General features: G+C 44.3%; 1 protein-coding gene across 2 annotated transcripts; it reads right to left on the minus strand.

Moving 5' to 3' along the window:
- Positions 1 to 171448: 171448 nt before the first annotated feature.
- LOC138249825 (putative E3 ubiquitin-protein ligase UNKL) lies at positions 171449 to 839714 on the minus strand. Of its 2 annotated transcripts, none has more exons than XM_069203952.1 (4): positions 839486 to 839714; positions 696664 to 696809; positions 628464 to 628562; positions 171449 to 171649 (listed from the first exon to the last, which is right to left on the minus strand). In XM_069203952.1, exons 1-4 carry the CDS (start codon positions 839511 to 839513, stop codon positions 171623 to 171625), a joined length of 300 nt encoding a protein of 99 aa, XP_069060053.1. In that variant the 5' UTR covers positions 839514 to 839714; the 3' UTR covers positions 171449 to 171622. The 2 variants fall into 2 exon arrangements, with proteins under 2 accessions (XP_069060053.1, XP_069060054.1); XM_069203953.1 differs by lacking the exons at positions 171449 to 171649; positions 628464 to 628562; positions 696664 to 696809 and adding exons at positions 713937 to 714426; positions 716344 to 716418; positions 717277 to 717381.
- Positions 839715 to 1153433: the final 313719 nt, after the last annotated feature.

Below are 1153433 nucleotides of genomic sequence, written 5' to 3' on the forward strand. Positions count from 1 at the left end.
TCCGAATCGCAAATGGACTTGACGGTACATCTGGCCCCAACTGTTTAATCTACCACGTTACAACGGTGTAATAGTCATGGGTATAAAATATTGCGGTGGCGGCAAATGTATTTTAATTTCATTGGTACAATAATGGATGAGTGTGCACAGGGAGTGGTGAGCTTATGTTTGTTTCTATTTGCTATGCAGCTGGATTGCTCTTTGCACCACAGTAGCTATTTTCATTGGTCTTACATGTAAAGAACTATAAAAATGGTTATTGAAGAGACAGGCTTGCTTTTTTGTGCTGTAATTTTAAAGGATGTAGCTTTTTTCTGTATCTTTTATGTCGTTCACCTTTTTAACTTTTATTTGACCTATCTAAGAATTACTTCAATCAGTCTTGAGAAGATTTGTTACCAGCCCAAACCATAAAATCATACTAAGATACACTATTATCCTGCATTTAAAAACAAAAAAGTAGGAAGAATATTTTAAGATCAGCAGTGAGATTTACAAATACTGGTCCCTCACAATTCATATTTAAGTAGATAAGGTATCCTTACTATAATAGCAATAATCAACTATAAGAAATGAACTGTAATGATACTTTAATCAATTACGTAGAACGTTGTTATAAGCATAATGCAAAATCCCAAAATGACGCAAATTACACCGCATAATTTAAATTTCATCCAGGCCTAGTTACAGTGAGATCTGGACTATTTCAACAGTGTTTGCTATTCAAACACAGGATATGAAAATGGCTGACCATTAAATATAATAATATAACCTTAAAGAACCAACCATTCTCTTAACAATTGTGTAATGCCGTTTCGAGTTGTCCACCTTCATGGTACACTGAATGAGAAACTATTCTTTTGCATTAAAAGTGTATCTTTCACTTGTATAATGGTCTGCTAATGACTACAGGTCAATCAGGATTGTACTTCTTGACAGAGTAATACGTGCTCAATAAACATCAAACCTCAAACCTGAGCCAGAAAATATATTTATATGATATGATATAACTACAAATGGTGCTTACTCTCACATTTTAGTGCTTACTATGATGGTGTGGACTTAATACCTCGGAGATAAGACACAGAGAGGCAGCATCTGGACGTGGTAATGAGTTGCCATGACACCAGTTGTGGATCTATGTGTGGTAAGTAGATGGCTGATGCAGTCACATGGTCATGTGTCATAGGTATGCCACCGACATGCATGTTCCTAAATACAAAAAGACTCTCACATGTCTCAATTCAAGCCAAGACTGGACGGACGTATGTGGATGTAAGTATAGAACACCAATAATCAGATTTTTAAAAAAAGGGTATACTCTTTGGGGCACTGTGCCTCACTGACATCTTAAGATTCATGCGGATCCTTGACTCTAACAATGATGAGCCTAACACTGGGTTGTTATTTGTACTTTAATAATTAGACAGTTCCTCAACTATATGTTAGGCTATATAAAAAATGTTTTCCTGCCAATAAAGACAGACACTGTGATCATGTTTACCCCCAACTCTCTACTCTCACAGGGCACCAAAATAACAATACTTTTGTCCCGACTCCAATGGTGAAGGTCCATATTTAAGCGTTGTTGATAGGGTGTAGTAGTAAATAGGCCACATGATCTTTTACCATCAGGCAGTACCACAGTTTATGAACCAATTTCTTACAGAGACTAACAACACATAATTTTACATAACAACTCGTTGAAATAATAGAGTCAGTAAATGCTTAATTAAAATATCTGTTTTGATAATGTTGCATAGATTCTATGCTGTATTATATTGGGCAGGCATATCTCTCTATCCACCAATCACCTTTAAAGAGAGGTTATCAATATTTAGGTAAACACTAGAGTGTACAGTGTTTGCCACACTGCACCTGCAGTGTCTTTTTAACACGTGGTGGTGTGATTTCGTGAATGGTATCTGTAGTGATATAACGTAGTAGTACATACTAATTTTAAATAGAACACAAAATGTTGTTAATTACAACTCACTTGATGTACTGCTCTTTTGCTTTCCTACAAGTCAGTCTCCATATATTCGAACATTAACATTTTGGGAGCTCCATTAGAGACAATGGAGTGCACTGGGCTTTTACTGGCTGGTAAAAGCCCCCAGCGTCAACATTCCAATGTTCTCTGTTCACAGCCACAGCTGTGAACAAAGGCCTCATGGAGCCTGAGGGGATTCCAATCCCCTTAGGCTCTGTGAGGAATTTGTTTTATATATTGGAATAGTCTGCCCTCTAGTGGCAGAATGTTCTAACAGACTTATGGCCCTTCCTAGCTGGGCTAAACCAGCCATTAAAGTCCTGCTCTCTTGTTAAAGGCCCGGGCCAAAGCGGGCCTTTAATGGTCAGTATAGCCTGCTATGGCAGGCTCTAAGGCAATAATAAGACTGAATTGTCCAACAGGTTACTTCTTTATTGCTCCTCACAGGATGATTAAAAGGGTAAGGCACAAGTAAGGGATAGACACGTGAGTCCTGATGAACCCCCGTGATGTAATCACATAGTAATGCAAAAATATGTTGGCCTTTTATTACTAGGTGAGGAAATGACTATACAAAGTCACAGAAACACAACTTTCTCTTAGATGTTTAATGTTGTATAAAATAGAAATTACTTTTAAAAAATCTGTATGTCTCTTTCCAAATACTGTTTTAATCCTTTTCTCCACAACCTTCAATACATCCGAAAATTAATTGTTCCTAATCAGCTATGGAGGAGCCCACCTAGGAGGAGTTGGTGCTGGTGATAGAGCGCTCCATGATAAAGCATGCCCCCTAGTGTGGGTGACGGATTGCAACCTATTTAATAAATGCCTTCCAAAGAGCAATACATTTACATGTACTATTAAAAGGAGCATAAGCAACTTCAGAAAGTTAAATAACTTATTTCACAAATTAGACACTGTCCATTTCATATTACGTTAATAAATAATTGGTTAAATACTTTACAAAGCAGACTGAGGAAGTAAAATAGAAACCCAGATGTCATTTGAAAATGAATTTCAATGGTACTTTAGAGCTCAAACACATGGGAAAGCAGACTACAAAAAATATTCAACTCTGAGTTGCCGTTATTTACAGAAAACCAGAGGTCAAACTAAATTTGCATCTTCTGCATTCAAAACATGTTTTCAATTGGCTGGGTTGCAACTTACAGGTTCAAATAATGTGGAACTAGTGTATTAATTCTTGAAGGTATAGATGAAATAATTAACTAGCAGATGTAGTCGCCGAACACAACAAGCATGTCAAAGCCAATAGGTCTAGCTTTTTCAAATAAACATTGCTCTTTACGTTTGAATGTCCTTGAAAATGTACAATCACCATTTTCCTTCTGCAAGCTGCAATATCTTCAGCTCTTATTAGAGTCAGGCAGGAGCCCACTTAAAAGAAGACACTGCAAAGGGTTAGACTGTGTACAAAGCATGATAGCTGAGTGAGTTAATGGGCCTGCTTCAGAGATCTACAAATCTGAGTGTATGTGTGTTTGAGCGTAAGTGTAAGTGTTCAACACAAAAACATTTGTAACAGAAGCAATGCTGCACTATAAAGTGAACATTTAGAAACCACTGCAATTAGGTCAGACATTGGAGGTACGGTCTTCATATAATGGTTGTCTTGCTATACAGACAGCACTAAAAAATAAGCATCAATCATGTAAAAATGTCTGAATTTAATATGGCGCACAGCGCACTCACTCAGTCACCCTACCTTTACATAGGCACAGTCATTTCCCTTTAGTGTATTATGGCCACTGGTTTGATCAAAACTGAGCATTATGAGAGAGAACAGTCTAAGGTAATTGATCCTCAGGGTAATGATGACAAGTAGTCCAGGACTTACTCAGGGTGTGGGTTGAAAACTCAGAAAGAATACATTACCAGTTTACCATTTAACAAGCTCAACAGTGAGCATTCTGACCAAGTGCTCCACCGAGATGGATTACAAAACAAGAGAGACTGACAAATCTTGTGAAAAAACAGATGTTTTGATATATTTTTCAGCTCCTTAGGTAATTGGATCCAGTGAGTTGAATCAAGAATTAAGTAACCCCTTCCCCAGCAGGCTGAAGATAGTTTTGATTCTAACACCTATATTTTTGATCATAGTTGCAGCAAAATGAGTAGAAAAGTTAAAATTGAAGCCAAAGGTTGATTTTGTAGCACCAACACCTCAGTTTTATCTGAATTCAGCTTCAAAAGGTTATTGGTCATCCGAGTTGTGACAGAAGCTAGACATCCCAGATGATCAACACAAAAATGACTACCATATATTTGTATCAGGAATGAGTTACAACATCAAAGTTCAAAAAAGGAAAGCCAAAAGAACCAATTGAAGCAAGTAAAGGGGTTAGGTTAACATGAAAAAAAGGTTCCAACAAATGTTTATCCGACCACCACTTTTACTTTTCAATAGGAAAATTGCTTTATATCACGCACAGATGAATCACAAACACATCTACATAAAAACTTAATAAACACAATTAAGTGTACAATGTAATAGTAAACATTAAATTATAAATGTACACACGGAAAACCAGACCACTCTAGGGTCCGGTAAAATAATATTGTCAAACACATATTGGCTGAGAAAAATGTTGTGTCCTAAATATTCTTTGCAATATTATCATCCCATGTGTGTTAAAAATACAGAATCTACACTCAGCAGGGCAATAGCTTTTAAACCATATTTAAGAGAAGATATTTAACTCACACAACATCCTCCTCAATGCTATTCTGGCATATATCCCCTCTCTAGCACCTCTTGCACTAAAGGTTTTTTAATGAAAGTGTTAAGTAATGTAAAACCTATTGCTATGTTGTTTGTGAAAGAGTAACAAAATATAAAGTCACTTCCTATAGTAGTTTCCACTGTAGTAATGTTGCAAAATGCCATTCATACGGCATTTGTCGGAGTGTTCACAATGTAAAGTCCCTTCATATTGTATTTGCCAGATTGTTAATAAGGTAAAAGTCCTGATGTAGTTGTCAGAGAGTCCTCAATGTAGATCCCTTCCTATGGTTGTGCAATGTAGTTTGCAATTGAAAATCTATTTCCATTGTATTTCCCAGAGTTTGCAATGTGAAACTAATCCTCATAATATGTGTCACAGAGTTAGCAGTGTAAAACCCCTTCCTATTGGGTTTGCCAGAGACGCCATAAAATAGGGTTGCCTCCTATTGAGTTTGTAATGGAGTTTATAGCATAAAAATCCCTTATTTTATTGATACAAGTGTTAGCAATGTAAATTGTCTTCTAAATATTTTGTCAACAAGTTGAAAATGCAATATCGCTTCCTATTGTACTTGTCAGATAGTTCACAATGTAAAGTCCTTCCTTTCATCATAGCCTTCACAGTACGAAAACCCTGTCCTATTGCATTTCATCATAGCCTTCACAGTACGAAAACCCTGTCCTATTGCCTTTCATCATAGCCTTCACAGTACGAAAACCCTGTCCTATTGCATTTGCCAGCATGTTCACAATGTAGTTCCACTTCCTCTGGTAACTGCTAACAATGTTCATAATGTAGATCCCTTCCTATTATATTTTTAAGGGAGTTCACAATATTAAAGCTTTACCTATTGCATTTGTCAGAGAGATCACAACATGAAACCTTTACCAATTACATTTCTCATTGTTCATAACACAGACTCCTTCAGTTTGTCAGATAAAGCCCCTTTCTAAGGTGTATGTTATGGAGCTCACAATGTAAACCCCCTTCCTATTTTAGTTGCCAACAAGAGTTCACAGTGTCAAACCCTTTCCTATTATGCTTGTTAAAGTTTCCTCAGTGTAGCCACACATCGTAATGTATTTGTCAGGGACTTAACAATATAAATTTCCTTCCTAATGCTTTTGCCAGATATTTCCCAAATATAGTAAATTCATTTGTTATTTTCATGCCATTCATAGTGTAAAACCACTTCTTACTGTATTTGTGAGTTTTCACAATGTAAAGACCCTTCCTATTGTAATCTATAGGAGTTCACTCTGTGAAATAGCTTTCTATTGTGCTTGTCACAGAGTTTAAAATGAAAAAAAACATTCCCTGTTGCATTTGCTACAGAGTTCACAGTGTAAAGCACCTCACCACTGTATTTGTAAGAGAGTCACTTACTACCTAATCCAGGTTTGAAAGACCAGGAGGCATGACTGAACCACGTGCTGCGTTTCCCCTGGTGGATGGTTGTCTGAAGATGGGCTGCAGGTCAAGGAAAGGATCTGATGGTATTCGTCAGAGGTCACATGTATATATTAAACAGGATTGGTGGCAAGGAGGATCCTTGATGGAATACAAACATTACCGTCAAATGCTTAGACCTACATTTGGTAAGAGCCAATGAGTGACTACACCCTGATAACAATGAGGAAAATGTGGTGAGGTTGTGGTGAGGGTGGCACTCATTATTTCAACAGCTATCAGGTGGTCAATTAGAATGGATAGAGTCTATTTCAATGATCATCTAAGACTAGCACAGGAGTTTTTCTGTACCAGTACCAGGGCAAACAGCAGTCTCTACTGTGGTTAGTAGGTTGCACCATTTGAGATGGTTGAAGAGCTATTGCCACACATTTCCCCTTTTTGTAAATAACTCTCTCTATAGGGCCACCCCCAAACACTTTTCCCTTTTACCCTCCAATTTTTGCTGAATTCGTTTTTATTGGTCGTAGGACTCTGAGCACTTTACCACTGCTGACTAGGGCTAAAGTGCATGTGCTTCTTCCCTAAAACATGGTCTGATGATGTATCCACAATTGGCACATTTAATTTACTTATAAGTCTCTAGTAAAATGTACTATATGTGCCCAGGGCCTGTAAATTAAATGCCAATAGTGGGCCTGCAGCACTGCTTGTGCCACCCACTCAAGTAGTCCTTAAACATGTCTCAGGCCTGCCATTGCAGAGTCTCGGTGTGCAGTTTACTCTGCCTTATCTACCTGGCGTTTAAAATCCCTTGCCACACCTTAAGCTCACCTTTTACTACATATGTCACCCCTAAGATAGGCCCTAGGTAGTCTATAGGACAGGGTGCCAGGTAACTAAAAAGTAGGACAGGTACTCTTAATTTATACATGTCCTGGGAGTGAAAACCTCCCAACTTGTTTTTCAATACTGTGAGACCTACCCCTCTCAGAGGCAAACATTGGGGATTCCTTATTACATTTATTAATCTGTAATTCCTAATTGAGAAGGAGTATCAATGTCATGTTTAGTACCTATGGAACTGTAATGACAAATCCTCTTTAATGATAAAGTCTGATTTATTATTACAATTTTGAAAATGCCACTTTTCGAAAGTTTGCATTTTCCTACCTTTATTTCTGTGTGCCTGCAGCCTGACTCCAATATATGTCTGGGGTGGGGTGGCAGCTGGGTTCCTCCATTCCCTCTAGACAGTCTCACACAAAGGGTAGGTGTGACTGAGTGTCCATCTACATGTTGATGGGTCATCCTGGGCGGGATGGGAGGGAGGAGCTGATATACCTGAATAGGCAGAGTCTTTCTCCCATACAGAGGGATGCGTAACCCCCTGTATTGAGTCTGGAGCCAGAGGAAGAAAAGACATCTGTGCACTTCAAAGACCCTTATTTGAAGTCACCCCCACTTCAAAGGCACAACTGTGTATAATTACTGGACCTCTGACCCTACCAAACCAGTTTGCTTCTGGACCTCTGAATACTCTGCCAGGAGGGTGGACTGCTGTGCTGCTACAAGGACTGCTACTCTGCTGAACTGCTGCTCTGGAAGAACTGCTTTTCTTCTGTGCTGACCTGCTGGCTGCCCTCTCTGCCTGGGTGGGAAGAACTGCACCTACACGACTTGAATCCAGAATGACTCCAAGGGCTTGTCTTCTTGCCTCTTGTTCTGAAGTCTCAGGGACATCAAAGACTTCCAGAAACGTTACACCAGCACCTGGGCTCTTGCTAACTGTGAACCCCCCTGCCAAGTGGTGCCAATCCAGACCTGGGCCCTTGGAAGTGGGGTTTTCTGTGCTGAACCAGCAGAATCCACGCATGCTGTTGTTGTGCCATTCTGAACTGATGCATCTCAGTGGCCCACTCTCTCCACTTCCAGCAAATTAAAAAAGTACAGCAGAGTTGAACAGCATGGAAACGGAAACACTGGAAGCCTATAAACTGAACTGAGGCTTGACACAGGCTGCCAGTTATGGACTGGAGGTTCACGTTAACTCAAAGTAATCTCTGGGAATAGACATTGTACCAAGTAAAACTGGATTACTAACCCACCTTTTTAAAAAAAAAATTATTAGAACAATAACACAATGGCAGATGTCTCCTTGAAAAAAGCTAGCTATCAGTACAGATTCTCCAAATGTACTATTGTGAAGAAACTTCCATTCTAAACATCACTGGATCAAATTTCAGCAAATGTAGTCCCCTCCTTTGTAGTGATACCTCTCAGGCCTCATGTAAGAAGATGGAAAACCTTGTGAGCATTCAATGAAATTGACGCCCTCCTCAGGCACCACCTCAGAAAACCATGAGCCGACTCACCCTTCTTTGGGGAAGGGAAACCCAATATGGGCAGGATGACAGAGTTATCATTGCTCTCTAGGTGCTCCACTTTCCCCTCCAGTTGAAAGACAAAGTTAAATGTACAATCCTGGAATTTTGCCATCTCCCTTCTTTAATTATGCAGCCTGAAAAGTTGTCACAAAATCACTCATTTGTTTGAGCTGCTGCTCTAGCATCATCAGTCTGCCATACAGTTTCTCAATTTTCTCTTTTATGCATGTCATCTTTCCTTCAGGGAAGTCATTAATAGATTATCTTCTGGACAAATTACTTCACTCCCCAGACCAGTCTTTAGTGTTATCTGAAGGGCTATGATCTCCTGTGAGACGAGTTGATCTGGGGCAAATAAAAATGGAATTCTTGTTTGTGCCACTTGGGGCTGGATGACTTACTCTACTGTACCATTTATAGAAAATAGTGTGTATCTTGGGGTGCACTCTTAAGACCAAAATGCACTGTGCAACCTGTTGTGGGCAGATTATCTAAACCTTCAATTTCAAGTTCTTATCCCAAGTAGGAGCCCCATGCTGCATCTTACCAGCTTGCCGAGGTAAATCCCCTGCCAGTATGGCTGTGAAGCTGCAGGTACTGCTGCATTACAATGCACACTGAAAAGTAATGATGCCAACCTGTTATACCCAGCTGCCTCCTTAGCCAACACTTACTGGACGATTTGACTACTGGGTCTGCCAAAGAACCGGTGAGTGCTATCTTTAACTCCAGCAGTGAACAGAGAGTGCTGACTGATTGGTAACTTCAGGGCTCCAGAGAAAACTGCATATCAGGCTCTTAGTATGGAAGCACTGCCCCTTCACCAGGAAACAATCCTTCTGTTGTGTGTTGAACATTCCACTCCTACAAGTTGAACCCACCTCAACATGTATCTATATATTTATTACTTTAGTCCTACTGTACAAGGGAAAAGAATCACTCTCTCCATTGCACTACTCTGTCTCACCCTATACCTCTGTCAATCTATCCTCTGTCTCCACTCTCTGACTCATCCCAAACCTCATTCTACTACTATGATCTCCAAAATAACCCTTCCTAGACTCTTCCCTCCTGGCTCACCCCAAACCTCAGTTTACTACTATGATCTCCCAAACAACCCTAGTAAATTCTATCTTGTGTAGCTCTCCTTTGACTCATCCAAAAACTCCTTTTACTACTATGATCACTCTAAACCCTTTCTACAGACTCTTTCCACCTCCATCTCTCCTTTACTCATCCCAAACCTCATCTTACTACTATGATCTCATAATGAACACTTTCTAGATAGATTATTCCCTCTTCTATCCCTCCATTATTCTATTCAATCCAACTAACAGACTTGCATGTCCACGCTCAAATGAACTCATATTTCTTTATACTAATACTATAGTCATATTTCAGTTTACTAATCTACCACTAATCCTTTTGGGTTCGGGAGTAACACGCTACTCACTGAAAAGCGATTTGATGCCTCGTCAGGGGTAGTAAGCACTATATAAATACAATTACCATCTCCCTTTGACCCCATCGCCATGACTGCTCCTCGAGGACATCACATCGCCGGCTGTGCAACTCGGAATGATGCAGGGCCTCATCGCAAAGGGTTCGACACCTCACCGCTGCCCAAGGACATCGCTTCAACAACTGCGTGGCTCAACAACTACGCATCCCCAACTGTGCAGACTGGAACTGACGCATCACCTTTGCATCCGCCCCTCTGCTCCTCGCATCGGATCTTTAACGTAACCCTCCATACAAGGTACTTTTTCAGCAAAACAAGGTTGGTCCTTGTAGCCCGTGCTCCATGGCCATCATCCTGAGCTTTTGGATTTACCCTGGTGTGCAAGACCAGATAGCCCTGAGTGGCGCTTTAAACTTCAAAGCACTATAATTGCAGATATTCTTTAAAAGTTCATATCTCAACTTATGCTTATTGGATTTTTGTCATTTTGGTCTTGTTTGAATCATAAAAACATAATCTATTGTTCTAACTTGGTGTGGAGTCTTTTTGTGGTGTTTTCACTGTAATACTGTTTTAAGTGATGGAAATCCTTTACACATTGCATCCTAAGTGAAGCCTGCCTGCTCGGTGCCAAGCTACCAGAGGGTGAGCACAGGTTATTTTATGGTGTTTAACTGCCTGTGGTCCCTCCTTGGACAGGGTGCATACCTCTCCCAACTAGAGAACCAATTTCGAACACCACTCTACTTTAGAAACAGTAGAAAGCAGAGCTATCAGACTATAATTGGATTCCAGCATGACACCGAGTCTTGATTGCCTAATTAGAGGCTTCACCACACTTTTTTCCAGTAAAGTGTTATTTGTTTTTTTTGCCACAAAGTATACAAATTGAGACCCCTTCCCATTGCATGCCATTTTGTTCACATAGAAAAGCAAAACGGTTAATGCAACATCACTTCTTTACGCTACTGCCCTAAAACAAACTGAAAACACATATCAATCAGTACTAAAAATATAAGCAGGGCCAATTAAGAAGCCTCTACATACACAAACACAAAATTAGCGTTGCCATGTCAGCAGGACTTTTAACAGACTTTCAATCATCACGTTGAATTTGCAGGTGAACAAAATAACAACTTACTGTATTCCCCCCCCGCCCCCCCACAGGAGCAAATGACAACACTATTGACAGAGAATGTAACAGACTGAAGATGCTTTGCTCTTTGATGCAGATACTTCACTCCATAAATTACATACTGGCTCTACCACCAAGAACTGTTCAATGGAGAACCAGTTTTTTTGGGGGGGAGACGGATACAAAGAGAAGTGAAGAAAGAAAAGGGGCGGACCGGCCTTACTGATGGTCAGGTACATTTTCTCCATTAAACATTAGTCAAAAGACTTTATTCCACAGAATACAAAATCTCTCCGCACTCAATAGGTGTAGGCCATATGAAAAGAAACAAGAGAAACTTATCGAGAAAATCGTAAAAAGAAAACTCGTATTTTATATGTTATAGCCGTTAAATAGTGCAAGTGCAAGCAAAATGCACATATCTGATTTGAAATGCTGGAAAATATTGTAATATTTGAACTCTTTTCTGCATTTGTTCATTTTATCCTGGCTTCATTTGAGAGGATCTTTTGGATTGGGAATGTACAGCGAGGGCATCTGCATGCAACTGAGACAGTTTAGTAGGTAAAAATGGCTTTTCTAATTAAACACAATTCGCGATATAATCACTGTCGTAAGGACTCACAGCTTCCTCTCATGAACCGTTTAAATCGATACTGGTAAATATCGGGGAAGGGGAATTTGTAAAGAAAAATCAATATAAACTAAATCAAGAAAATTAAGTTTACCCTAGGGCAATTCCCATCCATGATTATTACAGATGCAGCTAGCATGGTTAGGACCGCCTCGCTGGTGGGCGGTGTGCTGTTCTTCTCCATACAAACTGTTGTCCATCATCAACCACTTGCACCCCTGTCTAAAGCCTCTGTGTGATTGGCTGAGAGCGTGCATACTGCTACAGCTGAACTTTTAAAAGGGTCTGCTATGGTCATTGCCCAGGATGGGGTCACGTGCGCAATAGGAACAAGCATTTTGCAGCCACTTATCTATCGGCAACAACACTCAATGGAAGACGATTTTAAAAAAAGTGACACCATTCATAGAAATGGAAAGTACTATATTGTGATGCTGTCTCAGAATATGATTTCTCTTTGGGGCCAAGCAGATTCCTCGACTGCAATTACCTAAAATGGCTAGCCCCATTTAACGCAGTTGCTGTTCATGTTTGCTTTTCAAAGACGAATAATATAGTTGTATGGATCTGAGGGCAGTGCTTTGTTGTCAAAATAAAGAAATGCAGTGGCACACGATTTTACTTAGGTGCCCGCAGCTAATGCTGCCGAAACAAACCGATAGTTCATATCTTTAAACTTTTCTCTTGTAACTTCTTTCATCTCTGCTTTCTTCCTTTGTCACTGTTTCCGTATTTTTATCTTTCTCCTTTATTTTTACCTTTCTTACTTTCTCTCACTTCCTGTTGGTAGAGGCCTGATGCTGGAAAATAAGAAAAATAGGGCCGATGCCCTCTACCTGCAACCGCTTGCACAAATTAAGCACTAAAATGACCTTAGGAAGTACAGACATTTCCCAAATGAGCACACCTCTCTTCTTCTGGGGACAACCTCTTATCTCCAACTTTAGTTCCACATGAATCCGTTAACAAAATGTATCAGACAAGGGGGTTCAAATTCACCTTTCAGATGCAAACAGAAATTAGTACACCCTGACAAGACTAGGGGTGGGCGATGAACTCTGCTCCACACAAGGAGTTTGCAGAGTTTGTCCCACTCTGTGCTCCGCCTAGAGCGTGGAGTTCCTAAAAACTCCACATAGTGGAGCGGACTTTTTTCCTCACTTGTGCTCGTCAATGGTGAGTAGGCAGGCACGAACAAGGAAAACCTTACTCAAGACCACCACCTGGCGAGATTTCTCAACGCGAGCGGCCACAGATGGTTGCCATCGCTCGCATTGAGAAACTTCCGTTTGCATCGAGGTAGCTGCTGCTCAAGTAGAAGATCAACTCAAGTGGCAGAAAAGAAGCAGCACCCTCTTGCACTGCGCAGGGAGCCATTTGGCCTGATTTTTCAGTGTGAGACAAACACTTGGTGCTAACAATCAGCCCGAACAATTCAATCTAATGCACTCCACAGCTTGCGGAACACACTGTAGCGTGGCAGAGTTTTTTGGGCACTTCGTGGAGCTCCCCGTAGCGCAACTCCAAGAACTCCGCCTAGGCCCAGACAAGACACTTAACTGTTGCCGCAAGACTACTTTGCGAGTTTAGGGGCCCGATTAGGTGAATGCCATGGGTCTAGGAGACACAGGACGTAAGGTAGATCCTTCTACGAAACAAATCTCATAGAATAGAAAGCCTTTACAATGACCTCATTTAGGGACTAGATGAAAGATAACCCACCAGACTGGTGTCAAAATAGCTTAAGTGGCTACACATCCGAATTCTCCTGAGTTACTTACTAAACTTCACTCAAGTATGCATTCTAGAAAATGTAAGCTCCTGCACGACTGTATTCCCTTTGACTTTTACATCACCCTAGACACGAGAATTAACTGGCAGGCGAACAACCCTCCCATCAGAGGTGTCCGAGTTGTAGTATTTCATCAGAAAGAAGGAATACCTATGATTGCAACTTGTCCCAAATGGGTCTTTTTTACAGTATATTCGGTAACAATTCATGTAGTGTGTTGTGTAATCGACTTCAACCCCTTGGTAATTAGATTAGGCCACACAAAGGAAATTAAGGAGGGTGAAAGCGGGAAAAAAGAAGTTCATACAATGTCAATAACACTGTACAATCAGAGAAATCCAGGCATTTTCAGGTGTAGGGAGCAGCGGCGTAACAAAACTGGAGGGGGCCTCCCTGCAATGTACATGGAGGGGCCCCTTCTGGGCTTATTCAGGAGCTCTCAGGCCCTGGTACTATGCTGAGGGGGCTCACTGGAGCTCACCCTCCCTGCACCGCTGGGGCTGCAGGGGCCTTTGTTATGCCAGTGGGAGGGAGGTCTGGTGTCTTTATGAGAGACTCTCCATTGGGGCTGATAGCACAGCATAAGTTTCATCATAATGGAATTTGATTATATTCCTTCTTTCTTTCAAACATAATTAGAAACAAAATCTGTGCAAGGTCTCACTAATATTTAATGCAAATAAAGTATAGAAATAATACTTTTGCCCCAAACCTGTTCTAATTTCTTTGCGCACTTGATGTGGAGGAAAAACATACAAGACCTAATTTGCTCTAGCTCCAAGATTCAACAAATCCTCAATCCAGAATTTTATATAGTTTGGGAAAAGACTCTCCCTTCAGGAACTTTAGCCCAGTAGTTAATTTGCGAATAAGAAATTGTTGGTGCCCAAAGCTTTCCTCTTAAACATGCGGCTGGTGCAATTAAATGTGCGAACACGGAATACTGAGGCAGCGTAATCCTGAAACAATCTCAGGCCTCTTTAATCCATTTGCAGCCACTCCCTGCCCCTTCAGCTCACTCTTGCAGCTTTCTGCTTCTCTCTTTGAGATGCTTTTTGTTTTTCTCTTCCTCCGTCTTTCCCACATGTGTCTTTTGCTAGCAGTAAATGCTTGAGGCAGAAAAAGGAGTGCCGGCCCTCAGAAATAAGTGCTGGTGCCCAATATCGAAAACATCAAGCACAAATTAAGCACTGCTTTAGCCATATTCACATAATAAATGCACCACAGGTTCTAGAAGTGCAGGAATCGCAAAGGAGAAGGGTGTGCTACAGCAGTTTTGTATCATCATCACCATAGAGGGAAGAGAGGTAATGAAGCTCACTATTCCTTCCTCCCTAACACAATATATAACACACAAATGGCATAGTGAGCACTAAGTAGTGATATGTTCAGTACTAGTGTAATCGTGTGGAGGAGATCCTTCTATAAAACAAAAAACAGCCCTCACCCAAAACTTGTTGCATGCTTTATCTTTGAGTTTTCCAACATCAGTGATATATTCTTGCGTTGAGATGGGCTCAACCACATAGTGGGAGCTCAGGAGACTATAATCAGGAATTGGAATTAACAAGGCCTAGGGTATAAATCCACATTGTCAGTTTATTCAGGGCTACAGTGACAGGGTTACAAGAAGAAGAAAGCAAGTGGGATGATAATAGATTATTATTACTCGAGCATCCTTGATCAATACTTAATCAATATGTTTCAGTCGGTCAAGAGTGCCCAGCTGGGTCAGCAGCCTTCATTAGGGCTTCAAAGATTTCTATATTTAGGTGGTGAAAGCACCAAAAATACACAAGAACAACAAAAGTACTTACTTATTACTTTACCACTGGAGATTTCCTGCATATTCTTGACACAGACATCGAAAAGGAGTATCTCTGTGAGGCGACACATTTGTCAAGGGACGGATGCTGCCAAATGTACCCTTCAATCATTTTCCACAGTCTGACATTAATATTGTGTCCTAAATAATTTTCATAAATATCGTCATTGGAGTCATAAAAGACAATCAATGTATTTGTAAACAAAATTTAGGACACAATATTTATGTCAGATGATATTTCTGTGGATGAAATCTAACCAGTACAATTCAGTATAGTCAGGAGATAAAGAACATACCAGGTATGAGTAGATTTTAAAATATGCAAGGTGTTTTAACATATTGTATTATTTTTTATTGCATTGACAATTATTTGTAGAGTGTAATCAGTGCAGACCTTAACATACTTAAACAATGATACAATACATGAAACATTTGTAGCTCACAATTTACAGTAACAACCAAAAATAAACCAGGTGAAACAGCAGAGGTAATGACAAAAGTTTGGAGAATGAGAATTGATAAATCTAAGTGATTTGGTGAATATTAAAACTGTTGCATGTACCATGGGCAAAGCCTTAATAATGTATGTTCCTGATACTATGCATAATGGTGAAATGTAAGTTTAGTTTCAGAGAAAGTATAACAGTTCTACCCTAATGTAGGAACATAATTCTGGATTTTGTAAAAAATGATTACAGGTCAATAACAGTAAACATAAAGCGAGACCATCAATAAAGATACTAACTGGGGATATTGGCCAAAATCTTATATCTTCAGCAGACCCTTCATGGCCATTCCTTGAGTAACCAGAAACATATTCTTACATAAATTTGTGTGAGTGGGAAAACTGTGTATTTTGATAACAGTTGTAAATCAACCAAGTCATGAATATGCTATAGTTTGAGTCTCTGACCTGGTCTGTGTATTATGACATTTCCTAGGCAGACATCTATCTGATATGGCACCCAGGGTAGTACTGAACTACCCATGACAGTTTCTAGAACTTTGGAAGGCTACTACTTCAATTGTCACCATGGTCGAGACACTCTGATACTCAGCTTTTGGACCATAGACACATAATAAGCAAACGTCTATCCCCATAAATTTGCATTCAGTTTTTTTTTAGTAGTCTGCTTTGTCTACTGAGTACCTACAAGAAAATATACCATAATTAAAGAATACGTGCTATCACTATGAAGGCTGATCCACTAATAATTTGGCTGCAATTGTTTTAAAAATGATGGAGCCGAGGTTTCTGTATCTCAATGTTTAGGTGTAATCATTAAATAACCCCTGCCACTGGTCGTATGGACCTTTGTTGGTCGACAGAGAAAAATGAGGAGCAATCATCTATATAAACAATCCATCATTAAAGGTTTTAAATTCAGTCAATAAAGAGAGTTAATGTGAGTTAAAGGGTTTTATTTTCAAATAGTTTAATTGTTCATCTTTTTATTCATTAGGCAAATTTCAGCATTAAAAGATAATATAATCCTCCAATTGATATTTGATTATAAAATAGAACAAAATATTGATTAATATCACAGTCAATCTAATAAATATTGCAACAAGCATGTTCCGTAAAGGAAAACTCCCCACTCTAAATAAATTGGAAGTTAATGAGAGGAAAGGTGTCAGTTCAGATACCCACGCAGAATATCAATGAGAGAATCAGTGCATAAGCATACACCATTTGCATTATAAGCTGAAAAGTATTCTCAGCTAAAAGAAAACAGCAAATAGTTCTGGGAAAAATCTAAGAAAGCCACCTCTCATTAAGAAAGACATTAGAAACTCAAAAGGCGAGTCTCCAGTCAGAGAGCTGGGGAAGGAAATCCACTAGATCTGTGCTGTCTACTTTAGGAAAATGCACTAATATGAACACACAAATTCTATGTTGAAACATTATTTTCTTTAGTCATTTTCTTTCACCAACAGAATATCAGCAGACAACTGGGAGCAGGCTGCCTCTCTGTGCTCTCACAGAGCATAATAGACGTTAAGACATTAGACCTTCAAAGGTTGCAACGTTGTTTTCTTGTGGTCCAAAACTCATTCCCATGAATCAGTCTTCCTCTCGTTTTCATCTCTTCCTGGTGAAAACCTCACTATTAGTTGTCGAACACAAAACAAGTGTCTATTCACTAGCAAACACTAGACTTCTGGAGTTGCAATATCTGCTCTAAAAATAAGAAAAACATCTTGCACAAACACCTATTCAATGTGAAAAGCAAGCTTGTCTGTGTTAATGCATTGTTTTCCAGTTACAATGGCATCAGCCCTTTAGGGTAACTTAATTCAGCACTTTGTTCATGTGCAGGCCTACAACATTTAGGTATGGTTATCTACTACAAATTTTTCATTTTAGCATGTTTTAGTTTAAACATAAACTTGTGCACAATATGAATATGTGTTTTCAATAGCAGATAAAATATGCTGCATTAAAAATGGATCTGCCTCCCTAGACTATATAGCGATCCTTAAGACAAACTATGTCAGAAGTATAGTTTTTAAGATGCACAATCAATATCAGATGCTTGTTTCTGATGTGATAAAAAGCATGCTTAAAAGTATTGTATGTTCAATGAGAAATCTTTAATAATTGAAAAAAGATTATTCACCTCTGCCACCTTTCCTTATTCAGTATTTACCCCCACTTATCCCATCACCTCTGCTGAATCCCAACCCTGCAATCCCAAGACTCCTCCCTACTATTATGCATATGTGAAAGAACAGGGCTGATTGCAGAGGCCCCCTAACTTTTTGCCCCAATTTTCCACTTTTTGCTGGTGTTTTCCTGACTCTAATTGTGCCCTGGGTACTGCTAACCAGTCCCAGGGCCTGTGCTCTGTGTAACATCAATATGCAAATTAGGCTAATTATAATTGGCTAAGTCAACCTACCTATAAGTCCCTAGTATATGGTAGGGCATGTAGGTTTAGGGACCACAGCATAGGTAGTGCACCCAAAGGTGCACTGCTGAGGTGCCCAGTGTCATTTTAAAGGCAGGCCTGCCTTGCTGGCTGCTTTTAAATTAAAGTTATATGCAAATTCGACTTTGGAATTAAAAGTAGTTCCAAAGTCTTAAACTACCTTATTGTTACATATACGTCACCCCTAAGGTGTGCCCTATGTACCCCTAGGGCTGGGTGCCATGTAACTATAAGCAGGGACCTTATAAAAATAGTTTTATAAGCCCTAGTGAGGTAAAAACAGCCAAATTCGTTTTTCCCTCATTGTAGTGAATGGCCTTCATAGGCTAGAATGGAGAGACTTTTTTTTAATTTTAAAAGTCCCCTTAAGTGACAGATATGAAGAGTTTGGTATCAAATTAATGGTTATAATAAATCCCACAACTTCCAGTTGGTGGATTTAATATAACTTGTTCAGGTAAAGAGTTTTAAACTTTACTTGAAAAGTTGCCAACTTCAGCCCTGCATTGTTTTTGCTGCTGTGCTCTGATTGGCCAGCCTCTGGCAGCCTGGCCAGGCTGCCTTGATGAGGTGTGAAGTGGCCTGGCTTCACACAAAGAGATGTGCCTGTGGGAGGGGATCTCCCCTCAGCAGATGGTGAGGCAGGAAGGGGGAGGGCTGCCAAACTGGTCTTCAAAGGCAGAGAAGGACATTTGGAGCAACCCAGCAACACCCCCACATCCTGCAACCCCAGACAACTAGGTGCCCCCTTGATTAGATTAGGAGAGGGCAGAAGAGGGGTGTGTTTATGATTTTTAGCCACACCAGTGGGTGGGCTCAGCCAGATTTAACCTCCAAAAATCACTTTCAGCCATGCTGGATTTTTGAGGAATGTTGCCTCCTGGGGTTGATTTTTGCTACACTTCCCAGGAAGTGGTCATCACAGGGGGAAGGACCTTGCCTCTGATTGGAGAACCAGGAGCCCCCTGTTTTTCACCTAGGAGCGGGGATAAAACGGGCAGACCTGCACCCACACCTCAGTTCCCTACCAGATCCCCATCAGATTCCAACAAGGAAGAACCACAGGAAAAGAAGGACTGCCCTGCTGGACCCCAGGCATGCACCTGGACCCTGCACTCTGAAGGACTGCACCAGCAGCACACTTGGGCTTCACCACAAGAATGACTTTGCCTGGCTTTAACTGGTTCAAGGAGGGATCTCCCTGTTTGTACAGGTGAAAAATTGCTAACCAGAGTCCCCTGCACCAACTCCTGAAGAAATCAACCAGCTGACCACTGTCCAGTGGCCAAAAAGGAGTTTGTGCCAGGTGCATTCTGGGAGTTGTAGTCCACACCCCAAGGATCATCACAGAGCTTCTGGAGCCTTGGGGTGAGCTGTGGACCCCAAAAGAACCTTAAAAGAACATCTGGGAGAAGATCCAGAAGTTTGGAGAACTTTTGAAAAAAAGCTCCATAGAGGGACCGACCCGCTGGGGCAACTCTAGCCGGCTTGCCTCAACCGCTACCCGGCCTGATTTGCAGGTTCGTCCTGGTGAAGAAAATCTCCAAAAAAGACACTAAGTCCAAACGTAGAAGGTTGACCGGGACCTCCCAGGCAGCGTATCCGAGGAGTGCTCCAAGGAAGTCGGATCAAGATCCAGGTTTGCCCCGGTCGAAGGATTTTCACCTCGAAAAAACGTCTAAGCCTGAAGGTAAAAATATCAATCGAGGGCTCCCGCGACGCGTATCCGGAGAAGAGTTCCAGGAGGTCAGATTGGACTGGCAGGTTTGTCCCACTGAAGAAAATCTTCAGAAAAACAACTAAGTGCAAAGTGACTGAGGCCTCCCGCAGGCTGATGCTCCATCGCAGTCGGCCTTAAACTTTGATTTTGCCCCGGGCGAGGTGCGACCAGATGACCAGATTGGCGCTTTTTGTTTCTAGGCGCTAGAAAACAATAATTCTTTAAAAATTCATATCTCCGGTTCCCCTTATCCGATTTTATTCGTTCTTGTGTCATTTTAAAGATAGAAATATAATCTATTCTTATAAATTGGTTCTGGATTTTTAAACTGTTTCCTGTGTTTTATTTAATTACTGTTTTTTGATATTTGAATGCTTTACACGCTGTCTCCTAGGTTAAGCCTTGCCGCTCGTTGCCAAGCTACCAAGGGTTGAGCTGGGTTTAATTTACTGAGACCTAACTGGACCTAAGTGGAGGTTAGTGGCCTGTTGCTAAGTGTAGGTACCTACTTGCCCTTACCAATAACCCATTTTCCAACAGCATCTAGTTGGTATGGAATCTGATAGGTAGCCCTGCATAATTACAGCACTCCATCCCACCTCAGACCATTTGTCATGAAGAAAGTGTGTATAGCAGTGTGTTAAATGTACATGTTTGTGTGTCTTTGACTTCTCTTATAGGGTTATTCAGGACCTTTTTTTGGAATAGAGATAAGACCTTTCAATTGAATTATTATGAGTACCTAATAATTTGTCTAGTAGATGCTTCAGTTTGAAAGGTGAGGAACAAAAATAGTTGTGACCTTCAACTATCACTACAAGGTTAGCTAAGTCCAATAGAAATACATTGGTATTCAAAGCTTAAAATATTGAAGTAAAACTGTTTTAAAGGTCCCATACGGTGTCTCTGGATTTGTGACTGATGCAAGACCTGAAGAACAGCATATGAATTAAAGTGTTCATGGCTTATTGTAATTCGAGAAAGAGAGAATGAATTTTCATAGAAAAAGGCTACTCAAATAGATATTGGTAGAATTTGTAAGAAACAAATGCATTAAATGAGGGGTGGAAGCCCCACTCAAATAATAAACATATCTGTTGTCAGGGTGTTGCTGAATTAACCTGTGCTTAAACTTCTGAGTCCTTAGCACAAAAGCAGTCAAGTTTAACTTAGAGGCACAAAAACAGTAATAAAGTGAAAACACAACATGAGAAAAATATGGCACCAATTTTTTATAAGTAAAGTGACACCAAAGCAAATCAACTACAATCAGTAGAATCAGAATTATGTTTTTTAAAGTTTTTAGTGGAATCTAATGCCCAAAAGATCAAAGTGCCATACACAGGTATCTATTCACACAAGACTGGGTCAAAGTCAAAGGTTAAGACAGACTGTGATAGAGCACTGGTCTTATACAAGGGGGGAAAGGGATCGGTCTTGGTCTATCTTTAGACTCAGAAAACATTCTTGAGAAACCTCTTTAGAAGGTAGAGCCTCAGCGAGGCAAAGCAGCAAGATATATCCTAGGAAGAGTGGTTGATGATGGGTAGATGCTGGACAATGTCTTCGTGAAGCCATTGACGAAGACGAGAAAAGCTCTGAACAGAAGCAGCTGGATTTCCAGGCCAAGGAGGTCATCTTTGTCAATGGGGTGCTGGTCGTCACTGAGCCTGGTGAAGATTTTTACCTTCAGACTTAGATGTTTTTCTAGAGCTCGGATTCACTCAGTGGGACAAGGCTGTGGCAGTAGCCAAAGAGGGCTCCATGAGGCCGGATACCACTCCTAAGAGGTCCTGCTGAAGGCGATTTGTTGCTGCAGAGAAGAACATAATGGAAGCTGATGCAAAGTCAATCCCACTGGAAATGCACCTTTTTCAGATTGGCTTGCAGATAGGTCTCAATCTCCTGTTGGTTCTCAAAGACATGTTTGCTGAAAAATATTCTGTCACAGGTTTTAGACTTTTGGTAGGAGAAGGCAACTTTAGCATCACACCAAAGGTCCAGGACCTTGGGGTGCACAACTTGGCGGCTAGGATGCACTCCAGCAGGGGCCAGCAGCAGCAGCAAGCATGTATGTTACAAGGTCTCCGGAGCATGTTGTGTCCCTGTAGCTCACACAAGAGACCAGTCCACTAGCATTTGGAGTTACTCTGGGGGTCCTGGGTTCAAGGAACAGGTCCAGTCTTCCTTCCTCAGGCTGTGAGGCAGTCCTTCCAGCAGCAGGGTAGCAGAGCCATCCTTCTTCTGAGTCTTCCACAAGTCCAGCAGTGATCTGAAGTGGTTGTGGGGTCCAATATTAATACCTGTGCCAGTCTTGTTGTGCAGGGGACACCATGGCCTACCTCCACAACTGGTTTTGAAACATTCTTCCTTCCCCTGTCAATTTACCAAACTGTCTGGGGTAACAAAAGACTTGTGTGAGGTTCTTTTGTGTGTGCTAGAGGAAAAGCCCCTTGAAGTGCAAGTGAGACAGGGTACAGCTTAATTCCCAGTCATCCTAGCAGGATGGCCCGTCCTGCCCACACCTAGTCCCCTTTGTATCATTGAATCATTAGGTTGTTGGTTGAGTGGGGTGTTAACCTTGCTTAGGCAACAGCCACAATTCCTGTCAGGATGAACTACTAAAGTCACTAACTTAGCCTGTGGTCAGTCCTCTCGTAGCTTTGCAGAAGGCAGTCAGGCTTAACTTAGAGGCAATGTGTAAAGTATTTAAGCAGCACACAAACAGTAACACATCCCACATCAATTTAGAAAAATAGAGTACATTTTAATAAATTATTTGACACCCAAAAGACAAAAATTCAACTTGTTTAACTAGAGTTATGGATTTTTGAAGTTTAAGGTAAAAACTAGCACCTAAAAGATCAAAGTGCCAACTGCAGGCAACTAGTTGTTTGAGACCAGGCCAAAGCTGAAAAATATGGCCGACTGAGATGGAGCATGGTTCAGGTATAAAAATTGGATTGGGCCCTGTTGGTGCTTATCTTCGGATTTAGGAGAGATTTCATGGAAAAATGTCTGAGAATGTAAAGTTCAGTGGGGCAAGGCTGCAGGCAGTGTCCAAGGAGAAAGCATTACCGTTGGGGAGTCACTGAGTGAAGTTGGGGTGGAGATTTCCACATTTGAGCTTAGTCTCTTTTTTGGAAGTTGAAAACCTTCAGTGAGATGAAGCTGTAGCGGATGTGGGCTCCACAAGGCCAGATACCTCTTCTGTGAAGGACTGCTGAAAATGATTTGCTGCTGCAGACAAGAATGTAGCAGGTGCTGCAGTAAAGTCAGGCTGACATGCACCAGGGGCAGATCGATGACCAGATAGGTCCTGGACTTCTCTCGGTTCTCAGAGCACTTTTTAGCCAGGTTTTGGCTGTTTGGGCACCTATAGCACCACCTCCAATGGTCCAGGACTGGCGAGGCAGCACTTGGAGGGTCAGGACTCACTCCATCAGGGTCCGGGATGAGTTCAAGATGGTTGGAGCCTTTTCTGTCTCTCAGACTCTTATCAAGTAGCCAGCCAACCAGCCCTTCAAATCACTGGTAGTTCTTGGTTCAACCTGTTGAACTGGGCTCGAGCAGCAAGGCAGGCCTCTGCAGGTTCAAGGTAGGCTTCAGGAAGCAGAACAGCCCTTCCAGGTGTAGCAAAGCATCTTTCTGAATGCACAGCTGGCCGTAGGAGCAGGCAGTCCTCTGAGAATCCTCCACAGGTCCAGAAAGTGAACTGAAGAGTGGGTTTGAGGGTCTTTGTTTTACACCTGGTGCCTTCTTTTAAGTGGGGAGAAGTTTCTAGAGAATTCCCTTTAAAATGCTTGCAGTTTGCTGCTTTCCCTCCCCTGGCTCTAGCTTGACTGTGTAAACAATGCGATAGTATGAAGTCCTTTGTGTGAAGGCAGGACACTTCCTATTGACTTGTAAATGGGGCTTTGCCCAGCTCAGTCCCCTCATCCTGCCAGTGATGGCCCTTACAGGCACACCTAATCCCTTTATTGTGTGCCGTCTGGGGGGAATAAACAAAGTCCAACTGTTATATACAACCAGTCATGTGACCCAGGAACAGGCTGCAGGTGCCAAATAGCTAGGGAAGGAAAATGGTATCTTTCTAAAAGTGGCAGTTTCAAAATTGTAACTTAAAAACCAACTATACCATTAAAAAGGATTTTACATTGCAGTTTCTTAGACAGCAAACATGAAATCTCTACCTGTTCCCAATCAAAAGTTAGCACTTAGGTGTAAGCCAATTTTACCATGTTTTCGGGAGTCAGCACAAGCACTTCAGCACCTGTTGGTGGTAAAGTGTACAAAGTCACAAGGCCAATAAAAACAAATTCAGCAAAATAGGAGAGTGAAGGCAAAATGTGACCCTGTAGAGGACTAAATCCAAAACAGTGTCTGTGAGGAATACCCAAACCCCAACAGCAGATATTTGCAGAAGGCATACATGATTAGGACAAGAATAACATGTTCAGAATTGTGATTTTCCCATTAAAGAGGGTTTTAAATTACAATTAATTTGAGTCTAAACAGCATATCTCGATCTGCTTTCAATTCAAATTGAGTACTTATTAAATGCAATTAGATAACCTGGTGTTAGTCAATGAGAGAGAGAGGCTTTAGGTGTTTTTCACTGCCAGGACATGTTAAACTTAAGCACACATGTTCTACTTTTTAAATACCATATGTAGTTTCCTAGGAGCATTAGCCCTACCTAAGGGATGGCTTATAACTATTAAAAAGGAAAGTTTATGCCTGGGAAAAGGTTTATTTTGCTAGGTCGAAATGGTAATTTACAATTGCACTACAGACTGCAGTGGCAGGCCCCAGACATGTTTAAAAGTGCTACTTTTGTTGGTGGCAAAATGAGTGCTCCAAGCCCACTAGTAGCATTTAATGTACAGGCCCTACGTAATGCAATGCCAGAGACTTACAAGTAAATTAAATGTGGCAATTAGGTGTAAGTCAATTTTACTATGTTTTAAGGAGAGAGCACATGTACTTTAGCACTGGTTGGGAGGGGTAAAGTGCACAGTGTACTAAAGTCAACAAAACAAATTCAACAAGATGAGAGCTGTGAATTCAAAAGCCTTGGAGAGTTATCAATCAAAGATGTCAGGTCTAACAGGGGTGGTTAAGTTTTGTTGATTAAATTGTATTTAAAGATGGTGGGTCTGATGACTTTCTCCATTACATTCCAATGCTATTTGTTCTGGGAAGGCATTTGCTAAGAGCTTTGTCATACATTGTTGCTATTGTCATCTTACTTAGTCTCTGGATTTCTGCAGCACTTATAATTTGACAGTGTTTACGATCTTCTAAATCCTGAGGGCACGATTCACAATAATAAAACATAAATTTACACTCAAACAAGTGCTCATGTGCAGCGATGTAGATTTATGATTATTGGTCACTCATAACATTTCCTAGCAGTAGATCTTGAAAGTGGTGCAATTTGTAGTCTACTGGGAATTCTCATCTGAAAGTCATGTGACAATTTTAAAAATTGATATTCCCCTAATGATGGATTGTATGCATAGTAAACTTACATCTTGGGAGATGCCAATATCTCCAAATAATTGCCCGTTTTGTAATTTTATTTTCCAGAGGCACACATTTTGGCCACAGGGAAATCCCTTCCTTGCCTTTCTTCCTCATGAAGTTTGAAGGTGCTTTAGTATACCTCCACCTCAGGAAAGGGATTTATTCTGGCAATTAAATGTTATGAAATTTTGACCTCTTCCAGAGAGGCAAAAAAGTAAGTGAGGAGTTTGAAAATGTGATTTTGGTTGTTCACAAAATGTCAAAGAAAAACCACTCACTCTAATGCATGGGATTTACTTGTGTAATATGATGAAAGTATAGTGTTCTATAACACAGGTGTCAATAGGTTTGTGACCTCAAAGTCACCTCTTGTGAATGTCTATTAGGCATGATTCCTGCCATGTCCCTGTGGATAGTGCCCTGAGTCTTTTTTTTACAGAAAATAAATAACCACTGTGTGAGATCGAACTGTTGATGTCTAGCCATTTACCCCTTCTGTAATCCTTGTCAGCTGGAGCCCTATAGAAGTACTTTGCTCAGTTACAGTGTTTTCATGATATTGCTGCCAACTAACAAACCAACTTTGAATGTTTTGTTTCCAGCTGACAACTGGGAGGATAATTCATTGATCATCATAAGCAGCAGTGCAGTGCCTCACTCCCCAGATCCTTGAACGCTATTTCCTGCTGCAGGTAGGTATACTAGTGTTGCATAAACTATGACTACAAGGTTTATTTCCCATCCACGGGTAACACAGGTGAACTCAGATCAATGCACCAGCACTGAATGTGAAAGACAAGTTATTGTAGTCCCACAGAACCCCACTCAATACATTGTTGAACTGAGGTTATTGCTTTTGGGTTACCAATAATCCTTGCAATGGGATCAGGGGCACTGTGGTAACAGAAACAACCCTATTTATTTATTCACAATCTCACACACACCCTCCACTAAGAAGAATAGACACTTTTAATTAAAAAATGTTAAATGTGAACCTGTTTCTCAGCACATCATAAGTAACTACAGCAAGAAGGTAGATTGTGAACAACGAGAATAAAATGAACATTTCTAACATGATTAAAAGGTAATCTAAAATCTAAAGCCCTACAACCTACTTTTGCTACTTGCTACACTAAGAGAGCATGGAAAATGGAGCAACTTGCAGTATAGAGTTTCTCGGAGAGAGGAGATGCACTGCGTATCTTGTTGACAACAAGAGCTGTTGTTATCAGTGGAGGCATGAAGACAGTGTTCCTTGTAAAGGGCAAACATGCACTGCAGTAACGACCTTCCAATGGGGGTCAGCTTTATCAACTTTATGCAAGATGTATTATTTTTGCACTAGCAATAGATGAGACTGCCTCTGGCAGACTCTCGTACAATAATCTGGGTGAAGGACCTCACCTGACAAGTGGTCAAGTGGCAGTTTGTATATACTAAATCTTGTCAGAGATTGTAATTTCTGACAGAAGTTTATGAATGTCTGACATAGAGTATGTGCATCAAGGGGAAAACAGACGTTTCCTTATGAACATATAAGGTGAAAGGACATCAACTCAGACTACTCTATTTTGGCTATACATCCGTATTCACTCTTATAGACACTTGTCCCAGACTGATGTTGCATCAGGTGTTATATCTATGTCATTAGCCAAATAACTTGACACTTTCACGGGCCTTATAAGGAAAAGGTCACATGGTTTCTGCATAAATGGCAAACACGACAATGATTCTGCATAAATTGGGAAGGATGGTGACTTACAGTACCTAAAAGTGAAGTTGGGCAGTTGACTGTGAAGTTCATTGTTCATCCACCCCAACCCTTAACTGATGGTGTAACACAGTTAAGAATATTAGATACTGTAGTCAGAGTAATCCATAGAATTGATAGGAGGTTGATCCTGTTATTCTGAATTTGTATGACTTACTCATTAGTCTGCTAGGCTCGCTTTGCCCCTTACAAGTGGTTAATCTTTCATTACTTGATCTTTTCTTGAGAGTGCTCAGCATAGTATCCAATTATAGATCAGAGAATTTGATTTTTTCACAATGAACATGAAAGGGGTTAAAATGGTGATACACAAGGAGAGAGGCCTGGTCTGAAAAAACTGGATTTGAGATATTTGTGATATTTTTACTAGAATTTGCGTAGTCAATCACATAGGTTAGTAACAAGGTATTTAGCAGTTATGGTGGCTCCGTCAGAACAACTTCCAGATTGCTAAGCAGAAGACAGTCACAGTGTTTATGGAGACACAGGAAGCCTGAACTCCCAGGATTTATCCTTTCAGAAATCTAGTATGAACCTTCCTAGCTTGTGAACTGAGTACACACAGGAGGTGAAGGTCTCTCAGCCCTCCTGATGTTGGCTGAATTCTTCTAGGACAGGGTCTTCACAGCATCCGAGCTACAGACCTGAATCTGCTCAAGCTCTTTGGATGACCACTTTAATAGGAGAACTGTAGTTGTGCTGATGCTACCAAACCCCCCTTAGAACTGAGTGTGGAACTGAGTGCCCAGCACCAAACTGACGGAGGCATTACACAAAATAAGTTTTGAATGAAACCTGAGGAAGAGGCAAGTGAGTACTTCAGTGCTGCTTACCTGAAGTTTGTTCTCCAATACATGCTGCACGGAAAATTAAAGTGGACTCCTAGCCCAGGATGTCACAGCTGCAACTCTGTTGAAGGGCCTCTGGCCTCCAAAGTAAGCTCTACCAACAGTTCACGTGGTCGTCAATGTGCTTTAGGCATTGATGCATGAGTCCAAACCCCTCTTGAGATCTTTCACTCTACTACGGCCCATTCCTTGTGTTCCTCGTCATCCAGCTCCCAGTTCCTTACAAAAGTCAGGATATCCAGGGGTCAGGGAAACAGACCAGCAAACTCCCCCAGCACCTGCTTGCAATCTCTGTGCTGTTGGTCGGACAATTTGGGAGAGAGTACAACTCCCTCCACTGACCCATCTTGCACATTTGTGGAGAGGAGGTCTGGCAGTGGCTCAGTTTCCTCTTCTCCTCCTTCATCTGTGACCATCAACATAGTCATGTCTGCCCTGTCTTGGTGGGGTTTCAACCTGTTGACATGCAGGAGCCTCTGGGAGTTCCTCAAGGTGATAAAGTCCACCAGATAGGTAACTTCACACTTTTGTTCTAGGATTATATAGGGCCCAGCTCACTTGCCCTGGAGGGCCCTAGATGCCACAGGCTTCAATACTCACACCAAATGACCTGGTTTGTATTCAGGCATTGCAGTTCTTTGGTCATACCAGAGCTTCATGAGCTCTTGGCTGGCCTATAAATTCTTGCTTGCCATATACATGTCTCTGCCATGCAAGATCTCAGGTCTAACACATTGTCATTGGCTTCTTTGAGAGGCTTCTCCCAAGACTCTCTCACCAGACACAATGGCCCTCTTACAGAGTGTCCAAACAACAGTTCATAGGGACTGAAGCCAACCCCTTTTTTTGGAACCTCCCTGTATGCAAAGAGCAAACATGGTAGGAGAACATCCCATCCCCTTCTGAGTTAGTCAGACAAACCATTGATCATACCCCTCAGGGTCTTGATGAACCTTTCCACCAGACCATTAATCTGGGGGTGATATGGGATGGTGAACTTGTAGGTAACACCACACTCATCCCACATCACTTTCTGAAAGCTGGACATGAAATTTGTGCCTCTATCTGCTATCCTTCTTTGGGAACCCCACTCTGGTGAACTTACCAAGTAGGGCCCTAGCCACTGACGGTGCATGGACTGTTCTGAGGGGTATTGCCTCAAGGTATCTTGTGGCATGGTCCACTACCACCAAGATATACCTGTTCCCTGATGCTGCTGGTGGTTCTAGGGGACTAACAATGTCCATCCCCACCCTTTCAAAAGGACTCCCAACCACTGGCACTTGTGTGAAGGGAGCCTTTGGTTTGCCATCTGCCCTGTTTTACCACTGGCCCGACAGGTGTCACTTTGGGTGTCACATTAGGCCAATAGAAATGGTTCACCAACAGGTTCCAAGTCTTGTTCTGATCCAGATGACCTGCCAAGGGGATGTCATGGCTCAGAATGAGGAGGAATTCTCTGTACGTTTGAGGTACCACCAACCTCCTGGTTGCACCCTCACTGAGGTCTCTAACCTCAGTATTTAGAACTCAGTCATCCCAGTAAACTTTATGGGTTCCACTTACATCACCCTCCATTTGCTTAGGGGCAGACTGCCTCAACCTCTCAAGAGTGGGACACTATCCCTGTCCCTGGCAAAACTCCTCTCTGGTCAGTCCACATGTTCCTGTCAATTCTGCAAAGTTGGGCAGATCTTGTAGGGGTGAAACACCATCCTCAAAGGTCAGATACTCCTGTACTTCTGGCTTTCTCTGGGCTGGCTCAGCAGACCAAGTGCCCTTTCTCTCGTCATTGGATACTTGGCCCAATATTTCAGAGTCCAAGTGTCAAGCATTTCCCTGCTGACTAGTCTATGACTTGGTCACAGCACATACCCAGTCAAGGTCTCAAAACATTAGCTCCTGGCTCAACCACGAGCAGGCAGGTAAGACACAACACACAATAAAAATCCCACAACAATGCATAGCATAGGAATTATTTTTATCTTTAAAATGGCAACAAAATGACAAAAGTTCAATATAGGGAACCAGAGAGATTAATTTTTAAAAATTAAAAGTAAAACTAGCACTTAAAAGCAGATAGCTCTCTAAGGGAAGGTTGCACTGGACCAGGACACAGTCCAGAGTTCCACCCTTCCGCAGTGTAACACTTTTACACTTCCAGAACTGTTTCTTGATGGAGGAAAGTGATCCACAACCCTGATCCAAGTTTTCAGAATCTCTGAGCTGCTCCCTGGGACATTGGGACTACAATTCCCGTAGTGCACCTGGCCAAATCTTTGCAAGACCACTGGACACACTCCAGGCTGGGGACATTTGAGGAAGCTGGTCGAGGGATGCTCTTCTAACCTGGTGCTTCGGGGGTCCATTCCTGAGTCTGTTCTGAAGCAAGGCAAAGTCCTATGGGCTGTGGTTCCAGTGTGCAACAGGCGCAGTCCTTAAATGTGCAGGACTCTGAGTTGCAAACCAGGGTTTCAGCAGGGCAGTCCTTCTTCTTCTGGTGGTTTAGGCGGCAGATCCTAATCCCAATGTTGATCAGCCAATTTTATTCAATCATATTGGGGGGCAGTCAGTGGGCATCCTTGTCCCATGAGCTGCAGGGTGCCACCCAGAGGTATGACAACTTCCTCCAAAGTGTGGCATCTTCTTGTCTCATAAGGTACTGCACTTTAACATTCTAGATGGATGAATTTACTCCAGAGGTATAAGAGCTGGCTAGGCGAAACCCCTGCTGTAGCTCATTTCTATTAACCCCCCTCTGGACATCTGCAAATTCCTTCCTTAAGCCTACCATCCACCTGAGGGGTGAGAGGGCAGGTCTGGCTGCATTCCTTTCTGGCTGGTTTCTTTTTGGAGCATCAACTTGCTTTACCCAGCCCCCTTCCTGGCCTAACTTCACCATTTGCCTATCTCTCCCATCAGATGGCCTCTGGTCAGGGGAGGCCACTAATCACCTCATCAAAGCAGCCTGGCTAATCCTGTTAGGGCTGAGCAATCAGGAGAGACCACTAGCAGGCTGGAATATGGCTTACAATAAAGGACGTCCTATGACTTATTTTCTGTATGAGTTATGATCAATTCAACAATTACAAATTGTTGCATTTATCATTACCTTTCATTTGAGTCCTTGTATGGCATTTTCATCTTCTTCCTAGCAATATTTAGACTTAAGAAAAATATTTCCATTTTAGCCTATGGAGCTAACTTTCTACAATGGGAGGAAATGAAATGTGCAGTTTTCCCTCGACAAGGCATATAAAACAACATGTATAATGTATAAGCATTTATCATGCGATCAGAGCAGCAAGCCAAATAGACCAACCGCACTTCCCCCTTGTCCCAAAGTATTTTAAAGAGTTGTGCCCCAACCAAAGCACCTGGCGGTCCAGCACTGAGGAAATTCACAGATGGTGAATTAAACCTGTTGGCTATCTTCTTGTTTGTGGAAGAAATTAAAGGTGTTATTGGAAATATATATTGAATTATTGGAAATTGATTGAAAAAATATTTTTGGGTCGGTGCCTGGCCAATTACAGCATAAACTTTTATAATGTTCCTGCTTGTAGTTACATGGCATCCCATCCCTGGAACATCTAGGGGAGACCTTGAGGGTGAATTATATGCAAAAATAAGGTAGATTCATACTTTAGAAGTGCATTTAATTCCAAAGTCGACTTTGCACACATTTTACATTTTAAAGACAGTCTGCAAAGCAGGGCTGCCTTTAAAAATGACAGCAGACACACAGCAGTGTACCCTCCAATGCAGGAAATCCACTGGGCCTCTAAACTTTCCTGCCCTATTACATACTAGGAACTTATAGTTAGTTTGAATCCCCCCTGCCCTATTTTCTACTAGGGACAGGGTCTGTCATTGCCAATAGGAATTAGAAACCATTTGACCATATACCTTTTATTCAGAGCACTGGCTCTGAGCCTGTTAAGCAGAGCCCAGGACAGAGTCAGGGCCAGTTAACATCAGTATCAGTCATAAAGATTGGGGTGAACATGCTAAAAGGGTAACTTTCTCACAGGCAGGTATTGTCATACCCTACTGGGAGGATGGCACAGAGGCAGGTGTTATCTCACCATGTAGCGAGGACACCCAGAAGCAGGTATTGTGACACCCTGTTGTGTGTAGCAAACATAGAAGTACTTTAGCTATGGAGGCCAGGAAATGGTGAGTGAGTTACAACACACCATTCATTTTGGAAAGTTAGATCACAGACCTGGTCGCCACGGAGGGAGTGGTTGTGCAAGCTCAGCGTCTTCGGGAATGATCAATACATTTTCACTTGATCTCGCACTATGGACCTGATTTCACCAAGCCACATCAGTGGTGGACCCAAGAAGACAGTCAAGTTGATGATGTTCTGCCCGCTGTATTTAGATGTTACAGACCTGCAAGCGGAGGACTGGTGACGGATTTCTGACGGAGGGAGACAGCAGCAGGACCCAATGGACTTCGTACAATGGAAGGGGCTATGGAGTAGAGGTAAGTCTCACGCACACACACTGTCCCCTAGCCATATGTTTCCCCTTGCACTACACAACACATACACACCATCATCCATTACAAATCCAGCACAACACAACCGGTACGTAACGAAAACACGCATTCACATACATCCATGCCACAATGTACAGACACCATTGACGCTGCACTCACACTTATGACATAACCACAACAGTCATCACAACTACCCACTCAGCTCCACAAACACACTCAGAAGGACAACTAAATACATCACGACAACGTCTGCTACACAACAACAACACTTACCTTAATATGTCACATGGCAAAACAACATACACAACAACAATCTTCTCACATGCAAGTGACACACATACAGACACAACCACGTCACCCACTTCAGCTCCCTCCACCATAACCATCCAATCCACACACACAAAAATACATGTACTGACTCACATGCACAACAGATAGCACAAACCTACCAGTACAGTTTCCCTTGCAATGAGTATACATGGACACCACCATCATTGTAGTGCCAGCATTAATTTGGCAATGAATGAAGACACCACAATGACATGTATGTATGCATGCAATATGTGTGTTGTGCCAGTCTGTCCCCAGCCATGTGTCACACATTTTTTTCCCTAACATATGCATATCACAACAATGCAGCTTCCCTATCTTCAACTCTAATGATGGGAGGGGGTCTATTTTCTCTGTGGGTCAGTGGCAGCAGTGAGGGCGGGTGTTGCCCAGTCACGTCCAGTCGAAGCCGGAGGTGGAATGGGGAAAAAGGTGGGTTTCCCTCCTCTATTTGCCAACCCAGAATTGGAGGTCGGACCACCACTTTTTTCTTAGCGGTAAAGCACATCCAAATCTGCACTGCATAAAGGGTGTCTGGGCTCCCGCCAGCATCCACTTTTCCCTCTCCCACCATGAACACGGGCGGTGTCTCTTTGGAGAGTCGGTAGTTCGAATGCGGGCTTTCGTCTATGGGAGCTCCAACATTTAAATACGGCAGGTGGACTGTCACAGCGGCGGGCGAATTTTCATTTGAAAAGGCCATTGCAGGACTGTTACGGCCAGCATCTAAATCAAGCCCTATGTTTTGTCATCTCATCCATGCCCCACCTCCTGGCTGCGATAAAGATAATGCAGATCTAGAAATATGTATTGTGTTTGCCTATTTAAAATTACCTTATTTAAAAATTACACCTATGGTTTTCCCAGACTTCTTTATGAATGTCAAAATTAATAAGGAAAGGCTAGATTTTTTAATATAATGCCTGTTATCTTGTACCCACGTAGAAGATCAAATGTATGTGGACTTGTCTTCGGTAATTTAATGGAAAGCTTTTTTCTCTGGGTCTGCTCTCCAACCATCTAATTTAAAGTGACACGTTTTTAAAGCTATGGTATTACATGCACTTGTTACTGTAATTTATTTATCTACGACTACGACCACTCCTCCGCTCTCTGGAAAATGTTCATTCCCCTTAATAGAGTAAGCCACTTCATTTGCTATCAATCGAATAAAGTATATGTCTACATGGTGGATATAAGTAATTTCCTATGTCACAGGATGCACTGGCTTCCTCCAACAAAAATTATGTTTCCTAGCTGAGGACACATAAAATAATAAATAATTACCCGTTTTTATTTGGGGCTTCATACTGAACTTCAGCCATTTGTACCTGCTGTTAGTAATACAATGTGTGCAGTACTTAATATACTGACTCCAGAAGGATGGCTGCATCTTTCCTGCAGGGATTCGAACTGATGACCACCAGGCGGCTGCAAGTGGCCGCAGAGGGCAGATTAACTCAGTGAGCAATCTAATAACACTTGTATCTTATAATTTTAAAGTTTATATTATATACAGGTGTTGATGTCAAATGCATTACATGGAATACAAAGTGCATCGCTTAAAACAGATTCAACACCACACTACCAAGCTCCAGGAAGACAGGACCAATTGTTGGATAATTGAGAGCAAGTGATGTCAGAGCCTCACCGAGTGGGAGTCGCCCCTCCCACTGAATGTATACAACCGCTCTCTGACGGACACTGTAGAACCCTTGAATTATCCTGCCAGCATCTTTATTTGTACCACACGCTGCATGGTGACAGCGTGATGCGAGGTTGCTATGGAAAATGTTCTTCCTACGTCGCATCCACAAATAAAGCATGCCTTCCTCCAGGCAGGTTTAACTTATGGAACACCAATTTCAGAGAGTGCTGGGGTTTTTTGTTATTCTGCAACACAACACATATTTGTTAAGGTGTTGGCCTGCTCTGCAGCAGCTCTTCTTCTTGGTTTCAACATTTTTCTAGGATCTGCTCCTCTCGGCGATGAGGGATTAGGGGGTTTTATGTGCATGGCATAGCCTAACTTCAGTAGGAATACATTTATTTCACAGGATAAATGATTCATCATTCACAATCACCAGGGCTTTGTATTGAAAGATGGCGCATGCTGTGTGTTAGGATGCTAGAAGCAGGCCTGCATCGTCTGAAGGGTGGCGGCCACTTAACAATTACCCTAACTGCAGCCACGGCTTTGCTTAGTGGGTGGGTAATTTCTAAGGAGCATACTTGGAATATTGTCAGGAAAGTATCCCCCGGGTGCCAATAAGTGTTATTTTATTTGGTATCAAGCAAACTCATGCACTTAGCACATCTTTGTGGTGCTACAGAAAATTGGTTCACAACAGCAGTTCTTGGGTAGAAAGAATGCTTATTAAACTTAGTATTTCCTCCGGATGACATATACTTTGCTCTGAATGGTTTCGTTCCACTAAACGACGTTTTGTACTGTATCGATCAATTTAAGTTTTTCACTGTACTATAATATTTATCTCTCAGTTTGTGTCTCATTTGATCTTTGATTCGAATTCAATTCGATGTTCACTTGAACGTCAAATCTGAAACGTCTTGCAAAAGTTAAGGACCCCAGACAAATTACCCAAGGAGTAGTAAATCCTGCTTTTGCAGGTACATCTGGTAAGATTACTCTGGTGGGAAGCACTGCCTCGAATTCTTTGCTATATGCCCGATCTTGAAAGCCTTGCAGAAGTTGCAGGTGGTTTAATCAACAACAAAAAAATCCCATAAATGAGTAGTCTGCCCAGAGAAATCTTCCTTTTTTTGGTGCTCTGAAGCAACGGTGGAATCAATTAAATCTAGAGGTTGTTTCTTTGAGCCTTACATCGGGTTTCGACTGCTACAGCTGTCGCGACCGGGGAATGGCGGGATGGATCATGTATTACGTCTCACAATCGATTGGATCTTAGCTTCATTCTTTTCCTTCAATATTTCCTCTCTTGCCCACCCCTGCTCTATAAATTAGGCACATGTGGGAGATAGTGAAATACAATGCCCCTTAATAAATCCATACATGTGAAAATACGGAAGTTGTCTGAGAGGTTCTAAGGTTTACTCTATCTGCTTTGAAAAAAGCATCTTTTCCATGACCTGATTTATTGAGCATTGAAGGGAGCTTTACATTTTCTAGTTATGGGCATTACACAGAGGACCAAGAAGGATGGAAAATGTTGTCTTTATTGCTGTTATTTTTTATTGCTGTTTATTGTTGTTTATTGTGAACTTGAGTGAACTCTGCCTAACCAGCAGTATTGAAATGAGGAACAGTGTGAACTAGGGCCTAAATTGAAATAGATTTTATTTGGATTTATGTTATTTTAGGTATCTCTATTGCAAGGACCATGCTTCAAGAAGCAGCAGAGAGATTAGCAAAAAACACTTTATTTAAATGTGAGTGAACAGGACTGAACGTTAACAACGAAGAAGCATTTCAGCTGAAAGAGCACACAAGACATGCTGATAAATGTGAGAAGTAGTAGAAGGGGTAATGTATGCAATGCACTATAATTTAAGACAATTGAGTGTAAAGGCTTGTAGGAAGTTTACCTTTTTTGCAAGGTCACCACAGATGTCTTGCCTTTGCTGGGCCCTATTTCTGCTGGTTTTAGAACTCTGTGCATAAGGGGCCTGTGCTCCTTTTGGAAACATGGTTTATTGGCTTATCCCAGATTGGCACATTTAACTTGTCTGTGAGCCCCTAGTATATGGTGTAAAAAAGGCATCTGGGGCCTGGAAGTTGAATGCAAGTTGTAGACTTGTGCCACCCACTACAGTGGCAGTGCAAACAAGGCTACAGGCCTACACTATGAAGCTTGACTGCTGTAGTGTAAAACCTGCAGTGCACGCTGTCAAATTAACCCTTTTTGATTGTAAGATTTTCCTTTTGAACATTAGCATGTTACCCATATGAATGTCATGCAACCCACAAGGCAAGGTGCATGGTATATAAAAATGGGACATGCTGAAAATTAATATTACAATGTTCCTACAGGGGCAAGGCCTCAAAAAGCAATTTTCACTGTGACAGGAGTAGCTAAAGCATTTATAAAATCAGAGTACAGATTAAAAACTAACACTGTATCACCAGAATGGAGTCAGATAGAAAACGAATTCTTAGTTATTAAAAATACAATTCAATGATGAAGTTGGATTTTCAATATATATTGAGAAAAAGTAAGTTTTACAAAATCACTTCTCTCCTGTCTGATGGACCTGGAGGCTAATTCGCATTAGATTTCCAGCTGCTCCCGAAAAACTGAAAAAGGTTTGAATTTCTTCTCAGGACCACACAGTAGGCTGATCTGAATGAGCACAGATGATACCTCTGAGATTAACAGAATATGCAAGGTGGGGAGTATGGGGATCATTTTAACACCACGGTGTCTAATCCTGTTTATCAGGTATGTTGAGTAACATGCCTCTCTTTAGTGCACTTGAAAGCGAGACAATATGATGTAAATACAATTCTTGTGTATCCCCAATCTGGTTGCTGAAGGGCCCTGTTTTTGTCTTACCATACTTCTGACTCGGATTCTGTTGTGGGTACAGTGCCTGACAGAAACTGGGTTTTAGAGTTACAGTTGGATGAACATAGTACAATCTCTGCTCACACCTCCAGCCTCAGAGCACCAGATGTGTGTGGCCGAAAACCTTCGCCATTTTGTATTTGCCCTGACATATTGCGTATTGGGACAGTTTGAAAAAAGCAAAAATTAACTACGGAAAAAGTCAGTAGGTCAGGTCCTGGGAACCTTTATTCAATTAGTCCCAAAAGGACTAGGGGTGTCTTAGCATGTTCCCCTCCCACAGGCTGGTGAACCCTACAAAACTGGACCCTAATCCATCCTTCTTCAGAACACTTTCTGGACCTGGGAAATTTTAGAAGAGGCCTGGACCTGCAATCTGTGACCTGAGAAAAGCCCTGAAGGACTGGACCTACTTCCTTTAATACCGAGGACCAAGGATTGAACTCCAAGGGTCTATTTGCTGACCTACTGTGTGGCTACAGTTAAACAACAACTGCAACAGGCCTTTCCTGAAAGCATTCAGCTCACCAGTGGTAACTGGTCCTGGATTGAACCATCTTGCTGGTCTCTGCCTGACACCCTGTGAGTCTCTAAGGCTCAGATTTATGAAAAAATGGCGCATCTAGTCTAATGCCGCCTCTTTTTCTGATCCCCACGCTGGCACCTAATATCACCATGGTTGCGCCGTATTTAACATACAGCAGACCATGGCAGTAGTTAGAACAATAGCATCAAAAATGTTGACGTTGTTGTGGCACACTGCTACACTAGCGTCAAACATTTTGACACTAGTGTAGCAAAGTGCAAGGAGGCCCATTGATTTAAATGGGTGTGTCATTGTAATGCCTGCTTTGAGCAGGCGTTAAAAATGGCAGAAAAAGTGGCTGAGTGAAATCTGTTAAATTTCACTGTGCCATTTTTTGGGCCTCCTAGCGCCGGAACGCCCCACTTGCATACATTATACCTGGCGCAGGCATAATGTGGTGCAAGGGGTTACAAAGTGGCACAATGCATACATTGCGCCACTTTGTAAATATGGCGTGGGGGAAATGCCACCTTAATGCAAAATTTGCGTAAAAAGAAAATACGCAAATGTGGTGCAAGGTGGTGCTAGGGGCTTCATAAATCTGTCCCTAAGTGCCTCCGTGAGGTCCTGAAGGGCTTTATAAGTATACTCCAGAAGAATGTTTGGGAAATTTCAGAAACCTTTCCTCCGGACCAGTGGGACTTAGAAACTTTTTCAAATGTTCTGACTTCCAGACCTTTACTGGGACCAATCCACTCAGGGACTTATCTCCAGGATGAAAGTAGTGAAGACATGTGGCATAGTTTAGATAGTCAGAGTACAGAGGCCAAGGTCAAATGAAGAGTTCGTAGAGTAGGTGTGGAGTGTGGGGTTCAGGGGAACAAATAGTTGTCTATGTATACAGATAGTTTCTGTGCAGATTAGAAAGAGAATTGAGAGCTCACCAACAATTATAAGGTGAGTGGTAGATAAAGCTGGAAAAGACGAGTGACCGAAGCATTCAAAATGTGGAGGGGAAAATAGTTGAAATCTTGTTTGTAGAAGTTTTTTTTTTTTTTGGGCTCTCCAGTCTTGCTTGCAATTGCATTCTCATAACATGGCTGCTATGTTCTCTGAGAGCTTCTCTGGGAGTTTGGTAGCTGATGTGCAGTGCATTAAAATGGGTCATTGCAGGTGCATGGTGGTGCAGGGTAGTTCCTTTAGTGTGATAGAGGAGTGTTTACATTTTCAAGTATCTTTTTCAAGTGAGATAGTGGTATGAAAGACAACTGTTTGTAGGGCTGTGGTAAAAAGGGAGTCTTTTAGGGAGGGTTTTACCTCTCTCAGTATGCTTAAGTGCCACAGCATGTACTGGTTATGGGGTGGGCGTAGCTAGTATAATTCCATGAAACTAAATCACACAGAATTACCTAACAATACTGTGAGATAACGAAGAACAATGCAAGAAGATTAATTCTTCCTTTAGATCTATTTCCCAGTACATAAATGCCCCCTCCTGTCCAAAATGTATGAGAGTATGCATTTTCTGTTTAGAAACAGAGCTAGATGTAGCAGAACATGAATAGCGAGTGCGAGCAACTGTTGAGCTCGCTAAATGTGCTCTCACTGTAGAATTTGTTTCCCCAAAATTACTCTTAACTACGCGAGCAGGATCAATTGCATAGTTATTGGTAATTCCATTGTTGGATAGTGAATTATTGGTAAGGGCAGGTAAGTACCTATACCTAGCAACAGGCCATTAATCACCACTAGGTCCAGGTAGGTCTCAATAAATTAATCCCAGCTCAACCCTTGGTAGCTTGGCAAGGAGCAGTTAGGCTTAATTTAGGAGACCATGGCCCTCATTACGAATGTGGAGGTCTCAAGACCACCACACTCGGGATGGCGGTCGGACCGTCACAGACAGGGTGGCCCGACTACCCTATTATGACCATGGTGGAGCCATCATGGTCAAAGTGCAGACACCGCCAGGCTGCCGCCAGCCTGGTGGTCCCAGAGGTTGTAATCTGCCAGGGCAGTGCTGCAAGCAGGGCTGCCTTACAAGTCCTCCATCCGCCAGCCTTTGCTGGTGGTTCACACAGCAATGGAAAGGCTGGTGGATTGGGGGCATTGGGAGGCCCCTGGAGACCCCTGCACCGCCCATGCACTTGGCATGGGCAGTCCTGGTGCCCCCATGCACATCCCCATCGCGCATTCCACTGCCTGATTTACGGGCAGTGGAATGCACGAAGGGTGCCGTTGCACCCACCACACTGTCACATTGCAGCCAGCTTGATTACGAGCCGGCAGCAATGTTAGGGCTGTGTTCCCCGCTGGGACGTCAGGGAACTCAAAATAGGGCCAGCGGGGTTTAGCCTCGCAATGGCAGAATGGTGGCATTATGAGTCTGGCCAGGGGCATCCACTGCCTGCCAAACTCATAATGAGGCCCAAAGTGTGTAATGCATTCAAATATCACAAAACAATAATTAAATACAACACAGGAAACAGTTTAAAAATCCAAAATCAATTTATAAAATTTGAAAATATTATTATATTTAATTGACACCAAAACTATTAAAATTGAAGAAGGGGAAACGGAGATATGAAGTCTTAAAGATTAAGGGCAACATGTACGAAGCAGTTTGCACATCGGAAACAGCAAATCGGGCCATTTGTGATGTGCAAAATGCATTTTGACATATTCCAGTCCCATGTATGATTGTTTTGTGACCGCGAATGCGGTCGCAGAACAATCGCATGTTAGCAGCAGTGTCACACTGGTGCTAACCCACTCGTAAATGGGAAGCGGTCCCAATGGGACCCCTTCCCCTTTGTGAATGTCAGTAAAAACTGTTTTTCAGAGCAGGCAGTGGTCCTAAGGACCACTGCCTGCTCTGATAAAATTTAACAAAAACATTTTGTTTTTTTAAATGTATCTCGTTTTCTTTTAAGGAAAGCGGGCTGCATTTAAAAAAAAAAACGGCTTTATTTAAAAGCAGTCACAGCTGTCTCCAGCAGGCCACCATCCCTGTGAGGGCCGCCATTCCCAAGGGGGTCGCAAATTGAGACCTCCCTCATGAATATTCATGAGGTGGGCATTTGCCACCCCCTTGCGAATCACAAATAATGTCATTGACACTATGCAACATAAGGTTTTGCGACTCGCAACTTGCGAGTCACAAAACCAAACTTTGGTACCTGTAGCCCTATATGTTTTTTAGTGTATAGAAACTAAAAGCACCAATCTGGACATCTGGTCACATTCGACCAGTGCAAAGTCACAATTTGAGGTCGACAGCGATGGAGCCCTGTTTGGCTACAGTGAGCGGTAGGCCTCAGTCAAAGTTTTACCTTCTGACTTAGTTTTTTTCCAGGACGAGCTTCTGACCGGAACGAAGTAGCAGATTGGATCCGACCTCCCGTGAGCCCTCTTCAGATATGTGTCGCATGAGACCTCAGTGAAGAATTCTACCTTTGGACTTAGTTGATTTTTCAGGACAGAAATCTTCATCCGGGAAAAAACTTGAAATTGGATCTGATGTCTCCGGAGCCTTCCTCAGATACGATGTGTGGGAAACCTCGGTCAACTTTTTACATCCGGACCTGGTCACTTTTTTGGAGCTTTTTCTCTCTGACATCAGACGGCCCTCCACAACAAGCCAATTTCGAGTCGACATCGCCAGATAGCCTTTCCAGGAGCCCCTGGTGAAATACTGGAAGTCTGGGGCTTCGGAGCTTTTCAGCGGGACAAACCTGCAAGTCAGGCCGGGTCGTGGTTGATGTAAGCCGGCTTGACTCACAACGTTGGGTCCCTCCATTTATGGAGCTTTTTACCAAAAGTTCTCCAATCTTCTCCAAACTTCTTGATCTTCTTCCAGAAGGTCTTTGAAGGTCCTTTAGGAGTTCACAACTCACCCCAAAGTTCCATAAGCTCTCCATTGCTCCTTGAGGGTTAGGACACCTAACTCCCAGAATGGACCTGGCTCAAACTCAAAAATGACCACTGGACAATGGCCAGCTAGTCAGTTTCTTCAGGCTTTGCTGCAGGGGACTCTGGTCAGCTATTTTCTACCTGTAGCAAACAGGTAGTCCCCTTTTAAAGCAGTTGAAGACAGGCAAAGGCCTTTTAGTGGTGAAGCCCAAGTGTGCAGCTAGTGCTCTCCTTTAGAGTGCAAAGTCGAGGTGCAGGGCAGTCATTCTTCTTGTCTTTGTTACCTGTAGGGATCTGAGGTGTGGGTCCATCTCTGCCATATTTATCCTTGCTCCTGGTGTGGAAAGCAAGGAGGGCCTCTTGACCAATCACAGGCAGGCCACCACTGTTTTGGATGACCACATTCTGGGAAGTGTGGCAGAAATCAATCCCAGGGAGCAACATTTCTCAAAAATCCAAAACGGCAGAAATTCAATCTTGGAGGTTAGGTCTGGCTGAGCCCACCCAATGATGTGCCTAAGTTCCATTAACACACCCCTCTCCAGCCCCCTTCTAATGTAATTAGGAGGCCATCTGGGCTTGCAGGAAATGGAGGGGAGCCCAGAGGAGCTACCCTAAGTGCCCTTCCCTCCTTTTAAGTCCAGTTTGGCTGTTTTTCCCCATCCTGTTTTACCATCTGCTGAGGCAGATCTCCTCCCCAGGCACTTCCTTTGTCATCAGCCCAGGCCAGGCCACTTCACATCTCATCAAGGCAGCCTGGCCAGACTGCAGGAGACTAGTCAATCAGAGAAGGGCAATACAAGGCTAAAGCTGGCAACATTCAGATAGAGTTCTAAAACTCTTTCCCTGAGTTAGTTATGTTAAATTCAACAATGGCAAGTTGTTGGATTTATTATATTTATCAGTTTTATACCAAAAGTGAAATATTTAGCTCCAAAATTAAAAATTAAGTCTCCCCATGTTAGCCTATGGAGCCCATTCACTACAATGAGGGGAAACAAATTTGGCCTTTTTTTTTTTTCCATCACCAGGGCTTATAAAACATATATTATAAAGTATTTTTACTTTTTGTCTTTATGTCTTTTAGCTCAGCACATGTTAAATTGCAACTTGTTAATCTGTAAGGTTTTCCCTTGCCCTAGGTAGCTAACTTAGATGACTTTTAATTTGTCTTAATGCTTAAAGGAAATGGACAACACTTGTTTACCGAGAACCAATTAATTCTGCTGTTGTTTTGCATTGCTGTAATTGAGTGTTTATTCCTTTTGATTTTAGTTCGACGTCTTGCTCAACCCATGAGGCTTCTGTATCCTTATGGCTTTGTTTTGAGCACTGTCTACATAACTTTGAGCTTGTAATAAAACACTTTAACTTTATTTTACATTGAAGTTTTTCTTGTATGGTCAAATGGGTCATACTGATCAAAAACTGGTGCCCACACAATGCATCAGAGCCAAGGCGCACTATTAATGCACATAACCAAAAGTAGTCAATTTTTAATCAGTTGAATCCACACTCATCCAAGTTTAGGGTCATACTGGCATTATAAATTGTGTTGTTTGAAGATTTTGATGCCTAATTTCTCCACCCCTTGTTACAAGTTCCATTATATCCTATGGAACTTGTAAAACGGCACACAGGATATCCGTCACGTTAGTGACGGAGGATCCCATCCGACAAGGTTGCAATCAGGCCCTCAGTTCCCACAAAGCAGAATAGCAACCCCATGTGTCTAACATATTCTCACTTACATATAATCCTTTCCATGTAATTCAAATTTTTCAGATAGCTAGCTGAAACAGTGGAGTAGCAAGGGTGTTAAAGGGCCCTAATGCAAGCAAGAGAAAGGGGGCATTCCATCCACTGGATTTGTAATAGAAACCAGCTGTTAGAAATGGGATCTTTGGTTGACAGTCAGGTTACCCCCTGTTCAAGCAACGACCCTCACTCTAGTCAGGGTAAAAGAGAATCACCCTCAGCTAACCCCTGCTTACCCCCTTGGTAGCTTGGCAGAGCAGTAGGCTTAACTTCAGACTGCTAGGTGTAAAGTATTTGTACCAACACACACAGTAACTTAATGAAAACACTACAAAATAACACAACACCAGTTTAGTAAAATAGGAAATATTTATCTAAACAAAACAAGACCAAAACCACAAAAATCCAACATACACAAGTCAAGTTATGAATTTTTAAAGATTAAACTCAAAGACAGCGCTTAGAAACACAAAATACTTCGATGAGGTGTTAACACGGCGTCGTGATGGAGTTATTCCCAACAAGTCGACACCAGCGGCGCCGGACACGGAGTGGCATAGACCCCCAAGTACAGTACCTTTGGTGAAGAGTAAAAACAAGTCAATGCGTGAAGTCGGGGATCGCGGCGTCAGTGCAAAACGTTGAATCCACGCACTTCGGGTGGCGTCGGTCACGATGTGGTGCGGCGACTTCCACGGAGTCGCGGACTTCAGCGGGGTTGCAGCGGCGTCGGGCCTGCGAAGATCGTCGCGTTCCAGCGAAGGTCACGGCGTCGGGTGCAGGCGGCGTCACAGGATTCAACAGCGGCGTCGGTCCGAAGTCGTCCGAAGTCGATTTCCTTGGATTTCCACCAGCTTTCCTTTCAAGGGTCCAGGGACTGGATAGGGCACCACTTGTCAAAGCATGAGTCTCTCCAGAGACTCCAGGTGCTGGCAGAGAGAAGTCTTTGCTGTCCCTGAGACTTCAAACAACAGGAGGCAAGCTCTAAATCAAGCCCTTGGAGATTTCTTCACAAGATGGAAGGCACACAAAGTCCAGTCTTTGCCCTCTTACTCTGGCAGAAGCAGCAACTGCAGGATAGCTCCACAAAGCACAGTCACAGGCAGAGCAGCACTTCTCCTCAGCTCTTCTCCAGGCAGAGGTTCCTCTTGTTTCCAGAAGTGTTCTAAAGTCTGTGGTTTTGGGTGCCCTTCTTATACCCAGTTTCTCCTTTGAAGCAGGCCTACTTCAAAGTAAAGTCTCTTTGGAATGTGAAATCCTGCCTTGCCCAGGCCAGGCCCCAGACACTCACCAGGGGGTTGGAGACTGCATTGTGTGAGAGCAGGCACAGCCCTTTCACGTGCGAGTGACGACTTCTCCTCTCCCTCCTAGCACAGATGGCTCATCAGGATCTGCAGGCTACACCCCAGCTCCCTTTGTGTCACTCTCTAGTGTGAGGTGCAACCAGCCCAACTGTCAACTGACCCAGACAGGGAATCCACAAACAGGCAGAGTCACAGAAATGATATAAGCAAGAAAATACAAATTTTCTAAAAGTGGCATTTTCAAACTCACAATCTTAAAATCAACTTTACTAAAAGATGTATTTTTTCAAATTGTGAGCTCAGAGACCCCTAACTCCACATGTCCATCCGCTCCCAAAGGGAATCTACACTTTAATCAGATTTAAAGGTAGCCCCCATGTTAACCTATGAGAGGGACAGGCCTTGCAACAGTGAAAAACGAATTTAGCAATATTTCACTTTCGGGACATATAAAACACATTACTATGGGGGTCATTCTGACCCTGGCGGTCAGTCAACGACCGCGGGAGCACCGCCAACAGGCTGGCGGTGCTCCCAAGGGCATTCTGACTGCGGCGGTACCGCCGCGGTCAGAAACGGAAAACCGGCGGTCTCCTGCCGGTTTTCCGCTGCCCTGAGGAATCCTCCATGCTGCGCCGCCATGGGGATTCCGACCCCCTCACCGCCATCCTGTTCCTGGCGGTTTTGACCGCCAGGAACAGGATGGCGGTGAGGGGTGTCGTGGGGCCCCCGTAAGAGGGCCCTAAAAGATTTTCAGTGTCTGCCATGCAGACACTGAAAATCGCGACGGGTGCTACTGCACCCGTCGCACCCTTCCCACTCCGCCGGCTCCATTCGGAGCCGGCTTCCTCGTGGGAAGGGGTTTCCCGCTGGGCTAGCGGGCGGCCTTCTGGCGGTCGCCCGCCAGCCCAGCGGGAAACACAGAATAACCGCGGCGGTCTTCTGACCGCGTAGCGGTATTCTGTTGGGGGAACTTTGGCGGGCGGCCTCCGCCGCCCGCCAAAGTTAGAATCACCCCCTATATGTCCTACCTTAACCATACACTGCACCCTGCCCTTGGGGCTACCTAGGGCCTACCTTAGGGGTGTCTGACATGTAAGAAAAGAGAAGGTTTATGCCTAGCAAGTGGGTACACTTGTCAAGTCGAATTTACAGGTAGAACTGCACACACACAGACACTGCAATGGCAGGTCTGAGTCATGATTACAGAGCTACTTATGTGGGTGGCACAACCAGTGCTGCAGGCCCACTAGTAGCATTTGATTTACAGGCCCTGGAACCTCTAGTGCACTTTACCAGGGACTTACTAGTAAATCAAATATGCCAATCATGGATAAACCAATCACATACACATTTTGTAAAGGAGCACTTGCACTTTAGTACTGGTTAGCAGTGGTAAAGTGCCCAGACTAACAAAAAAAGCAAAATCAGAGCCCAGCACACATCAACAACCTGGGGAACAGAGGCAAACAGTTAAGGGAGACCACGCCAAAGATGAAAAGTCTAACACCAGTTATAGTTTAAGGTGCTGAGGGACCCATGTACTCCTGGATAAAGTACCAATGTGCCTGCTATACTATTGATATTGGAGCATCTGCCCCCCCCACCCCTGAGTATACCACAGGACAGTCATTTATGCTGGGGTGTGGTTCCTACTATCGAATACACATCACAATTAGACATTTCATGAGAAGGCTATGTAAGCAAACGGCCAGGGCACACCAAAAGTAAATCTCCGTATTGTTGATCCAAGTGGTCATTCAAGCAAAGTCGAAGTCCAAAGAACAGGTGACACTGGACATTTATTGACAGATGGAAATGTGTGGTCAATATTCCAGTCAAAGACCACATAAAGAACAAAAAATCCAAACAGCCAACAGCCGACACGTGTTTCGTCTCCTAGACTTTGTCAAGGCTTCAGATATGCAAGAATGTGTAAGTAGAAGTATATGATAGGAGTTCCAAAAGAGGCATGTTTCAAATTCAATTTCCATCTGTCAATAAATGTCCAGTGTCACCTGTTCTTTGGACTTCGACTTTGCTTGAATGACCACTTGGATCAACAATACGGAGATTTACTTTTGGTGTGCCCTGGCCTTTTGTTTACATAGTTTATGCAACCACTGACTGGTCTCCAGTCAGTGGTTTTAGACACCTGAGGTGGCAGGTGCCTGGCTAGCTTGGCCCCCACACTCTTTCAACTATTGGCTGTGTTAAAAGACTGCTGTTTATGGACATTTGTAAAAACCTGTGTTGATGTGAGAGCACTGTGGCATTCTCCACCTTTTCCTTTTGTATTCTATTTCATGAGAAGACATTTCTCACACTAAAACTGTACAGAAATGTAAACTATGCTACCAATGCCGATAGAGTTGTTCTTTGTTGGACCTGGCCTTCTCTGCAGGGTCACCTCCAAACTTTTTGCCTTCACTTTCCTGTTTTATGAACCCATTTTTGCTGGCTTTTAGTACTCTGTGCATTTTGCCACTGCTAACCAGTGTTAAAGTGTTCTCTTCCTAAAACAAGGTACGCTTGATTTACACTCAACTGGCCCCATTAATTTACTTATATGTCCCTACTAAAGTTGTACCACATGTACCAAGGGCCTGCAGCGCTCATTATTCCACCCACTTAAGTAATGCTTTCAAACATGTCTCAGGTCTGCCATTGCAGCCTGTGTCCAGTTTTAAACTGCCATTTTTCCACCTGTCAAAAGAAAAGTTTTGTCAAACCAAACCTTCCTTTTTTAATGTCACCACTTAGGGCAGGGCACAATGTATATAAAAAGCTGGACATGCACTTTTAAGCGTTACATGTCCTACTATTGAAAAACTCCTAAACTTATTTTTCACAACTGTTAGGCGTATCTCTCCCATTGGATAAATTGGGTTACCTGACTGCATTCAATACACAAAAATGTTTGATTGGGAGCATGTAGGAATGTCATGTTAAATAATTCCACTTTTCGAAAGTTGCCATTTTCTTGTCATAATCATCTGGTACTTCCAGCCTGTATCCTAGGTCACTTGAGTGGGTATAGTTGCCATTTGGCCCTTTGAGTATCCCTCCCAGGCAGTGAAACAAAGGGGGACTAGATGTTGGCAGAGATGTCAAGATGGGCAGAGTGAAGCTGATCCGTGCCCCAATTGCTTTTTACAGGGGCCAACTGCAACACACTCGCAAAGAACTTGACACCAGCCTGTTGTCTCCCCACACTCCAAGGAGCCTGGGCTGGGAAGGGAAGAAAATTCCAGACCCAGATGTGGGGAGAAGTCTTCTTCGACTTCAAAACTGGCACCTGGTATGAATATAGAACCCTCAGACCAACTCTTCAGAATACTCCTGGACCTGTAGACACCACAGAAGGAGTGCACTGTTGCAGGAGAACTGCCCTGCTGCTTGAGGTCTGCCCTGCTCATTGAAAAGGAAGAATGGACATTCTTCCTTAATCCCAGGTAACCCCCAAGGGTTAGCTGGCTGACCTCCTGTTTTGAGCTATAGGGACATAACAAGCTGTAGAGTCCTCCCTGAAACCGCCCAGTTGACCTGCTGTACTGGATCTGCCTAGATCTGCAACTGAACTTGCCTGTACAGTGATGGCCTCTGCTGGAATGAATTCCTGATCCCCAAGAGGTGCCTTCCCGGGTCCTGAATTCATGGCTGGTGTTAGAGAGAACTTCTCCTGGCCTAAATGTAGGTTCCATCAAATCTAGCGCGAAGCGACACATGGCCTCCAAAAGCCTCGCCTCACAGCTGCAAGCTCCATTTCAAGTGACAGAGAGTGACGTAAGGCACAGGGAAGCTTTGCTGCTCAGTCACAGGCTTAATGTGAACCATTGCTGATCAATGGAAGGCATCACAAAGCCTCGCTGCACAGCTACCAGTTTCATCAGAATCAAGGCTGAGCGACACAATGGACACAAAACGTCACCGCACAGCTACATTCTTCATCGGAACAGACACAGCATGACACAAAGCACCTCAAAGCCCCAAACTACGCAATGCCTTGTGCAAAGAATACACACCAAGAACATTAGATACAATTGTAAGTGGCCCAAATTTGGCCCTGTGCCCAGCCTGTGCTCCATTGTGATCTGTCTGAACTTGTGACTTTGTTCCAGTATAGCACAACCAGATACTCTCAGTTAGCACTTTGGCCCTCATTACAAACCTGGCGGTCGGTGATAAAGTAGCGTTAATACTGCCAACAGGCTGGCAGTAATTAGAGCCAAATTATGACCACGGCTGAAACAGCTCGGACAGATGGCCACTTTAACACACCGACCGCCAGGGCTGAAACAACAGGCACCACGGTGGTAACCGCCTATAGCCAGGCGGAAGACAATGTTTCACCCACTGTATTAAGACATGCCAATCCACCACCTTTTCCGGGGCGGTACCGACGACTCAAAAGCCTGGCGGAAACACTGCACAGAAGGGAAACGACTCACCTGTGGAGACTCAGGGAAGAACCACGCCACCATGGAGCCTGAGTTGCGTGTCTTCCCCATGCCCTTCTACGTGCTGCTCCACTATGAACACCAACGACGGCAAAGACGACCACGGTGAGTAAAGCCTCCTAGTACACATGGGAAGTGGGGAAGAAAAAGTGAGTAACATGCAACACGCAACTCCCCCACCCCCAACACTATACATGCAGCAGATGCAGTAACATAACATATTGACCCCGTACCCCTCATGAATAATGCAAGGACAACTCCAATAGATTAAAGTGAGTGTAATAAGATAAATATTGTAGGAATATGTGCATCCAAATGGAGGGTGGAAACGGGCAATGGCTGGCATCAGAGAGGAGGCCAGAGCCTGGATTGATCTTTGTTGGGCCACCAAGCCAGTGTGAATGCCCTCCAGAAATGCATTGGTCTGTTGCATTTGGGCTGCCAGCCCCTGGATGGCATTCACAATGGTTGACTGCCCAACAGAGATGGATCGCAGGAGGTCAATAGCCTCCTCGCTTAGGGCAGCAGGGCTGACAGGGGCAAGGCCTGAGGTGCCTGGGGCGAAGGAGATGCCCACCCTCCTCAGTGAGCAGGCACGGGCAACTCACTGAGGGGCTGCTGGGAGGGCAGTGCTTGTATGGGGTGGCGGGTGTACCTGTAGCTGGGGTCGGCACAGAGGTGTCCACCACCATCAGGGAGCTTCCATCGGAGGGGGTATCTGTGTCTGAACTGTCCCCTCCAGTCTCCACTGTGGTGCTCCCCTCACCCTGCGTCCCATTGGTGCCCTCACCGTCGGTGGATTTAGTCTCCTGGGTCCTGTGGGGTGCAGCTTCCTCCGTCGCCGGTGTCTCTGCTCCTCCGCCAGATGATGCTAATGCACATAAGGACAGGGTGACAAAACAAAAAGTGGGGGGGAAAGACAAAGGATACACTTGGTCAATGGCGGCATCAACACCACTGTTGGCGTACACAACACACAGGGAACAGCCCTACGCACTGGGCACTACCAGTCACAATGCTAGTCCTCAGCCCTTGGATAGGGACACCTAACGCCAATTGCAGCATACCTGAGACCCACAGACCCCTGCCCGGTAGTGGATGCCTACTAGCTTGGTTGGAGGACCTTCAAATCAGAACCCTGCCCAACATGGGACTGACTCTGCAATGTCAGGCCTGGCCTAGGGACACGCACAAGGCCCAACTCCCCCACCCGGATACCACCCCACCAGGCATAATTTGTAATGAAGGGCACTGTACTCACCCCATTGTTGCTGCTGTGATGCCCCCAAGCACCCATCTAACTCCCGATAGGCCATTGCCAGTATGCAGGCCATCAGGGGGTGGTCAGGGTTCGATGGGCACCCCTTCCTCGTTGGGAGGCCACCCCAGCCTGGCCTTCGCCGTCTTCTGTGCCCAGCGTCTCAGGTCCTCCCACCAATTCCTACAGTGGGTGCTCTGCCTGCCGTAGACCCCCAGGGCACCCAGGTCCTTGGCGATGGCATGCCATATACCCTTCTTTTGATGGGCGCTGACCTGCACGGAAATACACACAGGGAAAGGTATTAGTTTGACCGTCCTGCCTGTTACACTTATGGCCCGCAATGCCCCTTCCCATCCTAATTAGCACAGACATAGCCCAGCATACATGCTGCACGCTGCCCATAGCCCATCCACCAACCCCCACCACACGAGGCCTTCCCACACAGTACTCCATGCATTCATGGCCCATGCATCGTACTCACGGTGTACTCACCTGTTGGTCTGGAGGTCCATACAGCAATTGGTACTGAGGTAGGACCCCATCCACCAGTCTCTCCAACTCCAGTCACATGAGCCATGGTCGGTTCCAGACACAGGTCACGGCAGCACATGCAGTGTAGGTCCTCTCCTGCTGAAGGTCTGGTAGTAAGTGAGTGAACAGATAGAAAATGACAGTCACGTCCGCAGTGGTGCGTACCGCCACCGCCGGCATACATCACCATTGGCCACTTTATCCCATAGGGACCAATAACAACCAATGAGGATTTGCACGGCTGTTCTCGACCGCCTCCCGCAACGGTGCACAACATCAGCGGAATTACCTCACTTTCACCTGTCCCTCCATACTGGACAGGCGGACGTCATTTCGGGGAGGGGGGTGCAGGCCATGGATCCTAACTGCGTCACATTACACAAATTCACATTTTGGACCTATCACACCTAAATAATGTAACAATCACAATATGCATAGAACTGTAGTGGTTGCTATGTACAGATAAGGACCAGCTGTTCACTCTTTTGCCACATAGATTGCAACCGCTGCGGATGAATAGGAGATGGAGACATCCCCCCGTGTAGAGGCCCCTGGTGGACTTGGTAACAATGGAGGACAGGCACAATATCCTCACCTATAGGCTTGACAGGGCCACAATCGCGGAGCTGTGTGCCCAATTGGAGCCTGACCTAATATCTGCTATCCGTCACCCCACCGGGATCCCCCCTTGTGCACGTGCTATCTGTGCTCCATTTCCTGGAAACTGGTTCTTTCCAAGGGGCAGTGGGCTTGGTAGCAGGAATGTCACAGCCAAAGTTCTCAATAGTGCTGACCAGAGTGTTGACTGCCCTGATTAAACACATGTGCAGCTACGTCGTTTTCCCCCAAGTGGAGGATTTGGCCACAGTGAAAGCTGACTTCTATGCAATGGGACATGTCCCCAACATCATTGGGGCAATTGATGGAACACATATTGTATTTGTCCCCCCCCCACCGGCAGAATGAACAGGTCTTCAGAAATCAAAAGAGTTTTCACTCCATGAATGTCCAGATGGTGTGCCTGGCGGACCAGTACATCTCCCATGTCAATGCTCAGTATACTGGGTCTGTGCATGATGCCTTCATCCTGAGGAATAGCAGCATCCCAAATGTGATGGCCCAACTCCAGAGGCACAGGGTGTGGCTAATAGGTGAGCCATGGATCCCACCCAGTAGAGGTTGGTGTATGGGTATGTTGTGGGCCCTAAGGGTGAGTGTGTGGCTAACAGTTGTCCCTCGATATTTGCAGGTGGCTCTGGTTACCCCAACCTCTCATGGCTACTGACCCCTGTGAGGAATCCCAGGACAAGGGAAAAGGAACTTTACAATGAGGCACATGGGTGAACAAGAAGGATAATAGAAAGGACATTTGCCTCCTGAAGGCCAGGTTTCGTTGCCTCCATCTAACTGGTGGATCCCTGTGCTACTCACCCAAGAAGGTCTGCCAGATCATCGTGGCATGCTGTATGTTGCACAACCTTGCCTTGCGCCACCATGTGCCTTTTCTGCAGGAGGAGGAGGCTGGAGATGGTTGTGTGGAAGCAGTGGACCCTGTGAACAGTGAAGATGAGGAGGCAGAGGATGAGGAGGAGGAGGACAACAGAAGTGCACTCATTCGTCAATACTTCCAATGACACACAGGTAAGACAGTGTTATTTCACATTTCATTTACAGTTTGATGTGTAACACTGTCACTGGCAGGCTGTGAATTCGTACTTCTACGCCCACTCACTGTACCATTTGGCATCTCTGTTTGCAGATGTTCGGGCCCCAATATTCCTCCTGGTGTGTTCAGTGCAGCCAACTACAGGTCTTTCCTATGTAAACATTACTTTACAGTTGAATTGCAATGTTCGAATCTTGTTAAATGAATACATTTTGAAATAATTTTACGTACACCATACTTGTATTTTTTCAAAGTGTGTTTATTGCAGTGCTCTGAAGAAGAGGGGGTAGTGCAATGGGCTGGGTTGATGATGGAGGAAAGTCCAGGGTAGAGTCCAGTCTATTTGTATCACAGGTGCAGTGTCCAAGGGGGCATAGGAAGGGGAGCAATGGCAGTTCAAGGTGGACAGGGTGACAGAGTGGGACACAAGGGTGACATTCAGGAGAGTCTTATGTCCTGGCGGGGGTCTTGGCAATAGTCTCTGGCTTCACCCTGGATCACAGGGAACATTTGTGGGGTGGTTCACCTTCTGCAGGGGGAAGGGTGCTGGTGGCCTGTTGGTCCTGTGGCGGGCCTCCTGTCCACTAGCGGCAGCAGAGGTGGAGGGCTGTTCAGTAGTCAGGCTAGTGTCAGGGGCCCGGTGGTGTGCCACTGCCTCCCTCATACTGTTGGCCATGTCTGCCAGCACCCCTGCAATGGAGAGCAGGGTGGTGTTAATGGACTTCAAGTCTTCCCTGATCCCCAGGTACTGTCCCTCCTGCAGCCGCATGTTCTCCTGCATCTTGTCCAGAATCTGGCCCAGCGTATCCTGGGAATGTTGGTAGGCTCCCAGGATCGCGGTGGGTGCCTTTTGGAGGGACGATTCCCTGGGCCTGTCCTCTCCCTGTTGCACAGCAGTCCTCCCAGCTTCCCTGTTGTCCTGTGCCTCTGTCCCCTGAACTATGTGCCCATTGCCACTGACCCGAGGTCCCTGATTGTCCTGGGTTTGTGGGGTGCCCTGGGGTCCCTGTAGTGGTGGACACACTGGTGATTGATGTGTCCTGGGGACAGAGGTATGGGTCCGCTGGGTGGGTGCTATGGTGGTGTTTCCTGAGGGGGGAGGCTTTGTGGTGGTGTGAGACTGTGGCTGTGTAACCAACTGTCCGGAGGTCCCTGATGGGCCAGGTTGGTCATCCAGATCCAGTGGAGCAGAGCTGCTGTCATCACTGTGGGCCTCTTCTGTGGGGGGACTGGATGTTGCTGGCACTTCTTCTCCGGTGACATTGGCTGGAATACCTGTGGGGATGTAAATGCAGTGTTATTGTTTCTGTGTGTGACATATTGTGCATGGGTGGGTTGCCCTCTATGGTTGTTATTGCCCTGGCAGCTTTGCCTTGTGTGAGTTGTTATTTGGTGGGCTTGCTGATTGTCTCTAGTGTGCATGCTTTAGTGATGAGTGTCCATGAAGGGCTGTGAGGGGTGTCCATGCATTGGTAGAGCCTGGGGGGCTTGGCATTGGGATGAGTGAGATATGATGCTGGGGTGTGTGGGAAGTGGTGGAGTGATGGGAGTGAGGGTGAGGGTGGGGTATGTGATGGCATGCAGGTAGGGGGGTAGTAGTAGTATAGAGTTGACTTACCAGAGTCCAGTCCTCCTGCTGCTCCTGCCAGGCCCTCAGGATGCATGATTGCCAAGACTTGCTCCTCCCATGTTGTTAGTTGTGGGGGAGGAGGTAGGGGTCCACCGCCAGTCCTCTGCACAGCAAGTTGGTGTCTTGCATCAATGGAACGTACCTTCCCCCGTAGGTCGTTCCACCTCTTCCTGATATCATCCCTTGTTCTGGGGTGCTGTCCCACGGCATTGACCCTGTCCACGATTCTCCGCCATAGCTTTATCTTCCTAGCAATGGATATCTGATGCACCTGTGACCCAAATAGCTGTGGTTCTACCCGGATGATTTCCCCCACCATGACCCTCAGCTCCTCCTCAAAGAATATGGGGTATCGTTGTGGTGCCATGAGTGTAGTGTGAGTGGTGTGTGTTAGGGTGTGTAGGGTGATGTGTTGGGGTGTGTGTTGTAAGGTGCGTGGATCGTGTATAGGTGATGGTGGTGTGTGGGTCTGGTCTTGTCAGTAGTCGTGATGTCAGTCTGTTGGCAATGGTTTGTAGTCGTAAAAGTTTGTGGGTACTGTGGGTGTGTGTTTTATGGTAGTGTGTGGGTGTGGTGTGTGAATGGGTGTCAGGTGTGCGTAGTTTGAATTGTCCAATGTGGTGCTGGTTTGTTAGTGTGTGTGTATTTTGAGCACGGCGGCCTGTACCGCCAATGGTTTACTGCCATTGAATGTCTACAGTGGTGATTTGTGGATCATAATGTGATGGGCATTATTCTGTTGGCGTAACGGTGTGGGTTTTGCTATCACCACTTTATCACTGACCTTTGGGCTGGCGGATTTGTGTGTGTGTCATAATATGGTTAGCGGATATCCGCGGCGGTATGTTGGCGGCAGTCCGCATAGCGGTAAGTGGAATTTACCACCAATGTCATAATGAGGGCCTTTGTGCCTTTTAGCGCTACTTTCACCTAAATCTTTATAGTTGTGTATCTTTGGTTATACTGATTGTATTTTTGTTGTTTTGGCTTCAAACTATTGATTAAATCACAATTTGTTTTTCTTTAAATTGGTTTGCCGATTTTTCTTCTTGACTGCTGTTTTGCCAAGCTACCAAGGTGTTAAGCACAGGTTAATTTAATGACTTTTGTAGTTCACCCTGATAAGGATTGTAGTTATTGCTTATAACAATCCTAAACATCAGTTTGCCTGGCAAGCTCTAAAAATGCTTTATTGGCTACCAGTAGATCATGGATCAAATTTAAATCTCTCTGCATTGCACACAGGTCACTCATCCAGACGGAACCCAAGATTTGACATTCATGGGTTACTCCCTATACCCCTGCGAGGTCTCTGCGCTCCTCTAATGCCCATTTAGTACTGGTTCCTGTTATTCACAGAACCGGGAGAGGTGGTTGTTTCTTTCAGTACAATGTTCCCAAGTTTTGGAATTCTATGCCTACTCCTTTGAAGGTATCCGAATCAGTAATGTCATTTCGTATACAGCTTAAGACCTGGCCATTTGCGCAATCCTTTTGACTTCCTTGCTAAGGATGGTTGTCCTTTTGCTTTCCTGCTGTTTGTTCAAAGTGTGTTACACTATAGCACTGGGATGCCTCAGGGTAGCCATGCGCTTTCCAAGTGCTTAATAATAATAATATTGCTTTAAAAGGGTTTCACCACCCTCAACCAGCAACCCAATTTCTCACATTCTCACACTGCATAGCAATGCAATTGGCTCACGAGTGGTACTGGTACAGGGCAGGCAGCAAATACTTCTCTCAAAATCAATTTAACAGACATATCTCTTGAGTGCAAATTGACTCTCTGTGCTTTGGTAAATACATAAAGCTAATTTAAAAATTCATTGTTACTACATTATTTTATCAAAGGCACATATCCGTAAATTGGTTTAAAATGTTCCCCTTTTGTGTAGTAATCAGATAGAACATTTTGATTTTTCCTTAAATGGTTTTGTGGCACGCGATTAGATTGGCTATTATCTCAAAACTAAGAATAATATAGCATGCTTTAATAACGTGTTTTACAAAACCAAGCAGAAAAACAATTACCATTTTCTCATTATATTTTTCAGAAGTAATTCCGTGTGCGATGTTTGTTAAAGATTTTGAACGGCACGGGTTCTGGAAAAGAAAGTCATCACAATTTCGAAACATGTTGTGGGAGTCAACTGACTGATAAGTGGAACATTGGAAGCTCCAATAAACAGATTTATTATCCTTTACAGTATTTCAGAGATGTTTAGATTGTCATGACAGAATTTGCATCAGTAGAAACTGCATTTTGAACAGTCCTAAGGATGAATGCAAAGCAGAATAATTTAACTAGCATTTTCAATGCAACGGGTCTCGCATTTGTTCGAGTTAGAGCCATTAGCGTTGTAGAGCAAAATAAAAGCAGCACGATCGCGCTATGTAAAGGAAAATAAACAGATAAAGTAGTCCGGACCCCAGGCTGAAAACACAGAGCCTCGTATGTTTTTAGTACTTTACAGGTGCTGTGTAGGTGGGCTAAACACCGGAAGTATGCATGCCTTTCACAAATGAAAGCAAGCGGATTTTAAAAGGCAAGCCCACAAACCAATGCAAGTGACTGAGGTGGCATGGGCGTGGTTTGAAGCCCAAAGAGAGATTACAGAATAGACAGAGCGCTTTGCGCTCGCCCATGAGAAACGACTTATCTGAACCCTTCTGGCAGTCAGAACTGGCTCAGGAAATGGGAAGGAGCTGTCATTTTAATTATAGAGCTTGGACTTGAGTTGCCAAAATGCGAGGGCCAATGGAAATGACATCATACCTGTCTGTTTTGGCTCAGGTGGTCAGAGAATGGAGCCCAGGAGGGCTAACCCCCCCCCCCCCCCCCCCCCCCCCGGCCAGCCAAAGTTCTGACCTATGTCCAGGTCAGAGCTTTTCCACCCAGCCAAGCAGGGGAGAAAGTAAACAAAGGTCTTGAAAAATGTTTGTTATTTTCTTGCCAGTGCACTCTTGACCCCTCAGAGCAGGGGTTGCAAGGCCAGGGCTACCAGTGATTGACCTTTGTGTTTGGGGGAGGGGGTCCATACGCACAAGAGGCTGCATTCCGAGTCTGGCCTCCAATGGTGCACAGCTTCATGGACGTTTTATGTCCCATCAAAAATTAAATGAAACAAAAGCTCCTGGTAATGAATGGAAAGGAAGGTTCTTGACAGCTTGACAGGGTTCTTGACAATACACAAGGAAATAATGCACTCGACCTTGCCTAAAAGGTATGTTTATTCACTACAACACACTGTAATTGGAAATTGAATAGAAAATGAGGAATTTGCAACTAAGATAAAAACATAAAATACAGCAGGACGTTATCAACCTTCTCCAGCAATTTCTGGCATTAATATTTAAAACTGAGGGCCAAAAATTACTTTAAATTAAAAAAAATCCACACATTTTCTGTAAAATGTAAAAACTAGAGTGCTGGCTCCCTTCGCTTTAAAAACAAAACACACCCAGGGGTGTGCCAGGGCCTTAGGATAGCCAATTTGATATTTTTTTGCATGGGGGCATGCAGCCCACACCCAAAGCCTTCATGAGGCCACCACAACCACATTTAATTAAAAGGGCAGGTGGCACGCAGCCACACTCCCTTAGGCCTTCACCATGCCCACGGGGACCCCAACCCCCTAGCTGTGTTACTAGTAATGGGGAGGGCGGAATGCGCCTCAATCTTTGAACCATTTTATGGCCCAAGGGACCCCATCCCCAGGGCCCAACTCAATGATGGTGCCACGCGGACTCCAACCCCTGGAAAATTGCAAGAGTGCGAGCAGGAAACTATCTGTTATTTGCTCCCATTCAGAGCTCCCACCACTGTGTGAGAGCACATATGTTTTTCCCTGCCCAAGCTCTTGTGGGCAGGGAAACACAGAATTGCTCCTGCCCAGTGGGAGCAGGAAGAAATGCTGCTCTAACAGGGTGGGAGCAATGCAGACTCCTGCAGCACCCTGCATGGGTGCACTGCTGGCAGAGGAGCCAGCGAGGCTGCGCAGGGGCAGCCTCCAAGGTGGCCAGCTCCTGTGCTTACAGGCAGCTAGTGGGGCCACTAGTGCCCTTGGGCTCCTCTCACTGCTCACAATAGTAAAAAATGCTGTGTAGTGCCCTGGATAGGCACTGGAGCACCTTGTACTAAAACAAAATAGTGTTTTCGGCTTCTGCACAACCCAATTGAATGAAAGATGTGGGTGTCAGGTTGGGCGCGGGACACCCAACATTTTTTTTTAAAAAAAAAAGAATAATAAATGACCATCAGGAGCCTCTAGTTTATCATTTACTGCCCCAGCGTGAAATGTCGCATAATTACCTGCGAGGGCTTTCTAGTTACGTTTTTTGAATCCCTGGTTGTGCTCCTAGAAGGGGCAGAGGCACCGTCAAACCTTTCTTTTAACCTTGTGGAGGGCTGCAGGGAGTGCAGATGCCCCCTTCCAACATAAAAAAAACAAAAAAATAGCAAATTGTGTAGTTTAATAAATCCATGACCCCAGGAGAGTTTGCAATAATCTTTTAAAACACTCCGAGCTGGAGCTCTATGAACTTCAGCTGGAGCACAGGACCCTTTTGCAGTTGTTTTTATGGCTGCATTTTGTGGGTTGAAAAATGTTAAAAGAAAGACTCAAAGACATCTTGATGTTTTTGTAATAAAACTTTACTACAATTGTTTATGACAATAACTTTTTAAAAACATTGCAATGGGTGAAGTAATGAAATATGAATTTGAATGTAATTATTGGTGTTTTTCGTCAAAGACAATAGGCCTGCTTTATATATGTTGATACGCTGACCACTTCATAATATTTCTAGGCCCACATTTTATATTTTGCGGCTCTGATTCTTTCACAAAGCTAGTAAGTGTATCTTACTTAAAATAACACACTTTATGGTGTAACATCACATAATCAGCCTGGACCAAATCCAACGCCATGCAAAACCGTACAGAGCAGGGGGTTGGGTACTAGTGGGTTGGGCATAGGGCCACGCCACTGGCCAGGCTATGTGTCAAACCCCACACTGCTCAGGGTGATCAACATCTTACTTTACATTCAGAAAAATAGAAACTCACTGGAAAAAAAATAAAGGTTAAAGTGGCGTTATAGTTAGGAATTGTAATAATATGTTATGTTACATTTAAACAATCCTTAGAAATTAATTGGAAAAGACAAAGGTTAATGGTACATTATAGTTAGCTCAAAATGTCAGTTAACACATGCTATTTCAAATTAACAAAACCACTGAAATTTACTGTTACGACTTTGTCGTCCCATTTCTAGGGGGGCGCTGTAAGGGGACTCTCGGTAGCCTGGGAATCACCTTGAACACTTATCTAGAGTCCCTTGCTGACTCCTATTTGTTTCTCTTTTCGCCATGGTATAGTTGTGTAGTACTACATTTGCTTCCTGGGTCTGCAAACCCCATAATACACAGCCTGGTAGTCAAGAACACCTGGATTCTGTTTCCCATTGTTTTCTATGGGAGAAGTCCAGTTGCTCCTTTTCACCGGATCCTCTCCTCCAGGACTTGCAAGTTTCTGAAACTACACTCACCTGAGACCTCTCCTGTGCAGCCCAGCTTGGAACTGCTTATAAGCAGCCATTTCCTCAAGATCCCCGTCGTGCATTAGAGTTGGATTCCTTTGTGTTACAGACCCCTTATCGGCTGGTGTTCCAGTTTTGTTTCTGTTCTGTTCCAGCTTTATCCTGTTTTCGGTTTCTCTGCCCTGCTCCTGATTGTTCCAGCCAGATTCTGCTACCTATCTCTTAGCCTTGTACCTGTTTGTTTCTTCCAGAGCCTGCTCCCTGTTTCTCTGTCCTGCTCCTCCCTTGTTTCAGCCTGAACCTGCTCTCTGTTTCCCAGTCCTGTTTTCTGCTTATTCCTACACCCTGTATTCCAGCCCTGTCCTTGCCTGTTCCAGCCAGAGCCTGCTTTCAGTTTCCCAGTCCTATCAATGTTTGTTCCAGCCAGAAGTGTGCACCCTGTTTTCAAGTCCTAGTCCTGCCTTTGCTTCAGCCTGAGCCTGTTCCCAGTTCTTGCCACTGCCTTAGTTTGTTCCCTTCTGTTTCCATTTCTTCTTGGTTATTTGTGTCTGGTAAGTGTTCCATCAGTCTTCACCAGTGTATAAATGTCCTCCTTAGTACTGGGGTTGCTCCTGGGTCCCAGGAGGCAATTACAGCCCCCATCCATGTCTAGTGTTATACGTTGCCTTTCATGCCTAACAGTGACAGTGTGCTATTGCTGTTTTCTCAGGAATCGCCACTGTGTTTCCAGCTGGACCCATAAGAACCTGTCTTGTGTATGTAAGTACTATCCCTGTTTGTGTTCTAGGGTCCAGAGACAGAATCACTTCTGCTGCCTCCTTTCTATGGGGCTGGCAGGGTGACTATCTGTAAGAGCAAACTGCACAGAGGCATTGACATTCCCTGTCACTGTGGGAGGTTCTGCACCTTACTCTGTGTACAACCCCAGCGTGTTTGTCCATTAGTAATCCGTTTCCTGTTTGCTCACACAAGGGTTGCTCTGCTTTTACTTTCCTGTGCCAGTCCATAGCTGTCCTTTCCCTGTATGCCTTTAGCTGCTCTTCTGCCCAAGTATACTACCTCTATAGGATATTCGGTGACCTCAAGGGGTGTCCCAACCAAAGTCCTGATCAGACCCACCCGAAACCTTTTATAGTTATCACAAGTAACTGGAACTCATGCCCTCGCAATGCACTTCTAATTACCTTATATATCACATCATTATGACATGTTCTATGACACCATTCACAACATCACTGCAACATCTGAAAAATACATCATTGATCATAATGCTGTGCACAATGGGGACAAGAGTTATAGTTATTTGAGATAACAAAGCTGGTCAATTTCAGAGGTTTTATTAATTTAAAATGACATGTTTTACCTGACATTATCACCTAACTATAACACCTTTTCAACCTTTGTTTTCTTAATGAATTTTTAAGGCATTCTTCTTTTTCACAGGGTGCACATGTGCAGATAAAGTAGTTCCTTCAGTGGCAAGGACTGCTATTATATATGCTCTCCTAGAGCAAACATTTATTTTTGTGTGCAGACATTTTTTTATATTGGCAAGATCCCTGCAGCTACAGACCAATAAAGTTTCCCCAAAACACCATAAAGAACAATCATTGATAAAGCCAAAAGTCTGATAGCCGAGGTCTGATGCATTGGCTTTTCCAATGTTAAATGTTTATGCATCCTGCTCTGATGGCAAATGTGCTTACAGTCACTGAGGCTGTGATTGTAGTGTAGTATGTAGCATATAAGAATACGTAAATATAAACCTAAATCCTATCACATTCAGATCAAGTTTTTTCATAAAGTTGGAGCATGGATAATTATAATTCATTGTCTAAAGGTCTCCATAGTAGAAGTGTCAAAGCTGTTTTTGCTGGAAGTAAAATGTAACACATACAGTACTCCATTTCCCAATGCCTATTAAAAGTCTCTCTTGTACACTTAGCACCGCATCTCCTTTCCTCACAGTATACAATCTCTGATGTTCCTTGACCTGAACTTTGTCACATTCACCATACTCTTAGCTTTGCTTAGAAAAATGTGTTTACCACTATTATTTTTTTTCCGATGAGGCGTCCCTCTCTCTAACTCACTTTCTATTTCTTTCTTTCTCTCGTTCTCTCTCTTTCTCTCATCCTCTCTTCTGCAGTGGTGGCTGTTAAATGCTGAATGTGGTGTGGTATATACAGCAACTTCAAGAGCACTAAGGAAGAGGGTGAAGTGAGCAGGCTCGACTTTCTTCACTATTATAACAGATTATTCCCCCTAATAAAAAGAATAACAGGGATAACTATTGAAATTCTTCTTTTCAAATAATATGATAAAAACGTGAAGGTTTTAAACACAGTTCTGAGGGGCTTTTGTAAAATACTCATTAAAGGAACCCTAAACATTCTCCGGGGTACAAGTGGGAACAAACACAAAAAATACCAAAAAAAATACCGTGGCATTATGGGACCATTTTTAGTAGATTACAGTTCAAAGCAGGTACAAAAACCAAATGTTTTTTGAGCAGTTAATAGTTTTTTATTGGCGGCCAGCGCATGGGTTTGAATTGAAGTGCTGAATATGGGAAGTGAAAATTCTTCAAGATGTGGCATGCGCATTACTCCACAATTAGTCCCAGACCACAGGAGACTATGCTTTACAATAATACACAATCAATTCCAGACCACAAGAGACCTGAGCTCACATGACCTCTAGACTAGAAACTATTGCAGAGATCAGGCTCCCTCACCTCATTACGAACAGCTAGAACAAATCAACCACTTTTTCTAATAAAAAGGAGCTAATCGGCAACAGACTCACCTACCGGGCACCTTTCCTTTGGCCTCATAGACTGTATAGCACATTGTTTAAAGGCTTAGAAAAGGCCCCAGGCCTGAGTATCACAATGGGGTGAACACATGTTTGCTGGTTGATCTCTGATGCAAAGCAACAGGAAATCAAACCCTTTCGTTACCAGATCTCCAGAATATACTTTTGATTTATTCGATGAATATGCCTTATCTTTTGGGATTCATTATGTACTAAAAAAACTCGAAAGAGATGACATCTATGTGGTTCCCTTAACTTCTCATTAAGAAACCCCTAATCTAAACAAAAGCTGTTACCTACGGCATCTGTCAATCTGGCAACCATGCGATCATTTTGAGAGGTGCTGTTTTAAAAAACACAGAGAAATTGGTCATAAGCTGTAATTGTCTCTGTCACTGCCTGTTGGGGCTTCTTGTTTATATTATGACAGCTTGTTTATGACACATTTAGAGAAATATTATGGATCAAGGTTATTTTTATGAAAAAAGAGTGTTTTGGTTGGATATTTATGGAATTATGATTGTTTGTACAAATCAGTATTAAAAAAGGAGTAATATCCAGTATCGTAAGGTACTCTTGGGGTCCTTAGATGAGCTATATACGTTTGGTAATATGCTGGCTAGAAGTAATGGGGAAACAAAACAGAACTGGCACCACCTGTCTCCATCTCCACCTCAGCATGTGCTACATGGAGGGTAAAAGAAAAGATGCAGACACATCAGGCGTAATGTCCTACAGATGCAGAGAGAGAGATTGGTCAACTCTATTTCTGAGTCTTTTAACAGGCCGCTGGAAAGTCAATGCAGGGTTTATGACCCCCCAACATGACTTGACTCCAACTAGGTTTCCTGTTTATCACCTACATTAGTTTGTTCCTTATTGTCTTCTCCAAATTAAAATGATGAGGATGGTCCAGGTCTAGAGGCAAATATATTTAAAATGAGGTGCTTCGATTGCTATTATCTTATTTACCATCAAATTTACATTTTCCCCAGGTTAAAGATCAACCATCTTGCAGTGGTTCAGGCAGTTAAAATGGGGAGGGTGTTTCCCAATTGCTCTCACTAAGGAAGACTCAGGCAAGATATTTCTCAGGTGAAGCCTTTGATAACTTAAATGCGTCTTCCATGATGGGTTAGCTGCAGCTGAAAGGCAGATGCATTTAAGGGCATGGAAGGCAGACAATAGCTGGGAGCCTTGATCACCCCGCGGTACCTGGAGTGCACTGAATTTGGCCAGGAGGTATAGGGACCCCCGGGGGCATTTTTGGCATTGGCGAGGGCAACGTCCTGGCATCGGAGGGTCAGCAGTTTGTCTCTGCAGGTTTGAGACTTATCCAGGGGAGGCGGCATGAAGCTGACCAAGACTACGGTCACTGGAGAATTGAGACAGCCCTTTGGGGAGAGGACGCTCTAGCTGTGGGAACATCTAGCACCAATTACCCCAGGTGCTGCATGACGGTGGCGATAGGCAGATTGGCCCTTGCCTGACTCCAAATGGTGGTGCTGCTGCTCGCCATGGGATGGTGTGAGCCTGGGGGTTTCCCATGCATTAAAATGGGCAATTCCTAATGGAGACGTAGGCACCTTGACTCTGGCCTCCTCACGCTGACCCTTGAAATGTTGCTGCAACTTAATGAAGAGCCCCCAAAGCCCAGCTGACTGGCTTGAACATAGTGGAGCAGCCATGAGGCAAGTCATAGCAACTCTTATGGCTTCTACTCAACCCCAGGTGCATGATGCAACACTGACTGACAGCAAGTAAAGCGTTTTCTCTCTGCCTAACACCCTTCCATTGAAGCTCCTGACTCTTGGAGGGGTTAATGATACAAGAATAATAATATTAGGTCGAAGGGACCACCGTGACCCAAGCAGTTTAATTGATTTTCAGAACACTGAAAGAACGCCCCATACCTGCAGCCCAAAATGCACAGGGGGGGCAAGAGACTAAGCAAGGCATACTAACACTTGAGAGTTGACCTCTGCCCAGCACAAACATTAGCAGCCTTGTGACTTCCCCACTCTATGGGGTGTGAGGCTTTGAGCAGACTTCCAGACAAACAATTGATTGCCCACAATAACATGGGAGATCTGGTTGCCCCCCCCAGTTGCGCCTTTGTTTAACTGTTTGTGGGGCACCATCTTGCTCTCAGCACTACAGCCCCACACCATATTGTGAATATACAGGGTCACTCGCTGGCTGCTTGATCCACTACTTCTAGAAAAGAAACCACTGTAAACTGCATCCTACATACTCCTCTGTTGCGTAGGCGATACATGCCATCTCTTTCAAGCTGCCCCTTCTGATTGTATATGCTGTCTTTATCCTTCTGAAAAAGCCCCAGACCGGCAGAGTGTCCAGCTACTTCATGCCAGCAGAGGCATGCAATGCCCCACCAGTGACTACCTCAAGTGCTGCCATGGCCCTCACAAAAAAAAATAACTCCTTAACTCCCTAAAGGAATTTAAAAGGGAATACCAAGAAGAGCTGAAAATTAACTTAGCCACCTCATTGGAAGCCTTCAAGGCTGACATTAACGGTAAACTTGCATCCCAGCAACAAGATGTTGACTCTGTGGGTACCCAAACGTTAGACCTAAATACTAAAGTGCAAGAGCTGGAACGACAAACTGGTCAGATGAAAAACTCAACTCAGCCCCTTGATGAGCAAATTCAAGCCTTAATTTGAAAGGTGAAGATCTCGAAAACAGATCACGACGTGACAACATTCGCATCTGTGACATGGAAGAACATGTCTGTTCTTGGAATTGCTTGCTAATGGGCAGTAGACGGTCAAGATTGACAGAGGCCATTAAGTGGGCCCACAGCCAATTGGAAGGGGAAGGTGCCCCCACGATATCCTGGAGAAAATGCATTCCTTTAAAGTAAAACTCGCAATCTTGTAAGCTGCATGGAAGAAGGAAGAAATCTCATTCCAGGGCGCTACGTGCTCCCCTTTTCAAAATATTGCCCCTGCAACTTTGGCATCAACTGCAGTTCCGCTCAGTTACTGGTAAACTGAGAAAACAAAACATCAAATGTTGTTGGACCTTACGATTTGGACTGGCATTTAACTATCAAAACAAAACCCATCACTTCAAAGAACTTTTGAAGGCAACTGCCCTACTGGACATCGCAACTCTGGAAGCCCATCAGTGTGGGGAAGGTTAGGACGGCCCAAATGGAAAATCCACTGGGACTCAGGATAAGGGGCAATGGTTCTCTCAAAGACGTCCATGACAGCAGAGAAATCGTTGAACTGTAAACACTATCTTTCTTCGTTAGTAGGTGGGTTATCACGTCTGGAGTATAGCACCACTCAACTGGCTACAAGCCAGCCTTGGGGAGCAGTAGCATATCAGGCCTACCCTGTGGTCTTCTTCTCCACTTGGGGAATATGATTGGTATGTCGCCATGAACATATGGATTGCATGATGGCAGACTCGCATCTTTGAGGTTTCGTTTTTTATATTCCAAAAGCGCCTAGACAATAATATTCTTCTATTGAACTGCATTAGCGTTTATTGACCAACATGCCTGACAAGATGTATTTCTATACAATTGCTGAATTTTGCTGGGGACTAGAGGTCCCATTTGTTAATGTTTTGGGGTTTATGTTGAGTTGTTTACCAGTACATAGCTGACAATATTCATTGGCAGCACGGTGAGGGGGGCAGGATAGGGAGATAATGCAGCAAAATATTCTGCCCTGGAAGTTGGGGAGAGAGGGGAAGGTCCGAAGGAGATTATACCAAGGCATCAGCCTGGGCATTCAATATAACTATTAAGGGACTTCATTCACCTGCCAAGCATCACAAACTATGGAAATATTTGCTTGCATTACAAGAAACCCATCTTAAATGAGATGAAGAACATAGATTACGGCATAAGGTTTACCCAGTGATGTATCAGTATTCTGCTCCCATCAAGCATAATGGTGTGACCCTCTTCTTCCACTCAATTTTAACGTTCCAGCTAGAAGGGTGCAAAACTGATAAAGTGAGTAGAATTGTCAAGGTGAAGGGGTGCATAGTGGGTAGGATGTGAACCTGTGTCTCTGTCCACGCTCCTAACACCAATCAAGTCCCATTTATACATTCCCTTCTATCTTTGCTGGGGGGATTTTTAAACGGTGAGATCTTCCTGATGGGTGATTTTCATTTCACCTGGGATTCGGGAGTGGACAGCAGGCACCCTCACAGGTCCCCCATAGGGAGCTTTCCTAGAGTCCTGAAACAGGCTTTTCACTCAAAAGGATTATGAAGCACCTGGAGAACCCTCCATCCAACCACCCATGACTACACACTTATACCATACGTATTTATGATTAGATTATGTATTCATTAGCCAATCCCTCTCTCAGGCCCTAGTGGTGGCATTGTTCCATCCTATCACCCTCTCTGAACATGCATCTGTGGTGTTGACACTAGTCTGGGACACTCTACCACCCAACTACCAAAGATGTTTTTCCCTGAGTCCATTACTATAGATCACTTTCCTGGAGATTTCCAGTGTAAAGAGAATATTTCCAATTGAATAACCTGCAAGATACGACCCCTTTCAACAACTGGGACACATTTAAAGAAGTAATACATGGGAAATGTATTGCACTGATCTCCACACTCAACAAACAAAGGTCACTCAATAGACAGGGCACTCGAAGCAGAACTTCACAGAGCAGAGAAGGCTCATACAGACAACCAGGATTTAGCCCTACAATGGAAAGTCACTGCCTAAGGGAAAGCTCAACTCCATACATACTAAATGAGTTGAAGTCACTCTCCTACATCCTAAACGCAAAACCTATGAACAGGGCAATAAAGTGGGATCCCATTTAGTGTGGCAACTTAGGGTCAAGCGTGAGAAAGAACACATAGGAGACATTCAACAGGAGTTTGGTGGGTCAATTTCTCAGATACCGAGAAGGCTCAAGCTTTTGGTAGTTTTTATGACCATCTCTATAACACGGATCTCATAAACAAGACAATCCAATTAGATCACCTAGATTGAGTGGATCTCCCTCAAGTGACAGCAGCTCAAAATGAGATCCTAGGGCGACCTATAAGCAAAGAAGAAGTTCAGACAGCGATCACACCCCTGAAACTCCATATGTCACCTGGGCCAAATGGACTTACAGCACAATTTTATAAGACATTCAGTTCTGACCTGGTACCTCACCTAATGGCCCTTTTCAATCACATGATGGAATCTAGTGCAGTGCGGTCACCCCATCCTTGAGTGAAGCACTGGTATCAATCATCCCGAAACCAGGTAAAGACCCACAATCCTGCAGCTCATACAGGCCCATAGCATTTCTCAATCTGGACGCCAGGTTGTACTAGAAGATATTAGCCTCCAGACATGTCAATTTGATGACTGACCTGATCCACCCGGATCAGTCAGCTTTATCAAAGACAGACAAATGCATAATAATTTGCGAAGGGTGATCCAGCTGGCTCAAAAAGCTACTTCAAAGGTTATACCAGCAGTCTTATTAGCTCTAGACGCAGAGGCATCTTTTGGCTGAGTGAATTGGTCCTTTCTATTCCATACCATTCAACACTTTGGCTTATGTGACAAATTCATAGCTATAATACAGGCCAACAATACTACACCACGATCCTGAGTTTTGCTTAATAGAGTGGGCTCTGATCTCTTCCAATTGGGGAGGGGGATGAGACAAGGGTATCTCCTTTCCCCACTCTTATTTGCGCTTCATATTGAACCCCTAGTGAGCAAAATACGTGCAACACCGTCTATTCAAGGGCTTACCTTCAGGTCAATAGAACATAAACACAAATTCACAGATGATGTACTACTAGCATTCACCTCTCCTCAGCCCTCATTGAAAGCCCTACCATTTGAATTAGGATTATTTGAAGAGGTAGCAGGCTTCCTTGTTAACCTACACAAATGTTTTCTGCTCAACCTGATCCTATCTGCCCATGACATGGAAGCCTTAGTAGACACCACCCCAATTCAATGGGCTAAAAAGACATCACCTATTTGGGTACTAAAATCACATCCAAAATATCAGATCTTTACCGCACTAACTACCCGCCACAGCAACTGAAGGCAGATCTCATGCGATGGGAACCCAAGAACATCTCATGGCTCTGATGTATCCATGCCATTAAAATGACTGTTTTACCCAAACCTTTATACCCCTTTCAGGGGCTCTTCATAGTGCTAGATCATGGGTTTCTGCCCACCCTTCAATCTTTAGTAACACGCTTCATTTGGAAAAACCGTAGAGCCCACCTACCACATAAAATGTTAAGGCTACCAAAAGACTCAGGTGGCTTAGCCCTTCTAGATTTCCATTTATATTACAAAGCAGCATAGTTGAGGGTGGTCTCTGAGTGGTCACTACACAAATCAGAGATCCACTAACTACACATTGACAGGGTGGTGGTGGGGAGATATATATGGGATGTGCTGTGGGAACTGAGGGCTGATTATACTCCTAATGCATACTTGAGTACAGCCGCAAGAACGATTACCAAAGTTTGGGATGAGTTGAACAGATTGGTAAAATGGACCACATTCCCTTCCTTATTCACACCAATTCATTACAACTCAGCATTTTTGCTCCCCTTCAACCCAGACCCTTCGATGCCTGGAGGAAAGGAGGATGTTGTACCATTTCAGACTTCTTTCACAAACGGGACTTCCACCTCACCACCAATTACTCTCATAGGGACTTCCACCTTCCAGACTTGGAACACTACAGCTACACGCTATGAAACACTGGGTACTCCACCCAGACATTAGAGCAGCTGCCACTAGAGAGCTTACCCCCTATCAAACAATTTGTTAGATGGGTGGGAAGTTCTAGAGGTTGCATCTCGTTTCTATGCTCATTATTGCTTACTACACTTATCACCCCGCAGCCACGTCGCCTTTTGGGAGCACTTTTTTGAGGAAACAATCCCTCAAACAAAGTGGTGCAAACTATGAAGGTAAATTTCCAAGTTTAATCATTCTATAGGTATGAGGGAGGCACACTATAAAGTACTGTTTGATTAGTACCTCTACCCTGCCATGCTGAAGAAAACCTTTCCAAATACATTAGACCTATGCTGGAGGGGGTGTGGACTGCTAGGAGACTTTTGTCACATATGGTGGGATTGTCCAACCATTTGCCCAATCTGGACTGAGATATTAGCTCAAATCAAAGACATCCTGGGTACCCAATTACAGACACCCATGGATTTGGGCTTTTGGGACTGCAGGATGGCTCTATTTTTGGATAGCTACAACAATTTTGAATACATCAGGGACCCTTTGGTGACATATCTCTCTTGAGGCTTTCCATTATGTGCATGCCCTAAATTTATGAGGGAACCTCACCTCTTTCAATTAAAAAATGGAAGACCTCAGCCATAACCGCTGGGGGACAGTACCACCCCCTTTGAGCAGCGATCTCCCATTGGCATCCTCTCACCATATCCCATTCTCTATATGCCAGATTGTGTTATTGTTGGGGGTGGGGGAGATTATTAGGGAAATGTGTGTTCAATGATGCAATTTGCCTGACAATAAAATAAGAAGAATTTATACTGTTCATTAGCAGATTATCTTCCATGACAGAAACTGATAAATAAAATGCCTATTCTGTTGTATGCTGATGGGATTTGAGACGTATTATCTGCTGATATCTGATATTTGCCTAAACCAGTAAAAAAAGTTTTTTTTAAAAAAAGGAAGGCATTTGTATTAAAGGTTTTACATGTCTTCTTAGTGAAAACCTCAAAAGTAATTTTTCACTATATCAAAACTGGCTTTCCCATATGGTTATGTTACAACAACTTATAACGCATAACTTTGGTAGAAAAATGATTCACACACTAATTTTTTTGTAATTTAAAATAACAATTAATGGTAAAGTCAGATTTTGTATTCATATTTTGAAAATGACAATTTTGGAAAGTAGTTGTTTTCTGTCTTAGTAAATGTGCCTATTTTGCTAGTGTCCAGTGTCACGTGACTGGCAAATGGCTCCCCTGTGGTGATATGTGGATTGTCCCAGACAGTGGACAAAAGGCTTGGGTGTGGAGAGATTCCTAAGCTTCAAAGGTGCCTATCCTGTCACTAGCAAATGTAGCTTACACATAGCCCTGCGTCCCTTTGTCTTCCAAGTCATCTAGGCTCCAATCTCAGTAGGGGTTTGGGAGATGAGCTGGTTTGGACTGGCAAAAAGAGAGGGTTTGTCCATCATCATAGCCACATCGCTGGGTGAGCCAGGAAGCTCTGACCAGGGGAAGGAGGGCTCTGCCATGTAGAATGTTGTCAGAGAAGGGCACTGTGTGATAGCTTACAGTAAAGCACACAAAATGTCCTGCAAGGTGGGTAGGGTCACCCCTGGGAGCTTTTACCCCAATGGTTAGGGAGTGGCCCAGAGCTTCCCTGGGCATAAAAGTGGCATCCCCAATACCCCTCTCAGAACACTCCTTGTTCTGTGAAGAATCAGAAGCAGGACTGATCTGCTGTCTGAAAAACCTGAAGGAAGACTGGACCTGCTTGCCTTGAGCCCATGGCCCCAGAAGTGACTCCAAGGGTCAGCTGACTGACCTCCTGTTTGAGCTGCAGGAACACAAGTTTCCAGAAGCCTTTCCTGCAACTGTCCGGCAGACCAGTTCTTACTGAATCTGCCCTGGAGCATACTTCTGGCCTCTGTTGGAGAGAGTCCAGAGCACAAAGGGCTGTCCATCAGGAACCAAACCCTTTGCTGGTGTCAAAGTGTACTCCTCCTTTTGTTCCCTCAACCCTGGGACTTAAAAACTTTTTGCCAGCATTTTACTCTGAGAATGGATGGGGGATCAGGACCAATCTGCCAAGCCAATCCCACAAATGGGAATTGCTGCTGGGCCAAAGACTCTGGTTACTTCTGCTATGTTCTTCTCCACAGCAGCAAATCCAGTCAACAAGACTTCACGGAAAAGGTGTCGGCCTCATGGAGCTCTCTTTGGCAACAGCCCACGGCCCAACTGGAAGAATCTTTGCTCCAAAAACCTGACTGAGGGCCTGATTTAGTGTTTGGCAGAGGGGTTACTTTGTAACAATGGTGATGGATATCCTGTCCGCCGAAATATAAATCCCATAGGATATAAGGCTATTTGTTTTGGCGGATGGGATATCCATCACTGGTGTGACGGAGTGACCTCTCTGCCAAACTCTAAACTAGGCCCTAATTACAAAGGTAGAGATCTTCCCTGGGCGAAAGTGCAAAAAGTAATCAGTCAACAAGAGACCTTCTCAGGGCATGACATTCAAATTTTACCCAATCAGTGAAAAGTTTCCTGTGAAAAGCCAATGGCTTAACCAAGACCTCATCCACTGGCTGTTTGATGATGTTGCATGGTGTCTTGCTCTGCTGAAGATTTTTAACTTCCATTCCAGAGACTAAGTCAAAAGATAAAACTTTTTAACCTGGAAGAACCTGGTTCCTATATCTGACCTGTGCTCCATCGTGTTCAGCCTTAACTTTTGACTCTGCAACCAGATGGCTGCAGTTTGTACTTAAAACTTTTGGTGCTATTTTGACTTTGACTTTATATTAACTTTAGAATTTCATAACTCCAGTTCTACTAATTCGAATTCTGTTGTTTTGGTGTAATTTTATTTATTACAATTTGCTCTATTGTTCTTAATTTATTTACGTTTTTTCTTGTGTTTATTTTCAATTTTAATGTTTGAGTAATACATACATACTGTACACATTGCCTTTAAGCTACACCTCACTGCTTTTTGCCTAGCTTCTAGAGGGTTAATCACAGGTTTACTTAGTGACTTTTGTGATTCACCCTGACAAAGGTTGTGATTATTCATTGAAGTTCAACAAATAGTCCAATTTCTTAAACTGTGATTTCCTGATAAACTTTCATTAATTTCAACCATTCCCAAGCCTGGAGTATATTGGACTATGGTTTCATACAAATGAAAATATAGTGTCAGTTCCAAGAGCCAGAGTTTTTAAACTGCAACAGAACTTTGTGAAGTTCCTGCAGAGAGAGCATGCATCAGCAACTTGGCTCCACATTAAAAGGGCATGGTGACTAGTCTTACCAGTTGTCTATAAGTTTATTCAAAGTAAACTACATGGGGTCTAATTCACTTCTAAGATGTTTTCTTTTTCTGTTTTAGATAGCCTGTCCCTTTGTGGTACCATGGGCCGGCCTTCACATGGGTCCAACAATACATCACATTTTGATAGCAGGTGACAGCAAAAAGGGGAGGGCAGCTGTGCTAGATTCCCAAACAGTCCAAGGTCTCTGTACTCTCGAGGTAAGGAGTTACTTTTCAAACAGGAGAGACCTAATGGCAGTACTGAAAGCTATTCAGGAATTCAAAAGAGACATAGTCAACATAAGGGTGTTGATCAGAACAGACAACATTGTTACTTTGGTGCAACTAAATTGTTAATTTGGAACAAAATTTAATTCTCTGAACGTCTTGGGGAGAGGCACATTTTATTGTGAGCAGAGGCACATATATTATCAGTGAAGCAATTCACAATCACAGTGAGCACAACAAAATGGCGGATTCTCTCAGCAGAATTTTCCCATCCTCATAAAATCTATTCACAGATATTTTGGGAAATTTGCAACAGGTTTGGATATCCAACAGTTGAACTGTTTTCCGAATTGAGGCAATGCTCTCCTCCTAACCTATTTCACCAGGTTTTATGACCTATTGAAAATGGGGTGGATGCTCTAATAAGTCATTGCTCCAAGGCACTGTATCAAGGCACTGGTAATGCTCTTCTGCTCAATCTGGACAAAGGATCCCTCAATAAATTGCAGTTGATGCAGAATACTGCTGCTAGAATGCTATTGAACCTTCCGCGATTGGCTTCCGCTAAGGATAGCCTCAAACGCTCACATTGGCTTCCGGTAGCCCAACGGATTATTTTTAAAACTCTTTGTATCACTCACAAAGCTACCCATGGGATCGGATCTAAGTATCTGACGTCCAAATTACAATGGTATAGACCCAAAAGACTGCTGCGTTCTGCTAGCACCTATCAACTTCAAGTCCCCCCCACCAAGAAGGTGAAGTGTTCACTATCATGGCTGCAAAGAATTGGTATCTACTCCCTTTGGAACTTAGGAAAGAGCACAATTATCTTACTTTCAGGAAACGGGTCAAGACCTGGCTTTTCCCACGTTAGGTCCTGACCCTGATCCTTTTCTTTTCTTCCGAGCTTCCACACTCTCACCTTTGTCAGCGATTCGATGCCCACGGGCCGGAACGCGCATTAGAAATACATCATACATACATACATAATGTTAAATGCCTTTCCTCCTATTCCTCTACTTTCTCATTCTTTCAGTAAACCTGTGTCCTGATGTTAGAAATTGGGTCTCTAGATGGCAGAGATATGCACCCTGTCCAAGTAGGGACCACAATCCTAGTCAGGGTAAGTCAAATACACAACCTAGAAGGCAATATGTAAAGTGTTTGTACAACCCACACACAGTAATCACAATGGGTACAACGAGTATAGCACAACAACTCCACACAGGTGTAGAAAAATAAAGCATGTTTATCTGTATAAATCGAGACCAACACAATTAAAATCCAATCAGTAAATTATGAGATATACACTTTTTAATGTTATTAAAGCAGTTCTGTTAGCAAAATATGTGGCTCAATACGATGTGAAGCACCCTGTGATGTAAATGAGTTTCTCTTCCAGAAAGTATGGTAATCATTCCGGTTGCGCTCCTCTCTGTAGAGTGGCTGGGACCGCAGTTCAGAAAACTCCCAGCACAGCTAGGTAGATGTCACTGGGGCCGAAGACGTAACAGTGGGTGTCAGTAAAGCATTACAGAGTCTCAGTGCAAGGTGAGAGGGGCCGTGCAGGGTGCAGGGCTGCAGTCGCGGGCAACTGTAATGCTCTGTAATGAAGTAGCTCAACCCAGAGCCTGCTGCACCTGTTGAGATGTTGTTTGTGGTTGAGCAAATTGGGGTGCTTTAGCGCGAGTTCTGGGTGCCCTCTCTCTGGTGGTAGACTGAGTCCGGGTGCACTGAGCAGCACTAGTCAAGCACAAGTCCTGTGAGCGTTCTCAGGATCCCAAACTGCCAGAGCTTCGAGTGCCATGCAGGCCGCCTCTCGCCACGGAGCAGTCTGCTTACCAGATGTGCGAGAAAAGGTGGTCAGTCCCACGACAATCGGTTGACACTGTGGTCCACAAACACTAGACAAAGAGCTTTCTTTATGATGTCTGATGGAGGGAGGTCTTTGTTGTCCTAGAGACCCGTAGAAGAACCGGAGTCAAGTCAGTAAGCCCCTGGAGTCACTCTGGGGATGGTTGGTGGTTCTTGGGTTGCAAGGCAGAAATCAGCAGGCAGCAGGGCAGTAGATCAAGGCACAGCAGCATTTCCTAGCAACAGTCAAGCCGGGCAGAGTGGCAATCCTGGCACACAACAGTCTTTACTCCAGCAAGGTTTCATTGAGTACAGATGTATACTGATTTTAGGGGGTCAGAGACCCAGTACTCATACTAGAAAGTGCCTTTAATGTGGGGTATGACTGCAAAAGGTTTTTCTGAAGTGCAAAGTTCCCCCTTTCAGCCTCAGCTTCTGCTCCAGACTAACAGGGGGAGGTAGTCAGTCCCTTTGTGTGGGCTCTGGTCACTACCCTTTGAAGTGTAGTGTGAGCCTTTCCAAACCTCCTCCCCAGGAAGATCCATCAGTATGCAGATGGGTGCAGATGGGTGTAGATACAGTTGAGTATCCTGTGTTGTGGGTGTCTGGAGGGGTTGCACAAGTGAGCCTGTCCCCTATCCTAGGTCAGATGTGTATTGGAGACAAGCTGTAGACACACAGGGCAGTGAGAGCAAAGAAATGCCCACTTTTTAAAAGTGGCATATCTAAAATAGTAATAATATATCTGACTTGACCAGTAAAGAGGATTTATCATTAACATTCCAATGATACTAAGAATGATACAGCTACTCCTCTCTGATCAGGAATTACAGCTTAAAAAGTATTTTAAGGAACTCACAATGCTGGCCTATGAGAGGGGCAGGCCTCATAGTATGAAAAAAGACTTTGGGAGTTTTTTATTACCAGGGCATGTAAAGCCTTCATTGACATGTCCTGCCTCTGACCTACATGGCACCGTGCCCTGTGGGCTACCTAGGGCCTGTTTTGGGGTGACTTTTATGCAAGAAAAGCAGAGTTTAAGGCTTGGCAAGAGGTTTTGAATGCCAATTCTAAGTGGCAGTGAAACTGCACACACAGGCTCTGCAGGGGCAAGCCTGAGATATGTTTACAGGGATACTTAAGTGAGTGGCACAATCAGTGCTGCAGGCCCACCAGTAGCATTTACTCTCCAGGCTCTGGGTATCTGGTATGCCACTTGATGAGGGACTTACGGATAAATCTTCCCATTGGGGATACACCAATGTTGCTATGATTAGGGGAGAAGCACATCCACTTTAGCACTGGTTAGCAGTGGTAAAGTGCTCAAGGTCCTAAGGCCTACGAAAAGACACAACAGCAAAACAGGAGGTAAAGCGCAAAGAGTCTGGGGGAAGACCACCCTAAGGATACCAGGTCTAACGCCTGATCTTCCAGTTCTTCCACATCTCTCCCTTCAACACTTTTGGTTTAAAATTTTGAAGGGATGGGCTTATGACGTTTGGATTGTCATTTCCTGTTTCTGCCTATTCAGAGGGCATTTACCAGGAAGGCTTACTATCATCACTGGTTATCTTTTAATCCACTGTTTCAATAGAGTAATTATTCCCCTATAGAATGTCCTCCAAATAACATTTAGAAGTTTGTTCAAGAAGGGTGTAAGTTTGTCAGTAGCAATGCTCAAACTGCAGTAGGCTTCTCCTAATGTTTTGTACACTTTGGGGAGGATGAACTGTGACTGAAAGACTGTGCCTCAAAATTACTTACGGGGCCTGAAACATAAATAATGTATTTCTCTCATGGAATTTGCATTTGGTGTTAGCAGCCCTTAGAGTGCCCCCTTTTAAATTTTGTAGGATGTTTCTGAAAAGGTTTTAGCAAAAAAAGTGTCATTCTTTGTAGCCCTGGTAGACTTTTTAGAGTGTTAAAAGCCTTAATGTGGGTGTCACCATATTTGAAGATCTTTGATTACACAATTGAATTAAAACTGGATCTGCATTTCATTCCCAAGGTGAACATTGCATGTCCTAGAAACTAGGAGATTATATTGCCAGTATTAAATTATGGTTCTGATCAAATGATGATGAATTGTATACACTGGATGTTGTTGGAGTTTTCAAAATCTACAATGAGAAATCGAATTTTAGAAAATGTAATTTTCTCTTGCCGAACTTGGTGAGTCCTGTTAATAAACATAAAAGAAAGATGGCTTGGGAAAGGGTGCCTGATGTCTGATCGCTTCAATTGCTAAAGTAAGTAATTGACATTGAGTGCAGGATCGGAGTAATGAACATTGCTATTACGTAATCTAGACATTATCATAAAGTATACATCCCTACGCTCCTCAATTATGGTACAGATAAACATGACCCGTATTAACTGATCTAACTCGTTTTCTAGACCATAATAGGAAAATTCCCAAAAGTGAAAAACTATTTTTAATTTTCCATGTCAAGAGAAAAATAATAAAAACAATGTATTAGGCTCTGGAGCCTTTTAAGAGGCATTATTGAGAAAGAAACTACTCTCTGTTGCAGTTGATATCTGAAGTGCATTTGTAACAAAATGACTTCATAAAAGGAATCTTAAACTGCAGAACCGCGTTGTTGCCAAGGCAGACAAATAACTATTTGCTAATTTCAATTCCGCGGATTCTGCAGATAACTGGTTATTCCAAAACTATCATGCTTGTTTGACAGTGTATTGTTTTTAAAGGGAAAGCACTGTATGCAATGCGATTTAAAATCAACTCTATACATGCTTTGATCGCACTTTTTTTGGAGTAGAGCACTGTCAACTTCTGAAATGTCTTTTTTGGTTTTCTGCTGGAATTGGCATGCTTTTTAAATATTCATAGCACACAGGAGAACCAAGACAGCCCTTCCTTTCAATAATTCAGAGCCTGACTTGTGAATGAGATTAGGATGTGGATAGGATACTTGAAGAAGGCAGCTCTACATGAGCTATACTCCCCAGTAGACTGTTCCTCATGCGGGTCATGCAAGAGCTGAGTCAAGAAAAGCACCAGCACATATCATATGTTGGTCACTGCATGAATATGCAAAACAGTATGACCTAGGCATGTTTCATCAAAGTGAAAACCATAATAGAATAAGTAATGTGAGGAGGCCAGGGTCTTGTTTGTGCTTACTTCGTGCCATGCTTTTAAGGAAAAATATTTTAAATGGTTTTTGATATAGAGTGACGTACATACCAAACATGGGCAGTTAGATAAAAAAACGATCCAGAAATAAGTAAGTGACAACATAACTTGCCAGACATTCTTTCAAATGAATTCAAGATTGACTTGTGTGGGGGATGTGGACATGTGACCCCAGGGCATCACCTCCAGGTACATCACATTACATTACTGATGGAAGTGTCTTTTTCAAGGTTATCCCCAAACATTTTGCATCTAACCTCCTGCTTTTGATCCAGTGCTGAATTTCCTGTTTGCTGTCTTTAGGCCTCTGGGCACTTTACCACTGCAGACCAGTGCTAAAGTGCAAACACTCCCTGTGTAAATTATATTGGTGATTAGTTTTTCCATGATTGGCATATTTGATTTACTAGTAAGTCCCTAGTACAGTGCACCAAGTGTGACCATCCCTGTAAACCAAATGCTAGTGGACCTGCAGCACTGATTGTGCCACCCACATGAGTAGCCCTGCAAACAAGTCTCAGGTCTGCCATTGGAGAGTCGGTGTGTGCAGTTTTAAAATGCCATTTGGACCTGGCTAGTGCACCCACTTGGGTTTAAGTACTGGAACTCTGACACCACAAATTTAGAATCCTTCTGGACTGAGGAAATTATGCAGGAAGAAGAGCTGGATGCTGTAGGAGGGACTGTCACTCTGACTATTGATTTGTTGTGCTGTCCTGCTGCTTGCTGCTTCTGGCCTGGGAGTGAAAAGAATGAACTTGGGTTTCTACATCCTGCTTCCAAAGGTTCTCCAAGGGCTTGGGTTGAAATTGCCTCCTGTTAAGAAGTCTCAGGGACATCAAAGACTTCAACTGTCAGTGCTTGGTCTCTCTTGCTGAGAGCCCTGACTTGCCAAGTGATGCCAAATCTAGTTCCTGGGCCCTTGGGAATGAGTTCTGGTGGAACAAGGAAGAAACAAGTGCATTGACTTTCAGAACGACTTCAGAACCGGCGCCACTCTGTGACCCCACGCCGCTGCCTGCACTGGAGCCTTGGCCCCCCCCTGAGTGCAATGACCGTGACCTACAACATGGGCCAGCTACCGACTGCAGTGCCTCCGAAGTCCCACCACAGCATGAGTCCAGAGTGCCATGTCACCAACGTCAGTGGCACTTGACTCCAACTCCGCCGCAGCACCTGTGGCCCCTTAGTGTGATCGTGACAACTCAGAGTTGACACCTCGTATCTTGACCTGCTGGATCCGTCAATCCCACCTTGTTGTAAGGAACCACCACCTTGCCACCAATTCTGCATCACCTCTTCTACAACCGTAGGGAACCAACACCTCACCTCCCCTGCCTAGCAGTAAGGAACCTACACCTCACCTCCCCAGTGGCAGTAAGGAATGAATGTCGCACCGGCTCCAGGGATGCCTTACCTCCCTGACTCCGACTCCATGCAACGTCTTTGTTTCTTCATTGTTTTCCAAGGTACTACTCCATGGCTGGTGGTACTCCATCGCGGGTGGTGCCAGTCTGTTGGTAGCGACTTCATCATGCCGTTTTGATGGCTCCAGTTGGAGCTATTGTGTTTCTAAGTGTAAAACTAAATTTAATCTTTGAAAATTTATATCTTGGCAATGTAGGAGTTTTGTTGGCTCTGTCTTGTTTTACTCAGATAAATATTGGTTATTTTTCTAAACTACTGTGGAGTTATTTTGCAATGTTTTCACTGTGCTACAGTGTGTGTGTGTGTGTGTGTATGTGTGTACAAATGCTTTACACATTGCCTCTGAGATAAGCCAGACTGCTCGTGCCAAGCTACCAAGGGGGTGAGCAGGGGTGATCTTAGCTGTGTGACTCCCTTACCCTCACTAGAGTGAGGGCACCTAATTGGATAGGGTGGAAAACACTGCTAACTAGAGACCCCATTTATAACCATTGCCTTGTTGACTACTATTCAAATAGTGACTTTGAGCTTTCAGACAATCTAGGGATGTGCCTGTGTAATGACAAACAATGTTCCACATCTATAGCAGAACAAATCTAGAATGTACTCAGGGCCGATCTGGGTATCTAAAAGCGTTTCAGGCAAAAATGAACAAAATAGCCCTACTCCTTTCCTCTTCTCACTCTCTCAATCATTCCATCCTTTCGCTCTCTCCTTCTTTCTTCTCTCTCTTCTGCCTATCTGATCTCTCCAGCCCTCTTTCTCACTATGCCCCTCTTTCTCTCTTCCTCATGAATCCCCCTGTGCTTACTGAAATTAATCTCAGGGATCTATGGAAAGTGGCAAAGGCACTAGAAGTGGCTCTCCAAACCAGCCCCCAGTGACTACAGCTCTCTGGGGAAATGCCCAGTGGAATAAAAGGCAGTTTGGGCCTGTCAGTACTGGACGTCACACAGGTAAACCTGTCTGTCCACAAAGTCTTGTGCTAGTTTTCATCTGTAGGGGTCCTTTGAAATGCATTTCCTTTCTCATCACCCATTCTTGCATATCCATAGTCCTGTACTTCAATTTGGAGGCTCATCTAATGAATCTCTATAATCTGAGACAGTAGGAGTGTTTTAAAGGGCTATACCTAAAAGGCATGCATGTGATGTTAGTAGAACAGGAATATTTGTGTATTATGAATACATAGCATTCAATTTATGAAGAGTTCCTGATCATGGGGCAGTGCCATGAAGGATAGTAGAATGTTACTGCAGCGTTGTTACACTTGGGCAGGCAACTGAGACAATAGGTCAATTTTATGTATTGTTTTTGAGATGATGTATGCATGCTATAATATATTTAATGTTGTTAGTCAGAATCTGATATTATTTGAAATCAGTGTTCTTCATCCCATTCCTAAAGAGTTTCACCACAAGTAAAGGATTAGAAAACATTTCATTGCTCCCACTTGGTATTCTAAATCATACCCAATCCCCCACTTGCACTTTGGGGACTTTAACTCCTTTCCTTGAATCAAACAATTTTTTCCTATCACTCATTTTTTTCTTCTCCTCTCTGTTATTTGTCCCCACACACCATCTCTTCTCTTCACACTTCTCATTAACCCACAAGGGCATCATGTTGTTGTTCAGTTTCCTCTTCCTAAAAAATTCAAAGGGCGGTTTTCCTGTAACCGTGTGTGGCATTAAACAATATACCTCTAATTTCCTTCCCATTTCTTCCCTCCATTCCTGCCCATTGCCTTTGGCCATTCTGATGGTTTCTTTCAGCAATCTACTAAAGCATTCCACTATGCCATTGGTTTCTGGCTGATAGAGTGCACAGTTCTTGTGTTTAATCTCTCTAACTGCTAGAAACGTTTCCATTTCTCTAGAAACAAGTTAGACTCCATTATCTGCGACCCCTTCCCTTTTTATTAGATCCTTAAGATAGGGAACCCCATGTCTGGTTTCTACTCCATGAGTAAGTTTCACTTCCGGCCATCTTGACAATAAGTCCACAAGTATGTATGTTGACCCTACTTTTTAATGAATTGGCATAACAATATCTAATGAAACTTCTTTCCACGAACCATCAGGTACATTTCCTATTACCAGGGTTGCACTCTGGACTTTAAAACATTGTCACCAGTCATACACTGCACAAGTCTCTTATAAATCTTTCAGTTTCAATATCCAAACCAGGCCACCAAGACACAGCTCTTAACCTTTTCTTACGTTTAGAAATTCCTTGGTGGCCCTCATGTGTCAAGTTTATTAATGACTGCCTTAACTTCACCAGTGGAGCCACGCTTGTTCCTCTAAACAAGAAACCCTGGCTCGCTGATAGTTCCTGCCTCACATTCCGAAATTTCTGTGTCTCTTTGCCATGCCATTCTTTTTTTTCAGACCTGTTTTCAACAACTTAAGTACCATTTGAATAGTCTCAATCTCAAGTGTCATTTTTTTCCATTCCTTTTTTGAAATGCCATTTCCTTCAATTACAAATACACTCTCTACCTCTTCAAACTCCTCGTCTTTAATTTCCTTATATTCAGTATTCACCACCAGGTGAGATAAAGTATCTGCTACTAACTTTGTGGCTCTCGATATATATTCTTCTGAAAAGTTATATTCCTGTAGTGCTGCTATCCATTTAGTAATTCTTCCTGAAACTGCATCTGTACCCTTTCTGTGAAAAATGTCTTTTAACGGTTTATGATCTGTTTTATCATCAAACTCACAACCACACAATTTTTTTTTCATTTTCTTCACTGCTCAGAATATCACCAGAGTTTCATTCTCAATTACTGAGTACCTAGCTTCAGGCCCCTTGAAGCCCCTTGGTGCAAACATTATGGTCCTAGTTCCATTCCCTTGACTTCTAGCAACACTGTTCCCAACCCTTTAACACTCACACCAATCACTAGGCTGGACTTCATAGTGAGATCAAAACTTTGGAAATTAGGAGCAGTAGCTAATTCCTGTTTTATCATATTAAATTCTTCTTCACACTCTTCGTTCCATATAAACTCTGTCCTATTTTTAAACAAACTTCTCATTCTTTCACTCTTTTTCGCAAAGTTAGGAATGAATTTGAAATAATATTCGGCCATCCCTAAAAATCTAAGCAACTTTTACTTATTCTGGACAGCTGACAATCCATTCATTAATCCCACTAAACTTGCTTTTGGTTTTATACCTGTCAGAAATTTCATGTCCTAGGTACTCTTTGTGTCTGCCTGAATTAAAAATGTTCCCCTTTTATTGTCAAGTTTGCTGCTTGTAACCTTTTTAACACTGCCCTCACTCTTTCATCATGCTCCTCTTCACTAGAACCATGTATGAGCACATCATCTTGGTATACTTTAATAGCATCTAATCCCTTCAAAACCTTTTCCATCACCCTCTGAAAAACATAGGCGACTGACACTAACCGCAAGGGAATTCTCTTGTACCTAAACATTCCAAATGATGTCACAAATGCCATTACGTTCTTGGACCTTTCATCAAGTTCAAACTGATGATAATTTGATTTTAAGTCTATTGAGGAAAAATCTTTAGCTTCTTTCAATGATGTTAACATATCTGCAATTTTAGGTATGGGATATTTGTCCACAACTATACTTTTATTGAGCTCCCTCAGATCCACGCATAATCTTACATCACCGTTGCTATTCCTTGCCACCACTATTGGAGCTAACCAATCCGTCCCATCTACTTCCTCAATCAGACCATATTTTCCTAAATTATCCAGTTCCACTCTCACTCTCAGCTCTTACAGCAAATGGTATATTGCTTACTTTACTGCAAACTGCTGGAGCACCTTCCTTCAATTTAACCTGATGCCTATACCCTTTCAAACATCCCAACTCAACTTTAAATACAGATGGGAATTCTTCAAATAGACTTTTGACAAAAATTTCCACTCTTAGAGTATTTTCACCAAGTTTAACAACCTGAACAGATTCTTTAACTATGATCTGTGGATTACTATTGGGATCTAACATGACCTCCAGGTCCCTCTGATAAAACCAGCTCATTATTTTGTCTCCTTTAGTTGAGACATACACTTTGCTGGTCATATACTTTCCTTTATATTCAATCATACCCTCAAAGTAACCTTTCAACTTGATAGGTTCCCTTCCACAAGCATGCAGTTTAATATCTGGCTTCAAGAGCTTTACTTTTCTTGGCAGGCATTCCTGGAAAAATGTGCATGACACTATTGTAATCTTAGCACCAGAGTCAAACAATACACTTCTTTTCTCACTATCAACTATCACTTCACTGACAGTAGACTTCTTATTACCCTTACTTATCTGATAGACTATTTGCCCACATTCAAATTTGGAATCATTGTAGTCAACATCTATTTCTTTGATTTTAGCTTTGCTCTATTCTCTTTTGTTCCTACATTCACTCTGTAAATGGCCTTTCTTACCACATCCTCTGCACACCACTTTTATTGCAGAACACTCTTTAAAATACACCAGGTGACTCCTACTTCCACACCTGCTACTTTTTCTTTTTTCTTTATCTATCTGTTTTGGCGTTTTAGTATTCACAGATTCCTGTTTTTCCTTCACCATGCTAACATCCTGAGTTGACTCTTTTTAAATAAAATCAACAAATGTTATTGAGAGTTCGATCTTTTTTGATATCATCAAAACCTCTTCCAAGGTAGGGTCATGTTTTTGCCACAGCTCATTTCTGACATTTTCAATGCTACACCCCAACATAAACTGGTCACGTATTTGTTCTTCAACATCCCCCATGAACTTACACGACAAAGCATGTTTTCTCAAATCAGTGACATAGTTCTCAACGGGTCCCCGCATTTTTCGGTGTCCTTCTCCCAAAATGATATCCTTCAAGAATAGTGCTAATTTTTTAGCTGATAGTGATTATCTACTTTTTTTTATACATATGTCCTAATCATTCAAGTCTTCTGCTTCACTTCCGTAATGGGAGGAAGGTGATCAAAAACCTCTTGCCCTTTGGAACCTAAACAATGAAAAAGTAACACAGTTTTTTCGTTCAGGGCTCAGAGTTGCTCCACAAACTTTGGCATATCTCTCAACAACTTTCTACCATTTCTTCTATTTTATGTTTGATTCACAAGGAGTCAAGAAAAATGGAGGTGCTCTCACATTCTGTATGCTTACTACTTTCTAAAATGAGAAATAGTAATAACAAACACACACCCAAAATAAATTAGATTAAAACCAGTGAATGACAAACACTTAAAGTTGGACCAAATACTTAGAGAATGGATAATATGGGTGTTATTGAATCTGTTATTATTAATAAGTCACAGTGGAAATTTCAGAATATGTTCTAGTTTGACTCCATCTTTTTTTCCAAATATCCCTTAGCGTGCCTGTCACTGATAGCACAAAAACGTACCTCCGATTTTGAAGTAAAAAGTGTGCATATCGCTATTTATACATAGGCAATCATCTAATAGCTCAATAAGCATGGATATCACTTTTTCTAAAGAGGCAATGATGATCTCAAGTGTGTCTGTCACTGTTAATGCATAGGCAACAGTCTTTTAAAAAGCCTGCCTGTTGCTGTTTCCACACAGGAAAAGATAGCCTTAAGCACCCAATAATATGCTACCCTAAGAAAATACTGACACTTCTTGACTTTCAAGTTTGCTTGTCACTGTTTTTAATGTGAGCACAAATGCAATGTATCCACAATCAAGCCTGTCTGTCACTGTTTTGACATGTGTACTCAGGCGACTGCACGTTTCCCAGCGTGCCTGTTCCCGGGCTAATGAAAGAGCGTGCCCATCGCCGTGAGAAACATCGAGAACACCCCAATCTCCATTAACTGTAATGAACGATCTCCCAGTGCTGTAAAATGCCCACCACAACGTCAGCCCTGGCATTGAGATGTTCTCTTGCTTTGGGAGACCGGGAACACTTTGGCTCACTGTTCGTTTTGGAATTAACAGTGAGCCAAAGTGTTCCCGGTCTCCCAAAGCAAGAGAACATCTCAATGCCAGGGCCGTCTACTTACTTCTTATCCTCGTTGGTAGCCAGCAAGATAACAGTGAGTCCCATTCCCACCATCTCCGGGGCTAGAATGAAAAGCCAGAGGGCTAGAGATAACCAATTTTAAAACTCCGTTGTCAATTACCTATCATACATATGTGGGAGCATCACACCCGTTTATTTAACATAACATTATCATGGCCATCTTAAACTGATGTGTTCGACATAGATATCTTCAGTACTTTTTCAGAAGTCATATCGTCTCACAATAAGGGAATCCACTTACAACTTATCTTCATCGGCAACCCATAAAGAGAGAGCCATGCTCCCGCCGTCATCAAAACATAAATAAAAAAGGGACGGATTTAAAAAAAAAAAATTATCGATTACCCATAATACACCTATAAAGGCATCACACCCGTTTAACAAGCTCCACGCTGTCGCGGCCATCTTATAATGGAGTGGTTCACATGAATGTCTTTAGTACTAGTTAAAAAAATGATAGCATCTAAAAAATAAGGCAATCCACTTGCGTCTTGTTTTCATTATTAATCGGCATGGAGGTCAACAAATTTCACTCCCGCCGTCAATAGGGCATAATGAAAAGCCTAAAGGCTAAAGAGGAACAATTTTTTAAAGAGCTCCATTACCAGTTCCCCATAATTCGCCTACGAAAGCGTCACATCCGTTTAGCTAGCTTGAAAATTATCGTGAAATTTTCACAATATCGGCAGCCATCTTGAAATGGAGTATTATGTACAAAAGTCGTAAAGACTTATTCATAACCCAATTTTAACAGCGCTCAGCAAAACCAGAGCGGAATCCAATAATCAATTAAGGGTAACCAAAAACAGATACACTGAACAGTGATAGTCATCTAAAAATCTACATAGGACAATTGCCAAGCTATAAGGTCCCACAAATGACGCCCATCCAGCAACACGGGCAATTCAAGTACTTGCCCAATATTCATATACATCGTGGTGGCCATCTTCAATTGAGTCCAAATATATTCGGCTCAATTACCTGTTTATGCACCATATCTCTTCAACAGCACCTTGAACCACATATTTGTCAGTATTACATATTTATCAACCTGCAATGTTTGATCACTGGCTGACAACCAAAGACAACGGGAATCATAAGAAATAATGCAACTCTTCATCCGAGTTGTGCCCCATCTCAACAGAGCATAAGCGGCAAATCCACAACGCCTCTTTGCGCCGTAACGTTAATTCCCTATTGCCTCCCCTTTGGTCAGGTATTACATGATCAATGCCATGAAACCAGATTGCATTATTATCTGGATGTTGTTCCATAACATGTAATATTAATGGATATTTAGTATCTTTGTTTCTTATGGCACAAACATGTTCCTGTATTCAATATTTTAGCGATCTGATTGTACTCCCTACATAAATCTTATTGCATGAGCAGCCAATAACATAAACCACAAATTTGGTCTTGCAATTGATAAAAAATCTGATATTATATCCTCTGCGGGTGTTATAGCAAAAGTTTTTTGTCTTATCCAATCCTAGACTGCAAATATTACATTCTTTACAAGTGAAGAATCCCTTCATCATTGTAGACAGCCACATACGTTTATTCGTCGTAGTAACATAACTGGGACATAGCATATCCCTAAGAGTCCTACCCCTAAGGTAGGTGACTTTAGGTTTGTCAGAAATATATCTCTTAATCCCAGGCACCTCTGTAAGCAAGTGCCAGTCTCATTTCAGGATTTTGTAAACATCGTCACTCAAAGCCCAATACTGTGTCACGAAAGAAAGTTGCGCCAGTTTACATCTTTTTCTCCCAGTCTTGACTTGGAGAGTTTCCCCTCTGGTCATGAGAGCAATATGCTTTTCTGAGTTCATTAAGACTTTTTCATTGTAACCCTGATTTCTAAACCTTTGTTTGGCACTAACTATATGTGCAGTGAATGTATCCTTAGTGCTCCAATTGCGTCTTGCCCGTACCATCTCACCAAAGGGAATATTCTTGATGACCGACTTCGGATGGGCACTAGTTGCATGTAGAATATTATTACATGCTGTTACCTTTCTAAACATAGTGCTCTGTACTTTGTTATCCTCAGTGTAAAAATGGATATCTAGGAAGTCTATTCGCTGTGAACTCACTGGCTACCAACGAGGATAAGAAGTAAGTGGGCTGCCCTGGTATTGAGATGTTCTCTTGCTTTGGGAGACCGGGAACACGTTGGCATACTGTTCGTTTTGGAATTAATTTCTCTTTAGGAGAATATGGTCACCACTATTGGTAGTTTCCCTATGTGGTGACTGTTGCTGATGCTATTATTTTCGATACAATTTAATGCAGCCTGTTATTGTTTTTTCGTTTTACCATAGGTGTTGGTATTGGAGATGCTTGATACAGGTACTGGGTGGATAATAGTGTTTGGACATGAGGAACTGAATTCTTAGGTATGTGAAGGAATTCACACTCAGGAGGAGTTTGGATTTATTGCCATAGGAGATACCATATAAAATGAAGGTTGTTACTTGAAAATATGGTAGGGAATGAGTTGCTAGTCCATTTAAGAAATGCTATAGGTTAGCTAATTTGGCCACTGATATTGGTAACTGGTGTAAATATTTGAGATATTTGATATTGTATTTATTGGTTACTGCAGATAGTTGTCAACTTAGTATTATGGGGGTTATTACAACTTTGGAGGAGGTGTTAATCCGTCCCAAATGTAACGGATATACCACCAGCCGTATTACGAGTTGCATAGGATATAATGGACTCGTAATACGGCTGGTGGTATATCCGTCACTTTACTGTCACTTTTGGGACGGATTAACACTTCCTCCAAAGTTGTAATAACCCCCTATGTATTACATATTATGATTAATGATGAATGGAACTGTTTTCATAAAGAATAATATTGCTGAGAAGTTTGCAAATTGATTGTATACAAAATATAAAAATATAAAAAATAATGTGCAAATAATGTCAAAATGAATTTGATGTGTAGTTATATTGGTGGTTTTATGATGTTTTGTATAGATGAATGTTGGTGTAATGTTTTTTGTATATTGATGGTTATTCTTATTTTTCTCATTTCTCCTTTTTTCTAAGTGATTTCCTCTTTCTTTTTTACTGTTTGTAATATGCTGGTTGGTTCTTTCCCTTGCTCTTTCTTCTTTCCTTTTCTTTCCTTTTAAATTTTTCAGATTTTTGGTTTTCTTTGGCATTTGGTTGTAAAAATATATGTATAAAGTTAATGTGTGCGTTTATATTTTAAGATATGGATGTTTGTTGTATTGCAGCCCTGAAGAAGTCCTTTTTTATAGGACGAAACGCGTTGGCTGTGCTGTGAATATGGACTTTGCTCAAAAAGAATAAAAAGAAAATAATAATAAGATCTCTATGGACTTATTTTAAAAAATTTGACTTTTGAATGTAGCTTTTTGTGGTGCATCATCTTCTGAATGTGTTCAATGTTTTCCTTTTGGGAATGCACCTTGGCAGCAGGTGTGATATGAGTGCACGCAATTTTCACTTCGATAACCGATAAAAAGGAGAAATAGGGGTTAGGTACATTTGAACAGCCCACTGCCATTTGGTGGGGTATTACTGAAATATGCACAAAATGGATGATGCCATGCACTTGCTCGAGGTGAAAGTTTGCACTTAACCCTGATGTAAGTAAGCATGTGATCGCAGTTGAATGATTCTGGATACCTCATGCTTGCTTGGTAGAGAACTTGCAATAGCGCATTGTGATGGTTACAGTTAAAATAATGCTGAAGAAACAGGCTGCATAGGAACTAAGTAAACTTTAGCAGAATACACAGAGGGATGCAAATAATTTGTCCTTACCCTCTTGCAGTCAGTACAATGTCCTAAAAAGTCCTCACCAATTAGGATGTTGGGATGACTCCTCATAAAATTCTTTCATCAACTTGAAATGGCTCTGCCCCTTATTTTATTTTCACCTTGTCACCAGTGTCACAAAGATAGATCCATCTCTCTTCAAGTATGAATCACAGACGCAGATTGTTACAGGAGACTATTTATTGATATAAGCTTAATATTTTCTTAGGAATTACCATCACCCTAAGACTCCAGTGGAATGTAACGCGGTCACATTCCACTGTCCTTCATGTAGCTCTACTTACCACATATGTCTTATAGGATGCATCATTTTTGCCATCTTTTCCAACTTTTCTTGGGGGAGAGAACCCCCCCAAGCTCAATTGCAGTTGTGGTCAGGTTCACTTGCTATGTACCCTATGGGGGATTGTCTGACATAATTTGTCAGGGCTGCTTTGGGTTCCCAGTCTGGCCCTGGATCCCACATCTTCAATGCCTAGGAATATGAGGAGTTTGAAAGCCACAGCTACCTATACTGGTCTGCACAGCCCCACAGCAATCAACCATAATCATCACTGATTCACTACCTTGACAAATATGCATCTGGTCGAGCCAGAGCTGAACTCTATCTCACCTGTTTCGCTTCAGCAGGTCAGCCCTGTCCCTCGGTCAGAGTATCCATGAACACATCCCCTTTCTCCTGTTGATGATCTCAGCACCAGTGTGCAAATGGGGTCTGACACATTGTGGCGTGTCTCCTGATTATCATTCTCTGCTGGGTCTAGTCTTGGCAAGTACTTGTTGATGCACTGTCTTGAGATTCATGCATCACCTGCTCTAGAGGAGTCAGCTTCAAAGCCAGGGAGCAAAGCTCTTGAGACAGATTTCAGCCAGAAGACTCAAACAAACCCCCCATGGACTAGGGTTTGAACAAATGGAGCTGAGATAAACAACAACCCCACACTATCAAAGACAGCCATGCCTTCCGTCCAGCCATATTTTTTATACACCTTTTTTGGGTTTTTTTTCTTTTTAGGGTCAGTGTCTGTATAGTATGTGGATACAAAAAGCAGTGGGCCTTGACAGCCTGGGCTCGGACTGCTAAACAGTTCCAGCCTTCCTCCCTGGCTTTTTTCTACCATGTGCCATTTTTGTATTTGTTGCACATTCCTTTTAGAGTATTAGGGAGTGACATCTTTGATTCTATGCCATTCTAGAAGAGGCAGAGCTTTTTTTTTAACACTCACCTTTGTGTCCGGAAAGGGGTAAAACAGGAAACTGAATCCTTGTCATAATTCATAAACGTTTATGCCTGTATCTGAACTGGTACTATTATTTTAACCCAAAGAAATGTCCAGGAAAATCGACTCTAGTCATGATTGGTTCTTCTAAATTAATAATTTGAATATGGTACTTCTTGGAAATGGCCTTTTTTGCAGGGTTATTCCCAAAACCTTTGCCTCTGACTTCCTGTTTGTGACTGTGTACTGCATTTTGTTTTTGCTGGCTGTAGAACTCTTGGCACTTTACCGTTGCTGTTAAAGTACAAGTCCTCACTGTCTAAACTGTATTGGTGATTGGCTTATCCATGATTGGCAAATTTAATTTACTAGTAAGTTCCTAGTAAAGTGCACTATGTGTGCTCAGGGCCTGTAAATCAAATGCTACTACTGGGTCTGCAGCACTGATTGTGCCATGAAACTGCCTATTGTTTCAGTGAGGCCTGAATTTAAAGGTGTTCGGATCTGCATGCAATAACTGCAATCACTAAGAGCAGGTCTATGTTTGCAAGAAACTGGATTACTAGTTGAGAGTGGTTAAATCCCCACTCACATAATAAACACACTTTTTTGTGGTTCACCCTGACAAGTATTATGGCACCCTCACAAGGATTATGGTTGTTGCTTGAGAAGGGTCTTCTCCCACCTCCAACAAAAAAACAATTTTTTACAGTTACCTTCTAAGTCAGGCAAGATGAGTTCCATTTGGGTTATAGGAGGAGGCTGAGCGTCAAGGACGGTCATTGCTGTAGTGCAAAGAGCAGGTTGGACGTCACAGACAAGTGTCGCTGTAGCGTGAAAAGCTGGTTGAGCGCCATGGACAGTCATTTCTCTAGCTTGGGTATTAGTGTATCCACACTTGAGAATTGGATGCTCACATTTGTCACATGGTCCTGGCACTAGCCTCTCTGCTCACTTTCCTTCTATTTAGGGTGTTCATTACCTTGATTGTGAGTGAGTGCGGGCTGCTATAACCAGATGTAGTTGGAAAGATATATGTTTTCCCTCATGAATGTGATTCATTTGCATGACCTATGAGCAAAGCCAGAGTGCCCTGAAACTTGTCGCTATAACGTAGTACCTTGTATCTAGCAAAACATTTATTGTGGGCCCTCTATTTGTCAGTGAGATTTGAACTGCTAACATAAATACCTAGAAATAACACAGAGCCATCACAATGAGAGGAATTATTTTACATTTAAGTAAGTAGTAAGGGTTGTTTTTGACCCCCCACAAACATTTAAATTCTGTAATGCAAACAAAACAAATGTGTGCACTGTCCTATACTGTTAGGTGCCAGTCCCTAACTTAGTCTCGTGCCTTGGGTGGGAATCAGTGGTCATGACGGATCTATGGACTATCATAGTGTATACAGTGCTTTGTTGAAAATAGAACCAACGCCTCTAGAGGTCATGGCCAGCAATTTCTCCTATAGGCCACTGCTTCTCCTGAAAAGTAAACTATTTACAGTTGATGAGTTCTCTAATGAGTGATAAATGTAGGTATGCCAGAAGGCATTCTGAAAACAATGTTTCTGTAGAGTACTTGGTCCCCAGGTTTGCTAGGTGGAAAAGCTACTGAAGGATATTTTGAGAAGGAGCAGTGATCTTGCAAATTTACAACTGTTATAGAGTTTAAACATTATTTGGGATTTTTTTATGAATCTTCAAAAAGTCAGAAATCTACAGGACTAGTTAGGGCACGATGTACAAAGCTGTTTGATGTTGTCAGCCTTGCGATTCACAAAATAGAAGGGTTTATGGTGCCAAAAATGGCTTTTTTTGCTGGGTAATTAATCCCATTTTATGAGTTGAAAAGCATATGCAGCTCGCAAAACTGATTTACAGATCCATTCTGAATCACAATTATGAAGAGTGATGAATAGAGTGCCCATTCCTAATTGCAATTCAGAATGGCAGGTTCCAGTAGTTTCAAGAGCAATTAGGGTTGAATACCATTGAAAAGTTACTGACTCCTCAAAGGAGGTGATTAAACATTTGCAAAGGGGAAACTAAACCCGTTGGACAGCTTCTTCTTTGGGAAGTTTTTTAAAGCAGTACCAGTTATTTTAAAGAGCACTGGCTGCTATTAAAAAAAATAGTGTTTGGGAATGCAAACACAGGAAGGTTGGTCTGCAGTTCGGTGCAGGCCACCATCCCTCGGCCATATCATGATGGGCTTTTGCTGGCCCAGTTTAATGTGCCTGCAACTTGCAAAGTGAATTACTTTTAGCCAATATGTCTCAGAGTTAGTGCTTTATTTTCAGAGGGAACAAACAGCTCAGAAACGGTGAGCAGGGTTTGCCTCTTTCTGTTTCTTAACTGAGCTGTCTGAAAATAAATTAGTAACTCCGAGAAATATTGGTTTAAGTGAATTCACTTTACCCACTGCAAAGGGCACAAAACAGGTGCTAGGCCCTGCTTGCCACAGCCCTTCATGATACAGCACCCTGTGTTTGTAGCCATGTTCGGGGGGTGGGGGGAGGAGCACAGATAACTGAATATTATGTAAGCATGTCATTCTGAAAGCTCCCGCAACTTAATGTTCTCTAAAGTGACCAATTTTTACGTTAGATTGCATCACAAAATTAAAGAGTGAGTGCAAAAGAATTGATACACTCTTCAACCACATTTTGTGGCTTGTCCTGTCCCAAGTGAGGCTCCAGGTTTCCTATGTTTCCACCTAGCCTCTGTGAATAGACCTGTGATTTCTGTTTTATGTCTATAAACTGAAACAATGTGAAATCATGTCATTGGGGTGTAAATAGTGCCAATTTGTAAGTAGCAGGGTATTTTCACCCAGTTATTTCAACATAATCTGCTGCACATTGTTTAGTTCCAGCAGAAATAAGAATTCAGATTTAGCAACATACTTGTGGCAGAGATCAGAAGGACACCCAGCAGGGTCACTGCCAATTGCTTCTTGAAGCATAAAAATAATACCTTTACTCGTCGTTTTACCTCCTCATTGATTTAAAAAAAAATGTTCCATCCCAATATTAGGAGACATAGGACCGAACAGACAACTGGTTTAAGTTAACAGAGCTTTTATATATTTTGTGAACATTTACTGATTTCTAACTGCTGTTTTCCCTTTAATAAAAGAAATGCAACTAGCACAAAGGGCATGACTCCTGCTGAGCGGTATTTGTCCGCATTAGTTGTTTAGAGACTTCTGCAGGTGAAACTTTACAAAATGGACTTCAAAGAGCAAGGTAAGAACAGTTAACAATGATAGAGCTTATTGCAGGCGGGAAAACAACTGGCAGTAGACGGTTCACTAATGCGACAAAGAGGTTGCAGTTAACGAGGCATCTCACGCGGCTCACTGTATGTGTGTAATGACCTGATTACCTATCAGTCTGTAAACACTGAGCTCTGAATTAAAGCTAATTTATTTACTCATTTAATTATGTACTGTGTCTCATTTAGCATCAAGCAGTTTGGGGTATAACTAGTTTGAGCACATTTCTATACAAGAGTAAGTACACTGTGTGAACATGTACAAACGAATGAGGTGGATAAGGATAATAAGGGCCCGGTGTATCATTCCTATTCACGAACCAGGGATGTGCAATTTGAACACCAGCTGGTTTGTGAATAGGAATGCAATTTGTGATGCGACCTAAGTACTAATTGGCTGCATTGTAAATTGTTTATTCGCATGGGGTTGTAAAACGAACTGCCTAATGGATAGTAATCAGGCAGGTAGAATGTGTGACCCCCTTTGAATGTCTGCCAAGGGAGGGCGAGAGGACGAAAGGAACAGCAGCCCTCCATCTCCGCACTGGCCCTCCTCCGCAACGGGGATCTTTTTTTTTTTTAAACACCTATGTCCATTAAAGGTAAGGTGCTTTAAAAAAATGCTTCCCATTTTGGAAAACATTACTCGAGCAGGCAGTTGCCCTTTGGACCACTGCCTGCTCCACAAAAGTCTGCTGGCACGATTCACAAAATGCATGGATTTTCTTCTCACATACATTCCCTGATTCGCTCAGAAAAGAGGGATGGTTTGCATGATCTTGGTACTTCCCAGTCGAAATTGGCATCACTTTTCTATTCCGGTGTCGAATTCATTAAAAATGGCCGCTTTCCATTTATGGGTAACTTTAGGAAAATGTTCTGTAAAAAGAAGTCTTTATGTCAATTTCACAGTGTCATTAAAAATCTGGTCCCTGCTCTGTTGGTTGCCACTGTGTATAGTGTCCTGGCTTCTGTTGTACTATCTTCTATGTTTCACTATATCCAGGAACTTCATCGCCTTCATCTCTTAGATATGTGATCGGGCGCTCCTCCATTAGGGCGGAGGAGCTTTGCCCCCCTGCCAGAAGCAGCAGGAGCTCTTTATTATCATTTTATTTTTAAACGGGTGGGGCCATGGCGATGATGAGCAGTGAAGGGAATACAGAGAGCACTCCCCTCAGTACCTATGTATATTTGGCTGGCTGTCTTGGGCCGGCCAAACACACATGCGCAAAAGGGCTCTCTCCAATCCAGCACTGTGTTGCCGAGTTAGAGAGAGCTGGCCCAGGCTCCCAGTCTGCATTGGAGCACCCGGCCAGGGCGCTCTAGCCAATCATAACGCTGCTCCTAGTAGTGTTATGATTGGCGCAGGGAAGGCTGGGAGTGTGGAGGAGGTGGCGACTAGGTTAGATTTTTGTTTTTATATTATTATTTTTTTTGTTTCCCTCCGCCCGCCACCACCCCACAACTTTGCTAATGAAAAATACTGCATGTGATACAGTATATTTTACCTGATTACCTAGCTGTTTTCCTCCTTGAGAACCATTTTAGGTTTCTGCTTTTATACTCCTTTTCTCTAGTCCTGTGATTCTTCAGGGCCTCAAACTTGTAAAAGAAGCAGTCATCATTATATTTATCGTACAAAGCAGAAAGACATCTTGCAAGCTCATGCCCTTGATAACACAATATATAAAAGAATGTTGAGATGATTTAAGCTTGACATAGTATATTCTTAATTCAGTGACTCCACGAGAAATTGCAGACCAATTTATTTTTGTCAGGCACTGTTGGAACTGGTCCTTTTTTCCAGGGTCACCCTAGATTTTTGCCTTCATTTGCTGAACCCACTTGTTGTGACTTTTTGGGCTCTGCCCACTTTACTTTTGCTGCCAGCAGTAAAAATGCTGGTGCTCCCACTTGTAAACATGGTAAATGGGCACACATCTGATTTGTCCATTTATTTTACTTATATATCCCTGGTATATGGTATTTCATGAACCCAGGACCTGTAAATTAAATGCTACATGTGTGCTGCAGCACCCTTTGTGCCACCCCCTAAATTAACTATGTAAAACATGTCGCAGGACTTCCACCACAGCCTGTAGAGCAGTTTTAAACTGTCATTTCAACCTGGCAAAATAAATCTTTTACCAGGCCCAACTCCTTCCTTTTTAATACGTAGGAGTCACACCTCAAGTAGGCCTTATAGTCTTATTAAGCAGCGTGCATGGTATTTAAAAAGACATGTGTGCGTACGTTTTACATGGCCTGGCAGTGAAAAACTCCCAAAGATGTTTTTCTACTGTAGCCTGGCAAGTTCTACCATAGACTAACACTGAGTTACCTTATTACACTTAGTAAGCAATAACTTCAATTACGAAGCAGATAGAGAAATACGTCTTCCACTCATTTCAGTTGCAATTTAAAATCCATTTCAAGGTAAAATTTGTTACTAAAGTTGACATTTTTCTGACTAAACCAAATTTTCCTTTCTGCCAGTGTCCAGGGTCACATGATTGGTATTGACTGTCATGTGTTGTGGTGTGATGTGAATTTGTTTGCGACTGTGGTCAAAAGGGCTTTTGATGTGGGGAAGCTTGTTTCTCTACTGTGCAAGATGGCATGGGGATTGTACTTAACCCTTTCTATACTTCAAAGGGTAGTAACCTGTGGGCTGTACCCACCCCCTCCTGGATTCTGAAGATATCTGCCCTGTAACTGACAGCTCCCACCTTGGCATGCCTGCCTTTGTCCCCCTAGACAGATTGAAGCCAAACCCAAGGAAACAGGAAGAACAGACCAGAACTATTTTAGTGGTGGACAAAGGGTGTGTCCCCCACACACAGGCGGGCACTGGGTATAACAGAGGTACCTCAGAACCCCTCAAGTGAACACTACTGTGGAGACACAGAAGAAGAACTGCCCTGTTGATTGATGTCTGAAGGAAGACTGGACCTGCTTGCCTTGAACCAGGACCCCAGAAGTGATGCCAAGAGTCAGAGGGCTGACCTCCTGTTGAGCTACAGGGACACAATTAGCTTTCAGAGATGTTTGCATGCAATTGCCCAGCTGACTATTACCAGTTGGACCTTTTGAACCCTGCTCTTGGCCTCTGCTAGCGTGGGTCCTAATGCCCAAGAGGTGCCCTTCCAGGTCCTGAACCCGTGGCTAGTGTTAGAGTGTACTCCTCCAACCCTAAAACTGAAATAACTGGATGCAGGTGACAAATCAGTGGTCCTGGGATGTTTGTGATAAAAAGAACCCTCCTCAGTCTCCTTGCAAATGTGAGCAGAGATCACAGGGGCCAACGTGGGGCCTGCATCTGACTTTTAACACAACCTTACTGGACATAGGCCCCAGACATTACCGCCAGGCGCTCTTCGCATCGACAACAACTGCTCCTCGTTTCCAATGAACACGAAGTACCAATAATCAACCATCTCTTTGCGTTCCACCATTATGAAGTTCTGACCCAGGCCTGAAACTTCAGCAACCCACCTTTAACAAGCAGCTCTCCGGATCCAGCCGGCAGCTCAACTGCCCATCACAGTGCTTCTCATGCGAAACTGAACTAAAAGTTTGAAGGTAACATTTTGAACTGGGATGGACCTCATCTCTGTATCCAATCTACGCTCCATCCCAGTCTGCCTGAACTTTTGATTTTGACCTGGTCTAATGCAACCAGATAACCATGATTGGCACTTTGTGCTTCTCGGCGCTATTGTTATTCATACCTCTTGCTCTACTTATTGGATTTTGGTTGTTTTGGTGTTGTTTTATTTAATACATTTTCCTCGGTTTTTATGAACTGGTTTGGGATTTTTCTTGTGTTGTGTTTTACTTAATTACTGTTTCAGTGCTGCATAAATACTTCACACTTTGTATCTAATTTAAGTCTGACTGTTTTTGTACCAAACTACCAGAGGGTTAAGCCTAGTTTGATTTAGTGAGTCCTGAGGTTCACCCTAACAAAGATTGTTTTACTATTTGAGTAGGGCTCTCACCCCTCTCAACTAATAACCCAATTTCATACAGGCCCAATAGTATTTTTCCGACTACAGTTAGATTTATGTAGCTTTTTCTAGTTGACATAGCACAAACCTACCTCTAAGGGCAACAGAGCATGTTGAGACCATTTGCATAGCAGCAAAAGCATCTAGAATTTGAGGTGCTGAATGTAGAAAGGTATGCCATTCGGGTCTGGTTGAGATCAAATCACATGGATGGAAAGGGAGGGTAATTGGGACCATACTAGACAGAATCCTATAGGGTGAGTAAAACGTGCATTATGTTTAGTTAATCAAAATCATTATGAGTCTAAAATAGAAAATTGTCTCATTCTACTACATTCAAAGTAAACATACATTTTTTTAAAGCTAAACATATTTAACTTAGATTCTTTAATATTCATCATTCCTAAAAGCTAGCGTAATCATCTACATTACTTTCAAGTCTCTGTTGGTAAAATGATTAAAGCGAATCATATATTTAAGAAAATTGTGAGAGTTTTTTTTTTTAAAATAGAGCCTGAAGAAATTTAGCTCCATAGCAAAGTCCCAATAAATCCCTTGTGTTGAGGCAATGTTTTAATTCATTTTTACATCGTGTGGTTCTGTTCACAAGAAAGCTGTTTGATAAATATTTGCTTCTCAAGCCTGAACCCTAGACAGCAAATTAAGATGAAGTGAGGATTATACCACCTGCATTTTGGATTAGTGAAAATGTGATTAGACCATGCTGATCTGAATGGTATTATGTAAAACAGCATGCATTGCATAGAAATAATGTTTAGTCAGGCTAGTTTATGCACTGACTCCACTAAGTAATACTGAGCGCACATGGTGTTCTAAGACTCCATGATAACATTCATGTCTCATTTTTGCCAGGTCGATGGTGTCTGTCATGTGAATAATTGTTTGAGATTTACTGTTTTACAGGCCAGCCTTGTGACATTATTTCTCCAGATGGGTCATTGCATCTCAAAGGTACAAGGACCAAGGGTTGTTCATATGACTGCTGTTCTCAAATAATGGTGTAATAACTTGTTCCAAGTTCCTTGTCTTGCTTTGCTGATGAAATGACAATATTTTAGGAGGTTTGCTTCGTGAATAAGGTCAAATTACAGTTGTTTTAGAAATGGGGTCTCTGCTTAGCAGTCAGTTTGCCCTCAGTCCAAGAGGGGACCCTCACTCTAGCCAGGGTAAGGGAGATACACAGCTCAGATAATCCATGCTCACCCTCTTGGTAGCTTGGCACAAGCAGGTTTATTTCAGAGGTAATATGTAAAGTATTTGTAAAAACACACAGTAACACAGTGAAAACACCACAAAAGGACTCAACACCTGTTTAGAAACAATAGCCAATATTTATCTAAATTAAACAAGACAAAAACAACAAAAATGCAACATATACAAGGAAAGTTATGAATTTTTAAAGATTAAACTTGAATATAGCGCTTAGAAACACAAATGCATCAGTTTAGAGTTATTGCGGCATCGTGAGAGAGTCATTCCCAACAATCCGACGCCAATGGCACCGGTCACTGAGTCACACAGACCCCAAGGTACAGTACCTTTGTTAACGAAGAAACAAGCCAGTGCATGGAGTCCAGGAGGCGAGGCTTTGCTGGATCCGGTGCAGCGTTGGTTCCTTATTGCGGAGCAAGAAAGGTGATGCAGCGTAGGTGCGAAGCATCGGTTCCTTACACTCAGGCAGGGTTGACGTCTGACGGGTCAAGGCGTGGTGGGGTGACCTCATGGGATCGCGGTCCCGCCATGGGACTGTGGGCACGGGGTATGCTATTCATCATTATATAGTAACCTGAGGTAATGACCCCAAAATTACTAATTTCCATGGTATCAGGAATTCTGGGAGTGAGATTACTGCAAACATCAATACTTGGGGAATGACATGCAGGAATGGGTATTTCTGAACTGATTCCTGTATGTTTTTATGCATCAGCAAAGTATCTTTACGGAAAAACTGCAGACTTGAGGGGGCCTGGTCACAAAGATAAATATCCATGTGCAAATTTACTACTACACCTAAGTGTAACTCTACATTTTTTGTTATTCAACATTTCTGAGTTTAGATTTATACCCAAGTGTAGATTTACATGTCTCTACTGCGTGGTTGGGACTTCTACAACAGGATTTGTGTAAAGTTACAACTAGTACCTTTTCACACATAGTTGTAGTAATGCCCCTATGTGTGAAAAGTTAGGGAGATCTACCTAAGGAAAAGTATCTGGAAAATTAGTAAAGTTTATCAACCTTTAAAAAAAAAAGTTAAACAAATTAAGATAAAAAATAACAATAATTACAAATATACATAACCATAGAGTTAATAAGATAAAATGTTACAGCACACCAACAATTTAAATGGAATGCTTTTTATATAATTAAGCAATTGCAATATATGTATTTAATATATAAACAATATTTATGAAAAAATGATTAAAATCCTACACACAGAAATATTTGTATTTAATACATATTACATTTTGTTGAAAGCTATGAGTTGAATTATGAGTTGAATTAATTTAAATTATTTTGTAAGACAAGTTTAAACATTTAATTTTTTGACATATTTATTATGAAGTGTTAAATTAAAAAAAAGAATTATCGGAAATTATATATTTCTAACACAATATACTACATACCCATATATAACTTAAATGTCAAAATAATTCAAAGGAATTTGACATTAGTTCTTAAGGGGTGTTATTTTATCTCTCTGTCTTCATCTTTTTCTGTGGACGTCTGTGTTGGAAAATGGGTTATTGGTAAGGGCAGGTAGGTACCTACACCTAGCAACAAGCCACTAACCTCCACTTAGGTCCAGTTAGGTCTCAGTAAATTAACCCCAGCTCAACCCTTGGTAGCTTGGCAACGAGCGTCAAGGCTTAACTTAGGAGACAGTGTGTAAAGCATTCAAATATCACAAAACAGTAATTAAATAAAACACAGGAAACAGTTTAAAACTCCCAAACCAATTTATAAAAATAGTTTATATTTTTATCTTTAAAATGACACCAAAACGAATAAAATCGGATAAAGGGAACCGGAGATATGAATTTTTAAAGAATTATTATTTTTCTAGCGCTTAGAAACAAAAAGCGCCAATCGGGTCATCTGGTTGCACCTCGACTGGGGCAAAGTCAAAGTTTCAGGCCGACCGCGATGGAGCCCTGCTCGGCTACAGGTCGCGGGAGGCCTCGGTTAAAAAGTTACCTTCTGACTTAGTCTTTATTTTGAAGATTTTCTTCAGCGGGACGAACCTGCCAGTCCTATCCAACCTCCTGGAGCCCTTCTCCGGATACGCGATGCTGGATTCCTCGGTGGAGATTTTTACCTTCGGACTTAGTCGTTTTTTCGAGGTGAAAATCCTTCGACCGGGGTAAACCTGGATCTTGATCCGACTTCCATGGAGCCCTTCTCGGATACGATGGCTGGGAGGTCCCGGTCAACTTTTTACCTTCGGACTTAGTCTCTTTTTCGGAGATTTTTCTTTACCGGGACGAACCACCAAATCAGGCCGGGTCGCGGTTGAGGCAAGCCGGCTAGAATTTCCGCGGCGGGTCGGTCCCTCAATGGAGCTTTTTTAGAAAAAATCTCAAATCTTCTCCAAACTTCTGGGGCTTCACCCAGATGTTCTTTTAAGGTTCTTTTGGGGTCCACAGCTCACCCCAAGGGTCCAGAAGTTCTGAGATGGTCCTTGGGGGGTGCGGACTACCACTCCCAGAATGCACCTGGCGCAAACTCCTTTTTGGCCACTGGACAGTGGTCAGCTGATCTCTTTCTTCAGGAGTTGGTGCAGGGGACTCTGGGTAGCAATTTTTCAGCTGTAGCAAACAGGGAGTCCCTCCTTGAACCAGTTGAAGCCAGGCAAAGTCCTTCTTGTGGTGAAGCCCAAGTGTGCAGCTGGTGCAGTCCTTCTGAGTGCAGGTTCCAGGTGCAGGCCAGGGGTCCAGCAGGGCAGTCCTTCTTCTCCTTTAGTTCTTCCTTGTTGAATTCTGGTGGGGATCTGAGGTGTGGGTGCAGGTCTGCCAGTCTTATCCTTGCTCCTGGGTGAAAAGCAGGGGGGTCCTGGTTCTCCAATCAGGTACAGGGTCGTCCCCCTGTGATGACCACTTCCTGGGAAGTGTGGCAAAAATCCATCCCAGAAGGCAACATTCTCTAAAAATCCAACATGGCTGAATCTGATTTTTGGAGGTTACATCTGGCTGAGCCCACCCACTGGTGTGGCTAAAAATCATAAACACACCCCTCTCCTGCCCTCTCCTAATCTAATCAAGGGGGCACCTAGTAGTCTGGGGTTGCAGGATGTGGGGGTGTTGCTGGTTGCTCCAAATGTCTTTCTCTGCCTTTGAAGACCAGTTTGGCAGCCCTCCCCCTTCCTGCCTCACCATCTGCTGAGGGGAGATTCTCTCCCACAAGCACATTCCTTTGTGTGAAGCCAGGCCACTTCACACCTCATCAAGGCAGCTTGGCTAAGCTGCTGCAGACTGGCCAATCAGAGCACAGCAGCAAAAACAATGCAGGGCTGAAATTGGCAACTTTTTAGGTAAAGTCTAAAACTTTTTACCTGAACAAGTTATATTAAATCCAACAACTGGAAGTTGAGGGATTTATTACAACAATTAATTTGATACCGAATTCTTGGTATGCAACATTTAAGGAGACTTTAAAATTTAAAATAAAGTCTCCCCATTCTAGCCTAGTCCCGAGTAAAGTGCACTACATGTGCCCAGGGCCTGTAAATTGAATGTTACCAGTGGGTCTGCAGCACTGGTTGTGCCACCCACATAAGTAGCTCCTTAACCATGTCGCAGGCCTGCCATTGCAAAGCCTGTGTGTGCAGTTTCACTGCCACTTCCACTTGGAATTTAAAAGTACTTGCCCAGCCCTAAACTCCCCTTTTACTACATATAATTCAACCCTAAGGTAAGCCCTAGGATAGCATTAGGGCTACCCTCATATCCTTTTAGAGTAGTAGATTCTGATCAGAAAGGGGTAACCAGGTCATGTTTATAGGTCATATTTATACATCATATTTAAAGGTCATATTTAGTATGGCCAGAATGGTAATAGAAAATCCTGCTTATTGGTGAGCTTGCATTTTATATCACTATTTTAGAAATGCCCCTTTTAGAAAGTGAGTATTTCTCTGCACCTAAAATCGATCTTTGCCTCACAGCCTGTCTCCAATTCACATCTCGGCTGGGCTGGTTGACAGCTCCCTTGGGCATTTCACCCAGACAACCACAAACACAGGATACTCAGTCACACATGCACTCATCTGCATACTGAATGGGTCTTCCTGGGCTGGAAGGGTGGAGGGCCTGACACTTACATTTCAAAGGTTAGTGGCCTGCACTCACACAATTCACTGCCAAACCCCCTACTGGAACCCTGGCAGACAGACCTGTACTGAAAGGGGACCTTTTGCACTTCAAACCACTCTTTGAAGTCTCCCCCACTTCAAAGGCATTTTTGGGTATATTAACTGGGTCCCTGACCCCTCCAAATCAGACGCTTCTGGACCTGAACCTGCAACCTGTCTAGAGGAACTGCCTGGCTGCCCAAAGGACTCATCTGGATTGCTTTGCCATGAAGGACTGCTGCCGTGCTGGTGCCCTGCTGCCCTGCTGCCCTCTGACTTTGCTGAGAAGTGCTCTCCAAGGGCTTGGATTGAGCTTGCCTCCTGTTTTCTGAAGTCTCAGGGTCAAAAAGACTTCATCTCTTCAAGGAAACTCCTTGTGTGCCAAAAATGGACGCTCAGCCTGCCAGAAACGATGCACAGCATGCCCTGCAACGAGAAAATCACCGCACAGCTGAACCGGAATGATGCAGCCCGACTTCCCGAGCGAAGATCGATGCAACACCTGTGTGGCGACTTGAAATTCAACATACAGCCCTACCGTGTGACGCATAGCTGAGCCGGATTGACGCAGCCCGCCTTCCTGAGTGAAGAATCGACACAGCACCTGCCGTGCGACGGAAAATTTGACGCATCACCTATCGGATTGACGCAATGCCTGTGACTTCTTCTCACATGCCCAGGATTTTCCCTGCATCATCCCCGGGCGTCCAAAGATCCCGGCATCACAGTAAGGAACCAAGACTGTGCGCGGAAATCAACGCAAAGCCCCTTGCAGCGTGGAAAGAAACAACGTATCGGCTGTGCTGCGTCAAAAAATCCAACGCACACCCTATTTTTCCATGCATCTCCTCCTCAGCGGTCTCCGTGCGTGGTAATTTTGACGCAAACCAGGTACTTTGTGCAAATGAGACAACTGTTGATTTCTAAGATTTAAGACTATTTTTAAACTTGCAAAAGTGATATCCCAACTTGTGCTTATTGAATCTTTATCGTTTGACCTTAATTTAACCAGATAAATATCTTATATTTTTCTTAACCTGTGAGGTGTATTTTTTGGGGTGTTTTCACTGTGTTACTGTATGGTTTATTGCACAAATACTTCACACATTGCCTTCTAAGTTAAGCCTGACTTCTCAGTGCCAAGCTACCAGAGGGTAGGCCCAGGATAGTTTGGATTGTGTGTGACTTACCCTGACTAGGATTGTGGTCCCTATTTGGACAAGGGTGTATACCTCTTCCAACTAGAGACCCCATTTCTAACACTTCGGTAGTTGTACAATTGGTTTGTGGTGTAGGTTGAACATTATTAAGCAGGGTACTAATCATAGGGATCAAAATATATAGCTAGGGAGAAAGGGATGGTGTATACAATACTTGGAATGCATGTTTTCTTATGAGTTGCATGAAAAATATTCATAGGCCTGGTTTAGTGCTCTGACTCTTTGTTGGAATCTTGTGGCAAAAGGTAGCAAATGTTCCAACTAGACAACAGCAATAGGTTGTGTATTATTGTGTCTTGTGCAGTGTTGTGCTATCAGCTTTCTTCTATTTTATTGATCCACAATCAGATAATGAGACCTTAATTATCAGTTTGGTGGACGAAAAAGATTTGCCCGCCAAACACCTGTGGTCGGGTTACCGCCTATGCGGCAGCTCTCCCGCAGCCCCTATTAAGAGTTTTCTGCTGGGCCAGCGGCCAGAAACACAATTTCCACCCGCTGGCCCAGCAGGAAACGCACAACAACATTGATGCCAGCTCATAATTGAGCCAGTGGCAATGTTGCGGTGCGTAGGGTGCACCAGCACCCATTGCGCTTTTCACTGTCTACAAGCGCTCGCCATGGTTATAATGTGGAGGCCAGACTGCCACAATGGTAGCGGTCCGACTGCCACCATGACCCTGGCAGCTTCATGACCGCCAGGGTCATAATCAGGGCCTGAGTTTCCCTTCAGCCGATCAAAGACATTCCAAAGCTTACATTTTCTTGAAGCCACAATGCCTATTATTAGTTATTCTAGTGCTCATCTGACATTCCTGAAACTCAATACCAGAGACGGTTCAAGAGTGTTTTTTCCAGGGAGGAGATGCTGGTAATAGCATGATTGTAAATCGAGGTTAAAATTGTTTTTACAGAATGGATCAGTCACAACTTTGATACTTTCTGGAATTTTCTCACTGCTGAAACATTACCTTGCAAAGCAGGTGGGAAATAGTTTTTTCATCTAGACAGCCATTCGAATTCACAGATGGGTTTAATGGGATGCAATTAGTTTTAGTAGGACAAATGTGGCCTGTGTTGCCTTCATTAAAGCAATAAACTAAAAGGTAATAGCTGCTTTTGATGATATTTCCTAGATATTTTGATCGAGGTCACTGCAGCTGCAAAATGTTCCTGCATGGGTATTTCCCACCACGAAGAAATTGCAGGCTATAGCAAATGTCATAGAAGTATGCAATTTCTTCAGATGTGTTGCAATTGTTCTAGATTTGTAACACCAATTAGATTAGAGTGCGCATCGTGGCCTTGAAGAGGGCTTAATTAAAGTAATTCGCTGAAATTCATTAATTCGGTGATTGACTTCCATCTTCTCAAAAGTGAATGGGTTTCCAGTGAGATTCTGTTCCTGGTGTTTTGGCTGATGAGGGTGGCGGTAACCTGAGTTGAAGGGGCTTGCTAAAGTTAATAAGTCAATTTCTCTGAGGTCTTTGGGGTGAAAGATCTCGTTTTGGATAAAGACCTGGTGATAGTGTATGGAAGTGTTAAGATTTTCTTCAAAGAGAGCAATTTCTGAAGAATCGTCTTTGAATTGGTCAGGAGTGTCAGACTGTGTAGCCTAGATGTGAGTGAATTACTGGGCCAGGCAGTTAAGCAGGTTAACCAGGGGTTGATGGTATGTACGCCCCATCTTAGAAAACACCTGCAGGATTTTGGAACCTCAGCCATTAGTCTAAAACTTGTCCAGTTACTTCCCCCCACCCCACCCTGTTCTATAGTTCGGAGTGTTTCCTCAGGTGCATCTACCTGAACTGAACTATGAATCTCGCCTGTGTAATCATGCTTATTCCAACTTTATTTTTCTCATTTACAGTTCACTTCTCATGCGTCTTTCATTCCTCAGGACATGAGGCAGATGTTCTAAAGCAGAAAAACATCAGGTTAATCAGGTCAATTAAAGTAACTACTGGGAGGTGCTGCCAAGTTTAAGTTCTGTTGTGAGTTTTGAAGGGAGCAAATGATCATGCTGTGCACCTCAGAGGCTTGTGTCACCTGCAGAAAATCTCAAACACTTAAACCACTAGCGGATTTTAAGTAGGTTTTTAGTGCACATCTTCGTGGCCAATCATACCTTCAAAAGAGGGGTGCTGCGCGTGCTGAAATCATGCATTGGCCTATGGATGAAATTGTCCTTGATTAAATGGCAGTGACATATAGTACTGGCTGAAAAAAAAGTGCTAGCACATTAACATAGAAAAACAACCAATAACATATTGAATACTGTAATATGACAAAGCACAACTAGTATAAAAGATCCAGGTAATAGACCTCTCTTATTGCAGCAGACGTCTGCAAGCAGAGATAAAACTGGCAGCTGGAAGAATGCCTGGAATAAAAACCTCATCTGAATGACCTTCACCCAACTGAACAATACAGTGATACTTTTACTTGAAGTACTGTAAACGGCTGGTAAAATACATTGAAATGTTTGGAATTGACATTATAAGATCCTGCCTGCTCTGTAAACAGAATATATATTTTATAGAATAAGAAGCTTGCTATACTGTAGCCTAAAACCCTGTGGTCGTGAGAGGCCTCTGTTTTCCCAGAGATGCAGGTTGTTGTTTTACGCTGAAGAGCCCTGCAACCCAGAGTTATGTCCATGTGGTTTTGTCTTTGGAGGACCTCGTGGATCAGGTGGGAAAGAGCTGACCCTAAGCTTCTTGCTGCAAAATAGTGAGGGGATGGTTTCAGAAGTCACAAGAGCCCATTCTCCTAGAAGGCTTTGTGCATGATGTAGAGAATACGGGGTTTTAGTCTATCATAATCATAATCTTGCATTTTACCTCATTTTTTCCTAAAGTCGGTTATGCTATTTCACTTAAATTTCAGCCAGGCAAGGCTGCTTTCAGTAGAATTTTCTTTTGGGAACTGTGTACTATAGCCGGTCTCCTGCTGGTATCTCGAGCGACTTCTGCATTGGAGGTACACCCTTGCAGCAGAAAAGTCACTTAAGATACCAGTAAAATGTATTTCACAAAACAAAAGTAATCTTAGGGTTGGTACACATATAATGCGAAATACAAAATTGGCAATTTTGCCCATCCATAGAGCATATAAAGTGTGATCGTTTCCTCTGCCAGAGGTGAGTTAATGACTCATGGTTAGTCTCAAGTGTTTATGTCTGTGAACATTCACTCATATTCTCCTCAACTTTTCGATTTGTTTTTAGAACTTTTCGATTTGTTGATGAGTTTTTGAGAGGTAAGTGCAAAACCATTAGAGCAGTCTTGTAAGTCAGCAGAATGACATATTCCAGCTTTTATATCAATTTTATAACGTTTAACACAGTGGTCTGCTTGGAGGAGTAGGGAGCTGTTTTGGAATATTGACAACTGGACGTTGACACACTCGACCAAAACATTAGTTGTGGGTTCAAACATGCTTCAAATATGAGTCCTCGGTTCTTGGCTTTCTGCTTGACCCACGACCTGTGAACTATGTGATTTGCTTTTTTGGCTCTGTTAATGCATATACAACTATTCTTCATCCAGTAATGGTATGATTAGGACACTAAGCAGTACTATTGAGCCAATCCAGATACTTGAGCTGTACTTGAGAAGGAACATCTAAGTCCATTCTAAAGTCAATTCAGTCCACATGCAACCTTCAGGCGTCTTCAGCACTGTGGCACACTTCACCTCTCTTTATAATTAGCTGCAGTGAGAGCTCGAGCACTATCATGATAGCTTGTTGACCTAATTGAGTTTACCAGCATATATTCCATATGTTTGCCCAGGTACATTTGTTTCCCTTGTGGGAGTGAATCTCAACTTAAGTTCATTGTAGATGAGGTTTTATTCCACGCACTCTTGCAGCAGCCGAGTTACCTCAACTTGCAGAATCTTGCTGCTATTAGAGAGCTCTATAACTTGGAACTTTTTTACTTATTTTTGCATTATTATATTACGCTATGTTAGTGTTTGTTCATATAACTTATATATTTTATGCTACCCCTTCTTTTATATTCAGTAATATACCTCACTGCCCTTTAATCAGATCCAATTTCACACCTATGCCAACACACTAATTCAGCACGCAGCACAGTCCCCTTTCAAATGTGTGATCACACATGAAGATGTGCCCTGAAAAATATTCTACTTTAAATGCTTCAGTGTTCCCTTTGTAGACAGTAATGTGTTGCTCTGAAATGCTCGTTTAGCTTTTTCTTTTTAAATGATAGGTGTGTCACTAATTCTTCTTGTATTAAAAATGAGTTCACTAAGAGCACTCACCACAAACTAGGAGGAGCTTGAAAATTAAAAGCTGCTTACTAGACAAACATCTCAAAGTCTTAAAGCTACCCCTTGTATTGTCCTAATATTAAGTGCTTGATACTGAAGTCATATTAAGGGATGCGTCATGAACTGGCACTGAGCAAAGTTCTGCAGCTGTTTCTAACACTGCAATAGCAGAAGTGCAAATACAACCCCAAGTTGTATTGAATTCACTGAGTTAGCACATGAATTGCAGTTAAAACCTTTCGGAAATGAGGAGCAGGGAGCAGAGGTTAGCCTCTTCCTGATACCATCAGGGCACAACATGAGGTGGATCTTCTTCCCACCGAGACTTCAAATGTTACTTGTGAGATTTTGCAACAAGTGTAGAAAGTAACCTCTCCCATTTGTGCAAGGACTCAAGCCCAACCAGTGACCAACATGTTTGCCCAGCAAGTTCCTCATGTTCCCCATCCTTTTGTCCACAACATCACCAGTGAACCATTGCTGGGATTATTACACACATTAAAGAGTCAATACATGGTACATCAACATCACATCTAGGGGTCATCAAAAGGCCCATGCAACACCTTTGCCATCAAGAACCTCTCCTACCACTCTGTCTGTCCATTGATCTGATATTGGTAGTGTCCAAGCACTGCCTCCTTTCCTGGTGGCCTTCGTGATCTGTTACACAGCGGTTGGCGGCTACTTGGCTCCCTGCCTTGCTACCGTGGGTGGTATCTCAGACCTCCTGGGCTGCAAGTGCTGTGGCCGCCCGCTGCTGACCCATTGTGGCCCCTTTGCCTACTTTCTCCTGTTCCTGCAGTGAGGCATCCTAAGGACCTTGACTGCACCCCCTTGACCCTGCTGTAAGACATCACAAGGACCATATTGGGGTGGCATCATTTAGGCTTTTGTGCTTCAGACCAAACTGAGATTTATCTCCACCAGTTTCACCCCATAGTCCAACAGCTGCAACGCCCTGCTTTCTAGGGGTGGGTGGTCATAAGGTCCAGGTACTTCCGCGGTTTTTGTGGTATGTGGGTGGGGTGCTTCCAAGCTGCCTTTTTCCCATACCTGGTGTGCCAGGATTGGCTGGTTCAAAGGTCGCCCACCAATCCGGGCACACGATTTTCGCATGCTTTCTCACCCTTCTACGGCTCCCATCTGCCCAAGGGAGACGTTGCGAGCGGGTCCCAACTGGTCTGCCACAAAATTTGCTTGCAGCTTGAAAAGCAAGAGTGGTTACAAGCCACCTTGTTACAACCTTGTGTTAATGTTCAATTTCATTGTGGGCTTATCTTCTGCCCACTATCATACCTTTTATTCAGAGTTGCTCAGAAGCACCACAAGAAGTCTTTTTAGCTGGGCATCTATGCCTTCTTTTTGCATGTTGCCCTACTGTTAATCTCTCTTCACTAGGTCGAAGTTAGATGTGAAGTCAAGAAAGACAATTAGGGCCTGATTCTAACTTTGGAGGACGGTGTTAACCCGTCCCAAAAGTGGCGGATATACCACCTACCGTATTACGAGTCCATTATATCCTATGGAACTCGTAATACGGTAGGTGGTATATCCGCCACTTTTGGGACGGTTTAACACCGTCCTCCAAAGTTAGAATCAGGCCCTTAGTGTCTACTAGAACTTAGTGCAAATTGTCCCTTGCATCAAACAGGATGATTGGCCTACAACCTTTGGGATCTTCTGAGTGCTCATTTAAATAGTGGAACATTAGTACACTGTTCATTCAGGACACGAGAATCTGAAGTGTGCATATATTGTTATGAAAGAGTGCTTTGAGAATTGGGCTTCAACACTGTTGATGCTTCTTGTAGACGTTGTTTGGCAGGAGAGACATAGCATTTTTGTAATTAATGTCTTATTGCATGTGTAATATGATTGCAGTAAAAAAAAAGACTTGGATAGAGTCCTACAGCAGCCCCTTCTGGTTATTTACCTTCATGGTGATGGCTTTTTTAAAGAAGTTATGGTGAAAATGGAGATTCCCATACAAGATTGGTAATTGTGCCTTGCTAATAATCTGGTAGTCATCAGTATGTTTTGCCAGAATGTCTTGGTGTTTTCCACTGCTTTCAAGCCCAGCCATTAAGTATTTGCTGCACTCTCCTTTCCTCTTTCAGCTGAGCTCTTTCTAGCTTTTACATCGTTTCCAGATCTTTGCCAGCTATGTCATTTTGTAGCAACAACTGTTGTACACATTTTTACAAGTATAAATTCCTCACCAAACCAAGATGCATTGCATGTCATGTTCTTTTTATGGTCTGGTCTCACAGCGCAGCTTTCGCCAGATGATTCAGATGATTAGGTGATCATCACCAGAGACAGGCATTTGCTACACCCACATTTTGGGTGCCTGGAGCACATGTTTTGGGTAGAAGTTTTGTGCTTCCACAAAAAAAATCTTGGTTCATTCCCTAGGAGAAAGGAGATGCTACATGTTAGGGTTGTGACATGCGACCTAGGGAAGACTATGATGAATACAAATTGTATTGCGCACAGTTACTACAAGGAGTATCCAGGCGCCCAACACCCATTACTGCAAGATTTTTTTTTTAATGCTGCAACATTGCTCGTTGCAAGGAGCTCCAGAGGGAGCTTATTCAATGTTGCTGGTCCTAGATAGGCTTCCACCAGCTCAAGCCCGGCGAATTCAGGGAGTCACAGCTAGCAATTTATTGGCAGACCTCAGGGTTCTTAGTGAAGTATAGAAACTGAACCTTGTTCTGACATAAACCACACCGGTCTGGTAAAGTGCCCCTTGAACTAACACTGATGCCTTGAGCAAGATTCTTTTCCAAGTGGGAGCCAGTGGATAGTGTGCAGGTGTGAGGAAATACACACTCTAGTTGGCAAGTTCAGGAGGAGACGTGCAGCCGCATTTTGAACCACCTGCAGCCTGTTCAAAAGGTGTTCAGGCAGCCCGAGATAGGGGGTATTACCATAATCTATCCTCGAGAATTTCAAGGCTTGGATTACCATTTTTTGTTTGCTGCAAATTACAGTTAATTTAAAAGTGTTTAAACGAATGCAGAATGCCAAAGCAAGGACCTACCATTGGCTTAATCTGTGGCTTAAAGGACAAACTATCGTCAAATTTGTCCATTAGGTTTTTAACTATGCTCCCCTGTGGAATTTGGTGGGAGTAGGGGAGCATCTTTGGTCCAAACATTCTGCCATGTTTCTAGGGGGGTATTGCCAAACAAAAGAATTTCTGTTTTGTTAGCAGTGCACTTGACTACCCATGGACTCAAGCTAAGGAAGCAACTATGGACACATGTATGCGGTAAGCTGAGAAGACAAAAAATGCTGAGAGGATGGAGGTGGAGTAGGAGTAGACAGAAGAGGCAATTAGCCATGAATTAGCAATGTTTATATCAATTGTGCTGACCTCAGGTGTTGCTGACCGGACACACCACATAAAATAGATAGAGAGGGTTTCTGAACTAAGAGCAAATGGGTATCTTATTATAATTATTAGTAGGACTAGTAGTAGTAGTATTAGTAGCAGCAGTTATGAAACATCAGCTATTGTTTTCACTTACAAAATATTCAGAATAAACCTATTTAATTTGTCAATATAGTAAGTACTGTTTTTCTATCTGAAATAAAAGGTTTTTAAATTCTTGCCTTTTGTCTTTTTAATAAATTATTGTTGTTATTATGTGTTAATATTAGTTTCATAACGTTATTCCATAGGGATGTACACCTGAGCCATGTGTATTAATCAATAATATTAAAAAACTGTTGTGAGCACTATCTTGTGTCTTTGCTTATATAATGGATGTTTTTTTATATTAAGGGATTCTCACTCTCCCTGATATAGGTCCTGAACCAACTAGCAATGTTGCTGCCTACTTATATACAATGTGAGTAGATCTATCTCTGATGATGTTGCACAATATTGAGAGGGTGATTGTGGTTTGCATGCTTTGTGTACATAGGTATGCTGTACAATACATTAGCAGAGCAAATTCACACACTAAACCTTTTCTGACCTCATGCTTTACTGATACAGACCTCTACGTCCCTTGCCCCTCTGCTATTTTCTACCTCATTGATATAGTAATTTACCTCCTGTTAGACAAGCCCTATTTCTGCAAGCCCCCTACTTGCAGACACCAGGCCTGCTAGCTCCAGTGTTAAATGGAGGCATCTACATGTTCCTTACTCCGATCTGCAAGTCTGTGCTTGGAGATCCCACATTGCATGTCATGTCTGAAGCTAACATCATCACCATGAAGACTTCATTGCAACTAAGCATCAACTGCACCTAGTCATGAAGCATGTGGGCTTGTAGCCCAAACCAATGACCAATCAAGCAAGACTTATCATTGACAATCATCTTTGAAATAAGCTCATACTGATTCCCACTATGCATCCCCCTACCTCCTCACACAACTCATTATCTTTTTCACTATATTTTGCTAGGTTCTGCATTATTTAAGGTAGGTACAGGATTTGTGTCAGAGATTAATTTGTCAATAAGTTATACAAACACAATAAACACTGGAGAGAATGCAGAGTTACACTGTTCATGACAACATTTGTGTATTGCACATAGTGATATTAATTATCTTATGCCAGCATAGTCATATGCGTTTACAGACATAATTTTACATGGAGTTTTTGAAATATGTGGTTTATCACTAACACATTGCAAGTACATATAACAATGTTAATTAGTGCTAACCGGTAGCTATCAAGGGGTTGACAAATATCTTTTAAAAATAAACATATATTGAAAATCCTTTACACCACATGCACTCCAACGAGAATCCCCAGTGTTGGAAGAGGTCTGGAGCAGAGGGGGCCCTATGTATATCTGGTGGGGCTGTACAAAGCTAAAATATTTCCAGGCTGAGGTGCTTATGACTTTACAAAAAGTGTTGGGGTACTCTAAATTGCTGAAACCTGAAATAATGGTCTTGGAGCTTAGACTCAAGAGATATGATGGCCTCAGCAGACAGGAGTGGACCCTTGGGATGGAATGCCCAGGAGCTGTGAAAGCAACAATTGAGTTCAGTTGAAAACAAACAGATGTCCCTCCAGTTTCCCAGAGGTATCTTAGATTGAGGAATCTACTAGCTATGGAAAGACTTTTGAGTAGCATGGAGGGTAGCAGAAGATTTGAAGGGCTGTGGAAAACGCTATTGGAGGCGTTATGCCAAGGACATTCAAATTAGCTTTTTCCCCCAAAGATTGAGGGCATTAGACATGTTCCATTAGTAACAACATTTCTGAGGGTGATGAGGCTATTTTAGTATTTCGAGACAATGAGACATATAATTCCATATCTAAGTGATGGTTACAGACTAATTGACCATGACGGGGTTGGTGGAGTGGGATGGTCTTTTTTATACCTAAGTTTATATGTTTTCTTCGGTTCATTGTTTCTTTTGCTCCCCATAGACTATTAAGGGGAAAAATTTTGTATATTTATTGTTAATAATACTGTTCAAGGTACAACAACTGATTTTTCTTGTACTGATCCATAAGTTGAAAATCTAATAAACATGTTTGACCAACAAAATCCAAAATGGTGATTGTTTGAAAATAAACTGACAAAAGCAAAGACAAAACAAAGGTCGTGGAGTTTGGAACCGGCCTCAGGCTTGAATATGTGAGCAGTATTCTACCTTAGTATCTTAGGCACTCTCTGTTAGATGATGATAAATTAAAACCTTGCAACAAAGACAGTCAAATATTTTCATTGGCTCCTTAAACAAACATAAAAACAATCACTGGCTGCCAATCAAGACTAGTATTTTAACTCAATGTGCATTATACCGTGCACAATTTATGGAACTGCACGGTTATTTCTAAAAGTCTGTTGTGGTTTGCACTAGATCACTTGGCTGGAATGCGGTGACAAGCACCGCATTCCAGCCAGTGTCAAGCTTCTGGGGAATATTTGAGTGTGGTCAGTTATGATCAGTTCGCTGCTTGAAGAGGTTGGATAAACATGCTATGAACCTAATAAAAGTTTATGTAGAACCTTTCAAGCAATTCTTAACACTGGCGACGACGGAGAAGCTGTCACCAACTTCGTAGATGAATCGGAACCCACTCGACCCATATTAGGCGTCTTTTGAAGTTATATTGTGGACACCAAGGTGATGTATATTTTTGCTGACCCGAGGTGTGGGTGGAACTTTGGCCCATTTTGCGACCGGTTGAAGGCAGTGAATCAAGCCAAGGTGTGAGCAGAACCTTGGAGCGTGTGCGCCAGTTGAAGGCACGGAGTCTAGAGTGAGGTGTGCTCTTGTTGCTGTCTGCGAGCAAAATGATGACGTTTGTGAGCATGTGACATTCAGTCTAATGTGTTTAGAGCGTCATGAGCATGTGATGTTCCATTCAGCATGATTGGAGAAGGCTGGGAAATATGTGTACTGGTGAGCAAGCAGTTTTGTTGCAACAACGTTTCTTCTTACGTACAAGGGAAAACTTGATTGTAAATGCCTTAACCCATTTTTGATTAATCCTTCTGATGTAAGTCACTTGGCAACAAGTGGTGATCCACACACCATTAATATTTAATTATTTATTGACACTTGTATCACTTGGCAACTAGAAGTGATTTGCACATCATTGATATTAATTGGTGATTCGCAAAACATTGATATTTAATTATTTGTTGACACCTGGATCACTCGACAACAAGCGGTGATCTGCACACCTTTGAGATTAATCGGTGATCCCCACACCATTAACATTAATTATTTGCTGACAATAAATGAGGCAGAATTTTATTCTAGATATATATAAGTTATTTGCTGGACTTCGTTTCAGTGATCAACACAATGTAGTCCTTTCAACAACTGAGAAGTAGGTTGTTAGCCCAAAGTTACTATGTAAATATTCAGACTCTATGGCAGGAGCTAATATGTCTGAACCTCCTCATTTCCTTTCAGATAAGGGCAATCCTATTTTGCATGGAAAAGATGGAAGCAGCTATTTGATTCATACTTACTTGCGATTGGGGAAGAAAAATTGACAGCAGTTCGCAAATAAGCTTTTATTATTCCATAATTTAGGAATAAAAGGGAGAAATGTGTATGAGAGTTTGGAGGAAATCATCATTGGTCTTGGGGACAGTGAACCAGACAATGTTTTTGATATGTCTGTAATGATATTGGAGAACCATTTTGGTGCAAAGATTAATGTGGTATTGGAAAGTCACAATTTTTTAATGAGAGTGCAGGGAAAACAGGAGAAAATTGGCACATATGTTTCAGTCTTGAAAATGTTAGCTCGTACGTGCAAATTTGAACAACTGACGGATTCTCTTGTCAGAGACCAGATTGTCAGGTGCACGCACAATGTAAAAGTACGAGAAAAATGATTAGCAAAAAATCCCACTTTGAAAAAGACAATAGCTATAGTTGAAGGTATGGAGAATACTAATATGTATTTTGGTGAAATGTGTGATGAAAAAGAAAAAGGCAACATGCTTGTGGATGAGCCTGGGAATGAAGTATGAGGAGGTGGTAGAAATGCAGAGAAGGAAATAGACAAACATGAGAGAACGACGAACAAGGAGGGAGATAGAAAGTTTCTCAAAATTATACTCTACTATCAACAAAAAGTGGAGGTGTGAGATGTTTTAGTTGTGGGAGAAAAGGACATCTTTCCAATAGTCCTGGATGTTTCGCAAGTTTAGCAGTCTGCAAGAGATGTGGTAAGAAAGGGCAATATGCCAGGGTGGTTGGAATAAATAACAGGTGGCGAGCTGTATTGAAGGAGAAGAATAATTTGAAGAAAAATGTATTTCCTGTATAAAGGATGATGGATGTGTGGATGCAAATCCAATAGAAATGCTGGAATGTGAAATTGTGGTGGGAGGAAAAATGTTGTTCTTGCTGAGTCGGGATCACCTTTCACGATGACTGGTGAGAAGAATTTGAACTCAATATTTGGGAATTGAATTACTACCACCAGATATAAATCCTGTTGGGTATGGAGGCAAGAAAATATATATGTTTTGGGTTATTTGGTGGTTAAAATTCAATTTGATAAACGTGAAACAAGTGGGAAAGTGTATGTAGTGAAAGGGGGTGATAACCTATTAGGTTGGAGACATCAAAGGGACATGGGGATAATATTAAATCCAAATTCCAAACAGAAATTGTTCATAATGGTGAATGATGGATTCTCAGGTGAGATAGTTTCTAGGTTTCCTAAAGTATTTGGAGATGATCTAGGGGTACTAAAGAATTTTGAACATAGAATTGTTCCCAAGAATGGTGCAATACCATGTGTGTCTAAAGTAAGGAAAGTTCCTCATGTGATGTTAGGGCTACTTGAACAAGAATTCAAAAAATTAAAGAAAAGAGGAGTAATTGACGAAATTGAGTGCTCAGAGTGGTTGGCCCCCATAGTTATAGCACCAAAGGATGGGGGTAAAGAGATTTGTATGTGTGTTGACCTTAAAGGATTCAATAAACACATCTGGGTTGATCGTAAACCATCACTGAATATTTCTGAAACTCTGGCTTTAATCAAAGATGCTAAGTTTTAGCCCAAATGGTGGTGAATTGTGAAATGAAGGTGATTACTTTTGCCTCTCACTCGTTAAAAGGTGCTGAAGAGCATTATTTAGTTATTAAACGAGAGGCCTTAGCTGTATATTGGGCAATAATCCACCTTCTTTTTTTTATGAGGTATCCATTTGTGGTCAGATTGGCTCATTTACCACTTACTTGTATGTTTTTGTGTAAGGAGATGGAGAATGTATCCCCCTAGGATCAGGAGGTGGTCAGATGGATTGACCAGTTATAATTTTAAAGATGAGTATATACTTGGAGCGAGGAATGCAATGGCAGATTGTCTCTCTTGACTGCTGATCAATCACAGTGTAGATGTGTACGAAGAACTAGCAGTACACTGGGTATGTGAATCAGGCCTGGAGGAAAGTGAGTGGAATAAATCTATTTCAAACAACTTGGAATTATCTACATTAAAGGACCTCATTGTGAATGGTTTGCCAAAGAAGATAGATATACCAACTAATGTGGAAGGATTTCTTTCTGTAAAAGACAAACTTAGCATTAGTGACAGGAAAGTATTAAAGGGGAAACAGGGGGTACCTCCTGATGTTTTGAAACAGTAGTTACTTAATTTGGCTCATGAAGGACATTTAGGGAGAAATTTGACCAAGGCTCATTTGCGCGAATGGTACTGGTGGCCAAGAATGGATCAAGAGGTTGAAGTGGTGGTAAAGGATTGTTGGCATTGTGCGAATGATAAAACAAAGAAAACTCACACAGTTCCTCTGTCACCTGTTGAGGTTCCAGTGGAGCCGTGGACTAAGCTAGATTTAGAAATAGCAGGGCCATCTGATCTTCTAGTCAATGATGAATGATATGTTATGCTGCTGGTAAACTATACGTCTAAGTGGGTGGTCACAAAAGGTGTGGCTACTGTAAACACTAAAATAATCAAATTTTTAAAAGAAGAATTTTCTAGGGAGGGTACTCCGAAAACTCTTATAAATGATAATGGGATACAGTTTGCATCCCAAGAAATGAAAAATTTTCTTTAAAAATTGTCAATGACTCATTTCAAGACAGCCCTCTATTCACCTCAAGCCAATGGTTTAGCAGAGAGTATGAATAAGATAATGGAAAATTGTGCACGGCATGTGCTCTTGAAAAGACATCCCTGAAAGAAATGTTGAGAGAAACCTGGTGGGCACACCATATCATTCCTAATAGTGCAATATCTGTATCTCCATTTGTTTCACTTTGAAGGCAGGAAACCACATTGTAAACTCAATCATATGTGGTTAAAAATAAGCAGGAAACAAAATGTGGACTTTCCAAATGAATAGCTTGTTCTGCGTAGGAGGGAACATCAAAATAAATATAAAACTCACTATGATGCTAAGAACTGTGCACATGAATCAGAGTTTGAGGTCGGTGACAGAGTGTTAGTGAAAAGGTCTAATATAATAAGAAAGGGGTGTTCAAAATTCATGGGTCCTTTTGTGATAACTTCTTTTGAAAGGAATGTTGCAATTTTAGACTCAGGAGATGTCTGGAGTATATCTAGATTAACAAAACTAAATGAGGTTGGTTCAGAAACTGCTAAAAGAGAGCTATGGGGTGAAGGATTTGAATGATGATAAAGAGTTTTTGTTTAGAAGAGAGAGATATAAACGTACTTGGTGCAAGGACTATGTAATTGGGAAAGTTACAAACTACAGATTTAAGTTATGAAATGTAAGGACTTTAGTAAATAAGGGAACCATCGACTGTTATACATAAAGTGAGGGTATGTATATGTATATAATATGTTTCATTTTCTTTTTATGAACACATATGATTTCCATGATGTAATTTGTTTTGTTAGAAGTTTATTATTTTAATAATGATTTTAACTGTTGTATTCTGACATGATATTATAAGGGGGGGGAGATGTGTTGTGGTTTGCACTAGATCACTTGGTTGGAATACAGTGACAATCACTTTGAGGTCACAGCCTTCCAAGCAGTGTCAAGCTTCTGGGGCGGATTTGAATGTGGTCAGTTATGGTTGGTTCGCTGCCTGAGGAGGTTGGATATACATGCTATGAACCTAAAAAAGGTTTATGAAGAACCTTTGAAGTAATAAGCGTATTCTTAACAAAGACACACTGATTAGGTATTTTGCATCAAGAGCATTGAAGTTTGTCAATTTAATCCACCTCAAAGTGGTGGATGTATCTCTTCTTTATTAGCCCCAATGAAATGGAGTGCCTCATCAGTCTATTTGAGAACCACTACAAATCGCACACTTATCAGAAAAAAATACTTGGCAACTCCAGAAATATCTGTTAATGGTCTTTTGTTGTAATCTTCTTCATAATGCTATTAATCTGACACTTGATTGCACTGCCAAGATGTAGATGGTGCTACCAACGAGGCTCTATGGTGAAGGTATCTATCTGTGCTGGTGAGGGGACCAACTGACACCTGCTCTGTCACTGTTATGGTGTGTCATGAGGGTGGTCCACTACCTGGCCCCATGCTGTGTCTATGTTGCTAGGTCTCCTCCTTTTTAGCTTCATACTTGAAGTCATCCATTGATTCGGTACTGCACAGTTCTATGGGTATTGATGTCTATCTCTTTAATTAACTATGGCTTTGATGTTAGTCAACATTCGTTCTATATCTCTCTGATATACCATTCGTGGATTTGATCCATGCACGATCTTCGTGGGCCTGAAACATTCAAACATTTAGGGCAATAAACCTAGGATCACAGCTGAAACGTGCTCCATTTACACCTGACACCTATCCACCAAAGGATACATGTGAAGGATAAATTGTTTCCCCATAATTGAGTGTGTAGAACTCAACGGCGGTAAAACCCAGTCAAGATGTGTGAAATAGGGGGGTCAAAGCCTGGTATGACTTCCAGTTTTTTGAATGCTCACAAACTGTTTGTGGCCATTCGTAAGTTCCCTTACGAACCTTTCCCAATATTGAAGTCTTAAGAGTATTTTTTCCAGCAATGGGTTGGAGTCCCTGATGGGGGAAGGGAATGAATGAATGAAGCCTAACCTTGCAGTTCGGGAAAAGAGATATGTGTTTTTTGCATTTGGTAGATTTGCAAGTCTACATGCAGCCATGGTACGGGAACATTAATGCTCTTCAAAATGAATTACATCTATGGAAAGGTCAGCTCCTGCTAATGAGTTCTTCATTTTCCCACAGAGGGGCAGTACTCAGTCCAAAATATTTCTTTTCCCTCTCATGGGTGTCTTTGCTATGTCTTTGGGGCTCCCGGAGTGTCCTTTTTCACAGTGTGCTTTTGCAGTCCTCACACCTGTCAGTTTGAATGTGTTCTGTTTTATAGCAAGTTTTTGGCTTCTGAGCATGCGTGTTTGCACTAATTTTAATGGAGGAAAATTAACCCCTGCAACTTGTACATCGTTCACTTCTTTGAAATGTGTATTTTTGAAGGAGGATTCTTTTTGTAGCAGTCTTACATTTGTTATGAAGTTAGCAATTCTACTATATTTATTCTACTGCCGTGATATTCAAAACATAGCCTAAAATCTGCAGACTGCCCCTAAATAAGGCTGTATTCCAATTTCTCTGGACTTTTCTGTCACTGAAAAGAGGACTGTTTGGTGGAGCAGTAATTTACCCTGGCAGCATTTCTCAGAAAATATAAGCTGATTCATTATTTTGGCTCAGTTTAATTTAAAAGCAATGATAGTATGAGTAGATATTACATTGGCATGTTCACGTGTCATTCACATTTCGCTTCTGCCCACCACAGCATATGACAATACATCAATCAGCCCAGCTTAGCCAGTGGCCCTCTTCCCTGTGAGGCCATGGCATTTATCTTCTCCACATAGCCCACTTGACTGTCAAGGCTGGTGGGCCAATCTCTCATTTAATTTCACATTTGTTTGTTAAAGGTTATTTCCTAGTTTTAGCTTTCAAACACAGGCCACTGAAGGACGATGTTATTCCTCTGAATAACTTTAAGATTTATCATGGCTGTGCAGTGCTTAATTTGTGCTTGTTGATTCCAGTGCTGAGCACCGCACTTATTTTTGAGGGCCGGCGCTTATTTTTCTGTCTCAAGCATTTACTGCGAGCAAAAGACACACATGGGAAAGACGGATGGAGAGAAAACGTAAAAGCGTCACAATGGGAGAAAGCAGAAAGCTACAAGAGAGCGCTGAAGTGGCAGGGAGTGGCTGTGAATGGATAAAAGAGGCATGTGATGGCTTCAGGATTACTCTTCCTCAGTATTCCGTGTTCCCACATTTAATTGCTGCTGCCGCATGTTTAAGAGGAGGGCTTTGGGCACCGGCACGTTTTTATTTAGAAATTAAGCACTGTGGCTGTGCATGTAATGTTGACTCATATAGTGCGGGTTAACATCCGGTAGTGTATCTAGGCTCTGAGGTAGGTTTATAGGCATTGGCCTGGGGGTGTAGTGAGTCAGCCTAAGAGAGTTATTTGAAGAGCCATAACTTCAGCTTCTTGAGGAATTAAAAAAACAAGGTGGAGGTCCTGACGTCTACGATGAGGTAGTTCCAGGTTTTGGGTGCAACGTGGGAGAATGCCAGACCTTCCGTTCTTCTTTTATGGATACGGGGTGTGGTGCGAGTGACAGTGAGACTAAGCACAGGCGTCTGGTGAGGTGGTGGAGGAGAAGGTGGTTAAGGCAAGTTGTTCCTGTGCTGTGCTGTGCCCTGAATGCGTGGGTGAGGAGTTTGTATTTGCATTGTTTGTGCATGGGGAGCAAGTGGCGCTGTGAGAGATGTGATGTAATGTGGATTCAGCATGGGAGGTCGAAGATAAGTCCTGCTGTGACGTTCTAGATGGTTTGGAGCCAGCAGAGGAGGTGGATGTGGATTTCGACCTACAGTGCATTTGCAAGACATACACTCTTGCCTGTGCTTATATTTTCACTGGATGGTGCCTTTAAATACTTCAAATCTTTCTCTCAACTCCTTCCTTCAATTAAATGCATCCTTAGTTTTTCCGAACATACGTTTTAACACCACCACTGCCGGCGCAACTGCATCAAAAACGGGACCTTCAACAAGAACAAAAAAAATGCCTTACGCTGGATTTCATGAAGGAAACCCACTGCAAGTTGTTTGTCGTTCGGTTAATGAAATGTTCTGGGGATCCTCTGCATATTGGTTTTTCTCTGCTCTTTATGTGCTGGTTGTGAATGAGCACGGAGCAGCACACGGAGGCGGCAGCACGCTTTGAATTTATAATTAGTGAACCTCCAAGATTCGACGTCATCTGAGTCTGAGAGACTAATGCACAAACCAATTCTACCTAATTATGCCAGGGGGGCCTAACAGCAATTTAGCAGTCACACTGCTTGCTTGGAAAATCACGCTAAACTGGCTGTGTGTGTGCCCTGTGTTTAGTGTCAATTTTATAAATGGATCGTTAATATGCTGACAGTTTCGCAAAGTATTTGCGTATGTCACAGTGACTTTGAAAGGATTCAATGTGTCTTCTACTCGTCCTTTGGCACTGATCTTAAAACTGACTATTATAATCCAGTTCATCACAATAGGGAATCAGCAAATAATTATCCTATTATCAGTCCATTAAAGTATACGTGACTGATCTTTTATCTGCACTTTGGTTTGTGGGACCAGGTAATTACGGCCCAATTGACAAAGCAATGTCCGTCTGCAAACCTAGGTGCATATTTAAGAGCCCATCCCTGTTTTTTAACGTTAATGTGGCCCAACAAGGCCAAAATCGCAGCGCCAGATTTATAAGTGGCACTACACATGCATTGCGCCACTTTGTACCCCCTTGCGCCACATTATGCATGCACCAGGCATAAGGTATGTAAGGGGGGCATTCCCCAGTTGGGGGGGACAAAAAATGGCACAATGAAATCTAAAAGATTTCTTTGTGTAATTTTTTGGGGCATTTTTAACGCCTGCTCCGGGCAGGCGTTAAAAGAGGGCATGCCATTGTTTTCATTGGGCCACTATGTACCGTTCAAAATGTTGGCGCTAACCATGAACAGTGCATCAGTAGCGTCAGAAAATAAATACGGCACTCACGTGGTGGTGGTGGGAGGACGCAAGGGGCCACAAGAAAATTGGAGCTACGTGTAATGTAGCGCTATTTTTCTTAAATCTGCCCTAAATTAATGGCGAAAGATGCCTTTCTACATGCCTCCCAACGATCTACACAAGGATATTTTTCAGGCAAAAATGGTGTTAGTACTACGCAAATGAGCATCATAACTGTGTCCAATTACTCGGTAGTCGAGCATGGGAGTATGTCGATCTTGAGAGTTTGCAAACGCTATAAGCCTGTGAGTTTGCTGACAGTCATAAATTCCTCTTTGACCCCTAAGTACCTTTAAAGGGGAGTTACCCTAGTTGAAGGGGAATTACCTCACAAGTAAAGCGATGGGGTAACCCCCCCTACCAGGGAGGTAGCGGCAATGGGACACCACCAAACCTAGGAGATGGTGGTGAAAGTGGTTTCAACACAAGAACAAATGTTTTTCGAATTGGAGAAAAAAAAGTAAACATTTGTATTTACAGGCCAGCCTGCATGCCTCCAATACAGCGTTATGCACTGCTGAAACAGCAAAGTGTTATGACATTCCTAGTAATAAGTCTAGCAATCTGCAACTGGCACTCATTCCAGATGCACTACTGAGAATATTCGTTGATTCCCCCAAGTCATACATTTACACTCAGGCTTAGGACTACATCTTTAGCTGTAGTTGTACAACTTTTTACTATGAATTGCTCCCTGCGATCTGTAGAGCCTGACTCAGACGCACTTCACTATTCTACATTAGAGGGACCACAGTGTAGGTTTTGTGAAATGGTTAGCACATGCACCAACCTACTGTGGCATCTTCTCTATCATGCATCACTCTCTGTGTCTGTCTATGTAGCTCCTGTCTCAGTGGAATGGGATGCTATGTGAGTGTTGCATGTAGAAGTAGTGTTGGCGGTGGTAGTTGAGTGGAGAAGCTGTGCTGTGAACATCTAGTGCTCCTGCAAGCTAATTACCTTTGCAATAGCTTCAATAAAGAGTAGTGGAAGGCTAAACGTATTTTTTTCTGAGCATAATATGCACAATTCACTTTAAAATGATGGATATTAAGCAAATTACAGTTTGCCGGACATCTGCATTGTAATTCTATGCCAAGCATGCCCCTGAGTGCACAAGGCACATGCGGTTTATGCTCAATGGTTTGTTCGTACAGACTCTGAAGTCATGCTGTGAACACAGCTAACGTGGCTCAAGCAAATGCAGCATACATCCAGTTTTAGAATTCCTGCAAGACATTTTCTAGTAAACCCAAGTCTCCAGTAAGTGGAAATTCTGCAAACAGCATACATTAAACAAAAAACAGAAATTATAAAAAATATGTGAAATCAAATAAACAGGCTATTGGTGAGATTATGCTTGCAAAATTAGAATGCCTGTGCCATTTTGCTATCTGATGCCAGCCAAGAAAAAATATCGTTATTTGATGAGAACCTCATCTACTATCAGTAGCTCATCCTGAAGACCCATCCGATTCTCTTCCTGACCCAGTTTCCACTATGCCTTTCTGCCTTTCCCTAAAACGGGAACAGCCTGTTAGTTAAGCCATAATCATACTGCTACGGAAACCTCCTCTTTCTTTCTGACCTCACTCAGAATTTGGACTTAGATCAGTTTGTCCCAAAGTCAGACCATGATTGTTGACCCACTCCTTTAATCTCTAGAATACACTTTCCCAGTCTAATAAAATCACAGCCTACAATATTCAGATGGAGAGCCTCGTCTGTTAAATGATGCTAATGTATATCTAATCAGTCCACCATAAATCTTTGACATGCAGTCCAGTGGCACCAGATGGAGATCACATGATCCAAAGGAACTCCGGCAGATAGGTACACTAATATTGTGCTTTACCAGCCATTCTGTCTTGCTTGGTAGTTCATGATTTTACTTTACCATGCTCTTAGTTAGCCATTTAACCTGTTTTGTTACAGAAACTAGTTTCATGGTTGTGATTTGCTGTCATCTAGAATGGCCATCAATGATGTTCATCCTTGCCTCTAATGGCAAAATGACTCCATTAACTTTGTCTAGCATTGCATCCATTTCAGTAGGGTTTTTCAACCCTTGCAAAATTACTAAAATTACGTGCATGAAGAATGATGAGGGCATGCAGGATTAATTTTAAGACAAATATTCCTTTTGTTGCTCTCTTCTCCATGTGAAGAAGTGTGACTCTGCCTCCTGAATAACCCTGGTCTGAAATTTACTTACACAATTTACTATAAACAGGTTAATTTTCAGGATGTTGCTATTAAATTGATAATGATAAAATTGAGACCACACTCTGCAGGAAATATAGATATCTATAAACCACATCTTATATGGCTCCAGTTTCCATCCAAAAACCCTTCTGAAAAGGATACCATATGGAGAGTTCAATAGGATGAACAGAAATTGCTAAAATATAAAACACTGTCAAGACAAATGTCAAGGTGTTAAATGCTGATTCCAACGAAGAGGATATTAAATAAGAATAATCAAAAACGGCCTAGCAGGAACAAAAACAAGGATGGAAACACTTGTCACAAAGGGGGAACTAGGCCTGATGGTATCAAATTAAAATTAAATCAGACTAATCATAACCCACTATTAAAAAAAAAAAAAAGCTCAAAAGATTCTTCAAAAACTTTGCCACTCAGTTAATCAACATCAGTATAGGTAATAGATTGGCTAAAACTCCGTCAATAAGGTTTCGCAAAGGCAGCATCTTAAAAAGACAAAGTAGTCAGAAGTTATTCTGAATATAAGAAACAAATTGGTTGAAGGAATCCCACAAAGGTTTTCTAAAATGCAGACCATGCAAAGAGTATAAATTGGATAGAATACTAAGGAAATTGAGGAAAATAACAACCAGAAAATGTTAATGAACAAGAGCATCCCCTGTGAGTCCCAATATATTTTCTATATACTAGAATGCAAAATTGGCTTAAAATTTGTGGATAGCATCATATGCCCATTATGAAAGAGAATTTAGGAACATATCCATACAGTACAGAACAAAAACCCATCTTATTCCATTGCCATAGATTGTATGGCGGATTGTAAATAAGATTGGAACAGGATAACATATTACAGTAGAAATTAAGTTACCAAAAAAGAAAGCGGAGGTGACAAAACACAAAGTTTTTGTCAATTAGAATCAAAATACTTCAACAGTCTTAAAACAAGAAGTCCATTTGGCCTTAATAATGATGAGGAACTGCTTGTTCACCTATAATGAGATATTTATGAAAAATTAAACTGTCAAATATGAATAATACTGTACTAAATTTTGAAACTATCAAATGAGAAGAAGTAAATAAGAAACTGAACATGTAAACCACTCAAACCACATTACAGTTGGCATAAATTACATGGTCATGCAAAACCTGGAAGAGGTTTGGCAAAATGAAGAAAAATAGCTGTCTCTCACAATGATAAAATCAAGAGAGCTAACATACTTACATGATGAGAGGGTAAACAATCTCCCTAAGAGATCAATGTGAACTAAAACAAGCCTATGTGACATATTATCAATTGATAAAAAGAATGGAATTGGCATCTGAGACCACATGGACCACCAATGCACTGTAAAACATAAATTATATTGTATTAAAAAAATGCCTTGCAAAACCATTTTGAACAATTTTCCACTGATAATTTTAAGGTAATTGCAACATAGCGCAAACTTGCAATTGAATGAATGAGCATTTCTAAAGAGCACCCAGCTCCTAACCATGAATTACAATAATTTAAGCATAATTAATTATCATTGATCTTAAGATTGCTAAATAAATGACATGACCACTTAAGTGACAATAAACATAGCTAAGCAAGTCTGAAAAACCAAACCATCAAAATATCAATGAAGACTTACGAATTGCACTAGCGAGGACTTTTTAAATGCAAAAATAAAGAAAACGTTAAACCAGGTGTAACACACATTGTGATTTTAAGGACACCACATATCTCATACCGCTTCCTTGTTGTGGGAGTAGAAGAGATGATTTAAATTGACACAGTAAACAGACTCGTCAGCCGTGACCAAGACCTTCAGTGGATGAAATACATTGGTGTTTAATTCCTGTCACTGCTTTTTTGAGAGAAATCTACTTAATTGGGCTTCTGAAGTGCTGCTTATCCTAGGATATTAATTCTGAAGAAGAGCTGTGTGTACATTTATCTGAATATTAGTATATATCATGGACTTGCCATGATGACTGTTCAATGTTGTTGGTGGCTGTTTTAATATTTGTAACACAATTTCTATACACAATGTTTACTATGTTTGTATCTTAGGAGGAAAGGAAGGGACTTGCGAGAATGCATGAGGAAATCTGCAGTATGGTCCCCTACCCTTTTCATCTTCACTGCTGGCAGACATTGCGCACAGATAAGAATGACTTGTTTTGCACTATATATGATTTGAGTTATTGGTCATACCTAGCACATATATATGCAGTTTACCATATATATATATATATATATATATATATATATATATATATATATATGTGTATATATATATATATATATATATATATATATATATATATATATAGACATATATTCACGTGAAAGACCAAATGTTACAGGGATGTAATAGTTATATTATGAATTTACTCGCACAAAACCATAGAAATTCAAATGTTACACTTAGAGTTATTTCAAGTAACATAAACTTGCAGCCTATGGTAACTTAACTTGCGCCTCCGCCATGCACAGTTTTTTCTTCAATAATTTGACTTCTAATGATTCATTAATATTTTTACTGACGGTACAAAAGTTGTCATGAATGCTGTAATATCTAGGCTAATCAGTAGTGAACGGCAAGGGCACGAGTTATAGTTACCTTAGGCCGCGAGATATAGTTACTTGAAATAACTATAACTATAACTGCTGAATTTCTATGGTTTTGTGCAAGTAAATTCAGAACCTAACTATAACGTTCCAGTAACCTTTGTTTTTTTAAGTGAATTTCGAAGGTTTTTTAAAATTCAAATTCCTAACTATAACATCCCTGTAATCTTTGTTTTTTTTATCAGTGAATTTCCATGGATTTTTAGTGTAAAGTAACTTTCATTACAATACGTTAATTCAACCAGCTCTGTGCATGGCCTTTGGCCGTGCGTGGTGGAGGTTGGCCACAGAGCCTTCTTTCTCTGGGTGTGAGAATAGATGTGAGAGGGTGTTTCTGGGTGTGAGAGTGGCTGTTAGAGAGTCTGTCTGGGTGTGAGGGTGGATGTGAGAGGGTCTATGTGGGTGTGAGAGTGTCTGACTGTGCTCAAGTAAATGAAAGATGTATTCACCTTCACAAAGGATTTCAGATGGAAACGCAGAGTAAGCACACTTGCTTTGCCTTCACCAAGGACAGGAGTTAGGATCATATTTTCTTTCAAGAAGTGGAGCTTCAACTGGGACACTTGCTACATTTATATTTGTAAGTGCTTTCTGTTGAGGTTCATTATCTGTAAAATGAGCATCATGGCCAGAACGGAAGCTCACCTGCTCGTTTATCTAACAAGAGTCCACAGTTTCTTTACAAAATGTCTACCCAACTGGAGCACTTTCTACTGGTTAGGTAGTAAGTGCTACCTTGCTGGGTTCGACTGATTCCAGCCCCGGGAACCCCATCCCTGGGGGCCCACTATAATCACATGTTGGGGCGCACAGCCTCCCTCTCCTGGCCGATTTTTGCCACAGGGACCCCATCCCCCACGGCCCAGCCATGTCACCTGGGTGCCCAGCAGGGCACCCAATCACCACCGCTGGGGACGAGGGGAGGAGCATGAAGGCCCCTATGGTCCCAGCATTGCTGTCACAGAGAGGAAGCTGCTAAAGATGGAGCTCCCTCTATATGAGAGCAATTGCTTCCTTTCTTTTCCTGGCTGCATCTCTGTAGGCAGGGAAACAGAGGAAACTACTGCTTGCTGCAAGTGACAGCTGTTCGACAGCTCTCACTTGCTACGAGCAGAGTGTTTGCTCTGACTTGGCAGGAGCTGTAAAAGTCAAGTGGGCACCCCGGAATATAGCAGGAGCCGGCCCTGGCAAATGGTGGTTCCCAGAGCCATCTATGGCTCCTTGAGGGGGACCATGTGGCCCCTCTCCAACATTACAATGTGTCACAGGAGGTGGTGGTCCCTCAGGCCAGGGGTGCGCAACGGACCCCCTGTCTTCTTTAAATTTGGCCCTGGGCAGGTGGCAGTACCCGGGGTTGTGGGGTGGTTGCTCGCCCCCCCCCTTAATTTCCATCAATAGCCCTGGGGAGGTGGCGGTTCTGGGGCTGAGGGGGGCCACTTTGCCCCCCCTTAATTGCTAGAAATTGTCCCAGGGAAATGTGGTCCTCAGGGCTGCGCGGCCCCCACATACAATAAAAATTATGCCCCAGGGAGTTGGAGCATAAATATGTCCTAGGAAGGGGCCCTGTGCGCCATGCTTTATTTTAACATGCTCCAGGGACCTGGCCCATGAAGGGGCTGCATCAAAACAAGCATGGAGTCCCACTTTTATGAAAAACAAATTTGCCGCAGACTTGTGACCCTGCACATTTTTAGCAAATGTTACAAAGCAAATGCTTTTTTTTACCCTGAGGTAAGGGGTCAAGGAGTCCCTACCCTGGCCCCTTTTCTTATTTTTTACCTTTTTTTCTGGGACTTGTCTGTAGTCGAGTCCCAATATGGCTGCTAAAACTTCCTCGTTGAACTGTTGGCAGCCAATCCGAGCTCAGCATTAGATCGGAGGGTCTGCGGAGCCTTCGCGGCCCTATATATACAAAATTGTTTTTTCTTTAATGTCTCAACACCTACTGAACGCATTGAGACCAAATAACAAAAAGGTTGCTTTCTTGGCCAAGAGGTACCTTTCTGCCAAATTTGGAGAAATTTGTCTAGAGGTTCTGCTGCTATTACTTGGGGCCCCTTTTTCTCAGTCCCCGCTTGATGGATCACCCCGAAAATTTCCAGACAGCAGCTAAAGTGAGTGCCAAATGTTTTAGAAATTTTTGTGAAGATTCATCAAACAGCTCTTAGCAAAACAAAAACTAGGTCCAAACTATAACTACCTACTGGCAACCACCACCAGGTAAAATACACACACACACACACACATATGTATATATGCAAAATTTGGCACCACATTAATGTGCACGAACTCCATAGGATCGTATCTCCACCACTCGGGTTCAAGTAAAATGCTTTATATATATATAATACTCCATCCTACTGGTAGTCGCCAGTAGGTACTTATAGTTACAACCTAGTCTCCATTGGTAGAGTGTTTTTTTGTCTTGCCAATAACTTTGGCGCCGCTTGACAAATCTCAACAACATTTTCAAAAGGTATACTTTAATCGGTTCAGTTGCGCCTTGGAAGTTTTGGGGTGATCCGCCAAGCGGGGGCTGAGAAAAAGGGGGTGTCCCAAAACACATTTTCCTCAATCATTTTTCCATATGAATTTTGAACACAACTACAGAACGAACCACTGGATGAAATTAAACCGAATTTGGCAGAAAGATAGCTATTGGTCCAGAACGAGGGCTTTTTGTAATTTGGTGTAAATCCACTCAGTAGTTTTTGAGACATTAGAGTTAAAAAAATATACATATTTAGGTAAATGGATAATGCGCGGATACAACTGTCCCTGTGCTGATATCTGATTGGCTGCCAACACTTCAACAAGGAAGTGTTGGCAGTCATCTGGGGACTAGGCTTCAGTCAAGCCCCACAAAAAAAGATTTAAAAAAAGAAAACGGGCTAGCGTATGGTCAACCTGAGCCCTTAGCCTTGGTCTAGGAGTCACCCATGGACACAACCAGGGCTAAAAAGCAATTAAAAAATAAATCTCTGAAAAATCCGCAGATGACTCTGGATTTTTCTGAGATTAAAAGAAAAAAGGGCAGACTCTTACCATTTTCTTTTCTTTTGCCTCTGGGTGGGCTACATCCCGGGGGCATTGGGGGCATTAAAAAGGAAGGGGGTGCACAGGCCCCCCCTCCTAGGACCTGAATTAGCCCCAGGGACCACCACCTCCCCAGGGTAAATGAAAAAAGAATGTGGGGGGGCTGTGTGGCCCTCCCACATCCCCAGGGACCACCCCCTCACCGGGTCTGATATAGCATGATGAAGGGGGTCTATTGCAGGTCCTGGTCCTGGGGACCACTACCTCCCTGGCGCTAAGTTAAAATGTTTAAGGGGGCCGCACAGCCTCCCTCGTGGAGCCAATAATGGCTATGGGGACCACCAAGCCCCAAGGGCTGGCTCCTGCTGTGTCCCGAGGTTTCCACCCGAGGGACATAGCTGTTTGCTCTGACTTGGCAGAAGCTTTGACAGCTCATACCAAGTCAGAGCAAACACAACTCTGCTCCCAGCAAGTGAGAGCTGTCAAACAGCTCTCGCTTGCTAGGAGCGGAGGTCTCCTCTGTTTCCCTGTTCGCAAACATGCGGGCAGGGAAACAAAGGAAACAGCTGCTCTCACACACATGGAGCTGCATTTTTAGCAGCCCTCTGTCTGTGACAGCAATTCTGGCTCCTGCAGGAGGAGGGAAGCAGGTTGGGACCACAGGGGCCTTGAGGCTCCCCTCTTGCCCCTAACAAGATTTAAAAAGGCCCAAACAGGGCAAGAAACAAGGAGAAAGATATGAAGAGAGGGCAAGAAACAAGTAGGAAATTAGCAGAAAGGCAGAAACAGAAGTAAAAAAATGAGCAGAAAGGTACAAACAAAAGTCAAGAAATGAGCAGAAAGGTACAAACAGAGGTCAAGAAATAGGAACAAGGGCAAAAAATAAAATAATATGAGCATAAAGGTAGAAACAGAGGGAAAAAAACAAGCATAAAGGCAGAAACAGAGGGCAAGAAATTAGCAGAAAAACAGAAACAGAGGTGCAAAATCAAACAGAAAAGTTGAAACAGAGAACAAGAAATGAGCACAAAATTAGCAGAGAGACAGAAACAGATGGGCAAATAGGCACAAACAGAGGGTGAGAAACAAGCAGAAAATGGGCAGAGTCACAAACAGAGGGCAAGAAACAGGCACAGAGGCACAGAGTGCAAGAAACAAGCAGAAAACTGGCAGAGAGGCACAAACAGAGGACAATAAATGAGAAGAAAGGCACAAACAGAGGGCAAGAAACGAGTAGAAAGGCACAAGCAAAGGGCAAGAAACGAGCATAAAATTGACAGGAAGGCGCAAACAGAGGGTAAGAAATGGGTAGAGAGACACAAACGGAGGGCAAGAAACGAGCAGAAAACAGGCAGAGGCATAAACAGATGGCAAGAAATAAGCAGAAAGGCACAGAGGGCAAGAAAATGGCAGAGAATCGCAAACAGAGGGCAAGAAACGGGCAGAGAGGCACAAACAAAGGGCAAGAAATGAGCAGAAAGAAAGAAACAAAGGGAAAGAAATGATGCAGGGTTTGGTGGTTATAGGGGCTTGGCCACATGGTCTGGCTTCTATAAGAGTGTTTTTTTGTTTTGCCAATAACTTTGGGGCTGCTTGACAAATCTTCACTAAATTTTCAAAACATACTTTAGTCGGTTCAGCTGCTGTCTTGAAAATTTCAGGGTGATACGTCAAGTGGGGGCCTAGAAAAAGAGGGGTTCCAAAATGTGTTTTCCCTATTCATTTTCCCATAGGGATTTTGAACACAACTACATCCTGAACCGCTGGACAGAATTACACCAAATTTGGCAGAAAGCTAGCACTTGGCCCAGAAATAGTGGTTTTTGTGATTTGGTGTAAATCCATTCATTAGTTTTTGCGATAATTGAATTTAAAAAATATAGATGTCTAGGTACGTGAATAATCTGCAAATTCAACTGTCCCCGTGCTGACATCTCAATGGCTACCAACACTTCAACAAGGAAGAGTTGGCAGCCATCTTGGGATTTGGCTTCAGTCAAGTCTTACAAAAAAATCAAAAAAATAAAAGGGCCAGGGTAGGGTTACCCTGAGCCCCTAGCCTTGGTCTAGGGGTCCCACACGGACCCTGCCAGGGCTAAAAAGCATTAAAAAAATTGTAGAACAATCCATGGTCGGATCCACTGATTTTTCCGAGGTTTTTGTTTTAAAAAGGTGGTCTTCAGTCCTTTTATTTTATTTTGTCCTCTGGTGTGCCAGGTCCTCTGGGCACTGGGAGCATTAAAAAGGAGGGGGTACATAGGGCCCACCTCTTAGTGGTTGTATAAGCCCCAGGGACTACCACTTCCCGGGGCAAAACATTAATTTGAAATGAGGAGGGCTCATACAGCTACTGTTTCATTTTTCATATATATATATATATATATATATATATATATAAAAACATACTGTGCATTTATGTGTAAGTCAGAATTCCCATAGGAAGAATGTTTTTTATTTTGCTAATAACTGTGGCTTTGCTTGACCAATCTTTACAAAACTTTCTGAAATTGAAGTTCTTCCACCCCAGCTTCTTCCTAGAATGTTTCATTGTGATCCATCAAGCTGGGGGGGGCAATAAATCATCTGGTCCCAAAACACTTTTTTCACATGAAATTTCCATAGGGAAAATTGAACAGCGATACAGAGAAAATGTCAGAACAGAATTACACCAAATTTGGCATAAAACTAGATATTTATGGAGGTACTTTGCTTGTCTGAGTTGGGGTAAATCTGTTCAGTCTTTTCAGAGGAATTATGCCATGTGCAAAAAAACAAAAAGAATATTCTGATTGGCTGGTCCCAGTGACAACCATGGAACTGTGAAATGTGATTGGTTAACTCAATATGAAGAAAAATGGTGCACTCACCATTACAGGACTTTGGGACTGGATCCTTGAGTCCTGGACACAAACTGAAAAAAAACATATAAGTGACCAAGGTATGGAAACCCTGACCACCTAGTCCTTGTGGCAGGGACCCAAAAGTCACTGGCTCACATGGGAGTCTTGTGAACCCCCCAAACAAACCAGAATAAAGGAGAACGTGGGGTAGTGTGGTCTGTGGTCGGTTGGCTGCTCATGGGGTTCTTGGCTGCCTGCAAGTGGTTGGGTGCAGGGCCAGGCTGCAGGCCACTCACTGCAGCCAACATCAGACTGTACTCGGCCAAACACCATGCAAGGCAGGGGGGTTGGCCGTACACTGTATTGCGTGGCAGGGCTTTAGCTGCAAGTGTATCGTAATACAATTTTACTTTAGGTTAAAAGAAATTTAGAAATTCACTGAAAAAAGTTAGTGTGGAGTTATACCTGTTAGGTAGTAGATTTTAATTTACGTTAAAAAACCTTTGGAATTCACAGGCAAAAGCAAAGGTTAAAGTGGAGTTATACGTAGATCTTCTAACAGACCAGGTTTTGTGCCTTTTCTCAGTTGTTCATGACTAAAGGCCCATGCAAGGCAGAGTTGGGCATTGCAGAGTATGAGGTGCAGAACCAGACTGCACGCCAGACTCTGCACTCACCACCAATCTGCTTCACCCAGCCAATGACCATGCACATTGGGGTGACTTGCTCGTCATGGTAGAGGTGCAAGCCTGGCCTCACTGTGTGCAACAGAGTCGTTAGCTTATGGAGGGTGGGATTCAGGATCTGATCTGTGGAGTCCTGACAAGAGTAAAGGAAGCTTCCACAGGACTCCTGCAACAGGATCAGAAAGCCTGCTTACTGGGGCAGTAAATTCAAACTGGGATCCATAGGAAGAGGTGTGTGTTCCACTCCCATTGCAGGGGTGTGTGTTCCACACCTGGAGACCATCTACTAATGGGCTTGGATACTTGCGAAGGGTGGGGCACAGGGCCTCATCGGATGTTAGCCATAATCAAAGGTGAGGTCCAGAAAAAACAATTTGAAATATGAGGAAAAAAAATGGAAATCACAAAGCCTAGAAAACACTGAAATATTCCATTTATATTTCAGTGAACTAAATAACTTGAGCCCCCATCATGCACAGATTTTAACATAATATATTAAATTAGTCATCAGTGATGTCATCAATATTGTCAAATAATGCCATGAGTGATGTGAAATGCAGTGCATAATGCAGGTGCACAGCATAGTTTCATTTTTTGTTTGTTTTTGCAACCATAACTGCACTTTAACTATGGTGTGTTCAGTGGATTTGTGTCTTTTTAACATATATTTAAAATTGTAGTACTATATATAGATACATACTACACACAACACACACATACATAAAACCTTAGAAACTCACTGAAAAAAACAAAAGTTAAGTGAATATGTCAGTGATGACATTAACATTTTGAACTCAAACCACCATAGAAATTCACCAGTCATAATTAGCAGAACTAACTATACCTTGTACCCCTCCCACCATGCTCTATTTATGACCTCACATATTGCATTACTAAGCACTCCAGGTATGCCCAGACATGGGTCTGGGCTCACTGTGCCACTGGAACCAAGCTATACCCAGTTGAAAAGCACATAACAAGGGCAAAACATGTCCTGTGTTGCTTGTTTTCTAGTTCAAGGAGGACCTAGCAGTTCAGGCCGGACTGTTTCTATGAGAAGCAGAATCAAGACTGATTTGCCTATGGCTGGTTCCAAACTGAGGTGGCACGGTAGGTGAAAAACAATGGACAGGAATGTGGCCCGAGTGATTGCCAGTGGCTAAGATTAATTCAAACATTCCATCCTTCACCTTATTGTTTTTGCACTTTTTGAAAGTTGACATTTTTCTGCCTAAACCAAATGTGCTTTTCTACCAGTGTCCTGGGTCACAAGACTGTGAATGGCCAAGGTGGTGGGGATTTTGTGTTGCTTCAAGATAGTGAGAAAATGGAAACCTGTGTAAGAGGGAAGAAGGTCTTCCCAGGAGGATGGCTGAGAAGAAGCTGTTCCCTGCACCTATTGCATTTCAAAATACCCTGCCTGCAGCATAAACAAAGGAACCTGGCATCAGGTCTGCCATTGCCTTTGTCCTCCTAGACAGTTTGCTGCAATCAACAGAGGAAGAGAATAACTGACCATCAACAGTTTGAGGTGTAGGTCAGGGAGTTCCCCTGCACAAAGGATGGGACCAGATATAAACATAGGACTTTCAGAACCACTCTTCAGAACACCCATAGATCTTTGGAAGATTCAGAAGAACGACTGCCTTGCTGCTGGAAGGACTGTATTGCTGTCAGAAAATAGAAGATTGGACCTCCTTGCCTTCATCGCATTCTCCACAGAGTGACTCCAAGTGTCAGTGGGTTGACCTCCTTCGTGAGGTTACAGTGACACAACAAGCTTCCAGCGGCCACCGTGCAACTGCCAAGAACCATCTTCACCTGCATGGACCAGCCTGAGCCTTCCTGCTGGCCTGTGCTGGAGTGAGTCTTGATCCCTAAGAGATGCCCCAGAGGTCCTGGACCCCTGGCTGACATTAGTGACAGCTCCTTCCAAAGAAAAGTTGAAAATCCTGAAGTTTCAGTTCTTTGTGGCTGCAAAGTGATGTCTTTTAGCTGAGAATCGACTGCCTGCAAAGACCATAAATTTATAGCTCCAGCGTGGCATGCATTTTGTGCTGACAGTGACAGAGTGCAACGACCGCCGACATGAGACCTACTCTTTCACTGACAGTGACTGTCCATGACGATCAACCCACACAGAGCTCCAGTGACTACCAGCTCAACTAACAGCAACAACCGTTTGGGATGCTCGACCTGCTCTTCGCACTGGAAGTTTCCTCCTTGGAGCCTTCTCCAACGCGAATGGAACTCTGCGTCAGACTTGAGCAGGTAACTCTTTAGCGGGACTAACAGGGCCTGACCAGCACTCCATTCTGGTCGACCTGAACTTAAGTCTTTCTCGCTGCCTAGCGTGACCAGATAACTTTCCACAACACTTTCTGCTTTGTGGTGCTCTTTTCACTAAACACCTTCAAAATCAATATCTCTGTTTTTTCTGGTTGGATTTTATTTGTTTTAGAAGTCATTTAATTTATTGAAATTTCCTCTATTTTGCTAAATTGGTTTGGGATTTTTCTTGTGTTGGTTTATTATCTTTTAGGGCTTCTACTGCAAAACATACAGTGCTAAAGTATGGGAAATATTTCATGGTTGAAAGATGTGAGCAATATGGGAAATATTTCATGGTTGCCTGTGAAATATAGATTTCATACTCAACCACAGCCTTGAAACCACTACGTGGAAATTTAACAATATCATTAATACTTGGATTATGCAGCATGGATAATCAAATTATGTGGTAAGGTTATCTTAATTATGTCGCAAAAATTGCAAATTATGCAGAACAATCCCTTTTCAGTAATACTTTTATCCATTTGAAATAGAGACAACATTTTTGGGAGAAATCTGCAAGCTTAGCAAATTATGTTGCAAGCTCTCCAAACTTCCTCACAGGACACGTGGAACCTGGTGTAACCTCAGAAAAAAAGCTCTGTTGGAATAGATGCAGAACCAGGCACACTCTGAGGTTGCAGTGCCCTCTACGCCTCAACTAGGAACATCAAAAACTTCAACTCATCCAGAACGCCACCGCCAGACTCATTCTGGACCTCCATCGCTGAAAACACATCTCCCAACACCTAAGGACCCTCCACTGGCTACCGGTCGAGAAGCGAATCACCTTCAAGCTTCTCACCCACACGTACAAGGCCATACACAATGCAGGACCAGCCTACCTCAACCACAACGTCTCCTTCCACACCCCTGCCAGATCCCTCCACTCTGCCCAGATGGCCTCAGCCACCATCCCTTGCATCGGCAAAACCACCACCGGAGGACGATCTTTCACCTACACTGTAGCGAAGAGCTGGAACAACCTCCCCCTGCACCTCAGAGAAAGCCAGTCGCTCACCATCTTCAGGAAGAACCTCAAGACATGGCTCTTCTGATGAGGCCATCCCCCCCCCTCCGGCCCTTGAGACCCACACGGGTGGGTACCCGCGCTTTATAAATACTGATTGATTGAAAATTCGTTTAATTACACTAAAAACCCTACGTGTTTCGGCCACATGGCCTCAAACGGGTAGTGGCCATTGGAATACAACTTGATCAAATATAGCTACAGGGCCATACTGCCCCCTGGTATTTCTGCATGGTTTGGTGGCTGCTTGAAGAGTTATAGATATGTATATAAATAACTCATACACAAATGACTGCCAGCCAAGTAGGACATAAGCATTCTTGAAGAGGAAAGAAAAAGAACATGAATAACATTTGTGCATAGGATAGTATATCGGCCTCAGTAGACACGTGTGCCCACTTGGGCTTTATTTTGAGTCTATTCCCATTGGTGAACCATATTATATATTTTGTTATGTTTAATTTGAATAGCATGCCATTGTGTAATTCATTGTGTCACACATTACATGCAGTACATCGCACAGGATCTTATCTATTTGTCAATCAGAGCATTCGGGGTGAAAAAGATGCTATTCATTTTCTCATGACTGTTTGCTGATGAATTTATTATGAGATTTTGATTAAATGCAATACTGACTGGGAACTATGGCGTCTAAATCTGTGTTTGAGAATTCCAGACAGAAGCATCATTTTTGTAGACTTTTCACAGGCTTATTACATTGCACTTTAAAAAACAATTATTTAAGTAATAGGAGCATTGATCTCGAGAAAGACTCCATGCATGTTATTATACTACTGGTGTTCCCTGATGAACGTATTATCAGACTCCAACAATTACCATGTTATTTGTCAGTTATAGTTGGGAAACTCATTTTTTATACAAATGTAATAATTATGATTAATTCGAGTGGAGTATACTCAGGAACTGAATATTTTAGTAGTTGAGGATCAAGCAGGTCAACATAACAGACTCAGGAATTCTGTGTGAGACCCTCTGCTCCAATGTACAGTTTCCACTGTTTTCCGCTGTAAGTGTAATTGATCAAGTTGAAGTCCAGTGGCCACTAACTGTGAGGAAGGCCATGTGTGTGTGTGAGTGCATGTGTGTAGGTGTGCATGTGTGTGTGCAATTTTTGTCATTTGAATATGTTGCACAGTAATGCTAATTTATTCAACAGAAAAATAGAAAGAAGTGCATTTTTAGGTCAAACGTGCAAGCACTCTGACATCTCTGTGGTCTTTTACCACGCCCACTGCACGTTTATCACTATCACCCGTTAATGGACTTGCCTTTCATAAATCCTTTGTTATCATTGGTAAATGTTGCACATTTGTCCCTCCTTGGGGCAGTTTTGTTACAGCCTTGGCCATCGACCCTGTTACATGGATAATTGAACGATTACTGATATGTTTGGCTGCAAGCGAACTTCTTTTTTCTTTGGTGTCCCTCCTTCACGCTCATGGTCACGGCGGCCGTGGCACTCTGAATAGGCTTGCTTATGTCAATGGTTTTACTTTTTATTTTCAATTTATGTGGCAAGTAAAGTCCAGTCAGGAATTTACAACGTTATTAGGTGTAACTCAAGCAAACTCGAGACCCACTGCATTGCAAATGCTTGTTATAACTTTACAGCAATCAAGGTCCTTCCTTAAAATTATGCCTATTCGCTGATGTCTTAATCACATTCGTGCTCCTTTAGTTAGGGTAACAGAACACTTTAAAGGAAGATGCAACTTTTCTTTTCAAATAACGTTGATCCTCTTGATCATAATGCTCAAAATTGTGGGAAACAAAATTACAGGACCCTCACTTTGATTATGAAAAAGTTAGCAAGGAGTGTTTAAGTTAGAAGGGGAAAAAAAAAAATTGGTTGGAATGTGCAAAAAGTTTAAATGTAAGTCGACCAAATGTAGAAACAGCCTAATTTGCTGCCTTATCCAAGTTTGTGAATTTATGTTGTGCCATTTTTGAGAAAATCTAAAAATATACATGTCCAAAGTGCATTTATGATTTATGAATATGTAGTTTGCTTGAGAACATTGGGAAAAATAAAAGAAATGCAAAGAACCCTTCTAGCATCTGAAGTTTTCTAATGTTATCAAACTGATGGATTATTTTTGAAAAATGTTCAAAGGGCATGCATCTTGTTTCCCTCAAAACAGATCAAAGAAGTAAATGTCGTTCATCCCCCAAGAGCACGCTACAAAACAATGGTGTACATGTAGTGTTTATGAGGGTAAAAGGCCCATTTGTATTAAACAACTGTCTTGATGTTCGTCAACATCTGGAGTAATAAAGAAAAGAAGCAGAACAGAAGGAGAACTGCTTCTGCATAACGATCCATGGTCTCTCCCTGGCCTAGCATAACAGAGATGGTGCATAGAGAAAGATCAAGGGGCATATTTTCAACAAAATGGCACATCAGCTACGATGCGCCACTTTTCTTGCGGTCCCCCTAACGTCACCATACAGCGCACTATGGCACACGTCAGCACAATAGCATCAAAATCTTTGATGCTATTATGGCGCATTGGTCGACTAGCATCAAAAAAATGGCGCTAGTCCAGAAATAGTGGGTAGTCCTATTGGAAACAATGGACGCGTCATCTACCGCCTTTAAAAATGACAAGAAAAATGGCGCAGTGAAATCTCGTAAATTTCACTGCGCCAATTTTCTGGGTCTCCTAACGGGGAAATGCCCTAATTGCATACATTATACCTGGCGCAGGCATAATGTGGTGCAAAGGGTTACAAAGTGGCGCAATGCTTGCATTGCACCACTTTGTAAATCTGGCACTGGGAAAAGGCCTCCTTGACGCCTCCTTAACAGAAGAAAAATGTATGCTAGGGCAGCGCAAGGAGGCGCTAGGGGCTTGTAAATGTGCCCCCAAAACTGGAAAAGGGCTTCAGCCTTAACCCCTTCTGTGCCTGGGACGTAATGGTTACGTCCACCAGCACAGTGCTCCTGTGCCGAGGACGTAACCATTACGTCCTTGGCATGGAGCTCAGAGGGAGCACTAGCGCTCCCTCTGTGGGCTTCCCTCCCACCTCTCAAAGGCAGGGATGAAAGGGGAAGCCCTTTCCCTTTCACCCCAAACCCCCCCTGACCCCCTCAGTGACGTCTGATGATGTCGGCGCACATTCGCGCTGACCTCAACAGAGGCCACTTCCCCATCGCGCTGAAAGCTCAAGCTGAGCTTCCAGCGCGATCAGAAGAGAAATGCTTTGCATTTCTCTTCCGATCCTATGATGGGGGCTTGAGAGGCTTCAAAGGGGAGGAAAGGAATTTCCTTACCTTTGAAGTCTCTAAGAGCATTTCAGAAGCCGGATCATAAAGCGATCCGGCTTCTGAAATGCCCACTAGATTCCAGGGATTTATTTTCATAAAGGAAACTGGCAGAAGAGGAGCAACCCTTGGAATTGTTTTCATGGCCTTTTCTGCCCCCCTGGGGGCAGATCGGCCTATTGTTATTAGGCTGATTTACCCCGGGGGGGGGGGGGGCAGAAACCACCAGGCAACAGGGATAATTTTTTTTTTTTTTTTTCTTGTTTTTTTGTTTTTTAGAGTGGGGGAGCGACCCCTTAGGCAAGGGTCGCTCCCATAGGGGGCAAATTATATTTAGGCCATTTCTGCCCCCCTTGGGGGCAGATCGGCCTACTTTTATGAGGCCAGTCTGCCCCCAAGGGTGGCAGAAACCACTAGACACCAGGGAGTTTTTTTTTAATGGCGATTTCACAGAAGGGGAGCGACCCCTTAGGCAAGGGTCGCCCCCGGGGGGGGATTCATTTTAGGCCATTTCTGCCCCCCCGGGGGCAGATCTGCCTATTGTTATTAGGCCGATCTGCCCCCAGGGGGGCAGAAACCTCTAGGCGCCAGGGATCATTTTTTGTTTTTTTTGTTGTTGTTTGTTTTGTTTTTCAGAGGTGGGGAGCGACCCCTTAGGCAAGGGTTGCTCCCCTGGGGGGCAAATTGTATTTAGACCATTTCTGCCCCCCTTGGGGGCAGATAGGCTGATTTTATTTTAGGCCAATCTGCCACCAAGGGGGGCAGAAACCACTAGGCACCAGAGATTTTTTTGTTTTGCGCCAATTTAACGCAAGGGGAGTGACCCCTTAGGCAAGGGTCGCTCCCAGGGGGTGTCAAATTTATTTTAGGCCATTTCGGGGCCCCCTGGGGGCAGATTGGTCTATTGTTATCAGGCAGATCTGACCCCAAGGGGGGCAGAAACCTCTAGGCGGCAGGGATCTTTTTTTTTTTTTTTTTTTTTTTAAGAGGTGGGGAGCGACCCCTTAGGCAAGGGTCGCTCCACTGGGGGGGCAAGTTTATTTTTGGCCATTTCTGCTCCCCTTGGGGGCAGATCGGCGTATTTCTATTAGGCCGATCTGCCCCCGGGGGGTGGGGGCAGAAACCACTTAGGCACCAGGCATTGGTGTGTGTGTGTGTATGTGTGTGTTTTCTTTAGGGGGCAGCCCCTTGGGTAAGGGTCGCTCCCCAAAGGGGCACATTAATGTTGCCCATATCTGCCCCCTTGGGGGCAGATTGGCCTATTTTTGGAAGGCCCATCTGCCCCCAATGGGGGGCAGAAAGCCCACCAGAGACCAGGGAGGTTTTTTTCCAAAATAAGAGGGTGGGGGTTTGGCCATACCCCCACCCCAAATAAATGGGGCCAAAGTAGTTCTGCCCGCCAGTGGGCAGATGGGGCAGTTACCCCTGATCCACACCCCGGGGGAACGTCTACTAGATGCCAGGGAATAAAAAAAAAAAATATGGTGGGGTTGTGGCTACCAACCAGCGTGGGCCTAATTATGCCCCCACCCCAACTGAAGGGGGTAACAGTCTTTCAGCTCTCCCCGCACTCTAAAACATCTTATCCCACAGCAAGCAAGAAGACATTTGATTATTTGGGGTTTTGGTTTTACATTTAGGTCATGAGAGCTTGGCTAACTCAAAATTGTCCCACTTGGAATAGTGAGGGCTGTACTTTATGGACTTTGGGACGCTGCCATGTAGAAATATTCACAAGACCTAGACACATCTGAAAACTAAACATCTGGGTGATTCCAGGGTGGTGTGTTTCACATGCACCTCACACCTTTTTCTTACCCACAATGCTCTGCAAACCTCCAACTTTGCTGGAAATCACACATTTTTCCCACGTTTTTGTGATGGAACCTTCCGGAATCTGCAGGAATCCACAAAATTCCTACCACCTAGCATTGTCTCATCTATACCGATAAAAATTCTGCTGCACTTGTCAGCCTAAAAATGATTTTTTTTCAAACTGCCCTTTTGGACTCGCTTTGGTTCCCCCTCAATTTCGACATGTTTTTGGCTCTTCCCTGTCACAAGCACTTGGCCTACCTACACAAATGAGGTATAATTTTTCCGGGAAACTGAGGGGAACGTTGGGTGGTATGAAATTTGTCCCAGTGGGGTGATCCCACACAGAAATGTGGGAAAAATTAGATTTTTTAGTTAAATTTGAGGTTTGCTGAGGATTCTGGGTAAGTAAACATTGGGGGATCCACGCAAGTCACACCTCCCTGGACTCCCTCGGGTGTCTAGTTATAAGAAATGTCTGGGTTTGGTAGGTTTCCCTAGATGGCTGCTGAGCCCACGACCAAAAACGCAGGTGCCCTCCCACCGCAAAAACAGGTAGTTTTGTATTTGATCATTTTGATGTGTCCAGATTGTGTTTTGGGGCATTTCCTTTCGCGGGCAGTAGGCCTACACATAAAAGTGAGGTACCATTATTATTGGGAGACTTGGGGAAACGCAGGCTGGAAGGAAATTTGTGGCTCCTTTCTGATTCCAGAACTTTCTGTCACCGAAAGGAGAGGAAAAAGTGTTTTTTGGGCCAAATTATGAGGTTTGCAAAGGATTCTGGGTAACAGAACCTGGTCAGAGCCCCACAAGTCACCCAATCTTGGATTCCCCTAGGTGTCTAGTTTTCAAAAATGCACAGGTTTGCTAGGTTTCCTTAGGTGCCTGCTGAGCTAGAGGCCAAAATCCACAGCTAGGCACTTTGCAAAAAACACCTCTGTTTTCTATGTGAAAATGTGTTGTGTCCACATTGTGTTTTGGGGCATTTCCTGTCGCGAGCGCTAGGCCTACCCCCACAAGTGAGGTACCATTTTTATCGGGAGACTTGGGGGAACGCTGGGTGGAAGGAAATTCGTGGCTCCTATCTGATTCCAGAACTTTCTGTCACCGAAATGAGAGGTAAAAGTGTTTTTTTGGCCAAATTTTGAGGTTTGCAAAGGACTCTGGGTAACAGAACCTGGTTGGAGCCCCACAAGTCACCCCATCTTGGATTCCCCTGGGTGTATAGTTTTAAAAAATGCACAGGTTTGCTGGGTTTCCCTAGGTGCCGGCTGAGCTAGAGGCCAAAATCCACAGCTAGGCACTTTGCAAAAAACAGCTCTGTTTTCTTTGTGAAAATGTGATGTGTCCACGTTGTGTTTTGGGGCATTTCCTGTCACGGACGCTCGGCCTATCCCAACAAGTGAGGTACCATTTTGATCGGGAGACTTGGGGAAACGCTGGGTGGAAGGAAATTTGTGGCTCCTCTCTGATTCCAGAACTTTCTGTCACCGAAATGAGAGGAAAAAGTGTTTTTTGGCCAAATTTTGAGGTTTGCAAAGGATTCTGGGTAACAGAACCTGGTCAGAGCCCCACAAGTCACCCTATCTTGGATTCCCCTAGGTGTCTAGTTTTCAAAACTGCCCAGGTTTGCTAGGTTTACCTAGGTGCCAGCTGAGCTAGAGGCCAAAATCCACAGCTAGGCACTTTGCAAAAAACAGCTCTGTTTTCTTTGTGAAAATGTGATGTGTCCAGATTGTGTTTTGGGGCATTTCCTGTCGCGGGCGCTAGGCCTACCCACGCAAGTGAGGTACCATTTTTATCGGGAGACTTGTGGAAACACAGAATAGCAAAACAAGTGTTATTGCCCCTTGTCTTTCTCTACATTTTCTCCTTACAAATGTAAGACAGTGTGTAAAAAAGATATCTATTTGAGAAATGCCCTGTAATTCACATGCTTGTATGGGCACCCCGGAATTCAGATTGTGGCCATTTTGGAAATACAAAGGTTTTCTTGATACCTATTTTTCACTTTTTATATTTCAGAAAATGAATTGCTGTACACCCGGTATAGAATAAAAACCCATTGCAAGGTGCAGCTCATTTATTGGCTCTGGGTACCCAGGCTTCTTGATGAACCTACAAGCCCTATATATCCCCCCAACCAGAAGAGTCCAGCTGACATAACAGTATATTGTTTTCAAAAATCTGACATTGCAGGAAAAAGTTACTGAGTAAAACGTAGAGAAAAATTGCTATTTTTTTTCACCTCAATTTCAATATTATTTTATTTTGGCTGTTATTTTCTGTACGAAACACTTGTAGGATCTACACAAATGACCCCTTGCTGAATTCATAATTTTGTCTACTTTTTTTCAGAAATGTTTAGCTTTCTGGGATCTAGCATTAGTTTCTCATCCATTTCTGTCACTCACTGAAAGGAGGCTGAAAGCACAAAAAATAGTAAAAATGGGGAATGTCCCAGTAGAATGTCAAAATTGTGTTGAAAAATTGGGTTTTCAAATTCAAGTCTGCATGTTCCTGAAAGCTGGGAAGATGGTGATTTTACCACTGCAAACCCTTTGTTGATGCCATTTTCAGGGAAAAAACCACGAGCCTTCTTCTGCAGCCCTTTTTCCCCATTTGTTTGAAAAAAACGAAATTTTCACTGTATTTTGGCTAATTTCTTGGTCTCCTTCAGGGGAACCCACAACGTCTGGGTATTTCTAGACACCCAAAGATGTTGGGAAAAAAGGACGCAAATTTGGCATAGGTAGCTTATGTGGAGAAAAAGTTATGAGGGCCTAAGCTCGAACTGCACCAAATAGCCAAAAAAAGGCTCGGCACAGGAGGGGAAAAGCCCTGGCAGTGAAGGGGTTAATGTCCCCTGGCCTTGTCCAAGATCAGGGGAGTTTCACTCTTACCAACTGGTCAGGATTTGTCGTGCAACCCGACTCGCCTTATTCCTTGAAACAACATATTTGTGTGGAATGTACTTTTATCCACCATAGATCCTTTAAAATGGCTCAGTCATGATGGTCGACATTTCCTGCAGTTCACCAATAAAGCCAATGCCATATAGCTCCCACAAGCTTCCCTGTTTCCAACTTCACCATGAATATGTGCACAGAAAGGTCTTTGTCCTTTCTGCGCTGTTACTAATGAGGGATTTGGGCGTTTTATGTTTTCAAGGCATGCAAGAGTTTTAGAAAGAGTACTCCTGCAGAACACCTATGCCCACAGATCCTTTCCCCAATTAAGTTGAATTTTAATCGTAGATACTTTGGACAACACAGCACGGTTCATTCTTTTGATTAATGCTTTGTGGCACATTAAAATATTTTCACCAAAGTTTGGGTAAACTTTAATACTTTTCTTGAATTGTACTTTTATCCCTTTCACAGCTAAGTGTGGGTTCACTGGCTATAATAATGGTCAGAATAGAACATGACGTCACTGTATCGACAGGATAGACAGCGATGTACACTGCTCCTCAGACTGAGCTGTAAAACAGAGCTCCTTCCTGGGGAGGTTGACGTCATATTCCACTGACTCCTCCATTGATCGTAAGTGTACCACTGAATAAGAGCAAAAAACATGAAGCTAAAACAGTCTGTGCCTGTTTCCATGGAGCCCGCGTTACTATTTTAAACCAACCAAAACCCGAACAGTTGGTAAATCCTCCTCGGCTCGGGGTCGTTTTTAATGGCTCCAGCTGAAGCAAGAGTGTGAGTGCTTGGCTGACTTCACACAAGGGAAGGACGGCATGAGAGGAGGGACAAACAGCGTTAGTGCACGCACTTTGCACTCTACAGTGTGAGAATGTTCTTGAAATAAATTATATTAATCAAATATCACACCAATCATACTTCATTTTTGTAAGCGGAAATTATTAAAGTGGCATTTCTGACATTTTACCTCACGAGTGATGGTCAGCCCCAGTGCACTCATTGTAGCAGGGCCAGCTCCTAGTGCCACAAAACGCTGCCCTCAGTGCACTAAAAACACAAGAGATGCAATTATACACTAGGAGAGCATTAGCTAAACACGCTCATCAAAACACAAGTACAGCACAAACGAAATTAAAAAGATAAGTCAAGTATAAAAAAATTATAAGATTATGCTAAACGGTGTTGGCAATGTTTACACGTTGTAGTGGTAATGATTTTCTGCCAGATGTGGAAGTGTCCCGTTTATACAGTTGTGCCAAGCTTCAGAAGCAACTGTGATGCGACTAGGAAAATTATTTCACTCCAATAGTTTCATTTTCTGCAAAACGCTGGAGGTGGACAATTATGTGCAAACCGTTTGCTTCTCGACTACTTTGTTAGATAGCTTTGGTGTCTGTGCATCAAAGTGTACTGCAGCGTTGGCAGGGGCAGAAGATATCTCTTCTTTCATGTTGTTTGACACATCTCTCTTAAAAAGACGGAAGATACAGGCCACGAAATGTGGCAGTTTTCTTAGCCTCCAGTGAGGCTCAGGCATCTTTTATCAGTGAGCTGCCGTCTGCTTTCCGAGTGCTGGCATTGACTGACAGCCTAAGGTTCACCAAGGACAGCTCTGAGTAGGTAAACAGCCCCTGCCTGCCCGTGTTTTCAATCTGATCACTTCTCTTCTCAAGAACCTCCTCTGACTCCTCGGCAATGCCAGGATCCACTTCAAAATGGGATACATCACTCACAAAACCACATAGGCTAAGCTAACTATTTGAAAGACAAAGGGGCATGCATATACAAGCCCCTAGCGCCACCAGGGCGTCACCATTAGCAACGCTCAGGTGGCGCTGTGCACTGCGCCATATTTACAAGGCAGCGCTATGCCACTTTTTGTGGCTTAACGCCACCTTGGAAATATGGGCGCCTCTGATACCGTTTTCTGTGGCAGAGGGTGTTGCTGTGGCATTACACCATAACACCTATTGCTTTTGACACTGCCCCAGATTTACAAGGAATCATAAATCTGAGGCGGAACACACAGAAGTGTCAAATTGCCATTGTAGATTGTTTGTAGAAAGGGACACCATCCGTCACATAAACAATCATTCGTTTCAACGCAGGCACCCTTGCACTATGGTGCAAGGATGCCTCAGTTGGCAGCTACATTTAGCCCCAGCGCTGGGGGAAACACAGGGTTGCATCTCTGCATTTCAGACGTGAAGCAGCACTGCAACAGTTCCATGTAAATATGCCCCAAATTAGCATATTTACATAAGAGTGGCGCATCGGTCCTGATGCGCCACTTTTCTTGTATCATCCCTGCCCCACCTAACGACACCATGGTTTACAATACGGTGCACCATGGCGGTCTTTAGGACAATAGCGTCAAAATTGTGGTGCTAGAGCACCAAAGCACAGGGAGACTGATTGATTAAAATGGGTGCATCATTTTAACACCTGCTTAGAACAGGCATTAAAAATGATGGAAAAATGGCATAGTAAAATGTTGCCAATTTTACTGCACCATTTTTTCGGACCTCCCTGCATCAGAACGCTTGACGCGGCATAATGTGGCGCAAGGGGTTGCAAATTGCAATTTGTAAATCTAGCACGGGGGAAAGGCCACCTTGCCCCACCTTAGTGTAAAAAAAATGTTGCTATGGCAGCGCTAAGGCGGCACAAGGGGTTTGTAAATATGGCCCAAAGCCTTCACAGCCAAGCACCTGGACTCTAAAACCATCTGCTTGACTCAATACAACTTGTTCTTCAAAAAGATCCTGAAATCTTTTCAGATCTGAAAAACGTTAGCATTTTCTACTTGCTAACATTGCCTGTCTCTTTTCTATTGCTATAATTACTGTTAATGTTTACATGGTACTTACAATGCGTACAATATATTCGTAAGTATGAAGCACTCCGCTGCCCTTTTGACTAAGCTTGCATCATGCAGATATGGCTGATAACAACATACCAATAATATTCTTCTTAGTGATTCATACCTTACAAAGAATTGCTATAATCGTTTTACCACACGCTTTGGCAAGATGTGCTCTGTAGTTTGAATTCACAATTTTCCATCCTCCCTTCCTAGTTTATAAACTCAGCAGTTAAGGTTGCAGGTGTTATTGAGTGGCATTTGAATGTCTTTGTCACAGAATGATTATCCTGATGGCAGGAACAATACACTTCGCGGGAAATGCTTCCCTCCAAATCAAAGAAAGAATGTCAGTTTCAGCATGGGTGTTACTGGAAAGAGAATTGAGGTCCTGACTTACATAGTCGTGCTTTCAAACAGGTAATCTACATCCATAGGCTTCAACTAGGCTTTGAATACATTTCGATATTATTGAGGATTCACAGACGTCCCCAGGACCTACTTAGGACATCTACAAATATCATAGATTTCCTGGAGTACTCCTAGTGGGAAATATTTGAGGAAGCAGATTTTCTATTGGACAGTCTGCATGAGTAACTCAGGTAGAGCTGTATATCTGAACAATCAAATTGTTCTCATTTTTTTGGCTGTGCATATATCCTTTTTTTTAACTCCACTCCCATAAATATGGTGGTGCTCTCCACCCACTGCTACAAGGGAAACTCAAACCTTTTTAGTGGGAACTTACAACGATTTTCAGGGCAATGACTGCATGGCTTTGCATTTTGCATGGCCTGGGCCCCTCAACTTTCTTCCTTACATGACCTAACCCTAAGCTGAAGACCTTGGAAAATCATTCACACTGTCAGATTTCTCACCACTATCAGCCATTCTATGACTCTTAAATCCCACCTATCCTGATTTAAGTTCTGCAAAAGCAAGTATGCTGCCTGAAGGTACAGGTTATATTGTGAGGACTAAAACCCATTGTAAGATGCCTACATGAAAGTAAAAGCCTCGGAAGCTTGCATAAGTAATGACATTAAGAAACAACTGGCAACTACACAAACTTGACCCCAAAATGCCAGCACAGAGGTCGATTTCCATTGTTTGGCTAAAATAAATTGTATATCTTCCCATTTAAATGATTGCACAGTGATTGTTTCATCATGGCAATATTGTAATTGCCTGTGACCAAAGATCTGGCAATAATAGAGTTTTCTCTCCTCTATAACACTGTTAAAACTTTGAAGAATTGTTCGTATACAGCACCCAACAAACCCAATATTTAACAATTGCACACACATTCCTTTAAGAAGAAGCCACACACTAGATTACACTTAACATTTTCCTGTCCTGGCCAAGGGCTGGCAAAAGCTACTTTGGCCTACAAACCCCCTCCACCAGATACAATGCCCCCAAGCTTTGACCGATTCCCTGTGGCGTTTTCTTTGTTGCTTAACATCGGTGCTTCGAGACCATCAATAGTTCCAGTCAATATTGGTCATCAATGGCTCCCTGCAGAAATAATCTCGAACAGCCGCATGCAGTAGCAAGCCTCAGTTGGCCCAGACATGAATGTGAATAACTGACTCCATCTAGGAAAACGCTGCAAAGGTCCCATGAAGTAATGATCTTCAATGACCACGTGCAATAATGCCCTCAAATGGTAGGAGCATAAATGAACATCAGTGGGCCCACCTAGTAAAGAGTCTCAAATGCTCCAGAAAGTAGTGATGCTCAATATTTCCATGGAGTACAGACCTCCATATGTGCCCAGGGTTTGATGAGCATCTGTGTATCCTGGTAGAAGTTAACCTCGATGACTAAAACAGCCTCATCTGTCAAAGTTTTTCTAAAGCTAACATTATTTATGCAAAGCATGTGGTGACTGTATTCATGTGGCAAATCGCTTTGTTTCCTTTATTTTGTGACATATGCTTCCAATAAAAAAAGTTACAAAATAAAACGTAACCATTGCAACCAGCAAGCGAATACCAGACCAGTTGGCTTTGCCCATGTCTGTTAGGTAATTGTTGTAATGGCCAAATGTTATGCAAATTATTTCTCTACAATAACTCAGTGCAGAACAAAATAGTTGATACTGGGGTTGTCACGGAAAACAAAGTACCAATGCTATAGGGCAGGTAATTATCATCTGCTGGAAACGACGTAGAGAAGCAGGCCCAGTGCTTGCACCGGAGGGGCGCTTTTACTCTGCTTCCGTCAAGCCTGACGCACGAGGGGAACTCTCTCTCACATGCATGTACTTTCGGTGGCACCGATGAAAGGCACACATATCTGAATGAGCACAATATCTTTTGTCCCCTTTGTGTTGTCAACAACTAGGTAATGAACGCCTCTCATATAAAATGGGTAAGTGCGTCACAGCCACGCGCTGTATAGAAATAACACCAAGAGATCGAGTATCTCTCACAGAGACGGCAACAAGGAGTCTGAACCATCTAAAAAAGATGATCACTAAAGGGGTCGCTCACTCCTCACAGATATCACAAAGACATCAAGGCGTTTATGCACTCCTAATGAACATAGCCACTTGCCACAAGGCTGCACATGTACGTTCCTCACAAATGTGCCTGCAGGCAGACGTATTAAACATCACTAACAAGGCTAACAATTGGGCATGGGTACTGGGTGCCCCCCACACACATGGCTGACTGTAGACTGTTGATTAGCTCAGAGATATGGGTGCCCTCAAAGTGTCGCACAATTTGACAGACATAGTGCTGCGTGGAGAATGGCTGATAAGGTGATGTCAGTAGGCACCCATGAAGAGCTAAACACCTTTATGTATGAACGCAACAGGGTGTTTAGCACAAACCTAGCCGAAAGGCTGCTGGCTCTGTGATGGCATAAAGGGACGGTGAAGAGTGAGCCACAGACAGGTGTGAGAAGAGAGAGGGGAAATATACTTCAGCAGTACTTGGAAGGTGCCCCATTATGGTTCTGGGCAGTGAGGAGATACGCGAGAACAAGTGGAAAGTGTTGCTCCTGCACTCTGTAAATAGTGTAGCACAACATTCTCTAGAACTTGCAGGGCTGATAGTGCTCCAGCGATGCTCTAGCAACTAGGGGAGATGTACTTCAGCACTGGGGAGAGGATGCGAGGTAAAACGCTACAGCTCTGGGAAGGGATGGGGCAAAGTACTCCGACATGGATAATGGTGAGGTGCTTCATTACAAGAGTTGAGTAGGGTGTATATTCTTGTACTGAGGGTGACGGGGAGGATAAAGACAAGTACTCAAACAGGCTCTGGGAAGTTCCTTCAGCACAGAAGGTGGATAAGTGGGGCAGTCATGCAGGCACTGGGGAAGAGGCCAGAAACAATCTCCAGCATGGGGAACAAAGAGGTAGTTGATGGGTAATGTACTGTTGTGAGCACTCTAAGGAAAGTAGTTCTTCGGCGATCATTGAAAATAATGTAGGAGGATGTTGTCCAAGGTTAAAGGCAGAGTGGGGTAAGGTCCATAACCATGACCTATCGAAGGGAAAGACCCACATATGTCACTGAAATCGTGTGCTCAGTCACACAGCCTATAGGTCAATTGTTCTTGGGCAGCTGTCATAGCCACAGTCTCAAGCCAGTCCTCCAGAGCAGGTACCATGGTTGTGGCCCATCTGGGGAGGATGCACAGTTTGGCTGCTATTAAAACTAAGGGACATATTTATACTCGGTTTGCACCGAATTAGCATCATTTGTTTTTATACTTTAATTCAGTGCAAAATTAACTCCATATTTATACTTTGGCGCTAGACCCGTCTAGCGTCAAATTAATGGAGTTAAAGTCATTTTTTAGACGTGGAAACCTACCTTGCCTTAATGAGATGCAAGGCAGGCGTTCCTGTGCAAAAAATTACTATATGGCCTTAACGCCATATTTATATGTTCAGTGCAAAAATGGTGTACGGGAGGGAGGAGGGTTAAAAAAATGGTGCAAAGCTTGCCTTGCCCCATTTTTTAATGCCTGGGTCAGGGCTGGCGTTAGGGGACCTGTGAGCCCATTTCCATGGTGGAACACCATGGAATAAGCCCACAGGTGCCTTACCCAGGTCCTAGGGACACCCCCACCCACACCAGAGGGACTGCGGAGGATGGGGGACTCGATCCCAGGCGAGTACAGGTAAGTACAAGTAAGTATTTCATTTTATTTTTTATAGTGCCATAGGGGGCGCTGAAATGGGCCCCCATACATGTCACAGGGCGCAATGACCATGCCCAGGGGACCCTTGTCCCCTGTGCTGGCCATTGGGGTGGTGGGTATGACTCCTGCCTTTTCTAAGGCAGGAGTCATCTGGCATGGTAGGTTTAGCACCATAAAATGACGCTAATCTGGTTAGAGTAATTTTTTTTACTCTAACCTGCCTAACGTCATTTTTTGGTGCAAAATCCCCTTCTTCCATACCACCAGCTCCACCAGACTAACGTCATTTTTATTGACGCTAACCTACCCTTTGCACCGGCTTGCACCATTCCATAAATATGGTGCCCGGCTGGTGCACAGAAATAGTGCAAGCAGGTGCTAAACTTTTTGGTGCAAAACTGCGTTAGTGCAGTTTTGTACCAAAAAGTATAAATCAGGGCCTGAGTCTATCCATCTCATTTCGTGGTTAGTGTTGTGTTTTGCATCTTGGCACATGGTAGAACCTAGGAGGACCAGGATGTGGGTGGAATTGTGAGAGTGGAATGTCACTAAGGAAGGCTGCGGAGCATTCATATACTGGCGGGTAGATGAAGCCAGGAGCTCAGTTGCTGAGCTTTTGTGTCTGCTCCTGTAAATACAACACTTGCACGCAAAAAAGGAGACAAGCCAAGGCCATGTTTTGTTGGGATAAATGGAGACAGCGAACTGTACAAAAGTAGTTGTTTGGATATATGCCCACCATTTAAGAGCATATCTTCGGTGATAAGGTCACCATTCAAGTATTTGCAGACATACCGGTACATTAATATAAAAGGAAACAATTTTTCTGGTGATACGCTCATCATTGTGGAATTGTACAGAAGAGGGTGTCCATGGTCATATGCTCCCCATTCACTTACTTACATTTTACTCCATTGTAAGATGGAGAATAATTCTACGTGTGGTGGAATTAATATATTTCAGTGGCGGCCCTTCTGCTATGGAGGAGAAGCATCGCCCCCCTGCCAGCAGCAGCCGCTGCAAGCGTTTCACAACAAAAGCATGGTTAATATTGTTTTGTTGTTAAAGGGGCGGGGCATTGGAGATGACAGGGACGAGGGGTAATGCACTGTGCACTCCCCTCAGTGCGTATGTATGTTTGGCTAGCCGTCTTGGGCTGGCCAAACACACATGCACACTGTGCTCTTTTCAGCCCGGCATTGTGTTGTCGGGCTGGAGAGAGCAGGCATAGGCTCCCAGTCTGCGTGGGAGCACCCTGGCTGGGCGCTCCAGCCAATCCTTATGCTGCTTTGAGCAGTGTCAGGATTGCCCGCAGGGCAGACAAGGAGCCTGTGCCTACTGTGGAGAAGGAGTGGTGGCGCGGCAACGAAGCGAGGAAGGTAAAAAATTTTTTCTTGATTCAATGTTTATTCCCCCCTCCCCGCGTGCCACCCCTTCACCGCACAATGAGCTGCAACTGATATATTTTGCTTCATTAGCATTAAACCATGCATTCTGAGTGAAGAGAGGATTATCATTTGAGGATAATAGTATTTCACATCTCTGTTAGTGGTATTTATTTAATTATTTATTTTGTGTTGTGGATGTTAGATGCACATTCAGAAAAAAAAATGTCGAGCATTGCTCATCCTCCCTCGTTTTTTGCCATCTAAGGGTGATCCTCCAATGAAGTTGGAACTATGGTTTCCAACGTTTTTGGTGTATGTCAATGTTTTGGAAGGGGAAGTATGTACTCCACAAATAAATTAGCTGTATTAAGTCATACTTTAGGTGGAATGGGTCTAAAAGAATTTAAAATATGACCTCCAGTGGAAAACTCAAGTGATTTAAATGTATTTGGCTATGCGGTAAAACAGTTGGCCAATAGATAAGGAACAAATTAAAACAGTAATGGAAAGATTCAAGTTTTATTCAAGAGTGAAAAAAGAAGAGGAAAGCTCAGAAGAATCTGTGTCTGCTCTTAAAAACTTTAGCCTCATTATGTGAGTTGGAGACCATAACATATGACCAGGTTTTAAGGGATCAGGTCATGATGAAAACAAAGAGTAAGAAAGTGCAAGAAAGGTTCCGAGTGGGAACTGACATGACGTTGAATGCTACTGTTAGTATTGTTAAGAGCATTGAGCAGTCTGAGAAGTATGTGCAAGAAATCAGAGGATGTAATGGCAATGACGGTAGAGATTGGAAGAAACCTGAGTCAAGTACAAGTGTCAATGCTATAAACAAATGCTAAGGAAAAAAGTATTGCCACTAAAAAGAAAATGCCTATGAGTTGTTATAGATGTGGCAGTAGTTTTCACCTTGGGAATTTGAAAGGATTTACTGCAGTTGGCAAGACTTTTAACCCGTGCAGGGAAAAAGGGCATTTTGGGAGATTATCTAAAAGCAAACTAGAAGCAAGTGCCAACTGTGTAGAAAATGAGGATGATGAGGAAGGGTTACATCCCAATGCTATATTACGTGTTCAAAATGGAGGAGTTAATAGCTTTCCAAAGTGTGTTGAAATAAATTAGAAAAGTGTAGACGTCATGGTGGATACATGTGTGTGGTTTAGCATCATCAGTAAGGCTTTGTGCAAACTGAATTGGCACAACAAGAAGTTATTGGAACCGGATGTGCGTTCTGGTGGGTATATTGGTCACAGGATTGATCTACTCAGTTATTTCTGGACTAATATTTGTTTAAAGGATAGGAATACCAGTGGGAAGATTTATGTGGCTGCCAAAAGCGATTCCATTTTAGGATGGCCTCATCAGCAAGAAGTTAATATGAAATTAGCCCCTAGTGCTGTACCACCGGTTTATGTGGTAGGAAATGTAAAACCTGAAATTTGTGTGAATGAGATAAAGTCAACATTTCCTGAAGTTTTCTCTGATAGATTGAGAAAATATGTGGGGTTTGAACGCAAAATTATTTTACAGGAAAATGCAGTGCCAGTCAGAAATAAAGTTTTTAATGTTCACCTTACACACAGAATGAATTTGAAGGAAATGCTTCAGGATGTATGCAACAAGAAAGTGATTCAGCCAATAGAATCATCACCATGGGTTTCACCAGTGGTTATTGCATGGAAGCATTCAGGAGAGCTCCGAATGCGTGTGGACCTCAGAGGTTTGAACAACAAGATATGGACTGACAGATTCCCGTTACCTAATTTACATGAGCTGGTTTCTACACTAGCTGGGGTGACAGTCTTCTCAACATTAGACCTTGCCAGTGCTTCTCATCAGATTGAATTACAAGAAGAGTCACACAGTCTGACTGCATTTATCATGCTGGAAGGAATGCTTCAGTTCTGCAGAAAGCCTTTCGGTTTGGTTAGTGCAGCACCTGTATTCCAGTGATTAATGAATAAAATGTTAGAAGGTATCCCGGGGCTATAGCATTCCAAGATGATATTTTGGTCTACGCTAAGGGTAAGAAAGAACACTTATCCAATTTAAGGGGGAGGTACTTCAACAACTACATCAGAAGGGTCTACCCTTGAAGGAATCCAAGGTTAAGTTGAATTGTAAGGATGTGGAATATCTTAGTCACTGTATCTCTAAAAAAGGTATTAAACCTAACAGAATCATGTTAAGGCTGTAGAAGATGCCCTTGTTCCAAAAACAAAGGAACAGCTGCCATCGTTTTTGGGACTTACAGTTTTACTCTAGGTTTATTGACAACTATGCTGCTAAGTTGAGTGTTTACATAAATTGTCAAGAGAAAAACAACAAATTATTGTGGGGGGTTGAACAAGAAAATGGTTTTGTTGATCTAAAAAAAGAATTGGCCAACACACCTTTTCTTGAGTCGTTTGATCTTGGTAAAGAATGTATAGTTGCGGTGGATGCCAGCAATTAAGGTTTGGGGCCACTCTATTACAGAAAGAAAATTCTGAAGAGTGTGTAATGTCCTATGCTTCCCAAGCATTGAGAGAATCTGAAAAAAAAGTATTCTTTGATAGAAAAAGAGTTATTGGCATGCACATGGGCAGCAGACCATTTCCGACAGTTCCCTTGGGGAACGCGGTTTCTGATGAAAACTGATCACAAACCACTGGTGTATGTTGTGTCACCAGGTGGGGGCAGGTGTTTGACAGCTAGGCTGGCACGATTGGCTGCAAAGTTGCAATCTTATTAATTTAGAATTGAATATGTGCCAGGAAGGTTGAACGTTCATGCTGATTTTTTGTCATGGTTACCATTAAATGTGTAATCAGCTGATAATGAGGTAGGGGATGATTATGAAGTGGCATTTACTATGGAGGACATAAATTGTTGGGATCACTCAGGTGATGAAGTTGGAGTGTTTTCTAAGGAAGTCTAGGAGAGTCCTATATGACAAGATGTTGAAATGACTCTGGTTATGTGACTACATAAAGAGAGGTTGGCCAGATGAGCAGAAGTTGAGTAGTGAAACCGTAGGATTTTTAAGGTAAGGAATTAATTGATTTATGATGATTTTTGCGTTTTTCGTGGTGAGAAATTTGTGCCATCATTAGGGCTAAGAACGAAGATTTTTCAGATGGGGCATAAAAGACATATTGGTATGTCTGACCCCAATAGACACTTTTGGAAATTTTGTCAGTGGCCTGGTATGGATGGCATGGTGGTAGATTTGGTGAGATGGTGTAGTTTGTGTGCCAATAGTGACAAAACTGTGAAACCGTGTGTTACTGAAGGTAGAATTGCTTCGGGACCTTGGAGGAAATTGGGTTTGGGCCAGCATACAGAACCAAAAATCCCTACTTACAATTATGCAACTGCCATTCAAATTTGACCCAGAAAGGCATTTCTCTAAATGAGTTTAGATGGTAAGTCATTTGTGACAAGTGCTGAGCCCTGTAATAAGTTCTGTAGCTGGGCAATCAGAGTCCAGCCTAGGTTGTCCCTGCATAGAGTTTGCTAGAAGCCAGTCTCAGAGGGTCTTAACTCCTCAAATATTTTTAGATGGCTAAGTCCATCTCAGACAGTATTCTTGCTGGGATATTGAAAGGGAGCATACTAAAAAGGTAATTAAATCTAGAGTTCCTGATCATTTTGACAGCCTGGATCCTACTCCAGAGTGACAGTTGAAGGGCAGATGATTTGGCAAAGTCAGTTTTTGTGCTCTGTAGTACAGCAAAGACTTTGGGCCTGATTTAGAACTCGGCGGATGGGTTACTGTGTCACAACGGTGACGAACGTCCCATCCAACAAATTGTAAATCCCATTACCATTGTGACAGAGTAACCCATCCACCGAATTTTAAAATCAGGCCCTTTATATTTGTTCATAGTACCAAATTCACTGCTCTCAAGAATGCCTAGGTATTTCAGTCCACTCTGTATCCATTTCACTGGTAGATCATTTAGAGAGCAGATGAAAGTGTGAGGCATCAAAGGCATGACTTCCATTTTCCAGTTTATTTTATATCCCGAACAGCAGATAAATGTATCAACAAGTTGCATGAATGCTGGGACTGAGGTTACAGGGTTACTCAGCTTCTGGACCGCATCATCTGCATAGAGCAGTAGTTTCAGTTTACCGGACAGGGTGTTCACACCCACAACTAGTGCTGATGTTTTATTGGCTAATGCCATTGGTTACGGAGCATGATGGAAGAGAAGTGTTGATAATGGACAGCCTTGTCTTGTGCCCCAGGTAATGTGGACTGAGTATGAAAGGGGGCACCTGCAGTTGATCCGCGCCATTGGGGCAAGATAGAGCCGGCGGATCAGACAGATGAAGTTCTGACCAATACCAAATCTTTTCATAGTATGGAAAATGTAAGGCCATTCAACATGGTTGAACGCTTTCTCCATGTCATGAGAGAAAAGAAGTGTGTAGTCTTTATCGAGTCTGGTGGGATGGGCCAACTTCCACAGGTGGTTGCTGGAGGGCCTACAGGGCACATAGCTGACCTTGTTGTCATGTGTCATGTGTTACTAGGTGAATGACGTTGGTGAGTCTAGTGGCCAAGATTTAGGTCAGTACTTTCATGTCGCAGTTAAAGAGCAAGATGGGACAGTAAATGGCTCAAGATAGAGGGTCCTTACCCAGCTTCGAAATGAACTAGATGTGCACTCTATTAAATTCAAGTTGCAAAGAGCTAGTGATTGTGGCTTGATTTGCTGCTGTGCAGTTTTATAAAAGTAAAGAAAAGCCATCTTCTCCAGGTGTTTTCCACACATTTAAGGCTTTAATGGCCTGCATGACTTCCTCTTTGCTTAGTTCTTGCTCCGGCACCTTCTGCAAGCTATTGGAGAGGGTAGGCAAGCAGATTCATTACATAAATTAATTTTCATGCGTAATGTCCTCTGGATACTCCATCAAGTAGCACCAAATAGAAAGATGAAAACTCTTGCATAATATCCAGGTGGTGGGTGAAGATCTTTCTGTAGGCCGCACGATACAGCTGTTATGGTGGACTGGGCTTCCCTCTGTTTCAGTTACATCATCAGTTGCCTTTCCACATTCCCATCTTGTTAGTATGCAATCTGCTTGATGCAGTAGAGTGTTTTCTCTGCCGCCAGAGTGTAGACACAGTTACGTTTGAACTTCTTGTTCACTAGGGCTCTCAGGAGTTCCGAAGTAGTGCGAATGTGGTAATCATCCTGAGGATGTTTTATTCAGGAAGGGGTCCAGGATCAAGTTCCAATCACCCCAACTACAATTTTATGTGATCCAAATTCCACCAGTCATTGGTTAAGCACTGAGCGCCGAACCTGTTTCACTCCTGTGGGGCGTAGACCAACCCAGTGATCAGGGTGTGGACAAAGCTGTTTATGCAGGCAGTGTCAGACCATATTTTTTGTGCGTGGACTGGCAATCAAATGTGAACCAGGATAGCAACTCAATTTTTCTCAGAAGAAGTCACAGGAGTCAGTATGAGGTTAGAGCTTGCATTGGAGCCTGAGGAGAATAGGGCCTTGCTGACCCACTCTGGCTTGAGTATAGCAGATTCTGCTGCACTGAGATGCATCTCGTGCATTAGAACGATATCAGGCTTCTGGGAACCCAAAAAAAGTTAACTTCTTCTTACATCTGATGTAGTGAGTCACACCATTAATATAAACAGATCAAATTGCCATATTCAAAGTGCAATGGTGTTCATTGCCGAACCTCAAAACAAAGCTGGGGAAGAAAAAGGAGAATCTTATCCAGGGAAAAGGAACATAAAAAAGGATAAGGGTTGATGGGCCAATGGTACATAGGAGTCAGGTCAACCTGGGTAAGTTAGAGCTGGCCCAAAAAACTATGGAAGGACGATACCAAGTTACTTTCATAAGGGAAATAGCAGTCATCCATAAGAGTCTGCCACTTAACAGGGAGATGATGAACAGGGCCATAATGATCCATAGTTAGTAAGGAGAAGAGTGATTAGTGGTGCTGGCTTCTTATGTAACAAGTACACACATCTCAATTGTCAGTTAAGGCTTATGAGGGGACTATGAATTGTACTAATCCAAGGGCCTATTCTCCTGCCTGTGGTCTCTGTCAGAGTCTTGTCTCCTATTAAAAGTCTCAAGGGGTTGTGGGGACTTTTGGGATAGACCGGTCTGGGATGAGGTAGTACCTATATGCTGTTCAACATTCCCCAACCAATGCTCCAGTTCCACCGGGTCATGGAACTCCTTGGTCTTATCATTGATGGTGACCTGCATAATTGCTGGTTACAGTAATCTGTGGTGTTGGTCCAATTTCTTAAGCGCCTGGTGAAGGGACAGGAATTTCCTCTGAAATATGTGCGTCTTGTAATAGAAAAATAAATTGCAGCTGTTAAACTGGTAGGGGTTGTGTTTCCTAGCTTCAGAGCAGATTGACCTCACCTGCTTGTGTTGAAGGAGGCAAGTAATTAAAGGGTGAGGCACATGTTGGGTGTTTGCCAACCACATCGTGGTCTGATGGGCCCTCTCATATTTCAGAGGGAGTAGGAAGGACAGACCCAACAGCTCAGGGATAAAAGTTTTGCGGAACAGTGTAACATCTCGAGTGTTGTCCTCTTATGGGACTAGAACAATACTAATATCACTCCTGCCAATGTGGTCAACTAAGTTTGTACATTTATTCAGGGTGTTAAACAGCTCAGTACCCAATGTCATGGTTTCCATCACTGTTAGATTCAGTCTATTTAATCTGCAATCTGTGGAATCCACCTGTCCTCGCAGTTGGGACAGATACCCTTTCAGTAGTTAAGGTTCATTATTCATGTCCGCCATGGAATGTACAACCGTGGCTATCAAGGCTTGAATGTCTTTCGATTCAATCATGATGAAGTTCAAGATGACTCCTGATGTTGCCATTGTCGACTCTGCAGGTGTTACAGTTTTGTTTTTTGTAGCCACAGCAAAAGTCAGTTGTCGGACTGCCTTACCAGAAGGCATGAGGGCCATAGGCAGGTGGAGAGGGAAAGGATTTTGTCAGTGTCCAGCCTCCAAGAAAGTCAATACAATTCTCAGGAGCCTGCAGGTAGCATCCCCCAGAGGGTAACAGTAAAGATGATCGACCCAAACCAAGTGAGCTGAGCAGCCCAATCCAAAATGGTGACTTTAGAGGGTTTCTCCCCTGGTGTCCACTATGCAGATGAAATAGCTGTGTAGAAGGTCTACCCTGGGTCTAGACAGGCACTCCAATGGCCTCCATGATGGTGGGCCTCCCGAAATAGCAGGGAAGTAGTGGTGGGCCAGCAAGGAGAACAGCCACAGCTGAGAGGCTGTTTACTGTTTTGAGCCCAGACGGCAGCACCAGCATCTCTCGGGGGTATCACATGGGCATCTTGCATGAGGTAGGAGTGAGACAATGATCTAGTGACCAAATAGCACTGCGGTGCCCAGTTATAAAGTGGAGGGCCATGGGGCAGCAGGCTCTGAGGGTGCACAGCCTAAGTTACAACAGACATGCTGCAGGCACTCACAGCCAGTCCTGGCACCCAAGGGTGTCGCAATGCACACCACTCCCAGGCACCCTCTCTGTTCAAGTGCCACACTGGAGCCTAGGTGCCTGGCAGCTGTATTAAAAGACAAGCCCAGAAGCTGCACTAGAGAGCTGCCATAGCAATTGCGTGTAGCTCTACCTCCCAAAAGGGACCAGTGTGAGTGAACATACACAACATGTGTGAGCTAATATGCATGTTTAGCCAGTCCCCTTCAAAAAAACCCTGATGGATATGTGTTTTTGATGGACAAGTTTTTGAGAAAGTCTAGCCTACACATGTTTTGTATGCTCATTTGCTTTGACCCATCACCAATATTGAATTACCAGCAACTGAAACACTGTGCTACCTTACTTACTATCACTGCACAACTACTCCCATGATAGTGACAAACTACATAAGGTCAGACTCCGGTTAATGTCTCCTATACCTACACACATCCTGTGAATACTGCACACTTTGATGCACTTGTTCACACTTTTTGCACCATTCACTCCCAGACCATCCATAGTCCTTTCGAGTTAGTTGTTCATATGAATGTTGGACATGTTTATTCCTGGTCAACAAGGGGTCATGTCTTTGTGGGTGCTCACATGATTTATTTTGGATTTCCCAAAGTCTGGCACTCCATGGGAAACACACACTTTTCTATGTTCAGCAGTGTTTGTGTGTGTGCATGGTGGACGTGGCCCTTTCTGCAGAGCAATCCCCAAGCATTTTGCCTTAGCCCTCTTATTTTCTGAACCCATTTTCTTTGGCTTTTAGGTCTTTGCACACTTTACCACTGCTAACTATAGCTAAAGTGCTTAAACTTTCTCCTGTAAACATGGAAGAACTGACACCCAACTGGCACATTTAATTTACTTGTATGTACCTACTAAATTGGTTCTCCATATACCCAGGGCACATAAAGTAAATACTACTAGTGGGCCTGCAGCACTGATTGTGCCACCCACTTAAGTAGCCTTTGAAATATTTCTCAGGCCTGTCATTGTAACCTGTGTGTGCATTTTTCCACTACTATTTCAACTTGGTAAAATAAACCTTTTGCCAGTCCTGAACCTTCCTTTTTAATACATACAAGTCACCCCCACGGTAGGCCCTAAACAGCCCACAGGGCATGGTGCAGTGTATTTAAAAAGTTGGTCATTTAGTTTTCATTTGTATATGTCTTGGTAGTGACTGACCCTTACATTAGTTTTTCACTAGTGCAGGGTCTGCATCTCCCATACAATTACATTGGCTTAACTTATTACATTTAATAAGTGGTAACTTTTATTTGAGAGCAGATGGAAATGTCGAGTTTGGTGTCTAGAGAATTGCAATTTAAAACCCTCTTTAATTGTAATTGGAATTTTAAGTCATAATTCTGAAAATGCCACTTTTAAAAAGTTGACATTTTCTTGTCAGAACCATTTGGTGCCTGCAGCCGGTATCCTGCGAAACATGACCAGGTGTAGCTGTTAGTTGGTCTTTTTGTATTGCTGTCAGACAGTGAGGCAAAGGAGAATATGTGTTGGCATGATGGGCCAACTCTGACTTGATGAGGGAGAGGAGCTGCCACCTACTACACTGGCACTTCACAAAGCTCTGCCTGGGCATGCTTACAAAGGGTTCGACACTAGTCTTTTGTGACCCCAGGCAAGCTGGGACCATGGAATGGAGGCAGAAAATCCCAAACACCTTTGGGGGTGAAAACCTACAGAAACTTCTCCTAATTCAAAACTGGCACCAGGTATAAATATTGGACCCTCAGACCCAACTCTTCAGTACCCATCTAGACCAGTGGAAGACTCAGAAGGACTGCGGTGCTGCTCTACAAGAACAACACCTACTCTGCTGCCCTGCTGCCCTTCTCCCTGAGTGAAAGGACTAGACCTGCATCCTGAACCCAGGACCACAAGAGTGACTCAAATGGCTAGTTGGTTGGCTTCCTCATCAGAGCCTCAAAGACAAAAAGGCTCCAACCATCTTAAACCTAGCTCCTGGACTCTACTGGCTGTGAGTCTTTGTCGAAGTGGTGCCACCCCCAGTCCTAGATCCTTGGAAGTGGGCCTGATTGTGCTCTGCAAACCCAGATATGGTCCTGTAGGCAGAACCGACGCAGTATGGCACACCTACTAGCAGCCGCTTAGGAAACACCGCAGCATGACCTATTCATGATCCCAGACTTCGCATCACAGCCGGCAGTCCCATCGGAAACCGCCACTGTGTGACACATCATTGATGCAAGCCTTCTCATCAGAGGCCCCTAGCCAACGGCATCCTCAAAGATGATGCAGGAATTTGCATCGTAGCCCCACAGCTTCTTCTGAACTGCCAGTGAGCAATGCATCTTGGATGCAGGGCTTTGCCTCACAAGCCCCTCGTTGATGGCATCCTCAACAATGTTGCTTCCACATCACCACCTAGCAGCTCCTTGCCACAAAATCTCACAATGCTCCTCAAACCAGGATTTAAAGTGCTTCTATTCAGCAAGCCTAACTTGGTCCCTGTATCTGACCTGTGCTCCATATTGGTCAGCCTCAACATGTGACTTTGACCCAGTCCGGTATGATCATATACCCACAACTGGTGCTTTTGTGCTTCTAGGCACTACTGTTTGAAGTGCTGCATAAATAATTTACACGTTGCCTAGAAGTTAAGCCTAATCGTTTGTGCCAAGCTACCAGGAGGATCAGCATAGGTTAAGATGGGGTTTGCTTGTGACTTCACCCTGACAAGCATTAGGGTTTCTCTTGAGTAGGTTTTAATCTCACACAACCAGGGACCGGTTTCCAACAGTGCACACATATTTGGATATTGTGCCTTCAGACTGGGGATTTGTGGTGCATGAATCTGAAGTTGGCATTATTACAGTGCGATTTGTGCTTGTTTTGACCTGCAAAGCATCTTGTGGGATAGAAGATCTCCGGCACAATCTGCTCTTCTCCCAATTAATAATACGTGAATAAGGAGGAGAGGGCATCCGAATCAGGAATAGCCAGATGGTTGAAATCATAACCTACGTTATGAGGTCAAATCTGCCGACTATGCATGGGGTGACTTTCTTTATTGATTAAGTGAGGCTCAACAATACTAGGTATTTGGGTCTTAAGTCGAGACTGGTAGAACTATTTGTCTCTTTTGTTTCTAGAAAACCTCATTTTCATCCTTTAGATTTTTAAATAAACAGAGCCACTTTCAAATGCTTTTAAAAGACGAATAGCCTAAGGAACCAGCTGTGCGGCACCATGCATCTCTCCTCATATTCCTTCCCTCTCCTTTAGAATGAAATGCATGTTCATTCATCACAGATTTATCAGAGCACCGAGGTGCCCCCTGAAGCACTGCACAAAATGAAATGCTCTGCTCCTAATTGGGGTTCTGGAGCACTAACAAATCTCGGATTGAAACATTTTAATCTGAGTGATAAACAAGATGATACAATCAAACAAGGGTCACATTTTGAGAAATAAAGAAACACACTAAGTAAAACTATCAGAATTAAATTGTCAGGAAGATGAAGATGTTCTTTTTTAAATAACAAAATATGGCTTAGCCTTTGGGGGTTGTGCTATTCTGGTGAGTATCAGCCTTGCAGTATTAATGAATAGCATAGACCATGGACTCCCTGGATAGCCTTGGAACGTATGACAGGAAGGTGCATCTAATACATAAAACTAACGTATAAAACTACTGATGGGTAACTGAATAATTGAGATGTTTTTCGCCAAGGAGTTCTAAGAGGCATCAAATAGACAATGTGAGCGATGCCCTCCCAGTAGAAGCTATACATAACAAAATGTTAAATGCTGATTTCTGCTGTGAAGTGCAAGCCATGAGCTTGAACTCTGGCATGGCAAAAGTATTTTCCCACTCTTGCTGCATCATAAGGGAATTCCAGGCCAGGCTGACAGGGCTGTCAGGGCAGTGCTGCCTCTCTGATCAGATGGTGAGCGGGGTGCACAGCTATGTGTGGGAAGTGGGAGGGGAGGCACAGATTATGATCAGTGGGTGATAGGAGGCAGGTATTACTTGTATATATTTGGGTGGGGGAGTAGGTGGATTGAAGAGACAGTGGTATGGATGGGTGGTTTGACACCAGGTCTTTTCCAATGTAGGTGGAGGGGCTCTGCAAGAGTGGAAGAAGATCAGGAATATTTTTACATTTGGGTGAGGGAGAGGACAGAATCGGAGGGAGGGTGGTGTGGGGGTCAGGGTATCTGAGGCCATATTTTGGATATGGCACATGGTTCCGCTCTGCACCCTAATGCAGAATGGGAAAGTGTGTACTATCACAGCAAATACTCTGTTCACAGTGCAGACCTGAGCCCGGATCTGCATTGACAACAGCACATTTGTGAGAGGCAGACCGGCTGTAGGAAGCCACTGGTCTGCCTTTAATTGCAGCAGCACCCCAAACTCGATTTCAAAGGGGAGCAGAGACCTCTCTGTAGGAGTCCTTGGGACTCCTGTACTCCTGTTTCTGTGGGGCACCCTTGCAGGTTTCACTTACTGTGCGTAGTTTCCATACAGCACACAGTCAGTGTGCCCACTGATGGCCTCTTTGTATCTGTGTCCGCACCTGTAATAAGGTGCAGGTGCAAGGCACATGATTTCCTCATTTGGTTGGGGCCGTGCCCCTATGTAAATGAGCAAACACCGCCTTGGGATCGCGTTTGCACACTTTTCGCACAACATGATCTATATTACACAAGGGACCACACAAGCAACTACTGCCCCTTCTTTAATACCAAGGGCACCAAGGGTGCAAAGCACAAACACACCTGCTGTGAATTCTGGCAATTTCTATAATACGGCCCTGGATTTTTTTTTATTTGTTTGGGGGAGGCAAGGGTACATGCAGAGGGTGATGGGGTAGGTGTGCTGGAAGGGTACGGGAAGATAATGGTGGAGGGGAAGGATGGCAGGACAATAAGAACGCTTTTTATGGGCGAGCACAAAGTGCTCCGTCCATTCTGTAATCTCTCTTTGGGCTTCAAACCACACCCATGCCACGTCAGTCACTTACATTGGTTTGTGGGCTTGCCTTTTAAAATCCGCTTGCTTTCATTTGTGAAAGGCATGCATACGTCATGCCTTTTCCGGTGTTTAGCCCACCTACACAGCACCGGTAAAGTACCAAAAACATACGAGGCTCGATGTTTTCAGCCTGGAGTCCGGACTACTTTATCTGTTTATTTTCCACATAGCGCGATTGCGCTGCTTTTTTTTTTGCTTTACAACGCTAATAGCTCTAACTCGAACAAATGCGAGACCCGTTGCATTGAAAATGCTTGTTAAATTTTGGTGGAGGGAAGGGACAGCCTTTGGGTGGTGGGGTAGGTGGTAGGTGACAGGTTCGATACAGTGCCGAGCGGGCAAATGTGAGGATATGTTATGCATGGCACCACCGTGACTCATGTACTCCTGTACAGATGATGACAGAAATAAGAAATGAAATGGAGGGGCCAAACAAAACATAAAATAAAGAGTGATAACTTTGAAAAAAAGAGGCTGTATTTCACCTTCAGATTCGTTCTAAGTCTTATTTCAATTTGATGTCACTCAGCATCCCTTTCTGAAAAACATCCTGCTAATCACAGTTGCTATCTATTATTCAATGTACTCATTGAGTCATTTCCAGCCTAGGATCTATACTTCTAACTACAAACACCAGAAACCCTGCACTGTCATTGCTTGAGCACTGTTTCCAGCTTATCTCGGTTAGGGACCTTGTAAAGGTAATTCTGGCTGGTGCCTACTGCTTATTGGATTCACTTAATGGTTTGTGACCCTGTTCAGTAGATTTGCATTGTTCTTTCTGTTCTACTTAATTCACGGTGAACATTTATATGCCTTTTCGTACTTAATTTTCTTTTTGCTTTGTAGTTTCAGGCAGTTCTGTGGTTGGGTTTCTGCAAAGCCTACCACAGGTTATGCGTTATATCTTGCTTTCGGAATCCTTTTGAATCCCTTCTTAGGGGCTAGAGTGAGGTTGCGTGTGCTGGTTTGCATTGTTGGTTGTTGTAATTTTAGGTCAAGTGTGCAAGCGCCTCCGACCTGTATTCTTTCTGTTGGGCTTTTCACCACACCCATCACTTTCATTTGTTCACGGGCTTGCCTTTTAAAATTCACTTGGTTTTATTAGTGAAAGGCACGCATAAGTCATGCCTTTTCCGGTGTTTAGCCCTCCTCAAGAGCACCAGCCAACTACTGAAAACAAATTCATGTGTTCCGAATGGTTCCTGTACTACTTTTTCTTTTTATGTCCTACACAGCATGATCCGCTTGGCAGTAATCCAGCGCTTTGCATGCCTACCAGTTTACTTCCATTGTTTATCCAAGCGCTCCATGGTTGGGTCCCTGTTTACGCTTAGCTTTATACTTTATTTTGTTGCATGGGAAGAGCATTGTAAATCCCCGTTTATAGTGCGGGCTGCGGAATCCAGCAGGCCTGGCACAGCCCTTCCTTCGGTGCCCAGTGTTTCCAGGGGCGCCTCCCGTCCATAATGCCCTCCATGGACTTCCAGCCGCTGGCCGCCCTCCATTCTGGCTTCCTCTGCTTGCCCGGGGATCCCCAGGATGTTGGCTCCCTACCCCAGACGTGTGGGGCCACTGTTTTTAAAAGACGTGCCTGAAACAAAGGCTAAGTGCTTCTGGTCCAGGGGCCCATCCTTGTCACAACTGTCATAGATGTAATTTAAAGACACCACCCTCTGTCTATACAGATAATCTTTGTTTTCATATAAAAAGTTCAGCGCCTCGTTTGGGGAGAGTGAGCACTATGTAAATGAAACGGCAGTAGTATAATATCCATAAAACCACAAAGTATGGTTAGAGCGCTGTTCAAGGCGCTATGGATTGGCAGTGAAAATATTTCACAGCTCGATGGCACTTCTTTATGACATTACCTTGCAGGAAACCTCTGAACTGTATTACTCACTTTTTTACCATCAGGCGTTATAATGTTGGCCATTAACGACCACGGGGTACCGATAACGCAGGTTGGATTTTCTTTGTGCTTCTCACCAGAGAAGCGTTCACATTTAAGTTTCAAGGATCCCCTGGCTTCGGACTGGAAATCATAAACTGAAAGCCCTCATCCCCTCCCTGCTCAGCCCCCGTTCCCAGCACCCGGACACAGGCCTTGGTGTGGCGCCCATCAGGACTTTCACGATATGCACCGCGGTTATCTCAGATCTGAGTTCAGGGGTGTCCAGGTCGGTGTAAAGGGGAGATATATATGTATATGTGTGTGTGTGTGTATATATATATATATATATACATATATATATAGTATTATGTATGACAAGTGGCTGTGTACTATCGGTTTATTTTGCCATCAACATTTGTAAAAGTCAACACCGGAAGAAGACTTTGTAGAAACTTCACAAACAGTACCAGCTTGTTTTTATAGTCCATGTTTTTTCAGGTACTATGCTTGAATATATATCTATTGAAAACCGGGAAATGTTTAACACACAGTAAGTGAATACTGTCCAGGATGCTGCTTGTTTAGTATTGATTTTCTCTTTTGCCAGTTCGAACTGTCATTCTTTAAGATTGATCTTCCATCTTGGCTGGCACAGATCACATTGATGCACTTTATTATTGAGTTGGAAGTTGCACCTCATCACCCCAGTTTACCCTTCTTAAGCTTTGTAATTTCTCTGTGGTTTGTGTGGATTTGGAGGCTTTCCAGCATATTTGCTTCCCGCTGCATGTCTCCTTAAGGGGCTAGTTCTGACTGAAAATGTCAGTTAGCTCAAATAATGTTTTTTGTTTCAGTTATGATAATTTCAATAAACCGTATCATTAACGTTTATGTGTGCAGCTCGTTTTAGTACTGTACTAACAGTCTAATGCCCCAAATTAATTTCTGATAAAGGTTTTTATTGGGTTTACATGATGATCGTATATGTTTTATTAATCTCTCTTTATTGCAATTATGACCATGATTCAGGCCAACGTAACATCCTTATTACACTATAACTGTTTGAACACTCTTGATATGTTTGGGTGACCCTTCTAGTTTATTTCTCTTGTTACTCCTCTGTGGCTGTCTTGTGTCTTTTTTGGGGAATTGTCTTAGCCAGCCAGCAACTCTGATGGTGGGGTGGTGAAAGTGGTATCCTATTGGAATTAGCATGGCAGATTTAAATTAGAATGGCAACATTTATTTGCTGCAGGTAGAGGAAGAAGGCAAATGGAAGTGCTTTATTTAGTTATATCCAGGGACACTGGAATTATGTGGCAGGAAAGGACCAAATTATGAGGCAGGGTTTGTCCAATTTATGTGTCAAGAAAAGTCCAATTATGCACTTACAACGCCAATAGCTCTAACTCTCGCAAATGCGGGAACTATTGCATTGCGAATGCTTGTTAATTGTATCCTTTTGCCTTCTTTTTCAGCTTTTCTTTTTAGTGAAATGAACACATCTGTCTGTTATGACCTTTACATCTTCAATTTATTATGCTCTTCTTGTTTCCTCATCCTTAAGTGATCCCCTGTAAAAGTTCTTCTAAAGCACTGCCTTGATTGTCAGTTTTGAAACGTTTTAGCTCAGTGGTTCCCAACCTGTGGTCCAGGGACCCCTGGGGGTCTACGACTGCTTAGAAAATTAAATAATATTAACAGATTTGGTCCCCACCTTTCAGTAATGACTCAGTAGTCCGGGTCCCCAGATTACAATAATGAATCATTGGTCCCGGGTTCCAGTTATGATAAAGTGGGGATTCACAGAAGTCAAAAGGTTGGAACTTGATTGATAACTGCCTTTTAGGGGACATTCCTTCTACACCAAGGCAGTGGAGAGATATCTTAGACCTTAACTGAATGCTCATCTCTAACAAATACTTTCCTTTTCATAAAGGCACCATTGTCCGATCTTTGCAAACCACAATTATCCACAAGACAAATGTTTCTGTGTTGGTAATCTCTTACCACCTTCCTGCCTTTTTAAGTCTTTTCTCATAAACTGTGTCTAAAGTAATATTAACCTGATAGTTTCATCTAAAAAGCACATGTTTGATAAATTCATTTCCTTCTTTGCTATAACATGCTATTAGTCACTGTCTGAACTCAGAAGCCCCCTCCCTGTCCTAGCTCTGGAAGGCTCCCAGCAGGAAGACCTGGAAAGGTATGAAAGGCTCTTAAAAGGAGCTCAATGATGTATTTTCCAACCGCTCCACTTTATTTTTTGATCCTTCAAAACTTTCATGTATTTTGTTAACGAGAGTTCATGCCATCGGAGGTCATTCTGTTTCCTTTAGATGCTTGCATCTCTCTGAAAGCAGGCCTGGTTCTTTGTCTAATCGGGTTTCCTTCTCAGCTGCTCTACATTCCATCTGCCCATCATCACCGTCCTTCAGATGTGCGACTCTGGCTCTCCTGTCTGCAATACGAGTGGCACAGGTTCAGTACTTAGATTACACTTTGTATGCAAATTGAGGCAAAAGGCAAAAACATTTCTGAAAAATGATGGCAGACATGATCCCATTCATGGTGTCTGGTAACCGTAATATGCAAATAGAAATTATCATAGTACAGAACCTGGCAAAATCTTTGTTGTGGGTGCTTGCAAACCTAAGGTAAATATTAATGTGGGAGATACTTCGGATTGTATGTGCTCCAGGTTTTTTGCTAGCCTGTACACTCTTCGATCTGTTCTTTTTCCTCAATCCTTATTTGTTTTTGTTTTTTGCAATGAGCAAATGTTCACTGCTATATAACAAAAATGCAATATTGCAGTATTGATTCATGCAACTGGTTCAAGAAGAATTTCTACAGGAAGTATTTTCCATTTGATCCACTTAGCCTTTGATCAAAGACTGCGTTGTATATTATGATGAAAGGGGATGAGCCAGTGATACCACAACCAGCAGTCATTTTAGAAGTATTTAGAACCAGTTCCATTGTTTCGGGTAATAACCAGTGAAAACATTGTTTACAACATTAGCCAATACTCATCCTGGCAGGAAAAAGCTGACAGAACATCTCTTTTTCCTCTATCACTTTTTCTTTTTTCCTTCTTCTTTCTTCGCCCTCTTTCGCCTATTCCTTTCTCTATACACCCAGATAATTGTTTTAATTTTGCCTTTTAATGCATATATTCGTTATGCATAAGTCAGATTGCTGAACGCAATAAAAAACAATATTTTAAATATGGGTGGGTGATGCACTTTATTAGCAGTTCACCTCCCAGTATGACCATTGCATCTCCTGTATGGTGTAGAGGGGACAACTATCCAATAACTGCATCAATTAAACAATTTTGCACAGTGCACCATTACAATCCTATTTTAAATGAGGGTGTCATTCGGTTATATTACATAGATAACACACGAGGGGCCAGATGTAGGAAAGGTTTTTACCCATTCTGTGTCTATGGGAAAAAGTGTTCATACATATGGCCCGAGGTCACTTCTATCAAAATTCAAAGGCAGAAATATAGAATGATTATGTAGAAGATACGCTAATTATAATTGTATTTGTTAATCTTACTTGTATAAACCAATACAAATAGAAAGGTAACGTTTATACTATCCAATACATATGTATATGACAAAAACAGAATATTCTACCCTGTGCATTGATTGCAGTAAATTTTTATTTAAAAAAAATATTTATATATGCACTTTCCAACTCCAGACCAGTATAAGCCGGAAACACGCATACTATTGCTAGTGAGTTTTTGATTACCTTAAAAACAGTATGATTGTGATCTTGTAATCTAGTTAAGTGTTGCTGCCCGCACTTGCAGGCAGTAATGGCTGCTAATTATCCTACCTGTAGTTAAAGGCCGCAGCTACAGGCTACTCCACTTCCCATTGACAGTTCTCACACACATTGCTCCATTAGGCTGGTATCAATTGAAAGCCATGAACTGTGGACACAATACCATCTCCTACATTACAACGAGTTCTCCCCTTCACCCAGTACCATTTACTCCCTCAAAATCTTTTAAGTTTAGGACTCCAATCCTCTTACATCTTCTGACATTCCATTTCAATCCTGGAAGGACATAGAATCCATTGATTTACGTTACAACCACAGTGCCACTTCACCTCATCCATCATCTGAAGAAGCCATGAAGAAGTTCTGCTTGGAACCAAACACTTGTCAGCTGGTTTCTAAACATTTTGGAGTATCTTCACAAACTCAATTTACAGTTAACTTTACAAATACGCGCATATCCTATATGATTTATGTACATGGACTATTTATGCCAACCATTGTGAAGTTTTGACTCAACATTGAACTGAAAACATTTGAAAGAATATAGCCTTAGAACCTGCCGTAGCGGGCTCTACCGGCTATTAAAGGCCCGCTCCTGCGTAAAGGCCCGAGCCGAAGGCGGGTTCTAAGGCTATTAGAACATTCTGCCACTCAGGGCAGAATGTTCTATTAAATAAAACAAATTCCTCACGGAGCCCAAGGGGTTTAAAATCCCCTCGGGCTCCGTGAGGCTTTGTTCACAGCTGCTGCTGTGAACAAAGCGAACATTGGAATGTTGGCACCACTGCAGACTTTTACCGGCCAGTAAAAGCCTGCAGCACTCCATTGTTTTCAATGGAGTTGCCAACGTTCCAATGTTCTAATATTGTTTTAATATTACGGATCTATGCACGTTGATTTTGTTATGGACAATTTCACATATATTATTACCATGTTTTGCAAAGATTTTTGAATTCACTAAATTTAATATACAAAATGCATCTACACATTTAAAATGCTAACCTTGTACTGCGTTTGCATCAATTTTGATTGGTGTGCTACCATGGAGTTTTACGTTAACCATGTTTAGTAAATTAACTGCAATATGATCCTTAGTTTTACAAGAAATCGATGTATTGTAATGAGGGCCCACAAATCCACACATCAATAGAATTAGCAATAGGGTATTTTTCTGCTACTAATTTCAGGTATCGGAACTTATTATGACAGAGCCATGTGGCTGAAATAAATCTCCACCCTTTCTCAATACAATCTCAAAATAAACATTACCTGCCAGACATCTCACTGAAGGTTGGATAGTGCACTGCAGCACTTTATTGCAAATACATAGCCTTGTAATGCTATATATAACACAAGGGATCCAAGGATAGACCTATTAATACTTAATGTACTGTCTGGTCCATATACATTTCTAGGGATATGTACATAAGAAACATCTGCACATTAGAAAATGTTTTTGAGGGCAGTTTGGGGGACAATGGTTGCAATTGTGCTTCTTCTAAGAGATGTGAGGCACAATATCTGCCAGCGTAGGAGAAAGATGGGGCATAACTAGTGCTGGCTGAAGGCAAATGGTTCTCTTTTGCAAGAAAATCCTTTCATTAACAATATGGAAGCATGCTATGTTAGCAAGATGGCTCAATGAGTAAAATACTCACTGCTGATATATGTATGTGACCACTAGGTTACAGGAACACCTACAAGGGGAGCTACATTTGTAATCGTTCGTAAGTCAATAAACTGAGTACAAATAAATTCAGCAACAGTAGTAACCAGTGCTTAATTTGTAAATAGAAACGTGCCGGTGCCCAAAGCTCTCCTTTGAAACACACGGCTGCTGCATTTAAATGTGCGAGCAATGAATGCTGAGGCAGCGTAACCCTAAAGCATCTCCGGCCTCGTCAATCAAATTACAGCAACCCCCGCCCCTTCAGCTCACTCTTGCAGCTTTCTGCTTTCTACCTTTGTGACTCTTTTTCGTTTTTCTCTTCCTATGTCATTCCCATATGTGTCTTTTGCTCGCAGTAATGCCTGACACTGAAAAATAAGTGCCAGCCATCAAATATAAGTGCCGGAGCCCCACACCGGAAACCACCAGCTCAAATTAACCACTTGTAATCACTTGCTTTTTACTTCATATGGCTAAACTATGAGAGTACGCACTACATAAGAAAGTTACTTTTATTGTTATTGTTACGTTGTTGTGAGCAATTATCACTAATCTTGAGTTGACAGTTAACCGCTTCTGTGCCAAACACGGCCTTGCACATGGTGCTCCTGTTCCAAGGTCGGCTCCTGGCAATCCTTGGCACATGAGCAAGCAATACTTCTGGTGCAGAATCTCCCCTTTCCAATGGTACCCCACAACAGTGGATCCCTGCTTGGGGACCGCAACAGGAGGGCGATCCCCATCAGGAATCCACCCACTAGACACCAGGGAGGGGAGGAGCAGCCCCTTGAGCAAGGGCTTTTGCTCCCCCTGTCTTTTTCAGTCTTTGTGCCCCACCTGATCGGCCCTTCCGTGGGGCGGAAAGCCCACTGGGCACCAGGGATTACTTTTTTTTTCTTCAAACTTTGGGGTGGTGGACTTCACAAAATGCGCTTTCCAATGCCCCCCACCCACTCCAAATATGTAAACAGACTTTCTGCCATCCTGGGGGGCAGATAAGTGCTATAGTCCCCGATCTGCCCCACCCTGGGGGGCAGAAAGCCCACTAGGCACCAGGGATTGTTTTTTTCCAAACTTTGGGGTGGGGACTGCCCAAAATGGGCTTTGCCCCACCCCAAATAAATAGGTACAAAGCCTTTTTGCCCCCCTGAGAGGCAGATGGACCAATTACCCCACACACGTGAGGTATCATTTCTATTGGGAGATGGAGATAAACGCTGGGTGATAGTAAATTTGCTCCGGCACGGCCTAGGTTGCCACAGAGCCTGAGACTAAAAACACAGGTGGACCCCTATCGATAACAAAATGACCTGTTTTTTTAAGGGGATACCTGTGTTTTTGGTCCCGGGCTCAGAAGCCATCTAGAGAAACCTACCAAACCCAGACTTTTCTGAAAACTAGACACCTAGAGGAGTCCAGGGAGGTGTGGTTTACGTGGATTCTTCAATGATTTCTTACCCAGGATCCCCTACAAACCTCTAATTTAGCTAAAAAAAAAATCACATTTTCCTCACATTTCTGAGTGGGATCACAGCGCTGGCACAAAGTTCCTACCACCCAGCCTTCCCCTGGGCCTCTTGATAAAAATGATACATCACTTGTGTGGCTTATCAACACACTGTGATATCCCCTCAATCTCTAAATGTTGTTGGCCATTCCCTATCGCAGGCACTTCAGCCACCGGCCGGCATTGGGAGGCTCGGAGTGAGCATTAGCTCACGTCCTAGAATGGCATAATCGCCCTTCGGCTATTCTTGTGGCCCTTTGCCTGCCTTTCTGCCGACCTTCACCCGGAATGGACCCCACCATGTGAAGGTCGGCAGAAAGGCAGGTCCTGATCGGCCCAAAGGCTGATGTCGGCAGGCCCACCCCCATTGATTGCCTCCACTGCCACCATCACCACCGCAGCAGCAGCAATGTCCACGGTGGTGGTGGCCTGGAGGCAGCGTCACCACCATTGTCATGATTGGGTGATCAGACTGCCAAGGAGACGGTGGTCTGATCAACTAAAACGCAACAGCAGGATTCGTCCTGTAAGTTACCAGTCACGTTAAGGCTGAATGAGCCTGCACTGATCTTGAGGTAATTGTTCAGAGGGTGAAAGAAGAGAAAGGTCCCCAGTTGGGAGAAGGTGCAGTTAAGCAGAGATTCTTGGAGAAGGGTACAGTAGATTTCCAGGTTATCAGATATACTGTTTCTTAAGGCCTGAATGACTAATGGGTTAGAAAATCCTACACAGGAGGCGTGGCAAAAGGAGAAAAAATAAAATCTGCCTGCATATCTGGCCTCACAAGAATTTTTTTAATCTGTAGGACATGATCTACTGGCATATGTTGACTCTAAGCACTAGAAGACTCATAAACACCTCCCACCATAGTCCATGTGCAGTACACCAAAAATTCCATTTTGCCTATACGAATCTTAATTATGCCACTGAAACATATGCTATCATCACAACCAAGTGTGACAGCTATTGGTAGGAAACCTACTCCAGTTCTTTTGACTATTAATAAACAGGAGTAAATACCACTAAGGTAATAAGGACACCCTGCCCGGGTGTCCCTATTAAATGAAGATCATCTCTTATGGAAGAGAAGCCTCACAAACCTAAAAGTGTCATGCTTCTCCATCAGCTACCTCTCCCCATCTTGGTAGGATAATACCACCCTGATAGATTCAAAGCAGGAGGGAGTTATTACATGGAAATCACTGGATAAGACCAGAATCCAGATTAGTGAATTAAAAATAATTAGCAGTTGCCTAGTGTATCACCTTTATTATGTGGAAACTATAGGTAAGACTAAAAAACAATAAAAGTGGATTGGTTATTGAGGAGTATGGCTCATACCATCCACAAAGAGGCCAACAGGTTTCTTCCCCCAATGTCTAGCCCTAATGGGTCTGTAGCATTCTTCAGGGCCAAGGATCCCTATATATACCCCGTCTGCCATTTAGCCCTATATTGTGCTGTTAGTGAGCACAATATAGGGCTAAGTAGATGACAGGGGGCATATATATATATATATATATATATATATATATATATATATATATATATATATATATATATATATATATATATATATATATATATATATATGGATCCTAGCCATCCTGTTGAGGCCAGAAACATGTTGGCTTCTTTGCGGTGGTAGGACCCATACTTCTCAATGACCATCCCACTTGGTTTTAGTCATACCTACAGTCCCCTCAGACTAAAGGTGATACACCAGGGAATGCAAAGTATTTTTAATTCACTAATCTGGAACACGGTCCTATCCCTCCTTCCTGCTCTGAAGCCATCAGGAGGTTGAGTCCGCCCTGGTGGTAACATTCTACGAGAGTGGGGAGAGGTAGCCGATGATGAAGCATGACACTATTAGATGTGTGAGGCTTCCTCTTCCATAAGAAATGATCTTCATTGGATAAGGACAACTGGGCAGGGACACCACTCTTTCACCATAGTGGAGTTTACTCCTGTTTATTAGGAGGCAACAAAAATGGAGTGTTTTTTCTGCCAGTAGCAGCGACACTTAGTTGTGATGATAGGTTGTTTTAGGAGAGGGTGTGGCCATCTTTACCTTCTCCTCTCCCTTTTTGTGATAAGTGACTGAAATATATGTTACCTTTGTTGCTTATGTTACCTAGTATGCTACCTTTACTATACAGACACTACATTGGCAGTCATTTATTGGGAATTTCTAACACCGCTGGTTTTACTTTGCAAATAAGTTAGTTTTAAGTGTCTGTGTATGTGTGTGTACTAAGATATACACACACACACACACACACACATTGAGAGATTATGTCTTTTAAAATTGTATTTTTTATTTAAGTTAACGGTAAATTTAATTAAGTAATTAGTAAGCAGTGAGAAATAATTCAGTTTTAAGTAATTTAATGTATTAACTATGAATAAGTAAATAATTTTAAAAACTTACAGCGGAATATAGGTTTATGGGAGTGTGGGCAGAAGACAGACCAAGAAGGCAGCACACCGCTGAAGTTCTGGAGGAGTGCCCACCTTTTACCTCCCCAAATGCCAAAAAGGTGATCTAAATGGACTGACAGTACAGTCCACACTACTCCCGAACAACCAACCTTTTGTTCACAGCGTTTGCAGCCTCAGCAGCTCACTGGGGGCATAGATTGTAGCAGTTTGGCACGCAGAAGGTGCTGCAAAGAAAATGGTGCCCTGAGCGGCAGGGTTGGGAGAGCTCACAGCCACATTAGACCTGGTAGAGGTGGAAACATGACAAAGAGGAGTGGTTCCTTCACCCCACCACACTGAAATAAGGAGCAACGCTGCAAGGTGAAATGGTAGCTTCACAGGAGGCACTGCTACAGCACAGCAGGGCGTGCACAGTGACAGAGGATGAACCCACATCCCACCATGAGGTGAAAAGTGGGCCAAATACAGCCTTAAGCTTCAGCACCTTCCGAAGTTTGTGTACTTAAGGAGATTCTGTTGATACTGGTAGATGAAATACTCCATATTCATCAGCTACACATAGAACTGAAGTGCCCCAAGAGGCCACATCATGCCATATAAAGGATGGCCTTCCCAACAAGGAAGGCACGGAAGGAGTAGCCCCCGAAGTTCCGAAATGAGGCGAGATGATCCATGGTCCCACACTGCAGCTATTTAGGCAGGAGAGGTCAAAAACACAATTTACTAGTTAATACCTGATCTTTTTCATCTTAAGGGAAGACACCCTTGACAGTTGATTATTAAGAATGCTTGTGTCAGAGTACACATGCAATGGGTGCCTTACCAAGCGAGGCAGGAGGCACAAGACCTTGGAGCCCAGAAGATCTTGCCTTAAATCGATGCCTGGTGCCTTAGAAGAGCACCTCATTTAACCTCTTAGCTGCTGGGCCTTCCCTCCCCCCCCAGTGCTGAGCCCTTTTTTGGCTATTTGGGGTTGTTCGCGCTTAGGCCTTCATAACTTTTTGTCCACATAAGCTATCCACGCCAAATTTGCGTCCTTTTTTTCCAACATCCTAGGAATTCTAATGGTACCCAGAGTTTGTGGTTTACCCTGGAGGAAACCAAGAAATTAGCCAAAATACAGTGAATATTTCGTTTTTTTCAAAAAAATGGGAAAAAAGGGCTGCCGAAGAAGGCTTGTGGTTTTTTCCCTGAAAACGGCATCAACAAAGGGTTTCTGGTGCTAAAATCACCATCTTCCCACCTTTCAGGAACGGGCAGACTTGAATCAGAAAAACACATTTTTCAACACAATTTTGGCATTTTACTGGGACATACCCCATTTTTACTATTTTTGGTGCTTTCAGCCTCCTTCCAGTTAGTGACAGGAATGGGTGGGAAACCAATGCTGGATCCTGGACAGCTAAACATTTCTGAAAAGTAGACAAAATTCTGAATTCAGCAAGGGGTCATTTGTGTAGATCCTACAAGGTTTTCCTACAGAAAATAACAGCTGAAATAAAAAAATATTGAAAGGGAGCTGAAAATAACAGCCATTTTTCTCCACATTTTACTCTGTAACTTTTTCCTGCAATGTCAAATTTTTTAAAGCAATATACCGTTACGTGTGCTGGACTCTTCCGGTTGCGAGGATATATAGGGCTTGTATGTTCTTCAAGATCCCTAAGTACCCAGAGCCAATAAATGAGGTGCACCTTGCAATGGGTTTTCATTCTATACTGGGTATACAGCAATTCATTTGCTAAAATATAAAGAGTGAAAAATAGATATCAAGAAAACCTTTGTATTTCCAAAATGGGCATAAGATAAGGTGTTGAGAAGCAGTGGTTATTTGCACATCTCTGAATTCCGGGGTACCCATACTAGCATGTGAATTATAGGCCATTTCTCAAATAGATGTCTTTTTTACACACTGTCTTACATTTGGAAGGACAAAATGTAGAGAAAGACAAGGGGCAATAACACTTGTTTTGCTATTCTGTGTTCCCCCAAGTCTCCCGATAAAAATGGTACCTCACTTGCGTGGGTAGGCCTAATGCTCGCGACAGGAAACACAACATGGACACATCACATTTTTACATTGAACTCTGACGTGTTTTTTGCAAAGTGCCTAGCTGTAGATTTTGGCCTCTTTGGCCCCTTTTTGTGGCAGAAAACAGAGGTGTTTTTTGCAAAGTGCCTACCTGTAGATTTTGGCCTCTAGCTCAGCTGGCACCTAGGGAAACCTACCAAACCTGTGCATTTTTAAAAACTAGAGACCTAGAGGAATCCAAGATGGGATGACTTGTGGGGATCTGACCAGGTTCCGTTACCCAGAATCCTTTGCAAACCTCAAAATTTGGCTAAAAAAACACATTTTCCTCACATTTTGGTGACAGAAAGTTCTGGAATCTGAGAGGAACCACAAATGTCCTTCCACCCAGCGTTCCCCCAAGTCTCCCGATAAAATTGATACCTCACTTGTGTGGGTAGGCCTACCGCCTGCGACAGGAAATGCCCCAAAACACAACGTGGACACATCCCATTTTTTGACAGAAAACAGAGGTGTTTTTTGCAAAGTGCCTACCTGTAGATTTTGACCTCTAGCTCAGCCGGCACCTAGGGAAAAAACCTACCAAACCTGTGCATTTTTTAAAACTAGAGACCTAGGGGAATCCAAGATGGGGTGACTTGTGGGGCTCTGACCAGGTTCTGTTACCTAGAATCCTTTGCAAACCTCAAAATTTGGCTAAAAAAACACATTTTCCTCACATTTCGGTGACAGAAAGTTCTGGAATCTGAGAGGAGCCACACATTTTCTTCCACCCAGCGTTCCCCCAAGTCTCCCGATAAAATTGATACCTCATTTGTGTGGGTAGGCCTAGCGCCCGCGACAGGAAATGCCCCAAAACACAACGTGGACACATCCCATTTTTTGACAGAAAACAGAGGTGTTTTTTGCAAAGTGCCTAGCTGTAGATTTTGACCTCTAGCTCAGCCGGCACCTAGGGAAACCTACCAAACCTGTGCATTTTTAAAAACTAGAGACCTAGGGGAATCCAAGATGGGGTGACTTGTGGGGCTCTGACCAGATTCTGTTACCCAGAATCCTTTACAAACCTCAAAATGTGGCTAAAAAAACATTTTTTCCTCACATTTCGGTGACAAGAAGTTCTGGAATCTGAGAGGAGCCACAAATTTCCTTCCACCCAGCGTTCCCCCAAGTCTCCCGATAAAAATGGTACCTCACTTGTATGGGTAGGCCTGGTGCCCGCGACAGGAATAGATCACACAACGGTCAATGTTGGTCCTTACATGAGGCAGCTGTTGACCCTGTGGGGATCCATTCCTGACGCAGGCACTGGGTATAGGCACTCAAGTGGGGTAGTGTTTTTATCAACACAGGTGAGGAATCACTGGGTGGTAGGAATTTTGTGGATCCCAGCATATTCCTGTAGTTTGTGTGACAGAAATGCGAGAAAAATGCGAGTTTTTATTCAACATTTCAGCTTTGCAGGGTATTCTGGGTAAGAAAACTTTGGGGAATCCACACAAGTCACACCTCTGTGGACTCCCCCGAATGTCTAGTTTCCAGAAATGTTTGGGTTTAGTATGTTTCTCTATATGGCTGCCGAACCCAGGACCAAAAACACAGGTGCCTGCCTTACAAAACCACTTTGTTTTGTGATAGATAGTTTTGGTGTCTCCACAATACGATTTGGGTGGTGGAATTTGGGGCTGAACTAAACTGGGGAGCTCCCAAGAGAGCACTCTCTCTCTCTGCTTGCCGCCGCATTTACCTGCTCTCTGGGTTGGGCTAACCCACTATTACCCCGTTGCACAGACTGTGCTTGCGAAGGGACAGCAGGACTGTCCATATCACCTCCCTCATAATTTACTGGAAGAGGAGTTATCGAATGGGACTCCTCCGACTGAAAAATCACTCCCAGAGTCTGCACCATTGTCCTATCCCTCAGGTGCTGTCTCAGTATCTGATGTCTCAGTCTCTGATCCTATGTCAGAGCTGTCCTCTATATCCAGAGAGACTGCAGCAGTCATCCATCAAGATGCCATCTCTGCTATTGGCTAAACTGTTGCTCTAAAACACTAGCCTACGTAGACAGTCACAAAATCCATGGTGTATGTGAGATACGTGCAACGGTAGAGGCCACCTTACCTGCGCTTCTTCCCTCAATCAGCACGTTCTTTCAAGACACTAAAAAAACACCTTGTCACATACCATTCGTCACAGTCTTTAGCACCTCCTGCGCCCAGTCCAACAATCATTATTGGTGCTCCCACTCCCTCCTCCTCGGATTCCCTCATTACCACCCAGCAAAAGTGCCCTTCATCTCTCCATAGCCGCCCCCCAACCCGCACATACATTTCATTTGTATTACAGCGCAGGTAATGGCTGACTTTACTAATGTACTCAGCTATTTACATAAAATACAGATTTGCTTTTTGCAGTAGGCATATAAACCTTCTGCGCTTCTTTATGGCACTAAAACTGCCACTAGACAAAAGTCTGATCCTTTTGTAGCAGAAACATAATCACAATATTTTTTATATGTGGGTCTGGTTTTCCTGGGGGCCGATCGCAGCCCCCAGCGAAACCACACATGTATTGACAAAAGTGATCTATATAAAAGAAGTGCAGAGCCTACGATTGGACTTAAATGAACACATTTTGGACCTTCACCAAGCTATCGACTCAGCCTGGATGTGAGTGGTAGAGGCAGAGAACAAATTCAAACCTTAGAGCAATCTATCATTGATTTGCAGGGCCGACTTCACAATTTACAAGCACAAGCATAAAAAGTTGCACTGAAAATGTAGGTCCTGGAGAACCAGGCTATATATGCATCTGAGGCCTACAGGAAAAAGCAGAAAGCACAGATTTGTAACAGTTTCAAAATACCTTTTAAAGTCTCTGATACTTGGGGACCATGAGCATGAGGAGTTTAGATTAGACCGGGTCCACAGAGTTGGTCAGCAGACTACAGGAGATTCTCATGAACCGAGAGACATTTTGATGAACTTCCAATTGAATGAGGCAATACAGTTGGCAGCCCATTGCAAAGACATGGTCCAATATAATGTTCACTTTTCCAAGACACTGCACCAACAAACCTCGTCACGGCCAGCAGTTCCATTCCATTATAGAAAAAAAGACAAGATAAGATATGGTTGGTTGTATCCTTTTGGGATAGCCTTTGAATTTCGAAACTAACCACACCAGACATCTAAAGTAGCTAAAGCAGCAAAGATCCTGGGGGCTCCAACATGGGAACTCCTCTGCAGATTGTCAAACAGCAAGCCTTGGGGATGGAAACAATCTGAAGTCCCAGAGAATGAGATAAACAAGATCTCACACAATGGATTAATGCTGACCCAGTGATAAGCTCCTTTTTTGGGGTCTCTGGCATTGACTTAATAGACTTGTGATCCCACAGAGGCCAAAAGGCAATGAGTAGGATAGTTTCTGCCACTAATGATACAGTGGAAATGGCCGGGATCTTTTGACTGAACAGTTCAGTGGCACTCCGCCAGAAATATAGCCATCTTTTAGATTATGCTAGTTTTTGGAGCTGAGATACAAACCCATTCTTGTTATGTTTATGCTGTAGGGTGGGATCCTCAGACCTCCTACTGAGAAATCCTGTCTTTAAGACCTTCTCAACTTGATGTGCTATGGGAGACCCCTTATCCTTGGGGAAGTATTCCTTGGGGGAGGAACCTACCCATACACCGTGCACTGTGCACCCAGTGAGTTTGTAACTGGTTGTCACTGTTTTCTTATATGTATTTTTTTATGGTTCCACCCCACTTGGGGCTGTTAAGGGATTCAGTCCCTTCTGACTCTACAGATATGCACAAATGGCCACATATAATCCATGCTTCCCTATCTTGGCCACTGCCAGTCAAAAAGGGATATTAGAAATTCAGATCATGGAGTTCAAAATTAGAGTCAAGTATATCATCTTTTCCCATGGTTAAACTTTTTACGCTAAATTTTAGGGGGTCTAAACTTCTTCAACAAAGGGGAGAGAGTATGGAACTATATATTAGATCGGAAGGTGGATATTCTGAGAGTCCAGGAAACTCACCTCAATAAGACAGTTAAAATAAAGTTTTGCAACAAGAGATATACCCGCACCTTTTATACCTCAGGGAGGACAAAACACAATGAAGTTGCACTTTTTCTACATAAATCATGACTATTCTCCCTTAAGGAGAATAAAAGAGATAAAGGGGGTAGGATGCTGATGGTCAAAGAAATTTTGGAGGGTAAATGCTAACTTTCATTATAGTTTATGCCTGCAACACTGTCCAAGATAGATTCCTGAAAAGCCTACATAACAAAGTTTCTGGCTGTGCTGAGGGGACCCTCATAGTGGGGCTTCAGTGTAGTTTGGGATCCCTCCCTAGATATGACGGGCCCAGGCTGGCACAAACATGTCTAAATGGCTGAAAATTTAAATTAAGGAACTGTAACTCTATGATATTTGACAAGAACGCCATCCAAATGATCAAGGATACACATTCTTCTCACCTGTTCATAGAACCTACTCCAGGATTTACCACATCGTTATTAATAACACACTGGTACAGTGGTACCAATGACGATTAGCTCTGATATTGGCCAAATAAGTGTGTTGAACTATGCTCCAGTCTCCATTCATATTGATTGGCAATAGCAAGCCACATGGAACCGGACGATGGATTCTTCACCCTCTCTTTTTCCATGACCAAGTTCTAAGAGATGAACTCTGAACACCCATTAAATAATACTTCAAAGACAATAATAATAAAGGGGTCTCAAAACCGACCTTACTGGATGCTTTTAAAGCAGTTTTGCAAGGTGTTAGTAACATTCCTTAGTGGGAAAATACAGACCCTAGAGCTGCGATAGGCCTCCTTAGGCTACACATGTGTAATATACATAGGGCAATACAGTAGGCTCCCTATTTGCAAAACAAATTTGACAAAATAAGGAGAGGGACTGTGTCAAAGAAGTCATTAATAATTTGGGAATGCTGTGTACAGAAGAGGCGGATAAGCTAGATGCGTTCTACAAATTGCTATACATACTCACCTCGTTAACCCAATTAATGCAAAAAGAATATATAGGTAAGGGCCATATGCCCCAAATATCCCAAGAACAGAAAGCATTCCTTCAATCACCGATTACTGAAGAGGAGATTAAATTAGTGATCAAATCCTTGAAAATTAATAAAGCTCCAGAGCCAGACAGTTTCACTACAAGCATTTTACCCCTTGATGGCAGAAGCCACAATTACCTTAATACCCAAACAAGGAAATGACCTTTAGTTGTGCACTCCACTTTGACCTGTTGCACTATTAAATATTGATGTCAGGATCTACTCAAACTACTAGCTAGGTGACTAGAAACCATTCCACCAAATCCAATATACCTAGACCTGATTTTATTCTGAGTTTATTCAGAATAGGTTAACACATGATAATATGCTTAGATTGATCTGTCTTACTGAAAAAGCAAGGAAGAAAGCTGCGCCTTTGATCTGAGACATTCCTGGTGCCAAGAAGGAATTTGACTGAGTAGGCTGGGGATTCTTGTATCAGGTCTTCTTAAAGTCAGGATTCGGCCTCAAATCTGTAACAATGGCATTAGCCAATCATCAATGCCCCATCTCAAAAATACTTCTAGATGGTGGACTTTCTGTCACTTTCATGCTGAGGCAAGGTACTTGGCAGGGATGCCTGCTGTCCCCTCTTATATTTTCCTTTCTTATAGAACCCTTGGCAGGAGAATAGGGGAGGGCTAAGGGCATGTAGGATGCTGTTACCTGCCTTCGGCTTTCTAAAGAGGGTGGTGTTAAGTCTGTTCCCTGTGGCAGAGATTAACACATCTAGTAATTAAAATTTACTGTTACTGATCTTATGAGGCAGTGGTTCCCAACCTGTGGTCCGGGGACCCCTGGGGGTCCGCGAAGCCTTCTCAGGGGGTCCGCGAGAGCCTAGAAAATTAAAAAATATTAACAAATATTGACAAATTAGGTCCCTAGCTTCAAGTAATGACTCAGGCGGGGGTCCCCGGATACCCATGATGATTCAGTGGGGGTCCCTGGGTTCCAATAATGTTAAAGTGGGGGTCCACAGAAATCAAAAGGTTGGGAACCACTGTTATGAGGGAAAGCTAGGTTCCAACTGTTTCTTTTGCGTTTACCCACTAAATCTGTACCTCTCCACTTGATGAATGGGTTGTCAATGCAGAAAAGCCATATGGCAGCATTTTCCATATCTTCTATAGTTTTAGTTGCCTAAGTCTTGATCTTGAAGGCATTGAGGACTGAGGCATTTTCTGAGGGCAAGACCAATGTACCTGTTTGCAAAATAACATCTTTATCTTCAATGATGATCTCCACAAACAACTTTCCAGGACAGCTTTGTGATCTTTTTCATGGGCTGGTGGGAGAAGCAGGTGTCCACCACACTTCAAACTATGGAAGATATGGAAAAGGCTGTCATGTGGCTTCACTGACCTCAAGGCCCAAGGTCTTAGGGTAATAAGATGGTGGAGTCCAAGGCTTACTCAGCAACATATCAAACAAAATAAGTCATCCAAACTATTTATTTTAAAAAGAAAAAGTGCATTATTATGCACACTAATACTATGTAAGAAAAACCAAATACAGAATGGCAGGTGGAAATGCTCTCTAAATGGCCTTACAACAAATGGGTCCACACTCATGAATGGACCTAGAGGTCAGATAACCCCTAAATGCACCCTAAAACCCTTGAACCCCTTGCATTGGAGGCATCCTTAGCGGTTTGCAGATCAGCAAGCCCTAACCCCTAAAATCATGCACTGAATTTGACCTTTGGAGTGCATTATTGAAAAGTTAGCTAAGTACTTGTCAATAAAGCTTTCAATATTTAAAAGGATATTGTCTCAGAGTCTTTATTCTAGTGTTTGCAAGATTGCAAAGCAGTCACAACACCTCACAATCAGGACCCAGGCCCTCTAGAATCTTTTAGACAACGTAGCAGCTCCAAGAGTAGCTTGACCTTTAACAAAAAATGTTGCTAGTTTTCTCTTCCAGTGACTTGAGTAGTGATACATTAGAATGACAGGCAAGGCTGCTTCCGCTTATGAGGGGCCCAGTGCTGCTGAGTGTTCTTCCCACACTCCCCAGCACATGCGTAACTTTTCTTGCAGTGCTCCTGCACTTCTAGGGAACCATGACAACTATGCAATTTTTATAGAGCTCATTAGCAGTCTCCGTCATCTAGATGGCCATGATTTCTGTGCGCAGGTAGCCAGACACAGATAGGACCTTCAATAAATTGGTTATGGTTTGTACAGTTCTTATGATTTAAGTGGGCATCTAATTTGAAATTTACCCATTTATTTTTAGAATAGAGCGTTGGTCTTTAGTGCTCTGCTTGGAGTATATTGTGCATTACTGTATGTATGTATTCACGCTCCAGGTGAAAGCTCTGCTAGAATATTAACTTTGCATTGGGTCAATACAGAGAAAATATTAAAATATATTTCTATATGTTTAAAAAGGTACTGAGTGCGAATATCGTACTCATTTAGCCATATCTGCACTTCTTCACATACCTTGTTTTTTTTACAGTACTTTCCTAAACGAGCCCTTGACTGGGAGACATCTTGGCAGAAGAGCTATTTGGGCTACTTTCCAGCTTTAAAGCAGTTTACACTGGTTAGCAAATAGTTTGTGGAGAACTTGTCCTGGGCTGCTTCATTTTGCGTGAATTTGCACCCACGTAAATTTTGTTAAATCGACCAGTGCTTTCTGTATGTACAACAGTCGCGGTATAATCTGATGGAATTTGCACAGCGAAACACGTCGGAAACGGAGAAAACGTGCTTTTAACTGGTCAGTGATAGCCAAGTTGCATATTATTGCCAAACTGACATGCAGAATGCAGAATCTCCTGGTAAAATCGCACATCGGGTAAATATATCTTCCCCCGGAGATTTTACCAAAATCTGGCAACTAGATTGAGGGGCTTTGAGTCCAGAATTATTGCAAACAGTGGTTTTGTAGAATACTATTTTGTCTGTTTCTAAAGGCAGCTCTGGTGTGGAGGCGGGTCCTTCGTTCAGCGCCAATATCCATTCCACAACAGAGCAGTATACACAAAGGCAGTGAATTCGGTTCCTGTTGATTTTTACATCCACTGCCTAGACTTGGATTTTTTGCTGCTTTTCATGCTGGGTACAGACGCATTGGACGTTTGCAGCCCACAGCGTGCATGAATGTAATATTCCAATCCCAGGGCGCATGCACGTAACATTTCAGTCCCTCTGTGTGCATGCATATACTATTTCAATCAGGCGCGCCCTTGAGGACATCATTGAGCGGTCTGAGGTAAATCTGGTTTTATGTCTAGAGCTCACCTGATTACATGCAAGAACACGTACATAGCAATGATTTAGGTACTGAATTATAACTTGGATGCACAGGGAAACATTACAAAGAACAGTCCCCACCGTCACAACAAGAATCAACATTAGCTCTAGAATGTTTTAAACACACTTTCACTCAGTTTTCACTGTAATTTCTTTGCCCATATTTTTGCAACCACAACGCTCCTTATTCTTTTGAGTGGACACACATTATATATAGGATAAAGTACCCCCTCCTATAAATTGTAAGGATATTGCAAATCACCGAGGAGTTCCATACCTATGTAGAGGAATGAGGCTGAGAGCTGAATTCCTTCATAAGCTTGTGGAACTCCGAAGTGACTTGCAATATCTTTCTCATGTACATCAGGGGGTATTATATCCCGTATATTACATGGTTACACGTTCTTCTTTCCCTCAAACCACTTAAAACCTTAGTGCATAGCTCTTTCATATGAAAGGGCGAGCATGTTTTTAAAAATGAAGAATAAAAGTAAACCTTTAGTGCAAAATTGAACACATAAAACATCTGTTAGATATCTGTTGCAAACAGATATTAGAAACAGTTTAAAACAAGTCAGTATTTAAAAAAATAAAATAAAAGCTGCAGTAGCTCGGAATGTGTAGAAACATGCAGAAAGATTCTAGTTTTTCCTTAAGTATCTAATGTGTGCAAAACATAAACGTGTTCTATCTACTTATCCTCATAAGCTGAAAAATAGGTTCTGTTTTCGTTGCTTTAAACAGCTGTTCCAATTATGTTACATGATCCGGCCTGTCTTTCACCTCGGCTGCTGGCTCTGGCAGCAGACACTGTGGGAACTACACTTGTAATAGTTGAGTTCTGATGTCTTCTTTATAATTAGTCCCTGACAAAGCCACTAGCTGCCAAATATAAAGAAATTAGAGACATTTATACACGGTTTACAATATTCTATGTATTAAATGTTATAGAACAAACATTTAACCCATGATTATTTCTTTCAGCCATTTAGGTGAAATGTGTTGGGATCAATGAACTTTAGTATGGACATGTACTGAACCACTTCAACAAGATATTTATGAAAAAACTGCATTTCCCAATGTTTGTTTGGGAATGGTTAGAGGACTGAACTAATTGAGGTGACTGGCCCTCCTGGTCCAATAGAAACATAGGACCGCAACTTAACTCTATCAATACACTGAATACATTACAACAGCGGTGCAACACAATGAAGGCCTTCTAAACCTCCTTATACTCCTCCACTTACTAAGTGGATGCAGGGACATACACAGACTCTTTTGAGATGCTCCAGGTTATATGGCTAGAGGACAGACATAGACAATTTTTAGACTCCCCCTTTACAGAGGAAGATCATTTTCAAGTCATTCGTAGCCTCCCGGGCGATGAGGCGCTGGGTCTAGGCGGACTGATAGCCGCTTTTCACAAGCAATACCCGAACCTTCTGGCATCGCATCTCCTTGAAATGTACGCAGCATCCATTGAGAGCGGCCTGCTGCACCCATCATGACGGGAAGCATTCATTGTCACTGTGCTCAAATCTCGTAAAGACCCCAGCAAATGTGACTCATATCATCGCTGTCCTTGATTAATCTTGATAATAAAATCTTAGCAAAATTGATTGCCTCTAGATTGCTCCCCTTGATGCCAACTATCATCCTTCCGGATCAATCTGGATTTGTCCTAGCGGATCCACTTCATATAACCTGAGGACATATTTCACAGTGGCGTAATTGATTGATCCCGATGGTCGTGCAGCAGAGATTTTCCAAGATGCTACTAAAGTGTTTAACTCCCTAGAGTGGTCCTTCCTCTTCTCGCTCCTGGCCCGTCTTGGTGTAGGTTCCAGATTTATTCACCTATTCAATCTCCTATACACCAAGCCCTCAGTCATCACCGAACCCTTTCCAATATCCAGAGGCACCCAACAGTGCTGCCCTCTTTTGCCGCTACTGTTTGCTGTGGCGATAGAGCCCCTTGTGGCTCGACTTAGACAACATCATCATCACCAGGGCCTTGCTTTTAGACCACGTGTGATCCTGGTATCTATGTATGCGGACGACATGACACTTTATCTTCGCAACCCACAAATTAATTTGGAAACCATCATATGTGAATTCCTCCACTTCGGAGAACTCCCTGGCATCAAAATTAACTGGGCCAAGTCTGTGGTATTTCCACTCACTGACATAACTACACCTCATGCTTCTGAATGTCCTGTACACTGGGCAATGGAACAGGTCACTATTTGGGGTTGTAGATTAGCAGAGATCTGGATGAGCTATGGGCAGCCAACTATGGACGTGAACTCTCCTGGCTAGAATACAAGGTGGAGTCCTGGCGTTCTCTACCGTTGTCGCTCACGGGCAGGATCGCCATAGCCAAGATTGTGGTCCGTCCCAGGTTCCGCTATCTATTCATTAACCTACCAATGCCGCTCACCTGTCATTTTAGGAAAAGGCTGTACTCATTGCTGATTTCCTTGGTCTGGGTGGGCAAGCAGCCGAAGGTATTGTGGGCACTACCTTTGAGCTGGGAGGTCTGGTAGTGCCGGATATGGAATTGCACTACAACTATGCCCAGGCACATGTGTCTCATTTCTGGATCCACCCACTACAATATTTACCCCACACCACCATGAAACACGATACGATATGGCCTGCAAAGCTGTCAAGAGCTCTATATCTTCCCCCATCGATGACCGCGTGAAACTATAGACACAGTTGCGTGTACGGTGCTCCTGCACAGAACAGGCACATGCCTTATGTATGCGCCATCAATGTCCCTATTTAACCAACTCACCCCGTGACGCGTGAAGTAGGCATGCACACTAGGCTTTAAAAGATGCAGCTCATCACCATGGGCTCACTGTACCCTGAAGGCCAATTCATTACTCCCGACCTCGCACTTCAAGCGCCCTATAATGACCCATTATACAGATTCACCTATTTCCAGCTGTGCGCTGACATGGTGCTGCGTTCCCAGCTTCCCAACGGTATTTCAGGCCCTGGAGGTGCTCTATACTTCTGAGACACCCTGCAGATTGATCACCCAACTGTATGCCACTATGCAGACCACTGCGCCTGCCATGTCCCCTGGCACCACTGGAAATATTGCTGCACACATATCCGAGCACTTTCCCAAATTATCGACTGTGCTTGATCCATTTTAATTTCTTGCATCGGATACATTGTACCGTGTGGCATCTTTACTGCATGCGTCTCCACCGTGACTCGTGTTGCCAGCAGTGCTCATCTCCAGACGCAGATTTTTTATATGCAGCTTGGGACTGCCCTGATATACAGAATTACTGGAGGGAGGTGTTCGACGTAGTTGAGGCTGTGACTGAGATTGTGATCCCCCACACTCCTATTGTTGCCTTCTTGGGATATGTAAAGGATGTCTCAAGTGACGTTAGGAAACTGGTGAGTATGCTACTGTTGCTGGCCAAGCGTAGGCTGGTGATGAGATGGGGCCGGAGGCGAATCCCGAGTAAATCTGATTGGCTGAAGGATGCTGCATTTTGCCAGGAACAGCTTCAATTATATTGGGAAATGATGCGACCCCCAGATATTTGAGCTCCCCTTATGAGATTCCTGCAAGCACAAACAACAGAGACACCTTCGTAAAAGACACAAAGTCACCACTATCTGTTTCATGATTTGAATGCTATGCTTAATACAGTAGGAGTGTGACTCAGCTAATAGTTCTGCTGATTTGATCCTAATGAGAACATGAATGCTTCCTTCCCCCCTTTCCCTGCTGGTGCCGTCCTCTTTTATAATGCTATTGTTGTATACTGCCCTGCAAGTTCACTCTAGACAATATGCTTCTATCTATGATCTCATCATGGGCAATTCATATGATGTGTATGATATTGACTTAGCATTGATACTATCAGAAGAGTGACATCTGATGTTCAGTTTTGTATTTGTGTTACCATATGGAAAACTCAATAAATAGACTTAACATAACCTATCTGTGAGTACCTAGCATATGGGTGTCCAGGGCACCTCAGTTAAATGTGACTAGTGGACTGCAGCACCCATTGTGCCAGTTACCACAGTGACAGTGCAGATATGACTGCAGGCCTACCATTTGTAGCCTGGCATTGGCTGTTTTAAACTGCAACTTCCACCTGTCAAAATAAGCCTTGTTGACTGGTTAAAACCTTCCTTTTAAATATTTCTGTTGCCCTGTAAGAACCCCATTCAGAGGGCCACAGGGCACGCAGAAGCTACTGGATCTAACCATAGGGTTTGAGGCATTTGGCTCCGGATGTCCCAGGGCTCAACCTACTATGGGTCATGAACAAATGGACAAAGTACTCCTTTAGCACTTGACTTTCAGTGGTAGCACAGCTCGAGTAATCCTAGGTTTCTCAGGGGAAAGTAGATGCATGGGATACTCACATGTTCAAAGCTGTAAATACATTCAATAGCAGCAATACATGATTGTCCAGTCAAATACATGTTTTTATGAAACAAGGGTTCCCCTACTGAAGTCCAAGAAGCATTCCATGCTCAGATGTTACAGAAGTTTGAAGCAGCTGCAGGCAGTGAGCAGCACGCTCTGCTTTGTAGGAATAGCAGCTGGTCATCCACAGTGCTTCCTCCGATGGCGCGGTGGGTTCCTCTGATCCCACTTCAAGGCGCCCCCCTCTAGCATAAAGGGTTGCTGACTTTACCCTACACACTGGCAATTTCTTAGTCAGTGCAGCGATGGCTAACTTCACAGAAGCCCCCTCTGGCATACAGGGTCACTGACTTGAGTCTGCACACAGGAGACAGCCCGATCAGTACAGCAGCTGCTTCCTCACACCTCACTATAGGGATCCACTCACCAGGTTCCCCAACTCGACTTTGCTCCCTCCAAGCGCTCTCCTCTTCCTCACAGGGCACATTGGTCTTAGGAACTAGGCAGGCACTGGTGCTTGAGGCTCCAGGGCAGTTAGTCTTGGATTTCCCTTGGTGATGTCCCCTCACCCAGCTGGGAGATTGGCAGACCTTGACTCCCAGTTTTGGTTACAAGCACAAGTCTTGCACAGCTCTTCCTCCTCAATCTAGATGTCAGCCACAGCAATATGTGCATTGCATATGCATTGCATGCATCCACTCTGGAACTCCCATGGACCCCTGACCCACCACATATTCAACCTTGGGAGCAAGATAATCACCAAGGAGCTCACTACCATCTTCAATCCATCTATCATCTCCGCCACCTTCCTGAAGAATGGAAACACGCAGAAGTCAAACCTCTTCTCAAAAAACCCTTTGCCGACCCCAGCAAACTCAAGAACTACTGTCCCATCTCTCTGCTCTCCTTCCTGGCAAAGTCATCAAGAAGGCCATCAACCGCCAACTCACAGAGCACCTGGAGAACAACAACCATCCCAATCTGGATTCCACACTAACCACAGCACCGAAACCTCCTTGCTTGCGACCACTGACCCTCCTAGACCTGGAAGAAACAGAAGCCCTGATCCTCCTTGACCTCTCAGCAACGTTCAACACCATTTCGCACCACACCCTTATCCAGAGGTTTCACCACAGTGTAATCCAAGGAGACCCCCTTATATGGGTCACTTTCTTCCTCATCGGAAGAACCCAGAGAGTTCACATGCCACCATTTTCCTTGGAACCCAAGAACATCACTTGTGGCGTTTCACAAGGCTTGTTACTCAGCCCCACATTGTTCAGAACCTACATGACCCTCTTGGCCAACATTGTCAAGAATTCATATCCTACACAGACGATACCCAGCTCACCCTCTCTCTATCAGAAGACCCCTATTCCTCAAGGACCAATTTCCACAGATGCATGGCAAGCATCTCTGACTGGATGAACTACAACTGCCTGAAACTCAATGCTGACAAAACAGAAGAATTGATCTTCGGGAACAACATCTCCCCATGGAATGACTCATGGTGGCCTCCTGAACTAGTACCCTCTCCCAGGCCAACAGACGACACCTGCAACCTTGGCATTGTCTTGGACAACAAGCTCACCATGAAGAATCAGATCAACACAGTATCCACCACCTGCTTCCTCATGCTTCGCATGCTCCATGTTATCTTCAAATGGCTCCCCAGATGAACTGTCACTCAAGCCGTAATCAACACCCTACTGGACTACAGAAACACACTATACATAGGGATCACCAGGCACCTCCTGAAGAGACTCCAAACCATGAAGAACTCAGGAGCCAGAGTCATCTCGACCTCCCCAGATGGAATCACATCACCCTCCACTTCAAGAACCTCCACCAGCTCCCTATTCAGAAGAGATGACAATTCAAGATGCTGATCCCCACCCATAAAGCCCTTCAAAACCAAGGTCCGGCTTACATCATCCACCTCATTAACTTCCACCGCCCATATGTGCCATAGCAACAGAGAAATGCGCTCCTTCTCCCGCCATGCCACAAAGTCCTGGAATGACCTCCCCCTGCACCTCAGAACCTCAACCTCTCTTCAGGAATTCAGTAAAGGACTCAACACCTGGCTGTTCAGCTGAGCCCCCTGCATGCAGCAAGCTCTCAGCATCTGGATACCATCGCTGGTGATTAGTCGCACTCTACAAATCCTGATTGATTGACTGATTGGTTGATTAAAAGGTTACCCAAGCGCCTCTAGCCCTGCACTGTATAATTCTCTCATCAGCCTAATCTTCCTAAGATGTGTCCTGACCCCTTCCTAATGACCTCACTCAAAATCAAAGAGAACCCTTGGAAGTGTGCTGAAGAGCCTGACTCTTCCTTTCTCCAGTGTGTGTCCCTCCCACCTCTGAGGAAGCAGCAATCCACAAATCTGTCTGGGGGAAACCTCTACCCTCCCATGCTCCTCCAGTCAGCCCTGGGTCTCAGAAAAAGGAATCCAGATTCTTCCACCACATAAACACCATCATTCATTACAATTCCAACACAACACAACCCATACAGGCCGAAAACACACTTTGACATACATCCATGACACAACATACACACAGCAAAAAAACTGCACCTACACACAACACAACCACAACAACCAACACAACTACACACTCAGCTACACAAACACACTCACACGCACACAACTACGCACATTCTAACAACATCTGCCATACAACAACAATCACCTGAATGTGTCACATGGCAACACAACATATACAACACAATCAATCTCACATGCACATGACACATATACAGACACAGCCACATCAGCCATTCCTGCTACCTCCACCTAATCCAGCCAATCCACACACACAAACATACATGTACTGACTCACATACACAGTAGATAGCACAATGCGCATACATGGACACCTTCGGCCAGTGCGAGTGTAACATCATTGTGGTGCCAGCATTCATCTGACAGTTGTGTATGTGTGCAATATGCCTATTGTGCCAGTGTGTCCCCAGCCATGTGTGACACCATTGTGTACTCCATATATGCATGCCACAGTGATTTCAAAAAACGACTGTGTGGTCCCGACTACCCATGCAGTGACCACCCAACATACCCTAGCAATGCGGCATCCCTACCTTCAAGGTCGGCAACAGGGTGCTTGTGTTTTCTTCATGGGCAGGTGGCATCAGTGACAGCAGGCGTTGTCCAATCCTCTCCAGTCAAACATATGGGTGAAGGGAGAGGGGGGGAAGGTGAGTTTTCACTCCTTTCCCCAATCCGCAAACTCAGACATGGGGGTCAGACCCCCACTTTTTTCTTGCCAGTAAGGCACAATCATATCTGCACGGTGGGAAACTTGGCTGGGTCCCGTCGGCATCCACTTTTCCCTCCCCTGCATCCACACAAGCAGTGTTTCTTGGCGGAGGTGGCAGTTCCAATGCCGCCTTTTTTCTATAGGATGCCAACATCTAAATGTGGTGGGCAGACCATCACAGCAGCAGATGGGTTTTCAGTCGAAAAGTCAATGGCAGGACTGTTATGGCCAACATCTAAATCACGCCCTTGGTCACTTTATTGGAAGTTAAAATCCTCAAATGAGGCAAGACGGAAGCTGAGGCTGGGCAGGACCACTTGAAACCAGATAGTTTGGCTGAAACGTTTTGCTGAAACATTTTTAAGCATGACAAAGAGCTCCAAGCAAGACAAACCTAATTTTCTTGCCTGCCTTAGGTGCAATCTCCCTGGTCAAAGCCTTATGCTCTTTGTATCAATAAAACAAGCAAGGAGAAGGCCTACCACTTGGCTTTTACCAAGCAGTTTGGTGCATAGTTGCAAGGATAAGCGAAGGGCCTTAAAGATGCTGTGTCTTTAAATGAGTCCTCCTATTGTAGTAGGGGTCAGGAATAGGTTAGTTTTTACAAAAGGTTTTTTTTCTTCAGGTTTTGTCTTCTCACAGCCTCTCACCTCCCTTTATACCACTTTTAATATGGTAGAACTCTTCGGGCACCAGGCAGGCCTATCTTCTGCTCCTTGGAAACTCCCCAATTTAGAGGAGCTCACTTCTCACCTGATATGATCGAAATCAGTTCTTTTCCCCAGGGTGACTGCAGTCTGGCTGTCTGTGAGGGTCCTAGGAATAAATCGGTGGAATCATGTTGGGAATGATAAGTCCTCTTCGTGGTGATAAACGTGTACCCCTGCCCTGAGTGTCCAACTGTATTGTTGCCTGGATCCCTAATACTTATTTTCTGTCATATGCGAACACAGATCATGCGTGTGCAACATGACATTCTCCTGTCTCACAGATTGTGGTCTTGTTGGACCAAGAAGGGCATCCAAAACACAACCCTCATAGTGATGGAAGGCTACCGCCTTTAACAGAAATTAAGCAGCAGAAGTACAGTGGTGGCAGCATTCTGCATAGTGATCAGAAGAAATTAAAAGACCTTTTTACCCTGTGCCACAGGAGTGAGACCTACAGGCTTTTAAAAAAGTTCTCCTGCTGTTTGTTCAACACCCCTGGCAATATCAGGTTAATGTGTAAGTGTGTGAGTGTTGAAAACATGTGCTGTGTGCATGTGTGCTCACAAGGAATACACCACACCTAGGGTGAAGTGTGGAACAGTGCGCAAAGAGTGAAGTGTGGCACAGTGCGCACATGGTAAATGTGTGTGTGCTGGTAGGTTGTGTTTTTAAATTACACACTCTGGAGCAATACAGAGAGGCTGAAGTGCTGAACAGTGTTCACAAACTGAGTGAGCATGCTGCATGTGGAAATTCTCGTGGTAGCATAGCACATGAGGACAACAATACTGGGCAGTAGAGTGTGATGTGGATGTACACTGATTGTAGGAGTGCTTGCAATGGTACATAACAAAGTGGACCTTGGTTTCCATTTTGGGAAGCTCAGGCCTGTCTGATGAAAACATTAGGAGTCGAGGAATTCCCCCCAGAATGAATTGTATATTGCTGCATTCCTGTAAGTTGGGTGGGACAAGCACTGGATGATGGAGAGCCAGGCTCTACCTGTGCATTTCAAAGGGCTCTTTGACTCAGTGACAGATCACAAGGAAGGGGCCTGGACACATCTCATCTAGAAGGAAATGGGGCTAACAAGGGAATCATAAAGGGTAGAGCTGAGGGTCCAGGATTAACCTCTAATGCACATGCTACTGTGGCAGACATCCAGGTGTGAGATCTGGTCACTCCCATGAATCTTGTTGTGGGTTAATCAGCTTCGGAGTCCTTCCTGCTGTGACAGAAATCCTTCAGGAGGAAGAAGAAAGGGGAGAGATGTCCATTTAAAAAAAGCAGAACCACAACATAAAACTTCAAAGGTCCAGACCCTAAATCACATTCGGTGTCTGGAAAATAACTATAAGTAGGGGAGTTTGAGACCCCCAACTTTGTCCTCTACTGAGCAGCAAGCTGGCCTGTGTGAGGAGGGGAAGCACTGAAAGAATTCTGACTGCGACCAGGACAAGGGACCGAGCCTGCTAGTCTCCCAAGGAAGCCAAGATCACCTGCCTGGAACCTGGAGCACCAGAGCCTATCTGCTCGCCAAGACTGGTGTGCTCGTGAGGAAAAGGAGAGCGTTGAAGGGAGCAAGGCCCAGAAGGGAGACCTGGTGTTAGGACTCTCTATGCAAGGTGTTGCCTACACTGATCGGGCCATGGCCCGTGTGCTGAGCTTCATCAGTGACCCTGTATGCTAGGAGGGGCCTCTGTGAACCGATTTGCAGAAGCGCAGTCGGAGAAACCCACTCCGCGGACCAACTGGGCCTTTGCCCACAAGGGCAAAGGACCAAAGGCCTACTGAACTGGGCAACCCTCAGCTCAGAGCTGAATGTCTGTGGTGGAAGAAACCCATCTCCACACCAATTGAGTTGTCCGTGTGCCTACTTTGACTTGTTAGAAAGGGTCGCTGTTGCATGGATTCAAAGACTGTCGAGGGAGAAACCCATCCCTGAATCGACTGGGGTGTGGCCCGTGTGCTAAAGTGGCGTAGTGATGCAGTATGCCAGGAGGGTTCGCTGTGACCATCTGAGTAAGGCTAGCATGACTTGAGTGTGAAGCCGGAGTGGCATTAGGGGTAGGGGGAACTCACGGAGTTTCACCCCCCAGAATTCCACTGAGTTACATAAAAATGCCACAAGTTTCTGCAGAGTTCCGCGAGCAGGCAGAATTCGGGCACATTGAGCTGCTCGTTCTGATTTTTAGCTCCACACTGTAAAATCAGTCAGAACAGCACCATGCAGCACACCAGAGGGTGCTGCTTCTTTCTGCTGCTCGCATAGATTTTCTTGAGCTGCAGCTTTCTCAATGTGAAATGTTGTGAACTTTCACAACTTGTCACGACCATCCATGTTGAGAAATCTTGCCAGGCTTTATAGCACCCGAAAATTGTGCGAGGGGATGCAAATTCTCACTTCTGCTTGTAAACTTTACATTGGCATGTCACGTGTGAGAAAAAACTCTGTCACACTGCAGTTAGTGGAGTTTTGCTGGAACTCAGCGCACAAAGCAGAAAGTGGAGTAGGAAAAACTCTATGAACTCTCGAAGCGGAGTTGAATATTTTGCCCACCGCTACCCCGTATGCCAGAAGGGGCCACCGGAGATGCTGACGGTGAGAGGCTTGGGTCATCAACCAGGACTGGGAAACTGTTGTGACTAAGGTGGACTCTAACTCAACTTGTGGATTGCCCCCACGGATGATGTTGGAGCAAGGAAACTACACCCCACCCTCCACCAAAGGAAAGAAAGACTTACCGTATGACCACTGAAGCCGCAGCACCTCGCCCATCTGATTACTGCAGTCAGTTCAGCTCAGCTCAGGGAAGTGATCCGGTACCTGGCAGGTGTTGCCATATGTGACTACAAGTGGCCAAATTCAGCTGATCCAGAACTGGACCAGATTGCGGGTAAGCTGAGAACTGATCCTTCGGAGCCCCGGGGGGGGCATACTGCCATTGGTGCTGCTAACTACTTGACTCTAAAACTGAACTTACTTGCAGAGTGCAAGGGAGGAACTCTTGATTACAGTCTTTTAGTTTGCATTCCCCAGAAGCAGCCATGAGTGAATGAGGAGTAACAGTGAACCTGTTGCACTAGAGGTGGGGGGACATGGAGTGGCTTGACAACTACTGGAGCCCCGATCTCAAGGGAACAGTGGCATTGTTATTTGAATGCTATTTACCTTTGCATGTGTCGAGTTAGAAATAAAATACTTCTTTCTATACAAAAACAAGAATTTGGCTGGACATTGATTTATTGTCACGTTGCCTGCACGTTGAGTTATGAGTCGTGTTCACTGATCTAAATCTGAGCTTCCCCTGAAGTAGCCTTGACTGCTTGAGCTATGCTACCTAACTGACAGGTGCAGAAGGGGGTACTTTGCCCAGTTGAGGGGGGTCAATATTAGGGTGGGCCCCAGTACATTTGGGGTAAAAGTCCTCAACCTCCTCGGCTGGACCCAGTAGCTTCTGAATGCCCCACGGCCTTCTGAATGGGTGGCTGGTTCTGATATCCTCTGTGACATGTCCGAGTCAAAAGAGGCAATGCTAAGGCTGTCCTTTGCTCTGCAAACTGTTGCTGTCAACTCCCCGACAGCTAACTCCTGCTAAGTGGTTAGCAATAGACACCCATTTTTATGGGTTCATAGGCAGGCTATTGACCTCTGAGCCAGACTCGTTAACTCTCCCACCCAAGGATGTATGTTCTACTTCTGAAAGGGAAGACTTGCAAAACTGCTTTAGGTCCAGCTTTTGCTGAGGCAGCACAAAGTAAATTTTTATAAAGTTAATTTTCCCTTTTAGTCATCAAAATCAGATTTTATCATTAAAAATGAAGGGGGTCATTATGACCCCGGAGGTCGGTTGTAACATGGCGGTAAGTACCACCAATAGGCTGCCGGTACCTACCGTCATATTATGACATTGGCGGGTTGGCTGAACCCAACCCGCCAATGTACCACTCCGACCGCCATGGCGGTGACAGCCGCCGGGCTGGAGATATCTATCTCCAGCCCGGCGGCCGTCACTGTTCCATCCGCGGGATTATGACCCTGCCTACCGCCATGGTTTTCGTGGCTTCCTTACCGCCACGAAAACAATGGCGGTAGGCATTATCAGTGACAGGGAATTCCTTCCCTGTCACTGATAGGGGTCTCCCCCCTCCCTCTCCAGTTACCCCCCAGACCCCCTGCCTCTCCAATGCCCCCTCACCCCCCTACATTCATGCCCCCTTCACACACACACTCATACACACACACATTCCCACAAACATCCATGCATGCATATTTCCACTCACACACACCCGCACACACTTTCAAACATGCACGCACACACGCATTCACAAACCATAACATACACGCACTCACACCTTCATACATGCACACTCGCATCCAACACGCAACACACACCCGCATACACGCACATACAAACATACACACACACAACACCCCCCTCCCTGTCGGAGCACCCACTTACCGGTGTGCAGGGGGTCCTCCGGAAGGAGACAGGTCGGGGCGCTGCTGCCAGCAGCAGCGTCCACCAGCAGAACACTGCCAGGCCGTATTATTGGTCATAATACCTCTGGCGGCGGTCTACTGGTGTGGCGCTGCTGCTGGCATGGCGCCGCCATCCACCGGCATGACCACAGCTGTATTTCCGCCATCCTTCTGGCAAAAATCCACCTGTGGTCATAATATGGCGGACAGCTGGTAGCCGCGGCGACGTTTTTTGGGCGGCCGTCGCCGCGCCGGTAGGATGTTTTTACCGCCAATGTTGTAATGAGGGCCAAAGTGCGTTATTTAGAGAGTGGTGGACAGGATACTCTGTCAAAATGTGATGAGTATCTCGTCTGTTTATCACAAGTGCCACAGGCAATAATGCACTTGTAATATAGCAGACTGGTCTGTCACATTTGTGACGTAGTATTCCATCCACCATACTTTGAAGAAGGCCTTAAGTAAAAAATTATTGTGCATCATTTTCTAGCATGAAAACAGTCATTAGTAGGTAATAAAGATTTTAATCTCCTCTAGGCCTGTTCAGGAAAAAATCCAGCAAAGTCTATATGTTGAAATAGCTTTTGGGTTTTATTTCACTGTGAGAGCACATTAATCCCAATATGTAGTGTGCTCTGTTTTTATATATTATCACACTGCTATAGGGCTCACTTTATGTGTGACATATGAATATAAAGCAAGCGTTTCTACCATGAAAAAGGCACTTTTCCCTTCCATGGTTCATTGCAATGTATTTAACCTGGAGACCAGCCAGAGGACAGTGGTGATCCTGGTATACGTAATATATTTTTGTCATATAAGCAGGTGGTGTAAATGTAACTACCCTTACTTCAATACCATGGATGCATTTTCGGCGGCACATCTACAATGGGCTTACAGGACAATTGAATTATTTTCCAATTGGGTGAAAACTATTTTACAAATACCAATTTTAGGGCCAGAGGGCACACACTGCGGCACTGACTATCAGAGCATCATAATACCAGCAAAAAAATCAGGTCCAGAAAAAGGCAAAAAATCTGGTATTACCATGCAGTAAAGGTAAATTTGCTACAGGTAGCGTTAATGACCAAATGCAATTCATTTTTATGGGGGTCAATTTGTGGAAGAGAGAAATCCAGATATGATATATTTAGCCAATAACATTAAGGAAAAGGCTTGAGAAACTAATCTCAGTTCTGGTATTTTTTAGAATATCAAAATAAGTATTACAGATGGCAAACTGTTAGTCAATAAATGAAGGGATTTAGCATATTCATCATAAGCAATATGACTAGCAAAGCCTTTCTAAGAGTCAAGCTCACTGATATAAGGTCTGTCTTATTCAAAGTCTAAAGAAAGGAACTCTGCATCTAAATTCTAACCCTCACTTCCCTGAAGCTAAAAGTAAAATGCATAAAATCTCTACTGTGTAGTAGGACAGTAAGAGAAATCTTGAGTCTCTAAAGTCTAGCTGGTTCCTAAAATGCACATCTTTTATAATGTTTTGCCATAGAAAGCGCACAATTATGCATGACATTATTACATAAATGATCAATTCTGAAATTATATTTGCACTGCACCAATCACAATATTATTGTAAGAAAGAATACACCTGCATGCGATTCTTATTGACTAAAGGTACAGATAATTTGTTGCAGAAGAACTATAAATACAAAACATGAGAGAAAAACATGAACTGCTTTTGTACATAAATAACATCAACATGGTTAATGGAGGCTCACTCAGTTAAGTGGCCATGCAATATTGCGAAATCAGAACATTTTTTCCTGAGGAAGTCAGTGAAGCAATGTTATGTTATATGCACGTAGGGACCATGGTTTGCAGCTGAATTTAAAATTATTTTATGAAATAGAATGAAAACATGAATGTGCACAGCTCTATCACAGAACTAAACAGGGATTCTTTTAAATGCCAAAGCCTAACATAGCCTGGTCATGCCAACCACAACCAACCTAAATCAGACAACATTTTTTATATGAAAATCTGCTCCCACCCTATAGTGGGGTGAATGGATGGTCAAGAATAGAATGAACACCATCCTTCAAGGAGGCACTTAATACCAGAATTTCACTGCATAAACACATTTGAGCAAAAACTGTGGGCATGCCAATATGTATACCTGCATTTTGGTATACTCCTCTCATTTTGACTACCATATCTCCAAGGCACATGTAATCATTACTTCACATAACAACCACATTTGCACAAGAGGAAAAACTTGCTATATTTCATTGCGAGTCTTCAGCCACTGTTTAGTTTATAGTGTTTTGTTATAGATTCCTAAAAGATTCACCTTTTCATTGTCTTTTTTACTACAAAACCGTTACCAACAAATTAAAATATGCAATCAGACCTCTGATACAACAGCAATAACCCGGGTTGTACCCTAAGGCTCTGTCCTCTCACCCACACTATTCATGTCTACATGGAACCCCTCACCATCATCCTCAACCAAACAAAAAATCCCTTCCATTTATAAGCAGATGACACCAAGCTCTATATGAAAATCTCCTCACTAGAAAACACACACCGGTTAAATGCCACCCTCAAAGAAGTCCAACAATGGCTATCTCACAACCACATTAAACTCAATCAAGATAAGAGAGAAATTCTGCTCATATCAAAGACAGAGCAGTCCTCGTATACGCAAGAATGAATTAACCGGATAGATGCTTTTAAAAGCATTCTAACACTAGCTGACTTTGTCAAATCTCTAGGAATCACACTGGACCCCAAACTGATCATGAAAGATCACATAAAGAAAAGTGCAAAGAGTGCCTTCTGCAGCCTGAAACTTCTGACCAAAATCAAACTCTTCCTCAAATGATCTTAAATCTGCCACACAAGTGCTGGTGCTGTCTAGATTGGACTATGGGAACACCACCCTCACAGGAAGTGCTAAATCCCACCTTGCACCCCTTAGAACCACTCTCAATGCAGCAGTTAGAATGGTCATAGGAATCAAAAACGATAACCACATCTCCACGACCCTGAAAGAACTGAAATGGGTCCCGATTGAAGCTCGCTGCAGCTTCAGAACTGTTTGTCTTACCCACAAAGCCCTCCACACTGGAAAACCAACTTACCTCGCCTCTAAACTCAAAAAGGCTAGTCAGACGAGAAACTTCAGAAGCACAAACACCATACTCTTCATTGCTACTAAAGCCCACAAACACGGACTCACTCCTTCTCGCGCAACACCCCCAAAATCTAGAACTCCATACCAATACACATCAGGATGAACCCCTCTTTCTTGAGCTTCTGTAGACAGCTAAAGGATCTCCTCCTCATCCGGCACCTCAACTAGCGGATCATTCATTGCCCAACAAGATAGTGCCTCTATTCTGGTTCTCCCTGTACCCCTTCCTTATTTTTCCTCCATTGTGCTCAACCATTGACTTGATTTGATTCGACCTAATTGTTCTGATTATACTCATCATTTTGATGCAAACACATACTGATGTAAAGCGCTCTAATACCCTCAGGTCTGGCCAGTGCTATTTAAAACTCCTAAATAAATAAAGAGTGATCTGGCACCTATATCAATGTCTCTGTCCTTATCTGCTTCTGTTAAATGGTTACCCTTCGCTAATGTGCACACCACACTGACAACATGAATGAAACCTAAAAGTGGTGAATCCCTTCAGTATTTGCCTAAGGGTTCTGTTCAAAAAAGTAAAACTATCAGATGTAACTAGTGCATGTGATATGCAAGCTCTGGCGCAATTGAACAAATTGAACTTGAGAGAGAGTGTTCATCTTTTCGTAGCTCCCATGTTTTCTGCCTTTATACTAGCTTTTGGAATACACAAAGATGCCCTTGGCACCTACAAGACAATGTATCAGTATTAAATCAAATCAATAATTCTCTGAACTAGTGATGCAGTGATTATAATTTTGAAAATTAGGAGGTAAGTGTAATCTATGGTGAAATGCTATTTTGAAAGTGGTTGTAAGATGTTATTCAAAGGTCAAGCCAGCCCCTAGCTGATATACGTATTGTAGTCTGAGGGTGTTGTCAACTTCCCTTGGTGGGTCGTATAAAGTGGGGGAGAACATGTTGATGAGCATGATGGGAATTACCTCATGTACTACTCACTTCTGAATTCCCCAAAGAGGGTTATTTTGCACTAAATGAATAGGTGGGAAATCTTTTTTTAAGTTATTGAAAGCAGAGCAGTTGCTCTGGTTCTAAGGCAAGTATGGCAGTGTGTTCAGTGGGGTGTGTAAACTATGCACTGATTGACCTAGAGTTGTGATACTGAGCCTTCCTTCTTAAATAAAGGACACACCTGCATTGTGAAATTATCAAACAAAAACAAATAATAAGTTCAATGGTAGTACCTGATAGTATTTAGGCATTTCTCTAGGAAATCCCTGTCCTCAAATACTTCAAAAAAACTAAACCTGACTAGAAACTATATAACAACATGGTATGACATCTAAAATAAATAGGTAATACCATATTGTGGCAAGACATAACTCCTGTGATGTTCTGCAGCGACACTTGGGTTTCATAAAGACACCTAGAATGAAGCATCATAAACTGGAGAGATTCTAAATACTGAAGATCTCCTCAAGGAAAAAGAGCTGTTTTCATGGGAAAAAATGAGCTACTGAGTCACCAGTAAGATCTCAGAATAAAAATACAACTCAAATCACATTTTAAGTGAGGGATTTAAAGCAGGATTGAGGTATTTGTTGATTTTCAGGACCATATTTGGAGTCATCTGATCTATGAGAGATTTACACAAGTGATACAATACTCCTCAGATCATGGAAAACTGAATATATCACATGTGTGGCAAGGAGATAAGGAAAGAGATGTTTGCCAGCGTTTTCATTTTTCTGTCTTATGGCAAGAACCACATATTTTCATACGTGTTAAACAGGATCATTAAAGTACAGTCACATCTTACTGGCCTACAGTTTGTAGGGAGTCCAAATAAACTGAATAAGAATGTCTCGGTTGAAGAAGCCAGAAACCAAAAGATGATCACCACTTCCTTGGATAGTGTGAAACAATTTTGGAAAGATGGAAGTTGTGTAGTTGTGGAAATTGCAGTAAAAATCTTCAAGACAAGCCCAGAAACTCTTCTGTCTGGTATTCCAAAGAATCTTAAGGTTCATTTCCGAAATTATGTTAGAATTATTTTGCTTATAATAATGTTAAGAAGGTCATAGATATGTCAATTGTGAACTAAAATGGTGAATCGTAAGAGAGAGGTATGCTGTGAGTTGACAACTCACACTATTCAGTTACAAAAAAGAGATGTGCGAATTAAGACATTCCTGCATTTTTGTCAAAGTGTTATGAATGGTTGGAGGCATAATAAGAAGATAGAGAGGTAGGGCATGTGGAGAACCTGCTACATACTCACCTGATCTGAGGTCTGCCAGTAAGCCTAGTGATTCTTTCTCTATCCAAATGGCCAAATCAATCTTGATGGGTTTTATGCTCTTGAGGCATACAGAGAGAGTGCCTTTATTTGTATCTCCCAGTTTATATAATGGTGACAGAAATGTTAGAATATAAAATATGGAACAGTTAAACTTATTTCCATCCAGTTTTCACCCATTGATTCTCCTCAGATATTTACTTTTCTATCTAATACATTTTCCTTGAACTTGTTTAAATACTAGATTGATTTTTAACTACAATGCTTTTTGACGAGTTACAATAATATGCCCCCTAGCACTTCCTGAATACAATTCTAAACTTTGCAGCTAAATGGTGAGGGAAGAATATTTTAATAGGATCTTTGATTTGTCTCTAAAGGATTCCCTTTACCTGGTTGTTGTGGGGGTTTAGTCTTAGCACATAATTCATCCTTCGCTACTTCCCCCTTCTCAGCACACATGGTAAGTTTCCTACATATTCTACTATTAACAGTTAATATGGATTTGTGAATCAGTGCTTTGGTTTTGTACTTTTAGGCCCAGATTTTTAATATCCACTGGCTACAGGATACAAATGCTGACAAACTAGATAGAAGCAGCAATAAGTACAAAATAACACTGAAGTACAAAGGTCTTAATATATCCATGTGCTGAACTGTTTAATTTACCTCTACTTCAACAATAAAGCATTTGTTTCTAACTCTAAAATGTTTTAGAACCCACAATATGAAAATATTGTCATGTCTGTCAACTCATCAGCTGTCAATCGCATGTGGAGGACAAATTGGGCTCTTGCTCTGCCTCTTTCTCTTAACAACACATACAAAGGGGCCTACTCAGAAAAGAACATTTACACATGCAGATTTACTAATGTGTAAGCTTATAACTGCACCTAGTAGTAACACTTCTTTGCTATTCACCATAGAATTCACAAGTGCATAGTTACTACTAACAACTTTTCACATGTAAGCTGAGGTCTCCGCCACCAGAGTGGCGATCTCCCTATGATAAAATATTTTTTAAATACTAATTAGTGAGAACAATTTAACAATATTATAATGTAAAATAAAAATGTAAATTACCATAAAATAATTTTTATTAACCTAGAAGTAAAAAAAATAAAACGTAACAGCACATTGACCCCTCAAATTAAATGGTGAATAAATATATAAAATAAATTAATTAATTTTCTAACTATTAAAAATTTGTAAAATCAATTCCACCCTATCGTTTTTATTTTAATTATTATTTACTAATGTTTGATAAAACATATTTGATTACATTTTTTTAAATAGTTTTATTTTTTATTATCAATTCAAATAGTTTTTTAATTAAACAAAAAGTAAAATACTAATCTATTTAATAGAAAAAAAATTAATATAACTTCTAACACTCAAAATTCTAAATAATTTAACTTGTTTCACATTATTTCCCAGCCTTTTTTATTTTCAATAAGAGTGTGTTGCAGCACGTTTGAGTGACTGTGTATGGTGCTGGACTTTCTTCAAGGCTGTCCTGGACTATATTTATTACTGTTTTAGGTCCTTTTGCCTGTAATAACCGTAGAAGTGCAGTTTGTGAATAGCAATGGGTTTATTGTTTTGTCAGTGGGTGTTTGCATTTGCATGTCTCTTCCTGAACCCCTCCTTACGCCTTCCTGTGCCCCTCTTTATCCCTCTATAATCACTTCCCATTTCAGTAGTAAGCATTCTATTGCATTCTTCGTATAGATGAGTCAATGCCTCTGGGTGTTTTACAAATAACTTTATTCTAAGAAGGACATCAACCAGTTCACATCTCCTCTGCCCAGCTCATCCATCCCAACTGTCCCCTCTCGAACACTCCAATCTCCACCTTCCATTAGGACATAGTGGTCAGAACAGGCAGACCACTGCATTCCAAGAATTACTAACACATCACAACACATATCCCTCCCCAACTCTAAAGTTACATTTGTATATAAGTACTCACAGCTTTGAAGTTACACTTTTATGTAAGTACTCACAGTCAGGGTCACAAAACATTTAGAAAGTGTAAACATTTTCGTGCTGATAGTAATTAAATTCAAAGAAAAATTACTTAAACAAGATACTTGAGGAACAAAGGGGGACTCTATAATACTTAAATTACATATGTCTAGTACAAAATTTCAATACAAAACAATTTCATTTTATCAGTGGAACTACATAGCTGTCCCACCACTTAGGTTCTACATGAGGTCTTGTTGTACGTCACATCCCTGGAAGGGCAATTTCGTTGTCCGCAAAATTACCACTCTCAAAATTGCCTCCTTTGACTACAGGTCTCTTCAAATGCTTCAAATTGTTGAGACTCACTAGACGGGAAGCATTCCATTTATCCCCATTAGAAAGTTTAACCACGTTTTTCATCACTTTCTCAATTGTAAAGGGTTCCATATACCCTGATTCCCCTTTCTTTTCAAAACCTGGATTCTTGATCATGACCTTTTCTCAAACCTCCCACTCTTTAGCCTTTACACAATTTATTTTATCACGTTGTTTGAAATTCTGCTGATATTTTATACTGGGCCATTTTCTCTCCTTCCTGAGCTTCCCTATTTCCTCTGTCCGGATTCCCTATAACACTCCAGTTTTCCCATTCAACCATGCTGGATTTAGTTTAGTATTGCCAACTCTGCCTCTCATCCAGAAAAAAGGTGACTTGTAAGTTACAGCACTTGGAGTATTGTGATGCACCCACCACACTGCTTTTAAAACCTCACTCAATGACTTTTTTAATTCAACAGCTTTCCTCGAACACTCCTTAACAATCCTATTCATTCGTTCAGCAAGACCATTAGACTGAGGAGTGTATAAAGCAGTCCAAAGATGTCTACTGGATAAACTTTCTAAGAAATCTTGCATCTCTTGAGAGATTATCTGGACACCATTGTCAGTTATTAGTTCCTGGGGTACTTCTTATTGGAAAAATTCCTCTTTTAGAAATGTGATCACTGCTTTGGTATCAATCGAGCTTACACACTTTGTGACCACCCACTTCGACATGCAGTCTACTAAAAGAATTACATATCGTTTATTGTATGGCAAAAGTTGAAATGGCTCAGCAAAATCAAGACCCAATTTCTTCCAAGGTTCATCGTGAACTTCAACAGGAGATAATGGTTCTTGGTGCGTAACCTTGCTCTTATCACTCCTGGAACACCAGTCACAATCCTTGACAACACTTTCTACTTGCTTGTCTAATCCAGGACACCAATAAAATTCTCTTACTCTTGCCTTAGTTAGATTTTGACCTAGATGACCTACATGTGCCAGGTTGACTATCTTTCCTCTTACTTCCTTTGGCAGAATTAACCTGATACCCCTATACAGTTCTTCCGTCAAACTCAATTCATGTCTCACATTCTGATATCCTCTCAACTCATCTGAAAGATTTCTGTAATCTGGCCAACCTTTGACAGTATAATTTTTAAGTTCGGTCATCCTTTCATCTCCATCTCCCACAGACATTTGCTGATCCTGTAATGTACTCCACCTGAAAGTTAAAATCAATCAGTTCTACAATCCATCTTTTAATACAAGGTGTTTGTTCATCTTCTCTCCTTGAGGAAAATACATGAATTAATGGCCTGTGATCTGATTGAACAACAAATGGTAAACCCCAGAGATAAAATTTGAAGTGTTTAATGGCCCAGGTACAAGCTAAAACTTCCCTTTTTATTACTGAATATTTTTCTTCTGGTCCTCTGAGTGCATGTGATGCAAAGGCTACCACTCTTTCTTTTTGATCAACTTTCTGTGATAGTACTGCCCCCAGTCCCTTGAGGCTCGCATCAGTGGTAAGAATTGTTTTTCTGGTTATGTAGAAGTGTCCTTGAGTAGGTAACTCACTAATGTGTTTTTTGATGACTTGGAAAGCATCACTACACTCATTAAACCATTCATACTTTACCTCTTTTTTCAGCAACAAACATATTGGCTGAGTCAATACTGAAAGATTGGGTATGAATTTAGAATAAAACTCAGCTAAACCAAGAAAAGATCTCACATGATCTTTGTTCATAGGTGCCGTTGTCTTCACAATAGAATCCACCAATTCCATTTATGGTTTGATTCCCTCTGCAGATATTGTGCGGCCCAAACAGAAAACTGCAGATACCGTAAATTTGTATTTTTCCTTCTTCAATGTCTAACCCGCATCAGCCAATCTTCCCAACACTTCCATCATCGTATCATCATGCGCTTCTAAACCTTCATCATAAATCAAAATATCATCCTGAAAAAACTAAATAATCCAACTCCTTCCAATACCTTCTTCATGACCCTCAGGAAGCATGCCGCAGCCGATGCCAGACCAAATGGAATTCTCCTGAAAGGGTAGGCTCCCAGAGGTGCCATAAATGATGTGAAGTGCTTTGATTCATCATGCAATTTCATTTGGTGATAAGCTGATGAGAGATCCACAACACTGAAAACCTTGGCCTTTCCCAACGTAGATAGGGTCTCCGAGATATTGAGAAGAGGCTGCCGATCAACCCATATGTGTTTATTAAGATCCCTAAGGTCAACATACATGCATATCTTTTTTCCCCCATCCTTAGGTGCTATTACAATCAGGGCGTGCCATTCTCAGGACTCTATTTCTTCTATTATACCCTCATCAATTAGTCTGTTAATCTGACACTTCAGTGGTTCTAACACCAAATTTGGCACCTTCCTTACTTTGTGCACAATATGAATATCATTATTCTTTAAAATTATGTTGTGTTCCTAACTTATCAGTGAAAGCATTTGGAAACTTTAAGAAAATATCCTCTTGAGTAAATTCTGATGATACAGTCATGACTGGCTGTACAGCAGTGGGGTTGAGCACAATTCCAATTTCTCTCTGATGTCTCCACCCCAGTAAATAGTCACCACATTTAGCAATGTATACCTTCCCCACAGTTTCTTTCTCCTTAAATGTTATTCTCATTACAGCTTATCCTAACACATCAATCTTAGATCCCCCATAACTCACTGGATTTATATCAGGAGGAAGTAAGGGTATCTGATCGCCTCCAATTTTTTCCCCCCCATTCCTATCACCCACCATTGTGTATGGCGAACCAGAATCTACCAGTACAGTTATTTCCTTGCCATCCAATTTTATATGACACTCTGGCATACTTAAAGGCCCTAATGATATAATGCACTGTTCCTAAAGAGCAATAAGAAGAAGACAGGGTGAGTACTAGGGAGTCCTATTCAATAGGAGCAAGAGTCCTCACACACCCAGATGGGTGTCATGCTTCATCATCGGACCAGCTCCTCGTCAGACTGGCGCTGCAATGTCTGACGGGCACCACCCTTTCGGGGGGCTCTTTGCCGGAGTTCTTTTTTTCGATGCCGCACTATCCCGCAGGTGAGTAGGGAAAACAAAGAAAGAAAAGGAGAGCAAGCAGATAAACAAAGAGTAAAATTGGCTCAAAAACCCTCTATAAGAACCATCTTTATTGATGCGGGGTGCAGGCCAAGATTAAAAACAATTACCAGGAGAGTAAGGTCGACGTGATGCTCGACCACTCTCAAACTGTATCACACAAAATCGGGTAGTCAAGAACTACAAGACCCACCTCAAAATCGGGTCGACATGTTTCGCGTCTATCCGGTCCATAAAGGATCCAATGACGCTTCCTCAGGACCTAATGAAATAATGCTTCTCCAAATATAAGCTCAAACTACTCTTGCCTATGACAGCTGACAATCAAAAACAGGGAGATTAGTATTGTCAGTCACTTACATAAGTCCATTTTGACCCAGTATGTCATTCCTATTCGTCGCCCTGAAAATGTATGAAAATCATAACATTGATTAATGCTCTGGTCAGTGTAGAAAGAATCTAATATAGTAAAGAGAGTATTGAGTAAAGTGGCACAGGGTGATCGTGAAAAGGTAGCACGTCATGCCAGTGTAGTAAACAGATTATGCTTACCCTCCCAATTTGAGACAGGACTTCATGGGATCACGCAGACCTTAGGCCTGGTCCACCTAACACGCTGCATGTCATATAAAGAAACATATGGTAACAGGACAGATGTGAGAGTCAAGGAAACACATACTTCAACTATCTAGAGCGGGTAACCATAAGTCAGATACCCAACACTTAAAAGTACGTAATCAAAAAGGAGAGAAATAGTCAATGGGGAGAGAGTGGTCCCACTTGGTTGCGTATTCACTCATAAATTGTAGTTGTCTCAATTGTAACAGAAAATTACGGTTTGGTAGGTATTTATCGTAACTAAGAACAGTATAATTGTAGCAGTATCCCTCACAGATACATTCAAAATCCGCCAAGTCAGGGAAGACCGAACTATCCGGTCAGTGAAAGGCTCATCTTATGAACTGTCTGTTTATTGTTAACAGAATCAAGGTTACCATGAGGCAGTCCAAGTAATGCTAATTCAGTCGAATAGCATACGACTGAAAAATAAAGCACGGCCCAGGTCGCGGCGGTGAGGCCCACACAGCACAAGAAAGCACTTTTCCAGCGCAATTAGATGAAAGTAAGCAGCGCTTTCCCTGGAAGAGCGCCAAATTCGTTATAGTTACAGCGCTTTCCAAAGCGCTAAATCGGCCCCCTCTTGAAGCACTCCTCGAGCTTCTTACTGTTGCAGGGGTCAGGGGTCAGGGGCCACAGCACCCTGCCCCTGGGGAGCAGCAACTAAGAAACAGGCCCACAGGAGAAGGGGCCCAGCACAGGCCAGCACATAGAGGATGCAAGCAGGGGGCAAGTCCTTTCAGTGACCAAGCAGGTCACAGGTCAGCACAGCAGCAGCAGTCCATGGCGGTTCCTGGTGAGTCCTTTCAGCCTTTGGGGTCCAGTTCCAAGATGATTCCAAGAGTCTCCAAATTGTGGGGAAAATTCCCCTGTACTTATAGTCAGTTCTTACAGTGTTTTACAATGGTAGGGAGAGGAGGTTCCAGCCAGTTACAACTGGTTCTGGGAGTGCCCCCTCTCTCCTTTCAGCACAGGCTCCAAACATCAGGGGGGGGTTAACAACCCTATTGTGTGAGGCCAGGGCACAGCCTTTACAAATGTAGGTGTGCCCCGCCTTTCCCTTCTCTCAGCCCAGAAAGACTATTCAGTATGCAGATGCACCTCGGTGACACCTCCACCCTCCCTGTGTACAGGCTGTTTGAAAAGTATGCACAAAGCCCCAACTGTAACTCTGCCCAGACGTGGATTGGAGTCAAGCTGCAAAATACCAGAGTCATAAGCACAGATAAATGCGCACTTCCTAGAAGTGGCATTTCTGTGATAGTAATACAAAATACACCCACACCAGTAAGCAGTATTTATTATCACCATCACAACCATACCAAACACGCCTACGCTACCCCTCATATATCAGACAATACCCTTTACACATAAGGCATGGCATTTCTAATGCAATCCTATGAGAAGGCAGCACTCAGAGCAGTGAGACACCAAGTTAGGCTGTTTGACACTACCAGGACAGGCCATGCAATATGGCACATGTCCTGCCTTTCTAAATACATGGCACCCTGCCCATAGGGCTAGCTAGGGCGTACCTTAGGGGTGACTTACATATAGTAAAAGGGGAGTTCTGGGCCTGGCAAGTAAGTTTAGATGCCAGGTCCCTGTGGCAGAAAACTGCGCACACAGGCCCTGCGCTAGCAGGCCTGAGACAGGTTTGAAAGTCTACTTCAGTGGGTGGCGCAAGCAGCGCTGCAGGCCCACTAGTAGTATTTAATTTACAGGCCCTGGGTATAGAGATACCACTGTACAACGGACTTATAGGTAAATTAAATATGCCAATTAGGTATAAGCCAATCATACCAACTTTAGATGGGAGAGCACCTGCACTTTAGCACTGGTCAGCAGTGATAAAGTGCTCAGAGTCCTAGAGTCAACAGCGAGAGGTCAGAAAAAACAGGAGGAAGGAGGCAAAAAGACTGGGGATGACCCTGCGTAAGGCAAAAAGTCCAACACAACCCCCTACCAGCGAAAAGCCAGGGGAGAACAATCAATACCTTGATGTACTTCCCTGATTGGGGCGATAGAACAAGGACCCAGGCCCACAACAGCAGGGGCATGTTCCAGTTCTACGCCTTCCTTACTCCACTTGGATCTCTCTGTCAATGCTTCCCAGGCAGCCTAGACCAACCCACGGGGGTTCTCTAGCTGCCAATGGCCAGAACCAGGCCCCAGGCCATCTAGGAGCCTCTGGTCTCTGAAACCATAATGAGTGGGGGCCGGTAGCCCCATGTGCAAAGCAACCTGTCTCCACTCCATTTCCAATCAGTTCAGGGGCTCTACCCTGCCACTGATCCGCCAACCTAGGGTCCGCACCCATAGGTTCTACAGGGGCTAGAGTCTAGGCTCTCCTCCACCTACCCCTCCATCTAGGATCCCGCCCTCCTCTCCTAGGAGGGGTATCACCAGAATCCACACTTGCCAGGGTGCTGGGTACAGCAGCCCTGCACAACTCTCTCGCCAGCCCAGGATCACTACCTGGCGACTGACCACCCAACCTAGGGACGACACCCTTGGGTTGCACCGGGGTCCGGGGCGGGCTTCCCCCTCCCTCTACCCCACTTCCAGAGTCCTGCGTCTCCCCACCTCGGGAGAAGCCACCAGAAGTTTCACACGGGGGTGAGCACACTAACCACCCCCCCAACCAGGTCAGAGTTTACCCCCTGAACCTGTCTATCTAGTCCAGGGATGATACCCTTAGACTGGACCATTGCCCAGCGTACCAGGACTTCCTTGGGAGCACACCTACCCCCTACCAGATCAGAGCTTACCCCCTGAATCTGGCAATCCAACCCAGAGTCACTACCCTGCGGTTCAACCACTGCCTGGCGCACCAGGACTTCCTTGGGAGCACACCTACTCCTCATCAGGTCAGAGTTTACCCCCTGAACCTGATCATCCAACCCAGAGTCACCACCCTGCGGTTGAATCATTGCCTGGCGCACCAGGACTTCCTGGGGGGCACACCTACCCTCCACCAAGGAAACACCTTCCCCACGGGTCACACAAGAGTCTGGCTGGCGCAGGTCTCCTGACCTCTGCCCATCTGACAGAGTCTGGATTCCCCCCAGCCCAGAAATGGTCTCACCAAGAACATTCCTGGGGGGCTCTGCTCTCAGAGTTGACCCCTGACCCTCCAGGTTCTCCAATGGGGCCCGCAGCCCCCTCTCAACCCTACACCTGGATTTCCGCCTCCTCCACTCTGGAGTGAGACTACCAGACAACAGAACCGGCGGAACGCTATCACCAGCCACCCGCCTAAGTCCTACTGACAAAATGGGATCCTTCTGAACAGCTGGCCCTACGGCACAGGCTGGGGTCCTCTCCTGGCGTTCCCTCATGGAACCTTCTAGGACCTGGGACGGGATCTCGGGCACCCTGGGCCTCAGCCCAGCCCCATTCCCTCTCCTCTGAGATTGGACATGGGGTCCCTCACCCACCCCAGTCCACTAGGACCTACCTGGGACACTCCATTCCTTTCCCACCCCACCTGGTTGGGAAACACCTAGACCACTCTCATTAGGAACACCCCCTAATGCCACACCAGACCCTCTGGTATGCAACCAGAAGTCTGTCACCTTTGCAAGCTCCCTGGGGTCAGAGAGCTCACACACTGACAAGTGTTGGCGTAACTCTGAAAAACAACAACGAAGCAGGTGCTCTCTGACAATCAGATTAAACAGCCCTTCAAAATTGTTTACTGTGCTACCCTTCACCCATCCGTCTAGTGCAATGCAGCAATCCTCCACAAACTCCTCCCAAGACTGGTGGGACAGTTTCTTACCACCCCTAAACCTTTTTCTGTATTCCTCAGGGGAAAAACCATACTTCACAATCAGTGCATTCTTTACAGCGGAGTACACCTACCTGTTACTCTCTTCTAGAGTCAGTAGAGCATCCCTCCCCTCCTCAGGAATAAAGTTCCCTAGGCCAGTTCCCCAATCCTTCTCAGGAATCCTGCGCTCTACCAGAGCCCTCTCATATTCCTTTAACCACTGACGTATGTCACCCCCCTCTTGGAACCTAGGTACCAGATCTATGGGTATGTGAGGAATATCTTTGCTACAGCACTCTACATTGCTGCCACCACTGGACTCCACCTGCAGCACTGGTGAGTCCAGAACCTTCAGACTGCGCTCTAGAGCGAGACTTTCTCTGGCAAAGGCCCTCTCTGCCTCTGCCATCCTCTCCTGTACTAAGGCCTTCTTTACCTCAGCCCTTCTCTCCTCAACAGCTAGGCGTGCTAACTGCAACTTCAGGTCCCTCTCTTCCCTCCTATCTCTTAGCTCATCAGGTGTCAAGGAATGAGAGGTAGCCCTGCTTCTTACACTGGACCCAGCAAGGGACTCCCTATCACTGGGGCCTTCCCTGTCAACTGGCGTCCCCACCCGGTCATTCTCACCCTCCTGATCAGTCTCTCTACCACTCTCTAGGGATGAGGTCTGGGCGCCCTCCCATTGGGAACCCTCGCTACACTCCGGATCCTCTGGGTAACCCCTAAGCACACTCCCTCCCTGGGTATATGTCACGAACCTTTCAAAGAAATTCAGAGATCTCCTGAGGTCCCCTTCTACAGGCAGCAATCTCTCTCCACAGAACCCCTCTAATTCCTCCTGCGTGTAAAACAGCAGGTCCTCTAAATCAAAGGTAAGCCCCATCTTGAAAAATAACTCAAATGTGACAACCACAATACCCAAGCGTGAGAACTGAAAACAGGAAAAATGACCAAAGAGAGAAAGTTAAGAGAAGCCAAACATGTGATGGTCTAAACGCAATCCTTGTAGTGAAATAATGAGTCACAATGGTATTGTGCAAGCGCAAGTCCTATCCTCACCGCTGCCAACCAATGTTAGAAATGGGGTTTCTGGTTGGCTAGGGTATGCACCTCAGCCAGGCAGAACTTACCCACTCTAGTCAGGGCAAGGGAGTTACACGTCCAAGATAACCCCTGCTCACCGCCTTGGTAGCTTGGCACGAGCAGTCAGGCTTAACCCAGAGGCAATGTGTAAAGCGTTTGCACAACACACAACACACGTGACGCAATATCCACACCACAAAGGAAACACAACACCAGATTATATGAAAATATTCTGTATTGTACACAACGTAATTATCAGACCAAACATCACATATCAGTACTATCCTGCTACCTTAGCAGTTGTCAGAACGTTACACATTAGTTACTCTGCAGACTAGCAGTAGTCACACATAACACACAGGTTACTCAGTATTCTGCAACATAAGCAGTAGTCAGGAAACACGTTATCACATTAGAACACTTGTCATAAGAATATCATAAAACGCCCATAGTAGGAACATTAGAAAACATATGGCAAGTTATGGAAACATATTAGCATGTCATGCCCATAAAAGGAACATTTGCCCATAAATGTAAAAACATCGTCACACATCACAAACAGGTAGGCAATATATCAATCCACTAGAGTCTGTAGGAAGAACTTCTGAGGTATATTGTCCCTGCAAACAGTACCTGAGTTGATGAAGGCACCTCCAGTGCCTAAGAGACGAACAATGGGGCCCCCGGCGCTCCTCTGCGCAAAACGGGGGCCTCTGGCATCCCTTGAGGAGAGGAGGGCAGCACGCACCTCCCCTGTACAATGGACGGGCCCCTCCGGGGACCGTGATAACTGGGGGCCCCCCATAGGCCTCCACCAGCGCTCTCGAGGGGGGCCCAGGTCAGGGAAATCTTTATGGGAGGAGGGGGGCGCTACGCACCCCCTCCGAATTGAAAACGGGCCCCTCCAGGGACCCGCGAACTCCTGGGGTTTCCCCGGGCCTCCACCGACCCTTACCAGGGGGGAGACCCCCAAACAGTGCCAGTGGCCCACGAGGGGGGCCCAAAAGAGATCCCGCGGCGGGGGCGAGGCTCCGATGAGGCTGCCGCCCCGTCCGCATGCTCCAGGAGAGCCCTCCGGGGCTTGAGCAGGCGAGGGAGAGGCGTCCTCCTCTCCCTCCCGCTCTGATGACACTCTGGGCCAAGACAGGGCCTGCCAGTGCCACGGGGCGCTCCTCGGAGCGATCCATACCCCGGGGGCACCGCTAGGAGCACACTTGCTCCGGATTCTTCAGCAGACAGTTTTCTGGTGCCCCGGGGGCACAAAGGGCAGCATGACTCCAGCGCTGCCTGAAGCACGGCCCGGGTCCCAGCGGTAAGGCCCCCACAGCACAAGAAAGCGCTTTTCCAGCGCAATTAGATGAAAGGAAGCAGCGCTTTCCCTGGCAGAGCGCCAAATTCGTTATAGTTACAGCGCTTTCCAAAGTGCTAAATCGGCCCCCTCTTGAAGCACTCCTCGAGCTTCTTACTGTTGCAGGGGCCAGGGGCCACAGCACCCTGCCCCTGGGGAGCAGCAACTAAGAAACAGGCCCACAGGAAAAGGGGCCCAGCACAGGCCAGCACATAGAGGATGCAAGCAGGGGGCAAGTCCTTTCAGTAACGAAGCAGGTCACAGGTCAGCACAGCAGCAGCAGTCCATGGCGGTTCCTGGTGAGTCCTTTCAGCCTTTGGGGTCCAGTTCCAAGATGATTCCAAGAGTCTCCAAATTGTGGGGAAAATTCCCCTGTACTTATAGTCAGTTCTTACAGTGTTTTACAATGGTAGGGAGAGGAGGTTCCAGCCAGTTACAACTGGTTCTGGGAGTGCCCCCTCTCTCCTTTCAGCACAGGCTCCAAACATCAGTGGGGGGTTAACAAACCTATTGTGTGAGGCCAGGGCACAGCCTATACAAATGTAGGTGTGCCCCGCCTCTCCCTTCTCTCAGCCCAGGAAGACTATTCAGTATGCAGATGCACCTCTGTGACACCTCCACCCTCCCTGTGTACAGGCTGTCTGAAAAGTATGCACAAAACCCCCAACTGTCACTCTGCCCAGACGTGGATTGGAGTCAAGCTGCAAAACACCAGAGTCATAAGCACAGATAAAAGCGCACTTTCTTGAAGTGGCATCTCTGTGATAGTAATAAAAAATACACCCACACCAGTAAGCAGTATTTATTATCACCATCACAACCATACCAAACATGCCTACGCTACCCCTCATAAATCAGACAATACCCTTTACACATAAGGCAGGGCATTTCTAATGCAATCCTATGAGAAGGCAGCACTCACAGCAGTGAGACACCAAGTTAGGCTGTTTGTCACTACCAGGACAGGCCATGCAATATGGCACATGTCCTGCCTTTCTACATACATGGCACCCTGCCCATAGGGCTATCTAGGGCGTACCTTAGGGGTGACTTACATGTAGTAAAAGGGGAGTTCTGGGCCTGGCAAGTAAGTTTAGATGCCAGGTCCCTGTGGAAGAAAACTGCGCACACAGGCCCTGCGCTAGCAGGCCTGAGACAGGTTTGAAAGTTTACTTCAGTGGGTGGCGCAAGCAGCGCTGCAGGCCCACTAGTAGTATTTAATTTACAGGCCCTGGGTATAGAGATACCACTGTACAAGGGACTTATAGGTAAATTAAATATGCCAATTAGGTATAAGCCAATCATACCAACTTTAGATGGGAGAGCACCTGCACTTTAGCACTGGTCAGCAGTGATAAAGTGCTCAGAGTCCTAGAGCCAACAGCGAGAGGTCAGAAAAACCAGGAGGAAGGAGGCAAAAAGACTGGGGATGACCCTGCGTAAGGCAAAAAGTCCAACAATTACTGAAAGCATGGGGCAATGAATGGCATATTTGTACTCACAAATAAATGAGGACAAAGTGAGAGCAATCACTAAAAATAGTAATGCCAAGCTGATATTTTGGCATTATGAGTGGATTTTCATAACTTGGCGAGCAGATATTGAAAAAGTGTGATAGCAAAAAGTTAAAAAGCTAGCCTCTGTGGGCTGTATTAGAATATTTTCTGAAAACTGTATATCTGAGTTTATCCACTAAAGAGTATGGGCCTGATTTAGAGTTTGGCAAGGAGGTTACTCCATCACAAACATGACGGATATCCCATCCAATGTATTACAATCACATCATAGCCCATGGAGATCATAATAAAGCAGACGGATATCCGTCATGTTTGTGATGGAGTACTCCATCCACCAAGTTCTAAATCAGACCCTAAATCTGGTATTTGGAGGCCATGAGCATCTTTTCCAAAAGCAAAAAGCACGTATGCGTCGACCTGGTACAAATCAGTTAATCGAAAAAGACAATGGGATATTTTGGGAACATATTATTTTCTTTCCAGCAAATATTTAAATGATAATAGGTTATCTTTAGGAATTGTTGGTGGTGGCATAATTTGCTGGGTTGCAGACATCTACTTTTTGCTATGGAAGTCATTTCATGTGTCTTCTGCAGAAACTTCATGACCTAATTTAATAGCTCGCTATTATCACTATCTGTGACTATTGTCAGAGGCCCCAATAGGCAAAGTGGCTGTAGTCCATCCTTTCTGGCTCAGATTATGCCAACCTAAGGGATAGCTCTGTTGTCTAAAGCTTAAAGTTGTGAGTTCTATGTATTTTGTTCATGCATACTACCAGAAAATTGAGTTTTAAAGTTCATGCTACAAAAATATGATAGTCTAAAAATCGACCACCAAAATATTGTGAAGCTATGTATGGATAAATATTTTTGTGCTTCATATGCTGATGTGCAACTACAATTTCTTTTCTTCTGCAAGTCAGTTACAAGTCCTATTATAAGGTAAGTGATCCACTGAGAAAGAGTGATTTGGAAAAAAGCAAGGAAAAGAAAGCTGGAAATGGAGATGGTGCTTCACGCTTTCTGAAATCCTATAGGAGGTCGTTTCAAATTTCATGTGAGGCAAATTAAAGTGCTTATAAAGTTCATATTTTAACCAATTTATTTGAGAACTGAGAGCAAAATGCATAAATTGGCACCGTTTTTAAACAATTCTCTTAGTGGTCAGGAGGAAGTAACTTCTGTTTTGGGACAGGAGTGTTTGAATCCCTTGCTTTGCGTGCACTGTGCAATGCACAGCCAGTATTTACACCTCACCTATTTGCAACTTTACCGGCCACAAATGTGATGTGTGATATAAGCATTTGGTGGAATGATTTTTTTGACATTTGTAATATATATTTTTGTTTTTAGAAGGGGTGTGCTATGCCCTGCTGACATATGATGATATGGGTGTCTAAGAAGGATAACGTAAGCAACTGCAGCATCTTCATCTATTGTAACCTGTAACCATCTGTTTCCTGTCTGCACTGCTTGCCTGACTCCGTGATGCGAGTCAGAGGGATAGCAATAGAGTGAATCGACTTGTGTAGAGATAAAAAGCAATGAAAATTGACTTATCATTTTGACTTATGTGAGACAGTGAGTCTGCCAGAACTGTGGGGGAATCTTGACTTCACACTTCTTAGATGAGCTAATTCTTGCCCAGTGCAATTAGAAAATAAATAAAGCCCCTGGACCATGTTTTCTGCCTGTGACTCTTGATAAGGGAGACTGGATCTTGGATTCATTGTATAATAATATTGTATATGTGAGGGGGAGGCATATGTTATTCTTATTTACAAAAAAGGATGATTGTTCACCTTACAACCCAACTTTTCTATATCATTCTATCACACAACTGATTGGGAAATTACTACTTAGGGTTCCATTATAAGTTCTGTGTGTTAGACCTGACATCCTTACAGTGGTTTCCCCCTGATGTTTTGCCTTCAGACCTCCTGTTTCTGCTGAGTTCTTTTTTATTGGCCTTAGGATTCTGCACACTTTACCCCTGCTGGCCAGTGCTGAAGTGCTTGTGCTCTTTCCCTAAAATGGGATTACATAAGCTCATCCCCAATTGGCATTTTAAACTGCACTCCGTGTGCCCAGGGCCTGTAAATTAAATGCTACTAGCGGGCATGTAGCACTGACTGTGCCACCCACTTGAGTAACTCCCTAAACATGTCTCAGGCCTCACACTGCAGAGTGTGTGTATGCAGTTTTGAACTGACATTTCAACCTGGCAAAGTAAAGATTTTACCAGGTCCAACCCTATTTTAAAACACATAAGTCAGACCAATGATAGGCCATAAGCAGCCCAAAGGGCAGGGTGCAATACATTTAGAAAGATGGGCATGTACCTTTCCATTTTACATGACCTGGTGGTGGAAAAAAACATACGTTAACATTGGGATTACCTTATTACATCTTATAAGTGTAATTCACAAACTGGAAGAGATTTACTTTTTGAGTTTGGTGTCTCTGAAATCACAATTTTAAATCATAACTTATAGTGAAGTCTGTTTTTAAATTGCCATTTTGGAAATGCCACTGCTAGAAAGTTGGCATTTTCTTGCCTTAGCCATTTGGTGCCTGGTGCCTAACCGTGATCACATTTCTGTGGTGTTGGCAGCTGGGCTTTTTTGTATTCTCTCCAGACAGCCAAACACAAAAGGAGCTTAGGTGTGACTTGATGGGCCACCTGTGTCCTGATGGGCCATCTTGGGCAGGATGGGAGGGAGTACCCGGACACTACCTCAATTGCGCCTGAATAGGCTCTGTCCTGCCAATACACAAAGGGCTGAAAACTCCCCTGTAGTGAGCCTGGAGCCAGAGCAGGAACAACAGGACATCTCTGCACTTCAGAGGCCTGTCTTTGAAGTCTCCCCACATCAAAGGCACCACTGGGTATGAGAACTAGAATACTGACACCACCAGCTCAGTATAGTTCTGATCCTGAGGATACTCTGCCAGGAAGAAGGACTGCTGTGCTGCAGAAGGCCTGCCATTCTACTGGACTGTTGTTTGCTTGACTACTGGTTTGCTGTGCTGACCTGTGCCTACTGCTTTCTTACCTGGGAGTGAGAAAGACTGGACCTGAATCTCTCCAATCCACAACACAGAGTAACTCAAAGTGCTAGTTGGCTGGCCTCCTGATTGGAAGTCTCAGAAGAACATAATAGACTTACAACGACCCTGCTCCTGCATCTGGACTCTGCCCTTTGTGAGTCTGTCCTGCCAAGTGGTGCCACCCCAGTCCTGGACCCATGGATTGGGCCTAAGGTGCTTGATCCAACAGAACTGGTGCATGCTCTGCTGCGGGAGCAGAATTGATGCATCGCTGCTGGTGCATAGAGAAAACTGACACATCACCTCTACTCTACTGCATGGGTTTGAACCAGCATACCCAGAATCAGACTGCCACTGTACCTCGCATTTCGACACAAGCGCATTGCCTTCGGAACTGGTACTGCAGCATGTTTCTCTGTGCAAGGTTCTCGCATCCCCATCAATGGCAGCCTCAACAATGATGGCAAAACTCTTCATCACAGCCCATGCACTCATCAGAACCAATGCATCGCCTCGACTTCCCAATGCATCCTCAATGTTGATGTATTGGGAACTTGCACTGCTTCCTCACCGTATCTCAGAACCAATGCATCATTGAGGTTGCATGAAGAAAAGTGATGCATCCCCTCTACTGCATGGTTCAGAACTGACACATTGCTCCGCAACCCAGATTTAAGGTACTTTGGTTCAGTGGGCCCAACTGGGTTCCTGTAGCCAGCCTGTGCTCCATTGCAGTCGGCCTGAACTCTCACTTTGTCTTGGTTCAGTGTGACCAGATATCTACAGTTGGTGCTTTTGGCTTATAAGGAGCTACTTTACAGTTTATTCTTTAAAAATTCATAATTTAAGTTCTACTAGTTATTGAATTAAGTTCTTTCTTTCTAACCTGGTGTGGGATCCTTTATGCGTGGTGTTTCACTGTTTTACTGTTGAAGTGTTGCACAAATACTTTACACATTCCCTTCAAGTTAAGTATGACTGCTTTGTGCCAGAGGGTGAGCACAGGTTAATTTGTGGTTTACATGTGCCTTACCCTAAGGAGAATTGTGGATGCTGCTTATCCAGGGCTCACACCCTAGTCAACCAACAACCCAATTTCTCACACTGCAGATTTTGTCATTGGCTTTCCAGCAACTGAATCTACCAATACCATGAGCATTGGTAATTCCAGGATGTAAGAATACAGCAGTATTCTGAACTTTGACCCCTAGCGTTCCCTGAAATTATAGCACGAATCAGGAGTACTGCACTCTATTCCTGCTGTAATTCCCCTTTTTGCAAGAAATACACTCCTGGTAATTTCACCTCCTTTCAACTGGTAAAATGTCTTGGGGTTATTATCAGGCAGGAGAATTCCCACATTCTTTATAATTGCCAATGTGACCAGAAACACTGGAATTGCAAAGAATCCATGATGGTGCCTTTAAACGTTTGTTAACCTGGATATAAAAAGCATGTGTTGCTATCCACATTAATACATCCTTCTGGAATATTAATTCTCAATATCACCTAAGGGAAAATAAGGCCACCTTTAAAATTAGATATTTTAACATAGGCAGCTCAAACCCTTTTAGGGCCAGATGTAGAAGAATTTTACTGATGGGACATTTGTGACCGGTAAAATGCATTTTGCCACATATAAAAGGTAAGATGTGACTCGTAACTTGTTACAGAATTGCATTTTGCTTTTGCTATTTGGTATTAGGAAAGAGTGTGCTTAGAGCGTCCCTTTCTAATACCAAACAGCACTGCCATGTATGAATGTTTTTTGACTGGAATGCGGTCGCACAAAATTCATGTTTTACTGACTCCGTAGAGGAGGCAGTAACTCATTTACAAACAGGAAGTGATCACCAAGGGACCCCTTCCCCTTTCTGAATGTGGGTGAAAACATATTTTTAGGAGTAGGCATTTTTTTAAGCACAGGCAGTGGTCCCACAGAGCACTGCCTACTCTTAAAATGCAAGCATTTGCAATGCAATGGGTCTCGCGTATGCTTGAGTTAGAGCTATTAGTGTTGTAAACTCCTAACCAGAATTTTCTTGCCACATAAATTGAAAATGAAAAGTAATACAGTTTCACGTAAGCGGCTGATTCAATGTGCCATGCTATGAGCATGAAGGAGACACAAAAGGAAAAAGAAGCTCGCTCGCAGTCAAACATATCGGCAAAAGTGCAACTAGCCATGTAACAAGCTCGATGGCCAAGGCGGTAACCAAACCGCCCCAAGGAGGGTCAAACGTAAAGCATTTACCAATGATAACAAAGGATTTTTGAAGGGCAAGTCCATGAACGAGCAATAGTGATGGGCATGAGTTGGGCTTGGTTAAAAGCCCAAATAGATGACAACACGTCGGAAGAGCAGTGGTGGCGCGCTGCTATGCTCAACCTAATGAAAATAAAACTTTTTAGTTTTCTTTTTGCAATGCATCCCGTTATTTAAAAAGCAGTCGCAGACACGGTGGTCTGCTGACCCCAGCAGGCCACCATCCCTTTGAGTGCTGGCCATTCCCAATGGGCCGCACATTGCAACGTGCCTGATGAATATTGATGAGGCAGGTCCCTTGCGACCCATTTGAGAATTGCAAACAGTGTTAAACACGCTGTAGTACATCGCAGTTTGCTATCTCCTAATTGTGAATCACAACAAGTTGCAAACCGTAAACTGGACGTGTCATACATCTGGCCCTTGGAGGTAAGTTACAAAGAGTCAAACAAGCAGAATAAATGTAAGCAGGGACAGGGCTAGTAAACATTGTCGTGCTGAAATATATCCTGCTTTGTTTCGTGAGTAAATATGTGGATTGAGGATGAGGAGAAGAAGATAACTTCTCTATGCGCTCCTATGCCTTAACGCCAATACTTAATTTGAGCTTGGGTTTGCCAGTACGCACCACGGGCACTTATTAATGGGGACAAGAACTCGTCAAACATAGCCCCACATCTGGCAGTCCCAATCCGTATGCCCCTGGCTACTTACCTGCCACTGAGTGCAGGACATCCCAGGCCAAGGGTTTGAATCAGTCACTGAGTACCGTTGGACATCATGTCACACACACACAGTTACTTGCATAGTCAGTCAGTACACAGGAGAATGGCAGGTGTGGTTCATTCTTTCACTTTACTCCACGGCTTCATGCTGATTCTGGGGCTTCACTTGGGTGCACAAGCACCGCAATAAGGAAACAACCGTCAGCACAAACTTTATTATAAAATGGACATTGTATTTCTTTGTGCATTTGGTTGTTTCATATTCGAATAATGCGTCTGTTTCTAATCATCGGATCTTTATTGCATGAAAAAGACAGTCGTCCCACTTTTGCAGTGTGTGGCTCACGTTCTGCTAATCTTTGACAATTTCAAACAAAGCATGGAGTACATTAAAGCATCAAACTGATACGTGTAGTATTATAGGTTAATGCATCTGCTGCTGAGACGAAGCCCTGGTGCACGTAAGTGCGCAATCAGTTAAGTATCTGCCTGAAGAGTGTATTTTAAATTGTCAAGCCTAGAGCTTAGAGACAATATTTATTTAACAAGTTTGCCCTTTGCTTTTCTGCTCAGACAGGTTCGCCCTTGTAATGTCCTGCTGGACACGTACCGAGACAGGCCTCCTTACAACCACTCCACACTTATCGATCACAGGTGACCCGTTTAACAAAAAGGTCCGGGCGCAAGTGCCCGGGGCACAGTTGCCGCAATTTTTGGTGTCCTTGTTGTTCGTTTACTCAGCATGTGGTAGGGTGACCAGAATTTTAAGGTGAAAAACCGGGACAGTTCACAAAAAATAGAAGAAGGACCACCATTTTACTTCAACCGAGCGCACAGATTGACAGCGCTCATCCGCACAGAATTACAGAAGTGGCACTAAGAACGTAAATAAAATGCAATTTTTAAAGCCAGTACAATGCCTGTTAATAAAATTGCTTTCTGACAACACCTGCTAATTATCTCTTCTTTGGAAATCAAAAAAATCACCTCCCACAGTTTTTAGGCGACCCTCTCTAAAAACGGGACAGGAGGTAAGTTTCCCACAATCTGCCAGGACAACTGGTGAAAAACCGGGACCGTCCAGGCAAATCTGGGATGCCTGGTCACCCTAGCATATGGGTCTGGGGCCCATGACACAACATCTCCTTCCACCACAGTAAAGTGCATCTACCCAGGCCAGGTTTCAGCGCTGGTGGCGCCCTGTGTGTCAGTCTTTTTTGGTGCCTCCGATCCCATGACCACCTCCTCAGATTCACTCACTACCACTCGGCAAATGTGCCCCTCATCTCGCCATAGCCCCCCTTTCACATACATTCATTTGTTTTAAAGCACTTGTAAAGGCTGGCTTTATTAATCCACTCAGGTATCCACATAAACTATAGTTCTATTCTTTTCAGCAGGCATATTAACCCTCCACGCTACTTTATTTGGAGTCAAAGCTGCCCTAGACTAAACTCCCAACTCTCTCTCTAGCAGGAACATTACTCACAAGAGGTATCCTGACATTTTAATTGTTTCCTTAAGGCTGGGCGCACAAGCAACTTTTCAGCTGCTGCTTTTAAATCGCAAATTCCGTAAGTCATTACTAAACACAGCGCCCCCTGAGCTCAGCACCCCCCCCTCCCCCCAACACAAGTCAGCACCCTAAAGCCGGCCTTGCATTTACCTTTCTTTCAACTCCTATTGCATCGTCAATAAGGCATCACCTAGAGTCTCAGCACAGTGCGTGCTGTCTTCTTGTCCCTGCAGTCACGTTTGACACCTGCCACTGACTCAGTCTTCACTCCCTAGCAGCCTCCATCCTCATTTTTCACCAACAGCCCCTTTACCTCCTTCTTTTTCACATTTCCCCTTGTCTCTGCCCGTACATCCCTCCTCTTTTTAAATCTTCCCACCACAAAGTTAGACCTCCTCACACCAAAGCGTCATAAAAGCAATGACTCTCAAGAGTCAGGGAGACTGGAGACAGATGCCACACACTTAGAGTAGGAGGCTAAGACACTCATCTGAACGTCAGGTGGAAAAAAGGCTCAGGGCAAAATAAGAAGCCTACTGACACCTAACAGGGAGAAGGCTAGTGGGTTATGAAAGTGGTAACTCTGGAGAACAGGTCAGCTGACCCTTTAAGAAACCCCTATCACAGAGGTTCTGGGTTCTGCTAGGAGGTAATAGTTGGGCAGACTCTGATGGAAGGGCTGGGCTCACGTCGAAGATGTCTGCTGTCTCAGACCTCATCACTGGTGTTAACAGACTTTCAGTAACAAAGTGAAGAAGATGTGGAAGAGGGTGGGATTTCAGAGGAAAGTAGGAAGACAAGGTCAAAAGGGATGGGAGGTGTAACTGTGGTGTGTGAAGCATTATTGGTGTCTGTCGCATTGCAGAGCAAAGTAATAATTAAAGGACAAGAACTGCCTGGGATGGAGAAGCAGGTGTCACCTGTTCTGTTAACCGAGAGGACACAAATGCAGTCAAAAAAACTAAAGTTGATTAAGCCTCTAGATATAGAACTGAGCACTTGTGTCGACATAAATAAGTTCGTGCAAAGACAGCAATGCGTTATTGCCTACATAGAGAGGGTGGGACAGCTTTGAAAACAAATTATTTCCTGTAAAGTTTTTCACTGCTAAGGCTGGGATCCTACACAGATTGAATTGAGAAGCTTCACAGATGTAGTTGTGCCCCTGAATTGAGAGAGACGATCCTCTGCAGAGACAGAGTCCAACCCCTGAACAGATAGAGTCCGGCTCTTGTACAGACAGAGCCTGGCCCAACATAGGCAGAGCCTGACCCCTGCACATACAAAGTGAAGTCAATAGTATACCCAGTTGAGCGCCTCTACGAATTGCTGAGCTCCTGTGCATTGAGAGCTGTGCCTCTGCATCAACAACAGAAATGAATTCCTCCCCACACTTTTACAGCCCGACCACATCTTGTAGATTTGAGCCCATTGCCAGAAAGAGCAGAGCTCCTGAACAGATGATGCTGGACTGCCGCATAGTGGGGGTGGACTCCCTGAAAGCAGAACTGAATCCCTGGACAGATCGACCTGAGTTCCTGTCGATATGCAGAGCTCAGGTCCATTACTGAATGAGTTTGGCACTGCCTGATGGACCTGCTTGAAAGGGCCTCTGCGTGGCTCATTTCTGCCTCGCCAGGATGCCAAACAGCCCAAAAGACTAGTCCAGTCCTGAGGCTTGCACAAAGCCCTGCTCCTTCAAAGATCAAAGTTCACTACTTCAAAGGCAGAGTTTAGCTCCTTGCACCCTCGTTCATACAATGACAAAGATGAGAATCTTTAGGGACGAAGATAGCTTGAGGGCGCACTTTTGGGGAGTACACAGCTCAGTCTTGAATACGGCATATCCCTAACAGGCAGTGAGAGTGAGAAGGTGGGAGGGATGAAAAAGAGAGAGAAACAACTTTGAAAAGAGGAGCGATAACGAGGAAGAGAGCGATTAGAGCAAAAAGGAAAGAAGGGATTTAGTAAATGAACTAAGGAGCGGGAGACAGAAAAGAAAAGCTGAATAAGAGTACTAGTATAGAGAGATGTGAGTGACATAGAAGAGAGGCAGTGAGTGTTTCTGATTTAGCATTTGGAGAGAAAAGTGTAGCAGAGACAGTGAGTATCCAAATAACAGACTGAGTATGTGGTGGGAGAAAAAGAGTTGCACTACGGAGCGGAGAGCTCTGTTGTGTATCAAGAAGTACATCCCTGATTTTAAGTCAAACACAATAGCACATTTCACCCCTAGCTTTTGATCCCTTCCCTCACATGACGTCTTCCTATCACCTTGCCAGTTCTTCAGATACCACTGGCTGCAGTAGGACATCATGTGAGTTTAGTAAAGGCTGCCTCAAACACATTCTGAAAAATTCTGAAATATGTTTTTACTACTGGCTGGTCATAGGGAGGAGTGGAAAATGAACCAGCTTGTGTTTTATTGAATGCTGAATTTAACATTTCCTTTGGTGTGCCAAGTCACAAAACATTTTTGACTGGCGCTGTTTCATGTTAAAGCGGGAATTGGTGCATCAGGTATGGGCAGAGTATTAGTCAAGCACTTTTCTAGAGGTGGTAACGTGTGACAAGAATACGTGAGGATATTTGTTGTGTGGTATTGTGTTGTGGTGGTGATGCGTTCCGTGACTTTTAGTGCAGTTATGAATTTGTGTTGCGTCATAGCATTGTGCAGTTATGAGTTGTTTTGGTGTTGTATTGCGGTCCGTCCGTTTAGACTGTTTTTGTGCCATGTTAGATATAATTTTTTTAAAATGTTTTAGATATGTTATTGTATTCTGTTGTTTAGAGTTCTGTACAAGTTAAAAACAGCTCATGTTTATAAATTTCCCATAGCAAGCAGCGATTTAACACTGACTAAGATGGTGAAATAGCCCTGTTGTGTCTATTCAATTACGTAAGACATCAGTCAGTCCAAAACTGTCAGACCCTGTGTCATACCTTACCACTTTCTGTGCTCACTCTTTATGATACTCTGGTGTCTTAAATCAGCAATTATTACCCTTGGTCCACCCCCTGGCCTGGAATTCACCACACCTACTTGGGTACTGGGACTGTTTCGGAAATTAACAAATATTAGCAGATTGATAAAGTATCGTACATGCAAAATGTAAAAGTGAGCATTTTAAAGTGAACTGTAAATAAGAAGAATTTGAAACTGGAGTTAAAACTATGTTGGTATCCCTAGCTTGGTTTGTGGGAGCAGAGCAAAGTATAAGAAGCAGAATCTGTCATGGACACTTGGCGGCTTCACAGGAAGCTCTCGTATGTGCCTCCAAAAAACAGAGCAGGCGTCAGGAGTAGAAAAGACAAAGATACATCCTAGAGTCTAATATATTGCTTTGTCTTTTAGAAATAAAATACAATGGTAAGCCTCTAACCTTCTAATGAAAATGAAAACTTCAACTTAGGGACACTTTTTTGTGAACTAAATAAAATGTTTCATAATTTGCACATTTTTGTGTAGCGTTATGTGGTTCAAGTTATAGAAATTGTTTAGGTCGGAGTGCTCAACTTCCAGTAGTAAGTCAGTGGGAGGTGCAAAGAAGGCAAAAGCTTAAAAACCGCAGTATTGAACAAAAGCACTTCACTAACAATTGTAATGCTTACTTTATGTCATAAGCACCTCTTGTGTCCTTGTGGGAACTTTAAAGTGGCAACTGCTTTATGTGCAGAGTAACAAGGAACTGTTTGTTCACAAATTCTGTCCTTGCTCGTTGGGCCCTTCTGTATGCATAAAGCTAATGGTAAGTGGCAGGATGCTGGGAGTGCAATGCCCATTTTCATTATATAAAGCAGAGAGCCAGACATGTATTTTGCCTTAACTTCGTTTGTTACTGGAGCAAGCTAGTGGAGTTAAATAGCTTTATGTGGCAATTGACTTTCCCCTGTTCTGTAATGGACAATTATCTAAAAATAAAGGCAGGCAGAAGTGCTAATGGGGGAAACATTACATACGAAAGAATCTCTAATGTTTAAGGCTTTGTTTAGAAATGTCCTAGTTTAAAATGTGCAAGAGCTTAAAGGGTGGTAAGGCATTTAGCATACTTACAAATTAATCATTTTACTCTATCTTTATTCAGTGTTTAATGAGCAGATGTACAATATTATTGTGCAAAACGAACAACAGGACAGAAAAAGCATTAGCAAAGGCAATAAGTCTTGTTTGTGCACTGGTCTTTTATCATTTCTCGTTTAGTTTTGTCAGAGTTTTTGCAAAACTTTATTGTTTGGGGAGCTTCCTGATGTTCGTCAATCTAAAAAAATTTTTTTTAGTGAAAAGAAGCACACATTAGCATACTTGTTAGACTTGGTATCATTGGCATGGTCTCCCCTAACATTTTGCCTCTACTTCCCAGCTTGTTTCTGTGTGCTGGACTCTTGTTTTTGCTGTTTCGTTTGCTCTGGCCACTTTACCACTGCTGACCAGTGCTAAAGTGTAAGTGTTCCCTGTATACATTTTTGGCTTGTCCATGATTGGCATATTTGATTTACTAGTAAGTCCCTAGCAAAGTGCACTAGACGTGCCCTGGGGCTGTAAATCAAACACTACTAATGGGCCTGTAGCACTGGTTGTGCCACCCACCTTAGTTGCCCCGTAAACATGGCCCAGACCTGCCACTGCAGTGTCTTTGTGTGCAGTTTTAAACTGCCAATTTGACTTGGCAAGCGTACCCACTTGCCAGACCTAAACCTTCCCTTTATATACATGTAAGGCACCCCCAAGGTAGGCCCTAGGTAGCCCCATGGGCAGGGTGCAGTGTATGTTAAAGGTGGGACATGTACTTATGTATTTTACATGTCCTGACAGTGAAAAAATGCCAAATTCGGTTTTCACTGTTGCAAGGCCTATGTCTCTCAAAGGTTAACATGGGGGTTGCCTTTAAATATTATTACAGCACAGATTCCCCTTGGGAGCAGATAGACATCTGGAGTTTGGGGTCTCTGAACTCACAATCTAAAAATACACCTTTTAGTGAAGTTGGTTTTTAGATTGTGTGTTTGAAAATGCCACTTTGAGAAAGTAGGTATTTTCTTGCTTAAACCATTCGGTGACTCTGCTTGTTTGTGGATTCCCTGTTTGGGTTAGTTTGACCGATGGGCTGTTTGCACCTCTCTCTTGACAGTGACACAAAGGGAGCTCGGGTGTAGCCTGCATATCCTGATGAGCCATCTGTGCTGGGAGGGAGGGCAGGAGTGGTCCCTTACACCTGAAAGAGCTGTGCCTGCCCTCATACAATGCAGTCTCCGACCCCCTAGTGTGTGTCTGGGGCCTAGCCTGGGCAAGGCAGGATCTTACAAACAAGAGAGACTTTTCTTTGAAATAGGCCTACTTCAAAGGCAGAAAGGGGTATAAGAAGAGCACCCAAACCCCCTAAAAATCACATTACTTCTGAAACCAAGCGGAACCTCTGCCAAGGAGAAGAGCTGGAGAAGCTGGAGGAGGAGTACTGCCCCTTAGCCTGTGACTGTGCTTTGCTGGGTTGGCCTGCAGTAGCTGCTTCTACCTGAGAGAGGACAAAGACTGAGGCCCTCATTACAACATTGGCGGTAAAAGCCGCTTCCCGCCGTGCAGAAGACCGCCAACACACCGCCGCGGAATTCCGCCACAGCTATTATGACCCACAGTTCGGAATCCGCCAAAATCTAGACACCCACACAAGTCCGCCACACCAAAGGTCAGTGATAAACTGGCGAAAACAAAACCTCCACCGTAACGCCAACAGAAATACGCCCACACTATCACGACCCACGAAACCACGCGGCGGTATTTCAACCTCGGTATTCCATTGGCGGTACACACCGCCACGCTCAAAATACACACACATTTACAAAACACAGCCACACTGGACAATTCAAAATACACACACCTGATACACATACACACACTACTCCCACACACCCAATACAATATAAAACACACACCCACATCACCCACAAACCCCTACTACCAACAATTCCAAAAGAAAGCAAGAGATAGACAGCACCAGCAAGAACAACAGCATCCACAGGCACACAACACCATCACCCACAGAACTTCCACGCACCTCACACAACACCCCACTACATATCAGCACACTTATCACCACACACTCCACCCCACACATCTCCTACACCACCCCATGGCACGGCAAAGACACCCCAGGTTCTCGGAGAAGGAGCTCAGGGTCATGGTGGAGGAAATTGTCCGGGTAGACCCACAGCTATTCGGATCACAGGTGCAGCACACCTCAATTGCAAGGAAGATGGAGCTCTGGCGAAGAATCGTGGACAGGGTAAACGCAGTGGGACAGCACCCAAGAAATCGGGAGGACATCAGGAAGAGGTGGAACGACCTACGGGGGAAGGTGCGTTCTGTGGTCTCAAGACACCACCTGGCAGTTCAGTGGACTGGCGGCAGACCCCCACCTCCTCCCCCACAACTAACAACATGGGAGGAGCAGGTCTTGGCGATTCTCAATCCTGGGGGCCTCGCAGGAGTAGGTGGAGGAATGGACTCCGGTAAGTCAAAGCTTTATTATTACATCCCCCACCCTACCTGCATGCCAGCACATACCCCCACCCTCACCCTCACCCCCAGCACTCCAACTCCTCACATATCCCAACATCACAAACCACCCATCCCAACACCAAGCCCTGCATGCAACAACAAAGCATGGACACCCATCACCAAAGTATGCCCACTGCACATACCCATACAACCCCCTAAACCATCATCACACAAGGTCCCACAGAGGAATGCAAGCACTGGGGTACACGGTCACCCACCCATTGCACACCATGGCACACACAGATGTAATAACCATCCTTTTATACCCCTGCAAGACCCCTACCAACGTCACCGGACAGGAGGGTCCACACATGTACACACCACCAACAGAAGAGGCCCACAGTGATGACAGCAGCTCTGTCCAACTGGATCTAGATGACCAGCCCGGCCCATTGGGGACCTCTGGACAGTCGGTTCCCCTGACACAGTCACAGGCCACTACAGACCTTCCCCCCCAGGAAACACCAGAACAACACAGCACCCACCCAGCGGGCCCATACCTCCGTCCCCAGGACACGTCAATCAGCTGTGTGTCCACCACTACAGGGAACCCAGGCTAACCCACCACCCCAACAACAACAGGGACCTAGGGGCAGTGGCAGTGGGCACACGGTCCAGGGGATGAAGGCCCAGGAACACAGGGCAACTGGGAGGGCTGCTGTGCGATAGGGGGCGGACAGGCCAAGGGAACCCACTCTCCACGAGGCCCTCTCCTCCATCATGGGAGCCTACCACCACTCCCAGGAGACGATGGCAACGGTACTAGCCAAGTTTCAGGAGACCCAGCGCCTGCAGGAGGAACAGTATATGGGCTTCAGGGAGGAACTCAGAACCATCAGCTCCACCCTGGGCACCATCGTAGGGGTGCTGAAGGAACTCGTGAACACCAGGAGGGACACTGTGGCACTACAAGGGGCCCCTGACACTAGCATGGATGATGAACTGCCCACCACCTCCGCCGGCGCTAGTGGACAGGACGCCCCACCACAGGACCACCACACCAGCACCCCACCCCCTGCAGAGGGAGAACCACCCCACAAATGGTCCCTGAGATCCAGGACAAGGACAGAGCACGATGCCAGGACCCCCGCCAAGAAATGAGACCACCCTGATTGTCATCCTACTGTTCCACTTTGTCACCCTGTCCATACTTAAACTGCCCCAGCTCCACTTCCTATGCCCATATGGGCAATGCACCTGTGAGACTAATAGACTGGACTTTGCCATGGACATTCCTCCGCCATCACCCCTCACCATTTTACTACCCCCTCCAATATTGAGCACTTAAATAAACACACTTAAAGCACACAAAAAATCTGGAGTCTGTCTGTGATTTCGAAATAGTGTATTAGCAATTACAGTGACAAAATGCTCTTACAATTGTAATGTCAACATACCTATGTCACACAGCTCTAGTCCATGAGGAATCTAAGCAGATGTCACACAGTGGGACCCACATCTGTGAAATGGTAAGGGAAAGTGACAACTCAGTGCCAACACACTGGGTGAAAACGACAGACAGTAAAGAGGTAGTAGTGTTAAAGTACATGTAGGAGGCAGGTCTGTACTCTTACCTGTGTCTCACTGGAAATATTGCTGGATCACTGAGTCCCTTTTGTTCATGTCTTCTTCCTCTGCTTCCTCGTCTTCACTGTCCAAAGGCTCCATAGCTGCCACAACACCGCCATCTGGACCATCCTCCTGCAGAAAAGGCACCTGTCGTCGCAAAGCCAAGTTGTGAAGCATACAGCAGGCTACGATGATCTGGCACACCTTCTTTGGTGAGCAGAATAGGGATCCACCTGTCATATGGAGGCACCGGAACCTGGCCTTCAGGAGGCCAAAGGTCCACTCGATCACCATCCTAGTTCGCCCATGGGCCTCATTGTAGTGTTCCTTTGCCCTTGTCCTGGGATTCCTCACTGGGGTCAGTAGCCATGACAGGTTGGGGTAACCAGAGTCACCTCCAAATGGTGAGGGACAACTGTTAGACAGGCACTAACCTGTAGGGATATCCCCAGACCCAGACAACCATTCCCACTGTCTTGCTCCCAGGTGCTCACCTAATAGCCACACACGGTGCCTCTGGAGTTGACCCATCACATAAGGGATGCTGCTATTCTGCAGGATGTAGGCGTCATGCACTGAGCCAGGGAACATGGCATTCACATGGGAGATGTAGTGGTCGGCCAAACATACCATCTGTACATTCATTGAATGATAACTTTTCCTGTTTCTGTACACCTGTTCACTCCTGTGGGGGGGACCAAAGCCACAAGGGTTCCATCAATGGCACCTATGATGTTGGGGATATGTCCCAGGGCATAGAAATCACCTTTCACTGTAGGCAAATCCTCCACCTGAGGGAAAACGATGTAGCTCTGCATGTGTTTCAGAAGGGCAGACAACACTATGGACAACACGTTGGAAAACATAGACTGGGACATCCCTGATGCTATGGCCACTGTTGTTTGAAATGACCCACTTGCAAGGAAATGGAGCACTGACTGCACCTGCACTTGAGGGGGGATTCTTGTGGGATGGCGGATTGCTGACATCAGGTCTGGCTCCAACTGGGTACACAGTTCCTGGATTGTGGCACGGTCAAGCCTGTATGTGATAATCACATGTCGCTCCTCCATTGTCGACAGGTCCACCAATGGTCGGTACACCAGAGGATGCCACCATCTCCTCACATGTTCCAGCGGACGGTGCCTATGAAGGACAACAGCGAGCACAGAGTCAAACAACTCAGAGGTACGTACCCACAGTTTACACAGAACACCATTCATACACAAAAGGTGGCCTGTATGTGTGTTGAGTCTAGGCCTAGGTATGTGTGACGCAGTTGAAAATTAAGCCATGTGGGCCCCTGAAATGGCGGCTGCCTGACCTCTGGAGTGGGACAATGGGATGTGAGGTAACTGCGGTGGCGTTGTACACCGTCGCGGTAGGCGGTCGAAGACCGCGGCCCAATGCTGCATTGGTTAGCATTGGACCCTATGGGTCCCAGGAGCCAATGACGATGTACGCAGGCGGTGACGGTACGCACCTCCGCGGACGTGACTGCCATTTTCTATCTGTTCAATCACTCGATACCTGATCTTCGACAGGAGAGGACCTACACTGCAAGTGCTGCTGTGACCTCGGTCTGGAAGAGACAATGGCTCAAGTGTCTGGTGAAAGGGCCCCTGCCTTCACATCGGAGGAGTTGGAGAAACTTGTGGATGGGGTCCTCCCCCAGTAAACGCTACTCTACGGTCCTCCAGACAAACAGGTAAGTACACTGGGAGCATGCTGTATGGGCTATGCCTGTGTGGAGAGGGGTGGATGTAAGAAGGAAGGGGGGAGAGTGCGGCGTGCATGAAACGACGGTGAATGCATGTGCCACATGGCAAGGGTAGTGATGGGGGCCAATCACTTTGACGGTGCAGTTGGTAATAACTTACCCTTCCCCCTGTACATTTCATGTAGGTCAGCACCCACCAGAAAAAACATATTTGGCGTGCCATCGCCAAGGACGTGCGGACCCTGGGGGTCTACCACAGACGGAACACCCACTGCCGGAAAAGATGGGAGGACATTCGCCGCTGGAGCAAGAAGACGGTGGAGGCTCAGCTGGGGATGGCCTCCCAACGTGGGAGGGGTGCCCGTCGCACCATGACCCCCCTGATGTTCAGGATCCTGGCGGTGGCCAACCCGGAGTTGGATGGGCGCTTGAGGGCATCATAGCAGCCACAAGGGGGTGAGTACACTCTCATTCTGCTGACTTTGTGCGCAGTGGAGTGGTCTGGGAGGGGGAGGTGGGCTGTGGGTTTCCCTAGGCCAGGGCGAGTTCTGTAGGCAAGGTCCCTCCGTAAGGCAGGCCATGTGGCACCCCACCCCACCTCTGTAGAGTGCCAAGTACACCTAGTCATGCCCCTGTGTCATCTATGTGTGCAGATGTCGTCCATAGCCTTGTAGGGCATTTCCCAGGAATTGAACAGTGGAGCCCAAGAGCGCGACGTAGTGCAGGGGGCTTCTGTGTCTGTCGTGTCCGCCAACGGTAGTGGTAATGCATGCACTCAACATGTCTTTCTTCTGTTATCCCCCCCCCTTTTTGTGGTCTCCCTGTTCTTGTGTGCATTAGCATCATCAGGCGGAGGAGCAGTGGCACCGGAGCACCAGGGGGCTGCATCCCACATGGCCATGGAGGGCCACACTACGGACTTGGACTTCACCAGTGGGACGGAGGGCGAGGGGAGCTCCACGGCGGGGACAGGAGCTGAGACCAGTGACACAGACTCGTCCTCTGATGGGAGCTCCCTAGTGGTGGTGGCAACATCTGTGCCACCCCCATCTACAGGTACAGCTGCCACCCCCCCTTCCAGCACCGCCCTCCCAGCAGCCCCTCAGCCTTCGCCCCGTGCCCGCTCACCCGGGAGGGTGGGCATCTCCTTCGCCCCAGGCACCACAGGCCCTGCCACAGTCACCCCTGCTGCCCTCAGTGAGGAGGCCATTGACCTCCTCAGATCCCTCACTGTTGGGCAGTCTACCATTTTGAATGCCATCCAGGGTGTAGAAAGGCAGTTGCAACAAACAAATGCATTCCTGGAGGGCATTCATTCTGGTCAGGTGGCCCTTCAGCGAGCTTTTCAGACTCTGGCCTCAGCACTGATGGCAGCCATTGTCCCTGTGTCTAGCCTCCCACCTCCAACTTCTTCCACCCCGACCCAATCCCCTGTACCTCAGCCTATCCCAAGCACACCTACAGACAAGCATGTACACACCTCAACACACAAGGGAAGCTCAGGCAAACATAAGCACCACACATCCCACAGGCACTCACGCAAGCATCACACACATGCAGACACACCAACATCCACTGCCTCCACTGTGTCCCCCTCCTCCTCGTCTCCCTCCTCCCTCCCAGTCTCGTCTACACTCACACCTGCATGCACTACCTCTACAGCCACCACGTCCCTCTCCAGCACACCCACCACCACACCCCGCTTACGTGCAGTCACCACCCCCACTACCATTCACACGTCCCCTGTGTCCTCTCCCAGTGTGTCTGTGACGCCCCCTCCAAAGATTCACAAACGCAGACACACACCCACCCACCAGCCATCCACCTCACGACAGCCTCCAGCGCATGCACCTTCACCCAAAGTCAGCAAACGAACACCTCCTACAACCACCCCCTCTTCCTCCACTCCCAAACCCCCTCCAGCTACCCGTCCCAGTGTGTCAAAAAACTTTTCCTGTCCAACCTTGACCTCTTTCCCACACCTCCCCCACCCCGTTCGTCTCCTAGGTCCCGAACTAGCACCTCAGCCACAACATCTCTGGGACCAGTGGTGCCTGTAGTCACCGGAATCTGGAGTGCACCGGCCACCAGGGCAGCCAGTGTGGTACGAAGCCACAGCAAAGACAGTCCCCCACCTGTAAAGCATCAGAAGTTGGCCAGTGCCCGGCGGGAGAGGGGGAAGACTCCAGCCACCAAAGCCGCTCCCAGGGGTCCCGGTGGGAGTGTGGAGTCAGCTGTGACACCTTCCAAGGTGGGGAGGGGCCACAAGAAACCAGGAAAGTCTGGGAAGAGCAGCACGGCGGAGAAGACCGCCATCATCCCCGCTGCCCAGGAGGGCACCTCCAGCACCAGCCCAGCTGCCCAGGACAGGACCGCCAGCACAAGCCCACCTGCCCAGGACAGGACCGCCAGCACAAGCCCACCTGCCCAGGACAGGACCGCCAGCACCAGCCCAGCTGCCCTGGACAGGACCGCCAGCACCAGCCCAGCTACCCAGGACAGGACCGCCAGCACAAGCCCAGCTGCCCAGAACAGGACCGCCAGCACAAGCCCAGCTGCCCAGGACAGGACCGCCAGCACAAGCCCACCTGCCCAGGAGGCCACCACCAGCAAAAGCCCCGCTGGGCCATGAAGGACCGCAAGCAGCTGAGTCCCTGCAATGGAGACCGCCGCCTCAAGCACCGCTGCACAGGGCACCGACATCTCAAGGACCGCTGAACAGGGCACCGCCATCTCAAGCACCGCAGAACAGGGCACCGCCGTCTCAATCACCGCTGAACAGGGCACTGCCGTCTCAAGCACCGCTGCACAGGGCACCGCCGTCTCAAGCACCGCTGAACAGGGCACCGCTGTCTCAAGCACTGCTGAACAGGGCACCGCCGTCTCAAGCACTGCTGCACAGGGCACAGCCATCTCAAGCACCGCTGAACAGGGCACCGCCATCTCAAGCACCGCTGAACAGGGCACCGCCATCTCAAGCACCGCTAAACAGGGCACCGCCGTCTCAAGCACTGCTGAACAGGGCACCGCCATCTCAAGCACCGCTGACCCATGAGCGGCAAGGGCACTGACGCAACTGAGTCTGTCACGGGGTGAATTATGCACTCTGGGCACCATGCCCCCTCCAGAACCAGTGGAGACTGTAATCCACTACCTCTGTCCTTAGCACGATGAAGCACTCTGGGCACAAAGCCCCCTCCAGAACCAGTGGAGACTGTCATCCACTACCTCTGTCCTTGGCAGGATGAAGCACTCTGGGCACAAAGCCCCCTGCAGAACCAGTGGAGACTGTCATCCACTTGAGAGACTGTGGCTTTGCACTCCTCAGGATTGAACAGTGGGCAAACCACCCACTGTAGAGACTTGTGTGACTGTGGCTTTGCACTCCCCAGGATTGAACAGTGGGCAAACCACCCACTGTAGAGACTTGTGAGACTGTGGCTTTGCACTCCCCAGGATTGAACAGTGGGCAAACCACCCACTGTAGAGACTTGTGAGACTGTGGCTGTTAGAAATGGGGTTTCTGGTTGGCTAGGGTATACACCTCAGCCAGGCAGAACTTACCCACTCTAGTCAGGGCAAGGGAGTTACACGTCCAAGATAACCCCTGCTCACCCCCTTGGTAGCTTGGCACGAGCAGTAAGGCTTAACCCGGAGGCAATGTGTAAAGCGTTTGCACAACACACACAACACATGTGACGCAATATCCCCACCACAAAGGAAACACAACACCAGATTATATGAAAATATACTGTATTGTACACAACGTAATTATTAGACCAAACATCACATATCAGTACTATCCTGCTACCTCAGTAGTTGTCAGAACATTACACATTAGTTACTCTGCAAATTAGCAGTAGTCACACATAACACACAGGTTACTCAGTATTCTGCAACATAAGCAGTAGTCAGGAAACACGTTATCACATTACAACACTTGTCATAAGAATATCATAAAACACCCATAGTAGGAACATTAGAAAACATATGACAAGTTAGGCAAACATATTAGCAAGTCATGCCCATAAAAGGAACATTTGCATATGCCCATAAAACACCATCAAAAACAGGTAGGCAACATATAAATCAGAAGAAGTCTCTAGTAAGAACTTTAGATTATATATGTGGACCCCTTTTTAGGGAGTACCTGTTTGGGTGGTAAAGGCACCTCCAGTGCCTGAGGAACGGAACAGGTGCAAAATGGGGCCCCCGGTGCTCCTGTGCGCGAAACGGGGGCCTCCTCTATTTTTTAGACCTGAGGAGGGCTGCACGCCTCTCCTCTCCTTTGTGCGCGGGCCCCTCTTGGGACCCGTGATTATTAGGGCCCCCCCCCAGGCCTCAACCGGCCCTCACGAGGGGGGGGGGCAACGTCCTCTCAATAAGGGGGAGAAGGGGGGCATCACGCACCCCCTCCAACTTTGTTGCAGGCCCCTCCAGGGGACCGTGATCCTTGCGGGTCTCCCCCGGGCCTGTCCTGGCCCTCCGCTATGGGGGGAAGACCTCGACTGTAGGGGCCGGATTCTCTCTCTGTGCCCCGGGGGCACTAGTCAGTGCGTTTCCCTCGCACTGTGAAAAACAGCTTCCCCGTGTTGCGGCGGTGATCCTCCTCAGAAAGAGCGCTTTCAAGCGCAAAAACGGGCAACAGGTGAAGCGCTCCTTTTGTGCCCAGCGCCAATATTAGCAAAGCACCTTCCAGGCGTTTTACAGCCACAGAAGGAGCAATCCTCGCCCTGTAGGTGGATGCAGGGGTTAGGGGCCACAGCACCCTGCCCCTGGGGAGCAGAATATTTAAGGAAAAGTCCTCAGGTGGAGGGCTCAGCAACAGGCCAGCACAAGGGAAAGGCAGCAAGTGGCAAGTCCTTCACAGTGACCAGGCAGGTCACAGGTCAGCACAGCAGCAGCAGTCCATGGCGGTTCCTGGTGAGTCCCTTCAGCCTTTGGGGCGCAGTTCTGAGATGATTTCAAGAGTCTCCAAATTGTGGGGAAAATTCCCCTGTACTTATAGTCAGTTCTTACAGTGTTTTACAATGGTAGGGAGAGGAGGTTCCAGCCAGTTACAACTGGTTCTGGGAGTGCCCCCTCTCTCCTTTCAGCACAGGCTCCAAACATCAGTGGGGGTTAACGACCCTATTGTGTGAGGCCAGGGCACAGTCTTTACAAATGTAGATGTGCCCCGCCTCTCCCTTCTCTCATCCCAGGAAGACTTTTCAGTATGCAGATGCACCTCTGTGACACCTCCATCCTCCCTGTGTACAGGCTGTCTGAAAAGTATGCACAAAGCCCCAACTGTCACTCTGCCCAGACGTGGATTGGAGTCAAGCTGCAACACACCAGAGTCATAAGCACAGATCAATGCGCACTTTCTAGAAGTGGCATTTCTGTGATAGTAATAAAAAATACACCCACACCAGTAAGCAGTATTTATTATCACCATCACAACCATACCAAACACGCCTACGCTACCCCTCATAAATCAGACAATACCCTTTACACATAAGGCAGGGCATTTCTAATGCAATCCTATCAGAAGGCAGCACTCACAGCAGTGAGACACCAAGTTAGGCTGTTTGTCACTACTAGGACAGGCCATGCAATATGGCACATGTCCTGCCTTCTACATACATGGCACCCTGCCCATAGGGCTAGCTAGGGCGTACCTTAGGGGTGACTTACATGTAGTAAAAGGGGAGTTCTGGGCCTGGCAAGTAAGTTTAGATGCCAGGTCCCTGTGGCAGAAAACTGCGCAAAAGGCCCTGCGCTAGCAGGCCTGAGACAGGTTTGAAAGTCTACCTCAGTGGGTGGCGCAAGCAGCGCTGCAGGCCCACTAGTAGTATTTAATTTACAGGCCCTGGGTATAGAGATACCACTGTACAAGGGACTTATAGGTAAATTAAATATGCCAATTAGGTATAAGCCAATCATACCAACTTTAGATGGGAGAGCACCTGCACTTTAGCACTGGTCAGCAGCGAGAGGTCAGAAAAACCAGGAGGAAGGAGGCAAAAAGACTGGGGATGACCCTGCGTAAGGCAAAAAGTCCAACAGTGGCTTTGCACTCCCCAGGATTGAACAGTGGGCATGTGGCCCCCTCGTGGATTTGGCATCGTGCATTCAAGCGGCTGAGGTGCCCCCCCTTTCCTTCCCCCTGAGGTGCCTGTTTAGTTGCTCTCTGATGCCCCTGCAGTGTTCTCTCCGTCATGGTCGGGATCTTGTGTGGGCCTCGCCCATACCGTGTGCTCCCAGGGTTCCATGGACTTTATTAGAGCACTACCTGGACTACTATGCTTGGTATATATTTTGTACATGGTGTATATATATGTTTCTGCCTACTTGCTTTTAATATATTACAATGGTTACACTCATTTTCTATTGTCTTTGTATTCTTCCGGGGGGTTGGGGGGTGTAACTGTGATGTATTGATATGCATTAGTGTGTGTGTTGTGGTGGGTGAGGGTGAGGGTGTTGCGTGTCCCTGTTTTTTCCCTCCCCCCTCCCCTGTGTCGTAGGTGCAGTACTCACCGTGGTCTTCGCCGCCAGCGTTCGTGCTCCTGGTAGAGAGCAGGAAGACTATTGCAGGTAGAATTTGGAGTTCCAGATCCATAGCGTCCTCATTCCTCGTGGGGTGTGTAGAGGTGAGTGTTTTCCCTTCGGGATTCCTGTTTCTGCCATGTTTCTATCCGTGGTGAATCCGCCCCGGAAAAGGTGGCAGATTGGTAGGTTGTGATACTGTGGGCGTTACTTTGTCCTCCGCCTGTTTGTTGGCGGTGACCGCCGCGCTGGTTGTTTGTACCGCCGTGGCGGTCGGAGTGTTAAAGTGGCTGTCTTTGTTGCCGGTTTCCGCCACAGTCGTAATTGCAAAGTTTTTACCGCCGGCCTGTTGGCGGTCTTACCGCCACTTTAACACCGACCGCCAGGGTTGTAATGACCACCTGACTTTTGTGTGACTTCCCACTAGTGAAGAATCTCCAAGGGCTTAAAACTGAGCTTGCCTCCTGCTGTTGAAGTCTCAAGGACAGCAAAGACTTCTCTCTCCCAGGACTTGGGTTTTCTGCTGAGGGTCCAGCCTGCCAAGTGGTGCCCTAACCTGTCTCTCGGCCCTTGAAATGTGCAGCTGGTGGGAAAAGACAGAAATCCATGCAAAGACTGCTGTGCAGGGAAACTTTAGACACACCACCCGCTTTGTGGCTGAAAAACGACGTGCCGCCGGCCTAGTGGCTAAAATCGACGCTCCACCTGCATCGTTGCTGGGAGATCAACGAAACGTGGCTGGAGAAACGAAGCGCAACACCCGCAGCGGCTGCTGTTAACGAGCCAAGCCCCCACGCGTGCAACCGGATTTCGACACGCTGGGCGAGGAAAATCAACGTAAGGCCTGCCTGGACTTGAGGTGCCCATCTGGATCGATGCATCACACTCTTATGGGAGAGAAGAAACTACGCACGCCGACCCGACCGGAGGAGGAACGACGCAAGTTCTTGCTTGCAAATGAGAAATGAACGCACCGCTGGCCTTTTTTGATGCACGCTTGCCTGTGTGACTTTATTTTGTTGCTACCCAGGTACTTTTGTACGCTAATAATGTTCTCACTGTTTTCTAAAGGATTTAAGACTCTTTTGCTTGTTAAATTCATAACTTGACTTGTGTATGTTGGATTTTTGTAATTTTGGTCTTGTTTTGTTTAGATAAATAGTACCTATTTTTCTAAACCTGTGCTGTGTCATTTTATAGTGTGATCACTGAGTTACTGTGTGTGTCAGTACAAATACTTTACACCTTGCTTCCGAGGTTAAACCTGCCTGCTCGTGCCAAGCTACCAAGGGGGTGAGCGGGGGTTAGCTGAGGGTGATTCTCCTTTACCATAACTAGAGTGAGGGTCCCTGCTTGGACAGGGGGTAACCTGACTGCCAACCAAAGATCCCATTTCTAACAATACTACTCCCTGGCACTGAAGGAAAATACTTTGTGCATGAATGTGCTCCTTGTGAAAGGGCATCAAGTCACAACTCACATTGAAGTCAGGCAATGGCTGAAGTGAGCTGATGTACTGCTCCTTGAAGCGTGCTCAAGCGGGTTGGAGAAAAATATGAATGACACAACCATAGACAAATGGATGAAGTGTGTTTGAAGTAAGTAAATATGTCATGCACATAATTTTTGTGAAATGAAAAGGTCTTGGTTAACAGACCTAAAAAAAGGCAATCGTTTTCCATTGGCAGCCACACTCTTGCCTTTGAGAAAATGAGAAAGAAAGCGAGAAAGACAGAAATAAGAAAGAAAGAAAGAAAGAAAGAAAGAAAGAAAGAAAGAAAGAAAGAAAGAAAGAGAAAAAAAGAAAATATAAATGAAGGAAAGAAAGAAAACGGAACCAACACCAGTACGCTCAAAGTTTTGGCATCTACTGCGTGTTTTAATTGTGGAGTGGATATTCTCCAAAACCATGGAGTTGATAAGGTGAGAGATGAGTTCAAACCTGAGATTGTCTATGGAGAAGTCTGTGAAGGATCTGAAGGTTTGGATGTTTGAGCTGTCCTTGGTTTGTTGGTAGGACACTGAGCAGGGAGATAGTGATGGCAAAGTCATTGGCTCAGTCCAAAGATATGGATTAGGGGTGAGTGTAACTCATGTAATTCAGTGTAGCGTGATCATGAGGAATTACCTAAAAATTCCATGAGACTACACTTGAAATATGTGAGAAGAGTAATTCTGCATTTAGGGCTACTTCTTAACGCACAAATGTTGCCTTGCATCCAAAATGGAAGCAAGGATGAATATTGCGGTAATAAATAGCGTCAAATGCAAAAGAATACACATAGTGAATGCTAGCTGCCACTCACGTTTACTAAATGTGCTCAAGGGGTAGGGTTACCTCTCAACTTAAAACCGACATTGATCACTATTTTAGTAGTGCAAAATGCACTCTTGTGTCCAAAATGAATGCAGGACACATTTTGCACTAAGAAACTGCTAAATGCAGCAGAACACAAATAGCAAATGAGAACAGTCTCTTGTGCTCACTGAATGTGCTCTCGTGTTAGGATTCTTCCCCTCAGATTACTCAAATTACGGGAGAGGAATAATTGCTTAGTTATCGGTAATTCCACGTCAAAGAGTATTGCAGTATTACCAAAAAAACGTTAATTACTCTGGTGTAGTTGAATTCCTGCCGAGAACTAGTGGCTTGCATTGGATTGTTGGTGATATTCAAAAGACAATGTCTAGTTAGAAGACAAGGTTAAGGATAAGACCTTTGAAATATGCTGGTTATGTGACATGTTGTACCCTATGAGTGTAGATGAGATTGAACAAGGTATCTCTTTTTTGTGCTTCTGTTGTCCAGGAAGATGAAGTCACCCAAAAGGCTGGTGTAGGGATGTCAGAGGGACAAAGTGGTAAGGATATATGTGAAGTCCTTCTTCTGCCCAGGAGGCCAGTATATGAGCGGGAGGATGGAGGTCTTAGTTGGAGAGAGTGGAAAATGCCATGTCAGCAGCTCTGGCAATTGAGTGTTACTTGCTTTCCAAAGGTACAGGATCAGGAGGACTTATGGATAACAATGAGGCAATCTCCCTTCCTACATACACGGTCAACACAATGGATGTTAAGCTTGTGAGAAGAAGAAGAGCATCTAGGATGTGTGAGGATGTGGGGATGGGGCATGCTTCTATGATGAAGAAGGCATCAAGCTTGTAATAAGTGACAGGGTCTGCAATGTGTAGTGTGTGGAGCACTGTTGAGTGAGCATTAATGAGCATGAGTTGAAATATGCGTTCTGTAGTTTGAGGGTGTATGGTGATGAGTGGGATGTGCACAAGATTGGCTAAATGTGTTGTGCAGTTGCTTAGGTCAGGGTGTGATTAAGGGGATTGGCAGCATGGTGTGGCACATTATGTTATCTTACCTTGTACCTTTTAATGAAAAAGGGGTTCTGGCCCAAGGTCTTTCCTGTTCCTAATAGGCCTAAACATGTGGTACCCTTGTCTGTGCCCACTCTTTGCTGGAGATGCCAAGGGGATGAGACACCCTGAAAAAGTGAATGAAGTAGGGAGATGGCAGTAAGTGATGGTACTTCCTATGCAGATGAATGATGGGAAATGAAGCGATGTCACTTCATGAGCATATGGATAATGGAAAACGAAGTCCTCTTGCCTGGCTTCTGTGACTTACAAATATGTTATTTGTAGAATTTATTGGACGTTCAGCTACCGGGATAGAGTCCTGGCGTCGAAGAGACTAAAACCCATAATAGCCTAGAACAGTTTTGAGACCAACCGTCAGGCATCAAGGTCAGTAGGCCAGGAAAAACAGAAAACGTGAAAAATACCAGGAAAGTATCCTCGAGTGTAATATAAGGTCTTTAAAGCATTATTAAAATTGAAACGATACAGGCATTTTACACAGGTTTCAGGCATGGAATTCCACAATTTATTCAACGGCATAGTTGTATTAGTACCATGCCCACAATAATACACTGACTTTTTAAATATTTTTTCCTGTTTTTAATTACTGATGACTGCATCTGGTAATGAACATAAATGTTATAACTAAAGTTTTGGGGTAAGTTACTTGTGCTCGTCGGTGAAACCGGATTAGTGTTTACAATTCCACTCATTAAGATTAAGAGTATTCCTGAAGAGGGAGCAAAAACCTGCCGACTTCTGCTCCTACCAATTAAAATTTAGAGGCTTCCCCAACTACTTCCCTACAAGCCCACACACTTACTCTATGATGACAGAAGACAGACAATACACTTTAATGAAAAATAACCCTAAAAACACAGGCAGGTAAAAAGTGAAAAGAGCAATACAATATAACCATCAACACAATTGAAAAAGCTAATAATAATAAAACCTTCCCACCAAAGATTTAGTGGTCGTCACAGTGAAAGACTTGCCTCCAGATTGTACCTTCTTACATCTGGGAATAGTAAGCAGGAGGGCACCCTGAGAACGTAGTGATCTACCATGGATGTAAAAATGACCTTTTTATCTCAAGTATAAAGGTGCAGAATGATGCAGATCCTATGAGCTAAACAGGGGATTTAAATAAAATACTTTATGTGTCTGGAAGTTAATGCAACGAGTCAAGGGCAGAGGATACAGATGTATATATCTAGGCGGTCCAAGGGCTAGTTTACCCCCATGTTTTGGATACACTGCAGCTTCTTCAACACACCGGATGGAGCACCTAAAAACATGGCGTTACAAGAGCTGAGACGGCGAAGGATGGTGACCTGGAACACAATCTAACGAGGCTTTGAGGGAAGCAGTGGAACAATTCTTATCCCCAACCTCAACAGATAAAAATAAGTGGAGGCCAGATGCTTGGCCTGCTTATCCAAAGACATGTTGTCCTCTAATTAAAAGCCTAGGCCCGTATTTATACTTCGTTTGCGCCGAATTTGCGTCGTTTTTTTCGACGCAAATTCGGCGCAAAACCAACGCCATATTTATACTTTGGCGTTAGACGCGTCTAGCGCCAAAGTATGGGCAAATAGCGTCATTTTTTGGCGTGAACGCCTTCCTTGCGTTAATGAGATGCAAGGAAGGCGTTCCCGTCTAAAAACAGACGCACATAGAGGTGCGTGGTATTTATGCTCCAGGGCAAAAATCACTCCCGCGCGGCAGGCGGCGCAAAAAAATGGCGCAAAGCATGAATAGCGTGAAATTTTAACGCCTGGGTCAGGGCAGGCGTTAAAATGGGGCAAACACACCTGTACTTAATCAGAACACACAGAACAAACAACAGAGCAGCAGAGCAGCAACAGGGAGACATGGAGGTGCTTTTTCTTCAACGTGCACGTAGACGCAGAGCCCTGCAGCAACAACAGCAGCCACAACAACAACAGCAGGGACCCCAAAGACAGCGCAGAAGGCAGGAGAGGATATTCCGCCCAAGAACAACCCTGCATGGCCTCAGGGAACGAGACATCATCCAGAGGTACTGGTTGAACTGGCAGGCCATTCAGCAGCTGCTGACAAATATTGAACAGCAATTGGCCCCCACTTTAGTGACTCCACGCACTATCCCAACAGAAACAAAGCTGCTTGCCGTACTTCACCTGCTGGCAAGTGGCTCCTTTCAGACAACTGGTGCCCTGGTTGGTGGAATCTCACAACCATCTTTCTCCGCATTCCTGCCAAAAGTACTGGATGCCATCATTGGACTGACACCCCGCCACATCTGCTTCCCTAACACACTGCAGAAGCAGCAGGAAACAAAACAGGGGTTCTACGCCATCAGTGGCTTTCCGCACGTCCTTGGTGCAATTGACTGCACACACGTACGCCTTGTGCCACCTGCTGCGAGTGAACACCTCTACCGCAACAGGAAGCACACACATTCCATCAACGTGCAGGCCATAGTCGATCACCAAGGACTGATCAGCAACATCGTGGCTAAATATCCTGGGAGTGTACATGATGCATTCATCTTCCGTCACTGCACCATCAACCAACACTTCCAGGATGGACGGTATGGCAATGGACTACTTGTTGGTAAGGACAAAAATCTACTTATATACTCACTGCACAGAAACCCTCTAGGATAAACAACACATACACCACAATAGCAACACCTAGACAGGAACACACTGAGGTACTCACATCACTAGCCATGTGTCACAAGTCACCATTGAACCTCTCACACATTTGAATTTACTCCACAGCTTAGTGTGAAGACATTCATGACTGTGGTTGCCTAAATGTCACCTTGCAAATTGGAAGTCTCACAATAACCTGTACACTAATACAATGCATAACTTTTAAGGGATGGGATGGCCTGGCTATGTTCATATGGACGTTTCTAATACCCTTTCATGTTTCAACTCTGCATGGAACTATCATCACACCCCCAGTGAGGACACACGGACACCTGTGTCACAAGTCACAATGCAAGGGAGGGCACACTGTACTTGAGAAACCAATACATCCTGCTGACAAACAGTTAGACCACAAACACTTGCTCAGCCAAGGAAAAAAAACAATGCCAAAGTTTCCACCAACAACCATAGGTTGTCACATTAGTACACAAAATAGTCACAGACAACACAACTACTGCCATCAAAGATACGTACAACAGTGCCTCCTACATCTAATTGATACCATTCTGTGTTTCTCTTTCAGCTGATCAGGGGTATGGCATCCAGCCTTGGATAATGACACCATATGGGAACCCAAATACTGCTGCTGAGCGGGCATACAATGACGCCCACAAGAGGACACGCAGCATTGTGGAGAGGACCTTTGGGATCCTAAAGTCAAGGTTCCGCTGCCTTGACATCACTGGCGGAAGCCTACTATACTCCCCAGAGATGGTATGCAAAATTATACTCACTTGTGCCATATTACACAATATTTGTGTACAAAGGAACATTCCCCTCCTTGAACCGGACCCAGACATGCCTGAGGATGATGATGAGGAGGATGCTGGCCTGCAACAGGAGGGGGAACAACCTAACACCGCAGCAGGAGTGCGTAGGCGCCAACAGCTTGTGAACAATTTTTTTACTTAAGTCATTATAATCACTTGTATTCCACACTTGTAAATAAACACAGATCACAAACACCACATCATGCTTTGGCCTATTCATTTCTGACCACCTTTAGTTTGAAATAGCTGAAGATGAATGTCGTCTCATTGATCAAGAATGCCATTAAAAATCATCACACCAAAAATAAACATCACAACTGTATGCACAGAGGGTAGGATGTGACATGTTACATTACCATACACAGAGCCCAACAAGAGTACAAATGTGACAATTAGACATGCCGGATCCAAACAACTGAAACAGTCTCTCATCCAGCCCAAAATTGGAGATCATTTGAAAGTCACATCACACGGGTTCAGAGACAGGGTGGGACCATCCATGTGTACGTGAACATGTCATCAATGGCTTCTCTCAAGTGTATGATGTGAGCAATACACAATTGCAACAACATCAGCTGCCACTAACTCAGGAGGAGACCTTGAAGTTACAGTGACAACATACACACAGACAGGTCATACTGGATCCACATTCCCACACACATGTACACATATGTCATACAACCAACCTAATATTTGAAAGTAGACCATCACAGTTGTGTCCCAGTTTGAACCTAGCAGGAAGATTGTAACATGACACTAAACCAGTTTATGCAGAAAGGGACACAGACAAGCAAAACAATCTTCGCATTATCACATCGTGAACGCTGAGAGTCTTGCAAACTTAGGGGGTCATTCTGACCCTGGCGGTAATTACCGCCCTGGCGGAGGTCGGCGGTAGCACCGCCAACAGGCTGGCGGTGCACCGATGGGCATTCTGACCGCGGCGGTTCAGCCGCAGCCAGAAACGGACTTCCCGCTGCCCTTGAGAATCCGCCATGGCGGCGGAGCGCGCTCCGCCGCCATGGGGATTCTGACACCCCCTACCGCCATCCTGTTCCTGGCGGGTCTTCCGCCAGGAACAGGATGGCGGTAGGGGGTGCCGCGGGGCCCCTGCAGTGCCCATGCCAATGGCATGGGCACTGCAGGGGCCCCCGTAAGAGGGACCCACAAAGAATTTCAGTGTCTGCTTTGCAGACACAGAAATCCGCGACGGGTGCAACTGCACCCGTCGCACCTTCCCACTCCGCCGGCTCCATTCTGAGCCGGCGTCCTCGTGGGAAGGTTGTTTCCCGCTGGGCTGGCGGGCGGACTTTTGGCGGTTGCCCGCCAGCCCAGTGGGAAAGCCAGAATGACCGCCGCGGTCTTTCGGCGGGAGCCGCTTGGCGGGCGGCGACCGCCGCCCGCCGCGGTCAGAATGACCCCCTTAGTCATATGAAAATGGTATGCAACTTAGCTCCAAATCATCAATACTGCAAACGTCAAATGGGCTAATGAGATGAATGAATAGTCAACAGTCATTCATACCATATGGCCTTACATTCGCCCGCTGCTGCAGGTTTGCCAGGATATGATAAAAATACTCCATGGATACAGTAGCTATTCTGGATGGTCAAATCCTAGGGTGCTGGGGGACTAACTCCACCTCTACCACCCCCAAAACATACAGGAATCATGTACTTGTAAACTAAACACATGCATAAGGCACATATGTGGCCTCCATGTCACAAGTCCTACACAAATATGAAACACAAAATCATAATGGGACATGGTCAGCCCCCTAAAAACTGAAAGTGACTCTCCCACTCCCTGTTAGGACTACAGATAAAAGCATCCCCATCATAAAGGTGGGGACATTTTGGAGACGGAATACATAATGGTATCAAAAACCTCATTTCAAAATAGCCATCAGCAATTACACCAAATATGTTGTCAAATATGGTCAATACATTAGTTAACGTATCCCAAACATCACAGTGTGAAGGCCGTCTATACATAAAAGTACGGACATTTGTCAGATACAAACACAAATGTGTCTCACATCGCACCGTTTTACCATGACAAATCACCTTTCCAAAGCTAAACACATGAAGACATTTGGATCAATTTGCTCAATATTCTACGCATACAGCATGGCGGTCATAATTTGTTCATGTACATGAGTGCACACAATGCAGAGTCAGATACAAATGTATCCAAAAGTGTCTTGATATTTCACCTTCAAATTATTATTTACATCCACAATATTTTTGACTCTGAATCATGTGCACTACTGTACGTGTAATAAAAACCACGCACATGATGTATGCGTGGTCAAAATGACGCTATATGCACAATATATTGCTCATTTTATGTACAGTATTAATTATTAATATTCATACCATTTTTTTTGACTCCGCATCATGTGCACCACTGTACGTGTAATAAAAACCACGCACATGATGTATGCGTGGTCAAAATGACGCTATATGCACAATATATTGCTCATTTCATGTACAGTATTAATTATTAATATTCATAGCATTTTTTTTGACTCCGCATCATGTGCACCACTGTACGTGTAATAAAAACCACGCACATGATGTATGCGTGGTCAAAATGACGCTATATGCACAATATATTGCTCATTTTATGTACAGTATTAATTATTAATATTCATACAATTTTTTTTGACTCCGCATCATGTGCACCACTGTACGTGTAATAAAAACCACGCACATGATGTATGCGTGGTCAAAATGACGCTATATGCACAATATATTGCTCATTTCATGTACAGTATTAATTATTAATATTCATCGCATTTTTTTTGACTCCGCATCATGTGCACCACTGTACGTGTAATAAAAACCACACACATGATGTATGCGTGGTCAAAATGACGCTATATGCACAATATATTGCTCATTTCATGTACAGTATTAATTATTAATATTCATATCATATTTTTTGACTCCGCATCATGTGCACCACTGTACGTGTAAAAAAAACGACGCCCATGATGTATGCGTGGTGAAATTGACGCTACATGCACAATATGTTGGTCATCTCATGTACAATTTGAAATATTAATATTCATAGCATATTTTTACACTCCGCATCATGTGCACTGTAATGCGTCAAAAAAATATGACGCACATCTGTGTATGCGTGAAAATATGACGCATTACGCGAAAATAAAAACGGCGGCCATTTTATGCAGGAAGTGATGTAATAGGATATCCTGTTTACCAAATCTGTACTGGGAGTTGACTTTCACTTTCACTTTGCAGTCTCAGAGTTATCTAGACTGTGTGGTTGTGTGAAAGGTGTTGTCCTGTGTTTTACTGCTTTAGTGTCCTGTGTGCCTTGTATTTTGTCTTTGTGTCAATCTTTTATTGTTGTCAAACATTGTCTCAGTCTGTTTAGTGTTGTTTTGTCTATACCTGTGATAGTTTGTATTGTCTGTGGGAGTCTGTTGTGGGGAGCATAGTTTGGGGTGTTAGTTGGGCTATTTTTCTCCTTCTTCTTTTTCTTTCACACCTCTACCTTTCCCCATTTCCCACTTTTTCTTTCATTTTTCTTTGGTACTTTTTTACACCTCGCATCATGTCAGGTAGGCCTCGCCTGTCCAGGATGGGTGAGGACGTATTGGGGGGCTTCATATGGCTCGTAAGCCATTTCCTCCCACTGATGCTGGAGGCTGGGGGCCGTGTGATACAGGGGTATCACACGGAGGCGAGGAAAATCCGTTGGGAGAAGGTGCGCCATCACCTGGTCCGGGTCTACGGGAGTCTGAGGAATGTCCATCAACTCAAGCACCGCTGGGCAGATCTGATCAGCAGGGAACAGGACCTGCTGGACCACCTGGGACTCCGGATTGGTGGCTATGTTGGTGAGTAATAATCAATTACATGGGAATAATAGGAATGTGTGCGTGAACATGTGATGATTGGTAGCCAATCTGCAAAATAAGTAGCTGACTGCGTGTTATACTAGGGAAACCTAGGCCCATGGGCATACACATAAATCCCCATTTTTGCTACACATGTACACCCAATAACAGCAGTAAAATGCAACATCTATTTGTATTTTGCTAAGTAGCCCCCTCTCTGCGTCACAAAATGATGCAAATGCTGCGCTACAAAGGTATACATATGTGTCCAAATGTGTATTTGTTGCCGGGTGTGTATGAAGACCTATGCTACCAGGCCGATGCCTTATCTTTGCAACACATACCAGATGGCTGTAGCTGCATGGAATGTAGTGTTGCATTTGTGTCTGAAAAGCAACATGTGAACTGCTCTATTTGTACTCTACTGGTCATAATGGCCAGTGAGTACGTCATGTAGAAACAACATACCTACATATGTAGACGCCATAGCTAGACCGAAAATTGCAAACACATGATGATGCAACACCTGTGTGTTGCCTTCACGTCACATGAAGTTAGTCATGTTGTCCACACATATGTCACATGTGTGTCTGGTTGCTGTGTGTTGAACCTGTCCACATAGCCTGTTTGATTGTGAGTGGTCATGCAGTCCTCATGGAACCAGTTGTGAAATGTTTCTCTCTGGGATGCACATGCTGAGATGTATGGATCACATGATTGTTCGGGCCTACTAATGGAGGAGTAACTTGGATGACACATGACTGTCCTGGCCACTGCATGAGTGTAGTAGGGTGTGTCACTGGAGCAGGAGACTCATCCAATGATAATCTAGAATACAAAGTCAGCCAGGCAGGATGAGCATGTGTGAAAGTGTATCATTACCATGTAATATTCACACACTGTCATTGTAACAGAAATTATTTGTCTGTTCACCCAGTCTGAGTATAATCTTCCTTTCATGCTTTACAGGTGGACCAGCCCCGTACACCGTTGGTGAGGTAGCCCATTTTGACGACCCCGATACCTACAGTGAGTGTTGCCTAAGTGCTATTTACATTGTTTGGAAATGAAGCATGATGGATTACTGTGTGTTCAGGACAATTCATGATATGATGTGCTGGCCGTTCATTGGCTTTGTTGTTTTGGTGTGATATCAAATTGGAATAATGTTTTGGTAAAGCAATCCCTAGTCATCTCTCAGATTGAGGGGCAGTAGGTCATTCAATTAGTGCGACTATTGGGAATAGCATGACTCACTTTGAACACACTGGTCAATGTTAGACTTGGTCAGGAACTTGCCATTAACTGAGTCAGCATATCAGACTGACAGTCTCCCAGATAGCTTAGGCACATGGCTTCGATGACAAGTGCTTCTTCCTAGTTGAGGATGGACTGTGTACACTGTAGGTCGGATCTTCCGGGGGCATGTACTTCCACAAGGTGACCTCGAAGTGTGTGTGACTTGAGTGCAATGGCCTAGGTGTTCTGTTGAATCATGTGAATGGGTGTTCTACCTCCTCTGTGTGTGTTGTAAAACATGCCTCACTAATAGTATGTTATGTTTGGCTAAGTCATATCATTTTGACATGTGTGGACCTGGGATGTGACAAGGTTGGGCTGACTCCAACGTGTTGCTAGCCCTTCATAGGTGTTGTGTGTGAAGGCACATGCTTGTTGAACTTTCTGTACACTCCTGGTTGTGCATTGATCATGGGATTGTTGTTTGTTCTTCCCACACCACCCACAAAGACTGGGATGTTACTGTGAAACAGGGTACCTAGGACTGTAGCAAACAGTATGTTACACGTACTTAACACCTTTTGTGACTTGAGTTTGTACCTAGGTCCAGATGTAGCAAAATGTCTCCACATTGCAAATAGCATAATTTGATGTTAGTGAGTTGCAAACGTCTGTTTCCTAATCCGAAATGTTTTTGGTGGTCATGTACATATTCGCAAAATGCTTTTCTAAAGTAAAAAAATAAAGGAGTTTACCAGCCCTACTTGCAAATCACAGTGTTAGGCAATCCCATTTGCTAACGAGTACGTGGTTGCAAAGTGAGTAGCTGTTATCATCCACTTGAAGTGGCTGCTAACCAACTTGCTGACTGGAAGGGGTCCTCATTGTGAACCTTCACCTTTGTGAGTGGACCAAAATACTCCTGCACAAAACAGCCAGTGGTCTAGGGGAGCAATAATTATTGTGTAAATTACGAACAATCAATTGTTGTGAATTTAAACAAATCGCAGCTCATTTTCCTTTCAGATAAAGGGCCTACACTTGGTGAAAAATAACTTGCTTCATTTAAAAGCAGTCACGTCTATGGAGTTCTGCTGTTCCCAGCAGGCCTCCATCCCCGTGAGTGCCCATAGTTGCTAAGGTGGTGCAAGTTGGAACCCACATCATTGATGTTCATGAGGTGGGATTTAGGGACCCCATAGTGACTCGCAGACGGTGTCAGAGACACCGTTCAGCTTTGCAATTTGCTAGTTGATTTCCCATCAATTCCTACATCTGGCCCATAGTGTCGACATATGATTCATGGCCAGGGGTTCAATCTTAGCACACAACTATTTCGAAATGCCATTGAGTGAGGAGTGTGATTCTTATCACATAGAATGACATATGTAGTGAAGTCAGTATGCGGACGAGCTGGTGCCATAATGTATAATGGCTTAGGTATGAATTGTAGGAGTAGTTTAGGGTGATGTCATCCATCATGTAGAGACATGGATATGCTATATGTGATATGCCCTTCAGTATGCATGATTCACATGTACTTCCTCTGAGCCTTCCCGTGAAATATGTTGTAACAATTGCTGCAACCAATACATTGCTAGTAATGGACAAATTACCCATTGTGGTATTCAACCCACTGTAAATTCTATGCTCAATATTTGCCTTTTCCCTTCACAGCTGCAAACCTGAGTGCCGCAGCTCGCAACCAGTTTGAGCGCCGTGCAATGAGGTACAGGCACATCCTGCAGGTGCAGTGTGGGTATCGGAGGATGGCCCGCAGATACAATTCGGAACGGGCCTCCGGGGCGTGGTATGCCACACCACAGGCTCCACCAACGGTGCCACCTACAACCACCAGGTCTGCCCAAGGGGACCCAGCGACGGACCAGCCATCTTCCTCAAGACCTGGACCCAGCCGTGTGTTGGGAGCAGGGCTGTCCCGTGGCCACTCCACTCCAGCGACAATCTCCACCTCCACCGGCACGCAGACCAGCAGTGACCCTCCAATTGACCCTGCAGCCTTCCAGGCATTGTCTAGGAAACTGGACAGGTTAATTCAAAAGGTTGACAACCTGACGGAGGACATGGCGGAGGTTAAAAAGAAGGTGCGCTCCATCCGGCGCACACTTCAGAGGGCAAATCTTTAGTTATTTTGCCCTCCTGAACTTTTACCCCTCCCCTCTCCCCTCTTTCCTCTTTTCATACTGTTAGTTGGGTTTGGGGGGTTAGTTGTAGGATAAGTATAGGTAATTAGCTTAGTTAGTGTTAGGTAAGAGGGTGGGGGGTCCTTATACTTTCTATCTAATATTTTTGTGTGGGTGGGTGGGTGGGGGGCAATGTTGGGATTCCTGTTTGATAAAAAAAAAAAAAAAAAAATACAAAAAAATATATGTTTGTTTAGGATAGTATAGTATGTGTGTAGGTTAGTAAGTGTTGTCCTGCATGTGTCTTGTCTCATAATGGTGGGTGGGGGGTTGATGTTTAGATCGTTTCGTTACATGTGTAGAGTAAGTTTAGCTTAGGTTAGTTAGGGACAGTTGTGGGTTAGTAGTAGTCAGGTTAGATTAGTGTAGGTTTATCTTTCCCTTAGTTGCCTCTTTTCTTACTTATTGGAAATAAAAAAATTGTTAACCCTTTACCAGATGCGTTAGGTGCTACCTTTTCATGGCCTTGACATCAGTGTAGCAGAAAGTTTTAGTATGACATTTGTGTCCTATGCTCGCTATCCCCAGGCTATTGAGGTTTAACATGCCAGCTACCCGTGTGCTAACTTGGTAAGTATCCACCGTGTGGGAGAGCCACCATTGGTAGTGTGCATAGATCATCAAGATTTGGGGTTGGTATGTATCCTACTTCACAAAGAGTGCTTCCAGAGTTGATTTTGTAGGTAAATAGATAGGTCGGACAGCATTGTGAAGTTCAGGGAGAGCTTTGTAGATGAGTATTTGTTCACACTCTTGGCTTGTTGCTGTCATTGCTGACCTACATCATGTGTGTACTGCTTGAGCATGACTTTCCTTCATGGTAGTATACGCTGTAAGGGTGATTGATGCAGTGTAATTTGGTTATCATTCCTTTCATTTTATAGCATAATGTATTGTGTTAGTATCGCAAGGTGCCTACATTTCTCATCCACCATTAGTTGTCTAGAATAGCTATGGATGGGGCCTCATTCTGTCCAACACAGCATGATTGTGTGTGCTTAGTCCCTACATCAGTTATTTTCCTCAGTCTAGTAAAGCTATGATGCAATCCTGGCCACTGCACAGATGTTTCAGTATACATGAAATCAGGACAGTAGTCTAGAGAATCAACATGGTTGCCACACAGCCACTTTGGAGTTATGTACTGCACAGTTGAAGTGTGAAATGACACAGAGACACAATAGGTGTGCAAGTGATATTTATTTTTAGGTGGAGTAGTGCAAAAAGTCCATTAACAATGTTAGGTGAGTCCGTTCTGGTGCATTCTTAAATGGTGATCCTATTTACAGGGTGTGGATGATGCTCCTGACATGCTGGGGTGATGTCACAGACGGTGCAGAGGAACAGGAATTGCCAAATGGTAGGAGAGAAACATTTACAGCCAATGTGGACAAGTTAAACAGTAGATTGCCGAACAGTCATTGAGGGTAGTTGGAGTGAGGCTGGCATGTGTCAAAACGTAGGACCTTGGTCAGAGTGGGGCATGGTGCAGGGACTAGGGCTTCCGGGTACTCTTGCGTGTGAATGTTATCTGTTCCATGTCTTCTTCTTCTGATGTGTGTGTTGCCTGGTGTGTCCTTGTTGTTGTTGGTTTTGAAGGGGCAACACACACCTCAGTGTCAGAAGACATGGAGGCAGACATCCCGGGGGCTGATCCCTGTCCAGTTATGAAGGGCAGTACTGCAGCAAGGAGAGCGTGCTGTTTTTTCAGAATGGCAGCCACATCCCGATGGTAGGCAGCCAGGTCTGCCCTGAGGGGTTCGATGTTGCATTCGTGCACACGCTGACTGGCTTGCTGTTGGAGTTGTTTGGTCAACTGGATGACAGCTGTGCAGATTGCCTTCTGTGTTACTAAAAGTTCCTCCAACAGCGATGTTCTGGCTTGCATTGCAGCTGCCTGATCAGCAGTTGACAGCATGTACGAACGCACCCCCTCAAGGCTGGCTGCCATAGTTTGCATCCCCACCCGCACCTCCTTGGCCAGCTCCCGCTGGACCCCAACGACTGTTCTTTCGAAGCTGGTGCCAGTGTCGTCAGAGTCCTCAGCTGTGTTGGAGCTGGCAGGTCTTACAATTGGGGTGGCGGGTGGTTCTACTGTGGTGGCTGCTTCATCTTGGCTCCTCCTTGTTACTGAAGGGGGGGTTTGGAGGCTTTCGAGGACCATGTCAATGGTCTCTTGTGTGAGGTTGATGTTCTCGTCATCCATGTCATCAGGGAACTCATGGACAGGCATATCGGCAGGAGATCCGTGTTCCTCTGCAAAGAAACAGGGTACAATTAGTGTGTCTGTGTTGAGATCATTTAGCACTAAGATACAAGCCTTTGGATGCCTTTACTTTGTACTCTGATTTTGTCTTGGTATCTGCTGTCTGTCATAGGGCATTGTTGTAGGCCTATGGCCCACCTGTGTGTCACATATATGATATGGAGCTATCAGACATGCCTGCCAGGTCATCTCTAGGTGTTGATTTGTAATTATTTTGGAATATGCATTTTTTTGTCCTACTCCTCCCTCGGTGTTTCACTATTGTTATGGAGGGACATTTGTTTGGGTGGGCTCTCATTATCCTACATGTGATTCTTGGCTTTCTAGGCAGCAGGATAGCTAATGGTGTGGGGGACTAAGTTTGACCCACTTGTAAATAACTCTGTCACCCAGATATTGTATTTAGCTCAGACAGACTAGCAGTGCCTCTGGTCTCCCACAACAGAGGAATGTTTAGAAGTCCAAGCCCATGACATCTTTGGGACTTCTCAGGGAAGTGGTGGTCACTCAGGTCCTACACATTTCTATCTTTTCCGGTATGTTCCCATACACAAATGACACAGACAGTATTTGTTTGATATGAAGTTTCATTGTACAACTGACTTGTAGGAATTTAGGTGTGAGCCCCAATAACCAAAACAATACACACAGTTAGAACTGAAATAGTCCGCAGGAGAGTAATACATTGGTACACAGCTATCATGGTGCCTAACAGTTTCTACTCTCCCTCTGCTTGTTCTATATATAGCACTGCATGTTAAGTTTGGAGCTTGGCTGTCTGAATCACAGGGGAGACATCATCCCTCATATCAGAGGAATGGGCTGGGATCTGGTTGTGCATCAGCAGCAAGGCAGGCAGCATCTAGATGTGATTTTCTGTTTGTAAACTCCCCCATGCGTGTCTTGGGACGAGGAAGTGAATTTAAAAGACATATGTCATTGTGATGACAAAGTTTCCCTACGCAGGAATGGCAAACCTTAACCCCTACCACATCTATCATCAACGAACCAGACGGTATCCTTGACTGGGCCACAGAGTGAATATGTTCTGGCAAACTCCAGTGCAGAAGTAGGCAAAACAGGGTGATTTGACTAATTGCCAACACCTTAGGACTGACTATTTGCTACATTAACTGATAGGAAGGTCAATGAGATTCATTTAGTGCAAAGTGCTCTGAGGCACTTAGATGTGAGCAAATAAGTATAAGTACATTCAGGGTAAGATGCACAAAGGCCTCCAGCCTGAGGCTATTGCGCAAAGTATACGTTTCACTTGCCACGCTACACTTTGACTGACTGTGGGTGTTGTCACTGCCCTGCCAGCACACTTGCCTCACAGGCCCTGCACCATACACTTTTTATTCACATTGCATGATCTGTACATGTTAGGTGGCATGACCTATGTATGTCAATGTTAGGATGTGGTATGGATGTAAACATTGTTGATGTTTGTATCTAATGGGGTCTCATGTGTGTCTTACTGGATTGGCCTGTTTATCGTATGAATGTCCTATTTTTTGGTTAGACTGTGCAGATGTGTTTCATTGACCAGTTGCCTGTGTCCCCTCGTCAATGTTGTTGTCTGAGCAGTATGACATTTGTGATGTAGCATTGTTAGGCAGGCACGTGAGGGACCCTGACGTATGCAGCATGTGTGTGTCGTTAGTGCTGTGTGGCTCCTATTGCTGTTTACTTAGGCTTATGTATGTGTCAGTTATGGACATTCGGCATTTAAGTGTACTGGTAGCTTTGTCTTATTTCTAGGAGTAGTTGCAGATGTCATCCTCACCCCCTAATTTAGGAATGTATGTTCCAGGGTGGGGTTCCTGCCATTTGGTACTATAGCTGCCCAGAGATGAGAGGTGTTATTGTCAACTGTGGTGGCAGTTAAGTTGCAGTTGTTGTATTTGCTACTGCATTACAGGTAGGGACCTAGTTGATGGGGAATAGTTTGTGCAAAACAAGTGCCTGGATGTGGATTCAGGGTAGTGTCCTTCCCACCTGTCACTGGTTTCCCTTGGCTCTCTTGTTGTAATTACAGGATGTCCCCATGGGACTGTAGTGGTGGCAGTATTTTGTCGTGCCCCGGCTATGGTCAGTACTGGGCATTCCCCCCTGCCGTGCCCCTTTCCCCATGCCACTTCATATATGTGCTAAGTTACATGCATTGTGTAGTAGGTATCCCCCCCCTGCTTACAGTCCCCATTATTGCATTGTAATTCCCCATGCGACTTACCCTGCATGTGCGTAGTGTCGTGGTAGTCTGCGCTGTCCAGTCCTTGTATCCCTGTGACGATCTCCTCTGGGATGACGGCTGCGACCATCTCCTCCATGTGGTCCAGAGCCTCCTGTTGTGCTGGACTCCCCCCTCCAGTCTGCATTGCTGCCTTCCTGTTCCTGGCCATTTTCTCTTTGGTCCTACGTTTACAGTCATGCCAGCGTTTCTTACACTCGGTGACTGTCCGGCGTTCTTCAGCCACACTGTTTATCTTGTCCACAATTTCTTTCCAGATGGCCTCTCTCCTACTGAGTGGCAATTTTGAGGATATGAAAAGTTGGTGCTGGTGTTCCGTCACCTCTTTCACCAGGATTTCCTGCTCCTCTGCACTGAAGCGACACTTTCTTTTTTTCTTTAACATGTCCTGGTTCCTGTGTGCTTCCTCCTGGCTGGGTCCTGGTCTGCTCTCATCCTCCTGGGGTCTGTTGGGGCATCTGGGATCCATTTTGGGTCTCCTCTCCTGTAAGTGCAGTTTTCGCGCAAAAATGTCACGCAATAGCGTGAAAAAAACGGCGTATTCACGATTGCGCTGTCGTAAATCGACCCACAGTGATTTGCGTCACTTTTACGTGGGTTTGCCTTACGACAGACCGACGCTGTTTGCGTCACGAAATATTGACTCCCACCTGTTGGTTGCGCCGCCGTACATCAAAGTATAAATTTGACGCCCGAATGGCGCATCCAAATGGCGTTAGACGGCGCAAATTTTTTTGACGCAAAACTGCGATAGCGCAGTTTTGCGTCAAAAAGTATAAATATGGGCCCTAGATTCCTGCCAGACTTTGCGACCAAGATGGTGGAAAAAAGAGAGGGGGGAGGATTTAACAAGTGTGGAGTTAGAAAACCAGAGTACATCTGCAGTGTCTAAATTTAAATTGTAATTTCAGGGCTTTGAGATGCAGTCGGGAACTAAAAGACGTTATACCTTGACAAAACTACCTTTCCCTATGTAGAAAACTGCGTGTGGTGCATGAAAACCCACTCACTGAACTTTCAGCGTGATTTTTCACACTTCTGACAATTCCCAAATGGGAAGATTAGAAGGGAATTGTGACTATTGCTACGATCCTAGAAAACAAATACGAGTGAAGTAGCACATTATTTACTGCCCAATGGCCTAGTTGAATTAGTACCATGCCCACAATAATACACTGACTTCTTTTTATATTTTACTATTTTTAATTACCGATGACTGCAGTGGAAATGAACATAAACGTTATAACTAAAGTTTTGGGGTAAGTTACTTGTGCTCGTAGGTGAAACCGGAGAAGTGTTCAAAATTCCACTCATTAAGAGTATTCATGCAGAGGGAGCAAAAACCTGCTGACTTCTGCTCCTACCAATTACAATACAGAGGCTCACCCAACTACATTCCTACAACTCCACATACTTACTCTGGAAGACAAATAATGTACTTTGATGAAAAATAACCTTAAAAACACAGCCAGAAATAAGTCAAAAGATCAATACAATATAACCATCAACACAATTGTAAAAGCTAATAATAATAAAAACCTTCCCACCAAAGGTGACCTGCCAAAACAGCAAATCCAAAAGCACAAGGAAAGGTTGTAAAACTGTAAGCATGCTGCAAAGAAAAACACACAACTAAATTAATGAAAAAAAACTGGCCTTCCACAAAAATACAAATGTGCAACTCCAAAAAGGAATGCTACCAGCGTTCTTATCCCTATATTTGTTGTGGGTGTCTTGCTCTTTTGGATCTGAAAATCCGCGAAAGTCATGAAAGGATTAGCAGTAACCCGGATTACTGCCTTACCACTGAAGTTCACTGATAGGACATCAATCACATCCTCCCATTCACCAGACTGACCATTGCTTTTCCTTAGGGTTTCAATATAGCACTTCTGTAGCATGACATATATAGAGTTTTTCATTTACTGTGATTTTGACAAACTGTATTGCAGGTGTTTTTCTTATTTTGTTTGTTTTCCTTTGCTTTTATTTGACACAAAGTATTGTTATTAGTGGCATCACACTGCATTTTTAATATTCTCATATGCATCTACTTTTCTCTTTTTGGGTTTATTCATAAGACATTTCGAGCATTATAGCAAAGTGAAGGAGATCAACCTTTTTTTACATGAGGAGTACCATTGTTAGCCATGTTCTGGCCCTATTTCTGGCTGATAATAGGGGTCTGAGCACTGTCACATGGTTATTGTTAGACCTGGCATTCTTGGTGTGGTTCCCCCTAACTTTTTGCCTTCAGACCTCACGTTTCTGCTGACTTCCTTATTGCTGACTTTAGGATTCTGCACACTTTACCACTGCTAACCAGTGCTAAAGTGCTTGTGATCTTCCCATAAAAAACATGGTAATATTGGTATATACCCAAATGGGATATTTAATTTACTTACAAGTCCCAGGAAAATGCACTACATGTGCCCAGGGCCTGTAAGTTAAATGCTATCAGTAAATCTGAAGCACTGATTGTGCCACCCACTTATGTAGCCCTTTACACATCTCAGGCCTGCCATTGCAGACGGTTTGTGTGCGATTTTGAACTGCCATTTCGACCTAGCAAAATAAACCCGGCCCAAACCTTCTTTTTTAATACATTAACGTCACCCCTATGGACATCCCAGAGGGCAGGGTGCAATGGATTTAAAAGTTAGGACATGTATCTTTTAGTTTTACATGTCCTAGAAGGGAAAAACTCTTACATTCAGTTATCATCACTGCAAGGCCTATCTCTCTCAAAGGTTAACATTCAAATTGACTTATTACACTTTATAAGAGTAATTTCCGAATGGGAAGAGATAAACCCTTCAAGTTTGGTGTCTCTGGAATCACACTCTAACATCCTAAATGATTGTGAAGTCAGATTTTAAATTGCAATTACGAAAAATGTAACATTTTGAAAGTTGGCATTTTCTTACCTTAGCTATTTAGTGCCTGCAGTCTCTCTCTGGTCACATGACTGGGTGTTGTTGACAGTTGGGCGTTGTGTATTCCTACTAGACAGCCACACACAATAGGAGCTTAGGTGTAACTTAATGGACCATCCTGGGCAGGATGGGAGGGAGGAGTTGGACACAGCCTCACTTACACCTGAATAGACTGTGTCCGGTCCCCACACAAAGGGCCGCATACCCCCTGTAGCTAGTCCCGAGCCAGGGCAGGGAGGGCAGGACATCTGTGCACTTCAAAGACATGTCTTTGAAGTCTCCCACACATCAAAGGCACCACTCGGTGTACAAAGTAGACCTCAGACACCACCACTTCAGTACATTTCTGGACCTGGGGATATTCTGCCAGGAAGAAGGACTGCTGTGCTGCTGAAGGACTGCCACTCTTCTGGACTGCACTCTGCTTGACTCCTGCCTTGCTTTGCTGACCTTTTTCCTGCTGCTCTCTTTCCTGGGAGTGAGAAGGAATGGACATACATAATTCCAACCCAGAACCCAGAGTAACTCCAAGGGCTAGTTGGCTGGCCACCTGATCTGAAGTCTCAGGGACACAAAAAACTTTCAACCATCCTTCTTCTGCACCTGAGCTCTGTCATCTGTGTCTTCCCTGCCAAGTGGTGCCATCCCAGTCCTAGACCTATGGAAGTGGGCCAAAGGTGCTTCCCAGCGGAACTGACACATCTTCTCTGCTGAGAGGCGCATACCCGAGCAGAACCGATGCACCTCTTTGGCTGAGGATCACATACTCATGGAGAACTGACACATCGCTGCTGCTGCGTGGACTGGACCCAGCGCAGCAGATCTGTATCGCAGCCGCATCCCACATCTTAGGTTTCAGAACTGTCACTGCACGACGCTTCCCCAGAGCTGGTCCTCGTATCCCTTATTGACGGCAGCCTAGACGGCAACGCCAAAGCTCCGCATAGCAGCTTCACCACTCATTATAACCAACGCATTGCCTCAGCTGCACAACGCATCCCTGACACAGTCCTTCAAATCGCGAGCCTCGTTGACAGGCCTCAACATCGGTACAACAGGACCTAACACTGCAGCCTCACCGCATCTCAGAACCAACGCATTACATTGGATGTGGAACGCAACACTCCCCAACCAGAACTTAAGGTACTTTGTTCAGTGGGCCTAACTGGGTCCCTGTAGCTGGTCCACACTCCATCCCTGTCGGCCTGAACTTTTGATTTTGTCCCAGTCCAGAGCGATCAGAATTCCCTGGTTGGCATTTTTTGCTGTTAGGTGCTATACTCTAGTTTATTCTTTAAAAATTCATAACTTAAGTTCTACTGATTGAATTTTTGTCACTTTAAGTTCTAATTTTGTAACCTGGTGTGGGAACCTTTTTGTATGGTCTTTTCACTGTTTACTCTTTGAAGTGTTGCACAAATACTTTACACTTTGCCTTTGTGTTAAGCCTGACTGCTCTGTGCCAAGCTACCAGAGGGTGAACACAGGGTAATTTGAGGTTGCTTGTGCCTTACCCTGACAAGAACAGTCAACCAACAAGGCACATTTTCACAGCTATTCAGTGCCGTAGTGCACATGCTCTGGCCTAAAATTACATTCACCCAATTGGTCTATTTAACATTCCTGTAAGGCCATGGTAGATGGTGTAGAAATTACACCAGTGGCATTTACCAGTGTATTTACACAACCAACATATATGACAAAAATATATGGCTCCCAGGGGCACCGCTATGCTATCACTGGGGCAATTCAAAAGCACTGCGGTAATATATAGCAAGGAAAGGTGTTACTGCTTTGTTAGAAAAAATATTTTAATAAACTATTGTCACCCTCAAAGTGTGGCTAGTATGCTAAGAAGCCAGGGGCCTAATGTATAAAAAGTGGCACACTAATATTTTAAATATGTGCCCCTATAGTGACTGAAAGCCTACAAGCAGTTTTCACTGTTTAGATTAGGTTGGAGTTTTTCATAGAAAGGCCTATCTGTAATCAAATTATTTATTTCAGATCTGCTTGGGAAAATGCTAGAAAAACAATTCAGTTATTTTTCACTTAGTTTTCAAAATCGTATTTAATCTTAATGGTAAAATCAGAAATTTGATAATTTTGTTGACCCGGACAGAGGGGAGGTAACCTCATGTAAGTAGTAGAGTGGCAAGGGGACTCGCTGGAGCTCTTCCAGACAGAAGAAGAATTTAGCAACCTTGAATCTAGAACTTCTGCGCATGTGTACAGTACAACGGAAAGGAAGTGCCTCAAAACAAGGATGGTGTACTGTATGAAAATAGATAGGTTTGGGTAGGAAAAATTCTCCAATCAGTGACTAGTGCATCAGATTAGAAAGCCAATTCATCACCCCTCCTCAATTCATTTCTGAACGTGGGAAGGCTAAATTTGAAAAAAGGCCTGCACAAAGAAAGAAGACTGCTGACTTCTAACGTCTGCCTCACACTCAGGGCGTGGAACTGATAACCAAGGGTCAAGTAGATGGAGGGGGGCCTCCTGTTTGCTTACTTCAGGGACATAAATAATCAGAAGGACTCCTGACTCCAGAATCCTGCTGGAGCCCTGGCTGAATTTAAATCTAGTGCTTAGACATCTGCCCTGAGCACCTAGTGACTCCAGCTGTGACTAAAAGAAGCAGTCCTAGCAGTTAGAGAAAAGTGAGACCTCTGGAGGTCCAGGAAAAGGTGTTGAGTTGTGTTCAGCAGGGTTGCACCAAAGAAGGGCACGAAAAGCAGGTCTATCCCACTGTAGCATTTTTATTGCACAGAAAAAAGGTTCAGCATATTTTTGCATTTTCTTGCATTTTCTTGAAGGTACTTGGTTTTGCTGAGCCATGCCTAGCTATATTTTCCAGCCTTCCACCACTAAATTATAATTAGAACTGAAAAAGTGATTAAATGCAGAAGTTAATCCTGGCCATTCAGTCCATCCAAGCGGTGAAGTGAGCTCAATAGTTATGCAACCCAGCTCTGGTTTCCTCTGAACTATTGGCCTCCAAGCTAACCTCCTCAGTGGGATCATGACAATGGCACATCTGACTTTGAAGGGCCTTCGCCAGCCTCAGCCTGGGGCCTTGTAACACAGCAGATTTTTGACTTCCATTTCAGAGACTAAACCATAATTAAAAAACTCTGATCAGGATAAACCTTGTGGTGCATCCAGCCTCTGCTCACTCTGATAGCATACCTAATTCCCGGTCTGTGATTTACTTTTTCCAGGTGCTGTTTGCTTTAAAACTTCATCTAACGTACTGTTCTCGTTATCTGAATTTAATGATATTGGTGTATTTGTGCTCATTAATATTTTCTCTATTTTACTAAATGAATTTGGAAATGTTATTGTGTTTTTTCTTGACTTTAAAATTGTTGGGTCCACCTAAACTTAACCTGCATTTCTCCATGAAATTGCCTGCTGTTTCTACCACAGCTACCAGGGGTTCAGCAGTTTTCTGAGACATGTACCAAGGTGTGTTTATTAAGTTTATTAATTTGTTCTCAAATTAATAACCCACTTTCCGATCCTCATGGTTGGCACTTCTGCCTGGTTTTGGAATTACTTAAGGAAAGTGGAAATACGTAAGGGAAGCAATTTACTATAATTGACTTTAGAGAAAACAGCAATAATGAGTGTGGGGGGGTATGAAAGGAAATCCAATGCATCTACCTACGAAGAGTCCAATGCTTGCCCTACTGCTGTAAATTCAGAAGTAATCTTGGCTTTCAGTCTGATTCCACAATGTCATTATCATACCAGATTTAGCCAGTGGTGAGTTACTTCTTCCTTCAGCTGAAGACGCTAAGACCAAACTAATCTCCCCTTACTTCTGCTGGCTGTACTTTGGTCATCAACGCATGCTTAGTATCCAGGATAAATTGTCAACTCTCTTAAATTCGCATTGCCACACTTTCTTCACTGTTAGAAATGGGGTCCTTGGTTGACAGTCAGGTTACCCCGTGTTCAAGCAAGGACCCTCACTCTAGTCAGGGTAAAAGAGAATCACCCTCAGCTAACCCCCGGCTTACCCCCTTGGTAGCTTGGCAGAGCAGTAGGCTTAACTTCAGAGTGCTAGGTGTAAAGTATTTGTACCAACACACACAGTAACTTAATGAAAACACTACAAAATGACACAACACCAGTTTAGAAAAATAGGACATATTTATCTAAACAAAACAAGACCAAAACGACAAAAATCCAACATACACAAGTCAAGTTATGAATTTTTAAAGATTAAACTCAAAAGTAGCGCTTAGAAACAAAAATGCTTCGATGAGGTGTTAACACGGCGTCGTGACGGAGTCGTTCCCAACAAGCCGACACCAGCGGTGCCGGACACGGAGTCGAGTAGACCCCCAAGTACAGTACCTTTGGTAAAGAATGAAAACAAGCCGATGCGCGAAGTCGGGGATCGCGGCGTCTGTGCGAAACGTTGAATCCGCGCACTTCGAGCGGCGTCGATCACGACGTGATGCAGCGACTTCCACGGAGTCGCGGACTTCAGCGGGGCTGCAGCGGCGTCGGGCCTGCGAAGAGCGTCGCACTCCAGCAAAGGTCACGGCGTCGGGTGCAGGCGGCGTCACCGGATTCAGCAGCGGCGTCGGTCCGAAGTCGATTTCCTTGGATTTCCACCAGCTTTCCTTTCAAGGGCCCAGGGACTGGATAGGGCACCACTTATCAGAGCAGGAGTCTCTCCAGAGACTCCAGGTGCTGGCAGAGAGAAGTCTTTGCTGTCCCTGAGACTTCAAACAACAGGAGGCAAGCTCTGAATCAAGCCCTTGGAGATTTCTTCACAAGATGGAAGGCACACAAAGTCCAGTCTTTGCCCTCTTACTCTGGCAGAAGCAGCAACTGCAGGATAGCTCCACAAAGCACAGTCACAGGCAGGGCAGCTCTTCTTCCTCAGCTATTCAGCTCTTCTCCCGGCAGAGGTTCCTCTTGGTTCCAGAAGTGTTTCTAAAGTCTGTGGTTTTGGGTGCCCTTCTTATACCCAGTTTCTCCTTTGAAGTAGGCCTACTTCAAAGTAAAGTCTCTTTGGAATGTGAAATCCTGCCTTGCCCAGGCCAGGCCCCAGACACTCACCAGGGGTTGGAGACTGCATTGTGTGAGGGCAGGCACAGCACTTTCAGGTGCGAGTGACCACTCCTCCCCTCCCTCCTAGCACAGATGGCTCATCAGGATATGCGGGCTACACCCCAGCTCCCTTTGTGTCACTGTCTAGTGTGAGGTGCAACCAACCCAACTGTCAAACTGACCCAGACAGGGAATCCACAAACAGGCAGAGTCACAGAAATTGTATAAGCAAGAAAATGCTCACTTTCTAAAAGTGGCATTTTCAGACGCACAATCTTAAAATCAACTTTACTAAAAGATGTATTTTTGTGAGCTCAGAGACCCCAAACTCCACATGTCCATCCGCTCCCAAAGGGAATCTACACTTTAATCAGATTTAGAGGTAGCCCCCATGTTAACCTATGAGAGGGACAGGCCTTGCAACAGTGAAAAACGAATTTAGCAATATTTCACTGTCAGGACATATAAAACACATTACTGTATGTCCTACCTTAACCATACACTGCACTCTGCCCTTGGGGCTACCTAGGGCCTACCTTAGGGGTGTCTGACATGTAAGAAAAGGGAAGGTTTAGGCCTGGCAAGTGGGTACACTTGCCAAGTCGAATTTACAGGTAAAACTGCACACACAGACACTGCAATTGCAGGTCTGAGTCATGATTACAGAGCTACTTATGTGGGTGGCACAACCAGTGCTGCAGGCCCACTAGTAGCATTTGATTTACAGGCCCTGGCACCTCTAGTGCACTTTACTAGGGACTTACTAGTAAATCAAATATGCCAATCATGGATAAACCAATCACCTACACACTTTGTAAAGGAGCACTTGCACTTTAGCACTGGTTAGCAGTGGTAAAGTGCCCAGAGTAACAAAAACAGCAAAATCAGAGTACAGCACACATCAACAACCTGGGGAACAGAGGCAAAAAGTTAAGGGAGACCACGCCAAGGATGAAAAGTCTAACACGTGTCCCCCCCAGCTGAAAGTGGGGAGGAACTACCCAACCTCATGGGAGTTCCCATCACTAAGGCGGAAGAACCTGGACAGACCATCAGCATTGGCGTGTTCTGTACCAGTATGGTGTTCCACCATAAAGTCCATCCCCTGTAGGGAAATGGACCACCTCAACAGTTTTGGATTCTCACCCCTCATCTGCATTAACCATCTGAGGGGCCTGTGGTCGGTCTGAACTTGGAAGTGAGTCCCAAACAAGTAGGGTCTTAGCTTCTTCAGTGCCCAGACCACAGCAAACGCTTCACGTTCTATGGCACTCCACCTACGTTCCCTGGGTAGTAACCTCCTGCTAATGAAGGCTATGGGTTGATCTAGGCCCTCTTCATTAAGCTGTGAGAGTACTGCTCCAATACCATGCTCTGAGGCGTCCGTTTGCACAACAAACTCCTTGGAGTAGTCAGGTGCCTTCAGCACAGGTGCTGTGCACATGGCAGCCTTCAGGGCATCAAAACTGTTCTGGCAAGCCTCTGTCCAGATCACTTTCCTGGGTTGCTTCTTAGAAGTCAGCTCAGTTAAGGGGGTAACAATGGTACCATACCCCTTAACGAACCTCCTGTAATATCCTGTGAGACCTAAAAAGGCTCTCACTTCAGTCTGGGTCTTGGGAGGCTCCCAAGCCAGAATCATGTCAATCTTAGGCTGTAGGGGTGCCACCTGGCCAGTCCCCACCTGGTGTCCTAAGTACACCACAGAACCCTGCCCTATTTGGCACTTGCTCGCCTTAATAGTGAGGCCTGCCTTCTGCAGGGCCTCTAACACTCTCCAGCGGTGTTGCAGATATTCCTCCCATGTAGAACTAAACACAGCAATGTCATCCAGGTAGGCGGCACTGAACTCATCCAGTCCTGCCAACACCTGGTTGACCAAACTCTGAAAGGTGGCAGGGGCATTCTTCATCCCAAATGGCATCACTTTAAATTGAAAGTGTCCATCTGGTGTAGAGAATGCTGACCTCTCCTTGGCCCCCTCAGTTAAGGCAATCTGCCAGTACCCAGATGTTAAATCAAACGTACTGAGGTACTTGGCAGCTCCCAACCGGTCAATGAGCTCATCAGCTCGGGGGATGGGGTGTGCGTCAGTCTTGCTGACCGCATTCAGTCCCCGGTAGTCCACACAGAACCTGAGTTCTGGGGTGGCACCAGGTGCAGCAGCCTTTGGGACCAATACCACTGGGCTGGCCCAAGGACTGCTGGAGTGCTCAATAACCCCTAGGGTAAGCATTTTGGATACCTCATCCTTAATGCATGCCCTGACCCTGTCAGTCACCCTGTAAACCTTCTGTTTAATACTGTAGGTGTACTGTCCAGTGTCCACATCATGTGTGCACAAGTGTGTGACTCCTGGGATCAGGGAAAACAGTGAGGAAAACTGTCCCAACACATGGTGACAGTCACCTTGCTGCTCCTCAGTCAGGGAGGGGGAGAGGATCACTCCCTCCACTGACCCATCTTTTTCTCCTGCAGACAGGAGGTCAGGAAGAGGCTCACTCTCCTCCTCTACCCCATCATCTGTCGCAAGGAGCATGGACAGTTCAGTACGCTCAAAGTGAGGTTTGAGGCGGTTGACATGCAGGACCCTTAAAGGGTTCCTTGGAGACCGCAAGTCCATCAGGTAGGTGACTTCACTCTTGCGCTCCACCACCTCAAATGGCCTAGTCCACTTATCCTGGAGCGCCCTAGGCTCCACTGGTGCCATCACCCACACTTTTTGACCAGGTTGAAACTCGACCAGAGTGGCATTCTGGTCATACCACCGTTTCATATCCTCCTGGCTTGCTTCTAGGTTCTCCTGAGCGAGACTCCTGAAGCGGGCAGTCTGGTTTCTCAAAGCCAGCATGTAACTGAATACATCCTGGGGGGGTTTACTAGGAGCTTTCTCCAAAGCTTCCTTAACCAGACTCAAGGGTCCCCTCACAGGGTGGCCATAAATCAGCTCAAAGGGACTAAACCCAAGTCCCTTTTGAGGCACCTCCCTGTAGGCGAACAGAAGGCATGGCAAGAGGACGTCCCACTTTTGCCTCAAGGGCTCTGACAGGCCCATGATCATGCATTTTAAGGTGCGGTTGAATCTCTCAACCAGACCATTACTTTGGGGGTAGTAAGGGGTGAACTTGTAGGTTACCCCACACTCCTTCCACAGAGACTTCATATACGTGGATATGAAGTTGGTACCCCTATCAGATACCACTTCCTTGGGGAACCCCATGCGGGTAAAAACCCCCATCAATGCACGACCCACCACAGGGGAAGTGATTTATCTCAAAGGAATGGCTTCTGGGTACCGGGTGGTGTGGTCCACCAAGACCAGGATAAACCTGTTGCCCATGGCTGTCTTGGGATCCAGAGGCCCCACAATGTCAATGCTTAGCCTCTCAAAGGGAGTACTGACAACAGGCAAAGGCTGGAGGGGAGCTTTACATTTCCTCCCACTCTTGCCACTTGCCTGACAAGTCTGACAAGACCTGCAATGTGCATCTGAGTGCATGCGCATTAGGGGCCAGTAAAAGTGGGTGACAAGCCTCTCAAAGGTCTTGTCCTGCCCCAAATGTCCAGCTAAAGGCACATCATGAGCCAACCCCAGTAGGAAGGCCCTGAAGCACTGGGGTACCACCAGCACACGGGCTGACCCAGGCTCAGGAACCTTAGGCTCGCTATACAGGAGGTCATCCTCCCAATAAATCAGGTGTGATCCTGGCTCCTTGCCTGCCGCCTGGTCTGCAGCCTGCTGCCGCAAACCGTCCAAAGTAGGGCATGTCTTCTGTGCTGCACAGAATGCTTCCCTGGTGGGCCCCCATTCCTGCTGCCACTGCGACAGCTCAGGGACCTCCCCCAGTTCAGCCACCTGTTCCCCTGTAGGCTCTGGGGTGTCACCCTCAGGCTCCGCCTCCTCCCGGTTCGTGGGAACTTCTGGGGCCGGTTTCCTGTGCCCCTGCCCTTCCTCTTCTTGGCGGTCCCCTGGGCTACTGTTTCAGGCTCCAGGGGCTCTTGATTACCCTGACGGGCTGACCGGGTGGATACGCATACCCACCCAGGCAGACCCATCATCTCCAAGTGAGACCTGTGTTCCACTTCCTTCCAAGGGGAATCCTCCAGGTCATTGCCTAGCAAACAATCAACAGGCATGGTTGGACTCACAGCTACCTTCAAGGAACCTGAGACCCCCCCCCATTCAAAGGGAACCTGCGCCACTCTGCACAGGAGCTCTGAGTTGTCCACTGCAACTACTTGGTGAAGTACCCGGGGATCAATCTGCTCTTCAGACACCAGCTGACTCCTCACTGTAGTCACACTGGCTCCTGTGTCTCTCAGAGCCTCCACCCTTTGTCCATTAATGGTCACCCACTGCCTGTACTTCTTAGTGTTTTCAGGCACTAGGGTTCTCTGGACCATCTCACTGTCCCCTAGTGAGACAAGGGTCATCTCAGCTGGTTCCCACCCACCTGAAACCAGCTCCTCCCCAAGCGCTACACTGGCCAAACCCTGGGACGTCGCACCAGTGGTTGCCGGTGTACTTTTGAGGCATTTGGGGTCCCCCCTCACATGACCTACCTGGTCACAAGCATAGCACTTACATGGGGGACCACCTGCCACTGGCTTCCCTTTGGAGAACCATGGTTTCTTTTCACTGGGGGGTTGGGAATCCTTACCCTGGGAATCAGTTTGGGGCCCTTTAGAGAACTCCCCCTGTTTGCCCTTACCCCCCCCCCTTTCTTCTGAGAGGGACCCTGCCCACCCTTGGCGTGGTCTCCTCCATACCTCTTTTGGACCCTGGTGCTCTCCCAGCGGTCCGCTTCCTGCGCAAGCTTCCTGGGGTCAGTCAGCTTGCTGTCAATCAGGTGTTGGCGCAGCTCTGGAAAACATAAACTGTACAAGTGCTCCCAAGCAATCAGATTGTAAAGCCCCTCATACGTAGTTACCTTACTGCCCTTCACCCAACCATCCAGTGACCTGCAATAAGAATCAACACATTCCAAACATGTTTGGGATTCTCTCTTCTTGTAGGACCTAAACTTATCCTTGTACTGCTCAGGGGTAAGACCATACCTTGTAAGCAAGGCATCCTTCATGTTAGAGTAGGTGAGATTCTGAGCATCCCCTAAGGCTGTCAGTGTATCCCTCCCCTCTACCTCAAAGTGCTTCCACAGACCCGCCCCTCCAATGAGCTTCAGGGACCAGATTCATGTGGAGAGCAGACTCATACCCTTTGAACCACCAGTATATGTCATCCTCCCTCTTGTAATCTTTCACAAGGTCTTTAGGAATGTCCACCTTCCTCTCAGGCTGCACTGTAGGGTTGCTGCCGCCATCTCTACTGGACTGGCTTCTATGATCCATCTCTTTCAAGCTAAGCTCATGAGCCATCGCTAACTTCCTCTCCTCGAGGGTTAGCCTCCTTTGCTCCAATTGGTACTCCCTTTCTGCCTGTCTGTCCTGTAACTCCTCAGGTGTCAGACCCTTGGATGAGATACTGCTACCTGCCCTGGAGACCTTCTCCCTGGACATAACAGGCCCACCCACAATACCATTGTGTACTGAACACTCTTCCTCATCCTCCTCATCTCCCTCATCCTCTGTGTGCCCTTCAGTGCTCTTGGCTGTCACCCAGGCCCTCAGCGCCTTTTGCAGCTCTTCCTTCCTGGATGAGCTCTTAATGGGACAGTCAAAACTTTTACAGAACTGCTTCAACTGAGCTTTGGTATAACTCTCCAATTTCTCAAGGTAAAAGTCAGCTCCAACTGATGCATCTCCAGCATGGGACATGATGAAGATTCAAAAACAAGTGCAAAGTTCCAAAGGCAGAAAAACAAGTTCCCAAATGAAGTTCCAAAGAAAGTCAATCAAGGAATCAGCGGAAAAGAAAATGGAAGTAGAACAAAAACTTTCCCAAAGAGAAAAAATCACCAAACAAGTAGTATGTGGTCACATAGAGGTCTGAACTCAAACAGTAGTGTACACTTAATCACTGTATGTCAAGTACAAATACAAGTCCAAATCCCAACCGCTGATCACCAATGTTAGAAATGGGGTCTTTGGTTGACAGTCAGGTTACCCCCTGTTCAAGCAAGGACCCTCACTCTAGTCAGGGTAAAAGAGAATCACCCTCGGCTAACCCCTGCTACCCCCTTGGTAGCGTGGCAGAGCAGTAGGCTTAACTTCAAAGTGCTAGGTGTAAAGTATTTGTACCAACACACACAGTAACTTAATGAAAACACTACAAAATGACACAACACCAGTTTAGAAAAATAGGAAATATTTATCTAAACAAAACAAGACCAAAACGACAAAAATAAAACATACACAAGTCAAGTTATGAATTTTTAAAGATTAAACTCAAAAATAGCACTTAGAAACAAAAATGCTTCGATGAGGTTTTAACACTGCGTAGTGACGGAGTCATTCCCAACAAGCCGACACCAGCGGCGCCGGACACAGAGTCGCATAGACCCCCAAGTACAGTACCTTTGGTGAAGAGTGAAAACAAGCCGATGCGCGAAGTTGGTGATCGCGGCGTCTGTGCGAAACGTTGAATCCGCGCACTTCGAGCGGCGTTGATCACGACGTGGTGCAGCGACTTCCACGGAGTCGCGGACTTCAGCGGGGCTGCAGCGGTGTCGGGCCTGTGAAGAGCGTCGCGCTCCAGCGAAGGTCACGGCGTCGGGTGCAGGCGGCGTCACCGGATTCAGCAGCGGCATCGGTCCGAAGTCGTCCGAAGTCGATTTCCTTGGATTTCCACCAGCTTTCCTTTCAAGGGCCCAGGGACTGGATAGGGCACCACTTGTCAGAGCAGGAGTCTCTCCAGAGACTCCAGGTGCTGGCAGAGAGAAGTCTTTGCTGTCCCTGAGACTTCAAACAACAGGAGGCAAGCTCTGAATCAAGCGCTTGGAGATTTCTTCACAAGATGGAAGGCACACAAAGTCCAGTCTTTGCCCTCTTACTCTGGCAGAAGCAGCAACTGCAGGATAGCTCCACAAAGCACAGTCACAGGCAGGGCAGCTCTTCTTCCTCAGCTATTCAGCTCTTCTCCAGGCAGAGGTTCCTCTTGGTTCCAGAAGTGTTTCTAAAGTCTGTGGTTTTGGGTGCCCTTCTTATACCCAGTTTCTCCTTTGAAGTAGGCCTACTTCAAAGTAAAGTCTCTTTGGAATGTGAAATCCTGCCTTGCCCAGGCCAGGCCCCAGACACTCACCAGGGGGTTGGAGACTGCACTGTGTGAGGGCAGGCGCAGCCCTTTCAGGTGCGAGTGACCACTCCTCCCCTCCCTCCTAGCACAGATGGCTCATCAGGATATGCTGGCTACACCCCAGCTCCCTTTGTGTCACTGTCTAGTGTGAGGTGCAACCAGCCCAACTGTCAAACTGACCCAGACAGGGAATCCACAAACAGGCAGAATCACAGAAATGGTATAAGCAAGAAAATGTTAACTTTCTAAAAGTGGCATTTTCAAACGCACAATCTTAAACTCAACTTTACTAAAAGATGTATTTTTAAATTGTGAGCTCAGAGAACCCAAACTCCACATGTCCATCCGCTCCCAAAGGGAATCTACACTTTAATCAGATTTAGAGGTAGCCCCCATGTTAACCTATGAGAGGGACAGGCCTTGCAACAGTGAAAAACGAATTTAGCAATATTTCACTGTCAGGACATATAAAACACATTACTATATATCCTATCTTAACCATACACTGCACCCTGCCCTTGGGGCCACCTAGGGCCTACCTTAGGGGTGTCTGACATGTAAGAAAATGGAAGGTTTAGGCCTGGCAAGTGGGTACACTTGCCAAGTCGAATTTACAAGTAAAACTGCACACACAGACACTGCAATGGCAGGTCTGAGTCATGATTACAGAGCTACTTATGTGGGTGGCACAACCAGTGCTGCAGGCCCACTAGTAGCATTTGATTTACAGGACCTGGCACCTCTAGTGCACTTTACTAGGGACTTACCAGTAAATCAAATATGCCAATCATGGATAAACCAATCACCTACACATTTTGTAAAGGAGCACTTGCACTTTAGCACTGGTTAGCAGTGGTAAAGTGCCCAGAGTAACAAAAACAGCAAAATCAGAGTACAGCACACATCAACAACCTGGGGAACAGAGGCAAAAAGTTAAGGGAGACCACGCCAAGGATGAAAAGTCTAACATTCACCATAACCACCTCAGTTCAAAATTATGAAGTTAAGGTTTAAGTGTACCTTACACAAGCCGGGGTTCTGTAATGCATTACAAAAGAAATTTCCTTAGCCTATTGCATTGTTTCTATGTAGTGCATGCCCTACAACAGTGCAGAAATGGAACAGTTTAAAAATGGTTTCACCTACCACTTCATGTTTCTGCAGATGTGATCTGCATGCCATATTCAGGGTGCCCTGCACACAAACCATGCCACACCGTTAGTGCCTGAGTAATGGCATCCCAGAATCAGTTTTGGATGTGGCCAAATCTCCTGAAGTGGCCCTTATAGGCTCTGGCTAGCCCATGATGCAAGGTAAGGCAGCTACCCATGTGGCACCACCAGCAGGGGCTAGTAAGCACCATATTGCATCTAGGTTATTCAAATACAGCTTTTTACTGGAAACAGCAACACAAACAAAAGCACATTTTCCCCTACAGTTCTGATAATGCTTTCATCATACCGGAGGGACCCTGTGGCTCCTGCTCCTACCTATAGATACTACTGTGGTATGGCGTGTCCACCCCCTTCTGAGTGCTTATGAAGTACAAATAAGAGTCAGGCTCAATTTTTAGGTCTGGCATTAGCCAAGACCTTTTGATTTTACTAAAAATAAACATATAATATACTAACATAAAGGGGCATTCAGCAATATCTCTTAATCCATTGCCCTGTTTTGGTGTCCTTCATATTTTGCTTCTGCCCACTACAGTATACAGCTTTTGGGAATATGTCAACCTACGTAAACCACAGGTTGACTTCACTTTGAGTGAATGAATTTTTTTTTTTTTTACAAGGTGTGCATCCACGTACAAAGTAGTTCACTTTAGTGGCAGTATTTTCGATTTTACTTTATCATTTCTTTAGTGTTGCATGATGTGACAGCGGGATGCCTTTGAAGTCAGCAAAGGGCACATTTCAGCTTTATCAGTTGCGTCTCCTGCCAAGTTTGTTGTAAATTCCTTTTGGGGTTGCCTTTATTTATCTAACTGCAGTTACTTCCTGAACTAGGTTTAATAAACTTTGCCAAAAAAGTAAACAAAACGTTACCCTGTTTAACATGCAGCACACATGTAACACTATTATTTAAACATAGGTAGGGTGTAATTTGGGTTTCAGTATCCAATATTTTATACTGTTAAACCTCTTTCCATCTCTTTTCTTTATTTTCTTTTCTTCTTTCTTTATATTGCTTTTTTTGCCTTCTTTCTGTCTTTTTTCCTTCTTTTTTATGCAGCTTCTTTTTTTGGCGTCTTTCTTTCCTTTCTTTCTTCTTTCTGTCTTTCCTTTCTTAATTCTGCCCTTCTTTCTTTCCTTTTTTCTTTCTTTTTGGCTTTCTTTCCCTCTTTCTCCTTTTTCATTTCTTTCCACATCTTTTTGTCTTTTTTCTTCCTTTCTTTCCTTCATGTTTGCCTTCTTTCCCCATCTGTACTTTCTTTCTACCTTGCCTTCCATGCTTCTTCTTTTTTGCTTTCTGTTCTTTTTTTAATTTTATCTTCTTTCTTTTCTTTCTTTCCTTCTTCTCTTTTTTCTTCCCCTTTTCTTGCCTTTTTCTTTCTTGTCTTACTTCTCAAAGGCAAGAGACTGGCAGCTAATAGCAGACAGTTTGTATTTTTTAAGTCTGTGATAGAGAAGATGTTTTGATTTTACTAAAAATATGTAATACATCGTTACTTATAGGGGTTTTCAGCCAAACACTGACCATTAGTCTGTGACTGTGTCATTCAAATTTTTCTTCACCATCGCCAGAATGGATCAAGGGGCAATCTGTCAGCCCACTTCAACAATTCACTGATTTCACTACGAGTTACGACATGCTGCCCTTTCACAAGGAGCACATCCACACACAGAGTGGTTGTCTTCAGTGCCAGGGAGTTCAATGATAATGCATACTTTATTGAGACACAAAAAATGTTTGCCTTTAGCCAATGTTTTATTTTTTGACCCAGCAGCTTCCTAAGCAATAAAGGCCCATATTTATAATTCTTTAGCGTCGCACTTGCTTAATTTTTGACGCAAAAGCGGCGCAAACTTACAAAATACCATTATATTCTGTTTGTTTGTGCCACTTTTGCATAAAAAAATTACGCAAATGCGATGCTAAAAAATATAAATATGGGCCAAGTTTGCAAAAAACATTATAAAACAAAGCGAGACTGTCCAAAAGGTTAGTGGCCAACCCCAGACCTACTGACTTTGCCAATGTTTGTTTTCAGCTGCAGCCACCACTGTAGCCTCCCACTGACACTACTGGCACAGAACTCTTCCATGGAATTTGGGTCCAGAGACACGGATCATCTTGCCACACATGAGATCATGCAGGCAACGCCGACGAGGAGAAATCTTAATTTCAAGGCGAGAAATAATATTACACTTCAAATCCAGAATTTGCCAATATAGTGTGTGGCTGTTTGCACGTTTGTAGTACCTGGCCAGAGTTATGCTTCAGTTTTTTTTAAGTATCTGTCGTATTTAAAATTATTTTACTGCGTGTAAACTATGGTATGTTTCTTTTTAAGAGAAAAGGGTGGAGAATAAAAGAGATGCATTAGAACTACTTTGGCCAAGTAACCCTCTCTCACACCCTCTGCCCCCTCACTGCCGCACTCCCCTCTCTGCCCACTGCAGCCTCTCTGTTGCCTATTTTTATTAGAGGCAGGTCAGCAAGCGCTGTATACTGATAGAGCGGTCCGTACTAATAATTTACCTGTATTTTGGACGCTCTTTAGGCCGATGAATCTTTTGACTAAGTGGGACTCTCCGTACCCTATATCGGTCAATTTAATCAAATCAATAATCAATAACGAACATAAGCAATACCATGATCAACATAACACTTAACAATTAATCCAGAATACATTTCGGCGAACCCTGACCTTTCAGTCGGGAATAACTACACCAGTTTATTAAAAGTTAGTGAATTTATTTCCCTATATTAACAAAGCTAGCACAATATAGATGTGTCTCAACACCAAATGATAAACATAAATGAACATTAATAGCTGTCCATAACGGCGAAACAAGTGCAATCTATGTAGCATTTGAATAACAAGGCATTCGATGATAGCAATGCAAATCACTAATACGATAATCTGTAATGAACTAATTGCATACATTTAGTCAGCATAACAAGATCTCAAATTGCATCGTGCGACAAAAGGAATCCTCATCTAACCTCAAATTAGCATCGGCATGTGGGACTTCATGCAAAAACAATTTAGCAACATTAATTTAGGAGAAAAAAACTCCTAACTAGGGATCTTATCAAAATCAGCAGTTGGTTACCTAAAAGGAACACAATGCAATTTTACAATTTCCTTTCATATTTACCAATTACGATCAGCATGCAAGGAAGTCTTCGTCTCACAGGTACCGTTTCTCGATCAGCATGGGTACCGTTTCGATCAGCATAAGACGGGGCAAAGGGGCAAGGTGGACGGGGCAATTGCCTCACGGCAGCAAGGTAAAACTACTACTTCATGTAAAGGGACAAATTAAAGTTAAAGTCTCTAGGGTAAGAATCATTTAAGTCTCTTTCTCTCGATTAGAGAAAGCATCAAAGTCTCTTTCAAAATGGCGTCGCAGCAAAGTGGGCCATAATAGCTGCAATGTCCTGCAAAATGGCGGGAATGGGCGATGTCCAATAATGGCTGCTTTCCTCTCATGCACCTGGTTTAAATAGACAACAGTTCAAATCCAGTAGGGTCTTCAATTGGAGGGTTCATAGGTTAGCTTCAAATTGTCCAATCAAAAACAACAGTTCTCAAGCTTTTACTTAAGCATACATTATCCTTGGAGATGGGTACGCAAGTTGCAACATTTTATACCAATTAACTCACTTTCAGAGCTTCCATTGTCCGCACCTGCAGATCGACCTTGGAGTAAAGAGAAATATGCCAGGCTGGCACGAAACCTTAAGATAAGCATGTGAACGATCTCAGTGGAAAAGTACAGCTTCAAGCAAAAATACACGTTTAATAGCACATTGGAAAAATACGAGCATCTAAACCGTGAGACCAGGCAACTAGGCCGAAGCCTGCACTAAAGTAATGCTAAGCTAAAACATTTCAAACAAGCAAATCATAGCACACGTTTACGATTATGTCGGATTAGTGCAATTCTAATACATCACGTTATATAAAGCACGCTTATAAATGTTGGCAAACTACTCTGAGGGCACATTTTGTCCCCGTACAATCTTTATTAGTTCGTTTAATGTCACACATGATTATTGCAGCACTACGTTTAAGCGCTAATAAATGTAAAACCTTCATTTCAGCTTCATCAATCCCTCCTCTGATGACTACTTGTCATCACACCAAATCATGCCCACAAATTTTATTCCATTAAAATTCTGTCAGTTCTCTTTTCCTTTTAATTCCCCTAGTTTTCGCTTTGTATTCTTCTGCCATTCTCTTCATTATTTTCTATTCCTTCCTTCTTCTAATTCTTTCCATAATCATTATTATTCCCCTTTTTATTCCCCAAATTCCTAATATGCAAATCAGTACTATTAAAATTCCCTGTATTATTTTTAGCAATATTCCATTCCAAATGCCACCAAGCCAATTTCCCACTGAAGCAAGTCCTTTTCCAACCTTCTCCCACACTCCTGGTTCTTTCAGTTCCTTCAAATCTGCACTCTCTTTTGTTAGATTAGCAAGCATAGTTTTAATCTTCACACTATTGTCTGGAATATACGTACAACAGTGTCGTGCACCAAGCATTTTGCAAACGCCGCCATCCTTTGCTAAAAGAATGTCTAAGGCAAGCCTATTTTGAAGAGTCATAGCTCTTTCCGCTGCAAGTTCAGCATCTATCAGGATTATAGCACCTGAAAACTTTGTCAACATGTTATCCACTATAGTAGACAATTTTCTTATTTTGATGGAATTCAACACAACTCCCAATGAAGGAATCATGGCTCCAAATATATCTCCTACCACAGCAGCTGCGGTCTCTCTTTTCTGGATACGATGGGATCCAGATGTCTTTTGAATCATCGATAGGTCATCCAGTTGATAAACCTTTGGGAACACTATACCCAAATAACATCTTCCCCACCATCCCTTTGGAAGACGATAATAGGCATTATACCCACAAATGTAATATACACCTGGAATGACAGGGTCAAGTCCGTTCATCATGAATGTCCATTTGGCCTTAAAAATAAACGTATGTTTTACACTCACTCGCTCCTACAAAAATATTGTCATAATAAGATTCACCTCGATATATACAAAATTTCCCTACATGCCAAGCGTCTAAAGCTATTCTCCCTTGTGTCTTTATTGCGGCAAAATCATAGTTATCTACTGAAGTCCTCTTATGTAGCTCTTTTTCTAATTTCGCCTTCATTTGTGCTCTTCTATCATCTGTGCGATCTAAAAAGCTTATTTCTACTGCAGAGAGCGAGCAAGTAAGGTTTTCCCTATGAGCGTGAGCCGTTTCAAAAGGTTGCATTGGCTCGAAAAATTCCCTCATTATTTTAGCATCCCAGTCTTTAGCAATCTGGCTTAGCTGCGCTATTATAGGAACATACGCAAAGGTAACATCATAATTCGAATAAAAATACTGTATGTTAGTTTGACCATAAAATCTAGACATTACTATACTACATGTAATCCCGTATGTAAGAGGCATGTGGTGATAAGTCACCCCTTCCTTTACTGATGTCGGTATCTGTGTACACACATAACAATCTTTCGCGTCCATAGTCTCAACATATTCTGTTAGCAAGCGATAGAAAACGTTATACGAAAGCTCTTTCTTATCATGCAAGTGTCTCTCATCTAATTCTAGTCTTTTCAGTGCAGTTAGTTCAGTGACAGTAACAGGAGCAAAAGTAGAAGCATCAATTCTCTCATTCTCACCCTTTCCATGCATTCCAAGCACAATTGCCATTATTATTAGTACACATGCAATTACCAAGCCTATACACACATATTTACAATACTTCTTTCTACTATTTTGTGTCATGATCTGTATAGAATCAGAGAGCTAGAAGCACCTACAAAAACTATTTAGCAATTCGGTTACAAAGCTGAACGAGCGCAATGTTCACACCGTCTTCTTCAGGAGGCCAGTCACTTATCGGTTAGCAGCATTTGTCTCAATTCGGCAATAACTCAGTCTTTTATCAGTTCAGCAAAAAGTCTCATCCGGTTTAGCAATGTCTCAACTGGTTGTTTGTATCACGTTGGATTGTAGCAAGCAATATCATTTATTACCCTTTCAGTCGACAGAGTCCATAAAACTTTTCTTTTCTATTGGTATCTCTTCTTCTTCGTTCTCGAGGCTAAGAGATACAAACTCGTCAGTCCAATCGTCATTGGCTACATATGCCCATTCTGGACCGGAATATCTTCTGTTTGGTATCCTTTTCCTCTTCAATTTTGCTTCTCTTTTCGATTCTGCTTCGCTAGTACTTTCCACTTTTGTCAAGTCTTTTTCTTCACTCGGGGATGGTACCACGACAGTCACTTCCTTTCTTTTCTCTTTCACTTTTGGCCTTTCTCAGTCGTTCAAACTTTCTTCAGTTCTCTGTTTTATTGGTGATATACTTAATCTCCTCTTTGCACTGTGTCCATTTAATGGACCTGCGACCCTTTCTGTGGGAGCTTGAACTGTTTCGTTCTGTTCTACCTTGTCCCCTCCTTCTGGGGAATCAATCACGTTCTCTTTTTCTTTTTCTGTATCGTCTGCTTCTGGGAAAGCCCTCCTCTGATCAGGCTCTCCTGCTTTTTCACCCTTTTCAAGCCCTTCGTCACCGTTACTCTCTTCAGGCTCTTTATCACTTTCAGCTGCTTCAGGTTCCTTGTCACCTTCAGCTGCTTCAGGCTCTTTGCTACCCTCAGCTGCTTCAGGCTCTTTGTCACCCTCAGCTGCTTCGTCACTGTCTGAACTTTCTCCTTGGTCTTCCCCAAGTGAGTTGGTCTCTTTGTCCTCAGAGAATACTTCTCTCTCTTCCGTTCCTGCCTGTTCGCTCTCAGTTCGGTTTTGCTCCGTCTCAGCACTCAGCACTGTTTTATCAGGCACTGGCAGTTTTAGCGCCTCAACTTCCTCATCTGTGGGACACAACACTTTCTTTGTGTGACTGGCGTGAATCCAGTTGGGAACCCCCGCACACTTCACAGCGGTAGTTGTCGTCAGGATCACTTGGAAAGGGCCTTTCCAACGGGGTTCCAGACACGACTTCCTCACGTGCTTCTTTACCACGACCCAGTCACCTGCTTTCAGTGCGTGTCCTGGACCTTGGATCGGTGGCAAGGTGGTTGCTTCCACCTGGTGAGAGAAAGAGCGTACCACGTCAGCTAGACCCTTGCAGTAGTCTAACACCATATCATCTGTAATATTCAAAAGCGCGTTTGCGGGAACTACAGGATGTCTCATAGCCCTGCCCATGAGAATTTCGTGCGGAGACAATTCAGTCTTTCTATCAGGGGCGTTTCTCATTGACATTAGCACTAAGGGCAATGCGTCAGGCCATTTCAAATTTGTCGATGCACATATTTTCGCCATTCTTGATTTCAGCGTACCATTCATCTGCTCCACCAGTCCTGATGCTTCAGGGCGATAGCTACAATGCAGTTTTTGCTCAATGTTCAGCGCTTCGCAAAGTAACTTTATCACCTCGTTATTGAAGTGACTTCCCCTATCTGATTCTAAAGAGATCGGGAATCCGAAACGTGGTATTAACTCCCTCAACAATAGCTTTGCAACTGTAAGGCTGTCATTTCTACGTGTGGGGTACGCCTCAATCCAGTGACTAAAAATGCACACAATTACCAACACATACTTCAGACCTCCATGCACAGGCATCTCAATGAAGTCCATCTGCATTCGACTAAACGGGCCACTGGCTCTGCCAATGTGGCTCGCGTTCACAACTGTTCCCTTTCCTGGGTTCATCTGCTGGCAAATGACACATCGATGGCAAACTGCTTCTGCAGCTTGACGAAATCTGGGGTTAAACCAATCAGTTTTGAACAATCGTATCATGGCATCTCTCCCTAAGTGAGCTTGCCCATGATAGAACCGCGCAAGCTGTGATAAGAGACTATTTGGCAAAACAAATTTTCCCTCATTTGAAACCCATAATTCATCTGGTCTCTTTATACATTGTGATTTAATCCAGGAATCTCTTTCGTCCTCCCTGACGTTATTCTGTAATGCTTTTAATTCATCTATTGTATCTACGACCTTCAAGGCAAATGCTTCAGCTGGTTCGAGTTCTGGTTCACTTATCGAATTCCAGTCATCTCTGAGTAATATACAGTTCAAGGCACAAAATCTTGCGACTTGATCCGCATATGCATTTCCCAGGGAAACATAGTCCTGTCCTTTTGTATGAGCACTACACTTTACCACTGCAACTTCGGCTGGCATTTGAATGGCGTGTAACAATTCCCTTATCCTTTCCCCATTTTTCACTGGGGATCCTGAAGAAGTCAGGAAACCTCTCTGCGACCATAGTTGTCCAAAGTCATGCACAATCCCAAACCCGTACTGACTATCAGTGTAAATGGTGACTTTCATCAATGCAGACAGTTGACATGCTCTTGTAAGGGCTACAAGTTCTGCTACTTGTGCAGAATAGACTCCTTGAAGCCACCCCGCTTCCAAGACACCTGTTACAGTACATACAGCATATCCTGCTTTCAAAATCCCCATCCCATCTCTTAGACATGAACCATCAACGAAAACAATTTGGTCATTTTCATCAAGCTTAGTATCCTTAATGTCAGGTCGAGGTTTTGTGCAAAATTCAGTCACCTGAAGGCAGTCATGCTCGACGTCCTCAGCGTTCTCAATTTCAGCATTTTCTCCTGGGAGCAAGGTTGCTGGATTCAGCGTAGTGCACCTTTTCAGCTGCACATTCGGTGAGCCCAGAATTATCGTTTCATACCTTGTGAGTCTTGCTCCAGTCATGTGTTGCGTTCGGGAGCGGGTCAAAAGTATCTCAACTGAGTGAGGGACCATGACTGTTACTGGGTGTCCCATCACTATTCCTTCACTCTGAGTGAGGCTGATACCAACTGCTGCTACGGCGCGCAAACACCCTGGAAGTGCTGCTGCGACCGGATCCAAAGTAGCTGAAAAATACGCTACTGGTCTGTTGATGCCACCATGGGCTTGAGTCAAGACAGACAAAGAACATGCATCACGTTCATGACAAAACAATGTGAAAGGCTTTGTGTAATCAGGCATACCTAAAGCTGGAGCCCTGCACATGCATTCTTTCAATTCAACAAAAGCATCCATCTCATCTCCTTTCAGCTCAATTTGATCCAAGGCATCCTTCTGGGTCAGTTTCAGTAAAGGCTTTGCTAGAGTCGAGAAGTTGGGAATCCACTGGCGACAATAGCCCACCATTCCCAAAAACTTCCTCACCTCCCTCCTTGTCTTTGGTGGACTCATTTGAAGCACACTTGTTATTCTTTCCTTCATTATTTTCCGTGACCCTTTCTCTATCTGGTGACCCAAGTATTTCACTTTCTTCTGACAGAACTGCAATTTGGAAGGAGACACCTTATGTCCATTCCTTCCCAAATGGTTCAACAGAGCAATGGTATCGGCTGTGCAGCCACTTTCTGTCTTTGATGCAATCAGTAAGTCATCGATGTACTGTACTAGGGTTGACTCGAATGGCAATTCTAATGCTTCCAAGCCTTTCTTTAGAATCTGATTGAATATTGACGGTGACTCAGAAAACCCTTGAGGAATTCGACACCAACTGTACACTCTGTCTAAGAATTTGAAACAAAAGAGAAATTGGCTGTCCTCATGAAGAGGCACCGAGAAGAACGCCTGTGACAAATTGATGACTGAGAACCACTCGGCATCGCAAGGAACTTGAAACATTATCACAGCTGGATTCGGTACTACAGGGCAACACTTGACTATGATGTCATTTATTTTCCTCAAGTCCTGTACGAGTCGGACCTTTCCACTTGGCTTTATTAGTCCCATGATTGGTGAATTACATGGACTGCTTAACACTTCTTTCAGTACTCCCTGTTTTACAAATTCGTCTATGAGTTGGGCAACTTTCATAAGGGTGTCTTGTGCCATGTGGTATTGTGGGGTCTGGGGAAAGGTTGCATTGGGTTTTACAGTCACTTTCACTGGTTCCACTCCTTTCATCAATCCCACCTCTTTCCCTGTCATATCCCACACTTCCTTTCCGACTGTTTCCCGTAATTCAGCTGGAATATCTTCTTCAGTTATCATCGGAAAAAGACAAATCAGAGGATACTCTTCATCGACAGTTTCCATCTCATCCCCCTCTACACTGTCCTCTTCTTCCCCATCACTGCTCGTCTGAATTTTTATTCCATCGTTCGAACACATAATCGAACAACCCAATTTGCACAATAGGTCTCTCCCTAACAGTGCTATCGGGCTTGAGTCACATACCACAAACTTATGTAACCCTTGATAGTTACCAATGCTGACGGGTACCGGATCTGTTATTGGGTTTGTCAGGTGCCTGTTTGCTACTCCTACCACTTGAACTGTCCTTCCTGAGAGTGGCAAATTTGGTACTTCAATGCTCTTAACAGTTGAACGTGTGGCTCCTGTGTCAACCAAGAATGAGACACGATGACCCATTACTCTTCCTTCCACGTAAGGACCCTTTTGATCAACTTCCAAGGATGCTGCAAGCACACAATCTCCTTCCTCTCCTGAACTTTCACTCTCCCATACATTGTTTATTCCACTCTCACTGTGTAATGGGAACTGTTGTACGGTGCCATTTGTATTCATTACCTGACCCGAGACCTGTGGAGGAACCATCACTTGCTGCTGACTCATTGGTGCCAAAGGTATTTGCATTTGCTGATTAGGTACCATGGGTAACTGCTGTTGCATTGGCTGCATTTGCGTCATTTGCATACGGGGCATCTGCATCTGCTGCGGCTGCATAGGCTGTAATCCCTGTAGCTGATTTATGGTCTGAAAATTTGGGTTTGGACCTCTCATTTTCGGTCCCCTCATTGTCTGAAATGCATTGACATCATTGTTTTGCTGACCAACACCTGCACCTGCACCTTCCTGCACCACCATCGGGCACTCGCGTTTCCAATGTCCGACAATTCCGCACACGTGACACGGCATCACCTTCTTCATTGCCTGCACGCCATTCACAACAGTATTCAAATCCGGACCATTATTCACAAAACCTCCCCTGCCTCTGCCTCTCGCCTGTGGCTGAAACGCCATGTTTCCCTGTAACTGTGGCTGCGGTTGCGGTACCTGCTGTTGGAACCCTTGCAACCCTTGCAGACCTTGCAAACCTGTCTGAGCTGCTTTAAGCTGCATCATCATCACTTTCTCCTTCAGCCTTTTCTGTTTCACTTCAATTTCGTCGCTACAGTATTTCGCATAATTCAACACCTCATCAATAGGTTTCGACTGCCAACAAATCAAATGCGACTTTATCATCTGGCTTATCTCTGGTCTCAGCCCTTCCACAAATCTGAACACAAAATGAAGCATGTCCTTCGCCTCTATTGCTTCTGTGCCACTGTAATTCTTAAACGCCTTCAACAACCTCTCATAGTAACTATGAATCGACTCTTTAGCTTCTTTGGCAGTTCGATCAATCTTCTGCCAATCCACATTTTTCGCGGCAACCTTCGTCTTCAAATGCTCAATCACCTTATAATACAAGCTCATCACCATAGGTGATGGTGCACCCGTCTCCCTGTCTCTCTCTGGTTCACTTGTCGGCCAACCTACAGCTCTTTTGCAATCCTCCCACAAATCTGCCGGAACCACAATCTGAAAGAGAGTGTTCAGGTCTTCCCAGAGACATTTTGCAAGCTTCACAAACCTGTCAGTCTGTTGATACCATTCAATCGGTTTCTCTCTCAGTTTGGGAAAACCATCCGTAAAAGACTGAATGTCGCTTCTGTGCCATGGTACATGTATTAATTTTCCCCCTGCTGTCTCCCTCATTGGTAACATGGTTACTGCCTCGCTACTCTGTGGTCTTTTCTCATTGTGCTCTGTAGCACTGTCCCTCCTCTTTTCCTTTCTCTTTACCCACCTGCTTTCCCACTTGTCTAAACACCTCCACACTTGTGCACTCTGCAGCAATTCTCTAAGGTGCGCCTTCATGCCTGCTGACCTCATGTGTTCAAAATCTGCGGTCCCAAAATCCAACCTGTAGCTCCTGCTCAAGTGTTTCATATTGTCTATATCAACCCCGTTTTTGTCAGCTATGTCTTGCAAGCTTTTATGTACCTTGTTCACTTCTCTCGTAATCCTGGGACATAGATACCTCAGCTCTTCTTCCGAGTAGGACTCTAACCTATTCACACCCATAGTCCCTTCCACCAATTCTTGTGCTTCCATGTTCAACCTCATCCTATTCATATAATCTTCTCCCTTCCCACTGGCTGAGCTTTGTGTGGAATTCAGACTGTTGAACCACTGTGTCAGTTGTTGCGCATTCAACCCCATCAGTGTGGCATTCACATCGACTGCCATTGAGGGTTGCGGCAACTTTTCAGTGTTTCGATGTTAGAGGTATTATCATTGGGGGGCTCGACCTCACCAGTGTTGACTGAGCACATATGGGACTAAACTCCATCAAGGACCCAGATCCAGTTGGCTGAGCCGCTATCGGAGTTATCCCTGGAGTGTTTTCTATGCACCTCCTTTCTGTCCCACTCTGCAGCATTGATCCCTGACCGCTTATTCCTAAGTTATGCTGACTGTACAAAGGTACCGGTGGACCTACAGTAATGGGCAGTGATATCGCGTCTGGGTTCTGTCCATTTCCCATGTTCTGGGACATGTTCATTCCCACACTATGGGTCATCATTGCTGGCATGCCCATCTGACTCCCCGTCATTTGAACATGTGCTGTTCCCCCCTGCATCTGCTTTTGAGGCATCAAAAACTGGGTTGATTCAGCTTGTGCCAGTGTTGGGTTGTGACCATTCTGTCCTCCCATTGCGGCTGGATCTAGAATCATTCCCGTACTGTTGTCACTGCTGTAGTACCTTGGGATCTGCGGCTGATAATTTTCTGCTGGTTTCAACATGGGCACATCTGGATATATTCTCCTAACCTGCGGTATCTGCGCGGTGAACAGTAAACTCGGGTCCTTAGATCCCGATGATGCTCCTGAACTCTGAGTCTCACTGTTCTGTACCGGTGCCGGAGGGGCAGAACTGGTACTTGGACCTTGTCCACTCTCCGCATAAGACGGTGGACGGTCGTTCAGCAATTGCATTATTAACTCCTCATCCTCTAACTCCTCTTCTCTTCTCAACTTTTCCTCGTCCTCTCTATCCTTGGAACACCTCTTGTTTGTCTTACAGGTAGCCTTCTTACCTGTCTCCTCTTCTTCCTTAGTAATCGCGGGAAACAATTTTATCCCCTGCAATACATCTGACCTCCACACCTTCTGTGCATTATCCCACCTAGCGTCCGCTAGTGTCTTTTCTACCTTCCTTATCCTAGTCTCGAACTTATTTTGCTGCTGCTGTCTAGCCATTAGTTCCCAAATTGCTAGAGCCTCAAACTGTGCTGGCCTTGGAGGTACCTTCATGTCGTACATCGCGAATCTCAAATTCTCCAGGATCCTTATATTGAATGTCCCATGTATCGGGAACGCTACGCTCCCATGTTTCTCTGTCAGCTTGTGCCATTGCTTTAGCCAAAGACACGGAGCTACCCCCTTTTCCTCCATTACAATGTAAGCTGGTGTGCCCTCGGGCGGCGTCTCCTCTCCTACGCTCGCTTTAATGTAAGACTCCCCCTTCATCGCACTCTTGAATGCTTTAAAAAATTTCATTTTCTCGTCTTTTATTTCACAAAGTTTGTAATCAATAGGTGACTTTAATTCCCGGAATACTCTTCGCTTGCCTTTCCCCTTCCAATCGAGCCCCACGGACTGCGTCCAATCCGTGCACGACCCTTCTCTGCAACCAACCTATCCCAGCGCGGCTCCTAGTGACGTCACACTCACACGCACTGCGGCTGACAAAGCCTCGCGGCTAGTCCTCCTTCACTCAGCTCTTTTCGTAACAACTTCTTGCATGTATCGCGAGCTACCAAAAATATAAAACAGATCTGTCGGTTTACTACAGGAAGGGTAACACAACCGCTTCAGGACCTTAGGGATTTTTCACTAGCCTCGGCAGTTATTCCATCTTTCTCGGTCCCCACGTTCGCAAGCAAATCTGACCCGCAGACCTACTCTCAACTTGTCAATGATCTATTCTAGTGCACTTAGAATTTTGTCAAAGCCCGAAGTCGAAGTTTCTTTCACTCCCTTGACACGCGTACCGACTCGTTGACCACGCCCGATCAACCTACTAAACCGCCCAGACCACAACATAAAACAACATACTCCGGAGTCTCTTGACCTCGCAGGGCCCGTCTCAACAACAACAACCACGTGGACCTTTTTATGCACAAAGCGCCACACGCACATGAAGTTCGACAACTTCCCTACTCTCACACTCGGAGTCGCACCTCCGCTATTTCTATGAAGTTCGACGACTTCCCTACTTCTACACTCGGAGTCGCACCTCCGCTATCCTCTAAAAGAAAAAATTCCTCGCAACCTTCTCACACAATCTGCGGCAATAAGCTGTGCAAGCGCAAAACCCTAACTTCGCTCATACCATCACTAGTTCCGCCAACGCCGATTCCACACCTCCGTTCTCTCCATTCGCAAGCTCCGAGATCCCGGGAAAGTCGCGGTGGACCTAGCCCATCATCATTCTGTCAATCTGTTTTACCCAGGAAAAATCTAATTCAACTTCTCGAGTGGGGTCTCAAAGGGCGTAACCGTTAATTCAACACCATGTACTCTAAGTGTACGGGGTCCCAAAAGGCGAAACCGTCCTCTGCTACCATCTACTGATAGAGCGGTCCGTACTAATAATTTACCTGTATTTTGGACGCTCTTTAGGCCGATGAATCTTTTGACTAAGTGGGACTCTCCGTACCCTATATCGGTCAATTTAATCAAATCAATAATCAATAACGAACATAAGCAATACCATGATCAACTTAACACTTAACAATTAATCCAGAATACATTTCGGCGAACCCTGACCTTTCAGTCGGGAATAACTACACCAGTTTATTAAAAGTTAGTGAATTTATTTCCCTATATTAACAAAGCTAGCACAATATAGATGTGTCTCAACACCAAATGATAAACATAAATGAACATTAATAGCTGTCCATAACGGCGAAACAAGTGCAATCTATGTAGCATTTGAATAACAAGGCATTCGATGATAGCAATGCAAATCACTAATACGATAATCTGTAATGAACTAATTGCATACATTTAGTCAGCATAACAAGATCTCAAATTGCATCGTGCGACAAAAGGAATCCTCATCTAACCTCAAATTAGCATCGGCATGTGGGACTTCATGCAAAAACAATTTAGCAACATTAATTTAGGAGAAAAAAACTCCTAACTAGGGATCTTATCAAAATCAGCAGTTGGTTACCTAAAAGGAACACAATGCAATTTTACAATTTCCTTTCATATTTACCAATTACGATCAGCATGCAAGGAAGTCTTCGTCTCACAGGTACCGTTTCTCGATCAGCATGGGTACCGTTTCGATCAGCATAGGACGGGGCAAAGGGGCAAGGTGGACGGGGCAATTGCCTCACGGCGGCAAGGTAAAACTACTACTTCATGTAAAGGGACAAATTAAAGTTAAAGTCTCTAGGGTAAGAATCATTTAAGTCTCTTTCTCTCGATTAGAGAAAGCATCAAAGTCTCTTTCAAAATGGCGTCGCAGCAAAGTGGGCCATAATAGCTGCAATGTCCTGCAAAATGGCGGGTATGGGCGATGTCCAATAATGGCTGCTTTCCTCTCATGCACCTGGTTTAAATAGACAACAGTTCAAATCCAGTAGGGTCTTCCATTGGAGGGTTCATAGGTTAGCTTCAAATTGTCCAATCAAAAACAACAGTTCTCAAGCTTTTACTTAAGCATACATTATCCTCGGAGATGGGTACGCAAGTTGCAACATTTTATACCAATTAACTCACTTTCAGAGCTTCCATTGTCCGCACCTGCAGATCGACCTTGGAGTAAAGAGAAATATGCCAGGCTGGCACGAAACCTTAAGATAAGCATGTGAACGATCTCAGTGGAAAAGTACAGCTTCAAGCAAAAATACACGTTTAATAGCACATTGGAAAAATACGAGCATCTAAACCGTGAGACCAGGCAACTAGGCCGAAGCCTGCACTAAAGTAATGCTAAGCTAAAACATTTCAAACAAGCAAATCATAGCACACGTTTACGATTATGTCGGATTAGTGCAATTCTAATACATCACGTTATATAAAGCACGCTTATAAATGTTGGCAAACTACTCTGAGGGCACATTTTGTCCCCGTACAATCTTTATTAGTTCGTTTAATGTCACACATGATTATTGCAGCACTACGTTTAAGCGCTAATAAATGTAAAACCTTCATTTCAGCTTCATCAATACCATAGTCTCTGTGAATAACAGAGCATGTGTCTTTCTAGTGCCTCTCCCACCATGGCCTGGAATCAAACCTCACGACCATTTATGTCCGAGTGCTTCCATATACACCCATGGCTCAGCACCAGCAAACACATCAGCAAATTAATCATCACATAGCCCTTCTAGATCCTTTATTTTCTATATTGTACAGTTACATGGGCAAAGCTATTTCATAATTTGCATAGAATCACATTCCCACCTAAATTAGGAAATTTCAATTTTTCACTTGACTTTTGCTAACTATGTGCTTGGACAATATATTTTACAGAAGGGGCTACTCCAACTTCTGCAGCCTCTTCTCCAAGAGTTACTAGTCCTGGGGGTCCAAGAAGGTGCAAACAAACACTCCACATGCATGGGAATGCCTGTACTACGACTCGAGGTGGTTGCGTGCATTTTCAGTTCCACAGGCAATACTTTGTGATGGACTTAGGCCCTGTTGCGTGGCCTCTTTCACTCACCATTCCTACTAAACAGCCACACACATCTGTTTCAGGGCCTCGTGCCGGCGCAATGCCTAATAACACGTTCTTTGGATTGCCTCCGCCAAAAGTACATTAGCAACAAGGGGACACTTTCTCAAGATGATTACCTACAGCTAAAACAACTTTATTCCACAGGCATCAGTAATTCAGAGCTGTTAATGAAAAAAATCTCTTTTGAAGGGGAGAAGCCGAATTAAACCCTTGCATGCTGTTCGAGCATTTCATCACTGCCACAACACTGCTTTGACCACAACTTTGCCTGTCTCCCCCGTCCCTGACACTTCTCTTTGTAATAATTATGTGCTGCATCGGGTGTGTTGCATGCCTTTAAACTGCGTTAAAATATATCGAGGATCCCTATTGGAGACATATCTACGCCGCTCCAAGACATCTGACAAAAATGACAAATCCCTCAAGGCCCTTCCAGTTTGTTTTCATCAGCTCTTCTCCCTGCTGTGACGAGATGAGCAATCGGATATCCATGTCACGTGGACTCCTCTTCCCACAGCCTAAAATATAATGACAGGAAGGTAAACAAAGAGCAATCAAAGAGTTCTTCAACCGCAAGACTGTCTGGCATGTGTAATACTGGACAGATGCATGATGGGATACACTTGCTGACTGTCGGCGGCATTATAAATAGGGCTTGTGGGCAATACAGCCACAAATCATTCAGGAAATGAGAAATTAGCAATCAAAATGTACTTCAGGCAAACCAATAAGGGTACGATGCCCTCTAAAAAACATACTGAAATAAAAGGAAGGAGGGGGAGCAAGCAGCTCTTTCAAACAATGAATGGATGTGGTTTTAAGTCTGGTTTGAGACAGAGTTAGCTGTTGGGCAACCTCATATGAAAGCAAAAAAGAAGAATACAGGGAATGGTTTGCAGCGGTGTAATATTATTTAAAGCACAAATGGTAGTTCTTATGTGTGTTCACACAACGCTAGGCCTGAGCAATTCCCTACTACACACACAGCACCTACCTGTTAGAAATTGGGTTTCTGGTTGGCAACCTGACCAAGCAGAAACCACAATCCCTGCCAGGATTAGTCAGATACACCTAAAGGTTAACCTGTGCTCACCCTCTGGTAGCTTAGCACAGACCAGACAGGTTTTACTTAAGAGGCACTGTGTAAAATATTTGTGCAACATTTCAACTAGAACAAAAGTGAAAACACCACACAAAAATGCACCACAACTGGTCAGCAAAATAGAGCTTAATTTTATGAGTAAAACAAGACCAAAACAACAAACATCCAATATGTAGAAGCCAAGACATGAATTTTTAAAGATTAAAATTCAATATAGTGCTTAGAAGCATAAAACACCAACTGGGGCATCTGGCTGCGCTAGACCAGGGTAAATTCAAAAGTACAGGCTGACCGTGATGTAGCGAGGCTCGAATACAGACCCAGATAAGTCTGCTAAAGTTTTACTTTCTCAATGGAATCAATAGGCCCGTTCGTGGGGGAAAAAATTCAGCGGAAGCAAGGCGAGTGTCCCTAGCAGTGGTCCACGGGTGCGAAGAGGCAGCCGGGTGTCGCAGACAGGTGGACTGGAGCCTTGCAGTCTGAAGCCGCAATGCTTGCTGTGCGAAGATACGAACTTGCAGCGGCTCACGCTGATTCATTGTGTGAGCGGCGCAGTTCCAGTGCGAGAGGCCCCTTTGCAGTCAGAAAGCACCCAAAAGCTGGATTTCAGGAGTCACAAAACCACTTTGAAGGGCCCAGGACTGGAGGGGCACCTGTTGGGGGTCAGAAGCCAATTGAACATGGGTCCAGAAGCCATAGCAGGAGTGTTGGAAGTTTTTTGTGTCCCTGAGACTTCAGAAAACAGGAGGCAAGCCAGTAAGCCCTTGGAGACACTGGTTCCAGTCCTTCTCATTTCCATGTAGGATGGCAGGTGGCAGCAGCCTAGCTCAGTAAAGTAGGAGTCCAGCAGGTAGCAGCTCAGCAGAGTGGCAGTCCTTCTGCGTGGCAGAGTATCCCTAGGCCCAGAACTGTACTGAGTTGGTGGTGTCATTGGTCCAATACCTACTTTGAAGTGCACAGATGTCCTCCCTTCCCGTCCTGGCTCCAGACTCACAACAGGGGGGTATGCATGTCTTTGTGTGTGGCAGGACCCTGTACTTTCAGGTATGTCAGCCCCTCCCAACCATCCTGCCCAGGATGGCTCATCAGGATGTTGATGGCGTATCAGTCACTCCTTATCTCCCTTTGTGTGTGACTATCTAGAGGGAATCCACAAGCCTAGCTGTCAGCCTCCCGACATGTACTGAAGACAGGCAATGGGCAGCAAATGGCTAAAGTAAGAAAATACCAACTTTCTAAAAGGGGCATTTTCGAGAACTGCAATTTAAAATGTGTCTTCACCATAAGTTGTGATTTTAAATTGTGAGTTCAGAGCCACCAAACTTGACAAATGTATCTCTTCAAGATTGGGAATTACACTCATAAGATGTAATAAGGTCCCAATGTTATCCTATGGTAGAGATAGGCCTTGCAGTATTGAAAAACGAATTTGTGAGTTTTTCATTACCAAGGCATGTAAACCTAAAAAGTATATGTCCTGCCATTTAAATAGAAGGCACCCTGCCCTGTGGGTGACATTGGGTCTACCTTAGGCGTGATTTATATGAATAAAATGGGAAGGTTTAGGGCTGGCAAGAGGTTTAACTTGCCAGGTCAACATGACAGTTTAAAATGTACAGACAGGCTCTGAAGTGGCATAATCAGTGCTGCAGGACCACTAGTGGTATTTAATTTACAGGCCCTGGGCACATGTAGTGCACTTTACTAGGGACGTGTAAGCAAATTAAATATGCCAATTTGATATGAGCCAATGTTACCATGTTTTAGGGAAGAGAGCACAAGCACTTTAGCAGTGGTTTGCAGTCCTGAAGCCAGCCAAAACAAAGTCAAAAAATGGAGGGAGGTAGGCAAAAGGTTGGAGGGAAGACCACCCTAAGGCTGTCAGGTCTAACACTACACAATCGCGCTATGAATTTAATCTTTTACTAAACAAAAAACTGGACAAAAGCGATTGATCAATGAATGAGTCCCTAGGCGAGGTGCTAGGTGGCCATTTCCTCAAAGACTACATGCAGCAGTGTCACAACTGATTTCAGAGGACCACAGGAAACCCAGGGGCTACTGGGCCCAACCATGGTGGTTGAGGCCCTTTACTCCTGATGTACCAGGGCCCAAACTACTGTGGATCCTGAGCAATTGGGCCAAGTGCCCCTTCTGCACTTGACTCCTAGTGGTAGCTGTGAACGAGCCGTCAAAGGCTCCCTCGGTGGGTGGGGAGGAGTGTAGATACTGGTAAGTGAACATGACTCAGAGCTCAAAGTGCACAAGTTGGAGCAATACATCAATGTTCAGTCCAATACTTACATTCAGAAGAAAAAGAAGCATTTTATTTCTAACTTTACAAATGCAAAGCAACAACACACTCCCCTTGACGTCAGGGCTCTAGTGGTTGCCAGGCAAATCCATGTCACACCCTCCTCCTTGTGATGTGTTTAGGGTTATTCTCCATTCACTAGTAGTTGCATTTAGGGAATGCGTACTAGTAAGCCGTACTCAAGAGGTCCCCTTTGACTCCATGATTATTAGTAAAAGTGGCTATGGTGCACCAGCACCATTAGCAGTGAGTCCCCCTGGGCCCCACACACAGGTCCAATTCCAGTTGTACCCGCTCTGACTGTATGGACACGTTCAATGATGCAGTGTTTGCCCTTTCCATGGGCGCTTCTGAGTCTAGATCATGATCGGTGAAGACGGGCTGTGCACGGTTCACATAGCAGAACACAAGAGGCACAAGCTTTCTCCTCCGAACAGCACTGCTGGTTTGTTCCAGCGATCGGAGCTGCTCCCACTCGGCATATGCTAGAACTGGGGTTTCTCGATGTGAGAATATGAAACCTGTATAAGCAGGAACCACCACTTCTAGTCAGGGTAATGTAAATACACACTTAGAGATAACCTCTGCTGATAATCTGGTAGCTTGGCACAGAGCAGGCAGGCTTATCTAAAAAGGTAGTGTTTAAAGTATTTGTGCAACACATACACAGAGTAATACAATCAAAACACCACAATAAAACACTCCACACAGGTTTAGAAAAATAGAGAATATTTATTTGAGTGAAACAAGACCAAAACGACAAAACTCCAGTCAGAAGAAGTCGAGATAAGAATTTTTAAAGAATGAACTAAAATCAGTGCATAGAAGTCACTAGCGAGAAACCGGTCCAATTTCAAAGTTCAGGCCGACCGCAACGGTTACAGAACCCATGCAGTGTCTGCTGAAAAAGTACCTTAGATGGAGCAAGCGTTGGCATTGAGGAGCAAATGCGAAGTCGAACCGTCATCGTCGAGCCTCGCTGTCGGGTCCTGCGTCGGCACCAAAATTCATTGAGATGAATGCAATGCATTTTCATCGAGCCACGCAGAGCGTCATCATCAGGCTGCACAGGCTGGTGATCTGCTGTCGTAGAACAGTCTCTACGTTGGAGTCGAAGGGCGATGCTTTGGTTCCAACTGCTGCAGTGGAGACGATGCATTGGTTTTTGTGGAAAGTAGCTGCAGAACCCACTTATGAGGCCCAGGACCGTAGGGGGGCACCTCAGGCAAGGGTGTGACTGACAGGTGGCAGAGTCCAACAGCACCAGGAGAGTTGCAAGAAGTCTTTTGTGTCCCTGAGACTTAAGAAAACAAGAGGCCAGCCAGCAAGCCCTTGGAGTCACTCTGAGCTCAGGTAAGAGGGTCCAGTCCTTGTTCTCAGCAGGGTAGAGATCAGCAGACAGTAGGTCAGCTCAACAAAGCAGAGAAGCCGTTCCTCAGAACAGTCAGTCCAGGCAAAGTGGCAATCCTTGCAGCACAGCAGTCTTTACCCCATCAGATTTCTTACCAGGTCCAGTAGTAGTGTACTGATTTGGTAGGGTCTGAGCCCCAGTTCTTATAGCCAAATGTGCCTTTGAAGTGATGGTGACTTCAAAGAAGGGTCCTTGAAGTGCACAGAGATTCTTTCTTTCTAGCCCTGGCTCCAGGCAACCAGTAGGGGGTAATCGGACCTTTGTGTGGGGACAGACACTTCCCTATTCAAGTGTAAGTGTCTGCTCCCCCATCCTTCCTGCCCAATCAGAATGCATATGAATGCAGATGAGTGCTCAGACACTCCAAACCTTCCTGTGTTTGTGGCTGTCTAGAGGTAATGCACAAAGTGTAGCTGTCACCTGCCCCAGACATCTATTGGAGACAGGCTGCAAGGCACACAGAGCAGTAAGAGCAAAGAAATGCCCACTTCTAAAAGTGGCATTTCTAAAATAGTAATGTTAAATCCGACTTTACCATTAAAGAGAATTTATCATTACCATTCCAATTAAATGAAACATGATCTAGCTACTCCTTTCTGATCAGGAATTACAGTTTAAAAGTATAATAAGTAATTCCCAAAGCTGGCCTATGAGAGGATTAGGCCTCACAGTAGTGAAAAATGACTTTGGGTGTTTTTCACTACCAGGACATGTAAAACTTAGAAGTACGTGTCGTCCGTTTTATTAGCATAGTACCTTGCCCTATGGCCTACCTTAGGAGTGACTTATATGTAATAAAAGGGAAGTTTAGGGCTTGGCAAGAGATTTTAAATGCTAAGTCAAATTGGCAGTGAAACTGCACACACATGCACTGCAATGGCAGGCCTGAGACAGATTTAAAGGCAACTTGTGCGGGTGGCACAATCAGTACTTTAGGCTCATTAGTAGCATTTAAGTTACAGAAGTGACTTACAAGTAAATTAAATATGTCACTTGTAGTTACACCAATGTTACCATGTTTAGGGGAGAAGTACATGCACTTTAGCGTTGGTCAGCAGTGGTAAAGTGCACAGAGTCCTAAGGCCAACAAAAAGATACAACAATATGTGAGGGAAATAGGCAAAACGTTTGGGTGGAGACCACCCTAAGGCTGACAGGTCTAACAGCATCCATGAGGTAAGTCACGTTTCCCCCAATTGGGGGGAGGGGTTGCTCTGGCTTCTGACTGGAGCGTCAGTGAGGATACAATGTATTTAATGCGGCCATGCAATCCTCCGGGATTCAGTAAGGTGCAGGTTACAGTGTGTGGGCTTGACCTGCCGGTCCTGGCAGTAATCCTCTCATCTGGGCCACAACCTGCACACTTGACCACAGTGGTACTGGCAGCATCTCCTGGCATACAAGGTTGCTGCATTCATCGCGATCTGGGTGCAGATTCCTGTGATCCCCCTCACTACAGCAGCCCCACCTGCCATACAGAGTCACCCATCTCAGTGACCCAAGACCTACGCTCCTGCCCCAAATAAGGTAATCAGTGGCCTCCTCAAGCATGCAGGGTGATGGCAGCAAGGCGATGCGGGCCTGGCACTTCCTACACAGTGCTCCTTATGCGGCTTAAATCAAGGTGGCCCTCCTTTGGCATACAGGATTCACCAGACCATTACTGCACATGGACAACAACCCAATTGGTGAGCAACCATTCTACTTACACCTCGCTAAGGGAGTCCTCTCGGTAGGGCTCCCCACTGGACCTCACTCCATCCAACGATCGTCTCTTCCTCACAGGGCACACTGGTATTGATAAGCAGGCAGGCACTGGTGCTCCAGGGCAGGTGATCTTGATATTCCCTGGGTGATGTCCCTCACACACAATGTGCGTGCTGCACAACAGTTCACCCTACCTGTATCGTTCTTCACACAAGTACACATTGTTTGTTTCCTCCTTTTCAGATTTTCGTTTTGCTTTTGTGTGTAGGGTTGATTGAATGTTTAGACTTTTTGATGTTAGTTTGTTTGAACTTCTTTAGGAAGTTTGGACAGCCTGTCATGAGTTTGTATCTTTACAGTCTTGTTTTGAGAATCATTCATTACTTTGAGCCTTAATCTGTAATAAACACCTTAGGACTTTTCCCCGACTGGAGTTTTCCCTGTGTGGCCACATTGGTCATGGTGTCAATCTAATTTGATTTATTGTAAAAATTGATGCCTTTATCTCCACACCCTTATGCTGGCCAAAAGATTTATGGACTCTGTAAGGGCATAATCCTGAGAAGGAATCCACTACAGCAAGAGCTTTGAATCAAGCTTCTGCCCAATCTTCATGGAGTCCATGCCTGACACACTGCTGCAGACTGAATGACCTGAAGTTACTTCAAATTCTCTCTTGTGCCATTTAAGATAGAAATATTAACATGAGATTCTGAGCTGGTATATCGACTTTTGAGGAGCCCTTGCAGAATTTAATTAGTGTTTAGATTTGACCTCACTGCCATCTCTCAATGCCCCCTCTGATTTATGCTCTGGTGACTCATTATAGAAACTTTACAATTTGCTCTGTCACCTGCAGTACGTAAACGCTCGGGGGTAGGTTGGATAGGCAATGTTTAAAGTTTTTTTCTGCTAAATGATTTCCACATTACTTTTTATATTGTGAGTCTGAAGGCAACAGACACAGTCTCCCAGTGAGTGACTCATCTATGTAAGACACAAGAGGGGCGGCTATGTTGATGTTATTGGGATTCCATACATATAGAAGAAGTCAGTTGTATCTTCGGTGTTGTGTGTGTGTATCTGTTTAGTTTAATTGCCATTCACAATTTGTTAATCATTATTCTAATCATTGTGTTATTCTTACTTGGCGGTACTGTCCCACAAGTCTTTACCTTTGATCTCGTGGTATACATAGTATCATGTAGGTTTCAAATTCGAACTGATGCCATTAGGTGCCAAAGGCAGGTGGTTGAGTCCAAATAAACGTGTGTGCAATTGAATAACCTTTATTCTGGTGTTGTTTCTCCAACCAACGCACTCCGCAGGACACAACAATGTCTCCTGCAAAGTTCATGAAGCATGATTGCTAGAAAGCAATGGTGTCTTGGTGTGGATCTTGATTAAACAAAATGCCAAGGGTAGTGGGCATATTATCATGCACCTGTTGACCCACACATGACATCGCATTCCTCTTTTCTGCTAATTAGGGGTCAGAGGAAGGACAATGATATAAAACTACTGAAAGTAAATAGGCGCTTCAATCCATGATCACGTATCAGTGCCTTCATAGTTCCCAACACCAATGGAAGGAAACCCATAGGTAACAAAGGGCAATCCTTGGGTAACAGCTGGTGTCCCTGCTTCCTCCTAATTGAGATCCAGGTGTTTTGGTCCCTCTTATTTGTAAGAGATTTGTCTATTGCAGGCTGTGATGTAATATGCTAAATAGTATTTACCATAGGACAATTCTCCGTTAAAAAATAAATAGAAGAACTTTGTTCCTGTAGTAAAAACATCATATTTTAATTAATTTCTTTTAATATTATGCTGTTTGAAGTGAGCAGCTCTTACACAATGCTAGCAATAGTGATTAAATGACCAAGTGAAAATAAAGTAGATTAGTCCAGTAGATGAGGCAAGAATCAGAAGTATGCATTTTCATAGGCAGATTAAGGTTCACCTGTACTTCGGTTCAAGCTGGTCTGGCAAGATTCCAGCGAGGCCACTTTCTAAAATTACATGAGTAGCAGACGTGCCATTACATGCACTTTGGCATCCAATGGGATTGCAGAAAGATATGTGTTAACACATGCAAGCACTGACAAATATGTTGGCGTAAATTATATTTTCAATGTCTTTGCGCAACCTGGCTCTTTCTAGGCATCCTATAGCCGAGTGCCCATTTTCTTGCAATGTCGTTTTTATTGGAGGCCAATCACTTGACCCTTGATGGGTGATTCCAGTCCTAATTGAAAGCAAGCTTAAGTAGGCATTGAGTCCTTGAGTCAGTTCAATTCTTCCAGCGGACGTTAGTGGTGTTCTTTATCCAGCCCAGTCTTCTTCTTTAGTTCCAATCCAGGAATGTTCTGAGGAGGAGATGGTTGTGATGTGAAAATTATTCTGTGCACTAGCCTGTGAATAGAGAAAAACTACCACCCAATCCTAACTATTCCCCCCCCCCACCTATGTTTGCAGCACTTTCTCTTTGCCTTGCTCCTGATTTCAAGATGGCAGAACCCAGCTGCTGCCATGTACACCTGTCTTCACCTCCTTGGCCAATCCCTTAATTATATAAGCTGTCCTCCCTATGGTCACCTGTACCAGAGTCGTTAACTCTCCCAGCCAAGGATATATGTTCCATCTCTGAAGGTGTGATGAGTGGCAGAACTGATTTTAAGCCATTTTGGGCTTAGGTAGCCAATAATACATTTTACAACGTTACCTTTCCACTGAAGTTCTATCAGCAAATCAGATTTTGAAATTGAGTAGAAGATAACTTTGAAGCATTTCCTAACATTTCCAGAAGCAAAGATAGGAAATAAAAAGTTCAATCCCATATAGGTCTGTTGAGGGAAAATTCCAGGCCTTCACTGTGAGAGTACACTAACCCCAAAATATAGTGAGCTTTACTTTTACATGTTAGTGCCCTACCCTTTAGAACTTCAAGGCACACTTAGAGGTGCTTTATGAATACGTAAAAATAGGCTTTTGTTACATGACAAAGGCTCTTTTCCCCGACATGTGTCACTGCAGTACACTGAAAATGCAGCCCAGCCTGAGCACAGTGGTGGTCCTGTAAAATTTATATTTTGTCATATATGTGGGTACTGTAATTATACACTGCAGCCCACAAATGACATTTAAATTCCAAACCACAGGTGCATTTCCAGGCCCATCAAACATGGCCGTACAGGACAGTTACCTCCATTAAGCAAATAGCAAACTTGCACACATAACAAAACAGTGCATTATTGACTTCTATAGATGGAGGGTGATAAACAGGAATGTTAAGAGCAGGACTCTGTGTAAGGAAAAACTGCAGGTAAGCCATTTCAGTATTACAATTTCATCTTAGCTTTTTGTCCTGGTGCTTAAAATTGAGGACATAGCATCAGTAAGCATGGTAATGATTCAACTCAGAATATGCAGTATTAATGTTGCATATCAGAATCAATTTTATTATGTCAAAAAACAGAGATAATACATGACAGCACCAAATCTGACCACTAAAAGAAAGAAAAGAAAGAAATACTAAACCCTTGTACCACTAGGTTTACATGCATTGCTATGTACAAACCAGCAATATTTAGCTGCGAGCAACGTATTGATGTATATTATCAGTAGTGTTGGGAGACAATATAAGATTGTGCACTTCAAGTTGGGTTTACATGTTTGAATTAAACCATTATATTTCACATATTTTCATTTTAAGCACAACAAGGTGAAGTGATTTGACAGAATAATCTCATTTTTCGTCACGTTCTGCCTGGGATTCAAAGGTCCCAGTTTCCAAATGCAGCACAGCGTAGACACTTCACCACATCCTCACACTCACTGGAGCCTGCAATGACCAAAGAGCATTCCAGGGGAAGTCTCGGTGGTGTGCACAGTTAGTGTACAAAGGCAACATATGCACTATTTCTAGTGCTAAGGGCCACAATCAGTATATCTGCATGAGGAATGCAGGGATATTTCAGTGAGTCACAATAGGTGTGAGTCACAAGGTGACAGGAGAGTGCCTCAAAAATACCAGGATGCCACAGGTTCATTAATGCTTAGTGATGCCGTCATGGGGTGGTCTCACAAGCACTGTATGAAAATAAATTGCACTCAGATCCTCAGAGATGTTGCAACAGTCAATGATTTGCAGAATGTAGTTTGGACATGTAGCGTGTGTGTGTGTGTGTGTGTGTGTGCCCACATGTGCACACATTTGTGGGTGGGTGATGGAGAGTCTTTTCAGCACCTACTATCATTCATTTATGTTTAGGTGCTTAATAAGCCCAGTGGGGATTTCAACGACGAAGAAGTAATTTGAAGCAGAATCACCAATAATAATGCAATTATGCCCGCTCAAGTAATTAAGTGTAATTTGAATTTGGGTAAAAAATCCTACAGCAAGAGCACATTTAACATGCGTAAGCGGCTGCTTGTGCTGTTGTTAATGTTCTGTTGCATTTAACGTTATTTCTAACAACCAAATGCATCCTCACGTCCACTTTGAGGGTGAGGGGCATTTTTGGGCTAATAAAATGCTACTAAATGGTGACTTACTTTTCTTAAGTAATTCTACATAATCTCATGGAATATTGGGGTAATTCAGTCTGATTACGTTATACGGAATTATGTTAGTTACACTCACCCATAGTGATTAGGTGAAATCAATTGTGAACTAGTACGGTTAAATTCATCTGATGCCAAAAGACACTTCCAGTTGTATTTTTATTTTGTCCCTGATTCATGTATTGGGTAGCAGCAAAAAAAATTCATGTTGCTGCCAGCCAATCAGAGTGGCGCTTCCACAGGATCAAACTGGCCCATGGAAAAAAACAAAAGACTCTCTGGGCCAATTACAAGGCTATTTTTTAAATTGTGGGACTCTCAAACCCCCAGTGACGGTTACTACTGGGTACCTATAGTTAGGACCAAGTTTCCATAGAAAATTACGTTTTTGGTTTGCTATGAACTTAGGAGCAGTTTGACAAATCCTCACGAAACTTTCCAAAAAAAGTTAATCCACATCAGCTGCTTCCTGGAAAGTTCCAAGGTGGGGAGTCTGTGTAAAAGGGGGGCCCTAAATGAATTTTCTCAACATACATTTCTATTGGAAAATTATACAGAGACAGCACAAAAATGGCTGAACAGAATTACACCAAATTTGGCAGAAAGCTAGGAATTTGTGTGGAAGGTGTGCTATTTTTTTGTGATTTGGTGTAAATCCATTCAGCTGTTTTGGAGAAATTAAGGTTCAAAGTTTATGTATGTAGACATGGCGGCTGCGTTGATCAAACAGATATAAAGATCTGATTGGCTGACACCACATCAACAAAGATGCAGTAGCAGCATTTTTAGGAATTAGGGACTCTGTTCCTTGTCCTGATAAAAGATAAATCTCGGTCCCCCAGCCAAGAACTTAGTTTTTTAATGGTATTCAAAAGACACTGAAATTCACCAGTTACAGTTACTGAAGGAACTATAACTCGCATCCCGCACTGCAAAGTGTTGTCATCAATGATTTCAGATGTCATCACTGATTCTATTAGTTATAATAACATACATGAGTAATGTAACAGGTGAGGTCATAAGCAGTGCAGGGGAAGGGCGCAAGTTAACATTTATTCAGTTATCTATAACTGGTACATTTCAGTGGTTGTTCGAGCTTTAAACACTCATGGGCAGATTTTCGAGCACCTAGTGCCTCCTTGCGCAATATTAGCATCAAATATTTTATGCTAATGTGGCCCAATGAGGCCAAAATCTCCACGCCAAATTTACAAAGTGGAGCAATGCATGCATTGTGCCACTTTGTAACCCTTTGTACTATATTATGCCTGCACTAGGCATAATATATGTAAAGGGGGCGTTTCCCTGTTAGGCGGGCCGAAAAAATGGCACAATGAAATCTAAGAGATTTCTTTGCGTCATTTGTTCGGCACTTTTAATGCCTGCTCAGCGCAGCTGTTAAGAGGAGGCTCCTATTGGTATCAATGGGCCTCTGGGTGTTTTTAGGATTAGCGTCAGAATATTACACGCTAATCCTGCAAAGCGCCAAACTGGTGTGAAAAATTCGGACACTAGTTTCCTAACTACTGCCACGGTGTGCCCTATATTAAATACAGCACACACATGGAGGGGTTAGGGGGCGCTAGGGGGCTCAAGGAAAGTGTTACTGTATTAGGTGCAGCACCACTTTTCATAAATCTGCCCCTAAGTTTTAACTGATATTTTCACATAACTATAGCATCACTTTGACCTGTCACTTTCACCTTTGATTTTATCACTGGATTGCTACATTTTTTATCATGAAGTAAGATTTTAAGATCATACTTAACTATGCCAACCCCCCTCGTTGTTGGTGATAGGGCCTGGCATGTGGCCAGGTCCTGCACTGAACCCCCTCCGGGTGGCCAGCTACCCGCTGTGCACGCTTTTAGCCATACCTGTACCCAAGCATTTATTGGCAGCCAAACCCCTATCTCACAGACTTTTTTAAATTGCTGCCTCAATCCTGTAAGACCCTTGTGAGAGTCTCTTGTCCTACCACGTCCATCTGTGCTCCTGCAAGATGCTCTTGGGGCTTCTGGGGGCCACACTGGCTCCCAAAAGATTCAGCAGGATCGCTGTGCTGTAAAAAAACATTTTTTTCAAATTTCACCCCAGACAGTACCTTATGAACCAGGAGAGAACACAAAAGAAAAACCATCAGAAACCAGTTTTGATTCTGTAGACCGGGAATCTACATCCCCTGCCTGCTCTAACTATGAAAAAGTGGGAGTTACTGAAAAATTGTTATTCCATTTCCATGCTCTCGTTGATCATGGAAGGGAGTATTCCACAGAGTTATTTGAGGAGTGCTGTGCAATCAGAGTAAGTGATTATTATAAAAAAAATTGGAATGCCCTGGAGAAGTTCACTGTTGTGGGCAAAACACGTTGGCTGAGGCTGCAACAATTCAAACATGAATTATAAAAATACAAAAGCAAATCGGAATATAAAACAAAGAAGAAACATGGAAAAATTGTTCAATTAAATTAGACTTTTTTCCCTTTATTATTGTTTCATTTTTTTGTACACCACTATATTTATGTGATTCTGTTGTCTGCATGGCAGAAATATCTAGGAGCGGTGCACACCACATACACACTCTTTGGGACCAATGAAAAAAAGGAAGGGAGGTGAAATTCAATTTACCTACAGCTTGTTTTAGTTGTTGCAATATTCTACAGAATGTGTACATACAGACATCATGTTTTGCAATTTATAAACATTTTAAGGAAATGCTCAAGTTTTTGGAACATTTATTAAGAACTATCTACCTACATAACAGAGATAGAGATGTAACTCAAAGGAGTTATCAGCAAGATGGCTCCATTAGTTGAGTAACTAATATAAACTTTACAAGCTGAGAGCAGCTGGAAAAATCAATGGAGCACAATTTAAGTTTAGTAGACATAATTCAGCCAAACTATGCGCATTTTTTCAATTTTTTGAGAGACATGAACACATTGAATACATTGTCTTCAGTTTGAACTGGAAATGATGCGAGGTTCATGCAAGAACTACACATCTAGAGTAAACTGCAGCAAATTCAAACAAGAAAAAGTGAAACCAAAACTTTCTGCTTCTATCAGCTGAGAGACACTTGCTTTAATCTTGCCAGCATTGATTTCTCTTTAGTGCTTGAACAAGCAAATTCCTAGCGGGATTTTACATGCGATTTTAGACCAAATGACGGAAAAATGCAGGTAGTGTCAGATTTTAAAGTGAATAAAATAATAATAATCTGATTACTAAAATGAAGCACTTTGTAAAAACTACACTCCCGCTTAGATTTACATAATGATCTGGTTTCAAACATCAGAGTCGATCTTCGCCTGTATGTTATAACATTATGGACACAGTTTAGATGAAGTAGTGGTGTATTGGTTGGGAGGAATTTAACTATGTCAAATATCAGAAACATCTTTTAAAAAGGTAATCGGAGATGAGAGACACAGGGGCACATTTACAAGCCCCTTTGCACCACTTTTAGTGGCAGTCCGGGCGGTGCACACTGCAGGCCACCTATAGCCACCCTGTGTGGCTTTTCATGGCCTTGTAAATATTGACTGAACCAACACAGTGCAAGTTGCTGCGTTGACTCACCCTGCAACAGGAAGGCGTGCTATGGTCATTATGGTGGGTATCTTATAGATAAGGCGCATTCCTGCCCTTTTCTTGTGATGCAGGACTGCACAGCAAGAAGGCTTGCCGTACTGCCCTGCGTCAAAAGATTATGAATATGCCCCACAGTGTTCTTGAAGGTAACGTTACAAATGAAAACACATTGAGGGCCATATTTACAAGGCCCCTTGCGCTGCTGGATCGTCACTGTTAGTGATGGTCTGGCGATACACACTGCAGGGCCATATTTACAAGGCCACATATAGCCACCCAGCGTGGCTTTTCATGGCTTTGTAAATATGGACTGAGGCAACGCAGTGCAAGTCGCTTCGTTGACTCACCCTGTGGCAGGGAGGTGGGCGATGGGCTTTACGGTGGGTGTTCCTAAGAAACACCCATGGCATTTGACACATTCCAAGATTCACAAGATTTCGTAAACTTGGGAATGCATCAAAAGCCTACACCTCCCCAGGGGAGGCCTAAGGGATGGGCAACGAGGAGAAATACCTTTATTTCTCCTCTTTTTTCCTTTTTTTATGTGTGCTTCACTCTACAGCATATATAGAGAGTGGAAAATGCCTCTTGTGATTGTAAACAATCACCCCTGCAATGCAGATACCTTTGCACCATGGTGCAAGGTTGCCTGTGTTAGCGCATGGCAGCCCATTGTACGCCAGGGTGGGGAAAAAGGACAAGAATGCACCATATCTTATAGATATGGCGCATTCCTGACCTTTTCTTTTGACGTAGGGTTGTGCAGCAAGAAGGCTTGCAGCGCTGCCCTGCATCAAAAGATTGTAAAAAAAAGCCCCTTAATATCGATCTATTGCAAGGCACAGGGGTTTAATTTGCATTTAGAAAGAAATACGTGAGGTCCTCTGCTGATATCATGCATTGCTGATGATCAGATGAATGATTAGATCATGCACTGCATCATCTCGGGATTATTCTTCATTAATCTTCATTTTGTAGGTAAGATTTTCTGCGAATATAACAAGGTGTTTAAACCTGTGGCTGAAACAGAGGAATTGGGACTCTGGAGAAAAACCCAGGAAAAGCTAAATTGAATCATTTATCATTTAGAGATGTCATCACCTTTTTAAAAAATGATTCAGCTCATTTGAATGTTGAGATTTCAGCAACCTTTTTTGACATTTCTAGACTGCACATATACTTTAGATAGATTTGAATCATAGGCAAATAGACAAACCACTGTTCACTGTAAATTATATTGCTACGCCATAAGTTCCTAAGGTTAGGCAATATAGCACAGATAGCTACTGAATAACAACTAATTCTACCAATAACTACACCATAAAGGGTATAACACCTGTAACAGGTTAATGAATAAACACAGTTTATTCCCCTTTCTCTTGTGTGATTACTTTTAGCATTTCGTGTTGCATTACTTTCACAATTAAAATCGGATTCTTACAATTTACAAGGTTAGTCATTGATTTCAAATTTGACATTAGGTGTTTGTAGTAATTGATTTGCTGTTGTTGAGTAATTACTGTAACGTTAATTGAGTCCATAGTGAGTTCCCTTATTTTCTTTATGAAATCTTACTGGGCACACAGGAGGTGGGGTGACATACATGCAAATCTTTAGGTCTCTGGCACAGATTGCTTTAGCTGTCTGTAAACAAACCTGTTGTTTGCAATACATAACATACAGTTAACACAGTCTTTGTGTCAGTCCCTTGCCTGGGATTGAATGGTCATGTTACATAGTTAAGTTGCCTGCTCTTGATTGAATGGCTTTCCTCTCGATTCTAAAGTTTACACCACACAGTAGCTGTTCAATCTCACTCACAATTGACTTGTATCATTCCAGTGCATACCCGGGGCAACTCTTTTTTATTTCGTCCTTAACAGTCCATGGGAATGCTCATGCTTTCTTGTCTCTCTACCTGTTTCCTCTTTCTCCTGCACTCTTTTGCTCTGCTTTCATCCTCCATGCTTCCTAATGCTCTCTGCCCACTGGTTATGTAACTTTTTTTAAATATGTGTTTTCTTTTGATGTTCATATGAGGGTCTAGCAGCAGTAAGATACTTCCAGGCTGCTTACTTCCTTTTTTGTGCACATTTATGATTGACTCTTTTTTATACATTTTAATTTATGGTTGTACCATGACTGGTCACACGTGTGGTAAATTAAAAAGGGACTCCAAGCATCAAAACTAAGAGGGCTATTAAAGTAATATAATCTGATCAGTGGCACCCCCTACTGAAGCTGGAATAGTGGGTGCTTCCCTATGTCCATGTTATCTTGGATACATGGTAAAATTGTCATACACCTGATTGTTACATTTAATTTACTTGTAAGTCCCTGGTACCCAGGGCCAGAAAATTAAATGCTACTAGTGTGTTGCACCACCCATTGTGCCACCCAGTAAAGAAGCACTGTAGAACATGTCCCAGACCCGCCACTGCAACCTGTAAAACAGTTCTAAAATGCCATTTCCACCTGGCAAAATAAACCTTTTGCCAGGCGTAAACCTCTCTTTCTTATTCTTAGATGCCACCCAAAGGTAGGCCCTACAGCTCATAAGGCAGGGTGCGTGGTATTTGAAAGGTAGGGCATGTGTACGTACCTGTTACATGTCCTGACAGTGAAACCACCCACAGTCATTTTTCACTATAGCAAGACTAACATTCCCATGGACTAACACTATGTTACCTTATTACACTTAATAAGTGGTAATTTCAGCTTGGGAGCAGATAGATAAGTACTTGTTCCAGTCATTGGAATAGTAATTTAAAACCCTCTTTAAAGCTAAAGCTGAATTTTAAGTTACTATTCTGAAAATGTTCCTTTTAGAAAGTTGACATTTTCCTGTATAATCTGGATGTGCGTTTTACCAGTGTCCAGAGTCACATGACTTTTAATGGCTCTCCTGTGATGTGATGTGTATTCCTTCCGGACAGAAAGAGTGTTAAGTGTGAGAAAGGGTGTTCCTTTCTTGAACAGGATGGCGTGGGGGGCTGTAGTCAGCACTTTATGAGTTTCAAAAGTCTGAGGGGTGTGCCCACACTCTGCCACCTGCAAATGCAACTTACACCTGCCACTGCCTGCCTTTTGTTAACTCAAGACAGATTGCTGCCAAACTCAAGAGAGAGAGAACTGACCAGAACCAGTTTATGGTTAGACAATTAGGGTGACCCCCACTCACAGGATGGCACTATAAACGTGGCACCTTCAAAACCTCTCGTCAGAACACTTCTTGAACTGTGAAGATTCAGAAGAAGGACTGCCATGCTATGCTGTCTGAAGAAGTAAGACTGGACCTGCTTGCCTTGAACACAGGATCCCAGAAGTGACTTCACTCAATTGACTGATCTCCTGTTTGAGCTATCAACACACAACAAGCTTCCTGGGGCCTCTGTGCAACAGCCCAGCTGACCAGCAACCACTGGACATGCCTGGTCCCTGCTTCTGTCCTCTACTGGAGGGAGGCCAGACACCCAAGAGGTGCCTCCACAGGTCTTGGATCCTTGGCTTGTTCCAAACTGAACTCCTCCAACCACCTCCGCAAGAACTCAACTCCAGGAAAAAATCCAGCGGTTCTGGGTTCTTCTTGTTACCAAGGACCACCCTTGTCATGCCCTAATGTAAAGCTTTGATGGCAACCTTTGTTCGCGTTAACAACGACCACCGGCATCTCCAACCAATGCAAATCTGTGACGGCGACCTGCTCTTCACACCAACATTGATCTCCTTGCTGCCCCTACCAAAGCGAAGTGATGGCTGAAGCTCCTCGCATGAAACTGAACTGAGTGAGAAGGTAAACTTTCCAAAGGGACAAACTCGGTCTCTCAAGCCGACCTATGCTCCATTGTAGTCGGCATGAACTTTTGACTTTGATTCGGTCCGGTACGACCAGATAACAACAATTGGCAGTTTGTTGTTCTCTGCCCCTTTTTCACTGGAAATTTTATACAAATTAATAACTCTGTTTCTACTTCTTGATTGTTTGTTATTTTTGTGCCATTTTATTTATTAGAATACACTCTATTTGTCTAAATTGCTTTGGGATTTTTCTTGCAATGTATTTTCTCTTCATTACTGTTTGAATGCTACATAATTACTTTACACATAGCCTCAAAAAATAAGCTTGACTGCTTTTGTGCCAAACAATCAGAGGGTCATGCACAGCTTTATTTAGTGGCTTTTGTGGTTCACCCTGAAAAAGAACTGTGTTTATTATTTTAGTGGGCCCACCTCTCTCTCAACTAATAACCCAGTTTATTACTTGCTCAATTGCATAACCAGGCTTACTTTCCATGTTTTTCTCAGATCACTCATTTAAGCACTTTATGACTGTGAGGCTAAACAATCGGAATCCTAAAATGTGTCATAGAACTATGTAGTCAAACTTCTAATGTCAAAACTGTACCCCAATCATTTTATATCTTATTACACTAATTAAACAGGATATTTGAATTATCCCAATGATAATCTAAATCAGACATGGTCCAATATTGAATACTTTCTCTCAGGCAGCACCGAAAATGTTCATTTGTTTACTATGCTCGCTCTCAACTGCTTTCCAGGTGGCCTGTTTGGTCCCACAGAGATCATCTCTATTGGCCTTTGTTATGTAACTGTGAACCTTCTGGTCCATGTGATATAGGGTTGTGATCTTCAGTGTCACCTCATGCTGATTGCACCCAGATTCTGCTAGATCTTCATCTGAGTTTCTAAGACCCTACTGAGGATCCAGACTTCATGAAGATGAGTCAACATTGGATTAAAAAAACTGTATTTTTTCTAATGGCAGTAAAAACATAGGGCCAGATGTATGAAAAAAGCCTTTTGCGATTCGGAAATAGCGATTTTTAGAAATTATTCTGATTCGCAAAATGCAATGTATCATATTTGCAATTCGGTAATAGCGATTTCTTAAAAATCGCAAATGCTATTACCGAATCGCAAATTGCGATACCGGCCCCCATTCGTGTCTATTGGCCTGTCGGCCCAAATTTGCAAATATTTTGCATGTCCCAAATTGCGAATTCCTAACTGGAATTCGCAATTTTGGGAAATGCAAAGTCCAGGGCACTGGGGGCCTAAGGCCCCCTCTGCTGCATCCCAAAACATTTTTTAACAACATGTAAGGTGCACACATGCCAGAAGGGCATGTGTGCTTTACATGTAAATTTTAAAAATGCATTTTAAATGCATTTTTAAAATTTGCACATGGTTACCACCAAGTTCAACTTGGTGGTAATAGCGATTCCTTAATGCCCAATTCGCATTAAGGAATTGCTTCATACATGTGCTTTAGAAATCGCAAATGAGGATTCCTTATTTGCGATTTCTTATTTACTCTAAACAGGGTCGCAATTTTAAGGAATCACTATTTTAGTGTTTCCTTAAAATTGCATTCAGAATGCCTTTGATACATTCTGAAAGGGCATTCGCACCGTTTGCGAAAGCAAAAAGCTTTGATACATCTGGCCCAAAGTCCTTCTGCTTGGCTGTTCAAGTCCATCAGCACTGCCCTTCGCGTGGCCTGATTGAATGGTTTCACCTTCTCCATTTTAGTCTGTCAGGGACCCTGGAGAGCTAATTTTCAGCTCCATTCTCTCCCCAGTGTCTGTCCCTTGGTTAAATGGAAGCGATGAAGGTTATGATATAATCCACTGTGACTTCCCGGATTCAGTAATTCGCCATCTACCTAAATATCTCAGGTTAATTATTAACCAATTTACAAGCAGTTTAGAACAAATCCTTTAGGGTCATTTTTGGCTTAGAATACATGACAATCTTACAAAAAGCTGCCTGAAACTGGATTGGCTCATAATATATGCTTAGATCCTCTTTTGTGACTGATGTGGAAACTCAACAAGGCTCATGCATCTATGCTTCTTGTAGGCCTAGTCACTTACCAGATTCCAATGCTATTTCTCTAATCTAGCAGTAATCCTAAAATGTTGGTGGCACAATACCCATGTGAAAAGCAGAGATAAAGGTACATTAAAAGTGTTGGTACCAAGATAATCTTTGCTTCAAAATCTCAGAAGCATCTCTACTCCCTGTCTTCTTAAAATTATTAGTTAGTTGACTAAAGCAACAATGAAGTTTACAAAATAAATGACTTAGCGGTAGGTAAGTGCAAAGTTTAATCTGTTCCTAACGATAGAAAACGTAATTCATATTAGCAGGCATGATTTCTCAACTTTGTTCAAGAAAAAGCATAGCTTCATCGAGGTATCGTTCCCTGCTGCTGGGTGTTTCCCACAAAAAAGGGTGGGATGCACAGATGCAAGGAATTGGCCTCCCATCTGGAGGATTTTCATCCAGTATCATTAATGACTAAAATGAGATCTGAATGGCAATGGATAGGTAACTCATCATCTGAAGGAATATTTGCTCAATTTACAGGTTTGAGTGTACTGGGAATGGATGGTACATATCTGCTGATGAGAGGCATCATGCTTTAAGCCCCCACGTTGTTCCACTGACATGCAGTGCCTGATTCTTTCTATATTTTATGTGATTGAAATTTACCAGTTTCACACTTCACAAAGTTGGCAACAATAAAAAATAAATGACATGGCGAGAAGTGTCTGACTCCACAACTTGGCCTACCCCTACTCAAAGGTCTGAGATTCCTTTAAGGAAACAGTAAATAACTCAATAAGAAAAATGAAAAAAAAAAACTAATTAAAAAGTTACACAAGGGGTTCAAATGTTAAAGAAAGAGGTTTATTTTCCCATTGAAAACCAGGGAAAGTCTTTCCATTAAGTCTAAATTAAGAAGTTAAGAAAAAATCAAGTGTCCAAGTATCCATGTTAGGGGGGCGAAGGCCAGTAGGGACATAGGCAGTTCAACAGACTGTTGGAAAATGGCTCTCTCTGAATGGTGACCCCAGATGTTTTGCCTTCGTCCTCCTTTTTCTTCTGACCTCGTTTTTGTTGGTTTTGGGACTCTGGGCGATTTACCACTGCTTACCAGTGCTAAAGTGCATGTGCTCTGTCCCTTTAACAGGGTAACATTGGCTCATACCCATCTGACATATTTAATTTACTTGTAAGTCCCTAGTAAAGTGCACAACATGTGCCCAGGGACTGTACATTAAATGCTACTAGTGGACCTGCAGCACTGGTTGTGCCACCCGCACCTTAACCATGTCTCCATGTGTGCAGTTTACTGCCACTTCGACTTGGCATTTAAAACTACATGCCAAGCCCTAAACTCCTCTTTCATTACATATAAGTCAACCCTAAGGTATGCCCATAGGGCAGGGTGCTATGAAAGTAAAAGGCAGGGCATGCATCTTTATGTTTTACATGACCTGGCAGTGACAACCAGCCTTTTGTTTTTCACTACAATGAGGGCTGCTCCTCTCATAGATTAGCATTGGAAATTCCCTTATATACTTTTAAGTAGTAACTTCTGATCTCAAAAAAGTGTCATTGTCATGTTTGGTATGGTTGGAATGGTAGTGACAAATGCTGCTTTCTTGTGAAGTTGGATTTAACATGACTATTTTAGCAGTGCCACTTTTAGAAAGTATGCATTTCTCTGCCCTTACTGCTCTCTGTGCCTTACAGCCTGTCTCTAATCCACGTCTTATCTGAGCTGGTTGACAGCTCCCCTTCTGCATTCCACCCAGACAGCCATAAGCACAGGCCATTCAGCTGCATTCATCTGCATACTAATGGGTCTTCCTGGGCAGAAAGAGTGGAGGGGCTCTCACTTACACTTCAAAAGCTAGTGCCTGACCCCACACAAAGGACTGATAACCCCCACAGATCTCCTGGCAGACAGGACTAGACTGAAAAGGGAAGTAGCGCACTTGAAAACCACTCTTTGAAGTTTCCTCCACTTGAAAGGCACACTTGACCCCCTATATCACACACTTCTGGGCCTACAGCTGGACTCTGTCAGAAGGACAGTGGTGCTGCCTAAAGGACTCAACTGGACTGCTTTTCTGGAAGGACTATTTTTCTGCTTGTTGCTCTGCTGCCTTCTGCTCTCTGACTCTGCTAGAAGGACTCTGCCTTCGTTCCACAAGTGAGCTTGTTAGCTTGCCTCCTGTTCCTAAGTCTCAGGGACCTCAAAGACTTGAACTATCAGTACCTGGACTGTGCAAGTTGCGAGTCTGCCCTGACTTGAAAGTGGGCCTACCTTCTGTGTTGTTCATCAGAACTGCCTTGAAGCAAAGTGAAGTCTCACAAAGTCTTGCTGCGCAGCTGCCAGCCTAATCGAACTTCACGCCAGGCAGCATGAAGCCCCTCAAAGCTTTGCTGTGCAGCTGTCTGACTATCGGAACCGACACACAGTGACACCAGGCCCTGCAAAGCTCAGCTGCACAGCTCCCCAGGATCGATGCAAGGCAATGCCAAGCCCCGCAAAGCCTCGCCGCACAGCTCCCCGGGATCAATGCAAAGCGACGCAAAGCCTCGCCGCACAACTTCTCAGAACCGACGACGGATGATGCAAAGCCTCACGAAGCAACACCGCACAGATCACGCACCAGGATTTAAGGTACTGTTTTCAGCGGGCCCAAGTGGGTCCCTGTAGCCAGTCTTGGCTGCATCGCAGTCGACCTGAACTTGTGACTTTGTCCCGGTCTAGCTTGACAAAATTACCACAGTTGGTGCTTTGCACTTCTATGCACTATTTTAACCTAAATCTTTAAAATTGCATACCTCAAGATCTACGTATTGGATCTTTGACATCTTAGTCTTGTTTTATGTATAAAATCATAGTTTCTAACCTGGTGTGGAGTCGTTTTGTCCTGTTTTTACTGTGTTACTGTATGAGGTATTGCAAAAATACTTTACACATTGCCTTCTAAGTTAAGCCTGCCTGCTCTGTGCCAAGTTACCGGAGGGAGAGCACAGGATAGTTTAGGTTGTGTTGTGACTTACCCTGACTAGGATTATGACCCCTACTTGGACAGGGTGTATACCTCTGCCAACTAGAGACCCAGTTTCTAACAGAGACCATGCCATGAATGGAAGCTGCTCAGCTACATTATCTCCTTTTCAGCTCCTTGAAGTCCAGTCCTGGGATTGCTGGCATTAGGAAGAGGTGAGAGAGCCTGGTACCACAAAAATAGAGGTAAGGCGTGTCGCTCCTGAAGCTTCATGGCAGTGGAAGTATTCAAGAAGACAGTGTGCTAGGAAAGAGGGTGCCAGCCGAGCATGTGCCACCACCTCTCGAGCTCATTGGTCCCAGCACAGAATGGATTCATGGTCTGGCAAATAGATCGTGCCAAAGGTCTAGCAGGAGGCTTTTTACCACATTAACAAATTTAAACTGTGTGTAAGTGGGTTCTAACCCAAAACCCCCAAATCTAGTATTTTTGATTTTGCACCTCCTGGATTTTAGATCTGTTGTGAGCAATAGTGCCTAATCAATGCTCACCCTATGTAAGCTTCTGTCAAGGTGGTCCTAAGATGTAACTACCATTTTTTAAGCTAAGACTGGCTGCTCTGAAGTTTGGGTAAGAGTCCTTGTACTGTTTGCATTTAATTATGTGTGCAGGCAGAGAGCAAAAGACTGCTGCATGACTATGCCTGGTATATATAACAAAAAAGGGGCAAACCCTGTAACTCATGGACTCGTGTGAATAAATGTATGAACAACAAAATGGTCCGTGTGGGGGGAGTGTCAGCCTTGACTTCCACGGCAAAATTAATCCTCCCAGAAGGTAAGGTTAATATAGATTGATTCTATTTTAAAATGCTTCTTTATATTATGTTATGAAAATCAAATTCCTTGGTGAATTGTTTGCAAATTATAACAATGCACATCAAGAACAGACTCAACACATAATATCCAAAGTAATCATAAAATTCTTCAAATATAAGAATGAGAATAAGGTGCTCCTACAAGGTGACGACGCAGTGCAAAAGTGAGTAGGTGAATGTAAAGTGCACCAGTGTTTTTTACAAGTTTATACAAGCAAAAATGTGGCTGTCAAAAGATTCCTTGTTCACATAATGTAGCATCCATTATTTCAGTGTCATTAATCAACAACTATGTATTTGTCAACAGTCCACATTAGATTAGTGTCGACATTTCGACCCCGACAGTAGATACATTTCCAACTGGTCATCATCAGGACCAACAAATACAGTAGAAAGCACCAAAGAGGCACTACATGAATAAATCACATCAGAATCATAGTGGATAGCAACCATCAATTATTTATGTGGCTCCTGTGTGTACCTCCTGGAGCTTGAAATATACTTGAGACAAGATCTTAACGTATTCAAAAGCGCTATCGGGCCAAAACTATGGGCCTAATCCTCTTGCAACCTGGACCCATACTTAAGTAGGGTCTGTCAAAGAAAGGCCTAAAAATGAAATGATTACAGCCTGTAAAGACCTTATAATTTAATAGCAAATAAAATGAATGCTCCACTTATATTTTACTAAAGTCTAAGGACCTAATTGCCAGTGTGACGGTCCACGGACTGCCACACTCACGGTGGCTGTTGGACCACCGCGGTTGTGGTGGTCCGACCGCAACTTTATGAGGTTGGTGGGGAGCCCCGCCAACCAACTGCCATCTCTGCCGGGACCACAGGATGACGGCAGTGCAGGTTGGGATCAGCCAGGGCAGCTGCTGATTACAATCTGGTTCTCTGCCAGCCTTTTCATGGTGGTTTCACCTGAGGGAGAACAGGTGCAGGGGGACACAGGGGGACACCTGCACTGTCCATGCCCATGGCCCCCTGCACAGCACCCTCGTAATGCAGGTGTACCTATCTGCCAAACTCATATTCGGGCCGTAGGTTTCTAGTGCTCACCTGTATTTACCCTTTGTGTGAAAGCTGTTAAAAATTGTTGGATAAACTCAAAATTCACATTACCTTTTATGTATCCCTGGGTCACAAACTCATATAATATTAATTTTGACCTATGTGCTTTCCATCATGCATTTGTACTTTTGAGATATTTTTCAGAGCTAGCTTCTAAAGGGGTTTCCTTACATTACAGGGGACCCAAACAACAAATCCCCATCTTTGGATACCCACCACTTACCTTGGGGGTCATCAGACCCTAGGTAAAGAGGCACAAGAGAAGAAGGCAGAGAGGAGTATGCTTCTGCCCGAACCCACTGATGTGAAAAGGTCAAATCCTGGATTTTTTCTAGAGGACTCAGTTTCATCTAGGCAGTGTAGGGGAACTATGCCACCAACAACCGCCATACAACCATACTAGAATGAAGAAGGGAGTTAGGACCCGCTTAAAAAGGGGGCAGAGTTGAAAAGTTGAGACCCCACATGAACTCATATCAGAAGGAGAAGGGGAGGAGTTGGCTCAAGCCCAACGGCAAAATGGAAAAATAGGGGTGGAGGGGTCCAGGAATAGACACACAGAAGGAGGGGCCTACACATAAACCTGGTGAAGAGGAAGGCAGAGGATAGCCCTTCCAGCCAGGGATTAGGTTATTACCTGCCTTCCCTCTTTTCATAAAGTGAGAGAGGACCAAACTGGGCAATGTTTTTCCTTGACAGGGTGAAGGGGAGAAGAGATTCTTTCCCAGCAAGGCATAAGAATAAACCTCCCTTATCTCTTTTCACCAGGAGGGAACGTCGCGTGTGAAGCGGTATTAAATCACCAGAGTAGGTATGGGTTCCCCATCCCTTGTAATTGTGCAAACATTGAGAGAATCTCTTCTAAATATGCATATGTAATCTAGAAACACTGAACTACTGATGAGACTGGAAGATATGCGACACCATTTCCTAGAAGACTGTGGAAGCAAATATCCTGATATCCTGGGGTGATAAGTGGACCAGAACTACTTGAGGAAGAATTAATTTGAGAATCATGGAAGAAACAGTATGGAAACTTGGGGAACTGTGCATTCTTTCTTTATTAATTTGTGTTGTATAATTACTGGAATAAAAACAAGTTTAATAATGTCAGAAAAAAGCCTGTGTCATGTATACTGGGTTCCTTCTTCAATGTTGCATCATCGCACAGCTCTAATGAGATTTAGGTTTTGAACTACCCTCCTGTGTCAAATGATTCAATGGGCTAGCAAACTGGCAGTTAAAAGCTTGTTCCTGGATGAAAGCTCATTCGGGAGGCACCAGTCCCACAAGAAATTCCCTTTGGAGTCTTGGAAGAAACAAAGCAATTTTGCAGTGCCCATAAGGGATAAACACAGTCTTTAAGGGAAGAGCTCTTTCAGATCCTCACTTGAAAGGTTCTATAATGTAGTACAATGGTGAGGGCCAGCATAAGGGCTGCTCCCAGTAAATGTGAATTAGAAGTAGATGGGTGATGTGGCGTCTCTGTATTGGGTAGTGATACCCACCTTCTAGAGGTCTCCACCTCCACATGTTACCCTGCATAGGACTAGAGAAATTAAGAAGACTTTAAGCAGCACAGAAGAAGGATGATGGAATCACAGTATAGATGAAGACCTCTCTGGAGTTTAGGTAACCCAATCTGAACCTATATCACTGGACCCTACTGACCTCTGTCTCCATAGACAGAGGCACTGACTACCCCGCTCCCTCTAAGTGAGTTTACTGGGGAATCTGAAGAATTGGGGTCTCTTAGGTTTTAGTGGGTTAGTCCTGGTTGGAGGTGCCCAGGCAATGGGTACCTCAGCCTCCTGAATGACAATAGGCTATGAGGCTTAGGCCCTGGGAGGTACAGATGGGGAGTGTAGTCTGACATGAAGGCTATGGTCTTCTGCTACTGGAGGACCTCATGCCAGGATATTAGCAGGCACTAGTAGGCTATAGGCAGGTCCCTATAGCTACTAGCTGTTAGGAGGAAGCAGTAGCATCCGGGGTCTGTTGAAACCTTAAAGGAAATACTCCCACACATTTAGAAGCTAGGAGGCCATGAAAGAACAATGCCAGGGGCTGACGTAGACAAGCAGGAGCAAAACACTAAAAACCTAATTGAACAAGGCCCCAGGAAGGAGCTATAGTTAACTGCAGAGGTTGCTTGTGTGTGTCTTTGTTGATGTAATCAATGGATCCCCTGTGGCTGGCTGTGCCTGGCTGAAATTATCTTAAATGCAACCTCTGGTTTTTTATTGATATTTTTCCATTGAGACCATGAGGTGTGGTTCATCTGGGGGGCCAACCAGCTGATCAGCCCGTCACACTTTATTAAATGTGCTCCCAGCTGGGCCAGGCTGCTAGCTGTCACTGGGCCCGGGGAGCCTGGGGGCTGGTGAGGAGTTGGGTTCCACTTTCTCAATGCCACATCAGAACAACTGTGTGGGAGCTATTGGATTGTGAGGAGGCAGGGTAAGGAAAGCTACTACCACTAAGGTACATGAAGAAAAGTGCAGTGCAGACAAAAACCCAACGGATCCTCTAGGACTGTAGGTTCTCTCAAGATCCCCAGCATTGAGGTCACAGGACCACCAGAGGGCATTAGTTGCAGGTTTTCAACTCTAAGTGAGTAAACTAAAAAGAAAAAGAGTCATTGTGTCAGCTGGTGCATTTTGAAATAAAACAAAAAGGAAAATGTAACCGCCCTGTGGTGGCATATTCAAAGAACTCGCCATAGGTGATACACATTGCCATTATGGACTGGAGTAAGAGTTTGCATATTTACTGATTGGTGCCCCAGGAGGAGCTGAGGTACCATCATCTGACATTGTTGCTTTGGCAGCTCCGCACAGAACCTGGCGGTAGCAATAAGACTTTTGAATGGAATATTTACTGTACTTAGAGTTTGTTGTTGAGGAAGTTTCATAGAGAATGATAATAACATTTTAAATAATTTCTTATTTTTTGTACCAATTAGAATATTTTTCCATGACTAAAAAACGTTATTGCAGAGGAGTTTATGTTCTGCTCTTCAGCTGCGTGGCAAAATCCTCAACAAGCTGACCTGACTTTCTGTTAATGCACTGCTCATGTTTGTTTAGGGTATTTTGTTTTTAGGGGTGAGTGCTTGTTGGAGTGCAAACTGTTAAAGGTGCCTACAGCATGGGTGGGTCCAATCTACATTTATGAGGTTACTTGACCTGGGTGACTTTACTTTGTTCTGTGTTCCTGCCATTTAAAAGGCCCTTTTGAATGTCCATATAATCACTTCATCTTTGTTGGTAATTTATGAAAGGTATTGCCTTTTGTGTGTAATAAAGTACTCTTTCTTTGAGAAATCAGTGAAAGCACAGTTCAGTAAGTATTAGTTGTTGCTTTGATTAGTTCTGAGTCTCTAGCCCACAGCACCTCCATTGAGTAAGCCTTGAACTGCTCTGTCTCACTTCTCTGAGGGTCAAAGGCAAAAGATGTACTTGCTTTTTTGTGTTGGCGAATCACAGACATCCAACAAACCCAAGGATCACACATCACAGCCCCTGAGGTCAGTGTGTGGAAACCTCAGGCTTTGCTGAACTACACTTACATGTCTCCTAACTTCTCCTTAAGATCTCAACCCAACAATGAGTGTTTCTGTAAACGGCTGAAAATTGAACTATTTAGACTCATGTTCTGACCCTTGCTATCTCCTCCCATGAAGCACTGGCTGTGCATCAAGTCTATGCATTGCACGGTCAGTTAACATCCTGATAGCTTCTTGGTCATTGTAGTCATGTCTGTAATATGATGAGGATGCAATGACAATTGTCCTTTTTCCGTGGAGCTCTGCCTTCATGGCAATTGGTGCAACTCCCTCTTGATCTCCCCAGAGCAATATGTGCTGACTACACAAGGGAAAGGATGAGTCCTCCTTTCACCTTGCAAATCTAGTCACAGAACGAGACCGTAACAAAAGGTAGTGTTAAGCTGTCATATTCACCTTCCTTATAAAAAAAATTCACACTGATAGATCAAGGCAATTATATTTATCGTACTACTCCTCCCAAAGTGATACCATGTGCTACTCCCAGAGCAATCCACCAATTCAATGGCTCAGGGACATATTTGGAATATGAAGAACACTCATACTTTTTTGCACAATGTGGTTTATCCAAAATGCGGCCGTCTAATATACCAGCAGGACAGCTGGATCAATGCCAGAGTTTCAAAGTTTTAACTGCTGATTTGTGACTGATTTACATTTTGATTCATTCCATATACATTTCTCTTGAGAAGTTTATCCTTAAAGTCGAGTAAGTATCCGGCACTCTTGGACCTGCCTTGGACCCAAATCATCTAAAACACGTTTTAGTAAGGCAACACATGACAAATCAGCAAAAGAACAATGCAAAAAGGTGTGAGGAATAGGGGTATAGGAAATTTGTGAGAATTGCTTCCAGATAATTACACGAAATGTAAGCAAAATTATACATAATTACGTGAAATGCACCCTAGTGCCAATTTTTGGCACGGGGAGCCATTTAACAAAAAATACTGCAAATAACAGCCGCTCGCGTCCTATTGGACCTGTGCTTTCATTGTATATTTTAACCAGGAATGTTGCAGAATTATGGCAAAGTGGCATAATGGCATTATTTCGTGAATTTCATGTAACAATCATAATGCAAAATTCTAAAACAATTTGTGGCGTGATTAAAATTCAACACTTTTCATTTAAATGTCTGACTTTATCCAGGTAAATTACCTAATAGACAAGGAGCACACTTTATGAACCATATTCCTGACTGAGGTGCTAAGGTGCACCCCAGGAAATCCCAATGTGATGCGGTTAGGGGATGAACCAGGTGCAGACTTGCATTGCAGACAACTGATAGGCAATGATCAATGAGAGCAATATTTCTAGCAAGATATCATTATTTCTATATTACAAGGACATCAAGGGGCTTCAATGGAAAGTGGATACATGATTTATGGATCTCACTGGCTTCTGAAAAAAAAAAACATACATTGGTTCCAAGAAACCCACACCTCCATGTTTTTATCTTTAGAACCTCTTGTTAAAAAAAATGAATAGCTTCCTTGTGCTTGTCACTAGAAATGCGTTTTTCTTTTGCTTTTCTTCCGCTTGCACTCGGCTTCTTTCATGCGTTTACTACACGCCATATCAAGTCTAATTCATTATTTAATTTGTATTAAACTGGGGAATATGCATACCCAAAACGGATGGGCCCGATTTGCAAAATAAAAATGTAAAGCGACATGTGGAGGCGTTAGCTACAGAAAAGAGTTCCATGGTTTTCAGGAATTCACAGACGTTTCAAAGTTACACCTAGAAAGCTATGGCAAACACGTTTCCAGAGCAATTCTGGGAAACGTTTGTGATGTCTCTTTGTTAATTGGTACACGCAAGTGGGGGATATCAAATGTAACCTGTGTGCAGGAAGGTCGTGGGCAGCAAGAGAGAGAGAGACAGCGAGACAGAGAGAGAGAGACAGATTTTAGCAAGTATCTGGTTGGAAGACACAGGCTAGAACAGGCTTCTCCATCGAGTAGAGTAGCTCGTGAGCTACTTTCTGTAAGTAGCTCTCTTATGTGCATCTTGTCAACAAAATTGGGAGCGTGTGCTTCGTTCAATTAAAATAAATATACCAAAATTTAAAAGCATGTATTTGAGACAAAAATGTGTGTATTTTCAGAACTCATTTGCTCATGTGCGGTGAAAAATGGTTGAATTTCCCAAACATATTTAAAGCAGATTTTTGAGTGAGATATCAAAAGGTGTTGGGTAGATTTTAATAATATTAACTTTTCACCAGGGGCATTGTACCTATGGCTGTTATGTATTACACATATAGAAGCATTCTTCATTGACAAGGCATTTTTACATGACTGCTGGCAACGGTGCCTGATGCGCAGAAGTGATCTCTGCTGGTAATTTTTGCATTTGGTGGCCACTATTGTAACCTTGTCTGATGTGGTAACTACTACATCTCTAATAATATCAGTAGCTCAGTAGGTTTTTCATTGAACATAAGTAGCTCTTGTTACAGAAACATTTGGAGACTCCTGGGCTACAACAGGACTACCTGTGGTGTCACAGCACCATGAACAGTAGTTTAGGGACTGCAACTTCCCTGCCGAAAAGTAAAGATCAATGTAACCAGGGAAAGTACAGCAATCTTTCAGTTTGGATTGGTCAAAATAATTGTGTATTTTACTTACCTAGTGCAGAGTGCATGTGAATGGCAACTAACCACCAGGTAAGCTATGAATGTTGCAGAAGGACCGAATTTGAATAAGAGGACACTTCAGCACAAGTGCAGAGATGCCTTGAAGAAGGGGAATGGAGTAGCAACAGCACAAACAAGGATCCAGCTTAAAGAGGATTAGAGAGTGAGGGTAACAAGGAAGGAAATAACAAAGGTGACAAGGCGGAAGGCTGTTGTGACTGGAAGCATAAGTGACGGACTAGAAACAACTGCTATTGCCAGCAGTCTGCTTATGCACGTTGTAGATATTTATACAACTCCACTTGCTTTGCCCTCCAAGGGGCTCTTATATAGGCTGGCCTAGGGATGCTAGAGTAGGGTAACAATCTGATGTGTCCTGGAAGATCTGCAATGCATGTTTGTAGTTTCTGCTGCCCAAACATAATGTGGTTCATAAATATAGTGGCTAGAACATCATGACGTAAAAAACAAATTGTGAGACCTAATATCAAATGTAATAATATTATTTTCTTAAGGATTTAATATCATATTTTTAAATATAGCTGAACATGATATCATTTTCTTTATTTAGTTGTAGAAAAAATTATTTCCTAATTAGTTGGATAACTATTAGTTATGCTAAAATTATGATATTAGTGCTATAATAATATTTTTCTTTAGTATAGTGTGAAGTTTTTACATGAAATTTATTAGAGTGTGAAGTCTTTTTAAACTGTATATTTTTATTGATGTTTATTTAATTGGTTGAGGAGTTCACTGAAATGCTAAATTGTGTTAATTTTATACTTATTCAATTGTATTTCGTTTAATCATTAATTTATTTAATATTGATAATTTTTCCCTAAGATAATATTGCTATTTTTTTTAAATGATTCTTGATTTTTTAAATGATTACAATTGTTTGCTCCTATTATTTTTTTAGGATAGTAGGGAGGAAAGTGTTTTAATCTGCAGAAAAGTAAATATTTTTTCATTTGAAGTTTTATTTGTAACATAATATATGCACTGTTTTAATTTAATTTTGTTTGTTTTCTATTTAATTAATAATATTATATTTTAAATATGTTTGATTTTCTTGGTCTATATTTAAATGTTTTATTTAAAAATAGATGAGTGGTAATAGTAAACCTGACACCTCTAAAGTCCAACACCTTCTTTACTGTTGCTTAGATTGGAGTAGTGGGAATAATAAACCTGAACCCTCCAAAGTCCAACACTTTTCCTATTGTTGTTTATATTGGAATGGGAATAGTAAAACTAACCCATACAAAGTCCCCCTGCTTTCCGTACTGTTGTTTACATTGGAGTGGGAATAGTAAATTTGATACCTCCAAGTCTGGCTCTTTCCCTGCTTAGATTGGATTGGAAACAGTAAATCATACTTCTCTGTAGCCAAATAGTTTCCCTAATTTTGCTTAAAGAATGGGAATAGTAAATCTGACCATACCAAAGTCTGATTCTTTCTCCTTTGTTGCTTACTTTGGAATTGGAATAGTAAATCTGACCCCTCCCTGGTCCTACACTTTCCCTACCTATGCTTATGTTGCAGTGGAAATAGTCATTCTAACCCATCCAAATCCAACGCTTTCCTTACTTTTGCTTATGTTGGTGTGGGAATAATAAATGTGAACACTCTAATGTCCAACACTTTTCATACTTTTGATTACATTTCAAAGGAACTATGAAATTTGATCTCTCCAATGTCCAACGCTTTGGGCCTAATTTTGAGTCTGGCGGTGACTAGACTGCCAGACTCGCGGTGGATATCTGGACCGCTGCTGCTGTGGCGGTCTGACTGCCACATTACGACCGTGGCGGTCTGACCGCCAGGGTACCGCCGCCGGGATCAATGATCCCGACGAGCTGACGCTGGGTGCAGGTTGCACTCAGCCAGGGTGGCGCTGCACACAACACTGCCCTGCTGATTACAATCTAGTTCTTCTCCAGCGTTTTCATGGCAGTTTTACTGCCATGAAAAGGCTGAGGGAGAACAGGTGCAGGGGCCATAGAGGGGCCCCTGCACTGCCCATGCCTGTGGCATGGGTAGAGCAGGCGTAACCCTGCCAGCATCCTTAAAATGTGCACTGTCTGCTGTGCAGACAATGCGCATTACGAGGATGCTGGTGCTACCTGCCGGTGGCAGCATTGCCACCAGCTAGATCACATGCCGGCAACAATGCTGCTGCCACTTTCCCACTGGGCTGACGGGTGGAAACCTTGGTTTCCACCCGTCAGCCCAGTGGGAAAGTCATAATAGGTCCGACAGAGAGGTTGCCACTATAGTGGAGGCCACCCTGTTGGGAGTTTTGGCGGATGAGTGTTCCCATCTGCCAAACTTGGAATCTGGGCCTTTCTCTTCTGCTACTCTGATTAGAGTGAGGAAAGCTAATTTTGCCCCTCCAAAGTTCAAGACTTTCAGTACTGTTGATTACGTTAGAATCAGAATAGTAAATCTGACTCCTTCAAAGTCCAAAGTTTCCCTACAATTGCTTGGTTAATACTGGTAATTAACATGCCTTTTTTTTATTATTGTTTTTAATATTTTTTAAATTATTTTCACAAATATATAATTTGGGATTTTTTATATTTTCCTTTTTTAGAGTAAAATTCTATTGTTGATAAATGTTTGTTTATTATTTTTCCTTTTTTTATTGTTAATACTTTTAATGTAAGCTTAATATACATTATTTTTATCAAATGATTGGATAATTTGAAAAGATTTTAAAGTATATTTTTTATTTTTATAATATTTTTAAATATTACATTCATATTTGTTCAATATATTTTTAGTTTTTTCACTTTAATATCAAAACTAAATGAAATACAGTAATTTGTACAGTAAATATGTTATAGATACATGTTTTGTGATGATGAACTGATCCATGATATTTGTTGTTTTGATCTTTTTGAAGTTTGCATACAAAATTTAAATGCTATATGATGGATTCCAATATGTTTTCATGGCATTTATGTATTGTGATATTTTTGTTCCTGATATTTTCTCATACAAATGTTCTAGGACAGCAATGTTGATAAGGCTTTGCTCGCTCCCAAACTGCAATTGTATACAATGTACAATTTTTGATGCAGAAATGCCTACACATGGTTGTATGTCAAATATATTTATTTATCACCACTAGTGATTAAATACAACTGTAATTCCTACAAAATATAGAATAGTCACTTTACATAGCCCATACTCACTTTTAATGTGCTCGCTAATTCCTGGTCTCCAACCTCATAAACTGCTATATGAGGTCCTTGAAAAGGAAGCAAGAACAAAAGCGGTCTCAAAGATCCTTCTTAGGGATCATGGGAAAACCAGACCTCTATCATCATTTTTTTTTCTCTCAGGCACACTCAAGTTCTTATGCAGACTACCTGCTATACTATGGTACAAGAATGTAGTTGTTTCTTTATCTAACTCTTCAGTGCTTTTTGGTGACATTTAAATAATGTTGACTAGTCAATGTCATGCACCGCTAACACTCTTGTTGTCATCTCACTACTATAAGTTCCTCTTTAAAAATGCTTTAAAGTGCCCTCTCCATAACCTGTGAGTGTTTAAAAATGTGTATATGTGGGTGTTGAAAATCTGCCCTTCCTCCAGAGCCACCCCAGATTTTTGCTTCTGTTGCTGAGCACGCGTGGCTGGCCTAATGACTCTGCACACATTACTCCTGCTAACCAGTGGTATCGATAATATGTTCTCCTCTTTAAAAATGGTAAATTTAGAATACCTGTAATTGGCTTTTACTGTGGAAAGGCTGACTCTCCCATAGGATAACACTGTTTTATGCTGCTACCTTTAATGAGTGCTAACTTCAGTTTAGGAGTAGCTAGAAAAATAGTTCAAGGCCTCATTTTTATAGTAATTTAAAATCTAAGTTAATGGACATGTCAGATTTTAAATTACTAGTTTGGAAATGACACATTTGGAAAGATGACATGCTCCTGCCTAAAATCAAAAGGCTTTTCTTCCTGTGTCCTTCTGTCATGTGACCGCTGATATTCCTCCCCGTGGTCAGATGTGTTTTGGTCCCAGAGAGTAGGTAAAGTCCCCTTGCAGTAGGGAGGGGGACGCCTCCTCTCACGTGATGGATTGGTAGACTGTGACAAGCCTCTTCCTCATCTTCATAAGATGCCAACCTTGTCACAGCCATATGAAGCTCACCCATAGGCCTACCTCCCCTTTGTCTCTCTAGTCAGGCTGGCACCAAATGTCATGTTGGTAGAGGAACTGACCAGAGCTGGTTTTGGGGTGGACAAAGGCTTGTCATCTGCCCACAGGCTGGCATGAGGCATAAAAGTGGACCCCACAGATGTCTCCTCAGAACACTCCAACACCTGTGAAGAATCAGAAGAAGGACCGCCCTGCTGTGTGAAGAACCTGATAGAAGGCTGGTCCTAATTGCCTTGTACCCAGAAACCCAGATGTGACTCCAGGGGTCAGTTGGCTGACCTGCTGTTTGTGCTACAGAGACACAATCAGCTTTCAGAGGCATCTCTCCCTGCTACTGTCCAGTTCACCTGTTCCAACAGGACCCACCCAGAACCCTGCTGCTGGGCTCACTCTCAGGTGATACCACCCAGAGTCACTTTCTGCCAGGAGAACCAATGGAGACCAAGATGACCATTGAATCTGCAGCCCTCAATGCTGAGTCACCAGTCAGTTTTAGCTTGCTGGTTTGCTCCACTGAAGGAGATCTGCCTACAGAAAGGTTTTAAAGTCCAAACATAGAAGTCTTCTTCGGGACAGAGCCAAGCACCAACTTGTTGACATAGAGGCCTTCTTAGGCACAGATTACAGACTTTGTCCATTTGGACCTTCATTGACGACATTACAGGGACCATATAATTTGGAAACCATCCGGTCTCAAGCCCCTCCCTATAGACCCAGCTTGCCTCGCTAATGACTCATCCACAACCACTTTTTCTCCATAAAAATTTCTAAGTCCAAAGGTAAACTTACCACCAGGACAAACCTGGGCCCTGTATCCAACTGACAATACACCACAGTCAGCCTTAACTTTTGATGTTAAACCAGTCTGGCGTGACCACATGACCACGGTTAGTGCTTTGTGCTTTTTTGGCGCTGTTTTCATTTCATACTTAAAACATTCAAGTGTCCTGTTCTACTTATTGGATTTGATGTTAATATCAAATTCTTTTAATTTAAATGTATTCTATTTTTCTTAATTAGTTGGAAAGTTTCTTGTGTTAAATTTGTACTTTATTCATGTTTTAGTACTAAGTAAATACTTTACACGTTGCCTCCAAGTTAAGCTTGACTGCTTGATGCCAATTTAGCAAGGGTTAGGTACAGGTTTATTTTAGAGACTTCAGAGGTTCACCCTGACCAGGACTGTGAATATTATTTGTGGTGGGTTCTCTCTCCCACTCAACTAATACTCCAATTTCTTACAGTTGGACTCTCTATTTTATTTTGTGCCCTCTTCAAACACCATTAAAAAGTACTATTCTCATTTTATTTTGTTCACAAGAGCCATTCGTTGCCTAACTTGTTTTACTCAATCATTGTGTTAACTAACTTCAGTGCCTGTTGTCCAAATCTGAGGCTTGTATCAAGACTAAAGCACAATTAAAATGTGAGGTGAAAATCTCAAAACATATATCCTTATATACTAAAACCGATATGATCCCCAAATAGAGGCCTATCCTAAAAAGAAAGCTAGAAACATACAGTGATTTTACATGTATATATTTTTAAAGAATGTACTTCTCTGACTCATCCTTACATTTGAGGGAGTGTTTGGACAAAATCTTATTTTAAAAATATCGGGAGGCAGAAATATTGGAAAATAAACATTGTGATATACAAATATCGTGATGCACAAATATCGTTGACAAGAATATCATTTTTAGGTAAGTAATATTGTTTTAAATAAAGTCAATTTTTTATATTGTTTGAATATTATACTGGTTAAAAATATTTTTTTACTTTTTTGAATGTGTTTTAGTTGACATTAATTTTAGGCACTACTATTGTTATGTATAAGTTATATATTTTTTTTAAATATAGCTTGCGATTTTAAGTAATTTAGAATTTTGTATTTGATTCGTTGTAGTAATTTACCGTCATAGTGGGTGGATGGGAATGTAGAGGGAGAGGATGGGAAGTTAATTAGTTAAGTATAATAATTATGAATTATTTAATACATTTTATTTAATGACATGATTTATATTTATTATGCAAATTGTATAACATTGATTTATTTTAGTTATATGATATTTGAAGGCTGTTAGGTTTGAAAGGGTACAGGTTGGGAATTATGTACATTATGGAATACTTATTGTTTAAATTATATTTTAATTGCGGGCTGATAGATTTGTAAAGGTCTAGGCTTGGAAGTTAATTAAGTAATAATTTTTAATTATTATTTGTTAATTATTTAATAGATTTTAAACATGTAAATTATGGAATAATTGTGTTTAATTTATATTTTAGGTGTATGCTAGGTTTGTCGGGGTATTGGGTGGAATGTTAATTAATTAATTCGTAAGTGGATAACAGCTATGTTAATTATTTTATTGAAGAGTAATTATTCAAATTTAATTTTATTTATATGTTTATGTTAATTAATCATTTTTATATTAAGAGTTTAATATTTTTCTAAATTCAATGTTACTTACATGTGTAATGTGTTTGAACTGAAGTATAATGTATGCAAGGGGGCTTTCAGGGATTAGGAGTCCTGCAAAAATGGCGCAGTGAAATCTCAAAGATTTCACTGCGCCATTTTTGGTGTCATTTTTAACGCCTGCTCAGAGCACCCATGTTAACCTAGCAAAGTGCAGCAATAGCGTAAAATATTCTGACGCTATTGGCCTAACGACCGCCTTGATGCGCCGAATTATAAATATGGTGCACACATGGGTGGTCATTCTGACCCTGGCGGTCTTTGACCGCCAGGGCGGAGTACCGCGGGAGCACCGCCGACAGGCCGGCGGTGCTCCAATGGGGATTCCGACCGCGGCGGTAAAGCCGCGGTCGGACCGGCACCACTGGCGGGCTCCCGCCAGTGTACCGCCGCCCCATTGAATCCTCCACGGCGGCGCAGCTTGCTGCACCGCCGCGGGGATTCCGACCCCCCCTACCGCCATCCAGATCCCGGCGGTCCGACCGCCGGGATCCGGATGGCGGTAGGGGGGGTCGCGGGGCCCCTGGGGGCCCCTGCAGTGCCCATGCCACTGGCATGGGCATTGCAGGGGCCCCCGTAAGAGGGCCCCTACATGTATTTCACTGTCTGCTGCGCAGACAGTGAAATACGCGACGGGTGCAACTGCACCCGTCGCACAGCTTCCACTCCGCCGGCTCGATTCCGAGCCGGCTTCATCGTGGAAGCCTCTTTCCCGCTGGGCTGGCGGGCGGTCTGAAGGCGACCGCCCGCCAGCCCAGCGGGAAAGTCAGAATTACCGCCGCGGTCTTTCGACCGCGGAACGGTAATCTGACGGCGGGACTTTGGCGGGCGGCCTCCGCCGCCCGCCAAGGTCAGAATGAGGGCCATGGTGTTTTTAGGTGGGGCATTGGCGACTAAAGGAAACTGGCACATCAGTACTGATACACCAGTTTCTCGCAAATCTGGCACTTAGTACATTGCACTGTGGACATAAAACCTGAAGTGATATGGTGAATCTCTCCTTCTTACCTGATTCAGTTTAATATCAAACCTAAAAACAACTGATCACACATCTAGGGTCTGATTACAAGTTTTGTGGTTAGATTGCCAGACCGCCAAGGTGGGAGTCGCAAAAGGCTGCTGCGCTGGCAGTCTCCACACTGCCATATTATGATGTATACAGGGTGAATTGCCGTCCACCAAACCACATGGCTGCACGCCAGCTGCAATCTTGGCGGTGTGGACTCCATGGCCATCATGGCCACGTGGAACCGCCGAGCCCATTACAATAACACAGTCTACGTGGTGGTATCCTTGTGGCGATCATCTGACGGCAGTCGGTCCTTGCAGTACACATTCAGCAACGCAAAAGACAAGTGCCCATTGGATGGATTTGAAAACCACAAAGCTGACATACATTGGCTCAGTGGACACTCCTGCCAATCACACTATAAAACACACCCCTTCCTAGACCATGATCCTATGCCTCTCCACTTCAAGAACGAGACCCACTGTTTTACTCATCCGTGACAGATAAGGCACCCCTTTTTCACCATCCCATTCAACACCTTTCACCCATTTTTGTCCATTTATTCTCTATAACATTTTTTTGTTAAGTAATTCCATATCACCCACTTTCATTTACAGCTATGTCACATCCCAAAAATCCCTATTTTTCTGAAGATCAGTTGAGAGTCATGGTGGATGAAATCATAAAAGTAGAGCCACAATTGTTTGGAGCACAAGTCCAACATACTCCCCTCAGTAGGAAAATGGAAATGTGGCAAAGGATAATCGACAGAGTGAATGCTGTAGGCACCACCCTGTGCACAAAGGAGGACATAAGGAAGAGGTGAAACAACCTGAGGGGGAAGGTGTGTTCTCTGCCTCAAGGCAATACATGGAGTCCCTGAAGACTGGTGGTGGTCCTCCCAGTGCCCCATTACAACTCTTTCTAAGGGAGGAGAAGGTTTTGTCATCGTGCATCCTGAGGGCTTGACAGGAACAGCTGGGGGAGTAGAGTCTGGTACGTTACAACACAAAAACTGTCACAAATCTTTAATGTCCTGTATGCTCACGTCTCACCCTTTGCCACTGTGTTGTTCGTCTACGTACCCAACATGCAATACCCAGAGTTGCAGAGATGTAAGCTTGTCAATGTGCAGTGTTGTACAGAACATCACATGTATCAATCCCATCACACGCCATATGTTGGAATGGGGTCTGTAGGTATTTCAATCTCAAAAGACTATCCCAGGACCCATGGTATTTGTCTGCAGGTAAATGTGTGGGCCAATCTAACTGCAGTGTGGCAACAGATATGTAAGACTAAACATTTGTCAAGTGTTGCAGAGTACATAGAGTGACATGACTACAGCTACCAGGAGGCCCTCTTGCAGTAACACAAACCAACAGGCCTTCCTGCATTTGTCCAAATACACCTTTGTGTCAATTTCCAAATGATAAACACTCCCCTGGGAGTTTAGTATTTGTGTAGTGTGGGGGGGGGAGTGGGGGGGTCTCAGCAAATTACATGACAACAACTATCAGGAGGCCCTCCTTTGGTAACATAAACCAACAGGCCTCCCTGCACTTGTCCAGATACACCTGTGTGTCATCTCTCAAATGATGTACCCTCCCCTGGGAGTTTAGCATTTCTGTTGTGTGGGGAGTCAGCAGGTGACATGGCTACAACTACCAGGAGGCCTTCTTTCGGTAACACATACCAACAGGCCTCCCTGCAGTTGTCCAAAGGCAGTGTGTGTCATCGCTCAAATGATGTACCCTCCACTGGAAGTGAACTATCTACAATGCATGCTCAATTCAGAGACACGTCTGTCTACCTGGATGACTTTTGTCCTGGCATCACAAAATGAAATTGTGGAGGACAGGAATGACACCTTAACAAGTTTGTACATCAAGTGTTCCTAAGTGTTAGAAATGGGGTCCTTGGTTGACAGTCAGGTTACCCCCTGTTCAAGCAAAGACCCTCACTCTAGTCAGGGTAAAAGAGAATCACCCTCAGCTAACCCCTGCTTACCCCCTTGGTAGCTTGGCAGAGCAGTAGGCTTAACCTCAGAGTGCTAGGCGTAAAGTATTTGTACCAACACACACAGTAACTTAATGAAAACACTACAAAATGACACAACACAGGTTTAGAAAAATAGGAAATATTTATCTAAACAAAACAAGACCAAAACGACAAAAATCCGACATACACAAGTCAAGTTATGAATTTTTAAAGATTAAACTCAAAAATAGCGCTTAGAAACAAAAATGCTTCAATGAGATGTTAACACGGCGTCGTGACTGAGTCGTTCCCAACAAGCCGACACCAGCGGCGCTGGACACGGAGTCGTGTAGACCCCCAAGTACAGTACCTTTGGTGAAGAGTGAAAACAAGCCGAGGCGCGAAGTCAGGAATCGCGGCGTCTGTGCGAAACGTTGAATCCGTGCACTTCAAGCGGCGTCAGTCACGACGTGGTGCGGCGACTTCCACGGAGTCGCGGACTTCAGCGGGGCGGCTGCGGCGACGGGCCTGCGAAGAGTGTCACGTTCCAGCAAAGGTCACGGTGTCAGGTGCAGGCGGCGTTACCGGATTCTGCAGCGGCGTCGGTCCGGAGTCGTCCGAAGTCGATTTCCTTGGATTCCACCAGCTTTCCTTTCAAGGGCCCAGGGACTGGATAGGGCACCACTTGTCAGAACACGAGTCTCTCCAGAGACTCCAGGTGCTGGCAGAGAGAAGTCTTTGCTGTCCCTGAGACGTCAAACAACAGGAGGCAAGCTCTAACTCAAGCCCTTGGAGATTTCTTCACAAGATGGAAGGCACACAAAGTCCAGTCTTTGCCCTCTTACTCTGGCAGAAGCAGTACTGCAGGAAAGCTCCACAAAGCACAGTCACAGGCAGGGCAGCACGTCTTCCTCAGCTATCAGCTCTTCTCCAGGCAGAGGTTCCTCTTGGTTCCAGAAGTGTTTCTAAAGTCTGTAGATTTGGGTGCCCTTCTTATACCCATTTTAGTCTTTGAAGTCACCTTTCTTCAAAGGGGACTCACCCCTACTTGTGAAATCCTGCCTTGCCCAGGCAAGGCCTCAGACACACACCAGGGGGTTGGAGCCGGCATTGTTAGAGGCAGGCACAGTCCTTTAAGATGAGAGTGACCACTCCACCCCTCCCTCCTAGCAGAGATGGCTAATCAGGAAATGCAGGTTACACCCCAGCTCCCTTTGTGTCACTGTCTGGTGTGAGGTGAAAAATAACCCAACTGTCAAACTGACCCAGACAGGGAATCCACAAACAAGGCAGAGTCACAGAATGGTTTAAGCAAGAAAATGCTCACTTTCTAAAAGTGGCATTTTCAAACGCACAATCTTAAAATCAACTTTACTAAAAGATGTATTTTTAAATTGTGAGTTCAGGGACCCCAAACTCCACATGTCCATCTACTCTCTAGGGGAATCTACGCTTTAATCATATTTAAAGGTAGCCCCCATATTATCCTATGAGAGAGACAGTCCTTGCAACAGTGAAAAACGAATTTAGCAGTATTTCACTGTCAGGACATATAAACCACATTACTATATGTCCTACCTTATCCATACACTGCACCCTGCCCTTGGGGTTACCTAGGGCCTACCTTAGGGGTGCCTTACATGTAAGAAAAGGGAAGGTTTAGGCCTGGCAAGTGGGTACACTTGCCAAGTCGAATTTACAGTGTAAAAATACACACACAGACACTGCAGTGGCAGGTCTGAGACATGATTACAGAGCTACTTATGTGGGTGGCACAACCAGTGCTGCAGACCCACTAGTAGCATTTGATTTACAGGCCTTGGCACCTCTAGTGCACCTTACTAGGGACTTACTAGTAAATCAAATATGCCAATCATGGATAAACCAATCACATACAATTTCACACAGAGAGCATATGCACTTTAGCACTGGTTAGCAGTGGGAAAGTGCTCAGAGTTCAAAAGCCAACAGCGACAGGTCAGAAAAAAATAGGAGGCAGGAGGCAAAAAGACTGGGGATGACACTGCATAAGCAAAAGTCCAACACGACCCCCTACCAGCCTAAAGCCAGGGGAGAACAATCAATACCTTGATGTACTTCCCTGATTGGGGCGATAGAACAAGGACCCAGGCCCACAACAGCAGGGGCATGTTCCAGTTCTACGCCTTCCTGACTCCAGTTGGATCCCTCTGTCCATACTCTCAGGGCCCACTAAGCTAACCCAGGGGGAACCCTTCTCCACATCTACAGACACCATCTGTGCAGCACCTAACTTTACTTTGCTCACAGATGAATTGCAATGGGCAGATAGTACCACCAGGGCCAACACAGTGGTGTTGCCCACTCCACCCCCGGGGTGTGACTCTCGTCCCCCCCCCAGGGGCAACTCTGTCCACCAGGACAGCAAGCCACGGTGGCCCCGGACAACTGTCAGGGATGAGAGCCCGACCTCAGGCCTCTCCAACCACTGTGAATGCGGAGAGTGAGGGGCGGTAGCCCCAGGTGCCTGGCACCCTTTGACCACTCTCTCTTCCACCAGGTCAGGGATGACAACCTGACCCTGGTCCTCCCCTCTGGGGCTCTGTACCCTCCCTGCCGAAGCGGCACCCCCAGAGTCAAAAACTGTCAGGGTGCTTGTAGAAGCAGTCCTGCACAATTCTTCCACCAGTGCAGGGCTGTTAACCTGCAACTGGTCCGCCAACCTGGGGTCTGTACCTTCAGGTTGGACCAGGGCCAGGGGTGACGCTCTTTCTCCCCTGTCCCTACTCTCAGGGTTCTGCACGCCCCCCTCAGGGAGAGTACCCCTTGAAATCACACCAGGGGGGGGGGTGATTGGGCAAACCACCCACCCCTTCAGGTCAGGGTTTACCCCCTGCACCTGATCCTCCAGTCCAGGGTCTGTACCCACAGACTGGACCACTGTCTGGCAACCCAGGACCTCCTGGGGGCATACCTACCCCCCACCAGGTCAGAGTTTACCCTCTGAACCTGGTCATCCAACCCAGGGTCACCACCCTGCGGTTGAACCACTGCCTGGCACACCAGGACTTCCAGGGGGGCACACTTACCCCCCTCAAGGGACACACTGTCCCCAAGGGCCACACAAGAGTCTGGCTGGCGCAGGTCTCCTGACCTCTGCCCATCTGACAGAGTCTGGATTCCCCCCAACCCAGAAATGGTCTTACCAAGGTCATTCCTGGGGGGCTCTGCTCTCAGAGCTGACCCCTGACCCTCCAAGTTCTCCACTGGGGTCCGCAACCCCCTCTCAACCCTCTGTCTGGACCTCTGCACCCCCTCACTAGGAGTGGTACTGCCAGACACCAGAACTGGTGGGACGCTGGCTACAGCCGCCCCCCCAAGTTCTCCTGACACTGTGGGGTCTCCCTCAACAGATGGCCCTATGGTACAGGCTAGGCTCCCCTCCTGGTGTTCCCTCATGGAACCCTCCAGGACCTGGGACCGGATCTCGGGCACCTTGGACCTCAGCCCATCCCCATTCCCTCTCCTCAGAGGGACTGGACATGGGGTCCCTCACCCATCCCACTACACTGGGACCTACCTGGGACACTACAATCCTTCCCTACCTCACCTGGTTGGGAAATACCTAGACCACTCCTCTCAGGAGCACCCCCAAATGCCTCTTCAGACTCTCTGGTACTCACCAAGAGGTCTGCCTCCATTGTAAGCTCCCTGGGGTCAGAGAACTCACACTCCACCTGGTGTTGGCATAGCTCTGGAAAATAAGGACTAGACATATGCTCTCCAGCAATTACATCACTCAGCCCCTCACATGAATTAACCAAAGTACCCTTCACCCAACCATCCAGTGACTCTGCTTTGAAAAAGCACCCCACATCACCCTCCTGAGACTGGTGAGACAGTACCTGACTGTCCCTGACACTCAACCCACACTCTTCTGGGATGTCTTCACACTCCATAACCAGGACTTCTACCTGGGGGGAACCCCTCTCCCTGTCACTCTCACCTAGAGTCAGTAGAGTGTCCTTCCCACCAGTAGGAATATGACTCCCCATGCCAGTTCCCCAATCCACCTCAGGGACCCTGTGCATCACTGGAGCTACCTCATACCCCTGAACCTCCTGGTGTGTGTTAACTCCCTCCTTCAAGTAGGGCACCACATCTCTGGGCATGTGCATTTCTTCAGCAGCACTAGATATAAAATTGTTGCTGCCACCATTCCAGCTGGATTCAGCCCTCATGACTTCCAGCGGTTTCAATTTAAGCTTGTAAGCATAAATCATCCTTTGTATCTCGAAGTCCCTTTCCCACTTGTCATACTCCCTTTGCATCCTCAACTTTTCTGCCTCCAACCGGCGAACCCTTTCTGCCTGTCTGTCCTGCACATCTTTAGGAGTCAGACCCTTAGACGACACCCTGCTACCCCTCCTGGAGACCCTCCCCCCAGGCGTAACAGGTACCTCCACTACACCACTGTGTATCTTCTGCACTTCCCCACCCACATTCTCCTCCTCTGTGTGCCCTCCAGCCTTCTTGATTGTCACCCCGGCCCTCTGTGCCTTTTGCAGCTCCCCCTCCCTGGTGGAGCTCTTAGTGGGACAGTCAAGATCTTTAAGGAACTGTTTCAATTGAGCAACTGAGTACTCCTTCTGTTTCTCCATTTCAAACACAGCTCCAGCTGTTGCATCTCCAGATTGAGACATGATGGTCACAAGTGCAAAGTTCCAAAGACAGAAAATAAGTTCCCAATGAAGTAAAAAGAATCAGTCAAGGGATCAGCAAAATCATGGAAGTAGAACAAAAAGGAGTCCTTAAGAGAAAAAGCAAAAGATCACCAAACAAGTAGTATGTGGTCACGTAGTGGTCTGAGATCAAAACAGTAGTGTACACTTAATCACTGTATGTCAAGTACAAATACAAGTCCAAATCCCGACCGCTGATCACCAATGTTAGAAATGGGGTCCTTGGTTGACAGTCAGGTTGCCCCCTGTTCAAGCAAAGACCCTCACTCTAGTCAGGGTAAAAGAGAATCACCCTCAGCTAACCCCTGCTTACCCCCTTGGTAGCTTGGCAGAGCAGTAGGCTTAACCTCAGAGTGCTAGGCGTAAAGTATTTGTACCAACACACACAGTAACTTAATGAAAACACTACAAAATGACAACACAGGTTTAGAAAAATAGGAAATATTTATCTAAACAAAACAAGACCAAAACGACAAAAATCCGACATACACAAGTCAAGTTATGAATTTTTAAAGATTAAACTCAAAAATAGCGCTTAGAAACAAAAATGCTTCAATGAGATGTTAACACGGCGTTGTGACTGAGTCGTTCCCAACAAGCCGACACCAGCGGCGCCGGACACGGAGTCGTGTAGACCCCCAAGTACAGTACCTTTGGTGAAGAGTGAAAACAAGCCGAGGCGCGAAGTCAGGAATCGCGGCGTCTGTGCGAAACATTGAATCCGCGCACTTCAAGCGGCGTCGGTCACGACGTGGTGCGGCGACTTCCACGGAGTCGCGGACTTCAGCGGGGCGGCTGCGGCGACGGGCCTGCGAAGAGTGTCGCGTTCCAGCGAAGGTCACGGCGTCAGGTGCAGGCGGCGTTACCGGATTCAGCAGCGGCGTCGGTCCGGAGTCGTCCGAAGTCGATTTCCTTGGATTCCACCAGCTTTCCTTTCAAGGGCCCAGGGACTGGATAGGGCACCACTTGTCAGAACACGAGTCTCTCCAGAGACTCCAGGTGCTGGCAGAGAGAAGTCTTTGCTGTCCCTGAGACGTCAAACAACAGGAGGCAAGCTCTAACTCAAGCCCTTGGAGATTTCTTCACAAGATGGAAGGCACACAAAGTCCAGTCTTTGCCCTCTTACTTTGGCAGAAGCAGCACTGCAGGAAAGCTCCACAAAGCACAGTCACAGGCAGGGCAGCACGTCTTCCTCAGCTATCAGCTCTTCTCCAGGCAGAGGTTCCTCTTGGTTCCAGAAGTGTTTCTAAAGTCTGTAGATTTGGGTGCCCTTCTTATACCCATTTTAGTCTTTGAAGTCACCTTTCTTCAAAGGGGACTCACACCTACTTGTGAAATCCTGCCTTGCCCAGGCAAGGCCTCAGACACACACCAGGGGGTTGGAGCCGGCATTGTTAGAGGCAGGCACAGTCCTTTCAGATGAGAGTGACCACTCCACCCTTCCCTCCTAGCAGAGATGGCTAATCAGGAAATGCAGGTTACACCCCAGCTCCCTTTGTGTCACTGTCTGGTGTGAGGTGAAAAACAACCCAACTGTCAAACTGACCCAGACAGGGAATCCACAAACAAGGCAGAGTCACAGAATGGTTTAAGCAAGAAAATGCTCACTTTCTAAAAGTGGCATTTTCAAACGCACAATCTTAAAATCAACTTTACTAAAAGATGTATTTTTAAATTGTGAGTTCAGGGACCCCAAACTCCACATGTCCATCTACTCTCTAGGGGAATCTACGCTTTAATCATATTTAAAGGTAGCCCCCATATTATCCTATGAGAGAGACAGTCCTTGCAACAGTGAAAAACGAATTTAGCAGTATTTCACTGTCAGGACATATAAACCACATTACTATATGTCCTACCTTATCCATACACTGCACCCTGCCCTTGGGGCTACCTAAGGCCTACCTTAGGGGTGCCTTACATGTAAGAAAAGGGAAGGTTTAGGCCTGGCAAGTGGGTACACTTGCCAAGTCGAATTTACAGTGTAAAAATACACACACAGACACTGCAGTGGCAGGTCTGAGACATGATTACAGAGCTACTTATGTGGGTGGCACAACCAGTGCTGCAGGCCCACTAGTAGCATTTGATTTACAGGCCCTGGCACCTCTAGTGCACCTTACTAGGGACTTACTAGTAAATCAAATATGCCAATCATGGATAAACCAATCACACACAATTTCACACAGAGAGCATATGCACTTTAGCACTGGTTAGCAGTGGGAAAGTGCTCAGAGTTCAAAAGCCAACAGCGACAGGTCAGAAAAAAATAGGAGGCAGGAGGCAAAAAGACTGGGGATGACCCTGCATAAGCAAAAGTCCAACACTAAGGCATTAAGCTGCTACATCAGATTTGTGGGGGCAGTTAACACATTGACTCAGCACTGCTCATATGATGGCTACAGCTACATATACAACAAAGTTGTGAGTTTGTCTATATCTCACACAACTAGGCCTTGGAATGGTCAAATACATATCTCCTCTCCACTGTGTTGGCTTAATTGTTACTAAGATGTCATGTTCATTCCCTCCTCTAAAGTGCAACTGATCACCACATTTAATAAGCTGCTTGACTCCAGTAGTTACTGCAAGCTTCACACGTCATGCAAACAACTTAATTACAGTCACACAAAACCTTTGGATGTAGATTCCACACTTCAAACAATAACAATGTACTCTATTTATCAACAGGTCAAGCTGGCACAACTCCTGGCCATACGTTGTCCACTGACCAGACCCCCAACCCACCTCTGGATAAATCCCTCAGTGATGATGACACTCATGAACATGTGGACATGGATGATAGACCTGACCCATCTGAGCAGCATGGTCAGATGGCAACAGCGAGTCTCACTGTGCTCACAACAAAACCTCCCACCCCAGTTGCTTCAACATCACAGACAACAACTGCCCCCCAACCTGTGCACCTAGCACAGTGGCTACCATCTTGTGCCCCCCCAGTCCTGGATCCTGAGGTGCAAACCAGCAATTCCGACACTGAGGGTCTAGGACCCAGTTGGAGAGGGCACCCTGTGCCAAAGGTACAGGCTTGTGGGGGTAGGGTCTGTGGGAGGGATGCTGTCGGCCAGCAAAGTGAGGCCACTGGGGCCACTCACTCATCAGCCCTTGGGGGTCTATTATGAGTCCTAAGGCGTGATGGGCCAGGTGCTAACTGAACTCCAGGAAATCAAGCAGGTGCAGAGGGACATGAACCAACATATGGAGGCCCATAACACCACCATGGGCACACTAAAAGGGGTGCTGAAGGACATCCATACAACCCTGAGCAGGGCTTTTCCCCCAACATCTGTGGGCCAACTACATCAAGCCCAAGTACATGTGCAGCCGATACAGGAATGGAGGCCCTGCCAGAGGACCAGCCACCCTCAGACACTCCTCCCTTTGCAGCAGCTGAACCCCTCCCGCCTCGCAGGCGGGGACATCCATGTAAGAATCCAGGAGGTGCGGATTGCAAGACACCCACCATTGCCCGCAAGAAACCTCATCCTTAATATTCTCCTTTGTGTATCACACCTACATTCTGTAGACTGATCCTGAAGCCCATTCCATTTCTGATGGGAGGAGTACGCTGTACTTTTGACTTCCAATGGTGTGGCTTCTATTCCTATGATTTCATTCACCATGACTGACCCCTTCACTTTTCATTTGTTACTTTTTTTTTGCCACAAGTTTGTTTTCACTGATAGCACTGTAATAAATTTACCAGTCACAAACTCATTGTCTGCTGTCTTAAATTTCACGTTTAGCAATGTAGATATGTAAAAACATTTGAACCATGCAATAAAAAAAATAACAACTTATAGAAGCAGGGATATGTTGTATGTACAGTGTTTAGCTAAGGATTGCAACCATTCCACAAAAACACAAATACAACTGTCTTGTCAAAGAAGTAATTTTATTACATTGTTCAGCTCATAGGCCATCAATATGTCTGAAACAAAGCAAATCATACATGATGAAATCATACTCGCTAAATGATCACATTTACAGGTACAGACCTCCAGACCATGGAAGGAATGGATAATTCAGACATTGTCCTGTAGAATAGGCAAACATTAAATTGGTTGATGTCATCAGCTGGAGCCATTTTGCCTACCTCACAAAAGGAATCCAACATCATATAAAGCAGGACTCATACAGATGGCAGTACAACAGTTTCTGATAACAGGGTAATTATAATCCAGTGCTTCTGCATCTAGTGGTATGACACATGCAAATGTCAGTGATGTGCCACAGGCACTTTGGCCTAGAATTATGAAATACGTCAACAGTTACATATAGTTCATTTAGCCAATGTGAACGGAAACAAACATGAATTCAACCTAGGACCACATCTTTTCTGACCACATGATGTCACACATAATGCATGAGGGCCACCCCACCACATGACAAGGAACAAGACCAATGGAGTTTTCTACATTTCCATCATATCACTGTGTAAGCTGTCTTAGCCAAAGTCTGTGACCTGCATTCCCAGGAACCACCCATGTCCACTTCGTATGTCCGAACAGCATCATATACCTGCTGATGTCACAACTCAGGAAATTCCCAATAAAGATGTCATGTTGAAGGTACCTGAACAAATGCAAAAACAAGGAGTAGCTATGAAACCATACACAATTCACAAAGTCTGGAGATCACAGTCCATGTAATATATCTCACACTAACAAAGCAACATCTCCAAAATGTGATTGTGTCAAACACTTCTTCATCAGACACACTTTGCCAATATTTGCCAGAGCTACAACTTCCAAAGTTTTCCAACAAATATACTCCTTACACCCTCACAAGAGTTCATTGTACAGTCAAAGTCATGACATCTCATGACATACTTACACTTATGAGAGATAAGTGCCGCAATGAGTCACGCACTTCCTGATTGTAGCACCTGACATTGCACACAAGATCACAACAGATGTAACTTACCAACAACCAGGCCCTCCCTGGTTGCAGTTGTGACATCAGCTGGGGTATGGTGCTGTTCCGCATAACAAAGGAATCATGGGCTGAACCTGGGAACTGAGCACAGACATTTGAAGTATACAGATCTGACAAGCAGACAACTTGCACATTGATTGAATGGAATGGAAGTGCTTCCTGTTGCAAGACTTGTTCACTGGCATGCTGTGGCACAAATGTAATATGAGTGCCATCAACAGCTCCCACCACATGTTGGAGGTAACAAAATCCATAGAAGTCAACCTTCACATTGGCTATTTCCTCACATATGGTGACCCTGATATAGCAGTCAATGTTTCATTATTACTGATAGCACATCTTTTAAAACACCACTAAACATAGGTTGTGACATACCACCAGATATAGCCACTTTATAATGAAATGACCCTGTGGCCAGGAAGTGTAATACTGCCATGAGTCTCACAATGGGTGGTATACATGTCGGATTAGTGTTTTGAGGCATGAAATCTGGCTCCAACTGAAGACATAGATCTTGGATTGTTTGCCTATTCAGGCAGAACTGATTTATTATGTCACGTTCTTCCATGGTCTGAAGGACTGGAAATTAATGGTAGACTGGAGGTTGTCACATCCTCCCTCTCCCAAGGTACCATAATTGTGGAATCAAATGACTTGAAGCATTAGTTACTGTGTCCAGACCAACAACGTCATGTGACAAAACAATATTGACAGAAAAACATTACACCCATAACACATCAAAACAGTCTGCTACTCAAGGTCTAGCTTTGATCGCTGTGATTGTCTAGACATGTGTCTACAACATATATGTTCACATAACTATCCTATCTGCTCATCTTGTGCCCCTTGATGTTGTAAAGTATGTTCCAGCCGCCAGAAATACTGTCACTGGAAGGTTACAGTGCACAGCAGTAATACGGCATCCGTGACCAGCAACGCACTACACTGATGATTGTTTAGGAGAATATACATATCAAGGGATGTTGACATATTTTGAGATGTTAGTGCACACGTATACATGTTGTGATGCATTTTACAGTCCGTAAAACTATAGTTTCAACTGCCAAAACGGAGGATGTCTGACCTCGTTCATTGGACATTGGGAACCTCCCTCTGTCGGCGGAAGTCGAGCGTGCAGTGTGTGGTTTAATCCGTGACGGTTAAAGTCATAGGCTAATGTTGACTGCGATGGTTGCGGCCCAATGTCTGTGGCTGCCGACGGTGATGATCACGCATGTGGTGTACATGTACACTGCATTTTGTAAAATTACTCACTTGCCTCCCGATACTGCTGCCATCAACACCTCCACCATGTCAGCTGCTGTGTGCTGCCTCTGGAAGCAATCATGCTGGGCCAAGCAGGTGAAAGGGCTCCTGCCTTCTCTCCAGAGGAGGTGTAGAGGCTAGTGGAAGAGGTTCTTCCCGTGTATAACCAACTCTATGGCTCACCAGAGGAGCAGGTAACTACCTCATTGGCATATTTTCACTCTATTCAACACCACCCTTTCCTTCCTCACATGCTACAATGTACTTCTGAGTCCCAGTGAGTTATTTGGGTGCCTGTTGTCACAATCTATGGTCCATAAATAAGATGTACAGGTTGTCGAGTGTGGAGCCCTGTACTCTGTGTATTTCAAATGACCATTGTGTCGTATGATGTGTGATAAGTCCCACACCCTCTAGGTTTGCCTTTATATGTCTATGCAGGTGAACTTTACAGACAAACAATGATATCTGTGATGATCTTATTATGGTAAATGGCACGGTAAATGTATTTATTACAGCATGAGCTGTGTATGTATACTGTTTGAGTCAGTTGAGGATGTTGAGGATGTTGGTAGCAATGTGTAAAGTCCCACTGATCTCTCAGCCCAGATCTAGCCTTGGCAAACTATGGTATGGCAACAAAGTAAATCTCTTGGAGCCCTTCAGAGTGCCAAACAACCCTCAACACACATATATGATAGCCACAGGATGTACTGTCATGCATGGAAGTGATGGAAATGTGATGGTCATGTAAGTTCCATTAGGTAGACAACATGTCGACACATCCACAGAGAAGAAGCTTTCAGTGACATCCATGCCAGCCCTTTCATTGTCACCTACATGTTAGGGTGTAGTCGGTTGCATGGCAGATGCCTAAATGAACCACATGCAGCGAGTTATCGTACCTGGATGTTGAGGTGTCTGTACAATCATGCACAAGTAGTTTACCCTTCAGAAGGCTACAATGGTGTGTTGTGTGTCATTGTGGCTCACATCACAGTACAAGTTGCTTGAGTCTGGGCTACATGATGTCAGTGGACTTGCTTAGTCAGTCAAGACCGTGACCAAGTGACTCCAAAAGTGTATATTTGTGTCCCTGTACATATCACCATGTGTGTTTTACACATGTAGTGTGTTGCAAAATGCTTGTGCTAGGTGTTTCAAGAAGTGTATCAGACAACCAGTCAACCATTAAAACTATTATAAAGTGACCCCTTCATTTGTCTATTGCATCCATTCAGGTCGACGTCCATCAGAAACAAGGGATTTGGAGAGCCATCGTCTGGAAGTGCGGACTCCGGAGGTCCATTGTCAGCGGAGCATGTACTGTTGGAAAAGATGGGAGGACCTGAGATGCTAGGCCCGGAAAGGTCGCGGAGGCCCAGCTGGGGCTGTCCTCCCAACGTAAGCGTGGTGCACGCCAAAACCTGACCCCCTTTGATGACCCGCATACTGTTGGTGGACTACCCTGAGCTTGATGTTTGAGGGGAGTACAGCAGCTACAAGAGGGTGAGTCCTGGGCAGATTCCTGCCTGCTACATTGTCAGGCTGATGTGTTAGAGGCAGCCATCGCCCCATGAATATTGGAGAAGGCCTATGTGTGGTACACATCATGAGTTGTTGTTTGTGTAGGTTTGGTGGTTGGTGCATGCTAGTGTGCCTTGTCTATTGTTCGAGTGACCAGGTACACAACAGAGTACAGTCTACTACCAATATACTATCTTGGGCATACACATTGCTGAGTACACTGGTCAATCATCTCATGTTGTTTCATGTTGTGGGTGTCATTTGTGCACAACAGTCCCCTAGTCTTCAGTGTGTTATCCCCAGCATAAAACAACATGAAACAACATGAAGGAACAGATCATTTTACTCAGTCATGTGTCTTCTCAAATAGAATATTGGCATCTGTATCCAACAAGCCACCTATTCAGTGTGTCAAGAGTGCTGGTGCCTCACTACTGTCTTTCATGTGATGGTGGCCATCATACATGTGACATGGTATACATTGTCCTTTGTGTGCAGACAGTGAGCAATACTTTCCTTTGTTAAGAAGTGAATGTACAGTTACATGATTTGGGTGACATCACTGTTGGCAAGAGTATTTCTAATGACATGTTAGCATGTGTACCGTGAACTTTTGTAGTATAATTTCCACTACCATTTCACACATTTTCTGCCTGTCTTCATGGGATGAGGTCTGATTACATCACATATGTGTGCATGCCAAAATCTATTTAAAAATATTTGTGTATGATGGGTATACAGTTCATATGGTACCAAAGACAGGAGTGTGTCAACATTGTTGGGTCACATATACCCTAGCTTGTTACTCCATGTCATTTCTATGAAGAATTGCAGGTGCAATGATGGACATGACAGGCAGACCTCCAGTATTTACTCACAATCTGCATTTCCATGCCACCAATGAGGAATCATTTGGCTCCATGCTTGGCACATGTCAGTTGTTGTAGGTTATTACCTGACTGGTGGCATGCATTAGGGAGTGACATGCAGAAATGCTGAAATCATTTGTGAGTGTGTACACTCAGTAATCCAATGGGATCTGTTTTTGCATGTCGAAAAGGTACAGTGATGTGCCTCCCCGTTGAGAATCATGTTAAAGGCCCTTTTCAGATGATGGAGTTGCCTTGAGCGACAATATCATTCAATGGACTATAGGCTTTTAGCTATGCAATTTTAAGAAGGTGTTCTCAGGAGTACCAAGTGAGACAGGTAATTTTTCTATGCCTAGCTGATTCATTGTGCTGTGGATATTTCTGGCCAAACATCCCAGACATTTTGACCAGATTGTCTCCATTGTACATGTCAGTGCAAATGTGTCATCTAGCAAAGCAACATTAGTACAACTTCCATGCGATTGTTCAGACAATTGACATACTGTGAAGTAACCATTTTGACCAGATTGCCTCAATTGTACATGTCAGTGCAAATGTGTCATCTAGCAAGGCAACATTAGTGCAACTTCCATGAGACTATTCAGACAGTGCACATAATGTGAACTAACCATTAGTGAGTTTTTACAGTGTGACATGGGTGTGTCAACGTCACCTTCTTCCTGCTAGTGTACTTCCTACTGCAACATGGCTGGATTATTTGCCGAACAATTCCTCATGATGTGGTATTGTGTAGAGGCATATGCTGATTGCTGAACCTTGTGCTTAATCTGTGACAATCAAGTTGGCAATGCCATAATAATTGATGCCAACAGGTGAGTTAGGAGTGCTACAAGACCAAAAACAATTCAAGGTGACAAGGTCTCCTGCTTGATCCATGGGTATTGTTATTAGACAACTTCACTCATGCAATTGAAGTTGTTTGTGAATCTGAATTTTGGGTTTGCATATGTTTACAGTTCATCTAGCAAGCATGCATGTGGTGGAGCAAATTTTGGAGGCACTTTGGAGGAACTTGTGGCTGGGAGCTACAGTACATTTTTGGTAATGTTTTGTGATTATAGATGTTGTTGAAGTGTGTTGAGGCACATCGAATGACCCTATTTGTATTTGTGATTTCAGCATCATCCGAGGCAAGCGGAGGAGACATGACCAACATCAGTGGGGAAGCAGTTGGGCATGGTACCTCCGGTCACGAGACAACAGCCACAGAGGGACCCAGTGGCCCAGAGGGCAAGGGGAGTGCCACAGAGGAGACCAGCTCCACATCATCATCTTCAGAGTCGAACTCCAGTGGACACTCCTTAGTGGTGGCAGAACACGCAGGACCTGCTCCTGTTCTGCCACCCCAGTTCCATCTCCACCCTCCCTGTTGCTCCAAACCCAGTTGGCCGGGCCCGCTCCCCTAAGAGGGTAGCTGTATCCTTCACACCAGGCACCTCACCCCCTGCCCTTGTTACCTCTGCTGCCCTGAGTGAGGGGGCTATTGACCTCCTGGGGAGCATCTCTGTGGGTCAGGCTGCCATTTTGAATGCCAGCCAGGTGCAGGGCACCCAGCTCCAACAGATAGTAGCGTACCTGGAAGGCATTCATCATGCTATGTCTCCCTTCAGAGATCTTTTCAGGCTCTGGCTTCCTCCCTTATGGCAGCCTTTCACCCACCACAACCCACCCACCTTCCTCTTCCCCATCCGATTTCCCTATTCTCATACCTGTCCAAAGCGCACATATGCATGCACACCTCAACAGCCACAAGCATCACACAAAAACACAAACACCTCAAAACACACAAGCACACAAGCACTCAACAGTCACTCACCCTACTCACAACCACCATCATATCCACCATACCCCCAGACACTGATCCCAACACACACTAACACAGCCACCACTCCCACCATTCTCCCGGACACCACCTCAACACCCAAAGACCCAGCCACCACTCACCCCATGCCCCCAGACACCACCCCAAAACACACTGACACAGCCACTACTCCCACCATGCCCCAGAAACTACCCCAACACCCACAGACACACCCCACCACATCCACCATACATCCAGACACCATCCCAACAACACACATACACACCCACCATACTCCCACCTTACCCATCACTTCCCAGACCACCAAGAAACGCAAATGCCCACACCCATGCATGCAACAGACTCCAACAAAACACAGACATACTTCAGATACACATGCACCAGCACCAACAACACACAAAGCCACAGCACACAGGCACTTCCTCAACCTCCCAACCCAAAATCCCTCCTGTACACCCTCCCCTTTTTCCAAAGGAAAGTTTCCTGTTTGGCCTTGTCCTTACCCATGTGAAATACCACACCTCCCAAACACAAAAGGATCCTGCCCACAACCCATCCCTTCCATGTCCAAGTCCTCCCCGGTGACACCTGACCTCTCCCCCCCAGACCCAGCCATACCCAACCCACACCCAAGAACAAACACACCCCTCCCAAACCTAAGCCCTCCCCTCCTGAAACCAATCCCACCCATCCTAAACCCAACCCCATCCCACCCAAGGGTGATCATTAAGGTGCCTGAACTGCCCATTAGATGCCCCTTCCTGTGGAGGTTCCTGTGGCAGTGATTAGCGAGGTACGTTTTGGGGAACAGCAGTGTGCTATGCACATGTTTTCATGGAATGGCAATTGGCCTTTACTCTATTTTTGTCAATAAAGTTCAGGTGGTTGCTGTGCTAAACATTGGTCCTGCCATTACCTTTCTGCCTTTTTGATGTTCATGTATAATTTGTGATGTATGACTACAGTTGTTTTTGTCTAACCCTGACAGATGATCCGTTTGATGTAGTGGTGAAGATCTGGCTTTGGAAAAAGAGCTGAAGTCTTCCAGGACATGGGGAGATGTTGGATGAATGTGTGTGTGGGAGGTAATCCAATTGGGGTAGCATTGCAATGGGCGTTGTTTCATATGGTAGGTATTTCAACTTGGCTTGGCTACTGTCAACATCTATTGTGTTTCTTTTCTCCCCTAATGTAGATTGGACATTTGTATCATGTGTGCAGGATAGAGATTTGTTTGGCCACAGGTGGAGGGTATTCAATTGTGCTACCTTCCTATACAACATGTGTCCATTTGGTGTATGTACGTTATACATTCTTTATCTGTATGACCCGTGCTGTTACATATGGGTATGACACTTGGTAATGCTAGTGGTTGTCCCTGATATTCATCAGGCCCCAGTTCCTATGCAAATAGTGGTTTAGAAGCATGTGCAGAGTTGAATGTGTCCAAGGGCAGCAGCCTTCCTGGGGTCCCCCTATGCCACCATACCTATTGTGCAGGGATTGTTTACATTGTGTGCTTTGGATGTTTGCAACACAAGGTTTCCCTTCCTGCACATAACGCGGGTACCCTTGCACTAAAAACCTGGCTTGCTTGAAGAACTACTGAATATCATTTTTTTCACCTACATTTTTCGAGGAAATGCCCTGAAGCATCATTACAATTAATTACTTTGCTTAAAATGGCTGACATTTTTCAATAATAATGGGAAGAAAATAAATGTTTTATCATTTTTGAGACAATACCGCAAAATTACTGGATGGGGGACTCGACGTCAAAGAGTTCTAAGACTCTAGACCCTATTTTGTGTGGAAGTTGGTGTCTGCTGGAAAAGTATGACAGTGCAAAATACAAACCAAAAACCTTTGACGCACAAATTCTAATAATGTGCTAAGGAAGCACACGGTATAGACATTCTGTTCTATTTTAAGCAGTAATTCACAGTACTGTGAAAGTTATGTGTTACTTGCCGCCGCGCTGGAACTTGCAGATTAGACATTTAGTTACCAATTACACGGCACCATATTGAAACTGCACAGGGTTTTCTAAGGTCACAGAAAATAGCTGTTATAAAAATATTACAACTTATCTGACCTCAATAGCTCCTTTGCAAGACTGATATTCATCAACATTGTCATCTTTTACAGGAATTTGGCAATTCTACGCTTTACTTGAAGCAATGGTTTCAATCAGTGTGTAGAAATGAAGGTATGGACGTGTTTGTTTCTTTGTTTCAGGTTAGTGTAAATGTATGAACCTGTTTGGTTATTCTGCACTATAATATTCACAATGCTGTGTCCTGCTTTTCTGTCTCTGGTGAGCCACTTTGTGGATGGCACTTGCTTTCGGATATCTGTTGATTTTCCTCCTCTAATAAAAGTACTTGTGGATATTCATAACTTTCCACCCCCCGATAAGATGTCCACCTGATGCGCTGGATATCACGACAAATGGTCTGTTAGAGAAATTGGGAAGGTCATGTGCATTGCCTCAACATTTGTTCTTTCAACCCCATCAGCAAAATAATTTTCTAGTTGAAGGAATCCATTTCCCTACATGCCCTAAAATATGGGATGTTTGGATGTTTCTAATACTTAATGTGAGAAGTCATTTAAGTACCAAGGGAGTCATTTAACATATGGAGGCGGCCTGTCAGCCGACCAGGCCAGCAGATGCTATGATCTCTGCTAGGCTAGGCGAGAAGCACATGCTTGAGGCAAATTGCTAACAACATTTTAATAACTGATAGTGTGTTGTTTGCACCTACTTAATATCGCTTTTAATCTTCTAGAAACGTTCTTACTGGATAAAAAAAATGAATGGCCCTGAGGCACAGGAAATTGTTTCATAGGCTTCAGGTCTGTTAAGTGATATCCATACATGGAGCCACCATACATTGCATGGAGATCCTGGACAGGGACATGTAGTGACAGTTGCCCTTGTCCATGCTGTAAAGTGGGACGATGGTCACTGTGACCTGTCAGCCCAGTGGCAGACAGGCAGATCAAAGGTGTGCACTAATGGAGCCAGCCGTGGCTCCACTAGTGTAAACTTAACATTTTTCCCACCTCCAAATTCTGTTGAGACAAGAATAGGTTTGAAGGGCAGGAGAAACGCTGATGTAAAGTTGTGTCACAAATGCAATGGAGAAATTGAGGAGAAAGATTAAAAACAGTGACCCCTGGCTTCCTCCCTACCCTCCTCAGTGTATTTAGTCAGACACGTACCAACTATCCTATGGTTTGTTGCTTTTCTCAGATGTCATCTCAATCCAAGACAGTTATTATAATGATGATCCTTGAAGCCCCGGCATGAAGGGATGTTATGTTTTCGTCCAGGGCTTCCTAGACGGGACCACAGTGGTACTAGGTAGTGTGTATGCCCCAAATACAGAACAAGATATATTCCTGGAATGGCTTTCTGGGGTTCTAGCTGAGTGCTCACACATAGCCGGGGTCATAGGCAGAGACTTTAAAGCGGTCTTAGATGTCTCACCAGAAAGGTCCCACCCTCCGCTGCCCAACACTAGCTCGGTACTACAGGCCAAAGCCCTCACAAATTGGCTGGTGCCCTGGTCCCTAGTGGATATCAGCAGAGCACACAATGCAGGTATGCAAGAATATTCTTTTTTCTCCCCATCTCATAGCTTACAAGCCGAATTGGACCGTATAACATGCCCAATGCCCTTGACGAGGCTCTTAACTGATATGACCTACCTGGGGAAGACATTCTCAGATCACAACCCTTTAGAGATGGTTTTAGAATGGACCCAGTGCCCCCACATTCATCCCGACATGGCAAGTGCAGCCAGCCTTACTAGAAGACACTAAATTCCAAGAACACTAGGCGAGGCGATAGATTGTCACTTCATGACTAATGAGAGTACAGCCTCATCACCATTAATTGAATGGGAGGCATTCAAGGTCGTAGTGAGAGGGCTGGCCCCTGGAGGCAGCCTCAGGGACCCAGCGCAAAGTACTGACAAACTTAGTCCTCATTGAAGACCAAATGGGGGTCCTAGAACAGGAAGCAGCTACAGATCCCACATGTTCAACAGAACTACAGGAGGCTAGAATTCAACACCGAGAAACACTAGAGCAACTCTGAGTCCTTGACTATACAACCTACACTAATAGAATGAATGCAGAAGTTGACAGCGCCGTACTTTAATGGCCCGCGTGATCGATTCCCCAAGATCACCCACCCCGATACCAAGTGTCACCTCACCTATGGCAACACACTACATCACACAATTAGAAATCAACACTGCTTTTCAAACATATCATGCCACTCATACCAAGCAGGCATAGCACCCACCCATACACTTCACCATAAGCTTGTAGATAGCCTAAGACTTCCGCAGATCTCCAGAGATGAGCGCACAATGCTAGCAGCACCAATTTCAACAGAAGAAATATGCATAGCAATTAAGGAGATGGCACACAAGACACCAGGAGTAGATGGGCTGCCTATAGAATTCTACTCAACGCTTGCCACACGCTTAGTCACTCGACTGGAGAAGCTGTATAGAACCACAGATTACCCCCAACGACTGGCCAGGCCCTTTTCACCTCCCTTTTGAAACCAAATAGGGACCCTGAGGAGCTGTCCTCTTATAAGCCGCTGTTCCTTTTAACCACAAATAATATCATTCTTAGCACAGTATTAGCCCACAGACCAGACTCCTCCCCTTGCTTATGAAGCTTATCATTATTGACCAGTGTTAGACTTTTCATCCTTGGTGTGGTCTCCCTTACCTTTTGCCTCTGTTTCCCAGGTTGCTGATGTGTGCTGCACTCTGATTTTGCTGTTTTTGTCACTGCTAACCAGTGCTAAAGTGCAAGTGCTCCTTTACAAAATGTGTATGTAATTGGCTTATCTATGATTGGCATATTTGATTTATTAGTAAGTCCCTAGTATGGTGCACTAGAGGTGCCAGGGCTTGTACATCAAATGCTACTAGTGGGCCTGCAGCACTGGTTGTGCCACCCACATATGTAGCTCTGTAATCATGTCTCAGACCTGCCACTGCAGTGTCTGTGTGTGCAGTTTTAACTATAAATTCGGCTAGGCAAGTGTACCTACTTGCCAGGGCTAAACCAGGCCCTAGGTAGCCCCAAGGGCAGGATGCAGTGTATGGTTAAGGTAGGACATATAGTATTGTGTTTTATATGTCCTAACAGTGAAATATTGTTAAATTTGTTTTTCACTGTTGCAAGGCCTGTCCCTCTCATAGGTTAACATGGGGGCTACCTTTAAATATGGTTAAAGTGTCCTGCAGTTGCTGCTTCTGCCAGAGTAAGAGGGCAAAGACTGGGCTTTGTGTGCCTTCCATCCTGTGAAGATCTCCAAGGGCTTGATTTAGAGTTTGCCTCCTGTTGTTTGAAGTCTCAGGGACAGCAAAGACTTCTCTCTGCCGGCACCTGGAGTCTCTGGAGAGACCCCTACTCTGCCAAGTGGTACTCATCCAATTCCTGGGACCCTGAAAGGCGAAGCTGGCAGCCTAAGAGGAAGAAATCCACACACAGCACGCCGTGCGAGGAAAAGATCGACGCAATGCCAATCTGCGGCTGAAAAATCGACGCACCACCGGCTTCATGGCTGAAAATCGACACTCACCTGCAATGCGACCGAAGAATCGACGTACGGAGCTGGAGAAATGACGCGCAGCTTCGCCGACGGAGGCTGGGAGATCGCTACCTGCGCTGCGTGGTTTTCGGATCATCGTGCGGCTGGATTTCCAACGCAAACACTGCTGGGCATGTAAACACAACGCAAGGCCTGCCCGGACCCAAGAGTGCTGACCGGATCGACGCATCGCTCTCCTGCGGAGAGAAGAAACGACACGCCCGACCCAACAAAAGGAGAAACGAGGCAAGGTCTGGCTCGTGAGTGAAATAGACGCATCGTAAGCCCTTTTTGATGCACACTCACCCGTGCAGGGTTATTTTTGACGTACCCAAGGTACATTTTCATGCTAGCAGTGTTAGTGTGTGTTTAAAACTACATGAAGGCTCTATTTGCTTTGTAATTGATAACTTGACTTGTGTATTGTGGACTTTTGTCATTTTGGTCTTGTTTTGTTTAGATAAATATTTTCTATTTTTCTAAACCTGTGTTGTGTCATTTTGTAGTGATTTCATTAAGGTTACTGTGTGTGTTGGTACAAATACTTTACACCTAGCACTCTGAAGTTAAGCCTACTGCTCGTGCCAAGCTACCAAGGGGGTAAGCAGGGGTTAGCTGAGGGTGATTCTCTTTTACCCTGACTAGTGTGAGGGTCCTTGCTTGGACAAGGGGTAACCTGACTGCCAACCAAAGAACTCATTTCTAACAACCAGTGTAGCATTGTCCACCACAGGAGCACTTAACTAAAGATTAGGCACCTTTACCAAATAATGGAAGTCATCATCAACCCCTTCCCTACCACCAGCTGTATATCACCAGACTTACAACAGGCGTTTGACTCCCTAGAGTGGGGTTACTTCTTTCTGGTGTTACAAAAATGTAATTTCCCACCAGCCTTTATAAACTGGGTCAAGATTCTTTATGCACACCTAACAGCCAGAGCTTGAATGGGTAAATACATTTCTTCTGAATATCCGATATCCTGTGGCACGCAACCGGGTTGCCCACTGTCCACACTACTATTTGTCCTGGCAATGGAACTATTTGTGCAAAGATTACGCCAAGATGGGGTGTGATGGAACATACCAGGTGAACATCAAGTACATACAGTCTCCTTATCTGCAGATGATGGTCTTCTGCATACCTGTGATATGACAATGGACCTGACTCCTTTGGCCGAAACCGTCCAACTGTTTGAAGACTTATCAGGCTTGCGGGTCAATCATGCCAAATCAAAAGCATTCTCCTTTTGGGGCATTTTACCACCTGGTTCAATCCCAGTAGGAACAAACCAAATCCCGGTGGCCCAACACACCTTTCGATACCTAGGCATTCAGATTTACTGGGCCAACACTGACTTACTTGATGGAAACCTCTTAAGGGCGATATTCTCTCTTCGAGCCAAGGTGAAATTCTGAGTTACCCTACTGCTGTCAGTGGCAGGCCGTCTGGCCCTGGCAAAGATGGCAATGCTCCTGAAGTTATAGTATTTTGTTAATCTCCTCATCATTGTACCTTCCACGTTTTTCGGACATTGAACTCTCTTTTAAGTGACCTAATATGGGCCTGGGGCCAAAGCCGTATTAGCCTTCTGAAATTATAGTTGCCAGTTGATGAAGGGGGGATGGGTGCACTGGATTTTGAATCTTACCGTTTGGTAGCGCAATTACAACGCCTCTCTTATAGGTTAGGGGGCATAAATTTGCAGGAAATAGGATATATGCCGGCTCAGATATGTAATGGCTATTTACACTCAATGCTACTACCCGGGAAGATATACCATCCCCAAATGTTGCCATTGTTACTACATAATGCCCTTGCATATAGGCATTTGGCACTTCGTCTCACACGAAACACGACCCCATATGCCCCTAATATCCCACTATGCAACCTTCCTATACCTACAGGGGTACTGTCAACAGCCAGACTCCGACACTGGGAAGAGCAGGACATACCCACGGTCAGGAATTTATTTGATGAAGGACTACTATTCACACTTATGGAATTTATACAAATCCATGATCTTCCAGGAACCCCCTTCTTTACATATGCTGCTATATTGCATTACATCAAGACACACTGGACACGAAGAGAAGAGCCCTAAACACATGCATTTGTATGACGATACATGAGATGGGTGTGGGCAGACATTTAGTTAGGTGGCTCTATAGAGGCATACGCCCCCACGTCCAGATATCACTGTCCCCATTACGAGACACATTGGAGGCAGAAATTGCCCGCCGGCTTCATGACCAAGAATGGCGATTCCTCCTCGAATATGCCATCCACATACCCTGTAATTCACGGTTTAAGTTTATTCAATTCATGATTTTTCATAGAGCCTATTTGACACCCTCCAAGATCCATGCGGTCTTCCCCGCAGTGCCATCCACCTGTCCCCAATGTTACACTGAAGATGCAAATCTAATACACATGATATGGGCATGTTGTCAGTTGTTGACCTATTAGAAAGGGGTTAGAGACTCACTTAGATCCCTAACAGAACACTCATATTGGGATAAAATGGAATATTGCAAGATCAAAAGTTGTCCGCACAGAAGCTCGCTTTGTGGACTTGGCACTAATACTGTTTAAAGGTAGATAACAGTAGTTGGAAATCACCAGCCCCTCCTTTGGTGCTGCAGTAGAGGGAGGAAATGTGCAGACGGAGGTCGGTGGAAAGTGCTGTGCTACGCAGGGAGCAATACAGGGGGTTACGCGAGCGACCTATTGCTCTGGTGTCAGACACAATGTTAGAACAGTTCCGACTGCAAACGACGTGAGCTAAATAAGGAGGTATGGACAGTCCTCAACACCCATAACTGCAATTAGTGGGCATTCCCTACACTTACCCACTTACTACTCCATACGAGACATTGAACTCCCAGTACGCACTGCCCTGGAAATGAGTTATGTCTGATCTACTGGGCAACCCAGGTATATAGAGCCAACCTATCTTGGTGATTAGCTGGGAGGTGGGTTGGGGAGTTTGTATTGTTCAAGACAATAGTAGGTGAAATATGTATAACAGTAAATGTGAATACAGACAATAATGGTTTAATGTCCCGCTGGTTTTGTGCATATGAATAATGGTTGTATTATATATATATATATATATATATATATATATATATATATATATATATATATATCAAAGCCATGAGTTTTATCCAATGTTAACTGCGAGAATGTATACCACTGATGATCGTCTTTATCGTGTTTTCCTTTGAAACAATAAATGCGTTAAAAAAAAAATCCTTGAAGCCCATTAAACTTAAGGCCATAGAAACATTTTGGTAACCTCATGACAGGACCATACCCTCTTCCAGATATTACAGTTCTTTAAAAGCACCAGATTTACGTATTCGCAGACTATTAACAACAATGTCTAATAATTATGGTTTAAAGTGTCTTATGGAACCTGCTGTAAAGTTTTATTGATGTAGTGATTATATTGCTCAAAGGTATTGTTATTATATATACAATCTACGAGCTGTCTAGGCACACATAGATATGGTTTATGTGCGACTGCACCATGGTACCAACACTGTTTGTTTTGTTTTTATTGATGATAAAACTTGACTTATCCTGAAATATAGGTATCAGATAATATTTTGAGAAGACATACTTTCGGAAGTTAAGTCTGGTTATTTCATGTAATATTTTTTGTGGCCTGAGACACACGTCTTCTGATACAACGTTATGTCATTATCAGAGTAGAATAAATCTCTATGATTTGCACCATGATTAGAAATACACACATTTGTTTTTTGGGCCAAATGGAAAGTGCTAGGAACCAAAGCCTTTGTCGGACTCCCACAATGTTGCATTTTTCAGGACTTTTACAAACCATCTCTTAGGTCTCTGTGCCCTGCCTTGGGAGCAGCAATGTGGCAGAACCTCCCCCTAAACTTAATATTTAAAATCAACTGTACTGGCAGATTTTCCAAGGTAGTTATTACCAGTAAAAAGGAGAATCAGCCTTTGCTATTTGCAAGTGGGTTTTTTTTTGCACACCTAAATGTTAGCACGGGTGTGCAAGAAATATTGTGACTCAAGGTCTATATGAGTACATGGAAATGAAATTTCACAACCTACCAGACACCTCCTCTCTGCTGGACTCCTACTCGTATGCACTCCTGCATACATAGAAGCAGACCCAAACACAAAAAGAGTGGCTGACTTCACAACCACGCCGCAAAAAAAGATCAAAACAAAGGACCAAATCGGGTCCAACGAAATCACAAGTAATGGTGAAGCAAGCTCAAGTCTTAAAGGTAGTGAACAGGTTCTCATACATACAGCCACAATCCAACCAAGACACAAACAACTCGGACTCCGATTCAGCGAGCAGCCAACGCGGCCGCTCACCACAGGACCAACGTTTACTCCACGCTCAGCAGATGAACTCTAAAGCAATGCATCAGGACTTTACTTGTGCGAATTCATGAGCCCAAGTAACTATAGTAGAGCAGCAAACACACCATGGGGCCTACCCTCTCAAAAACTAAAGCAAACCCGGGAAAAAAAAGAAAAAGCAAACAAGGATCATGCAAAAAGAAAACCTGGCACGACGCGTGAGCAGCGATCACAGAAGGCACAACACAGAACACAAGAAGGGATGCAAACACATCCATACGGGCTGGAAAACCGGAGCCACTCTGGACAATATATCAACGCCCCCCCTAACCCAATGGGTTACCGAATGGACCTTGAAGTAACTAATGTAAACAGTTGCACCAGTTGTGCCTCGCAGTCCCCAGTTAGATTAATCAATGTAAGTTTCATTATCTCTTTTACTTAATTTTTTCTCTACAAGATGCTCTATATTCCAGCACATGGGAGATTCTGGGGGGGCTGGGCGGGACGACGTGGGATCTGGGGCAAAGCGTGCTTACCCCCTAAATGGGCAACACACCACACCATGCAACCTACACAAAATGACGTCATATAACATAGTAACCTGGAATATCAGGGGACTAGCCAACTCAACTAAAAGACGTAGGATACACTTGTACCTTAAATGACACAAAGTACATATTGCTATCTTACAAGAGACATGTTACAACACATGAACTGAGCAAAATAGATAGAAATTGGTCAGGTATAGTACATGGCACCAAAACCTCGACATACGCGAAGGGTGTATTAATATGGATAGCTCCCGGCGTACCATATGCAATCAAAGGTGTACACGTAGATAATAATGGAAGATACACTTGCCTGGAAGGAGAGCTAGACGGGAAACAACTAACAATAATTGGGCTATACGCACCCAACACAGGACAAGGAGAGTTCCTTCGGACCATCACCACACAAATTCCATATGACCCGACCACACCCACTATATGGGTGGAGATTTTAATAGCGTAATAGAGATGTCAATGGACAGATCACATCCCCCAACAAGAGTGTGCTCAATAAATGGTTACAAGAAAGAGAATTACAAGATATATGGAGACGATTACATCCCACAGATAGAGAACACTCTTTTTACTCACCAGTACATCAACTCCATACGAGAATAGACCTATTACTATGCACTGTCATGTTAACACACTTGATACATAGCGCATCATACCTGGCCAAAACCCTATCAGATCACTGCCCGTTACTGGTAACATTAAAATGGGGCAGACAGCCAACATGTATTCCAACATGGCGCCTGCAACCCACACTACTGCGCGACCCCCCTTTCCGAGTCAAAATAGCAGAAGAAATAGAAACCTACTTTGCAATCAATACAAAGACAACAACATCACGAGCTATAGAATGGGACGGACACAAAGTTGTAATGAGGGGCATTTGCATGGCAACGGCAGGGGGGGTCCGTCGAGAACTAAGTGCAGAGCTGCATGACATTGAAAGGAAAATACGCAACATGGAATGCGAATTAGCCCTGGGCAGAGGCAGTAGCAATGAATTAACCAACCTCAAAAACCAATGGAACATAACCGAGACTCGCTTGCGCAAATTCGACTACCGACACTACACAGCACGCCTACATGCCGAAAGCGACCGCTCTAGCGTGGCTAGCAAAAGGGACACAGAAAGTCACACCCATAAATGCTATAAGACAAGACGCAGGCACGCTGGTAAACTCACAGCAAGAGATTAATGAGACATTCAAACAATACTATAGCACACAATACGCAACCGAACCCGCCCCACACCCGTTACAATTGGCAGAGTTCTTTCAGCACCCCCATTGAAGAGATTACACACAGAACAAATAATAAACCTCGATAGACCAATCGAAAGAGAAGAGATATTACAGGCATTAAAACAGCTGACACATAATAAAACCCCAGGGACAGATGGACTCCCCATCGAATACTACCAGACTGTCACACCACAGATAATCGCACCATTCCGAACAATGCTACAAGAAGCATTCGATAAAGGACAACTCACAGAAACACAAAGAGAGGTGACAATCGTAGTCTTACATAAAAAAGGACGTGATCCTTTAAACGTCCGCTCATACAGACCCCTATCCCTATTAAATTCAGAGTATCAAATATTAGGGAAAATCCTAGCAAATCGCCTCCTACCACTAATGACTACCCTGATACACCCAGACCAATCTGGCTTTATACCAGGACGTAATACCTTTATTAATATTAGAAACTTATTATGCATCATGTCCAAGACTCCGGGACTAGTTCACTCCTGCGTGACGGTTTCACTAGATGTAGAAAAAGCCTTTGACACTCTGGGCTGCCCTTTCTTGATGACAACACTACAAAAATGGGATTTGGTGCAGGCTTTACACGCTGGATATCCATAATATACACTAACCCCAAAGCATGGGTTAAAACCAGCGCTATCATATCAGAAAAATTCGACATAGGTAGAGGTACGCGACAAGGCTGTCCATTATCACCACTATTGTTTGCACTTGCAATAGAGCCACTCGCTGCAAGACTGCGCAATGAAGCAGCAGAATGGGGCATCGCGGACGGCGAAGAATTCCGCATAGTCTCATCATATGCAGACGATGCTTTAATATACCTACGCAACTACACCGAATCCCTTCCACACATACTACAATTACTTAACACTTTTGGGGACTTATCTGGCCTGCGCGTCAACTGGGCCAAATCATGCATATTCCCCATGAGACCATCCCCAGAACCACATGTCGGAGCGACAATCGACAATGACTTAAAGTGGGAACACATAACTTTTAAATATCTAGGAGTCCATATTTACCATGATGCCACAGACTTAAAAGAAGGCAACCTAGATAGAGCAATTAGATCAATTAAAAGTTCTATACCCTTTTGGTGCTACCTGCCCCTCTCGCCCATGGGGAGAGTGGCTCTGGCCAAAATGATAGTGCTTCCTCAATTACTTTATTACTTTGCAGCACTACCACTAATACTACCAAAAACACTCTTCGTACAATTAACCAAATTGCTGACTGAATTGATATGGGTGAGCGGACACAGAACGGTGGCTGTAGCTAAGCTCTACCTCCCAGTGGAAAGGGGGGTATGGGTGTACCGCACCTCGAACTCTATTACGCAGCAGCACAATTACATTGGATTACGACTTGGCTACAAGATCCCCCAAATCCAGATGGACACAAAGAACACAACTAGGGCGCACAAAGATACTAGATTGGCTTATAGGGGGCATACCCACTCCGCATCATAAAAACGTACTAATGACAGTTGCCGAACGCACCTGGAACTGCTACGTATCAAAGGGAACCCGTGTACCACTATACTCACCAAAGATTCCCCTACTAGCTATACCAGGGATAAATAAATTACATGGCACACTGGGCCTAGCATCATGGACTGCAAAAGGTTTACAGCAGATCGGCGACCTATTTGAGGATGAGCAATATATTACATATACGAAACTGGCAGAGACATACACTCTAGGACCAGGCAAATTCATCACACACGGGGCACTCAAAGGATTGATACGTAAAACATGGGGCCAAGGTAATTCAGAACCACCAATATCACCCACACTACATGAACTGCTCGCAGATATTGGCACGCCAACAAGCATCTCCCGGATATACCGCATACTACAGGCCTATCCGGAAAAAACACAAACACAAGCAAAGTCACACTGGGACAAGGCCCTGCACACACCCCTCACAGAGCAACAATGGTCCATGGCCCTCACAACCACACGGGAAATTTCCTGCAATGGCCGTTTCAGATACACTCAACTCAATTATCTACACCAGACACATTTAACCCCACTTCGCATAAAACGTATATTTCCATAAGCAACTTCCAAATGTCCACGATGCGGAACCACGGAAGCAGATTTTTTCCACATGACCTGGAATTGCCCACCACTACTCCGCACATGGCACAGATAACCAAGTGGTCGGGTCTCTCGCTGAATCCCACACATGAATCCTGCATTTTAGGCATACGCTGTAGACGCAACAAGGACAAACAAAAACATAGATGTGCAGACCTAGCGTTCATCACCTTTAAACGACTCATTGCAACACAATGGAAGTCCCCTAGCACCCCAGATATACACAGATGGACTAAAGATTTAACCCACTGGACCAACGCAGAAATACAAGTATTAAACACCTTCAGGGATATAGGGATTTTGGTTAAAAACACAGAGATATGGGACACCTTCCTAGAACAGCTACTCGGAAAAGACGACACACGTCCACCCTAGATCACTGACATAACACAGACATCAAATAAAAGAAACAAGATACTCCTGCTGCGAACCCCCCCCATTTCCCGTTGCATCTCCCTAAAGAAAACTATATGTGACTTTTATACTGTACCCCGAGCACCCCAGCGGGCCCCACCGCTCCACCAAACACCCAAAAAGATGTCATCAAGTCCTCAAAAAGAGCATCTCCCCGTTAGCATCAGCCCTCCCCCCTCCAATCTACTATATATCTTCTCCCCTTCTCCTTTTCATTATTTTCTTCTTATCGTTCTTACTGTGCTCATCTAACCAAATGTAACAATGATACAAGCTGTAAATCATTAAATAATCAACAACATAAGAAGATAAGAAGCAAGAAGGTGGTAAAGGAACTCCACAACGATACTACATTTAACACTGTCTATTAAATCACTGTAAGAATTGTTCATTAAAATATTCAATAACAAGATTTTTTTTTTAAAACAATAATCTGATAACAATACTTCCCATAAAAAAGTTTAAAAACAGTTTGTTTTACAGAGATTCAGACAATAACACACAATACCCCCCACCAATGGGGCACAAAACCAAACTCCAAAAGGTAAAAGAAAAGAATATACTATGGAAACAAAGGAAATTAGATAACTAAATCAAGTAGAGAACTGCAAAAATACCTCATGTTAATTTAGAATGCATATACAACCAAGTTCATATTAAATTTGCAAAGAATGGAACTTTTTTCGTGAGCACAGCTTGAGCATTTTAAGCATTTATTGGTCTTGCAGAATTGAATAATGTGCTCCAGAGTATTTTGTATGTCTTTGTAGATATGTATTTGGATGATATACTGATGTCTTGAGATACTGTGTGAATAACAACTGTATGGAGACAAGAAATGTGTTTTAGTTCCACATATATTGCGTGTTGGAAGGGAACTGGGAAATAGTTCAGCAATTATGCAATTGCGTTTACCAAGCTAACATATCACATGCAAAATACTTTTGAATTTGCTAATTTGTAAACAAAATTCATACCCGGTCGTTTCATAAATAATTTTCCAATTCGAAGGTGTGATAACATAGGAAAGGAAAGGATGCTTTTTATGGTCTGTAAAACCTGATATTGTTTAAAAACCTATTCATCTCTTATCACTCCGTGTGTTTTTAGAGAAGTTACCTCATTGGAAATTTATCTTTTCTGAATGTTCAACCTCAATTGGTTGGTTTTATGGACTCAGACTGCTTGTGTTTTTGACACTTACTCAGTGCAGTCAGAGGCAGTTAAACAGCTGTCCCTCGAAGTGCCTTTACAATTAAAGCTTTGTAACCATTTTGGATAACTTGATTGATATATTTGCCTTTTTTGTAAGACCTCTGCAACTGCGCACAAACTCAACAGGTGGTTTAAAAGGAAAATACACCATGTGGGCCATAGAAACATTTTGCCCCCGCTTTGGGGGACATAAACCACAGATGATGGGCTGAAAGTAGCTATGGCACACTGTAGGCCAGGTCCTAATGTTTAAATGTCAAGTGGACCTATATTTAAAGTAGCTGTAACTGTGCCTTACAGCCACATTATATGCGTAATATCCAGATTTAAAACATATAAACAGTGCCTACTTGCTTTTTAAAAAAACAGCTGAAGAGTAACTTGGAAGAAACTATAAACACCATTCTGACTTCGCGTTTTCTAACTAAACCAAATAAAATAATTGTTGAATATATATTTTTATTATTAAGGTCAGAAGAGTGACTTCTGGTAATGTTGATAATTGACTATATCCCAGAACCAATTTTAAAACCTGTTAGCCTTTTTGTCATCTGCTCCTGCTTGATCCATGGAACCATTTTTTCCTCTTTGTTAAACCTGCCACAGCTCAGGGTAAGAATAGTGTAATTGGTCCACAGATATGAAGACCCCCACTAAAGACCTTCCTGATCCTCCCACACCATTTCTATGTGACAACGCTCAGTTAAGATAAAAAGGACTAGGCACAGAAAGAAATGACAGGTGATCACTGTCTCTTGTCTTTTGAAACAGGAAACACTGGACAAAGGAAGGGGACACTTATTGAGAGCCAGCCTACACAATCAGGTATGCCACCTTTCTTATTGGAACCCTCAGCCACAGAGGTAGCCTGCAGTGGGTCATTTCTAAGTAGAAGTTAACATAAAGAGATATATACACTTAGGAGTAATAGCAGGGGGTGCCTAGAAGAGGTGGACGACATTTTAATAATGAACAGTCTGGAAGAGCTTGGCCGGGCCTAAATTGGAATATCAAAGAAAGAGTCTCAGCTGAGATTGCCTATCCAGCTTTTGCAGAGCTGGGTAATGTAACCTCAAAAGACTGGTTTTGACTTAAGCCCTTGGAAGTACTCAAACTAAGGGTTGAGAACAAGAGAGATTTCACTGTCAGAACCTACGGAAAGTATTACAATCACAACTAGGAAGCAATTGTAAATTACTGGCCCGACCACCTTGAAGTCAGTGCTTCTGGAATCTAGGAAGACAAGAAGATCAAGACTGCTATTTAAGAACACCAGCCTGCCTAAAGGAGGACTGAGGATGTATCTGATTTCCTTCTATGCCAAATACTCCTCATATAACAAAATATGCTGTTCTATCAGTGATCCCACAACTAAAACAGAACTCAGCACTGGCTACTGCTATGGACTAACTTCTTCCATGCATTAGAAGAGTAGAGAGTCCAATGGTGAAAATCAGAAACATCAATTGAAACTGGACTTCAGGGTGCAGTCCTGAAGGAAGTGGGAAACAATCCAAAGTCCATGTTATCCAAGGATCAGTTCCTTAAAGATTGGAGTACAAATTGGTGCATCAGAGAAGACAATATACAACTTTTTCCAAAGTGAGACTTTTACAATTCTGGAGGACAGGAGCATAAGATCAGGCTTACCTGAAATAGATGTAGTCTTTGCAGCTTTATATTTCAAGTTAGCTCTGCTTAGAGATTTTGATTAAGGTGTTTGTGGCTGCCATAGGGCCATGAAAAGAAGGTATCCTTACAGGGAGAGCCTCATTAGGTAACAGCAAAGCTTTGCACTGGTAAATGATTTTAACCTGTGGGAAAGGTGCCATGTCTAAAGGTAAAACTCTTCACCCAGACAGTCTGCTAACTCTTACCCAACTGTTGCTCCATTCTTAGTTGGAACTAAGCCTGAATAAAGGATTATCCTCCATAGACCCGGACTGTGTCAGGGCCCTCTATTGAACCTTGATCCCAAAAGATAACATTGAGCTTTGGGTTACCCATTGTCATCTAGATTGTATAATTTTCTGAATCCATATATACAACTATTAATCCCCTTTAGCAATTCTTGTCATTTTGGTATCTTTTAATCATTAACATCTATTCTGCTTTTACTATTTTTGTATGGGAATTTTGAATTAATAATTTATTGATTCAATGTTATTTTTCTACTGTTGTACCCACATGACATGCCTATTTTACTTCTAGGTGATATACTGTTTTAACTTTGTTGGCGGTTACCAACAGCACACATCAAGGCAGAGGCTATATTGGCCCTTAATGTTACAATTCAGTTTCTTACGTTGGAGGCAAGGGTAGGATAAGGACTTATTTTTCCAGCAGCTTCTCATCCGCAAAACTGTTGGAAGGTTTAAAAGAATAAGCATTTTATCAGATTTACAGCTAAATCATTTTAGCTCTTTAATTAAAATATTTCAGTTTGTGATGGGATCATGTCTGTTCAGGTTGAATTCACTTTTAAATTATGAACCATGGATATGCATCTCAATGTCGTTTCATCAGTTTGCAGCAGCCTTGAATGCTCTATGAATTGACGCTGTAAGTGGACATTTGTTTTTCAAGAGGCTCATTAAAACTAAGCTAGACAAACCTGTCAGCACCTTAATAGAAAAAGTTAGTTCAGACACCTCAAAGAAGAAAGAGGAGGAGCAAGGGCATAAATCAACCCCACCTCTCTTTCCCTGAGCCATTCAAAGTATGGAGCAGGATTTAAAACCACATCCTGTTCCTTTCTCTTGCCATGAGGTATAGGAAAGTGAAAGTGAATTGGAGCTACAAGTAGCTGCTATTGCTCTGACAGAAAGAAGGTGGTCAAGTGCTGAGGTGCTTGGGCCGACTGCGCTGATGATATACCCGGAACTGCTACTGGTCCTCCACCATGGTGCACGTCCAAGTCCTGGCTAGAAATTCCCCTTGCTGGTCCTTGTTGCCCCTGCCTACTGGACGTCCAGGTCCCAGATGTCTTACCTTTCTCATATACCGGTCCCATGCACTTGTAGGACTTGGCAACCTGACTGATGTCATGGTCCAGTTGGATAATGTGTGCCTTTTCCTGTTCCACAGTCATACTGTCTGGTAGAAAGGAAGGAAATATGCATCAGACAAAGCTGAACTTGTACATGTTTTGAAACATCACATATGGTATGTCTTGCAAAAACAACATTAAGTGAACAAAAATGACCATCCTTCATTTGAAACATATACTTTACCTAATTTAACAATGCAAATGTACTCAGGTGCTGGCATTGTATGTTTATTAAATGGCAGTCTCTACACAAATAAACTTATAGCCATTTTGCTACTGATACTGATTTGGAATTTTGATGTGGTGTACACATGGAATGAAACACGGTCCACCTAGGGACTCCATTGTGCTTGTTTTGCAGCATGCAGCAGGGTATATTCTATGGTCTATAACCTATGTGAAATGAGTAATGTCAAGCAAGTACAGGTATTGTACTTCACATTGGTTAACTTATATGGCAAATACACAAGGCCACACACATTGCTGCTCTGACGGCCTCTGTGCCAGGTAGTTAACACATAGATGGAGGCTGGTTAGCTACCTCCCATTAAACAGACCTGTCGGACACTTCTCCAATACTGACTCATTGAAACACCAGGGATCCTAAAACATAGCTCATGTAATAATTTTCCAACAATTCCATGGGGAACTTTACATATCCTAATGTCTGTCCACATCTGTCAGCAAGGATTCTTTCCTCGATGTATATTACCTAAAACCATATCCATGTAATGAGTGCATGCATGCGTGCTGCATATCTCATATTTATAAAGCTCTTGTGCGGTATCTTGTACGTAATCTTCCACTATGATTCAAGGGCAACAGGTTTGTTGGGAGGCAGTAGAGGTAATGTTACCAGTAGGCAAACTGTGTAATGGTCTGTATGCTACCAAAAATGTAGACATATCTGTGGATCTTTCCACATTGCATTTTTTCAAACAAAATCACAACAAAGGTATGACCATGTGTCTAAAGTAGGACATTGTATACATGAGGCCATGAGTCAGGCACTTAACTGCATTTCCATGTGTAGACTGATGACGTGCTGCATGTACCCATACCTATTGTGTCTGCACTGAGGTAGGATTCCTCACATCCTGTCAGAAACTGTCAGGCCAAATGTTCATACCTTACCACGTGGCCATCTACACTCGCAATGTGCATCAGACAGGCATACTGAAGATGAACCGTCCAAACCCAGGAACAAATTAAGTTTCTATCCTACATCCTTATAACCACCATGGCCTTTTGGAAAATGCTTATCTGTCACCCCATCCCACATGTCAATGATATGCAGTACTCTAAAAGGATGGTCAGGTACCCATGTGGCTGGATTACAATTGCCAAACATCATGACGTCAGACGGAGTCGCGTGGAGTCGGGCAATTATGACGTCCTCGTCGATGTGCAGAGCTGGGAAGAAAATATCTGTTGAATGCTGGCGCATTGGGAGAATTCACAAGGTGAGGAATCCACAGGTAGTAGTATCCATCAGAAACTGGGAGATGTCATTTGTCCACTGTGATTAGTCTAATAAATAATTACGTTTAATGTTTAACGTTGTCCCCTCACAACTACATATGCAGCATCCATCCTAGGAAGGAAAGTAGTTTTGTGATGCCTGGCCTGCTCACATGGCCACACAACTTTATCTGATTCATAAATGTTGCTACACGCCTAGCTACTGGTACATGTATAAATCCCAAAACATTTTGCTTTTTGAATAGCTTGAATATCTGATCTTGTTTTTAATCTTTCACACTGTACCAAATGTGGTAGCGATGAGAAATGTCTTCTGCACCTATAGGCATAGTATGAGATGAACCCACAATAGTAGAACTATTATAATAGAAAAGATGTTCACTGTGTATAGTATCTCATAAACAAATAATGTTGACTTTTGATAATGTTGTCTGGGATATGTGTTAAACCACAACCCAACATGTTTCATGCTCTAATTTGGACTTCGGGAAACATACTGTGTCTTGAAAATCTCACTCAATCTTATGCAACTTTTCTGTCACATTTTATTGGGATATATTTGGTAGTTTCTGTCCATAGTATGAGTGATCGACAATTTAACTTATGACCATCTGTAGGTATTGGGGCTGGAGATAGTACATGTGCCATAGGGATCCAAACCACAGCTGGCCAACCATTATCACAGCGGATAATGAGCCATCAATCATGTGGGCCTGCATACATTGCCAGAACATGCACATTGACATTTGTTACTATCCATTGCACTTGTCACTTTGGGATAGCTCATTGGTGATTGACATGTAAGGAAAATTGTTTATATGTGAATGATGGCCCCCCCTTACACATCTCAATGTTCCCAATATCATAAATCACACACATTCCTTACAGAGCTGAGAAAACATTCAGTTGACACTCACTGGTAGCATCGGGATCACAAAGGACTCCACTGCAGTACGTGTGTGCAGTGCAGGTCCCCCTACAAGACAAAAAAGGAACATTGCTCGGTGAATATTGAACATGTACACTGTGAACATATGAAGCACAGTATGTTGACTTCACAAATGTCTGGTATTGTCTGCATGTTGGACATGCAGCATATGACAAAGTTGACATGCCTTAATTAAGAACAGATGTATGCTCTGCGGCAGTGCATAAGGATCATATCAAACAAATCATGTTTCTAGTGCACAGAGTGCAGACTATGTGCAAAACCACACTTCATTGCTACATGGTTTTGATGGCTAAATGAACAATCAAAATTGACAGACCACACTCTGTAAGGTATTAATTTTCCTGGGGTATGCTCAACTCTATATGTGTTCTGAGCGATGCAATACACATCAGACAGTCGACATGCTTTTTTTCTTCTTTACTTAGCTCCTTACAAGTTACAAGTGCAGATTATGTAAACAAAAACTATTCATACCCCTATAGGCTAATTGGTGACTCATGTGCATGTATCCAAATACATCTATGTGAATTTATGTTGTATGAAACAAACACCCTGTCCAGCCTGTGGTGTGATGAAATGTGAGTGTGTCCCACTGCAACATACATGGCATGTGGCCCCCACGTTCTGGAGCCAGTAATGAGCTTGCAGATCAGGTGCCAACACTCCATGCACAGTGCTTGAGTGGGTGTTCAGGACCTCTGGGCTTACCCTGCACTGCGTGGTCTGTAGGGGCTATTGTTAGGCCACTGGGAACAGGCCCTTGGGGCTTGGTTTTTGTATTTTAGAGTTAGCCTGTATTATGGTTTACTACCTCTCAAAATATCAGACACTTCAAGTTGACAAATCAGTACCAGATTTTTGGTACAGACACACAGCTACAAGCTTATGGAAAATATGTACTTACCAACGGGGGTCACCAACTTCCATTCCGAGATGATGAAGCAGATCAGCCTCCTGGCTCACCACATCAGCCCATCTGTGTTTCAACTGGTGGACAGTGCACTCTACTCCGAAAAGCTGGCTTATATGCCTGTGGACTTTCTCCCACCACTTCTTGCACTCTTTGGTAGGGTACCCTTGACTGACCCTTCCCCGCAGCAATCATATTGGGTAGGTAATGGGCCAGCAGCCAAAGCACGGTCCCAAACTCCCCCTTGGATGGATTCTTGGCTCTCCTCTTCCCCGACATGTCCCTACCTCAGATACGTGGCTTCCGTCCGATGCTCCGGGTGCAATGCGCCAGACAAATGGCCAATGCAGGTGTTTTCATTGACACAACAAGCCTATTGTGTGTGGTACAGTATAATATATTGTGCAATGCATAGTAACACTCCCAGGGCTCACTTTTCTTGCTCATCTTTTGTTACCTGACATGCTTGAAGACTTGGGATATGTTGCATGTTTATGTTAAAATTGAGCATATGTGTGACTCATTGTGTTCATGGTGCGGACATTATGACTGACAATATATTTATGTGAAAAACACATGCATATTGTGAATTGTAGAGACCATTACATAATTTATATGTTTTACAGTATGTAGTATTCTTGGGTGAACATAGGTAGCTGCGTAGTAGGCATTTTTTCTTTCACATATATTGCAGTCATATACAAATTAAAAACACATTGTTAAAGATGATTATGCACAAGGTAAAAAAACATACTATCTATTTGCATTCCTGTCATAGGATGTGTTTCAAAGCATTACACACTCAGGGAACTACATACACTGGCTGCTTCAGCCAGTCCACAGTGTACGTGACATCCAGATCACAGACTGACTAGATAGATATGAAAGGTGTGGTTTTAGGACAATATGACACAGGTTATTGTGGGGCGACATCATTTACCAGATTAAAATACCCAATGACCACCATATAATGTTGTGGTACTGACACATCTGCTGTATAGGTTCGTATCTGGCATAAAATGTGTGGCGCATGCACAATACACCTGTGGAACAGTGTTTGCTAAAACTGCTTGCCTATAGTTATGTATCACAAGGTGAGCATGAGTAGGTCAGGCAAGTGTGATGAAATCCAAGTGGCTGTATACCTGAGTGTTTGTCTGTACATGGACTGTCATTATGGCTAATAGATATCTGTTTTTGTACTGTTGATGCCACTTTGTGAACCAGCATAGATATTTACCCATGTCTGGGGCCTAAACTGACATTAGATAGCAGATATGGCCTCTCTAAATTTTGAATCCTGTGTTGTTCCTCATACTTTAATCCACAGAGCAGTATCCTAGCATGTATGACACACTTACTAATTTACGAAATATATTTTTCTCACTATCCTGAAAATGATGAGCCGTGACTGATATGGAGAGTAGGTACACCATTGAGGAGACACCTATCTCACATGTCTCTATTGTGTTGGCTTGGTACTCATATGAGCTTTTCTGGCCTACAACATGTTCTATTTTTATTTTGTTACCTGGTGCAAATGATGTGGTCCCGTTCATTCACACAGATTGAAACATGACAGTAGTAGTCACAGATATTCTGTAGCTACTGCCATTGATAGATTAGTGAGTGCATGTCTATGTGGTAAATCATTGTCTACACATTATAGTGCATTTTAGGCCAAACATCACAGTCCTGAGTTTTCAAACTGCACAGACAAACAATAGGCTATGTAGCACAGAAACAGGCACAATTGCAACATGGTGCTTGTGTGACTGCATTTCATGTGGGATTTACTTTGTGCATGAGAGACCACCTTCCTGCACAGCATGTACTCTTGGAGGCATTTTGCCTAACATTGCATTGCTCTGGACCTTTCCACCACTGAAAGGCACATACAGTGGCTTTGTGTGTCTTAAGATGTGCGACTTGCAGGTTTGCGTTGCACATGTGCAATGATGCATAGTGTAAGTATGAGGCACACCACTTAGGTTCTCATTATCATAATGAGACTACTGGATTCTGGCAGCAGAATCACCTGTACTGCGGGGGACTGAGTCTGATCCCGCACCATGCAACACCTGTCGGCCTAATCCGGGTTTATTCCGGCTAACTAGCAGTGCCTCATCTCCACCCAAGAGGAGGGATGATTGGGGCAACCGGGTGCATGACATATATGACTCCTCAGGGAAATTGTGGTCACTCAGATCTCATCTGTTTCTCTCAGTTATATTATTCTCACGTATGCCAGGACAATCAGAGGCAGAGTAAAGTTCAATAGGGTTTTATTGAAGTAACTGCATCTTAGATAGTAAAGCATGTATTGCAATAACTAGGACGATGAAGCACAATAAGATTAAAATTGTTACAAGGAGAGTAAAACACAAGAATATCGCTACCATGATGTCACTAAGGTTTGTAGGGATAGTTCCTACCTATGCTATGTTAGAGCACAGCATGTTAAGCTCTAATTCTGCCCTTCAGGTTCCCCCTGTGAAGACATCATCCTTCATACCTGAGCAAGAGGCCTGTAGTCTCCATCAGCAGCTGTAGTGACTCAATCAGCATACAGTTGTGGTCATCTGGATGGAATCTCCCTCTAACGTACATGGGTCAAAGTAGTGTTTTTATAATAAAACAGCTGATGTTCCAAGAAAGGATCCCCACATAAGAGTGTGTATGTTTCAGTGAACATTGGAGACAATGCGTACCACTTTTGCCAGCAACCTATCTTACTGCAGCCTTGAGAAAAGCACAGAATGAAATGTCTTGTTTAAGAAAGCAGCGCTGACCTAGGCGAAGAACAGCTAGATAGGGATAATATAACAAGACCCCAAATGTGACTAATATTAAAATAATAAAACAAAGCTGAATAAAATATATCTAGGCTAAAATGCACAGCGATAGGTCTAGTTTGCTAAAATACCATGTGTACAATAACAGCTAAAATGGCTACACAACATCTGAAGATGTAGGAATCATGAGCATCCACAGTGTACTTGGCCACCACATTTATAAACATCCCCAGATAGTCCACAATTGTCTGTATGTTGATTGAGTATGTGTGCTTTCTGTTGCGGTACAGATGTGATGTTGCAGCAGAAGGCACCAGGTGCACATGTGTACAATCCATAGTCCCCAAGACGTGGAAATGCAGCTATGGCATAAAAGCCTTGCTTTTTGTCCAGTTGTTGTTGCTGTTTCTTGGGGAACATGAGGTACTGGGGTGTCAGGCTGATGATGGCATCCAGGATGGAGGGTAGGAAAGCAGAAAAAGATGGCTTGATGATTCCTGCCACTCTGGCTGTTGTGGTCTGGAATGCCCCAGATGCCAGCACAGGACTGCCATCAGCTTGACCTGTGGAGGGATGTTGGTAGACTTCTAAGTTGTTGCCTGCAGCCTTGGTGCAATCTGGTTCAGCAGGCTTATGATAGACTCCCTCCTGTGTCTATAGTAGGTGATGACCTCCCCCTCCCTGAGGTCAATGAGGGTAGTCCTCTGGCGGTATACTCTCCCCCTACTCCTGCACTGCCTAAATGGTGGTGGTGTTGAGGGGGGTGGTTGTGGTCTCCTCACTACTCTGAATTCAAGTATTAGAACCTTCATGGCATAGTTGAGCTTGCCAAAGAGATTTGTGTATGTCCTGTTTATGTACCAGTGCCAATGAGTCATTCTTATGCATGGGGTTGCCGATGCACAGAAATTTTGATGCATTTCATGATCCGCGTGCCACTTGCCAATGATGCTTCACTTTTTCTGAAACTAGTAAATATCAATGTGTTGGTTTTACATTGGAATTTACAAAGGAATACCCACTTTGCATATTTCAGGATGTGCGCAACGCGTCCGATTCTGGTGCAGGTGTTTTCTTATGCAGGCCGACAAAAAGTGATGCATTGCCCTAAATGTGTCCCCTGTAAATATGGAGTACTGACAGTGCCGCTGGAGCGTCAAAAATAATGATGCATCAGTGGTGCACGCTGCTTGTAAATATGCCCTATAGTATTCTGTGCTATTCATAACTAAGCGACATGTTATTGGCATATTACTCCAACTGTCAAACCCTAAAAAAGGCCATAAATCTTCCAAATGAGCAAGAGTTAAAGCCCTAAATGATGCTGCTAGCACTCCCAAAACAGGTACTACATCTTAATCACCTGAGTTTCAAATTAGATGCAAACTACACTTTGAAGCTCGCACTAAAGCTATTGTATGGAAATAAAACCTGGTGCAATGTTATAATAACAATTAGTTCCACATATCTGAAGGAAGATCATCTACAAAAGAGACAAATAACATTTTGGTTGTTTCTGAAAGGTCTGGAAAGAGTGAGAAAGGACTTGGCAAAAACTGTATTTGTCTTGTGCAAGAAATCCATTTTGGAAGAGGGAGCAGGTGCTGAAGGAGATGTATTCTATTGTTTTTAGGCAAATCACTTAATAAGTGAGTGAAGCAGCGTGATGGTTGGTACCAATGACTGATATTAGTATTCCCGAGTCGGCATCTAGACGAAGGCATTCAAGTGAGTTTCACCAGAGTGGTAGAAAATTGGTGTCAATCTTTGGTTCAAGTGACATTCAGCTCACATACTTCTTGTTTACATATACTGAGCTGAAACCTGGCAGTTGTATTTGAACTTTTTGCAACTTCATCTGATTAGAGACTGATAATGTTACAGTGTTTTTAAGAGTTCAAGAAAGTTCAGGGGCCAGGTGTACTAATATTCTGGTCTCAAGAACTAGCTACATTTTGCAAACAATTGTTTTGCCACTACTGTGGAATTTCGCAAACTGACCAAGGTACTAATAGTTCGATTCCTAAAGATCGGAATCAGACTAAGGTGCAATACGACCTGCCTTAGTATTACTGATGAGGTATATTGCAAATTGCAACTCAAACTGTTTGGCTACAATCACATGGATATTGATCTGCAAGAAGAACCTTTATTTTTAAAAAGCTCATTTACTTCAAGAAAACAGAGATACTATTAAAAAAAGTGTTTATTTTTTAAACATTTTTTGAAAGTTCTCACTTTTCCCTTGGATCACTGTATACTCTCTCTGAACCTTTTTTAAATTCAGAATACATAATTAGTCCATATAGGACCCCTTTTATTTTGCAAATGAGGTACCCCCTCATCTTGGGAGTCATAAACTTTAATTCAGGTCGCAAACCACTGACACATTGGATGGCGATTTGCAATTTTGGAAGAGAAACCTACACCACACCATTTCCAAATTGTGATTCAATCAATAATCGTTTACATTCCGTTTTAGGAATGTACTACTGAATATTAGCCCCAGAATATAATGTACAATAATAGCGAGGACAGAATATCGAGTGACAAAATATTGAAAGGTCAGTGCATTAGGTAAGATTTACTTACATGGCAATTTTTGTTCAATATTTTGTCCCCAATATTGTGCACCCAGTTTAGCAATCAGTAAAACTTTACTAATTTCCTAACATGGGATTCGTAAGAAGTAAAACCTATTTTCTGGTCACAACCACTCCTATTTTGGGAAATCTGAGCCTTTGAAACCACAAAATAGGTTAACACATCTGACTTTATTTTGTTTCTATGTATTAGACTCACAAAGTGTTTACTTTGACTGTTATGAACTATGTGCAAAAAATTATGTGAGGACTATGTTGAATAGTTAAACTTACACTTTTGTAAAGTGAACAAGGGGAGGCATTGGCCTTTCCTCAGTGTGCAAGAGTTTCGGACCTGATTGTTTCAATTTTGTTAAGCAAATCTGGTTCCCTTTGTTACTGATAAACGTATAGACTATGATGCTACAGTTCCAGTAAATTCTAAGATTTATCATAGGTAAAGTTCTATCATAAGGTAAAAGATTATTCAGACATTTCAACAAATAGTTGAGAAATAATTTTAAACGATACAGGTCAGCCCTCAAGTAATAGCAGGAATTACAGGTCTCTAAGTTTCAGAGGATTTATTAGTTTCCTTTCTCAGCCTTATATTCCCCATGGAGAGGAAAAGCTCCTTCTACCAATGTTTCAACTCCTCGCTTTTCCCTTTTCGTCTTGTACTCATCAGTTGAAAAAAATGTCTAAAGGGCAAAATATTTTTAATCGCCAAAAAGCACACATTTCCATAGCAGTCCTTGGCATTGAAGGTAACTTCTTTGTGTGTGGTTGTGCTCCTTGTGAAAAGAAAACATACTGTAACTCACATTGAAGTCACCCAATGGCTGAAGTGGGCCGACCTATTGTCCTGTAATGCTGGAGTGGGTGAAAGAAAATGTAACCGACACAACAACAGAGGAGCTGAAGATATGCCTATATTTTAAGCAAAATCATAAGGTCTTGTTTAACACTACACCTGAAAGGCCAAAATGTCTGGTTTTGGCTGCCACCGTTTTGCCTTTGCTAATCCTTTTTTATGATATCTTATGACAAATAGTTAAACAGTGCTGAAGAGAGATAACTAGAGATCTTTGAAAATACATATAATGAGGATTGTGTAAAGAAATAGTGTTAGATAGATAGAACAGTAATAGTAATATCAAAGTTAACTATCTATATAAGCAAGACATACAATAGAACCAACAGCAAACTAGAAAGCCAAACAACCAGAAAATACAGATTACATTGTTATCACTGTGGTCCTCAATTAAGATACATGCCAGCATAAAATACATGCATACTGATAAAAGTGCACTTCACTGCATGCATATAAAAAAGTATTACTTTATAAATAAAGTTTTCAAATAGACTCAATCAAGAATGCTGTGAAATAGCAGCATTCACACAAACAAATGCCTCTCCAAAAGGAACTTGCAGTAGCATTAGCAGGAGAGAGGAACTGAAGTGTGCCCTCTGTACTGCTCACTTCAATAGCATCCTGCTATCACATCCATCTCTAATCACAAAGTCAACAATAAAGTAATAATAGAAACAAAAATGCTGGCACTGAAGAGAACTAGCTTGAGGGCAGATGTGCTCCTTGTTAAAGATCAAAATGCAGTCCCTGAAGTCAATGCAGTTACCCAGTGGCTGACGTAGGCGAACCCATTGCCCCATACTGTATGGTATTGTGCGTGAAAGTAATATGTGAATGATACCGTAACAGACCAATGGATGAAGATAGCTGACTAAAAGACCCTCAAGGTAAATATATTATAACATTTGTAAAATCAAAAGGTATTGGTTAACACCAGATGAAACAGCAGAGCACATCACCCCTTTCTGTCCTCAGATTACTCCCAAATGAAATCTACTGCTCACTCAATACAGCTTCCCTGTGTTTTTGCTGTAAATTGATGTTTCTTGCGGAAGTGTCATTTTATGTTGTGCAGTGTTCTGAAATATGCATTCGGTAAGTCTGCACTTCGTGTAACAATTAGAAATAAACTATTTTTTTTAAATGTGGACTTTCAAATTGTGCAGTACTCTCATTGCTTTACAAGATGCATTTTTCATTTGAGCAACTATCCCCCTGCAGTTAAAAAGCCTAAATATGAATTTTATATATAAAACATCTTTAGTGCAATCTGAACATATTTTATTGCTCAATATTTGCCATTATTGTACAGGACTCCCAACCAAAGAAACAGAAAAGAAAACAATCTTTACAACTACCACATATTACATTGAAGGAAGTAAGAACCCATGCAGTTTTAATCACAATATTTTTTTCCAGATGAACAGAATACAATTATACTGAAATTACAATATAATCTTAAACGCGCTCACTGTGAAAAAGCCTCTGATTAAATGTAAACCATACCACTGTTCTCCAATACAATCTGTAACCACTTATTTCTGAGTTTAAGGACAGAGCAGACAGGATGATGTGATATAGCTTTATAGGCACTTGCAAATAAAAGTCAGAGGGGAGTATTTAGATATTTTTTGCTTATTTAATTAATATTTTCATCTGACTTCGGGCCATATGTATGAAACTTTTTAGAGGTCACAAACAGGCTGAATCACAGAATCAGCCTGTATGCGACTGCATAAAGTCGTTTTTAATGTACAAATGCAAATTTGCAATTAGGTGACTTGTTACAGAATCGCAATTTAGTTTAGCAATTCAGTTTTTGAAAGTGGTGTGTTTAGGGCATAATTTCTAAATAGGAATCACAGTGGTAAGCATTAATGTTTTGAGATCAATTTTGGTTGTAAAACATTAATTGTTTACTGCCTACTAAATGGTAGTGGTAAACATTTGCAAATGGGAAGGTGTCCCCAAGGAATACCTTCCCCTTTGAGAATTTAAACAAACATGTCGTTTAAAGCACACAGTAGTCTCACGGACCACTGCCTACTCTTAAAAAAACTGAAACTTAAATGGTTTGTTTTCTGCTTTTTTTAAACATCCTATTTTCTTACAAGGAAAACAGGCATCATTAATAAAAACATCACATTATTAAAAAGCAATCACAGGCATAGTAGTCTGCTGACCCAAGGACGCCACCATCACTGTGAAGGCTACTGTGATTTCCTAATTGCGATTCAGTGGTAATTGCAACTAGGAAATCGCAATTCCTACTTTTGTAAACATGGTCCTATGTCCATTTATCCTGCGGTCCTTCAAAATAGTAAATTGTGTTGCTGTTTGATAATCAATTCATAATGTGTAACTAATTAAGAAATCAAAGCAATTGTGATCTGAGCATATCTATATTAATTGTTTATTATTTGAAAGATATGATTTCCTTGAACGAATTTAAGTGATATTTGTTTTTCACTAGGAAAATGTATGAGCACACTGCAACATCCTGGCCACATCAAGCTTATGAACGAAGTGCACAAGTGTGTGATTTATAGCCCAGTCATGAGGGTGTGCAAGTACGCAGGCTGTGGGTGCAGACGACCATATTACATTTTCCATCAGTTACTGCGCGCGTTATGAAGTTAGTCTAGTCAGAATATGAAAAAAACACCATTTGCTCTATTGAAAGTAGTAATTTTCAATCATATATAATGGTTTAAATTTCCATTTAGGATAATGTTTAACATGCATACCATAGGATGTTACTGTTCTAGTAAAGGGTTCCTGAGAGATGTAAAATTCAAAATGGTATCTTGCTTAAACATACTCCATTAAACTAGTGCAAAATACGTTGGGGTCATTTTCCCAGTCAGCATCAACGTCATAAAATGTGCACCATCTGGTGAAAAATGTAACACGTACATTTGAGCTATTCACATTAGAGATCAGCAAATGCTAGTGCACGCCAGTTATGTAACGAAACTGAAGGGGGCAGTCCTGCAAAGAACATGTAGGGGGCCGCCGTCCGCACTCACTCAGGCCAGGTGCTGTGCGGAGGGGGGACCTATGAGCTTGGGCCCCTGCCCACTGCGTGTGCTACGGGGGCCTTTGTTACGTCGCTGGTGCAAGCACCTCCCATTCACACATCTGATGCATTTCCAGACCTGCAAACTCACAAGGTGCTATTGTGTGTCAAACAGCTCTCTTCACACAGGCACCCGGTGAGGAGAAAATATTACTAGATGACAGTGAAGACAAGCTGGAAACCACTACAAAGAGTGGATACCAAGCTTGTATTTCAAAGGCAATGTGTGAAAACACCTGTCTCAGCAAGCTGTTGTTCTGGAGAAATGATTTTGTTAAATGGAGAGGGAAAAGGCGCCTCTTAGGGACTTCTCAGCATGAAGCCTCACCCCGTCCTCGCCCCATCCTCACACTGTGAAATGTCCTTTTTAATTGGTAGGTCTGCATTTCTGTAATTTCCACCGCTAGTTATTAGACTGTGCACATGACCTTGTTTTTGATTAACCTAGTTGATGCATATTTTGTAATGTTGCTCCTAGCTTAAAAAATCCCAAATTGTTTTAGAATTATTTTCAGTGAGGCAAAACATTATACATCAAACACTGGCAATGCTAACAGGTTTGGCTTACAATTGAAACTGCCTCTTCAGGAGCTAGAGAGTTTAGGCACTTGGTAAGCCATCATCATACATGCAGTCTGTCAAACATTTTGTCCCTCATGCACCCACTGAATCTTGTATTCACTTAGTTACCCATCCACAATAAAACACACATACGTAAGTGTAAGCAAAATCAATTAAAAGATAAAAATTAGAATAAAGAAAACATGGCATTGCCTACGTTTGACAGGAATATGCTTGCAATAAACATAAAATTTAACATACCAATAGGCGGCTGACTTGGAACGGTATTGTACATAGTTAATCATTTTATTAAACTTCCAACATGGCTGCCAAGCACAAAAACAGTGTATTGGCCACTTTGGGGAAGTAAAACAATAAAACACTATGCACAATACCAATTCAAGATGACTGCTCACTAAATATCACACAACGCAATTTTGGAATACTATTGTGCATGGTGTGTCATTGTTTCACTGATCTAACGTTGATGAAATAATGCTTTTAAACTTGGAAGTCATTTTGTATTGGTAAAACTATTATACACCGCAGACAATACATTCCAAGATGGCAGTCCAGTTTAGAAGCAGTGGCCAGAGAGATGCAACGCATGGCCACTGACGTGGCAGGCAAGCAGCGTGGTAACACTTTTAGGGGAGTTGTGGGATAACTGAAATAGCTTTTACCAATTAACTAACCAGGCCCATAGCATTTATAATTGGCTTGACACAATAAGCAACACATGCCAGGCCTACTGAATGTAAGCAGTCCACGGGCAACCATGAAACTGTAAATAGTTACAAAATTACAGCTGTGAAAACAATGTAAAACCCCTCTTTAGAAGATGTAAAATGATTTTAGCAGTGCAGATTGTCCACTTCCAGGGTTTGTCGGAGGGGCTAATTAACACCAAAACATTTGATTATTGAGATAATTTGTGAGATAACATGTAATGAAATCTGTGTCCATAGGTTTTAACACAGTGTGATAACAATCCACCCCTAAAGGTCCATTGGCCTTAACAAACGTTTTTTACACAAATATGTTAGGCGTATCACCGTTGTCATAACTCTTCATAATAAACATATCAGCCCTATGACACCTGATGCAACTTTTCCCAATGGACCAATCATGTCTATAGCCCTTATCATTGACTTGTCACGAAAACCATATTGCATGTTGGTTTTCCCACAAGCCACACTTCAGGCCTACAGGCAACAAATTGCAAACATATACAAAATTGGAGCTGGTAAAACTATATAAAACCTCGACTGAGTAGAGTGAACAAGGATTGGGCCTGATGTCTACCTCAAAGGTTTGTCTAAATTAAAATTCAGGAGCAAAACCCATACCCAATACAGTAATCCATGAGATTCCATCTAACACAATACCTATCTAGAGGTTTAGCAGTGCAATAACAATGCACCCTGCAATGCCTACTGGCTTTAATATATGCTTTTCACATTAGGTTTGCTATTCCTATTGGTTTTGTCATAACGTTTTACAACCAACAGATCCAGCAAATGGCCTTGAACTTTTTCTTGTGAACATAACAAGCTTATTCCTCCTGTATTCCGTATAACTCTCCCACAAGAGAAAACGTACAGTACAAGTTCCAGTGGAAGCAAACAACTTCTGCCCAACCAAATGCTTTACTCAAGGAGTTCAACCTGTTGGTAGAGCCAAAGGCCTTCTCTCTGTAATGCTTCTTGTTATCTGGTGGTCAGATGAGGTCTTGCAACAGCTGAGCTGTTAAGGCAGACCTCATGGCCATTAACAGATAAAAAATGTGATAGGCACATCTCTGTTCATCAAAAACATAGGCAGGTGCTCAAAATAGAGTGACTGCAGCTCTGTAGATGGAACTGCACACATTGTTCATGGTATGATCTAATGTGTCTAAACTGTATAGGCATAAATGTTACAGAACCACAGCTCCGCATTGAAAACATATTTGAAAAATCTCTTTTTATTAAGTAATTGAACCACTAAAAGTGTGTGCAAACACAGCACTGGTATAATTGCAAAGTTAATACATAACTCTCCCCCACCCAGTCACCCCAAGGAACTTGTTCCAAAGCCACATAGCATTATTTTAAGTCTTGCACATTTCTCAAACATCCACTGGAATAGATATTATCTCTATGAGCATTCCAGCTCACCCATACCTTTCCCAGGACCGCCTCTACTTTCATACTTTCTACCTTTTCTGCTAACATGCATCAGTCTAGATCCTGTTTCTGGGCTCCAATGTCCAGTGGTTGAGGGGAGCCCCAGGATTTGGCAACATTCCTTTTGGCCACCACCAGGCCCGTCATCATTCAAAGTTTAGTGGCTCTTGTGGCATCCGTCGCTCCCCACACATTCAGCACACGTAGTTTAGCTGATAAGCCAATATCTATTCCCCCCAATCAACCTTAAACAATCGACTACTGCATGTGTACATACGGGCATTCCCATAGGATATGGAAGACTGTGCACCTCTCACCATAGCCTCTCAAACATTGATCACCCTCTGCTCGCAATATTCGAACCATAGTGGTTCTTGCGTAGTATGAACGGTGTAGGGTCCGCAGCTGAATCATGCTAAAGTCTGCTCGGATAATAAAACAGAATTTTAAGAATGAGTGAAAAACAATTTATGCAAAGGTGCACCCTGTTTGTGGTACAATCTCCTGGGGGTACAAACTACCATAGCCAATGCCGGCTTTAGGATTGGTGGCGCCCTGTGCAACAGTTTATTGTGGCACCCCCACCCCATGACCTCCTCCTCGGTTTTACCCGCAAATGTGCGCCTCATCTCTCCATCACTTCCCTTTCACATACATTCATGAGTTTTAAAGCACTTGTAAAGGCTGGCTTTACTAAACCACTCAGCTAGCCACATAAAATATAGGGGCATATTTAAGAGCTCCTAGCGGCATGCTAACACCCCATTAGCATCATTCTTTTATGCTAATGTGGCGTTAGATGGCCAAAAACGCTGCGCCATTTTTACAAAGAGGCGCAATGCATGCATTGTGCCACTTTGCGCTACATTATGCCTGCACCAGGCATAATGTATGCAAAGGGGGCATCCACCCGTTGGGGGGGTGGGCAAAAAAATGGCGCAAAGAAATCTGTTAGATTTCTTTGCGTCATTTTTTTCTGCCAATCTTAACGCCTGCTCAGTGCAGGCATTAAAAGGAGGGTTCCATTGGTTACAATGGGCCTCTGGGTGCTTTGCAACGCGCCGGGCTGGCGTAAAAAATTCTGACGCTAGTCCCCTGACTACTGCCATGGTGCACCATATTTTGAATATGATACACACATGGTGGCATTAGGGAAGCGCTAAGGGGTGCAAGAAAAGTGGGGCTGCACAGTGTGCAGCCCCACTTTTCTTAAATATGCCCCGTAGTTCTGTTTTTTGCAGCAGGCATATTAAACCTCTATGCTACTTTATATTGAGTCAAAGCTGCCACTAGGCTAAAAACTCCCATCACCCTCTCTCTAGCAGGAACATTAATAAAAAGCGGTATCTTGAGATTTTAATTGTTTCTTGAAAGCTAAACGCACAAGGAACTTTTCAGCAGGTGCTTTTAAATGGCAAGTTTCGGAAGTTATTGCTAAACACAGCAACCCCCTGAGGTCAGCGCCTGGTGCGGTCGCACCACTCGCACCGTCCAAAAGCCGGCCCTGCCCATAGCCCACTAAGTAATGCATTTTTCGCACTGGGATGTTTGTGGGAAAGAAACGAGCTAATTGGCTAATCCATGTGCTGCTTAGTATTGAAACAGAGGTTTCTGTCTCAGGAGTGGGTGGTGTGAGATTGCATTGTTTAAATGTTCATGAACCGAGCACTAACACTGACAGTAACAGCATGGAACTTGACTGACAGCTCAGTAGGTACTTTAACTAATGATGTATGTAATTATGTTCCTAAAGTGAATAGCTGCAATCATATGTGGGCTCAATATTTTAAAAATAACTTTACTTCAGAATGCAGATATTTTGAACTCTGGGGAGTTCTTGTGGTTTTATCTGTGTTGTTAATTATTTAATTTGGAATCACATGAAATGACAATTTTTGGGGGCCTAACACATTAAAATGTCACAGGTCTCTTTACCTGGTTCACACACTCCCAAGCATAGGCCATTGACCTTTGGGGCCAATTCACCAACTTCATTTTGTGGTATGTTTAATACTACTACAATATTACTACTAGTACTATAAAATGCTACTCACTAAACTGTAAATGAAGGTCTCTGCTTCTACATTTTCTGTTAGGAGATCTCTGCCTCGACTGTGAACAGCTCTGCACATGTACACCTAAATTTCAATATTAAATGTGGGCGGGACCGGGGGAGTGGAAAATGGGGAATATTTTCTGCTAAATAGCAGGAGTTTTGGGAGGAGTAAGGACGAGTTAATGAAGGGCTACAAAGGATTTTAAGGGAGGAAATGCACATGCTGCAAAAGAGTTAGACCACTGCTATTTACAAACTGCTCTTTGGGTACTACAGCCAAAAAGGACTTAATAACAGTTCAAAATGTACTCCAGCTCAGAGCTGGAGTACGTCAAACACCACACATGGTCAACCACTGGTACTGCAACATCCCCCCCATCAAAAATAATGGAGGTATGGACTTAAAATAAAAAGCCTTAGAAACTAATATTACATTGTATTAACTTATTTTAACTTTTTTTAAACTACAAATACAATAAACCTAGGGCCAGATTTAACCAAAGTATCGCTACAGTACATGTATCAGCACATTTCTTGCGCTTCCTTGTGCCCCCATACCGCCACAATGCGCACACCGTATTTAAAATACGGAGCACCATGGTGCAGGGTAGGGGCAATTGCGTCAGAATTTCTGACACTATTGATGTACTATTCAGGGTTAGTGCCAAAATGTTGGCGATAACCCTGAACACTACATAGAGGCCCATTAAAAACAATTGCATGCCCCATTTTAACACCTGCTCCGAGCAGGCATTAAAAATAGCAACAACATTGATGCAAATAAATCTTTTATATTTCTTTGTGCCATTTTTTCGCCCCCTCTTATGGGGGAACGCCCCCTTGCATACAGTATGCCTGGCACAGGCATAATGTAGCGCAAGGGGTTACAAACTGGTGCAATGTATGCATTGCACCACTTTGTAAATTTGGTGCAGCGATTTTGTCCTCGTTGGGCCACATTAGTGTAAACAAAATTACGCTAATGTGGCGCAAGGAGGAGCTAGGGGCTCTTAAATATGCTCCTTAATGTTACAAAATATGTATAAAGAAACATAATTATTAGTTTATTATCAAATATGTTAATGTTCTTTTTCAAATTTTGATGTAGCTTTATGTTTCTTAATAATTACGTTTTTAAAATAGTTAAGGAAAATAAAGTTAATATTAATTTATTATATTGAAAATAATTATATTTAATTCAAACTTAAGTTAACAATGCTCTAGATTATTTTGTTCTATATTTCAACGTATGTTTAATGTATTTACAACAATATTTCAATCAAACATCTTAAGTGTACTCAACTTTAAAACTTTTCCCTATGGTTTACCATAGGGAGAACACTGCAGAGGCTTGTCCTACACATTATACACTTGTAACTTTGGCTTCACACACCAAATTCAGAAGTTAGGTACATGCAAGTCTATACTTTTGAGTGACTTTATACTCTAAATTGTGGCTAGTCAAAAGTAGTAAAGATACTCAAAGTATAAGAGTAAATTTACTTGTAGTAAATCTACACAAGTAAATTTACATTTGTGAATGAGGGCCAAACCTACATGTGAAAATCCATGTTTGTGAATAGTGCCTTATGATTCCAGAGCCTTTTTTCAGTCTATATATATTGCCCATTCCGCTATAACTTCTTTGGTAGTGTACGCGAAGTGTCATCAGGAAGAGCTAGGGGTTCAGTTCTCAATCCAGCAAATAGTGAGATCAAGAGTGATAAGTTATGTGCAGGATCCACTCCGCCATAAAAAAAAAAACTCACTGTGCATGCTCCTCAAACTTGGTATTTTCCAATCCTTGTAGTGTGAGTAGCCAACATGTCTGATTAGAAATGTGTTTTGCGAATGGCAATTTGTGATTTTTTTGTGGATTGCAAATTGCAAGTTGCAAAACAAAATAAACAATAGTGTAAACCCCAAAGGTTTTGCGATTCGCAAAGTGGTCACAAGGGATCTGACTCATTAATATTCATGAAGGAGGTCGCAATTTGCAACCCATTTGGGGATGGTCGTACTTTCAGGGATGGTGGTCTGCTGAGTTCGGTAGACACCCAAGTCTGTGACTGTTTTTAAATAAAACATTTTTTTTCTTGCATGCCATTTTCCTTGAAGGAAAACGGGATGGATTTCAAAAATAAAAAATGAAGTGTTTCAGTTTCGTTTTTTAAGAGTAGGCAATGATCCTTGGGACCACTGCCTGCTCCGAAAAAATATTGGAGCCCCCATTCACAAAGGAGAAGGGGTCCCTTTGAGACCTCTTCCCGTTTGCAAATGCATTACCACCAATTTGCAACTGGTGGTAACTGCAATTGTTTTGCAACCACATTCCCTGTCACAGAACAATTATAATAAGGCCTGCTAGTTACAATTAGGAAGGTACATCCATGAACCACTCTTGGAACTTCCCTTCCAAATTGCGAGTTGCAATCCCTATTCTACGAGTCTGTAACAGGTTATTGACTCGCAAAACAGGGATGGTACATACTACAGAGCCATTTTGCTGTTGCAAAAGCAAATTTTGCCGCTTGCAACCACCAAATAGCTTTGTACATCTGGCCCATAATTCTTAGGCATCTCAAATACTTATTTGTCGTCAAGTTTATTATAATGTAATTGTTAGCCATTTCAAATCCTTGTTCTTCACCATCTTAATTGAAAAATAAAACTGAAAAGATCAGTCTCATTTCGTAGACTGTATTTCATTCATAAATGTCGATTTTTAATGGTAAAGCGGTTTGTATTGAGTGCTTACAAATAATGCCTTGCTGTAAATGGAAAATGGATTTGGTAAATTAAATTAAAACATTATGGGAATAGTTCATGCAGTTCTTCTTAGAAGAAAATTGCTCTCCTTCTTGATTAATATTTGGATTATAATATTCTCTGTTTCATATTTCTCTATGATAATGCATAATACATTTCAGTTCGATTACATCGTTTTCAGGACTTTATGGCTCATATTTCAGAGAGACTCTTCCTGAAAACTTGAAGGTGCTTTCTTGCTGGCTTTTTGTCCACTGTCTTCGCTGTGTGTAGCGTAGGCAAGGTGTGCCTGAAATTATAACCTGTAGGAGCTTGTTGCTCTGTGGATAGTATAAGTCCATTTACTCAGTCACTGTTAGAAATTCAGGCTTTTATTAAGCTTGCAATCTATGGTAAAACACAACCTAGCTGGGTTTACTTACACTTGATTATTATTAGCAGCACAGTCAGTACCACGTATCCGAGCAGGTCTTGTAGTCATGTCTCTTGGTGGAACTCATTACTGCCAGCCAGAATTGACTGAAAACCTAAAACAGCACAGCCTTCAAAAGAAAAACATGTCTGACCATGGTAATTACATGGAGTGGTGGGAATGCCTGGGCTTGGGAATTACACAGAGCAGTGAGAATTACAAAGTGGTGGTAATACTACCGGCCAGATATCTAATTTCAGATGGAACTCAAAATCTCTCTCCATTATCATTTTCTGTGTGACATTATTTCTGATGGGTTTTAAAGAAAACTGCTTGGTGGTATCTGCTTAACAGGGCGAAAACAGGATACACATCTTCATCATTTCCTGTGTGACAGCTTTACTACTGGCTGGTGATGTGCCACCATTAAGTGGTAAATAGCTCTATGGAACCCCACATGACATCATCAACATTCACCCAAAGTAGCTGGTGCGTTAGGCTGCAAACAAAGTACAATCTATGTTTACATGAACTTCAAACGAGGCCTACCACGAGGTTGAGCGCTCACACAACCTTGCCACTTTTTACTTATGTAGAAAGGCATGTAGACATAGCCTTAGAAGTCCGGAGATGTTTTCCAAATCTCTAGGTCCTGGTGCCACTGCATCTTCTGCACTAATAATACCTACCCCTTGGTCACAGCTGACACAAAGTACAACAGCCAACAGCAGGACAAAGCATTACAGAGCCGATGATATGGAGGAAAGGGCTAGAGATCAACCAGTCTCTGCTGATGAGAAGAAGTGATTGGCTGGGCAGTCGTAATGAAATATCAAACAAAAAAACAAGGGGCACAGTGGATAAAGTGGATAAAGTAAATGTGGTGAACCGTGTGAATAAAACTTAGGACAATTTTGCTATGACCTAATCTTGCAGTACTACTGATTACTAGGAAAAAGACCGGGCTAAGTGCAGAGTACTCCTGTCTTCATCATGATTTCCATGGGTAAACCAGGACTACTACTAGAGTAAGCCACACTCACTCATACACCTTTCTGAACTGATAGATACCAAAATAAATAATCATAAAGCAACGAAAATGGTCCCACAGGAACCAGCGCAGCATCATTAACAAACATTACTGAGCCTGAGCAACTTACACTGAAAACATTAGGTTGCCATATTACTATTTGAGACTGAGGAATCCTGTAAGAAATGTTACAAGGTTCGAATCACAGAGAATGTTGCTAACGTCTAAATCTCCATATTATAGGAATCTTCCTGTCATTTTCATAGATTTGTGAATTTTAGGTAATTAAAAAAACACAGGCACATGCATCAAAATTCATATTTATAGATTCTCCCACTGCCTTACGTGTGTTTACTACCCGTCTGTACGAAGTTACAAGGCAGGCATTTACCACGCATGTCTTTACCACGTATTATTTATAACACATGAATTTACCATGCAGCTTCTTTTACCAAGCATGCCTTTAACATGCAGTTAATATAAATAGGGTAAGTGGAGTATATTGCTGTGTTCATTGGATGAACTTTCACCTGTTTCTTTGTCGTGTGTCAGCTGTTCTTTCAGAGCCACAGTTCCGGATCGGCATTTCAAGCTACATGGTGGCAAAACAAACTTTCCATCCGAAACGGCTTTATATTTGAGCACCGACAATTATTGTTTTCAACCGAGTGAATTTCTAGCTGCTTCTTCGCTGTGTGTAAGCTGATATTTCAGAAGTACAACTTTGGACAAGACATTTGAACGTGTACGGGGCGGTAAGCTGAATGTAACTTCATCGTTCAGATATATTTCTTCCGTTTCTTATCGCGCCCCATATAAACTGCTGCTGCTGTCTGTCGTAACATCGAGTCAAATGCAAATCTGACTGGCTCGTAGGCTTTTAAAACGGGCGATTTATACTCTGTGTTTGCTGCCAGTCTATTTACTGGCGAACTGGTTATTACCTGGTGTTTAAAACAACGAGAGCGGGACTCGCATTTTGAAAAATTTGGGCTGATACATATATATATATATTTTTTCTTATTTTTTCTTCCTCCTTTTGGATTGATCAAAGAAAATACAACAAGAGGAGAATTATATTTGCACAGTATTTCTTTACTAGTTATACTCCAATGAACCCAATATAGCTGGGGCAGCATTCATTGTATTATATATTTGGCAAGGGGAACTAGGAACTTTTCCTGGGGGTTTCAGGTTACATGTGAACTATTTCGTTCGTTTTTTGTATAATATATATTTTTTTTTTGCATAGTATATATATTTTTTTTTTTGGGAGAATGAATGATGAGATTGAAAACGAGAGACGATTGGCGGCACAGGCACTGTTTTCTACAGATGTCATCAAGAAGACTCTTTATTGTCCTGGCCAGTACAGCACTAACGATCTAAAATCTTTACTCTATAAATTAGAGAAAATGTGCAAAGCTGAATTAGCCAAATGGTGGGAAGCCACATCATTACAGAACTATGTGGATCAACAAATGGTTCCCAGGGGCCTACGAATTTTCATCACCCCCTCTTATGAGACTCCCAATCCGGAGATGCTGAAGGAATGGGCAGCTAACTCTGCCCTCAGCTCCAGACACATGCTTGAAATTCTAATTAAATATGCCTGGCCTGATCGGAGAGTTTTACTAGAGGATATCAGAAGAATGAGGGATGAACTTGAGTTGAGACCTGAAAAGGATTTTATATCTAAGTTTATGGAAGCTATGAATCTGAGACTAAAGAAATATGAGGATGATATCAAGTCTAAGAAACAACAAAAGCTACATAGAGATATAGGTGACTATGAGAGTGGAAGAATCCTAACTTTCAGTAGGAAATTTGATCACTTATATAAGTCATCTCCAATGAATTATCCATTACAGGAGAGACAGTCTGTTTCTGAGAGTGATGTGGAAAATACAAGGGAATCTGATACTCCTAGTTCCACGGAAAGTGAGAAATCTATTGAGGAAATTACAAACAAACCAGCTACTTTTTTAGACGAGTACCGCCTGCTGCGTCATGGCAGGCAAATTTCCAAGAACCAACAAGGACAGAACCTGAACCACAAAGGAAGGACACCGGGCCGAAGAGGAAGACGGGGCGGACCAAGAAGAGGCGAGAGAGACTCAGAAACCATAACAAGAACAGACTATTCAATGGGACAAGTGGGAAAACTAACAAGAAGTTCCAATGTACAGATATAATGGATAGCAATATGGTGAATAAGACAATTGTTAATTTGTCTAATTTTGCCTTGTCCGAAAGTGATAAATTGACATTATGTTTAGGTCTTTCATTTTGCCCTACTGAACGTTTTAACTATGCTGAGACAAGGATTGATTTTTATAAATTCATCAGAAAATTGAAATTGAAAAAATGGTTTAAATCTAAGAATCCATTTGAGGGAGGGGATATCAATTCCCAGACTTCTGAACATCAGGATGTGTTGAGTATCAGTGATGTAGATTCCTTAATAACACTGTATGTATGAATTAGAAAGAAATGATGTAGATCCTGATGTAATCAGCAATGTTTATCAAATTCATGACGAACTGAATATTACCTATGATTTATCGGTTCCAACCGGCTTTAAACCTAAGTCTACATTCTGTCCGACCATGAATCACGACAACATTGATACATTCTATGATATGGTGGTGAAGGATCTAATTAAATTTCATCACAAAACTTGGTTTAAACCTAGATGTAACCAGAATTTCACATCAACACAGAGATTGTTTATTACGAAATTGGTTGATGATAAGGACACAGTCGTTTGTCCCTCTGATAAAGGTGGTTATATAGTACTCATGGATAAATATAAGTATATTGAGGAGGCTATGCGTCAACTCAACAATACACAGTTCTATAAGGTTACTACCAAAGAGGCATATGTCAACAGTGTTACCGGAATTTGGCAGTTATTGATGGAATGGAAAGACAAAGGTCTATTGGTATGGGAGGAGTATTGCTTTCTGAAGAGAGATTTTCCCAAATTGCCTGTTCTGTATATCCTACCCAAAATCCACAAAAATGAAACCAATCCCCCGGGACGCCCTATTGTATCTTCTTGTGGCAGTGTACTTGAAAATGTTTCCAAATATGTGGATCATTTTCTGAGAGAATTTGTTGTGAACTTACCCTCATATGTCCGTGATACAAAGGATTTTCTCGGTAAATTGGAGGGTATTATATGGGAAGATGATTTCTTGTTGTTGACTATGGATGTTAACTCCCTCTACACCATTATAGATCACGATAAGGGTATTACTGCATGTAAACATTTTTTATGCACAAGGTCATTGAAGTATTTGGCCCATACTGAGATGGTAATTGATATGATAAGGTATTGCTTAACCAATAACTTTTTCTTGTTCAACGGGGTACTCTACCAACAGACCCTCGGGACTGCTATGGGCACATGTTTTGCTCCAAGTTTTGCTTGTCTTTTTCTTGGTTGGTGGGAGGAGACTGTTTTTAAAGATGAAGAACTATATCCAGAAGCGAATCAGGCAATTCTTTGGCTAAGATATATCGATGACCTTTTCATTATTTGGAAAGGAACCAAAGAAGAGGCTATACAGTTGAACAGAAATGATCTGAATATTGGTTTGACTTGTAATGTGAGCAGCTCTTCCATTGAATTTTTAGATACTAGGATAAAGATTAGGGAACAGAATATTACTACTGAACTGTTCCGGAAACACACGGCGGGCAATAGCTTATTACATGCCTCAAGTGGCCATCCAGATAGTTTAAAATGGAGTATCCCCTTTGGTGAACTACTAAGAGCTAAAAGAATAAGTAGCACTGACGAAGCTTTTGAGATTGAGCAAAGGGAGATGACTATCAGATTTAAACAGCGAGGATATCCAGAATGGGTAATTAAGAGAGCAATCGATAAGACTAAGGGGATAAAAAGATCGGATACCCTTTTTGATAATATAACCAAACAACAGGCAGATGACAATGATGGGACTAGACTCATCATGACATATAATGAGGATACAAGACAGATCAATAACATCATTTCAAAAAATTGGAATATTCTGAAAAGTGATCCCGTTATTGGAAGTAATATACAAAAGAGACCTCAGATTACCTATAGAAGAGGACGGAGTTTACATGACATTTTGAGGTCCAATGATATTACTTCTATTCCACAACTGAGATAACACAACCTGCAAGGCTTTTTTCCATGTGGCCATTGTAAAGCATGTCGCAATAGCACTATGCGGAAGCAATATGCCACATGCAAACCTGGAAAAATCAGACAGATTAACCAATTTATAACATGCAGTACCCCCTTTGTAATCTATGTATTGGAATGTCCTTGCCCACAATGGTATATTGGTAGCACCAAACATGGTGTTAAGAAACAGATTTTAGAACACATGCGTGCAATCACATCAAATGACGAACATTATCCGGTAGCAAGGCATTTCAAAGAAAAACACAATTCTGATTGTACCAAATTATCCTATTTTGGTATTGAACATGTTCCTCCACATCATAGGGGAGGGAACAGAGAATTAGTGTTGAGGAAAAAAGAGTCAGTATATATCTTAGAATTAGAGACTAAGACTCCGATTGGTTTGAATATGGGGGAGGAACTAAATACTCACCTATATGATAACTATTAATTTATCTTGATGAGACTTTTTTTACACTTTTTTTACCGATTGAGAAAATTCTTTTTACCAATATATACAATGAGTTGACTGTACAAAGATTTAATTTTATTATGTATAGAATCAATTTATGGGATTTAGATCAAGTACTTTGGTCAACTATGTGCTATGTACTATGAGTGTCAATTTTATATTCAAACATTAATTTGATGTTTAAATTTTCAGTTTTTGATGTAATTTTGACTCTAATTTTTGGATATCTCTTCTAGATAATCTGGTCGGACGAAGAAGTATCTAACTTTACCCGCTTGCTTGTATTTATTCTCCAGTGTTTTTCACGTTATTATTGGGTGGTTAACTTTGCAGATTTTCAGATTTGATTATTAAAATTAGTATTATGGATGACTTTTAGCCCTTAATAAGCTTATGATGATATATTTGCAGTGTATATGTTTTACCATCTCTCTATTTTTTTAAAATGATAAATATTTTTTAACAGACATTATGGTCTAGAACAAAGAAATATGAATTTTAATTGATAGAACACTGTTATTTAATTTGGTTATTTCCCTTTTTAATTCAACAATGAATTTTCATCAAAAACTGATAATACCTAATTATTAATGTTATTAATAATATTGGGGGAAATGATTTGTAATTTAATAATTATATCTAAATTATATCTGGTATCGTATAGGGGCATGAACTGATCTAAGTACTAAGATTATTATTATGATAATATTTGCAAAGTATTGTGTGTTGTTATTGGTTGCACATTTTAAATGTCCTATTTCTATGTTTATGTTAACAGGGTATTTAAATGGTAATTTATTGGTGATGTTTATCACGTGACCAAGGCTGCTGTGTTAGTCGAAACGCGTTGTGTGTAGATTAAACTGATCTTTTTTTGTTCCTGAAACCCGAGCGTGCGAGTATTATATTTATTTTCTTTTTGCATATATATATATATATATATATTTATATATATATATATATATGTGTTTATATTTATATATTTGTGTGTATATTAATTTTTTTTTATTCCTTTGCAAGGAGACCTCAATTTTTTTTAAAGTAATTTGATTTTTATTAGAGGAGAATACCCCCAAAGCCCTCAGACTCAAATTATTAATCACCCTTGCCACCCTAGGCATGGATAGTGCAGGCTCCCCCCGTCACCCCTGACACCGAATTTCTGCCAGCCTTTCCATGACAGGGTCCCCACCATGGAAAAGCTGGAGGAAAGCTGGGTTGTAATTAGCCAGACATCGCTGAGTACAACGCAAGCTGCAGTCACCATATCAGGAACCATGTTCCTGGTCCTGGTGAGGACAGTGGTCTGTAAGTGGTTCCACCCGCCAGGGTTGTAATGTGGCAGTTGACCTCCTGGAGTTCGGCTGTCCGACCGCAACCGCAAGTGTTGCCTTCCTCGGACCGCCACACTCATAATGAGGGCCTTTATCTTGCACAAAACATTTCACATTCTTAGCACATGTAAAAGCAGTCTGAACATCTTCCTTGAGCATACAGTCAATCCTTTCAAGAGCACCATTAGCTTCAGGAGAATACAAAGATATATTATAGTGTTTAATACCTTTGTTCCTTAAAAATTATTCCATCTTTTCTGAAATTAGTTGAAACACAGCATCAGTAACAAGATTTTCTGGATAACCTTCCAAAGCAAAGTTTTTTCCTAAAAAATCTATCACCACTTGAGTGGTTGTTCCAGCTATAAAATTATAATAAATTCACTTAGAATAATAGTCTGTAAGAACAATTAAATATTTAGACATTTCAGGTAAAGACGAAATAGGTCCAGCAAAATCCAATGCTAATTTTGACCACAGAGCATCAGGCTTGGGAGTAGGATTTAGAGACATATCTTTTAATTTCCAATGTTTGATAAAATACACTCCTGACATGAATTATTAAACTCATCCACCTGCCTGTCCATATATTGTCACCAAAAATTATTCCTTAAGGTTTTCTTCATTGCAATAGCATCTAAATGACCTTTGTGGGCTAAACCAAATACTTTTACCCTCAGACTTTTAGTTACTATAATTTTCCCCCGCTTGTAATAATATACCGGTTTCAGTAGTAAATTGGTTAGCTATCTGATTAAAACACAACGGATATCCTTTCGAATGTTTAACATGTGGCCATCCTTGTTGTAAAAAGTGCTTAACTTCAACTTCATCATCATTATCACATGCATTGTTCTATTCTTACGCAGAAACAGTGCCTTGACAACTGTTTAACACACCCACACATGCCACAACACACTCATTACCTAACAATTCTTGATTAATTGTCTCTTCCTGAGCAGAAAGCCTAGACAAGCAATCTGCTCTAGCGTTATTAGCTCCAGGTATATATCTTATCTGAAAAATCTACTCCTGCAGTCTTGACATGATCCACATTAATCTTGATGACCCTGAAGTGCATATATCTCCAAGCAAATGATTTAAGGGTTTGTGATCTGTACATAATATGAACTGTGTACCCCAGACATATGTTCTGAATTTTTCTACAGCCCATGCACAGGGGGGTACGTCTCTCTCAATAGAACTATATTTTCTTTCAACTTCAGATAACACTCTAGTTGCAAATGCAATGGTAACTTCTGAATTATCTATGCACTGGCACAAAACAAACTGCACTGGCATCTACAGTTATTAAAGATTGATACCCTTTATTGTAGGACTTCAGTGTCAGAACTTTGGTCAATATCTCTTCAACCGCCAAAAAAGTATTCTGTTCTTCAGAACCCCAATTGAATGTCTCTCTCTCTTGCTGAGCATTTTTTTAAGTGGTTCCATGAGGGTGGCATACCGCTTACTAACCAAGAGTAATAATTGGCACTCCTCCTGGTCAGCGTCTGCTGCCCTCCCCAGCTCGTCTGGCTGCTGCTGCCTCTGCCTTTTGACTGGGATAAACTGAGAGCCTCCTCACTCTCAGTTCGAGGCCCTCCTCCACTTGCAGGCTCGTCCCTGCACCTCCTTTCTGGTGGTCTAGTGGCCATCACAAGTAAGTATTTCTCTCTGTCGCTCTTTCACTTTTGCTTTTTCTTCCTTTTTTAACCTGTTTTTCCTCCTCTTTTTCACTCCTTATTCCTTTTTTTTTCCTTTCTCCCCTCTTTTCCCCTGCCCCCTCCCCCTGTGAAGCTCCTTTTCCAGCCTCCCAGCTGACTGCTCCACCTGTCCCCCTCCCCTTCTTAATGGTGGCCGCGTGCAGCGGGCGCGCCACTGACGTGCCAAAGGCATGCCAAAGACAACCCCGTCTGCGCCCGTCTGTGCCCGTCCACGCCCAGACCGCATCCAGCAGCAGGAACCCTGGATCTCCGTTAAACCACCCCCTGACCTGCATCCATTACAATGCCAAGACCCTTCTCCGCCTCAACACTGGACGTCTCAGCAAGTGCTGCATCATCTCTCCCAAAGACACCCACGGTCCTTTCCCCTGCAGGAACTGCAAGTTCAGGGCCAGCCTCAACAAGCTGAAGGTACTAACTGCACACAGAGATACCAACAACCTCCACAACCCCATCAACTGCTTTCTTCTGAACATCTGCTCCCTCCACAAGCATGCAACCAAACTTTGGGATGTGATAGATACCGCCTGACTGGACATCGCCTTCCTTACCGAGTCCTGGACCAACCCCACCTCAGGTCCAGACATCACCATCGCCATATCCATATGCATACAGCATCCTATGCAGGGACCCGCCCTCCTGGATGGACGGAGTACTCGCCATCGTACACAAGTCCTCACAACGTGTCAAGGCAGTCCCAGAAGAACAATGCACCACCATGGAACACCTACACTTCCTGGTCCGCTCCAACCACAACTCGTCCATCCGGATGCCACCCAGCCCCCACCCAGCTTTCATTGTTGACGTTGTAGACATCGCTACCCCCGTGGCCCTGATGACTACCTCCTCCTTGGCGATCTAAATTTCCACCTTGAGGACCACACTGATCCAAACACCACTGCTCTACTCAACAACCTCACCACCCTCGGACTCAGACAGCTGGTCTCCGCATCTACATACATCGCAGGACACACACTGGACCCCATATTCACCTCAAGCAACCGGATCACCATTGAGACAATCTCCATCCCAGACTGGACTGACCACTGCTGCATACCCTTCACAATCACCGCACCCAGCAGCTGCACCCCCAAGGCTCCCCACAGGAAATGGAACAAGATCACCAACGAGCAGCTAACCTCATCGCTCGCCAAATCCCCCCCTCTAGTGACACCAACACAGCAGCGCACAATCAAAACGCATGGATCACTGAATGCGCAACACTCTAGCCCCCCTCTGTCTGACTTCGGCTAATCACGTACCTAAGAAAGCCAGCTAGTTCACCACCAAACTCCAAGAATCAAAGCATACCCGCAGACGTTTAGAGAAAGAATGGAGGAACAGCCAAACCAGCAAAGACTTCTCCTCATTCAGACCCGCTACAGCCGCCCATCACCAAAAAATTAAGAACGCTAAGAAGGACGCACTCCGGGAGCGCATTAACTCCTCCATACACAACTCTAAGGAACTCTTCTCAGTCATCAACAAGTTCAAAGACCCCCCCTCGAAGCCACCAGCATCCCCCCGTCACAGGACCTCTCCAACAAATTTGCCACCTTTTTCCACCGCAAGATCCAGGACATTTACGACAGCTTCCTCCTGGAAAAACCTGGCACCGGAACCTGTGACCAAGCCTCCCCCAAGAACCCACCCAGACCATCCACAGGTGGTACACGCTCTCCGCAGAGAAAAACCTGAACAGCACCCACTCCGGAGCCCCCACGAACCCCTGCCCACACCACATATACATAAAAGCATGCATCCATCGCACCCGAGCTCTGGAACACAATCAAATGCTCCATCAACACTGGCACCTTTCCAGAGGACCGGAAACATGCCAAAATATACCCTCTCCAGAAGAAACCATCGGCCGGCCCATCAGAACTAAAGAATTTCCATCCCATCTTGCTGCTATCCTACCCCGCCAAAGTACTGGAGAAAGCAATCAACGTACAATTGCGGAATTTCATCGAGGCCAAAAACTCCCTGGACAGCTCCCAATCTGGCGTCCACAGCAACCACAGCACAGAGACAGCCCTCCTGGCAGCCACCGTCGAGATCTGATTAATCCTAGACTGCAGCCACACCGCAGCGCTCATACTTCTTGACCTCTCAGCAGCTTTTGACACGGTCTACCACATCACCCTGTGCACCAGACTCCATGACACAGGAATCCACGGAAGAGCCCTGGAATGGAACCACTCCTTCCTCTCCGGGAGGACATAGAGGGTCAGACTCCTGCCCTACACATCCAGACCCACAGGAGTCAACTGCAGAGTCCCCCAAGGATCCTCACTGAGCCCCACACTGTTCAACATATACTTGTCCCCTCTTGCAGCCATCATCAGAAGCCACGGTATGAACATCATGTCATATGCCGTCGCCACCTGGATGAGAGAAAGCTGCCTCAAGCTCTGACAAGACTGAGCTCATCATCTTCAGAAACGCCACCTCAGCTTGGGATGACTACTGGTGGTACACATCACTCAGCGCCCCCCTGCACCGACGGAGCACGCCCGCAACCTAGGCATCATCCTCGACTCCTCCCTATTCACGACCCGCCAGGTAAACTCAGTCGCCTCCTCCTGGTGGCCACACTCCGCAAACTTCAGAAGATCTTCAGATGGATGCCAGTAGACTGTCGCAGGACAGTCACCCATGCCTATCACAGCATCCTTGACTACAGTAAAGCCCTCTACGCCAGCACCTCAACTAGAAACATCAAAAAACTCAAACTTATCCAGAACGCTGCTGCCAGACTCATTCTGGACCTCCGATGCCGAGAACACATCTCCCAACACCTGAGGACCCTCCACTGGCTACCGGTCGAAAAGCAAATCACCTTCAAGCTACTTACCCACACGTACAAGGCCATACACAACGCAGGACCAGCCTTCCTGAACCACCGCGTCTCCTTCCACATCCCACCAGATCCCTCTGCTCCACCCTGATGGCCCTGGCCACCATCACTCGTATCCACAAAACCACCACCAGAGGACGATCCCTTACCTACATTTCAGCAAAGAGGTGGAACAACCTCCCCCAGCACCTCAGACAAAGCCTGTCGCTCACCATCTTCAGGAAGAACCTCAAGACATGGCTCTGCGGTTGAGGCCACTTCCCTCCCCCCCAGCACCTTGAGACCATCACAGGTGAGTAGCCGCGCTTTACAAAAACTGGTTGATTGATTGAATAATCCCACAATCCTAAAAAGGATTTGAATTAATCTTTGTTGCTATGAGGAGGCACTTCTCCTAATGCTTTATTAAGATCCTCTTTGGGTTTAACCGCTTCAGCTGTTATGCAATGACCAAGATACTCTACACTGTTAATCAAAAACTTGCACTTTTCTCTAGAAACAGTCATACCATGTTTGTTTAGAATTTTGAGCACTTTATCCAAATTACAATTGTGTTCTTGAATATCCTTTGCAAAATTAAGAATATTGTTCTGAAATGCCAACACGCCAGGTACATCTTTAAATCAATAAAACATATATGGCCACCAATGCTAAACCAAACGCAGACGTACATATTTTTACGCTCCGAATGGAGTGATAAATGAGGTTAACATTTGTAGCTCAGCTTTTAGTGGCACTTGGTGATAGGCCGCTTTAAAATCAATGTTGCTGAAAAATTTAGCACCATCCAAGGTAGACAAAAGTTTATTAATTTTAGGTAAAGGGTAGTACTCTACTACAATGTTTTTGTTGAGTGCTCTTAAATCCTCACATAAGCATAACTGCCCATTTATTTTTAGCCAAAACTATAGCACTGAGTCATTCTACTGCATTAACCGTTCAATTATGTTATCTTTGCATAAGTGATCAAGATGTTGCTTCAACTCTCCTTTCACAGACAAAGGAACTTCCCTCACAAATCCTTGAACAGTACCAATATTGTCAGAAAATACTGTAGGGTAGTTTGCTGAAACTTAATCAATACCATCACCATTAGGCTCAATCAACATGACTGGAATAGCAGTGCCTGGCAACAATACAATGCCAAATCTTCCTTGATCTATCCAACCCATTATATCCCTATGGTTGCTGGCCAGGTACCTTTTAGTAAACATTTTCCTGCCTGAAAATTGTAATACATTTTCAAAGAATCTGAGTGTTTCAATCTCTGATTCACCATAAGCAATATCCTTAATATATGTTTTTTAAGTAAACTTTTACACCAGTGCAAGTTCAAAGAATGTTCATATAACAAAGTACCGGGTGAACCTGAGTCCACCATTATCCTAAGATCCTGACTTCCAATTTTGACATTACAAAATGGCCATTCTCACTGGCAATCAAACCAGTATCAGTATCACTTTTTGTCAAACATGTATTCAGTTTCCCATTCTCATCGAATGCGTATATATTTTGTTGCGTAGCCCCAACAGTAAAGTTTGTCATAGTACTCATCTCTTCATTCACTCGAGCATTTTGTTGTTCAACATACAGAACACAATTTACTTTACCAGGATCTCCAAACTTACACACTCTCATAAAATTACCCATTTTCTTGCACTTATTACACTTTTCCCCCTAAACTGGGCAATTAAAGCTATTACCTACATGATTATGAGATCTGCATCCACAACAAACACTTGACTTGATAGCTGTTAGGTTTATAGGTATCTTGTACTTTCTTCACTGTGCTGACACACATATTTTCCAACCCTCCCATTGCCCCAGACAAACCTTGTGCTGATTCAACTGAACGTTCAATACCCTTAGCAGTTTTTACACGTTTGTCAAGATTAGGGTTAATGCAACACAGTAAGTGCTCTTGGACATTTTTGGAATAACAATTCAATACAATTTGGTCCCTTAAATATTGGTCTTTAGTGTTCTCAAATTTGCAACTACTGGTCAACATTCTTAGAGTGGCAATATATAGATCTACAGTTTTGCCTGCAACCTGTTTTCTAGAATAGAAATTAAATCTTTCTAAGACTTTACTAGGTTCATCAGCAAAATGTAACACCAAACATGTCTCAGCTTCGACAAATACATTCTAATTCGGGGCATCACCTGATTCATCTTCAGGAGCTGGAATTTCTGGTAAAGATTTCTATCCTCTCAGTACCACGACAATAGTAAAGAATAGCCGATTTTCCTGGATGGACTGTTTTTTGTTCCACCTTTAACCACCAAATAGTTTTAAAACACTCTAACCCAAAGTTTTCACTCCAACTTGGGCTTTCCAGGCTCCACCACAAAATGAGGAGGTTTTTGTCCATTCCCACCTCCTGACATGACGAACAAAATGATAAATAAACAGAAGAATTAAAAAAGTTACAAAAATAACTGCCAACCAGGAATTTAAATTATCCAACACTTCGAAGAATACAGACTGTAGAATTGTGTTATTCTGCTGTTAGATGCATTCAAACAGCATGCACGCTAACGTTTTAGCACTTAAAACGAGACATGCCCAGAATGTGCATGCTAAATCCATGCTGACACCCTATCTGTCTAGTTGCTGAGCAACTAGAGTGTGTGTGTGTGAGTATCACCCAGTGCTTAATTTGTGCATGTTGTTTCCGGTGCGGAGCACCGGCACTTATTTTTGAGGGCCCGGGCTTATTCTTAAGCCTCAAGCATTTGCTGCGAGCAAAAGACACATATGGGACAGACGGAGGGAGGGAAAAACGAAAAAGCGTCACAAAGGGAGAAAGTAGAAAGCTGATAGTGAGCTGAAGCGGCAGGGAGTGGCGTTATATGGGTTGAAGAGGACCGAGATGGCTTCAGGATTGACGCCGCCTCAGTATTCCGTGTTCACACATTTAATTGCAGCCGCTGCGTGTTTAAAAGGAGGGCTTTGGGCACCGGCACCTTTTTATTTACAAATTAAGCACTGTTATCACCATTATTGCTAGCTGACAAAATGCCAGAATGCCCAATGCGCGTATGCTGCTCAAGCTCGGACGTCTTCCATGCTTGCTAAAAGACAACACATCAGAATGCCCAATGCGCTCTTGTGACTCAAGCGCGAGATGCCTTTCTGCACTTCCTGCATGTGCATATGCATGTAATGACCAAGCCGTGCGCTTCCTGGCATGCGCACAGCTCTTGAGGCAATAACACCAAATACGTGCACCACTTGCAGCTCATAAAATTTTGTTACATCTCCAAAAGACGCTGAAGGCAATACCGGCACTCTTGACGACACCGTAGTCGATGGTCTGCCTTCCATTCACACTCTTCTGAAGGGCACTGAAAGCAAGTACGGCAATTCTGATGACACCTTAGTCAGTGATCCGTCGTCCACACCATAACGGTCATCCGCAAAGCTCTGCATTTACCTCATGCCACACAGCTGCCAATGGGCTCGCCAGAGAAAGGTTTGCAATGTGTGGGCTCTCAATGTTTCCCTCACTCTTTGACACAATATTGTAGTGGGTAAGTAAAAGTCTGAATCCAGAGCATGGTCTAAATCTTTTTAACTGAAGCTTGTAATAACATCACATGAGCCCATAAACCAATATGTTTCCAGTTCCAGAGTCAGCTTCAAACTGACAAGAATAGCAACTGCCTTACAAAGCTCGAAGATGGAACTAAGAACACGTCTTGTAAGATGCTCCAACAATACATAGTACATCTAGAATATAGAACAAAGAACTGAGTATATGTAACAAAAAGACAGAATGAAATGGCAGGATGACAGAATGTCACACATAATTTGGCCCGCACCAGCCACATAATTCCAGTGGCCCTGGGTATATTATCTCTTCAGGACGCTATGTTCACCACCGCACTTGTCTCCAAGTTTCGTCTGCATGACCATCAGACTGCCAGTCAACTCCTCTGTAAGCACTGGCCTGTGTGGCAGTGAGCCTACTCCCTTCAGTCACAGCCACCCGGGCTGCCCTTCAAAAAGTGCCCAACAACTGAAACTTCCTGCAGGGCAGCTCTAACTTTGTTGGGCTCACTGGTTACCTGTAGGTGATCCAACAGTGTGCTCACACTGAGCGGACATCAGCCCACCCCTAAAAGTGTCGCCTGCATTCTTCCAAATCCAGACACATGAAAAGATATCCAACAATTCATAACAATTTCTGCCTGTCCATTCTGTGAGTCCCACCACAAGATCTCACCTATTCCATAATCCCACCTATCTCTGTCTCAAATAACTGATGAGCTAATGCCATTACCACGGCACACTTCCAACATTCTTTGGCTTGTATTGTACTCAGTTAATGTAGTGAATGGCTAGTTTACAGTAACAATTCTCAGGAACATTGTAAAATGCATTATCTACCCTTTTACTTACCCATCAATCAGTTTCTCTTGCCCTGCGTCCCCTCCCTTGCACAGACCACTCCGCAGCCACTGGGACCAGGATCCTGCTCATCAGGGGGCTGAACAGCCCTACACACAAAGTGCCATTTTGTGAAAATTAGTGATGTTATGGTGCTAAATTTAGTCTGACGCAAGAAATAAGGAACAAAGAGATCTTCCGATACATTAAAAAAAAAATGTGCTAAATAAAATATTTGATGGGACTGAATTTACACTCTGCACATTGAATAATTTGAACCGTTTGTAAAAAACATGCACATCTTAAGTTCATACTTCCTAATTGTTTTCCTTCATGAAACATTATTTGTTACTGTATAAAATAAACGAGTATTTCCATTCAATGCATATGTTATGTTGCACGTCATTTATGATAATGCCAACAAAGCTAGTTAGCAATTTACTGTGTTAATTCAAAGCGATGTAAGTGTTATATTTGTTCGCGTAATGTTTCTAGCATAGATACATTTATATCAGGTGTTACTAGTGCGCTTTCACAAAACAAATCTAATTATCACACACGTGTTTATTATGTTCATAACAGTATCGGTAACTGCAAATACAAATGGAATTTTCTTTAAAAGTGTGTGTGGTGCTGATTAATATTTTGTCAGTGACTTGACAGTGAAAAACCTCTTTCAAAGTGAGCCATTTATATGTATTTATGCAAATTATTAAGGAAAGCGACCAGCACGTCGTTAGAACACCCTATTTTCAAACTGCGTTTAATTGCCGGCTTCAAACAGTAGCCCAACAGTTAAAATAATTAGACAGCTTCTATGAAGGGACTGCAAAGTGCATGCGTGCTTGCATATGTATACATCTTAACCCCCCTGCTCTTGCCAGCCAGTTCCCAACGAGTCATTAGGCATGCAAAGCAGGGCGCTCGTGTACGGCTTGGGGTTATCTGTGCTTCACAGATGCCTCTCTGCAGCATCCTCCCAGAAGCCTCTGGGTGTTGGAAGGACACCAGCGCGAGGCACATCAGAAGGCTTCACAGTGATTGACGACACGCCCAGAGAACCAACCACTGCAAGCAAATGAACAGCAAGCCTGCGAATTATTTACTGCGCCCTCCTTGGTACTTGCCCCCCCCCCCCCCCACACCCCTGCCTCAGCGCCTTGAGACCCTCACGGGTGAGTGGTGCGCTTTACAAATTTCCTGATTGATTGATTGTCCATACATATTTGTTGACTTGCTATATACTTGCAATCAAATTTCCATACTTTATGTAATTAAGGCTTCTAGTTCATATGAGTAATCCTGGAGCGCCCCTAGCACGTTCTGTAACCACGTTTTTTTAAAGTCACATGAGGGGATGAATGAAAGCATGGAGACCGGTGGTGCTTGCAAGAAAACTACTTGCCAGGCTATAACTTTGGTCTAGCTTGAGAGTGAAACTACTCAATGTGACCTACTGTTATCAATTATTTAAAATATACATGAGGAGGACATGGCTCCTTCTAGAGGAGTATTTCCTTTTCACTTCAAGCAACTGGCTTTTGCTTCATCATTCGAACTCCTATGGTGAGCTTCCACTGCAATGCATGAGAGACTATTTTTATGTATCACAAGTTCATTGTTAACACACATTAAAATATTTATCTTCTGCACCCATTGTACAAAAAGGCAGTGTTATTTTGTTTTATTTTTATCACACATTAAAATATTTATCTACTGCACGCATTGTACAAAAAGGCAGTGTTATTTTGTTTTATTTTTACACTACATCAAGGTTTTTTAATGTTTTCGGGCCGGATTCAGATCAGATTAAAAGAAGGCACCCATTGGAATCAATGGGCCTCCTTGCACTTTGCTCCCCTAGAGTCAGAATGTTTGACGCTAGAGGAGCAAAGAGCCACAAAAGCGTCAAAAATGTTGACACTATTGTTACTAATACCGCCATGATGTGACATATCTTAAATACGGCACACACATGGTGGTATTAGAGTGTGCAGAAGGGCACAAGAAAAGTGGCACGTCACAATGTGAAGCGCCACTTTTCTTAAATGTGGGCCATAGATTTCAGCGGATGGGATACCCGTCACTGTTGCGACGGAGTAACCCCTCCTCAGAGATCTAAATCAGACCCTTAGTCAGGACTTCTGTGCTTTTTTTCTTGGCGTGTCTTCCACATAGTTATTTACCCTCTTTTTCTTTCAGTTTGTTTATTTCCAATTATTTGTCCAATCTTTCTCTTATTATTTTCCCTCCTCTGTTTTCATGGGAAAGATGTGGCTTTAAAAAGCTAACACATGCATATATAAGCATGCACAAATGCTGTTTTCATGTGTTTATATGAATGCCAGAGCTATTGGCTTTGTCAGTGCTGGTTTCTATTTATTCTGTGATTTTTTTACCCAAGAGGTACCCTGTTCTTTTAACAAAAATTGCATGCAGCCTCAGTATTTGTGCATGCATTACGCCATAGCATTTATGTGCGGTTGAGGGGGTGGCAGCCAAATTTTAAGCATGCATGGTTATTATTAATATTTTTGGCAGTCTTGAATGGTATTTTATCAAATCCTATCAATGTGGAGGTGATTTCACTCATCGCACTAGCTATGACTCTAATTGTATCACAAGAGATGTTGTCACATGACTAACAGGTAGCTCTACTGGGAAATCACAACCATTTTACTAAATTTGCTGAAGTAGGTAAATACATATTTTAGTTGTTACTGATAAGAATGGTTAGACTCGCTTATAGAGCAATTTGGCAGTGCCCAAAGGGCAGGTCTGACCGGTCAGTGAATAGACTGTTTTGTGGCTGTTTGTGGACCTGTTTTATGGTCTGTTGGGACGAGTTTTACCCTTACTTTCCCTGATATTAGCATTTGCATTATCTACAGCAAGCACAAATGCATGCAGTCTCCCATGCCTTGTAAAACCCTTATATAGCATGTCTTTACAAGTTCAAAACTGTCTTTCTTTGCAAAGGTGGGTCACTCTATTCGCAATCTAATTCGCCAATCAAAGCCACTTTGAATTTGGTGTTTAGGCTTATGCTTTTCGTCGCAGTGCGACCCTGCTTATGAAATAACTGGGTAGCCAGCAGCAGATGTCAGAGGCACACTCATGAAATAATAGGGAAAAAACTATCACAGACTGGTCACACAGGTACAGCATTGAAGTGCCTGATATATTTGCTGTATATATGTGTATATATGTGTGTATATATATATATATATATATATATATATATGTAGGTATATATGTATCATCTCAGCCCCAAACCAGGCTTAAAACCCCATATAAAGCTGTTACATGCCCAGATCTCAAATAGCCTGGAGCACAACAAATATCCTGGCACATCCTCAAATGCACTGGCACAACCAACACAAGCCAAGGAGCTAGCATCATGGACAGATGCACAACCATGAAACGGCTAAATATAGCTTTTAATTGCCAGGAACTGCTTCAACCATTCATAGCCTCAGATCACAGCAATCAAATGCCCAGGAATAATTTCAAATGCCCGATAGCGACCTCACTTGTCTAAGCACAGTCCACATATGTCCAGAAAAGCCTTGAATGACTAAGCACAGCCTTAAATGCTGAGTTAAAACCCATCATATGCCCAAGTATAATTTCAAATGCCCGGAACTGCCTCAAAATTCCAGGCACAAGTGCCACGTGCGCTGTTAAGCCACAATTGACCAAGCAAATCTTGAAATGACCAGGAAAAAACATTATTTTCAGACAAAGTAATTTGCCACAAGTATGACTTTTAAAGCTCAGCCATTGTTGTCCAATTACGATTTCAAATACACATGCAAAGACATACATGCATAAAAAAACCTTGTTATGCCCAACCCCTCTGATCATATTCCAAAGTATTATCTTATATAGAGAGCAATTGCCACGAATGCTAAATGCTGCCTAATTCTTAAAATCAAAGGTCACATCAAATGGTCATTTGTCCTTATGTTTGAGTGTGATACCTCGTTTAAAGGTTACAGTCAGATTTGGAATAACTGATCCATCCACACCCACAAAGCAAACTATTTGTAGATATTCACAAACGGCTGTATGGCCCATTTCTACGAAGGAAGTGGATTGACTCCTGTTATAGGCGGGAGTAAATCAGTCTCCACGTCAGGAATAGGAATGGAGCACCAAAAAATTGGCGGAAAGGTAGGGGAAGCATGTTTCCCAACAAGAAAACGTGTCTTGAGGACAGAAAAAAAAGTTTTAAAGTGTAATTCCACCAATGCAATACAAGTATGCATGCATAAATGCACACAACTTAATAGAAATGTTTTTGCATGGTTGTAAATAGGAATTCACAATCGGATTCCAGGTGTACTCATGAAACATGTGATTTTTTCAAATTCCGGGAAATACTCCTAGGATTTTTAGTGAATGTCACATACATCCTAAATTTACTCCAAACACAGGGTGAAACCTGTGGGTGTTCATTTTTGACAATCGGCCCCATAGCACAATTTAAAGAAACTGATCCTTTGGCATTGTGCATTTTGAAAAAAGTATGCATTGTAATGTATTGCATTGGTATCACATAAACCCCATATTGGTAATGCACCCATATGCACACATATGGTGTACTATGGTGTTGTATGCACATTGCAACCTTAACCACTGATGTAGCCATTGCATGTTCAGCTGGAGACCACATACTCAGTGGAACCTCATATGCACGTTGTACCCCTAAATGTTCAGTGCAACCTTATAGGTACAAGTATATTCTAAAATGTTCTTGTGCCCAATGCAGCCCCAAAAGCTCAGTGAAGAACATTGTTCAGGTATTAAAGTACATGTTCCAATAGAGGGCCCTCATATTCAGAACCTTTTATGTTAGTGAAAAATGCAATCATTCACCTCCTCCACTAGAAACCTCTCTCTCTTTACCCACAAAATTATACTGAGGCAGACCTGATGTACTAAAATCATCTCCAATACCCTGCACCCATGGTGTCGCACATCACCATAAGGTCACAGCTTTGTAGTAAGATATCATGAGCAAAGGAGATTGTACCGCAAGCATTGTTGATCAATGTTTTCTTGTGCACCTGGAGCATGGGAGTTCAAGTTCCTTCCCTTGATAACTGAAGAGAAAGACAGAAGTAGATTTAGGTTCAGTTAGTACCAATGTAGCATAGGAAATCCAACCAAGCTCTGTCATGTGCGTGAATGCCGGTTGCACTGAAGGAGTTAGGCGGAGACCGGGGATCTTGGCTATGGATATGCGACTCAAAGGCCAGGAAGGGAATAGGTTCAAACTCAGTGAGGAAGCAGGGATTTATTCAGGAATTAGTCAACATAGGGTATGATTGTAAGGAGACACCCTTACAATATTCATGGGAGGATGAAAGAGCATATATCAGTGTGATTGTGAAGTGAACGTGTTAAGAGGAATCCTGAATGAAATAAAGGGTATTGTGTGATGGTACATAGAAGAATAATAACCTCTCTATAGTTGAGAAAACACAATAAAATCTTCTACCTCTGTGCAAGACATGGATTTAGAAATAGGTTAACTTGACAATTCTAACATGACCCCAATTGGGATGGGTGTCTAGGAGATAGACGTTTTGTGTCAAATAGAAAGGTACTATTTTGAGGCTTTTGGTATTACCATCCATGATGCTTTCAGTAATGTTTTACTTAAATATACTAGTCTAAATCTGAAAACAGACTTTCATTTAGGGTACAGAAATCCACCTAAGTAATAACCAGTGTCCAAATTGAATGAAGCATTCATCTATTCACTTTATGTTGTTCTCAGCAGAGTAAAAGAGCAAAAATCTCAACCAAACGTCTTGGGATATAACTATATAGAACAATGGCCAAAAGACCATCGTCGTGGCTACCAGCCGTCCGCTGGATTATGACCACAGCTGGATTTCCGCCAGAAGGATGGCGGAAATCCGGCTGTGGCCATGGCGGCGGATGGCGGTAAGGTGGCGCTGCTGCCAGCAGCAGCACCACGCCAGTAGACCGCTGCTGACTGTATCATGACCCATGATACGGCCTGGTGGTGTTCTTCCATCGGACGCTGCTGCTGGCAGCAGCGCCCCATCTCCTGCCGGAGGACCCCCTGACAACAGGTAACTCAAGTGCTCCAACAGGGGAGGGGGATGGGGGTGTTGTGTGTGTGTGTGGGGGGGGTGTGTGTATGTGGGTGTGTGTTGCGTGTTGTATGTGTGTGCGCATGTATGGATGTGTGAATTCATGTATGGTGTATTGTTTGAATGCATGTGTTCTTGTATGTATTTAAGTCTGTGTGTATGTGTGTGAATGGATGTATGCATGCGTGGTTAAATGTGGGAATGGGTGTGTGTATGTGTGTGTGCGTGTATGAATGAAGGTGCGTGTATTAAGAAGGGGTCTCAAGAGGAAGGGGGCAACCTGTGGAGGAGGAGGGGGGCGGGAAGACCCCTATCGGTGACAGGGAAGGGATTCCCTGTCACTGATAGTGCCTACCGCCATGGTTTTCGTGGCAGTAAGGTTGCCACGAAAACCGGGGCAGTAGGTGGGGTCATAATCCCGCAGGCGAGCAAGTGACGGCCGTCAGGCTGGAGAGTGAAGTCTCCAGCCCGGCGGTTATTACCGCCATGGCGGTCGGTGTGGCAGTACATTCCTCCATATTAACGCCGTCCGCAGGGTCATAATGAGGGCCAAAATGTCTTTGGTTCACCAATAAATTAAGATCTTTCAAATTGAAAGTACACAGAGTACGAAGCCAAAGGTGTAAACACTGTAATTTCAATTAAAAAAAAAAATGTCATAATTGAGTCCACCCAGGTCAGAGCATTAGCTGGCCGGTGGTGGAAGTCTCTGCACTCCATTCTTCAGACTGCCTTGTCCCAAAGTGTAAGGAAGGGGGCCCAGCAGGAGCCAAGACAGCTCCCCTGCTCAGCCAGGTTAAGATGCTTTGATCGGACCCTGAGTCTAAGCTCCAGCTAGGCTATGTTCTCCTGCCCACCCTGACACTTAGAGTTTGTGATGGGGTCCCACAGGCGTGGGGAGGTCTCCTCTGTTTGTCCAATTCCAGTAGCTCTGACCCGGCCCCAAGTAAGAGGTCCAGCTAGTCCAGAGGAGGAGGCCCCTGGCCCTGAGCTCAGTTTTCCAGCCCTGTGCCTGAGGCCTTGTAGTGCTACTACATATCTATAAGGCCTACAGAAGGGACACACACTACCCTGGGCTTTGCAACAAGAGGCTACTTGCATAACAATGGTTCCTGTGGCCCTGGTGCAAAGAAAAAGTGTCCTTTCAACCTCATCCACTGACTGTACAGTAAAATACAGCCATGATGTGGGAACATTTGGCACATAATACCACTGTGGACCGGTGCTACTTCACCTAATCAACAACTGATGGCTATACTTCTGGCATGGACCCATATAAAGTCATGGTACAGCACTGTGAAGCAAATGCTCCCCTTTTCTAGGCCTCATAGCCATGGTATTGCATGGTAACTTACAGGGGAGGGGGCTCACCTATCATGTTCCTTGCAACGCTGGGCTACGGCTGTGTGGTCCAGTGGAGGGGTCCCCTTTTCCTAAGCCTTGCACCACTACTCCAACCTACAAGGCTCAAGGCAGGAGCTGGCAATCCCATAGGCTTTGCAACCATGGTATAGTGCTACAGAGCCCAGGGGAGGTGTGCTTTCACTAGGTCTGGCATTCAAGGTCTAGCACTGTGGTGTAGAAGAGAGGAGGGCACTCTCTCCTGCATCTCCAGCCATAGTCTATTGCTGTGAGGCCCAGGGGCAGCTGGGCCTATCCCCTGGGACTCACAGACATGGTCTAGCACTGTAAAGCCCATGGGAGGAGAATTCCCTTTTTGGGCCTCACAGATATTACCCAGCAGGGTGAAACCAGGGAACGGAGCCCCTTTCATCCGTGGTCTAGCAGTGCAAGGCCTTGGTAAGGTGGCTAACCTTTTATTATAACCTCACATGACACTTTGTATGTTTAGCAACACATTGCACGTTTGGAAACCCAATGTGCATTAAGAGACAACTCAATATGTTTGCTGGGGTCAAGCAGGGAGACAATGAGTTGCATAGAGCAATTTGGGGAGGTTAATTCAAAATCTCAATCCTCTAAATTAGGCCTTTTAAAAGCTAGCTCAGCTGGAGTTTGAGTTTATCAATGTGATTACTATTGATAGTATATTTGAGATCTAATCCATTCACTACCTCCTGGAGTAAGTATTTACTGCTCAATATTGCAAACTGTGAGAGACAAGTTAACAAAAATGAACAACTTTGGTGTTGGAATGGAATGGAACTGTCAATGTTTTAAACCCTCAGTGGTAAATATCAGTATCTACAATGCATACAGCCACGTAACTACCTACAGCCATAGGACCTGGCCCAGTAAGCATGAATTAGCCATGGAAGTAGGATATTTGACATCTAATCTCTGCTTTCCCACTTCAACTAAATATTTTTTAAATGTTTATTTATTGATTTTTCCAAAACAAAATGGAAACAAGCAGCCAATCGATTAGATACTACAGACAGACAATTCCATCAGGTTCAAAAGATGCTGAAGTGTTCCTAAGCCTACATTCCCTGCTCTACATCCTGCCTAGTTGTAGGTGTAGGTGTTTGAGGACAGCCTTCATCCCGCTGGTCCATGATGCTATCAAACATCGCCCCCATCTTTCAGTCAGATCCTCCCCCGCCTTATCATTCCTTCTCATGAGCATCATATGGTGAGTGTCCGCTACAGCCCACTCCAGTAGGTCTTTGAACTACACAATAATGGGAGGGCGCTGTGGTGACATTCAATGTATTGCTATCCTTTTCTTTACTAACACTAGACCAAGTGCCATCATATGCATTTGCATCTTACCTGCTTACGTTTCTTCAAGACACCCAGCAGACACGTTTTTGTTGTCCACTCAGCTGCATCGCCATAATATGTGTCAACTCTACCACAGGTTCCAAGAAGCTAGCTACCTCAGGGTAGTTTCAGGTCATGTGGGTGAAGTCAGCTGCCAGCATCTCATACATTCCGCATCTTGGTCAATCTGTATCACTCTGCAGTGTGTTAAATACGTCTGATGTAAGTATTTGAAGTGAATCAGTTTAAATATGACATTTAGCAATAGCGACTTCATCCCTGCACATACCTTCATCTAGTCCTGTGTTGTGAATTCATCCAGACAAATGTCATATGGGCCTTGTGTATACGTGTAACCAGTTTAGCACATCCCACTAGGTCCTGCAGCTCTTGCATCACGTTATGTTCCACATCTTGTCAGGAAATTCTAAATTATTCCTGCTCAAAGGTAATGAATGATTTCATTAAAATAAAGATCTTCCACCGACTCGCAGCCACCATCATGCCACTGGGCATACACCAAGTCTGTTAACTGGGCAGCAAAGTCCTCAGGCCCCACATAGGCAGTTGCTCTGCGAAGGGTTCTCGCCTCAAGATTTTACAAACTCCCTGTTATATGTCACCATCACCTGTCACATTTACTATGGGATGTTCTGTTGGATAGAGCTGGAGGTGGTTGCCTCTTAAAGGCCGGGACAGCACTGGGAGTTAAAAAGTTTGAGTATTTCGGAATGTGGATAAAGAGACCCCCAGCAACACATTATGATCTTAATGTGGGGAGGCTGGTGATGGGACTGGAACACAGCATTCGGAGTTAAATTTCCCTTATGGGTTGGGTTGCAGTAGTTAAAATTGTGTTGCTTCCTAGAAGCCTCTATGTCCTGCAGAATGCAATGTGCTCGGTGCTGATGGCGGCCTTTTGACAGACAAGAGTTCCGGCCCCTGTTTTCAGGATCAGCACAATTAATGTTTCACGCATGCTCAGTGGCAACACCCCCTTCTCCCTTGGCTCATGATAGACTTCCAGTAGGCACTCAAAAAATTAGGCCGGCATCGGTTGTTACAGTTCTGCTGTGAAGCTGTCGGCTCCTGGAGTTATCCCCGGGGAAGGGACTTGACAACTCAAGCAGCATTTCAAACTGTAGCCGCTGGTCCTTTGTCAGCTTTGCTAGCCAGCTCTCTGCAATATTCAAGCAGGTCATCAGCCCATGATGCTCACCCTGCAGCAAATCCTAATTTGAAATGTTCTGTGCAGGTCATACTAGTACAGTGCCCTTTCCTCCCTCCACATGTGGACACAGGATAGGGGGTCTGTGACTGCACACTCTTAAGTAACCATGCCAGCATTCTGCTGGACTTAATCTCCTTCCTGGAACAGTAATTTCCTGTGCATTGTGTGTCTGTGTACTTTTCCAGCCTGTTTCAGACCTTCCCCACGTGTGGTCTGACACCCGAGAGATGATGGCATTCATCAGATGTCAAGTCAATGAGGTCATCCAACCGAGCTTGTATATGCTCAAGCTCAAGTAGTTCTTGCTCTTTCCACACTCCATAGACCCTGACCATGTTTTCTCCTCTCAAGTTCACTGTGTATGACTCCCATTCCATTAACCTCATTGGTTGCCTTGCTTCGGTTGTCTTGAAAAAAATGTGCGATAAATACTTTAATGTATTCTATGAATCTCCCATCTGTCAGCACCTCAAATTGCAGGCTCCAGAGCGGGATCCTGGGTCTAGTGCCCCCAGGAGCATAGTGGCCAACAGTGGTGGATGAAGTGAGAGGCTAGGATTTAGGTATGTTGAGGTTTGCTAAATTACTACGTCTTCCTTGTGTCAATTACATAATCCAACATACTGTGAGCTTCATGCACTTGTGAATAGCAGAAGTATTTCTGATCTGTCGGGTGATGGTGTTATCAGACATCCAACAAGTAGAGGTACTCCATCTCCAGCATCAGAGTTGCCACCAGATGTGCTTTCTGGTTTGACCAGGGTGGGTACCTATCTAACTTCCAGTCTATTACAGAATTGAAGGCCCCTGCCCATATAAGTTGTGTATACTTATATGAGGCAAGAGGCTGTATCAGGTTTGGGAAGAAATTCTTATCATTTGTGTTTGGTGAATATGTGTTTCCCAAGCATGTGTCAAAACCTTCCAATACCCCAGTGACTATCATGTAGCACCCGGCCGGTCAGCGATCAACCATTTGTAACATGAGGGGAACCCCAGTGCTTTTTAAGTCAATACCCCCCTGGCGGAATTAGAGTAAGTGGCTGCATACATGCAGCTCCTCCATTTCTTCTGAACCTTTGCCACCTCTGCTCCCAGTAAGTGGATCTCTAGTAACGGTGCAATCGGAATATTGTATTTCTTGAGATACAAGAGCACTCTGTAGTGCTTAGGGCAATTATTCAATCCCTCATACATTTCAAGTGACAAATGTTCACTTAATGCTATGAGCGCTCAAGTACCCACCACCCCCCTCCACATCATCTAGCCTGACACCCCATCCATTGTCTCCGATCTGGCTGTAATACATTGTTCTGCTTCAACTGTTCCACCCCCCCCATGTGAAGGATAGTCCTTTCCCCCCATCAGGCAGCCCCACCCTATTACCCAACTAATGGATAGGTCCAGGTGTATCACTGTTTCACCTATGAAAGAGCAAACTATGTACTCTCCTTTTCCTCTTGTGGTTAAAAAAATTACTCAATGTGAGAAATCCACACATCAATAACCACTAACCACTTTCAAGAAATACATCCACTACACTATGATGCTGGGGGGTGTTTGTGATATGTGCAGCTGCCAGTAACCACTTTCAAGAAATACATTAAGAAAGCAGAGTTGCATGCAGTGTCCATGCTGACAGGGGCCCAGTCTTAGCTAAGTCCCCGGCCAGGTCAGCACCACCAGCTAACACCCCTAGAGTGAGACTTTGTGTAATCCACTATGATGCTGGGGGGGTGTTTACGATATGTGCAACTGTCGCCCCTAGGTCAGCCCCAAAGTACCTTGTTAAATGGCCCCCTTCCACATCCAGTTCCGCAGGCTTATACGTTAATCCTTGACTATGACTGGCCCAGGTTCCGGTAGTGAGGGCCCTCACTACCAGCACCTCATCCTTGCTAGCCCATGCTGCTGTCATCCTCCTGGATCTCCCACGTGGTGTTTCTTCCCATTGACTGATTTACTGCATTGTACAGCGCCTAGAGCCCCGGACTCATCTGAAGAAGACTCTTCCACTCTCCTCACTGTATCATCTCCAATGATTATCCACCTTATATACACCATACTCTAGGAAGAGCCATTATGTTGTGACCCTGAAGCTACTGTCAAGCAAACCTTTGCCTTCTCTTGCATTTCCAGCCATGTCCAGACCGCTTCCGGACTGTCGCAAAAATGGCACATTCCTCCTGCCAGTGCCATCAAGTGAGCAGGAAACAGCAACACATACTGTAGGCCCACTGCCCTCAGTTTCGGCTTGACTACCATGTGGAATTTCCTACATACCTGGACCCTCATGGTGTAATCTGGAAACACCATGATAACATAATTTACATACCTTCACTGTGTGGTCGTTCCGACCACCCTGAGGATACAGTCTCTATCCTCGTAGTTCAGTATGTGTGCCTTCAGGGCTTTCAGTGGGACCCTTGGAGCCATCAGTGATTAGTGCACTCACTGCACAGCGAATATCACAGACCTAAGGGGTTAAGCTCCCATTTAATCCAGTCTTCTAGGAATCCCTCCACATTGGTCCCCTGGCATGCTCCAGGAACCCAAGGAAGCATGGATTCTTTCTCCATGATGGATATTCAGCATCCTCTGCCCAGTTCTTTAGGATGGAGTTCACTGTTATTAACCATGCCACCTGCCCCTTGAGAGTTTTAATTTAAGATTGCAAATCTGTTACTACCCTCTCCACCGCCTGTGCTCTTTCAACCACTTTACGCATGTCTGCCCTTAAGAGATTAAGGTCCACCGAAACCATCTCTATTTTGCCCTTCGATGGATGCAGTAGCCCTGCTCTGGATGGTTACTCTCTCACTATCTCTTGGTCCTGGAGCCTCTTGGATTCTGCCAGCCACATGGTCCTCTGCAGCAAAGCCTGTGGTGTGGTATATTGATTTATGGTATTATCCAGGGGCACTCTAGAAGCCTTATCTTTCACCATCTTGCAGTCTGCCCCTCGTAAGGGGCGGTGTAAGGCAGGACAGGCTCCAGCGCAGCATACACACAGCCCAGTGCCTGTCTTCTGGGCTGCATCTATCTCCAATTAATATTAATATATGTGCAGTCGCACTCTGGCAAAGCAGGGAGCTGGAGAGAGAGGTGCCCCTAGGTCACATGTTTTTTTCAGTGCATGAGCACATTACAGCCGAGCCACAGACACAGCCTCTGCCTTCAAGCAGGTCAAAGGGGTGCTGTGGGGTGCCATTGGGTCTTTTGCACTCCAACTGTGGACAAGCCCTCCACTGCAGCCTGCCCCAGCAGCATAACACACCAGCAGGGCACGGTCTGTTAAGGGCCACCAGCCAATCCTGGAGCTGCTCAGGCCCCAGCCACCTCTCCACTGCTCCCCGGCGGCAGTCTCACCTCACCAGCAGCCACTTGTCACTTCCAGATACTCCCTCAGCCTTTTTCTAGCACCCCCGCAGCAACAGGAGGCTCCCCTCCCTGACATGGATGCTCATGCCGCTGCCATCCAAGATGGTGAAGGCGACTACTCAGACAGATTTCTTAGTATTCCAACCGAGCACTCATGCTCTACGTTTGCTTGGCCGTGTTGCCGGCCAATCTCCCCCACTTCAACCTTAAATAATCGAAATAAATGCTGTATTTTAAAGCAGGGCAGGGCCTACAACACAGTGACATTTCACTGGGAAGGGAAGGTCCTTGACCTTGCCAACAGAATTACTGCCACACCAGTTGTAGACTACTGGGCTATGTGGAATCATGGAACCAGGACTCAAGGTTTTTAAATTCCAGCTACCAATATAGACAAATTGTGTGCTCCTATGCAATCACTTTTCTGAACCTATTTGACAAGAATGGGGTTATTTAGACTCAATGTAAAAGCTATTAGTAAGTGTGTGCTTAAAGGAATGACTGGATATTACTTGGGGGTGGGGAGGATGTATAGCTTTTGCAGCAAGGAGCAGTTTGCTGCAGTCTTGCATCTACTAATTTAACAAACTGTCTCATTAAGGGCAAATCATACTCTCTCTGTGCCTCCCTCCACTGATTAGACTAAATGTCAGCATTTTGAAACAGACTTAATGAAATAAAAATACCAAGGGCATACTCACAGGACATGCCCCCCACATGGGTTCCATTCACACATTCAAGGCTGTTTGAAGCTAAGTAGCTGAAGGAGCTCCTACAGCTACATTTTGCAGGGCCTCTGCTGGGTACAGCTCCTGCCTCCTAGTCACAGGATGTCCCTTGAGAGTGTTAAAAGTGGGGGAAATCCAAATATGAGCTAATGGGCATCTCTTAGTGCTTCTCTGTGGATACTGGGACAATTGCCTGACTGCAGAACAAACCTGCAAAGTGCAGGACAGTTGACCACCCTATGGCAACCCATGGGATGAAGCACAGGACCACATGATTGTGGGCTCAGCACATGGCTCTAGGCAGCTGCCCACACTGCCTGTGTCTGGCGTCAGCTCTTCACCCCAACTATGTACCCTATCAGGCTGTGAAGAAATAGCCACTTTCTTTACCCTGCATCAGTGACCACACTAACACAGACATCTGCCCACTTGTGATCAGCTTTTATATAGACATGTCTTGATTTAAGATTCATATTCATGTGTGCAATTGGCAAATTGGAAATTTACACCCATACGTTATTTTTTTCCACACATAATATTACACCAGTTTGTGTAATTTTACATGGAGCTAATTTTCTTCCGCAGTCAGAGAGTGCAAATTCCAGAGCAGTATTGCCTTGCTCTATATGTGTATACTGAAAATTTGTGGGTATTCACAAACTTTGAAGGCTCATTGTATCCATCGAGGATGTAAGGTTTTCTCATTTGGGACCCTGGCATTCATGATATCCTCTAAGGCTGAGATGGTAGTGACAATAATTATGCGTTTCCCTTTGCGACAGAGGTATTTCTTTATGACAGCCATGTGAACTGCAAACAGAATTTTTCAGTGGATGCAAAAAGCATTTCTGCATTAGAATACAGATGCAATTTACATGTAATCGGCACTGTGTCACCCTCATTAAATGTGACAAAGGAGGAGCCAGTGGCACCCGGTATTATACAGATGACCAAATTTGTTTTATGTATACATGTATGAAAATTTGGATGAACTAAATCTTATAAAGGTTTGATGCGGTGTGCATAATCTGGAATGTATGTTCTGCCAAAACTGAAATTTTCCTAATAATGATTGTAGTATTTTAAAAGTGTTTGGTGGTTGTATAGGGCACACTTCCCTCATCTGATAACTCGTATCCTAGAAACAGGCCAATGATAAAAGCAATTTTAGGTCTTTGAAATTGAATTTGTAGCCATATTCAGCCAATCCCAAAACAATGTGATCTTGCCTGGCTAAGTGTGTGTTTAAGTCATCTTTCAGGAGATATATATCATCAACATAAGACAATGCTTCTGAAACAATATCATGTAATATTCATGTTGCATGAGCCACAAACAGTCCTGTACAGTTCTTGTGCGTGCAGACACTCCTGGACTGTTCTTTTACCCTTGAGGGAGCTGATGAAAATGGTGTTAAGAACCAAGGGCCAGATGTATGAAAATATTTTGCACTCGCAAACAGTGCGAATCGGTAAATTCGGCCGTTTGCGAGTGCAAAATAGTGGTCTGCAATGCATGAAAGGCATTCGCAGACCACAAAGTAGAAATCGCTAAAATTGCGATTTCTAGCGTTGCGACCTGGATTTTGCGAATCGCAATTTGCGATTCACAAAATCCAGGTCGCAAGGCAATGGTGCAAAAAATCGCAAATTGTGATTTTTCGCAGAATGGCATTTTGCACATGCAAAATACCATGATCTGCAACCAGGTGGTAACCTGGTGCAAAATTAAAAAATGCAGTTAAACTGCATTTTTAAATTGAACATGTAAAGCACACATCCCCTTTTGGCATGTGTGTACCTTACATGTTGCTAAAAATGATTTTGGGGTGCAGCAGAGGGGGCCTTAGGCCCCCAGCACTCTAGCCTTTTGCATTTCCAAAATTGCAATTTCTGGTTCAGAAATCGCAATTTTGGAAATGCAAAAAATTTGCAGCTATGGGCCAGCAGGCCCATAGCTGTGAATGGGGCCGGTATCGCAATTTGCGATTCGGTAATAGCATTAGCGATTTTTAAGAAATCGCTATTACCGAATCGCAAATGTGATAAATGGCACTTTGCGAGTCGGTAATATCGATTTCTTAATTCTATTACAGAATTGCAAAGGGCTGTGATGATACATCTGGCCCCAAGTGTGGAAAAGGTAGAGCCCTGCTTTCAGGCACTATATTTTTGCAGAAAACCCTGTTGGAAATATCCAGGATTATTTTGTATTTTTAGGGACAATATTATTCATGAAAACAATTTTGTATTGTAAATGTGCATGTATGACTGTTAAGCTGTCTATAATCTAAGATTATTCCATATGAGTGATCCAACTTAGCTACTGGAAACAGAGGGTTATTCATGGGAGATACACAGGGTTCAATGAATCCCTGGAACTTGTGTTGTGAGAGAATCTATCTCACTGAAGCTTTTCCTTCATGTTTGGTTGGGTATTGTGGTTGTACTTGCAGGATGGCCTTATAGTTTTAATATGATAAGGTGAATCCTTATCCCAGCTCACATGGTTGCAGTATAGTGCAGGGACTTGTGCTTGGGCCCATTCTGCAGCATAGGCTTGTTTTACTTCTTCAGGAGCAAGGACCGAGAAAGATAGTAATATTACATCTTCCCCTTGTGGGAGGGATATAACAAACTCCAGTGGCCAATCCCTTTCAGCCAAAAAAATGTCACAGTTAAGTATTACATTTTCCTAGAATATTACTTTAATTGTGTACTTTATGCCACCCTCAATCTGTATACTTAGTTTGTGGAGTCTGTTGGGAGGGACGACCCACTGATCTGGGGTTTCGACTTCTATTTAGTCATTAGTTGCATTTGCATCCAGAAACTCTTGAAGATTCTGGCGAACTATCATGACCCCATGTCACTACCAATATCTTGTTCTGAAGTAGATTTCTCAGTATGTGTGGCATATTTTGCTAAAATTGCCACAGCCTTGTTTTTTATAAAATTGGAGGTTTTGTTGTAGAAGTTTGTCTTCCTTTTTTATGATGATGTTCAGTGTAATAAGTCCATTGTCAGTTTCACATACTCTTCTTCTCTGCTCGCTGACTGCCCTGCTATCTCAGACCGTTTGTCAGATGAGTTCTGAAAGGGACAATACGTGCATGTATCCGTATATTGATTCCTGTCAGGTTGTTTTAAAGTATGACAATGATGTAAATTATATCGTTTTTCAGAGATCTCTGGTTGGGGAGACTCTCCCTGTGACTCTGTTTTTTCTTTATTGTTTCTTTGTTTATCCCAGTATTTTTTAGGAGACTCTGGTGCTTGCTTGGTATTGTCCTTGTCAGAACTACCTTCAAGCTGTGTTTTTTGTGGTGTGGCCCTCAAATTGTCTCGGCCTATAGATGTGTAGGCGTTTTCTCTTATTTTTGGTAACGCACACTCCTGGTCTACCAATGGAACCTGCGTGAGGCGTTAGCCAATTGCCAGTGCTGCTGCTTCTTCTTTAATATTTCCTAAAATAATTGAGAACACTGAGGTAAAGTTGCTAATTAATGTCATCCCCGAGTCCATGACAGGGGCAGCCCCAAATAATTTTGGATCTGTTTTAGCACATCAGCCGCGAGTGATGGCTTACCATGATTTATAATATATATTGCTGCCAAAACTGTACCCAGTGTGGCATAGTCATCTTGGGAGGGGACCATTCCAAGTTGCAAGCACATGCTGTGAATTTCATGTTTATATTGGGGCCCCATATGTAGAAACATTACTTTAAGCTGGTTTGTTTGAGCAATCCAGAATGGAATTTCCTCCCGTCTGGTGGATACTTTTTTCCCATTATAGCATTGATAGTTGCTAGGTCAATCCCATGCGTAGCCAATTGTGGTTGGGCAGCGTAAACAGCCCTCACTCGAGCAGCTGTTAATGTACGCAAAACAAACTGCTTTAAACGTCTGAATAATCTAACTAAATTATTATATAAAGGGCACAATTTGCCCACAGCTAAATTCTGTATGTTACAACTAGCCATGTGGCCCTGTCATTACTGAGGGGACCCAGAGTAATATTTTCTAAAAACATGTGGTAGGGCACCTTCAAACCAATTTTGATGTTCCTGAAATGTTAAGAGGATGTTTAAATCATGATTTGATCTGTACTGGCTTGGTACACTGACCACTGTGTATATTTGAAATATGTTTGTATTAATATTGACTGCAGGAAAAGTGGCCCATGAGCAAAATACTTCCATTTTGTTCCATATTTTGAGCCTCAACCACAAAGCTAACATCTCCATTCCCATTAGGTAGTCCATGCAAGTTTAAATGTGCTTTAACAGCAAGTGCGCAGTTTTCAGGCATATTAATTGGATTCACCACTTTAATATATAGAATTCAGAAAGGGAAGTACTAAGGTGGGGTATTATTTTAAAGGTTCAAGCTTGAACAACCTACAGACAAATAGAGATGCTTCCTATAATGCTAAGGATGATTTAATCCCTAACACTATGGGCATTATCATTTTAAGTGAATGAGAGACCTTGGGCATACAAGCGAAACTACTCAGGATACACGTTAAATAAGTACCTGACCTGTGAACATTGGTGGTGCCAACTTAGTATGGTTCCTACTAAGATAATAGGACTGTGAATTAAGACAAAAGAACTTCAGAATGTGGGGGACTAAGACCGTCCAAACCATCAGGAGCAGTCAGCCCAGTTTCTGGCTAGCTCACGTTGCCTCTGGTACACCCCTAACCTTACTGGGGTGGAAGGTGATACTGGCAACCTAAACGTGACACTCTGACTCCCAAAGAAGTAGTGGAAACAGATACTACCCTTTTGTTGAATTACTCATGCATGCCCAGACGAAAACACAAGAGCGATATGAGATAAGTGTTCAATACATTTATTGAAACAATCGTACTCTTGTATAGAGAGAGAGAAGGAGCTGCAATAATTAAGCGGATGAAACAAAGCAAAATAACCAGCATTATGAACATAGTAAAGTAAATGAACAATCTAACCATGGTAAGTGATTTCTAGATATTCCTACATACCCTAATCCTTTACGGAGAGCATAGTGGGTGCCTTTGCCCGAACTAAGAGGTTAGCCTTAGCCCCCGTAACTGTAGAACAGTGTCAGGAGTCAGCCTGGGGTATGAACAGCAATTCTTTCAGGAAGTTGGTAGATTAGCACCAGGAGAGCTGCATGTCAAACACTGCAATTGTTCCAGGACACTCACAGCTGGAGTGTCCCTCTGTCCCTTCCGGGTCAGTATATTGTTTATATAATCAAAGAGACACTGTGATAGAGGCACAGCTATGATGAAATGATATGTCTTTTCATTAGAAGCTCTTTCCAAACGGTCACAATTATTCGTAGAAAAATATCATGCAGGGAAAGTGTGTAAAATATTACTGTTAAAAGGTGATGCAGCTAAAATGTGTAAAATATAAAATGAAGTTAATATAGGGAACAAACCTAGGTCCAAGAGGGCCTTACTACAATCCTAACCCTGGTGGTTTTTACTGATTATTTACTTCTGTCAAGGTCTGGAGAATCCACATTGGGACCGAAGAGAGAACATTGCCACAAATTTTTGGGAGTGTAGGAGAAGGAGTATATTAATGGCAGAAAATATTTCCTACATGTAGCAACCTGGTTGAAGATTTTCAAAATTTGTTTTATACATTTGCACATGAGATGATAGAATTAAAAACAAAAAAACACTTGTACTTCTTCTGGGAAACAGTGACAGTCGAAGAAGTACTCATGGAAACTTTGGACATAGAAGTAAACTTAAAGAAGTATAGGTCTCACCAGCATCGGTGAACCTTGTCATAGGAAATCCATAATGACATTAGAAGGGAGCTACACCAATCAGAGGTCCCATTGGAACATTCTTCCACTCGTCACAAAACCCTCACGTGGGGCACAAAAATTAAATCACCTTTGCCTTCTTTGGGTGGTGAGTGTCTTAGTCTGGTCACGGTCATGGGTCACGGTGTAAAAAGAAGTGGCAATGGAAGTAGCCATTCAATATTTCAGAGGGGCCTCTGGTACTGCAAAATTGGGTGACAAGGTAAAAAATGCCACACTGAATTGTTTTTCTCTATGTAGGTATTTCACTGACAGTTTAATAGGCCTCAGTCAAGACCTTTTGATGTCATTAAAATTTTGAATGTAATATAGTTACCTATAGGGGCTTTCAGTCAGCCCTCAATCAATCAGTCAATCAGAGTTTTATAAAGCACAGTCACCCGTCTCAAGGCACTTGGGGGAGGGGGAGGGAGGGTGTAGCGAGTACACGAGATGGATTAAAAAAGCCATGTCTTCAGTTCCTTCGTGAAGCAAGGGAGGGAGTAGGTTTGTCTGATGTGGATGGGTAGGGCATTCCAGGTTGTGGCAGCAAGGTAGAAGAAGGAGCATCCCCCGTTCTGGTTTTGCGGATGCGGGGTACTTCTGCGAGAGAGAGCTGGGCTGAGCATAGGGTCCAGTGGGGTACGTGGAAGTTGAGTCGCTGGTTAAGGTAGGCAGGTCCGGTGTTGTGGAGGGCTTTGTGTGCGTAGGTCGCCTGACGTCGCATTTCTCACTGAAACTTGGATGAATTCGGCCTCGGAACCAGACATAGCCATAGCTATACCAGAAGGCTACAAGATCACCAGAAGAGACTGCAGCAACAAACCAGGAGGAGGAATCGCCATAGTCCACAAAAACACCATAAGAGTCTCCACCAGCTCCCACGACACCATCAACTCCTCTTAGCACCTCCATTTCAAAATCCACATCAACGCTAACACCACCCTCGGAGGAACACTGGTCTACAGACCCCAAGGCCCCCAACCGCAGTTCTGCGACGACATCGCCGACGCCATCAGCTCCCAAGCCCTCGCCTCAAAGGACTACATCCTCCTCGGCGACCTGAACTTCCACCTAGAAAACAACAACGATATCAAACCACCAACCTAAATCGACAACCTCGCCAACCTCGGCCTCAAGCAACTCGTCACGTCACCCACCCACACCGCAGGACACACACTCAACCCCATCTTCTCAGCCAGCAACCACGTCTCCTTCAGCCACACCACTGAACTCCTCTGGACCGACCATTGCTGCATCCATTTCTCCTTTCAGAAGCCGGTCACTCATCACCTCACCACTCAACCCCCCGCCGCTACTGGAACAGAATTTCAACAGAACAGCTGATCTCCACCCTCACCCAGGCACCTCCTCCCAGGATCCAGGACCCCAGCACAGCCGCCACCTACCTGCATAAATGGATAGAAGACTGCACCAACATCTTCGCCCCACTCAAACAACCCTCAGACACCCACCACAGACCCAAGGCCAGCTGGTTCACCCCCGACCTGCAGGCCTCCAAACGGGAATGTCAAAGACCTGGCGCCTTGCACCCACCGAATCCAACCACACCGCCCTCAAGACTGCCATCCGCAAACATCACCAGCTGATCCGCACTACCAAAAGAACCAACTACAAAAACCGCATAGACACCAACACCCACAACAACAAAGAGCTCTTCGGCATCATCAAAGAACTCTCCAACCCCAGGACCTGCTCCCACGAACCCTCGCCATCACAGGAGCTCGGCAACTCCCTCGCCACTCACTTCCATCGAAAGAGCGAAGACATCCACAACAGCTTCAAACCCCAGACACATCAGCCAACCACAGACAACCACGAATCCAACGCATCAAACAACACCAACCCTCTATGCTCCTGGACCCACGTCAACAATGAAGACACCATCAACACCATGGCCTCCATCCACTCCGGCTCCCCCTCGGACCCCTGCCCGCACCAGTTCTTCAACAAAGCCAGCAACATCATCGCCCCCCACCTCTGCGCCATCATCAACAGCTCCTTCCAGACAGCCATCTTCCCGGAGAGATGGAAACACGCCAACGTCAATGCCCTGTTGAAGAAACTCAAAGAAGATCAGGATGACCCCAAAAACTACCAGCCCATCTCCCTCCTCCCCTTCCCAGCGAAGGTCATTGAAAAAATCGTGAACCGCCAACTATCCCGCTACCTGGAAGACAGCAAAGCGCTCGATAACTCCCAATCCGGATTTCGTAAGAACCACAGCACGGAGACCGCACTCATTGCTGCCACAGATAACATCAGGACCATGCTCGACAAAGGCGAAACCGCAGCGCTCATCCTCCTGGACCTCTCCGCAGCTTTCGACACCGTCTGTCACCGCACCCTTCGAACATGCCTCCACAACGTCAGGATCCGCGGCAAGGCCCTCAACTGGATCTCCTCTTTCCTCTCTGGTAGAACCCACAGAGCCCGCCTTCCGCCCTACCTGTCTGAATCCTCCAAAACCATCTGTGGCTTCCCACAGGGTTCCTCCCTCAGCCCAACACTTTTCAACGTTTACATGGCTCCCCTCGCCAACATCACATGATCCCACCACATCAACATAGTATCCTACGCAGACAACACCCAGCTGATCATCTCCCTCACGAAAGACCCCACAACAGCAAGAAACAACCTCCACAAGGGACTTCACCCCATCGCCAACTGGATGGAATCAAGCCGCTCAAGCTAAACACAGACAAAACAGAGGTCCTCATCCTCGGCAGCAACCCCTCCGCCTTGACTCAGTACTCAGCATGACTCAGCAAGTCAACACAGTCTCCTCTTCCTGTTACCTCCCTCGGAGCCATCACCACTCCCACCACCCAAGTACGGAACCTGGGCATCATCCTTGACTCAGCATGACTCCGCAGGTCAACGCAGTCTCCTCTTCCTGTTACAACACCCTCCGCATACTCCATAAGATCTTCAAGTGGATTCCCGTCGAAACCAGAAAGACCCACGCCCTAGTCAGCACCCGATTGGACCTCGGCAATGCACTCTATGCAGGAACCACGGCCAAACTACAAATGAAAATGCAACGTATCCAAAACGCCTCCACCCGACTCATCCTTGACGTCCCACGCGGCAACCACATCTCTGCCCACCTCAGAGAACTACACTGGCTACCCGTATCGAAGAGGATAACCTTCAAACTACTCATGCATTCACCGCACCACCGCCGGAGGAAGATCCTTCTCTCACCTCGCCGCTAAGACCTGGAACTCCCTACCACTCCAACTACGCCAGACCTAAGACCTCCTGACCTTCAGAAAACACCTCAAGACATGGCTATTCGATCAGTAGCTCCCACCCCCCCAGCGCCTTGAGACCCTGACGGGTGAGTAGCGCGCTTTATAAATTAATTGATTGATTGATTGATTGATAGGTGAGGATTTTGAAAGTGATTCATTTTTAGATGGGCAGCCCGTGCAGTGTGCGTAGGTGTTGTGAGATGTGGCAGTGTCGGGGTAGGTCGAGGATCAATCCGGCGGCGGCGTTCTGGATGTTTTGCAATTTCCAGGTGAGTTTTTTTTTTATTCCGGCGTAGAGTGCATTGCTGTAATCCAGTCTGCTGGTGATGAGGGTGTGTGTGACGGTCTTTCTATGCTCGAGGGGGATCCATTTGAAGGTCTTGCGTAGGAGGCAGGGAGTGCGGAATTAGGTGGAGGTGACTGAGTTGTTCTGATGGTTCATGCTGATGTCGTGGTCCAGGATGATTCAGAGGTTGCCGGCTTGGCTGGCGGGGTGGGTGGGTTTCGGAGGGTGGGTGGCCACCAGGAGTCACTCCATGCATTGGGTTGAGGGCCCAGGTTGAGTTCCTCAATCTTGTTTGTGTTGAGTTGAAGGCAGCTATCTCTCATCCAGTTGGCAACTGCTTTCATGCCCTGGTGGAAGTTGTGTCTGGCCTTGTCTGGTTTGTTGGAAAGGGAGAGGATGAGTTGGGTGTTGTCGGCGTAGGAGATGATGTTTATTCCGTTTCTTCTGACGATGGTGGCTAGCGGGGCCATGTAGACGTTGAACAGCGTGGGGCTGAGGAAGAATCCTTGAGGCACTCCGCAGGTGGTGGGTGTGGGTTCTGCGAGGAAGGGGGCGAGTCTCACTCGTTGCGTTCTGCCTGAGAGGAAGGATTGGATCCAGTCAAGGGCCTTGTCTCTAATGCCGGCTTCGTGGAGTCTTCTCATCAGGATGTGATGGGAGACTGTGTTGAAAGCTGACGAGAGATCAAGTAGAATGAGTGCCGCCGTCTCTCCCTTGTCCAGTAGGGAGCGGATGTTGTCTATTGCGGACAGGAGGGCTGTTTCGGTGCTGTGGTTTGACCTGAATCCAGATTGGGAGATTTCGAGGATGTTGTGGCTTTCTAAAAACGTGGTGAGTTGGCTGTTGACTGCTTTTTATATGACCTTTGCAGGAAAAGGAAGTAGGGAAATGTGCCTGAACTTTTTGAGGTCGGTGGGGTCGGCCAAGGGTTTCTTGAGGAGGGGGTTGATCTCAGCGTGTTTCCAGTCGTCGGGGATGGTGGCAGCAGCTAGTGAGCAGTTGATGGTGAGGCAGAGCTTGGGGGCGATGGTGTCTGCAGCTCTGTTAAAGACGTGATGGGGTATGGGTCAGCTGGGCCCCCGGAGTGTATGGACTTCATCGTTTTCCGTGTATCTTCAGTGGAGAAGGGTGTCCAGGTTAGGTTTTTTGGGTTTGATGGCATCAGTGGTTGGACGGGGGGTTCTGCGCGTGGGTTTTCCTTGTTCAAACTGTCATAGATGGTCTTGACTTTGTGGTGGAAGTAGGTGTTGAGTCTGTCGCATAGATCCTGTGAGGGTGGGATGTCCGTTGTCTCTCTGGTTGGGCGAACTCCTTGATGATGTTGAAGAGTTCCTTGCTGTTGTGTGCTTGTGAGGAGATCCTGTCTTGGATAGCCTTTGTGCTTCTGATGAGTTGGGGGTGTGCAGTGGTGGCGGCTTTGAAGTTGCTGTGGGCTTCTGGGGATTTAGTGTTTCGCCAGATTTTCTCAAGGCGGCGACAGGTGCGTCTTCCTTCCCGGAATTTGGGGGTGAACCAGCTGGCTATCTTTGTGTGGGTGTTGTTGTTCTTTTTGAGGGGGGCTATGGTGTTGGCGCAGTCGGTGATCCACTTGTGGAAGGTGCAGCTATGGCGAGTGCGGCAGTGAGCTGATCGTTGGTTATTTTTGTCCAGTTTCTATGCGATGGCTGGAGTTGGGGTCCTGGTGATGGGGGTGAGTTGAAGGTGAAGTGGATGCATCGGTGATCTGCCCATGGGAGTTCCTGGTGTGGCTGAAAGTGGCGGAGGTTCCTGTAGTGAAGATGGGATCGAGGGTGTGTCCTACCCTCTTCATTTATTGATCTGATGTTGTGTCATTCACAATTTTCTTCTGCCCCCTACGGCATACAGCATTGGGAAAGGGGCAGAGTAGTTCAGCCATTAGCTAATTTCAGAGTGAGTGATGGTAGTCTGCTATTTCACAAGGAGCACATTTGCACACAAAGTAGTCGCCTTTTGGGTCTTGGGACTACTATGGCAATGTATGCTTTTTGAGCAAAAATATGTTTGCTTTTAGATAATGTATTTTTTATGAAAGAGAGGGACCAGCCTTTCCCAAAACCAATGTTTTTATTTTTTTATAATGTTGAGGATCTTGCATCTCACCCAACAATGAAGTTTTACAAAAACATGACAAAACAAATAAGCACTAACAAACACAAAAGGCCCACAGTCAAAACCAGACCTACTGCCTTTGCCAAAGCTTGTCATGCGTTGCCTAACAGACAGCATAAACTGTTTCTAAAAAGACCTATTGTTAGCTTACAGTGTAATTAGAGCTTGCCCATTGCTTACCATTAGTTGGCTTTATGCTAGTTATTTTGTGGGCTCTGCTTCCTCAACTTGTGGTTGTCCCTTGTCTGGAGCATGGCTCCATTAGCTGTGTGCTTCCACTGCTTACTTTTCAGGCATTGTTTTTTCAATTTAGTTACAGCAATCCATCAGGGTACATGTATTTCCCAGCTGTCTTCCTTGTTTACCTTGCTGCTCTCCCCCACCCGAGTGCTTCTACCCAGATCCTCTCTGTGATGCACTTGTTCTCCCTGTTACTTTCCTGCCCATATCCTTCTCTGTCCCACACTCCACATAGCACTCCCTCCCTAATGCCCTCCACGTTAGGTTCTCTCTGAATCGTTGCTTCCCACCCACGCCCGCTATAATGCTATTGCTACTTGCTGACCTAGGTTGCTTCTTTCTTCCACCATCCATGTTGCTTCTCCCCACCCACTGTAAAAAAAATTGCTAGAAACAAAGTTTTTGCATTTTTTCCCATTTTATTTACCTATCTAACTTGGATCAGTAAATAAAAATAAAGAAATGGACCAGCGTAATTTTTCTACTGCGCGCATGTGTGGTGTGCACACCTTCAAAATTATGCGGCCAGTCTCATATGCTTTTTTAAAATTGTTCTCTAGCCATGCTGCACAGCATCGGGGATGGTGTACAGCATCGCCAAAAACCACTGGCAAAGGATTGACCTACTGGACTTGCCAATCCTTGTTTTTTTAAAACAGCACACAAATATGTGGTCAGAATCACTGCCACTGGGGAGTCTCTAAATGTTTTAGTCGTGAGATTTTACTTTACTTTTCTAACACAAAGCATTAAAGAATACCGTATAAAAACTCGATTCTAAGTTCAGCTGCCAGTCAATATGTAGAGGTATAGGAACCATAACAACGTTTTAGCAAATATTATTTTACTGCCATCAAATAAAACCTTGCCCTAAGTATTTAATTTTTCACCTGCAATGAAGTTGTGTCTGCACGGACTGCTCAGCTACCTCGAATGCTTCTGGGTGTAATATTAATTTGCTGTTTTTCTGCAAATATACCGAGGAGTACCTACCTCTCTGTCTCATAACGTTTACTGTTACTTGTCAATGCGAATGAGAATCTTTGCAGACCCAGGAAATGCTTAGCTCCGGGGGGAACAAAATAAAAAAAGTAATATTCGAAAAATAATTTCCGTTGTTATAGCAACTCAAATGTCAAAAAGGTGCAGTAACTTTTTTATGCTAAAAGGACAGCAGCTTCAATGTACCCATTGTGGATTCTCGTAGAAGCCTATTCTTCCGTGCAAGAAAGCTCAATTAACACGCTCCCTGCCTCTCTATGTCTATCTTTAACACAAGGACCAATTATGGAGCAGGATGGCAAGAACCCTGGCACAAATAAATACCCTATTTATAAACAAATCCCACCGGATGGTTTGACAGTCATTCATTAGGTTCATTCCATCTGCTTCTCCCTGCTCAAACTTGGCAACTGATTTCATTTTATAGTGTATAGTTTAAGCACCAGCTGTTAGTGACATCATAATCTGATGTTAGGAATATGTCCTGCAGTGTTCAAATTGGCCTACAATCGTCTATCCAATGCTTTTTTTTTTTTACAATATATGAATTAAAAGAGGACAATTTGACGCATGGGTTCGGCTACACAGTGGCTTTGGGGTTTTAGTTTTGAGGGTACGTTGGTTACTCTCATGGCTCCTGTGCAGCGCCTTGAGACCCTATGGGTGATTAGCCGAGCTTTACAAATCCATGATTGATAGATTTATTGCTACCGCCATTCACCTCTTTTGTAAAGTACATCATAATATTTCTCCAATGTAAAAAAGTAAAAAGTATAATGCAATTGAAAATGCAGTGGCGAAACAGAGTGGAGAAGGGAAATGCAAGCCAAACAGAGAATAGCAATGTTAGAATGGCTACAGACGCTTTGATGAACTCAGTGCTATATCCACTCACATGAATTTGAGAAAAAACTTTATGTTTTAATGAAATGAAGATTTAACAGTGACAATTCACACAATTGAGCTGTGCCTCACTGCTGCATGACATAAAAGCGTCAATATGACCAATTAACATTTCCATCTAGGTGCAAAGTTTTTGTTTAGAAAATCAAGGGTCAAATTTCTGGTCACAAATATCTGGTCACAATTTGTGATCAGTAAAGAATTTAACAAACCAGCCTATGTAGTACGTAAGTGTGAGTGCTACCAATGCATGTCTATCAAGTATCCTATTCAAATACAGTTGATATCTACCAACCAGACTCTTACTTTATCAACATTTTTGCGAAGATGCGGATGATTAGGAGATCCCAGATGGAGCTCCCCATCAGCAATTCCATTGCAGGCTGGCATAATACCTCTGCCCCTTTATCCTGCTGTGCATATCACTACCACACCAAGGGCCTCATTTATAAGAAACTGGTGCACTGGAATCGATGCACCAGTTTTCTTGCACCAGCACTGGAGCCGTTAACGATGCCATGGTAGCACTGTATTTATGATACAGCACTCCATGGTGCACGTTTCCACAAATGCGTCAGAAATTGTGATGCGTCTGTGATGCTAAACTGACGCATTGCTGGAGTAGTGTAAAAAAGACGCTACTCCATGAAGCTACGTAGGAATTAAACATTGCCCTGAAACTCCACAGAGAGTAAATGAAAGACTGTCATGGTACCTCTAAGTGCACAAAGAGATCCAGCACATCTATATCATCCTCACAAAAAACATAAGGTTAGAGGATGGTCTGGCCCATTTCAATTTCCTTTCATCCAAGGTGCTACACGACTCCTACTTTGATTAATTTGAGAATCTTGTCTGTTTGATTACCTACCATACTCCCACAAAAGTCATTTCTAACATCTAATCTGATTGTCTTGATCTTGCTCAGTCTGAAATACCCACAACATATATGAAAAACATATGCTCTCCCCAAGGCCCTGCTTAATAATTAACACCTGTTACAGCCCAACACCAAGAACAATGAAAATATAAGCTCTAAAAATGGAGCTGTAAAAGTCTTTCCATTTTCATGGACTAACACCCTCCATGCTAGTTGCCTGCTTTCAGTGCTGACTCCGAATCTGGACGGTAGGCAACTTAACCCAGTAATTGCTTTGTCCATCTTAACTTATCCTATGGCTCAGGGGAATTAGTTACCCAACTCTCTACCCTTGTCCCTTATCCCTGTTTCCATTCTCAAAGCGTGTTAACTAGAGCTTACTGCACCTCCAGAAATAATTGAACAATAAACGAAAGGAGATTGTACTCGGTCCAAGACAGAAAGCAGCTTTCCCACAGAAGTAAGTGCATACACTCAATTTTGTTAGTGAAGTCATCTTTATTCAGTGGCAATACACCATACCAGTCTGCTGACGCATTTCATCTCTAAGGCCTTGATCATGTTGGGGAGCTCTTTTTGCGGGAAAGCAGCTTTCTGTCATGGTTATATAGATACTGTGTAGTTGTACCTGAGTCAGAGTGTCATAGGAAGAGTATTTTATGTTTTGATAATAACTTTGGCACCATTTGACGAATCTTCATGAAACATTCTAAAAAAAAGTTTGTCCACCTCGTCTCCTTCCTAGAAAGTTTCTGAGTGATCCATCAAGTGGGTTCTAAGAAAAAAAAGGGGAAGGCACTTTTTTCCCAAGCATTTTCCATTGGAAAAATTAGACAATAATAGTGCCAAAATGGCTGAACCGAATTACACAAATTTGGCAGAAAGCTATATCTTTACAGAGAAAGCTACCTTTTTGTGATTTCGTGCCAATCTGCAAAAGTAGTTTTGAGATATTAAGGTCCAAACCTTAAAGATATATTAACAATTGCTACCACAAGACTCTAGTAGGAGTCCCCTGGGATGCAAATTCAAAAACTGAAGTAATATGATTGGCTACAAGTGCTTTATTTTCAGTCAGCCTGTCTGTTGGGACTCACAGTCCTGCGGCCATGAGCACTCTGATTGGCTGGCTGCAACATGAAAACAAATCTTGCTGCTGCCATTACAGGTTTCTGTGCCAGTGTCCAGGTAATGTTAAAACAAACAGGTAGTAGGGATACCCTGAAACCCTGGCCCTAGAATAAATAAATTAATTAACTAAACTTGTGCACTCACCATGCACTGCTTATGACCTGACATATTATTTCACTCAAGATATTTTAACTGATACTTTTCCCTAGCTATGATGTCAGTTTAACCTTTGTTTTTTTCAGCGAATTTCTGAGATTGTTATAATGTAAAGTGAGATATGTATACCATACCTAACTATAAGGTCACCTAACCTTAGTTTTTTCAGTGAATGTCTAGTTTTTTTTTCCACTTAAAGTAACATATTATTACCATTCCCACTCCCTCTGTGGGAGGCCAACACCCTGCTGCAAATGTGCAATTGTTTGTGCATATATTTGTGTGCGGGGGGGTGGGGTGTGTGTGCGTGTAATTGTGTGTGTGTGTGGATGGGTGGGTGGTTTTGAATATGTGGGTGTAGCTGTGTCTACAAGCCCTACTCAAGAAGTAACCACAATTTCTGGTAGGGTAAATGTCTTAAGCAAACCTCAAATAAACCTGTGCTTAACCATCTTGTAGCTTGACACATGGAGTCGGGCTTAACTTAGAGGCAATGTGTAAAGTATTTAGGCAGCAATTCAAACAGTAATAAAGAGAAAACACAAGGAAAATCCCACACCAATGTAAAAAATAAAGTAAAATTTAAGACATTATTTGACACCAAAACAACAAAAATCCAGTCAGTAAAAAAAGAGATCTGCAATTTGAAAGATATAAGTGAAAATAGTGCCTACAAGCACAAAAAGGCAACTGTGGATATCTGGTTGCTTCGGACCAGGACAAAGTCACAAATTCAGGACGACCATGATGGAGCATGGGCCAGATACAGGGAGCGAGTTAGTTCCACTGAACAAATGTAATCCTGCTTGCGAAGCACTGCGAGATCCAGCATTGAGGACGAGTCGCACAGCAGCAGGTCGAAGTAGCTGCGGGGCTGCGGCGCGGAGTCCTTCATCATTGTCGCGGATGCAGTAAACGAGGGCCTTCAAAGTAAAGTCCTGCTTGGAAGCTACATCTTCTGAGGAGACTGCAAGCTGCAATGCGAGGGTCAGCACCAGGGATATGTTGCTCTGCGGCAGTTCCGATGTGGCTGCTAGGAGATGGGCCACAATGGACTAGTTCACCTTAACAGCTGGGCTAGCAGAGCACTATCAGGCCCACTTCCAAGGGCCCAGGACTAGTGTGGTACCACTTGGGGGTAAGACTCACAGCAGACTGAATCCAGATGCTGGGTTCAAGTAGGTTGGAGCCTTTTCTGTCCCTTTTGCTCTGATCTGGAGGCCAGTCAAATAGCCCTGGAGTCCCTCTAGTGGTCTTGGGTTCAAGATGCAGGTCCAGTACTTTTACTCAGGCAGCATGGCAGCAGTGCAGCAGAGTTGCAGGGTAGCAGTCCTTCTTTCAGAGCAGCACAGCAACTCTTCCGAGTCTTCCACAGGTCCAGAGGTGCACTGAAGAGTTGGGCCTAAAGGTCTATTATTTATACCCGGGGCTCACTTTGAAGTAGGAAGGGGCTCTAGAGGTTTTCACCCCCAGAGGTGATTGGAATTTCCTTCCTCCCTGCCCTGCTCCCAGTATGTCTGGAGACACTATAGACCAGTGTTGAACCCATTGTGAGTATGCTCAGGCAGAGCCTTTGTGATGTGCAAGTGTGGTAGGTGACAGCATCTCCTCCTCATCAAGTCAGAGATGGCCCATCCTGTTGACACATATCCTCCTTTCTCTCACTGTTTGGGAGCACTATACAACGACCAACTGGCAGCTAGACCTAGTCATGTGATCCAGGAAAGGGGCTGCAGTTAGGACAAGAAAATGCCAACTTTCTAAAAGGGACATTTTCAGACTTGTGACTTAAAATCTGACTTTGCCATTAAACAGGATTTTAAATTACAATTCTTTAGACAGCAAACTCGACATTCCTACTTGTTCCCAAATTAAAATGATTTCTTATTAAATGTAATTAGTTAAGCCAATGTTATCATATGTGAGAGGTAGGGTTTGCTGTAGTCAAAAAGGAATTTTGCAGTTGTTCACTACCAAGACATGTAAATGTTAAAAGTACATGTTCAACTTTTTAAATACACTGCACCCTGCCCTGTGGGCTGTTTAGGGCCTACCGAGGGGTGATATCTAGCTATTGAAAAGTAAGGTTTAGGACTGGCAAAGGTTTTTTTTGTCAGGTTTAAATGTCAGGTTAAACCACACACAGGTTGCAATGACAGGCCAGAGACATGTTTAAAAGGAGACTTAAGTGGGTGGCACAATCAGAGCTGCACTCCCACTACTAGCCTTTAAGTTAGAGGCCCTGGGCACATGTAGCACAACTTTACTAGGGACTTACATGTAAATCAATGTGCCACTTGGGTGCACACCAATGTTACCATCTTAAAGGAAGAGAGCACATGCACTTCAGCACTGTTCACCAGAGGTAAAGTGCACAGGGTACTAAGGCCAACAAAAACGAGATCAGCAAAAAATTGAGGAGTAAAGAAAAACGTTTCGGGAAATACCATTCTAAGGCTGACAGGTCTAACAGTGAGTGTTTGGTGTGTTGTCAGCAGATATCCCCACAGACATTCAAACCACATGTCCTACTGTGCTGCTTAATCTCGGTTATGCCCGCCCAATGATGAAGGGGTTAGGGTACCTGCCCGCCTTATTCCTTATTTTTCTTCTTTTTTTTAAGGAGACAGGGACGAAGTCCTAAAATGGTAGCCACAACATTCTAACATTCTCTTAAATTTGCAGCCAGCTATATTATATATATATATATATATATATATATATAGAGAGAGAGAGAGAGAGCGGGGGCTCGACTAATACCACAATTTCCAATATAATCCAAAAGTATGCAGCACTCTAGGAACTTAAGTGTTTAAAAAGTCTTTATTAGTCACGACATTCACACTTATGCGTTTTGACCCAACTGGTCTTTGGCACGGTTGGTGAGTCTCTCATCAGTTTCAGTTTATATAATACAGGCCCATGTTGCCCACGATGAAACTTTATGGTATACGTAGTTCACACAAAATAGCCACTTAAAATTTAAAAACCCACCACTAGAGCAATCCCACGGCTACAATCTCACACACGCCTGCAGGCGACCCATTGAAGTGACCAAGCTAATTGAGCAGGCCATTCACAATTACCTGACAATAAATGACACAGCAACACCTCCATTTAGTTCTTGTGGAACACCTTAAAAGTGGTAATCCGGGAAGAATTCCTCGTGATTTCTGCAGCAGACAATAAACTACATTGAGACAAGTGGGAGCAGTTATAAAAGCAAGTTAGAGAACTGGAGCGCATACACAACTGTATGAGCACCCCCAGGGTGTGGCAGCAGTTAGAGGTAGATTGGAAACAACTTGCAGGTTTGGACTTTGACAAAGCGGAATACTCCATTCTCTGTCTTAAGCACTCCTTTCATGAGGGGGGGAATACATGTGGGAGGCTCCTGGCAATAGGTTGCGTGCTCAGAGACAAGCCACGAGAATCAAGACTCTGGTGAGAGGCAACAGCTCAGAGGTCATGAGCGACGACCTCAACATTCCCCAATTCCGGGACTTCTACAAGGACCTTTTCTCGGTCCAGTCCCCATCCTTGGCCAACATAGACAACTACCCTTCACAACCGTACACACCGCGACTCACATCAGCATAAGCGGATGAGCTAAACTGCCCGGTCTGTATTAGAGGAAGTGATATCGCCCATTGCCCTAAAGAAACCCCTCAAGTCATTGGGAATGGATGGCATCCTGGTGCTGTTCTATAAGACTTTCTACTATACCCCGGCCCCAAAACTGACCTGGCTATTCAGCTCAATCAATGGTCCTCTTATTATGGCCCCATCCATGATCGAAGCATCCATAGTCGTTATTCCTAAGCCTGGGAAAGACAAACAACAGCGTGTGTCCTACTGACCCATTTCCCCATTAATAGTCGATGCCAAGCTACTTAGTAGTATCTTGGCAGCATGCTTGATCCTGCTTATGCCTGACTTGATAGTCCCGGACAAAGCGGGATTTGTCCCACATCGGCAATGCAGCGACAATACCAGGAGAATCCTCCATATAATTGACAAGGCCAGACACTCCGAACAGGAAATCCTGTTAATGGCCATAGAAGCTGAAAAGGCATTTGATCATGTTCACTGGCCCTACTTGGTAGCCACACTCGCCCTCTTTGGTTTCAGATCGTTGTTCCGCAACTGGATATTGAGCAATTATGGCCAACCGAGAGCGAATGTGAGAGTGAACAGTCACATATCAACCTCTTTTCCCATCTGTAGGAGGATGCAACAGGGGTGTCTCCGCTGTCACCCCTGTTGTTTGTGCTATACATGGAGCCCTTTTCCGAAAGAGTGTGCAACCGCCCAAATAACACTGATATACAATTTGGCAGAGAAGACCTCACCATCTGCCTGTATGAGGATGATGTACAGTGGTCCTGGATGACCCTCTGAAGATCTTACCAGTATTCCTGTAGGAGGAAGGCTGTTCTGAATCAACATCAACAAATCTCAGGCTCTTAACCTTGCACGTAGAAGTGTAGCTTTCCTGTCGCTTCCCAGTACAATGGTCATCGACTCCCATCCCCTACCTGGGGATTCAACTGGCCATAACAGTGGCAGACACTGCAACATTAAACTATCAAAACCTACTCAGACAGGTCACTCATGACCTCGCTCTATGGCAATTGTAACACCTCTCATGGCTTGGCCGGAATGCTGCGCTCAAAATGACTGTTATCCCACAAATTCTTTTTCTATTCCAAACCCTTCTGATCAAACCTCCAACCGGAACAATCAAAGCTCTACAATATGAAATGCAACGCTTGTGTGGGCAGACAGATGCCTGCGAATGAAACTCGAGCAAAGCTAACGGCCTTCCAAAGAGGGAGGACTATGTACTCAAAACCTCTTAGCCTATTACTAATCCCCCCAACTCTGCAACCTAGTAGAGTGGTCCAGGGCTGAATTTGAGAAGCACTGGCTCTTCATGGACCGAAAGGTCGCAGGTACACACTTGTTGAAGGTTCCATTCCCAAAGAGATCACAACGTGCTTGGGGCCTATTCTCTTCCCCTGTTACCAAGACAGTGCTGAAGGCATGGGATATTGTGGCAGTACGCAAAGGCTTGACCTCATTCCCCTCTCCCCTGATGCCTATAGTAGGAGATCTGGATTTCACATTGGGACTTGATCATATGGCATTCTAATCGTGCCATTCAAGTGGATGTTGATCTAAAGGCCACCTTTCTGGGGTAGATGTCATTCTCCTACAGGAGGACTTTACACTCCCAGAGACGGAGAGGCTCCACTACCTCCAGTTTCGACTCTGGCTTTCTCACTCTAGAATGAGGCCTGGAGCCCAAAGATCCCTAACAGAACTCTATTACATTTTACTCCATGACCCTCCTCTACCTAAAACCCCCGGACAAAAACGCGGAGAGCTTCAGCTGGGCAGACACCTAACACCCAAGGAGTGGGGTGAGATACATTACAGAGCTCATCACACTGCACGCACCTCCTCGAGTACTGAAACAGCCACTAAGATTGTCACCTACTGGTACCACACGCCTTTCTGCTTGCAAAAATATTACCCTATACACAGCACAGAATTTGTCGGTGCCAATAAGAGTCACCTGGCACAATAAGTCACGTACTATGGGAATGCCCTAAAATCACACAATTTGGAGAACAGGTCCTCAATGACATAGACACACATTTAGGCACACAACTGGCCAGATTTACTTCCTACCCAATTTTGGGGCTACCCAACACACTCACCTTCCCGCTCAAATCCAACAGAGGCCGACCTTTTGGCTTAGCATTAGGGGAGGCCCTCCAAATCATTTTTGCACATTGGGGTACTGCTGTATTCCCTAAATATCTGGCCTGGCTTCACTGTCTATGGCATATTCTGGGTATGCAAAAGCTGTTCCTAGTATTGATTTCTCAAGGAGACTTCTACAGAGATCCATGGAAACCATATATAACCCTACTTTTTAAGGTGCTTCGAGTACTGACGTGCCCTAAATACTTTAGATTGTTGCTACGCCTTTCTGACATTGTCCCACCTACATCACTTGGTATAAATTCTGAGTTGGAAGCTACACCAGATAATTAGAATGCTGTCACGCGGCAGGCGATTGTGAGTACTGAAGAGGGGAGGGTGCTGGGGGCTGGGGGTTCCTACTTATTTTTCTAAGTTTCTTGGCCCTTGTCATAAGCTTTGCTACGCTTACTATTTGTTGGCTGATTATTCTCAATAATAAAAACAGATTTGAACTATAAAATTAAAAAACATTATTAGACAACATGTGATTTGTGTGCTCAGACATCATTTCTGCAGACACAGAAACTGCTCCCTTAGGTGTTGAAAACAAGCATTATGTGCAGCATTGACCTTATACCATACACTATACATGACGCTCACTTCAAATTAACAATCACCCACAGCTATATTAAAAACTGTCATTGTACAATGTGTTCAATATCTATACAACTGTTTAGAGAAAGCTAACTTAGTGAATGCCAGTTCCAAAACAGATGGCCTGCCAGGGACAGTTTTTATCTGTATCAAACCTCAGACACACACTGAACGTACATTAAGAAATATAGTTGATATCAGTAGAGAACAAAGTATTGTAAACAGTCTTAACTCTATAAAGAGAGTTGATTCTATACCACACTGTTTGCAAACAGTGAAGTCTCATGGGAAACACACCACAGAGTATTCAAAAGAATCTACTTAGAACATTGTACATTCTATGCAACAGTTCTAAAAAAAGACACTACTTGCTGAAGAAAATGAAGTCTGAAAGTGCTAAAGATCATATTACCTGTACCCTTCATACTGTGGAGAAAACCTTACAGATAGGCCATGTTCTTAAGCAAAACAAGCAAATGTACAAAGGTTTGTATCTGGTGCACATACTTTTCTATGTTAAGTATAAACTTTTATGCTGACACAATTCTCAAGGATGTTTACAAAAGTTAGCATCTACTAGGTAGAGACCTTCTCCTGTTCCAACGTTTTTCTACAGAAGCAAAATGTTGTGTGGACCATAATGAATACAATTCAACTGTTGCTTCCACACACACTTACTCTTCAATGCAAATATTTATAACGTGTTCAACACCTCTACACATCTATGGTGCATTAGGAGCACATGCATTTTGCAAGCATATGCAACCATTAGCTAGACCTAGCATTTACAAAATTAGGTAGAAAAGAACTATTGCATTCTTATCCCACTATGTAAACTGTAAAAAAAAACTATCACACTCATTGGATGATGTCATCAGTAGTGTAATTTAAGATGTCATCAGTGATGTCATAAATTATGCCATAGAACATGTCATGAGTGATGTCATATATGAGGTCATAAGCAGTGAATAGTGGGAGCGCAAGTTATAGTTAGTGCTGCTAACTATAACTAGTGAATTTCTGTATTTTTTTTAGATTAAAACGTCAATGTTGTCACCAAGAAATTCACCTAACTATAATTTTGCTTTCACCTTTGTTTTTTTCAGTGAATTTCTGAGGTTTTTCCTAATCAATAGATATATTTTTATTACATCCAGCTATAACGTTAAGTTAACCCTTAATTTTTTCAGTGAAAGTAAAATAATAATTTAAGTGAGTGTATGTATGGTAGAATTATTTAGTGATATATGTGGTGCTTAGATACTTTTTTGTAAGAAGAATTATTTTTGTTATAACATAACAGGCTTTGGTTCATACTTTGCAAAATGTTTGTAAAATATGTGTGATTATTAAACAGATAAATATTCAATATTTCAGTAGAGGATGTGTATTTGCTCAGTTCATGTAACTCTCATATGGATACATGACCAGAAATCTATTTTTAAGGTGACATTACTACTGTAAGATCCTCACGATATGCTTGAAGGCCAATCACAAGATCGTAGAGTCTTACATTCCATTCTAAACTATTGCATAGAGTTCTTTATCATGTTTTCTGTTATTATTTAGTGGTAATCTATAATACAACAATAAATAAAACATGTTTGGATATTTATTTATTTTTTGAAGTGATAGTTCTCATGAGATACTCACGGGACTTGGATGCACAATCCCCTGCGTGGACTCCAATGGGGCTGTACCTCCTGTTCGGCTCTTGCACAACACTTGTGAGATTGTATGTTTTGAATTAAACTAATTACAGTGTTTTCCTGTAACTTTGAAGAAAGTAGGACATTAGACATATTGATTAAGTTAGAAAAATGAATTTTGTGTTGTTCTATTGAAGATATACAGGAATTTGTCTTTTTTCACAATCTCGCAGGCTGCCCACAAGACTCTCATGAGAAGTCTGGGAAAGGAAACACCCCCTAAGGAAGGTCTGTGATTGGGCATAAATAGGAGACTCCGATAAACTCTGATAGACTCTGATAAACATAATTTCCAGTAAGACTCCCTCCCAATGTAGTAAGTGTGCATACTACCAGTACATTCAATATTCAAAGGTCACCTACTCCTTTCTACTTTTCCCAATCCTGTGAGACCCTAGCAAAATTGTAACTTTTTTAAAATAGCAATTAATCATCTACTCACCACAGTCCTTATATAGTTGAGTGTCTTGAGAACTCACATACTCCTTTTTAATATTCACGATTCTGATAGAGTCCAGTGAAACAGTAATGGTAGCCATTTCATTTCTAAAATTCCAACAGCCAGCAAATCAGAGCACAAGAGAGTGATGGCTCATGGGAAAAATGGGCCTCTTGACCAATCACAGGGCTCCACTTTTGATTTCACACTCTCGCTTGAGGCTCATGGGAATCTCACAAGCCCAATTTTCAAAATATACAATTATTTTGTACCCTTAATTTCTCGAAAACTACTGAATGGATTTACACCAAATAACAAACAGCAAAATCCGCCAGACCAAGTTCTAGCTTCCTGCTGAATTTGGTGTAATTCCATTCAGCAGTTTGTGCTGTAGCCTTGTCTAAAAAAGTCTACGGAAAATGCATGGGGATTTTACATTTTGCAACATCCTTGGCCCCCACTGGATGAATCACCCCAAAATTTTCCAGGAAAGAGGTGAGGAGGATGAACTAAGTTATTAGCAAAACAGAAAATGCTTTCTATGGAAAAGCAGAGCACTACAAGGTAAAAAAAGGCTATACATATATATATATATATATATATTTTTTTTCTTTAACCCTTTTGCTGTAAGGCCTTAAACACCCCCCCCCCCCGACCCCCATCACCCCCTGTCCCGACCCCAAGGAACTGAGCCCTTATTTGGCTATTTGGGGTAGTTCACACCATTCATGATTGTTTGTACACATAAGCTATCCATGCCAAATTTGTGTCCTGTTTTCCAACTTCCTGGGGATTCTAAAGGTGTCCAGAGTTTGTGGATTTCTCTGGAGGGGGCAGAGAAAATAGGCAAAATATTGCAACATTTGAGTTTTTGGAGAAAAATAGCGAAAAAGTGCTTCAGATAAAAGGGCTTGTTTTTTTCCCTCTAAAAATGGCATCCACAAACAGTTTGCTGTACTAAAGTTAACATCTACCCAGCTATCAGGAACATGCAGTGGTGAATCAAAAAACCTAATTTTGTACCACAGTTTCAGTTTAAGCATTTTCCTAAGAGATAGCCTCTTTTCACTATTTTTTGTGTTCTCAACCTACTTCCAGTTTGTGGTTGAAACCAGTGTAAAACCCATGGGTGATCCAGAAAATCTATACATTTCTGAAAAGTACACAACATTTTGAATTCAGCAAGTTTTTCTCAAGGAAAATAACTGTTGAAAAAATAAATATTGAAAATGAGTAGGAAAAAACTGGCATTTGTGACAACATTTTCATCTGGTAGACCCATCTGGTTGCAGGAATATATAGGGTTTGTAGGTTCTCGGAGAACCCATGGTACCCAGTGCAAACAACTGTGCTGCACCACACAAAGGCTTTTCATAGAGTACCAAGTACAGACCAATTCTTATAGTGAAATAGGCAGAGTGAACTTATGTATTTCTAGATTGGGCACAATATATCGAGTTTAGGAGCAGTGGTTATTTCTACAGCTCTGAATTTGTGGGTGCCCATACTAGTGTATGATTTGGATGGTATTTTTCAAAATGTTATCTTTCTTATATACTTGCTTACATTTGAAAGACCCAAATGCTGTGGAATCCAATTGGCAATAACAAATGCTCTTTTATTCTATGCTCTGACATGTCTACTGATAAAAATGGTACCTCACTTGTGTAGGTTGGACTATTGCCCACAACAAGAAATGACCCAAAATGCAACTTGGACACATCGTATTTTTCCATTGAAAACTGACCCTTTTGTTGCAATGTGCCTAGCTGTGGATTTTTTTCTTCCCAGCTCAGCCGGCACCTAGGGAAATCTAGCAAACATGTATATTTTTGAAAACTAGACACCTAGGGGAATTCAGGATGGGGTGACTTATGTGGCTCTCACTAGGTTCTGTTACCCAGAATCCCTTGCAAACCTTAAAATGTGTCTAAAAACACATTTCCCCCATATTTATGGGATGGAAAGCTCTGGAATCTCCTGGGAGCCACAGACTTCATTTCACCCTGCATTCCCTCAAGTCTCCTGATAAAAACGGTACCTCACTTGTGGAGGTATGCCTAGTGCCAGCAACAGGAGACGGGCCAAAATTTAACATTGATGCAGTGCATTTTTCCACTGAAAACTGACCCTTTTTTCCGATGTGGGAAGCTCTGGAATTTTGGACCCTAGCTCAGCTGACAACTAGGGAAACCTAGCCAACCTGTACATTTTTTAAAGCTATATACCTAAAGGTAATAAGGGGGCTGACTTGCGTGGCTCCCACCATGTTTTTTTCTACCTTGAATCCCTTGCAAATCTCATACTTTGACTAAAAAAACACATCTTCCTCACATTTCTGTGATGGAAAGCTCCTGAATCTTTGGGGAGCCACGAAATTCCTATCACCCGGCATTCCACCACCTGTGCCAATAAAACTGCAGCTCCACTTGTTTTCGCTGGACCTAGTGCTGTGACAGGAATTAATCAAACCAAGGACAATGGCAGCCCTTGCATAGAGACTCCTATTATCCTATGTTGGATCTATTCCTTTCACTGGCACTAGGCCCATCCAAATAAGTGGGGTAGAGTTTTTACCAGCACAGGAGGGGCAATGCTGGGTGGCAGGAATTGTGTGGATACCTGTGGATTCCGGAAGTTTCCATCAGGCAAAGTTGGAAGTTTACAGGGCATTGTGAGTAAGAAAATCGTGTAGGGTGCATATGAAGCACACCACCCTGAACTCACCCAGATGTCTACTTTTCAGAAGTGTCTGGTTCTTGTAGGTTTTTTCAGATGGACAACTGCCCAAATACAAAAGTGCAGCCATTCACCATTGTAAGTGTGATGATACTGGGAGTTAGCCAAGCTCTCCTGTCCCATATGTCAAATCAACGCCCAAAAGAGTCAAATGTCCTCTTGCTTGCCAGTGGGATGAGAAGCTTTAGCCTGCAGGGGGAGCAATAAAATTGTTGCCCCCTTCAATTGGGGTGGAGGCATAACCTTGCCCCTGGTGGTGAGCAGCCCCTACCTCTCTATTTTAAAATAACTTCATCCCTGGTGTCTAGTGGTCTTTCTACCCACACTGGGGGCAGATTGGGAACAATAATCTCCATTGCATGCCCATTCTAGGCAGTCTCTATACTATCAAAAGAAAATCCCTGGCACCTTGTTGGCATTCTGCCCCCCAGGGGTGGAGGGGGTGCAGAAAGACTGTGCTGATATTTGGGGAGAGGGGCGGGGGCATTCTCGGCAGCCCCTATTCCTAGATGAATAAAAAAATCACGGGTGCCTAGTGGGATTTGCTAATTGTTGGGGGGAAGGGTGGGAGCATTGTTATGCCCATTCTGGGCAGCCCCCATTCCTAGATTAATAAATACATCCCTGGTGCCTAGTGGGATTTCAGCCCCCCAGGGGGGCAGATTGAGGGCTATTGCCTGAATCTGCCCACAAAGGGGGGAGGGGGGAGTAAGACAATTATGGCCAAAAAACAAGGGAGGAGCAATAGCCCTTGCCCAAGGGGACGCTCCCCTGAGAGTGTAGTGGGCGGACCTTTGCTTTCCAATGATACTTCTCTCGTCTGCCTAAGCAATCAGGGGTGTGAGGTAGCCCCCTGAGCATCGAGGCAGTGAAAGGGAAATTAACTGATCAGCTCATTTCACTTTAGTTCTCAGTGAAATGACTTCAGCGTCCCATGTGCACAGATCATCATCATTGAAAACAAACAGCCTCAGGAGCTAGGGAAGCTCTCCCACAGCTCCAAAAGGCTGTTTCTTTGTGCAGGAAGCAGAGGGATTTCCAGTGAAATACGGGAGACGTCCAATGCATATGAGCACTGAGACATCTGATGGCTTCCAGCAGTCCCACATACGCAAAATTATATATATATATATATATATATATATACATATATATATATATACATATATATATATATATATATATATATATATATATATATATATATATATATATATATATATATATATATAAAAATATACTACCTAGTGGCAGTTGCCACTAGGTAGTTATAGTTAGGACCTAGATTCCATAAAAAAGGGTTTTTTGTTATGCTAATAACTTTGCCGCCGTTGATGAATCTTCACGAAATTTTCCCAAAAAATAAAACGCTCACTTCAGCTGCTGTCTGGAAGTTTAGGGGTGATCCATCAAGCAGGGAATAAGAAAAAAGGATGGTCCCAAAATGCTTTTCCCCCATAATTTTGAACAGGAATAGAACCCGAACTACTGGACGAAACTGCACCAAATTTGGCAAAAAGATAGCTCTTGGTACAGAAGTCGGCCTTTTTGTTATTTGGTGTAAGTCCGTTCAGTAGTTTTTTAGAAATTAAAGAAAAATCTAATATGTATAGATAGGGACGCAAAAGCTCTGCGAACCCTCCCAGTCTCTTGCTGAGATCTGATTGGCTAACAACACCTCAACAGGGAAGTCCCAGAAAAAAAGATTTTAAAAAAAGAAAAGAGGCCAGGGTAGGTACACCCTGACTCGCGCCCTCGCCATGCACTGCTAATTACCCCACAAATTACAGCAATCATGACATCTTTGATAACATCATTGATAATATCAATGCAACATTAGCAGTAAAATGTTTGACAAAAGAACTATGCATGGTGGGGATGTGAGTTATAGTTACCTTAGGGCACGAATCATAGTTACTTAAGATAACTATAACTGGTGAATTTCAGTGGTTTTGTATGTTTAAAATGTGAGCCTAACTATAACGTCCCTGTAGGTATATATATATATATATATATGTATATATATATATATATATATATATATATATATATATATATATATATATATATACATATAGTTATAGTTATAGTTAGGGCAAAGGGCCTGATTTAGAGTTTAGCGGTTGGGGTTAAGGACATCCCATCCGCCGAATTATGATCCCATTATATCCTATAGGAATCGTCATATTGTAATATGGCAGGCGGGATCGCCTTCACATTTCTAATGGAGTAATCCATCCGCCAAGCTCTAAATCAGGCACCTAGTTTCCATAGTAAAAATATTTTTTTATTTTGCCAATAACTTTGGTGCCGTTTGACGAATCTTCACAAAATTTTCAAACCTAGTTTGCCACTCACTTTAGCTGTTATGTAAAAGGTTTCGGGGTGATTTGTCAAGTAGGGGCTTCAAAAAAGAGAGGGTCCCAAAATGTGTTTTCCCTATGCAATTTCCCATATACCTACAGCCCGAACTGCTGAACTGAATTTGGCAGAAAGCTAGCTCTTGGTCCAGAAAGAGCCCTTTTTGTTATTCTGTGTAAATCAGTTCAGTAGTTTTGGAGTTATTAAAGAAAAAATAAATTTGTATACCTAGGGACGCAGACCCTTCGCAGTTCCACTCACAGAGGGTTTGCGGATCCGGGAGAAAAGCAAAGCCCTGATTGGCTGGCTGCAACTAGAAAGGAAAGTTGCAGTCACCATTTTCTTTCTCGCATCGGGCTGAAGGAAAGAAAAAAGCACTAAAACACTGTCATAAGGCATCCCCATAGGAGAGATGGGCCCTCATTCTGACCTTGGCGGGCGGCGGAGGCCGCCCGCCAAAGTCCCGCCGTCAGGTTACCGTTCCGCGGTCGAAAGACCGCGGCGGTAATTCTGACTTTCCCCGCTGGGCTGGCGGGCGGTCGCCTTCAGACCGCCAGCCAGCCCAGCGGGAAAGAGGCTTCCACGATGAAGCCGGCTCGGAATCGAGCCGGCGAAGTGGAAGCTGTGCGACGGGTGCAGTTGCACCCGTCGCGTATTTCACTGTCTGCGCAGCAGACAGTGAAATACATGTAGGGGCCCTCTTACGGGGGCCCCTGCAATGCCCATGCCAGTGGCATGGGCAGTGCAGGGGCCCCCAGGGGCCCCACGACCCCCCCTACCGCCATCCGGATCTCGGCGGTCCGACCGCCGGGATCTGGATGGCGGTAGGGGGGGTCGGAATCCCCGCGGCGGTGCAGCAAGCTGCGCCGCCGCGGAGGATTCAATGGGGCCGCGGTACACTGGCGGGACCCCGCCAGTGGTGCCGGTCCGACCGCGGCTTTACCGCCGCGGTCGGAATCCCCATTGGAGCACCGCCGGCCTGTCGGCGGTGCTCCCGCGGTCCTCCGCCCTGGCGGTCAAAGACCGCCAGGGTCAGAATGACCACCATGGTGTGGTCCCCTTCCAGGGCAAAAAATGCTCATTTTGTTTTTTTTGGGCCAATCTGCTGATCCCGGCCCCCATGTAAACTTGCTAAGGATCCACAGTTCCAAAAATCAAAAACACAGTGGGAAAAAAAACCTGCTCACAAAGCAAAACCTTCTGCGCGTGGCCAAAGGCTGTACACAGCATAGGGTTGAGTGCATATAGGGGAGGTTGGCTGCAGGGCATGGCCATAGGTTGTATTAACGTACAGTAGATTTTACTTTATGTTAAAAAAAAAACAACATAGAAATTCAATGAAAAAACAAAGATTACAGGGATGTTATAATTATGTTGACTTTTTAACCATACAAAACCATAGAAATTCAGCAGTTATTGTTATACTTGAAGTTATACTTATATGAAGAAACTATACCTCGTGCCGTTAAGTAACTATAGGCCACGAGTTTTAATTAATTAACATATGTATGACTATAAGTATGATAATAACTGCTGAATTTCTATGGTTTTGTATGGGTAAAATGTCAATCTAACTATAACCCCACTATAACTTCCCTGTAACCCCCCCTTGGTTTATTCAGTGAATATATATATATATATATATATATATATATATATATATATATATATATATATATATATTACCTATTGCCGGTCACCAGTACGTAGTTATAGTTAGAACCTAGTTTCCATAGGAGGAGAATTTTTTTGTTTTTGCGAATAACCTTTGCGCTGCTTGATGAATTTTCAACAGATTTTTAAAACTTATACTTCAGTTGGTTCAGGTGCTATCTTTAAGGTTTCGTGGTGATCTGTCAACTGGAGGCTGAGAGAAACAGGGGGTCCCAAAACACATTTCCTCCATGTATTTTCCCAGAGGGATTTGGAACACAGCTACAGCCCGAACCGCAGGACAGAATGACACCAAATTTGGCAGAAAGCTAGCTCTTGGTCCAGAAAGCATGCTTTTTTTCTGATTTGGTGCAAATCCGTGCAGTAGTTTTTGAGGTATTATAGTTGAAAGAATATAGCTATCTAGGGACATGGATCCTCCGTGGATCCAACTGTCTCCATGCTGATTTCTCAATGTCTGCCAACACTTCAACAAGGAAGTGTTGGCAGCCATTTTGGGAATTGGTTCCAACGGAGTCCCAAAAAATAATTAAAAAAAAAAGAAAAGGATCCACGGCAGGCTCACGGACCCAGTTAGGGCTAAAAAGCATTTAAAAGAATAAAAAAAAAAAAAAAATCAGAAACATCCACGGATGGATCTTAAGATTTTTCTGACTTTTTTTTTTTTTTTTTAAAGGGCAGGTCTTCCGTCCTTTTCATTTATTTTACCTTGGGTAGGCCAGTTTCCAGGGGTATTGAGGTCTTAAAAAAGGAGGAGGGGCACAGGACCCCCTCCTAGGGCTTGTATTATCCCCATTGACCACCACCTCCCCAGGACAAAACAATAATTGCTAATGAGGGAGGCCTGTATGGCTTCCCCTCCAGCCCTGGGTACAGCCACCTCCCGGGGGGCAAATATGAAATGAATGCGGGGGCCCTTGTGCCCCCTGCAGCCCTTGGGACCACCACCTCCATGGGGCAAAACACTAAGTTGTAATGGGGGAGGCCCGTACGGCCTCCCCCACAGCCCTGGGGACCGCCACCTCCCAGGGCTGAAATAAAATAATGAATGGGGTCCATCACAGACACCCAGCCCTGGGGGCCACAACTTCCCCCCAGAGCTGGCTACTGCTGTGTCCCGGGGAGTCCACCCTCAGGACATAGCTGTTTGTTCTGACTTGGCGGGAGGTTTGACAGCTCCAAGTCAGAGCAAACACTCCATTTCCAGAGGGCTAGAGCTCTCAAAGAGCTTGCGCCCGTTGGAAGCAGAGGTGTCATCTCTTTCCCTGCCCGCAGAGATGTGGGCAGGGAAAGAGAGAAACTATTGTTCTTGCACACCGGCAGCTGCATGTTTAGCAGCTCTCTGTGTGCAAGAGGAATGCCGGCTCCTGCAGGAGGTTGTGTGATGGCTGGGACCATGGGGTCCTTGATGCTCACCCCTCCAGTCCCATTGCATACTGGGTGCCCTGGGGGGCACCCTGGAGACATTGCCAGGCCCTAGGGGGTGGGGTCCTTGGGCTGAAATCGGCCGGGGGGGGTTGCACACCCCTCCACTGAATGGCAGCCAGGCGCCAGGAGATGGGATCCCCTGGACTAAAATCGGCCTGGGGAGTTGGGTCGCACTGCCCCCCTCTGCCATTTTTTTATGGCATGGCCCTTAGGTATGGGGTCCCGGGGCTGAAATCTGCTGTTGCCCCCTCCCCTAGAGTCCAGCGTGCTCCCTTTAAATTGCTACAAGTATGCAAATGTGCATATTACCTAGAAGCTGCGCCCGCTGCGCCTGCTTGCCCCTCACTGTCCACCTTAATAGTATGCAAAGGTCTTCCCACATTTTACCAGGATGATGGACAGCTTCCCAAGGGGCCCCCAGTGAATTTCCTTCCAATTTTGATGGCACATTCTTGATGCCGAGGAATGTGAGGATATCGCCAGAAAACAAAGAAGCACTTATGTCATATTGATAAGAGGAAGGACCCTGGTTTGGAGGCGATTTACATCTTTGTATTCTTGTTGGGCTCCTTATAGGAGGAGTCATGTTATCACAGAATCACAGAGAAATAGGCAAAAGGAACAATCATGTTGCCAAAACATACACAAGGTCACCACTGGTGACATTTCCTTGTGCTCCATTACACAGCTGTAATGTAGAATACATACTGGACATTTACCCAAGGAGGCAGAAAGAACTCCACGTTTGGAGAGATATTCTGTGCAAAGCTGTGAACTCTTGTTCCTTTGTGGCTGAGTCACTAACATAGCTACTCACACACCCACCCAGACACTCAAACACCCACTCATACATGCACTCAGACACTAACTCAGTCAATCATACACCCACTCACAGACCCACTCAGAGACTCACGCACACACTCACAGACCCACTCAGAGACTCACGCACACACTCACAGACACACTCAGACACTCATGCATCCACTCACAGACTCACATATACACTCATGCACCTCTTCACAGATCCACTTAGACATTCACTCACCTACTAACAGACCCTCTCAGGCACTCATGCACCCACTCACAGACCCCAGCAGACACACACCCACTCACAGACCCACTCAGAAACTCATGCACTCACTCACAAACATGCTCAGACTCTCATGTACGCACTTGCACACTTACTCAAACACTCACACACCCACAGACCCACTTTGACACTCAAGCACCCACTCAGAGAACCAGTCTGAGGCTCATGTACCCACTCACAGACCCACTCAGAGACTCACTAACTCACAGACCTACTTAGACACTCATGCACCCACTCACAGACCCACTTAGACATTCACACATCCACTCACAGACCCACACAGAAACTCTCACACCCAAAGACACCCTCTCACACCTACTCTCACACCCAGACAGACACTCTCACACCCACATAGACCATCTCACACCCACACACACACACCCAGACAGACACTCTCACACCCAGAGACATCCTCTCACACCTATTCTCACACCCAGAGAGGCAGGCCTAATGGCCAACCCCTGACAGTGCCCGGCACGGAATTGGGTAGTTATGGGGGTTGCCCAAAGGGCCTGGCCGCAGGCCTTCGGCCGTGCATATCGGCATTTAGATTAACATACAATATTGAAAATTACTTTATGTTAACAAGACATAGAAATTTACTGAAAAAAACAAAGGTTACGAGGACCTCATAGTTAGGAAATAGAACTGAAAGAAACCATAGAAATTCATTTAAAAAACAAAGGATATAGGGATTTTATAGTTCAGCAGTTACAGTTAGAGTTATTTCAAGTAAGTATAGCAACTCCTATAACATCAATAAAAATATCAGTGAAACATTAGAAGTAAAATTGTTGAAGAAAAAACTGTGCATGGCAGGGGCGCGAGTTATAGTTATAATAGGACATGAGTTATACTTACTTGAAATAGCTTGAAGTAAATTCAGAATCTAACTATAATGCCTCTGTAACCTTTGGCTTTGTAAGTGAATATATACGTTATTCATTACCTAGTGGCGGTCGCCATTAAGTTACAGTTAGGACCTAGTTTCTATAGAAAACTTTGGCACCAGTTGACAAAACTTCACGGAATTTCCCCCCAAAAAACAACGCTCACTTCAGCTGCTGTCTGGTAAGTTCCAGGGTGGTCCATCACGCAGGGGCTTAGAAAAAGGGTGGTCCTAAAAGAGCTGAAAGGCATTTTTTAAAATTTTCGCTGCAAGTCACAACGGATCTAGGGAAATTTAAAAAAAAAGTGCAGGCTCCAGTGTTCGTTAATTCTGAAGCCCCTGGGTGGGCTGAGTCCCATGGACATCGTCATTCTAATGCGGAGTGGCTGTCTGGCCCCCCCCGAATCCCCGGGAACTGTCACCTCCCTGGGGCTAAAAAGATTATGTGTGCGGGGGTCACCCAGTCACCCCCCAGCAGCCCCAGGAACTGCCACCTCCCTGGGGAAGAATTTGTAAATCAATGCAGGGGACTGCCTGGCCCTATGCAGCCCCAGGGACCACCACTTCGGCGGGGCACATATCTCTATCTAGTATGAGGGGTTGCGCCCGGCCCCCCTGCAGCCTCGGGGACCGCCACCTCCCTGGGGCTTTAGTCAAATTCAATGCAGGGGTCACGCACAGCCCACAGCCCCAGGGACCGCCACCTCCCCCAGGATAAATTGTAAAGTTGGAGGGGGAGCACACGGCTTCCCATGAGGAGCCACTGATGGCCCTGGGGACTGCCAACCCCGGGAGCAGCTCACTGAGAGTGGAGGTTTCCTCTGTTTCCTTGCTCGTGGAGGTGCAGACAGGAATTTCCTCCAAAAAAACAACTCTCACATCAGCTGCTGTCTGGAAAGTTCCAGGGTGGTCAATCATGCAGGGGCTGAGAAAAAGGGGGGGTCCCACAAGATAGACCCCCAAGAGCTGAAAAGCATTTTTTTTAATTTTCGCCGCAAGTCATAGCGGATCTGCGGATCTAGGGATTTTTTTTTTTTAAGTGCAGGCTCCAGTGCTTGTTAATTCTGAAGCCCCTGGGTGGGCTGAGTCCCAAAGGCATCGTCATTCTAATGTGGAGGGGCTGTCCGCCCCCCGCATCCCCGGGAACTGTCACCTACCTGGGGCTTAAAAGATTATGGGCCTGATTCTAACTTTGGAGGACGGTGTTAAACCGTCCCAAAAGTGGCGGATATACCACCTACTGTATTACGAGTTCCATAGGATATAATGGACTCGTAATACGGTAGGTGGTATATCCGCCACTTTTGGGACGGTTTAACACCGTCCTCCAAAGTTAGAATCAGGCCCTATGTGTGCGGGGGCCACCCAGTCCCCCCAGCAGTCCCAGGAACTGCCAACTCCCTGGGGCAGAATTTGTGAATCAATGTGGGGGGACTGCCTGGCCCCACTGTAGCCCCAGGGACCACCACTTCGGCGGGGCACATATCTCTACCTGCGCCCGGCCCCCCTGCAGCCTCTGGGACTGCCACCTCCCTGGGGCTTTAAACAATTGTAATGGGGGGAAACCCACCCCCCCACAGCCCCAGGGACCGCCACCTCCCTGGGGTTTTAATCAAATTTAATGTGGAGGGGCTGCCTGGCCCCCCTCATTACCAGGGACCGCCACCTCCCTGGGGCTTTAGTCAAATTCAATGCAGGGGGGCATGCACCACTCATAGCCCCAGGGACCACCACCTCCCCAAGGATAAATTGTAAAGTTGGACGGGGAGCACACGGCTTCCCACGAGGAGCCACTGATGGCCCTGGGGACTGCCAACCCCGGGAGCAGCTCCTGCTATGTCCTGGGTGCCCCCTCCGGGACATAGCTGTCTGCTCTGACTTGGTGGGAGCTTTGACAGCTCCTGCCAAGTCACAGCAAACACTCTACTCGCAGTGAGGGAGAGCTGTCAACCAGCTCTCCCTCACTGTGAGCAGAGGTTTCCTCTGTTTCCTTGCCCGTGGGGGTGCAGGCAGGGAAACAGAGAAAACCTTTCAATCACAGAGAGGGAGCTTCTTTAGCAGCTCCCTCTCTGAGACAGCAATGCCGGCTCCCACAGGAGACTGGGAGCCGGTTGGGACCGTGGAAGCCTTCAGGTTCCCCTTGTAGTCCACAACATTGTCACTAGGGGTCACATGGCCGGGCCCATGGGGATGGGGTCCCTGGGGCCGAGATCGGCCTGGGGAAGGAAGGCCAGGAAAATTAAGTAATTAGGACAGGTCCCGGGATGGGATCCCTGGGGCCAAGATCAGCCTGTGGGGGGCCCTCCGTTCAAAAAAAAAATGTTGCCAGGCGTTGGGAGATGGGGTCCCTAGGGCCGAGATCTGCGGGGGGAGGGGAGGGGTGCTGTGCAGTCACCCTCCCTGAAACAAAATTAAATGCTTAGCCGGGCCCCAGGGGATGGGATCCCAGGGGCTAAGATTGGCCTTGGGGGGGTGGGGTGGCACACAGCTCCACTCCCCCCAAAAATTTTTTAATATTTAGGCTGGGCCCTGTGGGATGGGGTCCCCGGGGCCAAGATCGGTCTGGGGAGGAGGGGGCAAGATTTGGTTGGTATAGCGGTAGGTCGCAAGGGCTGGCCACAGCGCCGTACGAGGTGCTGGTTGGATTAACAAATAGTAATGAAAATTACTTTATGTTAAAAAATGTACAAATTCACTGAAAAAAAAAAAAAGTTAAAGGGATGTAATAGTTAGGAAATAGAATTAAAAAAACATAGTAATTCATGTAAAAAAAAAAACAAAGGTTACAGGGACGTTATAGTTAGGCTCAAATTTTAAATGTACCAAACCATAGAAATGTACCTGTTATAGTTGGAGTTATCTCAGGTAACTATAACTCGTACCCTAAGATAAGTATAACTCGCACCCTTGCCATGAACTGATAATCACCCCACAAGTTACAGCACCCATGACATCTTTGATAACATCATTGATAATGTCACTGTAACATCTGCAGCAAAATTATTGATCTGGGGAGCCCACCTCCAGGACATGGTGGTTTTCCTGCCTGCACCGGTGCAAGCAGGGAAACCGTGTGTTTGCTCTCGTTTGGTGGGAGTCTTTTTTTAATCTCCTGCCTAGCGGGAGAAAACACCAAGTCCGCTCCTAGTGAGCCGGAGCTTTAAAAATGCTCCCACTGACTGGGAGAGGACTTTTGATCTTCTTCCCTGCCCGTACTTATGTAGGCAGGGAAACACATCAAAATATTGTTCCTGTCTGGAGGGAGCAGCATTAGCAGCTACTCCCTCTGGATAAGAGCAACGCTGGCTCCCACTGCATGCAGGGAGTGGGCTAGGGCCGCAGGGACTTGGGGCTCCCCCACAGCCCCTCAGGAGTATATGGTAGGTGCCCTGGGTGGGCACCAGGGTACCTTCTTATAAGTAATGAGGGTCCCGGGTGATGTGGGCTCTGGGGCCGATAATGGCTCATGGCTGGGCGGTGTGGGTCCCCTCCCTTTAATTTTTAGAAATGGCCCTGGGGATGGGACCCCAGGACCTTACAAGGCTAAGGGAGAGGAACTACACAGTTCCACCCCCATTTAAAAAGTAAAATCCGCCCTGAGAGATAGGGTTCCCATGGTCTAAAAAGGCACGGGAGGAGGGCCACATGGACCCTCTTCCCTTTTATGAAAATAAATAGCCATGGGGGATGGGGTCCTCAGGGCCTAACAAGGTTCAGGGAGGGAGCCATGCAGCCCTCTCCACCTTAATCAAAAAAGGCCCTAGGTGGATGGGGTCTCCAGGGCCTAACAAGGCTTGGGGAGGGAGCCACACAGCACCACCCCCTTAAAAAATAGGCCCTGGGGGATGGGGTCCCCAGGGCCTAATAAGACTCGGGGAGGGAGGCCACATGGCTCATCTCCCCTTTAAAATGAAAAAGACCCTAGGGAATGGGGTCCTAATGAGGCGTGGGGAAGGTAGCCACGTTCACCCTCTAATATATATATGGCCCTGAGGGATGAGGTGCCCAGGACCATACTAGGTTCGTGGGGGGCACGCCTCACCCTCCCCTTTAATTAAAAAAGGCCCTGGTGGAGGGGTCCGCAGGGCCAGACCCTGTGGGAAACACTCTGCCGCTGACAGCTGGAGGCCATGTGCTGTGTGGGGTTGGCATGCAGAGGGGTGGCAGATTGGTATATGCAGTCCTTGTATCCTGCTCATGAGTTACTCTCTGCGTTTAGGGACATAAAAGATTACATACAATACAGGGAATTACAATTCAGTTCCATCAATGAGATAAGAAACAAATTAATCAACTCACAAAATAGGGACCAGGTAACGGCTGGATTTCTGACAGCCAATTTGAATTTCTTAACAAGGAGCATGCAAGGATCTCAGTCCTAGACAACCTTCCTAAAATACTCAAACATACCACTAAATCTCCAAGGAGACCTATGCTCTCAGGGTCGGAGTCCATCCTTGAAGCAATATCACAATATATTGATTTATTCCCTATACGTTTTGTGTCTTCAACAAAAGCATATATTTGTCACTCCATGCATTTTATCAGATTAATTGATCTTATGCCGTTCAAACCAACAACTGATTTCATACATAACCTAGCCATGATTGCCCGTTCAAAATCATTCTTATCAAACGTTCTATCTACAACTGAAATAGTTGGTTATGTGTCTTAATTTTGAAGACACGTTTGTTTACAATTACATCAATCCATTAAGAAATCAGATACCCCTTTGGCTTAGCTATATAGGTGTTTTTTTTCAATTTGGAAAAGATCGGAGACAGGTTTATAGACTGCTGGTGATTGAACAATTGGTTTCCCATCCTACACTTCACTATTTGCAAAAGTCAGGAATGCAACAGTTTTCTAGACTTGCTAATAATCATAGAAAAAGACAAAATTATACCTGGTCTATACATTAAACCAACCTACCGCAATACTCTCTTATATTTTGGCAGCTATCAGCCCTGTAGCCTTAAGGAGAATTTGCCATAAGGACGATCTCTATGAATTAGAAGAAAGTGGTTTCAGAAAACAGCATTAGCTTGAGCATGAAAACAAATATATTAACTAAAACATGGGCTATCCCAAAAACTTGGTGTAACAAGCAATGAAACATGCCTAGTACACAGTACATGAACCTTTTTTTCCAATAAAAGCAAACACATTTTCACGTGTTGTTTACCAGGCACGTTTCATCACTTGTTTTACCAATGTTTAAGGGGCCTTAATGTCCCCTTGTACCTGTGCCATCACACACAACCCCATTTCAAATAAGACACATAACATTATTAAAAGAAACTAGAAAATTCTAGAAACTCTGGTTATTAATGTACCTCTTATTCCATTCAAAAAGTGTTGAAATCGAAGAGATTCCTTAAGTAGACCACAAAGACATATATTACAATCTATGTGGGATATCCCCGAAGCAAGAGGTCACTATACTACACTGCTGGACCTATTCCGAGTGTATACAAAAATAGCAAAGAAATGGGCAACAATGGCTTCAAATTACAACAAAGCTTCTTTTCGAATTGCAGAACTGAGAATGTATTTCATGCCATTCTCTGCCCAGGCCCAAAACATGCATTGGCATACCACCACAAGAAATGTCGGTATGCCAGCACAAATAAAGAACCAACTGTGAGGTCATGTTAACTTTATTGGTACCACACTTTAAAGAAATGAGCAACACAGCTTCTCATTGATATATTAACCATCATAGCCCAAACAGAACATAATCAATGAGTTGGCAGCATAGTGAAAGGTTTATTGTCCCTTGGATCTCAGTACATCCACTGTTTTGACACTAACAATTCTGGTTTATATGTAATGGATTAAATGATTAATCTGATTAGACGTTGATTGTCTTCTTAATCTTTATTATCATAGACTACTAATGATATATGTATTGCATCAATCTGTTATAATTTGATCATTACACTGCAATTAAACACATATTACTCTATGAAATGACGTTGCTGGCTTGATAATTGATCACATAACAGTTCCAAACACAATGATGGTTTTCAGTTCTTTCCCCTCTAGAACAAAATGTTCACAACTTGACCCCTAAAATTGCTACACAAGTATATTTAACTCACTAAGCATTATCACAGACTGCCTTACACATATTAACAGTAGGTCAAAACATTCATTTGTGCCACACTCCATGCACACTTTAGGATGCAGCCTTCGGTTGCAAAGAATGACGTTTGTATACAACGCAAATATACGTGTGTATTTAGCAGCCTAACTTGACACATTTTGTAATTTGCCAATCAAAGGATGTGTGACTAAAAGTCTGACTAAAGCAGGTGGACATGCACACCTGCAGGTGTTGTAGTTGGACTCTCGCTCCTAGGCGAGACTGTTGGTTTGGGGATGACAGCATTTTTCTTTTTAGGCGACTAGGCCAATCCTACAACAAGTCGCAACTGTCGGCCCAACCCTCCCGGCTCACAAGCAGTACCCCACCAAGAACCCAAACAGTAAAAGGTGATTTATGGCAGTCTTACACATGGACTCTAGAGTGCGACAACTAAGGGGAGTCGTGGTGGAACGGAAGTTTCATTTACATACAGGCAATAAAGGAGATGCAGGAGAGTTTTCAATATATATATAAAAGGCTGCAATCTACAATAAAATACATGAGCTGTAATGAAGGTTAATGAACAAAGCAAAAAGCAGAATTGTAAAGATGAGAGTTGTGAATACAAAGACCACCACCATCTTGCAATAAGCGTGAAATGTAAGAAACCCTAAAACCCTAGCATAAAGAAACTAATCTCTAACCTAACGAGGGCTACGTATGATAAACCTAATCTGCCAGTAACATGTCTGTAAGAAGAGCTCTCAGACCTCGTTACCTTGGAATGATGTCAGACTCTGTGGTGACACGAAGGCTGGGTCTGCATCAAGGCGACATGCAGCATAGATGGCGTCGATAGCATTTGGTGGGAATACCTATGATAACCTTGTCTGTGTGAGATGTATTTATACAGATCTTGTAGGACTGTTCTTGTAGGCCTCTAGATATGTTCCCAAACAATAGATAAGGGGGCAGGCTTGTGGTGGCAATTATGTAAACAATTCCCGCCAAAAGTACATTATATTCCTGTCACACGTAAGTGAGAAGGGAACATGATGTGAATACCTACATACATCACTTAATTGTGACGCTGATAGTGATGCCTTCACAGAGTGGCACTGATAGCGTAAATCAAAACATTTCTCTAACTCTAAACAAAGGAAGCCATCTTAAAAAAAAAAATAGGCTAAGATAGAGCAGTCTAAGTAGGTTAAAGTCACTAGGTGACGAGGCACAGGACTACAAGCCAGAACGCTAAGCTCAACTCCTGAGACCGATTAAAACTAAACAGGATCCACTACACAGTTGTGTCTGATATAGAGTTCGCAGATGAAGCTAGAAACCCAACACGTTCATTACCCTGGCTCTCTCCGCAGCTCAAGCATCCAGCACTGACAGCTATCCTTTTCTTCCTGTGGCCAAGGGACAACCGACAAACAAGACTTTCCTTAGTAATACTTCGGTAGCGACCTCAGTAATAGGCCATGCTTCTGCAATTTTTTCTTTCATTTTGACATATGCATTAATGGAACTCAGGCGCCCCGAGCTGCTCCACTGACAGACTAATTGGGACATCCCCCCTTCTGAGCTATCCTTTTATGTTTGTGTGTCAAACAGTAGGTACATTATTGGTTTTTCAAATAAATCTCATTAGTCACATCCTAAGGACTGCAGACAGCACTATAACTATTTAAAAGAACGCATTATTCTGCCCTTACACTGCACCATGGATTGCAACATCAAATTAAAATATCTTTTGCTAACACACATACAGTTAAGTAAATCTTCTTGAGGCTTCCTCGAGAGCTCTCATACAACACACTAAAAATCTCATTTACAGACTTGCTTATGTATTTTTGGATTTACCCTTAACCAGTACTGTGATTGGTGATTGGTGAAACCACAAAAATAATGCTGATGGTGACGGACATCTCAACAGATACAACTCTGGTTGTATTTGATAACTTATTTCATAATTGAAAGACTGCACAAGGACGTGTTTAAATGTTATGTCCTTGGGATCATCCTGAAGAAGTCTGAAAGATTTTCAGTAGGTTGAACCAAGTTGACATCCTCTCAGAGGACAAAGTAACAACGTATGGACTTTGTTTATGGTGACATGGACATTTTGGATAAAAATACAGGCCTTTAGTGGAATGTTAATAGATTGTGGCTTCACTACAAATAGGCTCTAATCCAGGGGTCTTCCAAACTGGGGGGGTGGGCCCCCCTAGGGGCGCCTCAAGTGATCCCGGGGGGGTGTCAGTCTCTGGCCAAAATAAGCATTACACAGATAACAGTGTTTACAGTACTTAACTGCAGTGTTTCAATATGTCTAGACTTATTTAAACATAGCCATCTTTAGAAAATAATTGTGAAAAATTCTGAGGGGGGCCAAAGATCTTTATTTTTCTATTGGGGGGCGCGGCATTAAACGGTTTGGAGACCACTGCTCTAATCAGATCTGCATGAACTTCATTATTTACTCTATAAATTGGTTGAAATATGTATATTGTAAGCTCACAGGAGCTAAGTCACATTGTACAGTAATCGAAAGTTTCAGATCACTTACATTGACAAGTCTGATTTAGTTACAAAAATCATGAGTTTATAATTATTTTTAAACTGAACATTTTATTTTGCTATTTATTTTACATAGAGCTGTAGCAAACAAATTGTAGAATGTATTTCATTGTTGAAAAATATTATGATGGTAGCTGTGATTAATTAGTGGCTATGATGTCTTCACCCATTTAGAGGTGTTTAATCTTCCCCCAAGAGAGTACATCCAGCAATTCAGCAATATATTGATTTTAATGTGGCATTATTACAATTTAAATATGCATAGCACTATTTGTCATTATTCATGCAACATCTCCTATCATTGGTCTTTGCTGATAAAATATTTCAATATTTATGATTTTCCGTTACTTTCTGCAACTTTTTTCCACTGCATGCTTATTGGAACAAATTTTCCAATTCACAAAGCTTTTGAGTGCCTCATACATTTTTCCTAATTTGTGCCTGTACTACTTTTGCACACAAAATTACATATATTTTCTATGAGTACTGTATTTCTACTCAGGCAAGCAACCAAAAGTAAGACAACATTATACTAATTAAAACATGTTTACCCTGACTGGTTTCTTGTGGGGACTGGGCAATTGATATGAATCTAATTATGAATTATTTTGTGCTCGTACCCCAAAACGGTACTGGTGTTTGTAGCTCACCGATGGCAGAGTAAAATGCGAAGACGACGGCAATAGGTAAACCTAACAAGGACCCTAGAAAGGGTACCTCCTTTCTTAATTGAACCTGCAAAGTTTATTCTTGAGGTGCATCTGGGAGACTGCAAAGTCAAAATCCATTCGGATCAGCATAAATTCATAGATGGATTACAGCTGAACAAACATTTTTGGGTTGTATGGACGTCATTTCATTATATAAATCTCTTTTGATTGCAACTTTAGCGGATTTCTGAAATAATATGATGGGAATATTTATTGCATGCTATAGGACCATAGGGTGTCCCAAATTCAGATCTAAAGACTGCAAAATCGAAATCCATTCAGATTCGCCTGGATTCATATATGGATGACAGCTGATCAAAACTTTTTGTGATGTATGGACTTCAATTCTTTATATGAATCTCTTTTGTTTGTCGCTTTAGTCGATTCTGAAAAAATGTTTGGATTTGTATCATGGGAATATGCATAGCATGCTTTGGGGGATTATGGTGTTCCACATTCAAATATAAGGGCTATAAAAGCTCTTCGTCAGGATGTAGAGGTTCGGTAGTGATCACTAGTAGTAAAGAATGTCCTTTCATTATTGCACAAGGCATTCACTAGCGCTGGCCATTATTGCAATTACCTTTTTCATTAAGTGCATGCTGATGACTTGCTAATCTTGTTTTCCAATTCTGAAGCACCATCACAATTCATGAACTATTTAATACAGTAAGGAAAATGTGGAGGCTACTAAGTCAATGTAAACAAAAAAGAAGTGATGACCCACCAAGTCCCAAATGATGTTCAGCTTTCAAAATGTAAGATTCCTTAAAAGTTAAATACCTGAAAGTGGTAATTTCAAATAACATTAAGGACCTATATTGCTCTAACCACGCCTCTGAGTGTGCAGAGATTGAAATTTATTCGGTTTATATTAAACTCTTTCTATTTCAGTGACTGGTTAACCAAGTGGAAATCACCGTACTCTTTAAACTTCTGTTTTTATTCGAGCATTTACCCATTTACAAACTGAGGCCGATATTTATACTTTTTTTCGTGCTGCATTTGCATCACTTTTTGGCGCAAAAGTGGCGCAATCTTACAAAATACAATTATATTTTGTAGGTTTGCGCCGCTTTTGCGTCACACAATGACGCAATGCAACACAAAAAAAGTATAAATTTGGGCCTGAATTCCTATTTTTTAAAACGTGAATCATATATGCCCTCCTGCATCTTTAACAAAAAGCCATCTAAAATATCTAAAAAAGATGCCCCATCCATTCCAAGAAGCAGGCTTGGCAAGACCCAACATTAAAGACCGTTTCGGGAAAGGGATGCTTTCGGTATTGATTGCCTTGTTATAACAAAAATGGGGTCCCGGGGGGGACCAGCCGAAGAATGAGGTCTCCCCCCCGGGGCTTTTGGGGAGGGTGGTACAGCCCGGGCGACGTGGGCTGCATTTGGGCTATGTTGGGCTACCTGGGCGGGGGAATATATAGGCCTCCATTTTGTGACCGGCCACCATTTTGTCTTAGGTGACACGGTGGCCGGTCCCGTTTTTTGGCAGGGCAAAAAGTAATTTTCGAATTGTCATATTTTGGCAATTTTGATACCTTTTCGTTCCTGGGCATAGCGGGTTTGCATTGGTGGAAGGTAGAGGCAGGGAGGTTGTTTTAAAAAAAAAAAAAAAAAAGAGTAATAGCTATATTTTGCCCGACGGATTTGAAGGGGCTGGTAGGCTCCGAACGTTGGAGCTTTGGGCACATAGCTTACCTGGTTGGGGCTTTTCGGTTGTCCGGCGGTAACGAGTTGCAGGGAAACGGAGATGGAGCGCGATTACGTCCAGGTGGCACTTGCGCTTTTGGAGAAGGCTGGGCGCATGGATTTGGTGCGGCAGGAGGCGAGGAAGGCCGCACAAGGTGTCGCGGCGGCTGTTATGGCCTGCTCACCGCCGCGGGCGGGAGCGAGGCCTTTACAGGTGAGGAGAGGGGGCGGGGAGGGGGGCGGTCCTCCCCGGGAAAACGTGGACGCGTTGTGGCCAAGCCGGCGGGCCTCGGTAGACAAGTAGGCATGCCGGTGAAGAAAGCAAAGGGGGGGGCGGCCCCGACTAAGGAGAGCGGTTTTGGGATTTATGGCAAGGTGCGGGTGCCGCGTTTCCGGCGGGAGGCGGCAAAGCGCGTCGGGGAGCGTGAGCAACGCCAGGTAGCTGGTGAGGTGGAGGAGCAAAGGGGTCAGGATCTAGATTTGGACCCCAGGCAGATGGGGATGACTTCAAAAATTGAAGGAGAGGCGGGGGCTGCGGGTGGATTGGTGGAGGATGACCCATTGATCCCGGTGTCAGCGAAGTGGCCCACCATATTGGAGTGGAGCGACTCGGGCAGCGACGGGGCGGAAGAGGGGAAGAAGGGGATGAGCTCGGAGGAGTTTCCCCTTACTTACTTACACGACGTGGTGCCCCGCAAAAAGCCTACGGGGCGCATGTGCAGAAGGGGTCAAGGGGGGTATGTGGGGCAGAGCCAGAGGGTTCTGGGGGACGGGCTGGACAGCGGGAGGTTTCAAGGGGACGAGGGATGCCTGGTTTTCGTACGGCGGGAGATTTTGAGGCAGCCGGCACGCCGGACCTTTTTTGTCAGGGGGAGCGTGGGGGGCAGGTTGAGCCAGGCGAGCGTGGAGCGGCTCGTGCACCCTGGCACGAAGGACAGGCGGAGCCTCGTGCGGCTGGCCGAAGCGCATCACCAGGAGGGACGACATCGAGACGTTTGGCTGCGGACACTTTTGGGGAGCGGTTCGGAGGCAGGGGTTTTGCACCCGCCGGCGCCCCCGCTTCCCGGGAGCGGCGTTCGGGCCCCTTGGAGGTTACAGTAAGGGCGCCTAAGAGACACGCAGTCCGAATGACTGCTTGTGCGTCTTTAAGGTGGGCTCAGGAGGAGCAGGATTCCGGTAGCGCTTTGGGGTGTGAGGACGATATGTTGGATTATGAAGAGGCCAGCATTGAGGAGGGGGAGCTGGTCGATGATGGTGAAGAGAACAATTGGTGGGAGCAGGGCGGGATGGGGCCCGCTAATGCATTGTCTAAGTCATTACAGGATCAGCAGGACCACTCACGGGCGCGTGTCCAGCAGCGGGAAGACAGTCAGAGGAGGCGGCGGAAGGCACAGGAGCGGCCACCGTCACTGCCAGCAGGTGAGGACGCCAGCGTCACTATGGTATCGGTTGCGGTAGAGGCGATAGAGGCGAAAGGGTTGGGAGCAGCGCGATTGTCAAAGGGGGTATATGTGGCGGACGCGGGGGTTGGCACGGAGGGCACCGCAGCGCAGGGCGCAACGAAGGGGAACTCAGCGCAGGAGTCAGTAAAAGGGGAGAAGGAGGCTGATAACAAGCAAGGGGAGCAAGGCGCAGGAGACAAGGCGGAGCACACGGCAACGAAGCGGACCCGTTTGCCATATATGGGCACCGCAAAACCTTTGGGGGCGCACCTTATGCAGTTCACCAAAGAAAAAATTTGGAAGGGAGAGTATGTAGAGGTTTTTAAACTGTTACATAGAGAAGTGCGGGCGAAGGAGGGTTCAAAAGAGGAGGATTTGGAGCTCTCTAAGCGCCCTAGGGTGCCGGTGACAATCGAGAACTGGACGGCGGCTTTTCTAATATTTGCAAGCGTTTATTGCGAACGCTTTCCGGAGCGGGCAGTAGCGTTGTTTAAATATATGGATATTATACGCAAGGCTCACCTCAATTTTGGGGGATATGCGTGGCGTATATACGACGAGGAATTTAGGGCGCGGTTAGCGGCGGATTCCGAGGTACAATGGGGGGAAATTGATGCCGATCTTTGGCAGCACACTATGGGTCCTGCCAAATTTGGCAAGACAGTGTTTACGGCGAGCAGCCTTCCTATTACGTATCGGCCCTTTCGAGAGCGCCCCACCCAAGGGGTGGGGAATACCAGGGGCAACCAGTCCGGCACTTCAACCACCACTGGTGGAGCGTCGGGGCGTGCTGGGACTACAATAAAGGACTTTGCTCACGGGAATATTGTAAATTTCGGCATGAGTGCTCGAAATGCGCAGGAAGACACCCGGTCATTAGCTGTTCAGGACAGGCGGCAGCGGGGTCTGCGTCGGGTTCCACCCCAGGAGCGTGGGGGCGGGAGCAGTCAGGTCCCGGGGGGAGGGAGCAGCGTTTCCGGACAGGATCTGCGGGAAAGGGCTCGTACGCCGGTTAATGTTCAAAGGTTGGTGGCCTGGCTTACTCGTTATACCTGCAGGCAGGATGCGGAGTTACTAAGGCAGGGTTTTGCTCAAGGTTTTCGTTTGGGGTACGAGGGGCCGCGGTTGCGTCGGTGGGCGGAAAATCTACGCTCGGTGAAAGGAAAAGAAAGCTTGGTAAGGGAGAAGCTGATGAAGGAGGTGGCCGAAGGACGCATGGCTGGCCCGTTTCAACAGTGGCCGTTGCCCAATCTTATTGTTTCCCCGATAGGGGTTGTGCCTAAGAAGGAAAAAGGGCAGTTTCGCTTGATTCAGCATTTGTCCTGGCCGGAAGGCTCGTCGGTCAATGATTTCATTCCGGAGGAGCGATCACGGGTGTCATATGCGTCCGTGGATGTGGCGATTGACATGGTCGAAAGGTTGGGGCCAGGGGCAATGATGGCAAAAACTGACATAAAGTCGGCGTTTCGCTTGCTGCCGGTGCACCCAGAAGACTTCGAGCTGTTGGGTATACAATTTGACGGGTGCTGGTTTGTGGATAAGGCCCTGCCTATGGGCTGTGCGAGTTCCTGTGCTTTGTTTGAATGCTTTAGTTCCTGTTTGCAATGGATTTTCACGGAGGTGTCTGGTAATGCCAGGTGACGCATTATCTGGACGACTTCTTTTTTGCGGCGGCACATAACTCTCTGCGGTGCGCGGAGGTGTTACACATTTTTCAGCAACTTATGGGGGACCTTGGTGTGCCCTTGGCCCCTGAGAAGACAGTGGGGCCAGGTACGGCGCTGTCTTTTCTTGGTATCGAGCTGGACACGGTGGCGGGCTTGGCGCGGCTTCCGCAGGAAAAGAAGGTGGATATGTTGCACAGGACGGCACACATGTTGGGGAAGGAAAAGGTCACGGTACAGGAGATACAAGTTCTGTTGGGACATCTCAATTTCGCATGTAGGGTGGTTCAGGCGGGGAGGACTTTCTGTCGGCGTTTGGCTCTGGCGCTGGTGGGTACGCAATTGCCGCATCACCATGTGCGACTTAAGGTTGGCGTTCGGGAGGATCTTAGGATGTGGTTAACCTTTCTGGAGGACTTTAATGGCATTCCGTTGAAGGTCTGGCAGGAGTGGGAATGGGACGTTCAGATATTCTCGGATGCGGCCGGTGCGTCGGGTTTTGGAATTTTCTGGCAGGGACGGTGGTGTGCGGAGGCGTGGCCGGAGGCATGGAAAAGGGGAGGGAAGAGCATTGCCTTTTTGGAGTTTTTTCCGCTGGTTGTCGCAGTGTGTCTGTGGGGAGGCGTGCTGGCTCACAAGAAGGTTCTGTTTCGAGTCGATAATCTAGCAGTTGTGTATCTGGTTAACAGGCAATCGGCACGGGACGCCCAGGTGCTTTGCTTGCTTCGGGCTTTTGTTTTGCAATGTTTAAAGCATGATATTTCGTTTCGGGCAAGGCATGTTCCTGGTGTGGACAATGACATTGCTGATGCTTTGTCTCGTTCGCAGTGGGACAGATTCCATGGGTTGGTCACGGGCATGGAGTTGTCCGGGACGGTGATGCCCGGCTCTCTCTGGACCATAGGCACGCGAGGATGCTTCACCTGGTAATACAGTCCCTTGCCCCCTCCACGCGGCGGGCTTATATCAAGGCATGGGAAGAGTTTACACAGTCGGGGGCACGCCGGAGGTCCAGCATGGACGAGGTTGTTGAGGACGTGGTGCAATTCATACTGTTACTGATCGAAAAAGGTCAGTCGCGCGTTACTATAGCTGGCAAACTGGCAGCGCTGGGGTTCATGGGTAAGTGTTTGTGGGGTTACCAACCAACCGCGGGGGAGTTGGGGCAGCGAATCTTGGAAGGTTGGGCGAGAGAGCAGGGGGCGGTAAGTAGACACAGGTGCCCATTATCGTTGCCTCTGTTAAAGGCGGTGGTGAGAATATTACCAGATATATGTTACTCCGGCGGGGAGGCCTTGCTCTTTTGGACACTTATGTCGTGGATGTTCTTTGGGGCGTTCCGCGTGTCTGAGCTGTTGGGCTCTCCGCGCAAGCCGGGCTTGTCTTGGAGTGACGTACAGCTGTCTCGGAAAGGCGTGGCTGTGAGAATAAGCAGTTCCAAGACAGACCAGAGATCGGAAGGGGTGGTAGTGTGGTTGCGCAGGTACCCCGTGTCTGACATTTGCCCTTTGGTATCAGCGCGGCATTGGCGTGGGCAGGCGGCATGCGGCTCCGGCGTGGTCTTCCAGCACGGGGAAGGCAGGAGGGTTACAGCTGGGCAACTACTAGCAGTTCTTCGTAAAGGGCTCTTTATGGTGGGCGAGGACCCATACCGTTTTGGCACCCACTCCTTCCGCATAGGGATAGCGACGGAGGCAGGGATGCAGGGTTGGTCGAAGGAGGCCCTTATGTCGTTGGGACGGTGGAGATCGGATTGTTTTAGGAGGTACGTTAGGATGCAGGCGAGCGAGCGCTAATTGTTATTTTTCTTTTCCAGGTGTGGTGGCGGGCCCAGAGGATGAATTTGTCAGGATATGGATAGTTGGGCATTCTTTCGTGCAATGGGCTCATCGCCAAGCGCAGCGGAATTCTTTGGGGGAGAACCTGGGTTTCGACTTACGACATTATCACATTAGATGGTTTGGGAAAGGTGGCATGCTGTGGGACGAATTACTGGCGCGTCTGACAGGGATACGGGGGGCAGGTCCTTGCCCAGATGTTTTGTGTTTGCATGTTGGGGAAAATGACATGGTACGTAGGACGGGCCTAGATTTATTAAAGACAATGAAGAAGGACTTGTTGACTATTAGTATCCGGTGGAGTGGTTGTCACATTGTGGTTACGGGTTTTGTTCCGCGTCGGTATTGGAGGGGGGCGAGGAAACCAGGGGCAGTGGAGAGGGCCAGACGGAAGGTGAATAAGGAGCTGCGGCTGTTCTGTATGGATAAGGGTATTTCGTTAATGGAGCACAGGGACATTAGTTTCGAAGATGTAGAGTTTTTTAGGGACGACGAGGTCCACTTGTCATTCGTCGGTATGGAATGGTACTTGTTTAATTTGAAGGACTTTTTACGGGAGTTGCTTCGGGTGACATAAGACTTTGAGCTTGGGGGCTCCCCGGTCAGGAAAGGGGGGGGCAGAAAAACCCTAGCGGGTTTTGTCTGGTGGCGGTGATTAGAGTTTGCAGCCAACTAAACACGTGCGGATGGGCAGGATGGATCGGCAATTTGGGATAGTATGGGGGGGGACAGCAGCAGGTCGCGACGGGCGGGTAGGGAGATTTACAGGATCAGGATGACAACGAACGGACAGGATTGAGAAGTAGCTACACATGACTAGAGAGGGGTGCCAAGGGGGCTTGAAAGGGAGGGGGGAGGTGGAGGGTAGGGGAGGGGGGAGGATGGTGTTTAGGTGAACTTGATGTCTAGTGAGGTTTTAGTTTTGTAAGGCGAATGCCGAGGGGAATCAATGTGTAAGTGCACCTGTTCCAATAAAGCGGCCTTTTACACACACAGCCACGGAGTACGTGTTTCTGTGCCTTTCTCCCCAATGGGGTCCCGGGGGGGACCAGCCGAAGAATGAGGTCTCCCCCCCGGGGCTTTTGGGGAGGGTGGTACAGCCCGGGTGACGTGGGCTGCATTTGGGCTATGTTGGGCTACCTGGGCGGGGGAATATATAGGCCTCCATTTTGTGACCGGCCACCATTTTGTCTTAGGTGACACGGTGGCCGGTCCCGTTTTTTGGCAGGGCAAAAAGTAATTTTCCCTTCCCTCCCTCCCCATTACATTCAGGTTTTTTCCTCCTCTCATTGGCCAGGGGGGGGGGGGGTGCTTTTCTTGTCGGTTATGATTTTGCTCTGTGTGGGACGTTGGTATTGGAGCAGGTGTGCATGCTGGGTTATGTATGGTGGTGTCGCTGGGAACAGGTGCGATTGGCGGTGATTAGAGTTTGCAGCCAACTAAACACGTGCGGATGGGCAGGATGGATCGGCAATTTGGGATAGTACGGGGGGGACAGCAGCAGGTCGCGACGGGCGGGTAGGGAGATTTACAGGATCAGGATGACAACGAATGGACAGGATTGAGAAGTAGCTACACATGACTAGAGAGGGGTGCCAAGGGGGCTTGAAAGAGAGGGGGGAGGTGGAGGGTACAGGAGGGGGGAGGATGGTGTTTAGGTGAACTTGATGTCTAGTGAGGTTTTAGTTTTGTAAGGCGAATGCCGAGGGGAATCAATGTGTAAGTGCACCTGTTCCAATAAAGCGGCCTTTTACACGCACAGCCACGGAGTACGTGTTTCTGTGCCTTTCTCCCCAAAATCCAAACTAAAAATGTTAAATAAAAAAACATTTCTGCTTGCACATGGTTGATGTACATCTTTACAATTCCATTTTTATCTGATTTAATTGAACCAATTTAGGCTAAAGAGTATACTAAACAGTTCACGTGTACAGTGGGATAAACAAAAGCTAGGGATTACTCCTGATTTACATTTCATGAGAATTTGGTGAGATTCTGAAATTCCTACCTTTCAACAACCTAGCCACTCCCAATTACATATCTATGTCCTACTGCTGGGAGTTATTGTAAAACATCAAAGTGGCATTAAAGATTATATAGTCTTATTGCAACACAGTTGATTCATATTTTTGCAATATTTGAAATAAAACATATTCTCTATCAGAATAACCTTCAGATTGGCTTTTAAAGGAGGGTACAGGCAAATTCAAAAGAGATAAGGGACTTGAAATCCACAGTGAGTTTGGTGCTACGGAATATGGGCTGATAGAAGGATAAATAAATTTGAAAGACTGCATGTTTACCCTGTAGACCCTTTGTACCTTGATCAATAGCCACAATATGTATTGTTGTACATGATTTTGTACATTCTTATGAAGATGGCGCTGGAAACAGACGTCTCTTAAATAAGGTCCATGCTGGCCCACAAAATTCCTGAAGAAATCCTGGCCACTGCGACACTGTACTGACCTCAAGCAACTAGAGAACGGACCTCCTGTTAATCCGCAAAACTTTTCTTTTTTGCCATCCTCAAAAGTCCGGGCCAGCTGTTGGTCGGAGCCGCGAGTGCGACCGGAGTCAGTGGAGCCGTGCAAGGCCTGCAAGCTCGCCTGCGCGGCTGAGAATGAATCTGTAATCTGGCCCGACATGCTGCTGTTCGCTAGTCAATAGAGGCCTGCTGGGGGGGGACAGACGAGGACATTGCGGACACAACCGGAGATGGGAGAGGGGGCTGCGGCTCTCCCTCCTGCAGCCTCCACAGCAGCCGGGAGTGCAATACGTGCCATTTGGATGAAGCCTACCTGCTGGGCCACGAGATGCACCGGCTCTGCTCTCTCCTGATTACTGCGCGCCACAGCTGATGGCCTCAGGAGAGCCGAGCGAAAGAACTCTGGGCAGAACCAGGACTGAAAAATCGAAGCGGACAGTGAGTGGTCCCGTCTTGCGCCCCATGCTGCCCTAGGCTAGGGTGACTAGACGTCCCGGATTTCCCCGGACAGTCCCGGTTTTTAGAGGACTGTCCCGGTGTCCCCACGCTTCTCTTAATTTTAAACAAATGTCCCGGTTTTTGGGACAAAGTTCAGATCATTACATGAATGTCCCGGTTTTTAGGACAAAGGTCTGATTATCTAGGGAAGCATACATTCAAGGTATGCTCTCCTTTAACAGAGGCCTACAAAGTATGCAATAATTAAAGTAACTTATATGTTACTGTCAGGCAACACAGTCCCCTGTCTGCTCCCAGCAGAGAGATGGTCTGGGGAGCAGAGAGAGGTGGGTGGGGGCGGGTTGCAGGGGCAGGTCAAGCCATAGCTAATATTATATGTGTAGTCTTGTAAATGTGTGTGTGTGTGTATATATATATATATATATGTAAACACACACATGTATAGGCACACATTCTCAAAGCTATGCAAAAACGGGACAGGCCAGATAGAAAAGTGAGTGTAAAGTTGTTAGTCCTTCTTTTATGTCTGGCTTGTCCCGGTTTTTGCTCCTCAAAATCTGGTCACCCTACCCTAGGCCCATGCAGTTTCCCCTCTTCCACTCGTGCCTAATCACAAAGTCTGTGAGGAATGATTAATGAGCACCCAGTGACCATATGAATCAGGAACGGGGGTCCGACGGGGCCTCGTGGGTACACCAGTCTCGTGCCATGGCAGCAAAGACACCAGGGAGAGAAAAGGAGAAAGAAAGAAAGGGAAAATAAACTCAAGCCTCAAGTCTGATTGAGTTTCCTGGGGGGCACAGAGACGTCCCACTGCTTCTCAGGGTGTGTGGCCTCACCACCACTTGCAGCTGAGGCAACCAGCTGCACAGTGGAGGGAAACTACTGAAAATGCAACAGGCTGAAGGGTCCTAACTACCCACCAGGAACCCACCATAGAAGATTTTGGGAAACAGTGACGACTGCATATGGCTGTCCCAGGGAGCTGACAAAGGCTCACCCGGGCCCAAAAGACTTTTTGAAGGTGAACTATTTTGGAGGCCTGATACTTTGAGCCCATCAACCTTGCAAACGGCCATCTGCATTTCGCACAGGGGGAAATCTCCTGTGGTGGGGGGATGCTCCCATCCTTCTGTGGCACAGTGAGCCCTCCTTACCTGCAACACAGAGTCTTGCACCAAACTAACTGAACTTGAGCGGCCGGTGTGGAATAGCCTGGGGTCTCTGTATCTTGTTTCCACTAACTGTAGCCGATCACACATCTACCTATCAAGATAACACCCAACACCAGAACCTATGGCCAAAGACAAAGAATACAGATCGACCGCCAAGGAAAGCTGGACAAATTTGCACGGGTGACGACCTCCCTGCCGCAAGCGGACCCCGATCTGCACGCAATGCCGGACAATGCAGATCTTCTGGAGGCCATACAATCTTCCTGGATGGCACTTGAAGATAAAGTGGGAGAAGCAGGCTCGGAGGTCTCCCTTCTGTGCCAAGACCTCCACAATGTGGCGGAACGGGTAACCTCTGCGGAGACTCGAATATCAGAACTGGAAGACATAGTTACAAAAGATGTGAAGGAGACCCCTGCCACTACTAGCAAAGTGCAATGGAGGCTCAAAGATGCAGAAAACCAGGCTCGTAGATATAATCTTCTATTTGTGGGCTTTCTGGAAGGGATCAAAAGCCCAGATGTGGTGCCATTTCTAGAAAAATGGCTATGATTGTTCCTTTCTCAAGACAAACTCTCTTCTTACTTTGTAAAAGAAAGGGACCACCGAGCACTGGGGGGATCTTGACAGAGGGGCGCTGGCTGGGAGAACTCTAACACTAAGACTCTATAATCAGGATATTTCCAGATTACACCAGAGCAGTGCAGCAACAAAGACAAACGTTCGACTAAGTGAAAGCAAAACTGCAGAACCTACACATATAATACATGCTTATGTTTCCAGCAAAACTCAAGGTCCCATACGAGGGAAAAACATTTTTTTTTCAAACACAAGTGGAAGCCTTGGCGTGGCTAGAGGAATGCCCCCAATTATTGAGAAACCAAACAGGAGTGCATACCATGTGCCCCTACACCTTAGAAGGCGACAGGCCCAAAGACAATCACCAAACTAGAGGGACAAACTGGCGACGACCCCACAGGAAGGGGAATATGCCCAGGAAGAGAGGGCGATCACCCAAACTCCAGATGTCGACATCGGACTCGGAGGAAGCTAATTCAGAGGGCATCGGTTCCTCCCAAATAGCAATGGAGAAGGGGCCTCCCTCAAGAGTGCTGTTGAGGGAAGAACTAGAATCGGGCACAGAGACCCCACACCCGCTAGCAGTGGCCATTAGTGCACTTGAAAGAGGCACATCAGCAACTGTTTCCCCGGCAGATGCGAATGTGAACACTTAGTAAATAGCTCAGCGTATGCCCTGGCTTGTCATCCAAGGCCAGTTGGAGGGACGGAAGAACAAACAGCGCCACCAACACAGCTCTTTCCAGCACTATAGAGATGACTTGACCAGTTCTCAATGGTTGAGTCGCTGTTTACAGGGACAGTTGACTCTCTACCTGTGCTGACATATTGTTGGGTTAATTCAATGGGAGAGGGTGGTGGGCTACAGACCGCTTAGTCTCCACTGTCTAGCAGTTTATATTTAGTTTTAGGGGCTTCACTCGAGTGCGTGATGTGGGGTGGGGCGGTGGGTATAAGGGAACAGTTCTATGGGATTTTGTAGTTATAAATTTGGGGAGGTACAGACATGTACTTGCCAAGTAGATGGTACATTGAAAGGGGCTCTCACCTCCATCGAGGCAGAGACAAAACTACTGAGGGTATTTGAGGCCGACACAGTAAGAAGACAATCACATTGCCTAGAAACTGAACCTCAAGACAGACAAGGCCTCCGACCTGTCATGCTCCGACTGTTGAACCCTGATGTAAAATGACCACCTTGCGAACTGATTACAGGAACATTTCCGTCCTGTTCTGCAGGAAAAACACCTCTGAGGTACACAATGTGGATTTCTGGGGAAATGACCATATATAACACTCGAATACTCAGGATACACGTCTGGATCTATGGAAGTGGCTATTATGATTAGGAAAAGCCCACCGTTCACCACATTGGGTGGACCCATTGGGGAAATATGTTGGAGTCCGGGGCCTCTGGGATAGATTAAAGGTCACCCTGATTAGTGAATATGCACCCCGTCGATGTCAGTCCCCTACCCTGGAAAAAGTGTCCAGTATGCTCCTAGAAACCAACTCCTCCCTTCACCTAGTGGCGGGAGATTTTAATGATGTTATGCCACTGAGTCAGGATAGAGTGACTCTGATGTCTTTACCGACACACCGACCCCTCTTGCTTGCTTCACTAAAGCTTTGGGTTTTTCCGACCTATGGCATAGAGCCCACCCACACAAAAACATTACCCCTACCACTCTGGAGCCGTCATGGTCTTTTCTTACTTAAACTACATTTTCCCTGGAAGGCAAGGTCAATACAATACACAGCGCTGAGTACCTTGTTCATGGATTATCACCACTATTCGTGAAGATGGGCAGTGGAGTAAGAGGCAGCCTGGGGTGGAAACTCAACACCTGGGCACTACGTAGACACATAACTCTATTTTAAAGAAAATGAACACTCAGTCCAATTCAAAATAATAACATGGGAAGCCTATAAAACAGACCTCAGAGATAGAGCCCAAAATCGAGTTGCCTCACCAAAAAGACAATACTTTACCTCACTGGAAGACCTAGAAAGTCAGATAATAAAGATGGAGAAAACCCTAGGTCCAAGACCAGAACCTCAAATCCTTCAGAAAATAGTACTCCTGAGAGAAGAGTATTTAGCCCTCACCCAGGAGCGTGCTAAAACCCAAATGTTAGCGACACTGCATAGACTCTATGATGCAGGGGACAAAGCAGGCAAACTTCTGGCCTGGCTGGGCAGGAAAGAAGTAGAAACCAGATGGTTCCATGAGATAGCTGAGCTGGGAGGAGAAAGAGCTAGAATGAATGACGCCATTGCGAAAGCATTTGCCTGCTATTATGAAGTCTTAAATAGGGCCAGAACACAACCCTTGCTCCCCCAGTTGTTCTCCTACTCAGAGACAATTACGACCCCTGTCCTGGACAGTGAAGCTAGGGAAACACTTGAAGAGGAGTTATCATTAGAAAAACTTAGAATGGCCATATCCCAACTTAACTCCAACAGAACCCCGGGGCCTAATGGACTCTCCGCTGAGTTTTTCAAACATTATCCAAAATCTGCTAGGACAACATATGCTGAATATGTTTCTCGAGGCGAATGAACAAGGGTCGCGCCCCCGATCTTTGATAAGCAATAATAGTGGTGATACACAGGGAATGGGAAGCCGAAAGACCGATGTGAATCCTACCGCCCGATTTCACTCCTCAATGTAGAGGTAAAAGTACTTGCCATTATATTAGCCACCAGCCTTCTTAAAATTATAAATCCACTGATACACTGTTACCTATCAAGCTTTATGCCAGGCAGTTCTACACAACATAATCTGAGGTGAACCACAATTGGTTGAATGACATCAAACATCAGACCGAGCCACACGTCTTAGCCCTGGAGACAGAGAAATCATTGAACGTGGTGCACTGGCCGTTCCATTTGTGAAGTTTAGGTTTCATCCACACTTTAGGAAATGGGTCAAGTTACTATATTGGGACCCTGTGGCAGCAGTTCGCATGAATGGACTAACATCCTCGAAGTTCCCGATTTATAGAGGCACCCAACAGGGTTGTCCCCTATCGCCCCTCCTCTTTGCCCTTATGATTGGGACATTGGCATGCAAACTTTCTGATCACCCAGGGATCAGGGATTTCCAGATACCGTGGGTGCCCGCATCAGAGGATAAAATCTTGCTCAATGCAGATGATGTATTACTGTATGTTACAACACCCGATCAGTCCCTTCCTGCAATTTTACAAGTGTTAGAGGAGCATGAGGTGTATCAATTGGGACTAGTCAGTCTTATATCTGACAGGAGGTGACCATGGAATTACTCCTTTACCCCACAACCTGCCTCAAGCTACTCTAGGGTTAAAAAATGTGGGCATATACATGACACTAATAGAAAAGGACTGTTACAATCGCAAGCTAGGGAAGGTGATCTATTCCTGCTGTAAGGAGATGGAGAGCTGGCAGAACCTACCCCTTACCTTAATGGGTAAAGCAGCAATATTATCCCCTTACCCCGGAAACGTTTGTTGTTGTAGAGACAGACATATGAACGTTTCTGTGGGATGGAAAACACCCCAGGATAGCCTTGAAAACCAAGCTTGGGATTTAATAGGGATATCCAAAGTGGGTTACTTACTAGAGAACAGAGATATTATGTCCTTACCTGCACTCTAAAGAGAAAATGGGTTGCACAAAAACCAGTTCCCCAAGTATGAACAGATAAATTATGCCTGGGAGGCGGCGGGTCTACCTGATGATGGAATCCCAGATTATTCTCCACTGAAGGGGAGGCAGCTGCTAAACGCAATGTGGTAAAAGTGCTATTTCAGTCACATACAAAACCCTAAATAACAACATGCCTGATACACTTAAGGGTCTATGGTACAAATGGGTGAGAGATGTGGAAGAGATGGAGGAGATCGACTTGGACGCGGCCCTTATGCACCGAGAAAAGTGGCCATAAAGGCTAGACTACGCCTGGTCCAGTTGAAAGTCCTCCACCGGGTGAACTATGATAGGCGCAGACTACATATTATGGGGACGGCTCCAAGCCCGCATTGTCTGAGGTGTCAAGATCCGGATGGTTCCTTTTTCCACACGATTTGGGAGTGTCCTCCAATCCAATCCTACTGGAAAACGATCACAGTAGAACTGAGCAGTGTGCTTTCTATGCCAATCCGCTGCAGGAATGTAAGGGAGGCTTAGATACGTATATGTGGGCTGAGAAGGTTACTTATGCTAGTACAGGATGCCCACGAAATCTCCAAAAAGTATGGGGGAAATTGATAAGCCACTATTCACTGGATATCCCGGAGAGCGGGGCAGTAGAAGACCACAGTGGGAGTGCATACATAGTAGTCGGCAATGTTTGTTATCTCTCTTAAGAAACTCTTTCCCCTAAATTGAACTAATATGGCTCACAGTCAGCAAGGAGTGGTGGGGGGTAAGGTAATGGCGGATTGTTATTGGTTATGGACATTGGCCTGTGGATATTACAATATCTGTGTCTACCGTTTGCCATTACCTAGTTGTTAATTTTGAAAACTGTCAAAATAAAAAAATAAAATAAAAAAACCCCAATACATTCTTGCATGTACAGATTGAAGAACTAACAGTGAAAGAGTTCAGTGCCCATATTACTATAAATGTGCAGATAGAGGAAAGAAGCATGCAGCACAGTAACAGAAGGAAACAATTTATTGGATATGATCCAATTAGAATTACACAAGAAAAACACTCAATATAAAAGGGGGATAAAAGCTTTTAACAGACAGTAGGAGCTCTGTGCTAACAAAAATGTATACAATATCAACCCCAGGATTGGTAATAAAATGCATTCTTCGGGTAGAGGTTAGAGTATTACAGAGTTAACCTAAATAGAATAATAGAAAAACAGCAGACGAATTCTAAATGGAATACTCATTAAGGTAAAGGTAGTCATCATTGGCAGATAAATACTGTATGACGAGTAAAGAGAACATTTTGGACAAACTGTAAAGAAAACGTAACGGCACAACATACATTAAAACTGCAATAATATGATCAGGCTGTTTTAATGAGATTATTATGTCTATTACAATATGAAGCTGAGCAATTCACCGTCGATATAGCGTCTAATTTAATTCCATTTAATTTGATTTATTCAAAGAGTTTCAACATTGTCTCTTTGTCTGAAGGCATTTTGCTGCCAGGTTAAATAAGGACATAGGGACAGATGTACCAAAGGATTTTACCCATTCTGTGTCTATGGGAAAAAGCTTTCGTACATATGGCCCATAGTCTTGCAACTAATGCAGCATTTATTAGTTATTTTTGCATTGAAAAGAAACGGTACAATATTCCAGCAAATATGTTACTGGAAATTTGGGCATAGATTGATGGGATGATTCATGCTGTCACTCTGTGCCTGATCAGTGAATTGGTAAATTGCTCCTAGAACTTTATCTGGTGAACCCACAAATAGATGCTGATAATATGCAAATTAATATCCACCTGGAAAACAAGCCATTGAACCGAACTAGCACAATCACACGCCTGCACATCATTTTGCACTGGATGAAAGAGAGTTTCCTGTGCCCGAATGGAGCCAAAACTGAGATCCTCATACTTAACAATACAGAATTCACCTCAACCCCCTTCGGATGACCGACAGCCTCGGTGTGCCTCTATGCACCCCAGTGAAAGAAGGGAACCTGGCCGTCATATTCAACGTGGACATGTCTATTATTCCTAAACCCAGAGGCCATGGTCATTAAATTGCAGCTCTCCCTCCTCCAGAAAATCCTATAGTTACTCAATACCCACATCAAGTAAAGTTAACAATAATCCTGGTGATAACAAAACAGATTAGACAGACCCCGTAGCATGCCTTCAAAGCAGCTCAGGTAGGTCAGTAGATGGGTTGGAGATGGCAGTAGATGACTCTTAGACCTGACACACTAAGGTAGTGGTTGCTCAAACTTTTTTGTTTTTTTTCCCACAGGTTTTGCTGATTCTCTCTTAGTGGCCTTAGGGCACTGGGCACTTCCCTTCTGTGAGTACAGTGTGAAAGTGCGTATGCATTTCCTATATGTATTAGGAAGTGGTGCTGGCCAGTTCAAAACGTGCTGGGCCTGGCATAACAGGACTATGTGTGCACACTTGCACTTTAGTGTTTGTAAACATATCTTCAGCCTGTCATAGCAGGCCTGTGTGTGCACACTTGCACCTGTGGTGTTTTTAAATATGTATCCCACCTGTCAAAACCGGCCAGTGTGTGCACACTCGCAAATATGGTGTTTTTATACATATATTCAGCCTGTCATAGCAGGCCTGTGTGTGTGCACTTGAAGCAAGGGTGCTCTTAGAATGTGTCCAGACTGCTCCTGGCAGGCTTGTGCATGCGCAAGGGCACATGTGCTTAGGGAATGAAAAATACCCATGTTTGTTTTCACTACCAATTAGGGTTGCTCTGCCCATACGTTAACATGGGGGAAGTTTACAATTTTCTTAACTGCAATAGTGGATTGCAGTGGAGCAGCCTCAAATTGTTTCCTATCATTGAAATTGTCCTGACAAACCCCTTCCTAAGGTAAAGGTGGTTTTGAGTAATGCCACTGCTAGAAAGTGGGCATTTATTTGCTCTAAAACGCTTTATGTGCATTTTAATTCGACTCAAGTTCACACTGGAGGTTGGGGAACAGCATTCCCCAGTGACAGCTATAAACTGGGGGTTGCTCATAACTGGATCAACAGACTTTTGCCATTTGAGGGCCTGGCTTGATAGATTGACACAAGCCTGCCAAGTAGATTGGAGGGAAAGGTTTTGACACGTGGCCCCTCGAGCCAGATAATGGCCCCACTAAAGATTAAGATCTGCCCCATGGCAGACAGGACTAAAATTTAGGGGGTGACATCGGTGGTTCAAAGGGAAACCCTCAGAACCACTCCAAACTTCAAAGACATACTACAGTATAACCACTGGTTCCATACTTCAGCAAAGGAGAGATACACTACAGATCTAAGGGACTTCAAAGACCTCCTGCGAGGGACCTACACCTTCTACCGGCCCGTTGACAGGCTTGTGTGTGTGCTAGGGCACATATGCCCAGGGAGTGAACAATACCCATGTGTGCGCAAGGGCACATATGCACAGGGAGTGAAAAATAGCCATGAGTATTTTCACTACCAATGAGGATTGCTCTGCCCATAGGTTGACATCTGGAGAGCGGTGCACTCTTAAGCGCCCATATTATCTGCTGCACCCCATCTACTAGCAGTGGTGTGAGCGTGGAACCAAGTAATGTGCCTGGAGACCAGATTGCCTGGTGCAGAGCCCAAAGGAACGGCCCGTATTTAAGCAGGATGGCCCTGCATCGTGGGGCCTCGACACACACAAGCATCTTGTTGATTGTGAGCAAATTCACAGGTTGCGACAAGCTGACTGTATGCTTCTTGCGTGCAGTGTCTAATTTACCGGTTGCGACCCTAAGAGGTGGGGATGTACCCATAGCAGTGCTGCATTCTACCTTGTGTGGTGCCGCTGAACTTATGCCTTGTTCCAGGGAGGTACGGAATTGCTAACTCTTCATGTGTGACCGGGATTGTCTAGTGTGACTCAAGTCAGCGCGCACCAGAGATTGTGATTCATTCCAGGGAGGTACGGAATTGGTAACTCTTCATGTGCAATTGGGATTGTCTGGTGCAACTTAAGTCAACGTGCACCACATTTTGTGCCCATTTCTGGGGGGGGGGGAGACAATTCATGTATTGGAGTGCCTGGCTGGACGCTATTTTGAGTGTCATGTGACCCATAATGACACTCTCCCTGTGCTTTGCAGAACAGGGCCCATGCCGGAAAGCAAAGTGTGGAGATCTTTGAGTGAACTTCCCGAGTGGCACCAAACCTCCATTTGTCGACTGCTGCCTGTTCAGCCTGTTATTTATTTTCCCACCTTCCTTTTATCCGGAGCCCTGAATAAGTGTGACTCTGGGCGTGAACAGCCTAGTGCCTGGGAAAAGGTTTCTCTCATCTCCAACCCATGCAGTGGGGTAGATGGGGTTGGTGGAAGGGTGGAGGAGGGTTTGGGCCCACGGGGTCTGCAAGTAAAGCAACCATTGACCTGCGGATATCAGTTCATCACATTAGAGTGTTGGGAGTGAGTGCATGCGAGTGCTTGCTTACAAGCCGGCCTGATATCCATGACACTGTGTAGCGGAGTGGAGTGAGTGTGTGAGAAGGACTACCTGTGATCAACTGCACTGCAAAGCGGTGTTGCCACACACGTCATTTCTTTGCCAAGAGATTATCATAGTTGACATTGGTTTTTGCCCATATGGCCAGGTCCACAAGGCTATTTAAAAGTGTTGTAAATATCTGTGTGTACACATTGCATGTTATAGTTGTGAACCAGGGTGTGCCCTATAACTGGATGGTATTGAAGTAGAATAATTGTGAGGGTGGGTCTCAGACTGACAATGGTTTGCACTTCATGGGGGTGTTGGGAGGGAAAGCAGTATTTTCCGACAAACTGTACATACTGCTGATGTCATTTTAACACAGTTGGGCCTAGTACTGCTAGTGTTATTTCTAAATGTGAGTTATGGCCAGAAGTTCATGATGTACATGTCGTGTTAATTAATATGTGTGCTGAATACACATTTTCTTTACATACACAACGTGTGAAGTCTCTTTTGTGATGTGAAGTGTATTTGTTGTGTAAGAGTACTATGCCATTGCTTTACACATTGTCCCTGTGAGAAGCCGGACTGCTCAGTGCCAAGTTACCCAAGGGTGAGCGCAGGTTATACAGTGAGTGTAATCTCCCACTCTTGACGGGAGTGGTAGGTTCTGCCTGGCTAGGGCTTTGCCTCACCCAACCTGAATTTGCACCTCCAACAATGGCCATCATGATCTTCCCAACAGCACCCTCTACTTCCAATTACCTCTGGCTTCCTCACACACAAACAAAAAATTGAAAATGTACATAACAATGCAGGAAGCATCACATTAATTTGGTGCACCTGCAAAAAACTATATCTCACTGCCATTTCTATTATTAGATCACACTTACTGGCTTATTACAGACATTAAAACAAATCACAAATATACCACTCGTGATACAGCTTCACAAGCCAAATTAGACTCCAGTTTGTCATGGAATCCTCGAAACCAAGATAAGATGATATCCAAACTATATCCAGCAAGGCCACATTAAAGGCAGAATATGTGCTATACATGTTAGACTACACATAGCATAGTTTAAACATATCATAACACATTAGTAGCTGAGGGGGGTTGAACTCAATGCTCCCCTCTGCATGAGCTCAATGAGGCAGCTAAAGCTGAGTCTGATATCCCGAAAAATAATGCTGCAATAAATCCACTGAAGCAAATGGAAGGAGACACCTTCTGGTCAAATTAGATTAATCACTGCACACAACTGAGGCACTCACTGCCATTAATGTATGACCAACTTTAATTTTAAAAATATCTGTGTGAGTAGCTTTTAGGGTACAGGATATTTCTTACACTAATTTCTATGATAATCACTGTATGGTGATGATTATGAGAAGGGGGTTGACTTCTGAATCACACGCAAAGACAAACTTGCACAAATATTAGGTCCTTGTGAATATTATTGCACATCACTGTTTTCTAGTGACAGATTTCAGTAGGTCAATTCTGCTGCAATGTACTTGAGGGAAAAAGCCTAGAGAAAAGAAAAACATGCAGTATTATGTACTTTAAACATGAGACCTACACGTTATGCCTCATTTCTAAGTGAGAAAAGCATGGAATAGTAGGTATATACCACACTCTGTAAATACTCCAACCCATGGTAGTGGTATGTTTTGAGGACAGTAAATACCTCACTCTTTTGAGACGTACACAGCATTGAGGTTTATGTGTCTATCTTCAATCAAATGTGAAATCTGTCTACATAATGATGGATTCTTTAAGAGTCACCCAGATTTAAGGGGCGGACACTACAGGGGGTTTTTGGATTGGGGTTTGAGAGTTAAAGCATGTTAGGGGCAGGGCAAGTTAGGGGCTGCCAAAATTGAGCACTCTATGCTCTCCTTGTGCTGAAGGAGGGTCAGCAATCCCAGTGGTAGTAGATGGTGAGAGAGATCAAATGTTATTCATATATTAGTGGCACAGAAGTTAGCATATGGTGACTAATTAACTTACATTTAAAGGCTTAACAGAGAAAATAACATGAGTTGTAAAATGTGCACGTTTGAATCATGGTGGACAATGTGGCCACCATTCATATTAAATGCTACGTTTTAACAGGAAAGATGTTTTGCATTTATATTAAATGAAGTACTAAAATGAGTTAACGTTAAGAGTGTTTTATTAAGATGAATACTAGAATGAAAATATTAAATGAATATGAATTAAACGTTCTTACACTGAATTAAATGGATTTTATTAATGCGAGCTACATGTGTGCTGAAAAATAAGTGCATGTTTAAATCTTTTCTAACATGTCGTAAATAATGTTTGAAATTAAATAATTTGTTTTGCAAATTTGAATTGAATTTTGAGGTGCACAATAGGTTTTTTATCAATACATTGAATGTATTAACGTTTATTTAGACTTTCTGAGCTTGACTAACCCAGAGAGATTTATGTTGCAGCAGTAGAGGAAAATGACCAGCTTATTCTGTTCTTTCTGACCTGATTTCTTTTCCTAGGTTGCTGATGCGATGTTGAATGTCCTATTGTATTGAAGGCAAAGAACATGTTTGTTATTACCAAAGTCGCATTATTTGTTTTAGCTGTTGAAGAAGACAGGAAACTGCATTAGTTCATTTTGTGTACTGTGAGATAGGATCCTGATGTTGCAAACAATTAGGAAATGTAATATTTTATCAAAACTGTTTGAAATCATTGAAATGACAATGCACTTTTTCTGAGAAAATACGGAATAGTTGCAAATTTGATGGCACCACCTGCAGCCATTGGACACTGAGGGGGTCATTCAGACCCCGGCGGGCGGCGGGAGCCGCCCGCCTGGAGGGAACCGCCATATGGCCGCTCCGCGGTCGAAAGACCGCGGAGGCCATTCTGGCTTTCCCACTGGGCTGGCGGGCGACCGCCAGAAGGCCGCCCGCCAGCCCAGCGGGAAACCCCTTCCCACGAGGAAGCCGGCTCCGAATGGAGCCGGCGGAGTGGGAAGGTGCGACGGGTGCAGTTGCAAGTGGGGCCCTCTTATGGGGGCCCCTGCAGTGCCCATGCCATTGGCATGGGCACTGCAGGGGCCCCCAGGGGCCCCACGACACCCCTCACCACCATCCTGTTCCTGGCGGTCGGAACCGCCAGGAACAGGATGGCGGTGAGGGGGTCGGAATCCCCCATGGCGTCGCAGCAAGCTGCGCCGCCATGGGGGATTCCCAGGGCAGCGGAAAACCGGCGGGAGACCGCCGGTTTTCCTTGTCTGACCGCGGCCAAACCGCCGCGGTCAGAATGCCCTGCGGGGCACCGCCAGCCTGTTGGCGGGGCTCCCGCATCCCCGGCCCCGGCGGTCCTTGACCGCCGGGGTCGGAATGACCCCCTGAATCTGATGTCTGAAGTAAGCCCACCTGAAGGACCAATGAATGAATTGAGCATAGTTCTAATTAGTGAGGAACTTTGGAAACTGAGAGTTAGTTCATGTTGGTGTGAGTTTGAGTCGGCCCTGATGTGCTGAAGATGTCCTGCTGCCCTCTGCTTCTTCTGAATCCCTTTAACCCTTAGCTGCCTTTTGGTGAATAAAGTCTTAGGGCCTCATTGAGACCGCTAGCCTCGTGATGGCAGTCTGACTGCCGCAGACAGGGTGGTCTGACCGTCCCAATATGACCGTGGTTTAGTCACCATGGTTCAACCGCCGACACTGCCAGGCTGCCGCAGGCCTGCTGCCTGGCATTCCAGGCAATTGTAATCCGCTGCAGCGCTACCCTGAGGTTACAAGTTCCCATCCGCCAGCCTTTTAATGGCGGTGCTGGCTGGTGGAATGGGGGTATTGGGGGGCCTCTGGGGGCCCCTGGGGGACCCTGCACTGCCTATACCCTAAGTTTCAATTGCCCTATTCTGTTTTGCTGTTCAGTACTAATATGTCCAACTAATTCTGAACTGCTGATCTGTCCTATCTGCAGCCCGTGTTCTGCACTGTCTTGATGCTGTTGTCAACTGACACCGGAAGAAAGTGACTGTTCTGCCTGATGAAATATAGCTGTCTGATGTCCCAGGAGGAGAGGTATAACTAAATGTGGTTTGTTGTTTCCTTTCCAGTTTAGATAATTACACCAGCGTATTTTTATAGTGAGTTGCCCTAGTTAGATGATTTTCCTAATTATTTTTGCTTTTCTTTTTCTTTTCGCTTTTGTCCTCATGTGTTAGCCCGTTCCCACACATGCAAGTCTGAATTTGTGTTAGTGATAGGAATGGCCCGGCCCTGAAATCTAAATACTAACCTGTATTTTGCTGATTTACTGATGTCACCATCATCTGCTTTGAAATCTGATAATAAAGTGCATATTGTGTTGTTGCTAATCTATATTATTCTTTTGGAGTGTCTAACAGTATTGATGTTTAGTAAGTTAAATGTTTTCAGATGTTTTGGTCAGCCAATGGTTTTCATGTATGTTTATAATTTATTTTTTCGCACCATATACGCAACATTGATTTTGGGATTATAATAAAACTTTAAAACTTTATTTAGGTTGGAGTTTGATTTAGTGTTAAATTGCTCATGGTGTCTAGGTTTATGGTATAATGTCATTGTTTTGTGATTGAAAGATTCTGACTACTACACTCTTCAACAAGCTCAAAGATCTAGTTGACCTCTACTTCTGAGAATAGTGATGGTGTCTCACAGTGCGTTTGTAGATTCTGAACCAGAGGTTGGGAGCAAAACTTCCTGGCACAACGCGCCGACAACTGTGATGATTCACATCCAGTGAAACCGGGTTTGTTGTTCCTTCACCCTGTAAACCAGTTATTGGAAAATCAAGCCACTCAGAATTGGCTTGACTGGTCCTGAGAATATCACTCTGGCCAACTTGTAATCCAGGTCATATTGGGGTGCTGGAGGTGCTGCCGTTCATTTGCCTGAAAGAGCCTTGAGGTGATGGGAAATTAACCAAATCTATGCTGTTGAAAGTTCTGTGAAGAATCCACAGCGATGACATCTCCCCCTGCACTTCACAGCAGAGAAAAGTATGAAAGAATTTTAACTGTAGAACCTTTTTTCAATTTCATCCTGTAGAGGAGTTAAAGGATCGTGGCCGCGTGATCCCTTTTTTTCTACTTCCTGTATTCATAAATGCATTGATGAATTGGCCTCTATGCTTTTAGTTAAGTGGTTTAGTTTGTATTTATAAAAGTAACATGCACAGTGTGTTAGGGTAGGTAGTAATATATATATATATATACATATATATATATATATAGATTGTGCTGTGCGAATATGGTTTGTGTTTGTATTCAAATTATTTTATGTTGTTTTTCTAAGCTTAAAGTGTTTTTGGGTGGGGGTTGAGGTGTGAATGGGGGTAGAGTGTTCATGAAGACAGTTTTGTTTTCAAACCGTGTGCATTTTCTGTTTTCACTAGTACTTTCAAGGTCAATGTGTTAGAAAATAATGTTACTTTTTTACATTTTCCTTTAATTCTTCGGTTTCCACTTCGTAGCTTTCTTTTTAAAGTGATCTTTTGTTTTTTAAGGGGAACGTCAGATTTAATATGGAATCTTTCTGATGTTAGTGTTTAGTTGCTTACATACAATGTATAGTTATTTAAATGTTTATGTAATATATGATTTAATTTTCGATTAAACATTTTTGGAGATAATGTTGTTATTTGGCTTGCTGTGGAAAAGATTTTCTGTTTTCGGATTTCTTCATTTATGATATTTAATAATTATTTTATATTCATGTATGTGCAGTAGGTACGAGAGTGGACATATAAATAATTATTTCAGTTTGTTTTTCTACTTCATATTTTCGCAGTAGATGTTTTTTTTTCATTTACATGCTGGGAACTCTAGTGTTAAATAGAAAAAATAGCCCTAGGGTGAAATGCAAAATCATGTACTGAGAACTGGTATTTTCTCTTGATTTTACCTTAGGTTGAGGTACTTTGGATATGTTTGTAGAGTTTTGTGGTGTTTTTGGTAGTTGTGGTTCCTTTAAATTCGACTGCAAGTTATGGATTCTAAATAATTCAAGCCTTTCATATTTTGATAGAGCTGAGCTATGTTAAAAAGCAGTTAGTACATGTGTTTGTTTTGTTTTGAGATTTGGGGTTTTTGAGTTGTGCTAGAGCTTGATATGTCTTACATCTGCTAATTGTTTTTTGGAGGATTTCTACTGATTGGTTTGATGTAGGGCAGTGTTTTTCTAGTGGGCTTTGACTGGGTCTGTGCCAACTGTCAGCAACGCTGTGGGTTTTGGCTCCTTGTTTAGGGTTGCTTTGACAAATGTTCCCTCATTAAACATGGAACCTGGGTTTACATCTGTGCACTGACAGCTGCAGGTGATCAGCCCACGTAGCTTCAAAGTAATCCAGAAATAGTGAAATAGTTTCCTTATTGTTTTTGAGTAATGGGGAGTCTATTAGTTGATCAGCATGGTTTGCATTTCTGGTGAAGGGACAAAGGCTTGGTCCATGTTTTCAATCTGATTGTGAATTGGCTGTCTATGGCATAGTCGATGCTAGGGAATTATTTTTTCAGGTTTTACCAAACCCCTCGTAATAGTGAAAATAGCATCCTTCAATTTGGATGTTAAGAAATATATTTGTGATGATATCAATCATACTATGTGCAAAGTCTATAACTATTTTTTCTTAGGTATATTTATTATTTGTTGGTACATTATAGATAGGAACTCGTGTATATGGCCATTTGCTTGTTGGGGAGTAGTCAAAAAAGATAATTTAGAGATGATTTTGATGTGTTTTGTGATAATTCCCAGCAGGCAAAGATGCACAAATGGACCATTTTTATTAAGTCAGTACTTTTACTATATTGTTCATTTACGTTTGATGCATACTTATGCTTGATGAGGTGGACAGGGGATCTATCGCTCTGCAATGTTATACCAGCCAGCACTCTCTTTCAGGAATTTATTGGTAATTGTGTACCTGATAAGTACCACAATATCAGCATTTAAAGGGTGCGTAATGTCCACTGAGATTGTGTGTATATCATGAAATCAGCCTTAAAGACAGGTTTTCCTCTCTGACATAGTCACTGAACCTTTAAATATGTTTTATTGATGAATAATAATAGAGGTTCAAAGCTCTAATGATGTTTAGAAACCATGTGCTGCTATTTAAACCATAACATAACACTTATGTTCTTGCAATTTCAGAGATAATTAATAGGTGCGGCATTATCTCCAGATTTACAGTTAACTCATTTAGTTCTCAGGTTGGGCTTTTACATTCAGGGCTAGGGAGAAAAGATTTCAGTGTATAATATCTGAAGAATGTGGATGACTGGATACCAGACCTAAACTATGTCACAGTTGGTTATTCAGAATATTTAGCCACAATTGAGTGAGACAGGAGATTCAATTGTAAGAATTAAGTCAAAACTGTTTCATGGAAAAGATTTGTTTAAATTCTTTTATAGGAAAATTGTTTCTAAGAAGATGTTAGGAAGGGTATGCAAGTGGAGGTCGACCTTCTAGGTTTAAGCATCTATCATTCCAGATTTGTGATTGTACACATGTGCAATTTCTTTATTGTCCAACTAGATTCTGCATACCCAGCATTGCATCAGATAGTTTTTGTTACTGGTTGTGTGAATTTTATTACTGCTCTGGGGGAAAGCAACAGAAACCAAATAAAGAGATTAGTGCTGGAAAATGATCCTGACTGTTCACACAGAATCCCAATGGAAAGTAAAAGCACCTTACCCTTACCTTTACCCTTGACAAAACCACTTGCCCTACAGACCAGTCATGACTTTGTCACAGTGGTAATACATGAGCACACTCTGAAAATCATCATACAAACATCATCATACCAAAGTCCCCAGAGGCCCATTGTGGGGTGGATTATTAATTAAAATGGGGGGAGGCGGTTGGACCTCCACACCCCCGGGTCCTGATGCCCAGACATTGAACAATAGGGGGAGGGGGCCATGTGGCACCCCACCTGGGCTGTTTTTGGCCCCAGGGACTGCCACCCCCCAGGGCTGAGCCAAACACAAGTAGAGGGAAGGGGCCCATGCGGCCCCCCTCCTGGGCTGATTTGGGCCCCAGGGACCACCACCCGGGGGCACAACCATACACTAATAGAGGGAGAGTGGCCACTTCCCTGGGCCATTTTCAGCCTCTGGACCCCAAACTCGGGGCCAGCCATGCCTTCAAAAGGGAGGGGGCAGCACGGGCCCCCTCCTGGAGCCATTAATGGCTGGGCTCCTTATTAAAATAATGCTCTCACATTCAGGGAGCAGCATTTTTTGCTGCTCCCTGCACACGGGAGCAATGCTGGCTCCCCACTGGAGGTCAGAAGCCAGCAGAGACTGTGGTTCCAGCAAAAAGAAACTGGGTGCCCTGGGTGAGGCAGGGCATCCACCATTTAAAGGAGACCAACTTACAGGGACCAATATTCGTTTGGGGAGGGGGGCTGCGTGTCCCTTTTAGATACTGGCCAGGCTCCAAGGGTTGGAGCCCCCAGCGCCAATATTGTCCTGGGGAGGGGGCTGCGTGTCCCTCCCCCTTTAGATATTTGCCAGGCCCCGGAGGATGAAGTCCCAGGGTCCAATGTTGGCCAGGGAGAGGGTCTGCATGCCCCCTCCTGCTTAAGAATAAGGCTGTGCCCCGGCAGATGGGGTCCCTTGGGCCAAAAAAGGCACGGAGACAAGGGCAGCATGCCCTTATCCCCCTTTTGAATATGAAGTGAGTGCCCTAGGTGAGCTCCAGAGCACCCACCATTTACTGGGCGGGCCCCAGGGGATGGGGTCTACGAGGCCAATATTGGCCCAGGGAGATGTCTGCGTGCCCCCCTTTTATAAAAGGCCAGATCTTGGAAGATGGGTCCTGGGACCGAAATTAGCCTGGGGAGGCCATAATTTAAGTGAAGGGCCCTGGTGGTTAGGGTCCCCAGGGCCAAATACGGCTCAGGGAGGAGGGCCACTTACCCCAGCTTCCTAAAAAAGGTGGCAGGTCACGGGGGATGGGGCACCAGGGCTGCAGTTGACTACCCATACTGACAGCCTTTGGGGGTTGCGCACAGAGCTTGGCCACAGGCTATAACTCACACCCTCATCATACACTGCTAATTCCCCACATATTACATCACTCATGACATCTTCTGGGACATCATTGATAATATCAGTGCAATATTTGCTGTAAAATTATTGATGAGAAAACTATGGATCGTGGAGGCCCGAGTCATAGTTAGCTTAAGGCACGTGTTACAGTTACTTGAGATAACTCTAACCATAACTACTGAATTTGTATTGTTTGGTGCAGGTAAAATGTGAACCTCACTATAATGTCCCAGTCACCTTTGGTTTTTTAGTGAACATATAATAATTCACTAAAAAACGGCTGCACTCAGGCACTGGATAGGGTGACCAGAATTTTTAAGCCAAAAACCAGGACATTTCACAAAATAAGAAGGACTGCAATTTGACTTCAACCGTGTGCACAGAATGACAGCGCTGATCATCATAGAATTACAGAAAAGGCACTAAGAAAATAAATAAAATGCAATTTTTAAAGCCAGTATAAAGCCTGTTAATTAAATTGCTTTCTGATAACTATGTCTGCTTTTGAAAATAAAAAAATTCACCTCCCACTATTTTCAGGAAACCCTCTCTAAAAACCAGGACGTGAGCTGAATTTCCCGAAATCTGCTGGGACAGATGGTGAAAAACTGGGACTGTCCCGGCAAATCCAGGACTCCTGTTCGTTCTAACAATGGAGGTCAAAGTGGCAAAACACTAGCAGTACATCTGGAGCTGTAAGTGAAGGCTGAGGCTGACTGTACTTGTACACATCAGGTACGATGACCGTGTTGCTGTCGATTGCCAGCACAAGCCTTCTCGTGGCACATGTTTTCCAAAATACATTGAAGCGACAGGCAAAGGAGGTGAGCGCTGAATGTGTACATAGGGCTAGTAACCAACTGCCTTACATCGGAGACGGTTGTGAATCAGTTGATTTGTTGGGCATGGCTTGGTGGAATGGGTGTAGCATACTGGAGGTGGGTGGACTTTGTAAGAAGTGGAGCTCCAAGGCATCTTGAGGCCATTTATATTCAAGCTGCACTAATTTTCATAATAATTCACCAAATCTATTAAAGCCATCCGTTAAGTCAAAATTCTGAAGCGCTGTTACTCACTATCCCAGAGTAGTTATTGCTACTTAGAAGTGGCGGTACTCTCCCATTAAAAGGATTGTACCAGTGCAGACAACTATAGATGCTTTCTCTTTCAAATTAAAGAAGTGAAGCTACTCAGTATCTGACAGTACCTGTCCATTGAAAACACTGTAGGAAAGTGTATTAAAATCAGGGTCACTGGAATTATGCGGCAGAGAAGGACCAAATTATGCGGCAGGGTAGCCTAAATTATGTGGCAATAAAAGGCAAAATGTGTGGCATTCATGCAACACGTTTTGTGATATTATTAACTCATTATTTTCTCATTTTTTGACACTTGATAACACTGTCTGGGCGGAGGTTGCACCTCATTAGTATAGGCTTAACACCCAAATATAGCAATAAGCAACAGAAAGGTGACCAGTCAAACTTTGCAAAGGGTGTACCAATGCACCGCAGCACGTGTTGCTGTGTTTGTAGTAAGTTTTGAACCATTTGAGCTAAAAAAAAATTTTTTTGTTAAAATCTGCAGATTATGCAGCAGATGATGGGTTACATGGCAACTGTAGCAAAAACATGCAAACAATGCTGCAGCCACACAATTGCCCAATTGCAGCTTCCCTGATTAAAGTACTCAAAAGACTTTCTTTGAATAGTAATGTCTTTGTTTTGTATAGACAAGCCCAACTACTGCATAGTGTATTCAATTCAGACTTTTGTATTTCTCCTGACCAAGCACTCTAAACGTATAATGCATACCAGTATGGATGATATATGACTCCTACATATTGTAACTCTGTCTCATGTTACGTTCCTCCTGATTTACACACTTTCATGGTTTATTGTATAGTATGTGTGTGTGATATATTGCACTATGACAGCCTACCTTCACCCTGGGATGAGTAGCACTACAAAAGAAATTAAATAAAAAGTACGATTTAAATTATTGCTTGTGTCATTACTCGTACAAAGAGATACATCTGACATTCTTACAGTCCATTCATATCTGCATACAGGGGTTACACAAAGTCAAAAACTTGCCTCCAAGTCATAGTTTCTGTTAAGCACTTATGAAGTGATAACAAGATAAGTGTTTTTCTTCCTTCATTGCACTAGCAACTAGATTTTAGTCTCTAGATAGCTCACAGCCAGGGTCAAATGCCAGCAAAGGGAAGGCTGATGGCCTTTTAAGTAACCTTTATGTTGATCCCAGCTGGAAGTGACAATAAGAACCACCCCCATAAGCTGCAGGTTGCTGCTCTGAAAGGAAAGCAAACATGTTGTTGGTGCCACTGAGTGAGTCCTAGTGTCAGCAACTTACATTGGGACAAATTTAGCATATTTAACTGATGCTAGCCCAGAACCTGGTCAATATTTGCTGCCAGAACTGGTTGAGGCCCCATCATATCCTGCACTAATGAAAGGGTATATATAAAGGACAGAGCGAAAAGCTGATTCTGAAGAAGAAGGCAATGGCATGAGATATGCAAATGGAGGATTTCAGAAAGATGTACAGAAAACAGGCCCCATAGCCCTAGCCTCACTATGCCCAGACAGATGGGCAGATAAAACTCACTGTGACACAGCTTTCAGCTGCATGGGTGCAATTTACATGTGACCACTGTTTTGTGTGCTTTGCAGAGAGAGCAAGGATTGGATGTGCATGTATACTAAATCCTTTGATGGCACGCTGGCAGGCACCATGAGAAACTCATACTGCTTTCACACGCAGGACTCAATTGTGCCCCGTCATAAACACCCACCCACAATCTGAACTCACCTAGACACCTGAAGGTGACTAGATTCACAATGTACTCTATAAAAGACTCATATGTTGTATGAAAATATACCTACAGATGCTTGCTTTAAAAAAAACAAATATTTCCAGGAAATGAAGGAAGGAATGAAATGAAAATTAAGGTATTACGGAAACAGGCTCTGCTTTGCTGACATGGATGAACTTATGTTTTTTTTACGTGCATTACTGAGAAATAAATCCATGCTTATAACCTACAATTTAAAGATATGAACTTGGGACCCCTTAGGGACTCATTTCAAAGTTAGTTTTAGTACCTGCCGCACTTAAAGGATGGCTGATAGGTGTAAAGGAGTTACGCAGCCTAATAAGACTGCACGGTTCAGCTATAAAAAGTGAGTGGCACAGTGCTAATGATGATAGAGGGTGGAATGGGATGGGAAAAGGGGAGTGATGATAGTGTCAGCAGACTTGAAGGAGTGTTAGAGTTGAGATGTTGGAGGAGGGTATCACTAAAGGTGTTGGGAAAGGGGTTGTTTTACTTTCTGCTCCAAAAGCCTTGCTTTCATTTGGCCCACAAACAAACCTACCTTCTTCTTTCCAACACTGACCGTTTTAGTCTAGTCTGTACTGCCACACAACAGTGTAGGTCCTGTATAACATTTAGTGCCAGAGTAAGTTTTCATTGTGAAGTACTTCGAAGTGGAGGGCAAGGGACTCATTGAAGTGATTATCTCCTTTCTGGCCTTCTTACATTTTAACTAGAAGGACTGGGCTTCTCGTTATACTGTCATGACCCTTTCAGCTTGCCAAACCAGCCGTGCTGGAATTGTTTTAACCCCAGGGTGTTATGTTTTTATATGTGTATCATTGTGTGGTGTTAATCCTGTGAGATCCATTAAATATAGGGCCGTATTTATACTCCGTTTGCGCCGAATTTGCGTCGTTTTTTTCGACGCAAATTCGACGCTAAACTAACGCCAACTAACGCCATATTTATACTATGGCGTTAGAGGCGTCTAGCGCCAAAGTTCCCGGAATGTGCGTCATTTTTTAGCGTGAACCCCTTCCTTGCGTTAATGATATGCAAGGGAGGCGTTCCCGTCTAAAAAATGACTCCCAGGCCTTTACGTGGTATTTATACTCCCGGGCAAAAGAGACGCCCGGGAGTGGGCGTGGCTAAAAACGGCGCATTTGCGCCGCTTTTTAACGCCTGGGTCAGGCATGGCGTTAAGGGACAAGTGGGCTCAAAATGAGCCCAGAGTGCCCTCCCCTGCCCCCAGGGACCCCCCCTGCCACCCTTGCCCACCCCAGGAGGACACCCAAGGACGGAGGGACCCATCCCATGGACATTAAGGTAAGTTCAGGTAAGTATTTTTATTTTATTTTTTTGTGGCATAGGGGGGCCTGATTTGTGCCCCCCTACATGCCACTATGCCCAATGACCATGCCCAGGGGACAGAAGTCCCCTGGGCATGGCCATTGGGCAAGGGGGCATGACTCCTATCTTTACAATGATAGGAGTCATGTTGATGGGGGATGGGCGTCGAAAAAAAATGGCGCAAGTCGGGTTACGACGATTTTTTCGACGTAACCTGACTTGCCCCATTTTAAGACGCCCATGCGCCATTTTCCCCCTACGCCGGCGCTGCCTGGTGTACGTGGTTTTTCTCGCGCACACCAGGCAGCGCCGGTCTGCTTGCGCCGGCTAACGCCATTCAATAAATACGGCGCCCGCATGGCGCTTCAGAATGGCGTTAGCCGGCGCAAAACTTTTTGACGCTAAACTGCGTTAGCGCAGTTTAGCGTCAAAAAGTATAAATATGGGCCATAATGTATTAGGAGACTCAGGGCCGTATTTATACTCCGTTTGCGCCGAATTTGCGTCGTTTTTTTCGACGCAAATTCGACGCTAAACTAACGCCAACTAACGCCATATTTATACTATGGCGTTAGAGGCGTATAGCGCCAAAGTTCCCGGAATGTGCGTCATTTTTTAGCGTGAACCCCTTCCTTGCGTTAATGATATGCAAGGGAGGCGTTCCCGTCTAAAAAATGACTCCCAGGCCTTTACGTGGTATTTATACTCCCGGGCAAAAGAGACGCCCGGGAGTGGGCGTGGCTAAAAACGGCGCATTTGCGCCGCTTTTTAACGCCTGGGTCAGGCATGGCGTTAAGGGACAAGTGGGCTCAAAATGAGCCCAGAGTGCCCTCCCCTGCCCCCAGGGACCCCCCCTGCCACCCTTGCCCACCCCAGGAGGACACCCAAGGCTGGAGGGACCCACCCCAGGGACATTCAGGTAAGTTCAGGTAAGTATTTTTTTTTTTTTTTTAATAATTTTTTTTGGCATAGGGGGGCCTGATTTGTGCCCCCCTACATGCCACTATGCCCAATGACCATGCCCAGGGGACAGAAGTCCCCTGGGCATGGCCATTGGGCAAGGGGGCATGACTCCTATCTTTACAATGATAGGAGTCATGTTGATGGGGGATGGGCGTCGAAAATAAATGGCGCAAGTCGGGTTACGATGATTTTTTCGACGTAACCTGACTTGCCCCATTTTAAGACGCCCATGCGCCATTTTCCCCCTACGCCGGCGCTGCCTGGTGTACGTGGTTTTTCTCGCGCACACCAGGCAGCGCCGGTCTGCTTGCGCCGGCTAACGCCATTCAATAAATACGGCGCCCGCATGGCGCTTCAGAATGGCGTTAGCCGGCGCAAAACTTTTTGACGCTAAACTGCGTTAGCGCAGTTTAGCGTCAAAAAGTATAAATATGGGCCTCAGTACTTAAAGAGTTTCAACATCTCAAGACTTGAGCTTAATTAAGATGAGTTATAGTCTGCTCTTGTACAGTTCGTTCATCAGTGCCAGGTTTAGATTTGTGGTGACAGAAGTTCCACTTAGAAGGCCATAGAGGGGACCAATCTTCAAAATCAGTGATCATTAATAGAATTTGAACAGGATTGCAGAACTGCACAGGTGCCCATTCAAACCCCGCCCACTATACACATTTTGAAAATAAATTAGAATTATAGTCAGAAAGTTTCCTAAAGACTTTTTTTGCATTCTTTGGGAGTTGTAACTTTGGGCTGGTTTTTGGACTGATACTAGTCTGCCTGGGGCTGAATTTGGGCTTGAACTTGGACAGGTTTGGGCTTGGGACGTCCCTTAAAATCTGGCAACACTGAAGGGAATCAACTGACAGACTGCTTCTGTTGGATGTTCATGTTTTAATGAGAATGTCAGACTTCATTCCCATATGGCTGAGAAAGATAGTGTGGATTTACAGAAAACATGCTTTCATTTTAGCTTCTGGAGCACCTTCCATCACCTCTATGGGAAAATAATGGGAAAACAGTTTTCTCCCAAACATGATTCATGAAATCCCAGCAGGGTAAAATCACCTTAGAAAACACCACAATTCCAAAAACTAGTATAGTGCCATCAACAACTGATTTATAGTGTAATTAAATTTTGTTATCACCGTTTATATGTTCTCCTTCTTATGGCTTTCAAAACCTGTCATTCACTACAGTGTATTTCAATGGGGTGCTATCATGTATATTGGTCCCAAAATGACTGCCATCACTTTGTGGTTGAAGCCAATAAGATCTCATCATGAGATCTGTGCTTAGGCTATGCCCAGATATACAAATTTGGATTTCTTTTAATATCTCCAAAACTACTGAATGGATTTACACCAAATAACAAAACACACCATCTCTGGACCAAAAGCTACCTTTTTGCCAAATTTGATGTAATTACATGCAGCGGTGCGGGCTACAGGTGTGTCTAAAGACTCTATTGGAATTAACATGGGAAATGCACTTTCTTGACCTCTCCACCCTTTTTCTCAGACCCCCGCTTGATGGATCATCCTGAAACTTTCCGTGCACAACAAGACCGTAGAAGGCACTTTTTATGGAAAAATTTTAGAAGTTGTCAAATGGTGCCAAAGATAAAGGCAAGTCAAAAAACGCTTTTTCTATGGAAACTAGGTCCAAACTATAACTATCTACTGGCGATACCTGTAGTTATGTATATATATATATATATATATATATATATATATATATATATATATATATCAAACCAAAACCCTTTCAGGGATAGAGCGACGCATAAATTATGCAAAAAACAAAGGAGAACTCTGGGAAGTTCCCAATTTTAGGTGGAGAGCTGCTCTAGTAAAGAGCACCCTGCAACACCAGCGACACTCTAGATTTGCTCACCTCAAATGTCTGCTTATCTAGCAAAGTCTTTAAGCATAGGATTAGCACAGTGCTATCCTCACCGAGCTAAATAGTGACAAAGTCTTTTGCCATTTGTACAGCAACATCTTTAAGCATAGGATTGACATAGTGTCATCCTTGCCGAGCTGTAAAATGACAAAAGCCATTTACCACTCCAGGCACAGTATTACAGCTTTGGACTGGTCAAATACCATCCAAGCCAACCTGGAATGAATAAAGCAACCCCTGACACGTGTTTCGCTCTCATTAGAGCTCTTCAGAGGAGTATAGCTTTGTCCAGACACAAGGGAGCACCCAGTATAAGTCAAACCAAAACCCTTTCAGGGATAGAGCGACGCATAAATTATGCCACTATCTAGCTCGGCGAGGATAGCACTGTGCTAATCCTATGCTTAAAGACTTTGCTAGATAAGCAGACATTTGAGGTGAGCAAATCTAGAGTGTCGCTGGTGTTGCAGGGTGCTCTTTACTAGAGCAGCTCTCCACCTAAAATTAGGAACTTCCCAGAGTTCTCCTTTGTTTTTTGCATAATTTATGCGTCGCTCTATCCCTGAAAGGGTTTTGGTTTGACTTATACTGGGTGCTCCCTTGTGTCTGGACAAAGCTATACTCCTCTGAAGAGCTCTAATGAGAGCGAAACACGTGTCAGGGGTTGCTTTATTCATTCCAGGTTGGCTTGGATGGTATTTGACCAGTCCAAAGCTGTAATACTGTGCCTGGAGTGGTAAATGACTTTTGTCATTTTACAGCTCGGCAAGGAAGACACTATGTCAATCCTATGCTTAAAGATGTTGCTGTACAAATGGCAAAAGACTTTGTCACTATCTAGCTCGGCGAGGATAGCACTGTGCTAATCCTATGCTTAAAGACTTTGCTAGATAAGCAGACATTTGAGGTGAGCAAATCTAGAGTGTTGCTGGTGTTGCAGGGTGCTCTTTACTAGAGCAGCTCTCCACCTAAAATTGGGAACTTCCCAGAGTTCTCCTTTGTTTTTTGCATAATTTATGCGTCGCTCTATCCCTGAAAGGGTTTTGGTTTGACTTATACTGGGTGCTCCCTTGTGTCTGGACAAAGCTATACTCCTCTGAAGAGCTCTAATGAGAGCGAAACACGTGTCAGGGGTTGCTTTATTCATTCCAGGTTGGCTTGGATGGTATTTGACCAGTCCAAAGCTGTAATACTGTGCCTGGAGTGGTAAATGGCTTTTGTCATTTTACAGCTCGGCAAGGATGACACTATGTCAATCCTATGCTTAAAGATGTTGCTGTACAAATGGCAAAAGACTTTGTCACTATCTAGCTCGGCGAGGATAGCACTGTGCTAATCCTATGCTTAAAGACTTTGCTAGATAAGCAGACATTTGAGGTGAGCAAATCTAGAGTGTCGCTGGTGTTGCAGGGTGCTCTTTACTAGAGCAGCTCTCCACCTAAAATTGGGAACTTCCCAGAGTTCTCCTTTGTTTTTTGCATAATTTATGCGTCGCTCTATCCCTGAAAGGGTTTTGGTTTGACTTATACTGGGTGCTCCCTTGTGTCTGGACAAAGCTATACTCCTCTGAAGAGCTCTAATGAGAGCGAAACACGTGTCAGGGGTTGCTTTATTCATTCCAGGTTGGCTTGGATGGTATTTGACCAGTCCAAAGCTGTAATACTGTGCCTGGAGTGGTAAATGGCTTTTGTCATTTTACAGCTCGGCAAGGATGACACTATGTCAATCCTATGCTTAAAGATGTTGCTGTACAAATGGCAAAAGACTTTGTCACTATCTAGCTCGGCGAGGATAGCACTGTGCTAATCCTATGCTTAAAGACTTTGCTAGATAAGCAGACATTTGAGGTGAGCAAATCTAGAGTGTCGCTGGTGTTGCAGGGTGCTCTTTACTAGAGCAGCTCTCCACCTAAAATTGGGAACTTCCCAGAGTTCTCCTTTGTTTTTTGCATAATTTATGCGTCGCTCTATCCCTGAAAGGGTTTTGGTTTGACTTATACTGGGTGCTCCCTTGTGTCTGGACAAAGCTATACTCCTCTGAAGAGCTCTAATGAGAGCGAAACACGTGTCAGGGGTTGCTTTATTCATTCCAAGTTGGCTTGGATGGTATTTGACCAATCCAAAGCTGTAATACTGTGCCTGGAGTGGTAAATGGCTTTTGTCATTTTACAGCTCGGCAAGGATGACACTATGTCAATCCTATGCTTAAAGATGTTGCTGTACAAATGGCAAAAGACTTTGTCACTATCTAGCTCGGCGAGGATAGCACTGTGCTAATCCTATGCTTAAAGACTTTGCTAGATAAGCAGACATTTGAGGTGAGCAAATCTAGAGTGTCGCTGGTGTTGCAGGGTGCTCTTTACTAGAGCAGCTCTCCACCTAAAATTGGGAACTTCCCAGATTTCTCCTTTGTTTTTTGCATATATATATATATATATATATATTATATAGTTACTATTTGCATCAACGTTTGATTGAATCTAATAGTCTTTAGATTTTTACTGCATTCTATTGTGAATTACCTGTTGTGCATCCAGCAAAAACTTGATTTGAGTTCAAGCTATGGCCACAGTCCCTGAGTCATAGCAAGGGCACTTCACGAGGTACTTTCGTCAGCTCCTGTTCTGTTAAAAGCTAGTTTACAATATATTAACAGAAAGTTTCTTGCATTTTTGCCCCCCAGATATCCATGCAAAGTAAATAAGGTCTTATTCAATTGTTTTTCAAGTCCTGGGAAGTAAAAAGAGTGATATGGAGAATGACAATTATTATTACCACTCTGCCCACTTTGGTGAATCCGATGGCTTAGTATGGTGGTTGCACAATGATTCTGAAACCACTGCATCATGGGACGGGGAAAAATGGACATCAGTGTGATGGTCTGAAAGGATGTGCAAGTTTTATATTCAAATACAAATGAATCAGACAAATCACGATTCCTGGGAAAAATCTCACTGCCAAGTGAAGTGTGTGTTAGGACAGATTTTTGGCTCTGGTCTCGATGATGCAGCCGCAAAAGTATTGACGGAGTCAAATTAGAGCTGGGAGAAATTCAAATTATACCAGCATAATTTCTGAAATTTTAGGAATTGTGGTTACACGTGTTATACAAAATTCCTGAAATTATGCCATTACGCCACTAGTGTAGTTACATAGCATTTGCAGTAAAATGTACATCAAAATGCGCCATTCACAGTAAAAATTGCATGCAAATAACAGAATGTGAGCTCCTTTGTCACAATGCTTTGTTTAAATGTATCCTTGACACTGGGACACATTGGCCCGTATTTATACTCCGTTTGCGCCGAATTTGCGTCGTTTTTTTTGATGCAAATTCGACGCTAAACTAACGCCAACTAACGCCATATTTATACTATGGCGTTAGAGGCGTATAGCGCCAAAGTTCCCGGAATGTGCGTCATTTTTTAGCGTGAACCCCTTCCTTGCGTTAATGATATGCAAGGGAGGCGTTCCCGTCTAAAAAATGACTCCCAGGCCTTTACGTGGTATTTATACTCCCGGGCAAAAGAGACGCCCGGGAGTGGGCGTGGCTAAAAACGGCGCATTTGCGCCGCTTTTTAACGCCTGGGTCAGGCATGGCGTTAAGGGACAAGTGGGCTCAAAATGAGCCCAGAGTGCCCTCCCCTGCCCCCAGGGACCCCCCCTGCCACCCTTGCCCACCCCAGGAGGACACCCAAGGACGGAGGGACCCATCCCATGGACATTAAGGTAAGTTCAGGTAAGTATTTTTTTTTTTTTTTTGGTGGCATAGGGGGGCCTGATTTGTGCCCCCCTACATGCCACTATGCCCAATGACCATGCCCAGGGGACAGAAGTCCCCTGGGCATGGCCATTGGGCAAGGGGGCATGACTCCTATCTTTACAATGATAGGAGTCATGTTGATGGGGGATGGGCGTCGAAAATAAATGGCGCAAGTCGGGTTACGATGATTTTTTCGACGTAACCTGACTTGCCCCATTTTAAGACGCCCATGCGCCATTTTCCCCCTACGCCGGCGCTGCCTGGTGTACGTGGTTTTTCTCGCGCACACCAGGCAGCGCCGGTCTGCTTGCGCCGGCTAACGCCATTCAATAAATACGGCGCCCGCATGGCGCTTCAGAATGGCGTTAGCCGGCGCAAAACTTTTTGACGCTAAACTGCGTTAGCGCAGTTTAGCGTCAAAAAGTATAAATATGGGCCATTGTGTGCTAAAATATAGTGAAAAATGATGGATTTTCATTTCATGTATTTACGTGTAATTTTGCATATTTTTGCCAAAAGTTTATATAATTACGAGCATGCAAATTACTCGAATTTCTCATAACCCTAGTTGCAATGCTAGAATAGCTTAGTGCGTAAACTATTCCTGAGTAATGGTTATGTAACAGGTGCTTTTTATCTGCAAGAACCATTAAAGGCAGAGGAACATAACTACTAAACAACACGTCATCTTTACGGAGCGTTGAAAGTCTAGCACTGTTGGTCTGCTCTTCACCAGAACAAAAGGCCGAAGTAATTCAGCTACCACACTGCAGTGGCCAGAAATGCTAACACTATATAGCTTTAATGAGTTTAGTGAGAGTCCTTATTGGTTCACCTTTCACAGTTCTTTCTGTCTGATTTGCCAATGTGTGCCAGCCTTGTTTGCCCCAAATCGGATTAAGAGACTTGGCTGAGTAAATACACGTATGTGGCGAAGCTTGCAAACTGAGGGCCGTATTTATACTCCGTTTGCGCCGAATTTGCGTCGTTTTTTTCGACGCAAATTCGACGCTAAACTAACGCCAACTAACGCCATATTTATACTATGGCGTTAGAGGCGTATAGCGCCAAAGTTCCCGGAATGTGCGTCATTTTTTAGCGTGAACCCCTTCCTTGCGTTAATGATATGCAAGGGAGGCGTTCCCGTCTAAAAAATGACTCCCAGGCCTTTACGTGGTATTTATACTCCCGGGCAAAAGAGACGCCCGGGAGTGGGCGTGGCTAAAAACGGCGCATTTGCGCCGCTTTTTAACGCCTGGGTCAGGCATGGCGTTAAGGGACAAGTGGGCTCAAAATGAGCCCAGAGTGCCCTCCCCTCCCCCCAGGGACCCCCCCTGCCACCCTTGCCCACCCCAGGAGGACACCCAAGGCTGGAGGGACCCACCCCAGGGACATTCAGGTAAGTTCAGGTAAGTATTTTTTTATTTTTTTTTAATATTTTTTTTTGGCATAGGGGGGCCTGATTTGTGCCCCCCTACATGCCACTATGCCCAATGACCATGCCCAGGGGACAGAAGTCCCCTGGGCATGGCCATTGGGCAAGGGGGCATGACTCCTATCTTTACAATGATAGGAGTCATGTTGATGGGGGATGGGCGTCGTTAAAAAATGGCGCAAGTCGGGTTAAGACGATTTTTTTGCCTCAACCTGACTTGCCCCATTTTAAGACGCCCTAACGTCATTTTTGCCCAACGCCGGCGCTGCCTGGTCTACGTGGTTTTTTTCCACGCACACCAGGCAGCGCCGGTCTGCTTGCGCCGGCTAACGCCATTCCATAAATACGGCGCCCGCATGGCGCTTCAGAATGGCGTTAGACGGCGCAAAATTTTTTGACGCTAAACTGCGTTAGCGCAGTTTAGCGTCAAAAAGTATAAATATGGGCCTGAATCTCCTCGGTGCTTTCCAATCAGAGAAGTGAGTACACAGACTAATCAGGGAAAATGGGCTTAAGTCTCCTATTGAAATACAAGTAGGTAGTTTTGGTGCAGGTCACCATTGTGAGTTAGTTGCAGAGACGGAACCAAGTACATGCCTAATTTTGAGCTAAGGCATCTTTGGACAATCTATGGAAGAAGAAGATGTTTGAAAGATGACCACAGCAGTATCCAGGGCTGTAGCACTGTATTTTCCCATTAAAATATCTCAGCGGCTTTCCATGCAAGCGTTCAGTTTGAGGTCATACTGGAAATCAGTGTATTGATTTCTTGGCCACTATGAGGGAGTCCTGGAATGTCTTTCAGGATTTCTGTTTTACAACCTGAGTTTGGACCACTTACAGGTGAGCTTTTAAATGTTTTTCTGGAGAAAGGGAGTGCGAATTTACACAGTCAAGTCAATAGTTATGGAAGTACCTACAGCTATTGGGAAGTCCTCTGAAAGTTTAAAGTTAGGTTGCCTTAAAGGATGCAGAACTTCAGAGATGCATTGGTCCTGGGGCTGATCTGAGCATTAAGTCATTTTTGTATAAAGTCTGCCTCTCAGACCTTGACCTTTGTGCTGAGGGTGACAGTATAGCCTACATATAGTGGTATAATTTGCCAGGCTGAGAGGCTAACAATGCTCTTAGAACTGTGATATGTCATGTTATTATGGGGGTCGTTCTAACTTCGGCGGGCGGCGGAGGCCGCCCGCCAAAGTTCCCCCGCCAGAATACCGCAGCGCGGTCAATTGACCGTCGCGGTAATTCTGACTTTCCCGCTGGGTGGGCGGGCGACTGCCAAAAGGCCGCCCGCCCGCCCAGCGGGAAAGCACCAGCAACGAGGAAGCTGGCTCCGAATGGAGCCGGCGGAGTTGCTGGTGTGCGACGGGTGCAGTTGCACCCGTCGCGATTTTCAGTGTCTGCCAAGCAGACACTGAAAATCAATGTGGGGCCCTGTTAGGGGGCCCCACAACACCCGTTCCCGCCAGCCTGGTTCTGGCGGTGAAAACCGCCAGAACCAGGCTGGCGGGAAGGGGGTCGGAATCCCCATGGCGGCGCTGCTTGCAGCTCCGCCGTGGAGGATTCCCTGGGGCAGCGGGAAACCGCTGGCTTCCCTTTTCTGACCGCGGCTTCACCGCCGCGGTCAGAATAGCCCCAGAAGCACCGCCAGCCTGTTGGCGGTGCTTCCTCCGTCCCAGACCGCCAGGGTAGGAATGACCCCCTATGTTGTGTATATTTGTATGGTGCATTAATCACCTGTTAGGTAAGTAGGCAGTGGGCTCCAGAAGTTTATTCGAAGAGCAAGATCTTTAATTTCTTGCAGAGCTCCAAAAATGATGAGAAGGCTCTGATGTTCTGTGCATGGTCATTCCATGCTTTGGGGGAGCCTCCTGATCTGCTGTTGTGTAGGTCGGGTATGCATGCAAGTGAGAGTCCGGCTGAGCTAAGCTGACAGGAGGGAGGGTGAAAGTATATGTGGTTGTTGAGGTATGCGGTCCCGATGTTGTGTAGTGCCTTGTATGTGTGCGTGAGGAGTTTTAATTGAATGTTCTTGTGTACAGGGAGCCAGTGGAGTTCTCTGTGGTATGGTATGATCTGTCAGCAGCGTGGCAGGTTAAGGATGGGTTTTGGAGTTGCTTTCTGGTTGGTCTGAAGTCTGTCCAGGAATTGGTTGATGATTCCAGCATAGAGTGCACTTCTGTTGTCAATTCTGCTGGACATGATGCCTGTGTGGATGTTTTCCAGGTGTTCTCATGTATCCACTTGAAGATATTATAGCTTTAAATTGAATCACTGTCAGGATGTTCATTCTCATCCAAGCTTCTAAGTCAAAGAGGATGGTTTGCAAATGGTTTGTAAAGCCAGGTTGTAGCTTCTCTTGCTTGACGTCCATTAATAGATTTGATAGTAAGCAACAAATGAAGAGTATGGCATATAGGACCAACGCCCTCTCCATCAGACCACGCATGAAACCTCTGCATCATCCTTGACTGCCAACTATCCATGAATCAACAAGTAAACTCAGTTGCCTTCTGCTGCTTCTACATTCGCGGTATGCTCTGCTGAATCTTCAGATGGATCCCTACTGACACCAGCTAGACAGTCACGTACACTCTGGTCACCAGCGCCTCAATTATGGCAACACTCTCTATGCCGGAGTGTCCTCCCACCTACTTAAAAGAATCCAGACACTACAGAACACCGCAGTAAGACTCATCCTCAACCTCTCCAAACACTCAAGCATCACCCGCCACCTCAGAAGCCTCCACTGGCTCCCCGTTCAGAAGAGATGCCAATTCAAAATCCTCACATTCGCATACAAGGTTCTCCACAACCTAGGGCCGTCCTACATCAACCATCGACTGAGCTTCTATGTCTCAGCAAGACAACTGCGCTCCACCTTGCTAAACCTTGCACACACACGCCCCACATCCATCGCAGCTGCAGCAGAGGCTGCTCCTTCTCCTACACAGTAGCCAAGTCCTGGAACAGCCTGCCCCTCCACCTCTGAACAGCTCCCTCCCTGGCAAACTACAGAAGGAGACTAAAGGTGTGGCTTTTTGACGGAGACACAGCACCCTCAGTGCCCAGATACCCTTAGGGGTGATGGTGATGTGCTTTACAAATGCTATGATTGATTGTAGTCTTATGATTGGCCAAGACATGGATCATGTAAGGAAGATATTTGCTAGAGCTCCTTGAAGCGATGATGTCAGAGATATAAAGCACAGGAGGATGCACACACCTACTGAGTGAAATATTGTTTCCCCATTTTCATGGCACAGTCTCATTTCTAGAAGTTGCGTGAGTAATGGATGTTAAAATCCCTTAACGCAATAAAAAGAAGCAGCTGAAGCAAGAGGTGAGCCAGTGCCCGATCAAGTGACTTAATTAAATCACCAGAGTATCTAGAGTGTGATACATCAACATACCATCTAAGGATTTCATGAGTTTCTGCTTCTTAGATTAAGGTATGGCATGGACAAAGTGATTTTTGAGGGAAATCTAGAAATACTACACCCAACTGTCATGGGAGGGTTGGTGACATCGAAACCACACTGGTAAATAGCAAAATACCCTTTTAGACTACAGGTCTGTTCACAAAAAAATTAGTGTAACTTACTCTTGGAGCACTCCTTGCTTACCCTTGAAATTTAGCAGTCAGAAGAACTATAGAAGTACTACATAAGTGAGTCATACCCACTCACAACAAAGGCTTTGAGAATCAGGTCCTCTATGTTTACCTCTCCAGCTGTCACCTTGAAACAATCACTTGGCTTTGATAATATCATTAAAATAGACTGCTGCTACTAGAAGTAGAAGCCTACAGATGATTTTATTGTTACGTTTTTGATGTACGGAAGATGTACTGATCACTTTGCTAGTTGGCAGAGGACAGCAGGCCATTTTCTCCAACATTTGTGCTGCTCAAGAGATGGAAGTAGAGGCACAGAAACCTCACTGTCATGGAAAGGGGATCAAAGAAGAACAAGCTCTAGCAAAAACAATCAGTTTCAAAGCAAAACAGAACATAAGAGCATTTTCCCAAACAACCCACAAGGTTTACTGCTAAAACGGCTTCATATAAAAAGAGTATTTCAGTATAGTGAAGCATTGTATTAGGCTGCATACCTACCCCATACATTTCATCCTGTAACTGCCATGCTTGAGGAAACCTTCAAGTTCTGAATTTTATTTCTGTTGCTTATTGTATTTCCGCCCTATGCACTACAAGGCTTTTCCTGTTGCATTCTTTCACTCATTGATGTCCCTGCTGGAATTTTAAACTGTTTATCATTTTTCTCCATTTTCACTAAAGGCCTTTGTGCTCAGAATATAAAGCCTGGCCCAAATTTTATAAAGCAACATAGAAAAATAACATGTTATTTATTGTGCTGATGATGTCACAAAAGCAACAGTGGCATAGCAAGGGTGCCATTGGCCCTAATGCAAGTAAGGAATTCAGACCACCCTTCCCTCAATTTTATAATAAAAATAGACACTAATCTGTGATATGGGACAGACTGTGAAATGGATAACTCATCTTTGACAGGTGGTTGTCAACATCTTAAGAAATATGCATAGACAAAACCTCTCTAGACTGAATGAAAAACTATTGCACCACAAGAGACTACACAGTAGTAGGTGGCTTAATAGCAACCTTAAATGATGTAAACAGCATAAGAAGTGACCCTGCCTAGAAGAAAGCATGTTTAAAAATATTACAAATCAGGCTGCCTTAACCAAGCTCATGTACTCTATTATGCGTTTCAGCTGAAGCCTGAGAGTGTGTATCTAATTTCCTTTCTGCATGGGTGTCATAATATAAAAGATGAGAAGCCGTTGGCCTCTTAAGCCGCATGCTGCTAATTGCAACAGTGCAGTTTTCTAATTATGTGCACCTGAATAAAACATATAGAATGAAATATGAGTAACAGTGAATAACAGGGATGTTCTTCACAAAGGGTTCGGAATGAGATCAACCCGACAAGGAGACGACAAGGAATGCAAAGTTCCAATAGCCCAGAACTTCACTCAGAAATGGGACACAACAGTGACGCCATGGGGTGGAGTAGATTTGGGAGACAACAGGAGAAAAGAAAGAGAGTAGCAGCAGTATATAGGGCTATGGGGAGCAGAGAACAGTGAGGGGCAAACATGAGAGAAATGGAAAGATGGGACAACTGCTACTATGGAGAGCTGAAAATCAAATGGCACAGAAAAATGGAAGAAAAGAAAAATAATTCCCTGACCTCAGCAGAAGAAAGGAGTACTCATCCAGTGAAAAAGTGGTGCAAAATCTGAGGGCCATATTTATACTTTTTGACGCACAACTGCGCCAACGCAGTTGTGCGTCAAAAATTTTACCGCCGGCTAATGCCATTCCAACGCACCATGCGGGTGCCTTATTTAAGGAATGATGTTAGCCGGCGCTGCGGACTGGTCTGAGTAAAAAAAAATGACTCACACCAGGCAGCGCCGGCGTAGGGGAAAATGGGGGTTGTGCGTCAAAAAATGGTGCAAGTCAGGTCTGAGGCAAAAATCATGCCTCAAACCGGACTTGCGCCATTTTTTGATGCACAACTCCCATTGAAATGACTCCTGTCTTAGCAAAGACAGGAGTCATGCCCCCTTGCCCAATGGTCATGCCCAGGGGACTTCTGTCCCCTGGGCATGGACATTGGGCACAGTGGCATGGAGGGGGGCCCAAATTAGGCCCCCCTATGCCACTTTAAAAAAAAAGAAAAATATACTTACCTTAACTTACCTTAACTTACCTGCACTTACCTGGGATGGGTCCCCCCCATCCATGGGTGTCCTCCAGGGGTGGGTGGGGGTGGCAGGGGATGTCCCTGGGGGCAGGGGAGGGCACCTCTAGACTCCTTCCGAGCCCAGAGGTCCCTTAACGAGTGCCCTGACCCAGGCGTTTAAAAACGGCGCACATCAGGCTGTGTGCTGTTTTTTAAGGCCCACCCCCTTCTGTGCGTCAAAATGACGTTGGGTGTAAATAAGGCGCACAGGCCTTAAAGTCATTTTTGGAAGGGAACGCCTACCTTGCATATCATTAACGCAAGGCAGGTTCCCGCCTCCAAACAATTACGCACACAGTGGAATTTTGACGTCCGCGGGGTCGGGCGTCAGAGTTTAAATATGGGGCAAGGTTTGCGCCGAATGTGCGTCAAAATTTTTGACGCACATTCGGCACAAACAGAGTATAAATATGCCCCTGAATACTTCAAGCAGGAGAAGGGAATTGAAATGGACAAGAAAGACATCCAATCATGGGCAAAAGTCTGACCAAAAGCCCGCTCTACATTTATGTCAGTATTAGACATGGCATCCTTGGCGTGGTCTCCCCTAACTTTTTGCCTCTAGTTCCCAGGTTATTTTCTGTGTGCTGGACTCTGTTTTTGCTGTTTTTGTTACACTGGGCACTTTACCACTGCTGACCAGTGCTAAAGTTCAAGTGCTCCCTATGTAAAATGTATGTGTAATTGACTTTTCCATGATTGGCATATCTGATCTAGTAAAGTGCAGTAGACGTGCCCAGGGCCTGCAAATCAAATGCTACTAGTGGGCCTGCAGCACTAGTTGTGCCACCCACGTTAGTAGCTCTGTATACATGACTCAGACCTGCCACTGCAGTGTCTGTGTGTGGAGTTTTAACCTGTCAATTCGACTTGGCAAGAGTACCCACTTGCCAGGTGTTAGAAATGGGGTCTTTGGTTGACAGTCAGGTTACCCCCGATCAAGCAAGGACCATCACTCTAGTCAGGGTAAAAGAGAATCACCCTCAGCTAACCCCTGCTTACCCCCTTGGTAGCTTGGCAGAGCAGTAGGCTTAACTTCAGAGTGCTAGGTGTAAAGTATTTGTACCAACACACACAGTAACTTATTGAACACACTACAAAATGACACAACACAGGTTTAGAAAAAATAGGAAATATTTATCTAAACAAAACAAGACCAAAACGACAAAAATCCACCATACACAAGTCAAGTTATCAATTAAAAATCAAAAAGAGTCTTTAAGTAGTTTTAAAAACACACTAGCGCTGCTAGAGTGAAAATGTACCTGGTGTGCGTCAAAAATAACCTCGCGGGTGTGCGTCAAAAATAACTCTGCACGGCGGTACTTGAGTCAAAAATCCAGCCGCATGATGATCCGAAAATCCCGCAGCACAGGTTGTGATCTCCCAGCCTCCGTCAGCGATGCTGTGCGTTGTTTCTCCTGCTCCGTGCGTCGATTCTTCGGTCGCGTTTCCTGCTAGCGTCGTTTCTCAGCTGCGGAGCCGGCGGCGCATAGTTTTTTCAGCCGCAGATCGGATTCGCGTCAATCTTTTCCCCGCACGGCGCTCTGTGCGTGGATTTTCTTGTCTTTAGGCTGCCAGCTTCTCCTTTCAGGGTCCCAGGAACTGGATGGGCACCACAGGGCAGAGTAGGAGTCTCTCCAGAGACTCCAGGTGCTGGCAGAGAGAAGTCTTTGCTGTCCCTGAGACTTCAAACAACAGGAGGCAAGCTCTAGATCAAGCCCTTGGAGATTTCTTCTTAAGATGGAAGGCACAGTCTTTGCCCTCTTACTCTGGCAGAAGCAGCAATTGCAGGATAGCTCCACAAAGCACAGTCACAGGCAGGGCAGCTCTTCTTCCTCAGCTATTCAGCTCTTCTCCAGGCAGAGGTTCCTCTTGGTTCCAGAAGGGTTTCTAAAGTTTGTGGTTTTGGGTGCCCTTCTTATACCCAATTTCTCCTCTGAAGTAGGCCTACTTCAAAGTAAAGTCTCTTTTGAATGTGAAATCCTGCCTTGCCCAGGCCAGGCCCCAGACACTCACCAGGGGGTTGGAGACTGCATTGTGTGAGGGCAGGCACAGCCCTTTCAGGTGTGAATGACCACTCCTCCCCTCCCTCCTAGCACAGATGGATCATCAGGATTTGCAGGCTACACCCCAGCTCCCTTTGTGTCACTGTCTAGTGTGAGGTGCAACCAGCCCAACTGTCAAACTGACCCAGACAGGGAATCCACAAACAGGCAGAGTCACAGAAATGGTATAAGCAAGAAAATGCTTACTTTCTAAAAGTGGCATTTTCAAACACACAATCTTAAAATCCACTTTACTAAAAGATGTATTTTTAAATTGTGAGCTCAGAGACCCCAAACTCCACACGTCCAACCGCTCCCAAAGGGAATCTACACTTTAATCAGATTTAAAGGTAGCCCCCATGTTAACCTATGAGAAGGACAGGCCTTGCAACAGTGAAAAACGAATTTAGCAATATTTCACTGTTAGGACATATAAAACACATTACTATATGTCCTACCTTAACCATACACTGCACCCTGCCCTTGGGGCTACCTAGGGCCTACCTTAGGGGTGACTTACATGTAAGAAAAGGGAAGGTTTAGGCCTGGCAAGTGGGTACACTTGCCAAGTCGAATTTACAGTTAAAACTGCATCCACAGACACTGCAGTGGCAGGTATGAGACATGATTACAGAGCTACTTATGTGGGTGGCACAACCAGTGCTGCAGGCCCACTAGTAGCATTTGATTTACAGGCCCTGTCACCTCTAGTGCACTTTACTAGGGACTTACTAGTAAATCAAATATGCCAATCACATACAATTTTACACAGAGAGCATATGCACTTTAGCACTGGTTAGCAGTGGTAAAGTGCTCAGAGTTCAAAAGCCAACGGCAACAGGTCAGAAAAAATAGGAGGCAGGAGGCAAAAAGACTGGGGATGACCCTGCATGAGCAAAAAAGTCCAACACCAGGCCTAAACCTTCCCTTTTTATACATGTAAGTCACCCCTAAAGTAGGCCCTAGGTAGCCCCATGGGCAGGGTGCAGTGTATGTTGAAGATGGGACATGTACTGATGTTTTTTTCAAGTCCTAACAAGTCCTAACAGTGAAATACTGCCAAATTCGTTTTTCACTTTTGCAAGGCCTATCTCTATCATAGGTTAACATAGGGCCGCCTTTGAATATTCTTAAAGTTTAGATTCCCTTTGAGAGTAGATAGAAATTTGGAGTTTGGTGTCTCTGAACTCACAATTTCAAAATACATCTTTTAGTTAAGTTGTTTTTAGATTGTTGGTGTGAAAATGCCACTTTTAGAAAGTAGGCATTTTCTTGCTTAAATCATTCTGTGACTCTGCCTGTCAAGGTCAGTTTGACAGTTGGGCTGTTTGTACATCTCCTCTAGCCAGTGACACAAAGGGTGCTGAAGTGTAGCCTGCATATCCTGATGAGCCATCTGAGCTGAAGTGAAGGGAGGAGTGGTCACTTGCACCTGAATGGGCTGTGCCTGCCCTCACACAATGCCAACCCCCTGGTCTGTGTCTGGGGCCTGGCCTGGGCAAGGCAGGATGTTCTGAACAACAGAGACTTTCCTTTGAAGTTTGCCTACTTCAAAAGTAGAAAGGGGTATAAGTAGTGGACCCAAAACCCAAGACTTTTAGATCACTTCTGGAACCAAGGGGAACCTCTGCCAAGGAGATCAGCTCAAGAGCTGAGGAGAAGTGCTGCCCGGGCCTGTGATAACGTGTCAAAACCTTGATAATTTAACTTACAAGGAGACACGTTTTAGCCCAATTAATCTTTTGACCACGTTTGGAGATTTCCCAGGACGAGATATGCGTTCAGCATTTCAATCAATAAGACAATAACCTCATCAATATGCACAATAACTAATCAATCGAACTAATCAATATCATGTAATAAGAATCGAACACACCTCGACCTTGCGGTCATGAATAACCACACAAATCTAGTAAGAGTTAGGATATTTATTCCCTATTAGTTACAATCTAACAGCATATTCATTAGTCTCAATATCAGTAAACACATCAAAACCACTACAATATGGCAACTCGAGTAAGACTTTAGCAGAGCATAGATCATGAACATTAAATCAAAGCATGACGTGAACATGAATCAGCTTTAGCAGAGTATCATTAGCACGTTATTCAACAAAGCAAGAATTCAGTCATTTGTCTATTTGCATCCGATATTAGTGAACTCCTTAACTAACCTCAAATTAGCATCAGCATGTTGGGCTTCATGCAAAACAATTTTAGCAACACGAATTTGGAAAACATCTACCTATGGCCTCTATCAAAAGAGCAGTTGGTACCTAGAAAGAAAAGGCAAACAGACAATTTCAATACATCATCAGATAGTTACCCATCCAAATGGGTCAGCATCCAGCATCAGTCTTTGTCCTCAGGACATCAGTCGAATCGCCATCAGCCAGGATAGAACAGGCAAATTTCAGTAGGGCATAGCTAAGAATAGGACCCTTCCCTCATAAGGAGGAGAAGTAAGCATAAGGCAGGGAATAGGATGAGGATGGTTTAAAGTATCAAACAGCTAAGGACAAAGTCTCTCAGAGTAGCAAGGCAAGGTAATGGCTAAGAAGAATAATGGCTTCAAAAGTGGCAAAGCAATGGCTAGGAAGTGGCTAAGAATGGCTGATTTCTCCTCGGGTCATGTCGTTATATCAAATCTGTCGAACCAGTCTCCAATTTCCCATTGGGCAATATTTGGTGTATCGTTATCTCTGTCCAATGATCCATCACACACCCTACTAGAATTTTCACCTAACACTGTTCTCATGTAGTTTATTGGCTCCTGTGATTGACGTCTTCATCGTGTGGAATGTCAGGTAAGAAAAGTTACACTTATTGCTCCAGTCAGTAGTTCCATTGTCTTCTCCTAGTCCAGGCGACCTTGCACCTGTCGCGAATTACACTGTTGCATTCAGCAAGAATGTCTCCTTGAGCAAGTCGGGTCCCATGAGAAAGAATTTACTATGGCTATACACATATCTCCAGCTTCTGGAAAAGTACAGCTTCGTGTCCTTCAGGAAAGCAGCACATTGCACATTAGAAAAACACAGTTCAATATGAGACCAGGCAGCTAGCCCCAGACCCTTGCTAACTAAGGGCTAGTGATTAATTTAGCAAAACCTTAATACATAATTCTTAATGCTAATACAAAGTCACACATTAATACATTGTTAATTCATCATTAGTCAGTTTCATTAATCATCGTATACATTGGTGGCCACTCCCCGTGGGCACATTTCAAACGCATTTATTATTTCTATATTAAAACATTTCTATGCGGCTTCATTACACATTATATTGTAAGCTTTTCATCTTAATGATTAATTTCAAATATCACGCTCCAACAACTGTGACTGTGCTTTGTTGGGCTATCCTGCAGTTGCGGCTTCTGCATGTGAAGGGGAACAAAGACTGGACTTTGTTGTGCTTTCATGCTTGAAGATGAATCTCCATGGGTTCGGAGTAGAGCTTGCCTCCTATTTTGAAGCTTCACCATCCAGTTTTGAGTCTGCATGTTGTGGATTCTAGCTTGCCAGAGGGTGCCATTCCAGTTCATGGGCCCCTGGAAATGAATTTCTGGAGAAAAACCTGTCTAACAACGCCGTGCGACTCTGTTAAGGACACCGCTGCACGGAAACCGCGATGATGCCCGCACCGAAGCCGTGGACCTCGCAGAAGCGCGACGACCCCAACGACTCCGCAGGCCTCGCGTCGTCGCAGCCACTGATCCCGCACAAACTTGCTGAGATCGGAGTATCGTAAGTCTGACATTTGTGACATCCAATGCCATTGCAGCGCCTGTGGCCCTGTGACATCATCACGACCCCATGAGATCGCCCCGCAGCATCGTGATTTCACTGGACTTCGTCTCTGCCTCTAGGCACTATTTTTGTGTTTATAAGTGCTAAGGTCATAATTCTAATGGTGTATTGTGGATTTTTATCGTATTTGGTCTTATTTATTTAGATAAAATATTTAGGGGCATATTTATACCCCATTTGCGCTGAATTTGCGTCATTTTTTTATGCAAATTAAGCACAAAACTAACTCCATATTTATATTTTGACATTAGACCCATCTAACGTCAAAATATTGGAGTTTGCACCATTTTTTGGATGCGAGAACCTACCTTGCATCAATGAAATGCAAGGTAGGCGTTCCGATCTAAAAAATGGTGCTATCCCCATAGCCCCATATTTATCCCCCCCGTGCAAAAATGACGCACTGGTGGGAGGAGGGGCTAAATAATGGTGCAAAGCTTGCACACCGCCAGCCCCACCCTGCTAACGTAATTTTTTTTGTTGCGCTAGCCCACCCTTTGCAAGAACTTGCACCATTCCATAAATATGGGCCCGGTTGGTGCTCAGGAATGGTGCAAGCCGGTGCTAAACTTTTTGGTGCAAAACTGTGTTAGTGCAGTTTTGCACCAAAGGGTATAAATATGCCCTTTACCATTTTTATAAACCTGTGTTGTGTAATTTTGTAGTGGTTCACTGTCTTACTGTGTGTGTTTGTACAAATACTTTACACATTGTCTCTGGGTTAAGCCTATTTTACTCATGCCAAACTACCTACGGGAGGAGCGGAGGTTAACCAGGTGTGTTTCTCCTTTGCCCTGACTAGACTGAGGGTCCTTGATTGGACAGGGGGTAGCGTGACTGCCAACCAAAGACCCAATTTCTAACAGAGTATTGATTACGATGCTGTCTACAACAGACAGCAGAAGCTGCAGTACATAATTTGTAAATTCAGAGGTGCCCCTGCTGAAAACCCTTCTCTTAAACAGGAGGTTGCTGTAATTAAATCTGCCAGCACTGAATACTGAGGCAGTGTAATCCTGAAGCCATCTCGGGCCTCTTCAATCCATTTACGGCCACCCCTGCCCCTTCAGCTCATCCTGCAACCTTCTACTTTCTCCCTTTATGACGCTTTTTAGTTTTTCCTTCTTCCGTCTTTCACAAATGTGTCTTTTGCTCGCAGCAAATGCTCGAGGCATAAGAACAAGCCCCGGCGCTCACAAATAAGTGCCGGTGCTCAGCACCGGAAACAACAAGCACAAATTAAGCACTGAGAAGCTGTCTGTAGCGAGACAGCAAACAATAGGTGCCTTCTACTGAGTTACCAGCAAAGTCAACTTGTTCACTCCTCACAGAAACCCGAAAGCAATGAAACGAAGGGTTGGCACAGTCACAATACCTAGTAGCACTTAAAAACCCATTTAGATTACTAATTATAGCTTCTGCTCCTGCACAGCTAGACAGGATGGAGACAGATGGCAAAATAGCTGCAACCCTTCAGCGTGCAGCACCTTTACATGTTTACTTCATAAGCACACAGAGATGAGCAATTACTGTATTTAACAAAAGGTTCTTTTGTGCGCACAGATAGGCCACCTTCACAGTCTCAGCCCACATCTCGGTGAGATCAGAGCATTACACACCTTTGGGAAATCAGCATCAAAGCTTCCAGCCTAACTAGACGGGGTCAGCGGTGGAGAGAAAGAAAACGCCACTCAAAGCACACATGAAAGTACCGGTTTTCCATTTAAAACTGCTACCGTAGAGACCGAAAGAAAAGCGGAAATGCTTCCGGACACCAGTGCTTCCTGAAATTTATAATTAACCGCAAGGAAAGGGGACAATTAGCATATTTCCAAAGAATAACGGGGAAAAGTAAAATTGAGCTCGTGACACGGGATAATTAGAGCACATTACAAATGCAATGCGCATCAGTTACATCTGTATAATTAGACTTACTTTTAAAATTTGTAGCTTTCCAGAAAATAAGACCTATATTCCAAGCACAAGCACTGATAAAAAATAAACGTGTTTTTTTTAATTTTACTCAGAGAGACCTAGGTGATCCGAATGGACTCAAACGCTGTTCGTGGACATGCCAGTCACTGGTTAGGTCACAAATCCTATTGTGTACGTAGATCATTGAGATTTATTTCATTCATGTCTATCAAGGAAAACATTGAGTGTCCCTGGAAGTCTTCTTTGTTTAGAGAGAGATCAGCTACAAAGAACAAGCCAATTAAACCTTCACTCTGTTGAAATAATCTAATCAGATCAAAGATGATACACACTAATTTATCTGGCTTCCTTTTTGAAAGTCTGATGGGAAGATGCATTCAGTGAATACATATAGGTCCTACAAGAAACGAGCTTTACAAAGGGAGTTTATTTTTTATGACAGAGCATGAATTCTAAAATTAGATTGCTCCTTCACCACTTTGATAATTGTGCTGTGTGTAATGGCTACTCACAAACTGCAATTTGTAATATGTTTTGTACTATTACACAACGTACTACAAAATGCTATTCACAAACCTAGGTGCAGAGTTTATGCCTCCACATCTCCTACACTTATATGTTAGGAGATCTCCACCCCAACTGCAGCGCCTCCACACGTTAGCATACATTTTAGAAGTAAATGTGGGAGGGACACAGGGGCGTGTCTGGAAAATGGGGACTACTTATGAATAAAGGAGGGGGGGGCTTAGGGAAGAATAAGGAGAGGTTTATGGTGTGTCAGGGAGAAGATTAGGGGGGATATCAATCTACCCACAAAAGAGTAACGATATAGTTATTCACAAACTGCACTTCTATAGTTACCGCAATCAAAAAAGGGACAGAAGAGTGTAGTAAAGTACTTCAGCTCATAGCTGGATTAAATCTAGCACCACACATGAGCAACCACTGGCATTTCAACCCCCTCCCATAGCTAATGATGGAGTTCGACGTGTAAAATATAATGCCATAGAAAATAATGTTTAATTAAATAATTTATGAAAATAATACATATTTTTGTTCTAATTATAACATATTTCAATAGCCTTTTTGCATTTACACATTAATGATTTTTCTGAAGTTTCAATAGAAAAAATACATTTCCATCTATAGGAAAAATAGGTCTTAATGTGCATTAATAATGAATAAAAGGTATGTACAGAATTAATCAAAAGTAATTGAAATACTTTTAATAAAATGTATTGCTACATTAATTTTCAAATTCAAAATTGGTTAATGAAATTATGAAATATTTTACAATTAAACAATAAATATGTCCTATACTAATATATTTTAACAATAATTTATATTATTTATCATTTAAACTATTTGAAATATTTTCATTTAACATTATTCCCCACAGGGTTTTATTTTAAGTCACTTCTTTGATAATTTTCTATGGAAGGCAGCTGTAGTACCAGTGGTTGGCCATGTGTGGTGATGGATTTACTACTGTTTTTTTAGTAGTATGTCAGAGTTTGTAAATAGCAAAAAGAGTTAACTTACTCAAACATGTAATATCACTCAAAAGTGTAAGTTACCTTTGTGAATCATGCCCTCAATGTTTGCAGATTGTATGCTAATTTTCAACTAAAAAACGTACATTCCTCTCTCACCCTCTTTAAATGAAGGGACCTGCTACCTATTTTGATAAACATTCCAAATACAAATTAAATGTTGGTCAAACTCATGTATTGGAATGGTGGTAAATTTTATAGTTCCACTGTTGTTAATGATTAACGATTAACCACTAGCCTTTAATGTCAAGTTGTAATTACGATTTTAATTCAGATAAGGTGTGTGTGTATTTTGAAGGACTAGGAGCATCTACGATAGTACTTTTTAGGACAAATCATATGGATAAAAGTTATTATCAAAGTTATAAAAGTTATAAGTACTTTAGGCTTCAATACAAGAATGGCGGTCCATAGGACAGCTGTACCCACTGTGGCGGTCCGACCGCCGCATCCCTGACGGTCCAACCTCCAGGTTACGATCATGGCTGTCGAACCGCCAGGAGACCACCACCACCACCAATGCCGTGATCAGGAATCCTGAGTGGTTGGTAACGGTGAAAGTCGTGGTCAGCCACTGTGGTGGCGAATTCGGCACTGCCATGCTGATCATGACTTTCCTTTCTGCCAGTCTTTCCATGGCTGGGTCCCCGCCATGAAAAGGCTGGCGGAAAGGCAAAGTTATGGCCGCACAACATGGTTGTGGGCAGTGCAGAGGGCACCTGTCAGCACCCACGGAATGCGCACTGTCTGCTATGCCAGACAGTGCTCATTTTGAGGGTGTTGGGGCACCGTATGTGCAAAGGCATTGGTCTCGGTTCCCCTAGGGAGCCGAGGCCGATACTGCCACACTGTTTCCGCCAGTAATCCCAGCAGAAACATTGCAATATGATAGTGGTAAGGCCGCCGGTTTGACAGCCTCCTCCCCACCGCCATATTGGAGTTCAGGTGGTCCAACCACCAAACTCATAATTAGGCCCTTTATCTTTTTTACACGCACCCGGTTTTCTAAGCTTTACTCCTTTTTCTTTTAATCAAATTGATTTATTTCTTCATTTGTTGTGTCTCATAGGAAGCCCTGCCAAACTATTTATTATCTACATTGTCCCTCTAGCAAGAAGGATGGTTCCCCATACGCAGTTGTACTGCTGGGCTGCTTTCAATCAGGCAATGATTCTCCTTATGCAATATGACAATCCCATTTTTATATTTATGAGTACATGCTTACCCTATAAAACATCATTATTGTTTGCTGACACATAATGACCCACATTGTAACCAGAAGCATCTTGATTTTAAAGTACTGTAAGACCAATGACAGGCAAATCTGTATGAAACCTACCCTTATATCTGACATCAGTTAACGGCAAACCTATTTGTGTCTGGCTCCAGTGCATCCAATCAGTTCCCCACTTTTGTCATGTAGGAGCATTTCAAATATTCGTCCGAACACAACATAATTTAATATAATACAGCAGAAATCCTTTTGTTATTTAAGAGACTTCTTTTGTTAGTTTATCGTCCCAGTATGATCATCAATGGAGATAGTTCAGATCTATGAAGTACCTAGTCAAAATAATGTCTTGCACTTGTATGACCAGCTCTACATCACACCAAAAAACTCCAACTGGCAGCCCAAAGTACACCCTCATCAGAAGTGTCCTGGATGAAAAGACTTATCAGCAGGGCTTAATGTTTTCACCATTTCCAATACCGTGCCATTACTGAAATGTTATTTTTGACATTTTAGTATTCAGCTTTGCAAATCAGTTGTATACCACTGATAATTTATTTAGGGCTGATGAAAATTTTCTCTAATGTTGCGCAACTATCTGTATAAAAATAATGGCAATTGATGAAAGGTACATAGTGTCTCTTCATATAGCAATGCCCAATGACAAACAATGTCTTATTATAGAGCTAACCCTCTGAATCATTGAATTACACAAATTCACAAGTGAGAGCATGGCTTCCTCTCTGAAATGTTGCATAGATGTTAGAAATGGGGTTTCTGGTTTGCTAGGGTATGCACCTAAGCCAGGCAGAACCCACCCTATTTAGTCAGGGAAAGGGAGTTACACGTCCAAGATAACCCCTGCCCACCTCTTTGGTGGCTTGGCACGAGCAGTCAGGCCTAACTTGGAGGCAATGTGTAAAGCATTTGCACAACACACACAACACACGTGACACACTTTCCCCACCACAAAGGAAACACAACACCAGGTTATATGAAAATATACTGTATTGTACACAACGCAATTATTAGATCAAACATCACATCAGTAGTATCCTGCTACCTTAGCAGTTGTCAGAACGTTACACATCAGTTACTCTGCAAAACTAGCAGTAGTCACATATAACACACAGGTTACTTAGGGCCGTATTTATACTTTTTTTGCGCCGCATTTGCATCATTTTTTGACGCAAAAACGGCGCAAACTTGCAAAATACAATTGTATTTTGTAGGTTTGCGCTGTTTTTGCGTCAAAAAGCGGCGCAAATGCAGCGCTAAAAAAGTATAAATACGGGCCTTAGTATTCTGCAACATAAGCAGTAGTCAGGAAACACTTTATTACACCAAAGCACTTGTCATAGAAATATCATAAACGCCCATATTAGGAACATTATAAAACATATTAGCATGTTCTGCCCATAAAAGGAACATTTGCATATGTATATGAAAACATCATAAAACAGGTAGGCAACACATAAGTCACTAAAGTCTCTAAGAAGAACTTAGGTCATATATATTGCTCCTTAGGAAGTACCTGTATAAGATGAAGGCACCTCCAGTGCCTGTAGAATGAAAAATGGGGCCTCCGGCGCTCCTCTGCGCAACGTGGGGGCTCCCCTTTACACTCTGGGGTAGAGGGGGTGGCAGGCACCCCCCTCTGCAATAATGACGGGCCCCTCCTGGGGCCTGCGATCACTGGGCCCCCCCCCGGGCCTCCACCGGCCTTTACGAGGAGGGGGCAAAATCAGGGAAATGCTTTGGGAGGAGAGGGGTGCCGTACACCTCCTCCATTCTGAGGTCACTGAGGGGCCCCCCAGGCTGTCAATGGCCCTCACGAGGGAGGGCCAAGGTGCAGGCACGGGCCCACAAGGGGCCAAATGAGGGACCGGCGGCCCGGCAGAAGACTTGATCGGGGCAGGGAGAGACCTCCTTCTCCCCTGCCCCTTGTGGATGGAGAAAAAGGGCCTGGTAGGGCCTCCTTCCCCCTGCCTGGCTGACAACACACGTCGCGGCATACCCAGGCAGATAGAAGCAGCAGGCACCAAAGCAGGTGCCTGCTTGTGCCCCGGGGGCGCTCCACGGAGCGCGCTTCACCCCGGGGGCATGATAGGAGCGCTCTCACTCCAATCTTTACTTCTGGGAATGTTCTTCGAGCCCCAGGGGCACCAGATACAGCACGTTTTCAGCGCAATTGAAATTTATAGCGCCCGGGTCGCGGCAGTGGTTGTCACGGCAGCAGAGCACTAGGAAAGTGCCAAGGATTACATGGAGAGAGCGCTCCCAAGGCGCTGGGGGCAATTTACACAGAGCACTCTCCACGCGCTCAAAGTAATCCTAATGAAGCGCCCTCCAGGGGCTATATAATCAGATGAGGCACTCCTCGTGCTTTATGTAAGTTCAGGGGCCAGGGGCCACAGCACCCTGCTTCTGGGGGACAGAGTTTCCGAAAAAGGCCCACAGGTGAATGGGCCCAACAACAGGCCAGCACAAAGAGGATGCAGCAAGTAGGAAGTCCTTTACAGTGACCAAGCAGGTCACAGGTCAGCACAGACCAGCAGTCCATAGCGGTCCCTGATGAGACCTTCCAGCATTTCTGTGTCCAGTTCCAAGATGTTTCAAAGTCTCCAAATTGTGGGGAAAATTCCCCTGTACTTATACTCAGTCCTTACAGTGTTTTACATTGGTGGGGGAGAGGAGGTTCCAGACAGTTACAACTGGTTCTGGGAGTGCCCCCTCTCTCCTCCAGCACAGGCTCCAAAAATCAGTGGGGGGTAAACAACCCTATTGTGTGAGGCCAGGGCACAGCCTTTACAAATGTAGGTGTGCCCCGCCTCTCCCTTCTCTAAGCCCAGGAAGACTATTCAGTATGCAGATACACCTCTGTGACACCTCCATCCTCCCTGTGTACAGGCTGTCTGAAAAGTATGCACAAAGCCCCAACTGTCACTCTGCCCAGACATGGAATGGAGTCAAGCTGCAAAACACCAGAGTCATAAGGACAGAGAAATGCGCACTTTCTAGAAGTGGCATTTCTGTAATAGTAATAAAAAACACACCTACACCAGTAAGCAGCATTTATTATCACCATCACAACCATACCAAACATGCCTACGCTACCCCTCATAAATCAGACAATACCTTGTCTACAAGGAGGAGCAGGTTGAGTCCTTCAAGCACCCTCTCAGTTCATAGACTACAGATCCAGCCCTCTTCTGTTCTTCTGCAGGTCCGGAAAATATTTTGTCACACTAAACTTGGGCACTTAAGGTTGTGGGTGTGTAGGGGGATAACATTTAGTAATCACTAGTGTCCTCACACATATGATACTAAAATTTAGTTTGAAGCAGGTGCTGTACCCAAAACAAACCAGAGACAGAAATCTGGCAGGACTAAAGCAGGGTCCTTCGGCCTCCAGCCAGCAGAAAAAGAGGAAATACTTTTCCATCCTGTTCGCTCCTATTCAAGTGCACAAAAGTGTTACATGTGGCTCACCAACCTATCACGCAGGATTAACACTGTGGAGATAACAGAATGCCACAGCCCCCACCCTGCATTTTCTATTAAGCTCAGAGGAGTCATGCCTGTTCAGCCCAGCCTACTGTGTGCTCCTGGGAGGGATTTCACACCTCTTCCCGGGGTGAGTAAAGGCTGTAAGTTACTGGAGAGCAAATGTATGTTATTCTCATGGAGGTAACTCTTTAAAAGTTACTTTTCCTTCATTTTTATAAAAATCCAACTTCACAATAGAATTTGATTTTTAATAACTATTAAAAAAGTTTATTTTAATGTTTTTTAGGCAGGTTCCATTCCCAAGATACAGTATTAGTATTTTTATCTGTACTGTAATTTTCTACATAGGACAGCTAGACCGCCCACAGCAAATATAGGACCTGAGTTATACTTTTTTAGCGCCCGATTTGCGTCATTTAGTGACACAAAAGCAGCACAAACTTACAAAATATAATTGAATTTTGTACGTTTGTGTCACTTTTTCATCAAAAAATGACACAAATGTGGCCCTAAAAAAGTATAAATCAGGCATGTTAATATGAAATTTCAAACTGTCCCACTCTTAAATACCATGCACCCTACCTTGTGAACTTACTATTATTTAAAAAGTAGGTCTTAAACTATCCAAAAGATGGCACTGCGGGTTTTACACTGCAGCATTCAGGCTATATGGTAGGCCTGTAGCCAGCTTTGAACTTCCACTGTGGTGGATGGCACAATAGGTGCTGCAGTCCACAAGTGGAATTTAAATTCCAGGCCCTGGTGCACTTTCTATATCATATATTAGGAGCTTACAGGCACATTAAATGAGCAAATCTGGAATAAGTCAGATTTTTAAAGGGAGAGCCAGACACTTTACTGCTAGCTATCAGGGGTAAAGTGCACAGAACCCTAAACCAACAACAACAGGATCCAGCAACAGGTGAAGCATCAGGGGTGGCCATGTAGAAAAGGTTAATTTCGTGCACTAGTCCTTTCAGTCAGGAATTTTGTTGATTTGTGTATCCTACGCTCAAGAAAATTATTAACGATTTTTTTCTTAAGGGTTACATGATATTGGCAGACATTCTGTGTGCATCCACACAACGCACACGACAGCAAAGAACTCTTCTGCATCGTGAAAGAGCTCTCCAACCCCAGCGCCAACGTCAACGACATCCCACCATCCGAAGAACTCTGCGATGCCCTGTCCACCTTCTTCTTCCAGAAGATCGCCGACATCCACGACAGCTTTAACACCACGCCTCCGCCTGACCCCACCCCCGATAACTCCACCTACGCCAACCGCCTCACCGCCTGGACCCACGTAGACGACGCCGAAACCTGCAAGACCATGAACTCCATCCACTCAGGATCCCTTCAGATCCCTGCCCACACCACATCTACAACAAAGCCGACTCTACCATCGCCCCCCAACTTCGAAAGGTCATCAACTTATCCTTCGAAACCGCGACTTTCCCGGACAGCTGGAAGCACGCCGAAATCCACGCCCTCCTCAAGAAACCCAAGGCTGACCCCAACGACCTCAAAAACTTCCGGCCGATCTCCCTCCTCCCCTTCCCGGCGAAGGTCATCGAGAAGATTGTCAACGCTCAGCTCACCCACCACCTCGAGGATAACTCCATCCTGGACCCCTCCCAATCCGGTTTCAGACACAACCACAGCACCGAGACTGTGCTCCTCGCCGCCACAGATGACATCAGACTACAAATGGACAACGGCGAAACATCTGCCCTCATCCTCCTGGATCTTTCCGCTGCCTTCGACGCAGTCTGCTACCGCACCCTACTAACACGCCTCCACGAAGCTGGAATACAAGAAAAAGCCCTCAAATGGATCTCCTCATGCCTCTCCGGCAGAACCCAGAGAGTCCGACTCTCACCCTTCCGCTCCGAAGCCACCAACATCATCTGCGGCGTACCCCAAGGCTCCTCTCTGAGCACTACGCTGTTCAACGTCTACATGGCCCCCATCGCACAACTGGCCCGTCAGCACAACCTCACCATTCTCTCCTACGCCGATGACACCCAGCTCATCCTCTCCCTCACCAAAGACCCTCACACTGCCAAAGCCAACCTCCACGAGGGATTGAAGTCCATCGCCGAGTGGATGAGAAATAGCTGCCTGAAATTGAACTCCGACAAAACGGAGGTCCTCATCCTCGGACGCACCCCCTCGGCCTGGGATGACTCCTGGCGGCCCACCGCGCTGGGACCCCCTCCAACGCCAGCCAACCATGCACGCAACCTCGGTTTCGTCCTTGACTCCGCCCTCACCATGTCCAAACAGGTCAACGCAGTTTCCTCCTCCTGCTACAACACCCTCCGCATGTTCCGCAGAATCTACAAATGGATCCCAACAGAAACCAGAAAAACAGTGACTCAGGCCCTCGTCAGTAGCCGACTAGACTACGGCAACGCACTCTACACAGGCATCCCCGCAAAAGACATCCGACGACTCCAACGCATCCAAAACGCCTCCGCCCGACTGGTCCTCGACGTACCCCGCCGATGCCACATCTCCCACCACCTGAAGGACCTCCACTGGCTCCCCGTGGACAAGTGGATCACCTTCAAGCTCCTCACCCACACTCACAAGGCACTCCACAACACCGCACCCGCCTACCTGAACAACAGACTCAGCGTCTACGTCCCCTCCCGCCAACTCCGCTCTGCCAGCCTCTCCCTCGCCATCGTTCCCCGCTTCCAACGCAAGACATCCGGCGGCAGATCCTTCTCCTACCTCGCCGCCAAAACCTGGAACTCCCTCCCAACCCCCCTACGACAGACCCAGGACCTTCTCACCTTCAGGAGACTCCTCAAGACCTGGCTCTTCGACCAATAGCAGCAACCCCCCCCCACAGCGCCTTGAAACCGTTACAGGTACGTAGCGCGCTTTATAAATATTGTGATTGATTTATTGATTCCATAGTCAAAAGGACTTTAGAAAGTACTGCAAATGGCACAGCCTCTTCGGGTGAGGTTCTGTATAACGGTGCCACTATGAGGATTTCATTGGCACTTTCCATAGAAACAGAAGATGCCTTTCTGGTTCTGACACTAACAATAAACAGAACTAGATGCCTGTATAGATTTTAAAAAGCTGCAGGAGTTGTTTTTAGCTGAAGCACTGAAATCGAGTGACATGATTTCCATTAAGACCTGATGCAGCATTAGTGCTAGCAAAACCAGAGTTGATACACGGAGACAGGTACCAAACACATTGCTTACTTGTTTGAGGATACTGTCATGTTGACACAATTATGGTAATGGCAACAGCTAAGGTACATCGAGTAGAATCAGGGGTCACTGTTTATGGGGCTTAAATAAAAAAAAAAGAATTGCTCCTGATGATACATCTTACAGCGCACATTGTGCACAATAGATGCTTGGTTTCCACGTGGGGTTTTTATAGTGACTTCAGGAATGTTAGCATCTACTCTAAAAACAGAAGGCCTACAATGACTCTACTTCAGTGTGTGTGTGTGTGTGTGTGTGTGTGCGTGTGTGTGTGCAAAATTATGGTTTTTGTCAAGGATTAGATGATCAAAGATGCAAGATCTACATTTGAATTCAGGCAAAGTTGAAGGTGAGAGCGCCTTTCATTCAATCATTACTGAGCTCCCTAAGACCAAGTAATTAGCTAGAGGGCACCCTATTGAGCTATATTTAACCAGTCATCCTTGCAGGAATCAGAGGGTTTAGTGATTCTGCCCACTATGTCTTCCATCTCTTAAGTCTTGTTCTCATCTACCACAAACGTAATGCCTCTCCTCCGTAGCTTTGCTGTTAAGCACCATTTCCTAAGCTCAGCATCAGATTTTATATGGGATCTGGAGTGCATGTTACACCTGTGGTGCATGTGCATTACAGTGGTGGCATATTCTTTCAATATTTTACTATGCTTAAAACACGTACCTAACATAACAACATCCCACAAGCTGCTCCAACATACATAGTGCTTTGATCTCAAAAGTAGCCTAATATGACATTTTTGCTTAATTTGTTGTAAATGATAAACCATCTAAAGACCAGTCCTCAATTGGCAGAATTACAACTAAAGTGATAAGAGTGGGTCTAACGCCACCATAAACCATCGCGAGTGGCCCAGCTTCCTTTGGGTACAGAAGTACTGGGTGTGCAAATTCCACGCCTGTCCTCTGTCTCTGGACCCAATAATTCCAGGCCCGGTTTCAAAGGGTAGTGATACACATTCAGTGAAACTGCTGCAGGGGACTGACCCCTGAAACACCATGAGGGAGGCACACATAGCTCCCCCACAAGCAGGCCCTGGCCTACCCTGGATCACCCTTCAATCCTGACCCCACTTCCCCAAAGGAGAAATGCCAAGTGCAAGTTTGCGCCATGCCAAGAGCCCTAGGCCAGAGGCTGTCGCACAGAGCAGACAGGTCCCCCAGCTGCCAAACACCTGCGGGAGCAGTTTACACTCTCCCCATGCAGGCCCCACATCTGTTCTTGCCCAGGGCATGACATGGAGGAAGCAAGCAATGCTCTCCCTAAACTTTTCTAGCCTCACAAAAACTGCTTGTGAGCCCCTACTGGCTGCCCAACTGAACTTTTTCACCTGTAATGAGCAGGCAGGAAGTGTCAGTGGATGCGTCCCCATAATCAAGGATAAAGAACAATAAGGGCCCAATATACCTAAATCTGTGTGGTTATGCTCCATTCCAGGGATGCAACTTCTTATTGCTAGAATCAGATGTAGGAATAATTCCCAACATCTCCAAATCCACTCTCCTACTAACCCCACACCAAATTCCAGGAATCTCCCAATCAGGCACTAATGGGCCTATTTCACAAAAGTAAACTCAGAACACTTTTTGGGTAAGTTTGTGATTTTTTTGCAATTCACAAAGCAATTTTACAAGTAGTAGCTTTGAGACTGCCTATATTTTTGTGTACATAGTCTCCACCACGAGTATGGAGACTCCACTCTCATAAAGGTACTACTCAGTGCTTAATTTGTAAATAAAAACGTGCTGGTGCTCTAAGCCCTCCTCTTAAACACGTGGCTGCTGCATTTAAATGTGCAAGCACGAAATACAGAGGCAGTGAATCCTGAAGCCATCTCGGGCCTCTTCAATCCATTTAAAGCCACTCCCTGCCCCTTCATCTCACTCTAGCAGCTTTCTGCTTTCTCCCTTTGTGACGCTTTTTCCTTTTTCTCTTCCTCCGTCTTTCCCAACTGTGTCTTTTGCTCACAGCAAATGCTTGAGGCAGAAGAATAAGCGCTGGCCCTCAAAAATAAGTGCTGGTGCTCAGCACCGGAAACAACTAGGACAAATTAAGCACTGGTACTACTCATAGAATTCCTTTGTGAATTGTAAAAAAATCATAAACTTACACAAACATGTATGTTTTTCTTTGTGAATCAGGCTCTTAGCATTCACTTGATAAAAACCCTCTGCACATTGAAAATTATTCCTAACAATGCTGCTCTGAAAAAAATACAAATCCACAGTGCTGATTCGCTATTGTGAACTTAGGGTCCATGTAGGTAATCATGTCACTGCCCACATCCCTAAGAATTTGACAAGATTTAAAAATGTGGGTTAGTCTAAATAATGATAGCTTCTCTGGCCTACTCATCCAAATACCAAAGTAATGATCAATATATACTCTCCAATTATAGTTATTCTCAAAATATGTCACAAATAAAGTAAGTACACAAGCAGCTATCTTTGTTCTCACAGCTGTAGCTACTTATGATAAATAAAATATATGATTGTAATAAAAATTGTAGCAAAAGGTGCATGAAAACCTGTGTTAAGTGATATCATTTCGGAGCCAAGAAATGATGGTTTCACTGCTCTAATACTATCACCACGAGGGATGCTCATACAGATACTTTGACATCCACAGTGAAGCAATTAAAGCTTTGTTAATCTAAATCTAGACCAAAAGTCTAAACTTACACCAAAAGTCTAACTTTACTCGTAGTTTAGACTTTTGTTCTAACTTTACCTTTGTGAATAGGGCCCAAAAAGTATTATATATTTTTGTAGTCTTTGGTTTAGCAGTCTGATGCGTTTCAATTAATAAAATATTGCCTTGTGTGATAATGCTATCATTGCTTCATTTTGGATGTCAAAGTACCTGTACGAGCATCCCTCAGGGTGATAGTACTTGGTCTAAGCTTACCTTTGTGAATCGGGCCCATTATGTTTTATTATTCACACTTAGAACAATTGACTTTCATCTCTGAATTGGGCATATTTGAATGGATCTTAGCCTGGTAAGTGTAGTTTCTTGTTGTAAGCTATCTAAATTGAATACATTAAAAAAGACGATGGTGGCTAACAGTAGCCAAAATCAAGATCCATTAGTTCTAGCCCAAAAACAAACACCTTCATAAAGGAGGTGCAGTGTTCACTATTAATAATAATAGCTAGCTCTATTGCAACATTGTTTACGTTCTCATGTCACCCTTTCCTTTCCTATTCCTTTGCCCCATCCATAACTTTTTGTGGGGTCCTATGTTTTTTTTCTAAAAAGACAACCGTCAGTAGGTCTTATCTGTTCATAGAAGTACATGGTTTTGTATCACTAGCTATTATCTTTGAATTCCTCTTTCAATGACAGTCAAAACCCCTTTCAGAGGATCACTAGGCAAGCAGTGGTTACTAGGCTCAAACGGAGGGTGGGGATATGTGCCCTTTAACTACTGCTGTTCTGGGGCCTGATTTAAAATGGGCCCTGAGCATGGGCAGACTGGCCAGCCAGGCAAGCACGCATTCCTTTGGGAGGCTAGAGCCCCAGAAGGGCAATTTTGACACTTGGAGGCCAGTTTCGGCCTCCAGGAGTGGTAGTGCATGTTACGCGATCCCGGCGGCAACCTGAAAGAGTTGCTCAGGTTCAAGCACACATTAGCCCATCTGCACGTGGGGGCAGAAATTATCATTTTTGACAGGTCTGTTTTAAGTTCCCAGTCAGGCCCTGGCCTTGAGTAATTGGGCTAAGTACATCCCCATAGCACTTGGCTCTCGGCAGCAGCAGTGCAGGTTGAGCAGACCAAGGCTCTTAAGGGTGAGGGAGGCAGAAGGTATGCGTAACCTCTTAATTCAAAGTACCCACAGTCTCTGCTGCCATCCTATGATTTTCCTTCTATGGGGATTTTGTTCTCTATTCAGCTCTCCTTCCCTTCCTGTCTCTTTTCCTTCTCTTCCTGCTCTCTTAATTTCTCTTCCTGAGCAATTCCTCCAGTGTCTCCTGCCTCCTCTCCTCTTCTTCCTTGCAAGCAAGCCTCAGTATTCCCCTCTCAAACTCTTTGGCCTTCTCTCCTTGGTCAGATTTAGCTTTCCGGAGAGCCTGTTGCAAGTTCAGGGGCTTTACTAGATGCAACCCACCCAAGGGATTTGCTCCTGGAATTGGTGACAGTGGCACCCTAGAAATTAGAGGTAGTGTGAGCATTAGGGTGACTATGGAAAATGGATCAGGGGACACACTCAACGTGTGTCTGGGTTAGATCTGTGCGATGGGCACCCGAGTGTCTGACTCCATAGCGCCCTCCTCCTGGGTTCCTGACATGATTAACTACCCTTAGTCTACCACAGCCTCCTCCCTTTCACCCAGTCTCTCAGGCTTCTACCAAATGGAATTTATAAGCACCTCTCTATCCTGCTTCTGGCAACCCTCCACCTTTCATCCCTACATAGATTCTTTAGCTGATCCACAAACATGGTACTAAAGTCTTTCTCCCAACCCTGTGTTTTCCATTATTTACATGTGCAGATTTTCAGTGAAAAAACTGGACTTCTTGTGGCACTAACGTAAACCGAAAATGGCCTTCGCAAAGCTCGATCTCTGCACTCCTAAATATTAGGTGTCCCGCTATTTGCCGCCAATCATCAAAACTCTTTTCAGAGGGGGTTGTGCCTTTTTACTCCTACTGTCCTGGGCTCGAATTACTATGGGCCTTCAACAACTGGGCCAAGTACTACCCCTTCAGCACCTGACTCCCAGTGGTTGCGCGAGGTTAGTGGTCCTAGGCTCTTCAGGGTTAGGTAAGCACAAAGCATGTGTAGGCTAATAACGTAAACTATCCACAGCCATTCAAATGTTGATTGCCCAGTCCAATACTCACTTTGCATTATAAAGTAGTATTCTGTACACACACAAACAAAACACATGTTTCTTAAGACTAGTACCCTAGTGCTGATGGGGCCAGGTTCCCCCAGCGAGTCCTCTCTCCCTCCCTTCTCCTCCATGTTCCAGGTTGGACGGCACTAGCAGTTTGCATCAAAGTTTGCCTTTAGACTTGAAAGCTCAACTTCCCAGGTGATAAACTAGCTTGTACAAGTCTCAAGGGGCCTGTGGCCATGCTTCAGTCGTACCTGATTGTGGCCTTCAGAAGTATCCAGAAGCCGGGGGCATTCTCACGTGCTTCAGTGATAAATAGCTTGCACCAGTCAGCTGGGTCAGCATCTTTAGTTGGTTGCAGAAGGCGACAGCTTCTGGATGCAATGGCTCCTTCTTCGCAATTCTTGCAAGTTAGGTGGTGAAGATGCGGCAATGCTGCAGGATGGCTTCTGTTTTCCACCTGAGGCCCTCTGCTGGTTGCAGGGACTCGTCTGATAAGGGTAACACCCCCAACAGTTTTCGTACCCCCGCCCCAGCATCCAGGGATCATGGACATGGGTGATGGTCCAGATGAGATCAGATTGTCTGGGCGATGGCCCCAACAGTTTCAATTGCTCTCTCCTGGCGTATGAGAATCACAGACGCAGGTGATGAACCTAGTCATCTCTGTTGCAATGGATGATGGCTCCAGCAGTCTCAGTGGCCCCCTCCTGGCAAATGGGGGTCACAGACATGGGCGACAGCCTTAGTGAGATCAGTGCCAGCAGGTGACAGCCCGCAACTTCATGGCAGCCCTGATAGGGGTTACCCATTATTGCCACAGAACAGATGGTTCTCTTGCAACACCAGTTGAGACCTCACCATTAGCTCACTGAGCTCTACACACCAGGACCCCCCCCCCCACAACACTTGCTCTCTCCAGAATATCTCCTCCTCCTCAAAGGACACACTGGTCTTGGCAGGCAGACAGAAGGCTGGTGCTGCAGGAACTTGGCAAGTGCCATTGTCTTTTTGAGTGATGGCCCCTCTCCCAGCTGAGAGACTGACAGACCTTGGTCCTCGGTCTTGGTTGCAGCAACTCAAAGTAGTGGTGACCTTCTTTTTCCTAATGAACAGGCATGTTGAACAAAGTGGAACTTAGTTCCGACATTTAAAGGTCTAATCAATGACACATATGTGATTTACTGCCTGAGCCTTTGAAATTTGAGCTGTGGGTGTCAGCTCCTTTAAGGAGCTCTCTTCTCTGCCCTATCCTTTGTCAAAAGGACAGTCCACCAAAGAAGGAGTGGCACCAATCTATTTGACCCACAACACAGGCCAAGGGAGTAACTGGGGATCACACTTGTCTGTCAGTATGCCCTGAAATAGGTCTCATAAAGGTTCAAGGGCCTAAGCCTTCCTCTCTATCAAGATTCCCTGGTCTATAATACCAAACTTCTCAGTCCCATCCTCTCCCTGGCAATGGGCCCAGGCCCCACTGACCACTACCTTTACTTGGAATCAGAAAGACCATTGATGTGCACAGAGGATGCTCGGCTCCCTTCTATTCCAGTGAGTATGTTCCAACCCCAGGCCTCAGAAATGTCAGCAATCCACATCTCCTATCTGAGGGTTGCAGTGCTAATCTCCCCAAGCCTTTTCAGGCAATAGGCTTACAAAATAGAAGCCACAGGCCTCCATGTTATATACAGTAGACGGGGACACACATGCATCCAGACACACACATGCATGTATCAAGCACTGTCCGAGGCTGCACACAATCCATGCAGGTCAAGAGTGAATTAACTACAAAGCCACAGAGCTCTACATGAGTGGGACAGTAGGCTCCACCCCAATGACACAAGTAAAAAAGGCCTATTCACAGTATTGATGTGATTATGTCACTTAATGCCAGGTAGAGGGTCTAGCCCTCTACCAACATGAGGGTGACGCTTGGTGTGCTCCTTCAAGTCTAACCAGACTGCATTACTGTGAGACAGGAATAGGTCATGGCGCATATGCATGATCCTTATTCGTCCATGACCAGGGGTCCAGATATCCATGCCTTTGGGGCACTCAGTGCAGAGATACACAACTGTTACCATGTAGGGGACTATTCCTTCCCAACATTAACTGACACCTCAATGATCATTCTGATGTTCGATATTTTTTAACCATAGTGTACATAGTTTCTAACTTATACACAAAACTATCTCTTTTAATTGATTCTTTTACCTCCCAGTATGCCCTAATTTAAGATCTTATTCTGTTTTTGGAAGATATTTGTTTGCCATTTTGGTGCAATGAGGTCCCTCAACAAAGAAGATTCACAGATCATAACAAACCGTTTAACAGCTTACTTGGAATTTGTATGTGGTGATTATGGAGTAACTAAGAAATTGCCCTCCGCTTACCTCATCCAGACCAATGGCCCTGCAAACAAGATCACCAAATGTAAGATGGATATCCTGTAAAAGCCTATGAAGAGGAAGTCCTCCAGCCTTGCCTTTATTTAACCACTGTTACAGTGATATAGTCAGGTTTAGTCCCTTTGTTGTTTTCTTTGGGTATATTGTAAGAGGCTCCATGATACTTTTGAAGATGTGTGTAGGGTATTACTGAATGTCCTAACATGGGATTATAGACTTCATGAACTACGTGTTAATTTCATCCCCAACATGGTTCCTGCATGCACATGGAAGACAGTTAAGAGTGAATCAAGATATAGCAATACTAGGAGACCCTAAAAGTCTACACACCTGGACAAAAGGTTTGGGCTATTGGATCTGTGATGCCCAAACTCTTCAGAACATTTGAAAAGAAAAATTACACAGTGATGGAATCTATTGGTGATCTGAACTACACCATTGAGCCAAAGATTCCCAGGCTACTGCATAAAGAGGCTGATTTAGAGATTGATGGGGAGGTTACACAAATGTGACTGATATATTGAGGCATTATTAGAAGTGCATTATATCCCATGGCATTTGTAATAAGTTGGATGGGGTATCAATCAGGTTTATAACAGAGTAACCTATTCACTAAACTCTAACTTAGGCCCTAAATCTTCATCCAGAGAAAATTCAACTATGCAGATTTATGTAGATGAAGAAGAGGATAAGGAGTCAAGTTAAGTTGTATTATTTTTGGTAAATTTGAAAAGGCTTCCTACAATTCAACACGTCTTCTTACCAATTTTCTAAAATGATTTTCCTCATGTTTAGATGTTTTGGGACCAATTCACAAAAGCATGTAAGAGTATGTAAAAGACTACAACAGAGGTATTACTTTATGTACTTCTAAATGCCGTCATGAATAGGCCACATATTAATTAGTCAAGGTTAGTTATTTCCGTAAAAAAGAAAACTGCATCAATTCTAGCTAATTTCCAACAAACAGGCGTTTTGTTTTCATGTATTTCACTTTCATAATATTTACTCTTGCATATCCACTTGTGTATGACTGCACCGCAATGCATTCACCTCATATAATAAAACTGATAGTTTCACATTCCCTATTGTAAGGGCAAAATAATGCATTGCTGATAATCTCTTTAGCAAATCGTTCAAAAGGTACAGAGCCAAGGACGAGCCTTGCAAAGTCTGGTATTAATAGTATAGGAGGGAGGAGAGGCATGCCTCTTAATTACTGTATGGGCTATACAAGTGTAGCTCAATGGAAGAAATGTTTTTCTATTCCTGAGTGTGTGTCTGACATGTGTCCTACATGGGTATTGTTTTAATGAGTTCTGTTACTTACTTTCAAATTGTTAGTGCTGAGCACTTCTCTGGTGGTTGAGTTGTTATCCTTGCTGTGGTCTTCCCCCAAATATTTTGCCTTTACCTCTCCTGTTTTCTGAATATCGCTTTTTTTTGCAGTGCGACTATGAGCACTTTACTACTGATAACTAGTGCTAAAGTGCGTGTGTGCTCCCCCTTAAACATACTAGGATTGGCTCACAATATGTTGGCATTGTTAATTTACTTATAAGACCCTAATACATGGGACTACACTTACCCCTGGCCTGTAACTTAAATGCTACTTGTGGGCCTGCAGTACTCATCGTGCCACCCACTTCAGTAGCAATTTAAAACACGCCCCAGGCCTCCAATTGCAGCCTCTGTGCAGCTTCAAAACTGTCAATTCAACCTGGGAAAATAAAACTTTTTGCCAAGTCTAACCCTTCCTTTTTTAGGGTTGAGCGTGCAAGCACTCTGGCCCCTCTTGTAATCACTGTGGGCTTTTAACCTCGCCCATGTCAAGACCATCAGTTAGGTTGGTTTGTGGGCTAGCCTTTAAAAATTTGCCTGATTCCATTTGTGAAAGGCATGCATATGCCATGCCTTTTATGGTTTTTCAGCCCTCCTCGAGAACACCGGTAAACTACTGAAAACATACGAGGCTCCATGTTTTCCGCATGGCTTCTGGACTACTTTTTCTTTTTATTTCCTACGCAGCTCGAACTCGCTGGGCAGTAGTCAAGAGCTTTTCATGACATCGACCCTGTTACATGGATAATTGTACTTCTGCTGATACGTTTGACTGCGAGTAAACTTCTATTTCCTTTTGTGTGTCTCCTTCATGCTCATGCTGGCAGTCGGCTCGCATATGTGAAACTGTTTTACTTTTCATTTTCAGTTTATGTGGCAAGAAAGGTCCGGTTAGGAGTTTACCACGCTAATAGCTCTAACTCGAGCAAATGCGAGACCCATTGCATTGCAAATGCTTGTAATACATATGTCACTTCTAAGTAGGCCCTAAAAAAACAAAGGGCAGGTGCACTGTATTTAAAAAGTAGGGCATGTGTTTTTAACGTTTACTTGTCTTAGTAGTAAAAAACTCAAAATTTCATTTTCACTACTGGAAGGCTTGCCTTTCTCAAAGGATTGCATTTAATAAGTGCCAGCTTTTGATTGGGAGCAGGTGGAAATGTCAGCTTTTGACTCAAATCAATTGTAATTTAGGGCCATATTTATACTCCTTTTGCGCCGAAATTGCGTCGTTTTTTTTGACGCAATTTCGACGCAAAACTAACGCCAACTAACGCCATATTTATACTATGGCGTTAGAGGCGAATAGCGCCAAAGTTCCCGGAATGTGCGTCATTTTTTAGCGTGAACCCCTTCCTTGCGTTAATGATATGCAAGGGAGGCGTTCCCGTCTAAAAAATAACTCCCAGGCCTTTACGTGGTATTTATACTCCCGGGCAAAAGAGACGCCCGGGAGTTGGCGTGACAAAAAACGGCGCATTTGCGCCACTTTTTAACGCCTGCTCAGGGCAGGCGTTAAGGGGCCTGTGGGCTCAAAATGAGCCCACAGGTGCCCTCCCATGCCCCCAGGGACCCCCCCTGCCACCCTTGCCCACCCCAGGAGGACCCCCAAGGATGGAGGGACCCACCCCAGGGACATTCAGGTAAGTTCAGGTAAGTATGATTTTTTTTTTTTTATATTTTGTTTTGGTGGCATAGGGGGGCCTTATTTGTGCCCCCCTACATGCCACTATGCCCAATGACCATGCCCAGGGGACAGAAGTCCCCTGGGCATGGCCATTGGGCAAGGGGGCATGACTCCTATCTTTACAATGATAGGAGTCATGTTGATGGGGGATGGGCGTCGAAAATAAATGGCGCAAGTCGGGTTAAGACGATTTTTTCGACGTAACCTGACTTGCCCCATTTTAAGACGCCCATGCGCCATCTTCCCCCTACGCCGGCGCTGTCTGGTCTACGTGGTTTTTTCCCACGCAAACCAGGCAGCGCCGGTCTCATTGCGCCGTCTAACGCCATTCCATAAATACGGCGCCCGCATGGCGCTTCAGAATGGCGTTAGACGGCGCAAAACTTTTTGACGCTAAACTGCGTTAGCGCAGTTTAGCGTCAAAAAGTATAAATATGGGCCTTAATATCCACCTTAAAGGTGAAGTCAGATTTTAAGTTGCAAATCTGAAAATGCCACTTTAGAAAGGTATTTTCTTGCTCTAACCATTTGCTGCCTGCTGCCAGTGTCTGGGGGGCACATGACTGTGAATAGCTTAGCTTCCGGGCTTTGTGTGTTCATCCCAGATGGTGAGACAAAGAGGGACTAGATGTTGGCAGGATGGGCCGTCTTGCCTGGATTGCTGGAGGCAGAGCTGTTTCCTGCCCCACTTTCATTTCAAAGGGCTTGCCTCCAGCACACACAAAGGAACATGACATTAGTCTATTGCCACCACAAACTTCTTGGAGCCTTGGCAGGAAAAGGGGAAAACTTTCCAGGACCAGATGTGGGGCTGGCTTAGAAGATTCACCCACTTTAAAGACGGCCACCGTGTATGAATATTGGGCACTCAAAACAACTCTTCAGTACACTCTTGGCCCTTTGAAAGACTTCAGAAGGACTGCCTTGGACCCCCAGAGGACTGCCCTGCTGCTCGAGGATTGCCTCTCTAGAGGACTGTTGTGATGCTTGAAGTCTGCCTTGCTGCTTGAACTACCAGAGTATGACCTCAGTTTTATTAGAATTCAACTTCAAACAGTTCTCCTGCATCCAGGTTGAGAAGTGCCCTAAACAATTGTTAAAGTTTTTGGCAGCGACGCTGACCTCCAAGAGAAGGGATACCACTATCTGAATGTCGTTGGCGTAAGAGATAATAGAGAAGACATACGATTAAATAAGCTTCACTAAAGGCGTGACATAGATGTTGAAGACTGTGGGGGACAGAGAGGGTCCCTGAGGGACCCCGCATGGGAGGGTAAAAGGATTTGACTTATGGCCCTCGATTTCTACCATTTGTTTCCTGTCAGAAAACAAGGAGCTAAGAATGGCAAGTGCTACAACCCCAATCTCGATATCCACCAACCGGTTGATAAAAATTGAGTGATTTACAGTATCAAATCCAGCTGAGAGGTCCTCTTGGGTCAAGGCCACCCTACCTTCCCAATCCACCACCTGCTGGATTTTCTCGGTTGCACAACTAATGCTGACTCTGTACAGTGCTTAGGCCGAAAACCATGCTGAGCTGACTCAAGAAAATCGTGGGAACCTAAATATACCATGAGAACTTCATTTAAGCCTTTTTACAACATTTTCACCAGAAGGGGTAGGAGATGGGCCGGTAGTTCTTAACGGACGCAGGGCCAAAGGTGTCTTTTTTTTTAATGGGAAAGATTGATGCCTTTTTCCAAACAGGTGGAACGTTTCCGGCAGTCAAAAAACTGTTTAAAAGTTTTGTTAAATGCACCGAGATAGTATCAGAGATTATATGTAACAAATATGGAGGATCTACAGGGGAACCAGCTTTAGTTGATTCCAGTAGTCTTATGATTTTATCCTCATCTAAGATCGGAAAATATTGCAGGCCGCTGGTGACCACGGCTCGCTATTTTTGTCATAAGATCAAGAGAAGGGCCATGCAATGGACTACTCTCAGCACGAAACATCTGTGCATACCATGGATCATATCACACGGCAGCATCTGTCGCAAAACTCAAACGGAGGGCTGGGGGGATAAATAAAAAAAGTAATAATTTTAAAAAAACTTACCTTTTCCAGTCTCTGTCACTGCCTCCTGCTGCATTGCTCCTCTGGTCTTCTTGTGGTGTCCTAGCATTCACTGGGACACCAGCACAGGCTCCCAGCAATCCTAGCACTGCTTTCATGCTAAACCTAGCATGAAAGCAGTGTCAGGCTTGGTCTGAGCGGCTCGGACTGCTGCTCAGACACAGCCCTGGGTCTGTGCAGTTTCTCCAGCATGGCTGTCAACACACCCGGGCTGAAGAAACCTAAGTGCGCAAGTGTGTTTGGCCGACCTGAGACAGCCAGCCAAACACACATGCACACTAAGGTGCACCATCTCCTCCTCCTACCTCCCGTGGCACAGCCCCGCCCTCCCCTAACACACTGCTGGCTGAGCCAACAGATGAAAGATAAAACGATAACTAATACTGTTTTATCTTTCAGCTCCTGGCTTAGCCAAGGGGGCAATCCTCCGTCGCCATTGCGAAGGAGCCGCCCCTTATGTAAACTTTTCATTTCTACAAAAAGAAAGTAGATGTACTTCCCACCACCCGCTTCTTTTTTAATAGAGAATGCAGCAAACATTCTGCCACGTTCCTAATCATACAATCATTTTTTGCACCAGGTAAAAATAAAAAAATCGTTTTACAAAGTATATAATGTGAACCTATTGGTCAACAAACGTTTTACAAGTGTAAATGAATTGTTAACAAAGAAAAATATTCAAATAAGTTTTTAGAACATTTTGGGCCGTTTTTGTTATTCCTTCTTAAAAAATTATAAAAGGGGTGAACTGATTTCCTCTTAAATTTCGATATAACTGTATCGTGAAAAATGGAAACGTTTTGAATTTGCCACCTTTGATATCGTGCAAAGATCAAAATTTGCTCAATTGTTTGCCTCGGTGCAAATGTTTAGTTTGGTGCAAATTACGGTTGCTCCATTCCCATCTATGAAAGCACCAAATGGATACAAGTTAATCAGCTCCGTTGTCCCCACACGTGAAAATCTAGACATAACTAGACACCAGAAACACAAGCCTTCCCTTACTGACTTCTGGGAGAGAACTACCCCAATGTACGAAAGCAGCATGGGGGGACTGGGTACATAACAATGTAACGATTGCACCACTCAGGTTTACTGTGTAAGTGCGAATGTTTATTGCATTTATATATTTCTCACACAATTTGTAATTTTGTGTTAACTGTTCAGTTCTTTGACGTCTATTTAACGTGGTCCGTTCGATCTAAATTTTCAAAGAAATAAATAAAATACCTATATTCACAAAAAGACATGGGACCGTATTTATACCTTTTAGCGCCTCATTTGCGTCGTTTTTCTACGCAAAATCGGCGCAAACTTACAAAATACGTGTTTCGTAAGTTTGCACTGCTTTTGCGTAAAAAAAATGACGCAAATGCGGCGCTAAAAAAGTATAAATATGCGCCATAATTCTGTATCTGGGTATCGGGCAAATAAATGCTCTTTGAAGAATAGTAAAGTTACGTTGCTGAATTCCCGCTAACAAAGAAACAGTTGGACCAGATTGTCATGCCATCAATGTGAGAGGCGTGCAGATGGACAGAACACGCGCTGGCAGAAAGAGTATCGCACACACACCTGATACGCCATTTGTACTCCTACCTTGGTTGTTACAATGCACAAACAGTCCATTGTGCGCAGACTAGCTCGAGTCAAGGTCAATTATCGGCAGGGGTGAGGCACTGCTGTTTCTAGCAGACAGAAGCAGCGTGAACGGAGTAGGAGCCTTTCACCGACATGGGTCCCTGTTGAACGTGTGCCCTTCGTCAGAAACTCAGCATCCACCTCACAGAGATGACAGCATCTCTGGTCCTCGACCGCTCCTGTAAACTCCCGTGTGCTAAAAACTTCCAGGTATTCAAGCACGGTCGCCAGCTGCAGAATGGGAAGAGGTCCACTATGGGTGAAAACGCCCTTCGTTGTCGTAGAAGTGAAGATTTTAATCATACATTTAAAGAAAGGTTACCAACAAAAAGCTGCAACAAACGAGCATCGCATTTCAGTTCTGGCCTCTGCTCAGAATTCCATCTGCAGCTTCACTCGGTGGAGAAAAGGCTCCCGCTGCAAAAGCCTTCATTCCATATTCTTTCTACCCAGCAAAAAAAGCTGCGGTGCCAGTACATCAAAGAGCTGTCATTTAATTGCCAAAACAGCTAATTTTAGCAACAGGACGACTATTTATTAATAAATACATACCACTTGAATAGCGCTGTATGAATGAGTCACTGAGGTGTTACAGTACAGCACCGCATGCCCCTTTTGTAAAGGAGGATACCGTCAAAGCGCACGGAAAAGTTCCAAGCAGCTGGTTTGTGATGTGAATAGACCAGTATAAAGGTTCGGAAACAAGGTGCAGCGGTGTTAATTAAGTGCATGTTCACATACTGCCTGAACAATGAAGTGGGCGCAGAGCGTGCCTTGGGCCGGTGGTGGGCAAGAGCACTCATTGTTGGTCACTGGAGAGCATTTTTATCAGATGTTGGCCAGGAGCAAAAGAGGGGGAGACAGGAAAGGGATGGAGAAGGAGGATGATAAAGGTACGAAAATAGTAGGGGTGGGCGAAGAATTTTGCTCAGCCAGCGGAGTCCGTGGAGTTTTGCCTACTCAGAGCAGGAAGTTCTGAAAAACTCCGCAAAGTGACGTGGAGCGGAGTTTTTTCTCTTGCGGGGCTCGCTAATGTTAAATTGGAGGGTGAGAGAAATTGCTGTTTTGGCAACCGAGATTTCAGAATGTGGGCGGTCGCAGCAGGTCGCGCCCGCCCGCATTGAGAAAGCTCCGCTTGCATTGAGGAAGCTGCTACTCAAGTAGAAAATCTACTCGAGTGGCAGAAAGAAGTGAGCTCCCTCTGGCGCTCCACGTGATGCAGTTCACGCTGATTTTACAGCGCAGGAGAAACTCATGGCACTGAAAATCAATGCGAACAGCACAACTTACCCAAACTCTGCCACTCGCAGAACTCCGCACAGCGTGGTTGAGTTCTTTCGGCACTTCACAGTGTTCCTAATAGCAGAACTCCGCCCTGGCCTAGAAAATAGCGACAAAGAGAGAAAGCAGGGCTAGAACACTTCCTATAAGGGCGAGGGTTGTTTACCACAGTAAGAAAAAAGTGAAACAGGTCTGCCAGTTGGCATAGTCAGAATCTCAGAAACAGTGCAAGAATATTCAATGCCAGTGGCAAAATTTAATTTTGATAATTTCGTGCCTCATTAAAAAAAAAGCTTAATTTGCAGCTCTCAGGTGAAATCCGGTACCGCCTTCTGTGGTCCTCCTGTGCCACTGCAAGACTGACCTCATTTTATGGTACATCTGGCCATGATAGTTCTATATGTATTGTGTACATCAAAAAATCCCACTCATTTTTGTTATGGTAGTCCAATGATGCATGATTAGCATTTGTTTAATAGCTTAGAATGATCAACAGGCCCAATTAGAGGGATGACAAGTTTGCTAATGGTTCTGCAAGGCACCCTTCTAAAGCAATAACCTGCTGGCAGTGAAGCTAGCGCAGAGCTTGCCTTTGAGGCGCCTGCCATGTCTCATGCTGGATAAAGACAACTCCCGGCCGTGCTGCCTGTGGGGTCCAGTTCTAGCTAAGTAGAGGAGGCGCAGAGTCTATCAAAGAAGGGTGACGGGTCTGGATGATAACGTGCCCGACAGGTAACTCGGCAAATCAACGCCTCCTGCTTACTGTGAAAACAAAAGGGTACCAAGCGGGCCGTGGGAAGATACAGGAAGACGTGTCTAGACGGCCACCGCAGGCCCAGAGGCGTGGCGCGCGCCAGGAGCCCGCACATTACAGTCCACCTGCTCAGTAACCAGAACAGCGGAACTCCCACCGAGCGCTGAGCTGCCACCTTTCGTTCTTTTTCAGACCTGTGAACAGCAGATATATCTGTTAAAAAAAACATTTAACAGGCTCCCACTGTTCAGATAAAAGCAAGGTGACAAGTCAATATTAACTCTATTTCTGAAAAATTGAGACAATTATAAAGGGACGGATTGTTTATGGCTTGAACCAGCTTTAGCTGCTTGCCAGAGCTAGGCACGTGGCACAGTAAATAAAGTTAAACAAGCATACAGACAGGGACTTTGGTTGGCACCTTTCTTGAATCAAACAGTATGCTGCTTCAGGGAGATGGGGGTCACTTTCCACCTGACATGTTGAAACTCTGAGTCAGTATAAGCTCTATGATACCTAAGTGCAACCACAAAGATATGCGTAGGTTGCAGTCGGTTGTCACATGACTGGTTATATCATTATGTCTGTGCTTGCTTACCAAAAAACAATAATAGTAGATTGCAATGTTTCAGCATGAAATGTTATACACGTAAGAATTTGGGTTGCTGGTTGAATGGGGTGTGAGCTCTGGTAAAGCAGCCACCACAGTCGTTGTCAGATCAGCCTATTCTAATTAGGCCGATCTGCCCCCAAGGGGGGCAGAAACCACTAGGCACCAGGGATTTTTGTTGTTGTTGTTGTTTTACAAATGGGGAGCATCCCCTTAGGCAAGGGTCGCTCCCCTGGAGGGGAAAACCTCTAGGCGCCAGGGCAAATATTTTTGTTGTTTGTTTTTTTGTTTTTTTAGAGATGGGGAGCGACCCCTTAGGCAAGGGTCGCTCCCCTGGAGGGGAAAATTGTATTTAGGCCATTTCTGCCCACTTTGGGGGCAGATCGGCCGATTTTAGGTCAATCTGCCCCCAAGGGGAGCAGAAACCACTAGGCACCAGGGATCTTTTTTTTGCGCCGTCACACAAGGGGAGCGACCCCATAGGCAGGGGTCGCTCCCCAGAGGGGAGTGGGTGGGGCAAATTTATTTTAGGCCATTTCTGCCCCCCCTGGGGGCAGATCGGCCTATTGTTATTAGGCCGATCTGCCCCCAGGGGGGGCAGAAACCTCTAGGCGCCAGGGATAATTTTTTTTGGTGTTTTTTTTTTGTTTGTTTGTTTTTTTAGAGATGGGGAGCGACCCCTTAGGCAAGGGTCGCTCCCCTGGAGGGGCAAATTGTATTTAGACCATTTCCGCCCCTCTTGGGGGCAAATCGTCCGATTTTAGGTGAATCTGCCCCCAAGGGGGGCAGAAACCACTAGGCACCGGGGGTTCTTTTTTTTTGCGCCGTCACGCAAGGGGAGCGACCCCGTAGGCAAGGGTCGCTCCCCAGGGAGGTTTGGGGGGCAAATTTATTTTAGGCCATTTCTGCCCCCCCTGGGGCCGGCTGATCTAGAGGCCAAAATCCACAGGTAGGCACTTTGCAAAAAACACCTCTGTTTTCTGAGAAAAAATGTGATGTGTCCACGTTGTGATTTGGGCCATTTCCTTTCGTGGGCGCTAGGCCCACCCACACAAGCGAGGTATCATTTTTATCGGGAGACTTGGGGGAGCGCTGGGTTGGAGAACATTTGTGGCTCCTCTCAGATTCCAGAACTTTCTGTCACCGAAATGAGAGGAAAAAGTGTTTTTTGGCCAAATTTTGAGGTTTGCAAAAGATTCTGGGTAACAGAACCTGGTCAGAGCCCCACAAGTCACCCCATCTTGGATTCCCCTAGGTCTCTAGTTTTCAAAAATGCACAGGTTTGGTAGGTTTCCCTAGGTGCCGGCTGAGCTAGAGGGCAAAATCTACAGGTAGGCACTTTGCAAAAAACACCTCTGTTTTCTGTCAAAAAATGGGATGTGTCCACGTTGTGTTTTGGGGCATTTCCTGTCGCAAGTGCTAGGCCTACCCACACAAGTGAGGTATCATTTTTATCAGAAGACTTGGGGGAACGCTGGGTGGAAGGAAATTTGTGGCTCCTGTCAGATTCCAGAACTTTCTGTCACCGAAATGTGAGGAAAATGTGTTTTTTTAGCCAAATTTTGAGGTTTGAAAAGGATTCTGGGTAACAGAACCTGGTCAGAGCCCCACAAATCACCCCATCTTGGATTCCCCTAGGTTTCTAGTTTTCAAATATGCACAGGCTTGGTAGGTTTCCCTAGGTGCCGGCTGAGCTAGAGGCCAAAATCTACAGGTAGGCACTTTGCAAAAAACACCTCTGTTTTCTGTCAAAAAATGGGATGTGTCCATGTTGTGTTTTGGGGCATTTCCTGTCGCTGGCTCTAGGCCTACCCACACAAGTGAGGTATCATTTTTATCGGGAGACTTGGGGGAACGAAGAATAGCAAAACATGTGTTATTGCCCCTTGTCTTTCTCTAAATTTGTTCCTTCCAAATATAAGAGAGTGTGTAAAAAAGACGTCTATTTGAGAAGAACGAGTTACTTACCTTCGGTAACGACTTTTCTGGTGGATACATTAGCTACCTGTGGATTCCTAACCTAATGAATTCTCCCATGGCGCCAGCATTCGACGGAAATCTTCTTCCTAGTCTCTGCACGTCGACGAGGACGTCACTCTAGCCCACGCGACGCCGTCTGACGTCATACAGGCAATAAGAGGTCCTCGACGACGTGCCGACGTCAGTACCAATCATTTTTTACGTGCATGAGAACAACCAGGCAATGCAATGAAAGAGCAAGGCAACATCCCATAACATTGTAAAATACACAACATTTGCCTGAATAGCTGTAAATCTTTTATATATATATATAACTCTCTCTTTTTTTTTTTTTTTTTTTTTAAATATATATACACATCAAGTATATACACAAAGATATATACATATATACATATATATAAATATATTATATACAACATCTATTGCACCCTCGAAGACCAAGAGGAGCGCACTCAAGGATTACTTGGTAAGACCAGAAAGGCAACGGGGAGGCGGGTGGGACCGTGAGGAATCCACAGGTAGCTAATGTATCCACCAGAAAAGTCGTTACCGAAGGTAAGTAACTCGTTCTTCTGATGGATACAACTACCTGTGGATTCCTCACCTAATGAATAGAGTCCCAAAGCAGTACCACGCCTGGCGGTGGGTGCCCAAATGGTCAAACCAAGAAATCATGCGGCACTGACCGTGCTAAATGGCCGTCCCTTCTAACCTCAGAATCCAAATAGTAATGTTTTGCAAAAGTGTGAAGGGACGACCAAGTTGCGGCCTTGCAGATGTCGACCACAGGAACACCTCTGGCCAAGGCCGAAGTGGCCGACTTAGCTCTGGTGGAATGAGCTCTAATGCCCTCAGGAGGATCCTTCTTTGCCAAAGAGTAACAGATTTTAATGCAAAGAACAACCCACCTGGATAGTGTTCTCTTGTGGACTGCCTTTCCTCTCCTCTTGCCCACGTATCCAATAAACAGCTGATCCTCCAGCCTGAAATCCTTTGTTCTATCAATAAAGAAGCTCAACGCCCTCTTTGGGTCCAGACGGTGCAGTCTTTCTTCCTCTTTGGAAGGATGAGGCGGAGGATAGAACGTGGACAAAGTAATTGCCTGAGCCAAATGGAAAGGTGAAACAACCTTCGGGAGGAAAGCAGCCTTGGTCCTCAACACCACCGTATCCCCATAAAAAGTTGTATAAGGAGGTTTTACTGATAAGGCCTGCAACTCACTCACTCTCCTTGCTGATGTTATAGCTATCAGGAAGACTGTTTTTAAAAACAAATACCTTAAGGGGCAAGAATGCATAGGTTCAAAAGGGGACCCCATAAGGAAAGTCAGGACCAAGGACAAATCCCATTGCGGCATAACGAATGGTTTTGGAGGATATTTATTTAGAAGACCTTTCAAGAATCTGATAACAATAGGGGATTTAAATAAAGATGGTTGGTCTGGAAGACATATGAAGGCTGACAAGGCCGATAAATAACCCTTAATGGTAGCCACTGCACAACCTTTCTGCGCTAGAGACAGAGCAAAAGACAAAATGTCCGATAGATGAGCATGTAAGGGATCAATCTGCCTCTCTCCACACCACGCAACAAATTTAGACCATCTATTAGCGTGGATAGATTTAGTGGAGTGTCGCCTGGCCACTAATATAACATCCACTACCTCAGGCGGGAGAGAGAAGGAACTCAGGTTGCCCCGTTCAATCTCCAGGCATGTAGGTGCAAACTCTGGAGGTTGGGGTGTAAAACCTGCCCCTGCGACTGCGAGAGGAGGTCTGCCCTGAGAGGGAGACGGAGCGGAGGGCACATTGAGAGTTGGAGAAGGTCGGAGTACCATACCCTCCTTGGCCAATCCGGAGCTATTAGGATGACTAGAGCCCGGTCCTGGCGAATCTTCCTCAATACTCGAGGAATCAAGGGTATGGGAGGAAACGCGTAAAGCAACTGGCCGCACCAGGTTATTTGAAACGCGTCCCCCAACGCTCCCTGCATCGGATACTGGAGACTGCAGAATAACGGACAATGCGCGTTCTCTCGAGTGGCAAACAGATCTACCCGAGGAAACCCCCACCTCTGGAAGATTAAACGGACTTGATCTGGATGGAGACGCCACTCGTGGTCTGCCGAGAATTGGCGACTGAGACTGTCCGCACGCACGTTTAAGACTCCGGCCAGATGGTTTGCTATCAAGCAAATCTGATGGTCCTTTGTCCAGGACCATAGTCGAAGAGCTTCTCTGCAGAGAAGGTACGACCCTACTCCTCCCTGCTTGTTTATGTACCACATCGTGGTAGTATTGTCCGTTAGAACCTGTACCGACTGACCACGAAGGGAAGGGAGGAAGGCCTTGAGAGCCAGACGTACAGCCCGTAACTCTAACAGATTGATGTGAAACATCTGTTCCTCTGGAGACCAAAGGCCTTTGATCTCCAGATCCCCCAGATGAGCTCCCCACCCTAGAGTGGAAGCATCCGTTATGACTGTGGCCACTGGTGGCAACTGCTTGAACGGCTTTCCTTGTGAAAGATTGTTGCTTGCAATCCACCACTTCAAATCCACAGCAGCATCTCTGGAGATCTTGACAGTACTCTCTAGATCCCCTTTGTGTTGAGACCACTGCCTTCGGAGGCACCACTGAAGAGCCCTCATGTGCCAGCGAGCATGCGTGACCAACAGAATGCAGGAGGCAAACAGACCGAGCAGACGAAGGACCTTGAAGACTGGAACTACCGCTCCATTTCGAAACATTGGAACCAAATCCTGAATATCTTGAATCCGCTGAGGCGGAGGAAAGGCCCGACCCAATGTTGTATCCAGTACTGCCCCTATGAACAGGAGGCGCTGAGAGGGCTCTAGGTGAGATTTGGGCTCGTTCACCGAAAAACCCAGGTCGAACAACAACTGGGTTGTTGACTGCAGATGATGCGACACAAGCTCCGGGGACTTGGCTTTGATCAACCAGTCGTACAAGTAAGGGAATACTGCTATCCCCTTCCTTCTGAGTTCTGCCGCAACCACCGACATCACCTTCGTGAAGACTCGAGGTGCTGAAGTAAGACCAAACGGAAGGACCGCAAACTGATAGTGCTGCGATCCCACCACAAACCGGAGATACTTCCTGTGTGACTTGAGTATCGGGATATGAAAGTAAGCATCCTGCAAGTCGACAGACACCATCCAGTCTTCCTTGTTCAACGCCAAAAGCACCTGTGCTAGGGTCAGCATCTTGAACTTTTCCTGCTTGAGGAACCAATTCAAGATCCTCAGGTCCAGGATTGGTCTCAAACGACCATCCTTCTTGGGAATCAGGAAATACCTTGAGTAACATCCTCGACCCCTTTCCTGCTCTGGGACCAACTCCACCGCGCCCTTTGAAAGGAGGGCTTGTACCTCCTGTTCTAGCAACAGGAGGTGTTCTTCTGAACAATAAGAAGGGCGGGGTGGGATGAGGGGCGGGAACTCCCGAAAGGGAAGGGTGTAGCCTTTTCCCACAATACTGAGAACCCAAGTGTCCGTTGTAACAGTCTTCCATTTGGCGAGAAAATGCTGTAATCTTCCCCCTACAGGAGAGGAGTGAGTGGGGAATGGTGGAAGCCTAAGGCTGCTTCCCCTGCTGCACCCCGCCAGAGGATGAGGAAGAGGCAGAGTGCTGCTGAGAGGCTCCTCTGGTGCGGACCCTACCTCTCCCTCTAAAAGATCTATAGGGATGGGAAGAGGCAGGTTGCTGATATCTTCCCCGAAAGGAAGAGGAGGAAGAGCTACGCCCAAATCCACGAAACCTCCTGAAAAATCTGGAAGAGGCCGTGGAAGAAGGAGCTTGGAGCCCTAACAACTTAGCCGTGGCCCTGCTCTCCTTAAAACGTTCCAAGGCCGAATCAGCCTTGGCTCCAAACAGTTTGTCCCCATCAAACGGGAGATCCAACAATGTGGACTGTACATCCGCAGAAAAGCCCGAGTTACGTAGCCAGGCCTGCCTCCTTGCCACCACAGTTGTGCCCATTGCTCTGGCCACCGAGTCGGTCGTATCCAGTCCAGTCTGGATAATCTGGGTCGCAGCAGCCTGGGCATTTGAAACAACGTCCAAAAGACCCTGGGGAAGCTCTGTAAATGATGAGGAAATGTCATCCATCAGAGCATGAATATACCTCCCCAGGATACAGGTTGCGTTGGTGGCCTTCAACGCCAGACTGCAGGACGAAAAAATCTTCTTGGACTGCGCCTCCAGTTTCTTTGAATCTCTGTCCCCAGGCACCGTCGGGAAAGAACCAGGCGCTGACTTGGATGAACAGGAGGCCTGCACCACCAAGCTCTCCGGCGTAGGGTGCCTAGACAGAAAACCAGGGTCAGTTGGAGCCGCCCAATACCTCCTGGCCACGGCCCTGTGAACTGCTGGGGAAGATGCCGGCCTCTTCCACACCTCTAACACCGGATCCAGCAGAGCGTCATTAAATGGCAAAAGAGGCTCTGCCGCAGCTGAGGCCGGATGTAGCACCTCTGTTAGAAGGTTTTGTTTTGCCTCCATCACCGGCAAAGGCAGGTCCAAAAAACTAGCTGCCTTCCGTACTACTGCGTGAAAGGAAGCAGCCTCCTCAGTATATTCTCCTGGGGACGAAAGATCCCACTCAGGGGAAGTGTCCAGCCCACTGGCCGACTCCAGACCACGCAGCCCATCACCCGAGTCCTCTAGCTCTCCTTCTTCCAGGGCTCGTTGGTACTCCTGCTCTTCTAATACACGGAGAGCACGTCTCCTCGAATGAAGCCGTTGCTCAATACGCGGAGTCGACAATGCCTCCGCCGAAGTCGAAGATCGGCGCCGATCTTCAGAAGCCACCGACGCCGCGTCCGGCGCCACAGGTAACTTCGGCGCAGACGAAAGAGCAGTCGAAGCAGATGGACCCACCCGAGTCACAGGCCGAAATCCCGACGTCAACGGGATGGAAATCCCCGGGGCCAATCCCTCTGAAGCCACCGGAGCGGCCACCGGCGCCGACACCGGCGCCGAGCCCACGTTCCCAAAAGGGAGAAAGGGCATAAAGGGTGCCGGCCGAAGAGGTGCAGGATCACCCAATGAAAAGGCCAAAGGCCCAGCCGGAGCACCCCCTGGAGCCATCTGTTGGAAGATGGCATACATCGCATTCAAGAATGCGGAACTATCGGCTCCAGGGGTGGGAAAAGCCGGATACTGGGGTGCCTGTCTCGGAGGCGACCCCGACGCCGGCCTCGACGTCTGCGACGCCGGAGATAACACCTGAGGCTCCAATACCTCAATCACCGACGCCTGTCCAGGTGAAGTCGGAGACGCCGGAGAGGGCATCCGAAGACCTGGAACGAGTCTCCTTGCTCGAATGACGCCGAGATTCTCTACGGCGCCGGGAGTCTCGATGACGCCGATGTCTTGGCGAAGAAGACTTCTTGTGATGCTTCTCTTTTTTCGATTTCGCCATAAACAGCTTCGCCTCACGTTCCTTGAGGGCCTTTGGATTCATGTGCTGGCATGAATCACAAGTCGAGACGTCGTGGTCGGAGCTCAAACACCAAAGGCAGTCGGAATGAGGATCCGTCACTGACATCTTGCCTCCACACTCACGACAAGGCTTGAATCCAGACTTTCTCTGCGACATTATTACCACAGCGAAAGACTACGCAGCAAAAATACACTGTAACCACAAAAGTAACAGTTGCTCCCTCGAAGATAACCGTTTCGAATGCACGGAAAAAAGGGAACTGACGTCGGCATGTTGTCGAGGACCTCTTATTGCCTGTATGACGTCAGACGGCGTCGCGTGGGCTAGAGTGACGTCCTCGTCGACGTGCAGAGACTAGGAAGAAGATTTCCGTTGAATGCTGGCGCCATGGGAGAATTCATTAGGTGAGGAATCCACAGGTAGTTGCATCCATCAGAAATGCCCTGTAATTCACATGCTAGTATGGGCACCCCGGAATTCAGAGATGTGCAAATAACCACTGCTCCTCAACACCTTATCTTGTGCCCATTTTGGAAATACAAAGGTTTTCTTGATAGCTATTTTTTACTGTTTATATTTCAGCAAATGAATTGCTGTATACCCGGTATAGAACGAAAACCCACTGCAGGGTGCAGGTCATTTATTGGCTCTGGGTACCTACAGATCTTGATAAACCTACAAGCCCTATATATCCCCACAACCAGAAGAGTCCAGCAGACGTAACGGTATATTGCTTTCAAAAATCTGACATTGCAGGAAAAAGTTACAGAGTAAAACGTAGAGAAAAATTTCAGTTTTTTTCACCTCAATTTTAATATTTTTTAATTCAGTTGTTATTTTCTGTAGGAAACCTTTGTAGGATCTACACAAATTACCCCTTGCTGAATTCAGAATTCTGTCTACTTTTCAGAAATGTTTCGGTTTCTGGGGTGCAGCATTGGTTTCATGCCCATTTCTGTCACTGACTGGAAGGAGGCTGAAAGCACAAAAAATCATAAAAATGGGGTATGTCCCAGTAAAATGCCAAAATTGTGTTGAAAAATTGGGTTTTCTGATTCAAGTCTGCCTGTTCCTGAAAGCTGGGAAGCTGGTGATTTTAGCACCGAAACCCTTTGTTGATGACATTTTCAGGGAAAAAACCACAAGCCTTCTTCTGCAGCCCCTTTTTCCCATTTTGTTTTATAAAAATGAAATTTTCACTGTATTTTGGCTAATTTCTTGGCCTCCTTCTGGGGAACTCACAAAGTCTGGGTACCTCTAGAATCCCTAGGATGTTGGAAAACAAGGACGCAAATTTGGCGTGGGTAGCTTATGTGAACGAAAAGTTATGAGGGCCTAAGCGCGAACTGCCCCAAATAGCCAAAAAACAGGCTTGGCACAGGAGGGGGAAAAGGCCTGGCAGCGAAGGGGTTAAATGTCCTGACATTGTAATATTGCTAAATTCGTTTCTCACTGTTGCAAGGCCTGTCCCTCTCATAGGTTAACATGGGGGATACCTTTAAATCTGATTAAAGTGTAGATTCCCTTTGGGAGCGGATGGACATGTGGAGTTTGTGGTCTCTGAGCTCACAATTTAAAAATACATCTTTTAGTAAAGTTGATTTTAAGATTGTGTGTTTGAAAATGGCACTTTTAGAAAGTGAGCATTTTCTTGTTTATACAATTTCTGTGACTCTGCCTGTTTGTGGATTCCCTGTCTGGGTCAGTTTGACAGTTGGGCTGGTTGCACCTCACACTAGACAGTGACACAAAGGGAGTTGGGGTGTAGCCTGCATATGCTGATGAGCTATCTGTGCTAGGAGGGAGGGGAAGAGTGGTCACTCACACCTGAAAGGGCTGTGCCTGCCCTGACACAATGCAGTCTCCAACCCCCTGGTGAGTGTCTGGGGCCTGGCCTGGGCAAGGCAGGATTTCACATTCAAAAGAGACTTTACCTTGAAGTAGGCCTACTTCAAAGGAGAAATTGGGTATAAGAAGGGCATCCAAACCACAGATGTTAGAAACACTTCTGGAAACAAGAGGAACCTCTGCCTGGAGAAGAGCTGAAGAGCTGAGGAAGAAGAGCTGCCCTGCCTGTGCTTTGTGGAGCTATCCTGCAGTTGCTGCTTCTGCCAGAGTAAGAGGGCAAAGACTGGACTTTGTGTGCCTTCCATCTTGGGAAGAAATCTCCAAGGGCTTGATTTAGAGCTTGCCTCCTGTTGTTTGAGGTCTCAGGGACAGCAAAGACTTCGCTCTGCCAGCACCTAGAGTCTCAGGAGAGACTCTTACTCTGCCCTGTGATGCCCATCCAGTTCCTGGGACCCTGAAAGGAGAAGCTGGCAGCCTAAGAGGAAGAAATCCACGCACAGAGCACGTGCGGGGAACAGATCGACACAACTCAGATCTGCGGCAGAAGAAACGACGCGCTGCCGGCTCCGCAGCTGAAAATCGACGCTCGCCGGAAACGCAACTGAAGAATCGACGCACGGAGCAGGAGAAACGACGTGCAGCATCGCTGACGGAGCCTGGGAGATCGCAACCCGCGGCGGGGTTTTCGGATCATCGTGCTGCTGGATTTCTGACGCAAACCATCGTTGTGCATGTAGAAACAACGCATGGCCTGCATGGACCAGTGTGTGGACCGAACCTGCAGAGAGAAGAACCGACAGAAGGGGGAAACGACGCAAGGTCTCACTCGTGAGTGAGATTGATGCATCGCAAACCTTTTTTGACGCACACCCCCTGTGCGGAGTTATTTTTGACACACACCAGGTACATTTTCGCACTAGCAGCGCTAGCGTGTGTTTAAAACTACTTAAAGACTCTTTTTGATTTTTAATTGATAACTTGACTTGTGCATTGTGGATTTTTGTCATTTTGGTCTTGTTTTGTTTAGATAAATATTTCCTATTTTTCTAAACCTGTGTTGTGTCATTTTGTGATGTTTTCATTGAGTTACTGTGTGTGTTGGTACAAATACTTTACACCTAGCACTCTGAAGTTAAGCCTACTGCTCTGCCAAGCTACCAAGGGGGTAAGCAGGGGTTAGCTGAGGGTGATTCTCTTTTACCCTGACTAGAGTGAGGGTCCTTGCTTGAACAGTGGGTAACCTGACTGTCAACCAAAGACCCAATTTCTACTAAAGGGCCAAACAGAAACTCAGCAAATCTATGATTGACAGAGATGAGGGATAGGAAATAGCTGGAAACATACATCAGTCCTCACAACTAATTTTCACAAGTATGACTTTGCATGTGCAGTATCAAATCAGGACACTGTATACCACTCTGTTCAGTACACAATACCAGTTTACAAACAGCATGCCCAACTGATTCGTTTGCATTGGAGCTACCTAAGATCTCATGGATGCTGTTAAATGGGAGGTGACATCCCAGCTATCAATTCTAGGTTACAAAATGAAATCCCACCATGAAGAAGACATCACATACCTTGAGTCAGTTGAAGTACTGATTAATGAGATCTGCCCTGGAGTCTCCAGCCTCATGGTCATCTGGTTTATCATCTCTTGGCAAATCTGCATTTCCACCCACAGGTTCTGCTGCCTCCCCCTCATCTGGTATGAATGGTAACTAATGTCTCAGGGCAAGGTTGTGGAGCATGCAGCAGGCAGCAATTATTTGACATACCTTGTTGGGTGAGTAGAGGAGGGCTCCTCCAGATATAGATACAGATATAGCCAGGCAGCAAAACCTTGCCTTCAGGAGCCCAAAAGTTTGCTAAACGACATTCCTTGTCCTTCCATGGGCCTCATGGTAGCAGATTTCCCCTGGCGTGGTTGGGTGCCTCACTGGTGTCAATAACCAAGGATGGTTTGGATAGCCTGACTCCCCTGCAAGGAATAGGTATAATAACAAAAACATATATCTGGTACATGAACATTTGTGATAGCAAGAGAGAAGCTTAGCAAACACACATGTCAAATGTGACTTACCAACCAGCCACGCCCTCTCTGTGTAGAGTCATGTCATCAGCAGTGGAATATTGCTGTTGCGCATGACGAAGGAATCATGGACTGATGCTGGATATTTCGCACAGACTTGTGAAAAATACTGGTCTGCCAAACACACCACTTGGATGTTGATGGAGTGATAGTTTTTTCCTGTTCCTGTATACCTGTTCATTGGCACTGGGAGAAACCGAGGCAATATGGGTGCCATCAATGACTCCAACCACATGTGGAATGTGTCCCATAGCATAAAACTCTGCCTTCATATGGGCCAAATCTGCACGTTGGGGAAACCTGACGTAGCTGTCCAGGTGTTTCAACAATGCACGCAGGACATCCTTCAAAACTAGACTGAACATGGGCTGAGGCATCCTTGCAGTAACTGCCACTATATTCTGAAAGGAACCAGTGGTCAGGAAGTGTAGCACTGACATTACTTCAAAGATGGGAGATATGCTATTGGGACTGTGAATGGCAGGCACCAGATCTGGCTCCAACGGATCACAAAGGCCTATGGCTGTCTGCCTATGCAGGCGATAGATCTGTATGATATGCCTGTCCTCCATGATGTGCAGGTCTACAAGTGGGTGGTACACTGGAGGTTGACTCCTTCTCCTCATGTCAGGGTAACTATGTGGCAACACAAATAGATTGTAGGGGACTTTTACAATGTACACATAATGAATATGTTCATATACAAGTCAGACATATCTGCTGTTGATGTCAGAGACAACATATGACATCTGAAGTACAGCATCTTTATATGCATGCTATGACATTCCCCTTAGTAGTCCAACTTAGTGTACATGTGAAACATATTTGTAGCACCTATGCTACATTACCGATGCACATAGGATGTTGAGAATAGCTGTACATTTCCATTTCCACCATTCCCCCTGTCACACAGCTTTTGCTACTCACATGCACAATTAGACTACTACACATGAAGGCAGCACTAACTGATATTTCACACTATATAGGAAATGGTTAATGATGCAGATTCCCATACTTTTCCATACATATTATTGCAGCAAAACTGCAGCTGCTTGACTCACTGTACTAGACCTGAGGGAGTGAAATCACTCCGCCAATGGATGTCGTCATTGCGGTAGGCGATTAACCCCACTGTGGACATTGCCATTGGAACACATTGCTACCTTTGGTGGACTTGGGCCAATGGCAATGTCCACCGGCAGTGACGGTCCTGTATGTGGCGGCCATGACTGCCATTTTCTGCAGTATTGCTCACTTGACTCCTGACACTGATGCCACCAAGGCCTACACTACCTGAGCTGCTGTGTACTGGCTCTGGGAGCTATTATGCAACATCCTGCAGGTAACAGGGCCCCAGCCTTCACCTCAGAAGAGCTCAACCAGCTTGTTGAGGAGGCCCTACCCCTGTATGAACAGCTATATGGTGCACCAGAGGAGCAGGTGAGTCCTATGGCATACCGATGACCAAAAGTTGGAGAGTATAATGGTGTACATGAAATGCGAATTAGCGAAGGTTTCACAACTCATGTCTGGGTGTATGAAAATGTGTTCATGTGCATAGGCAGACATACAGTAGTGTCACATGGTAGACAGTGTGTAATGTAACTTCCTTCATACACAGCGTAGATTGCAGCATGAACAACAATGATGGTGTAAGAAATGTTTTTTAGACACACCATGTAAGGACAATCAAGTGGCCTGGACACTTGGCCCTCATTATGACATTGGCGGTAAATCCCACTTACCACCACGCTGACTGGCGCCAACATACCGCCACCGCCGTGGATATCGTTTCAACATGTTATGACACAAACACACCAATCCATCAAAATTCAGCCACAGACACAAATCCTCCAAACCAAAGGTCATTGATAAACTGGTGGTATCAAAATCCATACCGTTACGCCAACAGAACTACGCCCACCACATTATGACCCACGAATCACCACGGCGGACATTCAATGTCGGTAAACCATTCGTGGAACATACCACTGCACTCAAAATACACACACACATACTAAACAACACTACATTGGTCAATTTAAATAACACACACCTGACACCCATACACACACCACACCCACACCACTATAAAACACAAGCCCACATTACCCACAACCCCTTACAACTACAAACCATTGGCATGAGACAGACACCATGACCACAGACAAAACCAGAGCCACAAACCACCTACACCTATACACCACACATCACACACCCCAACACATCACCCTATACACCCTCACCCACACAACTCACACAACACTCATGGCACCACAAAGACACCCCTGATTTTCAGAGGAGGAGCTAGGGGTCATCGTGGAGGAAATCATCAGGGTAGAGCCTCAGCTATTAGGAGCACAGGTGTAGCAGATATCCATTGCTAGGAAGATGGAGCTATGGCGGAGGATCGTGGACAGGGTCAACGCCATGGGACAGCACCCCAGAACAAGGAACAACATCAGAAAGAGGTGGAACGACCTATTGGGGAAGGTACGTTCCATAGCAGCTAGACACCAGCTCGCTAGCCAGAGGACTGGCAGTGGACTCCCACCTCCTCCTCCACAACTAACAACATGGGAGGAGCAAGTCTTGGCAATCCTGCATCCTGAGGGCCTGGCTGGAGTAGGAGGAGGACTGGACTCTGGTAAGTCAACTATATACTACTATCACCCCCCTACCTGCATGCCATCACATACCCCCACCCTCACCCTCACTCCCATCACTCCACCACCTCCCATACCCCCCACCATCACATCCCACCCATCCCAATGGCAAGCCCTGCATGCACCACCAATGCATGGACATCACTCACAGCCCTGCATGGACACCAATCACCAAAGCATGCACACTAGAGACAATCAGCTAGCCCACCACATACCAACCTACACAAGTTAAAGCTGCCAGGGCAAATACAAACAAATAGGGCAACCCACTGATGCACAATATGTCACACACAGAAACAATAAAACAGCTTTTACATCCCCACAGGTATCCCAGCCAATGTCAGCGGAGAAGAGGTGCCAGCACTATCCAGTCCCCCAACTGAAGAGTTCTACAGTGATGACAGCAACTCTGGTCGCCTGGATCTGGATGACCAACCTGGCCCATCAGGGACCTCTGGACAGTCAGTTACCCAGGCCCAGGCACACACCACCACAGAGCCTCCCCCATCTGGAACACCACCATAGGACCCACTCAGCGTGCCCATACCTCTGTCCCCAGGACACGTCAATCAGCAGTGTGTCCACCTCTACAGGGAACCCAGGGCACACCTCATACCCAAGACAATCAGGGACCTGGGGTCAGTGGCAGTGGGCACACGGTTCAGGGGACAGAGGCACTGGACAACAGGGAAACTGGGAGCACTGTTGTTTGTGCGCCAGGGCGAGGAAAGGCCCAGGGAACCGACTCTTCAGGAGGCACTCCCCGAGATCCTGGGAGACTACCAACATTCCCAGGATACGATGGGCCAGATCCTGCACAAAGTGCAGGAGAACAGGCGGCTGCAGGAGGGACAGTACCAGGGGATTAGGGAGGACTTGAAGGACATCAACACCACCCTGGTCTCCATTGCAGGGGAGCTGGTAGACATGGCCATCATTATGAGGGAGGCAGTCTCACAACAACGGGCCCCTGCCACGAGCCAGTCATTTGAACTGCCTTCCACCTACGCTGCCGCTAGTGGACAGGAGGCCCCGCCACAGGACCAACAGGCCACCAGCACCCCTGCCCCTGCAGAAGGTGAACCACCCCACAAACGCTCCCTGCGATCCAGACAGAAGCCAGAGACTATTGCCAAGACCCCCGGCAGGAAATGAGACTCTCCTGATTGTCACCCTTGTGTCCCACCCTGTCACCCTGTCCACCTTGAACTGCCACTGCTCCCCTTCCTATGTCCCCTTGAACAATGCACATGTGCTACCAATAGACTGGAACAATACCCTGGACTTTCCTCCATCATCACCCTATCCCAATGCACTTGCCCCACTTCTTCTTAGCACTTCAATAAACACCCTTTGAAAAAATACAAGTATGGAGTATGTAACATTTGTTAAGTATGTATTCGTTCAACCAGGTGCAAGCATTGCAATTAAACTGTACAGTAATGTTCACATAGGAAACACCGGTAGTTTCCAGCAGTGATCACACCAGGAGCGATAGTGGGGTACCAACATCTGCAAAATGAATTGCCAAAGGGTACAGTGAGTGGGCATAGAAGTGGGAAATAACAGCATGTCAGTGCCAAGGATAATCTAATTAATGACAATGAAATGTGAAGTAACACTGTCTTACCTGTGTGTCATTGGAAGTGTAGTCGTATCACAGCTGTTTTGTTGTCCTCATCGTCATCTTCTGCCTCCTCATCCTCACTGTCCACAGGGTCCACTGCTGCCACCCAGGCATCTCCAGCCTCCTCCTCCTGCAGAAAAGGCACATGGCATCTCAAGGCAAGGTTGTGCAACATGCAGCATGCCACGATTATCTGGCAGACCTTCTTGGGTGAGTAGCACAGGGATCGACCTGTTAGATGGAGGCACCTGAACCTGGCTTTCAGGAGGCCAAAGGTTCTTTCGATTATCCTTCTTGTTCACCAATGTGCCTCATTGTAACACTTTTCTGCCCTTGTCCTGGCATTCCTCACAGGGGTCAGCAGCCACGATAGGTTGGGGTAACCAGAGTCACCTGCAATATTGAGGGACACATTTAGCCACACACTATCCCATATGGCCAACACCATACCCATACACCAACACCTACTGGGTGGGAACCAGGGCCCACCTATTAGCCACACCCTGTGCCTCTGTAGTTGGCCCATCACATTTGGTATGCTGGTATTCCTCAGGATAAAGGCATCATGCACCGACCCAGGATACTTAGCATTGACATGGGAGATGTACTGGTCAGTCAAGCACACCATCTGTACATTCATGGAGTGAAAACTCTCATGATTTCGGTAACCCTGTTCATTGTGACGGTGGGGCACAAATGCAATATAAGTTCCATCAATTGCCCCAATTACATTGGGGATATGTCCCATTGCATAGAAGTCAGCCTTCACTGTGGCCAAATCCTCCACCTGGGGAAATACAATGTAGCTGTACATGTGTTTAATCAGGGCAGACTACACTCTGGTCAGCACTATTGAGAACATTGGCTGTGACATTCCTGCTGCCAAGCTCACTGGCACTTTGAAAGAACCCGTGGCCAGGAAATGGAGCACTGATAGAACTTTCACAAGAGGGGGGATCCCAGTGGGGTGATGGATAGCAGATATCAGGTCAGGCTCCAATTGGGCACACAGCTCTGTGATTGTGGCCCTGTTAAGTTTATAGGTGAGGATGATGTGCCTGTCCTCCATTGTTGCCAAGTCCACCAGGGGTCTGTACACAGTGGTATGTCTCCATCTTCTATTCATCCACAGCGGTAGCAATCTAAGGGAAAAAGGAGTGAGGAGCCAGTCACAAACTGGACATTGGAGCCACAACAGTATTACTATGCATAATGTATAATGTCAATTTGTATTGGTTAAGTGGGGTAATTCTGCTGATGTTGTGCACCATTACTGGAGGCGGTTGGGAACCACCGTGCAACTCCTCATTGGTTAACATTGGACCCTGTGGGGTACAGTGGCCAATGGTGATGTACGCTGGCGGTGACGGTATGCACCGATGCGGATGTAACCACCATTTTCTATCTGATTCCTCACTTGCTACCTGACCTTCAACAGGAGAGGACCTACACTACATGTGCTCCTGTGACCTGTGTCTGGAACCTACCATGGCCTGTGTGACTGGGGAAAGGGCCTTCACTTCGGAGGAGTTGGAGAGACTGGTGAATGGGGTCCTACCCCAGTACAGAGTGCTCTATGGGCCTCCAGACCAACAGGTGAATACACTGTGAGCACCATGCATGTGGCATGAATGCATGGGGTGGTGTGTGTGAAGGCCTCGTGTAAGGGGGTGGGTGGATGTCCTCTGGGCAATGTATTGGTTGTGTGCTGGGCCATGTGTTTGAAAATGGTGATGTGAAGGGGTATGGTGGGGCATAAGTATAACAGACAGGACTGTCTGAGTGAAACTATTTTGCTGTGTGCATTCCCTCTGCAGGTCAGTGCCCATCAAAAGAAGGGTATATGGCGAACCTGAAACGCTGGGCACGGAAGATGGCGGAGGCCCAGCTGGGGATGGCTTCCCAATGAGGAAGGGGTGCCCGTTGAACCCTGACTCCCCTGATGGCCTGCATACTAGCGGTGGCCTATCCTGAGTTAGATGGGTGCTTGAGGGCATCACAGCAGCCACAAGGGGGTGAGTACAGTGCCCATCATTATAACTTACGCATGGTAGGGTGGTATCCGGGTGGGGGATGTGTGTCAGTGGGTGCCCCTAGGCCAGGCCTGACATTGAAGAGTAGGTCCCCTGTTGGCAAGGGTCCTGAAGGGATAATCCTGCTACCTAGCTTGTAGGCATCTACTACTTGTCAGGGCTGCGTGGGTCCCAGGTGTGCTGCATTTGGCGGTGTGTGCCCCTAACCATGCTTGGTGACTAGCAAAATAACTGGTAGTGCAATGTATAGTGCGTAGGGCTGTTCCCTGTGTGTGAGAGTGGTGTGTCCGCCAACGGTGGTGTTGGTGCAGCCATTGACCACGTGTATCCTTTGTCTCTCCCCCCTTTTTGTTTTGTCACCCTGTCCTTATGTGCATTAGCATCATCTGGCAGAGGAGCAGAGGCACCGGCGATGGAGGGAGCTGCATCTCACAGGACCCAGGAGGTAGGGTCCACTGACGCTGAGGGCACCAGTGAGATGGCGAGGGCACAGTTCAGACTTTGATACCTCCTTCGATGGAAGCTCCCTGGTGGTGGCAGACACCTCTGTGACCACCCCAGCTACAGGTGCAGCTGCCACCCCCGTACCAGCACCGCCTCCCAACAGCCCCTCAGTGAGTTGCCCGTGCCCGCTCACCCAGGAGGGTGGGCATCTCCTTCACCCCAGGCACCTCAGGCCCTGCTCCAGTTAGCCCTGCTGTCCTGAGTGAGGAGGCTATTGACCTCCTGAGATCCATCTCTGTAGGGCAGTCAACCATTGTGAATGCCATCCAGGGTCTGGCAGCCCAAATGCAACAAATGCAACAAACTAATGCATTTCTGGAGGGCATTCACACTGGCTTGTCGGCCCAACGGGAATCGATCCAGGCTCTGGCCTCCTTTCTGATGGCAGCCATTGTCCCTGTTTCCACCCTTCCCCTTACAACTTACAATTTATCACCGACCGCCAGAGTTGTAAGGAGGGCCTATGTGTAGTCAATAACAGGTACTGGTCATGCATGTTGCATGTGACACTCCACTTCACACATGGGCTGCCTGCAGATGCTAAATTGTGAAGGTGTTCGAACTTAGAAGATGGGAATGTTTGTCTACTTGCTGTTAATTTTGACCACTTGTGTTGGTATGGTGCAAGTGGACATCACTTTCTCCTTTTGTCTGTGTCATCCATGAAGGTCAACGTCCATCAAAAAAGGGGATCTGACATGTCATTGCCAAGCAAATGTGGGCCCTGGGGGTCTACAGCCGGAAGAGCACCCAATGAAGGAAGCGGTGAGAGGACCTAAGACGCTCGGTCCGGAAGACCACGGAGGCCCAGCTGGGGATGTCCTCCCAAAGAAGAAGGGGTGCACATCGGACCTTGACCCCCTAATGGTCTCCATTTTGGCGGTAGCCTACCCTGAGTTGAATGGGTATTTGATTGCAGCACAGCAGCCACAAGGGGGTAAGTACTGATTATAGACATTACAAATCCCTCTGCCAGTTCAGTGTCTAATGTGTAAGCATCTAAACTGTAACAATGTGGTAAGTGCTAAAGGTTACGAGTCTCCTAGGAACACAAAGTAGTACAGTTGGTACCATTGATACATAGGTGTGGACATGGTATTGTGTATAGGGAAACACAACTCAAGTATGTTAAGTCTACTGTATAATAGCATGTGGTGATGCACATGTGATTGTGTCATATGTGTACCTCTACAGTGCAATACATTTATGTAAGCTGCTGTGTCAGCCTTCCCACCTACTGATCCATAATCCATATATCCTGTTGGTAATTTGTCCAGCTCTTTGGTCTCAGTCCATTCCTATTCCACTGGATCTAGCTCTATGTGCAACATAGGGTCTGACATGGAGAAACAGGCCAAATATTCCTGAGTTGTGATATAGGTGTCAACTTCAAGTGAGGGTGTTATTTCATTCAGATATTTCACATGGCATACTTGCTACACTTACTCAGAGGTGTAAGGAGATGTCCCACTTGTTAAATGTGGACTGTACATTGGAAAATGTGATGTTTGATCAGGGTGGACATCCCACATGTTGAAAAGCATGGTGGTAAGTATACATTCCTAGTGCAAGACATATCATAGACGTGAGTTCAGACTATCTGTACCATGTACATGTTATTGAGAAGGTAATTGACTAGCCTGCTATTCACTTAGCCAATTTATTTTGCCAATGCTCCATAGGGCAGAACATCTCTTATATAGGTACCACATCCACTGGTTTTTGCCAACATCGTACCGCCTGCCATTTGTAAGATTTTCGATTTTGGCTTGGCATACTTAATTTTGCTATTCTGAATATGTTTTGAAGTGTTTTAGTATGGGTAAGCTCATTTTACTATGACTACATAATGTTGCATATATTGTATTTGACAGTTATATGTTGGTGGAATGGTATATGGTGTCAGTCAAATTACTGGACTCTAGATGTATGTGTCAGTCATGGTTACTTTAGAAGTGGTTTATGTCAGTGTAAGTGTACTCCAATGATGTAAGGTGACTCATGTCTGAATTGTTGATAGTGATGTTGGTCATTTGATCTGGTCATATGGTTGCTACTCAGCATGATTAATGGAATTGTGGGCTTCATGCACAGGAAAGGTGTCCATTGTATTGAAGGTATTGGTATGCTCCCTGTGGTTGCTAGTGGGTGTATCCTGTGTGCTAAGTAGACCCCTTTTGATGTACATGACTTTGTTTTCTATGTGAGAATGACTAAGCTTAGTAGGTCCGGAATGTCTGTGCAATCCTTTGCAAAAACACAGTTGATACATGTGTCAGAGAAATGTTTTGGGAGTCTGTTATACTACAACATTGGATATGCCAAATGGTGTAGATGCAACAGAGTCATTGGCCATTGTGAATGTTTTAGACACAGTTACATTTTAGAGATGTGATAGCTAAGCAACATGCTGTGCTGTAATTGGAATGTGATGAGGTAACTTTCATAGAACATGACATCTGGCAATGGACTGAGCAAGTGTACAGTAGATTTGGAGTACGTATGAATTTGATATCAAAGTAAACACTAATTTCCATTGATGGTTTGTTGTTTCACAGTAATGCTCTTTATAGGGACACAGTATTTATGTTGGCAAATCATCTTGTGCAGGGATAGTTTGCGTTTTAGCTGTACTGATAAAATGTGATGTAGTGGTCAAATAGTAGGCTTATGTTGGGTGTGAAATTGTTGTCATATAGGGTTGTGGGAAGTATGTTGTTGTGACATGATGTTGGCTCAAAATGGGGGTGTTTTACACATAGACATGATGTTACTATTGTGTATGGTGTAATGAATGTGTATGTAAAGAATGTGATGACCCTATCTCTCTCTGTTTCTCAGCATCAGCAGGCGAAGGAGACAGGGCACAGCCAAGTGGGGAACCTGATGTCAATGGAACCCAGAGTGCTGATACCACCGACACTGAGGGACCCAGTGGCCCGGAGGGCGAGGGCAGTGCCATGGAGGAGACAGGCTCCACGTACTCATCTTCGGAATCCTCCTCCAGTGGACATTCCCTGGTGGTGGCAGACCCATCTGGACCACCCCAGCACCATCAGTCCACCATCCCTCTTACTACCACCACCTTTCTTGTAGTTCCCCACCCAGTTGGCTGTACCCGCTCACCCAAGAAGGTGGGCGTCTCCTTTGCCACAGGCACCTCTGCCCCGGCCTCTGTCAGTCCTGATGCCCTCAGTGAGAAGGCTACTGACCTCCTGAGGTCCATCTCTGTGGGTCAGTAGACCATTGTAAATGCCATCCAGGGACTTCCAACTCAGATCCAAAAGAGTAATGCGATCCTGGAGGGCATTCATAGTGCATTGCCTGGGCTACAGAGATTCTTTCAAGCTCTGGCCTTCACACTGATGGCAGCCAGTCACCCTTTGTCTCACGTCCCTCCTCCGCCTTCCTCTTCCCAATCCCAAATCCCTCTACCCCATCCGAGCCAAAGCACATAGACAGGCAGTCATGCATCCACCTCAACATACAAGGGTAGCTCAGACAAACACAAGCACCACAAGACACATCACCAGCATGCACACAAGCAACATTCAGATGCACACACAAACCAACACTCACAACCTACCCTGACATCCCCACCACCCCTAGCATCACTGACAGGACTCATGACACACCTGCAGACACTACAGCAACATTCACAGATCTAGCCATCACACAGCGGATCCTCAGACATCCACCCAAGTCACCACACCCGCAGACAAAACAACCTCTAATGCACCTACATGCAGCATATCCCGCTTACCTGATATCACCCCTGCAACAGACAACCACTCACCCACCACGGCATCCCACAGCACCTCCACTCCCCCTCATCCACAGACACATAAACACCCTCACTCACCCACCCAACAGACATCCACCACCCACAAACATACCTTGCACAAACATGCACCTATTACATCCACACCAACACCTCAGACAATCACTCCCTCGCCACCCAAATCCTTTTGCTATGATCGTCCCCGTGTGTTTAAAAAAGCCTTCCTCCTTTTGGAGTTTGCCCTTTTCCCAACTCATCTCTCACCCTGTGATACCCCTAGACGTTCTGTGTCCCTCTCCATGTTCGGCCCTACCACATCCAAGCCCTTCGCTGCCCCACCTGCAAGCACCCATGCCCCCGCCAAGAAGTCTACCCTGCCTAAGAAAGCACACCCCTCCCGTAAACCTAAGATGAATGCCAGATCCCCCCTTCCAAACCAGATGCCAGAGGCCCCCTCCAAAACCTAAACCCAAACCCCCCCTCAGACACCCTCTTCCATGACCCCTGAGGTGCCTGCCTGTCCTATAGATGCCCCTACCTGTGGAGGTTACATGGTAGTCAGGGGGCAAGCTTGGGGCACACATATGTGCATTGTGTGCATTGTGACTCTTAATTATGGACTGTCCTATGGCCTTTGTTTTTACTAAATATTGTATTCAATAATCATTAGAGCCAACCTGTTGTTGGTTTCCTGCCGAAATCTTTGCCATGCATTTCTTTCCCTAGTATGGAGGTGTTACTGCCTGGCATTAGTTGTGTGTCTGTATGTGTGTGCGTGCTGCTTGGGCTAACAGTGTTGTGTAGCCAGTATGTGAAATTGTGTGCAGTGCTTTTGTCTGTAAGTGGTAGGGTGTGTGTTATGTGATGTACAAATGTGTTCAAGATATTTTTGTAGTGTTGGGATTGAGTGTTATATATGTTTGTTGGTGTGTTGTGTGATTTTGTGTGCTTTCACTGTGTGCGTGTTTTGTGCATGGTATGTTAGGTAAAATGCTCTGTGTAAGTCGATCGGTAAGTAGTGCAGTTGTGTAATTGTGTGCATGTTTTGCCTTTTGGCGTTACGTAGTGATGTATGTGTGATGTGTCCCTGGGTAGTGTCACTTGTGGGTTCCTGACATGTGATTGGAGATGGTTTGGTTGTGTTCTGGTTGTGACGTGTTGTGGGTTACTGTGTGAGTGTGGGCCTGTGCAGTGTTTCCATGCGTACCTGTGTGTGTTTGTGATGTGTGTTGGCTGTGGCGTGGTTATTGTGTACATGCGAGTGTGTGTGTGGCTGTATGTAACTTTGGGTGTTTGTGTGCTCTTATGTATGAATGTTGCTCTCGCACTCTATTCCTGAATGTATTTTGTGTGAGTGTACAGAATTGACAATAAACAACTGTACCAGATAAGTGTGTGTACTTATATTTGCTGTCGTCATCATCTTTGCAGATTCTGGAGTCGTTGGGTGAGCAGCAGGATGAAATGTAGTTCTGGTTCCATGGCTGCTCCGGAGGAGTGTGGCTTCCTGAAGGTGAGTGGCTCCTTTTATGCAGTTGGTTTCTGCTCGGGTTTCCATGGTGGTGCAGCCACAGTGGAAACCTTGGTGGTGTGTAACCTCGTAATCCGTCCAGCAGAAACATGGTCCCTGCCGACCTGCAGGTGGCTACCCTTGTCTGTGGCAGCCATACCGAAGTGGTGGTGCTGGTGGTGCTTTGGCTGCGTTCTGCACTGAATGCCGCCAATGTCATAATTTGGCAGTCTTCTCCACCAGCCTGTTGGCAGTACGACCGCCGCGCCAACATGGCGGTCCTGAGACGCCAAACTCGTAATGGGGCCCTTTATGTTTTACATGCCCTAGCAGTGAATAAAATCCAAAGAACTGTGGCAAGGCTGGCCTTCCCATAGGATAACACTTGTTTACACTATTATCTTTCATAAGCGCTAAATTCAGTTTGCGAGTAGCTTCAAAAATGGTGCATGGACTATTTATTTTTAGATGTGTAAACATTTGTATTCTGTTTATTCACAGAACCGGTTGAATATTATGAACAGTGTAAGTGTCAATATGTACATCTCGATTTAGAAATAACATTTTTGTTAAAAAATAATAAAATATTTTTAGTAAAACTTCAAGAAGCAAGGGAAATTATCTGTTTTTCTATCTGTGCAGGTGCAGTGCAGTAGTTGGACTTTCAGTGGAATGCTGTGTGGTCCTTCCTTGTCCTTCTCCACTCTGGCTTCTAGTGTGCCATGAGGATGCAGGCTCACCAACACAAATGCTGCTCACACCTAAGCCCTCTGTTTCTCCTACCAAATGCTGCTCCAATTCCTGCATTTGTACTTTGTATTTCCTCCAAAGTGCTTATTATTCGAGCTAGGCTCCTTGCTACATCAACCCTGTGATGGACTAGCTCTACCTGCATGCTGATAGTTCTCGATACAAAGTTGACATGTCTATCCCTAGCCTTTCAATTTAATGTCCACATTTTTGAAGAATTTGTTTGTGTGCCTCTGTTGACACCTGTGTGCTGCAGTCTTGAGCCTATTTGGGGGACATATCCTTTATAACTACTGTCAGTTCTTCAAAGCCAGATCTAAAGACAGAATTACCTTCAGCAATTGTTCTAAATGTATTACCCATCTACCCAATTCCAAGGCAGCCCAGTGCTGCTTTTTAATTTTCAACATTGCTTGTTGTTTAAATATTTTTCTTAGATTATTAGTATATGTCAGAAAGCCTACACAGCTCACAAGATATGCCAACAAAATAAACAAGGTCACGAACAACTGTACGTGTATAGCAGCTGTATCACTATATAATGCTGTCAGTACATTTCACAACAGATTCCTTCCCTGGGAAATATGTTGTAACATAACAATACGAGCTGTTCGGATTCAAAATCCATAAATACCATTCAATTTAAAATCCCTAAACAATGGCCATCCATGACTTTAAAGTGACTATTGAATATGTTGCATCAGATGAGACGAGTGAACCAAATCTCATATAATTTTGCTAACTGGTCATTCAACCAGTAGTCCACATGTTCATATTTAGCCAGTGCTTAATTTGTGAAAGAAAAGGTTCTGGTGCCCAAGGCTTGCCTCAGAAGCGGGCGGCCTGTGCAATTAAGGGTTGGTGTGCCACATACCAAGGATGGTAGACTTCAGTATACTACCAGACCCTCCCTGCCCCTTTCTCTCATTTCTCTCAGGACCTTGCTTTCCCCCTTCATGATGGTTTTGACATCTTTCTCTTCCTCCGTCTTCCGATCTGTGGGTTTTTGCCTCTATTGCACTTGGGAACTATCTGATGTGGAAATATAAGTGCTGGTGCCCAAAAATAAGTGACAGTGCCCCCCACTGTCAATCACAGGCTCAAATTAAGCTCTGTGTATAGCCACAGTTGCCCATAAATGATCCACTCTGTTGGGGTATTAGGATATTCCGGTGGCATAAGGTACATACCTTACCCACTCCTAGCGCTGTAACTAGCCATCATTTGCACACTATGGTGGTCATTACAACCCTGGCGGTCAGTGTTAAAGCAGTGGTAAAACCGCCAACAGGCGAGCGGGAAAAAAAATTGAATGAAGACCGTGGCGGAAACCGCCAACATAGACAGCCACTTTAACACTCCGACCGCCACGGCGGTACAAACAAACACCGCGGCGGTAACCGCCAACAGACAGGCGGAAGACAATGTACCGCCCACTGTATCATGAGAGGCCAATCCGCCACCTTTTCCGGGGCGGATTCACCGCAAACAAAAACACGGCGGAAACAGGACTTGGAAGGGGAAACGCTCACCTCTACACACCCCACGAGGAACCAGGACGCCATGGAACCGGAACTCCAGATACTCCCTGCCTTTGTCTTCCTACTCCTCTACCAGGAGCACAAACGCCAGCAGCGAAGATCAAGGTGAGTACTGCACCTACGACACAGGGGAGGGGGGAGGGAAAAGAGATTGACACACACACAACACCCTCCCCCACCCTCACCCACTACAACACACACACTAATACATGTTGATACATTACAGTTACACCCTCCAACCCCCCTGGAAGAATGCAAAGACAAAAGGAAATGATTTGAACATTTGTAATCTATTAAAATCCAGTATTCATAATTATATATACACTATAAACAAATATGTACACCAAGAATACTAGTCCAGGTATTGCACCATTAAAGTCCGTGGACCACTGGGCTCAAAATGCATGGGCGAGGCCCACACAAGATACCCGATCAAAACGGAGAGAACACTGCAGGGGCATCAGATAGAAACACAACAGGCACCTCAGGGGGAAGGGAAGGGGTGGCACCTCAGCTGGATGAGTGCATGACGCCAGATCCACGACAGGGCTCCATGCCCATTGATGTATCCTGGGGAGTGCAAAGCCACAGTCTCACAAGTCTTTTCAGTGGGTGGTTTGCCCACTGTTGTATCCTGGGAGTGCAAAGCCACAGTCTCACAAGACTCTCAAGTGGGTGGTTTTCCCACTGCTTTTTCCTGGGGAATGCAAAGCCACATTCTCACAAGTCTCTCAAGTGGGTGGTTTGCCCACTGTTTTATCCTGGGGAGTGCAAAGCCACAGTCTCTCAAGTGGATAACAGTCTCCACTGGTTCTGGAGGGGGCTTTGTGCCTAGAGTGCTTCATCCTGCCAAGGACTGAGGTAGTGGATGCCTTTCTCCACTGGTTCTGGAGGGGGCTTTGTGCCCAGAGTGCTTCATCCTGCCGAGGACTGAGGTAGTGGATGTAAATCTCCACTGGTTCTGGAGGGGACTTTGTGCCCAGAGTGCTTCATCCTGCCAGGGACTGAGGTAGTGGATGCCTTTCTCCACTGGTTCTGGAGGGGGCTGTGTGCCCAGAGTGCATCATCCTGCCAAGGACTGAGGTAGTGGATGCCTTTCTCCACTGGTTCTGGAGGGGGCTTTGTGCCCAGAATGCTTCATCCTGCCAAGGACTGAGGTAGTGGATGCCTTTCTCCACTGGTTCTGGAGGGGGCTTTGTGCCCAGAGTGCTTCATCCTTGTAAATCTCCACTGGTTCTGGAGGGGACTGTGTGCCCAGAGTGCTTCATCCTGCCAAGGACCGAGGTAGTGGATGCCTTTCTCCACTGGTTCTGGAGGGGGCTTTGTGCCCAGAGTGCTTCATCCTACCATGGACTGAGGTAGTGGATGTAAATCTCCTCTGGTTCTGGAGGGGGCTGTGTGCCCAGAGTGCTTCATCTTGATCGTGGCAGCCTCAGTAGCATCGGAGCTTTCGGCACTCATTGGTCTGCAGTTCTTGTGGCGGCGGCGTCCTTGGCAGCGGTGCTGGTGGCGGAGGTGTCCTGTCAAGCGGTGCTTGTGGCGGCGGCGTCCTTGGCAGCGGTGCTTGTGGCGGCGGTGTCCTGTGAAGTGGTGCTGGTTACGGCGGTGTCCTGTGAAGCGGTGCTGGTGGCGGCGGTGTCCTTGGCAGCGGTGCTTGTGGCGGCGGTGTCCTTGGCAGCGGTGCTTGTGGTGGCGGTGTCCTTGGCAGTGGTGCTGGTGGCGGCGGTGTCCTTGGCAGCGGTGCTGGTGGCTGTGGTGTCCTTAGCAGCGGTGCTGGTGGCGGCGGTGTCCTTGGCAGCGGTGCTGGTGGCGGCGGTGTCCTTGGCAGTGGTGCTTGTGTCAGCGGTGTCCTTGGCAGCGGTGCTGGTGTGGGTCTTGTCCACTGTGCAGGTTTGCAGTGAATTGCCTTTCTTTCTGTGCCCCTTCCCCACCTGGGATGGTGGCGCAGCTGTACTCCTGGGAGAGCCTTTGGTGCCAGATGTTTTGCATTTCTCCCGCCGGGCAGTGGCCAACTTTTTATGCTTCTGAGGTGGGGGACTTTCAGTGGTCTGGCTCCTTGGCACACTGGCTGCCCTGCTGCTTGGCGCACTCCAGAAACCTGTTACTGCTGGCACCACTGTTCCCGCTGATGTGGTGGCTGAGGTGCTGGGTTGGGACCTGGAAAGGTGGGCCCTAGGGGACTGAAGGGGTGGGGGAGGTGAGGGGAAGAGGTCAAGGTTGGACAGGAAATGTTTTTTGGACACAATGGGACGGGTAGATGGAGGGCGTTTGGGAGTGGAGGAAGAGGTAGAGGTTGTAGGAGGTATACGTTTGGTGACGTTCGGTGAAGGTGCATGGGCTGGAGGCTGTTGTGAGGTGGATGGCTGTTGGGTGGGTGTGTGGCTGCGTTTGTCTACCTTAGGAGGTGGGCTCACAGACACACTGGGAGAGGACACAGGGGATGTGTGAATGGTAGTGGGGATGGTGAGTGCTTGTGAGCGGGGTGTGGTGATGGGTGTGCTGGTGATGGACGTAGTGGCTGAAGATGTAGTGCATGCAGGTGTGAGTGGAGACGAGACAGGGAGGGAGGAGGGAGACGAGGAGGAGGGGGACACAGTGGAGGCAGTGGATGTTGGTATGTCTGCATGGGTATGATGCTTGAGTGAGTGCCAGGGGATGTGTGGTGCTTATGTTTGCCAGAGATTCCCTTGTGTGTTGAGGTGTGTGCATGCTGGTCTGAGGGTGTGCTTGGGATAGGCTGAGGTACAGGTGTTTGGGTCTGGGTGGAGGAAGTTGGAGGGGGGAGGCTGGACACATGGACAATGGCTGCCATCAGTGCTTAGGCCAGAGTCTGAAAAGCTCTCTGTTGGGCTGCCTGACCAGAATGAATGCCCTCCAGGTATGCATTAGTCTGTTGCAACTGCCTCTCTACATCCTGGATGGCATTCAAAATGGTAGACTGCCCAACAGTGAGGGACCTGAGGAGGTCAATGGGCTCCTCACTGAGGGCAGCAGGGCTGACAGGGGCAGGGGCTGAGGTGCCTGGGGAGAAGGAGATGCCCACCCTCCTGGGTGAGCGACCACGGGGCACACACTGAGGGGCTGCTGGGAGGGCGATGCTGGTAGGGGTGGTGGGAGCTGTACCTGTAGATGCAGGGGGCACAGAGCGGCCCACTACCGCAAGGGAGCTCCCATCAGAGGAGGAGTCTATGTCGCTGGTCTCAGCTCCTGTCCCCGCCGTGGAGCTCCCCTCGCCCTTCGTCCCACTGGTGACTTCAGACTCCATTGTGTCGTCATCCAGGGCCATGTGGGATGCAGCTCCCTCCTGCTCCAGTGCCACTGCTCCTCCGCCTGATGATGCTAATGCACACAAGAACAGGGAGACCACAAAAAGGGGTGGGGAGACAGAAGAAAGACATGTTGAGTGCATGCAATACCACTACCGTTGGCGGACACTACAGACACAGAAGCCCCCTGCACTACGCCGTGCACTTTGAGTTCCCTAATTAATCACAGGGACATTGGGTACAAGGCCTATGCCCGATTGCTGCACACATGGAAGTCACAGGAGCCTGACTAGGTGTAGTTGTGTTGGACCTGGCTTTTTGACAGGGTCATCCCCAAACGTTTTGCCTCCTTCCTCCTATTTTTTCTGACCTGTTGTTGTTGGCTTTTGACCTCTGGGCACTTTACCACTGCTAACCAGTGCTAAAGTGCATATGCTCTCTGTGTAAATTGTACTGTTGATTGGTTTATCCATGATTGGCTATTTGATTTACGTGTAAGACCCTAGTAGAGTGCACTATAAGTGCCTAGGGCCTGTAGATTAAATGCTACTAGTGGGCCTGTAGCACTGGTTGTGCCACCCACTCAAGTAGCCACTTCACCTTGTCTTAGGCCTGCCATTGCACGGCCTGTGTGTGCAGTTTCACTGCCACTTTGACTTGGCATTTAAAAGTACTTGCCAAGCTTAGAACCCCCTTTTTCTACACATTAGTCACCCCTAATGTGTGCCCTAGGTAACCCCTAGAGCAGGGTGCTGTATGGGTAAAAGGCAGGACATGTACCTATGTAGTTTATATGTCCTGGTAGTGTAAAACACCTAAATTCGTTTTTACACTTCCGTGAGGCCTGCTCCCTTCATAGGCTAACATTGGGGCTGCCCTCATACATTGTTGAAGTGGCAGCTGCTGATCTGAAAGGAGCAGGAAGGTCATATTTAGTATGGCCAGAATGGTAATACAAAATCCTGCTGAATGGTGAAGTCGGATTTAATATTACTATTCTAGAAATGCCACTTTTAGAAAGTGAGCATTTCTTTGCACTTAAATCTTTCTGTGCCTTTCAATCCACGTCTGGCTAGGTTTAGTTGACAGCTCCTTGTGCATTCACTCAGACACACCCCAAACACAGGGTACTCAGCCTCACTTGCATACATCTGCATTTTGAATGGGTCTTCCTGGGCTGGGAGGGTGGAGGGCCTGCCCTCACACAAAGGACTGCCACACCCCCTACTGGGACCCTGGCAGACAGGATTGAACTGAAAGGGGACCTGGTGCATTTCTTAGCCACTCTTTGAAGTCACCCCCACTTCAAAGGCACAATTTAGTATAAAACAGGGTCTCTGCCCTACCTCATCAGACACTTGCTGGAGAAGAAACCTGAACCAGAAACTACATCCTGCCAAGAAGAACTGCCTGGCTGCTCAAAGGACTCACCTGTCTGCTTTCTACAAAGGACTGCTGTCTTGCTGTTGGCCTGCTGCCTTGTTGAACTCTTGTCTGGCTGTAAAAGTGCTCTCCAAGGGCTTGGATAGAGCTTGCCTCCTGTTCCCTGAAGTCTCAGGACCAAAAAGACTTCTCTTTTTCAGTTGGACTCTTCGTGTGCCGAAACTTTCGCCGCACAGCTTGCTCCGCGGCGGGAAGATCGCCGCACACCGACGCTGCTCGACGCGACGCCTACGGGGAGGCCGGAACTTTGACGCACGGCCTCGCATGGACAACGCCGCCCGACTTCCAGAGGGGAAATCGACGCGACGCCTGCAGTGAGAAAGAAAATTCCACGCACAGCCTTGCGGAACGATGCGCAGCCGGAAAACAAGCCGAAGAATCCACGCACAGACCCTGGGACATCTGGTAATCCCGCGATCCATAGGAGGAGACGGTCCGCGTGCTGGAAAACGATGCACGTCTTCCCCGAGTGAAAAATAACGACACAAGTCCGTGTGTGAAGCGGCGCAACCGACGCACACACCATTTTTCCTCCCGTAGAACGACGTACGTCTCCCCGCGTGAAAAATAACGACGCAAGTCAGTGTGTGAAGGGGCGTAACCGACGCACACACCATTTTTCCACGCATCTCCTCTTTTGCGGCCCTCTGCGGAGATTTTCCACTCCAAACCAGGTACTTTGTGCTTGAAAGAGACTTTGCTTTTTAAAGACTTAAGACACTTCATATCACTTTTTAGTGATATCTTTACAAATTCATATTGCATCTTTGATCGTTTTGACCTGCAAATACCCAGATAAATATTATATATTCTTCTAAACACTGTGTGGTGTATTTTTGTAGTGCTATATTATGTTATTGTATGATTTATTGCACAAATACTTTACACATTGCCTTCTAAGTTAAGCCTGACTGCTCAGTGCCAAGCTACCAGAGGGTGGGCACAGGATAATTTGGATTGTGTGTGACTTACCCTGAATAGAGTGAGGGCTCTTGCTTGGACAGAGGGTAACCTGACTGCCAACCAAAAACTTCATATCTAGCAAGTTGGCTCTGATCAGAGGTGGGGTGGGGTGCCACATGGCCTGCCTTATCAAGGGACCTTGCCTACTAAACTCGCCCTGGCCTAGGGGAACCTATAGCCCACCTCCCCCACCCAGACACCTCCAATGCACGCAGAATCAGCTGAATGAGCATGTACTCACCACCTTGTGGCTGCTGTGATGCCCTCAAGCACCCATCCAACTCCGGATACGCCACCGCCAGGATCCAGAACATCAGGGGGGTCATTGTGCGACAGGCACCCCTCCTACGTTGGGAGGCCATCCCCAGCTGGGCTTCCGCCATCTTCTTGCTCCAGCAGCGAATGTCCTCCCATCTTATCCGGTAGTGGGTGCTCCATCTGTGGTAGACCCCCAGGGTCCGGACTTCCTTGGTGATGGCACGCCAAATATCCTTGTTCTGGTGGGCGCTGACCTACAGGAATAGTAAAGGGGAAAAGGAGAAGATATAACCGTCTGCACCGTCACAGTCATTGGCCCGCATCCCTACCCTTGCCATGACGCACATGCACTCACCGTCGTTTCATGCACGCCTCATTCCCCCCCCCTATCTTCCATCCACACCACTCCACACAGGCATTGCCCATTCAGCATGCTCACAGTGTACTTACTTGTTTGTCTGGAGGACCGTAGAGTAGCGTGTACTGGGGGAGGACCCGATCCACTAGTTTCTCCAACTCCTCCGTGCTGAAGGCAGGGGCCCTTTCCCCAGACACATGAGCCATTGTCTCTTCCAGACTGAGGTCACAGCAGCACTTGCAGTGCAGGTCCTCTCCTGTCGAAGATCAGGTATCAAGTGAGTGAACAGAGAAAAAATGGTGGTCACGTCCGCGGCGGTGCGTACCATCACTGCCGGCGTACATCGTCATTGGCTCCTGGGACCCATAGGGTCCAATGTTAACCAATACAGGATTGCGCAGGTGTAGAACGCCAGCGCAGTTACCTCATATCCCTTTGTCCCACATTACAGGTCAGGCATCCGCCATTTCAGAGGGCCACATGGCCTTAATTTAAAATGCATCACACCTATCTAGGCCTTGCATACACACTAATACAGGCACATAGCAGTCTTAAATAAATGTGGAATAAAGTTGTGTTTTCATACCTCAGTGTTGGCTGAGTCTCTGCTCGCTGTTCTCCTCCATAGAGCACGTCCGCTGGGGCAGGTGAGGAGATGGCGGCATCCTCCGGTGTCAGTACTCCATTTCCTGGCAAGTGGATCTTATCAAACTATAGTGGCAATAGCATCAGGGTTGTCCCAGCCTATGTTCTCCAACGTGTTGTCCAGAGTGTTGTCTGCCCTGCTGAAACACATGCACAGCTACATCGTTTTCCCTCAGGTGGAGGATTTGCCTACAGTGAAAGGTGACTTCTATGCCCTGGGACATATCCCCAACATCATTGGTGCCATTGATGGGACACATGTGGCCTTGGTCCCCCCACAGGAGTGAACAGGTGTACAGAAACCGTAAGAGTTACCATTCGATGAATGTGCAGATGGTGTGTTTGGCCGACCAGTACATCTCCCATGTGAATGCCAAGTTTCCCGGCTCTGTGCATGACCCTTACATTCTGAGGAATAGCAGCATCCCTTATGTGATGGGGCAACTCCAGAGGCACCGTGTGTGGCTATTAGGTGAGGACATGGACCCTATACAGTGTGACTAGGTGTCTGGGTCTGGGGATATCCCTAAGAGTTACTGTGTGTCTAACAGTTGTCCCTCGACATTTGCAGGTGACTCTGGTTACCCCAACCTGTCATGGCTACTGAACCCAGTGAGGAATCCCAGGACAAGGGCAGAGGACCCTACAATGAGGCCCATGGGCGAACTAGGAGGATTATAGAGAGGTCCTTCGGCCTCCTGAAGGCCAGGTTCAGATGCCTCCATATGACAGGTGGTTCCCTATTCTACGCACCAAAGAAGGTGTGCCAGATCATCGTGGCCTGCTGCATGCTTCACAACTTGGCTTTGCGATGACAGGTGCCTTTTCTGCAGGAGGATGGTCCAGATGGAGGTGTTCTGGCAGCTGTGGAGCCTGTGGACAGTGAAGAAAAACGAGGAAGCAGAAGAAGAGGATATCGACAACAGAGACACAGTGATTCATCAATACTTCCAGTGAGACACAGGTAAGAAGACATCACTGCCTGCTACACCTGATACCCTTGTTCTACCTCTCATCTGTCTGTCACTTTCACCCAGTGTATGGACCCTGAGTTGTCACTTTCCCTTTCAATTTCACAGATGTGGGTCCCACTGTGTCACATCTGCTTCGTTTCCTCATGGACTAGAGCTGAGTGACATAGGTATGTTGACAATACAATGGATATAGCAGTTTTCCACAGTTATTGCAAATACACATTTTCGAAAGCACAGAAGGGTGTTTATTTAAGTGCTAAATAGTGGAGGGGGTTGTAAAATTGTCAGGGGTGATGGTGGGGGAATGTCCATGGCAGAGTCCAGCCTATGAGTCTCACAGGTGCATTGTCCAAAGGGGCATAGGAAGTGGAGCTGTGGCAGTATAAGAATGGACAGGGTGACAAAGTGGGACAGAAGGATGACAATCAGGGTGGACTCATTTTTTGGTGGGGGTCTTGGCATTGTTCTCTGTCTTTGTCCTGGATCTCAGGGACCATTTGCGACGTGGTTCTCCATCTGCAGGGGGTGGGGTGCTGGTGTCGTGGTCCTGTGGCGGTGCCTCCTGTCCACCAGCGCCGGCGAAGGTGGTGGGCAGTTCATCGTCCAGGCTAGTGTCAGAGGCCCCTTGTTGTGCCACAGTGTCCCTCCTGGTATGGACGAGTTCCTTCAGCACCCCTACAATGGTGCTCAGGGTGGTATTGATGGATTTGAGTTCCTCCCTGAACCCCAAATCCTGTTCCTGCAGCCGCTGGGTCTCCTGAAACTTAGCCAGTACCGTTGCCATCGTCTCCTGGGAATGGTGGTAGGCTCCCATGAGGTCCTCGTGGAGAGTGGGTTCCCTGGGCCGGTCCTCCCCCTGTCGCACAGCAGCCCTCCCAGTTTCCCTGTGCTCCTGGGCCTCTGTCCCCTGAACCGTGTGCCCACTGCCACTGCCCCAGATCCCTGGTGTTGTTGGGGTGGTGGGTTAGACTGGGTTCCCTGTAGTGGTGGACACACTGCTGCTTGACGTGTCCTGGGAACAGAGGGATGGGCCTGCTGGGTGGGTGCAGTTCTGGTGTTTCCAGAGGGGGGAGGCTCTGTTGTGGCTTGTGCCAGTGTGAGGGGAACCGACTGTCCCGAGGTCCCAGATGGGCCGGGCTGGTCATCTTGATCCAGTTGGACAGAGCTGCTGTCATCACTGTGGGCCTCTTCTGTGGGTGGAGTGGACATGTCTGGAACCTCCTGTCCAGTGACGTTGGGTAGGGGTCCTGCAGGGGTGTAAAGGCATGATTATTGCATCTGTGTGTGCCATGGTGTGCAATGGGTGGGTGACCCTGTACCCCAGTGCTTGCATTCTTTTGTAGGACCTTGTGTGCTAAATGTTTAGGGGTGTGTGTGGGTATGTGCAGTGGCCATGCATTGGTGATGTGTGTCCATGCTCTGTTGTTGCATGCAGGGCTTGGTGTTGGGATGTGTGGTTTGTGATAGTGGGACATATATGAGGAGTTGGAGTGATGGGGGTGAGGGCGAGGGTGGGGGTGGGTGATAGCATGCAGGTATGGTGGGGGATGAAGTAGTGAAAGCTTTGCCTTACCAGAGTCCATTCCTCCAGCTACTCCTGTGAGGCCCTCAGGATGCAGTATAGCCAAGACCTGCTCCTCCCATGTTGTTAGTTCTGGGGGAGGAGGTGGGGGTCCGCCGCCAGTCCTCTGAACTGCAATCTGGCGTCTTGAGACCACGGAACGTACCTTCCCCTGTAAGTCGTTCCACCTCTTCCTGATGTCATCCCGTGTTCTTGTCCCACTGCGTTGACCCTGTCCACGATTCTGCACCATAGCTCCATCTTCCTAGCTATGGTGGTGTGCTGCACCTGTGCTCCAGATAGCTGTAGCTCTACCCAGATGATTTCCTCCACCATGACCCTGAGCTCCTCCTCAGAAAACCTTGGGTGTCTTTGCGGTGCCATGGGGTGGTGTGGGTGATGTGTGGGGTGGGGTGTGTTGTGATGTGTGGGGTGATGTTTAGGGGTGTGTGGTGTTTTGTGCGTGGATGTTGTGTGAGTGATGGTGTTGAGTGCCTGTGGATGTTACTTTGTAGATGGTGGTGTCTCTCTCTGGCCTTCAGTCGCAATTGTGGTTGTAAGGGTTTGTGATTAATGTAGGTGTGTGTTTTATATTGTATTGGGTGTGTGGGAGTGGTGTGTGTATGTGCATCAGGTGTGTTTTTTGATTTGTCCAATGTGGTAGTGTTTTGTAAATGTGTGTGTATTTTGAGCGCAGTGGTGTGTACCGCCAATGGAATACCGCGGCTGAAAGACCGCTGTGTGGATTCGTGGGTCGTGATAGTGTGGGTTTATTCCTGTTGGTGTGACGGTGGAGGTTTTGTTATCGCCAGTTTATCACTGACCTTTGGTGTGGCGGACTTGTGTGGGTGTCTCGATTTTGACGGATTCCGAGCTGTGGGTCGTAATAGCTGTGGCGGAATTCCGCGGCCGTGGCGGTGTGTTGGTGGTCTTCTGCACGGCGGAAAGCGGCATTTACCGCCAATGTTGTAATGAGGGCCTATATCTACGTGTCATTGAGAAGTTTAAGCTCCATCAAAGGCAAAAGTAAAAGGTCTCTGTTGGATTAAAAGTTTCTCTAGATTTACCTTCAGTAAGGACACATGAGATTACACAACCACACGATATTCACTATATCAACATGTTGGTGACAGCATCTCCAGCAGTGTGCCATTGGCGCCAGTTTTGCTCTAGGAAGTTTGTATGAGGACCAATGCCAGTCAGGTAGAAATTTATAGAAGCTAAAATTCATTCTGACAAGGACTCATTTTAACAGTAAATAAAAATCTGACTTTATTAGCAAGTCAGATTTTATATTACTATTTTGGAAATGACATATTTAAAAGTTGCTATTTTTCGACTTTCATAACAGCTGTCACCTGAACCCTGATGGTTCTGTGGTGCGATTTGTATTGCATTGGTTGGGTGGGGGCAACGTTTTGCCCTCCACCCACAGGCTGGCACTAGGAAAAAAAGTGGACACCACAAACATTTCCTCATAAGTCTCATGAAGATGTGAGGATGAGAAGTAGGACCACCCTGCTGTCTAAAATGTCAAGGAAGACTGGACATGCTTGTCCTGAACCAAGGACCCCAGAAGTGACTCCAAGGATCAGTTAGCTAACTTACTGTTTCAGCTACAGGGACAAAAGAAGTTTCCACAGGCCTCTGCAACTGCCCAGCTGACTAGTTCCATCTGGACATGCCCTGGACCCTGCTGCTGGTCTCTGCTAGAGTGAGTCCTAATCCTATGTTCTGTGACTACGGTCCTGTAACCTTAGTTGGCATTACAGTGTACTTCTCATGTCCCCAAACTGCTAGAGTTGGGACTTTTTGAAAACATTTTGCAAACTTTCTGCTTGGAGAACCAACTGATACTGGGTTCACCATTGAAGCCACAGCCATCGACAACAAATCACTGGTCGGCCTCAGGTTGCTGGTTTGCCTTGCTGAAGGAGATCTGACTTCCGGAAATGTTTTGAAGTTCTTAAGTAGAAGGCTACACCAAGACCAACACTGCGACCAACACCGATTGATGTAGTTGTCTCCATAGCCACAAACTACACCTACTCGGAGATTTCCCACCTTCATTGACAACTTCACTGGGATACTGCATTTCAGCACCCTGCCATAATTAAGTCCAACTTCAGATTTAGCCTGCGGCTCACCCCGTCAACCACTCCTTGATGACTACTTTTCTCCATAAAAGTTGCTAAGTCTAAGGTTAACCCTCCACCGGGACAAACCTGTTCCATGTATATGACCTGCAGCCCATCTCGGTCGGCTTTACCTTTTGCCTTTGACCCAGTCTAACTCAATCACATGTTCGTGGTTGGCTCTTTGTGCTTTTTGGCACTAATTTTAATACATAATTTAAAAACTCAGATTTCCGCTTCTACTCATTGGATTTTTGCCATTTTGTTGTTATTTCATTCAATAAAATATTCTCTACTTTGCTAAAATGGTTTGTGATTGTTTGCATTGTATTTTCACTATATTTCTGTTTAAGTGGTGCACAAATAATACACATTGCCACAAAGTTAAGCTTAACTGCTTTGTGCCAAACTACCAAAAGGTTAAGGATAGTGACGTTTAGGGTTCAATAAGACAAGGATTGTCATTATTTGAAGTGGGTCCCCGCTCCTTTCAAATAATACTCCAATTTCTTACAAATAGCATCATGGTCATCATGGAATAAATTGTGTCCTTGCCTTGCAAACCTGTCCATGTTCTTTTCTTAAAGAGTACTCCATGGCATAAGACTGGGGCAGAGTGGTGTAATTTCCCAATCACTACCTATTTGATAGTGTCTTGATTTTGTCCCTTTTCCTGAAAACGTGAACTCATCGTTGTAGTAGCTTTTTTGCATCAGATGTTGCTGCAATGCTCTTGGGTTAGGACTTTTATTTTTCTAGTGTTTATTTTCACATATCTCAAACCACAGGTGCATTGAGTTAAATATAGAACATTTTCATTGTTGCAGTTCGAATGCATTTGGAACTCTTAGGGGAACCTAAACCCTAAATCCAGGGCTACTTTTAGTTCTGTGAATCAATAAATGTTGCAATTGCCTCATTGTTGGTCCTAACTGGTTTTCTTAGGCCTGGTGTGTATTATTATATCACAGAGATTCCAACAGCCCTTGATATCAAAAATCTGTCCACCATGCCCAGTCCCATGCTCCAGTGTTTCTGCAAGGTAAGGGACACACGTCTACTTTTCTTCTCTGTGTTTCATACAGATTACAGGCAGAGAATTCCGCTCTCAATATATAAGGCCCTGATTTATTTGGAAAAGCCACTAGAAATCTATTTTCATTGCTTGTATTTTGCATTCATAGGGGTTTTTGAATTTCTTTGTCAAAATTCCTCGTCCGCCAAGGCTGAATTAAAAACAAATTGTCAACAACTACATTGGGACACAAGAGTAACGTGTGAAAAATATTGTCTACAACTACATCAAACAACATTAAGCTTACATACCTTAAAAAATTATTGTTATTTTTTTAAATAAAAAAAACAAATGTTACCGGGACGTCATAGTTAGTTTCTGAATTTACACGCACAAAACCAGAGAAATTCAGCAGTTATAGTTAGAGTTATTTCAATTAACTATAGCTCTCAGCCTATGGTAACTATAACTTGTGCCCCCATCATGCACAGTTTTTTCTTCGATAATCTGTCTTCTAATGTTTCATTGATATTTTTATTGACGTTATAAAAGTTGTGATGAGTGCTGTAATATCTGGAGTAATTAGCAGTGCAAGGAGAGGTCTTGAGTTATAGTTACCATAAGCCGCGAGTTATAGTTACTTGAAATAACTCTAACTGCTGAACTTCTCTAGTTTTATGCGAGTAAATTCAGAACTATAACGTCCCTGTAACCTTTGTTTTTTTAAGTGAATTTGATTGTTTTTTAAAATTCTGTTTCCTGACTATAACGTCCCTATAACCTTTAGTTTTTTCTGTAAATTTCTATTTGTTTTTTACCGTAAAGTAATTTTTATTACTATGCATTAATCCAAACACCGCCACAGTCAAAGGCTGTGGCCATTCTCTGCAACCAACCGCCTAACCATCCAATCCCATGCTGCGCACGGCCTTTGTCCTTGCACAGTGGGAGTTGGCTACAGGGCCTGTCCCTCTGGGTATGAGAATAGGTGTTTCTGAGTGTGAGACTGGCTGTGAGAGTGTCTGTCTGGGCGCGAGAGTGTCTGATTGCGCTCCAATAGATGAGAGATCCATTCACCTTCACAAAGGATTTTAGATCATTTTTTAATATTGAATTGTGGCATAAACACACTTGCCGTGCCTTCACCAAGCCCAGGAGTTAGGATAATTTTCCCCTTCCAGAAGTGGAGTTTAAAAGGGGCACCTGCTATCTTTATATTTGTAGGTGCTTCCCACTGAGGTTCAATTTCCAGAACGACCTGGTCTTCTCAAAAACAACTGGGGGGGAGGGACAGCTCGGTCCCCTCCCCTGGCCGATTTTGACCCCAGGCAACCCAGTGTGCATTGGGCACCCAGTGTGCATTGGGGACCATGGGGGGAGTCTGAAGGCGCCTGCGGTCCAGCCGGCTCCACACCTCCTGTGGGAGCCGGCATTGCTAAAGATGCAGCTCCCTGTCTGCAAAAGTAACTGTTTCCTCTGTTTCCCTGCCCGCAGGTAGGGAAACAGAGGAAACTTCAACTCTCAGCAAGTGAGAGCTGTTTGGCACTATGCACAGTTGTTAGAAATGGGGTCTCTAGTTGGCAGAGATATTCACCTTTGTCCAAATAGGGACCACAATCTTAGTCAGGGTAAGTCACACACAATCCTAATTATCCTGTGCCCACCCTCCGGTAGCTTGGCACTGAGCAGTCAGGCTTAACTTAGAAGGCAATGTGTGAAGTATTTGTGCAATAAACTATACAGTAACACAGTGAAAACACCACAAACACACACCACACAGGTTTAGAAAAATATAGGATATTTATCTGGTTAAATTCAGGTCAAAATTATAAGGATACAATAAGCACAAGTTGAGATATCACTTTTGCAAGTTTAAAAAGAGTCTTAAATCTTAGAAATTAACAGTTGTCTCTTGTTTGCATCGTTTCTTTCTACGCTGCAAGGGGCTTTGTGTCAATTTCTGTCGTGCAGTCTTGGTTCCTCACTGCGATGCAAGGTTCTTTTGGCGCCCAGGGACGATGCAGGGAAAATCCTGTGCGTGTGGGAAGAAGTCACAGGCATTGCATCGATCCGGTAGGTGATGCATTGAAGTTTCGGTCGCACGGCAGGTGCTGCGTCGATTCTTTACTCAGGAAGTCAAGCTGCGTAATTCCGGCTCGGCTGTGCTTCAATCCGGTACAGCTGTGCATCGAATTTCCTGTTGCAACACAGGTGCTGCGTCAATGTTCTCTCAGGCAGTCAGGCTGTGTCGTTCCGGTTCGGCTGTCCAGTGATTTTCTCTTCGCAGGGCAAGCTGTGCATCATTTCCGGCATTCTGGGCATCAATTTTCGATGCACAAGGATGTTCCTTGAAGAGATGAAGCCTTTTTGGCCCTGAGACTTCAGAAACAGGAGGCAACCTCAATCCAAGCCCTTGGAGAGCACTTCTCAACAAAGTCAGAGGGCAACAGGGCAGCAGAGCAACAGCAGGGTAGCAGTCCTTCACAGCAAAGCAGTCCAGGTGAGTCCTTTGGGCAGCCAGGCAGTTCCTCTTGACAGATTGCAGGTTCAGGTCCAGAAGTGTCTGAGCTGGTGGGGTCAGAGACCCAGTTTATATACCCAAAAATTCCTTTGAAGTGGGGGAGACTTCAAAGAGTGGTTTTGAAGTGCACAAGGTCCCCTTTCAGTACAGGTCTGTCTGCAAGGGTCCCAGTAGGAGATTTGGCAGTCCATTGTATGAGGGCAGGCCACTAGTCTTTGAAATGTAAATGCCAAACTCTTCACCCTTCCAGCCCATGAAGCCCCATTCAGTGTGCAGATGAGTGCATGTGTGACTGGCTATCCTGTGTTTGTGGTTCTCTGGGAGCTGTCAATCAGTCCAGCCCAGACGTGGACTGGAGACAGGCTGTGAGGCACACCACAGCTTCAAGTGCAGGCGGCGTCCCAGGATTCGGCAGTGGCATCAGTCCGGAGTTGTCCAATGTAGTTTTCTTGGATCTTCTTGGTTTTCCACCAGCTTCTCCTTTCAAAGGCCCAGGGACTGGATTAGGCATCACTTGGCAGAGAAGGAGGCTCAGCAGAGAGTCCAGGTGCTGGCAGAGGAAGTCTTTGATGGTCCTGAGACTTTAGAACAGGAGGGAAGCTCAGTCCAAGCCCTTAGAGTTTCTTCTCAAGCAGGAATATACCACAAAGTCCAGTCTTTGTCCCCTTTCACAGGCAGGAGCAGTATCTGTAAGTTACCCCAACAAAGCACAGTCACAGGGAGGGGCAGCACTTCTCAACTCTTCAGCTCTTCTCCTGGTCAGAGATTCCTCTTGAATTCAGAAGTGATCTAAAAGTCTGGGGTTTTGGATCCAATACTTATACCCCTTTCTGCCTTTGAAGCAAGCATACTTCAAAGGAAAGTCTCTGTTGTTCACAAAATCCATGAAAATTCCATTTCGCATTGGAGGCGGCTGTAAGGAGCAGGGAAAGCGTCACAGATGGGCATCTCTGTGGTGCGAAGTGCAGGCTGAGCATCAAGGACTGTCACTGATGCTGTTGTATGAAGTCTCTGTTCGGGGTCATGGATGGTTGTTGCTGGAAATTCGCAGTAGAGGTCACAGCAGGCTGTTGATGCTGTAGCATGAATTGCAGATCTCATGTTGCCGTTCATCGCTGGCTGTCACTGTGGTTGAAGCCTCGGGTTTACCAAAGCTTCACTTTGGCGGGCAGCATGGGCAGCAAGATCTTGGCATAAACTGACCTGTTCACAGTCGCAAAGTGCTCCAAAAATTCAGGATTTCTCCTTCATTTGAAGAGAGAGCTCATCTGATGCCACACTAAGGGGGGTCTTGGCCCTGAGGGGCATCTCGTGGAGATCAGGACCTCACTCCAGTGGAGGCCAGCAGGATTCACGCTGGTCCATTTGCAGGCCCACTTGAAGGTCCAAGCAGCAGGTCAGGTGAACAGATGCAGGGGGGCCTTTGGAGCTTGCTATGTCCCTATAGTTCAGAACAGAGTAAATGAATAAACATATAAATAGGATGGTCTGTCAGCTGACCCTTAGAGTCACTCCAGCCTGGGATGAAGGGTGCAGGCCTAGTCTTTCTTCTCACCAAGCAGGGCATCAGATGAACTGGGCAGTAGGACAGCAGGGCAGCAACACAGCAGTATGCCTGGCAGCAGACCAGCACAACAGTCCTTCTTCTGTAATGTCCACAGCTTCAGAGCCGTACTGAAGAGTTGGGTTTGGGGGTCTATTATTTATAAATGGTGACCACTTTGAAGTACGAGATGTTTCTAGATGTTTACTCCCCAGATGTGCTTGTATTTCCTTCCTCCTTGCCCTGGCCACAGTAGGTCCGGGGACACAAAATACTAGTGCCAAATCCTGTGTAAGTGTGCTTAGCCAGAGTCTTTGTGATATGCACGTGTAGTAGGTGACCACTCCGCCCCCCCATCAAGTCAGAGATGACCCATTCTGCCAAAACCTATTCCCCCTTGGTATCACAGTCCGGAAACAATAATCAAAGACCAACTGCCAGCTACAGCTAGTCATATGACCCAAGATACAGGTTTCTATAAGTGGCATTTTTCAGAACTGTTACTTAAAATCCGACTTTACAATTAAGGAGGGTTTTAAATAACAAAACTTTAGACACTAAACTCAATATTTCTTTCTGCTCCCAATTACAAGTTATCGTTTATTAAATGTAATAGGATAATCCAATGTTATCCTATGGGAGAGGTAGACCTTTCAGTAATGAACAAGCACTGGCAATGCCAGTAGGTCTCACCTATGCAAGAGCTATTGCTTTTGCCAATATGAATTAGCCATGTTGTCCACCAGTTTGGCAGCTGTTCAGCATGGCTAAAACTGGCATAAAGGAGAGTGGCAGGGACTGGAGTGTAGTAAAGTAGAGGATCATGGAGTATAGTGAGGTGTTATGATGTGGCGTAAAGAGGTGTGGAGTGGTGTAGATTAGAGCTGAGTAGAGTGGAGTGGAGTGGTGTTCAGTGTCATGGAGTGACATAGAGTGGCATAGTGTTGTGGAGAGAGTAAACTGTTGTATAGTGGAAGGGCATGCAGTGAAGTAGAGTGTTGTAGTGTTGACTGTTGTAGAGTGCAGTAGAGTGTCAGAGTGTAGTAGAGTGTTGTTGAGTGGTACAGAGAAGAGTGGAGTGGCGTAAAGGGTGGTGCGTAGTGCGGAGTAGAATACTACAGAGTAAAACGGTGTAGAGCAGAGTAGACTGTCATAGAGTGGGGTGACATAGAGTGGAGTAGTGTAGTAAAGTGGAATGGCGTGGAGTGGCATAGTGTGGAGTAGAGTGGCATGGAGTGGAGTGGTATAGAGTGGCATGAAGTGGAGTGGCAAAGGTGGAGTACTGGAGTAGCATAGAGTGGAGTAGCATTGTGGAGTAAAGTGGAGTAGTGTGTTGCAAAACAGAGTGGAGTAAAGTGGCATGGAGTGGAGTAGAGGGAGTTGTGTAGAGTGTCACAGAGTGGAGCAGTGTTGTAGAGTGGAGTGACATAGAGTGGAGTAGAGTGTCATAGAGTAGAGCAGAGTTTAATGGAGTAGAGAGTCATAGAGTGGAGTGTTCTAATGTTGAGTAGAGTGGCCTAGAGTGAAGAGGCATAATGTACAGTGGTGTTCAGGAGAATGGCCTAGAGTTCGGTGTCTTAGAGTGCAATGGTTTTGCGTAAAGTGGTGTAGAGTGCATTGATGTAGAGTGCAGTGGTGTAGAGTAAGCAGAGTGGTGTAGAGTAGGGGTGCAGAGAAGAGTGGTGCAGAGTAGAATGGTGTGGTGCAGCGTAGATTGCAGTAGTATAGAGTGTAATGGTTTAGAGTGAAGTGGCACAGAGTGGAGTGGTGCAGGGTGGAGTTAAGTAGTGTAGGGTGCAGTGGCATACAGTAGATTGTCTCAAAGTAGACTGAAGTTGTGCAAGGTAAAGTGGAGTGGCACAGGATACAGTGCAGAGGTGTAGAGTAGTGTGGTGTTAACTGTAGTTGAGTAGAGTCCCATAGAATACAATGGTGCAGGGTGCAGTGATGCAGAGTGGATTACAGTGGTGTAGAGTGTAGGGGCATAGAGTGCATTGACATACAGATGAGTGGTGCAGAGTAGAGTGCAGTGGCATAGAGTGCAGTGGTGCAGAGTAGCATAGAGTTCAGTGTCAGAGAGTTCAGTCTTGCAGAGTAGAGTGTTTTAGATTGCAGTGGTGTAGCGTGCACTGGAGTAGAGTCCATTGGCATCGACTGCAGTGGTGTAAAGTAGAGTGTTGTAGGGAGCACAGGCAGACAGTACATTGTTGCAGTCAGAAAAGAGTGGTGTAGACTTCGTAGAGTGTAGTGACACAGAGTGCAATGGTGTAGAGTGGTGCAGCATGCAGTGGCATAGAGTGCAGTGACAAAGTGTTGCAGAATATAGCATAGTGGCATAGAGTGCAGTTGTGCAGAGTAGTTGGCATAGAGGTAGTTGGCATAGAGTGCGTTGGCATAGAGTGCATTGGTTTTGGGTAATGTGGTGTAGAGTACACTGGGCAGAGTGTAGTGGTTCAAAGTAGGCTGGTGCAGAGCGTAGTGGCATAGAGTAAAGTGGTGCAGAGTGGTGCAGCATAGAGTAGAGTGGCACAGAGTGACGTTGTGTAGATTGGACTGTTTCAGCGAAGAGTGAAGTGGCACAGAGTGAAGTGCTGCAGGGTAGAGTGGAGTGGTGCAGGGTAGAGTGGAGTTACAGAATAGTGGTGTAGTGTGCACTGGCCTAGAGTGAAGTGGTGCAGAGTAGACTTTAGTGGCCTAGACTGGAGTGGTATAGTGCTCAGTGACGAAGAGTGCAGTGGTGCATAGTAAAGTGGAGTGCATTGGTGCAGAGTAGAGTACCGAGGTCTAGCGTAAAGTGGCGTAGAGTGCTGTGACATAGAATGCAGTGGTGCACAGTAGATTAGAGTGACATTGATGCGATGGCACAGAGTGGTGTACTGTACAGTGGTCTAGTTCCACAGAGTGCAGTTGCATAGACTGCAGTGGAGCAGAGCAGAGTGGCGCAGAGTAGAGTAGCAGAGAGTTCAGTTGTTGGAGACTGCAGTATTGCAGAACACAATGGAAACTTCCGGAAAGCCTTTGCCACATTTCTGAGAAAACTGTAACTTTTATGACAATTTATGTTGCTAAAGGGAAATGTCCCTTAGCCATTGTGGGGAGAAAAACAATGAAAAAGTTGGGAACATTTTATAAACTTTCCATCTTGGTTGGATTTGATTAGACGAAAACGACGGACAAACTTGGGTGACAGTAAGCTTTCCTACTTCGCGAACTGTACAAATGGTGAGAGTCTCAAAACTCCCCCGTTGAGACAAAATTGTGCACGTTCATAGTTGTAAATCACAAAAAATATAAACCACCAACCAACGCAAGCACTATTGAGTGGCCGACGGCAAACCTAACACCCGAGCTCTTCCATCTTCCTTAAGGGTATATTGCACAGTGTGCCCTAAGTCCTGTTAAAATACTGAAAGATCCTTTGGATGTGTTTTCAGGTCAGATCAGCTGTACAAACCTGTGCGCATTCAGTAGCAGGCAGACGTGTGCAGTTTCCATCTCGCGCTCACCGTACCGTGTAATCTTTTAAAAGTCAATCAATACAGTGTTTGTGCAATCAGCGGCTAAGCTGACACCGACGGCACATCTTCCATCCTCTCGGGCTACACACGGTGGAACAAAATGGATCTTTTCAAGCACTTAAGTCTGGTTTCTGAATTCAAAGATGGGCAGAGATCAGTAAACAAGCGAGTGGAAAGGTGGGGGATGGGCAGCCAAAGCTTTGCATTCTGCATTACCTCTCTTTGTTAACGACATATGTCGGTACGGTCGTTCACCCCCATTATGCAGTACAGCTTCCTAGTAAAATGTGTGTGTGTTGGGGGAGGGGGGTAAAGGGTTGGGGGGCTCGAGGGTTTGGCTCCCAGACCACAGTGCCTGTCAGTACATAATTTGCAAATCAAAACGTGCTGCTGCCCAAAGCCCTCCTCTGAAACTCGCGGCTGCTGCAATTAAATGTGCGAGCAGGTAATATTGCGGCAGCGTAATCCTGAAGCCATCTCGGGACCCTTTATTTCATTTACAGACACTCCATGCCCCTTTAGCTCGCCCTTGCAGCTTTCTGTTTTATCCCTTAGTGAAGCATTTTTCGTTTTTCTCTTCCTCCGTCTTTCCCATATGTGTCGTTTGCTCGCAGGAGATGCTTGAGGCAGAAGAATAAGTGCGGGCACTCAAAAATAAGTGTCGGTGCTTGGCACTGGAAACCACCGCTCAAATTAAGCACTGTCTGCTGTTGTTGCCCAGCAGCACCTTGCAGCCCAAACAGGAAAAGTGTGGCTGTGGAATGGACTACTTTTATTCACTATTGTATACATTACATCTACGGTCGTGCATTTATTAGCACGTGTCTCGACTGATTCACGTGCTCAATACGCATTACAGATAGGACCCACGTAACCATGTGGGCCCACATTTGTGATGCATCATAAACCTACGTGAGTAACTCACTACTATTCATGAGCCCATACTTTCAAAAGCACTTTTTTAAATCACGCAAATGTGCAATAAAGTAGGCCTTGCTTGTTGAAGTATAATTCTAATCAAAGGTCTGGATTTAGCGTCAAATAATGTGCAGTCATCCTTCATTTGCGGCTCTGCTCCCATCCCCTGCTTCTGATACCGAAGTCTACACTTTTGTTTTGCTATAGCAGATATAGGAATTCCATAGGGTGCACAATTTTGGTGCACCCACTCCCCTGCGTGAGTTTTGCACTCTCATAACATAAATGTGTCCATACAAAAGTGTTCCGAGGACACAGTCCACACAACTGCAAACCAAGAAGTTGAGCATTGTGACCTGTGTGAGCTTGTGGTGCCGGCTGCTGTGGTCACAAACATCTGGCAATCAAGAACACTGAGATTTAGCCACCAGTCAACACAATTATGAAACCTACGATAGAGATTCTTCAGCTTCTCACTGCATTAAATGGGATTGGGAAACTACTGGGGTTTATTGGTCCACCTTGAGTGACCTGTGGAAGAGCTCCCCAGCAGCCAAGACAATCCAGCACTTAACAGTAAACAGTGGCTTCAGGGAGGAATGCCAAGCTCAGTCTTAGTAAATTGGCGCAAGCACCAATGTCTTCCTAAAAGAAAGTCAATCTGAGGTTGTTTGTCATGATATCTATAACAAAAATATTATCTGATATGAATATTGTGGCCGAAATATTGTTTACAAAATATCCTACCATTAGCTGTAGATTTTCTATTATTTACTCCGGTTGGGCATACTTTTTTGTAATTGATATTTTGGGCAGACGATATTTAGGCCATGGTGCCTGGTATGATAATGTATCTGGCGGAGGTGCCACAGTGCCAAGAAGAACATTAAAGTCAAGAAATAAAACACAATAACATTCCCAAAGCAATGTATTTTTCACCAAAGCAATTTAATGGTTAAAGTGGCATCAAATGGCTCAAGAGATATTCAAAACATGAATTGTGATGTTTTGTTGTATTTAGTTTGTTTCTGGTTCAAGGATGTTGACACACAAATACCCAGGTTGTTTGCTTCAAAAGTGGTAATTTTTTTTATGGTCTGGCTTGACTGCGTAGCAGTCGCCAGACAATTATGTGATGATAATCACAAGGATAGGGGCTTTGACTCCTCCAGCAAGTTGGAAGACAGGAGTACAGGATTTGATTGGTCAAAAGCTGTGTGATTCCTCAGAAAGAGTGCTTGTATGTGCATGATGATGCAGTAGCATAGAAGGAAAATCCTCTATAATGATGGTATTCACCACGGAGGGCCTCTGCACACGCCTCATTTACCCTAACAAAGCACAATATTCGCTCACCTTTGGTGCCTCAAATGAAACTTCTCCCAAAGCACTATTGATTTTCCTAGAAGCAGTCGCGGCTCGAGGGTAGCCAAGGGAGCAGAGCGCAGGGGAAGGGTTGAGGGGGGGGGGCGACAACACATAACATTTAAAAACTGTATATTAAAAATCCACTTAACTCCGCTCTCGCGATGTGATGCTCCGTTCCTCTGCTCTTCTGTGTTTCCTACAAAACAGGTTCCCAGCCTGCCCTGCGGCCAATCCTGATGCTGCTCAAAGCAGCGTCAGGATTGGCTGGGAGCGCCCAGCCAGGGCGCTCCCAGGCAGACTGGGAGCCTGTGTAGGCTCTCCCCAGCCCAGCAACTCTGTTGCTGGGCTGGAGAGACCCATCTGCGCATGTGTGTTTGGCTGGCCCTAGATGGCCAGCCAAACATGCATGCGCAGTGAGGGGGAGTGCTGAGCACTCCCTCTCATTGCTTGTCACCCCTGTGGCCCCGTCACTTTCCCCCCAAAACTATAATAAACATAGTTTATTATAGGTTTTGGGGAAAAGGTTTGCAGCTTCCGCTGCTGGTGGGGAGGTAATGCTCCTCTGCCCTTATGGAGGAACTGCCCCTGCCTAGAAGCTCTGCATTTACGCTTCCTCGGCACGGAGGTAAAACCGCTGCTTCCAGCAGATGAGAATAGTTGTTGGCATTGTAGATTTAGGAGAATCTTGTTGCTTTGAAATGCATGAAGTGTGATTAGTGGACTAAGGGCATGGGCGTTATTTCACTAAAATGCTAGAGGTAGCGGAAGTGACATCATGTACCACTTGACCTTTACTGTGACTCACACATGCTTACACATACACACAAATTCACACATTCTTACTCAAATAAACACACTCTCACCCGCAAGCATGCATACCACACACATTTGAAAGCATTGTTTACTTACCTTAGCTGTCATATATGGTCATATTCCAGAGACCAGTACTCCATTTTTATTACACAAATAGTGAATAAAATTATTCACAATTTGTGTAATAAAACAAATGACAGAAAACCAGGAAGGTGGAGCCCCAACCGACTATTGGGACTAGCTACTCCTGTATTCCACACACTGATTTTGCCACCTCTGAGGTCAACTGTCGCAAAGGCAGTGCCGGGGGTCACGTGGGGCATGCCCGGGGTCACAGCTACTACCCCTGAAGACCCTATTGTCCACGAGTAAGGGTGCACTCTGGCAGTTAGCAGCCCCAGGCTACCGAAGGAGGGAGCAGACAGGTGGGCCTGCATGCCCCCTGCCAGTTCTTTTTTTCTTAACCCATGTGTGATAGCATCCTTTATATGTCTCGCTATTCTCTTCTACTCCGAATCCTGCTTTCCTCCTTTGCTTCTTTTATGACAACCGAGGCATACTGCACTTCAATCCTTCCTCTAAACAACCTCTCTTTCATTCCAAGTAGCAGATATTCTGTAACCCAACTGGAGTTTCGCAACCTCCATTCAAAACTCTTATACAGCAGCGCATTAGGCTTGAGTGCCTGCAATCAAGAGAAAGATACTGCTTTGTAAAGCAAAATACTGAAGTGTTTTACTGATGTTAAATTCTGCAAACTGCAAAAGTATTGTGGTTCATACACACATGCTAGAGTAGTCTTTTCTATGGGCATACATTTACTAATATTAAAAGAAAACAGTCCATAATACACTACCATTTATTTTATCAAAATTGTAGGTAACCTAATGGCATATGTTAAAAACACTGTGTCCCTCCAGTGTGGGTGGTGGTGTTCCTGGGGCTTGGGGTGAGCACCTGTGGGCTCCTTCCATGGTGTTTGACCACGGGTTCCCTGACGCCTGCCCTGACCCAGGCATTAAATAATGGCGCTAAGCAGGCTAAGTGCCATTATTTAGCCCGCCTCCCCACGTGCACCTTTTTTGCACAGGAGGATAATTAAGATGCCAGGGGCTTTGAGTCATTTTTTGGACCGGAACGCCTTCCTCACATCTCATTGATGCAAGGTGGTTTCACGCATCCAAAAAATGATTTTAACTCCAATATTTTGGCGCTAGACAGGTCTAGTGTCAAAATATAATTAGGGAGTTAAGTTTGCGCTGAATTAGCGTAAACAAAATAACTCTAATTCAGCGCAAAGAAAGCATAAATATGCCCCCTGGTTTCTGCTCTGTGGTGCATGAAAAATCAATATCTGTCCCCAGACCTCTTAATTTATCCATTATCCACAAAGTTCATCACAGCATTTAATGGCAATAATTGCTGATTTCAATGATTCACCAGAGGATGTGCACTTTTTTCCAACATAGAGTCTAGAAAGCGATTCTCATTTGAGTATCTCAAATCTTTTATTCTAAAAGAGATTGCAGAAGATGAATCTTATTTAGTAATGGCAAATCCTTTATTACGTACAAATCTCCCTGCTAGAGCCAATTTTCAACTTTTTTGATCATATGATTAAACATGGGCTTAGGATAGCTAAGAGCAGAGTTGAATCTGTGAGGCATGCATGACTCCCTTTCTTTTGTAAAGTCCACAGAAACAGGTTTCATTTAGTAGGGACTGACTATTAGTCAATATATAATGATAAGAAGGTAAATTAAAGGATAGAAACTGTGGATGATCTCTTCGCAGTTTAGTATACAGCATGGTTCCTTATGTGAGGTATCTATTGTAGTGCCAGGATGCCTAGTGTTTGGTGGGAGGTCCATTTTTTCTAACAGGAGACGGTGGATCAAATGGGATAACAACCTCATGCAAGGGAACTATCAGAGGCTAATTAAAGATATTCCCCTGTTCTTAGGAAAGCTTGTATCTCCTTTCAATTCAAGTCAAATTCTTTATTTCCAAAAAATAAGTTCTTACAGAAATACTGCACATTTTCAAATTCATAAATAATACATTTACATAATAATACAACAATGACAAATGTGCTAGGCAGGGCTTCCTGATGCCACTGACTCTATAAATTTGTTCATTAATGGCACGGATCAATTCCTCAGAGCATCCAGCAGTGACTGACAATCTAATAATGGTACCCAAGTCTCATGGCTCCTTAAATTTGTAGCTCGGCATTCAAAGCATCTTGATCACATGACTTCTCATAACATGCAAAAAGTATATCTTAGGTTTCACTTTGGATCTCTCTCGCTATAAAAGTTTTCAGCCCAATGGTTTCTCAACATATCTTGTCTTTATCCTTGCAAATCTAGATTTATTGAGGATGAATTACATATTATATTTACTCATGCCTCGTATAAGATCATAAGGAAATAGTGGCTGAAAAAATTAGGAGAAAATGTGTAATGTAAGCTCAATTAAGAAATTAAGGAAGAGCTGAATTTGTGTAAAAATCCTGAATTATCCAATGTACGGTTTTGTGCAACATAATTTTATTTCAGATCCTGGGTGTGTAGATTGTGGAAGCAGGGCACTGCTTGCCTAATGCTTGTGCAGAATTGTATTTTCAATTTTAATGAATATCCATATCTCATACTGCACAATTGATCAATTGATACGGATATCTGATGAATAGGCAACTGTCTTCTACAAATACTGTGCAGTTTGTTTAGTTTGAGTCTCTTCAATGTGTATTTTATTTATTATGCATACATGTGTTATGTAAACTACCAATTGTCAAAAAATAAATGAATAGCTTCCTATACCCACAAAGTAGCCTCGATAGTTCAGGTTTTAAGAGACAGCAGATACAGGCCTTTGTCTTGATCTTCATGGCGTCTTAGAATCCCCTAGCACTCTGACATATGAGTGTTGGAACTTTTAGATGACACAAGTAAATCGCCTGTGATTGACAAGGAACTATGAACATGTCAAAGTAATGTTCCAATGTCACCTTTACTTTTTTTAGTTTTTCCTCTCAATCAATCATTCAGAATTTATAAAGTACGACAAATCACCTGTGATGGTTTCCTGAGCCTAACGTCTAAATCCATCACACAATGCACTTGGTCCCACCTTTCCAAATTGCTTGCAAACAGATTTAATTAGGCTCTTCTCCTTGGCTCCCTTAGTCCACCCCCCAGGTCCACCCATTCTTGTCAAGACTATTCTTGATCAAAGTAAAAAACATTCCTGGCTTTCACTCCTCTGCTACCCCTCCTGCAACGAGGTGCCAGAAAATATCAGGGACTTCCTTCATCAAAGTTATGCCCTGGGTTTGTTCCTTTTTGTATCCTGATGCTGCAACATTTGGTAGGATGCATTGTGTGGAAGCCTGTCACTCTCAAGTGTCAAGCATCTTTTCCTCCAATTGGGTATTTGCTTAAGACTTTCTTCCTCAGAAAGCATCAAATTCCCCTCCTGTCAGTCTAAAGTATGATTCAGTCTGAGGTATGACATGACAACTGTGAGACCCCTGATGTTTGAACCTCTCTGCTTCTGTTGGAGGCCATTCAGGTCTAGGTCCAGTTTACTATCACAGAAGAGCTACACATATACAAGTACTTCATGTCTCCTCTGGGTTTTTCAGGGGTGCTAATAGGCATGAGAAGAAAGCTATTTAATATGTGCTGCATGTAGCCCCCAGCCAGCATCTATGCTACACAGCGTGGTTTTAACACCGGTTTGGGAAAGGCAGGTATATAGCAACACTGCTGGGCAATGTGTTTCAGAATCAATGAAGGACCAGCATAGTCAGAATAACCAAATTCCAGCTTAATATCACAAACAGATAATTAGCAAAAATAACAAAATGAGTTTTGGACAAAGCAAAACATTACCAAGAATGGGTGGAGCCAGATTCACGTCTTTAATCTGGTTGCAAATCGTCTTCTAGATTTGTCAAAGAGGAAGAAGCACAATCTGTCTCTTAAATTTTGAGTAGGAGTGAAGACAGAACGAGGGGCACGATCACAGTCTTCCCTAATAGTATAAAATGCTTTTTGGTGTAGTTTGCAGAAACAACTATTACAGTATAGATCTTTAGAAGCTGGTAGTGCTGTTTGCTAGAAATGGGGTCTCTGGTTGGCAGTCAGGTTACCCCCTGTCCAAGCAAGGACCCTCACTCTAGCCAGGGTAAGTCAGGGTAAGTCACATGCAATCCAAATTATCCTGTGCCCACCCTCTGGTAGCTTGGCACTGAGCAGTCGGGCTTAACTCAGAAGGCAATGTGTAAAGTATTTGTGCAATGAATCATGCAATAACACAGTGCAAACACGACAAAAATACACCACACAGGTTTAGAAAAATATAGCTTTTTTGGACTAGATTAAGGTAAAAAACAATCAAGACTTGATAAATACAAGTTGAAACATCACTTTTATAATGAGAAATAGTCTTTAGTTCTTAAAAGCAACAATGGTCCCTTGTGAGTGCAAAGTACCTGGTTGACGTCTAAATTATCCACACAGGATCGCAGAGGAGGAGATGCATAGAAAACGGTAATGCGTGCGTCTGTTTCTCTGGGCGCACACCGATGATGCGTCAATGCTTTTCCACGCAGCAAGGGCTTTGTGTCGATTTCTGGCGCACAGGCTTGGATCCTCTTCGAGTTGCGGGGTATTTGGACGACCCGGGGACGATGCAGAGAAATCCTGAGTGTGTAGGATGAAGTCACAGGAGCTGCATCAATCCAGGGCGAAGGGAGGAAATTTCTGTTGCCTGGCAGGCGCTGTGTCAATTCCTCTCGCAGGAAGTTGGGCTGCGTCGTTCCAGCTCAGCGATGCGTTGATCCAGTTGGCCATGCGTCGAAGTTCCGGTCACAACACTGGTGCTGCCTCGAGCTCCACACGGGGACATCTTTCCGGTTTGGCAATGAAGTGATTTTCTCACCGCAAGGCAGGCTGAGCGTTGATTCTACCAGGCTGTGCGTAGACTTTTGCTGCCAAAGTAGTTCTTTGCAGAGATGGAGTCTTTTTGGTCCTGAGGCTTTAGGAAACAGGAGGCAAACTCAATCCAAGCCCTTGGAGAGCACGTCTTAGTAGAGCCAGAGGGCAGCAAGTCAGCAGGGCAACAGCAAGGCATCAGTCCTTTACAGCAAAGCAGTCAGGTGAGTCCTTTGGGCAGCCAGGCAGCTACCCTTAGCAGGTTGCAGGTTCTGGTTCAGAGTTTCTTTCCCAGGAGGTATCTTGTCAAGAAGTGTCTGAGTTGGTAGGGTCAGGGACTCAGTTTATATACCCAAATGTACCTTTGAAGTGGGGGAGCCTTCAAAAAGTGGCTTAGAAGTGCACAAAGTCCCCTTTCAGTACAATCTTGTCTGCCAGGGTTCCAGTAGGGGGTTTTGCAGTCCATTGTGTGAGGGCAGGCCACTGTCCTTTGAAATGTAAGTGTCCGGCCCTCCGCCCATCCAGCCCAGGAAGACCCATTCAGTATGCAGATGTGTGCAGGTGTGACTGAGCATCCTGTGTTTGTGGTTGTCTGGGTGAAATGCACAAGGGAGCTGTCAATTAGCCCAGCCCAGACATGGATTGTAAGGCACAGAAGGTTTTAAGTGCAGAGAAATGCTCAATTTCTAGTGGCATTTCTAAAATAGTAATTGTTAGACTTTTCATCCTTGGAGTGGTCTCCCTTAACATTTTGCCAGGTTGTTGATCTGTGCTGGACTCTGATTTTACTGCTTTTGTTACTCTGGGCACTTTACCACTGCTAACCAGTGCTAAAGTGCAAGTGCTTCTTTACAAAATGTGTATGTAATTGGCTTATCCATGACTGGCATATTTGATTTATTAGTAAGTCCCTAGTACAGTGCACCAGAGGATTCCCAGGGCCTGTAAATCAAATGCTACTGGTGGGCCTGCAGCACTGGTTGTGCCACCCACATAAGTAGCTCTGTAATCATGTCTCAGACCTGCCATTGCAGTGTCTGTGTGTGCACTTTTAACTGTAAATTCGGCATGGCAAGTGTACCCACTTGCGAGGCCTAAACCTTCCCTTTTTCTTACATGTAAGACACCCCTAAGGTAGGCCCTAGGTATCCCCAAGGGCAGGGTGCAGTGTATGGTTAAGATAGGACATACAGTAATGTGTTTTATATGTCCTGACAGTGAAATATTGCTAAATTCGTTTTTTCACTGTTGCAAGGCCCATCCCTCTCATAGGTTAACATGGGAGCTACCTTTAAATCTGATTAAAGTGTAGATTCCATTTGGGAGCGGATGGACATGTAGAGTTTGGGGTCTCTGAGCTCACAAATTAAAAATACATCTTTTAGTAAAGTTGATTTTAAGATTGTGTGTTTGAAAATGCCACTTTTAGAAAGTGGGCATTTTCTTGCTTATACCATTTCTGTGACTCTGCCTGTTTGTGGATTCCCTGTCTGGGTCAGTTTGACAGTTGGGCTGGTTGCACCTCACACTAGACAGTGATACAAAGGGAGCTGGGGTGTAGTCTGCATTTCCTGATGAGCCATCTGTGCTAGAAGGGAGGGGAGGAGTGGTCACTTACACCTGAAAGGGCTGTGCCTACCCACACACAGTGCAGTCTCCAACCCCCTGGTGAGTGTCTGGGGCCTGGCCTGGGCAAGGCAGGATTTCACATTCAAAAGAGACTTTACTTTGAAGTAGGCCTACTTCAAAGGAGAAATTGGGTATAAGAAGGGCACCCAAAACCACAGACTTTGGAAACACTTCCGGAAACAAGAGGAACCTCTGCCTGGAGAAGAGCTGAAGAGCTGAGGAAGATGAGCTGCTCTGCCTGTGACTGTTCTTTGTGGAACAATCCTGCAGTTCCTGCTTCTGCCAGAGTAAGAGTGCAAAGACTGAACTTTGCGTGCCTTCTATCTTGAGAAGATCTCTCCAAGGGCTTGATTTAGAGCTTGCCTCCTGTTGTTTGAAGTCTCAGGGACAGCAAAGACTTCTCTCTGCCAGCACCTGGAGTCTCTGGAGAGACTCCTACTATGCCCTGTGGTGCCCATCCAGTTCGAGGGACCCTGAAAGGAGAAGCTGGCGGCCTAAAAGAAGGAAATCTACGCACAGATCGACGTGACTCCGATCTGCGGCTGAAGAAATGACGCGCGTCCGGCTCTGCGGCTGAAAATCGACGCTCGCCAGAAACGCGACCGAAGAATCGATGCACGGAGCAGGAGCAACGACATGCAGCATCGCTGACGGAGGCTGGGAGATCACAACCCGTGCTGCGTGGTTTTCGGATCATCATGCAGCTGGATTTCCGACGCAAACACCGCTGGGTGTGTAAAAACAACGCAAGGCCTGCCCGGACCTGAGAGTGCTGACTGGATCGACGCATCGCTCTCCTGCGGAGAGAAGAAACAACGCGACCTGACCCGACGAAAGGAGAAACAACGCAAAGTCACACTCGTGAGTGAAATCGACGCATCGCAAGCCCTTTTTGACACACACTGTGTTTTAAACTACATAAAGACTCTTTTTGCTTTTTAATTGATAACTTGACTTGTGTATTGTGGATTTTTGTCGTTTTGGTCTTGTTTTGTTTAGATAAATATTTCCTATGTTTCTAAACCTGTGTTGTGTCATTTTGTAGTGTTTTCATTAAGTTACTGTGTGTGTTGGTACAAATACTTTACACCTAGCACTCTGAAGTTAAGCCTACTGCTCTTCCAAGCTACCAAGGGGGTAAGCAGGGGTTAGCCGAGGGTGATTCTCTTTTACCCTGACTAGAGTGAGGGTCCATGCTTGAACAGGGGGTAACCTGACTGTCAACCAAAGACCCCATTTCTAACAGTAATATAAAATCAAACTTCACCAGTCAGCAGGGTTTTGTATTACCATTCTGGCCATAATAAATATGGTCTGTTTACCCCCTTCTAACAGAATCTACCACTCAAACAGTTTATGACAGTAGCCTTAGTGTTAGCCTATGAAAGGAGCAGACCTCACAGCAGTGTAAATCGAATTTAGGAGTTTTACACTACCAGGACATATAGAACACATATGTTCATGTCCTGCCTTTTAGTTACATAGCGCCCTGCCCTATGGGTTACCTAAGGCCTACCTTAGGGGTGACTTATATGTAGAAAAGTTTAAAGCTTGGCAAGTACTTTTAAATGCCAAGTCGAATTGGCAGTGAAACTGCACACAGAGGCCTTGAAATGGCAGGGCTGAGACATGGTTTAGGGGTTACTTATGTGGCTGGCACAATCAGTGCTCCAGGCCCACTAGTAGCATTTAATCTAAAGGCCATGGGCACATATAGTGCACTTTACTAGGGGTGTATAAGTTTAATTATTGAAGCCAATTGGGTATGAGCTAATGTCACCATGTTTAAGGGAGAGAGCATCTGCACTTTAGCATTGGTTAGCAGTGGTAGAGTGTGTAGAGTCCTAAAACCAGCACAAACAGTGTCAAAAGGTGGAGGGAGGCAGGCAAAAAGTTGAGGGTGACCACCCTAAGGATGTCATGTCTAACACTATGCAATTAGGGAGAGCAGATTTCTAAGACAACCTAATTCCAATACAATAAATGTTCTGCTTTGCAAACTTCAGCCCCAGTGGAAAAGAACACTAAACTCAATTAACCCACCCATTCCCCTGTCATTGTGTCATCAGCAGGACATCATACATTTGAGATACCCAAAGAGACCTAAGTAACACTAGTTGAGTCAATTTCATATTGATTGATGAGTGATTCTACATGAATTGAAAGGTGATGGATTTCACAATCAAGGGTTGTTCCTGCTTGCCTCTCTCACACACATTCAAATCAGTACATACAATATATAGAGACCTGCTATGCTAGGATTGCAACCTGGGAGAACCAAATTTCAGTTAAGGCAGCCAAAGTCCTCTCACACAGCAGTCACAACTAGTATTCTGGAGGTGTTTGATCAGAATATCTAATGAAAAATACTGTGTAACTGAAATATCCTTGCAGAAATTTTGAAGACAAAATAGGGTGAAGTTAAGTTTCTATAGGTAGGCAAAGTTTAAATATACTTAACACATGTATGTATTGTGGCATTAAATGAATTTACAAGGAAGTAATGGGTAGAGTTAGGAATAGAAAAATCTATAATTAGAATTTGGAGTAGGAAATCTATACTTACCTATGTTTTTGTCACAGTTATTTTGTTCTCAATATTGTGTCATATAACGGCTATATCAACTTTACTCCCAACCCTGGCTCCTAATTACATTATAATCTAGGACTTGCTACGGTGCAAAGATGTGTTTCTCTTGAAATTCGGGTACTTCACACACAGACTATGAAAAATGGGCAAAGGCTGCAAAGTTTCACACCAATTGGGCTTTCATGAAAACTACAAAAGTGTGTAGGCATAAGAAAAACTTCTAAATCTGCTAACTACAGGTGTGCCACTTAGTGAAACATCTATGAAACTACGCTTGCATAATACCATTTTTGTGCACAAGTATTAAATAGCATTGAATTGCCCTCCAGCCCTACCATGGCAAAAGGCTCAGGAGCACTCTTGCGGGTAGTTCTGTGAAGAGTGAGATATTGGAAATTGGGACTTTTTCAAGGGCAAGGAATTATAGAGGACCTTTTGCCACAGATTCCTGTCCAACTATAATCGCTACTTTTGAGGACAGAGAAAAGAAATACCAAATTGGCTATTTATCACATCTAGCCCTTCCCCGTGAGCTGGAGTCTCTGGAGGCCGGTGTTTGAAGTCCCAGGGCCTTCATTGGCACCTCAGTCACGTTACTCTTAGAGGCACAAGGGGTGGCATAAGCACAGAGAAAGATAGTGGAAAGTGGGAAGAAAGCAGAAGTGAATGAAAGAGAGTAGAAAGATAGAGAACAAGTATTGCCAAAGCCAACAGGTGCCACCTTTATCATTTTTTCTATGTAACCAGCTTACAAGTATTATAGAAATGTTATAATAATATTTGTATTATTACATTAAAAACAACCATTATTATAAAATGTTTCTAATCTTTGTAAGTCAGTTACATAGAAAAAAAATACAAAGGCAAAACGTATTGGCATGTGTTAAAAAAAAGATGGAAGAAGACAGAAGATGTCAGAAGGGGAAAGAAGATGTCAGAAGACAGAAGAAGACGAAAGGAATGAGAAGTCAAGACAGAAGAAGACGGAAGGCTTGAGAAGACAGAAGATGGCAAAAGACAGAAGGCGACAGGAGACAGAACAAGACAGAAGACAGAAGAGGACAGAAGATGGAGAAAGAGAGAAGACAGTAGAAGACAGAAAACGGTGGCAGACAGAAGACGGCAGAAGACTGAAGACAGGAGCAGACAGAAGACGTGAGAAGAGTGTAGATGTGAGAAGACAGAAGATGGCAGAAGATGGCAAATGACAGAAGAGGAGAAGATAGAAGAAGACCGAAGGCGTGAGAAGATAGAAGAAGATGGAAGGCATGAAAAGACAGAAGATGGGAGAAGACAGAAGACAATAGAAGAGAGAAGACGGAAGAAGACAGAAGGTGTAAGAAGATAGAAGACGTGAGAAGAGAGCAGATGTGGGAAGACAGATGACGGAATGCGGTAAAGAAGACAGTGAAGACAGAAGATGGCATGCAGAAAGAAAATAAAAAAAGGACAGCAATGAAGAAAGAAGAGAAGACGGCATCAAAGAAAAAAGACATCAGTGAAGTAAGAAGACAGAATGCTGGAAGAAGAAAGAAGACAGCAACAAAGAAAGAAGACAGAAAAGACAGCAGCAAAGAAAGAAGACATCAGCGAAGAAAGAAGACTGCATGCAAGAAGAAATAAGAATTACCTTCAGAGTCACAGCCAGACAAAGGACACTGGCCAGTGTCCAATAGGAAGTGACCGGAAGGAGTATTGGGTTCACAGTCAACTCGACGGCAAGATCGTCAAAGATGAAGGCGTTGACAGGAAGTGACGTGAAGACAATGTGCTGGCCAATCCGAAGCAGGTAAATCAGAGCAGTGTTGGAGCAAGCCAATGGTAAGTTTAGGTAAGTTAGGGGCTGGTTTCAAGCCGTTTTCAAGTTTTCTTTTTTACTAATAAAAGATCTCGCAAACATACGTGCGTGCAGGCGAAACCTAAAAATGAGTAGAAATAATAAATAGGACATAGTTTGCCTAAAAAGCTCAGTTTCGTCAGAAAATACTCTAAAGGTTGGCATGAAATATTGCTCAGAAAGCATGCTACATCACTTTGTCTGACTATTGGTTACAATCACAAACTTGACCTCAGGCTGCCATCTATTTTCTTTTGCCCCAATGGTTTGCTGCAGGGAAAATCATATTTTACACCAGGTAACCAGTGAGGTTAGGTAGTTCCCAGCTCTTTGAAATACTGTTTTGCCGGGCTGGGGGCGTGGAAAAACCCCTCTCCACCAGCTGTCCTGTAGAATAGCTCACTTTTTCTGAAGATCAGTGAAATAGAGACTAATTGGCACTTTCTACTGAGGTAGCCTTGCACTGCTGGGAGTAGCTAGGGAGGAGTGCATGGAGGGGTATTCTATGGAATTTCAAGCATGAATAGCAATGGGAAAAGCAAACAAATGAAATGCAATTAGAGGCACGCATTTCTTTCTACAGACGTTTGTGTTTTTCAGTTTAAGAAACCTGTGCATAGTACAAACAATAAGTCTGTGTGAAAACTTTATTTTCTTTGCTAAGTTTTTTTCCTGTATCATGTGTTATTGCAGCTCATGTTCTCATGTTATTGAAAAATGTCCACTTCAATGCACTTCTTTTAGAATGAAAACTTGAACATACAGATGGAGGCACTACATATACTAACTGATTTCTTTTTTCAAGTGCCACTTTTGTATTGTACTTTCTTATGTGGAAATTATCAATTCTCTCCCTGTGTCATATCATGATGTTGTACACAACTGCACAGGGAGAAACGTCCTTCTTTGAGGGTCAGGAGGCAATCTTGGTGCAGATAGTAAGCGATTTAAAGACTGAGTCAGGATAATAAGTAGAAGGGAAATTGCTCACTACTGAGTTACTCCCCCCACCACACACAGATTTCGAATTGTGCTTGAGGAAAATAATTGTAAAGTGCAGTGTTTATACTGTAAAACAATAATGGCCCAAGGTTTTGTTCAGAAATGGCTCTGTTGTGTTGTCAGATGTCATGGCTGCTTGATACCTAGTCTGTCTTGTGTTGGTTAACCTCATGACTTTTGTGACCATCGCCACCCAGTCCCTGTCATATTTTTCACCCTTGCAGGTTCTGTTTTATCTCTTTGTCACTGTGTTTCTTTCTCCTTCTTTCCCACATTTCTGTCTTTCTTTCTGTTGATCTCCATGAGAGTATGGTCATGAAAAATATGTCTCACTCCCCATAAAACGAGGGCTTGTGGGCCCCATCTTTAATAAAGGAAGCACTGGTAAAGTGGGAAAACATGTAGGAATCATGGCACAAAAACTGATGCCAGGAATTATGCTCCATTCTTCTGGGGAAAACGTGGCATAGAGCAGTAACTCTGGATCCTGGATTAACAAACCGATATTAATAATTTCAAGTTTGAAATGATTTATGTTGTGTTCCTGAAATGGACAGGATGTTTTTCACCTGCTTTTTAAAGCAATGGCTCTGTCGACTGCACACGGGCTTCTGCAGAAAGAATTGGGTGAATGAACGGGCACAGAGTTGCCTTCTACATGAATTTCCAAGCTAATGTTGCACATTTGCTACAGACTGAGCCATGTATTGCAGAGGCGGCTCCTCCTTAAGGGTGGAGGAGCGCAACCCCCCAGCCCCCCCACGGGCAGCTGAAAACCTTTTCCCAAAATAACGATAATAAACAATGTTTATTATTGTTTTTTGGGGGAAGGGGCGGGGCCATAGGGGTGACGAGGAGTGAGGGTCATGCTCAGCACTCTCCCTCAGAGAGCATGTGTGTTTGGTCAGTCATCTCAGGTAGGCCAAAAACACAAATGCACAATGCTCTCTCCAGCCCAGCAACACAGTTATTGGGCTGGAGAGAGCCTGCACAGACTCCCAGTCTGCCTGGAACAGCTTTAAGCAGCGTCAGGATTGGTGCAGGGCAGGCTGGGAGCCTGTGCCAGCCTGCAGCAAGGAGTCGGAGGAGCGGCGCGCGGCGGTAAGGTAAGTGTGTTTTAAAAATGATATTTAATTTAATCCCTCCCCGATGAATTGGGAAAGCATGCGCAACGCTCCTTTATAAGACTTTGTGGATATGTGAAGAATATAATGATACAACAGGTCTCCTATGGTTTAATAAATGTTCTTTTAAAGGATGCTGGAACAGAAGACATCCCTAAACAATATTCCATGTAGATAGTATGCAAGTAAGCATTTAACAACCAGAATGCGTATCTGCCTCCTATAACATGGCAATACATTCATATATTTCTCCCTCAAGTTAACTTTCAAATATACAAGCCACAGAAAGGCACAAAAACTTCAAACTCTCCAAACAGGGCCCTCGTTGCTTCTTCAAGAAAGAGGCGGGTTTGTCTAATGAGTTTGTCTTGTGTAAATGAAGGATGCCATTTCTTAGATTGAAGTAATCATATGTAAAGGTCATCAAGTGCAAGCGAAACTTGGAACTGTTGAGCTATTAAACCCAGGAGTCAAGCAGTCAGAAATAATAACAACAGAAAAGGTAACAGGTTCAGCATGGTCTAAAAGTTTCAGGCCAGTGACTAATGCGTGAGATAATGGATTTGGGAAAGAGTTAACACTCTCCTGCTCCCTGTTTTGTCCTCGAATGATTTGATGGCAAGGCCATTACAAGGTTAGAGCATAAACAGGACCGAGGCAAAAAAGACAGTCTACCAGCAGCACCAGGCAACCAACAGGCCGCCGGATTGGACATAAGGAAGTGGGGTGGATGAAATTGCTTTCCTAAAATTATATCATGGGCCGGTTCGCAAACATATTGGCCGTACTTGTGGCGTGTGTATTGTGAACATTATTGTTATGCATGTGTGCTGAGTGCGTGTTCATGTACATTTACATTACGACCAGTGCTTAACTTGTAAATAAAAATGTGGCGGTGCCCTAAGCCTTCCTCTTAATCAAGTGCCTGCTGCAATTAAATGTGCGACCATGGAATACTGAGGCAGCGTAATCCTGAAGCCATCTCGGGCCTCTTTAATCTAGTTACTGCCACTCCCTACCCCTTCAGCTCACTCTTGCAGCTTTCTGCTTTCTCCCATTGTAATGCTTTTTCGTTTTTCCTCTAACTCCGTCTTTCCCATATGTGTCTTTTGCTCACAGTAAATGCTTGAGGCAGAAAATAAGTGCCGGTGCTCTATACCGGAAATAACAAGCACAAATTAAGCACAGCTTACGACTCATGCTTAGAGTACACATCTTAATTTGACTGCCTGCCTGCATGGTTATCACTTACATTGGTGACTTATGCCTATATTCCTAACCTTACATCTGAGTAGGGTGTACAAATAAGCACAGCACTGTGCTTTTTTGCATAATATCCCCATGGATGCAAAGATTTCAAACTTGCATTTTAAAGTTAATCTTGAAATGTGTGCAGCCACGGGAAGATTCAGTAAACAGGTAAAAATTAAATACAGCGTATGGCACATTAAACAATCAGTACGCAAGCGCTGTGCAGACAACAGCTTTAAAAACGTACCCACAAAGTGGATAAAAACAGTACTTGGTCGACGGGAAACTGCTAAGAGCAAGACACACGAGGAACAAGCATTGGAAATGCAAGAAAAAATTTGACAGCTAATAGAAATGGAGGAAAAGTAAGTGGTAAGTACAGGAAGCAATGAAAAGCATGGAAAGCAAGGGGGCGGGATGTAAACCCCTTTTAAGATGTATATTGAATACAAAAGATTTTCACAAGCAAGCGCTGTGCAGGCAAAACCTAAAAAAGAGAGAGTGAGAAAAGATAGGAGCAGAAAATGGATGGAAAGAAAGAATGGATAAGAAGGGAGAAAAGAGAGAAGGATGCCGAAAGTGGATCAAATTAAAGAGAGACTAGAGAAGAGAGAAAAGGAGGTAGAAAAGGTTTAGATGCAAAGAGTTAGAGTAAAGTAGAAGGGAAATGGAAAGAAACAGGGAGACGGGAAAAGAAGGGAGAAAAAAAGAGAAAGAGGCAGAAAAGGGATGCAAAGAGAGAGAGAGAGAATGGAAAAGAAGGGAGCGGGCTTGGTTTGAACATTTTTGCCAGGACCGCTTTCGAATCCCAGTCCATCCCTATGACGGGGCTGAAAACGCGACGTTACCCTGGGCAGTCCTGTAGTTTGGTCAGTGGGACTCTAAATGCCAAGGAGCATCTTGCAGGCGGAGGCAGACTGGAGAAATGCACCAACCATCCGCTTCACCTGAATTCAAAAGGCATCCCACGGGCATAAACCTCATGAACAGCCTCAGAGACTGAACTGCTTAAAAGCCTGTCAGAAATCTTTAAATCAGCTTTTGTCCTAACTGTGCCTTTCTAGAGACCAAACAACATCCTATTTAAAATGCCAGTCGAGCCTTAACGAACAGTGGCTTTGCATGTGTCAAAAAAAGGAAAGAGCCCATTTCACAGAAGATGTGGCTGCTGTCGCTGTTAATCTCACTCTGCCAGTGATGTGTTTTTGGTGTTTCTGCTTTCTCTTCCATAATCCCATTCATCAAGTATACTTCAGCAATTTGTTACTTTCTGTGGCGTACCCTACTAATGGGCTGTGTGCTCTGGTGTGCCCAGCCATCTGCAGATCTTTGACTGAATTCTGATGTGATGCTTTCAGCGGTTGGCCTCTGAGGGTTTATTTCGACAAAACTCCAAACAAGTGAGAACACTGCAAAATAAATATGTGCAGCGTTCAGTCGATGCATCAACGCCGAGACAAGCCAGCACGACATGACTTCCACTTATTAGCCATAACAGCAACAACAATGACCTTCAGTTTGTATTAGGAAAGGGCACGCAAGTGAAATATAATTATGAGCCTCAACACCTCGCAGCTGTTTGCTGGTGATAGAGCGTTCCGGCCTAATAATTTACCTGGGTTTTGGACGCTCTTGGGCCGATGAATCTTTTGACCAAGTGGGACTCTCTTCACCCGAGATCAGTCAATTTAATCTAATTAATCTAATCAATAATCAATAACGAACATAGGCAATGCCCTGATCAACATAACACTTAACAATTAATCCAGAAAACATTTCGGCGAACCATGACCTTTCAGTCATGAATAACCACACGAGTTTATTCAAAGTTAATGAATTTATTTCCCTATATTAACAAAGCTAGCACAATATAGATGTGTCTTAACACCAAATGATATATGTTAATGAACATTAATAGCTGTCCATAACGGCGGAAAAGATGCAATCTATGCAGCATTTGAATAACAATGCATTCAATAATAGCAACGCAAACTACTAAAACTATAATCTGTAATGAGCTAATTGCATACATTAGTCAGCATAACAAGGTCTCAAATTGCATCGTGCATCAAAAGGAGTCCTCATCTAACCTCAAATTAGCATCAGCATGTGGGACTTCATGCAAAAACAATTTAGCAACATTAATTTGGAAAACTCCTAGCTAGGGCTCTTATCAAAAATCAGCAGTTGGTTACCTAAAAGAAACACAATGCAATTGTACAATTTCCTTTCATATTTACCAAATTCAATCAGCATTCAAGGAAGTCTTCGTCTCACAGGTATCGTTTTCGATCAGCATGGGACGGGGTAAAGGGGCAGGGTGAACGGGGCAATTGCCTCACGGCGGCAAGATGAACTACTACTTCATGCAAAAGGGACAGATCAAAGTTAAAGGTCTCTAGGGCGAGAATTTCTTAAAGTCTCTTTCTCTCGATTAGAGAAAGCATCAGAGTCTCTTTCAAAATGGCGTCGCAGCAAGGTGGACCATAATAGCTGCAAAGTCCTGCAAATGGCGGGCAGTGGCTGGTAATGGCTAATGCTGTAGTGTCCGCAAAAATGGCTAATGGCTGCTTTCTTCTCGTGCACCAGGTTTAAATAGACAACAGTTCAAATCCATTAGGGTCTTCCATTGGAGGGTTCATAGGTTGGCTTCAAATTGTCCAATCAAAAACAACAGTTCTCAAGCTTTCACCTAAGCATACATTATCCTTGGAGACGGGTACGTAAGTTGCAACATATTATACCAATTAACTCACTTTCAGAGCTTCCATTGTCCGCACCTGCAGATTGACCTTGGAGCAAAGAAGAAGATGCCAGGCTGGCACGAAACCTTAAGATAAGCATGTGAACGATCTCAGTGGAAAAGTACAGCTTCAAGCAGAAATACACGTTTATTAGCACATTGGAAAAACACGAGCATCTAAATCGTGAGACAAGGCAACTAGGCCGAAGCCTGCACTAAAGTTATGCTAAGCTAAAACATTTCAAACAGGCAAATCGTAGCACACGTTTACGATTATGTCAGATTCGTACAATTCTAATACATCACGTTATATAAAGCACGCTTATAAATGTTGGCAAACTACTCTGAGGGCACACTTGTCCCCGTACAATCTTTATTCGTTCGATTAAAGTCACACTTGATTATTGCGGCACTACGTTTAAGCGCTAATAAATGTAAAACCTTCATTTCTGCGTCATCACTGGTTTCATAAAAATAAATTTTGACATGTTTCAATTTTAAACCAGTCGCTTCAAGTGGCCGCAACTAAATTGTTAAAAGCATAGTGATTCGATGTTTTTTAGGTTGAACACGCAAGCGCTCTAACCTGTTGTAATCTATCTGTGGGCTTTTAACCACGCCCACTGCATGCCCATCACTATCACTCGTTTGTGGGCTTGCCTTTCAAAAATCCTTTGTTATCATTGGTAAATGCTTTATGTTTGTCCCTCCTTGGGGCGGTTTTGTTACCGCCTTGACCATCGACCTTGTTACATGGATAACTGCACGTTTGCTGATACATTTGACTGCGAGCAAACTTCTTTTTCCTTTTGTGTCTCTCCTTCATGCTCACGCTCATGGCGGCCATGGCGCTTTGAATCGGCTTGCTTGTGTCAACTGTTTTACATTTCATTTTCAATTTATGTGGCAAGAAAAATCCAGTTAGGAATTTACAACGCTAATAGCTATAACTTGCAAACGCGAGACCCATTACAAATGCTTGTTATAGAATATTGTGTCATGGCCTTGAAATACAAGTCATATAAACTGAATCACATATTCTATACACATCTTTATATCACAAATCTATATTTTTAATTAAAGGTATTATTTATACCAATACATCAATGTATCACACTTTCCATAAGTAAGCAGTGTTGGTTGCAATCTAGCAGAATTTCTCCAAATTTCTTTTGCCATGCGAGATAAACACTCTGGTGAGGAACATATTACCCCAGACTGTACTCTGGTAAAATAATCTAAAGTTGGTCCCATTCACACTGTGTAACTAGTACAAAGCCATACCTGACTGATGAGCCCTAACTAGAGCAAAACGGGTCCTGACTTGTTTGTGATCCGGGTTCAGGGAGGACTCTGGCCTTGAAGATTGGGGTGTACTGTTCTCATTGGAGCAGGGACAGGACTGATTTGGATATGGATGGGCCCAAACTGAGGTGTCAAGGTGAGCACAATAACAATGGACTGGAAAGTAGCATGTTAGAATTCTGCTACTGGCGAGACATTGCAAGTTATCTGCTTAGCATGTCTCACTTCTACATATCATGCACCTAAGTTGCATCAGACACAGCATCAGCAGCGTTTTTTTCTCGAGGGCGGGGAAGATTCTCCCTCCCCCCGTCCGGCGCGAGCCATGCAGCCAAAAATAAAAGCACAATGAAAAGATTTAATTGCCTTTTTATTTTTACAGGTGCAGTGCGCACTGCAGCAGTGCCAGCCCAAGCCCAGAGACATGCTTGGCATGTTCTCTGCACAGGGCTGGAAGGACGATCCAAAGTGTGCATGTCACTTTGGCTGGCTGTTTTGTGCTGGCCAAAATGGCATGCACACTTTGAAGCTCTCCACTCTGCTGTCTTAAGACAGCTGGGTGGAGACCAATCACATGCCTCCAGGGCCTGAAGGAGCATTCAGCCAGCCCACTCCATCCAAACCAGGCACTGCTCTCATGCTGATTAACAGCATGAGAGCAGTGTTTGGATTGTCTAGGGGAGCTCTTCCTCCATCGGACAGCAGAAGAACACCGAGGAGGATGCACAGCCAGTGAGTAGGTGTTGTTTTATTTTATTTAAAATGTGTAATGCATGTAAATGTGTAATGCATGTATGTGTAGTGGCTGTGTTTATTTTGCAGTTAGTGTTAGTATTTATTTGGGCTATTGGAGGGAGGGGGTATTTACATTTTTTTTTGGTTTACTTTGGGGTTTTGGAGGGAGGAGGTGTTTTTTGGGGGGAAGTGGTGGAGCACTTCACTCACCTCACCACTTTCAAAGGGTACCAGCCGCCCCTGCACAGCATGGTCAGGTAATCAAGGAAAACACAGCCCTCTGTTATGGTCAGCCCGGTGGGAAAATCCCCTGTGATTTGGGAGTTTGTGTCAAGAAAAGTACTGAGATTTCTTTTAAATCGTCCTCCTAATTTGTTGGTATTCTTTGGTGAATATAGCACAACTGCTGCCCAGGCACTGGGGGTGACCCTATCGATTTGCGAGATGATGCTTCAATTCAGTACTTTTTACTGCAGAGTGTGGGACAAAATTAATGTCACATCATTGGGCCTTAGTCCTGTTGACAAGCTGTGTAATATATATAGAGGGGAGGGGGAAAACATGAAGTTGGTTCAATGGCAGAGTGATCTTTAAAACAAGTAGTATCAAGAATAGCAATACCATTTCTATTTAATTTGTGAAATATATTGTACATATACAGGTTTATGTACATGGCCACAGCAGGCCCAGTATGAAATGCATATATATTTTTATAAAATAAGTGGATTGTACTAAGTGGTATTGAGGATTATATTTTCAGCTCCATGCTGTGTAATGTGTAATGTCTGACCTGATTTTGAAATGTTGTAAAATAGTATTTTCAGTTTTTACAAGTGTGCCCTAGAAAATGTGTTATGCCTATGGCTTGGAATATGTCCTGGCTAGCTTTTCTAAGAAAAGCCATTGGCTCACCTGGATGAATGGCAGCACTCATGCTATGATAATGAGCAGGGATTTTTAGAAGACCTACAACTTGTAATATTGGGACATTCTCTGTAAACAATATCAACTGATTGCTTTAAGATGTTTCAATTGGTACTGGATTAGGAATTTTACAATAATTATGAACTACAGTAACTTTACTAAGTGAGGGACAGAGAACTTTACTGGACACTTTCAATATTCAGTGATGGATTTTAATGGTATCTGCAATGTAGATGACCAGCTAGTTGGCTAATGCTTGACGTTTTTATTCATCCACCCATTTGATTAAAGGGTCCTGGAATCCCTTGTGTGCCCACTGCTCTTGACAATTGCTTCCAATCTACATCTATAATATTGTGGTCTTTGGACAGTCCAATATTTGTATTTCCACCTTTTGTCAGATCATCGTAAGATTAATGTACATAAGAAGCACAACCATCATTGGTTCAATTGCTGTTCTGCTTAATGTTGTCATACCATATGGTTCCACTAGCTACAATGGCTGAGAATGTCATGTTACAATGTTCACTAGATGCCTTGGCATTCTCTCTCATTTCTTTCTGTCAATGTGTTTCTTACAGTTAACAAAATGAGTGTGCGGCTGCCACAGTTTCTTGAGATACTGTGTGCACAGTGTCGTCAACCATAAGAAAATTCACCTCATTTTGATACATTTTGCAACAAAACTACTTCTTTTAGTCCTGTTAACCATCTTAAAATTCACCTAGCTTTAGATTAATATAGCTCCTCTTTTTTCCTGCTCTTTCTTACACTTTGCTCTTTATGTAAAATACAAGCCTCATACGTATAGAAATCAAATTCACAGCAGCCAATCCTGCTCAGATAAGCAGACCCCATCAATCTACCACTCTTTCTGCTTCTGTTACAACTCCATGGCTATCTCTTCCCGTTTGTTAATTAGAGACATATCATGCCCTTTTGTTCATCAAAAGACTGTGTGGGCAAACTGGGTTAAGAAAAGCCAAAAGAAAGTCCACCTTTGCATGTTTTAGGAGTCATAAAACCAGGACTTCTTTGATTAAAAGAAAAGTCTTGTGGAGACAGAAATTGCTAAAGCAACTATGGACATGAGGGACTCAAAAGCTTCAACAGAACAAGCTGGATATTCAAGAAATATTATAACATGAAAGAATGCATGTTCAACTATTTTCTTCAGAATAAAAGAAATGTAAGATACGTTATAAGGGATGTTATAACATAAAAGAATGCCTTCTCAACTACTGCCTTCCACATACACCATAAATTCAAAATATATAATTAAAGAATGTCGTCTCAACTACCACCTTCCATACAGAACAAAAACTCAAAATATATTATAATATGAAAGAATGATGTTCAACTACCTTTCTCGATATAGCCAGGATGAAGTAAATTAACATCATTTGAGTGGTATACTCTCAAATATTTTGCTTAAACTGTTTTTTGCTGGCTGAAGAACGCTGTACACTTTACCCCTACTAACCAATGGTAAAGTGCCTGTGCTCCTCCTTTCAGCTTGATTAAGTTTGTATACTCCATACTGGCATTTACCTGTATTTTACCTATAAGACCCAATGATGCGGTACAAAGTGTAAGAGCCTGTAAGTTAAATGTCACTAGTGGAGTGCAGCACCTATTCCACCATTTACTACAGTGACAATGTAAAATATGGTGTTAGGCCTACCATTGTAACCTGAATAATGCAGCCTTTGCAGTGCAATTTGACCTGTCAAAATAAATTCTTTTGACACATCTAAACCTTACTTTTAATTATTAATAAGCCACCCCTAAGTAGGCCGCACTGCCTATGATGCAGGGTGCATGGTTTATAAAAGTAGGGCATGTACAAATTTAGGGCCTGATTTAGAGTTTGTCACATGGGATGCTCCGTCACAAACATGACAGATATCCCATCCAGTGTATTAAGATTCCCATAGGATATAATGGAATCAGAATATGGCGGATGGGATATCCGTCACAATTGTGATGGAGTAACCTCATCCGCCAAACTCTAAACCAGGACTTTAATGTTAAAGATGTGCTTTTGATGAAAAAACAGTAAAAAATAGTTCTACTGCAGCCGTGGAGGCTGCCTCATATGAAAACACCGGAACTTTTATTCCATTGCTTAGGGAGGAACCAGGAGCAACCAACACCCACAAGCTGGTTCCAGAAATATATATGACAGACATCCATGGAACCCTTCTCAGAACACTACTGGACATGAGGAAGATCAGAACAGGATAAACCTGTTGTCTTACGTCCCAGAAGAGGCCTGAAGGACTGGACCTGCTCTCTATCTTGTACCCAGGACAAAGGAATTGACTCCCAGGGTCACAAGGTTTACCTGTTCAAGCTACATGAACATAAGCTACAAGATGCCTTTCCCGCAAATGTCCACCTGTCCAGATCCAAATGAAAGTGCCCTGGACCCTGCTTTTGGCCTCTGCTGGAGTGAGTCTTCACCACACCCACCCCCAAGTGATGTTCCTGAGGTCCTGGAACCCTGAGCTGAGTCACAGTGTATTCCTTCTAACATCATGAGAAACTTTGGCTTAGAAACATTTTGGCTCCAAAGACTGTAGGACTGGGACAATCCTGCCAGCTCATACAACCAATTTGCTTTGCTGCTGGGCTGAATGTTAAGGTTCCCCCATTTGACGCTTGTCCGCAGCAGCAAATCTGATTCTACTGGACCTCATGGGAAGGTATCCAGCCTTCTAGAACCCTCTTCAGCTACCATTTGCAGCATTGCCAACTGGGTGAATCCTAGCTCCAAAAAAGGGACGAAGTGTGAACTTAGAAATCTTCAAGTGTAAAGGCACCAAAAGTATCTCACCGGTGAGGGATCTTCGTTGAGCGTGGAATTCAAATTTCTCTCTCTCTCTGAGTTTTCCCACCGAAAGACAGGGGCTTCCCCATGACCTCCTCTGACAGCCATCTGATCTCAGGGAGCCTTCTCACCAACATCCTGCTGCCTTGAACCAGGGAAGGTTTTGGACCTCCATTTCAGAGACAAAGTCTAAAGGTAAAACCTCCGACCAGGTTTAACCTGTCCCATGCTCCATTGTAGTTGGCCTCAAAGCGAACTATTGTCCCAGTCTACCTCAACCAGTTGACCGCGGAGGGCACTTAATGATTTGTGGCACTATTTTCATTTAAAAATGTTTAATTAATCTCTATTGTTCCCCTTATCAGTTTGTTGTTGCTTTGGGATCATTTTATTCATTAAAACTTAAACTAATTTTTAAATTTGTTTGGGATTGTTCTTCTGTTGTGTTGTGTTGTGTTTTGACTATATTACGTTTTTGGTACGGCATAAATACTTTCCATATTACCTACAAGTTAACCCCATGCCACAGCTAAACAGGGAGTTGAGGTCAGGTTTATTTAATCACTTTGGTAGTGCACCTCAACAAGGATTGTGACTATTACTTGAGGTGGGTAGTTACCCCCGCCCTTCACTAACACTCCAATTTTTTGCACGCAGGATCCTCTAATTATCATATAAAGTTATTATTACATGGATGAAGAGGTTTTGATTCATTATTGAAGGTTATTAAGGGGACATTATAGTATCAACATACTTAAAGTGCTCTAGAGTTAATATCACATAGTTATACATACCAAATGCCTATAGTTAGTTTTGGTAGTCAAATTAAAATGTGAGTTTTTCAATTATAGGAGGAATGGAGTGCTGGCCTGGGTAATATTGCATTTTGTACTATGGATCTTAAGTGTTTCTGAACTGGCATAAGTATTCGAACGTCACAGACATTATTTTTATTGACTGCTAAAACATAGCCACCACATTTGCATTTCCATCTGCAACAACAATGCAGTCACAGCCCTCATCACACTCTTCTTAAAGTTATAACCTCCCGTAGGCCTACACTCAGTATCACCCCACCATTCTCGTCCAACGACAAGATTTGTCTTCCTTAACATTTGCAGCAAGTGGGGAACCGCTACCAAAACTAAAACACATGGGGCCTGATGACGACTGTGCCGGTGGGGATACTCCGTCACAAACATGACGGATATCCCATCCGCCGTTTTACAAGTTCCATAGGATATAATAGAACTTGTAATACGGTGGACAGGATATCCGGCACGTTTGACGGAGTATCCCATCCGCCACAGTCGTAATCAGGCCCTTGGTGTTGATAGTAAATGAATGGGGGTGAGGGCGCATTTGTATGACCCCTTGAGATCTGTGGCGCATACATGGAAGTCAATTCACGAAAACTCCAGGATAGTGGAAATAAGATGATGCATACCTTGACCCCCAACCACATCAGATTGACCATCTATCCAATCTTTCACTAGTTAACTACTGATGCAGAGCAACTATGGGGATCACCATAAATGGAAACAACAGATGTATATGCTCCTGGGTCCCATCCCTTCTAGGTCAAAGTTGCCAGAGTCATCACAAAAGCCCAGCAGCAAAAGCAAGATGTAGCTGCTAGGGGGACACCGGCTGTCGGGCACAGAGAACCCTCTCTTCCAAGGTGCACAATTTAATCAGCACGATGAAATAATAATTATGCGACCTTGTTCGAAATGAATTCATTATTTTTTTTCAGTAACTTAACACTCAATATGATATGCCCTGCTCAGAAACAAGCGAATCCCTGACCCGATTGGCTGTCTATAATGTTTATTAAACATTGACATTAAACAAAAATCCCCTGCTTCGAAAATAACTCTGTTTATTACAAACATATAATGGCACTCTGTCCAGCAGGTTCAAACGCTGCTGCCTATCACGTTTAAATTATTGTGAGGATAAGGAACACGACAACAAATTCTGAATTAGATTCCTTTCCACGCTGCCTGTTTTACATAAGATGTCTGGCAGACCCAGTCAGTTCACACATTCACACATGTCTTCAGAAGACAGCAGAAGACGTTCTCTCAGTAAATGTACAGCTACCAATTACGTGGGTGGGACGAGTTTCAGGAAAAGAATACGCTACTTTACTGGGATCTCAGCTTCATATCTGACATTTTATCAATGCCCTATGTAGAAATGAAGCTATTTTGTCCATTTTAGCAGAGACACCGTCACATAAATGAGCGCACATTGTTCTATAGACCCTTACATCACATGTTTTTAGAAGCACAAATTTCAGAAATCTATAGAAACACCCCCACATTTTTAAAATACTCAGCTCTCCACTGGATTTAATATTTCACATAGAAATATGAAGGGAAATCTTCAGAAGCTCGGGCAGTAGCCTTGGGTCCCAAAAAACTGAAGAATTAATTGAGAGAAAATGGGGGACACAGATGGAAGGTGAAAGGCTCCGGGTTAGAGTTTCCTTTTCATTTCGTGTTGGGTGGTCGACCCTGAAATATAGACCTGGTATCCTCCACAGCAGAGAAGAGCCTGCAACCTGACCACAGCACCACTACCAAGCTGCAGGGCAAGCTCGAGATTGTACTGGGAGTCAAGCAGAAGGGTGCCCGGTATTAAGCTCTGATCATAGTAGCAAGGGGTGCACTCTTATTGGCGTCTGATCTCAGGCAAAATGCCAGGCCCCCATATCTTTAATTCCTCTGTATTGAAAGGCTTGCATATACAAAAATACAAAAATACACATACCTAGCCACAGTGCAGTGGACTACAGCCAGTGGTGGGGATGGTATCATCAGGAAGAATCACTGGCAAAGAGGCCCTCGGGGGAAACCTGTGGGTGACCAGTGGGTTGACAAAGGCGGAGTGCATTTATTTACTGTAGGTAGTAGACTAAGGCCCATATTTATACTTTTTTAGTGCCACATTTGCATCACTTTTTGATGCAAAAGTGACGCAAACGTACAAAATATAATTGTGACACAAATGTGGTGCAAAAAAAGTATAAATATGGGCCAAAGTTTTTTTTATCATAGGTATTTTAGCCATACAGAGCATACATTTGCATTGATATTGGTGGAATTATTTTTTTAAATAAAACTCAATACAATGGGGGTTATTACAACCCTGGCAGTCAAAGACCGCCAGGGCTGTTCTGGAGGAAGCACCGCCAACAGGCTGGCAGTGCTTCACAGGGGATTACGACTGCAGCGGCAGTGCCGCGATCGCACCGCCGGAACCGGCAGTTTCCGCCACTTTAGTCCGGGCGGGAGTAATCCTCCAGGGCAGCGTTGCCCAGGGGATTACGAGTCCCCCTCCCGCCAGCCTTTTCATGGCGGTTTGCACCACCATGAAAAGGCTGGCGGAAAGGGGAGTCGCGGGGCCCCTGCACTGCTCATGCCACTGGCATGGGCAGTGCAGGGCCCCCCTGCCACGGCCCGTGCAGCTTTTCACTGTCTGCTATGCAGACAGTGAAAAGCGCGACAGGTGCAACTGCACCCGTCGCACGGCCGCAACACCACCAGCTCCATTTGGAGCCGGCTCCTGTGTTGCGGCCAAGATCCCCGCTGGGCCGGCGGGGATCTCCTGATGGCCGCGGCGGGAGTGTAGCTGCATTGGCAGCCGCCCAGCGGTCAGAAGCCGCCCGCCAAGGTCGTAATGAGGGCCTATATCTTTCATGCATAAACACTAATGCTTTTATTTATGCAATACCGTTCATACAGATAGAAAGTACTGTTGACAATGAAGGAAGATTTGCCATTTTTGCTATTTGAAGTTATTTTAGGAATTCAGTCAACTATGCGTACTACCATAAAGAGGGTCGATGAATTAGAAATACATTTTGCAATGTCACCTCACTGTTGATGTTTCAATGAGTACTTGGCAGAGTAATATACCTTCTGTGGCTGCCTCAATACCACCCACAGCTCACACCAGCTTATACCTACAATTTCAAGAACAATACAAAAGACAATGGGGGTCATTACGACCCTGGCGGCTGGCAGTAAGCTGGCGGTAACACCGCCAACGGGCTGGCGGTGTTCCGCCAGCTATTATGACCGTGGCGCAATAGCCACGGCCATAACGCCGGCCCCTCCAACATACTGCCAGGCTTCCGCCTGCCGGTCATAATCCCCAGGGCAGCGGTGCAAGCACCGCTGCCCTGGGGATTATGAGTCCCCGACCACCAGCCTGCCCGTGGCGGTAAACACCGCCATGGAAAGGCTGGCGGTAAGGGGACTTGGGGTGCCCCTGGGGGCCCCTGCACTGCCCATGCACTTGGCATGGGCAGTGCAGGAGGCCCCAGGCATAGCCCCGTCGCGCATTTCACTGCCTGAATTTCGGGCAGTGAAATGCGCGACAGGTGCTACTGCACCCGCTGCACATCAGCATTGCCGCCGGCTCTATTACGAGCCGGCAGCAATGTTGATGTGACTTTTCCACTGGGCCAGCGGACGGTAACACTGTTACCGTCCGCTGGCCCAGCGGAAAAGTCATAATAGGGAGCCAGGAATACCGGCGGCAATGGCGGTATTCTGGCTCCCGCAGCCTCGGCGGTCTTTTTGAAAGACCGCCGAGGTTGTAATGAGGCCCAATGTGCCTTCACATCTCCTCCAAAACTAGACTTTTCCACTCACTCTAAATTGTCAGAAAAACACTCCTTTAGCCCATCTACTCCCTGACCCCGCAAACCAGATTCACAGTTAAATTAGACACATACCTGGATGAGTCATAGGAATCTCAGACCAGTCCCGTCCACCCCTACTATGCCCCTACAATATCATTCTTCACTGTTCCTCTGAATATGGTTGCTGTGCTAATGATATAAGTGATGTGTTACCAAGTCATTTTTGTGAACAACGTTCAAACTACAGTGGTGTAACGAAACTTGAGGGGGCCCCCTGCAAAGTATATGGAGGGCCCCCCCACCGGACTCACTCAAGAGCTCTCAGGCCAAGGTGCTGTGCTGAGAGGCACCCCCAAAGCTCAGCCCCACCCTCACCCCGCACCGCAGGGTGTGCGGGGGGCTTTGTTATGCCACTGCCACACTGCTGTGTTAACCACACAGAGGGACATCATTTCATGTTGTATGCAAAGCCCTTATGTGTACCCCATGGTTAGATACTCAATAATTATTACTTCTTTTTGGTGTAGTGGTATAATTATCCTTCTCAATTCATATAGGCCAGTCACGGGTAACTTGTGAATCCTATAAAAGGTTTGCTCTAAATGGACCAGTAGTCTTGGGTGCAACCTTCCAGGCTTACGAATTGTGCACTGAACCAGAATTAGACTTGGCACAGAAAACAACGGTATAACACAGAAATCAATGTTACTCCATGTTGAAGAATACTCCACACAGAAAACCAAACATGTTTTAAGTTGCCCCAAAACACACATAATAGGTGCAAATACTGCACAAAATGATGCCTTATAGGTTCAAATTTCAAAAACAAATGACAAAGACAAAAAAATGAGAAACTAAACGTTTGAAAAAAAAAAGCGATTGAAAAGTCCAAAACAGAAAAATAAAAAAAGTATTAACAAATTGTCACAAAAGTAAAAAAAAAAAAGCATTTTGGAAAGATAACAGAAAAGTTAATAGATTAAAAAATGTAAGTGCAAAGGTCAGGTTTAAGGTCACAGAAAGACTGGGGTTAGTTATAGAGTCATGGGTTGGATTGTGGTCAGGCACTCTCTTTATATTGCACATATAAAGAGCACTGGATTGCCAGTACTCTCTCACATTTATATTGCATCATATGTCTTGAGATTCCACATATTTAAATTCGTTGGCTTCAAAAAGTATCTCGATAAGCATTATAACAAAAAGATATGAGACACTATCCATGCCATGTAGGATTTAGGCAGTGCCTCTTTTCTATCAAATGCTCGGCATGAAATTATGTCTTCAAATTGGTTTTAAATAATTATTTTATGATATACAATTTTTGACTATTCACAAAATCCGAGTGTATATTGACTCCAAAAGTGTAAATTACACTAGGATGTTTTGAATAGCCGCAAAGTAGCAAACCTCTCAAAAGTGTAAATTACACTAGGATGTTGTGATTAGCCACAAAGGAGCAAACTTCTCAAATGTGTAAATTACTCAAAAGTGAGTAACGCTCTCTCTCCCCCTCCTCACACCCTCCCCCCCCTTCTATTTGGTGGAGACATATAAATTACACTTTTGGAGTGAATTTACATTTGGATTTAGTGGTTTGTGAATAGCCGAAAAAAGTAAATTTATTCAACAGTGTAAATTACTGAAAGGTGTAAATTGTGAATCAGGGCCAGCATCTTTATGTTACATTTATACCAATTTGCCCCATGGAATGTTGTGCTGCCCTGTCAGCACTAAACAGCATTGGACGTGGAGAGTGTGAAGCTAAATGGAAGGGGAAGGTTGGGTGCTGCAGCTGCGACTAGTATAAGGAATTGAGAATGCGAGGGAGTTAGAGTACTCCAATGCATGGGAAGACTGATACTGATACCACTATGGTTAGTTGATGGAAGCAACTTTAGGAATGGGGGTATGGTTATCGGATGAGAGGAAGGGTTGCAGTGAGTGTTGTGAGTAGGATCATAGAAAGGTTTAATTAAGGGTGTAAAGGATTAGAAAAAGTAGGTCGTTGCTTCAGGAACTTTTCAGCATTGGGAAAGCTTTTTGTCACTGTTAGGAGCAGAGGCAGGTTTACAATATGTAAGGGAGTTAAGCCAGTTTTATAGGGTAAAAAGTCCTCCTTCATTGTTTTCAAGGTAATTCGTTTGTATTACGTATCTATACATATATCTAAGCTTATAAAGCTTCTAGCATTATGTTTTCAAACTTTTTTTATTCTTTTAACCCAGTCTCTTAAATAGCACAGAAGCAGATCAACTGTTGGAGTCAAAATAAAAAACAATAAGAGAACAAACAGCCCAATTCAATATTCTGGCAACAACAAATACTATTCTAACTGCGGCTGCACATGGTTGTATTGCCATTTTTTATGTAGTACCTTATCATGCACTGAACTGTATTCCAACACTTCAACCATTCGACGTGTCTTCCTTCCACTATAATTACTAGTCCTCAGTAAACATTATTTTTAAGGCAGTGCTGCAAAATGCCCTTGAGTAAGTAGTATACTCTAGCTGTGTTCATATCTCTTTTGCCTCTTAGCATAATAAGGTATTTTGCAAACAATCTTGTAAATCAGTGTTATTAGCACACAACCTGAACGTAATAAGGATATTACTACATTGCACTTATTACTCAATATAAAAATGCATGCTAAATGAAGTTCCAAATGTAGGTTGTGTAACATCCATGTATTACTAAAACATATACCATCATATGGTTGGCTCTACCAAAGGTAAATACTTATGCAATACATATAAAATAAATTCAGAAGAAAAGGAGAGGCATAATACACAAATGAAAAAAAAAAACATTTCAACACGTTGATGTGGCATGGATGCACATCCACATCCGTAACACACCTCACCTGCTTTTTATCCATGTCCTGTATTTACATTTCCTTTATTTGCATAGCAGAAACGTCATCCCAACAACATACCATTACATATATAATGATTTACCAGCTGAAAGAACTTTTATATTATATGCAGGTCTGCACAGCTTTTGTCTTAGTGTGTTATACATATGTAATGTCATTAAAATAGTGTATTATCACAATATAATATACAGGAGCATGCAAATCACCTATAGTAAAGAAATGACATAGTTGCTTAACTTGAATAATTTAACACATGTGAGTTCTGATGTCACAGTTTTCCCCTACCTTTTCAAAGAATGGAGAATTACTGCCACCCTGGCCCTGGTCCTGTCCAGATTGGATTATGGCAATTTTCTCTTGCTCAATTTGGATAAAGGATCACAAAATAAACTGCAGCTGATGCAGAACACAGCGGCCAGACTAATATTGAACTTGCCACAATCAGCCTCCGCTACGGAGAGCCTTAGGAATCTGCATTGGCTTCCTATAGCCCAACGGATCTCTTTTAAGGCACTCTGCATTGTACATAAAGCCACTCACAGGATCGGTTCCAAGTACTTGACTACCAATTTACAGTGGCACCAACCTACACGCCTGCTGCGCTCTGTCTGCACCTTTCAAATTCCAGCCCCCCGTACCAAAAAAGTGAAGTGGGGGGACAAAGCTTTTACTATTGCCGCAGCCAGGATCTGGAATTCTCTTCTGCTGAATCTCAGGAAAGAGCACAATCACCTCACCTTCAGGAAAAGGGTCAAGACCTGGCTGTTTCCTCGATAGCCGGCACCTTTTTTTCTTTATAGATAGTGCACTGCCTCACCTTAGTTAGCGCTTCGATGCCCCAGGGCCGGAATGAGCTTTAAAAATACACCATACATACATACATACATACAATGCCTGATGCCAGAGTCAGCGTCCAAGGGGAAGGCAGGTATCAGAGCACTATTAAAGCTGCACTTTAAAAAATCAAAACACCATTTTTCCTTCTTCTGCTGTGCTTTTCTAAATTAACAGCGATAAGCAGAACGGTCGATAATTATGGAAGCATGTTTATATTTTCCGCTCGATATGTTTACACACATTCTAAGCTGCAGCATTTTAAAATCTGACTTGTGCTAATCTGATTCCAATATCTTTTTTCCAACAAATATCAAGCGTTTTTTTAAAAATCTGATTTGTACTGAACTGATTCTAATATAATTTTGCAACAAATATCGAACTGCTTTTTGGTGTGTTTAAATTTGCAATAGAAATTTTATAATTAATGTTTACAAACATCATATTTCTTTCATATGAAAGAGCACGACACCGAGGATATAATTGGTTTGTGGAAAGGGCTATGGTGTGACCATGTATTATAAGGAATAAAGTACTTCTGCCATACCTTAAAAGGATATTGAAAGACATCTCTGAGTTCCACAAATTTATAAAGGAATTCTGTCTTTGGTGTCTTTCCTTTAAATTGCAGGCTGTACTTTATGTCATGCAACCTTGTCATGTGCATCACACAATTGATCTTTAACAAACACCTTACCTTTGGCTTCATTTCACTTGCAGAAGTTTCTAATGATGCACTGTCGGTTTTTGTTTCCTCGCTTGATCCATAGCCATCTGAACCATTGATACTGGCAGACTGTAGAAAAACAGTTTCAAAACATTATAGACTAATTGTAAATCTCCAAAATCCATGTATACAGCTGAGTACAATTTGTGAACACTTACAAGCTCCGTATCAGTCAAATGACTCATTGATATAACCTAATTAACAAATGTGCAATAGGTTCATTTATTTGACCTGTGGTCTTGCTCTAAATGCCCTAAACACATCTTTTAAATCAGTTGACTGAATTCTGACATTATTCATTATGACTGATTGGGCCCAGGTACCTTTACTTGTTACAAAATAGGCACTGGGTAGATGAGAGGCAGAATGTGACAACAGCAATGTCTTACAATATCTTTCAATGAGGTAGGCAAATTATTTAATCTTGATATTTTTTTAGCTATGCTGATGGGGAAAAGTTCCAGGCAACAGTCACTGGAGGCCACAAGAGCTGTTTTCAGATTGCAAGGGTGAAAGAGGCAGCTGCTCAGCAGGTTAATTGGAGGCACACAATGGATATATTGTCAGCTAAATAGGAATGCCTTCATCATTAATGCATTGTATTGGTACTCAATGCAGTTCATTACAGTTTTGCACACCTGACAACATAGACGTAGCCACTTTATGAGGGACACCATTGATGCTTATGAAATCTATGTATTTGGGTATCAAGATAAGTGTACATTGACTAAGGACCGTGAGGCTATTAATTGTGTTTGACCAATGACTTTGTGTTTCACCACTGCGCATATTAGTTGCTCAATGTTCACCAGTAGCACATTGTATGTTTTGTTCAGTTTAGCTGCCTATTGGCTTTAACATGGAGATAGCTATTACTTTCTGTATTCAGTTTAGCCGCCTATTGGCTCTGACATGGCATTAGCCATTACATTTTGTATTCAGCTCATCTGCCTATTGGCTTTGACATGGCATTAGACATTACATTCTGTATTCAGTTCAGCTGCCTATTGGCTTTGACATGATATTAGACATTACATTTTGTATTCAGCTCAGCTGCCTATTGGCTTTGACATGGCATTAGTGGTATAAGCTAAAAGCCACTGAGTGGATTAACGCACTCGAAAAAAAGAGGCCAGGACATATAAATACAAACAATATATCACACTTCACGCAATCCATGAATAAATGGATAGAGGATAGTCTGGATGAAACTATACCCCTCTCCCACACCAAAAATACATTCCGAAAGAAATCGGCACCCTGGTTTAATGATAGCCTCCTGGAGAAGAAAAGAGGCTGCAGGAAACTAGAAAGGAAATGGAGATATACCAAGGATGATGCCGTTAAAAAGGAGTATAAGATTATGATTCGAGATTACCACTCAGAAATTAGGAAAACACAGGCGGCATACTACGCTGGAAGGCAGCAGCTAACTCTCCTAAAGAGATATTTAATGCCTTAAAAGACCTCATTAACTCCACTGAGGAAGTAGAAAGCAGGGATTTCCCACAGCAACATGTAGAGGATCTTGCAAGCTTCTTTTTAAGCAAAATTCAGAATATTTATGAAACATTTCCCAATTCCCAAAGTAAAGAGCAGGAGATGGGGCATCAGGAGGGGCAGGAGGATATCCTCCTAACAAATTTTATGCCCATTAGTCTGGATATAGTGGTAAAATCAATGAACTCAACGAAATCAGGATCTCCGTTGGATCCTGCGCCCCCCCAGATCTTAACTATGGGATTACCAGTCTTAGGCCCATTAATTACCAAATTTATTAATACCTCATTAGTCTCTGGTATGGTACCAGACTCATGGAAACAAGCAATTGTGAAACCTCTTCTAAAAAAACCTAATTTAGATTCTAAACTATTGAATAACTATAGACCAATCTCACTGCTACCCCTAATGGCTAAACTTACGGAGAAGCAGGTACATAGCCAGTTGTCTACGCTTCTGGAAGAAGGAAAACTCCTACATCCAACCCAGATGGGCTTCAGGCCTAAGCATGGAACATAAACCGCACTGATTGCCATTACGGAGGAAGCAAAAAAAAGGATGGATAACGGAATTGAAACCGCGATCATCCTTTTAGATCTGAGCGCGGCATTCGATACAGTTGATCTAAACATCCTCGCAGCTAGACTGAGGGGATGTGGAATCGCTGGCACTGCACTAGAATGGATCCGCTCATACGTACATGGTAGATCCTTTCAGGTGCTGGATAGATCTTACATCTCTAAGCGCACCTTTAGCACTTGCGGTGTTCCTCAAGGGTCGGCTTTGAGCCCGTTACTTTTTAATGTTTATATGCGGCCTTTGGCAGGGATCGTGGAACCATTTGGAGTAAAACTGGTCTCATATGCAGACGATACCCAATTAGTTGTTTCCTTCTCGAAAGCGCGACCAGACCTGGGTACGGCATTAGGACCATGCCTGAAAGCAGTGGCTACCTGGATGTTGGGAAATAAAATGAAGCTTAACAACGAAAAAACTGAGGTGCTGTTCTTTGGGAATAATAGACCTTCAGCTATTTCCAGCCGACTAGCCTCCACTCTGCCTCCTCCTAAAAGCCTTATCAAAAGCTTGGGCGTCTGGCTGGATCCCCTATTATCAATGGCTCAACATGCCAATAGAATAGCAGGAACCTCATTTGCCCTGCTCAGGATGCTGAGGAAGGTGCTAACGCTACTACCGTTTCTGGCTAGAAGATTGGTCATTCAGGCGTTGATAGGTTCTCGAATTGACTATGGCAACGCCTTGTTTATAGGAGCACCTAAATTTGTTATTCAAAGATTACAAAGAGTACAGAATGCTGCGGCACGCATACTCTTAAACATCCCCAAGCAACACTCTATACGAGCAGGAATCGTATCTTTACACTGGCTTCCGGTTGAAGAGAAGATTCAGTTCAAGGCCCTATGCCATATTCACAGGGCCATTTTCAACAAGGGTCTGGAAATGCTTAAAACATTGGCACAGGTCTATATTCCAGCTAGGCCACTCAGATCCTCATCAGCTAACCTGATCATAGTACCGTCGGCGAAGAAAGCAAGATGGGGAGGAAGATCACTGGCATATCAAGGTGCTGTGCTGTGGAATAACCTGCCTTTCAGTATAAGATCTAATTCTCAAGAAACTTCCTTTAGGAAGGACCTGAAGACATGGTTATTTAAAATCTAAATTCTTCGACGAACATAAATAGTTCAGCTTTGCTATGGCATTAGAAGCGCTACGAGGCCTTCGGGCAGTTAGGCGCTATATAAGCACACTTAACATAACATAACATAACATTAGACATTACATTCTGTATTCAGTTCAGCTGCCTATTGGCTTTGACATGATATTAGACATTACATTTTGTATTCAGCTCAGCTGCCTATTGGCTTTGACATGACATTAGACATTACATTTTATATTTAGGTTAGCTGCCTATTGGCTTTAACGTGGAGTTAGACATTGCAGTTGAGACATTGTAGAGATGTCTGTGTTTTTTCCAAGCTGTGTTTTTCCACAAGATGGACCAAGCTGTTTTCTTCACACCAGACCTTAGCTGATAAGAGCACGTAGATTTTGTGTTTACCTCCCAATCCAGTCTGAGAGCGGAATGGCTCAGAGAACTGGCCATTCTCCAAGGTCGTTCAAGTCTCACACTGAGTTTGTTTTTAAGGATGACTCTGGGCTACAGTGAGTTGGATTTGAATCTGCTTGACTTCAGGCTGGAGCTAGACGTCAGTTGCCAGTCTCCGTTTGGGTAGATAATCTCTTTCTCGCAGTTGACCGGAGTCATCAACTTGCAGACCCCAGAAAGATGAAGCTGAATATATAGGCCCTGCCACCTTGCCCATACAGTGATGAATTTGACTTTTATGCTTTGCTTTGATACTATAATCATATATATATATTTTCTGTGTACATTGCAACTGAGAAGTACTGTGATATATTTTGCTTTCATTGCTGCGACTACGTGTGCTTGAAATCTACTAATTATGTCTCTCAAGAACTTGTGGGTGGGGAGAATTAACAATAATAAAGGTCTTCTTTGAACTCTGAAGTGCATTCCAGAGAGGTTCTGTAAGCTCCGATTGGAGATATGTAGGAAAGCAGAACATTATGGCGTAGTCAGCAGTCTTGAGGGTCAAATTGGAGATTTCTACGAGCACAATTTAAAAGTGTAATTGTTTTTTGTTGTTTAGAGAATTACAGAAGCACGGCAGACCATGTTTGAAAATGCATGTGAAGTTAAACTGCCTGATGGTGCTGTGAGAAACATGTTTTCTTGCTGTGATAAAGCATATTTAGAAAATGTGCCTTTTGAAAGCAATGATGTTCCTTTTGTTCTTGACAGAAGGGTTTGGATACTTTTATCTGCTTACAGAAAAATGCAGGAGAGATGTAGGCAGTTAGAACATGAAAATAAGAATTTACGTGAGCAAATTAGCCAGAACACATTAATGCAAGATAATGCTGAAATCTATAAAACTGCTGTTTTAGAAGAATCTGGCTTTTCTCATTCCAGTAATGAGGGGGTTAAGACAGCTGTGAGCCAGTCTGAGCCTCCGTGTGTACCGGGCATAAAACAAAATATCCCTCAGTCTTTGGCAGTCGAAGTGCATTCCTTAACTGATAATACGGAGAACAGAGCTCAGAATGTGATTTGCGAGGTACTTTCGCAAAACGTGCAGTTACTGGCACAAGTAAAACGAAAGATTTTAGAGTTTCTTACTGTTTGCACTAAGCAAGAGACACCGAGTTTCATTAGCTTGTATGATTTTTGGAAACAGTATAGCCCTCATCCGAGTGAAATCTTAACACTTTGGTATAAACTCACTAGGAAAAAATATAAGCAGCTGCGCGCTTGTGATTTGGCAAATGAAATAATGCAGACTTTAGGTTTCTGCGCAGTGCAAGAGGAAAACACTGATTTATATGTAAATCAGGGACAGGGGAAGAAAAGAGTGCCCCTAGCTAGGATCATACACTGGATCTGGTACATGCAAGACAGGGCTAGAGTCACTGCAGCCCTACATGAACAGGTGCCACAAGCCCCTTTTTAGGATGTGGAGAGGGTGCAGGGAGTACCACAGGTAAAAGAGTCACCAGTGAAATTGAGTGCACCATTTGAATTTGTGTCCCCTGAGGATAAAAAGCATGTTTGTTTGACTAATGATTCATTGACTGAAAAGTTGTTTTCTAGCACAGGAGAAGCAACAGCGTTGTACAATGTGTGTCAGACTTTAAAGCAAGAGCTGCGTGAGATGTGTCATTTTTACACTGATTCTTGGTTCATTGCTAATGGTTTAGCCGTTTGGTTTTCCACATGGCTTGTTCATAACTGGTTCAATTCCCTTGCAGAGGTTAAAGAGAAAAATTCAGAGTCTGAAGTGTTCACCCAGAATTCTGACTTAGTGGGGATGGCTAAGTGGGTGCACCAGAAATGTGGACAGCTGAGAGAAAAAGCCACTTACAGGTGGGCAGAGATTAGAGAGATGCACATTCCCCTAGATTTGATAAATACTGTGCAGCACGCACAAGAGCAATCTGTCCCACAAGCAGTCACAGAGCAGTTGGGGAGAGGAAAGTTACCAGAACAGATATGGCAAATTGATCAGGTTTTAGGGGGAGTGATTGCTGCAGATTACCAAGGAGAAATTAAAATTATGCTGATAACTAGAAAATAATATGATTCATTCATTCAAATTGGAGACAGAATGGCACAACTTGTCAAAAATGCAGTGAATGGAGGTTTGGTAAAGAAGGAGTCTGCCCCAGCCCTTCTGACAGGGCAAGAAAAGGGAAGCTGTGGTGCAGCAGATAAAAACCTCAGTGCTGAGGTGTGGGTTGAAGCCCCAAATGACCCTCCAGAACCTGCAGAAATAATAACAAAGAGCCCCAAAAACGTCCTGCTGATTATAAAACAGGGAAAGGAAGAGGAAGGGCACATTTCAGATGACAAATGTTGTTTGCAAGAAAAGTCATACTTTTTTCTTTTGCAGATCCTACCACGTTTTGCCACTGTCCCTGAGTGTGCTGTGTGGTCTCCCTTCGGGTGTGTGCGTGGGGGGTCAGGGAAGGGACCGAACCCCCAATCTGAACCTGACTGAGTAAAGTGCAAGCACCATGGATCAATTTTGCGCAAATGGCGCCTTCAGTTCAAGCTCAACTTGTTTGATAACATTCTTCCACTGGAACTAAGCAACCTTAACAGTTAACTGTCTGTGTTTTTTGGTATGGAACTCTGACTTTCACTTACCTTCCAGCAAACCTTTCAGGTGGACCGTGCACCTTTACAAGAGTAGAACTCATGCTACATCAAATTGCTATTTTAGAGACACTTTCCTGTGTAGATGTATCTGATGTGAACGGTTATGAGATCAATATGTTAATCCACTTCCATTGCTTTACAGTGATTGCTTTTATCATTCAAATCTGATTTGCTTACAATGTTTTTTGTGTTGATGTTTTTTGTTTTTGTTTGAAACAAGAGGTATGTGAAACAAAAATTCATTGGTCATAGGGTGGAATGTGATGCTATTAATTGTGTTTGACCAATGACTTTGTGTTTCACCACTGCGCATATTAGTTGCTCAATGTTCACCAGTAGCACATTGTATGTTTTGTTCAGTTTAGCTGCCTATTGGCTTTAACATGGAGTTAGCCATTACTTTCTGTATTCAGTTTAGCCACCTATTGTCTTTGACATGGCATTAGCCATTACATTTTGTGTTCAGCTCAGCTGCCTATTGGCTTTGACATGGCATTAGACATTACATTCTGTATTCAGTTCAGCTGCCTATTGGCTTTGACATGATGTTAGACATTACATTTTGTATTCAGCTCAGCTGCCTATTGGCTTTGACATGACATTAGACATTACATTTGATATTTAGGTTAGCTGCCTATTGGCTTTAACGTGGAGTTAGACATTGCAGTTGAGACATTGTAGAGATGTCTGTGTTTTTTCCAAGCTGTGTTTTTCCACAAGATGGACCACGCTGTTTTCTTCACACCAGACCTTAGCTGATAAGAGCACGTAGATTTTGTGTTTACCTCCCAATCCAGTCTGAGAGCGGAATGGCTCAGAGAACTGGCCATTCTCCAAGGTCGTTCAAGTCTCACACTGAGTTTGTTTTTAAGGATGACTCTGGGCTACAGTGAGTTGGATTCAAATCTGCTTGACTTCAGGCTGGAGCTAGACGTCAGTTGCCAGTCTCCCGTTTGGGTAGATAATCTCTTTCTCGCAGTTGACCGGAGTCATCAACTTGCAGACCCCAGAAAGATGAAGCTGAATATATAGGCCCTGCCGCCTTGCCCATACGGTGATGAATTTGACTTTTATGCTTTGCTTTGATACTATAATCATATATATATATTTTCTGTGTACATTGCAACTGAGAAGTACTGTGATATATTTTGCTTTCATTGCTGCGACTACGTGTGCTTGAAATCTACTAATTTTGTCTCTCAAGAACTTGTGGGTGGGGAGAATTAACAACAATAAAGGTCTTCTTTGAACTCAGAAGTGCATTCCAGAGAGGTTCTGTAAGCTCCGATTGGAGATATGTAGGAAAGCAGAACATTATGGCGTAGTCAGCAGTCTTGAGGGTCAAATTGGAGATTTCTACGTGCACAATGTAAAAGTGTAATTGTTTTTTGTTGTTTAGAGAATTACAGAAGCACGGCAGACCATGTTTGAAAATGCATGTGAAGTTAAACTGCCTGAAGCTGTGAGAAACATGTTTTCTTGCTGTGATAAAGCATATTTAGAAAATGTGCCTTTTGAAAGCAATGATGTTCCTTTTGTTCTTGACAGAAGGGTTTGGATACTTTTATCTGCTTACAGAAAAATGCAGGAGAGATGTAGGCAGTTAGAACATGAAAATAAGAATTTACGTGAGCAAGTTAGCCAGAACACATTAATGCAAGATAATGCTGAAATCTATAAAACTGCTGTTTTAGAAGAATCTGGCTTTTCTCATTCCAGTAATGAGGGGGTTAAGGCAGCTGTGAGCCAGTCTGAGCCTCCGTGTGTACCAGGCATAAAACAAAATATCCCTCAGTCTTTGGCAGTCGAAATGCATTCCTTAACTGATAACACGGAGAACAGAGCCCAGAATGTGATTTACGAGGTACTTTCGCAAAACGTGCAGTTACTGGGACAAGTAAAATGAAAATTTTTAGAGTTTCTTACTGTTTGCACTAAGCAAGAGACACCGAGTTTCATTAGCTTGTTTGAATTTTGGAAACAGTATAGCCCTCATCTGAGTGAAATCTTAACACTTTGGTATAAAGTTACTAGGAAAAAATATAAGCAGCTGCGCGCTTGTGATTTGGCAAATGAAATAATGCAGACTTTAGGTTTCTGTGCAGTGCAAGAGGAAAACACTGATTTACATGTAAATCAAGGACAGGGGAAGAAAAGAGTGCCCCTAGCTAGGATCATACACTGGATCTGGTACATGCAAGACAGGGCTAGAGTCACTGCAGCCCTACATGAACAGGTGCCACAAGCCCCTTTTCAGGATGTGGAGAGGGTGCAGGGAGTACCACAGGTAAAAGAGTCACCAGTGAAATTGAGTGCACCATTTGAATTCGTGTCCCCTGAGGATAAAAAGCATGTTTGTTTGACTAATGATTCATTGACTGAAAAGTTGTTTTCTAGCACAGGAGAAGCAACAGCGTTGTACAATGTGTGTCAGACTTTAAAGCAAGAGCTGCATGAGATGTGTCATTTTTACACTGATTCTTGGTTCACTGCCAATGGTTTAGCCGTTTGGTTTTCCACATGGCTTGTACATAACTGGTTCAATTCCCTTGCAGATGTTAAAGAGAAAAATTCAGAGTCTGAAGTGTTCACCCAGAATTCTGACTTAGTGGGGATGGCTAAGTGGGTGCACCAGAAATGTGGACAGCTGAGAGAAAAAGCCACTTACAGGTGGGCAGAGATTAGAGAGATGCACATTCCCCTAGATTTGATAAATACTGTGCAGCACGCACAAGAGCAATCTGTCCCACAAGCAGTCACAGAGCAGTTGGGGAGAGGAAAGTTACCAGAACAGATATGGCAAATTGATCAGGTTTTAGGGGGAGTGATTGCTGCAGATTACCAAGGAGAAATTAAAATTATGCTGATAACTAGAAAATAATATGATTCATTCATTCAAATTGGAGACAGAATGGCCCAACTTGTCAAAAGTGCAGTGAATGAAGGTTTGGTAAAGAAGGAGTCTGCCCCAGCCCTTCTGACAGTGCAAGAAAAGGGAAGCTGTGGTGCAGCAGATAAAAACCTCTGTGCTGAGGTGTGGGTTGAAGCCCCAGATGACCCTCCAGAACCTGCAGAAATAATAACACAGAGCCCCAAAAATGTCTTGCTGATTATAAGACAGGGAAAGGAAGAGGAAGGGCACATTTGAGATGACAAATGTTGTTTGCAAGAAAAGTCATACTTTTTTCTTTTGCAGATCCTACCACGTTTTGCCACTGTCCCTGAGTGTGCTGTGTGGTCTTCCTTCGGGTGTGTGCGTGGGGGGTCGGGGAAGGGACCGAACCCCCTATCTGAACCTGACTGAGTAAAGTGCAAGCACCATGGATCAATTTTGCGCAAATGGCGCCTTCAGTTCAAGCTCAACTTGTTTGATAACATTCTTCCACTGGAACTAAGCAACCTTAACAGTTAACTGTCTGTGTTTTTTGGTATGGAACTCTGACTTTCACTTACCTTCCAGCAAACCTTTCAGGTGGACCGTGCACCTTTACAAGAGTAGAACTCATGCTACATCAAATTGCTATTTTAGAGACACTTTCCTGTGTAGATGTATCTGATGTGAACGGTTATGAGATCAATATGTTAATCCACTTCCATTGCTTTACAGTGATTGCTTTTATCATTCAAATCTGATTTGCTTATAATGTTTTTTGTGTTGATGTTTTTTGTTTTTGTTTGAAATAAGAGGTATGTGAAACAAAAATTCATTGGTCATAGGGTGGAATGTGATGCTATTAATTGTGTTTGACCAATGACTTTGTGTTTCACCACTGCGCATATTAGTTGCTCAATGTTCACCAGTAGCACATTGGATGTTTTGTTCAGTTTAGCTGCCTATTGGTTTTAACATGGAGTTAGCCATTACTTTCTGTATTCAGTTTAGCCACCTATTGGCTTTGACATGGCATTAGCCATTACATTTTGTATTCAGCTCAGCTGCCTATTGGCTTTGACATGGCATTAGACATTACATTCTGTATTCAGTTCAGCTGCCTATTGGCTTTGACATGGTGTTAGACATTACATTTTGTATTCAGCTCACCTGCCTATTGGCTTTGACATGACATTAGACATTACATTTGATATTTAGGTTAGCTGCCTATTGGCTTTAACGTGGAGTTAGACATTGCAGTTGAGACATTGTAGAGATGTCTGTGTTTTTTCCAAGCTGTGTTTTTCCACAAGATGGACCAAGCTGTTTTCTTCACACCAGACCTTAGCTGATAAGAGCACGTAGATTTTGTGTTTACCTCCCAATCCAGTCTGAGAGCGGAATGGCTCAGAGAACTGGCCATTCTCCAAGGTCGTTCAAGTCTCACACTGAGTTTGCTTTTAAGGATGACTCTGGGCTACAGTGAGTTGGATTTGAATCTGCTTGACTTCAGGCTGGAGCTAGACGTCAGTTGCCAGTCTCCCGTTTGGGTACCTAATCTCTTTCTCGCAGTTGACCGGAGTCATCAACTTGCAGACCCCAGAAAGATGAAGCTGAATATATAGGCCCTGCCACCTTGCCCATACGGTGATGAATTTGACTTTTATGCTTTGCTTTGATACTATAATCATATATATATATTTGCTGTGTACATTGCAACTGAGAAGTACTGTGATATATTTTGCTTTCATTGCTGCGACTACGTGTGCTTGAAATCTGCTAATTTTGTCTCTCAAGAACTTGTGGGTGGGGTGAATTAACAACAATATAGGTCTTCTTTGAACTCAGAAGTGCATTCCAGAGAGGTTCTGTAAGCTCCGATTGGAGATATGTAGGAAAGCAGAACAAGGACCCACCCGCTATATAGTGCCTTGAGAGATCCAGTGGCACGGGACGCCTTAAGGAGCCATTGTGGACCTGGTGAAGGGACTGCAAGTCCCAGTTTGCCTTATCCCAGGAGGATGGCCACCTGCTGTGTTCCCGTTGTGTGCTATGTACCGCTTTGAGAGATCCTGTGGTGTAGGATGCCTTAAGGAGCCACTGTGGACCCTGCAAAAGCACTTTGAGTTCCAGTCTGCCCTGCCCCAGGAGGAGGGGCCACCTGCTGTATTCCCGCCGGGCGCTATATAGCCCTTTGAGAGATCCTGTGGTGCAAGACACCTTAAGGAGCCACTGTGGACCTGGTGAAGGGACTGTGAGTCCCATTCTGCCTTGCCGCAGGAGGAGGGGCCACCTGCTGTATTCCTGCCACACAACATATATAGCTTTGAGAGATATTGCGGTGCAGGATGCCTTAAGGAGCCACTGTGGACCTGGTGAATGGAATGCGATTCCCAGTCTACCTTGACCCAGGAGAAGGGGCCAGTTGCTGTATTCCTGCTGTGTGCTGTATGGCACTTTGAGAGATCCCGTGGCGTGGGACGACTTGAGGAGCCACTGTGAACCTAGTGAAGGGACTGTGAGTCCCAGTCTGCCTTGCCCCAGGAGGAGATTCCGCAGGGGAGGGGCATGTGCTGGTCGAGCCTGGGCAAAGCACAGGGCAAGAGTGGCACCATGTGCGCACGCGTGTAGCCAGAATAGGATGGGCTGGGCCACCCCTCAAACACTTTGGAAAATTTGTTTGCCCAATGAGACTGAGTAAGTTGGAAACCCTCTAACATCTTAATTGTGGTCACTTGTTTAGCGATATAGGCAAAAGGAAAGCTACTGGGAATGGAATGCAGCTGCTTAAATCGACTAGCATAGATACAATGCTGGAAAGGGCTACTTGGGTTATATCTACCGAATTAGACCTAACTGAGCGAAGACTACCTTTGGGATGTGGTCTTGGTTCTATCGAAGCCAACCAGGGGTCTGAGGCATCGGTATCCCTAAGCGATCACCCAGCAACAGTCACTGATGGGGGGTTAGCAGGGGCATACCCTTGGATATGTCTTTGGCAGGTGGCGCCGCCATTATGACTTATACTGCACAAGTAAAAGATGCCTCTTGCATGCAAATAGCCCATGGTTCTACGGACAGTTTTGATCCCTCCCCTGGGCTGAGTGTTAAAAGGAAAAAAAAATCTGAACCAAGTGCGCCAGATGCGTGCTAAATCGAACGTGATATTGAGTGGGAAGAACCAGTCATTGGTGAACAAGGGGGAATTAATTATGGAGGAAATGTATGCTAAATTTAAAGATATTCTGGTTAAGCATCTAAAACCCATATTGGATCGTCTAAGCACTATTAAATGCCAACTAGCAGCTCTGACTGATCCCATCAGACTGTGAAACAGAACACCTGGTGGCCTAACTATATGGGTTATCTTGTTACTTGGTTGTCATGCATAGGCTGTGAAAACCAATTGTAGAGACTGTCAGGTGGTTTTTCTTAAGGGTGGGCTGATTCATTTTTATATTGACAATTTTATTACTGTACCTAACCAATGTCTTATGGGCCCCTCAGATAGCAACTCTGCAATTGTAGAGAGAAGGGCACTTAAAAGACAACAAAATAATTTATGTCTTGCTGGTGATTTTAATGCAAAATTGTTCAACACTTATTCGAGGGACGAATCCAACAGGAATACGAACAAGGATATTAAAGAATTGGAAGCCATATTGGCTACCTTTAACCTAATTAATGCATTAGATACTGATGGTATTAAAGATGTAGGGCTGCCTTCTTTTGGGAGGAGAAATTGTTCCTACACAATTGACAATATATTTGTATCACATATTTTAGTAAATCAGTTGTGATATGGGACTTTTACCAGTACAGATTTGGGGACCACAGCCCTTTAGAAATAGCCTTAGATGCGCCACTCAGGGGGGAATTTCCAGTCTCTTGTAGGGCTTTGGGATCTTTCCCCTTCTACTGACAAGCTTAGACTACACTGGAAATTGGCTGATCATCGGAATTTCCTAGGTAGGATAATTTCAGAGAACAATGAAATAATCCTGGGCTGTCTAAAAGTGGAGGTAGTTGGTCAGGGGGATATAGTGAGTTGTTTTGAAGTTTCTTGCTCCAGAATTCATCAGTCCTTGCTCAAACCCTATAGACAAAAGCAAAACTTCCCCCGTTGGTTTAATCATGAATGTTCATGGACTACCCATCACGTAAAGCTCTGAATGAAAAATCAAGAGATCGTGTGGTTGTGACCACCATGAGAAAACAATATAGAATAGTAACATCTAGAAGGCACAATGATATTATTACCAACCAATGGAATTCACTGGTATATTGGGCGTGCTTGAAAGATAGTAAATCCTCCTGGTTAGCCTTGTCAGGCATACGATCACTGGATTCCACAACTACTACCATTGGTTACTGTATAAATAGCGCTGCATCAGAGGCTCATTCTTCTATGATTTATTGAGCTCCAGAGGTATCTCCCCAAGAGCTAGCTCCATTGGAACATTCTTTTTCAATACAGGTCTCATTGTTAGAAGTAATTACTGCTATACATCAGAGTAAGGTTGGAAAAAGACCTGGGCCGTATGGTGTCCCAAATGACTTAATTAAATGTGAACCAGATTTGTGGTCACCTCTGTTGGTAAACTTTTTTAATAATTTGAGTCGTAGGAATATACTAGCTTCATGGAGGAATTCTGTAATTGTCCCTATTTTAAAAAAAGGAGATCGCTCTATACCACACTGTTATCTCCATATCTCACTTTTAGATATTCCAACCAAAATTTGGGGTAGGTGTTAGATAACTGAATATTGGAATGGGTGCGAGAGAATGACATGTTAGATGTGTCCTGGTATGGGTTTCATTCTGGGATCGGAACAACAGAGCAATACCTAAACTTGAATTTGGTGACTGGGAAATATACAATGTCCAAGCAGCCTTCTATTTTTTTTTTTGAGCTTTTATGGATCTGTCAAGGTCCTATGACTGTGTTAGTCAGTCGAGGCTGTGGAACATGCTGCTTCAGTTGGGGATGGATCCTAATTTGGTGCACTTATTGATATCTTTGCACACGAATACCAAGGCGAAGGATAGATTTGGTCAGAATGGTGAAGTAACATGAGATTAGCATTGGCCGCGGAGTGCAACAGGGGTGCATGCTCGCCCCATTATTATTCATCTTGGATATTAACAATCTTACCCAAGGGCTAACAATAAGCACCCCAGATGTCCCTAAAATAAATGATGTATCCCTCCCAGCACTGTTATATGAGGATGACACCGTGCTTATAGCTCGTAAACCCAAAGGGGCATATTTATACTCCGTTTGCGCCGAATTAGCGTCGTTTTTTTCGACGCAAATTCGGCGCAAAACTAACGCCATATTTATACTTTGGCGTTAGACGCGTCTAGCGCCAAAGTATGAGGAAAGAGCGTCATTTTTTTGCGTGAACGCCTTCCTTGCGTTAATGAGATGCAAGGTAGGCCTTCCCGTCCAAAAAAATGACTGCGACACAAATGCGTAGTATTTATACTCCCGGGCAAAAATCACGCCCGGGAGTAGGCGGGGCAAAAAACCCCGCATTTGCGCCTCTTTTTAACGCCTGGGTCAGGGCAGGCGTTAAGGGACCTGTGGGCTCAAAATGAGCCCACAGCTGCCCTCCCATGCCCCCAGGGACCCCCCCCTGCCACCCTTGCCCACCCCAGGAGGACACCCAAGGATGGAGGGACCCATCCCAGGGACATTCAGGTAAGTTCAGGTAAGTATACATTTTTATTTTTTTTATATTTTTTTTTGGCATGGGGGGCCTGATTTGTGCCCCCCTACATGCCTCAATGCCCAATGACCATGCCCAGGGGACATAAGTCCCCTGGGCATGGCCATTGGGCAAGGGGGCATGACTCCTGTCTTTACTAAGACAGGAGTCATGTAAATGGCGTCTGGGCGTCGTTAAAAATGGCGCAAATCGGGTGGAGGCGATTTTTTAGCGTCAACCTGACTTGCACCAATTTTAAGACGCCCTAACGCCATTTTCCCCAACGCCGGCGCTGCCTGGTGTACGTGGTTTTTTTCCACGCACACCAGGCAGCGCCGGTCTGCTAGTGCCGGCTAACGGCATTCAATAAATACGGCGCCCGCATGGCGCTTCAGAATGGCGTTAGCCGGCGCTAAACTTTTTGACGCTAAACTGCGTTAGCGCAGTTTAGCGTCAAAAAGTATAAATACGGGCCAAAGCGTTGCGCCAGTTAGTGAATTAATTTGTTAATTTCATGTCAAACCTTGGCCTAACAACAAATTATGCCAAATCCTTTATTATGTCTTGTGGCCCCAGATGCATTAAATTAGGGGGCATTCATGTAGACAAACACCGTTTGTTAAGCACAGACTCCTTTTCCTACTTAGGTGTAACTTTTAGTGCATCGGGTACTTGGGCTCCACATATAGCATCCTGTAGAGCGAAATTGGCAAGAGCAGTGGGATCAGTCCTTAGCCTCCCCTGTCCATCGGGAGGCAAGGCATTAACTCTGCAGCTGCCGCTTTATGCTGCACAATGCCTTCCTACAGCAACACACAGGGCTGAAGTATGGGGCTTAAAGGATTGTGATATTCCACAAAGGGAGGAACATTTTGTGTGTCCCTCTTTCAACTCCAAATTATATTTGTGATAAGGAATTAAGGCCCTATTTAATATTTTCTAGCGCCGCATTTGCGTCATTTTTTGACGCAAAAACAGCGCAAACTTACAAAATATAATTGAATTTTGTGTTAGCGTTGCTTTTGCGTCAAAAACTGATGCAAATGCGGCGCTAGAAAAGTATAAATATGGGACTATGTGTCAATTATCTGAGTGATTGTATTCATGTTAAACCTCCCTTGTTATGGCTCTCTATATGGAAAAAAGAGGAGGCAGCACTAACAAGGGATATCATTACTGATTGCTTACCATGTGATGAGGGCCTTTCGGTACCGTGGTTGCTTGCCGTAAGGTAAAGAATCTTTTGATGAGACTGGCCTACCACTTCTTTTCACTGACAAGAGTATCTTGTGTGGCCATTGATAGAAGGCAAGTTCAAAATGTATTATTAGCCCACTTGCAAATGGGAAGGGACAAAGCTGAAAGTTCCAAACCAACCGTTGTGTGTTATATGCCATTGGCCCTTGAAATCTCACCCACCAGTTATCTATGGACTCTAAGAGGGCATCGGACTTGTTCACTTTTGTTCCGGTTTAGGGTCAGTAATAGCAAATATTTGCTTAGTTTTCAGTTGGGTTACCAGAAAGTATAGCATGTCCTTGTAATGGTGATTTTATGCAATCTATGTTGCATTTTTTATTTTTTTGTGATTTTTATAAGCTTTTTCCTAAGCGATATCTGACCTCTTTTTTAAATCTAGGAATTTTAGACACCATAAGGAGGCCTATCAGTATTTGCTACAACCTTCTGACGGAGAGACTTGCCTTTGTGTAAGCCAATTTCTTCGTTCACTTAGCACTATAAACTTTGAGTAAACAGAATGTTTTTATCAAGGCGGTTTTTCAATGTTGGTCTAGGAATTTTGTTGCATATATGTATTTTATGTATAGATAAGTGTGCCTTCTGGTAATGTATTGTGTTTTTTGGGTACAAGGGCCTGTGAGACTGCTGTTTCTTTCAAGTCACATAGTACCTTTTTGTTTTGATTGTTCACGCTTTTATGGTTCAATATTTAAACCGAATAAAGTGTTATTGATTGATTGAAGTGCAAATCGAATGGTAAGGGAAGAACAGAATGCTTTCTTCTCAGCAGTTCCACCTTGATTCTTACAGTTGTAATTACCCACTAAAGCTCAAACAACCCATTTTTCCTACTCCCATTAAAGGTCCTCTGTTCCCCAATAATTTAAAAGCATGAGAAATCTGAAGCTGGTACAAAATGTTGGTTGCTACTATTGCTACAAAAGTGCTAGGCCCAGTGCCAAACTTCCATCTTGAGTTCGCCACCCAACCCCATGCCACACATGGTGATGGGCAACTTACTTTAAGTTAAAAAAAAAACATAAAAAGTAACAAAAAAAACCAAAGGTTAAAGTGATGTAATAATATCATATTAAAAAAACCTTAGAAATTCACTGAAAAAATAATGGTTAAAGTGACATTATAGTTAGGTGGAAATGTCAGTTAAAACATGCCATTTTAAATAAACAAATCCACTGCAATTCACCATCTATAGTTATTTCAAGTAACTGTACCTGAGGGTCCTAAAGTAACTATAACTCATGCCCTCACTGTGCGCTGGTAAATTATATCACTCATTACATATCCTATGACGTCAATGAAAATATCGCTGCCAACATCTGAAATTATATAATTAATGACAACACTGTGCATGGCAGGGGAGTGAGTTACAGTTACTTGAAATAACCATAACTGGTGAATGTCAGTGGTTTTGTTAATTAGAGACAGTATGTTTTAACTGACATTTTCAACTAAGTATAACGTCACTTTAACATTTGTTTTTTCTGTGTATTTTTAAGGTTTTAAAAAAATGTGAATTCTTTTATAATTACAATTCCTAACTATAATGTCACTTTAACCTTTGGGGGTTTCTTCAGTGAATTTCTAACGTTTTTAACGTAAACTAACATTTTATCCTGCCATGCGAGGCATGGGGTTGACCACAAGGCTTGGCCTGCAGCCAGGCTCTGCAGCCAAGAACCCATTGGCAGCCCTGTCGCAAATGTCTTTTGGCCATGCACAACTTGTGTGCACCGAAATCCATTTTTTTTTTTTTGGGTGTTCTGTGGATCCACAGATCCACCTGAACGCCCAGCCAGACACCCCTAGGTGTCATTCCGATCTTCAAATACAGAGTGACATCCAAAGGTGTCGCTCTGAGCATCACAATGGATCTGCAGATCTACAGAACCCAAAAAAAAAAGTTTTTTGCAATTTGACCCAGGGGACCCTCTGGGACCCCTCCACAAGACCCAGGGAGTCAGTGTACCCATAACCTGCTGTTACAGTGGGCAGGTGATAGAAAGGACTCTGAGACCCAGGTAAGTGATAAGGGTATTTATTTGAAGGTTCTTATAATTGTCACAGTGTATCGGTGTCCTCTTAGTCCGTATTCACTCTTTGTCTTTCTCACAGCTTCCTGTTTGACTGGCAGAGATCCTCTGACGCGTCTCCCGACGTACCGGAAAGGAACAAAAGGGAAGGTAAGTCAGGATAGACATTTGTAGGGAGTGTATAAAGGATAGGTAAGAAGGGGAGTGAGAGAGAGAGAGAGAGAGAGAGAGAGTGAGAGAGAGAGAGAGAGACAGAGAGAGTAATCCCGGGTGTGTATGTGGACAGGTATGAATGGTAAGTCGTGAGGACAGTCACCCTCGGTGTCTGACCAGAGAAAGCAAGGTCAAGCTTAATGTCTCTTTACTATTAGATCTATACCCCACAATAGAACTGTTCGTCTATCTCAGTCCTTCCTTGTCTCCTCACCTCCCTACCCTCTCCCAGTGGCACCCCTCTCCAACCCCTTTATCCCCGTCGCTGCCCTCTCCCCTCCTGCCTCCCTTTTCCCGTTTTAAGATCTGGCTGTCCCTCAGAAAGGACCGTACCTTGTTGAGCCACGCCCCTCCTGGGACGTGGCGGCTTTTCAGCGTGTCCTCACTCAGTTCCTGGCTCTCCGTGCCTCCTGCGTCCCTCGAAGCATCTGTGGTTCCTGCTCTTGTCTTGGGTTCCTCCTGGTCTCCGCTCTCTGTCTCCTTGGATTCGTCCGTTTGGAAGTCGGCCGCGTCCGGCTCCTCTGACCCCCGCTCTTGTCCGTCCTCTCTCTTTTCTGTCTCACGGACCTGGAAATCCGGGGTCACGTCACTGACGCCAGCCCCCTGGTCGCCAGGGCAACGAGTGACGCCGATCTCGCGGCAGCGCCACTTGGATGCAGGAGCCGTGTCGGAAGACAACCAGCTACACCTGCCTACTTATATTTTTTGTTGTTGTATTTTTTAGGACTCGGGATCGAGCCCTCAAGTCTTTAGAAGGCAGCCACAAGCTCTCCTTCTTGTGGTCAGCCAATCACATCGTATTATTGAGCATGTGGATCCACAAATCCATCATGGATCCATTGTAGATCCTCCGCAGCGTGAAACTACTGAGCGGACTTACACCAAATCACAAAAAGCGCTATTTCTGGACCAAGATTTAGCTTTATGGCAAGTTTGGTGTAAATCTAATAAGCCATTTGGACTGTAGCTGTGCCCAAAGTTCTTATGGAAAAAGTATTGGGGAAAATGCATTTTGGGCCCCCAATTCTCCTCACCCATGTTTGTTTGAAAAAAAATATTTGTGAAAGTTTTGTGAAGATTTGTTACACTGCACTAAAAATATAAACAAACCAAAAAATACATTTCCTATGGAAACACAACCCTAACTATAACTAACTGAGGTACATGTATGTGGAGTTATGTATAGAAAATGTATACATACTTATTCACCTATGATATTCCAGACCCAAACCATCATAATCTGGGAAACGATTTAATAAAAGTGTTCCACACTCATCAGTTTTGAATATGGTCCACTGAATATTTATGAAGGAGGAAACAGAAGTTATGTCTTGTTTTGTAACTGAGACCCTGATTTATATTTTGGTGATTGGCCATTGTTCCAACAGGGCGATAGAGTAAATACCTCTGTTATCCTGGTGAATGCCCAGACTGCCAAATTTATAAGTGACCCTCAAGCTGGCTGTCTTTTAAAAGTGATAACGCTTCCTGTCAGTGCAAACTGCTGTTTGGTACAGGGCTGCATCAGCATGATGCAACCCTGCACAAAACAGTATATTTTTTAATTTCAACAAGAAAATCCCAAAATGAGTTTTATTTTACAAAATATAAAATATAATGTTCCCCATGCCATGGGAGGTATTTCCCATGGTGGGAGGAGCATTTTTTGTTTTTTACTGTCCCTCACTACCAGGGTTTGCCTGGAAATGATGAACAGTACAAAATGGCTACATGCCCGCCTATCCTGCTGGGGTGGGTGGACGTGTAGCCATTTTTCTGATGGCCCTTGCTCAGTCAGGCCATCGGAGAGGCTTGGCTAGTTTGGCTAATGGCGGTGATAAAGTAGTTACTGCACTAGCCAAACCGAAGTGCCTCCTGCACTTAAATCAGGTGGGCAGACTCTCATGTTGGCAGTGTGTATACTCAATCACTGTTGTGACTGAGTATACATACTGCCAACATATAAATCAGACCCTTAGTCTATTTGTTGCACCCTAGAGAAGAGACTGTAGAAAATATGTGAGCATGTCCTGCTCAGTCCTATCTACACCTGCTAACTTCTGTATGTGGCCACTACTAATGAAGAAGATAAGGATATGGCCTCTGAGAAAAGCACACTTTAAGGCAAACATACACTCAAAGACTAGAACATGCCCCTTCCATGTCATAGAAGTCAGTGGTTTGATCTCTACATTATGTTTTGGAGACCAACTGCTTGGGAAATGTAATATCATTGTTAGACCAGTCAGCCTTATGGGGGTCTTCCTCCAAACATTTTTGCCTCTCCTTCTCCATTTTGCTGAACCTATTTTTGTTGGCCTTGGGACTCAGGGCACTTTACCACTGCTAACCACTGCTAATGTGCACGTCCTTAAAACTTGTTAAATTGGCTTATACCCAACTGGCATATTTAATCTACATAAAAGTCCCTGGTAATGTGGTACTACATATACCCAGGGCCTGTAAATTATATGGTATTAGTGGGCCCGCAGCAGTGATTGTGCCACCCATTTAAGAAGCCCTTTAAAAATGTCTCAGGCTTGACATTTTAGCATGTGTATACAGTTTTAAAGTGCCATGTCGGACTGGCAAAGTGAACCTTTTGCCTGGCCCAACCCTTCCTTTTTTAATACACTTATGTCACCCCTAAGATAGGCCTTGGACAATCCCAAGAGCTAGATGCAGTGTATTTAAAAGGTTGAACATGTACTTTTAAGTTTTACATGACTCTCAAATTCGTTTTTCACTACTGCAAGGCCTATACCTCCAATTTGATAACATTAGTGTTTCCCTATTACATTTTGTAAGTGTAATTTCCAAAAGGGAATCTGGAATTGGCATGAAAAGCCCTTTTTAGTGGTGAAGTTGGGTTTTTGATCACATTTGTTTTTTTAAAAATGCCAGTTTTAGAAAGTTTTCATATTTCTGACCTTTTGCGCCCATAGCCTTTCCTGGGTGTAATGACTGGGTGTAACTGACAGTTAGACTTTATGAATTTCTCCTGGACAGTCACACAATAATGGGAGTGTGCCTGAGTAGGCCATCAGCTGACAGGACGCGGGATCGGAGCTCAGAACAGCTCCACTTACACCTGAATAGCCTGTGCTCTGCCTTCACACAAAGGGCCTAATGACCCTGCATTGTCACTTCAGGTGCATGGAGCCAGGGCAGAGAAGACAGGAAATTCCATAAACTTCAAAGCCACTGTCTACAAGCTTCTCCCACCTTCCAGACCCTGGACACTTGACCTGCAACTTCATCTTGAACCCAGGAGCCTAGAGTGACTCCAAGGACTAGTCCCCTGGCCTCCTGATCAGAGCCTCAGGGACATGAAAAGCTCTCCAACCAGCTTGTGGACCCTCCTGCATTGAATGCTGGCCCCCATATGGTGCATCTCTTCACACAAAAAGTATTGATCGCCCATGGAGGACTGCCAGTAAAAAGAACCAGCTTGCCCATCCGCAACACCCGGCCTGCTTTTCGCACCACACCGCCCACCGCCCACGATGCTCTCCTTGCACTCCACGACCCTCTCCAACATGAACGGGACTCTTGGCACAAAACTTAAGAAGGTAAAACATCAGCTGGACTAATTTGGGACTGTGTCTGACCCGCGCTCCATCGTGGTCAACCTGAACTTTTGACCTTGACCTAGTTCAGAGTGACCGGACAGCTGCAGCTGCTACTTTCTGCTTTTAAGTTCTATTTTACAGTTTATTCTTTCAAAATTCATAACTCTGGTTCTACCTATTGGAGTTTTGTAATTATGGTCTTGTTATACGTATTAAATTAAGCTCGATTTTTCTTACCTGTTTTCACTATTTTACTGTTTTGAAGTGTTGCACAAATACTATATACATTGCCTCTAGGTTAAGCCTGACTACTCTGCGCCACGTTACCAGAGGGTTGAGCACAGGTTAATGTGGGGTCTGCTTGTGCCTTACCCTGACTAGGACTGTGGGATTGTGGGTCTCATAGGACCTAACTATTTTATGTACTGACACTGCATTAATGGCCCCTCAACAAGGAAAGCAAGACTAGTGCCAGTGTACCAAAGGGCAAACCAGAAGTAGTAACTGCTATACCTGTTTGAAAATTCTCTATTTGTCATCTGCTATTGAACTACATCAAGCACAAATGGAAGACCAGTGATTGTTAAGCAGGTGATCTGTTCATGAAACAAACATGAATGTGGATGAACACAGGCAAATAAGGAAAAGCTAAACGTGAATCAATACAGATGGAAATGTCAAAACAATAAATACCATAAAACATGGAGCCTAGTTATTATTTATAGACTATGCCTATGTGGATACTAGACAAAATCAGAGATTCTGGTGCCACAGCACCCCTACACCAAACGACAAACACCTTGTAAAGAGGTCTTAAAGGTTTTATCACAATGTCACATTACTTCCTGAAATAATTGCAGCTGCTACACAAAAGATCTAATATGGGATGTTAATTAATTTCAAATGGTAATTTACTTTTGAACTGATGTACTAAACACCTCTGCAGTCGCTAACCCTGAAATATGTTTTTCATAGCTTGCCACTGCTTGCATGGCATTTTGAAGATGGTTACATTGTCACATTTGAATTCCCATTAAATTCTAACAGTGGGGCTTCACATGTAGTCTTCTTTTAGACAGTCGGTGTAACATGAGACTCAGTGTTCCTTGTTTGATGTATCTACTTTACTGACATGAGATTTTAAATTGTAGTTTAAACCTTTTTTGTTTAGAAAGTGCTTGTTGTTGGGACGCCTTAGCGAGTCATTAATAAACTGGAAAGGGTGATTAATTAGCACCTCGTTGTCTTCGCTGTCGTGACAGTATGCTGTTGGATTGATGTTTTGTGCCTACAGATTGAAGATGTGCAGGGGCATAGGTTTTCTTACGCATGCAATGAAAATATTGGCCCTTTGTCACAAATATCTACCATGCAATATTTTTCTGTGTATTGTATTAAATTCGCCACTTAGAACTCAAAGCTCACCTTGTGGCTACTTCGCCACTTACCACACAGACTTCACCTTGTGACTACCCCTCGAAACACTATTAAGTGTGCAGCTTAACTTCCCCAAAGCAGACTATTTCAGCAAAGGCATTGTTGGATTGTCTTCCTATGACAGCTAAGCCAGCACACAAAACTCACCAAACCATATTCAAACACTTCACCAAACAAAAAGCCAGACCTATTTACTTTCCCAATGATTGTTTATTTCTGTTCCTTTGTTTTAAAAGACCTCTGTGGTGGTTCCTGGGAATAGGATCACATCTAGGGGCATATTTATAAGCCCTTAGTGCCACCTTGCGCAACATTAGCGTAATTGTTTTTTATGTTAATGTGGCCCAACGAGGCCAAAATCCTCGACCCCACATTTACAAAGTGGTGCAATGCGTGCATTACGCCACTATGTAACCCTTTGTGCTACGTTATGCTTGTGCCAGGCATACTGTATGCCAAGGGGGCGTTCCCCAGTTAGGGGTGTGTGAAAAAATGGCGGAAGGAAATCTAACAGATTTCCTTGTAGAATTTTTTACGACACTTTTAACGCCTACTCAGAGTAGGTGTTAAAAAGGGGCTTTCATTTATTTATAATGGGTGCCTATGTACCCTGCAGGAGTAGCGCCAATATTTTGCCACTACTCCTGCAGAGTACATCAACAGCGTAATAAAAAATGATGCTATTGCCCTCTACCATGCGCCATGGTGCGACATATTTAAAATACAGTGCACCCATGGTGGCGGTAGGGGGACAGTAAACGGCGCAAGAAAAGTGGTGCTGCACACAGTGAAGCGCCACTTTTCTCAAATATGCCCCTTAGTGCCTTGAGTCTTAGCACTGGTGTGCCAGGGTGCATGAGGGGTGTGGAAGGCAACATTTGTTATTGCCGAGAGCTGAAACTGCAGGCAAAGGGACAGAGCCCACAGTTCCGAGCTATTTTTAAGCTATAATAGCACATGCTAAATTAAAGTAATTGCTAAATAAGGAACATCAGCAAGGAATCAGTACCGGTGAAATTGCTCCCCTGGAGTACCATTAGTATAACTGCGCCTAACCTGCTAGAGCCACGTTCATCTTATATTTATTGACATTATTCACCCTTGATTTAATCAGACTCTACTTGAAATCGTCAATGAAGTTGCGATGTATTGATTGGGAGGGTATATTTTTGGTGAAGGGATTAAGCTGCGTTGAAATTGTTTAAAAAAACAGAGCCTTGCCATGAATTTATTGTGTAAAATGTATCATATAAAAATGTCTTAAACATCGTGCAAACTGAACCATTTTGATGCAGGTAAACCATTAGATTACGACATGGTTTCATATCGGATTCTCCATTAAACTTTAAAACTAAAACTATAAGAAACTAGTTCGGTGTCTATAAAACAATTCCAAAATGTAAAAAGACAATATGACCTCTACTTGTAAGTGAAAACTCCCAAGAACATAGACTTTGAAATGGCAGTGGTAGAATAAGTGGTCTAACGCTCCCTTTGAACACACCTTCAGGCTTGTAATTGCTGCCAAGAGCCTATGATACCGCATGAGGGAAATATAGAAAGGACGTTGAACTCATAGAGATCTCATTTGATGTTCTGACACAGCTTTAATGGCCCTGCCACAGGACTAGCAAAGCCAGTGACAGGGTACCAAAGGGCAAACCAGAAGTAATATTTGCACCACCTTTTTGACGCCCATGAAGATCGAGTATTTGCCATGGACTATTGAAATACACCAAACACAATTGAAGAGGCAGTGCTTTTTAGGCAGGCCATCTGTTCTACAATGTTCAAAGGAAATAGTATATTTGTCTGTGTTAAAATTCCAGTTAGTTTTTCTGTGGAGTGCTAAGTTTCCTGATGGACATATATACGTAATTTTGGTATGCAATTCCACAATATGGAGTAACAATGATTTACTATAGATATTGGGGTGAAACACAGTAAAAGTGTATATAGAGTATATTTAATGAATACATTTGGATGAGGGGAAAAAGCGCCTAGAAAAAGTAAAGCACAATTTAGGGCCTGCTTGTGGTGGATACATCAAGTAAGTCACCTTGGTCAATGTAAGAAATTGGGTTAGGGGTTGAGGGGGGTGGACACCCCACTACGGCAACAACCACAATCATTGTCAGGGGGAGCCACAAAAAGTAATTAAAATAACCTGTGATTAACCCATTGGTAGGCTGGTGCAAAGAAGTCAGCCTTAACTTAAAAGCAAAGTGTAAAATATAATGCATGATGCAAACAGTAATGAAGGAAAAACAGAACACTAGCAAAATCCTACACCAAGCTGGAAAAATAGAGTAACTTTTAATAAATTTAATGATACCAAAAGGACAAAAACTCAATCTGTACAACTGGATATATTCATTTTAAAGGTTTTACATATATAGCACCTAAAAGCACAAAGGGTCACTCATGGTCATCTGGTCATACTATACTGGGAGAAAGTTGCAAGTTCAGGCCATTCGTAATGGAGTGCTGGTAGGATACAGGGACCAGCTTAATCCACTTGAAAGACTTACCTTCTCAAACTCTGGTGTGAAGAGTTCCATTCACTATGGAGGAGGCCACGAAGAGCAGGGAGAGCATTGCGGATAGTCGTCAATGTAGCTCAAAGAGCAGGCTGGGCAGTGTGGGCCCTCTTAGTTGCAGCGCAAAGAGTCAGTCAGGTGTCGTGGACAGTCGTTACTGGAGTTTTGCGTTGGCAATTACCACTGGCTGCCGTTGCTATAGTGCGAAGTGCAGATCTCACATTGCCAGTCATCACTGGTGGTCGCTGTTGCACAAAGAGTCAGGTTCACCAGACCTTCATGTTGGCGGTCATCACAGGTGGCAGAGTATTGGTGTGAACAGGCTCATTCACAGTTGCAAAGAGCCAAAACTTAATGGTATCATCTTTTCTCAGAGTAGGAGCTCAACCAATGCCAACCAAGGCCCATATTTATACTCTGCTTGCGCCGGATTTGCGTATTTTTTTTTAACGCTAATTCAGCGAAAAACTAACACCATATTTATACTATGACGCTAGACCCCTCTACCGTCAAAATATCTCAGTGTGCATAATTTTCTGGATGCGTGAAACCGCCTTGCGTTAATGACATGCAAGGTAGGCATTCCTGTCCAAAAAATGACTTAAACACCTGCGCACCATATTTATCCAACCACGCAAAAATGCAGCACGGCTGGGAGGCAGAGTCAAAAAATGGGGCAAATCCTGATTTGCGTCAAAAATTAACGCCTGGGTCAGGGCCAGTACTTATGGGAAACACACAGAAGCAACATCAGAGCTCCAAAAGGAAGACATGGAGGTGCTATTCACTCAGCATGCATGAAGACTCAGAGCACAGGACCAACAGCAGCAGCTTCCACCACACCAGCAGGGACCCCAAAGGCAACGCAGAAGGCAGGAGAGGATATTCAGGACCAGGGCAACCCTTCAGGGCTTCAGGGAACATGACCTCATCCAGAGGTACAGACTAAACTGGCAAGCCATACAGCAGCTGCTGCGCCACATTGAGCCACAGTTGGCACCCAGCTTGCAGACACCCCACATCATTCCACCAGAGACCAAGCTGTTAGCTGTCCTGCACATGTTGGCCAGTGGCTCTTTTCAAACCACTGGTGCCCTGGTTGCCGGGATCTCACAACCCTCATTCTCTGCCTTCCTACCCAAGGTACTGGATGCCATCATCTCCCTCACACCCGCCACCCGCCACATCAGCTTTCTCAACACACAGCAGAAGCAGCAGGAGACCAAACATGGCTTCTTCCAAATCAATGGCTTCTCACACATGCTTGGTGCCATTGACTGCACACATGAACGGATTGTGCCACCTGCTGCAACTGAGCATCTATACCGCAACAGGAAGCACACACACACTTCATCAATGTGCAGGCCATTGTGGATCACCGGGGATTGATCACCAACATCATGGCAAAGTATCCTTGGAGTGTACATGATCCACTGCACTATCAATCAACACTTCCAGGATGGACGATATGAAAATGGCCTACTTGTTGGTAAGTACAGAAACCTAGTTATATACACACAGCACAGCAACCCTGTAAGACATACAACACATACACCTCTATATGGACACGTGGCCAGGAAGACACTGAGGTTGTGACACTGCTAATCATGTTTGATATCCTGACCCAATGGGAGACACACCTAAGGACAAATGACAGATGCAAATAACTACAGATGCCACTCCAGAGCCACAAGGACCAATTTAAAACCACACAGTGACAATGACATGGCCTTAACTGACAGTACAACTTGGAAGATGAATCTTACAATATCACACCAATAACACTCGATCACACACCCTTCCAAGCAATACGTACTGTGTAAGGGGTGTGTGATGTGTTTCTCTGAAGGTCAAACGCCATGAGACACATAGCATGATGATGATGACTCTAATGAAGGTGACATGGAATCATTGAGGCAGTACCAACATCTCACATCACTCCTGGGGTGACAATGCCCGCTAGCAATAAGGAAGTGGACTGTGCTAAGAACACATATTGATGTGACAATATTGCAAAGTGCACATTGCTACACATATGAATTGAGACAATTACACATATACACAACAGATGTACAGGCACATGGACCTTATGACACTTAAACCTTCACCCCCACAACCAAGTTAGCCAGCTTACCTGGAGCAGGTTCAGTAGTGTAGGTACACGTTTGCACATGAGCCAACTCGGTGAGGGCACATAAATAGGTTTGCATAGAACGTGTCACACATGGGATATTTGTGCATTGTCAATTGTGAACACTTCAGTGCCGCAAACTTATGGAGATGTGTTGTACATTGTCACCTAGCCAAATCAAAGGGCCTCACTGTTGTTTTTGACATGCTATTACATATGTTGAATTGGATGGGATGTTCAGGCCATATAGTGCAACCGTGTTACCACCACAGTGGACTCGATTCTGTGTGTGGAAGTATCATGTCACCTCCAGTGAAGGCACATGGACACTTCTTTCACATGACATAATGCATGTCAGATACACAATGAACTGCAAGCTTAGAAATATACTGCTGATATCCGGTCAATCAGCCAAACACCAGTTTAGATAAACAAACAACCCAATGCTGAAAAAACATCCTAGAAGCCTAGGATCCCACACAATAACACAAACACAGATGAGTCACAGATGACACAAGATAACAACTGCCATGCAAAGTGATAATCAAGGTGTAAGCAACATCCAAGTATTTACACTCATTTTCTCTTTCAGCTGATCAGGGTTATGGGATCCAGCCATGGATCATGACCCCATTTGCCAACCCAAGCACAGCATCAGAGCGTGCCTATAATGAGGCACATCGGAGGACATGCACCATACTAGAGAGGACATTTGGCACCCTAAAGTCAAGATTCAGGTGCCTCAACATCACCGGAGGCAGCCTCTTATATTAAACTGAAATGGTCTGCAAGATCATTTTGACCTGTGCCATCCTGCACAACATTTGTGTAAGGAGGAACATTCCCCTCTATGAACCAGACCCACAAATGCCTGAAGAGGAGGAAGAGGAGGATGCTGTTTGTCAACATGAAGGGGGCCATCCAAACACTGCAGAAGGATTGCGTCAGAGACAACACATTGTACAAAACTTATTTTAACTCTAGTCACCATCACCACTTTCTTACCATATGTCATTAAACACCTCATTTCACCACTCAGTCATGGTCTGGGTAATTATTTATGCATCACATGATCCCTAGGAATCATAATCAGAGTTTAGCCTCATGGAACATTGTAGAAATACAGATTAGGATACTGAAAAAGCCACATCACATTTGATGGGTATGAATGTACAGCCAACATCACACACAATGGAAATGACATATCTCCTGTCTATTTCACATGTGAAGGGCAAAATCAGAGGACCACAGCTACGACACGCATCCATGTTGCCTACATGGTTCATTGCAGCACATGACAAACAACTAAGACACCATCAATTATAAGGTAAAAAAGTGTTTCATACATGAGGCAGTGGATGTGCTATTGCATTGGTAACAGGAATGTATGACCAGACCCTTGACAGCAGTAAGTGTGACATCAGCTATCTTTGCAAGGAGCATGTGTGACAAGGAGTCCAATTACACTGAAAATGGATAGCACAAGTGCCCTAGGTATGACAAGCATTGCTCACAAGACATGCCCTGCACAGTCCATCCCAGATAATAAGTCCTGCCTCTCCCATGTTTTCAGTCTCTGCCCACCCTTCTCTAGGAGGCCCTGTAAATGGACTATCTGTACCCTGATAACCTTCATCTACACACACCCAGACTCCCATTCTGACTCCTGTGTGCTTCCCTCTTCAGTATGGCATGCCATAGTCATAGTTCATCAGTCTGCATGGACTTCAGGTCCGATAATGCACTGCCTCGTAGTCGGTAGGACCTGTAATCAGCTGTCCATTGCTTCCCATGTGAAAAGTCCAGCTGGCCCTTTGAACTTGACTCTCAACTTCAGGACTTATGAGAGACTGAAGCTGCACACACCTGTGAGCACTTCCATGCAGACCAGCCATTTGAACCTGCACTGCTATTGCTGCTGCCTGGAACTGCTTAGACGCTGCCATTTTCCGAATATCCTTGTTATGCATTGCCGTATAAATCACTTGTGTAACAGAGCCCTTGGGGGATTGTGTACCGTTGCAGCCCACAGCACAAATACCGTTTTTAGTTCCCACAGTGTTGTTCCAGCTTTTCCCAGTCAGAGTCTGCTCACTGTGTATTTGCCTTGTTCATGTTTGTTCCTGACAGAGCCTGCATCCTGTTAGGCTGACTGCTTCCTGTCTTTGTGTTAACCATAGAGGTTCCCTGTGGCTACATTTGTCTCATAGTTGCTTTCCATGCCCTCTCCTTCCTCCTGGTGTATTGTGTCTGGTAGGCCTACGATGAATCCTCAAATGTATAGTATAGTTTAATCGGTTTACTTCCTGTATTATGGTCTAGGACATGTATTCAAATGGCTTAATCCAACCCCCATCCCTTGTCTGGGTTTCATGTATTCATGAGTGCCAAACAATGACAGTGTACTATGGCTGTATGCATGGATTAGGTACGGTGCCTCCAGCACAACAAACAAGGTTTGCTAATGTGTATGAAAGGACAAAACATGTTTGTGACCTGACGGTCCACACACAGGTTCACATCGGCCTCAACCTATTGATGGGGCTTGCGTGGTGACTAGCTGTGAGATTAATTAGCACAGAGGCACTGATGTTCCCTTTTGCAGTGGGAATTTTAGAGGCTACCCTGTGTACAAATGTTACTGATCCATAAAGTGTTTGAGCACACCAAGGTTGACCCGTTGTCAGCCTTATAAAAGTTCTGCAGGGCCATAGCTGGACTATCCCCATGTGTGTCGTCAATTTATCTTTGGCTTTAGGTCAATTCTGCTTTGAAGGATACTCTGTTAATGCATGGAATGGCTCCACAGACTCATGACTAGACCTGCACGTAACTGTGACAACATGAAGGCCAACACTGACACAGGGTACACATGTCCACACACTTGAACTGGACACCTTTGTGCAAGGAACCAATGGAAATATGTGAACACATGGAGCATGGTCTGCGGGTCCTCCACTGCCACAGGAGAAACATAGGTCATTTATATGACTCAAACTGTGGTGTACCATAACTTTTTTGGATTGGTTTTGGGACTCTGTGTCACAAACACTGTACCTACCTAGAATGTTCAAATGCCTGAATCATGGGTAGTATATAAACAAGTGACTAGGAAGTGGTATCCATCATTCCAGTACATGTAATGGCTTACCCTTGTAACATTGCCATTATCAACCGTCCTCTATCTATCCTGTGCATAGTTTGTCATGGGAGATGTTTTGTCCCCAAAGTCAGGGAAGTTCACACAGCATAAGACGCTATGTGGGTATGACAAACACATATCCTGACTGATGTACCTCAATGAATGGCATCTGATGGTTATACACATTTACAACACATGCACACAAGCACATTATGCAAAACATGTCTTGTGACGTTCACACAGAGGCACATCAACAATTGAAATAGCCAATTCACAGACATAAACACACAGGCCATGAGTTAATATATTAAGTTGAGTAGCCTTGCTATCCTCTATTGACGCACCACCTGCTCAAACTAGGGAATACCAATTTTTATTCCAAATGTTTGGGTTGCTGTTGCGTCAGTTCAGAGTGCTAATTCGGCACAACAACATGAGTATTATGGTCCGCAGGAGTGTGGTCTGCCGCATGTGCCCAAACACTGGAACACACACAGCAGGCCCTAACAGCCTAACTCTGTATAGTTACAGCTTTCATGTACGTTAAAAATTTGAAAAATTACCCAAACACAGTTAAAGACAGATATTTTGACGCAAACGCGTCAAAAAAGACACATATGCATCAAAATATGCCGCACATGCATTGAAAAATGACGCTCACAGCCATTATACATCCATTGGTCCCTAGCGTTAATTCCAACACTGCACCCCATGAAATTGGTTATCCACGAAAAATATATTGATCTTTGAATGCAGGGTAATTTTTAAGCATATGCGTCAAAAAATATTGACGCAAAGCCTGTAAGCGTCATCAAATTTTCATGCATCATAATATAAACGCACCGCATTTGAGACAGGAAGTGATGTAATAGGATATCCTGTTTACAGAAAAGGTACAGTGGGTGTACTTTTACTTTCACTTTGCAGTCTGTGATTCTTCTAGACTGTGTGGCTGTGTTGAGAGTTGTGTCTGCCAAATTGTGCTTTTGTCTCCTGTGTGCCATTCAACTTGTCATCTGTTGTTTTTGTAATTGTCCCACTAAATCAGTGTAAGTGTTTTTTTGTCATTTTTTGTGTCTAATTTTGTCTTTGTACTGTTGGGAGTGTGTAGTGGGTATTGTTAGTTGGGGTATTGTTGGGCTGTATGTGGGTTCTTTACGTTTCATTTTCCTAACTTCTTTCCTTGTATTTTCCTATTTTCCCTTTCCTATCCCTATTATTTTTGTCATGTTGGGAAGGCCATGTCTGGGGAAAATGGGTGAGGAGGAGCTGGGGCTTTCATTTGGCTGGTGTGCCACTTCCTCCCCCTGATGTTAGAGGCTGGTGGCAGGGAGATACAGGGGTATCACACCGAGGCGAGGAGGCTCAGGTAGTCCAAGGTGCTGCTCCATCTGAAGAGAGTATTCAACAGCCAGTGCAACGACCACCAACTCAAACATTGCTGGGCTGACCTTGTGGCGAGATAGCATGACCTGCTGGACCCCCTGGATGTGGTTATTGGTGGCCCTGTTGGTGAGTACAAATCAGACTAATGTGCACATTTCAATGCTCTGTAGTGACAGTAGCAGATTTGTTGACATGCTGCATGCAATGTTTGTGGACATGTGGAATGCAAGTTAAATATACAGTGGCCCTGATTTATACAATATTTGCTACACATTACCGTCATTTGTTGACGCAAAAGCTGCACAACCTTACAAAACACTACTTGATCTTGTAAATTATTGCTTCTTTGACGTCAATAGATGATGGTAATGCGGCTCAAACATATGTTTTATTTATGACCTGTGAGCGTACCAGGAATGAGATGTATTTCACATGCTAATTCAAGGAATTAATGTAGTCCCCAATTATTTGGAATACATGTCTGAACTGTATTTATGGCCATACGTACAAAGTTCTTCCTAACTCTGGGAATATCTTAGGCTGATACTTTGACTTGGTTTGTGCATTTAAAATAATTATGGATGCCAAAGTAATGCACACTGGATAATATCTAAATGTTTTGTGCTACTTTCCATAGCCGTAGCGTAAAAACATGAAGCAAATGCTACACATTTAAAAAAAAAAGAATATCTGGGCCTATGTTCATTGTTCCTGTGTGCTTTAATTTGCCTTGGGCACAATTGCTGGTACAGAGCTGATGCATTTGCTATCTGTGTCACTTTATAGCCAAGCAATTTTCATAAGTTAATGGGTCATCATGGGATCCCTGAACTTGGTGAATGCATGGTCACAAATTATTTATTTGTATGATGTTGTGCAAAGGACCCCTGACTGCTTCCATCGTACATTTAAAGTGATGAAATAGTTTGCTAGCTTACGTTTGGTACACCCCTGCTGATCTAGTGCAGCATATGTACAATTGTTAACTTCTCAGTATGAAGGCTATCACAGACATGGGTGTATGCTAAGATCAGCAGACCAGCATTCCTGTGACTGACTGCTGCCATTCCCAAGGTGCATACTCATTGAGACCTACCTCATCAAAATTGCCACAGTAGGACATTTGCTAAACCATGTTTCAATTAGGGGACAGTGTCAGTTTGTTGTATAACCACAGATCACCCAACTTGGCAAATGTAAGATGATGAATGTGGCTAACTGTGATTTACAATACCTGATATAGGTACACAGGGCCCTGAGTAACACATTTCAGGTGCAATGAATACACCTGTGCCCATGCATTCTGTCACGGATGATCAAATTAGACACTGTCAGCATATATTTCTTTGTTGTTTTGATTTAGATAAATGGCCAATCCATGCTTAGCATAACATTGTCATCAAGTAACACACAGGATCCATGCCATCATGGTGTCATAGGGGGCATATTCGGCTCTGGGTACACTGGCAATGTGGCATATGTAACCTACAGACAACACTGGCCCACATATAATGGACCATAGAAAGCACTATAATTCATGAGCTAGACTGAACCCACATGATCATCACACAGTAACTGATTGTTCCTTGATGCACAAGCCACAATACCTGAGTGACTGGTATTGCAGTGCACCAGGAATGTGGCTTTGCATGTCTCTCATAACAACAAATGAAGAAATGGAGTTCCCTTTATAAATAATTCTGCACAAAGCTGAGTAATCATGTTTGTCACCACATGATTGTTAGGGCCAGTGCATGTGTGAATATGTGTGTCTAGCACTCACTGGAGTGACAGGGTCAATACATGTTTGCAGTGGTATGTCTGTTGGGGTGTCTACATGGCTGAAGTACTGCTCTATCATATAAAATGACACACACAGTGAGTTTTTGTTCCAAGTTTTGTACAGTGAGCAGACATTGAGCACATTTCACCCTTCCATGTTTTACAGATGGACCAGCCCCCTACACAATTGGAGAAGTGGCTCGATTTGCGATCCCAGACATATCCAGTAAGTGTTGATATGTTAGTTCTGTTTTGTGTTTGCAGCTGTTGTGTGATTGACTCCTGTGTGTTAGAGACATATAGCAAGGTATAATGTGCTGGCACATGATCTGATATGTGAATTGACTGGAGTTTGACATTTTGTTAAATTTTTGCTTTGGACAATCAGTGGCGGAGAGTCATATTTTGGGAATCTAGTGCTGCGCTGTAGTCATGGGCTGGTGAACAGGGTGATATTTGTTGCTACATTTATGCTAATGAAAAATTTGGAGGTAGCCATGTTCATAATTTAGTCAGCAAGTCATACTTTGATTCACACAGACCAGTTGTGCCGAAGTATTACCCACAGACTTGAGCCTCCCTGTGAACTAATGAACATGTAGGACTGTATGTTTGACTTCCTAGCAGCATCTAGCTCCACATGTTGTGCTACGTTTATGTGGCACTTGAGTAGAATGACATAGGTGTGCATGCAGCTCAAGCCCAAATGGCTGCTTGCATCTATGTGCTTGTTTTTGGAAAGGTATTAGTGAGATCAAATGATGTTGACAATTGTCCGCAATTAGGAACATAAATGTGGATGGGATTGTCCAATGTTTGAGTCTATCCTAGTTGACAGCCCTCCTTACCTCTGGTGGACTGACTAAACCCAGGGAAAGCTGTCCAAACTTCCTGGCTGTCCTTGATGTTTGAAAGTATGAGTTGCATGTCCACCACCCCCTGAGGCACAGGGTTAGGATTATGAAATATGTGTACCTATGTGTGAGGATCCCATTGTAGAAGACAGACATGTAATTCCAACATTCCATAGTTCCAGCCTAGGATACCCCCTCATGATTAGCAACTGCATACCGTCCTGGCAATTCCATTTACAAATCACAGACCTTGTGTGCCTTGATTGTCATCCATAAGATAGTCATTAGTTGGCCTGTCACATGTGGAGTTCTTGCAGCATTTGTTATGTGACTAATGGCAGAACAATGATGGACAGATCATTTAAGTAGGTATACACCTTTGTGAGCATTGCAGTGCTGTTAGATAGGAGATGTGTAGGCTGTGTTGGCATGTAATTCCTCAGGGCCAATCTATGATCTGTACTGTGATTCGGACCGTTTAAGCTAATTTTGAGGAAGTGTTAGAATATCATCAGTAGCTGTATCACACAATGATGTCACTAATGTTTGACTTTCTCTATTTTTACAGCTTCCAACATGAATGCCAATCAGATCAGGGAATTCCAGAGGCGAGCGCCACATTCTAGATGTGGAGTCTGGGTTTCGCAACATGGCACAGTGTTATCGCCATGAGAGAGCCACAGGGGTCTGGAGGGCATTTGCCCAAGGGGGGCCATCCTTGCCCACAACAGCCACCACCACCAGCACAACGGCTCCAACCACAGTCGCACAAAGGACTGTTGCAGGTCCCTCTACCTCATCAGCTTCAGGCCCACAGACAGCAGCTCCTGCACCTCCCCCTCCAAGCACGGCACCGGCACCAGCACAACCATCCACTAGTGGCACACAGACATCCCCTGCTGCAGTGATTGACAATGCCGAATTTATGAACATGAGAAGTGACATGCAACGGATGTTGCGCAGGATGGACAGGCTGCAGCCGGAGGAGTCCCGCAATAGCAGGAGACTGTGTGGGATAAAGAAGATCCTGCGGAGGGCAAACTTGTGACTTTGTGACCCTCAGCCATGATTCCCTCCCCTCCCTCCTCTTTCCTGGTTCTTATATTTAGTGGGTTTAGGGGGCCTAGTGTTAGGTTAGAATAGGCTGTTAGTTTAGTTAGTATAAGTGGGTTGGGGGTGGAGGGGATTATATTTTTACATGTGTTTTTTTTGTGGGTGGGTGAAGGATGATGTTGGGGTTTATGTGTATCAAAAATTTAAAAAATATATATAAAAAAATACCCCCCCAGAAAATATTTGTTTAGGATAAGATAGTATGTGTTTAGGTTACTATATGTTGTCCTACATGTGTCCCGTCATATAAGGGGGGTGGGGGCTTGATGTTTAGAGTGTTTAGTTAAATGTGATAAGTAAGTTTAGATTAGGGTAGTTAGGGCCAGTTGTGGGTAATGTGTAGTTAGGATAGGTTAGGTTAGTTAAGGTGCTTCCCCTAGTTTTAGTATCCTTTTTTACTGTTAAATAAATATTTAGGTACTCCTTTACAGTATGTGTCATATGCTTGGGGATCAGGGCCTTGGCATAGGTGAACAGTGTCAATTTAGTATTTGCATTTGTGTTCCATCCTGCATCCAAATCCCATTATTGACATGGTTATTCCCAAATGAGCTGTCACATTGGCAGCTACACCAAAGCTACTTCGCTATGCATCTGCCATCCATTGCACCCACCACTCAAGGTTACTATGGTTCCCAATGTGTTGTAAAGTTTTGATGTTTGTTTTCAATCCGTCATCGTTTGAGACCTGATTTTGAATCTTGGGCACTGTGGTAAGTCTGCCTGCAGGCTGATGTTCTGGTGAACCCTGATAAGGTGAGTGGTGGTATAATCTTATGTAGTATTGTATACAAAACCCATACCTATCATTTGCTACATTGTACTCCCAGGTTACACATTTGTCCATACACTCGTACACATCCATTCCTGCTGTCTGGTGTGTGTGTGTGATGAAAGTTTATAGTCAGATGTCACATACATAAAGATCGTCATGAAGGGAATTTTGAACACATTGATTTTCTGCATAAACATACCTTGAAGCGGACGTTTTCAGTCCAACACAGCATTATACTGTTAGTTTTCAATTTACTTCAGAACTACCCCTTAGGAAGCGCAGATGATGAAATAATCCAGACCCCAGTGCATAGTTATCAGCCCAATATCTTTCAAGGCAGTTCTATTGACATTCAATGGCCATTGACATGTGACATAAATCACTAATCTCATACACGTTTGATGTGTCACATTACACAGAGACAAATTGGTTGTGTAAGTGCTATTTATTTTAAAGTGCTGGAGTGCAATATTTACATAGTCCAGGATTGTGAGTCCATTAGTGTGACACCTTCTATTGTGATACTACACAGGTGCAATGGGACATGTCATTGGACATGCTGGGGTCAAGTGATATACAGTGCAGAGGAACATGAATTGCCAATGAGGTAGTGAGAGACAATCACAGAACATAGTGTCAAAGTAAACAGTGGGCTGGAGAACAGTGCACGTGAGCAGCTTTTGCAAGACAGGCATGGTAACAAGCACAGGACCTAGGATATAAGTGCCCATTTGGCATGGACTTGTGATACCGGGTACTCTTACGGGTGAAGGTGATCTGTTCCATGTCTTCATCTTCTGATGTGTGTGTTGTCTCCTCTGCCCTTGGCGGTGGTGGGTTTGAAGAGGCAACACACACTTCAGTGTTTGAAGATGTGGAGTCAGAAATCCCGGTAGCTGCCAACTGTGGGGCTATTAAGGGCAGTACTGCAGCAAGGAGGAGCTGCTGGTTCTTAAGTATAGCAGCTACATCACTGTGGTAGGCAGCCAGGTCGGCCCTGAGGGGGTCATGGTTGCATTTGTGCATGCAGTGAAAGGTTTGGTGTGTGAGGTGTTGTGGATACTCCCTTATGCAGTGGTGATTTCCTTTACACTTTGTTGAAGTCCTTGCAGGATAGAAGTTCTCGCTTGCATGGCTGCTGCCTGTTCTGCAGATGACATCATGCACGAACACATCCCATCCAGGCTGGCTGCCATATTTTGCATCCCCACCTGCACCTCCTTGGCCAGCTCCCGCTGTACTCCAACTACAGTCCTCTCAAAGGTGGCGCCAGTGTCCTCAAAGTCCTCAGCTGGGTTGGAGCTGGCAGGTCGTACAATTGGGGTGGTGGGTGGGTCCTCTGTGATGGCTGCTAGTTCTGTGTTCCTCCTTGTGACTGAAGGTGGGGTCTGCAGGGTTCCAAGGACATCTTGGAGGGTCTGCTGGCTAATGTTTGTCAGCTCGTCATCCATATCATCAGGGAAGTCCAGGACAGGCATATCCCCAGGAGAGCCATCGTCCTCTGCAATGAGATATTGTACAATTAGTGTGTCTGTGTTGTGGCATTTGTAAAGTGACATGTCTGACTTCTTATTAGTTGCACATTGTGATCTTGGTTCCTGTTCATTGTTCCTGTCATAAAGACTAGCATTCTCCCAGGCCTATGCCCCATCTGCATGTCACATGTAGTGTGGGCAGTTTGGGGAAATGTCTGTGTCACATCCTCCAGGTGTAGGTTCTGCCCAAATTGTATGATGCCACCTTATTGTCCTACTCAACCCTTCGTCTACTTCCATTATCATGGTGTGGCCTTGCACTGGCTGTGGGTGTTCTGATGGCACTTGCACCACACTTAACAATCTGGAACTGACCCAGTCTCTGCTATTTCACATCCACCTATATGTTGCTGAAACCTAGCATATAATATGTGTAGCATTGGCATGGCACAATACAGGTGTCAGCATTGGTAGTGTGTACTGCTGATGTTGGGGAATGTGTGCTACATTGGATTGCACTGATGGTCCTAGCAGTGTTCCATTTCCTCTTATGCCTGTGTGGGTGTGTTTCACTAGCTGGAAACATATGTCCTCCCCCTCAATGCTGTTGTCTTAGCACTATGACAATTGAGATATTGCATGGTGGCATTGCAGCTATTGTGACACAGGCACAAGGTAGACCCTGACATGTGCAGCATGGATATGACATTACTGCTGTGTACCTCATCATGTTAAATACAATACCTGATGTTTGTAGCACCTATAGACATAAGCATTTGACAGGATTTGCACATTTTTATTAAATACAGGGGATTGATAACGTTGTCATCCTGAACCCTCTAATTTGGGTGTGTTTGATCCATGGGAACGTAACTGCCATTAGCTACTTGACTTGCACACACAGCAGAGGTGGTACTGGCAACTGTTGTCATTGGTAAATACCACTTGGGGATATGGCCTGAGACTGGAAATTGTGCCCTAGTTCATGTAGCGACAATACCAGCTGTTGTGTGACAGCAAGCCAGTTTTGCATTGTACCCTACCCTACTGGACTGGCTTTGCCTTTCCAACATCCTTGGCATGGCAGAGTACCCCCATGCAAAGGTTGTTGGTGTAGTGTTGTGCCCCAGGTTTCTCCCTGCACAGCCCATGCACTCGTGCCGTGCCCCTTTGCCCTTTCCATGACCTGATTATCATGGCTGACATGCATTGTGTAGTATGTATGTCCCCCCCTGCTTGCAGTTAACAATTAGGCATTTTTGTTCCCCATGCCACTTACCCTGCATCTGTGTTGTATCCTGGTAGTCTGCGCTGTCCTATCCTTAAATCCCTGTGACGATCTCCTCTGGGATGACGACTGCCACCATCTCCATGTGGTCCATGGCCTCCTGCAGTGCTCGAACCCCACATCCAGTCTGCAGTGCTGCCTTCCTCTTCCTTGCCATTTTTTCCTTGGTCCTGCGCTTGCAGTCATGCCAGCGTTTCTTGCACTCGGTGACTGTTCTCCGTACTTCTGCCACACTGTTGATCTTATCGACAATTTATTGCCAAATTGCCCATCTCCTACCAATTGGCAATTTAGAGGTGACAAAAAGTTGATGCTGGTGTTCCGTTACCTCTTTTACCCGTATTTCATGCTCCTCTTCTCCCTCTCCTGGGTCTTGTGTGGGTCCTCCTGGAGGGTTCCTGGTCAGTTGTCATCTTCCTGGGGTCTCTCATGGCTTCTGGGATCCATTTTGGGGCTCCTTTGCACATTTTGCTGTGTTTGCGTAGCTTTTTGACGCTATTGTGGCCAAAAATAGCACGTATCGGTTTGTGACGTCCTAAACCGGATCAAAGACATTTTTGCCACGTTAATGTTGTTTTTCTTTATGACGTGGCACATTGGTTTGAGTAAAAGAAAATGACTCTAACCGGTGGTTTGCGCTGCCGAGCGTCGAAGTATAAACTTGATTCCCGGGTGGCGCAAGTAAATTGGGTTAGCTGGCGTTAAACTTTTTGACGTAAAACTGCGTCTGTGCAGTTTTGCGTCAAAAAGTATAAATATGGCCCCAAGAGTCCAGGGCCTAGGGAGGTACCTCTTGGAGATCAGGAACTCACTCCAGCACAGTCTACCAGAGCTCAGGCAGGTTCAGTTGCAGTTCCAGACAAGTCCAGTGCAGCAGGTCAGCTGGGCAGCTGCAGGGAGGGCTCTGGAACTTGTGGAGCCCCCGTAGCTCAGACAGCAGGTCAGCCAACTGACCCTTGGAGCCACTCAGGTTAGCCGGGGAAGAAAGGAGTAGGTCCAGCCTTACTTCTCAGAGAGGAAGGCAGTCCTCAAGCAGCAGGGCAGTCCTCTGGCAGCAGCAGGGCAGTCCTCTAGGGAGCAAAGTAATCCTTCTTCTGTAATGTCTACAGGTCCAAGAGTGTAGTGATGAGTGTCTCTGGAGGTCCAATATTTATACCTGGTGCCAGGCTTTGAAGTGGGAGTAAAACCATGTCCTACCCCTAAATCTGGTTCTGGAATGTTCTTCCATTCCCCTGTCAAGGCTCCAAAAATTCCGAAGTGACAAATGACAGGACAGGGCTGGTGTAAGATTAATTTGTGTGTGCAGGAGGTAAGTCCTTTCAGGTGTAAGTGGAGCAGGGACAGGATGACATATCTTATCCACACCTAGTCCACTTTTTGTGTCAATGTCTACGAGAAGTACACAAAGCCCAACAGCAGACCCATTCACTGTTGGGACCCACATATTGGCAGAGGCACAAATTGGTTAGGACAGGAAAATGGCAAATTTCTAAAAGTGGCCTTTTCTTAATACTACCATTGTAGAAAACAGCACAGAACATGACATTTTTACTAACATTATTTCCTACCATAAACAAACGCCCATTGTTAAAACTTTCCATAGTTAGCACAAGGAAGTACAGAATGAACAGAGTGAATAAGCATTAGATTTCCACTGTGAGCTTTCAATGGAATAGCTAACAAACAAAGTTTGCAAAAGGATTTCAATAAAGTCAGCATAACATCTCATAACTGTGCTGTGAAAAAATATTAAAGCTTAGGCCTTTCAACTGATGCTAATACATGAAGAATAAAACAATTTCAATAATCAAACCATATAAGGCTTATAATTAGTATTTCATGATTATATATTTCAAATCATTTTAGTACATTATTTAATCAGTTAGTAATAATAACACATCATTAGTTTTATTTCTTCAATGTTAATTATCTTTGGTCAGTACAAATGGTTATAATTCATCATAATATGTTTTCAAAATTATTTATTATTTCATATAGAATTCAAATTGAATGACATCATGTTGACCACAATTTGAACATGCACGTTTTATATTTCCTGGGCATTTTTTCTAATTAGGCTTTTTAGTACACAACATTTATATACTGTGTTTACTCATATTTTATTACTAATGTTTACTCTCTCACACTGGTAACAGCCCCAACATGCTCCATGTAAAACTACTCTGCGTATCTGCACTCTTCAGCCACCCAGTACATCCATCACTTGTAGGGTGTCTGTGTGTTCACCAAGACGCCTTGGCCACCCACAGCAAGACAAGTCTACAGGAGTCCAGTGGAGTCTCTCCTTTAAGGTATCCAGAAAGTCTACCCTCTAACGGGCCCACTAAGAGACAGGAAGCTGGTGCAACCAGTTATGAAGAGAGTCCACAAATACCAAGAGTGCAAGCCACAGGGTCTCCTAATTCCTCACAGGGATGTGTCACCTGAGGTTCTTCCTCAATCTGTCCAAGGCGATGTCTTAGTTCCATGAAAGTGCATAGGGTCTTAAAAAACGAAGGTGGAGTGTCTTTCAATTAGTGATGCTTCAACCCATTACATAACAAATTTCTCTATCGCCATACACCAACCAATTATGCTATAATAGTTGTGCCCTCTCTTATTTGTTCTATCTTAAGCTCCACTACCCAAGATGTCATATATACTTTTTTGAAGTAGAGGTGAGTACATAGTTCACCTGGTTTTGGTAAATGAAGACACCTTGCATCAAACTATCAACTCATTTAGACTCCTTCAGTGCGCTACAGCACTCATCCTTGTTTGAAACCCAGAGTTCTAATGAGGAGTCAGTTGGGTTGCCCTAAGCTGCCTCTTAGTTTATGTATTCTTCTATATGCCACTGTCATCTGTTTTATTCCAGTGGTCCTCTCTTAAGAACTCAGTTAGGTTGTCTTTTGTAGGGTGACCAATGGTCTTTATTTGGTTGGGTCACCTAGCACATTGTTAAGAACAGAATATTAGGTTTCAAACTGGTAGTGCCACATAATTTCTCTACTACTTTGGGTCACTTGTAGGATCGAGCCTACTACCTGTCCCACACTTGTGCTGTGCACTAGGAAGGAAAATCATTTATAAACTGTGGCATATTTTTCCATCTGAGCCAAGGTTTTCCTACTATGATCTGGGTTCTTCCTTCAAAAATGTAAAAGAAAATTGTTCAAGTTGACTGGAGTGAGAGGTTTGCTTGTAGTCCCGGTGTCTAAGGCAGATTACAGAAAGTTGCTACTAACAGCAGTGGTGAATCCTACCTCATCCTTTTCTTCGCAGGGACACACTTGGGCCCTCATTCTGACTTTGGCGGGCGGCAGTTGCCGCCCGCCAAAATCAGGCCGCCGAAAGACCGCTCCATTCTGGCTTTCCCGCTGGGCCGCCAAAGGAGCGCCCGCCGGCCCAGCGGGAAAGGCCCTGCAACAATGAAGCCGGCTCTGAATGGAGCCGGCGGAGTTGCAGGGGTGCGACGGGTGCAGTTGCACCCGTCGCGATTTTCACTGTCTGCAATGCAGTGAAAATCTTTCTGGGGCCCTGTTAGGGGTTCCCTGCACTGCCCATGCCAGTGGCATGGGCAGTGCAGGGGCCCCCAGGGGCCCCACGACACCCGTTCCCGCTATCCTGTTCCTGGCGGTAAAAACCGCCAGAAACAGGGTGGCGGGAAGGGGGTCGGAATCTCCATGGCGGCGCTGCTTGCAGCGCCGCCATGGAGATTCAGCCCATGCAGGGGAAATCCAGCGGGAAACCGCCGGATTCCCTTTTCTGACCGCAGCTTTACCGCCGCGGTCAGAATGGGCTGGGAAGCACCGCCAGCCTGTTGGTGGCGCTTCCGTGGTCTCCGGCCCTGGCGGTCTTGGACCGCCAGGGTCGGAATGACCCCCTTAATCTCTCTGGAATTGGCCTATTGTGTTTACGTTGACTTGATCTGCCTGCTGGGACAGCCAAGCAATCAAGTCTGCTAGCAAGGCAGCCCAAAGCAGTAACTTCATAAAGTCTTCCCTAGAGAATAATGCCAAATTATGAACTTTATGAAGGAACCCAGATATGTTCAAATCAACGTCAAATGCGGATTTCAGCCTCAATATTTGATGTGCAATGCAGTGACTTACCACCTGAATATAGGGTCACAGGTGTGTACATATGTTCACACACAATCTGTCCAGAGCCACCGATAGCAGCTGCACAGCTGTTGATCTTATTTTATAATGTGGACACTGGAAGGTTACAGTGAAAACACGTTTGCCATAGAGCTTACAGTGGCAGGGTCCCATCGTAGGGGTCCAAACACCAGAGAGCCAAAAGCAAAACAACTGAGACTTTTCACAGGTTAGATTCCACTGAGCTATGCCTTTTCTCCCCTTAATCATTCAGGACTGTGATTGGTACTTTCCCATAGTGATGTTGGTAACAGCATGCTGCTTTCAGCTACACATACAATATCTGCTTCTCTCTAGGGCCATGATTCACTGAGTAGCATGTCCTGATATGTATTCAGGAACAAAACTATACTATGGCTATATTTCACCTACACTCAAATCTCTGGATTGGCTTCCAGTTGTACTATGTTGTCTTCCCTTGGTGCTTCGTCAACCTCTAGATTGAGCTGCAAAATAACATTTAGCATGAATTATCCAACAGCCCAGAGTAAAAATTGGCAAGACTTGATATACAATGTATTTAATTAAGAATTACATACAATATGAAGCCTATTCACAAATGCAGGTAGTAGAACATAAAGCAATAGTTATGTGCTAATCTAAAGTACTATTATGTCTTTGGGAATTGGCTTAAAAAAGTCTGAAATGGGGATAAAATGGGAGTAGTGAGGGAATATACATAAACAGTACAAATAAAAAGGAATTTGCCCTCATTGCACTTTTACTAATAGGGGCATTCGAAAAGGCAAGTAAGAGTATTCCTATGCCACCACTTCTTGTTCTCACAATACTTTTATGAATCAGCCCTTTAATCTTTTTCCACAACTACATGTAGCCTGTGGGACTTTATATCATGCTAATTTACATGTAATGTTTTTCTTGATCAGTGAGCTCATGATTTGTTTCGTGTAAGGCACACCAGCACCCTTTCTGGGTAAGAGTCAAAATAGATATTACAAAATAATTAATAAAAATCCCCTCTGGTTGCATCTCTCTTATCTCATTACTGAAGGTCAATCTGTTCAGGAAACATTTTGGGGGGTCGATCTGGTTTGCAAATTATTGTTTTTTGGTGAATGAGCGTGTTATGTATTTTATAATTCGGTCATTGTGTAATTCGTTTTTGTATCCTTTTACTTTTAATTAGGGTGTTTACTATGCTGCATTAGTCAAGGGCGTTTGCATAATATACAATAATTTATATTAGATATGTTTTCCACTCAATCTATACACTGAAATTTACTCTTATAAAAGGTTGTTATACATGTGAAAAATATTTCAAATGGAAAAGTTTGCAACAAACAAATTCATTTATGAAGGGGTGCAGCGGAGATGTATTCCCTGCATTGAAACATGTTTTTCCTATGGGAAAAATACTGTTTTACATGTACTCATGTGGATTGTCTACCCTGCCAATAAGCCACAGGAGTCAAAACAGAGAAGAACACTAGGAGGCCCACAATTTATGCACATTTCCTTTTTTTTATTTCACAAGTATTTTATTGGAACTTTATACAATAGGAAAATTAAATAACATAAATGAAAAGAAACAATACATTGTATGGTACCATCAAATCAAGTGAGAACAGTAATTTAGGGTATAGCATGAGGAGTTGGTCCTCATTTACAGAAGTAGAGGGTAGAGGTGAGTGTATTTGTTTGCAACGGTGAGTTGAGTTTAATCAGTGTATGTATTGTGATGGAGCAGTTTTTGATGTTGGGGTGAATGAATAAGGTACCTCTGGTGTAGATGAATGAGTCAAAGAGTGGAGACGAGAGAAGAGAAGAGAAGAAGAAGGCGATGGGGTGAAAAGTAAGGAGTACTAAGGGAAGGGGGGTGGTTAGGGACAGGAAGAGGTAGAGGAAGGGTGGGAGAATGAGTGAGTGAATGCATGAATGACCAAGTGATTGGATGATCGTGGTTACATAGACGAGCGAGAAATAAAGTTGTCTAGTGTGCACCAGAGTTTACCATTCTTTATTGGTGTTGTCATCAAGTATGAGTGTAGTGACTTACAGGCAGTTTGGGGGATAGTTTGGATAAGTCTTTCCATTCACTGAGAATAACGTTAAGGCCAAGTGTGACTAGAATGTCCCATAGGAGGCGGTCTGCTTTGTTGAATGCCTGTTTAATGTCAGTGGGGAGGATGCCTGGTGTAATAGAGGCTAAAGTAGGAGTAAAGTTTGTATGAAGAATTTGAAATATTGTATTAGTGATGTACTGCCAGAACTTTTTGGTGGAGGTGCACTCCATTAGCATGTGTTTTATGTCTCCTGTTTCCTTCTCACAGCTTATGTGTTGGAGGATCGGAGGAATAGTTTATTAAGTTTGGCCGGAGTCTAGTGGACCATATTGGCAATCCAGTATCTGCTTTGTGCTATAATGTTATTATGTTGGAAGTGATGTTGCTCCAAGTAGATGGCCAGTCCTGGGCGACCTTTGGAGTGTTGGTGGAGTCTGACAGTAGAGTTTCCCACTTGTCTTGTCTTGGTGTATTTAGTGGAGTTTTTGTGAGGGATAGGAGGGAGTACAGTTTGGAAGCTAGGTGACCACCTTTGGTAAATTTTTCGAATGTGTTCGGTAGCTCAGGGGGAGCTGGAGGTTTATGTTTGGCTATAAGTGATTTTATTTTAAGGAAATGGTAAAGTCTAGGTAGTTTAAGTCAAATTTGTCTTTAATTTGAGAGAGGTTCTGAGGGGGTGCCGATATCTCTAACCAGGAGAATATCTTTTTCTGCCCATTTCTCTATATACACTGTTCTCTCTTCTAGTTTTCAGTTATCATTGTCCCATAGCGAGTCTAGGCATGAGTGTTAAATTCTGTTGGGTAGTGTGTTGTCAACTTTTCAGATTGCCTGTGCTATGCTACATAGAATGTTTATAGAGTGGTGTGTTTTAATTTTTTTGACGGCTAGAAATGAAGTGAGGGATAAGGGCTTAGCAAGGGCTATTTCAATAGCGAGCCATGGTGGCGAGAGGTTGGTGGTGGCTAGGAGCCAGTGGCTCCCCTGTATCGCTAGGATGGCATGTTGGTATCTCCAGTAGTCGGGCAAGTTTAGGCCACCAAATTTTTTACGAAGTGTCAGTTCCTTCAGGGCAATTCTGGGCTTTTTAAACTTCCAGAGGAATTTGGTAAGTAATGTGTCTAGTTTAGTAAAACAAGGTGTCTGAGAGGTATATGGGGGATATGCTGATTAAATAGTTAATTTTGATAGATTCTATTCTATCCCACCAAGTAATGAACCTGGTTGACCATGTGTCTAGGCTATCTTTGATGTCCTTTTCTCGCCGAGATCGAGGCGTCCTTTAGGTTATGGGTGAACCATATACCCAGGTATTTTATCTTATCTGGACCCATTTGAGTCCATAGGGGATGACGTGTGAACTGTTGAAGTACACATTGAGAGGAAGAGCCTCTGGTTTTCCTTGTTGAGACAGAAGCCTGACATCTTAGAGTAGTCGTTGATGATTGATATGATGTGCAGCAAGGCTGAGTCTGCCTGGGTGGCAAAAAGAAAATGTTATCCGCGTAGATGGCTAGTTTTTGTGGGCCTGATAAGAAGGGGATACCGTGGATGAGTAGATTTTCTCTGATCAACGTAATCAGGTGTTCTAGGGTTAGTACAAATAGTGTGGGGGGGGAGAGGGCATCCTTATCAGGTTCCTTGATGAAGGTAAGCAGGATTAGAACTTTCCACTTATGTTTATTCTAGCTTTCGGTTCTTTATATACACCGAGGATCATTTTTGAGGGAGCAGGGACAAAGTTAAAGGAGGTGAATTAGGCTTGGAGGAAGGTCACGATATGTTATCAAAGACCTTCTCTGCATCCAGTGATATTGCACAGGTGGAGTGGTGTGTAGGAGGCTGGACTGGCTTGTAGTGAGTACCAAGGGGTACTTACACCTTGCACCAGACCCAGGTATCCCTTATTAGTGTATAGGGTGTCTAGCAGCTTAGGCTGATAGATAATGGTAGCTTAGCAGAGCAGCTTAGGCTGAACTAGGAGACGAGTGAAGCTCCTACAGTACCACTAGTGTCATATGTACAATATCATAAGAAAACACAATACACAGATATACTATAAATAAAGGTACTTTATTTTTATGACAATATGCCAAAAGTATCTCACTGAGTACCCTCAGTATGAGGATAGCAAATATACACAAGATATATGTACACAATACCAAAAATATGCAGTATAGTATTAGAAAACAGTGCAAACAATGTATAGTTACAATAGGATGCAATGGGGACACATAGGGATAGGGGCAACACAAACCATATACTCCAAAAGTGGAATGCGAACCACGAATGGACCCCAAACCTATGTGACCTTGTAGAGGGTCGCTGGGACTGTAAGAAAACAGTGAGGGTTAGAAAAATAGCCCACCCCAAGACCCTGAAAAGGGAGTGCAAAGTGCACTAAAGTTCCCCAAAGAGCACAGAAGTCGTGATAGGGGAATTCTGCAGTTAAGACCAAAACCAGCAATGCAACAACGATGGATTTCAAGACGAGGGTACCTGTGGAACAAGGGGACCAAGTCCAAAAGTCATGACCAAGTCGAGAGTGGGCAGATGCCCAGGAAATGCCAGCTGTGGGTGCAAAGAAGCTGCTACTAGGAAGTAGAAGCTGAGGATTCTGCAGGAACGACAAGGGCTAGAAACTTCCCCTTTGGAGGATGGATGTCCCACGCCGTGGAGAGTCGTGCAGAAGTGGTTCCTGAAGAAAGACCGCAAACAAGCCTTGCTAGCTGCAAGTCGTGTGGTTAGGGTTTTTGGATGCTGCTGTGGCCCAGGAGGGACCAGGATGTCGCCAATTGCGTCAGGGGACTGAGGGGGCGTCCAGCAAGACAAGGAGCCCTCTCAGAAGCAGGCAGCACCCGCAGAAGTGCCAGAACAGGCACTACAAAGAGGAGTGAAACAGTGCTCACCCGAAGTTGCACAAAGGAGTCCCACGCCGCCGGAGGACAACTCAGGAGGTCGTGCAATGCAGGGTAGAGTGCCGTGGACCCAGGCTTGGCTGTGCACAAAGGATTTCCGCCGGAAGTGCACAGAGGCCGGAGTAGCTGCAAAAATCGCGGTTCCCAGCAATGCAGTCTGATGTGGGGAGGCAAGGACTTACCTCCACCAAACTTGGACTGAAGAGTCACTGGACTGTGGGAGTCACTTGGACAGAGTTGCTGGATTCAAGGGACCTCGCTCGTTGTGCTGAGAGGAGACCCAGGGGACCGGTGATGCAGTTCTTTGGTGCCTACGGTTGCAGGGGGACGATTCCGTCGACCCACGGGAGATTTCTTCGGAGCTTCTAGTGCAGAGAGGAGGCAGACTACCCCCACAGCATGCACCACCAAGAAAGCAGTCGAGAAGGCGGCAGGATCAGCGTTACAGAGTTGCAGTAGTCGTCTTCGCTACTTTGTTGCAGTTTTGCAGGCTTCCAGCGCGGTCAGCAGTCGATTCCTTGGCAGAAGGTGAAGAGAGAGATGCAGAGGAACTCTGATGAGCTCTTGCATTCGTTATCTAAGGAAATCCCCAAAGCAGAGACCCTAAATAGCCAGAAAAGAGGGTTTGGCTACCTAGGAGAGAAGATAGGCTAGCAACACCTGAAGGAGCCTATCAGAAGGAGTCTCTGACGTCACCTGGTGTCCCTGGCCACTCAGAGCAGTCCAGTGTGCCAGCAGCACCTCTGTTTCCAAGATGGCAGAGGTCTGGAGCACACTGGAGGAGCTCTGGGCACCTCCCAGGGGAGGTGCAGGTCAGGGAAGTGGTCACTCCCCTTTCCTTTGTCCAGTTTCGCGCCAGAGCAGGGCTGAGGGGTCCCTGAACTGGTGTAGACTGGCTTATGCAGAAATGGGCACCATGTGTGCCCATGAAAGCATTTCCAGAGGCTGGGGAGGCTACTCCTCCCCTGCCTTACCACCATTTTCCAAAGGGAGAGGGTGTAACACCCTCTCTCTGAGGAAGTCCTTTGTTCTGCCTTCCTGGGCCAAGCCTGGCTGGACCCCAGGAGGGCAGAAACCTGTCTGAGGGGTCGGCAGCAGCAGCAGCTGCAGTGATACCCCTGAAAAGGCAGTTTGGCAGTACCCGGGTCTGTGCTAGAGACCCGTGGGATCATGGGATTGTGCCAACAATGCCAGGATGGCATAGAGGGGGCAATTCCATGATCTTAGACATGTTACATGGCCATATTCGGAGTTACCATTGTGAAGCTACACATAGGTAGTGACCTATATGTAGTGCACGCGTGTAATGGTGTCCCCGCACTCACAAAGTCCGGGGAATTGGCCCTGAACAATGTGGGGGCACCTTGGCTAGTGCCAGGGTGCCCACACACTAAGTAACTTAGCACCCAACCTTTACCAGGTAAAGGTTAGACATATAGGTGACTTATAAGTTACTTAAGTGCAGTGTAAAATGGCTGTGAAATAATGTGGACGTTATTTCACTCAGGCTGCAGTGGCCGGCCTGTGTAAGAATTGTCAGAGCTCCCTATGGGTGGCAAAAGAAATGCTGCAGCCCATAGGGATCTCCTGGAACCCCAATAACCTGGGTACCTCAGTACCATATACTAGGGAATTATAAGGGTGTTCCAGTATGCCAATGTAAATTGGTAAAATTGGTCACTAGCCTGTTAGTGACAATTTGAAAGAAATGAGAGAGCATAACCACTGAGGTTCTGATTAACAGAGCCTCAGTGAGACAGTTAGTCATAACACAGGTAACACATACAGGGCACACTTATGAGCACTGGGGCCCTGGCTGGCAGGGTCCCAGTGACACATACAACTAAAACAACATATATACAGTGAAATATGGGGGTAACATGCCAGGCAAGATGGTACTTTCCTACACAACCCCCCCCCCCCCAAACGAAGGACAATATGACTAGCCATGACCTGATGAGTCTTCATTGTCTAAGTGGAAATATCTGGAGAGTCCATCTGCATTGGAGTGGGTACTCCCAGGTCTATGTTCCACTGTATAGTCCATTCCCTGTAGGGATATAGACCACCTCAACAATTTAGGATTTTCACCTTTCATTTGTTTTAGCCAAAGTAGAGGTTTGTGGTCTATCTGAACAATGAAGTGAGTGCCAAACAGGTATGGCCTCAACTTCTTCAGTGCCCAGACCACAGCAAAGGCCTCCCTCTCTATGGCAGACCAACGCTTTTCTCTAGGGGTCAACTTCCTGCTGATAAAAGCAACAGGTTGATCCTGGCCCTCAGAATTAAGTTGTGAAAGGACTGCCCCTACCCCTAATTCAGATGCGTCGGTTTGGACAATGAATTTTTTGGAGTTACAGGGGCTTTTCAGGACAGGTGCAGAGCACATGGCCTGCTTCAGCTCCTCAAAAGCTTTCTGACAGCTAGCTGTCCACAATACCTTTTTAGGCATTTTCTTGGAGGTGAGGTCATTAAGAGGGGCTGCAATGGAGCCATAGTTCTTTATGAACCTCCTGTAATACCCAGTGAGGCCTAAGAAGGCTCTCACCTGGGTCTGAGTTGTAGGGGGAACCCAATCTATAATAGTTTGGATTTTCCCCTGAAGTGGTGCAATCTGTTCTCCACCTACCAGGTGTCCCAGATAAACCACCTTTCCCTGCCCTATCTGGCACTTTGAAGCCTTGATAGTGAGGCTCGCCTTTTGCAGGGCCTCCAAAACTTTCCATAGGTGGACCAGGTGATCATCCCAGCTGGAGCTAAAGATAGCTATATCATCTAGATATGCTGCACTAAAAGCTTCCAGCCCTTGCAGGACTGTATTCACCAACCTCTGAAAAGTGGCAGGTGCATTTTTCAATCCAAAAGGCATTACTGTGAATTGGTAATGGCCTCCAATGGTTGAAAATGCAGTTTTTGCTTTTGCATCTTCTGATAATTTGATCTGCCAATACCCTGCCGTCAAGTCAAAAGTGCTTAGATACTTGGCAGATGCCAGTGTATCTATTAGCTCATCTGCCCTGGGTATAGGGTGAGCATCAGTTTTGGTTACTTGGTTGAAACCTCTATAGTCTACACAAAACCGCATTTCCTTCTTTCCATCCTTGGAATGAGGTTTTGGTACAAGTACCACAGGAGAGGCCCATGGACTTTCAGAGTGCTCAACCACTCCTAGTTCAAGCATTTTCTGCACTTCTTGTTTTATGCAGTCTCTAGCATGGTCAGGCTGCCTATAGATCTTACTTTTGACAGGCAAGCTGTCTCCAGTATCTATAGTGTGCTCACACCAAGAAGTGGTGCCTGGCACAGTAGAGAAGAGTTCCGAAAACTGACCCAGGAGATTTATGCAGTGGTCTTTCTGCTCAGCAGTAAGACAATCTGCCAGTACTACACCTTCCACCAGAGCATCTTGTTCTGTGGAAGAGAAGAGATCAGGGAGAGGGTCACTCTCTTCTTCCTGTCCCTCATCTGTTGCCATGAGCAGGGTGAGATCAGCCCTGTCATAGTAGGGTTTCAGGCGATTGACATGGAGCACCCTAAGGGGACTCCTGGCAGTGCCTAAGTCAACTAAGTAGGTGACTTCACCCTTTTTCTCAACAATTGTGTGGGGTCCACTCCATTTATCTTGGAGTGCTCTTGGGGCCACAGGCTCCAAGACCCACACTTTCTGCCCTGGTTGGTACTGAACCAAAACAGCCTTCTGGTCATGCCATTGCTTTTGGAGCTCTTGGCTGGCCTGAAGGTTTTTACTGGCCTTTTTCATGTACTCAGCCATCCTTGATCTGAGGCCAAGTACATAGTCCACTATGTCTTGCTTTGGAGCTTTTAAAGGTTGTTCCCAACCCTCCTTAACAAGTGTTAGAGGACCTCTCACAGGGTGTCCAAATAAGAGTTCAAAGGGGCTGAAGCCCACTCCTTTTTGGGGTACCTCCCTGTAAGCAAAAAGGAGGCAAGGTAATAGGATATCCCATCTCCTGCGGAGTTTTTCATGGAGTCCCATAATCATGCCTTTGAGAGTTTTGTTAAATCTCTCCACCAGTCCATTTGTTTGTGGGTGATAGGGTGTGGTGAACTTGTATGTAACACCACACTCCTTCCACAAGGCCTTTAAGTAAGCAGACATGAAATTGCTTCCCCTGTCTGATACCACCTCTTTTGGGAAGCCCACCCTGGAAAAGATTCCCAGGAGGGCCTTTGCCACTGCAGGAGCTGTAGTGGTCCTTAGAGGAATTGCTTCAGGATATCTGGTGGCATGGTCCACTACCACCAAGATAAACCTATTGCCTGAAGCAGTAGGAGGGTCAAGGGGGCCAACTATGTCAACCCCTACCCTTTCAAAGGGAACCCCAACCACAGGCAGTGGGATAAGGGGTGCCTTTGGAGTGCCACCTGTCTTGCCACTGGCTTGACAGGTTTCACAGGACTTACAAAATTCCTTTGTGTCCTCTGACATTCTAGGCCAATGAAACAAGGGAACAAGCCTGTCCCAAGTTTTCATTTGCCCCAAATGTCCAGCTAAGGGAATGTCGTGGGCTAGAGTTAGGAGAAACTTTCTGTACTCCTGAGGAATCACCAATCTCCTGGCAGCTCCAGGTTTTGGATCCCTTGCTTCAGTGTACAAGAGGTTGTCCTCCCAGTAAACTCTGTGAGAGTCACTGACATCCCCATTTGCTTGTTTGACAGCTTGCTGCCTTAGACCCTATAGTGTGGGACAGGTTTGCTGTGCCACACTCAGCTCCTCCCTGGCAGGCCCCCCTTCACCCAAAAGCTCAGCAGTGTCTGCTGCCAGCTCCTCCGGTGTAGGTTCTGCACCGGGTGGAAATTCTTCTTCCTCAGAAGAAGAATCCACTGTAGAGGGAGGGATAGTAGGTAGTGCTTTACTTCTACTAGCCCTAGCTTTAGGGAGCACTTGGTCCATTCTTCCAGGATCCAAGTCACCCTGTCCTTTTTGCTTTTTGGCCTGAGCCCTTGTCAAAGCAAACATATGCCCTGGAATGCCCAGCATTGCTGCATGGGCCTCGAACTCCACATCTGACCAAGCTGATGTCTCTAAATCATTTCCAAGTAGACAGTCTACAGGTAAATCTGAGGCAACCACAACTTTCTTTGGACCAGTAACCCCCCCCAGTTGAGATTTACAACAGCCATGGGGTGGCTAAGTGTGTTGTTGTGAGCATTGGTTACTTGGTACTGGTGACCAAGTAGGTGTTGTTCAGGGTGGACCACTTTCTCTATTACCATTGTTACACTGGCACCTGTGTCCCTGTAGGCCTGAACCTCAACACCATTTATTAGGGGTAGTTGCTTGTACTTATCCATGTTAAGGGGACAAGTAACTAAGGTGGCTAAATCAATAGCCCCCTCAGAGACTAACACAGCCTCTGTGGTCTCCCTAACAAGACCAACCCCAACTAAATTACCAAAAGTGAGCCCAGCTAATCCCTTGGATTGGCTATTAGTAGGTTTGCTCCCACCACCACTGCTATTACTAGGGGCACTAGGTGTAGCAGCAGGGGTTGTAGTGGTAGGAGGCTTGGTGCTTTTCTTTGGACAACTGGGATCTGTTGTCCAATGGCCTTTTATTTTACATAAATAGCACCATGGTTTCTTTTCTTTGTTTTGATTTGAAGAGGATTTGGACCCACCACCCCCACCAGAGTGTTTTTGTGGGCCTGATGAAGACTCATTTTTAGATTTGTCCCCACCCTTGTCAGAAGACTTACCATCCTTCTTCTTGTCATCTTTGTCACCCCCTGTATGAACTTTTCTGTTCACCCTTGTTCTGACCCATTTGTCTGCCTTCTTTCCCAATTCTTGGGGAGAGGTCAGATCAGAGTCCACCAGGTACTGGTGCAACAAATCAGACACACAGTTATTAAGTATATGCTCTCTCAGGATTATGTTATACAGGCTTTCATAATCAGTAACTTTACTGCCATGTAACCACCCCTCCAAGGCCTTCACTGAATGGTCAACAAAGTCTACCCAGTCTTGTGAAGACTCCTTTTTGGTTTCTCTGAACTTCATCCTGTACTGTTCAGTGGTTAAGCCATAACCATCTAGGAGTGCATTCTTAAGAACTTTGAAATCATTGGCATCACTTTCTTTCACAGTAAGGAGCCTATCCCTACCCTTTCCACTAAATGATAGCCATAGGATAGCAGCCCACCGCCTTTGAGGGACATCCTGTACAACACAGGCCCTCTCAAGTGCAGCAAACCACTTGTTAATGTCATCCCCCTCCTTATAAGGGGGAACTATCTTGTGCAGATTCCTAGAATCATGCTCTTTTGCAGGATGACTATGGGGAATACTGCTGCTGCCACCATGGGTTTCTAAACCCAATTTCTGTCTTTCTCTTTCCACTTCTAAGGACTGTCTATCCAAATCCAGCTGTTGCTTCTTGAGCTTCAGTCTGCTTTGTTCCACTCTCAATCTATTGAGCTCCCTTTCTAACACTCTGTCATCAGGGTGGGTGGGTGGGTCATTCCTTGAAACAGAAGTATGGTGAGAATGAACAGAAGGAGACCTGTTCCTAACAGATGGCACCCTAACAGCTTGGCTAACAGAAACAGCACTTCTACTATGATGAGAAGGGATACTCTTACTGTGATGTGAGACAACACTATCAGTATGATGTGACTCTACATCAGTACCAGCTATGCTAGGTGGCTTGCTAGGGGGCAGGCTGGAAATCTTCCCTCCCACATCTTTTGCTAGGGGTGCCCCAGAATCAGAGTGGGAACCATCAGCTAATTTTTCACCAGAGGTGCCACCTCTGGCTTTATCTTGTTCAACAAGCATGTTAACCAACAGTTCTCTAGAGGGATTCTTCCTTACACTTAAACCTTTTTCCTATGCAGAGACTCCTTGCTCCTTTCCAGCTAAGGTGATCATAAGTAAGTTTGGACAGATCAACAGTTTGGCCTGTGCCAGACATTTTAGAAAGTGTTTAAGGGATAGAAAAAGTGAGAAAAAAGTTTTTCAGAACTTTTGGAAAGACAGAAAAAAAACTTTTAAAACTTTTAAAGAACTTTTTAGAAGGTTAGAGGTACTTTTCAGCACTTTAGAAAAGAAGTGAGAAAAGAAATGCAAAACGTTTTGGTTAGGTGTACATACACTGAACTTGTTTTGTATATTTTTCTCTTATGAAAAGTACAATGACAAAAGTGGTAAGTAGTTACAAAGTACTTATCCCACCGCTGCACAACCAATGTAGGAGGCTGGACTGGCTTGTAGTGAGTACCAAGGGGTACTTACACCTTGCACCAGGCCCAGGTATCCCTTATTAGTGTATAGGGTGTCTAGCAGCTTAGGCTGATAGATAATGGTAGCTTAGCAGAGCAGCTTAGGCTGAACTAGGAGACGAGTGAAGCTCCTACAGTACCACTAGTGTCATATGCACAATATCATAAGAAAACATAATACACAGATATACTCAAAATAAAGGTACTTTATTTTTATGACAATATGCCAAAAGTATCTCAGTGAGTACCCTCAGTATGAGGATAGCAAATATACACAAGATATATGTACACAATACCAAAAATATGCAGTATAGTATTAGAAAACAGTGCAAACAATGTATAGTTACAATAGGATGCAATGGGGACACATAGGGATAGGGGCAACACAAACCATATACTCCAAAAGTGGAATGCGAACCACGAATGGACCCCAAACCTATGTGACCTTGTAGAGGGTCGCTGGGACTGTAAGAAAACAGTGAGGGTTAGAAAAATAGCCCACCCCAAGACCCTGAAAAGTGAGTGCAAAGTGCACTAAAGTTCCCCAAAGAGCACAGAAGTCGTGATAGGGGAATTCTTCAGGAAAGACCAAAACCAGCCATGCAACAACGATGGATTTCCAGACGAGGGTACCTGTGGAACCAGGGGACCAAGTCCAAAAGTCACGACCAAGTCGAGAGTGGGCAGATGCCCAGGAAATGCCAGCTGTGGGTGCAAAGAAGCTGCTACTAGGAAGTAGAAGCTGAGGATTCTGCAGGAACGACAAGGGCTAAAAACTTCCCCTTTGGAGGATGGATGTCCCACGCCGTGGAGAGTTGTGCAAAAGTGTTTTCCTGAAGAAAGACCGCAAACAAGCCTTGCTAGCTGCAAGTCGTGCAGTTAGGGTTTTTGGATGCTGCTGTGGCCCAGGAGGGACCAGGATGTCGCCAATTGCGTCAGGGGACAGAGGGGGCGCCCAGCAAGACAAGGAGCCCACTCAGAAGCAGGCAGCACCTGCAGAAGTGCCGGAACAGGCACTACAAAGAGGAGTGAAACGGTGCTCACCCGAAGTTGCACAAAGGAGTCCCACGCCGCCGGAGGACAACTCAGGAGGTCGTGCAATGCAGGTTAGAGTGCCGTGGACCCAGGCTTGGCTGTGCACAAAGGATTTCTGCCGGAAGTGCACAGAGGCCGGAGTAGCTGCAAAAGTCACGGTTCCCAGCAATGCAGTCTGGCGTGGGGAGGCAAGGACTGTGGGAGTCACTTGGATAGAGTTGCTGGATTCAAGGGACCTCGCTCGTCGTGCTGAGAGGAGACCCAGGGGACCGGTGATGCAGTTCTTTGGTGCCTGCGGTTGCAGGGGGACGATTCCGTCGACCCACTGGAGATTTCTTCGGAGCTTCTAGTGCAAAGAGGAGGCAGACTACCCCCACAGCATGCACCACCAGGAAAGCAGTCGAGAAGGCGGCAGGATCAGCGTTACAGAGTTGCAGTAGTCGTCTTCGCTACTTTGTTGCAGTTTTGCAGGCTTCCAGCGCGGTCAGCAGTCGATTCCTTGGCAGAAGGTGAAGAGAGAGATGCAGAGGAACTCTAATGAGCTCTTGCATTCGTTATCCAAGGAAATCCCCAAAGCAGAGACCCTAAATAGCCAGAAAAGAGGGTTTGGCTACCTAGGAGAGAAGATAGGCTAGCAACACCTGAAGGAGCCTATCAGAAGGAGTCTCTGACGTCACCTGCTGGCCCTGGCCACTCAGAGCAGTCCAGTGTGCCAGCAGCACCTCTGTTTCCAAGATGGCAGAGGTCTGGAGCACACTGGAGGAGCTCTGGGCACCTCCCAGGGGAGGTGCAGGTCAGGGGAGTGGTCACTCCCCTTTCCTTTGTCCAGTTTCACGCCAGAGCAGGGCTGAGGGGTCCCTGAACCGGTGTAGACTGGCTTATGCAGAAATGGGCACCATGTGTGCCCATGAAAGCATTTCCAGAGGCTGGGGGAGGCTACTCCTCCCCTGCCTTAACACCATTTTCCAAAGGGAGAGGGTGTAACACCCTCTCTCTGAGGCAGTCCTTTGTTCTGCCTTCCTGGGCCAAGCCTGGCTGGACCCCAGGAGGGCAGAAACCTGTCTGAGGGGTTGGCAGCAGCAGCAGCTGCAGTGAAACCCCTGAAAAGGCAGTTTGGCAGTACCTGGGTCTGTGCTAGAGACCCGTGGGATCATGGGATTGTGCCAACAATGCCAGGATGGCATAGAGGGGGCCATTCCATGATCTTAGACATGTTACATGGCCATATTCGGAGTTACCATTGTGAAGCTACACATAGGTAGTGACCTATATGTAGTGCACGCGTGTAATGGTGTCCCCGCACTCACAAAGTCCGGGTAATTGGCCCTGAACAATGTGGGGGCACCTTGGCTAGTGCCAGGGTGCCCACACACTAAGTAACTTAGCACCCAACCTTTACCAGGTAAAGGTTAGACATATAGGTGACTTATAAGTTACTTAAGTGCAGTGTAAAATGGCTGTGAAATAACGTGGACGTAATTTCACTCAGGCTGCAGTGGCAGGCCTGTGTAAGAATTGTCAGAGCTCCCTATGGGTGGAAAAAGAAATGCTGCAGCCCATAGGGATCTCCTGGAACCCCAATACCCTGGGTTCCTCAGTACCATATACTAGGGAATTATAATGGTGTTCCAGTATGCCAATGTAAATTGGTAAAATTGGTCACTAGCCTGTTAGTGACAATTTGAAAGAAATGAGAGAGCATAACCACTGAGGTTCTGATTAGCAGAGCCTCAGTGAGACAGTTAGTCATAACACAGGTAACACATACAGGGCACACTTATGAGCACTGGGGCCCTGGCTGGCAGGGTCCCAGTGACACATACAACTAAAACAACATATATACAGTGAAATATGGGGGTAACATGCCAGGCAAGATGGTACTTTCCTACATGGTGCAGGAGTTTGCCTATTTCAATCACATGGCTAAAAAGTCTGATATTATCCATGATGAATCTCCCTTTGATATATCCTGATTGAGAGGGCTGTATGATGTTTTTGAGAATGGGCTCTAAGCTGAGTGATAGGATCTTTGCGAATACTTTGCAGTCTGTGCTTATGAGGGCTATGGGTTGGTATTTCTTGGGATTGGATGGGTATTTCCCTTCTTTGGGTATAACAATTATGGTTGCCTCCACAGTGGAGCCCCCAGTGGAGCCAGTGGAGGAGAAGTGGGCGAATACATCTTCTAAGGGAGTGATTAGGGAGGTACCCCAAGTTTGATAAAATGATTCCGGGAGGCCGTCTGGGCCCAGGGCCGTCCTGGCTTTCATTGTTTTGATCGCGTTTATGATTTCTTTGTGAGAAATTGGCTTGCCTTTTCTAGTGATTCTTTTGTTGATTCATCTATCTTAATTACATTAATTTTGTTAAGGTAGTTTAAGCATATGTCATAAGATGCTTTATTAGTTTTGGAGTAGAGGGTATGGTAATATTTGTTTAAGGTATTTAGGATGGCCTTCTCGTTTGTCGATGTGACACCATGTTCGTTGGTTATAGAGGTTATTCTTGTCTTCTGACGGTTCTGGTTAAATAGGATGCAAGCATTTTGCCAGCTTTATTATAGCCATAGAAATTGATTCCTTTGTATTTTTGAACTATTAGGGGGGCTTTGTTAATCAGAAATATTTAGTATTCATACTTGAGTTTAATTAGATTGTTTAAGTGAGTTTTGCCTTTGGTGCATTTGCGATCTTTCTCTAATGCTTTTTTTTTTAGTTCTGGTTGGTCTAAGGTTTTGTTGTGTAATTTGTTTATCTCTGACATAAGTATAACCATGTGTCCATGGATAGTGAATTTCAGGGCATCGCAGATGATTTGTGCATTTGAACCAGAAGACCTATTGAGTTCTATGTATTAATCAATCTCTTTTTTGATTATTTCAGTGAAGGGGGTTCCCCCATAATAGGTTGTTAATTCTCCATGTTTTTTTCCTGATGTATTGCAAGTGATATCGTACAGTAATGAAATAGAGGCATGGTCTGAGACTAGGATTGTTTCAATGGTTGGGGAAGAGGTGGCTGAGGCATTAGTTTCGTCAATTAAGATATAATCGATGCAATAGAATGGATTGTGTGGATAGGAGAAAAATGAGTAACCTTTCTCTGTGGGATTTAATAGTCTTCATTTGTCTTTAAGAGAATTGCTCATGTTTAGCATTTGTTTATGTGATTTGTTGTGTTTAAATTGACATGAGGAATTCCTGTCAAGGGTAGTGTCCCACGGTAAACTGAAGTTTCCTCCTAGAATCATTCTGCAATTGGGACGTAAAGTTGAGAGTTTTTTATTGAGATTAATCCAAAAGATAGGGTTGTCGTTATTGGGGGAATAGATGCTCATGACAATGATGTCAGTGTTGTCTCTCTGCATTTTTGTAAGAAGCCTTCTGCCTTCAGTGTCTGCTTCTGAGGATGGGATAATGAGGCCAGAGGCTTTCGAGATAAGGGTGATCAGCCCATTTGTTTTGTTCGTGGCTGCGGCATTTGCTATCAATCAATCAAAGAATTTGTAAAGGGCACTACTCACCCATGAGGGTCTCAAGGCGCTGATGGGGGCTGCCACTGCTCAAACAGCCAAGTCTTGAGGTGTCTCCTGAAGGTAAGTAGGTCCTGTGTCTGTCGCAGGTGGGTGGGAAGAGTGTGCCACATCTTGGCGGCGAGGTGGGAGAACGATCTGCCACCGGCAGTCGTTCTGTGGATGCGTGGGGCAGTGGCGAGGGCAAGGTCAGCAGAGCGAAGCTGTCAGGTCGGGGTGTAGAAGGACAGCCGTCTGTTGAGGTATTCTGGTCCGGTGTTGTGCAGTGCCTTGTGAGCATGGGTGAGGAGTTTGAATGTGATTCTCTTGTTGACGGGAATCCAGTGCAGGTTTCTCAGGTAGGCTGTAATGTGGCTGTGGCAGGTGATGTCCAGGATGAGGCATGCAGAGGTGTTATATATGCGTTGTAGTCCTTTCTGGAGCTTGGCCATGGTTCCTGCGTAGAGGGCGTTTCCGTAGTCCATTATGCTGCTTACGAGGGCTTGGGTGACCGTCCTTCTAGTTCCAGTGGGGATCAATTTGTAGTTCTTCTGAAGCATGCAGAGGGTGTTGAAGCAGGAGGAAGAGACGGCGTTGACTTGCTGTGTCATTGATAGCGATGAGTCCAGGATGAATCCCAGCTTGCGTGCGTGGTCGGTGGGTGTCAGTGTGGTTCTCAGTGTGGCAGGCCACCAGGAGTCGTCCCATGCGGATGGGGTAGAGCCAAGGATGAGGATCTCAGTTTTGTCAGAATGCAGTTTCAGGCAGCTGTTCTTCATCTATTCGGCGATGGCCTTCATTCCGTTGTGGAGGTTGGTTTTGGCAGTGGCGGGGTCCTTGGTGAGGGAGAGGATCAGCTGGGTGTCATCACCGTATGAGACGATGTGGAGGTTGTGAGATTGGACGATGTTTGCGAGCGGAGCCATGTAGACGTTAAAGAGGGTCAGACTGAGGTGATGCCGCAGATGATTTTGGTGGCTTCAGAGGGGATTGGAGGGAGGCGGACTCTCTGGGTTGTGCTGGTGAGGAAGGAGTGAGGATCCAGTCCAAGGCTCTGTTGTGGATCCCTGTGTTGCTGAGGCATGTGCGTAGGGTGTGGTGGCAGATGGTGTTGAACGCGGCCCAGAGGTCCAGGAGGATGAGGGCTGTGGTTTCACCGTTATCAAGTATGGTCCTGATATCGTTGATGGTGGCGATGAGGGTGGTTTCAGTGCTGTGGTTGCTGCGGAATCAGGATTGGGACGGGTCCAGAGTGTGGTTCTCCTTGAGCAAGTGGGTCAGTTGTTTGTAGGCAATTTTCTCTATGACTTTTGCTGGGAAGGGGAGCAGGGAGATGGGCCGGAAGTTCTTGAGGTCCCTTGGGTCCGCCTTGGGTTTCTTGAGGAGGGTGTTGATCTCGGCGTGTTTCCAGCTCTCCAGAAAGGTGGAAGTCTCAAAGGAACTGTTGATGATCTTCCGGAGTTGGGGTGCAATGACAGAGCTTGCTTTGTTGAAGATGTGGTGAGGGCAGGGGTCAGATGGTGACCCGGAGTGGATGGTGTTCATGATTTTGATGGTGTCATCATCGTTGATGTGGGTCCAGGAGAGCAGGAGGCTGATGTGGCTTGGGGGCGGTGAGTCTGTGGTGTTGGTGGTTGACAGGGGGTCTGGGTATTGAAACTGTCATGGATGTCTGTGATCTTGCAGTAGAAGAATGTGGCTAGGGAGTCGCAGAGGTCTTGTGATGGCTGTATGTCGTTGATGTTGGAGCCGGGGTTGGAGAGTTCCTTGTAGTTGTGTACGTTGTTGTCGATGCGTTCTTTGAAGGCAGTTCTTTTGGTGGTTCGGATGAGTTGGTGGTGTCTGCGGATGGCATTCTTGAAGGCTGTATGGTTGTCCTGTGTTTTTTCTTGGCGCCACTTTTTCTTGAGTCTTCGGCATGTTTGCTTGGATTCTTGGAGGTCGGCAGTGAACCAGAAGGCCTTTCTGTCGGTGCATCTGTTAGAAAGTTTCTTGATCAGGGCAGGAGTGTTGGCACAGTTGTCGATCCATTGCCTAAGGTTGCGGGCTGCTGTGTCGGTGGTGTCGATAGGTGGGTTCCAGATGAGGGTGGTGATCAGCTGGTCTTCGGTGACCTTGTTCAATCTGCAGTGGGGAATCCGCTGTGGGTGATGGTGTGTTGTGGGTTTTTCAAAGGAGAAGTGGATGCAGCGGTGGTCGGTCCAGTGGAGTTCGGTGGTGTGGCTGAAGGAGACATGTTTGCTGGTGGAGAAAATGGGGTTGAGCGTGTGTCGTGTGGAGTGGGTGGGTGTCATGTCCTGACGAACTGCTTGAGGTTGAGGTTGGCAAGGGTGTCGTGTTGTGACGAGCTGCTTGAGGTCGAGGTTGGCGAGGTTGGCGAGTAGGTGATGGAGTTGTTGTTGTTGGTGTTCTCTGCTAAGTCACTAACTCATGCTTTTTTTAGGAGGATTTCCTCTTTTATGGCCACCTTGATTTCTTGAAGAAGAATGAGGTCTCCCTTAAGTTTATGTGTATAGTCTAGGATTTTCTGTTGTTTGGTTGGGTAATTTAGACCCTTGACATTAAGGAAGAGTATTTTTATGTTCTGTGTTTTTGTGGGAGGTGAGTCTTCTCATTGATGTAACCAGCTAAATGCCAGTTCTCGTTCGCCGGGAAGATATGAAAGGTAAAAAGAAAACGGAGAAGAAAATCAAAGTTTAATGATTGATTAAATATTTATGAGGAGAATCTAGATACCATGGAGAGGTATCCAACAAAATCTAACTTAGGAGAGGCAATGGAGGCCATAAGTGGTCAAGCCTAGGTCCGGAGTGCAGTCTTGCCGCAACCCGTACGAAATGGGGTGTGTATTTAGAGTCACAGAAGTGTCTAAGTATAGTATGTTTACCTATATTTTATGTTGGCTGGTGGAGTGCCTGCCATTGTTTCCATAGTGGCGCCTAGAGAGTTAGTTGCCATTTAGTGGGAGTGGATAATATTGTGTATTCTGTTCTTTATATTAATGTATTTGCAGGTATAGTAGTCTTAGTATGTAGAGAAAGTGTAATATTTGTAGTGAGTGAGGTGGCTATGTGTGGATGGCTGTTATCTGATGACATGTGTCATTATTTCTGCTGAGTTAATTTTTTATGTTAGGGTTGTGAAAAATGGTACCCAATGTGTTTCATAGTTATGGAGTACAATGTACAGTTTGCAGTATATTCTCCACTTACTGCCATTATAGTATGAACATAATATCAACATAGTGTCAACGTAGAGCTAATAGATTTTCTATGAGTTATCAGTAAGGTGTCTACTTAGAACCAACATATTATCAGCCTAGTACCAGCATAAAGTTCACATAGGTGGTCATTATGAACATGGTGGTAATGACCGCCATGCCGGCGGTGGTGGTCATTACTGCCAACGGCATGGCGGTCCAGACTCCCATATTCTGAACACAGTAGTGAACTGGCTGCAAACCACTCACCGCCAGGCCAGAATCGACCGACGGTAGGCACATTCGACCCGGCGGTGGAGGCCGGACCGGCGGTGGAATTATCCCATTTCCACCAGAGATTTCCTGGCGGAAAGAATACGGGTGACAGACAATCTAATTCCTGTCACCTGTATGTGACACGCCAGGTTCCCCCCTTGCTACTACACCACCCACCCCCCAAGCCCCTAGAACTGCCCCCACCCCACCCCAAAACCTGAAAACTGACCCCCAAACCTTTTCACCCAAATCTCCATGTAGGCCTCCCAGCTCCCCCCTCACTATCCCCCACCCCGCCCTTCATACAGGTCCCCCCCAAACCCCAAACCCCCACATCCTTATACACCAATGCACACATGCATTCATACACTCAGACACACATCCCCCCTTCACAAACCCCCACACACACACCCCTTACCTCTTGGACAGCACTTAACTGTTCCGTGGCGATGCTCTTGGAGGGAACGGGCTCCTTGGATGCTGCTCCACCATCATCACCGCATCTCCATACACCGCCACGCCTATAACTGCATCATTATAGGCGTGGCGGGGTATGGACTGATGTGGCGATGAGGGTGGAGCAGCATCCACCCCCGCCACCGACTCCCAGCATGGCGCATGGCGAGCCTCACCGCCATCAATGGCATTGAGGCTCCATGCGTCAGAATATGGCGGGATGCCTGCTGCCGCCACTGGCGGTCTTCTGTCGACCGTTAGCATGGTTGGCGGCGGGCTATCCCCCATGTCCCAAATGAGGGCCATGGTGCCAGCATATTCTCAACATTGATTCAATACATATTGAAGTGAGTTGTATAGTGCCCCCAGGTTACTGTATTGCAGGTAGTCCGGGAAAATGTTAGTGATTTTTGCATTGTCCAACATGTGGGTCAAAACGCAGTTTTGATAACAATTGGACAACAGCTAAGTACCCATTGGATGGCACTAGATTTGTCTGATATTATTATCAATGTAAGGCTGGTATCAATGAAGGTTGCACAGGAAGGAGCTTGGTTTCACTACCTTCAAGAAGTAAAAAACATGCAAGTTGCCCCTTCTATTTCTGTCTTCGAGCTCGGTGATGTTCTTTTCCAGTCAAGCCAGACTTGCGGTGGTGGCTGATAAAGTTTTAGAAGAGTTGTGTTTGTGGTCTTCCAGGAGGTTTATCCATGATTCTATGGCGAACAAGTGTCAGGGCACTCATGAATAAGAGTTCAGTCCTCCATGTGTGTCAAGACTTGGTAAGCCATCAAATATGAGTCGGACCAGGATAGTAGGCAAAGTTCAGTTTAATCTTGAAATTTAAAGTCCATTAAAGCAACAAAAACCATAATTGAAACCATTATCCATAATGCAACAACAGCCAACATGTGTTTCGTCCTATGAGATAAATATTCTCAAAGACTTCATCAGGGCTGTAAGAAATATAAATGGTAACCATGATTACAGTGAAGCTCATCCCACTGAGCATCCAGTATCATTGCCCCCTTGACTTTTGTGAGAAAACCTATCAAAATATGTGACTTTGTGTGACATAAAATAATAATAATATAATAATAAGAGCATTACGTTACATAGAAGGCCACCATAATATAAGCTAATAGTCCATACCAGAGCAAAGTAACATGAAATCATATCATGTAACTATGATTAACAAGGAGAGTGACATCTAATATTTAGACAAAAGAGGAAAAGAACAAGAAAAGAACAAGAAAAAACAGGAGGAAAAAAGACAAATTGGAGAGGTCAGTAGCATCAAAATGGTCATGACACCCGCGTGCACGGTGAATATAGAAAATGTGTCCCAAAATTTAACAGGAGTCAAAAAAGAGTTAAAGAAAATCCTATCGTTGACAGCTCCTCCTATTGCCAAAATAATGATATGCTATGAGAACTATGAAGCATACCTTCCATAATAATTAGAGGGATTTCCGAACGGTAAGCTTAAAAAACGCTTCTGGAATTCCCATCACAAGCAAAATGTAGTCAGGTATCCACAATAAAGCAAATCCCAAAGTAAGCCCTATTTGATGGCAAAACTAACATGCAAATAACTGCTCACTTAATAATAAACTCCAATAATTGCAACAGGATTTCTACGTACCCCGTATGTCATCGTCCAAAATGTACGCCATACTGCTTAGTATGTTAAGTAGAAAATCCACTGTAATAAGTAATAGAAGTATTCAAGTTAATTTCAACCCAAGTCAGAATTACCAGCTAAATAATGGTGGAAAGTCCCCATTATCAGTCCACTCGCTCACCTTTAAATCATACAGGTTGCAATTATTGGAGTTTATTATTAAGTGAGCAGTTATTTGCATCTTAGTTTTGAAATCAAATAGGGCTTACTTTGGGATGTTGCTTTATTGTAGATACCTGAGTATATTTTGCTTGTGATGGGGATTCCAGAAGCGTTTTTTAAGCTTATGGTTTTTGTTGCTTTAATGGACTTTAAATTTCAAGATTAAACTGAACTTTGCCTACTATCCTGGTCCAACTCATATTTGATGGCTTACCAAGTCTTGACACACATGGAGGACTGAACTCTTATTAATGAGTGCCCTGACACTTGTTCGACTCAGTTTGGTTTCCTTTGGAAACATTGGAGGAGTGAGGAAGATCCTCCTGCCAGGAGCACGGTGCATCTAAGGATGTATTAAGTTTGATGTAGTAACTTACTGTGAACGCTGTTTCCTATGTTTTTCTTCCTTTTCGCTAATCTTGTGCTCGTTATCCATGATTCTATTTCAGAGACTTTGCCACCCAGTTGTATCATTTCTTGTTTCCCAGATGCAAGGTCGGTTTGTATAGTTTCTGAGGTGGATTTTGTCTATTGAGCAAGCGTATGTAGCATGTCGAGTTTCTGCATAATTAGGTCTAGAGTTGCGGAGTTCTCAGATTTATATGTAGATTTAGTTCTCAGATTTAGATTTATGCACATTTCCTCAAGTAGTCATAACTAGTACTAATTTGAGGCCAGCTGGCATACAGTACCACCATAAAAAGCCACAGAGGACACCAGATTGCAACAAATTGCTAAAAATCAAATTGTTGATTGCGGACCACTGCCTGCTCTGGAAAACTGAAAAGAAAACTTTTTCATTTTCATTTTTGAAATGCGTCCCATTTTCTTTTAAGGAAAACAGGCTGCATTGAAAAAAACTGCTTTATTGAAAAAGCAGTCATGGACATGGTGGTCTGCTGACCTGCCATCCCTGTGAGCACGCCCATTTCTAAATGGGTTGCAAATTGCAACCTGCATCATAACTATTCATGAGGCACATTCCTTGCAGCCCATTTGGAAATCCAAACATTGTGGTTACCACTGTTGTACATTTTGTTTTGCGACTCACAATTTGCAATTCGCAAACGGAATGCAAACAAAAGCTAGTCCACCTGGCCCTTATCCTTTTACACTGCACAAATAAGAAATAGCCTCCATGTGTAGAGAAAATGTAATAAACAAGACTATAGGGAAAGGAGCAACTTTCTCATCCTATGTGCTGATGAAGAATTCAGCTTGAATGCCACCATCTCTCTAAAGTAACATGAATACACTGTTGGGTCAAACAGACTTTCCTCTTGCAGGAGCCCTGCCAGTGAACTTTTCATAAAAGGCATCACACTGTGGCCCATATTTATACTTTTTTAGAACGCATTTGCACCGCTTTTTGACACAAAAAGTTTGCGCCGATTGTGCGTCAAAAAATGACGCAAACACACTGATAACAAGTATTAATATGGGCCTGTGTTTTTTAGCAGATATTACTATTTTACAGAACAGTGTTATGAAAGGGATTTTTCTACAGCATAATAATACATACAAGTAGACCGTACTCCCTCATGCACATCAGAGCTGCTTCACAGGGTATTGACATAACGCTTTGATTTTCCAATAGATATCTCTGATGTGTGATATTTGTATTATTCATTGGGTATTTCTAATCATACCTCTGGGACTTCCTGCAGATTTCCCTTAGCAGAAGCTGGAGAGGCTCCATCCGCCCACAACACAGTAACATCCTCTGCATCTTGCAGCTTCTCCTCACAGGTCTTGTGCAAGTCCAGCAACGTCACTTCATAAAACTCCTGAATATCTATTAAGATAGGAAGATGACAAAAACAGATTGTAACATTTCTGTATACAGGTCAGATCTCAAGAACATTGCGCTTAACAGTCCTTTGCATAGTCGAGGGACTGCAGTAAACTGATAAGAATTGAATTCTATCATTTAAAAACTTGGATGACAGGTCAGGTTCAATAAGCATATTTAAGCAATGTATACAAGGCAAAAGGCATTTGCAGGTAGTTATTGACGGGGGTAGATTCAGATCAACCCCAAACAATAAATACCTCAGAGCAGAGGTGTAGTAAAGGCCCCCTGTTAGACTTTTCATCCTTGACGTGGTCTCCCTTAACTTTTTGCCTCTGTTCCCCAGGTTGTTGATGTGTGCTGGACTCAGTTTTTGCTGTTTTTGCTGTTTTTGTTACTCTGGGCACTTTACCACTGCTAACCAGTGCTAAAGTGCAAGTGCTCCTGTACAAAATGTGTATGTAATTGGCTTATCCATGATTGGCATATTTGGTTCACTAGTAAGTCCCTAGTAAAGTGAACTAGGTGCCAGGGCCTTTAAATCAAATGCTACTAGTGGGCCTGCAGCACTGGTTGTGCCACCCACATAAGTAGCTCTGTAATCATGTCTCAGACCAGCCACTGCAGTGTCTGTGTGTGCAGTTTTTAACTGTAAATTCGACTTGGCAAGTGTACCCACTTGCCAGGCCTATACCTTCCCTTTTCTTACATGTCAGAAACCCCTAAGGTAGGCCCTAGGTAGCCCCAAGGGCAGGGTGCAGTGTATGATTAAGGTAGGACATATAGAGGGTCATTCTGACCCTGGCGGCCGGTGGCCGCCAGGGCCACCGACCACGGGAGCACCGCCAACAGGCTGGCGGTGCTCCAACGAGCATTCTGACCGCGGCGGTTCAGCCGCGGTCAGAAGCGGAAAGTCAGCGGTCTCCCGCCGACTTTCCGCTGCTCGTGTGAATCCTCCATGGCTGCGGAGCGCGCTCCGCAGCCATGAGGATTCCGACCCCCCCTACCACCATCCTGTTCATGGCGGGAAAGCCGCCATGAACAGGATGGCGGTAGGGGGGGTCGCGGGGCCCCTGAGGGCCCCTGCCGTGCCCATGCCAATGGCATGGGCACGGCAGGGGCCCCCGTAAGAGGGCCCCGCAAAGTATTTCAGTGTCTGCCTTGCAGACACTGAAATACGCGACGGGTGCCACTGCACCCGTCGCACCTTCCCACTCCGCCGGCTCGATTACGAGCCGGCATCCTCGTGGGAAGGTCGTTTTCCCCTGGGCTGGCGGGCGGTTTTTCAGCAACCGCCCGCCAGCCCAGGGGAAAACTTGTAATACCCGCCGCGGTCTTTTGACCGCGGCACGGTATTTCGGAGGGGGGAATTCTGGCGGGCGGCCTCCGCCGCCCACCAACATTGGAATGACACCCATAGTAATGTGTTGTATATGTCCTGACAGTTAAATACTGCTAAATTCGTTTTTCACTGTTGCAAGGCCTGTCCCTCTCTAGGTTAACATGGGGGCTACCTTTAAATATGATTAAAATGTAGATTACCTTTGGGAGCGGATGGACATGTGGAGTTTAGGGTCTCTGAGCTCAAAATTTAAAAAATACATCTTTTAGTAGAGTTGATTTTAAGATTGTGGGGGTCATTCTGACTTTGACGGGCGGCAGAGGCCGCCCGCCAAAGTCCCGCCGGCAGAATACCGCTGCGCGGTCAAAAGACCGGCGCGGTAATTCTGAGTTTCCCGCTGGGCTGGCGGGCGACCACCAGAAGGCCGCCCGCCAGCCCAGCGGGAAACCCCCTTCCATGAGGATGCCGGCTCCGAATGGAGCCGGCGGAGTGGAAGGGGTGCGACGGGTGCAGTTGCACCCGTCGCAGACACTGAAAATCTTGGTGGGGCCCTGTTAGGGGGCCCCTGCAGTGCCCATGCCATTGGCATGGGCACTGCAGGGGCCCCCAGGGGCCCCACGACACCTGTTACCGCCAGCCAGGTTCTGGCAGTCAAAACCGCCAGAACCAGGCTGGCGGTAAGGGGGTCGGAATCCCCATGGCGGCGCTGCTTGCAGCGCCGCCATGGAGGATTCCCTTTGGCAGCGGGAAACCGGCGGGACACCGCCGGTTTCCCGTTTCTGACCGCGGCTGTACCGCCGTGGTCAGAATGCCCATGGGAGCACCGCCAGCCTGTTGGCGGTGCTCCCGCGGTCGTTGGCCCTGGCGGTCCATGACCGCCAGGGTCAGAATGACCCCCTGTGTGTTTGAAAATGCCACTTTTAGAAAGCGATCATTTTCTTGCTTATACCATTTCTGTGACTCTGCCTGTTTGTGGATTCCCTGTCCGGGTCAGTTTGACTGTTGGGCTGGTTGCACCTCACACTAGACATTGACACAAAGGGAGCTGGGGTGTAGCCTGCATATCCTGATGAGCCATCTGTGCTAGGAGGGAGGGTAGGAGTGGTCACTCACACCTGAAAGGGCTGTGCCTGCCCTCACACAATGCAGTCTCCAACCCCCTGGTGAGTGTCTGGGGCCTGGCCTGGGCAAGGCAGGATTTCCCATTCACAACAGACTTTGCTTTGAAGTAGGCCTACTTCAAAGGGGAAATTGGGTATAAGAAGGGCACCCAAAACCACTCTGAAGAAAACTTCTGGAAACCAAAAGGAACCTCTGCCTGGAAAATAGCTGAAGAGCTGAGGAAGAAGAGCTGCCCTGCCTCTGACTGTGCTTAGTACTGCTTCTGCCAGAGTAAGAGGGCAAAGACCGGACTTTGTGTGCCTTCCATCTTGTGAAGATTTCCAAGGGCTTGATTTAGAGCTTGCCTCCTGTTGTTTGAAGTCTCAGGGACAGCAAAGACTTCTCTCTGCCAGCACCTGGAGTCTCCGGAGTCCTACTCTGCACTGTGGTGCCCATCCAGTTCCTGGGACCCTGATGGAGAAGCTGGCAGCCTAAGAGGAAGAAATCCACACACAGAACGCAGTGCGGGGGAAAGATCGACGTGACTCCGATCTGCGGCTGGGAAATCAATGCACCGCCGGCTTTGTGGCTGAAAATCAACGCTCTCCTGTAACGGGACCGAAGAATCGACGCACGGAGCTGGAGAAACGACACGCAGCATCGCTGACAGAGGCTGGGAGATCGCAACCCGCACTGCGTGGTTTTCGGGTCATCGTGCGGCTGTATTTCTGATGCAAGTACCGCTGGGCGTGTAAAAACAACACAAGGCCTGCCCGGACCCGAGAGTGCTGACCGGATCGACACATCGCTGTGCTGCGGAGAGAAGAAACGGCACACCCCGACCAGACGAGAGGAGAAACGACGCAAGGTCTCGCTCGTGAGTGAAATCGATGCATCGCAAGCCCTTTTTGACGCACACTCGACAGTGTGGGGTTATTTGTGATGCACCTGAGGTACATTTTCACGCTTACAGTGTTAGTGTGTGTTTAAAACTACATAAAGACTCTTTTTGCTTTTTAACTGATAACTTGACTTGTGTATTGTGGATTTTTGTCATTTTGTTCTTGTTTTGTTTAGATAAATATTCTCTATTTTTCTAAACCTGTGTTGTGTCATTTTGTAGTGTTTTCATTAGGTTATTGTGTGTATTGGTACAAATACTTTACACTTAGCTATCTGAAGTTTAGCCTACTGCTCGTGCCAAGCTACCAAGGGGTAAGCAGGGGTTAGCTGAGGGTGATTCTCTTTTACCCTGACTAGAGTGAGGGTCCTTGCTTGGACAGGGGGTAACCTGACTGCCAACCAAAGACTCCATTTCTAACAACCCCTAAGCCCTGTGGTGTGGGAGGGAGGTCCAGAGCTCCGGGGGGGGCCCCCTCTGCACAGTACACTGGCCTGAGACCTCCTGAGTGAGTCCCAAGGGAGGGCCACTCCATGTACTGTGCAGGGGGCCCCCTCAAGTTTTGTTATGCTACTGTCTCCGGGTCCCACCCCATTTCACCGAGATAATATTGCTATTGAAAATTCAATCCTTAACAGTTGGGGTGAAATTCACAAAAACATTGATAGAAGGTGTCCTAGTTATATTACTATTTAGGTGGAAGGTTACAAGAATCAATTGAAAAGTAGTGAATGTCTGGATTTGAGGTCACAAGAACAAGTATATAGAAGAGGTCATAGCAACCGTTAGTCACAAAATAAATCATTTGTTGGTGGTGTTATATTACTTACATTAATTGAACTGTGGTGAGTTGTAAGATGAATTTAACCTGTGAAAAAATGCTGCTGCTATGCGGGGATTTGCTAGCCATATTTGAGAGAAAACGGTTTGTCATAATTTTCTCATGGAAATAATGGGAGGTGCTCTAGAAGTTAACATTTTCTATACCTTCACAAATAAGATATTTGTCCATGTGAGTAGATGCCTGACATTCTGGGTAAAATGTACTTCCAACAGTCAGTTGATTCCCCAGTGTTCTCTGTAGCTTAGCCACATAAATCTAATGAAGGAGTATAGCCCTAGCATTTATATTATTCACAAAGTGAGGCACTCCTGAATGTTACTGGAATATGAGCTGTAGAATTGAAATCATTTTCAGGAGGAGATTGCAGTAAGTAAATGAACAGATTAGGAGGTTTCATTTTGCCAATTAAATCATTGTTGGTGATATAGAAAACTAAAATAAGGACACATTTTCTATAAATTCTCAATTATTTTCCTCAGTCATGTGGGGAACAAGTCTATTTCACGTGAAACATACTTTTAACACCAGCAGCAGTATGTCAGTTAACAACCCCATCAGTGTTTTGTACCTTCTCCAAGGAGCTATAATGCACAACTAGAGTGCTAACTTTCTATATTCATGACAAAAGTGAGGCAATCCTGAATGACATTTTGCTGAAATGGGAGTTGTGTAATTTAAAGCATTTCCTACCTACTGCACAAGACAAATTAAATGAACATTGAAGAGTTAATGTAGATAAGAAACACACTACTTTAAAAAAAGTGGGGGAAATATGGGTTTTTAGTATTTTTTTGTGTATTATATTGTATTTTTGAAGGGGCTAAAATAGTTAATGAGATAGGTAGCTGCTACGTCTAGCATTCTTCAGTGCACACATATTGAGGACAAGGTGAACATTTTACTTCTTAATTAGAACTATTAGAACTCTGCAATATTTACAGCAGCTGTTATCGGAAGATGACATGGTGATATGTGGATTGAAACTGTAATGAGGAACTAGAACCAGCTATGAATCTCCTGGGTAGATATCGATTTCATTCAGCTAGGAGCTAATGAAAATGCAGCATTGTTGATACTGCAGCCTGATTTACAATTTAAATTCCACGTTTGAAAACAATCCACTCATCTACTTTTGATGACGCCAAAAGAATTCTTTGAATAAACTACAACAGTGTGTAATACGTAGAGTGCAATTTGAATGAACAAAAGAGTGGAAGTGCAAATCACATAAGGGTCTTGGGCCCACATTTATACTTTTTTTGCGCCACATTTGCGTAAATTTATGTCGCAAAAGCGGCGCAAACTTACAAAATACAATTGTATTTTGTAGGTTTGCGCTGCTTTTGCGTAAAAAAGCGGCACAAATGCGGCGCTAAAAAAGTATAAATATTGGCCTTGGTGCTCTTTGAGCATGGCATGGTTACATCAGTTGCAGAGAATGTAGCAGGCAACTGTGCTCTGAAACACACTAGGCAAATAAATCAAATTGTGGCCCTGGGAGTTATGGCATGAAATGTTCTCATAATTCCTGGTTCAGGGGTAAGTATACTTTTCAAACACAATCAAATGTGCAAGTACAGCGTGCAACTGTACACAGCATGCACATTTGTTTGTAAAAGGCTTGCACTAATATGGGAACCAGCACATTCTCAGGTGGGAGAAGGGGTCGAGGGGCTGGAGATATTGGTGGCTGTTGTTAAAAGGCGCAGGGCTGTTACTGGTACCTCTGTCACTTTTTGAGCTCTGCAAGGTTAATTGCAGTAGGTGCAGAATAGAAAGACGTTTTAGCGCAAGTTTCAATGTACTATGCATATATGTATAAAATTAATAGTAGCGCTATACCTCATATCTATGCACAATCACTGAATATATGGGGAAATGAGGTAGGATTAAGGAAAATCAAATGCCAGGCAAAGGTTATTGGACAATTTAGACTCCTAACCCGTGGCAAAGAAAGATTCCACCATCTTGTGTCTATAAGACAGGAGTAGGAACTGAAAGGAGAATGAGCATGAGTTTATAGCGATGATGCCACCACAATGCTTGTAAATGAAAATAAAATTTGACCCAGAATGGATCTACCATTTTGCATTGAAATACTGTTATATTAATAAAAGAACAAACACAGCTTCTAGCAACAGTCCAATGGCAGCTGAAAATAATCAGCACAAAATTGGAATGTGAACAGAGAACATTGAATATTATTATGGCTGGAAAAATTATTTCTAGTTACACAGGTAAATCCATGAGTGCAGTGAAGCTCTGAGTAGACTCCATTCAGTATAGTACATCTTCATATGTTTATGTATACATGTACATGGTATTTCTATAGTGTGAACATAGCCAAAATGTAGCAGAGCGCTGTATATGGTTAAAGACAAGCATAAAGTCAATGAGTAATAGGAGAGGATGGTGTTTTTTGCATGGTTAATAAATTGATTTAGTGTTTTTTTTTAAGTTGAGTCATCAGCTCTTTCCTGATTTGAAGTGGCGTTCGGGCAGTCCTGATGGATTCAGGAAGGTTGTTTCAAATCTGGTTAGCGTGGATTGAATACACATGCATCTTGTATTTCTTTTTACACTTCTGAGTCTGCAATCTGATGGTACCCTTGTGTGAGTGTGCAGAGAATTGCCAGAGGGGGTGAACTTGTTCTTAACACAGGAGGCGGTGCTAGTTATGATGGCTTTGCAAAGGATGAAGCTGATTTTGAAGATGCCATGAACTGGCAAGCTGAGCCAATGGAGTTCCATCAGGATTGGGGTGATGTGGTCATATTCATTCAGGTTCAGACATGCTGTAGCATGTAGGATCCCCCATAAGGGGTGTCAGTGTGAGTGTGGACCCTGGGACACCATGGAGTAGGGTATTCGTCCAGATGCAACAGTCCAAGGGCATAAACAGCAGTTCTGAAGTTGTTTCTTAGAGGAAACAGTTTAAATTTCTTCAGAAGAGAGAGGTGGTACCAGACAGTCTGTGCCTGATTTAGGATTTGATGGACATGTTTACTTTGTCACAAATGTGACTGATTTCCCGTCAGCCTAATTAGAAGCACATCATGATATAATGCACTTGTAAAAAGGCAGACGGGCTATCCAACATGTTTGTGAGGGAGTAACGCATCCCGCAAACTCTAAAAAAGGCAACATGAGAGTGAGGTTGGTGTCCAGGGTGAATCCAATTGACTTTGCAATTGGTGAAAGTTGGAGTTTGAAGTTGTCATGGTTCATGCATTGATCCAGGATTATAGTATATCTTGGTGTTCTTAGAAAAAAATAGGATTAGGCTTCCATTATGTGCTGGGCAGCCAGGTGTGGATGATGTGAACAACATGTCTTAAAGCATATCTAGATGAGTGAAGTAGCTGATTTGTGTTACTCCATCACAACATATCCTGTTTAATGAAAGGCCATCCTCACTAAGAAGGCACAAAGGCCATAGGAGTCAACTGAGAATCAAAAGCATAACTCTGCAGTCGTTTCCTACATCGGGAGTGTCCTTTGCAATAAAAAATGTCACAAGTGTAGAGGGTGAACATAGGAAGTTATAACTGGGACAACAATGGTGTTGCTAATGCCAGAGCTTCATCTACCCCTAGGCACTCTGTCATCATTTAAGGGCTTTAAAAAAGAAGGTGCACCAAAAGAGTGTTAACTATGTGAAGGAAAACCTAGAAGGTGGAATGATAAGACATAAAAAAGCGGAAATAGGAAGGAGTATGCAATTCCTTAATGTGAAATGTACTGAAAAAAGTACTGAAAAAAGTACTGAGGGCCTTATTTATACTTTTTGGTGCAAAACTGCACTAATGCAGTTTTGCACCAAAAAGTTTTGCACCGGCTTGCACCATTTTTTAGCACCAGCTGGGCACCATATTTATGGAATGGTGCAAGCCGGTGCAAAGGGTAGGCTAGCGTAAAAAAAGATGACGTTAGGCAGGTTAGAGTCAAAATAAATGACTGTAACCAGATTAGCGTCATTTTTTGATGCTAAGGGGCATATTTATACTCTGCATTGAATTAGCGTCACTTTTTTTTTACTCTAATTCGGTGCAAAACTAACTCCATATTTATACTTTGGTGCTAGACGCGTTTAGCATTAAATTTATGGAGTTAAAGTCATTTTTTGGAAGTGGAAACCTACTTTGCTTTAATGAGATGCAAGGTAGGCGTTCCTGTGCAAAAAATGACTCCATGGCCTTAACTCCATATTCATACTCCCATGCAAAAATGTTGCAAGGGTGGGAGGAGGGGTCAAAAAATGGGGCAAAGCTTGCCTGGGTCAGGGCAGGCGTTAGGGGACCTGTGGGCCTATTTCCATGGTGAAACACCATGGAATAAGCCCACAGGTGCCCTCCCCAGGCCCCAGGGGCACCCCCACCCACACCAGAGGGACTGCAGAGGATGAGGGACCCCCATCCCAGGTAAGTACAGGTAAGATTGCATTTTATTTTTGAAAGTGCCATATGGGGGCCTGAAATGGGCCCCCATACATGGCACAGGGTGCAATGGCCATGCCCAAGGGACCCTTGTCCTCTGTGCTGGCCATTGGGGTGGTGGGCGTGACTCCTGCCTTTTCTAAAGCAGGACTCATGTGGCATGGTAGGTTTAGCACCATAAATTGACGCTAATCTGGTTAGAGTCACTTTTTTTTACTCTAACCTGCCTAAAGTCATTTTCTGGTGCTAAACCCTCTTCTTCTATACTGCCAGCCCCACCCGACTAAAGTCATTTATTTTTAACTCTAGCCTACCCTTTGCACCGGCTTGCACCATTCCATAAATATGGTGCCCGGCTGATGCACAGAAATGGTGCAAGCCGGTGCTAAACTTTTTGGTGCAAAACTGAGTTAGTGCAGTTTTGCAGCAAAAAGTATAAATAAGGCCCAATATTTTGTACGTTTGCGCCACTTTTGAGTCAAAAAATGACGTTAATGCGATGCACAAAAAGTATAAAGCAGGGCCTTGGTGCTAGACGGGTCTAGCACCAAAGTATAAATATGGATTTAGTTTTGCACCAAATTAGGGGCATATTTATACTCTACTTGATGTGCGTCAAAAATGTTGACGCACATTCGGCGCAAATCCTGCCCCATATTTATACTTTGACGCCCGACCCCGCAGACGTCAAAATCCCACCATGTGCGTAATTTTTTGGAAGGGGAAACCTGCCTTGCATTAATTATATGCAAGGTAGGTGTTCCCTTCTAAAAAAATGGCTTTAAGGCCTGTGCGCCTTATTTATACTCTGGCGTCATTTTGACGCACAGGAGGTGGCGGGCCTTAAAATACGGCACCCAGCCTAATGGGCGCTGTTTTTTAACGCCTGGGTCAGGGCAGGCGTTAAGGGACCTGTGGGCTCAGAAGGAGCCCAGAGGTGCCCTCCCATGCCCCCAGGGACACCCCCTGCCACCCTTGGCCACCCCAGGAGGACACCCAAGGATGTAGGGACCCATCCCAGGGAAGGAAAGGTAAGTTCTGGTAAGTATATTTTTTCCATTTTTTTAAGTGGCGTAGGGGGCCCTGATTTGGGCCCCCCTACATGCCACTATGCCCAATGACCAAGGGGGCATGACTCCTGTCTTTGCTATGACAGGAGTTATGTCAATGGGGGTTGGGCGTCAAAAACAATGGCGCAAGTCCGGTTTGAGGCCTGATTTTGCCTCAGACCTGACTTGCACCATTTTTTGACGCACAACCCCCATTTTCCCATGCGCCGGCCCTGCCTGGTGTGAGTCATTTTTTTCGACGTGTACCAGTCCGCAGCGCTGGCTAACGTCATTCCATAAATAAGGCGCCCGCATGGCGCGTTGGAATGGCGTTAGCCTGCGGTAAACTTTTTGACGCACAACTGCGTTGGCGCAGTTGTGCGTCAAAAAGTATAAATATGGCCCTTAGAGTAAAAAAAATTACACTAATTCGGTGCACACAGAGTATAAATATGCCGCAGAGTATAAATAGGCCCCTAAATATGATGTTAAGGCAATAGAGTCATTGTTTGCACAGGAACGCCTACCTTGCATCTCATTAAGGCAAGGTAGGTCTCCACTTCCAGAAAATGACTTTAACTCCATAAATTTGGTGCTAGACGGGTCTAGCACCAAAGTATAAATATGGAGTTAGTTTTGCACTGAATTAGAGTAAACAAAATGACACTAATTCAGTGCAAACAGAGTATAAATATACCCCTGAAAGTCAAATTTCATTCTTGAGGCTCCTGGTTTAGGGGTTCCTATGTTTATGTTACAAAGCACCAGATACAAAGGATAACGTGGAAGGAGACTATGAAGTAATTGAAGACCAAACACTTGGAGGAATAGGTGAGCCTTCAGTTGCTTCTGGAATGGTTTGATGATAGTTACACGATGACAAGGTAATGTAATAGATTTTCAGAAGAAGTGTTTTTCACCATACAGTTTGTATTGCAGCTGGAAGACTGTATAACAGTTTTCCAAGACCAGCCACAAGGCGTACTGTCAAGCAGGATGGTGAAAATTATTTGTAAACACAATCTGCAGTTGAGCCATGTAATCCATTATGTATCTGGTTCAGGGCTATGAATTCAAACCTTTTGGCTTGCCAGCAAACGGAGTGATCGTGATGCTGGTGAGATGTAATAAGAGCTTTCAAGCTGAGAATGTGTCAGGCTGCCAAAATATGTGCATTGTGTAGTTTTAAATAAATAATTACCACAACAGGAATGAGAGGACTACTGTTAGAACAAGTGCATTTTTCAGTGAAGGGGTTAAAATCAAGAGCTGTAATAGGTATAGTATTCTCAACAAATGTTTTTAGGACTTACAAAATACAGGGAATTATTTTTAGAAGTGAGATCAAGGATACATTTCCCATGGTTTGGCTAGATTTCTCTGTGAGCCATGACAATATTTTCAATTATCAACAATTAAAAGGAGCAGTGCATGATTGCTTCAATCCCATTTGTTTTTTTATAATTTTGGTTGTGTATATATCAGGTGTACATTAAGTATAATGCATGATGTAGTGTTATATTTTACAAGAAATAAAAAAAATGCAAACTCTCTTTGGCAAACATATCTTATAGTTATTCCTTATAAAATTGTAAAATATTGGGTTTTGAGTGTTTGTTTAGCCCTAGATGCTGAGGAGAATTGCATGAAGCGGAGGGAGCAGAACTGTGCCATACTTTCAATAATATGGTGCAGTTCTGCTCTCTCCTAGAGCTGGAGCACTTGTGTCTGCCTAGCACCAACACAGGCACCCTTGCGTCATTAAGGGTTCCTGCGTTGTGGTCAGGATAGTTTTTGTGCAGAAATGTACACTTTCCTGCAAAAAAGAATCCTTTTAAGCTATTTCCTCTTTAGATATGTGCACGCATGCAAAGAAGAAACAAAGAGAAATTAAGATATTTCTCCTCGTCATACCAGCCTCAGGGAGGTACACCATTTTTGGCATAAACCGATGTTTACACCTCTATCTATGTACAGTTTTGCATCAAAATACATGGGTGGATGCACGGTAATGCCCATGCACCACTCATGTAATGCCTACCTGATCCAAGGTACTGCTATGCAGCCTTGCAATACATTTGTTTACAAAGCAATGCAGATCAGGATTTGCAGGGCTTTTTACATCTCTAGGTTGATTTTGAGTTGTGGCTACACCAAAAAAGTGACAGAACCCTTGTTGGACTTTTTTGCTTATGCAGGGTCATCACCAATCTTTTTGCCTCCTGCCTCCTATTTCTCTGACCTGTTGCTGTTGGCTTTTGAACTCTGAGCACTTTACCACTGCTAACCAGTGCTAAAGTGCATATGCTCTCTGTGTAAATTGTATGTAATTGGCTTATCCATGATTGGCATATTTGATTTATTAGTAAGTCCCTAGTACAGTGCACTAGAGGTGCCCAGGGCCTGTAAATCAAATGCTACTAGTGGGCCTACAGCACTGGTTGTGCCACCCACATAAGTAGCTCTGTAATCATGTCTCAGACCTGCCACTGCAGTGTCTGTGTGTGCAGTTTTAACTGTAAATTCGACTTGGCAAGTGTACCCACTTGCCAGGCCTAAACCTTCCCTTTTCTTACATGTCAGACACCCATAAGGTAGGCCCTAGGTAGCCCCAAGGGCAGAGTGCAGTGTACGGTTAAGGTAGGACATATAGGCGGTCATTCTGACCGCGGCGGGCGGCGGTCGCCGCCCGCCATGCGGTTACCGCCGAATGACCGCACCGCGGTCAAAAGACCGTGGCGGTCATTCCAACTTTCCCGCTGGGCCGGCGGGCAACCGCCAAAAGGCCGTCCGCCGGCCCAGCGGGAAAGCCCCTGCAACGAGGAAGCCGGCTCCGAATGGAGCCGACGGAGTTGCAGGGGTGCGACGGGTGCAGTGGCACCCGTCGCGATTTGAAAATCTTTGTGGGGCCCCCAGGGGCCCCACGGCACCCGTTCCCGCCATCCTGGTTCTGGCGGTGGACACCGCCAGAAACAGGCTGGCGGGAAGGGGGTCGAATCCCCATGGCGGTGCTGCAAGCAGCGCCGCCATGGCGGATTCCCTGGGCCAGGGGAAAACCGGCGGAAAACAGCCGGTTCCCCTTTTCTGACCGCGGCTTTACCGCTGCGGTCAGAATAGCCCAGGAAGCACCGCCAGCCTGTTGGCGGTGCTTCCGCCGCCCTCCGCCATGGCGGTCATGGACCGCCAGGGTCGGAATGACCCCCATAGTAATGTGTTTTATATGTCCTGACAGTAAAATATTGCTAAATTAGTTTTTCACTGTTGCAAGGCCTGTCCCTCTCATAGGTTAATATGGGGGATACCTTTAAATCTGATTAAAGTGTAGATTCCCTTTGGGGGCGGATGGACATGTGGAGTTTGGGGTGTCTGAGCTCACAATTTAAAAATACATCTTTTAGTAAAGTTGATTTTTAATGATTGCGTGTTTGAAAATGCCACTTTTAGAAAGTGAGCCTTTTCTTGCTTATACCATTTCTGTGACTCTGCCTGTTTGTGGATTCCCTGTCTGGGTCAGTTTGACAGTGGGCTGGTGGCACCTCTCACTAGACAGTGACACAAAGGGAGCTGGGGTGTAGTCTGCATTTCCTGATGAGCCATCTGTGCTAGGAGGGAGGGGAGGAGTGGTCACTTACACCTGAAAGGGCTGTGCCTGTCCTCATACAATGCAGTCTCCAACCCCCTGGTGAGTGTCTGAGGCCTGGCCTGGGCAAGGCAGGATTTCACAATCAAGAGAGACTTTGCTTTGAAGTAGGATTACTTCAAAGGAGAAATTGGTTATAACAAGGGCACCCAAAACCCCTGACTTTAGAACACTTCTGGAAACCAAGAGGAACCTCTGACTGGAGAAGAGGTGGAGAGCTGAGGAAGAAGAGCTGCCCTGCCTGTGACTGTGCTTTGTGGAGCTATCCTGCAGTTGCTGCTTCTGCCAGAGTAAGAGGGCAAAGACTGGACTTTGTGTGCCTTCCATCTTGAGAAGAACTCTCCATGGGCTTGATTTAGAGCTTGCCTCCTGTTGTTTGAAGTCTCAGGGACAGCAAAGACTTCTCTCTGCCAGCACCTGGAGTCTCTGGAGAGACTCCTACTCTGCCCTGTGGTGCTCATCCAGTTCCTGGGACCCTTAAAGGAGAAGCTGGCAGCCTAAGAGGAGGAAATCCACGCACAGAGCGATGTGCGGGGAAAAGATCGATGTGACTCCGATCTGCGGCTGAAGAAACGACACGCCGCCGGCTTCGTGGCTGGAAATCGATGCTTGCCAGAAACGCAACTGAAGAATCAATGCACGGAGCTGGAGAAATGACACACAGCATCGCTGGCGGAGGCTGGGAGATCACAACCTGCGCTGCGTGGTTTCTGGATCATCGTGTGGCTGGATTTGCGACGCAAGCACCGCTGGGAGTGTAAAAAGAACGCAAGGCCTGCCCCGACCCGACAGTGCTGACCGGATCGACGCATTGCTCTCCTGCGGAGAGAAGGAACGACGTGCCCGACCCGACAAAAGGAGAAATGATGCAAGGTCCCACTCGTGAATGGAATCGACGCATCGCAAGCCCTTTTTGACGTAATATCGCCCGTGCGGGAATATTTTTGACGCACCCAAGGTACATTTTCACGCTAATGGTGTTAGTGTGTGTTTTAAACTACATAAAGACTCTTTTTGCATTTTTAATGATAACTTTACTTGTGTATTGTGGATTTGTGTCGTTTTGGTCTTGTTTTATTTAGATAAATATTTTCTATTATTCTAAGCTGGTGTTGTGTCATTTTGTAGTGTTTTCATTAAGTTACTGTGTGTGTTGGTACAAATACTTCACACCTAGCACTCTGAAGTTAAGCCTACTGCACGCGCCAAGCTACCAAGGGGGTAAGCAGTGGTTAGCTGAGGGTGACTCTCTTTTACCCTGACTAGAGTGAGGGTCCTTGCTTGAACAGGGGGTAACCTGACTGTCAACCAAAGACCCCATTTCTAACACCACCTGATTACTCCGTTTCCAAAACACCACAGGAGGATGAAGAGGATGAGTGGTCAGAAGCAAGTGTATTTGCTGACCAACTTCTGCATGAAACACCTGATTTTGAGGATGAACTCTACTTCCTGGACTTAGTATGCCAGTGCCACAATAGAACTTTTTAATTATTTCTCATTTAACTGTTATCTTTCTTTGCAAAATAAATTGCTAGTGGAACATTATTTCGTGTCGGATTGATCCTGCCTCACCATTGTTTAGTCACATGTATGGCCGGATTGTAGTTGGACATGTGTACAGTGAAGAAGCCCCCCCATTCCCTGCAGGTAGTAGGGACAATGCCTGCCTCCCTCATATGCCATTGCATATCCCCTTTTTTACACCACCTAGCAAGGTTACCCCAGAGGATCAGCCAGTGCCAATGCCAAATTCCCATGTGTTGCTACCTTCAAAAAGGAAATAATATCTGTTCAACCTCCCTGCTTGTATTGTAAGAGGTAACTGCTAACTATTGCACCAATGAGTGGTGATATATTGAGTGATGATTGATGATGTTGGTGGTTGCTGACAGTGAGGGAGGGAGTTCAACAAGTTTGTAAACTTGCTTCCAATGATTTGCAATGTTTGGGGGCTGATGGGTGATCATTTCTTCCTGAAAGTTATTGGCCTTTCAAACTCAATGAAATTTACATGCATGGTCCACTGCTTTTTTTCTGGTTCCTCAGACCAGACCAGTAATTTTAGTTACCAAACACACAGCTACAGAAAATACTCCAGTTCTGTTTCTCTATTTGGTCTTCAACAGCAGTGCACTACAAAGGTCTACCTCAGTCGGGATGGAGTTACTAAGAATCAGGAGGGGGAGAATGGAAGGACTCAAGGCGGAACTACCTCAATAACTAAAAGGAGAAAGTTATTGACTTGAAAGAGAAACTATGATAATGGTAAAGACTCTGAGGACTAGTACTTAGTCAGCTCTGTGGACTGGAGAACAGTGTGTTGATTTGGGAAATGCTGCTGACTATGTATTTGCTGCATTACTGACTCAAACGTGAAACTCCTCTTAAATTATTGCTCTGCCTCTGAGTCTTCTTAGTACACTCCTGACTCCTCATGAAGCTTACCTTGCTTACCTTTGACTTTCTCCTTTACTCTATAATACAGTTTCTGCTTTTTTGCAATATGCAGGCCTTCTACTAGTCCTCTCCTGCACAAACAAAACTTGGTGAAAGCTCAACACTCCACCTTACCTACCGGACAGGTTCAGACAGGCACTCAAAAAGTGACGGATATTCCAAGAAGAATGGAACTGCACTGCCCAATTTGGCAATACAGTGTCATTCAACAATCATAATTTTTAGAACTAGGTGGATTAACTTCAATCCTCTGTAATTTGTATTTTATAAACCTAGAAGACATAACATTTAGAGTTGTACTAACTTGGATCTCTCTGGGGCAGAAGGACTGTTTGCAATGCATTTAACTGAACTGTGTCACACATATCCCTTCATCAATTCCTTCCACATCAGATTAATGATGGTGTGCTGCTCACCGACCCAATGAATATTGTCATTGTTTCTTTTGTGTAGTGTTTGTCTTTGTTGCACCTTTCCCCAAATCCCCTTTCCTATCCATTCATCGAGCCCCTAACCCTCATCCCCCGGGTTGTGTGATTTATTGAGATGTGACTGGGATGAATGTGGTGAAAGCGACACTAACTAACTGAAAGACCTTCTAATACCTGAGCAATATTCCACACTGGCCCCATTAACATCATCATTAAAGCCTTGTATTGTGTGTAGCGTAAACGCTTAACCTTGTCCAACCACTCCTGACTCAGAGTCCACTACTCCTGACTCATGGATTTTATTTCCTAAGTTTAGTTTTTAAATACTAGCTTCCCATTGCTAAGAAGAAGTTGATATTGCTAGTTTTTATTATCTTATCAGGTCTTCTTTGTTGTCTGTCAATTACTGTAATTGTGGTAGTCTTCCTAAAGTTATGATATAATATATGACCCACTAACTCTCTGTTTTCTTTCAAACTAGTTGTCAGTGATGGATAACCCTTTGATTAATCCTGCAGTTGGAGTTCGCATAGGTAGGAGTGACACCTTGTGTCTTCCGTGTCAGTGCACTAGCCTGCTACTATGTGCTAGCCTGCTACTACTATTACTCCCTTTAGTTAGGATGCCACCTTGGGAAAACCCTGCAGTAAGAAGAATGAGGCATCAGCCCTTGCTTCATCTATTCAGGTAGGAGAAGAACTATGGATAGAAGTGAACTTGTTTAGTTAGTAATTAACTTCTAATGAGGAAAATATTGCTTGTATGTTTTTAGGTTTTTGTAGACAAAATAGGTGATACAATCATTCCATAGTGGTCAGTATAGTTACAAAGGGCAGTAGAGTAGACATATACTTTTTTTAGCAGATTTTAAAAACAGGCTACACTAAAAGACAGAAGTGGTAACTAAAATACCAAAATAAACATTGAATGCATTAATGAAGTAAAATAAATTTTATTTTTTACAAATAAGAAAACCCACCCTTTCCTCCCACAACAGGCCCACCCCTCTCCCCAAGCAAATGGCCCCATCCCCAAAAGTCCAAAGAAAGTCCAACGTGGAAAGCCTGATCCCAACTCCTTTTCTACCCTCTCCAGCCACAAGTCCCTCCCACCAAAACAAAAAATAAAAAAGGGCTCAGAAGAGGGCATTCTCTATCTGGGTCCTGAGCTGGTCCAGGCTCTGCTCTATCCTGTAGAGCATGCTCTTCATTCTGTCCATCCACTGCAAGATGTGTTTGATTAATGCCCTGTCAGAGCAGAAGAGGGTGGCAGCAGTTCTTGTCAGGGCCCCTGACAGTTGGCGGTGGCACAGGGCAATGAAATGGATGGGAACCTGGATGCTCTACAGCCTCCGCCACCACTGACGGGCCGCTATCTCCTGCCTGGTGGGTGGTGCCGGTGGACCAGCAGGAGTAGCTATATTGAGAAAAACAAAAAGAAAAAAGACAGATTGTAAGCAATGCTCTGTGCAAACACTTGTTTAATATTTAGTAGTGGGTGGCACAGTAGCAGTACAATGCAGGTCCCCTAGGGAGATTGAAATTTGATGTGATTATGATTAGGAGAGTCATAGGGCCAATTATATTTGTTTACCCACACACGCCTCCCAAGCACTGACTGTCTGGCAGAAACAAATTAAGGCAGAATAATACCCAATTAGAAAAACAGTGATTTGATTTTTTTCTTTTGAAGACTTTTCTAGTAACTACACTGTAAGTGGGAAAACAATTATACGTAAGGCATTATGCACTATGAAGGACAAGTTGTTGTGATAAATTAATGGAGGCATGTAGCCAGGGCTTTGGGTATTTTGCTACTGTCTGCAGGTGGGGCAGTTGAAGTTGACAATTATCTATTATTTAATTCCAATGGCCCTGCACTTCTCCAAATGCCTTTCACTTTCAACCCTGACTCCAAAGAGGCAGATGAATAATAAATAAGCTACTACCTCACACATGTCACATATAAAATGTGGATTTTATTATCCTGTCTGCTGTAAGTAGATGATGGGAAAAACTATGCACTGCACTACAGGGAAAGGAACGGGCTAAATAGATTGTACTTAGGACGTTCATCACAAAGTATCCCTTACGCCAAACTTGAGATCAAATCAAGCACTTCACTCACTGGCCTCGCCCACCACCATAAGTTATTAACAAATTTCTTTGTTGGGAAGTAAGGAATGGAAACGTTACTTACTCTTCTGCAGGGTAAGGTAGATGGATTAAGCGGGTAGGTAGAGCTTTTGCTACAGAATAGAGGGCTGTCACTGATCATCAATTTCCCATGTGCATAAGCTTTGGCTTATTCAGTCATTGTAACAGACAAAAGTCTAAAGGGAAAACTCTGAAAAGGCATAAAATAAGTCTTTTATGGGAAGCCATAAAATTTGTTTTGTAATCACTTCACATGTCCATAAAAATGTGGCACATGCCAAGAATGGATATTTCAGTTTTTTTTAGGCTGGGGTGGAAGAACTTAGGAAAGAATAAAGGAGTGAATTACTAGAAGGTGATTGAGTGGGCAAAGGGAAACACACCTTGTGTTCGCTTGTGTGTTCGGTTTGCAATACATTAAAAGTAAATGCTGCATTGACTAAAGCAGATGCATATTGCACAGCCAACACTGCAGTCACGAATTAAACCATGCTGCACTTCAGTCATGGGTTGTGAAATTACATGGGCAGGGAGGGGGTTGATGAATAGTGATGTGTGGGATACATTTGACTCACTTAACAAATACAGTGAGCCACAGAATTAGACCAAAAATGTAAATACTCCCCACTTTGAACCACAGTTTTGATAACCATAAAACAAAGTAAGTGAAGCAGGTGAGCAGCATGCCCTTCTCCAGAAGAGGTCCCTTGTTTATTCATCCAAGCAATTATTCGATCTTACTTTCATTATTCCTAAGTATATTACGCCATACCCATCATGATTTAAGCTTTACTTTCTCTCATCCAGTCTTTTACCAAAATTTCCAATCCATTATCCATCCATTCAGTAGCCACACTTTCTTTCAATCATCCTTCTTTAACCCAGCCATCCATTTACCCAAAGCTCACCCACACATCCTTTCACCCACCCATGCATCCTTTCCTTTCACTCATTTCACCCATCCTTTCTTTTAACCTTCCTTTCTTTCCGGTTTCCATCAAGGCATCATTTTTAGCATACATTATGTGAGCTTTTGCTGAGTTGCAGATAGAAGAGTCCATAATTCAACCACCGCTGTAGCTGGTAAAGCAGGGGGTTCACGATCATGAATCATGACGAGGCCCTTGTAGGTAGTGACTCTGACAGTAAGTGCCAATAAGCAAGCTATGTGACTTACCACTGCCCGTCCCTGCTTCTCCCCCTGCTCGTTCTGCTCCTGAAGCAGCACTTGAGACGGCGGCACTCTGTGTAGCTAGAAAAAAATCATTATACATTTTTTAAATGCCAGACATGCATCCCCTTGATTTTTTAAATAAAAAAATACAACTGCAAAACATCACTACAGTTCGGCTACCACTGCAGTATCTTCCATCAAAAATATCACTCTGGGCATTTTGTTGGTTCACAGTGTTAGAAAAGCCAAGTAGTCAAGCCAACCAAAACCTTTTTGTAATGGAGAGGCAGAGCTATAGCCTATGATGATGATGACTCTGACTCATTGAAGCGCAAGGAAGGGGTGGAAAAATTATGGCCAGTGAAAAACATATGGTGTTGGTTGGAAAAAGCAATGGGAACTCATACTTTTCAGCCATGCTGCACTGTCATGGGAACTGCTAGTATACTGTATAAATGAATTACACAGCACAACATTGGGGGTTGAGGAGGTGGTTCATGACCATGTCCACTCTCTCATTAACTGTTAGAGCATGAGTAAGATAAAGAAGGCCTTCTCAACAAACATACATGGTGAATATTATTGATAATACTAGCTTACTTGGGCCTGAAATCTTCACAGTAGAGTACCAAAAATATGTTCCTAGTCTTATAGTACCACAGGATATATAGGGGAGAGGGAAAGATTACCAACAAAGCAGAAGAAATCTACGGACTAGTACAGACCAGAAAAAGTCAGCTACCAAAAACAAAAAAAACATGAAAAAAGTAAAAAATACAATGCAGGGATAACAAGAATTAAACAAAAATTGGATAGGGAAGTTGGTAGAAAAAGGATACGGTATAGAAAAAAACAAAGCAAAATTAAAAGTAGTATAATAGTGGGCAGAGGTAAAAGTTAGGGAAGTACTAATAATAATTAAATAATAGGACTTACTGGGGTGAGTGGAGACCTCAGCAGTGGTGCTGGTAGTTGGCGCCTCCTCCTCCCCAGCTCTTCCCAGACCTGCCTCGGCGCTGTCCCTCTTCTTGCTCTTGGGTGCTGATATAAGAAATAAAGAAGATAAAAAAATTGATTAGTGGTACAGTTAATCTCAACAAAATTATTATAACAGGCAAAAGCAGTAACTTTGTACTTATTTAAATCAGATCGCCTATGGTGCTAGTATCGACTATTGCTGAGTTGGCTATAGTAATCCTAAAATCCCTGGTCTAAATTTCCTTTACAAAAACTACATTTGGAACTAATGCATTGCAATGAATACTCTGTGGTTCTAGTCTCATTTCTCAACCCCCTTGATGCACCAACTCAATCTCCCATTTTTGCAATGCATATTAGTACTTCACATTACTGTGAAATTGCTTGGGACTGTACAAGCTAAATACAGAAAGTCACAGAGAATGCTAACTTGCTGATATCACTAATTCGCTATGGTGACGGGAGGACAGAAGAGTCTGCATTGCAATGGTTTCTTAAATATTCAGCTAAAGCAAACGCCTGCGATTTCAATGAGGTAGCGCCCAGCACCTGGCTAGCTCAAACTTGATCACATAATAATAGTCTTAATGTAAGCTAAACGTAACTTACCTCTGAGTGTGAGCAGCATGCTATTTTGGAAAAAAGTTAGTATTGTAGAACACAAACACAACAAATAATATAGTTAATACTCACTAAGCCCCTGAATCTCAAAACTTAGCAGGTCGAGCAGGGCCTGCTCACTGTCGAGGATATCCGCCCAGCGGTGCGTCAGCTGCTGGGTGGTGTGAAGCACCTGGGTGGTACGCCACACACACCTGCGCACCCTCCCCAAATGCAGCTGATGGCCCCCCAGGGGCTTCACCGCTCCCAGGCCTGCCGGTTACTGTCACCATTGAAGGGAGGTGGGGCTGCACGTAAAAAAAGACAGTTCTGCCACCTCCACCTAACAAAAGATGGGTCGAGGTGCACCCCTTGGCAGTGCCACTGCCTGCAAGGTAGGCCGCTGCTGGCTGTTTTGAGGGACTAAGCACCACTGCTCCTCTGTTCACCACCTTGCTCTGCCATGGCTCTGGGTGGGGTGAAGAAAAGAAACAGAAGGATGGAGGAAGGAAGGAAGAAATAACTAAAGAAGAAAAGGGAAAACTAAACAAAAATACAAAAAGCCACAAAAAGCAGTAAAAAATGGAAAACAAATACACAGACACAAAAACACATACTAATCAGATAAGTAAAAATGAGGGGTACATTCATTTGGAGGTTGGAGGATTGAAAAGATCAGGGAGGGATAGAACGCATTCTGGTTTCTGCCCCTCCCACAGTACAGAGTCGGCATTGCTGCGAACATCAGAATTAATTCTGCTGCTAACATCAGAGTCCATTCATCAAATTACAGGTAGGGGCACCACAGTAATGGTGTTGATGTTAGAATTTAGGGCTGCCTTCAACACCGTGTCACACAACCTTCTGCTTGAACAACTCTGGAAATGCAGTGTCAGGAACAAGACTCTGCAGTGATTATTCTCCTTCTTGCTCAATCGATCCTTTCAGGTGTTGACAAAAACCTTTTCAATCCCAGCTCTTCCCATCACAGCAGGGCCCCACATTATTCAATCTGTATATGCGCTCCTTGGCTGATATAATTGAGCGATACAGATTCAATATTATTGCCGATGATACTCAGCTGGTTATTACCCTGGCTCAGGAGGATACTGACACTGCTGCGCTTCTACAGGCTTGCCAACTGGAGGTAGCCCAGTGGATGGACATGAACTGCCTTAAATTAAATGCTGGGAAAACAGATGTGCTTATTGTTGAGAACCAGCCATCTATCTGGTCCTCTGCCTGGTGGCCAGAAGTACTTGGCCTCTTGCCTTCTCCAAAACCAAATGTCAAGGGCCTTGGAATCTGGTTCGATGCCAAGTTGTGTTTCAATAACCAGATCACAGCCCTAGCTGGCAAGTGATTTGGGATCCCACAAGGTCTTAGCATAATTCTCAGTTTTCTTCTGGAGGCTGCCAGAAAGGCAGTAGTCCAGGCTTTGGTCATTTCAAGGCTGGACATTTACAATGTCCTTTACTTAGGAGTGGTGCAGAACCGGCTGATGAAACTCCAGGGAGTACAAACTGCAGCAGCTCGTCTACTCTGGTATATCCATAGGCAGTCCCCTCTGGGATCAGCTTTGTCAAAATGTCACTGGCTGTCTCTCGACAAAATGCCTTATTTTTAAAACGATGTGTTTCTGTCACAGGATCCTGAGAAATAAGGTTCCACATTACTTGCATCCTTTCTACTAGCCTTACGTTCCTGCGAGGAACTTAAGATCTGCAGGTTCTTTTCTAGCAGTGGTACCCATGGTCAGAAAGGCATGGATTGGAGGCTGTTCCTTCATCTTCCAAGTGGACAGAAAATGGAACTCCCTGCTCCTTTCAATCGGACAGGAACCTTCGGAACTATTGTTCCCAAAAAAGCTAATAACATGTCTGTTTAGGTCAGTTCAATAGGTCGGTGGCTCTCTGTCATAGATTTCTCTGCCTCAGGCTCTTGACTCACTCTTATCCAGTGCTGGGACACTTCGGTCAGAGTAACCATGTGCTTTACAAATGGTTATTATAATTATTATTGTTATTAAAAAAACAGGCCTAGCAAGATGAACAGAGTAAGAAAACAAGATGGCAGCTCCCATGCGAGCCGCGTGGTGCCATTACCATGCGATTTGCAATGCAGGAATGTAATCCACATAGTGATTGACGTAAAACACAATGCAAACAGGTGTGACGGGAAACTCTGCCAGCACGCAGAACTCCGCATAGCACAGCAGAGTTTTTTAACGACTTCGCAGAGTCGCACATAGTGTGACTCAGTCAACTACACCAAGGCCTAAATAAAACTTTTGTTCGGACAGAGTAAACTACTTGCTGGAGTGTAATGTTGTGAATTGTTTTTGCAAAATTATTGGTTCAGGTACATCTGTTACGAAGGACAACATATTAAATCATTTTCCTAGAGCTTTGATGAGTAGATTATTTGTGTCAGTCTTACTCTGTGAATTGCCATCATATTTGTGAGCATCTGCTATGGTGATTGCATTAGATAAGAATAGTATATCATTAACAATGTTTGAAGAAATATGCTATGTCAACGAAAGAGAAATTCACTTCAAACCTTGATGTAGTCAACCAATTTGGATAGTTTTGAGAAGAAGTACTTTTTCAGAAAATACTTAAGTCCACATTCCACATCTAAAAGTGTGCCTATTTGAAACCTTTTTCTAGCAGAGATATATTTCCCCAATAAAAGCTTCAAAGACATCCCAGACATTAGAATTCTATTTATTTGTCTATAACATTTTCCCAGAAGTTACAACAGTGTGTGCTAATATCATCCACTAACCACTGTTCCCCAAATGATAATATATGATTTGATTAAATTTGATTTTAACACTTAAATACACATTTACTAGGCTGGGGTGGAATTTAAATTACATTGGCATAATCTTATGTAAGTTCAGTAATCTTGCATTATGCTTGTTACATAAAATTCCATAAAATATGGTCTAGTGCCACATGATTTGACGATGTGCTGTTTGAAACAAAAATTTAGCTCAAGCGCATGGGAAAAACAAGAACGACCCGAGCTGGAGTGGCTGTTGTTTACAGCACTTGTGGTTTTTACGGTATTTTCTTACCACAAAATGCGCCCTCACGTCCAAAATGGATGCAAGAACACATTTCACTCTAAATTATAGCTACAAATGCTGTTTTTGCATTTTGTGTAACTAAGCAGCATTTCGCATAATTTTTCTGCAGTTTCAAGTAATTATGCAAAACTAAATTATGCAAACTTCGCATACTCCTGGAAAGATTGAAAATACCTCATGTTTAAATCAACAGCATGTGAGGAATGTCTAACAGAAAAGAGAACCCCATCCACAACACGACTACAACCTAATACCACAAAACCAGGCCAAGAGATGATTTAAAAAAAAAAATTCATGCTATTACTTAATTTAGCAAATGTCAGGTTATTTATGGTGTCGATGGCTGATGACCCATCTACATAAACATACACCGCTTACAAATTAAACACACACTAGAACGTGTAACACTACCGACTGTGCATTGTGACTACTGGAAGGCTGTTGCTAATGCCTGCACTGCCATGGCAGTGCACAGGCATACTTCCCAGAAGCTGTCTATAATTTAACCCTCTTCTGTTGCATACCTAGTGATGTTGCGGTTAGGCAAGGTGTGCAGGTGACAGTGGGTGGAGGGCGAAACCAATCAAATCTCAAGTGATGATACACAACGCACACAAGTGGGACAAGGCCATAAGTATCAGGATGCTTATGTCAATGGGATTAGGCTGTATCTCATTTGCAATTTCAATTGGAATCATCACAAACACGTTAATACACATTAGTTTCAAAATATTTATTTAAAGAAGCCCCTTCCATTGCTGTGCTATCCAGCCACACACACACACTAACCACCCACACACTAACCACAACTACACCTGTACCCTCGCAGTTCTGCACCACCGTGACAGCTGAAAGGTGTGGAGATGCAGTTTAATCATAGTGAATCCAGTAGTAAAAGAACAGTGAAGTGTCCATGGCCTATCGTTTTTTTCATAGTTGCAAAACACACTTTAAAGGGTACTGAGCTAAGATGCATTGCAGAATCTGAAACATCCTATCCGAGAGTTGTGTTTCTTTCTCATAATGTTTTGAACTGCAGAGACTGAAATATATGACTAAGTCAGACATCCAATGTGCCCCTCTTCAACCAGTCATATAAGGTCCTCCAATGGAACCCTTAGTTAACACTCGACGGCCAGAGAAACGCTGTTAACTTCTATTGTAGGTCTACGAGCAGGAATCAGAGATGTAATAATGTGTCCGATCAAATGAGGGAGCATTTTGCCTTTAAGTAGGGTGTTTTCTGTATCACTGAAAACATCTCAGAATTTCAGATATAAAAACAAGAAAAGCTTTACGTAAGAAATAATGTGGGCTGTTTGATAGAGCTGGAAGTTCTAACTTTTCACCCCATTCCCTGGTGAGAGCCTCAAGAACCTTGCCTCAATTTGTTTAGATCAATAAAATATCACTGGATTAAAGGACCAGGCATAAGTTATTCTTAACACGTTTATTCCTAGCTTTTTTCATTAGATGGAGACACTGGATCACTTCATGAATTGAGTATCAAGTCATATTAGATGTGTGACTTGCGATATTGGGAAATCCTGAGTGGAAGAAGCTAAATCAAGCCAGTAAACTTGCGTTCAAGGCACTGCCAGCTGATGACTGATCTGAATGGGGAGCCTGTTTTGAACATATTGAAGCAATGGCCAGGAACTTGTTTTCTGTAGCGTGCAGTGGTATTGCTCGTCTTAGTTGGAGTAGAATGTTTGGACTTGAATGGGTCAAAACTCTATGGTGAGCCATTCTTGCAGTCTGTGATGAATTGAATTAGCTACCTCATGCTTTGGGTTTAAAGAGGAATCTGACCCCCTTTCTGTGTTTATTTTGATCCTATTTCCTGGTATTTTCTACTATCCTCCCAGTCTGTATTTTGGCACCAAGATGGTCCAGTGTTTGTTTAGGTTATGTGAGTTTGATGTATGGCCCATTGTCCCCTTCAGGGCAGAATAGCCATGTTTGCACTGCTTATAGAAGCTATTGTTTTGTGTATTGGTGTATTCTCTTGTTATCAATATGAAAAGGTGATCTAGATGTTTGTAGGGTTGAAACAGTCTAGTTTTATGTCCTACCACCCTTACTTAAGTGGGAAGATGCTAACAGGCCATGAGCCCCTATCCTTGAGAATACCAGCATCCATAGTGAGCAACTTGAGTTCTCTCTGTACGTACTAGATCCAGGAGTGAGTAAAGTATGGCTCAGCATACTTACGGATGTGACTTGGCATCTTGAAATTAATGTTGGTCCTTAAACCCAATGGGATTGTTTCTCAAGATATGCAAACATATAGAATGAAATTGTAACTTTGTGTCTTTTCATATACCACATTGAAATTGCAATAACTATCTCACTTTTTTCATTTTTCATTGTCATCCCAGATCAGGCTTCCATTGAGCATGAATGCTAGATGAGGTAAAGCCAAGTTCAAGTTGGTCAGTAACTTTAGCGTTTTTATTCTCTTTTGCTTACTGACCCTTGGAACCTCTGTACAACCCCACACTCTGGTTGTGCCAGCAATAGCAGTGGTTGAAAGGCTAGATAATGTTCCTGTACAGTTTGGCCACTTTCGTATGCTACGGACCAGGAAGCTTCAGGAGCAATAATGCAGGGTGTAGGTGGGCACTGTGGGTCAGGCATATGCAAAATCTATGAAGCAGTGCTGGGCCTTTGTAGTGGGTATTGCAAGATATGATAATGAAAGAAACAGACTTTAGGTTCTGAGATGTTAATGGAGGCCACACTGAAGAACAGCAGGGGCTACACACTTCAAGGGCACATGAGAAGTGCTGAGAAGAAGTTTGTTTCCTCAGAGAGTGATGTAGAATATATAATGACATGGGATTGCTGGAGTTCCAGAATGGAGATAGGTTGTTCATTATGTGGTTGATGGCAGTGAAGGGTGAAGGTTTAAGGTCTACAGTTCTGCTTGGCAGCTGGTGATGGAATTCCATCCACAGACTTGGACAGGTCTGAAGGTACTGTTCCATCTGCGGGTGAACCTCTCTCATGGGTGCACTGGGGCACAATTCTGTTTATGAAGCGCTACCACCCCCCAAACTGCAAATATGAGTAGGCACGGGAAATAAAGAGGTGACATTGTCTGGTAATGGTAAATCACTTCGCCGGTGTAACTTGCAGGAACTACCCAGTGATGGTGCCTATTACAGTGGATGGTTGAAAAGAAATGAAGGATTCTATCCAGTGCCTTTTTGAAGCAAGAGCTCGGTATGTTGTACAAATTTGCATAGCCTGGGGTATAAACACATGGTAATGCATTGGCGTTTTTTTGGCCAATACTCCAATGACTAATACTAAAGAGCTTTAACATTTCATGATTAAAGTTGAATTCCTGCTGATTATTAAAAAGAAGTAAAGTCATTCTTGTAGACTGCTGGTTTTGAATTAATACATTTATGATAATACTGACAAATGGATTACTGTATTGGGACCAAACTGAAATAAATTGAAATGTGACTTTCCCAAGGTCATAAATCCAGCGGGAAAGAAATGTCTTGAACTGATTATCTCTCACTTTGTGGGACTGAATCTATTATGGGGAATGTACTGCAGTGGCCTGACTTTCAATTGCATCTGACTACTATTCTAAAACGCTGTTAAGCATCAGGTTCAATCATCCTATGAAGTTCTTATCAGGTTAGCTTATTGATTTATCATACTTCGGTCTCACAACCAACCCTATGTTTTGCAATCAACCTTAGATCCCCTGTTTCATACACAGGGGACACCTTCAAGTTTCATTTTGAAAGCAGAAGCTGAAAGATTCTTAGTTCAGCAATTACACTGCGACGGGAAAATCCATTGCTCTGCTTGTGCATTCAGATCATCGCACTGATAATCATGTCGACCGGCAAGTTAAAGTGAGGTGTCCCAAAAGGACTGTGTAGTGAACCAGTAGAATTTAAATGCTTTCAAAACAAGGTCTATGATTCTGCAGCGGTAACATGGAATCGTTTATAGAGATTAATTAGTCTGTGGTACCCATTTGCGGCAGAGTAGGAAGCCACACGTACCTGAACAGTTCAGAAGGTAAAACGTGGACTGAGCAGAAGATATACCAAACATGTGATCATTCAAAAACAGTGACAAAAAGCAACTTGTTAAAAAAATTCAATGAAGAACAGATCAACTAAAAATAAAACTGTAAGAAATGCAATTTAAAATAAGATGTTTTGGGGAGAAAGATAGAGTAGGGATAGTTTGTATTAAAAGAGGAAACAAATAATCTGATGCAGAAAGAAGGGAACTGCAAGGTGAAAAAGAGGCCAAAGAACGAAATTTCACATTAGAATCAACAGCAAGATGTGTAATAGGGAGGAAAGGAAGAAGGGGTGAAAAAGAAGTGAGACTGAGACAAACCACAAAGGAGAGACAGGAATGAGTGCTCCTCTGTGAGAAAGTGGGTTGTTAGTTGGGGGTGGATGGTAACCCACCACAAGTGATAATGTCACCATTCTTGTTAGGTCCAGTAAAGGTTTCACCTAAGGTCAACCGTTAGCAGCTATGGCACAGAGGTCACAGAGGCTTACCTTAAGAAAATGTGTAATTCATTTAAAAGTGACAAACAGTTAAAAACACTACACACAATAAAAATCCAACTCCAATTTTTAAAAGCAGATACTAATTTAATGAACAAAATGACACCAAGTCAACACAAACCTAATAAGAGTAACCAATTATATGAATTTTTAGAGTTTTAAATGACAATAGTACCAAAATGCATTAAGTGGCAACCACGATCATCTTGTTGCACTTGACTGGGACTTAGGCACGACTTAAAGACAACTATGATAGAGCGCAAGTAAGATAAAGAAACCAAGTTTGTCCTAGTAGGAAGGCTTACTTTCTGACTTAAGCCCTAATTCAGATTTTGGCAGAGGGTTTACTCCATCACAACAGTGACTGATATCCCGTCTGGCAAAATCTAAATCCCATTGTTTCCTATAGGAATTAGATTTTGGTGGATGGGATATCCGTCACTCTTGTGACAAAGAAACCCCTCTGCCAAAATATAAATCAGGCCCTAAGTCCCTGAAATGGAAGTCAAAACTACTCAGCAGGGCAAGGAAGCAGGCTATGTCCAAAATGGCCTTGCTAGATTGGATAGCTGTTGGAGAAGATCCTAGGGAAGCTTTTGAGTTTTGGTGGGAAAGGTCAGAGTGGAAGAAATTCAACATTTGCGCCCAAGAAAGGTCCCTTGGTGGCAGGATAGTTTTTGCGCCTTCATCCGTTGAAGAAAGACTTCTGCCTTCGGTTTTAGTCACTTTTTTGGAGCTCATATTCCTCCAGTGGGGCAAGGATAAAATCTATGGCCATATAGGGCTCCAAAAGAACAGATATCCTCTCTGCAAAGTCCCATTGAAATGGATTTGCTGCTGCACAAAAGTTCAGAGCAGGAGCAACCTGAATCTTTGGCCCAGTGGTATACCACCTACTGACTTGGCAGGTCTGTCCCAGGCCTTTGAAAGTCTTTCAAGCCAAAAAGTTTCTAAGTCCCAGGTTTTTCAGAATGTCAGGAGGAGTACATTTTAACACAGCCAATGGTCCTAGGGTCTCAAGAACAACATTTGGAAATCCAGACTTAGAAGTCAAAAGGAAGGTCTAGGGCAGGTCTAGTTGGAACTGGTCAGCTGGGCCCCGAAGGAAAAGAGCTTTGAGCAGATTGTTGTGTCCCTGAAGCTTAACAGGAGGTGAGCCAAAAAATGTCCAACCTTTTATGTTTCCTCACAGGAGTCAAAAGCAGGTGCAGGTCTTCTTCTGTCTTTCACAGGTTCATTAGTTTTCTTAAGAGGGTGGCAATTTAAGCCTGGCACTGTCCTGTGGTTGAGGGTGACTCCTGGCCCCTCCTTAACCAATAGAGAAAATGTTCAGTTTGGTGACCCCACCCATTTTTGCAACAGTTCCTATATGCCTTACTGCCAAATATCCCAAAGTGCCCCTTTCAACCTAAATCCAACATGGCAGCAGCTGTATTTCCCTCTGCAGGGCTCCTGGCCTACCCCAATGTTGTGGGCAGGAAAATGAGCAACCCCTTTTTGTGGTGACTCAAAACCGGATTTAGGGGCAGCTCCTCTCTCATTTGGATTGGTACCTGGCCGGACTAGAGTGACAAAAGAAGGTGCAGGCTTAGGTGTTAGCTGCATCTAACTGTGAGAGGGTAAACCTCTATGAAGTTAATTAAGCTCTGGGCACTCCTGTCAGAGGAACAATAAGCCCTAAAATTAACTTTGCAGCTGTTTCCCAAGCAGTGATAACATTATTTAATTGTAATATTATATCCCAATGCTTCCCTAGCGAACAGCCTAACCCTGCTACAATAAAAATGGTTGTGGCACGAGCACGTCACTACAATGTTTTATTCCAATACGGCCACTATGGAAGGCAAGACGACTGCAGAAGTAAGTGGACTAGTTGTGTAAAAACATACTGCTATATAGAAGGAGCTAGGAAAATAGGAGCAGCGTGACCCGAAGTTTTCATCTGTTATGGGACTCCGGGAAAAGAAGGAAGAGTGGCAAGGGGAAGAAATATGCAGGAGCCAACAACAGAAGGACTAACTCCCTGGAGCCGAGTGAGGAGGTACAGAACAACTGAGCTCAAGAGCTGTCATCACAGATGCCAAATTTACAAAGCGACAAACGCAAGGGAGACAAGGCGACATCCCTAGAGCAGGAAAATGATGTTGAGAAGCAGAGCAGGGAGAAGAAACCATTAGATGTGTGTCCGTTCCCCGGCAAGGCAAGGAAAATGCTTTGCTCCTGATGGCTGCTGTCCTGTCATGTGACTGCAGCTTTAGGCAAGTCATTGGGTTTTCCTTAACTAGACTTGTGGGAGGGGGAAGAAGCTTCAATAGGGACGTCAATAGGGTCATTTCTGAGAAAAGCTGGCTTTGCCCAAAAAGAATAAGGGGAAGGTGAAGGTTCACAAGAAAATCACAACTGATTACCACATAGCATTCCACAAGCACTTTTGTCACCGGTGATGGTGAACGGATACCTTTAAAGAAAGAAAACATAGTACTCTGGACATTTTGTTTCTCTGTCTTCCTTCAAAAGATGAACTCATCCTGAGCTACGACGACCAAAGAGACAGTATGTAGAACTAGAAGTCCTGGTCTTTTTGAAAGTGTGGAATTTATGAGCTTCTAGAACATTGATTGTCCTTAACACTAAAATGCCCTTCTTACTCAATAAAATTATTTATTTTCTGAAATTTAGGTTGGTGTCATACGTGACTAACTCTTGGAGTGGTATCAGGAAGTTTGATTATCTTAAGCAGCCACTAACATAACTCAACCAATCACTACGGAGGACATGGTCAAGCAACTGGTGAAGTGCCAGAGACATTTATAACTTGTGGTAGAGGAACAAGCTTAAACGGCACAGCAAGATAAGGAGAAACCGCCTTGAAAACACACGCCACCAGAATGTCTGGTGCTGAACAGGCTCATGATTCTGCCATCTTTAAACTAACTGAAGCCATAGCTAGTGCAAAAGTCCACCATAATGTCCCCAGCTCGGTCTTACAGAGATACCAGAGTGGAGATGGCAACTTCAACAGCTTGGCCCCCGAGGTTTGGTGCCATATATATCCCTAAAGGATATAATAAGTAAATAAAACTCAATGGAAATGCTGTAGATGCTTTGTTTGACTCAGGCTGTCACTTTTCTGTAGTCCAACAGTCTTGGGTAAAACCAAACCAGTGGGTAAAGGACAAGGAAGTAGTCATTATATGTCTACAGAGTGACAATAAACTCTACCCCATAGCCCTAATAGCGATACATTGCCAAGGAGAAGTAGAGAAGATAACATTGAGGGTGATTCCAGATTTGATGGATGGTATAATTAGAAGGAATATACTATCCCCATTTTCAGCAACTGTTGGATTCAGTCAGAAAAGAGGGCAATCAAACAACCTGGCTAGATGAAGCCCCTTTCCATGGAGAAGACTTAGCTGTGGGTAAGGTCAAACATAAAATGACTAAGGTGGAAAAACACAATCTAAAGAAAACATTTGCACATATCAGAGATGCTGTGGGTCATTTTGTATTTGTTTTCACAGATGACAAGTGGGAACACCAGCGTAGTTTCAGGGATGCACAATGAGAGGACAGTACCTTAACTCATGCTAGGCTCATGCTGCCAAAGAAGAACAGGACCATGTAGGAGCATTTTTCAGTATACAAAAGGGCTTCCTATATCGGGCTGTAACTCAAGGTCATGACAAAAAGGTGCAGCTCATTGTTCCACTTCCCTTTAGGAATTAGGTGCTATGCTTGGCACATAACCAGGTGGAAGATGGCCATTATGAAAGGAAGAAGACTGAAAAGATATATTAAGATCTTATTGGCCAGGCATGTTCTCAGATCTAAGGAAAATTGGTGCTTCCTGTGAGCACTATCAACTTGTCAATTCACCAGGCATGCCTAAAGCCCCTTTCAAACCTCTCCCTATTATTGATATTCATTTTTCTATAGTAGGGGTGGGTTTAGTTGGTCCCTTGATATAACTTTGTCTAAAGGATATCAGTATATTTTGGTCCTCGTAGATTATGGTACCAGTTATCTGGAGGTGATATATTTGACCATTGTGTCCACTCCAGCAATAGCACGAGCCATGATAGAATTCTTTTCTAGATTTTTAGAGCGGGGTTCCGTAGGGAACTTGTGACAGATCAGGGGATCCCTTTCATGTCAAACATTTCAGCACAGATCTGCAACCTTCTTGCATAGAACAGATATGGTCTTCTGTGTATAACCCCCAAACAGACGATCTGGTAGAAAGGTATAACCGAACAATTAAAACCATCCTGCAGAAATTAGTCTCTGATAGTGGAAAAGAATGGGATAAGTAATTGCCACTGATCCTGTTTCCCATTAGAATACATGCCCAAAGATCCAAAGGTTACTAACTTTTAGAGATGGTCTTTGAGCGAAAGCCCAGAACTTTATTTGACATGGCAGCTGAACATTCGGAAAGTGAAGAAGATGCGGGACGGAAACTCCTTAACTATGCAGCAAATCTGCAGAGCAGTATCACCTCCCTCCAGGAAGAAATACGCCTAAATAAGGAGAAGGCCGAAAAGCATCAAATAGCAGGATACGACGGACAATCCAAGATGCAGGTATTAAAAGTAGGAGATAAGGTACTGCTCTTGTTGCCATCCTCTGAAAAATAAATTACGAGTCAAATTGCAGGGTTGTTTTGTTGTACCTGGCCAAATCTCTCCAGTTACCTATCAAGTAGCAGTACCGCATAAAAATAAAAATGAACAAATTTTACGTGAACCTGTTATAGAAATGGGATGATCCCACAGCAGACAGGTCCCCTGAAGCAAAGGCTTTGCTTATTACCAATACACAACCACTGAAGATTACATTTTCCCCTAAAGGGAAATCCATTGAGGAGTTAAAGATAGAAATGGGGACCCCTATTAAACCTAGTCAGGTAAAACAGCTACAGCAGGTTATAAATCGATCCCAAGATGTAAGTTCAACTAAGGGCTTGATTTAGTTCTTGGCGGAGGGGAATTCTCCATTGCAAACTTGACGGATATACCTTCCACCGTATTATGATCCCAATATATTCTACGAAGATCGTAATTCGGTAGATGGGATATCTATCAAGTTTGTGACAGAGTATTCCATCTGCTGAGATCTAAATCAGGCCCTGAGCCCAGAAAACATCTTTGATTCAAACATGATATTGTTACTGAAAGCAGACAAGTGGTAAGATTATGGCTATACTTGATACTGGAGGCCAGAAGATAGGTAGTCGGAGAGGAGGCAGTTGCAGTGCTAGAAAATGGGATTATTGAACCATCTAGCACTTGGTGTACGCCTGTTGTTCTGGTGCCCAAACCTAATGCCTCTCTTAGATGTTGCATAGACTTCTACCAACTAAACAATATTTCCAAATTCAACACCTATCCAATCTCCCGGGCCGACGGGTTTGTCAAGAAATTAGGTGTAACTAAGTACCTTTCCATACGCAACCTCACAAAAAGTTAATGGCAGATAACTTTAAAAGATTAGCCAAGCAAAAGAGAGCATTTGCAATCCCCTCAGGACTTTTATCAGTTTAAGCTTGCACGGAGCACCCACAACCTTTCAACGGCTGATGAATACAATTTTATGCCCGCACCACCAATACACAGCTACCTATTTCGACAACATTGTTATGGTTGGTCCTTCTTGGAAACTACACTTTCTACATCCAAAGGCTGTCCTCACTGCTCTTTGTAAAGCTAGTCTCAGAACCAATCCTGACAAGAGTGTTCTTGCCACTGAATCTATGCTACCTGCAGTATCAGATACAAGCGGGGTGATTCGCCCCATACTGACAGGGTAAAGGTCATTACAAATCTACCAAGAAAGAGGTCTGATGCTTTTTAAGTTTACTAGGATATTACCAGTGTTTTACTCTCCATATTTCTGATCTGGCAGCTCCCCTCACCGACCTCCTTAAGAAAGATCAGCTGGCACAGATTCACCCATGGGGGTCACCTAAGAGCAGAGCTTTCAAGAACTCAAAGACAGTCTGTGTAAGGCAGCAGTATTATTCTTCCCAGATTTCCAGCACCCATTTCTACTACAGAAAGATGCCAGACAAACAGACTTAGGGCTGTTCTGTCATAGACCAATAACTGTGGTTTCCTGCACCCTGTAGTTTACATTAGCTGAGAATGTCTGACCTGTGAGTTACATTGTGCCACTGTAGAAAAAGAATGTTTAGCTATAAAATGGCCACGGAGGCCCGCCAGTACTATTTACTTGGTCATCCCTTTTTTTCCTGCTGATGGACAATGCCCCTTTAGTTTAGCTTGCTCACAACAAAGATTCCAACCCCAGGTTCCTGCATTAGTTCTTAGCATTTCAACCTTTCTCCTTCCTGGTTTATCAGAGAGCGGGTACACTTCAAACCAATGTGGACTTTCTTTCAAGGCATGCCTCCTCTGAATAACCCAAACGGCCAATCCTGAATGAGAGGTTCTGTGGCATGGACCCCACTGCTACAACCACCGACTCCAATATGGCCGTAATGGAAGGCGAGACAGCTACAAAAATCGGCAGACTAGTTGTGGGAAAATATGCTGATGTGTGAAAGGACCTAGGAAAATTTAACATTCACATCTGTTATGGGACTCCAGGTGAAGAAGAAAGAGCTGGCAAGGAGAAGAAATCTGCAGGAGCCAGCCCCCCAAGGACTAACATCAGCAGAATTTACGAACTTCCAGAACAATGACTGTCCTTATACTCTAAATGCCTCTTACTCCTAGAGTCAAGTTTGACAGTTCTCTCTTTACAGATCGCCATCCAAAAGATATGGCTAAGTCCTATTTGAGGGCATTTACATTACTCGAACATTTGATAACATGTATGAATCTTCAGTTCTCACCAGAATGCTCCCAATAGTGATAATCTTTTGCACCCAGTAAAAAACATTTTCAAAATGAATTTTCTGTCAATCTGGTCATCCATAACTTCTTCGCTTTAATATTTACTTTATTTGATGGTTGTAAGAAAGTGGGTTGTTAATTAGGATGGATGTGAGTCCACTACAAGGAATAAGACTATCAGGATAAAGTAGAGCTTTGATAATTTAAACATGGGCTCAACCCCCTATGTCACAGAGCATAAGGCTGAGCTTAGTAACATTCGTAAAAAAAATAAGTTAGCAGTATCAAAACAGTTAAAAAGTAAAAACACAATCCAATAAAAATCCCACAACCAATTTCTTTAAAAAGGAGCACAATTTAATGAGAAACAACATAAAAACAACACAAATACACTAAGAGGAACATAGAGATATGAAATATTTGTAAAATATTTAAGGTAAAAAGGGACAAGAAAAAGTAAAGCCCCAAGCAGTAGTCGCTGTTTTTAGTTTACTTCGAGCTTGGCACAATTTCAGGCTAACCACAATAAACAGTGAGTCAGATACCCCAAGGGAGCTCATCCCAGTCACAGATTTTAGCTCCTGACTTAAGGCTTGACTTACAGTGTATCCAGAGAAGGAAAGGCAGTCAGGGTGATGGAGGACTTTTCAGCCATCATGATGCCCTTTTTGTGCCCACCTGATTGAGAGTTTACCACCAGCCTTGACGTAAACTTTCTGTGTTTGTATGAACTGCTGCAGTAGCAGTTAATATAAAGCCATTTAAAAGGTCATCATTAGTAACAGACACTTACACCAAACGTTTTGAAGTTTTTACTTTTTTTAAAACAAGCTCCAAAGCAGGAGTTTATTCCTGGAAAAGTATATAGTAATTTTCCCAACACCATGTTAGTTCTGACCCCTTGATGTACCGCCATAAAAATAATGTTTGCCCTTTGAGACTCACATACTCTGCACTTTGGGCCAGATGTAGGAAGTTGGCAAATTGCGACTTGCAATTTGTGAGTCCGAACGACTCGCAAATTGCAACTCGCAATTTGCTATGCAGAACGGTGTCTCAGACACCGTCTGCGAGTCACTATGGGGTCGCAAAGACCCACCTCATTAATATTAATGAGGTGGGTCGCAAATTGCGGCCCCATAGCGACTATGGGCACTCACGGGTATGGAGGCCTGCTGTAGTCAGCAGACCTCCATGTCCGTGACTGCTTTTAAATAAAGCAGTTTTTTTTTTCAAAGTGTAGCCCGTTTTCCTTAAAGGAAAACGAGCTGCACTTAGAAAAAAAAAACGAAACCTTTTGTTTCGGATTTTTTCAGGGCAGGTAGAGGTCCCTTGGACCACTACCTGCTCTGAAAAAATAATTTGGGGTCCAGTCACAAAGGGGAAGGGGTCCCATGGGGACCCCTTCCCGTTTGCGAGTGGGTTACCATCCACTTCAAGTGGATGGTAACTGCGACTCCATTTGCGACCGCGTACGCGGTCGCAAATGGAGTTGCATACCACTGCGACTCGCAAATAGGAAGGGAACACCCCTTCCTATTTGCAACTCTGAAATGCATTTTGCGAGTCGGTTCCGACTCGCAAAATGCATTTCTGCATAGCAAACACACATTTGCGACTCGCAAACGCCGATTTTCGCCGTTTGCGACTCGCAAAGTGTTTGCTACATCTGGCCCTTTGTTCTTTCATCAACCCATTTGGCCCTTGTTCTGGCTAAACCACAGATAACACATTGAAGATTCTCTGCTGTCTAATCAGTTGTTGGATGTGGACTAGGGGTAGCCATCGATGATCTAAGTGGATGGGCATTGGGTTTGTTGTTGTCGCTTTCTCAGAAGACTCAGATTCTTGTTGTGATTCAATGGTTTCTGCTATGTTTTATCAATTTTTTCCAGGCCTTTTTCCATTGTATACAACTTGTAGCACTTGCCATTACAATGATGAAATATTTGATCCTCGTCACCCATCAGTTTCAATCTTTTGCAGCATCTAAAACTCTCTTCTGTCCAGCTGCAGTTGATGTTAGCTTTCCTTTCTGATTAGTTTGGCATATAACACATTTTTCTTTGTTGAAGGAGTCCTCAGATATTGTAGTTAGCAACATTCTGTCAGGAGGTAAAGTTCCTCTGCTACCACCTGCTTCTCTCATGTTTATGAATTTGAATCAACGGGAAACCTGAAACAAACAAAATATTAAAATAAACTGCTAATATGATGGTTAAAACACATAATTAGAGAGCCGCTATTTTGGAAAAAGGCAGAGGAGTTGCTCTGAGGAGATATTTTCTGTCTCTATAAGACTACTTGACCCCCAAAATCTATGTTTTGACCCCAAAATGAAGTATATAGGTCTCAGGGTTCCTGAAATATTACATCATCACTGCAACACATCTGCTTTTTTCTAAAAATGTCATCTAGAAAAAAATGGCCTGGATCAGCAATGTCTACCCAAGCTAAGTTACTTCTTTAATGATCCAAAAACACAAATCAAAAATTAAAATCTTTGGGCAATTTTTTTTTACAGAGGTATATCAGGGAGCCAGGATTACATTGTGTAAGAACTCGATTCCCTGTAGTGTGCTCTATCTACATTAACCTAACCAATCCTTGCAGTTGAGATGGAGTAATCAAAATGAGATATGTAGACTGGCCTACAAGAAATTCATCTGCTTCCCAAGCATCAACGATCCAGTAAGGTAAGGGAGTACAACTTATAAGACTGTACCATGGCCTGGTCAAGGATTTTACTTTAAGATCACAACTCCCTTTTTATCTTCCACACAAGTACGGCCTGATGGCCTATCTTTCCATACATTATGGCTCTGATTATGAGCGAGGTTTCCATTTTGTTTTGTTTTAGTATGAAAAACCATTAGACTTTTTGGAAATACATTTTTAAAATTGAAATAGTCAAAAGTTGTATCCAAAGTCATTATTTAGACTTAGGGCCCGATTTAGAGTTTGGCAGAGGGGTCACTCCGTCACCACGGTGACAGATATCCCATTCGCCCAAATATAAATCCAATGTGGTATAATGGAAATTATATTTCTGTTGACTGGATATCCACCACTGTTGTGACAGAATAGCTCGTACACCAAACTCCAGATCAGTTTTGGTGATCCGAGGACTGCCAAACCCATGGTGGAGGTTGGACCGCTGCGCTCCTGGGGGTCAGACTACCAGATTAATTACTGCTATACAGACATTGCGCATTCCGATGGTGCTGTAGTGTGATGGCATAGGCCTTGGCTCCCTAAGGGAGCTGAGGCCAATGCTACCGCACTGTTTCCACTGGTCAGCCCGTTGGAAACATCGTAATACGATGGGGGGGTGAGGCAACTGGTATGACAGTGGCCTCATCCCCTCGTCTTTGGCGGGCCGACCGTCGGGCCACCAAAGGTTGTAATCAGGCCCTTAATCTTTAGATGACATAAAATGACATGCTACTTGTGTTGTGTTTTTAGCTGCCTGAAATTGAACATGATATATGAAAGGTTGGTCATGAATATGTAAATGTTGCTGCAGCATGTCTAAAAATCTGAACTGTTATGTATTGGTAATATTTATTCTTATGGTTTAATGTTTAAAACAATGCTGAATAGCACAATAGTAAGTAATTGGCACATCTCCTGTGTCGCATATAAGTAGCCTATGGGAAATAACATTTAAAAGTTAAATTGACACAATGTTTTTTTATTAAGTCATGGTATAACATTATAAAACATTTGTCAGTGCATAATATTAATGGAACACCTTTATGTTACTTCAGATATATTTACCACCTGCTGTATGCAGATGAGAAATGTAGGTACTAATTCCTCTTGTTCTAAGGCATCTCTTCCAATTTGTGTGATTTATACTCTTTTCCCGCATGTGATTTTACAAAGCAGTAAAACTGCATGTTATGTTATGTGATGTCATGTTATGTTACGTTCTGTTATGTTATGTTGTGTTATTGTATGTTATTTTACGATATTAGCACTTACTATAGCGCTGCTACTCACATCTGAAGGTGTATCTCAGCACTTTCCTACTCAAGTGTGGTATAGTGCAATTAAAACATCCACTTCTTTAGTCCAAAATCCTCAGTGGGGCAAATTCAAATTTCATGCTCAAAATAGGTCACTTGTCTGTGGAATCCTTTTGGCACCTTTGCTAGGTGAAGATTTTGTCACTTTTTTGGAAGTTGGATTTCTCCAGCGGGAAAGGCTGCAAGCTGTGGGCGAACCGGGCTCCACATGGCAGCATGCCCTCACTGCAACCTCACGCTGAAACAGGGTTGCTGCTGCAGAAAAGCTATGAGCAGGAGAAACCTGTATCTTTGGCCCAGTGGCAAAGCGCCTTTGTTGGATTGACTGGGCAGGTTTTGCCACCAGCAGGGTCCAGGGCAGACCGAGTTGTAACTGGTCAGCAGTACTCTTCAGAAAGAGGGCTTTTAGCAGCCTGCTGTATGCTTGTAGCTAAACAGGAGGTCAGGAAACTGACCCTTCTTCATCTTCGGTACAAGCAAGAGTAAGTCAAGCATTTAGGTTTCCTCACAGGTCTCAAAAGCAGTTGTAGTCCTTCTTCAGTCTTCCATAGGTCCAGAAGTGTTCTGAATAGTTTGACCCCTGGGGTGCCACATCTATGCCTGCCACTAGCCTATGAATGGGGGTGACTCCTGGTCCTCCATAACTAATAGATAAAATGTTCCCAGTGGTAAACTTGCCCACTTTCCCAGCACTTCCAGTGTGTCTTACCGCAAACAACCCCACATTGCCTCTCTCTGCTTAAATCCAAGATGGTTAAACTGTTCTCCCCAGTTCTGAAGGCAGCTCCTTTCCTACTGGGATTGATGCCTGTGTACACTAGGTAGACAAAAAAGGGCCCTGCCCAGGTTTCAGCTGACAGTTTCCTGTGGCAGCATAGGCCACATCCCAGATAGTCATCCTGACAGAGGAACAGAACACCGTCCCACACACAAGTTCTTTGTCTCACATCTGGGAGCAAGTTCACGTCTCATCAAGGGGGCGATACTGCTACTGGGTGACAGTTGGAGCTCATTTAAATGGCCTTCTAGATGCTTTAGGAAGGGAAGAGGTAACTTTCTAAAAGTAGCTTTTGTTAAATATTTATTACAAATCAGAATTTACTACTGAATTGAGCTTGTAATAAATACTTTAACACGTCTAAAGGTGAACTTGTATCTGCTTCCTAGTCAGGGCTGACACTATCCAATTTAATGTTCCATAGCTTCCCTATAGAGCAGTGAATCCTGCTACCAAGAAAATAGGTTTTTAGGCCTTGTAACTGTAAGCACATGTTTAACATTAAACGTTTACAGATCCTACTCTTCAATACCATACATCCAATCCTATGGGAGTAAGACCTACTTTGCGGTGACACTAATATTTAAATTACATTTTCACCCTAACAAAATAGAGTTATTTTGACATGGCAAATTTGCATTTTTAAAACTGCAGTCGTGTTTGCACTATCACTGTAGTGGGTGATACAAAGGGTGCTGCATAACATTCAACGTACAGGCCCTGGATACACATAGTGCATACTAGTGACATACGGGTAAGTTAAATATGCCATTTAGAAGTGTAGCCAATTTTGACATGTTTTAGGGGTCAGAGCACTTGCACAGAGACTGTTTGTCCCAGTGTGGAGTCAAAACATCAGCAGCATCAGTCCAAAAAATGGGGGTGATCATTTTCCTGCAACTTGCATGATGATTTTACTGGACCCAGTCTTTCTGCTGCATTTATTAGCCAAGATCTAGGGCCCCATTACGAGTCTGGTGGTCTTAAGACTGCCAGCCTCGCGGTGATGGGAAGGTAGCAGGGTGCTAGGTTTTTAATTTAATTTAATTATTTTAATGGTATGCAAATTAGTATTGTAAAATGTATAAATTTCTTTGTTTTATTCACCATTTTTTCTAAAAAGTAGTTCATAAATATTTTGAAAGTATATCTTAAATATATTATTTGTAAAACAAATTGTAAATACTAAAGTCGTTTTGTAAGTTATAATAAAGTTGGAATAATTTAAAATATATCAAAAATAAATGTAAGAATGTAAGGTATTTGTAATTAGTTTTATAACAAAATCATATTTTATATTTGTTTCAAATCAATGTTTTTTAATGATAATGTTTTAAGGACGTTTTTATTATTAAAAATTATAATGCCATTGTGAATAAATAGTTTGGACATTTTTAAATTGTTATATTTAAATTTATTATATAAGCTTTTGAAATGTTCTCTAATTAAATTATGAAAACAGAATAAATATATATTATTTCTAATGTTTTAATATTTTGTTGTATATTTATATGTTATATGTTCATAAAAAACACAGATTCAATATTTTTTATTATGCTTAATCTTGGAATATGAAATATGTTCTGTTGTTGGGAATATATGTTCTACATGTATTAATGCTACTTTTTTTAAAGAATATTTAATTTGAAAATTATTTTGTTGTTATTTTAAGATGTTTATTTTTGTATTACTGATTTGTTTCATGTTATGGTTCATGGTTAAGGAATATTAGCAAATATTAATAAACTATATTCACTATTAATAGTGATAAACATATTTTATATGTTAATGATTCATTATGAAAATGTAGGTTTTTAGTTTGGGTTACTGAGTTTTTTAAAATATTTTTTATTTTATTTTATAAATCAGAAATATGTGTGAGTATGGAGCATTGATTGTGTATGCACCTTGCATAAAATATTTTAGATTGTTGTGGAAATAATAAATGACACCCTTTTAGTGTCCAGCTCCTTCCCCAATTTCTTTTAGGTTAGAGTGGGAATAGTTAATTTCACCCCCTTAGTGTCCACCGTCTTCTCTAAATTGGTTTAGATTGGAGTGTGAATACTGAATGTCATCTCTTTAGTGTCCAACACCTGTGGTATAGATTTGAGTGGGAAAGGTAAATGTCAGCCTCTTAGGGGGTCATTAGGAGTTTGGCGGACAGAAACATCAGTCCACCAAACTCCCGATGAGGAGACCGCCACCAGCCCCATTACAGCTTTCCCACTGGGCTGACCGGAGGAAACCAAGGTGGGAAAGGTACTGCAGCATTGTTCCTGGCTCATAATTGAGCCGGCGGCAATGCTGCTGCACGCATAGTGCACCAGCACCCTTGAAATACACACTGTCTCCACAGCAAACAGTGTTCATTTCAAGGGTGCTAGACAGGGTGGGCCATGGTATGGGCAGTGCAGGTGCCCCTCTGTGGCCCCCTTCAGACTGCCATGAAAAGGCAGGCAGAGAACAAGGTTGTAATCAACACGGCAGCGCTGACTTCAGCACTGCCCTGGCTGATAACAACCATGACCGCAATCATTGGGTCGGGATCACTGATCCAGGTGGAGATGGTGGGCTTTTGGAAGTCTGACCACCAAACCCTTAATTTGACAGTAGGGCAGTCAAAGTTACAATGGTTCGGACTGCCACCGCGAGACTGACGGTCCATTGACTGCCAGACTCGTAATTAGGCCTTTGAGTCCAACAATTTCTTAAAGATGGTTGATGTCAGAGTGTAATTATTAAACCTAATTATTTTAGCGTGAAATACTTTTTTTTAAATTGTATTTCCATGTAGTAGGAGTAATTTATGTTAATTCATCAGTATTGTTGATGTTTAGAAAGATATTTCAAAAAGTAGTTGTATATTTGTAATCAATAACAATATTAATTACATAGTTTCATAGAATAAATACGTCACACTTTTCAAGTTTTTTAATGTATAGTTTTACATTTGTAAACATTAATGTGTCTAATTAAAAATAAACATTCATATATATATATATATATAGATAAATACACATTTTTAATACCTTTTTATTATTTAAACAATGTGAATAATATTTCAATATAATTGTATGTTGTACATTTTCTAGGATTCTTTCTATTTGACTTTTTTTTACATTTCCTAAATTGTGTCATGTACATATTTTCAGCATCATTTTAACATAGGTTTTTTCCGTATAAATTTAATAATTGTATATTTTTTCTCTTGGTTAAGAATATGGGGCACATTATGAGTTTGGCGGTCCCAGCGCAGGACTGCCAAACTCACAGGGAGGACACGACCACCATAGTGGTGGCTTCCCCCCTTGCCCTAATCTAAGGTTTCCGCCGGTCTGACCTGGCTGACTGGCGGAAACCTTGGAATAGAGTGTTCCTGTCAGTCTGACAGGTGGGAACGTTGCTACTAAAGGAGCTGATTGCTATCTCACAGCACACAGGGGTCTGTCCAGTACCCGTTGCAGACAGTGCGCATTCTGATGGTGCAGTGCAGGGGCCCACCTCTGGTCCTCTTCATGTGTTCTCTGCTAACCTTTTCATGGTGGTAAAACTGCCATGGAAAGGCTGACAGAGAACAAGGTTGTAATCAGCAGGGCGGCACTGACTTCAGTGCCGCCCTGGCTAATTGCATCCAAGACCGCCGTCACCCTGTCAGGATCTAGGATTCTGGCGGAGATGGCGGTCGGATGGTGGTCCAAATTCCAAACTTGTAATGTGGCTGTCAGACCGCCACAGTCACGGTGGTCCGACGGCCACCGCAAGGCTGGCAGTTGTGACCGCCAGCCTCATATTGAGGCCCTATGTTTTAGTTGTTTGGGACTTTTGTAGGTTAGTATTTATTTAATAATCTTCTTTTTTGCTATTATTGTTAATTAATCTACTTCTTTGTTGTTTATAAAGAGTTTCACTTTAAATTGTAATACGTCATAAATTCTTTTAGTTTGCTAAGTTTAGGTGCAATTTGGGCTACATATTGCTCCATTGGTAGTAGCTAGTAACGTTGCTGTTTTTGCAATGCTTCCATAAATTTAAAGAGTGTAGTTTGGGCTCTGCCTATTGAGGATTGGAGGGCATTGTGCCATCCTTCCGCTACATTGTTTGCTTTAGGTTCTTGTGTCAAGGTGCAGTCATACATATTCCACCAAGGGGTTTTAGATTTGGATTGGCATCTGTGTCCGGAGTGATGCAGCCTACCAACACAAATAATTCCAAATTAATCCATTAAGGGGCTTAATATGTGTTCATTTTGTTGGTAGAAAGGGCTTTCGATTAGTACATTGTAGTGGCTAGCTACCTCTGTGATAGGGACATAGGTGAGTGCTATCATTTTCTTTATTCCAAAGGCACATTGACTGTAGCATATTCTACACTGAGTGCAGATTGTTGGAGATGTCTCCATATGCTTTGATTGAAATGTTAGTAACAGCCAAGTATGGTCATGCAGGGTTAAAAGTTTCAAGTTGTTTGAATCATGGTTTGTTCAAAATCTATGATTATTTTTGGTGGGTAGTAGTTATTTGTTTTATGTTTAATGAGGTTTCAGAGGTTGTAGTAAGTGTTACTTTGGTTCTAGGCATATACAAAATAAATGTTTATTTTTTGATATTCACCATGTATGGTGTATATCTGAGGGAATGGTATGAGACACATTTTGAAGGTCGCTTCCATCAACAAGATTTTAAATGGCTTAGTTTTAGTATGCTATCTGTTGTAAAAAAATATTAGGAATCATCTATCATTGATTAGGTTGCCATACAACAGGAAGAGTTAGTCATTACGAGTTTGGCAGTCTCAGGACTGCCATGTTGGCAGTGGCGGTCGTACAGCCAAAAGGCTGGCGCAGAAGACCACCAAATTATGACAATGGTGGTATTTCCAAAAGAATACAGCCAAAACACAGCTGGCACCGCCAGTGTTGTCAGGCTGCTATAGACGACAGTAGTCACTTGCAGGCCAGCAGAGACCATGTTTCCGCCGGACAGATTACGAGGCCGCACACCGCTGAGGTTTCTGCCGCGGTCGAACCACCACGGAAACCTAGGCGGAAACCAACTGTATAAAAGGAGACACTCACCTTCAGGAAGTCATACTCATCCGGAGCTACTATGGAACCTGAACTACACGTCTTCCCGCTGCTCCTGCTCGCCCAACAACTTCAGATCCAGCGACGACGAAAGCAACCGTGAATACACACTCACCTGTCATTGTTGTAAACTGTCAAAGTACCAACAGACACACAACATACCAATTGAGAATGGGTGGCGAGGGCGACACACACACACACACACGTAACCTCACACTGATACGCACACTTACACACAGCCACATACACACCTGCACATACATAGTACACACACTACGACCATCTCACACACCCACACACGTAAAAAACACACACCAACCCCCAGATACACAGCACCAGCACAGTCACACACAAAAACACACAACACCACCAAATGACACTATTACACCACAATCTCAACACCAGCAAAGCATTGGCAAGAACACACAACAGACACTACCCCTTGGCAAATCATACCTACAACACTACCACTCTACACTACTACAATTGTGTGACATAAATGTTGTGGCTACTTACCAGACTCCGGCCTCCCAGGTATGCCTGTCAGGCCCTCAGGATGCAGTATGTTCAAGACCTTCTCCTCCCATGATGTGAAAGTAGGGGGAGGAGATGGGGGTCCACGCCAGTCTTCTGTACAGCTACCTGGTGCCTGGATGCCATGGCATGCACCTTTCCTAATAGGTCATTCCACCTCTTCCTGATTTCCTCCTTTGTGCATGGATGACTGCCTACGGAAATGACCCTGTCGACTATTCTTTGCCACAACTCCATTTCCCTGCCAATATCTGTTTGCTGGATCTGTGCTCTGAGCAGGTGTGGCTCTACACTTACTATTTCATCCACCATGATGCTCAACTCATCATCAGTGAAACGTGGGTGTTTTTGTGGGACATGGTTGTGTAGATGGTGTGTGGGGGTGTTGTGAGTGTAAGGGTGCAGTGTTGGGTAATTGGTGAGGTGTGCGTGCTGTGATGTGACTAGGAGAAGGTTGTAGTGGATTATGGCCCATATTTAAAGGAAAATGACGGAGCGTGATGCTGTGCCAAAATTGGCAGTGTTGTGTTCATTTTCACAATGCAGGGATGACCCCGTATTTAATTGAATACGGCGCATCTCTGTGTTGTCCCCTGCACTGGTGCTAAATTTAGCTGCCAACGCAGGCATCCTTGCACTATCGTGCAGGGATGTCTGCGTTGAGGGGTTTGATTGTTTATGTGTGGGAAGGTGTCCCTTCCTGCACATAAACAATCACTAATGGCGATATGGCACTTGTGTGTGTGCTGAAGAATGCAGCACACACAGAAGTGCCAAAGCGTCATTTTGAAATGATTGTTTATGTGTAGTCAATAATATGTGAGGCTAAATTTTTTATATATGTTTATTTAAAGGTGACAATAGTTTTTGTTTCTGATATTTGTGTTTTTGATATATGTAAAAAATCAATGTTCTTAACAACAATATTTGTGCTCTCCGTGGTTTATTAGTTACATATAGGAAGGCGATATTTTTGTTGACAATCATTTTCTGTTTTATTTTGTTTTCATATTTTATACATCGATAATATGTGAGTGATCCGTGACCAGCAACAAGCAGAAATTAGGAGCCAGATATAAAGAAAAGTGGCGCAGCGTGGTGCTGCGCCTAAATTGGCAGCGCTGTGCTGCGTCACTTTAGAAATGCAGGGGTGCGCCGTATTTAAGAGAATACAGCGCGCCCCTGCGTTTCACCCTGTGCTGGCGGTAAATTTAGCTGCCAACGCAGGCATCCTTGCACCATTGTGCAAGGTTGCCTGCGTTGAGGGCTTAGATTGTTTATGTGCGGGAAGGTGTCCCTTGCTGCACATAAACAATCACTAATGGTGCTTTGGCACTTCTTTGTGTGCTGCACAATGCAGCACACACAGAAATGCCATGGCGTCATTTTCTAATGATTGTTTATGTGCAGGAAAGGACACCTTCTCGCACATAAACAATAATTTCTGGCATTTTGCTTTTTCTATACGTGCAGCAGAATGCAGCATGCATAGAAAAAGCAAAAAACGAAGAGGAATAAAAGTATTTCTCCTTGTTATGCCCTGATATCGCCAACTTTGGGGGTGGCGTTAGATTTTGTCGCTGCCTCAGGTTTACAAAATTAAAGCCACCTTGTAAATATGGCGCTGTGCTTAGTGCCAGAGGAGCGTCACAAAAAGTGATGCTCCTATGGCACTAGGTGCCTATAAATACAGTCCTACATTTTGTCACACTTCATCCTTGACAGATGACTATGGTGTTCAGAAAACACAAGTAGTGGTGCAACAGTCCTAATGGTATTCTTTCCTTCACTCAAATATGCAACATTATGTGGAAATATACAGTGTTTGGAGTCAGAACAATATTGGAAAAGCCAAAGCATGTGCTTTCTTTCAGCTTATCCCACTTCCAGTAAGACCATTGGAGACTCATCACTCCATTCCTTCCGTGGAAGGTTTGCAGTTTATAACACCAACCTAATTATTGTCAACCATTTCAATAAAATGAAACAATTTATTCCGTTGAAGGTCCTTCCTATGGCTTTGGTTATCTCGGCTAGAAGGGCACATATTATAGTATAATTTTAGACAACACTTACACATCCATCAGGATAAATGGCAATTTAGCCTCCAGCTGTCACTCACAAATGACAGCCAAGTACCTAAATAAATCAAACCTTACACATATGTCTATTTGCTTTTGCAGCAGGAGGATATGGACAGAGTACATACACTGTGGTCAAAAGAATTTCCATGTACTAAAAAATTGTACTTGGAATTCTGTCTCTATAATTGCATTAAGTGACACCACACTACAGCATTCCACTAGCACCACTTGACACCTGGATGGTATCTTCCATAGTGGACGACCTTCAAAAAAACCTATTTTCCATCAGTAGCCAAGTTCAGTTACTTCTAGAAGAAGCCAAAGCTAGTTACACAATACACAGCAACCTAGAGAGACATCCACCTCCACATTAGATAGTGGGTGGCTGCCTAAACAAAATCTATTGTTGAAAAGTTTGCATTTTCAGGCATGAGAGGAATTCTACCTGAAATCAATAAGATCATTCCCAACTGAGAACTTGTTTTACCTAGTCATGGTACCACCAACTAATCTGGTTGAGTTATGAGTGCATCTGGTCTTCAAACTTTAACTTTTGAAATCAGTCAATGTCATACACGTCTACACAAAACAGCATTCCCTGATATAGTGGATGGCTTTGAGGAATTCAAAGTTAAAAATGTTCTTGAATAAAAATACATTCATAATATTTTAGGGCTGGAAGGCCTACAGGGAAGGGACTGGGAAATGCTGATCATGATCTGCTTGTGATTCATCATTTTCATAGAACACACTTGAATAGGCCAGTTCCTTCTGTTGTGGAACAGAGGAGATGTACTTTCAGGGGCGCAAATGTTTGACCCACCGACACAAGTACCTATTACCAGTCTTGTGCTGTACTTTTAGCAAAATGGAGTAACCATTCCCTTAAGGAGTAATGCCACAATGAATCACGCACAGCACAAAGTGGCATGAACATGGTAGGACAAGTAGCCAAGCAATAACAGGGAGGTGACTAAAGGAAGCACACAAACACAACAAACATTGATGTAAGCTGCATAGACTGGTATGGAAGAGGAGACAAGTAAGACACACAGATGCCAAGCAATGGGGATTTGGTGTGAGCTGTTGATATACTGCTCTGTTCATCCCAGGATGTAATACACTTTCACCATCTTGGATAGGGAAAGCCTCATTCTCCAAACCAGCAGAGACACCATGATGAAACAGGAAGGACTCCAATACTATCAGTACAGTTTCTAGTGTAGGGCTGGAATCCATAGTCTCTAGGATTTCGTGTTGCGAATGTGCACTGCAGACTTATATGTTTCGTATGATAAAATTACAATGGAAATATAGCTTCCATTGAAGGTTTCTGATCTTGGTGATGATGGGTAGGGCATGACCAAAATGGTTAAGGAAGTGAACAATGGAACATTGTTACTGATTTTCACCTCATACCTTTAAATCCTCTTGATGAAAACATATACAGCAATGTAAATGCAATCCACATTTATTAAGCCAACAAGATAGTTAACTTTTGTCTGACACCCATTAACCTTAATAGGGAGCTGAACATCATCTCTTAAGAGTAGGTATTTATGATGATGGAAAGTAGTGTGCATCATGAGAGGCTGCATATTAAGATTGAAACAACAAATGAAGTTGTAGCGCGACAATGTCCAAGCTGAACCTGTTGTCTCTCCTGGCTCAAGACGAAAGAAGGCTAGAAAAGCAAGTCCCTATATTTCCACCAACAGATATATCATCAGGCCAGTGAGAAATCTGTAATCCAACTTAATAAAGGTGACATAGGTCTAAAAGAATAACCAAGCTCATGTCACATTCGTCGGCAGGCATTACTCATTGTCTACCATACTGCTTAAGGTAGCTTCCTATCATGACCTGAACAACTGGATTGCCATTAGAAAAGTATGTGAATAATAAGTCAGTGTAGACTGAAGTTGATTTGACTAACCATTGCAAAATGTTATTGTTTGGTCCATAGTTTTATACTTATTAAGATTGGCCAATGATACATTAGGATTCAGTATACAAAAATAATACTCACTAGATTAATCATTTAGCATAACTGTTTTCTTGACTTACCTCCTCTCTTATCAGCATGTTACTGTCTTCTAGCCTTTCATTACAACATGTCTATGCAGCACATCCCAAACCCACCAGCATACACAGCAGGTATTGCTACCTACTCCAATTAATGAACAAAATGTCCCACTCACACTGTATTTTCCCATTAGCAATGATGAATAATTAAAGGTAAAACAAGCCACACCATCTACCCTGGATCTCACTGCTTACTAAGAGTATTCATCAAGAAGTATTAGTTATTCAAAAGAGAGGTAATAACATGGTTGTCCCCAAGTAATTACATCAACTGAAGACCCTGGGATAGAACCTAGAACAATAACCCTTCTAATATGATAAGCATGATTGAAAGATAAGAAATACTGCTGACCAGTATATCATGACAAGAGGACAGACACAGGAACTTGATACGAGTTAGGGAATTCCATTCTACAAAAAGTTACAATCATATTGGCATACCTGTGCAATATAATAACTATGTACCTCTAGTATCTACTGCCACTCTGATAAACTAGCAACACAATAAAAGGACTTGCATACCTAATTAGAGCTGTCATATTAAACATATTTTAAAAATGAAAGCCTAAGTCTTACACCTCCTCATCCATCACACTACTCACCGCTGCATCCCAGAACAAGATAATCACTCCTCAGTGGTCATCACGCAGAGCATGGAACCACTTCTCAACCGCACACACGTTATTTAGCATGCTGCCCCTCCCTCCCCACAAATCAAAAAGTGCTTCAGCTCTCCATGTAGGTGTTTTAAGTGCTATACAAATATCATAATACAATACTGAGTTATCACATAAGACATCTAAGGCACTGTCTATTTCTCAACCTCTGGAATGCTAAATTTGTGTTATAAAATGTCCTTTATCAACAAATATTTTAACTCTCACAAACCTTCAATACATTTCACTGCCTTCACTGAGACATGACTTGACCCCAAAGACTCATCCACACCTGCAGTGTGGACAACCATAGCCACATTCTTACATACACAACGCATTCACCTAAATAGTGGTGGAAAAGACACTCTACTCAGCAGGCTACTCACCACTACCATTAACTTGTTGTTTCTGCAGCAGACTAGTTTACAGAATAGTCTTTTGTTCAGACTCTCAAACTGCTCTTAGGCACCCCTGCACAAGGGTTTAAGTTTGCAACCTTGACTTTATTCAACCTACCTTGCTACACTTAAACCTCTTCACATCAGCACCAGGCAGAAGTTCAGTGCCAAGAACAGGGCCTTAGTTAAACTATCACTTCAAGCAATAAAGACAACCAAATGGCTAGCCCCTAACTGTCACACCAACACCTTATTATTCCACATGCTTACTTGCAACCGGAGATTCATCAATCATAACAGTACTTAATTTGTAAAGACGTGCCAGTGCCCTTGTCAGGAGGCCTGTACAGTTTGCATCACTCATTGCGCTACTTCTGACAATTCAAACGTTTTATACATTAAAATGGCTAATACCTGCCATCCAAGCAATGTTTTGCTTTGGGTGCAGGTATTTCATGTCTAGTGAATTATTAAACTGCTGATGTGCTCATCACAAAATTGGACAAACAGTGCCACATTGTGGCTGGCTGTCATAAGTCCCAGTGTTGACAATTTAAGTGCTGGTGCAGAGCACTGGAAACCACTGGCTCAAATTAAGCACTGAATCCTAATCTCTTGAGAACAGCCAAATCATTCTGTGTAATCTCCAAGTTCCAAACCACTTCACACAAACTCCTGTCTGCTTAACATTCCGACCACCAAATCCTTCCAAGGGTTCAAAATCTCAATGAAAAAAACCCTTCCTCTAACAGCAAACACAAAATTTGTAACAACCCACTTAAAAAATAATTATGTATAAAATATGTTGTGTGTGTCCCTTTTATGTTTCTCGGGCCGGTGATAGGATGAATTTCTGGTATAGGATTTTATTTGTTATTGAGATTCTTACATTGCCCCTGTGCCCCTTTCAGTTAAGACAGAAACTGCTTAACACCCCAAATATGTTAACAGCACGCCATCCATGATAGTATGCATGTTTTTTGATCAAAGTGTTTTTGATATCTGTAAATTAATTAATTAGCAGTTTGGTGTGCTTTGTGTTAGTTTTTTTTGCAACGTGGAGATAATTGTGTCTGCACTTTGTTTTGATTTCTTGTATGCATTCTTTCTTGCTTTATGTTTGGAAGGAGTGACAAAGACCTCAACGAATTCATGGTTTGGGAGTATTATGGATGTGAGTTACATAACATTATTCCAAAGTGATGAGAATAGGCTGTAATATGAAGAATGAAGCATCAAGCTCACTGGTTACCCACAATGGAAGGTCGATTTGCTTCTGATTGCTATGTTTGAAGGGCCATGGATGTATGGAAGTTTTTTAAATGCATAATTTTGGGTGGAAATTCATTTTGAATACTAATATTTGCACCTAAAACCATTTTAATAAATTTAGAATTATGTTTAGTAATGTGATTTAGTTTTGCCACATTTTCAGGAAAGACACAATTTTTAGGCTCGAGTCTGCGAGATGCTGTTGTGTTCAATAAAGGGCTTGGAGCCTGTCCCTAGCTCACCATTTGTTAGTTTGCGTGACACTCTTCTTTACAGTCTCGTAATTCGTCAAGGCATGCCTAACATCGCTGCAATTTCTATGTGTGGAACAGGGATCAAGCACTAATTGATGCAACTTAATTAGTGCCTGTTCGCTGCTCCCGACGTGATCGAGGTACTATTTGATGTTTAACTTTGAGTGCCCCGCAAACAAAAGGCTTGTGACTGGCAAAAACGTGCCCAGCAGGCACAAAATTGCAAAGTTTTATTTTTTAAAGCAAACTTTATTTTATTTTGCCAAGCCGTTTTTTCTCAGTTTCTTCTCATGTTTTTTTTTTGTTTTTGCTCGTGGGCGCTGTTGTCAAAAGATGACAACTAACTTGTTTGAAATATGTGAGACCTATTGCATTGGAAATGCTTGTTATTAACATGGAATCTGTTCTGGTGTTCTGTTCATCTTGCTCCTGCTCATTCTCCTTACCAATCTTGTCCCCCTGCATGTCTTCTCCCCCTACAGTCTTTGTAGGGCAACAGTATACTGTGACTTACTAGCTAACTTCCTTAGAGTGCAAGTACTGGGAATGGACTTTTTTCGTGTTCTGAAAGTATTTAGTTCACAAGATCCTTTCCGGGCAAGAAACAACTGTGTCTGGGTCATTGTTTATACAAATGTATCATATTGTGATGTGCACTACTGGACAGCAACAGCAACAGTGCAGAAGTTGCTCAACGTTTTCTCAAAAGTGGGTTAGTGTTATATGTTTTATTATGATGTTTTGTGTTTTGATTTGCCTAAAATATGTTATCACTCGACATGCCACTGTGAATTTGCAGTCTTTGTTCATTTTCATAAACTCTGCATACAAAACCCTTGATTCAGGAGGCGATTCAGACTTTTTCTTTCCTCTAGGATTACTTTCCTTTTCTCTTAAGATTTTCCTCTTCATTTTAGGCCTAGAATTATTCTGATATTCTGATTGCGAACTCTGCATTTATGTCTTCATGGCATTTACAATTGTTTTTGTACCACTTAATTTTATTGATTTTGAAATAAAATCCTTTAACTTTTTTCCTGATCTAGAACTCAATCATTGAGTTGTCCAAGTTACTTATTTTATTACCATGCTAAAGGTATGTTGGACCTGATGTTGAGGAGGGCATTCTTTATCACAATATTAAGATTGATAAAGTGGAAACACTGAAGGTAACTTTTGGGGTGATCTGAATTTGATCTGATTTTGTTCGGTGTATAAACAATTGGGGTTCGGGGTTCTGCCCCCAGAGATGATACTCACTTTGTCTGAAATTACACTTATCCCCAGGCTCAGAACTGCTTTACACTCAAACATATTTAGAAGACGTCAAATGGGATGAGTACCAGAGCTTAGATTTAGGCATTTGATATTTTCATAAATGTGGCCTATATGTTTCAGAATCAGTCGTTTGTTGATGTCACAATATGACTCATGAACCTTCTTTCCCTGTCTCGGGCCCTTGAACTGTGTTTCCCTGATATAATTCTTAAGGCTGCCAGATCATCTGACGGCCACCTAATGCATATTTGTAATATTTAGGTATTGAAGCTGATACATGTTTGCTATTTTTACGTTTTACACATTTGTTACTTTCTTTTATTTTAACTGGCGATTTTTGTTTATGATCCCCCTCTCTTCCAACTCTTTTAAAGATAATTTTTGTACTCTTGACTGCTATTAACATATTGATCAAGGGTGTCTTTAAAGAAGTCATTGTTCACGTTTGTGTGTGATCATTCTAATACACAATAGGGCCTCAGTGCTATTGAAAGTGCTTATAAAATATCTTTGCAGTCTTTTTTGTGGAGTGGTGATAAGGAAAAGATAGCTACTTTGTCTGTTTTAGCATACGTTATATAAAATTATAGTAGGTGACTCAGTTCTGCATTTGGTTTTACTTTGTATGCTTCTGTCTTTTTCCTGCTTGTCTAGATACCTCTACTATTTTTAACAGAGCACACAGCTCCAGTGGTGGCTGCAGTAAATCACAAAGGGGATGGGGGACGACACGGAGGGGAGAAAATAAAAAAATAAAATAAATTAAACTTACATTCACGGACGCCGCCGCCTCGTTCGTTGCTCCTCTTACGTCAATTTGGTATCCCAGCATTTACTGGGGCACAAGCACAGGCTCCCCAGCAATCCTGGCACTACTTTCATGCTGAACTTAGCATGGAAGCAGCACCAGGGTTGGTCTGAGCGGCTCGGACTGCAGCTCAGACACTGCCCTGGGGTCTGTGCAGTTTCTCCAGCCTGGGGGTTAAACACAGCTAGGCTGGAAAAACCTAGACGTGCATGTCTGTTTGGCCAGTCTGAGACGGCCAGGCCAACACACGTGCACTTAGGTGCGCTCACTCCTCCTCTACCATCCCACTTTTGGTGGTCCAGCCCCGCCCCTCCCAACACTGCTGGCTGAGCCAGCAGCAGGAAAATAAAACGATAGTCAACTATCATTTTATTTTTCTGCTGCTGGCTCAGACAGGGGGGCGACGCTCCTTACGTCATAGCGAAGGAGCCACCCCTGCACAGCACTGCATGCAACTCTAACTTTTCTAAATTTGTAGGAGTAGGTTTTATGGTCAATATGTTTGTTTAAACTGTTTTTTTTCGCTTCTGAAATGTTATAGGGTCAGTCACTTCTTGAAAATAGGTGGCAGTAATGGATCAAACAAACACTATTTTCTGTCTTTTGAATTTGGTTCTTGTTTGGAAGTTTGTAAGCAATTTACAAAGTGGTGAGCCTAGGTAAGAACAATGCCTCTGAACAGCTAATAAGACAGACAGATGATGCTGTAAATGAGAAATACTGCAGAAATAGCGGGGAACGACATATTTTATACTTGGATTACGTTTATAATACAGCTTAGTGATATAGTTAATTTTCGTATGCTAAGCAGCTGCAAAATGCAAAGTGGCAATGCACAATTTATAAGCCTATTTCCATCTGCATATTGCTTTAGAAATTATTTAAGTTCTAGAAGTGATTGAAGAACAGTTGGTTATCTGTATATCATAAAGTTATTTGACACACAACATTTTGTTGTAAAATATGGCGAGTCTATTTCATACCATTTAAAGCTTCTTACATTTTAAACTAGAAACATACGCGACTTGAATGCTGAAAATGTAACTCAAAGGCAACAGCTGGCCGCCCTGTTTTGTACTGTCAAAGCCAGGTCATTTGACTGCTAATCACAAATGTACTGTGGAAGCAAAGTACTCGGCTGTACTGTGACTAAAGATGGCAATTAAAGTTTATTGTTGGAAATCCAGCTTGCCTGATTGAAGACGTAGGTCGCATATTTGTATGAACTGTGGAAAGCTCAGACAGCACTGTGTCAGAGAAGAATTTAATTGCAAATTTTAAAACATTTTGGAGAAGCAATACTCTAACCTGTTCACAAAATGTGTGGTTTTCGATATCAAGAATACAAATACGAGACCGTACCTCACCTTTCCAGTAGACCTTCCCAGGGCCTTCGTGCCCCCTACACACATTATTATAGAAAACAATAGGACTTATCTAACAGCAAATGCCCAGAATTATCAGAAAAAACAAAGCACACAGCCTCAATGGATGAGCTGCTTATTCAAAGAGACAATATTCTCAATCAACAACAATCTTGATTTACCGCCCTCATTTCAATGAGATGTGGATGAGTAAAAGAAGCAGCCCACCATCAATCACCATGCAGACTGAAAACATAAAAATCCCTTCTCGCTTTCGTAGAGGAAGTATTTACTACAAAGTTTCTCAAGAATGAAGGAAGGTTTAATGTACCAAAAGGGGACACACACATTTTGGAGGACCAGGTCAGCACATTCTCGATGACAAATTATCAGGGTATATCATACTCTATTGATCCACATATCAATAAAAGTGATGCTAGGGAAATGACAGCATTAGGACATTTCAATGGAGTTTGTTGACTAGAGGAGTTGCTTATGATAGGAAAGACAGGATAAGAACACTGCAAACTACAGACAATGCGAAGAGAAGCAGAAGTAGTTTTGGTTACCATTAACTTAAAGAGCAGTATGTCTGTTACAGTCGTATAATGATCCAGACACCATAAAATTGAATAAAATAGGAATCTGCAGCTAATAGTGGACTTTTGTGTGTCAGCTGATCACTGGGCATCCCAATCATATTAAATGCCGAAAGTTGGGACATCTTTGACTTTCAAAATTGGACTCTTGTCATTGTGATCATTTTGAGATCTTGTGATCATGATCATTTATAGTCAATAAAAGAGAAAATGAAGAGAAAATATCTATATAAAAACAAAAAAGAGGGAGATACTCTTCATTTTACAGTGCATCTAATCCCAAACCTCAAGTACAACACTTGAGATTGTGGTATGTCTTGTTGTTGGGTATAGTAAAATTTTACCTGATTTAGAGTTGGTTGTTGATGGATTTGGCCCTGTCTGCAGGATCATTACCATACTTTTTGCCTTCAACAGTCCTGTTTTTGTTACCCGTTTTTGTTGGCTTTTAGGACTCTATACTTTTCCCATGCCAACCAGTGCTAAAGGGTTTGTGCTCCCTCCTTAAACATGGTAGAATTGTCTTACACCCCATTGGCCTATTTTATTTACTTGTAAGTCCCAAGTAAAGCAGTACCACATGTGCCCAGGACCTGTAAATTAAATGTTACTAGAGGGCCTACAGCACTGACTGTGCCACCCACTCAGGTAGCCCTTTAAACATGTCTCAGGCTTATCAATGCAGCCTTTGTGTGCAGTTTTAAACTGCCATTTCGATCTGACAAGATATACCTTTTGTGAGACCTAAGTCTTCCTTTTCAATACATATCCACAGTTCAGAGGGCAGGGTTCAGTGTATTTAAAAAGTTGGACATGTACTTTTAAGATTTACATGCACTGGTAATTCTCCCATGGATAACATTGGGTTACCTCATTACATTTAATAAGTGATAACTTCCAGTTGGGAGCAGGTAGATATGACATGTTTTGTGTCTAAAGAATTGTAGTCAAACCCCCCTTTAATGGTAAGGTCAGATTTCAGTAACAATTCTGAAAATGCCACTTTCAGAAAGGTGGCATTGTCTTGTCCTTACCATTTAGTACCTGCAACCTGTTCGTGGGTCACATGACTAAATGTACCCGGCAGTGAGTCTTTGAGTATTGATCCTAGACAGTGAGACAAAGGGAAGATAGCTAGTGGAAGGATGAGCTACTCTGAGTTAACAAAGGGAATGACTGTCACCTACCACACCTCCACATCACAAAGGCTCTGACTGAGCGCCCTTACAAAGGGTTTGACACTGGTCTTTTGTGACCCTAGACAAGCTGGGGACAGGACATGCAGGGAGAGGGTGTCTGAGACATCACAGGTGTGGAAACCTCTATTAGCTTCCTCTACTTCAAAGTGGACACCAGGTATAAATATTGGACCTTAGACCCCACTCTTCATTACACTTCTAGATATGTGAACTCTGAAAGGAACAAGCACTTCTGTGCTGCTGAAAGTACTGCCACTCTGCTAGACTGCTGCCCAGAAAGACTGCTGTCTCAATGCGCTTACCTGCTTCCCTCTTTCCTGGGTAAGAAGAACTGAACCTGCAACTCTAAGCCCAGGACCACAGAGGAGTAGTAGACTGGCATCCTTATTAGGAGCCTCAGGGACAGAAGAGGCTTCCAACAACCTTGAGCCCAGTACCTGCACTCTGCCATATGTGAGTCCTGCCCTCCCAAGTGGTGCCCCCCCAGTACTGGACCTTTGGAAGTGGGCCTGAAGGTGCTCTGCCGATCCATTTGTGAATTTAGCAGCACCAATCTATTGCTTCCACGGAGCAGTGCATCTTCCGTAGAACTGGTGCATTGCCTTTGCTGCTCCATGCACAGTCCTCGGAACCGACACATCATCTCTGCTGCACAAACGTCTGGAATTCACATCACCCATCGCAGCCCTTTAAAACCACCACTGTGCGATGCATCTTACTTCACAGCTGCATAACGTATTTCTTTGCCTGGACCGTGCATTCTCTCTGCTGCTCAATGCATCCTCAATGCGGGGCTCTGCAACTCTTCACAACCAGTATTAAGGTACTATGTGCAGCAGACCTAAATGGGTCCCTGTAGCCGGCCTACATTCCATTGGGGTCGGCCTGAGCTTGTGACTTTGTCCCAGTGCGGTATGTCCAGATAACCACATTTGGCGCTTTGTGCTTCTTAGCACTACTATCACTTAAATCTTTAAAATTGCATATCTTCTATTGATTGGATTTATTTAATTTTGGTCTTGATATATTTATTTAGAAATGTTTACTCTATTTTTTCTAAATTGGTGTGGGATTTTTCTGGTGTTGTGTTTTCATTTTATTTCTGTTTGAAATGCTGCATAAATACTTTAACCATTCCTCTACATTAAGCTTGACTTCTCTGTGCCAAGCTACCAAAGGGTTGACCAAAGGGTAATTTAGGGTTTGCTTGTGACTTCACCAGGACTATGGTCGCTGCTTGAGTAGGGTTTCACCCCCCCTAAACCAGTAACCCAATGTCTTACATTTGTGGCAGCACTAGGATTTGAACTTTGTTTGTACCTTGCCATGCAATGATTTTATGTTACACTGAGAATCCCAGATAAATAATCTGAGACCAATTTAAGTTTAAAATTTCTCCTTGACTGGCCGTTTTCTTTTTTCCAAATCCACCCTTACTCTAGCTGACTGGTTGTGTCTGTGTCTTCATCTGCAAAAATGCAATCTGAGCTCCTCATGCTGGAGAGTTACACTGTGACTGAGCTCCAGGAATTTTGTAAGGAGAGGGGCTGCCAGGCAATGGAGAACCAGGAAGGTGGAGCTCCAAATGGGGTCTGAAGGTATGTCAGTCACAACAGATGGCCAGGAGAGAATGATGTGGAGGGGCCAGAGCAAGGTCCTGATGTGGGCCCTGAGACACAGCATTCAGCTGAAGGGGATGACTTGTCTCTCAAGTTTGAGCTCCCTTTCAGAGCAGAGAGCAGTGTGCCTTCTCAAGTCTTGTCCCGAGAGGAGCTATTGGACAGGAAAGCCAAAAGGGATTTTAGGCTGCAGATGGCCCAGTTAAAAATGAAGGAAAAGAAACTGGCCATGGAGGCTGAACAAAAGAAGGCTGAGAGGGCCTTAGCAAGGGGAAAAGTGAACATGGAATAAATGAAGCTGACCATAGAGGAAAAAAATGACTTTGGGCCATTTGGCCTCTTAGAGGAGCCTTAAGGAGCTGGACATAAAGACCGAACAGGCAGGGTGCAGTAGTGATAGTGGCTGCTGCAAACCTGCAGTGCCCTTTGGGGAGAAGATGGTTCACATTCCTAAAGGTCTGGTGCCTGACTTTTTTGTGGGGGGTAACATTGACAAATGGTTTGAAGCTTAAGAGGTAACTTTGCAGATGCATAGGATCCTTGAGATGGATGGGGGGCTGGCCTCTGTAAACATATACCTAGTGAGGGAAGGGATGCCCTACTGGCCCTAGCAAAGGGGCAGAGGATACACTATCTCCCCATGAATCAAACTCTTGTCAGCAAATATGGTCTCACCCCTGAAAAGTACAGGTAAACGTTTAAGGCAGCCAGAAGCTGGCTCATCAGTCCTGGGTGGGTTATGTAGATTCCTTTTGCATGGCAGTGGATGACTGGGTGAAGGGCAATGATGTAAAGTGCTAGAAGTGGCATCTTTGGCATTGTTTCACCCCAACCTTTTGCCTTCAGAACTCCTGTTTTGCTGACATTGTTTTTGCTGACCTTAAGACACTGACGTGGGCCTAAAGTGTTCTGCCAGCCTCTGTAGACCCAGCAGAACCAATACCTCTCCTCTGCTACATGCCGCAACCCCCAGCAAAATTATTTAATTGTAACTGGTCCATTGTAAACACCCGCATCGTCTTGCTGGCTGCAGCCTCTTCTGAAATGGCGCTGTGTGATGCATCATTGGCACATCCCTCGTCAACACAAGTCTCAACGACAACGCTGGACTCTGCATCACAGCATTGCAGTTCCTCTGAACCAACAACCTCCCCCCCTAATTATGTGACGAATCCTCAACACCGGACTTCGCATTGCAAGCCCTCATTGATGGGATCCTCAACAGCAAAGCAGAGCCTGACCTCGCAGACTTGCCTTGGAACAGATGCATCATTTGGGCTGTGTGGCACAACAACGCAGATCCTCGCAACACTCCGCAAATCAAGGTTTAAGGTACTTTGTTCAGTGGGCCTAACTGGGTTCCTGAGGGAAGCCCACACTCCATCGTGATCAGCCTGAACTTGTGGCTTTTTCTTTGCCCGGCGTGACCAGATATGCACAGATGACGCTTCAGGATTTCTGGTGCTATTTTCACAAAAATCTTTAAAATTCAATTTCTCTGGTTTCACTGATTGTATTTTTTGTCATTTTGTTTTTGTTTTATAATTACTCTGTTTTTCTAACTTGCAGTGGGATCTTTTAGAGTGGTATTTGTTACTTTATTACTACTTGAAGTGTTGCACAAATACTTCACACATTGCTTCTAATTCTAAGTTAAGCCTGACTGCTCTGTGCCAAGCTATCAGAGGGTTGAGCGCAGATTAATTTAGGTTTGCCTTGTGCCTCTCCCTGGCAAGGATTGCGTTTGCTGCTTGACCAGGGCTCACACCTCAGTCAACCAACACTCCAGTTTCTTACATGAAGGATTACCAGGGGCTGTAGAACTTGATTGCAAAAGAGCACATGTTCAGGCTTTGTTGTGCCAACACCTTGATGATAGTAAGCTCACTGGACCCAGGGAGGTTGTTAAGGAGGAAGCCATCTGGCTCAGCAGCAGGGTCCATAAGAAGGTACCTGGGAAGGACCCCAAGGAGGTACTAGGGCAAAGGGCAGACATATCAAATAAAACATTTAAATTGTGTCGCCCTTTCTGGAACAGATATATCATTCAGTAACATTGGCAAATAAGCTCTATACTTTGAGCCATGAGCAATACCATTTAGTTTAGTAAACCAGTTCAACAGTTCACTGATTGGTTAACACTGTTCATATTACCCTATGTTATTTGTTTAGTAGTATCTACTGCTTAATTATTATAAATATGCTTGAGGTATAATTTTGGTCTCCAGCAGATGATAGCTCTTTTTGTTTTTTAGTGCATGTATCATAGTTTTAACCTGTATATTTTATCTACCTATCAATAAAATTCTACTCAGGGGTGGCTCCTTCGCAATGGCGAAGAAGCGTTGCCCCACTGGCTGAGCCAGCAGGTACATGGAGGTGCGGGGCTGGTCCATGAAGCTACACTGACGCCAGTGCACTGTCTGAGTGGCAGACCAAGACACTCAGACCAATCGTGATACTGCTCTCATGCTAGGCATAGAATGAGAGCAGGGCCAGAATTGCTGGGGAGCCTGTGCTGGTGTCCCAGGGAATGCTGGGACACCACATAGAGGGAAGAGCATTGAGCCGGATGGTGGCAGTAGAAGAAACAGGTACGTTTTTTAAAAATTGTAATTAATATTTTATTTCCCCTCCCATAATTCCCCCTCCATGCACCTCTCCCCTTGAAATTTGCAGCAGCCGCCACTGGTCTTACTCTGCTTAGATGTCATAATACTATCTCGACATTTGTTTTATAATGTGATCTCACATCTAACTTTGTTATCCAAATAGAACGAAATAGTATCTGTGGCAGTGGAAATAAAAGTGTTCACTTAGGATACTGTTTGATAATCATGGAACTCAGAGTACACTATGGCCCTCATTCTGACCTTGGCGGTCGGCGGAGAGGCGGCGGTCGGACCGCGAACAGACCGGCGGTCAGAAAAATGGCATTCTGACCGCGGCGGTCACCGCCGCGATCGACCGCCACTTCCCCACTCCGACCGCCACGGCGGTCATGACCGCCGGGCTGGAGTTTGCGCACTCCGGCCCGGCGGTCGTCCCAAGACCGCCAACGGTATCATGACCCTGCCTACCGCCGCGGTTTCTGGCGGTCGGGAACCGCCATGTGAACCATGGCGGTAAGCACTATCGGGGCCAGGGAATTCCTTCCCTGGCACTGATAGGGGTCTCCCCCACCCCCCACTACCCACCCGAGTCCTCCCCCCACACCCTCCACCCCCTGCCACCCCCCAGAGGTGGTACGAACCCCCTCCCCACCCCCACCCCGACATGCACATACATGCACCCCGACATGCACACACCCCCAACATGCACATATACACACCCCCTACACACACATACACAACGGGGACACATACCCGCACACATACATGCAGACATGCGCACCTGCCGAACAGCACACATTACCCATAGACACAGCAGCACCCCCCGCCCGCATACACGCACTCACACACCCCCTCTACACACTCACACGCACACCCCCATGCATGCCCACATCACACAACAACCCCCCTCCCCCTCCCCTCACGGACGGTCAACTTACCTTGTGCGTTGGTCCTCCGGGAGGCGACGGGAGCCATGGGGAGGTGACCGCCAACAGAACACCGCCAACAGAAGACCGCCACACAGATATGTGGGTCGTAATTCTGTGGGAGGTGTTCTGCTGGCGTGGCGGTGGAGGTTGACCAGTCTCCACTTTTCCGCCGACCGCCAGTGTGGCTGCTGGCGGTTTCCCGGCGGAACGCTCCCAGCGGTCGGAATGCGCACAGCGGCATACCGCCGCGGTCGGCGGTCTTCACCGCGGCGGTAACTCGGCGGTCTCGCGAAAAGACCGCCAAGGTCAGAATGAGGGCCTATATCTCACTTAATAAGTTAAATGAAATATGCTAGGAGGTTTTTTTAGATAATCAAATTGGCTCGGTTGAACCTTATGGTAACTGTCTCCTCATGGAAGTCACTGTTGGATTTAGTGTAGGGATGTCTGTCAATGTTGGAGTTGCCATCCTCCATGCAAAATGTGGAAATGAAGGCACACTGGCTCTATTGAGTTGTTTCCCTCTAGTAGGGAAAAATACAATTCTTGTGTTGTGTCAGAATGTGAAGGGAAGGAAGATAAATGGGTGAAATAAATCTGGACTTACTCCAACACAATAACACTTTGGTGAAAAACAACAACAATGTAAATACTATGGCAAGATTCAAGTGCTATCTCTCCTTTGGGAATGGTTGTATGATGTAAAAATATATTGAGATTGAGAGAGGAGGGCAATTGACTTTCACAAACTATTATTCTCTGACTGACCATTGAATGAGAGTTTAGTGGTCGTAAAAGAGCACCATACGGACATCCAGAAGGATAATCTAAGGCAGCTGGCCTAAGACAGCTGCTGATGACTAGAGAGCCAATATGACAGATTGGAAGGGCTAGACCTACACATTAAGAGAAGAAGAGAGTCCCAATAACAAAGCCAGAAACTCGAAAAGAATGCTAGTCGTGGTTCACATACATCATATTCAAAGATCTTGAATTGGCAACAAGTCCAATTTCAGGAAACCGGGGAAACGGAGGACTAAAAGGAGAACAGAAATGATAACACGAGCAACCTCCAAAGTGTAGAGAAACTGATCTCCACAAAAACAGATACCAATGCTGACAAAACAAACAGCAATTGTGAACTATATGTTGACTGATACCGAAATAAATGTTTTGTAAAACGGTTTATCTTGTCCCACGAATTTTGCACAGATACATATAGACCTTCATAAGTACATTCATAAACTGAAACTAAGAATGTTTTTCTCTAGTACCTCACTTTCTAAAAGATCTATCAAAGATCAAGACAACATACAACTTTTAATGGCCTAAATGAGGAGGGATTAGGTACTGTCAGCATGACACAGGTATGTTTAGAACTAGAGATACATTCACAACTCAATACAGACAGTAGGTTAAAGTCTACATCAAAGTTTGTTCCATCACTTCCTCTGGAAAATATTATAGACCTTTTCTACAAACTAGTTACTAGGGACCTCTATGATCCAGAGGATAATCAGAAGAAAGTTCAGAACAATATAGGCTATAGTTGTTCTATGGAGGAGAACAAGGCCTTAGAAAATCTTGCCTCTAACTATACTATCATAATAAGGGAAGCTGACAAAAGGAGGTAAAATAGTGGTGATGAATAAAAAACGACTACATACAAGAAACTACATACAAGAACTATACCACCAACTATCTGATACAAAGGCATACAAAAACGAATCCACTTAAGAACATAAGATACTCACAACAGGACACACTAGCTGCATGGAGGGATGCCTCTCTGATTAATGACCTTGAATGAAGATATATTTTTCAACCCTAGTCTTTTTGTCACATGCAAATATGTACTTTCACAAATTCAGAAACATGGCACAGTTCTACCATTATTGCAGGAATTGGCCTGCTAACAGAAAGATTTTCTGTATATATCAACATACTCAATCAATCACTCAATCGATTTATAGAGCACTACTTGTCACCCGAGAGGGTATTTAGGTACTAACAGGGTCCAGTTGTTTAGCCGAATAGCCTGCTCTTCAGGGACCTTCGGAACGCTGGAAGAGTTGGGGAGGTCCGTAGATGGTAGTTCATTCCATATCTTTGCCGCCTAGGTAGGACTAGGAGCAATCTCCGCAGCAGCTATGTCAGGTTAGTATTAGAGAAAGGGACTTGGAGGTGTCTGGTGGGCTGCTGGAAGTTCAGGCGGTGATTCAAGTAGGCTGGTCCGCAGTTATATAGGGCTTTGTATACATGGCTCATGAGCTTGAACTGGCATCTTTTCTGTTCAGGGAGCCAGTGGAGTTCCCTATGGTAGGGGGTGATGTGGGTTCATCTAGGGAGATCCAGGACAAGTCTGGCTGCAGTGTCGTGTATGGTCTGTACTCCTCGGAGGAGGTAAAATGCAACATCTTTCTACAACTATTTGTAGAGAATTTACCTGCATATATACAAGACACAAAGGACCTATTGAACAAATTGACAAAGATTGTGTAGTCAAATAAATTAACACTGGCCACATCAGACATCAGAGACCTGTATACTAGCATTCTGAGAGAGAGAGGTATACAAGCAATCAAATCTTTTTTGAGCCAAAGAGATGCAACTTTGCTGGAGCATAATGATATTCTCATGGAGATGATAACACTAAGGGCCTGATTCTAACTTTGGAGGACGGTGTTAAACCGTCCCAAAAGTGGCGGATATACCACCTACCATATTACGAGTTCCATAGGATATAATGGACTCGTAATACGGTAGGTGGTATATCCGCCACTTTTGGGACGGTTTAACACCGTCCTCCAAAGTTAGAATCAGGCCCTAACTCTGGACAATAATGTTTTTCTCCATAGTGATGAATGGTACAGACGAGGCCAGGGAATGGTAATGGGTTTAAAATTGTCACCATCATTTGCCATTTCATGGGCTACTTCAAATAATTACACATCTGAATTCATGGATTGCCACACTTAACATAACATATAGGCCCATATTTATACTTTTTGACGCAAAACTGCACTGGCGCAGTTTTGCGTAAAAAATATTACCGCCGGCTAACGCCATTTTGGTGCGCCGTGCGGGCGTCAGATTTATACTTTGACGCACGGCGGTGCAAACAACAGGTGGGAGTCATTATTTTTGACACACACCGCGGCGTCAAGTCGTAAAGGAAAACGTCGTTAAAGCGGCGGAAATGACTATGGGTCGATTTACGACACCGCAAACCGGATATTCAACGTTTTTTTTTACGCAATAGCGTCAAAAAACACAGCGAACACAGCCATTTCACCAGAGGACAGCCAAAATGGATCCCAGATGCCACTACAGACCCCAGGAAGATGACAGGAGACCAGGAACCAGCCAGGAGGACCCACACAAGAACCAGGACACTTTTAAGAAGAAAAGAAAGTGTTGCTTTATTGCAGAGGAGCAGGAAATTCTGGTTAAAGAGGTGACGGAACACCAGCACCAACTGTTTGTCACATCAAAGTTGCCAATCAGTAGGAGAGAGACTAAGGTGGTCATTCTGACCCTGGCGGTCTTTGACCGCCAGGGCGGAGGACCGCGGGAGCACCGCCGACAGGCCGGCGGTGCTCCAATGGGTATTCCGACCGCGGCGGTAAAGCCGCGGTCGGACCGACACCACTGGCGGGGTCCCGCCAGTGTACCGCCGCCCCATTGAATCCTCCGCGGCGGCGCAGCTTGCTGCACCGCCGCGGGGATTCCGACCCCCCCTACCGCCATCCAGATCCCGGCGGTCGGACCGCTGGGATCCGGATGGCGGTAGGGGGGGTCGCGGGGCCCCTGGGGGCCCCTGCAGTGCCCATGCCACTGGCATGGGCATTGCAGGGGCCCCCATAAGAGGGCCCCTACATGTATTTCACTGTCTGCTGCGCAGACAGTGAAATACGCGACGGGTGCAACTGCACCCGTCGCACAGCTTCCACTCCGCCGGCTCGATTCCGAGCCGGCTTCATCGTGGAAGCCTCTTTCCCGCTGGGCTGGCGGGCGGTCTGAAGGCGACCGCCCGCCAGCCCAGCGGGAAAGTCAGAATTACCGCCGCGGAACGGTAATCTGACGGCGGGACTTTGGCGGGCGGCCTCCGCCGCCCGCCAAGGTCAGAATGAGGGCCTATATGGCAACAACTTGTCGACAAGATTGACAGTGTTGCTGAAGTACGCTGAACAGTCATCGAGTGCAAGAAACGCTGGCATGACTGCAAACGCAGGACCAAGGAAAAGATGGGCAGGAACAGGAAGGCAGCACTGCAGACTGGAGGGGGGAGTCCAGCACACCAGGAGGCCGTGGACCACATGGAGGAGATAGTCGCAGCCGTCATCCCTGAGGAGATAGTCACAGGGATTCAAGGACAGGACAGCGCAGACTACCAGGAGACAACGCACGCGTAAGTTGCATGGGGATTTAAAATGCACAAATGTTAACTGCAAGCTGTGGGATGATACCGACCACAAAATGCATGGAAGTCATCTTATACATGGAGTGGCATGGGTAAAGGGGCATTGGGGCATAGCCTGCACAGACAGAAGCTGGGGCACACCATTACACTACACCAACAACAGTCCCATGGGGGAATGCTGTCATGCCAACGATGGAGCAAAGGGAAAACCACACCAGGAGGGAAGGCCACTACGTCAAACTGACATCCTGGCACTCGTCAGCCAACATACCCCCTACATTAACTAGGGCCCTATTAGTAATCATCTAGCCAAACCGACAACTGCAATGTAACTGCAACAACAGTTGCCACTACCACCTCTGCTCTTTGTGCAGCACAAGTAGCCAATGGCAGTAACATCCCCATGGATCATACACACCTAAATTAGGGGGTGAGGATGACAACTGCAACAATCCCCAGAAACAAGACAAAGGCCCCAGTACTCTCAAATGTCAATGCCCATAGTTGTCACAAACATCAGCCAAAGTAAACAACAATAGGAGCGACACAGCACTAAGGACACACCCATGCTGCATATGTCAGGGTCTATCCTGTGCCTGGGTAACAAGGCAACATCCCAAATGTCATACTGCTCAGACAACAGCATTGAGGAGGAGACACATGTAACTGGTCACTGAAATACACCTGCACAGTCAGAGGACGAAATAGGTCACTGATACGACTATCAGGGCAATCCAATGTAACACACATTACCCAACATCAGCAGGACACATTAACAAAGTTAACATCCATATCGGATCATAACATTGCCATGCATAGGATATGCCACATGTCAATTACATTTAAGTGGATGTGAACGATCAGGGATTGGGGCAGGTCCAGATTGTTAAGTGTGCTGCCAGGGCCATCAGAACACCCACAGCCAGTGAAAGGTCTCACCATGAGAATGGATGTACACGGAGGGTCGAGTAGGAAAAGAAGGTGGCAATTCTCTATTTGGCTAAAATCAACACATAGAGGCGATGAGGCTGACAAGTCTGATAACTCAATAACATACATGTGACACACAGGTGGGCCATAGGCCTGAAAGAATGCCCATCTGAAGGACTGGAGAAATTAACACAAAACAAGATCACAAAGTGAATTAATCAAAAGGCAGGCACGTCACATCAAAATTGCTACAACACAGACACACTAATTGTACCCTGTTTCATTGCAGAGGAAGATGGATCTCCTGCCGATATGCCTGTCCCAGATTTCCCTGATGACATGGATGACGAGCCAATAAACATTCCCCAGGAGACTATCCAAAAGGTCCTTGAAACCCTTCAGACCCCGCCTTCTGTCACAAGGAGGAGCACAGAACAAGCAGCCATCGCATAGGAACCACCCACCACCCCAATTGTAAGACCTGCCAGCTCCAATACAGCTGAGGACTCAGACGACACTGGCACCAGCTTTGAGAGAACTATATTGGGAGTACAGCGGGAGCTGTCCAAGGAGGTGCGGGTGGGGATGCAAAATATGGCAGCCAGCCTAGAGGGGGTGCGTTCGTGCATGATGTCATCTGCAGATCAGGCAGCAGCTATGCAAGCCCTAACATCTATCTTGCAGGAACTGCAGAAAACCCAGAAGGAAATCAGCACAGCTGTAATACAGTTGACCCAACACCTACAACAGCAATCCTGTCAACGCGTGCACGAATGCAACATTAAACCCCTCAGGGCCGACCTGGCTGTCTACCATCGTGATGTGGCTGCTATTCTCAAGAACCAGCAGGCCCTCCTTGCAGCAGTACTGCCCTTAAGACCTTCACAGAGAGCAGCGACCGGGATGTCTGACTCCACGTCTTCTAACACTGAGGTGTGTGTTGCCACTTCACAACCAACAACAAGGACAAAGCAGGCAACACACACATCAGAAGAAGAAGACATGGAACAGATCACATTCACAAGGAAAAGTACCCGGAAGCACTAGTCCCTGCCACATGGCCAACTATTACCAAGGTCCTGCGCTTTGTAACTTGCCAGTCTTGCAACAACTGTACTCAAGCACTGTTCTGCAAACCACTGTATATCTTGTCACCCAGCCCAGTGATTGTCTCTCTCCTACTCATTGGCTAAGTCTGTCCCTCTGCACTGTCTGAAACAGCAACCCCAGCATGACAAAAGCATTTTGGTAAACCCTTGTGTTAGATCACAATGGAAGATATCACTATATTGGACTCACAATCATGGACAATGTACAGATAGCACTACAGCACTTTTCAATAAATAGCACTTACACAACAAATCTGTCTCTGGGCAATGTGACATATCAACTATGCAGTAGATAACTGAAATTTGCCTACTGTCAAATTACGTAGCTTGTCAATACAACTGTCCTGATAATATTTAGTTAGAGAAATCTGCACAGTGCCCATGATTGCATCATAATCTGCCCATCCTGAGGGACAAATCTGATGAAGTGAGAAACCATACACCGCCATGCTGTGTAGGACAGACGAATGCTTCCTCAGGGGATAACTAAGTCATCAAATAGTGGCCGCAAAATGTTTTCACCATGCAAAAATAACACAATAAACATGCCACACTAATTTAAGTAAATACTAAAAAAACTGCACAAATGAAGGTGTCTGAGTTAACATACAAATAGGTAATCATGCCGAACTGTGTCACAAATGATGTATGAGGGTCATGAAGACAAAAATATAAGATTGCCAATGAGAACTCATCTTATAAGGGTGTGCATGATCATCACACTGCAGTCAGACCTAAAACTGTTTCCCCAATATCAAGTCTGGTAGCACTGTTAGTGACTTTGAAAACACATTTATCAACAGAAACACATTGGGATCCATATTAACTGTGATTGGTGGTTGCAACAAAGGGTAGACACTTTGCAAGGTAGCTCTGGGCTAGCTGCCAATCGTACAGCTCAGTTGGGATTTATTTGTAGCATAGGACACAGATGTTATAGTACAAAATTGATGTACACTGAATCCAAACCCACGATCAAGTACCATTCAACACATACTATTAAGGAGTAACCAAATATTTATTAAAAGCTAACCATAGATGAGGAAACTGAAGGAAAAATCTTACCTACCCTAATCTACCCTGACTACTCATTACCCACAACTGTCCCTAACTAACCTAAACTACACTTACTTATCACATGTAACGAAACGTTCTAAACAACTACCCCCCACCCCCCTTATGAGACGGGACACATTGAGGACAACACATACTAACCTAAACACATACTATACTATCCTAAACAAATATATATTTTTTTGTATTTTTAATTTTTAATTTTTATTTTTATTTTATTTTTATTTTTACACACAAGAACCCCAACATAGCCACACATGTAATAAGTAAAAAAAGAAACAAGCAGGACCCTCACCCCACACCCACTAACACTAACTAAACTAACAGCCTATACTAATATAACACTAAGCCCCCTAAGCCCACTAACTATAAGAACAAGGAAAGAGGAGGGAGGGAAGGGTATCATGTCCATCAAATCAAGTGTCTAGAGGTTGGCCCTCCGGAGGGTCCTCTTAATATCCTTGACCCGCCGTTTAATGTGCCGCACGTCCCGGCTCAGGTGGCTCACCTTGCAAAGCACTTTGTCCATCTTATGTTCAAGTCTGTTGAAGGCTTCAGGGTCAACAGATGGAGCAGTGGCAGTCTGGGTACCAGTGGAGGAGGTCTGTGTGGGCTGTCCTGCACCGGTGGCAATGCTGGGGCCAGGAAGTCCAGCAGATGTTGGAACAACAGTGGCAGCTGTGGGTGGGGCCGCCTGGCTCTGATTGGTGGTTGTTTCTGTGGTGGCTGTGGTGGGCAAAGTAGACCCACCCTGTGGGAAGGCTCGCCATGACCCGGAGGCACGTTCATGGCGATATCGCCAGGCCATCCTCCGGAACCCTGACTCCACCAGCAGGATGTGCTGGTATCACATGGCCCGGCGCTGAAATTCACGGACCTGGTCTGGAGTCATGTTAGCTGCTGTGAAGACAAATGCAGATATGCTACATTAGTAACTGCATTGTGTGAAACGGCACAGCAAGTTAATCAGACATTACATCTACTGTACTTGTAACAGCTCATATCACGATACAGAGCATTGAATGTCCCTGAGGAAGTATATGGCAGGCCAGACAACAAAGGTCACATCACACAAAGCACATCCATAACCTACAAGATGGGTAACAACTGGCTTTGACTTGCTATCTGACTTCTGACAGTTATCATCTAAGAATCATGCTGCATATCCTCCGCCAAGAGCTGGGCTACAAATGTCAGTGTAGGGAAAGCAAAACTAAAGCCACATGGTCTGCAAGTTGTAACTGGAATTTCCAGTATGGTACCAAGTGCCAAACCTGAGTGTGTATATTAGTATGCAACCAAACCGTCACTTATTCACAGGTATGTGTAACATACTGGTAGCATCAGTGCTAGGTACCCCATTCACAAACCCATGGCCGTGTTTGAGGGGGTGCGGTGGATACACAACTATAATTTGCCAACAACATGTACACCGAGGAGTGTATAGGCAACTCCACACATGTTTGTCTCTACAGACACACCACAGGTAAGGTCTATCTACAATTAGGAGTCAGCAAACCCTAGAGCACTCATAGGGTCAGACATGTCAGGAAATGTAGAACTTAGTACACAACATATACTTCCAGTGAGGCCTGACTTACATCAGACACAGAGTTGCTAGAACACCCATGATCATGAATTGCATGCACACCTAGGCCATTACACTCAGGTTCCACAGACTTGATGCACTACATGTGGAAGTACATGCTGCTAGGAGGTTCTACCTACTGTTTCAAACTTACGTAGGTAAATAGGGAAGCAGATGTCTATTGGAAAGCTATTAGCTCTACCAATCTTAGAGAATGTGGGTCTGACAGGCTGACTATATAGGGACTGACTTCCATTGCGACTCTTAGTGATACAAGTGTCATACACATGACTATCCCCTGTACTCACAGTGGGGCCTACAGCGATGTCCTACAATCCCTACATGATACCATTGGATACGCATTGGCAAACTAAAAACATGTGAGAACTGCATTCCCACTCATGGAACAAGTGAAAAGCTTGCCAAATGCATCACACCTTGCTATGCGTCCAACTCACACGAGTCCATAACCAGCGAACACAACACATAACAGACATACCAACACTTACTGGAGTGGTCGGGGTCCTCAAATGTCGCCACCTCTCCCACAGTGTAGGGTGCCGGTCCACCTGTAAGGTATGAAAGGAAGAAATGTGCTCAAAATCTGTGCACAGTGTAACAATTTCATAAACATATACAATGTGTAGGCTGAATAAGGAAATGGCAGCCATTCAGAAATGATGGTACTGCATCTGATATTTCACGGCCAACTTGTACATTGCATGGGTCTCCTGTGACAGTTACACACATATCTGCACACATCCATTGGCCCTAACTATCATGTGGTTGCAAACATGCCCCATAATTGGTGAGCACAAAAAAATATGGAGTGTAATCGTCTCATCATGTGCATCCAAGAGAAACATCCAACGCCTGGTTACTTGAGGACTGCATTACCAGTCAAACATGCCTTGTGGCCATGACACATTTATTGCACATAGGCCCAATGTACAGAGGGAGGGGCAGGGACTCCTGTAAGCCATCCTGTTGTTACAGTATAGTCAATTGATGTGGCCCAGCTATGGTGATTTGCACCAACCACTGAGATGTGAAGCCATGTGCATACACTTGGACTGCCATCCATATTTGGATTGTGAAACAAAGTATTAGCACACGTGATTAAATCAAATGAAATTAAGCATGTAATAAGTAAATAAATTCAAAGTTGATAGGGCAGACATCCGAATGTATCGTCGCCGTCACGGGGACGTGCGATCGGCCCGAGGTTATCTAGAGTCACCAAAGCGGCCGGGCGAGCCCGGATTGGTCTTGGTCTGATAAATGCACGCATCCCGGGAGGTCAGCGCTCGTCGGCATGTATTAGCTCTAGAATTACCACAGTTATCCAAGTAACATATGTCCCATTGTAGTTATGCTATAATAAGGATGATTGATCAGTAGTCCATATTCCAATATGAAAGTCCTAACATCTTCACAATTCCAAATAAGGATCCAAAATAAATCCAAATTTCCAAACACGATCCAGTCCAATTCAAAACTGTCCACTATTGGTATGTCCGTCCTGTTGAAGTTTGATCTAAATGTGGCAATTATTACAAAAATGTTTATGATAATATTATTGTAGGAGGTCCTGATGAAATCCAGGGGTACCCCCCGGATGAAACACGTGTTGACGACAGGACGGACATACCAATAGTGGACAGTTTTGAATTGGACTGGATCGTGTTTGGAAATTTTGTTTCATGTTAGAGGTAACATTGGGTTACTAGTTGAGGGAATTGGAGGGGTTAACCTCAGTATTAGGCACCGTGTACTACTAGATGATAAGGAAATAATATCATGAAGGTAGGAGCGCCATTCACTTGTTCATTATAACCCCCCCCTTGAATATAGACATATTTGGATTGTGGCTCAACTAATTCCAACAAACATCTTAAGATGTTAGCTGAGGGCACCTTACACCTTTTCACGATGTTTTCAAATCATGAACTGACATGTATCCAAAAAGATCAAGAAACACAATAATCCCACACATTCATAGTACTTCTTTGAACGCTTTCCTTCCACACTCACCAGACTAACATGAGACCAATGTCTGAGCCACTTTGCTATTATCAATTGACGTGAAGGCAGCACTCATTTTCAGCATCATGTAGTGATTCTAAAGTCAGTCTAGCATTTGCGTCAACATAGTTGGCCTAAATGTTGGTACATCTGTACTTCTCTGTCAATAGTACCCTATATAGACATGATTGGCTCCTATTTTGTTAGCTGTGCCGACAAAAAGGCCGCACCAATTTCCTTCATGGTAAAGTAACCTGTAAGTTTGCTGAGCACGTGCTACCTGACAGCTAGCAATTGTGATCCTTGCCATAGTGCATCAATGATCCCCTTATATTTCCCCAGCATTACACACAGTCATCAAGTTAGCTGGCAGACATTGCACTAATCCCCTGATGTCACTACAGAGCATTTAATCGTGCACATTAACAATAGTCGTACTCACCAACAGTGCCACCAATCATGATTCCCAGGTGGTCCAAGAGATCCTGCTCCCTGTCACATGAGGTCAGCCCACCGGTGCTTCACCTGGTGGTCACTCCTCTGGCTGGCATACACACGCTGCAGGTGATGCAGCACCTTTCCCCACCGGATTCTGCGCGCCTCTGTCGGATACCCCTGTATGACCCGGCCCCCTGCGTGGATCATGAGCGGCAAGAAATGTGTCACCAGCCAGATGAAGCCCCCCAACTCCTCTTCCCCCATCCTGCCAAGACGTGGCCTACCAGACATACTTATAGATGACGATAAGGAATAGGGGTAAAAGAAATAGAAAGGGGAAAAGGGTGAAAGTAGGGGTAAAAAGACAGAAAAAAAGTAAACCTAAACAATAAAGGAGCCCAACTATCCCCAAACTAACACTACCCACAACAGACTCCCACAAACAAGAAATACACAAGATAAATGGACAAATGTAGACAAAACACAGTACTACAGTATACACAAACAATATTTATTTCACAAAAGGACTTTACAGATAGCACACAGGACAAATACAGCACAAAATCTCTGGACAACACTCTACACAGCCACACAGTCTAGAAGGATCATAGACTGCAAAGTGAAAGTGAAAGTTCACCCACTGTATATGATCTGTAAACAGGATATCCTATTACATCACTTCCTGTATGAAAAGTCCACCTTTTTTGTGTTATGTGTCATTTTTTGTTGCCCAAAACTGTATTTGCGTCATTTTTTTGGACGCACAGACGTGAATATTAACCCGCATCGACATAATGATACATGGACTGTACAAATATCTGGATGCGGGCTAAATATCACTCCTGTGCGTAAAAAAAAAATGGCGCAAATACAGTTTTGGTAAACAAAAAATGACGCACACCGCTAGGGACGTCAAAATTACAGTGCATTAACTGGTTTGGGGCATTTTTACTTGTTTTTTGGTTATTTTACATTTGGAACACATCAGAGATTGGCTAATTGAAGACAGTATGGTGTTGATGGTGTATGTTCACATGTGTGACATCATACTGCAGCGGAACATCATCCACTACACCCTTCACAGTATTTTTACAGTTGGCTGACGCAATAGATGGTCATAAGTGTGGCCTACATATATGTGTGGCACAAATTGTGTATGTTTGTCATAAGGAGAGGATAGCATTGTGACGCACATATGTACAATACCTAAATTCCTTTGGCTCAAAGTGTGTGCTTTGATAACTAATGTGTTGGTTGACCAAGTGTGTGTGTATCACATGAAGCATAATTGTACATATGGTTGTATGAATGTGACGTCCATGTGTCCAATCCTAAGATGCAAGTCAAATTGAAAATGAGCAAGGCCTTGTGCTAGTCATACATGTAACAACACCCGTAAAGTGTACTTTCAAGTTTTAGGGTCACATAGACACCACATGTGACATAGCATGCACCAGATGGATGGCAGACGCTTGTTCATGTCAATGGTCCACATTTTCTACATCCTATGTCCTAGAGTATTGGTAAGAGCTTTCTAGGCACTAGTTGATGAATCCCACAGTTAGTCATACACATGCATTGAGGAAGTGGGTACCATGTTGTTTGCACAGACAGACAAGGGTGAATCTCATATGTATGATGACACCACAGTTGAGGCCATAGAAGTGAGCCCCAACTATCAAGTGGCTGTGGTGGACCAGCATACAAGACAGCACACGTCCACATATTTCCAGTGATCAATTGCACATAGGTGTCTTGTTCATGTGTGTGGTCCAATGATGATCCTGTAGATTGTTTGGGGTGTAATTTGTCACAGTTCGGACCAGGACTCATCATGAGTCAGTGGCAGCTATTCCTGTAACTACTGAGTATCCTTTGTTGATCAATGTGAGTAAAGTAGATGTGGACATGTGAACCAACATGTGGATGGTCCCACCCTGTCACTAAAGACGTGTAATGAGACAGTCAACAGGGCAACCTTGGTGTGCTGAGTGAGATAATGTCTCAATTGTCATGTTCCGGCAGGTGTCATTACAACATTTGTACACAGGTTGGCCTCTGCACTTCCCACTGAATCTGGGAACATCATAGCCTCTGTGCTGTTTATTCTCGCAGCCATTCACCGCACACGGCCCATCACTATGTTGTGCGCACTGTGATGCTGTGTGTGAACTGTCATGGTCCTGACATTTGTGTATTATTCATGGACATTATCAGAGGTTGCTGGTTGTGCTGAAAGTCCCGTACCCAGTCCCTGCCTATGACCCTGGGACACTGTCACACTTTGTCATTCATGCATATATGCAACCCAGACAAGGGATGGGCCATGAATTTTGCGTTTCCAAGAGGATGTAACTCAAATGGTACAGTTAAAAGGCAGATGATGCTATACAATGTATTTGGGTATGCATGGAAGAAGCCCATGCCCAATGCCCCCTGATGAATGGGAGGTTTGCTTACGCACGTGTGGCACATATGTAGACACAGGGATACTTTAGTGTGACGCACAGACAGTTGACAGTCAGGCTGACAGAATGCAAGGTGATTCAGGATCCAGTTACTTGACAAGTTACGTAATCAGTGGTCTGACTGAGACTGTATTGAGGACAAAGTTGACAGTTGACATGTCAAACTGTGTACGTCCTGTGTTTTTGAAGGTGACAAATGAACCCAAGGGCTGTGTTACACGGCTTAATTAGTATCAATGGTTGACGGTGTATTTTACATAATGGCAACTCCTATGCTGTTCCAGGCATCATCAGGGGCAGTGCTTTTTGAAATGGGTGGTGTGCATGGAGATGATCACAGGTGTGGGCTGCATCTGTTTCTCACCAGTCCTGTAGGTGAGACTTGCATTCTAAGGTCCAACAGACATTTTCACAAGGGGAAGCAATCTACATGTGCTAACAGGGCTTTGAAACTAGAAGACAGTGTATAAATTGACCTGACGTCCTTGCAGTCAGGTGTTATATGACAATGGCATGCCTTAGGAAAGGGTGTAGTACACTGGTTTGCTAATGATGGTCTGTGTGTGTAGAGGAGGTATTATCAGGGTACACATCTTAGTATTCCAGGGACCTCATCCGACAGGTGGGTTGTGACCAGGTGCATGGGTGTGTCAGGAGTTAGGAAATGGGCTGACATGTACATGGAATGTCATGTGCGCAATGCATGTCATATGTGTGGCACTTGTGCTGTCTATGTTCTGCTTCTATGGAACTCTAGTCACAGATATTCCTTGCAAATATTGGATGCAGTTGGACTAACTGCTGTCAAGGGTCTGGTCAGGCATTCCTGTTAGTGATGCCAAAGCACATTGACTGCCTCATGTATGAGGCTTGTTTTCCCCTTATTGAGTGATGGTGTCATAGTTGTGTGCCATATGCTACATTGGACCTTGCTTTCAACATGTATGTGTGAAATAGTTGTGGTCCTCTGCTATTGGCCTTCAAAGGAGATGTACATGATATATGTCATTAAGAGTGTGTGTGTATTTGACCATTGTATGTTAGGCATCACATTAGCTCTGGGATGTTCCGTGTCCTACTCAGTATCTCAGCAATGCTCCATGAGTAGACATGAAGGTGTGCAAAAAGGAATAGCCAGGCCATGATATGGTGATTAGAATAGGTGTTTATTTCAATTCGTTAACTAAAGTGGTGAAGGTGATCATATTCAAAAGAAATTATTTACAATCTGTTGCCGCCTGCGTATACCAGCAGCTGTGTTCTGTAGTTCCCCCTCCTGTTGCAGGCCAGCATCCTCCTCTTCCTACTGTTCAGGCGTGTGTGGCTCTGGTTCCAGGAGGGTAATGTTTCTTTTGATACAAATGTTGTGCAATATTGCACATGTGAGGATGATCCTACAGACCATCTCGGGGAAATTTAGGAGGCTACCACCAGTGATGTCGAGGCAGCGGAACCTTGACTTGAGGATGCCGAAGGTCCGCTCGACAATGCTGCGTGTCCTCCTATGGGCCTCATTGTATGCACGCTCTGCAGCAGTACTTGGGTTGCCAAATGGTGTCATAATCCATGGCTGGATGCCATACCCATGATCTGCTGCAAGAGAAAATGAATGGGATCATGTTGATGTAGCTGGCACTATTGAAAAGACCTTTCATGGCAGTAGTTGTCTTGTGTTGTCTGTGACTCTTTTGTGTACTAATGTGGCATCCTATGATTGTAGGCTGTACCATCTGCACTGTGTTGTTTCCTTGGCTGAACAAGTGTTTGTCTGCTAACGGTTTGTCAGCAGTATGTTTTGGGATTTGCAGTACAGTGTGCCCTCCCTAGCATTGTGACTTGTGATACAGGTGTCCGTGTGTCCTCACTGGGGGTGAGATGATAGTTCCATGCACAGTTAAAATTGAAAGTGTTGTTAACACGTTCATATCAAAGTACCCTGGACATCCCATACCTTCAAACTTATGCAATGTATTAATGTAAAGGTCATTCTGACACTTACAATTTGCAAGGTGACATTTAGGCAACCACACTCATTGACGTCTTAACATTAGGCTGTACAGTAATTTCCGATGTGTGACAGGTTCAATGGTGACTTCAGAAACATAGCTAGCGATGTCACGACCTCAGTATGTTCCTGTTCACATGTTGCTGTTGTAGTGTATGTGTTGTGTGTCCTAGAGGGTTGCTATGCAGTGTGTATATAAGTATGTTTTTGTACTTACCAACAAGTAGTCCATTGCCATACCGTCCATCCTGGAAGTGTTCATTCATGGTGCAGTGACGGAAGATGTATGAGTCATATACACTCCCAGGATATTTAGCCATGATATTGGTGATCAATCCCTGGTGATCGACAATGGCCTGCACGTTGATGGAATGTGTGTGCTTCCTGTTGCGGTAGAGGTGTTCAGTTGCAGCAGGCGTACATGTGTGCAGTCGATTGCACCAAGGACGTGTGGGAAGCCACTGATTGCGTAGAACCCCTGTTTTGTTTCCTGCTGCTTCTGCAGTGTGTTAGGGAAGCAGATGTGGAGGGTGTCAGTCGAATGATGGCATCCAAGACTTTGGGCAAAAAGGCAGAGAATGATGGTTGTGATATTCCGCCAACCAGGGCACCAGTTGTTTGGAAAGAGCCACTTGCCAGCATATGAAGTACGGCAAGCAGCTTTGTTTCTGTTGGGATGGTGCGGGGTGTAATCAAAGTGGGTGCCAACTGCTGTTCAATGTTGCGCAGCAGCTGCTGAATGGCCTGCCAGTTCAACCGGTACCTCTGTATGATGTCGTGTTCCCTGAGGCCCTGCAGGGTGGTTCTTGGGCGGAATATCCTCTCCTGCCTTCTGCGCTGCCTTTGGGGTCCCTGCTGATGTTGTTGTAGCTGCTGTTGTTGCTGCTGGGCTCTGCGTCTGCGTGCACGCTGGATTAGAATCACCTCCATGGCTCCCTGTTGCTGCTCTGCTGCTCTGCTGCTCTGCTGCTCTGCTGTTGGTTCTGTGTGTTCTGATTAAATACAGGTGTGTTTGCCCCATTTTAACTCCTGCCCTGACCCAGGCGTTAAAATTTTGACGCAAATCGGGCTGTGCGTCATTTTCTGGCTCCGCCTCCCGGCCGTGTGTCATTTTTGCCCGAAAGCATAAATACGACGCATGGCCCTTTAAGCCATTTTTTTGACGGGAACGCCTGCCTTGCATATAATTAACGCAAGGCGGGTTGCTGCATCAAAAAAATGACACGGCGGAATTTTGACATCCGCGGGCTCGGGCGTCAAAGTTTTAATACGGGGCAACGTTTGCACTGATTGTGCGTCAACATTTTTGACGCACAATCGGCGCAGACGGAGTATAAATATGCCCCATAATATATTGGGATAGGCACACATATAACGTCATCCTTGTATGGACAGGAAATGAATTGTCCTTACAAGATGTAAAGTACTGCAGCATTCAATTCACTACCAACTACAGCAAGATAACTATAGAACTTTTAGATATGACATTGTACAATCCGAACAACTGTTTACATTCTAAACTATACCACAAACTGCAGACAGTGCATGTCCAAAATCACAAGTTCAGGCTTTCTCACTGGGTGTGATGACCGGACTCAGGCAAAGCTGTAGTCAGGATGATGTCTTATTAGAAGAATTGTAATATATGGATTACAGATAAAAGGCAAGGGGCCACTCCCCAGAACACCTGGGAATTGCAAGCTGTAAGATCATGACTAAAAAAGAGAAAGAACTTTTTAAAAATGAATTCTAAACATTTGGCAAAAGACATGACAATATGAAAATCTCTTTAATCATTCCTTACAGTACCCAAAGATATAAGCTATACAGGATTCTTAAAAACACTTGCATGCTTTAACTGTTGATAATACACTCATGAAAGTCCTTAATAAGAATTCAAACACAGAACGCAGTAGGGCACAAACTATCAGAAACAAGGTGTGCCAAAGCTTCATGCGACCATCCAACACACAGTAGAGCACAACATGGTTGCCCCATTGGTTATATGGTTTTTACAAGTGTGGTAATTGTAGTGTGTGCAGATATGTGGTTGACAAATTGAAAACATTATGTTACAACACATATGTGAAACATAGCATTATGGAATGTATTAATTGTGACACCAAATATGTTGTGTATTGTATTATACGTAAACGTAACATAATACACATAGGAAACTTCATGCATTCCTTTAATGTTTTCTTAGGAAATTTCTTTCAACAAACAACACAATGATCTTATTGTATGTATATCATATTGCTATTATATGGAGATTTCTTTCGCTCTCCTATGCACACTTCCTTAAATACAATCACCTGTTATATTGTAACCTATATATGGGATATGTACTTAATGACCATCATACTATGGCCCTGATTTATACTTTTTTTGCACTGCATTACTGTCATTTATTGACACAAAAGCGGTGCAAACTTGCAAAATGCAGTTATATTTTGTAAGTTTGCGCCGCTTTTGCGTCAAAAAATGATGGTAATGCGGCGTAAAAAAAGTATAAATCAGGACCTATGTGTGTTAACTGCTCTAATACCTACACCTTGAGACCTATACTGGAGTGGTCAAACATGCATTAATGACATACTAAATATTGATCTTGTATTTGTCACAAAGACTGTACCTTTATGTGATGTAAAATATATTGCTAATAGTATTACTTTACAAATGACAGCTCACACATTGTGGTATAAATATAGAAACAAATCAAAGCTATATATGTACAACTTATGTCGCTTGAATTTGAATTTTCTATCTGTTACTGGGGACTAATCCAAAGTCTAATATCTCTGGTGCACATATGCATGTCACTGCTTTCTTCACTACTCTCCGTATATCTTTCTTACACTAAAATGGCCAACTCTTAACAGTTTAGAGGTTAGCACAGTCCTTTCTCTAGCCCTACGGAGCACATAGTTTTTAAGCATCCAAGACATTCAGGTGTGTGTGGCCCGCATTTCATTTTGAGAAGGACAGGACAGGGGTAAGCTCTAAGGATCTTTTCTCTTATTCAAGCTACATAGACAGCAGGAGCATCAACAACCAAAGCCTTGTGACTTTCAGTACCTTCACCTTACGCTTATTGGTAAGGTTTTATTTAAAGTTTTGGTGAATATTTATTTTATTTTAAGTATAATAACTGTGGGAGCACAAACACACATAGCTCAGTGATTTTTAATACCTTTCACTGTTGTCTGGAGGACTTTAAATAAAGCGGTTTATGTGCAGTGCAAATAAACACATATGCATCGTATATATATATATATATATATATAAAATGCAAGCCTCAAGTCTTCGAAATGAAGAGTCTGAACTCTTATTCATTTTCTTATTCATTTACAAATCCAGTCACTTGTAATTTAACATTTTTAATTTAGAGTTCTCAAAGAAATGTAACCCACATGTTAAGCTTTGTTTTAAATGGATAAGAAGTAAGACAGGAGCGATACACATTTACTCAACTCATCTGAATAACTTATTTCTGTGCCCGGTGAATGAGTATAGTCATATGAGGCTACTGCCTTACCCCCTTTAATCCCCAGTGATTGTGTGGGGAGGGTCCTATCACACCTACTCATTTCTACAATAAGTCTTAATTCAGCAATTTTGTTGACAAATAATTTATTTTACATTCTATCCGGGCTCTCTACATGGTTTCATCCATGATTAAACAGCAAAACCACTTCATAGTGAGGTGTGGTTTGACATAACATTTTACTTAGGATGTTGGCAGTATTTTATTGATAACACATTTAATACTTCTCATTTAGATTTACAGTAGGAGTGGGCAAAAAATTATGCTCCACCGGAGGAGTTCACTGAGTTTTGCCCACTTCATGCTCCGCTTGGAGCGTGGAGTTCTGGCAAAACTCCGCCATCTGCTGAATGGCAGAGTTTTTTTTCTGATGCACAAGCGAGAATTTGCATCCCCCAGCATGATTTTCAGATGCTAGAATGCCTCCTGGCGAAATTTTTCAAAGCAGGCGGTCGCGAATGGTTGTCAGCGTTCTCGTTGAGAAAGCTACCAACCCCCAATAGAAAATCTACTCGAGCTGCAGAAAGAAGCAGCACCCTCTGACAAACCATGTGGCGCTGATCACACTAATGTTACAGTGCAGAAGAAGCTCCAGGTGGTAAAAATCAGTGTGAGCAGTGCTCCGTAGGAGTGCAAAGTTCCGGCAAAACTCCATCAACCATCGCTTGGCAGCATTTTTTTCTCACACACAAGCAAGAATTTGCATCCCCAGCGTGATTTTCAGGTGCTAGAATGCCTCCTAGTGAGATTTCTCACCCCAAACTGTTGCTACAGGTTGTGACCGTTCGCGATGAGAACGCTACCGCTCCAGGAGAAAATCTACTTGAGTGGCAGAAAGAAGCAGCACCCTCTGGGGCACCATGTGGTGCCATTTGCACTGATTTTACAGCACAGAAGAAGCTCCCGGTGCTAAACATCATCACAAGCAGCTCAATGTGCCTAATTCCATCTGCTTGCACAATTCCATGGAGTCTTGCTGAGTTTTTCTGTAATTCCATGGAATTCGGCGGAGTGAAATTCTGCAAGTTCTGCCCAGGCCTAGTTACAGCTTGAAAATATTGATGATAAACAGATGAGAATGACTACATTTGTTATTAGGAAGAATTCAACAGTCACATAGGCACAAGATCGATGGGTCCCTTATTACCCTTTTTCTCCATGAACAAATATATAATTGGACTTCAATTCTTAAGGAACCCCTCTTTTTTCATTAGAGATAACATAGAAAAAACTCGCACTCTGGCACCTATATCATCTTACTTTATTTATTATTGTTAAAGGAACAAGAATTACAGTTTGTAGTCACACAGTGAGTCCTTTAGTGAGGATTACCAATTAGAGAAACTATTTTTCCTTTTCCTTTTCCTTTTCAGTATCAGCACACAACTCAACTAAATTATTTTGGACCAAATAATGTTCTAAGCCACTTTCCATTTCAGCCCTTAAATTATAATTAAGCCACAATTACCTTTATTTCTACTCTTTACTGGTTTAGTCAGTATGCAGTAGAGGATATTCTATTCTGTTTGGGTCACACTTCCTTTTCTCTCTGGTACGCGTTTCGTGGTCTCAGTTCACTTTTTGCTCCCGAACACGGGTGCTCTATCACAGATATGGCCTAAACACAGAGCATGGTTGTTTTGTTTTATTTTTATTTGTCCTTTTTACATTTTGACTGTCCTGTCAGGTATTGTTCACATAGTGCTGTAGTAGTTGGTTTGTGAAAGGAACATTATAAGTCGGCTAAAGCAGTCTCTCTCTGATTCACTTTTAAGTTCTGCTTGTACCATCAAAAGCATGCAACGCATGTAACTCGTATGAAATGTCAGGTTGGCACTGTTTTCAAATTTGTTTACCACACATGACCTTGAAGAAGTCCCTTTGGGGATGAAACACATGTCAGCTGGTGATCATGTACATGGTTGGAAGCGTCTAAACAAAATAAAGATGACAAAAATATATCATGTGACCTTGGATTTATGAACTGACTTTTCTGGTTATTTATCCCCAAATAGTGTTATTTCAAAAAATTGTTGGAACGCTCAGTATATTGGTTTAGGACTTTGAGAGGGTAGCTGGAGAGATGTTCAGTTTTTTGCATGTGGACAATGTGCCTGCATGATTTATATAAACTGATTAGGTTGAGTGGGTTAAAGCAATTGATGGACTGTGCATACGAGTTATGGGAGATTTGTTTGGAGTACAACATTTATCTGAAAAAATAATATTTACCAGCCAGGAGAACTGTGCAGTGGATTGGAACTCAAGGTGATTGACAGATCATAGCAATTGGAAGTTGAACCTATTAGTTCAACTAGTCAAGCCAATTCAGTGAATTTAGGGACCATTGGAGGCGGAGTTATTTGCAAATACCCAAAGGCTCTTTCACTGGATGAGTTCCAGCAGGTTTGGGAAAAGGTAAATGGTTATGCTTTCCACCCTTTAGGATGATAGAGAGTTTTGAGAACAGGATGAGACAGAGGTGTGAATGGTGTGGATGGTGTCCTATTTGAGATTCATAGCTAAAGCACTTGAGGTTTTTTCTCAGTTTCAGTGAAAAATGTATGTTGGATGGATGGGAAGGAGAAGAGAATTCTCACTCAGATGGTATCTCTCCCTCAGCAAATCAGTGCTGTCAGCGCACCATCTGGTGCACGTTTTTCATTATTTCCACTAGATAGCGCAAGTAGGAGCAGGTGAGTGAGCTCCACATACATCCATTAGTAATTGCTTTCCTCAGGCATTTCCCTCAAGTTTGGGAGAGGCAATACAAGAATGGGTAGAGTCTCTCTTTTTCCAGAAATGCCTTTTTCAGATAGAATCCTATTCATGGACTACAGATGTGCTATAGTAAATGAGTAGGAATCCCACTAGACATTAGGGATTCTTTGTTTTTGAGCAGGTGTGGCACCCCCGTCATGGGTCAACTCCTCCACTGCAGTAAATTTATATTTTGAGATTTTCCCTTCCTTAGCAGGGGCTAATCGAGCACTGAGGAGGACATGATTTACCAGCCAAATGTGTTTTGTTTTGTAGCTGCTTGGGTGTTTCTGCTTCCACCAGGGCAGCAGAATAAAACAAAAATGGTGAAGTGTGCTCACCCACTGCCATCATAGATGATGTATGCTCTCATGGATGGTAGATCATTTTGAATGGTTCAGTGACTGATAAGTAGATGAAGTGGGCTGACCCATTGCCTCATAATGTATGCTGTGGTGAGAGGAAGTAAAATGTCTCAATAACTGATCAATGGCTGAAGTGGTCTGACACATTACCCAATGCTGTGTGGGTGGAAGCAAAATGTGAAAGCCACAACAATGGCTGAAGTGGGCTGGCAAATTGCCCTATGCCATGCTGAGGGGAGCAACGTGCAAATGGCACAATAGCAGAACAGTGGGTGAAGAGAGCTTTTCGATTGCCTATGATATATTCTGTAGAAGGCAGAAGCAAAATGAATGGCTCAAATAATGATCAATGCCTGAAGTGGGCTGGCACATAAGCTGTGATGGGCAGAAGCAGATTGGCACCTAGTACACATGGCTAATTTCATTGAGAGTGACCCACATTCTGTGCTTTCACAAGGAACATTTCCTCACACAGAGTAGTTTCTTTCAGTGCCATGGACGTCTATGACATGCAGTTCTGCGTTATTCCTTATGGTTGCATGTTGAATTATTTTTTTTCTTTCAGTTTGTTTGGAGAACTTCTTAACATTGCAGTGTGGAGACAGATAAGTCTTTTTATCCTTTTTATTGAGCCAATTGTTTTCATTACTACACTCTCAGTTGCACAGCATTACCCTCTAAGAGCAAACCAACCCGGCCTCTGCACTCCTTCAAACTAATATCACAAGGTGAATTTATGGATTTGGTCAAAACTAGCAGGCCTTTCGGCCCTTCTGACCCTTGTCCACCACACATCTTCAAGAACATTCTTTTATCTACTTCTGCTGCCACACCTGTAAGAAGAATCATCAATAACTCTTTATCTAAAGGAACTTTTTCTAAAGACTTTAAAAAGGCATATGTAGGTCCATTATTAAAGAAAACAAACCTAGACCCACGGGACCCCAACAACTACAGACCAATTACAAATGGACGTTACTTGGGCAAACTGATAGAAAGAGCAGCTTTCACCCAGATGTCACAATTCATTAAAGAAAACTCCATACCTTCAGACTACCAAACTGGATTCCGGCCGGAAGAAGCACTGAATCAGCACTCATAGCAATCTGGGATGATCTTAAAAACACAGTTGACTGCAACGGAGTTGCTGCACTACATCTCTTGGACCTCTCAGCTGCCTTTGATACTGTTGACCATGACACCCTAATTCAAAGACTACATGAAGCAAGCACAGAAAGGACTGCTCTCGACTGGATTGCATCCTACCTTCAAAACAGAACTAACATTATCTATTCTCACCCCCTTCTCGTCCAAACCCTACCTCACAAAAGCAGGGGTCCCCCAAAGATCAATCGTCTCACCTATGCTTTTCAACATCTGCATGATGTCATTATCAGGACTGATCAATGATTTTCAACTCACATTCCACAACTATGCATATGATGCACAAATACTACTTAAATTGGAATGCTCCAAAGACATTGAAAACTCACAAATATTCAGTTGCCTCAGAGCCGTTGATCAGTGGATGACTTGGAGCCATCTCAAGCTGAATGCTTCAAAAAGAGAAATGCTCAAATGTTGCAACTTGGAAAATGATGACCCGCTGTGCGCCTACCTGACCACCTCCTCAAGTATCCAAGGAAGTTAAAAACCTTGGAAATACAATGGACGCCAAGTGAACAATGAATGCCCAAGTGGACAAATTAGCATGATCAAGCTTCATCACTTTGAAGACTCTGCGACGCATCTTCTCCCACCTCAGATTTCCACACAAGGTTCAGGCTACTATCTCTCCTGTACTATCCAAACTGGATTATGCCAATGGCCTCTAACATGGATCATCTCTATTATGAAAAAACTACAATGTATTCAGAACTCAGCTGCCAGGCTAAGATTACATGTAAAGCCACAAGCCCACATCTTCCCAGCCTTGAGAGCACTACACTGGTTACCCGCTGCCAGAATATCTACCTTCAAGCTGCTTTGTATCACCTACAAAAGCTATACATGGAACAGGACCACTTTTCGTCAGAAACAAAATAACCAACTACATTCAACAAAGAAATCCCCACTCAAGATTGTCACTCTGCCTAAAAACACCACCATAAAAGAAAAAGACAATAGGTGGCACATCCTTCTCTGTTTAAGCAGCCAAAACTACAGAATTGATTACCTCAAAATATAAGATCCACAGATAAATATCTTGTCTTCAGAAAGACTACTCGAAAGTTGGCTCCTTTCTTTATAACCACCATATTCAAACAGCAAAGGACTGCATAGGCCTGTGTTGATAAATATTTATAATCTGATTATGTGTATATTCTAAATATGTTTAGTTATTTAAGAAATATGTAGAGTTACTATTTCCTAATAATAAAGTATACACATACTCTTTAAGCCTGTTTAACAAATGAATAGTTACTTGTGGTTACATATATTTATATATGTGTGTTTGTGTGTGTGCATATGTGTGTGTATATATATATACATATATGTATGTATATATGTGTGTGTATATACATATATATGTATGTTATTCTATGCTTAACATGTTCATAGGTCATCGCATAGCTCCTAGATAAGTTGTTATATTAGATACTTATGAATTCCTGCTTTCTTTTTTATATCACAATGAGCAAATGTTATCTTAACTATTTAACAGCAAGCATTTCGCTATTGAAATATTGAGGAAAGATAAATGAATGTTAGAAAAGTACACTTATTAATTAACATAAAATATTACAAATCTTGATAGTCTGTGTTTATACAAAACTACTTTACTTCTCATATTATTATACATATTATTATATTCCTTGCACAATATTCCCTTACTATGGCTCTCATTACGAGTTCATGAGACCGCCAGCCTCGCTGTGGTGGTCCTACCTCCACAGAGCCGCAGTAAGGACCGCCACATTGAGAGTTGTGAGAATTGGCAGACGACAAGCCTCCACAACCCTGCCGCGGCCGGAGGTGAGCACCTCCAACCCGGTGGCAGGCCTCAGCCTGTCATCCGGATTACGAGGCTGCAAACCGCCAGGCTTTCCATGGTGGTCACCCCGCCACAAAAACCCTGGTGGTCACTCACCCGCCAAGAGGAATCTCCATTCTTGTCACCAGCACACACATGCACACATGTCCACACACATGCACGCATCACCCCATCCGTCCACACACTCACAAATACCCATACCCCCACCCCTTCATGTATGCATGCATTCACATACACACCCATTCAGCATACTCATAAATGCACTTAGACACCCCCACTCACTCACATTCATCTACACAGACACCCCGACTCAGTCACATTCATCAACACAGACCCCCCCACTCACTCACATTCATCCACACAGACACCCCCATACACACGCACATACACGTGCACACACATTCACTCGCATACATGCACGCATTCACCACCACTCTCCGCAGACACACATAGGCACCCTCCCCCCCATTTGGACGCCCACTTACCTTCTCCGGCAAGGAGGACATCCGGGAGGGTATGGGTCCTGGCGGTCTTGCATCGCCACCACCACCACGCCAGCAGGGCTCCACCAAGCCGGGCAGAGCCCTGATGCCGAGACAGTGCTGGCGATGCAACCGCCTCTGCAACGCCGACCGCTAGCACAAATTCTGGCGACTTTCCACCACAAATATGGCGGACGACTGCCAGCACTTGAGTATGGCAGTCTGCAGACCACCTGCACAGGCAGTCTAGTGACAGGTTTGGCTTTGGCAGTCAGGGAAATTGACCACCAAAGTCAAAATGAGGGCCTACTTGTTTACATACCTATTCATTTATTTAGTAGTCCTACTGTACTACAGAAAAAATAAATACAAATAAATAAAATGAAATCTATAATATAATTCAAAATATAAATAATTAAAAATTTTAAAATTGTATAAATAAAATAATTAATAAATAAAAAATAATGTAAACTATCTCCCCATCACCCTATATCTCTATCAATCTATCCTCCATCCCCACTCTGACTCATCCCAAACGCTCTTCCCTCCTCTAGCGCATCTAGCTCACCCCAAACCTCAGTTTACTACTATGATCTCCCAAACAACCCTACTAAATTCTCCCTAATTTATCTCACCTTTGACTCCTCCACAACCCCTTCTGCAACTATCATCTCCCTAATCCCTTTTCACAGACTCTTTCCTCCTCCACCTCTCCTTTACTCATCCCAAGCCTCATCCATTTACTATAAACTCCCAATTAACACTTCTAGATCCTGCCCTCCTCTATCCCTCCATTTCTCTAGTCAATACAACTAACAAACTCACATATCCTCTTCTCAAATTAACTCATACTAATACTAATACTGTACTCATATTTCCCTATACTAATCCACCTCTAATTCCTCTTGAGTTCCGGAGTAGCGTGCTACTCACCGAAAAGTGCTTTGATGCCTCAGCAGGGGTAGTAAGCGGTGTATAAATACAATTACAATTACATTACGTCTTTCAACTCATATCACACATATACCTACACACCCACAGACACATACATAAACAGCATTATCAGTGCATTAACATTTCAACAATTACTTCTACATTCTACATAGGACACAATGACATATTTCAGGATGAAATTTTTAGTAATAGTTAACAGATATAGCATTTTATTGACTGACTGCTGCCCAGGCCCTGACTCAAAGGATGGCCTAGAGTTCTGAGTCAGGTTCTGATACTGAGATAGAATCTGAGCAGAATCTGGACGTGATTAATTAGTTGGTGGAGTTCCATCTGATGATGAATTGTCTTCCAGTGATTCTGAGGAACAAGCTCAGGATAGTCGTGATGTTCCTTTGCAAGCAAAATAGGTGCAGCTGAGAGACAGTGGCAGAGTAATCCAAAGTGCAGGCAAGTATCTTGCTGAGCACAGACAGAATGATCATTTGACACCCCACTAACTGAGCTCACACACATATTTCCCAACTTACTGCAGATGCTGGATGAAAAGTCAACAGTCAAAAGTTTTGCATATTGGCTACTTCCATATTTTTCTGGGTGACAGATTTATTGAGGAAATTCTGCACTAAACAAATTGGTCTGCCAGTTTCTACAGAAGCAGGGAGGCACTCTGTGGCCCTATTATAGGGCACATTAGGGGAGTCAAAAATGTTTCTGGGCCTTAAACTCAGCATAGGAATAGTGCACAAATGATGCGTACAGTCCTATTTCCCTACTTCCACAGTTTGGGAAACACCCTGCTTCTCACTAGTCATGAGCAGAGACAGGTTTTTGATTATGCAGCATATGCTGAATTTCAGTGATATTTCTGCAGCATTGCCCCAGGAGCATTTAGACCACGACAGGTTGCTTGAAATTTTCCTGTTGTGGTTCCTGCCAAGTTTCCAAAGATTTTTACTCTTTGAAAGTATGCAGCAGACAACGAGTCACTGATCATATGCAAAAGGGTGACTGGTGTTCAGGCACTACATACAAAGCAAAAGTGCTTGTGGTGTACAGCCTGGAAGCAGTCCACAATAAAGCCTGCAGGTTGGCCTTCCACTTTAGGAATTAGGGGAAACATTGTGTGGGAGCTCACACAATTACTCCTTAATAAAGGGTATAACCTTTATGTAGACAACGTCTATAAAGTAGTCCAGGTCTTTAGCAAGCTGTGCAAAGGTGGCATTGTGGTAATAATCTCCAAATACGCTAGAGCAGTGCATTGTGCTGCAACAAACTGCTCACTTCTATTATAGGTAGGAAGGATATGTTTTCAAAACACTTCACAATGAAAGCACTTCTCTGATCACAGTATGTGGTCAGTTGGCAGAAGTCCACAACCACACATGTATAATTGAGTGCAAAGAAGAGTGCATTGGTAGAGTCGATATAAATGACCAGGTACTTCAACCACATTATGGAAGTCGTAAAGCTTGGATATAGAATCAGAAGCTGGCTACCCACCTGATCGAGTTGTCAACATACAATGTGTATGCTGGCTATTGTCAGACCACCACGGGAAGACTAATGCCCTTCTTTGACTTTTAAGTAGCTATTATTTAAAGGCTTATTACTGTAGAAGCAATAGACCCTGGTTAGTAGACTCTACTTCATCAGTTGTGAACGACATTGCAAAGCTGCAAGATCATCAATTGCCAACCGCTTTCCTGAACCAGAACAAAAGGGTCTCCAATATTGCAGATGCAGAGTTTGCGCTCAGCAAGGAAAAGAGGCAGGACTGTGGATATTATTGCCCAAGTTAGCCTTGCATGTGTTTTGCAACCTGTTTCACTTTGTACCACAAAAAAGTCAAGTTTCAGGAAGCTGACTGAAGTGGAACTGAGAGGGTCAGTGTCTGCCATTAAATGGCTTTGCATGGATACATACTCTCCATGACCCATTACTCGACTAATTGTATAGCCTTGCAAATTCTTCCATATAGTTTGGAAGAAAGTACCATAATCCAAGACTTTTTCTCCCTAAAGTAGACTTGAGCCACCTTGTCTTCACTAACTCCGATGAATAGGTACACATTGGTCTTGCTTGTTGTTAGAAATGGGGTCTTTGGTTGGCAGTCAGGTTACCCCCTGTCCAAGCAAGGACCCTCACTCTAGTCAGGGTAAGTCACACACAATCCAAATTATCCTGTGCCCACCCTCTGGAAGCTTGGCACTGAGCAGTCAGGCTTAACTTAGAAGGCAATGTGTAAAGTATTTGTGCAAACATAGCACCACAAAAATACACCACACAGTGTTTAGAAAAATATATAATATTCATCTGGATATTTGCAGGTCAAAATGATAAAAGATGCAATAAGAAAATGTAAAGATATCACTGGAAAGTGATATAAAGTGTCTTAAGTCTTTTAAAAGTAAACAAAGTCTCTTTCAAGCACAAAGTACCTGGTTTGAGTGAAAAATCTCCACAAAGGGCCGCAGAGGAGGAGATTCGTGGAAAATGGTTTCGCCCCTTCACACACGGACTTGCGTTGTTATTTTCCCCGCGGAGAAGACGTTGCGTCGATTTCCGGTGCGCGGATGGGTCTCCTCTTCGGGTTGCGGGGTTTTCAGACGCCCCAGGGTCTGTGCGTGGAATCCTGGGCTTGATGACCAGCTCGTTCCGATGGGCGATGCAGGGAAATTTCTCCCTTACGGCAGGCGCTGCGTCGATTTCCCCCCTGGAAGTCGGGCGGCGTTGTCCCAGGTGGGCCGTGCGCCAAAGTTTCTGTCGCACTGCAGGCGCTGCGTCGATCTTTTCTTCGTGAAGTCGAGCGGCGTTGTTCCGGTTCGGCAAGCGGTGAATTTTTCACTGCGGCACAAGCTGTGCGTCAAATTTTTCGCCGCACAAGGAGTCCAGTTGCAAGAGAGAAGCCTTTTGGTCCTGAGACTTCAGGGAACAGGAGGCAAGCTCTATCCAAGCCCTCAGAGAGCACTTCTGCAGCAAAACAAGAGATCAGCAAGACAGCAGGGCAACAGCAAGGCAGCAGTCCTCTGTAGAAAGCAGTCAGGTGAGTCCTTTAGGCAGCCAGGCAGTTCTTCTTGTCAGGGTGCAGGTTCTGGTTCAGGTTTCTTCTCCAGGAAGTGTCTGAGGTGGTGGGGCAGAGGCCCTGTTTTATACCCAAATGTGCCTTTGAAGTGGGGGAGACTTCAAAGAGTGGCTTAGAGGTGCACCAGGTCCACTTTTAGTTCAATCCTGTCTGCCAGGGTCCCAGTAGGGGGCGTGGCAGTCCTTTTTGTGTGAGAGCAGGCCCTCCACCCTCCCAGCCCAGGAAGACCCATTCAAAATGCAGATGTATGCAAGTGAGGATGAGTACCCTGTGTTTGGGGTGTGTCTGAGTGAATGCACAAGGAGCTGTCAACTAAACCCAGCCAGACGTGAATTGTAAGGCACAGAAAGATGTAAGTGCAGAGAAATGCTCACTTTCTAAAAGTGGCATTTCTAAAATAGTAATAATAAATCCAACTTCACCAGTCAGCAGGATTTTGTATTACCATTCTAGCCATACTAAATATGACCTTCCTACTCCTTTCAGATCAGCAGGTACCAATTCAACAATGTATGAGGGCAGTCCCAATGTTAGCCTATGAAGGGAGCAGGCCTCACAGTAGTGTAAAAACGAATTTAGGAGTTTTACACTACCAGGACATGTAAACTACACAGGTACATGTCCTGCCTTTTACCCACACAGCACACTGCTCTAGGGGTTACCTAGGGCACACATTAGGGGTGACTTATATGTAGAAAAAGGGAGTTTTAGGCTTGGCAAGTACTTTTAAATGCCAAGTCGAAGTGACAGTGAAACTGCACACACAGACCTTGCAATGGCAGGCCTGAGACCAAGTAAAGGGGCTACTAAAGTGGGTGGCACAACCGGTGCTGCAGGCCCACTAGTAGCATTTAGTCTACAGGCCCTGGGCACATATAGTGCACTCTACTAGGGACTTATACATAAAATCAAATAGTCCAATTTGGTGTGATCCAAGGTTACCATTTTTAAAGGGAGAGAGCATATGCACTTTAGCACTGGTTAGCAGTGGTAAAGTGCGCAGAGTCTAAAAACCAGCAAAAACAGTGTCCAACAAGTGGAGGGAGGCAGGCAAAAAGTTAGGGGTGACCACCCTAAGGCTGTCAGGTCTAACACTTGTGGCTTGCTTGCAACTTTCACCTACTATTGAAATGTGTCCGATGTTCTGTCCATCGTAGTACAACTGCATTACAGTCATTGCATTGTATATATCGGTGAACAGGATATCAACCACATTTTGAAGCAGTATTTTGTGTGCCAAACCCTAAGCCTCTCACTCTTTCTGGAAGTGCTATTTAGTCATTTAGGAGAGTCTGCCAGAGCATCTTTACTTCAGTTTTTAAATGCAGATATGGTCACACTTTCCAGGAAGTAAGTAACAAATGCATCCTCAGACATTCCCAACTTCCATGCACTGTAAAGAGTTGGATTTAGAGCAGTGACTGTGCTTAAATCGCAGGCTGCCACAAACAGGTGTTAGTAAAGCCCCATTTGGCACTCACACAGTATCAGCCAGGACTCCAACTGAAGAGGTAGTCATAGCTTACCTAAGTTTGTTTTCATAGACATCTTGTCAAAGGCAGATGGTCAAGGTAGGTTGCCACACAGATGATGGCACCAATCACTATACTTCCCTGTGGCGATTGTTTTGCTGTTAGCTTGCAGTAAGTGGGGCACAGTTCTTATCCGGAGAAATATTTGAATCCTAGGTATCCAATCAGAGTCCAAATATTTCCAGGGTATTGTGGGTAGGAAGAGATAGTGGGATCAAAGCAATTTGAACCACTGTGAACTCTAGCTTTCAGAGTATTTGGGTTTGGAAGGTTTCCCTGAGTGATGCAGAACCTTGGCCAAATTCCACAGCTTTCAACTTCACCGAAAGGATCCTTTTTAATGGCAAAAATGTGATGGCTCCATATCGTGTTTTAGGTCCTTTCTTGTCAAAGGCGCTACATCCAGACACACAAATAGGTTATGCTTTCATTGAGAGAAGTGTGGAAATGCTGGGATGGTAGGACTTTTGTGGATTTCTGAAGCTTCCAGAACTTCTCCTCACAGAAATGTAAGGAAAATATGTGATTTTATCTAAAGTTTGGGAGCTGCATGGCATTGTGGGTAAGAAATGCCAGTAGGATAACCCAGTAGTACCCAGAGCAAGTATTTCAATGTTTTGACCCACTTGCATGAATCTTAAGTTTATCATTAGGACAAGGAGAGTAATTAAAAGCATCTGCTTCCAAAGACTATAGGAAAAAAACAGAAGAAAAAGAAAGAAAATAGCATCTAGGTACAGTAAAGAACTTTAACAGTGGCAAAACCTGTTTCTCATGAAAAATATTTGTTTGCTTACAAAAACAAGGGTCTATTTGATCTGAGTGCTTAAAAGTACATAGGTAAATTTAGTCCTGAACAAATCATCATATATAGAATAAGGCAAAGATGCATGAGAAACTGCTTACCTACAATTTGGTTGGTGAAGATATAAGTAAATAGTGAAGCAGAGTGACTAAATCTCTGCTTTTCAGACTGGTTAAACTGACTAGAGGGTGTTGGTGTTCTCTTTGCAGGACTGTCTGCCAGGCTTCGATGCCACAATGCATACTACCTGAACAGTAATTACATTACACTAAAGGAGAGGTAGTTTTCGGATTGCTTCAATCTGTGCCAGTCCATTATTACTTTGTGCCTTTTTATTCTCTCACCTCAATTTCACTGGAATTATTTTTTTGGGCTGAGCCGTCCTTTGTGGATCTTCATCTACTGCGAGCGATATGCTCAGTTTCCTTTGATCCATGAATTCAGATCTGTTCTGTGGCAGTGTCTGCTACTGTCTTTGGGCATTTACTTTTAGAACCTGACATGAAAGCGTGTTGAAGCATAGCTGATATTCTAATCCACAACATTTTCTACATAAGGAACACAGGCCATGTTTCTCTCATTGTTATCATATTTTTTCTTCATCTTTGCAGGTAGCCACTTTACAGTCCATTAGAGTGAAATTAAGACCATAGTTTAATGTTATGTTATGGTTTGCAGATTTGTAGCACACATTATCACCTGGGAGGGTACCCTGGAGCTGAGCAGGTGTATGTGATTGGCTTATCCATGATTGGCATATTTGATGTACTAGTAAGTCCCTAGTAAAGTGCACTAGAGGTGCCAGGGCCTGTAAATCAAATGCTACTAGTGGGCCTGCAGCACTGGTTGCGCCACCCACATTAGCAGCCCTGTAATCATGTCCAAGACCTGCCACTGCAGTGTCTGTGTGTGCAGTTTTAAACTGCCAAATCGACTTGGCAAGTGTACCCACTTGCCAGGCCGAAACTTTCCCTTTTCTTACATGTAAGATACCCCTAAGGTAGGCCCTAGGTAGCCCCAAGGGCAGGGTGCAGTGTATGGTTAAGGTAGGACATATAGGCCCTCATTCCGACCCTGGCGGTCAAAGACCGCCAGGGCCGCGGGCAACGGAAGCGCCGCCAACAGGCTGGCGGTGCTTCAGTGCCCATTCCGACTGCAGCTGTAAAGCCGCGGTCGGAAAACCGGGTCCGGCGGTTTCCCGCCGGATTAGCCCCGGCTGGGCGAATCCTCCATGGCGGCGCTGCAAGCAGCGCCGCCATGGGGATTCCGACCCCCTTCCCGCCAGCCTGTTTCTGGCGGTTTTCACCACCAGAAACAGGATGGCGGGAACTGGTGTCCTGGGGCCCCTGGGGGCCCCTGCACTGCCCATGCCACTGGCATGGGCAGTGCAGGGGCCCCCTAACAGGGCCCCAGTATGCTTTTCACTGTCTGCTTAGCAGACAGTGAAAAGCGCGACAGGTGCAACTGCACCCGTCGCACACCTGCAACACCGCCGGCTCCATTCGGAGCCGGCTTCTGTGTTGCAGGCCCTTTCCCGCTGGGCCGGCGGCCGCTCCCTTGGCGGGCGCCCGCCGGCCCAGCGGGAAAGTCAGAATGGCCCCCGCGGTCTTTTGACCGCAGAGCTGCCAATTGGCGGTTCCCGCTTGGCGGGCGGCAACCGCCGCCCGCCAAACTTGGAATGAGGGCCATAGTATTGTGTTTTATACGTCCTGACAGTGAAATATTACTAAATTCGTTTTTCACTGTTGCAAGGCCTGTCCCTCTCATAGGTTAGCATGGGGGCTACCTTTAAATCTGATTAAAGTGTAGATTCCCTTTTGGAGCGGATGGACATCTGGAGTTTGGGGTCTCTGAGCTCACAATTTGAAAATACACCTTTTAGTAAAGTTGATTTTAAGATTGTGGGGGTCATTCCGACCCTGGCGGTCATGGACCGCCAGGGCCGGGGACGGAGGAAGCACCGCCAACAGGCTGGCGGTGCTTCTGGGGCAATTCTGAGAGCCGCGGTCAGAAAAGGGAAACCGGTGGTTTCCCGCCGGTTTTCCCCTGCCCCAGGGAATCCTCCACGGCGGCGCTGCAAGCAGCGCTGCCATGGGGATTCCGACCCCCTTCCCGCCAGCCTGTTCCTGGCGGTTTACACCGCCAGGAAGAGGCTGGCGGGAACGGGTGTCGTGGGGCCCCTGGGGGCCCCTGCAGTGCCCATGCCATTGGCATGGGCACTGCAGGGGCCCCCTAACAGGGCCCCATTAAGATTTTCAGTGTCTGCAAAGCAGACACTGAAAATCGCGACGGGTGCCACTGCACCCGTCGCACACCAGCAACTCCGCCGGCTCCATTCGGAGCCGGCTTCATCATTGCTGGGGCTTTCCCGCTGGGCGGGCGGGCGGCCTTTTGGCGGTCGCCCGCCCGCCCAGCGGGAAAGTCTGAATGACCACCGCGGTCATTTGACCGCGGTACGGTCTTTTGGCGGTCTCCGCCCATCGGGTGGCGCCCGCCGCCCGCCGGGGTCGGAATGACCCCCTGTGTGTTTGAAAAGCCACTTTTAGAAAGTGAGCATTTTCTTGCTTAAACCATTTCTGTGACTCTGTCTGTTTGTGGATTCCCTGCCTGGGTCAATTTGACAGTTGGGCTGGTTGTACCTCTCACTAGACAGTGACACAAAGGGAGCTGGGGTGTAGCCTGCATATCCTGATGAGCCATCTGTGCTAGGAGGGAGGGGAGGAGTGGTCACTCACACCTGAAAGGGCTGTGCCTGCCCTCACACAATGCAGTCTCCAACCCCCTGGTGTGTGTCTGGGGCCTGGCCTGGGCAAGGCAGGAATCACAAACAACAGAGACTTTGCTTTGAAGTAGGCCTACTTCAAAGGGCAAAATGGGTATAAGAAGGACACCGAAAACCACAGACTTTAGAACACTTCTGGAAACCAAGAGGAACCTCTGCCTGGAGACCACACACTCATCCAATGAGGGCAAGTTAGAGCTTTTATGTTTGATTCTTTGTAGGCTTCATTTTCAAATCAAACCTTGTTTATTCAATTTTCCAAGAGCAGAAAATGACAATAATCTATTAAATATATCAGTCATTACACATATTAGTTTATGAAAATGTAGTTTTATGTACATTGGAGCATCTACAATGTGACGCTCAAGGAAAACTTGTTTAAGGAACATAGGGGCATATTTATAAGAGACTTGCAGTGCCCCAGCGTCACTTTTTTTGATGATCTGACAGCGCAGTCCTTGCAACCACATCTATTAGGCCACACAAAGCCACTTTGCCTGGCTTTGCATGACCTCATAGATATGGAGTAAGACAAAGCAGCACAAGTCTCTGTGTTGCCTTGCTCAGCACCATGGAGGTGTTCACTGGGGGTTTTCCCACACAACACCCATGGATTTTGACGCTGCCCCAGATTTACAAAATCACATAAACCTGAGGCAGCGGCAACACTTTACGCCTCCCCAGAGGAGGCATAACGAGGATAAATAGCTTCATTTTTCCTCCTTGCATGTGTGCTGCATAGAAAGAGGAAAATGACTCTCAAGATTGTTTTTGTGCTGGAAGGTGCACCTTCCTGCACAAAAATAATCCTGCATGCAACACAGACACCCTTACACCATGGTGAAAGGGTGCCTGCATTAGTGCTAGGCAGCCCATTGTGTGCCAGTGCAGAGGGAAAGGACATGAATGCACGGCATTTCATAAATACGGTGCATTCCTGCCCTTCCACAAGAAGACTTGTGGCGCTGCGGTAGGCCAATTCCCCATAAATATGGGTCATTGTGCGAGTAACTCTGGCAATACTGTGCTAAAGGGCGTTGCCTGTTGAACCATTAAACCTACCTCAGCTCCCGAACCCTCTCCAGCAACTGCACAAGGGTGAAACCAGTGCTTAATTTGTGCTTGTTGTTTCCGGTGCTGAGCACCCGAGCTTATTTTTGAGGGCCGGGGCTTATTCCACTGCCTCAAGCATTTGCTGCGAGCAAAAGACACATATGGGACAGACGGAGGAAGGGAAAAACGAAAAAGTATCACAAAGGGAGAAAGTAGAAAGCTGCTACAGTGATCTGAAGGGGCAGGGAGTGGCTTTATATGGATTGAAGAGGCACGAGGTGGTTTCAGGATTACGCTGCCTCAGTATTCCGTGCTCGCACATTTAATTGCAGCAGCCGCGTGTTTAAGAGGAGGGCTTTGGGCACCGGCACGTTTTTATGTATAAATTAAGCACTAGGTGAAAGTTGAATATTTTGAGATTTCACCTGTACCTTCTCTCCCCCATACAAACGAAGGAACGTCAGTTCTACAGCATCTGTTTTCAAATTAACCGCACCCGTTCTGTTTTCTCAGTGTTTCCAGCTGCTCGGTCTCATTTCGAGCTTGATTGCATCCTCTGTTCTAAAGCCTTCCAAGCGGCGGCAGAAAGCATATTTCTGTATTTACACTTAGCCGCGACTTCTTGGTGTAGTAACCAGCAAGATGATTACTTGTTCACACAACTGGCGATGTCGCAGCATGAATAACAGCAGAGAAAGTGGCGCTCCTGTGTTTATCTTACTAAAATGCTGTTTTACAGGCTGGACAGGTCCGACCAAAAGGTTTCAGATCCGACGCCTTCTTCAGTCCCTGAGGAAGCGCCTTGATGCCAGACGCTAGCGGGCCCGTCACTGCGCCTCCTTACATACGAGGTTACTCGCGCGTTCTTTAATATTTGTTTTCACCCTGACTAGAATAACATGAATTGTCTTTCCAGCCCTCTGTGAAAAAGATAGTGTTTGTTTTTAAATAAATGAATCAATAAATACATAATACAGTTAATAAAAAGAAAGACAGACGTCTTCGTTAAACAGTCACCGCACACAGATAACGGAGATGGACAAGCCATATGGGATGGAGGCAGTGCTTGAAATGGAAAATTTGAAGTGCAGGTACTCTGTGCTAGAGTACCTGCATGTTTCCGAGAAGTGCCGGTACTCTCCAATTAAAAGTATTACGTTTTTCTTGAGATGTGCCGGTACTCTACCTCTCAAAATAAAAAAGTGCCGGTACTCAGTACCGGACAGTACCGGCCCATTTAAAGCACTGGATGGAGGGGAAAATGGTTGCTTTCAGGGCTGTATAAGGAAATAGCACAGCCAAGAAATCAATCCCCGGAAGCAGCTCTGAGAAACAGCACACAATTTAATAATACGAACATAAAGAATTCGGTGTTGCAGATAAATAATGCTTCTGTTTGTGTGCCAGACACTGACATGCATTAAATTCTTGTCAGAACTGTCTTTAAAATCTATGCTTTTTTAGCCAATACCTTGGCAGAACTATGGTGTAAAGAATGTAATTCCATACCCATTTTTTACTGGTTCCATATTTTCCCATACCTCACCTGGAGAGTCAGACACTCCTCTCAGGTAGCACTATATGCAGGGGCGTAGGTTGTTCATGAAGATTGGGGTGCGGGGTGGGGGTAGTGAGCTTCAGATTTTTCCGACAATCAGGCTGGCATATGATGTTGAAATACATTATACCACAAGCAGGGTGCAAGTGAGGGGCCAAAGGAGCAGTGGAAAGGGAGGGGGGTGCAGTTTGGTCGGGGTACTAGTTAATGGAAAACATAAAGGGGGTTATTACAACTTTGGAGGAGGTGTTAATCCGTCCCAAAAGTGATGGTAAAGTGACGGATATACCACCAGCCGTATTACGAGTCCATTATATCCTATGGAACTCGTAATACGGCTGGTGGTATATCCGTCACTTTACCGTCACTTTTGGGACGGATTAACACCTCCTCCAAAGTTGTAATAACCCCCAATATTACCAATATTTTTGACGATTTTAAATACTGAGAGAGTGTGTGTGCTTTATTGTCTAAATATATGTAAAAATTCCTGGTGAAATCCAGCAGACATATCACCATACCCAACTGAAAGCATCTGTACTCAACTATCAGAAAATTAATTTACTAGGGGGAGTGTAGCACCCACCCGAAGCTACGCCGCCTGACAATAATTAGGCACCCCACTACTTTCACAGTGCAGTGGATGTGAATGGTTTGGCCACAACACTGCTAACATTAAGTTGTATGGTATATTTTATTCTTCTTCTTAAAAATAGTGCTAGGAAGTGATGGAGGAGGGTCCCATGAATTTCAATTTTTTTTTGTTTTTTTTTAACAGTGTGATGTGCAGCACGCACAGTGTGCTGACGTCTCCCTGATTGAAGGCGAAACCATTCAATATCGATATCCACTGAGTCATTTCGATTTGATCAGTGGTTAGTGGTAGTATCTCAGCCTCCCAAGCACCGATCCAAAAGTGAGAGTTCTCCACAGGAAAGGACATTCCCACCTGTGTGGCTGGGCTGATTACCTAAGTGAAGAATGGGCCAACCCAAGGACCATGAAGACCATATTGACTCTGTATGGTCATAGTTCCCATCTTTTCCTGTTGTGGGTGATCGCCAACCCAACAAGTGGGATATTGTTTTTATGGAGGGTTTGGTATGTTGAGTGGTAGGAATTTTGTTGCCCTTCACAGACCCTCGTAAGTTTCCCACCTAGAAATTTGAAGAAAACCCACAGTTTTAGCCTAAGTTTGAACTTTGTATGTCATTCTAGGTAAGACAAGGTAGTGGGACTTAAGTAAGCCACACCATACTAGTCTTCCTGGGGTGTTTAGTTTTCAGAATTGTCTGAGTTTCATAGGTTTCCTTGGTTAGTAGCCAAACCCAGGACCAAATTCTGCAAATTCCGACATCTCCAAAAAGGGTCATTTTTTCTTACCAAAAATGTACTCTGTCCATATTGTGTTTTGGGAGCCTTTGTATCACAGGCAATAGGCCTTGTCACACAAACATGGTACAGAATTCATTGGGAGAACTGTAGGAACACAAGTAGTATGATATTTATTGGGTTGCTCTTCATTTTTCACTTCCAAATATAAATTAGTGTGCAAGAAAGAAAACATTTTACATAATGCCCCTTAATTCCAACATAGGGGCCGATTATGAGTTTGGCGGTCCCAACGCTAGACTGCCAAACTTCTGGGGAGGATGCCACCGCCTTGGAGGTATCCTTTGCTGGCGGGGGTCTTGACATCTTACTCTGTCTTCTTCCTGGATCTCAGGGCCCGCTTGCGGGGTGGTTCTCCTTCTGCAGGGGGTGGGGTTCTGGTGGCCTGTTGGTCTTGTGTCGGGGCCTCCTGTCCACTAGCGCCGGCGGAGGTGGTAGTCAGTTCTTGGTGCATGCTAGTGTCAGGGGCCCTTTGAGGTGCCACAGTGTCCCGCAATGTCGTGACTACCACATTCAGGGCCACTACGATGGTACCCATGGCGGAACTGATGTTTCTTAGTTCCTCCCTGAACCCCATATACTGTTGCTCCTGCAGAAGCTGGATCTCCTGAAACCTGGCCAGGACCGACGCCATCGTCTCCTGGGAGCGGTGGTATGCTCCTATGATGGAGGAGAGGGCCTCTTGGAGAGTGGGTTCCCTGGGCCTGTCCCCCCCCTGTCGCACAGCAGCCCTCCCAGTTCCCCTGTTTCCCTGGGCCTCTGTCCCCTGGACCGTGTGCCCACTACCACTGCCCCCAGGTCCCTGTTGTTGTTGGGGTGGTGGGTTAGCCTGGGTTCCCTGTAGTGGTGGACACACCGCTGATTGACGTGTCCTGGGGACAGAGGTATGGGCCCGCTGGGTGGGTGCTGTGCTGGTGTTCCCAGAGGGGGGAAGGTCTACTGTGGCCTGTGGCTGTGTGAGGGGAACCGACTGTCCCGAGGTCCCCGATGGACCGGGCTGGTCATCTAGATCCAGGGAGGCAGAGCTGCAGTCCTCACTGTGGGCCTCTTCTGGGGGTGGAGTGGACATTTGTGGACCCTCCTGTGCGGTGATGTGGCGTTCGGGTCCTGCAGGGGTATAAAAGTATGGTTATTGCTTCTGTGTGTGTCATAGCGTGCAATGGGTGGGTGCCCGTGTACCCCAGTGCTGGCATTCCTTTGTGGGGGCTGTTGTGACGGTGGTTGGGGGGGGGTTGTATGTGTATGTGCAGTGGGCATGCTTAGGTGATGGGTGTCCATGCTTTGTGGACGCATGCAGGGCTAGGTGTTGGGATGGGTGGGTTGTGATGGTGAGACAGTTGCAAGGAGTAGGATGTGATGGGGGTGAGGGTGAGGGTGGGTGTATGAGTTGGCATGCAGGTGGGGTGGGGGGAAGAAGTAGTTAAGATTTGCCTTACCAGAGTCCATTCCTCCGCCTACTCCTGCGAGGCCCTCAGGATGCAGGATGTTCAAGACTTGCTCCTCCCATGTTGTAAATTCTGGGGGAGGAGGTGGGGGTCCGCCGCCAGTCTTCTGCACCGCGATGTTGTGCCTGGATACCATGGAACGCACCTTCCCCCGTAGGTCGTTCCACCTCTTCCTGATGTCGTCCCGATTTCTTGGGTGCTGTCCCACAGCGTTGACCCTGTCCACTATTCTGCTCCATAGCTCCATCTTCCTGGCAATGGTGGTGTGCTGCACCTGTGCCCCGAACAGCTGTGGCTCTACTCGTACAATTTCCTCCACCATGACCCTGAGTTCATCATCAGAGAACCTGGGGTGTCTTTGCGGTTCCATGGGTTGGTGTGGGTGATGTGTAGGGTGGATTGTGTGGTGCTAAGTGTGGTGATGTGTATTGTTGTGTTGTGTGAAGGGCGTGCAAATATTGCTGGGTGACAGTGAATTGGGCGTCTGGGTGCTCGGATGTCTTTTCTCAGTGCGTGTTCACGAATCTCTAGGAGTGGAGGTTTGTGGGTGATGTGGGTGTGTATTTTATATTTAATTGGGTGTGTGGGAGTGTTGTGTGTATGTGTCTTAGGTGTGTGTATTTTGAATTGTCCAATGTGGTTGTATTTTGTAAGTGTGTGTGTATTTTGAGCGCAGCGGTGTGTACCGCCAATGGAATACTGCGGTTGAAAGACCGCCGCGTGGATTCGTGTGTCGTGATAGTGTGGGCGTATTTCTGTTGGCGTGACGGTGGAGGTTTGGTCCTCGCCAGTTTCTCGCTGCCCTTTGGTGTGGCGGACTTTTGTGGATGTCTATATTTTGGCGGTTTGCCTGTTGTGGGTCAGAATGACCGTGGCGGTTTACCGCGGCCGCGGCGGTGTTATGGCGGTCTTCTGAACGGCGGTAAGCGCCTTTTACCGCCGAGGTTGGAATGACCACCTATATATCCCTGCAACCAAAAGGATCAGATGGACGTAACAAACCTATGCTGAATTTGTAATTTTACCTACTTGCCAGAAACGTACAGCTTTCCATGTTCACCCATGGGTTTCACACCGGTTTCTACCACAAACTGCAAGTAGGTTGAAACCACAAAAAATAGGAAAAATGGACTACCACTGAATTTTTTTTTAAAACTGTAGTAAAAATGGTTTTCCTTTAAAGCTCTGCTTGTTCCTAAAAAAAGTAAGACAGTGATCTCAGAGAAGTAAACCTTTTGTTGATGCAATTTTCAGAAAACAAAACATAGCCTTTCTTGCATTGTATTATTTCCCACTTTTTGGAAAAGACATGTTGCTGTATTTTGGCTATTTTTTCAGTTAATGCCAGAGAATCCAGAAATCTGTGTGCCTTTAAAACCCCCAAGAATAGGGAAAATGAGTATGCAACTTTGGCCTGTGATCTTTTTGTGGGAAAAAAGTTATAAACGTTTAGGCGTAAATTGTCCAAACAAAAAAGGGCTACAAACTAGGTGGAAATGTGTCACCACCAATGGAATTAATGTTACACCTCTGCAGCCAACTTCAAATAACACTTACAATCTAACAATTGAAACACAATTAAAATATCTGAACAGTAACAGCAACACTCCAACATTCTCCCTCTTTGGATGTTGTAAACTTTCCTTTATTCCTCTCTGCCGCACCTCATAAGGATTCAGATACCTCCAAAAGTTAGTTTTAGCTCTAAGTAGGATAAAGGTACATTTTAAATTTATTTGAAACATGGCCAGGAAACAGATTTTTGACCAATGTTGATTGAGCTTGAAGATGGTAATCTTAGGCAGAAGTGGTAGTTGTCCCATTTGCCCTGTTAGAAATGAGGTCTCTGGTTGGCAGTCAGTTTGCACTCTGTCCAAGCAAAGATCTTCACTATAGTCAGGGAAAGGGAGGTACACACATAGGATGATAACCCCTGCTCACCCACTTGGTAGCTTAGGACAAGCAGCCAGGTGTATCTCAGAGGCAATGTGTAAAGTATTTGTACCGTCCCACACAGTAACACAGTGAAAACTCCACAAGGGCACTCAACACCAGTATAGAAAATAGCCAATATTTATCTAAGTAAAACAAGACCAAAACGAAAAAAATCCAACATACACAAGCAAAGTTATGAAATTTCAGATTATACTTCAATATAGCGCTTAGAAATACAAATGCTTCAATTAGGTGTTGTCACAGCGTCATGACAGAGTCATTCCGAACAATCTGACACCAATGGTACTGGTCAAGGAGTCTCACTGACCCCAAGCTACAATACCTTTTGAAAGTGAGTCAACAGGTCAGTGCACGAAGTCGGGAAAGCGAGGCGTCACTGGATCCGGTGTGGTGTTGGTTCTGGTGCTGCAGAGGAGTGGAGCAGAGGCGTTGGTGCGAAGCGTCGGGTACTTGCTGCGGAACAGTGGAGATGAGGTGGCGGCAGTGTGAAGTGTCGGGCCCTTACGCACCGGTGGGGTCAATGTCCGGAAGTTCAAGCCGTCAACCTCGTGGGGTCGTGGTCAAGCCTTGGGGTTGCAGGTGCCATGGCAGAGTCAGGTGTCACAGACATCAATGACACGGCATTCAGGACTCACAAAGTCACGGGACGTCAGCAAGGCTGCGTGGCATCAGGTCTGCTATGTCAGTCGGAGTCTTCGCACTCTAGCGGGGACCACGGCTTTGGTTGCAGGTGCCGTCATGAGGTCAGGGGGTGGTGTCAGTCCAGGCGTCAGTCCAGGCATTGTCCGGCATCAGTGCACTTGGTTCTTCTTGGTTTTCAGCCAGCTTTCACTCCAAAGGGCCCAGACACTGGAATAGGCACCAAGCAAGTGCACCCAGAGGCTGGTAGGGGATGTATTTGCTGTCCCTGAGACTTCTTAACAAGAAGCAAGCTTAGTCCAAGCCCTTCAGAATCTTCATAAGCAGGATACACAGCAAAGTCCAGTCTCTGTCTTCTCTAAGGCAGAAGCAGCAACTGCAGGCCCGCCCAGCAAAGCATACACAATAAAGGGGCAGTACTCCTCCTCAGCTCTTCAGCTCTTCTCCTTGGCAGAGGATCCTCTTGATCCATAAGTGTTCTCAAGTCTGGGGTTTGGGGTCCACTACTTATACCCATTTCTGCCTTTGATGTAGGCAAACTTAAAAGAAAAGTCTCTGTTGTTGACAAGATCCTGCCTTACCCAGGCATGGCCCCAGACACACACCAGGGAGTCAGACACATTACTGAGTGAGGACAGGCACAGCCCTTTCAAGTGCAGGTGTCAGCTCCTCCCTTTCCACTGTAGCCCAGGAGACTCATCAGGATCTGCAGGACCCTCCCCAGCTCCCTTTGTGTCATTGCCTAGAGCGAATTCACAAACAACCCAACCTTCAGTCTGACCCAGACGTGGATTTCACAGGCAGGCAGAGGCACAGAAAGGTTAAGCAAGAAAGTTCACACTCTCTAAAAATGGCATTTTCAAACTGACAATCTAAAAAACAACTTTACCAAAAGATGTATTTTTAAATTGTGAGTTCAAAGACCCCAAACTCCAGATCTCTATCTGCTCCCAACGGGAAACTGCACTTAAAAGATATTTAAAAGCCGGTCACCATGTTAACCTATGGGAAAGATAGGCCTTGCGAAAGTAAAAACCAAATTTGGCAGTATTTCATTATCAGGACATGTAAAACACACCAGTACATATCCTACCTTTTAAGTACACTGCACCCTGCCCATGAGGGTTCCTAGGGCCTACCTTAGTAGTGCATTATATGTACAAAAAGGGAAGGTTTTGGCCTGGCAAGTGGGTATACTTGCTGGTTGAATTGGCAGTGCAGGACTGCACACTTAGACTCTGCAGTGGTAGGTCTGCAACATGTTTACAGGGCTACTCATGTGGGTGGCACAATCAGTGCTGCAGGCCCACTAGTAGCATTTGATTTACAGGCCCTGGGCATGTCTAGTGCTCTTCACTATGGACTTATTGGTAAACCAAATATGCCAATCATGGAAAAGCCAATCACCAATTCAATTTAGAGAGAGGGCACTTGCACCTTAGCACTGGTCAGCAGTGGTAAAGTGCCCAGAGTACCAAAACCGGCAAAAACGAAGTTCAGCACACAGTCAAAAATATAGGAAGCAGAGGGAAAAAGACAAGGGCTCCCACGCCAAGGATGCCAGGCCTAATATGCAGTATTTAGGGCAAATAGGGCATTTGTGCACTCTAAAGAGGGAAAATGGGACATCCACCACTTTTTGGCAGATGCTGAGTATCTTCCAAACTCTAGACAAGGCCTTTTTGTTGTATTTGATTTCATTTTGGAGAGTAACAGATCTGTCAGCCCAACTGGGGAAATGTTTGATGTGGCAAATATGACAAAGACAATGAGTCTGACCACACTTTAGCCCTGGTTTGACGATTCTCCAAGATTATTTATGGTACAGTGGATGCAGGGATATGAAGGAAGAAAAATGAAGTAGAATCAAGATGATCTACAGCACTTGTTGTCCTATTTATGGGTGGTTAAAGCAGCAACAATTGTTTATGGATTAGTATGGTGATGATTCAAACATGTGTGGATCGATCAGTATTTAAAGTACATCTAGTAAGGCATGGTTAATAAGGTCTTTTTCACTGATAAACGGTTTGAAAATATTTTAAATACAGCAGACTGGTTAAATGTAGTGTTTTTTAAAAATTATTTCTAAGACCGGTGAAATATGCGGATACTATTGCCTTGGGAAGGGGAATCTTTGAATATACAGGATGCTACCCTCCTGTTTTACGATTAAATAACATTTTTCAAGTATTTTAACTGGAGAATCTAAATCTCTTTTAAACACCCAGAGGATAGTATTTACCCTAACATACATTTTATGTATTAGAAGGGGTTATAAAAACAATAAGAGATAAAGTAAAATGAAAAAGATTGGTTCTGTAGAAAGAAGGTTGCATGGGGAGCTCGTTTGGGATGTCTGGAATGGACATTTAGAACATAGGTGTTATTTTGGTTTCTATTTTTCTATTTCAATATTTTTACAGATGGGCATTAGAAGAGTTGATGAACAAAAGAATATGAGAATCTAAGAGCCGGATAGAAGAAGAGGAATTGTTTACAAGGTCCGGGAGCTGAAGCAAGGGGAGAATGTTGTTGAGCTGGAGCAATAATTGAGACATTTATTGATTCTGTTGTTTGTATGTTAGAAGGGCTCCTGAGTAATGGCTACAAAAACTGCCCTCAGGAACAATTTGTGGGCCTCTACACGGTTGTACTTCAGATATGTGATGCCAACTATAGACAACTGAGCCACAGTGGCTGCTGTGTTAGTAGTCTCCCACCAGATCCAGAAGCCACTCCATGATGTGTGGTTTGGAACAGGGGTAGAATACTCAGTGGACATCAAAACAGCAGGCAGAGTGAAGGAATGTGTTGTGTCACGTTGCCCACCTGTCCTTACTGAGCACGGATTAACTGCAGTTTCCACGCAGAATGCCTTATTCACAAAGGTATACTTACACTTTTGATTATTTTTTGCAATTCACAAAGAAACTTTACAAGTAGTATTTTTACGAATGTGGAGTCTCCACCCTCATGGAGAAACTCTGCACATTAAAAGATAGGCAGTCATGAAAATACTACTTGTAAAAATTCCTTTGTGAACCTCAAAAACCTGTAAACATACACAAAAGTGTAAGTTTATCTTTGTGAATACGCCCAATATTTTGATGTGGGGGACAGCCTGCCTGTGATAAGGAGGACACACAGGATTTCAGACATGATCTAGGAATGCATCAAGGCCAAGGTGACCAACAGCGTGGACCCAGAAGTAATGCAGGGCTTTAGGAGGTTACAGGACAGCTCAGTGATTACAAAGAAAGTGTCAATGGATTTGTACATCAGTTATCAGGTCTCACAGTCACAACAATGGATTCCACCCATGTCCTCAAGATGATGGACTTGTGAGTAAGTTGGGTGCAACAATGTACCCCAATACTTTTTTTAAAAGAGGCTACTGGCCATTGCAGCCAAGGACAAAATGGTGTTATCTACACCTTAGGGCCTCTCCCGTTTCAAGGTTATATCTCTTGGTCTAATGTTTACCCCACACACTTTAAAGAGGCCCATAAGCCATGTGCATCCTGTGTCACCTAATTATATGACATACCAATCTTCAATGAAAGCATTGAAAAGTGCAAGGTAGACCTTTGAAGGTTATTGGTTTGAACAATAGGTACATAGTGGGAAGATCAAACAAAATTAAGACAAAATCCGGGCTACGGTGGTTTAGGATGTCACTAATAAGGAGATGAGAGGCTTGTCGCCCTAGGTCTCATAAATATTACTGGAACATTGAGCCCAACTATGGCACCAGAATGACTCCTCTGTGGTCATGGATCTCACAACACCAAAAATGAGAACTTTATCTGGAATGCTGAATAGTAAAAGGTGTTCAAAATTCTGAAAGTGGCATTATGCAGAACAACAGTAATAAAGAAGAGGGACTACAGCCAGCCCATAGTTCTAACATATACATTTAAAAGAGAGCTAGTTCAACTCAATGGACAGGCATGGAGCATGCTGTTGCCCGCGTCAGTCATAGCATGTTAGTCATACAACAGAAGTGGGCTGTGACTGACCAAGCATTCTTTCTCATCAGTTAGGACTTAAGATGCTTTAAGTTCTACCTATTAAGGACAAACCTTATAGTCAGATAGACTACAAACTCTGAGGCGGGTGTTAGAAATAGAGGCTGAAAACACAAAGCTTTTCTGGTTATTCACTTCTCTAATAGGATCCACTTATCAGCAATGTCTCATAAGAATACAGATCGCCTTTCTAAAAGGTGTTTTAAACAGGCAGTTCAGAATCTTTTGGCAAGGAGTGTGTCTAATCTGGGAGGAGAATATTTTTCAGACAGACGTTCTCTGTGTGACATGAAATGCTATGCTCCTCACCCTACTCATTTTTCTTACCTCTTCTACGTTTTCCCCTGAGTGAAATCAATTACCAGTGAGCTGTCCACATTTACTAAGAAACATTAAACATTAGAGCATAACTCTATGAAAACACATAAACTCTAAGGACCGGACTCAGAGTTTGGCGGATGAGGTACTCTGTATTACAAGTGCTTCATATCCTTTGACACTTGCAATACTGTGGTTGGGATATCTGTTGTGAAGGAGTATCCCATCCGTCAAATTCTAAATCAGGACATAAGATTACTCCCAACCACAGGTAATGGTATCTATTACTATTTATGGTTTGTGGTATGTGGTGGGCTCAAGAAAAGTCACCTGATAACCAGTCAGTATCAAATCCACAAATAGCCTTAAAAGGTTCCAGCTTGATCTACACTGCAAACCTAAGAAAGTTTGGCAAATAAAGTGACAAAGAAGTAAGAAGTATTTCTGCTGACTGGAAAAATATTTGAATATTTAAAAAAAGCTGCCATTTAATTGGCTGTGGTTGTCCACAAGCTCCTTCAAAGAAGTCTAAATAACAGTCCCCAAAGCCAAGGAGACCGTACAGTGGCAGAATTTCAAGGGACATGTGCGTACTGTTGGATAGCACACTTAAGGACCTGTACTATGCTTTGTTGCTGTGCTTTGTTGATGTGACTGACCAGGAAAAAAGGAAGTTGATCTGCCCAGACAGAAGAAGAGACGTCTCCCAAATGAAAGGAAGAACTGCACAAGGCTCAGATGACAACATTTAAAATAAATCTCGGAGGCATTTTCATAGTAACACAACTTATTGCTTGCATATCTCATCTTTTCTCATGACAAAATGTGCACATGCTTCTCATTGTTCGGCCCACTGGCTATCCCTTACTAATTCTGGAAGACTGGGCTCTAAAATAAATAGGGTGCATGTCCATTTATGTATTAATTCCCAATAATATGATATATTGAATGAAAATCTAGGATCACAATTCGTGCTCATAAATGTCCTGTGGTGTGGGGCAACTTGGCTCTGTAGACCGTATGAAGGTGAGTCGTGAATTAATGCTCATAAATGGCCACCAACCTTGTAGTGTGAGTAGTGATGCCTTCATATTAATATTTATATTCCAAATGCAGGTACAAGGGACCTGATAATGGTCAGCAGCCCTTGAATTCAAGGGATTAACATATTGAGGTCATTGCATGCGATTGTGATTTTTTGTCTAATTGTTATTGTATTTATTGAAGCCAAATTTAGTCCTAGGTCACGTACTGTCTGACTGTTAATATTGGTTTTGTATGATTGTATTGACTCCCTTTTTTGCAAAAGGTATCTGTTATATATTTAAATGTATATTTATAGAATCGTATAATTGGGATAAGCAATTTCAATGTGTCTCGGTTAAAAATATGTGTAACAACACAGCTGTGTTGAATATTTTATTACATTAAGTAATCTGTATGTGCGGGATGTACATTTGTATTCTGAACTTTGATTTATGGTAGAAATAACTCTTAAGTTTGGTGAATTGTGCTTTTATATGTATGTTTTGGTGCTTTTATAGCACAAGCTTAGATAAGAAGCAAGCAGTGCTGAAGTTTGCATGGGGGTGGTTCAACAAGATCATGTACATCACGTGGGGACTACACTGATACATTTCACAGGTAGATTTAGTGATTTGCCCAGAGTTACACAATGGTGAGTCAAACGCAGGACAAGATTTGAACAGTGGCAGTTTCTTCATTAGAGCGTTGGGGCCCCGCCCCTCTGGCTTTCAGGCACTTCAATACTGCACTTTTAATACTGCCTGGCTGCCTCCTCTTGCCTCCGAGCATCATCAGGCAGCCAAGAAATAAAGTGATGACAGTTGCGCATGGATAGGAATCTCTCTCTTAGTGCTTCATTTTTACAGCCCTTGATTGTATTGATGAAGATGCTACATGAGTAACGCCATCAAGCAGAAGAAATCCATTCTCACAGGGCATAGTATGGTAAAGCTCACATCACTAATTCAGTAAAAAAGGGCATTTTGTCAAAGCCACTCTTCAGTGCTACAATTACAGACTGGTTGCTGAATTGTATTGTGGCGCTCAGGCGGTCCAACCCTCCAGTGAATGAACCATAACCTGTACTTTATATACTGACAATGATCTCTAACTGGTACTTCATGCTTTTCAGTGAAATTCATCCATGAGCCTTTTTTTCCCAGTAAGTTATATAAATAGTGCTTTTAATTGCTAGACATTAGTGAGCTAGTGCAAGCTTTAAATCTTTGTTCTTTTCCTTACAGTAGATTTTTTATATCACCATGTTTGTCAACTCTGCTTGAAATTGTTTTTATGTCATGAGCTCAAGGACTGTTTCTCAAAATATTTAAAGGCCTATATGAGCAAACACAAGCCTAAGCAGCCTTGTTTGTTGGGTGTAGTGCTGCTTCTTTCAAGTCCTGGGATGGGAGTATATGCCTTTCTCGATACATGGTATCCCAGTTATTCTGTTCCTAGTAGAAACCATCTCCTTCCTCCTTGCAAAACTCTTCTTGTAAGAGTTGAGGTCCCCATATATTTTTTCTATCCATCATTTTCATACCAGCCTACACTGGATTTGAACCAGGCTCCCAAAGTCAGCAGCTCTAGGCACTAAGCCACATCCCCTCCCCTTATGTCACCTTAAAGATTGGCTGCAGGTTTGGGCTGCTAATACTCGAGTTAATCTGCCTAAGTGGCTTAGAGGAAGACTTTCTTATGATCCAACACAAACCTTCCAGATTTTGGACATATGAAAATGGGAGTCTTCTATTATGCAGATGAGTTACTTGTGTGCTTGCATTGGACTACAGAGAGCACTTATGCATCAATGATTTAAGCAAACGGTAACAAGTATACAATTTATGTAAGGGGCAAATTTAGATTTTAACATTCAGTAAAAGTAACTTCAGGGGAACATTAGTGTGAATGATGTAGGCCTAGCTAACTATGGCAAACATGAATATTTGGGGATCTTTTTTAACAAAAATTGTAGAAACTCTGTGTAAGGAAATGCCTCCTTGGCATGGTTACCCCCTGACTTTTTGCCTTTACTGATGCTATGTTTTGATTTGAAAGTGTGCTGAGGCCTGCTAACCAGGCCCCAGCAGCAGTGTTCTTTCCCTAACCTGTACTTTTGTTTACACAATTGGCACACCCTGGCATCCAGGTAAGTCCCTTGTAACTGGTACCCCTGGTACCAAGGGCCCTGATGCCAGGGAAGGTCTCTAAGGGCTGCAGCATATCTTATGCCACCCTGGGGACCCCTCACTCAGCACAGACACACTGCCTGCCAGCTTGTGTGTGCTGGTGAGGACAAAACGAGTAACTCGACATGGCACTCCCCTCAGGGTGCCATGCCAACCTCACACTGCCTATGCAGTATAGATAAGTCACCCCTCTAGCAGGCCTTACAGCCCTAAGGCAGGGTGCACTATACCATAGGTGAGGGCACCAGTGCATGAGCACTGTGCCCCTACAGTGTCTAAGCAAAACCTTAGACATTGTAAGTGCAGGGTAGCCATAAGAGTATATGGTCTGGGAGTCTGTCATACACGAACTCCACAGCACCATAATGGCTACACTGAAAACTGGGAAGTTTGGTATCAAACTTCTCAGCACAATAAATGCACACTGATGCCAGTGTACATTTTATTGTAACATACACCCCAGAGGGCACCTTAGAGGTGCCCCCTGAAACCTTAACCAACTACCCGTGTAGGCTGACTGGTTTTAGCAGCTTGCCACACTCGAGACATGTTGCTGGCCACATGGGGAGAGTGCCTTTGTCACTCTGTGGCTAGTAACAAAGCCTGCACTGGGTGGAGATGCTTATCACCTCCCCCTTGCAGGAGCTGTAACACCTGGCGGTGAGCCTCAAAGGCTCACCCCCTTTGTTACAGCACCACAGGGCATTCCAGCCAATGGAGTTGCTCGCCCCCTCCGGCCACGGCCCCACTTTTGGCGGCAAGGCCGGAGGAGATAATGAGGAAAACAAGGAGGAGTCACTGGCCAGTCAGGACAACCCCTAAGGTGTCCTGAGCTGAGGTGACTCTGACTTTTAGAAATCCTCCATCTTGCAGATGGAGGATTCCCCCAATAGGATTAGGGATGTGCCCCCATCCCCTAAGGGAGGAGGCACAAAGAGGGTGTAGCCACCCTCAGGGACATTAGCCATTGGCTACTGCCCTCCCAGACCTAAACACACCCTAAATTCAGTATTTAGGGGCTCCCCAGAACCTAGGAACTCAGATTCCTGCAACCTAAGAAGAAGAGGACTGCTGAGCTGAAAAACCATGCAGAGAAGACGGAGACACCAACTGCTTTGGCCCCAGCCCTACCGGCCTGTCTCCCCCCTTCTGAAGAAACTGCTCCAGCGACGCTTTCCCCAGGACCAGCGACCTCTGAATCCTCAGAGGACTGCCCTGCTCTAGAAGGACCAAGAAACTCCTGAGAACAGCGGCCCTGTTCACCAAAGACTGCAACTTTGTTTCCAAAGAAGCAACTTCAAGACAACTGCGTTTCCTGCCGGAAGCGTGAGACTTGCTACTCTGCACCCGACGCCCCCGGCTCGACTTGTGGAGAAACAACACTTCAGGGAGGACTCACCGGCGACTCCGAGACTGTGAGTAACCAGAGTTGCCCCCCCTGAGCCCCCACAGCGACGCCTGCAGAGGGAATCCCGAGGCTCCCCCTGACCGCGACTGCCTGACTCCCAGATCCCGACGCCTGGAAAAGACCCTGCACCCGCAGCCCCCAGGACCTGAAAGATCGGAACTCCAGTGCAGGAGTGACCCCCAGGAGGCCCTCTCCCTTGCCCAGGTGGTGGCTACCCCGAGGAGTCCCCCCCTTGCCTGCCTGCATCGCTGAAGAGACCCCTTGGTCTCCCATTGATTTCAACTACAAACCCGACGTGTGTTTGTACACTGCACCCGGCCGCCCCCATGCTGCTGTGGGTGTACTTTCTGTGCTAACTTGTGTCCCCCCCGGTGCCCTACAAAACCCCCCTGGCCTGCCCTCCGATGACGTGGGTACTTACCTGCTGGCAGACTGGAACCGGGGCTCCCCCTTCTCCATTGAAGCCTATGTGTTTTGGGCACCACTTTGAACTCTGCACCTGACCGGCCCTGAGCTGCTGGTGTGGTAACTTTGGGGTTGCTCTGAACCCCCAACGGTGGGCTACCTTGGACCCAAACTTGAACCCCGTAGGTGGTTTACTTACCTACAAAAACTAACAAATACTTACCTCCCCCAGGAACTGTTGAAAATTGCACTTAGTTTTAAAATAGCTATATGTGATTTATTTGAAAAGTATATATGCTATTGTGATTATTCAAAGTTCCTAAAGTACTTACCTGCAATACCTTTCATTTGAAGTATTACATGTAAAATTTTAACCTGTGGTTCTTAAAATAAACTAAGAAAATATATTTTTCTATACAAAAACCTATTGGCCTGGAATTGTCTCTGAGTGTGTGTTCCTCATTTATTGCTTGTGTGTGTACAACAAATGCTTAACACTACTCCTTTGATAAGCCTACTGCTCGACCACACTACCACAAAATAGAGCATTAGTATTATCTCTTTTTGCCACTATCTTACCTCTAAGGGGAACCCTTGGACTCTGTGCATACTATTCCTTACTTTGAAATAGTGCATACAGAGCCAACTTCCTACACTCTGGTTGAGGACTAAAGGCCTCATTACGAGGCTGGCGGTCCAAGGACGTGGTGACGGTCGGACCACCACAAATGTGGTGGTCCAACCACCACATTGCAACTCTGGTGTGCGGACCCTCCAAGGGACCGCCAACCCCACCAGGAACATGGTTCCCAACAGGGTGAATGCGGTCAGAGCTGTAACCAGCCAGGACAGGCCTGAACTCAGCACCACCTGGCTGATCACATCTCAGCAGACACTGTGGGGGTCTTTCTGACCACGGGAGCACCGCCAACAGGCTGGCGGTCTCCCGCCGACTTTCCGCTGCTCGGGAGAATCCTCCATGGCGGCGGAGCGCGCTCCGCCGCCATGGGGATTCTGACACCCCCTACCGCCATCCACAGGATGGCGGTAGGGGGTGCCGCGGGGCCCCTGGGGGCCCCTGCAGTGCCCAGGCCAATGGCATGGGCACTGCAGGGGCCCCCGTAAGAGGGCCCCACAAAGTATTTCAGTGTCTGCAATGCAGACACTGAAATACGCGACGGTTGCCACTGCACCCGTCGCACCCCTGCAACTCCGCCGGCTCCATTCGGAGCCGGCATCCTCGTTGCAGGGGCATTTCCGCTGGCCCGGCGGGCGCTCTTTTGGAGAGCGCCCGCCGGCCCAGTGGAAATGTAAGGATGGCCGCCGCGGTCTTTTGACCGCGGTGCGGTCATTTGTCGGCGGGACTTTGGCGGGCGGCCTCCGCCGCCCGCCAAAGTCAGAATCAGGCCCTGTGTGTTTCAATGGTGCTGGAGTGCTACGATCTTGGCCTCTACTCCATTAAAGGAGCCGAGGCCAATATCGCAACACTATTCCTGCCAGTCAACCCAATGGGAACCCATAACACAATGTTACACGCTCAGGGAGGCACCACCAGTATGATGGTGGTGTCCCGCTCACGGCTTTGGCGGTCCATTCTTAGGACCGCCAAAGTCGTAATGAGGCCCTAAGAGCCTGATTACGAGTATGGTGGTCTCATGTCCGCCATGGTGGCGGCAGAGGTCCAACTGAGGTATTACGATGTTGACGGCTTGCTGAACTAGAGACCTCCAGAGTCTCGCCAACACCACCAGACATCCACCAACCGCCGTGACAGCAGCTGGGGAAAAGCAGCGGTCACGGGGCAGTATAGACAAGGGTAACTCCGTGCACATTACGATGTGCTGTTCCACCAAACTGACTGTGGTGGGAGAGACAGCCTGCTTCGAGATGGCGGAATCAAAGGAAATGGGGTGCTAGCTCCCCCATTTCATTCTTTTCCCTTCAGTCTCTGGCCCTACCATCATGGCAACAACTTCACCCGTGAAAAAAAACAAAAAAATACAATTTGCATTATTCTGTCATTGACTGGACTGGGCATATATGGCCCGGTATCCATCCGTGGAATGGTACATGCACATAGTATTTTTACATGTGTCATGCATATGTGTACCTTTTGGTCAAAATGTACACACTTGCATTAACACAAATATGAAAATATATAATGTATTGCTGACTGTGCCTCTTGCCGGTCTACTGCTGTCAAGTACACCGCCACTGGGCCAGCAGTAACATTGTAATACGTTGGGCAGGAGACCATTGACTTAGCGGCCATTTTGGGACCCCCGTCTTGGTAGTCTGGCAGTCTGACTGCCAAACTCATAATCAGGCCCTAAGATCAGGTGGTCAACCCTTTGCTAAAAATTAGTTATAATGAAAAACACCCTCCATAGTGCATTTCAGCCTGGAATAGTGTGTAGCCTAAAGTTCAGTACGTTACTTTATTGCAGCGTACTGTATGGTGTTATTTCTTACTTATTAGATCACTTTCAGCCAAAATGTCAAGCACCATATGGTTCAAGAAATTAAACTTGAAGTCCGTTTTGATGATCCGGCATTTTCAATTACATCTTTTAAAATTATTTTAAAAAATATCTCACAGAGCAGAGTCACGTGAATCAAACATTTCTTTTTTAATTATTCCTATTGCTCTTAAGTTTTTAAGACAGTACAAGTGTTAACATTAAATGCTATGACGTACTAGGAAGTCCAAAACATAACATGCGGTTCAAACAGATAGCAGTCATGTAACAGGCATTTTCGAATGGTAAAATATAATGCACTGGTGCATCTGCACTCGTTATCTTTTTTCTGTTTCCATACTTGGAAAACCTTTGAGAAGCCTATTACAGCTCTGACTCCCACACACACTCACTTCAAAGCAACCCACTGAGAGCTGCCGCACCAACCAGCATCCTCCCACCCTTCTTGCTACAGACCTCACCTCCGGGTTGAATCAGAGCTGTTCTGCTTCTGCTCATAGTGCAAGCAGTTGAATGGCAGCACTCGGAATGTAAAAGGCAGAAATGGCTGAGGACGAAATATTGATAGGAAAGAAGGCAGCGGACGCTTGCTTATTGAAGAAAGCCTTGGGGTGAACGGTGCCAGGAAGGAGGGAGCGCAGTACAGAGAATTGGGGGAGGGGGGGGGGCGGGGGGGGGGGAGAGAAAACCTGCAGTCTTGGTTGCATGAACTTGAGAAACTTCCCAAAAGTGAATTATCGAAATGGTGGGAAAGTATGTCATTGAATATACATGTGGAGACCATGCATTGCTAATTACCCCACAAATTACTCCACTTGTGATATTGACTATGACATCATTGATAATATCACTATAATATCACTAACAACTGCAATGAAATTATTGATGAGGAAACTGTGCCTGGCAGGGATGCGAGTTTTAGTTACCTTAGGTCACGAATTACCTTGGGGTGCAAATATAGTTACTTTAGATAATGATGACAGGTGAATGTCTGTGGCTTTTAGAATTTAAATTGCTACTTTGCTCCTGAACATTTCACCTAACTAGAACATTACTTTAACCTTTAACCCTTGTTTTATTGAATTAATTACATAAATATACATATAGATATACATAATTATTATTATTATAATTTTTTTCACTGAAAACATCAAATGTTACAGGGATTTTAAAGTTAGGAAATAGAATGAAAAAACCTTTGAATTGTTTTTAAAAAAGGTTACAGGGACATTATAGTTAGGGTCAGATTTGACATACACAAAACCATAGAAATTCAGCTCATCTAGTTAGAGTTATTTCGAGTATCTATAACTCGAGCCCTAAGGTAACTATAACTCACGCCCTCACCATGCACTGTTAATTACCCCAGATATTACATCACTCATGACATCTTCTATGACATCATTGATAATATAAAAGAAAAAAATTGAGGTAAAATTATTGATGAGCAAACTGTGCATGGCGAGGGTGGGAGTTAAAGTTACCCTAGACTTAATTGTTACTGCTCCCGATAATGCCCACATGATATTTAGGCTATATCACAAAACCCTCCAGTCGCAGCCTGGTGGACCTGAGAAGTCTAGGGCTGCTTGGGAAAGAGTGCTTGGGCACCCTATCCCAGATGAAATGTGGTATTATTACTGTGCACAAAACAAACTGAATTCAAATAATCACCAACAAAAACTATTACATTATACTTATCTACACAGTGCGTACATGACCCCTGAGGCTCTGGCCAAGCTGGACCTGACGCGTTCACACTGTTGCCCTAAGTGTGCAACTGAGCACGCTGATTTTGTTAATTTGGTTTGGAAGTGTGCCCTGATTTTGGGAAGACGTACATTCTGTTTTGTCCCACAGGATAGAGTAGGAACTCATCCCAGGCCACTTACAGCCCTGCTTGAATTTGTGGGGCCCCTCTCTGTGAGCATGCGCCATTTCACAGGTCTGGTGTTTCTACTGGCCAAATGACAATTTGCTCTTCATTGGGGGAGTAGTGCATGCCCTACAGTGGGGGCAAGGCTGCGGGATATGATCTCTTGCGATATTACCAGTGATCTCTGTGCATCCTTACAACCTCCATCATCAGGACCTAAAGACATCTGGCAACCTCTTAGGTACTATCTTTGCTCACAAATTCCACATACTGAGGGTGACAGGGAGGGGAATCTCTATTTGCCGCTATCCTCTGCTTCCCATCTGTTCCCCTCTCACTCTCTATCATTCCTCCCATTACCTCTCCACCTTTTCTTATTACTCATATCTCTATTGCCGGATACACCTCCTGCATTATGATTTGAAATGTTGTGATAATGTTTATGTTTTTTTTTTTGTACAGTCTGCTAAAAATGTTAAATAAAGATTTAAAAATATATATATAATATATATATATATATATATATATATATATATATATATATACACACACACACACACACACAACGTAAACGTAACTTACTTCAGAGAATGAGCCTGCATTTTGGGGGAAAAAATCGAATTTTTTGAAAAAAATAATAATTTGTACCCACCGAGCCCCACAACATCAACACTTAGCAGGGAAAGTACGTCCTGTTCATGGTTGATAATGTCAGCCCAGTGGTGCATCAGCTGCTGTGTTGTGCTCTGCAACCCTGTGCTGCGGTGCACGCACTGATGCACTCTCCCACCACAGCAGCCGACACTCCAGCAGGGTGCCCTCGTTGCCAGGCCTGCTGCTAGTGTGGAGGGGAGGTTGCTCTGGACCCAAAACACAAGTATTACCACCTCCGCCTTGCTAAAAATGAGGTGGACTGCACCCCTCCACGGCACTGGTGCCCACAGGGCAGGCATTTGGCACTGGCGCCAGCACTGCTGCCTGTGTTCTCTCAGAAGAGGGAGGATATGGAGAAAGAAAGCAGAAAGGAAGAAAGTGGAACAGGAGGTGGAGGACAGAAGAAAAGGAAAACAAAAAAAACAAAGTACATAAAAGTCATAAAAAAGTAAAAAAACAGACACAGAAACGTAAAATACACACACAAGAACAAACACTGTGATAAAAAAGAAGTAAATGACAGGTTGATGATTGGGATGAAGATCAGATGGGAGAGGATTAAGACAGACTAAAAAGCAGGCCCAGGAGCATGAGAAGCAGGTAAAACAAAATGGCTATGCCCTTGCACGTCACCTTGTGCAGTTTGTCTGATTTTCAGCGTGAAATGCACTAACCACATGAAAAAACAGTGAGAAGAGCCAGATTAGCAGTTTTCCACCTGTTAGCAGAATTCTGTGGAATATCTCAGAGGTTTTTTGTAACCCCACGAGTTTCACCTAGGTCTATTGCTGAGGACTGTCAGTGTACATGTACAGGTCAAGGAAGTATAGGAATGCACTTACTGTACAAATGATTGAGTCTATGTCACAAAGTTTTATGAAACTATGATATAGCAGGATATGTGGCCCTGGGCAGAGGGAGATACTTTGGCTCACTCTGCACTCCAACATGAGATTGCCAGCCACAAGTTAACATTGTGAAGTCACAATTATCTTAAATGATGTTATTGACTGTAGAGTCAAATGGAATCCGATTGTCACTCATGTGAGATGCTATATATGAACATCCTTACATAGAGGCCATTTTAGATTAGGGCCCTTCTCACAGAGTCCAACAGAATGTCATTGAACAGTATAACATGGCTGAGTGTCAAGGTCATGGGAAAGGTAGCCACCTCGCATGAGGGGATTCCCCTCACAGTTCAGTGTGAATTGCTGGGAGAACGACATCACACTACAAACTAAAGCACTGTGTTACACCAGTGGCATGTAGGCGTGACTGAGGGAGTGCTATAAGGTCTCCAACCCAGGGAGAGACAAGGAATATGGGGGTATATATGTTACCACAAAAGGAAAAGCATCTCATGATCAGATTGCTCCACATGCCATTCACTCAATTGCGCTTTACAAAAGCCTAGACGTTATGGAAGATGAGCCTTTGGCAGCTGATCCATAAGAGACCAAAGGAGGGGACTTCTGGGCCAGATTGATTTACTTCTTCAGCAGTGTAGTCCAAGTCAGCAAAAAAATTGACATTCACTCAGCACACTTTTGCCTGGCACTGCCCTATGAGTCCCTCACAGCATTTCACACCTTTATACTGTGTTATCTGTCTCTGTATCCCTTCACTTTTGTTGTCTCCCCATAACATGATCCCTTGTGTGTGAGGTCATAGTTCCTGTGCCAGTTATCTTGTACCTTGTTCCTGGTATTTTGCCATGTGCCTCCTCAGATACAAATCATCCAGCCTCTAGGGCTTCCTAGGTTCCATGCCAGGATCCTGGTGGGTTGTAGAGCTTGTTACAGCACAGCATCTCCCAGAGAGCCCTAGGAGATTCCATAATACGTACCTACTCAAAGTTCAATGTTAAATACTTTATTTCCTCCATTCCTAGACTATTGTTTCTTTGTAAAGTTACTGTAGTGCCTGTATCCTGCCATCTGCTTACCACACAAGGTGGAGAATTGTCAGTCCCTTCCCGTGTTTTCCCCACACTTTGACACTGTAGTGTGTTCCTACTTCACTCTGGCAGGGGTTATGACAACATTCTCTATATCTGTAAGACTGAAAAGTGGGTAAGCACTGTGGATGGATCGGGTGTGAATGGCAGTGTTGACAGTACAGTCTGGGAGACGGACTACTATTTTCCTGTCATAACCACAAACTGCAAACTGTAACCATCTACAAAATGATCCAACATATAAGAGACAATTCAAACCAGTACTGGCCGAAAGAGGAACTGAACCATACAACCAAATTATTAAAAGAAGCAGACCTGAAGCCCTTTTTTTGTGTACCCTTTCATATCAATAGGTTTTGCCTGCACCCCATCTCAAAAGAGGGGGAAAATAAAACTGCCTTGGAACCCTTAAAAAATAAAGAAAAAGAAAAATGTTTGTGAATCAGACAAGAGGCATGCAATATTTGTAAACAGACGTCCCCAGATTGATGTGTCTAAACAAAAATATATATATTTGTGTTGTGTCATACACAAATAATGTTTACATTTTAACAGCTACTTAAAACAATAATAAACTTTACCAGCCAGATGGTATGTGTTGAATGACTGGTCTGTGTCTAAAAATAAAATGTATGGCTCATAGAAAATTGATAGTTTTGAAATCACAATTTCTGCTGAATGAATAAGTAAAAAAATGGGCAAATGCATTCAACGCTTTCTTTACTTTAACAATGGAGTTATTTGTGATTCAGCACTAACCTTTGATGCCCAGGTAAACAAAGTTACAATCACATGCATCTGGCTACTTAAAATTCTCAAGAAAATCCTGCCTTTTATCCCACAGGAACTTATAGTTACGGTAGTCTTAGCTCTTATTGTGTCCAGACTATTGTAATGCCCTCCACCTGAACATCAATCAACTTACTCTGCATAAGCTACAACTTGTTCAAAAGTCAGCTGCCAGATTGGTACTAGGGATACCCATGGCTGCTCACATTAAGGTGGGCATTAGGGGACTGCACTGGCTTCCATTTAGGAAATGTATAACCTTCAAGACACTGTGCTTGGCGCATAAAGCTCTTCACTCCCAAGGCTCTAATATTTACAAACCGTAACCAGCTGGCACATACCAAACCACTCATTAAGATCATTAAACCTCAGATTAGATAAGATTTCGAGAACCCACAAAGTAAAATGGGGAGATAGGGCCTTCTCAACAGCAGCCGCTAAATTATGGAATTCCCTTCAACTGAGATCAGAGCAATCCCCTCCCTGCTCCCTTTTCGTAAGCAACTCAAGATGTGGCTATTTTCCCACAAGATTTATGATAGCTTTGGCTCTATTACACGCATAGTGCTTCAATACCTCCGGTCTGAATGCGCTTTACAAGAATCACAAATACAAATGTATTTAACTGTTTATCTATTTTGGTTGGATATGATTTGAGAACCAACCTTGTCAATATAGCACATCAACACAACATGTATTTTCAAATTCAACAGATTGCTGATCTAAACCCCTCTGAACCTACCTGTACCACTCTGCTACTATCCTCCTGCACCACTCGGTTTGCACCAGGAGAACCTTTTCCCACATCTACAAATCTCATCTGTGAGGCACTTAACCAAAGCTTGCCCAGAGGAGCATTCCATTAGGCAGACAGTACCACCATGGCCAACAAGATGAGGTGGCCCATTCTGCCCCCTAAGTCAGGCCTTCATCCCCAACCCAGGGAGCACTTTGCCAATAAGGACAACCAACAAAGGCCACTGACAGCTGTCAGTGTCAGGAGCCAGGCCCATGGCCACCAACTGCAAGGTGGAAGCTCCAACCTGGGGCCTTGGGCAGACCTCACTTTCAGCCTTGGGGTGGCAAGGAGTCAAGCAGTGGCTCCTAAAGTCTCTCCGGCCTATTAGGTTTTTCACAGTGGAAGGCAACAAACCCCTATTCTCACTTTCCCTCGCACCATCTCAGGGAGGATCCTGAGACTGGCCGCTCACCCCAGGTCTGTACCCCGAGGCTGAACAGGTCCCTGGCAATTCAAGACTTCCCGGATAACCACCACCACCTTCAAGGGTGATACCCTGTGTGTTGCAGGGTCTACCAGGTACTAGTCTCCTGAGATTTGCTTCTGCGACAGCACAAGCAGCATCGCAGGTGAGAACTGACCTCACCATGGTTCGTCCTGGGGTGCTCTTCTCTTGGAGTGGGCAACTTCTGCTCCACTGGACCTACTGTGAATGTACTCCACCTTCAGACCCTTCCTCCCCATCTGAGGCCCAAACTCTCTGTTTGGTAGCAGTATCCCAAGCTATCTTTCACCCTAGGCAGCCACCCTACCCAGCTTGTCTATCACTGGTGGCAATTCATTTCCCAGGATGCAGTTGATGTACATTTTGGGAAATGACAATGGCCCTTCTCTTGGTCACTTGCCCCGCCCCCCCTATTCCAAGGAGACCAGAGCCATAGATGGATACAGTCATACCATGTAGCTGGGTTAGTTTGCATACCTGTCCTGGCAGATACTGCTCTGGGGAAAGCATCATGGCCTGACAGGCACAGGTGTCCATTACAGCAATGAGAGGGACCCCGCTCACTGTGATCTGGTAGAAGTGACAATTAAGGGACTCTAGAGCTTTCCATACCCTTCACTTCTGAGGTTTACATCCCCATGTTAACACTAACCACCCCTGAGGAGGCTTCCTGGAACAGACAGAGTCCCCCTGTCTGTGCCCTAACTAGAGACAATCAAAGCACTAGGGTTGGGAAAAGGACACCCTGGGCTTCTGCTCATTAGAACCTCTCCTCTTTTCTCAGAAGGGGTATGGCATTATTTCCCCCCTAAACTATTTTGGATCCCTGTTTTACTCTGTACCTCCCCCTCACTTTCTTGTGGGGGACCCGAACCACCCTTCTTGGGGTCACTCCCATTTACCTTTTTCAACATTTTGGTACTGACCCACACATCTGCTTCCTTTCTATGGGCACTGTGATCCTGGAGTCACTTAGGTGTTGGGGCAAGTCTGTAAGACAATTACTGAGCATGTGCTTCCTCATAAATAGATTATACAGACCATCATAGTCACTCACTTTGCTGTCTTTCACCCAACCATCTAGTGCCGTACTGGAGTAACCAATGAAATACAGCCAGAATTGGTTAGACAGTTTGTTTCAAACTGTATGTTTCTGCAATAAGATCAAACTTGACAACAAAAGCGTCTTTCATAGGGCACAACTGATGCTGTCAGCTTTATCTAGGGCCATTAGGGTATCTCTCTTGGTGATTGCCATGTGCTTCCAGAAACTACCCCCCAACTCTCCTCTGGGATGTGTGATTGCACATAGCTACCTCATAGGCCTCAAACCACTTGTCATTGTTACCCCTCACAATAATGCTGGGCACCAAACCTTCGGAAAAGTGGGCCCTTTTAATTTCCCTAGGTACCTCTGTGTCACTGCCATCATCTTCACTGTACTCATTGATACTCATGGGTTTCAGGTCCAGTTCTTTCTGCTTCACCTCATGTGCCAGCAGATTTTTATTTTCCTCCAAAGCCAACCTCTTTTCCTATAAGGATCTCTGAACTTCTGCCTTTTTCACCGTTATGGTCCTTGCTGCTTTTAAGACTGTCTCTGCTTGTCTGGCCTCTAACTCTGCAGGGGTCAGGCTGTGAGAGAACACTCTGCTCTCAGTCCTGCACAAGGCAGGGGACTTCACTCCTGTGGGCTCCTCTCTCTCATCTTTCTCTCAGGCCATTGACAAGTATTCATACTCATCATCATCCTGCCCCGTGAGGTAGACTTCAACATGCATACCTCTAACCTCTAAGGGTTAAATGGTACTCCACCATCTTGGAGCCTTTGGTTAACTTCAGACTCTCTCATTACACAATGTTTCCAGCTCTGCCACAATGAGGATGTCAATGGTGCTGAGATCCACCTCTATTCTTACAAAAATCACAAGTGCAAAATGTGAGGACAGTAATAAAATTTAGGAAAAATCAAAAAATGCCCAGTAAAAATAAAAGAGATCTTAGATATCACAAATCAATTTGAAGTCAGGGACTTTTGGTTATAGTAAAATCACTGAGTGGCACTGCAAAAACACTAGTATTTGAGTATTAGCTAAGGCGGGTTAGAACCCACCTCAAATAATAAAGTGATAATCACAGTCCTTGTCGGGGTGAACCACTAAGGCCACTAAATAAACCTGCGCATAACCCTCTGTTAGCTTTGCACAAAGCTGCCAGTCTTAATTTAATAGGCCATTTGTAAAATATTAATGCAACACTGAAACAGTCAAAAAGTTAAAACACCACTGAGAAAAAAATCACAAACCAATTTCGAAAAATTTTAATAAATAAAAGGAAACCAAAACAACAAAACAACAAAAATCCAATATGTAGGTCGAGAGAATTTTTAAAGTTTGAATTAAAAATAGCACCAAAATTCACAAAGCGCCAACCCTGGTTATCTGGCCATGCTAGAGTACCTCAAAGTCAAAATTTAAGGCCATAACACAATGGCGCGCATGTTGGATACAGAGACCAAGGCCGGATTTAAGAAAAGTAGTGCTTTTTCTGCGCCCCCCTACACCCTTCTAATGCCATCATGTGTGCTGCATTTTTATGATACTGCGCACCATGGCAGTATTAGGAACAATACTGTAGACTAATAGAGTCAAAAAATGTTACGCTAGTGGAGCAAAGTGCAAGGAAACCCATTGATTCCAATGGGTGCGTCCTTTTAGCACCTGCTTTCAGCAGGCATTAATAATAATGCCAAAATGGCACAATGAAATCTTGTAGATTTCATTACACCATTTTTGTGGGCCTCCTTGTGCTGGAACTTCCCCTTTGAATACATCATGCATGGCACATGCATAATGTGGTGCAAATGGCATGCATTACGCCACTTTGTAGTTATGGTGCAGTGTTTTTGCCAATCTAACGCCACATTAGCGTCAGAATAATTACACTAATGTGGTGTTAGATCACGCAACGCCATCTTTGAATTTGGGCCCAAGTGCATCCTGGTGAAAAGTTTACCTTTTGACTTAGAAACTTTTATGGAGGAAAAGTGGTTCTCGATGAGTCGTTAGCGGGGCAAACTGTGAGCTGGATCCAAAGCAAAGCTAAACAGAGGTGCTTTCCTGAAGAGTCAGGTCCTGGTGCAGTCATCAGCAAAGGTGGGAAACTCTGAGTATACCAAATCCAGAGTCAGTGTGTAGGAAGGCCTCAACGTCCATCAGCTTCAGCTCAGCTTTGGTCTCTATGAAGCCTTGTACATTCAGATTTACAAGCTTTTCTGGAAGTCAGATCTCCTTCAGCAGGGCAACCCAGCAAGCTGAGGCTGGCCAACATTCAATGTCGACGGCTATGGCTTTGACAGCAATACTAGTCTCTGTTGGTTCTCCGGGCAGAAAGTTTCTAACTCCCAGCTCTTGCAGTATGGAGACAGGATTACACTTGAACACCAGTTAAGGGTCCAGCACCTGGGGGGTCCAGTTGGAGGTTAGGACTCACTCCAACAGAATCCAGCAGAAGGGTCCTGCACTGGTCTAGTTGGCACTAATCAGCTGGACAGTTGCAGGGAAAGGGCCTTTAGAAGCTTGTTGTGTCCCTGCAGCTCAAATTAGAGCTCTGCCAACTGATAAGTGGAGGCACTTCCGGGGGTCCAGGATTTAATGCAAGCAGATCCAGTCTTCCATCAGGTAATTTAGATAGTAGTTCTGATTCTTCAAAGGTCCAAGAGTGTTCTGAGGAGAGATCTGTGGGTCCACTTCTAAGCCAATGCCAGTGTTGATGTAGGGAAAGCCTTCATTCACCCTTAACCAGTTCTGCTCAGTTACTCTACTCCCACTGGGTTTGATTCCAGCCTAACTGGTGAGACAAAGGGGTAGCAGACCTAGGTATGAGGTTTGTCTGCCAGTCTCAAGTTGGCATCCTTTGAAGCTCAGGAACAGGCTTGGCATGGTCGCCAAGGACATTCTATCAAGGGTGGTGTCCAGTCCCCAATTCAAAGGACCCTTTGTCCACTGTCTGGGAGTGGTGGACTTGGCCCTTTATATAGGGCCATCCCCAAACTTTCTGCCTTATCCCTTCCTGTTTTGCTGAATTTGTATTCTGTTGGCCTTAGGACTCTGTGTACTTTACCGCTGCAGACCAGCGATAAGGTGCTTGTGCTCTCTCCTTTAGATATGGCTAATCTACTGAATTACACCCAATTGTCACATTTACTTATAAGTCCTTAGTGAAGTGGTACTATAGGTAACCAGGGCCCGCAAATCAAATGTTACTAGTGAGCCTACAGCACTTATTGTGCCACCCACTTAAGCACTCTTTTTAAACATGTCTGATATCTGCCATTGCAGCCTTATGTAGTTTAAACAGCCGATTCAACGTGGCAAAATAACCACTTTGCTAAGCCTAAAACGTCCTTTTAAATACATGCGTCACCACTACGTTAGGCCTTAAACAGCTCATAGGGCACAGTGCATTGTAATAAAAAAAAGTTGGGCAAGTACTTTTAAGTTTTACATGTCCTGGTAGTGAAAAACTCACAAATTAGTTTTTCACTACTGTGAGTCTCGTCTATAGCATTAGGTTACCCTACTACATTTAATATGTCATATATTTTATTTGGGAGTAGGTAGAAATGTCATGTTTATTGTCTAATGAATTGTAATTTAAAATCATCTTTAATGGTTGGAATTCAAATCCCAGTTCTGAAAATGCCACTTTTAGAAAGTTGGCATTTTCTTGTTCTAGACATTTTGTGCCTGCTGCCTGTTTCCTGGGTCAAATGACAAGGTGTAGTTGGCCTCTGTGTATTTCTCCCAGACAGCCACACAATAGAGTGACTAGATGTTGGCAGGATGGGCCATCCAAATTGAGATGGGATAGTCAACGCTGTGTACAGACCTACTTGCCCTTCAAAAACACTGCCTCAGGTCACATACAAAGAATGTCACACTAGTCTATTGTGACTACAGATACACTGGGACCTGGGCAAGGAGGCAGGAAATTCCAGACACTTCTGTGGGAGAAAAACTCCTGAAGCTTCTTCCTCTTCAAAGTTGGCAATAAGGATATAAAATAAGGTTTTCAGAACCACTCTTCAGCTCACTTTTCGACCTCCACAAGGACTCTCATAGACTGCCTTTCTGCCTATCGCCTGCTGTTTACTTCATAGAACTGCCCTGCTACACCAAGAGGACTGCCTTGCTGTCTTAAGCCTGTCTTATGCCCCCAAGAGGACTGCCCTGCTGTTTGATAACTACTTTTCTGCTTGAACCCAAGACTTTCAGAGTGACTCTACCCTTGTTAGTTGGCTGGCCTCCGGATCAGAGCCTCAGGGACAGATAAGGCTCCAACCATCATGAACCTGCCTGAGTGAGTCCTGGCCCTTCTAGTTGTGCCCTTTCAGTCCTGGACTCTTAAAAGTGGTAAAGTGGTGCTGAGGATGCCCATCCAACCGAAATCCATAAGTTGGGAATGACTACATTTTCTGCCAAGAAGTCTCTAAGACCCAAGAGGAGACCAGGACCTCCTTGCTTGCTGATCCACCCAAGATGCAGCACCTGTCGGCCTGACTCTGTGCTTGCTGCCAGTAAATGTTCTCCGCAATAGCAAATGCTATTCAGCGGCTCCTCGCACAAAGGGTATCTAGCCTCGTTGCGCCCTCATCGGCTACAGCCTATAGCTTCTTTCTACTGGAGAATTTCAACTTTCATAAAAGAGGCTACAGTCTTGATTTAGAACTTGAAGGAGGGAAATACTCTGTCACAATTGTAATGGATATCCCATCCGCTGTATTACAATTCTATTATAGCCTATTGAGATCATAATATGGCGAATGGAATATCCAGCACGTTTGTGATGGAATATTCCTTCCACCAAGATCTAATCAGACCCTCAGTCCAAACATAGAAATCTTCATAGCAGCTTCATCTAGCAGCTCGCTGAAGGTAACATCTCCTTTTCAGACATTGCCGGCTGCCTTGCACTCTTGAACTTTATCTCCTCAGACATTTTCCTTCAAAACTTCTAAGTCTAAAGGTGGCCTTAGTGTCGAATAATGTAATAAAATGTAGTTTGCTTGTCTAAATTGGTGTGGAGTGTTTTTGTGTTATATTTTCACTTTATTACTGTTTGATTGCTGCATAAATACTTTGCACATTGCCTCTAAGTTAAGCCTGACTGATTTTTTGCCAAGCTACCAGAGGATTAAGCACCGGTTAATTTAGTAACGTTTTGTGGTTCACCTTGACAAGGATTGTGTCTGTTGCTTGGATAGACTTTCACCATTCCTAAACTATCAACCCACTTTCTCACAGGAAGCAATACACATATCACCACAGAGGAGCTATCAGGGGGTCAGGTACACCTGGAACTGGTAGGAAAACCGTACAGTTTTAAACAGAAACATGAAACCTTTATAAACGTGTAATTTCCAAAATAGTAATATAAAATTTGACTTGGCTATTAAGTTGGATTCTAAGTTACTATTAAAATGAGTTCCTTGAAAGATTTTTCTATCTACTCCCAAACTGAATTTAGCAATTATTAAAAGTACCAGTGTCAGCCAATGCTTACCTAAGGGAGAGACAGTCTTGTCACACTGAAAACAAAAAACACTGGAGGTTTTTCACTGCCAGAACATGTAAAATATCAAATATACATGCCCTACTTTTTCAATATCATACACTCTGCCCTATAGGCATTTACAGCTTACTTTAGGAGTCACCTATTAGCATTAAAATGGAAGGTTCAGACCTGGCAAACGGTTTCTTGTGCCAGCAACTGGCCCTAGTGGTGGCCAAACGATGCAAAGCAATTCACTGGCTAAGTGTCGGGGCTCCTGAGGTGCAGACTTGGAGGATGGACCTCTTGAAATGGGTTGGGGCAGAGAAGGCACACATGAGGGTGACAAGGAGGGATAGGGTAGCTGAAGACCTTCTTGTGTAAAACACAATGATACAAGACTTGCTGTCGCTGAATGAGGAAGTCCCTGAATAGTGATAGGGTTGTCATGGGTGCAGGCGACCCCAGACTGTAGGGCATTGTGCGCCTGAGTGGGGTGGGATATGTTGAGATTTTAGGATTGCATTGCTACCTTAAATTAGAGATCATTCTGCACTTATGGAAACTTGTGTTACACAGTTGAGACCTCAGTACGGACACTGCTGCAGGAAGGCACCAGATTAAGTGGATACAAGGGGGGAGGGAGGAGGGAGATGAACCTGAGTTCTTATTCAAGTTTAATGTTTAAGTTTGATGATAGTTGTATTCTAGTTCAGTCTCAACTTCTAGTTAAAGGGATGCTGGATGCATAGTGGATATTACTATTGACTACTGTTGGAGTGTAGTTATTATAATCAAAAAATTAACATGAAATGTTTGCAAATTAATGTATAATAATGTCACATAGAAAATGTATTAATGTGCTTTTGACATATGTGCTTGAAATGTGCCCACGGGGAGTGGCCATCAATGTATACGATGATAAATGAAGTTGACTAATAATGAATTATTGATGTAGTAATGTGTGGTTCTGTATTAGCGTTAAGAGTTATATGTTAAGATTTTGCTAAAATTAATTACTAGGCCTTAGTTAGCATGAGTCGGGGCCTAGCTGCCGGTCTCATATTAAATGTGTTTTTCTCACGTGCAATGTGCTGACTTGCTGAAGGACATGTAGCTGTACTTTTCCAGAAGCTAGAAGATGTGTGTAACCCTAGTAAATTCTTTCTCATGAGACTCGACTTGCTCAAGGAGACATTCTTGTTGAATGCAACATTATAAACTTGCAACAGGTGCAAGGTCTCCTGAACTGGTAAAGACAATGGGACTACTGACTGAGCCCGCAAGAATAAAAGTTTGTACCTAACATTCTGCCCGTTGGGGACGTCAATTACAGGAGCCAATGAACTACGTGAGAACTGTCCTAAAGTGAAAATCCTAGTGAGGTGACAAGTCAATTATTGGTTGGAGATAATGATGCACCAAAATGTACCCAATTGGAAATTAAGAAACTGTACAGCAAGAGTAATATAACCCAGTGTCACAAGGAGAAATCAGCCATTACGTGCCATTCTTTGCTAGTACCTAGCTACTTTGTCACTCTGTCTTAAAAGACTTTGCTGTTTGACTTTTCAAACCATCCTTACCCTTGCCTTGCCCGTTTGATACTTTTCCTCCTTATGAGGGAAGTGTTCCTTATTGTCCGGTCTTGCTGAACTTTGCTGCGTTTCCTGGCTGATGGTGAATCAACTGATGTCCTGAGGACGAAGACTGACTCTGTATGCTGACCCATAATGGAGGGTAACTATATGATGATTAAATTGTAATTGTCTGTTTGCATTTTCTTCCTAGGTACCAACTGTTTCCTTTTGATAGAGACCATAGTTAGGAGTTTTCTAAATTTGTGTTGCTAAATTGTTTTGCATGAAGCCCAACATGCTACTGCTAATTCGAGGATAGTTAAGGGGTTCACCAAGACGAACGCAAATAGACAAATGACTGAATCTATGCTTTGTTGAATAATGCGCAAATGATACTCTGCTAAGATTAAATCCATGTTGACGTTGTGCTTTGTTCTAATGTTTATGATCTTTGCCTTGATGAAATCTTATTCGAGTTGCCATATTGTGACATTGCTGATGTGTTTTCTGGTATTGAGACTAATAAACTTGCTAGTAGAGTGTAATCAATAGGGAATAAATATCATAAATCTTACTAAATTTTTTGTGGTTATTTATGACTGAAAGGTCATGGGGTGTTTCGTTTTTCATTAATGTCACTAACCAATTTGATTGATTTGCTATTGTGAATATTGATGAGGTTATTGATCTATTGATTGTCGTGCTGATTAGTTATCTCGTCTTAAGGTGTCTCCAATCAGGGTCAAAAGATTCATTGGCCTAAAACGAGTCTCAGATTAAGTAAATTACCTAAAACGGACCGCGTTATCACTACTATAGTTGTAAATGTACATATCACTTCGTTAACCGCAATGTACCCTGAGGGTTTACTGACTGTATGTTGTTTTCTATCTGAAAATGCTAATAAATATATTTTTAAAACGTTTTATGGAGATCAGGAAAGGAGCTAGAGAGTGGACTGAATTACATAAGCCTGCCAATAAGGATTACTTATTGGTTCAATCCGCCCAGGGTTGGAGCCACATCTTGATAATACGCCTAATGCCTGAGACAATATACTATTAGCAAGATTTAGGTTTGGCTAATTAGGTGTCAGCTGTTGTTTTTTCTCGGTCAGTTTGACCCAAAACCCATCCTTATTTGTCTATGCAACAAGCACTCTTTGCATACCTTGGTGCACATTGTATTTTTTGTAAATTTTATTGCACTTACACCAGAAGATTTTTTGTTACTCCGAAATTCCTTGCTAACCAGATGCACTCTGGGGCCTCTTATATTTACAGATGATCTATAGACCTGATATTTGCATATATTTTGCCACTTTTCTCAAATGTGCTCTTTGCTGTAGACTATCTTTATTGTTTTAGATTTTGATATCCATTTTAAATTTAGTCTGTATTTTTTACCCTCATTTGGATTTGCTATGTATTGTTTTTAATACCTTGAAGTGATGATATGCTTTTATGATTATTTGTTTTTATTGATCAAATAAAGCTATTGATTGATTGACTGATTGCTATAATGTGTGTCAAAGGGGTTTGCAATTGTAAAGCAACTCAGTTCAATTTGGCTGCCTTTGTGAATGCAAAAAGGGAATGGATTTGTGGTGTGCATTTTTCAACTGTCATCATGAATCCCATGTTACATTGTGTGAACGTTTCTGGGACATAAAAAAGGTACCAAAGGGGTGAACCACTCTTCTTTGTGATTTGCAAAGAAATATATCAATCTTTTATGAATGCTCATGGAATCGTAACAGACTGACGAAGGCTGGCATGAATCATTTTCTGTGTGCCAATGCACCAATGTTTGTGGCATTCTGGTACATTCCGCTGAAAGTAGCAAGACTGCAGTATGGGCACACTGCAAAAGCAAGCCTGGATTTATTTTGTCCTCGCAGACCTCCATCCTTGAAACGGTTGTGCTCAGGTAAACACGTTTCTGAATCCTGCCTCATGCATATTAATGAAGTAGGACATGTGACCTTCAATGCATAAAGCCCCTTGCCCCGTGTCGATTAGTACACTGGATACAAGGCAACAAATAGGATTTCTTATGCTATGCAAATTTAGCAGTGTGCTAAGAGCACCAGTTAGTACATATCAAGGAAGATATAATTCCCGACTGCCCTACATGCAGAGTTGCAATCAGAAACAACGCAAGAAATGAGTGCCCCCTGGACAGTGGCTCTGGCAAGTCCCATATGGAGGCTATCAAATTGACCAGACTTACACCAACAGTTATGCTAAATATACTCAGGGAGCTTGAAAGATAATAACCATAGGTTCTCAAGTGGAAGCTAATAGACTGCATAAAAAGTACATTACCACACTATACATATTCATTTCACCTAATTACAGAAAATGTTGACTTTAGCACAAGGACATTACCCAGCATTCAGAATCATGTTCCATGGGGTGGCAGTGGTTTAAACATCATACATGGTGTAGTGCATATCATATCTTATCACACTCTTGCATGAAAGATCTATACTTTCTGTCTCCTCTTTTGAAACAAGAGCATATATGTAGGCAACATACAACATGTATTGCTTTACTATAAATGTGGCTCTCAGCTTTGAAGAATGAGATTGATATCGAAATATATATCCAATGTAATCTGGCCTTATAAACTAAACTTTGTAATCATATCCCAGCCACCTACTTTAATTATGTGACCTTTTGGGTCCCTGGTTTACTCCATTAACCTACTGAGATACTTGCTTTAGCTGAAGCTGTTTTTTCAACTTCACTCTTCTACCGCAAAGTCACACTCAGTAAACACCTTTGGACAGCTCTTTGACTCAAGATACTTGGGACAAAGTACACCCAGCCATTCATTATACGGATATTGTAAGCCACTGAGGAGTTCCACGACCACACAGAAGGACAAAGTCAAGGGCTGAGTTCCTGTATAAGGTTTTGGAACTTCAAGGTGACTTTCAATATACTTATTAGGTACTTTATTCATTTTAATACATGGTCACACCATCACCTTTTCTAAAAACCACTTAAATCCTTGGTGCATAGTTCCTGCATATAAAATAGATAGCATATTAGCAAACATGAAAAATTAAAAAATAATCTCTGGTGCAAAATTAAACACATAAAAAGCTGATAGATGTTTGTTGTGAAAAGTTATCTGAATCAGTTTAATACAAGTCTGTTTTTAAACAAACAAAATGTGCTTCCAAAACATACAGAAACATTCTAACTTTTCTATAAATAAAATTGTTGCTATAAATTTCCTATTTCTGCTTGTGGTGATAAAGCTAGAAAAACAGAGCAGAAGAAAGAAAAGCAAGGTTTCGTTTTTAATCTTTAAACAGTTGCTTTAGATATGCTTTGTGATCTGACCTGCCTTTCCCCTGGCTGCTGGCTCTATTGCAGGCATTGTAATGTCAGATCTGAACTGTAATATGTTATTGCAGTTGAGTTCTGACATAATTTCTTAATAATCAGTGATTGGGTCCGTCACAAGTCACTGAGAAAAATTAGAATCAGGCCTTTAATACTAGGGTTGCAGAATCTCATCTATTTTAAGAATATTGCAATGAACTGAGAGTTTCATGGCCTTACAGAGGAACAATGCAAAAGGCCTGGATTGTACCGATCCACGCAGCAGCTGCCAAAGTGTTGGTTCTGCTCAGGATTCCACCGCACAGCAGAGGATATGCATTGATTCTGCGGGGTCCACAGAGGCTGTCAAAGCATCTTAGGCCTACTTCTAAGGCTCCAGGACTGTGGTGGTACCACTTGGCAGGGTAGACTCAGAGATGACAGAGTGCAGGTACTGGGTTTACAGTTGTTGGAGTCTTCTGTCCCTGAGGCTCAAGTCAGGAGGCCAGCCAACTAGCCGTTGGAGTCACTCTGTGGTCCTGGGTTCAACAGATTCAGGTCCAGTCCTTCTCACACAAGCAAGAGGGCAGCAGGTCAGCACAGCAGGGCAGAAGTCCTTCAGCGCAGCAGTCCAGCAGAGTGGCATTCCTTTCAGAAGCACTGCAGTCCTTCCTGGCAGAGTACCCACTGGTCTAGAAGTTGGTGGTGGTGTCTGAGGTCCAATATTTATACCTGGTGCCCTTGCTCTGGAAGGTGGGAGAAGCTTCTAGACATTCTCTTTGAAGTACAAAGGCTCCCTGCCTTTCCTGCCCTGGCTCCAGACTGACCACAGGGGGTATGTAGCCCATTGTGTGGATGCAGGACACAGACTTTTTAAGTGTGGTTAAGGGCTGTGCCCAGCTCCCCCCTCCCATCCTGTCAGTGATGGCCCATCCGGATACACCTAGGCTCTCCATGTGTGTAGATTCTAGAAGGAATACACAAAACTCAACTGTTAGCTACCCCTAGTCATGTGACCCAGAGACAGGGTGAAGGCGCTAAATGGCTAAGTCAGGACAATGCCAAGTTTCTAAAAGTTACACTTCCAAAATAGCAATTTAAAATCTGACTTTAACATAAGTGAGAAGTTTTCATTAAAATTCCAAACACACCAAACATAAACACAGTACATGCTCTCATTTGGAGATTACAGCTTTTTGATTGTAATAACATAATTCCAATCTTATCCTATGGGCGGGGTAGGCCTTGCACTATCAGGACCGGTAAAGCTTAAAGCTACATGTCCTAATTCTAAAATACATTGCTCATTGCACAAAGAGCAGTCCAGGCCCTATCCTTGGGGTGACATATGTAATTGGAAGGAAGCTGTGGGAATGGTAAAAGGTTTATTTTGCTAGGCCAAAATGGAGGTTCTAAACTGCACATACAGGCTTCAATGGCAAGCCTGAGACATGTTTAAAATGCTACTTAAGTGGGTGGAAGTTGGTGCTGCAGGTCCACTAGTAGCATTCAACTTACAGGCCCAGGGCACAGGTAGTACCACTTTACTAGGGACTTACAAGTACATTAAATATGCCAATTGGGTGCATGCCAATGTTAACATATTTGAAGGAGTGAACACATGCCCTTACCACTGGTTAGCAGTGGTAAAGTGCCCAGAATTCTAAGGCCAGCAAAAAACATGATCAACAAAATAAGGAGAGGAAGGCAAAAAGTTTGGAGGAAGACTACCTTATGGCTGACAGGCCTAACACTTATCATTTCTGACAGAGGGTATGTTATTTTTTATAATACTTGGCCATAACATCACCGAAGCACGTAAATCCTTGGTGTGAAGTTCTCCCAAATGAGAGAGAGAGCAAGTTTGCAAATGGGAAGAATGAAAATAGAGTCTCTAGTGCAAAATTAAACACATCAAAAAAAGCCTTTAGATATTTGCTGCACAAAGATATTAGAATCAGTTTCATACAAGTCAGGATTTGTTTATAAAGAAAAAAGATAAAGTAGCTCGGAATGTGTAGAAATATGCAGAAAGAACCTAACTTTCCTATAATTACCTAAGGAGTGCTAAAGAAAATTCAGATTCTCACAGTACAACTAGTGAAACAGAGCAGAAAAAGAAAAGCAACATTTTGTTTCTCTGACCTGCCTTTCCCCTTGGCTGCTGGCTCTGCAGCAGGCATTGTGACATACGAACTCAACTGTAATAAGCAGCTACAATTTAGTGGCCACGTCCTTTATTTATAATAAGTGACTGGATGCATTACAAGCCACCTATTATATAAAGAAGTAGAGATGGATAACAGTGAATTACGGGGATGTTATTCACAGAGGGATTCTGAGTGACATGAAATAGACAATGAGAGCGAAGCTCGAGTTGCCTTTTATGTTACTCAGAATACTAAGGCAAAAAACATACCCATACTTTGCATTTTACCGATCCATAATTTTATGTTATGTATGGCCCCTAAAATAATCTTTCCATGCTTTTAACTGGTACGCAGGGAAAGAGGAATAATGGGGAGCCATACATAACATGGCCTCTCCTCCCTGTCCCGAATGTAAAAACAAAATACCTGGCCTACTGCACTCCCCCCCACCACAACCACTATCTGTGCCTTCCATTCCATCTCCTTCAGAAACTGTGCTCACTGAATTGCATTGCTGCTCTGACATGCTCTCATGGCCAGGGCAGCCTGAAATTCCTTTATGACATAGCACTAGTGAGTTATGAGATCTGTCACCCACCGTTGCTACGTTCACTGCAGTGAACTATCAGATTAAGAATCTGGTATTCATGCTTATAACAAATATATTATTTTCATCTGATTGGCTAAAGCTACAAACAACTGCTGCCATCAGAAAATATAGTGAAATTAACAGAATGTCACTGTTGAATGTACAAAGGGCTTGAAGTAACATAATGCTGAGCCGTTACCAGCCCTGGAAGGAATCCTACCACTAGGTGAAGTTTCATCCCACTCTTCCATCGGTGTATATCTGAGTATTGTTTGGGCACAGGTCTGCCAGCATAAATGCTTGTGAAGGCCCCTTAACAAATGTAGACCTACATGATAGGCACATTTAACATAAGGTAAAAGGACTGTCCTTCACTTGCAAGCAGAAATTACATTAAGAGGCTAGTATCAGAAAATATCCTTAAATTATGAACAGCATTTGGCTGAAAAGAATGTAAAAAGTATTTGAATGTCAAATGTAATGAGTGTTCAAAGTACCTTTATGCTGAGCGGTTATCAATCCTGAGCAGGAGTAGGGATGCATGAAGCTTCAAAGTAATGATGCCAACATGTTAAGCTGTAACACTCACATGCCCTTCTTTTGTATCAAACTGATGGTTGTATGAGGATATTGTTAGCTGCATTAGCACTCATGTAGATACATTACCAAGGGCCTGAGTGATGTGAGTAGCACATTTAAACCAAGGTAAAAGGTTAATCTTCTCTAATGTGCTCAAATTACAGTGATATGCTGTGCTGGGATCAGAAAATAACTTAATGGCATGAACAGCATTTGTCTGGAAATAACAATAATAATATTTTGCTGATGAATGTTAAGAGGTCTCAAAATAATGTACTGCTTAGCAACCAGCAACTTTGAAATTAAAGAGGTTAACAAGCTTGAAGTTTCAGGACATGAAGTTGTGCTGTACACCTCTCCCCCCTCCTTTTTCTGTCTCTCACTTATGCTGTCCCAGGCACCCATCATTTCCTACCACATAAGTAGAAAAAGGAGGTAACTCAACAAAATTTAAATTAAAGCCCAGCGAACACTGAGACCACGCAGAAGTTACCCCCTCTCTAGACTCTCACAGTTTTCAGGATTCCCAATACGGCACCTGTGATACCCATTAAGACCAAATGACAGTCCAAGGTGCCCTGCTCACGAGGTAGATACATATCTCATTAATTAGAGGTTTGAAAAAGCCCATGGCCTGCGTGCCACGACGGGGCGAAACTTGTGTTGGCTCTCTTGCTGTGGGTTCCAAAAGCATCAAAGAAAAATAAAAGGAAAGAAACAATCTGCTGAACGAAGAAATTTCTCTTTAGTTATCTGCTTTTTTCAATGTTTTGAAACAGTACATGGTTTGTAAATTCCTTCAGCAAAATGCAATGAATGCATAAATCACAAAAGTAACCTCTAAAGGAAAGAGGGAATACTTAAACACAAACCTTTTATGGATAAATTAAATTTTAGTAAAATATTCATAGGTGAAACACACTCTGTAAACCTTTTACTCTTTATCCCTGAAGGCCCAGCCTTCGAAACCAGTGAGTATCACCCACCAGACCAACAGTGTGTTCAAAAATAAGAAATTGAAAAGCATACCACAGCCTGTAGGGCCTTAGACCTACCCAATGATTGCAAATTATATTTGTTCATGCCAAGTTACTTTTATGATTTGACTTTCATAAGCTGGATGGTGGGGTTACTATACAGATGGAATGCCTTCAGATATCTTTTATTTTATTCGACTTCTTATCATTATCAATATTACATGTCCTAATTGTCAGCCCTGTGCTGAAGATATCCAGGAGCTATTATTGATGATAATCTGTACCTTATGGTACTTCACAGATCTAATTAGCGAACTGGGGCATTTTTGAGTAATATTAAGGGGTGCAGTGTTTAATGCAATGAAAAATAGATTTCTGCTTTATTTGTGTATGAAGATGCACTACTGGTGAGACAACTCCATGACTCACTTAAAGGGGCTATCCTAGAGATGCTATCACAATAGATCTCAAAAATCCAGCTGACATCTTCAGACAAAGCACCATTCTAGACCACCAATTTTTGGTGTTTGTTAGAAATGCAAGAGTGGCACAACAGTTTTTTTTTCTCCACACTACATGGCCTCTTTCCAGTGGCTGCCCATCCTTAAAGGTGAACATGCCCCCACCCACCTTTTTCTCAATGTAGAGAGTGTCTGTCAGGCTGAGCAGGTGCTTGACTCCCTGAGCTGAACTTTACTGAGCTCTGGATGTCACAGCTCTGTGGGAGTGACCTTCTCAGCCCACAAAGAGTTTCCCCAGGGATGAGTATCCATCAGTGACACTTTGTCACAGAGTGGGGTGGGGTCAGCATTCTCAATAACCTCATCCACTCTGTGAGGATGAAGGAACTGGGCCTCCTTTTATTGGCTGACCTATAACAATGTAATCCACTGAGAGGAGGCTGCAAACCTAGTTGTCAGGAATCACCAAGGCACAGTAAGTGTTATTTGTTTTAATATTTGTTGCATGCATGTATGTATATATAAATGTATATGTATTTGTGAGTGGGTGTCCTGTATTGGGGGGTGGGGAGTGTGAATGTATGGGTGTGAATTAGGGAGTGTGCATGTGTGGCCCACCAACCCCCCTTCCCTAATCGGCCGCCACATCTTATTTTCCTGTTACCAAGTATGTTGCGTTTTGTGTGTGATTTTCTTTCCAAGCCATGTCAATTATTTTTTAAGCTGGTTCATGTTGCGATCAGCTCCTCCTAAAAACACATCAATAAATTGTACACATGTCTGCTCTTGTTTTGGTGTGCCTGCTATACAGTATGTTAGAGTCCCCGGTTCCTTTTAATTTAATAACTTATTTTCACACCTCAAAACGTACATATATGTTTACTAAACGCACTATACACGATTTGTGATTATTTCCTTTATGCATAATTGCAAAAAAACATATTGTTCACCGTGACACAGCTCTTAACTAGACACTGGAATTACTGAATTACGTTACATAGCGTTAATACTACAGCAAAAATAGCAATTGTATGCCATGTGTTTAACTTAAATCAGATACTTTAGTCATGTATATTCTCTGTCTTTGTTTAATCAATATGAACTTTGAGAACAGAAAACAGCAATTTAACAACAAAAATATCTCAGTGTGTGCGTGAAGTTACTCCTGTCGAACAAAGTTATGTGTTGTGAATGTAATTTCTCTTTTGTTTTAGACAGCAGAGACGCGTGTACCGTCATGTTTTTCACACAGATTTCACTTCTGTTCCCAGTGAAGTACATAGGATTGGGTACAAATCGAAGTTCGCAAACTTATTTAAAGGATCTTTCCGAAGCATATACGTAAAACAGAGCAGTTCTTTCTGAAACACACCCTAAACTCCAGAAGAGCACAACGGATACATGCCCGTTTAAAACAAAACGAATATATGTACAAAAAGCACTTACATTGAACCAAAACTTCCCTGGTTTCCATGGCGATCTTTGGTTCGCGGGGTGCCTTGCAATGTAGCAGACTGCTAATAACGCTACAAGTTGCTTTGCGTTATCAGTAAAGCATGGTCCTGGGGACTGCCGGTGATGTGCGCGCCGCCATTATGAGGGAACTTCCCCCGTGCAGCACGCTGCCGGGCCGTGACAGCTGGCTTTCTAATCCCTTCACAGGGGACTGCGAACCGAGTCCGGGCAGCCACAGACGGCAAAGCAGCTCCGCGCAAAAATGGAGTCACAGCCTGTCCACACTTGTGACTGTTTCTTAGCTGTTCCGTATCATAGTTATTAATAGACGCTATCTACAACAAGCATTCACAAAGCCCCTATGTTTGACTACTGCCTAGTGCACGCGCACACACATCCACACACACTTTAACACAGATGGAACATGCTCAAATACAGAGAAACATAACATATCTTGCAGACACCTGTGCACGCCCAGGCAAACACAACCAGGCACCCATCGGTACAGACTAGCAGGCAAACAGGCACCCGCAAATGTTCAGGCACCAATAGACACCTGCACACATCCAGGCAAACACAACCATGCACCCATGCACCCATGCGTACAGACTAGCAGGCAAACAGGCACCTGCAAATGTTCAGGCACCAATAGACTGCTCACGTTGTAGTACATACACACATACACCATGAGACGAGTTGTGTTGTAATGGTATGGTATGTTATGTTGCTTGTAGGAAGCATTGTGTCACTATGTTGGCATTCCAACGAATGTGAAGGGAGTCTTTTGGATGGCTTTGTCTTTGGAGTGGTAGTGCGTACCCGATCGCAGGCAACTGGGACCGTTTTACAACAAGCAAAGGCAAAGCCAATAGGTCTGTCTTGGCACACCTTTTTTATTTAATTAGTTATTTGCAATGGAAAGTTATGCAGTAGGCATTACAACTTTACATGTATTAAAATAAAAGAAAATGCTGCTGATTGAAGGAGACAGGCATTTGCTTTGCTTTAAAAGTTTATAATCCATGACCTATTACAAGAATAAATAAAAAATATTAAATAAAAGCAGAGGTTGGTCCACTAGCCCAGGCACTGGATTAACTACTTTTAGATGGATGTGTACATGTGCTCTAGAAAAAACGCTGTCAATCACAGTGAAGAGAGCCAATGGCAGTTCACTCACCCATTGCACCATGTTGTATGGTGAGGTCGATTGAAAGGTTGAAGGAATTCGTGAATGATACGTGAACAGAGCAGTGAGGGAAGGGGCTGACCTTAAGCTTCATATGTGTGCGTCCGTGTGTATGTGTCTATACAGTGGCATAGCAAGTGTGTTATAGGACCTAGTGCAAGGAAGAAAATGCCCCCACCCCCGGCTACTGCGCTGATTAAACTATGAATTACAACAATATTCTAATGCTGTCTCTGGGTTAGGTCTAAATAAAGTATTGTGAAAACAAAATATTTCTTGCATAAAAAGCTGAAAACTTGCAAAGGTTTTTGTGGAGAGATAGAAAGATTTTGACCCTACACACTAAAGAAATCTGAAAAATCAGTTGATCCAAAGTAATTTTGTTCTAAGTAGGTTTTATTCAATAATATTAAGGATTACATTTGTCGGGCAACGTTAAGTCACTCAAAACATCACTGTCCATTTCTGCTTGTTTACAACTGAAAAAAACAAGTTTCCAACCTGTAACCCAGTTAACAGGCGAAGTTAGACTAAGTAATAGTGTCATAAGTATTAATTGATTAATAAAGCAGTGTTCTGGCACTTTGAAGTTTCTGAGGCTTTAGATTTTGCTGTGTGTAGCAAGGAGTGATGCTCACATTCCTTCAAGTGACTATGACATTAAGGAAGTGTAAAGATGTCTTTGGATAACAGATGGTTGCACTTAACCACCTCTACATTTTATGGAAGTGATAAAATGGGGCTTGTCTCTGTAGCATATATGGAGCAACGCCAACAGCGGCGATGCTCTAAAACAACACAGTTGAGTGAAAAAAGTGGTAATTACGGACATTCTTGCCTATCAATAACATACTCCATACTCAGTGACAGTTTGTTTCAGAATTCACTTTTCATGTTAAGAACTCTACCTGACGTGAACATTTATGCCTGACAAGGTAGGTACTTGCATTTTGAGGAACTCTCATACAAAGAATCCACATTCTGCACACACATTCCTTTGGAAAACCATTGGTGGAAATTAGGCAGGCGCAGCTCCTTCACTAGGGCAGAGGAGCATCGCCCCCGCCAGCAGCAGCAGCTGCAGCTGCAAATCCTTTACTACAAAACGTTAATAAACTGTGCTTATTATCGTTTTGAAGTAAAAGGGGCGGGGTCAGAGGCTGTGATGAGCACTGAGGGGAGTGCACTCCCCTCAATGTGCATGTATGTTTGGCCGGCCTTCTCTGGCCGGCCAAACACACATGCGCACAGGGCTCTCTCCAGCCCGGCACTGTGTTGCCAAGCTGGAGAGAGCAGGCACGGGCTCCCAGTCTGCCTGGAAGCACTGTGGCTGGGTGCTCCCAGTCAATCCTAATGCTGCTCTAAGCAGCGTCAGGATTGGCCACAGGGCAGGCTGGGAGACTGTGCTTGCAGCAGAGCGGTGGTGACGGCAGCGACAATCCAGGTAGGTATTTAAAAAATAATAATTCCCTCTTCCGCCCCCCCTCGCGTACTGCCCCACCCCTAGGAAGCACCGCAAGCCGCTTCTGAAATTAGGGACTGGCACGTTTTAGTTCACTGCTCTTGGCTCCAATAATGAGGTTCTGGTAAGTGAATGAGAAGCATTAAACTCAGGATCTGCATGAATCCACCTTTAGTACAGGAACCCTTGCAGCAGATAGCTCAACCACGCCAACCTGCTGGGACTACCGTTTTAAAGAACTCATGATATGTAAGATGACAAATATCAAGAATATGCACCTCTAGGAGAGAGCCAGACTACTTAAAATGACACAAAAAAACAAAAGCTGCAAAATGTGTTCCAAATCATATGTTAGAAATGGGAAAATGTTTTATTTTCATGACCCATTTGTAGTTCAGTGATATGTGGTTAGTTCTAAATTATGGCTGTGATCAACTCCTTTAACACAAAGGGTCAAAGTTTAAAAATAGTCCAGGGCAGGATCCTCCAAGGAATTTACAACTCCGACAAGAACATTGGCGGAAAGAAAAATCTATGTTTCACTTTTGAACTAAGCATACATACCTCAAAGAATCCAGGCAAACATGCCGAAGACTCGAGAAGAAGTGGCACCAAGATCAGACACCGGACAACCACACAGCCTTCAAGTATGCCATTGACTCGAGAAGAAGAGGCACGAAGATCAGACACCGGATAACCACACAGCCTTCAAGAATGCCATCAGCAGACACCGCCAACTCATCTGAACCACCAAGAGAACCGCCTTCAAAGAATGCATTGACAACAACGCACACAGCTACAAGAAGCTCTTCAACATTGTGAAGAGCTCCAACATCAAAGACATCCGCCATCACAAGACCTCTGCGACTCTCTAGCACCTTCTTCTACTGCAAGATCGCAGACATCCATGACAGCTTCAATACTCAGACCCCCGTCAACTACCAACACCACAGACTCACCACCCATCAGCCCCCTGCTCTCCTGGACCAATGTCATCGACAACAACACCGCCAAAATCATGAATACCATCCACTCTGGCTCACCATCCGAACCCTGCCCTCACCACATCTTCAACAAAGCAAGCTCTGTCATCGCACCCCAACTCCGGAAGATCATCAACAGTTCCTTCGAGATTCCACCTTTCTGGCGAGCTGGAAACATGTCGAGATCAACGCCCTTCTCAAGAAACCCAAGGCGGACCCAAAGGACCTCAAGAACTTCCGGGCCATCTCTCTGCTCCCCTTCCCAGCAAAAGTCATAGAGAAAATTGTCAACAAACAACTGACCCATTTGTTTGAGGAGAACAACACTCTGGATCCATCCCAATTCGGATTCTGCAGCAGCCACAGCACCGAAACCGCCCTTACCGCCGCCACCAGCAATATCAGGACGGAGAAACCGCGGCCCTCATCCTCCTGGACCTCTCAACACTGTCTGCCACCACACCCTATGCACACACCTCAACGATGCAGGGATCCGCAACAGAGCCCTGGACTGGATCACCTCCTTTCTCACTAGCAGAACTCAAAGAGTCCACCTCTCTCCATTCCACTCTGAAGCCACCAAATCAACTGCGACGCACCCCAAGGATCGTCCCTCAGTCCGACACTCTTTAACGTCTACATGGCTCGGCTCCCAAACATCTCCTGATCTCACAACCTTAACATCGTCTCATACGCCCATGATACCCAGCTGATCCACTCCCTCACCAAGGACCCCGCCATCGCCAAAACCAACTTCCACGAAGGAATGAAGGCCATCGGCGAATGGATGAAGAACAGCTGCCTGAAACTGAATTCCGACAAAACTGAGGTCCTAATCGTCGGCTCCACCCCCTCCACATGGGACGACCCCTGGTGGCCTGCCACACTGAGAACCGCACCGACACCCACCAACCACTCACGCAACCTGGGATTCATCCTGGACTCATCACTAGCAATGACCCAACAAGTCAACGCCATCTCTTCATCCTGCTTCAACACCTTCTGCATGCTTCGGAAGTTCTACAAATGGATCCCCACTGAAACCAGAAGGATGGTCACCCAAGCCCTCGTAAGCAGCAAATTGGACTACAGCAATGCCCTCTACGCAGGAACCACGGCCAAGCTCCAGAAAAGACTGCAACACATACAGAACGCCTCTGCATGCATCATACTGGACATCCCCTGCCACTGCCACATCACAGCCCACCTGAGAGACCTACACTGGCTCCCCGTCAACAAGAGAACAACATTCAAACTCCTCACCGACGCTCACACAGCACTGCACAACACCAGACTAGAATAACTTAACAGACGGCTCTCCTTCTACAACTTGACCCGACAGCTGCGCTCCACCGACCTTGCCCTCACCACAGTCCCACGCACCCACAGAACGAGTGCCGGTGGCAGATCGTTCTCCCACCTCGCCACCAAGACGTGGAACACTCTTCCCACCCACCTGCGACAGACAGAGGACTTACTTAACTTCATGAGACACCTCAAGACATGGCTGTTCAAGCAGTAGCAGCCTCCCCTCCCCTCAGTGCCTTGAGCCCCTCATGGGAGAATAGTGCGCTTTACAAATACTCTGATTGATTGATCTTTTCGGTCCTAATCTAAATACTATAAGAGGAAAGTGTGCACACAACAAATCAGAAAAAATAAAAAACATAGGTTTAAAAAAAAATCTGAAATTGGCTGTTGTGCCATGTATCCCATATAGCACTGTTGTTTACAGGGGCAGCTCCTCCATAAGGGCGGAGGAGCATCGCCCCCCGCCAGCAGCTGAAGCTGCAACCCTTTCAACACAAAGGGATAATAAACTATGTTTATTATCCCTTTGTGGTGAAAGAGGCGGGGCATTGGGGATCACAGCCTCGGAGGGGAGTGCACAGAGCACTCCCCTCAGAGCACATGTGTGTTTGGCCGGCCGTCTTGGGCCGCCCAACACACATGCGTAGAGGGCGAGAGAGCCTGCACAGGCTCCCAGTCTGCCTTGGAGCGCCCTGGCTACGCTTCACTGCAGGGCAGGCTGGGAGCCTGTGCCTGCAACTGGAGCGTCGAGAGACAGAGGAGCGGCGGCAACAGAGGAGGTAAGTTGTTTTCTTTATTATTCCTATTTACGCTCCCCCCTTTCCTGAGCGACACACCCGCCCTGCCCCTTTAAGAGTGAGCTGCAATTGGTTGTTTACGTTTTATATTGTCAAGCCTGTTGCTTTCTCCTTGGAAACAAGTAGTGCATGTTAAGGTCACGAGTTCAAGTCCCATTATTGTCCGCTATCCTACTGAGGTCAGAATATTACCAACAAAATATTTTTAAGGCGATGTACTTGGCAACTCATCATCTTGAAATAGCAATGTTTATAGTGCGTATAAACAATAATATTCACATTTCAAGACAGGGCCAGCTTTGGGTATGGGTGAGCTGGGCCCATGCCAGGCATGCCAATATTCCGAGATGCGCAGTACAGAGCTGCCTGACTTAATACCATGAAAACAGCAGCTCATCATTCCACTTGCTCTAAATTGGATCCCGTTTAAGACTTTGTAATCAGCCCTTAATCTACCTCAGCATATTTGGTCGCACCCCATCAACCCCCTGCCCTCCTCCCATTTTCCTCACACCTCCTGCCGTCACACAGCAACAAACCCCCATCCCCACAACAAACACCACATTTTCAGTCCGCCCAGGGTGCTGTTCCGGTCAATCCAATTTAGTGCTGGCTCTGTTTCAAGATGATCTCTGCGCTCATGTTGTTGCTGTGTCAGAGAAACACATCTCATTGACCGCTTTGGGACAAGTATGTGAAAAGATTTTTTAGAAAAAAGGGTCTTGTCTATTGCCAAACCTAAAAAGGTGCAGATGCTTGCGTGGCCTCTTCTATAATATGGATTGCACAGAGGAATGAAAAAAACCTTTCCAGACATATTTTGTGGTGGCGTGATCACAAGTGCGCTTTCACTCATTTGAGTGGGCAGATCTTCCCTCATTTGCATGGGCAGATCTCCTGTAACTCGGGGCAGCAACCTAAGTTTCTGTGCTGCATTGCATGAGAGGGGAAGAGGAAGACAGTCACATATCTAGTAAGGTATGACTCCCTAGTGCTAGCACACCATTAGGCTCCACATACACCATTGCACTATAGTGCAAAGGTGTCTGCATTACATCATGTCTTGCATAGGTTTTGTAATCAAAGGTTACCCTTTCAGTACTAAGTACTACTCCAAGCCAAACTTTGGAACATTTGCCAGTTTGGATGTGTGCAATTCAGCACTTTTCCCATTATGGATGTGTGCAGTGCAGAACACATGAAAAGTAAGAAATGTATGGACAAGTAAAAGCATTTCTCCAAGTTGATGATAACGTGAAAGAGATGCCATTTCTTGGCAAAAAACCCTATCAACTATTGTAGTATTAAGGGCTTTGTATCAAAACACATTAATGATTGCTTGGGAATGCCCATGTACCAACCATGGGACACTCTTCTGATGCAAAGTAATGCAAAGCAGCACAAAGCATTGCTTTGTGATACTTTTATTAATCTTTCCATCACAAAGCACATTTTGCTCTGTAAAGTAAATTCCAAAGTTAATTTGGCACCAGTTTGTGTTACTTTTGTGATGCAAACATGGTGCAAAATGTTCATAGATCTGCCATTTTGCCTTTGTTCCTGTGGCACATTACAGAAATAGGTGCAGAAGCAAGATGCAGTCAGGAGGCACGCAAATAGGCCGTGGACAATAAGTGAACCCCTCCATGGGCGCTGCCCCTTTGGGAGTGAGTAATGAAAGAAACATTTCCAGACATTCGCCTGCAGGTGAGAGCAGTCACTCACTGACTCACCCCTCCCCAAACCCCTGTGAAATGCTGGCTGGGTTTGCTACCTGCAAAAAGAGGTACACTGTGCTGAAAACAGCTCCCCCACCTTTCATTCCTGTGCTGGTAACAGTGCAGGAGTGGGATGTAGCCTGCACGGTGAACAACACATTCAGGCCCGTATTTATACTTTTTTATCACAGCATTTGCGTAATTTTTTTACTCAAAAGAGGCGCAAACTTATAAAATACAATTGTATTTTGTAAGTTTGCGCCGCTTTTGCGTCAAAATGCGGCTCTGAAAAAGTATAAATATGGGCCTGAGAGTAATAGGACACACTGCCTAGGTCTGCACTAACAATACCCAGTTAGAAGAATATCCTAGAACAAACCGGGCTGTGCATCCTATACGGATAATGGCCTCTGAGGCTCAAGAAAGAAGCTAGGTGGGCAAATATGGAGCATGAGGACAAAAGGGAAGGATGTAAGATTCAGAGGAAAGGGACGGGGATGTGAATTATCGTGGCTTCATTGACAGTTATGAAAGATGGTTGATGGTTGCAGAGGTGCCAGAGCAGGCCAGGTAAAGAAAGCCAGGCGCCCTTGTATACACACCATGACACTAAGGCTAACACATAGAGAGCAACAAACGGACACACATAAAATACCACACAATAGAGTTACTGTCAGACAGTGCACTGCCGAGCACTTGTAGGCAGACAGGCCTATCAGCGGACATAGGGATGCTAAATGAATATATTCACGTTTACTTAAAATCAAATCCAAGGAAGAGAAAAGATTGGTGTCAACGCCTATTCCATTTTTGGTCTCTCTTGGGGGGGGTGGGGGGGGGGGGGTTCCCAATCATTGATAGAACAGTTGTGTCACGTGGCTCATTCAATCAAAGCCCTCTTTGGATTGATCGCCTGTGAGTACCAGTGCAGGGCTCTGTGAACGCCCTTCCTATCTTTTATACCTTGCTGTAATCCTGCATATATAGCACTGCAATTCAGTACCTTCATTTCTTCCGTACTGAGAAATGACCCGCACAGCATTGTCAGCTAGCCTCACCTACACCATGCACTGCATATTCGGCCCTGGCCTTTCCATTTATAAACAATTGCTATGATGTGAATTAATTCATTGAAGAAAATGATTATGAGGAAAATTAAATAATTGAAGCAAGGGGTGACTACAACTAGCAGAATGCACTGATTTGTGAAATGAGAGCCCAGAGCCAACACCATGCTAGGTACACAGAGCAAACAAGCATAATGTTTACTTTTTGTTGTATTCCTGCTTTTTAATAAATTAAGAGCTTTCTTATCGTTTGGCAGTACAATGACAAGAACAGGCAGTTCAAATCATTCGATTTTTCTCGTTATGTTAACATGCACTTGGTCTTTTTGATGTCTTATTTTAATGTGTCGTTTTAAACAAATTAAGTGTGTTATTCATATGGAAAGGGGTGAAAAAACTGCAAACACTGTGCAGATTCTTTAATGCACTTATCTATGTTATAGTCTTGCTGAGAGCAGGTTCCATGCACAACACCACTACAATGAGGAGGGATGTAACACAAGAAGCCCTGCTTTGAAAATGAAGACATATTCCTCCAGCCAGAAGCATTGACACGCATCATATCATCACAGCAACAAAAGCCTGCTTCAAAGCCTTGCTTGTACAAAAGGCACTTTGTTCTAAAACCACTAAAGGACTGCCAACGAAAATAGAAAAAAATGTATTTGCATGTGAGAATGCTAAACTCAACTCCCGAGGTGTGATGCTAACATACCACTCAACTAAGCAAATCAGAAAGCCAGCAAATCCCCCACCAATCCCCTTCCTTCTTCCTAGTTTACATGCAATAATTTGCCTTGAATGTTGGGAGCAGGATTAAATAAAATTTAAATTTGACTGCTAGTATTACATGTGAAATGTTATGGTTCTATTTTAGCTCTCCATACCGCGTTTTGTCTTTTTCTAACCACCTCCAATCAATCTACAGTTGTGGAAAGTATTATCCATTTCATATAAAACATATAAGCGAAGGTTTGAGGAAAGTATATTCCAAAGAATTATGAAGTGCTCATTTCATATAAAAGAGACATAGGGAATCATTTAGAGTTTGGCAGAGAGGGTACTCCATCACAAAAGCGGAGGTGTACCCTCTTCGCCAACCCAACTGCCCACCTTCCTCATTTTGAGATGGGTGTCCCATCAGCATTCAACAAAGGTGCAAATGGGAAAGTCACCTCTGACGACCTCATGAAGTAGGAGCCATCAGATTAAGGCCATCACTCTGCTCACTCTATTTAGAATGGATGGTCTCATGTTTTTTTTCTGTCCACCACCACGAAAAATCTGGCGGTGAGGGACAGAAAACCAAAACCTCTGACTTGCATCTTCAGAACCCTGGCAATACCTTTGTAACTCCTTTATTAAGAAGTGGGAAAAGCAGTGCCAAGATCATCTCATTCGGTAGTGCACTTCACAGTCTTCGCAATAAATAAAAAAGGAAACGCATAAAAAAGAGATATATTTCTAAACAACTTGTTTCCATGGTTTATTACAGTGACTAAATGAAAAATGATATGTTTGAACACAATCCTCCCATTGTGTTTCTAACAAGTGAGTTACAAATGTATTAACAATAAGGAATAATTTCAACCAATAGTATAGTCTATTTTCAATTTGTGGAGGAAGTAAAACTAGACTTTGATTTTTAAATCTACTAAGTGTTATTTTATTACTTATTGGAATTTATGAATTTATTTTTTTAAACACATCGTTTATTGTTTTAGTAGACAAGCAATAATACAGAAATTAAAAAACATTAGCCATCCCCAACCAGTTGACATACAGTAGTAGGTCATCACAGGTCACACCTTTCAAAAGTACAGAAGCATTATACCCAGGCTGACCTCCTTCCAAGGCACTGCTGGTGCTATCAAGTATCTGAGGCAGAGGAGCTCACCTCGTCATCTGACATAGGTGGTCATTACAACCTCGGCGGTCTTTTAAGAAGACCGCCGAGGGACCGCCGTGCGGAAGACCACCAGTAGTGGCGGTTTGCCGCTCGGCGTATTATGACCGTTGGCTGCCCTCCGTTGTTATTCCGACGGAGAGCCGCCAACAGCCATACTTGCGGGCAGCGGGGAAGTGGAGGTTGCTCCACCTCCACCGCCACGCCAACAGAACCCCGCCGAGCTAATCACGTCCTGTGATTCTGCACGGCGGTGTTCTGTTGGCGGTGTGGTGTTGGCGGAGCTGCCCCCATGGCTCCCGTCCCCTCCCGGAGGATCGACGGAACAGGTAAGTCGATCGTCTGTTAGGGGAGGGGGGTGGGGGGTGTTGTGTGGGTGCATGGGGGTGTGCGTCTGTGTATGTAGGGGGGGGTGTGAGTGCGTGTATGCTTGCGGGGGTGTTGCGTGTTTCGGAAATGTGTGCGTGTCTGTCTGTATGTATGTCTGTATGGATGTGTGCGTGAATGTGTGAATGTGCGTGTACGTGTCTGAGTGTGTGTGTGGATGTTGCCATGTATGTCGGTGTGTGTGCGTGTATGTGTGTTGGTGGTGCCTGCATGCGTGTTGGGTGTGTATGTGTAAGGTAATGTCGGGGGTCGGGGTGGGGAGGGGGGCCCTGCCACCTTTGGGGGGTGGCAGGGGTGGTGGGGGGTGTAGGGGAGGGAGTCGGGGTGGGGGAGACCCCTATCAGTGCCAGGGAAGGAATTCCCTGGCACTGATAGTGCTTACCGCCATGGATTTCATGGCGGTTCCTACCGCTGGAAATCCACAGCGGTAAGCCGGGTCACAATACCTGCGGCGGTATTGTCACGGCCGCCTGGCGGGCGGAACGGGGAAGCGGCGGATGACCATGGCGGTAACCACCATGGTCATAATACTAAAAAAAAGACCGCCAGCCTGTTGGCGGTCTTACCGCCGCTTTAACACCGTCCGCCAGGGTTGTAATGACCCCCATAGTTCTTTGTGACCACCCCCCTGAATCTATGAACTTAGTCAGCAATTCTCCCCAACCTTGCAGGTCCTAATCCGCCTTCTCATCACGGTAACACATTTTGAGGCGTACCTCATCCGCAACAGCCCATTCTTTCACATCCCTCACCCATTCTTCCACACTGGGGCCAACTTGCCCCATCTCTCTTGGCACACAACAGTATCAGTTGCAGGAACCTAAACTGCATTTTTTCCCCTTAAGCCAGAGAATATCTCCCAAAAAGCAAGACAGTGGTTCCACCTCCATAGGAATTCTCACTACAGTAGCTACTCATGCACAACAGATGTCCAGAAAGAGTGCACGAGCGGGCAGTACCACGCTAGGTGCAAGAAAGTTGCCATGGGAGCCTGGCATCTGCGACAACCACTGGTTTTTACTGGGATCCATTTCATTGAGCAGCACTGGTGTTGCATACATACGGTACAAGAAATGAAAAAGTATTAGGTTAAACCTGGCATTACAGGAAACAGACTGGACCTGTGGAGAGGACCTACACCATTGCGCATCCTCCGGGGGGACCTCCAACTCCTCCTCCCAAGCTACCGTGGCAGGGAACGGGGATGAGGCTCGATCATCAGCTGTCATGGTTTTAAAGAGATGGGAACCAAGTGACACCTCCCCCCCAGTTCTAACAACCCCCAAAAAATGAGCAATGTGGATGGGGCGGCAGGGTATGTGAGCCATATTTCCCTGACTATGGCTGCTATGCTGGCATGTATTAAAAATTGCCCATGCTATTCCAAAGCCAAGGCCAAAGGTCTCTTGCGCCGACTCAAAAGTGATAAACTTCTCATTGGTGTATAAATCTCCGAGGGTCTCACAGCAGCCCCTCTTCCAAGCATTGAGACTTACTGATTTGGCTAATATACAGAACACTGGTAATTCTCAGAAGTTAAACCATCTATCAAAGGGAGCCCTAGTCAACACGTCCTCAACCGTTCTTTCTCAAGAGGAAGCTGTGTGCTATTAAGATATGACACCAATTGACATCAGTAATTGCGGACGAGAGGAGTCATGTGTCCCATAGGCTAATAGCGATTTCTCCCAGTTCTTCCTGTCCTACAGCCAGTGGGGGCATTCTGGAGCTATGAGGCCAAATAGTACAGTTTCAGGTTGGAGATCACTAGCCCACCCTCCAGGAAGGGCAGAAAAATCAGTCTCCAAAAGACTGCCTGGGGAAGGGTGTCAAACGAATGTTGCATAGTATACAGGCATCACGGCAAAAATACCATCTTGGCTACTTGCCCCATTAGAGATAGCAGAGGATATTCAAAAAGTAGACCGAAGCACTCAGCCCCTCGGTGATCCTGTCTATATTATACCGCTTACCCATTTGTGAGGTGTGTGTCAACATAATCCCTAAATAAGAGAAGTGATCAGTTTCCCAACGCAGGGACAGGGCAGGCATAGAGGACAGTTCCTTAGCAGCCAAAGCATACAACAGGAACACTAACAATATACCATGGTTAATTTTAAGACCTGTTAGGTCCTAAAAAGAATCCAGGTATTGCAGGAGAAGAGGAAGAGTCTCCTGGGTGTTCCTTAAGATGAAAAAGGGTGCCATCTTTGTAAAGGGCCACCAGATGATTAGTATCACCCGCTTGGATCTCCCAGTCAGGCATGGTCTTTCAAATTTGTATTGCCATGGGTTCCAGTGCAGTGGCAAAGAGAAGGGGGGACAAAGGGCAGCCCTAATGCATACACCTACCCACCACCCATGTGTCAGTGCATAACTGGCCAACCATAATCCTTGCCGTTGGTGCAGTATATAACAAACCCTCCTATGCCCGAAAAATGCACACCAAAACCCATTTCTTCCAACACTCCAGTCCACTGTATCAAATGCTTTAGCAATATCACTGGGTATAACAACCAATTCCTCCTCCCTACCCTCCACCTCGTGTAGGACTTGCATCAGCCATCTCAGGTTCATGGTAGTTTTATGTTCAGGGATAAAGCCACACTGATCTTCATGGACCAATTGAGAAGTCACCGGGCACAGCCTAAGGGCCAGAACTTTACAAATTAACTTTGTGTCCAGTTTATCATATAGGTGATAGGTGGACGGATCTGAGGTATCAGCGCTGGGCTTCAATACCATAGAAATACAACCCTCTTAAATAGACTGGGGCAGCATAGTGGTGTCATAGGCTTCCTGGTACACCTCAAGCAACCGCTGCATGAGGACTTGGGTAAACGCCTGATAAAATTCAGCAGGAAGGCCATCACTGCCCAGCACTTGTCCCATGGCAGATAGGCAAGTGCCATTCAAACTTTCTCTAGGGTGAGATCCTCATCTAGATCTTTGGCCATGATGTCCCCCAACTGCGGAATTGGTAGGGCAACCAGAAAGCCAGTAATATGCTCCGGATCTGGCAGCCATCGGATGTGATACACCTGTTCTCAATGGCCCCTAAGGGCATCAACTATGCCGCTCTGCGTGTTAATATCCCATCTCTGAGGAGTTTTAAAATGAAGAATAGGAATACGGGGTGTTTTCCAAAAGGGTACCCAGGCCACAGCCACCCAGAACTGTCCCCTTCCCTATACAGTACCTGACAAAAAAAGAGATTTAAAGGTATAGTTCTCTAATCGATCCCTTACAGACACTATCTGTTGCTGGGCCATCATTTTACCCCAATGCCCCTCCATGTCATTTGTGGGAGCTGCTGGATTCCCACCAAGACCCCTTTCTTTTGAATAAGTTCCACCTTCAACATCCGCCTCACCCCACACAAAAGGCCCACACATCGCGCCCATATGATGGCCTTCATCGCTTTCCACTCTGTCACCCGAATATGAGTAGAAAATGAATTAAGTTCAAAGTATTCTGTAAACTCCTGCCAGTGTTTCCCTGCCCACAGTATCCTGCAACACCTCCGGGGGAAACCTCCAAGTGAACCGGGACCTGGAACCAAACCCCCATTCAAGCACATTTGTCACTGGGACATGATCAGAGTGGTAGCTGGACAGATGCTTCACCGCCAGGACCCTAGAAGCCAAATGGATAGGCAGTAGAATACAGTCAAGCCTACTAAAGGTACCGTGTATTGGAAAGTAGCATGTATATTCCTGTGCAGTAGGTTGCGACACTCTCCAAATGCTGCAAAGCCCCATTTGTGTTGTAACCTGTCAGAGCTTAGGACATTTTAGGCTTAGTGTGAAGTTAGAGGGGAGTGAAGATTAAGGGCACCATCAAGTATGCAATTGAAATCCCCAGCCCACATTAGTGGGAGTCCATGGCAGGGAGAATAATATCGCGTATAAAGGACTTGTCATCTGTATTAGGCCCATCTGAGTTAACAATGGCCTCAGAATTTTTGCATTTTGATTGGAATCCACGAGGAAAGCTCCACCTGGCAGGGGATTCCATGCAGATTCCATGAAAAATCACATGATTTTGAGGTTTTCAATCCATTCCCATTGCTCGGAGGCCTCCATGGCAGAGATCCTGCACAGAGGGAATAGATTCTACATGTAAGTTAACATTTTCTATCTTTTCGTCTCCACTGGGAAAATATTTTCCCCATGGAGAAACCCCCAACCCTTCACCCCATCAGATATCACAATTATTCATTGTTCTTCCCTCCTGGGAGAAGGAATTACACCAGCTTTTGACTGGAGTAAAAAATATGGCTATTTCATGGCTAGAAAGGGGAATTATAAGAGTTTTTGAATGCCCAAAGATGTACTAATTTGTAGAAATTCACAAACACCCAACGCAAACCACACCTTGCAATGTCAAGGAATGTCCTCAACACTAACCCAAGTGGGATTTACAGGTGCTGAGAACTCCACTCTCACGGTGCAGATAATCTGTACCAGCAAAACGAGTTAAGTGACTCAGGAGTTCCTTTGTTATTTCCAGGCAGAACTAAGGGCCAGATGTAGGAAACGTTTAGCGAGTCGCAAACGGCAAAAATTGCCGTTTGCGACTCGCTAAACGCGTTTCCCAATGCAGAAATGCATATTGCGAGTCGGTTCCGACTCACAATATGCATTTCAGAATCGCAAATAGGAAGGGGTGTTCCCTTCCTATTTGCGAGTCTGAGTGGTATGCAATACCATTTGCGACCGCGTAAGCGGTCGCAAATGGTATCGCAGTTACCATCCACTTCAAGTGGATGGTAACCCACTCGCAAATTGGAAGGGGTCCCCATGGGACCCCTTCCACTTTGTGAATGGACCCAAAAATATTTTTTCAGGGCAGGGAGTGGTCCCAGGGACCACTCCCTGCCCTGAAAAAATACCGAAACTAAAGGTTTCGTTTTTTTTTTAAAGTGCAGCTCGTTTTCCTTTAAGGAAAACGGGCTACACTTAAAAAAAAAAAAAACTGCTTTATTGAAAGCAGTCACGAACATGGAGGTCTGCTGACGACAGCAGGCCTCCATGTTTGCGAGTGCCTATACTCGCTATGGGGCCGCAATTTGCGACCCACCTCATGAATATTCATGAGGTGGGTCATTGTGACCCCATAGCGAGTTGCAGTCGGTGTCTGAGACACCGTACTGCATACCAATTTGCCAGGTGCAAATTGCTAGTCACATGGACTCGCACTTTGCACCTCGCAAATTTTTAAGTTGCTACATCTGGCCCTTAGTGAGGTAAATTCATTTATACACTTATGTTTACAACTGAATTTAACTTTGTGAATATGCCAGTGGTCCATGTGAATTAATGTAGGTGGCCATAACCATTATTATTTTTGTAAATCTTGCCTCTGCATTTCTCAAGGAAGAATAAAGGAAGCATTAAAATATGACAGTTTGTGGAATACATCGTTTAGATCCCTGGCAATGTGCTGTGTTTGTGGTACTGTATGCTCCTCTTCAAATAAGCACATACTTTTTCATGTAAGGCAATGAGAAATGAGGAATATTCCATTGGCATACCATGTCAGCACATTAATTAAATAATGGGTGGTATCAAAAACAAAGATTTACCTGTGTTATAATATTAATCATGCAATTATTCCAGAACTTTGACAGTGGTAATTATTGTGATGTCTTCAGGGTTTAGTTCATGAGGCATCACTTCCTGAGAAGATTCAGGATCACATTTCATGCATCACTTCCGGTGATGTCATTGATATCAAAGAGTGTGACATAAATTAGTGGGTTAAAAAATATTCAGTGTAAGGGTACTCAATTTACTGATCGCTGGAAAACCATATGACATGTAGGCCAATAGATGTCAGTATAGAGCAGCTAAATCAATAAGCCACCTTGTGATCACAGTGACTGGCACCAATGACATCAAGTCATAACCTTACCACAGAAGGCCAAACAATGTGCTGATGTATTTGTCTTTATTCATGTCTACATACCATGTGTAATACATAAGTATCCCTTTGGCTTATTTACAGTAAACTGCATTACATGAGCCTTCGGAAGAATGCTCACTCATTATTCCAAGATATTCCAAGTGTTCATCTCGTTTCTCTTCATTTACATTATGTTTTGCATCACTAAATCTGTTTTACTCTTTTTTGTCCCTTGCATAATAGGGATGTGGGAAAACACTTGCTCCAGATCTCTGCACACCAGGACATAAATTGCAGCAAAGAGATTTTGAACCATTTTACTGCAGGTACATAAGTAATAAAGCACACACTAATTACTAGTGCTTTCAAATATGAAAAGTGAGAATGTGTTTGAGGAAAAAACTGTTTATTGCATTTCTCAGTAGATAGGCTGTAAATAAGCAGTGCAAATTCAATTGGCTTCATTTTTTTAATACGGAAATGAATGGCTGGTAGTCTCTGTTGAAATGAAACAGTAAATTCCTAAGGTTCATTTAAATGTAAGCTAAGCTCTTTTTGCCATGCCAAACTATAATGTCACTTTAACCTTTGTTTTTTTAGTGAATCGCTGTTATTTTTTTTAATATAACAGAAGGATCTTATTACTATACCTAATTATGATGTCTTTAAAAAAAAAAAAATTTTCAGTGAATTTCTATTTTCTTTTAGCATATTCAGCCATTTCCGCTAGCAGGCCCTGCAGCCAACCCCACAAGGGTGACAAACCCACCGTCACTACTGGAGCACATGGCCTTCTGCGTAGCTGGAGGTTCACTGCAGGGGCTGATCTATGTCCAGGCCCTGAGGTCAACCCACCATGAGCAGCCAGCCCCTCGCAGTGCACAGACTTCAGCCATGCACAACAGGACTTTGGTTGTTTGGCCAAACGCGCATGCTTCAATGACCCATGCCGGTGGCTAGGCCCTAGAGCCAACCGCACTACGGGTGCCTATCCCCCAAGGACAGATAATCAACACTTGTTTTTTTTTTTATTTTTTTATTTTCGCACTGGTACCGTGGTACTCCCACCGTACCGGCACACAAGCTTTACCACTATGGTACCAGAGTACAGTGCAAGCTTCAGAAGGTATTGTGAAACCATACGGGTGATGCTTGCATGCCAGCTCCAATAGGAGTACAGCGGTACCTCAAGGTAGGGCCATGCTGGGTCCAGAGGAACTACTACAGTACCAGCTGCCTGAATTATTTTGAAAGAGGCGGTGATAGAGTGAAAACATTAAGACAACTTGAGTCTAGATACATCATCTCAATGAGGACAAAGAGTCCTCTTGGATTGAATAACGATGAGGAGCTTTTTGTTCATTTATAATTGAGGAATACATGAATTCAGAATTTTATTTATACTATTTCCAAGTCCTTAATTTAACTGTGATAATTATTTTAATTTGTAAATTACATTTTGAATATGATGGAGTACAAATGTTTGAATGATTTCATTAATTTAATTGTGGTTAATATTTAGAGTAATTTTAATCTCCAAATGAAAATGCTGATTATTATTATAATGCTAAAGTTAAATGAGTTGTTAGTAGCAACATTAACGTCTTCAACCAAAAAACCAGACACATTCACCAGTTATAGTTAGCAGAGCTACCTCAAACTTGAGCCCCCGCCATGCACTTCTTATGACCTCATGAAATATCCTATGACATAATTTATGACAACACTGATGACCTCTCAAGTGACATCATTGATGACATCATCAATGACATCATTGATGACATCATCTGAGCTTTTTTTGTACACATTGCTCTTTAAATGGGTATAGCATTTCAGCTCTGAAAATAAATACAAAATAGCACAGAAGAATATGAGGCATTAATAATGCCATCACAGAAACAACTCCATAAGATGTAGAAAGCATGGGCCTTTAGAGGCTGGGGGGGAGTGCATGGCTTCCCACCCCATTTAGAAGAATTTTAGCCCCAAGGGTTGTTCTGCATGGGGCCGTAAGAGGTTCGGGGGGGGCGCTGCAGCTTCCCTCCCCATTTTGCAAACTTTCGGCCCCTGGGGTGGGCATGCTGCGTCCTGTCATGCCTCAAGGAGGTGAGGTGTATGCCCCCCTCCCCTTATTCATGATTTTAGCCCCAGTGGTGGTCTGCCCAGGGCCTCTGATGGCTCAGAGAGGAAGGCCATGCGTTCCACTTCACATACACATTGTTTTCGGCCTCCAGGGTTGGCTCCCTAGGACCCTGTTAAGGCTCGACGAGGGGGGCCACACACACCCCTACACGCATTAATAAAATCAAGCAGCACTAGCTCCCTTGTTTTTTTACGATCCTGCTGGAATCCTTTGGAAGCGTGGCACTTTTAACTGTCTCTCCTTCATTTTTTGATGGGGGGTGCCATCTGGGACCCCCCGCATGGGGCCTAGGGGGTCAGGGTATCCCTCCCCTGTCCCTTTACATTTTTTAAAAACATATTCAGGAGACAGAGACTAAGGTCCTGATTACGGTCTTGGCGGATGGAATACTCCGTCACAAATGTGTTACGGTCTCAATATGATATAATAGGATCATAATAGGGCAGGCGGATTATCTGTCACATTTGTAACAGAGTAACCCCATCTGCCAAGCTAGTAATCACGCCCTAAGCCCCAAGTCCTGTAAAGGCTGCCAGCAACATTTTTCTAATGTTTTCAGAGGGTTCACTCTTTTGGGAGTCTGACTCCTTTGGGAGCGAGATGGCCCAAGGGAAATAAAGCTTCCTGCACCAATCAGAATGCTCTAGTTTTAGACTGGCCCTCCCACAAGACTCTCAAGAGATTCTCCAGCTATAGAATTATATTTGCACCTTCATTTCTCAGAAACTACTTCACGGATTGACACCAAATCACAAAAAGCACAATCTCCAGACCAAGATCTAGCTTCTTGACAAATTTGGTGTAATTGTAGCCCTTCTTATAGAAGTCTACGAAAAATGCATAGGTATTTTACGTTTTGGAGCAAAAAGTGGCACATCTTTGAAAAATGTTCATGAGATTCGTCAAACTGTATCAAAGTTATCAGCAGCACAAACAATGCTTTTTAATGAAGAAGCTGACTTAACTATAACCACCTAGTGGCGGTATAATATATGCATGTGTATATATTATGTTAAGCACCACTTGGTTCATTTTATTTTACGTAAACTCCAGTTACTTTTTTAAACTACTGCCTAACTCAATTAACCTTACTCTCAACTCATTTAATTACTTTTGCCCTTGCTCCTGTCTACTTATTGTCACTTCTCATTTTAATTTAATTACTTCAAGATCGTTGAATCCGAATAAATTAAGCCGAAACCAACTCATATCACCCTTCAATGACCATGCTTCCGGCCGATCTCAGTATGTACTCCATAACACTATTCCTGTCCTTGGTCGTAAGCTTTTGTTATTCAGTGCCTAGTTGTTATGCATATTCCACTGAACTGATATCTGCTCCAAAACTCCCTTGCAGTAGTTGGTTGAGCAAAAACTGTTGATTAATGCTTTGCTGTTGACAGTGCCTTCCAATTTTGGCACAGCGCTCTGCTATCACATGTGCAGGAGCGGTATATAAAAGGATGGAATAAATAAATACATATATAATAAGGCAGAAAAAAACTGACACTATATTGTTATTGCCCTGGGAGGATTCGTCACAAGATTATTCATCGAACTGTCACAATGAGACCAATTATGTATCATAGAGTGGATTTAAAATGGTTATACTGCACACAGGAAAAAATGAGGTAAACATACAGTACAGTATACATAATACCTCCACTAATGCTTTCACAAAGTGGTAGAGTCACTCACCTATAAACTCATAGCATTTCTATTCAAAACAACCCAGTGCAATGGTTGGGACCCACAATAGCCCGCCAGGAATCACTGACATGTGCTCCTCCTATGAAACCCTCACAGATTACAAAAAGGGCAAAGCAGGCCATGGAAACAGCTGCAAACAGCCAGAAGCCGGGCGAGCGTTTTCAATTGTTTGTCCTTTCCATCTGGATAAGATTTTCAACTTCAAGTGGAATTGAAAATCAATTTAAACCCATTGAACTCGGATTCTTCATCTAATATTTACTAGCAAAGGGGTTCGATATCACACCGCTGCTCCGAAGACTTATAGAGCAATCCTTTTATTACTGTAATAAAGGGAAATTCCAGACCACATCTGTGGTGAGCCCTCCTGGAGTGTGACAGGAGGCTGTAGGGACAGCAGGTGCAGCGGCGGCAGCTGGGAGGGAGACGGATTGTCTAAATTGGCAGCGAATATCAGATTTAACTCTCAGCCTGCAATAAAAGGAACCATTGACATCTAATATGTTTAGAGAAGTCCACTGTATTTTGAAAACGTTCTGCTGTTAAATTGGTTTGACATGTCATTCTCTTTTGGTCTGGCTAAAAGCAGGTTTTGCTGTTTGTCTGTATTTTGCTATCACAAAAAAAGAATTAAAAAACAGTATACACAGGGGAACTTTGTCTCCTCCCCTTGTTGATGATATTTTTGGGCATCTGATTGGGCAGCTGTTGTGGTAGCCCACCTAAGTAGTTCATTGCTCAAATGTGATAAAGGCATTGTTAACACAGGTCCACTGTCAAACATAGTAGGAAATATTTTTACATTGTGAATTTTCTGACAAATGCAATAGGAATGGATTTTATATTGTGAACCCTGTGACAAATAAAGTAGGAATTGGAATTTGTGAATCCCATGGAAAGCATCAGAGGAAGGAGCTCTACATTGTTTAACACACAGGGACCTTCTTATGTAGATATCTGGGCAAGGAGGGGTCTGCAGAGGTCTTCTAATCATCGTGTTAATTATGTTATTTTATGTTTAGAGTTTGGTTGTTTGTTGAGTAAATGTACATCCTAGGGATTCTAGAGGTACCCAGACTTTGAGGGTTCCCCTGAAGGAGGCCAAGAAATTAGCCAAAATACAGTACACATTTCGTTTTTAATTAAAAAGTGGGAAAAGGGGGCTGCAGAAGAAGACTTGTGTTTTTTTTTCCTGAAAATGGCATCAACAAAGGGTTTGCGGTGCTAAAATCACCAGCTTCCCTGCTTTCAGGAACAGGCAGACTGGAATCAGAAAACCCAATTTTTCAACACAATTATGGCATTTTACTGGTGATAGAGCGTTCCGTACTAATAATTTACCTGTATTTGGACGCTCTTTAGGCCGATGAATCTTTTGGCTAAGTGGGACCCACGACACCCTTAATCAGTCAATTTCATTAAATCAATAATCAATAACGAACATAAGCAATACCCTGATCAACATAACACTTAACAATTAATCCAGAATACATCTCGGCGAACCCTGACCTTTCAGTCAGGAATAACCACACCAGTTTATTCAAAGTTAGTGAATTTATTTCCCTATATTAACAAAGCTAGCACAATATAGATATGTCTCAACACCAAATGATAAACATAAATGAACATTAATAGCTGTCCATAACGGCGAAACAGGTGCAATCTATGCAGCATTTGAATAACAAGGCATTCGATAATAGCAATGCAAATTACTAAAACTATAATCTGCAATGAACTAATTGCATACATTTAGTCAGCATAACAAGGTCTCAAATTGCATCGTGCAACAAAAGGAATCCTCATCTAACCTCAAATTAGCATCGGCATGTGGGACTTCATGCAAAAACAATTTAGCAACATTAATTTAGAAAACTCCTAGCTAGGGATCTTATCAAAAATCAGCAGTTGGTTACCTAAAAGAAACACAATGCAATTTTACAATTTTCCTTTCATATTTACCAATTACGATCAGCATACAAGGAAGTCTTCGTCTCACAGGTACCGTTTCTCGATCAGCATGGGTACCGTTTCGATCAGCATAGGACGGGGCAAAGGGGCAGGGGTGGACGGGGCAATTGCCTCACGGCGGCAAGGTAAAACTACTACTTCATGCAAAGGGATCAAAGTTAAAGTCTCTAGGGCAAGAATCATTTAAAGTCTCTTTCTCTCGATTAGAGAAAGCATCAAAGTCTCTTTCAAAATGGCGTCGCAGCAAGGTGGGCCATAATAGCTACGAAGTCTACAAAATGGCAGGATGTCCAATAATGGCTACTTTCCTCTCGTGCACCTGGTTTTATAGACAACAGTTCAAATCCAGTAGGGTCTTCCATTGGAGGGTTCATAGGTTAGCTTCAAATTGTCCAATCAAAAACAACAGTTCTCAAGCTTTTACTTAAGCATACATTATCCTTGGAGATGGGTACGCAAGTTGCAACATTTTATACCAATTAACTCACTTTCAGAGCTTCGATTGTCCGCACCTGCAGATCGACCTTGGAGCAAAGAGAAAAATGCCAAGCTGGCACGAAACTTTAAGATAAGCATGTGAACGATCTCAGTGGAAAAGTACAGCTTCAAGCAAAAATACACGTTTAATAGCACATTGGAAAAATACGAGCATCTAAACCGTGAGACCGGGCAACCAGGCCGAAGCCTGCACTAAAGTAATGCTAAGCTAAAGCATTTCAAAACAAGCAAATCGTAGCACACGTTTATGATTATGTCGGATTAGTGCAATTCTAATACACCACGTTATATAAAGCACGCTTATAAATGTTAGCAAACTACTCTAAGGGCACATTTTGTCCCCGTACAATCTTTATTAGTTCGGTTAAAGTCACACATGATTATTTCAACACTACGTTTAAGCGCTAATAAATGAAAACCTTCATTTTCTGCTTCATCAATCCCTCCTCTGATGACTACTTGTCATCACACAAACTATTCCCACAAATTTTATTCCATTAAAATTCTGTCAGTTCTCTTTTCCTTTTAGTTCCCCTAGTTTTCGCTTTGTATTCTTCTGCCATTCTTTTCATCACTTTCTCTTCCTTCTTTCTTTTAATTCTGTCCATAATCATTATTATTCCCCTTTTTATTCCCCAAATTCCAAATATGCAAATCAGTACAATTAATATTCCCTGTATTATTTTTAGTAATATTCCATTCCAAATGCCACCAAGCCAATTTCCCACTGAAGCAAGTCCTTTTCCAACCTTCTCCCACACTCCTGGTTCTTTCAATTCCTTCAAATCTGCACTCTCTTTTGTTAGATTAGCAAGCATAGTTTTAATTTTCACACTGTTATCTGGAATATACGTGCAACAGTGTCGTGCACCAAGCATTTTGCAAACGCCGCCATCCTTTGCTAAAAGAATGTCTAAAGCAAGGCTATTTTGAAGAGTCATAGCTCTTTCCGCTGCAAGTTCAGCATCTACCAGGATTATAGCACCTGAAAACTTTGTCAACATGTTATCCACTATAGTAGACAACTTTCTTATTTTGATGGAATTCAACACAACTCCCAATGAAGGAATCATGGCTCCAAATATATCTCCTACCACAGCAGCTGCGGTCTCTCTTTTCTGGATACGATGGGATCCAGATGTCTTTTGAATCATCGATAGGTCATCCAGTTGATAAACCTTTGGGAACACTATACCCAAATAACATCTCCCCCACCATCCCTTTGGAAGACGATAATAGGCATTATACCCACAAATGTAATATACACCTGGTATGACAGGGTCAAGTCCGTTCATCATGAATGTCCATTTGGCCTTAAAGATAAACGTATGTTTACACTCACTCGCTCCTACAAAAATGTTGTCATAATAAGATTCACCTCGATATATACAAAATTTCCCTACATGCCAAGCATCTAAAGCTATTCTCCCTTGTGTCTTTATTGCGGCAAAATCATAATTATCTACTGAAGTCCTCTTATGTAGCTCTTTTTCTAATTTCGCATTCATTTGTGCCCTTCTATCATCTGTACGATCTAAAAAGCTTATTTCTACTGCAGAGAGCGAGCAGGTAAGATTTTCCCTATGAGCGTGAGCCGTTTCAAAAGGTAGCATTGGCTCGAAAAATTCCCTTATTATTTTAGCGTCCCAATCTTTAGCAATCTGGCTTAGCTGCGCTATTATAGGAACATATGCAAAGGTAACATCATAATTAGAGTAAAAATACTGTATGTTAGTTTGACCATAAAACCTAGACATTACTATACTACATGTAATCCCGTATGTAAGAGGCATGTGGTGATATGTCACCCCTTCCTTTACTGATGTCGGTATCTGTGTACACACATAACAATCTTTCGCATCCATAGTCTCAACATATTCTGTTAATAAGCGATAGAAAACGTTATACGAAAGCTCTTTCTTATCATGCAAGTGTCTCTCATCTAATTCTAGTCTTTTTAGTGCGGTTAGTTCAGTGACAGTAACAGGAGCAAAAGTAGAAGCATCGATTTTCTCATTCTCACCCTTTCCATGCATTGCAAGCATTATTGCCATTATTATTAGTAAACATGCAATTATCAAGCCTATACACACATATTTACAATATTTCTTTCTGCTGTTTTGCATCATGATCTGTATAGAATCAGAGAGCTAGAAGCACTTATAAAGAAACTATTTAGCAATTCAGTTACAAAGCTGAACGAGCGCAATGTTCACACAGTTTTCTTCAAGAGGCCAGTCACTTATCGGTTAGCAGCATTTGTCTCAATTCGGCAATAACTCAGTCTTTTATCTGTTCAACAAGTGTCTCATCCGGTTTAGCAATGTCTCAGCTAGTTGTTTGTATAGCAAGCAATGTCACTTATCGCCCTTTCAATCAACACTGTCCATAAAACTTTTCTTTTCTATTGGTATCACTTCTTCTTCGTTCTCGAGGCTTAGAGATACAAACTCATCGGTCCAATCGTCATTGACTGCATATGCCCATTCTGGACCGGAATATCTCCTGTTTGGTATCCTTTTCCTTTTCAATTTTGCTTCTCTTTTCGATTCTGCTTCACTGGTACTTTCCACTTTTGTCAAGTCTTTTTCTTCACTCGGGGATGGTACCACGACAGTTACTTCTTTTCTTTTCTCTTTCACTTTTGGCCTTTCTCCGTCGTTCAAACTTTCTTCAGTCCTTTGTTTTACTGGTGATATACTTAGTCTCCTCTTTGCACCATGTCCATTTGATGGACCTGCGACCTTTTCTGTGGAAGCTTGAACCTTTTCGTTCTGTTCTGCCTTGTCCCCTCCTTCTGGGGAATCGATCACGTTCTCTTTTTCTTTTTCTGTATCGTCTGCTTCTGGGAAAGCCCTCCTCTGATCAGGCTCTCCTGCTTTTTCACCTTTTTCGAGCCCTTCGTCACCGTTACTTTCGTCAGGCTCTGTATCACTTTCAGCTGCTTCAGGTTCTTTGTCACCTTCAGCTGCTTCAGGCTCTTTGCTACCCTCAGCTGCTTCAGGTTCTTTGTCACCTTCAGCTTCTTCGTCGCTGTCTGAACTTTCTCCTTGGTCTTCCCCAAGTGAGTTGGTCTCTTCGTCCTCCAAGAATATCTCTCTCTCTCCTGCTTCTGCCTGTTCGCTTTCAGTTCGGTTTTGTTCTGCCTCAACACTCAGCACTGTTTTATCAGGCACTGGCAGTTTCAGCGCTTCAACTTCCTCATCTGTGGGACACAACACTTTCTTTGTGTGACTGGCGTGAATCCAGTTGGGAACCCCCGCACACTTCACAGCGGTAGTTGTCGCCAGGATCACTTGGAAAGGGCCTTTCCAACGGGGTTCCAGACACGACTTCCTCACGTGCTTCTTTACCACGACCCAGTCACCTGCTTTCAGTGCGTGTCCAGGACCTTGTATCGGTGGCAAGGTGGTTGCTTCCACCTGGTGAGAGAAAGAGCGAACCACATCAGCCAGACCTTTGCAGTAGTCTAACACCATATCATCTGTAATATTCAAAAGCGCGTTTGCGGGAACTGCAGGAAGTCTCATAGCCCTGCCCATGAGAATTTCGTGCGGGGACAATCCAGTCTTTCTATCAGGGGTGTTTCTCATTGACATTAGCACCAAGGGCAATGCGTCAGGCCATTTCAAATTTGTCGATGCACATATTTTCACCATTCTTGATTTCAGTGTACCATTCATCTGCTCCACCAGTCCTGATGCTTCAGGGCGATAGCTACAATGCAATTTTTGCTCAATGTTCAGCGCTTCGCAAAGTAACTTTATCACCTCGTTATTGAAGTGACTTCCCCTATCTGATTCTAAAGAGATCGGGAATCCGAAGCGTGGTATCAACTCTCTCAACAATAGCTTTGCAACTGTAAGGCTGTCATTTCTACGTGTGGGGTATGCCTCAATCCAGTGACTAAAAATGCACACAATCACCAACACATACTTTAGACCTCCATGCACAGGCATCTCAATGAAGTCTATCTGCATCCTACTAAATGGGCCACTGGCTCTGCCAATGTGGCTGGCGTTCACAACTGTTCCCTTTCCTGGGTTCATCTGCTGGCAAGTGACACATCGATGGCAAACTGCTTCTGCAGCTTGACGAAATCTGGGGTTAAACCAATCAGTTTTGAACAATCTTATCATGGCATCTCTCCCTAGGTGAGCTTGCCCATGATAGAACCGCGCAAGCTGTGATAAGAGACTGTTTGGCAAAAATTTTTTCCCTCATTTGAAACCCATAACTCGTCTGGTCTCTTTATACATTGTGATTTAATCCATGAATCTCTTTCATCCTCCCTGACGTTATTCTGTAGTGCTTTTAATTCATCTATTGTATCTACAACTTTCAAGGCAAATGCTTCAGCTGGTTCGAGTTCTGGTTCATTTATTGAATTCCATTCATCCCTGAGTAATATACAGTTCAAGGCACAAAATCTTGCGACTTGATCCGCATATGCATTTCCCAGAGAAACATAGTCCTGTCCTTTTGTATGAGCACTACACTTTACCACTGCAACTTCGGCTGGCATTTGAATGGCGTGTAACAATTCCCTTATTCTCTCCCCGTTTTTCACTGGGGATCCTGAAGAAGTCAGGAAACCTCTCTGTGACCATAGTTGGCCAAAGTCGTGCACAATCCCAAACCCGTACTGACTATCAGTGTAAATGGTGACTTTCATCAATGCAGACAGTTGACATGCTCTTGTAAGGGCTACAAGTTCTGCTACTTGTGCAGAATAGACTCCTTGAAGCCAGCCCGCTTCCAAGACACCTGTTACAGTACATACAGCATATCCTGCTTTCAAAATTTCCATCCCATCTCTTAGACATGAACCATCAACAAAAACAATTTGGTCATTTTCATCAAGCTTAGTATCCTTAATGTCAGGTCGAGGTTTTGTGCAAAATTCAGTCACCTGAAGGCAGTCATGCTCGACGTCTTCAGCGTTCTCAATTTCAGCATTTTCACCAGGAAGCAAGGTTGCTGGATTCAACGTAGTGCACCTTTTCAGCTGCACGTTCGGTGAACCCAGAATTACCGTTTCATACCTTGTGAGTCTTGCTCCAGTCATGTGTTGCGTTCGGGAGCGGGTCAAAAGTATCTCAACTGAGTGAGGGACCATGACTGTTACTGGGTGTCCCATCACTATTCCTTCACTCTGAGTGAGGCTGATACCAACTGCTGCTACGGCGCGCAGACACCCTGGGAGTGCTGCTGCAACCGGATCCAAAGTAGCTGAAAAATACGCTACTGGTCTGTTTATGCCACCATGGGCTTGAGTCAAGACAGACAAAGAACATGCATCACGTTCATGACAAAACAACGTGAAAGGCTTTGTGTAATCAGGCATACCTAAAGCTGGAGCCCTGCACATGCATTCCTTTAGTTCAATAAAAGCATCCATCTCATCTCCTTTCAGCTCAATTTGATCCAAGGCATCCTTCTGGGTCAGTTTCAGTAAAGGCTTTGCTAGAGTTGAGAAGTTGGGAATCCACTGACGACAGTAGCCCACCATTCCCAAAAACTTTCTCACCTCCCTCCTTGTCTTGGGTGGACTCATTTGAAGTACACTCGTTATTCTTTCCTTCATTATTCTCCGTGACCCTTTCTCTATCTGGTGACCCAAGTATTTCACTTTCTTCTGACAGAACTGCAACTTTGAAGGAGACACCTTGTGTCCATTCCTTCCCAAATGGTTCAACAGAGCAATGGTATCGGCTGTGCAGCCACTTTCTGTCTTTGATGCAACCAGTAAGTCATCAATGTACTGTACTAGGGTTGACTCGAATGGCAATTCTAATGCTTCCAAATCTTTCTTTAGAATCTGATTGAAGATTGACGGTGACTCAGAGAACCCTTGAGGAATTCGACACCAACTGTACACTCTGTCTAGGAATTTGAAACAAAAGAGGAATTGGCTGTCCTCATGAAGAGGCACAGAAAAGAATGCCTGTGACAAGTCAATGACTGAGAACCACTCGGCATCGCAAGGGACTTGAAACATTATCACAGCTGGATTTGATACGACAGGGCAACACTTGACTATGATGTCATTTATTTTCCTCAAGTCCTGCACTAGTCGGACCTTTCCACTTGGCTTTATTAGTCCCATTATTGGTGAATTACATGGACTGCTTAACACTTCTTTCAGTACTCCCTGTTTTACAAATTCGTCAATAAGTTGGGCAACTTTCATGAGGGTGTCTTGTGCCATGTGGTATTGTGGGGTCTGGGGAAAGATTGCATTGGGCTTTACAGTCACTTTCACTGGTTCCACTCCTTTCATCAATCCCACCTCTTTCCCTGTCATATCCCACACTTCCTTTCCGACTGTTTCCCGTAATTCAGCTGGAATATCTTCTTCAGTTACCATCGGGAAAAGACAAATCAGAGGATACTCTTCATCTACAGTTTCCATCTCATCCCCTTCTACACTGTCCTCTTCTTCCCCATCACTGCTCGTCTGAATTGTTATTCCCTCGTTCGAACACATAATCGAACATCCCAATTTGCACAATAGGTCTCTCCCTAACAGTGCTATCGGGCTTGAATCGCATACCACAAACTGATGTACCCCTTGATAGTTACCGATGCTGACTGGTACCGGATCTGTTATTGGGTTCGTCAGGTGCCTGTTTGCTACTCCCACCACTTGAACTGTCCTCCCTGAGAGTGGCAAATTTGGTACTTCACTGCTCTTAACGGTTGAACGTGTTGCTCCTGTGTCAACCAAGAATGAGACACGATGACCCATCACTCTTTCCTCTACGTATGGACCCTTTTGATCAACTTCCAAGGATGCTGCAAGCACACAATCTCCTTCTTCTTCTGAACTTTCACTCTCCCATACATTGTTTATTCCACTCTCACTGTGTAGTGGGAACTGTTGTACTGTGCCATTTGTACTCATTACCTGACCCGAGACCTGTGGAGGAACCATCACTTGCTGCTGACTCATTGGTGCCAAAGGTATTTGCATTTGCTGATTAGGTACCATGGGTAACTGCTGTTGCATTGGCTGCATTTGCGTCATCTGCATACGAGGCATCTGCATCTGCTGCGGCTGCATAGGTTGTAATCCCTGCAACTGATTTACGGTCTGAAAATTTGGGTTTGGACCTCTCATTTTCGGTCCCCTCATCGTCTGAAATGCATTGACATCATTGTTTTGCTGACCAACACCTGCACCTGCACCTTCCTGCACCACCATCGGGCACTCGCGTTTCCAATGACCGACAATTCCGCACACGTGACACGGCATCACCTTCTTCATTGCCTGCACACCATTCACAACAGTGTTCAAATCCGGACCATTATTCACAAAACCTCCTCTGCCTCTGCCTCTCGCCTGTGGCTGAAACGCCATGTTTCCCTGCAACTGCGGCTGCGGTTGCGGTACCTGCTGTTGGAACCCTTGCATCCCTTGCAAACCTTGCAGACCTGTCTGGGCTGCTTTAAGTTGCATCATCATCACCTTCTCTTTCAACCTTTTCTGTTTCACTTCAATTTCGTCGCTACAGTATTTCGCAAAATTCAACACCTCATCAATCGGTTTCGACTGCCAACAAATCAAATGCGACTTTATCATCTGGCTTATCTCTGGTCTCAGCCCTTCCACAAATCTGAACACAAAATGAAGCATGTCCTTCGCCTCTATTGTTTCCGTGCCGCTGTAGTTTTTGAACGCCTTCAACAACCTCTCATAGTAACTATGAATCGACTCTTTAGCCTCTTGGGCAGTTCGATCGATCTTCTGCCAATCCACATTGTTCGCGGCAACCTTCGTCTTCAAATGCTCAATCACCTTATAGTACAAGCTCATCACCATAGGTGATGGTGCACCCGTATCCCTGTCTCTCTCTGGTTCACTTGTCGGCCAACCTACAGCTCTTTTGCAATCCTCCAACAAATCTGCCGGAACCACAATCTCAAAGAGAGTGTTCAGGTCTTCCCAGAGACATTTTGCAAGCTTCACAAACCTATCAGTCTGTTGATACCATTCAATCGGCTTCTCTCTCAGTTTGGGAAAATCATCTGTAAAAGACTGAATGTCGCTTCTGTGCCATGGTACATGTATTAATTTTCCCCCTGCTGTCTCCCTCATTGGTAACATGGTTACTGCATCACTACTCTGTGGTCTTTTCTCATTGAGTTCTGTGGCACTGTCCCTCCTCTTTTCCTTTCTCTTTACCCACCTGCTTTCCCACTTGTCTAAGCACCTCCACACTTGTGCACTCTGCAGCAATTCTCTAAGGTGCGCCTTCATGCCTGCTGACCTCATGTGTTCAAAATCTGTGGTCCCAAAATCCAATCTGTAGCTTCTGCTCAAGTGTTTTGTCTTGTCTATATCCACCCCGTTTTTGTCAGCTATTTCTTGCAAGCTTTTATGTACCTTATTCACTTCTTTCGTAATCCTTGGACATAGGTATCTCAGCTCTTCTTCCGAGTAGGACTCTAGCCTATTCACACCCATAGTCCCTTCCACCAATTCTTGTGCTTCCATGTTCAACCTCATCCTATTCATATAATCTTCTCCCTTCCCACTGGCTGAGTTTTGTGTGGAATTCAGACTGTTGAACCACTGTGTCAGCTGTTGCGCATTCAACCCCATCAGTGTAGCATACACATCGACTGCCATTGATGGTTGCAGCAACTTTTCAGTATTCGATGACAGCGGTATCACCAGTGGGGGACTCGACCTCACCAGTGTTGACTGAGCACATATGGGACTAAACTCCATCAAGGACCCAGATCCAGTTGGCTGAGCCGCTATCGGAGTTATCCCTGGAGTGTTTTCTATGCACCTCCTTTCTGTCCCATTCTGCAGCATTGATCCTTGACTGCTCATACCCAAATTAGGCTGACTGTACAAAGGTACCGGTGGACCTACAGTAATGGGTAGGGATATCGCATCTGGGTTCTGTTCATTTCCCATGTTCTGAGACATGTTCATTCCCACACTATGGGTCATCATTGCCGGCATGCCCATCTGACTCCCCGTCATCTGAGCATGTGCATTTCCCCCCTGCATCTGCTTTTGAGGCATCAGAAACTGAGTTGATTCGGCTTGTGCCAATGTCGGGTTGTGACCATTCTGCACTCCCCTTACGGTTGGATCTAGAATCATTCCTGCACTGTTGTCACTGCTATAGTATCCTGGAATCTGCGGCTGATAATTTTCTGCTGGTTTCAACATGGGCACATCTGGATATATTCTCCTAACCTGCGGTATCTGCGGGGTGAACAGTAGACTCGGGTCTTTAGATCCCGATGATGCTCCTGAACTCTGACTTTCATTATTCTGTACCGATGCCGGAGGGGCAGAACTGGTACTTGGACCTTGTCCACTCTCTGCATAAGGTGGTGGACGGTCGTTCAGCAATTGCATGATTAACTCCTCATCCTCTAACTCCTCTTCTCTTCTCAACTTTTCCTCGTCCTCTCTATCCTTGGAACACCTCCTGTTTGTCTTACAGGTAGCTTTCTTACCTGTCTCCTCTTCTTCCTTAGTAATTGCGGGAAACAATTTTATCCCCTGCAATACATCTGACCTCCACACCTTCTGTGCATTATCCCACCTAGCGTCCGCTAGTGTCTTTTCTACCTTCCTTATCCTGGTCTCGAACTTATTTTGCTGTTGCTGTCTAGCCATTAGTTCCCAAATCGCTAGAGCCTCAAACTGTGCTGGCCTTGGAGGTACCTTCATGTCGTACATCGTGAATCTCAAATTCTCTAATATCCTTATATTGAATGTCCCATGGATTGGGAACGCTACGCTCCCATGTTTCTCTGTCAGCTTGTGCCATTGCTTTAGCCAAAGGCACGGAGCTACCCCTTTTTCCTCCATTACAATGTAAGCTGGTGTACCTTCGGGCGGCGTCTCCTCTCCTACGCTCGCTTTAATGTAAGACTCCCCCTTCATCGCACTCCTTAATGCTTTAAAAAATTTCATTTTCTCGTCTTTTATTTCACAAAGTTTGTAATCAATAGGTGACTTTAATTCCCGGAATACTCTTCGCTTGCCTTTCCCCTTCCAATCGAGCCCCACGGACTGCGTCCAATCCGTGCGCGACCCTTCTCTACAACCAACCTATCCCAGCGCGGCTCCTAGTGACGTCACACTCACACACTGCGGCTGACAAAGCCTCGCGGCTAGTCCTCCTTCACTCAGCTCCTCTCGTAACAACTTCTTGCATGTATCGCGAGCTACCAAAAAATAAAACAGACCTGTCGGTTTACTACAGGAAGGGTAACACAATCGCTTCAGGACCTTAGGGATTTTTCACTAGCCTCGGCAGTTATTCCATCTTTCTCGGTCCCCACGTTCGCAAGCAAATCTGACCCGCAGACCTACTCTCAACTTGTCAATGATCTATTCTAGTGCACTTAGAATCTTGTCAAAGCCCGAAGTCGAAGTTCCTTTCACTCCCTTAACACACGTACCGACTCGTTGACCACGCCCGATCAACCTACTAAACCGCCCAGACCACAACATAAAACAACATACTCCGGAGTCTCTTGACCTCGCAGGGCCCGTCTCAACAACAACAACCACGTGGACCTTTTTATGCACAAAGCGCCACACGCACATGAAGTTCGACGACTTCCCTACTCTCACACTCGGAGTCGCACCTCCGCTATTTCTATGAAGTTCGACGACTTCCCTACTTCTACACTCGGAGTCGCACGTCCGCTATCCTCTAAAAAGAAAAAAATAATTCCTCGCAACCTTTTCACACAATCTGCGGCAATAAACTGTGCAAGCGCAAAACCCTAATTTCACTCATACCATCACTAGTACCGCCAACGCTGATTCCACACCTCCATTCTCTCCATTCGCAAGCTCCGAGATCCCGGGAAAGTCGCGGTGGACCTAGCCCATCATCATTTTCTCAATCAGTTTTATCCAAGAAAAATCTAATTCAACTTCTCGAGTGGGGGTCTCAAAGGGCGTAACCGTTAATTCAACACCATGTATTTTAACAATACGGGGTCCCAAAAGGCGAAACCGTCCTCTGCTACCATCTACTGATAGAGCGTTCCGTACTAATAATTTACCTGTATTTGGACGCTCTTTAGGCCGATGAATCTTTTGGCTAAGTGGGACCCATGACACCCTTAATCAGTCAATTTAATTAAATCAATAATCAATAACGAACATAAGCAATACCCTGATCAACATAACACTTAACAATTTATCCAGAATACATCTCGGCGAACCCTGACCTTTCAGTCAGGAATAACCACACCAGTTTATTCAAAGTTAGTGAATTTATTTCCCTATATTAACAAAGCTAGCACAATATAGATATGTCTCAACACCAAATGATAAACATAAATGAACATTAATAGCTGTCCATAACGGCGAAACAGGTGCAATCTATGCAGCATTTGAATAACAAGGCATTCGATAATAGCAATGCAAATCACTAAAACTATAATCTGTAATGAACTAATTGCATACATTTAGTCAGCATAACAAGGTCTCAAATTGCATCGTGCAACAAAAGGAATCCTCATCTAACCTCAAATTAGCATCGGCATGTGGGACTTCATGCAAAAACAATTTAGCAACATTAATTTAGAAAACTCCTAGCTAGGGATCTTATCAAAAATCAGCAGTTGGTTACCTAAAAGAAACACAATGCAATTTTACAATTTTCCTTTCATATTTACCAATTACGATCAGCATGCAAGGAAGTCTTCGTCTCACAGGTACCGTTTCTCGATCAGCATGGGTACTGTTTCGATCAGCATAGGACGGGGCAAAGGGGCAGGGGTGGACGGGGCAATTGCCTCACGGCGGCAAGGTAAAACTACTACTTCATGCAAAGGGATCAAAGTTAAAGTCTCTAGGGCAAGAATCATTTAAAGTCTCTTTCTCTCGATTAGAGAAAGCATCAAAGTCTCTTTCAAAATGGCGTCGCAGCAAGGTGGGCCATAATAGCTACGAAGTCTACAAAATGGCAGGATGTCCAATAATGGCTACTTTCCTCTCGTGCACCTGTTTTTTATAGACAACAGTTCAAATCCAGTAGGGTCTTCCATTGGAGGGTTCATAGGTTAGCTTCAAATTGTCCAATCAAAAACGACAGTTCTCAAGCTTTTACTTAAGCATACATTATCCTTGGAGATGGGTACGCAAGTTGCAACATTTTATACCAATTAACTCACTTTCAGAGCTTCCATTGTCCGCACCTGCAGATCGACCTTGGAGCAAAGAGAAAAATTCCAAGCTGGCACGAAACTTTAAGATAAGCATGTGAACGATCTCAGTGGAAAAGTACAGCTTCAAGCAAAAATACACGTTTAATAGCACATTGGAAAAATACGAGCATCTAAACCGTGAGACCGGGCAACCAGGCCGAAGCCTGCACTAAAGTAATGCTAAGCTAAAGCATTTCAAACAAGCAAATCGTAGCACACGTTTATGATTATGTCGGATTAGTGCAATTCTAATACACCACGTTATATAAAGCACGCTTATAAATGTTAGCAAACTACTCTAAGGGCACATTTTGTCCCCGTACAATCTTTATTAGTTCGGTTAAAGTCACACATGATTATTTCAACACTACGTTTAAGCGCTAATAAATGAAAACCTTCATTTTCTGCTTCATCACTGGGACATACCCCATTTTTACGATTTTTTGTGCTTTCAGCCTCCTTCCAGTCAGTGACAGAAATGGGCGTGAAACCAATGCTGGATCCCAGAAACCTAAACATTTCTAAAAAGTAGACAAAAATCTGAATTCAGCAAGGGGTAAGTTGTGTAGATCCTACAAGGGTTTCCTACAGAAAATAACAACTGGAAAAAAAAATATTGAAATTGAGGTGAAAAAAACAGCAATGTTTCTCTACGTTATACTCTGTAAGTTTTTCCTGCAATGTCAGATTTTTGAAAGCAATATACCGTTACATCTGCTGGACTCTTCTGGTTGCGGGGATATATAGGGCTTGTAGGTTCATCAAGAACCCTAGGTACCCAGAGCCAATAAATGAGCTGCACCCTACAGTGGGGTTTTCATTCTATACTGGTATACAGCAATTCATTTGCTGAAATATAAAGAGTGAAAAATAGCTATCAAGAAAACCTTTTTATTTCTAAAATGGGCACAAGATAAGGTGTTGAGGAGCAGTGGTTATTTGCACATCTCTGAATTCCGGGGTGCCCATACTAGCATGTGAATTACAGGGCATTTCTCAAATAGATGTCTTTTTACACACTTTCTTATATTTGGAAGGAATTTTTTTTAGAGAAAGACAAGGGGCAATAACACTTGTTTTGCTATTCTATGTTCCCCCAAGTCTCCCGATAAAAATGATACCTCACTTGTGTGGGTACGCCTAGTGCCCGCGACAGGAAATGCCCCAAAACACAATGTGAACACCTCCCATTTTTTGACAGAAAACAGAGGTGTTTTTTTCAAAGTGCCTACCTGTAGATTTTGACCTCTAGCTCAGCCAGCACCTAGGGAAACCTACCAAACCTGTGCATTTTTTAAAACCAGAGACCTAGAGGAATCCAAGATGGGGTGACTTGTGGGGCTCTGACCAGGTCCTGTTACCCAGAATCCTTTGCAAACCTCAAAATTTGGCTAAAAAAACACGTTTTCCTCACATTTCGGTGACAGAAAGTTCTGAAATCTCAGAGGAGCCACAAATTTCCTTCCATCCAGCATTCCCCCAAGTCTCCCGATAAAAATGATACCTCACTTGTGTGGGTAGGCCTAGAGCCCGCAACAGGAAATGCCCCAAAACACAATGTGGGCACATCACATTCTTTGACAGAAAATGGAGGTGTTTTTTGCAAAGTGCCTACCTGTAGATTTTGGCCTCTAGCTCAGCCGGCACCTAGTGAAACCTACCAAGCCTGTGCAATTTTGAAAACTAGAGACCTAGGGGAATCCAAGATGGGGTGGCTTGTGGGGCTCTGACCAGGTTCTGTTACCCAGAATCCTTTGCAAACCTCAAAATGTGGCTAAAAAAACACGTTTTCCTAACATTTCCGTTACACAAAGTTCTGGAATCTGAGAGGAGCCACAAATCTCCTTCCACCCAGCGTTCCCCCAAGTCTCCTGATAAAAATGACACCTCACTTGTGTGGGTAGGCCTAGCGCCCGCGACAGGAAATGCCCCAAAACACAACATGGACACATCACATTTTTTGACAGAAAACAGAGGTGTTTTTTGCAAAGTGCCTACCTGTAGATTTTGGCCTCTAGCTCAGCCGGCACCTAGGGAAACCTACCAAACCTGTGCATTTTTGAAAACTAGAGACCTAGGGGAATCCAAGATGGGGTGACTTGTGGGGCTCTGACCAGGTTCTGTTACCCAGAATCCTTTGCAAGCCTCAAAATTTGGCTAAAAAAACACATTTTCCTCACATTTCGGTGACAGAAAGTTCTGAAATCTCAGAGGAGCCACAAATTACCTTCCATCCAGCATTCCCCCAAGTCTCCCGATAAAAATGATACCTCACTTGTGTGGGTAGGCCTAGCGCCCGCAACAGGAAATGCCCCAAAACACAACGTGGACACATCACACTTTTTGACAGAAAACAGAGATGTTTTTTGCAAAGTGCCTACCTGTAAATTTTGGCCTCTAACTCAGCCGGCCCCGGGGGGGGCAGAAACGGCCTGAAATAAATTTGCTCCCCACCCCCTCCCAAATCCCCCCCGGGAGCGACCCTTGCCTACGGGGTCGCTCCCCTTGTGTGACATTGGCGCAAAAAATAAATAAATCCCCGGTGCCTAGTGGTTTCTGCCCCCCCCCGGGGCAGATCGGCCTAATAACAATAGGCCGATCTGCAGATTGACCTAAAATCGGCCGATCTGCCGCCAAGGGGGGCAGAAATGGTCTAAATACAATTTGCCCCCCATGGGAGCGACCCTTGCCTAATGGGTTGCTCCCCATCTCTAAAAAAAAAAAAAAAAAAAAAAAAAAACACACAAAAAAAATTATCCCTGGCGCCTAGAGGTTTCTGCCCCCCCCCGGGGCAGATCGGCCTAATAACAATAGGCCGATCTGCCCCCGGGAGGGGGGGCAGAAATGGCCTAAAATAAATTTGCCCCCCCCAGCCCGGGAGCGACCCTTGCCTACGGGGTCGCTCCCCTTGCGTGACATTGGCGCAAAAATTTTTTTACCCGGTGCCTAGTGGTTTCTGCCCCCCTTGGAGGCAGATTGACCTAAAATCGGCCGATCTGCCCCCAAGGGGTGCAGAAATTGTCTAAATACAATTTGCCCCCCAGGGGAGCGACCCTTGCCTAAGGGTTCGCTCACCATCTGTAAAACAACAACAAAACAAAAAAATCCCCGGTGCCTAGTGGTTTCTGCCCCCCTGGGGGGCAGATCAGCCTAATTAAAATAGGCTGATCTGCCCCCCAGGGGGGCAGAATTTGCCTAAAATAAATTTGCCCCCCAGGGGAACGACCCTTGCCTAAGGGGTCGCTCCCCGTGCGTGAAATTCACGGAAAAAAAAAATCCCTGGTGTCTAGTGGTTTCTGTCCCCCTTGGGGACAGATTGGCCTCCGAAATGGCCTAAATGTAATTTGCCCCCTAGGGGAGCGACCCTTGCCTAAGGGGTCGCTCCCCACCTCTAAAAAAAAAAAAAAAAGAAATGATCCCTGGTGCCTAGAGGTTTTTGCCCCCCCTGGGGCCAGATCGGCCTAATAATAGGCCGCCCCACCCCCAGGGGGGGGCAGAAAAGGCCTTCAAAAAAATTGCCCCCCCCTGGGAGCAACCCTTGCCCAAGGGGTCGCTCCCTTATGCCAATTTCCGTTTTCACAAGAAATCCCTGGTGTCTAGTGGGCGTTTCAAAAGCCGGATTGCTTTAAAATCCGGCTTTTGAAATGCTGAGAGAGACTTCAAAGGGAAGGAAATACATTCCCTTTCCTTTGAAGCCTCTCCGGGCCTCCTCCACGTGATCGGAAGAGAAATGCATTGCATTTCTCTTCCGAGCGTGCTGGAAGCTGAGCTACCAGCGCGAAGGAGGAGGCCTCTGTGACAATCAGCGCGTGATGGGCGCTGACGACACGGGGGGTCGGTAGTGATCCACGACCGGGGAGTGTGGGTGGGGGGCCCAAGAGGGGAGCGCTAGCACTTCCCCCGGTTCCCAGGTGTAGGACGAGGTGATTACATTGTTTAACACTGTTAGACCTTCTTACACAGATCTCTATTTCTGTAGGGTATAGAGCGGTCTGACTTCCATTGAGTACAATTTAATTTTGTGTTCAGGGGTCTATTCACAGAGATACATTTATACAGGCAAATTTACTCACATGTAAACATACTAGTACCACTAGTAGTAATGTTATGCTGTTTCACAATTTACCATTTCAGAGTGTAAAGGTTACTCTTTGGTGCAGACTTACATGTCTCCATCTCCTCAAATCAGGTGTGTGCCTTTTATCTGTAAATTACTACCATAAAGGTACTACTAGTAACTTTACAATTCTATCTGATCTTGACAGACATCTCTGTTTGTGGAGCAGCACTTCTTTGTCTAGGTTTAGACCTCAAAATGGAGCAGAATAGGAGAACACCAAACACCTGAATCTAATCATTCACACCTGATATACATTTAATACAAAATCCATAAACACGAACCCCTACTGTGGACTTTTTCTTTTTTCCCAAGGAATGTGTAACCCTGAAGCCATGCAACATTGCGACCAATATCACAAAAGACATTAAGGGACATCCTGGAAGCAGCTATTGGGCCCTGTACCATCTGGTAAACAGGTAATTGTGAGAACATTTGATTTTAAATTCTATATCTTAATCTTTTATTTTACTGCAACTTCTGTGTGTTATTTGTAATGTATTTTCTACTTATTGACTTTTTATGTTATAGTGCCTAATTTCATGTATTTGAGTCTAATTTGACATCAGTTTTATCAAAGACCACTTTTGGAATATAATTCCTAAATTTTAAATAAATATTACACATTAATGTTCTCTCCAGCTGTTGGATTTTGGGGATAGATCACCAAATCCAACTTCAACGACGCTGGTTCAGAAACTGGTGTCAAGGGGAGTCATCTAGAAAAGAAACATCCAATACTGTAATTGTTGAGTTAACACTGTATATATGTAATAAACCCATGGAAGGATCAATCCCTATCTTCATATTTGTATTTGAGTCTGCATGTTGTTTGGATTAAAGTATTCTGTTCACTATTTTAAATGAGCTTTATTTGAAGTATGAAAACTGTTTTCACCTTCCTCTTGCAGGCACTGGGGCTACTAAACCTGTCAATGAGGCTGAACTATTTAGAAGTAGAAGATATTCTTTCTCCAAACAGCTATAATAGCGTCATGCACTGCCCAAGAAGAAGATGAAGAGGACCATCAGGAGATTTGTAAAAGGAGGAGAAGATAAAAGCAAATAAGGAGAAGAATATTATTGCTCCCACACAGAAAACCCCAGATAAGACATCTTCATCCTTGCAGCAATCTTCCTCTAAGGCCACTTGTTGGGATTGCCAGTCTGCAGCTACGGATGTGTGTTTCAGCTTCACAAGATTCACCAGCACAGAGCCCTCAATCTACAAGTACCTCCGAAGAATCATCTAAACACGCTTCCAAAGCAGATGCATCTCTGCTCTTATAATTGTTTTAGGAAGAGAACACCCTGGTTGAGAAACAGCTCTCCCCACTTCAACAATCTCCCACTCAAAACCTCCCAGATAGCAATCTGCATGTGGGGGTTGTTGTGGCCACATTCTGTCCTCTGGGAGAGCAATTACTTCAACAGCAGTCCACTATACAAGGGGATATTCATAGAATGGAGGCAATCAATAGCAGACAATCCTACCCGATTTGCTCAGGTGGGCTGGATAGAAAGGCCTCTACCTTGTATGACATTGTGAAATGTTACCAAGACATAGCAGCGATGTTTGCAGGAAGAGATTATCCGGCATCATGTCATGACTGTGAGAAATTGGGTTGTTGGTTGACTAGGGTGTGAGCCCTCTTCAAGTAGCATTCACTATCCTTGTAGGATGAGGCACAAGCCAACCTAAAATAACCTCTGCTCAACTCTCTGGTAGCTTGGCACAGAGCAGTCAGGTTTAACTTAGAGTCAATGTGTAAAGTATTTGCGCAATACCTCAACTGTAATAAAACAAACAAAAAACAAACAGAAAGGATCCCACACCAAGTTAGAAAAATAGAACTTTCTTTAATAAATACAAAAAGATCATAACAACAAAAATCCAATCAGTAGAAGTGGTGATATTCAATTCTGAAGATCTTAGTGAAAATAGTGCCAAAAAGCACAAAACACCATTGATATCTGGTAGTTCCACACCAGGATAAAGTCACAAGTTCAGGCTGACCTCAAAGGAGTGTGGGGCAGCTACACGGCCCAATTATTCCCACTGAAAAGAGTTCCTTAATTCCTGGTTTGTTGAGCGCTGCTAGGATCTGCATTGAAGATTCATCATGCAAGCAAAGTGATGCATTGGTTCCGAGATCCGGAAAGCTGCGATTAAAGGGCCTGCATCATCACCGAGGATCCTATTGATGGGGCTTAAAGCCCAGCATCGAGGATGCTGTGTGTAGTAGAGGTGATGCATCGGTTCCAAGGAGCTGTGAGGCTGCAATGCGGAGTCCGGAATCATTGTCAAGGCTGTTGTTGATGAGGGGTGCGACGGCAACTGTCAAGGTTGCATCACGCAATGGCGGTTCCGAAGAGGCTGCGGTCTGCAGAGGATGATGCAGGTCTTTGAGATGGGTCAAATACACACAGCAGCAGAGATGCGATGGTCCTGCTTGAGGTTGCGTCACTCGGCAAAGGAGATATGTTAATTCAGCTGGATCCAAAGAGGTTGGCAGAGCACCATAAGCCCTCTTCCAAGGGCCCAGGACTGGTGTGGCACCACTTGGCAGGGTAGGCAAACAGATGGCAGATTCTAGGTGCAGATGCAAGGTTGTTGGAAGCTGCCTTGTCCCTGTCTTCAGATCAGGCCAGCCAACTAGTCCTTGAAGTCACTCTGGGTTCTGGGATCAAGAGATGTAGATCCAGTCCTTCTCACCCAGGCAAGATGACAGGAGGCATCACGTCAGCACAGCAGGACAGCAGTCCTTCAGATCAACAGTCCAGCAGAGTGGCAGCCCTTTCAGCAGTCCTTCTTCTTGACAGAGAATCCACAGGTCCAAAAGTGTACTGAAGAGTTGGTGTCTGAAGTTGAGTATTTATACCCAGTTGTTTCTTTGAAGTGGGGAGAAGCTTCTAGAGGTGCGCATTTGAACTGCACAGATGCCATGCCTTACTGGCCTTGGCTTCAGACTAACTACAGGGGGTATGCAGACCTTTGTGCCGAGGCAGGACACAACCTATTGAGAGAGATCAGATTTTATTAATAAATTAGTGGCATAAAGTTATCATACGGTGACTAATTAAAATACATTTAAAAGCCTAACAGAGAAAATAACACGAAATGTAGAAGGTGCGCGTTTGAAATATGGTGGACCATGTGGCCGCCATTTGTATTAAAAATTACATTTGAACATGAAAAATATAGCATTTATAACAAATGAAGTACTAATATGAATTAACGGTTAGAGTGTTCTTATTAAGATGAATATGAGGATTGAATTGATAAATGAATATGAATTAATCATACTTATATTGATTGAAAATGGATTTTATTAATGTGAGTTATATGTGTGCAGAAAAATAAATGCACGTTTAAAATTGCTGTAACGTCGTAAATAATGTTTGCAATTAAATAATTTGCTTTGCATATTTAATTTTAATTGTAAGGTGCACAATAGGTTTATTAATGTGTGAATTATTGTGTATTAATGTGTATTAATTAGTGTATTAATTAGTGTATTAATGTGTATTAAGGCTTTCTTAGCTTGACTAAACCTGAAAGATTCATTTTGCAGCAGTAGAGGAAAATTACTTGCTTATTCTTTTCCCTCTGACCTGATTTTTTTTTACCTAGGTTGCTGACGTGATATTGAATGTCCTAATGTACTTAAGATGAAGAACATGTTTCAGTATTAACAATGTAACAATATTTGTTCTAGCTGTCAAACAAGACAGGAAACCCATGATTCCCAGGTGAAATGTGTTTAGTTTATTTTGTGTATTGTGAAACTGATTGAAATAATTGAAGTGACAATGCACTTTTGCTGAGAAAATCTGGAATAGTTGCAAAATTGATGGTGCCAATGCAGCCATTAGTTGTTGAATCTTGGGGGTAAGATGAGCCCACCTGAAGGACCAATCAACGGATCATAGAGATTTCTAATTAGTGATGAACTTTGAAACTTGGAGTTAGTCTACTCCTGCCTCGTCTCTATTATGTTTCTGTCAGAGTCTGCTGATGCCTGGCGAAGGCTGATGCTGTCATCTACACCTCCTGTCCCTCTCAAAGTCTTCTGCCATATTTAAGCTTTGTATTATGAGTTTCCTCTTAGTGTTAATTGCCCCATTTATTTATGCTGTTAAGTACTAATATGCCCAATTAATTCTGAAATGCTGACTTGTCCTATGTGCAGCCCGTGTTCTGCACTGTCAACTGAAGTCGGGAGAAAGTGACCGCCCCAGCTGATGAAGTATTTCTGTCTGCTGTATCATGAGGAGATGTATAATTAAATGTGGTTTCTTGTTTTCCTTTTCAGTTTAGATATTTACGCAAGCATATTTGTATAGAGAGTAACCCTAGCTAGATGATTTTTACGAATTATTTTTGTCAAATTTTTTGCTTTTGCCTGCATGTGTTAGCTCGTTCCCACACGTGCAAGTCTGAATTCGTGTTAGAGTAAAAATGGCCCAGCCCAGAAATCTGAATGTCATTAACTGTATTTTCATGATTTACTGATGTCACCATCATCTGCTTTGAAATCTGATAGTAATGCGCAAATTGTGTTGCTAATTTTTGTTATTTTATTGGAGTGTTTAATAGTGCTAATGTTTAATAGGCTAAATCTCTTTAGACGTTTCGGTCAGCCAATGGTTTTCCTTTATGTTTATAACTTAGTTTTGCACAGCATGTACGTTACATTGATTTTGGGATTGTAATAAAGCTTTGAAACTTTATTCGGTTTGGAGTTTGATTGAATGTTAAATTGTTCATAGTGTCTAGAATTGTTTATAGTTTTATGTCATTGATTTGAGATTGAATGAATCTGACTATTACATTGTTCACCAAGTCAAAAGATCCAGGTGACCTTTACTGGTAGGAATAGTGATGGTGTCTCACCACAGGGCTTGCGGTTTCTGAACCCATGGTGGGGAGAAGACCTCCGCGAGCACACCAGCAGTTTTGGTAGCAGAGTTATGGGTATGTCTTGTGAGGAGCAGAGTCAGAATTTTCCCAGGTCGTGAGTTGTTTTTGGTGTAGTGTAAGGGTTGATGAAATTCCAGCATAATGTCACAAGTTTACAGTATATGTTTTGAGTAGGATTGGTGCTTGCAATGCTTTGGCTAATTTGCGGTGAAGTGTCATGTATGAAGTGAGTACAGTGTTTGCATTATCCAGGTATTTGAGTATTGAGTTTGCGTACTCCAAGTAAGAGAGTAGGGAGTTGGCGTACACCAAGTGAATGTTGCTCTTTGTGCCGAAAAGTGCCCACCTAGTTGTTTTTTTTTACTGGTCCTGCAAGGCTTTGTGAGTTGTTGGTTGGTATGAGGTGAATCCTGAGTGCAAGGGAGAATTCGTACTAATCGGAGTGAGAATTGCAGGTCAAATCTTACTAGCATGTGTGTGAAAGCCATAGCCGGAAGAGTAGCTGTTTGTGCGAAAGGCCTGAGTCAAAAGTCCCGTACAGCTTTCAAAGCATGTGAGTCCTACACATAGTGAGTAGGCAGGTTTGGTTTTTGAGTTTGCAATATCTTCATTTAGATTTTGCATGAGAGATGGCTTTGAAGTGCGTTGCAGCTGCAGAGTGAAGTGAATGTGACGCCATTTGGTCCTTGCTGGTATAGGTCAGTTGGTTAGAAAAGCTGCGCATGGATTGGTGGATATGACTGAGCTGCAATAGGTTGAGAACAGTTCATGAAAGAGATTATGGGATTGAAAATGTAGGGAGGGTGAGCCTACTCCACATGAGGGTACACCAACATTCGAGGTAATGGAGGAGAGAGGAGTCTCGGCATGTCTTCATCGGGATTGAGTAAATCAATGGTGCAAAATACCTGAGAAGGAAGGTACTTTAGCTTTCCCTGTCATGGATCTTTTAACTCAAGAATTTTGGCTAATTTGAGGAGGGTGTTGTATGAGTCAAAACTCCTTACTAGACCTTCATAATTTGAAGCACTTGCTATTTGGGAATTAGTTGTGAGACAAAAAGAGGTTCAGAAATTTGAAAGGAGAATGAGGAAAGCAGAAAAGAAGCTAGCAGAAGCTAGGTGGGATGAGGAGCAGAGAATGTAGAGAGCGGAGACATTGCATGCAGTGAAGGTATTTCCAGCAATTACACAGGAAGGTGATGGAAGTGTTAAATCTAAAGCCAAAAATAATATCTGAGGAAGATGCAGAATAGAAATTGGGCGAAAATAAAAAGGTAGCAGACACCAAAAGTGATTCAGAGGGTGAATTTATAACTCAGTTGTTGCCTAATCGTCCCCCACAATATAATGCAGTTGCATCAGTGAGCCAGAATGTAGTCCTGAGTATTGCTACAACTCCAGCTGTTCAAAGCCAGGTTCAGATGATTCTAAATGTACCTACCAAGGTAAAGGATTAATGTTCCCGCCAAGTAAAACGAATTTGTTAGGAACAGATGCATTAACACTTCTTGTGACAATGGGTCCAGTAGTCCCATTGTATGCTCAGGGTAATAATGAGAGTGGTCCCCAGATTCCAAATCCTGTATCAGCAATGAATTAACCTTTTGGAACTAAAGCAGAAATGGAGAGACTGAGCACTACTGTGCCAGCTATGACCCCTATAAATTATTTTGGTCCGAACCAGTTGTATGATAGAGTAGGTCCACTGATTGATGTGACATGTCCCACATGCTCTACAGGCTTATCTGCAGAGCCAGCTTTAGGGCGGTGTGAGCGGTGCGGCTGCACCAGGTGGTGACCTGGATTGGGGGACGATGACCTAAGGGGGGGCGCTGTGTTTAACAATAACTTATGAAACTTGTGATTTAAAAACACCTGCTGGAATGTTCCTTGTGCATCCAGCCTTCAGGAAGCAAAAAAAATGCCAAGATACCTCTTGTGATTAGTGTTCTTGCTAGGGAGAGAGATGGACAGTCTGTCTAGCAGCAGCTTTGACTCGCCCTAAAGTAGCATAGAGGATTAATATGCCTCCTGCAAAGAACAGAACTATATTTTATGTGGCTAGCTGAGTGGATTAGTAAAGCCATCCTTTACTAGCTCTTTAAAACAAATGAATGTATGTGAAAGGTGGGCTATGGAGAGATGAGGGGCACATTGGCCTGGTGGTAGTGAGGGAATCCGAGGAGGTCGTCTTGGGGGCCACCAAAAATGACTGTGGAACAGGGCTCCACTAGTGCAAAAGCCGGGCCTGCTCATCTGTATTAGCTCAGGAGCAGGCTATGAAAACATCTTGTATTCATCCACAGCCCCCATCTCGAGATAATAACATTAGTTTACAAGGGTTAGCAGCACAGCAGTTACTGAATAGTTAGGCAATTTGAGTGGAGCATCAGTTCCAGGAAATACGCCTGAGGGAAAAAGTACACTAAACATGGCTACACTGAAATTGGAATTAAATGAGGTCCCTACAATGAAAACGATTTGTGCTTCATGTGCAGGGATGTTACACTTCGAGCAGGACAGGTTTATGAGAATTTAACTAATTTGGCTTAGAAATATAAATCAAAATGAAAAAATCTAAACAACTGAAGAAGAGTTACAGATTAAAAATCAGTATGAGAGACATTGCGAACATGAGATCACCTGGAATGAAAATTTACATTAAGGAGGTGATTCATTGTGTTCAAACATGTGGAGCATTAGATAAATGGAAGACAGATGGGCAAAGAAAAGAGATCAGAAGAAAAAGCCTACTTCTTCTTCAAATGATGCCCAGCAGGATGAGGGAGCTGTAAAAATTATGCAAATGAGAGAAATTCTGGGAGGGGAATTTTGTTCACGTCACATGGAGCAGAAGTGACATACTGTCATTTACAAATGATTACCCAAAGTTGAGGGAGAAACCAGTAGAATGGTACCAGGAAACAAAGAGGTGGGAAGATTTGAGCACTTTATTTGAAATTATGGGTTGAATGTAACCGGAGTGCTGATTGGCCAACGCGTAACCTGCCAAGGGATGCAGTAAGAGGTGCACCGTCTGAAGAGGTGATGAAAAGCTATTACAAGGTGATTGAGTTTTTGTAAACTAGAGTTTCCCCTGAAGTTACTGATTGGCAAACAATTGACAAGATATCTCAGGAGACAAATAAGTCTGTTCATGCTTAATATGAAAGATTGTTAAAGGTATTCAAGGAATACAGTGGCACAGAGATTATTGAACTAAAATACATGATTTATTTTGTGTTCAGATTCGTTCAAGGATTGAAGCCTGAAATTAGCAACATGATTCAGAATCACTTGATTTGCTGGCAAGGAAGGTTGATTGATGAAGTTTTGCATTACGTAAAATACTGTAGTGACGAAATTGAGTTGAAGCAGAAAAGGTTAAGGGAAAAGGCAATGGTGATACAAATCAGTGCTGCCCAAGCAGCAGGTATGCAGTGCCTGCAAGGGATAATGTGCGCAGGAGGAATTCAGGAAACACAGCAGCAAGGAAATATGGTGCCTCAGTTCAGGAAGGTCTTGGACTTCGAATATATCTGAATGCGAACATGGCTGATGTTGAAAACATGAAGAAAATACTTCCTTGTCATGCGTCCAGCAAAGACCGGACATTGGAAACATGGTCCATTTAATAATGTAAATAATTTGGTGCAAGGTGGTGGTGTTGCGCAGATGGTTGACAACAGTCAATTTCAAAGTCAATGAGTTCAAAGGCCCCAAAATCAAAACATGAATGTTCCTACTGGAGAAGTCCAAATGCAAGTTCCCCCGCAACAAGTACAATTTCTCCAGCAGCAAATTCAAGCCCCATAGCAAATGCATATTCCACAAGCTCTGACGGCACAGCAACAAGTAATGGTTCCTCAGCAGAACGCAAACCAAAGAACAAATGCAAATGTAAATCAGTTAATCACACAATACTCATTGATAGACTTCAGTGATGATGAGATGAGTGAAGAATACATGAGTGAGAGTTCAGAAGAGGAAGAATGTGTGTTAGCTACTTCACTGGAGGTAGATCAGCGTTGTCCTAAAGTGAATGCAAGTGTTTTTGTCATGAACCTGATGGTTGTGCTCTTTCTCTTTTCACACAGTTGCATGGATGAGCAAACAGACCTGTGGCATAATTTTCCACCACACTGGATCCTGTCTCTGTTGCTCTGCCTGGATGTTTAAAGGCAGTAGCAGCTTCTGGTGTAAGTATAGGTCAATGAAAAGGCATTGTGATGGGACACCCTTTAATTGTTTATGTCCCGCATTCAGTTTAAGTACTTTTGACCATAATCAAGACCCAATATTTGACCAGTGCTCATCTCACCTGTTATGAGTTATTGATCCTTGGATCAGCCAATGTAGTTGTCAAGAGGCGTGCTTCATTAAACCCTGTCACATTATTGCCTGTAAGTTTTAATGATTCAAATGATGCTAATGAAATGTAACATGACTGCTTCGATATCCCTGAACTATGCACAAAACCCAGACTTGATATTCAGGATACTCCTATGGAGGAGGATGATCAAGTTGTATATGTTAATGACTCCTGTTTCAGAGACAGGAGTCTCTGAGGGCTGGTTATGCAGTCAGAACCATCTCAGGAGTAGTGGAAGCTTCATGGCTCCAAGGAGTCATTTCTGCCAAGTAGCTGAATTGGTTGCTCTTACAAGAGCATGCTGCTTTTCTGAGCAGCTGAAAGTGACAATATTCAAGGATAGTCAATATGGATTTGGTGTTGTGCATGACTTCGGGCAGTTATGGCACCAGCAAGGTTTCATGACGTCATCAGCATCACCCATTCAAAATGGTGAAAGAATTCATAGTTTGTAAAGTACTTTGCAGTTACCTGAGAGGATTGCGTTTGTAAAGTGCACAGCCCATCAAAAATCAAATGATTGTGTATCATTGGGCAATGCCTATGATGACTAAATTACCAGTTATTGTGCACTCCATTGCATCACCTTCAATGAAGAGTGTGGTGGTGGAAATGACAAAGGTGAGACAAATCAAAGTTTCTTGATGTCAGTTGTTGATAGCTGGGATTAAATGAAAAGGTTGCAGGAAGACGCGACAGAGGAAGAACACGAGGGTTGGACAAAAGCAGGTTGTGTTCAAAGAGAGGAAGGTGATGTCTGGATTTCAAATGAAGGGAAATTTGTGTTGCCAGATTATTTAACTCAATGGCTAGATATTACCATGGTCAGGTTCATCTCAACAGAGATGCAATGATGCACATATTCAAACAGACATGGTACATCCCCAGATTTAGATTCATTGCAGACGCGGTCTGTCACAGATGTGTTGCTTGTCAACAGATGAATGTAAGGAAATGTACAGTGGTTGATTTGAGCCACAGAGGCAGATCAGGAGGTCCATTTAACAGAATGCAACTTGATTTCATTAGGATGCCTGCTTGTAATGGACTGAAGTAAATATTGGTAGTTGTGTGCGTGTTTTCCCATCGGATATAAACTTATCCAACATGTGGGAATGACAGTCTTACTGTAGCTAAGCTGCTGCTCAAGGAACTGTACCAAGGTTTGGGTTCCCGACTTCTTAGGAATCAGGTCGAGGAACTCATTTTAATAATGAGATCATAAAGTTGTTGTGAGCAACACTGAACACTGAGCAAAATTGCACTGCAGTTACAGACCAAAGGCATCGGGATTGGTGAAAACAGTGAATGGAACACTGAAAGCTCGATTGGCAAAGGTTTGTGCCTCTACAGCATTGAAATGGCCTAATGCATTACCGCTTGTCCTGATGAGCATGCGTAGCACCCCTGACAGGAAGACAGGACTTTCTCCCCATGAGATTCTTATGGGGCGTGCAAAGAGGTTACCAGCAGTACCTGCAAACGCACTTGTGAACATAAGAGATGACTTAGTGCTGGATTATTGCAAAGGTCTGGCTGATGTGGTTCGCTCTTTGTCTCATCAGGTTGAAGCAGCAACACTTCAAACGGCTCAAGAACAGTGTCACAGCTAGAAAGCTGGAAATTGGATTTTAGTTAAGAAACACGCCAGGAAGACTTGTCTAGAGCCAAGGTGAAAAGGACCATTTCAAGTTATCTTGGTGATGACGACAGCTGTGAAGTGTGCTGGTCTTCCAAACTGGATTCAGGCAAGACACACATGCAAAGTTCATTGTCCTCTTGAAAACACAGGCCCTGATTTATACTTTTTGGGGCAAAACTGCAGTTTTGCACCAAAACGTTTAACACCGGCTTGCACCATTTCCGTGCCCCATATTTATGGAATGGTGCAAGCCGGTACAAAGGGTAAGCTAGTGTAAAAAAATGACGTTAGTCGTGGGGATGGCGGTAGGGTGTTTTGCACCAAAAAATGACGTTAGGTTAGAGTAAAACAAAATGAATCAAACCTGCCTAGAGTCATTTTCTGACACAAAACCATCCATACCACATGACTCCTGTCTTAGGAAAGACAGAAGTCATGCCCACCATCCCAATGGCCAGCACAGGGGACCAGGGTCCCCTGGGCATGGCCATTGCACCCTGTGCCATGTATGGGGGCCCATTCCAGGGCCCCCATGGCACTTTAAAAAATAAAATAAAATACTTACCTGTACTTACCTGGGATGGGGTTCCCCCATCCTCCGCTGTCCCTCTGGTGTGAGTAGGGGTGTCCCTGGGGCCTGGAGAGGGCACCTATGGGCTTATTCCAAGGTGTTCCACCATGGAAATAGGCCCACATGTCCCCTAACACCTGCCCTGACCCAGGCGTTAAATGGGGCAAAGCAAGCTTTCCACCATTTTTGACCCCTCCTCCCTCCCATTTTTGCACGGGAGTATAAATATGGCGTTAAGGCCATAGAGTCATTTTTTGCACAGGAACGCCCACCTTGCATCTCATTAAGGAAAGGTAGGTTTTCACGTCCAACAAATTACTTTAACTCCATAAATTTGGTGCTAGACTGGTCTAGTGCCAAAGTATAAATATGGAGTTAGTTTTGCACCGAATTAGAGTTTAAAAAATGACGCTAATTTAGTGCAAACAGATTATAAATATGCCCCACAGAGCAGAGTCTGATCCCGTAAGAGCAAATGCAGAAGAAGAAGCGGTTCAGTGCAACCAAGCTGTGAGGACTGAACAAGTGGCTGTAGCAAAAATAGTGCAAAGTAGTGGAAGCGCAAGCAGCCTGCATGAAGACAAAAGTGCAGGAGAGCAAAGTCAAAGTAAACTCACTCCTGCCAGCACAGCAAATGTTGTGAACATATTTGCAGCCAAAAGAGAACTGTAAAAGGAGATCAATGGCCTGCAGCTGCACATGAAGTGGTTGCTGATAAAGTCCCATCAATATCAGAAGCCGTTGAATAGTCAAATCAAAGTGAAGACAAAGATGGTGCTATAAGGAGATCGAAAAGGAAAAGAGTGCCTAGTTGCAGATACTCTTCACCTGAATTGATCTATCTTGTCACAAATGAATGGGAGAACAAGTTTATGGCCTTTTGTTTTTACCGTGAGAATTCAGTTAAACATTCTGGAACTTGAAATTGCATTTAAACTGAGTTTTAAAATAACCTTGTCAATTGATCAACACAGATATTACACTATGGAAATAATGACCATCCGCGCTGAAAATCACCTGGGGGCAGAGGAGGAGACGCCAGACACTTTGAAAGGGCAGGAGCCCTTTAAAAACAACACAGCGCTCCCGCCTCGCGGGATCCACGCTGAAAATCACCTGGGGGCAGAGGAGGAGACGCCAGGCACTTTGAAAGGGCAGGAGCCCTTTAAAAACAACACAGTGCTCCCACCTCGCGGGCCCGTCCTGCGCCCGTCAGCGGCCAGCAGAGGCTGGGCTGGGCCACCCCTCTGAGAACTTCCTCGCAAACTCAGGACTTGGTTCGTAAGCCTCCAAACAGGTACTGCCTCTCTCTTCCTTGACTCCCTGCGACTATACTTTCATAGCCTGCCCCTCTGTCCTTCTGAAAATTTCCTAACACTGGGATGAATCCATTTACCTTTCTTTGGCTCCACTCCCCTATAAATAACTGTTAGTTACCATACCCTTTAAGAGAACTCCGCAACCAACCACTATAGAACCCCTGTGCCTAAGGCAGTTAGTAACAATGGGAAAAAGGAAGCAATCCAGTGTAAATGATATTTCGTCTCAAAAAAATAATACGTCAATATTGAAATTTATCTCAGGAGCTATGGGGGAAATCGACAAACAGATTACTAATGTCGAGGGAAAAATACTCACCCAGAATAGGCCACTAGTACCCCCTAATGCCCACCCACTAACAACAACTCCTGATCACTCGGTAAAGCTTCCTGAAAGTGGAACCCAGATTAAAAATATAAATGGTTGTATTCAAGACACAATTGATTTCATTTCAGATGCTGATGAGCATCCTCCCTCACCAAAATGTAAGAGGAAACCCCAATCAGTAAGGAAGGACATAGCATCCGAACAAGAGCCACTTGTTAATGTCAGACCTGGCTCTCTGAAAGCCCAATCTAACGCATTTATCCAAAACGCTCAAACTCGCTCCCAAAACGTAAAACCTGATCATAAGAATAAATTCCACGAAAGGGAAAACTAGTGCTGCAGAGCCGTCGACTGCTTTAGAAAAACTAGTTAGCTCGTGCTTTGACCAAGTAATAGAACGCCTAACCCAATTGGAGGGAAAAATGGACTATCTGCTTAAAATACTGAACCCACAATCAATAAACCCACTAGTCTCAACTATACGGCAACTAGGCGATACTGATCCTAATGCTAGCTCCCCTCCAACGCATCAGACCACACCCACTCCTCAGATCACCCAAAGACAAGTCGATCCTCGTGTCTTACCCGACAGAATTGGTAATGCCCAATCCCATAAAACGGCGCCAAAAAGCGGGGAACACGTAATTATTCCTAAAGCTTATCAAGGCACCCCTTTAATAGGGAGAGACATACTTGACCTCCCGCCTGCGGCAACCCCCTATGTGGTAGTTCTTCCAAACAATCCCACTTTATCTGGAGCACAGGGGGAATCATGGGCAGCTTTGAGGAACAAGGCCCTGAATTGGATTGCAACCCGTCTGAAACCTGGTCTGACAAATAAACTTTTTGAAGACATTAAGATGGTTAGAAGGGTGAAATGGGTGGGTAGAAACCACAAAATATTCAGGGGCGATTGTGTAGTTCTTTCATTCAAAACCCCTAAGTTGGTCGAAGACATTCTAAGAAATTTAAGCCCACACCAGATTACCGACCATGGCGTTGCTCTGCTTCCCTTGGGTTTTTTCTATACGAGCACTAAAGGTCATGTCGGCCCTGGCCTTCGCCTTGGGGATCAAAGAATCAGGCCTGAGTCGCAATACATGATTCCTACTGTGAATAGATTCTGGGGGCTCAGCCTGGAAGACACAGATTGACTATTACCTGATAAGGAACCTCCCAGGCTCAAGCACCCTATAGAAGCACCAGAATCCGCCCACCTGGGCGCTGACAATCTGGCAGTAGACCCTGGATTGGATATGGAACCTTCCCTTAGACATTCTGTCAAAGATGAACTGTTCTTAAGAGCCCCGCCAAAAAAATCCCCTACCTGTGCACTGACTCTTTTCGCACGTAAATAAAGCAATATCATCCCAGGGAAAACTCAGGCAATTGATAAGCCCCATGCGGGGCAGGTTAAAAAAATGTATAGAGACCATTTTTCATTTTTATTTTGGCATGTGGCAGGCCTCCGATCTAAAGTGGAGAATGAGGTCTGGACAGAATATATCCAGCGTTTTCCCTGGGTGTGTCTTCAGGAGACATGGTCTGTGAATCCGATTCACATAAATGGCTATAGGACACTACATACTCCTGCCGTTCCCTCTTCACGGGGCAGGCCTAAGGGCGGTTTGTGTACTTTTATATCTAACAAGTGTGATATAATCAAGGACATTGTTTTAACTTCTAATATGTTTTATCAAGTGGTTACATGTGATTTAAAAAATATTGCACAATTGGTGGTCATCAACTTTTATAATAATGTACCCCTTCAAGATTTTCGATCAGTACTTAACCTCCTTCAGGACGATATAGATCGAGCTCGCGATTCTTCAAATAAACAGTCCTATATTGTGTGGGGAGGCGATTTTAATATACATCTGTGTCCTCGAACGACTAAGGGTCACTGCCCTTACGCCCCTGATGGCGATGATGACCCATTACACTTCATACACAATAATTCAGGCAATTTGTTGAATTAAGGGCCATATTTATACTTTTTGACGCAAAACTGCGCTAACGCAGTTTTGCGTCAAAAAAATTAGCGCCGGCTAACGCCATTCTGAAGCACCATGCGGGCGCCGTATTTAATCAATGACGTGAGCCGGCGTTAGCCGCCAGAGCTGCCTGGTGTGCGTGGAAAAAAACAACGTACACCAGGCAGCGCCGGCGTAGGGGGATATGGAGCTTGGGCGCCAAAAAATGGGGCAAGTCAGGCTGAGGCAAATTTTTCTCCTCAACCCGATTTGCGCCATTTTTTTCGACTCCCAACCCCCATAGAAATGACTCCTGTCTTAGCAAAGACAGGAGTCATGCCCCCTTGCCCAATGGCCATGCCCAGGGGACTTATGTCCCCTGGGCATGGTCATTGGGCATAGTGGCATGTAGGGGGGCACAAATCAGGCCCCCCTATGCCACAAAAAAAAAAAAAAAATACTTACCTGAACTTACCTTAATGTCCCTGGGATGGGTCCCTCCAGCCTTGGGTGTCCTCCTGGGGTGGGCAAGGGTGACAGGGGGTGTCCCTGGGGGCATGGGAGGGCACCTCTGGGCTGCTTCCGAGCCCACAGGTCCCTTAACGCCTGCCTTGTCCAGGCGCTAAAAAACTGCGCAAAAGCGGCCGTATGTCATTTTTTTTGACCCGCCCACTCCCGGGGCGTGAATTTTGCCCAGGAGTGTAAATACGGCGCACATGCCTCGGAGTCAATTTTTTAGACGGGAACGCCTACCTTGCATCTCATTAACGCAAAGTAGGTGTCCACGCTAAAAAATGACGCAAACTCCATGGACTTTGGCGCTAGACGCGTCTAACGCCAAAGTATAAATATGGAGTTAGTTTTGCGTCGGAATTGCATCAAAAAAACGACGCAATTCCGGCGCAAACAGAGTATAAATATAGCCCTAAGTTTTTTTTAGCCTTGACCTTATCCTGTGCAATAGCCTGATCCATGGTAGACCACAACTGAAACCCACTTTTAAAGGTAGGCATGCCAACACGATAATTGATTTTATTTTACTCTCTAATAACTTTCTTCCTTATGTACTTGATTATAACATTCAAGATACTATATTTAGCAACCATAACCCTCAAACCGTAGGCCTCACACTTCCCCAACATACTCCCATACATTGGGAAATGGAAGAGATAGTAGAAAATATTGAATTGGGAGCAAGAAACGGCTATACTATCCGGTGGTCAGAGATTGAACCCACAGGTTTTATGAAACGACTAGTGTCCAATTATTTTAAAGAATTTAATACCTGCCTCGCAGATAACACGAGTCCACGAGATTGCATTAAAGCCTTTACCGTAATTACTGCTGGTATAAAACAGTTTCTTAAGGCATGTTTTAGCAAACCGAGATCGAAGGAGGATAAAGGCTGGTTTGATGCTGAATGCACACAAGCTCATAAGAATCTAAAATGTTATCTACACTACAAAACCCGGACAAACGTCAAATAAGTCTAAAGAGTAAGGAGTACAAAAATGCCATAAAGAAAAGAAAACAGAACTTAAAAAATGAGGCATGGCAATCCCTCCACAATGCAAGCCTCCGGAATGATAATGTTAAGTTCTGGAAAATCGTCAATTCCCCGCTCCTATGTGATGAAGAAATACCAAAAATTGAAATCGCCATCACGGAAGAAGATTGGGTTGCTTTCTTTTCTGCCATATACTCCTCAGACAATTTGGCATTGGAAACAAATCTCCCTAAATTAGACTCTCATGCCAACATCTCACCATTTACTTTAAATGAGGTCATCAACGCTATTAATGCAAGTAAAAGTGGAAAAGCCCCAGGCCCAGATGGAGTTCCAGTTGACATCTACAAATCTAATGTGCCTCTTTGGGGCCCACTATTGACGCAGGTGCTACGCGCCTGCTGTTCAACAACTTTCATCCCGACCTGGTCTGAGTCTATAATCATTCCAATCTATAAAAAGGGAGATCGTCATAATCCCGCATGTTACCGTCCAATTTCATTGCTCGATACACTTGCAAAGATTGCGGGACGTATCATTCTAAATAGATTGCAAGACTGGACAGAGGAAAATCATATCCTCTCTGATCTACAATACGGATTTAGGGCTGGTATAGGGACAACGGAACAGGCTCTTAACCTAGAGATCATACTTGGTAAATGTACAAGGGCCAAGCCCGGAGCCCTATACCTTGCATTTGTCGATCTGACCTCCGCATTTGACTGTGTGGTCCATTCAAAATTGTGGCCCATCCTGCTGGATATGGGGGTTGACACTACCATAGTCCATTTTATTAGGGAATTGTACGCCGGAGCAAATGCCGAGGTTCGCTATGGGCGCCAGGGGGAATGCACCTCACCTTTTCCCATTGAACGAGGGGTGCGTCAAGGCTGTGTGCTAGCCCCCCTACTGTTCGCCCTATACATTAATAGCCTAGAGGGGACCCTATCCGATGCCTGTAGCGATCTCCCACAAGTAGGCCTTCGGAAGATCCCGGCGCTCCTAAATGCGGATGATGCTGTTTTGATGGCTCGCACTCCAGTGGCTCTGCAAAGACTAGTAACAACCTTTGATAATTGCATGGATGCCTTGGGTCTTAAAATTAATCACACTAAAACCTTTTCAATGACATACTCCAGAAGTCGTACAAAGAATTGTCATATTGAGTTAAAAGGCGCGAAACTAGCTGATACAGGGACATTCTCGTATTTAGGCATTATGTTCGATGACAAAGGCACATGGGTACAAGCTATAAAAGCGAGAAAACTCCTATTCACAAAAACCGTTACGGCGATAAAAAACTTCTCTAAAAGGGTGGGGAGAGCAACTCCTAAAGATATGATGACTCTCTATAACGCGAAATGCGTTTCAGTAGCACTGTACGAGGCAGGACTTTGGGGTTACCGGGATTGCACTACCTTACAGTTGACTGAAAACGCTTTTCTGAAAACAGTCCTAAGCGTCCCACAATCAACCTCAACATTAGTATGCCACTCAGAAATGGGAGTAACATACCTTACAGATCTTATTCGTGTTCAACCAATTTTACTTTGGCATAAAGTATGGACCTCTGATCCCGCAATGCTGAATAGGGCCATTATAGTAGATGCTCTAGCACTTACTTACTCGCTCAAAATCCCATGGCTAAACTACATAAAGAACTTTTTTTTAAACTGGGCCACCCCGAGCTGTATTTTACTCCAGATAAAATGAAAACAATCTCCAGGAAAGACTTGAAAAACACTTGCCTCACCTACCTGGCCGATTTGAGATGGGATGTAGAGGCAAATAAACATAGTGTCAGGAGAAACCATATGATACAGCAAACGAATGGTATAGAACCATACTTATGCAATGTTCTGAACCCAAGACATTGGTTTGTCCTTACGCGTTTGAGATTAGAGTCTTTTCATCGCCTTGTCAGTTTTCCCTTGATTAATGACTGGTCTCCACAATTGGAAAAATGCCCTTGCGATAATGTCTCTGATCAAAATACAATGCATACACTCCTCTTCTGTAAATATTAATAGACTTCTAGGAAAATGTTTGTGACACCACTTTTAAAATTAATGCATTTTAAACAATGTCGTCCAGCTTTCTTGTATCTTTTGTCCCTCCCGTCTATCATGGTTTGCAATGGATTAGCCTTATTCCTGTGCTCAGTGATTAAGGCCAGATTATACCTCAAGGCAAATGAGTGAGACTTTTAAGCATTATATCTGAGACTACCTTACCTGTTTTAACTAAATTGTTTATTAACTTCATTAACTTCTTTTATTCTCTTATCTGGTCGTACTCATATTTATATCTACATGTATTTTAGTATTAGCTTTTTCTTGAATATTGTTTTTATGTACAATGACTTTTATGATTGTTAAATTCAATCGAATAAAGTATTTTGATGATGATGATAATAATGACCATAAGTGATCATCAGACTGTGTTCTATTAAAAACAAACATTTTGAACTATTTTTGAGAACTTATTGTGAACTTTTTGAAGATTGAGAACTACTGTAAATAGTGCAAAAGACTTTGAAAAGCCACTTTGGGTTTGATTTTTGCTCGCTTTTTGCTGTTATATTTTTTCCTGGTTTTTTTCTTCTCTGATGAACCCAGGGTAAATGCAGTAAATGTGCATATGTATATATTGGTTTGATTATAGTATGTATGATTGCGTGCATTTTATTGATTGCCGGAATGAGCGTTTCAGTGAAAGGGGAGATGCAAAGCACAGCGACTCCAGTGCAAAGATTGACTGCACTTAAGCAGGATACGTTTTTTAAGGATGAGGGATTGCTTCATTTAGATGACACAAAGAGAGTTTTGTCTTCCAATGTTTACTATAGTTTACTGTATGAATATGTGTACACAATGAATCTGCGTTATTGTTATATGTGTACACAAATTCCTTCGTCAGTACAAGAGGAAATCAATTAACACAGTTTAGCACTGACATATGGCATTAGTTGCAGTTTATTATTAACACACTCATACAATCAAGAATACATTCAGTACTTCTATTCTAACTTTGATTTAGTTTTCTCTTTTGTTCCCATTAATAAGCATTTACAATAGCATTGCAAAGGCTAAGAACATATATATAGTAGGTGGGTTCTTTGAACCTACACTAACATTTGGCACAGCGTATGTACAATTGAATAACTTAACATGTCATCTTACACAGGTAGAAAAGGAGTTTATTAATCAAGTTGATGACAGAAGAAAAGTAATGAAAGAGAAGATAGATAAGGGTATAGTTACCAAGAAGAAAACAGTTCACAACACACCTGATACACAGCGAAGCTTAGCTTTAGATTGGCAAGCTTTGTGTATATATAAGCCACAATCGAAAATTGACAATACATTTGTGGAAACTAGTGATGTGATTGCAGACATGTGTTCTTGTTTAAGAGTGTATGGGATTTAATGCAAAATGGACAAGACCTGCTGTGCCTGTGTATATTACATCTGTGGTAAGAGCGCTTACTACAAGTTACTGAAAGGTTGGTATTGCATGTTATTTAGGAGTGTTTTTCCAAAAATCTGCCAAGCAGACAACATCGACAATTCAGCAGGGATTGAAAGATTTAAAGCAAGATTTAAAAGAGGAGCAAGTGGCTCAGAGATTACTGGAGACATTTTTGGAGCTTTTATTCCAGCAGTAGGTTTGATCTTGAATGACATAAAGATAAGGAAGTTATCAACAATTGTAGATAAGATGTCAACTGATTTTTCAGGTGCAATGCTCCTAATGGACACGGAAATGTTTGCGGTAAGGTCTATGGTTTTGTTAAAAGCAAAAGAAGGTGGAGTCTATAGAGTTTTAAAGTCACAGCAATGCTACATTTACATTCCTGATAAAAGTAAGGAGATAAGAAGATACCTATCTAATCTGAGATCTATGCGTTATCAAACCATAAGGTTTTGATTTGTCTCATTGTAAATGCGAAAAGTTCTTTTGTGATGGCATAGATTACTGTCAGAGAAGGGACTGAGAGACAAGTCTGAAAAATGACTTAAATGACCTGAAGCAGACAAATGTATGGGAGACAGTAGGTGAAGTATTCTTGAAGGTAGGATCCTGGTTTGGAGATCTGGGAAATGGATTTGTGAGAATTATCCTGAAACCATTATTGATTGTGATAGTGTACATATTTTGTGCACTTGGATTTTACAAGGTTTACAATTTCTGTAAAAGACAAAGAGTAAACAATAGACAGAGGAGGGAAGAGTCAGAAATGGAGAATATGAGAAACAGGTATTATAAGACTATAAAGAGAATTGACAATTATCGCAAACCTAGATCTGTGCATTATCAAACTACAAGGTTTTGATTTGTCTCATTGTAAATGAGAAAAGTTATTTTGTGAAGGCATAGATTGCTCTCAGAGGAGGGACTGAGAGAGATCACATTTTATTAATATATTAGTGGCATAAAAGTTAGCATACCATCACTAATAAACCTACATTTAAAAACGTAACACAGAAAATTTAGAAGGTTCATGTTTGAAATATGGTGGACCATATGGCCGCAATTTGTGTTAAACATTACGTTTTTACATGAAAAATATTTTTGCATTCATATTAAATGAAGTATGAATTAATGTTAAGAGTGTTCTTGTTAAATGAATATTAAAATTGAAGTATTAAATGAATATGAATTAATCATACTTATATTGATTTAAATGGATTTTACTCACGAGTTACATGTGTGCAGAAAAATAAATGCATGTTTAAAATTGCTCTGACATGTCATAAATAATGTTTGCGTTTAAATAATTTGCTTTGCATATTTGATTTTAATAGTAAGGTACGCAATAGGTCTATTAATGTATTAATTGTATTGATGTGTGTTAAGGCTTTTTTAGCTTGACTAGGCCTCAAAGATACATTTTGCAGCTGTAGAGGAAAGTTACTTGCTTATTCTGTTCCCTCTGACCTGAATTCTTTTCCCTAGGTTGCTGACGTGATATTGAATTTCCTACTGTATTGAAGGCGAAGAACATGTTTCAGTATTAATTATGGAACAATATTTGTTCTAGCTGTCGGACAAGACAGGAAACTCATGATTTTCATGTGAAATGTGTTTAGTTTATTTCAATTGTACCATGAGAGAGGATTCTGAAGTAACAAATAATTAGAAAATGTAATATTTTGTCAGAACTGTGTGAAATCATTGAAGTGACAATGCACTTTTGCTGAGAAAATCCAGAATAGTTGCAAACTTGATGGTGCCACCGGCAGTTATTAGATGTTGGATCTTGGGCGTAAAATGAGCCCACCGGAAAGACCAATCAACAGATCACAGATATTTCTAATTAGTGAGGAACTTTGAAACTTGGAGTTAGTCTACTCCTGCCTTGTATCCGTTACGTTCCTGTCAGAGTCTGCTGATGCCCGGCAAAGACTTCTGCTGTCATATCTACATCCTGTCCCTCTCAAAGTCTTCTGCCATATGTAGAGGCAGATTTAGGAGGGCCTAGCGCCTCTTTGCGTCACTTACGCATTGTTTTCTTTACGCTAATGTGGCCCAATGATGCCAAAATCGCAGTGCCAAATTTACAAAGTGGCGCAATGCGTGCATTGCGCCATTTTGTAACCCTTTGTGCTACAGTATACCTGCGCCAGGCATAATGTATGCAAAGGGGGCATTCCCCTCTTAGGGGGATGAAAAAACACCGCAAAAAATCCAAGAGATTTCTTTGTGTGATTTTTTTCAGCACTTTTGATGCCTGCTCAGAGCAGGCGTTAAAAGGAGGCACATCATTGTTTACAATGGGCCTCAATGGACTTTGCAGGATTAGAGTAAAATATGTTGACGCTAATCCTGCAAAGCTCTGAACTAGTATTGAAAATGTTGACGCTAGTTCCCCTAACTGCCACCATGGTGCACCTTATCTTAGATCTGGTGCAGACACGGTGGCGTTAGGGGGGCGCTAAGGGGCGCAAGAAAAACTGACCCTTAATATATGCTTCATGAGTTTCCTATTAGCCTTAATTGCCACGTTTGTTTATGCTGTTCTGTACTAATATGCCCAACCAATTCTGAACTGCTGACTTGTCCTCTGTGGAGCCTGTGTTCTGCATTGTCCTGAGGCTGCTGTCAACTGACGTCAGGGGAAAGTGACCACTCTAGCTGATGAAGTATTTCTGTCTGCTGTATCATGAGGTGAGGTATAATTAAATGTGTTTTCTTGTTTTCTTTCAGTTTAGATATTTACACCAGCATATTTTTATAGAGAGTAACCCTAGCTAGATAATTTTTCTAAATTATTATTGGGGGTCATTACAACCCTGGCAGACGGTGTTAAAGCTGCGGTAATACCGCAAACAGGCCGGCGGACAAAAAAAGGGAATTATGACCCTGGCGGAAACCGCCAACAAAGACAGCCACTTTAACACACCGCCCGCCACGGCGGTACAGACAAGCAGCGCGGCAGTCACCGCCAACAGACAGGCGGAAGTCAATGTACCGCCCATAGTATTACAACCCGCCAATCCGCCACCTTTTCCAGGGCAGATACACCGTGGATAAAAACACGTCGGAAACTGCTTTTGCAATGGGAAAACGCTCACCTGAACACATCCCACGAGGAAGGAGGACTCCATGGAGCCCGAACACCAAATACTTCCAGCGTTTGTCTTTCTGCTCCTCTACGACCACCATCTACGTAGGCGCCGAAGACAACAGTGAGTACTGCACCTACGACATGGGGAGGCAAAAGTTAGGGGGACACCCACGAAACACTCCCACCCCCACACCCCTCCTCGCATATTACAACATACACACCAATGCATTTCCAAACCTCACAGTAACAACCCACAATCCCCCAGGAAGAATGCAAAGAAAAAGCGAGATCCGTTCAAACATTGTAATGTTGCAATAAACAAGTTTAGCAAAAATATACAGATATATACGAAAATCTTTCAGAAATATATACAGTACGAGAAGTAGTGCAGATATGTACATATCAATGTCCGTGCACCACTAGTCCAAAAATGCATGGGCGAGGCCCACAAAAGATACCTGACGACAATCGGAGAGAACACTGCCGGGGCATCAGATAGAAATACTACAGGCACCTCAGGGGGAAGGGAAGGGGGGGCACCTCAGCCGGATGACTGCAAAGCCAGATCCACGACGGGGCTCCATGCCCACTGTGCCATCCTGGGGAGTGCAAAGCCACAGTCTCTCAAGTCTCTACAGTGGGTGGCTTACCCACTGTGCCATCCTGGGGAGTGCAAAGGCTCAATTTCGCAAGTAGATAACATCCGCCAGTGGCTCGTGAGGGGGATTGGTGCCCAGACTGGATTAGTCTCCCCGTGAAAGTGCCTGTCCCGTCACTGTCCCAGCTGCACATGGGATAAGGATGCTTGATGTGGCGGTCTATTCATTCTTACCCGGTGCATGCCCTGTTCAGCGGTCTTCACCATGGCGGTTCGGGACTGTTCAGCGGTGCTTTGCCATGGCAGTTCTGGACTGTTCAGCGGTCTTCACCATGGCGGTTCGGGACTGTTCAGCGGTGCTTTGCCATGGCAGTTCTGGACTGTTCAGCGGTCTTCACCATAGCGGTTCGGGACTGTTCAGCGGTGCTTTGCCATGGCAGTTCTGGACTGTTCAGCGGTCTTCACCATGGCGGTTGGGGACTGTTCAGCAGTGCTTTGCCATGGCAGTTCTGGACTGTTCAGCGGTCTTCACCATGGCGGTGCTTGCCCTGTTCAGCGGTCTTCACCATGGCGGTGCTTGCCCTGTTCAGCGGTGCTTTGCCATGGCAGTTCTGGTCCAGACATTGGTGTGTGGCATGACGTTCCCTAGGCTGGGCATTTGTGTGTGGCATGACGTTCCCTCATAGCCCACCTGGGCTGTGGCAGCCGGGGCCCTCCTGGGTACTGACTCCGGCGGTGGTCTCCTGACCAGTGACGATACTTGGGCCCTCCTGGGCTATGACTCTGGCGGTGGTCTCCTGACCAGTGACAATACTTTGGCCCTCCTGGGCTATGACTCTGGCGGTGGTCTCCTGACCAGTGACAATACTTTGGCCCTCCTGGGCTATGACTCCGGCGGTGGTCTCCTGACCAGTGACGATACTTGGGCCCTCCTGGGCTATGACTCCGGCGGTGGTCTCCTGACCAGTGACGATACTTGGGCCCTCCTGGGCTATGACTCCGGCGGTGGTCTCCTGACCAGTGACGATACTTTGGCCCTCCTGGGCTATGACTCCGGCGGTGGTCTCCTGACCAGTGACGATACTTGGGCCCTCCTGGGCTATGACTCTGGCGGTGGTGTCCTGACCAGTGACGATACTTGGGCCCTCCTGGGCACTGACTCCGGCGGTGGTCTCCTGACCAGTGACGATACTTTGGCCCTCCTGGGCTATGACTCCGGCGGTGGTCTCCTGACCAGTGACGATACTTGGGCCCTCCTGGGCTATGACTCTGGCGGTGGTCTCCTGACCAGTGACGATACTTGGGCCCTCCTGGGCACTGACTCCGGCGGTGGTCTCCTGACCAGTGACGACAGTGCTGGCGGTTGGGTCTCGACCGCCGGGAATGATGGCGCCCTTCTCCGCCATGATACTCACAACATGCTGGCCTGACTTCCTCTGGGCCTTCCCCACCTTTGGTGGAGTCACAGCTGACTCTCCAATCCCCTTGGAACCCATGTGAGTTGGTTTCCCACCAGGAGGCTTCACACGGTCCCGTCGTCCACTCTCCAATTTCAGAGCCTTTACAGGGGGTGGGCTGCCAGTGCCTTGGCTCCGGGTCACACTGCCTGCCCTGGTGGCCGGTGCTCTCCACATACCTTGAACAGGCACCACTGGTATTGGAGGCTTTTTGGCTGAGGCGCTACGACGGGACTGATGAATTGGAGGGGGGGAGTGGGGGCAAAAAGGTCAACTTTACAGAGGGACAGTTTCTGACGGACACTGGGATGGGTAGTTGGAGGGGGTCTGGGAGTGGAGGAAGAGGAGGTGGTATTAGGAGGTGTCACTTTAGGTGATTTGGGTGCAGGTGCAGGTACTGGAGGCTGTCGTGAGGTGGATGGATGTTGGGTGTGTGATTGCCGGCGTTTGTGTACTTTGGGAGGGGGCGTCAAAGACACACTGGGAGAGGACACAGGGGACGTGTAAATGGCAGTGGAGGTGGTGAGTGCAGGTGAGCGGCTTGTGGTGCTGGGTGTCCTGGTGCGATTCCTGGTGCCTGTAGATGTGGTGCATGCAGGTGTGTGTGTAGACGAGACTGGAAGGGAGGAGGGAGAAGAGGAGGAAGGGGGCACAGTGGAGGCAGTGGATGTTGCTGTGTCTGTATGTGTGTGATGCTTGCGTGAGTGCCTGTGGGTTGTGTGGTGCCTATGTTTGCTTGAGCTACTTGTGTGTGCTAACTTGTGTGCATGCTGGTCTGTAGGTGTGCTTGGGATGGGCTGGGGTACAGGGGATTGGGTCTGGGTGGAGGAGGTTGGAGGGGGGAGGCTAGACACAGGGACAATGGCTGCCATCAGTGCTGAGGCCAGAGATTGCAGGGTTCGCTGAAGGACAGCCTGACCAGAATGAATGCCCTCCAGGAATGCATTACCTTGTTGCAACTCTCGTTCTACACCCTGGATGGCATTCACAATGGTAGACTGCCCAACAGTGAGTGACCTGAGGAGGTCAATGGCCTCCTCACTGAGGGCAGCAGGGGTGACTGGGGCAGGGCCTGAGGTGCCTGGGGCGAAGGTGATGCCCACCCTCCTGGGCGAGCGGGCACGGGGTGAAGGCTGAGGGGCTGCTGGGAGGGTGGTGCTGGTAGGGGAGGTGGCGGCTGTACCTGTAGAAGTGGGGCGCACAGATGGTGCCGCCACCATAAGGGAGCTCCCATCGTCGGACGAGTACGTGTCGCTGGTTGGTGATCCGGTGGCCGACGTGAAGCTCCAATCGCCCTCCGTCCTACTGGTGCATTCTGAGTCCGTGGTGTGGCCCTCCATGGCCATGTGGGATGCAGCTCCCTCGTGCTCCGGTGCCACTGTACCTCCGCCTGATGATGTTGATGCACAAAAGAACAGGGAGAGCAGAACAGGGGGGGGGGGGAGACAGAAGAAAGACAGGTTAAGTGCATGGCATACCGCGACCGTTGGCGGACAAGACAGACATAGCAGCCCCCTGCATTACACCGTGCTCCTGCCCTCTGCATATGCAATTTCTGGGATATGGCCTACATGGCAATGGTGGACATCTGCACACGTGGATGCCACAGGGGCAACTATACCTCGACTTGGCACTCTACTGAGGTGGAGTACAGTGCCACATGAGCTGCATTACAGAGGGGCCTAGACTTCGTGTTTCTGCCTGGCCTAGGTACACCCACAGGCATCCTCCCCCACCCAGACCCCTCTACTGCCCGCAAAGTCCGCAGAATGAGGTTGTACTCACCCCCTTGTGTCTGCTGTGATGCCCTCAAGCGCCCATCCAACTCCGGGTAGGCCACCGCCAGGATCCGGAACATCAGGGGGGTCATGGTGCGACGGGAACCCCTCCCACGTTGGGAGGCCATCCCCAGCTGAGCCTCCGCCGTCTTTTTGCTGCAGCAGCGAATGTCCTCCCATCTTTTCCTGCAGTGGGTGCCCCGTCTCTGGTGGGCCCCCAGGGTCCGGACCTCCTTGGCGATGGCACGCCAAATGTCCCTCTTCTGGTGGGCGCTGACCTACATGACATGCACAAGGGAAGCAGAGAAGTCATTACCAACTGCACCGTCGATATGAGTGGCCCCCCTCCCTACTCTAGCCATGTGGCCCATTCATTGACTTGCATTATTGTTCCCTGAACTCTGCCCCCTTCCCTCTTCCAACCAGCCCTCTCCACCCAGGCCTAGCCCATACAACGTGCTCCCTGTGTACTAACCTGTTGGTCTGGAGGACCGTAGAGTAGCGTGTACTGGGGGAGGACCCCGTCTACCAGTTTCTCCAACTCCTGAGCAGTGAAGGCAGGGGCCCTTTCCCCAGACGCAGCAGCCATCGTCGCTTCCAGACCGAGGTCACAGCAGCACTTGCAGTGTAGGTCCTCTCCTGTCGAAGGTCAGGTATCTAGTGATTGAACAGATAGAAAATAGCGGTGACGTCCGCGGCGGTGCGCATCATCACCGCCGGAGCACCTGTTCATTGGCTCCTGGGACCCATAGGGTCCAGTGTTAACAAATGCTGCATTGCGCCGCGGTCTACGACCGCCTACCGCCACGGTGTGCAACGCCAGCGCTATTACCCCACAATCCCATTGTCCCAGTTTAGAGGTCAGGCAGTCGCCATTTCAGGGGCCCACATGGCTTCATTTACCTCTGCGTCACACTTAGCTAGGCCTACACTCAACACACATACAGGAAGGGTTTTTTGATTGGTGTATTCTTGTGTGTAACTGTGGGTACATACCTGGATGGAAAATGACTGATTCGTCGCTGTTGTCCTTCGTAGGCACCGTCAGCTGGGACATGTGAGAAGATGGCGGAATCCTCCGGTGTACCGACCGCTGGTGGACCTGTTGACAATGGAAGAACGACATGTCATCATCACCTACAGGTTTGACCGTGCCACAATCCAGGAACTATGTACCCAGTTAGAGCCAGACCTGATGTCACCAATCCGCCATCCCACTGGAATCCCCCCTGACGTACAGCTGCTGTCAGTGCTCCATTTCCTTGCAAGTGGGTCATTCCAGACGACAGTGGCCATGGCATCAGGGATGTCCCAGCCTATGTTTTCCAACGTTTTGTCCAGAGTGTTGTCTGCCCTGCTGAAACACGTAAGGAGATACATCATTTTTCCTGAGGTGGAAGAGTTGCCTACAGTGAAAGGTGATTTCTATGCCCTTGGACATATCCCCAACGTCATCGGTGCCATTGATGGCACCCATGTAGCTCTGGTCCCCCCCCACAGGAGTGAACAGGTGTACAGGAACAGGAAGAGTTATCATTCCATGAATGTTCAGATGGTCTGTTTGGCAGACCAGTACATCTCGCAGGTAAATGCTATGTTCCCTGGCTCAGTGCATGACACCTACATCCTGCGGAATAGCAGCATCCCTGATATGATGGGTCAACTCCAGAGGCACCGTGTGTAGCTATTGGGGGACTCTGGTTACCCCAACCTGTCATGGCTACTGACCCCAGTGAGGAATCACAGGACCAGGGCAGAGGAACGCTACAATGAGGCCCATGGGCGGACTAGGAGGGTGATCGAACGCACCTTCGGCCTCCTGAAGGCCAGGTTCAGGTGCCTCCATATGACAGGTGGTTCCCTATTCTACTCACCGAAGAAGGTGTGCGAGATCATCATCGCCTGCTCCATGCTTCATAATTTGGCTTTGCGACGCCGGGTGCCCTTTCTGCAGGAGGATGGCCCAGATGACGGTCTTGTGGCCGCTGTGGAGCCTGTGGAGCCTGTGGACAGTGATGAGGAGGAAGCTGAGGAAGAAGACAACGACAACAGGGAGTCAGTCATACAGCAATATTTCCAGTGACACATAGGTGAGAAAATTTTCATTTTTTCCATTACATTAACTTTCACACGTCTACCTCTATCCTGTCTGTAGATATCAACCAGTATTTGGTAACTGAGTTGTTCCTTTCCATTACGGTTTCACAGGTGTGGTTACCAATGTGTGTTATCTGCTTGCATCCTTCAAGGACTTGTGATGTGTCACATAGGTATGTTGGCTTTACAATGGGGAATGCATTATGACTCTGTCATTGATAATACATATTTACAATCTCACAGACTGACTCAAGATTGTTTTTTGTTTCAAGGGTGTTTATTGAAGTGCTCAGAATTGGGAGGGGGTTGTAATATGAGGATGGGTGATGGTGGAGGAATGTCCATGGCAGAGTCCAGTCTATTAGTCTCACAGGTGCTTTGCCCATCTGGGCATAGGAAGTGGAGCTGGGGGAGTTCAAGTATGGACAGGGTATTAAAGTGGGTCAGTGGGGGGACAATCAGGGTGGTCTCATTTTCTGGCGGGGGTCTTGCCATCTTGCTCTGCTCTGTCCTGTTCCTGGCTCTCAGGGACCGCTTGCGTGGAGGTTCTCCGTCTGCAGGGGTTGGGGTGCTGGTGTGGTGGTCCTGTGGCGGGGCGTCCAGTCCACTAGCGCCGGCGGAGGTGGTAGGCAGTTCATCGTCCTGGCTGGTGTCAGGGGCCCCTTGGAGTGCCACGGTGTCCCTCATGATTTTTTGTATGTCCTTCAGCACCCCTACGATGGTGCCCATGGCGGAGCTGATGGTCCTGAGCTGCTCCCTGAACCCCAAATACTGGTCCTCCTGCAGTCGCTGGGTCTCCTGAAACTTGGCCAGGACCGTAGCCATCGTTTCCTGGGAGTGGTGGTATACTCCCATGATGGAGGATAGGGCCTCGTGGAGAGTGGGTTCCCTTGGCCTGTCTGCCCCCTGTCGCACAGCAGCCCTCCCAGTTCCCCTGTGTTCCTGTGCCTCCGTCCCCTGGACCGTGTGCCCACTACCACTGCCCCCAGGTCCCTGTTGTTGTTGGGGTGGTGGGTTATCCTGGGTTCCCTGTAGTGGTGGACACACAGCTGATTGACCTGTCCTGGGTACGGAGGTTTGGGCCCGCTGGGTGGGTGCTGTGCTGGTGTTACCAGAGGGTGGAAGGTCAGTGTTGGGCTGTGCCTGTGCAAGGGGAACCGACTGTCCCGAGGCCCACGATGGTCCGGGCTGGTCATCAGGATCCAGTAGGGCAGAGCTGCTGTCCTCTTCTGGGGGTGGAGTGGTGTTGTCTGGACCCTCTGGTGTGGTGACGGTCCTTCGGGTTCCTGCAGGGGCATAAGAGCATGATTATAGCAGGTGTGTGTGTGATGTTGTGCAATGGGTGGGTGTCTGTGTACCCCAGTGGTAGCATTCCTGTGTGGGGGCTGGTGTGATGATGGTTAGGGGGTGTTCTGGGTATGTGCAGTGGGCATGCTTTAGTGAGGGGTGACCATGCTTAGTTGTGTCATGCAGGGCTTGGTGTTGGGATGTGTGGTTTGTGTTCTTAGTACATTAGTGGGGAGTTGGAGTGATAGGGGAGGGGGTGAGGGTGGGGATGTGTGATAGCGTGCAGGTAGGGTGGGGGATTAGATAGTTAAGATTTGACTTACCAGTGTCCCATCCTCCACCAACTCCTCCGAGGCCCTCTGGATGCATGATGGTCAAGACTTGCTCCTCCCATGTTGTTAGTTGTGGGGGAGGAGGTGGGGGTCTGCCGCCAGTCCGCTGCACCGCGATGTTGTGCCTGGAGACCGTTGAACGCACCTTCCGCCGTAGGTCGTTCCACCTCTTCCTGATGTCCTCCCTATTTCTTGGGTGTTGTCCCACAGCGTTGACCCTGTCGACGATTCTGCGCCATAGCTCCATCTTCCTGGCTATGGAGGTGTGCTGTACCTGTGAGCCAAATAGCTGTGGCTCTACCCGGATGATTTCCTCCACCATGACCCTGAGCTCCTCCTCGGAGAAGCGGGGGTGTCTTTGGCGTGACATGGGGTGGTGTGTGTGATGTGTGGCGCGGTGTGAGTGTTGATGTGTGTGGTGATGTGTAGTGGTGTGTGGTGTTTTGTGCGTGGATGTGGGTGATGGTGTTGTGTGCCTCTGTATGGTGGTGTTGTCTTGGCTGTGCTGTCTCTCTGGCCTTTGTCCGTAAATTTTGGTCATAGGGGTTTGTGGGTGATGTGGGTGTGTGTTTTATATTGTGTTGGGTGTGTGTGAGTGTTGTTTGTATGTGTGTCAGGTGTGTGTATTTGTAATTGTCCAATGTGGCGGTGTTTTGGAGATGTGTGTGTATTTTGAGTGCGGCGGTGTGTACCGCCAATGGAATACCGCGGTTGAAAGACCGCTGCGTGGATTCGTGGGTCGTAATAGCATGGGCGTGTTTCTGTTTGCGTGGAGGTGGAGGATTTGTTTTCGCCAGTTTAACACTGACCTTTGGTGTGGCGGACTTGTGTGGGTGTCTGTATTTCGGCGGATTCCGAGATGTGGGTCATAATAGCTGTGGCGGACTACCGCCGCCGCCGCGGTGTCTTGGCGGTCTTCTGCACGGCGGTAAGCGCCTTTTACTGCCAATGTTGTAATGACCCCCATTGTCTCTTCTTTTGCTTTTGCTTCTGCCTGCATGTGTTAGCCCATTACCACATATGCAAGTCTGAATTCATGTTAGATTAAGAATGAAATCTGAATGTTATTAACTGTATTTTGATGATATACTGATGTCACCATCATATGCTTTGAAATCAGATATCAATGCGCATATTGTGTTGCTAATTTTTGTTATTCTTTTGGACTGTTTAATAGTGCTAATGTTTAATAGGTTAAATCTCTTTAGACGTTTCGGTAAGCCAATGATTATAACTTAGTTTTGTGCACCATATATGTTACATTGATTTTGGGATTGTAATAAAGCTTTGAAACTTTAATTGGTTTGGAGCTTGATTGAGTGTTAAATTGTTCATGATGTCTAGAATTCTTCATAGTTTTATGTCATTGATTTGAGATTGAATTAATCTGATTGCTACACTCTTCACCCAGTCCAAAGATCCAGTTGGCCTCTAATGGTGGGAACAGTGATGGTGTCTTGCAGTTTCTGAACCCGAGGTGGGGCGAAGATCTCCGCAAGCGTGCCAGCACTATTCAAGCGTAAGTGGGCTGGGTCCAGCTCTTTCTTCCCATCATGCTGGTGACGGCTCATCCAGTCACACTGAAGCTCTCCACTGTGTGTGGCTATCTAGGAGGAATACGCAAAGCCCTACTGTCAACTACACCCGGTCATGTGACCCAGAGACAGGCTGTAGGCACCAAACGGCCAAGGCAAGTAAATGCCAACTTTCTAAAATTGGCTTTTTCAAAATTGTAATTTAAAATCCAACTTCATAATAAGTTAGGATTTTTCTTTACAATGCCAGAGACACAAACCATGAACTGATAATTGTTCCCATTTGGAAAGTACACTTATCAAATGTATTAAGATAACTCCAATTATATCCTATGGGATGGGTAGGCCTTGAAATGGTGAAAAACAAATATGAGTTTTTCATTACCAGGACATGTAAAACTAAAACTCACATGTCCTACCTTTTAAATACATGCCTAAACCTAGGGTGTGTTATATGTATTAAAAAGGAAGATTTAGGCTTGGCAAAAATGGCAGTTTAAACTGCACGCACGGCTGCAATGGCAGGCCACAGAAATGTTTAAAGTGATACTTAAGAGGGTGGCACAGTCTGTGCTGTAGGCACACCTAGTACCATTTAATTTACAGGGCCTGGGCATAGGTTACTTCACCTTATTAGGGGCTTACAAGTAAATTTAATATGCCAATAAGGTGTAAGGCAATCTAACATGTTTTAATGAGAGAGCACAAGTAATTTAGCACTGATTAGCAGAGATGAGGTGTGCAGAGCCCTACGGCCAGCAAAAACAAAGTCAGCAAAAATAGGTGGCTCAAAGGCAAAATGTTAGGGGGAAAACACACCAAGGATGCCAAATGTAACACTGACCATTAAGATCGTAGAGGCAATTACAATTTTTTTTAATTTAAATGTTCAGGGCTAAGGTATGCACAAAATTCTACACAGGATACACAGCCTCGAAGGTCACCATCACAATCAAGTACTATTTCCAGTCCCTTGCAAAACCCACCTCTGCCACAGCCACCTCTACCACCATCACATTCAACACCTCAGCAAGCACCACCTCAAAAAGCACAAACTCAACCAGCTTCAACTCAATTAGCACCAACTTATGCAGACTCTCAAGAAGACTCTCAATCAGTATTGCTTAGGCAGAATTGTAGACAAACCTCCATGAATATGTGTGTAAATAGTAAATTCTCTACTATATCCATACCACATGTAATGGAATGTAGAGTTGAATAACATTTACATGGATCATTTTCACAACTACCTGAGTGTAAATGCCAATTGTGACCATTTTTTTCCTTAAAACCTAGTTAATGGTAAAATCAACGTTTAATAACTTTGAATTTCATAGACATTCCAAATGTTATTTATTTTATTCTTTGAGAAGAGAAGGAACATATCAAGTATATAACTATGGATTTAAGTATCATGTCGTACATTGCATAATGTAATTGTTTTGATACAATTAATTAAAGAAAACAAGTTTAGACAGTGTATGTCATTTATTGAAAATATATTGAACAAAAAAGGGTTTTCAAAAATAATTCACACTGCCCTGAGGATTATGGAAAACAAAAAAATAACAACTTCCTTTAAAGGGGATATGTAAACTCTGAGGGGTGGGCAAATATTAAAACACATTGGAAAATATCAAGGACCAAGTCTACATACAAAGGAGAATACAATTTAAAAATATATGTAAAAAAGTCTAACATAATCAGCCCTTAAATTAAAGTCTAAAGTCATAAACAATTATTAAATAGTCAAATAAAAGTCTAAGTTCAAAGCCCAAAATAATAATGCAGTCAGAACACCAAGCCAGATGGAGTCCCAGAGTCTTGTGCTGGCTCGAGGATAAAAGCTCCTCGTCATCCTCTGTCTTGCTTTTAATCACCACACTGTTTATATCCTCCTCAGAGGCAGCCATATAATGTTTGGCCCTTAGCAGGACCAGACACTCCCCGGAAAATCTGACACATGGGATAGTAGGAGAAACACATAAGATAGATAATGAAGGAGACTGTGCTACAGATGGATGGGTGGTTTGTGGAGGTAGACAAGATGATATGCCTGATATCAAGGAGTCACAACAGTACATACATTTTGAAGTTGTTCAGTTACCAACTCTCAGAATACCCTCTTTTTTCCTACTAACTTCAGACATCCCAAAGGATCGATAACCGAACCTCTTTGATGGGCCTCAGGACCTCTGCGAGAGCAGTCATTGTGACGAATGTGGAGGGAAAGGAGTAGGCAACACATGAGGGCTCGGGTGTCTGGAGCAAAATTATCCCTTAACTTCTGTTCTTGATCTGAGCTATCAGTTGGAAGAACAGAAGAAGCTTGTGTAGGGAGTTGCAGCTGGTGGCTCGAATGATATTGAGGCCTCTGGAGCTAAGGGGGTAGTTCAGGTCCAGATGATGGTGGGGCCTCTTCTTTAATCACCATGGGAAGTTCTTTCTCAAGGTCAATGAATCAATCAATCAGTGATTTGTAAAGTGTAGCTAATCATCCATAGGGTCTCAAGGTGCTGTTTGTGGGGGTGCTGCTCAGTTGAAGAGCCTGGTCTCAAGGCCCCTTCCTGAACTGCTTCAGTGATGCAGTCTGCCTGAGTTTTAGAGGTAGTGTGTTCCATGTCCGGGCTGCGAGGTAGGAGAAGGATCTTCCTCCTGCTGTGCTTTTCAGGATCTTGAGAACGGCTGGGAGGGCAAGCTGGGAAGAACAGAAATGTCTGTTGGGTACGTAGAAGGCGAGGCTGTGGTTGAGGTCCTATGTTGTATAGTGCCTTGTAGGTGTGGGTCAGGAGTTTGTATGTGATGCACTTGTTGACTGGAAGCCAGTGCAGGTCTCTGAGGTGGAACAGTGTTGGGGGATGTCCAGGATGAGTCTGGCTGCTGCATTCTGGATTCTTTGTAGTCTTGATTGTAGTTTCTTGGTGATGCCGGCATAGAGTTCATTGCCATAGTCCAGTTTGCTAGTGATATGTGCATGGGTGACTGTCTTTCTCTTTTCGGAGGGGATCCACTTGAAGATTTTTTGAAGGAGTCGGAAGGCGTGGAAGCATGACGACGTGACAGCGTTGACTTGGCAGTTAATGGGTAGTGAAAAGTCCAGGATGATGCCCAGATTGCATGCATGGTCCATGGGAGCGGGGGTGTTTCCCAGTGTGGTGGGCCACCAGGAGTCGTTCCAGGTTGAAGGGGTGGAGCTGATTACGAGGATCTCCATCTTGTCTGACTTGAGTTGGAGGCAGCTGGCTTTCATCCAGGTGGTGCCTATTCTCATCCCATTGTGGAACTTTCTCTTGGTCTTTACAAGGTAGTTGGAAAGAGAGTTGATCAGTTGGGTATCATTGGCCTATGAGGATATGTTTAGCCCGTGTTGTTTGATGATCTTGACTAGCAGGCCATGTAGATGCTGAAAAGCGTTGGGTTGAGTGATGATCCTTGGGCACTTCGCAGCATGTATCTTTGGGTTCTGACATGAACGGTTGCAGTATGACACTCTGGTCAGGGAGGTTTCCCTATATCTGCCTTCTTCTGGTGGCGGTGTCAAATCCCCCTACCCTCACAGTTAGCTCGACAGCCTGTACCAGGCATTGTTTGGTCAAGGTCTCAGGTTCCTCCTTCTCACTTGTGGTGGCTAGTGTTTGTCCTTGTGTTGCAGTTGAGGATCTGTCCTCAAGTGTGTGTGAGTAGCTCTGTCCGAATGAAAAGAAATAAGTATAAAAAAGGAAAAAAACAGTGCTTATGTTCAAGTACGTCATAGCTATTCCAACAATATTTTGTTTCCCTACATAACGTAAAGAATATCATTGTGCAGGATTTCAGTAACTTTTAGCATTATAATGTGTATTTGAACTTTCGTAGAAAAATTTATGTTTACATTTTTTTCATAGTGGGTTTGTGAAATTTTTTATTTGTAACTGACCTCCATCACAGAATAAATGGTTATGCATAGAGACATGAAATGATTCTACAATTCTTTAAAAAAATAAAGATAAAATTTAAAAAGAAATAGCATAATGCCTATCTGACAAATGAGGAGTTACATAGTGAAGGCCAATCATTGATAATATGATTGTATTGATTATAAAAATAGTAAATTCAAAATAACTTTAATTAAAAAAAATATATGATTAAACATTTTCATTGAAGCTAGTAACAGTTTAACAAAGTCAGTGTTACAAAATGGAAATGTTACATGCACAAACTGTTAAACTGGTGTCATAAATGTATTGTTGACAATAAATATTAAATTATGAAGACCTTTCCCTTATGTCATCTTCAGATGATTAGTATTATCTATATACATTCAACCTTTATTTGAAAATCAGTGTATAACACCATTAATCCATTCATAAAAAACACAAGTTTTGGATAGCACCCGGAAAAAAAAATTGGACTGGACATACTTTCAAAAGTTATCTGCTTTTGTGTTACTATAAGAAAATATACTTCTCTACTGCTCAAACTCTACCAGCTGGTGAGTTGAGGTTTGACCAGGCTGTTCTGAGGACCCTCCTCCGTAGTGGTATCACCTAACAGTGTGATGTGGCCCCGAAAGAATGTCCTCCCAGCTCCTATTGCATTCCTTTCCCCGATAGGTGTGGACACCCACTGCGCTGCTGCTTGTACTGGTGTTTCTCCAAATTTCTCCGTGCCCTTCTGGGTTTAGCTGGGTGTCAGGCCACACATAAAATTTAAGGTCATTTTGGAGGATCCCCTCACAAATGATGTTATGCTGCTCATCTATGAAGCAGGGGGCTCAATTCCTGTCTCTCTGGTATTTTGGGGGATTCTAGATTCAAAGAAGCAGCAGGATGGTGGAGGATTGTTTGGTGAGAGGAAGGATCATAAACTGTCTAAGTTTCTGTTCCTGTATGTAATTTCCTTTTTGTGTCAGTGGGCAGAGACATCTGCCTGATAACAGAATGTCTACCCCACAGGCAGAAGCGAAGACCTCCACACTGCAGAGGCAAAGTCCACATGCAAACAACAGCTTGACATGGAAAGCTGTTTCAGTTATTCAACCACTGTTTAAAATGCTATATTCAAAGTGGAACTTGGATTTTTTTTAATGAACCATAGTATGGGAGAGATTTGAGTGATGTGTTTTAATTGAAAAGTGAGAGTGAATGTGAACGTGGATTGTAAATGTCCTATAGCATGAAGCATAGTATGTTTGATTGGGACATTATGGGGGTCATTACGACCTTGGTGGCCGGCTACCGCCGCCCGCCAGGCGGTAACCGCCGTGCGTCCGCCAATGCGGCCACACTCGCGCGGCCCCATTATGACATTCCCGCTGGGCCGGCGGGGATGAGGCCGCAACATAGGAGCCGGCTCCTAATGGAGCTGGCGGTGTTGCGGCCGTGCGACGGGTGCAGTTGCACCCATCGCGCTTTTCACTGTCTGCTATGCAGACAGTGAAAAGCTGGCCGGGGCCCTGTTAGGGGGCCCCTGCACTGCCCATGCCAGTGGCATGGGCAGTGCAGGGGCCCCCAGGGGCCCCAGGACACCGCTTACCGCCAGCCTCTTCCTGGCGGTGCAAACCGCCAGAAACAGGCTGGCGGTAGGGATGTCATAATCCCCAGGGCAGCGCTGCTTGCAGCGCTGCCCTTGCGGATTATCACTACCGGGGCTAAAATGGCGGGAAACCGCCGGCCCGGCGGTGCGACCGCGGCGCTACCGCCACGGTCGTAATGAGGGCCTCCGTACCGCCAGCCTGTTGGCGGTACGGACGCTACATTACCCCTGGCGGTCTCCGGCCGCCAGGGTCGTAATGACCACCTATGTTATCAAAACAGTGTTGTCTTGGAATGAACAGGAAATTAATAGACCATTCATTGATGAGACACTGTCCAGCCACATACATGCAGCAACCAAACAAGCAGCTCAAGTGAAAAATGATTTACTAGTTGATCCTGAACCGGTATACACAGACCTCTGCGCCATGCTCCACCCTGGGTACCTAGATGTGGCAGAAGATCATGGGTAATATTTTTATGTAAATCCCATCACATGGCAATATTGTGGAACACAGAGCAAGCTACAGAAAACTTGCTCACAACTTCTGGGACATACCCAAGCAACCCACCTGCACTGTGGAGATATCTGCATTGCACCTTAAGGAGCCTACAAGTATATTCAATGATGGCTTGTGTACATATATGTTGCTGATTGCACTTCTTTTGTGGTTGTGTGTTTGATGTCTGTAGGGTGTGGGGAGATGGGGAGAGAGACCATAGACGCCATTTAAATGGCAATTCTAAAAGTACTACATCATGTAGCTATCAATACAGACACTGTTATAGTAATGGATAGATATAGTGTTGCAATGTGTACTGAATGATATGTTTGTAATCACAACCCCAGTGTAGGATATGGTAACTTACCTATGAGCTACACATCACCAAAATCCCCAGCAACAAACCAACCTACAAGAGGTTGCCCTCTGGTGAGGTGGCTGATATGTTACATGGGTATAATCAATGACACCTACTACTCAAGGAAAGTGTGCAAAGGCATATAATTCACTTGCCACCCTTTGGCATTCTGCCAGTTACTGTAGCATGACGATAAACTGGTGTACTCTTAGATTGATGCATCTCAGTACTTGATGCAAGTACCAAGACTGGTTTGCCTTTGAGGTGCCTATATTGTCAGAACGGACTGTCTAGAAAGAGTCAGGGGGCATTAAATAGAATGCAGCCAGTATATTGCATAGGCAGGGATAGCCTGAAAGAGGGATGTAGGTGATTTATGCTCCATCTCTCACGTTGCAACCATGTCAAGGATCACTTCAGGTGAGAAGCAATAACTGGCAATGACAATTACTGGACTTGCCAAAAATGTAACCCTTTGGCCATAAACCATCTCTTTGCTCCTTAAATAATTGTTCCTCAAAACGAGGCGCAAAGCTACAAACATATTCACTGACATAGTGAATGCCAAAAATTGTGAGGTGTGTGAGTCCCCTTTATAGATGTTTGCCTGTTTGTGATCAGTTGTTGTAATAATGGTTTTCACATGTGGATGGATAGATGACTACTTATTCTATACCCGTATCCCCTTTATAATTATTTGTTAAAAAAAACAATTGTGCAATATTTTCCCTATTATTATTTTTTGCCTCCATTATTTTCTATGAGAATGTGTTGCAGTATACCTGTATTATTTATTTTCTGTACCCTTTCTGGCTGTAGTAACTTTAGAAGTGTTATTTGTCAATAGAAATCATCTTACTCTTGTGTGGGTGGTTTTTTTTTGTGTTTGCATGCCCCCCCAAAGCCCTTCTTACACTCATCCATTTAGGAGTAAGTATTCCCCATTTTCCTGCCACCCCCTTATCCCTGACACATTTCCTACAAAATCATATATGTATATTTGTAAGGATCTCCACACATCTGGTGGAGGTTTCCGCCCAAACAAATATAGGACTGGAGGAGGCAGGAGTCGCTGCCTGTAGGTTTGTGACTAGGAAGTAAAATTTTAAGACCACTTCACGGACAGAAAAGTGCAGTTTGTAAATAGGCCCCAGAGAGTTTAGCTCTGTCTGATTTAAAGCACTGTTTTTTCTCAAAGTAAAAATAAGTGTCTGAGTATTCATTTATTAAGTGTTAATTTGTGCTTTACATAGTTCTACATTTTAACCTACACCACTTCCATGTGTAAGTGTTAGACTGTTCTGGTTCACTACCTGAAGTTGCTAAGGAGGAGTACTTGGTATTAAGTTTGGGTACAATAGCAACGAGGTGCCAGGACACAAGAGGATTCACAATTGGAGCAAAGTAACCATGGATCACCCTCGGACCCTCTCACAAACAATTTCCCACATTCCTACTAGAACTCCAATGGAGCTGAATTCTCAATGGTCACCACTCCCCTAATATCCTCTGTTGTGGTACCACAAGCTTCATCAACAGATGCAGTGACAATCATCATTGTCAGAGCTGATAAAACATGACACAATGTGCTGTAGATTCCTTACTCCAGAAATAGCAACTGTGTTCAAATGTATTGATAGAGAGGTATTTGGGGCTGGCTATTGGGTAGTGCATCTTGTAGTAAACTAATAAAAGACAGCAATCCTGTGATGTACACCCTTCATCTCCTCAAGTGGTGACTGTGATATGTATTGTTTTGACCACTAGCAGAAGTCTCCCAGAGCTGCCTCCCATCCATCCCAGTGGAGGATGACAATAGTATAGATCCAAGCAGAGACCACAAGTCTATGCTGCTCTATGCTGTTTATGGAGCTCTACGGTGCTCTTTGGTGCATGCATGAGTATGTGCTCTTTGGCCAATATCTGCTCCCATCAAGGTCAATGTACCACACATGCCCTCCCACATGAAGTCACATGTCAGAACAATGGTTCCCTGTATATTTGGTCATTATAACTTTGATATGCATCCAAATGCAACTCAATTGTTTGCCAGAATTGAGTCAGTGAGCACATGAAACGGTTCACAAATTATGTTAATTGTGAAAATGGATGTAATATGTATGAAGGTGAGTAAGGCAGCACAGTGATCAAAAATGTGGCTAGTGAAAATAATTGTGATAATGGCACAAATGCCAAGACAACTGGATTAAAAAAAAAAAACAACAACAAGTGACTGAACGATAAATGTATAAGTGACTGGATCTTATGGCTGTTTTACTATGCAAACTATGCATTGGTGCATGCAAAGTAGCTGGGGTGGCTTTGCGGTTGGTGCACTAGGTCGGGGGTCAGTCAAGGGGAGCAGATGCTAGACATTGTTACATAGCTGTTCAAATAAGTTTGGAGGCAAAGTCCTGGTACAGAGGATGAGTGCCTGTTAATACTTACAGGTTCAGCAATGAGAATATTTTCAGTAGTGTAACTAGTACTTGACAATATCACTAAACAAAAAAAAGCTGTGCACATGATGTGGGACACAGTGATCCCTGTGGGGTGGTTGATGGATGGGGCGCCCAGCCAATGGTCACTGGACAAAGGTCTCAAAAATAAATAAATGGACAGCCTGGATCATTAATGTCCCACTTCCAATCCTTGGAAAGCCCTATTACGCAAGGAAGACAGTCATGGTTCACAAGTGGAGAAAGAGGACTCCTCTTAGGAATGACTGCTATATTGATGTTTCAAGAGTAAGACTTGTCCATCATTGAGTAAGCATCCCTTCAACAAAAGATGAGGGGAACTGTTATAGCCTTTATAATGGAAAAACACAACACCATAAATACCGCTAGCACTATCTCATCCCTCAAAGTTTAGCAGTCACATAATACCAAAAACTCTCTCACACCTCTTAGAAACTGGCAACAAAACCAATAGATTTGGTGATTATGTGAAAGTGTCTCTTCAATGATTTGTGACTTTGTGTGGTATTATGAATTGGTGAGTGTGTGATGCTTGAAAGAGACAATGCATCAATAAATAAATGCACTTGGCATGGGCAGGGAGCTCCCTGGCCAGCCCTGTCATGCAAATCACTGACTGTCTTTGCAGACAGCATTGCCACCGGCAGTATTATGAGCCGGTGTCAATGTTGTTGTGCATTTCCCGCTGTCCCAGCGGGAAACTTATGATAGGGCCAGCGGGAAGGAGACTGCACTAGCAGTCTCCTGACCTGCGGAAGTTTGGCGGGCTGCCTTTTCCCCCCTCCAAACTCCTAATGAGGGCCTAAGTGTGTGGATTAAGCTTGATTGAGGGCATTGGTGAATGGATGAGTGACTGCATTGATGGAAGCATCAGCAGCAACCCGTCCGTATGGGCTGAGGGGCCATGCTCCCTACCTTTTTCCTGAACAAAAGTCAGCCTGACAGCTACTCTTCTGGTTCAGGTCAGGTAGCCAGGAGCCAGACATGCGCTAAATGCGCAGACTCCTGGCTGCCTGCGCTGAACTTTGCTGGGCTGAAGAAGTCACAGCTCCTGTGGTTGTGACCTCTTCAGCCTGGCAAAGGTGCCTCAATGCCATCCGCCTTATGACATGGGGGTGCATCACTGATTGCTTCGAACCTGGGGGCTTCAGATTTAAGTCTTAAAGTGCCCTTGGCCGAGTGTCAGTCAATTACATCTCATCACAAAGTGGGTTGGGGTCAGGAGTCTCATTGACCCCACCCACTCTGTGACAAGATTGGGACTGCTGCCTTCCCTCATTGGCCGACCTTATGTTAGTCAATGAAAGAAGGCAGCAGTCTCAACCTCTCTAAAGCTAGGTGCAGGAAGTCAAGAGAGCTCCTGGACCTGGGAGGGTGAGGAGATCCTTTAATTTCTCAAAAGGATGAGGGGATGCATACTCTCTACTCCTGAAAGGAACCTTACATACCTCACTAGAGGTGGATATATTGATTGGCATGCCCACATGAAAGAAGGAGGGCATAGAAAATCAGCCGAGTATATAAGTCACTATATTAAGGATCATAAATTGCTCCTCCTTTTTTCATAAGCTCACTCATTTTTTAAACACTTACAGAGAAACAGCATTCAGGAATAAACTGATTTTTGGCACTGTTGTTTACAAACAGGAAGCATTAACAAAATTACCCAAAACACATGTTTATTATGTTGACATAACTCCACTGAACCAAATGTGCATTTCTCTAGGGGACCACGTTCCCCATAATGCACCAGATGGCTTTGTTTGGACCTAAAAACTCAACCGCCTTTGTTGGAAGAGATGGAGTGTGCGTGGTGGACCTACGCACACGTGGTGGCCCAGGTATGGAGGGCCCAAGCAGCCTTATTGAGGGCTCTCACATCTTCACGAGTGGCACCTGTTGCCTCTTCAGAAGTCACTTTGCTCAGCTCCTATTGGCTGATGCAAAGAGCAGCATCAATAGCCACAAACAGAATGTGTGGCCCGAATCCTCTACTGGCTAAACTTATGTGATGGGAATCAGCTTGTAGCACACCTGAAGGACATAAAGGGGGTCATTCTAACTCTGGCGGGCGGCGGAGGCCGCCCGCCAGAGTTCCCCCGCCAGAACACCGCTCCGCGGTCCGAAGACCGCCGCAGTGATTCTGGGTTTCCCACTGGGCTGGCGGGCGACCGCCAAAAGGCCGCCCGCCAGCCCAGTGGGAAACACCCTCCCACGATGAAGCCGGCTCCGAATGGAGCCGGCGGAGTGGGAGGTGTGCGACGGGTGCAGTAGCACCCGTCGCGAATTTCAGTGTCTGCTAGGCAGACACTGAAATTCTTTGTGGGGCCCTCTTACGGGGGCCCACGACACCCCATACCGCCATCCTGTTCCTGGCGGCAGAACCGCCGGGAACAGGATGGCGGTATGGGGTGTCAGAATCCCCATGGCGGCGCAGCAAGCTGCGCCGCCATGGAGGATTCATGAGGGCAGCGGAAAACCGGCGGGAGACCGCCGGTTTTCCTGTTCTGACCGCGGCCAAACCGCCGCGGTCAGAATGCCCTGCGGAGCCCCGCCAGCCTGTTGGCGTTGCTCCCGCCGACCCTGGCCCCGGCGGTCCTTGACCGCCGGGGTCAGAATCACCCCCAAAATCTTGGTCCCCGGCGGTTTATGGACACCATCCAGGGAGCGTTATGCTGAGTATGTTTCCAGAGGGTAAGGACCCCTGATGAAGTGAGTAGTTGATGTTACGGACATTAAGGCCCTCTTTTGACCTAATTTACTGCATTTGAGCTTTTCATTCATTTAAAATCAGCATACAAGTTAGCAACAAGGATTAATTCCTCATTTGAATTCTTCCAGGTTAAAAACACTTATTTTTGCGTTTTGTGTTTTGTTCTTTTGTTTTATGTTGCAACCCCAGGGTGTGACTACCGGGCCTACCACGCCGCCCCTGAAGGGTTATTTTTCCCACCTACTGGGGTAAGTACACAGCGACTACAGAATTCCCCATACACAAATAAGAATGTTTGTTTGCACCCCATGGACAGCAGGCCCTCCACCATGTTGTTGTATTAGTGTTTTCAAATTGAATGGTGGTTTAAACCATTGGTATGTCGGATTGTATCTGTGTCACTTAAATTGTTGTGTCCGTATTTCAGGCACAAGCAGTCCCAAGGGAGACTAACAAGCACAATTTGGCGCAATGCAAGATGCTAAACTAAATAGGAGTGCGGCAGCTGAAGTTCATATATATGAGTCATCTTTGGCACTAAGTGAATCACCCGTCATGAGAGCATTATGTTCGCATCTCTGACAAACACATGTTTTTGGCACAGAACTTTCCTTGCCGTGTGTTGTTTTGTGTTTTAGGTACTTTCAAAAAGGCAAGTACTTCACAGTTACTGCATGCAAATATCTGTGTATGCATGGCACATATTATTCGCGCAAGACACAAGAGTGTGTCTTTGGGGAGTAATAATACAGTTCTGCCCTGACAAATGATATGGACCTATTTAGGCCATTATTGTAAGACAGAAACATGTTGGCATTTTAAATAGGGTCATAGGAGCACAATTTCCTGAATGCCTCTCATATATAATTTTTTTTAAACTTCCCATCCTCCCCGTTATTAAAGGGATATCTCGGGGTAGGATGAGGAATTTTATCTAGTTAAATCATTCCCCTGCAGAGCAATATTTTAAGTGTTCCCTGCAAGACAGTTGGGCCCACCCTGATCTTTAGGAGGCAGGGTGAACCAGATGAGAAAGCATGCCACTACTAGAGTGGGTGAGGGTTATCTATAAAAAAAAAGTATACACCTTTTTTGAATGAGGTGGTGATTAGGTGTAACTCAGTTTTGTATTTCTCGTGAGAGTTGCCTCCTTTAAAGAGAGGGATACCTCAGCAGTCCCAACTTTCCTGGGACCTCCAAGGCTTCCTTGTTGGACATGTTGCTCCTGGGGTAAGCTTTATTTATTTTTTATGTTTGGTGCATTCCTGGGTGCATGTATGAATGCATGTGTATGGGTCAGTGAGTGTTGTGAACGAGTGTGTGTGTGAATGAATGGGTGTGATTGAGGTGTATCAGTGCATGTGTAATCTCCCCTTCCCCCTCCCCTTCTTCCCTCATAATATTACAGGCCACCAATGGGAAGCATGCATGAAGAGGGGATTGAATGCGTGCATGAGTGCAGTGCTTGTGTATGTATGTTAGTGTGAATGGGGGTGTATGACGCAAGTGCATGGGTAAGTGGGGGGGTGTTTGTGTGTGGAAGTATGTGGGTGCATGTGTGCAGGTATGTGGACATGTGTGTGGGAGTATCCCGGAGACAGGAATGCAGATTCCTGTCTCCCGGAAACAAGACCGCCGGCTTTTTAGGGCGGTGAGACCGCCAGAGAAAATGCTGGCGGTCTTCCACGTCATAATACCACTAGCAGTACTATGCCGTCCACCAGGCCGGAGGTGCTCACCTCCTGCCCGGCTGACTGCGGAAAAGGGGTGAGACGGGCAGAGTATAGGCCGTTTGGCTTGCGCCAAACCTCCAAACTCGTAATTTGGCGCTCTTCACAGCTGGCCTGTTGGCGGTGAGACCGCCACTGCGGCCCTGGCAGTTTTCAGACCCCCAGGGTCATAATGAGGGCCTCTGTTTGTTATCATTGGTACTTGTGATTTTAACCCCACATCCATCTGATGCTGTGAAATCCTATGCTGACCCTGTTTGACACCACATCCCCACGTTCATCAATGTACCTATGCTTTTGATCTCTAGTGATAATCATTCTATAGGATATGATGATTTTATGTTTTTTTTATGTATGTTTGAACTTTTATGTTCCTGGAGATTGAAATAAAGTTATAATGATTATAATGATATATATATATATATATATATATATATATATATATATATATATATATATATATATATATATCTGTATATACAGATATATATATATATTTTTTTTTTAAGCATGGTAAGGAATTTTAAGGGATGAGACGGATAGTTTTTAGGGGGATTTCGATTTTTTAGGGTTCAGGGATTAGGAAGGTTTAGGAATGGGAAGCAGTTTTAGGGTTCAGTGATGTGTAGAGCTTTGGGGTAGGAAGAGTTTTAAGGTTTCAGGGATGGGTAGTGTTTAGAGGTAGTAAAATGGTTCAGTGTTCAGAGATGAGTAATGTTATGGATGATGGTTTCAGAGCAGAGAAAATCAGAATTCGTTTTCCACTGCCCCTAGCCCCAATGTAGCCCTCCTTCATTCTCCAGATCTGTCTCTTCTCCCCACCCATGAAAACTGCAATTCCTGTGCCCTGTCTGGACATGCTGACGGACAGGTGGGATTTGGGACAATTTTACCATAGTAATCACTTCTATTGCACAATGCGTGGAATGGCAATGACAAGTGATCTAATTCTGGCTTTGAACTCTCAACTGTTAAGTTATTGGCAATGCAATCTAAAACGAAGTATGTCTAGTCACTTCTTTCTGGCCATGTTCCCAGGGTCTAACGCATTCTTTCTGAAATTAAATGCTCCCATGCCCCAAGTGTTGCTTTGTCCTACTCCCGCCATAATTTGCTTAGCTGACTAACATACTGGCAACCCTCTGTTGGACCTGGCCTTCTCCGCAGGGTCACCCCCAAACTTTTTGCCTTCACTCCTCCTGTATTTTTTAACTTCTTTGTTTGCTGGCATCAGAACTATGTGCACTCTCTGTGCACTTTACCACTGCAAACCAGTGATAACGTGTTTGTGCTTTCTCCCCTGAAACATGGTAAAAATTGTCTAATACCCAACTGATACATGTAGCTTACATATAAGTGCCTAGTAAAGTGGTACTCCATGTACCTATGGCCTATAAATGAAATGTTATTAGTGGGCATGCAGCAGTTATGGTACCATCCGCTTAGGTTGCCCTTTAAAACATGTTTCAGGTCTGTCATTGCAACCTGTGTTTAGTTTTAAACTGCCACTTTGACTTTGCAAAATAAAGCCTTGACTTTGCATTGACTTTGCCAGGCCTAAACATCCCTCTTCATACATATGTCATCACTGTGGAAGGCCATAAACAGCCCATGAGGCTGGGTGCATTGTATTTCAAATGTCCAAAGTACATTTAAGTTTTACATGTCCTGGTGGTGAAAAACTCTTAACTTCCAGTTTGACTACTGCAATGCCTACTTTTCCCATATGATAATATTGGGTTACCTTATTACATTTAGTAAGTGATAACTTGCGTTTGGGAACAAGTAGAACTATTATTTTTGGTTTCTAAGGAATTGTAATTAAAAACCCTCTATAATGGTAAAGTTCAGAAAATTCTGGAAAATGCAATTTTTATAAAGTTGGCATTTTCTTGCCCTAACCATTCGTGCCTACAACCTTTATCCTGGACCACATGACTAGGTTTGGTTAGCCTTTGTGTATTCCTTCCAGACAGTATCACAAAGGGGGACTGAGTGTTGGTAGCCATGGCCATCCTGACCTGATGGGAGGGCGAAGTAGTAGCCGACTATACTTGCACTTCAAAGGAGCTACCTTAGCACGCACACAAAGAGCTTCACACTAGCCGTTTGTGACTTCAGACATCCTGTGACCAGAGCAGAGAGGAAGGAAATTCCAGAACCAGTTGTAGATTAGAAGTCTAAATGCTTCTCCAACTTCAAAGCTGGTACCATGTATAAATATTGGACTCTCTTTAGTACACTCCTGGACCAGTGAGTACTACAGAAGAAGAACTACCCTGCTGCTAGAGGACTGCCTTGCTGCCTGGGCCCTGCCCTGTTGCTTAGAAGAACTGTATCTGTTCCCTTCATCCCTACATTCAGCCACCGGACGTAACTCCAAGGGTCAGCTGACTGATCTGCTTTTTAGAGATACAGGGGCATAACAATTTCTAGAGTCCTCCCTGCAACTGCCCAGCTGACCTGCTGCAACTGAACCTGCCTAAGCCCTGCTGGCCTTTTCAAAAGTGAGTCTTTGATTCCCAAGAGGCACCTCCCCGAAGCCCTGGGCTGTTGGTTGGCATCAGAGTGTACTCCTCTGAAGAAGAAGTAGAAATGCTGATGTTCTGGGCTCTTTGCGACCTTTGACAGGCCCGTTCACACCAAAGCAAAGCTCTGGTGGACCAACTCTTCACACTACGGTAACCACCAGCGATGACAGGCAACATGAAATCTGCACTTTGCATGACAGCAATGACAGCTTGTGGTGAATGCAAACGCGAACCCCCACCAATGACCATCTGTGATGCCCGACAGCATCTTCGTGCTACAGCAACAAACGTCCTCAATGCCTGTCCTTTTTTTGCGCTACAGTGGTGACCATCAGCAACGCTCTCCCTGCTCCTTGCATCCTCCTCCACAGTAGACTGAACTCTTTGCACCAGACTTTGACAAGGTAACTTTTTCAGCGGGATTGACCTGTTTCTTGTATCCAGCCCATGCTCCATCATGATCGGCCTGAACTTGTGACTTTCACTTGGTCAGATGACCACGAGTGGTGCTTTATGCTTTTAGACGCTATACTTACATTAACTATTTGAAAAAGCATATCACCGGTTCTACTGATTACATCATTCTTGTTTTGGTGTCAAATAACTTATCAAATTATATTCTATTTTTCTGAATTACTGTGGTATTGTTCCTGTGTTGTGTTTTCACTTTATTACTATTTAAGTGCTTCAAAATTACTTTAAACATTGCCTCTAAGTTAAGCCTGACTGCTTTTTGTGCCAGCTGCCTGACGGCAAGCACAGGTTAATTTAATAAATTTTCATGGTCACCCTGACAAGGACTGTAGCTGTTTCTTGGGAAGGGCTCATACCCCCCTCAACCAACAACCCAGTTTCTTACACCCTCTATCTACAGTGATTAGTGACATCCGTCTTCACAGTATGTTTTTTCAAATTTCAACATCAGACTTTCAACCCAAACTCTGCCTTCTTTTAGATAAAGTTAAAGAATGCAGAGAATCGTGGTAAATGTGATTTTGTAGCGTATTTAGCATGATTAGAGCAACGTAGTATTACTGCATAATTAACGTGTTAATCCTGCTTTACTGTTTCTGAAAACCAGACAAAAATGCTACTAATTCCAAAGCTTTGCATTGCACCAGAAAAACACATTTAACTTTTATTCCACGTATTGTTACTTATTTATAGCTAAATTTATGCTTATATTTCGATTATGGATTGTATTAACCAAGTCATGGTATTTCTATGAATAACACAACAAAATAAGTAGGGCTCACCATCAATAAGGTTTGCTGATTACTCCATTACCTATCAGGCCTTAGTCTACTGCGAGGACCATCCTCGCTTCACAAGTCCTTTTAGAAAGATCGTATGAAAGAGATATCTTTCTTAACAGAACATCAGATGCTCACCCAAGGACTAACTTCTACAAGAGGAACTGCTTATCTAGAACTGCTCTGACAGTCTGAAAATGTTTTGTTTCAATCCTCCCTTCATGTATGCATTTATTTCTGTATGTATGTCTGTCTGTATGGCAGCACAACATCCTTATGAAGCACCCCTCGCGAGTATGTGCTGCGTCTAAGCACATAACTGCATTAAATAATCAAACCCTGAAGAAATGTATTTGACTTATTTATCGTATTGTAGATTTGGATTCCTGGTATGTTTTGTTCTGAAACTGAGGGGCATATTTACAAAACGATGCCACAGCCCAGCACAGCAAGATGGTGCTGAGCCATTAGGAAAGTGCAGGGATGCGTCATATTTACAGCAATGCGACGCATCCCTGTACTTTCCTCAGCGCTGGCGCACAATTGGCAGCCCAGCCCCAAAGCAGTTGCAGGGATGATTGTTTATGTGCTGGAAGGGACACCTTCCTGCAAATAAACAATCATTAATTGTGTTTTCCTCCTTCTATATATGCTGCAGAATACACCACACATAGAAAGAGCAAAAAACGAGGAGAAATAAAGATATTTTTCCTCACTGTAAGTCTGATGCATTCCCAGCCTTGTAAGTTTGGGAATGCATCAAATTCCATAGGGTTGCATGGGAACACCCACAGCAACACACATGGAACGACCCTTTCACACACAGTTATGCATGAAAGGGGGCCATTTTTGCAAGTCCATGAAAAGCCACGCATGGTGGCTTTGCGTGACCTTGCAAATGTGGGCCGGCACGGGAGTGTCAAAAAAAGTGATGCTGGGTGGAACTAGGGCCTTGTAAATGTTCCCCTGAGTTTCTACATTATTTTTTAAATCTTTTTACTTCTGATTTAAAACACTCAACATGATCCCTACCTTCGCTGCAAAATTATGTCTGTCATTAAAATTTGAATATCACTGAATCCGTGACTACAAATGTCACTTTAAAGGTCATTGTGATGAAAGTGGAGGCTGTCTCTGGACTGTCCAGTAGTTTTATTTAGTTTTAAAGCCAGAACGTCTGCTGGGGAGACACATGGTACCAAACGACTGTGCCTGATGGGCTTTTGAGTGATTAATCAGGCCATCTGTTTCACGACACAGCCTTGGGTGTCATGGATGAAGTGGCTGGCTGGCATTTCAGAGTGCCGCTGTTCTTTAGGTGCCTGTGCTGTTCATCTACTGTCTAGAAATGTCCAGAACGTAAAGGTGCTCGCCATTTATGCAAACACTTTTTGAGCACGCATGTTTCTTCACCATGTGTTTCATGTTTTTGGTATTTTCTCTAGCAGCCACCTTACCTGCCAATAAGGCTTTAGATATGCTGTGATGTGCGACAATCAAAGACTTGAGAAACAGTGTCACACAAACCATGTCTCCTTCCACCCTCGCTTCATGTCTTCCGGTAAACCCGTGGCGTAGTGATTTGGTTTATGCAAATGCACACCCCCTCCCTTTTCCTATCTTCATCGCCACTTTCCGGTGCCCAAGTCAGTTCCAGTGAGAAACTAAAAAAGCTACTGCCTCATTGAGGGTTGACTGCCTCTACCTGGCTGTCCCATGGACGTCAATTCATCGAAATGCTGGGGGTAGTGGAGGTGACATCACATGCCCTCTGACCTCCACTTTCACTCACACAGGCATACGTACACATACATACAATGTCACACTTACATGCACTCTCACCCACCAGCACACACACTTAAAAGCATTTTTTACCTATGTCAGCTGCATATTCTAGCTAATTGTGCTCCATTTTCATTACACTAATAGTGAATTATATGTTATTATTCACTATTAGTGCCATCAAATATTGACAGAAAACAGAGTGTGGGGCCCCAACTAATGTGGATAAGGACAAGCTGCCACTATGTTCCTGCCACTACGTTTGCCACCTCTGGGGCCAGTGGTCGCAAAGTCAGTGCCAGGGGTCACAGAGGGCAAGTTAGGGGTCGACCCCTGAATGACGTCCATGGGCTGTCCTAGTGATTCAACAATGGGTCTGAGCAGCCACAGGTCCTGAGTGTCAGTCACCATGAGACAAAAACATGGACATTGGTAGTACTTCAAGAAAGCAACATTGACCCTTTCACTGGTGTGTGGCTTCAGTAAGGTTCCACAGAATTGAGGTAGATGTTGTTCTTGCATCTTTCATTTCCTTTTTCATTCTTTAATCAGCAGTAGAACACCAGTCAGGGTTTCAATGAGTGAAACATCTCTCATTTAATTATTTAGTACAGTGCAAGTTTCACTGAGAAACATTTCCAGACCTCAAAAAACTTCACTTCCAGATAAGTTCTTCACAGAAACAGAACTTTCTTAGGTGGTGATAGCTCTCAATGCTGAATAACAAGTCAGGTGGAAAATACTCTTGTACCTGTATCAGCAACTTAGCTGACCATACTAATCCCCAAAAAGTGCTGAAATACTGATATGCCTATTAGCATTTGCAGCAGCAACTGTTTGAGGCACTACCTGGGAAAAACTGACTTGAAATATTTCTCCCAGTAGGGTCACCGTCAGGAATGTAATATAATCTGCAAAGATATTTTGCATGTCATCAAGGCAGTCAGGTGACCAGACTAAATAAATTCAAAAATAATTTCAACATGATGAAGATAACTTATCTCTTAAGTGTATTCACTGATATGATTTTAATTGATCAAAACAAACAAAAAATTGCATTTGGTATCAAGCTTAATAATGGCACAGTTACGTGAGTGATTACCTTGCAAGTGTACTTTTGTGTGTTAGCTGTAGCAGTATATTTTACTTTGCATGTTGTGACAGCAGTATTTTTGGCATTGTACTCAGTAATTATCTAAGAGTGTGTGCAATTTCTTAAGGGAATTTCACAAAATTTCTAAAACAAATTATTCAAAATTATCAACATTTGAAAAATGTGTTCTTTGCACCTTGTGCCTTAAAAAGGACAAAAGAATGCACTTTGCACTAAAGAAATAGCACGTGATCCCATGTAAAGCAACACACACACAACAGCCATTTTGGACTAGTGTGCTGCAGTCTTCACTCCAGCAGGCATTTGCCTGTTTTTTCATTGATTTGTTACTATTCCTTCCTATTCCTCCTACTCTTTGGTCTTGGCTACAGACAGCTTCACCTTTGGCTGTCTGTAGGTAGACTCATTGCTTCTATTAATAACACATACTGGGATTGGACCAGCCCCAAACCTAACGACTTGCAAAAAAAAAATCCCAGTGTGAGGAGAGGGTGGTGCTTTGGAGGACAGGGCCTCATGCCTACAGCGACCTGAGAAGCACTGTGCCCTCCTCAAATCCTCTCTCGCCCCCTCCCCACCCAAAAAAAACCGAAGTATTGCTGAGGCTGTTGCCGATGTCCTGGGGTGTTTCTCACCCCTTTAATGCTATCGTCTACTTACAGCCTCCAAAAAAGAGCTGGAAAGCTGCACTGAGCAGCGCTTTCCAGCTGTCTCTTCTACCATTGTGTGATTTTGGCTCCTCACCGGGTGACTGTGTGAAGGGAGCCGAAATCGTGCGAAACACAGCAGCATTGTGTGAGTTGGCAGGTCTGCAGCCCATTGCTCATGACTGGATGGCTTTGCTGTCTATATCAGTCATCTGCTCTGCATTCAAGGCCTCACTATTCCTGCATTTGCCCCGCTCTAGAGCATTTCGATTTCATGGTGTTTTGATTGGATGCGTTGTATCTTTCCAAGGCATACTTGAGGTAACTCTTTGTTATTATTATTGTTCTGTCCGCGGTAGTGCATGCTATCTGCTGTGTTAGAATGGTAAATTAAGAATGGCAATCATCACGCATACGCATGCACGCGTCCAGATGTACATGTGCACTTTGCATCATGATGCATGCATCACAACACATGTGCGAGCAGTTGTAATTACATCCACATGTGTCTGTGTCACAATGTATGTGTGTGCATCGGTAGCCATTTTGGAATGGGTTTACCTTAATAGAAAACTCATTTCAGCATTGCTTGCCAGGCATGTGCATGTATTTTATGCATGTGTTTTCATAAATGACTTTTCCATTGCGTGTTTTAACTTTAGTTTTTCTTTCTGCCCTGTTCCCCTGATGGTGTATTATCATTTTTAAATTCCCCACTTCTTCACCCACAGTCGTGGCTAACACAGGTTCGTTCCCCACCCATCAGTGACGTGCCGGCATGACCCTCTGCAACATTTTTCCTAAGAAGGAGGTGGCGGCACTAATTTTCTTAGTGCTGTGCTATTTCCGCTTCTTGTGGTGGCAGACCAGGAAAGGATGATCGCCTAGTGGAGTGCGAACTCCACTGATGGCGAGTGCGGAGAAGCATGTACCACCACACCAGCATTGTATGCTCTCAGCAGCAGATCATGCACAGCTGGGCAGACATGCTTGACTAGGAAAAGGAAATATTCTACCTACTCGGGATCGAGGTAGCAGAGACTTAAAGTTATGTTTAACATTTTTTTATTTTATTTGTTTAATTTACAAGAGTCAATAGATTGCAGAAAAGTGTATGTCAGTTTAGTAAAATATTGATGAATATTCTGAAGAAAACATAGTTAATGGTTTATTATGGTTGAGCAAACACAAGTGTTTAACTGTGTTTTTTCAGTGGCCTCTGTTTTTTCATGATACATTTGAACCACCTTCCAGACAGCCGACTCAAGTCAAATCTCTCTTTATTCGGTCTAAATTTAGGCCATTAGAGCACAAACATACATCATTACTTACATAAAAACTCACAATAAATATTAGAAAAACTAAAAAACGTGGCAGAAAATCTTCATGCTTACTTAAAAACCATTCAGTAGCGTTTACGGTCACGCTCCAATTATAGGCTGTTCAAATTCCAAACATACCTGTTTAAAGTGCAGTGTGCTTTTAGCCATTAGTGCAAAAAGGGTGAAAACACATTGTAGGACCAATTCCACTCGTATAAATAAAATTCGACCGCCAACAGTCTAAAGTGCAACGATGGTAATATACAGAGAGTAGCTGGATTAATAGTTAATTACCATGTCTCAACCAATAACCCAATAATCTTAATTCTTAAAAAACAAATACATTTGTTGCCATTAAATTAGCACTAAATATTATTATAAAATTCAATAAAAGAAATTCATCTCTAGAACCTTCAGCTAAAACGTAAGGGGAATAGCTATTCAAGGTCATGGCCGACTGGAGTTTCCCAATATTCTAGATACATAGTTCAACATTTAAAAAATTTGGGAGCTATCAATAAAGCCTACACTAAAATCAATGTAAGGTTCAGATTTAGGTTAATACATGGATTTGGCAAATACGAAAAGACAAAGCATTACGCAGCTTATCAGTTGTCACTCTTAGTATTAGTTCTATACCCAGGTCAAACTCTAGGATCTGACAATAAAATAGCCCTACGACGAATAGCCCATGCTGCTGTCAAATATTTAGTTACAGCACTTACTACCAAAGTGGACGAATCGTACTTACAAATTCTGTAGGCATTGGCACGTTCATATAGTAACAGGGCTTTACACAGTGGAATAATCCATCTGTCCCTAGGGCTCTTATAAAGAGGACAGAAAAACAGAAAAACAAAACATGTTCAATTGACTCCACACTTGAGTTGCAGGATATGCACTTATTGGCCTCTGGGCTATTCTTTGACCATCGGGCAGTAAAACTATTAACTGGTAGAGTTCCATATCTAAACTGAAGTAGTAGGACGCAAGCTTGTGCAGGTATTGGGAGGTCAAGGAATAGCTCAGGCCTGGTTTCTTGCTTGACAAGCACAAACTCAGATGTCAGTCGACCCACGCCATTACTATAGAGGATCTCCTCACTAGCCTTTACCCAGTATCTCTGTTTAATCAATGTAGTGGCATGTGTTGGGATCAGCTCAGGTCTCTCCCAAAAGAGGGGGAGACCCAGTTTGTCCCAGGCCAATTTCATCTCCCTCAACCAACCGACCCTTTTCCAACTCCCCTGGATCTTTAAAAGATCTTTAATTGGCTCTCGGAAGGGTTCCAGTTCTTCCGTTTTCCATAAACGGATCCAGTACAGAAGTGGTCTCAAACCAGCTGCATCTATGATACTATTCATTCCAAGGTCAAGACAGCCGACTCCTGATGTGCACAGCCTTTGACTGTGTGCATCCGGGGTCTCATGCAGGGCCTGGCCTGCAGGATGCAATGCACTCAACCCAAGGTGGTGTCAGACCCTCTGTGAATAGCCAACCTCAGTTCCAATCATGCACCCAATGTGGGCAGCCAATTCACTGCAGACATCAAAACCCCACTGCGCATGGCCATAGGTAGTGTGCAGTAAGGGCTGGCCACATGACCTGGCCCTCTGGCCAACCCACTTTGGGCATCCAGCTCCCATGTGTGTACAACCATAGAGCCTAGGGCTGCAAACGTTTGCGCAACCCTAGCAAAAGTGATTAAAGTTTGGCATGCAAAGTTTTAAGTTGCATGCTGATTTGTGCAGGGGAAACAAAATTAAGGGATGTCATCAACAAAGTTACATTTCCCATTCAAACTTCAATAGGACATTTATCTCAAAAACCGCTGAGCAGATTACTTGCCCATTTAAGCTCACAAGCTATCAACTTGCGACTTCTGTCAATCACATTTGAATGTTTCACGAAAGTGACAGGCTGATGAATCGAATCAATATCAATATCATTTCATGCAGCCATCTTGAAATCCGAGAATTCAGCAAAATAATTTTTTTCTATGTCATGGAAAGAACAAATTCACTGAAAGATGGAAAGAACGGGAGACATGATGGCTGGTCCCGAGCTGACGGAAAATTGCCTAAAGGTCCTTGGAGTATATATAGAATACAGTATGGTTGCCATGAATAGAACAAAATAAAAAAAATAAAACTATTGTACTTAAAATGACATAAATATAGATGTGTGTGTCTTTCATTGAAAAACACAGTTATAGTGAAGTTATGGTTTCAAAACAAAATAAATCCAAAAGTCACTTCTTATCATTTTACATAAGACATCACATTAAATTACATAATTTATGGCATAATTGGTGACATCTCAAATGACATTATTGATGATGTCACTGATAATAGTCACATCATTGATGACACCACTGATGACAACCTCCAATGGTAGCAGTACTCTGCTAATTTTCCTTCAAGACAATTATTTTTAAGTAGTTTATTATATACATTTAAGTCCTTTATCTCAAATACTGTTAATCCACATAATTTGCTAACACCAGGTAATAATACTCTTGGCACTAAACATAACTCTGTTTCTAACCTTAGCTCACTGTCATCATATAAAAGAACCTTTGCCTTCCAACACATGCAGCAGTACTGGGACACACCACAGCGCTCATAAACCACTATATAAATACCAACATAAACAAAGACACCAAGGCCCATATTTATACTTTTTATAAATATTTTATTATTGTATTTTGTAAGTTTGCGCCGCTTTTGTGTAAAAAAATGACGCAAATGCAGCGCTAAAAAAGTATAAATATGGGCCCAACTTACTACCACACATACACCCTCACAACATGAAACAACTACCAAAATAGACCACATAAATGCTGTTAGGGCTAAAACACCCAGCATCACACTGCATCACACCTTCCATGATTTAGAAACATCCCCATGTGATATAAATATTCCATCAGTATTATCCATTGTTAAATAAACACACAAAGAAAAATGTACAGTCAGCCTGATTTCAACAATCATGAACAGATATGCATTATACACTCTATTAGCATGCAACATACAATAACATATACATTACCACACAAATAGTATCTCAACCCCATAACACCACATCAGTAAGTGATCACTCACTGTTCAACATATACCTGCAGAACCAATATACAAACATTCTAGTTTTCGTACTGAAAAGAGCCACAATATTGGAAACTAATATACATAATCAATAATGATATATATAGTGGTTTCTAAACCTACTGCCACAAAAAAGGAGATCAAAAATTAACACATTGTTTAAAAACTGTTTTAATCGTATGCTATAGATATCTAAATTTATCAATCACATTACTTGAAAACTCAAAACAGCAGTACTAATGAGTGGTATCATAAGTGATGTTAACAATTATGTCACTCAAGTTGTCATCAGTGAAGTCATCAGTGATGTCAAGTAGTGCCATAACTGGTGACTTTCAGTGGTTTTTAGGTTTACATTTGTAACCAAAACTTCGTTAAACTGTGGTTCTTTCAGTAAACATCTAAAGATATTTTAAACATTTGTTAAAATCTTAAAAATTAAGCTAAAACATAGCTTCAGTCTAACCTTTGGCCCAACCCACAGCAACTTTTGGCCATGTGCAGCTGGAGTTGGCTGTAGGGTTTGGCCCTTGGCCAGACCCTGTCTTGCACCCAACCCTTTGTGTGTGGTCAGCCCTCAGGTGCACTACCTTTGGCTGTGGACAGCAGGATTTGGCAGGATTTGGCCATAGGATTTGGCTAGAGACACTGTGCATTGCCTTCAACACCTCTTTTTTATATAAAAAAAATAATAATAATAATTAGATTTGTAGGCCCGAGCAAAGAGTTTGTAGACCTAATAGGTTCCTGGTCACATGTTAGGCCCCCTGTGGGACACAGAACTCACACCTCTATTTCAGGATCTGTAAATCCCAAGTGAGATACAACAACATAACAAAAACTCTTGTTTGCAGTTTAGCAGACCTCTGCCTGGGTTTCTTTAATTTCTGGGGCTACTGGGGCACCTGTGAAACCTGCTATAGGGTCTGCAACTCCACAATGAAATATAGTTGTTTATTTTTTTTAACATTCTTAAGCTTCTCTCTGGGCCTCCCCGAGTCCCACCTGAGCTAGGTGGTCTTCTACACCTAACCCCTTTCAGGTCTTTTCAATTTATCATGCAGGACTTGGGGAGTGAGTTTCAGAGTACTACAATGAAGAATGAAATAGCACTTTTCTGTTGCAGACAGCCAATCAGAGAATCTCAGGTGTGCAAAACCAACTTAGAGTTGCTGACTCAAGATGGTCATTGAGAGAAAAAGCTCCCTCATCCAATAAGGTTTGAATAATATTTTAATTTTGGGCTAGTATGAGGTCCATTAATCGGGTTCATAGACCTTCCTGGATCAATGGTTCAGATATCTCTATATAAAACACATTTTCAATGCTATTTCCTCTAGAACTACTAGGCAAATTTACGTCGACCCAGGAAAATATACTTCCTTTAGTAAAGTTTTACTTCCATGCCAACTTTGGTGATCTAGTTTCATTTAGATCATTTTTGTTTATTGAGGAGCGTGAACCTCTATGGGAGTTAAAATGGGAAATTACATTTTTTTAAATTCTCCCCCACTTTTTTGGTTCCCGCTTGATGGGTCTGCATAAAAAATGTCATGCCAAATCCAAAGTGGATGAAAATGTTTCATGCAGATTTGTCAAACAGTTTCAATGTAATTAAGAAAACAAAGAATGCCTTTTCAATGGAAACTCTGACATATATATATTCGGTTGCCATTGGGTAGTTAACGTTAGGACCACTAAACCACCATAGGAAACTGATGTTTTGGTTTGCTATTAACTTTGGCAAACCTTCATAAAACTTTCCAAAAAAAGTCTCATTCACCTCAGCCCTTTCCTGGAACGTTTCAGAGTGATCCATCAAGCAGAGCCCTAGAAAAAGAGGAGTCCCAAAACATGTTTTCGCCAAGCAATTTTCCATAAGGTATTTAGACACAGCTACAGGAAAAACAGCTGAACAGAATTACACCAACATTATCAGAAAGCTAAACCTTTACCCAGAAACTGTGCTTTTTTTTTGTCCATTCAGTAGTTTTTGAGTAATTAAGGTTCACAATGCAGGTATATTTCTTGACCGACAGATCGAAATATTAAATCTCATTTGTTGCCGTCACAATCAAAAAAGATGTTGCAGCATCCATTTTAGGACTCGGGGACTCAGTACCCTGTCCTGGAAAAATAATTAAAAAGGGGGTGGAGGCCCTCCTAGACCTGGAATGGAGTCCCAGATGGCCCCCTCCACGGGGCCAAAAACATACCTGTTTTAATATGGTACAGCAGATCTGCAGAGGATTCATAGGTCTGCTGTTAAATCTTTTTTTTCAAAAAGGCATGCTTTGGCCCCTTTCAGTTTGAAGCCTTCCCCCCACCTCGTGTGGGCTAGTCCCCCTGCCCTGAGTCAGCTAATGGCCCCTGGGACACCATTCACCAATGTGTATTTTTTTTTTGAGAGGTGCCATCATCTTGGACCAGTAGTATAGCCCCGGGGACCCCATCCCATGAAGGCTGTCATGTTATATTTTGGGGACTACGTCAACGGCCTGAACATTACAAATATTGTTGTGTGCCCCAGTAGACACCGGGGCATCCAATTAAAAAAATAAATATATATAGTTTTTTAAAGTGTGGCCAACTACTGTGCAGTCGCATGGAAAGTGTTTGCTTACACTGAAAAAAACAAAGGTTAAAGTGAAATTATAGTTAAGTGAAAAGTCAGTTTAAACATTACATTTTAAACAAAATAAAAACACAAAAATTCACTAGTTACAGTTAACTCAAGGAACTATAACTTATGGCCCGCCACGCACAGTGTTGTCATTAATGTCATTGCAGATGTCATCAGTGATGTAATCAATGATGTGATAGAGCATGTCATGAATGGTGTAGTATGTATTCATAAGCTGTGCATGAAAAGGGCAGAGTTATAGTTCCTTAAGTTAACTATAACCGGTTAATTTCAGTAGATTCCAGAGTTTACAATGCAACATTTTAACATCACTTAAACCTTTGTTTTTTTCAGTGGATTGCTAGGGTTATTTAACGTAAAGTATTATTTTATTTCCATATTTAAGTAGGCTTACTCAGCGCCAAGCCTGTCGCCAGGCCCTCCGCCTAACCCCCTGATGGCAGCAACTCCAGTGCCATGGACAGAACTCCTCTTGGTGGCCAACCCCCCCATTACTGGCCTTCCCCCATGGTTGCTCAACAATGTAGACGCCCACCTAACATTTTTGGTTGTTTTTTGTTTCTCAAAGTAATTTTAAGGTAATTTTTCTTTACTTCCTCAAAATTCTGTGCTGAGTACTGCACTTTTGTTCACTTTGACCCCAGGGAGTTCCTCTGTGACCCTCCCAAAGGGCCAGGGTGTAAGGGTGCCCCTCCCCTCTCCCGTTAAGTATTGTTTTGTTTTTATTTTTAGGACATGGGGACTAAGTCCCCGAGTCCTAAAATGGAGGTCTCTTCATGTTGCAGCCAGCCAGTGATGAAGCAGAAATGAAGGTTTTACATTTATTAGCGCTAAAACGTAGTGTTGAAATAATCATGTGTGACTTTAACCGAACTAATAAAGATTGTACGGGGACAAAATGTGCCCTCAGAGTAGTTTGCTAACATTTATAAGCGTGCTTTATATAACGTAATGTATTAGAAGTGCACTAATCTGACATAACCGTAAACGTGTGCTATGATTTGCTCGCTTGAAATGTTTAGCTTAGCATAACTTTAGTAGAGGCTTCGGCCTAGTTGCCTGGTCTCACGGTTTAGATGCTCGTATTTTTTAATGTGCTAATAAACGTGTATTTTTGCTTGAAGCTGTACTTTTCCACTGAGATCGTTCACATGCTTATCTTAAGGTTTCGTGCCAGCTTGGCATTTTTCTCTTTACTCCAAGGTCAATCTGCAGGTGCGGACAATGGAAGCTCTGAAAGTGAGTTAATTGGTATAAAATGTTGCAACTTGCGTACCCATCTCCAAGGATAATGTATGCTTAAGTAAAAGCTTGAGAACTGTTGTTTTTGATTGGATAATTTGAAGCTAACCTATGAACCCTCCAATGGAAGACCCTACTGGATTTGAACTGTTGTCTATTTAAACCAGGTGCATGAGAAGAAAAGAGCCTTTTTGCAGCCATTACCAGCTCGATACCCGCTATTTTGCAGGACACTGTAGCTATTATGGCCCACCTTGCTGCGACGCCATTTTGAGAGACTTTGATTCTTTCTCTAATCGAGAGAAAGAGACTTTAAATGATTCTTGCCCTAGAGACTTTAACTTTGATCCCTTTGCATGAAGTAGTAGTTTTATTTTGCCGCCGTGAGGCAATTGCCCCGTCCACCTTGCCCCTTTGCCCCGTCCCATGCTGATCGAGAAACGGTACCTGTTGGACGAAGACTTCCTTGTATGCTGATCGTAATTGGTAAATATGAAAGGAAATTGTACAATTGCATTGTGTTTCTTTTAGGTAACCAACTGCTGATTTTTGATAAGATCCCTAGTTAGGAGTTTTTCCAAATTAATGTTGCTAAATTGTTTTGCATGAAGTCCCACATGCCGATGCTAATTTGAGGTTAGATGAGGATTCCTTTTGTTGCACGATGCAATTTGAGACCTTGTTATGCTGACTAAATGTATGCAATTAATTCATTACAGATTATAGTTCTAGTGATTTGCATTGCTATTATCGAATGCCTTGTTATTCAAATGCTGCATAGATTGCACTTGTTTCGTCGTTATGGACAGCTATTAATGTTCATTTATGTTTACCATTTGGTGTTGAGACATATCTATATCGTGCTAGCTTTGTTAATATAGGGAAATAAATTCACTAACTTTGAATAAACTGGTGTGGTTATTCCTGACTGAAAGGTCAGGGTTCGCCGAAATGTATTCTGGATTAATTGTTAAGTGTTATGTTGATCAGGGTATTGCTTATGTTCGTTATTGATTATTGATTTGATTAAATTGACCGATATAGAGTAAGGAGAGTCCCACTTAGCCAAAAGATTCATCGGCCTAAAGAGCGTCCAAATACAGGGTAAATTATTAGTACGGAACGCTCTATCGGTAGATGGTAGCAGAGGACGGTTACGCCTTTTGGGACCCCGTACTCTTAAAGTACATGGTGTTGAATTAACGGTTTCGACTTTTGACACTCCACTCGAGAAGTTGAATTAGATTTTTCTTGGGTAAAACTGATTGAGAAAATAATGATGGGCTAGGTCCACCGCGACTTTCCCGGGATCTCGGAGCTTGCGAATGAAGAGAATGGAGGTGTGGGATCAGCGTTGGCGGTACTAGTGATGGTATGAGTGAAATTAGGGTTTTGCGCTTGCACAGCTTATTGCCGCAGATTGTGTGAAAAGGTTGCGAGGAATTTTTTTCTTTTTAGAGGATAGCGGAGGTGCGACTCCGAGTGTAGAAGTAGAGAAGTCGTCGAACTTCATAGAAATAGCGGAGGTGCGACTCCGAGTGTGAGAGTAGGGAAGTCGTCGAACTTCATGTGCGTGTGGCGCTTTGTGCATAAAAAGGTCCACGTGGTTGTTGTTGTTGAGACGGGCCCTGCGAGGTCAAGAGACTCCGGAGTATGTTGTTTTATGTTGTGGTCTGGTCGGTTTAGTAGGTTGATCGGGCGTGGTCAACGAGTCGGTACGTGTGTTAAGGGAGTGAAAGAAACTTCGACTTCGGGCTTTGACAAGATTCTAAGTGCACTAGAATAGATCATTGACAAGTTGAGAGTAGGTCTGCGGGTCAGATTTGCTTGCGAACGTGGGGACCGAGAAAGATGGAATAACTGCCGAGGCTAGTGAAAAATCCCTAAGGTCCTGAAGCGATTGTGTTACCCTTCCTGTAGTAAACCGACAGATCTGTTTTATTTTTTTGGTAGCTCGCGATACATGCAAGAAGTTATTACGAGGGGAGCTGATTGAAGGAGGACTAGCCGCGAGGCTTTGTCAGCCGCAGTGTGTGTGAGTGTGACGTCACTAGGAGCCGCGCTGGGATAGGTTGGTTGCAGAGAAGGGTCGCGCACGGATTGGACGCAGTCCGTGGGGCTCGATTGGAAGGGGAAAGGCAAGCGAAGAGTATTCCGGGAATTAAAGTCACCTATTGATTACAAATTTTGTGAAATAAAAGACAAGAAAATGAAATTTTTTAAAGCATTAAGGAGTGCGATGAAGGGGGAGTCTTACATTAAAGCAAGCGTAGGAGAGGAGACGCCGCCCGAAGGCACACCAGCTTACATTGTAATGGAGGAAAAAGGGGTAGCTCCGTGCCTTTGGCTAAAGCAATGGCACAAGCTGACAGAGAAACATGGGAGCGTAGCGTTCCCGATCCATGGGACATTCAATATAAGGATACTAGAGAATTTGAGATTCACGATGTACGACATGAAGGTACCTCCAAGGCCAGCACAGTTTGAGGCTCTAGCGATTTGGGAACTGATGGCTAGACAGCAGCAGCAAAATAAGTTCGAGACCAGGATAAGAAAGGTAGAAAAGACACTAGCGGACGCTAGGTGGGATAATGCACAGAAGGTGTGGAGGTCAGATGTATTGCAGGGGATAAAATTGTTTCCCGCAATTACTAAGGAAGAAGAGGAGACAGGTAAGAAAGCTACCTGTAAGACAAACAGGAGGTGTTCCAAGGATAGAGAGGATGAGGAAAAGTTGAGAAGAGAAGAGGAGTTAGAGGATGAGGAGTTAATCATGCAATTGCTGAACGTCCGTCCACCACCTTATGCAGAGAGTGGACAAGGTCCAAGTACCAGTTCTGCCCCTCCGGCATCGGTACAGAACCGTGAAAGTCAGAGTTCAGGAGCATCATCGGGATCTAAGGACCCGAGTCTACTGTTCACCCCGCAGATACCGCAGGTTAGGAGAATATATCCAGATGTGCCCATGTTGAAACCAGCAGAAAATTATCAGCCGCAGATCCCAGGATACTATAGCAATGACAACAGTGCAGGAATTATTCTAGATCCAACCGTAAGGGGAGTACAGAGTGGTCACAACCCGACATTAGCACAAGCCGAATCAACTCAGTTTTTGATGCCTCAAAAGCAGATGCAAGGGGGAAATGCACATGCTCAGATGACGGGGAGTCAAATGGGCATGCCGGCAATGATGACCCATAGTGTGGGAATGAGCATATCTCAGAACATGGGAAATGGACAGAACCCAGATGCGATATCCCTACCCATTACTGTAGGTCCACCAGTACCTTTGTACAGTCAGCCTAATTTGGGTATGAGCAGTCAAGGATCAATGCTGCAGAATGGGACAGAAAGGAGGTGCATAGAAAACACTCCAGGGATAACTCCGATAGTGGCTCAGCCAACTGGATCTGGGTCCTTGATGGAGTTTAGTCCCATATGTGCTCAGTCAACACTGGTGAGGTCGAGTCCCCCACTGGTGATACCGCTATCATCGAATACTGAAAAGTTGCCGCAACCATCGATGGCAGTCGATGTGAATGCTACACTTATGGGGTTGAATGCGCAACAGCTGACACAATGGTTCAACAGTCTGAATTCCACTCAAAGTTCAGCCAGTGGGAAGGGAGAAGACTATCTGAATAGGGTCAGGTTGAGCATGGAAGCACAAGAATTGGTGGAAGGGACTATGGGTGTAAATAGGTTAGAGTCCTACTCGGAAGAAGAGCTGAGGTATCTATGTCCCAGGATTACGAGAAAAGTGGACAAGGTACATAGAAGGTTGCAAGAAATAGCAGATAAAAACGGGGTGGAGATAGACAAGACAAAACACTTGAGCAGAAGCTACAGATTGGATTTTGGGACCACAGATTTTGAACACATGAGGTCAGCAGGCATGAAGGCGCACCTTAGAGAATTGCTGCAGAGTGCACAAGTGTGGAGGTGCTTAGACAAGTGGGAAAGCAGGTGGGTAAAGAGAAAGGAAAAGAGGAGGGACAGTGCTACAGAACCCAATGAGAAAAGACCACAGAGTAGCGAGGCAGTAGCCATGTTACCAATGAGGGAGACAGCAGGGGGAAAGTTAATACATGTACCATGGCACAGAAGCGACATTCAGTCTTTTACGGATGATTTTCCCAAACTAAGAGAGAAACCGATTGAATGGTATCAACAGACTGACAGGTTTGTGAAGCTTGCAAAATGTCTCTGGGAAGACCTGAACACCCTCTTTGAGATTGTGGTTCCGGCAGATTTGTGGGAGGATTGCAAAAGAGCTGTAGGTTGGCCGACAAGTGAACCAGAGAGAGACAGGGATACGGGTGCACCATCACCTATGGTGATGAGCTTGTACTATAAGGTGATTGAGCATTTGAAGACGAAGGTTGCCGCGAAAAATGTGGATTGGCAGAAGATCGATCGAACTGCCCAAGAGGCTAAAGAGTCGATTCATAGTTACTATGAGAGGTTGTTGAAGGCGTTTAAGAACTACAGCGGCACGGAAACAATAGAGGCGAAGGACATGCTTCATTTTGTGTTTAGATTTGTGGAAGGGCTGAGACCAGAGATAAGCCAGATGATAAAGTCGCATTTGATTTGTTGGCAGTCGAAACCGATCGATGAGGTGTTGAATTATGCGAAATACTGTAGCGACGAAATTGAAGTGAAACAGAAAAGGTTGAAAGAGAAGGTGATGATGATGCAACTTAAAGCAGCTCAGACAGGTCTGCAAGGTTTGCAAGGGTTCCAACAGCAGGTACCGCAACCGCAGCCGCAGTTGCAGGGAAATATGATGTTTCAGCCACAGGCGAGAGGCAGAGGCAGAGGAGGTTTTTTGAATAATGGTCCGGATTTGAACACTGTTGTGAATGGTGTGCAGGCAATGAAGAAGGTGATGCCGTGTCACGTGTGCGGAATTGTCGGTCATTGGAAACGCGAGTGCCCGATGGTGGTGAAGGAAGGTGCAGGTACAGGTGTTACTCAGCAAAACAATGATGTCAATGCATTTCAGACAATGAGGGGACCGAAAATGAGAGGTCCAAACCCAAATTTTCAGACCGTAAATCAGTTGCAGGGATTACAACCTATGCAGCCGCAGCAGATGCAGATGCCCCGTATGCAGATGATGCAAATGCAGCCAATGCAACAGCAATTACCCATGGTACCTAATCAGCAAATGCAAATACCTTTGGCACCAATGAGTCAGCAGCAAGTGATGGTTCCTCCACAGGTCTCGGGTCAGGTAATGAGTACAAATGGCACAGTACAACAGTTCCCACTACACAGTGAGAGTGGAATAAACAATGTATGGGAGAGTGAAAGTTCAGAAGAAGAAGGAGATTGTGTGCTTGCAGCATCCTTGGAAGTTGATCAAAAGGGTCCGTACGTGGAGGGAAGAGTAATGGGTCATCGTGTTTCATTCTTGGTTGACACAGGAGCCACACGTTCAACTGTTAAGAGCAGTGAAGTACCAAATTTGCCACTCTCAGGGAGGACAGTTCAAGTGGTAGGAGTAGCAAACAGGCACCTGACGAACCCAATAACAGATCCGGTACCAGTCAGCATCGGTAACTATCAAGGGATACATCAGTTTGTGGTATGCGACTCAAGCCCGATAGCACTGTTAGGGAGAGACTTGTTGTGCAAATTGGGTTGTTCGATTATGTGTTCGAACGAGGGAATAACAATTCAGACGAGCAGTGATGGGGAAGAAGAGGACAGTGTAGAGGGGGATGAGATGGAAACTGTCGATGAAGAGTATCCTTTGATTTGTCTTTTCCCGATGATAACTGAAGAAGATATTCCAGCCGAATTACGGGAAACAGTCGGAAAGGAAGTGTGGGATATGACAGGGAAAGAGGTGGGATTGATGAAAGGAGTGGAACCAGTGAAAGTGACTGTAAAGCCCAATGCAATCTTTCCCCAGACCCCACAATACCACATGGCACAAGACACCCTCATGAAAGTTGCCCAACTTATTGACGAATTTGTAAAACAGGGAGTACTGAAAGAAGTGTTAAGCAGTCCATGTAATTCACCAATAATGGGACTAATAAAGCCAAGTGGAAAGGTCCGACTAGTGCAGGACTTGAGGAAAATAAATGACATCATAGTCAAGTGTTGCCCTGTCGTACCAAATCCAGCTGTGATAATGTTTCAACTCCCTTGCGATGCAGAGTGGTTCTCAGTCATCGACTTGTCACAGGCATTCTTTTCGGTGCCTCTTCATGAGGACAGCCAATTTCTCTTTTGTTTCAAATTCCTAGACAGAGTCTACAGTTGGTGTCGAATTCCTCAAGGGTTTTCTGAGTCACCGTCAATCTTCAATCAGATTCTAAAGAAAGACTTGGAGGCATTAGAATTGCCATTCGAGTCAACCCTAGTACAGTACATTGATGACTTACTGATTGCATCAAAGACAGAGAGTGGCTGCACAGCCGATACCATTGCCCTACTGAACCATTTGGGAAGGAATGGACACAAGGTGTCTCCTTCAAAGTTGCAATTCTGTCAGAAGAAAGTGAAATACTTGGGTCACCAAATAGAGAAAGGGTCACGGAGAATAATGAAGGAAAGAATTACAAGTGTACTTCAAATGAGTCCACCAAAGACAAGGAGGGAGGTGAGGAAGTTTTGGGGAATGGTGGGCTACTGTCGCCAGTGGATTCCCAACTTCTCAACTCTAGCAAAGCCTTTACTGAAACTGACCCAGAAGGATGCCTTGGATCAAATTGAGTTGAAAGGAGATGAGATGGATGCTTTTATTGAATTGAAAGAATGCATGTGCAGGGCTCCAGCTTTAGGTATGCCTGACTACACAAAGCCTTTCACATTGTTTTGTCATGAACGTGATGCATGTTCTTTGTCTGTCTTGACTCAAGCCCATGGTGGCGTAAACAGACCAGTAGCGTATTTTTCAGCTACTTTGGATCCGGTCGCAGCAGCACTTCCAGGGTGTTTGCGCGCCGTAGCAGCAGTTGGTATCAGCCTCACTCAGATTGAAGGAATAGTGATGGGACACCCAGTAACAGTCATGGTCCCTCACTCAGTCGAGATACTTTTGACCCGCTCCCGAACGCAACACATGACCGGAGCAAGACTCACAAGGTATGAAACGGTAATTCTGGGCTCACCGAATGTGCAGCTGAAAAGGTGCACTACGTTGAATCCAGCAACATTGCTTCCTGGTGAAAATGCTGAAATTGAGAACGCTGAAGACGTCGAGCATGACTGCCTTCAGGTGACTGAATTTTGCACAAAACCTCGACCTGACATTAAGGATACTAAGCTTGATGAAAATGACCAAATTGTTTTTGTTGATGGTTCATGTCTAAGAGATGGGATGGGAATTTTGAAAGCAGGATATGCTGTATGTACTGTAACAGGTGTCTTGGAAGCGGGCTGGCTTCAAGGAGTCTATTCTGCACAAGTAGCAGAACTTGTAGCCCTTACAAGAGCATGTCAACTGTCTGCATTGATGAAAGTCACCATTTAGACTGATAGTCAGTACGGGTTTGGGATTGTGCACGACTTTGGACAACTATGGTCACAGAGAGGTTTCCTGACTTCTTCAGGATCCCCAGTGAAAAACGGGGAGAGAATAAGGGAATTGTTACACACCATTCAAATGCCAGCCGAAGTTGCAGTGGTAAAGTGTAGTGCTCATACAAAAGGACAGGACTATGTTTCTCTGGGAAATGCATATGCGGATCAAGTCGCAAGATTTTGTGCCTTGAACTGTATATTACTCAGAGATGAATGGAATTCGATAAGTGAACCAGAACTCGAACCAGCTGAAGCATTTGCCTTGAAGGTCGTAGATACAATAGATGAACTAAAAGCATTGCAGAATAACGTCAGGGAGGATGAGAGAGATTCCTGGATTAAATCACAATGTATAAAGAGACCAGATGAGTTATGGGTTTCAAATGAGGGAAAATTTGTTTTGCCAAACAGTCTCTTATCACAGCTTGCGCGGTTTTATCATGGGCAAGCTCACCTAGGGAGAGATGCCATGATAAGATTGTTCAAAACTGATTGGTTTAACCCCAGATTTCGTCAAGCTGCAGAAGCAGTTTGCCATCGATGTGTCACTTGCCAGCAGATGAACCCAGGAAAGGGAACAGTTGTGAACGCGAGCCACATTGGTAGAGCAAGTGGCCCGTTTAGTCGAATGCAAATGGACTTCATTGAGATGCCTGTGCATGGAGGTTTGAAGTACGTGTTGGTGATTGTGTGCATTTTTAGTCACTGGATTGAAGCGTACCCCACACGTAGAAATGACAGCCTTACAGTTGCAAAGCTATTGTTGAGGGAGTTGATACCACGTTTCGGATTCCCGATCTCTTTAGAATCAGATAGGGGAAGTCACTTCAATAACGAGGTGATAAAGTTACTTTGCGAAGCGCTGAACATTGAGCAAAAACTGCATTGTAGCTATCGCCCTGAAGCATCAGGACTGGTGGAGCAGATGAATGGTACACTGAAATCAAGAATGGCGAAAATATGTGCATCGACAAATTTGAAATGGCCTGACGCATTGCCCTTGGTGTTAATGTCAATGAGAAACACCCCTGATAGAAAGACTGGATTGTCTCCGCACGAAATTCTCATGGGCAGGGCTATGAGACTTCCTGCAGTTCCCGCAAACGCGCTTTTGAATATTACAGATGATATGGTGTTAGACTACTGCAAAGGTCTGGCTGATGTGGTTCGCTCTTTCTCTCACCAGGTGGAAGCAACCACCTTACCACCGATCCAAGGTCCAGGACACGCACTGAAAGCAGGTGACTGGGTCGTGGTAAAGAAGCACGTGAGGAAGTCGTGTCTGGAACCCCGTTGGAAAGGCCCTTTCCAAGTGATCCTGACGACAGCTACCGCTGTGAAGTGTGCGGGAGTTCCCAACTGGATTCACGCCAGTCACACAAAGAAGGTGTTGTGTCCCACAGATGAGGAAGTTGAAGCGCTGAAACTGCCAGTGCCTGATAAAACAGTGCTGAGTGCTGAGACAGAACAAAACCGAACTGAAAGCGAACAAGCAGAAACAGGAGAGAGAGAGATATTCTTGGAGGACGAAGAGACCAACTCACTTGGGGAAGGTGACAAAGAACCTGAAGCAGCTGAGGGTAGCAAAGAGCCTGAAGCAGCTGAAGGTGACAAGGAACCTGAAGCAGCTGAAAGTGATAAAGAGCCTGAAGAAAGTAACGGTGACGAAGGGCTCGAAAAAGGTGAAAAAGCAGGAGAGCCTGATCAGAGGAGGGCTTTCCCAGAAGCAGACGATACAGAAAAAGAAAAAGAGAACGTGATTGATTCCCCAGAAGGAGGGGACAAGGCAGAACAGAACGAAAAGGTTCAAGCTTCCTCAGAAAAGATCGCAGGTCCATCAAATGGACATGGTGCAAAGAGGAGACTAAGTATATCACCAATAAAACAAAGGACTGAAGAAAGTTTGAACGACGGAGAAAGGCCAAAAGTGAAAGAGAAAAGAAAAGAAGTAACTGTCGTGGTACCATCCCCGAGTGAAGAAAAGGACTTGACAAAAGTGGAAAGTACCAGCAAAGCAGAATCGAAAAGAGAAGCAAAATTGAAAAGGAAAAGGATACCGAACAGAAGATATTCCGGTCCTGAATGGGCATATGTAGTTCATGACGATTGGACTGACGAGTTTGTATCTCTTAGCCTCGAGAACGAAGAAGAAGAGATACCAATAGAAAAGAAAAGTTTTATGGACTCTGTCGATTGAAAGGGTAATAAATGATATTGCTTGCTACAATCCAACGTGATACAAACAACCAGTTAAGGCATTGCTAAACCGGATGAGACACTTGCTGAACTGATAAAGACTGAGTTATTGCCGAATTGAGACAAATGCTGCTAACCGATAAGTGACTGGCCTCTTGAAGAAAACTGTGTGAACATTGCGCTTGTTCAGCTTTGTAACTGAATTGCTAAATAGTTTCATTTATAGGTGCTTCTAGCTCTCTGATTCTATACAGATCATGACGCAAAACAGTAGAAAGAAATATTGTAAATATGTGTGTATAGGCTTGATAATTGCATGTGTACTAATAATAATGGCAATAGTGCTTGCAATGCATGGAAAGGGTGAGAATGAGAAAATTGACGCTTCTACTTTTGCTCCTGTTACTGTCACTGAACTAACCGCATTGAAAAGACTAGAATTAGATGAGAGACACTTGCATGATAAGAAAGAGCTTTCGTATAACGTTTTCTATCGCTTACTAACGGAGTATGTTGAGACTATGGATGCGAAAGATTGTTATGTGTGTACACAGATACCGACATCAGTAAAGGAAGGGGTGACTTATCATCACATGCCTCTTACATACGGGATTACATGTAGTATAGTAATGTCTAGATTTTATGGTCAAACTAACATACAGTATTTTTACTCGAATTATGATGTTACCTTTGCATATGTTCCTATAATAGCGCAGCTAAGCCAGATTGCTTAAGATTGGGATGCTAAAATAATGAGGGAATTTTTCGAGCCAATGCTACCTTTTGAAACGGCTCACGCTCATAGGGAAAACCTTACCTGCTCACTCTCTGCAGTAGAAATAAGCTTTTTAGATCGCACAGATGATAGAAGGGCACAAATGAATGCGAAATTAGAAAAAGAGCTACATAAGAGGACTTCAGTAGATAATTATGATTTTGCCGCAATAAAGACACAAGGGAGAATAGCTTTAGATGCTTGGCATGTAGGGAAATTTTGTATATATCGAGGTGAATCCTATTATGATAACATTTTCGTAGGAGCGAGTGAGTGTAAACATACGTTTATCTTCAAGGCCAAATGGACATTCATGATGAACGGACTGGACCCTGTCATTCCAGGTGTATATTACATTTGTGGGTATAATGCCTATTATCGTCTTCCGAAAGGATGGTGGGGGAGATGCTATTTGGGTATAGTGTTCCCAAAGGTTTATCAGCTGGATGACCTATCGATGATTCAAAAGACGTCTGGATCCCATCGTATCCAGAAAAGAGAGACCGCAGCTGCTGTGGTAGGAGATATATTTGGAGCCATGATTCCTTCATTGGGAGTTGTGCTGAATTCCATCAAAATAAGAAAGTTGTCTACTATAGTGGATAACATGTTGACAAAGTTTTCAGGTGCTATAATACTGATAGATGCTGAGCTTGCAGCGGAAAGAGCTATGACTCTTCAAAATAGGCTTGCTTTAGACATTCTTTTAGCAAAGGATGGCGGCGTTTGCAAAATGCTTGGTGCACGACACTGTTGTACGTATATTCCCGACAACAGTGTGAAAATTAAAACTATGCTTGCTAATCTAACAAAAGAGAGTGCAGATTTGAAGGAATTGAAAGAACCAGGAGTGTGGGAGAAGGTTGGAAAAGGACTTGCTTCAGTGGGAAATTGGATTGGGGGAATTTGGAATGGAATATTACTAAAAATAATACAGGGAATATTAATTGTACTGATTTGCATATTTGGAATATGGGGAATAAAAAGGGGAATAATAATGATTATGGAAAGAATTAAAAGAAGGAAGGAAGAGAAAATGATGAAAAGAATGGCAGAAGAATACAAAGCGAAAACTAGGGGAATTAAAAGGAAAAGAGAACTGACAGAATTTTAATGGAATAAAAATTGTGGGAATAGTTTGTGTGATGACAAATAGTCATCAGAGGAGGGATTGATGAAGCAGAAATGAAGGTTTTACATTTATTAGCGCTAAAACGTAGTGTTGAAATAATCATGTGTGACTTTAACCGAACTAATAAAGATTGTACGGGGACAAAATGTGCCCTCAGAGTAGTTTGCTAACATTTATAAGCGTGCTTTATATAACGTAATGTATTAGAAGTGCACTAATCCGACATAACCGTAAACGTGTGCTATGATTTGCTCGCTTGAAATGTTTAGCTTAGCATAACTTTAGTAGAGGCTTCGGCCTAGTTGCCTGGTCTCACGGTTTAGATGCTCGTATTTTTCAATGTGCTAATAAACGTGTATTTTTGCTTGAAGCTGTACTTTTCCACTGAGATCGTTCACATGCTTATCTTAAGGTTTCGTGCCAGCTTGGCATTTTTCTCTTTACTCCAAGGTCAATCTGCAGGTGCGGACAATGGAAGCTCTGAAAGTGAGTTAATTGGTATAAAATGTTGCAACTTGCGTACCCATCTCCAAGGATAATGTATGCTTAAGTAAAAGCTTGAGAACTGTCGTTTTTGATTGGATAATTTGAAGCTAACCTATGAACCCTCCAATGGAAGACCCTACTGGATTTGAACTGTTGTCTATTTAAACCAGGTGCACAAGAAGAAAAGAGCCTTTTTGCAGCCATTACCAGCTCGATACCCGCTATTTTGCAGGACACTGTAGCTATTATGGCCCACCTTGCTGCGACGCCATTTTGAGAGACTTTGATTCTTTCTCTAATCGAGAGAAAGAGACTTTAAATGATTCTTGCCCTAGAGACTTTAACTTTGATCCCTTTGCATGAAGTAGTAGTTTTATTTTGCCGCCGTGAGGCAATTGCCCCGTCCACCTTGCCCCTTTGCCCCGTCCCATGCTGATCGAGAAACGGTACCTGTTGGACGAAGCCTTCCTTGTATGCTGATCGTAATTGGTAAATATGAAAGGAAATTGTACAATTGCATTGTGTTTCTTTTAGGTAACCAACTGCTGATTTTTGATAAGATCCCTAGTTAGGAGTTTTTTCCAAATTAATGTTGCTAAATTGTTTTGCATGAAGTCCCACATGCCGATGCTAATTTGAGGTTAGATGAGGATTCCTTTTGTTGCACGATGCAATTTGAGACCTTGTTATGCTGACTAAATGTATGCAATTAGTTCATTACAGATTATAGTTCTAGTGATTTGCATTGCTATTATCGAATGCCTTGTTATTCAAATGCTGCATAGATTGCACTTGTTTCGTCGTTATGGACAGCTATTAATGTTCATTTATGTTTACCATTTGGTGTTGAGACATATCTATATCGTGCTAGCTTTGTTAATATAGGGAAATAAATTCACTAACTTTGAATAAACTGGTGTGGTTATTCCTGACTGAAAGGTCAGGTTTCGCCGAAATGTATTCTGGATTAATTGTTAAGTGTTATGTTGATCAGGGTATTGCTTATGTTCGTTATTGATTATTGATTTGATTAAATTGACCGATATAGAGTAAGGAGAGTCCCACTTAGCCAAAAGATTCATCGGCCTAAAGAGCGTCCAAATACAGGTAAATTATTAGTACGGAACGCTCTATCACCAGTCACAGCCCTGAGTCCATCAGGACTGGTCTTGTCTAGTGGAGCCAGTCATTCAGTATGCATATTTACTGTTTATTATCTCAGTACTCCGTTGGTACTCACTTTACAGTACTGCTTTGCTAGAAACCTACACATTTTGAAGTTTCATTTCTCTCAAACAACTGAACTGATTTACACCAAATCATAAAAAGCAGGCTTTCTGGGTAAAGATCTAGGTTTCTGCCAAATGTGCTGTAAATCCATTCAGCCATTTTGGCTGTGGCGTTGTCTAAAGTTCCTAGGGGATACTGCATGGGGTAAACACCTTTTGGCATGACCCTTTTTTCTCGGCCCCGCTTGACGGATCACCGCAAAACTTTGAGAAAGGAGCTACTGGGAGAAACTTTGAGTCCCTGCACTTATTCTTTTAGAAACTAGGCACCAGTGGGCTGCCACGTTTATACAAGCATTGATGCCAATCATGTTTTAGATTTTCATTCCTTTTCTTCACCCCATCCTCAAAGTCTTACAAATTTTCTTCAAGCATGTGGAGAAATGTGCCGGAATCGTTTTCCCTTCCCTTTTAGAGTAAGCAAAAAGCCTAAACTGTTCTCATACTGCCAGGCACTGTGAGTTCTTTACTTCTGGGGTGGTCCTATCAGCAGCAGATGGCCCATGCACAAACCTGAGATCAGGCAGTGTCGGGCAGCTTCCTACTGGCTGAGTAAAACTTTGTAGCCTCAATATGATTTGTTACTTAAGTGTCCATCAGCCTCAAATGGCGCCCGTCAGTTACATTACTCTGATCTGAGGGCCTGACTAAGAGTTTGGCGGATGGGCTACTTCATTACAAATGTGCTGGTTATCCGTCTGCCATAATACAAGGTCATCACATCATATATGGTGTAATATGGTGGATGGCATATCCGTTATGTTTCTGATGGAGTAACTCATCTAGAAAACTCTAAACCAGGACCTTAGTCATTTGTTTTTTCTGATATTCATATGTACAGTGATCACTGGTGACACAGAGCACTGACTATCACTGTCTTATTATTGTGTAACCTAGAAAAGCTTAATAAAACATTTCTCTGATTGAAAGGAAAAGTTTCTTGGTGCTTGACCTGTATTGGCTGTGTTGAGCTACTCATTTGCCTTCAAGTTGATAATGTTTTGTGAAAAGAGCACCGAGTGAGTCACTATTTTGATTTATTTTCTTTCAGATTCCAGTCTACATCAGTTACTCCCTAAGCCTGCACTTGTGTGCCAATATGTTTGTGTGTGTTCATGGGTAACTAGTGCAGGTCCCTACATCCCAAATGTGCAGTTCAAGGCCTTGTTCTAAAAGTCAGGCATTGAGAGTTCACATACAAGTCGATTGTGATTAAACCATATAGTGATTGGGATTCCATTACAGTGTCTCACTCACAGCAGAGACTAGCGGGCCCACTTGCTCACTACATTTTTTTATATAATGCTTAGCTCTGCAGTGTGCATGCACTGTCTATCGAGCATGCTGTATTCAGTCTGTGGGCTTACAGTCCGCCCACTGCTTTTCATTGTTTTTTTTCACTGTCCTTTCAAATTTCTTGCTTGCTAATGGTGTAGCTTTCTGGTCTGGTGGCTTAGTGGACTAATGCGTCCACTGTAGGAGCCTGCGTTTGACCATATGGTCACAGGTTCAAATCCCGGTGGGTCCACTCAGCCTTTCATCCAAGTTCTGAGGTCGATATAATGAGTGCCATTGAGTTGGGTAACAATAAACATCTGTTATTCAGCACCAAGATGCCTACGGGTGAATGTGCACTTTACAAATACATGTTATTTGTCCCGCTTTTCTGTCTTTCGTTAAATTCCAAGGAGCAGGGACTAACTACCGTTTCCTTACACTTTGACTCTTTAACTGTTGTTTGGGGTTACTTTTTAATTATTTTTTTCCTGCTTGTATTGGTGTGTGTTCAGCTTCGTCTGTGCCGTCTCCCCACCACCACCCGCCTTTCTGCTTGTTTCTTTTTCTTTTTGTTGTCACGTGTATTCTCGCACCACAACGCATCTGCCTGCCATCTCCTTTGAAATTGCACAAAGGCAACAATAAGTTGCAGGCTTTCGCCATTGTTTTACTGAATTCTTAAAACTCAACATGTGTCTGCATTTCATTTTTGGAAGGCATGGTTGAGACTTGAACCACGTTCCCCAGTTCCAAAATCCTCAGCTCTGCATATTATGCCACATCGTCTCTCCCAAAGAATTGTCCTTTTTAGGGGGATTTGTCTCTGTTTCCCTCAGTCAGTTACCCTCCCGCCATGCACCCACCCTTAAACCCTTCCTCTCTTTTGTTTCCCTAAACACCCCGTTAGCGCATGGGAAGGGTGTTCCCTTCATTACACAGAAGTGTGCTGTTGGGAGGTGTATGCAAGCGATCATGTGAATAGCACTTTACTCCATTTCAAGGCCCCAAAGGGATGAGAGCGCTGTCCTAAATAGAGAGCGTATCATTAAGGTAAGAACTTCATAAATACATCTTCATGTACAATGACTCCAGACACTATAGCACATCTAATTACATTGCAAAGGCATGACGCCAGCACAGGGCAAGCACATTCACTTAAAACTTGCAGAGCCTTTCATCGAGTCTCTCTTCCGGGGCCCTTCCCTGCCATCCCCCACGACATACATATGCAATACATAGCTTATCCCCATCCTCAGGGCCATAAATCTTCTCAGGCTGCTCATTTGCTTCACTCTCATGTCCTAGTCCAACCGCTGCATACCCTTCCGAAAAAATAACTTCTAATATGTCGCACAATTTTCTCTTCTTTATCAAGCACAACATCCCTGTTGGTGTCCAGCGGTCAGCAACCCGTCTGTGCTGTCCCCCCAACACCAACCGCCTGTCGATGCTTGCTTACCGTCTCATTGTCAGCTGTTCGTTTTGCCTGTTCTCTCCTGTTGTCCATGTTTTACCAGTGATTGTTTTCTTAAGTCTCTGCTTGTTTTGTTTACTTTGGCCAATCACTTCCCAAGAGAGCATTTTGGCAGTCCGAATTAAGGACATCTTTTGGCAAAGGGGAAATAAATCACCAACAAAATCCCAACCTGGTGAAACACTAGGGAAAAGGGATTTGTTTTCGGGTAAAAAAAACATCAACGGTGATATGTAATAAAGTCCCAGTTATATGGCTATTCATGGTTTTATGTGTTACTTGTTTTAAATATATTAGCACAGAAAAAGACCAATGCCATTGGGCAGGGCTATGTTGTAGGTACATTTTACTGCTAAGGGTTTGGTAACGGGTCAGTTCAAAGGTGTCACTAGCAACTCCCCTTTGCACCCTTTTCCTTAGTATTTTATTCCTTTTTTCAAGTCACTTTAAAACGACTCTGTGATATACTGCTTGTTCTAAATTTTCACAAAGCTCTGCAAAACACGTTTTACACTTGCAACTTCGATTACAACTTGCTAGCCAACGTGTGTTTTTTTAATTAAACTCAAAGCATATGTGCTGAATTTGTCAACATTTTGAATGCGTGTGGATGTTTATCTTTTTTTTTCTCTGTTAGTTAGTAATTAGGGGCATATGTACGAACACATTTTCCCATGGACACAGAATGGGTAAAACCCTTTGGTACATCTGGCCCTAGGTGTGCTTTATATTTCATCTGCACCGCATATGCTTACTATTGTCTTTATTTTTGGAGGGGTTTAATTTTCCTCACACTCCTGGACTGTTCTGTACATAATATTTGCAAATCTTGGCTGCACCAAGACACGCAGGCATTAAAAGCAACATGTACATTTAACATACGATACGTATACCAGAATAGAGATATTAATATTTCGTTGTTATCAGCTTTAAAATATGCGCCTTAAAGAAATGCTCTTATGTGGTTTAATAGTTTGGGTTGTGTAAAACGTGCTGCTTATCAGTAGCATGGGAATGCTGGTTATTTAGTATAAACATGCTGAAATAGGTTAAAGAAAAGGGAATGGCGTGGGATGAGAAATTTTTTATTTTGTTTGCACCTGATACCATTTTGCTGCAGTCTTTAATTCTGGCTATTAGTGCTTTTCCTTGTCAGTCCCTGCAGGCACCAGCCTTTCTTTGGCAGCTTTCTTCCAACAGCTTCTCTCCTCTCTTAAGTGGGACCATCTGCCTCTTTCTTTCCGTGGTAGCTCTTCCAATATCTTCTCTACTGTGGTAGGTGGCACCTTGTGCCTCTGTCGCTACTCAATCCTGCCCATAAACCTAATGACAAAGAGCCCCATAAAGGCTCCACTTATGTGTCCAGACATCAGTTTTTCAAATTTTTTAAAACTCAAAGTTCTAAGGCAAAGTTCCTGCCTATTTTTCCACACCCAAATACAAAGCTATCCACACAGTTCCATCCACACAATTCAACTCCACACATTTCCAATCCACACTCAAAATTCCGCATCATGTCTCAAAATTCAACAGCACACCACATAATTAACCTCCACTACATACCACTCCATAACACAAAATACCATTCCACATAATTACACTCCATAACACCAGTGCTTTAAATGGGCCGGTACTGTCCGGTACTGAGTACCGGCACTTTTCTATTCTGAGCGGGAGAGTACCGGCATATCTCAAGAAAAACGTAACACTTTTCATTGGAGAGTACCGGCACTTCTCAGAAACAAGCAGGTACTCTAGCACAGAGTACCTGCACTTTATTTTTTCCATTTCAAGCACTGCATAACACACAACCCCACTGCACCTAATTCCAGTATACCCAATACCACATAATTACTATTCACATAATTCCACAGCACACCATGCCACATAATTCCACTACACAAATCCACTCCACACCACACAGTTCCATGCCACACAATTCCACAACTAACTAATCCAGTCCAACCCACATAATTCCACTACAAACCACATACGTACACTCCATAACCCACAGGTAAAATACTCTGCCATTTACAATACAAATAGCTCTTATTCAAACAAATGGGAGAACAATTGCATTTCCAATGTTTGTTACAGTTTATAGTCATTTATGAAATGCAGCTGAAGTTAGGAGACTGTGGATAGACCATAGTCGAGCATGGATGAGGGTGAGAGTAAATGAGGGGACAATATTGTGTGTCTGTGTGCAAGAGCTCCGGTGAGGATGCAAGGCCATATGGGGTGGGAGAGTTAGTTAGAGGGCTAAGCGAGAGAAAATAATACGTAGTTAAATGAAGGAGTGGATGGGGTGAAAGGGTTTCTTGGCAGTAAGCTGAAAAAAGAGAAGGTGCTCATTATCCAGTTAATTGTAGCCTAAATTCATATGGGCAGACAAACGTGAGTGCAACACAGGATTGGGTGAACGTTTTTCTGTAGATTTGTGTAATACAAAATAGTATTCTCTTATTTGTGCAGTTATCTTTCAAGTTAGCACGCATCTGATGTAGGTGTTTATCACAAACGTGAACCATCAGTTCCTGTGCAAAATGTCTAGAAATAGGGAATGAAGAACCCTGTGGATATCTATAACAGTGATTCCCGACCTTTTGACTTCTGTGGACCACCACTTTATCAATACTGGAGCCCGGATACCCCCACTGAATCTTTATTGGAAACTGAAGACCCCCACTGACTCATTACTGAAACCCGGGGACCTAATCTGTTAATATTATTTAATTTTCTATGCAATCGTGGTCCCGCTGAGGATGTTTCGAGGACCCCCAGTGGTCCCCGGACCACAGGTTGGGAACCACTGATCTGTAATATTTAAAATTAAAATGAATTTGTGTTTCACATCCCCCAACTGATTTATTGCATTATAGACGTTCAATTATTTTCTCTGTAGAAATTGTAACTATCCTTTTATAATGGGAGCTCAGCATTGTGATGGAATGTATCTGATGACTAGACGTCATGCGCTGCCTCTGAGTGCCTTTAATCCCACAAGCAGTTGTAACTGTGTGATTTAACTCTGCCTAGCTGGGGTAGTTGAACCTGATTTTATGACAAGACCGGAGGCTCCTATTATGCATTCTTTTCTTGCTTTAATTAAAACAGCAGCGAAAGAAAAAAAAAACAATTCCCATAAGCCTGGTAGAAACTAGCCAATGGGAAACAAAAGGTAGTCCAATACCAATAACCAATAAATGACCACATAAGCCATTATGACGTAACTGGACTGCGAACAGCCCTCTTTTCTTGCTGCTCGCAATCCAGTTAAGTCGTCTTTTATTATTCCTCTCAATTTATAGTGCATTTATATGTTTATGGTAATTTTCCTTGTTCAAACCATAATGTTTGATTTGTGGATGCAATAACACTTTCTTTGCTGCCCAGTCGGCACGTTGCCGCATTATCATTGTGCTTACACACTTTACAGCGCGCGCTCGCTTTACTTAACGGTTTTAACCGTTCCTCGCGGCGCGCCATTAATTTGACGACGCGCGAGGAACGGTTCATTCCCGTTTGTCTCTCTTCATACTGCCAGCGCTTCACACTGCTTACCGTCGTCGTTCTTGAAAAAAAAATATATATATTTCAACCGTGTCTATTCCAGTTTACTCGGGACACGTCCTCTGCCTCCAGGCTTCTCGTCGTTCTCTCAGGATTTACAGTAGGCAGAATTAGACACGCCCTAGGACGGAGCCGTGTCTTAGCTTCCCATTCCCTCCATTAACCCCTTCCTATCTGGTTTTGTGTAAACATGGATTCTAGCAGTTCAACCTCACGTCAAGGGGAACCTGAAGAGGTTTCTGCTATTAAACAAGATATTAGTCATTTTATTCAAAATTCGGTTCAACAAGCTGTAAATAATTCCATGAATAATTTGTCTAAAACTTTAGAATCTTCAGTTTTAAAAATGTTTAATAACACTTTTAATGCCCAGTCTGCAGGGGAGTGCAGACAGCGCCCTTCACTCATTACCAAGAGTTCACATAATTTGGCGCAGAAAGTTTGTGAGGTTTCCTCACCCATGGCAGAGGACGCGGCTCCTCAAAAGGCTCCAATTAAGGAGAAAAGAGTCACTGAGAGTACTGCTCAGAAACGCAAGGCAAAATCCAAGAATATTTCGGCTCCCTTAATCATCACCTCCATTCCAGATACTGATGACGAGGTACCCGATGCGGATTCAGATGTTGATCCATCTGATCAAGATGATTGTGACACTGCGCCTATCCCAAAAAGACTTAAATCCTCCTCTTCCAATATCACTCCACTTCTAGATTCGGAAGGTTTGCCTATGTTTGACCCATCCTTCATATTACATCCCAATTCAACTGAATGGTTCCCGGCTACTCATGTGGGAGAATACGTTTCAACAAAGTTATTTTGCCCTTTAGATAAGCAAACCCACTCTAAACTTAAATCCGAGTGTCCTCGCCCCTCTCTAGAGCACAAGGCATCTGTTACTCCCTCTATTGACCAACCCATACTCACCTTTTTCACTAAGTTTGGCAAGGATCCCAGGAAAGGGGTAGATAAAGCCTGGTCCTCTTGCCAGGACAAATTATTAGACATCATTGGACCCCTCACACGTATTTTCGACATGGCAGAATCCGCCAGAATTGATGGCTCCACGGTGGATCCGGAAGAACTTTCTCTATGGGTCCAAAGATCTGTTTGTCTGTTAGGCAATGCCAATGCCGCGATTTCACAAGAACGTCGCAAAGGGATTTTGCTCAAATTGGACCCCAAACTAGTCCATCTGGCTTCTCTTCAAGCGCTTTCCAACACAGAAGGTTGCCTATTCAGCAATAACTTTATCAAGGAACTGGGCAAGTACGTTGCTACTTTTACTTCAATCGACAAGGCTCAACAATCTTTAAAGAAAATGTTCAACCAACGGGTTTTCAACAGGGCCGGCAGAGGCAGGAGCCGCTTTGCCGGCCGTCCATATTACAACCAAGGCTCCCGTGGCAACTACGCCTACAACTCTTCATATCAAGACTTCAGACCCCAGTTTTACCCACAATGAGCCAGAGGTTTCCGTTCCAGAGGCTTCAGGAACAACAGAAATGCCACCCAGTCAGGTAAATCCTTTTCCTTCTCTCGTACATGTGGGCGGTCGTCTTTGCCATTTTCTCCCAAATTGGCTACTAATTACTTCAGACCCTTGGATTCTCAATACTGTTCGAGGTTACACAATAGAATTCTATTCAACTCCAATACAATCCGGGGCTCCTCCTCTTCCACGTTTTTCTACAGATATGTCTGCTCTTATTTCCTCAGAAGTCCAAATACTTCTACAAAAGAGAGCTATTGCCTCCACTCTACCTCATCCTCTAGGCTTCACCAGTTCCATTTTTCTGGTTCAAAAGAAGAACAAGAAAATGAGACCGGTTATCAATCTCAAGTTTTTCAACCAATTTGTGGTTTACCGCCACTTCAAGATGGAAACCATTCTCCATCTCAGAGATTCTCTCCTTCCAAACGACTGGATGGTCCGCTTGGACTTACAGGACGCTTACCTGGTAGTTCCAATCCACCCGGATCACAGGACGTTTCTTCAGTTCCAGTGGCTAGACCAATTCTTTCACTTTACATCTCTTCCTTTCGGTCTGTCGTCAGCTCCATGGTGTTTCACCAAACTCATGAAGCCAGTGATTGCACACCTCAGAGCACAAGGGGTGAGACTTCTTATTTACCTCGACGATATCCTTCTCATGAATCAATCTTCTCATCTTCTCCTATCCCATCTCAATCTTACGTGTTCTCTTTTGACAGATCTGGGCTTTATCATCAACAAAGAGAAGTCTATTCTTCTTCCTACCCAAACTATAGAATTCTTAGGTTTCCTTATAAATTCTGTTTCGTCCACGTTGCTTCTCCCTTCCGCAAAGATCAGGTCTATCAAGTCAGAGATCCTTCAAATTCTTCGTCAGGCGTCCATTTCCCTGAGAACCCTCGCCCGGGTTGTCGGTCTCCTCTCCTCGTCCATTCAAGCCATTTTCCCAGGTCCTTTACATTACAGGGCTCTCCAACGGTTAAAGATTCAACATCTCCGCAAAGGGCTGTCTTACGCAGACGTTATTCCCCTAGATCACGATTCTCGTACAGAACTGCAATGGTGTATAGACCATTTAGATGCTTGGAACGGAAGGACTATCTTTCCATCAGCCCCAGATCTTGTATTAGAATCCGATGCAAGCCTAACCGGTTGGGGGGCCCGCTGTGGACCAATCTCGACTGGAGGACCATGGTCTGCAGAGGAGTCCAAACTGCACATCAACTGTTTAGAGATGCTTGCAGGCTCCTTTGCAATCAGAAGCCTAGCAAAGAACAGGGTATGCTGCGCTATCCTCTTGAGAATGGACAACATTATCGCGGTCCGCTATATCAACCATCTAGGGGGTACAAAATCCAAACCCTTAGCAGAACTGGCAAAAAGTTTTTGGGAGTTTGGTCTTGCAAACCAAATCTCAGTTCAAGCAGAGTATCTGCCGGGATCTCTAAACTCCATAGCCGATTGGCATTCACATCATCTTCGCGATTCGAGCGACTGGAAGCTCCACCCTGCAATTTTTCAATTTCTTCAAGACAGATGGGGTCCCATGTGGACCGATTTATTCGCATCCCGTCTCAACACACAACTTCCCCAATTTTACAGTTGGAGACCGGACCCTTCAGCTCAGGCCTGCAATGCTTTCCTTCAGGACTAGTCCAAGTCCCTTTCTTACGCTTTCCCTCCCTTCGTTATGATCAGCAGGGTTCTTGCTCAACTCCGGCGTCAACAAGCTACCTTAGTTCTTATCGCTCCTTTTTGGCAATCCCAGATTTGGTTCCCAACTCTTCTGGAACTGGCCATAGATTTTCCTTTTCTCATTCCTTCTTTCCCGGATCTTCTTCTGGACCCTCTCCAACGACCTCACAACCTCATTATAAACAACCTTCTTTCCCTTTCAGCCTGGAAAATTTCGGGAATTACCAGTCTTTCCCTTGCATTTCGTCACAAGCTTCGGAATATATCAAACAATCCTGGGCCCCTGGAACAAGGAATGCCTATAAGTCAGCCTGGACTTTATGGCACTGCTGGTGTTTGGGAAAACACATCGATCCCATTTCAGCAGATGTTACTTTTATAGTGAATTTCCTCGCAGCAGAAGCTAGCAAGGGCAAAGCGTTCCGTACTATTAATCTGTACAGGTCTGCAATCTCATCGAATCATCGTCTCGTCAATGGAAGGCCAGTGGGAGAACACCCGCTTATTTGCCGACTTCTAAAGGGAGTAAAATTTTCTAATCCTCGTCTTCCTAAATACAGAATTTTCTGGGATGTTAATATTGTACTCAATTTCTTTCTTTCCTGGCCTGATAACCCGGCTCTTACTTTAAAGATGTTATCGGCTAAACTCACCATGTTATTGTGCCTGGTATGGCTTAAACGAATTTCTGATGTCAAAGCTTTAGATATTTCTTCTCGCCAGTTTACTCCATCTGGAGTATTATTTACTATTTCTAGAAGAACAAAAACAAATTTACATTCTGTTTTTTACCCTTATTTCCCTGATCATCCAAAATTATGTGTAGCAAAATGTTTGAAAGTATATGAGCATATGACTGCGCATTTAAGAACGTCCTCATCTTCCCAACTCCTTATTTCCTTTCAGAAGCCTCACAAGCCCGTATCCGCGGCTACCTTGGCTCGTTGGGTCAAGTGGGTTATGTCATTGGCTGGCATCGACACTTCCATTTTCGGAGCCCATTCTTCCAGGGGTGCCATGGCATCCAAGGCCTTTTGGGCAGGATCACGTCTAGAGGACATTCTTAGATCTGCAGATTGGTCTAATGACAATGGTGGTCATTCTGACCTCGGCGGTAAAAGGCGCCTACCGCCGGTCAGAAATCCTCCATAATCCCGCCGCGGTCGCGGAAACCCGCCACGGTCATTCTGACCCGCAGAAGGCAAATCTCCGAAAATCCGACCGCCACAACAGACCGCCAGACCAGCGGTCGGCGGAAAGGTGGAGGTGACCAAACCTCCACCGCCACGCCAACAGAAATACGCCCATCCCATTACGACCCACGAATCCACGCGGCGGTCATTCAAACGCGGTATTCCATTGGCGGGACACACCGGCGCGGTCAGAATACCCACCAACGAACAAAACTCACCCACATTGGACGATTTGAATCCCACACACCTGATACACATACACACACCACTCCCACACACACAATACAATATAAAACACCCACCCACATCACCCACAAACCCCTACGCTTACAAAATCGTAAAGAAGGCAAGAGCGAGACACCAGCATCCAAAACATAACAGCCACAGCCACTCAACACCATCACCCACACACTATCCACACACAAAACAACACACACCACCACACTCAACTCACTTAAATACACATACTCCACCCCACACATCATACACACCACCCCATGGCACCCCAAAGACAACCCCGCTTCACAGACGAAGAACTCAGGGTTATGGTGGAGGAAATCGTTCGTGTAGAGCCCCAGCTGTTCGGCACACAGGTCCAATACACCAGCATTGCCCGGAGGACGGAGCTATGGCAGAGGATTGTCGACAGGGTGAACGCAGTGGGACAGCACCCCAGAAATCGGGAAGACATCAGGAAGCGATGGAACGACCTACGGGGGAAGGTGCGTTCCATGGTATCCAGGCACAACATCGCCGTGCAGAAGACTGGCGGAGGACCCCCACCTCAACCCCCACAATTCACATCATGGGAGGAGGAAGTCTTGAACATCCTGCATCCTGACGGCCTCGCAGGAGTCGGCGGAGGAATGGATACTGGTAAGTTGAAGCTTCAATACTGCTTCCCCCCCACCTGCATGCCAAATCAGACCCCAACCCTCACCCCCATCCTCGAACCCCACCCTCACCCCCACCCCCATCCTCACCCCCACCCTCACCCCCACCACCATCCTCACCCCCACCCTCACCCCCACCACCATCCTCACCCCCACCACCATCCTCACCCCCACCCCCAGCACACCTATTCCCCGCCAATGTCTCACCATCACAACCCACACATCCCAAAACCTAGGCCTGCATGCGTCCACTAAGCATGGACACCCATCACCAAAGCATGCCCAATGCATATACACATCCCCCCCACAAGCCACCCTCACCAAAGCCCCCACACACGAATGCCAGCACTTGGGGACACGGGAACCCACAGATACACCCATATGCCACACATTGAAACTATAACCATACCTCTATACCCCTGCAGGACCCGACCGTCAACACACCGCCGCGGAGGGCCCAGAATTATCCACACCCCCCACCCAAGAGGCCGTCAGCGATGACAGCAGCTCTGTCGATCTGGACACCGATGACCAGCCCGGACCATCGGGGACCTCTGGACAGTCGGTTCCCCTCACACAGGCACAGGCCACTATAGACCCTAACCCCTCTGGGAACACCAGCACAGCTCCCACCCAGCGGGCCCATGCCTCTGTCTCCAGGGCGCGTCAATCTGCGGTGTGTCTACCACTACAGGGCACCCAGGATAACCCACCACCCCAACAACAACAGGGACCTGGGGGCAGTGGTAGTGGGCACACCGGCCAGGGGGCAGAGGCCCAGGGAAACAGGGCAACTCGGCGGGCAGCTGTGCGACAGGGGGGGGAGGAGAGGCCCAGGGAACCCACTCTCCACGAGGTCCTCACCACCATCATGGGAGCATACAACCGCTCCCAGGAGACGATGGCGACGGTACTGGCCCGGTTCCAGGAGATCCAGGTGCTGCAGGAGGAACACTATCGGGGGTACAGGGAGGACATCCGAGCCATCAACACCACCCTGGTTACCATGGTAGGGCTGCTGCAGGACCTCGTAAACAGCAGGGCGGACACTGAACAACACCCAAGGGCCCCTGCCACTAGCCGGGACCAAGAACAGCCATCCACCTCCGCCGGCGCTAGTGGACAGGAGGCCCCCGCACAGCAGCAGCCCACCAAAGCCCCACCTCCTGCAGGAGAAGAACCACCCCGCAAGAGGGCCCTGAGATCTCGCAAGACAGAGTAGGATGTCAAGACCCCCGCCAGCAATGGATACCACCTGATGTCATCCCACTGTCCCACATTGTCACCCTGTCCATCCTCGAACTGCCCATGCTCCATCTCTCCACAGGCCTCTGGACAATGCACCTGTGTGACTGTTACTCTGGACTCTGACATGGACATTCCTTCACCATAGCCCCCACCCACTTGAAACCACCCATCCCATTTTGAGCACTTCAATAAACACCTATTTTGCACCAAAATATCAGGAGTCTGGCTGTGATTTCAATAGATTGTAATTGACATGACAGTGCAAATATGTCCTTGTACATGGTGAAGTCAACAAACAGCTGCCACAAAGCTGTAGTCCATGGGGAAACGAAGCACAGGACTCGTAGTGGGGACCCCAGATCTGAAATAGGGAGGGAAAAGCCAAAACTCAGTCATCATACACTGGGGCAAATAGACAGGCAGCAGAGATGCTGGAGAGTAGTTAACATTTACTAAATTATCTTTGAAATGTTACCTGTGTCCTATTGGAAGTACTGTTCAATGATTCTGTCCCTGTTGTCTGTTTCAGCCCCGTCGTCTTCCTCCTCGTCACTCTCCTCAGGTTCCACCGCTGCCACAACACCACCGTCTCGACCATCCTCCTGCAGGAAAGGCACCTGGCGGCGCAAAGCCAGGTTGTGAAGCATGCAGCAGGCCACGATGATGTGACACACCTTCTTAGGTGAGTACATTAGGGATCCACCGGTCATATGCAGGCAGCGAAACCTGGCCTTTAGGAGGCCAAAGGTGCGTTCGATCACCCTCCTAGTACGCCCATGGGCCTCATTGTACCGTTCCTCTGCCCTGGTCCGGGGATACCTTACTGGGGTCAGTAGCCACGACAGGTTGGGGTACCCAGAGTCCCCCACTAGCCATACACGGTGTCTCTGTAGCTGTTCCATCACGTAAGGGATGCTGCTATTCCTGAGGATGTAGGCGTCATGCACTGACCCTGGGAATTTGGCATTTACATGCGAGATGTACTGGTCAGCCAAACACACCACCTGGATGTTCATTGAATGGTAACTTTTTCTGTTCCTGTACACCTGCTCCCTGTCTCTTGGGGGAACCAAAGCCACATGGGTCCCATCAATGGCACCAATTACGTTGGGAATATGTCCAAGGGCGTAGAAATCACCCTTCACTGTAGCCAGTTCGCCCACCTCAGGGAAAATGATGTAGTTCCTCACGGATTTCATCAGGGCAGACAACACTCTGGATAACACCTTTGAAAACATGGGCTGAGACATCCCAGAAGCAATTCCCACGGTTGTCTGAAATGACCCACTTGCCAAGAAATGTAGTACTGACATGACCTGCACCAGAGGGGGAATCCCTGTGGGTTGGCGGATAGGGGACATCAGGTCGGGCTCCAGCCGGGCACACAGTTCATGGATAGTGGCACGGTTAAGACGGTAGGTCAGGATAATGTGGCATTCTTCCATTGTCGACAGGTCCACCAGCGGTCGGTACACGGGAGGATTCATCCGTCTCCTCGCCCAACCCAGCGGACGGTGCCTAGGAAGGACAACATGGAGCACACAGTCAGGCAACCCACAGGTACGTACTCACAGCTAGCACAGTATACGATTCTCTATGCAGTGAATGGCGTGTATGAGTGGCTATGCAAGGCCTAGGCCTGTGTGACGCAGTTGAAATTGAGCCATGTGGGCCCTGGAAATGGCGGCTGCCTGACCTGTGAAGTGTGACAATGGGATGTGAGGTCAATGCGCTGGCGTGGCACACCGCGGCGGGCGGCGGGCCAAGACCGCGGCGCGAAGCCGCATTGGTTAACATTGAAGCCTATGGGTTTCAGGAGCCAATGGCGAAGGGCGCCGGCGGTGGCGGGACGCACCGCCGCGGTACGCACCGCCGCGGACGTGACCGCCATTTTCTATCTACTTATCCACTTGCGACTTGAACTTTCACAGGAGAGGACCTATACTGCAAGTGTTGCTGTGACCTCGGTCTGGAAGGGACAATGGCTGCTGCGACTGGGGAAAGGGCCCCTGCCTTCACTGGAGAGGAGTTGGAGAAACTTGTGGATGGGGTCCTCCCCCAGTATGCGCTACTCTACGGTCCTCCAGACCAACAAGTGAGTTTAATTCTATCTGGATTTGGGGCCACTGGCTGGCTTGGGGGGCCTGGCGGGGATGGGGGGCATGTTGGGCATGGCGGGGGGCCTGGCGGGGGGCCTGGCGGGGATGGGGTGCATGTTGGGGCTGGAGGGGGGCCTGGCGGGGATGGGGGGCATGTTGGGCATGGCGGGGGGCCTGGCGGGGGGCCTGGCGGGGATGGGGGGCATGTTGGGCATGGCGGGGGGCCTGGCGGGGGGCCTGGCGGGGATGGGGGGCATGTTGGGCATGGCGGGGGGCCTGGCGGGGGGCCTGGCGGGGATGGGGGGCATGTTGGGGCTGGAGGGGGGCCTGGCGGGGATGGGGGGCATGTTGGGCATGGCGGGGGGCCTGGCGGGGGGCCTGGCGGGGGGCCTGGCGGGGATGGGGGGCATGTTGGGCATGGCGGGGGGCCTGGCGGGGGGCCTGGCGGGGATGGGGTGCATGTTGGGCATGGCGGGGGGCCTGGCGGGGGGCCTGGCGGGGATGGGGTGCATGTTGGGGCTGGAGGGGGGCCTGGCGGGGATGGGGTGCATGTTGGGCATGGCGGGGGGCCTGGCGGGGGGCCTGGCGGGGATGGGGTGCATGTTGGGCATGGCGGGGGCCTGGCGGGGGGCCTGGCGGGGATGGGGGGCATGTTGGGGCTGGAGGGGGGCCTGGCGGGGATGGGGTGCATGTTGGGCATGGCGGGGGGCCTGGCGGGGGGCCTGGCGGGGATGGGGTGCATGTTGGGGCTGGAGGGGGGCCTGGCGGGGATGGGGGGCATGTTGGGCATGGCGGGGGGCCTGGCGGGGGGCCTGGCGGGGATGGGGGGCATGTTGGGCATGGCGGGGGGCCTGGCGGGGGGCCTGGCGGGGATGGGGGGCATGTTGGGGCTGGAGGGGGGCCTGGCGGGGATGGGGGGCATGTTGGGCATGGCGGGGGGCCTGGCGGGGGGCCTGGCGGGGATGGGGGGCATGTTGGGGCTGGAGGGGGGCCTGGCGGGGATGGGGTGCATGTTGGGCATGGCGGGGGCCTGGCAGGGGGCCTGGCGGGGATGGGGTGCATGTTGGGGCTGGAGGGGGGCCTGGCGGGGATGGGGGGCATGTTGGGCATGGCGGGGGGCCTGGCGGGGGGCCTGGCGGGGATGGGGGGCATGTTGGGCATGGCGGGGGGCCTGGCGGGGATGGGGGGCATGTTGGGGCTGGAGGGGGGCCTGGCGGGGATGGGGGGCATGTTGGGCATGGCGGGGGGCCTGGCGGGGGGCCTGGCGGGGATGGGGGGCATGTTGGGGCTGGAGGGGGGCCTGGCGGGGATGGGGGGCATGTTGGGCATGGCGGGGGGCCTGGCGGGGGGCCTGGCGGGGATGGGGGGCATGTTGGGCATGGCGGGGGGCCTGGCGGGGGGCCTGGCGGGGGGCCTGGCGGGGGGCCTGGCGGGGATGGGGTGCATGTTGGGCATGGCGGGGGGCCTGGCGGGGATGGGGGGCGTTGGGCCACTGGAAAGGAAAATGCTGAGTAACTTGAACGTGGTATTTCTCCCTCCCTGTACGTGTCACATAGGTCCGCGCCCATGAGAAGATCGGGATTTGGCGTGCCATCGCCAAGGAAGTCCGGGGCCTGGGGGTCCACCATCGACGGGGCACCCACTGCCGCAAGAGGTGGGAGGACATCCGCCGCGGGATCAAGAAGACCGCCGAGTCTCTGCTGGGGATGGCCTCCCAACGTAGGCGGGGTGCCTGCCGTCAACTGAGCCCCCTGATGTTCCGGATCCTGGCGGTGGCCTACCCTGATTTGGATGGGCGCGTGAGGGCAGCACAGCAGACACAAGGGGGTGAGTACAAGCATCATCTACTCTGTTGTCGTGCAGTGGAGGTGTCTGGGTGGGGGAGGAGGGCTGTGGGTCCCCCTAGGCCAGGGCGATATCTGTAGGCTGGGCACCCCCGTAAGCCCCTGTGTCCCCAGCCACCACCCTCAGTAGTGTGTCAGTACAGCCATCCCTGGGCCGTGTCATCCATGGGTGCAGTTGACAACTCTAGGCGTGTAGGGCATGTTCCACGGAATGCGTAGCGGACCCCAAGTGCGCAACTTAGTGCAGGGGGCATCTGTGTCTGTCATGTCCGCTAACTGTACCGGAGATCCATGTACTCAATATCCCTTTATTTCTCTCTCCCCCCCCCTTTTTGTTTGTCTTTCTGTGCTTGTGTGCATCAGCATCATCAGGCGGAGGAGAAGTGGCATCGGGGCAGGAGGGAGCTGCATCTCACATGGCCCAGGAGGGCCATGCCACAGAGTCAGACTGGACCAGTGAGACGGAGGGCGAGGGGAGCTCCACGACGGGGACGACTGGAGCCTGCAGCGACACGGACACGTCCTCGGAAGGGGGCTCCCTTGCGGGGGTGGCACCATCCGTGCCCCCCGCCATTACAGGTACAGCCGCCACCCAGCGCACCATCTCCGCCCTCCCAGCAGCCCCTCCGCGTTCGCCCCGTGCCCGCTCTGCCAGGAAGCCGGGCATCTCCTTCGCCCCAGGCACCTCAGGCCCTGCCCCTGTTACCCCCGCTGCCCTCAGTGAGGAGGTCATTGACCTCCTCCGAACGCTCATTGTTGGGCAGACTACCCTTTTGAATGCCATCCAGGGGGTGGAGAGGGAGGTTCATCGCAGCAATGCGTACCTGGAGGGCATTCATTCGGGTCAGGCTGCCCATCAGCGATCGTTCCAGGCTCTGGCCTCAGCACTGACGGCAGCCATTGTCCCTGTCTCCTGCCTGCCTCTACTAACTCCCTCCTCCCAGTCTCCTGTTCCTCTGCCTGTCCCACCCACACCATCAGACCAGCCTGCACACACCTCAACACCCAAGAGAAGCTCATCCAAACATAAGCACCACAGATCACGCAGACATTCACACACGCAACATTCCGATGCAGACATGCCAACAGTCACTACCACCTCTGTGACCCCCACCTCCTCGTCTCCCTCCTCCCTCCCTGTGACGTCTACACTCACACCTCCATTCACCTCACCATCAGCCAGTGTTTCCATCACCAGCACACCCTCCACTCCAGTCCGCACACGTGCAGTCACCACCCCCACTGCCATTTACACGTCCCCTGTGTCCTCTCCCACTGTGTCTGTCACCCCCTCTTCCACACCACACAAACGCAGCCACCCACCCACCCAACAGCCATCCACCTCACGACAGCCTATCCCTCCTGCACCTGCACCCAAAGACAGCAAACGTGACTCACCTACAACCACATCCTCTCCCTCCACTCCCATTCCCACTGTACCTACCACTCTCCATTGTCCCAAGAAGCTCTTCCTCGCCACTACTAACTTCTTTCCTGACCCTGAGCCCCCCCCTCCTTCTCGTCAGGGTAAGAAGAGCACCTCAGCCACCACCAGCCCTGCAGCCCCCTTGACAAGGGTGCAGGGGTATTGGAGCCCGCCAGCCCGCATGTCTGGATCTTCGCCCAGCAGCAAGGGGACAGCCAGCCCACCCCCTGGGAAGAGGAGCAGAAGGCGGAAGGGGCGCCGCAGGAGCCCGCCTTCTACATCCCCCCCGGACACCACCCAGAGACAGTCACCAGCCACAGCTCCAAAGGGAGGCAAGGGCCACAGGCCGACGACTAAGGAGGGCAAGGGCAGCAAGTTGGAGAGGTCAGGCAGCAGGCCTGCTGCCCAGGAGGAGCCCACAACCCCCATAGCCGCTGCCCCGGGAGGAACCGGCACAGCTGCCCCGGGAGAGCCCACCACCCCCATAGCCGCTGCCCAGGGAGGACCCAGCCCAGCTGGCCAGGAGGGCCCCACCACCCACAGCCCAGGTGGGCAGTGAAGGAGCACCATCCCCGCTGCCCAGGAGGGCACCACCAGGCAATTAGCAGTTGGCCATAGACCGTCCGCCGTCTCAAGAACCGCTGAACTGGGCCCCGCCGTCTCAAGAACCGCTGAACTGGGCCCCGCCGTCTCCAGAACCGCTGAACTGGGCCCTTCAGGGCAAGAACCGCTGAACTGGGCCCGCCGTCTCAAGAACCGCTGATCTGGGCCCTTCAAGGCAAGAACCGCTGAACTGGGCCCCGCCGTCTCAAGAACCGCTGAACTGGGCCCCGCCGTCTCAAGAACCGCTGAACTGGGCCCCGCCGTCTCAAGAACCGCTGAACTGGGCCCCGCCGTCTCAAGAACCGCTGAACTGGGCCCCGCCGTCTCAAGAACCGCTGAACTGGGCCCTTCAAGGCAAGAACCGCTGAACTGGGCCCGCCGTCTCAAGAACCGCTGATCTGGGCCCTTCAAGGCAAGAACCGCTGAACTGGGCCCCGCCGTCTCAAGAACCGCTGAACTGGGCCCCGCCGTCTCAAGAACCGCTGAACTGGGCCCCGCCGTCTCAAGAACCGCTGAACTGGGCCCCGCCGTCTCAAGAACCGCTGAACTGGGCCCCGCCGTCTCAAGAACCGCTGAACTGGGCCCCGCCGTCTCAAGAACCGCTGAACTGGGCCCCGCCGTCTCAAGAACCGCTGAACTGGGCCCTTCAAGGCAAGAACCGCTGAACTGGGCCCGCCGTCTCAAGAACCGCTGATCTGGGCCCTTCAAGGCAAGAACCGCTGAACTGGGCCCCGCCGTCTCAAGAACCGCTGAACTGGGCCCCGCCGTCTCAAGAACCGCTGAACTGGGCCCCGCCGTCTCAAGAACCGCTGAACTGGGCCCCGCCGTCTCAAGAACCGCTGAACTGGGCCCGCCGTCTCAAGAACCGCTGAACTGGGCCCTTCAAGGCAAGAACCGCTGAACTGGGCCCGCCGTCTCAAGAACCGCTGATCTGGGCCCTTCAAGGCAAGAACCGCTGAACTGGGCCCCGCCGTCTCAAGAACCGCTGAACTGGGCCCCGCCGTCTCAAGAACCGCTGAACTGGGCCCCGCCGTCTCAAGAACCGCTGAACTGGGCCCCGCCGTCTCAAGAACCGCTGAACTGGGCCCCGCCGTCTCAAGAACCGCTGAACTGGGCCCTTCAAGGCAAGAACCGCTGAACTGGGCCCGCCGTCTCAAGAACCGCTGATCTGGGCCCTTCAAGGCAAGAACCGCTGAACTGGGCCCCGCCGTCTCAAGAACCGCTGAACTGGGCCCCGCCGTCTCAAGAACCGCTGAACTGGGCCCTTCAAGGCAAGAACCGCTGAACTGGGCCCGCCGTCTCAAGAACCGCTGATCTGGGCCCTTCAAGGCAAGAACCGCTGAACTGGGCCCCGCCGTCTCAAGAACCGCTGAACTGGGCCCCGCCGTCTCAAGAACCGCTGAACTGGGCCCCGCCGTCTCAAGAACCGCTGAACTGGGCCCTTCAAGGCAAGAACCGCTGAACTGGGCCCCGCCGTCTCAAGAACCGCTGATCTGGGCCCTTCAAGGCAAGAACCGCTGAACTGGGCCCCGCCGTCTCAAGAACCGCTGAACTGGGCCCCGCCGTCTCAAGAACCGCTGAACTGGGCCCCGCCGTCTCAAGAACCGCTGAACTGGGCCCTTCAGGGCAAGAACCGCTGGCCCTTTGGCAGACGTGGCAGGGCAGGATCTATCTCGGGCAGGGCTGCAGGATGTCCTCTGGCCAACTTGCCTCCTCCAGTGGCAGTGGGGTCTGTTATGGACTGTATGGACTGTGGCTTTGCTCTCCCCAGGATGGCCCAGTGGGCAGGCCACCCACTGTATGGACTGTATGGACTGTGGCTTTGCTCTCCCCAGGATGGCCCAGTGGGCAGGCCACCCACTGTATGGACTGTATGGACTGTGGCTTTGCTCTCCCCAGGATGGCCCAGTGGGCAGGCCACCCACTGTATGGACTGTATGGACTGTGGCTTTGCTCTCCCCAGGATGGCCCAGTGGGCAGGCCACCCACTGTATGGACTGTATGGACTGTGGCTTTGCTCTCCCCAGGATGGCCCAGTGGGCAGGCCACCCACTGTATGGACTGTATGGACTGTGGCTTTGCTCTCCCCAGGATGGCCCAGTGGGCAGGCCACCCACTGTATGGACTGTATGGACTGTGGCTTTGCTCTCCCCAGGATGGCCCAGTGGGCAGGCCACCCACTGTATGGACTGTATGGACTGTGGCTTTGCACTCCCCAGGATGGCCCAGTGGGCAGGCCACCCACTGTATGGACTGTATGGACTGTGGCTTTGCACTCCCCAGGATGGGCCAGTGGGCAGGCCACCCACTGTATGGACTGTATGGACTGTGGCTTTGCACTCCCCAGGATGGGCCAGTGGGCAGGCCACCCACTGTATGGACTGTATGGACTGTGGCTTTGCACTCCCCAGGATGGGCCAGTGGTCATGGAGTCCCCTCGTGGATCTGGCGTCGTGTACTCAAGTGGCTGAGGTGCCCCCCCTTCCCTTCCCCCTGAGGTGCCTGTCCTATTTTCTTTCTGATGCCCCTGCAGTGTTCTCTCCGTGGAGTTCTTGTCGTGGGACTGGGCCTTGCCCCTTTGCACAGGACCCCTGTGATCCACGGACAGTGGTTGGACTACATTTAGTAGCTGTATATATTTTGTACATAGTTTATTTCAATATATCTGCCCGTTTATGATCTCTTCTTTTGGTCTTTGCATTATTTCGGAGGGGGGTGGTTTGTGGGTTGTGACAGTGATCTGTGGGAATGCATTGATGTGTGTGTTGTAGTGGGTGTGGGTGGGTGGGTGTGTGCCGGTAATCTTTTCCCTCCCCTGTGTCGTAGGTGCAGTACTCACCGATGTCTTCCGCGCCGCCGGGCGTGCTCCTGGTATATGAGGAGGAATAGGAGTGCGGGGATGACCTGTAACTCTGGCTCCATACTGCCGGAATCTCGCGTGGAGTGCGTAGAGGTGAGCGTTTTCCCGTTCGTAGTCTGTTTCCGCCGTGTTCTTATCGGCGGTGCTCCCGCCCCGGAAAAGGTGGCAGATTGGTGGGTCGTAATAGGGTGGGCGGTACTTTGTCTGCCGCCGGGCTGTTGGCGGGAACCGCCGCGCTGTTTGTTTGTACCGCTGTGGCGGTCGGAGTGTTAAGTTGGCGGGCTGTGTTGGCGGTTCCCGCCAGGGTCAGAATGCCATTTTTAATACCGCCGGTCTGTTCGCGGTACGACCGCCGCCTCTCCGCCGACCGCCAGGGTCAGAATGAGGGCCAATGTGTTTAAAGTTTTCTATTGTAAACCAGTTGATAATACGATTATGAATGTTATTAATTCGCTTTAAACATGCATAATAGGAGCCTCCGGTCTTGTCATAAAATGTAGATTTTCCTAGTTTTAATGACAGAAAGTCTTAATTTTATTAAAGACACGGAGGCGAGTATTATCCCACCCGTTGTTTTCCTGATAACTACTGTTGTTTATTTGTCTTCCCTCCCTTTAGTGGCACCAGCGGTTCAACCTTCTACTTAAGCCATTTTCTTATGATACGGAAGGATCATCATCATCAACGCTTCCTCCATTTCATCTTCTCTGCTTGGCGGATCATCAGTGTGCCTCCCTTCATCGGCAGTTTCCTGGCCTCATGAACTTCTGCACCGAGTTGTTGTCATTCATCATGGCTCTGTTAATTTTGGCAGCTATAATTCCTTTGTTTCGTAACAGCTGATTTTAGCGCAAGAAAAGAGGGCTGTTCGCAGTCCAGTTACGTCATAATGGCTTATGTGGTCATTTATTGGTTATTGGTATTGGACTACCTTTTGTTTCCCATTGGCTGGTTTCTACCAGGCTTATGAGAATTGTTGTTTTCTTCTTTCGCTGCTGTTTTAATTAAAGCAAGAAAAGAATGCATAATACTCGCCTCCGTGTCTTTAATAAAATTAAGACTTTCCGTCATTAAAACTAGGAAAATGTACATTGACTTCTGTCTTATACAGCCCCCCCTCTCTACACTCACTGCCCTGCTGGCTCTGTCCTGACGATTCTAGTCCTGCTAAAAAATGTCCTAGTGACAAAGAGAGCGTTCCCCGGCACTTAACAGTCCACATATTTACATTGGCTTGATCTGGATTTTAAGGGTAGGTCCAATTGACATTAATTAAGTTAGTTCCATTACTGTTTGTTTTCCTCCATTTTCATTTTTGGAAATATCTTAGTGGAAATGTATTTATGCATTTCAGATTACCTCTATCTAGCCGTGGTTTGCACCTCAAGTTTGTTATTAATTATTTTCGGACTGTGTGGTAAGGGCGTCAATCAGACGGTATCATAAGTGCATCAACTCTGGTAGATTTTGTTTTACAAGCTGGTTGCTAAATGCTAAGCCAAGAATACTTCGAGAAGTCTCTTATCCTGAGTCTTCAGGGATTTGCAGCAAGTGAGCTGTCGGAGCTCAACTAAAGTAAGTAACAAAGTATGCAATCACTCACCCGCCCCTGCCTATCCAGGGGTGTTTTTCACTCACTCGTTTCCCACCGAGGCGCAGTGGAACAGAGAACTGGACACATAGGAGGGTCACATCCGACCAATCAAAATCAAACCACTTTACTTCGGTTTAACAAAACCATGAAAGTACAGCAATAAAACTACACATACATATCTATACAAATATAAACCAGACAAAGAAATATATGTACATTAGAAAACCGAGGTACACATTTCATAATACATAACAGCAAGGTATAATTGCAACAATTAAAATAGTCCACACGAATACGCCCGGTAAGAGGGATTGGCCGGGTAAGTGTCATACTGAGAGCTGCTTTTATGGAACTTGGTTTAAAAAAGGAAAGCTAGCATAAGGGAAGGCCACAACCCTCTTGCACACAGTTGCAGTAACCACCTTACGGGGTCCGCTGTGCTAGCTAACTCTCTTGAAGGATGATGTTCCAGGTAAAATATCCGCATCTAAAAAAAATATAAGCCCCTGCCCTTTAGAGATCAGCTAACACAACATGATAAGAGAAGCCAAGGGTGCTTAGCTAAAATACCCTAGTCATCGCGTACTACTTCGTTTTAGGTATCTCGCTCTCACTTGCCACTGCCATAATAAAAGTTTGGAGGTAGGAAAAACAATTAATTCTGTTGTGTCAGGGGACCTGGCCAGCAGAACATGGCGCCGGACACGAGTTGCTGAAGCTCCATGGCAGCAGCCTGGTGCAGAGGTAATCCCGGTGCCTGAGGCGCTGTAATAGCCCGAGACGGCTGAAGTCTTCTGGGTGGAGCTAGAGACCGCAGATGGCCTCGGCCGGCCCAGATGGCGGCCCCGGAGGTGGCAGACACTGAGGCTGCAGACGAGAAGAGGAGGTTCCAAGATGGCGCAGGCCCTGTGTACAGAACAAGTGCAGGTGCGGTGGGCCACCAGAGGACACTGCCCGAGAATGTCGCCGGCATTCCAGACCGGAAAGGGAGTAAAGGGACGCTGGGGAAAGGGCCTTCCCCCTGGAGGCTAGTGTCGGCCAGACCGGCCCACAGGTGCTGGAAAAGGCTGCAGCGCTGAAGTCCTGCAAGGGCACTTAGGTCCCTAAGGGAGGCACAGCGGCACTCCCTCTGAGACAGGCTGCCCCCTGTGGCACGAAGGAAAAGAATGAAGCAGCAGGTGGTTGCTGAGGTGATAGAAGGAGTGAGAGTACCCGAGTCTGCAGTGAGGCAAAGTAGTGTGCAATGGGCCACTCTCCACCTATCACTGTGAGATGACACAGGAGGGTAGACCATGGAGTCGGGGTGTTAACGCGTCCCGCCCTAGGTAACTTACTAACTCTGGGACTAGTTTTAGGCCAATGAATCTTTTGACCCTGCTTGGAGACACCTTAAGACAAGATAATTAATCAGCATATCAATCGATAGGTCATTAATATTCACAACAGCAAATTAATCAAATTAGTTCATGACATTAATAAGAATCCAAACTCACCATGACCTTTCAGCCATGAATAACCACACTCGATTTAGTAAGGTTTATGAGATTTATTCCCTATTGATTTCAATCTACTAGCAAGTGTATTAGTTTTAACACCAGGAAACACATCAATAATGTCACAATATGGCAAGTTGAGTAAGATTTAAGCAAAGCAAAGATTTTAAACATCAGGACAAAACACAGCGTTAACATGAATCAACTTTAGCAGAGTACCATTGACACGTTATTCAACAATGCAAAGATCCAGTTGTTTGTCTATTTGCACCCAATTGTCGGTGAACTCCTTAACTAGCCTCAAATTAGCATCAGCATGTTGGGCTTCATGCAAAACAATTTAGTACCACAAATTTGGAAAACATCTAATTATGGTCTCTGTTAGAAATGGGGTCTTTGGTTGACAGTCAGGTTACCCCCTGTTCAAGCAAGGACCCTCACTCTAGTCAGGGTAAAAGAGAATCACCCTCAGCTAACCCCTGCTTACCCCCTTGGTAGCTTGGCAGAGCAGTAGGCTTAACTTCAGAGCTCTAGGTGTAAAGTATTTGTACCAACACACACAGGCCCTCATTCTGACCTTGGCGGGCGGCGGAGGCCGCCCGCCAAAGTCCCGCCGTCAGGTTACCGTTCCGCGGTCGAAAGACCGCGGCGGTAATTCTGACTTTCCCGCTGGGCTGGCGGGCGGCAAGGCGACCGCCCGCCAGCCCAGCGGGAAAGAGGCTTCCACGATGAAGCCGGCTCGGAATCGAGCCGGCGGAGTGGAAGCTGTGCGACGGGTGCAGTTGCACCCGTCGCGTATTTCACTGTCTGCGCAGCAGACAGCGAAATACAATTAGGGGCCCTCTTACGGGGGCCCCTGCAATGCCCATGCCAGTGGCATGGGCACTGCAGGGGCCCCCAGGGGCCCCGCGACCCCCCCTACCGCCATCCGGATCCCGGCGGTCGGACCGCCGGGATCTGGATGGCGGTAGGGGGGGTCGGAATCCCCTCGGCGGCGCAGCAAGCTGCGCCGCCTTGGAGGATTCAATGGGGCGGCGGTACACTGGCGGGAGCCCGCCAGTGTTGCCGGTCCGACCGCGGCTTTACCGCCGCGGTCGGAATCCCCATTGGAGCACCGCCGGCCTGTCGGCGGTGCTCCCGCGGTCCTCCGCCCTGGCGGTCTTTGACCACCAGGGTCAGAATGAGGGCCACAGTAACTTAATGAAAACACTACAAAATGACACAACACCGGTTTAGAAAAATAGGAAATATTTATCTGAACAAAACAAGACCAAAACGACAAAAATCCGACATACACAAGTCAAGTTATGAATTTTTAAAGATTAAACTCAAAAATAGCGCTTAGAAACAAAAATGCTTCGATGAGATGTTAACACGGCGTTGTGACGGAGTCGTTCCCAACAAGCCGACACCAGCGGTGCCGGACACGGAGTCGTGTAGACCCCCAAGTACAGTACCTTTGGTGAAGAGTGAAAACAAGCCGATGTGCGAAGTCGGGGATCGCGGCGTCTGTGCGAAACGTTGAATCTGTGCACTTCGAGCGGCGTCGGTCACGACGTGGTGCGGCGACTTCCACGGAGTCGCGGACTTCAGCGGGGCTGCTGCGGCGTCGGGCCTGCGAAGAGCGTCGCGTTCCAGCGAAGGTCACGGCGTCGGGTGCAGGCGGCGTTACCAGATTCAGCAGCGGCGTCGGTCCGGAGTCGTCCGAAGTCGATTTCCTTGGATTTCCACCAGCTTTCCTTTCAAGGGCCCAGGAATGGATAGGGCACCACTTGTCAGAGCAGGAGTCTCTCCAGAGACTCCAGGTGCTGGCAGAGAGAAGTCTTTGCTGTCCCTGAGACTTCAAACAACAGGAGGCAAGCTCTAACTCAAGCCCTTGGAGATTTCTTCACAAGATGGAAGGCATACAAAGTCCAGTCTTTGCCCTCTTACTCTGGCAGAAGCAGCACTGCAGGAAAGCTCCACAAAGCACAGTCACAGGCAGGGCAGCACTTCTTCCTCGGCTATCAGCTCTTCTCTAGGCAGAGGTTCCTCTTGGTTCCAGAAGTGTTTCTAAAGTCTGTAGATTTGGGTGCCCTTCTTATACCCATTTTAGTCTTTGAAGTCACCTTTCTTCAAAGGGGACTCACACCTACTTGTGAAATCCTGCCTTGCTCAGACACACACCAGGGGGTTGGAGCCGGCATTGTCAGAGGCAGGCACAGTCCTTTCAGATGAGAGTGACCACTCCACCCCTCCCTCCTAGCAGAGATGGCTAATCAGGAAATGCAGGTTACACCCCAGCCCCCTTTGTGTCACTGTCTAGTGCGAGGTGAAAAACAACCCAACTGTCAAACTGACCCAGACAGGGAATCCACAAACAAGGCAGAGTCACAGAATGGTTTAAGCAAGAAAATGCTCACTTTCTAAAAGTGGCATTTTCAACCGCACAATCTTAAAATCAACTTTACTAAAAGATGTATTTTTTAATTGTGAGTTCAGGGACCCCAAACTCCACATGTCCATCTACTCTCTAGGGGAATCTACACTTTAATCATATTTAAAGGTAGCCCCCATATTATCCTATGAGAGAGACAGGCCTTGCAACAGTGAAAAACAAAATTGGCAGTATTTCACTGTCAGGACATATAAACCACATTACTATATGTCCTACCTTATCCATACACTGCACCCTGCCCTTGGGACTACCTAGGGCCTACCTTAGGGGTGCCTTACATGTAAGAAAAGGGAAGGTTTAGGCCTGGTAAGTGGGTACACTTGCCAAGTCGAATTTACAGTGTAAAAATACACTTACAGACACTGCAGTGGCAGGTCTGAGACATGATTACAGGGTTACTTATGTGGGTGGCACAACCAGTGCTGCAGGCCCACTAGTAACATTTGATTTACAGGCCCTGGGCACCTCTAGTGCACTTTACTAGGGACTTAACAGTAAAACAAATATGCCAATCATGGAGAACCAATTACGTACACATTTTAAACAGGAGCACTTGCACTTTAGCACTGGTTAGCAGTGGTAAAGTGCCCAGAGTACCAAAAACAGTAAAATCTGAGTCCAGCACACATCAACAACCTGGGGAACAGAGGCAAAAAGTTAAGGGAGACCACGCCAAGGATGAAAAGTCTAACAGTCTCTATCAAAAGCAGTTGGTACCTAGAAAGGAAAGGCAAGTAGACAATTACATTTTCACTATCATATAGTTACCCTCCGTAATGGGTCAGCATACAGAGTCATTCTTCGTCCTCCGGACAGTAGTCGATCCACCATCAGCCAGGGCAGAACAGCAAAGTCTCAGCAAACAGGGTAGAAAGTTCTTCCCTCTTAAGGAGGTGAAGTAAATGTCGAGTAAAGAGGATGATTCAAAGTGGGAAAAGTTTCTCAAATAACGATAAGGTAATGGCACACATCAACAACCTGGGGAACAGAGGCAAAAAGTTAAGGGAGACCACGCCAAGGATGAAAAGTCTAACAGTCTCTATCAAAAGCAGTTGGTACCTAGAAAGGAAAGGCAAGTAGACAATTACATTTTCACTATCATATAGTTACCCTCCGTAATGGGTCAGCATACAGAGTCATTCTTCGTCCTCCGGACAGTAGTCGATCCACCATCAGCCAGGGCAGAACAGCAAAGTCTCAGCAAACAGGGTAGAAAGTTCTTCCCTCTTAAGGAGGTGAAGTAAATGTCGAGTAAAGAGGATGATTCAAAGTGGGAAAAGTTTCTCAAATAACGATAAGGTAATGGCTGGAAGGAACGGCATAGGATGGCAAAAGAGTGGACTATTTCCTTCCTTGTGGCATGTCATTATATTAAATCCGTCGAACAAACCATTAATTCCCAATTGGGTCTGGCGCACCACTATCTCTCTCCAATGGTTGATTGGTCACCTTACTAGAAATTTCACCTAAGACAGTTCTCATGCAGTTTATTGGCTCCTGTGATTTACGTCTTCATCGGGTGAGATGGCAGGTAAGAAAAGTTACATGCACGGCTTCAGTTAGTAGCTCCATTGTCTTTACCAGTTTATGCGACCTTATACCTGTTGCAAATTACACTGTTGCATTCGGCAAGAATGTCTCCTTGAGCAAGTCAGTCTCATGAGAAAGAATTTACTACGGTTACACACATCTCTAGCTTCTGGAAAAGTACAGCTTCATGTCCTTCAGGAAGACAGCACATTGCACGTTTAGAAAACACATTTAATATGAGGCCAGGCAGCTAGGCCCAGTCTCTTGCTAACTAAGGCCTAATGATTAATTCGACAAAATCTTCACATATAACTCTTAATACTAGAACAGAATCATACATTAGTACATTAATAATTAATTATTAGTCAGTTTCATTAATGATCGCATACATTGATGGCCACACCCCGTGGGCACATTTCAAACACGTACATTAGAAACATATTAATGCGTTTTCTATGCAGCTTCATTACACAATATTTTGCAAGCAGTTCATGTTAAACTTTGATTATAAAAGCTACACTCCAACAGGGGCAAACAACTTGTCAAGTGAACTGGGTTGGTCCCTGGGTTATGAGTGGTGGTCTGAGGCCCAAGGTAGTTCGAGGAGAAGGTAGGCAAGGAGGATGCCTCCGGTAACAGCGCTGGTGGAGCTGTGCCTGCTGGAGAGGAGTCAAGGCTGTGGGAGTCATGCCCCACAATACTGAGGAATGCACATGTGAGCTGGGGGTGCTCATGGTGGGGGGGAGGTGCTGCCTCACTGGGGCTGGCTATCATGTTTGCTCGGGCTCTCCCACCCGGAAGGCTGAGGTGTCGGCCTTCTGGGGTGGAGGACCAGAGCCTCATTGAGCTGGTTTTCCTGGGAGGTGTGAGAAAAGACCCCCTTTGTCTGGCTGCCCCGGTGCTCCAGAGTGGAAGAAGTGAAACCTCAGAGGTGCCTGCTTAAACATTGACTTACACTATGGTAAGCACCAAACTGATACTGATCCACCTACACCGGGCGCAGGACTGGAGGTGCACACAACTGCGACACTGTCAGCTATTGGGGAAACCATCCCTATTGCCCTTAATCAGAGACAAGTTTTCTACTTAAGTTGAAGTTATATGTTTGGGCAAGGCATCTCAGGCATTAGGGAGATGGGTAGTTTTGGACCCACAGCGCACAGTGATTAACTGGGGGGATGTTTGAAGGCATGTCCGCTCTGGCACAGGATCTGGCTGCAGGACTGGAGACTGGAGTAGCGTGTCAGGGGACAACACAACCAGACTTAAATCAAAACTAGACTCTAAAAGCCCTCTCCTGGAGCTAATGGCCTCAGTGACAAGCTTAAGAGGGGAGTGATGAGGAAATACCTGCTTCAGCAAACCCTGATATAGCCCTGCTGCGGGAGACTCAGCTACTGGGTAACAACTGTAAATTCTTGGGCTGTGGCAGATATGTCTTGTTTTCAGATGCAGGATTTTCCACAGGATCCAGAGGGTGGAATCCCGGCCCATAGATCCCTCCCACTAGAGGTCACGAAGAAGTGGGTCAGTCAGAATCGGTGCTAGGCATCAGTACATGGGCAATGTTATTGTGAAGATTTAGTGATAGGTTCTTTTTATTTTCCTACGGGCCTATAGTCAGAGAGCCTAGAGCACTTGGGGTGCTGGATAACAGGTGCCACAGAAGCACTGACAATCACTGGCGGAGACCTCAAACTGGCATTGCAGGGGGACCTTGATAGGGTGATGAGGTGTGGCGAGAGGCCAAGGTCAGATACAGTACTGGCCACCTTAGAAGAGGCCGTTGGGTTGGTAGACTTACAGCAGAAGACACACCCGGAGCAACTCCATTATTCCTATGTGGCCAACTCCATGGATAGCTTGTCCAGACTAGACTCTATTTCCTGATTGCATCATAAGACTAAGGCAGGCAATACCTTGCTTCATGCATCTAGTAGCAATCCCAAAGCTTTGAATTAAAGTTTTCCCTATGGTGACTTTCTTAGAGCACCTAGAAACTGCAGTATTGAAGCAACGCTTTTTTTACATGAATGCTCAGTGATATTGTCCAGATTTGTGCTCAGAGAATATAAACCTGCTACTTCGAATGCTGCAGTACAAAGGGCCCTACAGGCAAAAAGAGATAAACTCTTGGTCCCTAAACCAAACGATAGGAAACAGACACGAAAGAACAGGTTCATTACCACATTTACTGAGAATGCAGGAGACATGAGGAGAATCCTTAGTAAACTTTGGCCCATACTCTCCATAGAAAACAGTCTTGAAACATTTATTGATGAGTACCCTAGGGTGATCTTCAGAACAGGCACCACGCTGAAGGACAGATTGAGTGGAAGTGATGCTGTGAAAAAGATGAGCAGGAAATTAAAGATTTTTTTGTATGCCTAAAGTGTAAGCAAGGTGGTTTGAGAATATCTGTCCACACTAACATGGGTAGTAAAGAAGATAAACCATACCTTTACTTGTACTTCTGACTCTGCCATCTACATAATGAACTGCCCACGTGGACTCAGTTAGGTGGAGAGTACAATTCATCTGATTAAAACAGACATTGGAGCATGCTAGGGCCATAAGACATGTACACCAGCAATACCTGGTGGTCCGTCATTTTGATATGGGCCACACAGAGATGTTTCAAAGCTGAAATTGTATGCGATTGATAGAGTCCACTGAGCAGGAGAGTGGATGATAGAGTATGGAGACTAAGGCAATTGAAGTCAAAATGTATTCTTAAGTTTAATACTAAAGCCCTGATTTTCTTAACATAGAAGAGGATATTCAGATCCTTTTGGGTTACCTGTTTGTATATTTACAAGAGTGCTGTCAGTCAGAGTGGCCTTTTCCTTATTCTATTACTGTACAGAGTGGATTTTATATTGTTTTTAGAATCAGTAGATAATAGCTTGTACTTTTTCAGACGTTTTATCACTTATGATATCACTTTTTCCTTGTTTTCTTCGTGTTTTCTTGCAGGGTTGGAGGACACAGGAGATTTGAATCTGTTGTCCCAAGGAAAATAATAGGCTAAGATTGTGTTTGCTTAAAATGGCCCACTTGGGCTTAATGTCTTACTTATTTATGTTGAATTATATGTGATGACATAGATACACAGGATTGTTTAATCGTAGAACATCCACTATCAGTTTTGAATACATGTAACTACATGTGCGTGTGATCTGTATTATCATGTGAGCATGCTTTTCTTTCCGTAATGAAATTTGTTAAGATATTATGGTGCATAGCAAGTCAGACAGCTCTATTACTGTAAGTGATATTGGCCAACCTGGGTATAAATATAATAGTATATCACTAGGTCTGTTGATGGGGGTTGGCGTAATAATTAATAACATTGACGATTATGAGACATATCCTGTTATTCCCTCATTGCTGTATCTCACATTTGATTGGAAATTCCATTTTATCACTGGTAGCATTGGCTATTAATATGATCACACAAAAAAAAATCTACAATCATAAGTGACTGACTGGGTTGTAATTTAGTCTCATTTGAATGTCTTTTTTCAAGATAGTGTATGGGTTGTCCCATTAATTTAGTGAATGATATTGCAATATCAGGATGGCCGCTGTAGTAATCCTGAAAGTTTTTTACCTGCAAGTCCTTTCTTTATGTTTTGCACTGGGTTTTTAAAACTAAAATTAAAAAACAACATCTCACCCGTGATCAAGGCATCTGGTATGCTGAAATGCGTTGGGTATTCTTTCTTCCCCGGATCGGTTCATGGTGACTGCTTTGAGCTATTAAAACAATTGCACAATGCCTGAGTGTCCATTGTCTTTTCTCATCGGAAAGGATTGTTCTTTGGATATTGCCGGGCTACCTCGCCTGCATGAGCATCACTGCTGCCAGGACTTTGGCGATAGGAGGCCCCTTGCCCTTTTCTGTGAGACTATATATATAGTTACAGTTAAGATCATTTTTTTCATAGACTGAGGGGCATATTTATACTCTGTTTGCATCGAATGTGCGTCAAAAATTTTGACGCACATTCGGTGCAAACACTGACCCATATTTATACTTTGACGTCCGACCCCGCGGGCGTCAAAGTTCCACCATGTGCATCATTTTTTAGAAGTGTGAAGCAGCCTTGCGTTAATTATATGCAAGGTAGGCGTTCCCTTCTAAAAAATGACTTTAAGGCCTGTGCCCCATATTTATACTGTGACGTCATTTTGACGCACAGGAGGGGGCAGGCTTTAAAAAACGGCGCCCAGCCTGATGGGTGCCGTTTTTTAACACCTGGGTCAGGGCAGGCGTTAAGGGACCTGTGGGCTCAGAAGGAGCCCAGAGGTGCCCTCCCATGCCCCCAGGAACACCCCCTGCCACCCTTGCCCACCCCAGGAGGACACCAAAGGATGGAGGGACCCATCCCAGGGAAGTTAAGGTAAGTTCAGGTAAGTATATTTTTTCGATTTTTTTTGTGGCATAGGGGGGCCTGATTTGTGCCCCCCTACATGCCACTATGCCCAATGACCATGCCCAGGGGACATATGTCCCCTGGGCATGGCCATTGGGCAAGGGGGCATGACTCCTGTCTTTGCTAAGACAGGAGTCATTTCAATGGGGGTTGGGCGTCAAAAAAAATGTCGCAAATCGGGTTGAGGCCAAAATTTTGCCTCAGACCTGACTTGCCCCATTTTTTGACGCCCAAGCTCCATTTTCCCCTACGCCGCCGCTGCCTGGCGTTAGCCGGCATTAAAATTTTTGACGCACAACTGCGTTGGCGCAGTTGTGCGTCAAAAAGTATAAATATGGGCCTGAGTGTTTTTTGTTTAGCCAATAACTTTGGTGCCATTTGACTAATCTTCACGAAATTGGCCCAAAAAAGTGTCCTACTGTGCCTAGTTCTGCATAGAAAGTTTCAGGGTGATTCATCAAGTGGGAGCTGAGAAAGGGGGGGGAGTCCCAAAACACTTCTTTCCCATTCTGTGTCTATCAGGATTTTGCATTCTTTAGATACGGCTACAGCCCGAACCGGAATTACACCAAATTTGGCAGGAAGCTAGATGTTGTCCACAGATCGTGCCTTTTTGTGAACTGTTGTAAATCTGTTCAGTAGATTTAAATATCTTGCCTAAATGACATGAATTATAGGTCAGAATCTCCTCCAGCAGGTGTAAGGAAGGTGATTCTTGACAATTCTGATTGTATGCATTAATTAGCAGGAGGGGATTGGCATTAGGGAAGGAAAGTATTATCCCTTGGTTGTCAGATGATCCTGTTTGAAATTCTTCTACAGAGCAGGAAAGTGTGGTGTTCATCCAGGCAAGTAGCCCACCAGACGGGCACCCAACTGAGGACCTGATTGCAGGAACAATAAAGCTCCTGAAACCACACCTGAATACGCACTCAATTGCCCATGCTTTCTTAAAAAAAACGGCACGGTTGGTGATAAATTGGCCCCATGCAGGGTCAACATCTTTTGGCTTAAGATCCTAGAGATACTGCAGCCCTCCTGAATAGTTCTTATTCGTGTAGTCATGCAAATGAGTTCAGTTGGAGTAAAATCCTTTTATTGATAATAGAAACATCAATGTGACAAGATGAATATAGTTCTACAGCCAACACGTTTCGTCACACTTGTGACTTTTTCAAGACTGTAAAACAATATACAAATACACACATAACAAAAAATTGTACACACAATATAGAGGATGATAGCATAAGACCTGTGAGTATATTCATAGTATTAACTATTTTCTTAAAATAGTCGGGGCTGGTGGTTAGTCACCCCCAGATGAAAGAGAAGCAAAATTATTACCCGTGCATACAATTAGATGTGCTAGAAAAAGACAAAACCAACATAGGGTGTAAGTGGAAAGAGAGAGGAAAAAAACAAACCTAAACCACATACACATAGTAGACCCCATGCCACACCATGTGAATGCAACATACTAAGAGATGGTGAGCCAAAAATAAAGGCACATCAATTAAGTATCAGGTTATGTGGACGCAATAACCAGGAAACAATTCTAACAACTGTAAAATATACACAGCATCAGCCTTAAAGCTCAAACAGTGCATGTACAAATAGATATAGTTGATATTCCAGTACCTTATTACGGCAAGAAACACTGATGTAGTGTGAGCAACATCATGCCTGAGGGTACAATAACCAAGTATCTAGTTGAGATAAATGAAACAACTAAAGGCAGTAAGATGTCATACACGTCAAAAGTTCCCAAATCAGAGAGTATGTGCATGTAAGCACCAAGGTACCCACCTTATTGTTAGCAAATAATGGTTATCAGCTGTAGGAAACCAAGTCAATATTCATATATTGATATCTAATGTAATCCATGAAGATCAAATGACCACAATATGTCAATTCCTAAGGGAAAGGAAAAAACCATACCAAAGTAAAAGAAAATCAACATGAAATCTATAGGAACAAAGTAAAGCTCTAACCACTGTTGAAGTTAACTGCACAAGTTAGGTAAATAAACATCCAAAAACAACACAAATCCGAAACCAAGGAAGAAAGAGATGACACCCAGGAGTCCCGGCAGGAAGCCTGCAGTTAAAAAAAAGTAACAAAGCTCCCAAAAACCGAGTTCATTAATATTGTTATGCATCCAATACGTTCTAGAAAGTATTCAAAGTCAGCCTAATAAATAAATAAAATTTAAATTAGGCACTTGCACCAAAGGATGTGCCGAAATATGATTCATCATAATGAATTATCGTGACAAAGAAAAAACCTGCAAATAGTTAATTAAACTCAGAAATGGTCAATTCATAGCGATACCATAAGGGCATTAGGGCGTTTGTAGAGCAAAACAAGAACTGTATGTCTGGACACAAAATTAGAGTGTGAGTTAAAACCAAGCTTAACCGGCAGTGCCAACGACCACAAAGGTCCTCCTTGATCTGAATGACGCCTGGATCCTCAGTTCATTGTGCATCTGTGTTTTGTAGCAGAAAACTACTTAGAACATAAGACTCGCCCCAATCTTTTAAACAGTCCCATCAACAAGGAAAGCTTCATCCAGAATTGTCATAACAGAGGGAAAACCTGAATATTGTTCATATAACTTAGAGATGGTCAAATATAGCAATACCGTAGGCGTATTTTGGGCAAAGCAAGAGCTGCATATTTGGACACAGATTACAAATGTAAGTGGAAAACAAACTCAAACGACCACAAATGGCATCCTAAATCTAAAAGACGCTGAGATTCCCAGTTCATTATGTATCTGTGTTTAGTGACAGAAAACACTTAAAACATAAAACTCGTCCCAAACTATTAAATGGAAATGAAAGCTAAGCTTACCCCACAGTAACGGCAAACGTGGTGGCGTCCTAGGTGTGCAAAGGCAATGCGATCCCCTGTTCAAATTAAATCCATACCACTGAAATAGAAAACGGACAAAACTGCCTGTGGAGTGTGGTCCCATGTACAAGTGGTGGCCATCTAGTCCTGTAGTGAATAATTAGTATGCCAAACAGAAAACTATCCTAAATATGTCAGAAACCCTATCAACTGATGCTCATAGTAATAATTAAATGCTGAGATCCTCCATCAAATAAGTCTGGGCAACACTGTCATTAAAGCAAACCAATAGTACAAAAGATGAAGGTGATCCATAACTGTGGCAGCCATCTTAACACATGTCGGTCATTGGAATAAGTGCAGACTATCTTAGAATTGAAGCAATCAAATTGTATTTGAAATCAGGCAATAAGATTGCAGGATATGAGACCTAAGATAAAAAATCCATCAGGTGAAAATAAGCCGTAATTAAAACTCTTGCGTAGGTAACAAGACAAAGCAGAGAATGCAGTCTAAATGGCAGCCATATGTATAATAGAACGGTACACAGCCAGCCAGCTGCGAGTAATTAGTTGTGGTTGAGTCCAATTCAATAAGCCGTCACTTATGTACAAGATGGTATGAAAGGCAAAAGGTCATAAAAAACTCAAGGAAAGATATGAATGCAAACATGCTAAATGTATAAAGAAAAATTAAAACGCAAGAACCACCACCTGTGAGAAGAATAAGAAAAAATAATACAAAGTCAAGTAAGATAAGAAGGGGCAAATTTAAAATCTATTGTTGGTCATGCTCAATATTCTACACTTTCAAGGAGGGAATTCCTAACACATCAAGGTAAATATACAGTCAAATGACACAAGAATATTTCTCCGGATCAGCTTTCTTTTCTTAAATACATTAAACAAAGCTTCTGTAATATAACCAAAGAATAACATGTAATTCCCTGGCAGTGTTGCAACCTTTGTCCTCCGCACACAGTTTGACAATCCATTTCGCCTCACGTTTTCTGAATTTTGCAACCATGTCTTCTCCTCTCATATCATTGGTAACACATGGAATCCCGTGGAATCCAATTCCGATCACTTCTGACCTTGAATGAGCAGAGTTGTAGTGGGTTGCTAGGGGATAGTTAGAATTAGTATTTTTTATAGCCATGACATGTTCCTGTATGCGTTCTTTCAAAGGACGGATGGTACTCCCCACATAGATCAAGCCACATTCACATACAAAAATTAAGTTGTCACTGCAATTATGACGTATTCTAGTCATCTCTCCTAATGGGATAGCATTGATCTGAGTGTTATGATGGGCACTATGAACACTTAAAACAGAATTGCATGCTTTTGACTTTCTATGGAGTCTGGACATAATTTTGGGACCCTCGTTATACAAGACAAGATCAAGGAACTCAGGCCCATATTTAAACTTTTTTAGCACTGCATTTGCATCATTGTTTTATGCAAAAGTGGTGCAAACTTACAAAATACAACTATATTTGGTATTTTTGTGCCGGGTGTGAGTAAAAATTGACACAATTGGGGTGCTAAAAAAGTATAAATATGGGCCTCAATCTGTTTCAAATTCACATGTTGGGTGAAACGTATATGGTATTTGTTATCATTGAGATGGTTGAACAGATATTCAACTTTCATTAAACCTCCTGTCCAAATGACAAAGATGTCATCAATGTATCTGCCCCGATACAAGATGTGTTCTGACAATGCATGGGGACAGTATGACCACAAATTATGTTTTTCTAAATGACCCATGTAAAGGTTAGGGTATGAAGGTGAAAATTTGGCTCTCATGGCTAGACCCTGTATCTGTTTGTACCATTTTCCATTATGTAAAAATACATTGTTCTCTAAGACCAATCTAGTGAGGTCAATGAGCATCTCTGTATGTTCCAAGAGAGTAGCATCTCTGAAGGAAAGAGTGGAAGCAAGAGCAGACATACCCATCTCCAATGGAATGCAAGTATACAGAAAATTGACATCAAGTGTGACAAAACAGCAATCATTTGTTCAATCAATGTCCTCCAGTTAGCACAATAAGTCTTTAGTGTCATGGATGTAAGAAGGCAAATTTTGTACTAGGGGTTGTAAGTATATATCGATAAATTCAGAAATATATTCAGTTGGTGAACCTATACCCGAAATAATGAGCCTCCCTGGTGGAGATTGGCCTGGTTTGTGTATCGTATTCAACATGAACCTATATTCCAAATCCGAAATGATACATAAGTCCCTCCAATGTATCAGTTTCTTACTAATGATGCTGGTAATGGAACTGAGAGAATTAGGGGGAAGTCTAACATAAACCTCAATTATATAATCTGAGCGGTTTATGACCACCACATAACCTCCCTTATCAGCCTCCTGGGTGACAATGTCACTGTTATTACTAAGTTCTTTCGAGCTCTAAACTCACTAATGCACAAATTTGTCTTCATTTTGGTGACTCTAGGAATCTGTTTATCCTCTAATTTGTAGAAGTCATGGGTGACAGCCTTGTAAAATGCATCAATGTGATTGTCAACTGATAGTGAAGGGATAAAAACAGATTTTGGTCTTAGGCCACTGTCCAATCCTAAATTAGGAGTGATGTTAAGATGTGTTAGTATATCCTCCATAGATAAGTGTGGTGAATCTGCATGCTCTAGGGACATCAACAAATTAATGTCCTTGATGTCCCTAATAGTTTTAGTGCAGGCAGTTACATAAGGTGTAGGTGGAGTGGTATGCACAGGTTGTTCTTCAAAGTGTTTTTTAAGCTTCAGACGTCTGACAAATTTGTATAGATCAACGTGTAGTTGGGCATAGACAGGAGATGAAGTAGAACAGAAGCCTAGCCCCATGCGAAGCACCTTTATTTGTTCACCAGTAAATTACATACTTGAAAGGTTAATGATTTGCACATTGTCAATGGCAGTATCTGATATGTTGTAAAGGGTGTTGGAGGCAGCCCTCAGTTCCTTTGATTGCGGGACACAGATCTGTAGCCATTCTTTCTCCTGTTTGTTGTGCTTTCCCTTCCTACCTCTTGTTGTCTTTTGATGCTAACATTTGGCTTGTTGTAATTCAATCTTTGTCCCATCTGAATCTTTCCAATTCTTCTAACAAAGAGTAAGATGTACCCCTGTTGTCATATCATGAGCCCCTGGAGCACTATCCAGTGCTTCACTGCCTCCACTTGAGATGCTGGAGACATCAGTTACACTGGCCGAGGCAGAAGTTATTTTCCCTCCTTTTTGGTCTGTGTGAGATTGTACTAATAACTTAATGTCATTGTATTTGCGAGCAAATGTGAACACCCTGCCATTGCGATAATCATTATCATCTCTTCTAAGCTTCTTGGATTTCTTTTCTTTTATGTATATCTGATGTGCACCAAGAATATCTTTTAAAATCTTGTAGTTTTTCTCCGTAGTCTCTGGTAAGTTAAGACTTTTGATTTCTTTATAATTTAGAAAGTTCTAGTAATAATGTCTCTCGTTTTCTCTTAGCATGTTTGATAAGAATATTAATCATTCCAAAAGAAGATGAAAGAATTAGATCTTCCCATTCCCCTAAAAGGTCAGTTTCAAGGTCATCAAATGATGGGAATATAATAATCCGGAGTCCACAGAGAATCTGTTTGAATTCCAAGTACCTTTTAAGCGTGATGGCATCCCACCACTTAGAAAGTTCTTGTTTCTTAAGTCGTTCTAATCTAATCAATTTCTGTTTAAGCGCTTCATGTACAAGGTTTCTGTCTTGAGAAACTATTGTTTTCAATTAAAAAAGTTCTGCTGCCAGTTTGTCCCTATCATCCTCAAAAAGCACCATGTTGCAAATTATTAGCACAAAATGTGTTAGACTCTGTGTCCCACAATGTAAAGGAGAAAGAGTGCACCTCACCACAAACAATATACATACGAACAATGGGTAGTAGTGGTATCATTGGGTGCACCTCCTAGGAATTCTCCAATAATGTGACCTGTTACAAAAGTCAGAAACAATCAAACAGTTCAATAGTGTGGTGCTGAATGGTAATATTATGCTTTACTACCCAAAAGTATATACTAGTTCCCCACAAAGGTGACACCATGAATATGATCCTAGAGATAACGCAGCACTCTTGAACAGTCTGTTTTACTGTAGTCATCCAAATGAGTTTAGTTGGAGTAAAATCCTTTTATTAATAATAGAAACATCATTTGACAAGATGAATATTCCACCTAACAATGGAGGTCGTGTTAAGGTGAAAGCTGACATGGAAAATACAAGCCTCTGATTGAACCAATTTCTGGTAAGCAGTTATCATATTTTGGCCTCAATGAACCACTGGACAGGTGAGACAGGCGATGTATTGGATAGCCTTACTTTTGGAAACACTAGCAAGCACTTCCTCAGGTCGAGCACTAAGGAAATGTGGGAGGAACTTAAAGGAACAAGCCTTGGAGGCCCCAGTGCTGAAGGTAAGGTGCCATCTCCAAGTACCAAAGAAGGCTGAATGGCTACTAATCTGTGGGCTACATGCAGCCAATCAACCTCAGTGTGGTTGGAAGCAGAAGGGGCCAGATGGGAAATGGCTTAAGTGCCTATAGGGATCAGGGGTCTTAGTAAATGACTCTAGGGCACAATTCTTGGCTGGAGATGGTGAGAGAAGCAGCCAATTGGGAGTAGGGAAATACCACAACATATTCCACTAGAAGGCCAGCAGTTGGGCGGTAGCTTCTGCACAATAACAAGAGACATGAAGTTAACAATCACACAATCGCCCCAAAAACTTTAAACGAGGGGGCCAACCAATCTCACCCTTCGAACCATCAGAATGGTAGATGCATCTGAGTAAGAAATTAGCACTATTGTGCAACCAGTGGAGAACCTTGTTTTTAAACTGGGAGAAAGACTCAACATAATTGGATGACAAACAGGGTACATTTGATAATACCTACATATAGGGACAGGCCTCTGGGGAGGTTGAGGTGGAATTTTGATTTTTGTTCGGTGAGTATCCTACTACCTTTGCTACCCCAGGGACCCCATTGCTATATCCATCGCTGGTCCCACCCAAAGAGACCTATTCCTTTTCCAGGCACTTGTTATTGTTCATGGCAGATTGATGCTTGGCCACCCTGTTCAATGAACAGTTTTGCTTCGAGTCCGTATTACCCTCCTTGGTAGCAGAGAGATTAGTGAAAATGATTTCCAGAGGGCGGAAGGTGGATTTTGAAGCAAGGCTGAGGTCTGACCTTTAAGTGTGAAAATTAGTTTGCATAGTTCTGCCTCAATTGCACCCAGCCACTCATAAATTGGCTTTAGTTTGAGTTCCATGGTGCCAAGCACTTTGTCACACAGAGCCCCCATTATGTCTTCCAGTGTATGCTCATCAAAGCCTGCACAATGCCTGTTCGAACTGTTGGGGATTAAACGTGATAATTTAGGATTAGCACTCACGTCTATCCTCTTTCCTTTCCCTGCTTGGCATTTCGCTGTGGCGTGTGCCGGATTGGGTTGCTGCTCCAAGGGCACTAGAAATGCTTCAGGGGGAGAAGTGAGAGGGTAAATAGGAGGATCTACTCCTGGAATGGTGGAAGTAGAGGTGGCTGTAATACTACTTCCACTTAACCAGAAAGAAGCTCAATGCTGATGCTACAGGCTCTACTAAATTGGACGAGGCAAGGTGCACAGGAGGAGGGGACGAAAAGGATAAAAGGTGCTCAGCCAATTCTATTTCCCTATTTAGAACACCTACTGCACACTTGAGGAATCCATCCAAGGAGGTACCAGTCTGAGATTTGGTCAGATTAGCGGTTTCCCTGTGCTTCCCCATGCTTACAAGACTTGACGAAGAGAGAAATCAGACAGAAGGGGGTGGCCCAGCCTCTACCGGGCTCTGACGGGCACAGACATGCCCGCTCTTGGCCCGGTTTATGACTGGGCATATCCTGCTTGCCAGAGACCAGCATGTGCGTTATAAAACGTTTCCTCACAGCCCCTCCTAGGCACAGATTGTAGATAGTGTAGTCCAGGTGGTGGCAAGCAAGGTCCTAAAGCCTCATATATAACGTCATTCTATAGTGGATTATGGTGTATTTTAGTCACTCACGCGTATGCTTCTCACTTATACATATCTTGCGCACTCATGAGTGTATCAAATATGCATTTCTTTAGTAATCTTCAGCTGTTTCTGCTTACGTTTCCCCATTGCACTTCTTATATTTGTATATTCACATATCTAACTGCACACATTTGTTTTATGAACACAAGCTTCACTTAATATTGCTTGCACATATAAAACATACATCTGCTTAATGATAGTTTATAGTGCATCAATTATTCGTATATATGTATTCAAATGATTTATAATATGTGATGGAATTAAGTGATGGAGTTACAAGATTAATATATTAACTCTTGCATTTTGCTAGGAGTGGATATAATTCTCATATTTTGCTTCTATATAATTATGCGTAATTTCAGCAAACTTGCTTGTAATTATACTATACAAAACGCAAATCCTTCATTTTGTGCTATACTCCATCAATTTTTGGCACTGAAATGCATTAAAAAAAAGGACTGCGAACAACAGCCGCTCATATTTTTTCGTTTGAATTCGTTTGCTGTAAATTTTACCATGAGTTGGAAATTTTTACCATGAATGGAGCATAATATACGAAATGGCCTATTGGTGTAATTTTAGAAATTTCCCATAATACGTCTAATGTGAAATTTTCAAAATTACACTGGTGTAATTTAATTTTCGCTCAGGCCTACATATTACATCATTCAACAAATGGCCTGCCCTTTTCAAAATAATCAGAAAAGTATATTTAAGCTTGATACAGATATGTTTTAGGCAGCGTGGAATCTTCAATTTCCTTGGAGACTTAGTTCAGATGGGCTGTGAGGCAAACATCAGTGAAGGTCAGCGGTTTCGCTGAGTCAGCCTGGCCTTATCAGCTCACTAAGAAATGCCACAACTGTGACAGCAAGTGACCTTCTGAAGTACAGAACAACAACCTTGTTGCTTGGTTAAGGTTAAGGTCCTGGCTAGAAATCACCTCAAGAAACTCTGACGGGCATCACAACTAGGGGCTACAAGGAAGGGATTGGTGAACAGAAACTGGTTCCATCAGATAATTAAATACATGCCCAATGTGGTATTCTTTTTAATATTTTGCTCATTAATTGCATTTATTGGCAGTATATTGTTCATATTTATAGTTACATCCCTACATATGATCAGCACTAAGACGCTGATTTTAATAAACCATTTAAATATATTGTATGGATTCTGGTGTGTGTCCATTCATGGTGAAATGAGTTTTGAAGCTCACTAACAAAAAAATAATCCTGTAGTCTCACAGGACTGATCATTGCCGGGAACGCACAATCCTCATGTGATGGGCAAGTGGTTCATGGGTTAGGGTACACCCGATCTCCTGGCTCTGGCTGGTAAGTTGGCTCTGAACCAGTGCATGCTCAGAGGACCTATAACCTAAAACTGAGCTGTATCTTGATATTAAGCCTTTTCTCTTTTATTTGTCAGATCGAATTTACAAGAATTAATCAACACACTCAAAGGAGAAACATTAAAATAAAATCACTTGCTAATATATACATTAAAATGAGTTAAAACAGTAAAAAAGGCAATAAGAATGATAAAACCAGTACATACAATCAATAAATGCCATAGTTACACAAATTTGCATGTGCTTTCTCATACAGCTAGAGGTACAGATGATTTAGAAGGTAGGGTTTTAGGCAGCTAGATGCTCACAAATTATGAACCAATCTAATCTCAAGAAGCTAGTTATGCAAGTCACTACTTTTGGGTGTGTGCCAGCTTGACAAATCCACAAGGCCTCCTGATAAGGATCCCCATATTTGAGCAGAGTGGTTTAATCCACTTTGCTTGAGCAATTCTGTATCCGGAGCAAAAGAAAAGAACATGCTGAGCATCTTCACATGAAGTATTACAAACTGGATATGTGTCCTTGTTAAGCAGGGAGTTGGACCAAGTGCTCTTGAATGTTGCCAATGGAAGGGTGTCTACCCTTAACTGTATGTAAAGCATCCTTTGGAATGGAACCTGCAAAAAATCTAGGTGCTCTTCAAACTCAAAGTCAATTTGTTTGGTCAGAAAGATGTTGATCAAGGATCCATGGGGTGGCTCTCCACATGGTACCCTCTGGATGTATTGCCAAAAGGATTTTCTGTACCTGTGAGACAGAGCTAGGAGTGATTAAATCGGACTCAGGCATAACTTATCTGCGCATAACTTAGTTAAGAAAGTCTGGATGTGTCGAAACCACGGGATACTTATTGATGCCTGCAGTCTATTGATGAAAAATGAATGGGCTTTAACTTTACTCTTTCGCTTGTCCTTGCAGGTTCAAGTCCATTTGCAAGGGTAATAAGTGGGGACTCAATAGGAGCTTCAGCAATGATCTCATGAATTGCTTATTTGGCAGGAGTAGACCCTCAACTTGGCTGTGACCCCACAGTTCAGCGCCATATAATGCTGCACTTATAGCCTATGCTCTATGCGCCTCAAGGACTGGAGAGACTGAAACGTTTTTTACCCTGCACAGAACTTGATAATAACAGTGATCCTATGTTTTAAACAGTCCATAATCTTGGTTATTTTTTTCTCCCCAATTTTCTCTTTCTTACAATCTGATGGCCAAGTAGTCAAACACCTTGACTGGTTCAGGGGTTTGCTGTCCACAGTAAATCAACACCTATTGGGCTTCTTTACATTAAAAGTTATAAACTTAATCTTTGAGGTATTTATCTCCAGACCACTTTGCTTGCAAAACTGGTCAAACACATCTACCAAGGATTGCAGTCATCTTAATGTTCTTGAAATCAAGAAGGCGTCATCTGCAAATAGTAACACTAGTATTTTCTACCTTGCCAAGGTAGGTAATTCATTATCAATTTTCAGTAGGAAATCTATACACCCATTAATAAATTGTAGAAATAATGTCAGGGCCAGCACGCACACCTGGCGCACACCTCCATTGACATCTATTTTGGGTGTGAGTTCCCCTTTACAGACCACCATGTACTCTAGCACAGTTTCTATTAAACTAATCGGGCGGTAATTAGCAGGGTTATTTTGTGAGCCCTTATTGTAGATGGGTACAATTTCTGCACCTTTCTAGGTCTCCGGGATAGGGTCTCCCTGAAGGATCGCAGTGCTTAAGGTGTTAATATAAGTTAACCATAAACTGAGATTTGAGTGATAAAGCTCTACTGGAATTATGTTAAGGCCGGGGTTTTTCCAGTTTTTTGTGAACTCAAGGCTACTTCAGTGTCAGCAAGGGAGAACAGTAAAGATTTATTGGAATGGTTCAAACAAGGAATGTAGGAAACTACAGAAGGTGAAGGGATCACTCTGCTTTACAAAAATACAGGCCCATATTTATACTTTTTGACGCAAAACTGCGCTAGCGTAGTTTTGCGTCAAAAATATTACCGCCGGCTAACGCCATTATGGTGCGCCGTGCGGGCGTCATATTTATACTTTGACGCACGGCGGCGCAAACAACAGGTGGGAGTCATTATTTTTGACGCACACCGCTGCGTCAAGTCGTAAAGGAAAACGATGTTAACGCGGCGGAAATTACTGTGGGTCGATTTACGACACCGCAAACCAGATATGCGCCGATTTTTTTGATGCAATAGCATAAAAAAAACCAGCGAACACAGCCATTTTACCAGAGGACAGCCAAAATGGATCCCAGATGCCACTACAGACCCCAGGAAGATGACAGCAGACCAGGAACTAGCAAGGAGGACCCACACAAGAACCAGGACACATTTAAGAAGAAAAGAAAGTGTCGCTTTAGTGCAGAGGAGCAGGAAATACTGGTTAAAGAGGTGATGGAACACCAGCACCAACTGTTTGTCACATTAAAGTTGCCAATCAGTAGGAGAGAGGCCATATGGCAACAAATTGTCGACAAGATTAACAGTTTGGCTGAAGTACGCAGAACAGTCATCGAGTGCAAGAAACGCTAGCATGACTGCAAGCGCAGAACCAAGGCAAAGATGGCCAGGAACAGGAAGGCAGCACTGCAGACTGGAGGTGCGAGTCCAGCACACCAGGAGGCCCTGGACCACATGGAGGAGATGGTCGCAGCCGTCATCCCTGAGGAGATTGTCACAGGGATTCAAGGACAGGACAGCGCAGACTACCACGAGACAACGCACATGCAGGGTAAGTCGCATGGGGAATTAAAATGCAATAATGTCATCTACAACCAGGGGGGGGATACCGACCACTAAATGCATGGAAGACATCTAATACATGGAGTGGCATGGGTAAAGGGGCACGGCAGGGGGGCATGGCCCGTTCTGAGAAGACCTGGGGCACACCATTAGACAACACCAACAACAGTACCATGGGGGCATGCTGTCATGCCAACGATGGAGCAAAGGGAAAGCCACGACAGGAGGGAAGGCCACGACGTCAAACTGACATCCTGGGACACATCAGCCAACATACCCCCTAAATTAACTACGGCCCTATTAGCAATCCTCTAGCCATACCGTCAACTGCAATGTAACTGCGACAACAGTTGCCACTACCACCTCTGCTCTGCCAATGGCAGTAACCACCCCATGGATCATACACACCTAAATTAGGGGGTGAGGATGACAACTGCAACAATCCCCAGAAACAAGACAAAGGCCCCAGTACTCTCAAATGTCAATGCTCATAGTTGTCGCAAACATCAGCCAATGTAAACAACAATAGGAGCTACACAGCACTAAGGACACACCCATGCTGCATATGTCAGGGTCCTTCCTGTGCCTGGGTAACAAGGCAACATCCTAAATGTCATACTGCTCAGACAACAGCATTGAGGGGGGACACATGTAACTGGTCACTGAAATACACCTGCACAGTCAGAGGAGGAAATAGGACACTGATACGACTATCAGGGCAATCCAATGTAACACACATTCCCCAACATCAGCAGGACACATTAACAATGTCAACATCCATATCGAATCATAACATTGCCATGCATAGGATATGCCACATGTCAATGACATTTAAGTGGATGTGAAAGATCAGAGATTGGGGCAGGTCCAGATTGTTAAATGTGCTGCCAGGGCCATCAGTACACCCACAGCCAGTGAAAGGTCTCACCATGAGAATGGATGTACACGGAGGGTCGAGTAGGAAAAGAAGGTGGCAATTCTCTATTTGGCATAAATCAACACCTAGAGGCGATGAGGCTGACAATTCTGATAACTCAATAACATACATGTGACATACAGGTGGGCCATAGGCCTGGAAGAATGCCCATCTGAAGGACTGGAGAAATTAACACAAAACAAGATCACAAAGTGAATTCATCAAAAGGCAGGCACGTCACATCAAAATTGCCACAACACAGACACACTAATTGTACCCTGTTTCATTGCAGAGGAAGATGGATCTCCTGCCGATATGCCTGTCCCAGATTTCCCTGATGACATGGATGACGAGCCGATAAATATTCACCAGGAGACCATCCAAAAGGTCCTTGAAATCCTCCAGACCCCACCTTCTGTCACAAGGAGGAGCACAGAACAAGCAGCCATTGCAGAGGAACCACCCACCACCCCAATTGTAAGACCTGCCAGCTCCAATACAGCTGAGGATTCAGACGACACTGGCACCAGCTTTGAGAGAACTGTAGTTGGAGTTCAGCGGGAGCTGGCCAAGGAGGTGTGGGTGGGGATGCAAAATATGGCAGCCAGCCTTGAGGGGATGCGTTTGTGCATGATGTCATCTGCAGATCAGGCAGTAGCTATGCAAGCCCTAACATCTATCTTGCAGGAACTGCAGAAAACCCAGAAGGAAATCAGCACAGCTGTAATACAGTTGACCCAACACCTACAACAGCAATCCTGTCAACGCGTGCACGAATGCAACATTGAACCCCTCAGAGCCGACCTGGCTGCCTACCATCGTGATGTGGCTGCTATTCTCAAGAACCAGCAGATCCTCCTTGCTGCAGTACTGCCCTTAAGGCCTTCACAGGGAGCAGCGACCGGGATGTCTGACTATACGTCTTCCAACACTGAGGTGTGTGTTGCCCCTTCACAACCAACAACAACAAGGACAAAGCAGGCAACACAGACATCAGAAGAAGAAGACATGGAACAGATCACATTCACAAGGAAAATGACCCGGAAGCACTAGTCCCTGCCACATGGCCAACTATTACCAAGGCCCTGCGCTTTGTAACTTACCAGTCTTGAAACAACTGTACTCAAGCACTGTTCTGCAAACCACTGTATATCTTGCAACCCAGCCCAGTGATTGTCTCTCTCCTACTCATTGGCTAAGTCTGTCCCTCTGCACTGTCTGACACAGCAACCCCAGCATGTCAAAAGCATTTTGGTAAACCCTTGTGTTGGATCACAATGTAAGATGTCACTATAATGGACTCACAATCATGGACAATGTACAGATAGCACTACAGCACTTTTCAATAAATAGCACATACACAACAAATCTGTCTCTGGGTAATGTGACATATCAACTGTGCAGTAGATAACTGAAATGTGCCTACTGTCAAATTACGTAGCTTGTCAATACAACTGTCCTGATAATATGTTGTCAGAGAAATCTGCACAGTGCCCATGATTGCATCATACTCTGCCCATCCTGAGGGACAAATCTCATGAAGTGAGAAACCATACACCATCATGCTGTGTTGGACAGAAGAATGCTTCCTCAGGGGATAACTAAGTCATCAAATAGTGTTAGCAAAATGTTGTCAACATGCAAAAATAACACAATAAACATGCCACACTAATCTAAGTAAACACTAAATAAACTGCATAAATGAAGGTGTCCGAGTTAACATACAAATAGGTAATCATGCCGAACTGTGTCACAAATGATGTATGAGGGTCATGAAGACAAGAATACAAGATTGCCAATGAGAACTCATCTTATAAGGGTGTGCATGATCATCACACTGCAGTCAGACCTAAAACTGTTTCCCCAATATCAAGTCTGGAAGCACTGTTAGTGACTTTGAAAACACACTTATCAACAAAAACACATTAGGAACCATATTAACTGTGATTGGTGGTTGCAACAAAGGGTCGACACTTTGCAAGGTAGCTCTGGGCTATCTGCCAATCGTACAGCTCAGTTGGGATTTGTTTGTAGCATAGGACACAGATGTAATTGTACCAAATTGATGTACACTGAATCCAAACCCACGATCAAGTACCATTCAACACATACTATTAAGGAATAACCAAATATTTATTAAATGCTAACCATAGATGAGGAAACTGAAGGAAAAATCTTACCTACCCTAATCTACCCTGACTACTCATTACCCACAACTGTCCCTAACTAACCTAAGCTACACTTACTTATCACATGTAACGAAACGTTCTAAACATCTACCCTCCACCCCCTTAGGAGACGGGACACATGGAGGACAACACATACTAACCTAAACACATACTATACTATCCTAAACAAATATATATTTATTTGTATTTTTTTCTTTTTTTGGGGTATTTTTTTTTTTACACACAAGAACCCCGACATAGCCCCCCACCCACCCACCCACACATGTCATAAGTAAAAAAAGAAACAAGCAGGCCACCCACCCCACACCCACTAAGACTAACTAAACTAACAGCCTATACTAACCTAACACTAAGCCCCCTAAACCCACTAACTATAAGAACAAGGAAAGAGGAGGGAGGGGAGGGAATCATGTCCATCAAAAAAAGATTCTGGAGGTTGGCCCTCCGGAGGGTCCTCTTAATGTCCTTGACCCGCCGTTTAATGTGCCGCACATCCCGGCTCAGATGGCTCAACTTGCGCAGCACTTTGTCCATCTTATGTTCCATTCTGTTGAAGGCTGCAGGGTTAACAGATGGAGCAGTGGCAGTCTGGGTACCGGTGGAGGAGGTCTGTGTGGGCTGTCCTGCACCGGTGGCAATGCTGGGACCAGGAAGTCCTGCAGATGTTGGACCAACAGTGGCAGCTGTGGGTGGGGCCACCTGGCTCTGATTGGTGGTTGTGCTGGTGGTGGCTGTAGTGGGCAAAGTAGGCCCACTCTGTGGGAAGGCTCGCCATGCCCCTGAGGCCCGTTCATGGCGATATCGCCAGGCCATCCTCCGGAACCCCGACTCCACCAGCAGGATGTGCTGGTATCGCATGGCCCGGCGCTGAAATTCACGGACCTGGTCTGGAGTCATGTTAGCAGCTGTGAAGACAAATGCAGATATGCTACATTAGTAACTGCATTGTGTGAAACGGCACAGCAAGTTAATCAGACATTACATCTACTGTACTTGTAACAGCTCATATCACAATACAGAGCATTGAATGTCCCTGAGGAAGTATACGGCAGGCCAGACTACAAAGGTCACATCACACAAAGCACATCCATAACCTACAAGATGGGTAATAACTTTCTTTGACTTGCAATCTGAGTTATGACAGTTATCATCTAAGAATCATGCTGCATATCCTCCGCCAAGAGCTGGGCTACAAATGTCAGTGTACGGAAAGCAAAACTAAAGCCACATGGTCTGCAAGTTGTAACTGGACTTGCCAGTATAGTACCAAGTGCCAAACCTGAGTGTGTGTATACTAGTATGCAACCAAACCGTCACTTATTCACATGTATGTGTAACATACTGGTAGCATCAGTACTAGGTACCCCATTCACAAACCCATGGCCGTGTTTTGAGGGGGGGCGGTGGATACACAACTATAATTTGCCAACAACATGTACACCGAGGAGTGTATAGGAAACTCCACACGTTTGTCTCTACAGACACACCACAGGTAAGGTCTATCTACAATTAGGAGTCAGCAAACCCTAGAGCACACAGACATGTCAGGAAATGCAGAACTTAGTACACAACTTATACTTCCAGTGAGGCCTGACTTACATCAGACACAGAGTTGCTAGAACACCCGTGATCATGAATTGCAGGCACACCTAGGCCATTGCACTCAGGTTCCACAGACTTGATGCACTACATGTGGAAGTACATGCTGCTAGGAGGTTCTACCTACTGTTTCAAACTTACGTAGGCAAATAGGGAAGCAGATGTCTATTGGAAAGCTATTAGCTCTACCAATCTTAGAGAATGTGGGTCTGACAGGCTGACTAAATTGGGGCTGACTTCCATTGCGACTCTTGGTGATACAAGTGTCATACACATGACTATCCCCTTTACTCACAGTGGGGCCTACAGGGATGTCCTACAATCCCTACATGATACCATTGGATACGCATTGGCAAACTCAAAACATGTGAGAACTGCATTCCCACTCATGGAACAAGTGAAAAGCCTGCCCAACACATCACACCTTGCTATGCGTCCAACTCACACGAGTCCATAACCAGCAAACACAACACATAACAGACATATCAACATTTACTGGAGTGGTCAGGGTCCTCAAATGTCGCCACCTCTCCCACAGTGTAGGGTGCCGGTCCACCTGTAAGGTATGGAAGGAAGAAATGTGCTCAAAATCTGTGCACAGTGCAACAATTTCATAAACATTTACAATGTGTAGGCTTAATAATGAAATGGCAGCCATTCAGACATGATGGTACTGGATCTGATATATCACGGCCAACTTGTACATAGAATGGGTCTCCTGTGACAGTTACACACATATCTGCACACATACATTGGCCGTAACTATCATGTGGTTGCAAACATGCCCCATAATTGGTGAGCACTAAGAAATATGGAGTGTAATCGTCTCATCATGTGCATCCAAGAGAGACATCCAAAGCCTGGTTACTTGAGGACAGCATTACCAGTCAAACATGCCTTGTGGCCATGACACATTTATTGCACATAGGCCCAATGTACAGAGGGAGGGGCAGTGACTTTTGTAAGCCATCCTGTTGTTACAGTTTATTCAATTGATGTGGCCCAGCTATGGTGATTTGCATCAACCATGGAGATGTGAAGCCATGTGCATACACTTGGAATGCCATCCATATTTGGATTGTGGCTCAACTAATTCCCACAAACATCTTAAGATGTTAGCTGAGGGCACCTTACATCTTCTCACAATGTTTTCAAATCAAGAACTGACATGTATCCAAAAAGATCAAGGAACACAATAATCCCACACATTCATAGTACTTCTGTGAACGCTTTCCTTCCACACTCACCAGACTCACATGAGACATATGTCTGAGCCACTTTGCTATTATCAATTGACGTGAAGGCAGCACTCATTTTCTGCATCATGTAGTGATTCTAAAGTCAGTCTAGCAATTGCGTCAACATAGTTGGCCTAAATGTTGGTACATCTGTACTTATCTGTCAATAGTACCCTATATAGACATGATTGGCTCCTATTTTGTTAGCTGTTCTGACAAAAAGGCCGCACCAATTTCCTTCATGGAAAAGTAACCTGTAAGTTTGCTCAGATCACGTGCTACCTGACAGCTAGCAATTGTGATCCTTGCCATAGTGCATCAATGATCCCCTTATATTTCCCCAGCATTACACACAGTCAGCAAGTTAGCTGGCAGACATTGCACTAAACCCCTGATGTCACTACAGAGCATTTAATCGTGCACATTAACATAAGTCGTATTTACCAACAGTGCCACCAATCATGATTCCCAGGTGGTCAAAGAGATCCTGCTCCCTGGTGATGAGGTCAGCCCACCGGTGCTTCAGCTGGTGGTCACTCCTCTGGCTGGCATACACACGCTGCAGGTGATGCAGCACCTTTCCCCACCGGATTCTGCGCGCCTCTGTCGGATACCCCTGTATGACCCTGCCCCCTGTCTGGATCATGAGCGGCAAGAAATGCGTCACCAGCCAGATGAAGCCCCCCAACTCCTCTAACCCCATCCTGCCAAGACGTGGCCTACCAGACATACTTATAAGTGACGATAAGGAATAGGGGTAAAAGAAATAGAAAGGGGAAAAGGGTGAAAGTAGGGGTACAAAGACAGAAAAAAGTAAACCTAAACACTAAAAGAGCCCAACTATCCCCAAACTAACACTACCCACAAGAGACTCCCACAAACAAGAAAAACACAAGATAAATGGACAAATGTAGACAAAACACAGTAATACAGTATACACAAACAATATTTATTTCACAGAAGGACTTTACAGATAGCACACAGGACAAAAACAGCACAAAATCTCTGGACAACACTCTCTACACAGCCACACAGTCTAGAAGGATCATAGACTGCAAAGTGAAAGTGAAAGTACACCCACTGTACATGATCTGTAAACAGGATATCCTATTACATCACTTCCTGTATGAAAAGTCCCGCCTTTTTCGCGTTATGCGTCATTTTTCGTTTACCAAAACTGTATTTGCGTCATTTGTTTTTCCGCACAGACGTGAATATTAACCCGCATCCATATAATGATACATGGACTGTACAAATATCTGGATGCAGGCTAAATTTCACTCCTGTGCGTCAAAAAAAATGACGCAAATGCAGTTTTGGTAAACAAAAAATGACGCACACCGCTAGGGACGTCAAAATTACAGTGCATTAACTGGTTTGGGGCATTTTTACTTGTTTTTGGGTTATTTTACATTTGGAACACATCAGAGATTGGCTAATTGAAGACAGTATGGTGTTGATGGTGTATGTTCACATGTGTGACATCATACTGCAGCGGAACATCATCCACTACACCCTTCACAGTATTTTTACAGTTAGCTGACGCAATAGATGGTCATAAGTGTGGCCTACATATATAGGTTGCACAAATTATGCATATTTGGTATAAGGAGAGGATAGCAATGTGACGCACATATGTACAATACCTAAATGCATTTGGCTCAAAGTGTGTGCTTTGACAACTAATGTGTTGCTTGACCAAGTGTGTGTGTATCACATGAAGCATAATTGTACATATGGTTGTATGAATGTGACGTCCATGTGTCCAATCCTTAGATGCTAGTCAAATTGAAAATTAACAAGGGCATGTGTTAGTCATACATGTAAAAACACCCGTAAAGTGTACTTCCAAGTTTTAGGGTCATGTAGACACCACATGTGGCATAGCATGCACCAGATGGATGACAGACGCTTGTTCATGTCAATGGTCCACATTTTCTAAATCCTATGTCCTAGAGTATTGGTAAGAGCTTCCTAGACACTAGTTGGTGAATCCCACAGTGAGTCATACACATGCATTGAGGAAGTGGGTACCATGTTGTTTGCACAGACAGACAAGGGTGAATCTCATATGTATGATGACACCACAGTTGAGGCCATAGAAGTGAGCCCCAACTATCAAGTGGCTGTAGTGGACCAGCATACAAGACAGCACGTGTCCACATATTTCCAGTGATCAATTGCACATAGGTGTCTTGTTCATGTGTGTGGTCCAATGATGATCCTGTAGATTGTTTGGGGTGTAATTTGTCACAGTTCGGTCCAGGACTCATCATGAGTCAGTGGCAGCTATTCCTGTAACTACTGAGTATCCTTGGTTGATCAATGTGAGTAAAGTAGATGTGGACATGTGAACCAACATGTGGATGGTCCCACCCTGTCACTAAAGACGTGTAATGAGACAGTCAACAGGGCAACCTTGGTGTGCTGAGTGAGATAATGTCTCAGGTGTCATGTTCCGGCAGGTGTCATTACAACATTTGTACACAGGTGGGCCTTTGCACTTCCCACTGCATCTGGGAACATCATAGCCTCTGTGCTGACTATTCTCGCAGCTATTCACCACACACGGCCCATCACTATGTTGTGCGCACTGTGATGCTGTGTGTGAACTGTCATGGTCCTGACATTTGTGTATTATTCATGGACATTATCAGAGGTTGCTGGTTGTGCTGAAAGCCCCGTACCCAATCCCTGCCTACGGCCCTGGGACACTGTCACACTTTTTCATTCATGCATAAATGCAACCCAGACAAGGGATCGGCCATGAATTTTGCTTTTCCAAGAGGATGTAACTCAAACGGTACAGTTAAAAGGCAGATGATGCTATACAATGTATTTGGGTATGCATGGAAGAAGCCCATGCCCAATGCCCCCTGATGAATGGCAGGTTTGCTAACAAAAGTGTGGTACATATGTAGACACAGGGATACTTTAGTGTGACACACAGACAGTTGCCAGTCAGGCTGACAGAATGCAAGGTGATTCAGGATCCAGTTACTTGACAAGTTACGTAATCAGTGGTCTGACTGAGACTGTTTTGAGGAAAAAGTAGACAGTTGACATGTCAAACTGTGTATGTCCTGTGTTTTTGAAGGTGACAAATGAACCCAGTGGATGTGTTACACGGCTTAATTAGTATCAATGGTTGACGGTGTATTTGACATAATGGCAACTCCTATGCTGTTCCAGGCATCATCAGGGGTAGTGCTTTTTGAAATGTGTGGTGTGCATGGAGGTGATCATAGGTGTGGGCTGCATCTGTTTCTCACCAGTCCTGTAGGTGAGACTTGCATTCTAAGGGCCAACAGACATTTTCACAAGGGGAAGCAATCTACATGTGCTAACAGGGCTTTGAAACTAGAAGACAGTGTATAAATTGACCTGACGTCCTTGCAGTCAGATGTTCTATGACAATGGCATACCATAGGAAAGGGTGTAGCACACTGGTTTGCTAATGTTGGTCTGTGAGTGTAGAGGAGGTATTATCAGGGTCCACATCTTAGTATTCCAGGGACGTCTTCCGACAGGTGGGTTGTGACCAGGTGCATGGGTGTGTAATGAGTTAGGAAATGGCCTGACATGTACATGGAATGTCATGTGCGCAATGCATGTCATATGTGTGGCACTTGTGCTGTCAATGTTCTACTTCTATGGAACTCTAGTCACAGATAGTCCTTGCAAATATTGGATGCAGTTGGACTAACTGCTGTCAAGGGTCTGGTCAGGCATTCCTGTTACTGATGCCAAAGCACATTGACTGCCTCATGTATGAGGCTTGTTTTCCCCTTATTGAGTGATGGTGTCATAGTTGTGTGCCATATACTGCGTTGGACCTTGCTTTCAACATGTATGTGTGAAATAGTTGTGGTCCTCTGCTATTGGCCTTCAAAGGAGATATGTACATGATATATGTCATTAAGAGTGTGTGTGTATGTGACCATTGTATGTTAGGCATCACATTAGCTCTGGGATGTTCCGTGTCCTACTCAGTATCTCAGCAATGCTCCATGAGGCAACACTCTTATTCTGATAAGTAGAGATGAAGGTGTGCAAAAAAGAAAAGCCAGACCATGATATGGTGATTAGAATAGGTGTTTATTTAAATTTGTTAACTAAAGTGGTGAAGGTGATCATATTCAGAAGAAATTATTTACAATCTGTTGCCGCCTGCGTATACCAGCGGCCGTGTTCTGTAGTTCCCCCTCCTGTTGCAGGCCAGCATCCTCCTCTTCCTCCTCTTCAGGCATGTGTGGCTCTGGTTCCAAGAGGGGAATGTTTCTTTTGATACAAATGTTGTGCAATATTGCACATGTGAGGATGATCCTACAGACCATCTCGGGGGAACATAGGAGGCTACCACCAGTGATATCGAGGCAGCGGAACCTTGACTTGAGGATGCCGAAGGTCCGCTCGACAATGCTGCGTGTCCTCCTATGGGCGTCGTTGTATGCACACTCTGCAGCAGTACTTGGGTTGCCAAATGGTGTCATAATCCATGGCTGGATGCCATACCCCTGATCAGCTGCAAGAGAAAATGAATGGGATCATGTTGATGTAGCTGGCACTATTGAAATGACCTTTCATGGCAGTAGTTGTCTTGTGTTGTCTGTGACTCGTTTGTGTACTAATGTGGCATCCTATGCTTGTAGGTTGTGTTGTTTCCTTGGCTGAACGAGTGTTTGTCTGCTAACCGTTTGTCAGCAGTATGTTTTGGGATTTGCAGTACAGTGTGCCCTCCCTAGCATTGTGACTTGTGATACAAGTGTCCGTGTGTCTTCACTGGGGGTGAGATGATAGTTCCATGCACAGTTAAAATTGAAAGTGTTGTTAACACGTTCATATCAAAGTACCCTGGACATCCCATACCTTGAAACTTATGCAATGTATTAATGTAAAGGTCATTGGGACACTTACAATTTGCAAGGTGACATTTAGGCAACCACACTCATTAACGTCTTAACATTAGGCTGTACAGTAATTTCCGATGTGTGACAGGTTCAATGGTGACTTAAGAAACATGGCTAGTGATGTCACGACCTCAGTGTGTTCCTGTTGACATGTTGCTGTTGTGGTGTATGTGTTGTGTGTCCCAGAGGGTTGCTGTGCAGTGTGTATATAAGTAAGTTTTTGTACTTACCAACCAGTAGTCCATTGCCATACCGTCCATCCTGGAAGTGTTGATTGATGGTGCAGTGACGGAAGATGTATGAGTCATGTGCACTCCCAGGATATTTAGCCATGATGTTGGTGATCAATCCCTGGTGATCGACTATGGCCTGCACGTTGATGGAATGTGTGTGCTTCCTGTTGCGGTAGAGGTGTTCAGTTGCAGCAGGTGGCACAAGGCGTACATGTGTGCAGTCGATTGCACCAAGGACGTGTGGGAAGCCACTGATGAGGTAGAACCCCTGTTTTGTTTCCTGCTGCTTCTGCAGTGTGTTAGGGAAGCAGATGTGGCGGGGTGTCAGTCCAATGATGGCATCCAGTACTTTGGGCAAAAAGGCAGAGAATGATGGTTGTTATATTCCGCCAACCAGTTGTTTGGAAAGAGCCACTTGCCAGCATATGAAGTACGGCAAGCAGCTTTGTTTCTGTTGGGATGGTGCGGCGTGTCACCAAAGTGGGGGCCAACTGCTGTTCAATGTTGCGCAGCAGCTGCTGAATGGCCTGCCAGTTCAACCAGTACCTCTGTATGATGTTGTGTTCCCTGAGGCCCTGCAGGGTGGTTCTTGGGCGGAATATCCTCTCCTGCCTTCTGCGCTGCCTTTGGGGTCCCTGCTGGTGTTGTTGTAGCTGCTGTTGTTGCTGCTGGGCTCTGCGTCTGTGTGCACGCTGGATTAGTATCACCTCCATGGCTCCCTGTTGCTGCTCTGCTGCTCTGCTGTTTGTTCTGTGTGTTCTGATTAAATACAGGTGTGATTGCACCATTTTAATGCCTGCCCTGACCCAGGCGTTAATTTTTGACGCAAATCGGGCTGTGCGTCATTTTCTGGCTCCGCCTCCCGGCCGTGCGTCATTTTTGCCCGAAAGCATAAATACGACGCACGGCTGTTTAAGCCATTTTTTGGACGGGAACGCCTACCTTGCATATAATTAACGCAAGGCGGGTTGCCGCATCCAAAAGATGACGCACATGGCGGAATTTTGACGTCCACGGGCTCGGGCGTCAAAGTTTAACGTTTGCGCTGATTGTGCGTCAAAATGTTTGACGCACAGTCGCCGCAGACGGAGTATAAATATGCCCCACAATGTCTCAAAGTGAGACTTCCAGTCACTAAGCAAAACATTTGATTATGGTCTTTCATAGCCTGTTTTACTTTCATGTGTTAGCAAATGCCAGAACAGTTTGGTGTCTTTGCCTCTAGCTACCTCAAGCAAGTCATCCATGATTACCTTGTCCCATGCTTTCTTCACCGCCCTTAATGTTAATCTATAACACCTTCTAGCATCTCTAATAATTCCCCTGTCTCCAAGCCTAACTGCTTCTATAAGTGCAGATTTTCTGGTTTGGCAGCGAACCAATCCTTGGACTTGGGGTTGTGAGTCTTGCCACACTTGCTTTTTGTGAAGTGGTTTCCTATTTCCTTAAAAAGAGCATTATTGGCTTCTAAAATATCACTGGGATTTTGAGGGAAAGATCAGAAAAAAACAAGCGTTAAAGAAGCAGTAGTTATAATGAAATCCAGCGCAGCATCATTAACCTCTTGAGCATGCCACCTAACTGTTCTGTTATTATTTGATAAAACTAACTCATTAGTACCTCTATCCAGTACATATACTAGGGAATTGAATGTTGTGCCCTGCAAAAGAAGTGTTAACTGGTCATGGTCACTTTCCGGCCGTAGGGAGACGTTAAAATTGACCATCTCAGGCCAGAGTTCTAGTTTAATAAAGAGATAATCCAGATGACTGCCATAAGAGCCTCAAGAGCCTCTACGAAATATGATCTGCTATCAGAAAGAGAGGGCCCATTACAAGCCCTAATTCCATGAGATAGAATGACATCGATCACCTGTTGGGCTGCCTTTTAAAGATTTTTAACTGGGGGGATCAATTCACAGAACACCCCAATAGGCATCCTTTTCCTTACAGATGTCATCGAGCAGAGGTGAAGGTTCAAAACAAACATTAAAATCACCACCTAGTATAATATGCTTACTGTTTTTTGATTACTTCAAAAAGTTATTCAGGAAGACCAGGGTGGAGGAGGCTCTACTCGAACTGGCAGGTCCATTATGCACATTAATAGCTATCAACTCTTATCCATAGCATAAGGCAATTTTTATAATTAAAACATCTTGGGACAGAGAGGGGATAGCTTTAACTGCCCCTGCCCCTGGATAGAAGTCTTGACCCAGGAACACATCCCTCTCGCAGCCCCGCCTGAACCGAAAGCGGTTCTTTCATGGTCATCGAGGTTTCCTGGCACATATATGTGTCATAATTATCAATCAAAGCACCCCTAAATTTGATTTCAGTCCAGCCACATTCCAGCAAACGATTTTCAAATTATCGCCCATTTGGGGTTCTAGTTATCTACACTGGGTAAAGTGTTTGATCTGAGAAGACTCAGCACAGTTCACAGGGGTTCAGAAGGAAGGTGCACTCCAGTGGCAGCTCTTCTTCTATGGTGGAGGAGCGTCGCCACCCCGTCAGCAGCAGTCACTGCAAACCTTTAACAACGAAACAATAATAAACAATCTTTATTATTGTTTCGTTGTTAAAGGGGCAGGGCATTGGGCATGACGAGGACGAGTGCACTGTGCACTCCCCTCAGTACGCATGTATATTTGGCCAGCCGTCTTGGGCCAGCCAAACACACATGCACACTGTGTTCTTCCCAAGAGAGTAGGCACAGGCTTCCAGTCTGCCTGCGAGTGCCCTGGATGGGCGCTTCAGCCAATCCAGCTTTGAGCTGCGTCAGGATTGGCCACAGGGCAGGCTTGGAGCCTGTGCCTCCTGTCCGGAAGAAGGAGCAGCGGCGAAGAAGCGAGGTAGGTACGTTTTTACATTTTTTATTTATTTCATGTTTATTCCTCCTCACCCCCCCCATGCCACCCCACCCCTTTACCGCGCAGCAAGCCGCAACTTGTGCACTCCCTGTGCAATCAGTTCCAGGACTCGAGGAAAGCATTGCTGGGTCCCAAAAATTATCCCCCTAGTTTAGAGAACGAACTGCAGTCCACCTGTGGTCACTCAAGGCAATGAAGGAGTTCAGGCCACAACCAGTTGAACTACTAGGGCAATGATGGTGCACAGCTTGCTTCTGTGGGACTTCTTTTGCTGTTGTTAGTTGTCATTGATTTGCATTTATATTATCGGTTGTACTCAATAACAGAGCGCTTTAATGTGGGGACCTCTTTCCCAGATGTTTTGGGTTTTTTAAGGGAGAGCTCGTGAGGAGTGCCGATTTGAATTGGATCTCACTCCCAGATTGTGGTTCTGACCTCAGTCCCAAAGCCAGGAGCCTGCTTGCTATAGCATCGCTGTTCAAAGTGACTTTTATATAGTCCAATTTTGTTCCAGATGATGGATATCATTTAGTGCGAACTATAACGTCCAGGATTACTGAGTAACACTGTCTAACACTCCTAATCCAGTGGGTCACTTTATTATTAAGTGACTCCATGGATTCTCATGATCGCTGGCCTGGGGAAATGATGGGGACATTCACCATAGGTATCTCTCTGCTTGGAGTGACGGTAGAGTGAAAGGAGTGTGCTCCAGAAGATGGTGTTTGAGAAAAGGACAACCTATGTTGCTCAAGAGTCATGTCCGAAGCAGGGCGCTGCTGCCTAATGCCAGTGGCTTGCGGATTTGGTCACATGTTGCTATGTGGTACACCTAACTCACTTGCCATTCTATGAGGAACTTCTATGTGTACTTAATAGATGTCGGGGGGATTAAAAAAGGTGAGTCGGTATTTGGTAAGGGGCGTAAGGGAGCTTCTGGGACAGCAGTTGGCTCTTGGCAAAAGTTCCTTTGATTCCAAGAAGCATTAGAAAGGGGTGCTTGACTATGTGTTGGGTTTGGCTCCAAAGGATGAGATCAGTGGCAATTACTAAGTGTGTCACAAAGCCTAAGTACCAGATGCTTTATGTCTCTCACTTCCAGTTGTGGCTGCTGGCTCGAAAGAATGTTTGTAGTGGAGAACTCAGGGCTGCACAGCTCTACCACCCCATCTGTTTGAGTCTGCATAATCCCTTGATGATGGTTTGTCAGGGAGAAGCTGCAGGCTAGCTACAGCTTCGAATGGGACAAATCTATTGCTGAAGGGGATCTGAGGAATCATAGGGGCCTCTTGCATCTCTGGATCGTTCGAATCATCAGGAATTGGACGTTTAGAATCCTGATTATGGTCTCTGCTACAAGGAAGGAGTTTGCCCTGCGGTCTCTTACATTCAAAATAACTTGCTATCTTTCTCTGACTGCATGGCTCCTTTGGGGCAGACAGCAGTTTATCTCTGAGTAATGTCTCCACTTCCTCTATTAAGTTGATCACACAGTTTTTGGCTGAATGCTTTGCTGCCCTTCTTGTGGCCTTTCCCTGCCTTTGGGGTAATTGCTGCCTTCCTCTTGCCCATTTCTATCAGGAGGGTATTCTATCAGTGTATCATCTGTCAAAGTTATCAGCGGATGGAGTTCCTCCCTGACACTGAGAAAACTGTTGGGCTGTGTTGGCAGGGACATATGAAGTGATATATGCTGGAGGCAAAAGATGATTAAAAGGTCTTACCCTGAATAAGGTGGAGATGCTATAAAAGTAAGATCTGAACAGACCACTGGCCAAAAGGGGTTTCCCAGCCCGGCCTCTTCTGGCCAATGACAGGCAAAGATGGGCCTGCTCTTGTGCTGGACTTTGCCCGGGCACTTACCTGGGCGCGTCCTGCATGCATCCCATGCTGCAGGATGTTAGGAGCCTTTAGGTATCCGTGCTGATGAAGCACACCTTTGGCTGCCTGCCGCAATGCCTCCTGGTAGTTGTGATCACAGTCTGCAGCACAGGCATGGCAAAGGTACCAACATGTCCCAGTGACAAGGAGAGTAAGAGCAGCCAAGAATCAGGCTGCAGTCTCCCAGGTAAAAGGTCCCCCTGTACTGAGTGTGTGTCTTGCGCTGCGGGGTGTTGGGAGCCTTCAAGTATCTGTGCTGATAAAGCACACCTGCAGCCACCTGCAGCAGTGTCTCCTGGAAGTTGTGGTCACAGTCCACAGCCCAGGCACGGCAAAGGTAGAAAAAAGCCCTGGTGGCAAGATTAAGAGTCAGCAAGTATCAGGATGCAGTCTCCCCAGTAAAAGGCCCCTCTATACTGAGTATGCATCCCCTGATGTTACGCCATGTTACTAATGAGTGCATAAGTTACAACAAAAAACTTTACTGCAAAATTCAAGTTGTTAAAAAATAAGACATAACTGGGGTTATCCAATAGACACTCCCAATATTCATGAGTACAGATGGGGGAGTTAATGTGCATATTTTTTGTTGTTAGGTTTTTAGGCATCACTGCCACACTCATAAAGTTAACAATTCTCAAAAATTATAAATTCAGTTCCTTCTTGCTTATGACAGGTCCATGTTAAGGGCCAGATTCACTAACCTTTCACACAATACAATGCGGGAAGGCAACTAGGTGCACTTCATTGCGTGACATCGAGAGAGCAGAAAATGCTCCATATCTAATAAGATATTACACACTTCTGTACTTCAGGGAGCCTAGAACCGATGCAGGCACACTTGCACCATGGTGCAAGCGTTTTTGCTTTACAGGCAGGATTGTTTTTGTACAGCAAGTGGTACGCTCCTACATGAAAACAAACTTTAGAGGCATACTTCACTTTTTATGTGTGCTACAGAATTCAGCACAAATAGAGCACAAATGTAAATATGTCGCCAGTCTCGGTTTTGCACTCCATGTTGCTGCAAACCTAGGTTTGTTGCCTTTAGTAAATCTGGTTTGCGTCAGTATCCATCCATGGATTGATGCATTGGGACACATGTTCCACCCATGGAATTCCTCCAAAACCTAAAGTAGAGTGAGTCATTTGTGGGGCTTTGCTTGGACTGGTAAATACAGAAATCCATTTTGCTTAGGGGCTGGGTTAAAAAAGGGACCCAACCCTACTGCAAATGTTAGTGAATCTGTGCCTCAGTGTGCAAAATAGTGGAGTAACTTTTGTAGACTATGTCTGAAGGAATTCCAGTCACCCCAAAATAAACAAGGTGGATGGAAGTGAAAAAGAAGGACCATGGAAAATATTTTTGCTTGATAAAGAAAAGTAGTTTAGATTTTTAAAATACAACTATTTGGGAAAAAAACAACAATTAATCAGTTGGCATAAGGGTTGCCATTTGTGATTCAATATAATTTTTTGTGAGAACATCTTAAGATTGGTCCCAATTACTTCACATTTTTTGAATTGCAATAGTCACTAAACTTTTCTTGTGATTGTTTTACATTAAGAGACTTTAGTAAATCTAGACCTTAATTATTAATTTGTTAAAATTAAAATAAAACATATATTACTAAACACTTAGATAAAACAAAAATAAAAATATGAGATTATTTAAAATTGATGGATTACAAGAAAACAAAAAATATATCTAAAACAATAAAACAAATATTTATTAAAACATTTCTTAAAACATTCAAAAGTAAAACAATAATAATAACTAATACTGCTATAAAAGAAATTCTAAACGTATAAAAAACCATACAACTTAAAAACAAAGATGAGTATAATTACAATTCTACTCCAGCTAATAAACAATTAAAAACCTAACACAACAATATAATTCCATGCAAATGGTATTAAAAACAGATATATAAATGAATATAATATTTCCTACACTCACACCAACCTAAGCAACAGTAGGGAAAGTATCTCACTGTGCAGGGGTGAGATTTACTGTTCCCATTGTAATGCAAGCAACACTAGGGAGCGTGTTAAATCTTGGAAGGGTTAGATTCACTATTTCTACTCCAGCAAGCAACAGTAAGGAAAATGGTGGACATTGAGCGATCTGAATTACTATTCCCAGTCCAAAGTGAGCAATACTGGTTGATGTTTTAGACTTTGGAGGGTCAGAATTACTATTCCCACTCCAACATTTGCAACAGATGGGAAGATGTTGGACTTTAAAAGGGTTAGATTTACAATTCCCACTCCAGCATAAGCTACAGTATGGAAACTGTTGGTCTTTCGACTTGTCAAAGATACAGTAAATATTCCAAAGTGAGCAACAACGAGGAGAGTGTTCGACTTCTGAGGCATCGGATTTACTACTCCCAGTCCAATGTCAACAACAGAAGAAGAAGAAAAAGTGTTTGATTCTGAGGAGGTCAAACTTACTATTTAAAATCTGATCTAACCAGCATTGGAAAAACATACACATTTGCTATTTTCAAACCCAAAAAATAAAAATACATGGGATCCAAGTATAAATATATATGTATATATCTCTATATCTCTCTCTATATATATGTATATATTACCTAGTAGGGTCACCATTAGGTATTTATAGTTAGGACCTTGTTTTCATAGGAAGAGTGTTTTTTGTTTTGCCTATAACTTTGGCGCCACTTGACAAATCTTAACAAAATATTCAAAATGTGTACTCTGCTAAGTTCAACTTCTGTCTTGGAAGTTTCAAGCGGGGGCTGAGAAAACGGGGGTGGAGGGATCCCTCCCCTAAACATGTTTTCCCCATTCATTTTTCCAAAGGACATTTAGACACCCCTACAGCCCAAACTGCTGAACGGAATTACACCAAATTTGGCAGGAAGCTACATTCTGTTGTGCAGATCTCATGTTCAGTGGTTTAGTGCAACTCCGTTCAGTAGTTTCTGGGATATTCGATTCTAAAAAATACATATATATATATATATATATATATATATATATATATATATACATATATATAGGGATGCCGATCCTCTGCTGTTCTGGGTCCGGATTTGTGAATACGGGGGAAAAATCAAGGCCCTGATTGGCTGGTTGCAACCTGACAGAAAAGTTACAGCTGCCATTTTGTTTGTCGCATCAGCTCGGGATGGCAAAAACACAGAAGGGGTCAGGATACGGGTATCCTGACCTCATAGGACAGATAGATGGGCCCCTTGGGGACCCCTTCTGTGCAAAAATTTGCCCAATTATTATTTTTTGTCCAATCCGTGGAACTGCAGATCCACGAGTGGAACAGCGGATCTGGACCCACAGTTCCAATGGGGGAATGCGGTTCCAGAGAAAAATTGAAAAAAAAAATACCCACTGCATTCAACCTTATGCTGCACACTGCTGAAGGCCATGTACAGCTTGGGTTTGGGTGCATGCCTGAGGGTTGGCAAATGGGCCTGGCTTTAGGCTTTGGGCCGATGGGCCTGGCCCTGTGGCCAACCCCTGCTGTACATAGCCTGGCTATAGGCAGGGCCCTGCTGTCGACCCCTGCTGCGCAGGCCTTTGACTGTACGCAGCGCTGCTTATATTTACATCTGTGTGTGCTAAAAAAAATAGATCCTGAATTGCCTTGCACAAAACCATAGAAATTCAGCAGTTATAGTTATTGTTAACTCAAGTAACTATAACTGGTGACCTAGGGTAAGTACAGCATGTTGGTGATGAACGCAGGGTGGCCATCAGATTAGACTTATGATGATCCAATGCCGTTATGGAACATATTTGCCATGGCATCTACCACATGCATGAGTTGGTCACTTCAAGCCAGAGAATCTAATACAGCACTGCATAGGCATCGATTCACCACAGTGCCAGGGGTAGTGTAAGTGACATCACACACCCTTTGACCTCAGTTATATGATGGGAAGTAACATCATATGACCTTTGACCTTGAATACCCAGTAATGATGCCACCATAATGTGAATTTGATGACATCATAATAATTGACATCACTGACATCTACTGTAAACCTCAGAGAAAAAAAACAGCTGATAAATCACAAGGAAATGACAAGAGATTTAAAAAGCATAGCAATTAGGCCCAAAGGTATTTAGGGCCTCATTATGAGTGTGGTGTTGACGGTCGGACTGTCGCTCTCCGGGTGGTCTGACCATGCAATTATGACCTAGATGGGCAGACCTGCCTGAAGACCGCCGTCCCTGCCAGGATCACAAATCCCAATGGGGTGACGGCTGTCAAGCTTGTAATCAGCCATGGAAGTGCTAAACTCAGCACTGCTTGGCTGATTACAATCCTACTTTCTGCCAGCCTTTTCATGGCAGGAGCTTATTCTGTGGAATGTTGTGGAACAGTGGATACGTGAATAAAAGCTGAGTTCTACATTTCTGGTTGCTCTCTTGATTACAACACAGTGCCAGAGGCTGCAAGGGGCAACCCGGGGGTCTTTAACTGCGACCCCTGGCGACCGCTAAACGGTGTCCATGCAGCACTGACCCAACAGTTATGACATGAGAATTTGCCAATTAAGTACCCAGTTGAAAGCTTTCTTCTATGCAGCAATAAATACTTAAAGATTTTGCCGATGGTGGGAGGGCTATAGAATTTAGCAGGTCCCAGTAGTGACTGCATAGTTGTGAAAGACTCTATCATAGAATACCAAAGAGAAAGGTTATTACATCACTATTCTGGCAGCCATGAAGAAGTCAGCCAGGGTTTCAGTCAATATGACTGCCCAGCTTATGATTTGTCAGATTGTCCTGAATATCGAAGTCCGTTCTGACTGATTACATAGTGGCAAATCAGATTCATTGAAACTATAAGATGTTTCAATCAAACGGATTGGCTACAAGGTGAACAATCAGATTGGCACTCGAATTCCATCCAATATGACAGGTTACAGGTACGCAGATGAGCTGAGTACCTGTTCCCACAGGAGACCCCTGATTTTGAAAGTCAAAATTTGCTTTACTTTAGTTTTTTCCCACTGAAAACCTCTTCCTTTATATTGTAAATTGGTTTAAAATGTAAATTACTGTGGTTCCTCTTGCTCATCTGTTCCCTAATGATGGCATGCAAGCAAAGACACCTTGGGATAACTTTGGACATTATCCCATTATGTGTGCAAGCAGTACTCTGCCTAATCTCTGAATGGCAATATCTTGCCCACTAGGGAATACAGCTTGAAGTTGGCTGAAATAGAAAGGTGAGGTATTCAGTTAGCTTACTAAACAAACAAGCATTTCCAAAGGCAACATGTGTTGCTTTAATATGCTAATGTTTGTAAACACAAACATGCACAAATGCCACTTGCATTACCACTGTTGCCTTGGTCAATGCTGGGGAGAAAAATAGAATAAAATAGTACCTCAAGCATTCCAATAGTAGCGTTTAATAGAAGGTGGAATAATACTCCAAATAGCCAGTAGCACGATGTGAGGGAAAATATTACTTTGGGAGGAGACAAAGCAAACTCTATGTTTTAAATAATAGCCAACAATAGCTCTTGCCGATTGCTGTACTATCAAGCCAGGCCTAGAAAAATATTTGGAACGTATTAGACCTGGCATCCTTAGGGTAGTCTTACCCCAGACTCTTTGCCTTTACCTCCTGTTTTGTTGCTTTATTTTTTTGTTGGCCTTAGGTCTGTGAGCACCTTACCACTGCTGAACAGTGCTAAAGTGCATGTGCTTCTCCCTGAAAACATGGTAACATTGGGGTATCCACAATTGGCATATTTAATTTACCTATATGTCCCTTGTAAAATGGTATACCATATCTCCAGGGCCTGAATATTGAATGCTACTAAAGAGCTGTTCTGCTCTGCTTCCGACTGAGAAGGAATGAAGAGAAAGGAATGCAAAGAATGCAGCACTCTCAGTCTGAGTAATGAATTTATTAAGGCTCTTCTCAGGTTACATTAAAAAAAAGAATAATGTAAGCTTTTATTTCAAATGCAGCAACACATTTGCAGCTAAAATGATCACAGCAATTGAATACCATAGTGACTACATATTCACACATGCACACTGCAAAGCTAGAAATAAGGATTAAAAATGCATCACCATGGGGCTTAACTCTGACATTATCCCTTGTCTGCCAACTTCTGGTTGTGGAACCCTGGACAACAGAGAACAACCCTGATGGGATTACTCTTTGGGCAATGCGTCCATTCCCAAAGATGAGTTCCTTCTCTCAGCTGTCAAGCTTCTCCACCTTATATATTTTAAACAAACTTAAGAGGAAGGCTCTAGAAATCCCCCTCATTTTGGGTAAGTTGTGAAATGTAAGCGCTGGCCATCCCAGGTCAGTGTTGAAAAAACACAATAGAGACTAGCCAGATCTCATGGTGTATTTCCAGACTACCCAGCTCTACCCTGTTCTACCATAAACATTCCTAGCCTGGTACATCCTTATCTGCATTCCTTCCCCATGTTATATTCCCTTCCCTGATGAGAAAATGCAAAAAACATGTTAACAAGCTGTGGGCGGAAAAATACCTGCACCACCAATGTGGTGGCTTTTGAAGCTAAGCTAAGCACAAAGTGGAGTCAGTGGTCTAATACAGATAGCATTACAAGCCCCTTGAGCAATGATTGTGCCACCCACTTAAGTAGCCCTGTAAAAATGTCCCAGTCCTGCCACTGCAGAGCCTTTGTGTGCAATCTCACTGCCACCCTGACTTGGCATTTAAAACCTCTTGCCAAACCAAGAACTCCTCTTTTCTTACATATGTCCCCCCTAAAGTTGGCCCTAGGCAGCCCATAGGACAGGGTGCCATTTAAGCAAAAGGCAGGACATATACTTTTAAGTTTTTATGTCCTGGTAATAAAAAACTCCTAAAGTCATTTTTCATTACTGTGAGGACTGCCTCTCTCATAGGCCAGCATTGGGAATGCCTTATAGTACCTTTATGATCTGAGAGGAGTAGCTGCATCATGTTTAGTACCATTGGAATGGTAATAATAAATCCTCTTTATGGGTAAAGTCGGATTTATTTTTACTATTTTAGAAATGCCACTTTTAGAATCTGATCGATTGAACCCACATTTGTGACTGAGGGTGAATGCTTGATTTGTTCTGCATTACGTTTGTCGACCAAAATTTGGAAGGGTATTCCCAGGTGAGAGTCCATGCGTGCTATGTCACCAGATTAAAGCTAGCCTGGCTGATAAAGGGTGATACCCAGAAACTGGTCCCAGGATACTCGTTTCTGGTCCAGGAGAAGCTGGTCTGGCAGTTCAAGCTGGACTGTTCCCACGGGGAACAGGGTCAAGACTGATTTATTTGCATATGGCTGGGTCCAAACTGAAATGACATGGCAAGCAAAAAAACTGACGGATTAAACCCAGATCTGTGACTGGGGGTGAATGTTTGATTTATTCTGCATTCTGTCCATCATCTGTTATTTTTACTTTTGTCACCCTATCTGGTAAAGGTATGCCCAGACGTGGGTCCCATGCTTGCTATACCACCAGATGCAAGCTAATTTGGTTGATGAGGGGTGATACCATGTAAACTGGTCCTAGGTTGCTTATTTCTGGCCCAGGGTGGACCTGGCCTGGCAGTTTGGGATGGCCTGTTCCCATGGGGAACAGGGTCAAGACTGATTTGCATATGGCTGGGTCCAAACTGAAATGGCATGGCAAGCAAAAAAATCTAATGAATTAAACCCAGATCTCTGACTGAGGGTGAATGTTTGATTTGTTCTGCATTCTGTCCATCATCTGTTGTTTTTGCACTTTTAGAAAGAGGGCATTTCTCTGCACTCAGTGCTCTGTGTGTCTCCAATACACGCCTGGCTTGGGCTAGGTGACAGTTACATTTGTGGCTTTCCTTCAGACACCAACAACACAGGATACTCAGATACATATTGTTGGAAAATGGGTTATTGGTAGGGCAGGTAGGTACCTACACCTAGCAACAAGCCACTAACCTCCACATAGGTACAGTTAGGTCTCAGTAAATTAATCCCAGCTCAACCCTTGGTAGCTTGGCAACGAGCGTCAAGGCTTAACTTAGGAGACAAAGGGGGTCATTCTGACCCTGGCGGCCGGTGGCCGCCAGGGCCACCGACCACGGGAGCACCGCCAACAGGCTGGCGGTGCTCCAACGAGCATTCTGACTGCGGCGGTTCAGCCGCGGTCAGAAGCGGAAAGTCAGCGGTCTCCCGCCGACTTTCCGCTGCTCGTTTGAATCCTCCATGGCTGCGGAGCGCGCTCCGCAGCCATGAGGATTCTGACCCCCCCTACCGCCATCCTGTTCATGGCGGGAAAGCCGCCATGAACAGGATGGCGGTGGGGGGGTCGCGGGGCCCCTGGGGGCCCCTGCCGTGCCCATGCCAATGGCATGGGCACGGCAGGGGCCCCCGTAAGAGGGCCCCGCAAGGTATTTCAGTGTCTGCCTTGCAGACACTGAAATACGCGACGGGTGCTACTGCACCCGTCGCACCTTCCCACTCCGCCGGCTCGATTACGAGCCGGCATCCTCGTGGGAAGGGAGTTTTTCCCTGGGCTGGCGGGCGGTCTTTTGGAGACCGCCCGCCAGCCCAGGGAAAAACTCATAATACCCTCCGCGGTCTTCTGACCGCGGAGCGGTATTATGGGGGCGGAATTCTGGCGGGCAGCCTCCGCCGCCCGCCAGAATTAGAATCAGCCCCAAAGTGTAAAGCATTCAAATATCACAAAACAGTAATTAAATAAAACACAGGAAACAGTTTAAAAATCCAAAACCAATTAATAAAAATAGTTTATATTTTTATCTTTAAAATGACACAAAAACGATTAAAATCGGTTCAGGGGAACCGGAGATATGAATTTTTAAAGAATTATTACTTTTCTAGTGCTTAGAAACAAAAAGCGCCAATCGGGTCATCTGGTTGCACCTCGACCGGGGCAAAGTCAAACTTTCAGGCCGACCGCGATGGAGCCCTGCTCGGCTACAGGTCGCGGGAGGCCTCGGTTAAAAAGTTACCTTCTGACTTAGTCTTTATTTTGAAGTTTTTCTTCACCGGGACGAACCTGCCAGTTGAATCCGACCTCCTGGAGCCCTTGTCCGGATACGCGATGTGGGTTTCCTCGGTGGAGACTTTTACCTTCGGACTTAGTCGTTTTTTCGAGATGAAAATCCTTCGACAGGGGTAAACCTGGATCTTGATCCGACGTCCATGGAGCCCTTCTCGGATACGATGGCTGGGAGGTCCCGGTCAACTTTTTACGTTCGGACTTAGTCTCTTTTTTGGATGTTTTTCTTTACCGGGACGAACCACGAAGTCAGGCCGGGTCGCGGTTGAGGCAAGCCGGCTAGAATTTCCGCGTCGGGTCGGTCACTTTATGGAGCTTTTTTTCAAAAATTCTCCAATCTTTTCCAAACTTCTGGGGCTTCACCCAGATGTTCTTTTAAGGTTCTTTTGGGGTCCACAGCTCACCCCAAGGGTCCAGAAGTTCTGTGATGGTCCTTGGGAAGTGCGGACTTCAACTCCCAGAATACACCTGGCGCAAACTCCTTTTTGGCCACTGGACAGTGGTCAGCTGGTCACTTTTTCAGGAGTTGGTGCAGGGGACTCTGGATAGCAATTTTTCACCTGTAGCAAACAGGGAGTCCCTCCTTGAACCAGTGGAAGCCAGGCAAAGTCCTTCTTGTGGTGAAGCCCAAGTGTGCAGCTGGTGCAGTCTTTCTGAGTGCAGGGTCCAGGTGCAGGCCAGGGGTCCAGCAGGGCAGTCCTTCTTCTCCTTGTAGTTCCTTCTTCTTGAAATTTGGTGGGGATCTGAGGCGTGGGTGCAGGTCTGCCAGTTTTATCCTTGCTCCTGGGTGAAAAGCAGGGGGGCCCTGGTTCTCCAATCAGGGACAGGGTCGTCCCCCTGTGATGACCACTTCCTGGGAAGTGTGGCAAAAATCCATCCCAGAAGGCAACAGTCTCTAAAAATCCAAAATGGATGAATCTGATTTTTGGAGGAGAGATCTGGCTGAGCCCACCCACTGGTGTGGCTAAAAATCATAAACACACCCCTCTCCTGCCCTCTCCTAATCTAATCAAGGGGGCACCTAGCTGTCTGGGGTTGCAGGATGTGGGGGTGTTGCTGGGTGCTGCAAATGTCCTTCTCTGCCTTTGAAGACCAGTTTGGCAGCCCTCCCCCTTCCTGCCTCACCATCTGCTGAGGGGAGATTCTCTCCCCCAAGCACATTCCTTTGTGTGAAGCCAGGCCACTTCACACCTCATTAAAGTAGCCTGGCAGAAGCTGCTGCAGGCTGGCCAATCAGAGCACAGCAGCAAAAACAATGCAGAGCTGAAATTGGCAACTTTTTAGGTAAAGTCTAAACTTTTTACCTGAACTGGTTATATTAAATCCAACAACTGGAAGTTGTGGGATTTATTATAATAATCAATTTGATACCAAATTCTTGGTATGTAACATTTAAGGAGACTTTAAAATTTAAAATAAAGTCTGCCCATTCTAGCCTATGAAGGCCATTTACTTCAATGAGGGAAAAACGAATTTGGCTGTTTTTACCTCACCAGGGCTTATAAATCTATTTTTATAAAGTCCCTGCTTATAGTTACATGGCACCCAGCCCTAGGGGCACATAGGGCACACCTTAGGGGTGACTTATATGTAAAAATAAGGTAGTTTAAGACTTTGGAAGTACCTTTAATTCCAAAGACGAATTTGCATATAACTTTAATTTAAAAGCAGCCAGCAAGGCAGGCTTGCTTTTAAAATGACACTGGGCACCTCAGCAATGCACCTAGGTGTGCACCACCTATGCTGTGGTCCCTAAACCTACATGCCCTACCATATACTAGGGACTTATAGGTAGGTTAACTTAGCCAATTATAATTAGCCTAATTTGCATATCCATTTTACACAGAGCACAGGCCCTGGGACTGGTTAGCAGTACCCAGGGCACCATCAGAGTCAGGAAAACACCAGCATAAAGTGGAAAATGGGGGCAAAAAGTTATGGGGCCTCTGCAATCAGCCCTAGTTTCTCACACAACCCCCCCCCAGCCCACACGCCCAGGAGACTCAGCCCAACCCTGGGAGAGTCTTCCTGGCTTGTTAGGCGAGGAAGACAGTGAAGAAAACTGGCTGTCCCTTTGCAGGGCCTACTCTGCCTTATATCCTCCTGTCAGGGTCACTCCCTATGGGTAGTGAAGCCATCCCAACAGTAAAAGGACCCAACTCAAACTGAAACTTCCCTCTAGGGGGGTCTTCTTCCTTTCTCTCTGCCAACTTGGGTAGTGAGGTGCCCACCTCCCCTACTCCAAACTTTGCTAGGGCAACACCTAGCTTACCCAAAGAGGTCACCCAACACTTGAGCAACCCCACCATGACCAATAGGGTCAGGGGGCCTACTTTGCTATTGGCCCTGGGGTCTGCCTCCCAGGCCAAGTACATTGCTGCCAGGAAGGCTAGCACCCAGCAGAGGCTACTGACAGCTGTCAGTACCCAGAACCACACCCTAAGCTCTCCACTGACAGGTGGCTGAGCTGCTTTAGGGGTATCTTTGGGGTCCTGGCACCCCTCTTGCTGTCTAGAGTGGGGGGCTACCACCTACTGTGTCAGACACCCTCCTTCCACTCTCCCTTCTGTCAGTGCAGGGGCAACACCTTGCATCTGGACAGCTGCCTGACTACTCAGGACTTCCTTAGGGTCAGGGGAGGCCTCACCAGTGCCAACTCTGGGCTTCCCCCCTACTGGGGCAGAAGGCCTTTGGCTCCCTGGAACTCTCTTTAAGAGTGGCCTACCCTTCCTTTTCTTCTTTCCTTTTCTTGGGGACCCCTGTCTCCTAACTGTAGGGACTGACTCCCCAGGACTTTGGGTTGGGGGGGCGCCCTGGGCGACCACCCGATCTGTGACCAGACTCACCTCTGGGAGGTCATTGCCCAGGATACAATCTAGGGGAAGGTCAGCACTGACTACCACCCTAATCCAGTCAAGGATACCCTCCCTCTCTAGGGGCCCTATGGCTACAGGTTTGGAGGTGACCTCCCCTGTGGCTATCCTGACTTTCTTTGTCTTTCCTGGGACATACATGTCTGGGGTCACTAACCGGTCACTCACTATAGTGTGACTGGCACAGGTGTCTCTCAGGCCAGTGGTAGGGATCCCATTCACTTGAATGTGGTGGAAGTGTTTACTCCCACCCTCAGGGATCACCAGCTTACCATCTGGTCCTGTCTCCCAGCTCAATGCTAGGAGGACTTCATCATCTGAGGAATCCTCCTCTATGGCTACACTGGACAGCCCAGTGCTAACCACCTTCTTTGGACAGGCTGCATCTCCTCTGAAGTGACCTGTCTGCTGACAGTCAAAGCAAGCCCTACTGTCCAAGAGTTTTTTTTAACCCTGGGTCTCCCTGTCTCTGCTTGTCAGAGTGGGAGTGGGATTTACTCTCCTCCTTCTTAGGGTTCTGGGGTACAGAGGGAGTCTCTGTGGTGGGCTTACCACCTCCCTCCTTAGGTTTTTGGGGACCTGTCCCCCCCTTCTTGGAGTCTCCCCCCTGGGACTTGACAACCACCCTGGTTCTCAACCACTCATCAGCTGCCTCCCCTAGCTCTCTAGGGTTGGTCTGCTTAGAGTCCACTAGATGCTGGCGTAACCTTTCTTGGATACAATTGGTCAAGATGTGCTCTCTCATGATCAGATTGTATAACCCCTCATAAGTATCTACTTTGTTACCAATAATCCAGCCCTCTAGTGCCTTTAGTGAAATGTCCACAAAGTCAACCCAAGACTGGGTACTGACCTTCTGGGTGTCCCTGAACTTCATTCTATATTGCTCTGGGGTCAGACCAAACTTCTTGGCTAAGCACCTCTTCATACTAGGGTGTGAATCTGCCTCCTCCCCCCTTAAGGTCAGAAGCCTATCCCTCCCTGAGTTGGGGACCAACTCCCACAAAAGGGAACCCCAGTATTGAGGCCTAACCCTTCTCATTTGGAGTGCCCTCTCAAAGGCCCCTAGCCACTTATCTATGTCATCCCCCTCTACATAAGCAGGAACTACCCCCTTGGGTAATCTGGGGCAAACTCCCCCACCCATGGACACCTCAGCTTCTTTATCGCTGCTTCCATCTCTTTTCTCTTTGTATGCCCACTTTTTCTTTTCTAGGGCCAGCTTCTCTGCTTCCAAAGCTATGTATGCTAGCTGGGCCTCCAGCTCTCTTTCTCTGATGGATGGGTTCTCTCCTCCTGAAAGGACCCCCTTCCCACCACTAGCTTTGGATCTGCCCTTAGTGACTGTATTTACTGAGGACCGTTCTTCCTCATCCTCACTTGGGCTCAGATGCCTTCCCTCCCCTGAGTGGTTAGAGCTTGCATCCTCCCTTCTTTCTCCCTCCTCTGGAGCTTCTTCTGACTCTACCTCTTGGGCCTCAGCCCATGCTGTCAGGGATGTGATCAGGATTTGCTTCCTGAGATCAGTGGTTGCAGGCAACCCTCTTTCAATACACAACCCCCTAAGCTGGACTACTGTCAGTGTGGGTAGGCTAGCCAGATCAAGCTCCATGGTTCCCTAGTTTTGTGTCAACAAAAACTTTTTACAAAAATTGGAAACAAGAATTTAGAAAAATTACAAAAATTCAATAATTGAAATGAATCCAAATTAAAAATTAAAAACAATTTTTGCACTAGGACAATTTAAAGGATTTTTAATTTGTTTTACCTAAAACTGTAACGTGATATTGAACACAAGTACAGGATCCCGTCGCTGCTTCCAATTATGTTGGAAAATGGGTTATTGGTAGGGCAGGTAGGTACCTACACCTAGCAACAAACCACTAACCTCCACATAGGTACAGTTAGGTCTCAGTAAATTAATCCCAGCTCAACCCTTGGTAGCTTGGCAACGAGCGTCAAGGCTTAACTTAGGAGACAAAGTGTAAAGCATTCAAATATCACAAAACAGTAATTAAATAAAACACAGGAAACAGTTTAAAAATCCAAAACCAATTTATAAAAATAGTTTATATTTTTATCTTTAAAATGACACAAAAACGATTAAAATCGGTTCAGGGGAACCGGAGATATGAATTTTTAAAGAATTATTACTTTTCTAGCGCTTAGAAACAAAAAGCGCCAATCGGGTCATCTGGTTGCACCTCGACCGGGGCAAAGTCAAACTTTCAGGCTGACCGCGATGGAGCCCTGCTCGGCTACAGGTCGCGGGAGGCCTCGGTTAAAAAGTTACCTTCTGACTTAGTCTTTATTTTGAAGTTTTTCTTCACCGGGACGAACCTGCCAGTTGAATCCGACCTCCTGGAGCCCTTGTCCGGATACGCGATGTGGATTTCCTCGGTGGAGACTTTTACCTTCAGACTTAGTCGTTTTTTCGAGATGAAAATCCTTCGACCGGGGTAAACCTGGATCTTGATCCGACGTCCATGGAGCCCTTCTCGGATACGATGGCTGGGAGGTCCCGGTCAACTTTTTACGTTCGGACTTAGTCTCTTTTTTGGATGTTTTTCTTTACCGGGACGAACCACGAAGTCAGGCCGGGTCGCGGTTGAGGCAAGCCGGCTAGAATTTCCGCGTCGGGTCGGTCACTTCATGGAGCTTTTTTTAAAAAATTCTCCAATCTTTTCCAAACTTCTGGGGCTTCACCCAGATGTTCTTTTAAGGTTCTTTTGGGGTCCACAGCTCACCCCAAGGGTCCAGAAGTTCTGTGATGGTCCTTGGGAGGTGCGGACTTCAACTCCCAGAATACACCTGGCGCAAACTCCTTTTTGGCCACTGGACAGTGGTCAGCTGGTCACTTTTTCAGGAGTTGGTGCAGGGGACTCTGGATAGCAATTTTTCACCTGTAGCAAACAGGGAGTCCCTCCTTGAACCAGTGGAAGCCAGGCAAAGTCCTTCTTGTGGTGAAGCCCAAGTGTGCAGCTGGTGCAGTCTTTCTGAGTGCAGGGTCCAGGTGCAGGCCAGGGGTCCAGCAGGGCAGTCCTTCTTCTCCTTGTAGTTCCTTCTTCTTGAAATTTGGTGGGGATCTGAGGCGTGGGTGCAGGTCTGCCAGTTTTATCCTTGCTCCTGGGTGAAAAGCAGGGGGGCCCTGGTTCTCCAATCAGGGACAGGGTCGTCCCCCTGTGATGACCACTTCCTGGGAAGTGTGGCAAAAATCCATCCCAGAAGGCAACAGTCTCTAAAAATCCAAAATGGATGAATCTGATTTTTGGAGGAGAGATCTGGCTGAGCCCACCCACTGGTGTGGCTAAAAATCATAAACACACCCCTCTCCTGCCCTCTCCTAATCTAATCAAGGGGGCACCTAGCTGTCTGGGGTTGCAGGATGTGGGGGTGTTGCTGGGTGCTGCAAATGTCCTTCTCTGCCTTTGAAGACCAGTTTGGCAGCCCTCCCCCTTCCTGCCTCACCATCTGCTGAGGGGAGATTCTCTCCCCCAAGCACATTCCTTTGTGTGAAGCCAGGCCACTTCACACCTCATTAAAGTAGCCTGGCAGAAGCTGCTGCAGGCTGGCCAATCAGAGCACAGCAGCAAAAACAATGCAGAGCTGAAATTGGCAACTTTTTAGGTAAAGTCTAAACTTTTTACCTGAACTGGTTATATTAAATCCAACAACTGGAAGTTGTGGGATTTATTATAACAATCAATTTGATACCAAATTCTTGGTATGTAACATTTAAGGAGACTTTAAAATTTAAAATAAAGTCTGCCCATTCTAGCCTATGAAGGCCATTTACTTCAATGAGGGAAAAACGAATTTGGCTGTTTTTACCTCACCAGGGCTTATAAATCTATTTTTATAAAGTCCCTGCTTATAGTTACATGGCACCCAGCCCTAGGGGCACATAGGGCACACCTTAGGGGTGACTTATATGTAAAAATAAGGTAGTTTAAGACTTTGGAAGTACCTTTAATTCCAAAGTCGAATTTGCATATAACTTTAATTTAAAAGCAGCCAGCAAGGCAGGCTTGCTTTTAAAATGACACTGGGCACCTCAGCAATGCACCTAGGTGTGCACCACCTATGCTGTGGTCCCTAAACCTACATGCCCTACCATATACTAGGGACTTATAGGTAGGTTAACTTAGCCAATTATAATTAGCCTAATTTGCATATCCATTTTACACAGAGCACAGGCCCTGGGACTGGTTAGCAGTACCCAGGGCACCATCAGAGTCAGGAAAACACCAGCATAAAGTGGAAAATGGGGGCAAAAAGTTATGGGGCCTCTGCAATCAGCCCTAGTTTCTCACACATATGCATGGATCTGCATACTGATGTGCCTTCCGGAGGAGGAGGTTGGGAAGGGCTCACACTTACACCTCAAAGGGTAGTGACTAGAGTCCACACAATGGGGCTGATTACTTCCCACTGATAGCATGGAGCCAAGGCTGACCTGAAAGGAGAACCTGTGCATTTCACAAGAACTCTTTGTAGTCACCCCCCACATCAAAGGCACTTTTCAGTATGAGTACTGGGTCCATGACCCACTCAGATCAGATCACTCCTGATCCTGGATGACCCTCTACTGGAGTAAAGGCTGTTGCGCTGAAAGGATTGCGCCATGGCTAGAACTGTCTGCTCCTAGAAACTGCTGCCCTGCTTTGCTGCGCCGCCTGATGCCTGCTGACCTCTGCCCTACCAAGAAGAGCTACAGGACTGCACCCAATAGACTCCAAGGGCATGCTGGCTTGCCCCCTGTCTTCCCGAGGACATCAAAGACCTTGTGAATGGCTCAGTTGAAACCACCACACCAATTTTTAACAACGCTGGGGTGGCTTCATTTATCAAACACGCCCGGAAGCAGCCTCATTTGGAGTTCTTTGACCCGTTCATCTACCATACCGGGAGCAACTTCATCTGAGCCTGCCGCCTAGTACAGCTAACATCTCGAGAGCAGCTTCATCGTAACTCGTTGCTAAGGCCATCCCAAAACCTGTGAGTAGTACCTCTGGCGCTCACCTACTCCTAATCTGGGAGAACCTGAAGATCTGCCAGCCGGAGCACAGTGCACATCTGAGCTGTGGGCCCCCATGCAGAGGATTCCCCTGCAAAGCATGGCACCTGGACTACCCTTGTTTTCGGCGATGCAGCCCACAGAGCTCGCCTGGTCACCATAGCAGCGGGGTGAGCTGCACTCCGTCGGCTGGTGAGCCGCATCCTCACACTACTTTGCTGTTCCTGCCGCGGCACCAACCCCAGGTGTCTCTGTGTTTATGGCCTGTGGCCGCAGCAGTATGACCCCAATCCTACTGTGCACATTTTAACTCCAGGCCGGGCCCAAACTGCCCCACCTACAAATTCACAGCCAAGGATTCATCGTGCTTGTAACACTACTGTAATTACAGAAAAACTAGCACAGTGCAGAGTGCTCTTGCTTTGACACCCTTTTAATTGAATTGCTTTGATATATTCATTAGAATTTTTGTCGCTTTGGTCTCGATCTATTCAGATAAATAGACTTTATTTTTCATAAACCAGGGTGGAGTACTTTTTGTGGTGTTTTCATTGTGATTGCTGTATGTGTGTCTCCCAAACACTTTACGCATTGCCTTCTAAGTTATGCCTGCCTGCTCTGTGCCAAGCTACCAGAGGGAGAGCGCAGGTTAATTTAGGTTGTGGATTTGACTTACCCTGACTAAGGTTGTGGCCTCTACTTGGACCAGGTACATACCCCTTCCAACTAGAGACCCAATCTCTAACAGAAACTTTAGTGGCCAAATTTCACCTTCTGCAAAAATAGAACCCTTGGGTTCCAACATCAACTTTAGCAATTGACCAATGAATCTTGATAAATCATTCAAACTCTGCACGCATAAATATCTGCAGCAACAGTGTTTTAAAACTATTTGTACTGATAAAATTGCATGTTTTTCCTCCAGTGTCACTCATCTATTCAAATTCCGATACTGGATTACAACATACTTAACACGGTCGTCCAAATGCCCTTACCACAATACCCTGGTGCATTGGTCTGTTCATAGGTAAGTATTTTGGAGAAACCTTTCCCTTTGAAACTGAGGGGCATATTTATACTCCGTTTGCGCCGAATTTGCGTCGTTTTTTTCGACGCAAATTCGATGCAAAACTAACTCCATATTTATACTTTGGCGTTAGACGCGTCTAGCGCCAACGTTCATGGAATTAGCGTCATTTTTTCGCGTGAACACCTTCCTTGCGTTAATGAGATGCAAGGTAGGCGTTCCCGTCTTAAAAAATGACTCCGATGCATATGCGTCGGATTTATACTCCTGGGCAAAAATGACGCCCGGGAGTGGGCGGGTCTAAAAAACCCGCATTTGCGCCGGATTTTAGCGCCTGGGTCAGGGCAGGCGGTAAGGGACCGGTGGGCTCAGAATGAGCCCAGAGGTGCCCTCCCCTGCCCCCAGGGAAACCCCCTGCCACCCTTGCCCACCCCAGGAGGACACCCAAGGCTGGAGGGACCCACCCCAGGGACATTAAGGTAAGTCCAGGTAAGTATTTTCTTTTTTTTTTTGTGGCATAGGGGGGCCTGATTTCTGCCCCCCTACATGCCACTATGCCCAATGACCATGCCCAGGGGACATAAGTCCCCTGGGCATGGCCATTGGGCAAGGGGGCATGACTCCTGTCTTTGCTAAGACAGGAGTCATGTTAATGGCGTCTGGGCGCCCCAAAAAAATGGCGCAAATCGGGTTAAGACGATTTTTTTGCCTCAGCCTGACTTGCCCCATTTTTGGACGCCCAAACGCCATTTTTCCCTACGCCGGCGCTGCCTGGTGTACGTGGTTTTTTTTCACGCACACCAGGCAGCGCCGGTCGGCTAACGCCGGCTAACGCCATTCAATAAATACGGCGCCCGCATGGCGCTTCAGAATGGCGTTAGCCGGCGCTAATTTTTTGGCCGCAAAACTGCATTAGCGCAGTTTTGCGTCAAAAAGTATAAATATGGCCCAGAATGTATTTTGAAAAAATGATCCTGCTTTGAGATTTTACTGCAGTGTTTTTCTCCAGGCACATTGCACTGGTCAAAAAGAAAAGCCAAATTAAGTGTCAGTGTTTTACACTGCTGAGGTATCAGTAGGCTGTTAAAGAGCAACTCAGTAGTAACAGCAGCGGTAGCGTGCACAAAATGAAAACATAGAGGTAAGATAGAAGTAAAAAGATAACACCCCAAAACATATTTGGTTTTATTTGAATTCATTATTAATTCTTTAACCACTCAGACAAAGCTATGTCAATTCTGCCTTCCTAATTCTGGGCTCCAATTTAGAATCATTGCAGAATGCAGTCATACTGTTAACTAAATAATCACTCGGTTGTTTTGGTGTAAAGTGTTAACGAATTCCACAAGCACTTGAAATGAAGCGCCAGAATTATTTAGAAAGACTTATAAGTGAACAATGAAATTCACTCTCTCTCCCTCTCTCTCTCTACAGATAGATAGATAGATAGATAGATAGATAGATAGATAGATAGATAGATAGATAGATAGATAGATAGATAGATAGATAGATTTGTAACCAGACTTTTAAAATATTTCATTCTTAATAGTGGTACCCAAAATAATGGGAAACCGGTGTAATCACTAAGGCCCATATTTATACTTTTTTAGCGCCGCATTTGCGTCATATTTTGATGTAAAAGCGGTACAAACGTACAAAATACAATTGTATTTTGTAAGTTTGCGCTGCTTTTGGGTCAAAAAAGTGGTGCAAATGCGGCGCTAAAAAAGTATAAATATGGGCCTAAGTATTTTCAGATATTCTCTCAGTTAGACCTAGAACTTTATCTGAAGTACTCCCTGGAAGATAATTGAGCCCACCCTGGTTTATAGCAAGCAGGGTGCAACCCAATGATAAATCACGACGCCAATGGGGTCCAAAATAAAATATTGAATTTTATTGTTGGGGAATCGAGACAAGGCCATCTTTTTTAGAAAAAACATTGATCTCAGGATGGTAGGATACCTTAGTTGAAAACAAATGCTGGCCCTGAAATACTGAAGTAATTTTTGACATTAGGGTCTCCTATAGCATATGGATGGCATGAACTGTCAAATTCTAGGACGAGTATATTATAAGGTCATTTTTTTTAAACTGAGTATCTGTGGACTATGGGGGCACCTATGACAAAATGTTAGTCCTGGCACAATGGAGGTATTTTTTGACATGTGGAGGCACCCTTACTATATTTTTTTTTAAAATGGGGCCAATTCTTGGGGAACATTGGCTTGGCACAACACAATAGGATTTTAATATTTATATAGTTCCCTCTTAGAAACTATGGCATTTCAGCACATGTATGTGAAGATTGTGCTTTAATATGCATTATTTCACGTCCTTCTTTTTAAAATCTATGGGGGAGAAACCTCCTAGAAGAAGTCTGGCTTACTCTTTTTGCTCACTCATTACAATTCAGGGCAGGCAATATGCTCCATAACTTTCAAGGATCAAGTCAGCATCATCATATAGGTGGTATCTAAAATAGGCATCTGTCTGTGGTATACTGTTATAATAATCATTGCAGTTAGTTGTAATTATTTTGTAGAGTGCACAGCTACCCAAATAGGGTTTCCCGGCACTGACCCAAAAGAAAAAGAAGAAGTTGACCCCCGGCATTAGAATACCCACGTCTTAAGATTCTTGTGAAAGGTAAGAAGTGTAGAACAATTCTTTAAAATACCGGGAAGAGAGTTCCAGAGTTGGGACCCAAACCTGAAAATGAGCAACCACCCACCCGGCCAAGCGAAACCTCAGAACTGTACATAAATCCAGATGCTCAGATGGAAGGGGGGGGGGGTTGGCGGATAGGTCAATATCAGTTCCTGAATATAGCAAGGACCAGACCTCGCTTTAGCATTAAAGGCAAAGCGAAGAGCCTTACATTGGATGTGCTTCAGGATTGGCAGCCAGTGAAGTTCTTGCAGAAGAAAGGCACCCGAAGCAGTTATTATGGAAATTCAGCACTGTCAATTATCGTGATGGTGGGTGTCATGTGACATACCTTCCTGAAAAAATCGGATTGATAGGGCATAGGATGGCACGTCCTGTGACATCATTAAGGTCAAAGAGTATGTGATGTCACTTCCACTACCCTTGGCTTTTTGGTGGATCGAAGACCATGGCAACATCATGTTACAGTTCAGGCTTGCTCCTTCGTTTTAGAACCTATGTGAAAAATGCATCTTTTTGAAAAGCCGCTGACTCACCACCATTAAGATCCTCAAGACCATTCACCAATCTTAGTCCCACCCACAAAAGCACGCCACCCACTGTCCATATTTCTGGCTTGCTCTGAATGCCTTTGCAATGCATTGAGCATAATTGCTTGCTACCTTTGTTTGTGCTGTAGCAGCACATGCACCAGTTGTGCCACACTTGCAGTTCTTTCCATACTGTGATGCTAAGGGGATGAGGAGGATGGGCCTTAATGCGGGTGTGGCCATCGAGTGGGAATGAATGTAGGAGCACCGGCACTTACTGAGCAGCCACCTGGCATGGAGTAGGACTTTCAGATTTTGACTACGGCATCCCTTCACACCACCACAAACAAATGTGTCAGTGACTTGCCTCCCATTTCCTGGAGTAATTGAAAATTCCACATGGGTTTTGTGGACGCAGAGCCTCCACCATAGTGTCAGGGGTTCTATCTCAGTTTTATAACCACTGTGTGATAAAGTCTCTTCACCAAGTGTCTGTCAGAAAAAGTGCCAGCACAGTAGTAGCTTGTGAAGTGGCAGGTATGAACACATCACATACGTACATAGAATATAGTTAAATATAGCTGCATCCACTGTTCAACGCTTAAATGAATAGGTTCGTTGATCTAAAATTATTTTTCCATTAATTTCCTCATGTGCAAAGATGGATTTACACCGTGTACGAGGATGAGACATCGGTGAAGTTATCCAAACAACAGGATTACTATGACTTACTTATGCCATGGTTCCTCCATGATGTCCCTGCAATCTAAACTTAACGATTTTACTTTTATACTATGAAGTTACATAAATCATATTTCCTGCCTATTTTTTATTTGAATGCGCAGACCTACTTGTAAATTATCTTTAAATTTATGAAATGCCTCGAAGGAAAGAAAACAAAGACACTTTTTACCATATTCAAATTAAATTCCATAGATGCTTGTATTAGATTTTTCGCACCATAGAACACTTATGTAAAAATGAGATTTTACTTCCATAGACTTGTCGGGACTGCTGCACGCTCCATCATGTTATACTGTTCTCTTATTCAAATTAATGTAAGCCACAATGCCACGCACCTGGCAATTTAGCAACTATCTGCTGCAGATTTGCATATAAATCTGTACAAGGTTGGCTGAATTATAGATGAAGATATTGCAATACAGTGTGAAAAGGCCTCTGTTGATTCTTTCCATTATTAATGAGCTCTTTGGCTGGTCACCCTTTGGGATTCAAAGTTTGCCTTTTAGAAACCAGAGTGTTGTTAGAAGGGTATCTCATTAACTGTTTCCATTCTACTTGAAACTCATGTGAATAACAGGAGTCTCCGAAATGTGATGAAATAGGAATAACTTGCAAACAATTCTTCAGCAGTCGATTTTATCGCGCTTAGGAATTGTAATTATCTCAATTCTACTGCTGCAAATTAGCCCTGGGCTCTGTTTTCTTTCAACGCTTCCTGGCTGTTTAATGAATATCCTCCTAGGTCAGTGACGTTCATGCTGCCTGTGTAGGCCAATTGTTTTCCTGCCTGGCGTGGGGATAATTAAAGACGTACTTGCCTCCCTGCCTGAACCCACTACTCTATTGTGTCAGATTCTGCTTTCTTTTCAGGTGCAAGTTTTTGTGTGCATACTGAGCAAAGCAAGATCTTCACTCACCATCAATTATCATATGGATATTCAATCATAGGCACAAGGACCTATTTGTAATTGTATTTCTACAGCGCTTACTACGCCTTGACGAGGTGTTCAGGTGCTTCTTGACTTGTAGAACGCTACTCTGGAACCCAAAGGCTCAGTGGTGGATTTTACAGGAAAATATGAGTTGTTAAGTGGAGCAGTGGACATGTGAGTCTGTTAGTTTGACTGAATAGGATAAAGGAGGGATAAAGGAGGGAAAAGTCTAGAAAGGGTTATTAGGGACATCATACTAGTAAAATGAGGTTTGGGATGAGTCAAAGAGGGAACACCAGAGGGAAGAGTCTAGTAAGTGTCATTTTAGAGTTTATAGTAATAAAATGAGGTTTGGGATGAGTCAAAGGAGGAACACCGGAGAGAAGAGTCTAGGAAGTGTTATTTTAGAGTTTATAGTAATAAAATGAGGGTTGAGGTGAGTCAAGTAGGGATAGAGAAGGGAAGACTAAAGAAAGGGTTTTGGGGAGAGCACAGTAGTAGAATGAGGTTTGGGATGAGTCTGAGATTGGAGGTAGAGGATACATTTAGAGCGGTATAGGATGAGACATAGAGTAGTGCATTGGAGGGGTTTGAAGGCAGTGGCGTAACATTAGTCTCCGTAGCCCCCCGTGGTTGGGGAGGCTCGAGGGTCCCCCTCAGCACAACTGCCACTGGACTCCTGGCCTGAGAGCTCCTGACTGGTCCGGGGGAAGGTGGACCCTTCCTTGTACTTTGCAGTTTCGTTATGCCACTGGTTGAAGGCTTTTTCTTTCTTTCTTTCTTTTTAAAGTTGGACTGAAGTTACAAATACATATATACATAACTAAATAGAAAGGGTATACATGTATAAGGAAAATAATAAAGAGATATAAAATTATATAGTATAAAATTTCATATGTGCAAGTATGTATAGATAATTAGAAATTCAGACTTTCCTTTGTTGCTGTACGTAAAAGCTAATTTATGTATTATGATAGATAAATAAAATAGACTGAGACCCATAAGCATCTAATCAATTACCATATGAGAACTGTGAAGTGACTTATATACATGTTGAGCATACATGCATACATATACATACACTTAAGCAGAAATAAATAATATCTACATATTTTTAAACCATAAGATGTATATATATTTGTACAAAGAAATGCACACATGAAAATATATTCATATAATCAAATTACACTTTTGCATGCACAGGCATATACTGCACATTCGTACATGAGTGTTGTTGTCATGTAGAAAAGTGTCAACTCGTGAGTAGTCTTCTGAAGGTAAGGCTATTATGTTTTGGAGTAATGGATTCCATAGATTGGCTGCTTGAACAGAGAAAGATGTACCGCACGTATTTTTTTCCTTGTATGTCGGGGTCTTGAAGTGAGGAACCAATCTTGAGCAGAAGTTCCTTTGGTGTATGTATTTGGTGATTTTATTCCTGATGAAAAGTGATCCTGTTTCATGTATTGCTTTGTGGGTGACACAAAGCAGCTTGAAAGTGGTTCTTCTGGCAACTAGTAACCAATGTAAAGCCCTCAAGGCAGGACAGATGTGAGCTTGTGGCTTCACATGTAGGAGTAGTCTGTCAGTAGAGTTCAGAATTCAGTTTATTATTTTCCTAGTTAATAAAGATGATCCATGGTAGAGGCCAATGGATTAATCAAGTTTAGAAAGTACAAGAGAGACAGTAGCGTGGACTTTGTGCCAAAATCCTAGTTGGGGGAAAATGCATTGCAGAATTTTCACTGTAATGAAGCCTGATTTTGCTAACTTGTCCACTTGGGTATTCATTGATAATTTGAAGTACATGGTGTTTCCAAGGTTTCTTATTTCCTTAGATACTTTAGGAGGTGGTCTCAGATCATCAAACCAAGTGCAGAGTGGGTCATAATTTTCCAATCACCACATGTGAGTATTTCAGTTTTTTTAAAGCATTCAATTTGAGGTGTCTCTGTGTCATCCACTGATCTATGGCTCTGAGGCAACTAACAATTTATTTGGAGACTTCCAGTTGTAGAAGTATGTGTGTGTCATCTGTATAGTAATAGAATGTGAGCTAAAATGTGTTGATCGCTGGGAGTGATGACTTCATGTAGATGTTGAAAAGCATCAGTGAGATGATAGAGCCTTGATGGACCCCTGCTTTTGTGAAAGACATTTTGGATGAGAAAGGGGGAGTGTGGATGACATTTGTCCTGTTTTGAAGGTAGGATGTGATCCAGTCTATAGCAGTCCCCTCTATGTCAGCTTTCTTGAGTCTTTGGATTAGAGTTTCATGGTTAACTGTATTGAAGGCAGCTGCAAGGTCCAAGAGAAGTAGAGAAGCAACGCCATTCCAATCAACTGTGTTTTTAAGGTCATCCCATATGGTGACGATGGTTGATTCTGCACCTTTTCCTGGATGGAATACTGTTTGGAAGTCAGAACATATGGAGTTATCTTTAATGAATTGTGACATCTGGGTGAATGCTGCTCTTCCTATCAGTCTGCCCATGAAAGGTCCATTTGTTGTTTTGTCTGTAGGTGTTTGGGTCATGCTGGTCCAGGTGTGTTTTCCTCAATAATGTGCATATATGCCTTTTTTAAGTCTTCTAGAAAGATTTCTGTAGTTAAAGAATTATTGATGGTTTTTCTTACTGGTGTGGCAGCAGAGGTAGTTAAAAAAATGTTCTTGAAGATTTGTGGTGGACAAGAGTCAAAAGGGCAGCTGGCTGTCCTGCTTGCTTTGACCAGATCCATAAATTCACCTTTTGCTACTTGTTTGAAGAAATGCAGGGGCTGGGATAGCCTAACCTTGGAGGGAATTATTTGAAATTGGTTGCTGCTGGTGGTTTTCCTTAGGACTCCAACATGCCTGCTTTGGTTGTGTAATGATTTGCTAGTTTGTTAGTAAATTCCTGAGTCTTGGGGTGAGTTCTTACTGTGCATTTAGGTTTACAAAATTCGGTGAGCATTTTCAAAAATTATTTATTTGCACATTTAGTATTTTGAATTCTGTCTGAATGTTACCTTTTTCAGCTTTTTGATTGTTGACTTGTGTATTCTGTTAAGTTTGTGTGGGTGAAGTTTATCTTGATCACTATTTGTTTTGAACCAGGAGCCTTGCAGCTTTGCAATTTGTTGTTTTAGCTTTTTTAGTTCTGCATTCCTCCAAGGTGCTGGATTTCTTGTCTCTTGTTTTGTTGTTCCCAGTGACCTCATATAAACCTTTATTCGGTTATAAAAATAACCATAAAAGATCATAATAAAAAGCACAATACATACACATGGTAAAACTGAAAAAACAGACAATAATCATATTTTAAATCATGCATAATATTTAAAAAGATCCAAGCAAACAACAGCAGAATTATTCAGGTCTAGATCACCTTGATCTCAAAGCTGCATGAAAGAAACACAAGACAGCAAATAAAACATATTCATTCGAGAGAAGCTGCAAATACATAAGAGCGGGTCGAACTTGTGTAAAATTCAGTGCTTTCAAAAGTGGGAGGATAAATTGCTTCATGTGCAGACTGAAATATTTACAAAAGAACACAAAATGTAGAAAGTCCTGTGGAGACACATTGTGGCAGCCACTGGAGCCCATTGTTCCAGGGTGTCTCGAGCCGCTCGGGGAAGCCAAAAGATGATGCAACAGATTAACCCTAAATCTTACCTACAACAAATCTATCCCTCGGATTTGCTAAAAAGGATAAATAAGACTCCATGCCTTGAACAGTTTTCAACAACATATGCCCCTGTACCATGGGTTTCATAAGCTCTGTGTGTTCCCGTTGCGATACTGCATGATCAAAAAACAAGACCCTCACATTTTAAAGCACCTCAGGGTTTAAGGAATGACAGTTATAAAATAGATCTGCCTTGCCTATGTTGGTAAAAGCTGTCTTTACATAGGCAATCCATGGGATTTTATGCACATGGTCAAGGGACAAACAGTTGGCCAAGATCTGTCTGTTTACCTGGGAACCCGCCCCAGACCAGATCTTAATACAGCAGAGCAGTGGCCTGAGGACGACAATGTCTTCAGTGTGTATCTTACCCAAGCTCCTCATGAACAGAAAAGGCTGGAGTACTGTGCGGAACCTGCAATGAGTGTCTTAAAAACGCATTTTCAGCCAGCTGGATCTTGTCAACCATTTTGCATCCCCAAATCTCAATGACATCTAGGGTCTTGGAAACACATTTGGAGTGGTATAGGTTCACTGAAGTGAAATAGCTAGAAGGGGTTCCCTGATACGATGAGCGTAGCTCGGACAGGGAAGTAACTAATGTAGGAAAAAACTACTAAACGAGCTACAAAGCAATATGACCTGTTGTAATTATCTGTACCTATAGTGATTCATACCTGAAGGGTATCACCCCCTTAGGTCATATTGCTTGTAGCTCGTTTAGTAGTTTTTTCCTACATAGGTTCACTGAAATGCCTGGGGAACAAGAGCCCAACCTACAGGCAAAACTATTTACTGCCCCCGTGGCCTTCATCAGGTCGTCTCTCCTAAACTCTATCACGGGTTTCCAATTCATGAGCTCGTCAAATAACACCCGAGGTAGGAGAAAGCTGGGATTTTTGCTAGAATGTTATTCCCACCGTAAAGGTTTTAGAGCTGGTGGACCGGGGACTCAGAACCATAACACAGGATTTTTTAAAGTTAACAGCAAGATCTAAGCTGTCCATGAAGGAAACAAATTTGTCCAGTAATAACTGCAGACCCATTGTTGTGCATGCCATAAGGACCGGATTGTCAGCATACAACAGCACGGGTTGTGATCTTGTACCTACCCTAGGACAGTTGACCTGTGCTGAAAGGAGGTCTTGCTGTAACCCATTGATGTAAAGGGTAAACAGGAAAGGGGAAAGTATGCATCCCTGGCTTACTCCCCTAGTGGTGTTGAAATGCTCAATGAGATTCACCACCAGCGAGTACTCACTGCCGCCGTGGTGTTGGCATGCAAGTTTGATAAAATATGTCTGGATCCACACCCATCGCAAGAAGCAGAGTCCCCATCTTCCTACCGTTGACCTTATCAAATTCAGATGTAAGGTCCATGAACGCCAGTTGAAGTGATCCTGGCCGGGCAACAGTATACTTATTAATGATTGGGTATAAGTTTAGGCATTGATCAGTTGTGGACTTGCCTGGTCTGAAACAATATTGAACCTTTGAAAAAATACTGTTTGTATCTGCCAACAGCATCAGCCTGTTTAAAAGTATCCTCCCAGAGACTTTCAGCGCTGCATCAATTAGTGAGATTAGATGGTAACATTGAGGACTGTCCTTATCTCGCTTCTTAAATATTGGAACAATTACAGTATTGGACCACGAGTATGGTGCTCCCTCCCTTACTGCTGTGTTCAAGACCACAGTCACACTGTGGATTATCTGTGACTGAGGATCTGTGACTGACAAGGAAACTGATCGGAAGTGACAAAACGGTTCGGAGATGGAGACTGCACTGATGGATCGTTGGATTGTGAAGCAGCATGTGGGGCTACCATCACCGTCAAACCCCTCACCAAGTTGTCAAGTCGCCACAGCAGAGCCATGTCGTGAGTCACAGTGAGCTTCCAAGCCCCTGCCATCTGCTCGCCAGCCACCAAGGATTCCAAGCACCGAGCCCTGGAGGGGCGCAAGGTGAGCCAAGTGAAGCCGGCTGTGAGGAGGCAGGCAGGCATGAGGTGGCAGTGTGGGAGGTGGGAGCGATACATGGTGATATCGAGTCAAGCCTAGCAAGGGAGTTAGTAGACTGACTCTTGGTCTTTCCCCTGCTTTCCCCTGCTTCCTTTGCCTGCCATCTCTCAGAGGCCTGTGAGAGCCTCAATGTAGTCCTTGGATTTGCTTGGACTTGTTGCTGTTTTTGGAGGGCATAGAAAAAGAAGAAAAATAAACTCTGTTGATTTCTCTGAAGGGATATAATCTACACTAAGGCAGTGCACTAATTTGCTCTAATTTGAAGGACAAAGATGACAGAGGAGGAGTGCTTGCTTGACACTACTGCCACTACTATTACCATTGCCCCCTTAGCGCTCTGCCATTTAATATTCTTTAATATTCAATACTACCTTAATATTCTGAGTGCTGTCCAAAAGCTGTTTAAAAAGATAGTGGAGGCTACTGAAGGTTCCTGAAGGCTGAACTGAGTGCAGGGGGCTGTAGGCAGCCCATCTTAAGTGTGAGCCCGGCTGACCAGCAGAAGCGGGCCATCTAGGATTGGGTGTGGCTTGCTGGGCTCGCTATTGTGCCCCCGCTCAGCACTGCAAACCCCAGAAAACATTCATCAAAGACTGTCAGTAGTATTGTGGGAGTCCCTCAAGCCGAGACCTCTTGTATCTGTGTTTAAATTGCTGCTCATTGTTATTGGATATTGTGGTCTGCCCTTGTTGACAGAGTTGGCTGGGAGGCATCAGTACGACAGCAGGCAGACTAATTCTTACAAGAGCATGAAAAAAGACTAAATGAAACCCCATTAGAAATAAGGGCCATAGTTTAACACTGACCATGGTCAAGGCTGGGCCCCAAACTTCAATGTTATCCTGAAATAGGTCAGGGGGCATGCTGTCAGGCCCTGGGGCCTTGTTACACAAAAGTGCCTGAATACCTTGTGTAACTTCTTCTAAAGTGAAAACAACATCAGCTCTGCCCAGCATTAAAACACCTATTCCTCATCACCATCATCCAAGCCGAAATTATATATCGTTTTAAAATGACCCACCCACTGCTGCTCCACAATATGATGACACAGGGTCGGACCTGATGGTTCAGCAAAACAAGACCTATTTATTACCTTCCAGAAAACTGAACTAGCTCTAGTTTCACTGGCTTTCACTAGGTCCTCTCATCCCTTTTGCGTAAAGTTAAGTTTACGATTCCCTAGGGCCTGCTGGTATACTTCCTGACAGTGGGCCACTTGCTCCCTATCTCTGGGGACCTATTTTAGGACGAACTTCAGAAGATGGAGGCACTTAGGCCCATATTTATACTTTTTGACGCTAAACTGCGCTAACGCAGTTTAGCGTCAAAAAGTTTTGCGCCGTCTAACGCCATTCTGAAGCGCCATGCGGGCGCCGTATTTATGGAATGGCGTTAGACGGCGCAATCAGACCGGCGCTGCCTGGTTTGCGTGGGAAAAAACCACGTAGACCAGACAGCGCCGGCGTAGGGGGAAAATGGCGCATGGGCGTCTTAAAATGGGGCAAGTCAGGTTACGTCGAAAAAATCGTCTTAACCCGACTTGCGCCATTTTTTAACGACGCCCATCCCCCATCAACATGACTCCTATCATTGTAAAGATAGGAGTCATGCCCCCTTGCCCAATGGCCATGCCCAGGGGACTTCTGTCCCCTGGGCATGGTCATTGGGCATAGTGGCATGTAGGGGGGCACAAATAAGGCCCCCCTATGCCACCAAAAAAAAATATAAAAAATAAAAAATTATACTTACCTGAACTTACCTGAATGTCCCTGGGGTGGGTCCCTCCATCCTTGGGGGTCCTCCTGGGGTGGGCAAGGGTGGCAGGGGGGGTCCCTGGGGGCATGGGAGGGCACCTGTGGGCTCATTTTGAGCCCACAGGCCCCTTAACGCCTGCCCTGAGCAGGCGTTAAAAAGTGGCGCAAATGCGCCGTTTTTTGCCACGCCAACTCCCGGGCGTCTCTTTTGCCCGGGAGTATAAATACCACGTAAAGGCCTGGGAGTCATTTTTTAGACGGGAACGCCTCCCTTGCATATCATTAACGCAAGGAAGGGGTTCACGCTAAAAAATGACGCACATTCCGGGAACTTTGGCGCTATTCGCCTCTAACGCCATAGTATAAATATGGCGTTAGTTGGCGTTAGTTTTGCGTCGAAATTGCGTCAAAAAAAACGACGCAATTTCGGCGCAAACGGAGTATAAATATGGCCCTTAGAGTATTCTAGTATCAAACCATTTGGCTCGGGCGCTCTAGAGTCTTTCACTGGAACTGTTAGTAACGCCTTAATCTTCTCAGCAATTAATGCAAAGGCAGCCAAAATTGCATCCCCGGGGACTTCAGGTCCAGGCAGGTCGATATTTCAATTGGGCACTCAGTAAAGAGTGACAGGGTGTAGTCCTTTAGCACTATCTGCAACCATCCTAATCATCTGCCCTGATCAGAGAGGGTGGCCCTTCCTTGTGCCACAGCCACGGGCTTGGTCCTACCCCTAACTCCACCAATAACAAGAGGCAAAGAATTATGGTCACTAAAAGGACTATGGACTATGGCAAAGTCCAAAATAAAGAAAAATAGAGGGACGGAAACAAAAATAAAATCAGTTATATGCGCACACACCCTCCCTTTAAATGTGGGGAAAATGTGGCTTAATTGAACTGACTAACTTATCCAAGGCGAAGAATAAGTTATAAGTGTTTAACAAAAGATTTAAGTCTGTGCTCTCCTTTGTGTTGACCATAAATAGCCCATTTAAAATTGTACGTGGGCTTAGTATAGTCTAAAGCTAAGGGGCAATCACAAAGATAGCAGTTGAAATCACCTACTAATATAATGTTATCCCAACCAACACCATACCACACCAGGGAATCAATATCAGACCTAAACTAGATAAGTGAGACGCCCTGTGCAACACTGATTTCGCATTATAAAAATTGAATAACACTAATGATGTTGAGCTGGGGACATGCAACTTGAATGCCTGGATTTGGATCTACTTAAGGTCTTTAATATATCTGTCTATCCCCAAAGGCACCAAGATTATCAATCCCCCTTTAGCCCTCCCTGACACAGACGCAACTGCAGGTGAAAAATACGTCTTATAAACTTCTAGGAAAAAGATATTATTTACTTTCCAGGTTTCCTGTAAACAGATGACATTTTGCAACCTCGCAAACTTCACCCATTAATTGTCACAAAATGTAGCAGACAAGTCTACGATGTTCCAGGACAAAAACCTCAGATCATCCTGCTTACCAGATGGAATATCCAAAGGAGCGGTTATAGGCAAAAGTCAGTCGCATGACTCAAGAGTGCTCAGGGGCGCATATCTGTTCCTGTAACAGGTGAATCAAGGACGCCGGCAGGGGCCAATAAAGGGTGTCTGTGAAAGGCTGACCCACATTGTATCGCGATCCATTGGAGTTGACACACAATTTCCGGTTTGTAGAAAAAACCTAGTGGAAAAGCCCAGACTTTGGTTGGTCTAGAAGAGCTAATAGGACCAAAAGTGGTCAAGACATACCCCATAGTAATCGGATTATTAAAGTGAACCACCACACAATCACCAAGCCATCTCTTGACATCAGGGTCCACCCAACCTACACTCCTGAACATGTTAACAGAGTCAAAAATCTCCATACCCAGCATAGGGTGGTAGCTAACACGTCACTGAAAAAAGAAGTACCCCCTAAATGTACAATTTAGGGGCTGAGATAAGGGGAAACAAACAAGAAATATAAATGCAAAATCCCACACGACCTGAAGTTCTTCCCCAGTGGCTCAAAAACAGCCCAATGGTCTGACCAGAAACAATACTATTGCTACAATTACATTTCTTTTTATATGTTTGTTTTTTACATATTTTTACATAGGTATAATCCGCACAATTTATTTAGCAATGTTATATATCTTCATGCGTAATTCCGCTGCATGATTATTAATTCTTTACATCATTTTCCTACATTTACATTAAAACATTCATTCACTCACTTATACCATTTATAACCACCTTAGCCAACCGTCACATACACTACATGGTACAATGGAAAAGAGATCTCGTAATTTCAGCCATTGTTGTGTTGCGGGCTGGGATTTAGTACAAAAACAGTCAACGCACATTTCGGTGGAAAAAAAAAAGAATTATCCATCCGCCTTCTTCAGGACCACTTTTAGAACAATTTCACTACTGGTGGATCTATAGGGGTATTTCTGTAATGTAACATATACAAGTATCTAGTGGGCCAAACAATTAGTATATAATACTTTACTAACAAATTAAATAATTTAAAACATTCCCACCGTTAGAACCACTCACAATGAAGTATTCTCCACCACCTAGGTGTCAAGAGTGATACAACACAGACACACATCCAATACCGTATAACCCATGGGCAAAAATCAACTCCTCACCAGAACCTATTTTTCACGTGGTCTTATAGCAAACTATAAAGAGAAAGAAAAGACCATGTGCACGCGTGCGTGTGTCTGATCCCTCCTGTGATCTAAAATCTTCGGCAGATCTGGATTCTATACTTCATAAGGCCAGGGTGAAATCATCCACTGCCTTGGGGCCCAGAATCCTAATGTCCGTAAGGTTAGCTATGGATAGAAAGGGCAAGAAACCTGATTCATGGGCCTTTCAGCCCTGGGGCCAATACTACAACTGCACAAACATACTGCCATATGAACAATACCTTTTTGAGGGTTATCCTATAGTGCTGTCTCTCTTTGTATTCCCAAGGCCTATGTAGGGAGGATATCTATGGACCTGACTGATATGCCCAAACGATGCCAAAACACTTCACAACGTCCACCTATAGGTTAACATTGGAGCACAAAACGAAAAGCTAGCAAGAAAAGAGTATGCAGGTACATGGACAATTGTTTTTTATATTTCGATTTTTTCCCTAGAGCCTCACACCCATGGGTGTGAGGGAATAAAAGGGAATAAAAGATACACTTCATAAAACATGCCCATAATGCATTCCAGTTTCTCTTTCTTTCCTGTGTACGTGCTAATACCAGACAGCATATTGTTTAGCCAACTTGATATGAAATATTACAAGCTGGTTGGCTCTATCCTGCATGATATGAAAACTTAGCATTTAAGAGGAGCGCTACAAGGCATATATTTAGGCCAACTCAAAATACAATGTTACAAACCGGTTGGCGCTGTCCTATGCGATATTGTGGTTTAGCATATATAGGGTTGGAGCTAAACCAGTGTACCACTTTATTCTTTAGCTCCCTGAAAGATTCTGGAATGGGACTCTTGTGTGGAGGAACATTTTGTTACCACATACAGAGTTGCTTCCAGAAGCAAATTAATTAAAACCCCTGGCCTAGAAGAAGGAAGATGGGCTACTTCAGGAGCACAGGGACAAGCTCGAGGAATTTCGAGGGCTAGGGTGACATGCGGGCAGTGGAAGAAGTTCCAGTCAACTGAGATGGAAGAAACCCTCTCTCACTCGACTGCATCGACTCATCATGTGGTCGATTGAGTAAGTACCAATAGACTCCTTCCCAGATTAAGGACCCCAGCCCCTGTGGGACGCAACTGACATTTTCAGCTGATCCATAATCTGTGAGACTCAAGTTTCAATAATAGCTAACTTTCAAATAATAGGGTCTAGTATAGTATTTATTGCGCCCTTGAGTTCCCGGGGGTAAGCAGCCAGCAGGTGATCAGTCTGAATGCAAGACTGAAAGCAGTGTGACAGCGGTTCTGCCTGTATACTCACGCTAACTGCAATACCTTGTTCGGGAAATAATTCAGTTACAGCTGCTTTAGTGTAAAAGGTCATTTATTAGGACAGGATTGCATATCTAATGCCCTCTCACTCCTGCAACCTGCCCTGACGATTTCCCTCCCCCCCTTTGATGTTCGACTCTAACTTCCATCCTTCCAATCTCTCTTCTACTTGCCGGGTGGGTGGGAGGCCATACTAACCGCGCGATGGGCTGCGCGGAAAGAGGCCGGTCCCTCCACCCCACACCCCTTATATCCCCACCCAGTAGGCCCACCCCCACTTACCTGTTGCCCCAATCCTGGTCCCGCACCGTCACTTCCTTCCCGAAAGAGCCCGTGGGAAGACTAGAGCGTTGCTCCTGCTTCCCGCGGGCCCCTCCATCGGGAAATAATTCAGTGTCAGCTGTTTTAGTGTAAAAGGTCATTTATTAGGACAGGATTGCATAAGCAATATAACCTTAACTTTTAAACGTAAACTGTAACTTTAATAACGCCCTCCCTTTAACATCTCCTCGCTCATCCTTCCCCTCCAAACCCTTATTTCGTTTCCATTCCCCTACACACTCCCCTTTTCCTTTCATGCCCCATTTGGTTCGTGCGTACCCCCACTCAGAGCCTTCACCTGCTTGTTTATTCCCTGGAAGGGTGGCCAAGCCCGCATCTGACTCACCAACCTCCCCCATCTACTGGCAACTAGCACAAACCCATTTGGCGTTTTGCTGCCCCACGCCCCCCCCAAAACCACGCTACTGCAACCAGGACTCCTCATTCCTTATTCCTGATCCACAAGTTCTCTCCCCATAACTCCTCAACCAACATTTTCAGATCCGTCAGATAGTATGCATTCCCTAGTGTGGACAGGTGAACACCGTCGTCTCTGAATAATGCTACATCCTGTTCTGTAATGTCCTCATGTTTCAGTATTTTTATCCCCTGTGCCCAGCTAAAAACCCTCATCGCTCTGTTAAGCTTCCTGCGAGCCCGCTCCATGGCTCCATATTTGACTGCCCCTCTCCACACTCTACGGGGAACAAATTCTGTCCACACCAAGCATGTACCATGCAGTTTTTGTTTGATAATCTCCAAGTCTCTCTGCATGTGTTGCAGGAGCGTGAGTCCCGACAATTTCACCAGATCATTCTCCCCCAAGTAGATGATTAACAAATCCAGACATCCCCAGTTCAATAAGTTAGATGTGATGAAAGGAAGCAGGTTACCCCACCGCATGCCGCTCTTTCCCCACCATAACACCTCGTGCCGCGTGCTGGACAGTCCCAGGGCCCGACCATATATCTGTTTCTCCGCGAACTTCGCTGCCCAGTGGATAAATGAATGGCCTACCAGCCATGTCACCATCTTGCCCTGCGATGGACCAAACGCATCTCCTCGCCTCTCAGGGCCTCACATATCGTTCACAATACCTTGATTTCCAGCGGCCTATCGCCCTGATCTTCGCCCAATCCCAACCCAAATGCGCCGCGGCCGTAGCTGCCCCAATTCTGAACGAATGTGTTCCAAAATCCATGGCCCGGCGGCCCGTCGGGCCGTCTGTCCCAGCGCCATCCTCAGCACGCGTAAAAGCTGAAAACTGGTGAGCTTGGACCCTGACCTGTGCACAAAAACCCCGGCGTCCCTGCTCGACATACATGAGGCTTGAAAATTCCTCCTTACCGTCACTGGACAAGCCAACCCGTTGCCCCCTTTATCCAACCATACCCACTTTCCCCTGCCTAGCTGGTCAGTTTTAGATCATCTAAGCCAGATGCCCAATCGATCACCATGTACGCACACCTCCCTGTAGCGTATCCCAACTGCTGCCCCAACACCCAACAACTCCGACACACGAAATGCTCCAAAAAACATCCACACCATACATAAGCGGAACAGTGCTAGCTCATATCCGTCTGCGCAGCACACCAGCAGTACATGCAACAATTCCAATAACAACTCAAAATCGATGGGTTCTCTGGCCGCTCTACCCTCTGCTGCTCTAATCCTTCCCCAACCTTTTAACATCCTCCCCAACAAATCATTTCTAGCCGGGTCGTGATCAAAAAACAATTTCCCGTAAAATGATACACCTGCCAGTTTCCCCCGATAGTTGCCGCTGATAAACCTTTCTGTATCATGTACAGCACGAAGCGCAAAGCACGATGCTCTAGCTGCTTTCCCCTCTGCTCCCAAAAATTTCCTGCAAACCGCTCAAAGGATTGAAAATCCATCCAGGCCAGCCGGTAACTTCGCCGAGTGGATTCCGCTAAAGACATCTCCACCAGCCCCGTGATCATCATGCCCCCCACCCCCAAATGTCTGCCGGGACCGCTGTCATGGTCTGTTCTGCTCCTGGCGCCAGGTTGTGAAAACGCTGCCACTGTGAACGAGACAGGGAATCCGCAATCTCATTGAAAACTCCTGGTATATGGACAGCTTTAATCATCACATTCAAAGATAAACACTGCAGCATAAAACGGCGCAAAACCCTCAGGTCCCTTGCCTTCTGTCTGTTAACTGAAGTACTGGGTTTTTCAGAACCCAGCGGTGCCAGGGAACACACCCTAAGACTTCGAGTCCTTCCTGTTTCAGACTACAGAAACACAGAGTCTTCTTGGTGAAGTCAAAGATCTTGTTTATTGGCTGCAGCCAGTAACAGGTATCCTAGAAGTACAACACAGTATATATTCTCAGGAGACTGCTCCCTTTGCAAAGCTAACCTTCTCTTTTATACAAAATATTATGCTTTAGGCAAACATTCCTTATTTTACAGTTGGCCATTCACATATTTTCACTACAAAGAAATAGCAGGGTTATGATGACAAGCCCATATTCCAGTTTGTCCAGCCCTCGATCAATTACCTGGCAAGGCTTAGTACTTTCATCAGATATCGACGGACCCCCAATATAAACGGGCACCTCCTCCTTGTAAAGCAAGTCATAAAGAAAGAAACAGGGACAGGTGTGTGTAAGATTAGGCATGGTTTGTGTGTGATGAAAGGTTTATGATGTGTTGTGCCTTGATACTAATCTCATTCGGCCACTGGGAAAGAAACTGGCCGAACAGGTTTGGCTTCAGGCAATGGAGTCAGCTTGCCCAGGTCACAGAGGAGTCAGCAAAGGTGTACGTGTCCTTCAGACTCGTTTTCAGCATTAGACATTGGCCTATGTGAGGGCAATCACAAAATGGCTGTCGTTTAAATGGAACACGAGGGTTCAGGACGGAAACTCTGATATTCGGGTGATTTCGTTACCCGAATATGAATACAATGCTTGTGCATACTATTCTAATCATTCTCGGTCTGCTGATACCAAAATCGTTGTGATACGACGATGTTTATAACACGGGTCCAGAATTTTCAGTACCACATAACCAGCTCCACGACTGTCATATTGTCGATTCTGAACAAAACTGTCCTATTTGCTAACTCCTGCCCCCATACTGCCATGACTACCAGAAGGGAAAAAAATTCCAAGAAGGCAATACTCCTCCCTTGCTGCAACCAAGATGCTGGCCACGCCTCTGCGCACCACCTGCCATCCCAAAAGATCCCAAAACCATTTGCTCCTGCCGCATCTGAAAATATCTGTACCTGCCATACTGTCTCTTCCTCGCAGAAAAACATGGATACCCCATTGAAATGTTTCAGGAATGTTTCCTATACCCTAACGTCTTCTCTAAGGCCCATTGAAACTCTTATTCTGTGATGTGGCATCACTGCTCCTGACATAGCCAGCCCCAATCTCCTGCAAAAAGTCCTTTCCTCTGACCGCCCTACAAGCAAAATTCAGGTACCCCAACAACTTCTGAGCTGTTCGCAAATCGATTTTCCGTGCCTCCTTCACTGTACCCAAGAAATCCAGCATGTCTTTTACTTTTTGTGCCGGTAATCTAGCTATCAGTGTAATGGAATCTAACTCAATGCCCAGGAAGGTGAGAACCGACGAGGGGCCTTCAGTCTTTTCGGGTGCCAGCGGGACCCCCATCTGGTGTGCCATGTCCTGAAAAGTTGCTAAAGCCTTCCCGCAATCCCCGGAATCCTTATTCCCCACAAACAGGAAATGATCCAAATAATGGGTCACCGCATAATGCCCACTGATCTTGACAAAAACCCACTGCATGAAGGTGCTAAAGGCCTCGAACAGAGAGCATGAAATCGTGCAACCCACGGGCAGGACCCTGTCCAAGTAGATTGCCCCTTCAAACTGCATCCCCATCAACTCAAAATCCCCAGGGTGTATCGGCAATAGTCTGAAGGCTGATTGTATGTCGCATTTTGCCAGTTCTGCCCCGTAACCACAAGTCCTGACCAATTTTATGGCATCATCCACCGATACATAAACTACTCTGGTGTCCTCTGCCGCAATTAAATCGTTAACAGATGTGCCCTCCAGCCACGACAGGTGATGTATCAGCCTGAACTCACCCGGGGCCTTCTTCGGCACGACTCCCAGTGGGGATATCATCAAATTTTGGCTCGGCCACTCATAAAATGGCCCGCAATTCTGCCCAAGGACAATTCCTTATCCAGCTTTTTCCTCACCACCTGTGGTAGTTCTTTTGCAGACCACAAATTGTCTGCCCAGCGCCTCCTCCGTGGACCTTGGTAGCTGACCCTGAAACCCTCTCGAAAATCTTCTGCTAACTTAATCCCTGCAGCCCTATCCGGGTATTTGTGCAGACATGGTAGAATGAAGTCTAGGCTAACTGGCGTAGGCCCCCTTTGGCGCAGGAGCACCCTGGGTCCCTCTGCCTTTTGTTGCTCTCCATTGTTCGGCTGGAGTGGAAAGCAAAAAACATTGCGTGACTGGGTGACGGCCCCCGCATTTGGAGCAATCATGTTTAAATTTGCAAGGATGTCTGGAGCAGAACCCTTTGTTAAAGTTCCAGCAAGCTCCCGTTGTGTTAGAGGTTGTTCTCTGCCCCACGTCTGCCCCTCCCGGGGCGGGACGTGCCTGAAACGGCTTATAAACCACCGGCAAACCACCGGCCATGTGGGTGGATGCCGCGGATTGCGATGACGCCATCCATTGCATCCATAACTCTGGGTCTACGTCTCCCCACTGCTTCTCAGGGTTGATACTTACTCGGGCTCTGAACTCCTCATCACAACTCAACCAGGCAAACCCCCCGAAGTGCATTTGTGCTTTACGAATGATGTCCATATATTTAAATAGCACTATGGCCCTGTCAGGGTATTTATCGTAATAAATGCTTGCGAAAATCAAAACGCTGACGTCCAATTGTCCATATTAATTGGCACCCTCGGCATTTGGGCCAATTCCCACTCTTCCTCCTTGGAACCTTCCTTGGCTTGTATGTCCCTATGTAGGAGTTTAAAAACATCTACATACTCATGTCTCCATATTCTAGCCTTCGTTTTTTCCACTACGTGTGAGCCCAATGGCATAGCCAAACCCATGTAGGGAAGCCCCTTTTTGTGATCACCCCCTTCTTTCTCCTCCGTCCCTGACTTCTCTCCTGTCACCTTGTCCCCGCTCTCGCCTTCAGTTGAAGCTCTACCTTGTGGCTCTTTACCTGTCTCCCTGCCCTGTGTGTCTTTAGTTGGTAATGGGTCAAGTATCGAACTGTCACCTACCCCAACGGATCTACAAACCGGAACGTCCCCCACCCTTGCGCCATCCCCCCAAACCGACCACCATTGCCCTTTACCTCTTGCTTGTGTCCCACAGGTCGCGAAACCTTCCGGGCCCCTCAGCCACGTGCTTGTTCTTGCCTTCTTTCATGTAAACCTCCGCTGGTATCGTGATCCTGAAAAATAGAAGCGGAAAGAGAGGTTGCGCCGCTCCTGCGTCCTCTTCGACTCTTCCTCCTGCTGTGTACCTCTGTCTCCCTAATCTCCCCTTCTTCCCAATCATCCAGCTCCTCTTCATAGTCAAGTTCAAGAACATCTTCTTCGCCCACATCCATCCTCTTATCCACACTTCCACTCATCATCGTGTAGTTCGCTGTGATCTCATCCTGACCCCCATGGCGCCCACCATCTCTGTGTTGTCCCTGATCCTGCGGAGTAGAGAAGGCCACCGAAGACCCCTCTAGTGCTTCGGACCAACGTGCAGGGGCCGTGTTGCGCCCCGTTGGCATCGCCTAATTCTGCCGACCTCTTGTGTTGGCATTGGCCTTCCACGCCCTGTGTGGCCGTGTGTGCCACTGACACCCATCGAACTACCTAACCCACAGGCCGCACCAGCCTCCTGACCCCTACCGCTCGGAACCCAAACCCAGCTACCCTTGCCAGCTTCTTGTGGCATGTTACCTACGTTCCCTATGTTTTCCGCTGGCCTCTTTAGCTGCCGGCCGTATGGCGCGGCCATCTCCCGCTCCATGCACAATTGGGCCCACCTGTCCTCTGTTTCCGCCACTATGCGGCGTTGCTCCCAGATCCTGGCCTCTAAGTCCCATGCTTCGCCCACATCTAGCCTGCCTGCCCTGGGGCCACTCTGCCCAGGGCCTGGGAAAAACTCGGGCCCCCCTCCCTCCCCGGCTTCCTTGGGCTGACCCTTGTTGGCCTTGCCCTTCCCACCTGTTTGTCTGGGTCCTTTCCCTTTCTTTTTTGTTGCATTGCTGACCCCAGCCGGGTTGGCACCGTCCTTGGGTAGCAACAGGTCCATGGGCGTCACCTCTATAATAGGGGCGGGGAGCTCCTGTATCACTACTTCTTGCACTGGGGCCCCTTCCGCCAAATTCTGTTCCTGGTGTAACTCAAGGGCCCCCGTCTGCTGATCTGGTGCTGTCTCGGCTACTAAAGGCCCTGGGTCGCTCAAGGGGCCCTCCCCGTCCCCCAACTGGCTGGAGGGGGAGGTAGTGCCCTACGCCCAACCCACCGCTGCTTTTTTGGGCTTTTTGGCCCTCTCCGGGGATGTGCATGCGGCTACTACCGCCGCTACCCGGCCGGACGCGGTGCGCGTCGGACGCACCATCCCCACCCAGGCCTGGTCCAGCACCCCAGGCCTGAGGAGGTCAGCCCGGCCAACTTCACCGAGTATGCGAAGCGCGGCCTGTACCGCCTCCGCGTCGTGGCTGGTAGCCATGGCGCCGGGGCAGGAGATCCTGCTGGCCTTGTCTGTCTGCCCCCTCAACTGTGGCCGGGAAAGGCTTGTCCAGGGGATCTACCAGGCCTTGTGGCCTGCTCGAGCGCAAACGCGTGGCTAGTTGTGTGCCCCTATTAGGCCCTTGCCCTGCCCCCAAGGGAAATGAGTTAGGGTATTATTTTCTTATTTTTTTTATTTTATTTTTTTATAATTTTTTTATATCCTTCATTAATAAGCAATGTATAATAATATTTTCATTTTTTCTTTTTTTTTTTTTTTAAACTCACTTTACGCGGTCATCGCGTAATTCCAGCTGCACCGGCGATGGGGAAAAATGCCCGAAGGGAATTGCCGTTGTGCTGGGCCCAGCCCGCCTCCGAGCGCCTACCAGAAACAAAATCATTGGTTGCCGTGGTGCCGCGGACGGGGCCCGGCAACGCACTCGTGCTCCTTGGGGGCGGCAGCTCAAACAATGAAGCGCCGCCGCCCTCGCCTTGCTGCACCGCCCACGCGTTTACACGTGCGCTGCCGCTGCACACAAACAAGGCCTAAAAACCCTGCCTCCCCCCACACTTGCCTGAGTTTCCTAAGAAGTGCTCCCGGGGACCGGCCAAACTAACCGCGCGATGGGCTGCACGGAAAGAGGCCGGTCCCTCCACCCGACACCCCTTATATCCCCACCCAGTAGGCCCACCCCCACTTACCTGTTGCCTAAATCCTGGTCCCGCGCCGTCACTTCCTTCCCAAAAGAGCCCGCGTGAAGACTAGAGCGTTGCTCCTGCTTCCCGCGGGCCCCTCCATTAGGAGCAGCCACACGTCTCCTACATTTATACCTGTGGCTTACAACGGGACTTGACTGTGTAATTTCCCCCGAATATCTACCACCAAAATATCAGCACACAGTGGCCCCGAAAAACACCTCTTGAACACCCCCCATGAACCCGTAGGGGCTGAAGCAGCAGGACTGGCAGGAGCATGGGGAGAGCAAGGGGAGGGGCTTCCCTGGTTAACGATAGTTTTCTTTCAGTCAGCTCAATCTCCTTGGGCACGATCCCCTACACCTGAGGCAAAAACCCATCAATGGTCATAATTCGAGGTGCAGACTGGGAAGACTTTGAGCTAGGAGGAGCCACCTTTCTTTTCTCCATCTTTTAGGCCAACTAAACTAAAATATGGGACTTACACACCAAAGCAACACACTGGTTCCAAAGAGAAATGACCCCCGCCCCAATTGAAGTCCAATCTGTTTGCAGTTATAAAAAGTCTGATACAAATATCCAATGGCCAGGCTAGCTGCCCTTAATCAACAAGTAAAGGTTCTTCTTTGCACCTCACTTCACAAAGTCCTGCAAACCACGCAGGAAATGGGCATAGGGTAAATGCCAGTCAGATACTAAACATGTACCTTAGATACAGGAGGACCCCAATGAGAGGCAACTTCCAAAATCCACCCAGGCCAGCAAACCAAGAGGGTTGGCCCTGCCCTGCGTCTTCCTGGCTCTGATGGGTACAGGAAGAGTCTGTGCACTGTATAGCGCTGGGGCCTCCTCTGGCCCCTGGTAATCCTGGGACTTGTAGTCCTCCTCTCCAACAACCGGCGTCCCACATTGCAGGAAGAGACTGTGCACTATAAAGGGCTGGTGCAGGTGCACGGAGAACAAAGGCCCTCTCCCGCCCCTGGTGATCCTGGGACTTGTATTCCCCCTCTCCAACAACAGGGATCCCACACCATGGGAAGAGTCTGTGCACTATATAGCACTGCTGCAGGAACGCTGGGAACAAGGGCCTTCTCCTGCCCCTGGTGATCCTTGGACTTGTAGTCCCCCATTCCAACAACTGGCTTCCCGCACCGCAGGAAGAGTTTGTGCACTATGTAGCATTGGTGCAGGTGTGCTGAGAACAAAGGCCTCCTCCTGCCCTGGTGATCCTGGGACTTGTAGTCCCCCGATCCAACAACTGGCATCCCGTGCTGCGGGAAGAGTCTGTGTGCTATAGAACGTTGGTGCAGGTGCGCTGAGAACAAGGGCCTTCTCCTGCCCCAGGTGATCCTGAGACTCATAGTCCCCCACTGCAACAACTGGCTTCCCGGGCCCCGGTAGGAGTCTGTACTCTATATAGAGCAGATGCAGGTGCACTGAGAAAAAGGGCCTCCTCCTGCACCTGATGATCCTGGGACTCGTAGTCCCCTGCTCCAGCAACTGGCGACCTGGTGATGTTAGGATATCAAAAGCTTCCTGGAGCCATTCATTACTTTTTTTAAAGGAATCTACTGTGTCTAGATCTGTGTTGTAAGTTAGCTGTGTCTCTAAGTATTCAAGAAAAATATGAGGATGCATGTATGGTGGCCTTTGGTGTGTTGATTTGTTGTGTTGGAAAGCAACCAGAAGGTGGTCTGACCATGTGACTAGAGTAATCCTTTCAAAGGTAAGTAGTTCTGTATTTACAAAATTAACTCCTAGGACTGTGTCCAGCGATGTTTGTGGACAAACTGATGTAGGTTTAGTGTGTCTAGGCCAATGATAATAGTTCCTGGATGCCACTTACTGGGTTTGTCATATGTTTATAGCACCAAGGATGTATAGGTTGGAGTGCAGTGACATAAAGTTTGAAACTGTGTCTAGAAATATGTCTGGGAATGTTTCATTGTGGTCTGTAAAGAAGGAGGAAGATACAGGAGGAAGTTGGTGTAGGGTTGCATCTGGTCATGGGGGTCTCACCATCTTGTATTGAAACATCATCTGCTTTGATGATATTAATTGTCTCCTTGGATATAACAGCTAATCCACCTCCTCTTTTGCCTATACGATTTTCATCATGTCATATGTTATGTCTGTTTTAATGCACAATCACTGAGCACTCCCCTCACTATGCATGTGTGTTTGGCTAGCCGTCTTTGGCCGGCCAAACACACTTGCGCACTGTGCTCTCTCCAGCCCGGCACTGTGTTGCCGGGCTGGAGAGAGCAGGCACAGGGTCCCAGTCTGCCTGGAAGCACCTTGGCTGGGCATTCCAGCCAATCCTACCGCTGCTCTGAGCAGCGTCAGGATTGGCCATCGGGCAGGCTGGGAACCTCTGCCTGCCTGCAGTGACCAGAAAAGAGGAGCGGCGTGGCAGAGCAGGTAAGTTTTTATTTTTTAATTTTATTTTGCAGTTTAATGTTTTTGTTCCCCCTTCCTCCTCTCCCGTGCGCCACCCCACCCTACCCCTTTAACGCGCAATGAGCCGCAACTGAACACAAGATCAATCTTGGTCCTTTAACAAGCCGTCTGTGCCCTTGTCCGCTCCCAGCTTCCACATTACAGTATAAGTGGCAAAAGAATACTTCTCAAAGTCTACCTCCTTAGAGAGCCAGCTCTATTTTATTCTGGGTAGGCAATAATTTCACTAATACAATTGTGTTTTGTAAGTTTGCGCCGCTTTTGCGTCAAAAAATGATGGTAATGCGGCGCAAAAAAAGTATAAATCAGGGCCATAGTGCCATATCTCAAGTTTGGCGGATGGAGTACAGTGCAGTAGGGTGGCGGGGGACAATAAGAATTGTCAAAGTCAAAAGGGGGGTGGCCATCACTAGTCTTCTGAGTCCAGTTGTGTGTTTGAAAGCAAAATTGGATGTTTAGGGCCTACAGTACTCCACATGCATGTTTAGATCTAACTTGACAGTGCAACTGTTTTGTGATGCACCAATCACATAAGGTCCCACTTCCCCCTGTAAACATTGTGGTTTCTTACACCCCTGCTCGAGCACATGTACACAGGATGAGACACTGCGTGTCTCATCCTGCCTTAGAACATACTGACGAACATGTGCATGTTGCTGCAGAAACCACACATAAAGGTCAGACAGCTTGGCCCAATTAGCATTTAGAAAGATATAACCATGCACTGTGCAGTCACGTAAATATGTTTTTACTTTGCTTGAATTCTGAGAACAGAAACCCAAATGGGGGATTTTCGCTTATCTTCGTTTCGAAACTTATTGAGCCCTTGAACCTGTTAGTCTGCATTTTTCGGCTTATCAATATCAATGCCTGCGTGCAGTACTTCGGACATCAGGTTTCAGCCGCCACAAAGGCAACTGATCTCCCCATCTGTTTTTGATCAAACCTATATAACTTTGCCGATAGTGTATTACTTTGCCGATGGTGTCTTGATTTTTCTTTCTCAGATTTTCCTCCAACATATTGGTGGGCCAGCTAGGAGTTCCACTTGGCCTAACCGATTGCCACTGTCCAGAATACCACCTACCCCCATTGAGTGTATTTTGCAGCTTGATAAGAGGTAAGCAGACACCCATTTTATTAAAGTTCTGTCTATTCCCGGGGTTGGGCCTACAGTAATCCACTTGCATGTTTAGATCTACCTTGACAGTACAACTGTTTTGTGATCTTATTACCAAGAAACAAGATCTTTCAGAGTGCTAACGAGAGACGGACTTAAGGCCTATAGATAGGTATTTTGTTAAATGTAATACATAGTTGTCCATAGTTTTGGTGCTGGTAACCCCTTCTGATTGGCTTCAGGAAAGTTTACAATCAGAACAGTATGCCTGAGAATGTTTATGTTCACATGCCAATTTTAATCCCTATAGGCCTGATTGGTGCACAGAGAAAAGATATGCCAAATGCCATAGGTCTGACCTGCTTATTAAGAAAAGTTATAACAACGGTAGTAAACCTAGCTTATGTATTGTGACCAACATTTGTTAAAGCAAATAAGCCTGTAACCGTGAATAGTGATAGAGGGCAGAATGAGAAACATCCTGTAGAGACCCCCTCAGATACAAGACCTCAGACCCACTGTGGACCTTTCAGGTTACTAATAGCATCAAATCTATGTAATCATCGACAGACCCATATGGAAATAGTTACGTATGGAAATGCAGAGGGTTAAGCAGAAACTGGCAGGCCAGATGCAGGTCACATTTCTCTTCAGTTTCAGGAAGCGTGACAGAACATCTGTGGTTAGTGTAGATGAGTCATCATACCAAATAGATCACAACTATTTCACCTCAACCTTCATCTGCTAGGGGAATGAGCCAAGATGCGCCAATCACATAAGGGCCCACTTCCCCATGTAAGCACTGAGGTTTCTTACACCCCTGCTCAAGCACATGTACGCAGGATGAGACACTGGGTGTCTCATCCTGCCTTAGAACATACTGACGAACATGTGCATGTTGCTGCAGAAACCACACATAAAGGTCAGACAGCTTGGCCCAATTTGCATTTAGAAAGATATAACCATGCACTGTGCAGTCAAGTAAATATGTTTTTACTTTGCTTGAATTCTGAGAACAGAAACCCACATGGCGGATTTCCGCTTATCTTCGTTTCGAAACTTATTGAACCCTTGAACCTGTTAGTCTGCATTTTTTGGCTTATCAATATCACTGGCTGCGTGCAGTACTTCGGACATCAGGTTTCAGCCTCCATGAAGGCAACTGATCTCCCCAGCTGTTTTTGATCAAACCTATATTACTTTGCCAATAGTGTCTTGGTTTTTCTTTCTCAGATTTTCCTCCAACATATTGGCGAGCCAGCTAGGAGTTCCACTTGGCCTAACCGATTGCCACTGTCCAGAATACCGCCTACCCCCATTGAGTGTATTTTGCAGCTTAATAAGAGGTAAGCAGACTCCAAATTTATTAAAGTTCTCCTATTCCCAGGGGTGGGTAGAAGTTGAAGTTGGGATCAATAAGGTGAGGACAGTGCGGACTCCATTCCTTTCTTTTATAATTCAACATTTGTCATTGTATTACGGATAATTTTGGTATTCGCATGCAAAAGTATGCATGACACAATAGTTAGGCATCCCAGTGGTACGTATGGAAGATACAGGGAACTCAACTAAACAGTCAAAAGTTATCAAAGGCAGAGTAAGGCTTGAAACTGGGTCTCCCACTTTATGTTCTGTCATTGTATTAAAGGGATGCCGGTGTTATCAGACTTTCCACTGAGTGAGACCAGAACACTCAAGTCACTTTTGTAATCGTAGACGTTGTCTGGAAGTCACAATTTGTAGTTACAAATAGTGAAAGTTTATCCCTTGTATGAATGTGGAGCGAAGTGACCAATGATTATTGCCCTAGTATGTTGTTCAGAACTGATGAATATTTATATGCACATGTAAATAGAAATGTGGCCACAGATTAATGTCATTTTATAATTTTATGTCACCTAGTGTACAACTCAGGAACAAGTTAACGGATTGTGCACAATGTTAGAAAAGAAAGTTTAGGTAATTGATTGAGTTAGGCAAATGTTTTAACAGCCCATGAGTGATCAATCACAACAGATTCCTGAATTAATTATCTATTTTTATGATGGTCACACCATAACAAATAGCGACAATAACTACTACCCCATGATAGAACTATAACTACACCCCCTGAGGATTGGAAACTAAAAGAATTAGTGGACAGTATAGACAGGGATATAGGTAACTAACTTAAGGAAACACAGACAGAGGAAGAATGATCAAACAGTAGAGACAGGAATATTTATAACTATCTTAAAGGTGATTCTGAGCACGACTTTCATACAACTAGAACAGAGGAGTTCATTGTAAAATGTGTTGCAGTTGTCCATCCGATGGTGAGGTACACTCTGAGTTAGCCCCTCTATGAGTATTGAGAGAAGTAATCAAAGTCTAATCTCCCATAATCATCAGGGACAAATAATGAAAAATTGGCCAACTGCCCCAGTAACCTCCCTACCAACCAATATAGAAAGAGAAGAGGCACAACATTAATAACATTTTTGGTATATATGAAGTAAAGTCTAAAACATTTTGGTAGTGGGAAACGTCCTGCCTGTCAAACAGGGCAGGCCAAATAAAAAGTGAACCTTCTTTTATGAAGATATTCATTTTTTGTTCTTCATATGTGACATTGCCACCACCTTGTGGCCAGTGACAGACGATATTGAAGTCAGATTAACATTTTAGTGAGCCCACGGACAATATCTGTGTTGTTCCATCCTCAAAATAATAATGGACTCACCCCTAATATTTGATATTCCAGTTGACACACTTTTCGCAGATGTTCAAAATAGTGGGATTTTAGGATATCGGTACCCCACAAGCACCACAAATAGCCATATACATTCATGATAACGATATAGTGTCCATTGCAGCAGGCAACAATCCACTTAGGCCACCCAAAATGCACCCGCTCAAGACATATGTATGGCTGAAGTCCTGCAGAGATTAGGGATAAATATGTTTGATGTTCACCTTCACAGCCTAACAACAATTGATGTGAAGTCGAGAAATACCCTGTAAAGTAAATAATGTCTGCTCCGGTGTAAAGGATACAATAGAAAGTGCAAAAAAGTACTATATAAAAATAAAACCAGGAGGAGATTGAGTATTTACATTAAAAACAAAGTGCCTGATTTAAATCTCGGTGGAGTGGTTACTCTGTCACAACAGTGAGAGATATCCCATGGGATTTAGATTTCAGCATACAGGATATATGTCACTGTTGTGACAGAGTAACCCCTCTGCCGAGATCTAAATCAGTCCCAAAATCAGGACTAAATATAAGACTAAATAGAAGACCAGGTCACCAAAAAGTCATAGGGTCCCCTTTAAAACACCTGGTGAAGGTGTTCCCCAGAGATAAGGCTAGGATAGAAAAACACTGTAAGGAATAGCACAAGGCAACATTAAAACATGTACATGCCGGGCCCCAAAATGACATATTAGATGACACAACATTAGACCATATGACTACTTTCTTGCAAAGCACATACACAGGGTCTAAATTGGAAAAAAGGAAGCCTACCTTATCCCTATGGAATGTCTTCTGCAAAAAGACAGATTAACGGATTGACGGTGACTATGTAACACTTAATCCCACAGCACCACCATACCGGACACTTGGGAGGGAACTACAGGTCCCCGCAGTAGGTTTCTGCAACCAGGTAGTCACCCCAACATCTGGGGCCTATGCAGAGTCTTTACACTCAGTCCGAATGACCCCCCAAACCTGAGAACACTAGTACCCCTGGAGACTTACAGGACGGTGTTAGAACTAAACATGTGGGGCAGGTGAATACACAATTGACCTTATTTATTGACGATAAGTCCCCTGAACAGAAGGAGAAAGACAATGATGACAGTGACAGTAATAAAAAAATTAAGGGACAGAGATGACAAGGTTTCACTTATCTTGCCAGCCTCTGGGTCCCAGAAAGGGCCAACGACTCCTGGACAAATAGTAGCAAGCATCCTGGAAACTTTAGGACAGCAAATTGGTCAGACTCGGAGTGGAGAATGGGTAATGGGTCAGGGTGACAGACCCAGTGGCCAAAATGAGTGATGGGGAGAAAAAGAGACACTAGTATGATATGAGGTTGGGCAGCAGGACCGTGCCTCAGACATGGGAACCAACCTCCACAGAGGGCAAGGTAAACTAGACGATACTGAGAAATGAACAGGGGACACCCTAACTATAGCAAGGAAATGCCGTGCAAGGATGCACGGTTTAATAAAACAACCAAGGGATCACCTTTCAAAGTTGGAAGGAGGTGAAAATGATGATGATTTGATAGGAATAAACCCCACTCAAGCAAAAAGAAGCAGAGGAACTGAGGTAGACAATTTACAGTTTGACAGATATCATGGTCAGCCCTACTCAGGGACGTTTGACATGGGAGGACATGTGACATTATGAAGGGACACATTAGGTCTGTACCCTGTGTGCCCTGAACTGCCTGACATAAAAGGACTCAATCCAAATGAGATAGTGGCTGAGGAAGAAAAGTGTTGTTACACTGTTGTCCCTTTCACTGACAATTTTGCAGGATGAACGGAAGGCCTGGCACCACAAATGACATCATGGCCATGAGAAGGGTCCTTCAAACCCCAAGACATGGCAAATGCAGATATGTGCATTTTTCATGGCATAGGGGATCCAGAATGGGACCATCCCTATATGCAAATGAGTTTGTCATATGACAAAAGTACACCAGAAAATATGAATCAGAGCATCCCGAAGGCTTAGTTGACACATCCCTGCCCCAAATTTCCCTGGTCTATAAAGGAAGGGGAGTACAACTTTATGTACCATGGCCCCATTTCGACAAAGAGGACCTTTAAAAACAATTGCCACCCCTCGTCAAAGGGGATGGGAAGTGGATAACAGCTCTTGAAAAACATACTGCAGGGAGTGCTCTTGCTATAGATGATATCAAGAGTTTATTAAGTTCCCTCATGGGAGAGACACAGACACACAATTCAGGAAGGCAGGAGTGCAGGATGTGACACTCACTGACCCTAGATGTGACGGATCGTCTTTCGATAACTACAGAGGAATTGTTTGGAAACAACTGAGAAAAAAGTATCCAGACAGACCAGATATTGGGTCCCTTATAGCACAGACAATTCAGCCAAATGAGGATCCAGCCCAATTCCTTAGAAGAATGAAGGAAAAATGGACACAGGAAGTTGTGAGGTTTCTAGAGGAAATGCAGTACTGTTGTTAACATAGTGAAAAAGGGACTCCCAGCTGAAGTGCAGGACAAAGTAGACAACATAGTAGCCCTGGATGCCAAACCATGGACAGATATACAAGTACACACAATACACGTATGTAACAAAAAGCAAGAAAAGGAAAAGAGTGAGAAAGACAAAATAGAAAAAGCAGCAGCCAAGTTAGTCCAGGAGAAGTTGGCCAAGAACTGAGTTAGGAATTACCACTACTCAGTTAGGAGTAGCATGCCTGGGTATGCAACCGCAACCATATGTCCAGGGAAAAAATAACATGGAAGGAAGAGGAGGGCGAAAATGTTTTTTGGTAAACAGATTGAACACATTCCAGAGTGAACAGATGTGCCACTATCGTAGGTAGGTAGGACATCTCATTAGGGACTGTGTGTCCAAAAAAGAGCAATGAATGCAACAAAGGGCAACATATGGTCAACAAGTGGCACCACCTGGTGGCATCATGGCCCAATTCACCATGTGTCCCAAAGTGATTTATCTCCCTCCGCCCCAAGTGCAAATGCAACATCACCCAAAGTTGCAGCCCCAGCAGCCTGTGCCCCAAATACAGTACAGGGCACAACCAACAACGCAGCCTGCCTTACAACAGCAGAACACACAAGGAGGGGTAACTGTCAGGGGAGGAAACCGTTTCCAACAAAATTACATGGGAGGATATGCCCAATAAAGGTGCCCAGGGAGTAGTCTCATATGTCCAGTCTTATTGGTAACCCACAGGCCAGATGAGGAACCCACTGTGATGGTAGCCATAAATGACAAGTACAACTTTCTCATTGACACTGAGGCCACAAGGACCGGCATATGTGAGAAGGATCTCCCGGTCTTAGTTTCATCAATGGACACACAAGTGTTCTCCAGGACTGTGATGAGGGTTCCATTCACCAAACCTGTGGAGATGGAAATAGGGGGGAGGTGTTTGTGGCAGTCTCTTATTCTCCCCTGCCACCCTTGCCATTCTGTTAGGACATGATCTGATGGCAAAATGAAATATGACTATTCACTTTGAAGAATATGGGACTATAATATGTTCAACACCACAAATGTTCCACAAATGCATCATGACAGTGATAGCAAACCCCTCTGATGGTGACCAGGTTAGGGCTACATCTACAGACATTCTCGCTTTCACTAGAGCAGTGTATAACATCATAGCAGAAACACCCAAACTGACAGGGAGAGAAGTCAAATTACCAAATAATTTTCTCTTCCAACACCAGGGCCCCTGTTCTAAGGTGGCAGGCAAAGACCTCATCCTGGAAGTCAGGACTTTGGAGATATCTCCTGGCTATGGGGCACTGGTGCAAAGGGACCACACCCATGCAGCGTGGGCACGTGTCATCTTTTATGATTCCAACATGCAAATGAGAGATATATCAGATGACCAGTTGCTTGCTGATGACCCCAAAAGGTCAGTGACTGTTTACCAAGACAGAATACCCCTACACACCACACTAGAGACAAGGTATGCAGAGCCAAGAACTGTCTCTGGCCCTATCAAGGACTATGACTTTGCACAGGTGCCCCACAGCTTGTGGACAAAGGGACCCCATGATGTAGACCAAGTCCACACTGTAGTATCCTTCAGAGTAACTCTGCAGGAAGGGGCAATACTACCAAGAGTGAGACAATACCCTCTCTCTAAAGAAGCAGAGGAGGGCATTGCACCAGTAATACAGACCTTGGTAGAGCAGTGAGTCATATACCCAGGAGTATTCCCCTGCAACACCCAGATTTATCCCATCAAAACGGCCAAGGGCTATTGGTGGTGTATGATTCAAGACCTACACCCCGTCAATGACATAGTGGTACCAAAATTCTCCGTAGTGCTTGACCCTTCCACCATCCTCACCTATTTGCCTCAAGATGCCAAATACTTTTAAGTCATAAATTTCAAGAATGCATTTTTCAGCATTCCCCTGAAACCAGACAGCCACTATTTGACTGCATTTTCATACCGCAGTTGTCAGTATCTCCATTCTTGATTACCTCAAGGTACCTTGCCAATTTTCAAAATGACAGCCCAGTGTTGTAGTATGTTGATGGCCTACTGATCTGCAGCCCTACAGAGGAACAGTGTAGCAAGGACACTGTGGCCCTCATTACGAGTTGGGAGGTCTACTGACTGCCAGACTCGCGGTGGCGGTCCCACTGCTGACGGGCCGACGGTGAAGACCACCAGATTACGAGTGTGGCGGTTTGGCCTGTGCTAAACTGACACTTTCCCGTTCCTACTGCCAGAGCGGTCGGACCGCCAGGGCGGAGATAAGCATCTCCCACCCGATGGTCCACCAAATACCGCTGTCGGTATTACGAGTTCCCTTTCCACCAGGGATTTCGTGGTGGTAGCACTTCCAACACGAAATCCCTGGTGGAAAGGCTACCGGCAACAGGAATTTGCATTCCTGTCGCCGGAAGACACTCCCCCCATCTACACAAGTGCTCCCCACCCGGCCTTCCCTTACAACATTTCCACCCCCTATCTCCTGAACCCTCAGTAACCCTCCCACGCCGGACTCCCAGTAGTAATGCATGCACCCACATGCACCCACAGACACGCACACACTGACACTCACTCACAACACTCTTACAGTCACACACACAACACCCTTACAGTCACACGCACACACACAACACCCTTACAGTCACACAAATGCATCGCCATCACCACATTTACATACACACATGCACGCACAGTCTCCCTCCCACACTCTCCATTCATGACATGAAAACACTCACCCACACACATCCATTCACACACCCCACTCCTCTCTCCTTGCGGAGGACACTTACCTCATCCGACAAGGTGCTCCTCCCTGCGGGGACGGGATCCAGCGCTCCACCGCTCCACCGCCAGCAGTGCCCAGCCATCAGGACACCGCCAGGCCATATTACAGGTCGTAATACGGCTGGAAGAGTCCTTTTGGTGGGGCCAGCGGTGGAACCGCCGACCAACAGCACAACTGCTGGCGACTTTCCACCTAAAGAATGGCAAAAAGCTGCCAGCAGTCGTAATATGGCAGTCTGCAGACCACCAGCACTGACGGTCTAGTGGCGGCTTTGGCGGTCTTGCAAAAAGACCACCAAAGTCATAATGAGGGCCTGTGTCTCTGCTGGGGACCCTTGTTCAGCAAGGCTACAAGGTGGACAGAGACAAATTACAGTACTAGGAAGAAGTCCAACACTTGGGCCAACAGCTGTTGGCCTAAGGCCACTGAGTTACACCTGAAAGAGCAGCATCCAGTAGAATAATGACAGAGCCCGATACTGTGAAAGGAATGCAGAAGTCCTTGGGCTTATATAATAATGTCAGACAATGATTTTTTGACTACAGCAATTTAATAGCCCCACTACTCGTCTCTATCAAGCAGGCTAAAACACAGAAGGAGAGGATAACATGGACTCCTGAGATGAAGCAAAACCTTTTGCAAATTAAAGACGGAGATAACAAATGCACCAGTGCAGTTTTTTCTCTTTTGCCACTGCAATTACAATGTGATGACAGCTGTCTTCACCCAAAAATATCCTCTAGGTCACACACAGATTGCTTACTTTAGTGGTCTGCTTAATTCTGTCATGAAAGGCCATTACCCCTGCGAACAAGTGTTAGCCGCAGCAGCCTCTGCAGTAGAGAAAAGTGTCCCTATTGTTATGGGTGCACCTCTGACACTGTATGCTGAACATGTAGTATTTAGGATCATTCAGAAAGCCAAAACAACACTGACAACACAGAGAGTATTAGGTTATGAATTAATATTATCATTATTATCTCTCAAGGTAGTTAAGTACCATTCAGTTAACCCTGCCACCTTCTTTGCACTCCCCATTTCAGATACAGATGACGATGCCCATGACTATGCCACATATACCCTAGATGAGAGTAGCCAAGCAACAGAAAACCCCATTCCAGTTAGTTCTGTGTATTTTGTGGATCGTCTTCCACAATAGATCAGAACATAGGAATGATATACACTGGTGCAGCATTGGTCAGAGGTGTGCAGCATGGCTCTTTAGATATACAGCAGATAACAGAACAGACAACCTTGCCACCTCATTACTCAGCACAGGCTACCGAACTAGTGGCGTTAGTGACAGTCCTGAAACAGGAGAAAAGAGAAACAATAACAGTATACTCTGATTCAGCCTATGTCACCACAACAGTACACTTCAGTATCATGCGGTGGAGCAGAAGTGGGTTCCTCAAGTCTGATGAAATCCCAGTCATGCACCTCTCCCTTTGGAGGACTTAACACAATCCTTGACACAGCCAAGCGAAGTTGCAGTGATAAAGTGCACAGCCCACACTAATGCCCAGGACTGACGGGGCAGCCAGAGATGCAGCAAAACTCATCCATAACACTGCACAAACAACAGTTTTTGTTAGGTAATGAAATATTGACACCTTTAGACCCCTTGGATGCTTCCAGACATTATACAGAGACAGCTCACTTGAACCGAAGAGAGATACAAGAAAGTGCCCCAGAGCATGAGAAACAGTTGTGGGAAGCCAAAGGTTACACACAGCCAGGAACAGATTTAATATACAGAGAGATATCAAAAGGTAAACCTTGCATGCCACATGCGTTGTTACCAATAGCCCTAAACCATCTGCATCTTCTCTCACACACAGCTAGAGACAACATGCCCCTCCAAATACGCCAGGTTGGTTTGTTCCTACTTACAGGAGATGATCACAATGTACATGCACACATGCACTGTATGCCAACAGTATTCACCATCCCACATTCAAGGTAATAGCATCCATAATTTCTCGATCACAAGGACCCTTCATAGAATTACACATTGATTACATTGATGTGATAGACAAACACAGTAACTATTGCTACCTTATTGTTGTGGTCTGCCCTTTTTCAAGGTGGATCAAAGCCAGACCTTGAGTCCACTGTGATGCCAACTCTGCTACTAATTTTCAGATCCATGTGGTGATACCTCAGTGGGGCATTCCTGAGAGGATCAGATCTGACAATGGCACACACTTTGTCAATAATATTTTCTCCCACCTCACCACCCAGTTAGGAAAAACACACAAACCTTTGTAATCTTATCATGCCCAAAGCAATGCCATTGTAGGGCACCTCAATGGCCTCCTAAAGAACAAAATAAGTAAACTGTATGTAACGTTGACAAAGAAATGGTTGTACTGTCTTCCACTAGCACTGTTCACCTCGAGAAAAACCCCCGGATCAGATCATCATTTGACCCTATAGCAGATAGTGACAGGGAGAGTAATGAGCACATCTGTGGCACTAACTAGACGTAAGTTACAGACTAAGGCCCTCATTATGAACATGGAGGTCACTTCCGCTACGCCGGCGGTGGCAGTAGAAACCGCCAAAAGAGGAGCGGTCCGGACCGCCAAATAATGATCCAACCGAAACACACGCATTCCACGAACCACCCACCACCAGGAAAGGAGTCCCTCCGACGACGGCAGAGTCCGCCCACAGGCCGTCGGAAAGGCCCAACCCACCCATCAAATTATGAACCACCATTCCTCCAGCAGTACCGGGGCGGGAACCACCGCCACACAAAGCCAGGCGGAAATGAACCAAATATAAGGAAACACTCACTGGAGTTCCACAGAATGTTCAGCGGCAGCCATGGACAGAGAGCCAGCCCTGCTCCTTGCCATATACCTACACGACTGAGACCGCCGACGAAGACAACGACGGTAAGTACCGCAACCTATGACACAAGGGAGGAAAGGGCACAGTTACATACCCACCCACCGCACCCACACTGCAACGCCCCCCAACCCTTCCCAGCAGCACAAGTCAGACACCCCACACCAAGAGGTACGTACCCGACCGAAGGCCACTGCAACTTGACCATAGTACATACAATAGCCCTACACCCATTAAAAATCAAAACAAACACCAGGGTGTAGCTGCGTGCAGCCCAAGCACAGGCCACACAGAAACTTTAATTATTAGCTCACTGAGCCAAACAGTGCTAACAGCACATAAAATGTACATTGTCCTGGGCCACAAATGGCCACACCTGACTCCCACAAGTGCTGGGTACTCCACAGAACAGGGCACCATAGGGGAATCTAGGCACCTCACGGAAGGGGGGCAGGGGAGGGTGGGGGTGGGGGTTTTCGACGGGGGTGGGACTTTGACTTTCTTGTGGAGGTTGGAGGGGGGTGGGCTTCTCCTTTGAAGGGGGTGGGGGCTGTTTGGCTCGGGTGGAGCTGGATGGCCTAGGCTCAGACCGGACCTTCTTCTTCACCGGGAAAGGTGCACGGGAATGGGACGGCTGGACCGGGGTGGGATGTGATGTGGATGGAGTGAAAAGGGCAAGGAGGTGGGCACGTTTGGGGACAAGACGGGGTGGGCCAGTGGGCTGGAAGAGGTCAGCACGGGAGAGGAAACGTTTTTGGGGAGATATTGGGGTGGGAGTGGATGAGGACGTGGGAGTGGAGGCAGACGGAGTTGATGTATGGGGCTTAGGTGTGCGTTTAGTGGGTGCAGGTGACTGCTCAGTATGCTGTGGTGTGGTGGATGTCTGGAGGGTCGGTGTCTTGGTGTGTTTGTGTGTTTTGGGAGGTGGGGGTGGGCACAGTGGGAGATGACAGACAGCTAGTGTGGATGTATGTTGGGTGGGTGTCTGCAAGTCTGGTGAGTGTGCTGCATGTGTCAACTACAGTAGAGGTGGTGAGTGGAGGTGTGGTATATGGGGTGCATGTATGGCTTTCTGCGATTGTGGTGAGTGCAGGAAGAGGAGCAGTAACAGTGAGTGAAGGTGCAGTGCATGAGGGTGTGGATGTAGAGGGGACATACAGGGAAGAGGTGGGCACACTGGGGGTAATGGACGTTGTTGTGTGTGCAGGTGTCTGTTGGCTGTGTGAATGCTTGTGGTGGGAGGTGTGGTGCTTGTGTTTTGAAGTGTGCTTCTTGTGTGTTGATGTGCCTGTAAGTGGGTCGGATTGTGTGCTTTGGACGGGTGAAGGGAGTGGGGTGCTGGAAGGGGTAGAGGAGGTTGGAGGGGGGACGGAATGGCCAGGGAAACTGGCTGCCGTCTGAGAGGAGGCCAGAGCCTGAAAAGATCTCACAGCACCATGAATGCCATCCAGATAGGCATTAGTCTGCTGCACCTCTGATGCCTGACACTGGATGGCATTGACGATGGTTGTCTGCCCTACAGAGATGGTTCTCAGGAGGTCAATAGCCTCCACTGTGAGGGCAGCAGGGCTGACTGGGGCAGGAGAGGAGGTGCCTGGGGCGAAGGAGACGCCCACCTTTCTGAGTGGGCGGGCACGGATAACTTGGTGGGGAGCAGAAGGGATGGCGGTGATGGTATGGGTGGGCGGCGGAAGATCTCACGGTAGTGGTGTGTGCACCAGGGTCCGCCACCGCCAGAGGACCCCCATCGGAGGAGGTCTCAGAGTCACTACCTCTTGTGGTAGTAGCCTCCCCGTGGAAGTCCCCTCACCCTCCCACCCACTGGTCCCCTGGGCGTCAGTTGTCTCTGCCTCTGAGGATCCGTGGGCCGCTGCCTCCCCACTTGCTGATGCCTCAGCTCCCTCGCCTGATGTTGATGCTGTACCAAACCAACACAAGAGAACAGGGATGGGGAGACAAAACAGGAGAGACTTGTAAATAGCTGAAAGCTGATACACAATGGCCAGAAATACACCCACCCAGCAAACACACCCAACACGCAGCACTGTGCACTATGCCCCTGACTACTGACCAGAATACTGATCTACAACCATCCCCTGAAATGCTTTTGGAGCTGAGGTAGGTGAAACCTGACAGGGACACCCCTACACCCTTTTGGGAACATACACTAGATGGACACCAGTCAAATTCCCTGCTCTAAGCAGCATGAGCCCCATTGCACACACAGTTATCCTTCCAGACTGAAGTATGGTCAGTGAGCACTCACACCCTTTTGACTTCTGTGCAGCCTTCAAGCGCCCATCCAGATCTGGGTACGCCACCGCCAGGATCCGTCGCATGAGGGGGGTCAGTGCCCGACGGGCACCCCTTCCACGTTGGGAGGACTTCCCCAGCTGGGCCTCAGTGATCTTTCGCGCCCAGCGCCGCAGGTCCTCCCACCTCTTTCGACAGTGGGTGCTCCGCCGGTTGTAGACCCCCAGGGTCCGTACCTCCTTGGCGATGGCATGCCAATGTGCCCTCTTCTGGTGGGCGCTAACCTAGAAGGGTGACACAGAAATGGAACACAGAGGTCAGGCACTTGCACGATAGGAACAGCTGGCAGATTGTCCAACATAGGACTGACAGTACTCCCAGACATGCAGGACAGTGGCATGCAGCATTCCATGCACCATGGCCCATCCAGGTTCAGAGGAGCACACATATGTGCAATCCACACCATCCATTATTCACACAGTGCCCCCCCAAACTCAGACTCACCTGTACCTCCGGACGTCCGTAGAGTCTGCCGTACAGGGGCAGGACCCCTTCCACTAGCTTCTCCAGTTCTTCCTGGGTGAAGGCCAGGGCCCTTTCCCCACACCACGTGGAACTTCCATAGCCAAAGGCCACAGAGTGGAGTACCTGTCCGCACGAGATCAGGGAGTCAAGTGATCAAACGATGACGAACGCGCATACGTTCCGCGGCGGTATGCACCGTCACCTCCGTCGGCGATCATGATACGCCAGGATTCCCCATTGGCATCCATGTTAGCCAATGAGGGTGCGAACAGTGGTCAACACCGCCGTACGCAGTGACGTCAACCGCTAGCGGTATTAGGTCACTTTCACAACGAAGGGACAGAACTACAGTGGGCAGACATTTTGCCATCATCTACGCATCTTGAAATTCTTGCTACTCACAATGCAGGGCCTACTAGCCACATGAAGCACCTGGGCCTCTATCCATTCCGCATAGTAGCACACATGAATTACTCTGTTCCCTACTAGTGATATACATGTACATCTGTCAGGTAGCAGTTATTGTACAGACACTACTATGAACAATGCAGTGCATGTATTCTTCACATTTTGCCTATGTATGTGTGTAAATCACTCCTTTTTGTAACCCCTCGTAGGTACCGACGCTTGTGGCGAGGAAGGGCGCCATTGGTTTACAGACCACTTGTGGATATGGGGACCATGGTGGAGCGTCAGATCATTATCACTTACAGACTCACACATGCAACTATCCAGGACCTATGTGCATTACTGGATCCTGCACTAACTACCGGAAATCGTAATCAGCATGCCATTCCAACTGAGGTGCAGGTGCTCTCCGCACTCCATTTCCTGGCCACAGGCTCTTTTCAAGTGACAGTGGGCATGGGTGCTGGTTTCTCACAGCCAATGTTCAGCCTGGAACTGACAAGATTTCTGAATGCATTTGTACAATATCTGCAATCCTATGTTCTGACCTCCCTGCCATCAAGTCTGACTTCTATGCCTTTGCAAACATTCCCCATGTCATAGGTGCCATTGATGGCACACACATACCCATCATCCCCCCTTCAGTGAGTGAACAGGTGTACAGAAACAGGAAGAACTTTCATTCCATAAACATCCAATTGGTGTGTACTGCAGACCAGTACATTTCCCATGTGAATGCCATGTTTCTGGGTTCAGTCCATGATTCATTTGTGTTGAGGAACAGTAGTGTGCCACAGAAGATGGAACAACTACAAGAGGACAGAGGGTGGTTCATAGGTAACTTTGCCTGTCACTAACTGACACATTGCAGAAAACCAGCCTCTCTGTCTAAGGGACATTACAATGACAACTCTGTATTGAACCATATTCTAGGTGATTCTGGCTATCCAAACTTGCGTTGGCTCCTGACACCAGTGAGGAATCCCAGGACAGATGCAGAGAGGAAATACAATGAGGCCCATGGATGTACTAGGAGGGTGATAGAGCATACTATAAGTCTCCTGAAGGCTAGATTCCGGTGTCTACATATCTTTGGGGGTTCCCTGGCCTATGGGCCTGATAAGGTGTGTAGAATAGTAGTGGCCTGCTGCATGCTGCACAACGTGGCAGTGAGACATTCTATCCCCCTTTTGGAGGTGGAGGGTGCTATAGGTCCTGATCAGCTACCTCAGAGAGGTGAGGAGAGTGATGGTGAGGATGAGGAAGGGGAAGATGTCAATTCCAGGAACCAACTGATACAACTCTACTTCCAATAACTGTGTGGGACTTAAGCCTGTCATTGGGGTTAGTGACTGATACTGTCAGTGTGCTCTGTCATATAGGGGGGATTGGTCATGATAGGCGATACATGGACCACTTCTGCATGGTACTGACAGACAATATATGCATTCCCTCCTTGCCTAATTTAAAACACACAGCACCTCCATCAAGCACAAATTGACAATAAAGTTGTTCACTGCCAGTTGCATCCATACTCCACTTTGTTCGACATTGAAGACATGGGACAGTGTTACAGGTGTGAAATGTGTTTTATTGGTAGAATAGAGTGAATTGTGCTAGATACAGTGATGGGAGTCGTAAGGGTTGGGAGTCCTCAAAACCTACTTGGTGGCAGCCCTGTTGGATGTCTTAGATGGGTCCATTTTGTAGAATAGTACTTCAATTTGCCCTCAGCTAAGTGTTGTTGGTGAATGGGTGGGATGGTTGCTTTGCATTAGTAGCAGTGTCAATTGTTGGAGGGGGGCTTGTTCTTAGCTGGGTTTCCAGTGCCATATCTTGGCCTAAGACTACATTTGGGTGCCTGCTGTGGAGTTTCTTGGGGTGGCATGGTTGGCCCTTGTGATTCCTGGGAGGGTATTTCCTGTGCTGTTTCTGCTGCTTGGATCATCTGTTGCTGGTTGTCCAGGGCTGTTGTGGGGGCCTCTTGTCCAATGTGGGTGTCAGACTGTTTGTTTACCAACTGCAGCAGTGCTCCAGCAATGGTGGCCATTGTGGCATTGTGCTCTTTCTACTGCTCCATGGCCTATTGGTGTTCTTCCAGCTGCATCCTCTGACTTTGCTCCACGGTGGACACAATCTGTGCCAACCTGTCTTGGGTATGTTGATAGGCCCCAATACCTCTGCAGTAACGTCCTGGGCTGCTGCATCCATCCGGTGCCCTACCCCCTGACCCACTGGGTCACTTGAACTTGCCCTAGCCCCCGTGCCTGTGTCCCCTGTGCAGGTCTGGACGTTCCACTTGTACTGGGGCCCTCGCCTTCCTGCATGTTGGGAGTGGGAGACTGTGGCCTCTGTAGCTGTGTCCCACCAGTCTGTGCCCTGGGTACACTGGTGTGGGTACACCTCACCTGGCCTGCTGGTCTAGAACTGGGTGTTAGGGGTGACAATGGTTTCCTGGGTGGGGCTGCTGCATGGTGAGAATTCAGGACTGTGTGAGGGGTCCAGGGATCCTTTGCCAAGGTCTTGTGATGTGCCTCTGTCTCCCTGGAGGGCTGTGGAACTCCTTGTCCCCTCTATTAGGGTTGCATGGGTGGTGGTGCCTGTTGGGGGACATAGACATGTCTGGTACATGTGCCTGAAGGTTTGAGCTGTACAGAACTGGGCTATTTTGTGCTGGTGTTACTTTCAGTGGCCTTCCAGTGTGCCTTTGTGAGGTGGACATTGCATTTAGTGGCAGTGGTGGGGTTGCATTGTGGTGGGGGGTATTATTCCATTGTGGGTACGTGCAGGGGTGGGTGGCTGTGCACAGCGGGAGTGATGTGGGCCTGTTAGTGTGTTGTAGGTGATGCCGGGTGGTGGATGTGGTGGGTAATGGCTGGTAGGTTGAGGTGGATGTGGGTGGGGTGGTGCATGCATTGCAGATGTGTTGTATATGGGGTAACTGTAGATGACTTACCCAAGTCCATTCCTCCAGTGACTCTAGTGAGTCCCTCTGGGTGCAGGATGGTGAGTACCTTCTCCTCCCAGTCGGTGTAGTCGGGTGGTGTTGGTGGCGGTCCTCCACCAGTCTTCTGCACTGCAATGTGGTGCCTACATGCCATGGCCCTGGCCTTCCCCTGCAGGTCATTCCATCTCTTCCGGATGTCGTCCCTGGTGCGTGGATGGTGTCCCACTGCATTCACCCTGTTCACAATGGTCTGCCACAGCTCCAATTTCTGCGCGATGGGTGTGTGCTGCACCTCGGACCCGAATATTTGTGGCACCACCTTCAGGATCTGGTCCACCACGGTCCTTAGCTCTCTTTCGGTGAAGCGTGGATTTTTGGGGGGACGGACATGGTGAGTGTGGTGGATGGCATCGGAACTGGGGACGGGGCATGGGTGCTCCTGTGTGGGTCAATATGCGTGTCCTGTATGCTGGTGTTCGCTGTCTGCCTCTGGTGCTCTCCGTCTTCTGGTCCTGGTTTCATTGCAAGGGATTGTGGGGTGTGTCTGGGGGTGTTTTATGGGGTTCTGGATGGAACCAAGAAGGTGTGATATGGCAGTGGAAGACTGAAATGAGGTAGTTAGGTTTAGTTATCACACAAGACATTGAGAAACTTGCAGTGAAAAACCAGGAAAAGCTTTTAGAGTAGTGCATTAACTTAATGAAGGGATGGGCTTATCTCCCGCTGACGATATTGGGGAGGGTAAACTTGGTCAAGATAATTATTTTGCCCAAAATAAATTTCATTCAGAACGCTATCCTGTTACAAATGAATGGCCGGTACCTAAATAAGCTCCAACAAGCTATAAACTCATTTATTTGGGCATGCAAGGGCGCCAGAATTGCATGTAAAAAGTTGCGGAGGAGGAGAGAGAAGGGAGACCTATCAGTGCCGGATCTACAACTATATGCAGGGGCCTTCCTCTTGAGGGACTCAAGGTTGTTATTTGCCTCACCGTATGATACAGCGATGGGCGTTATGTTTAAGGCTATGACACAAACTATACATGGAGCTGCAAATCACTTTCTTTTTAAGTTTCTCGATCCAACATTTTTAAAGAAAATAAGACTAAAAGTATTAAAAGACGAAGCAATGTGCTGGCATCAGGTTAGCTTATTACAATCAGCGGGCTCCGATTTGGGATTCTCCGGGCACACCAGAATGCCTGAAAGACGTATTGGCCAAACCAATAAGGGAAGCCGGTCTGGAATTTTGGGGTGAACTTTTAAGGAAAGAAGTGTTACTCCCCTGGGAAGAATTAAGGGATAAAACAGGGGGCGCTCTGACCAGATTGAAATATATCCAAGTGGAAGCTTGGGCACGATCCATCCGATTTAGTCGGTGGGGGGAAATCCCTTAGCAGAAGACCTCTTTAATGGCTCCTCTAACAGTAATAAGGTCTCAATGTGGTACTGGAAGATCTTGGAGTTAATTGATGGTGATTTTAAATTTCCTGAGCAGTTTTGGGGAGGCACCATGACGAGGGAATTGGCACAAGCAGGATGGCAAGAATCAATGAGAATGTGTTTTGAGGTAGTAAAAGCTGCCCCGTTGAGGAAAAATCACTTGCATGTGATACTTACAGCCTATATTACCCCGGAAAAACTCACTAAAATAAAGTAAGGGGAAGTGGTGAACTGTGCGAAATGCGGGGCCCCAAATGTGACTGATATCCATATGTTCATAGATTGTCCAGGAATCATTTCCTTTTGGACTGAGGTGGTGAGAACTTTGTCACAGGTTTTGGGGAGGGATATAATTGTAAATCCTCCCCTCATTATTTTTGGGAAACCACAAGATCTGAAGGGTTGGTCTAGAGAAAAGAGGAACTTGATGTTCAATGATACTCTTCTGGCGAGAAGGGAGATCTGCTTGAAGTGGGTTATGGTGTTCCCCCCCATGTTTAGGAGTTGGTTTGAAGCTCTTCTGAATACGGGTAAACTAGATCTAAAGGTGGGTGGCCCCCAGCAGAGACTGGAGAAAAAGAATTTATGGGCTCCTCTTTTGGAGTGGGCCCCACCCTTTTTTAAATCAAAATGTTAGGACATAGTTATTATAAGGAGCCGCTAGAAGCAAGCCAGCTGTGGGGGTACAGTCCAGTGATTTTAAAAACCTTTCTTTCATCCGTGCCAGCCATGAGGGTGTTCCCAGGAAGGCTGAGTGGGTGAGATGATCCTCCTTGGGCTCCTTGTCCACCTTTACACTGTAGGTCATTGAAACTGAGAAACCCGGGGAATGAAGGTGCAACAAACTCCGGAAGTGTATGAGGACAAAAAGAAAAACAAAAAAAGCTTGCCAGCGCACCTCCTGCAGACTTCCCAAGACCGACATTACCACTGGGTACTCCTGTCTACATCAGGAACTTTATCCGAAAGTGGGAGGACCTGAAGTTTCAAGGGACCTTCCCCATCACTGAAAGCACAGATACTGCTGTAAAGGTCCAAAGCCACAAACCATGGATCCATATGATGGACATCTGCCTGGACCCAGCCATGCAGTCCACCCATTCGGATACGGAGCCAGAAAAAGAGTGGGGAGAACAGGAGAAGCAACAAGAACAAAACCTCCCTCTGCCGCTCCAATGAGGGACAATACATAAAATGAAGTTATGTATTTCTTTTTTGGTTTTCCTCCTCTGTGCACTTATATAATAATGATTTCAGTCTTTGTATATTTCTATATCTTTTTTCCTATATCAACTATTCTACGTATGAGCTGAACCACTGACAATGATTTTGACCATCACCCTGTCCACACTGCTTCATTTGAGAATATGTGGTACCAGCACATGCACAGTATAGCCAAATCTACACCCAATACCAGCTGTTACACATGCTACCATATCCTTATATAGAATAAAAGCATGGCTGCAATCAACACATGTGAGCGCCGTTAATGCGTGAGTTAACACAACTAAATTTGATACCACCCCTAAATTCTACAGATGAGAGATAAGAAATCAGATATCAAGAATGGAGAAAGCAGGTCATAAGAGAGATTGGCCAAAATGTGAAAAATGGATATTAAACCAGGGCACCTTAGGGACTATTCTCCTGTCATCTGAATGTGGTAACTAAAGGCTAAGACCCTACTCCTTGATTGCTTGGGCAGACCAGGTCTCAACATTACGGGATCAGTATATACCCACAACAAGTGGATTCCTGGGGCCAAGTTCACATGTAGCGTAATATCATTATGGTGTGGTACCGAGTTAGACTGTCCTTTAAGATTTGACAGAATAATAAGACAATGTCAACAAATATGGGATGCAAATATACAGAGGAACTACCAAAAGTTTTAAAATAGCAATACAATTAACACAATTTTCTTGTTGTGCCAGAGGAAATGGGACAATAAAAGTCGGCAGTAGCATCAATTGTAACACCTCCATCTACAACGGCAATATGCAGTCTGATGGACCACTATTGGAAGTGCAGGCCTTAACATCACATGGATCTACCCCCGAATTGGTACGACCACTGCTCCCTAGTGACTCTACGTAATTCCTCCTTGGTGGGACCAGGAATGGGCATCTCAACGTTAAATGACCATCCCATGAGCCATCTAATGACCTTGCTGCATCACCATTAAGGGAAAAGAGCTGCTGAATACTTTGGCACTGCAGTTTGGGCAAACGTCCTACAGGAACATATACTATTTAAGGATGCCCAGCTGTTCTTCAGATGTATTCTACCATTTGATAACACGAAAGCAACTGCCCGATGGTTGCAGATCACGAGATAGGAATTGATGAAAGCTATCAATGCAACAGAAGATGGATTCAATGCCATTAAAGAACTACGAGCCATTAGACTGATGGTAATGCAGCACAGATATGTGCTGGACTTAACAACGGCCATGGAGGGAGGGATGTGCACCAAGATTGGATCAGACTGCTGCACGTATGTGCCAGCCAACGTTGCGAACAATGGGACATTGACAGGTCATTTAGACATTGCATGACCGACAAAAAAAATGGTCAGCGAGAGGGGTGCCCCGATGATTGATTCGTTGGTCGGTTTGAGTGGGTGCCATCCCGGATGTCGGGTTGTTCAAGGCCTTGTTGCCTTTAGTGGTGGTGCTGCTCTTGACATGTTTTATTCTTCCGATAGTAATGGTCTGCTGCAAGAGGATGACAGCTAAAGTGGGAGGACTGTTTATGGTTAGAAAACACACTAAGGCATTGAAGGGGCAGGGCATGAGGTAATCCCCCTAGAAGATGGAAGGGTAGGAGAGATAGTTGAAGAATCAACTACATGGTGGAAGGATAAAGAGCATAATGAGAGACATTGTGTAGAGAACCCCTCAGATCTAAGAACCCCCATGCAGACCTTTCGGGTTAGAAATAGCATCAAACCTATGTAATCAGTGACATACCCATATGGTAATAGATACATGCGGAAAAGCAGTGGATTAAGCAGAAACCGGCAGGTCAGATGCAGGTCTCATTTCTCTTCAGTTTCAGGAAATTTGACAGAACATCTGTGGTTAGTGCAGATGAGCCACCATACCAAATAGGTCACAAATAGGTCACCACAACCTTCCAATACAGGGGGAATGAGCCGAGATGCATCAATCACATAAGGGCCCACTTCCCCACAAAGTGCTGTGGTTTCTCACACCCCTGCTCAAGAACACGTACACTGCATGAGACAACAGGTGCTTCATCCTGCCTTAAAACATACTAACAAGCATGTGCAAGCTGCTGCAGAAACCACACATAAAGATCTGATAGCTCAGCCCAATGAGCATTTAGCAAAATATAACCATGCGCTGTGTGGTCACATAAAAATATTTTTGTTACGTTTAAATTACGAGAACATAAACCAACATGGGGGATTTTCACATATCTTAGTTTCAAACCTTATTGAACTCTTCAATCTGTTGGCTTACAGTTTGGGCGTATAAATATCACTGCCTGTGTACAGTACTTCGGACATCAGGTTCCAGCCTCTACGAGGGCGACTGATCTCCTCAGCTGTTTTTGATTAAACCTATATTACTTTGCCCATAATATATTGTTTTTTTTTATTCTCAGATTTTCCTCCACCAATAGTTATCACACATCACGCTGTGTTTTAGGCTGTGGTTAGGTACTTGGTTACATTTCATGTCACTTAATAGCATTGTAAACAAGTGTTTTGTCGCTGGTCACCCACTTTGACAAAACCTTGGAAGAATATTTCAACTGTGATGACTCTTCTTCAGACATATTCAGAAGAGCTGTATGTTGGTTTGCCCCTATTCGTAATTCTGTTGTTCTGTACCTATTCGTAATTTTATGACTGTATGAATGATGTTTGTTAGTTTACTTCCACTTCAGTATGCATGTGTTTTTTATAGTTTCAAACCAATAGTAAGGTTAAAGGTGATAGCGGTATTCAGGACCTGAGTTTGTCACTGATTGCCTAGCTTTGTTGAGTTTGAAAATGTGATGGGGAAAGGGGTCTTGGATGCTCCCGAGTGTACGGAGTTCATGGTGGAGCTAGTGTCTTGCATGGTGAGGAGTTCATGAATGTGACCTGTTTGATGCTGAGGAGGGTTGGAGTTCAAAGTTTTTGTAGATAGCCAAGATCTTGACGTGGAAAAAGTCTGTGAGGTTGTCGCAAATTACTGTTTTCTTTTCAAATTTCCTGTTAATACCCTGTTGTCTAGGGAGCATTGTGTATGCAGCAGATATTTTTTCATTTTTTTCTTCATTTGTTCCATGTTTCAATCCTGCTGTCTTGGGGTGTAAGGGGACTGGCTATGGCCCTAGAATAAATGTTTTCTCAATTTCCTGAATTTTCTATGAAATTCTTGCCAAATTTGCAAATGTTTGAAGGGTACTCGAGAGAAAGCAGCGGTCTTTCTTTGTTCTTTGTCAAGGGTGTGCATGTGTGTGTGTCCTAATTCTCTCCTATTGTCCTGAGGGTGTTTGGAGCCTGGTGTACTAGTCTATAGTAATTAATCTGAATTTAATCAGTGTTTTTCCTTCGTGTTGATGCCCTTCAGAGACACTTAGGGCACCCAAGTATTATTTTCATTGTTTATCAATTGTTATAATCAATTTTTCACAGTCAAACCAGAGCTGCCCTTAGCATTTATGGATACTTTTAATCACTCTCCCTGCCCCTGTTGTGGGTTGTTATGGGGCTTGGTGAGGTCCACATATTCCATTCTCACTTTTGATATATTTTTTCAATCTCCCTGTTTCTATCAATGGGGGTTCATGAGCCCCCCATGAACGTTTTTGGCTTGGCATTACCTTTTGATTAAAAAAATATATATATGTATAGTGTACTTACTTAAAGGGGCTTTCAGCTAGCAGTCTTCTGCATTATTCACATTTTTGTTCCTCTCGCTACCGCATACAGCATGGGGAAGGGAATCCAGACCATTTAACCCACTGGCTAACTTCACTTTAAGTGACTGCATTTTGCTCTTTCACAAGGAGCACTTCCACCCACAAGGTAGTTGTGTTCAGTGCCAGGGTTTATTTATTACTTTGGTGTTATCTTTGCGTTTAGAGTTTGATGTGATAGCAGGGCATTTTCTATCAGCCATTTTATGCTGAACACAAGGCACACTTCAGCTTCATCAGTTCCTGTCTCCTGCTAATGGAGTTGTAAATTATTTTTGGGGTGTCCTTTGTTTATCTGACAACTGCTATTTTACAGCATTTAAAAAAGCAGATGTGTATTGATCTGTTTTTAAAAATATTTTTCTAACAAAGATCAAATAGGTTTTTGATGTTTTTAATTTTGGACTAAAAGATTTATTTTTATTCATCATGTTTACAAACATGCTCATTTTACACACCAAGGTCTTAAGTGGTTTTTGGGAAAGGTAATAGTGTGGTAATGTATTTTAAGAATAAAGTACCCCCTGGCGTATTTGATAAGGATATTGCCGGTCACCTTGGAGTTCCATAACCTTATAAAGAAACCCAGCCTTTGGTCTCATTCTTCTATATGGTTATGGATCTCCTCAGTGACTTGCAATATCCTTATAATATATGGCAGGGGGTACCTTATTCCTTATAAAATAGTTGAGTTCTGACATCTTTTCTTTATAATCGACGACTGCGTGTGTCACAAGTCACTGATGATAAAGAAATTATCCCATGTACTATATTACTATTTGAAGCTCTGCTATTTATCCCAATTTCCTGATCTATCTATCTATCTCTATAAGTATGTCTGTCTATCTATCTATCTATCTATCTATCTATCTATCTATCTATCTATCTATCTATCTATCTACCTATCTCCCTCTCTATCCCTATCTATACACCATTGTTACCAGCATTTTGAAGAAAGGTTCTAAGTACCCCAAAATAAACACGTAGTATAAGAAAAAATGCATAACGGGTTACTCGTATAATATGGTTCCATATTCCCATCTCAGGCTTCTGGTGACATTTGCAAACCATTGTGCCTTCAGCCTTGGGGTTCACCAGTTACCCATTATCTATCTATCTATCTATCTATCTATCTATCTATCTATCTATCTATCTATCTATCTATCTATCTATCTATCTATTCTATCTATCTATCTATGCAAGTCTCCCTATCTGCATATGCAAGCCTCCCTATCTGCATATGCAAGCCTCCTTATCTATCTGTGCAAGCCTCCCTATCTATCTATGCAAGCCTCCCTATCTGTCTTTGCAAGCCTCCCTGTCTGTCTTCACAAGGCCCTCTATTTGTTAGAACGTTTTACAAAAATATTACAAAAAACATCAGCCATGGCATGAGGCTGACAGACAGTGCCAGACCGATTGGCTTTCTTAGGTCTGGTGTTAGCCCAGAACTTTTTTTATTTCACTAACATTATATGTAAAACATAGTTGCTTATGGGGGGAAGAGGAGTTCAAGCAGACTTCATCCATTATTCTGTTGTTGTGCCATTCACATTTTTCTTCTAACATTGCAGCATGCATCATGTGGCAATGGGTCAGCACACTTCAGCCATTTGCTAACTTTACTTTGAGTTACAGAATGCTGCCCTTTTACAAGAAACATATCCACACACACATTCCCTTCTGAGTCAGGCGCTCCTTGTGCTGGTCATGTGTGTTTTTTTAAACCAAAGCAATATTGTTGCCCTTAGAAAATAATGTTTTTAGATTGGTGACAGCCCAACTGCTTTCCCCAGATAAAGGTTTTGCAGAAACCATGACAGAGCAGAACAAGAATTGCAAAAAGTCAAAAGGCTACCAGCCAATGCCAGACATATTGGCTTTGCCAAAGCTTGTTCTAATTTCAAATTTACTTTCAAATTTTCTGCAGAAGGTCCTTTTGTGTATAGAGCCGCCTTTTCTTTGTAGGCACAAGATATTATTTTTCCAGAATTTATTTCTAATTCGCTCTACACTGCTGCCGGGGGGCTCCTAGGTGCCCTAGGTAGCCCCTCTGATATTATTGATAAATTTTGCAATCAATCTCTTTCCAGATTTCCTGCATATTATCCTGTGCATATGTGACAATGTGTTGCTTGTAGGGCACTGATAATTTTTCCTGAATTTGATATGTTTTACAGAATCACTGCTGCTGCCCCATGGCTTATGAAAGCTCTGCGTTGCTCACAGGTAGCATTCCTGAGTTCTTGAAAATGTGTTTCCAAATGTCATTGTCCTGATGTATATGGCTCCCTGTGTTGTGTGTACGTTATGGGCTTATTTCACAAAGGTAACTTAGGGCCTGATTACAAACTTGGTGGATAGGATCCTTCGTCACAAACGTGATAGATATCCTGCCTGCCGTTTTACAAGTTCCATAGGCTATAATGCAAATTGTAATACGGCGGAGGGCTATCCACACATGTTTGTGACAGAGTATCCCATCCACCAAGGTCAGAATCAGGCCCTTACACTTTTGAGCACATCTACAACTTCTTCCTTATTCACAAAATCTGTGTATAATTTACAACTAAAGAAACAAATATAAGTCCAGCACCATATACGGCCAACCACTGGTACTGCAAAACCCTCCAATAGAAATAAAGGAAGTCAGGGAATCAAAATGAAACACCATAGGAAATAATGTGCAATTAAATTAGAATTTTTAAAATAGATATATTTTAATATTGTATTTTGAATTCCAACATGAATATAATGAGATGTTTTTATTACAATATAAATAGCCTAATTATATTCAGGTCTATACATCACTTTTAATAATTATTAATGCATTATATTTTTTTCATTAGGTTGGAATTTATTTTTTACTTTAGCCTTAAAGAAAATATTTTTAGTTAATAAATATATTTCTACATTTAAAATAAATGTATCTAATTAATTTAAATTAAATGTAATATTTAATTCATTTTATATTTCTGTTTTCCATTTTTAACAAAAAGTGTGTTTTTAACTAGTTTTAGCAATCTATGTGTCTATTTATTTAAGTGGCTGTAGTCGTGTCTAAAGGTCTGATGGGAATTAACATGGGAAATGCAACTTTTCTGACCCCCCCTTTTTCTCAGCCCTTAGTTGGCAGATCACCCCAAAACCTTCTGTGTGCAACAAGAATCACTGGGACACTTTATTCAGAAAATTTCATGCCAACTGTGCCAAAGATGTAGGCAAGTCAAAAAACACTTTTTCTATGGGAGCAAGGGGTCTCATTACGAGTTTGGCAGTCTTTTGGCAAGACTACCGCGGTGGCGGCCACCAAAAGACTGCCATGTTGGCGGTCATCCGACCGCCATATTAAGAGATAGATTGTGAAGACCGCCAAAAAACAGCCAAAAATCTGAAACTGCCAGGAAACCGGCAGGAAAGAGGTGGTTCCACCACCAGCACCGCCTATCTGACAAAAATCCACCAACCAGATTACGGACCACAAATCACCACAGCGGTTCTTCCATTGCGGAAAACCATTGGCAGTGTGAACCGCCACATTCACAGCTCACTACTGTCAGAACACAACACCACATTCGATAGTTTGGATACCCCACACTAGACACACATCTACACAACTGATACCCCTTCACAATGCACTATATAACACACCCCCACACAACCCACAAACCTTTGCAACAAAAATGTCATTCAGAGACACTGAGAGCAGACAATTATATTGAGATAGCACCCTTACACTATTGGCACACATATACATCACAGTCAGCACACACCGCACACCAGCACAACTAACACATTACATACATAACAAGCACACCCAATCCACAACAAGCGTTTCACCCTCACAACACAGCACTGACACCTCACCAATCACCCAACACTGCACCCTTCCACTCAATACACTCCCACACACCGTCTACACAACCACTACCATCTCCCCACAACAACACCCACATTTCACTGACTACGAGTTGAGGTTTCACAGTGGATGAAATTGTCAGGGTAGAGCCACAGCTGTTTGGAGCACAGGTCCAACAAACATCAATTGCCAGGAAAATGGAGTTGTGGCAAAGGATAGTCGACAGGGTCAATTCAGTAGGCAGCCATCCACACACAAGAAGAGGTTGAACGACCTAAGGGGAAGGTGCATTCCATTGCATCATGCCACCAGATCGCCGTGCAGAAGACTGGCGTTCGGCCCCCACCTCCTCTCCCATAGTTCACATCTTAGGAGGAGAAGGTCTTGGGCATACTCCATTCAGAGGGCCTGACTGGAATACCTGGGGGACTGGAGTCTGGTAAGTACCCTCAACATCCATATCACACATTTGTCTTGTCCTGCATGCTTCCTCACCACCCAAATACTCCCTCATTAACTGAATGTCCCATTACACCTACCACCTAACCACCTAATGGCCCTCTCCTGCATGCTACCAACCCACTCAGCCCAACTGCCCACACAGCCTTTGGCAAAGGCACGTCAACTACTGGCTAATCATATCACTATGACTCCCAGAATGCACTATACCATCAATGTGAAAACCTGGAAGGTGCACAATACATCACATGTAATGCATGTGCATCCAAAGTACTAATTGCCACTGATCCATATCCCCAAGCCTGATATAGACTGACCATGGGTTGGAAAGCAAGATGGCAGATTCCTTGCACATGTACAACATCTAGAGGCAGGACTTTTACCCTTGCATACTCACATACTGTGTTCCCACTAGGAGACCATTGTGCAATGTGTAGCCACAATGTGTGACATCTAGCAAGCCTTACTATTCACTAGGTAACAGAGCTGAACAGTCATGTCAAGTATCAGATAAAACCAGAACCCATCCGCAGTGCAATATGTACCAAACTTGAATGACAGCTCCCAACATGGAGTATGGAAATCAAGTCACAGAGTTGTATGTACAACAAAGGTATGCTGTGCAGCATCTGTCAATGTAATTGCAGGGAATCAGGTGAAGCTACTGTCTGCATCTCACAAAGAGGTGACCAAACACACTTTTTAAACTGAACTCTGTGTCTCACTTCCTCCACAGGTAACCCTGTCATTGCCACCATGGAGAGGATACCAGAGACTGCCAGTCCCCCTCAGGATGAAGGCCCCAATGAGGAGAACACTCCTGGATGTCTGAACAGTGACAAACAACCGGGCCCATCGGTGATATCTGGTCAGTCAATGACTCCCTGCCTCACCCTGCCCACATCAACCCCTCCGACCCCTGGGGCATCCACATCACAGCCAACCATTCACCCCCAAACCTGTGCCCCAAGGACTGTTCAATTAATTGTGTGCCCCACAGTACAGAGACCTGAGTTGAACCCTGACACCCCAGACAATGATGATCCTGCTACCACTGGGAGTAGGAACACCGTGCCAGAGGCACAGGCACCTGGGGGCAGGGTGTGTGGGAGAGATGCTTTGGGCCAGAGGATGGGGCCTACAAGGAACTCCACTGACCAGGAAACCATCTCCCAAGTCTTTGGAGCATACCAAAGTCCCCAGGACAGGATGAGCCAAATTATCACCATGTTGAGGGAAAATCAAAGGCTCCCAGGAAGTCATGCAGCAGTGGCAGGCACATAATGCCACCATGGCTTCCATTGCAGGGGTCCTGAGGGACATGAACACCACCCTGTGTGGTTTCTCAACACACCATCAGGCTGATTCCACTAGCAATGTAACATCTGCCCCATCTACATTAGTGGCCAGATGCCAAGACCAAACCCACTGCCAGGAAGTGAACCCCTCCTGATTTGTCACCCTTATGTTCCACTGAGACACCCTGTTGACTGTTTTGAGACATTACTCCATTTTCCCATGGTACAAGGACACAGGACCTGTTCAACCAGCTGTTGTAGCAGCTACTCTGATGAATCCATCTACCATGACTTCACCCATCATCTTTTTGTTTATTTGTTTACATTTAAATTGACTTTTCCTATTATGAAATGTACAATAAATCACATTTGGACACAGCTACTGTATATGTGTCCTTAATGATACAAAAACAATTGTCATGCTTGCCAACTGTGGCCTGGTACTACCTCCTGAATCGAACAGGCAGTATAATGGCCATCAGACAGAGGCTTCCTCAGCAGGACACATATGACAACAGAAATATTACTGGACAGATGTCAGAGAGGTTGAAATCCAGAAAACACCAAGGTATAGTCAGTATTCCAATCTGCGCTTAGAGCATGACAGAGAGTACCATCAGGATGGAAGGCATGGTGGCATACTAAGCACATTTACAGATAATAGAAGTCATGCCCATGGTAGACCATCTACAAAGCTCGGGCTCCCAGATTGGACCTCTACATCACCAGCTACAGACAGTTCACATAACCATACCATAGCTACACGTTCACATATCCCAATGGACACACAGAGATTATCACAGAGGAACACAACACTTAAACCATACACTAAAATAGGCCCCATACCTGTAGGATTGTCACACACCTTTGGCAGTATACAGTTACCTGCACCTTGTACAGCAACATCAGTATACAAACACAGCTATGTCTCAAGCTCATCATCAAGTACCCCACTAATTCTGAAGCCACAGGCCATGATGCAAACATCTTACATGGGCCACTAACTACAACTGACATGAGACCATTTCACATTCCCCGAACCCCACTGGAAATAGGAAAGGATTAAGCAGTCACAACCCCACTTGTATGGAGGAAGTACTAATAAGGTACCACCCACTGCATCTACATCCATATTATCAGCTATCTGTCTGGTACACCTCTCATGGCTGTCAGCAATTATCATTGCTTAATAACAGTGAACATTCCAAGCATAGTTTGCAGAGGCAAACAGGAAATGGCTATATTAGTGAGTGGAAGGAAATGAAGGCAGGGGAATGCCAGACATATCGCTCAGTACTGAGTAGTCCATTATAAAAGTGTATGTTAGGTTCTGATGTAACTGTACATGACAAAGCATAACATAATGTACTGTACACTTTACAATCTATCAGTCTGCAGCCACAACTTACACTTAGGCATTGGAGCTCATGACTCCTCCACTGATTAAGCAAGTAAAGAGGTGTAATGGCAGCCATCTACTTCAGGTTTTTCACATTCAACACATCAAAAGGTCCACTTCACACACCTGTATGTCAGTTGAAGTACTGATTTATCAGATTTGGCCTAGAGGCAACTGCTCCTTCTTCCTCTGGCTCCTCATCACCTGCCATATCAGCATTTCCACCCTTAGGTCCAGCTGCCCCCCCCTCATCTTCAATCAGTGGTATCTGATGGCTCAGGACTAGATTGTGGAGCATGCAGAAGGCAACAATTATTTGGCAAACCTTTTGGGGTGAATAGAGGACGGCTGCTCCAGATAGGTCCAGGCACCTAAATCTTACCTTCAGGAGCCCAAATGTTTGTTTGATTACATGCCTTGACCTCCCAAGGCCCTCATTGTAACGGAGTTCCCATGGCATGCTGGGTACCTCGCTGGTGTTAACAGCCAAGGACTATTTGGATAGCTGGAGTCACCTATGTACAAAATGGTCGAACAACTCAATTGTATGTGGGACTGGCTCGATTGTGATGACAGGAGACATAGCTCACAGACACACACCACAACACAAACTGACCAAGCTGCCAGGCCCTCTCTGTTTGCAGCTGTGCCATTAGATCTGGGACATTGTTGTTCCCCATGATGTAGGAATCATGCACAGATCCTGGAAACTTTGCTGTGACTTGTGAGATGTACTGGTTTGCCAGACACACCACCTGCATGTTGATTGAGTGGTAGTTCTTCCTGCTCCTATACACCTGCTCACTGGCAGTGGGAGGGGCCAGGGATACATTGGTGCCATCAATGGCTCCTCCCACATGAGAAATGTGTCCCATATCATAAAAATCTGCAGACACATACGCCAAATCCGCACGTTGGGGGAACCTTCATGTAGCTGTCCAGGTGTTTCAACAATGCACACAGTACATCCTTCAACACCAGACTGAACATGGACTGAGACATCCTTGCTGTTAAGGTGTCAGTATTCTGAAAGGACCCTGTGGCCAGAAAGTGTAGTACTGACAAGACTTGAAGGATGGAAGGTATGCCATAGGGATTGTGAATTGCAAGCATCAGATCTGGCTCCAACTGTGTACAAAGATCCATGATGGTATGATGATTCAGACGATATGTCTGGATGACATGCGTGTCCTCCATAGTTTCCAGGTCTACTAGTGGACGGTACACTGGTGGTTGTCTCACTCTCCTCATGGCAGCATTACTATATAGAGAGAAGTAAATACACTATGAGTTATGCAGTATGCACACATCATTTGCACATTACCTGACACCTAACATCTGTTGAGGATGCACAGCACTTCTGACATATACAGCACAGCCATAGATGTGCACCAATTCCAGCATCATTGCTGCACATTGGCTAACATGCAATGGTAATGTACATATGAAACTAGTGTGTACATGGGTGTAAGATGTAGCTGTCCTGCACTATTCACACATATGTCTTGTAACCTACCAATATCTACCCGTGTCCTATGTATCTCATCAAGTAATTTGGTAAATATATGACCATTATGTTGCACATACATGATGGCACTACATACATATCTACAGTTCATTTGGTGGAATAGGTGAATGATGCAGATTAATAAACACATCCATCAATGAAATGTGCCTAAAATGGCAGGCGCCTGACCTACTGTACTGGACAATTGGAATTGACTTAAGTCTGCCGGCAGACGTCCTCATGGCAGTAGACGGACTTAACCGCTGTGCAACTTGCCATTGGGTAACATTGGTGCCTTTGGCGGACATGGGCCAACAGCAATGACCGTCGGCGATGATGGTCCTGTACATGGCGGCTGTGACCACCATTTTCTGTTCTATTGCTCACTTGACTCCTGACATTGTTGCCAGCAAGACCCCCACAATGTGAGCTGCTGTGTACTGCCTATGGGAGCCATCATGCCACATCCTGCAGGTGTTAGGGCCCCTGCCTTTACCCCGGAAGAACTTGTGAGGCTAATGGATGAGGTCCTACCCCTGTATGAACAGCTACATGGGGCACCAGAGGAGCAGGTGAGTCCTATGCCTTAGCCAAGTGTGATAGATGTTCTGTGTGATATTGCATTGGGCATGTGCTCTAGTGTGGGCATAGATGCATGCAGATGACATAATGTGTAGGAATGCGTGCTGAGAGGATGGGTATGTGTGCCAACTTGCTGTGACTGATGTGCACTGATCACTCCTATTGGTAAGGTGCCAGTGTACACGACTTTCTCCTTTTGTCTGTGTCATCCATGCAGGTGAATGCCCAGCAGAAGAAGGGGATCTGGCATGCCATTGCCAAGTAAGTGCAGACCCTGAGGGTACATAGCAGGCGGAGCACCCATTGCATAAAATGGTAGGAGGACCTGAGACACTGGGAAGACCGCAGAGGCCCAGCTGGGGATGACCTCCCAATGAGGGAGGGGTGCCGTCGGACCCTGACACCCTAATGGCCTGCATTTTGGTGATGGCCTACCCTGAGGTGGATGTGTGTTTGAGAGCAGCACAGCAGCCACAAGAGGATAAGTACTTACAGAAACCATGTACTTTGCTCTGATAGTTTGGTGCTTGCTGTCACACTTTAGCAGCTGTGACAAAGTACGAGGTGCTACATGTATGATGGCTACTGGGATTACATAGTACTCTAATTGCATGACTAAGAGATAGAGCTCTTGCCCTAGTCTATCACATGTGTACATTTAGGTCACCTGTGTCAAGATACATCTATGTCTGCATGAGGAGATGTACAGTTGACAGTGCCACATGTGACTCCACCCAGCCATATATATATTATGTTTTTGGAATATGAGAACAGGGAGTGATAAGAACTTGACATTAGAAGAGGAAACAACCAAAACACAATCAGAAGTGAGTAGAGTAGTACAGGACAGTGAAGAAAGTGAGAGTCATATCTCCTCTCAATCTGATAGTTGTGGAGTAAAAGACAATGTTTTAAAGGAGTTCGACTTGATAGCCCGGGGAAGATCCATGGGCCAAGTGGGGAGAGGCAGAGGAGCTCACGCAGGGCGAGGAAGAGGAGGAAGACCGAGAAGAGGCTTCAGAGACTCAAAGGAAGGTTCAACAGGAGTACAGACGAGGGGCCAATCATCAATGAAGTAATGCAAAAAAAGACAGTTGTCAATCTTTCCACAAGAATAATCTCTGATACGGAACGTGAAGTACTAGCATTAGGTTTATCATTTTGTCCGGTTATGCAATTTGATTATACACAAAGTCGTATTGATTTTTTTCCTTTTGTGAGGAAGTTAAAATTAAAAAAATGGTTTGAAACCAAAGTGAAGGATGGAAATACAAACAGCACTAATAGGCCATCATTTTTGGAAATTGGAGATATTGATCTATTGCATACTTTATGTGAACTCGATTAAAGTACTGTAGCGGAACAAGATCCGATTCTGAACCTATCTCAGATGGGTATTGATATTGATGAAAGATGTCCCAGTAATTTCAAATGTAAATCAACTTTTTTACCACCAGTAAATTGTGAAGCAATTAATGTTTTTGAGAGAGGTGTAATTGGATGTTTGAAATCTCTCAGATACACAAAGAGACCTAGGTTTGATAATTTATCAATGAAACATAGAAAAGCAATCCAGTCTCTTCAGAGTGATAAAAGTATAGTGATTAAACAATCCGACCAGGGTGGAAATGTTGTAATTCTATCTAGAGACAATTATTTAAAGGAAGGGTTAAGACAAGTACAAGATAGAGAACGCTATTTAGTAGTTGATAGAAATGAAATGTTAATGGCTAAGAAAGAAGTGTATGATAGATTAGAGGAATGGAGGAATTCAGGATTGATTGAACTAGAGGAGTACCAATTCTTGAAGGTGGAATTCGCCAGAACTGCAGCAATTTACTTCTTACCCAAATTACATAAGAATGCAACAGATCCACCCGGGAGACCCATTGTATCATCCATGGGCAGTCTGTTGGAGAATGTTTCGAAATATGTAGATTTTTTCCTGCACCCTTTTGTGGAGTCTCTTCCCTCCTACATTAAAGATACCAGAGATTTTTTACGGATTATTGAAGGAATAGTTTGGGAAGAAGACTATCTCCTCCTTAGCTTAGATGTCAATATCCTATATACATGCATCCCACACGAAAAGGGTATTGAGGCAGTGAGACACTTTTTGAGGGCCAGATCATTGTCATATCTCTTACATACCGAAATGTTATTAGACATGATACGAATGTGTTTGACCAATAACTTTTTCATTTTTGACAATACATTATACCGACAACGCCAGTGGACTGCAATGGGGACCTGTTTCGCCCCCAGCTATGCGGGTTTATACCTAGTCATCCAAAGAATCTAATCTACAGCATCCCGTATGGAGAACTATTACAGGCTAGAAGGAACTGTAGTTTAGATACTACGTTTGAGAATGAGGTTGAAGTAATGGTCAACAGATTTCGAGAAACAGGTTACCCACGGACAGTCATTAACAAAGCAATAAGTAGGGTCCGAAAAATTAAAAGGGAGGATCTTCTGGTTGATAAGTTGGATAATACCAAAAAAGAGAATATCAAGATAAGATTTATAACCTCTTACCATAATAAGGTTAATGATATTAAAAAGGCCTTTTCACAATTTTGGCCGGCCCTCAGAACAGATGAGAATATAGGCAAATTATTAGATGACTACCCAGCCTTTACTTTTAAAAGAAGTCGCTCTCTGAAAGATGTGTTAAGCCACAGTTTGATATCCAGTGATGAACAAACAAAGTATATTCAAGGATTTTATACTTGTGGTAAACGCAAAGCGTGCAAGTATAGTTCTAATTGTAAGGAGGTGGAGTTTCCGGGGATGAAAAATTCTTTTATAATAAGGAAACATGTTTCTTGTACATCGGATTATTGTATTTATGCTTCAAAATGTCCATGTAATAAATTCTACATAGGTAGCACGATACACATGGCTAAGAAACGTGTCCTGGAGCACATGAGAGCAATTAAGAACGAAGACAAGTCATACCCTCTGGCTAGGCATTTCAAGGAATCCCATGACAATAATGTGAACAAACTACAGTTTATGGTTCTTGACAGGATCTTAATGAGAGTAAGAGGTGGAAATAGGACTTTGGATTTGAGAAAACTGGAATCCAGGCTGATTATTAAATGTAATACGATGGACCCTATTGGGATGAATAAGGACGAAGAATTATCTGTACATTTGCACTAACTAGTCGTGATTCTAGTATTAGTTGTTTCTGATATGATTATTTAGATTTAGTATTAGTAATTTCATTGTATGATTTTTTTGATTTGATATTATTAATGTTTCCTCATTTCTATCTCTTGACAGGAATTTATATTGAGCTTATAAAAGCAAAAGAGCTATTATACTGATTTAATCCAAGGACTACACGAATGGCATGGCTTTGAGAATATCCACTAATTATAAGAGGTATGATAATTTAGGTGAGACATTTTGAAACTGATGTATTCAGAACACAAAGTAATGTTTGGGGAATATATATATAAAGTTAACTGTTATAATTACATAAGAAGTGTTAAAATGTATATACAAGTGAATTATAAGTATATGGAGAATTCGGTGAATAAGGTTGATTTTTATGGTTAATTGTGGTCACGTTTATGGCACTAGTGGTACATTCAAATATGACAGCCATCAATGTATAAAGGAAATTTAGTCAGTTTTTTATGTTAATGCTCTAGGTAGTATGTAAAATGGAGAGGGAAATGGGGCTGAAAATATCTCCGTGAACAAGGGAGCTTTGCCTCCTGAAACGCGTGAGAGTTTTGTTAGCTGTTTTGTTTATTCTGCCACATTAAATTTATTTTTAGTGACACGAGTGGCTGTAACTTTCTCTTCTTTTCAAGAAGTGATTTGCTGTTGAATATATATATATATATATATATATATATATATATATATATATATATATATATGTATATTCATATATATATATATATAATCCACCCAGCTATATATATATATATATATATATATATATATATATATATATATATACATATATATATATATAGGCTGCTGCTGTACCAGCCTACCTGTCCATTAATTCCTGGTCCATGATTCAGAATATATGAATATGTAGCTCTATTGTGGCAGATCACTCCCATCTATGTACATCGTCCGTATTTGCTGCAGAGTGTCTGACATATGTGGCATAAGGCCCAGTTACCCTTTGTCCTGGTACAGGTATTGACTCCATGTGAGTCTGGCATCTCATTCAGTCAACAGGTATGGCCAGAATTGGACCATACATACTGGTTTGTGGTGCTATCCCCATTCTCCCTTCATATGCATAATATGGGGTATGTAAAGGTTGTAACTGAAGGACATCCAACTATGGGTGTCTGATATTGTGTATTTGGGCATACCATGCTTTTTCATGACATATAAATGTAGGTGATTTACTATAATCCCAATGCCTTTGTTTCAGAGGAGGCAAGTGATTGGCCATTCCTATCCTTAGACAAAGTGCTATGTCCATGCAGTGTCTGCCAAAGGCCTACCAATACTAGTGCGGCACATGGTATTATCCGCCTACCTCATGTCACAATGGTTACCTGGGGTCAGATATAGTGGAGTGGGACAATCCTTGTTTCCCCTAGCCTAGCTGATGTGGACAGGTTGGACAGGCATTGATTTAGCCTTACTTCTTACTTTGAGATGTAATGCCTTGCCTGGACTACTATTTCTCATAAAGGCTTTGTTGTTGTGGCATATGTTGTAAGTGCAGTGCCAGTGGTGTAGGTCCATGTGTGCATCATGTGTACATGTCTTTTCAGTGGGATATGTGTGTAGTGTGGAACTCAGTACTGGTTTTCACATGTCAGGACTGGTGTGAATGATGTGGGTTCACTCATGTTGACTCATGTCGACATATCATGGCTCTGTATCTGCATGTCATGTGGTATATAAGTTGCCATAATAGATATTAGTTGGCTGTCCTTTGTTTAGTTGTTGTTACACTGCTGTCTGTGATCGTCAGTGGATGTATCATGTGTGCTAGGTAGGCAACTGTTGCCGTACATGCAGGTATGGTGTGATGTGGAGTATCTGTATATGGTTTCTCCAACTAAGCCTCTAGGATTTGATACATGTAGTTATTTAACTGTTCTCCAGAGATTAATTCTAAGATTCAGATGGCAGCTGAATGGGACTCCCACATGTTGTGTCTTCATCAGGGATTGTGTCCATAGTCTAAGATCTGTAGAGAGGGTTCAGCTAGGCATGTGATTGCAATTGAGGGAGCTGTGTAGTTAGTCAACAGAGTTGTCTTTACTTGCATGGTACATTAATTATTGGCAATGGCAGGTCAGGAGTTGAAAGTGAACATGCATGATGTGGTGTTAACTGTCAACTGCTGTTCCTATTGGTGATAGGAGAGATATGAACAGTTTTCAGTTTTAGCAAGGGCATGATGTGCACGCTGACATAGGTTTACAGGTGAATTGATGGAAGGCTCCAGTTGTGGTACCTTACATGGATTATGATATTGGTGAGATATATGACATAAAGGGATGGATAGGAGTGACATGAAGTAGGATATGTGGTGTTCCATATGGGACACCCTAGCCAGGAGATGTATACCTACCGTTCTGCATGTTTTCATGTGTGTATGTGAAGAAAGTGATGATCCTCTATCTCCCTTTCTATCTCTCCCTCCCTCTCTCTTTATTTGTGTGCATCAGCAACAGCAGGCAAAGGAGATGGGGCACAGGTAAGTGGGGATGCTGCTGGCCATGGGACCCAGAGTGCTGAGACCACTGACAGCGAGGGACCCAGTGGCCCAGAGGGCAAGGGAAGTGCCACGGGGAGACCAGATCTTCCACTTCATTATCTTTGGAAGCCTCCTCCAGTGGACACTCCCTGGCAGACCCTTCTTGGACCACCCCAGCACCATCTTTGTCTGCCCCCCCCTTTCTACCACCACCCTCCTTCTAGCTCCCCACCCAGTTATCCGTGCCCGCTCTCCCAGGAGGGTGGGTGTCTCCTTCACCACAGGCCCTTCTGCCCCATTCACGGTGCACTGGCTGGCCTACAGAGATCTTTTTAGGCTCTGGCCTCCATACTGCTGGCAACCAGTCACCCTTTGTCTTCCGTCCCCCCTCCACCTTCCTTTTCCCAAACCCAAACCCCTCTTCCCCGACCCAGTCAAAGCACACAGACAGACAAGCATGCATGAACCTCAACATCCAAGGATAACACTGACAAACACAAGCACCACAATACCCATTACCGGCATGCACACAAACAACACCCACCTACAGACACAGCAACAGTTGCTATCTGCCCTGACACCCCCACTACCTCCAGCACCACAGACCCTACACCTGACATACCTGCAGTCACCACACCAACATTCACCAATACATCCACAACACCTATCTTACACACAGTCATCACGATAGCAGACCCTCAGACATCCACCCCAGTCACCACATCCGCAGCCACCACAACTACTGACACACCTACATGCAGCACATCCACAATGCCTGCAGTCACCATCCCAACAGATAGTCACCCATCCACCACAGCATCTCCCTGCACCTCCACCTCCACCCCACTCCTCTCCAGACACACAAACACCCACAGTCATCTGCCCAACAGACACCCACCACCCACAAGCATACCTCACACACACATGCACCCAAGACATCCACCAAGACACCTCTTACAACCACTACCTCTCCCTCCACTCCCAAACCCTTTTGCCATGATAGTCCCTGTGTGAGTTAGAAGCTTTCCTCTTGGAGTTGTGACTTTTCCCTCCTCCTCTCGCACCCCGTGATACCCCTAGATGTCTGTGTACCTCCCCAAGTCCAGCTCTTCCACCTCCAAGAACTTCCCTGCCACCCCTGCAAGTTCCCATGCCCCTTTGCCACCAAGAAGTCGACCCATCTGAAGAGTTCTCAGCCCTCTCCTAAGCCTCGACCTAAGCCCCCTTCACACCCAAGCCCAAAGATCACCCACCCAAGCCTAAGCCCAAACACCCCATCCCGCCCCATTCCCTGAGGTGCCTGCCTGCCCCCTTGATTCCCCAAACTGTGGATGTTACATGGCAGTCAGGAGTCAAGTTGGGGCACACACATGTGCATATTGTGCATCTTGCTCTTGTGATTTTTGGACTGGCCTCTGGCCTTGGATATTATAATATATTTAATATATAACAGGACCAACCTGTTGTTGGTGTCAAGGTTACATCTTTGTCCTGCATTTATTTTCTTAGGGCAATTTTGGTCTTGGCTGGCATTGTTTGTGTGTAAGCATTTGTGTGTGAGTGGTGGTTGTGCTACCAGTTGTGTCTGGGCTGCATGTGTGGTTGTGTGCATGGCATTTGTGCCCCAGTAATGGGTGTGTTGTGTGATGGGCATGTGTATGTTGGGGACATGTTGTGTTGGTATTGTGTGGTGTTTGTGTTGACATGTGGTATTTGCTGTGCTGTGTACCTTTGTGAGGTTGTGCTGTGTGCGTGTGTGTGAGGATTGGTATGTCAGATCCATTGTGATATGTGTTTGCGGGGTATGTGGCATGGCTTGTTGTTTGGATGTGTGATTGTGTGTGTCTGTTCTCTGGTGTTGTTACATTGTGTTGTATGTATGATTGTCAAGTGGAGGTGTGTATTGTGGGTGCTTACCGGTGTTTTGTGGGGTTGTGGTGTAGTTGTGTCATTTGGTGGTGTTGTTGAGTGTGGCCATTCCGGTGCTGTATGTATGGGGGTTGGTGTCTGTTTTTAGCGTGTGTGTGTGATGGCTGTATTGTGTGTGTACTGTGTATATGCATGTGTGTATGTGGCTGTGTGTGTGTGTAAGCGTGAGGTACATGTGTGTGTCGTCCTCGTGAGCTGTCCCGGATATGCATGTTGTGTATGCATGGGAACGTTGGCATTTTGCAACAGTGACAGCTAGATGTGTGTACTCATGGTTGGTGTCGTCGTCGCTGGTTCCAGAGTAGTTGAGCGAGCAGAGGGAAGACGTGCAGTTTAGGTTATTTGACAGCCCCAGACTAGTATGTATTACTGAAGGTGGGTGTCTTCTGTTATAGAGTTGGTGGTGCGATCGCAGCAGAAACATTGGCAGTGTGCAGCCTCATAATCTGTCTGGCGGGAACATGCTCTCCACCGACCTGAAGATGGCTGCCATCGTCTGTGGTGGCCTGACTGCACTGGCGGTGCTGGCGGTGGATTGGCTGTATTCTGTTGGGAAGACTGCCATGGTCATAATTTGGCGGTCTTTTCCACCAGGCTGTTAGCGGTACAACCGCCACGGCCAACTTGGCAGTCCTGCGATCGCCGAAATTGTAATGACCCCCATGGTCCTAACTATAGCTACCTAGTGCCGACTGCCACTAGGTAATAAATTCACCCTTCGCCATGCACTGCTAATTACCCCACAAATTACATCAATCATAGTATCTTTGATAACATCATTAATAATACCAATGAAATATTTGCAGTAACATTTTTGACGAAAAAACTGTGCATGGCAAGGGTGAAAATTATAGTTACCTTAGGGCACGAGTTATATTTACTTGAGATAGCTCTAACTATAACATGTGAATTTCTATGTTTTTGTTTATATATATATATATATATATATATATATATATATATATATATATATATATATATATATATATATATATAAATAAATGTGACCTAAAGTTACTTAATGGCACAAGTTTTAGTTTCTTCAGATAAATATAAGTATAACTGTAACTGTTCTATGATTTTTTGTGTGTAAAATGGGACCCTAAATAGAACGTCCCTGTAACCTTTGGTTTTTCAGTGAATTTCTATGTTTTTTTAAGGTAAAGTAATATATAATTACCATATGTTAATACATCCACCACTGCACACTGCCTTTAGCCAGGCGCAACAGGAGTGTGGTGTCTGAGTGGGTGTTATTTTTTTCTCTTTGTTTTCAGATCCAAGGATTCATTGCCAAGTTACACTGGGGGCCACATTGAGATCCTCACGTAGGCCAAAAAATGTTTTGTCCTATTTCTTGCCCATGAAGGGTCCCTCAGTGATCCCTCCATGCGCCCTATGGGGTCAGGATACATCTAGCCTGACCCCTTATCTGAGTTTTTATTCATGTTTTCTGGTCTGGACCCAGATGAGAAACAAAATGGCAGCCACAACTTTCCTATCAGGTTGTGTCCAGTCAATCAGAGCTTTGCTTCTGGATTCGGATCTGCGGATCTCCGCAAATGAATCCACGGAGGATTTGTATCCTTAGATATACAATTTTCTTTTTCCTTTAATAACTCCGAGCAAAAATAGCTGGTCCCTCCAGGTGGGAGCAATGCCAGCTCCTGCAGCAAGTGGGGAACTGGCTGGGGCACCAGGGCCCAACGGCCCCCAACGAGTGTATGATGGATGTTTTGGGTAGGCACTAGGGCACCCAACTATTATAAGGAGAGGCCCCAGTGGATTGGGTGCCCAGGGCTAAAAATGGCTCTGGGGGAAATGGCCTCCTCCTCGTTAATAAAATACTGCCATAAGGGGATAGGATCCCCAGAGTCTTCTTAAGGCTTGGGGAGGGGTGGCTTGGAGAGGGGGCTGCATGGCCCCCTCCCCTTAAAATATGGTTTGGTTCCCAGGGGATGGGGTCCCTGGGGCCAAAAACAACTCTGGAGGAGGAGCACGTAGATCCCCTCCCTTTAAGTAGTAGCCCTAGGGGATGGGCGCCACAGGGACTTTTAAAGGCTCAGGGAGGGCTGCAAGGTCCCCTTCCCTTAAAATAGACTTTGGGCCTGGTGTGCTGGGGTCCCTGGGCCAAAAATGGCTTGAGGAGGCGAGCCATAAAGAACCCCCCCTTTAAACTGCATAGGGCCCTGGGGGATGGGGTCCTCAGAGCTGAATGAGGCTTGGAGAGGGGAAACACTGATCCAAAATCTAAGTGGGGGGTCCAACGTCTGTGCACATTATGGGGTTGGTTGAAAGGAGGACCTGGCTGCAACATATGCCCTGTGGCTAACCCCTTGCCTCGCAAGACCAAAGGCCGTGTGCAGTGTGAGATAGTTGCCTCCAGGTGCCAGTAGACAGGTCCTGCGGGTGATCCGACTTACCGTGCGAAGAAAGGCTGTACGCAGCTTGAGGTTGGCTGCTTGAAGGAGGATTGGCTGCCGCTGGTGGCTTGACCACTGTTGATAACCCCGTGCTTCAGCCCTGCACAGAGTAGGGTTGGCTGCCTGTGAGGCTTTGCAGCAGGACAAGGCCAGGTCCTGCAGCCAACCTCTCGCTGTTCGCGGCTATGGTAAAAAAATATTACTTTACGTCACAAGCCCTAGAAATTTGCTGAAAAAACAAAGGTTAAAGTAACTTTATAGTTAGGTGTGATAAAAAGATTGTTTTTTGTTTTTAAAAATATCCATAGAAATTCACTGAAAAAACAAAGGTTTGAGTAATGTTATAATTAGGTGAATATTTCAGTGACAACATTAACGTATTAAACTAAAAATACCACAAATTCACCAGTCATACTTAGCAAAATTAACTGTAACTTACGCCCCGCCATAGGTTGCCTATCACCTTGCATATTCACCCATGACATGGTTTATGACATCATTTGATAACACTGATGGCATCTCAAATACCATCATTAATGACATCACTGATTACTACACTGATCACATCATCCAATAAGTGTATTAGTTTGTTTAATAGTTAACAATGTTGTGGGTAACTACCATATTACTTTTCTACCCAGTTTTGTACAGCCTATGTTAAGCTAATGGGTGTAATTATTTACAAAATGCATGCGCTTCTAATGTATCATATGTGTGTGGAGGTTTTGAACAGATTATACATTTTTGTACTGAAGAGTAATTCTGTGCGCAGATAACAGTTGAAGACTTGTGTCCAGTATTCCATACTATTTTTTCAGTTCTGCAGAAAAAGTTCCTAACAAATTCTACATGGTAGATATTAAGTATTGTGAGCAGACTTGAGTGATTAGACAGAATCGTCTCAGCATAACAGTTTCTACAAAACATAAAAGAGTGAGTGCACCAGGTACTAACCTATGTACATGTGCTTCTTTTGCTTCAGAAGATGGGCTATCTGTAAACTTTCCACTACAATATGAAGGCTGCAGGTAGTATGATCGTTACCACCTTCAGATGTTGGTTTGCTTTATGCAAATAGTGCCTTTTTTGGCAAGTGTTGCACAGAGTGTACACTGTTCTTAGTAGATACTTTTTAATATTGGTTGGTGTATTTCTCATTAGAGTTTCACCCCCTGCAAACAGTGTGTACATAGTAAACTATTTCCATAGAGTAAATTCTGTTTACAGTACCCACTTTTCTACTCCTATCAACTTCATTTATCATTGTAGGTTTGGTGACTGTGAGGTGTTTGACACAGGTAAAAGCTGTCTGTAGCAGGGCATTAATTTTAGAACAGATGTTGTATATCTTGAGCAACTTGGCTTTCTCTCAACAGTTGTATACACATTGAACATAGTGTGCAATGAGGGTTTTCCATATATCCGTGGCTGATTGTTAATGTAAACTAGGCTACCTGTGAAGTGAATGACATAGGGTCAGGGTTGCAAATAACATATGCATGCAACACCCAAAGAAGTTGTATCTGTGATGGCAGTAATTATGGTTCATATTATTCTGAGTTATTTTGTACTTACTTTTAGGCCTCTAATGCCATATTAGTTTATAGAGTAATGTGTGCAAAAGAAGCGTAGATGTTACAAACGCCATTGACTACCCCACACATGGAGCTGGGTGCTACATGTCTTTATTTGTATGAGGGTAACTGCAAACTCAGGATTCTAACCCTGCATTCACTTCACCACACTCTAACACTTACGTCATTTTCTACGGAGTCCATCAGGACTTAAAAGGGATCCATCATTAATAACTCACACAACACTACATCTCCCCCTCTATTAAATAAAAAAATACAATTCTTTACAGATATATATACACAATCATAGTTTTTCGATGAGCCTTCATGGCGCTCTGATTACTCATCCCGATCATGTCTTCAAAAACTTGGAACTGGCAATAGAAGTATACCTGATCTGTTTTGGCAATGCAGGAACAACAGCAGTCAAGATTTTTTTAATTATCTTTGCAGAACCAGTTTTTACATTGACATCAGTATCTGACGAGTGGTGAGCTATATGTCCGAAATGCAAGGAATCTTGCATAATGGACTTTCCAGAACTTTGGGCAGTCACCATGTGACCTTTGCTTGTTACGACATGGAATGGCCCAGTATCAAATGGAGTTTAAGACTTACGTTTTCTCAACTGAGTCTCTTGTCATTGCTTGTCTGCATAGGCCTTCATGTTCCTTTTACCATCCAAGTCTTTGGTACGGGTTTCTTCCACACTACCTGATCTTCTGTTGGTTCAGTGAGGTAACTTTGTTGTCATGGTTCTCCCGAACATCAGAGTTGCAGGGCTTTCACTTGTGGCCAAGTGAGTGATTGAATGGTAAGCTCGCAGGGTACAATTCCAGGCAGTTTTAATGTTGAGCTTTTCCAATACAGCACACTAAACAGCTTTCTTCAATACACTCATGAAAATTTGACAAGGCCATTGGCCTGTGGCCAAAAAGGTGGGCTCTTTTGTTGCTTTATTTTAAGATGACTGAGAAAATCTTTGAATTCTCGACTTGAAAAGTGGACCATTGTCAGATTTTAAAATTGCAGGAACACCATATGACACAAAGATGCCATCTAATCTTTCGATGACTCTTTCTTGAGTGATAGATGAGCGATCTTCTATCAATAGAAAATGGGAGTATTCATCAACAGTCATCATCAGGTGATGTCCATTGTCAAGAGGAACGAAAAAGTCAACAGCAATTCTTTCCCATACATGCTTTGGCAACTCTGACATGTTTAAGGTGTGTTGAGTGGATTTCAAAGGCAGGCAGTTGCATAGATGATAGGCCTTCAACTCTCTTTCAACTCTCCCACCCATTTGAGGAACAGAACAGTATAATGGATGAAATGACTGACATTATATTGATTGGGAAAAGAAGGACTATCTAGATTCTTCGGGTATCAGACAAACTAGATCCAGTGTGGAGCCTTTCCAAAGTGTATATTGGTGTACCTCTGCTCAGATATGTGGTAAAGAGGTGCTACTGCAATAATTGTTTGAAGTACATTAGGTTTGGGGCTTCTCTATTATTTGCCGGTATTTCCTTCTAGTCTTTATGTGTATTTTCTTAGGAGACTGTAGCATGGGTGTTTTATGTTTTTAGACACAGAGTATCACAAGCCCGATTCTATGGCACGACCAGAGGCTTCGGATTATGCTTTCTCTTTCATTTCCTGACAACACAGCAGCCAATAAAAACAGTAAAAACTTTAAACAAAAATTATTTTTCCTTCGCTGTAGACTTACACCACATTTTTAAGACAATGAGCCATTAGTCATTAGTTTGTTTTCTTTGGTTAAAGGAAGGCAAACTTTTGAGTCACTTAGTGTTAGGTGTCTGCCCTTTTACCCAGTTCCCCACTAGTATAGCCAGAATATTCTGCTTGGTTCAATTGCATTTTTTTAAGGGAGATTTTATTAAACAGATGTTTGAAGCAGTTGATACATTACTTGTTTTTGGTGAGGTGTTAAAGATCTGTATGAGATCGGGGAAGACAGAGGCTAGTATGCTTTGCTAGATGGTGGAGTGAGGGATCATTTAAGAAATATTGAGAATTTTGTACCTGAGAATACTTTTGAGAACTAGTGTGAATGCTGGTGTGGCTATTGTAGGATTTCCTCTTCATGGATGGTAGGTCTGACTTAAGGTTGGTGGAGGTGGGTTCCTTATTGATTTTGTTTAATATGAAGCTATAGGGGGTCAGGTGGGGAAAGGGAACAAACAAAACAAAGGATCATTGAATGAAATAATGGGTGGAAGGAAGGATATTATCATATTAGTTGAGAAATTAGGTGTGAAATCACCATTTTGCAACATTGTTTTCAATATTCCCTTGGAAAATCAGCTGCCTGAGTGCCAGGCTTGCTCACCACACTTGTGCATTCAGTGTCATTTAGGATATGGTTCAAAGTGAGGGGTATTTCATTTTTCTCACTATTACTTGGTGTTTGACGTATTTTGTGTACACTCATGCCACAGGAAGCCACATAACTAATTCTTCTGGTAACTTGTGAGAGTTTTGAATGCAAGTACATATTTGGTATATGTTTACCTCATGATTGACTAGCCAGTAGACATGTGCATGGAAAGAAAAACTAAGTGAAATTATTACAGTGAAGTAAACATGTTGGAATGCGGAGTTGGAGGAAAAAATGTAATTGTGAAAGTCCCCAGTTTTCCCACGGAAACCACGCTCCTTTTTTGTGTAATCTGTGCTATGACAAATTCCTAATTATTCGGAAGAACAATGAGTAGAAGAGGCTTTGTGGAAGCTAATGCAAGTAGACTTTATTTCTTAAGTAAATTATGTAGTCAAAATGGAGGGAGTTGCCAACCAGGTGTCGGCCAACTATCATCTCATGTCCTGGCATTCCAAAGAGAATCCCCAGGGTGTTCAAGCTGGAACGCCATCTGCACATCAAGTGAGGGGTGCACCGGAGAATGAAAACACAACATATCTCCCTCCATTTACATATATAAATAACCATATGAATACACAAATTGGAAAGATTAAACAAATCTGCAATGTACAATATGGCAATGAAAGAAAATAACACACTGATATATAATAATGCTAGATTACAAGTAAAAGCTAAATCCATAGTAAAGGATCTCAATACACAGGAAAAAAGGAAATTATCTAATCATAGAATAATGTGTTTAACCCACCACATAATCTTCATGCCAGACAGAAGCTTGCCTGACCCTTTTGTGACCCATGCTGTCCATACCTCTCTCACACTCTTCAGTCCAAACTCTAACCTGACCATTGACTCTTTCTTTCAACGTGCAATCAGCAACCTTCACTACTTTCTTGTAGTTCCAAACATTACTGTCACTCAATAATACTGTTTAGGGATGCAATTTCTTCACTTGTAATAATCTTAAAAACTTGCTAACCCTTTGTCATCTTTCTACCCTTTCTTTACAAAGCCCATTCTCCTGCTATAAACTTCTGACTAATATCTATCAATCCTTCCAACGAACCTTCAGCAAAAATCCTTTTTTCCACTCCCATGGAGGCCACATCTCTCCCTTTTCTTCCTCGCATGGTTTCACAAGGTACTTTTCGTGTGATACTGTTGGGTGTTGTGTGGTATGCCAACACCAGTTTCCTCACAGCTCCCTTCCACTGGTTATCTTAACTTAATGCCAATTGTAAACCCTCTTCGAAAGTTATCGTCCATCTCTCAATGAGACCATTAATCTGGGGGTAATGCACTGATGATCTTATGTGTTTCATATCTTTGATTTTTTTTAAATCCTTCATTTCCTGGGAGACAAATTGCACCCAATTGTCAGTCACCACACATTCTGATATTCCCTCTCTTTCCCACATCTCCTCCAAAACTCCAGTGACATCCGTCTGGTCACATGATCTAGAAACGTGACTTCTGGCAATCCTGAAAAATTGTTGATGATTACCAAGGCATATTTGGGGCATGTCCCGAACACTCTATAAGGGCCTGAATATCCAACCCAAGGGGTGTCCTTCTCCACAGGTGGATATTCTACAGTTCATTGAGATTTATTGCTCCAGGCACACAGTACACACTCTCTGACTGATCTTTGCACGTCCCTATCTAATCCTGGCCACCAATACTCCATCCTTACTCTCCTCTTGGTAGCACTCATGCCTGTGTGTCCTTCTTGCACCAACCTAAGTATGTGATTCTTTAATGCTTTGGGCGCAACCAATAATTTTCCTTTCAATATCACCTCCCCGACCACAAATAACTCCACACTCACATTACTGAAAAATTCTGCTCCATCTGATGCTTTCCCTTTGGCTGTCTATCCTCCTGACATGTATCTCTTGACCTCCTGTAAGATGCCATCTTCATTAACTGCCTTAACCCATTCTTCATGGGATATTCACCCCTCCATGAGTACAGTAACACTTGCTCCCAGCCACTCATCTTCACTCTCAACTATCCCACCAAGATTGTCTACTGGTAATCTTGACAGGCAGTCTGCCACCACATTCTTCTTTCCAGGACCATACTCTATCATGAAAGTGAAATCCAACAGTTTTAAAACCCATTATGTGATCGTATATGAAGCTTGGCATGTATCCTTGCTGGTGAAAACATCCACCAACGGTCAATGATCAGTGCAAAAAGGAAATCTGTTCCTCACACAAACCTCCTGAAGTGATTTACTCCACACCAGCAAGCCAAACCCTTTCTTTCAATCATAGAGTATGACTACTCTGCCCCCCAAAAAGGTCAAGAAGCATATGCAGTGGTTATCACCTTACCATCCCTATACTGCATTAGGACCGCCCCTAATCCAACACTGCTGGCATCTGTACAGATTATGCTTTTGTTATGTATGTCAAATGGTTTTAACACATGAGCCAAAGTTATACTCCTTTTCAGCCACACAAACTCATCCTTGCATTCTTCACTGCACACAAACTTGGCATTCTGCACCATCAGCTTCCACAGGCATTTGGGTCTATCTGAGATCATCTGCACAAAACAGGAATAGTACTCGGCCAAACCCTGGAATGAACGTAATTGGTCACTATTATGACATGATGGAGCTTCTCCAATCGCGTTAACCAACTTCAGCTTTGGGGCCCCACCATCTTCATCCAGTGACCTTAGAGCAGCCATAAAATTGTTCACAGATTCTCCAGAATGTTGAGTTCTTTATAAAAAAAAAAAATCTCTCCACTACCTTATTCGTTTTCTTTCTAAAAATTTGATCTGATTTGAATACCACTGTTTGTATGCACTCGATTCCGAATCATCATCATCTTCCTCAGACAATGAGGGAAATTGCTTCATTATGGTGGCCCTCCTGCTCCTAGACAGTGTTTGAGCATAGCTAACTTACGCGAAGCAGTAAAGGTACCTCCTCCCACTGCTTCCACAGAGGCCTGAAAGCTCTCTTTCCAATCCTCCCGTGCCTTTACTGGCTCCCTTGGTGAATTTCAAAACCCTGTTGGTGCACACATTCCTTCCATGCTGAAATTCTGTTTATATATTTTTTTTAATTAAACATTGTTTTTCAGCGTGAACCACAGTATTTACATTACTTCACTTGTTTCTGTGTTAATACCAGCATGTTTATCAATGTGTTTTTTAGCTCCTCCTCCTGTTATTGTGAGTTTCCTTTTAGCTATTGCCGTATGGTTGTGCATCTTCTGGCAGCCATTCCAGCACTCGGGAAGTGTGGGACCTTTGCTATGCGACACCTGCTCCTGCTTGGGCTCGCAGATAGACTGTGCGCATGCTTACACCAATTTGCAGCTCTTGCTTGTGTAAGGACCGTTGCTAGTTGACAACAATTGCTGCACTGCCTCAAAGACAGTTTGAGCACACACTCACTTCAATTTGCAGCCAGTGTTTGCATTCAAGACATTTTTGGTCCTTGCATTAGGCCCCAGTCCTCCTGCGGACGGTCAACAGGGTCAAGGTTTTCATCCGCCGAGTACAACCGCAACACCATGCGCTCACTGCCTGCCCAGGATACTTCGCTGCTGTCTATGACTTGATGCTGCTCGCTCCAGGCGATGCTCTCCTCCCTGATGCCACATTTCTTTCCTCATTGCCAGTGAAAAGAAAAGCCTTTGTGGAAGTTAAGGTAAGTAGACTTTGGGGCATCTTTACAAGAAATTGGTGCATCAGCAATGATACACCAGTTTTTTTGTGTCGCCCCTGCCCCACCTAACGGCACCATGGATGCACCATATTTACTATAGGGCACACAATGGCGGTCGTTAGGACAAGAATGTCAAAATTTGTGGAGTTTTGGTGCACTAACACAAACATTTTTACACTAGTACAGCAAAGTGCAGGGAGACCCATTGATTTCAATGGGTGGGGCATTTGAATGACAGAAAAAAGGGTGCAGTGAAATCTCATAGAATTCACTGCACCATTTTTTCAGGCCTCCTTGTGCTGGAACACCCTTTTTGCATATATTATGCCTCGCACAGGCATAATGTAGTGCAAGGGTGTGAAGTTCCTCGGTGGAGACTTTTACCTTCGGACTTAGTCGTTTTTTCGAGGTGAAAATCCTTCGACCGGGGTAAACCTGGATCTTGATCCGACGTCCATGGAGCCCTTCTCGGATACGATGGCTGGGAGGTCCCGGTCAACTTTTTACGTTCGGACTTAGTCTCTTTTTTGGATGTTTTTCTTTACCGGGACGAACCACGAAGTCAGGCCGGGTCGCGGTTGAGGCAAGCCGGCTAGAATTTCCGCGGCGGGTCGGTCCCTCTCTGGGGCTTTTTTCCAAAAAATGTCAAATCTTTTCCAAACTTCTGGGGCTTCACCCAGATGTTCTTTTAAGGTTCTTTTGGGGTCCACAGCTCACCCCAAGGGTCCAGAAGTTCTGTGATGGTCCTTGGGGGGTGCGGACTTCAACTCCCAGAATGCACCTGGCGCAAACTCCTTTTTGGCCACTGGACAGTGGTCAGCTGGTCGCTTTCTTCAGGAGTTGGTGCAGGGGACTCTGGTTTAGCAATTTTTCACCTGTAGCAAACAGGGAGTCCCTCCTTGAACCAGTTGAAGCCAGGCAAAGTCCTTCTTGTGGTGAAGCCCAAGTGTACAGCTGGTGCAGTCCTTCTGAGTGCAGGGTCCAGGTGCAGGCCAGGGGTCCAGCAGGGCAGTCCTTCTTCTTCTTTAGTTCCTTTCTTGTTGAATTCTGGAGGGGATCTGAGGTGTGGGTGCAGGTCTGCCAGTTTTATCCTTGCTCCTGGGTGAAAGCAGGGGGGCCCTGGTTCTCCAATCAGGTACAGGGTCGTCCCCCTGTGATGACCACTTCCTGGGAAGTGTGGCAAAAATCCATCCCAGAAGGCAACAGTCTCTAAAAATCCAACATGGCTGAATCTGATTTTTGGAGGTTACATCTGGCTGAACCCACCCACTGGTGTGGCTAAAAATCATAAACACACCCCTCTCCTGCCCCCTCCTAATCTAATCAAGGGGGCACCTAATTGTCTGGGGTTGCAGGATGTGGGGGTGTTGCTGGGTGCTCCAAATGTCCTTCTCTGCCTTTGAAGACCAGTTTGGCCGCCCTCTCCCTTCCTGCCTCACCATCTGCTGAGGGGAGATTCTCTCCCCCAAGCACATTCCTTTGTGTGAAGCCAGGCCACTTCACACCTCATCAAGTCAGCCTGGCAGAAGCTGCTGCAGGCTGGCCAATCAGAGCACAGCACCAAAAACAATGCAGAGCTGAAATTGGCAACTTTTTAGGTAAAGTCTAAACTTTTTACCTGAACTAGTTATATTAAATCCAACAACTGGAAGTTGTAGGATTTATTACAACAATTAATTTGATACCAAATTCTTGGTATGCAACATTTAAGGAGACTTTAAAATTTAAAATAAAGTCTGCCCATTCTAGCCTATGAAGGCCATTTACTTCAATGAGGGAAAAACGAATTTGGCTGTTTTTACCTCACCAGGGCTTATAAATCTATTTTTATAAAGTCCCTGCTTATAGTTACATGGCACCCAGCCCTAGGGGCACATAGGGCACACCTTAGGGGTGACTTATATGTAAAAATAAGGTAGTTTAAGACTTTGGAAGTACCTTTAATTCCAAAGTCGAATTTGCATATAACTTTAATTTAAAAGCAGCCAGCAAGGCAGGCTTGCTTTTAAAATGACACTGGGCACCTCAGCAATGCACCTAGGTGTGCACCACCTATGCTGTGGTCCCTAAACCTACATGCCCTACCATATACTAGGGACTTATAGGTAGGTTAACTTAGCCTCTTATAATTAGCCTAATTTGCATATCCATTTTACACAGAGCACAGGTCCTGGGACTGGTTAGCAGTACCCAGGGCACCTTTAAAGTCAGGAAAACACCAGCAAAAAGTGGAAAATGGGGGCAAAAGTTGTGGGGCCTCTGCAATCAGCCCTGTTTTCTCACAAAGGGATGCAAAGTGCTGTAATGCCTGCATTGCGACACTTTGTGAATCTGGCACGGCAAAAATGCCTTCCCAACGCCACATTAGCGTAAAAAAATAACACTAATGTGGCACAAGGAGGCTCTAGTGGCTTGTAAATATGCCCCTTTATTTCTTAAGTAGATTATGTAGCCAACAGGGAGGGAGCTGCCAAACAGGTGTCAGCCAAAGATCATCTCATCTCCTGGTGTTCCAACTAGAATCCCCAGGGTATTTTAGCTGGAACGATATCTGCATGTCAAACAAGAAGTGCACCGGAGAATAAAAACACAACAAACTAACTGCAGGATTTTGAGGCTAAACTCAAGAAAACAAGGCAATCTTTATATATAAGGGTGAAGGGAAGCAGAGCACATGGGACAGTGTTTCCACAAATGGTCTGAGGAGAATTACTGTGCATTGTGAAGACAGAGAGCAGGATTAGTGACTTTTCATTTCAGCAATGGATATCATATTTTGACATGCCTTGTCACATCGAGGGGTCATTGTTCAAAAAACAGTGGGGCTTTCAGGGGCTCGTGTCATGAGGTTTCTCACCACGCAAAAATAAAGCGCCTTGAGGCCAGAATATAGTGGCTGTACATACATAAACACTTAGGCTATAAGGAACTGACCTTTAAGTTCAGGATGGGTTGACTATATAGAGAAACAGCCATCTGACGTGCACCACATTTTATAGTCACCAAGATGCCCTGCACTTTAAAGTGCACGCGGTGTGGGTCATTGAAGGATGTTCCCAACACCATAAATCAGAAACGAAACATGGTTTTCTCGGTACAAAGATATGCACAAATTGATAAAATTTAAAATGTAAATATAGGCATTTGCTTCAGTTCTCTGTAGTGGTGTTAGTGACTTTTTTCCAGTATGATATATTATTGTCTGTTGCACACTCCAGGTCTTTCAAATAAACAGATTTCACACGAGATATCACTGAATATTAATAGGATTTTTCTAGCTCCTAAAAGTTGTCCTCCCTTTCTCAATGGTTGTTGAGGCCATATGTTCGACTCCTCCTCCTGAAGAACAGCCTGCCCTTTATATAGGCCTCCACCCACCGGGTGGGAACCTCAAAGCTTTTAGAGCACTGCTGTGGCTGTTCCTCTGAGGGCAGAGAGGTTTGAAGAATTTGAAGAGTGGATGCTTTGTTTGTTGCACCCGCTCAGCAAACTTTTATTTAAACAATAAACTCCAAAAATATTTTTTTTCTTGAAAATGCAGAGTAAGTTTTCTCTCTGCACATGTGGGCCACTGAGATATTTACCTGACCAGAATAGCCACACACTGGATGGCAGTCCCTTGTAGGTAAATCTAGTGAATTTCTCCCTATCCAAGTTAAGGTTCATGTGTCACTTCGAACTAGTGGCCAAATAGAGAACAGGCTGATGGTGAGGGGTTTCCCTTGGCGGCACCTAGACTGGCGGCATACCATAAGTCTGGAAGGCGCCAGTAAGGATCTCTATAGGTCTACACTCAGGTTCCTTTTCTGCCAAACTCTAAATCTGTCTCTAGCTAGACCTAGAAAAGTAACAGGTAAGCAAGCATTGCGTTACTTGTGGCTCTGGAGCCCAAAAATGTCAGCCTATCCTTCCCCTCCTGGAAACTCCCTGTGCCCTCTATTCTGGCCATGCCCACATTCCCCTAAACCTACAACTGCTGTTCCTTTTCCAGATGAACACACCTGGCTCAGTCTGCTATGCTCATTATACTCATGTAGTCCTGAACTTTCCCCCAAGACTCATGATTATGTACAAATGAGAGTAAGGTGATGCATGTAATGGCTAAAGGAGGATGACTGAAACAAACCAACGCTTAAGGGAACTAACCTATAGCCCCGCCTCTGAGCGTGTTTTTTTTCGTGACAAAAGCTGTAGTAAACAGTTAAATTTGTCCACGCACAAACCTAAAAACATAATGTAATTTCCACAGCTCAAGTTAAAAGCACAGAAGTCATACTCTAATGCTGCGTTGGTCAGTCTAAGTCATCCATGAAGCTTGCATACCCCAAATGAACACTAATATGAAGTCCCAGACAACTGTCCCGTGCATAGATTTGCATAGAAATGGAAAATAATTATCCAGGCAGCCTAAGCTAAGGGTTTTATCAAACATAAATCAAATTCTATAATAATCTGCACTGTACTCCAATTGACTGTCCAGCGGGTGAAAGTGGGGCAATGAACTGCTCCTTCACCTGCAGTGCACAACAAATCATGATTTTCAGCTCAAGTGATGTCCTTAGTAAGGGCCTGATGTACGAACTGATTTGGAGGTCCAGAGTTTGTAATTTGCAAAATCATAGGCTATGCGTCTACAAAATCATGTGTTGCAATGTATAAAAGGTACTTTTGCAAAGACAAGGGGGCACGAATGGGGCATCCCACCTCCACTTTGCAATTCCAAATGTCATGTATCACAAACCATTGAACAAACCACTGAACAGATACCATGGGTTGGTATCTAATTTCCTAAGTGGAAGCTGTTCCCGTTGGGCGATTTCCACTTTGTAAATGATCTTCAGATGCCTCATGGGAGCAAATAGAGGTCAAGGAGACGGGCATTCACCCCTGATGTTATTCCAAAAGCTGAATCGGAACCTCAAAGAGACAAGGTCTGTCTTGGAAAAAATGTTAATGATCCTTAACACAGGTTGAGGTTTAGGCAATTGCTCATTTCACAATCTATGGCACAAGGCCATAGTTGTGGGACAAACACAAAAAGTATATAATTCAATGAGTGGCGTACATGAAAAAGATAAGTTCTTGATGTTTGAAAAGGCTAGATGACGATTTGGGATAAAGAGTGATCCACTTTTGCTCTACGTAGCAGGGATTCCTGGGAAGGTCACCTGGACCGGCTATACCTGTAGTAATTGCTGAACTCACTCGCGGTGGCACACTGACTTCTACTATACACTAAGGGGCTTATTTACATACCCTGTGCACTGCCGGAACATCACTTTTAATGACAGTCCAGCTGCCCACACTGCAGAGCCATATCTACAAGGCCATATAAAGCCACATGCGTGACTTTTCATGGTCTTGTAGATATGGAGTGATGAAACACAGCACAAGTCGCTGCATTGCCTCACACTGCGATAAGGAGGCGTGTCATGGGCGTTACGGTGAGTGTTCGCACGTAACACCCATGGCATTTGACACATTCCCAGATTTACAACATGCTGTAAACCTGGGAATGCGTCAAAAGCCTACGCCTCCTCAGGGGAGGCATAAGGGAGGCGAAACAAGGAGAAATAACATTATTTTTCCTCGTTTTTTCTTCTTCCTATGTGTGCTGCATTCTGCAGCGCACATAGTAAGAGGAAATTACCTCCATTGATTGTTTTTGTGCAGGAAGGTGTCCCTTACTGCACAAAAACAACAGACCATGGTGCAAGGGTGCCTGCATTGGTGCACGGCAGCCAATTGTGCGCAAGCTCTGTGTAAGAGGACAAGAATGCACTGTGTCTTATAGATACAGTGCAGTCCTTCCTTTTTCTTTTGGTGCCGGGCAGCACAGCAAGAAGGCTTGTGGTGCATCCCTTTCGCCAAAAAAATCTAAATAACCCGGTAAGCTCTCAGCAAAAAGTACCCTACAACACCCTTGCAGATACAGGGAAAGTGGGAAAGAGACCTATCCTTAATGCACAACTAACAAACACAAAATGGAATAAAACACTAGTTTGTTATAAAAATTGGAACAAGTAATTCAAATTTATATCTTACCCAGTTTTGGATACTGCATAGAACCTACCCTAATTCATCATGACTGGCTTAAATATCCCTAGATCAAACGGTGGCCCATGATGTCACCACAGGGAAGATTACCTCCTTTACATGCCCTGGATAGCCCTGAGGTAGAGGACTACTAAAAGCACGGCATGTACTGTCCTGAGAAGTGCAGAATGAGCCATAGTTTCTCTCTCACTGGACATTGGGTCTGACCCGAGGCAACCGAGAGAGAATATGTGCTTCAAATTTTTGAGTCATTAGCTATTACCAGCTAGATCATTCCTGTGTACATGGAAACAAGATGTAAGAGAGTGGCTGGTTGTGAAGGAGGCATTCATGCCCGGGGTGGGAACAGTTGACTAATTATCAGATGACATTAGAAGACTGAGGTGAGATGTTGGCTATTTTGAATAACAATACGAAAGGGATGAGTTCCTCATAGGGATCCGATACCTAGTTATGCTCATCATACAGAAGGCCTGAGACAGAATTACATTTCCCAGAGTATATTTGTCGGCATTCGCCAATAGGCTCCATAAGGATTCATTTCTAGAAGGGCATGGTGCTGTCAGCTGCCTTATGTGTATTAATACTTCATATGCTTGTTCCGCTCAAGTATGATGTTATCTATTTTCAAAACGTAATAAGTACTGTTATAAAAAGTATGTTGGGAATGTAGGGGTGGAGGTCTGCTGTTCCTCATAGACCTCCATCCCGGTGTTCGTAGGCATTCACAGGGGGTTGCAAATGTCTCCTGCCTTTGCCTCCCCCAGATTTAGGTACAGCTTGGTGTGCAGGCTCACAGTACAGCGTAACACTACGACCGCCATAATGTTATGCTGCCTCAGGATGAATGACGATAAAATTATGCCCCCCCCCAAAAATTCCTGCGGACGCCCATGTCTCCTGCCACATAAACACTAAAGAGGCATTTTTCAATGAAATGATTAGTACATTTGTCACATTGTAAATGAAGTCCAAGCTGCAGACCAATACTTGTACAAAAACCACTGACTGGTTGGCGACCTGGGATAAGTACTTCTACTCCAGTATCCGTTCCAAGAAAGAGCTGAGCTACAGACGGGAAGGAATGAACACTGGAGTAAGATGTGAGGAAAGCATGGAGGACCAATCACCAGCTCGGCTCAGATGCATTTTATTCCTAGCAGACAGAACAAATTTACAATTGTAACTGACTTATGAGCAAAAAATACATATCAGACATAAGGAAAGTGAAACGTGGAAAAAGAGGCGATACCTTGCGCGGCAAAGAGACGAAAGAAGCAGCTGTTTTTTAAAGGGATCTGTGGGACTGAGTGGGAGTGTGTGTGGGTGGATTTCTGGAATCAGAACACGCGCTATGTAATGCACGGGGAAGCAATTCACAGATTTCCAGTACTATAAATGATCACTCCTGTTTCTACATCATTTAGCAAAGCAATTACAATATTTCATGGAAATATCTTGTTTCATTATTTTAAATTGCAAGAGAGGAATGCCCCTGTTTTTATGTCCTGTCTGAATCTTAAATTACCATAACAACTTCTAATAATTTTACTTTACATTCTCTATATTTTGCAATATTTCTCTCTCTTTGCCATAGGATCATGATTGGTAACATTTGTTTATGCAATAAATAAGATAAATGTAAGGAAGTATTCATACAGGAAACCTTTAAAGGTTTCATTTTGGCTGTCTTGGTTCAAACGAATCAGAACACACATCTCACTGCACCGATTGCTGCACCTTCATACACCATCAACTACTCTGATTCAGCTGTGGGACATTAGATTTTGTTTGTCCTCAGTCCCTCTCCAAATCATCTCTAAGCCAAGGAAGAGCACACAGATGTTGGAGGGACTTGTGAATATCAGTGGGCTTACTGTTTTGTGAGTTTTGTGAGTGGGTGCATGTCACTCCTTAAACCCCTCCCTAAACCTTCCCAGACCCATCTATACTCTATACTAAAACCCTCCCATTTAGAAGAAAGTATGACCCTTTTTCCAGCCACTCTCCTGGTCTATTCCACATTTATTGCTAACCAATAAACTTAAATATGTGAGGATCTCCCCATTGAAAAGATAGGAGAGGTAGATATTTACACTTCTATATCTATGTTGGAAGTAGGTCATCCTATTCTACAAGTATGGTCTGACCACTACTTGATCAAATTTGATTGGGCGGTCTTAGAAAAAGTACAGTGCTGGTAGTCAATACCTCTTGCGCCTCCAGAGTTTTTCAAAGAATTCAAGTGTGGGAGTTCATTAGGTCCTTGGTGGAGAACGCTCCCTCCTTCTCGGCTGCTGTTGAAAATTACACATGTTTTTTGGACAGCTGGGTTTCTGTAACTGCCCATACGCTTGTACTTGTAGTTCACTATCTACATTGCAGAGTTAAGCCATCCAGCCTCTGGTACGCAGATACCCTCAGAGTGGAAAGAAACAATGTAAAACCCTAGAAAAGCAATGGAGGAAACTCTATAACTCTAATGCCAAGGCTCTCTAAAAAGATGCCTGAAAGAAATACTATAAGGAAGTTAAAATAGCCAAGAAGCATTATTTGGAAGGAAGAATAGACAGAGCTGGAAATAAATCCAGAGAAATCTTTTAAGTTGTGAAAAACTTTATGTCCCCTGAGGCCTGTTCAAGACGTCAGCAGCCTTCGGTTGAGTGGCGTGAGCAGCTGGCATGTTATTTTCATAATAAGATCTCATTTATTCAAACAAGCCTGTCCTTCGTCTCGTAGTCCGAAAAAGTTATGTTGGAAGTAAATGCACCCTTGTACAGCTACTACATCTGTAGCGACTCTCTCTAGGTTTGAACATATCTCCCTAGGGGGATCTTTAACAGCTAATTCTAGCCATACGTCTAAATCTCCAGCTGATCCTTGTCCCCCTAACATATCAGTATTAATGGCAAGTGTCATTAACACCTTGGCCAACAAGCTTCTGAACAAATCACTGTCTACAGCAACAGTGCTAAAATCCTGGAAGCAGGCTAAAATCCTGCCCCTGCATAACAAGCCCCAGAGAGACCCACAAGAGCAATCTAATTATAGACCCATATCTCTTCTACCAGCTTTGTCTAAAGTACTGGAGAAGCATAGTAACCAGCAGCTCTTCCAGTACTTGGAAAGTAATAACTTGCTCCACCCAAGTCAGTCAGACTTTAGACCCAATTTTAGAATAGAGACTGCACTAGTGGAGGTTTCTGGTTAAACCAGAGGCATTTTGGATGCTGGGGGGAAGGCAGTGCTCATTATGTTAGATTTATCACTGGCCTTTGATTTGGTACCCCAGGCCAACTCCTAGCATATCACCAATCATTCAGAATAACTGGTCAAGCCTTGGACTGGTTGGCCTCTTTTTTGGCAGGCAGCAGTCAAGAGGTCTGGATCCGTCCTTTTTCGTCCTTGTATCGGGAACTGTTAGTGGGCCACAGGTCTGAGCCTTACTCTATTCAATGTTTATCTCACTCAACTAGCTCTGCTTGCACATGCCTTGGTAGCAGAAGTGATCGCTTATGCTGACGGTACTCAGCTACTGTTCTCTTGAGGCAGGGAGGCAGAATTCCCTGGTGAGACTATCAGATCCTGTCTAACAGCTGTTTTCCAGTGGCTAACTCACCATCAGCTTAAAAGCAATGCAGATAAGACCGAACTGCTATTTTTTGGTCTGAACGCCCCTGAGACATGGCAGACCTTTTGGTCAGCTAACACCCCCACACCCTCCCCTGGGTGTCAGAGAAGTTCAGTAAAGAATTTGGGTGTCAAATTTAATGACTCACTCTTTCCAACCTCAGGTTAAAATAATAGTGGAGACTTGTTTTGGACTGCTGCGTATTTTAAGGACGTTTTTACTTTTTCTCTCATTCTCAGCCAGGAAAGGCCTGATTACGGTAATGTACTGTATTTGGGACTCCCCGACTATCTTATTAATAAACTGCAAGTGGTCCAGAATGCAGTGGCACGCACCCTTCTTTGTCTGCCTCTGTAAACAAGTGTACCCACATTGCAGGCTCTCCTCTGGCTCCTGATAAAGAAGAGAACTTGTGTTGGTCCACAGGGCTCTCCACCACACAGGTGCAGACTATCTCAGGGCAAGGATTAGCTTCTGCGTCCCTTCAGCCAACACCTTCCTGTCCAGAAACCCTAGGATTCGCTGTACCAGGGCAGGGGAAAGGCCCTTTTCTTTCTTAGTTCCATCAGCATGGAACAATCTTCCACTTGAGGTACAAGCTATTGCTGCACTCTCTGTGTTCAGGAAGAAACTGAAAAAGTGGCTCTTTAATTGGCTAGAGTACATTCTGCAGTGATGGTTTGTGGGCAGTGCACCAGGACACTCCTTGGAGTAACAGTGTGCTATACAAGTTGCCTTTCATTCAGAGTCACTGGTAGAGATTAGAGTACAGGCTTTTAATTGCTTATGGAAACTGATTAAAGACGACTTAATCCGAAGTGTAAGTGGCAGTTGATTCCACAACTCTGCAGCTGCCACTTGAAAGACTGATCCACCAAATGTTTTATATTTATATTTAGGGATATTGAATAGAGCATCAATCAATCAATCAATCAGGATTTATAAATCGCTGCTAATCACCCGATTGGGTATCCAGGTGCTTGCAGGTCCCCGAAGCTTACTCGAGCAGCCAGGTCTTGAGGGCCATTCAGAATTCCAGAAGTGAGGTGATGGTTCGGAGGTGAGTGGGGAGGCTGTTCCAGGTATTTCTGCAATGTGAGAGAAGAAGCGTCCCCCACTTCTGCTTCAGAAGATGCATTGAGTATGGACAAGTGAAAGGGAGGCAGACGTAGTCTTCTCGACGGTTGGTGGAAGTTCAGGTGGTGGTTAATGTACTCGGGTCCTTGGTTGTGTAGAGCCTTGTGTGAGTAGGTCAGCAGTTTGAATAGGCCTCTCTTCTGTACAGGGAGTCAGTGGAGATGCTGAGGTGGGGAGTGATGTGGGTTCATCGGGGAGGCCGAGGTTGAGCCTGACTGTGGCGTATGGTCTGAAGTCTCTGTCTGAAGTGTGCGGTGATTCCTATGTGGAGAGTGTTGCCGCTGTCCAGTCGGCTGTTGATGAGGTCCTGTGTCACAGTGCATCTCATGCGTGGGGGTAACCACATGAAGATCTTCCGTAGCATGCGCAAAAGTGAGGAAGGAGGCGGAGGAAACAGTGTTGATCTGTGATTTCATGGTGAACTTATTGTCAGTGATGATTACGAGGTTTCTGGCATGGTTGGAGGGAGTGGGTATGGGTCCTAGGTCTGAAGGCCACTAGGATCCGTTCCATTTGTTACTGCTGTTGCCAAAGATCAGTGCTTCCAACTTTTCTGTGTTCAGCTGCAGGCAGTTGTTCTGATTCGATCAGCGACGCTTGTCATGCATCTGTGGAAGCTGGTTCTGGTAGTTGAAGAGTCATCAGTGAGTTAGAAAATGAGTTGGGAGTCGTCTACGTAGGAAATTATGTTGAGACTGTGGGATCTGATGATGCTGGCCAGTGGGGTCATATATGTGTCGAAGAGCGTGGGGCTGAGGGGTGAGTCCTGGGGGATACCACAAGTGATGTCCTTGGATTCAGAAATGAAAGGTGGAAGATAGGTCTTCTGGATTCTTGCAGTGAAGAAGGAAGTGATCCATCTGAGCGCATTTCCTTGGATGCCGATGTGGTGGAGTCTTTAAATCAGCATGTGGTGGGATACAGTATAGAGGGCTACTGAGATGTCGAGGAGGATCAAAGCTGCTGCTTGTCCTCAGTCGAGGAGGGTTTGGATGTCGTTGGTGGCTGCGATCAGGGCAGTTTTGGTGCTGTGATTGCTGCAGAAGCCAGATTAGGACACATCAAATAGTTGGTTCTGCTCCAGGTATGTCATGAGTTGCTTGTTTATGATCTTGTCCAGTACCTTCGCTGGGAATGGGAGCAGGGAGATTGGCTGGGAGTTTCTGGGTTCGCTGGGGTCAGCGTAGAGTTTTTTTAATAGTGGTCTCACTTTGGCATGTTTCCAGATGTTGAGAAATGTTGCGGTGTTGATAGATGTGTTGAACAGGGTGGTGAGTTCCAGGCCAATCCTTTGGTGTCCAAGGTTGAAGATGTAGTGTGGGCATGGTTCTGTGGGAGCTCCTGAGTGGATGGATTTCATGGTGGAGGTGATGTCTTGGATGGAGAGGATGTTTCAGGTGGTCAGTTTGTAGTTTGTGTGATTACTGTGCTGGCGTATCTGTCAAGGAAGTCATTAGGTGTGGGTTGGGATTCGAAGTTTCTGTATATGGTTGCAATCTTGTTGTGGAAGAAGTGGGCGAGGTTGTCACACAGCTCATGTGAGTATGTGATGTTGTTTTCATTGACAGCCGGGTTGGAGGATTACGTGACGATGTTGAAAAGTTCCTTGGTGTTGTTAGCTCTGGGTTCGATGCATGTGGCAAGGGCTGTCTTCTTTGTTGCCCTCAGCAGGTGACGGTACAGGTTGAGGGAGGTCTTGAAGGCTGCTCTGCCGGAGGTGTCCTTGCTGGAGCGCCATCTCCTCTCCAGCTGTTTGCTTTCTAGTTTCACTGTTCTGAGTTTCTTGGGTGTACCAGCTGGCCTTTTTGGAGGATTTTCTCTGGATGTTGCTCTTTATGGGGATGAGGCTGTTGGCACAATTGGTGATCCAGGTGTTGGAAGTTTTTGACTCCCTGTTCGAGGTTGGTGGCAGTAGCGGGGTTGGAGGTGTTGAGGGCATCTGCCCAGCTGGTCTTTGGGGGTGGAGGTGCGGGGCCTGGGATGCTGAAGTGGATGATGGAGTGATCGATCCAAGTGGGATCTGTAACATGGCTGTGTTTTACGCAGTTGCTAGAGGTGAAAATGGGGTCCAGCCTGTGTCCTGCGGTGTGTGTAGGGTTGTGGACTATCTAGGTCAATCCGAGGCTGCTCATATTGTCGAGGAGGTGTGCAGTGTCGTTGTCATTGGGGTCGTAGATGTGGAAATTTAGGTAGCCAAGAAAGATGTAGTCCTTGGAGTCTAGGGCTAGGGGCGCAATGACTTCTGCGTTGGTATTGCAGAAGTTAGAGCACAGGTTTGGGGGTCAGTATGTAAGGATGCTTGTGATGGTTGGTTTGTCGTCCATGTAGATCTTGAAGTTGAGGTGTTCCATGGGGGCGGTAGGGTTGTTGGTTGTGGTGGTGCACTGTATGGTCTCTTTGTGGATGATGGCAGATCCTCCTCTCAGCTTGTTGGAGCGGTACTGGTGAGTGATTTTATATCTATCAGGGATCTCTGTAGCAATGTCTGGGGTGGAGGTGGGATTGAGCTAGGTCTTGGTGAGGAAGATGATGTCAGTTGCGAGGGTGGCGTTGAGGTCCAATAATGTGCTGGAACGCTTGCATAGGAAGCGTGTGTTGAGAAGGAAACATACAAGTTGGTGTTTTTGTTCAGGTGGTGTCTGTGGTGTGTTCAGGGTGGGGCTGGTCGTGGGCTGGTGTCCGTGCTGTGGCAGGTGAAATGGCAGTGGGTGCATGTAAAGGGTCCTAATGTGGAGCATGGGTCAGCACGTTGGCAGTGTTTGTTGTGGTGTCCAGGGTCGAGGGTTTAGAGCTTGGCGATGATGTATCTTCAGGGGGAATGAGGGCCAGAGAGCGCAGTGCTGGGCACGGTCCAGGCAGGGACGAGTGCAGATGGGCTTGCCTTAGGTATGCCTTCGGCCCATGACCGGTGCACCCGCTGCACACGTCCACTGCACACGTCCACTGCGTGGTCACGCAGCGGGCTGAATTAAGTAGGTCCTGGGTTGGTGGGGCTTCTGTTGGCGGGAAGAATGATGAGTGGGAAAACCTGGTCGGGAAAACTCTGGCAGGAAAACTCCAGCAGGAAAACCCAGGCAACTGCAGTGTCATTCAATCAGTCTGGAAAAACAGGAACTGGAAGCCACAGGCAAGTGTAGATATTTACTCTTGTATATTTGTGAATTGGATGGTACAGTAAGTAATAAATCTACTCTAGGTCTACTTTGCGTACTACAATATCCAGTTTGTGAGTCAGTCCCACTGTGTCTGTGTCAAACATAGGACAAGCTCAGAAACATTCCAGAGCTTCAAATGAGCTCAAATAAATAAAAAAAAATTCTAATGGGTAACTTCAGCCATCAATTGAAATACTTTTTCCATAACTCCCCATTCTGTGAGAGAAACTGAGGAGTTAAACATGTTTTACTCTAAATAACACAGGAAAGATTCAGCTCTGAAAACCTCAATAGAATTGAGGTTGAAACTAACGTTCTTAAGATAGAGAGGCTGGCACTGGCCAGAAGGATGGCATTAGCATGATGTTTTACATGTACCAGGGCTGCAGAGTTAGATGTTAAAAAGTTAGTTTTAAAGGACTGATCAAGTTTCTGATGCATCTGGCATGGAGAGCCTCATAGTCTCACAACGCCATTAAGATGAGAGTAGGCTGCAAATGTTTAATAAGGAAAGCTAATATTTGGAGGCTCAATTACAAAATATAACTGCCTGGTTTGAACATTGGATAACTTGAGCTAAGATGTTACTGGTTCGAAAAGACTTGGAAAGATGGATCAATGAACCTGTATTATTCCAGCCTAAAGAGCAACACTACATGACATGCTTGGTAGGGCTAGCACTATCGCAGTGGACCTTACTGGTTATGTTAATAGAAGTAGGTACACCGTATACTGAAGAAGCCCCTCAATAAGAACTTTATTTAATAAAATCTCAAAAACATGTTTTGTGAAATAGAAATGAGGTGGATACACACGCCTCGGTGACCAATATCAAAGATATAATATGCAATTTTAAATTTCTTACATAGATGTGTGGATTTGATTACACATTTATTTACAAAACCTTCACAGGTGGCAGTCCAGGCTCTCTGCTATTTCATCTTATCCTTGCTGTTCAAAAAATGTCAGCTGGTGGTGGACTACTGCAGCTGTTGGCTGCAGAAAGCATTCTAATGAACAAATTATTCATTTATAATATTGAATTCATGTGGGGCCACTTTACTATACACTCTTAAGCTTCCATAGTATTCCGGTAATTTCAATTAAATAATGGTGCCCCTCGGTGTTAGAACATATATTTAAGGTATAGTAGAAATATAATTTCTGTCAATCCATATAGGAATTCAGGCCCAGATTTACAAGGCATTGCATCAGGTTTGCTTTTGTTTTTTATCACGGACCTTTGGCAAAATCCTTTTTGGTCTTTACAAAGCAAGGCAAATGGCTACAAGCGTTGCTTTGTATTAAAAAAAAAGGAACGCAGAGCATTGCACTACTCTGTCACTTTGCGCTAGGGAGGCCTTCCACGGGTGGTGTATGTGTATTCACTTACGGATTTTGACTCAAACACAAATCTATAAAGACGTGTATTCATGGATTTGCACCAAATCCTGCACCTCCTTGTGGCTGCCATAAGGAGGAGAAATATCTTTAGTTCTGCTTATTATTACCCCTTTTTTTACGTGTGCTGCATTCTGCATCACACGTACAAAGAGGAAATAGTATCAAAACATACTTTGTGTGCAGGAAGGTATCCATTCCTGCAAACACTGCCCTGATCAAAACACAAATAACCTTGTGCTATGGTGCCTGTGATGGCACTGGGCAACACAAAGTGGCACCAGTGCATAGAGGGAGCAGACCTGTACTATTTCTTTGAAGATATGACCCAGTTCTGTTCTCTGCAGGTTCTTTTACTTGAAAGATATTGGCAGTGCTCCAAGGTTACTGAGACAGAGAAGAGTGTGGGATTTGAGCCAATATTTTGGTTTTAGAAGGGTGTTTATTTAGAATGAAGAGAATCGCGTGATTTTGGAGTTGCAATTGGTTATATCTTTCAGGTGGGAAGTTGTACTGTCCACTAGAAATGGAAAGGTAACAATATGACACATGGGTCATAGAGCACCAGCTGAAGACTAGGGATTGAATTGAGGGTGTTTTCTATTGGTTAGAGAGGATAATGTTAAACTTTCAGGCACGTGTGACTGTTGTTTAATTCTATCTATATGTGATTAGATCTAGGTCAATCATAAGTGTGTATGTGTTCTTATCAGACAAGGGGTGTGGACCTAATCCTTCTTATAAACCCAAGCCTTTTGAAGCTAGGGAGAGAGGTCTGAAGGATGGCCAGCATGCTACCAGAATTCTGCTATGGATGCTGCTTGGAATGCTGCCCAGGGGAGATGGAGAAACATGCATTTTCACACAGACGTGTTTTCTCTCGTTTAAAGGGAGCTTCTTGAGCAAAGATCCCGAGAGACTGGATGTTTAATGAGAGCGATTGAACCGTTCCTATAAAGTACCTGTAATATCAAAGGTTAAAGGATGTACCTATATACCTATATGCCTACAGTTTTTTGCAATATTTGCAATAAAATACAAAGTTTTACAACTTAATATAATTTATCAACACATTAAAATTAATAATTTAACAAATTACAATCATTAATTTCACTATATTAATTGCATACCATACCAAAATAACATTATATTTAACATTCACTTTTTAAAAATATCCCCACCTTACCCCTGAACACCAAGCAGCCCACCACTAACAATCTACATATATATAATTTTTACACATTAAGATACGTAAAATTCAAAACATCAAACATTTCTCAAATAATAAATTAACTTACTAAAGAGACAAACTAAAAAATCAATAGGCACCTACAAACAAAGTACAATAAAATATACATAAAATAACACTTACACGAGATATTATTTAGGCAATATGTTCTAAAACAATATTTTAAGCAATGATGTATGAGGTTTCATTAAAGGATGACTACTAAAGGATCTTCCCTGTTTCGGATTGTTAATTGTTACTAATCTAATAATTAACATCTGGTTAAGAACTAGGGTAGAGACTAGATAGTATGAGGATTTAATTTCTAGGGATTACAACTATTAATGAAAGTTTCTTTTTTATTTAAATGGCATATTTTGTATTTTTTATGTTTTGTCTTGTTCTGTTTATTGAATGGTTTAGTTTGTATTATTTTTCTTGTAATAATGATACACCAGATGATCACACAAACGATATCTGAAACTCCTTTGAGATGTGGGTGAATAAAACTACTTATAAACAATATTGTTGTTTGCCTATTTCTAGTGTATCATGTCCAAAGTCGAAGGGTTCTCACCTTTAAACCTCAGAGTCTTTTGAAAGGTATGATGTTTTGATCAAATTGCTACATATAATATGAATATGTTTTTCAGGATAGCTGCTTAGTTTACTATTGTCATGGTTAGAATAAACTTAAATGACTTTATTGTTCGCTGGGTTAAGAAACTTGGCTGGAATAGCTTTACTCCAAAAATGGCTATTTCAGGATCTAAGGGCCAGATGTAGCAAACATTTGCGAGTCACAAATGGCCTGAATCGTTATTTGCGACCTCGCAAAATCCGAAATGGGATGGAAAAATCCCATTTCAGAAGTGCAAATAGCGATGCGAGCCATTACCGACTCGCAAAATTTGCGACTTGATTTTGCAAACCGCAAATAGGAAGTTGCAATTTGCGAGTCGCAAACCATATGCAAAAGCCCGTCGCAAATTGTGACTAGTCGCAAAAAGCCCATTTTGCACATCCAGATTACCACTGATCCAGAGCAGGTGGAAACCAGAACCAAAGTATAAAAGGAGATCCAGAAGGCATCTGGGTTACTCAAAATGGCTGAACTGTATGTGATAGCATGGAGGAGGAGAGTCCACGCCGCCCAGCAGAGGAGGAGGAGGACGCAGAGACAGGAGAGGATATACAGAACCAGGCTGACACTATTCCAACAAACTGAGGAGGAGATGTATGACAAATATAGACTGAGCAGTGCAGCAATTTTAGAATTAATTGAACTACTCAATCCGCAGCTTGAACGACAGACAATGCGTGGCAGCGCCATCCCTACACATGTGAAAGTGCTATGCTCACTGCACCTCTTGGCCTCGGGTAGCTATCAGGGGCTGATTGCTGTGGCAGGTGGGGTATCCCAGAGTTCACTCTCACGATTCTTCAGATCATTCCTAGATGCCATACTCACACACATTTCCAGATATACATACCTACCCAGGAATGAGGCAGAAATGAACCTCACCAAGTTGGACTTCTACAGAATTGCCAACTTCCCCCATGTTATAGGGTGTGTGGACGGGACACATATACAAATCTGCCCTCCTGCAAATCTGGAATATGTGTTCCGCAATAGGAAATGTACCCACTCACTAAACATCCAGGTGGTATGTGACGCCCATAATGTCATTACTGACATTGTAGCTAAATTTCCAGGGGGTACACATAACTCATACATATTCAGGCATAGGGGGAAACACCAACGCCTAGAACGTGGGGAGTTTGGAGACGGATATCTCTTAGGTATTGCTGACTACACCCTGACGCCTTACATACAGATCACTGTGGAAACCATTCATGCCCTGCTAACATTGCTTATTTTTGGCAAACAGGTGACAGTGCATATGCTCTAAGACCATGGATACTTACCCGTACCTAACACCCGGCAATGAGAATGAAAGGCGTTTTAACAGTGCCCATCGGCGGACCAGAACTGTCATAGAGAGGACCTTTGGCATGTTAGAGGCAAGATTCAGGTGCCTCCACAAAAGTGGAGGTGCACTCCAGTATGCCCCAGAAACAGCATTCAAGATTGTCGCCGCCTGTGCAATCCTACACAACATTGCCACCAGACGCGGGCTACATCTCACCCCTGAAGACACAGATTCAGAGGATGAGGAGCAAGACCTACCACATCGACAGCCTGGGGATAGAAGCATTGCAAATCAAGGCAGACAGAGACGGAACCACATTGCAACCCAATACTTTGGCAGGTACGTGGCAACTGTCACCACACTCACTAATGTCAGACACACATAGCCCAGTTGTGTAGTGAAACAAACAAAACATTTTTATTTCTGAACTATATGGGGAAAGAAAAGTGCTGTCTGTGACAGTCTGTATTTGTCCAAATGTGATGAAGACACATTATGGCCCATATTTATACTTTTTTAGTGCCGCATTTGCGCCACTTTTTGACGCAAAAAGGGCGCAAACTTACAAAATACAATTGTATTTTGCAAGTTTGCACCGCTTTAGCATAAAAAATGACGCAAATGCGGCGTTAAAAAATTATAAATATGGGCCTAAACGTCATGTGCCTCATGAACCGTGCTGTATGGTGGCTCACACCCTCCTCCTTGAGCGCCCAGAATGGCTCATCCCTGGTGGGTCCCCTGACCCCTGCCGTGCACTACCACTCTGTAGCACATGGGACTCACTGGCAGACGCGCTACTTATTGTAGACCCCTCCTCACTGTCCTAAGGGGTCTCCCCTGTGCCCCTTGCCACCAGCCTACTTTCCATCAGGTCCACAGCGTGGCTGATGCGGCCAAGTCCACGCGCCACATCGCCAGCAAAGTGCCCAAGTTCAACTTGTAGGCTTACTGTCCGTCTAGACAGGCCACTTGTATTGGTTGCAAGACACCCAATGGATGCAGCCATGCGGTCAAATTGTGCCACTGTGTGGCGCACCCTGCGCCTTGCATACTGTCGGTCTGCCACTAGTTCTGTCACCAGTTGGCGGATGGCCTGTGTGAGATCCCCCAAAGGGTCGTTCATCCTTGTGAACTGATTGTTCACATCAGCCAGCCCAGTGGTCATGCTGCTCTGCATCCTGTTTAGGGTTCTTGATATTGTCCTCAATTGTCTATTTTGCAGGCGCTGACCATTGATGAGGAATGCCTCCAATCCTGCGAAGCCTGCTTCCCCTTCCTCCTCCTGGGGCACCGCCAGAACTCTGCACCGGCGTCTGCGCATTCGTCCTGCTGCTGGCTCTGATTGACTCGCTGTGGGGCTGGGCCCTGGGGTTGTGTCAGCTGCCCCCATTTCCTGTGCATGTTCCTCAATGGAGCCTGGTGGTGTCCTGCTGGGCCCAGCAATTTCAGCAGCAGCCTCCTGCAGTATCTCTGGCCCATGCTCTCCTCCCTGCCTGGTGTCGCTGCTGGGGGTGTCTTGTGGGAGACCTGTGGGACATAGGGAATACACTGTCACTCTCTCACATCTGTTTTATGCCTCATAATAAACATCTGCCTATATTCTGACTACTGTACTACATTTCCCATAATGCACTATTCTAAAGGTTGCTAGACTGGAATGGAGCTACTCTGGTGGTGCCTGCTGCTGTGTACTGGGAGAGTGTGTATACTGCATTTGTGGATGTCAAAGCATTTCTCACGGTACTCACTTTTGGATGTCCCTGGCGCTGAACTGTCCACTTCTCCCATTCCAATGACGGCCTCTGGCTCCAGGGTCTGCTCGACCATTGCTTCCATGACTGTGGGTGGTGGGACGATGGACGGGCCTCCTCCGGTGCCCCTCATCTCTCTCAGCCGCTCTGCAACCCTCTCCTTCGTCCTAGAGTGCAGGTCATACCACCGTTTCCTGATTTCCTCAAGGGTGCGTTGGCTCACCCCTATGACATTTATCCTTTCCTGGATCTGCTGCCATATCGTTTTCTTTTGAGTGTCTGGGACACTCATGGCTGCCTTCCCAAATAGTTGGTCGTGGTGCAGGCAGCATTCCTCTGTCAGCACCTCCAGCTCTTTATCAGAAAATTTAACCTTCCTTCTCCTTCCAGCACTGCCTGTCTCCTCCATTGTAGCAGCAACTCCTCTCTCCTGGGTGTGGCACAGGAGTTTGGAAAGGGTGTGGTCCTCCCTCCTCCCAGGTGTATTTGATGACTTCCTGGTTCTGATGTCATCACCAAGAGCCAGGAAGTGGGTTTCCAAACTGTTGTGCAGCACCTGCAGGCAATTTGAGAGTCAGTCGCAATTTGCGACACCCTTCTCGCAATTTGCGACCTCGCTTAAAGCGAGTGCTAAAAGCGAGTGCGACACCTATGCGACTCACAAATTGGTGTTGCAATTATTACTTGGATTTCATTTTGCGAGTCAGAAATAGCGATTCGCATTAAATCGCTATTTCCGACTCGCAAATTTTAAACTACCTACATCTGGCCCTAAGTTATGTCACTTTCTCTGCGTAATTATGAGTTATTGTTCTTGCAATGGGGAACAACCATTCAGAACTGGAATTACAGAGTGTTTTCCCCATGCAAATTCCCTATTCTGGAGGAAATTCTGCTTTCATTTTACATCTGCACTAAGGATGCAGTAAGTGAGGGCAATGTCACCTTTGCAGGGTGGTGATATGCTGGGGTTTAGGAGTGTGCCAAAGATAGTGCAGGCTGTGGGCTGGCATGCTCCTTTCTCCTGTATGAAGGGGGCAGGTATTCAGTCAATGGCCAGGCTGCACTCAATTTTACCACCCAGTGTTTCCACCTAGTAAAATGGCACCTAGTGTTCCCAATCCTGGTAATTATTATTTATTTATCAATACGTATAAAGTGTAACATGAACTCTCTTATAGTCTCCTGGTACTGCACTATCAGACATTAAAATGTATAGAAGGGAAAAAACATTTGGAAAAGGAACCACCAGATCACATCACATCACCAATCGATGGCCGGGGTTCTAATATAAAGGCCTGTGGGTCCCTTCCTCAATTCCCTGGCAATGTGTGGCACATTTGGCCTTAAGATATGCTCATTTTACAATACTGGGGGATTTCTCCATGAAACTAAGTCTTCCCTGGAACTTACTCAATTTGTGTTCAGCCCCACTCACCTACAAGGTAATGTGCTAGACCAGACCTTCTCCAATGCTATGTTGGAAGTAGGTCATCCTATTCTACAAGTATGGTTTGACCACCACTTGATCAAATTTGATTGGGCGGTCTTAGAAAAAGTACAGTGCTGGTAGTCAATACCTCTTGCACCTCCAGAGTTTTTCAAAGAATTCAAATGTGGGAGTTCATTAGGTCCTTGGTGGGGAACGCTCCCTCCTTCTCAGTTGCTGTTGAAAATTACACGTTTTTTGAACAGCCGGATTTCTGTAACTGCCCATAAGCTTGCACTTGTAGTTCACTGTCTACATTGCAGAGTTAAGCCGTCCAGCCTCTGGTACACAGATACCCTCAGAGATGGAAATAAAGAATGTAAAACCCTAGAAAGGCAATGGAGGAAACTCTTAAACTCTAATGCCAAGGCTCTATAAAAAGAAGTCTGAAAGAAATACTATAAGGAAGTTAAAATAGCCAAGAAGCCTTACTTGGAAGGAAGAATAGACAGAGTTAGAAATAAATCCAGAGAAATATTTTAAGTTGTGAAAAACTTTATGTTCCCTGACGCCTGTTCAAGATGTCAGCAGCCTTCGGATGAATGGCGTGAGCAGTTGGCATGTTACTTTCATAATAAGATCTCAGTTATTCAAACCAGCCTGTCCTCCGGCTCGCAGTCCGAAAAAGTTATATTGGAAGTAAATGCACCCTTGTATAGCTACTACATCTATGGCAACTTTCTCTAGGTTTGAACCTATCTCCCTAGGGGGATCTTTAACAGCTATTTGTAGCCGTATATCTCCAGCTGATCATTGCCCCCCTAACATATCAGTATTAAGGGCAAGTGTCTTTAAAACCTAGGCCAACAAGCATCTGAACAAATCACTGTCTACAGCAACAGTACCAAGTTCCTGGAAGCAGGCTAAAATCCTGCCCCTGCTTAACAAGCCTCAGAGAGACCCAGGAGAGCAATCTAATTATAGACCCATATCTCTTCTATCGGCTTTGTCTAAAGTACTAGTGCTTGGAAAGTAATAACTTGCTCCACCCAAGTCAGTCAGACTTTAGACCCAATTTTAGCATAGAGACTGGGCTAGTGGAGGTTTCTGGTTACACCAGAGGCATTTTCGATGCTGGGGGGAAGGCAGTGTTGATTATGTTAGATTTATCAGTGGCCTTTGATGCGGTATCCCATGCCAACTCCTAGCATGTTGCTAATCATTCAGAAGAGCTGGCCAAGCCTTTGACTGGTTGGCCTCTTTTTTGGTGGGCAGCAGTCAGGAGGTCAGGATCCTCCTTTCTCATCACTGTATCGGGAACTGTGAGTGGGAGTGCCACAGGTTTCAGCCTTGAGCCTTACTCTAGTCAATGTTTATCTCACTCAAATAGCTCTACTTGCACATGCCTCAGTAGCAGAAGTGATCTCCTATGCTGACAGTACTCAGCTACTGTCCTCCTTAGGCAGGGAGGCAGGATTCCCTGGTGAAACTATCAGACCCTGTCTAACAGCTGTTTTCCAGTGGCTAACTCACAATCAGCTTAAAAGCAATGCAGATAAGATTGAACTGCTATCATTTGGTCTGAAAGCCCCTGAGACATGGCAGGCCTTTTGGCCAGCTGACACCCCTACACCCTTCCCTGGGTGTCAAGGAGGTTAAGTAAAGAATCTGGGTGTCAAATGTCACTACTCTCTTTCCAACCTCAGGTTAAAATAATGGTGGGGACTTGGTTTGGACTGCTGCGTATTTTAAGGACGTTTTTACTTTTCCTATCATTCTCAGCCAGGAAAGGCTGGATTACGGTAACGCCCTGTATTTGGGACACCCTGACTATCTTATTAATAGACTTCAGGTGGACCAGAATGCAGTGGCCCGCATCCTTCTTTGTCTGCCTCTGTAAACACGTGTCCCCACATTGCAGGCTCTCCACTGGCTCCTGATAAAGAAGAGAACTTGTGTTGGTCCACAGGGCTCTCCACCGCACAGGTGCAGGCTATCTCAGGGCAAGGATTAGCTTCTGCGTCCCTTGCAGGAACCTTCATTCAGCCAACACCTTCCTGTCCAGAAACCCTAGGATTCGCCGTACCAGGGCAGGGGGAAGGCCGTTTTCTTTCTTAGTTCCATCAGCGTGGAACAAGCTTCCGCTTGAATTACAAGCTATTGCTGCATTATCCTTGTTCAGAAAGAAACTGAAAATGTGGCTCTTTAATCTGGATAAATTGGCTGGCGCACACTCTGCAGTGATGGTTTGTATGCAGAGCACCAGGACACTCCTTGGATTAACAGTGTGCTATACAAGTTGCCTTTCATTCATTCAGAGTCACTGGTAGAGATTAGAGTACAGGTTTTTAATTGCTTCTGGAAACTGATTAATGACGGCTTAATCTGAAGTGTAAGTGGCAGTAGATTCTGCAGCTCTGCAGCTGCCACTTGAAAGACTGTTCCACCAAATGTTTTATATTTATATTTAGGGATATTTAATAGAGCCTCAATCAATCAATCAGGATTTATAAATCGCGGCTAATCACCCGATTGGGTATCCAGGTGCTTGCAGGTCCCCGAAGCTTACTCGAGTAGCCAGGTCTTGAGGGCCATTTAGAATTCCAGATGTGAAGTGATGGTGCAGAGGTGTGTGGGGAGGCTGTTCCAGGTTTTCGCTGCAACGTGAGAGAAGAAGCGCCCCCACTTCTGCTTTGGAATATCATTGAGTATGGACAAGTGAAAGGGAGGCAGAGTCTAGTCTTCTCGACGGTTGGTGGAAGTTCAGGTGGTGGTTAATGTACATGGGTCCTTGGTTGTGTAGAGCCTTGTGTGAGTAGGTCAGCGGCTTGAATTGGCATCTCTTCTGTATGGGGAGCCAGTGGAGTTGCTGAGATGGGGTGTGATGTGGGTTCATCGGGGAGGCCGAGGATGAGCCTGACTGCGGAGTTCTGTATGATCTGAAGTCTCTGTAGGAAGTGTGCGGCAATTCCTATGTGGAGGGTGTTGCCACTGTCCAGTTGGCTGGTGATGAGGGCCTGTGTCACAGTGCATCTCATGTGTAGAGGTAGCCACTTGAAGATTTTATGTAGCATGGGCAAAGTGAGGAAGCAGACTGAAGAGACAGTGTTGATCTGTAATTTCATGGTGAGCTTATTGTTATTGATGACTCCAATGCATGGTTGGAGGGAGTGGGGTGGGTCCTAGGTCTGATGGCCACCAGGAGCCATTCCATGTGTTGCTACTGCTGGCAAAGATCAGTACTTCTGTCTTTTCTGTGTTCAGGTGCAGGCAGTTGTTCTCATCCAATCAGCGACGCTTGTCATGCATCTGTGGAAGCTGGTTCTAGAAATGGAAGAGTCATCTGTGAGTGAGAGGATGAGTTGGAGGTGTCTACGTAGGAAATTATGTTGATACAGTGGGATCTGATGATGTTGGCCAGCGGGGTCTTATATGTGTATGGGGCTGAGGGATGAGTCCTAGGGGACACCACAAGTGATGTCCTTCGGTTCAGAGAGGTGGGAGGTAGATCTTCTGTGTTCTTCCTGTGGGGAAGGAAGTGATCCATCTGAGCGCATCCCCTTGGATGCCGATGTGGTGGAGTCTTTAAATCAGCATGTGGTGGGATACAGTGTCGAAGGCTGCGGAGATGTTGAGAAGGATCAAAGCTGCTGCTTGTCCTCAGTCGAGGAGTGTTTGGATGTTGTCGATGGCTGCGATCAGGGCAGTTTTGGTACTGTGATTGCTGCAGAAGCAAGATTGGGACACATCAAGTAGTTGGTTGTGCTCCAGGTATGTCATGAGTTGCTTGTTTATGAACTTGTCCAGTACCTTCATTGGGAATGGAATCAGGGAGATTGGCCGGTAGTTTTTGGGTTCACCGGAGAGTTTTTTGAATAGTGGTCTGACTTTGGCGTGTTTCCAGGTGTCGAGAAATGTTGCAGTTTTGATAGAGGTGTTGAACAGGGTGCTGAGTTCCTGGCCAATCCTTTGGTTTCCAAGGTTGAAGATGTAGTGTGGGCCTGGTTTTGTGGGAGGTCCTGAGTGGATGGATTTCATGGTGGAGATGATATCCTGGGTGGGAGGATGTTTCAGGTGGTCAGTATGTAGTTCGTGTCCATTACGGTGGTGGCGTATTTTTCAAGGAAGTCCGTAGGTGTGGGTTGGGGTTCGAAGTTTCTGTATATGGTTGCAATCTTGTTGTGGAGGAAGTGGGCAGGGGTGTCACATAGCTCCTGTGAGTATGTGATGTTGTTTTTGTTGACAGCCAGGTTTGGAGGATGCTGTGACAATGTTGAAAAGTTCCTTGGTGTTGTTGGCACTGGTTTCGATGCGTGGGGTGAGGACTGTCATCTTTGTTGCCCTCAGCAGGCGGTGATACAGGTTGAGGGAGGTCTTGAAGGCTGCTCTGCCGGAGGTGTCCTTGCTGGAGCGCCATCTCCTCTCCACCTGTTTGCTTTCTAGTTTCGCTGTTCTGCTTTCTTGGGTGTACCAGCTGGCCTTTTTGGAGGATTTTCTCTGGATGTTGCTCTTGATGGGGACGATGCTGTTGGCACCATTGGTGATCCAGGTGTTGGAGGTTTTTGACTTTGTGTTCGAGGTTGGTGGCAATAGTGGAGTTGGAGGTGTTGAGGGCATCTGCCCAGCTGGCCTCTGAGATTTTGTTCCACCTTTGGTGGGAGGTGCTGGTCATCTTGGGGGTGGAGGTGCGGGGCTTGGGGATGCTGAAGTGGATGATGGAGTGATCGTCCATGTGAGTTCTGTAACATGGCTGTATTTGACACAGTTGCTAGAGGTGAAAATTGTGTCCAGCATGTGTCCTGTGGTGTGTGTAGGGTCATGGACTATCTGGGTGAATCTGAGGCTGCTCATACAGTCGAGGAGTTGTGCAGTGTTGTTGTCATTGGGGTCGTTGATGTGGAAATTTAGGTAGCCAAGAAAGATGTAGTCCTTGGTGTCTAGGGCTATGGGCGCAATGAAGACTGCGTTGGTGTTGCAGGAGCTAGAGCACGGGTTTGAGGGTCGGTATGCGAGGGTGCTTCTGATGGTTGTTTTGTGATCCATGTGGAGCTTGAAGTTGAGGTGTTCCATGGGGGAGGTAGTGTTGTCGGTTGTGGTGGTGCACTGTATGGTCTCTTTGTGGATGATGGCTGTTCCTCCTCTCAACTTGTTGGGGCGGTACTGGTGAGTGATTTCATATCTATCAAGTATCGCTGTAGCAATGTCTGGGGCGAAGGTGGGATTGAGCTAGGTCTCGGTGAGGAAGACGATGTTGGTTGCAAGGGTGGCATTGAGGTCCCATAAGCGTGTGTTGAGAAGGCCACATACACGCAGGTGAAATGGCAGTGGGTGTATGTAAAGGGTCCTGATGTGGAGCGTGGGTCAACACGTTGGCAATGTTTGTTGTGGTGTCCAGGGTTGAGGGTGTATAGCTTGGTGATGATGTATCTTCAGGGGGAGGGAGGGGCAGGGAGCATAGCACTGGGTGCGATCCAGGCTGGGACGAGTGCAGACAGGCTTGCCTTAGGCATGCCTTCGGCCCACGAGCGGCGCACCCACTGCGCGCATCCACTGCATGGTCGCGCAGTGGGCTGAATAAAGTAGGTCCTGGGGTGGGCGGGGCTTCTGTTGGTGGGAAGAATGGTGAGTGGGAAAACCTCGTCTGGAAAACCCTGCCAGGAAAACCCCGGCAGGAAAACCCAGGCAACTGCAGTGTCACTTGATCAGTCTGGAAAAGCAGGAACTGGAAGCCATGGGCAAGTGGCAGGCTAGATGTCCAGGAGCATGAGATTATGACCAGAGTCTTCAGTTGGGAGTTCATTTTGTGAGCTTACAGGTTAGGAAGAGCGAGTTGATATTGTTGTACATTTTAAACATCATGCAAGTCACTTTAAGTTGAATACTCTTGAACCAGTATTGTTGCTTAAGGTCAGGGAAAGCACTATCCATCCTACACAGACTAAAAATCTATTGAGTTGTGACATTCTGGATCTTCTGTAGAGTGTCAATATTTTTCTCAAAGAGACCTAAATAAATGGAATTCCAAATGTCCAATATCAACTGCACAAATGCATTCTGTGCTCTAATTGTCTGTGAAAGATTTAAGACTGGAAATTTCCATTTAAGAGTGCAAATGCTAAAACTGCATGATTTAATAACTGCTCCAAATTAAAGTCCAGATTAGCACCTATTAAAGTAGGTAGGTTTCTGGCCACTTTTACTGGACAGCTACCTAGTGAGGGAAGCTTTTGAAAGAATATATTTGGAATATACTAGGATAATTTCCACATTAGCTGGTTTTAGTTTTAGGAAATTAGTACACATCCAACTTGTCATAAACTTAAACACTCCTGATAAAAACCTGGTACTTCTGATAACCCACAATCCCTGTGTACTACTGAGGGTAGTCAACAACCTTAGATAGATATTGAATAGGAAAAGGCACAGGGAGAGTTGTGTGGTAATCGCCAATTGAGTTCCTTAGCATTTGAATCTGTTTTAAGAAAACAAACTGAATTACTTCACTATGGTTATGTACAAAAGAGAAAATCTAACACAGAGCACGACCTCCAATCCAAACTTTCCTAGCTACTGAATCACGACAGTGTGATTGATAGTGTTAAAGGCTATTTCAAATATAAAAGTACAACTGTCACCCTTGTCAAACATCCTTCCCACATCATCAGCCACCATTGTCAACAATGGCTTCAGGTGAACCTTGACAGAAACCTTTCCTGGGAGTTAAGATGCCATTTGACTTCTATTCAATTATAGAGTTGTTTCTCCAACAGTTGTTTCATATATGGAAATAAAAATATATCACAATAATTTACTGGATCATCTATATCAAAGCCCAACTTTTTCAACAGTGAAAAAACTATGGGTTTCTTTGGCTCCTTTGGTACACTGACCAATTCCAAGAACTTTTTCATCTTTGAGAATAATCAAACAAATTACATATCTCCTTTAGAATGTGGGTTGGGAAGTCAGCATTTGAACAATGCATTTTTTTGATACGACACGTAAGACTTTCAGTTTAATCAGTGGCAAAAGTCTTGAGATGCATTAAGAGCAGAAACACTGGGTAACTTGTGACTGGCCCGAGCTGTGTTCCCATCTGTGGATACCGCTCTTCTCCACCTGTAATTGGATCCTGAATGTTGGCCACAGAAGAGCTCCTACTTGCAGAATTTTGGTTGGAAGAAACAAGGCATGGTTTTGTAAAGTAAACCTTGACTGTTTTTTCTTTCTATCGCCCAAGTGAAGAGAGTTGAAGCTTCTCCTTCTAAGAATGCCTGAGTATCAACAGATTTAATTACCTGTTGTGCTGGTATAATGAAGTGGTTTACATACTGAGATTTTAGTACAAAGGGAAAGATCATCTGCCTTTCAATTGGCTACTTCGAGATGAAAAGTAATTACAAAGTGGTATTCTGAGCAAAGATAGTGTCCACAGCTATTGCCACATACCCAAGATCCATATTTACTACACAAACTGGGCAGTGAGAATGATATTTAAAAAGTAGGACATGGGTACTTAAGTTTTACATGTCCTGACAGCTTTTTTATTGTAGCAAGGCTACCTCTCTCAACTAACACAGGGTTACCGTATTACGCTTAAGAAATAGAGTACTACTTCTTCTAATGATTAGAATTTCAATTTAAAATCCTCCTTAATAGTAAAGTTGGAATTTAAGTTATCATTCTGAAAATAACACTTTCAGAAAGTTGGCATTGTTCTGCCCAAACCAAATGGGCCTTTTTGCCAGTGTCCAGAGTCACACGACTGGCAATTGCTCTCCTGTGGTGTGATGTGTATTCTTTCCAGACAGGGTACAAAAGGGCTTTGGGTGGGGTCAGGATGTTCACCTCCTGAGCAGAATGGCTTGGTGTTGTACTCAGCCCATCGTAAGCTTCAACGGGTAGCCTAAGGACTGTGCCCACCCCTCCCCTACTGACTTCTGAAGCTATTTGCTCTGTCACTGACAAATGCATCTGACACCTGGACCTGCCTGGTGTGACAAACTGGGTTGTTGGTTTAATGAGAGGTGGTCCCTATTCAAGCAACCACCACCATTCCCTCTCGAGGTGAACCGCAAAAGTAATTAAATTAACCTGCGCTTAACCCTCTGTTTTTTGGCACAAACTTTGGCACAAAAAAATTCAGCGTTAACTTTTAGGCAATGTATAAATTATTTATTCAGCACACAAACAGTACAAAAAGTGAAAACACAGCACAATACAAATCACACAAAATGTTTAGAAAAATAGATTAAATTTGGTTAAATTGTTTGAGCTTAATTGTTTGAGAGCAAAACAGCAAAAATCCTGTCTATTGAACCGGGGATGTGCAATTTTAAATTGTTAAGTAAAAATAGCGCCTATAAGCACAAAGTGTCAACTGTGGTAATCTGGTCGCACCAGTCCAGGACAAAGATACAGCGCTCTGTGCCAGTTCTGCCTACAGCTAGACTGGCAGAGAACTCTCAGACCCACCAAGGGACTAGGATTGGGGTGGCACCACTTGGGTAGACAGGACTCACAGCTGGTAGAATACAGTTGCTGGCTTCCCAAGTTGTTGGATCCTGTTCTGTCCCTAAACCTTTGATCAAGAGACCAGGCAACTGGCCCTTTGAATAACTGTGGAGGTCCTGCATTCAAGATGCAAGTCCAGTCCTTCACTAACGCAACAGGGCAGCAGGCAGCAATGCAGCACTGCAACAAATTAGCAGTCCTTCTTGATGAGCAGCACAGCAGTCATTCTGAGTCTTCCACAGGTGCATAGGTGTACTGAAGAGGGTCCCATTTTTATACATGGTGCCTTGTTTGAGGTAGGAGAACTTTCTACAGAATTTCCTTTGAAATGGTTGAAGTTTCCTGACTCCCCTGCCCTGGTGCTGAGCTGGCTGTATGAACAATGTAGGGGTGACAAGTACTTTGTGTGAAGGCAGAGCTCAGCCTATTCAGTTGCCAGTGGTGCTGTGCCCAGCCTTGCCCCCCCACCTCCTGTCAGTTGGTGGCTGATCTAGGCACACCAAATCCCTTTATTTTGTGGCTGTCTGTGAGGAATAAACAAACTCCACCTGCCAACTACAGCCTGTGATGTGACCCAAGATAGGCTGCAAACTTGAAATCTGACTTAATGATTAAAGAGGATTTTTTATTACAATTTCTCAGACACCAAACATGAAATGCTTATCTGTTCCCAATCAAACGTTAGCACTTATTAAATGTAACATGGCAACCTAATGTTACCAATGGGAGAGGTAGGTCTCACAGTAAAGAAAAAAACAAATGTAAGAGTTTTTCACTACCAGGACATGTAAAACTTAAAACTACATGCCCGTCCTGTTAATTACAATGCTGCATGCCATATAGGCTACTTAGGGCCTACCTCAGTGGTGACTTACATGCAATAAAAGGGGAGTGTAAGGCTTGGCAAGGACATTGTATTGCCAAGTCAAATTAGCAGTTTAAAACTGCATTCAGGCTGCAACTACAGGCCTGGCACATGTTTTAAGAGGATACTAAAGTGGGTGGCCAAATAAGTGCTGCAGGCCCATTAGTAGCATTTAATATACATGCCTCTGGCATGTGGTATGCCACTATATAAATTAAATATGCCAATCAGTTGGAAGCCATTGTACCAGGTTTGGGGGAAAGAGAGCACAAGCGTTTAAGCACTGCTTAGCAGCAGTAAAGTCCAACAAAAATGCATTTCAGCAAAATGGGGAGGACAAAGGCAAAACAGTTTGGGGGTAGACCACCCTCAGGCTGACAGGTCTAACTGTTAGTTTGGAGCTAAACCATTGGAAGGGGGAAAAGTGACCAGAACCAGTTTAGGGGTAGTCATAGAAAGGGTCCTCTACACACAGGCTGGCATAAAAGTGGTACCCTCAGAACCTCTCCTCAGAATACCCCTGGACCTGAGGAGGATTTAGAGGAAGAACCACCCTGCTGTCTAAAGAACAAAGACTGGACCTGTTTGACTTTAACCCAGGACCTCAGAAGTGACTCCAAGGTCAGTCGGCCGACCTGTTTGAGCTAGAAAATTACAAGCCGAGCTGCAACAAGGTTTCAGAGGCCCCCATGCAACTGCCCAGCGGTCTAGTACCAACTGTAGCTGCCTGAGCCCTGCTTGAATGAGTTCTGACCTCTAAGAGGTGCTTACCCAGATCCTGGATCCTTGACTGGTGTCAGAGGTTATCCTTGACTCTGAAAACTGCGAGAAACGCATTTCAGGTGCAAATCCAGGTGATCTGTGCTCATCGCAACCACAAACGACCACCCTCGTCTCCCACCAACCTGAATATCCAAAGGTAACCTGCTCTTCTTGTCCGCAATGAATGCCCGATCTTCCACCAACGTGTGAGAAAGCAAACCTTGTCTATGTATCTGACCCATGCTCCTTCGCGATTGGCCTGATCTTGTGACTTTGATCCAGTCCATTGTGGCCAGGTAGCCGTGATTGGTGCTTTGTGCTGTTGGGAGCTATTTTTACCCGAAACTTTACAAATTCATAACTCTGGTTCTATTTATTAGATTTTTGTCTGGGTGGTGACTTTTATTTATTAAAATGTATTCTACTTTCCGAAATTGGTGTGGGATTTTTTCCTCACTAAAATGTAAAATCTAGTTGGTCTGAGTATTGTAAGCATGAAAAGACAATTGAAATACTTTATAATTTTCTCTCTCAACTAGGTTCATGGAGACAATTTAGGACACTTTTCCCACTAGCCTGAACAGTGTACGGTGTAAGTAGTCTACACCAGAGCAGAAAAGGAGAAACCCACAGGAATAGGTATTACAACCATTCATGGTAAATGCTTTGAGGACCCACCTAGGAAGTACATATGCCTTATAGAACTAGTTGTAGTGTATGCTCTGAAAAGTCCACCCAAGCATAACAGGAATATGCCTTATGCAACCAGCCATGGTATGTGCCACCTAGGATCCACAAGAACCAAACTTATAGGAATAGGCAATACAACCAACTGTTATATATACCATGAGAAATCCACCCAAGAGCAGCATGGAGCATTTCATAAGAAGGGATTTATACAACTAGCCATGGTATACAGTCTGTGGATTCCACCACGGAGCAGCAGAGGGCAAACCCATTAGAATGAGCAGTACACCCAGCCATAGTGAGTGCTACAAACCAGCTGTAGTCTATGGTTTCTACAATCTACCCACAACAGAGGAAAATCCGATTGGAGGATGCAGCTTCACATGTCACAGAATCTGAAACATGAATACTCCTCTTAAGTTTACAGGTGTGAAATCCTTAGAGTTGTCTGGCATGCCGAAGACTCTACGTGTCAATTAGACAGAAAATGTTGTGAAGGGAAACTGGTTGGGTTGAATGGGGATAAGGAGAACGAAGTTAAAGGAGGTGACTATGAGCCTTTTGGACAACCCAATGTAGTGAAAGGGGCAAGGGCTAAGGTGATAGGGTCATGATGACATATTCTGGGGAAGTATGACGGTAGGTTAGGTTAGGTTAGGTGAGGCTAGGCTAGATAAGGTTAGGTTTGGAAGGGGGTGGTGGTAAGGAATAGGTGGGCTCTGACCCTCATACTGAACAAGCTCAAACAGGGCAGTTGCCCCTAGAATGCCAGAAAGTGCATATAGGCTTTACCTAGGAGTGATTTATCAGGATTGCAGATTTGATTTCTTCTTAGTGTTTTTTTAATGAGTACAGTGGCATAGCCACGGTTTTCCTGAACACTCTTCCAGGATGTGTAATAGATGTGCTACCAGTATGCATAATCTTCTAATAATACAATAACATTTACTTTGCCCTGTACACAAATGTTGTATAGGTATGTATATTCATAAAAGTTACTGTCCTACGGTTGTAGGATTGTTGTCTGTGGGCCTTCAAAATGGTGGAGCTTTGCTTTGCTGCTGATGTGGTTCGTTATTGGAGAATTAGGGTTTCTGGCCCTCAAGGCTTTTGCATGGCCAAACAGGGGGGTTGTTACAAAGAGTCACCCTTTCCAGCTGACAACTTTAACCTTAAGATGTCCAAGTAGTGGACACCCTAGGGTATGTGGAAAAAGTCCTACAACCTTTGTCACATGCGATATTCAGATGGGCCATGCTAACCAATCACAGTGCAGCAAAGTTGGACCATCTTGGAACACTGCAGTGTTCAGTCCAGAAAGAATTCACTAAAAGCACTTGAAAAAAACAACGATGGTCATCTTTGTGAAAACATACTACGCACAAGGACACGATGTAGCAGCAGCCAAAACACTAGCAACCAGGAAGAAAGGACATAGTACTTGGGCGCTCACAGTGAATCCACATATTAATACATAAACAAAGCAGGTAAGGCACGGTGCTCCTGAGGAGGGCCTTAACACCAATTTTGAGATGGAATATTATTTAGGGGAATGATATGATATGGACATTGCAATTTCAACATTTTGTCATCTATCCTTTATGTCTGGCATTACGTATCGAATTTTATGTTTTATGCATCTGATTAACATCTGTTCTGTATACTTTAGAATCTTATAGTAGATCAATTGGAGTTTTCGCCGATTTGTTTAGTCCCAATGATGTTTAAACATATACAGTGTATTTTTTTCCGTCATCCGGTTTCTCTGTATTCTGCATCTACTCTATATTTCTAACCAGGTCATCACACTTATTGTATTATCTTTATGACAATCCTTTGCGCTTAGGTCTTATATGCTGTCAGGTCTTCATATTGTTGTGTCATAGTTGGTGCATTTCACCTCTCTTTTATTTTAAATCTATATAGATCATTTACTATCGACATGGGTTTTTTTTTTTTTTTTTTTTTTTTAATCTTTCTGCCCTAACGTCGCAAGCAGTTTTTTTGAGATTGCCCCGTACCAACATTATGATTACAGAATGAGTTTCCACGATGCTTAATGCATTCAATTTCACTATTTTTTCAACCAATATACGGACTTTACTACAGAGTCTTTTACTTAAATATTTTGCTCTACGGAGTTATGAGTAATGAGTCTTTCTCCAACTGCATCTGCTGCGTGATTGAAGCTCTCTTATCATTTACCGACACCCGTGCCCACTTATTTCTTACTCTTCCACCACTCCAAGATGGCGTCCGTAGAATATTTTGTAGTCCTTTCTTTATTTTGGGGGACTAACGCTTGTTAGAGACAGCTTAAATGGAGCACGAACGAGTGTATGGGCGGATTATTTGCTTCCCGGGAACTACGAAACGCCGTGCGATTACCTGAACACGGCTTTCCCCCCTTTTTCACTATTCTTCGTCATAATAGGTAAGCTTTCACATCTGTTTCTTTCTTAGGGGATAGGCCTGGATTGGCTTAATTAAAATTTCTTACACTTAAGGTTTCTTTGAAACGCGGCTTGCTCAGTGGACTTGTAGTGCTCGTGCACTCACTGACGGGCATTTCTGGTATTCGTTTTCTCTTATTTCAGGATAATTTTGGCGATATAGGTGTCTCAACCACCTGCCATTTCTGTATCCCAATTACCACAAGGTCAGTCACAGGTCTTATGGCCTTTTTCTTATTGCTTTTCATTTTACGGCACCACCGATATGTCCTCAGGATCTTACTCACTATTCTCATGGGGTTATTTGTTACAATTTTCAGATACCTGTTATTTCTTGAGAATACTTTTTGATAGATGGCCTTACTGTAGCTCAGGTATGTCTCTGTTTCTTTTTGACGTTAGCGTTATACCCCAATGACCTTAGTTTTATGTCTGCGTACCGGTTCATGGATGTTTTGATCTATAGTATGGTTTCACCTTCTTTTAATCTAGGATGGAGGACATGCACCAACTAGGACACAATAACCTTTAGAGTATACCAGTCTTTGTAATTACTTATGCTATTGCTTATGTTTGTCTCGATATATTGCTCTCTCACAATAAGTGACCTCCTGTTTTTCTGTTAGACGCGTGTATAATTTTCTGTTGATATCACTTGTACAGGAAATGGGGTTAACTCATTTCCACGTGTTTTACATACGTCACGCACTGCATTTTTTCTTACACTTAAATGTCACGGTGGGGATGATCTGTTTTTTGTCACTCATCGCATTTAATAATGCAGGAGTACTATACTAAGTATCTTAGATTTTGTTTTTTTGTGTATTCCAGCCCTGATGAAGTCTTTGAGATCTATCTCTCACAAGACGAAACACGTGTTGGCGTTTGTTGCTACATGACTACGTATCGGCTGTCGTAGTCACAGATATATCAACATTAAGGATTGTTTCCTATCACTGTGTTATAACTTATTTTGTGAGATTAAATTGAAGATCCTGTTTTCATGATTTCCATTTGTACAAAAATTCTTTACCATTACAATATGGACTGTAATTCATGAGTGCCCTGACTTTCGACTTATACACAATGTAGCAGCAGAAATAAACAATATATTCAGCAATTGCACCACACAATTAATGTAAACTAAAAAGCACTTTCCTAAAACAAAATCCACAATTTCACACAGACGATTGGATGCAACAAAAATATTAATGGGCTTCCACCTAATGAAAATAGTACAAAGCAAATGAGCAAAAGAAGGCCTCAGCAAACAGGCGTCAGCAATGGAGTAAGACTTGTAAAACCATCTGAGTTTCTACGCATGAAAAAAATCGGCAGGCTAGCCAATCACAGACTGTCAAGGTGGGCTTTCCTAAAACACTGCAATGCTGAATCCAGGAAGAGTTAATCACAACGTCATTTAGCCAAACAAAATTGACCATTTGTGTGCAAAAAGTTACAAATATACCACATGCAAGGACAGCTTCTCACACAGCGCATTATTCATGAATTATGGAAGGTGGCTGGATAGTTATCATCCCACTGGCATTGCACAGTACTTGAGTAAACTGTAACGTTACAGTGCATGTGCAACACGAAGTATTTGCAAACTTTGACTGATCCAGAAGAATATATATTCAGTCTATTTCGCATTTACTGTTTGATTGGTTTCCAACTAAGTGTTTATGATAGACAGAATCCCTAAACATTTGTTTATGGCCATTCTTTTACAATAGTGTTTCCCCGCCTCCTCCTCCTATTGTACTTGATAGCTATACAAACATACATTGAAGCCTTTCTCTATGGCATCCAGGGTCAGAATAGAAACCAAAATCTGCCCTTGCAAAAATCTTGAAACCTACTCCACACTGCAGAATGCAGCAACTAGAACGGATCTATGGCAACATTGTGGGGTCATTGCAGCCCATCATGCTCTGAAAGTGAACCCCTATCCTGTAGCCCAATAGGAAAGTGCTAGTGCAGCAGAATGGGCAGTCCAGTGCTGATGACAACATGTTTCTTCACACATGCTCAAAGTCATTTAAATCCTTTATGTATTTAAGTTCGAGGGTCAACAGTGGTGACATATGTTGCCTCCATAACATATTTTTAGCAATATCAAGTATGTCAATGTCCTGGTTGCTAAAATCACTTGGTTCTCTGTTCAACAAGAATTTGTGTACCAGAAATATTGAATCAGATCACCACATGACAATAAGGGCACTACCGTTTCCATATGATGGTATACCAAGGAGCAGTGCTCGCTGAGGAAAGTGTCATGAAAAGTGTCAGCTTACCAATTAACCACTTCAACAGTCACATGGGTATGTTTGAAGATAGGATCTAACCCACCATACAACCTGATGGGCTACATTTCCCCAAGGAAGCTGCAGCAATGCTCCCTTCAGACCTGGGACTGGAAAGAGCTACGTGGACATGGAGACGACACCAGACAATGCCATTGGGAGGGGACTCAAGCACCACTCATGGCTGAAGAGTGTGGTACCCTACTTGACCCTGCTAAATGCAGTCCAGCTCCTCAAGGAGTAGGCACAAAATGTACCCCACCCCCATGGGCATACATAGTACCTCAGACATTCCAGAATTAGAACATGTGCTAGGTGCAAGAGGGAATACATCCATGGGTAGCATCTCTGAAATTAATGCACCAGCACGAGGCCTTGAGGCCTGGATTGTATTTCCAATTAACTCCATCCACACAACAACCACCATAATGTGACAGAAAATGTAAATTTTGCGACTTCGTTCATGGCCATTCCATAATATGGCCTGTGCCTGTTGGCAGTGATAGAGTATTCCCAATTCAATTCTGTGGCTGATGAAATTGTTCCACGAGTTCAGGGAATAGCTGTGGAATATATGTAACTCCACTGTTCAAGATAGCTTTAACACTGTGTCATCCTTTCACCCATCTATGTTGATTCTAGAAGTTACTAAACATATTCAGAATACACCTTGCAAATTACAGAACATGGAGAGATATCTTTACTGCTCATGTCGCATTAATGAAATAATTTTCAGCTGAATTAGCAAAATATATTTCTAAGCCTACTCCATTTATTTCGCTAATCAGGGGCTGATGATCAAAGTAAAGACGAGTAAGTTAATTACGCAATAGGGGAGCAGACTAATTATTCAAATTAATAGTGAAATAATGTTGGAGCCACATTTATCTGTTGCAAAACGGGGATGGGAATATGCGGCTGCCTTGGTGAAGGAAACTGCAACATTGTTTTATTGTTTATATCACTGAGGGTGCTAATTCTGCATTTATTTGTTTTTGATTGTTATCTATCGAAGTTGTGAGTAACTTTAGGAAGGCTGTGATCTCAGTCCTCCAAAACCTTTTAATTTGAATCTTTTATTTTAATCTATCCGCATCCTTTGTAAAAACACAAATTTAGTACTTGGTTCAGACCAGTTTTTCACTGCCCAAAGACAACATTGGCTATGCCCCATTTTCCAGAGCAACAAGTCCTGAAAGGTTTTTTCTTTTTTTTTTTTACAAGCTCATATTCATGTAGTGTAGTCTTAACCGTCGTTTTACACTTGCAGAAGGATTTTCTCATGTGTAATATTACTCAGTAAGGGTCACGGAGTATCCTATGGTTGGAATGGGTCAAAAGTTTATGAACACCCACACACTATTTGTTTACATTAATAATCGTTTCCAGTGCACAATATCTCTCCGAATATGGTAAGTATGGGGAGGTATTCTCCACACTTTCGCACTTTAAAACCATAATTTTGCACATCAGTTACATTTGTGTAAATAATTGCCAACATGAGTGTCAAAGCTTTCCATGAAAATTCTTGGAATCCTTTTTTGTCAGTTGGTGATCCAATTCATAGAATAAGATCTGCACAACTTTTTTTCAGCATTTTTAGGTCTAGCATAAGCGTTCGACCTTGTGTATAATTTTAGTATACGTCTTATGGCTTAAACGGATTGTATTTGTTGGTTGCAGTGTCCTTTCAAAATTCTTCCTCACTAGTGCTCAGTCCTGCCTTTTTCCCCCTCCTTTTTGTGTTTCAGAGAAGTGACCAACTACTGTACTATTCCACTTTGCTTTTTTTATCTGTTGCTGTGACGGACTATTTTTGTTATTTATTTGGTGCTCCCCTTTTACTGTGGGTGTTTTAGGCTGGTATCTGCCAGCATTTTATTGCAGCATTCCGTTCCTCCCTTTTCCTCCCATGTCGCTCACATTTCTTTTGGCTTTATTCCAGTGCTGTCCTCGTTTACCTCCGGCTCCTAAAATAAGCTTATTTAACAAAAGAAACACCCAGTCATTTAGCTCACTGCTTACAAAAGCCACAGAATGCCCTTTCTGGTAGAATGTAGCTAAACCTAAAAGCAATGATATGAAACTTGCTTAGCCTCACATTGCATCTCAAGTCTCTCTCTCAAGGGCACCTCCCTGCCAGCACTCACGAAGTTGCACACAGGCCATTGCTCATCTTCTTTATTGGGGCCATAAATTTTCTCAGGCTGCTCTGCTCATTGAAATGCGAGGCAAGAATGCTTGCAAGACTTTTCATTCTGTTAAAATAAAAAAGCAAACACTTTTCCAGCCTTATTTTCCAATTTCTGTTCAGACATTTACACAATGCGAGGTAGTGCAGCCATCACTCGTCTCTCCTCAGGGGCTTATGATTTCTGATGCCAGTAGCCGCCAGTGACCACTAAAACATGGCAGGAAAAGACAAAATTATGAGACAGGGTTGACCAATTTATGTGACAAGAAAAGCCAAGTTCTGAATTTACAATGCCAATAGCTCTAACTCAATAAAATGCAAGACCTATTGCATTGCAAACGCTTGTTGATTTTAGGCATTTGTCCCTTTAGTGATCAAACTTCAGGAGCAGCTGTGCGGGTTTTGAGGGGGACAAGTTGTTTTTTACATTTGAGTAGCAAATGTAATCCATTCACAGTAAACTGGTTCTAAAACGCAAGGCAGTGCTAACTCCTTACGGCCTTTTTTTCTATGTGGTTATACTTTCTTAGGCCACTGATTTGCCTAATTGCTGTATTGTTTACATGTTGCAGTGCCACAGCCAGATTCCTGGTCTCTAGAGAATTCTACTGACCTACCAGGTATTTCTGGCAATGAAAAGAGCAACAGCCTGCAAGTGTGTAAACAAGTAGGAGGACGTTCCTCACTACTTGATTCCTTTGGGGAAACCAGGAGAAAATGTTGTCCATGGCAAAGCCTGGGCATTCTATGTTGTGTTCAACAGTCAACACCCATCCTTCTCAGTACAACCTCAAAGACAATGGCTGCGGTTGTTGATTTGCTCAGTTGTTGCATTTTTTTTAATCATCAGTAATTTTCAATAAATTTACAATTAAAGGGTGCCTGGGGTAATCATGAAGGAGTTAATCTCCTGGACAGGTTAGTGATATTTGGACCGTGATGTGCCATGAAAGTCCCAAGGAACTGAAACTTTAAAAAAATTCTAAAATCCCATTTGACAAGGGAGCCTTTTCTCCCATCAGCCAATGTGGTTACTGCATTACCCAGGACTGTACAATGGAAGATCACGAATTGACCTGCCTGCTCCAACATCTTAAGAACATTTTGCAGTGGTCATTAGAGGAGGACATGGTGTGCAAAATAACAATGGAATGGAATGTGGCCCTCGGTGATTACCAGTGGCTGAGAAGAATTCAGGAATTCCATCCATCACGTTTTTGTGTACTTTATTGTGTCACCCTATGTGGGACGGATATGCCCAGTCGTTGATCCTGTGCACAGTATTCCACTGGAATCAAGCTGTTCCCTGCTGATGAGGTCTAACTAGGGTGAAACTGTTCCCAGGTTGTTGTGCTCCGGTTCAGGAAGGACCTATTGTATGTATGGAGCACTAGCCACCAAAACTACCAAGAGTTCCCTACTTGTGATAGATAGATAGATAGATAGATAGATAGATAGATAGATAGATAGATAGATAGATAGATAGATAGATAGATAGATAGATAGATAGATAGATATTGCTGTTTGTCAGGTAGTAGTTAACAGGCCAAGCACAAGGCTTCCTTTTGAAACGAATGTGAGTCAAGATAAGAATAAATCAAAATCAGTGGAGAAATCAAATCATGCCATAGCAAACAATATTAATTCACAAAAAAGAATGAATGTGTTGGGCTAAGATTAAAAAGAATATAAGTACATTCTATTGATCATTATTCAGTTAATCCAAACACGATCTACTGATGAAATACAGGAAGGTGTGAGCATCTTCAGCAAGATGTTTGAGTAGTAATGTCTCATTAATAACAAGCTAGAGATGAATTAGATTAACTCAAGTATTGAAGCACCAAAACAATGACTGGACCGAAGCAAGAGTTCTTTGCACAGCAGTTAGTCAACTTCTATGCACCTCACTGAATCTCTGATTGAGCCAGGTGCCAACTGGAGATCAACTTGGGTAAAATTGGGCCTAATGAGTTTGTAGTCAGCCCTCCTCCCTCCCAACGGCTCCAGGTCTCCTGTCCCCAGAAGGTCATGAAGCTGTACACTTCTTTATTTCAAATTTACACAAACTGATCCTTGATGGAGAAGACTGTCACAGGTTTCCAGAAGTTCTTAGGACCATATAGGAAACATGTTCAGATTTTAAACAAGATTAAAAGTTAAGTGAAAGTTCCAGCAAACTAGATTAATTATTGTCTAAACCAGCATTTTATAAGGACTTGGAAAACAGCGTTAGTACATTTCCTACACCCAGTAAGATGCAGGTTAGGAACTGCTCTACCCTTGTTTAAGGAATATGGGTCCAAATATACAAAGTAAACCTATTTAGTGATTTGGCAATGTTTCTCTGAATTGCTAAGACGGTTTAGAAATGATTCATGATTTTGAAGGGTCATGTTTGAGAATCAATTACAAACTGCGAATCAGTATCCTATATACTAATAGTTTACAACTGTAATTCTGGTTACAAACCATTGAACAGTTACCAACTAAGTATAAGATGGGGTGGTAAC

Source organism: Pleurodeles waltl, chromosome 8 (assembly GCF_031143425.1).
Source record: "Pleurodeles waltl isolate 20211129_DDA chromosome 8, aPleWal1.hap1.20221129, whole genome shotgun sequence".
NCBI classification, from domain to species: domain Eukaryota; kingdom Metazoa; phylum Chordata; class Amphibia; order Caudata; family Salamandridae; genus Pleurodeles; species Pleurodeles waltl.

Excerpts from the sequence above, each read along its gene's own strand:
- LOC138249825 (XM_069203952.1), bottom strand. The coding sequence starts at position 839,513 with ATGGAAACCAGGGAAGTTTTGGTTCAAT. Across the intron at positions 628,563-696,663 it reads ATCTGCAGGAAGTCCCAGAG|TCTGCCAGTATCAATGGTTC; the intron begins GTATGATTAGAA and ends GTTTTTCTACAG. Across the intron at positions 171,650-628,463 it reads CAAGTGAAATGAAGCCAAAG|ACAGGAGAGCCAGAGTCGCA; the intron begins GTAAGGTGTTTG and ends CTCGTATTGCAG.